The following is a 945891-nucleotide window of genomic DNA, read 5'->3' on the forward strand; positions in this document are numbered from 1 at the left end:
TGCTGCCTGGGTGCGTTGGATGCAGTGTAAGGAGTCTGATTGCTATAAACACCTCAAAGCTCGCTCAGCTTCACACCCTTCCTTCACCTACCACAGAGGTTCCCAAACTCCGCCATTACAGTCCAGGTTTTACAGATATCCGTGCTTGAGTCCAGATGGTTCAATCAAATTGACTAAGTCACCTGTGCACAAGCATGGCTATCCTTAAAACGTGGACTGTAATGGCAGAGTTTGGGGACCTCTGACGTACTGTATGATTTCTCATTATGTTCCGATCACTACACTTGGATATGCCCCCCCCCCTTCACATCCACGCCTCCAGCTCTCCACTCTCCCATCACCCTTCTCCCGAATATCCCACACCTCCCGCCCAATTCTCTTCCCTGTGATCCTAGTTTCCCCATTATAGCCATGTTACATGGTACTTTAGTTGTCTCTGCCTCTTCTGGCACATTTCTTGTTCCCCACTAAGGCCCATCCCCCTTTCTGAAAGCCAATTCTTCTTATGGGGAAAGCTGTTTTGTTATGCCGTTTTGTCATAACACTATATGATTGGTACTGTACATTGTATTATGGTTTTGTCTGTACATCCTTTTGTGTATTTTGCACATATCAAAACGTTCAACAAAAATCGTTGAAAAAGAAATAAAAATAATAAGTTTGTGCCAGCGGCAACCTGGCAGAGGAGGAAATCTCGATCATCAAAGGTAAGTATGTACTAACCTAATTCTACCCCCTAACCCTTACCCCCTCTTCCCCGAGCCTAACCCTAACCTCCCGGGGGGGTGCCTAACCCTAAATCACCCCTGGGAAACCTAAACCTAAGCGTGGCTGTCCGCGCCCGGCGCCCAGCTTACCTTCGATCGGTAAGCCGGGTGTCGGGCTCCCGGCGTAGGTAAAATGACAGACATCGGGACATCGACGCCTGTCATTTAACCCCTTGCTGGGATTAGACAGTCGGGAAGCCGATGGTCGGGATTCTGTCCATCGGCTTCCCGGCTGCTTCCCCTTAAGCAAAATGGGCAGATGACAAGATATCAAAATGGCAGCAAAAATAATGTTTCATTTTTGGAGGACCCTGCTCACATGTACAGTAAAGAGATCATTGTAATGTTTGCTGCAGAACAGAGTATTTCAGAAGAAATGAAAACCTGTGCTGGCTTTGTGAGGGCTGTGTTATGTTAGTGAGGGGAGACTGCATCAGTGGCTGATTACGAAAAAGGAGCTTTTACTGCTGAAAGACGTACATATAGTACTTCTAAAGATATCATATTACAGTCTCTGTTCCTGTTTCCAGAAAGGATGAGCCACAAAGTGCCATCAGCTGTATATAAATATATACTTTAAAGATACTTTATATATAATTTAAATAAAATGTAGATTATAAAGGCATATTTTAAAGCTAACCCTTTCAAGTAAGAATATTGGTGTTCAGTCTTATTCCTGTTCCCGTAGTGATTGTCCCTGTGCAGCCTGTGACCTGTGTCTCCTGAGAGCCATTATTGAGGATCTAGAACAAAGTTGATCCAAATGATATTTATTTATTTTGCTGTAAAGGTGAATGGTCACCTACACCACCGTGCAAACATTTTGTGGGCAGCGCTGACATCCTGCCTAATAGTTCAGTAGGAAGCAGTGACATCACTTAGGCACCTTTTGCCTCATGCCTCAGTGATGTCATTAGTTTGTAGTGAATTCATAGGCTGCATCCTCATGTATATTTGTTCACTTCTCATAAACGGCTGATTCCACTGTGAGTATTTGGGGTGCACTTGAATCGAACACACACACACACACACACTCACAAGTATTTGTACAATGATCCAGATTTATTGATTGCTAAAATTCAGTGAAGAGATATCATCAGAGAATGTGGTGAAGGTGGGAACATAACAGAAACAAATACTGCTGAATACAGTAAAGCCGGGTACACATTAGGCGATATATTGGACGATATGATGTTTTGAGGCAAATTGCAACAACATATCGTCCACATTGCATAGTGTGTATGCTCAATCGCGCTCTATCGACCTTAGCGCACATTTAATGGTCCCAGTTTGTCTCACAACTCTGCAAATTCTGTGAGTTTGAAGCTGTTACCTTATGCGAGTTTTCCCCTATGTAAACTCGGACCTCTTAATGCGACTAGCATTTAAGGTGCGAGTTATACAGAAGCCTTCACAGATCAGTGAGATCTGTGAAGGCTTCTGTGTGTGTAAAAAAAAAAAAGTAAACATGAAAAGCAATAACAAATAAATAAAAAATTAAGTGCCCCCTCCCCCAAGCATAACCAGCCCCGGGCTCTGTTGAGCCTGTCCTGGTTCTTAAAATACAGGGGAAAAAATGCGTATGGGCTGTGTTGAGCCGGTCCTGGTTGTGGAAATACAGGGGACAAAACGAGTAGGGGTCCCCTGTATTTACTAGAAACAGCACCGGACTCTTTCTAGCGGGGGTGTAATGCCACAGCCGGGGAATTCTTTCACCGAGTCCCCAGGCCAAAGCATTATCCTGACCGCTAGTCAGCCCAGGCTGGGGATCCCTGGGGAGGTGGTGACTTCCACAATAAAGGGGTTCCCTCTCTCCATGGCACCCCTTTGCCTGGGCTGATAGCCTGGGGCTATCTCTGTCACCCCTGGTCGGTGGGTGCCGGGTTGATTGTGTAAATGTGTGTGTAAAAAATTAAATTAATAATATAGGGCCTGATTCAGAGCCAGACGCAAATAGCGCTCGCTCGTCCAGAAAAAAGGGGTGGCTATTCAAAGGAACCGTTCGCTCTTTGCGGTCTGTTCACGCCTCTAGGTCTGAACGAGCGAACAAAACTTGCGGTAGTTTTTTGGGAAACTACGCCCCCTGGCCACTCGCATCCTACGTCATGTCCGCTATTTATTAGATTAATTGAGTACATCGAACAGGGTATGAACTGCTCGCTATTCTTGTGGTTGGTTTTTGCTACCACAATTTTGCGAGCAGTTCTGGCTTAAAAAAAACCCAGTGATGTGGTCAATGACGCTGCTGTTTTAAATATGCACACCCATAAAACGCCCGTTTTGACCTTTAAGCACGCCTGCGTTCGGATCTCCACTCCCCGTTTTCAAGCACCTTCCCCTGTTACCACCCACATATGCCTCATCCTGTCACTCAAATTAGCAGGCATTCGCTATTTAGCGAGCACATGAATTTCGGCCGCACTGACTGGTTCGCGCATGCGTATAACGATCCGTACGCATGCGCAGTTGGGCAAACATCACTCGGTGTGAACGAGCTGCCGCTTGCGAGTGGCTCTGAATCAGGCCCATTGTCTTTTGCTGGAGAACTATAATGCCGAGGCCCGGGAAGCCGTCTGATGGAATCACGGCGTCAAAATCCTGACACCTATCTTTAGCCCAACGACGGAATCCCGAAAGACGGCTTCTTGAAAGGTGAGCGGGGACAGGGTCAGTGTTAGCCCTGGGGGGTGGAGGGTGGGGAATGCACTTCCTCTTTTTTTACTGTTTACTTTTTTTAACACACAGCAATATATTTCTGTGTGACTCAGACCTGCTCAGGATAGACTCGCTCGCCTGCAGCAGGTCTGTTTTCTCTCAGGTTTTCAGACAGTAATAGTCTGCGAGTTAAACACTCGCACTCTGGAGCCCATTCAGACCCGGACGCTAAGCTGCGCTCTCTCGCAGTCAAAGGGGGCCGGGTATGCCAATTCCGCGACCACACGGCCAGGCTTAAGGACGCCCTCTATGTCTTAGGGAGTGACGGCAGAGTGAATGCACGCCGGTGTAAAGACGCCCACCTTTCTTTCTTAGCACACGTCATCTCCAGGAAGTGTATGATTAATCATAACCATCGAAAGCCATCGGAGCTGCTCGCAGCCCTTGAGGTAGACCCTACCCCGCCGCAAGCACTGCGATCACTGCAGGCTGAAATACAACCAAGTGACGTGTACAATGACGCTTCCATTCTAATTATTCACACCCATAAAATACCGTTTGGACGGTCAGACACGCCTGCGTTCGCAGCACCACCCCCGTTCACGAGCCCCTTCCCCTGTTACCACCCACAAACGGTCTGTCACTCAAAGTAGCGCTCAGTCTTTGAGCTACGAGTGCACTGCGACGCATGCACAGACTGGCGACTATCGGCCATAGCGTGCGTCTGCCGCTTAGCGGGTGGGTCTGAATCAGCTCCTCTATTACATTGCCCGACTTGTATGCTTACAATGGCAAAACATCTGGATGTGTGTTTTGCCATTGCGAGTTGCAGGGGTGTGAGAAACTTGCGGGTTTGCTCTATGCTCACACGTTTTCCAAACTCGGACCCTATTACATCTCACCCAATATTTGTAATACACCACGGGGCAAATATTATATATCGTATATTATATATCGTATATTGTCATTGTACCTTGCAGTGCGTTATTATTATATAATTCCTACAGACTATACTGATGACTTCTACTGAATAAGAGGTAGGAAACAGGCACCTTGCTGCGATGTGATCCCCATCGTAACTCCTCTATCGATGGTAAAAACCATCTACCATCAACAGGCGACCATCAATAGTTTCTAACCATCGATGGTCAATGACCATCCCTAGTTAGGGGTAGGGTTAGGCAAAAAATACTCACCTAAACCGGCGCTCTGTCAGACACCTGCGCAGCAAGTGACAGTCACATGACCGCTGGGACCCGGAAGCTGTGCTGCAACCGCTGGGACCAGGTCACCATGTTGACCTTCTTTCATGTCATCCTAGTAGACTTGATGAATGGCGACATGCTTATGTTTGGCAGGTATAAGATAGATTACACCAATATCTGTGTGACCTCTGCGGAAACTTGGAGCCTGTGTAACAATGACTAAGTCCCAGCATTAGGTGATTGCTGTCCTCATTTGGGAGAATAGAATAATATAGCACATATGTACAACTACAAACTGAGGGTATCTGTTATTCCCACAGTCTAACCAGACCTGAAGTTATGGTGTAAAAGTGATGAATTCATCATAAAGTAAATCTAATAAGAACAAGGCCCAGACGTGATAGTTCCATGTTAGCTCCATAGTTATTGTTTGATAATGACAGTTTATCATTTCACTTTTCCAAAACGATACTTAGATTTTGAAAGAACATGATTCAAGGAGAACTGGAGACAGACACAAGATTTGTCATTATCGTTACCTCCCTCTTCCCGTCCATCCACACAGTGGGGCTTCTTGGCCCCGTGACCCCAGCAGAGTGGGAGCTGCTGACCATGGCCCTGATTCAGAGCCGCTCGCTATTTGCGGTCGTTCGTTCTAAAACAAGGGGTGGCTATTCAAATGAACCGGTCGCTAATTGCGGTCTGTTCACGCCTCTAAGTCTGAACGAGCGAGCAAAACTTGCGGTTGTATTTTTGAAAAATACGCCCCCTGGCCGCTCGCATCCTACGTCATGTCCGCTATTTATTAGATTAATCGAGCACATCGAACAGCGTATGAACTGCTCGCTATTCTTGTGGCAGGTTTTTTCAACCGCTATTTTGCTATCAGTTCGGGGTAAAAAAAAAACAAGTGACGTGGGCAATGAGGCTGCTGTATTAATTATGCACTCCCTTAAAACGCCCGTTTTGACCTTTAAGCACGCCGGCGATCTAATTCCACTCCCCGTTTTCAAGCACCTTCCCCTGTTACCACCCACATATGCCTCCTTCTGTCACTCATATTAGCAGGCATTCGCTATATAGCGAACAAACGATTTTCGGCCGCACTGACTGGTTCGCGCATGCGTATTACAATCCATACGCATGCGCAGATGTGCGAACATCGGTCAGAATGAACGAGCGGCCGCTTACGAGCGGCTCTGAATCAGGCCCTATGTTGGTTGTTGCGTTGCCAGGTATAAAAGCCTAGAGAAAAGTAGCTGAATACTTAAGTGGGAGGGCAGGTAAGGATTTCAGTGAGGGACAGGGCAGCCAGCCTATAGGTAAAAGGGGGCGTGTTCTTGCCTGGCGGATATAAAAGGTAAGGAAGAGCAACCTTCTTCCTCTTATCCAGTGGCGAAACCCACCTGACTGATCATATGGAGATTTGTATACTTTCTGCTGTTTTTTTTCTCCCAACAGGTAGGGTGCTGCCAGCGGGAAGCTGTGCTCTCAGCGACCCCTAGTGGCGCAATAGCGTCTGGCCGGTATTTCCCCTAGGAGATCGGCAAGATCGTCTCTACCTCAGGTGAGGACCTGATCTGCACCTCAGAGAGGGGCCAGTGCTAAGCCAGGTGTTGGGGAGTGGTACCGCTCAATCCAGCTGCGCCAGGCGGATTTCTTCCACCCCATTTAATGAATCAAATATCAATATGAGACTTCGTTATAAACTAAGATCATTGAAATAATAAAACCACTGGTTGACTTCAAGATAAAGTACAGCGGCAGCAGTTAAGGCCGATGACACAGCAGTTCAAAGATGAGCACAGCCAGTCCATCACCGACGCCACTGGGGTCCAGTTACCAATACTGGTGCCAGAGATGTCCAGTTACTGTACCTTTAATGGCATCAGAGAGGCGCACCAGGATTCTACCTGCTCCGTCTTTGCCTAGTGTGCAAACCAGCTGCAAATCAAAATCACTTCAACAAATAAGTCATAAGAACAGCACAAAAGAAAACACTTCTTTCGATTGAAAAACCTTAATGTTTTATTCACGTGTAATGTGATTTTTAGCACCACCACGGTCAAAATAGCAAATAGTAAAAAATATGCAAAGACCAAAGTGAGCACCGGATTTAGCACCAAAACCGTAAATACAGTCAGTCTATGAAACCCTAAAATTACATTTTGTATGATGTAAAAATGTTCGGTTCAAACGCCAAAATTCACAATAGTTACTAACGCTGCTTGTGGATCTTACATCCGTTGGATACTTCTTATACGTAACTTGCAAACCTTTTCTTTTCAAACCAAGCTTGTGCCCAGTGCAGATTTGTGTTTGTGTTGTGTCTTAGGCTGGCACGTCAGCTGCGATCACTTGTCGTGTGCATCACACTGACTGTCATCCAGCAGATATATGTCATCATTTTGTAAACATTCGCATTGATCTGACAGAAATAAACTTACATTTTTAGTGGGTGCTATTTGTAAACCTGAGAGCTTATAGAAACATCCCAATGTACAGTAATAAAACCCACTAGAATTTATATTGCAATAAATGACAGCACCGGGTTCTCAGGGCAGTTTCAGTATGATGTGGGTACACTGTAACCTGTCATATGAGAACATACATAAAATTAGGAATTGAATAACTCATGGTGGCCGGGCAATGTAACCTCTGCTCACGGTCAGTGCAGGATTTGCGGAAACATGTTTAACTCTTCCGAGGACTTGATTATCATTAACAGTGGCAGGCAGTATGCTGTGATACGGCTTTTGTGGAACTACTAGTCCCAGTAGAGCTCGCCTGGCTTTGCCACTGTCAGTATTATATTATGGAGTTATGACCCCCTCTTAAACATTGAAACATTCAAAAAAGTGTCTCTATCAAATACTTTAACGACTAAATACTTGCTGTAAATAAATGCTACACGCTGAAGGAGTGCAGATAAAACCTCCAGGCAGGTGTGCTTATTGATCTATACACAATGACGAGGCCCCTTCCATACAGAATACTATAAAATGGTGATATAAATCAGGTGTACTACACATTATAAAAATATCTCCCCTCTGTGGAAAGTCATCTTTGGTTAAATATACCTAGCCCAATGCACTGCACTGTTCTACATAATCAACATAAATTAATAATTTACAAGTACCTGAGCGAGTGCATGCAGCATAGCACCAAAGGCCACAGCTCAGTCCTCTCATAATATGTCTGTTACAGTTTTAGGAAATGAATAAAGTTCAAATGACCAAAGTGAACCGACTCGCAACTTGTGTCGGAGCGTAGTGCAAATTTCCCACAAGGCCCCCCTGCTTCTCTCCTCAATTGCAATGGGCGGGTTTGAAGATGGGTCGATGCGGCGGAAGCTTTGGCGCTGGTCTGGAACAAAGCAGAAGCGTTATGATCAGGTTTTAGTTGGATAATATAGATTACTATAAAGTATAGATACCTGACAATTAAATGAATGGGACAATCCATAGGGAAAAAATATAAAAAAGAAAAAACTTTGTATACAACAGTAATTGCTAATATAAAACAAAGATAACCCCCTTCCCACTATAAAACCCCCCAAAACTCTGTATTCCAAAAACTGTCACTAGGCCAAGTAGGTATCCAGTAACGTATCAAGAGCCCGGGTGCAAGATTATGCCCCCCCCCCCCTTACTCATTGTCCCATGCTGCACGGCATTAGCCAGCCCCATGAATGATGGACCCAGTGGTCCATTAGTTTGTTTTTAATACTGCAAGTTTTTATTAACCAGACAAAACATTGAAGAGTCACAGTATTATCATCATTGCTGATACGTAAGAAGCCACAGTGCGACCCAGAGGCGAAGTAGACGTTAACAGATTCTCTTTTACCAGTACTAGAAGTTGGAATATAAAGTGGATCTCAAGGCAAGTTACCGGAATCTACTGTTGGTTCCATTCAGAAATCTCTTGATTCGTGTCTCCCCCCCCCCCCCCCCCCCCCCCCTGCTTCTGTGCCAGCTTCCAGGCCCTTAGGGGTCCTTCACTGACTAAAGACCCAGAAGCCAATCATTGTGCCTCTGCATCCTAGCATCTTGTCCCCTGTGCCATGTGGTACCCAAAAGAACCCTGTTGCAGTCTCTTTCTCCACCTCTATAGTAGTTATGTCTCTTATTCCACTGGTTATGTTATACAGTATGTACACTAGGGGGTATATTTACTAAAGTGAGAGTTTTTAGAAGTGGACATGTTGCCCATAGCAACCAATCAGATTCTACTTAACATTTAATTAGCACCTTCTAGAAGATAATAGCTAGAATCTGATTGGTTGCTATGGGCAACATCTCCACTTCGAAAAACACTCGCTTTAGTAAATTTACCCTTTGGGGTCTATAGATAAAATTTTACTTGTAGGAATAAACATTAACTTAGGTCAATGTGATGAATCGATGTGAAGAGTAACCTGTGTCTACATAGAAGAACTTATTCGGAGCCTGAGAAGAGGTATTGTATTATTCAGAATTGTACGCTGTTCCAATGTTCTCACAGTTAAGCGATTATTGGTCATCTACGCAACCGTCTGAGTCCCACTGCGCACTTATCTGCAGTTTCATTTACAAAGTGGAACCGTTTGGGGGAGGTAACAGAGAGTGGCGGTAAAAATTGCAGGTGTGTTCCGGACGTTTTTGGGGCGTGTTGTAGCCTGCAATCCTATACACAGATACAGTGGTTCTGATATCTCAGTTCAGGCTGCCATTTAGTGCGACTATAGGGCTACTCAGATGGCCGATTATCGAAAAATGTGTGTATGCAGTTGCTTGGATTTGCGATGGCCCTACAGCGATATCACTTTCTGCACCATTCTGGTCTTAGTAGATAACTTCCTGTGTACTTGTAAACATCGAGGGATATATACAGTATGAGAAGCACAAAAGTAAGTTACAATTCTAGAAGTACCCTGAATTTGTAGTTCTGATACAGTTCTCTTAAGACCTCAGGGGTGCTGCTATGATAATGAAACAGATAACAAACCAGAAGAAAAAGGATCGTCTTGTATGGTGCACAAATTGTATATTAAATATAAATGAATAAATCTCAAAAACATATATCCAGTTATTAAAGACAGCATACACAGGAACACTTATGTACAAATTGTGTTAATAAAAATAGAAATGTGAATTAAAACCAAATAATACTCGGTGTGTGTTATTTATGTTTACAAAGTAAAGCAATTTATATACAATGAATATATATTAATGTGTGTGTATGATGAGATTATTCCACACCAGCCTATTGTTATATTTGAGCAGAGCCCTCATATAACTGACTGTTACAAACACACTAAGGGGCTTATGTATCAAAGCTTGATGTGAGATAAAATTGTGAGATATACAGTATATCACCAACCAATCAGCTTCCAACTTACATTTTGCAGGCTGTGTTTAAGAAATGATAGTTTGGAGCTGATTGGTTGGTGATATATATTTCTCAATTTTATCTCACATCAAGCTTTGATACATATGCCCCTAAATGTAGTACACATATTCCCCTGTGTTTGTGATATAAAATGTGAATACAAGATAGGGTTAGGTATAAATTAATCAGCAGATCATAACGTTTATCCGACCAGACAGATTATATAATTAAATTGTCTATGTTATCACTCCTCTTAGAACTTTGGAGATAAAAATAATTATCCCTAAATATCATTGTTCTCAGAGAGGTTTTTAATTAGTCATTTCTATCATATTAGTACATAGACCAGTTATCATAGATGTGTATATCCCACATTCAGACTTCAAGGACAAACATAATCTAGCTCTTCAGCTAATATAATCGCAATATTTTGAGAAAATGAAGTTTTTAGTGGTGACACTGGTTTATTGACAGATAATGATTATTATCAATCCAGGTTATCATATTCAGTTGTCTGACTGTGCTAACAATCCTCTAGAACAGTGGTTCTCAAACTCTGTCCTCAGGACCCCACACAGTTCATGTTTTCCAGGTCACCTAGCAGGAGCACAGGTGTTTTCATTACTCACTGACACATTTTAAAAGATCCCCAGGTGGAGCTAATTATTTCACTTGTGACTGTGAGGAGACCTGGAAAACATGCACTGTTGGCGGTCCTGAGGACCGAGTCTGAGAACCTGTGACACCATAGAAATGAATCCCTGTATCACTGTTCTTGAAGAGGTTTATCAATTCGCAATTGCTGGCATACACATACTGTACAGACTATACTATAGTGTACATCTCATGATTAGTCTTCAAAACACATAATTCTGCTCTTTTAGCTGAAGCAATCGCAGTATTTAGCAGCTGAAGTTCTGCCAGTTAACCGCAATAATTTACTGCAGTATTACATTCTGTTTGTTAGCAGAAAATGTCTTTTAATCATATTTGGCTGTATATATTTTATTGAGAATTTACTAAAAGTTGTACTGTATTTTATATACAATTTGTGTGCTATACGAGACAATACTTTTTCTTGTTTATTATCTGGTCAAAAAATTTTGCATAACCCACCTACCATATCCATTTATTTTCCTATTCTAGAACAATAACTGACTCTTTTAGACTCAAAAATTATGCAGATTTGTCTTCTCTGCCTTCTAATCTATCAATATACTTAATTTATGGATAATATCCTCCTTCTCTCAACCAGCATTTCTGGATGACAGAAACTTTTTGTTGTGACGTAATCACAACATGCGGGTTGGGATTGTTGCAAAGCAAAAACAGCTACAGGCTAAGTATTACTTGAGAAGCTAAACTGGAGGGGCAGTAGGTGGCGCTGTACAGTAGTTTAAGTTGTCACTGTGTAGCCTCTCTATGTTGTGATAGTGTACTCTCTTCTTGTTGATGCTCCATGTTATGAAGTTTAAATGTTCTGGTTGCAGTCAAGTTTATCCCATAATCTTTCCCTGCATAAGGAAGGAAGACTATAAAGAATATAGTAAAAGGGTGCTGTCATGTGTTGGTTTTCCAAACAGCTGCTAAATGGGAGGTAGTCAGCCTCCTACACAACAATATAAACGAAACAATAAGCAGCACTGATTGTAAGTATATGATAACAATTTAATAAATACACTAAAAAAAAACCCAGTACTGAGTAGGTATAACAAAGGGATTATAGAATTGTCACATAAATCATCATTTATTATGTATGTACAAATATCAATCTAAAAGGCATAAATCTTGTAAACCCCGTAGGCACTGGATATTTCAGCATAAAAAGTGGATATGCACCAGGCAATAAGTCATTTGGGGGTGGCAAAAGTCCAGTTATGATATAATACTGGCCTGTAATCAAGATGGTGAGGATTCCTTTAATTAGCGATGATCTTACAATCAGCAATGTTCCAACACAAACAGATGAAGCCTCGTAGTGACCAGATACTGGATATATTGCACAAAGTCCCAAGTACAAACAGTGCCCCAATGGGTATTAAAGTGCTGATGTCCAAAGTGACAGGTGCCAATAACCAGGGTAGATAACCACCAAGGTGTCTGTATGCCTGTTAAGCAGCCTTTATATACTGCCATTCATTTATGCCAAATCATCCTCAGGTGCAATCAATTAAAATCATCATTCACATATGTACATAAATTTATAAAACATAATTATGGGTATATAGATAATTGGAGGCAAACCCATTGATAAATATTAGTATAGTTTAGAAATAGGGAAAACTAATACCCATTTTACATTGGAGCTACAACCCGGGTTATTGCAGGGTTAACCCGGGTAGCTCCTTGGTGTAAAAGGGGAGAGGGTTGCATCGCCGGTTCGAGTGACCCGGCAATCCAACTCAGGTAACTAGCAGGGTTTAACATGGGAGTAACCCGTGAAACCCTGCAGTGTGAATGGCGCGCTCTGGGTCACGATGACCTGGAACACATTGCATGCCGGCCGATTGGTCCGGCTTCAGTGGTGCTTGGAGATGACGTCATCTCCAAGCGTCCACTTCAACACCGGAAAAGCCGGGTCTATGCAGACCCGACTCCGGTGTGAACGGCACCGACTCGGAAATATCCTGGTTTAGAGCCGGCTAAATTCCGGGTCTGATCCGGATTGGAACCCTGTTCCAACTCCGGGTCAGACCCGGAATTTAGATGCAAAAGTGTCATAAGATAGCCGCACTTACTGCATAAACTGTGGGTCTTATAGTGGGGGGAAAGATCCCACCGTTGTTTATTTACAGCCCACTGATCTATCATTGGTCACTGAGAATCACGTGACCGGACCGGATCCTGGCAATGGAACGCGGCGTCATCTTGTGCCACATTCCAAGACTCCAGTCGGACCTATCAGTTCATTGTTCTTTCGAGTGTGCATCATGTGTCATGGTCTCTCACCAAGTGAATACGCGACGATTGCTGGGTCCACAGAAACCGGCAGTCAGTTGCTAAGCAACTAAAATAAAATAAACAGAAAAGAAAGGGGGCTATCTAATAATTAGAGAAAATATCATGATGTTCTCACATATCCGTGGATTTATTATACAGCAATATAACTTAGTATATGTCGAATGCTGAACCAATCATAGCAGTACGTTGTTAAGGTAAATAGAAAAATGTATAAATGGAAAATATCTAATGCCGTGCACATACTATATCTACATCGATCATCAGCCTTCTATAAATTGGTTAAGTTGTAAGCAGATAATAAAAAAATATATAGAAAAAAGAGTTCATATGAAAATAGACTTCCTCATAAAAGGACTACATAAAGGGACAAATGTAATCAAGGTGACGATTTAACATGTTATGTCTTGTAAGATTAAATCTAATGAGGTATATTGATAAATAAGTACCCCATACTAAGCTAAGCTAAGCTGAAACCAGAAAAAAAGGAAAAGACCAGAAAAAGGTAAGAAAGAATGAACCAACATGGTATATCCAATTATAATATAACATTCAATTCTAGAGCTTAATTTAATCCACTGGGGATTGAGTTGGAATGTCCAATAAATCTCCTGTTGGCATAATTTTCTAAATCTTGCCCCCCCACGTATAGTAGGAGGGATACATTCCAAGCCAATTACCGTCAGTGAGCTGGGGTCACTCCCATGTCTTTCCATAAAGTGCTTAGTTATATTATGACTATGCATCTTCACAATATTTCTGCTGTGTTCCCTATATCGCACCTTAAGGGGTCTCGTTGTTCTTCCTACATATTTAAGCTGACAACCACATTGTAGGAGATACACTACCCAGCTTGTATTACAATTAATAATAATGGTGATTCTTTTTTCTTCCCCTGCCATAGAAACTAAAGAGAGGGTTTTATTAATGGCATATTTAAACGTAGTACATCTTGTGGCACCACACCTAAAGAAACCGGTAGGTTTGGGGGCCATCCAGGTGTTAGATGTCTTCTCAGAAACCTTACATTTGACATCAGATTTCATAAAGCTTGGAGCTAAAATAATTTTTAGGGAACGGTTTTTCCTAAAGATAAATTCAGGATTAGTAGGAAGGTGTTCCCTAAGGATAGGGTCAGTTTTTAGTATATGATAATTTGATTTGATAATCTGTTTAATTGCATTTGATTGATTGTTATATTTAGAATTGAAAGCCAGCTCCCTGGTTTTCATTTTTGTATAGCTTCAAATTTCGGCATTAATAAAGAATCGGTGGCTAGCACGTCATCAAATACCTTCTCCAGAATATGTTTGGGGTAACCTCTACTTGTAAAGGACCCCAACATCTTAACGGATTGCTCTTGGAACACCTCTTTGGTTGAGCAGTTTCTCCTAAGTCTTAATAGTTGGCCTTTTGGAATATTTGTTTTCCAGGGCATATAATGGGCACTCAGTGCCAACTTCCTTAATATAATTGGAAGTACAAATCCTATTACCAGAAATTTCAAGGGTCACATCCAGAAAGTTTGTTTTCCTCCTGTCATAAGTGTGCGTAAAAACCCAAATTAAAAGTATTGGTGTTGAGAGAATAAACAAAATCAGAAGCTGTGATAGAGTCCCCATCCCAAATAAATAGATAATCTATGTAATGGTCAAAGAGTACCAGGTGGTCACCAAGCCCGCCTCCCCACATGAGGTCTTTCGACTCGACCCACGTAGAGGTTAGCGTAGCTCGGTGCAAACCTGGTTCCCATGGCCGTTCCCATAGTTTGTAGATAAAAAGTGTTTGAAAAAAGGAAATAATTGTGAGTAAAAATAAAATAAATAGAATCTAATAGAAACCGTCTGTGTCTCTCAGGTAAATCACCATCTTCATTAAGGATGTCCTGTATAACCTGTACTCCCAATTGATGGGGAATATTGGTGTACAGGCTTTGGACATCAAGGGTGAGAAATGCATAAGTTGGTTTCCATATGACACCCTGGATTAATCGCAAAAAGTGAGTAGTATCATGTATGTGTGATTTCAGCTGAGATACACGCGTCTGGAGGTGGGAATCAATGTAAGCAGACAGAGAAGTTAAAGAATGGACACCAGAAATTATGGGACGTCCCAGGGTTGAAGTAAGGGACCTGTGAATCTTAGGACGGTGATAGTATATAGGAACAGTAGGAAAAGAAGGAAGGAGGAAATTATGTTCCTCTCTGGATATGACCCCATCATCCAGTGCATGCATGAGGATGATCTCAAGTTCCGCTAAGAAGGAGATGGTGGGGTCCTTTGGAAGTACTCTATAAAATGTAATGTCCTCAAATTGTCTTAGTGCCTCTCTAATATATTCTGATCTGTCCTGCAAAACCAACCCTCCACCCTTATCTGCTTCTTTAATTCTAATGGTTTAATCTTTCGGCAAGTTTCTGTGGTCCCTCTTTTCTCTTTTGTTCAAATGATCAGTCTTGCTGATATTATTAGGCTTAGAGGAGCATAGAAATGATCTAAAGTAGTTTTATAGAATGTCTCAATACTACTGCTCTTGAAGCTGATTGGAAAGAAGTCAGATTTTACTTTACAGCTACTATCAATGGTGAAGATTTTCTGTGTGTTAATAGCCTGTTTTTCTAAAACACTTTCTTGTTGTAATTCATCTAAGATGTTTAATATTGGATCATCATCAGGATCCAGAAGAACTGGAAAAGAAGCGTCGTTGTGAGCTGTGAGGGATGTTTTAGCATAGCAACTCCTTCTGCAGAGGGTTCGAACAACAAATTAACATAAAGGTCAAAAATATTTGGTGCAGCAGATGGTGCAAATTTTAATCCTTTGCTGAGAAGAGATACCTCATCTTTGGATAGTATTCTTGAAGATAAATTAAAGATGGTTTTACTAATAGTTTTCTGATATCTAGATCTTAGTTTCTTATATTTCTCCTTTTCCCACCTCTTCTCCCTCTATACTTGGGTCTCGACTTCTTTTTATTGTGGGGGTTAGTTGTTTGGTTGTCCAAACTGATTCCCGATGGTAGGGGGATGGTCTCCCTAAAAAAACATCTGGTATCTCTCCTCTGGGTTCTGTATGTCGGGTAGGTTTAAACTTAGGATGGGCTCCAAGAGCCCTGTTATCTTTATAGGGTATCTTTATAGGGTAGTGAAAAAGAAGTCATATCCACTCTCCTTAAAGCCCTTAAGTATTTGCGGACGATCAGAGAGGACTCTCTGTCTCGTCAACTGTTGCCAGGATAGGACTGCTGAGTGGAATGAGTATCAGAATAATAATTTTGATCTCTCATAGAAGGATACTGAGGGTGTTTAATTAGTTTGGAGTGTTTATTTTTATCTCTATATGACCTTACTTGGCCCTTGGTGTAGTCATCTAGGTCTCTTAGAAACTGCTTACATTTAATGTCCGTAATGGATTGTTCGAACTTGAGTACCTTATCTGTTATTTTTCAATTATATTCAGGTTTAGCACTCATAGGTTCTAGTTTCTTTTTAATTTCTTCAATCTCTTTAACTAGTTGTTCAATTCTATTGTTCCTATATTTAATAATAAAACAGTTATCTAATATGTTTTCCCATTTTTTATAGTCTTCCTTCCTTCTACACTGTTGATGTTGATCGACAGCTCGCCCCGTTTGGAAGGCGGGGCGGGGGGGTGGCTGGGCAAATGGAGGCGTTCTTGCAGGAACACCTGCCGTTTGTGGGCGGCCCTACTGACATCACTCGTGATGTCAGCAGGTGGACTTCCTGCTCTATTAGAGCAGGAAGTCCACTGGGGCTTGCGGCAACGAGACCCTACTGCAAGGGTCTCGTCGCAAGCCCGATGGTCGCGATGGTCTTGACCATCGCGACCATCACCTGGCCGCTCGCTTAAGCTGTGGGTGGTAACCCACAGCTATGCGAGCAGCCAAGAGGCCGCAACTAAAAAAACAAGCGGCCGCCCTGATTCAGAGCGAGCACTTGCTTTTTGCGAGCACCTTTGAATCAGGGCCATAGCCCTCTGGGCAGAAGTCATGAGTTGCTTTTCCAATTTTGACAATAGACATAATAGGAGGCAAACTTATATTTCCAACTTGGATAGTACAGGAAATGATAAGGTGTGCCATGAGGAGGACACCATGATTTTTTTTTTTTTTTCCAAATTAGAACTAATGAAACTGGAAACATAAAACTGGCTAGACAGTACTAATCTCCAAAATTATTTAGATAAGAAAATGATACCTAGGGGGCACCGTATCTTTAAACCCTCGATTTTTTTTCTGATCAATCAGGGTTTCAAAATGAATGGTAAAACATAAATGTGTGTACATATGTGAGAGATGATTTTAATTGATTGCACCTGAGGATGATTTGGCATAAATGAATGGCAGTATATAAAGGCTGCTTAACAGGCATACAGACACCTTGGTGGTTATCTACCCTGGTTATTGGCACCTGTCATTTTGGACATCGGCACTTTACTACCCATTGGGGCACCGTTTGGACTTTGTGCAATATGTCCAGTATCTGGTCACTACGAGGCTTCATCTGTTTGCGTTGGAACATTGCTGATTGTGAGACCATCGCTAATAAAGGAATCCTCACCATCTTGATTACAGGCCGGTATTATATCTACATTATAACTGGACTTTTGCCACCCCCAAATGACTTTTTGCCTGGTGCATATCCACTTTTTATGCTGAAATATCCAGTGCCTACGGGGTTTACAAGAGTTATGCCTTTTAGATTGATCTTTGTACATACATAATATATGATGATTTATGTGACCATTCTATAATCCCTTTGTTATACCTATTCAGTACTGGGGGGTTTTTAGTGTGTATTTTTTGCATTATTGTTTTTATTAAATTGTTATCATATACTTACCATCAGCTCTGCTTATTGTTTCGTTTTAATCTTTCCCTGCATGTTTGATGCTTGAACAAAGACATGGATGCGGTCTTATAGGTAAGCCCAGCCTAGGTCAGCCAAATAGTGGCACTGAGTGCCGTGAATCTGCGTTCCCACTGCAGCGATACCAGGAGAATTTAGCAAATAATGAACTGAAGCAATTTTCCAATGAGCCTCTGTTCAACACTAGCTGCTCCTCCCTTTGCTACATTCCCTACAGTCATCCAGGGGGAGCCGCTTGGAGAACACGGAACCGGAAATGGTGGTTTATTCCCCTAAGTGCTTCAAAGGTGGCAACAAACAGTCCTGCAATCATGTTTTATCCGAAATAGAATTAAGCCAACAGCTTCTAATATGGGATATAAAATTTGCACGGTGTAACCCTAGGAGTGGTTTCTATATAAACACATACACAAAGGCTGTTCACAAAGATAATGAATTTTTCACTTGCACTGGAAAAGTCGTGTTTAGTTCATCGTAGGTGTTCTTACAGAGCCGTGGGAATGCTTATTTGTATTACTGAATAAACAGCCTCCACAATGCAAAGACCACACAGTGCAATAAATCCAACAGCCCAGGGAAGCTCGTGATGCAATGAGCTTGTACGAGTACATTTTGTTTTCCAGTCTTCTAGGTTTGTTTCTCCCCTCCTGTCGATATGTCACTAATACACTGGTGCATTAAGAAGGACACTAATGAAAGCGCTCCGCACACAGGATTTTCCTGTCCACCTAATCCATAACCGGGAGCAAAGCGCAGTCTGTCCCCTCATTCAGTAATGAGCAATTATCACTGTGCAGTTATTACCAGCACTGTGGATGTTTATCTGATTATATCCTGAGTGTAGAAAGTTCTATTCTGTTCTGAGTTTAGGATAACAAAGCAATTCCTTTACTATTTAGTATTTGTAGTGCTTCAGCGGCCACTAGGTGATCTGTTCTGTAATCAGGTGCTGATTACACTGGTGCTAAAACCTAGGTTGCCTGGTGGGTGTTGCCAGGTGACTACTAGGCATCACAGTTGAAGTATACTTGCAGATAGAAGGGGGAGGTGCATCATCGCAGCCCCGCCCCATGCTGTGCAATGCCTAGTATATCTGCAGCATTGGTCAGTGAGGGATGGGGCCAGGATGAGCACATTACTGCCAGTGCATGCAAAGGGCAAGGGGTTGGAGCACTGTGCAGAGGAGATAGCCCCTTGCATGCTGGCCTGACCCACTGTGGCCACTGCTTTATGACCTTTTCACACTTTTACTTCTCAAATCACTCTGAAAGGTAGGAAACAGCTACGCTAACCTTTTGCCCAGAGCCCCAGACGTTCAGACAAGGCGCTGTGTGCAATCCTAGTTTGTCAGACTGCAATACAAATCCCCATTCCCACTGCGGCATAGCATCAATTCAGTACAGATCTCAATATATTCATTTTTTTTCTTATCCTGCTGCAAAAAACACGACTGGAAACGGGAGTCTGCACAATGACATTTGGAGGCTGCCCTTTCACCTGTAAACATTCACCTTTCGCTGGCTACACAGTGTATTGGGGGCCGTCAGTAATGATATTTCAGACTCTGTTGGAAGAGCCAAAGGCGACTTACAAGTCAAAACTGTTTCTGATCCAACTCATTTACAGTCCAGTTCCTCTGCTGCCTGGAGCAAGAGACATTACAAAATATAAAATAAGAGGTACAGGGAATAAAGCTGAATTTCTGTCTGCAAGACTTAACCCACACGGCGAATGTAAGGCAGCGGAGTTTAGAAAGGTGTCTACGTCGCTGTGTACAGCCTACCTCACAGGTGTAATCCGAGGCACCGTTCCTTCATGTTCATACACTGAGCTGGAGGCACCATCCAATCGGGTACTTTTATTCAAAGGATCCGCCGGCAGTGGTTTCTGCGGAGGGCTGGGAATGTGCAGTCCCTGCAAGCAAAATACAAGTCAACAATTCAGCCCAACTGATGTGCGGCTTCTAGTCTTAAAGAGAAAGCCATAAAGAGCTGGTGATCCTGCATCTTATGAAATGTTTATGCTGGTTCATGGGCGAGCTGGAGAAAATGATAGTAACTATGTTTAAGTTGTCCTATCCTTCCGTGATCCTTTTATTTGCATTTGGGAACCCAGTCAAGTGTTATTTATCACCAATTCTATATGATATTCTAATCAATATGCACATTAAACTATAGATTTGGATTTCGTTATTTGTATGCTGGATACATTTTTACTTTGGGATCTGAGAGAACCAGTATGCAGAGGGCTGTGGGGTATATTTACTAAGGGTTGATTTTGATCCATTTAAAACCGATCAACATCGATTTTGTGTTTCTGGGGTTAAATCACACATTTACGAACAGACAATATATATATATTTTTTTTAAGTATTCGTAAATATGTGATTTAGCCCCCAAAACACAACATCGATGTTGATCGGTTTTAAATCGATCAAAATCAATTAAAATCGACCTTTAATAAATATACCGCAGGAAACATCACTGATATCTCTTGCTTACCTTTCAGTCCCGATCTGGCCCACTACACTACTTCATTTTCAGAGCTTGACGGAGGGAACCTTCACCATCTTCAGAAGGCTGCGATTCCCGGACCCTGTTACTTCCCTATGGGAAGGAGTCCCTGGTTTGCGAAGAGGGATCTTTTCAGATCCTTCTGCCCCTGTTCAGCTCCTTCCACTGGAAGTCGGCAAATGTGTGTGCATGCGTGAACCCAAGTTCATGCATGCACACTAACGCCGCTGGGTCAGACTCAGCTGTACTAAGTTGCTTCGGGTTAGCAATCTCCACACTGAAGCAATAATGAATAGACCACATTTATCAATTGGTTAGTGCTGGAGAAATATCTGATTAATCCATTTACCCGCACTTACCGCCTTCCCCATGGGCCTCCAGGGGGTTGGCAGAACCAGGCAATTTGTCAGGCTAGGCTTTTTCGCTGCTGGTAATGACATCTTAGATAGCGTTACCTAAACTGAGAAATAGTGGACTAGTGAAGCTGTAGAGGCTTCATTGGATCCCCACCGGTTCAAATCCTCATGAGTAAGTACGCCGCATATTATAGTGACTATTTGACGGGCGCGTTAGGCTGATGGTGATAGAGACAAAACCTCAACTTAGGAACAAGGTTTTCGCTTGAAGCCACGGATAGATATAGCTGCTTGCTTGCGAGCTAGAAAGCACCCCAAACCATTATGTCCCTGAGGAATAAAAAGGGTGCTCTTAGCTACGACCCAGTGGTATTTAATGATTCTTTTTATTCCTTCTATAAGTCTCTGTAAAACCTTTAAGATGGTGGTCCTACACCTGTACCACATTCGCTCGACATAGGGGCCTAATGCAGTGAAGTGCCGGCTCCCATCAGAAGGTTGATGTGTTGCCTGCTGCAGATGCAAGAGGTTTGTGTGTGCGCTCCCATCCTCCCTCTCTCTCTTCCCCTGTCTCCTCCTCCCTCTCACTCCCTTCCTCTCTCTCTCTGTCTCTCCCTCTCTCTTCCTCTATTTCCCTCTGTCTCCCTCCCTCTCTCTTTCCTCCCTCACTGTCCCTCTCCCCTTACTCCCTCTGTCTCCCTCCTCCCTCCCTGTCCCTCCCTTTCTCTCTCCCCTTACTCCCTCAGTCTCTCTCCGCCCTCCCTGTTCCTCCCTCCCTCCCTTTCTCTCTCCCCTTACTCCCTTTGTCTCTCTCCTCCCTCCCTATTCCTTCCTTTCTCTCTCCCTTTCTTCCCTTACTCCCTCTGTCTCCTCCCTCCCTGTTCCTTCCTCTATCCCTCCCTTTCTTCCCTTACTCCCTTTGTCTCTCTCCTCCCTCCCTGTTCCTTCCTCCTTCTCTCCCTTCCTTTCTTCCCTTACTCCCTTTGTCTCTCTCCTCCCTCCCTGTTCCTTCCACCTTCTCTCCCTCCCTTTCTTCCCTTACTCCCTTTGTCTCTCTCCTCCCTCCCTGTTCCTTCCACCTTCTCTCTCCCCGTACTCCCTGTCTCTCTCCTCCCTCCCTCTACCTTCCTCTCTCCCTCCCTTTCTCCCCGTACTCCCTCTGTCTCTCTCCTCCCTCCCTGTTACTTCCTCTCTCCCTCCCTTTCTCTCTCCCCTTACTTCCTCTGTCTCTCTCCTCCCTCCCTGTTCCTTCCTCCCTCTCACCCTCCCTTTCTCTCTCCCCCTTACAGTTCAATAGACGAACAGCTCCTGGAAAGAAGCTATTATATAACCTCTTTCTACGTGCGCGCACACTCCTAAATCGTACATTTGATGGTAATCTTTCGAAAACCATATAGTTAGGATGATTTGGGTCAGCTAAAATACTTCTAGTCCGCTTTAATACTCTGCTGTCATAGAGAACTTGAATTTTGGGCAATTTCACACCCACTATTTTACTTGCAGTCTTGACCACGCGATCAAGAACACCCCGATCAGCAGCAGAACAATTTCTTAACCATTTAATAATCCCGTAGGTCAGGACACTCTCTATTATACACCGATAAAAGCTTAGGAGCGTCTCTGAACTCAAACAAGCTGCCTTTAGTCTCCGCAGAAAAAAAAGGCGTTGCTGCGCCCTTTTAACTACAAGTGTAGAATTTAGAGACCAGGTCTGGTCCTTTGAGATATGAACTCCCAAAAATTTAAAGGAGTCCTTTTCCTCAATGACCATATCATCCAAAACCACTGGCAATTTAGGTCCACAATCCACCCTCCTAAAATTTAGTTTTTGTGGTATTTAGGACTAAACGATTATCCTTACTCCATTCGAGCAATCTTTGCACCTCGTACAGATAGGCTTCCTCCCCCTCATTTCCTATTAAACCCACAATGGCAATGTTGTCTGCAAACTTCACAATTTTAACAGACTGTGAAGTTGAAACACAATCATGAGTAAATAAAGAATATAGTAATGGACTCAAAACGCACCCCTGTGGGGCACCGGTTTTCAGCAAAACTTCCCCAGCAACGCTTCCCCCTAACTTAACCACTTGGGGCCTAGCCTTCAAAAAGTTCAGGACCCAATTGCACATATACCCATTTAGGCTTAGCTGAAAAAGTTTTGAAACCAAAGGCACCGGAATAATAGTATTAAAAGACGAACTAAAATCAACAAATAAAATTCTAACATAGGACCTCTGTAGCTCTAAGTGGGTCTGCACCATATGTAAAACTGTTAAAACAGCATCGTCTGTAGAACGATTTGCCCTATAAGCAAACTGACAAGGATCAAATGCAGCGGGAATTTCTACCCCTGTCCCTCTCTACCTATACTGTATATCTATCTTTATCTATCTGTAAATATATCTATATAAAATTCTATATTTACCTATATATATCCCCCCACTCTAAATCCTGCATTTTGCCCTGGCAGTGGCAATTTTTCTTTATGGGGCCCCCACAACTTAGTTGCCCCAGGCCCCCACAATCCTTAATCCGGCCCTGGGTACAGAACTCAGCCAATAACCCGCCATCATCATTGGTCAAGATTTTCCTTACAGTATTGACCAAGTGCCCCTCTATGTCTGGTAATGCTTCACCTATAACAGCTTTTTAACTATATATATTTTCCATATTAATACAAATACAATAAACTTTTATTTGAAAGAAAATGAATAGGCCCTAGTATCCTCTGCACGTGGGCGAGCACACGATGGTAACAAGAAATCCTTGTTTGCTTTAGAATCTTTTCTATGCTTTTGAATTCTGCTGAATTAAAGTTATTTGATTCTTTGTCGAGCTCCTTCTCCCCCTGCGTCAATCTGATACCTCTCTTTCTTGTTATTTGTTCTTCTTCTTCTACGGGGAATCAGCCGACCCCCTTATCCCCGTTTCCTGCGGTGTAGCTGTTAGACGCAGCAGTTAGATGGACTATCAGGAGAGGTGCATGTCTTTCCATTAACCACACGTGGATGGAATGACTACAACTGTGATGTGATGACTCCCCTGTAAAGCTGCGCTCATTCAAAACCGACGGGTGCCACCAGCAATGAGGAATAGTATTTGGCTCGAATGTCCGTGGTTATTTCCTTTGGGATTGTCCTAGCAAGTGCTTTTATGAGCCTCTCTTTATTCAGAGTATATGGATGGCTTGATCCATGGAGACAGAGGTTGAAATATTTTGGCTGGAGTATTTGGCACCGCTAGCAGCCTGGTGGGTAGACATTGTGTGCCTGGATCATCTGTACGTGACTGCACGTACTTATTACTATGCAATATAATACCTGCCCTCGCCATCACTGCAGTCCTATAGCTGCCTCCGCAAAACATAATCTAACCCATCTGAGAGCTACATAGCCATTCCTACATATATCACCTTCTGTATTGTCAGCATCCACCCTACTCATTTACCTCTTGGTTAAAAGGAACTCGAGCCCGGGTTAGACAGAATGCATTCTCCTGCAAACAGGGATAACAGGACAGTGTGATCCAGGGTAATGGATGTCATGGCTGCACTGCAGCAGGAGTGGCTAGAACAGAAGCTTCTCTAGGGAAATGCTTTGTGCGATATAATTGTGCTTTATCCACATTGATAGAAATGACAGGTAAGGAGCGGTACATTCTCTCTAGATAGTTTTTTTTATCCTTTAAAGATAGGGATTATAAATGGAGCAGACAATTTAACAAGTATATATGTTTGGCTAGCTATACCGAACTCAAATCCACAATCCAATTCCCATAATGGGGCATGTTTGCTGTGTGGAGAGGCTGCAGCAGGTATTTCCTGTAAGATGTAACTGGTAACTCTGTTCATTTTCACCTGAGAATCTTCCCAGTGTAACATATTCACTTTATTCTGGAGGAAAATACTTACATTGCAATAGGGCCACTGTCACACGGGCACGTTCTGCAGTTATCCATTTATAGGAGCATTAAGTAGATGGAGGTTTACTAGTAGTGGTGGGCCTACAAGCCCGGCACGTCCAGTCTCATATTATATTACTAGTAGTGGTGGCCCTACCAGTCAGGCACGTCCAGTCTCATATTATATTAATAGTAGTGGTGGGCCTGCAAGCCCAGCACGTCCAGTCTCATATTATATTACTAGTAGTGGTGGGCCTGCAAGCCCAGCTGTCCAGTCTCATATTATATTACTAGTAGTGGTGGGCCTACAAGTCTGGCACATCCTGTCTCATATTATATTACTAGTAGTGGTGGGTCTACAAGTCTGGCACGTCCAGTCTCATATTATATTACCAGTAGTGGTGGGCCTACAAGTCTGGCACGTCCAGTCTCATATTATATTACCAGTGGTGGGCCTACAAGTCCGGCACGTCCAGTCTCATATTATATTACCAGTAGTGGTGGGCCTACAAGTCCGGCACGTCCAGTCTCATATTATATTACTAGTAGTGGTGGGCCTGCAAGCCCGGCTGTCTAGTCTCATATTATATTACTAGTAGTGGTGGGCCTAAAAGTCTGGAACATCCTGTCTCATATTATATTACCAGTAGTGGTGCGCCTACAAGTCCGGCACGTCCAGTCTCATATTATATTACCAGTAGTGGTGGGCCTACAAGTCCGGCACGTCCAGTCTCATATTATATTAATAGTAGTGGTGGGCCTGCAAGCCCGGCACGTCTAGTCTCATATTATATTACTAGTAGTGGTGGGCCTGCAAGCCCAGCTGTCCAGTCTCATATTATATTACTAGTAGTGGTGGCCCTACAAGTCCGGCACGTCCAGTCTCATATTATATTACTAGTAGTGGTGGGTCTGCAAGCCCGGCTGTCTAGTCTCATATTATATTACTAGTAGTGGTGGGTCTACAAGTCCGGCACATCCTGTCTCATATTATATTACTAGTAGTGTTGGCCCTACAAGCCCGGCACGTCCGGTCTCATATTATATTACTAGTAGTGGTGGGCCTGCAAGCCCGGCTGTCTAGTATCATATTATATTACTAGTAGTGGTGGGCCTACAAGTCTGGCACATCCTGTCTCATATTATATTACTAGTAGTGGTGGGCCTACAAGCACGGCACGTCCAGTCTCATATTATATTACTAGTAGTGGTGGGCCTGCAAGCCCGGCTGTCTAGTCTCATATTATATTACTAGTAGTGGTGGGTCTACAAGTCTGGCACGTCCAGTCTCATATTATATTACCAGTAGTGGTGGGCCTACAAGTCTGGCACGTCCAGTCTCATATTATATTACTAGTAGTGGTAGCCCTACAAGTCCGGCACGTCCAGTCTCATATTATATTACTAGTAGTGGTGGGTCTGCAAGCCCGGCTGTCTAGTCTCATATTATATTACTAGTAGAGGTGGGTCTACAAGTCCGGCACATCCTGTCTCATATTATATTACTAGTAGTGGTGGGCCTACAAGCCCGGCACGTCCGGTCTCATATTATATTACGAGTAGTGGTGGGCCTGCAAGCCCGGCTGTCTAGTATCATATTATATTACTAGTAGTGGTGGGCCTACAAGTCTGGCACATCCTGTCTCATATTATATTACTAGTAGTGGTGGGCCTACAAGCCCGGCACGTCCAGTCTCATATTATATTACTAGTAGTGGTGGGCCTGCAAGCCCGGCTGTCTAGTCTCATATTATATTACTAGTAGTGGTGGGTCTACAAGTCTGGCACGTCCAGTCTCATATTATATTACCAGTAGTGGTGGGCCTACAAGTCTGGCACGTCCAGTCTCATATTATATTACTAGTAGTGGTGGGCCTGCAAGCCCAGCTGTCTAGTCTCATATTATATTACTAGTAGTGGTGGGCCTACAAGTCTGGCACGTCCTGTCTCATATTATATTACCAGTAGTGGTGCGCCTAGAAGTCCGGCACGTCCAGTCTCATATTATATTACTAGTAGTGGTGGGCCTACAAGTCCGGCAGGTCCAGTCTCATATTATATTACTAGTAGTGGTGGGCCTACAAGCCCGGCACGTCCAGTCTTATATTATATTACTAGTAGTGGTGGGCCTGCAAGCCCGGCTGTCTAGTCTCATATTATATTACTAGTAGTGGTGGGTCTACAAGTCTGGCACGTCCAGTCTCATATTATATTACCAGTAGTGGTGGGCCTACAAGTCTGGCACGTCCAGTCTCATATTATATTACCAGTGGTGGGCCTACAAGTCCGGCACGTCCAGTCTCATATTATATTACCAGTAGTGGTGGGTCTACAAGTCCGGCACGTCCAGTCTCATATTATATTACTAGTAGTGGTGGGCCTGCAAGTCCGGCTGTCTAGTCTCATATTATATTACTAGTAGTGGTGGGCCTACAAGTCTGGCACGTCCTGTCTCATATTATATTACCAGTAGTGGTGCACCTACAAGTCCGGCACGTCCAGTCTCATATTATATTACTAGTAGTGGTGGGCCTACAAGTCCGGCAGGTCCAGTCTCATATTATATTACTAGTAGTGGTGGCCCTACAAGTCCGGCACGTCCAGTCTCATATTATATTACTAGTAGTGGTGGGCCTGCAAGCCCGGCTGTCTAGTCTCATATTATATTACTAGTAGTGGTGGGCCTACAAGTCTGGCACGTCCTGTCTCATATTATATTACTAGTAGTGGTGGGCCTGCAAGCCCGGCTGTCCAGTCTCATATTATATTACTAGTAGTGGTGGGCCTACAAGTCCGGCAGGTCCAGTCTCATATTATATTACTAGTAGTGGTGGCCCTACAAGTCCGGCACGTCCAGTCTCATATTATATTACTAGTAGTGGTGGGCCTGCAAGCCCGGCTGTCTAGTCTCATATTATATTACTAGTAGTGGTGGGTCTACAAGTCTGGCACGTCCAGTCTCATATTATATTACCAGTAGTGGTGGGCCTACAAGTCCGGCACGTCCAGTCTCATATTATATTACAGGTAGTGGTGGGTCTACAAGTCTGGCTGTCTAGTCTCATATTATATTACTAGTAGTAGTGGGCCTACAAGTCCGGCATGTCCCGTCTCATATATTATTATATTACTACTAGTAGTGGTGGGCCTACAAGTCCGGCATGTCCAGTCTCATATTATATTACCAGTAGTAAAAATCATACATTAGGGCAGTGGTCTCCAACCTTAATTGGGGTGGGAGCTACTTGAGAAAAATTAGACGTCTTGAAGAGCCACACTTTATTTTTGAAAACTAAAATCTGGCTAATAACCAAATTGTTCATAGAAAAACAACAATCCATTTATTAATACAGTGATAATACAGTGATAAATACCACTATATTAATAAATGCTTTGTTGTTTTTTCTATGAAAAATTTGGTTATCAGTCAGATTTTAGTTCTCAAAAATAAAATGTGGAGAGCGGTCAGCGGGGAGCAGGGGGCTGCTGGATGGTTTGTGCAGGCGGGACAGCCCCCTTTCAAAATGCCCGACTCTACCTCTGATGCTTGAGAGCTGTCAGTGGGCAGCAGGGGGCTGCTTGATGGACTGTGCAGGCGGGACAGTGGATGACCAGGTCCCACACTCCCTCCAAACAAGTGCCCGGTGTCTCTTAATGTGGTAAGCAGGGAGGCTGCTGGCAGTGTCGGTCATGCACTGCTGCCGCATCGCGTATAACGCACGCCCTATGTGCGGCTAGCATGCCGTCAAGCCTACTGCCGTAAGGAGAACACCCGTCGTGCTACCGCCATAAGGCGAGTAACCATGCTCGTGGCTGCGAGCTACCGCTGGCTCACAAGCGACGGGTTAGCGATCGCGGCATTAGGTAAACCAGGAATTTGGCAAGCCTGTGCAAGACATCTAGTGTGACTGAGGCGCTCCAAGTGGAGTAGTGTACTGTATTTTTCTTTATATTTTGCATCTTATTCTAATTGCAGATGGAGCTAAACACTACACACAGTGCACTAGAGACGTTGGGCTGCGACTTTAACCGCACAGAAATTTGTTTAAAACACACAGAAAGTCACAATTGAAGCACAATGGAACTGTGCGTGAGAAAAAGCCGCGGCTGCTGCATCATACAGATGTGCCCAGCTAGTTTGTTGCTCCATATGCCATGTAGCGCACCATGCATGGCGCACCACACACTACGCCATGAGTCGCTCCACACAGAAAGTTTTGTGATGTAGCCTAGCACTGGATAAAAAGTCCTAACGTGTAATACAACTTTTTGTCCACCAGGTGTCACTTTTCCTAAACTACACAGCGCATGCGTCTGATTTCCAATGCATGTTCTGTATCACCGCCCGATGATTGGCTGACAGAAGCGGCGATTCGGTACACTATACAGTAGTACAGCATTTTCCACATGGAATCAGGGCTGTAGAAGAATGTATAATGAAGTTTGAAATCATTAAGTGTGTGAGCCCTCTACTTTTATATAAAAATATTTCACATGCACGCACAGCTCTGTATTACACACTGACTGTGCGGTTGAAGTTGCACACTTGCGGCAATGTAAGTACTGTCGGCATTGTCCCAGACTTAGACATTGTAGTGATTTCATGACTTTAGGAACTACTGTAATATCGGGCTGAGGCGTGTGGGCTAGGGGGCTAATGCCTAGCCTCACTGCTTCTCCCATCTTCTTGTCCCGCGGGTTCGAAACTTTGAAAATATAAATATATATTTTTTTAAATCTTCACTAGTTCAGTGTTCAATACATTATCCACAACTTCCCACCACCTGGCATTTCTATGCTACTTTATGCCACTGTGTGCTTCAGAAGGCATGTACGGGGCTCCAATACAGTCAGTACCCACGTAGAACCTTGCTAGTCGCGCTATGGCATTTCGAGTCTATTTCTACTGTGCATGCCCAGTGTGTCGGGAGTCACACACTGCATCCCAGACTACTGTATAGTGATTTCATGACTTTAGACATTAGTAATAGGCTGTTTAATAGTGGGGTCTCTATATTACAAACTGATTGTGCGATTGAAAACGCAAAATTTCTGCACCGTCTCAGACTTTTACACGATAGTGATTTCATGACTTCAGTAACTGGTAGTGGGCTCTGTTTGAGAGAGAGGTCTCTGTATTACAAACTGATTGTGCATTTAAAACCGCAAACTTGCGGCAATATTGGCACGTCGGCGCTGTGGTGGCTGTCAGCCAGCTCCGAGGGGGTTACAATGGGATCTCTGGTGCATGCCCAGTGGAGGAGTTGCAATGGGATATCTGGCGCATGCCCAGTGGAACTGCTCCATAGTCCATGTAGCACTACGCATGCCCAGTGGGTCGGGAGTCACACAGCGAAAGTGGGATGGCTGTATTACAGTACATACTGACTGTGCGGTTGAAGTTGCACAATTGCGCCACTGTCAGCGCTGTCTCAGACTTCAACACTATTGTGATTTCATGACTTCAGAAATTGGTAGTGAGTGGGCTCTGTTTGAGAGAGAGGTCTCTGAATGAAGTGTGCAACATCAACCGCACAGTATGTACTGTAATACAGCCATCCCACTTTTGCTGTGTGACTCCCGACTGGGCATGCGCAGTGCTATGATCTTCCATACATTGTAACCCCGTCGGAGCTGACAGCCACCACAGATCTGCCTTCTACATGCTGCTTTGGATGAGCCTTTGTCCGTTCTCACCAGACACCATTGTGATCTATCTCCCTTCCCTCCTGGGCTGGGTCCCGACATACTCCACAAGGGGCCAGATGTCATCATTACCTCAGCTGACCAGCTCACAGCCGTCAGCACCATTCACCTGTACAAGCACCTGGTCCTCCGTTACACACAGACATGTACTCTATTTTACAGAGGATTGGCAGCTTCAATCAGATCACGGCATCCAGCTGTGTACTATTAGTACATCACATTAATTGGTCACATTATTGGACCAAGCACCCGATTCTTTGGGAGACAAAGGAGCCACCACTCATTATTGCCTTAGCTGACCAGTTCACAGCTGTCAGCACTATCGGAAGCCCAATAGCTGCACAAGCACCCTGATCCTTCGTTATACACGGACATTTTTTCCATTTTCACATAGGATCGCCAGCTTCCATTGGGTTACGGCATCCAGCCATGCACTACTGAGTACATCAAACCAATTGGTGACATCAGTGAATCCAGGACCCGATTTTTTTGGGAGACACGGACCTCAATACATACCAACCTGCAGGTTAGGCCATTCTCATTTATCCTTTAGCAACGTGCTTTGAATCCACAAAGACTTGTTTTCCCATCAGGGATTTTTACTATCATCAATTTGACTTCTTCCTTTATTTTTTACTTTTTTCTTCATCAACTTTTTTCACTTATTTTTATCCTCATCAACCTTCATCCTTTTTATCCATTGTCATATTTTTCCATTTTTTCTTTTTACTATATATGTTTTGTATACAGTATTACAGACATCAATTGCAAATGTTTTATTATGCTTGTTTTTTTAAAATGTATTTTATATAGTATGTGTAATAAATCTGTGTTTTTTGTCAAGTAATCCACCTTGTAATAGATGATATCTCTGGGTTTATACGACTAGTTGCGCTATCACCTCCCCTCTTTCTCTATTGACGTCCATCAGGTGACCACCTTGATATTGATAGCAGCATCTTCCTTACCAACCATCTCCATCCCCAAGCACCAACTACACGGGTTACTACAGATTTAATTTATTTTTTAGGTGACCATATAGCGCAGTCTCATTAGCTTCACTTATACAGTACACGTGACCCATCAAGACATAGACTCCGCAAGACTTCTGAAAATGGTTAAGATGTTAACAGCAGATCTTTTAAGTCTTGTAAGTTGGGTCTCTATGGCTCAGACTTGTTTTTCCCTGCACATCGCAGAGATGCTTAATTGGATTGAAATCTGGGGAATTTGGAGACCAAGTCAACACCTTGAACTATTTGTCATGTTCCTCACACCAGACCTGAATAGTGTTTGCAGGGCGGGGCATATTATGCCTGCTGACAAGAGGCCACTGCCATCACGGAATAGAGTTGCCATGAAGGGGTGTACTTGGTCTGCAACAATGATTAGGTAGGCCGTACGTGTCACAGTATCATCCACATGAAAGACAGGACCCATGGTTCCCCAGCAGGTAAATGATGCACATCCTGCACAACATCCATTAGATGTGAAAGAAAACGTGATTCATCAGACCAAGCCATCTTCTTCCACTGCTTCATGGTCCAGTTCTGACGCTCATGTGCTCACTTTTGGTGGTGGACAGGGGTCAGTATGGGCCCTGCGATGCCCTGTGTGTTTTGACATCTTTCTATCATAGCCAGTAATTTGTGCTACAGTAGCTCTTCTGTGGGATTGGACCAGGCGGGCTAGCCTTCCCTCCCAACGCACATCAATGAGCCTGATGCGTCCATGACTCTGTCTCCAGTTCACAAGTTGTCCTCCCTTGGACCACTTATGATAGGTACTAACTAGGGATGAGCGGGTTCGGATTTCTGAAATCCAACCCCCCCGAGCCCCCCCGATCCGAGTCGTATCCGAGTCAGGCTCGACTTTTCCCGCCTGACTCGGATCTGAAATTGAGGCAAAACATCATCATCCCACCTTCCGGATCTCGCGAGTTTTGGATTCTATAAAAGGTCCCCGCGTCGGCGCCATTTCTCACTCTGGCTGTGGACAGTGGATAGGGAGGGTGGGAGCTAGGGCTAGCTGGGCTGTGTTGTGCTGCTGTTATAGGGGCTGGCTGGGCTGTGTTGTGCAGTCAGTTGTCCATAGGGGCATAGTGTCCACTCCAAAGTATATGCGGCTGGCTGGACTGTGTTGTGCAGTGTCCAATAAAGGCTGTAGTCCTAGAGGGGTGCTGTAGTGTTCTGCAGGGGGTGATCTGTGCATCAGGGGCTCCCCCAAAGTGCACTCCAAAAAAAATGTATTCTTTTTTTCTGTGTTTGTGAATTGTGTGCGCAGTAGCCGCACGTAGTAGCGTCAAGCGTGCGCCTGTGTAATAAATCAAGGGCCGGCTGGCTTGTCCATTAAAGGGTGCTGTAACCCCCAAAGTGCACTCCAAACAAAATAAAAAATTATTTTCTGTGTTTATGAATTGTGTGCACTGTGGCTGCACGTGCATCAACAAAGGAGCAGCGCCAAGCGTGCGCCTGTGTCATAAGTAAAGGGCCAGCTGGCTTGTCCGTTAAAGGGTGCTGTAACCCCCAAAGTACACTCCAAAAAAGAGAACGCCTCCGTCGTGCACATGCGCACTTGGGCAACATTGACCCGCTTGCGAGCGCTCAGAGCTCGTGAGCGGGTCTGAATCAGGCCCTGTGCGCACTGTAGTACATCACGCCAAGCGTGCGTCTGTCTGTTAAAGGGTGGTGTAACCCCCAAAGTGCACTCCAACAAAAATAAAAAACATTTTCTTCTGTGTTTGTGAATTGTGTGCACTGTACGTGCATCCTCAAAGCAGCAGCGCCAAGCATGCGTCTGTCTGTTAAAGGGTGGTGTAACCCCCAAAGTGCACTCCAACAAAAATAAAAAAGTTTCTTCTGTGTTTGTGAATTGTCTGCACTGTACGTGCATCCTCAAAGCAGCAGCGCCAAGTGTGCGTCTGTCTGTTAAAGGATGGTGTAACCCTCAAAGGGCGCTCCACAAAAAATAAAAAATTCTTCTTTTTTTTCTGTCTTTGTGAATTGTGTGCACTGTAACTGCACGTGCATCAACAAAGGAGCAGCGCCAAGTGTGTGCCTGTGTCCCTTAAGTAAAGAGCCGGCTGGCTCATTTCTGAAAGGGTGGTGTAACCCACAAAGTGCACTAGTCTCCAACAAAAATAAAAATTATTTTCTATGTTTGTGTGCGCCTTAGCCGCACGTATATATCAATATAATATAAATGGAGGACCAAACTTTCTCTGATAAAAATAAAATAGGGAAAGATCAAGAACCACTTCCTCCTAGTGCTGAAGCTGCTGCCACTAGTCATGACATAGATGATAACATGCCATCAAAGTCGTCTGCCAAGGCCGATGCTCAATGTTATAGTAGAGGGCATATTCATCCCCAAATGACAAATGACCTTAAAAAAAACATTTAAATCATCTGAGGAGAAACATAAACTTGCCAATATGCCATTCACAACACGGAGTGGCAAGGAACGGCTAAGGTCTTTCCCTATGTTCATGACTAGTGGTTCAGCTTCACATGACTATGGAAGCTCTCCAGTTAAGCTGGCAAAAGCACAGCGAAGAACTGTGCGTTCTAAGAAGATATCACAAATCCCCAAGGAGAGTCCAAGTGTGGCGGCGGTTGCGATGCCTGACCTTCCCAGCTCTGGACGGGAAGCGGTGGCTCTTTCCACCATTTGCAAGCCCTCTGCAAGTGCTAAAAGGAGCACCCACAGTCCACTTGCTGATATGCAAATTGAAGATGTCACTGTTGAAGTACAACAGGATGAGAATACTGGTGTAGCTGGTGCTGAGGAGGAAGTTGGCGAGGAGGATTCTGATGTGGTTTGTTTAAATCAGGCTCCAGGGGACACAGTTGTTGTCTGTGGGATGAAAAAGCCCATCACGGTCATGCCTGGGCAGAAGACCAAACATTCCACCTCTTTGGTCTGGCAATATTTCTATCCAAATCCGGACAACAACTGTCTTGCCATATGTACCATATGTAAAGGTGAAATAAGTAGGGGTAGGGACGTTAACCACCTAGGAACATCCTCCCTTATACGTCACCTGCAGCGTGTTCATAAAAAGTTACTGTCAAGTTCAGAAACTTTGGCTAAGACCGTAAGCAATCCAGGGACACCTAAATCCCTTCGTCCTGTTGTATCCAAGCTCCTGCAAACCACACCGCCAACTCCCTCCTCGTCAATTTCCTCCTTAGTCAGGATCGGAAGTAGTCCTGCAGGCCATGTCACTGGCATGACTGACTCTCCTATCCGGGATTCCTCTGGAGGATCCTGTATTGCTACGCCTACTGCTGTCACTGCTGCTGTTGCTGCTGGGAGTCGTTCATCATCCCAGAGAGGAAGTAGGAACACCACTACTTTTACTAAACAACTGACCCTCCAACAGTCCTTAGCGAGGAGGAAGAAGTACGACAGCAGTCATCCTGAAGCAAAACGTATAACTGAGGCCTTGACTGCTATGTTGGTGTTAGACGTGCGTCCGGTATCCGCCATTAGTGCAGTGGGATTTAGACAATTGATGGAGGTAGTGTGTCACCGGTTCCAAATCCCGTCTAGATTCCACTTCAGTAGGCAGGCGATACCGAGACTGTACAGAAACGTCAGAAAAAGTGTCCTCAGTGTCCTGAAAAATGCGGTTGTACTCAATGTCCACTTGACCACGGACATGTGGACAAGTGGACCAGGGCAGACTAAGGACTATATGACTGTGACAGCCCACTGGGTAGATGTATCACCTAATGCAGCAACAACAGCAGCGTCACGAGTAGCAGCATCTCAGAAACGCCAGCTCGTTCCAAGGCAGGCTACACTGTGTATCACCGGTTTCAGTAAGAGGCACACCTCTTAGAGAAATTGAGGGAAATCATCGCCCAGTGGCTTACCCCATTTAGACTCTCCTGGGGATTTGTGATATCTGACAACGCCACCAATATTGTGCGGGTATTACATCTGGGCAAATTCCAGTACGTCCCATGTTTTGCTCACACAATAAATTTGGTGGTGCAGAATTTTCTGAAAAGCGACAGGGGCGTGCAGGAGACGCTTTGGGTGGCCCGAAAAATTTCTGCCCACTTTCGCCATTCAGCGACTGCGAGCCGAAGACTGGAGCACCAGCAAACACTCTTGAACCTGCCCTGCCATCACCTGAAGCAAGAGGTTGTGACGCGGTGGAACTCAACCCTCTATATGCTTCAGAGGATGGAGGAGCAGCAAAAGGCCATTCAAGCTTATAAATCCAGCTATGACATAGGCAAAGGAGGGGGTATGCACCTGACTCAAGCACAGTGGAGAATGATTTCCGTGTTGTGCAAGGTTCTCCAGCCCTTCGAACTTGCCACACGTGAAGTCAGTTCAGACACTGCCAGCTTGAGTCAGGTCTTTTGCAGAAGCAGCTGGAGAAAGTGAAGGAGGAGCTAAGATGGAGCGATTCCACTCTGCATGTGGGACTTGTGGATGAAGCCCTTCATTCGCTTTGCCAGGATTCCAGGGTGGTCAATCTGTTGACGATCCTAGGTTTAAAGCCTATGTGGTGTCTCTCTTTCCGGCCGACACAAGCCTGCAGAGGTGCAAAGACCTGCTGGTGAAAACACTGTCAGCTGAAGCAGAACGTGACACGTCAACAGCTCCTTCTTCATTTTCTCCCGCAACTGGGGCTGCCAGGAAAAAACTGCAGGCAGGACCAAGTTTGGACATCTGGTCAGGACTGAAGGACCTGGCAACAATTTCTGATATGTCTACTGTCACTGCATATGATACTGTCACCATTGACAGAATGGTGGAGGATTACATCGGTGACAGCATCCAAGTAGGCATATCAGACAGTCCGTACCTGTACTGGCAGGAAAAAGAGGCAATTTGGAGGCCCCTGTACAAACTGGTCTATTTTACCTGAGTTGCCCCCCCTCCAGTGTGTACTCCGAAAGAGTGTTTAGTGCAGCTGGGAACCTTGTCAGCTGCATATTCATAAAAATGAATTATCAACTCTTCCAGGGAGACCAGCCTCCAGAACGTAGGGACCTGTGGTGGTGGATTCCAGCGGGGACAAATTAATACTCTGTGAGGATGAGGATGTACACAACACTGAAGAGGGTGAGGATGAGGAGGATGAGGATGACATCTTGCCTCCGTAGAGCCAGTTTGTGCAGGGACAGATTAATTGCCAGCTTGTTTTGTGGGGCCCAAACAAACCAATAATTTCAGCCACAGTCGTGTGGCAGACCCTAGCGCTGAAATGATTGGTTTGTTAAAGCGTGCATGTCTTGTTTATACAACATAAGGGTGGGTGGGAGGTCCCAAGGACAATTCCATCTTGCACCTCTTTTTTTTCTTTGCATTATGTACTGTTTGGGGCCTAGTTTTTCAAACTGCCATCCTGTCTGCCACTGCAGTGCCACTCCTAGATGGGTCACGTGTTTGTGCCGCCCACTCGTGTCACTTAGCATAGTCATCCAGCTACCTCGGTGCAACCTTTTGGACATAAAAACACTATTGTGAGGTGTGAGGTGTTTAGAATAGACTGGAAATGAGTGGAAATTAAGGTTATTGGGGTTAATAATAGCATAGGAGCAGAAAAACCCACAAATTCTGTGATTTTAGCTGTTTTATGCTTTTTTAAAAAAAAAATACAGATCCAAAACACAAAACCCAGAACCCAAAACACGGAAGGGTGGTTTTGGCAAAACCAATCCAGATCCAAAACACGAAGAAAGATCCAGATCCAAAACCAAAACACGAAAAGTGGCCGGTGCACACCCCTACTAACCACTGCACACCGGGAACACCCCACAAGACCTATCATTTTGGAGATGCTTTAACCCAGTCACATCACAATTTGATCTTTGTCAAAATCTCTCTCTCACACCTGCCCATTTTTCCTGCTTACCACACATCACCTTTATGAATGGACCATTCACTTGCTGCCTAATATATCCCTCCCCTTGGGAAGGTGCCATTGTAACAAGATAATTAGTGTTATTCACTTCATGTGTCAGTGGTTTTAATGCTACAGCTGATCTATGTATGCAGATGACTTCAGACATGTCTCCCTTTACTGAAGAAAAGGCTCCAGAGGAAGGTACCAGTAGCTGGAGTGTATCTAACCAACAAAAGTAGAGTAAGTCATCTGCTTATTATCACTATGGTTATAAAAGGTCTAAAACAGGGGTCAGCCACTCTTTGTAGTGAGAGCGGTATGGTCAAAAAGCTGGCAAGACCAGTACAATGACTATTGGTATAGTTTCTTATCTGTGTTAATAAATAAACAAATTGCTATTTTAATTATAAAATCTAAAATTTAAGTCTGGACTTTCAAACTGTCCTGTGTGCCAGGAGTTGCGGATTCGTGGGGGTATATTTACTAAAGCCTCTAAAAATGAAAAGTGATCTAGTCACCCATAGCAACCAATGAAATTCTAGCTATCATTTCGCTGTTGCATCCTAGACAGAATCTGATTGGTTTCTATGGGCAATAACACTACTTTTCATTTTTAGAAGCTTTAGTACAGAAATCTACCCCCTGGTTTAGAAACTTTAAGTTATCGAAGCCTGCTCTATGTGGATGCCCCATACATAATGGGTGATTTTATGAACACTGAGATGTTTCCCACTTTCAGTGGCCTTTAGATCAAGCTTATTTATCCTTCATAAAATTATTGTAGAAACAGCAGTTTCTGCATAATGTTAGGAATTGTTGCTATCAGGGGCGTATCTTTAATGGGTGCACCCTGCACCCATATTTTTAATACTTACCTCTCCGCCTTTGGAGTCCCAAGTCGATGTCGGTATCAGCGCTGTCAAAATCGCCTGGAAAATGGCCGCTGTGGCCATTTTCCCTGCATTTTGCTAATGCACAGTAAGGAAAACACAGGGGAAATGGCTGCCGCATCGTTTTCCCAGTGACCTGCGCATATGCTGTAGATTCTGGGCACAGGCTAAAGCCCAGAGTCTACCGCTGCAGCGCTGCGCTCAGTGCGCTGTCGGCCGCCAGAGAGAGAGGAGGGGGCCCCAGACAGAGACTGCACATGAGCCCCCTCCTCTCTTGAAACGCCCCTGGTTGCTATGTACTAATAGCACAATGCAGGAGATATCACAGAAATCTGCCGCAGAAGGCTAATTAGCGCTGCAGATCGTAGCCCCCATTATTATCAGTGGGGTCTACGAGCTTTTCTGAGTTTGCACTATCTTCAGATGGTGTAAACCGTTTTGAGCCTATGGAGGCTTACGAGCAGGAGAGAGATCTTCCGATCTCTCTCCCGCAGCACTCGGCCAGCGTGGGAAACTGACACTGTGTGTATGTGCAGTGTCAAAGTCCCCTGGAGGAGTCTTTCACAAATGTGAAAGATTCCTCCAATATACAAGGGAAGTAACGGGAAGGGAAGAGCGGCTGTCGCTATTGCTGTCCCTGCGGGTTCACTTTTGTACATAGCGGGGATATTTTAATTGAAAATGAAAATATCCGCCGCATTACAGGGGGTTAATAAACGCGGCAGTGCCGTGATACATAGGTCCCTAATTCTGAGTTACATAACTATGGGGCCTATCCATCAACACTTAATTTTTACAAAAGCAGGGGAAAATTTAAATTTTCTGCCTGCCCTAGTTGGCCAGTGTAGTGCCAACCGCAGTGTGTGTGCGGTCAGCACTACACATTTACACAGGACCGGCGCTAGGCTTCCCAGCGCCAGTCCTGTGCTGCACAGCTGAGCCCCTCCCCCCCCCTGAGCGCTTGCCCAATAGCACCAGGAGGAGGGTGGCAGGCGGACGTGCTCTCATGGCAGACGACTCTCAGGGTGGCAGACGACTCTCATTGGCTGCTGCTGCTACTGCACACACATCACTGCCGAGCGGCAGCGATGTGTGTGTGAATCAGCAGCCAATGAGGTCAGACAGACTCTCATTGGCTGCTGCTGCTGCACACACATCACCGCCAGCGCTGGCAGCGGTGTGTGTGTGTTAAACAGCAGTCAATGAGCGTCAGATAGACACTCATTGACTGCTGCAGCCGCAGCGCCCACTGCAAGAGCCGGCTCCCTTCCGGCTCCTGCAGTGGGTAATGGGAGAGACGTCATGACATCATGACGTCTCTCCCATAATGCAGAGCATGCAAGCCCGGGAGGACTGAAGTGCGGATGGCAGCGTGGATTCAGGTAAGAATTTTTACTTTATTTATTGTTTCATTTCAGTGTGTATTTATTGGGGGGGGGGGAAGGCTAAGGAGGGGACTACTACTGGGGGCACTGCTTCAGGGGGGGAGGGATCCACTACTGGGGACTACTACTGGGGGGGGATACAACTGGGGGCACTGCTTCGGGGAGGGGGACCACTACAGGGGGGGACTATTACTAAAGAGGGGACTACTACTGGGGGCACTGCTTCGAGGGGGGGCACGGGACCACTACTGGGGGCACTGCATTGAGGGGACCACTACTGGGGTCTACTACAGGGGGCACTGCATTAAGGGAGACTCCTACTGCGGCCACTATAAAGGGCACTGTGCAGGGGGGACTACTACTGGGGCCACTGCATTGGGGGGGACTACTACTGGGGGGGACCACTACTATTGGGGGCACTGCATCAAGGGGGACTCCTACTGGGGCACTATATAAGGGGCTTACTACTGGGGGCACTGCACAGGGGGGACCACTACAGGGGGCACTGAAAAGGGAGAACCACTACAGGGGGCACTGCATAGGGGGGACAACTACTGGGGCACTGTATAAGGGGCAAACTGGGGGGCTGGATATGGGGGATCACTACTGGGGGCACTGTATAAGGGGAACTAATGGCGGGTTGCATAAGGGGGACTACTACAGGGGGAACTGTGTAAAGGGCACTGCATATGGGGGATCACTACTGGGGGCCTGTATAAGGTGAACTAATCTAATCGGGGGCTGCATAATGGGGACTACTACTGGGGGTACTGTATAAGGGTAACTACTGGAGGCCTGCATAAGAGGGACCACTACTGGGGGCATTGTATACTGGGGCTACTATATAGGGGGGACTGTATAAGAGGCACTGTATTAAGGTGCAAATGGAAAAATGTTCCCAGTGACAAGAAAGGTGTGTCAAGTTGACACGCCCCATTTTGCAGTGGCCACGCCCCTTGTGACCACACCCATTTTTCAGCACGCGCACGTAGTGGTGTGGGGGGGTGGATGGGCTTCATTTTCAAATTTGCCCTGGGCTCCAAATACCCTAGTTACGGCACTGCCTGTAGGTCAGAGCAGCGAAAGCATTCGGGGAGACAGCTGATTTTCGGATCAGCTGACTCCGCACCGCAAGAAATTATGAATTATTCCGGCGCTCGCGTCAAGAAGAAACGTTAATTATAGGGGTCCGTTCGGACACCCCATAATTAACAAGTTGAATAGCCCCCTATAGAACAGATATCTTTATGCATGCTGATTTACAGTAGTGTTAAGTTACCGCTTGGTTACAGTATGTATCTGGTAGCTATCAAGTGCATTTCGTTCAGTGTTTAGACTGTTACAGAAAATATTGTCTTTGCGATCTTTGTTGGCGAAGAGTAAAAGAGATGATTCAAATGAACTATAAAACATTTCCCAAACTGTTTATTTGTATTTTACTTCTTGTCTCTTGTCCCCTGGGGCTATTGTCATAGACAGTGTAATCACCGGCTTCCTGCATGATAAGACTGTACAAACATATTTTGCTTATCTGTAATTGTTTGGAGACAGAATATTAGACGATGCATAAAAATGATACATTACATACCGCTGAAGTATCTAGACATGACAAAGAGGGAACGAAAATGGCCCTTTCTTTTGTAAATGTGCAGTTGTGTGTTGGGAACCACGCCGAATGGCAATACACGGCCTGGGGAGACGTGTTCACACTGTGGGTACTTTATGTACTGCCACCAAGAATCGGAAGAGACCAACCTGTGCGGATAAATAATATTACCAGAACTATGACTGTAAATCATGCAGAGACTAAGATAGCTCTTATGCAACTTCTGCAGGAATGCAAATTGAAATCCAATTTTAAGTTCTATTCTAAATGCAAACTGTTCAACAATATATGTGTTCAGCACTTTCGTTGTTTCTTTTGTAAAATGCACGTTAAGAAGATTGATATCTACGTTTCATAGGAATCTACAACCTTACTATTGTTTCAAGGAGTTGTGAGGTTCCATCAGACGCACAGATGATAGGAAATCCAGTTATACTCTATGGGAAATATGAACTCTAGTGATGTGGGCAGGATTCCTGCGGTTATAATAATCTAACATGGAGAACACAGAGGGCCTGATTCAGACCCGCTCGCGAGCGCTGAGCGTGAGCTTGCCCGTCGCTATCCGGGTCTCGCGCATGCGCACGACGGAGCCGGCTCTTCTGAGTTATTTGCTTGTCACTACAGCAAATACAGTTCCCTTGATTTGTTATCCCCTTCTCGTCTTAAAGCTTGCACTCCTTCAGTTACCATCTCGTAAGATGGTCTCCAACCTTTACAGTGATCTCACCTCTCGTTATTTGCTGGATGCCTTTCTTCCCCCTCAAAATAAGTGGGAATCAAATTTGGTTTCTCTTCAGGAAGAGTAATGGACACAAATACTGGGTCCTATACGGGATGCTTCTCCTTGTGTCAGTTTTCAACAAGTCCACTATTTTATTTTGCATAGGTCCTACCATTCCCGTCTCTACTGCGCATATTGGGGGTCATTCAGACCCACTCGCGAGCGGCAGTACGCTCGCAAGTGGGTCGATGTTCCCCACTGCGCATGCGCACGACGGAGGGAGCTCCGTCGTGCGCATGCGGAGACCCGTCGAGCGACGGGCTTTCCATCGCTTGGGGTCTCGCACCAAAGGGGGCGTGCTGTCGATGTTGATTGACAGCACGCCCCCTTTGGTGGGCGTGCCGGGGGCGTTCCTGCCAGACGGAGGCGTTCCCATGGGAACGCCTACCGTCTGAAGCCGGCCCCACTGACATAACTAGTGATGTCAGTGGGAGTGATTTTGGCTCTGATAGAGCCAAAATCACTCCTGGCCTTGCGGCTGGGAAACCCGACCGCAGGGTTTCCCTCGCAAGTCCGATGGTTGCGATGGTCAAGACCATCGCGACCATCTTTTTGCACGCTCGTATATGCTGTGGGTGGTGACCCACAGCTATACGAGCGTCCAGGAGGACGCTCCATTTTAATGGAGGAGGGCCCTGATTCAGAGCGAGCGCTCTGGTCAGAGCGTCCGGCTCTGAATCAGGGCCATTGTCCCAACCAATTGCCGCAAATGTTGTGCACTTGGCTGTGACTTTTGGCATATGTTATGGAACTACCCTAAGGTTACTGATTTTTGGAAATTAGTCTGGTCGGATATTCAATGTACTCTTCCATTATCAACATACAACCTTTGTTTATTTGCTTTAGATATTGCAGAATAGTTCAATGTAACAATTTATCGTTTTGTTTTAGGCCTATCTACCTTAGCTAAAGTAATTATTGCCCGCACCTGGTGTGCTCCGGTTCCTCCAGAAATGGCGGGTCCGGTTTAATGATACAATTGACAATGAAAGATATGTTTATACTAGCTGCAAGGCCCTTCCTAAATTTCATAAGCTATGGGATCGATGGGCTCTTTCTCCACTGAGCCTCCGTAGACCTGTTAGATATCCTCCTGTGCAATCCGTCTTCTCTTCTTTGTAACATTTTTCTTCTATGGACCCTTTTTTTTTTTTTTTCCCTTCTTTTAATTATTTCCTCCTGCACCAGATGGGTATAGGGTTCTCTTACAGAATTTTGTCAGGCTTGGCTTATCATTGAAATCTCTTTGACCGTACATTTTGTTGTTTTATGATGTGTTCTCTGTCGGCAACGCTCCTGTTTTTTTTGTACTTTTTATATGTATTTTCTTTTTGTTCTGTTTCTAACATGTAGGAAAATTGTTGAATAAAAAGCTACATGATTTAACAAAAAAAATAAATAAACAGTTCCCCTGTCGGGTATTGTCGGGTGGGTAGTTTTGAAATCTAGTAAAATGCAGAATTTTACAGCCCAAGGGCCTAATTCAGAGATTTACGCAATGCCGATATTTATGCAGATAGAGCGATGGTTTGCCGTTGCGCACGTGTGTAAGCCGCACAGCACACGCGCAGTGTGAGTGGCAGGTAGTCAGGGCTTGAGGCGCGGTAACGGGGGTGGTTAGGCAAACGCAGGCATATCTCGCCGTTTACATGCCGCTCCATCGGAGTGCATAAACTAGTCATTGCGATCTCCTGCGCAGCACGAGAGCTCTCTGCGTGTCATTAGCGCTGCAGTGTTTGTAGCTGGTCTGACTTGAGATACAAGCTGCGTGGCTGCCCGATCTGTGTCGATGTTTACGCTGTTGCACGTTGGTCAGATGGATAGGAGAAGGCAGCAGCGGGTGCCCCTATGCTCGGGGAAGTTTGGGAAGGCATTAACAAATTTTCGCAGCTGCGTTCTGTGCGAGATCTCAGATGCAATTGCATTAGCGTAAGTCTCTGAAACAGGCCCCAAGTGTGTCCACACATGACCAATGGGAACTGTGGTTCCACTGTCAACGGATGTTTTTTCTCAAAAAGCGACACAGCAGCGCACAGTAACTCTCGCCTGCCGGCGTGACAAGCGCTGCTGTATATAACACTATACTGCCGGCCCCACCATGGGAAAGTGTGACAATATAGATAGGGTCCAACGCGATTTGTTTTGGTATTTTATTCCATAAAATGTCAGTGGGTGACAAGTGGCTCTGAAAGTACAGTGTCAGCATTTTTATACGGCTATTCTAGAAAATAGCAAAGTTACTCCCTGCTTTGTGTTATTCCCGCTGCATAGAACCACTGCACAGCTCTTCCACCTACTGTATGAATATGATTTGTAAGTTTGCTTTACTCATGTAATAGCCAAAGTATGTGCTGCATTACAATATAATGGGGGAGGGGTGTCGTTTGGCTTTATTAAACTAGTTCAAAGTACAAAGATGATATTGCTGCAAGTGACTAGTTATAGTCTGTCATTTATCTGGTGTAAGTAAAACATGCATGTGTTAAAAAGAATAACACTTGATAAAGAACTGAGAAGCTAAGTATAGTTCTTGTGACATGGATGATACACGGTAAAAAGTCGACATTCAGAATGCCGACACCGGAATGTCAACATGGTCTGAACGTCGCTATGGACAGCATATGTCGACATGGCAAATATCAACAGTCGGCATGTTGATAACGCACTTTCCCATTGACTTCTGACCTAACCCTAATCCTAAAATTGGATGTCACGTCACGTCAGGTGTGTGCATACAATATTGTCCCAGGACGCGCGTGCTTTTACACGCACATTTAGTTGCATACAAGGACAGTCGGACACATGTATGCACTTTCACGATCTGCAAGTGCTCAGACACATACATGCAAATTATCTTAATGTACTGAACTATTTACACATATTACATTGAACACAGAGGTTACAGCAGGACAATGTCAGACAGTAATGATGATCTAGAAATACAGAAAGATCTAAACCAGAACTAGTTAGTTAATTGATTTTTGCCATTACAAGCAGGGGCGTGTCCATAATGGGTGCAGGGTGTGCGGGGAACACGGGCCCCTGGGTCCAGGGGGGCCCCGCACTGCACACACTGCACCCATAATATTACTTACATCTCTGGTCCCACGTCGGCACGGGGTCCGGCGCTGTAAAATGACTGGAAAATGGTCGCGGCGGCCATTTTCCAGTAGTTTGCGCATGCGCAGTACAGGGAAAATGGTGGCCACGGCCATTTTCCCGGTGACCTGTGCATACATTATAGACTCTGGGCACACTCAAGTGCCCAAAGTCTATAACTCCGGCACTAGCCGTGCACAGTTCAGTGCGCTGCCGGGCGGAAAGGAGGGGGCCCGTGTCGGAGACGGCACACGGGCCCCCTCCTCTCTAGAAACGCCCCTGACTACAAGAGTCACTGATATTGAATATAGGTTAAATCACTAATTACTTATTATACAGAAGCTACTCACCCATTGACACCTGTAGTTCAACAATAGCTGAGTTGCATGGGCAGGCCTAGCTATATTAAAAGTAAAAGGGCTGGGCGGGCATAGCAATAGTAAAGGCATGGGCCGGCCAATCGATAGTAAAGGCACGGGTGGGCCTATCTATAGTAAAGGGCAACAACTGCCCCCTATATGGTGAATGGCATTTGTTGGTATATGGAATGTGCACCTTACAAAAGTACATAAACAAATAGGTGACCAGCGACTTACAGTACAATATAATGCAATACAATACAGGACAAGGACATGGATAATATACATTGTTACATTAGCGACCATAACACCCAAATAAGCAACAGGGGCATAAGCAACCAAGTGTTAGGTGCCCTAATAGGGAGTAAGAAGTAGATGAAAGTAATGTAAGGAGAAGCACACATGGTTAGAGAGTCCTGCTCGTAATAGCTTACATTCTAATGGGGAGGGGCAGACAAACAGGGGTGACACAGATGGGGTAGACAGGGAGGAAGGAGCATGTAGCAGCACGTTAGGATGAGAGCTGAAAGGCTTTGATGAAGTAGTGGGTCTTAAGTAGAGATAAGCGGGTTCAGTTCTCAGAGAACCGAATCCACACGAATTTTGCAGATCCGAGTCGGATCTAAGACCGGCTGAGGTTTTCCCGCCTGACTTGGATCTCAAAGCGAGGGAAAACATCATCATCCCGCTGTCGGATTCTCACGGTTTTTGGATTGTATAAGGTTCCCCGCGCTCGCCGACCATTTTCTTTTCGCCTGTGGAGAGTGAGGAGGATGCAAGGGAGGGGTGGTGCTGTTGCTGTGCATAGGGGCTGGCTAATGTTGTCATGGGGGCTGGCTGCTGTTGTCATGGGGGCTGGCTGCTGTTGTCCATAGGGGCTGGCTATGCTGTGCTGTTGACCATAAGGGCTGTGTGGTCTATACTCTATAGGAGCTGTGCTGCAGACAGAAGAAGGGGCCTTCAGTGGCTCCTGTCACTGCAGTCCATAAAGGGGTGCTGCTGTGTTGACCAGGGGGTGCTCTGTCCATCAGGGGTGCTCTTCATCCCCAGTGTGAAAAAATTAAAATAGTTTTTTTGTGTGTGTGCGTGCGCGTTAGCCACACTTAACAGCAACGTAGCTACGCAGGGCTGCTGCCTGTGTCGTTTATCAAGGGGCTGCTGCCTCGTTCAGGGGTGCTCTCCCCTCAAGTGCCCCCCAAAATAAATAAATTAATAAAAGTGTTTTTTTTCTGTGTGTGCGCGCGAATGGCCGCACTTATCAGCAATGTAGCTGCACAGGGGTGCTGCCTGTGTTATTTATTAAGGGGCTGCTGCCTCGTTTAGGGGTGCTATCCTCCCTGAGTGCCAAAAACAAATAAATACCTTGTATTTCTGTGTGTGTGTGCGTGTTAGCCACACTTATCAGCAACGTAGCTGCACTGGGGTGCTGTCTGTGTAGTTTATCAAGGGGCTGCTGCCTCCTTCAGGGGAGCTCTTCCCCCCAGTGTAAAAAAAAAAAAAAAAAAAAAATTAACAAAAGTGATTTTTTTTCTCTGTGTGTGTGTGCGCGTTAGCCGCACTTATCAGCAACGTAGCTGCACTGGGGTGCTGCCTGTGTCGTTAATCAAGGGACTGCTGTGTCCATCCAGGGCAGTGGCTGCTGTGTCCATCCAGGGGTTGCTGTGTCCATCCAGGGGCTGCTGTGTCCATCCAGGGGCTGCTGTGTTCATCTAGGGCTGGGGCTGCTGTGTCCATCCAGGGGCAGGGGCAGGGACAGCTGTGTTCATCCAGAGGCAGGGGCAGCAGGGATGTATTCGTAAAAAAAATTGTCACACTGTAAGTGGTAGCGCAGTGTATTATTCTTTTCTTATTCATAAAAAAATCTTGTGACACTGTAACTGGAAACTTCACAATGTTACAATTTAATAACACAAAGTTAGCAATAAAAAAATGCAACTTTTCACTTCTTTCCTCAATCTTGAATAAATGATTAGTCTACACGCCAACTACAAAGCCACAACAAAGTGCTAAATAACGTGCATTATATATTAAACATAATGACATCACAAACGCCTCAGCTGAGATTCATATAAACATTTTCAAAAGGTGAAAATAGAGGATATGGTTTAAAAAATAGAATAAAGCAGCTAAAACTGCGTTCTCTGATTATAGTGTCCCTACTCCCTACCCATGGCCCCTCTACCTGAATTTTAAGAGGGGCATTTCCATGCAACTGTATTCCAGAGTGCAGCTGCTCCTCCTGTAGCCCAGGTCAGAAGATGTGTAGGGGGTGTGGTGATATGGACTAAAATGGAGCTCACATCCACTAAAGTGTTCAATGAATCCCCAATCTAACAGGGAGCGTAGCTGTAATTTATACACAACACAGGATGGGGTGACGATATAGGCTTGGGTGCTGGTACAATCTGTGGTGATGGTATAATCTTTGGTGATGGTATAATCTGGGGTGATGTATACATCATCTTCTTCACACAATATTAATTTGTCCCAGCTGGAATCCACCATTACAGGTGCCTCTGTAATTTTTGCACGAAAATGACGATAAAGGTCTTTCTCGTAGAATTTGTAGTTCATTTTGATGGACATTATCTTTTCCACATTTTGGGGAAGTAGTCTCAGGCCGATCACTGACAAGGTTCCCGGCTGTGCTGAAAACTGTTTCGGAGTACACACTGGAGGGTGGGCACCGCAAGTAAAGCAAAGCCAGTTTGTGTTAGGGCCTCCAAATTGCCTATTTTTCCTGCCAGTAGTTCTTTACATCTCTTCAGATCTGTGTTCGTTGGTATGAAAATCCACTCCCAGCAACAGGCATGACGCTCAAGAATTCTCAAGAAAGGCACAATGTAAGACTTAAACCTTAAATCTGAAATTGGGCATTTGATCTGCTCTGCTTGTCCACATATCTGACACACATTCTGTGCTGGTTAAGTGGACAGTGGGTACAATGGTAGTTTGAAGGCCACTAACTATGTTTTTTTTTAATGTCCCTGTACAGGTTGGGAAAAAGTTTCAAGTGGAATCTTTGAAAGGATTATTTAACAGTCAATTGTTTTGGAAAGCACTCTTCCTGGTCCCCTTTTGGGATCAAAATCCACTCCTAGCAGCAGAAGCAGGCGCAGGATTCTCAAGAAAGACACAACATAAGACCTTAAATCTGAAATCTTGCATTTGCTCTGTTCCGTTTGTCCACATATCTGTGCTGGTTAAGTGGACAGTGGGTACAACAGCAGTTTGGAGGCCATTAACTATGTTTTTTTTTAATATCCCTGTACAGGTTGGGAAATGCTTTTCATGTGGAAGGTTTGCAAAGGATTATTTAACAGTCAATTGTATTGGAAAGCACTACAAGAAGTCTTCCTGGTCCCCTTCTGGGATGAAAAAATCCACTCCCAGCAGCAGCAGCAGGCATGGTGCTCAAGGATTATTCTGGGGCAAGGACTGATGTGAATGAGTGAAATATATGTTTGTAAATGCCTCCCCTCCCCTCCTCCCTCAAATTTACTTCAGAATCAAAAAATGAAATGAAATTTACTACCAATCAACCCTTCCTGTCCCTGCCTTCAACTACACACAGTACATACTCTCCAACTCCCTCAGGCCTCTCTCACGGGCAAAATATTGGAGGCGGGAGTGGGAGGGAGTAATCAGTTAGCAGGAGAGACTGCATGCATTTGTTGAACGAAGAGGGCGGACAGGAGAGTGAAGGGAGATGAGGTCAGAGATGAAAATGGGAGAGGAATGGGTGAGGGCTTTGTAAGCGACTGTGAGAACCTTGAATTGGGTTCTGAAAGAGAAGGGGAGTCAGTGGAGGGCTTGTATGAGAGGGGAGGCTGATGTAGAGCATTTGGAGAGGAAGATGATGCTTCTTTACTGAAGTATCAGTCTTTTATCAAGATGGCCACCAACAGTGCTACTGCTCATGCGTGGCGCCATATTGTCTCTATGTTTGAGCGCCACAGTACTACATGGACTCCGCTGTTCATCTCATACTGCCGCTGAACATACATGACCAGAGGGTCAAATGTATGCTCCGTTCCATCTTCGCTATCTGCTGGTGTTACTGTGGGCCTGATTCAGCAAGGATCGCTGATACAATAGCGGCAGCAAGCGCGTACGCAGTTCTGCTGTGAGATTATGCAAATAACTGCGATTGCAATGCCGCCGCAGCACAACATAAAGACGCCCACTTCCCTTTTCTCACATCCGTAATACCTTGCAAGTCTGCGAAAACATCGGTACCATCGGAGCCTCACGCACAATTAAGGCAGGTCAGACCTCACTCTCCAACTGCTAAACTTCCTGCCGGTATCTAGAGCTCAGGCTGCATATGCCGTCGCAGGGGTTTAATTATGCATGTCCCTGTAACGACATTCAAATGCAATGGCACGCCTGCGTTCGCCCAGCCACCCCCCCGTCGCCACCCACAAAAGGCACCTCCTGTCAATCACTCTGTCAATCACACACTGCGATCTCATGTTAGATCGCACACTGTGATGCATACGCATATCCCGAAAATCGTCTGACTGCGTGCGTCTTATTATTTGCGATCCTTGCTGAAGCAGGCCCTGTGAGTACGGCTGTACAATCTGTGCTCTGCAATAAACTTAAACTGGTTAATGCTGGGTACACACTGCAAAGATATATCTGTAAATGATGGTCGTTCATACACACTGAACGGCCATCATCTGCTTCTGGCCGCGGGTCCCGCCAGCTGGGGGGGCGCGTGTCCGCCCCCTCCCAGCGGCCTCTGCTGCATGTGTAAGGGTGGTCAGCAGACCGCCCGTACACACTGGCCGATGGCCAGATATATCTGGAGATAAATCCGCCATCGGCTCTGCAGCACAGCATCACATACTGTATCTGTGAACGACGTCGTTCACAGACACATCGCTGGTACACACTGGCCGACGGGCACGAAATATTTTGGCCAATCAATTGATCGGCCAATATATCTGTCAGTGTGTACCCAGCTTTAGTCTCACTGCCTGACCTGCCTCATATATGGATTCTGCTCGTGTCTACTATATTCCAACCTGTGTATATCACCAATATGTAAATACATACATCAACAACATTAACTCTCTCGCCCAGAGTGCTATTGCATTTCCTTCTGCATTTTGATTTTGCCTTTTAAATTAACGCTGCCTTCAAAAAAAATAAAACATAAAAAAATTGGCATACTTGCCGGAAGCTCGCCATTGTCTGCATCTCACAGGCATCACCTCACCTGGTGCGGCTCACACCCCCCTAGAGACGCCACGGATTGTTCCAAAATCCAGTTATTCCACATCATGTTTGGCTGATCTTTTGTTTTAAAGGAGTAATTTGCAGTGCAGTAGAGGGTGCAACTACAATATGTACTCATTCACCAACAGGGGGCAGTACCATTGCAGTGCATTGTACAGTGTGTAACAGCAGCTTCCTCAATTCGTTAGAAGACTGCATTTCAGAAAACACAATCCTGAGAGAAACATGACGTAGTGATGTATGTCACTTTGGTTGGTACTTTTTCCTCCGTCCACTTTATCTCTCTCTCTCCAAGGCTTAGTACATAGGCACCAATGTCTCAGTCACACACAGATGTACAAGTACAAGCCGCAAACCCCGGTGGCCAGTGTACGCTAGCGATGCAGGTTTGTCCCTTCCAGATGTTTATCTATGCGGATGAGATGCACGATATTGATCACAAATACGCTTGGCGCTGCCATGTCGCACAGGACCTGAGAGAGGGTACTTGGCCTCTGTAGCAGTATAAAAAGGCTCATCAGTATGTGCTCTGCCTCCTCCTCCCATGTGACCCCAAGCATGCCTTTAGCATTCTGTCTAAATGCAGTGGTAGTTCTGCACCCCAGCAGTGTCATAATGACTGACACTGCTGGCTCTTCAAAGTTATCCGGTAAACGTGTAGCTTTGTGAGATTAGTGAATTGATATTACAGTATGCTGCTGTGGATTCTTTAGATGGCAGTTGCAGTTAAATGATGGGATTTCTTACCTGCCTGCAAGAGAACACAATGCGCTAAATACAGATGCCTATGGCCAGCTTGGTTTTCAATTTGGATTACGTGCTTATACCCACAGACTACACGACAGGTGGGCAGGATGCACGACCTCAGAAGAGAATTGCTGTAAAGTGCTTCCCTTATAGATGGGCGTCTGCACAAACTAAACCTTACTGTTCTTCTAAAGTGAACTCATAACTGGGAATGTACGGAAAGCGCCTCTCAGCATGTCTCCCTCCCCAGCAGACAGTTCTCTTCCATTTTCATAGTGCTGACTTTATGCAGGTGCAGTGGAATTTGTTGACACTTTATAATTAAGTAATGATATATTGGTCTGTAGACCCGACCATGTACAAATGTAGTCTAAACAGTGATTTGATTCTTCAATGCATATATTTGTCTTTTTCTTCCAGTTGTGAATGTACAATGAAAGCAAAGTTTAAATTCGGTCTTCGTACATATGTATCATTTTCACTGACACTGAGCCTTAGAAATGCTGATATATACAGTTAAATAACCATTATATTTTTGCTCCATACAGAAGTCTGGGCTGGCTTGTTTTAGATTTATCATTAGATAATATCATTTTGTTTGTGGTAAGATATTGCTTTAGCTATGTAAGGGTCTATTTAAAGACATGGCTGAAAAGAATTACAAAGTCATCTTATACTTAATCAAACATAGATTTAATATCCTAAAACATCAATTTGACCTGTCAGAGCATTAAAAATAATAAAACACATCAATATATCATATGAAAAGCGATATTGTACAAAAATTCATCATATATTGTATAAAGTACCAAATTTGTACTCTTGATGTAACTAGAGGAGGTGGATCCTAAATAATCTGGTATATACCAGTAAAGAAGATATTCAATGGTCACAGTCCACACCTGCAATGTAGGTAAAGTCCCGTTCTCATTCAATGGTAATCAATATTATACCTCTGTATGTCATGTATAGTTCCGCGTTCCGCAAAGTTAGTAATATTTATAAGAAGTAAGGGGGTCATTCAGACCCACTCGCAAGCGGCAGTACCTTCGCAAGTGGGTCGATGTTCCCCACTGCGCATGCGCGAGACCCGGCGAGCGACGGGGAATCCGTCGCTCGGGGTCTCGCACCAAAGGGGGCGTGCTGTCGATGGTGACTGACAGCACGCCCCCTTTGGTGGGCGTGCCAGGGGAACGCCTACCGTCTGAAGCCGGCCCCACTGACATCACTAGTGATGTCAGTGGGAGTGATTTTGGCTCTGATAGAGCCAAAATCACTCCAGGGCTTGTGGCTGGGAAACCCGACCGCAGGGTTTCACTCGCAAGTCCGATGGTCGCGATGGTCAAGACCATCGCGACCATCTTTTTGGACGCTCGTATATGCTGTGGGTGGTGACCCACAGCTATACGAGCGTCCAGGAGGACGCTCCATTTTAACGGAGGAGGGCCCTGATTCAGAGCGAGCGCTCTGGTCAGAGCGTCCGGCTCTGAATCAGGGCCTAAATCTCTTGTGTTTATACGCTCGGCGGAGACATAAAGGAGATGCAGTAAAATCACTTCTCCGGCAGAAGATAACAAGCAGCAGCTATATATGTCAGTGGTAGTTGCCGCATGGACCGGACACAAGACACATGAAGGGAGGCACTTCTGCAGCAGGAGAGTTAGGGGCCGTGACTACCTTTCAGATGCACAAAGTCCCGTAGATCGCGTCTATATCCCAGCCTCAACCTCAGTCTCATCAGTGCGTCCAGTTGCACATTACAGTGTCTGTCTCCAATCTCCACAGGTGAATGCAGGATGAATGCATGTAACCAAGAGTATCTAAACGGGTCCAATATCCCAATATGTATGGACCTGCCCCTCAGGATACTAACTGTTGCCAATGTGCTACCTACGCAGACATACAGAAGGAAACAAAACTGGAAAGCAACATTGGCAAAAACGGTGTAAGATTCAAATTTACGTTCAGTTTTCATAGGGTGAATGCGGCTCCTGATTACACAACATTGGCGAATTCAGGGCCTGGTTCAGCAAGGATCGCTGATGCGATCACAGCAGCAAGCCCGTACGCAGTTTTGCTGGGAAATTCGGCAAATGACTGCGATTGCTATGCCACCGCAGCAGAACATAAAGACGCCCACTTCCTTTTACTCACATCCGTAATACCGTGTAAGTCTGCGAAAACATCGGTACCATCGGAGCCTCACGCAAAATTAAGGCAGGTCAGACGTTACTCACAAACTGCTAAACTTAACTTCCTGTACACAGTTGGAGCTCAGGCTGTGTATGCCAACGCTGTGGATAATTTATACACGCCCCTGTAACGGCGTTCACACGTACTGACATGCCTGCGTTTCGCCACCCCCCCCCCGTCACCATCCCCAAACGGCACTTCCTGTCAATCACTCTGCGATGGGTCTGCGTACACACTGCGATCAGAGCCCCAATCGCAATGGCTGGTTCACGCACACATATGCGCAGAACGCAACATTGAAACGGGTGCGTGCGTTTTTGCACTTGCAATCTTTGCTGAGTCAGAGCCTCTGTTACCTCACACAAGTGTTTCCTGGCTGCTTGCACGGCGACGACTGTTTGTGTCCCCTAGTACTGACAACTCTCTTCTGCTGGCTGTCAGCGCTGGCGACATTTTAAAGGTCATTTTTGTTTCAAACTCTGAGTTTTACGGCGCATCCCGGAAACACAACTTTCTGTAATAATGTGCAGGGCGTGGGTTGTTCATCCTTATGTCACCCCTGAAATACACTTCTCCACATGTCTGTGTGTTGTAGCTTCGTTCCTTTGCCTTTCCCAGGAAAAGATGTGATTGAGTTTTGCTTTTAATAACATACATATATATATATATATATATTATATATATATATATATATATATATATATACATTGCAGACTCAATGTGCTGCCGTAGTAATCAATCAGATATTTTCTTATGTGAGTCTTACCCTCATATGGCTAATCAGGAACAATATATGATTCTGGGGCCTATTCATCATCGGAGGCCGTATGTTCTCACTGCGAGGGATAATTAAGTATCCAACTCGCAGCAGGAGATAGTTTACACCGTAGTTTCATCATTGCTCCGGTGTGGGGACAGATGCTTCGAAAAGCAGCTTCCCCCTCGGTTATTATCGCAGCTACAGATGTAGCTGCGTTTCTTACCTCCATCCCGTCAGCCTGGCTACACACACAGCCGGCGGGGAGTCCGTGAGAAGGTGGCGGAGGGATCTGCTCGGATCCCTCTTCGCATCCCCAGATCTCCTTCCCATAGGAAGGAGCGGGGCTACGAGAGCAGGCGCAGTCTGAAAATGGCACTTATTCTCGGAAGCAATCTCAAAAAAAACTTTCAGTTTTCAGAGTTTGCTGAATATCAGGGGGTCCTATCGGACCCCTGATGATTAGTGGTCCGGTAACTAAAATATGCGGAAGCTAGTGTTCCTGCATTGTTACCGGGCCATTTATCGATGATGAATAGGCCCCTATATTACAAATAAGCATGTGTGTGTTATACAGACTGTAACCAGGGCTGGTACTATACCATGTGGAGCCCGGGGGGGTAAAAATTTCCTTTGGCGCCCACTGGCTGTGGCTTAACTAGGTATATGAGATACACATACTGGTATTCATCAGGGACTTTGGGGTAGATGTATCAAGCCTTGGAGAGAGATAAAGTACCAACCAATCAGCTCCTGTCATTTTTCAAGCACAGCCTGTAAAGTGACAGTCAGAAGCTGATTGGTTGGTACTTTATTTTTCTCCCCAAGGCTTGATACATCTCCCCCTTTGTCATGTATTCATTACATTGTATTTTACCATATCACGGCAAGCTAGGAGAGCATAGACAGAATATTTCTACCTGCATACATTAATACGTGCTGCCAACAGTCTACTGGGAAACAGGGCAATAACTGGATATTTTATCCCCAGGAGATGCTGGGGATAAAAGAAGAGGAAGCTACAAGTGAGAATGATAACAGAAGTATTGACAGGCCCAAACAGCGCCCCCTGCCCTGTGCCACGGCATCGGCCACACTACCCTAGTTACGGCCCTGGGCTCTAGTAATAATTTGGGGGCGTGCAGAAAAACAGAGTGTACCAGTCAAAAGGTGAGTTGTAGCTAGCCTTGGAGAGAGATGAAGTGGAGTGGCTGCCCAAAGCACCCAATCAGCTTCTGTGGGGTACATTTACTAAGATGGGAGTTCTATTAAAGAAGTGATGTTGCTCATAGCAACCAATCAGATTCCAGGTATTATCTTCTAGAAGGTGCTAGATAAATGAGAAGTAGAATCTGATTGGTTGCTATGGGCAACATCGCTTCTTAAATAGAACTCCCATCTTAGTAAATTTACCGCTAAACTGTTTTAATGACAGAAGCTGATGGGTTCCTTTATGCAACTTCACTGCTTTATCTCTCTCCAAGGTTTGATACATCTCCCCCCAAGCATTTACAAGATACATTATTCTCATAGATGAAATAACCTATAAAACTTCTGTGGCAATGGAATGGATTGTCCTACTATATACTGTATACCATACACTGCTCTGTGGGGGCGTTGCTGCACTTTTCTGGTTACATAGCACATACCTTCACTCCTCTGAGGGGCGGCCGTGCTGGAAGTGGTCGGCCAGGCACAGTTTGTTGGAAGGGTCGAGGGGGAGGCCGTGGTGGGCCGAGTAAATTGCACTCAGGCGATTCAAGTATTGGATGACTGATGTCGTCAGGCTGGTAACGCGGCAATCTGTGCGTCCTCCCATCCTGCGGGTAACAGCATCTTCTGTGTTTTAATATGCATTAATCTATTTATTACCAGCACATTACAATCAAAGAGAAACAACTGGTGCCCTGGAAAAAAGGTGGTGTTTTCTATAGCAACCAATGAGATGCTTGCTTTCATTTTTTTAAACTTAAAACGGCAGAGTGTTTCTTAAACATCTTCTGTTTGGCTGTACACAGCAGTCAGTCAGTGACACAGAATTCCCGGTGTACTTGGTGTCAGGTTTTTAGGTTTAAAAGACGGGCACACAATGCATCCCTGTGCTAACAGCTTTAGAATGCGGTTGCCCTGTACAACACCACCTTTTTTCCTTTGCACCAGTTTTCTTAAACGTAAACATGTGGCACAGGTGACATTACTGTTGTTTTTGAATATCTTTTTTTCCCCAGAGATCTTGAAGTGTCTACCAATCTCCAATCCCCGGTCCCCCCCCGCGGTGTTGTTGTTATTGTCACACAAGTCCCACACAGGAACCCCCTCTGTGCATGAACTTCCTGTCTTTGTCGCTCTGGGAGGTCTTATCCCCGCCTTGGAAAATAAACCATGTGACATCATATATACACCTTCCCAAAAAATACACCAGTTGTTTTCGAAATGTTAGTTTCCCTTTGCAGAAAATAATAAAACTGATTGCCTGCTGGCAGTGGTTGGACTGTGTACATCGTACTAGGTGGCCATTCCCTTCATTCCCTTTCATTACCAATTTTATTCTGTGTGTAATGGACTTTCTGCTTGTATAGCTGTCAGTGCTATAAGCACTCTGGAAGCGGCGGGCATGATTGGCGAGCCCTGCTCTGAGCGTGACCTTGGGGTAGTAATATAATGTGTCAGAAAATGGAGAAAGGACCTCTCCAGTCTCCACTGACATATATGCTGCAAGTTGTTATTGCGTTCTAGCAGTGTTCCAGGACCACAGAGTCCCGTCCTCTCACTTTTATTAGATGGCAGTCTTGGCACCGCTGGCAGCGCCCTGGCTCTCAGTGCTTGTATTACATGGGTATATTAATGTTCATATTGTAATGGAACGTTTAGAAAACAGTTTTATTTAAGGTGCGTTTAGCAAAGACAAAAATAAGAACAAATATTATGGGCCAAATGTAATAGGGTGTCAGTTTTAGTAACAGTACAAACTCGCACTTTCTCGCACTTTTAAAAAGTGCGAGTTTGTACTGAAACTCGCAAATTCAATAGCCTGCGAACTTTTCAGCTCGAGGCTACTGCATTTGCGAGTTTAGGACTATGTAAACTGACGCCTTTTAATGCGAGTAGCATTAAAAGGTGCGAGTTTTAGAGAAGCCATCACAGATCAGTGAGATCCGTGATGGCTTCTGTGTGTGTTTTAAAAAAAAAAAGTGCACCCCCCTCCCCAACAGCATAACCAGCCCCGGGCTTTATAAAGCCTGTTCTGGTTCTAAATATACAGGGGCCAAAATGCGTAGAGGGCCCCTGTATATTAAGAACCAGCACAGGGCTTTGTTGAGCTGGTCCTGGTTCTGGAAAATCAGGGGACAAAACGAGTAGGGGTGCCCTGAAAATTCCAGGACCAGCACCGAACTCTTTCTAGCGGGGGGATAATGCCACAGCCAGGGAAAACCTTTCACCAGTTTCTCCGGCTAAAGCATTATCCCTGACCGCTAGTCAGTCCAGGCCGGGGATCCCTGGGGAGTTGGGGTACCCCTCTCCAGAGCACCCCAGGCCTAGACTGATAGCCCGGTGCTATCCCCGGCGTCCTATGGCCGTGGGTGTCGGGTTGATAGTGTTAGTGTAAAAATTAAGTTTCCATATTGTCTTTAGTTGTAGAACCACAAGTACCAGCAAGCCTCCCCTGCATGCTGGTATTTGGAGAACCACAAATACCAGCATGCGGGGCATTACGGGCCCGCTGGGTTTTCCCTGGCTGTGGCATTATCCCCCCGCTAGAAAGAGTTCGGTGCTGGTTCTGGAATTATCAGGGGACCCCTACTCGTTTTGTCCCCTGATTTTCCAGGACCAGCTCAACAAAGCCCTGTGCTGGTTCTTAATATACAGGGGCCCCCTACGCATTTTGGCCCCTGTATTTTTAGAACCAGAACAGGCTTTATAGCCACCCACAGCTAATGCGAGCGGCCAGGATGATGGTCGCGATGGTCAAGACCATCGCGACCATCGGGCTTGCGACGAGACCCTTGCGGTAGGGTCTCGTGGCCGCAAGCCCCAGAGAGCTTTCGGCTGAAACAGAGTGATGTCAGTGGGGCCGCCCCCAAACGGTAGGCATTCCCATGGGGCTATTTGGTGCAATTTAAGAATAGGTGCCTGGGCATAGTTTCTTTAGATAGAGCGCCAATAGGTACGTTGGTTTTTCGGTATTTTTTGTATGGCCGTCACATTGATTTACACAACACTAAAGGACCGTGCTGCAATACACTGTGGTCATACACACCTCCTGTGGCTGTGACGATGCATTGCTCAGCAGTTGTTTGCTCAACGCTCTGCTATATTTTTGATTAGCTTCATTGGGGCTCCTAGTTCTTGATGGACTGGCTGACCTGCGATATAAATAATTGAATACAACAGAGAGGAGCTTCAATTTAGAATGACACTGAGAAGGGTCTCTTCATTTTTATTCACCATAGCAAACAACCAGAGTAAAAATGATCAAACACTCTTGCAGGACTGAAAATAAATATTGATTTTTTTTTTTCTTTTTTGGAAGCCAGTAGCCTGTAAAATTAGCTTCTGCAATCTGGGGAAATGTGTCTTTTATAACACCCAGGAGACTCTTTTAATGAATAGAGTGCCTGGGCAATAATGGCCTCAAATATGGAGGCTACAACTCACTTGACTAGGTTTCGATCAAAGGTTACTCAGATAGCTGCGGATGCTTAACGCAGGCTGGAGCTCTACAAAAAGTTCAGTTCTGCTGAGATTTCATAGCCGAAGCTGGGAATGTTACCTATCTATATATATACTGTACGTGGCTGCTTGAGGACCACTCACAGCCCCGTAAACGGACTCCTTATCTGTAGTGGGGCTCAGACTGACTGGAGGAAACATATTAGGGAGAGTCGGATCAAATCTTCTAAAAAGGACAAGTGGTGAAGTTGCCCCAAAGCCACCGATTAGCTCATAGCTATCATTGTATATAGAATGTACTAGATAAATGAAGGCTAGAGTCTGTTTGGTTGCTATGAGCAACCTCTCGACCAGTCCTATTTAGAAAGAGTGATACATCTGCCCTCTCAGAGTAATTATATCGAACCTTCTAAAATGTTCTACAGTATGTCATGAAACCTCGGGGGAAATTTACTAAAGGTCGACTCTAGAATGATTTTAAAATTGATTACCATCGACGAGATTTCTGACTGCAAAATCCGCATATTGGCCCTCATTCCGCAGTGCACACGATCGGGAATCTGCGCAGGCGCCTGACCTGTTCTGCACATGTGCAGAACGGGTCTGCGATTCCGCACGTAGACTGTCATTGTCTTCTGCACGTAGTCTGCTGCCGTTTGTGGGCGGCGTTGGCCTCCGTTACCCGAAACGGAGGTGTGTCTCCGCCGTTGAGGGGGAGGGAAGAGGCCAGGATCTCCGTCGGCTGACGGAGATTTCCCGGCTTCTTCCTCTCATCTGTGGGGGCCGGCTGTGTGACCCCATGGGTCCCCTTAGCCGGACGATGTTCTGCAGATTATCCGATGCTGCGTTGGACAACGCAGCTCAGATAAGTAATACAGCAGGAGACGTGATACCATATCTGCACAGACGTTTGCAAAGCTGCTTGCGAGCAGCTTTGCAATTCCGTCTGAAGCTGAATAAGGCCCATTGTCTCCCTGCTATTGTGTAAGCCCCTCCCCCGGTTCAGCCTGGTGCCGATTAATGGAAAATTGGGGATACCCTACGCCAGATTTCTCCCCGATTTTCCATGACCAGAACAGGCTGAAAGGTACGGGGCTGGTTATAGATTTAGGGAGGGACCCCACTCAATTTTTTCTTTTACATTTTTAACTCTTTCATTGATTTTAACCTAAAAAACCTGCACAGATCACACTGCTTCTCCCAAACTCGCCTGCCACTAACAGGTCTATTGTTTGGTCGGGTTTGCCGCTGTATTTTGCTTCTGTTCTTGGGCAGGTTTAAAACAGACGGATAGTAAATCTCCGGTTTCTATAGTCGTCTATGTGAAAGTATCGATTGTTGGTCCGATGTTCTCATTTGTTCTAAAGTCAGATTTTTGATCGATTTGCGGTGGGTTTTAACTTTAATAAATCTCCGATTTGCAAAACAGTAATCACCCCAAAAAAACACAAAATCTACTAAAACTGACCTATAGCAAATTTACCCCCTAGCCTAGTATCTGATTGGTAGCTTTGGGCATCACCTCCACTATACCATTTGCATACTGGCCCTGAAAATGGAGCGGCCTCCTGGCCGCTCGCATAGCTGTGGGTGACCACACACAGCTATAGCGAGCGGCCAAAATGATGGTCGCGATGGTCAAGACCATCGCGACCATCGGGCTTGCGATGAGACCCTTGCGGTAGGGTCTCACTGCCGCAAGCCCTGGAGTGCTTTTGGCTCTATCAGAGCCGAGAGCACTCCCACTGACATCACTAGTGATGTGAGTGGGGCTGGCCCCAGACGGTAGGCATTCCCATTGGAACGCCTCCGTCTGGGCAGCCACGCCCCCAGCATGCCCACCAAAGGGGACGTGCTGTCAATCACCATCGACAGCATGCCCCCTTTGGTGCGAGACCCATAACGACGGCTTGGCCGTCGTTATTTGCGTCTCGCGCATGCGCACGACGGAGCCGCCTCCGTCGTGCGCATGCGCACTTGGGCAACATCGACCCGCTTGCGAGCGCTCAGAGCTCGCGAGCGGGTCTGAATCAGGCCCACTGTCAGCTAGCAGTTATCGACACAGGGCTCCAGGTGACGGCTGGTTCCAGGTAGAGAAGAGCGAGGGAAAACCAGTTGCTACAAGTGGGTGGTAGGTAAAGACTTGCTCAAAAATATAATTTCAATCAGTATGTAATCTCACTTTGTTCACTCAATTCTACCGCCTACAGCAGAGGCAAGAGTGCAGGACGATCGAATTTGAAATTCTAAAATGCTGAATAAACCTGAAATAAACTGACCTGTATTGTACCATTATTTGTTCCGTATACAGATATCATATTTTTACATAAATTATTATATCTGTCTTCTAAACACAATAAATGGGGACTATACATTAATATCATGCACATACAAATGGTATTTTCCCTACAGAACAACAGTTACCTTAATTTTTCAATAGTGTTCTTCTTGTTTGCGAAAATCCATCTAACTAGAGTCCTTCTCTTGAGGTACATGGTGCCGGCAGCCGCTGCCATACACACGACAGTTACCAGCAGTCCTGCAATCACACCGCTGTTACCTGTCAGGAGAAGGCAGTGCCACCATTAATACGCATTTAGTAGTATGAGAATTTGGGTTCAAAGAGAGGACCTGGAATGAGACCCCCCCAAGATTTGGGGGGAGGGGTGTAGTACATTATGTAGATATTTACAATGTTGCCAATCATTAGGAGAATGCTGACATGTCGTAATGTCATCAGTATATGTCAACATGTCAATGTCGACATTCCAGATGTCTGCATTCTGCAGGTGTTGACATCAATGATGTCGACATTTTATCATCAATGTTGTTGACATTGTAATCGATGAAACTCTGACTGCGTACCATGTCGGGGACCTTTCATCTACATTGAGTCTTTGCTTTGATAGACGTCACTGCTGATTACATGAGTGTGGACTACACCTGTGACGCTCTCTCCATTACAGCTGGCTAGTCTCTGTGTATACAGATCACTGCTTGTAATGACATGTTGTAACTTACCAGTTATGTAAAAGGACAATACGGCTTTGTTACTAAGGTTCTCTGATTCCTCTATCATGTTGTCTTAATCTCGTTAAGCGCCCTCCAACCTACTGACGTGGCACAGAAAGACAACCACTGGCCACACATGCTCTGATCTCAGCTAGATGGTCCAATACCACAAGCAGGATGCCTGATTTAGTCACATGATCAAAAGCTATAGGATGCGTAAGAGGAGTGTTGGAGGAAAGTGGCGTATCCATAATGGGTGCAGAGTGTGTGGCGTACACAGGCTCCAGTGTCAAGGAGGGCCCACGCTAACCACCCTGCACCCAGAAGAAGGCCAGACCTGGTGGCTACCGGCGCCATATTGGCTGAGATTTCTTCCGAAATTTCTGATGCAGAAGACAGCGAAGCACTTCACAGGATGGGCCAGCGATTGCCGCCAGCATTATGCTACTGCAAGACAGGGTCGGGTTTCCCACAAGGCAACCTAGGCACCCGCCTAGGGCTCAGCGGGACCCAAGGGGCCAGGCCCCTTTGCCCCACGAAATCCAGCCTGTTCAAAACTTTACGAGAGGAGCACTGCGTGACTACCATGTGACGTCATGACCCACCGGCACGCCCAGAGTCCATCTGTCTGCACTGTCACAGGGCACTGTACATAGGAGGGGAAGATTGCCATCCGCTGCCCAGCCGCAGCCAGCCTAAGCATAACAGAAGCTGCCACTGCCAGGGTTGGTGTAGCCGTTTGAATTAGGGTATTAGGGTTAGTTTAGGGGTTAGGGTATTAGGGTTGGTGTAGGGTTTAGTGGTTTGGGTTAGGTTATTAGGGTTAGAGGTTATATTTACAGTGAAGTTTGGGGTTAGGCTTTGGATCAGGGCCCCACGAGGGCTAAATCTGGCTCTGCTGCAGAACATAAATCACTCACCTGAGGGTCTCATGGGCCCACTGTCCACGCTACCGCCGAAACCTTTTTGGTCACAATACGGAGGTGCCCATTCAGCTTCACAGTGACAATTCCCTTTATTATTGCAAACCTTAAAAATTATAAAACATAAACTGCTTTAAAAACTTTATTGATGTAAAACAGATATTACTACAGATATACAGAACAGAAAACCCTTTGATCACTTAAGGAGACATGTTACATTAAGGCTTATTTGAGAAATTAAACATTAAGGCAAACTAGTCCTCATACGCCTAACCTCAATACGCCATGCGTCATGACTGAGCCACTTCGACAAGTGTAGCGTACCAACTGAATCGCAGACGCAGCGAAACACCACTCACAGGGTACAAGGGGCCCGATGCAGTAAGGATTGCTATTGCGTACGAAGCTGTGAATTATGCTAATGACTGCCACAGCTCAGCCAACATAGAGACGCCCACTGCTGCTTTCTCACATCCATACTACCTCGCACTCCTGCGTGTACATTGGAACCATCGATGCACATCGGCCCGTCATGCAGCATTTACACCAGGTCTGACCAGCTGCAGAATCTGCAAGTCTCGTCTCACGGAGTGATTACTCAAGCAGCGTAGGCAATCGCAGGGGCTAATGTATGAATACGGCTATGAAACGGCGTTCCAACGGGCAGACCACTCCTGCGTTTCTACCACCACTCCCCCGTCACCACCCCCAAACGCTCAGAGCCTGTCACAAACTCTGCGATGGATTTCTCTGTGCATACGTAATCGCATTGTGAGTGCAGCCCGGCTTATATGCATGTGCAATGGATAACAATCGCCCGATCTGTATACGTAGTTGCATTTGCGAATGCTGCTGAATCAGGCCCTAGATATGCTGGGCTGCAACTAACTGCACAGGAATTAGTTTTAAACACAAAGTCGCAGATGAAGCACAACGGAACTTGGCGTGCGAAAAAAGCGGCGGGCTCAGCATCACAGAGCTTCATATACAGATTCAGACTCAGGGGCCTATTCATCAACACTAAAATAACGTTTTTAAGGACATTTTCCTTAATTAACTTTATTTTAGTATTCATGAACACACTTAGCACAGGAGATATCACTGATATCTCCTTGCTAAGCCCCCCTGCGTTAATTTCCACACTCCCCATACATTAGCATGGGGATATGGAAATTATGGTATTCATCAAATTCCGAAAATTCTGTATTTTCGGAATTTGATGGTGTTACTATCCGCCACTGAGAGGTGGCATAATGTAGGTAACACTTACCTGCTTCCAGCTGGACAGGTCCCCCGGCGTTTCCCTCCGGCGCTCTGGTCTCTCCTCTGGCTCCGTCTGCAATGCTGACATTGTGTTCTCCCAGCAGAACACAATAAAGTTTAGAAAAAAAAACACGTTTTTTTATTTTTTCCCTAAACAGTACTGTGCCTTGCTGGGAGAACACGTGACAGTATAGCAGACAGACTTGCGCGGGCAGGTAAGTGCTGGACAGGGGGGAGGTGAGCAAGGGGGGAGGGGGGGGCAGGTGAGCAGAGGGGGGGGGGGACAAACTTACTGCAGGTGTAGGCAGTGCTGTGCATGCGCTGGTTTTACAGATGTAACAGCACATGTGCAGCACTGTTTCCAGCTGCGGTAAGTTAGAGCAGGCAGGGATAACTATCTATTTCCCGAAAAGCTGTCATCGCAAAAATGACAGCTTTTCGGAATAGATAGTTATAGGGAGGAGGAATGATGGATTCCTCCGGTAATTAGGTAGACCTCCATGCAAGTTCTAAACCTAATTACCTCCTGAGAAACTTTAGGTATGTTGAATAGGCCCCTCGTACACAGATGTACAAATGTCGCACATCAAATTGATCAAAGTAATTTAGAAAAAAGAAGTTCTGTCATTTCATTTGTACATAAAGGATGCACAATTTGAGCAAAAAAGACACTCGGCGCGGCTGAGTCATCCGGGATGTGACTCGCCGAGAGGGGCTGTTTGGTGCAACTGAAGCCGCAATGTATGAGGACACATCTGTATGTGGCAGAGATCCACCCAGTCCGGCAGAACCCTTGATAAGTGCCATGATATGGAAAAGGCAAAGTGAGGAGAGTACCTTTTACCCATAGCATATATCAGGGAGCTATTCTCACTCCTCCTGCCCTCCTATCAGCAGGGGACTCTCACAGTGATGTCACAGACTTTTTCATACACTCCGGCGATCTTTACGGGTCTATTTACTAAACAGTAGTAGAAGTGAAGAGTGAAAAGTGATAAGGTGCCAGCCAATCAGCTCCCTACTGTCATTTTTCAAACACAGCCTGTGAGATGATTGGCTGGCACCTTATCACTTTTCACTTCTCCTAACGCTGCTTAGTAAATAGACCCCTTAATTTCTTATTGCTGCGATAAGTGGCTGTAATAAATATGCCCTTTGGCCTTTAAGCAATCCCACACAGTGCCCCTGTCCACACAGAGAGAATTATGATCCAGATTCACAAGTAACAACTTAGATAGGATAGGATGCATTCATTTAAATAATGTGGAGATATTGGTTCTGATTCTGAGTTGGACACATGTGGATGCAGATAAAAATCAGAAATCGGCGACTGTGCATGCGCCGAGTCAGGCAAACGCACACACAGTCAGAGATCGCAAGTACAGTCGGATTGTTCAGACCACTCATTCCATGAAAGGGGCGTTTCTGGGAGGTAACTGGTCAGGAGTGTCGTCGGCGCGTGAGCTAACCATTAACGTGCCGAGGGTGGTGGGATGCCTATTTTAGGAGGAACTTTTGCACCCAGCATGGGGTGAGGGTTGCTGCTATTTACTATGTGGCTAAAGGACCTCTGTGATGTATCCACCACGTGACCGCTGCAGGAGGCTGGACCGCTCCTGCGTTACCATCCACTAGGGCATAGAGGGGGAATAAATATTTATGGCGAGCGAAGCGAGCCACCGTGCCTGAAGCGAGGCGAGAGCAGAGAGCCCGCGAGGGGACACTTTTGGTCCCCTGTTAGCATCCCCGCCCCTCCCCCTTTCAGGCCGGGTCACGTGGGTGTGACGTCACAGGTCCATCAGCCTTGTATAGTCTAGACCTAACCATGGGGTGAGTGCAAGTCGAGATACTAACAATGACAGAAGTGGCTGCGGATGGAAGAACCGTTGGCGGGATCGCACATGCAGATGCATGGATGTCCGCCATACAGGCGCAGTTTCTCGCATAAACTAGTAAGTAGGCTGCCGCTGTCTTACGGAAAATCAGCTGAACATGCGTCAGATTCAGAATCAGCCCCATTGCACGCATTCCACTTTCTAAAAAAAACTACTAGAGTGCGAGGATATCCCTCTTCTCCCTTCATTTCCAGCACAGTTTACTAATGACGTATGGGCAGGCAGTGAGAGGATGACAATCGCGCTCACAGTGACAGTTAGAAACATTTTCTCCCTCTACTAATTTAAGATTTGGATAATGTAGAGTTAAAGTGATATAGTGCTATTAGCTTACCAAGCAGATTTAAATCCCAAATGTCTAATACAACAGTAGGTTTCTTTATCAGGATTGTCATAGGAGCCAGAGGAAAAGGCCATTGCAGTTTTGATGTTAAAGGGAACATTGTACTATTGTATAATATGAATGTAAGAATTAATGGTCACATCAGTATATAAATGTTAAAACATTTAAGAAATTATTACTTAGCTGATACCACCGCCCCGCCATATAAATAATGAAATCCAAACAGGTCTCTGTAAACTTTACGTGCAAATTGAGGAGACACCCTGAGGATAGAATGTGCTAAATTCTCTCACTCACCACTGTGTTTTACACTGAAGTGCCAAAAGTCATGGGATAGGTCCCTATTATGGTGTGGGACCCCCTCTAGCCTAGCAAAGTGCAGCAACTTAACGTGCCATCTATTCCACAAGTGGACGGAAGACCTCTGGAGAGATGGTGACCCATGCTGTCTGGATAGCTTCCAACAGCTCCCTGATATTGTAGGTGCAGGATCTTGGGGGTGAATGGACCCGTCTCATAAATGCTTGATTGGGTTCATGTCAGGCGAACGTGGTACCCACATCATTTGTCAGAACTCTCCAGAATGGACACAACCCATGCCACGAGGTACATGGGCTCATGGGGTCTCTGCCACACCCAAACCCTACCATCAGCCTGAAACAACTGGAACTATGACTCATTGGACACCGCCACATGTTGCCAGTTCTCCAGGGTCCAATTAGTGATGTCACGAGCCCAGGTGAGGTGCTGTGTCCGTGTTGCTGTGTTATCAGGGGCACTCCGGGAGCTAAGAAACACTACACTGACCTGCTGGATACATGTCTGGTACCAGTATTGCTTGACTGTTACCATGGACAATTCTGGCTAGACGCCGCTGGCTAATACCTTCCAGGAGCTATTCCCGGTACACACACGACACCGTAGAACAAGGAATGTCGAATGTCCACATGACTTCGGAAAAGGAAAATCCCATCCGTGGCGCCCCCACTATCATGCCCCATTCGAACTCTCATAATTCACGTCGCCTTGCCTTGAGCAGCTTAGCCTGAACGAGATGTCAGATTACAACTGATGCAGGTCTGGGCATTTCCAAGACATCATAGTACAGTGACGCCACCTACCTTTACATACTGCTATCCCAAGACATTTGGCACTTCAGTGTATTTATATGTGTGTTAGTAATGCCACCATAATGTCTCTGAGATGGGGTTGTACCTTACTGCAGTGGTAGGCAGCCATCGCTACTAGTGCCGCAAGGAAAGGCACCCTGCTGCCAGAATCTCTGCAGCAGTGTCACCTGGAGTGTTCTTAGGATGCCTCAGACGTGCACACCGCTGCCCTTACAGCACCCTGGAGCATCGTGAGGATGCTCCGGGCATTGCTGTAATTCCTAGCGATTGTGGCCCCGCCCTTCAAGGTGACATCACATGGAGGGGCGTGGCCAGCACAGGAGCCCTACTTACAGCTCTGGTTGTCTCGATGTTGGTTTGTTTACAAATTCCATCGCAGATGCACAGACTACGGAGCCTGAAGGTGGGTATCTCGTACACGCCATCACACCGCCTCACACACAGGGAAAGCTGAGATTAGCTTATTGCCGCAACCGCTACTGAAAGAGCGGCTGCAACCACGGCTGCATTGAATCAGGCTCTGTGTGTGCTGAGAACTATGAAATTGCGGCAATAACACAAATGCTCTGCCTTGAATGTCTGACTTTTAATAGAGTATCATAATGAAAGAAGTAACAAGAAAAGGTTCGTGAAATTGTTTTCCCAATATATATTGTTGCTAACAGGACAGTGTATGTAATGGCTCTTTATGAGGGGCAACTGAATGCAGCTTCACAGAAATATGGTACTATGTAGCAATTAACTTCAAAATAAATTGAAGAATGTTGCTATGACAGTGAGTGAAAGATAAGATGTCACAATCCGCCATACATTACATAGTGCAGGTGGTGTACACATTGGGAACTGTAGTCTCTCTCTCTAACCCTATTATGTGCCACAGGATGGATTCATAATATTAATCACTGTTTAGAGTGTTATACCTGTGAATGTATAACTGATGCTCTGCTCGTAACGGTGTAACATTGAAATGTTAATGAAAATTTGCACAAGAAAATGAAACTTGCTTTGAATTTCATGATATTCTAATTTAAAATCCATGTTTGATAAAGTCCCTTTGTGATGCAAATACCTAATTTCCGCTCTTGTGAGCTTCAGTGCGTCCTTGACAGAACGTGGCTATCACAGGAGGCCAGGGTCATCTCTCACATTACACAGCACTCTGGGCTGTCACTTACCCACTTTCTGATTAACCATATATGGGTAATTGGGCCAGGGTGACCGCCCTACACTGAAACTACATGGATTGGGTATGGGCTGCCGGAGCTAAGGATCCCAGCAGTCAGAATTCTGATGCCGTTATCCCGACAGGGTTAGGATACCGACACCACCCGCAGGGGCGTATCTATCCATTGGCCAGGATGGCACTCGCCAGGGGCGCCGTCCAAAGGGGGGGCGCCGCCCGGCAGTGCCACCAGTAGCCAAGGGGTGGACAAGTCCCTCGGCCCCACAAGTGTAGGGCAGACCGCAGTGAGAGCGGTCTGCCCTACACAGTTTACAAACATGCAGCCACCAGCGGCAGCTGTGTGTTTGTAATAGCAGCCAGCCAATGAGAGTCTGCCTGACTCTCATTTGCTGCTGCGTCGTCCGCGGAGGGAGCCGGCTGGAGCTCACTCATGAGCTCCGTGTTCCGGCTCCCCCCGCCGCATGTGATGGGAGCGACGTCATACGTAATGACGTCACTCCCATGCAGGAGAAGAGTGGGCCGGGACTCGGACAGTGGCGGTCGCGTCAGGAGCGGGGACCCGGTAAGTTACATTTTTTGGGGGTTCTTTGTGTGTGTGTGCGCACTACTACTGGGGGCACTGTATAGGGGGTCTATAACTGGGGGCTCTGTATAGGGGACTACAACTGGGGGCACTGTATATGGGGGCGACTACTGGGGGCAATGTATAGGGGTCTACTACTGGGGGCAAAGCAGCATAGGGGGGATTACTACTGGGGGCATTGTATAGGGGGGCTACTACTGGGGGCACTGTATAGGGGGGACTACTACTGGGGGCACTGCATAAGGGGGGTAGGGGGGCGCCAGTACATTACATTGCCAGGGGCGATTGGATCTCTAGATACACCCCTGGTCCGCCAGTTAAGCACCCTAACCTTACTCCTAACCCTCCCTTCCCGCAGCCGAAACCTAACCATCCCTCCCCGCAGCCTCACCATAACCCTACCCTTCCCCTCCCTCCCCGCAGCCTAAACCTAACCTCACCCCCATGCAGCCTAACCCTAACCTTCCCTACCCACAGCCTAAACCTAACCCCCCATGCAGCCTAACCCTAACCCTCCCTACCCACAGCCTAAACCTAACCCCACCCCATGCAGCCTAACCATAACCCTACCCATAACCTTCTCTCCCTGCAGCCTAAACCTAACCCCCCATGCAGCCTAACCATAACCCTACCCCTAACCTTCCTTCCATGCAGCCTAAACCTAACCCCCCATGCAGCCTAACCATAACCCTACCCCTAACCCTCCCTCCCTGCAGCCTAAACCTAACTCACCCCATGCAGCCTAACCATAACCTTACCTCTAACTTTCCCTCCCTGCAGACTAAACCTAACCTCCCCCCCATGCAGCCTAACCATAACCCTACCCCTAACTTTCCCTCCTGCAGCCTAAACCTAACCCTCCCTATGCAGCCTAACCATAACCCTACCCCTAACTTTCCCTCCCTGCAGACTAAACCTAACCTCCCCCCCATGCAGCCTAACCATAACCCTAACTTTCCCTCCCTGCAGACTAAACCTAACCTCCCCCCATGCAGCCTAACCATAACCCTACCCCTAACTTTCCCTCCCTGCAGCCTAAACCTAACCCTCCCCATGCAGCCTAACCATAACCCTACCCCTAACCTTCCCTCCCTGCAGCCTAAACCTAACCTCCCCCCCATGCAGCCTAACCATAACCCTACCCCTAACTTTCCCTCCCTGCAGACTAAACCTAACCTCCCCCCATGCAGCCTAACCATAACCCTACCCCTAACTTTCCCTCCCTGCAGCCTAAACCTAACCCTCCCCATGCAGCCTAACCATAACCCTACCCCTAACTTTCCCTCACTGCAGCCTAAACCTAACCCTCCCCATGCAGCCTAACCATAGCCCTACCCCTAACATTCCCTCCCTGCAGCCTAAACCTAACCCTCCCCATGCAGCCTAACCATAACCCTACTCCTAACCTTCCCTCCCTGCAGCCTTTACCTACCCCCCATGCAGCCTAACCCTAACCCTCCCTACCCACAGCCTAAACCTAACCCCACCCCATGCAGCCTAACCATAACCCTACCCATAACCTTCTCTCCCTGCAGGCTAAACCTAACCCCCCCATGCAGCCTAACCATAACCCTACCCCTAACCTTCCCTCCCTGCAGCCTAAACCTAACCCTCCCCATGCAGCCTAACCATAACCCTACTCCTAACCCTCCCTCCCTGCAGCCTAAACCTAACCCCCCCATGCAGCCTAACCATAACCCTACCCCTAACCTTTCCTCCCTGTAGCCTAAACCAAACCCCCCCATGCAGCCTAACCATAGCCCTACTCCTAACCTTCCCCCCCATGCAGCTTAACCATAACCCTACTCCTAACCTTCCCTCCCTGCAGCCTAAACCAAACCCTCCCCATGCAGCCTAACCATAACCCTACCCCTACCCCTCCCTCCCTGCAGACTAAACCTAACCTCCCCCCATGCAGCCTAACCATAACCCTACTCCTAACCCTCCCTCCCTGCAGCCTAAACCTAACCCCCCATGCAGCCTAACCATAACCCTACCCCTAACCTTTCCTCCCTGTAGCCTAAACCAAACCCCCCCATGCAGCCTAACCATAACCCTACTCCTAACCTTCCCCCCCATGCAGCCTAACCATAACCCTACTCCTAACCTTCCCTCCTTGCAGCCTAAACCAAACCCTCCCCATGCAGCCTAACCATAACCCTACCCCTAACTTTCCCTCCCTGCAGACTAAACCTAACCTCCCCCCCATGCAGCCTAACCATAACCCTACCCCTAACTTTCCCTCCCTGCAGCCTAAACCTAACCCTCCTCATGCAGCCTAACCATAACCCTACCCCTAACTTTCCCTCCCTGCAGCCTAAACCTAACCCTCCCCATGCAGCCTAACCATAGCCCTACCCCTAACATTCCCTCCCTGCAGCCTAAACCTAACCCTCCCCATGCAGCCTAACCATAACCCTACTCCTAACCTTCCCTCCCTGCAGCCTTTACCTACCCCCCATGCAGCCTAACCCTAACCCTCCCTACCCACAGCCTAAACCTAACCCCACCCCATGCAGCCTAACCATAACCCTACCCATAACCCTCCCTCCCTGCAGCCTAAACCTAACCCCCCCATGCAGCCTAACCATAACCCTACCCCTAACCTTTCCTCCCTGTAGCCTAAACCAAACCCCCCCATGCAGCCTAACCATAGCCCTACTCCTAACCTTCCCCCCCATGCAGCTTAACCATAACCCTACTCCTAACCTTCCCTCCCTGCAGCCTAAACCAAACCCTCCCCATGCAGCCTAACCATAACCCTACCCCTACCCCTCCCTCCCTGCAGACTAAACCTAACCTCCCCCCCATGCAGCCTAACCATAACCCTACTCCTAACCCTCCCTCCCTGCAGCCTAAACCTAACCCCCCATGCAGCCTAACCATATCCCTACCCCTAACCTTTCCTCCCTGTAGCCTAAACCAAACCCCCCCATGCAGCCTAACCATAACCCTACTCCTAACCTTCCCCCCCATGCAGCCTAACCATAACCCTACTCCTAACCTTCCCTCCTTGCAGCCTAAACCAAACCCTCCCCATGCAGCCTAACCATAACCCTACCCCTAACTTTCCCTCCCTGCAGCCTAAACCTAACCCTCCCCATGCAGCCTAACCATAACCCTACCCCTAACATTCCCTCCCTGCAGCCTAAACCTAAACCTCCCCATGCAGCCTAACCATAACCCTACTCCTAACCTTCCCTCCCTGCAGCCTAAACCTAACCCCCCCATGCAGCCTAACCATAACCCTACCCCTAACCTTTCCTCCCTGTAGCCTAAACCAAACCCCCCCATGCAGCCTAACCATAGCCCTACTCCTAACCTTCCCCCCATGCAGCCTAACCATAACCCTACTCCTAACCTTCCCTCCCTGCAGCCTAAACCAAACCCTCCCCATGCAGCCTAACCATAACCCTACCCCTAACCCTCCCTCCCTGCAGACTAAACCTAACCTCCCCCACATGCAGCCTAACCCTCTCCCTAGTGTCTAACCCTAACCCCAATACTTACTGTTGGGATGTCAGTGGCCGGGATTCCAGCGTTGGCATTGTGCACGCCGGCACCCTGACAGCCGGGATACTAACTACATCCCAACAACATAAGCCAGCAGTACAGTACATGTCAGGTAATGTGGGAGATCCAGGGGAGACCCCACCACTGATGTACTACACCAGGGAGGATGTGGTGGTCTCTTACAATATTTTTATTTTATTTATTTTTTACATGTTGCAATAATAAACATTTTCTTCATTCCAGAATTTTCTACCACTTTTCTTTTTAAACCAGTAGATAATAATCTGTATTGTGCCATTTGCATCTAGTGGCACAGACCAGGCGGAGAGTGGAGACTAGTAATAAGGCAAATAAGCCGCCCGCTCGCTCCCTATTGATAAACAAGAAAATAGTAGCACATGGGTAAATATAGTCTATAACTGGTCATTAATAACAGTAATAATAATAGTGTTATTAACTGTAAATGGATCCAGTTTTGACTCAATATCCATGAGAATGCGCCTATTAGAATGAAAAATAATTTTTCACGCGGCATAAGCCACCAGGAACTACATATCCCAGCATGCCCCTATACAGTTTTTGTGTGGTTCCCCAGCAGCTGAAGCGACAAACGTTACCTATCCCTGTCTAAAACACTGGCACAATGGCTTTTACTACAGAATAGGAGATTGGAGGGCATATAGCATGGATGAGGTTGTATAATTAGGGGAATTAGAAGTTAAACAGAGAAGAAATGAAGTTCAACCACTTCCATGGAGACGTTTAAGTGTAATTCCTTATCGGTGTACACATTAGCGCTGTATGTAAACCATCAGGCGGTAACAGTGTACGCTCCTCCATTGTCACATCCAGCTCGTTATCACTTCAGCTCTCTAATACAGTTCATCACCTACTTATAATAGTTTGGTAATGTGTGAAAATAAATCCAGCCTGTGATTAAAGGCTATAAAGTGAGGGCTCTATCGTTCCCCGGGATCCACTTTCCAAGATCAAGGGAGGAAACAGATCAGCACATAGTCACGCGGGCATGTAAGCCATGAGGATGAGCCCTCCAGGCTAGTAGCAGCATTAAGGGAGGGAGGGGGGATACACAGTAGTGGCTCTAGGCACGGGCAAGCCGGGCTGTCGCCCGGAGCGCCATTGTATCCGGCGGGCGCTAGAAACGCTCACCTTCCCTCCCGGTGCTATTGTGACTATATAACTTCAGGGGGAGGGAGCGGTGGAGGGAAAGGGGGGCCATACAGGACGGCGCTGGGCGCGGCAAAGCCTAGCGCCGGCCCTGGGGACACACAGGGGTGAGGGGAATTTAGGCTAGATAGGGACAAGGGTGGGTGCAATGAAATGGATGTAGGGGAAGGGGAGATGGCAGTGGCTGCACCTCCCCACAAAGTAGGTTGCCTAGTTAAGCAAGGGGTAAGGCAAAACAAGCCACATGGCGTTTGGGAATACCCACTCAACCCCGAACCACCCAAAAAGTCAGTGGCCCAGTGGTGGCAGGGATATGCAAAGAGTGTGACGGAATTGCTGACCCATGTTTTACTCACCGCAAGGTCAATGTCAGACAGTAACCACAAAAAATGTAATGCTAAGATGGATTGTACCTACCACTTTTTATTCTTAGACGGGTCACAGTAGTGGTGGACCATCCACCATAGTGGGACAACTAACCCCCCCCCATGGTACCATATTGTTGCCTCCTGGCTTTGATCCAAACCCCCTGTTAGTGTGATACCTAGGGTTACCACCTCATCCCTTTAATTTGGGACACATATGAATGACACAGGTTATGTGGCTGGCTGACGTCAAGTTTCCAATTCATCTGGTTTTAATCAGCCACAGAACCTGTGTAATTCATATGTGTTCCGGGTTAAAGGGATGAGGTAACAACACTAGGAACCACCCTCATGGGGAGTTGTAGCAAAGCCAGGAGAGTGAGTATTTCACGGTCTATGCATCGGGGGTGATGGGGTGCCTTTCCGTCGGTTACATGATTCGGATGTGTTAAAAGCTGGTATCCTGCAGTGCTATTTATGCCACCAAAATAATAGTAGTATCAATTATATACAAATGTAATAAACTGTGACTTCTAAGGGGGAGATTTAATAAACCTTGAAGAGAGATAAAATTGTGAGAGATAAAGTACCAACCAATCAGCTCCTGTCACTTTACAGGCTGCGTTTGAAAAATAACAGTTAAGAGCTGATTGGTTGATGCTTTATCTCTCACAATTTTATCTCTCGCCAAGGTTTATTAAATCTCTTCCTAAGGGGCCTATTCATGATGTTAATTATCAGAGTCATTCCATCTTGCCGCGGATTCCAGAGCAAATCATCATTGTTTCGGCGCGGTGACAGCTGATCCAAATATTGGCTGTCCCGCGACCGGCTTCACTGCTCCTTTTTTGGACCAGTGACGGTAGTGTACATGCATGATCTACTGAAAATATTATATTTTCAGAGCTTGATGAACAGCGAGCCATTCTGGGAGAGGAAGGTAAGTAGGAGATAACTGTGATACTAGTGTATGGGGACAGTGGGCCATTCCGGGAGAGGAAGGTAAGTAGGAGATAACTGTGATACTAGTGTATGGATACAGCAGGCCATTCCGCAAGAGGAAGGTAAGTAGGATATATCTGTGATACTAGTGTATGGGGGCAGCGGGCAATTCCGCCAAAGGAAGGTAAGTAGGAGATATCTGTGATACTAGTGTATGGGGACAGCGGGCTATTCCGGGAGAGGAAGGTAAGTAGGAGATATCTGTGATACTAGTGTATGGGAACAGCAGGCCATTCCGCAAGAGGAAGATAAGTAGGAGATATCTGTGATACTACTGTATGGGGACAGCAGGCCATTCCGTAAGAGGAAGGTAAGTAGGAGATATCTGTGATACTAGTGTATGGGGGCAGCGGGCAATTCCGCCAAAGGAAGGTAAGCAGGAGATATCTGTGATACTAGTGTATGGGGACAGCGGGCCATTCCGCAAGAGGAAGGTAAGTAGGAAATATCTGTGATACTAGTGTATGGGGACAGCGGGCCATTCCGCAAGAGGAAGGTAAGTAGGAGATATCTGTGATACTAGTGTATGGGGACAGTGGGCCATTCCGCAAGAGGAAGGTAAGTAGGAGATATCTGTGATACTAGTGTATGGGGACAGCAGGCCATTCTGGAAGAGGAAGGAAAGCAGGAGATATCTGTGATAGAAGTGTATGGGGACAGTGGGCCATTCCGCAAGAGGAAGGTAAGTAGGAGATATCTGTGATACTAGTGTATGGGGACAACAGGCCATTCCGCAAGAGGAAGGTAAGTAGGAGATATCTGTGATACTAGTGTATGGGGGCAGCGGGCAATTCCGCCAAAGGAAGGTAAGCAGGAAATATCTGTGATATAGTGTATGGGGACAACAGGCCATTCCGCAAGAGGAAGGTAAGCAGGAGATATCTGTGATACTAGTGTATAGGGGCAGCAGGCAATTCCGCCAAAGGAAGGTCAGCAGGAGATATCTGTGATACTAGTGTATGGGGCCAGCAGGCCATTCCGCCAGAGGAAGGTAAGCAGGAGAAATCTGTGATATAAGTGTATGGGGACAGCGGGCCATTCCGCCAGAGGAAGGTAAGCAGGAGAAATTTGTGATATAAGTGTATGGGGACAGTGGGCCACTCCGCCAGAGGAAGGTCAGCAGGAGATATCTGTGATACTAGTGTATGGGGACAGCGGGCCATTCCGCAAGAGGAAGGTAAGTAGGAGATATCTGTGATACTAGTGTATGGGGACAGCGGGCCATTCCGCAAGAGGAAGGTAAGCAGGAGATATCTGTGATATAAGTGTATGGGGACAGTGGGCCACTCCGCCAGAGGAAGGTCAGCAGGAGATATCTCCTGATTTACCTTCTTGATGAATGGCCGATAACTTAATTTTTACAAATGCAGGTAAAAATGTGCATTTTCACCTGCTTTTGTAAAAATTAAGTGATGATGAATAGGCCTCTAATTCACTATATACAAGTATCTGTCTGTTTATTTTGGGCCTTGGGTTATGGGAGGGGGTGGGGTAAATGTTTAAGGCGAAAGCAAGGGCATCAGATGTTTAGATGGTTAATCTCAAACACACTTTGGGATACTTACACCATGTCCGTGGCATTTAGATGCACAGTCCTGCAGGCCAAATATGCTGGTATTCTGACACTGACGGTTCAGACAGATCTATGAGAAAAGTAAAAGTTAGATAGACTGTAGCAAATGAATGCAACCTGCAGGCTTACTATCACTGTATTACGGGACGCATTGGGAGACATAAGCAAAATATAGGAAAGCAATTCTCGAAGTAGGCAAGTTCTTGTCGCCATTAAATAAGAAATTCCTTCCTATTAGGATTAGACAAAAGCTGGCCACACACTAGACCAACTTACATCCAACCAGCCAACATGTTGATTGGTTGGAATGAAAATCTGGTAACGTATGGGAGTAACTGATGATCAGCAATTTGCTCCTAAATGCCAGAAAACAGATGAAAATGGTCGTTCATACAAGTTTGTTAAATATTTGATATAAACAATTTGTTCAAACAACAGTTTTTATCTATTTTCTGGCATTTGGGAGCAAATTGCTGATTGTCATTTGCTTTCATACCTTTCCAGATTTTCATTCCAACCAATCAACTAGTTGGCTGGTTGGACAGATAATCTTTAGATATGTGGCCAGCTTTAGGCTGCAATTAGGGTTAAGCTGCAATTAGGGTTAGAGTTATGGTTAGGCTGCAGTTAGGGTTAGAGTTAGGCTGCAATTAGGGTTAGAGTTTTGGTCAGGCTGAATTAGGGTCAGAGTTATGGTTAGGCTACAATTAGGGTCAGAGTTATGGTTAGGCTGCAATTAGGGTTAAGCTGCAATTAGGGTTAGAGTTATGGTTAGGCTGCAGTTAGGGTTAGAGTTAGGCTGCAATTAGGGTTAGAGTTTTGGTCAGGCTGAATTAGGGTCAGAGTTATGGTTAGGCTACAATTAGAGAGGCTTAGGCTGCAATTAGGGTTAGAGTTAGGCTGCAATTAGGGTGAATTATGGTTAGGCTGCAATTAGGGTTAGAGTTAGGCTGCAATTAGGGTCAGTTATGGTTAGATTGCAATTAGGGTTAGAGTTAGGCTTAGGCTGCAATTAGGGTTAGAGTTAGGCTACAATCAGGGTCAGAGTTATGGTTAGGCTGCAGTTAGGGCTTGAGTTAGGCTGCAATTAGGTTTAGAGTTATGGTTAGGCTGCGGTTAGGGTTAAAGTTAGGCTACATTTAGGGTTAGAGTTATGGTTAGGCTGCAATTAGGGTTAGAGTTCTGGTTAGGCTGCGGTTAGGGTTAGAGTTAGGCTACATTTAAGGTTAGAATTAGGGTTAGGCTGCAATTAGGGTTAGAGTTCTGGTTAGGCTGCGGTTAGGGTTAAAGTTAGGCTACATTTAGGGTTAGAGTTATGGTTAGGCTGCAATTAGGGTTAGAGTTCTGGTTAGGCTGCGGTTAGGGTTAGAGTTAGGCTACATTTAAGGTTAGAATTAGGGTTAGGCTGCAATTAGGGTTATAGTTAGAGTGCAATTAGGTTTAGTGTTAGGCTTAGGCTGCAATTAGGGTTATAGTTAGGGTGCAATTAGGGTTTAGAGCTAAGCTACAATTAGGGCTAGATTCATGGTTAGAGTGCAATTAGAGTTAGAGTCAGGGTTAGTCAGTTATAGAGGCTCACCAAACATCAGTCTTCTCGGTCAAATCCATGAACCCACCCAACCAATATTAAATAAATGAATCTGAAACCATGAAAAGTGTCTAATGAAAATATAAAGGCTATTCATTTTTTTTTTTTTTCTACCAAATGCATTAATTTGATGTCAGTTTTTTATGGTTAGTTAAATAAATTTTTGATAGCCCACATAAATACACTTGAAATAAAAAATATATAATAATTCTTTGAACTGAGCAATTAACAAATGCCTGGAAACGGAGCTTTGGCACATTTTGTAAATAATACTCGAGCTGATCATTTTTAAATGGAATAGAAATTAAACACAATTACACAGGATCTTATCATGATAGGGAGTGAAGTCTGTGCTGCTGATAAAGATTAGGGTTGTAAGGCACAATTAGCAGGAAGGCTCATTATCTCTGGGCCGGGTCGAACAGGTTTAATCAGAGGGCACAAAGGTACGCCTCAATGGGGATATTAAATCTGAGATGATTAAAATGAGATAAGCAAAGGGATTATGTCATATTAAAATGTAAAAGGAGGGCGACCTGTACAAATGAAAACAAAAACCGCAAGCCGGGTGATTCTGGTAGATCTTAATAACAAAGAACATCGCAGGCTGTAAACAGCGGCAATAATAATTAGAGGCAGACAAGTAAAAATGGCCTCGTCCGTCAGCAGTAATTTATTATTAGAGAAGATGTTTCTCTGAACAAGGAAATAAAATGTTTGTCACACCGCACTATCAGGGATAGAAATTATCTACTTCTACATTTTATGCGTATACGAGTTTTATCTGATTTCAGCAACATCTGTCATCTGAATTTTCATACCACAAAGTAACATTAATGGGTCTATTTATTAATGGACCGTGATGGCAAAACTGTTTGCTCAGTTTCTTTGGCAGGAGCTTCCCGCTCCCAATCCTCATCGCTATCACTGACTATGGAAGGCGACAGCTGGGACAATCAGCCGGGACACAGAGCCTAGCACCATCACCGGATGTGACCTGCGAAGCCCTCCTACCATCGGTGGGTCGAAACCATCGAGGATAACCACCAATAGTACCATCAATGATAACTATCGATGGTTAACCGACTAATGGCCATCCCTAGTCTGGGGTTGCGAGAGAGGTGTCCGAGCGGATCCCTCCACCTCCTCAGCGAGTGACTTCAGGTCATGCATGAGCAGACACCACTGTGAAGTTTAACTGCCACTCAAGTAGCAGTGGTTACTTTACTTATCGTGGGGACAGCTGCTTTCCAGAACAATGCTAAATTGCTTCAGTAATTAAGTATCCACCTCTGAAACTCGCGGCGCCAATGATATATAGGCTCCCTATTCTTGCAGTGATGTATAGGAGATGGGAAAGGGCTCTTCTAAATTGGTACCAAATTATTCTGCACTCTGGTGGCACAGTACATCATGTATGGAGTTGATCGTAGAACTGAATTCAGAACAGATCTTAATCTATTTCCAAGCCTGTTGTAGGGGATTAGTGGGAATCACTCTCCTGAGACCATTTCTTGCCTCACAATCACTGCTTCTACAGAAGCTAGACCGCACGTTTTCTATGTTACGTAGGAGCTGGTAGATTGGAACCACTTGGTAATGTTCAAACTGGCTTCCACTTGAGTGTGTATTGGAAATGGCCCCCGATTGGACCAATGCTGCCTTTATTGGTCCATCTGACATCGGATGTTGTGAATTCTCTTCCCCAGCTCCTGGCTTCTGCTCAAGAGCCAATTGTAAGGTGAAGGGATGTGGTCCCAGAGATGGATCCCCACCAGGATTCTACAGTGCAGTAGTATTCTCAATGAGGTCACTTGGACTAAAAATCTCCTTTAAGTACACAGACTTCGGTGTAAAATATATACAGTATGGTTTCAATTTAACGATGCCAGCAACATTTGTACTGCCAATAATTTAATGAGACACTGACTGGACAATTGTCGTCTTGTTACAAATCAAAAGATGCCAAATGTTTCATTAGTGAGAAACCAATATACAAAGCACCTATTTACATTATACGTCAGGGAATTAGAGGTTGCGGAGGCCACGGAAACACTTTGCAGTTCCTTACCACACACAAAATTACAATGATACCCAGAATTTCACTCAGAGGGATGATTCTGGCAGCTCTCTGGGCACTGTGATTCTGAGAAATAGCCCTGGGTGGGACAGCATAAGTAAGAGCTTTTAAGCCAACGTACGCAACAAAATATGTTACTGGCTTTCACTGCACTCATCAATATTTATCATGTCACTCCCACTATCTGACTCCTTTCAGCACTGGATGAACCGATCGTCCACATTCATTTAGTGTCTTCTCTGTGTATAACTTATAAAAGAGTCTGTGTATAACTTATATTGTTTCAGTTACTGGTGCCGAGAAGAATTATACGAGGTAACACCCCAGATCGGCCTAAAGGCCAGTACGGAAATGTTTGTGCAACTTATATTAATATTTCTAATATGTAGCAAGTAAAAGATTGTTTTGTGTCTGGTAAGTAACTGATTGCTCCCTCCCTGAGCCATTTACGATCTACAGTATTTACTAAGGGGAGATAATCATCAGAGCCGTAACTAGACTTTTTGGTACCCTCTGCCAGAAGAGCATTGGCGCCCCCCCCCTATTTTTTAAATAGGGAGATAACATACCCGAAAAAAGGGCCTCATTGAGAAGGACCAGGGAAGAGATAAGGGAGGCCAGGAGATGCTGGGGATAAAAGAAAATAAAACTACAAGTGACAACGATAATAAACAGAAAGTTACCAGGCCCAAACAGCGCCCCCTGCCCTGCGGTGCCCTGTGCCATGGCACAGGTCGCACTACCCTAGCTACGGCCCTGATAATCATCTCCCTATCTATTGAAGGATGGCAATAGCAGGGTACAAGCAATTAATACATGCTCCGATTATTTAAATAAAACACTTTTTTCAAAGCAGATTTTTAATAAAATAATTATATATATATTAGTCAGAAGCTCCCACGGTTTTTTGTAAGTACAGATGCACCCAGTTACAAATGCGCGCATGCAAATCCCTGCGCCTGCATAGGCTACAGCATGCTATGGCGTGCACTGCAATCGCACCATGCATTCCTATGGAAGCGCGGTAACGTAACAGGAGAGAAAGGTGCAATTTTGAAAGAGTGAGGAAGGAGGAGAATAGCTCACTGTATAAAGCAAAGAGCACCGCAAAAAGCTAGATAGGGAAGACGGACAAGCTACAGGGAAACAAGCTGCACTAAGAGCGACTACTTGGACTTGTGGCACTTATGGTTTCCAATTGTGCACACAAAGATCCCTAAGTGACACAGGACTTCATTCAGAGGCGGCCGTACGGTCTACGACCGCACGGCCGCCTCGATGTTTGTCCAGTGCGCATGTGCATGAGGGAGCCGGCTCCTTCGTGCGCATGCGTGAGACCCGCTACGACCGACAGCGCCGGTCGTAGCGGGTCTCTTTCCAAAGGGGGCGAGCTGTCGATGTTGATTGACAGCTCACCCCGTTTGGAAGGCGGGCCGGGGGGGTGGCAGCCTAAACGGAGGCGTTCCCATGGGAATGCCTGCCGTTTGGGGGAGGCCCCACTGACATCACTAGTGATGTCAGTGGAGAGCTTCCGGCTCTGACAGAGCCAGAAGCTCTCCGGGGCTTACGACAAGTGAGACCCTACCCTAGGGTCGCGTCGTAAGCCCCGATGGTCTATGACCATCGCGACCATCACCCTAGTGGTCGTTAGAGCTGTGGGTGTAAACCCACAGCCTAACGACTGAAACAGAGGCGAGCGGTCAGGATGCCAGCGGCCGCCCAGTTTCTGAGCGACCGCTTGCATCCTCCGACCGCCTCTGAATGAGGGCCACAGTGTGATAGAGCTATAGATTGTTTATTATTAGAGAACAACTCCATGAGTTGATTAATTCATATCTATTATTTAGATATGAAGTCAATATTTTGTATTAACTGTAATTTAAGTAATTGTGGGAGTGTTTATTGCATATTACTATGCATGCCCCAGGCAGATTTGTTAGTAATAACTGAATTATACTTTTTATCAAGAGAAACCCTGCAATCTCTTTAAGCAAAGTGGCTTATTCTATCCATCCCTTTGACGTCATTAGCTTCAAAGTAATAAATAATTATTTTGCAACACACTGGTTGTGCATGTAATGTGTTTGGGGGTGGGAAACCTTGCCTCTCTGCTATGGTGTGAAAGTGTGGGGGGGCAAGAGTGCTGACAAAAAGGACAGCTAGTGCAAAGAGCAAATCACTGCTGAGACTCTACAACATAGAGTAACATACTCTATCTAACATACAATACATACATACATACATCTATTCAGGGTGCCATAATCAAACCTGGGGACACGGAGATGGCCTGATCAACCTAGCCCATTTTGATGTGAGTTTTCTTGACAAATGGAGGATGTAAAGAGGGAAACAAACCAGTATCTTGCTATGAGGTCTTAATCAGGGTCTGTCTCTAATGATGTTACTAAGCAGCTCATTTTGTAATGTTTTGGGGGCATAGAGTAACCTAGTAATAGCCCAGGCGACACCAGACTATCTGGTAAATACCAGATTGCCTGTCCAGTCCTGGTCCTGATGGTTCCCCCAATCTTGTGACCAAAGATATAAATGAGGCTGCACACAGCAGTATTCCAGGAGAAACACTGAAGCTCCCTTAGAGGCGATAGGACCAGTGTCTGTTGGAGAACAGGGACACCCTGATGGCAGCTAATAGCTCAATCCCTTGTTGTAGTGATAAGCAGGTGCATGATACAAATTGTGGGGTTGCAGCACAGTTTCTACACAGGTAAGAGTGCACCAGCTGTCATAAAAGTCGTCATAAGTGCCCCCTGGATCCCAGACACTCACTTTTCCATGTCCACATTTTGTGCCAGCTAGAACCAGCCCTGGGTCCGGCATATCATCCCCCAGATAAACATGGGTCCCCCGACACAAGATTTTGCCACCTTCTTGCAGGGGTATGTTCGTTTCTATGGAGACAGCATTGGTGCCAATCACTGGCCGGCTTGCGCCACCTTGGCACTGAATTTTCCCGCACTTGGCATCTCTAGAGACAGAAGCAAAACAGTTAGAGTATCACTGAGACGTAGAATCATCCCGTAATCTTCTCTATGAACAAACATAAAGCCTTGCCTACCTGCTCTCACACTTCATAAAGGAGCCAGCAGAGTCCTTCCCGCAGTTCCCATAGGGGTCTCCCGCAGAGTTCACTCTCTCAAAACAAATACCTGGGGCGGGTTTAGCACCTGAAATATCAGCACATTAGCCATATGTTAGGTAACGCTCTCGGGCATTGTCTTGAGATGCTCGGATGGTGACACTTGTTCTTGGAGAGAAAGTAGAACTATAGCAAATTTTAAAAGAGATGAAATATTTAAATAAGGTTGAATTAGTGGGGACGATATAGAAGACACTGCACAGATTCTTTTGAACATGGCTCTAGTAAAGTGAGCTAGTAAAGGATCCGCATAGCTATACTGCAATAAGGCATACTTCCATCTATACACAAGGGGCAGAATTGGCTTTAAAGGGTCAGTAATATTCACTACGGTAGCTAATTTTATTATCGGTATCTGCTTGAAACTAAGGGGTAGAGATGAGAGTTTTTAGAAATGGAGATGTTGCCCATAGCAACCAATCAGATTCTACTTCACATTTAACTAGCATCTTCTACAAGATAATAGCTAGAATCTGATTGGTTGCTATGGGCAACATCTGCATTTCTAAAAACTCTAATCTTAGTAAATATACCCCTAAAAAGGTCAACATTCAGAAGGTCGACACATTCTGAATGTCAACGGTCGAAATTTCATTAGGTCGACCATCATTCTGTAGACATGCATTAAGGTAGACACATTTAGGTTATATGGTTGATACATTCAAAAGATCGGTAGACTTGCCCTCTCCTGCGGGGGGCCGGGCGCACCACCAGATATTCGGGAGGCTCCCGGCCATTGCGGGAGAGTCGGCAAGTATGAGTATTTGTTCATGTCCTGGACCTCTGCTGTCACCTGCCTGAGATGGCAATAGCAGGACAGCAGGCGGTACATATGCTTGGCGCAGAGGCGTAATAAATAAAAAGAAGGCCTATCACTTGTGTTACAGCTGGAGAAATGGGTCATCTCCATACTTTACTACCCTCCCGGCACATTCGGGAGGCTCCTGGATCTCAGGTGGCTCTCCCGAACGCCAAGGAGAGTAGTCAAGTCTCCCCGAGCCTGCCCACGGCCACCCGGCGCCGGCCACTTCCTGAGTGAAGTGAGCAGCCAATAGCACAATTCGGCCTGATTCACTTCATTGTGGCCCTGATCCTCCCTGTACAATGCTGGTAACTATGGCACTGTATAGCAGGGGGGGGGCTCGATCGCCATAGACACAGCTGCTGTGTGAACTATGGCCCTGATTCAGAGCCGGAAGCTCTGACCAGAGCGCTCGCTCTGAATCAGGGCCCACCTCCATTAATATGGAGCGTCCTCCTGGGCGCTCGTATAGCTGTGGGTCACCACCCACAGCATATACGAGCGTGCAAAATGATGGTCGCGATGGTCTTGACCATCGCGACCATCGAAACTGCGAGCAAAAGCCTGCGGTTGGGTTTTTCAACCGCAAGGCCAGGAGTGATTTTGGCTCTATCAGAGCCAAAATCACTCCCACTGACATCACTAGTGATGTCAGTGGGGCCGGCTTCAGACGGTAGGCGTTCCCTTGGGAACGCCTCTGTCTGGCAGGCACGCCCCCGGCACGCCCACCAAAGGGGGCGTGCTGTCAGTCACCATCGACAGCACACCCCCTTTGATGAGACACTCCGAGCGAAGGAAAGTCCTTCGCTCTTCGGGTCTCGCGCATGCGCACGACGGAGCTCCCTCAGTCGTGCACATGCGCAGTGGGGACCATCGACCCACTTGCGAGCGGACAGCCGCTCGCGAGTGGGTCTGAATGAGGGCCAATGTACAACTCAAGATCAGGCCCATGGTCGGCCAGGGGCTCATTCAAATATGTACTAGTGCCGATATTTTCGCAGCTGAGCGATTATGGGCCGACTGCACACGAGTCTTAGCCTCAATGCGCACGCACTGCAAATGTGTCCACGGCGCTAGTGAGGATTTATTCGCAAGTGACTGACAGACGTGGGCTGTTTTTTGTGACGTAACAGGGAGTGGCAGCAAAAAACGTGGGCGTGTCGTGACCATTTTCAGGGTGTGTCTCAACCTACATCTGTGATTCCATATGCAGAAAATATGGCTCCAGCGTCTCAATTCCCGCGGCCATTCTGCGCGACCATTGGATTACTCACATGTTCGATTATCGAAGGATCTGCGACCACCGCTGCATGTTTGTACGCACTTGCTTGGATCTGCGAAGCCACCGGGGGGGAATCTCAATGGCGTGCTGCCTGCATTAGTGTGTTTTTGCATGGCAGCGGCGTACGAGATCGCAGTTGCGATTGCATTCACGCACATCCCTGAATCAGACACGGTTTCAGCTTCATTCTTAGCAATCACCTCTAATGAATTGGATTTGACCCAGCAGGATTTAAAATCTGGTTGGCCAGGGACCTGCACTGGCAGCTGTGTTGTATTATTTATCTACCATTTAGTGCTTGGGATGTGTTAATGTGGTTAATACTCATTACTATCTATCAGTTATGTGCAAGTTGTCCCTCCATGTGTGCGTATTAATTGTCCGCACATCCGAGCGGATTCCACCGATTCAATCAGATCAGTGTGAAACGTGGAAGTGTATCTGTGACTGTAAATCAGTAAGCAAACTAGGCTGCGTAGTCAGGTGGCAGGTCAACCACTCTTTAAGTCTGATACAGAAGTGGACGCCACTGCAGCCGCGATTGCGATTTTTTACGGAGTCGTAGTGGCGGTAATGTGCAGATGCTAGTTTTTGTCCCTTTTGCACTAGCGTGCACCGGACGGTGCAAGCCCTGGGACTGGCACTTTCAATGCCCGTGAACGATATAATTATGCTGGTGGTTCTAAACAATCCACCATCGGCGAACCACCATGTTCACCATTGTCCCTTGCGCCAGCCTATGGCAGGTGCAGTGTCTCCTTCTCAACTCCAGCTAAACTTGGCCTCTGTGGCTGCTGCGCTCCGTCTGAACAATGCAGCCAGTTGCAAAGAGTTGCCCGCTACACGCCCATGAGACGGACCTTTTTTGCACTCTCTTCAGGCCACCCACTAAGGAACGCTCATGGTTTTGCCTCGCCGTTCCTAATGCCAGCGATCCCATACACAATTGCGCACACATGTGCCGTTGGGGTTTCAGATTTTTTTGCGCATGCGCAGAACCAAATAATCACTAAACTCTGCCAACATTGGCATTGCACCTACCTCTGCATCAGGCAATTTATCGGCCAACGTTCAGACTTCCAAAACAAATTTACATGTATATTTCCTTGACAACCCAGATTACAAAATGTTGCGGGACAGTGATTGCTGGGTCATTATGGATATCGTGGGACGAATGTGTTTTATATAGCTTGGTCATTCATAGCTATGCTAATTGAGGACACAGCTTAGGACAACATTTCCACTGAGCTTTAAGACTATTTTTCTGGTCTTTGTACAGTTCACAAAATGTATAATTCTGCTCCATTAAACCAGATAACGTCTTGTTCTTGTTTTCGGCCCCCAAGAGACAGCCCAGCATGCTCTGAGGAATAATTGCGGGGTCTTTCAGATTCAAGGTAAAACTTATCCAAAAGGAATTGTGACAAATAGTATAAATATTAGTTTACCTATATACTTCCCTTTGGTCTATATAATTAAACAGACAGCATAACCACTCATACTTTTCAACAAATCCTATCCAGAGTTAGAATCTGAAGAATGGTGTTTATTGTAGTACAGTAATAGAAGATTATGGCAAAACTGAAATAAAATCTAACATGGAATGTGATTGCAACATGCAATGATATAATGCAAAGCAAACATAAAACATGATTCAGAATGGACAGCAGATCTCACCATCGATGCTGTGCTGAGGGGAGAAATAGATAGCACCACTACGATGGAGTCTGCACTATGACCTACCCAGGGTGCATCTGGGAAACAGATATCACTCTGACCACTAGGTGGAGCTTACACCTAAGTAATTGCATATAACAAATACTGTATAAATGATGAAGGCATGACAAACATATTGACAGTTGAAAAGCAGGGGTGTGCGATCAGTGCCAGCACAGGTCTCTGTGGGTGGCACTGTCGCTGCCCATGGCTCTTTCTTTTACCCAGGTGCCAGGACACTGAGCTTAACTCCATCCCCAACATGACCCGGACAATCCCCGCTCCCACTTCTGAATGGCCTGCTTCCCGATGAGCAATAGAACAGGGATGATCATTCATGGGTGAGACCATCGGTGGGTGAAACCATTAATGGTCCAACCCCCCCCTCTCTTGATGATTTCATACCATCAATGTTAACCACTGATGGCACCATCGATGGTGATAATCAACAGCTATCCCACTGATAACCATCCCTAGCGTAACACACATGGCTAATATGCAAATGGTATAATACAGAAGTGCATATGGGGTGGAAGATCTAAATGACAACACAGCAATATTTCCAAAAGGTTTCTTTGCACCAGGCATCCTAATTAAGATTTGAGACTGCTGGCTGATCTCTTACTAAGGGAGGCAATCGGGAAGCCGACTGCCTATATACCGGCAGCCGGCTTCCCGACTGTCTTATCCCGGCAAGGGTGAAATGCCGGGCGTCTAGATGTAGATGCCCGCATTTCCCTGACGCCGGGAGACCGGCACCCGGCATCACAATCGTAGTGATGCCAGGCGCCGCGAGCGGACAGCTGCGGGGGGGGGGGGGAGGGTTAGGTTTAGGGCTCCTGGGGGGGACTTAGGGTTAGGCACCCCCCCGGGAGGGTTAGGCTAGGGGGAGGGAGGGTTAGGCACCCCCGGGGGGGACTAAGGGTTAGGCACCCCCCCGGGGGACTTAGGTTTAGGTAGCGGGGAAGGGGGTGGTTAGGGTTAGGCACTTGGGGGGGGAAGTTAGGGTTAGGCACCCCTAAGGAGGGTTAGGGGGGTTAGGTTAGTGGATACTTACCTATCCACGATCGAGATTTCCAGCGCTGTCGGGCTTCCGCTGCGTCGCACTCTGCTCCTGTCGGGCTGCCGCTGACGGGAATCGGTATATCATACCCATTCCCTTACTAAAGTTGCCGATATGGAATCCTGATTTGTAGCATAAGCCTTTCATACCTCCAGATTTACATATACTGTATACATGTAATCCGGGGCATAGGAACCGAGGGGGTGTTTTTCCTCCCACCGGGAACTTCTACACAGAAGTGAATGGGGATGAGTGAAATGAAAATAAGGATGATAATAAAAGCTTTATTTGAACTTGCCAACTATTGTTGTTTCTGTTTACCAAAATAAAGTTATCTTCCTGTTTGTTCTGTGTACATTTTCTTCATGCAAACGCTTTTTTTCATTTCTTAGAAGTCCCACTCATTTTCCTATCACAATTTGCAGTAAGCATAAGCAGACACACGAGATCGGGAAGCTGCACTTCCCATGGACTGTTCTTGTAATGTGTACAACAATGGAACAGAGAGAATGATTGCGGCCTGCGGACGGGTTAAAACGTTAGCAGCAGTCTCATTGCCGCCAGATCATAGCACATACAGATCATACTTGCCTACCCTCCCGATTCAGCCAGGAGCCTCCCGATAATCGGGTGCCACTCCCCCCCCCCGGAAAGGCAGATAAGCTTCCCCCCCCGGCGATGTCTGCCCCCCCCATGATTAAAAGTATAAACCCCGGCAGCAAGAATCGCGTCATCGTGGCTCTGCCCCCTGCTGCCATTAATCTTGGCTTTGTGATGAGGGGGCGGAGCCACAATGGTGCAATCACGCCCATGCTCCGCCCCCAATGATGCATCAGCTGCCAGGCCCCGCCCCCTTTGACAGTGTCATGCCCCCCACCATGTAAGCCCGATAGCTCCCTCCCGGAAGAAGGGCGCTAAATGTCGGCAAGCCTGATACAGATGTGTCCACTTGTATCTTTGCCGCTAATGCTCAAATCACGCCATGTATGGTGCGAGTCGCGTGCCCACTGTATTCGAATGCACGTTCCATAGGATTGCATGGTGCGAATGCTGCTGCGGCCTGGCATACCATGGCGCATGCGTGTTCGGCAAGTGGCATGGCAAAGCGGCAAAGATAGAAGAGGACACTTCTATACCAGATATTATAGCACATGCCATAACCAGTGAGGCAGTGACTGTAGATTTAAAAATACTCCCAAACAAATGAAACTAGGCTAATGACTATGTAAAATGTATATTTTTAGGAAGAACAATTGAATTTATCTATCTTTCTAACAGCTATTGTACTAATTAGTAGTTAATATTATTAATAATATTTATTTAATAATGTATAAATACATTTTTATAGTAAAATAAACAATGAAACAGGGGAGGCCAACCCCAGAAACACAGACGAAAACGAACATAGGATTAGGAGTCTGCATATCTACAGTCACTGCTACAACTTTCGTAAAACTAGATACCAAACGTGAGAATAAGGGGTCCCAGGCCCTATAGTAGTCCTTGGCCTTTTGCCCCCCCCATGAAAATTTTCGTTCCTACGCCCCTGCATGTAATTATATATTTAGAGGGATTTAAAAGCAAATTAGACCTTAAACCAGAGGTTCACAAACACAGCTCAGGTTTTAGAGATAACCGTGGTTGGGCACAAGTGGTTAAGTCAAATTGACTGAGGTACTAATTAAGTCACCTGTGGTCAAGCATGGATATCCTTAAAACCTGGACTGTTAGGGTGCCTTGAGGACAGCATTTGGGAATCTCTTCCTTAAACATATTAGTGAAAACAAATCAGGAAACCATTGATATGAGGGAACTTGCACTTACGCTCAGCCCTTTAAAATCCTTTACAAAGTTTTCATTCTGCCAAGAATGTTGTCTGACTCAAGACCAACTGGCACTCTACCATGTTACATTTTGTTTTATATTCCTAATGCTCTAAAGGATCTGTCAATTTCACTAATTACAGTAACAATGATGTCAGCTAAATGCTTAAGCTGCATACACACGTATCGATTTGCTAAATGAACGATTTTAGTAAACGATTTTCGTTCATTTTTTCAAGGGAAAAATTAACGAAAACCGTTTACTAAAAATCGTTCACTTTCTAATGTAATGAACGTTTATTTTGAAGTACAAACGATTTTTGAATATTCCCTTAATGAAAATCGTTGAGTTGGTCAGTCTGACTGAACTACAAACGTGAACGCGCATTAACGATAATCGTTCATTGTCTTAACTTAGAAAGTGAACGATTTTTTCAATGATGAACGATAATCGATATCGTTTATCGATAATCGTTCAAAAAATTGTTGTGTGTGTATGCACCTATAGAAATAAACAAAACAATAGATTATAGAAAAGATAAGTACTTATTTCTAAAAAGAATCTGGGGCACCACTACTGGCTTTTAAACTGCACCATGGGGCTGATTCTAATGGTGTGTACACACTGGGCGATAAAGTGGACGACTGAACGATAACGATATCGTTATCGTTCAGTCGTCCACTTTATCGTCCATTTTTAACCCCAAAAAGATGAACGATGACGACGACGCGCGTTCCCGCGGGTCGTTCGTCATCATCGTTCATCGGGCTGACATGCAGGCCAACCTGATGACCTCGTCAGGTTGCTGCATGTCAGGGAATGGGGGAGAGAGCCTGGCGCTGAACGATATCGTTAATGATATCGTTCAGCGGCTGTGCTCAATGTCATGAACGACATTGAGCACAGCCTGCCGGGGACAACACTACACGATATCGCTCAGGGAGCATATCGTGTAGTGTGTACCCACCATTAGTCACACGCTGCTGCTACAACTGTATCGTCTTTTGCCATAGTTGGGTCCGCGACTTTATGCCAATACCGGGATCAGCCCTTCCCTGCGGTACAGTTGTACATCTGAATGTGCAGGGACTGAGACGCCCACAATGAGCATCTTTAGATGCTGTAATGCCGCTTGATGCGTCAATAGATCCAACCATTGGTTGCACCATGTAAACGGGCACCAGCACCATGCTAGGTGCAGAATCTCCGCCAGGGTGCGACTCCCAATGTGAGCGATTAAGCGTCTGAGGGCCTGATTCATAGTTGGACGACAGCAGCGATGCTAAAATACGCTGACGCGGCAAGAGGCATCTTGTGTAAATAGATTCCTCCTGCCGGCTTCTGTGATTCGCTGCTGCGGCCAAGGGTTTGCGCAAAACTCTGCATCAGGCCCTAAGATTAACAAGCAGTTCAGAGACACGCCTGTCACCTTCACATAACATGCCCATAAGATGTTACGCCTCTGTGCGTCTGAACAGCCGCCTCCAGTCATCACCCGGGACCGGCCAATACATTGTCAATGCATTTCACACTCCGTACACCTTAATCGCGACAGCGCTTTTGTGCGTACACAGTATAACGCATTCGCCGTATGACTTTCTAAGGATTTTAACACATGCGCAGCAGCAAAAAAACTAAGAAAACGCTCACCTCCGTGAGCACCGACATTGCACGCGGCTCCCAATCAGGCCCTATACGCTTTACTGACATGAACATAACAGAAATACTACATTGTTAGGGAAAGTTTAAACCTCTCTAAGGATGTTACGTTGGATTTAAAAAAAAATATATATATATCTTTTAAATACCGTATTATATAATAAAGCACAGGCGGCTATTATAAAACTACTCGGGCATCAAAACAAAGCGACTGTCTGCCGGAAAGCTAAAATGCTAAATGAATTTGGGGCAGAGAAGTAATTCCTCATTTTGCTTTTGCTTTCTGTGAGGAACATCCTTGTAGAGCTGTAATAAAATCAATGCCAGGGAAGCGAGACGCATTCATTTCAGTCTACTTATTATAGCAGAGACGCCACAGAAGCCACCTCAATGCGCAGATAGAAGGGTGGCTGGTGAATGTGTTCATGTCTACTTATATATTAACTAAATGCTGCTTTGTATCTGTCTATAAAGTCTTTGTAATGTATCTGTCTATACAGTCTTTGTAATGTATCGGTCTATAAAGTCTTTGTAATGTATCTGTCTATAAGGTTTTGTAAGTTTGCAAAATCTTTTGCTACAAGTCAAAAAGACTAAGGGGCTACCACGTCCGTCTGTGTCATTTGCCGATCGCACGTTTGCGACTTTATGCAACTGCCGCTACAAAGCCCGTCCATGATGTACAGCCGTGCGTCCGAATGTGCAAGGACAGAGACGCCCACTGACTATACCGATTGGTACGTCTGTAGACCGGGATGTAGTCAGGAAGTCGGTGGTCGAAATTCCGACCGCCGAAATCCCGTCAGTGAAAGCCCAGCATGGGACTATAGATCAGCGTCTAAATACCAACACCTATCATTAGCCCCACGCTGAAATCCCGATGCCCGGCATACCGAACGTAGGTAAGCTGGGCGTCTGGAGCTTTTAGCCGCAGGGGGTGGGTTTAGGTTTAGGGACAGGCTACGGGAAGGGGGGGTGGGGGTTAGGGTTAGGCATCACCGGGGGTAGGTTAGGGTTAGACACCACCCCTGGGACTGTTAGGTTTAGGGTGCGGGGAGGGGTGGTTGGGTTTAGGTACCCCTGGGAGGAGGTTAGGTTTAGGCACTGGGGGGAGGTTTTGGTTAGGAACCACTAAGGGAGGGTTGGAGGGGGGAGAAGAGGGGAGGGTTAGGGTACCCACTTACCCTAGTCGGGATCTTCATCTGCCAGCCTACCAGTGTCTGGATTTCATCCGCCGGGCTTAGAGTCGGCGGTGTTACATAACGATTCCTATAGGCCACCCTATGGCAATTTCTGGGTCGGAGTATGGCCCTCCTATGGGAGCAGCTGTGCATCTCTCTGCGTAACCGCTTTCACCGACACGCCCGAGACGCTCCCATACGATGGACCATCTCCCTTCATCCGCTATGCCACCTCCCTGGCGTCGCCAATTAAATCTTCAAAACATTTCAAAGACAGTGCGTCTCCCGCACGCCTCACTGTAATTCCATCGCTGTGCGCACGCTACCTGGACGAATGCGTAGTGCGACTTCGATGCATGCATCTACATCCGACTACGCTACTGCAGCCGACTCAGAATCAGAGCCTTAAGGTGGCGACTGCTGATCCGTCGGCAGATGGATCGTGCTGTCACCGCCAGCAATCGTGCGGTCCCTGGGGATGCGATGTACGACCCCGCTGGAGCGCGCAGCACGATATTAGGTACGATATCGTGCCCATACACGGCACGATATAGGCCCTGATTCAGAGCCGGACGCTCTGACCAGAGCGCTCGCTCTGAATCAGGGCCCTCCTCCATTAAAATGGAGCGTCCTTCTGGACGCTCGTATAGCTGTGGGTCACCACCCACAGCATATACGAGCGTCCAACTAGATGGTCGCGATGGTCTTGACCATCGCGATCATCGGACTTGTGAGTGAAACCCTGTGGTCGGGTTTCTCAACCACAAGCCCTGGAGTGATTTTGGCTCTATCAGAGCCAAAATCACTCCCACTGACATCACTAGTGATGTTAGTGGGGCCGGCCCCAGACGATAGGCGTTCCCATGGGAACGCCTCCGTCTGGCAGGCACGCCCCCGGCACGCCCACCAAAGGGGGTGTGTTGTCAATCAACATCGACAGCACGCCCCCTTTGGTGCGAGGCCCGGAGCGATGGAAAGTCCTTCGCTCGCCGGGTCTCGCGCATGCGCACGACGGAGCTCCCTCCGTCGTGCGCATGCGCAGTGGGGAACATCGACCCACTTGCGAGCGTACTGCCGCTCGCGAGTGGGTCTGAATGACCCCCATAGTACCTATATCATGCCGGTGATTTGACTGATATCAGTCACAAATATTCTCATGTTGGATGGACTGCATACTGTATTTGGACAGTTTTTATGTGTTGCTATGATTCAGTCCTTTCTCATTAACACCTGTATTCAATTGCCGGCCTCATCGCTGGTTTTGCCCCTGGAGAAGTATCGCGCTCGACCCCGCTTTTCGCCCTATTTAATTGCAAAAGGATGCAAAATCACGTCCCGGCGAAACTCAAACAGGCGAAAAGTGCTGTCAGATTTGGGGAAATCAGCCTGACACCCCCCAAAGATGCACTGACATGGGGGATCACTATAGATACCCCCGAATAGCCCTGCTGAAGGTATTTGGGGTACTTAAATGCTGTCAATTGTGGTTAATTAGCATCTTTGCACAAGTGGTGAAGAATAGCATTTAGGAGTTTTTTTTGCCTAAAATAAGTAGTCCCAGCAAATTTGGGGTACATGAAAATGGGTGCTAGCATGGGTAAAAATCGCTAAAGTGATGTTTTAAAAAACTTAAAAAACGCACCTTCAGCAAACACCTGCAAACAAAAAAACACCTGGGGCATACTTGGGGGACCCCCTGGAGTCTATTTCGCTAGTTTTTAAGTTTGTCCCGCAACTTTGTTTTGTTTTTTTCCCCCCCCAGAACGAAAGTACTTTTTTGGGGTGATCCAAAGATAATTTTTTTACTTTTTTTGACGCAGATTACCTTTGGGGTACTGTCCCATGGCTGCTGGTGTGTTTCCGCAACTCTGCACCCCAAACCCCCAATTCTTTTTCAGAGGCGAATCTCCATTCAGAGGCGAATCTTTTAAACCCTGCGGATAATTGAATATCTGCCTATGTAGACAAATGTGATTGGACACCCCCGCGTAAGATAAATGTAAACCATGCATACCATTGCACACGGGTTCCAAATGGCGACTAATGTGGCGGTTTCGACATGAACACTTCGTTGGAAGACCCATGCACTTGCAGTTCTACGGAAACAACAAAAGTTTTTATCAGGACAACAATGCCACCTCTCACGTTTCCAGGGCGACGCTGGTATACAGAAAATGTGGTAACCCGGATGGACTTGCCAGCTCAGAGTCCAGATCTTAACCCCATTGAGAACCTCTGGGACCAATTGGAGCGACAGGTATGTTGTTCTAGGCCGACTGGACCGTCTTCAGCATGACTGTTGGTCACTGTACTTAAGGCAGAATGGAAAAAACATACCGCCTGCTGTTATCCAGGAACTTGTAGACAGTGGAGCTCGCTCGTTCGCGGCCAATGGTAAGCGACCGCGCATGCATACACCTCGTTCTGTGTGCGTAGTGAACTACTCGGAGCGATCGGAATCCGCTCACTCTCCCAGCAAAAACAGCCCAGTATAATGAGTGACAGGAGAGGCCGTTTGCGGGTGGTAACAGGGGCAGGGCAGTAGTAACGGGGGAGTGGAGTTGTGAACGCAGGCGTGCCTGAGTGTTTCAATGCCGTTTCAGAGGCGTGCATAATTAACACGCAGCGTCATAGTACACGTCACATGCCTGTTTTTTACACTGAAGTCCTCGCAGTGCTTTCGGTAAGGTAAGGCAACCACAAGCGCTGCGATCGCTTCCGATGGTCCTCAATGTACCAATGTTTAATACACTTCCTGGAGATGACGTGCGCTAGTGGGCGTCTCCTCATAAGCTAAAGGGTGTCTATAGAGACAAAGTGATCGCTCACCAAAACAAAGTGGGCGCGCTTATGCCTTTCCGAAGCGAGCGCCTGCCATGCCGTCACTTAGCCGAATTTGCATACGCTGGGTGCGAGCGATAGCATCTAGCGAGTGGCTCTGATCAGGTCCAGTGTGCCAAGGAGGGTGCCTGCAGTAATCACTGCACGTGTTGGACCTATAAAGTACTGACGTCAATAAAATCTTGTTGATCTATTTGCTGTCAGTGTCCAATCACTTTTGTCTACATAGTGTATCATCCTAAAATGGGAAATGAAGACCTGATACAACCGTGTTAAGTTTATAATGTACCATAATTAATGCCTCATAAACTGAGTTTTCTAGATCCCTACCATCACCCACAACCAGGGGTGCTAAGGGGAAGTGGGGAGTGGGTATTACCCGGGTCTTTGTAGGGCCTGGTCAATTTACAGTGCCGGAGCAGGGCGATTTTGCTGTCACACTGTCTTTAGGATTCTCTGGGCAGCTGTACAGGCAACAGCACTACTGGCTACAGGGTGCCACCCCAGGGCGACTGCACCAATTGTAACGTCACTACTTACTGCCCTATTCATTTATAAAACACCCCCACATGAGCATACACCAGGATGGCCTCTCCAGTGGTCACACCCTACGGTGCCCGGTCCTACCTATGTCTTAGCAGTGGCTCCTTTCTCCAATGAGACAGCAAACACTTTTGGCCCTATTTACTACAAATCCTCATTTCCAATGCGGTTGTAGTGTGATATTTTCGTCTAAATTTGCATTGTGAATTTAGGAGATATCACAGGAATTTATCAAAAATCCCTTGCAGGGACAGAGACTGTGATAAAGCTCTGTCCCTGCGTATGTCCTCTGCAGTCTTCTCACTGCATTTTTCGCAAGGTGCCCGCGCATGCCCTGCCAATTCAATCCTTACCCGCCCCTCCCCGCGGCCCCCACTGCTCACTTACACTTACCTTCGGTGATTGGTTGTCCGGTGAAGTCCTCCCTCTAGTGCTCCAGTCAGCTGGTCTCCCAGCTACTGCACTGTGGGCCTGATTCAGAGCCAGACGCTCTGACCAGAGCGCTCGCTCTGAATCAGGGCCCTCCTACCTGAAAATGGAGCGGCCTCCTGGCCACTCGCATAGCTGTGGGTGACCACCCACAGCATATGCGAGCGGCCAAAAAGATGGTCGTGATGGTCAAGACCATCGCGACCATCGGGCTTGCGACGAGACCCTGCGGTAGGGTCTCGGTGACCGCAAGCCCTGGAGTGATTTTGGCTCTATCAGAGTGATGTCAGTGGGGCCGGACCCAGATGGTAGGCGTTCCCATGGGAACGCCTCCGTCTGGCAGCCACGCCCCCGGCACGCCCACCAAAGGGGGCGTGCTGTCAGTCACCATCGACAGCATGCCCCCTTTGGTGCGAGACCCGGAGCGACAGCTTGGCTGTCGCTGTCTGGGTCTCGCGCATGCGCACGACGGAGCTCCCTCCGTCGTGCGTATGCGCATTGGGGTAACATCGACCCGCTTGCGAGCGTCCTGCGCTCGCGAGCGTGTCTGAATGACCCCCTGTGACCCTGGTCAGCTGTTCTATGCAGTAGCTGACCAGGGTAACAGTGCAGGAGCCGGGAGAACAGCTGACCGGCGCCCCAGAGGACAGCACCGGAGCACCGATCTCAGGTCCCTAGATGCAGGTAAGTGTTTTGTTTATTGTTAACTATTTATTTTTCCAGTGATCAGCTAGGGGCCGGTTCCCAGCTCTGCTCTGCCTGTCAGAGCAGACCAGTAGTCGGGGACAGTGGGGAAGGCCCAGGTAACGCCATCTGAAGGCGGCGTTATTATCACACGGCTTTCCAACTTATATTTTTACAATTTATTTTTAGTAAATCTCAGGCAGATCACATTTCCCATTACAAGTACGGAAAATGCAATCTTCTTACTAAAAATATGCTAATTAAGGGGCATAGAGTAGTTTTTCATGAAAACTACTCTAATTTCCCTTTAATACATGTATGTGATACTAACATAATGTGAAAAGGGCGTGAAAGCAAGGCACCCATTTTCAAATTATTTTTTTTTAGTAAAAAATAATATTGATTAATAGGCCCCAATGTCTCAATGATGTTACTTGTTCCCAGTGAATTTCCATTAGTGAATACTGATTATGGGCCTGATTCAGAGCCGGACGCTATTTGCGGATGGTCGTTCTGATAAAGGGGGTGGCTATTTAAATGAACCGTTTGCTCTTTGCGGTCTGTTGCCGCTTCTATGTCTGAACGAGCGAACAAAACATGCGGTCATTTTTGGAAAAATACGCCCCCTGGCCGCTCGCACCATACGTCATGTCCGCTATTTAATAGATTAATCGAGTACATCGAACAGCGTATGAACTGCTCGCTATTCTTGTGGTTGGTTTTTCCTACCACAATCTTGCGAGCAGTTCAGACTATAAAACAACCAAGTGACGTGGTCAATGACGCTGCTGTATTAATTATGCACACCCTTAAAACGCCCGTTTTGACCTTTAAGCACGCCTGCGTTCTGAATTCCACTCCCCGTTTTCAAGCACCTTCCCCTGTTACCACCCACATACGCCTCCTCCTGTCACTCAAAATAGCAGGCATTCGCCATTTAGCGAACAAGCGATTTTCGGACGCACTGACTGGTTCGCGCATGTGTATTACAATCCGTACGCATGCGCAGATGTGCGATCATCGCTCATAACGAACGAGTGGCCGCTTACGAGCGGCTCTGAATGAGGGCCTGTGGTCACAAATTAGCTGCCTCCATGTGTTACTGTCAGTCTACTTTATAAAATGTGCATTTGATGATCACAGTCCAGAAGAAATTGCTGCTCGTCAAAGGTCCAATGTTTTGATCACACCAAAAAATGATCATACAATTCCAATACGGCACAGGAAAAGACGAGGGGATCTATTCCCACTTAGGTGAGCGGCGTCCGGCACATTTCCATGAACATAAATAACTGTTACTATCGTTACTTACGAGACAGTAAGCATCGCCTCTGGAAAATGCCATGAAACTAGTTTCTACAAGAGCCCGTGAAGGCTGGTGTCAAGGTCAGCGCTGCGCCGGTCACATCAACAATCAGCAAAAGATTCAAAAAATGAAATGTAACTGTGACTGCAGTGACAACGTAACTATCTTTCAGAGAAATAAATGAGGTTTTTTGCAATTTGTATTGATTGAGGGTCGGCGATAATGGGATAACCCTTAGTCTCGAGGGCAGAAGGTTTGCAAGTCATTACTCGTAATAGAGAATGGGTTGTTTTTCATGTACGTCGGACACAGAATAGGCTTTTCCAATGTTACATCACAGCTGTTACAGGAAAAGATTTGCCATCATTACATGTACTGAATAGTCTCAGCTATTTTTTTAAAGTGCAAAAAAAAGGTATTATTTGTCAATATACAGTATATTAAAGGTTTTTTATTACTAATGCTGGCCATACACGCTACAATTATCGGGGCGATCCGCCTGATATCGGTGGATCGCCCCGATAATTGTAGCGTGTGTGCGGGCGACCGAGGGTTAAATATTGCTCGGTCGGGCATGCAGGATTGTCCAGCATGCCCGTCCGATGCGATATTTACCCGGTAACTGTTGGCTGCATCGGGCAGTGTATGCCCAGCGCGGCCGACAGACAGACATTTCCTGTGTTCCTTCCTACGGAAGGAACAGGGAAATGTCTCCTCCCCTGGGGGCGGAGCGCGGATGTCGGGCTATACACTGTGAGATTTCTCTCACAGTGTATGCCGGCGACATCTGCGGCTGGCAGCCGGCCAGATAAAATGTATATCGGTCTGACAGACATTTTATCTGGCTGTGTGTGCCCAGCATAAGATGAGTGATGTACATTAAATAATTAGTTTTCAACATAATGGGGTATTTATTAAAGGTCCATTTGGCATTTTGAGTGATTTGAGGTGCGATTTTCATTCGATTTGGATTCGATTTTGGTTTTGAGTATTTACTAAAGGCCAAATCACATGTAAAATCGGACTTCAAATCGACTTTGGACTCAAATCGACCATCAGAAAAACATTGGTACTTTTACATAGCCCAACACACAAAACCCTTATTTACTATCATTCGATTTGAAATCGTCCTCAAAATCGGACTTCAAATCACTCTTCAAATCCCCAATACAATAGACCTGCTTCATGCTTTCGATTTGAGCATGAGCAGGTCGGATTGACACAGATACATGCATACATCAGTGAGATGCCTGCATGTACCTGGCTGTAAAAAGCAATTAAGGAGATACATTATGAAAAAAATTGACGTGAGGTCACCCCCAAAACACAACCAGCCCCGGACTGTTCTGGTTGACTAAGTAGAGGGGGACTGATGCCACAGCCAGAGGAGCCCTATCACCGGGGCCCCCAGCCGCAGCATCAGCCCTGACCTTTAGTCAGCCCAGGCCAGGGATCCCTGGGGAGTTGGAGACCACCTCAAAAAAAGGGGTCTCCCTCTCCAGGGCACCTCTAGCCTGGGCTGATAGCCCGGGGCTATCCCCGCCACCCCTAGGCGGTGGGTGGCGGGTTGATTGTGACAGTGTGGTGTAAAAAGAGATATAAATAAACATTGTCTTTCCGGTAGAACTGCAGGTCCCAGCAAGCCTCCCCTGCATGCTGGTCCTTGGAGAACCACAAGTACCAGCATGCGGGGCATTAAGGGCCCACTGGGACTTGTAGTTCACCTGTAAAGAAATGTCCCAAGAAACACACACACCTTACAAAGTATAACTTTAATACATACATACATACACTCACACAATACTCTTTGAAGCTCCGTGTCTGTGCGTTCATTGGCTGAGAGAGGTCAGGCCCCGCCTCTCAGCCAATGAACGGCTCCCTCCATTGAAGTCAATGGTGGGAGCCGCAGGATAAACTTTAGTAACCCTGTGGCTCCCACCATTGAGTACAATGGAGGAGCCGTTCACGGTCAGGGCTGATGCTGCGGCTGTGGGCCAGGTGATAGGGCTCCCCTGGCTGTGGCATCAGTCCCCCGTTCGAAAGGGTCCAGGGCTGGTTCTGGATCTTACAGGGAGACCCTATGCAAATTTTTCCCTGTAAATCCAGAACCAGCCCTGCTTCCCATAGCCTTGTGCTGGTTGTACTAAGTACAGGGAGATCCTACGTCTTTTTTTCCTTGTACTTAGTCAACCAGAACTGGGTTGGCAAAGTCCGGGGCTGGTTATGATTTAGGGGGTGACCTCACGTTTTTGTTTTTTTAAAATGTAACTATTTAGACACTTTTTCCAGGCAGATACATGCAAGCATCTCACTGATGTCTGCATGTATCTGTGTGACAACGAACTGCTCATGCTGAAAGTGAAAGCATGAAGCAGTTTGTTGTGTCTGGGATTTGAAAAGGGATTTGAAGGGTGATTTGCCGTTCGATTTGGACATGAACCAAATCGAACAGCAAATCACTCTTCAAAACCGACTCAAATCGAATTTGTTTTGCAAATTGCAAAACAAATCGACTAATAGTAAATGCAGTGAAAAAACGGTTTCACTGCATGCGATTTGAGTCGATTTGAGAAGTGCTAAATCACTCCTCAAATCGACCTGCAAATCGCCCAAAAGTAAATTTACCCCAATGGGTCTTATTCAAAGTCAGATGCAAACGGAGTAGCAAATTGTGCCCTATAACAGGTGCCATTTCTCGATCTGAACGTCGCATTTTGCTGTCAGCGACACGCCCGCGTCTGCCTAACCACGCCCACCGAATGCTGCGGCTCATCGTAACGCATGCACACTGCGACTCAGACGCAGACTTAAAACATTGGCCAACTTCATGCAGCATCTACACTGTAGGCCTGATTCAGAGCCGCTCACTCTGACAGAGCGCTCGCTCTGAATCAGGGCTGGGCATCTTTTTTTTGGGATCGGCCTCTTGGCCGCTCGCATAGCTGTGAGTGACCACCCACAGCTATTGCGAGCGGCCATGATGAAGGTCGCGATGGTCTTGATCATCGGGCTTGCGACGAGACCCTTGTAGTAGGGTCTCGTGGCCACAAGCCCCAGAGAGATTTCGGCTCTAACAGAGCCGGAATCTCTCCACTGACATCACTCGTGATGTCAGTGGGGCCGGCCCCAAACGGTAGGCGTTCTCATGGGAATGCCTCCGTTTGGTCAGCCACCCCCACGGCCCGCCCACCAAAGGGGGCGAGCTGTCACTCAACATCGAAAGCTCGCCCCCTTTGTTGCGAGACCCGGAGTGATGGATTGACCTTCACTAGCCGGGTCTCGCGCATGCGACCTGGTTGTGAGCGCTCAGCGCTCACGACCGGGTCTGAATCAGGCCCTGTGTCCATCTCGGAATCACGCCCTTTTTTTCAGAAATGGGTGTGTTTTAGACGTGTGCAGCCAATTAGATACAGTCATCATTATTATCATCAGTGTGTGCAAGCTACTAGGAGTGGCAGACGAAGGGTTAACCCTTGGTGGTCTCTATTGATGGTGCCATCGGTGCTTAACATTGATAGCATAAAACCATTAACTTGCTGGATGGGACCAGGCCAATCAGGTAAGGAGATGGGGCTGAGCGGCGCAATAGGGGGCGAGGGTGTTTAAGCAGCAGTCCAAACAGGGAAGGGTGCAAGGCTACGTGGTGCAACAGGGGCTTGTGTAAGCGCAGTGTGCTAGGAGAGGAAGAAATCATTGATGCATGTCTGCCATCGATGGCGATGCTAACCATTTATAGTTGATGGTCATCCGTACAAAATACCTCAGTGTTATAGCACCCAGAAGCCTAAACCCTCCAGTTGGCTTCGTTTGCCCATTTTAGTCACAATGTATAACTATACACCCACACCAAGCCCTTACTGTACTTTCTCTGTGTCTGCATCTGTGCGCCCATTCCAGCCCCGTTACTGGCCCCTGAGTCGTACGCAGTCGAAGATCATGATGTCATCAAGTCACTAAACTTCATGACATCACTTGCACTTGAGGAGCAGGACGATGGGTGCCGGTCACGTCCTCAGGATGTGTCCTGTGGCTGTCTATGTTGTGGTGTGCTTTCTCAGGCAACGGTCATGCACTCCTCATTACAGCCCTAAGGAATGGAGTCCCATTACCCTACTGATTAAAACTATTTTTATTTGAGGTAAAATGAACATCTGCTCTCCTTAGAACAATACAGCTCTTACAAAGTTTTCTTGGTACACAAACTGCATCTTATTCTCCACTTGCAGTCCTCATGGCTCCTCAGCAACATAATGCATTCAACAACATCTCTCTCTCTCTCTCTCACTAATTAGTTTGAAAGCTAATTAGCATGTTCTCGTGGATGATATTCATATTTCTCTCACTGCTCCGTTCTCATCTAGGTGTCCTCACTCTACAGCAGAGACCTTCTGGAGTGAATTATCAGGGGCTTGTTTTACTAGACCTTTGAAGGGTTTGATGTCTTACAAATAAGAATCACCTGGAGCGGGACTACTAACTGGTCTCAGCAGATGGGAAGATTTCTTACCTCTGGGTGTTCTGCTTTTAGAACGATGGGTATATTGCTAAACTGAGGCTCTGCACCATTTAACATGGATTTGTTTCTCTCTGCATCTGTAAGAGAATATACTACAGAATAAAAGATGGGAGAGACCACTTTGCCTATTGATAGTGCACTTGCCACCTCCATTGTGGAGGTGGCCAATTTCTGGGGCTAATCGCGCCCATGACCCCAGTGCTGTAGGACATCAGTGCTAACCACTGTGCCACCATGATGATCTAATGCACCAGGACATATGTCAAAACAGTCCTAGAAATGGATCAAAACTCCTGATTCATGGGACATGAGGACAGTCTTCTAAATGAGGAGACTTATGTAAACGGGAACAAGTTTGAAACATGAATGGTATATGTTACTTTTATTGTATGTCAGAGAAGAAGCACTTGAAAGCTACATGTAGCATTTTAGTAGCTAAACGCCCCCGATTCCCTAGTCAGTGATGTCATTGTGTTAGAGGGACATGTGTTTTGCTTTGTGTTAAGCAGGATTATACTTGTGATTTGAGCTCTCAGCAAGACTCGGTTCATCTGAATGTATAACCTGATGTTACAGGGGGCGTTTAGCTACTAAAATGCTACATGTAGCTTTGAAGTGCTTCTTCTCTGACATAAAAGCATCGCGTCCGCCGGTCTATTAACTACATCCCTTGACAAGCTCGATTAAAGCTGAATCTGCAGGTTTTAAAGATCAACCCTACAGCCTGAGTAAACCCCCATCCTTGATAAAAAAAAAATAAGCTACAGAATAGGCGCATTCAGTATGCGTTCGGCATCCCGGGTGGTCTGGATGCCGACGCTTACCTTACCGGCACCAGAATACTGCCACCGGTCAGAATCCCGGCGCCGGCATCTCGACCGCCGGGATGGCGAAAGTAAGTAGCGGGGTGGGGGAGGGGGTTAGGTTTAGGCGTTAGGCACTAGGGTGGGAGGGTTAGTTTTAGGTACTAGAGGGGGACGTTAGGTTCAGGCACCAGGGAGGGAGCGTTAGGGTAGGGAGATGGGGTGAGTTAGCATAACGACCACTAAGTGTCGGTATGTTAACCCTGTCGGGATCCAGGAGTTGGGATTCTGACCGCCTGGATCCCGTCTATCGGTATTACATACCGATTTCTCGCACTCACAATTGAGGGGCGGTGCGGGGGGCATGCCTTGGCAATGCTCCCGGAAATGGGGGCGTTTCCCCTCGTTTTCCAGAGTACCGAGTTCAGGGTCTGCATCAGTGGCTGCAGCTTTCCTGGCCTTGCAAGAGCTTACTCAGACTGATGGTGATCTGAGGAAATGTCTACGGACGCTGCACTCGGCTCGCTATTGCTGTCAGGAGGCGTCTGCTTCCTATAGACACCTACTGCAGTATTAAAATGCCCTTTTCGAACTCCGAAAATTCACGTCGCCTTGCCATGAGCAGCCTAGCCGGGGTTCAAACTGACTCGTACGATGTCAGATTACAACTGATGCAGGTCTGGGCATTTCCAAGACGACACAGTACGGTGACACCACCTACCATTATCTTTACATACTGCTAACCCATAACTTTTGGCACTTCAATATATACATAATTCTAATTTCTATACAACGTTTTCCTGTGTATTGACTCTGCTGTACTAGAGGGCAACAGGAGGACGGCTGGCAGTACATAGGATAATATAAATATGTGATAAATAGCTTCTCCATGTGATTAATAGCTTCTGCATTGCATGGGGAATATGTCACAGAAGGCTATTACCCATTTTTCAAAGGATTTAGGGTACTTTTCCCTATGAAAAATAAGGGCTTCACTGTGTAACTAAGTTACTGAACATATAATTAGAGGCATTTTGTATTCCTGCTAACGATCTTGGATATGGCTCTGAGAGGTGACGGAGGTTCAGGTCATCACTGCGAGATCTTCCTACAGTATGTGCGTCGTCAGTGGCGGCATTATGTAGCCGTTATTAGGTTATTTAGTCTGATGCACAGGAAACGAAACACAAGCTGCTCTATTCCATTTATAGTCATCGGAAGCAGCACGGTCAGTAAGTCAGTGCTTCTAAGTGTGACAAACGGTTTCACATTTTGCCTCTAGTTTTACTTTCTGAGTAAATGCTCCGAGCTGGGAGTCATGCTGAATAACACATCTGACAGTATACAGTACAGTGACCAGAAAGACTCTGCCTCTCATTTGGTGACACTCAATGCTCTGCAGGGTCTGTGGGATGGGACGCGATCATGAGCCGCGATGGTTAGATGCTAAATACTAAATGCTAGGATTATATATCCTATGTACAAATTTCATTCAATCCATTTCCATTCTATTGTTTACGTTTCTAAATGACCTTGCAACAAATCTAGCCAGTGTTTAGTTGCCATCGGGTTCACCAAGCTGGCATTCCTGTAATGCGCATGACAGGCTAAGGAAATGTATCTTATGGCATTGCAAAGGTTAACCAAAGCAACCTGGCTTTGCCCTTTAAATTATTGCCACCTTAAAACTACAGCCTTAGGGCCTGGTTCAGAGATGGTTGGTGATGCAGCTGCGGTCGCAGCAATGGTTGTGGGAAATTGCAAATGCTAAAATCTTCCTTTTGTGCTCCACGCTGGGATGGTGAGACGCCCACTTTCAGGACGCCTGGTCTGTGCGTTTGCGAAGGAGATTGTAAAAACAGACAGAACATTAATTACGCCATCGACATTTGGGATAGCCAAGGGTCTACTCTAGCTACTCTCCTCTAATCCGACTAAACATGGCCTCTAAAGCATTGGATATGCGATTGGGGACGCAGCACTGTTCCCGTGACACTCCTCTAACACGCCCCATGGAATGGCCACTTTTTGCGATCACTTCTTTATGTCTCCTGCCAGTCGCCACCCTGATACGCCCAGGGATCGCAATCACCTTCTTAAGTGTTAGCGATTCCTTACACAATTGCGAACGGCATAGGACACTTGGTTTTGTGCGTGTGCAGTAACGGATCTCTGGGCTTTTTGCGTATGCACAGCAGCAAAACATCGCTGAACTGCATAAAATATCGGCGCTATGTCCATCTCTCAATCAGGTCCTTAATCACTACTTCCCGGAAATTGCTCCCTGTTAAATATAGAAGTTTCCCAATGCCACCAATCAGATATTATTTATCATATATGTAGTACATTCTATGACATCATAGCTAGGATCTGATTGGTTGCTATTGGCGATACTTCCACTTCTACTCTTCAGAAGGTTTGATAAGTTTTCTCTTTAATCCAATATGGCCACAATATAGCAATACAATATCGCAGCTGAGTCAATGATGATTGTCTGCCTTCATACTATTAGCCTGGCACTAGGGATGCCTGGGTCAGCCCCAGCGTTATTTAGCATGGTTTGGCCTAAGGGAATTCCAACCAAGCTGGACATCTGTCAGCAGCTGATCACAGCCATCGGATTCGGTGCTAAAATAATGACAGAGCAGAGGGCATTGGTTCAGGCAACCAACCAACCTAGCATGAGGTATGCTATGAATGCAGCAGAATAATAGTACATTACATTACAATAATAAAATAAAAATGCAGTCTATCTGCTGGATAAACCTCTTCCAAACTACATAGTACTCAACCATCCAGGTCACAAGAGAAAGTAATTTACCCAGATTATTATTATTATATTTGTTTTATTTATTTTTGTACAAAAAACGGCCAATGCACATCCTCTAAGTCATCCTCTCTCCCACCATCCATCTCCAGCTATCAGAGCAGTACCGTATAATAAAGTCACATTAATCACTGAAATATACTTGTACTGCTGCTAGGATGACCGTTGCTCAATTCTGACGCTGCCTTTGACATATCACTGACCTGATATAAGGTTAATTGGATAGTGGTAAATTAAAAGCTGTGCAGTATTTTACTTGATTCACAGTTTCTTCAAATATGGCATTGTGGATTAGTTATTGGTCTCCTGCTGCCTTGTGATGGCTCTTTTTGAGACATTTAAATTGCTCCCTTGAAAATCTTTTATTTTAGCATGTGGAAAATACATGTGAAAAGGGGGGGAGGGGGGGGATCCATTTGCCCATGGAGTGTGGGTGCAAATGTGCCTCTTTTCACTGTTATTGGCTTCACCGACTGTGTTTACCTTGTCTGCGCTGGTGCGGACCCTTCTGGCGTTATACATCATTGGCTGGCTCTTGCTCTAATTCAGGGATGGGGAACCTCAGGCCCGGGGGCCGTATAAGGCCCCCGGAATCATTTAATCTGGCCCTTGCAGCTTTTTTCTGCTAGCCTCATCTGGATAGCAGGGTGCCTATAATGGCACCCTGCGGCCAGAATCTATGCAGCAGTGCCGCCTGGGGCGTCCTTTGTATGCTTCAGACGGTCACACCGCTGCCCTTACAGCTCACCGGAGCATCCTCAAGATGCTCCAGGCATTGCTGAAATCACTGGCGATTGTGGCCCCATCCCCGTGTGACCTCACACGGAGGGGACGTGGTCTGCCCTGGGCTCGCGAATAATTATATATATATCAAAATGGCCCTCGGCAAAAAAAAGGTTCCCCACCCCTGCTCTAATTGCTGAGCAGCTCCGATCATTCGGGACATTTGGCGCCTGATTTAGAATCGGGCACAGGTGGAAATGCATATGGATCTGGCGGATATCTGCATCCTGCGCTAGAGAAGGCGTGGGCACCCGGACGAAGATCAGCAAGCCTGGACGGATTGATCCTTTCAAACGCGGAGCACTATTATCAGTGAAAGGGGTGTTTCTAGGCGACCATGTGTACCCAAGTAACTGTTCCGTCTAACTGGGGCTACATGGGTATGTGGTAGGAGTACGCAATTGTAGCAGGCGGATGGAGATGGGACTGTTTCAGATTGATTTTTCTTCACCCAGTTTGAAGTGAGTGCAAGCCCAAATACTAATGCTAATGATGGTTGCGAGCGTAGTAAAAGTGGACGGGATGGCATTCCACATGGAGACACACAGATCTTTGGTGTACCCGGGAGCATTCTTGTATTAGCATAAGAATAAAAGTAGGCTACCGCGGCCATACGGAAAGGCGGCTTCGCACAACTCAGGATCTAGTCCCTGATGATCACGCCGTGGTGATAAATAACTGTTCAATCTCACCAATAGCAATTTTTCTTATCCATGCAGCTATAAATCAGACATTTTGCCCCTATGAGCAGGATGGCTGCTATCAATAGGCAAACCAGAGAGTTGCGTGTTGCGCCGGTGGTTAGGAGGCGCCTACAACACAGAATGAGCGACACAATGTTACCCACCCAGTGATCAACACGAAGCTCCAGCCTCTTATGTGAAGGAGAAGCATCTCGCGCTTCCTATATGTGAAGCTGCCAACGGCTGCTCCTCTAGGTCAGTATGACGGTGATGTCACTGCCCAGTGCCACACTCACAATCTGAGGATGCTGCCCCCCGGCCCCCTACCTGTAAAAGTAAGAAGCTGCAGGGGTGGAAAGTGCTGCTCCAAAGTTGGGGGAATGAGCCTGAGTTGGGAGAAGCAGGAGAGCTTCTGAATTGGGGGTGGGATTCCGATTGCCACCTAGGGTGCCCCAATGACTTGCACCGGCCTTGGCTATAAATCTTCCAATGACAAATATAAATCAGTCATTAGGTAGTTCTCATTGAGGGGGTGATGTTTCAAATCTTGGAGACAAAGTGGAGAGAGATAAAGTATTTTCTACATCTGCCCTTCTGTCTTCTTGCTTCTCGCATTGTGCTTAATTAAAATTGGAAAAACAACAAGAAAGTGTAAGAAAACACCTCTGGGTGTGGGATTTACTATGCTGATAATCCAGTTTTGTGAGACTTTACTGCAATGCGCATATGTACCAAGCTCCAGAAAGCAAAACTTTTCGGAGCTTGGTCCGATAGACAATCTTTAGATGGTGTTGCCTAACAGTAGACTATGGGCTTCTTTTCATAGTTTTCCCTAAGAGGGAACCTATAGGATCCCTCCCAGGGTCCTCCGCGGGTCGTGAATGCGCATGAGGACTCCCAGGACATAAACCCGTAAATCCTCAAACCGCAAAGGAGAGCCGGTATGCGTGCAATCATTGGTGGGATGCACCCCCCCCCAGTATCCACTCAATGGGCTGAAACCTGCGGCAGGATAAGAAAAATCCTAAATTCCAATATAAAGAATAAATTAAAAATATAAAGAACAATGAAAGTGAGAATAAGAATAAGCCACAAGGAATACCTCAATCACCAGAATATCGGAAACCTATATCCGCCATATTGAGAATTAAAGTGCCCTATTGCTGGCTGGCTGGCATCCCAACTGCACATTCACAATCACGGCATTTACGGTTGAATGGTTTTGAACTTTTCAAACAGCAAAATCAAGCGAATAATATACTGTATGGGTTTCAGGACACTACAGTATATTGTTTATGGGGGGCCTGTAGGAAACGAGGCTGGTTACATCATTTGCCTGCAGGCATGAAAGCACTGTGACCTGTGGATATTAGAACGTCTGCCATGAGCAGTAATGTCTCATTGTATGACTTCCTGGCAGCAGTACCCTCCTTGATGAGCCGGCTTTAAGAAAGACTTCTGCCGAGTCACTGACTTTATGTGGTTTGAAGGGGACTTGATTAGACCATAAACGGTCAGCAGACGGAGCTTGGGCGCACGCTGTAACTCTGATTTCAGCAAGAACAGATTCTGTGTGAGACTGTGAAATGTATAAACTTGGATAAAGACCAGAATGAGTCATCTCTACAGAAACATGTGGAACAGAAGGAAATATGATGCTTTCATTCTACACTTAGGTAAAAAGACGCTGTGCTATTAACCCTCCTTTGTGCCAGCTTTCACATCTCTGGTCTTTTAGGGGCCAATTCATTATAATCTGCGGTGGCCCTGCATAATTTATGTCTCTATCTCGCCGTGAGTTGCATCGGCGGTCGCCAATGCACCGGAGCAATCCGATATTGGTTCGGTACCAAGATGAGTGCTCCGAAAAAGCAGCTGTCCCTAAAATACGCACTTCTACCACTAATTAGTAGCGATGAAAGTTTACAATGGGTTGTTCTGCGCACACCGGGACTCCTTCCAATAGGAGTGGGGGTCAGCAGCCTAACACCATCTGAGGTTGCCATGAGTTCCTACAATCAAGTGATTTTGGAGCTTGATGAATAGATGCGGACCACATCGGGAATCCCATGTATATGTATATTTCTGCATGTATAACGGGCCCGTTCACTGTAATGAATAGGCCTCTTATTCTCACAACATACCAGATATTAAAAGGAGAATTAGAAATATATTCATATTAAATAGTTCAGTTGAAAACTAGCAAAAAGGGCTATTAATTGAAATGTAGAACAAACAGGGTTTTGTGATCTCACATTTCTGCTTTTGCCCGACTGCAGCCAGTTTTATGAGTAAACACAGATTTATGGGTTTGCAGTGACTGAGCGGAGGAGACGGGTGCAGTGTCGGACTGGGGCATGAAGGGCCCACCAGGTAAATGCAACGGAAGGGGCCCACTAGAAGGGACTGGCAAGCCATTTCGTAGGTGTGATCATCAACTGGAGTAGTGTGGCCTGGTATCTTTAGGAAATTAAACATGAAAAAAAAATGAATGGAGGCCAGTTTGTTTCACAGATCTAACATTACAGAATGTGTACAACAATGGCGGAGAGGGAAGGGAGGAGATGTGGCCGGATTACTGGCAACCAGGAGAAGGATTAGTAGGCGTTGTGGTGGATCTAGAGGGGAGGTGTCCCTGTCGAGCAATCAGAGCACCTTTTCCCGGCAGAGTAGTGCCTATGCCACAGACATTGGAGGCCGTGGCAAGTGTGTCGGTGGAAAATGTATGGGTATGGGGTGTATTATGGTATAAGTAGGATGGTGAAGGGTGGCAGAATGTGTCATAAGAAATAGAGGGCCTGATTCAGAGCCGCTCGTAAGCGGCCGCTCGTTCGCTCTGAGCGATGTTCGCACAACTACGCATGCGTATGGGTCGTAATGCGCATGCGCAAACCAGTCATTGCGGTCGGAAATCATGCGCTCGCAAAACAGCGAGGGGCTGCTAATTTGATTGACAGAATGTACCGTTTGTGGGTGGTAACAGGGGAAGGTGCTTGAAAACGGGGGAGTGGAGATCCGAATGCAGGCGTGCCAAACGGTCAAAAGGGCGTTTAATGGGAGTGCATTATTAGTAAAGGAGCGTCATCGACCACGTCACTTGGTTGTCTTTTAGCCTGAACTGCTCGCAGTGATAGCGGGAAGTAAATCCTACCACAAGCACTGCGAGCAGTTCAAATGCCTTTCGATGTTCCCGATTAATCTAATAAATACCGGAGATGACGTGTGTTGCGAACGGCAAAGGGGCGTCTCTATACAAAATAGCAAGCGCATTTTTCGTTCGCTCGCTCAGACATAGAGGAATCAACAAACCTCAAAGAGTAAGTACTCAATTTAAATAGCCGGCCCCTTTTTTGGAACGACCGTCCGCAAATAGCGTCCGGCTCTGAATCAGACCCAGAGTACCGGAATGGATTAAGGTAGAAGTGAGTGGAAAATATGTAGGTTGGAAGAGAAGGGAAGGTGTAGAGGGAGCAATGTTCTCTTACTGGCATCCCTAATATATTTCTACCAACAGTGTATGTCCCCAAAATATAATAGTATTACCAAAACAGCAATTAAATCCAATAGTTTGTGTCAGAAAGAATTCCACAGTGTAATCTAAGGCATCTTCATGTGAAGGGAAACAGACTGTATTTTTTCTTACCAACCACGTAAATTGAACTTAGGCATTTCATACTGAGTGCTGTTCCCCCAACAACAACAACTACTAACATTGGCTTAATTGAAGGCGTTTTCTATGCCCTTCAGTCCGCTGGGTACGGCTGAGGCTCCCTGGATCCTCCTCCTTGTTGTCTACCTCCTCGGACCTCACTACTGGAGCATGACTTCATTGCTGATTCCATGTGTGTGTTCTGGAATGAAACCCGGCTCAGTGACTGCTCACAGACACAAGTAACCACATGCCCACTCAGGTAACCTCACCAGCGCACAGACAGAGGCACAGGCAAGCCCATGCCTGTACAGATAGTGGCACTGGAAAACCCATGCCCATTCAGATAGTGGCACTGGAAAACCCATACCCATACAGATAATGGCATAGGAAAACTCATGCCCATACAGATAGTGGCACAGGAAAACCCATGCCCATACAGATAGTGGCACAGGAAAACCCATGCCTGTACAGAAAGTGGCACTGGAGAACCCGTGCCCATACAGATAGTGGCACTGGAAAACCAATGCCCATACAGATAGTGGCACAGCAAAACCGATGCCCATACAGATAGTGGCACAGGAAAGCCTATGGCCATAGACGGGGCACAGGTAACCTCATGCCCACATTTGCATGAGCACATTGCACAAGTAAACACAATGCACTACTGTACAGGAAGCTGATAAACCCAGAGTGACACAGCCACCTCTCCATTCTAGTCTGAGGAGTAAATTTACTAAAGTGAGTTTTTAGAAGTGAGTTTTAAAAGTGATGTTGCCCATAGCAACCAATCAGATTCTAGCTATTATCTTCTAGAAGGTGCTAGTTAAGTAGAATCTGATTGGTTGCTATGGGCAACATCACTTTTAAAACTCACTTCTAATAACTCTCACTTTAGTAAATTTACCCCTGAGAAGCAAGGTATAAAGGATGTAAATGGTGACAGTTCTCTTTTCATCTAATACAGGCAACCAGTAACTTGCATTATAACAATATACAAATTTCTTTAAAAGCATGGAGATGGGCCGTTATTATTATTATTTTGTGTTTCCAATTTCTGTTATACCAGGTTGTGGTGTGGATGGAATGACTGCTCCAGCAAAAGGGCACAGTCTTAATGAATGAGGGCTGTCACAGCACACACACACACATGTAACCTCAGCACACTGGCATACACACAACCATGTAATCCCAGCACACATGCGCATACAGAATCTCAGCACATACGCAGAGTCCCAAACAGAGGCACACAGAGTTCCAGCAAACATCATGTAGTTTCAGCACACATACATAGAACACACATGCAGTCTCAGTACACATACATAGAACACACATGCACTCTCAGCACACATACAGTAGATATACACACATGCAGTCTCAGCACACATACATAGAACACACATGCAGTCTCAGCACACATGCAGTCTCAGCACACATGCATACACTCTCAGCACACATACAGTAGATATACACACATGCAGTCTCAGCACACATACATAGAACACACATGCAGTCTCAGCACACATGCATACAGCATAGTCTCAGCACACATAGATAGAACACACATGCAGTCTCAGCACACATACATAGAACACACATGCATAGAACACACATGTAAACAGTCTCAGCACACATACATAGAACACACATGTAAACAGTCTCAGCACACATACATAGAACACACATGCTGTCTCAGCACACACATAGATATACACACATGCTGTCTCAGCACACACATAGATATACACACATGCAGTCTCAGCACACCCATAGATATACACACATGCAGTCAGCACACATACATAGAACACACATGCAGTCTCAGCACACATACATAGAACACACATGCTGTCTCAGCACACATACATAGAACACACATGCAGTCTCAGCACACATACATAGAACACACATGCTCTCAGCACACACATAGATATACACACATGCTGTCTCAGCACACACATAGATATACACACATGCAGTCTCAGCACACCCATAGATATACACACATGCAGTGTCAGCACACACATAGACACACATGCAGTCTCAGCACACAGACAGTATATATATATATATACGGTATATAGAGACACACATGCAGTCTAAGCACATATACATAGAACACACATGCAGTCTCAGCACACATGCAGTCTCAGCACACATGCATACACTCTCAGCACACATACAGTAGATATACACACATGCAGTCTCAGCACACATACATAGAACACACATGCAGTCTCAGCACACATGCATACAGCATAGTCTCAGCACACATAGATAGAACACACATGCAGTCTCAGCACACATACATAGAACACACATGCATAGAACACACATGTAAACAGTCTCAGCACACATACATAGAACACACATGTAAACAGTCTCAGCACACATACATAGAACACACATGCTGTCTCAGCACACACATAGATATACACACATGCTGTCTCAGCACACACATAGATATACACACATGCAGTCTCAGCACACCCATAGATATACACACATGCAGTCAGCACACATACATAGAACACACATGCAGTCTCAGCACACATACATAGAACACACATGCTGTCTCAGCACACATACATAGAACACACATGCAGTCTCAGCACACATACATAGAACACACATGCTCTCAGCACACACATAGATATACACACATGCTGTCTCAGCACACACATAGATATACACACATGCAGTCTCAGCACACCCATAGATATACACACATGCAGTGTCAGCACACACATAGACACACATGCAGTCTCAGCACACAGACAGTATATATATATATATACGGTATATAGAGACACACATGCAGTCTAAGCACATATAAAGCCTCAACACATTCATACACACACATGACTGTAAAGAAGGAAGATAGCAATGGGCCAGCCAGTATCTTTGTGTGGAGGGCAGCATGCACTGAACAGCAAGCTATTTAGCCTGAGCAGTTTGAAGCCACCCTTACTTGGCAATTAATGTAGTCTGTCCTGCTACAGCTCTTCTTTCCTCCAGCGATGTCTGTGTGCAGGGGATGTAGGAGGCCAGATGGGAGGAGCCTGGTGCATAGTGAGAGAGTAGTGTACTCCTGTCTATGCTGCCCCATGCTGCTGGTCCCTGCTCCTGCCGTGACAACACCCGGCGGCAACCTTTGCATCATCCAGCAGCAGGGGCTGTTGGGAGTTGTAGTCCCTTCCCACTGTGACAGGCCACTTCATACGGAATCACCTCCTGCTTGCATAGCAGCAGGCTATAGTATAGGACTTTGTCGGTTACCTAAGATAGGCTCCGCCCTCCTGCGATACTGGGCGTGGCTAGAAACAGCGGGGCCCACCGGGGATTTCCCCGACTCCCCGCTGGGCCAGTACGACCCTGGACGGGTGCATCTGAGCTGTTCTTTAATGAGATGCTGCGAAGTGTAAGAATGAAAGAGCAATAATTGCCTTAAATATTAGCTATAGCAGATCAACAACATCGACCAAACCAGGAGGCAGAAAACCACAAGGCTTCTGAAAAGGTAAACTATATACATAAAACAAATATCTAAGATGAAAGTAGAAAAAAAAAACAGGAGTTTTTTTTGTTCAGCCAATATACAATACAGACCCTAATTCTAGTGGCTAGTATACAATACAGATCTTAATTCTAGTGGCTAGTATACAATACAGATCCTAATTCTTGTGGCTAGTAAACAATACAGATCCTAATTCTAGTGGCTAGTATACAATACAGATCCTAATTCTAGTGGCTAGTATACAATACAGATCCTAATTCTAGTGGCTAGTATACAATACAGATCCTAATTCTTGTGGCTAGTAAACAATACAGATCCTAATAATACTTGCTAGTATACAATACAGATACTAATTATAGTGGCTAGTATACAATACAGATCCTAATTCTAGTGGCTAGTATACAGTACAGACAGAAATTCTAGAGGCTAGTAAACAATACAGATCCTAATAATACTGACTAGTATACAATACAGATCCTAATTCTAGTGGCTAGTAAACAATACAAATTCCATTCACTTTCTCTATTGTTTAATGTATAATACAGAGCTAATTTTCTGGAAGCTCGTGTAAAACCATACTCTGGTGAATACTGTACAACACAAAATCCATTCACTGGTGGCTAGTACATAATACAGTCACACATTTGTGGAAAGCCGTGCTGGTATCAAGTGTCTGATACCAGCACCGGCACAGCAGGAGGTGATGTGTCCCCAGCGGGACACATCGGCAGCCTGCGCTGGGATGATGTTTCTGCTGAAGAGGAGGAGCCGACCTGCAGTGCCGATGCCCGAGACTGGTGCGGGGTACACATATGAATGCTGGATCGGCTGCCCGTCTGATGTGCCGATCGATCCAAGCATTTGGTAAGTGTCCTGCACAAACAAATTGTGCATGCACTCTTTCCAGTCCGACAATCGCCACTGGTAGTGATGTCATTGTCGGTCTCCAAAATGTGCTTTTCACAATTCTCTCCGGAGTTACTTCATTACATTAATTGCTGTAGGTCTCCAAAGGGGATGTAGTCAGTATCCTGGTGTGCGGGATGCTGACGGTCCGAATACCGGCGCCGAAATCCCGACAGGTCAGGATCCTGGGCACCAGTATCCCCACTGTCGGCATCCCGAAGGCAAGTATCGGGGTGTTAGGGGGAAGTTAGCACCGGGGAGGGGGTTTTAGGATTAGGGTGCGGGGAGGGGGAGGTTAGGCTTAGGCACCAGGGAGGGGGTGTTAGATTAAGGATGCAGGTAGGGGGAGGTTAGGTTTAGGCACTAATAAGGGGGGGAGGGGAGGGTTAGGTTTAGGCACCGGGGAGGGATAGGTTAGGGCAGGGGTAGGGAAAATACTTACGTGCCTTCCTATGGGTGTCGGGATTCTGGCTGTCGGGATGCCGCTGTCAGTATTCTGAACAGCGGCATCCCTACAGCCGGGATTTCATATCCAACCCCTCCAAAGTACAGGAATAATAAATATGTGTTAGACAGCTCCATGGCCAGGAAATAAATATACATTTTAGTCATAAAGTTTTAAATTGATATATTTTTGCGGGCAGTAAATGTTTATATTTTCTAACCTTTTAGAATTTATTAAAAAAAACAAAAAAAACCTTTAAGAGACCAAAGACAGATCGTTATAGTGTTATGTGAATTAGGCAGCGGCTGGGAGATAGACTTGTCAACTTTGTAGCAACTTTATTTCGCAGCATCAACTTTAACCCCCCACCCCCTCCATACGCTTGGTGTTATGGCACCAATTATACAGTAATTAGTAAGCAGAGGTGGTCTTAACGAAAAACCCTTCAGGGGATAAATGGAAACAGCTGTCAAGGCAGGAACCGGCGGCGAGGAATCAATCTCTGGTCACGTCAGTGCTTGTAAATAAGAACATGTTTATCAAGGAATGGTTTGTTATCAATGGCTGTGTAAGTAGAGCGCACTGATAAAACATTTTTTCAACGCCGGTTCCTGAGGAAGTTTTCTGCTCAGGAAGCCCCAGAGTTAAACATGTTTTCCAGCAGCTTCATTTCTGACCTGATGCTGCAACGTGACAATCCGACTGGGAAAAATAATGATGGGAGTCCTCACTATACTTATTGTTCCCTATTCTTCGGTCTGTGTCTTTTGTGTAATTCTTTATCTTAGGGCACTTCCTGTGCCAGTGCGGCTCTATGTATACAATGTGATGGGGAGGCTGTATTATTAGTCGCTTCACAGTACAGCAGCATGCAGCTCTTACGGTAATATAAGGCCATGGCAGGCACAAACACAATCTCCCACACTGTATCCGGCAATAACTCTGTGCAGCCCATTGTACTGATTACAGTATTAAGATACCATGGACTGATATATTAAGCATTACAGGTTAATTATACAGAAGTGCAAACCTGTTATGTGTGGTTGCATGTTTTACAAGTATTAGAGGTACAGACATAGGGGCTGATCACAGATTTACATCAATGCGATATTTCCGTCAATCTCCAATGTTTTTTGATCTGCGCAGGAGCCGCATTTCATATATGCAGATCACGTCCTATGACGTGGTTCGCTGGTTTATGCGGTGGCGACGAGGAGCACTGCAGATAACGGGAGCCTTTCAGCTTCATTCTGGGAGGGCCGAAGCTCTTGGACGCAACTTCACTAGCCCCGGCTGCGTGATTTTATAGAACATCTGAAGGTTACGCAGATGATCCGATGTTTACACAGATGATCCGATGGCTTTTTAATTAAAACGCTCTAAGGGAATGGCTCTGCAAACTAGGGGGCGATTCAATTCAACGCGAATTGAATAGCGCCGGGAGCGAGCTCCCGGAGCTACTCAATTCAGTGCGTTGTGTGGTCGGAGAATGGCAGTTATCGCGGTCATCGCAAGGGTGTTAAGGCACGGTAACCGGCATTCTCTGGCCAAAGAGCCGGGTGCGCGGCTGTTAGCGCAGCGCTATGTAGAAAAACAGCCGCGCACCCGGCACTTTGGTCGAATTTCTCTTCACATGCCCAGGGGGTTGCGAGAATAAATCCTTAGCGCGCCCAAACAGTGTGGGGTATTGAATGGCTACGGGAGTCCCTCCCGTCGCTATTCAATAGCGCGTTTAATTGAATTCCCCCCTAGGACTGTTGTGTGAGGACTCGGAGAGGCAGGGAAGTCGTCTTCTGCAAAAGTATGAAGTCACCGTGATTCCTGGCATTCACCTGTTTGGGATGCAAATTTGCGTCCCTGCGTTTCGCCCTATTCAATTACAGAACAGGCGAAAACGCAAATAGGCGAATGCATAACAGGCGGAAAGTACTGAATAAATTGGGGGAATCAGTCTGTACCCCAAAATAAGAAGCTCTGACACTGGAAATCATTACAGATGTGTACTATTAGTCCTAATAAACGTAGTTTGTGTCCTTAAGTTGTGTTAAATGCTTTCCAGATGCTTTTTTGTGAAAGTGGTGAAGAATGATAAAAAAAAATCAGTACTTTTTGGTGAAAATAAATAGTCCAGTCAAATTTGGGGTACTTGAAAATGGGTGCTAGCATATTTTTGTGCCTCTAAAGTGCAGTTTTAAAAAACGTGAAAAATACATCTGCTGCCATCACCTGCAATCCTAAAAACACCTGACCCATCCGTACAGCCCCCGAGGAAACCTATTTCACTACTTTTTATCCTTGTCCCACCACATTTTTCTTTTTTGCCCCAAAAATGACATATTTTTTGGGGTGTTCTAAGGTAATTTTTTTTTTTGCCTCATTTGTCATTTGGGAGGAGTGTCCAAAGGGTTCTGAATCAATTCCCCACATTTGCACCCCAAAATAGAGGTTTTGCACTTTTTTCCACCTCCATTCATTGGAGAAACTTTTCCGCCTGTTTCAGTGCATTGAGGCCTGATTCAGAGCCGGACGCTCTGACCAGAGCGCTCGCTCTGAATCAGGGCCCTCCTACCTGAAAATGGAGCGGCCTCTTGGACGCTCGCATAGCTGTGGGTTACCACCCACAGTTTATGCGAGCGTCCATGATGTTGGTCGCGATGGTCTTGACCATCGGGCTTGCAACGGAGACCCTGCGGTAGGGTCTCGCTGCCGCAAGCCCTGGAGTGATTTTGGCTCTATTAGAGCCAAAATCACTCCCACTGACATCACTAGTGATGTCAGTGGGGCCGGACCCAGACGGTAGGCGTTCCCATGGGAACGCCTCCGTCTGGCAGCCACGCCCCCGGCATGCCCACCAAAGGGGCAATGCTGTCAGTCACCATCGACAGCACGCCCCCTTTGGTGCGAGACCCATAACGACGGCTTGGATTTCATTATTTGAGTCTCGCGCATGCGCGCGACGGAGCTCCCTCCGTCGTGCGCATGCGCATTTGGGTACCATCGACCCGCTTGCGAGCGTCCTGCGCTCGCGAGCGGGTCTGAATGAGACCCTGAGTTTCCACTTAGGCGAAAACGTCCTGGAATTGAATTTGGAGAGAAATCGCACCCAGGCGAAAAGCGGCAATAGGCAAAACTTTTTCGCAGATTACGGCTTTTTGCATCTAATTGAATCCGGCCCATGGCCCTAAAATTACAATGCATATGAGATAGAACACTGTGTTATGAGGATAAACACGTAGGTCAACTTAATCATGCAAAGAGGTACCTACCTTGTCCCCACAGTGTAATGCACTGCTGCTCGTGTGTCTGACACATGCCACTGTAGCAGTACCCATCTAACGTGTGGCACGGTTGACCATCGTGCAAGTAGACGTTGGCCGGGCAGTGCGCGCTGGTCCCGGTGCAGAACTCCGGCAGATCACAAAAGTTACTTGCATCTCGACATGGCGTTCCACCTGGCTTAAGCTGTGAAATCAATGGACATATATTTGGTGTTATACTCATGGTCTATTTTAATATCACACGTACAATATGGAGCACTGTATTCCGGTACACTTTCCCTGACACACCAAGGTTACCATGTCACTGTACGACTTAGGGGGGCATTTATCAAAAGTCGCATTTCCAGTGCCATCTGGCGCAATATTATCACCCAAGATTGAATTGCAGGATGCGATTTTACTGGTGGAATGCGATAACTGGCACCCGCTGAGGCAGGGGCTTCAAAAGGATCCCGTCCCTGCAATGTCCTCTGAGTGCCTGCAGGGGCACAGGTGCAGCCACCATCACAGGGGAGGGATCCGGGGGAACCCTCCACCGGCTAAATCTGCGAGGTGTCGCCCATAGGCTTCAGATGGTGGTAGCTATGGGGGCCAATCTCTGGAAAATCCTCATTCCGGAAGTTGGTAAATATGGTAGCATCGCATCCCCCATAGAAACCTATGGGGGTTGCGACTGCTGGCGGTAAAGGAGGGATCGCAGAAGGTAACAAAGATACCTGCTGCGGTTCCTCTGTCAAACATTCGGGGGATACTAAATATTTACAGTTACCCGCAAATATTTATTGATAAATGGGCTCCAAAGTGAGTTATTCATGTGCAGCCTCAGAGCCCTGAACAGGGATCAGCAGGCATTCTCCCAGGGTCACTGTTTTACAGTCATTATAGATGACCATAGAGCCACTCGGCAGCAGAATAGTACAAAGAGTGGATACCAGCAATGGCGGATGAGTGCATTCATTAACATCTCAACTTGGCTGGCTGTCGCTGAGTAGTAAAGGGTTATAAGAAGAAGCAGTGATCAGATTTGCAGAAAAAAAAATAATCGTGACTATTATAGAACAACTTCAGGGAAAGGAGAGGGTCTGTTTGCATTTAAAGGAGACCCCATCACTGGTTAGCAAAAAAAATGTATGTTACAGGGAGCTTCCCTCTGACCATAACAAGTGCCATTATTGTGCTGTTATTGCCTCACACCACCGAGGTCATGAATTCAACTCCCAGTAATATGTGTAGCGTTTGTATGTTTTCCCCATGCTTGCTCGGGTTTCCTCCAGGTGATCCCGTTTCTTCCCACCCCCCAGAAACATACTGGCAACAGATCAGCCTCACTTCTGTATAGTCAGACACTGCTTGCAGAGCTGTGGGCAGGGTCACACCACGGGCAGTAAGCTGCACAGAAAGAGAGCTAATAGAGGCACACTTCTGAGTATGGGGGGGCATGCCTTGAGCACTGATGGACACCTTGGATGTGTCATGTGACCAGGAAGTGCACTGCAGTGTTTAGAGAGCGGAGCTCGGTCAGCAGAAGCAAGATAATACACAGTGATAAAGGTAGGAAGTAGTGAGGGGAGAGTTACAGTGAGTAGGGGGTGAGACAGGTTCCCAGCACTCAGACCCATCTCCATGTGTGCCTCCCCAGCCATTGACCTCAACGCATGTCACTGGTATAGCTGGAAATTTTTGTCCCTAAAAATGTTCCTGTGTTTTGTTATTGACCATCTGCACAATAAAACTCATATATTCTGAATTCTAGATGCATCTATTATTATTCTCTAGGCTTTAGAAATCACCATTTATTAAAGAGGAGTATACAAAATGCAAAAAGTACAGTGATCACATTCATTAAGCATGACACAATGGGATTGTAATACTACAAGGTCACACACATCCCGCATAGATACACCGTATCCCCAACAAAGTGTCCATGGTAGACTGTCATGCCTTCAGCATAGGGTTTGTTATGTTACATTTAATCATATTAACAGCCCCACCTAGTGGTCAGGACAGTAGCAGTTTAAATTGGGTCTATTTTGTCCCTCCTAACATGCCTTAGCAGTCTAACAATGCATTCTGGGCTTAACGAGCTGTAAGCAGCCATTTCCTCAACACACGTGGTCCCAAACAGTCATCACTTCATATGCTCAACCTGGTATAGCATCCGATGGTGAGTTTCTACGTTTCAACTGTGCCATCATAGATCTGCTTAGCCAGTTATGTATGTTAGCTGTACTATGTCACACTGCAGCCTATACCTTGCATACTGTATAACTTCATGCTGTTTGCATATTCTATGTTATGTATATGTTTGCCTTGCATTTCCATGTACATATTGTAATTGCCTTATATTGTTTACATTTACAGTTTTACCGCACACTCGTTCATACACACGTATCTGTGTACATTCATACAAGTTCCTCTATTGAATAATAAATTCCGTTCTTCAGATCACATCTGACGGGATTATTGGAAGATAGAGTATTGGTTATGCTGTCTGCTCCAAATTTGTCAGACACATAATGAGGGGCAGAACAGTAAAACATCGGACTGTCAGCGTGTGATGCATATATCTGACTTCGTCAGCAACATTTTCTGTCAGCAAGTGGGACACATACTGACTTACAGATCTGTTACACTGCCAGCCAGAGCTCTCTGCATATGACAGCACAAGAGTTTCTATACAGTCTAATCATGGCAGCTCAGCAATAGGAGTACCGCCATTGACTACACAGGAATTTCACACCGTCAGTACAGCCACCTGCTTATTGCAAGACAACAGTCCCTGCAAAGTAAAACAGCCTAGCAACATTCCCAAGACCCTGACTACTTAGAGACCTGCTACAGTGTCAGCCCAGTTACCTGGACATTGCAATACAGCAGCCTCTACACAGTCAAGCATTTCCATTCCATCATAATGTCTCAGAAAACGACATCTTCATACAAAACAAGGTCCCAAGTCTCTAGTTCCTCCAAATCTTTATCTGCCAGCAATGCAGCCATAATTGCACGTGCAAAAGCGAAAGCTGTAAAAGTGCGGGCCACCTTTGCTGAACAAGAGATGCAATTGAAAATAGAAAAATCATGTTTAGAAGCAGAGAAAGGAATAGAAAGATCACGTCTGGATGCAGAAAGATCACGTCTGGAAGCAGAAAAATCACGTTTGGATGCAGAAAAAGACATGGAGAAAACCGCCTAGAAGCAATTAGTGAGAAGCTCACTGCCAAGAAGGAAGCGGCAGCCGCCATAGCTGAAGCAGCTTTCTTAGAGTCTGTAGAACTCCCTGATATAAGGAGGATCAATGTGCTTAACGCAGAGCTTGTATCGCAGAATTCATTGCAACGCACACCAGAATATGTCAATCAAGCATCCAAAATGGGTAGCAAACCTCAATCAGTACAAAGCATGCATTCACATTTCATCCATGAATCAAGCCAAACACACTATGCAGCACCCCCACTAGTCAACAGTGAACTGCAAACTTGCAAACAAGAGAAATCTAGATACAGGGGACCCATGAGAGACAACTCTCCCTCAAGCCAGGTGTCTGAATCTGCAAACTACAACAAAGGCACAACTACCTGTACACAAAAGTGGTATGATATAAGCCAACAGGAACCATACAATCCTAACAGGCATGACCACACACCATTTACCCACCATGTTAAAGCACAAACAGCATCTCTTAGAGCCAATCAAGACACATTAGACTTTGCCAAGTTTCTTGCTCGCCGTGAGGTGATCACAAAAGGACTCTCAAAGTTCAATGATCGCCCTGAGAGCTTCAGAGCCTGGCAATCCTCTTTCCAAAATGTAATCAGAGGGTTAGGCCTTTCACATAGCGAAGAGATGGACCTTTTAATTATATGGCTTGGGAATGAATCCGCTGAACGTGTTAGACGGTTAAGAGTTATCAATATTAACCACCCTGAGAATGGCCTTAATATGATCTGGGATAGATTAAATGAGCGCAACGGCTCACCAGAGATAATAGAAAGTACACTATTCAAAAGAATTGATGATTTCCCTAGGTTACCTAACAAAAGCTATCAGAGACTGAGAGAATTAAGTGACCTACTAATAGAGCTTCAAGTAGCCAAGTGTGAGGAAGACTTACCAGGACTTGCCTTCCTCGACACAGCCAGAGGCATTAATCCTATAGTGCAAAAGCTACCTTACAATCTGCAGGAGCAATGGGTCATCCATGGTTCCAAATATAAGCAGCGGCACAACGTGCCATTTCCACCATTCTCTGTTTTTGTGGACTTCGTGCACCAACAAGCTAAGATCAGGAATGATCCTAGTTTTGTCTTTACCCTGACAAGCTCAATCCCTATTCTACCTAACCCCCGCAAAATGTCAGTCGCAATTCACAAGACTAATGTGCATTATACAGATTCTTCCCACAGGTCTACACATTCTACTCGCCAAGAGAACAGAGATAAAGATCCTGCCAAGCAGTGTCCTCTGCATAACAAACCGCATCCTCTCCTGAAATGCAGAGCCTTTAGAGAAAAGTCCCTGGAGAACCACAAAGCATTCCTAAGAGAAAACGGCATCTGCTACAAGTGCTGCTCTTCTACAACCCACCTTGCCAAGGATTGTAAGGTTAGTGCTAACTGCACAGAATGTCACAGCACAGAACACAACACAGCTCTACACCCTGGACCTTCCCCATTGACTTTACAACACAATTATGGTGACACAGATCATGGCGGGGAGCTCAGTGTGGTGCAAAGAGACACTACTGCAGTCATACCAGAGATAACTTCACAATGTACTGAATTCTGCAAAGACACTATTAGCAGCAGATCTTGCTCTAAAATCTGTTTAGTCAGAGTCTACCCCAACAGCCAACCAGAGAAAGCTGTCAAACTTTATGCAATCCTAGATGACCAAAGTAACAAGTCTCTAACCAGATCAACCTTCTTTGAGACCTTTAATATCAAAGGACCCAGCACTCCATACTCCTTAAGGACTTGTACAGGGAGTTTTGAGACAATGGGGAGGAGAGCAATCAGCTATCAAGTCGAGTCCACAGACGGAAAGACATTCCTTCCCTTACCCACTATCACTGAATGCAATGAGATCCCTGATAACAGGTCTGAAATCCCTACACCAGACACAGCTATCCATCATGCACATTTGAAACGTATAGCACATCTGATACCAGAGCCGGACCCACAAGCCCAGATAATTCTACTCATTGGGAGAGATAGCTTACGAGTCCACAAAGCCAGAAGTCAGATTAATGGTGCATACAATGCATCTTTATGCTCAAAGATTAGACCTAGGATGGGTCATAATAGGAGAAGTATGTCTTGGAAATGTGCTTAAACCAGTTACTGTCAACAGCATGCTTACCTGTACTTTAGAAAATGGGCGCCCTTCTCTATTTCAACCAAGTCACAACCACCTCCTCATAAAGGAACTACCACACTGCACTGTCATGGACTCTCCTAGTGACAACCACATCTATGACAGCTACCAAGAACATTTGGGGTGCACAGTCTTCCAAAGAACAAAAAGGGATGACCAAGTCACAATGTCCATAGAGGACAATCTATTCCTGGAAATAATGAAAAAAGGCACTAGTCAAAGATGATGCCAACAGCTGGGTTGCACCTCTACCCTTTAAAACACACAGACAGTGCCTACCTAACAACAGAGAACAAGTACTTAAACGCTTCTCTTCACTAAAAAGCAACTATCACAGGAAACCAGAAATGAAAGATCACTTCTTCTCTTTTATGGACAAAATATTTGAGAATGGTCATGCTGAGATATCTCCCATTCTTAAAGACACAGACGAATGCTGGCACTTACCAATGTTTGGAGTATACCACCCAAAGAAACCAGGTCAGATCAGAGTCGTGTTTGATTCCAGTGCCAAGTTCGAAGGCATCTCCTTAAATGATGTTCTCTTGACAGGACCAGACCTTAACAACAAACTCCTTGGAGTATTCATACGTTTCTATAAGGACTCTATTGCCTTCACAGCTGACATTCGACAAATGTTTCATTGCTTCCTCGTGTGGGAAAGTGACAGAAATATCCTAAGATTCCTTTGGAGACAACGACCCCTCTAAAGATATTGCAGAGTACCGCATGAGGGTACACATCTTTGGTAACAGCCCTTCCCCTGCAGTTGCCATCTACGGACTCAGACGTTCAGCTCAAGAGGGTGAGCTAGAATATGGTTCTGATGTTAGACAACTTGTGGAAAAAGATTTCTATGTAGATGACTGTTTAAAATCTATGCCAACGGATGAGACAGCAATCAGCTTGCCTGCTCTAATCTCAGACTTCACAAAATAGCTTCCAACAGCAAAAGAGTGATGGAAGCCTTCCCTTCTCAAGATCATACCGGTGACTTCAGGGATTTAGATTTAGGAACTGATTCTCCACCAGCTCAACGTAGCCTTGGACTCTTATGGGACTTAAAATCCGACTCTTTTACCTTCCTAGTGAACAGTGAGGAAAGACCCTACACCCACAGAGGTGTCTTGTCTGTTATAAACAGCTTGTATGACCCCTTAGGATTTGCTGCTCCTGTCACTATCTAAGGTAAAGCCTTGCTCAGAGACCTAACCTGCGAGTCATCCAACTGGGACGCGCCACTGTCTCCTCAGAAAAGAGATTTGTGGGAGGAGTGGAGAGGTTTCCACCTTAACCAACCTTTATATTACACGTTCATATACTCCTGTGCCTTCTACAGAAGTACAAAACCAGAGACTATGTGTATTTTCTGTTGCTTCAATCCAAGCAATTGCCGCTGTTGCATATCTTAAAACTGTGGATATTAGAGGTCAGTGTCATATTGGGTTTTTCATGGGCAAAGCAAAGTTAGCACCACTTCCAGAGCATACCATACCCAGGCTAGAACTTTGAGCTGCAGTGCTAGCTGTAGAATTAGCTGAGCTCATTTCATCTGAGTTGCCAATTGAACTCTCGGGAGCAGAATTCTACACAGACAGTAAAGTAGTGTTAGGATACATTTGTAATGAGACAAGGTGATTCCATGTTTACGTCAGCAACCGCGTGCTACGGATCAGGAGGTCCACCAATCCAAAACAGTGGCACTATATATCTACTGCTCACAATCCTGCAGATCATGCTACAAGAGCTGTCTCAGCCAGTCTCTTTAAAGACACTTCATGGCTCAGAGGACCGGAGTTCTTATACGAAACAGATGGGAACAATGCTGTAGGTGACACATTTGAGCTAGTAGACGCAGATACAGATGTGGAAATCCGTCCGCAAGTGACTACGATCCATGCCATGATCTCACATTGTCAACTTGAGCCACACAGATTCCAAAGATTCTCAACTTGGAAATCACTTCTTAGAGCAATTACCTGCCTAAGTCATATAGCCCGTACATTTAAACTTGCCACATGTCTAAGAGTGACTGAATGTAAAGGTTGCCATCAATGTCAAAATATTTACACAGCAGAAGAAACACAATAATCTAAGAACCTCATTATCCGTGTTGTGCAGCACCAAGCCTATGCAAGAGAGATCGACTGCATTAGCAATAAAAATCCAATTCCCAGAGACAGCGTCTTGAAAAGGCTAGACCCATTTCTCGATGAAAATTATATACTGAGAGTAGGAGGTCGTCTTCAAGAAGCAAATTTAACATCAAATGAGAAAAATCCGTTAATAATGCCTGGAAGTCATCACGTTACTTCTTTAATTGTGTGCAGCACTGTCACAATGAAGTCAGACACCAGGGATAACTGTTTACTGAAGGAGCTCTACGATCAGCTGGGTTCTGGATTATTGGAGCGAAAAAATACCCCTTTCAGACATACAACCTGGGAAATTTCCTGCTCAGACCCGGGAATTTCTCCTGTGCAAATTCCTGGGTATTTGGTCGAGACCCCCCTTTCACACTGCAGTGTCTACCCGGGAAATTCCCAGGTAGACCCCTTTCAGACATAAGCCAGGTTTTTTAGTTTTAAATATTACCTGCCTCTCCTCTGCTCTTCCTAACCTATCCCCTCTCCGGCTGCCGCTGATGATGTCATCATCATGCAGCAGGCAGCCATCCAATCAAAGTGCAGCCTATATCTATAATATAATAACTCCTATCTACCCTGGTGGTCCAGCGGGAGTGCGGGCAGCCTGCTGTGGCTGCAAACCACCGGCGGTCTCCAGCGCCGGTGTGAGGACCCGGCCATGGACGCTGACTCGTTTGTCAGCGCCACAGCCACCGGTGCGGGGGGTGATGAGCAGCAGCGCAGAGCGTCCTACAGGATGCTCTGCACTGCCAACTCATTGTAATGAGCAGCAGCGCAGAGTGCTGTCAACTCATTGTAATGAGCAGCAGCGCAGAGCGTCCTATAGGACGCTCTGTGCTGTCAATGTAAAAGCTGCTTGGTGCTGCCCAGGAGTAGTAAATTCCCGGGTAGCACCATTCAGACAGAAGCAGGGTAATTTCCCGGGACTTAAGTCCCGGGAAAAACCCTGATCGATTGCAGAGGCGGCTACCCGGGAACATGTTCCCGGGTAGGTACCTTTCAGACAGACTCGGGTACCCGGGAATTTGGCCGAGGCAGGCCAAATTCCCGGGATTCTCGAGATGTCTGAAAGTAGTATAAGTAACACAATTTTCAAATGTATTACCTGTCGCAGACTTCGTGGTACTTCTCAAACTCAGAAGATGGCTAATCTTCAAGCAGACAGACTTAGTACAGACCCTTCTTTCTCTAACGTTGGTCTTGACGTATTTGGCCCCTGGACTGTCGTCACACGGCACACTAGAGGAGCAAGTGCTGGGCAGTTGTATTGACTTGTATGAGCATCAGAGCTGTTCACATTGAGGTTATAGAATCGATGGACACTTCAAGCTTCATCAATGCCCTTAGACGCTTCATTGCAATCCGTGGCCCTGTAAAACACATCCGCTCTGACAGAGATACTAACTTTGTTGGAGCAACCAAAGAACTACAAATTCACTCAAACATCCACACTAAAGGTGTAGAGAGATACCTCAGTGAGCAAAGTTGTACATGGACTTTCAACCCGCCTCATTCCTCTCATATGGGAGGTACTTGGGAAAGGATGATTGGCATAATACGCAGAATCCTTGATTCCATATTCCTGCAAGTAGGTACTGCAAGACTTACTCACGAGAGTTTAACAACTTTCATGGCTGAAGTCTCAGCTATTGTCAATGCCAGACCTTTGACTTCAGTTCCTAATGACCCAGAAGATCTGCTTCTGCTTACTCCTGCTACTCTTCTTACTCAGAAGACCGGGACTATCTATGCTCTTTCCGGAGAGTTCACCAACAAAGACTTATTCAAACGGCAATGGAGGCAAATTCAAAGTCTAGCAAACACCTTTTGGGACAGGTGGAAATGACAATATATCTCTACCCTGCAGCCAAGGACCAAGTGGCAAGTTGCCAAACCCAACCTAAAACCTGGTGACATTGTGCTTGTCAGAGATTGGCAGTCACAACGTAATGAGTGGCCTTTAAGTATCGTCACCAAGACGTTCCCAAGCAAGGATGGGAAAGTTCGTAAGGTCGAAGTCAAGATCTATAAGCAAGGAGAGACTAAGTTGCTTCTCAGACCAGTGTCTGAACTGTTGTTACTGTTACCTACTTAGAGTTTAAATTTGTGGTATCCGCGATACCAGACGGGGAGTGTCATGCCTTCAGCATAGGGTTTGTTATGTTATATTAATTCATATTAGCAGCCCAACCTAGTAGTCAGGACAGTAGCAGTTTAAATCGGGCCTATTTTGTCCCTCCTAACATGCCTTAGCAGTCTAGCAATGCATTCTGGGCTAAAGGAGCTGTAATCAGCCATTTCCTCCACACATATGGTTCCAGACAGTCATCACTTCATATGCTCAACCTGGTATAGCATCCGATGGTGAGTTTCTAAGCTTCAACTGTGCCATCATAGATCTGCTTAGCCAGTTATGTATGTTAGCTGTACTATGTCACACTGCAGCCTATACCTTGCATACTGTATAACTTCATGCTGTTTCCATATTCCATGTGATGTATATGTTTGCCTTGCATTTCCATGTACATATTGTAATTGCCTTTTATTGTTTACATTTACAGTTTTACCGTACACTCGTTCATACGCACGTATCTGTGTACATTCATACAAGTTCCTCTATTGAATAATAAATTCCGTTCTTCAGATCACATCTGACTGGATTATTGGAAGATAGAGTATTGGTTATGCTGTCTGCTCCAAATTTGTCAGACACATAGTGAGGGGCAGAACAAAGACATTAGAAAATGTTGGAATATATTCGTTTTATAGGCTGACCCAATATACATGAGCATGCAGCCCATCAATTAACTACCCCAGAAATAGGCTGCATTATCATGAATATATTAATAGGCTCTTGAATATTGGATGAACTCACTCTTTTCATCCTGCTACATTTAAACTTAAAGAGCACTGCCTAAGACTGTACAGATGTGGCTGCATGCAAGAGCGTAGCATGGGTGAGAGCAAGCAGGGTTTGTGCTCTGGGGGGCGCTGCAGCATCCAGCGATACTAATCTATTTCCTGCTAAGTGGATTTATACCTTAGCGGACAGGGCAGTGACAGTGTACTCTGATGTCTGAATATAGAAATGTGTATGAGATAGGGATGGGCATTAGTCATCGAGGTTTGCCAAACATTGATAGTCAGAGGTAGATTTTCAGTGGGTTACCTTTTTACCTTTTTTTTGGCCACCAATGGAGAGAGGATGATGTGTTTCTACCACTGATGCCTTTCTCACTCCACCTTCCAACCCCCAGACAAACCCAAAACAACAAGAAAAATAAGACAAAAAAAATTTGATGTTTAGTAGCCGGTTGCCCCTTCAATATCGATGGTCCTGTGTTGATGGCGATACTGATGATAACAGCGATGTTAAGATGTCAGTGCCCCATCCCTAATATGCAGCCAACAAAGCATAACACATGATTGCTGGAGCGCCTCAGTCATTCTCGCCCAGTGTGGGTTCAGCACTGCATTCAGAACTCTTGTGATGACATGTCTGGAGTAAAACCTAGCTGCAGCAGGAGGCTGTCTGAAGGAAACCACACAAAAGTAGGGCTCCAGGACATTCTGGACTAGAAGCAGAGCAGAGGGTAGGAGGGAACCAACTGAAAAATTAGAGAATGCTAAATTGTGACCACGTACCCTAGCGCACGCAGGGGGGGGTTCTGAGTATCCAAACCCCCCCCCCGACAGACTGGAGAGCAGGCATCATCTTCTTAAGCCAAGCCCCCTTGAGGCAAAATGCCGCAATTCACGGGTCAATCGGGAGTAGGCGGAGCCAATATGACATGCTTCCATTGGAATAGCATCATTTAGCCCTGCCCCCTCCCTATTGACCCATGAATTGCGGAATTTTGACACTAAGGGGAGGGGCCTAATGACATGGTGCCAGTCCGCCAGGTCCCACCATCCTGATCAGGTGTACAATCCGCAGCGGCTGCAAGGTAAGTGTGTGTGCATGTAATATATGTGTGACATACAGTAGGTGTGTGTGTAAGGTATGTGTGTGTATATATATATGCATGTATGTGTGTGTATTATATCTACAGTATATAATATATATATAATATATACAGTGTATATGTGTGACATACAGTAGGTGTGTGTGTAAGGTATGTGTGTATATATATGTATGTGCGTATATATATATATAATATATACAGTATATGTGTGTGTGTGTGTGTGTGTGTGTGTGTGTGTGTGTGTGTGGAAACGCCCCTCTGTAAAAATCCCGCATTTGCCCCTGACGTGCTGGGAATTTCTGGATGCACAATGAACATCATCAATGAAGTGACTTCATCTGCAGACAGGTGCAATGGCTTATCTATGCAAAGGAGTGAGCCCAAGCCTGTAGCCAGTGAGGCAGAGAAAACATAGCCTAATCATACATTAAGCAACTAGGTTCCTGGCTAGTAGCCAGTTCAGGAAGCCTACGTCAGAGCCGTAACTAGACTTTTTGGTGCTCCTGTGCCAGAAAGAGCATTGGCGCCCCCCTCATTTTTCAAAGGGACATAATGCACCCAAAAAAGGGCCATGGCCTCATGGGGAAGGGCCAGGGAAGAGATAGGGGAGGACAGGACATGCTGGGGATGAAATAAGAGGAAGCTACAAGCAAGAATGATAATAAACAGAAATGTGACAGGCCAAAACAGCGCCCCCTGACCTGTGGTGCCCTGTGCAATGGCAACAGCCGCACTACCCTAGCTACGGCCCTGGCCTACATAATTTTCTGTTATTAACCAAGGGCAGGACATATATAATATACCGGGAGATTGGGGTCCCATCTGAAACAGGAGATGAGGAAAAGATTTTGAGGGATGAGTAAGTGGATTTATTTTCTATTGTCCTTGGAAAGTTCTAGCCTAGACCCTGGTATCGCCTCCATTAGCCGAGATACGAAAATCAGGCATAAACTGCCATTTCCGAATGATTATGGAAAGGCCCTTTAATACAATAGTTTCCAGCATAATTTGGACAATTGTTCATTCTTTCCAGTGAACTCTACTGTATATCCTTAATTGTATTTAATGTAGTCTAACAATCAGCGCAGCAGATTTCATGTACTGTATACAGTATATATCTACATAAAGTAGGTTCTATGTGCAAAATGGACAAAACTGCACCAGGCCGCAGTCTAGAAAGTGAATAAACCACGTTTCTGGAGTTACTTTCCTTTGGAAGTGCTGTCTGCTAATCATTCACCATGAAGACAATGAGCGATATGAGGATGGTGAGAAAACTGTATTAGAACCTTGACTTTATTTGGAGTTTATTTGTCTGTCATGAATATAAGTCTTCCCACGTTCGCACCAGTAAATAGCATTACAGTGACAGAGGGAATGCAATTTGTAGAAAATAAATCTATGTGGGAAAAAAAACAGATATTGCATAAATACTGCATGAAGGCCAAAATGCAATCAGGAAGGAGTAGTGACTCAAAACGTTGGACCCACTTAGACATTAATCACAAACACTATATCTATCCGCTTTTAAACATTGGGAATATGAACAACCATTAAAATAGTCAACAAAAGAAATGAACTTGGAGTCATTCTTGCTGATAGACGGACACATAAAATCAATTGGCCTAATCATTAAACAAAAGGGGCACTGCTGATGATCCATACTGTACAAACTACTGGGGAAGTGCCAGTCCAGGCAGTACCGAGGGCAATGCGTCTGGTGCCGCCACACTGGGTGCAAGGCATACTTGCCTACATTAGAAAAATAATTTCAGGGAGACTGTGAAAGCAACACCTATGAGCGCGGCGGTAAAGTGGGCGTGTACTGCTACATCTGAGGGGCGTGTCATAACATTGATTTGCATCCAAATGTAAATGAGCCCCAAAGCAGTTTCTAAGATCTACGTTTTGATGAAAACACACTGATACTTTTCAGAAAATGCATTTAGCCATAGGGATCATTGTGCCTTATAACCAAAGCAGGAAAATGATACTAATGGTCTCTTTCAATCTGTTTTCTTTTGTTTGCTTTTTTGATATAACAGCTATATAATAGGTGTAAGGTGCAATCTGGGAAAATGCTAGGCTCTTCGGGGAGTCAGTGAGATTGTTACTATTTCAGGGATTCTCCCTGACAATCAGGGAGAGTTGGCAAGTATGGTGCAAGCATAGGCGAAACTGGGGGGGGTGGTCCGGGGGTGCACCGGACCACCCATTAGCCCTGTTCGCCGATCTGAGATATTAAATGAATGGCCGCCCACGTGTGAGAGAGGAAGGCTGAGGAGGCAGCAGTGCCTGGCCTGCTGCAGCCAGACAGGGTGAAAGCATCGGCAGCATTGCAAAGAAGGTGCTGGCCTTGAGCCAATCACAACTCGCACAACGGCAGCCAATCAGGAGCGGCCGATTCTGATTGGCTGCCATTCCGCGAGATGTGATGTGATTGGCTTTGCGGCTGGCAAAAAGGAGGCAGCATACGTAGTGTACCAGTGCTGAATATAGCATCGCCCCTCACCTCCACCATGACCTTCAGGTTCAGGTCCAGCCGTGGAGCTTGACCTCGCAATGACCGATGTGGAGAGTCGCCGACAGGTGGGGCTTAAGACAGAGCACGGTAAGAAGGAGAAAGTTTTCCTCTATATCCGGTCAGGTCACTGTCAGCCTGCGGAGCCTGAGCAAGCGACTGAAGCACCAGGGCCTGAAGATTGAGTTAATTGGCCAGATCAGTTAGATGTGGTCGGCCAACGACTCACTAGGGGATGGATGGAAGGGGGACGGGATTGAGGAGGGGTCACTGCAGACTATGGCTTCCCAGCAGTGGTGGCGCTACAAGTCTCAGCAAGCATGACAGAACATGAGATACACTACAAGTCCCAGCAAACAGAATGCACTACAAGTCACACCAAGCTTGATAGAGCATAGGATACACTACAAGTCCCAGCAAGCATGACGGAATATGGGATACACTACAAGTCCCAGCAAGCATGACAGAACATGGGATGCACTACAAGTCCCAGCAAGCATGATACATTATTGCATGAGAAGCACCTATGAGTAGGCTTGTGAGACTTGTCATTTGCTCTGAACACATAATATTTCACATGGGGTGTGAAAATTCCATCCTGTGTATTGTGTCTGTGTGTAAATGTATATACAGTATGTTTGTGTATGCAGCCACCCAGGCATTGATGTGTGTGTATATAATTATATGCGTGTGTATGCAGCCACTCAGACGTTAGTGTATATGTACGATTGCAATTTGCTAATCTGGGCAGGTTACCGGGCAGGTGGTCTCGGGTGTCTGCAGTACTATAGGGTTATACCATAGGTTAGGGAGGGGCATGCAGCCTATTGGTATGTCTTGTTGACTGGCGGACCAGCAGCCAATCAGAAGCCGCAGCAATGGCAGCTACTAGTGGGCAGCGACTAATTCAAAAGGCCGCCTGCCAATTTTAAAATGCAGTGCCACCTCATATTGCACTGGCCGGCGCAGGGACCCGATACTCCTTCCCAGCGCCGATAAGAAATGTGTCCCCAGTGGGACACATCTCCACATATGCTGTTAGTGAAAGTGGCAGGGGGTGATAGAGGGAACCAGTTAGTGAGACGGGCAGAGGGGTGGTAGTTAGTAGTGCAGGGGGTGAGAAGGAATTAGTGAGAGGGGTAGGTGGTGAGAGGGAAGCAGTTAATGAGTGGGGCAGGGGGTTAGAGAGGGAATCGGTTAGTGAGAGGGGCAAAGGGTATGAGTTAGTTGTGCAGGGGGTGAAAAAGGGAATCAGTTATTGGCCCAAACTTTGTTTACACTGGTTTACGCACCAATTAATGCCCCATCCCCACTGTAGATCCACCCACATTATCCACAGCTCCGCACCCCCATCCCTCAGGGGGCCCTGCCTATTTTGTCAGTACTGGCCCCCACAATTTCTGATGGCAGTCCTGCACAGTATTCTCTTGAGTGGGTTTCCCCTGGGTGGTTACTCCCACACTCCAAAAATATACTGGTAGGGTAATTTCTTCCAAGCATAAATTAACCATAGTGTGTATGCATGTGCATGTACATGTGGTAGGGAATATAGAGTGTAAGCTCCACTGCGGCAGGGACTGATGTGAATGCCAAATATTCTCTGCAAAGCGCTGTAGAATATAAAGAGTTGTATCTCAAAACCACACCCCGTGTTTGAGTGGCCACGCCTTATTTAGCGCACGCTAGAGTTGACAGCTGCACTGCCCCTTGCAACTCTAGAATATATATATATATAAATATATATATATAATAATATGTGACAGAATTTTTTTCAAAGAAACAGTAACACAATATCTGACAGTGCTAAACCTGGGACCACCCATTACCAGATCTCTAGTTTCACCTATGGGTGCAAGGCCAAGAGGACACCATAGGTATGATAGGGAGAGGTGCCAGGGAGAAACAGATGGGGGAGGGGGACACAGGACCTGGCTTGCCCAGTGCCCTGAAATACGCAGGTCCGAGACCCTGGCATCAGCCATCTGGATATCTTCACCTGGACGATAAATTCTGATCCCTTCAGAATGAAATTCAATAGTTCAAAATGGCTGCTTTGTTGGCACACATTTTTCAGTATAGTCATTTTTTCCAATTCCAAAAACCGTTTACCACACTCTTGGACTATTTACAAATCTGTGACGTTTTACTCTTCACATGATAAGATCTTACCATAGACAATACTTCATATTCACTATGAAGGCATTAAAGTCAATGAATAAGACATGTTACATGTTACATTTATTTTTGATGGTCTAAACTTCTATGTGTTTGGAAATGAAACAAAAACACACCAGATGATAATATACTAAATCAACATTCAGAATGTCAACATGTGAAATGCAGACATATAAAATTGCCGGATTTGGCAGAAAGCGAGATTACCAGCACGAGATTACCAGCATTGTGAAGCAGGGGGTGGGGTCAGGATGGCTTGCCTGCTTTTTCAGGGGGCCGGGAACGCCACCCAATTTATCGGGAGGCTCCCGGCCTAATCGGGAAAGTAGGCAAGAATAATGCAGAATGCTACGTAATATGGTTGGAGCTGTGAAAATACACAATAATAAATATAATTTGTATGCATCATCAAGACACACAGGCAAATATATATATATATATATATGTATATATATATATATATATATATATGTATATACTGGGGATCACCTTGCAGTCTTCACAGCAGAGTCCATATCCACACACAGCTCCTGGAATGAGCAGACATGTGCTGGCATTACAGCATGGATTCGTACATTCCTGCAAAAAAGAATCAGAGAAACGACTGTCATTTTATTTATATATATAGCACAGTGGCACAGTGATTAACAATGCTGTCTCGCTACAGTGAGGTCACGGCTTTGATTCCAACCAGGGTACTATCTGTGTGGAGTTTCTATCTGGTTTCCCGGTGTTTGCGTGGGTTTCCTCTCGCAATCCAAAAACATACTGGTAGGATAATTGGCTTCTGACAATAAAATTAACCCTAGAGTGTTTGTGTCCATGTAGTAAGGAATATAGATTGTAAGCTCACCTGGCGCAGGGACTGATGCGAAAGACCAAATATTCTCTGGAGTGAAGCGTAATATGTGTTGCGCTATGTATCTATGAATAAATAAATTCAGCAGCAAATGTTTCTTCAGTGTCGACAGAGGATAGTTATTCCTTATTCCTGAAACTAACTTATATAATAGAATATAATATATTTACTCAGACATTAGCGGAGTTTATGTATTTATTAACAGTTTCTTATACAGCGCAACATATTCAGTTACGCTTTGTAAACTGTTAGAGGATGGAGGCTGGCACTGGAAGACTTGCATGAATCAAAGGCAATATTAAGACTAGACTGGACATGTATAAAGTTACTGTACTACATACATTCTATATCATATGGTTTCACTGTTGATACAGTGGCCCTCATTCAGAGCCGTTCGCTATTTGCGGTCGTTCGTTCAAAAACAAGGGGTGGCTATTCAAATGATCCGTTTGCACATTGCGGTCTGTTCACACCTCTAAGTCTGAACAAGCGAGCAAAACATACGCTCGTTTATTTGATAAAAACGCCCCCTGGCCGCTCGCACCATACGTCATGTCCGCTATTTATTAGATTAATCGAGTACATCGAACAGCGTATGGACTGCTCGCTATTCTTGTGGTTGGTTTTTTCAACCGCTAATTTGCGAGCAGTTCTGAGTTAAAAAAAACCAAGTGACGTGGTCAATGACGGTGCTGTATTAATTATGCACTCCCTTAAAACGCTCGTTTTGACCTTTAAGCACGCCTGCATTCGAATTCCACACCCCCGTTTTCAAGCACCTTCCCCTGTTACCACCCACATACGCCTCATTCTGTCACTCAAAATAGCAGGCACTCGCTATATAGCGTACAAACGATATTCGGTCGCACTGACTGGTTCGCGCATGCGTACTAAAAACTGTACGCATGCGCAGATGTGCGAACATCGCTCGGAACGAGCGTACTGCCGCTAACGAGCGGCTCTGAATCAGGGCCAGTATTCCCAAGTTGAACCACCATAAAGCGGACTTGTCACCACGTTTTTCAATTGCAAGGTTTTTTTTGCTCTATGCCGTGCCGAGAGCACATTAGTGACCGCCATACAATACAGAGTTCAACCTAGTGATCACCATACAATACAGAGAGCATCCTAGTGACTGATGTAAAATACTGAGAACATTCTTGTTACTGATGTAACATACAGGGAGTTGCCATACAGCAAAGAGTGCATCTGAGTTAATTAGTTCATTCCAGATGCAATAACTTAACACCCGGTCAAATAATTGCCAATGTTTCAATCTCCTTTTCTGGGGTCCCTGAGGAAAATCTCCAATAAAGGGGATTGAAACGGCTGCATTTATACGACCGTGTGTTAAGTTATTGTATCAGGAATGAGTCCTCTGAGTGCCACCCATTGCTCTGGATTGATATATATATATATATATATATATATATATATATATATATATATATATATAGTTACCCCAAACAGCCGGCACTCAGTAGACTTTCCAATGGATTTTTTTCAAAGCATTTATTCAAGGTTCAACGTTTCGGGGTTGCCCCCTTTGTCAAGAACAGAAGATATACAATACTCAATACAAACATATTTAGGGGCCTATTCATGATGTTAATTATCGGGGTCCGAACGGAAACCAATAATTAACATTCTAATTCGCCGTGGCCACCGGAGCAATTCAGCATTGCTCCGGCGCGGTGGCAGCTGATGTGAAATCAGCTGCCCCCGCGAGCGGCTTCACTGCTCCTTTTCGGACCAGTGAATGTTTTCACTGCTCCTCTTGGAGCAGTGACGGCGGTGCGCATGCGCGACCTACAGGTCACGCATGCGGACAAGAGCCCCAACGGCTGGTGGAAGGAGCCGGACAAGGGCGGAGGAATCCAAAAGGATCCCTTTTCACAACCCGGACCTACTTCCTATAGGGAAGTGCGGGTTTGCGAATCCCAAGCAGGGGTATTCGCCATCTGCAGATGGCGAATGCCCCCGCAGTCAAGCTCCGAAAATATAATATTTTCGGAGCTTGATGAATTCTGTCCCCATACTAGTGTATGGGGACAGCGGGCCATTCTGCAAACGGAAGGTAAGTAGGAGATATCTGTGATACTATTGTATGGGGACAGTGGGCCATTCCGCAAACAGAAGGTAAGTAGGAGATATCTGTGATATCTCCTTCTTCACCTTCTTAATGAATGGCCCGAATACTTAACTGTCACAATTGCAGGTGAAAATGTGCTTTTTCACCTGCTTTTGTGACAATTAAGTGATGATGAACAGGCCCCATAGACACATTTAAGATTACAACCAAGAATCTGGTTTTCAACCTGTCCGATACTCCACTCAATGAGGGGCCTATTCATCAACACTAAAATAAAGTTTTTAAGGACATTTTCCTTAATTAACATTATTTTAGTATTCATGATGACACTTAGCACAGGAGATGTCACTGATATCTCCTTGCTAAGTCCCCCTGCATTAATTTCCACACTGGAAATTATGGTATTCATCAAATTCCAAAAATTATGTATTTTCGGAATTTGATGGTGTTACTATCCGCCACTGTGAGGTGGCGAATAGCAGGTAACACTTACCTGCTTCCAGCTGGGCAGGTCCCCCGGCGTCTTCCTCCGGTGCTCTGGTCTCTCCTCTGGCTCAATCTGCTATGCTGTCACGTGTTCTCCTAGCAGAACACAATAAATTTAGAAAAAAAAAAAGTTTTGTTTTTTTTCTAAACAGTACTGTGTTCTGCTGGGAGAACACGTGACAGCATAGCAGACGGAGCCGGAGGCTGCTGCGCTGGCAGTTAAGTGCTGGACGGGGGGAGGTGAGCGGGGGGTGAGCGGGGGGGGGGGCAGGTGAGCGGAGGGGGGGGACACAAAATTACCGCATCTGTAGGCAGTGCTGTGCATGCGCTGGTTTTACAGATTTAACGGCGCATGCACAGCACTGTTTCCAGCTGCGGTAAGTTGGTGTAGATAGGGAAAAGTATCTATTTCCCGAAAAGCTGTCATCGCAAAAATGACAGCTTTTTGGAATAGATACTTATGGAGAGGAGGAATGATGAATTCCTCTGGTAATTAGGTAGAACTCCATGTGAGTTCTAAACCTAATTACCTCCAGAGAAAGTTTATGTATGATGAATAGGCCCCTGAATCTGAACAAAGTGTGCTTTCAAAGGGGTTATCCTTTGTCCCTAGCACTAAAATGGACAAATACCAATGGAAACTAGACATGTACAAATTAAATCGCACTCTGCAGTTAAGAGATCATTTCGGCAAATGGGAGACTGCAACATCCACAGTGAGTGGGAATTACATCCCAGAGTCTTTAAGAAAAATTATTCCACATTCTAGATTTGATCCGGTGTTGCATAATGCATCCATAAAGATCTTCATTCGACTACTTGAAGAAGATGGATTAAAATCTACATCAAATTTCCATCAGCAGTTTAAATTGAATAGGGATGAATATCAGTCTTTACAGTCCCTGGCTGAAAGAAAGGACATTGTCATATGCAGTGCGGACAAGGGGGGTGCAGTGGTAGTGCAAAACCTTAGTCAGTATAGGGAGGAATGCTATCGCCAACTTAATTATTCCACTACATATGTGTCATTGCCTAATGATCCAACAGCTGTTTACAAGTTGGAATTAGGTGATATCTTAAATCAGGCATATCAGGATGGCATAATCCCCGTAGAGTTAAGAGATGCTTTAACAGTGGAGTATCCTATTACTCCATTGTTTTATACACTGCCAAAATTACATAAAAATGCCACTGCCCCCCTGGACGGCCAATAAGTTCTGCTATGGCGTCCCTGTTTCATCCTGTATCAGTATATCTGGACTCTATTCTAAACCTTGTGTTCAATGTCTGCCCTCTTATTTAAAGGACACAAATGCTCTATTGGTGACCTTACGAGATTTGCATTTGTCTAGGGATCTTGTGTACGGCGGATGTCACCAGACTCTACATCTGCATCCCTCATGAGGCAGGTGTGGAGGCTGTTAGACAATTAATTGAGAAAGATCCTAAATATGCGGATCCTCCAGTGGACTTTTTTATTAAATTGTTATGGCTGGTATTGACGAGAAATTATTTTTTCTTTGACGGGAGATATTATCTCCAGATAGCCGGGTGTGCGATGGGGTCCTCTGTGGCCCCATCGTATGCCAATGCTTTCATGTATTCAGTGGCATCATTCATGTTTTATGTACACTGCAAAGACAGTTGCGACAGGAAGTCGTCTTGTACTTGAGATTTATAGACGATTTAGTAATATTTTGGGTGGGTTTGGAGAATGATTTAATTAAACTGTTAGAGAAACAGAATTCTTCTGACAGTGTGATTAAACTCACGTATCCGCTTAGCAATGAGAGTATACACTTTTTGGACGTGGCCATAATTTATAATGGTCACACATTTGAGACATCTTTATTTACCAAGGATACGGATCGTAATACCATTTTAAGGGATGATAGTTTTCACCCATACCCCTTAAGAAAGGGGTTGCCCTACTCCCAATTCTCAAGGGTGAGGTGGATTACCTCTGATGAGGTTCAAACCATTGGATGATATGATAGTGAAATTTGTAAACCGTGGGTATCAGATACAAGAATTAATTAAAATCAAAGAGAAGGTACTATCTATTCCAAGAGCTAAGCTGTTAACTCCCATTGACAACCAGGGTGTCCAACATAAAAAGAAACAGATACCATGGGTTAATTGGTTTAATACCAATAGCATACAGATAGTCAAACAGGCCAAACAATGGTGGCCGATCATTAGCAATGATAGGGACCTACCAGGCTTGCAAGAAACCAAACTTCTGCCTAGCTTCATGCGAAATAAAAATATTAAAGACATGGTTGTCAAATTAGACATCACTGGATTGAGTAAGCAAAATAAACCCACTAATTTTTTGAGTATTAAGACAGGATGTCATCGCTGTCTAGGATGTGTGACGTGTAGATCTTTACTAGCCAGCAACACTTTTTGTCATCATCACAGGGGCAGACGTTACGCGATTAAATTTGCATTGACATGCTCCACTACATATTTTATATACATGATCACGTGCCCCTGTGGCCTGTCGTATGTGGGGAAAACCCAACGCCAATTTAAGGAATGTATGGCGTTACACCGTAGTGCCATACGACAGGCCATAGCGAGTGGTGCAAGTGAGCAACCGGTTGCCCGACATTGGCACAAATGCAACATGGGGTAGCTTCGTTAAGAGTCATCCCCATGTTCCCCCTCTTATCAGGGGAGGTAATAGAAATAGAATTTTGATGCAAAAAGAAAGTAAATGGACTCATGATTTGAATACGATTGCTCCGAGGGGGTTAAATGAAACATTGGGGCTCCAATGTTTTCTTTAAATATATTTTAGGGTATAGGAGTCATATTTTATACTTTATTGATGATTAGGTACATTATGCATTCTGCCCTATCATTGTGGTTGATTACAATAACCAGGTTGTTAAATTGATTTACTCTGCATAAACTATCACTTGGTTTATCGTATGTATTTATGGTTATGGTCATGTCCTTTGAACTTGACGATAGGTATTTTTAATTGGGGACCAGTCGGACTGATGTTTAGTCAAGTTTGCACGTTATAAGATATAATTGTATATATTCTAATATTTTTGTTCACTCTAAGTAAAGGTTATATGTCTTTGTAACTTAGGCAAACTTACTATATTTGTGCATGTTTTGATTGCATCATTGCCCATACTGTGCTCAATTTGCACTTACTATTATTGCTTTTAACTGTGCGGTGATGGGTTGCTGGGTTTGTTGCCCGGCAACGTGTGCACACTCACATGGAGGCGCGGCATGATGACGTCCGGAGAGCCGTGACGTGGAGTAGGAGTGTGCGTCTCTGGAGGTGGGTCGGCTGGCGTTCTCCAGGTGAGGGTGGTTGTAATCTTAAATGTGTCTATCTACATATGTTTGTATTGTGTATTGAGTATTGTATATCTGCTGTTCTTGACAAAGGGGGCAACCCCAAAACGTTGAACCTTGAATAAATGCTTTGAAAAAGATCCATTGGAAAGTCTACTGAGTGCCGCCCGTTTGGGGTAACTATATGGAGTGTATTTTCACTTGGGGAAGGCACCTTAGCAAGATATGTGGACCATGATTCATTGAGTGCCGGGAGTTTTTTGTGTGTATATATATATATATATATATATATATATATATAAATTGTATATCGTATATGACCTGTGACAAGAAGGGATCTGTATTGTTCACTAGCTACCAGTAACAACCCCACAGGTGGTCATAACACACCTCTGTATGAAACGATGGCCCTGATTCAGAGCCGGACGCTCAGACAGAGCGCTCACTCTGAATCAGGGCCGTCCCTGTTCCTTTCTGGAGCGGCCTCCTGGCCGCTCGCATAGCTGTGGGTGACCACCCACAGCTATAGCGAGCGGCCAAAATGATGGTCACGATGGTCAAGACCACCGCGACCATCGGGCTTGCGACGAGACCCTGCGGTAGGATCTCGCTGCCGCAAGCCCAGGAGTGCTTTTGGCTCTATCAGAGCCAAAAACACTCCCACTGACCTCACTAGTGATGTGGGAACGCCTCCGTCCGCCTCCATGGGAACGCCTCCGTCTGTGCAGCCACGCCCCCGGCACGCCCACCAAAGGGGGCACGCTGTCAATAACCATCGACAGCACGCCCCCTTTGGTGCGAGACCCTTAACGACGGCTTGGCCGTCGTTATTCGGGTCTAGCGCATGTGCACAACGGAGCCGCCTCCGTCGTGCGCATGCGCACTTGGGCACCATTGACCCGCTTGCGAGCACTCAGCGCTCGCGAGCGGATCAGAATCAGGCCCTATATCCCTCCGAAATCCAACAAGGGTGGAGGTTGTTGTTTAAATAATAAAAAAACATCATCAGTTTATTTACAAATGTAAAATATTTAGTCCACTCTAAAGGTGCGTACCCACTGGGCGATTAAAGTGGACGACTGAAAGATAATGATATCGTCCACTTTATCGTCCATTTTTAACACCAAAATGATGAACGATACCGACGATGCGTGTTCCCGCGTGTCGTTCGTCATTATCGTTCATCGGGTAAACATGCAGGCCAACCTGACGATATCGTCAGGTTGCTGCATGTTGGGGAATGGGGGAGAGAGCCATATCGTTCAGCGGGTGTGCTCAATGTCATGAACGACATTGAGCACACCCTGCCAGGGACACACTAGACGATATCGCTCAGGGAGCATATTGTCTAGTGTGTGCGCTGCTTAAGTAAAAAAAAATTCATAGTTAGTAACACAGTTATGAAAATATAAATTAAAAACACATAGAAATGTTCGTCTCCTTTATCTGTGAACGTTGCTAGACGTACTGTACTTGTTCTAGCTTAGAAAAGTGGCAATAGTAAAAGAAGACACCCTTGGGATAGGGAGGTAATGGATGGGGATGTCGTTAAAGGGCCAGTACATTCTGACCTCAGTCTCTGTAACTCTGTAAATGACAGAATATGTGACTTTGCCAGTAAAGATGCTATTTATTATCTGTATGCGTGATAGGAAAGCCTCCCATTCAAACTTTATCAGCTTTGACACGTACTGTAATGAATCATGCATAAAAGATTTGGGCAAATACCAAATTAAATTCTAAAATGAAACATTTGTCCTAAATAACAGCCGAGATCTGCATTCCATAAATCACCAGGGTTGTACATTTTTAAGTTCTGTGTTATACTTTTGCTAATATAAAGTAGGATTTCTTCTTCAGTGCATTTATAGAATACCGTAACCAATAATTGTTATTAATACGCAGTGGCTGTTGCAGAGACGCCCGCAAGTCAGCCGCAATTCTACCCACATTGCGTGCACAGAACTAAATGCGTATATTCCTCCATACGCCGAGCTGTACGCATCTATGCACACGCAACCGCACCGCCCCTATCTGTTTGCTTATGAAGATCACCGTGCAATTGACCAGAACTATCTTTGTCGCAAGAAATCTGTCTGAAATCAGACAGATCTCTGGGTACACACAACACCGCAGAGCCGGCAATTCCATATATGCACCTTAAAAACGGCATAGCTAAACTTAGCCTACTCGCCACTAAACTCGCCACGTTACCACCCAGTTATGCCCATTCAGCCACAAGTAGTGACTCACATGTGTAGGACTCATATCGCCCACAGAAGCGTGTACTTGGCAACAGAACTCTAAAGAAATGCAAGATCCGTTCGCAAAATGGACTTGTGCACAGCTCTGCATAGGCCACATAACAGATCTTGTACACAAGGAGCTTTAATGCAGCAATTCTCAGGGGTAGCCTAACCACAAGACTGATTTCTATACACACATGCCGACTTTCTGGCAGCCCCTTCCTGGGAGGGGGTTGCCAGGTCGGTGCAGCAGGGAGGGAGGAGGCGGCTGAAGTGGGCGGAGCGGGGGCGTGTCCGCATCATCACAGGCCCGACCCACGCTTTATAATGACGATATTACTAGCATTACAAAGCAGGGAGCGGGGCTACGATGACGCGGTTCAGCGCAAATCGCGTCATTGCCCCCCAACACGGCCACTTTCACGAGCGGTCACGGGGGGCCAGTGGATGATGGGGGTGCCAGGAGCAGCACCTGATTTTCGGGAGGCTCCAGACAGTCCCGGGAGGGTAGACAAGTATGTTTCTATATTGGTCATATTGGCATGGTGGGCCTGATTGAGATGTGGACACAATGCCAATCTTTGTGAGGGTGAGCAAGTATTTGCTACTGTGCATGGGCGAAAGGTTCTGAAAACCCCTACGGCGCAATTGTAGCAGGGCGTAAGGGCACCCCCTGGATATAAGCCATAGGTGGATGGCACTCTATTTATGTGTCTTTATGTTTATATGTATGTCTAATACAATAAGCTTTGTGAACTTTAGAGCTATTCCGTTGCTTTCATTGATCAATTGCTGAATGTTCAGGAGGGTTCTCTGATGTTTAAAATACTATACTTTTCTACATAATAACCATTAACCTACGGATTTATCAGTTTGTGATATTTAGGAAAAATATTGTATCCTTACCAGTTTGGATTTATTGATCCTTTACAAAGGATAATACTGCTCTCTTAGTATACCTTGTTAGAACATTACCCTAGGTTTCTATATATAACAGAATTTAAGTAGTTTCCCTTTTTGGCAACTACTGATTATGTGTATATATGTATTAGTCTTTTGTTTTGTGTGCATTAACTAGATTTTAGTCCTATATCTATTAAAAGTTATATTTTAACCTAACATTATTCTTCAACACAATCATTTTTCTGATATACTGAGTCCCCCCAAAAAAGAGTCGTCTTTTCTTTCCATACTTGCGTATTAGCTTTTTCTGACTCTGGGGAGCACCGTCAACTCTTTAAAATACTCACCAGAGCCTGGTTACATAAAATGTATTAGTTGGTCCTCCGTATTATTCTCTACCACACTAATATTATCACAATATATTTAGGTGGTATAAGTTTTTGATTATCCCTTGGTAGATCTGTCCTGTGCAAACTCCAACCTACAAATCTGCACATTTATGATTTCACAGAACTGCGTTGGGGTTAGGGAGACCAATCCCAGACCGTGTTTTCAATCCCGGAATTCGGGATTGAAAAACGCTCAGTCCCAGGATCCCGGGATTGAGTTGGCACTGGCAGGCAGCAGCAGGACTCAGTAGCTCCACTCCATCCTTCTCCCATCCCTCAGTCCTTATCTCTCCCCCCCCCCCCAATCCTTATATCTCTCTCGACCCCTTCCAAATCGCCCTGAGTACTGGCCTCCGCTTGTGTGCTCCTCTCTCCATGGCTGCCTGGACTGACTCCCTCTGTGATGATACCCACGGCCACCCACCAAGCAGCAGACAATCCTCTGTTTATGCTTAAGCTTGGTGCGGCTGGCATCGGGCAGCGCATCGTGACCTCTGACGCCACATCGAGCTACGAACAGCCAGGCTGCTTCTGAGCCGTCTGCTGCAAGTGCTCAGCACTGCCCGGCATTAAAAATAAAAAAGCTAATCCCGCTGATTTTAGGCCAAAATTCCGGGATCACGTCAATCCCGATCCCGGAATTGGTCTCCCTAGTTGGGGAGCAGGGAGAATGGTGTCAGGAGTCATATATGGACAGGTTCTTTGCCTTTCTAGGTAGACAGGTGTCTCTCTAGGCACTCCACTTGCTGCAAAATGTTACAGCTTGGGCAGCAACTGTGCCTACCCCTTTGCTGCCAAATCCATGGGCAATTACTCTCTGCTCATTCTCCTTGACCTTTCTGCTGCTTTTGACACTGTGTACCACCCTCTCCTCCTGCAAATCCTTCACTCCCTTGGTCTGCGCGATACTGCCCTCTCCTGGCTGCCCTCCTACAGTACCTCACTGATCATTCTTTCTCTGCCTCCTCTCATGACTCCACTTGTTCCCCACTTCCACTACCAGTAGGTCTCCCCCAAGGTTCTGGTCTTTGTACCTCTTCTACTCTCTCTTTACAAACCTCTTTAGTTGAGCTCATCAGCTTATTTGGCCTCCAATATTATTACTACACTGATGACACTCATATTTACCTCTGCTCCCTGACCTTTGCATCTATCTTCTCCCTCGTACCTCCAGCTGTCTCTATGAGATTTGCTCCTAGATGTCCTCCTTTCCTCCTAGTTTTCTTAAACTTAACATGTCTAAGACTTAGCTAATAATTTTCTTCTCACCCTCCTGCATAACCGCCCCTCCCTCCCTCAGTATTGACTGTACCACCATCTATTCTAGTGCACTTTCTTGGAGTTATTGTTGACACCTTTTCCTTCAAACTACACATTTAGTACCTTTTGCAGTCCTGCCGTTTCCAATATCTCTATTATCAGACCTTTTCTCACCCTAGAAGCAACTGAGACCGTCATCCACTCACTGGGTCATCTGGACTACTGTTACTCCTCCTATCTGGCCTCCCTGATTCCCACCTCTCTCCACTACAATCTGTCCTCAATGCTGCTGCCTGGCTCATCTTCCTCTCCAAATGTACTATATCTGTCTCCCCTCTCCTACAAGCCCTACACTGGCTCCCCTTCCCCTTCAGAACCCAATTCACAGTTCTTACACTCACTTACAAAGCCCTCACCCAATCCTCTCCCATTTCCATCTCTGACCTTATGTCCCTTCACACTCCCTCTCAATCACTTCGCTCCACCCATTAACGCCGCCTCTCCTCCTAACTGATTACTCCTCTCACTCCCGCCTCCAAGATATTGCCTGTGCTGCTCTCTACCACTGGAACTCTCTCCCTTCCCCTATCATACTCTCCACCTCTCTGCAAAGCTTCAAATGGGGACTCAAGACTCACTTCTTTATCCAATCCTTCCAGCTCTCATCCTAACCCACTGCTCCACGTTTCTTACACACTATAACACCCCATCTGTCTGCCGCTATGTGCTATTCCTTCCCTCACTTACACCATCATCTCCTCCCACTGCCTACAGTGGCACCAAACTCTTGGGCCCTGCTGCTTATTCGTGTAATTTGACTGCTAATGCAGCAATGTTTATAGACCTTGTCCATGTCCTGCAATGTTCTGTACTGTAAGTCACTTTTCTCTTGTTTTGTTCATACTGTTTCTGTACTTTGTAAGGTGCTTGTTGTGCCATATAAATATAATAAAGGATAATAATCATTATAATAACAATAATAATGTCCGAAAGAGCATTTTTATAATCATAAATTAGCAGCAACAAGAGGCGCTTCTACGGCAACGTAAAATGTTCAGTTCGTCATGGACAATTTAGTACAACTTTACCAATGAATTTGCGTTCCAACAGGCTTTGAACTTAAATATTTAAAAATCTAATGATAAGAAAACTGTCAATGTGCAATTAATATCCAAATCAATAAAGGTATGTGTGTCGTACATTCATATATAATCAGCCAATTACATTTTGTTTTAGAAAATACTTCTTGATTTGAAACGTAATATAAGATGTCTGGAAATGATTTAATTTCACAACAGAACTGGAAATATCAGCAGCTGTATTAATATTTAATAGCTCGGAATGGGAAATGTTTACTTGCAGCCCAGAAACAGACTGTGAAGAACATAATAATTGCATAACACTGTGTATAATGTCAGAGGTTTTGACAGAACTAATTAAGTATCTTCCTTAGATCTTAGTATTTTCATCTGTGAAGCCTTTAAAGGGGATGTAGTCGGCATCCCGGAGTGCGGAATGCCAACGGTCTGAATACCGGCGCCGAAATCTCGACATGTCGGGATCCCGGGACAAGTATCCTGACCGCCGGCATCCCGAAGGTAAGTATCGGGGTGTTAGGGGGAGGTTAGCGTTAGCTAGTGGGGTTAGGGTTAGGCAACGGGGAGGGAGTGTTAGGATTAGGGTGCGGCGAGGGAGAGGTTAGGTTTAGGCACTAGGGAAGGGAAGGTTAGGTTTAGGCATCGGGGAGGGGATGTTAGGTTTAGGCACCGGGGAAGTAGTGTTAGGATTAGGGTGCAGGGAGGGGGAGGTTAGGTTTAGGCACTAGGGGGGGGAGGTTAGGTTTAGGCACAGGAGAGGGGGTGTTAGGTTTAGGGAGGAACGGGGGAGGTCAGGTTTAGGCACTAGGGTGGGGAAGGTTAGGTTTAGGCATCGGGGAGGGGGCGTTAGGTTTAGGGTGCGGGACGGGGGAGATCAGGTTTAGGCACTTGGGTTAGGTTAAGGTTAGGCACCGGGGAGGGAGGGTTAGGGTAGGAGTTAGGGTAGGGGTTAGAAAAATACTTACCGTGACTTCCTATGGTTGTCGGTATTCTGACCAGCGGCATCCTGACAGCCAGGATTTTATACCCAACGTCTTTAGGACTAGTAAACCTTAATATACAATAAATGCGACTGTTTTCGGGGTGTGTCTGCCTGTGACTGCACTTCCATATGCAGTCAAAATGGCTCAGGTTCTCAATTCCTGCGGCCATTCTGCACGACTACAGGTGCCAACTATCGACTGATCTGGGACTGACGCTGCGTCTTTGTATGCCTTTGGCGGCGGATTTAGCGTAGTCGTACATCTCTGAAGCTGGCCCTTACTTCAGAGGAGTAAAAGAGCGCAGTATGGAAACATTTATGGCCTGTTTCACACACACTGACCATCCTGGGTGCAGCGGAGCAACGTTTTTCTACTGCACATGGGTCTACATTGTACCACACATATGCCCCCATTGTTATCGCACAGAGGGCCTGATTCAGACCCGGTCGCTAGATGCGGATGCTCGCTTCCAGCGTATGCAAATTCAGCTAAGGGACGGCATGGCAGGCGATCACACGGCAAGGCATAAGCACACCCACTATGTCTTGGCGTGCGATCACTTTGTGTATGCAGATGCCCACCAGCCTGTCTTTAGTCGCCCACTAGCGCACGTCATTTCCAGGTGTATGCAACCATTGGTACATTGGGTTCCAACGGAAGTGACCGCAATGCTTACAGTTGACTGCACCCTACCACAAGCACTGCGAGCACTTCAGTGTATTATTCAACCAGGTGACGTGTACCATGGACCTCATTCAGAGCCGGACGCTATTTGCGCTCGCTCGTTCAGAAAAAAGTGGTGGCTATTCAAATGAACCGTTTGCTCTTTGCGGTCTGTTCTCGCCTCTAGGTCTGAACGAGCGAACCAAACATGCGGTCGTTTTTTGGAAAACTACGCCCCCTGGACGCTCGCATCCTACGTCATGTCCGCTATTTATTAGATTAATCGACCAGCGTATGGACTGCTCGCTATTCTTGTGGTTGGTTTTTCCTACCGCAATTTTGCGAGCAGTTCTGGCGATAAAATAACCCAGTGAAGTGGTCAATGACGCTGCTGTATTAATTATGCACACCCATAAAACGCCCGTTTTGACCTTTAAGCACGTCTGCGTTCGGATCTCCACTCCCCGTTTTCAGGCACCTTCCCCTGTTACCACCCACATACGCCTCCTCCTGTCACTCAAAATAGCAGGCATTCGCTATTTAGCGAACAAACGATTTTCGGCCACACTCACTGGTTCGCGCATGCGTATTACAATCCGTACGCATGCGCAGTTGTGCAAACATTGCTCGGAACGAACGAGCGGCCGCTTACGAGCGGCTCTGAATCAGGCCCTATGACGCTGCCTGTTAATTATGCACGCCTCTGAAACGGCGCTAAGATGCTCAGGCACGCCTGCGTTCGCACCTCCACTCCCCCGTTTCCAGTGGCCTGCACCTGTTACCACCCACAAACGGATTGACCTGTTACTCATTCAGCTGGGCTGTCTCTGCTGGCCAAGCAATTGATTTCCGATCGTTCGCACTAGTTCGCGCATGCGCACTGCGATGCATACGTATGCGCACTTTGCAAAACATCACTCGCTCCGAGTGATCGCTTACTAGCGAACGGGTCTGAATCTGGCCCAGAGTCGCAAAACGGAAGAAGACGCACAAGGGTAAATTTACTAAGCGTCGATTTTAATTGTTTATATCGACTTTTAAGTGATAGTAAATGTGAATTTAGCTCGTGATACACAACATCCCAAGGGGTCTTGGTCAATCCGGAGGAGGCATGGCCACGTCCCCTCTTAAAAAATGCTATATAATAGAATATGATGTAGCGGGGGTGCCAGCAGCCACACAGGGGACACCGGTGGCCACACAGTTGTACACTTGTACCCCTCAGCAGCTGCTGCAGCCTGTACGCTAGAGATGCTGGGCTACCCCCGGAGACTGGGCTGTCAGCACTGTTGGCTCCTCTTGTATAACAGGAGCCGGGTGCTGCAGGAGAATGTCACCCTGCAGCACCCGGCTCCTGTCACTGCGGGTGCGGCCCGCACCCCCCTCATGACGCCACTGCAGCAGGTACAGGGTATGCAGGAACACCAGTGCTGACTGGGGCATAAAGGCTCCACCAGGGGAATGCAGTGATAGGGGCCCATGCTTAATGGGTGTGGTCAGCCACCAAAGGGGGTGTGACCAGTCATCACAGTTGCTTGACTAATCATTAGGCAAATCTTGGTGTGGTTTCTATAGACACAAATCAAGACATGATGTTTATCAGTGGTCTTGCTCCATCAGGTAACTGATCCTCTAATAGAGTAACAATGCACAATTCAGTGCATAGTCTGGAACCTGACCCCTATAGGAGGGGGTGGGGCCCTCAGGCAGTGGGGCCCAATGGGGATTTACCCTGTACCCCTGTGGGCCAGTCCAACCCTGAGGAACAGTGGTAATGCAGGGGTTAACAGCAGTAACTAGAGTTAATGCAGCAGTGGTATCAAACAGTGGTAAGTGCAGATATTAGGTGTCTCACCTATGGAGCTAATTACTGTGTGTTTACACAGAACTGTATCACTCTACCCCAGGGATGGTCATTGAACATTGATGGTTAACAACCATTGATGGTTCACCACCAATGGCAGATGGTTTTGCCATCGATGACAGATATCCAATGGTCCCCCGCCATACAGAGCCCCCCAATGATTTTTTCCTTTCTACTTGGCGATGGGACACTGAGTCTAGCTCCGCCCATCCGACGTGAACCCCGAAGCACCACCTCAACCTCTGATTGGCCCACTGCCCAGTAAGTAATATAGCAGGGATGACAATCGTTGGGTGAAACCATCGATGGCTCCATTGTCGATTGTCTCATACCATCAATAGTTAACCACCAATGGAAAATTCGATGGCATGGTAAAGTAGTAAAGAAGATGTCCACTGATGGCAAAGTAAAGAAAATGGCTGCAGTCTGCACATGTGCAGTAGCACATCAGGTCAGAGGTCGCACCTCCCTGCAGACTCAGGGCCTGATTCATTACCAATCGCAACTGCAATTACGCACGCAATCGGCCAATTGTTGTGTACTGCGTATGCATCGCAGTGCGCTTAGGCTCCGCTGTGATCACACTGCAGTGACCATGCAGACCCACCGCAAAGTGAGTGACAGGAAGTGAGCATTTGAGGGTGGTGATGGGGGGGGTCGGCAAAACACTGGTGTGTCAGTGCGTTGGAACGCCGTTACAGGGGCGTGCATAAAGACACTGCAGAGTGCTGCTCTCAGGGCCGTAACTAGGGTGGTGTGACCAGTGCCATGGCACAGGGCACTGCAGGGCAGGGGGTGCTGTTTGGGCCTGTCAATTTTATGTTTATTATCATTCTCACTTGTAGCCAGGGCCGCCATCAGGGGGGGGACTGCCGGCACTGGAGTCCCGGGCCCGGTCGCAGCAGTCACAGAGGGTAGCCCGCCCACAATCCCAGTATCGAACGCAAGGGGTTTCAGTATCGAACGCAAGTGGTTTCAGTACCTAGAAACCCCCCTGGCCGCCAATCCATCACCGCTGCTGTGTTGTTGTTTTTTTTGTGAGACAGAGATTCTTGTCTCCGTCTCACTGGAGTTCAAAACAGAGCCTTTCAGTAGTGGAAGCTCCCGAGATGCGCGGCAGCTCCTCAAAGCCACGGAGATTGCAGAATGGGGGGAGCTGATGCGGTGACACACAGCTCCTCCCAAGAGGTTTCTTGTTATCCTCCCAGGCAGTTTCCTGTGCGGTGGTGATTCCGGTCAATCACTGCACTCCAGTCCTCCTTCATCCGGACAGCTGCAGGTAAGGCACCTGCATCACCTTTATAACTGTGGCACATGGTTGGTGTGTCTGTCCCCAAAATGAAGGTGCACTCACCAGTCTTATCATTGAATTCATTGAATCAGCAGGAGTAGTTTATTCAGAAAACATCAGCCCGTAGTATCTACGCATACCTGCAGACTTTCTGGCTGCTCCTTCCGGGAGGGAGCAGCCAGATCGGCAGGACAGGGGGGGCGTGGCCGGTACAAGGGGGAGTTGCCGGGCGGGTGACATCACTTGAAGGCGTGGTGGGGGCGGGGTCACGCGATCACGTCAATTTGGCCCTGCCCCCGTCATGCAATGCCAATAAAATAGGCATTGTGTAGCAGGGGGCGGGGCCAAAATGACGCGAATCGCGTCACTGGCCCCCCCGCTGCGGGGGTTGCAGGGGTCAATGCGGGGGGGATAGGAAGGTTGCGCGGCAGCCGGGAGAATTGCCTGCCTTCCCAGGAGGTCGGGAGCGGCACCAGATTTTCGGGAGGCTCCCGACCAAATCGGAAGGGTAGGCAAGTATGTATCAACGTTTCGGTCCCCGTTGGGACTTTTGTCAAGATCTTGACAAAAGTCCCAACGGGGACCGAAACGTTGATACTACGGGCTGATGTTTTCTGAATAAACTACTCCTGCTGATTCAATGAATTCAATGATAAGACTGGTGAGTGCACCTTCATTTTGGATATGTACTGGAGCTCATGAACATAGGTCGCTACCCCAGCACTGAACTGTGGATGATGCGAGTGTGGACTCAATTGGACATATATATATATGAGAGAGAATTTTAGAAGCGGCGTCACTCATGGGTACTTTCATGTAAGACTTCAAACGACAAACAGTGTCTGAGCCCATGTGGACTCTTAGCAAGAATGTTATTGATAAAAGTCCGGATGGACTGACACGGTGGACACAGACACAGTAGTCATTTGAAGTCTTAAATGAAAGTACCCATGAGTGACGCCGTTTCTCCAATTCCGTCCGTCTGTCTTAAAAACCCCATCACAAATCCTGCATTTGCCCCTGCAATCTCACTGCTGCCCACTTCGCCACCCTTCCACATTCCCACTGTAAACCGTGCCCCTAAAAAGAGAGGAGCAGCGTCGCATGGGGAGTAGGTCTAGGAGCAACAAAACAAGGCGAGTGTGGGAATGGAGAGACAGAAGCGGGGGCTGGACTAGAGACACGCCAGAAGGGTGCAGGCTGGATAACCAGAAGGGTTACAGGGTGGGGAAACACAGAAGGGTTACAGGGTGGGGAAACACAGAAGGGGTGCTGGCTGGGGAGACACAGAAGGGGTGCTGGCTGGGGAGACACAGAAGGGGTGCTGGCTGGGGAGAAACAGAAGGGGTGCTGGCTGGGGAGACACAGAAGGGGTGCTGGCTGGGGAGACACAGAAGGGGTGCTGGCTGGGGAGACACAGAAGGGGTGCTGGCTGGGGAGACACAGAAGGGGGCTCGCTGGAACTGGCTAGACTAGGGGCCGGATTAAGGGCCACATGGGCCTGAAGCTGAAAATGTTCAATGGCCTATACTGAGAAGGGGAAGAGCTGTGACCAGTGCTGTGTGGATGTGGCTAAAGACAAATGACCATGTACAGTACATCCCCTACACTATCAGCCCCACAGTCTCTATAGATACATTCAAATTTTAAAAATTGTATAATTTGAGAGAAAACTAAATACAATATTATTACTACTAGGCATCTGGTCATCGTCATACTGTCGTGAAGATGGGCCTATTTTTATGTGGAGGCCTGGAGCTGCAGCTCCATCCACCCCATTGTTAATCTGGCCCTGGCTAGACTGCGTAGTTGGAGTTGCACAAACACGGGAAGGTGGGCCTTGCCTGTTCTGGCAGTCCCAGGCTCCACAATTTCTGATGGCAGCACTGCTTGTAGCTTCCTCTTATTTCATCCCCAGCATCTTCTGGCCTCCCCTATCTCTTCCTGGCCCTTCTCCATAAGGCCATGGCCCTTTTTTGGGTGCATTATGTCCCTATTTTAAAAATAGGGGGGGGGGGGTGCCAATGTTCTTTCTGGCACAGGTCACCAAATAGTCTAGTTATGGCTCTGGCTGCTCTCTCAACATTGAATACACAGCTTTTGATACACGGTAATGCCAAATAGTGGCTTCAATTGCTCTTTAATCTCCAAGCCTGTCCCAGGATTCAATACTCATGTTGAATAGATGGAACATAGCTGCTTATCAGGTCTCCCAATTACTGAGATGTAATTAACACGGGTGGATTTTACAAACCTGTCACTAAAGCCGTTCCGCCCATACAGGACGCACCGAGTGCATCAGACCTACACAGCAGTGCTATATAATCAGTCAGTTAAATGACACATTTGATTCATTATTGCAGCAGCCATGCTGAGACCTTCACAATTCCTAAGGGTACATAAAGTACATTTTTCCACTGCTGATTAAATACAGATAACTATGAGAGAGTCAAATGGGCTCTCTGATGACTGTCATTCCACGGAGGGGGATGAAAGCAGAAATAACAGCGGCAGGAATAACGCCGCCGCATTCGCCAGCGATTTCTGTGCTGTCCCCATTTATTTCGCCTTTGTTTTTTGTTTTTTTTGTGGCTGCTTTTATTTTTGCTACGTTTAAGATGCAATTTGCCTCTGTGTTGTTTGCTTTCTTACGAAAAAAACCTAAGTGCATAGGAAAAAAAAAAAGCAACAATCTCAGATGTAATCAGTGTAAGTGGCAGCCCAGACTGCGCTACACAGGGTGAGATGTATGTCTCTGCAGTATGTTTCATAACGTTGGGCTCACACTGTTAGGCATCCATGCAACATAAAGATATCCTGCTTTGTCATAGTAAATCACCCTTTCCAGACAGAAAGCTGGTGCAGAAAAAATAAACGTTAGTCACATTTAGCAGAAAAGCTTTCTCCTTGCATTTATTCCCCCTGTTCCTTTGCTCTGTAGTTCACACTCTGCTGAAACCAGAACATCTTTTTGCAATCAGAAATAATGTACCCAATTGGCTGTAGGAGTAATTTCCCGAAACACTGGTGTGTTTTAGAACAGAGAGACGATCCTGTGCATGTGAATGATGGCTGTTTAGTGCGTGTTTGCTAAATGAAATACATTTTCAACATTTACCTTTAGAGAAAAATGATTGCTCGTAACTCACTGGAAGGGCAGGTGAAGCAGACACCACAGAAGCACTATAATGTAATGAGCATAGGGCACAGGCTATATATTCAAGACCTTGCATATATCCACTCACATCCTAGACTTGTTGGTCATTTAACTCCAGATTTACTATCTACTAGTGAACTGACACTTGGCTGAAATAGAACTACTGTAGATACAAACAATAGAATCACGCATGTTTCAGTGACCCATATTTGTTCCTTGTATGATACCTCACACACTGTAACTTTCGTAGTGCGCCTAAGATGGCTGCCTCACCTAGTACACCCGTGTGTGGGATGAAAAAGTACTTGGACTTGCTGGTTATGTAAGGCCTCTGCTCTTAGATTTACTATGCCGCAACTTCCCCATTTTGTATTATCTTTTCTAAATGTTACCTATTCCACCCAGGGTAACCTATGTAGCGCGCCTAAAATGGCTGCCTCGCCTAGTACCCTTCATGAGTGGGATATATATAACCCATGGAAGTTATTACACAAAATACTTCCACCAAACCTGCATTATGTCCTTCATACCCATTATGTTGATTGTTTTCGGTTTGTTTTCTTCCTTCTGTAATACTAAACCTCTGAAATAGTTTTTGCTGCTGTAAAGCGACTTTTGGGTCCTGATGGAGAAAAGCGCTATATAAATAAAATTATTATTATTGTTATTATTACTCTCCCGTGTGAAATGACGGGTTGGGGCAGACAATGACGCGATACGTGCTGAAATCGTGTTATGTCATAGTGGCCCTGTCTTCCACATCACAATGCCGGTAATTGCGGCAATGCGTAGCAGGGGGCGGGGCCACAATGACGTGATTGCGCTATCATGTAGGGATGGCCAGTGCACATCAATGTTTTCAAAACATCGATGGTTCCCGGCCGATGTTAACTAGTTTTGCTATCGATGGCAGAAAACCAATGGTTCTCCGCCATCGATGGATTAGCGGGAGCCGATGATATTTTTGTTTAGGATGAATCTTAGTCCCGCCACTCTGTGGCCACTAAGCCCCGCCCCCATTTTGATTGGCTTGCGGCCCGCCATGCCCGCAGCAGAAGTGATCATCGAGGGGAGGGGGCAAACCATTGATGGTTCACCATAGATGGTTATTGTGCCATTGATGGTAATCACCGATGGACATCCCACTGATGGCCATCTCTACTACCATGCCCCCCCACCGACACCCACTTTGCCGCACCGTGGACATAATGAATACAGACATAGTCACATGATGTCATTATGAATTTTGCCAAAATATACAGAAGCCCCTAAATCTGTTGCAATTCCTAGCCTTCAATACTGTTGGATCGGTATAAACACATAGCACATACTCTGAGTATTTATGAAATAGACAACGTACTGTACTGATTTGCAGATTAATATGACATTTATTTTTAATTTAGCAGAGCACAGATTCCCATAGTGACAATAAACTTATAACATCTGTTCATAATATTCCACTTCTTTTACTGTATAGACATAGTCCAACAACTATTGCAGTTTTTGTTTAGTAAATTAACCACTCATAAAGGAGAACAGACTATGGCCCTCATTCAGAGCCACTCGCAAACAGCAGTACGCTCGTTGCGTTCCGATGTTGAATAACCGCGCATGGGTCGGTGTAACAGTGCGCATGTGCGTACGGCAGATTGCGAGCTTTTTTGGTCTCGTTCGTCAAATAGCGTACAGGAAGTGACATGTCAAATGTGATTGACAGAACAGGGCGTTTTTGGGTGTTGACGGGGGTGGAGATGGAAAAACGCAGGCGTGGCGAGGCGTTTTTGAGGCGTACATACATTAGCAAATGCGAGCGTAAAATGTGTTCGGACCGACTCATACGTCACTGGATGATCCTCTTTCCCTTCAAAATGCTCGCACAGCTTAGGGTCTGGATTACTCGACCACATTGGCGATGGCCTTCTCCTCCGTCCCGGGACTCCACGATGTTGTTGCGATTAATCGCCGGAGGGCTGAAAAGCAATTAGTGTTGGATTGGAAACCGGATTGGTATGTGTTTTGAAATCAGTTTTTTGGGATAGCACAAAACCGTACGCAGGTGGAAATCAGAGCTGCTAATGTCAGGATGACACAATCAATTTGCGTACATTTGTGGGGGTTTATTTTGCCCTCAATTTGGTGGTTAGGGCCTATTGTAACAATAATGTCATCATGTTTTAATTTTCGCACCATTTTATTTTTGCCTCTTGAATTTGCCTCGTTATATGATTTTTTAAACGTTCCTTAAAGAGCCCATTTTTATTTTTATTTTTTTTCCCAGTTTTTGCCTTTTGGTCCAGGATTAAATGTAACCCATTTGTACAATAATTTCACAATCCAATGTCAGATTTTTTGTTTCAATTTATTGCTCAAACAAAAAAAAAAAAAAAATTTGGGAACATCTTTTTTTGCCAAAGATATGTCCCAAAATCAAACAAATTGGCCCAACATAACTGCTGACATAAACATACAAAAAAAATTTAAAAACATTTCACAAGAAAGGAGAGGGAAGTTTTGACCAGAAAGGAATATGAGCCAAGCACAGAAGGATTGTGGGAAAAGTCACCATTGCTGTCACCGTTTTTTCACCCGTTTGGATGGGGGAGGGAGGGCGCCAGACCGGGTCCGGGATGTCATCGGGCTGGCCTGTCCAGAGGCAGATGTTGTGGCCTCTGGACTAGGCACAGGGCTAGGCACATTTGGAGGATTGGCTGATGTTGTGCCAGAGGTGGAGGATCCTGATGTTCCGGCAGGAAGGGAGGTCGGCTCCACCATGTGCTGGCGAACGAGCTGCTCCAGGGCATTGGCGATGCGGATGTTGGCCCTGGTATTTTCCGCCAGGGCCTGACCAATGGTCACGTTGGCCGCAGCATTTTGCTCCAGGGCCTCAGCCACCCGTAGCAGACTGGCGTCCATCCTCTGCAGAATCTCCGTATGGAAATCCGATTTGAAATTGAGTTCTGTGAGGAGGGACACTGCCTGCGAGGGGGATTGCCCTGGACTGGCTTCTGCAGGGTCCTCAGCCGGATGTACTGGTTCCTCCCCTGCCGAGCCAGCAGAAATTCGGCGGCCAAGGCTCCCCTCTGGAGCAGACTCATCCGCCTGTGTCTCTGTTAGGAAAAAAGAGAAAAGCCTCACATTAGAATCTACATATTGGCACAATAACATTTCAGAGTTGATGACATCCAAAGATTTACCTGGGACAACATGAGGAGCCGCAAAGTCTGGCATGTCCATATCCATGTTGGACACGCCAAACACCTCCACAGGCTGCACACACCCCTGTGCCAGCTCTTCTAAATCGGTCAACTCCAATGACACAGGGGTGGGACCCCCACCTGTCCCCCTTGCATGCCTAGCCCTGTCCGCGAGTTTTTGCTTTAGGCGATATTTGAAGTCGCCCCATCTGTGGGAAAAAATGGAAGCCATTATCCTTTTGTTTAAAATGGTGTTTGTTTTTAGGGGGGGCAAGTGTTTACTTACCGCCGTTTGACATCCCGGGCTAGACGGACATAATCACCCACCCTATTGACAGCAACGGCTACCTCTTCCCACATTCTCCCCTTCTGGCTTAGACTCATATTCCTGTCTGCCTGTGGCAGGATGTCCACACACTTCTGTATCAAAACCTCCATCTCCTTTCTTGTGAAATGTGGCTGCCTTTTTTTTTTGGCAGCTTTGGCCGGAATACTGGGCCCAGCAGCCTCTTCCATGTCATCCTCCTCACCTATTTGTGTAAATATTCAGATTTCACAAAATCACAACTTGCCCAATCTTATGTTTCAAATTAATCATTGATACAAAATGCATGAAAGACTTACCGCCTGACTCTTGGGCATTGTTTCCCTGGTCTGTCGCCATGTCTGAGGTCCAAACAAGAAATACACCAGAATTTTAATGTTCTTTCGTGACGTATTTATACATGCGTCCTTATTTTGCGGCCGCATCATTGATTGTGCGTTCCTATGATCCCTCCTTAATTTGTGCGGGAAACGAAACACTATTTATGGCTTGGTGTGTCTCGAGTCGAGGTGGCGTTTTTGGATTGTTGGAGGTTACCTTGGCTGGAGTTTATTGTTTGCGTATAAAGGAGTTGGCGGTTGGAGATTATTTTGTTTGGTAGATTTGCGTTTTTATTTTCCGTTCTCTTTTTTGTTTTTTATTTTTTTTACCTTGTTTCTTGATTTGGTAAGTTTTGTGAAGTCTAACTTTTGATCAATTGTTGTTTCATTGTGTTTCTTCATTTTTGTAAATTTTGGTTCCATAATTTCATATATTTTAGCTTTTGATTAATTTCGGACCCAAAGACCTTTTGATTTGGACTCTTATATATTTGCTCTTGGTAAGTCCATTTTTTATCTTGTATTTGTGAACTAATTAGCGCATTTTTCACAGTTTGTATAGTGACTTGTATTTGCGAACTAATTAGCGCATTTTTACTACTTACTATTGTGACTTGTATTTGCGAACTAATTAGCGCATTTTTAAATGCTTATTAATCATTTTAATTTTTTTGAGTTTGCCCTTTCGCTTTTTGGGCAAACATTTCAACCCATTTTGATGTACTGTGTGCAATGTCGTTTTGCTCTTTTGCCAAATGTGTGTTTCGCATATTTTAAGTTTGGTCTAGCACAAAATTTAGAAACAAAAATGCACAGAGTGAAATTTTTCAAATAATTTTTGTGATTAATTTCAGTTTGGACGTATCATGACAATACCTCGGCATGTAAGCAGCAATGGATGGTATCATCAAGCTAAGTTGTTTTGAATTTTCTTTTGGGGTGGGTCCAAAGCCTTACATTACAATCTTGCCATTTCAGGTTGATCTAGGGCGGATTGTTCTGGCCATGCTCCCGGAAGCCGACCAACCTCAATCTCGTCCCAGGCGTAGGCATCGTAGGCGTGCAAGGCCCCAGATATTTCGAACACGTGTCACCCTTTTTGGAATGCCCGATGATGAGGTTTTAAGACGCTACCGTCTTCCTCCCAAAATCATCATAGACACTCTCTCATTAATAGAGAGTGATCTTGAGCGGCAAATTGACAGTCCTACAGCAATACCACCACTTACGCAATTTATGGCGGTGTTACATTTCTGTGCCTCAGGATCGTTTCAAACAACGGTGGGAATAGTGGCAGGCATCTCACAATCCTCCTTTTCCCGGATCCTGAGGGCAGTGATGGAGGCACTTTTCAGGCACCTCCATCATTTTATTCAAATGCCTTTGGATATGGGTGCCCTTAGTGTGGCCAAGGCCAATTTTTACCAAATAGCTGGCTTCCCACACATCATAGGGGTTGTGGATGGTACTCACATACCACTTCAGCCTCCAGCACGGCTGGAGGCCATATTTCGAAACAGGAAACACTATCACTCCCTGAATGTAATGGTGGTATGTGATGCCTCCCTCCAGATCCTGTCCCTGAATGCAAAATTACCAGGAAGTGCACATGACTCCTTCGTCATCCGGCAATCAGGGATATGGCACAAATTAAACAACCTACAAGCTGGTGATGCATGGCTTCTGGGTAAGTGTAGACCTTTAGTATATAACAATGTTAAGCTTGATACACAGTGATCCTGATGTTGTCTATTCTTTTTCACAGGAGACAGTGGATACCCTTGCATGCCCTGGCTGCTCACTCCTTACTTGGCTCCCACACCAGGTCCACATAGTGAGTTTAATACCGCACTTACAGCCACCAGGCAAGTGGTGGAGCGCTGTATCGGCCTTTTAAAAGGCCGATTCAGATGCCTCCACCGCTCTGGTGGCGAGCTCATGTATTTGCCGGATATGGTTTCGAAAATTGTGGTCCTGTGTGGGATCTTTCACAACATCGCCATAAGGAGTGGTGTTCCAATGCAGCCAGAGGATGCCTTACCTGAGGATGGCCCCCCCGAGGTTGGTCGGAGGTCAGTATGTGGGGGGGCCATACGCGATGATGTGGTGGCCCGATATTTTAGGTAATTATTGATCAAACAACAGTGTGTCTACCCAATGTGTTACGGTTTTTTAACGTTCATCTTTTTTTATATTAATTCTTGCACCATCTTCTGTTTGTTTGCATAATCTTTGGCACTCCCACGATGACTACTTCCTGCTACCCTTCAAAAACCTTTCTGTGGAAACTTCGGGAATATATTCTGACACCAATATTGCAACGCCATATTTGTGAAATCATGTGGGCATGGACCTTCGTCAACCAGTTCTTGATTTGTTGTGTGTTTGTTTAGTGTTTTTGGTATGTGGAGTTTTTCTGATTATCACTGTGTGTTTTGTTTGTGAGTGACCACTTTGTATTTTGATTTCTGTTGTGAATAAATATTTGGAGAGTGTAATTTGTTTCCTTTTTGGGCACGTTAGAAGCAAGTGTAAACAAAATCCCAAACGTTAATTTTACCTAAGGGGTAACCCAGTAATGAAGCAAGTGGAGCTAAAATGTAAGATGTGTTCGGGGTACTAACCAACAAAACAAGGAATCGTGTACAATCAGTTGCCTTCGTAAGATTGTCCTAAGCAGTTTGGCCACCAAATAGGAACCTGAAAAATGGTGTAAACTATCATGTTGACCACCACAAAAAAGGAAAATGACATTGGTACTGGGAGGTGTTTCTTGTGCCTGTTTGCATTCAAATTACAACACACAATCTGTAGTGAGTTTCTGGGGCAAACCTTGCTTGAAGAGTCTACTTATGTCAGTGTAAAGAATCTTGGATTTACTCCAAACGCATGAGACAGAGCTTGATTTTAAACAGATTTATTAAGAAACAATTTGTAAAAAAAAAAAAAAAAAAAAACTAATGCCTAAGGAGGACCAACAGATGGTCAAGGCCCTGCATTAGCCCGGTGACCTGCTCCCGCATACGGCCCACACAATTCACAATCTGTTCCCGACGCCTCTGTTCCTCTGTGGGTGACAAAAGTTTGGGGATTAATAAATCGATAATGAAGCAACATTGTAAAAAAACAAAAAACAAGCAAACAAAAACTTACAAGCTTGTGGGCCAAAAATAAATTACACGGATAAAACCCAGAACCCCAAAATGTCGTATGCCAAAAATACAAGGGCCCTAAAAAAAGGCACACAGGTGTGATATGTGTATGGTGACATCAGCAGGAACAGGTAAAGACAACCCCCAAAAATACCCTAAGGCGAAAAAAAGACAAAAAAAATGGGGACGACACATGATTACATACAAACAGTTTGTGGTGTCCAAAATAAACTTTAAAAACATACCGTTCTCCAAAACGAGAGAGCCACAAGCCACTCCCTGGACCACCTCGGAGGTGGCTACATTCCCCAACCCGAGGGGCAAGGTGTTTTCGCCATCCTGGGAGGGGGTATTTGGAGGAGGGACGGATGGAGGAGAGGGGGAATTGGGCTGGAGGGGAAGTAGGCCAGAAATTTCGGCCACAGGGTCTGGGGAGGAGGGGGGAATAGAGGAATTGGGGGTTGGCGAGAGGGGCCGGGACCGGCGTCTTGTGTGGCGATGCCGCCGTAGTGTTTGCTGTGCCCCTAAAAAATGACCAAAAAATTGTTGTTAGTTTCAACAGGAAACAAAAAAAATAAAAAAACAAACAAAAAAAAACACAATAGGACAGACATGAAAACATGCACATGCAGATATGACTACAATGACTCAATAGGACAGACATGAAAACATGCACATGCAGATATGACTACAATGACTCAATAGGACAGACATGAAAACATGCACATGCAGATATGACTACAATGACTCAATAGGACAGACATGAAAACATGCACATGCAGATATGACTACAATGACTCAATAGGACAGACATGAAAACATGCACATGCAGATATGACTACAATGACTCAATAGGACAGACATGAAAACATGCACATGCAGATATGACTACAATGACTCAATAGGACAGACATGAAAACATGCACATGCAGATATGACTACAATGACTCAATAGGACAGACATGAAAACCTGCACATGCAGATATGACTACAATGACTCAATAGGACAGACATGAAAACATGCACATGCAGATATGACTACAATGACTCAATAGGACAGACATGAAAACATGAACATGCAGATATGACTACAATGACTCAATAGGACAGACATGAAAACATGCACATGCAGTTAGGGCCCACAAGATAAACTTGAAAACCACAGTCCAGAACACTTACTTTCCGCAATCTGCATGCGAAAGCATGCCAGCAAGCGGGGCGTCCTCCGGTGCAGGTCCGACCACCTGCGCTCCAGCTGGCCTATATGTCGGCGTGAGCCGAAGGAGCGCAGGCGTCGACGTACCTCCGCATATGCGGAACGCTTGCGCCTATTGGAGATGGGTGGAGGCTGACTGGTGATCCTCCTGTCCATCACCTCCGTCAGCACCAGCAGTTCGCGCCTGGTGAATGCGGCGGATCTCATGATGGCAATGGTGTTTTTTTGACAAAATATTTTTAATAAAGCACCCCAAAAGAATTTGATTGGCTAATGTATTTGGGAAGTTAACAGGACAAATTCTATTGGTTAGTGTATGAGTCATGTGTTCGACAGGGCCAGAAATCTCTTGAGAGTTATGATAGGCTTGATGCAGTGACATGCGTAAGCAAATTTAAATAAAGAAATGAACCACAGAAAAATTGTGGGGAGACAAACAAATAGAACAATTGTTTAATTGGGGCTAACATGTCTTTGGAACAATAAAAGCGAAGGTTTCAGCCGTACGTATTCTGCGAGCAAATACAAACACGGACAAGATTAAAGTTTATTGCATTGTGTTGAAAAAAAAAAAACAATTAAGCTAATTGATATATTGATTGGCATGATACGATTGAGGGAGGTAGGGCGAAAAAACGAGCAGGTAATCGGAATCTGACAGTCCCACTTCCGGTTTGTACTTGTGCGTGCGTTCCCTTCAAGCCATTTCGGGGATGTACGCTCGCTATTTGGCACGTTCGTTAGTCAGAGGAGGGGTCGCCTGAGTTTGGGGCGTTTTTTTAGCTGCGTAGGAAAAAACGAGCGAGTGCTTGAATTTAAATATTTTTTTACGTACGGCGAACGTACGTACGCCCACTTGCGAGTGGGTCTGAATGAGGGCCTATATTGCTTATAAAATGACAGTACATGTACTAAGCTTGCGAGAGAAGATAAAGTGGACGGAGATAAGGTACCGAATAATCAGCACTTAACTGTCACTGTACAGGGTGTGTTTGAAAAATGACAGTTAGGAGCTGATTGGTTGGTAATTTATCTCCATCAACTTTATCTCTCTCCAAGGCTTAATAAATAGACCCCTTAGTGTATAGACCCCTATATCTCTCTCCACTTCATCTCTCTCCATGCTTTGATAAATCTCCTCCTATAGTCCCTAACAAGCAAACACTCTCACACTCGTGTCCATTTTAGTCAGCAGCCAATTAAGTTATCAGTATGTTTTTAGAGTGTGGGAGGACGCCAGGAGGAGACCCAAGCAAACACTGGCCCTTGTCGGAATCATGCTTATGACCTCAATGCTGTGAGGCAGCAAAGTTAACCACTGTGACCAGAGCCGAAACAGGGCTTTATGGTGCCCTGTGCCACCAAATGCCCCCGACTGCGTGACATCATGCCCAGGGAGTGTGGCTGCCAGCATCAGTAAGAACAGCAGCACATAACAGGGGTAAGATGTAATCAGGGAGATTTCTAGAGTCTTCAGGGAGTCAGGGAGATTGCTTCCAATTCAGGGAGTCTACCTGATAATCAGGGAGAGTTGGCAAGTACAGTATGATGATACGGAGGAACCAGGGCCAGACTAACAATGGGGCGGATGGAGCTCCAGCTCCAGGCTTCCATATAAAAATAGGCCCATCATCATAACACCTTGATCATGACCAGCCAGCCAGCTGGCCACACGGTCGGCCATGAATCATGCGTATTGAAATTGTATTTCTATGTTCCTCACAAACCGATGAAATTTTTATACTTTTACATACTTAGGGAGACATTGGTGCAGATAGTGTAGGGGATGTACACGCCCAGATGACACTGGCCACACCCCCAAAGCACCAATAACATCAACCGCACTTCCCAAAATAGGTTCTCAAACATTTCCGCATTTCCAGCCCCAAGCCTAAATTGCCCTTAATCCGGCTCTGGATGGAACATTGCGAATGGCAGGTATAAAATAAAGCACTGACTTCTGAAGAGAAGCAATACCAGCATTCACACAAAATAATAGAGATTATAGTCTTAAAAACACAAAGGAATTGCGGGTAAATACAGATTATTTCCTATTCACTGTGCATTAGTTCCATTTAAATTGATTCAACACTGCATCCAATTTATCTTATATCCATGGGAATAGTAACAGTTACAACTTAATGACAGGAATTTCGATTCTTCATGTTTGTTAGAACCTTTTTATATCAAGAACTCTTTTGCGTATTCTCAGCCACTGCAAACCAGTGTACACAGGATTAAAGGGACACACGGAGGAATTATGGCTGAAGCCATCAACTGCATAATACAAAAAGTTTATACTTTATACTGTACATCGCCTGCTGCCGTCCAAGGAATTACATGTACTGTACCCGTCAAATTGGCCCAAATTCGACATTGCAGACCAAGGGGGTCTATTTACTAAGCTGTGTTACGAGTGAACGATGATAAGGTACCAGCCAATCAGCTTCTAACTGCCATTTTTCAAACAGCCTGTGACATGGCAGTTAGGAGCTGATTGGCTGGTACCTTATCACCATTCACTTTATCTCCTAACACAGCTTAGTAAATAGACCCCCAAAAGAGTTAAAGTACAGAAAGCCATTGGCCATATAATAATACACTACACCCACACTGCACCCAGGGACACTCGTCGGAAATTAACTTTGTTCATGAATTCCTAGTTCACAGACATATTCTCATGTTGCTAACTCACTGAAAAGATAATTGAAATTGATATTTTAACTGGTATTCCAATAGAGCCTACAAATGATGCTGTTCAGTGGAGCAGGACAAGGAAAACCACAGAAGATATCTGGAAATTACAAGCAATAAGATTAAGAATTGAGAGAAGATGTCAATTTAAGGAAAGAGGTTTGATGCAACAAAAAGAAAGAACATTTTATGTTTATGACCCAGAAGTCCCTCTGTCGTCCTTCTGGGCATGCGCAGATGGATGTGCCGGCCACAGGGGGGAGCTAGGAGGGATCCGATTGGATCCCTCTCAGGGGACGTCCTGAAAAGATGACCATTGGCTTCTATTGGGTAACGCCATCCAAAGATGGCATTACCCACTGGGGGAAAGCACCGGAATGAATCGCATTCTGGTGCTTAGTACATATGAGAAAGGCGGAAAATAAAAAAATGCATTTACGGGAGTTTTACCACATTTACCGCCATAAACGTACACTGTAAGGTAAAAAAATATTATAAAAGTATCAAACTGGGCACATAACATTTATGCACAAGTTTTGTGAACTTTTTTTTTTTTACATAGAAATTTCTTGACTAATATTAAACAAAAATGTGCATAGAATTATGTGGAATATTTTACATAATATTTTGGCTACTTGGGGATTATGCAAAGATACTGATAAGGGGTTTGCTTTATGTTGCAGCTTACAACAATATACACTATGTGCTATATGTACTCTAATTCATCTATAGATAGTACAAGATATAATTTTACCCTCGCTGTCCACGTGTTGTGCTAGAGAAAACACTCGTAGTTGGCAGCACAAATTGGGGGTGGGGGGATTCGCATTCAATCACAGCAGAAAACTAACGTTCCCTCACTAATAAATACATCATGTCATATTATTACTTAAACAAACATGTATCAGAAGCAAGAATACCTCCATTGTATTAATAAGATAATAAAGCTAAAAACTGATTAAAAAAGGCCACCAATATATTAAAAAAATGGCACAATATGAATAAATAAAAAGTTATGTGGGCAAGAGGACAAAAAAGACTCACCAGCAATAAAAAAAATACATGTACTGTACTGTAGGTTGTGATTGAGGAGATACAATGGCATAAAATCAATAGGAAAGAAATATATAGGGGGATGAGGTTAAGAACGTAAAGGTCACAAAATCAATAAAAAAAATATACAGTGGGGAGTGGAAGAGAGAAAATGACACTAAATCATTAAGAAAATGTACATGGAGGGGGGTGCAAAGATAGTGTCACGTCAATGGGGTTTTGTAGAGTTGGATGGGGACCTTTGGGATGAGCCTTGTGGTTAGAAGCTTAAGGCCTTTATAAAGCTCTTTTTTATTTAGACACGTTCTACTAAAGGCTCTAAGGATGTCAATAATGAACAGAAATGGATACAGTCTGATAAATACTCGGAATGGAGTGCCGGAAGTACAATGGTTATATTCTAATGAATACTCGGAATGGAGTGCCAGAAGCACAATGGTTATATTCTAATAAATACTCGGAATGGAGTGCCGGAAGTACAATGGTTATATTCTAATGAATACTCGGAATGGAGTGCCTGAAGCACAATGGTTATATTCTAATAAATACTCGGAATGGAGTGCCTGAAATACAATGGTTATATTCTAATGAATACTCGGAATGGAGTGCCAGAAGTACAATGGTTATATTCTAATGAATACTCGGAATGGAGTGCCTGAAGCACAATGGTTATATTCTAATAAATACTCGGAATGGAGTGCCGGAAATGCAATGGTTATATTCTAATGAATACTCGGAATGGAGTGCCAGAAGTACAATGGTTATATTCTAATGAACACTTGGAATGGAGTGCCAGAAGCACAATGTTTATATTCTAATAAATACTCGGAATGGAGTGCCTGAAGCACAATGGTCATATTCTAATGAATACTCGGAATGGAGTGCCAGAAGCACAATGGTTATATTCTAATAAATACTCGGAATGGAGTGCCGGAAGTACAACGGTTATATTCTAATGAATACTTGGAATGGAGTGCCAGAAGTACTATGGTTATATTCTAATGAATACTTGGAATGGAGTGCCAGAAGCACAATGGTTATACTCTAATAAATACTCGGAATGGAGTGCCTGAAATACAATGGTTATATTCTAATGAATACTCGGAATGGAGTACCAGAAGTACAATGGTTATATTGTAATGAATACTCGGAATGGAGTGCCGGAAATACAATGGATATATTCTAATGAATACTCGGAATGGAGTGCCGGAATTACAATGGTTATATTCTAATGAATACTCGGAATGGAGTGCCTGAAGCACAATGGTTATATTCTAATGAATACTCGGAATGGAGTGCCAGAAGTACTATGGTTATATTCTAATGAATACTCAGAATGGAGTGCCAGAAGCACAATGGTTATATTCTAATGAATACTCGGAATGGAGTGCCAGAAGCACAATGTTTATATTCTAATAAATACTCGGAATGGAGTGCCTGAAGCACAATGGTTATATTCTAATGAATACTTGGAATGGAGTGCCGGAAGTACAATGGTTATATTCTAATGAATACTCGGAATGGAGTGCCAGAAGTACTATGGTTATATTCTAATGAATACTTGGAATGGAGTGCCAGAAGCACAATGGTTATATTCTAATAAATACTCAGAATGGAGTGCCGGAAATACAATGGTTATATTCTAATGAATACTCGGAATGGAGTGCCAGAAGTACAATGGTTATATTCTAATAAATACTCGGAATGGAAATACTCGGAATGGAGAGCCGGAAGTACAATGGTTATATTCTAATGAATACTTGGAATGGAGTGCCAGAAGCACAATGGTTATATTCTAATGAATACTCGGAATGCAGTGCCGGAAGTACAATGGATATATTCTAATGAATACTTGGAATTGAGTGCCGGAAGCACAAAGGATACAGTCTAATTGATACTTGTAATGGAGTGCCGGAAACACAATGGATACAGTCTAATGAATACTTGGAATGGAGTACCGGAAGCACAATGGATACAGTCTAATTGATACTTGTAATGGAGTGCCGGAAACACAATGGATACAGTCTAATGAATACTTGGAATGGAGTACCGAAAGCATGATGGATACAGTCTGATGAATACTTGGAATGCAGTGCCGGAAGCACGATGGATACAGTCTAATGAATACTTGGAATGGAGTGCCGGAAGCACAAAGGACACAGTCTAATTGATACTCGGAATGGAGTGCCGGAAACACGATGGTTACAGTCTAATGAATACTTGGAATGGACATCCGGAAACACGATGGATCCAGTCTGAATACTTGGAATGGAGTGCCGGAAGCACGATGGATACAGTCTAATGAATACTCGGAATGGAGTGCCGGAAGCACGATGGATACAGTCTAATGAATACTCAGAATGGAGTGCCGGAAGCACAATGGATACAGTCTAATTGATACTCGGAATGGAGTGCTGGAAACACGATGGATACAGTCTAATGAATACTTGGAATGGACATCCGGAAACACGATGGATACAGTCTGAATACTTGGAATGGAGTGCCGGAAGCACGATCGATACAGTCTAATGAATACTCAGAATGGACTGCCGGAAGCACGATGGATACAGTCTAATGAATACTCGGAATAGAGTGCCGGAAGCACAATGGATACAGGGCCTGATTCAGACCCACTCGCGAGCGGCTGTCCACTCGCAAGTGGGTCGATGGTCTGCACTGAGCATGCGCACGACGGAGGGAGCTCCGTCGTGTGCATGCGCCAGACGCGACGAGCGAAGGAAAGTCCTTCGCTCGTTGTGTCTGATCAAAAGGGGCGTGCTGTCGATGTTGATTGACAGCACGCCCCCTTTGGTGGGCGTGCCGGGGGCGTGCCTCCCTGACGGGGGCGTTCCCAAGGGAACGCCTACCGTCAGAAGCCGGCCCACTGACATCACTAGTGATGTCAGTGGGAGTGATTTTGGCTCTGATAGAGCCAAAATCACTCCGGGCCTTGAGGTTGAAAACCTCAACCGCAGGCTCCGGCTCGCAGTTTCGATGGTCGCGATGGTCAAGACCATCGCGGCCATCAAACTGCACGCTCGTATAGGCTGTGGGTGGTGACCCACAGCTATACGAGCGTCCAGGAGGACGCTCCATAATTATGGAGGGCGGCCCTCATTCAGAGCGTGCGCTCTGCTCAGAGCGTACGGCTCTGAATGAGGGCCACAGTCTAATTCAGGGTCGGACTGGGACTAAAAATAGGCCCTGGCATTTTAAGAGCACACAGGCCCACCTCGCATCATCATCATGCTCCTGGCATAGACCCCCCCCCTTACTATTCCTAACCCCTCCCATTTCTTAGTCTATGCTCCTACAAATATAATTAATATTAGAACATACAAGTACACAAACAGAGCACATCCTGCAGGGGATTGAAACATGTGCCATAGTCAAACATTTGGTAGTGTGTTGGTTCTGTTATACTGTATGTATAGGTGTGTACACAGCTTATCTATCGAATCCATTTGGTGGGAAGGAAAATCTGGGAATGTATAGGAGCAAATAACATTAGAAATTTGCTCCCAGATGCTGGAAAATGGACCAGAAATTCTTCCCACCAGACAGATTGGACAGATATCTATAAGTGTGTACACTTAGGTAAAGCTGGCACTTCACTGGACACACAGAGAGAGAGAGACAGAGACACACAGAGAGAGAGATAGACACAGACAGAGAGAGAGAGACACAGAGAGAGAGACAGAGACACAGACAGAATAGGGAGAGGGAGAGAGACAGACTAGGGAGAGAGAGAGACTGAATAGAGAGAGAGAGACAGGGAAAGACAGAGACAGAGAGAATAGGGAGAGGGAGAAAGAGAGAGAGATGGAATAGGGGAGAGAGAGAGAGACGGAATAGGGGAGAGAGAGACGGAATAGGGAGAGGGAGAAAGAGAGAGACGGAATAGGGAGAGAGAGAAAGAGAGAGACGGAATAGGGAGAGAGAGAAAGAGAGAGACAGAATAGGGAGAGAGAGAGAGAGAAGTAGAGAGAGGGAGAGGGAGATAGTTAGAAAGAGAGAGGGGGAGAGAGCCCAGAGAGAAGGAGTGGAGAGAGAGAGAGAAGGAATAGGGAGAGCCCCAAGAAAAGGAATGGGGAGAGAGAGAGACCGACCTAAGAGAGAGACGGAATAGGGAGATTCCCAAGAGAGAGAAGGAATGGGGAGAGAGAAAAGGAAAGATGAGATGCAACATAGGAGAATGAGAGAGACCAGAGACAGACAGAGACACACAGGGACAGCCAACCACAGAGAAAGAGAGGGAGAGAGAGAGACAACAGACAGAGAGAGAGAGACACACAGAGAGAGAGAGAGACAGAGAGAGACACACAGAGAGAGACAGAGAGAGAGACACACACACAGAGAGAGAAAGACAGATAGAGAGAGACACAGAGAGAGAGATACACAGAGAGAGAGAGAGACAGAGAGAGAGAGATACAGAGAGAGAGAGAGAGACACACAGAGAGAAACACAGAGAGAGAGACACAGAGAGAGAGATGGAATAGGGAGAGGGAGAAAGAGACGGAATAGGGAGAAAGAGAGAGACGGAATAGGGAGAGAGAGAAAGAGAGAGAGATGAATAGGGAGAGAGAGAGAGAGAGATGGAATAGGGAGAGGGAGAAAGAGATGGAATAGAAAGAGGGAGAAAGAGAGAGAGATGGAATAGGGAGAGGGAGAAAGAGAGAGACGGAATAGGGAGAGAGAGATGGAATAGGGAGATAGAGATGGAATAGGGAGAGAGAGCGAGGGGGAGAGAGTCCCGAGAGAAGGAGTGGAGAGAGAGAGAAGGAATAGGGAGAGCCCCAAGAGAAGGAATGGGGAGAGAGAGAGACCGACCTAAGAGAGAGACGGAATAGGGAGAGCCCCGAGAGAGAGAAGGAATGGGGAGAGAGAGAAGGAATAGGGAGAGCAAGAGATAGAGAAAAAGAGAGAGGGGGATAGGGAGAGAGAGAAGGAATAGAGAGAGCCCCAAGAGAGGAGAGAGAAGGAATAGGGAGAGCCCAGGGAGAGAGAAAGAATAGGGAGAGCCCAGAGAGAGAGAGCCCGAGAGAGAGAGAGAGAGAGAGAGAGAGAGAGAGAGAGAGTGAGAGTGAGAGTGAGTCAAGGAACATGGAGAGCCCCGAGAGACAGAGAGAGAGAGAGACAGAGACACAAAGAGAGAGACAGAGAGAGAGCGAGAGAGACAGAGAGAGAGACACAGAGAGAGAGACAGAGAGAGAGAGAGACACACAGAGAGAGAGAGAGACACAGAGAGATGGAATAGGGAGAGGGAGAAAGAGAGAGAGAGAGACGGAATAGGGAGAAAGAGAGAGACGGAATAGGGAGAGAGAGAAAGACAGAGAGGCAGAATAGGGAGAGGGAGAGAGAGACGGAATAGGGAGAGGGAGAAAGAGAGATGGAATAGGGAGAGGGAGAAAGAGAGATACCGAATAGGGAGAGAGAGAGACGGAATAGGGAGAGAGAGAGAGGAGGAGAGAGTCCAGAGAGAAGGAGTGGAGAGAGAGAGAAGGAATAGGGAGAGCCCCAAGAGAAGGAATGGGGAGAGAGAGAGACCGACCTAAGAGAGAGAGACACAGAGAGAGAGAGACAGAGAGACACACAGAGAGAGAGAGAGAGAGAGAGAGAGACACAGAGAAAGACACAGAGAGAGAGAGAGACACAGAGAGATGGAATAGGGAGAGGGAGAAAGAGAGAAAAAGACGGAATAGGGAGAAAGAGAGAGACGGAATAGGGAGAGAGAGAAAGAGAGAGAGGCGGAATAGGGAGAGGGAGACGGAATAGGGAGAGGGAGAAAGAGAGATGGAATAGGGAGAGGGAGAAAGAGAGAGATATGGAATAGGGAGAAGGAGAAAGAGAGAGACAGAATAGGGAGAGAGAGACGGAATAGGGAGAGAGAGATGGAATAGGGAGAGAGAGCGAGGAGGAGAGAGTCCCGAGAGAAGGAGTGGAGAGAGAGAGAAGGAATAGTGAGAGCCCCAAGAGAAGGAATGGGGAGAGAGAGACCGACCTAAGAGAGAGACGGAATAGGGAGAGCCCTGAGAGAGACAAGGAATGGGGAGAGAGAGAAGGAATAGGGAGAGCAAGAGAGAGAGAAAAAGAGAGAGGGGGGATAGGGAGAGAGAGAAGGAATAGAGAGAGCCCCAAGAGAGGAGAGAGAAGGAATAGGGAGAGCCCAGAGAGAGAGAAGGAATAGGGAGAGCCCAGAGAGAGCCCCGAGAGAGAGAGAGAGAGAGAGAGAGAGAATCAAGGAACATGGAGAGTCCCGAGAGAGACAGAGAGAGAGACAGAGAGAGAGGGAGACATAGAGAGGGAGAAAGAGAGAGACGGAATAGGGATAAAGAGAGACAGAATAGGGAGGGAGAGAAAGAGAGAGAGACGGAATAGGGAGAGGGAGAAAGAGAGATGGACTAGGGCGAGGGAGAAAGAGAGAGAGAGATGGAATAGGGAGAGGGAGAAAGAGAGAGATGGAATAGGGAGAGAAAGACAGAATAGGGAGAGAGAGATGGCTAGAGAGCCCCGAGAGAAGGAATGGAGAGAGAGAGAGAGAGAGAGAGAGAGAAGGAATAGGGAGAGCCCCAAGAGAAGGAATGGGGAGAGAGAGAGACTGATCTAAGAGAGAGACGGAATAGGGAGAGCCCCGAGAGAGAGAAGGAGTGGGGAGAGAGAGAAGGAATAGGGAGAGCAAGAGAGAGAGAGAGAAAGAGAGAGGGGGGATAGGGAGAGAGAAGGAATAGAGAGAGCCCCGAGAGAGGAGAGAGAAGGAATAGGGAGAGCCCAGAGAGAGAGTGTCAAGGAACAGGGAGAGCCCCGAGAGAGAGAGAGAGAGAGAGAGGGAGTCAAGGAACAGGGAGAGCCCCTAGAGAGAGAGAGAGTCAAGGAACAGGGAGAGCCCTGAGCAAGAGAGAGAGTCAAGGAATAGGGAGAGCCCAGAGAGAGAGAGAGAGAGAGTCAAGGAACAGGGAGAGCCCCTAGAGAGAGAGAGAGGGAGTCAAGGAACAGGGAGAGCCCCTAGAGAGAGAGAGAGAGAAAGTCAAGGAACAGGGATAGCCCCGAGAAAGAGAGAGAGGGAGTCAAGGAACAGGGAGAGCCCAGAGAGAGAGAGAGAGAGAGAGTCAAGGAACAGGGAGAGCCCCTAGAGAGAGAGAGAGAGAGTCAAGGAACAGGCAGAGCCCCGAGCAAGAGAGAGAGAGAGTCAAGGAACAGAGAGAGCCCCAAGAGAGAGAGAGTCAAGGAACAGGGAGAGCCCCAAGAGAGAGATAGGGAGAGCCCTGAGAGAGAGAGAGAGAGTCAGGGAACTGGGAGAGCCCAGAGAGAGAGAGAGAGTGAAGGAACAGGGAGAGCTGAGAGAGAGAGAGAGAGAGAGTGAAGGAACAGGGAGAGCCCAGAGAGAGAGAGTGAAGGAACAGGGAGAGCCGAGAGAGAGAGAGAGTGAAGGAACAGGGGGAGCCAAGAGAGAAGAAATTGGGGAAGCTGGGACAGACATAGGAGAAATAGGGGTAGCTGGGAGAGACATAGGAGAAATAAGGGGAGCTGGGAGAGACATAGGAGAAATAAGGGGAGCTGGGAGAGACATAGGAGAAATAAGAGGAGCTGGGAGAGACATAGGAGAAATAGGGGGAGCTGGGAGAGAGGAGGAATAGGGGGAGACATCAGAGACATAGTAGATAGAGGGCAAACTGGGAGAGAGAGAGAAGGAATAGGGAGAGGGAGAAAGAGAGATATGGAATAGGGAGAGGGAGAAAGAGAGAGACATAATAGGGAGAGAGAGACGGAATAGGGAGAGAGAGATGGAATAGGGAGAGAGAGCGAGGAGGAGAGAGTCCCGAGAGAAGGAGTGGAGAGAGAGAGAAGGAATAGTGAGAGCCCCAAGAGAAGGAATGGGGAGAGAGAGAGACCGACCTAAGAGAGAGATGAATAGGGAGAGCCCCGAGAGAGAGAAGGAATGGGGAGAGAGAGAAGGAATAGGGAGAGCAAGAGAGAGAGAAAAAGAGAGAGGGGGGATAGGGAGAGAGAGAAGGAATAGAGAGAGCCCCGAGAGAGGAGAGAGAAGGAATAGGGAGAGCCCAGAGAGAGAGAATGAATAGGGAGAGCCCAGAGAGAGCCCTGAGAGAGAGAGAGAATCAAGGAACATGGAGAGCCCCGAGAGAGACAGAGAGAGAGAGAGACATAGAGAGGGAGAAAGAGAGAGATGGAATAGGGAGAAAGAGAGAGACGGAATAGGGAGGGAGAGAAAGAGAGAGAGAGATGGAATAGGGAGAGGGAGAAAGAGAGAGATGGAATAGGGAGAGAGAGACGGAATAGGGAGAGACAGGGGTAGAGAGCCCAGAGAGAAGGAGTGGAGAGAGAGAGAGGGGGAATAGGGAGAGCCCCAAGAGAAGGAATGGGGAGAGAGAGAGACCGATCTAAGAGAGACACGGAATAGGGAGAGCCCCAAGAGAGAGAAGGAATGGTGAGAGAGAGAAGGAATAGGGAGAACAAGAGAGAGAGATAGAGTGGGGATAGGGAGAGAGAAGGAATAGAGAGAGCCCCAAGAGAGGAAAGAGAAAGAATAGGGAGAGCCCCGAGAGAGGAGAGAGAAGGAATAGGGAGAGCCCAGAGAGAGAGAAGGAATAGGGAGAGCCCAGAGAGAGCCCCGAGAGAGAGAGAGAGAATCAAGGAACATGGAGAGTCCCGAGAGAGACAGAGAGAGAGACAGAGAGAGAGGGAGACATAGAGAGGGAGAAAGAGAGAGACGGAATAGGGATAAAGAGAGAGAGACAGAATAGGGAGGGAGAGAAAGAGAGAGAGACGGAATAGGGAGAGGGAGAAAGAGAGATGGACTAGGGCGAGGGAGAAAGAGAGAGAGATGGAATAGGGAGAGGGAGAAAGAGAGAGATGGAATAGGGAGAGAAAGACAGAATAGGGAGAGATAGAGATGGGTAGAGAGCCCCGAGAGAAGGAATGGAGAGAGAAAGAGAGAGAGAAGGAATAGGGAGAGCCCCAAGAGAAGGAATGGGGAGAGAGACTGATCTAAGAGAGAGACGGAATAGGGAGAGCCCCGAGAGAGAGAAGGAATGGGGAGAGAGAGAAGGAATAGGGAGAGCAAGAGAGAGAGAGAGAAAGAGAGAGGGGGGATAGGGAGAGAGAAGGAATAGAGAGAGCCCCGAGAGAGGAGAGAGAAGGAATAGGGAGAGCCCAGAGAGAGAGTGTCAAGGAACAGGGAGAGCCCCGAGAGAGAGAGAGAGAGAGAGAGAGAGGGAGTCAAGGAACAGGGAGAGCCCCTAGAGAGAGAGAGAGTCAAGGAACAGGGAGAGCCCCGAGCAAGAGAGAGAGAGAGTCAAGGAATAGGGAGAGCCCAGAAAGAGAGAGAGAGAGTCAAGGAACAGGGAGAGCCCCTAGAGAGAGAGAGAGGGAGTCAAGGAACAGGGAGAGCCCCTAGAGAGAGAGAGAGAAAGTCAAGGAACAGGGATAGCCCTGAGAAAGAGAGAGAGGGAGTCAAGGAACAGGGAGAGCCCAGAGAGAGAGAGAGAGAGAGAGAGTCAAGGAACAGGGAGAGCCCCTAGAGAGAGAGAGAGAGAGTCAAGGAACAGGCAGAGCCCCGAGCAAGAGAGAGAGAGAGTCAAGGAACAGAGAGAGCCCCAAGAGAGAGAGAGTCAAGGAACAGGGAGAGCCCCAAGAGAGAGATAGGGAGAGCCCTGAGAGAGAGAGAGTCAGGGAACTGGGAGAGCCCAGAGAGAGAGAGAGAGTGAAGGAACAGGGAGAGCCGAGAGAGAGAGAGAGAGAGAGAGAGTGAAGGAACAGGGAGAGCCCAGAGAGAGAGAGTGAAGGAACAGGGAGAGCCGAGAGAGAGAGAGTGAAGGAACAGGGGGAGCCAAGAGAGAAGAAATTGGGGAAGCTGGGACAGACATAGGAGAAATAGGGGTAGCTAGGAGAGACATAGGAGAAATAAGGGGAGCTGGGAGAGACATAGGAGAAATAAGGGGAGCTGGGAGAGACATAGGAGAAATAAGGGGAGCTGGGAGAGACATAGGAGAAATAGGGGGAGCTGGGAGAGAGGAGGAATAGGGGGAGACATCAGAGACATAGTAGATAGAGGGCAAACTGGGAGAGAGAGAGAAGGAATAGGGAGAGGGAGAAAGAGAGAGATATGGAATAGGGAGAGGGAGAAAGAGAGAGACATAATAGGGAGAGAGAGACGGAATAGGGAGAGAGAGATGGAATAGGGAGAGAGAGCGAGGAGGAGAGAGCCCCAAGAGAAGGAATGGGGAGAGAGAGAGACCAACCTAAGAGAGAGACAGAATAGGGAGAGCCCCGAGAGAGAGAAGGAATGGGGAGAGAGAGAAGGAATAGGGAGAGCAAGAGAGAGAGAAAAAGAGAGAGGGGGGATAGGGAGAGAGAGAAGGAATAGAGAGAGCCCCGAGAGAGGAGAGAGAAGGAATAGGGAGAGCCCCGTGAGAGGAGAGAGAAGGAATAGGGAGAGCCCAGAGAGAGAGAATGAATAGGGAGAGCCCAGAGAGAGCCCTGAGAGAGAGAGAGAATCAAGGAACATGGAGAGCCCCGAGAGAGACAGAGAGAGAGAGAGACATAGAGAGGGAGAAAGAGAGAGATGGAATAGGGAGAAAGAGAGAGACGGAATAGGGAGGGAGAGAAAGAGAGAGAGAGATGGAATAGGGAGAGGGAGAAAGAGAGAGATGGAATAGGGAGAGAGAGACTGAATAGGGAGAGACAGGGGTAGAGAGCCCAGAGAGAAGGAGTGGAGAGAGAGAGAGAGAGGGAATAGGGAGAGCCCCAAGAGAAGGAATGGGGAGAGAGAGAGACCGATCTAAGAGAGACACGGAATAGGGAGAGCCCCAAGAGAGAGAAGGAATGGTGAGAGAGAGAAGGAATAGGGAGAACAAGAGAGAGAGAGAAAGAGAGAGGGGGGATAGGGAGAGAGAAGGAATAGAGAGAGCCCAGAGAGAGGAAAGAGAAGGAATAGGGAGAGCCCCGAGAGAGGAGAGAGAAGGAATAGGGAGAGCCCAGAGAGAGAGAAGGAATAGGGAGAGCCCAGAGAGAGCCCCGAGAGAGAGAGAGAGAATCAAGGAATATGGAGAGCCCCGAGAGAGACAGAGAGAGAGACAGAGAGAGAGAGAGAGAGAGGGAGAAAGAGAGAGACGGAATAGGGAGAAAGAGAGAGAGACGGAATAGGGAGAGGGAGAAAGAGAGATGGTCTAGGGCAAGGGAGAAAGAGAGAGAGAGATGGAATAGGGAGAAAGAGAGAGATGGAATAGGGAGAGAGAGACGGAATAGGGAGAGCCCCGAGAGAGACAAGGAATGGGGAGAGCAAGAGAGAGAAAAAAAGAGAGAGGGGGGATAGGGAGAGAGAGAAGGAATAGTGAGAGCCCCAAGAGAGGAGAGAGAAGGAATAGGGAGAGCCCCAAGAGAGAGAAGGAATAGGGAGAGCCCAGAGAGAGAGAGCCCCGAGAGAGAGAGAGTCAAGGAACATGGAGAGCCCCGAGAGAGAGAGAGACAGAGAGAGACACAGAGAGAGAGAGACAGAGAGAGAGACACATACAGAGAAAGAGAGAGAGACACAGAGAAAGACACAGAGAGAGAGAGAGAGAGAGATGGAATAGGGAGAGGGAGAAAGAGAGAAAAAGACGGAATAGGGAGAAAGAGAGAGACGGAATAGGGAGAGAGAGAAAGAGAGAGAGGCGGAATAGGGAGAGGGAGACGGAATAGGGAGAGGGAGAAAGAGAGAGATATGGAATAGGGAGAAGGAGAAAGAGAGAGACAGAATAGGGAGAGAGAGAGAGACGGAATAGGGAGAGAGAGAAGGAATAGGGAGAGAGAGCGAGGAGGAGAGTGTCCCGAGAGAAGGAGTGGAGAGAGAGAGAAGGAATAGGGAGAGCCCCAAGAGAAGGAATGGGGAGAGAGAGAGAGACCGACCTAAGAGAGAGACGGAATAGGGAGAGCCCTGAGAGAGACAAGGAATGGGGAGAGAGAGAAGGAATAGGGAGAGCAAGAGAGAGAGAAAAAGAGAGAGGGGGGATAGGGAGAGAGAGAAGGAATAGAGAGCCCCAAGAGAGGAGAGAGAAGGAATAGGGAGAGCCCAGAGAGAGAGAAGGAATAGGGAGAGCCCAGAGAGAGCCCAGAGAGAGAGAGAGAGAGAGAATCAAGGAACATGGAGAGTCCCGAGAGAGACAGAGAGAGAGACAGAGAGAGAGGGAGACATAGAGAGGGAGAAAGAGAGAGACGGAATAGGGATAAAGAGAGAGAGACAGAATAGGGAGGGAGAGAAAGAGAGAGAGACGGAATAGGGAGAGGGAGAAAGAGAGATGGACTAGGGCGAGGGAGAAAGAGAGAGAGAGATGGAATAGGGAGAGGGAGAAAGAGAGAGATGGAATAGGGAGAGAAAGACAGAATAGGGAGAGAGAGATGGGTAAAGAGCCCCGAGAGAAGGAGTGGAGAGAGAGAGAGAGAGAGAAGGAATAGGGAGAGCCCCAAGAGAAGGAATGGGGAGAGAGAGAGACCGATCTAAGAGAGAGACGGAATAGGGAGAGCCCCGAGAGAGAGAAGGAATGGGGAGAGAGAGAAGGAATAGGGAGAGCAAGAGAGAGAGAGAGAAAGAGAGAGGGGGGATAGGGAGAGAGAAGGAATAGAGAGAGCCCCAAGAGAGGAGAGAGAAGGAATAGGGAGAGCCCAGAGAGAGAGAGAGTCAAGGAACAGGGAGAGCCCCTAGAGAGAGAGAGAGAGAGTCAAGGAACAGGCAGAGCCCCGAGCAAGAGAGAGAGAGAGTCAAGGAACAGGGAGAGCCCCAAGAGAGAGAGAGTCAAGGAACAGGGAGAGCCCCAAGAGAGAGATAGGGAGAGCCCTGAGAGAGAGAGAGTCAGGGAACTGGGAGAGCCCAGAGAGAGAGAGAGAGTGAAGGAACAGGGAGAGCCGAAAGAGAGAGAGAGAGTGAAGGAACAGGGAGAGCCCAGAGAGAGAGAGTGAAGGAACAGGGAGAGCCGAGAGAGAGAGAGAGAGTGAAGGAACAGGGGGAGCCAAGAGAGAAGAAATTGGGGAAGCTGGGACAGACATAGGAGAAATAGGGGTAGCTGGGAGAGACATAGGAGAAATAAGGGGAGCTGGGAGAGACATAGGAGAAATAAGGGGAGCTGGGAGAGACATAGGAGAAATAAGGGGAGCTGGGAGAGACATAGGAGAAATAGGGGGAGCTGGGAGAGAGGAGGAATAGGGGGAGACATCAGAGACATAGTAGATAGAGGGCAAACTGGGAGAGAGAGAGAAGGAATAGGGAGAGGGAGAAAGAGAGAGATATGGAATAGGGAGAGGGAGAAAGAGAGAGACATAATAGGGAGAGAGAGACGGAATAGGGAGATAGAGATGGAATTGGGAGAGAGAGCGAGGAGGAGAGAGTCCCGAGAGAAGGAGTGGAGAGAGAGAGAAGGAATAGGGAGAGCCCCAAGAGAAGGAATGGGGAGAGAGAGAGACCGACCTAAGAGAGAGATGAATAGGGAGAGCCCCGAGAGAGAGAAGGAATGGGGAGAGAGAGAAGGAATAGGGAGAGCAAGAGAGAGAGAAAAAGAGAGAGGGGGGATAGGGAGAGAGAGAAGGAATAGAGAGAGCCCCGAGAGAGGAGAGAGAAGGAATAGGGAGAGCCCCGTGAGAGGAGAGAGAAGGAATAGGGAGAGCCCAGAGAGAGAGAATGAATAGGGAGAGCCCAGAGAGAGCCCCGAGAGAGAGAGAGAATCAAGGAACATGGAGAGCCCCGAGAGAGACGGAGAGAGAGAGAGACATAGAGAGGGAGAAAGAGAGAGATGGAATAGGGAGAAAGAGAGAGAGACGGAATAGGGAGGGAGAGAAAGAGAGAGAGAGATGGAATAGGGAGAGGGAGAAAGAGAGAGATGGAAGAGGGCAAGGGAGAAAGAGAGAGAGATGGAATAGGGAGAAAGAGAGAGATGGAATAGGGAGAGAGAGACGGAATAGGGAGAGAGAGAGGGGTAGAGAGCCCCGAGAGAAGGAGTGGAGAGAGAGAGAAGGAATAGGGAGAGCCCCAAGAGAAGGAATGGGGGGAGAGAGAGACCGATCTAAGAGAGAGATGGAATAGGGAGAGCCCCGAGAGAGAGAGAAGGAATGGGGAGAGAGAGAAGGAATAGGGAGAGCAAGAGAGAGAGAGAAAGAGAGAGGGGGGATAGGGAGAGAGAAGGAACAGGGAGAGCCCCTAGAGAGAGAGAGAGAGAGAGAGAGAGTCAAGGAACAGGGAGAACCCCGAGCAAGAGAGAGAGAGAGTCAAGGAACAGGGAGAGCCCAGAGAGAGAGAGAGAGAGAGAGAGAGTCAAGGAGTTAAGGAACAGGGAGAGCCCCTAGAGAGAGAGGGAGTCAAGGAACAGGGAGAGCCCCTAGAGAGAGAGAGAGAGAGAAAGTCAAGGAACAGGGATAGCCCCGAGCAAGAGAGAGAGAGAGTCAAGGAACAGGGAGAGCCCCTAGAGAGAGAGAGAGAGAGAGAGAGAGAGAGTCAAAGAACAGGCAGAGCCCCGAGCAAGAGAGAGAGAGAGAGTCAAGGAACAGGGAGAGCCCCAAGAGAGAGAGAGTCAAGGAACAGGGAGAGCCCCAAGAGAGAAATAGGGAGAGCCCCGAGAGAGAGAGAGTCAGGGAACAGGGAGAGCCCAGAGAGAGAGAGAGAGAGTGAAGGAACAGGGAGAGCCCAGAGAGAGAGAGAGTGAAGGAACAGGGAGAGCCGAGAGAGAGAGAGAGAGCGAGAGAGAGTGAAGGAACAGAGGGAGCCAAGAGAGAAGAAATTGGGGAAGCTGGGACAGACATAGGAGAAATAGGGGGAGCTGGAAGAGACATAGGAGAAATAAGGGGAGCTGGGAGAGACATAGGAGAAATAAGGGGAGCTGGGAGAGACATAGGAGAAATAAGGGGAGCTGGGAGAGACATAGGAGAAATAGGGGGAGCTGGGAGAGAGGAGGAATAGGGGGAGACATCAGAGACATAGTAGATAGAGGGCAAGCTGGGAGAGAGAGAGAAGGAATAGGGGAAGTCGGGAGAGACATAGGAGAAATAGGCGGACCTGCTAGAGAGAGAGGAGGAATAGGGGAAGCTGGGAGAGAGAGGAGGAATAGGGGAAGTCGGGAGAGACATAGGAGAAAGAGGGGGACCTGCTAGAGAGAGAGGAGGAATAGGGGGAGTTGGGAGAGAGAGGAGGAATAGGGGGAGTCGGGAGAGACATAGGAGAAAGAGGGGGACCTGCTAGAGAGGAGGAATAGGGTGGAGATGGGAGATAGAAGGCAGGAATAAGTAAAGACAGGATACAGGAGGAATAAGGGAGACAGGATGAATAAGGGCAGACAGCAGTTTAGGTATAGGGGGAGATGAGAGGAGAATAGGGGAAACAGGAAAGAGAAGAAATCGGGGGAGATGGAAGATAGAGTAAGAGGAGGAGGAGGAATATGGTGAGATGAGAGACAGAAGGAAACTAATGGTGGAGATGGCAGAGAGATACCTTATGTAGTTTTGGAGTGTGAAGAGAAGGTCTTAAACAGTCAGCGTATGTAGTCCTCTGTGATGCTGCTGCACTTCTGTCGCTGATGCCCGGGTTTAATCTATCATTTCATTACCGGCACTATAACCCGGAAGTGCGGCTCCTCTGAATGCGGAGCGGCTCGTGCGGTTCCACCTCCAGGCCAGCAGACTTTCTATATAGCGCGCCGCTCACCCTCCCGCCCAGATTAACAATGCCCCCATTACCAAGGGGCTTGGACGCTGACCGCATCATGATGCTATTTATTTATTTATTTATTAACAGTTTCTTATATAGCGCAGCATATTCCGTTGCGCTTTACAATTGTAAGCATTAATAGAACAAAACTGGGTAATAACAGACAGATATATAGGTAGGAAGGCCCTGCTCGCAAGCTTACAATCTATTGCGTCATGATGTCATCGCGCAATGACGTGGGTGTGCATTAGTGAAAATTCCTTGCTGAGCATTGCGCCGCCCAGGAGGGTGTACTGCCCAGTAAGCCTGCACTCAGGCAAACCGGCCCATTTAGCCATCGGCCCTTCTGGCATTTGCCAGAATCGCCCGATGGCCAGTCCGGCCCTGGTCTAATTAATACTCGGAATGGAGTGCCAGAAGCATGATAGATACCGTCTAATGAATACTCGGAATGGAGTGCCGGAAGCACAATGTATACAGTCTAATGAATACTCGGAATGGAGTGCCGGAAGCACAAAGGATACAGTCTAATTGATAGTCGGAATGGAGCGCTGGAAGCAGAATGAATACAGTCTAATGAATACTCGGAATGAAGTGCTGGAAGCATAATGGTTATATTCTAATGAATACTCAGAATAGAGTGCTGGAAGTACAAAGAATACAGTCTAATTGATACTTGGAATGGAGTGCTGGAAACACAATGGATACAGTCTGATGAATACTTGGAATGGAGTGCTGGAAGCACGATGGATACAGTCTAATGAATACTCGGAATGCAGTGCTGGAAGCACAAAGAATACTGTCTAATTGATACTTGGAATGGAGTGCTGGAAACACAATGGATACAGTCTGATGAATACTTGGAATGGAGTGCCGGAAGCACGATGGATACAGTCTAATGAATACTTGGAAAGGACATCCGGAAGCATGATGGATACAGTCTGAATACTTGAATGGAGTGCCGGAAGCACGATGGATACAGTCTAATGAATACTCGGAATGGAGTGCTGGAAGCACAATGGATACAGTCTAATGAATACTTGGAATGGACATCCGGAAACACGATGGATACAGTCTGAATACTTGGAATGGAGTGCCGGAAGCATGATGGATACAGTCTAATGAATACTCTTTATGGAGTGCCGGAAGCACGATGGATACAGTCTAATGAATACTCGGAATAGAGTGCTGGAAACTTGATGGATACAGTCTAATGAATACTCGGAATGGAGTGCCGGAAGCAAAATGGATACAGTCTAATGAATACTCAAAATGGAGTGCCGGAATCACAATGGATACAGTCTAATGAATACTCAGAATGGAGTGCCGGAAGCCCAAAGGATACAGTCTAATTGATACTCGGAATGGAGTGCTGGAAGCACAATGGATACAGTCTAATGAATACTTGGAATGGAGTGCCGGAAGAACGATGGATACAGTCTAATGAATACTCAGAATGGAGTGCCGGAAGCACAAAGGATACAGTCTAATTGATACTTGGAATGGAGTGTCGGAAGCACAAAGGATACAGTCTAATGAATACTCGGAATGGAGTGCCGGAAGTACAATGGTTATATTCTAATGAATACTCGGAATTGAGTGCCGGAAGCACAATGGATACAGTCTAATGAATACTTGGAATGGAGTACCGGAAGCACGATGGATACAGTCTAATGAATACTCGGAATGGAGTGCCGGAAGCAAAAAGGATACTGTCTAATTGATAGTCGGTATGGAGTGCTGGAAGCACAATGGATACAGTCTAATGAATACTCGGAATGGACATCTGGAAACACGATGGATACAGTCTGAATACTTGGAATGGAGTGCCGGAAACATGATGGATACAGTCTAATGAATACTCGGAATGGAGTGCCGGAAGCACGATGGATAGAGTCTAATGAATACTCGGAATAGAGTGCTGGAAACTTGATAGATACAGTCTAATGAATACTCGGAATGGAGTGCCGGAAGCACGATAGATACAGTCTAATGAATACTTGGAATGGAGTGCCGGAAGCACGATGGATACAGTCTAATGAATACTTGGAATGGAGTGTCGGAAGCACGATGGATACAGTCTAATGAATACTTGGAATGAACATCCGGAAGCATGATGGATACAGTCTGAATACTTGGAATGGAGTGCTGGAAGCACAATGGATACAGTCTAATGAAAACTTGGAATGGACATCCGGAAACACGATGGATACAGTCTAATGAATACTCGGAATGGAGTGCCGGAAGCACGATAGATACAGTCTAATGAATACTTGGAATGGAGTGCCGGAAACACGGTGGATACAGTCTAATGAATTCTCAGAATGGAGTGCCGGAAGCACGATGGATACAGTCTAATGAATACTCGGAATGGAGTGCCGGAAGCACGATGGATACAGTCTAATGAATACCCGGAATAGAGTGCTGGAAACTTGATGGATACAGTCTAATGAATACTTGGAATGGAGTGCCAGAAGCAAAATGGATACTGTCTAATGAATACTCAGAATGGAGTGCTGGAAGCACAATGGATACAGTCTAATGAATACTCAGAATGGAGTGCCGGAAGCACAAAGGATACAGTCTAATTGATACTCGGAATGGAGTGCTGGAAGCACAATGGATACAGTCTAATGAATACTCGGAATGGACATCCGGAAACACGATGGATACAGTCTGAATACTTGGAATGGAGTGCCGGAAACAAGATGGATACAGTCTAATGAATACTCAGAATGGAGTGCCGGAAGCACGATGGATACAGTCTAATGAATACTTGGAATGGAGTGCCGGAAGCACAATGGATACGATCTAATGAATACACGGAATGGAGTGCCAGAAGCACAAAGGATACAGTCTAATGAATAGTCGGGAATGGAGTGCCGAAGCACAATGGATATAGTCTAATGAATACTCGGAATGGAGTGCCGGAAGCACAAAGGATACAGTCTAATGAATACTCGGAATGGAGTGCCGGAAGTACAATGGTTATATTCTAATGAATACTCGGAATTGAGTGCCGGAAGCACAATGGATACAGTCTAATGAATACTTGGAATGGAGTACCGGAAGCATGATGGATACAGTCTAATAAATACTTGGAATGAAGTGCCGGAAGCATAATGGATACAGTCTAATGAATACTCAGAATGGAGTGCCGGAAACACAATGGATACAGTCTAATGAATACTTGGAATGGAGTGCCGGAAGCACGATGGATACAGTCTAATGAATACTCGGAATGGAGTGCCGGAAGCAAAAAGAATACTGTCTAATTGATAGTCGGTATGGAGTGCTGGAAGCACAATGGATACAGTCTAATGAATACTCGGAATGGACATCTGGAAACACGATGGATACAGTCTGAATACTTGGAATGGAGTGCCGGAAACATGATGGATACAGTCTAATGAATACTCGGAATGGAGTGCCGGAAGCACGATGGATAGAGTCTAATGAATACTCGGAATAGAGTGCTGGAAACTTGATAGATACAGTCTAATGAATACTCGGAATGGAGTGCCGGAAGCACGATAGATACAGTCTAATGAATACTTGGAATGGAGTGCCGGAAGCACGATGGATACAGTCTAATGAATACTTGGAATGGAGTGTCGGAAGCACGATGGATACAGTCTAATGAATACTTGGAATGAACATCCGGAAGCATGATGGATACAGTCTGAATACTTGGAATGGAGTGCTGGAAGCACAATGGATACAGTCTAATGAAAACTTGGAATGGACATCCGGAAACACGATGGATACAGTCTAATGAATACTCGGAATGGAGTGCCGGAAGCACGATAGATACAGTCTAATGAATACTTGGAATGGAGTGCCGGAAACACGGTGGATACAGTCTAATGAATTCTCGGAATGGAGTGCCGGAAGCACGATGGATACAGTCTAATGAATACTCGGAATGGAGTGCCGGAAGCACGATGGATACAGTCTAATGAATACTCGGAATAGAGTGCTGGAAACTTGATGGATACAGTCTAATGAATACTTGGAATGGAGTGCCAGAAGCAAAATGGATACTGTCTAATGAATACTCAGAATGGAGTGCTGGAAGCACAATGGATACAGTCTAATGAATACTCAGAATGGAGTGCCGGAAGCACAAAGGATACAGTCTAATTGATACTCGGAATGGAGTGCTGGAAGCACAATGGATACAGTCTAATGAATACTCGGAATGGACATCCGGAAACACGATGGATACAGTCTGAATACTTGGAATGGAGTGCCGGAAACACGATGGATACAGTATAATGAATACTCGGAATGGAGTGCCGGAAGCACAATGGATACAGTTTAATTGATAGTCGGAATGGAGTGCTGGAAGCACAATGTATACATTCTAATGAATACTCGGAATGGACATCCGGAAACACGATGGATACAGTCTGAATACTTGGAATGGAGTGCCGGAAACAAGATGGATACAGTCTAATGAATACTCAGAATGGAGTGCCGGAAGCACGATGGATACAGTCTAATGAATACTTGGAATGGAGTGCCGGAAGCACAATGGATACGATCTAATGAATACACGGAATGGAGTGCCAGAAGCACAAAGGATACAGTCTAATGAATACTCGGGAATGGAGTGCCGAAGCACAATGGATATAGTCTAATGAATACTCGGAATGGAGTGCCGGAAGCACGATATATACAGTCTAATGAATACTCGGAATGGAGTGCTGGAAACTTGATAGATACAGTCTAATGAATACTCATAATAGAGTGCTGGAAACTTGACAGATACAATCTAATGAATACTTGGAATGGAGTGCCGGAAGCACAATGGATACAGTCTAATGAATACTCGGAATGGAGTGCCGGAAGCACAATGGATATAGTCTAATGAATACTTGGAATGGAGTGCCGGAAGCACAATGGATACAGTCTAATGAATACTCGGAATGGAGTGCCGGAAGCACAATGGATACAGTCTAATGAATACTTGGAATGGAGTGCCGGAAGCACGATAGATACAGTCTAATGAATACTTGGAATGGAGTACCGGAAGCACGATGGATGCAGTCTAATGAATACTCGGAATGGAGTACCAGAAGCACGATAGGTACAGTCTAATGAATACTCGGAATGGAGTGCTGGAAGCACGATGGATACAGTCTAATGAATACTAGGAATGGAGTGCCGGAAGCAAAATGGATATAGTTTAATGAATACTGGGAATGGAGTGCCGGAAGCACGATGGATATAGTCTAATGAATACTTGGAATGGAGTACAGGAAGCACAATAGGGGCTGATTCAGCAAGAAACGCAGTTGCTTATACGCACGCAATCGGCCGATTGTTGCGTTCTGTGCATACATATGCACTGCAGTTAGTGGTGTAACTAGGGTATTTGGAGCCCAGGGCAAAATTAAAAATGGAGCCCACCCCCATGTGCGCGCGCCGAAAAATGTGCATGTTCACATGCCACAAGGGGCGTTGCCACTGAAAAATGGGGGGTATCAACATGACACACCTCTTTCTCGTCACTGTGGGAACATTCCTTTCCATTACATATGCACCTAAATGCCCCGAGTAGTAGTGCCCCATGTAGTAGTGCACCCTTATACTGTGCCCCCGGCCAGTAGTGGTCCCCCCTATGCAGTGCCCCTTATACAGTGCCCCCGGCTAGTAGTGGTCCCCCTGTGCAGGGCCCCTCATACAGTGCCCCCGGCCAGTAGTGGTCCTTCCTATGCAGTGCCCCTGGCCACTTATGATCCCCCTTATGCAGTGCCCCTTATACAGTGCCCTCGGCCAGTAGTAGTCCCCCCAAGCAGTGCCCTCGGCCAGTAGTGTTCCTTCCTACTGTATGTAGTGACAGACACAGACAGACATACAGAAAACACTGACACTGACTTACCTGAATCCCCGCTCCTGCCACGACCGCTGCTGTCAGCTCCTCTATCCTCCCGCTCGGTCCCACTATGTACTATGGGAGAGACGTCATGACGTCTCTCCCATAGTACCTAGCACACAGCCCTGGTGGCGATGTGTGTGTAAATGTGTAGTGCGACCACACACTGCGGTCTGCACTACACTGAGTGATTAGGGTGGGCCTGTACCCTGGCTGGCGGCGCCTCCCATGCCGTCGGTCCCACGGCACCCAGGGCAAGAGCCCCGGCGGCCCTGCCCTAGTTACGCCATGCGGCCGGCGGTGAATCATACCGATTCTGTAGGTGAAGTGGGCATCCTTATGTAGTGGTGCTGCGGCATTGCGATTGCTATGGATTAGCATACAATTACAGTTGAACTGCATACGTACGCTAAATAGCGATCCATAATGAATGAGGAGCATAGTCTCTAGAACTGTTGGACATCAGGGACAGGCTGTAGGTGTGACTACAGTGAAGTGCCTGTAGGAGATGTAGATACTTGGACCTGTACACTGCAGAGAATAGAATGCAGAGGAATGCACCAGCGTATAGTGAAACATTCACTGGAATAGGTGTGAACTGCAGAACAGCCCATGAGGTAGATACTTGAGGTGAATGCAGACTGATTAAGCTGCAGGATGCACAAGTGTACACAGGTAGTTTGTAACTGCAGACAAATACTGATGCACTTTGGAAATGCAGATGGTTGGTAACTGCAGACAGATACTGAAGCAAATTCATATAGTAAACTGGAAAATTTGAAAGCCAGTGCAGCTAGGAGCCAGGATACTGCTCTCAGGAAGAAGAGCGTTGTTCTGGCAATGAACCTATTCAGCAGGGAAGGCTTAAATAGGGAGCACCCCACGCCTATTTGTCAGAGAGGTCATGTGAGCATGGCTGTAGGAATCTGGTAGGTTGACTACATGAACATATCCAAGATGATGGCCCACATGCTCCACAATAATGGGTATTACCAGAGGGGATTTGTCAGGCCCACATAGTAATGTGCCAGCTAAAGTCTCAGGAAGGCCAAATGTGACCAGGAAGGACACCGCTGGACCTGGTACTGGGGGTTAAGACCTTGATGTGTGACAGATAGAATGCATACAATATGAAAAATGAAATGGGGGGGGGGTGGGGGGTATTGTTGCAGTGATCAGATCAAATCATAATAGAAAAAAATTGGATTCCTACCTCACTCTTTCTGGTTCACATCAGAAGTTACCTCTCCATATGGCCTTTAAATACCCCTCAAACTTCCCCACATGAGCCTTGGATACCACCAGACCGCTCCATATGCCCTTCATGTGCCAGGAAACACCTCCACATGTGCCTTATGTGCCATCAGACTTCATTACATATGACATATATACATACATATGTCATCAGACTCATCCACGTGCCTCTTATGTGCCATAAAACCCATTTACATGTCCACTGATGTGCCACTGGTCACTCCACATATGCCTTATATGCCATAATAGCCCTCCACATACCCCTTAAGTGCCATAAGAGCCCTCTACACTTTATGTGCAATAAAAGCCATCTACCTCTCCTTATGTGCCATAAAAGCCCTCTACATCTCCTTATGTGCAATAAAAGCCATCTACATCTCCTTAGGTGCAATAAGAGCCATCTACATCTCCTTATGTACAATAAGAGCCATCTACATCTCCTTATGTGCAATAAGAGCCATCTACATCTCCTTATGTGCAAAAAAAGCCATCTACATCTCCTTATGTGCATAAGAGCCATCTACATCTCCTTATGTACAATAAGAGCCATCTACATATCCTTATGTGTAATAAGAGCCATCTACATCTCCTTATGTGCAATAAGAGCCATCTACCTCTCCTTATGTGCAATAAAATCCATCTAGATCTCCTTATGTGCAAGAAAAGCCATCTACATCTCCTTATGTGCCATAAAAGCCATCTACATCTCCTTATGTAAAATAAGAGCCATCTACATCTCCTTATGTGCAATAAGAGCCATCTACATCTCCTTATGTGCCATAAAAGCCCTCTACATCTCTTTTTATGCAATAAAAGCCATCTACATCTCCTTATGTGCAATAAGAGCCATCTACATCTCTTATGTGCAATAAAAGCCATCTACATCTCCTTATGTGCAATAAAAGCCATCTACATCTCCCTTATGTGCAATAAGAGCCATCTACCTCTCCTTATGTGCAATAAAATCCATCTACATCTCCTTATGTGCCATAAAAGCCCTCTACATCTCCTTATGTGCAATAAAAGCCATCTACATCTCCCTTATGTGCAATAAGAGACATCTACATCTCCTTATGTGCAATAAGAGCCATCTACATCTCCCTTATGTGCAATAAGAGCCATCTACATCTTCTTATGTGCAATAAGAGCCATCTACATCTCCTTATGTGCAATAAGAGCCATCTACATCTCCTTATGTGTAATAAGAGCCATCTACATCTCCTTATGTGCAATAAGAACCATCTACAGCTCCTTATGTACAATAAGAGCCATCTACATCTCCTTATGTGCAATAAAAGCCTTCTACATCTCCTTGTGTGCAATAGAAGCCTTCTACATCTCCTTGTGTGCAATAAAAGCCGTCTACATCTCCTTGTGTGCAATAAAAGCCATCTACATCTCCTTATGTGCAATAAAAGCCATCTACATCTCCTTATGTGCAATAAGAGCCATCTACATCTCTTATGTGCAATAAAAGCCATCTACATCTCCTTATGTGCAATAAAAGCCATCTACATCTCCCTTATGTGCAATAAGAGACATCTACATCTCCTTATGTGCAATAAGGGCCATCTACATCTCCTTGTGTGCAATAAAAGCCATCTACATCTCCTTATGTGTAATAAGAGCCATCTACATCTCCTTATGTGCAATAAGAGCCAGCTACATCTCTTTATGTGCAATAAAAGCCTTCTACATCTCCTTGTTTGCAATAAAAGCCATCTACATCTCCTTATGTGCAATAAAAGCCATTTACTGTACATCTCCCTTATGTGCCATAAGAGCAATCTACATCCCCCTTATGTGCAATAAAAGCCATCTACATCTCCCTTATGTGCAATAAAAGCCATCTACATCCCCCTTATGTGCCATAACAGCCATCTATATCCCGCTTAAGTGTCATAAGACACCTCCACTTCCCCCTTATGTGCCATCAGACCCCTCTACATGCACATTATGTGCTATCAGTCTCTCCCCATGTACCTTATATGCCATAAGAGCTCACCACATGCCCCTTATGTACCATATGAATCCTCTACATTCCCCTTATGTGCCATAAGAGCCCTCCACATGCACATTATGTGCCATCAGTCCCTTCCTATGTCCCTTATGTACCATATAAGCCCTCTACATCCCCATTATGTGCCTTTACATTCCTCCTATGTGCCATAAGAGCCTTCCACATGTACTTTATGTTCCATCAGACTACATTAAATTCAGTTTTTGTGCCATCAGAATCCTCCTCATTGCCCCTTATGTGCCAACAGGCTTCTAACATGCCCCTTGTCTGCCATCAGACCCCTCCACATGCCCCTTATGTGCCAATAGACTTCTAACATGCCCCTTGTGTGCCATCAGACTTCTCTACATGATCCTTATGTGCCCTAAGACTCCACCCAAAGGCCCATATGTGCCAGTAGACACCTCCACATGCCCCTTATGTGCCAACAGACATATTCACATGCATCTTATGTGCCATCAAATCCCTCCACATGCCCATTATGTGCCATCAGACCCCTTCATAAGCATTGTCCCTTGATAATATCTCCTGGCTTGTAATATTGTTCTAGTGTAGTTGTAATGCTTTTCCCCGATACAGAGAGTATTTATTCTTCTAAGCTTCACCATAGTGAATGTCACCTGTGAAGAAGAAATATGTATATACACCACTCTATCTGTCTCAGTGCACAGTGGACAGAACACTAATTTTTCTGTCAGCCCATAATGGAGAGGACAGTACATCAATATATTGTTTAAAAATAATGTCGATAGTACGGTATTAAAAAAAAAAAAGAGAGAGACTTGACACAACTGTACCTCATAGTCAGGGGCATATATATAATGGGTGCAGTAGTGTGCGGGGCACACGGGCAACGGGGTCCAGGGCACTGCACACCCTGTACAGTACCCATAGTATACTTACCTCTCCGGAATCCCACGTCGGTGCTGTAAAAAACGGCTGGAAAATGGGCGCCGCGCCCATTTTCTTGTCATTTGCACATGCGCAGTACAGGGAAAATGGGCGCTGCAGCCATTTCCCGGTGACTTGCGCTATAGACTCTGGGCACTAGAGTGTGCCCGGAGTCTATCAGTGCGCTGCCAGCTGCCGGAGGGAGTGGAGGGGGCCCGTGCCGGAGACTGCACACGGACCCCTCCTCTGTATACACGGCCCTGCTCATAGTGCAAACTATCACTAATATCAAGAGAGGGGGGCGCTGTTGCTTTCCCTCACACAGGGCGCTACAATATCTAGGCAAATTAAGATTTTATTTAGGTAATTGTGAATACAATGCTAACACAAAGCTTGAAAATGATTATCACTTTGCAGTTTGATTGATGATTATCACTTAGCAGTTTGATTGATGCAGCCATAATACAATAATGTATTTGTAAATGTGTTATTCTCCTACAGATACGTATTATCTTGCTGTCCTTCCTCTGTATCTGTGAAGTAAATTATTATCAGTAGCGATCAGGCTTGGATGCCGGAACCTCAAGGAAAAAAAGGATCCTTGGATTGTGTCCCTATGTTATTTTGTAGGGCCAAAAGTGAGATCATATACTCTTATACTCATACTTACCGACCTTCCGGCAGCCCCCTCCGGGTAAGGGGCTGACAGGTCAGTGCAGTAGAGGGTGTGGGGGGTGGCTGAAGTGAGCGGTACAGGGGACGTGCCGGCACAAATGCATCATCCCAGACCCCCCCCGCTTTATAATGCCGATATTACCGGCATTATAAAGCAGGTAGCGGGGCAATGATGATACGATTTAGCGTAAATCGCGTCATTGCACCCCCCCCAAACAGCCCACTTTCGCATGCGGGCGCAGGGGGCCGCTGGACATTCCAGGAGACTTGCCTATTCTAGCAGGGAGCCGGTAGCGGCACCCGATTTTCGGGAGGCTCCCAGCAGTATATATATATCAGATATAACACATGGGGCTAAATGTAATAGAGTGCGAGCCGGTGCCGCTGCAGAAATACATGTGAGTATTCCCGTTATTTATAAAACAGCTTGGTTTTGCCTTTATCTTGCTTGCTGTTTTTTTTTTTTAAAATGGGAATACTTGCATGCAGTCTATTAGCCCATGGCCCTAATATATAAATATTACAATTTCAGCATGCCTCTAATTAGTTACATATTAATGCCATACATATCTATGTCAGACCGTACATGTCACTCTGTAATCATGCTTTGTGACACATTATTACAATACATTCTTTTTTTAATGATACCTGAATACCTTCGCAATTCTGGATTTTGAAATATATTGTAAATAATTATTTGACAAAACACTGTGAGCTAATTTTCATGCAGTCTTACATTTGATAGTAGTGTAATTAATGCGGCATGTTTGTCTTATGCAAATGCATTTGCTACTCTTCCACATAACAGTCTGATATCTAAGTTGAGCGCTGGTCTAAATGCTGGGAGGTATTATGATAGTGAATTTAAAACAAAAAATGCAAAAACAGATTAGATCTCCTTCTTTCAGTTAGACATTATGGGGGTGGCTGATTTATCTATCCTAGTGGGCTACACACCAAGGGGCCTATTTATCAATATTGTTTGTACTAAAAAAAATGTGAAAAAGGTTGTTTTCACACCCTTTTCACATTATTTTAGTATCACATACATTTATTTAAGGGATTTTGGAGCAGTTTTCGTGAAAAGCTACTCCATGCCTTTCAATTCACTTACTGTATTTTTTTAGTAAGCAGATCGCATTTCCCATACTTGGAATGGGAAATGTGATCTGCTCAGATTTATTTAAATAAATTGTAAAAAATACAGGGTGAAGCCCTGTGATAATAACGTCACCTGGAGATGGCGATATCCAGGCTGTCCCCTAGTTTCCCGACTCCTGCTCTGCTCTGACAGGCAGAGCAGAACCAGGAGCCGGGCCCAGTGATCAGCCGTGTGGTCTAAATAGACCACAAACTGATCACTGTAAAAAAAAATGGGTAAAAACCCCCCCACTTACCTGTATCCAGGGACTGGTGTTTGGTGCTCCAGTGATGTCCTCTGGGGCTCTTGTCAGCTGGTCTCCGGGCTCCTCACTGACCCCGGTCATCTGCTCTATGCCGGCATCTCAGTTTGAGAGCAGCTGAGCAGGGTCACAGTACAAGAGCCCGAAGATCAGCTGACCGGAGCCCCAGAGGACATCACCGGAGCACTGATCAGATAAATGTTAGCTGAAGGAAGGGAGGGGGTTGCGGGGAGTGATCCTGGTGGGGATGGGGGCTCGTGATAGGCAGGGTTGGTAGGCTCTCACTGAATTTTTTGCGAAAAATACAGGGAGAAGTGTGCAGAGAGGATTCGTAGGGACAGAGCTTTATCGCAAGCTCTATCCCAGCAAGGGATTTTTGATAAATTCCTTTGATATTTCCTAAATTTGAAAATATCTCACTACAACCGCATTTAAAGTGCGGATTGTAGTAAATAGGGGCCAATGTGGCCTATTCATTACCAAAATGTGATAGACACTTTAGAACCCCACTTTTATTTCTCCCTATAACAATCTTGTTAATCTGCATACATATTGATACACTGTTCTTTGATACGTCACTGTTTTCTTACTTGCATTCCTACAAATCTCTTGCACTCATATCTCATTTAAATTTCCAAATTTCTTTCCTCTTGTTTACTTATAAACACCATGACAAGGTTTACGTCAACTCCCTCCTTCCCTCTGTCTCTACCTAATCCTCTGTTCTGCCCCCTGCTTCCACCTTTATCCTTTCCCCCTTATCTCTTCCACCTCCTCCTCCCCTTCTCCCCCCTCCTCTGTCTGCCTACTCTTCACTCCTCACCCATTACTCCACTTTCTTCCTGTTCTACCCCCCCTCTGTCCTACTACCCCACCACCAAACCCTCCTCCTACACTCCTCTCCCTGTCACTTCACCCCACTGCCATCCACATCTCCCTCCCTGCCCACCTCCTATTGGTTCCCTTTCCAGCTCAGGTGCCCGCACCATCACTAAACTCTATTCATATCGGTCCCCCAAATTAATCTCACCTCCACGTTACAGCAACCCGGACAATCTCATTCACATCTCCCCCACAAATGCTATCTCTCTATCCTGTGCCCTCTGGAACGCCAGGTCAGTCTGTAATAAACTGGTCCCCACCCATGACCTTTTTATCTCCAACTCTCTGAATCTCCTAGCCATCACTGAAACTTGGATCTCACCCTCTGACACCACTTCTCCTGCTGCTCTATCCTCTGGGGGCTTTGCCTTCTCCCACACCCCCCGGCCTGGGGGTCGCCATGGTGGTGGAGTTGGGGTCCTTCTATCCACCAGTTACTCATACCAGCTAATACCCTCTGAACCATCCCTTACATTCCCCACATTTGAGGTTCATGCTATACGACTCTTCCAACCAGTAAACCTCAGAGTAGCTGTCATTTACCGTCCCCCTGGCTCTCCCTCCAAATTCCTTGACAACTTCGCTTCCTGGCTCCCTCACTTTCTCTCCTCAGATCTTCCCTCCATTATCCTAGGTGATTTTAATATTCCTATTGACATTCCCACAGAATCCTCTGCAGCTAAACTCCTTACCCTCACCTCTTCATTTGGTCTCGCCCAATGGACCTCCTCACCCTCCCATGTGAGTGGGCACTCACTTGACCTGGTCTTTACGCACCGTTGTGATATTTCTGATTACTCCAATTGCCCATTCCCCCTCTCTGACCATCACCTTCTCTCTTTTAACCTATCCCTCTCTCCTTGCCCTCCTCTAACTCCTAAGGCTACCATTACTAAGCGTAATATTGAGGCTATTGACACTGTTGCTTTTTCCTCCCTGCTGGACTCTCTTCTCTCCCCTATCATTTCTCTCTCCTGTCCTGAACAAGCTACTTCCCTGTACAATTCCTCCCTTGCTTCTGCTCTTGATTCTGTTGCTCCAGCAATAACCACTCACCCTCGCAGATCCACACCACAACCCTGGCATTCCAAATGCACCAGATACCTACAAAAGTGTTCAAGAATTGCGGAGCGTCAGTGGAGAAAGTCACGCTCTAAGGCTGACTTCCTCCATTTCAAATTTATTCTCTCCTCCTACAGTGCTTCCCTGTCTCTCTCCAAACAAACATATTTCAAGAACCTCATCTCCTCCCAGTCCTCAAACCCCCGGCGTCTCTTTGCCACTTTCAACTCCCTACTCTGCCCTTCCCCTCCTTGCCTTCCCTCCTCGCTCTCTGCCCTCGACTTTGCCACCTACTTTACATCTAAAATTGACTCCATACGTGAGGACATCATATCCCATCAGACCCTTAGCACTCCTCTCCCTCCTTGCCCTTACCACCCCTCCCCTTCTGTCTCACCAACTCTGACATCCTTCTCCCCTGCTTCTGGAGAGGAAGTCTTGGCCCTCATCCGGTCCTCCCCTCCTTCCACCTCCCCTCTTGACCCTATCCCTTCCCGTCTCCTCTCCCACTTGTCTCCTTCTGCCTGTTCCCATCTGGCTCACCTCCTTAATCTTTCCCTATCATCTGGCACTGTCCCTTCTGCATTCAAACATGCTCTTGTCTCCCCCATTCTTAAAAAACCTACCCTTGATCCTAACATACTTTCAAACTATCGACCCATCTCTCTTCTCCCTTTTGCTTCCAAACTCCTTGAGCGTATTGTCTACAACCGCCTTACCACCTTTCTTTCCTCCCACTCCCTCCTTGACTCATTTCAATCTGGCTTCCGATCTCTCCACTCCACGGAAACTGCCCTCACGAAAGTCAGCAACGACCTCCTTGCTGCCAAATCCAAGGGTCACTACTCTCTGCTCATTCTCCTTGACCTCTCTGCTGCATTTGACACTGTAGACCACCCTCTCCTCCTGCAAATCCTTTACTCTCTCGGTTTACGTGAAACTGCCCTCTCCTGGCTTTCCTCCTACCTCTCTGATCGTTCCTTCGCTGTGTCCTCTCATGACTCCTCTTCCCCTCCACTTCCACTAAAGGTAGGAGTTCCCCAAGGTTCTGTTCTTGGACCTCTCCTTTTCTCCCTATATACATCCTCTTTAGGTGAACTCATTAACTCCTTTGACCTCCAATATCATCTCTATGCAGATGATACTCAAATTTACCTTTCCACCCCTGAGCTCACCCCTGAGCTCCTTACCCGTATCTCCAACTGTCTCTCTGCTGTCTCTTCGTGGATGTCCCAGCGCTTTCTTAAACTTAACATGTCTAAGACTGAGCTGATCATCTTCCCACCCTCTTCCACTACATCACTTTCCACAATTTCGTTATCTATTGATGGCACAACTATCTCCTCTAGCCCCAAAGTGCGCTGTCTTGGAGTTATCCTAGACTCCTCCCTCTCCTTTAAACCGCACATTCAGCACATCTCGCAGTCCTGCCGTTTTCACCTAAAAAATATCTCCAGGATTAGACCCTTCCTCACCCAGGATGCCACTAAAACCCTCATCCACTCACTGGTCATATCCAGATTGGACTACTGTAACCTTCTCCTAGCTGGCCTCCCAGTCTCTCACCTCTCTCCACTACAATCTGTTCTCAATGCTGCTGCTCGGCTCATCTTCCTCTCCAGACGTTCTATATCTGCTTCCCCTCTCCTTCAAGCCCTACACTGGCTCCCCTTCCCCTTCAGATGCCAATTCAAGGTTCTTACATTCACCTACAAAGCCCTCACCAAATCCTCTCCCGCATACATTTCTGACCTTCTCTCCCTTCACACTCCCACCCGCCCACTTCGCTCAACTAATGCATGCCGCCTCTCTTGCCAACTGATTACTTCCTCCCACTCCCGCATCCGAGATTTTGCCCGTGCTGCTCCCTACCTTTGGAATGCTCTCCCTCTCCCTATCAGACTCTCCACCTCTCTACAAATCTTCAAACGGGCTCTCAAGACCCACTACTTCATCAAGGCCTTCCAGCACTCCTCCTAACCCACCTCATGCTCTTTTCTTCCTATCTTCCCCTTCTGTGTCACGCCTGTCTGTCTGCCCCTCCCCTTAGAATGTAAGCTCTCATGAGCAGGGACCTCTTCCCTCATGTGCTTCTCTTTACATTTTCTTCTACTCTCTACTCCCCATTAGGGCACCTAACACGGGACCGCCAACTCCCGGCAGCTTATTGTGAGTGCTTTAATCACTATTTCAGCAATGTATATAAGTTGTGTCCCTGTCCTGCACTGTAATGTACTGTAAGTTACTTGTTTCTTGTTCACTTATTAGTTCTATGTACTATGTAAGGCGCTGCGGAACACTTGTGGCGCCATATAAATAAAGGATAATAATAATAATAGCCACATGCAAATTACGGATCTGACTCGCCGCGATCTGTGGCGGTAGATCCAAATTCTAATAAAGCAATTCTGTATTGCTCTGGTGCCGGCACAGCTGCTCCGGAAGATGATCCCTATTGCCCATACATTCGTCGCTAATTAGTTGACCCAGCAGTGTTATTGCGCATGCTCACTGAGAGGGACAGAGGAGGCGTGGGGATCCATCTTTGCTATCGCGATCCCCTACCGTCTGAGGATGACATTAGAATCCACAGCCAATCTCTCAAATCCCGCTTTTTGTTTGATATCTGCCTGTTTTCTGTGGATTATGGTATTGAAGATATGTACTACTATCTCACGTGGTAAGGAACACCTCCTATCCATGGAACAAACAAGAGAGAAAAGAAGTCTATTTATGGCACACCAGGGGCGGAACTAGCGGCAGTGCAGCCGCTGCCTCGCACCAGGGCCCGCTGTGGTGCAGGGGCCCATGGCCGCCTGCATCCAACAGTGCTGCTGCCCGCCGACCCAGTCCCCATTAAGTAAATGGTTGGAGCTGGAGCAGACCCGCTCTGCTGCTCCGGCTCCAACATGACCTGACCTACAGTCCTACACCCGCCGTGGCCCGGCCTCTTGTTATGACACGGCGCACATGACATCATGCGCGCTGTGTTATAACAAGGGGCCAGGCTGCTGGAGAGAGAGGATCGACAGGAGCCGCGGATCGTGAGGAGCAGAGAGGAAGAAGCAGCCAAGGTAAGTAAGTGGCAGCATCGGCGGCGACTGCGGTGGTATTGGAGGTGGGAGGGGGGACGCAAAGCTGAGACACGCGGGGGGGGGATGAGACACGCTGGGGCTGCGGTGGAGAATGAGTTTGACACGCTGGGGCTGGGGGGAGAGGAGAATGAGTGACACGCTGGGAGGGAATGAGGCTGACACGCTGGGGCTGGGAGGGGAGAATGAGGCTGACACGCTGGGGCTGGGAGGGGGGAATGAGGCTGACATGCTGGGGCTGGGGGGGAATGAGGCTGACACGCTGGGGCTGGGGGGGGGGAGAATGAGTGACACGCTGGGAGGGAATGAGGCTGACACGCTGGGGCTGGCAGGGGGGAATGAGGCTGACATGCTGGGGCTGGGGGGGGGAGAATGAGGCTGACATGCTGGGGCTGGGGGGGAATGAGGCTGACACGCTGGGATTGGGGGGGTGAATGAAGCTGGCACGCTGGGGCTGGGGGGGGGGAATGGGGCTGACACGCTGGGGCTGGGGGGGGGAGAATGAGGGTGACACGCTGGGGCTGGGGGGGAGAATGAGGCTGACACGTTGGGATTGGGGGGGGAATGAAGCTGACAAGCTGGTGTTGGGGGGGGGGGAGAATGAGGCTGACATGCTGGGGCTGGGGGGGGAGAATGAGGCTGACACACTGGGGCTGGGGGGGAGAATGAGGCTGACACGTTGGGATTGGGGTTGGGAATGAAGCTGACAAGCTGGTGTTGGGAGGGGAGAATGCGGCTGACACATTGGGGGGGAGAATGAGACTGACACGCTGGGGCTGGGAGGGGGGGAATGAGACTGACACGCTGGGGTTGGGAGGGGGGAATGAGACTGACACGCTGGGGTTGGGAGGGGAATGAGGGCTGACACGCTGGGGCTGGGGGGGAGAATGAGGCTGACATGCTGGGGCTGGGGGGGAGAATGAGGCTGACATGCTGGGTCTGGGGGGGGAGAATGAGGCTGACATGCTGGGTCTGGGGGGGAGAATGAGGCTGACATGCTGGGGCTGGGGGGGGAGAATGAGGCTGACACGCTGGGGCTGGAGGGGGGAGAATGAGGCTGACACGCTGGGGCTGGGGGGGGAGAATGAGGCTGACACGCTGGGTCTGGGGGAAGAATGAGGCTGACACGCTGGGGCTGGGGGGGGGAGAATGGGGCTGACATGCTGGGGCTGGTGGGAGAGAATCAGGCTGACACACTTGGGGGGAATGAGGCTGACACGCTGGGGCTGGGGGAGAGAATGAGGCTGACACGCTGGAGCTGGGGGGGGGGAGAATGAGGCTGACACGCTGGGTCTGGGGGAAGAATGAGGCTGACACGCTGGGTCTGGGGGAAGAATGAGGCTGACACGCTGAGGCTGGGGGGAAGAATGAGGCTGACACGCTGGGTCTGGGGAAGAATGAGGGCTGACACGCTGGGTCTGGGGGGGAAGAATGAGGCTGACACGCTGGGTCTGGGGGAAGAATGAGGCTGACACGCTGGGTCTGGGGAAGAATGAGGCAGACACGCTGGGGCTGGGGGGAAGAATGAGGCTGACACGCTAGGGCTGTGGGAGAGAATGAGGCTGACACGCTGGGGCTGGGGGGGAGAATGAGGCTGACACGCTGGGGCTGGGGGAGAGAATGAGGGCTGACACGCTGGGGTCTGGGGGGAAGAATGAGGCTGACATGCTGGGGCTGGGGGGAAGAATGAGGGTGACACGCTGGGGCTGGGGGGGAGAATGAGGCTGACACGTTGGGATTGGGGGGGGGAATGAAGCTGACAAGCTGGGGTTGGGGGGGAGAATGAGGCTGACATGCTGGGGCTGGGGGGGGGAGAATGAGGCTGACACGCTGGGGCTGGGGGGGGAGAATGAGGCTGACACGTTGGGATTGGGGGGGGAATGAAGCTGACAAGCTGGGGTTGGGGGGGGGAGAATGCGGCTGACACGTTGGGGGGGGGAGAATGAGACTGACACGCTGGGGTTGGGAGGGGGGGAATGAGACTGACACGCTGGGGTTGGGAGGGGAATGAGGCTGACACGCTAGGGCTGGGGGGGGAGAATGAGGCTGACATGCTGGGGCTGGGGGGGGAGAATGAGGCTGACATGCTGGGTCTGGGGGGGGGGAGTGAGGCTGACATGCTGGGTCTGGGGGGGGAGAATGAGGCTGACATGCTGGGGCTGGGGGGGGGGGGGAGAATGAGGCTGACACGCTGGGGGCTGGAGGGGGGGAGAATGAGGCTGACACGCTGGGGCTGGGGGGGAAGAATGAGGCTGACACGCTGGGTCTGGGGGAAGAATGAGGCTGACACGCTGGGGCTGGGGGGGGAGAATGGGGGCTGACACGCTGGGGCTGTGGGAGAGAATGAGGCTGACACACTGGGGGGGAATGAGGCTGACACGCTGGGGCTGGGGGAGAGAATGAGGCTGACACGCTGGAGCTGGGGGGGGAGAATGAGGCTGACACGCTGGGTCTGGGGAAGAATGAGGCTGACACGCTGGGTCTGTCGGGGAAGAATGAGGCTGACACGCTGGGGCTGGGGGGGAAGAATGAGGCTGACACGCTGGGTCTGGGGGAAGAATGAGGCTGACACGCTGGGGCTGGGGGGGAAGAATGAGGCTGACACGCTGGGTCTGGGGGAAGAATGAGGTTGACTAGCTGGGTCTGGGGGGAAGAATGAGGCAGACACGCTGGGGCTGGGGGGAAGAATGAGGCTGACACGCTGGGGCTGTGGGAGAGAATGAGGCTGACACGCTGGGGGCTGGGGGGGAGAATGAGGCTGACACGCTGGGGCTGGGGGAGAGAATGAGGCTGACATGCTGGGGTCTGGGGGGAAGAATGAGGCTGACATGCTGGGGCTGGGGGGAAGAATGAGGCTGAGACGCTGGGGGCTGGGGGGGAGAATGAGGATGACACGCTGGGGCTGGACAGACTGGATTTAATGACTGGGGGGGGCAGTGAGGGGTGGTGAAAAAATGTTGGGGTGAGGGGGTACCAGGAATGAGCGGAAAGGGGGGGGGGTGGGGCAAAGCATATTCTTGCACCTGGGCCCACCACTCTCTAGTTCTGCCACTGTGGCACACTATATCAAATAAAAAATAACTTTTTTTGGATTTATAAAAATTATGCAGCCATTACCTCGCACAAATAGCGAAATATTTAAAATATATAGAAAATAGAAATAGTGAATAAGGTGGAAAGTATGAGTTTTTAAAAAAGGGAAATATCCTGCACTGTATACCTCTAGGAGAATCTTCTTATAATGTAGCAGGATTCCTAAACATCATCTCTTTGCAAAGGAAATCTCTCAGGATGCTGCAATATAGACGGAATTACACTGGTGGTACAGTATATCTTATTACTACATTAGCTAGTATTCATATTGTGGGATTACACTGTACAGTATATGGACATTGGGCCTTCCTCTGTTCCATTGTGTTCATATCTTTTTTCACAATAAATAAAGAGAATGAGAAAAAACTTTCCTGTCTCAGATTCATTTATTATTTTTGATTCAAAGATCTGTGAATTTCTCCACCTAAATGCCTCGATGTATCTTCATTAATTTGGGCAGTTTTCTTAGTCAGCTCCTATAAATTTTAATTTCATCAGCTTTATTTGGAATCATCAGTTGTTACTTAAATGGTGCTTATTGCCGATTTAGATACATTTTCATATTTATATAGCAACTATTGTAGCAAACTTATAGCAGCTTAGCAAGTAGTTCATGAAACAAAGGGCCTGATTCAGAGCCGCTCGTAAGCGGCCGCTCGTTCGTTCCAAGCGATGTTTGCACAACTGCGCATGCGTACGGATCGTAATACGCATGCGCAAACCAGTCAGTGCGGCCGAAAATCGTTTGTTCGCTAAATAGCGAATGCCTGCTATTTTGAGTGACAGGAGGAGGCGTATGTGGGTGGTAACAGGGGAAGGTGCTTGAAAACGGGGAGTGGAGATCCGAATGCAGGCGTGCTTAAAGGTCAAAACGGGCGTTTTAAGGGTGTGCATAATTAAAACAGCAGCGTCATTGACCACGTCACTGGGTTATTTTATAGTCAGAACTGCTCGCAAGATTGCGGTAGAAAAAACCAACCACAAGAATAGCGAGCAGTTCATACGCTGGTCGATGTACTCGATTAATCTAATAAATAGCGGACATGACGTATGGTGCGAGCGGCCAGGGGGCGTAGTTTTCCAAAAAACGACCGCATGTTTTGTTCGCTCGTTCAGACCTAGAGGCGTGAACAGACCGCAAACAGCGAACGGTTCATTTGAATAGACACCCCTTTTTTCTGAACGAGCGAGCGCAAATAGCCACTAATTATACACTTGTACTAGGGCCAGTATGTTATACATTAGGCAATTAAATGCCAACTGCCCTTTCGGTAATTATCCAGTGGAGCTTCCGTTTTTAGTACATTATTCAATGACATCTTATTACGGAGTCCTTTACACAAATCCTCCAATATTGTGGCTGGCTCCTTCAACACCATGGTATGCTCGGTAGCCTTTACCATGATGTGAATTAGCATAGACCCTGTTCACTGTTTGCCGATAACAGAGCTACTCTATTCTCCGGAAAGCTTCTGTGTGTGATGGCCACTCACAGTTAATTCAGGCTAGCATTTATTATTATTATTATTATTATTATCCTTTATTTATATGGCGCCACAAGGGTTCCGCAGCGCCTTACAAAGTACAGAAACAAATTAGCACACAAGAATACAGCTATTAACAGTACAGACAATGCAGGACAAGTACATGATTTATACACAATGGTGCATAACGCCTAAATAAGCAGCAGGGTGTCAGTAACCAAGTTTTAGGTGCCATTGTAAATTAAGTAAAAGGCAAGAAGAAGCACGTGAAGGAAGAGGGCCCTGCTCGCGAGAGCTTACATTCTGAGGGGAGGGTCAGACAAACAGGGGTGACACAGATGGGCTAGATAGTGAGGAAGGAGCATAGAGTAGTGGGTTAGGATGAGTGCTGGAAAGCATTGAGGAAGAAATGGGTCTTGAGGGCCCATTTGAAGATTAAGAGCCAGAAAGCCAAGTGATGGAGGAATTTTGAACAAAGGTCAGGGAGACAAAAAATGGCAGCTACTCGCTAATAGCATGGTTGTGACTCATTTCATTACATCACGGGCAGCATCATATTACGTATCGTGATATTCGCCAGTAGCGAAGCTGCTCTATTCAACAGCGGGCATCCCTCTGTTATGGCTGTCCACAGATAAATCAGGTTAGCCTGGTCGTGGGTACATCACGGGCAGCATCACAGTGCACATTACGAGGCGCATATATATTTTTAAACACATGACATTGTTTAGGTAATGACATTTTTAGTATCAGAGATTCAGGTATGTAGAAGCCCATTTGTTAAAGTGTATTTGAGGTATAATCCCCAAAAACAGCACTTTTCGGGGGTTTACTGGAAATACTAAGTATCCCCCGTATGTATTAAGGAGGGACTGCAGCAGGTATCTCTGATACCTAAAAATACAAATAAGGTGTCTTCGCTAATCACTATATAAAAAACATAGGCTGCGAAAATTATATAATAAATATATTATTATTTTATTGAACATATGAAAATATGAACTGCAGTTCAACTCTAAAAACATATATAAACATTACACATTGAATGAAAAAAGAAATTAAATGTTACATTAATAATCTAAACACATACTGTTACCAATATATCAAAGGAAAAAAGATAGATGTATTAAACTCTATGTAGAGCCTTGATGGTAATCAGCATATGTTGCTAATGGCAACCAGAATGATATCAATCTGTAAAGTAGGTATAGTCACTCTGTTGAAACCTGATATAGGGTATAGTGACTCCCTAAACTATGGAGCTGTGGAGCTAACAAAATCTTGGTATGGTGAATGTAATAGCGGTGGGTCTCCAGACCAGCACCACTCCGGCGGCTAACTGCGGGACTGTGCGTGGCTCCAATGACTCACAAGCAGGGAAGTCGTGCAGGAAGGGGAGCCGTTCGCGCTTCAGCGACTCCCGATCAGGCCGCAGGTGGTGAAGGCTGGACAAGTCTACCTCTGTGGGGAATCCCCCCGTCCAGCGGAGGCAACAGATAGCAGAAATGATGGTCCGCACAAACAGGCTCAGCAATGTCCGTCAGTGTGTCTCAGCAACACTGGTGGGTAATTAATATGCAGATAGTGAAAATCACCAAACAATGGTTCCACAGATTGAATACAGCAGTGTAGTTGGTCAAGAGTTGAAAAAGCAGTCCAGAGAACTTCCCTGCCTGTGAGTCATTGGAGCCATGCACAGTCCTGCAGTTAGCTGCCAGAGCGGCACTGGTCACAGGGACCAACATCACACCTACTTGTTTCTATTTGTCTGGGAGTCGCAGGAGCAGTTGATTCCTAGCGAGTCTTTGGAGCTTTGAGTCCACTGGGGCAGGTGAGATACTGGACTGCGGGTTTTGGTCTGGAGACCCACCGCTATTATATTCACCATACCAAGATTTTGTTAGCTTATCGGCTCCGTAATTTAGGGAGTCACTATACCCTATATCAGGTTTCAACAGAGTGACTATACCTACTTTACAGATTGATATAATTCTGGTTGCCATTAGCAACATATGCTGATTACCATCAAGGCTCTACATAGAGTTTAAAACATCTATCTTTTTTCCTATGATATACTGGAAACAGTATGTGCTTAGATTATTAATGTAACATTTAATTTCTTTTTTCATTCAATGTGGAATGTTTATATATGTTTTTAGAGTTGAACTGCAGTTCATAATTTCATTTGTTCAATAAAATTATAATATATTTATGATTTTGACAGCCTATGTTTTTTATATAGTGATTAGCGCAGACACCTTATTTGTATTTTTTTGTTCCTTTTTGAGGGTGGTTTGCAGGTATCTCGCTGGTGTCAGCAGCAAGTCTCTATATTAGACAACACCTGAGTGTTTTTCTTTCTCATCTCTGATACCTGCTGTGATCCCTTCATTCCCGCTGGCAGCCGGATCCCCCATAGGTTTATATGGGGGATGCGATGCTGCCAAATGACCAATATCCATAATGTGATGCATTCCAGATAATGGCCCGCACAGCTAACACCATCTGAAGATGACATTAGCCGCTGTAGCCTATGGGCTACACCGTGCACTATTAGCCAGCAGAGGGAACCGCTAGAAAACCTCCCCAGCTATGGCGGATGTGCATGTGCAGTCCGCGGGACTATGGAAGTGCACCACCCCCTGCACTGGCCGGAAGCTCTCCGGAGACATCACAGAGATGGGCTCCTTTCGGAGCCCGTGTCCCTGCTTGTACCAGATGATACATCTGGCCGATAGGATCACTTTTTGCGAAGTGATCATGGGCGTTACTGGCATGCCCTGATCGCATTGCAAAAGTGATCATTGATAAATGGGCCCCACAGTGAGAAACACTGATGTGCGTTTCGCTACTAAGCTGTAACAAGTACAAGCTTAGTAGCGAAACGCGCGTCGAAGGAGCCGGACACAATATTGGAGGATTTGTGTAAAGGACCCCGTAATAACGGTTTTATTAGCGTCATTGAATAATGTATTAAAAACGGAAGCTCCACTGGATAATTACCAAATTTAATTGCCTAATGTATAACATACTGGCCCTAGTACATGTGTATAATTAGTGGTGTTTGCAGATACACATATAGTGACAATACATTACTTGTCAGTACACAGCATTGGATAAGCACTTTGTTTCATGAACTACTTGCTAAGCTGCTATAATTTTGTTACAATAGTTGCTATAGAAATATGAAAATGTATCTAATCGGCAATAAGCACCGTTTAAGTAGCAACTGATGATTCCAAATAAAGCTGATGAAATTAAAATTTATCGGAGCTGACTCTAAGAAAACTGCCCAAATTAATGAAGATACATCGAGGCATTTAGGTGGAGAAATTCACAGATCTTTGAATCAAAAATAATAAATGAAACTGAGACAGGAAAGTTTTTTCTCATTCTCTTTATTTATTGTGAAAAAAGATATGAACACAATTGTAATCCCACAATATGAATACTAGCTAATGTAGTAATAAGATATACTGTACCACCAGTGTAATCCGTCTATATTGCAGCATCCTGAGAGATTTCCTTTGCAAAGAGATGATGTTTAGGAATCCTGCTACATTATAAGAAGATTCTCCTAGAGGCATACAGTGTAGGATATTTTCCATTTTTTAAAACACATACTTTCCACCTTATTCACTATTTCTATTTTCTTTATATTTTAAATATTTTGCTATTTGTGTGAGGTAATGGCTGCATAATTTTAATAAATCCAATAAAAGTTATTTTTTTATTTGCTATAGTGCGCCATAAATAGACTTCTTTTTCTCTCTTCTTTGTTCCATTTACTAATTAAGTCTTGGGCAGCACCCCCCTAACTGATATTAATAGAGCTATATGTGATGATTTGTGATTAATTAGGGGTTCTTTCTGTACAATACTGTATACAGTCAGGTGCATAAATATTGGGACATTGACAGAATTTTCATATTTTGGCCTCTATTCACCACCACAATGGCTTTGAAATGAAACAAACAAGATGTGCTTTAACTGCAGGCTTTCAGATTTAATTTGAGGGTAATTACATCCAAATCAGGTGAACGGTGTAGGAATTACAATGGTTTCTATATGTGCCTCCCACTTTTTAAGGGGCCAAAAGTAATGGGACTAACTAAACCATCCTAAATCTAACTTTCACTTTTTAATACTTTGTTGCAAATCCTTTGCAGGCAATTACAGCCTGAAGTCTGGAACGCATAGACATCACCAGACGCTGGGTTTCATCCCTGGTGATGCTCTGCCAGGCCTCTACTGCAAATGTCTTCAGTTCCTGCTTGTTCTTGGGGCATTTTCTCTTCAGTTTTGTCTTCATCAAGTGAAATGCATGCTCAATCGGATTCAGGTCAGGGGATTGACTTGGCCATTGCATAACATTCCACTTTTTAGCCTTAAAAAACTCTTTAGTTGCTTTTGCACTATGCTTCGGGTCATTGTCCATTTGCACTGTGAAGCGCCGTCCAATGAGTTCTGAAGCATTTGACTGAATATGAGCATATAATATTGCCGAAACACTTCAGAATTCATTCTGCTGCTTTTGTCAGCAGTCAGATCATCAATAAATACAAGGGAACCAGTTTCATTGGCAGCCATACATGCCCACTCCATGACACTACCACCACCATGCTTCACTGATATTTTGGATCATGAGCAGTTCCTTTCCTTCTTCATACTCTTTTCTTCCCATCACTCTGGTACAAGTTGATCTTTGTCTCATCTGTCCATAGGATGTTGTTCCAGAACTGTAATGGCTTTTTTAGATGTTGTTTGGCAAACTCTAATCTGGTCTTCCTGTTTTTGTGGCTCACCAATGGTTTACATCTTGTGGTGAACCCTCTACAATCACTCTTGTGAAGTCTTCTCTTGATTGTTGACTTTGACACATATACACCTACCTCCTGGAAAGTGTTCTTGATTTGGCCAACTGTTGTGAAGGGGTTTTTCTTCACCAGGGAAATAATTCTTCTGTTATCCACCACAGTTGTTTTCCGTGGTCTTCCGGGTCTTTTGGTGTTGCTGAGCTCTCCAGCGCATTCTTTCTTTTTAAGAATGTTCCAAACAGTTGATTTGGCCACACCTAATGTTTTTGCTATCTCTCTGATGGGTTTGTTTTGATTTTTCAGCCTAATGATGGCTTGTTTCACTGATAGCGACAGCTCTTTGGATCTCATATTGAGAGTCGACAGCAACTGATTCCAAATGCAAATGTCACAACTAGAATCAACTCCAGACCTTTTACCTGCTTAATTGATAATGAAATAATGAGGGAATAGCCCACACCTGTCCATGAAATAGCTTTTGAGTTGATAGTCCCATTACTTTTGGCCCCTTAAAAAGTGGGAGGCACATATAGAAACCATTGTAATTCCTACACCATTCACCTGATTTGGATGTAATTACCCTCAAATTAAATCTGAAAGTCTGCAGTTAAAGCACATCTTGTTTGTTTCATTTCAAAGCCATTGTGGTGGTGAATAGAGGCCAAAATATGAAAATTCTGTCAATGTCCCAATATTTATGCACCTGACTGTATATCTTCATTTCCTGTGCGATAGAACCTCCTCTTTTCCTTATATCCCCTCCTATCCATGACATGTCCTGTGTTGCAATTTTTATGAATTGTCCGTTACTTAAAAGCGTGAAAAGCTACTGTTTCCGCATGTGTGATTGCCGCGCTGAAATTGATGAATACGTCCCCCAGCTTTAGAACCTGTATTGTAAACAGCATGCTAATTCCTTACTTCTGGTTCTCCGCAATCACACTGTTCTCCTTCTTCAACGTAACCATTTCCACACTTCTGTTGTCCAAATGATTCTGTAACTTCAGGCATGTTATATAGACACATGCCTACTCCCTTCTCCAGGCTTGTGTCCAAGTCCTTCTTGCTGCAGCTGCTGAACACTGTGGGGAATGGGTATCTGCAAAGGAACAGAAGACAAGCAATGCTAAATCAGTCTCTTACTGCAAAGAAATATTTCCTAATAACTCTCTATTGCCGGCGTCACCCAGGACCCAGAATGCAGATGACACCAAGTTATCCGGCCATTTGTTCTGGTGCACATTAGGAGGACGCCAGAGTGGCACAGAGGGGGACACTGTTTGCTTTGTAAAATAAAATGAAGACTTTGCAGGCATCCTCCTTGAAGAGACATATGTGGCTAATATTTTATTCCTTTCACAAACACAATTTTTGGGCCCTTCCAGTGCCAAACGCGTGTCTCTCGCATGATTATATTGTGTCTGGATGCAGACCAGCTGGCAAGTCAAATGCAAGCCTCATTTTCTCCCTGAAGACAGTGGACCATATATTCATTACGGCTTCGCAGCAAGGCAATAACTCACTGCTGTGACAAGTCAAAGGCAAACCGTTAATGAGCTCATACTATAGTCACCTGCAATTAGAGTGCAGGGCCGCAATGCAACAGTAACCGAATGCCGTTTCCATGTTCACTGCTTTACTAGGCCATGCACTATTGTCCAGAGATAAAGTGTTAGGTCAAACAATGAAGGAATCAGCGTGATAAAAAAAAAATTACCTTCTAATGTACAGCATTTATCAGCTACAAAAGTATAAAGAGACATGTATGTTACACAAAGAACAGTGTATAGGGGGCTTGAAGGTGTGTAAGCTGATGAAATCTATAGATGGAAGAAAAGCTTGACGCACAATTATCAACACTGTAACACACAAATTACATAATAATAATAATAATAATAATAATTACTTCAATATTTAATGCAGCTAGAGAAAGGAAATATGGCAGGAGAACAGCTTTGAGATGGGTACACACTGTGCCTACAGATTTGCCGACACAGCAGCGATCAGGTAAGCTATACAGACTTACCGATCGGCCGCTCAATGTGTGTTGCCTGACGTCATAACTGGGCAGGCATTTGAATTTGGCCGCCCAGTTGAGTTGTCAGTCACCGGCAGTCCCTGTAGCAAGTATACGGACAGTCGCTGACCACCAGTACACACAGCCAGATGCGCCGATGTATTATCTGCAGATATATCGCCCATCTGCTGTACTGCAGAGCAGTTGCGATATGTCTGTAAATGTCATCGTTTGAAGACATATCGGGGGTACACATCTGTCAAAATGCTCGCTTGATTGCACAGCCGATACATTGCACAGTCTTTAGTCCAAGGCTTATACAGTAATCTGATGCTATGAAACTGTTTGCTTAGAGCTTATTCCCTTTTTATTTCATGCTACAGTATATACTTGTTTCACACCTAAATTCAATATTAATCACTTAACTGATAATTTTTTTCCCAGAAAACTGCTCAGAAATGTTTTTTTTATTTTTATTATTTAGTAAAGGTTTAAAAAATATATTTTTAATAATATATTGAAGTATTTTATTAAAAAAAAAAATATCTAGGGGTGTTTTGTAACCCACCCATACCCCCATGTCCATAGGCCCCCAATATAAAATAACTGGCCACCCCCTATAGGCAATAGACCACCCAGAGGTCATAAACCTGAATAATAATACCCCTCACACCCCATTAATAGTAAAAAAATCCCTGTTTTCTAAACCAACTCTCCCCCTGTACAAAGACCTTTTTTCTTTGCCCCCCCCTTCCTCCTACCCTGTGACCAATCTAATATTTTTTAATTATTATTTTACCCCCCCTCCAGAATTATATTTCTTTTTATTAGCCCCCCGGCCCCCCACTGATGTTAGATCCCCACCCCCTTGGTAACCCCCCCAGCTCCCATGGTCATACACCTCCCCTCCCCATATGCAGAGCGCAGCGTAGCGTGTATCAAGGGGGGCTGATGATCAGTCCCCCCTGCTGAAGTTGATTTCTGCACTTATAAAGATCAGCCAAAAAGTGCTGTGCTGTGGTCCCCAGCACATGCTCCCCAGAGTGCCGTTCGCATGGCATTCTCGGGTGCGATTCTGAAAGTGATAATGGCTGTCACTTACAGGGGGGCCGGGAAGTCAGAGGAGATCCGTTCTGCACAAGTGGCGGACTGTCTTTTTTCTAATGCCGCCTCCTGTTTGTAAAGAACTGAGATGGCTATTTGCTGCATTTCCGACAGACGTGTCTTCAAACGCACCACTGGCCGCACCTTCGAAACTTGCACCTATGGCGGGTGCAGTTTCACCGACTGAGGGCCTGATTCAGCAAGGATCGCAAGTGCAAAGCTACACGCAGGCTATAGATATGATGTATGCACGCAGGTAGCTTTGCAATTTCGATCTTTGCAGATATGGTAATGCACAGAAGACATCACGCCCCCTGTGCATTACTTATTTGACCTGCATTGTCCAATGCAGCATCAGATACTTTGTGAGAACATCTGCCGGCTAAGTGACCCATGGGGTCCCGCAAGCCGGCCGCCACTAATAAGAGGAAGAGGCCAGGAAATCTCTGTCAGCCGACGGACATCCTGGTCTCTTCCCTCCCCCACTGCGGCGGCGACATTCCTCCATTTCGGTAAACGGAAGCCATCGCCACCCCCTTCCCACGCACAAACGTGCAGGATCGCAGACCTGTTCTGCACCTGCGCAGAATGGATCAGGCACCTGCGCAGATTCCCATTCATTGGGAGTCTGAGTTCATCCGCTTTCAGTGACATGCCCCCCATGCATACGTCTGCTTCACCATCTACCTGTAACCTCCCAGGAATGCCCATTAAAATTGACAGACCGCGTGCGTCCGATACTGTGCTGCATCTCTGTGTGCAGTCAGTTGGGTCGCATGCGCTGTGCGACTCAGACACAAGCGGCCGTTAGTGTGCGCCATCGATGCTGCGTCCATCTCTGAATCAGGCCCTGTATGGCATGAGAGCAGTGGGAGTGCATACTGGCGGCACTGAGTAATGGAGTATAGTAGTTGCGAGCAACTGATACTGATTTGCAACCAATGTGATCATAATTCTGACCGCTTCCAGCAATTGGAAATCCCATACAAGCATCTGTACACTGAGTTGGACCAGTGTACAGACAACTCAGAGGTGGTAGAGGCTAAGACAGAAGAGCAATTTATACATGCTTGGGATAGGCATAAGAATATCCTTACAAAGAACTGAAGATCACACAGGGCTGAGGTTACCAAAAGGTACACCGGGGCAGACTAGATGGGCCAAGTGGTTCTTATCTGTCATCAAATTCTATGTTTCTTGGACCTATTCATCAAACGACAAATGGCCCGGTAACCATACAGAAACGCTAGTTTACGCATGTTTTAGTCACCGGGCCACTCATCATCAGGGGTCCGATAGGACCCCCTGATATTCAGCAAACTCCGAAAACTGAAATGGGATACGAAGAGGGATCTGAGCGATCCCTCAGCTGCCTTCTCACGGGCTCCCTGGCGGCTGTGCGCATGCGTGACCACAGGTAGCTGGGCCGACGGGGAGGGGTTAAGTAACACAGCTTTGGAGCACCTGTTCCCTCACAGGAGCAATGATGAATTGCTCCGGTGTAATCTATCCCCCACTGTGAGTTGGATACTTATTTATCCCTCGCAGCGAGGAACAGACCTCTCTATGTTTCTTCTGTCACCACTGGTATAATTTAACACTCATGCCTGGATCTTGTATCATCAGACCTCTCCATTAGTGCTACTTTACAGACCAAGGGGGAGATGTACTAAGCTCTGGAAAGTGATAAATTGGAGGGTGATAAACTACCAGCCACTCAGCTAACTGTCAAGTTACAGGCTGTGTTTGAAAAATGACAGTTAGGAGCTGATTGGTTGGTAGATTATCACTCTCCAATGTCTCACTTTCCAGAGTTTAGTACATCTGCCCCCAGGTTAACTAATCTGGTCACAGGACCTTCCACAATCTGGTGAGTATAATCATGGATGCAGAGAGGCCTGAGGGGTTGGTACTAAATACCCAGGCCTGCCACGGAGTAGGAGCACCAGGCCTCGTTGGCAGCAGCGCGGAAAGTCTATGAAGTGCATATTTTGCCGTGCCGGTGTGGCCACTCCCCATACATGGCCACACCCCCAGTCCAGTAACAGGGCCCACAAGGTGAATCTGCAAACTAATTACACAATCACATGATACACAATCCAAACAGAGCTAAGTTACAGATGCTCAGTCCTGACCATCACTGTATATTGGTATTGTGAATGTACTAAATACTATATTTATATTGAATAATGCAAAATGAATGATCTGAAGTGTTCTTTCATTGAGAATTGTATTAGCAATTGAATGAAAACAATGAAACTGCCACTTGCACACAGCGGAGCTTATTTCCTAAGCACAATGGGAAACACTATGGTTTTGCACCGATGCGTACCAGCAGACACCATTGCACCTAAAGAGGTTGGGTTTGTGTATTTGCTTAGAGTTTCCAAATACTCCGGAGGATGTTTATAAAATGCACCTATGTCAACACACAGAACAGCTTGGTTCTGCACCAGCTGGTCTGCCCAGCTAACTTTATGCAGCATGGTTCCTCTCCAAAATCGGAGGGCGGCTCAGCAACAGTGCGCCTTGATGTACTACTAAGAGGTGATGATCTTCCAAGGGGCACAGTGCAAAAGCGTAAATTTCACATCAAAGTCCAACTGCTCACCCCTTTATTACCACCCCATGCCTTCAAACCCTTTTTGTAAACTGCTGCTTGTTTCTGCCTGTACCCAGGTTGCAGAATATGCAAGTGAAAAAAGGCTTTGTGCCCATACATTTACTATGGAACACACTAAGGGGCTGATTCACAGGGGACTCAGAAGTGCCCTCAGCTACGTTTATTGGCGGTTGCCCATCTCCGACTGTATGCAAATGCAGATACAAATCCCTTCCCTTGTGTACCATCTGTGCGTCCGAATGTGCAAGGACTGAGACGTCCACTTTCATGCTGTACTACCGATTGGTGTGTTCTTTAGACACCACCATCGGTCGCACCATTGAAACTTACAGTTTCTCCATCCAACACGTCCCTGTCACCGCCCAGAAACACCCACTGCATCTTCTCCCTGCGTGCGCCTGAAATTGCAGCTGTGACTCTGTAAGGACACAATGGGGAAGCATGTGCGGTAACAAAAAATCGCTCCACTACGTCCGGCATCAGCATGCATACATCTCTGAATCAGGCCCTAAGCCTATCAATGGGCTGGATTCAGAGGTGTACACAGGACCTGATTCAGACCCGCTCGCTAAGGCGCGATCGCTCGCTCTGAGCGATTTTCGCATGCGTATAATTCGCAGTGCGTGTGCGCAAGCCATTCGTTGCAATCTGATTTTGGTAGCTTGTAAGCCACTATCATTTCGCTGCTTTGAATGACAGATAGTGCCATTTGTGGGTGGTAACGGGGGAAGGTGCTTGTGAACGGGGGAGTGGATGTGCGAACGCAGGCGTGTCTGGCCACCAAAACGCCGTTTAAAGGGCGTGCATAATTAGCAAAGTAGCGTCATTGTAGACGTCACCTGCATGTATTTCGGCCAGTGCTGATCGCTGTGCTTGCGGCAACCCCAAGGGCTGCGAGCAGCTCCGATGGCTCACGATGGTCCCAATTAATCCTTCATTTCCTGGAGATGACGTGTGTTGCGAGTGGCAAGGGGGCGTCTTCAGACATTAGTGAGCCATTTGCTGTAGCTCGCTAAAACATAGTGGGCGTCCTTACGCGACGCAGTGCGAGCACTTAATATATATATCCGACCCATTTTTGCCAGCGAGCGATCGCATCTTGCGAGCTCCACAGTGTCGATGATTGCGCAGTTGAGCGATTATTCGCTACTGTGCATTCTCGAAAAGTCCTGAAAACCCCAACGGTGCATGCGTCACCCTGAGCGTATGCAGGAATGCGCTGTTGTGTACATAGCTTCTGGCATTAGAAGTGATGAGGCAAAAATCATGGGTGTTCCTGGGCGATGACTGGGAGCTCGCCAGAAATGTAAGAAAAGGCCGTCTCATGTGCGCGTTAAGCTGGGTACACACTAGGTCGACAGGTTGACCTATCTGATGATTGGTAAGTGCATACACACTTGCCAAATGTCTGCCCGATATGCCGGGCTTGACATCATAACTGAGCGGCATTTAAATTTGGCTGCCCAGCTGAGCCATCACTCATCAGCATTTCCCTGCAGCAGCAGCATGTATACGGGTGATCGGCGGGTCGACCCGTACACACCAGCCGATGACTGGTATATCTTTCAGATATATTGCCCATCTGCTGTGAATTACGTAATTCATAGACATATCGGGTGCACGTAACCGCAAATGTACTAGATATATCGGTCATTCAATGGAACGGCCGATATTCCTATCAGTGTGTACCCAGCTTTATGGGATTGGTGCGAGCGTGTCAGTGAAAGTGGCTGCATACTCAGATGCAGATCCGCAGACACAGAGGCCACGTTCAGACCAAATTCAGAAGGAGACACTGTGCAAGAGTCAATGCTGCACATGATGGTGCGTCGATGGTGGAATGTTGGAACCACTGGCAGAGGTGCACTGTCCACGGGCATTTAAAGTGGACGTCCCTAAGCTTGCACATTCCGGTGCACGCCAGTACACAACGGGGACTTGCATTTGCATATTATTGCCACTGCTACTCCCCAAAAGGCTGCAGAGGCGACTGCATCAGCGTCAACCTCTGACTCCTATTGGCAACAAAACTAGACCACAATTCCACTCGCTCTCCCCATAACTAGACACACCTGCACACTTGATAATTATAAAAAGCTATTCGCCTACGGAAATGAAATCGCACTTCGTCATAACAGAAAGGCGGCCGGTCTTCCTTGGATTAAATAAATTCCTATTGTATGAAACCATTTTATTTCCTAACTTCAAGTGTTTTTCTTTCTGCAAACTTTATGTATTACAAGTTATATCTCAACTGAATAAAAAACAAACTAAGAAATAGTTATCCTTCCCACACCTCTATTATATGCATTCTGCCTGATAAACGTAGAAATGAAAGATGTGTATTGCTCTTAGCAATTTATTTGCTAAAACACCCACACCACAACAAATCCTGCTTCTGCCAGCAGCAATGAATCATGCTGTATGGGAAATGCTTATCTCAATGCTCTAAAGAGAAATTAAGAGCTTCAAAAAAGAATAAGTTCATACAAGATGTACCTCTTATACTGTACTATTATATCAAATGAAAAGCCCTTTTCTCTGGAAGTTTAAGTGCTCTTGTTCTATTGGGTACATTGGCTATAGTGACACCGTTGTAAGAGCAACTTGCATAATTATTGTTTGTTTGTTTTGTAGAGCATTTAAATTTTGTGTTTCGACTGCCTCTCCAGCTCTGCGTGACCGCCGCCATCTCCGATGTTTCCTCGCACTCTATAGAGGCACGTAAGACTCTGTCATAGGCCTGTATCCAATTAGCCGCGAAAAGCCGAGCCACAATGTTTTCGCCGCCTTCTCGTGTTTTTAGGTGATACTTTTTACATGTGCGCTCCTGCTTATCTCCGTATTCATTTCCAAAAGACGCGAAAAAGGCAAACAGGTGAATCGGCGAATATCGAAACTGGCATAAAGTCCCTAAGATTTTGGGGAAATCAGGGACTGATTCAGACCCGCTCATGAGTGCTATGTGCTCGCAAGCAGGTCGATGGTGGCCCAGTGCGCTTGCGCGAGACCCGGATAGCGACAGGCAAACCGTCGCTCTGGGTCTCGTACCAAAGGGGGCGTGCTGTCGATGTTGAGTGACAGCATGCCCCCTTTGGTGGGCGGGCCGGGGAAGTGGCTGCCCAAACGGAGGTGTTCCCATGGGAACGCCTACCGTCTGGGGCCGGCCCCACTGACATCACAAGTGATGTCAGTGGGAGTGCTTTCGGCTCTGTTAGAGCCGAAAGCACTCTTGGGCTTGCGGCTTGCGGCAATGAGACCCTACCACAAGGGTCTCGTCGCAAGCCCGATGGTCGCGATGGTCTTGACCATAGCAACCATCTTCCTGGCCGCTCGCTATAGCTGTGGGTTGTCACCCAAAGCTATGCGAGCGGCCAGGAGGCCGCTCTAAAAAAACAGAAGGTCGGCCCTGATTCAGAGCGAGCGCTCTGTCAGAGTGTCCGGCTCTGAATCAGGCCCTCAGTCTGTACCCCAGACAAAGATGCACTAACATTAGAAATCAATATAGAAGTGTCCTAATAGCCCTAATAAAAGTGTTTTATGTTGTTAAAGTGCCAGAATTGGCTGATATGTGCTTATATGCATAAGTGCTGAATAATGATTGAAAGATATTTTTTTTTCGGAAAAATAAGTACCGAGGTCAAATTTGGGGTACAAGAAAATGGGTACTAGCATATTTTTATGTCTCTAAAGTGAAGATTGGAAAAATCACTTTTTACCCATTTTCCAACACTTTTTTATTTTTTCGCCCCAAAATTTACATGTCCTTTTTGGGGTCTTCTCAAAAATGTTTAAAAGTTTTTTGGACCGATTAGTCATTAGGGAGGGGGTGTCCAAAGGGTTCTGGACCAAATCCCCACATTTGCACCCCAAAACATAGATTTCACACTTGCATTTCGCCTGCCTATACATAGAGGAAACTTTTCTCCAGTTTTTTTTCTGCATAGGCGAAAACTTTTCTCCCAATGGCACTTTTCGCGGCTACAGTAATTGAATCCGGCCCATAGTCCCAAAGACTTTACGATCACCTGACATCATCTTTCCAAACGCAAAAGGTGGCACCGCAGATGGATTGAATACGGGGGACCAATGCATCTGTTCTGGGTACAGGATGTACTCATGGGCTCGTGTGCTCTACACTTTCTCCGACCTTTATGGATATGTCACTGGTTCTTGGCAACACAAAATAATGCAGTAATAAGTATTTTAAAATAACGTACAAGAGAATAATGATGGGACAATGGACGTTCATTAAAACCCACAAACATTGTTAATTCCTTAGAAGCAGGAAGTCCCAAAACATATACGGCTTCGTTCAACGTTAGACGCACTCTGGGTATGGTTCAGCATGGTTCGCGTTTGCAAGCACGTACGCAGATCGGTCGATGGCGCGTACTGCACATGCGTATGCACCGCTGTGTGTGCGCGTGAGTGAGCATTGCGATCACTCTGGGATCACCTACACAGATACAAAGCTATCGCAGAGTGAATGATGTCAGGTCAGCGTTTGGGCGGGGGGTGACGAGAGGGTGGTCGGAGAAACGCAGGCGTGCCTGTCTGTTTGAACGCCGTTACTTGGCCGTGCATAAATTAGCCATGAGACGGCATATGCAGCTTGTGTACTCGCTGCGTGCGACGAGTTTAGCAATTTCTGAGTAAGGTCTGGCCTGTTGTAATTGTGCGTGAGGGCCGATGTTATTCGATGTTCCCGATGTATACGCACCACTGCAAGATGTGCGAAAGCACTAGTGGGCGTCTCTATGCTGGCTTTGGGCGTCTCTATACTAGCTTTGCGATTAAAGTAATTCGAATATTTTCGCAGCAGACCTGCGAGCGTAATCGCAGCTGCGATCGTAATAGCGATCCGTAGTGAATCAGGCCCTCTGTACTCCGAACATACACTTAAAACTGATTTCGGTAGAAAAGAATTAAAAATATATCCGACTCAAAAACATATATGTGTACACTCACGCCCCATCGTAGCGCAGAGATGCAGCCTGACAGTGTTAATAATAAATGCAAAAGTTGCATTTCCCTATTCACACAGAATATAATGACGCGTCACAGGACCTGATTCAGACCCGGACGCAATTCTGATACACTCGCAATTGACCAATGTTTTTGTCTCTGTGCAGTGCGCTTGTGGACGCAGTGTAGAGTTAGCCAGAGCCTGATTGACAGGCTGCAGGCATTTGGGGGCGGAGACGGGGGCATGCCGAAACCAGTGACTGCATCCCAGGATGCAGATTATCTGGCCCCGGCACCTTAGGTGTGGCGGGCATTCTGTGCCATTAGGTTGGCTCAGATGCCCGTCATCTGCCCGATGGTTGTGATGTGGATCCGATGCTGAGTTGTTGGACGCAGGCAGCGGATCTGAGAAGCCGACAGTGGGCATTTTTTTTTTTATAAAACGCGTCTCCTTGCAGCATTAGCACAAATTCTCAGATCCACGGCTGCCGAAAATACAGCAGCCCCCCGGACTGCTGCTACCTCTGAATCAGGCCTATAGATACAAGAGAGAATAGACAATGTCATTAATAAATGCAATAGTCTAATTTTCCATATAAAAGGTAATGAAATATAAAGACTCCAGCAGGAATCTTCCATCCTTCAGTAGTCCAAGCGGAAATGTCAATGAAATAATGTGAATGGATGTCTGATACTTAATAGCTGTACACTAATGGTTTAAGTACTGCCAGCCGGAGGGTGCAATCAGCCGTTAGAAGCGTTTAGATAGTCCGCAACATAGCTGAGTATCATTGTGCCAGGCCTCCAGCATCTGCCAGCGATGCAGCTCCTAAAATGCAGAATTGTGGATGTGTCACATCTTATTGTGTCACAATTAATGTACTCAGCCTTTGCTTGACCGCTCCTGCCCACCCTGGTAACCCATCAATTACACACAAACATTCCATGTATGAATGTATGTGTACACGTTTGGAGCACACACGCAATATAGAAATGCTTCGTACGCAAATAAAATAATTGCGGCACGTCAACTGTTTGTTGACTGTAAAAAGATGTTGGGTTGTGGCTCAGCCTTTTGCATTCCCATGAAACTCTTTATTTTCGGCTTATTTCAGTCTTTGTGCCTGCTGCATTGACATGATATCGATCTCTTTGTCACTAATGGGCAGGTTGTATCTCAGGGGTTTAGGACCTTGTCTATTGTGTTGCCTTCAGCACACAGGGATGATAGAGGTGAACTTCTGCTCCAGTCAGCTTCTGTGGTGGTTGGCTCTGGATAACTTCGTGCTGATGGTAGTAGTTACGTACAGTAGGTATCACCTTGGAAGTGCAGTAGATCTGTCTGATGTTACAAATATATCAATCTTCTTCACGATCAAAGGTTTGCTGCCCTGCTCCTGATTGCCCCGGCATTGTTTTATCTATTACTATAACCGAATGATGCAATGTCGCAAATTCACGCAACTGGTTGTATACAATTTCTAGGGTATAATTTGCTGAAATTATTCATAATATGTCCAAATCAGTCATGCCCTTCCAATCGTGCAGCTCAATCTACTGAATGAAGTGTTGTCCACCTTGAGTAAGACCTACAACATGCAGTATGGCCACTATCATCATCCCAGGCCCCAGTCTAGTCCATGTATACAGACATGCATTCAAGTCTGAATCCAGGGACCACATGGTAGAGATCCAGATCTAGTCCTGGTAAAAGAGAATGATTCCACATTCTGTCCTGTTCGGTGATATATAGGTAGACATTTAGACTGGACCAATGTGCACAAAGAGCCTAATCCACAAAGAGTCTGATTATGAGTTGCATGCAAGTCTGAATGCGGCCGCATTTCATGATTCTTAGCAATTTGCGCAGGTGCCGTAGATGATTTATGCAACTTAGAGCAGCTACGATGGTTTCCGAGTCATACACATCTAAGCTGCTTCTCACCTACGGCTGAATAGGGCGTTACTGGTTGACAATAGAGCATTCTCACAATTAGACACATGGTGGTTGTAGCCTGGGTTGCCACCTATTCTAGAGCCGCGTGTATGCACTTTTTTCAGTCACTTCTTCTGCACTCAGCATGAGGCCGCTGTAAGATCCATTACTAGTGATGATGGCGGCTCTTGTGGCTGGGGGGATGAGGTATTGCAAATGCATTGATGTGTACGGGTGAGCAGATTGTCACATAGGACTTATGATTGCTGTAGGTGTCCGCAATTGCAACCACATTTTCAGAATAAGGCCCATAATGATAGTTATGGAGGACCTGATTCATAGTTAAAGGCAAGCCCAAAAGGTTTGCCCACAACTACGATGGTGGCAGGACTGCACATGTGCAGAATGGGTCCTGCGTTGTCACACACAGTTCCCCCTAGGCTGCCACCATTTTGTGGGTGTGCCGAATCCAGGGTCTGCGTCTTCCAACGCAGATTTCCTCGGCAGAGGAGTTCTGGCAGCCATTCTGAGTAAGCATAGATTTATGTGCTCTGTATTCTTTTTGGTACACTTTGCGCATTTCGCCTTTAGTAGCTCAAAGGGAACCCAAGAATTACTATATGTGTCTGGAAATGGGCACTCCATGCTCTTAAGGCTTCACAAGCCACATCATTTGTCTAAAAGAAACTAGGTCCACCTACAAATAAAACAAACTGAAACAGACTGTCTGTGGTAACGCAAACCAACAAGGGATAGTTATAGTTAATATTAACTGGTTCACAAAACAAAGGGGTTTTTAGAAAAAATATAAATATATTCAAAAAGCTGCAGGTAAATGAGGTCCCATCACCTATACCCAGTGATCGCTGCCATCGTGTAATTAAATCAATATTCATCAGAATGTAGCGCATCAATTTATGAAGAACCAGGACATCACAGGGACACAATTCACCACTTGTACCTAGCACATTGATATCACTGGACACCTCTGCACAGTAACAGAAGTGAAGGATGGAAGCTGGAGACTGGGACACAAAGTTGTCTCCAGTACATGTTTTATCTACAGTACAGTTACAGCCTAGATATACTGAAAGTGTTCTGAAATAGTCTACATCTGCTGTTCATCATGCAGAGAGCAGAGCCCCACCTGCTGCTCTCAAGTATTGTGCGTTACCAGATAAGGCTGTCACCACCTACAGTATGGACAAAAGAAATCAATTTTGCTCTGTGCATTACATTCAAGACAGATGAGAGCTCTTCACCAGGAGAGACTAATGCGTTCCAAAGCTGAAAGTACCGTGAGAAGAACACTCTCAAAAGGACACTGCACTGGATGTTAGTTGTTTTAGCAAGTTGTCTCTTGGTACATGAGCTTTGACTGTGAAATAATGAACAAAAACTAGTTATCTGGTCCCAATGTCACTAAATAACACTTATGACCAATATCTAAGTATGGGGCAGAGTTATCATTGGTGGCAGTGGGGTCCTGTAAACTATTATTTATTACCTGCGCAGTTATAAAAAAATAAGTACCAATCACAGTTTCCGGCTTTATTTTATTTCCCTCCAGGAGAGTCCTGGAGGGGCAAATCCAGGCTTGGACTGGGCTGCCGGGGAATCTGGTAATTCCCCGGTGGGCACCGGGGTGTTGTGGCCACGCCCCTTTCCATGAGGGGGCGGGGCTTAGCGGGTCACATGCGGGGTGGGTAGGGGCATGCTGCTATGCATGGTCTGGCCCTGGGTCACTCACTGTCCGAGTATATCACTGTCGGAGTATGACAGTCAGTCCCTTACTGGGCAAATCCTCTCTGATGGGTGGGGGCATCATTGTGTCCCTGTCTCCCGCTGTTTAAAGCCGTGGTCTGCAGCATTTTCTGATGGGGGTAGAACAACATGTCATTAAGGTGCTGCTCCAGCTGTTCAGAACCTCAATTTGAGGTATTTTACTATAGGGGTAGGAAGACGCAATTCAATGCAAATCGTTTTATCCAACCTCCCAAACACCCACGTCAATCGGAAAGTGGGCGACAGTGGGAGAAGGGCCAACTCTGTCAGGAGGCCGAGGAGATACCCCAAATTCAGGACACTCCCGGACCTTGGCAAGTATGGTACCAGTTTCTCAAAGTCTTCTTGCCAGGACAACCACGAAGAGTGAGAAGTAACGTGATACAGATGTGTCCTCTTGCATCTGTGCTGCGTACGGGGCAAATCACACCACACATGGAGTGAGGCGTCCACCCGTGAGCGTATACACACACTGCGTTCGCACCCGCAAGTCCATAGTATTGCATGGTGCGATCGCAGTGCGCGCCATAGCGTACCTCAGTGTATGCTGCTACGGGTAATCGCATAGCTCGATGCATGTGCACGTTTGTAGCGCAATCGGCAAGGATGTATAAGAGGACACATTTGTATCTTGCGCTATAATTTACTACTGGTTTCCGACCCTGAATAACTATTGTGCATGTGTGGCCATTGGGCTGGCATTTGCACAGTCTATGCTGCTGGAGAGAGAGCTGAAGTTCCTTATCGGGCAAAACTGTGGCCTATAGGCTACAGCAGGTAACGCCATCTGGAGATACAGGTAGCTATCGGGGCCAAGCTTCAAAAAGCTAAGCTAAACATTTTGGACATTGGTAAATTGGTCTAAATCACCTTTCCCATAGAGGTCTATGGAAATTGTGGGGCTATTAACATCTTTGGGCCTGATTCAGAGAGTTGCATGGTAATCCCGTCGCAAATACATTTCCATACGCAGCGTGTAAAAATGTGCAGATGCCCATTAGAGCCACCTCAAAACCGCCACTTGAGTACAAAGGTGCACCATCGATCTTCTGAGCAATCGGTAGCTAAGAATGTCCATCACAATTAAGCCGCCAGAGTTTTTTATCACTGCAGACTGATACGCCCCCAAAGCATACTTGCCGACTTTACCGAAGTTCTCCCCGGGAGCAGCCCGTAGAGGAGATTCTGCAAACATCTTCGGGGGGTCGGGGTGGCCTGACTATAGATGTCATTAGGCCCCACCCCACCACAGGAAAAGACCGCGATTCGTGGCTCTGCGAGGAGGGGGGGCCACGATTCCCCTAATTTTAGCCCCGCCCCTTCCCGATTGCCCCATGAATTTCTAGTAAAAGTTTCTAGGAGGCTAATTTCTGCACGCCCCTGCAGCGGCGTTGAAACGCACTGGCACGCCTGCGTTTCCCCGACCACTCCCCCCATTACCACCCACAAATGGCACTTCCTGTCAATCACTCTGCGATGGGTCTACGTAGCCGCTGTGATCGCAGTCTCGATCGCAATGGCTAGTTAATGGCTAGTTTCCGCACTGCGATGGATACGCATGCGCAATACGCAACAATCGGCTGATTGCGTATGTATTAGCAACTGTGTTCCTTGCTGAATCAGGCCCATAGATATTGCAATACACTGGGGACCTCATTCAGAGGCGGTCGTTAGTTGCAAGCGTTCGCACTGAATCAGGGCGGCCGCTGGCATCCTGAACGACCGCCTCCTTGTCGATCGCTAAGCTGTTGGTTAACACCCACAGCTCTAGTGACCGACATGGGTGATGGTCGCGATGGTCAAGACCATCGCGACCATCGGGGCTTACGACCAGACCCTAAGGTTGGGTCTGGACACTCTTAAGCCCCAGGGAGCTTCCTGCTCTGATCAAGCAGGAAGCTCCCCACTGATATCAGCAATGATGTCAGTGGGGCCGCCCCCAAACGGCAAGCATTCCGGCGGGAACGCCCCCTGCCCGCCTCCCAAACGGTGTGAGCTGTCACTCACCATCGGCAGCTCGCCCCGTCTGCTGCGAGGCCCCTAGCAAAGGAGCGTCCGTCGCTAGCCGGGTCTCGCGCATGCGCACGATGGAGCCAGCTCCGTCGTGTGCATGCCCAGTGGGGCAACATCGAGTCGGTTGCGAGCGCTCAGCGTTTGCGACCGACTCTGAATGACCCCGTGGCTCCCATTTAACCTGCAAAGAACACCAGCTTCTGCTTCCTGTACTTTAAATTGAAATATATCCCCCCTGTCTTTTTACATGTAAAAAACTAAATCAGTATTAGCTTACACTGTCTGTATATGAAAGGAAGTTCGCTCTCTTTACAATAATGAACTTGAAGCAATTGGCACACCTTCACATCTGATGCATAATTAACTCTAATGTTGGGTACACACTTGAACGATATATAATTCGATCTAGCGATTGATGATCTATCATTCTATCATTGGCGAGTGTGAATACCAGATATGTCTGTGAACGACGTTGTTTACAGACATATCTGATTGGCCCTGCAGCAGAGCCGATGCCGATATAGCTAGCAGATATATATCGCTTCATCTGGCTGTCTGTATGACCGACCCACCGCCCGATATGTTACCTGTAAAAGTAATTAAATATGACATCACAAGTGGGCGGCATATTCAAATGACTGTGGCCACACACATCGGGCAGACCATTGATAAGTGTGTATGCACTTACCAATCGTTATATAGGTCGGCGGGTTTCATTTCAATATTATCATTATAATAATAATATTAGTGTTTTTCTTTAATATATATACAGAATGCATTTCAGGAATATAGCAACTAATTTTATGTGAACTGCTACTAAAGTTTTATTCGTACAATATGCTAGTATTAAGTTATTCAAAATGTTGCAGACTGTAAGTAGAATCTTAATACTTCTCCTTGGTTTGTTTAAAATTCTGCACAGTCTCATGTGACTACCATGGCAGCCACAGTCACGTGATGTAGTTAGCAGAGAAGCTTTGAAACCTCCTCTGATCTCTGCATGCTTTGTGTGATGTAAAATCCTCCCCCACCTTGTACACTCTCTGGCTTCACATGATATGCTGAGAGCTGTGAGAATGTGCCTAATTGACGTACATACTTTGTACCCTTCAGAGAGATTTTGAAAAGGAGATCATGATTTGTAGGACAGCTCATATGCATGTTACCTATTTTATGTTCCATTGCATATTATAAATGTGGGATTTTCTACAAAGACACACAGGTTATACTATTTGTCATCGTATGAGGTTGAGGCCCTTAGTAAACTTTTAAAGTGATTTTCAAATCCCTACTAGCCCACAACTATAAAGGACTATGATTCTGGGAAAAGCAAGGCATATCGGAGCTTGGGCCAACTTCTTCTGTCAAGATGCTGATCCTACACAGACTCATGTACTTACTCACTATCCCAATTCCATGTTCCATATTTGTGCTACAGTGTATTTAAAATGAAAATTTCATATGAAAAGAGAAGAAAATGAGAATCTCCAAGGGCATTTCAGAGGGAGGTAAAGGCCATCTACAGGGCTGGGTATGAAATACCAGCAGTCGGGATGCCAGCTGTCAAAATACTAACTGCGGCATCCCGATGCTCGGTATCCCTACAGGGGTTAGGTAAGATTCCTAACCCTCTCCCTTTAACCCAGGGGTGGGGAACCTATTTTCTGCCGAGGGCCATTTTGATATATGTAACATTATATGCGAGCCCAGGAGTAGGCTATGTGTGATGTCACATCGGGGGGGGGGGGGGGGGGGGGTCACAATCGCTGGTGATTACAGCAATGCCTGGAGCATCCTGAGGATGCTCCGGGGAGCTGTAAGGGCAACAGTGTGACCGTCTGAAGCTCCATGTGGCACTGCTGCATAGATTCTGCCTGCAGGGTGCCATTCTAGGCACCAGGCTAGCCAGATGAGGCTAGCAGACAAAAGCTCAGAGGACCAGACCAAATGACGGCCCCCGGACCTGAGGTTCCCCATCCCTGCTTTAACCCTCTAACCCTAACCCTCCCTGCTCGAAGGTCCGGCGACAGGGGGGGACAAAGGATACACCCGTCCCGGGCCTCAAGGTTCAGAGGGGCCCCGATGCTCAGGGGCACAAAATGGGGCCGTGGCGACTAATAGTTTTTTATACACTAAACGGTGCTGCTGCCTGTCCGGCACATGTAGGCAAAACAAATGTATTAAGCCTCCTTAACACCCCTCACTTACCTCCGTCAGTTGGTCTGGTCCAGCACTGAATGACGTAGCAGCGCGTGACGTCCCTGCATGTTGCGCCAGGCGCCGCCCCCCCCCCCCTCCATGCCGCTGCGGCGCGGTAATCTGAAGAAGAGCACAGGGTTCAGGATGTAATCACCGCCTTCCGGGCACAGCATAGCTCCGCCCAGCATCAACAGCCGGCCTGCAGTACCAGCACTCTTTATCTACACACACTCTCACTGGAGGACAGTCCCACCCACAAGCCAGCAGCCAGAGAGACTCAGTGACTGACACTGACTGACAGCACAGCAGCCTGAGTGAGCATGCACCAAAAGACTCTGTGGAGTGCGTGGTAAGTCAAATCAAGGGACAAATAGAAATATATATATATATATATTATCTCTCTCTCTCTCTCTATATATATATATCTATTCACTAAATATATATATATATATATATATATATCTATATATATATATATCCAGTATATATAGGTGTATGTGTATATAAATATATATATATATTAGGGGTGTGCACCGGCCACTTTTCGTGTTTTGTGTTTTGGTTTTGGATCTGGATCTTTCTTCGTGTTTTGGATCTGGATTGGTTTTGCCAAAACCACCCTTGCGTGTTTTGGGTTCTGGGATTTGTGTTTTGGATCTGTATTTTTTTTAAAAAAAGCATAAAAACAGCTAAAATCACAGAATGTGTTGGTTTTTCTGCCCCTATGCTATTATTAACCTCAATAACCTTAATTTCCACTCATTTCCAGTCTATTCTGAACACCTCACACCTCACAATAGTGTTTTTATGTCCAAAAGGTTGCACCGAGGTAGATGGATGACTATGCTAAGCGACACGAGTAGGCGGCACAAACACGTGGCCCATCTAGGAGTGACACTGCAGTGGCAGACAGGATGGCAGTTTGAAAAGCTAGGCTCCAAACAGTACATAATGCAAAAAAAAAAAAGAGGTGCAAGATGGAATTGTCCTTGGGCTCTCCCACTCACCCTTATGTTGTATAAACAGGATATGCACAATTTAACAAACCAATCATTTCAGCGCTAGGGTCTGCCACACGACTGTGGCTGAAATGATTGGTTCGTTTGGGCCCCCACAAAACAAGCTGGCAATTAATCTGTCCCTGCACAAACTGGCTCTACGGAGGCAAGATGTCGTCCTCATCCTCCTCATCCACCGATTCCTCACCCTCTTCAGTGTTGTGTACATCCTCATCCTCACAGAGTATTAATTCGTCCCCGCTGGAATCCACAACCACAGGTCCCTCTGTACGTTCTGGAGGCTGGTCTCCCTGGAAGAGTTGATAATTCATTTTTATGAACATCATCTTCTCCACATTTTGTGGAAGAAACCTCCTACGCCTTTCGCTGACAAGGTTCCCGGCTGCACTAAACACTCTTTCGGAGTACACACTGGAGGGGGGGCAACTCAGGTAAAATAGAGCCAGTTTGTACAGGGGCCTCCAAATTGCCTCTTTTTCCTGCCAGTACAGGTACGGACTGTCTGACATGCCTACGTGGATGCTGTCACCGATGTAATCCTTTAACAGACAGACGCATGCTTGTCGCTGCTGCTTTGAGGATGCAGGTGCGGCTACTGCGCATACATTTCACACACAAAGAGAAAAAAAGAAGATTATTTTATTTTGGTTGGAGCGCACTTTGGGGGTTACACCACCCTTTAACAGACAGATGCACGCTTGGCGCTGCTGCTTTGAGGATGTAGGTGCGGCTACTGCGCATACATTTCACACACAAAGACAGAAAAAAAGAAGATTATTTTATTTTGTTGGAGTGCACTTTGGGGGTAACACCACCCTTTAACAGACAGACGCATGCTTGTCGCTGCTGCTTTGAGGACAGTATCATATGCAGTGACAGTAGAGTTGTCAGAAATTGTTGGCACGTCCTTCAGTCCGGACCAGATGTCCAAACCGGCCCTTGACTTATGACACAGGTGCACGCTTGGCGCTGCTACTGTGTTGATGCACGTGCGGCTACATCGCACACAAGTCACAAACACAGAAAAAAAATTGTTTTTTATTTTTTGGAGCACTTTGGGGGTTACACCACCCTTTAACAGACTTATGGAACACAGGCACACGCTTGGCACTGCTCCTTTGTTGATGCACGTGCAGCTACAGTGCACACAATTTACAAAGACAGAAAAAAAATAATTTTTTATTTTTTGTGGAGCGCACTTTGAGGGTTACACCACCCTTTAACAGACAGACGCACGCTTGTCGCTGCTGCTTTGAGGATGCAGGTGCGGCTACAGCCCACACAATTCACAAAGACAGAAAAAAAAAAAATTTTTTATTGTTTGTGGAGCGCACTTTGAGGGTTACACCACCCTTTAACAGACAGACGCACGCTTGTCGCTGCTGCTTTGAGGATGCAGGTGTGGCTACAGCCCACACAATTCACAAAGACAGAAAAAAAAGAATTTTTTTATTGTTTGTGGAGCGCACTTTGAGGGTTACACCACCCTTTAACAGACAGACGCACGCTTGTCGCTGCTGCTTTGAGGATGCAGGTGCGGCTACAGCCCACACAATTCACAAAGACAGAAAAAAAAAGAATTTTTTTATTGTTTGTGGAGCGCACTTTGAGGGTTACACCACCCTTTAACAGACAGACGCACGCTTGTCGCTGCTGCTTTGAGGATGCAGGTGCGGCTACAGCCCACACATTTCACAAAGACAGAAAAAAAAGAAGAATTTTTTATTTTGTTTGGAGTGCACTTTGGGGGTTACAGCACCCTTTAACGGACAAGCCAGCCGGCCCTTTACTTATGACACAGGCGCATGCAGTCGCTGAATGGCAAAAGTGGCCAGAAATTTTTCGGGCCACCCAAAGCATCTCCTGCATGCCCCTGTCGCTTTTCAGAAAATTCTGCACCGCCAAGTTTATTGTGTGAGCAAAACATGGGACGTGCTGGAATTTGCCCAGATGTAATGCCCGCACAATATTGGTGGCGTTGTCAGATATCACAAATCCCCAGGAGAGTCTAAGTGGGGTAAGCCACTGGGAGATGATTTCCCTCAGTTTCTCTAAGAGGTTGTCGGCGGTGTGCCTCTTACTGAAACCGGTGATACACAGCGTAGCCTGCCTTGGAACGAGCTGGCGTTTCTGAGATGCTGCTACTGGTGACGCTGCTGTTGTTGCTGCTGCGTAAGGTGATACATCTACCCAGTGGGCTGTCACAGTCATATAGTCCTTAGTCTGCCCTGTTCCACTTGTCCACATGTCCGTGGTTAAGTGGACATTGGGTACAAACGCATTTTTCAGGACACTGAGGACACTTTCTGACGTTTCTGTACAGTCTCGGTATCGCCTGCTTAGTGAAGTGGAATCTAGACGGGATTTGGAACCGGGGACACACTACCTCCATCAATTGTCTAAATCCCACTGCACTAATGGCGGATACCGGACGCACGTCTAACACCAACATAGCAGTCAAGGCCTCAGTTATACGTTTTGCTTCAGGATGACTGCTGTCATACTTCATCCTCCTCGGTAAGGACTGTTGGAGGGTCAATTGTTTAGAAACAGTAGTGGTGTTCCTACTTCCTCTCTGGGATGATGAACAACTCCCAGCAGCAGCAACAGCACTAGGAGGAAGTGGTTCTTGATCTTTCCCTATTTTATTTTTATCGGAGAAAGTTTGTTCCTCAATTTATGTTATATTGATATATACGTGCGGCTAAGGCGCACACAAACAGAAAATAATTTTTTATTTTTGCTGGAGAGTAGTGCACTTTGTAGGTTACACCACCCTTTAAGAAATGAGCCAGCCGGCCCTTTATTTATGGGACACAGGCGCACACTTGGCGCTGCTCCTTTGTTGATGCACGTGCAGCCACAGTGCACACAATTCACAAACACAGAAAATATTTTTTTATTTGGTTTGGAGTGCACTTTGGGGGTTACAGCACCCTTTAATGGTCAAGCCAGCCGGCCCTTTACTTATGACACAGGCGCACACTTGGCGCTACTTTGTTGATGCACGTGCGGCTACTGCGCACACAATTCACAAACAAATATATTTTTTTATTTTTGTTGGAGTGCACTTTGGGGGTTACAGCACCCTTTAACGGACAAGCCAGCCGGCCCTTTACTTATGGGACACAGGCGCACGCTTGGCGCTGCTCCTTTGTTGATGCACGTGCAGCCACAGTGCACACAATTCACAAACACAGAAAATATTTTTTTATTTGGTTTGGAGTGCACTTTGGGGGTTACAGCACCCTTTAACGGTCAAGCCAGCCGGCCCTTTACTTATGACACAGGCGCACGCTTGGCGCTACTTTGTTGATGCACGTGCAGCCACAGTGCACACAATTCACAAACACAGAAAATATTTTTTTATTTGGTTTGGAGTGCACTTTGGGGGTTACAGCACCCTTTAACGGTCAAGCCAGCCGGCCCTTTACTTATGACACAGGCGCATGCTTGGCGCTACTTTCTTGATGAATGTACGACTACTGCACACACAATTCACAAACACAGAAAAAATATTTATTTTTTTTGCACTCTGGGGGAGCACCCCTGATGGACAGAGCACCCCCTGGACAACACTACAGCACCCCTTCAGGACTGAGACACTGCACAGGACTTTGGAGTGGACACAGCCCCTATGGACAACTGACTGCACAACACAGTACAGCCAGCCCCTATGGACTTTGGAGGAGTGGACACAGCCCCTATGGACAACTGCAGCACAGCACAACACAGCCAGCCCCTATGGACTTTGGAGGAGTGGACACAGCCCCTATGGACAACAGCAACACAGCACAACACAGCCAGCCCCTATGGACTTTGGAGGAGTGGACACAGCCCCTATGGACAACAGCAGCACAGCACAGCACAACACTACACTGCACTACACTACACAGCCCAGCCAGCCCTAACTCCCACCCTCCCTCTTCACTGTCCACAGCCGAGTGAGAAAATGGCGCAGACGCGGGTACCTTATATAGAATCCAAAACCCGCGAGACCCGGAAGGCGGGATGATGACGTTTTGCCTCGATTTCAGATCCGAGTCAGGCGGGAAAAGTCGAGCCTGACTCGGATTGGCCTCGGATCAGGGGGGCTCGGGGGGGTTCGGATTTCAGAAATCCGAACCCGCTCACCCCTAATTTATATATATATGTGTGTGTGTGTGTATATATTTATGTGTATATATAATATTTATGGGTGGGGGTGGGGTCAAGGACAGGGGTTGGTTGTGGATGGGGGGGTGAGGGGAGGTTGGGGCCCCCAGAGATGATAGTGTACCGGGCCCCAAGATTTCTGTTGCCGGCCCTTTCTGCTAGTGCCTAAACCTAACCCTCCCCTCTTAGTGCCTAACTCTAACTCCCCACCAGTGGTGCCTAAACCTAACCCCCACCGCCCGTAGCCTAACCCTAACCTCCCCCTCTTTGCCTAACCCTAAAACCGTGGCCCACACCCCCCCCCCCCGCAGCTAACACCAAACCAGCCACACTATACTTATGACCTGGATGCCAGTTGTCGGGATTCCGGCGTCAGCAACTCCACTACTGTCAGGATTCCAGCGCCGGTCTTCTGGCCGGAAGTGGGGATTCCGGCACCGGGATCTCAAGAGCCGACCTCCCGGCTATAGGTATCCCAACAACATCCCCATCTACATGCATCAGTGACCAAATGTTGGTCTTTATGCTAAATACAGAGAAATCCATTTCCCTAAATATAAATCTTTCCTTTCAAGGATGCCACTATACCTGTGCCCAGCCTCTAAATTGTGATATCTGCTGGGTAGTTAGTTTGGGATGATGCTGAGTAGAGATAGGTACCTGTTTCCTATATTTAACCTTACTCTCAAAATAACAGACGCACATATCCCCAATCTTATGGGGGAATTCCATTAGACACTACAATGTTAAGTAGTCTACTGCACATGCGCAGGTCTCCGGTAACATGGCTCCGGGCTTCCTTGGTCTCAGAGACTTCTCTACTGCACATGCACTAATCTCCAGGATTTGTGCTGCTGCAGAGCCGATGCAGGACTCCCTACATATCCCATTATAGTTACACCAATGACTTGGGGGCATTTTTATTAATGGTACTTTTGTTGTTAATCAACATTATTTAAGTATCAAGGCTATTTACTATGAAGGAACCATCACATATATCAAAGATATCCGTGGCAGTTCCTTTGTTTGGGATAGTATAAACATGCCTATAACTTTGTATTGGGACTGTGAAAATGGCCAATTTTAAAAACATCTTTCATTTTGTAGGAGCTCCATTTTAGACATTAAGGCTACCATGTATTGATCGCGACTACTCCTGGGGCACAGAATCCATACAATGAAGAAAAACTCCAGTTGATTAGCTGGGGCAATTAATCATAGAGTGGAGAGGAGCGGTTAATCCAGGAAGTTATGGGCATTTCAGGAGGTGTAAAGTACTGTACTTTAACATCTCCTGACTGCTATGATGATGTAGGCAATCTCCAGCGCTTAGAGACAAGGCTTGTAACTAGGGACTACACAGGACACAAGGAATAGGGGGTGGTACCGTTGCTTCCTTGGTGGCGCCTGTATTTGGCCTGGGATGGACCTCTTCAGCCTGGAAAACCACATAAGTCCGGCGATTCCAGTGGGCACACCTTGCACTCCTGGCCCCGACCTCCTCTTTATGACGTTACATGTGTGTGGGGGCCGGGCCAGGGACCATTAGAATCCTGCTTCAGCATTACTTGGAGTCATGATCCAGGACACTGAATGTTGGGCTCTGTGAGTCCAGCAGTCAACAGCATTGTCCGTTGCGCTATTGGGTCCAGAAGTTGAACAGAGATGGCAAGAGCAAAGACAGTTGATCTTAGTATGGTCATTAGTATATTTATGTGACATATTCATCCGCCTTTTGAGTGTCTTATCTCCTGTTTAGTTCAATTTAGCTGTGTGTCTTTTTTTTCTATACACATACCTGCTACAACCCTTTTTATTTCAGATGCCCTTCTCTGTATTTTTCCAATCCCCGAGACATTCATTTTGTGAACTGTTGCCCAAAATGTAACTACATGTTGAAGTTGAGGTCATAGGTATAAATCAAGGAGACTGAAAGGTCCTCTTTCAAAAAGTGCATCCTCCGTGGTATTATCTGAGACACAATTGTTTTTGTAACATCTTGATATTGTCATGATTAATTTGCCATTTGTTGCCACCCTAGGGCGAGCTCTTCAACCTTCCGCCAGTCACCTCAGTGACATGTTCTTATCTTATAAGACCACTAGATAACATTTAATTAGGTTATATTTTCAGGTATTACTGGAGTGACCTTCAGCTCGTTACTCCCACTGCTCAGAATACAACAAAAGGTTATCCACTTGAATTTTTCCTTCAATCTGAGCTATTGATCCAAAGTAAGGTGTACGTAGAGTACTGTAGCCTAGGTCTACAGGAGACAGCGCTCCTGTGATATCCACAGAGTACTGCAAGCACCTAGCTGTCTGTCAGTGGCACCAGCCATGTAATTGACCAACAATACTGTAACATTCATCTTATGACTATAAAATCGGAACGTAATAACATCTGTGCTGAGGCTAGAAAACTAGTGTGAAAATAAATGATATAATTTCAAGCGATGCAATTATTTTGTGATTAACACTTTTCATTAAATCTCTTCTTGCTTTGCAATCTTTTTTTTTTTTTTCTTTTGCGCGTTAGCAAATGATGGTACAGTGCTCAAATACGTTAGCAAATGATGGTACAGAATAGAGCCCAAACACAGAGTACACTGACATACTGATTTGAATAAAAATGGAACTTCAAGCTGCTTCCTATTTTGTTTCTTCTGAATTTTCCTGGCAGTGTCTGTAATTTCCTCAACTAATATGTTAGCTCATGGCTTTCATAGGAGACTAGTGTATAACTGCTTCATTGCATAGCAAACTCTTTGTTGTCACATCCATCTACCTAACAGGTGCCAGCACAGTGAGAGAAGCTTAAGAGCAGAACACACACAAGACACGAATACATCCAAACACAACAACATAGTAACAGACATTAAGTTTACAAGTCTACAAAAAAAAAAAAATTGCTTGGTAAATTGCATTAGATCTCAACACAGGGTCTGAGTCGGCAAGGATCGCTATTCTGCTTATACGCACGCAACGCAGTTGCTAATATCAGCGGTGATATGCACATGATTGCATTCGCATTGCGATCGCAGCCTGACATAAGGACGCCCACTTCCCCTTACTCACATCCGTATACTTTGGCAACATAGCGAAGTTATCGGTAACATCGGACTCATCCGCACAGATAAGGCAGGTCATACCTCACTCAAGAATTGCTTACTTCAGCGCACGCTATGCCGCCTCAGACTGCCTATGGTGTCGCAGTGGATAATTCATGAACGCCCCTCATTGAAACGCACTGGCACGCCTGCCTGCGTTCGGCCGTACCCCCCCCCCCCTCGTCACCACCCACAAACGACACTTCTAGTCAATCACTCTGCAATGGGTCTGCGTAGCCTCTGCGGCCGTGGCCGGTTTGCACATGCATGCGCAGAAAGCAACAATCGTCCGATTGCGTGCGTATTAGCAACTGCGCTCTTTGCTGAATCAGGCCCACAGTTGGGTCTGGTAGACAGGACGTTAATAAAGGACACATTAATAGCATAAACAAATTCATGAACTTTATTCAAGGCGTGTTGGTAAAAAGTAAAAACACCCCTGTGGCACAGTGCACGACGGATGTGTACAGAATACAGATGCACTGTGGCTTCAGACGCGCCAAACACTCCCTCTCGGCGTGACTGGTCTCATGTTTCCCGGACACATATAAAACAACTGGACTACTCTGCTACATTACACTGATCAATGTGATGCGCGACATTTGTACAGCTATGTGCGACCGAGTCTGAATTTGCATACAAAGTGCTTCAATGCTTTTTCTAACGCCAAGTTCCGTTGTACTTCATCTGCGACTTTGTATGTGTCTGAAACAAATTCCTGTTCAGCTAAAGGCGCTGCCCGGTGACTCTAGTACACTGTGAGTGGTGTTTTGCTGCATCTGCGATGCAAATACGATGCACATTTTACAGAAAAAGATGGTACGCTGCAGCTTTCGGAGCAGCCCAGTTGCGCTGGGCATCTAACGCTGTATGGCGTATTGAGGCCAGGTGCATGAGGAGTGAGGACACATCTGTAATTACTTAATGAGTGCTCATATAGAGTCCTATTATATTACAGAGAGCATACATGCTAGTAAACAGAACAGGAAATCTTGAAATTGACACACAGCACAATATCTGGACGTAACGGCCATTTGCTTACATGATTTAACTATCAGCAATAAAGCACATTTATTAAAGAGGAGCACAAGTGTTCAACGGACATTTTTTCTTCTAGTATTGCTGCAAAATTCTGCATGTTTGGCCTTAAAGATTCTATGTACTAAGCCTTGGAGAGAGATATAGTGGACAGAGATATAGGACCTCATTCAGAGTCGGTCGTTGCGGCCGCACGGTCGTACGCCACCGATGTTCGCTAAACTGCGCATGCGTAAAATTCGCAATGCGCGTGCGCAAACTAGCTATCACGATCAGAAATTGCTCTCTCCTTCAACTTGGCCAGGTCGTTAGTTTGAGTGACAGGATGAGGCGTTTGTGGGTGGTAACAGGGGAAGGTGCTTGTGAATGGGGGAGTGGAGATCCGAACGCAGGCGTGCCTCACTATGCAAACGGCGTTTTATGGGAGTGCATAATTAACTAAGTAGTGTCATGGCACATGTGACATGGGAGGTTTTTACACTGACTTGATCGTAGTGCTTACGAGAGGGTATGGTCAACCTTAAGCTCTACGACCAGCTCCGATGGTCTCGATTAATCCTTATATGCCCGGAGATGACATGTAATGGGAACGAGAAGGGGGCGTATTTTTAGTCTTACGGCCGCATCCTCCATTCGCTCGTCCAGCTAACGATCCCATCTTAACGACGCAACTTGCGAGCGCTTCATTTGCATATCCGGCCTTTTACCTTACAACCGTGCGGCCGCAACGACCGACTCTGAATGAGGTCCACAGGGCCGCCATCAGGGGGGGACTGCCGGCACAGGAGTCCCGGGCCCGGAGACTGGCAGACCGGGGGAGGGGCCGTCCGATCCTACTGCCGCTGCACAGCATTCAACCCCATACTTCCCCTTTGAGATGTGGGCCACTGCTACTGCCCGCCACCGACACAGCCTGCACTAAAAAGGAGGCTGGCCGCCTCTGGCCGCTGCAACCTACATGCCGCACTGAGGTCCGCCGGTTCTTGTAATCAATAAAGTTTATTTTGTAGTCGGCGCGTGTGACATCATGACGTCACGCGCGCCTCTGGAAGGGAGAAGTCGAAGGAGCCGCAACGCTAGAGGAGCAGCTCCAGGGTCTGCCGGAGAAGCCAGAAGAAAGGACTCGGAGCCTTCTTCATGGAGAAAAGGTAAGTAAATCATTAATTTAATAAACCAGGGAAAAGGGAAGTGGGAAAAAGAGCCAGGCAGAGGTATAGATGGTATAGATTTAATCCGGGAGAAAAGGTAGCATGGTAGAGGCAGGGGACCCCAGGGAGGAAAGTGTGGCTTGGGGGCCCGGGGGCCCTACCTATTTAGTCAGTCCCAGGCCCCACAATTTCTGATGGCAGCCCTGGAGGTCCATAGTACCAACCAATCAGCTCCTAATTTTTATTTTTCAAACACAGCCTGTAAAGTGCTAGCTCCCTCACTGTGTTAGAAACGCGCAGACTGTTTTATCAGATGTCACATCTCTAGGCGAAACAGCCTGTTCAATGGCGAATTCTGATTTGTGTGGAATTTCAACGTATAATTGTTCATCTGCTGCAGCATTGAATGCGTAATATTAATGCGAGTATTTGTTTTTTATCATTTCACTTTCAGATTACTTAATTACTGAATGCAGTCGATACTACAGTGTTGACAGTTATGATGTTGAGATTGTTGAAATGTCGACATTGAACATATCAGCATGTACAGAATGTCCACGTTTACAATGTCAACATGTGACCGGATGGTTAGGATTAGGCTAAAGGAGGGGAGGGTTAGAGTTGGGCACTAAGGGCAGGGCCAGAGCTAGGAGGTGGGAGGGGAAGTTAGGGTTAGGCACTAGAGCAGAGGTTCCCAACCACGGTCCTCAAGGCACACTAACAGTCCACATTTTAAGTATAGCCATACTTGAACACAGGTGTGTTAATTAGTACCTTTGATATTTTGATTTAACCGTCTGTGCTCACTCATGGATATCACTAAAACCTGGACTGTTAGTGTGCCTTGAGGACCGAGGTTGGGAAACACTGCACTAGAGGCTAGTCAGGGGTTAGGGATACACACAGCCCGAATAGCTACAGGATGAGCCACAAGTCATCATGAAGTCACTGCCGGTCCTGGAAGACTCTGCTGCAGCCAACGCAACTTGCCGGACCAGGTAAGTCACCGCTAGACTGCCAGGAGTATTTTGTCAGCATTTTAATCATGTCAACATTTCATCGGTGTCGGCGTTTCAATGCCTCCCCCTTCCACCCTGCCCATTGGTGTCCCGCAGGGTTCTGTCCTGGGCCCGCTGCTCTTCTCCCTGTACACCTCTACACAAGGAGAACTCATCAGCTCCTTCGGCCTCCAATACCACCTCTATGCCGATGACACGCAACTATACCTCTCCTCTCCTGAGCTCTCCCCTTCTGTCCTCTCAGGTATCCAGCTGCCTCTCTGCCATCTCTTCCTGGATGACCGAGCGCTCTCTGAAGCTCAACATGGACAAAACCGAACTCATCATCTTTCCCCCTAATAGAGTCTCAACTCCATCCCAATCTCACTATCACTGTTGACAACACCATCATCTCCCCTGTACCCAACTTCGCTGTTTGGGTGTCACCCTTAACTCCACTCTCTCCTTCACCCCCCACATTCAATCTCTGGCTCAGTCCTGTCAGTTCCAGCTACGTAACATCGCTTGCATTAGGCCTTTGCTCTCCCAGAATGCTACCAAACTGATCATTCATTAATAATTTCTCGGCTTGACTACTGCAACCTTCTCCTTACTGGCCTCCCACGTTGCCATCTTGTTCCCCTCCAGTCTGTTCTCAATGCGGCAGCTAGACTTATCTTCCTCTCCCGCCGTTCCACTTCTGCTGCTCCCCTCTGCCAAAACCTGCACTGGCTCCCATTCCCCTACAGAATCCTGTTCAAACTCCTCACCTTCACATACAAGGCCCTCTCTAACTCTACTGCTCCTTACATCTCCAACCTCATCTCCTTACATACTCCCTCCTGCTCACTCTGGTCTGCCAATGACTGTTACCTCTCCTCCACCCTGGTTACTTCATCTCATACTTGTGTCCAAGATTTTGCCCGTGCAGCCCCCCTCCACTGGAATGAGCTTCCTCGCTCGATCAGGCTCTCCCCGACCCTGCAGAGCTTCAAACATGCACTGAAAACCCACCTGTTCATCAAAGCATACCCTTCCACCACATAACCATGTTACCAGGTCTCTGTCCCTCCCGCCTCAGCCATCTCTACCTTGCTTACTTCCTGCACTCAGGTCCCCCTCTACACACTCATGCCTCATGTCATCTGTCCGTCTCCCCTCTCCCCTAGATTGTAAGCTCCTAGGAGCAGGGTCCTCCTCCCCTCTGTCTCACAGCCTTCTTCTCTAGCACTTCTATGACAGCCTTCACCTTCAGAGCTGTGCTGTGTATGGAGAATTGTGTTGCTAATTGTTACTTGTGTTCTGTTTATATTTTGGTTACTGTATTGTAATGTAATGTTCTGTGTACACTTTACTGTATGTACGGCGCTGTGGACCACTTGCGGCTTCCTATAAATAAAATGTAATAATAATAATAATAATAATAATGTCGCCGTTGCGGCCATGTCAACATTTTCATGTTGACATAATGAACGTTGAAAAATATACCCCTTAATTATTTTTTTATTTGGTACATGCCTTGCAGCAGATTTTGTTATTCACATTGCTAGATCTTTTTTTCTATTTTTTATCTTCTTGTTGCTCTCACGTGCTCCCTGCATTGGATTCTGTTATATCCAGACATTTTATACAAGAATTTTCTGCTGTATTGCACCTTGGGGATCGTGGTAGGTGTGCAGAAAAGGTAACACATTTAAAAATAAACTACATCAATATGCTTGAAGCTCGTATTAGATTCAGAGCCTATGATTAAAAAAAAAAAGTTGTAAGTAACTATCAGTGTTGAAAACATATTTATGTGTGTGTGTGTGTGGGTGTGTTTGTGTGCTAGAGAATGTAGACTGTAAGCTCCACGGGGAATTAAGTTAATGATTAATTATACTCTGGAGATTATATTCAAAGATGTAATATCCATTCTGGAAAGTAAGTGTTAAAACATGAATAACCTTCAATTAATTTTAATTCATGATCAGCTCAATACGGTATATATGTTCTGTACATTCATTTCTTTGGGATCACAAAACACTGAATTAATTTTTACCAGTAGATTTTACTATGATCCAATACAGCAGTTATGTAAAACACACAAGGTAATGACAGGTTATTATTACACCATTTATCACTGTGAAAATTAATGATGAACTAAAAGGCCGCAGAGAAGAGACAACATAAATGATAATATTGATCTTCATAGAAATTACGGATGACGTGGTGTGCGGTCAATCAATGCATTTCTGTTGTGACTAAAAGTCAGCTTGTTAATTAAACAGGTCAATTTTATCACTTCAGCTCCTTCACTGTTTACCTAATTATCTAAAAATGTCATGTTTAGAAAGATAGCTAATTAAATGTAGATAGCAAACTGTTCATGGCTCTGCGTAGGTAGCGTACAAGTGTCTCTGTATTTGAGTTATTTGGAGTTAAGGGCAAGGTATGAGGTGTAAACATTACTTGGTAAGTGAAGTATTATTATTATTATTATCCTTTATTTATATGGCGCCATAAGTGTTCCGCAGTGCCTTACATAGTACATAGAACTAATAGGTGAACAAGAAACAAGTAACTTACAGTACATTACAGTGCAGGACAAGGATACGATTAATATACATTGCGGCAATAGCGATTAAAGCACTCACAATAAGCAGCAGGGAGTTGGCAGTCCCGTGTTAGGTGCCCTTATGGGGAGTAAGGATAGAACAAAATGTAAAGAGAGGCACATGAGGGAAGAGGTCCCTGCTCGTGAGAGCTTACATTCTAAAGGGGAGGGGCAGACACACAGGCGTGACACAGAAGGGGAATAGTACATGCTGCATTTTGTTGGCATCCGAGATGAGAGTGGTACTGTCCAAAATGGCCGAAGTTTCGGCATATGGGAGAGTGGTTTAAATAGATTGAAGGTGCAATAATCCTATATGTTGAGGTAAATTAATAAACAATCACATTTTTAATCCTATCCCCGAGTGGACAATACAATTAGGTGAAATGCTTGTTATGCACTTTTCTGCTGCTATATTCTTGAAAAACAAAATTGAAACCTATAGGAATGGCATTAAAGGGTAACTCCCCAGACAAGTCATAAATAATTGTTCCTATTTACTGTATAATCATTATACTGGGTACTGCAGTGACTGGAATAATTCCTCAAACATGCAGGGCTGCCAAGATGACCGGCAGGCACGGTGCTGAGGGGTGTGGCTACAGGAGGGGATGCAGCTACGCCTCGTCATTCAGTAATTACCTATGGTGCACTCCTAGGGTAGGATTCAGGTTTTGTGGGGACCCCAGGGACCTCCACTCATTTTATAAGTCACTACCAATAAAATTGTCAAAATTATATGCTGGTGATGTTATTAAAAAGCATGTGTAAATACTCCCAGCACCACAAATGTGTTACATACACTGTGTCATGACCAGGGTTTCTCGGCATGCCGGCCGGCAAGTATTACCTGTGAGGACGCTATGGCGAGGGGCGTCTGGAGGTGGCGCTGGTATTTGGCGGGGTGCATTGGCTGTGCGTAGTCCTGTGCGGGCATACTGTCACTCTGGTCTGGTTAGGCCTGGTGGTGCTTCCGTTTTGCTCTGGCTTGGGCGCCGCCATCTTGCCTCCGGTCATGTGTCCTAGTCGCCCTATCCTGGTGTGTCACATGCTCTCTCTGGCCTGTCACAGTGCAGCACTGGGTATTTAAGGGAGTGCAGAGCTTCCTCTCATTGCCAGTGCAACGTGTTTCTCAGCGAGAGCTGAGAGAGAGAGTTCCTGTGCTCATTCACCTGTCTGTTGGGATCATTACCTAGCCTGCTTCACCCTGCCTGTTCCAGCCCCGCTGGCTCCTGCCTCCTCCTTTGCCTCTCCCTTGCCTGAGTACCTGTGTCAGCTGTTACCCTGCACCTTGCCTCCACTTGCAGTTTCCCTGAACATTAATTCTCAGCCTGCAATTCATTTCAAAACTGCCATTCACTTCAGCCTCACAAACCCTGGAATACTGGACTACCTTCTGTTATCACTACCTGGACTTTTTCCCATTGACTCACTACAGTTTCCCAAGTGCACTTTAGTGCTATACCCGGACTTTTTGTTTAGCCACGTCTGTTAAGCCACTCATTAAAAACTCCACGTTTATTTTTAAATCTGCTTCAGTGTCTGCTCCTTTTACCACCCCGGGTCCACAACAAAACCAGAAAGAGACACTGTAATGCATCCAGTTCACATTATGCCACACAGAACCTCCACGCTGGCGATGTAAGTATGCATGGGGGGGCCCTGCATGTGTGGAGGGGATGTGGTTAAAATACCAATGGAGGAGATTCTGTCGGTTAAGGGGAGGGTTAAGGTTAGGTACTAGGGGAAGGGTTTTGTGTTAGGCACTAAGGGTGGATGGTTAGGTTTAGGGTGTGGGAAGGGAGAGGTTAGGTTTAGGCACTAAGGGGGGTTAGGGTAGGGAGAGGGGGAGGGTTAAGGTGGCCATGCATGGCACGATATACGTGCCGATCCGACGGATCGGCATGGTATATGTGCTATATCGCACCGTGTATGGCCAGCATTAGGATACCGACCAACAAAATGTTGGTATTCTAACCCTGTCAGGATGCCAACGTTGGGATTCTGACCGTCGGGATGCCGAACGCCGGCATCCCATCCCCATCCGGTGTGGTGGTCTCTGGGCAACCTGAGTGCCTCAGCTTTACAACGGAGCGCGCCTCAGGGGAGCATGGTCACTAAATCATAGGGGGCCGTGGATACACCTTGTCTGCACTTCCGGGATCCTGCAGAGGTCTGAGCCCTAGTAATCCATGAGATAGGACTTCTATCCAAAAAATCATGAAGTAAAAAAGACATGCCTGTGGCTTCCATTCGGATGCGAATAATGGACACAACACTTAATAACACTTGGAACTGTGGAAACAAAATGTGGACTACAATAACTGGATGCATGGTTACTAGATGTAACTATAGAGTGTCAGCTATATCAAAGTTGCAATAGACAATAGATTTAGATTTCAACTACCAATTTAAGGTAGAAGCTGTATTTTACATATTTATTATTATTATTTTATTATCTTTTATTTATATAGCGCCACAAAGGGTCAGCAGCACCAAAAAAAGTACATAAACAGAAACAATATGAACTAAAAAGAAAAATGTGACTTTAGCTGGGTTCACACCATACGAAGGTGCAACCCAGCGACTGCGCGTTGCGATGTAACAATACATTGCGCACGCCATACACCTTGCACCATCTGGCGCACGACTGCGTGATGTATCGTTACACACTGCATGTAACACTACTGCGTCGTTCATTGCATCTTCCCACATGCCGTCTAGAACAGCAGATATGACGATGCGATGAATGACCGTCGTGAGCGGCGGATCGGGCATACACACTATGGGTTTGGTATAAAAGATCTGCATGAAAAGGATAGATAATGTCTAGATAGACCCCACATGGTAGACAGTCAATAGGTCGACAGGGACAAAAGGTTGACATAGAAAAGTGAAAAAAACCCACAAAATTTTACCTGTATTTTTTTTAAATGGCATTGATACGATGCAACCGCGAATATTAAATTGATCTGTGATGTCTCATTAAAATTATATATATATATATATATGTATATTGTGAATGTACTCGGCGACTGGTTATGAAAAGCCTCCATCTTATTCTTATAATACTGATATAAGTCAGTGTGTTGCACTTACTTATTTAGTTATAAGTGTCTGCTCCAACCACAATAAGTGGATAATTGCTAATTACCACATAAAAAACATAAAAAAAAGAAAGTGAATAAGTGAGCGACAATAGTGCCTATACACTGCATGTATTTCTACCAAGAAACATATATAATAACAAGAAGGTATAAATTGTCTAGTGCGTATGCAAGTAAATCTTAGAATAACATCGCATACAATAAATTCTTAATAATTAATAGTGCAAATAAATTATTAAAAAGGATAATACAGGTTGAGTCTCCCATATCCAAAATGCTTGGGACCAGGGATATTTTGGATATCGGAATATTCCGTATTTTGGAATAATTGCATACCATATTAAAATATCTTAGGTATAGGGCCCAAATCTAAACACAGAATGTATTTATGATTTATATACACCTTATACACACAGCCTGAAGGTAATTTTATACAATATTTTCAATAATTTTGTGGCTCAAACAAAGTTTGTGTACATACATGAAATTTATTTATGTGTCATATACACCTTATACAAACAGCCTATAGGTAATTTTATACTTTATTTTTAATAATTTTGTGCCTTAAACAAAGTTTGTGTGCATTGAACCATCAAAAATCAAAGTTTTCACTATCTCAGTCATGCTACAAATATTCCGTATTTCGGAATATTCCGTATTTCGGAATATTCCGTATTTCGGAATATTTGGATATGGGATACTCAACCTGTATATATAAAAAACATTTAATTAACTTATATATCCAGCAGACATTTACAAAATACAATCAATGAATAAAAATATTCCCTTGATGAAGTCTGATAATTGACGAAATGCGTTGGGTCTTTGACTTTTCTTACCTCCATGAACTGGGATTGATTACCCCACTAATACCCCTTTTACACCAAAGCTAAAACCCGAGTTATTGCAGGGTTAACCCGGGCAGCTCCCTGGTGTAAAAGGGGAGAGGGTTCGATCGCCAGCAATCCAACCCAGGTAAATAGCAGGGTGTAACACGGGCGTAGCCCGTAAAACCCTGCTGTGAGAACAGCACACTCTGGGTCACAATGATCTGAAGTGTGCTGCTAGCCGGCCGATTGGTCCGGCTTCAGTGATGCTTGGAGATGACGTCATCTCCAAGCGTCCACTTTCACGCGGGGAAAGCCGGGTCTATGCAGACCCGACTCCGGTGTGAGCGTCGCCGACTCGGGAATATCCCGAGTCGGCGCCAGTTAAATTCCAGGTCTGATCCGGATAGGAACTCTGTTCCAACTCCAGGTCAGACTTGGAATTTTGGTGGAAAAGGGGTATTAGATAAGCACTTGATCTGCCTCTTTGTGTTTCTCTCCTTTTTATCTATGTTTTTATGAAATACCATTTTTTATCTATATATTTATAATTCCTACCTTTCCTTTATTCATTGATTGTATTTTGTAAATGTCTGCTGGATATATATGTTAATTAAATGTTTTTTATATATATTATCCTTTTTTAATAACTTATTTTCACTATTAATTATTAATAATTTATTGTATGGGATGTTATTCTAAGATTTACTTGCACATACGCACTAGACACTTTATACCATCTTGTTATTATATATGTTCCTTGGTAGAAATACATGCAGTGTATAGGCACTATTGTCGCTCACTTATTCACTTTCTTTGCTTTATATATATATATATATATATATATTATATTTAAAAAAAAAATAATAAAAATTCCACAAAAAAGCATCTAATCTATACAGGAGTGGAAAGGAAAGCACCAATCACTGTCAGCGGCATGTTCACAAACAGCCAATCACAATCGCTCTGCTTGTGCCCGCAATCGTCATCACCCGCTTCTTGCACCTGCCATAATTTCTTTCCGAGGTTTTAGACGCAACCCATCGGTATGACCTAGATATCTTCCGCTATCGTTCCTGGATTACACAATCATTAATGCTTTGTTTGTAAAAATAATAATAATGCCGGTTTAATACATTACCACTGAATTATTCACAAAGATTTTGAATTGGTCTCTTAATTACACACTGTTGGGTCTTAAGCCGGATTGTTATTACATTTGAAATACAATGACATACGAATGTGGTTCTAATTGCAACGCCACATGCAACAACATATATGTAGGAATTATCCTAATTAAAAAAAACGATGCCTTCTGAGCTTTATTAAAGAGAATTCATCAAAGAGAGGATGGACAGACATTGTGTACACAGAGATAATCCGGGCACGGCTACTGGGGTCTGTGTTACAGGGCACAAAGCAGCCTGTTTACATGATACTGATAATTGTGTTTTTATAAACTTGCTGAGGACATATTGAGTGGCTATGCTTGGCTAATATAACTGTATTAAACAATGAATCTTTATGAACATGGTAAATGAGGTCAATCCTGGGAATGAACAGCTGTGACCTCTGTGTAAGTAATTACTAGAGGACCCCGGAATTTAACACTTTGGCAAAGTCAGCTCTTCAGCCCGAAGTGAGGGTATAGGGGTTAAACAGCTGTACAGAGTGATATAAGGTCCTAGCTGCCATTTGAACAGAGACTCTGCTCTCTCCCACACCCGCTTTATTGGATTCCATGCTGCTGTGACATAAAGAATTGTGACAGCATTAAAAAAAAGAACTCTGTATATTTCAAGGCTGCGACTCTGTGGTGTTGAGTTGTCATGATTTGATTTACTCTCTGATTGACACCGACAGGCCGGGGTCTGGTCAAGTATGCAGCACATTAGAGATTATTGAATGGTACAATTGTAAATGCAATTTAACTCTCACACAATATAACCCAGTTATCAGAGTAGAAGAAATGCCTTGAGCGCTGCATCTCATAATATAACAGTAAAATGGTACACTAGTCACATTGGTGGAATCTAATATGCAGCAATGGGCGGTGAGCAGTGCCTGCCACACCAACAATGGGCAATGCGCAGTGCCAGCCACACCAACTGCCAGTGAGTCCTGGTCAGCGTTTTGGGGTGGTTCCCCTATTTGAATTTTGGACTCCGCTGCAGCCCCAACTCCGGTGAGTTTAAGAAAACAATTGTCTATGAGTATGTCCCATAGATCATAGGTTCCCAAATGCGGCACCCCAACAGATCAGGTTTTAGAGATATCCATGGTTGACCACAGATGGTTAAATCAAATTGACTGAGGTACTAATTAAGTCACCTGTGGTCAAGCATGGATATCCTTGAAACCTGGACTGCTAGGGAACCTCTGCCATACACTACACATTTATATCTCATTACTACCAAAGAGTACTTAATCGTAGGCCACATCCAAGTATTGGAGTCAAAAAGTTCAGGTTAGAGGAGGTCTGGAAATTTCCAGGCAACATGTGTATATTAATATACTAGATGTTGTCCCTTGCGCTGCCTGTTGTTTTTTTCTCTGGTTTTCTCCCACTCTCTCTTTAGCGTCCTCCATCTTTTTTTACCTAATCTCTCTCCCCCTCTTTCTACAGCTATCTCTTCCCCCCTCATCTACATATTTCTTTTGTCAGCAATTGATTTTATTATATAGCTTATCCTTGGCATTATCTTTTTTCTTTTCATCTTTACTATTGCACTTTTTGGGACGTCCTCACCCTTTCTCCTATACAGAGTGTGGCTGTGTATCCCTGTTTGCCTTTTTCCTTTCCTCTAAACTGTTATACATTTTTGGATGTGGATAATGCTGTGATATTGTTATTGAGTGATAATCAGGAATGTCTGTGTTCAGTGGTGTAACTAGGGCAGGTCGGCCGGGGCTCGTGTTCTGGGCGCCGTGAGGCGTCCAGGTCTGCTGGTAAAGTCAGTGTAGTGCGGACCTGGGTAGTACACTCGTACTACCTGCCGGCGTTGTGTGTGCTTCAACAGCCAATGGGAGTCAGACAGACTCTCATTGGCTGCTGCACCCACTGCAGGAGCCAGGCTGGAGCTGACTCATGAGCTCCACGTTCCGGCTCCTGCAGTGGGTGATGGGAGACACGTCATGACATCTCTCCCATAGTACTGAGCAGGAGGAGGGAGGAGAGGACAGCGGCAGGAGCGGGGATTCAGGTAAGTGTTTTGTGTATGTATGTATGTATGTATGTCTGTGTGTGTTATGTAAGGGGCACTACTGGCCGGGGGCACTGTATAGGGGGCTCTGTATCACTACTGGGGGCAATGAATAGGGAGCACCACTACTGGGGGTACTGTATAAGGGGCACTACTGGGGGCCTGCATAAGAGGGACCACTACTGGGAGCATAGCATACTGGGGGTACTGTATAAGGGGCACTACTGGGGGCCTGCATAAGAGGGACCACTACTGGGAGCACAGCATACTGGGGGTACTGTATAAGGGGCACTACTGAGGATCTGCATAAGGGGGACCACTACTGGGGGCACTGTATAAGGGGCACTACTGGGGGCCTGCATAAGAGGGACCACTACTGGGGGTACTATATAAGGGGCACTACTGGGGGCATGCATAAGGGGGACCACTACTGGGGGCACTGAATAGGGGGGACTGTATAAAGGGCACTGCACTGGGGGCAAAGTATAAGGGTGCACTACTGTGGCCACTGCATAAGGGGTACTGTATAAGGGTGCCCTACTGGAGGCACTGTATAAAGGGCACTACTGGGGGCACTGCTACTGGGAACATTGCAAGAGCGCAACTACTACTGGGGGCATTAAGGTTCATATGGAATGGAAAGGAATGTTCCCAGAGTGACAAGAAAGGGGTGTGTGTGTCATGTTGACACGCCCCATTTTTCAGTGGCCACGTCCCTTGTGCCATGTTGCCAAGCCCACCTTTTTGGCACGCGCACACAGGGGGGCTCCATTTTTCATCTTGCCCCGGCTCTGTGTTGTCATCATGAGGTAATATGTGATATGTATATATGATATAACTAGAGATGAGCGGTTCGTTTTGACTCTTTTTCGCCAAATTAGCTCAAGTTTAAATTTATCTTATTGGCTATCCAAACTCATGAGCGCCAAATAGCCAATAAGATACCGTTTTTGAGATCTGAACATAATAACAGAGTAAAATCAAAACCGAACCGCTCGTCTCTAGAATTAACAGCACTTACTAATAGTGGCACTCTAAGTAATGTGTCACTCTCTTCTCTGTTCCTCAGACCACCTGGAGATCTTCATTTTTAATCACTATGGGGTCTATTCATAAAAAAAACATGAAGTGGCTCATGATAAAATATGAGATATGGTAAGAACTTACCCTTGTTATCTCTATTTCTACGAAGTCCATAGGGTTCCACAGGATACCTTGGGGTATAGGTGTGACGTCAGTCGCAGGGCACCAAAGAGTTAAGCTTTCAGCCTCCCAGGATGCACTAGGTCCCCCTCCTATACCCCGCCCCCGAGCCAAGGCACCTCAGTTAGTTACCAAGCCATAGGCCGGAGGAGGAGAAGGAAGAGAGAGAACAAAGATCTGGACACATACAAGAATCACATTCTCACCAGAGGGAGACGGAAAACCGGTGACCAGAGCAAAGCCCATCTGCAGCACAGGTGCGACAGGGCGGGAGTCCTGTGGAACCCTATGGACTTCGTAGAAATAGAGATAACAAGGGTAAGTTCTTACCATATCTCATATTTTCTACTTCAAGGTCCATAGGGTATCCACAGGATACCTTGGGGATGTCCCAAAGCAGTATCCTTTAAGGGTGGGGACGGTCCTGTGCAGAAAGGAGAATCCGCCGCCCGAAGGAAGCATCCTGAGAGGCGAAGGTGTCAAACCTGTAATACCTCACGAAGGTATGGACAGAGGACCACGTAGCAGCCTTGCAGATCTGGACTGCAGAGGCACCACGTCGAGCTGCCTACGAAGGACCCACAGACCTAGTGGAATGAGCCTTCAGAGAAGGAGGAACCGGTAGGCCTTCATGAAGATAAGCTTCAGAAATAGCCATACGGATCCAGGCTGCCAAAGTTTGCTTTGAAGCAGGCCAACCCTTTTTACGGAAGCCATAGAGGACAAACAAAGCGTCCGACTTCCTAAACGAAGAAGTGCGGTCAACATAAGTCCTTAAGGCCCGCACAACATCCAAAGAGGCCTCACCCACGGAAAGACCCGGTGAGTTAAAGGCCGGAACAACGATTTCCTCGTTAACATGAAACTGGGAAACAACTTTGGGAAGAAACTCGGGCCGAGTGCGGAGTACTGCCCTGTTCCCATGAAAAACCAAGAAAGGGGGTCTACAAGAAAGAGCCCCTAACTCAGAAACACGTCTGGCCGAAGCAATAGCCAGAAGGAAAACAGTCTTAGCTGTTAGCCATTTAAGATCCACTGATCCCAGTGGTTCAAACGGTGGTCCTTGGAGAGCCCTCAGGACCACAGCCAAATCCCAAGGCGCCACAGGTGGAACAAAGGGCGGCTGAATGCGGACAACACCTTGCATAAAGGTGCGCACATCCGGGATTGTAGCAATCCTACGGTGAAACCAGACAGACAGGGCCGAAACCTGTACCTTCAAAGAAGCAAGGCGAAGCCCATGATCTAGTCCCGCTTGCAGGAAGGTGAGAATCCGAGACAGACGAAACTCCCGCGGTGCATAACCTCTCGGTCGACACCACTGGAAGAACGTATGCCACACGCGATGGTATATCCTCGCGGAAGACGGTTTCCGAGCTCGCAACATGGTACGCACCACAGAGCTGGAAAACCCCCGGGACCTCAGCATGGCCGTCTCAACAGCCACGCCGTCAAAGACAGCCGAGTCAGGTCCGGGTGACGACAAGGACCCTGAGACAGGAGGTCCGGTCGTAGCGGCAACCGCAGAGGACTGTCCACGGACAGACCCTGAAGGTCTGAGAACCAGTGCCGTCTGGGCCACGCGGGAGCTATCAACAGGAGCGTCCCTCCTTCCTGTTTGAATTTCCGGATTACCCGTGGAGGAAGGGAGACCGGAGGGAACAGGTATGCGAACCGGAACGTCCACCGGACGGACAGAGCATCCACCAGAGACGCCCCTTCGTCTCTTGTGCGAGACCCGTACACCGGCAACTTGTTGTTGTGCCGGGACGCCATGAGGTCGATCTCTGGGAGACCCCACCTGTCCACCAGTAGTTGAAAAACGTCCGGGTGCAGGGACCATTCCCCCGGATGAACGTCCTGGCGACTTAGAAAGTCCGCCTCCCAATTGAGCACTCCCGGGATGAAGACTGCTGATATGGCCGGAAGATTGCGCTCCACCCAAACCAGGATCCGAGACACCTCTACGAGAGCCGTCCGGCTTCGGGTTCCTCCTTGCCTGTTTATGTAGGCCACAGTGGTAGCGTTGTCCGACTGGACCTGTACCGGGTGACCCTGGAGAAACCGATGTGCCTGCTGGAGAGCATTGAAGACCGCACGGAGTTCCAAGATATTGATTGGAAGCTCCGCTTCTGTCGGCGTCCACCTGCCCTGGAACAAATGTGGACCCGAAACTGCACCCCAGCCCCGAAGACTGGCGTCCGTTGTCAACAGGACCCAATTTGGAACCCAGAACGGACGTCCCTCGCTGAGGTGGGTCGTCTGTAACCACCAAGCAAGGGACAGGCGAACCTCCAGGGTGAACACAATCGTCTGGGACTTCAGAGACTGAGGCAGCCCGTTCCACTTTGACAGGATCAGGTGCTGCAGAGGTCTGGAGTGAAACTGGGCATATTCCACCATGTCGAACACCGACACCATGGAGCCCAGTAACCTCATCGCCGAGTGTAGAGACACTCGGCGGCTGTGCAGACAACTGCGCACCCTTGACTGCAAAGCAGAGATCTTTTCCTCCGTCACGAAGATCTTTTGCTGTCCCGAGTCCAATAAGGCTCCAAGATGCCGAATCCTCCGAGACGGGATTAGAGTGGACTTCTGCCAGTTGATTAGCCAGCCGTGCCGTTGCAGCAGGGCAATGGTCAGGTCCAAGTGGCGTAACAGGAGCTCTGGAGATCCCGCCACCAATAACAGGTCGTCCAAGTACGGCAACATGCGGACTCCCTGCAGCCGCAGAGAAGCCGCCATGACCGCCATCACCTTGGTGAAAACACGTGGTGCTGTCGCCAGGCCAAAAGGTAATGCCCGAAACTGGAAGTGGTCGCTGCGGATTGCAAACCTGAGGAACTGTTGATGGCGCAAAAGAATAGGGACATGCAGGTAAGCGTCCTGTATGTCCAATGACACCATGTAGTCCCCAGGTTTCAGTGCCAGAATGATGGACCATAGGGTCTCCATCCGAAACTTCAGTACCCGCAAAGACTTGTTGAGTGCTTTGAGGTTGAGAATCGGACGATACGACCCATTGGGTTTCTGTACCAAAAAAAGATTTGAATAGAAACCCTGGCCCCTCTGGGATAATGGAACAGGCACTATAACTCCAGCCTGGAGCATAGTGTGCAATACCTTCCGCAGCTCCATAGCCTTGTTCCGGTCTGATGGTAGACCCGTGGTGAAGAATCGAGCCGGGGGTCTGTGCCGGAAGGAGAGGGCGTACCCGTGGGAGACCACCTCCAGAACCCAAGTGTCTGTCGTAGTGGTCGACCAACACTGGGCGAACTGCAGCAGGCGGCCTCCCACCCTGGGATCCCCCAAAGGGAGGCCCGGACCGTCAGGCCGCAGGCTTGTCATCTGGCTTGGGGGCCGGACGTCTGGTACTCCATGCCTGCTTCCGGGGCTTGACCGATTTCCTAGGGCCAGCCTGACGAGGAAACGACTGTGGTTTGGGCCTGCCCTGGGCCCTAGATGACCGAAAGGACGATAGTCCAGAACCAGAAGGAGCAGCGGCCGACGGGAGACAAGCCGATTTGGCTGCCGCCAGCGTGGCCACAATCTTATCCAGATCCGGACCGAAGAGAACTTCCAGACCCTTCTTGGAATCTGCGTCCGCCTTCCAGGATCGCAGCCACAAGGTGCGACGAGCAGCTACCGCTGCTGAAGAAATTCTAGACACCAGAGTACTAATGTCTAGAGCCGCCTCGTTGATGTAGGTGGCCGAATCACGGAGATTGCCAATCAACTCCGCCTGTTCGGCCGGACAGTCGGAATCAAAAGAAGCCTCTAATGAATCCGCCCAGTGCTCCATCGCTCTGGCAACCCAGCAAATGGCCATAGCCGGCCGTGCTGCCCCCCCTGCAAGGGAATAAGCGGACTTCAGGCAGATTTCCACCTTGCGGTCCGTAGCATCCTTAAGGGAGGACATGGATGGCATCGGCAATGTGGCACTGCGGACAAGACGGGTCACGTGAGAATCCACCTGTGGAGGGGATTCCCACTTAGCAAAATAATTATCCGCGAACGGATAAGCCACCGCCAGGCGTCGCTGCGGCTGGTATCTTTTGCCAGGCTGTTCCCACGCCTCCTCTAAATGGTCCACCAACTGACCCGAAAGAGGAAAGACTGTGGCATCGCCCTTCACGTCTTTGAAAAAGGCATACTTAGACTTAGCCGCTGGGGGAACTTCGTCCTCAATCACCAAAGCTGTGCGGACCGCCCGAATAAGTCCAGGAATATATACTTTGGACTTAGCAGCAGCGTCCTTAGTATGGAGAGGTTCCTGATCGTAAGGATCCAGAATCTCCCCATCATCAGACGTCCCTTCGTCATCCTCATAAGGAGCGGACAGAGACGCCACCGGCCGTTTATGAGGCCGCATCACAGACTCCCCTTGCAACACATCCGACAAGTGCTGTACAGAACTCGTCAGGGAGTTAACCCACGCTGGCTCCTGAGAAACCGGGAGCGGGGAAATAGGGAGACTGTGGGGTACCACCAATTGTCGTGGGAAACCCTGCATGGGTGACGACACCACAGACTGCTGGGACAAACCCATCGGAGTAAACGCAGGCTGCGGAGCTAACCGGCCCACTAAAGCTGTTAGCGCCTGAGCGAAACAAGCCCAGGGCGGCTCCTGTACCGGTGCTGTAACTGTAAGAGGCCGCGCCATGGACAAACACTGCCGGCAAAGGCCCTCCGCGCTACCCTCCCCCTCCGCTAACGGTACTTTACACGTGGTACACTGTAGCCGGAGGGGAAAATCACTTTCAGACATGATGGCACCACGTATGTGACCCCTCTCACCAATTATATATTAAATAGGCGAGAGACCACCCTGCAGCACCGCACCGCAAGGGCTTAGCAGAAAGAACAGGGACAGTAATAAAGCTGACAGTCTTGAGAAAAGTTACAGGCAGCAGCGCTAGCACAGTCACATACAATGCAAAGAAAATCAATTCCTGCACTAACAGCGCTGATCACTCAACTACACAGACACAGGGCCTGGTAGGACACAGCGCTGCATACACAGACCTGACCACAGCGGAGGAGAGGTATGCGGGGGGACCCAGACCACGATGCTTCCAATGCAGGCTTCCAGCAGCGTTCACCATGCTTCTGAAAAGATGGCCGCCGAGGAGCAGAGAGAAGGCTGGCCTGGGGGAGGAGCGCTGACACAGGGCCAGTCAGCACAGTGCAGAGAGGGCTGTGTGCAGCGGGGGAGGCGCCGGCTGTGAGACAGGGAAGGCGCGCTCCCCTGGCATGCATTTAACCCCTGGGACGCCGCAGCACTACCGCTCTGCTGCGGTCCGCTGTCCCAGGGGGTAGTGGAAGCGCAGGTTGGTCGCCTGGCTCCACGCTGCAGCCAGTCCCCAGGGAGCCCCCTGCCTGGGGACTTAGGACCATGTGATCAGCGGGGACCCACCGCGGGACGCCGCTGCTTACCTCTGTCCCCATTGAATCCGGCAATGGTCCGGAACATCTGGGGTCACCGCTAGCTGTGACCCCAGATGCCCACCAGCATCCCCGGGTCAGTACCGGCATTCTGGTACCGGCGGGGTGTAGGGAAGACAGCATGGACGTCAGGACTGACTGTCCATGCTGTTCATCCAGATGTGCAGCCACAGCTGCATGAAGAAAAAGCTTCAGGGGCTCTTCTAGCCCCCACTCCAACAGGTGCACCCGACTCCGGCCGGGCACCAAACTAAACTGAGGTGCCTTGGCTCGGGGGCGGGGTATAGGAGGGGGACCTAGTGCATCCTGGGAGGCTGAAAGCTTAACTCTTTGGTGCGGCAAATTGTGCCTCGCATAGCGCGAGACGAACACCGGCGATCGGGTACACGCCATGCGTACGCGACCGTGTCTCCATAGGAATGAATGGTGTGCTCACAGTGCGCACCATAGCGAACTGTGGCATATGGAGTCACGGAGAGTCGCATGGCGCGCATTTGTGGCGCGATCAGCTACAATGTAACTGGACGCATCTGTATATCGCATCACATTGATGCGATATATAGTAGTGTTTAGTAGCCATTCATGTATACTTACCTCTCTGGCGTCTTCGGGCACTGTCCGGCGCCTCCGTGATCCCTGGATGCAGTGAGAAGACAGACTGCTAAAAAGGACGCTAGGAAAAGGGGGCGGAGCCAGCGCCGGCTGCCGGGCTGACAGCAGGGAAGTATGCAGCTTCCCTGCTCTGTTCGGCTAGTGGTACAGATTACGCCATTGTCAGATGGCGTAATCTGTACGCAAGAGGTTCCTTTATGAATCTCACTAACCCTACAAAAGTAGGGTGATGCGATTCATCCACGGAGCAGGGGTGTCGCTGGAGTAGGAATAACCTTCTCCACGGTAACTTACTCCATGAATTGCACGAAGCAGAGAAGAGCCCTCATATCAGCTAAACAGGGCTCTTCTCTGCTACATGAAAAGACCCCTATAAGGCTTATCACTACGGGGTCTATTTAAAAAGTATAGCTGGCCACACACTAGACCAACTTACATCCAACCAGCCAACTAGTTGATTGGTTGGAATGAAAATCTGGTAATGTATGGGAGTAACTGATGATCAGCAATTTGCTCCTAAATGCCAGGAAACAGATGAAAATGGTCGTTCAGACAAGTTTGTTAAATGTTTGATCTAAACAATTTGTTCAAACAACAGTTTTGGTCCATTTTCCAGCGTTTGGGAGCAAATTCCTGATTGTATACCTTACCAGATTTTCATTCCAACCAATCAACTAGTTGGCTGGTTGGACAGATAATCTTTAGATGTGTGGCCAGCTTAAGGCTTTCAAATTACTGCCGAATTTAAATGATTGAAGTGCTGGGACCGCACTTGCGGTAAAGGGCCGTCCCTTTGAGAAGATTCTTCACTTTTCTCTCATCTGAGAAAGATGTTTACATGCACTGCGCAAGTCAACACTGGTGACGTCAAACACTGATCGGGGTGTTGGCCGGGGAGCAGCGTAGAAGAGAGAGAGCCAGCCAGGGGAGCAAAGAGCCGGGGGGAGGATCAGGGAACCAGCTGGGGCAGCGAGAAGCAGGAAGGGAACGCCTCCATTTTTCTCTATTTCAGCTGGTAATAAGAAACTAAACTCTAGACATGGACCCGTATTCAATTAGAAGCAAAAAGCCAAGATCCGCGAAAAGTATCGCCGATTGCGACTTTTCGCCAGGCGGAAACTTGTCTCCATATTCAATTCCATCCGCTTTTCGCTTACGCAGAAAGTCAATGCAATTTAATAGGTGAAAGAGATTCGCCTTTGAATAGCAGGTGAGAAGAAGTGCAACATTTTTATTTGGGGGTGCAAAGTTTGGGAAATTACTCAGAACTCTTGGGACAGCCCCCCAAAGGATAACTGTGTCAAAAAATCCCTAAAAAAGTGTGGAACACCCCAAAAAAGTACTTTGAATTTGGGGGTGAAAAAGCAAAAAGTGAGGGGACAAGTTCGCAAACTAGAGAAAGAAGGTTCTGGGGGGATGTAGTCAGGAAGCAGATGGTCTAAATACCGACTGCCGGCTTCCCGACTGTCTAATCCCGGCAAGGTACTAGTGACATGTCGAAATCCCGACGCCTGCCATTAGACTTACGCCGGGAGCCTGATGCCCGGCATACCGAACGAAGTAAGCCGGGCGCGGACAGCCGCGCGGGGGGGCGGGTTAGGTTTTAGGGCTCCCGGGGGGACTTAGGGTTAGGCACCCCCCTGGGAGGGTTAGGTCTACGCTAGGGGAAGGGGAGGTTAGGGTTAGGCACCCCCAGGGAGAGGTTAGGGTTAGGCACCCCCCCTTGGGAGACATAGGGTTAGGCTGTGGGGAAGGGGGGGTTAGGTTTAGGCACTTAGAGGGGGGTTAGGGTTAGGCACTTGGAGGGGAGGTTAGGGTTGGTTAGGCCGGGCTTCTGCTGTCGGGATTATAACCGCCGGCCCCCTCTGGGGGTGCTCTTAGAAGGGGACAAGTGTTTTTGGGTTTGCAGGTGCTTTTAAGAGGGTGGAATTTCACTCTTATTAAAACTACACTTTAGAGACATTAAAATATGCTTGCACCCATTTTCAAGTACCCCAAATTTGACAGGACTACTTATTTCCCCCCCAAAAAAAGTGCTTAATGCTATTCTTCACCACTTGTGCAAAGACGCCTATTAGAGGCAATTGTGCCAACTTAAGTACCCCAAACAGTTTTATTAGGGCTAATCGGGCACTACTACATTGATACCGAATGTTTCTGCATCTATTTGGGGGGTTCAGGCTGATTTCCCTGATTCTGACAACACTTCCGCCTATTCTGACTTTGCGTGTCTCCGTATTCTCGTCTTTTGAAATTGAATAGGGCGAGTAGCGGGTACGCGCAAGATAAGTTGCCGCAGCTAAAATACGCGATGTAGGCGAAAAGTCCGGCATGCGAAACTTTATAGCGTACGTGAAACTAAATGAATACCGCCCTCGGCGTTATGTTTGTCAGAAAAGATGAGAGAAGTGAAGCTTCTCTCATCTATAGAAATACCATTCCTCCACAGCCCCCAATAGAACCTATGTGGACGGCAAGATAACAGAGGAGAAATGAAAACCTGTTTGCAAGAGTGTGAGATGTGACTTACATCCTGCCAAACCATGGCCCATTAGCAATGGGGAAGTTGAATGAGCAGCAGGTTAGGTAACCCTTGGCTGCTGTGAGGTGGTCAGATGCAACTGTGAGCCTGAGGCAAACGGCAATCTGAGGGGTAATGGCTCCAACCATTGGAGCTAGAGTTAAAAAAAAAAAAAAATTTACATGTAAAAACAAACAAACAACAATCTGCCACTAGGTCAGATCTTGTTGATGGCACCCAAAGGAGCCTGATCAGGTGCTGCTGCTGGGTCCTGGCAAGTGTGCCAACAACATAGTGAAGGAGGGGGCTGCATCGTTGGGAAGGTCAGCGCTGTGCTGCTGCTGTGAGTCACGGGATGTGATTGGGAGGACAGCACAAGCAGAAAGTTCAGAGGGAGAATCTCTACTCTGTGCTGGTTTGGTTTGTGATGTGACTGCGAAGGCTTATAGTTAGCACATGCGGCTGCATAAACTCAACCAGGCAGTCCTCATGCCAGCCCATAACGTTCATTGGGGGGCCGGCCCAGGTACTTAAAAAACAGACATGCTGGACATACTCTTGATTCTAGTGGCTAATTCAGGGGGCTATTTACTAAGCAGTGTTAGGAGACAGAGTGAAAAGTGATAAGGTGCCAGCCAATCAGCTCCCAACTGTCATTTTTCAAACACAGCCTGTGAGATGACAGTTGGGAGCTGATCGGCTGGCACCTTATCACTTTTCACTCTGTCTCCTAACTGCTTAGTAAATAGACCCCTTAGTCATTTTAAATCCAGTTAACTTTAGCATGTATAAAAGAACATGAACACTCCTGTCATGACATCTGTATAGTATAGTGATCACAAGGATATATACCAAATTGTGTTTCAGTTCAAAGGATGTTCCCCTCCCTGTGGTCTTTCTGGGCACTAGAATGCTAAGTACTAGTGAGATGGGGCTATATACTGTATATTTTGTTGTCTAAATAAATATAATCCACACCCACATCAGACAAACTACATTTGTACGGCTTTCATCGCCCCCATTTTCCTGTTGCTGGCACATTGGTAGAAGAGTCTGGTAGAAGGTCCTGGGCCGCTCCAGGGCTAAAAGTTGCCATCCCTTCCCTGGTGGATGTGGATGCAGATAAGACTTTTCTCATCCCCTCAGTTCTTACATAAAGCGGTCTGTGTGCATTAGGTGCCAATTTTCTCTTAGGGGTAAATGGTCTGTAATGGCCCATTATCTGTCTTCTAATAGCAAAAAACAGGATTACAGGGGCGGATTAAAGCTGCCTATTGTGATTTAGCCTGAAAAACCATGTAAAGACAAAATGTTACCTTCCGCAGGTATATACTTCTCTAGGCGTACACAGCAGTTACTGCCGGTCACACATTTATTCTGGAGCAAGCAGATTAAGGAGAAAGTCTAAATCCAAAAGTCTAGCAGACCTCATAGAAACGTATGGGCAGGAGTGCCGAGAGGAGGGTGGGTACCAATTACCTAGGCCTGGGCTTGATGGAGGCTGCTGCTACTGGTGATCAGCAGAAGTCTCCTCTGGCTGTGCGGTGGCGGGAGGGGGGGGAACAATAACACTGATCCCGTCTCCCCCCAACAATTTTTCCCTGCCTGAGGGGCACATATCACCCCCCTAGGAGCACGGGTGCAACAAATATCAATGTTTCCCCAAAATCACCCAGAACAGCCCTGCCAATGGGGGCAGGTTTAGGTGTCAGAAATGGAGGGACCGTGGCAGATAACAGAAATATCAGAGAAATTGGTATTTGCGGGTATGCTCCCAAAATATAGGTGCATATTCTTTAAAAAAAAATTTTTACCTGCAAATATTATTTGATAAATAGGACCCTAATAGTCAAATCAGCCAATACAGTTTTGTTCACACCCACACCGTAGACATACTGTACAGTATATGAGAATAAATATCTTTTTGGTAGAAAAGAGGGACACGCGTATTCAGATCTGAAAAAAAGGCACGGTTGGAGAGGGTGTGACTTTGCAGCCCCCCTTCCTACTTGGAGAAGTCACATTATGTTCATTGTACTGGAACTTTGTTAGGTCAGGGGTTCCCAAACTTTCTTGAATTACGGTGCCCTAGAGTATCAGCATTTATTTCGGTTCCCCTAGGAAAAAAGTTTCTTATTGGCAAATTCAGCAAACATTAATAAATGAAGTAACTTGTGCTGTCCCGTCACCCTGAGGGTCAGTTATGTGGTGGTGGACAGGGTTGTGCTTCTTTTGTCCACATATTTTACAATGGTCAGCCACCAGCACTGGTTTTGCCTATTACATTGACCATAAATAATTTGATTTGGTCCTGAACCACCAAACCATGGCACCCTTACGAGTCCCACTCAGCACCCCAGGGTGCCACGTCACCCAATTTGGAAACCACTTCCTTAGGTAGTTTAGGGGAACAAAGTTACAGTTCTGGGACCGCTCCTTTAGTCAGGGATGGCTCCTTTGGTCAGGGATCGCTCCCTTGGTCAGTGATCACTCCTTTGGTCAGGGATTGCTCCTTTGATCAGGGATCGCTCTTTTGGTCAGGGATCACTCTTTTGGTCAGGGATCACTCCTTTGGTCAGGGTTCGCTCCTTTGGTCAGAGATCGCTCCTTTGGTCAGAGATCGCTCCTTTGGTCAGAGATCGCTCCTTTGGTCAGAGATCGCTCCTTTGGTCAGAGATCGCTCTTTTGGTCAGGGATTGCTCCTTTGGTCAGTAATCACTCCTTTGGTCATTTGGTCAGTGATCGCTCCTTTGGTTATTATATCGCTCCTTTGGTCAGGGATCGCTCCATTGGCCAGGCTGCCGGAGCTGAAGTATCTGGTGTGTATAATAATTCCACTAACCACCAGAACATATTGATCTCCCCACACCCTAAGAGCACATGTAAACGTAAAAATAGCTAGAATGCTGTGACTACTTTATTCAGGTACATTAACTTGCTAGGTGCTCTCATGTTTGTATAAGAGTAGCCTCAAGATCCCTCTCCGTCTAGGCTGCTCCATAGAGGTACGTGGGGTAACAGCATCTTCAGATGGCGGTACCTTCCACAGACAAGCTCCAAAAACTTTTGGTTTTCAGATCTTGTTAAATTTCACTTCTGAATGGGGAAGACGGTGTGTCGAGGTATGCTGCGATTTGTGTGTGAACTGTAAGAGATATCGGCAATATTTCTTACTCTTGCATTGGTAAATATACAGTATGAAACTGCTGTTTCCACAATATTTATGGGGCAGAAGGGCTTGATAAATACACCCCTTAACACCTCGGGATGTCGACATTTTCAAAATGTCGATATTAGCATTAGGGTAAGGGTTAGGCCTAGGTTTAAAGGCTAGAGATAGACTTACCTAAAAACCACCATTCTGAACATGTTGACATTTCATCAGAGTCGACATTATGAACATGTTAACTTATTCAATGTTGACATTATGACAATGTTCACATTATCACGCCGACATGATGAATGTCGATTTACTAACCAAACCCATTTAAAAAATGGAATAAAGCCTTTTAATGAGGAACTTACATATTTAAATAATATGAATCAAAAGTCCAAGTCTGCAGGTGTGCTTATACAGGCAATACCTGCAACGACTGCCCCGCTGAAGCGGTTAATTGTTATTTTTTTTTTCTTTATCACTGCAAAAACCAGCAATAAAGAAATAAAACATCAATCTTATCACAACACGTGATAAATAGGCCTCTTAGAGAATAAGCTCCACTGGGGCAGGGATTGAGGTGAATGATTAAACATTCTTTAAAAGCGATGCGTATTATGCTGGCGCTACAAAAATAATTTCTTTCAGCAAGGGTATGTCTGAAATTTGGGCAGTGTTTACTGTGCAGTTCTGCTAATGAGATTTAAATGGTTATGTTTTGCTGGCTAATGCCTAGTTGTATTAAACATGCAAAGCATTATTAGGCGGAATAATAATAAAAAAAAAATATATTATTTCTTTGCTAACTAGGGGCCTGATTCAGAGCCGGACGCTATTTGCGGTCGTTCGTCCAGAAAATAGGGGTGGCTATTCAAATGAACCGTTCGCTCTTTGTGGTCTGTTCACGCCTCTAGGTCTGAACAAGCGAACAAAACTTGCGGTTGTTTTTTTAAAAAATACGCCCCCTGGCCGCTCGCATCCTAAGTCATGTCCGCTATTTATTAGATTAATCGAGTACATCGACCAGCTTATGAACTGTTCGCTATTCTTGTGGTTGGTTTTTGCTACCACAATCTTGCGAGCAGTTCTGGCTATAAAATAACCCAGTGACGTGGTCAATGACGCTGCTGTATTAATTATGCACACCCTTAAAACGCCCGTTTTGACCTTTAAGCACGCCTGCGTTCGGATCTCCAGTCCTCGTTTTCAAGCACCTTCCCCTGTTACCACCCACATACGCCTCATTCTGTCACTCAAAATAGCAGGCATTCGCTATTTAGCAAACAAATGATTTTTGGCCGCAATGACTGGTTCGCGCATGCGTATTACGATCCGTACGCATGCGCAGTTGGGCAAACATCGCTCGGAGCGAACGAGCGGCCGCTTACGAGCGGCTCTGAATCAGGCCCTAGATCCCTACAATGGTGCTGACTGTGTGAAAATCAGACCAGAGTGCAGGCACCCGAGCCTAGGTCTGTAACGTGGCAGTGATTATACAAGGAAATTATTTTCATGGCATATGGGGGGACGAGAGAGCAAATGAGCGCAAAACCCGAGTGGCCTGAGATGCTAGGGAAGAATCCCACGGTAAAATGATAACTTTGATACTTCAACTCATGAATAATTCCATACACCGAGTACACTGCCCTCCGACATGCGGTGAGAATTCCTTCTCAGTGGCTTCAGTTATAATGAAACACAACAGAAAAATAGCTTAACAATAACCGCTACATGGGAAGCTTATATAAAGTGGACCCATCTCCTGCATGTGATAGAGACACGCATTTCATAAAGTGCGCAACGCTTTTATAGAAGACAGCTAGCGGTTTCTTCTTATGGAGCTGCGGCAACCGTACTAACGCCTCTGTTTATATTTGTAATGTAATACTTTGTATTGTACAGAAATGAAGGACAAACATGATGGTGAAAGAGACGAGGGAGGCATTAAAATTGTCCAATCTCCCCCATACTGAAACCTATATACTCAGGGGTCCCCATCACTTGAAAGAGGAGTGACCTCAGACACCTTATACTACAGAAAGCTTTAAGAAGTCCACAGGTTGGGTGTCCGAATGCCCACAACTCCTCCCCATCCTGGCATCACTTAACACAGGGTGACCTCATTTGATGCTGTCAGTTGTCTATTCTTCAAAATGTAATGCCTCGTGGGTCTAACATTATATTCCTACAGAGTTTACGCGTTTCGTTTTATAGGAGTAAGAAAAATACCTGATTATTTTCATGTGCAAATTTCATTATGAAAACCTAAGTGTAGAATTCGGATTCTTGCTGTTTTGCAGAGGTGGATTAATGCTGAAGTAAGAACTACAAAGTATTTCTTGGTGGAGGTTACAAAGAAAAAAAAAAAGGTGTTGCCCATTACGAGTAGATTTCTTTGTTGCCGGTGGTGATGTAAACAAATTAACAAGCTATATTTTAAGAGTGTAAAGTCTTTTGTAAAAAAAACAAAAACAAACAAGGTATAACCACTGATACTGATGTCAGAATGTGAACAGTGAAACTGCTAAGATATCATCAGCGGAAAAGGGGTCAAACAAACTCTTATATTTTGTAATGGAATCTGGAACTGGAATCCATAATACTATGGGCCTTAATTAACATCGGAGGCCCTATGATGATTAAGTATCCACCTCGTCACGGGGGATACTTAATTATCCACCTTGCAGTGGGGGATACTTATCACCAGAGCAATTCATCATTGCTCCGATGCTGGGACAGCAGCTCCAAAAAGCAGCTGTCCCCGCGATTAGTAGCACAGCTACAGGAGTAGCTACGTTACTTACCTGTTCCCCGTCGCCGCTTCTATGCATGCGTGACCTGCGCATGGTCTAAGCCTCCGGGGAACCAGTGAGGAGGAGGCGGAGGGATCCACTGGGATCCCTCTTCGCATCCCCCGATGCGCTTGTTCTTGCAGGCAAACTCCGAAAACGTTCAGTTTTAAGAGTTTACCTAATATCAGGTGGTCCTATTCGGATCCCCGATGATGAATAGCCCGGTAACTTAAATAATGCGGAAACTAGTGTTTCCGCATGGTTAACGAGCCCTTTAAAGTATGATGAATAGGAACCTATTAGTGAAAATGGCTCATACAAGCGACGATAGATTACTGACTGGCCTGGTAAGTGGTAAGACTACTCTTACTGATGTGGTGACATTTCTTTATGATAAAGCTTAGCACAAATGTAACTGGTTTGCTCCTTTCATTGATTAAATGTATATGTATATTATAATCGATCATATATAATGTAATGTGATGGCATGCAATTTTGTATACTTCTAGATTGAGGTTCAAATTTATTTTTCTGAATCAGTTTATTTTATTTTTTTAATTTATGTTTTCTGATATGAAATTAGTATTGTCATATAAAAGCATTATTTTGTACATGCAGATTTATGCTTAATTATGCAGGCAAAATGCCTAGATGCCAAAGAGCGCCGCGTAATTATGCTGAGCAGTTACCAGCCCACAGTCATTTGGTTAATAAATTAAGCCTCAAATGCTATCTCCATGCCAGACATGTTAATAAAAAAAATGACCGCTATATAAATACAGGCTCATGATCTGAACACTGATAAAACATGATAACTTGGTAAACCTAGTAATTCAGGGGTCTATTCATCATTACTAAAAAAATCGATGGAGATAATTAGGTTTAGAACTCGCATGGAGTTCTTCCTAATCACCGGAGGAATTCATCATTCCTCATTCCCTGCCTGTTCCTACCTTACTGTAGCTGTAATCTGTTCTGCGCATTCGCCGTTTCCATTCACAGAAGAGGCGCATGCGCAGCACTGATTACAGCGGCGGTAATTGAATATATATTTGTTTTTATGAGCTACTTATCTATGTTCTCCCCGCCGCTGCATCCTGCAACAGCATGCAGCAGTGGGGAGAACACAGTGCAGCCGGAGCCGTGGGGACCGGAGGAGGGAGCCGGAGGGACCAGACTGAACAGGGAGCCGGTGGGACCAGATGGACCGCAGATGGAGACTTGGAGGAGGGAGCAGGCGCCACCGGACAAGAGTGCCTAAGGACATACGATAGCAGCAGGCAGCGCAGGGGGTGATGAGTGGAGGAGGGGGCGGCCACTGCCGGAGAAGAATGGTCACTAACTAGCAAGCAGCAGTGGGGGTGAGATGATTCATGCAGCAAGAGGAGGGGGCAGCCGCTGCCAGACACGAGGGCACTGGAGCGCACAGCAGCAGCAGCTGGAGGTAGATCTGCTACACAAGCTGCCGTGCCGTGTACATCGGAGCTTGTGAGTGCTTTCGGGGGCTGTACGCCATCTGGAGATGGCTTTCAATTATACTATCAATTTCCGAAAATGTTTGATTTTCAGAAGTTGATGAATACAGTAATTTCTACATCCCCATATTACTGTATGGGGAGTGTGGAAATTAACGCAGATGGACTAAACCAGGAGATATTAGTCATATCTCCTGCGTTAAGCCTTTTAATGAATACACGCGATAAATAATTATGGTAAACAGTAGCTTAAAAATGAAAGTTTAGGTTTGATGAATAGGCCCCTCTGCGCCTTTAACTAGGATATTGATACAGATTCATGATCAGTACACTAATACAGCCTCTGCGACCAGTACACTAAAACAGCCCCCACAGCCAGTACACTAATAAAGCACACTATGGACAGTACACAATACAGCCTCATAGCCAGTACACTAATACAGCCTCCACAGCCAGTACACTAATAAAGCACCCTATGGACAGTACACTAATACAGCATCCACAGCCAGTACACGAATAAAGCACACTATGGACAGTACACTAATACAGCCTCCACAGCCAGTACACTAATAAAGCACACTATGGACAGTACACTAAAACAGCCCCCACAGCCAGTACACTAATAAAGCACACTATGGACAGTACACTAATACAGCCTCCACAGCCAGTACACTAATAAAGCACACTATGGACAGTACACTAATACAGCCTCCACAGCCAGAACACTAATAAAGCACACTATGGATAGTACACTAAAGCAGCCACCACAGCCAGTACACTAATAAAGCACACTATGGACAGTACACTAAAACAGCTCCCACAGCCAGTACACTAATAAAGCACACTATGGACAGTACACTAATACAGCCTCCACAGCCAGTACACTAATAAAGCACACTATGGACAGTACACTAATACAGCCTCCACAGCCAGTACACTAATAAAGCACACTATGGACAGTACACTAAAACAGCCCTCACAGCCAGTACACTAATAAAGCACACTATGGACAGTACACTAATACAGCCTCCACAGCCAGTACACTAATAAAGCACACTATGGACAGTACACTAATACAGCCCCCACAGCCAGTACACTAATAAAGCACACTATGGACAGTACACTAAAACAGCCCTCACAGCCAGTACACTAATAAAGCACACTATGGACAGTACACTAAAACAGCCCTCACAGCCAGTACACTAATAAAGCACACTATGGACAGTACACTAAAACAGCCCCCACAGCCAGTACACTAATAAAGCACACTATGGACAGTACACTAAAACAGCCCCCACAGCCAGTACACTAATAAAGCACACTATGGACAGTACACAATACAGCCTCATAGCCAGTACACTAATACAGCCTCCACAGCCAGTACACTAATACAGCCCCACAGCCAGTACACTAATACAGCCCCCACAGCCAGTACACTAATACAATACACCACAGCTAGTACACTAATACAACACACCACAGCCAGTACACTAATACAGCCCCCACAGCCAGTATACTAATACAACACACCACAGCCAGTACACTAATACAACACACCACAGCCAGTACACTAATACAGCCTCCACAGCCAGTACACTAATACAACACACCACAGCCAGTACACTAATACAGCCTCACACCCAGCACGCTAATAGAAACACACCACAGCCAGTACACTAATACAGCCCCCACAGCCAGTACACTAATACAACACACCACAGCCAGTACACTAATACAGCCCCCACACCCAGTACACTAATACAACACACCACAGCCAGTACACTAATACAGCCCCTACACCCAGTACACTAATACAGTCCCCACAGCCAGTACACTAATACAACACACCACAGCCAGTACACTAATACAACACACCACAGCCAGTACACTAATACAGCCCCCACAGACAGTACACTAATACAACACACCACAGCCAGTACACTAATACAGCCTCACACCCAGTATGCTAATAGAAACACACCACAGCCAGTACACTAATACAGCCCCCACACCCAGTACACTAATACAACACACCACAGCCAGTACACTAATACAGCCCCTACACCCAGTACACTAATACAGCCCCCACACCCAGTACACTAATACAACTCACCACAGCCAGTACACTAATACAGCCCCTACACCCAGTACACTAATACAACACACCACAGCTAGTACACTAATACAGCCCCTACACCCAGTACACTAATACAACACACCACAGCCAGTACACTAATACAGCCCCCACACCCAGTACACTAATACAACACACCACACCCAGTACACTAATACAGCCCCCACAGCCAGTACACTAATACAGCCCCCACAGCCAGTACGCTAATACAACACACCACAGCCAGTACACTAATACAGCCCCCACAGCCTGTACACTAATACAGCCCCCACAGCCAGTACACTAATACAACACACCACAGCCAGTACACTAATACAGCCCCCACACCCAGTACGCTAATACAACACACCACAGCCAGTACACTAATACAGCCCCCACACCCAGTACACTAATACAACACACCACAGCCAGTACACTAATACAGCCCCCACACCAAGTACACTAATACAACACACCACAGCCAGTACACTAATACAGCCCCTACACTCAGTACACTAAAACAACACACCACAGCCAGTACACTAATACAGCCCCCACACCCAGTACACTAATACAACACACCACAGCCAGTACACTAATACAGCCCCTACACCCAGTACACTAATACAGTCCCCACAGCCAGTACACTAATACAACACACCACAGCCAGTACACTAATACAACACACCACAGCCAGTACACTAATACAGCCCCCACAGACAGTACACTAATACAACACACCACAGCCAGTACACTAATACAGCCTCACACCCAGTATGCTAATAGAAACACACCACAGCCAGTACACTAATACAGCCCCCACACCCAGTACACTAATACAACACACCACAGCCAGTACACTAATACAGCCCCTACACCCAGTACACTAATACAGCCCCCACACCCAGAACACTAATACAACTCACCACAGCCAGTACACTAATACAGCCCCTACACCCAGTACACTAATACAACACACCACAGCTAGTACACTAATACAGCCCCCACACCCAGTACACTAATACAACTCACCACAGCCAGTACACTAATACAGCCCCTACACCCAGTACACTAATACAACACACCACAGCCAGTACACTAATACAGCCCCCACACCCAGTACACTAATACAACACACCACACCCAGTACACTAATACAGCCCCCACAGCCAGTACACTAATACAGCCCCCACAGCCAGTACGCTAATACAACACACCACAGCCAGTACACTAATACAGCCCCCACAGCCTGTACACTAATACAGCCCCCACAGCCAGTACACTAATACAACACACCACAGCCAGTACACTAATACAGCCCCCACACCCAGTACGCTAATACAACACACCACAGCCAGTACACTAATACAGCCCCCACACCCAGTACACTAATACAACACACCACAGCCAGTACACTAATACAGCCCCCACACCAAGTACACTAATACAACACACCACAGCCAGTACACTAATACAGCCCCTACACCCAGTACACTAAAACAACACACCACAGCCAGTATACTAATACAGCCCCCACACCCAGTACACTAATACAACACACCACAGCCAGTACACTAATACAGCCCCCACACCCAGTACACTAATACAACACACCACAGCCAGTACACTAATACAACACACCACAGCCAGTACACTAATACATCCCCCACAGCCAGTACACTAATACAACACACCACAGCCAGTACACTAATAAAGCCTCCACACCCAATACACTAATACAACACACCACAGCCAGTACACTAATACAGCCCCTACACCCAGTACACTAATACAACACACCATAGCTAGTACACTAATACAGCCCCCACAGCCAGTACACTAATACAACACACCACAGCCAGTACACTAATACAACACACCACAGCCAGTACACTAATACAACACACCACAGCCAGTACACTAATACAGCCCCCACAGCCAGTACACTAATACAACACACCACAGCCAGTACACTAATACAACACACCACAGCCATTATACTAATACAGCCCCCACAGCCAGTACACTAATACAACACACCACAGCCAGTACACTAATACAGCCCCCACACCCAGTACACTAATACAACACACCACAGCCAGTACACTAATACAACACACCACAGCCATTACACTAATACAGCCCCCACAGCCAGTACACTAATACAACACACCACAGCCAGTACACTAATACAGCCCCCACACCCAGTACACTAATACAACACACCACAGCCAGTACACTAATACAGCCCCCACACCCAGTACACTAATACAACACACCACAGCCAGTACACTAATACAGCCCCCACAGCCAGTACACTAATACAACACACCACAGCCAGTACACTAATACAACACACCACAGCCATAACACTAATACAGCCCCCACAGCCAGTACACTAATACAACACACCACAGCCAGTACACTAATACAGCCCCCACACCCAGTACACTAATACAACACACCACAGCCAGTACACTAATACAGCCCCCACAGCCAGTACACTAATACAACACACCACAGCCAGTACACTAATACAACACACCACAGCCAGTACACTACACCATGCAGAGCGCAGGGTTAGGATATGGAGATAACAGCATGGAAGCATGGATCCTACTTGCATCTTCATGACTCTTCAGGCTGGTAGAGGCAACGTTATTATATGGAGCATGTTTTCATGGGAGTTTCTGGGCCCTTTGATTTGTGTGGACAGTTAGCAGAATCCATGCCTAGAAGAATTCACGCTGTATGAACGGCAAAAGGTGGCCCATCAAAGTCACAATAATTTGGCCACAGCGTGCACGTTACATAGTGCTTTACAAGAATATTTAGTCATTCCCAGTGGAGCTTATCCTCTATATTCCTTGCCAAATGGACACACACACATTTCACTAGACCTAATTTTTGTCAGAGGCAAATTTGCCCACCAGTATATTTTTGGGGTGTGGGGAGAAATCGTGGGGGATAGTGGGGGGCCATCGTCCAGTTTATTTTGTCGATGGTTAGAATGTCGGCATTTTTCATCTTGACACGATAATGTCGATAGGGTCATGATGACAACATGCTAACAATGTCGACAGTTTGTTTTGCGGCGATGCGTCTGCTTTGGTGGTAAGTACCTTAACCTTAAGACTAATCCTATGCTCAACCCTAAACCTAATGTTGGCATTTCACAAAATGTTAGCATTTCACTTGTCAACGTTTGCAATGTCAAAATTGTGAAGATGTCAGCATTTTGTAGATGTCGACATGTTAGCTGTTGACATTTCAATGTTGTCAATATCATACCTGTGACCGTGGACATGCTGACCACATCCCAGAAATCGGAGCATTTGCATGGTTGCTTTAAATCATTTTCCTGCATGCGACTAAACACGTTCCAGGAAAAGGACAAGCTCTTAATAATATAGATCAGCCAAAACTATTAGGATATTGTGGCGAGAGACTCAGGGGGTCATTCAGAGTCGATAGCACGCGCTGAGCGCTCGCAACCGACTCGATGTTGCCCACCGGGCATGCACCGGCTCCGTCGTGCGCATGCGCGAGACCTGGCTAGCAACAGACGCTCCGTCGCTAGGGGTCTCACAGCAGACGGGGCGAGCTGTCGATGGTGAGTGACAGCTCGCCCCGTTTGGGAGGCGGGCAGGGGGCGTGCCTGCCCAAACGGAGGTGTTCCCGCCGGAACGCTTGCCGTTTGGGGCGGCCCCACTGACATCATCGCTGATGTCAGTGGGGAGCTTCCTGCTCGATCAGAGCAGGAAGCTCCCTGGGGCTTACGAGTGCCCAGACCCAACCTTAGGGCCTGGTCGTAAGCCCCGATGGTCACGATGGTCTTGACCATCGCGACCATCATCCATGTCGGTCGCTAGAGCTGTGGGTGTTAACCCACAGCTTAGCAATCGACAAGGAGGCGGTCGTTCAGGATGCAAGCGGCTGCCCTGATTCAGAGCGACCGCTTGCAACTAACGACCGTCTCTGAATGAGGTCCTCAGAGTAATAGGCAGCTGTGTACTGAAAATCACATACAAACAATGGACAATGAAAGTTGAAGTTCTGTGTTACAGAAACAAAAACAGTCTCAAATAGCTCTAGGGGCCTATTCATCATCACTTAATTTCTACAAAAGCAGGTGCAAATTTAAATTTTCACCTGCAATTGTAGAAATTAAGGGCCTGATTCAGAGCCGGACGCTATTTGCGCTCGCTCATCCAGAAAAAGGGGCTGGCTATTTAAATTGAGTGCTCGCTCTTTGCGGTCTGTTGACGCATCTATGTCTGAACGAGCGAACAAAACATGCGGACGTTTTCTTGTAAAAAACGCCCCCTGGCCGCTCGCATCATACGTCATCTCCGCTATTTATTAGATTAATCGAGTACATCGAAAGGCGAATGAACTGCTCGCTATTCTTCTGGTTGCTTTTTCCTACCGCAATCAAAGAGATTGGAATAGAAACCCTGGCCCCTCTGGGAGAATGGAACAGGCACTATAACTCCAGCCTGGAGCATAGTGTGCAAAACCTTCCACAGCTCCGTGACTTTGTTCTGGTCTGATGGTAGACCCGTGGTGAAGAATCGAGCCGGGGGTCTGTGCAGGAAGGAGAGGGCATACCCGTGTGAGACCACCTCGAGAACCGAAGTGTCTGTCGTGGTGACCGACCAACACCGGGCGAACTGCAGCAGGCGGCCTCCCACTTTGGGATCCCCCAAAGGGAGGCCCGGACCATCAGGCCGCAGGCTTGTCATCTGACTTAGGGGCCGGACGTCTGGTACTCCTGGCCTGCTTCCGGGGCTTGGCCGATTTCTTGGGGCCAGCCTGTCGGGGAAAGGACTGTGCCTTAGGCCTGCCCTGGGCCCTATAAGGCCGAAAGGACGGAGTACCTGAACGAGAAGGAACAGCCGCCGACGGGAGACATGCCGATTTAGCTGCAATCTTGTCCAGGTCCGGACCGAAGAGAACTTCTCCGTTAAAAGGCAACACCTCCAAACCCTTTTTGGAATCAGCGTCCGCCTTCCAGGATCGCAACCACAAGGTGTGACGAGCAGCCACAGCTGCCGAAGTAATTTAGAGACGCCAGGGTACTAATATCCAAGGCCGCTTCGTTGATATAGCTGGCCGCGCTGCCCCCCCCCCGCAAGGGAATAGACAGACTTCACACAGATCTCCACCTTGCGGTCCGTAGCATCCTTAAGGGAGGACATGGATGGCATGGGTAATGTGGCACTACGGACAAGGCGTGTCACATGAGAATCCACCTGTGGAGGGGATTCCCACTTGGCAAAATAATTGTCCGCAAACGGATACGCCACTGCTAAACGCCTTTGAGGCTGATATCGTTTGCCTGGCTGTTTCCACGCTTCCTCTAGGTGGTCAACTAATTGTCCTGAAAGAGGAAACATTGTGGTATCTCCTTTAACATCCTTGAAAAAGGCGTATTTGGACTTTGATACCGGAGGCTCCTCATCCTCAATAACTAAAGCAGAACGGACTGCACAAATAAGGCCAGGTATATACACCTTAGACTTAGCGTCCGACTGTTTAGGACGGGAAGGTTCCTGGTCAGAAAGATCCAGAATCTCCCCATCGTCGGTCGTCCTCATAAGGAGCAGACAGAGACGCCACCGGCCGCTTGTGAGGCCGCATCACAGACTCCCCTTGCAACATTTCTGACAACTGCTGTACAGAGCTTGTTAACGAATTAACCCACACAGGCTCATGAGAGACCTGAGGAGGGGAAACAGGGAGACTGTGGGGTACCATTAGTTGTCTCGGGAACCCCTGCATGGGTGACGACACCACTGACTGCTGGGACAAACCCATCTGAGTGAAGGCAGGCTGCGGAGCTAACTGGCCCACGAGGGTAGTAAGCGCTTTGGCAAAACAAGCCCAGGGCGGCTCCTGTACCGGAGCCGTGACCGTAATCGGTCGCATCAACGAATAACACCGTCGACAAAGTCCCTCCGCACTACCGTCCCCCTCCGCTATAGGTACCTTGCATGTAGTACATAAAAGCTGGAGAGGAAAATCACTTTCAGACATAATGGTAAGTATGTGACCCCTCTCACTGATACTCGTTAGTATAGTGTGAGACCACCCTGCAAGCACCGCACCGAAAGGGCTTTAGCAGAAAGAACCGGGACAGTTAAATGCTGACAGATAGAAAATGAAGTACAGACAGCAGACGCTAGCATAGGTCACATACAATGCAAGGATAGGATACAGGATAGGTATGCAGGGGGACCCAGACCGCGATGTCACCGTCCTTCAGCATCCAGCAGCGCTCACCATGCTTCCAGCAAAGATGGCCACCGAGGAGCAGAGAGGAGGCCGGCCTGGGGGAGGAGCGCTGCCACAGGGCCAGTCGGCGTGTGCAGAGAGGGCTGTGTGCAGCGGGGGAGGCGCCGGCTGTGAGACAGGGAAGGCGCGCTTCCCGGTGGGTCCCCGCTGCTTACCTTGCTGTCCCCCTTGATTCCGGCCATGGTCCTGAACATCTGGGGTCACCGCTAGCTGTGACCCCAGATGCCTACCAGCATCCCCGGATCAGTACCGGCGTTCTGGTACCGGCGGGGGTGTAGGGAAGACAGCATGGACGTCAGAACTGACCATGCTGTACTTCCAGATGTGCAGCCACAGCTGCATTGAAGAAACTTCAGGGGCTCTTCATGGCCCCCCTCTAACAGCTGCATCCGACTCTGGCCGGGCACCAAACTAAACTGAGATGCCTTGCCTCAGGGGCGGGGTATAGGAGGGGGACCCTAGTGCATCCTGGGAGGCTGAAACTTAACTCTATGGTGCCCGATGCCTGACGTCATCACCTATACCCCAAGGTATCCTGTGGATACCCTATGGACCCTGAAGTAGAAAGCTTATAACAGATGTGGCAACTTTCAGGATAAGACCTGTTGATGTGGAGCTAGAAGACTTTCCCTATTGTATATGATAACAGCAGATATTTTGAAGCTGCAAACATACACAGTAATATTGTATCTCATCACGATCCGGTCTATTTACTAAGCCTTGGATGGAGATAAAGTCCCAGCCAACCAGCTCCTAAGTGTCATTTTTCAAACACAGCCTACGACATGGCAGTTAGGAGCTGATTGGCTGGTACTTTATCTCCATTCACTTTATCTCCATCCAAAGCTTAGTAAATAGACCCCTATGTATGATGAGCTGATTACAGACAATTCCCCTGGATAAGCATATCAACAGTTCTGCTACAGTATCTAACAATTAAATGGGCATTCACAACACAACCACTTGTACACCCTCCCTGCAATCAGAAATAAAAGAACATAGGGCAAAGAAATGAGCCAGGAGACAAGTTTATAGACAAGACATGAACTCAAGAACTGAAGAGAGCTTTTCACCTGCTCAGTTACAAATAGACAGAAGGTTTCAATGACCCCCGGAGTCAATCTTCAGTATATATGTAAGCAGAGAGAAAAACAACAGGAGACACACAGAAAGTCCTTCAATAAAACTGCTAGGTCAATGTTAGCATTTCATAGAGTACAAGACAAGACAATGGTACAGTAAGTAACTGTCCGTAGGCACCTGTAGAAATGAAAGCAGGAACACTACGATCCATCTCAGAACTTCAAATGGAAAATGGATAAGCATAAATGAATCTGAGCGGCAGATATGGCCACCAACGTGGCATAAATAAGTGAATTAAAAGACAGACAGGAATTACCACACTAGAACACTCGTTGATCAAGTGAAGCCGGGATCAGGACAGTGTCAAAGACAAAACATCAAGGACACATTCAAATTTGTTCCAAAAACATTTTCCAAGAAGCTGCCGCTGGTCAGGAGTCTGCAAAGTATTAAAGTGCAGGATGAATGCTCAAACCCAGCAAAGAGTTTATAGACCAGTAAAATAGTGCATAAAGCAGAATAATACATATAAAAGAAGCTTCATTTCAAAGGAGGGAGATGTAATATAATTGTATATATTTGAAAAAAACAAAATATTTTGATACATCGATTAAACTACAGCCCTCTACCTACCCAGTAATTCTGGGACTTTCAGCAAGAATCACTATTGCAATTACGCATGTAGACGGACGATTGATGCTTTCTGCGCATCCGTATGCATTGTAGTGATCGCAGTTCGATCGCAGTGACTACGCAGGCCCATCACAAAGTGATTGACAGGAAGTGACAGTTTGGCTGTGGTGGGGCTTTGAACGGTCAGCGATACGCAGTTGTGCCAGTGCGTATGAACGGCGTTGCAGGGGCGTGGATAAATTATTCACTGCGATGCCATACGCAGCTTGGGCTTTCACTGTGTGCGATGAGGTTGGCAATTCCTGAGTAAGGTCAGAGCTTGTGCAAGTGTGCGTGAAGCTGCGATGGTACTCGATGTTACCGATGGTTTCACAGACTTGCTAAGTATTACGGATGTCTGTAAGGTGAAGTGGGCATCCTTATGTTAGGCTGTGATGTAATTGCAATTGCAATCATTAGCATATTTTCGCAGTGAGACTGCATGCGTAATCGCAGCTGCAATCACAATAGCAAACCGTACTGAGGGCCTGATTTAGACCCACTCGCGAGCGCTGAGCCGATGTTGGGCCAGTGCGCATGCGCACGAGGGAGCCGGCTCCGTCATGCACATGCGCGAGACCCGGATAGCGACGGGCAAGCCATCGCTCCGGGTCTCGCTACAAAGGGGGCTTGCTGTAGATGGTGAGTGACAGCACGCCCCCTTTGGTGGGCGTGGCTGCCCAGATGGAGGCGTTCCAATGGGAACGCCTACCGTCTAGGGCCGGCCCCACTGACATCACAAGTGATGTCAGTGGGAGTGCTCTCGGCTCTGATAGAGCCGAAAGCACTCCAGGGCTTGCGGCAACGAGACCCTACCACAAGGGTCTCGTTGCAAGCCCGATGGTCGCGGTGGTCTTGACCATCGCGACCATCTTCCTGGCCGCTCGCTATAGCTGTGGGTGGTCACACACAGCTATACGAGCGGCCAGGAGGCTGCTCTAAAAAATAAGAGGGACAGCCCTGATTCAGAGCGAGCGCTCTGTCAGAGCGTCCGGCTCTGAATTAGGGCCTGAATTAGGACCCCTGGGCCTGATTCAGAGCCGAACGCTCTGACCAGAGCGCTCGCTCTGAATCAGGGCCCTCCTCCATGAAAATGGAGCGTCCTCCTGGATGCTCGCATAGCTGTGGGTGACCACCCACAGCTTATGCGAGCGTCCATGATGATGGTCGCGACGGTCAAGACCATCGCAACCATCGGGCTTGCGACAGAGACCCTGCAGTAGGGTCTCGCTGACGCAAGCCCTGGAGTGATTTTGGCTCTATCAGAGCCAACATCACTCCCACTGACATCACTAAGTGATGTCAGTGGGGCCGGCTTCAGACGGTAGGCGTTCCCATGGGAACGCCTCCGTCTGGCAGCCACGCCCCCGGCACGCCCACCAAAGGGGGCGTGCTGTCAAACAACATCGACAGCACGCCCCCTTTGGTGCGAGACCCGGAGCGACGGAGAGTCTTTCGCTATCCGGGTCTCGCGCATGCGCACGACGGAGCTCCCTCCGTCGTGCGCATGTGCAGTGGGGCAACATCGACCCGCTTGCGAGTGTCCTGCGCTCGCTAGCGGGTCTGGATGACCCCCTCTGTTTGCACAAATTTAGAGATTCATCATTTGCAGGTTGTACTCTGTGCATTGCCATAATTCTTTTAACATCCCCTGGATCCATTTTAAAGTGGCATTTGGCAGCAAAGTAAGTTATTTATCTGTTTACGGGTCAAACCACAGCATCTCCATTATAACAGAATTTTCATTTATATCCATATACACAACATAATTCTGACTAGTTTGCCAGCTCCTAGCCAACAAAAGCAGTGATTGCAAGTGTAATGTGACGCATGCTTACCTGCTCTCCCCTTTTTTCAGGTAGTCTTCCGGACACCTGGGAAAGTGGGTGGATCTCCTGCACTCTGCCCACTCCCTAGTGAAGTAGGCAGGATGGGCTGTCAGGGCATGGAATTGCACTTCTGCCCTCACGTCACGTTATGTCCAGTACATTCACTGAAGGGGATCTATACACAACCAGTTGTGGATAGTTCCCCTTCATTAGATGTACCCTGACGTCATCAGTTACTATCCAATTGGAAATAGAATGGGAATAATAACTTGTGGAGAGCGAAGCGAGCCCGCAAGGGTACAAATTTGCCAGATACCACAGTGGAGACAATATAACGGCGATGTCAGGGCATGGAACCACGCTTCCTCCTTCACTTAACGTCATGTCCGGTACATGAAGGGGATCTATACACAACCAGAGTAAAGCCTTGAATCTTGGGGAGGGGGTGGGGCCATTATGAGACACAAAGTTCCCTGCCCCGCCCACTCAGTAGCCAGCTGCAACTCCTTTTCGGGCTTCTCCTGGACAGGAGTTCACAAATGTAGGCAAATATTTATCACCTCTACACATATGTATAAATACTCTCCTCTCGCCAGGGTAACCCTAATTGTTTGCAAACTTTGGCATTAGTAGTTTTTGATCTATAAACTTCACAGATATATGTTGTAAAAACACTTGTTATCATACTGGGCTGGTTACTTAGATTCTGACAGCATTATCCCCAGTATATGTGTGCTTTTATGTTAGGGAATTTAGGGCATGATTCAGCATTGCATGTAAGTGCAATGCTAAATGCAGATTCCCTATCGGGGGCGCAGAATCGGGATCACACAATGCCTATGTCTCTGCTTTATTGAGAGGTAGAGGCATCTTCGAGGCGGTGTGTGGACAGGGACGGCCGGTGTTCTCAGAAACGGTGGCGCCCGTTTACCGGAAGTGGCAAGGCCAGTAGTATCTGCATCCTCGGATGCAGTTTTCTGGCCTCGCAAGCCAGCCAGCCTGCGTATGCTGAGACTTACACAGCTGGCGATGGTTATCCCACCCTGTAATCTTGGTTGCAATGCTGGGATCGCAAATGCAGCAGGGGGTGTCAGACACAGCAAGGACAGATTTGTAAGGCTGTGTGTGTGCGGCTTTGCAATTCCGTCCTCTGCTGAATTAGCCCTTTAAACTGTAAGCCCCAATGGGGCAGGGACTGAAGTTAATGACATTCTCTGTACAGCGCTGCATATATTGGTGGCCAGGGCCAGATTAAGGGGAGGGCGACAGGGGCGGTCGTCCCAGGGCCCCCACACACAGAGGGGCCCCCACCTCTAGAGCACGCAGGGTGGTTTCTGAGTAGCCAGAAACCCCCCCTGACGCACCAATTGCCCCTGCTACCGTGGCCGGAGGGGACGGAGCCATTACGACAAGCTCCGCCCCCAAATGTCCCGCAAATCGCAGCATTACGTCACGAGGGGGCGGAGCCTGAGGATGTAAGCAGCTGCTGCATAAAAGTAAGTGTGTACAGTATTTGTACTGTTTTATTGTGCAAATATGTGTATGTATGTATTCATGTGTATACAGTATATGTGTATGTATACTGTATATGTATGTTTATGTGTGTGTATACTGTATGTGTGTGTATACTGTATATGTGTTAGTATGTGTTTATGTGTGTGTATACTGTATATGTGTGTATGTGTGTTAGTGTGTATGTATGAGTTTATGTGTGTGTATACATGTGTTTATGGGGCCTATTCATCATACCTAAAGTTTCTCAGGAGGTAATTAGGTTTAGAACTCGCATGGAGTTCTACCTAATTACCGGAGGAATTCATCATTCCTCCTCTCCATAAATATCTATTCCGAAAAGCTGTCATTTTTGCGATGACAGCTTTTCGGGAAATAGATAGTTATCCCTCACTACTCTACTCTAACTTACCGCAGCTGGAATCCGTTCTGCGCATGTGCTGTTACATTCGTAAAGCCAGCGCATGCGCAGCACTGCCTACACCTGCGGTAAGTTTGTCCCCCCCCCTCTGCTCACCTGCAACCCCCCCGCTCACCTCCCCCAGTTCAGCACTTACCTGCCCGCGCAGCAGCCTTCCGGCTCCGTCTGCTATGCTGACATTGGCCCTCATTCAGAGCCGTACGCTCTGAGCAGAGCGCACGCTCTGAATGAGGGCCGTCCTCCATAATTATGGAGCGTCCTCCTGGACGCTCGTATAGCTGTGGGTCACCACCCACAGCCTATACGAGCGTGCAGTTTGATGGCCGCGATGGTCGTGACCATCGCGACCATCGAAACTACGAGCCGGAGCCTGCGGTTGAGGTTTTCAACCGCAAGGCCCGGAGTGATTTTGGCTCTATCAGAGCCAAAATCACTCCCACTGACATCACTAGTGATGTCAGTGGGCCGGCTTCTGACGGTAGGCGTTCCCTTGGGAACGCCCCTGTCAGGGAGGCACGCCCCCAGCACGCCCACCAAAGGGGGCGTGCTGTCAATCAACATCAACAGCACGCCCCCTTTGATCAGACACAACGAGTGAAGGAAAGTCCTTCGCTCGTCGCGTCTGGCACATGCGCACGACGGAGCTCCCTCTGTCGTGCGCATGCTCAGTGCAGACCATCGATCCACTTGCGAGCGGACAGCCGCTCGCGAGTGGGTCTGAATCAGGCCCATTGTGTTCTCCCAGCAGAGCACAGTACTGTTTAGAAAAGAAAAAAAAATGTTTGTTTTTTTTTCTAAACTTTATTCTGTTCTCCTGGGAGAACACAATGTCAGCATAGCAGACGGAGCCAGAGGAGAGACCAGAGCGCCGGAGGGAGACGCCGGGGACCTGCCCAGCCGGGGTACCTACTATGGCGGATAGTGACACCATCAAATTCCGAAAATACATAATTTTCGGAATTTGATGAATACCATAATTTCCATATCCCCAAACTAATTTGTGGGGAGTGTGCTAAGTGTGTGCATGAATACTGAAATAACGTTAATTAAGGAAAATGTCCTTAAAAACTTTATTTTAGTGTTGATGAATGTGTTAGTGTGTATGTATACTGTACATGTGTGTATTTTATATATATTATATAAATTTGCTGCATATATTATATATATATATATATATATATATATATATTGAAAAAGAGGGAGCACTCATCAGGCTTTAAAAGGAATTATTCAAGTTTTTAATCTAATCATAGCATGGCTCGACGTTTCGGTCACAGTACATGACCTTCTTCAAGAGACACAGCATAAGTGTATAAATGAACACAGCAACTACCAGGTAGGATCCAAAGACCTGGTAGCCATGCTATGATTAGATTAAAAACTTGAATAATTCCTTTTAAAGCCTGGTGAGTGCTCCCTCTTTTTCAATCTATTTAATTGGTGGGGTCTGTGGATTCCACTTTTGGGTAGACACCCCAGCAGTTAATATGTTCTGTTTGATGTGAGTGCCACCTTTCTCTCAAGTTTATATATATATATATATATATATATATATATACATATATATATATATATACCATTGCGACCATCGAGCCTGCGACGAGACCCTTGTGGTAGGGTCTCGTCCATCGCAAGCCCCAGTGAGCTTCTGGCTCTAATAGAGCCGGAAGCTCACTACCTAGGCCGCCCCCAAACGGCAGGCGTGCCTTCGGGAACACCTCCGTTTGGCTAGCCACCCCCCCTGCCCGCCTCCAAAACGAGGCGAGCTGTCAATCAAAATCGTCAGCCGCCCCGTTTTAGTGCGAGACCCGTAGTGACGGAGCGCCCATCGCTGGCCGGGTCTCGCGCATGCGCACGCAGGAGCCAGTTCTGGCGTGCGCAGTGGGGGACAATCGTCCCGCTTGCGAGCGCTGTGCGCTCACGAGCGGGTCTGAATCAGGCCCAGAGTGCAGACCGACTCCCGAGTCCCCTTATCAGCATCACATGACACATCATGTACGTGATGCTGATCACTGATATCGGGCCTCAGTAGCCACTCTGCGCACTATGCAGCAGCGCTGACTGTGCTGCTGAATTTACGACACAGAGCCAGAAGGTAAGTAATCAGGGAGGGTGGGGGTAGGCTCCGTGTGGCAGGGAAGGGAGGGTAGGCTCCATGTGGCTTGGTAGGGGCCCCCACAACTTAGTTGCTCCAGGGCCCCCACAAGTCTTAATCCGGCCCTGTTGGTGGCGTTATATAAATAAGCGATAATCATAGTAATGTTACACGGTGGCTGAGCATCAGAATTCTATCAGTAAAATGTACATTTAGTAAAGACGTTCTCACCGAGCCCATCTACAAGCGTGCCCCTACAGATTGCACGCTTACAGCCATGCCTCAATCACAAGCTGACAAGATTGCTTTAGCATTATTAATTTCCAGCTTCCGAGCTGGGAAGTCTCAATAGTGGAGAGTGCGCGCTGGAAGAAAACTGACACTTTAAAAGCCTTGTCAAGTGATGTAAACAGCTCCAGGAAGACACATAGAGCAGGTGTTCACCCTCCATGGCTTTCCAATAACTAAATGACTGACACTTATTTATTTATGTCGGTGGAGGGGTTTATTGACACCTTGGACTGGCCACACATGGCCTGACAGGTCCAATGTCCAATTGGGCCACACACATGGTGGCCATATTGGAGAAGATTCGGCTGTATAGCCAATCATAGATGACTGCACACTCAGAGGCTAACAGCAGTATTTTGAGGTCATGACTAAATGATGTTTAACTAAATGCCTGCGTCAGAGTTTGCCATACTGTATGTGAGGAAGGAGTGAACTTATCCAGAAATATTGCAAGTCAATGCCCCATAGTCACCGAAGCCAAGGCTATGCTCATTATAAGCCCCCTATCGAGCAAATTAAGAGGAAGGAGCGCAGTGTATTGGTCTCCTCTGTACTTCTTTCTGCCGGTTTATAGGGTATATATAATCAGAGCGCAGCAGAGAGCAAGGGCACCCTGGACCGGCAACCCCCACCCCTGGAGAATGTGACTGGTCACACACTCATTGTTACAGACCTGTCTTTAATAAATAGTCCCTTCACTCCAATTCTTCATCTGTGTCACTCCACTTCCCTGCTGTATTTAGTGTCTACACACTTGGAACTAATAAAGTTGCTTTTGAATTGTACTCCAGTCTCCGGATCCCTGATCCCTATTCTAAAAAAGCCCAGTAATGGTCCCAGTAATGAACGGGACGATTTTGATCAGATTAGTGTCAGGCACTGTTATTGTTTCCAGTTCTCATGGCACAACATTAGGCCAAGTGACCAATAATAGGCGAGATATTGCAACATGTGTGATCCTCATTAGATAGTTTATAGCTAGGTAATTACATACATGATTACATATTACCCTGCTAAGCTGAGCAATAAACAGTGGTATCTAGGCTCAGGAACCATACTGATATGCATAATATTCTCTGTTCTGTTCCCCAGTTGGTTGATAACAAGGCTTCAGTGACATAAAACTGTCAGAGTTGCCACATTGTGCAGAAGTTTTGTAATGAAAAACAAAAGTTATTGAGGAAATCCTGAACACATGTTTAGGGGGATTACAGATGCCAGGAGTTGTCTCAAGCTAAGATATATTTGTAAGCTGCTTTTTAAAGCAGCTATCTGGTATATCTACTGTACGGTACAGCTTGTAAAGTAAGCTAGGACAGGATTCAGATATTCATGTGAGCATTGACGGATTAAAAGCAGGGCAACTTCGGCAGATGCCAAAGGGCCACCACACACAGGGGACCCCTGCATTACCCAAACTAAACTGTAGCATGAGGGTGCAGGCTGCAAGAAATTATGCTATAACAGACGACATTGTCAGTGCAGATGGGCGGGGCAAGAAGGAGGAACAAGAAGGCCCCCAGGTGGCACCAGTGATACTGGCATAATGTGAACTGATGCACAGTATGGCATAATCAGGGGCCAAGGCCAAGCTACACAATACCACAATGCTAACTCTCAGAGTATGGATAGGCTGTGCTAGAATATTGGTTTAACCCCCTATCGTTCCTCTGCACACTGAATTATACTTGCAGCAATATATGAAGACTATATGGTAATAGATATTCAGAGATAGTAGTTGCATGCATTTGCAAATACATGGGAAGCTGCTAGGCCACATCACGGCTTCTCTGTCACTAGCAGTCCCTGTAACTAGCACCTGAAAAGTACTGCTAGATTGATTGAGCAGCTGCCATTTTTTGTTTGGATGCATGAATGAGCCAGCATTAGCAGGGCATGCTGGTTCTAGTACTGCTAGTTGGAGTTCCCAGGGGTGACTCCCAGGTAAGCTGGCTCTCAATCTGGATGCATTTTTGTACGTGCCTTTATCATGAGGCCTTATCATTGGTATATATTACATTTGGGGTGAGCGTTTGGGCGTAGGGCCCCCGAGGCTACTCTGGGGGCCCTACGCCCTTTTATGTTTGTTTTTTATTCATATAATTTTTTCACATATATTTTAATCCCTTTTTCAACACTTATTAACTACTCGCACATGTCTATACTTTACACTGCACTGTCACTCTTTTTCCATTTTTCGTGTGATGCCCTGGGCTGGATGTGTTTTTGGGGTGCTCTGTGCCCTGGACATGAACCCCTTAGGGTTAGGGACTGCTAGTGACAGAGAAGCCGTGACGTGGCCTAGAAGCTTCCCATCTATTTGCAAAGGCATGCAACTAATATCTCTGAATATCTATTACCATATAGGGGCCTGTTCATCATTACTAAACTTTCCCTGGATGTAATTAGGTTTAGAACTCGCATGGAGTTCTACCTAATTACCAGAGGAATTCATCATTCCTCCTCTCCATAACTATCTATTCCGAAAAGCTGTCATTTTTGCGATGACAGCTTTTCAGGAAATAGATAGTTAACCCTATCTACACTAACTTACCGCAGCTGGAAACAGTGCTGCGCATGCGCTGTTAAATTCGTTAACCCAGCGCATGCTCAGCACTACCTACACATGAGGTAAGTTTGTGTGTCCCCCCTCCGCTCACCTGATATATTGTTGCAAGTATAATTCATTGTGCTGAGGAACAATAGGGGGGTTAACCCCCCCCTTTTTTCTACATTTGTAGATTAATCAGAATGTTTGTTCCAAAAAATATTAACAAAAAGTTCTGCTGTATGCAGGAGAGTAGCGAGGGTGGTTCCAGTGGAGCACATGCTCCAGGCGCCTGCTCCGGCCAGGGCGCCGGAGATCAGCCATCCGACGAAGGGCAGAGTACCTACTGAGCTAAGCCTGAAAGTGAGATCAGTGCCTCCAGGCATAATGCCTGTGAACACCTGATTGTGCATCCACACTGGACGACTTTAATGAATGACCGAACGATCACCATTACGTCATTCATTAACAATGCACTGGCCGCTAGCGGTATCGCTAGGTTTGATGTGCAGCGCATCAAACCTAGCGACTGTCGCTAGCGACCATGGAAGCGTGCAACCATGTTTACACACTGAACGACCTAAGCGATATGTCGTTACGAAACTGCATATCGGCCTGACATCACTCCAGTGTGCATCCAGCTTAAATCTCACTTATATTAAGGTTGGTCAAGGGCAGGAAGTATGTATTATAGTGGCAACAGTTTATATTTAATAGTATAGCAAGGTCCTCACTACCTTCTGTCTGATAACTGCTGCTTCTCCATATGACATATGGTCCTGGTTCAGAGCTGTGCGCTATTCCCGTGTTTATGGAGTCGAGCGATTATTAATTAACTACGCATGGGTCTAGGACTACTCCATAGGTGCTTGCAGCAAATATTTACTACTACTTATTACTCACAAGGTGACTGACAGTCAGGGAGCATATGGGGGAGGTAAAGGAGATTGGAGGCAAAGAACGCAGGCGTGTTGGGACCATTTGGGGGGTTCACACCCTGCGTCTGTGATCCTATAAACAAGAAATATGGCTCCGGAGTCTGCAACAATCTAATGATCTGCGTCTGTGTACACAGATGCTGCGACATATTACACAGATGCCTGGATTCGAAAAGCCGCAGCGTCTCAATACATCTCCCGGGGGCTGCGACATTTTCATATTTTCTATCTATCAATATCATATAAATAATTGCTGATGCCAATGATGATGGCTGCAGCACGGACGGAAAAGCAGTGGACAGTGTGAAGCATATGCACAAAGCTCCGCAGATATTCGCATAGACGAGCAGTTAGCATAAGGATATAAATCTGACTGCTGACTTCCGCACTCGCAACCGTTTTGCGCCAAGCCCAATATATTCTGTTACTCAGCAAATATATGAGATAATTTTCACATTCCAGTTCTTTCATATGGTCATAAGTTTATTTTCTGCAGAGGAATCTTTATTTGTCCGGAAGGGCCATATTGATCAATATAAAAAGCAAACAAAAGAGATGAAACCACTCAAAACTTGTTGATAAATAAGGCCCTATCATTCACAACAAGTGATAAAACTTATTGCGTATGATAATGGTGCTCCAGCCAATCAGCTCCCAACTGTCATCTATTTGAGAAATGACAGTTGGGAGCTGATTGGCTGCGGCAGCATTTATCATACACAGCGAGTTTTATCACTCATTTGTGAGTGATAAAACTTGTTGATAAATAAGGCCCTTAGGGGCCCATTTATCAAGGATCGCTTTTGCAACGCGATCAGGGCATGCCAGTAGCGCCCATGATCACATTGCAAAATGTGATTATAGCAGCCGGGATATGCGATGTCTACGGAGAGCTGCCGGTGGTGCTGCGTGCGCGCAGTCCCGCAAACCGCACATGCACATCTGCCATAGCCGAGGAGGGTTTCCGGTGGATCCCCCCGCCGGCTAATCATGGGCAGTGTAGCCCATAGGCTACACTAGGTAATGCCATCTTCAGATGGTGTTGGCTGCAGGGGTGTAGTAGGTATTACCGCCGGCGTCATGGCCAGCGGTTCAAATCCCGACAGCGGAAGCCCGGCAGGGTTGAAGATCCTGAACGTTAAAATGTAAGTATTAATTAACCCTATTCTACCCCCTAACCCTCCTTTAGGGTTGCCTAACCCTAACCTCCCCCACAAGTGCCTAACCCTAACACCCCCTTCCCCACAGCCTAACCCTAACCTCCCCCCGGGGGTGCCTAACCCTAACCCCCCCTTCCCCTAACCTAACTCTAACCTCCTGGGGGGTGCCCAACCCTAAGTCCCACGCGGGAGCCCCCTAACCTAACCCTCCCCCCCGCGCGGCTGTCTGCGCCCAGCTTAACTTCGATCGGTAAGCAGGGTGTCGAGGCTCCCGGCGTAAGTCTAATGACAGGCTTCGGGATTTTGATGACTGTCATTAGTACCACGCCAGGATTAGAAAGTCGGGATGCCGGCGATCGGGATTTAGACCGTCGGCTTCCTGACTACACCCCAGCTGCGGGGGGGGCAATATCTGGAATGCATTGCATTTTGGATATTGGTAAATTTGGCAGCATCGCATCCCCCATAGAAACCTATGGGGGATGCGGCTGCCAACTGTAATGGAGGGATCACAGCAGGTATCGGAGATACCTGCTGCGGTCCCTCCTTAATACATACGGGGGATACTTAGTATTTCAGGTAAACCCCCCCAAACGGGTGTTTTCGGGGATTATACCTCAAATACACTTTAATAAATAGGCCCCTTAGTGTACTGTACATTGCACCGTACTGTATCATAAGCCAGGTACACACCAAGGAGTAGATGTATGAAACAGTGAAAAGATTGGAGAAGTGTGCCAGTGGAGAAGTTGCCTATGGCAACCAATCAGCTTTGAAGTTGCATTTATCAAGTATATTCTATAAAATGATAGGTAGAAGCCGATTGGTTGCCATGGGTAATTTCTCCTCTGGCACACTTCTCAACTTTTTTCACTGCTTTATACATCTACCCCCAAGCAATATGTTGCCCGATCCGGTGGACTGGAGCGACATACCAGGCACATTGGCCAGTGTGTACCTGCTATATCACCGACGATGCGCGCTCCCGTGTGTCGTCAGTGACATCGTCTGTCAGGACCTGCATGCAGGTCTGATAGGTGACATCGTTAGCAAGGGCCAAGCCGACGTCGCTTCATTGCTGCTGGCAATGGCAAGCAGTGGCGGACTTTGCCTAGGGGCTGCTAGGCTGCAGCCCCCCAGTAAAATCTACCACCTCAGTGTAGTCAGTGCAGTCCGTGACTACACTGGCTACATTGTGTGACTGGCAGTGGTTTCCTAAGGGAAGCGCTACCTGCCAGTCACATATATAAACAGTCTCAGGGGGAGGTGTCTCCTCCCCCTGGGACTGCCAGTCCGGGCTGCTATTAGTAGTGAGCGGCCTCCAGGATGAAGGCGCTACTCTGCCTTTCTGCAAGCCCTAACCGGCTCCTAGGGGCTGCAGATGGCATGCGCGGCTCACCACTGCTAGTGCACATGAGCTGGTCCCGGTGCCTGACAGATCGATTGCGCAGGCGCCGAGACCCGGCCAGGATGGGAGCAGTGGGTGAGTAATTGCACCCTCCCTCCCTCTTGTTTCCAGCGGCGTCAGCCCCTCTCATCCAAGTGGGTAGGAGCCGCCGCTGACGGCAAGTGTGTATGCACTTGCCGATGCCGGCACCCCACCGGGTCCCGTCGCTATCCAGGTCGTTACACACTAGACGTTGTCTAGTGTGTACCGGCCATAAGGATTGTCTGACAGATCTGTGATTACTTTCTTCCCAGAGGTAACTCTCTCAAGTTTGGATTCTGTGCACTCCACACTTATACCATTTGGCCATGTGTATTCGGACCAGCACATAAAGAACCATTTTGAGGTATACTTGGATTGTGGGACCCGGTTCACCTTGGAACTGCCTAACTGTGGATATTGAATACATTCTACTAGTGATCTATTTTGGATGTCCGGGTTGACTGTATCCTATATTTCTACTCATCCATTCTATGCTGGTGCGCTCTCTAGACTGGTAAAAGTATAATCATTTTTCTATCGGAACTTTCTGTAAGAACTTGTTAAGCCGCACTACAGACTGTGCCTATCAAGGGTGTTTCTTTTTATAAAGAGTTTTTTAGAGACATGCATGTCGATTATTAATCATATTTGTGCCTATGCTCAATCATCTACTTCATTGTCTATTGTATTATTGAATTTGTTTATGAATTTTTATCTGATTTACAGCATTAAATGTGTTTTTATCTTTAAATGTAGCGCTGCATAGTTGCTTTTTGTCTAGATCTGTGATTACTGTAGCTCGGGATATTTAGCTGCACTAAGCTCCAAGAAAATCCATGTGTATATATGAAGGTAACATTATAGGGCGCGATTCTGAGTCCGATGTTGCAGCGCCCGTGTGTGCGCCATTTGCCAGTCTTGCGTATGCGTCTTTATGTGCAAGGCCTGAGACGCCCACTTTCAGCGTTTACAGACCCTGAAATACTGCATCCATCGGTCACGTTATCTAAACTTGGATAGCCATCTCCCAGGAACGCCCAGCACATTTCCAATACACTTCGGATACATGTGTCTCAATCCCTATTGTGCCTCTGAGCGTACACACCACGGGACGCATGCCCACTTGAAAAACATTGACCATTTGCGCCTATATCCGCCTTGCGTGCCGCATAGTCCGGTAATGCTCTAAGCAAGTGCAGCTCAGTCATTAAATACAAACAGACCAAAAGTCTCACAAAAAAAATGTCTTCAGACAAATTGAAATAACAAACAAACTACTTGCTGAACAAATGTACTAGAGCGCGTATCACGTATATCATCTATAAAATAATCTGACCGTTAATGACAGTGTAACTGACTTTGGAAAAATGATAACACAGACTGATGATGTGGTTGGAGAGCGTATCAAGATGAAATGCTAAGAACATATACTGTATTTGATCTGTGGCAGAGTCAGTAACAGAAAGGTGCAGTTACAGTGTCTGTAGCTCCTATATCAGTGATATCCAGGAGAATTATATGTCCGTAGCAGAGATGTGAATATCAATTTCCACTAGAAATGACTGCGGTCTTCCCGCAAGCAGCAGGGGTCTGCCTCAGAGAGCTACCCAGCTGCGTTCACACGCAGAGGAACTACAAACTCAACGGGCAGGATCCCACTCTCCATCCAGTTAAAGAATACATTTTTGAATCAATTATTGAAACAATTATGGTTACAGATAACAAGGGAAATTTTTTTTTCTCCCACATTTCTCAAAACATTGTTTCTAAAATATATCATACCGGGTCTGTGTTATTAGAGGACGGGCAAAAAGTGCAGCTAGATGGTAGGGGATAATGCAAGGAGAGAGAGTGGAGCGCTATGGTGCAAAACCACGCGTGTTTTCATATTTAGGGGTCTATTTACTAAGCAGTGTTAGGAGACAGAGTGAAAAGTGATAAGAAAGTGATAAGGTGCCAGCCAATTAGCTCCCAACTGTCATCTCACAGGCTGTGTTTGAAAAATGACAGTTGGGAGCTGATTGGCTGGCACCTTATCACTTTCTTATCACTTTTAACTCTGGGCCTGATTCAGAGGCGCTCGCAAAAAGCGTGTGCTTGCTCTGAATCAGGGCGGCCGTTTTTTTTTTTTTTAAACCAGCCTCGTGGCCGCTCGCTAAGCTGTGGGTGACCACCCACAGCTTTTGCGAGCGGCCAGGTGATGGTCGTGACCATCAGGCTTGCAACGAGACCCTTGTGGTAGGGTCTCGTTCCCGCAAGCCCCAGTGAGCTTCCTGCTCTAATAGAGCAGGAAGCTCACTACTGTCATCATGACCGCCGTCAAACGTCAGGCGTTCCTTCAGGAATGCCTCAGTTGGACCAGCCACCACCCTCCCCGCCTACAAAACGGGGCGAGCTGTCGATCAACATCGACAGCTGCCCCGTTTGTAGCGAGCCCCGGAGCAAGTGAATTTCTGACTCGCTCCGGGGCTCGCGCACGAGCGCATTGCATACGCTGCACATGCGCAATGCCCCACCATCGACCCACTTGCGAGCGCATAGCGATTGCGAGAGGGTCTGAATGAGGCCCTCTGTCTCCTAACACTGCTTAGTAAATAGACCCCTTAATGCTACTTCCCTTTTAAATCCTGCAGCCGGAAAACCTATTGCAGAAGTAAATATACCCCCAGTGTGGTTCTATTGCTACTTCTTATACCATAGTATCATTCTAGATTATTACACGCTGAACCCCTGCTTAGCTACACACATCTCTACTATCTACCTGTGAAGCTGATAAAGACGCATATTGGGTCTGATTCATATTTGTACGCAAACCCGATGATTTTGCGTACAGCTCTGATGTCAGAAGCTCTGCGCATGCGCAGGATCTGTAATGCACATGTGCAGATCCCTTACTGCGAGCTTGCTCGCGGTGCCCAGCCTGACTGAGAGGCTGTGGCTGTTTGGGGACGGAGCAGGGGCAGCGTCCTAGAAAACGTGGGCATGAAATCCACGTTTTCTGGGCGTGTGCTGAAGTCAGTAGATGCGTCCTTGCACGCAGCTTCACTGGCTGCGGCTGTGTGAAACCACTGACCGTCCTGAGTGACCTGAAGGTTATTCAGATGAGCGATGGTCACACAGAGTGGATCCCAGAAGATGGCAGCAGGTGTCTAGTTGGAAAGCAATCGGGAAGCCGACTGCCTAAATACCGGCAGCCGGCTTCCCGACTGTCATATCCCGGCAAGGGTGAAATGCCGGGCATCTAGATGTAGACGCCCGCATTTCCCTGACGCCGGGAGACCGGCGCCCGGCATCCCGATCGTAGTGATGCCGGGCGCCGCGTGCGGACAGCCGCGGGGGGGGGAGGGTTAGGTTTAGGGCTCCCGGGGGGGACTTAGGGTTAGGCACCCCCCCGGGAGGGTTAGGGTTAGGCTAGGGGGAGGGAGGGTTAGGGTTAGGCACCCCCGGGGGGGACTTAGGGTTAGGCACCCCCCCCCGGGGGACTTAGGTTTAGGCAGCGGGGAAGGGGGTGGTTAGGGTTAGGCACTTAGAGGGGGGATTAGGGTTAGACACTTGGGGGGGAAGTTAGGGTTAGGCACCCCTAAGGAGGGTTAGGGGGGTTAGGTTAGTAGATACTCACCTATCCACGATCGGGATTTCCAGCGCTGTCGGGCTTCCGCTGCTCGGAACTCTGCTGATGTCGGCCTGCCGCAGACGGGAATCAAACCACCGGCCATGCGGCCGGTGGTATTTCATACCCATTCCGTCTACTTACACAAGAAGCCTCCTGCAGCATCATCATATTATTGCACAGTAGCTGCACCCAATTCTGAACTAGGCCCATTGTACATGCCAAGGACAGATATTCCTTACACCACTATATTGATTGCGGTTTGTGATTTTGGTTCTCTGGCTGACACACATCCCCACGGCAAAAAAAGGCTGCAGTTTTGGTGGTACACCAAGAGCGAGGGGGCACCGTTGGTACTACAGCTTTATAGAGGTGGAAAAAATATCCCCTGATACTGTATGCTATATGACAGGACTCTGTAGTAACTGCTGCATCTGTTGCCTGGAAACAGGAAGAGGCAGCCATTTTGTTGACCGATCCAATAGTCACAAGTTTACAACCTATCAATTAACAAGGAACATCACAGTGGCACCAGAGAGGCATGAGGCACGACATTCCTAGTAATTTAATAAGCTGGATATTGGTTCTGCTAACAAAACATCTATGTTCATTGTCAAATACAATTGAAGTATTCTGCCTGTTTATACAAATGAGGCTGCATCATGGCCACCGGTTCTCTACTTATCCTGTTATCTGCTCTAAAAAGTTATGTTCGTCTGACAGGAAAATATATCTCAGCGCTTTACATCAGTGCAGAGGATTTCTATAAATAACACACTGACATCCCCCCTCTCCGTCTTAATCACAGTCCTCTACATGATTACATATCTGCTCACCTCTCCAGCTGGTGTTCATGGCAGTGGCAGTAATGAAAACAAGTGTTTCAGCATCAGTAAAGCCATGTGTCAGGAATCTTATAGGGAAATTATTGCACTGTTGAGCAGAGATTTGTAGCATTCATAAGTATATATGTAAAAAGTGCCATTAACCTGTAACTAGATGGACATTCTTGCAATTATGTTATAACTATGGTAAGGAATCTATTTTAGAAGTATATTAATTTCAAGCAATAGTACTTCCTGCGGCGGCTGAAAGGTACCCTGAGTTTATTAAAAATTGTGGGGTCTATTTACTAAGCAGTGTTAGGAGACAGAGTGAAAAGTGATAAGGTGCCAGCCAATCAGCTCCCAACTGTCATCTCACAGGCTGTGTTTGAAAAATGACAGTTGGGAGCTGATTGGCTGTCACCTTTATCACTTCCTTATCTGTCTCTTATCACTGCTTAGTACATAGACCCCTTAATCTTTTATATGATCAAGTGAGAGTTTTGAGACGTGGAGATGTTGCCCATAGCAACCAATCAGATTCTAGCTATTATCTTCTAGAAGATGCTAGTAAAATGTTAAGTAGAATCTAATTGGTTGCTATATCTCAATTTCTAAAAACTCTCACTATACCATATACCCCCATAGAGTGTGTTCATCACACAAATGCAGCCTATGCAGACTTGGACGTAAGCATATACATCATACTTGGCTACTCTCCTGGGAATGTCAGAAGACTCTGAAATCTTAGGTGGATCTATCAGACTCCGAGAAGAGCAGGCGAGTCTCCTGAATCCTGTCATTGTGGCCCAGCTCCCTGCTTTACAAAATTGGGATCATAGCACCATGCCTCAGTACTGCCTCCATCCCCTGGACCTTCCCGGAGACTCCTGCAGAGAAGTCAGCAACTATGGAGTAGATATGCCTGTTTGGAGGCATATCTTTTGCACTTAGTAAAGGGCAGGTGCAAGTGTGTATATACTGTATAAGTATGTTTCATTTATGTGTCACCCAGTGGTGTTGCAAGGGGTGTGCGGGGGGTGCAGGCCGCACCTGGGTGTCACCTGCCAAGGGATGACACCAAAGTGCAGACTCCCCATCCATAGGCAAACGCAGGGGGGGTTTCAGTCTGCCTGGAAACCCCCCTCCCCAGCCCACACCATGACCACTATAGAAATAGTAATATAATAGATTGTTACTAGTGCTGCATGTTCTTCTCAGTATCACAAATTAAATAATTAGCACCACCTGTGGATCTTTTAACATGTAGCAGCCAGTAATAAATAACCTGTACACCAACTAGAAGATCTGGAAAACATGCACTGATAGAGATGCACTGCTATAGAGCCCAATATGTACATATATGTCCAGGGCAGTGCTAGGTTCTTCTGCTGCTCCTCCAGGCTCCCAGACTTGCTCCAATAGTCTGGAATGGTGCCCACATCTAATATAAATACATTCAGCTCAGGCAGGATGGCCTACTGACACATCTAATGGCTTACTGTGATCACTGGTCCTGTGTATGCTGGAATTATTACACACAATACACTTTGTATGACACTTATTAAAGCTGGATAAGTACTAATTATGCCCTCTTCATTGATAGGCCACACTCACTCTAAAATTAAGACTTTGGAAACTCCCCTATGGAAATCCTGCGTTTGCCACTGCCATTGTTGAAAGGAGCCAGGTGCTGCACTATCACATTACGTGCAGCACTCGGCTCCTGACACAGTGAGGGAGCCGGCACTGCTCTTCCACCGGAGTACCCCAGTTGTTACGGGGTTTGGGCCGCGAGGCCACGCCCCTTTCCGTGAGGCCACGGGTGCAATAGCGGGGAGGGACACCACTGGTATCACCACAAGGGTTCCAAAGCAGCATACAATCAAAAATTTACATGTGCACATAGTTATACCAACAAGTACATAACGTTAATGCTGGGTACACACTAAACAGATACTGTATATCTGCAGATTGAGTGTTCTGCAGATATACAGTATCTGCAGATAATGGTTGTTTGTACACACTGAACAACCATCATCTGTGTTCAGTGTGTAGGAGGGGGCGCGTCCCGCTGGCCGGGGGACATGTCCAACCCTCCCCAGCCGCTGCATATGTACGAGCAGTCTGCAGACCGCCCGTACACACTTGCAGATGGACAGATATTTCTGCAGACATATCTGTCCATAGGCCAATGCGATATGTCTGTGAACGACGTCGTTCACAGACATATCGTGGGTACACACTGGCCGACGGGCAGCAGATATATTGGCCGATCAATTGATCGGCCAATATATCTGTCAGTGTGTACCCAGCTTTACTTCACAAATATATATATATATATATATAGAATTAATTACAGTACTCAGATTACATAATTTCATAGTGAATAAAAAGAAGAGAGGGCCCTGCTTGCAAAAGCTTACATTCTATAGAGAACATGGGCGTCTGAGCTGTGTGAAGCAGATGCTGATGTGCATGCAGGTCCGACATGCGACATCGGTAGCTGCAACGTTTGCTGGCATCAGCAAGTTTGGAAGCACTTGCCATTGTCGGCAGCCCACCGGGTCCTGTCGCATACAAGGTCGGCCTTTAGTCGGGGGGGGGGGGGGGGGGTTGGTCCAAGGCTTGAGTGAAGAGATGGATTAAAGCTGGGTACACGCTTGACGATATATCGTGAGGGTGTTGGGGGGTGTTCCCTAGATATGTCGAATTATATATCTGCAGATATATCCATGCATCTGTTGCAGGCTCCTGGCGGTGAGAGACAGCTCAACTGGGCGGGCACATTTAAATGGCCGCCCAGTGGTGACATCAGGCCCGACACATCCATCGGGTGGACGATTGGTAAGTCTGTACGCACTTACCAATCATCAGATAGGTCGACCCATCGACCTAGTGTGTACCCAGCATGTTTAAAGGATGGGAGGCTGGAGGCAAGTCTGATTGGAACTGGGTGGTTTTATTTATTCGTATATAATTCTGCATAATACGTATTTGATCTATTTTTATTAACATTTATCTAAAAAGTGCCAGCATATTTTGTTGTGCTTTACAACTGAAATAATATAAAATGAACGTTACAATGTTGCAAGAATGACGACTATAAATAAACATTGTTTTACCAATATATTCCCATTTATACCAAACAAAACATGATTTTAAAAATAGATTCTATATTGATTAAATGCCTCTGACAAGCATTCCGGAAGCCTCCTGATGCCTACCTGCACTGCTATAACTGGCCCAGTAACAGAGTTTGATGGCCCCTAAATGGGTTTACGTAAGGGCATGTTGGTAAATAAATTTGGGAGATGGCACTATTGGTCTGTGCGGGAGGTTATCTTCTGACTGCACTATTACAGGTCCCAATGACACCAGAAGTGATATGTTTGGATCTTGTCTAATGTTGTGGCCAAATTGGAAAATGATCGCCTTACCAGGTACTGACGCCGACTACTGTCTTATAGTTTTCCTCATGAGGGGGTATATTTACTAAAGTGCTGATTTCTAGAAGTGGAAATGTTGCCCATAGCAACCAGATTCTAGCTATTATCTTCTAGAAGGTGCTAGATGAATGTTAAGTAGAATCTGATTGGTTGCTATGGGCAACATCTCCACTTCTAAAACCCCACACTTTAGTAAATACACCCCAAAATGTCTGTGCGAGTACCGAATGTAACACGACCCAGTCACATGCACAGTCGGCGACTCATCACACATCTGTGTCTGGTTCGGCAAAATGCAAATTGTGTCAGACTGGACAGATGGATCATTCAGTGATTGGGCCAAGTGTTCACACTAGATAGGGTCCAAGGATTGCGGTTTGATGACGACTTTACACCGACGCTGATTGCGGTAATCATCCAACTAGACTTACAAGCCTGACAAATGCCTATCAATTGTCAGGCTTGTAAGTCTAGTTGGATGATTACCGCAATCAGAATCTGATTGGTTGTCCTATATAGAAGGTCTGATAAATCTCACCCCATGTGTGGTCAGTGTATCAGGCTTCGGAACAATCATGAGATATCCATAAAGGAGCTGGTACAGAGTGTAACTTGCGTGAAATTGCACTGAGCACGCTCACAAAGCGAACGCATGTATAGCCGCGACGACAGCCGACCTGTGTACATCGCACACATGACTGGAGCAGCGGAATGGTAGGAAGGAGGCGGCAATCACATGGTAGGCTGAGTACAGTAAGCAGGTTATGGTTCTTCTGCATATGGGTGGAAATACGTGATTTTTGCATGCACGTTATATTTTTTTAGCGTCCATTAAGTGAATCTGCACCAGCTCATAAATGACATATAGAGACGAAGGTTAGAAAGTTATTTTTCCTCTGTGATAACTAAATCAGGGTTGAGCTGCAGTAGATAGTCCTATCCACCTGCACTGTACAGCTGTAAGCAAATAATCCTAAATACTAATGAAAATGATTTTAGAATAAAGGACTCACGCGGTGGATGGAGTCATGATGCAGCCGCCCTTGTCATACCCTTTGCAGTTGCAGCCTCTTTCCAGTGTGTCGTGGTTCATCCCAAAGTTGTGTCCAATCTCATGGGCAAGTGTTACAGCCGCTCCGAGGGGGTTGTCTGAATGGTCCTGCAAAGGAAAACGATCAGAATAAATTGTTGAGTGTGTGCTTAGAAAAGGGCAAAGGTGGTCCCGGGCCATTCTGGGGCAGCAACTCAAATAATGGCCCTTCTTATTCCTTACATAAATTACTATATATAAAATATTTGTATGCACATAATGTGCCACTTATTAACATGCAACAATGCAGTCTCCCAGCTCAATGGCTTATGTACAGATGTTATGCACTATCTTTGTGCAAACGGCTACACTGACAGTATCTGCGACATGTACAAGTGTTAGCATTCACTGATAGGCAGATTGGGCGTCTCGTAGCTGAATATGGGCTTGTACATTCACGTTCCTCATATTACACCCACATATAGAAAACAAAGATTTTACATAGGCAAATGCAAACTATCATAGGTTGTACTCAGGGCCTGATTCAAGTCCGGACGGTATTGCACAGCCACAAGGAAGCGGCTACATGTAGGTAATACCGCCCAGCATAAATGAAAATACTGTAGGAGGGGACTATAAGAAGCAGATGTCTCCTGACAGTAATAGCGATCTGAGGGCCTGATTCATTAAGGATCGCAGCTCCGTAATTGCACGCAGGTCTACTGTGAAAATATGTCAGTGAATGCTATGGAAATGGCGTCGCACTGCCAGCATAGAGACGCCCACTGCCTCCCACTACCGCTATCTCTCATCCGTAATACCTTGCATACCTCCATAAACATCAGTAACATCGACTACCATCGGCCCCTCATGCAGAATTACAGCAGCCCTGACCCTACTTATAAATTGCTAACCTCGCTGCACGCAGTAAGTACACAAGCTGCGTATGCAATCGCAGTGGCAAATTTATGCACGCCCACGCAACGGCATTCAAACAAACAGTCACGTCTGCATTTCGCTGACCCGCCCGTCATCTACCCCCAAACGCTCAGTGCCTGTCAATCAATCTGCGATGACTTTCCGTGGTCTGCTTGATCGCGGTGGTGCCTTTGTGCTTGTACACGGCGATACATATGTATGTGCAGTGCGGCATTACATACCGATTCTGGCAGAAACATTTGGAGGAAAGCTCCACAATAAAAATCATGACTGATAGTGAATGCTGAACACATCAAGATCTAATGCACTTCTGAAAAGACATATTACAACTAAACACGGGAATTTAATTACAAATTTTTTTTAATTTTTTTTTTATGTTTCTGTATTTGTTTGTGAATCTGCTGGTGCTGGCGGAATGCATCATATAAAGCATAGACGCCTACGTCTGTCATGGGGTCCAGTAGCCAAATGAGATCACAGTTAAAGTGACATTAACCTCAACTCTTTTCTCTATTGTGTGCGGTAAAGTAAAGCTAAAATACTGTCTGTCCTATGGAGACATTTTTGTGGGAGACGGTGAGGATCATTTACAAGACACAAAATCTGTGGAAACGCAGGGCCTTGTTTGTGAGCTTAGACCCACATTTCTTGTGATCACTCGTTACTAATCTTAAATGGTGCTCCAACCAATCAGCTCCTAACGCTCACGTCTTTGAAAAATGAATGGAGCCGATTGGTTGAAGCGCCATTTAAGATTAGTAACGATAACAAGAATATCATTCTTTGGTAAATCTGGGCCGAAATCTGCACTTTGCAAAAAAGTCCAGGCCAGGGTCTGCATCGGTATGTCTCCAAAACCCTGGTAGCCGACCAGATATTACTTTTAGCATTAACAGTCATGCCTCTGGATGCCGAGCAGTCTCCAACAATTGTTGTAATCAACTCGCTGCAATCTTTCCCTTTTAAGTGAAGGACCAGGTTCTGATGGTTTTTCCAGGAAATATCCGCTTCATTTAACACACACAGAAAGGACTGATGACAGGTTTGCACCTTTCTGCCCCAGTAATCTGAAGGTGACTGTCAGCGCTGGACAAAATTGCTCAGCAATTTGGCTGGGCTCTGTCACTGGAAGGGTTAAACAAATGATGATGCCGTCTTTGCCGCTATTGATTGGTGCACATTTGTATATACGGTGGTGGTCTGTTGAGCTCAGTTTTCTAGATCAGCCTGTGCGAACCATTTATAACAATGTAGGACTATTTGGGAACCACCAAAAAGTTTCGGGACCCTTTCCTTTATGCTATTTAAAAAGTCGCAAATAATGTTAATTAAAAATAAAAAAACAAACATTCCAAGATGCTGAAAACATTCCTGATTCTGCGCTGTACGGAATTCTGAATGTGGGCAGATTGCGCACGTGTCACTGGCTGCATTCACATCTTACGAACAGTGGCGGCTCCGGAGGTGGGAATGCAGCACAGTCCAAAATTCAATTAGGGGAGCCACACCAACTGCCAGTGAGTACCGGCCGGCGATGTTTGACAGCATTAGGAAGGGCAGTCGGTGTGGCTCCCCTATATGAATTTTGGACTGCGCTGCAGCTCCACTTCTAGAGCCGCCACTGCTTACGAGCAATTCTAAGGGTAATGGGGCGTTTGTACGTAGAATAAATTTGAATTGGACATGTGGACAGAGTTGTGTCCTATTCAGAGGAGAGCGAATGCAGAGATCCATCAGATTGTGTCGGATCTCCTGCGCCAAGGGTAAGACTGACGTAAATGCTGATAATAGTGATGCTCTCATAATCGTAGAGATGGGATCGGTGCAGTCACAGAAATACGTATAACCCTGAATGCCAGCGGATGGTCGCAGGAAGCTGACGGAATTTTGACCGCATTACAGGCAACTCCAAATCAGGCCCTCTGTATTTATTGTCTATTAAATGGAAGTTATAAATGGACAATAAATGTCCACTATCACATACACTGAAGCTAGGCACAGGGCAGTTTGCATGGTCTACCCAAGTCAGTAACTTAAAGAATACAAGGTAAAAGTTTGTTTTGTTTTGTTGCTTTTTACATAATTCCCTATGACAGAGGAATCATAGTAATACTAATTACCAGTGGTGGTATTTACCTAGGGGCCGCAGGGCTGCAAGCCCCCCCAGTTAAATCTGCCACCTAAGTGTAGTCAGCGCAGTCTGTGACAGCACTGGCTACACTGCGACTGGAGGTGGCTTCCCATTGGAAGCACCACCTGCCAGTCACATAAACAACAGGCAGTCTCAGGGGGAGGTGTCTTCTCCCTCTGGGACTGCCAGTCCGGGCTGCTACTAGCAGAGCGGATATGGGCATGCGCGGCTCCCCGCCGCTAGTGCACATGCGCCGGTCTCAGCACCTGTCAGTTTAATTGTACATGCGCCGACACCCAGACAGGCGCCGGTAAGTGTTGCTCCTTTTCAGTAGCGGCAGCCCCCTCATCTAAGAGGGTAGGAGCCGCCGCTGCTAATTCCCATTTTTCATTAGTTTGTTTCTTCAGACTGCAATTCAGAACTTCTAGTTCTCCACAGGGTGCATAGTATGGGCCTTCAGTGGGTGGACTGGAACCATCAGGCACTCCTCCATATTTGGCAATGGTTACATGACCATATATGGCCTTTTTCTGGTTCTGGAATGCAGCTTATCAATTCCCTAGGAACTAGTAAAACCAATGAGGCATTGTGTATTGTATGATGGCTACACTGTAACAGACAGTTTCATATGTAGATTCCTTTCTCTGCTTTTAGAGTGGTACTAGACAGACTATTTCACACTTACTCCAGGATTTGCAGCTTAGATGACCTGACCTGAATACAATATATGTTCCATACAGAGACAATAAGCAGTTCTGAGCGTACTGTAACATATCTTTCCATCTTCCACCCAAACTGTTGCTGCTGCAAATTTGTACAGAGCGGATGTGCAGTATGCAAATGTCACCGCCACTGGGATTGGCAATCAGAGACTCACCGAGGTCTTCGCATATCCAGCAGCCGGAACCGAGATGCCGGAGTAATTTTTACCACGTATAGGCTTGCAGTCGCAACCTGAGACACGCCCTGAAACCGGTGGCGACACGCCCGCCTTTTAGTCGTCACCCCTGTTGCCGCCCACAAACGGTCCCTGCCTGTCAATCACTTTGCGAATAAATCCTCACTGCAAGCGACGACTGTATCGGATCTTGATTACTGCGCTGTTCAACTTAGGTGCATGCGCAGAATGCCGATAATCACTCAACATCGGCATTACGTCCATCTCTGAATCAGGCTCTGATATAGCCAATACAAGTAGATCCACTCTGACCCTCCATGACCTAATGTACAGTATATAGCAGCTCTGAGGAGGAGCTGCCAAGTGGCGGTACTCCCAGCCGGTGCCAATATCTGCCGATGCTTCCTAATTGTCAGATCACTCCATGGCTGACTCTAAGGGCCTTTGGGACAGAACGGGTAAACAGGTTTGTCCGTACTTTGCCATTTAATGAAACATTCATGAGACACTTTTTTTTTTTGCAGAAGTCAGCAATGAAAGGTAAGCACTAAAAAAACAATTATCAGAGTCATTAGGAGAACAAGTCTGCAGGCTTCCTATATAACAGCAGTCTCAATTAATCTGTCCACCTTTTCATTAAGCAATTAAAAGATGCTCCCACTAAATTTATGATTAGTGGTGGAGGTTTTATAATCAGACCAGTGTACTAAGGCCCCATTCTACATACAGTTCATACATTGTTCCTGATTCAGACCCGGTCGCTCAGCTGCGAACACTCGCTAGGGGTGATTGTCACACATCTGTGCATGCGTATGCATCAAAGTACGCATGTGCGAACCAGTCACGTGCGGCCGGGAATCGTGCGTTCGTAGTACAGAGACTGGACGCTACTTTGCATGACAGATAGCGCCGTTTGTGGGTGGTGACAGGGGAAGGTGCTTGTGAATGGGGGAGTGGATGTGCGAACGCAGGCATGTCTGAGCGTCAAAACGGAGTGTAATGGGTGTGGATAATTAGCAAAGTAGCGTCATTGTACACGTCACTTAGTTGTTTTTTAGCCTGAACTGTTCGCAGTGCTTGCGGTGGGGGAGGGGCTACCTCAAGTGCTGCGTGCAGCTCCAATGGGTCTCGATGTTACCGATTAATCAGACACTTCCTGGAGATGAAGTGTGCTAAGAGAGAAAGGTGGGCAGCTTTGGACCTAAAACATTTATGTTGGTGCTGCGTGCACTGAGGGCCTGATTCAGACACGCTCACGAGTGCTGAGCGCTCGCAAGCGGGTCGATGTTGGCCCAGTGCGCATGTGCACGAGGGAGCCGGCCAAGCCGTCGCTCCGGGTCTCGCTACAAAGGGGGCGTGTGCTGTCGATAGTGAGTGACAGCACGCCCCCTTTGGTGGGCGTGCCGGGGCGTGGCTAGCCAGACGGAAGGCGTTCCCATGGGAACGCCTACCGTTTGGGGCCGGCCCCACTGACATCACAAGTGATGTAAGTGGGAGTGCTCTCGGCTCTGATAGACCTGAAAGCACTCCAGGGCTTGCGGCAGACGAGACCCTACCACATGGGTCTCGTCGCAAGCCCGATGGTCGCGATGGTCTTGACCATTGCGACCATCTTTCTGGTCGCTCGCTATAGCTGTGGGTGGTCACCCACAGCTATACGAGCGGCCAGGAGGCAGCTCTAAAAATCAAAAAGGACGGCCCTGATTCAGAGCGAGCGCTCTGTCAGAGCGTCCGGCTCTGAATCAGGGCCTGAGACTGCGTCCCGATGGTCACCGCTGGGAGCCAGAGATCTAATTTGGATACAGAGTGAGGCAATTTCAGTAGGAGTTTCTGGGTGGTAGCAGGGGGTGGCTAGCCAGACGCAGTCATCGACTGGGCTGGTGCAATGTCCGATGGTGCAACTGATGTTGCGTCTTAATGGTGGATTGGCACTGCAGCAGCTGGGGGTCTCTGTACGAATCTTATCGGCTGCGCCATTTGCATAAAGACGCAGTCGTGCCATGGCACAAGGCACATTAAGCTGGGTACATGCTAAACGACTGTGTACCCAACGATGCGACCCACGACCCCAGCGCCGGCGGGCCGACATAACGGACGCTCCGTACACACTGGGCGATCCAGTGCCCGACCGCCTGATATACCGGCTCCCGCCGCAGAGCATTGCATGGGATTATCATCTTCCTGCAAAGTACTTGTACAAAAGATCAGGCGATGCGGATGGCGACCCCACAGGAGCACGCACTACATGGTGTAGTGCATACACGCTGCACGATATTGACGATTTGCTGTTCTGATGCGTCGGAATTGGCCAAATCGTTAGCAATATCGTGTAGTGTGTAGGGACCTTTAGAGTGCACCTCTGAATCGGGCAATATAGGTATAAATGACAACGGGCTCAAGCAACCCAGAGAACTGCATGAGGTTCTGGGGAACGTTTATGTTGTAATCTGATTCAAGCACCAGAACTGAACGTTCACCCAGCTGCTAGCATTGTGATCTTTGCTCAGTACTTTCTTTAATCTGAAGCTAGCCGCACATGTTACGTAACTGTTGTTTGGTCTCACTGTAAGTACAGTGCAAGTTTACAGTGAAGAAAACGCCGCCTTACAAACCACAGCACTTCACTGATGGATCTTGTTGTTATCAAACCTTCTACAGTGGACGTGCTTCAAACTATCACTTATCAAGTGCATTCTATAAATTGTTAGCTACAATCTGATTGGTTGTTATGGGAAATTTCTCCAACTGTCCTCTTTAGACGCTTTGATACATTAACGTAGAGTGTTTGCGCTACTACTCTACTGTATTATGTCCGTTAACTGCATGTATTATGCCCGTTAACTGCATGTATTAGGCCCGTTAACTGCATGTATTATGCCCAGGACCTGCGTGTATAACGCCCAGGAACTCCGTGTATTACGCCCAGGAACTGCGTGTATTACGCCCAGGAACTGCGTGTATTACGCCCAGGAACTGCCTGTATTACGCCCAGGAACTGCCTGTATTACGCCCAGGAACTGCGTGTATTACGCCCTGGAACTGCGTGTATTACGCCCAGGAACTGCGTGTATTACGCCCAGGAACTGTGTGTATTACGCCCAGGAAGTGCACGGCTTTTGTTTCTTAGGTGGCATAGCCCTTTAAACTATAAACATACAAAGATACATGAATATCCTTTTATGGCTTACCATTACCACGCCGCCGGATTTATCTGCCGTACACATGCTCATGATAGGCGCCATGCCGATGGTTGTGCCTTGGAAATACACCCCGCTGGAGAAGAGAGAGTAAAAAAAGAAGACAAGCGTCTTTATTCAATGTAACCATCATTGCTCACGTTCCCAGTATCACATATGGGGGACGCTATTTAGTTCTATTGGTAATGCTGCAGAGAAAACGCTTCATTATTCACACTGAAAGCCCTGGAATGGAAAGACATCTCATTTCTGCAAACTCCCATTAGCGTCGCCCTGTCACTGTATTCATTTGAATATTTGTCACAGCCATAATAAAAGCACTGAGGCAGAGGCATGGTCACAGCTAAGTGAGGGGGAGCTGCCAGACAACCATCCTATCTTAATGCTAACTGCTTGTGTCTGCCGGCATCACTGGGGGAGCTTTCAAACTAAGTTCAGTAGCTCTAAAACCGCGGCAGAAAATCACTCATAACTCAGCAGGCGGAAGTAGAAGAAAGCGGCTGCTAGCGTAAGGATTCCCCGGCCGGCTCACACCTGCACAGTTTCCCCATACCGGTTATGGCAGCAGTACCTGTTCTGTTATCGTCGTCACAATCATCAAAATAATGCATTCATTTGTTACCAAAATAAAGCTTTTATTTTTTAATTTTTTTAATGAATCAATGTACAAACATGTTCAATTTTTTTAAATAAATATTTCTCAAATTTATTTTGTTTACTTTTTTTTCCCCACATAAGTGGAACCGAAGCCCAAGTCTGGCCGCTCGTTTCAGTGTGCATGCACCAGCTGGCGCATACGATTGCAAAATACTTTTGCAAATTTGCAAAGAACTGTCCAGTTTTGTTTATTTTAGTTTTTAAGTAGCATTGAACATTGTTCCATTTTTTAATGCAACTGAATAGCATCCGGACGAGCGTGTGCACTTCAACACAATGGTCTACACACGGACAAATATGCTTTTTTTTGTGGTGCAGTGGACTATCTTTAATGGGTGCAGGGCATACTTACCTACCCTCCTGGAAGGTGCGGGAGACTCCCGAGTTTTTTGGGTAGTCTCCCGCATCCCCAGAAGAGCGTATGGATCTCTTGCGGGATGCGGTTAATTTACCGCCGCCCGGAATGCCGACGGCGGAAGGGTGACCTGGGACTAAAGATAGGTGTCGGCATTTTGAGCCCCACGCCAAAATCCCGATGCCCGGCATCCCGAACGAGTTAGGCCGGGGATAGTTAGGTTGTAGGTGCGGGGGGAGGGTTAGGTTTAGACACCCCTGGGGGGACTTAGGGTTAGGCACCCCCCCGGGGAAGGTTAGGGTTAGGCTAGGGGAAAGGGGGGGTTAGGTTTAGGCACTCCTAGGGGGGAAATTAGAGCTAGGCACCACCCCGGGAGTTTAGGGTTAGGCACCACCTATTCAGCTGTCGGTATTTCATACCGATTCCTTTCCCACTTCCTAGTGAAATGGGCAGGATGGGAGGAGGCAGGGCTAAAACAATGCAAATCGTGTTGCTTTAGCACAGACCCATGATTTTCTGCATTTTGCTGCTGCAGGGGCAGGGCCTAATGACGGGAGAGCCCGGTTCCGCCCCCTGAAGTTGTCAGCTGCATCTCCTCTCGGGGCTTCTCCTGGAGAGGTGAGAATTTAAAAGTAGGTAAGTATGGTGCATGCTGTGCGGTGCACAATGGCCCGTGAGTCCATGGGTCCCCACATTGCACACCATGAACCCATTGCACTTATTTACCCGCTGGCCGACAGTGCCATTATTCTGCCAATTTCTTTGGAAACATGGTGGTGGAGCCATATTTCTAATGACATTACCAGAAATAGGGACATTAATTCAAGAGGAAGGGAGGACACAGGCTCCCTCCTGTCCTTAGACGACTTGCTAGGGGCCAGTATCAGTATGTACTATGTAGTGTTATGGAATTTGCTGTTGGAGGATGCACTTGGGCATGGACTATAATGGTAAGTCATTTTCTAGGCAGCAGCAGCGTCCCCTCACCTTGTTGTGGTGAGTATTAATTATTAATGAATGCCAAAGTAGTTAGCAATATGCCAATGGTCGGGCTTCTCTAATTATAGGGCATTAATCATATAAATTAATATGTTACTCACATAATCAATACATGTAAAGACCCTAAACTCAAGTGTGGAATTATTAGTATAAAGTATAGATTGCTGAGTAAATATTGATCCACTCAATTTGTTTGTGTCTTAAGTGAATTGATTTTCCCAGTTATTAGTGTTAGTATTCAGTGATACGGACTCACGGTCCCTAAAGCTTTGCAGCCAGAGATACCGGTTGACTGCGTCAGACGTTTAAAGCGACGGACGTTCACTGAACCTCGCTGCACCCATAACCGCCTCGCACCATACATGTAGATTTACTACAATGGTGTCCTCAATAACAAGGGCCTTTGGAGAACAAAATATGCTGAAATACTGGGTCAAATACATTTGCTAAGAAAAAGCTCGACATAAACTTTACTACGCAGGACTAGTCTGCGGATTGGCTAGCATAGAACAATGTCCTACTGAAGAAATATTTATGGTTTATTTGCAAAGGATACAACATTTCCCCCATGGTGACAATGATTGGGCTTTTCTACAGCATCAAATCATTGCAATAATTTTTACACACGTTAATTATTAAAGGACACTTCCAATCCATCTAATGGAAAGTATAGATGTATAGCAGAAACTCAAGTATGCATACCATATTAAATTATTTAATTGCCACATTAGTACTTGGAAGAGACATCTTTCATTACTATACACTTTAGGGCTGACTTTTACTTGGGAGCAGAGGAAAAAACAGCAAGTAACTTTGCACCTTGGCTAAACCATGCTGCACTGCAGATGGGTCCAGACATAAAATGTACAGAGAGATTAGATTTGGGAGGGATGTATCCACATTCAAATCTAAATCGCAGTGTGATAATAAAGCTGTTATTACACCACTGTTCGGCTGATTTGGAATTTATGCTGGTAAGGTGTAGGCCATTTTATCTGCCCCGGGAGTTTTCTGTAGGTCTTGTGGCTGCAGTTTACATTCCTCCCCAAGAGAATGACACCACAACTTTGGACACCTTGGATCTGATTTAGAACCCATCGCAAGCGCTATGCGCTCGCAAGCGGGTCGATGGCCGGGCAGTGAGCAAATTCTCTTGCTCCGGAGCTCGCTCCAAATGGGGCGGCTGTCGATGTTGATCGACAGCTCGCCCCGTTATGTAGGCGGGGAGGGGGAGTGGCTGGCCAAACGGAGGCGTTCCCAAAGGAACGCCTGCCGTTTGGGGGCAGCCCTACTTACATCATGAGTGATGTCAGTAGGGAGATTCCGGGCTCACTGGGGCTTGCGGCAGACGAGACCCTACCACAAGGGTCTCGTTGCAAGCCCGATGGTCGTGACCATCACCTGGCCACTCTCTAAAGCTGTGGGTGGTCACCCACAGCTTAGCGAGCGGCCAGGAGGCCGGCTTAAAAAAAAAGCGGCTGCCCTGATTCAGAGCGAGTTTTTCTTTTGGCGAGCAGCTGTGAATCAGGCCCCTTGTTCACTGCTATTTCCAAACAGCAGACTCCGGATTGTGCTTTCATTGTTGCCAAGGATTTTAAATCGGGCTAATTTAAAATCTGTACTTCCGAAGTTTGTACAGAATGTGAGAGTCCCTACGCGTGGCAATAACACACTTGACCACATTTATACAGTATATATTAGGGATGAGCCGGTTCGGATTTCTGAAATCCGAACCCCCCCGAGCCCCCCCGATCTGAGTCGTATCCGAGTCAGGCTCGACTTTTCCCGCCTGACTCGGATCTGAAAGCGAGGCAAAACGTCATCATCCCGCCTTCCTGGTCTCGCGGGTTTTGGATTCTATAAAAGGACCCCCCCGTCTGCGCCATTTCTCACTCCGGCTGTGGACAGTGAAGATGGAGGGTGGGAGCTAGGGCTAGCTGGGCTGTGTTGTGCTGCTGTTGTCCATAGGGGCTGTGACCACTCAGTCCATAGGGGCTGACTGGGAGTGTGTTGTGCTGCTGTTGTCCATAGGGGCTGGCTGGGCTGTGTTATGCTGCTGTTGTCCATAGGGGCTGGTTGGGCTGTGTTGTGCTGCTGTCATAGGGGCTGGCTGGGCTGTGTTGTGCAGTCAGTTGTCCATAGGGGCTGTGTCCACTCCAAAGGCTATAGGGGCTTGCTGGACTGTGTTGTGCAGTGTCCCTTAAAGGCTGTAGTCCTAGAGGGGTGCTGTAGTGTTGTCCAGGGAGTGATCTGTGCATTAGGGGTGCTCCCCCAAAGTGCACTCCAAAAAAAAATTATTATTTTTTTTTGTTTGTGAATTGTGTGCGCAGTAGCCGCACGTGCATCAACAAAGTAACGCCAAGCGTGCGCCTGTGTCATAAGTAAAGGGCCGGCTGGCTTGACCGTTAAAGGGTGCTGTAACCCCCAAAGTGCACTCCAAACAAAATAAAAAATTATTTTCTGTTTGTGAATTGTGTGCACTGTGGCCACATGTGCATCAATAAAGTAGCGCCAAGCATGCGCCTGTGTCATAAGTAAAGGGCCGGCTGGCTCGTCTGTTAAAGGGTGGTGTAACCCCCAAAGTGCGCTCCAAACAAAATAACAAATAATTTTCTGTGTTTGTGAATTGTTTGCGCTGTAGCCGCACGTCCATCAACAAAGGAGCAGTGCCAAGCGTGTGCCTGTGTCATAAGTAAAGGGCCAGTTGGCTCGTCCGTTAAAGGGTGCTGTAACGCCCAAAGTGCACTCCAAAAAATATTTTTTTTTTTCTGTGTTTGTGATTTGTGTGCACTATACGTGCATCCTCAAAGCAGCAGCGCCAAGCATGCATCTGTCTGTTAAAGGGTGGTGTAACCCCCAAAGTGCACTCCAACAAAAAATAAACATTTTCTGTGTTTGTGAATTGTCTGCACTGTACGCGCATCCTCAAAGCAGCAGCGCCAAGCGTGCGTCTGTCTGTTAAAGGGTGGTGTAACCCCCAAAGTGCACTCCAACAAAAAATAAAACATTTTCTGTGTTTGTGAATTGTCTGCACTGTACGTGCATCCTCAAAGCAGCAGCGCCAAGCGTGCGTCTGTCTGTTAAAGGGTGGTGTAACCCTCAAAGTGCACTCCACAAAAAATAAAAAATTATTTTTTTTCTGTCTTTGTGAATTGTGTGCACTGTAGCTGCACGTGCATCAACAAAGGAGCAGCGCCAAGAGTGCGCCTGTGTCCCATAAGCAGGGCCGGATTGATGGCCACATGGGCCTGGAGCTGAAAATGACCAAAGGGCCTATTATGAGAAGCAGAGGAGGCATGACCAGTGCTGTGTGGGTGTGGCCAGGGCCATGTGGGCGTGTACCCCCTATACTCTCTGCTCCAATGTCTCCCTAAATATGTAAAAGGAAAAAAATCCTTCATTTTGTGAGGTAAATAGAAATACAAATTTACTACTTATGATTTATGGCTGACCGTGTGGAGAGCAGATGGACAGTCAACATCATGTTGTCATGACAATGGGCCTATTTTTATGTGGAGGCCTGGAGCTGTAGCTCCATCCGCCCCATTGTTAATCTGGCCCTGCCCATAAGTAAAGAGCCGGTTGGCTCATTTCTTAAAGGGTGCTGTAACCCCCAAAGTGCACTAGTCTCCAACAAAAATAAAAGATTATTTTCTGTGTTTGTGTGCGCTTTAGCCGCACGTATATATCAATATAACATAAATAGAGGACCAAACTTTCTCAGATAAAAATAAAATAGGGAAAGATCAAGAACCACTTCCTCCTAGTGCTGCTGCCACTAATCATGACATAGGCAATAACATGCCATCAACGTCGTCTGCCAAGGCCGATGACCAATGTCATTGTAGAGGGCATATACAATCCCAAATGACAAAGTTCAGGAAAATTACCTTAAAAAAAAAATGTAAATCATCTGAGGAGAAACGTAAACTTGCCTATATGCCATTTACGACACGGAGTGGCAAGGAACGGCTAAGGTCTTTCCTTATGTTCATGACTAGTGGATCAGCTTCACATGACGATGGAAGCCCTCATCCAGCTAAAAAAATCAAACGAGTTAAGCTGGCAAAAGCACAGTGAAGAACTGCGTTCTAAGAAGATATCACAAATATACATCTGGGCAAATTCCAGCACGTCCCGTGTTTTGTTCACACAATAAATTTGGTGGTGCAGAATTTTCTGAAAAGCGACAGGGGCGTGCAGGAGACGCTTTGGGTGGCCCGAAAAATTTCTAGCCACTTTCGCCATTCAGCGACTGTGTGCCGAAGACTGGAGCGCCAGCAAACACTGCCCCTCCATCACCTGAAGCAAGAGGTTGTGACGCGGTGGAACTCAACCCTCTATATGCTTCAGAGGATGGAGGAGCAGCAAAAGACCATTCAAGCCTATACATCCACCTATGACATAGGCAAAGGAGGGGGTATGCACCTGACTCAAGCACAGTGGAGAATGATTTCCATGTTGTGGAAGGTTCTCCAGTTCTTCGAACTTGCCACACGTGAAGTCAGTTCAGACACTGCCAGCTTGAGTCAGGTCATTCCCCTCATCAGGCTTTTGCAGAAGCAGCTGGAGAAAGTGAAGGAGGAGCTAAGACGGTGCGATTCCGCTCGGCATGTGGGACTTGTGGATGAAGCCCTTCATTCACTTTGCCAGGATTCCAGGGTGGTCAATCTGTTGAAATCAGACCACTACATTTTGGCCACCGTGCTCGATCCTAGGTTTAAAGCCTATGTGGTGTCTCTCTTTCCGGCCGACACAAGCCTGCAGAGGTGCAAAGACCTGCTGGTGAAAACACTGTCAGCTGAAGCGGAACGTGACACGTCAACAGCTCCTTCTTCATTTTCTCCCGCAACTGGGGCTGCCAGAAAAAAACTTAGGTATCCTAAGCAACCCGCTGATGGTGATGCAGGGCAGGCAGGACCAAGTTTGGACATCTGGTCCGGACTGAAGGACCTGGCAACAATTTCTGCCATGTCTACTTTCACTGCATATGATACTGTTACCATTGACAGAATGGTGGTAGGATTACATCGGTGACAGCATCCAAGTAGGCTTGTCAGACAGTACGTATCTGCACTGGCAGGAAAAAGAGGCAATTTGCAGGCCTCTGTACAAACTGGTTATATTTTACCTGAGTTGCCCCCCCTCCAGTGTGTACTCCGAAAGAGTGTTTAGTGCAGCCGTGAACCTTGTCAGCGAAAGGCGTAGGAGGTTGCTTCCACAAAATGTGGAGAAGATGATGTTCATAAAAATGAATTATCAACTCTTCCAGGGAGACCAGCCTCCAGAACATACAGAGGTACCTGTGGTGGTGGATTCCAGCGGGGACGAATTAAAACTCTGTGAGGATGAGGATATACACAACACTGAAGAGAGTGAGGAATCGGTGGATGAGGAGGATGAGGACAAACATCTTGCCTCCGTAGAGCCAGTTTGTGCAGGGACAGATTAATTGCCAGCTTGTTTTGTGAACCAATCATTTCAGCCACAGTTGTATGGCAGACCCTGGCGCTGAAATGATTGGTTAGTTAAAGTGTGCGTGTCCTGTTTATACAACATAAGGGTGGGTGTGAGGGCCCAAGGACAATTCCATCTTGCACCTCTTTTTTTTCTTTGCATTATGTACTGTTTGGGGCCTAGTTTTTCAAACTGCCATCCCGTCTGCCACTGCAGTGTCACTCCTAGATGGGCCACGTGTTTGTGCCGCACACTCGTGTCGCTTAGCATAGTCATCCAGCTACCTCGGTGCAACCTTTTGGACATAAAAACACTATTGTGAGGTGTTCAGTGTACAGAATAGACAGGAAATTAGTGGAAATTAAGGTTATTGGGGTTAATAATAGCATAGGAGCATAAAAACCCACAGATTCTGTGATTTTAGCTGTTTTATGCTTTTTTTAAAAAAAAATACAGATCCAAAACACAAAACCCAGAACCCAAAACACGGAAGGGTGGTTTTGGCAAAACCAATCCAGATCCAAAACAGTGGCCGGTGCACACCCCTAGTATATATATATATATCAGTGATGCTTATACGACCGTCTCATGCCCTCATATTGAGCAATCAGATCATTCCTCCGTACTCCTGGTTTTTAAGTATATTCCAGTGATTAAAAGGTCTAGGCCGGTTACTAGGAAGGTCACTGTTTGGCCTGAAGGGGCTCTGTTAAGTTTGCAGGGCTGCCTTGAATGTTCTAACTGGGACTTGTTTGTTGAGGAGGCAACGGTGGATTAAAGCATCAATGTAGATTTATTGGCCTCTATGGTTTTGATGTACCTTAATTGTTGTATAGAGAGTGTTTCTAGTAAAACGTTAATTCGCTTATTTTCTAATGAGAAGCCATGGATGAATAGTTCAGGTCCATTCTCTGTTAAGATCTAGGGATAGGGCATTTAGGGCTAAAGATAGCAAAGCTTATAAAATTGCCCATTCAAATCTGAAAAAGGGTATCCACTTGGCTAAAGAGGCATACTCAAATAAAATTGAAAGTCACTTTAGGGAATGTGGTCAATGTGGCAAGGGATTAAGGCCCTCATTCAGAGCCGTACGCTCTGAGCAGAGCGCACGCTCTGAATGAGGGCCGGCCTCCATGAAAATGGAGCGTCCTTCTGGACGCTCGTATAGCTGTGGGTCACCACCCACAGGCTATACGAGCGTGCATTTTGATGGCCGCGATGGTCGAGACCATCGCGACCATCGAAATTGCGAGCCGGAGCCTGCGGTTGAGGTTTTCAACCGCAAGCTCCGGAGTGATTTTGGCTCTATCAGAGCCAAAATCACTCCCACTGACATCACTAGTGATGTAAGTGGGCCGGCTTCTGACGGGAGGCGTTCCCGTGGGAACGCCCCCGTCAGGGAGGCACGCCCCCGGCACGCCTACCAAAGGGGGCGTGCTGTCAATCAACATCGACAGCACGCCCCCTTTGATCAGACACAACGAGCGAAGGACTTTCCTTCGCTCGTCGCGTCTAGCGCATGCGCACGACGGAGCTCCCTCCGTCGTGCGCATGCTCAGTCCATAACATCGACCCACTTGCGAGCGGACAGCCGCTCGCGAGTGGGTCTGAATCAGGCCCTAAGCATATAACTGATTATATAAAGACTTAAATACCTGTATTCATAAGAAAGATGGCTCTTCAGCAGCAGACAATTCTATGCAAAGTTTGAGGAGGTTAACTCGATCCCTGCAGTAAAAATATGTGATGCCCCGTGCCCCCATCAGATAGTCTCTTGAATTTATCCGAGTCTGAGGTCAGGCTTTGCCTATGTAGAACTAATGCTAGGAAGGCACCAGGTCCGGACTGCTTTCCGGGTAGAGTATTACGTATGTGTGCTGATCATATTAGCCAGTATTTTTACTAAGATTTTTAACCTCTCACTAGCTCAGTGTATTGTTTCGCAATGTTTTAAAGCTTCTACAAATTGTTCCTGTCCCCAAATCTGCAGTAGTAACCAGTCTAAATGACTACCGCCCAATTGCTCTCACATCATTACTTATGAAGTGCTTTGAAAGAGTTGTTTTGGGCCACCTTATGAACGGCATACCAGTGGATTTTGACTGTCACCAGTTTGCGTATAGGTGAAATAGATCCACCACGGATGCTGCTATTATGGTTTTACATAAGGTTCTATGTCATTTAGAGAATAGGGATTCGTATGTAAGATTGTTGTTTGTGGACTATAGTTCCGCTTTCAACCCCGTTGTGCCAGCAGTATTAATTGCCAAGCTCTGAGAGATTGGTTTTGATGTGCCCACATTTAACTGGTTGTTAGACTTTCTGACTAATCGTCCACAGTCAGTCAGGATGGGTTCTACTCTCTCGTCTGAGCTCGTACTGAACACAGGAGTCCCTCAAGGGTGTGTTTGAAGCCCCCTTTTATATTCATTATACACGTCTGATTGTACTACAAATACGGAGTCCAAGTTTTTTGTAAAATTTGTGGATGACACTACGCTTGTGGGTCTGATTATTAAGGGTGAGGAGGACAGTTATAGGGAGGAGGTGAGGCAGCTTGTTAAGTGGGGGGGGAATAACAATTTGTTGTTAAATAGTACGAAAACTATGGAAGTGGCTATAGATTTTAGAAGATCTAGGAAAATCACCCCACAGCCATTGTTTTTGAATGGCGAGAAGGTAGACATGGTTAGTGGGATTATGTTTCCAGGCATTAACTTTACTGAGGCTCTATCCTGGTCTTCTCACATCTCAGCTGTGGTTGGTAAGGCTCAGCAACATCTTTTCTTCCTATGTAGGCTCAGAGCAGTGCGCCTATCAAAGCCCATACTTGTGAATTTCTACCGCTGCGTAATTGAGAGTCTTTTGACTTATTCTATTACGGTGTGGTATGGGAATTCCAAGTGTTCTGATCGCAGCTCTTTAGATAGAGCAGTTAAAGCTGCTGAGATAAATCATTGGCCAACCCCTGCCTAAGTTGGATGACATATTTTCTAGGAGTATAACTAAGGCCAATACAATTATCTCTGGTCCTAGTCATCCATGTTACTCGCTTTTCTCATTGTTGCCCGGCAAGAAACGTTTAAGGTGTCTTGGATACCGAACCAGCAGGTTGCGGAACAGTTTCTTTCCCTCTGTAATTGTTAGCCTAAACCTTTAATACTGTGTATTTTAACTTTAGGTGAGCCATGATTGAGTGTATTGCATTGTAATTTCACTTATGCATTTTTTTATGTTGTAGTGACAATAAACAATTAGATTTTATTTATTTTTTTAAGCTGTCCAGCATTTGTGGGCTACATGCAAGATCAGTCAGCATTTACCCTGTACCCCTTACACTGCAACATGGTTTGTTCCAGGAGCGAAGGTGCTGGCTTTTTTTTTTTGCTTTGCTCCTAGCACCCTTACCTTCATTGGGGAGGGGGGTAGGTGAAAGGAATACTGAAATAATAATCATGAGAATGCAGCCTGGAGAATCACTAAGAACTGATGACATCACTGAGTGACTCGTGTCTTTGTGAATTGACATGTTCAGCTCACAATCCGTGTATGCATTATACGTTACATTACATACTGTATGGGCAGCAACTTTAATCTTTGTGTGATCTGTGTGCTCTCGCTGAGTAGCTCATTTTAGGGATTGCCATTTTTTTAAAGTGCTAAAGACACATAGAGGGTGTTCTTTGCTTTTCAAATGGGCGTACAGCCTTTAATTTTACACAAACGTCCTTCTCTTTTTGATTAGGTTGCACTCCATCCTCTTAGGATCTGACTCGGATGTCCTACCTTGTGCAGTCATATGATGTTGCACCAATCACACTCTACTTCAGTAGCAGCCAGAGTAGTGGGAAAAAGCCTGGGGTGCAGGTGAACGTGGGGTGCAGGTGAACGTAGAGTGTAACTAGGTATTTGACGGCCCCATGCCAAAAGTTTGTAAGGGCCTCTATTTACCACCCAATGGTGAAAATTGTATATAACACATGGGGAAGCAATCGGGAAGCCGACTGCCTAAATACCGGCAGCCGGCTTCCCGACTGTCTTATCCTGGCATGGGTGAAATGCCGGGCGTCTAGATGTAGACGCCCGCATTTCCCCGACGCCGGGAGACCGGCGCCCGGCATCACGATCGTAGTGATGCCGGGCGCCGCGAGCGGACAGCCGCGGGGGGGGAGGGTTAGGTTTAGGGCTCCCATCGACATTGTGTTTCTGGGGGCTAAATCACATGTTTACTAAAAGACAATTTAATTTTTTTTTTTTTTAAGTATTAGCAAATATGTGATTTAGGGGTCTATTCACTAAGTAGTATTATGAGACAGAGTGAAAAGTGATAAGAAAGTGATAAGGTGCCAGCCAATCAGCTCCCAATTATCATCTCACAGGCTGTGTTTGAAAAATGACAGTTAGGAGCTGATTGGCTGGCACCTTATCACTTTTCACTCTGTCTCCTAACACTGCTTAGTAAATAGACCCCTTAGCCCCAGAAACACAACATCAATGAATAATAGATGAAGTACATGATTTATGAAGGTACAAGATGTATATTATGACCAGTTTAGAGTAATCTCTCTGGCAGGGGACTAAACTGAGCCACAGGCGCCTGGGCACAATTGAATGCACATAACATATATTTACGGGCATCCAATCAGCAGCAGTATTCCTAATGCACAGACCTCCAGCAGTGTACACCAGGTAAGTGAATGGAAGAGCAGACCTTACTAGCTGAGCGTTGTCATGAGCCTTCTGAGGTAGTAACGTCAGCTTTCTCCAGTCCAGGAACTCGTGAAGACTGTTGAAAGGATCTTGAGTTATTGCACATTTATCAGCATCGCTCCAAATTTCCACTCCGACCAGCGCTACTCGAATGTTCAGTGGCCTGAAAAACTATAATATAAATAATAAAAGTGGATATCAATATATACAACATTCAAGAGAACAAATTCTTATGTTGGCATGGCAAAAATGCAATATACTGTATTACATTTTATTAGTGGGGGTGGGGAGCCATAATCATCTTCTGGTCTATCTAATTAAAGACGGTATTAAACAAATTGATCATTCTCCTAACATGCTACCGTACTCTGGGCCTGATTCAGACCCGCTCGCAAGCGCTATGCGCTCGCAAGCGGGTTGACGGTGGGGCATTGCGCACGCGCAAGCCTCGGAGCGTGTGAGAAATTCACTCGGTCCGGGGCTCGCTACAAACGGGGCGGCTGTCGATGCTGATCGACAGCTCGTCCCGTTTTGTAGAGCAGGAACCCTACTGGGGCTTGCGGGAACGAGACCCTACCGCAAGGGTCTCGTCGCAAGCACGATGGTCGTGACCATCGCGACCATCACCTGGCCGCTCGCAAAAGCTGTGGGTGGTCACCAACAGCTTAGCGAGCGGCCAGGAGGCCAGTTTTTTTTTTTTTAAAAAGCTGCCGCCCTGATTCAAAGCGAGCGCTCGCTTTTTGCGAGCGGCTCTGAATCAGACCCTCTGCTTTAATCAGTACAGATTCTGATTAAGACGGGAATCTTTTCTTGTGTGCTGCAGAATTGATTTTGCAAACTTTCTGTAGTAGACATTAAGGGATAGCAAAACTGTTGGTGTTTTTATCTAGACTGGAACATACAGTAGGTGTTCTCCACAGAATAGTTATTACAACTACATGATACATCTACAGAAAGGTCTACTTTTGTACCATGTCTAGGCATAGTCTGACTTTAAATAGGAAATGTGTTTCACCTATGTTCACATTCTGTTAATATTCTGTTTAGGAGGTTAGACTAGAAAACCTGCTGGCAATAATGTAAGCCCCCCCCCCCCCCACCCCACACATTATAAAACCTAGGTAGTTCACAAATGCCCCACATGGGATAAGGTTGGAAAATGCCTAATTCGCTGTCAATTCAGAATTTTTTGATATTTGGTGGGTGGAAATAAAAAACACAACTTTTTTTTTTTTATGTATTGTAATTTAATGTTTGGTGTACTCCAAGAATAAGGGCCCACTAATGTGCGTGTAAAGTACTTTGCAAATGTATGCGCTTTAAACAAAAAACTGTAAACATACTGTATAGATAAAAGAAAAAGACTGACTTAGAGTTACACATAATTCGGCCGCATGTGGGCATCTTCAACTGTATTAAAAAAAGTTGGCCTAATTTATGCGACTGTACTGCCAATATACATTTGTTTGTAAAAGTAGCCATCATCCTCATTCTCAGCGTGCATTTACAACAACCATATCCCTGGCGCCAGATCTCCATGCACAGTTTTGAATAGCCCACAGTTCTGTCTACACCCCTGCGGCATGCATATCCTACGTGAGAATACCCAGCTGCCACCAGTTATGCCCACTAAGGTGGAAGTGTAACGGAGCTGTGTATGAATCTGAAACCTGCGTAGTTGCGCAAAACTTGAATATGCAGACCTCGACACACGTGCAGTTACTAAAAACCGTGAGCTCTGTCCATAAAGTGATCTTGTGTGCAACTCTGAAGCAGCCCCACTGTGTGCACAAGGGAAATACAGAGCTTTTTGCAAGCACAAAGTTTATATTTCTTGCATGAAAGAAAACGGACACTGGGCCTGATTCAGAGCCGGACGCTATTTGCGTTCGCTCGTTCAGAAAAAGGGGCCGGCTATTTAAATTGAGTGCTCACTCTTTGCGGTCTGTTGACGCCTCTATGTCTGAGCGAGCGAACGAAACATGCGCTCACATCCTACATCAACTCTGCTATTTATTTGATTAATCGAGTACATCGAAAGGCGTCTGAACTGCTCGCAGTGCTTGTGGTTGGATTTTCCTACCGCAATCATGCGAACAGTTCAGGCTAAGAAACAACCAAGTGACGTGGTCGATGACTCTACTTTGTTAATTATGCACACCCTTAAAACGCCCGTTTTGACCGTTTGGCACGCCTGCGTTCGGATCACCACTCCCCCGTTTTCATGCACCTTCCCCTGTTACCACCCACAAACGCCTCATCCTGTCACTCAAATTAGCAGGCACTCGCTATTTTGCGAGCGCTCGATTTCCGACCGCAATGACTGGTTGGCGCATGCGCATTATGACCCATACGCATGCGCAGATGTGCGAACATCGCTCGGAGCGAACGAGCGGCCGCTTACGAGCGGCTCTGAATCAGGCCCGCTATGCTGACTAGCTGTGCAGATGGCAACAGGAGGTCCTGGAGCATATTAAGATGTCACTATTTAAAATGGGATTTATCCAACTAATAAACTGTACAATAATCAGTACATATTTGAAACAAAAGTGTGCTTTGAAGTAACAACATTTTGGTGAAACTGTGTGATCCTGCTTGCTACGCTAAATGTGACGTTCTTATGCTAACACCCTAAATGCGTCTAGCGCATTTACCTTTTCAGCAGCTTTCAATTACAGACTAGGGGCCTGATTCAGAGACTGACACAAATGCCAATATTATTGCAGATCGAGCGATTGTTTGCTATTGCACATACACGAATGCTGCACTGCGCATATGCAGTGATTGCATTGCGAATGCTCTCGTACAGGGGAACCACTTGCAAAGTGAGTGACAGGTAGTCAGCGTACGGGGGTGGTTAGAAAAGGCATCTCGGACCGTCTAAACACTGTTTCATAGGCGTGCATAAATTAGACATTGTGATCTCCTTCTGAAATATTCAGCAAGTCAGTGACCTTGGCAGCTTGAGAGCTCTCTGCGTGTCAGGAGGGCCCTAGTGTTTGAGGCAGGTCAGACTTGACTTACTGCCTGCATGGCTGTCCGATCTGCGTCAATGTTACCAATGTTTACGCTGTCGCACATCGTCGGACAGATATGAGAAGGCAGCAGTGGGTATTCTTATCCTCGGCTAAGCTTTGGAAGACATTAGCATATTTTAGCAACCACGATCCGTAAGAGAACGCACTTGCAAATGCATTAGCGTACATCTCTGAATCAAGCCCTCAGTATGTTGTTTTTTATATATTTATTGCAGGTATTTATTTATTTAAAAACATCTTTACATCTTTTCATAATTGCAGAGGTGACAGCAATAAAACATGCACAAATGTTACAGATGAATAATTTAACTCGGAATATCGCTGCACACAAATCAGGCTGGGAAGAGATCCTTTTTGGTATGATAATTATAGTCAGTTTTAAATGTTATCAGCTCTAGCAGTTATTGCACTGACTTTGCTACAAAACAGAATGTAATGTAGCTTTATGATAATGTTGTGAAAGAAAAGGTACATTATTATCATGTCTTGAAGGACTGAATTAATCAACGCCTTACCCACAGGATATTGGGCTTACTGATGTGACTCTCATTTGATTAAGTGGTGAAGTTTCAATCTGAGTGATAAATCAAGTGGCTTTTCTCAGATTTGAACATTTAAGGGAGATATTCACTCCCCTTCCTCTCAAAGAAAGAAGTATAACTCTGCAGGACTAATTAAAAAGAGCCTATGGAGATTGCAAGCTTAACTATATTTATAAAATGAACATAATGATTACCTCCTACATAAACCTCACATTAACACCCCCCCCACCACATTACCTCAATAAACTACAAGGTTGAGAGGTCTATGTACTAAGCTTTGGAGAGAGACGACTCAGCCACATGGAAACAGTATGAACTCCCCAGGTATCATCCATTCCATTTGTCTGTGAATAAAGAATCTTCCTAGTTTTGATTCCTAAAAAACATTGTCACCTCGTCCCACTTTTCCACCCCACCCACCTGTTTGCCATGTACTGTTTATCTCACTATCTACTTCGTAATCATTTACTTTAGAACATTCAACAAACAATTGAACAAATGAATGAACCTTTCTTTAAGCAATTGTGCTGCAAATTTACAATGTAGGCACTAAAGGGGCATACAGTATTTACTAAAGTGAGAGTTTTTACAAGTGGAGATGTTTCCCATAGCAACCAATCAGATTCTATCTATTATCTTCTCGAAGGTACTAGTTAAATGTTAAGTAAAATCTGATTAGTTGCTATGGGCAACATCTCCATTTCTAAAAACTCTCGCTTTAGTAAATATACCCCTTAGTTATCAGAAAAGCTGCATACACACACAACGATTTTTTTAATGATTATCGTTAAACGATATCGTTTAACGATAATTGATGGCAAAAATCGTTCACTTTCTGAGTCAAACGATGAACGATTATCGTTCATGCGCGTTCACGTTTGTAGTTTGTCGTTTGTAGTTTGTCGTTCAGTCAGACTTGTCAACTCAACGATTTTCATTAAGGGAATATGCAAAAATCGTTTGTAGTTCATAAAAATCGTTCATGACATTTAGCAAATGAACAACTTTAGTAAACGATTTTAGTAAATTTTTTCAAGGGAAAAAATCGTTTACTCAAATCGTTCATTAAAAAAATCGTTGTGTGTGTATGCAGCTAAAGAAAGAATAGACCATGATTTTGTGTGAAATTGAAGGCTATGTTTTATTATTGGCACCACCCATTAAGTGATTGGGTTGAATGTAATGTAACATTTTTTATTTCTAATTTACAGATGTTTCAGTCACAAGTTACAGTAGTTAATACAGTCATTATATTACACATGCTCCTGTATGATTTGAGCAGAAAATTGGAACTCTGTTGATACAGTATGAAGATTGCATCATTTACATGGCAAAAAACATATGTGTCCTAGGAAATACTATGTTATTGTGTGCTCTACAAATAGGCAACGGGATCATTATAGAGGCACATGCAAAGTGTTTGTAGAGATTTGTTTAGGGCATACAGGTAGGGCTGCCATCAGAAATTGTGGGGCCCGGGTCTGACAAAATAGGCAGCCCCCCCCCTACAATCCTCTCCTCCCCTGCCCTCCACAACCTCCCTTCCTCCGCTACCTTATTCAGACACAATAAAAAAATATATATATATTTTGGCCAAAATGTATTAAGCCAGACCAGTGCTCAGACTGCCCTGCCCAGCTTTTTCTCACTCCCCCCCCCCAAGTTTATTAAATATATGACTGTACCAGATCAGTGCTCAGACTGCCCTGCCCAGCCTTTCCCACTCCCCCCCCCTGGTTTATTAAATATACCAGCCAACCAGCTCCTAACTTGTCATATTTCAAACACAGCCTGTAAAGTAACAGTTAGGAGATGATTGGTTGGTACTTTAATTCTCTCCACATTATCTTGCTACAAGGATTATTACATAGACCCCCACAGTACCTTCCTACTCTTTTTGAGGGTCTGATTATGAGTTGCATGCTAACTACACGCAATGACCGATGTTCAGTTAGTACTGCGCATACGTCTGAGTTGCAAGACGTATGTATCTCGTTTGTAACCCCACGGAGTAGCAGAATGAATTTGGGCGCTGGGAGTGAGGATTTTAGTGGGTGTATCTGAGATGTAACTGGGGTGGGGGTGCTGGATAGGCAGACTTTAGGTGGTTAGATGAAAGTTTTGATAGTGCATCCAATAGTGCACTCATCTAAAGACGCACCGGGACAGATTATCACAGGCACGACACGCTGTATGTGGGCATTTCAGTTTTAAAGAAATCGCCCACAGCGGACGCGGCAAAAGACGTCGTGGTGGGGGCGGTGCCAGAGCCGGCTTGGTTTATTCAGTGCTACCTGTCATAGCTACTGGGCGGCTCTGCATAAAAAAACAGATAGCTCTGCCTCCACCCCCATAATGATGGCTGGGATGGCTGGTCCTGAAGCTGAAGCCTCCGGGACCCAGCAGGAGAGGTAGCTCCTACCTCTCTACACACCCAAATTGCCGCCCGGGACCCCACTCCCCCATCTTCCCGCTGGTACTGCTACACAAATAAAGGATCAGCAGCTGCTCTGATGCAGGGGGTGAGGGCTGCAGTGCCACCCTCAGCAGGAGACGCCCCTAGGCATGTGCCTCCCGTGCCTCGTGAGAAATCCGCCACTGACTGTGTGTGTGGGGGGGGAGGGGTGATGGACAGGACGAAGATGAGAAAGAGTGGCGGTTGTGGGCAGGATCAGCAGCAGTCAGAGCCAGGGGCGGGTCCAGACAGTGGGGGAGCTGGGGCAGACATTGAGGTGACCCAGGTCCCTTCACTAGCAACATAATAATATGTACCAGTAGTATCCACACAAAGGCACTGACCTTATCCACATAATTTGCCATTTCTAGTAGTCTATGTTTAACCTTGTCCACATCTTTTCCTTGTCTCTGAAACTGAAATAAACAAAAAAAACAGTAGAATTAAATATGTCATAATATATGTAATATAATAAAGTATATATTATTACAGGTATAACTGTGTACACAATTCCGCTGTGCAGTCAGTGGTGTATAGGTGATGTAAGGACGATGGGAGATGGGTGCATTGGACACTGGCATTTTCTCCAGCTTTAATATTATTTACTGATGTAATATTAAACACTTCAAGTCTATTATCAGCTCCAATAAAGGCCTCCAGTACAGTTTATTTGCCTCCCTATACAGGTACTGGCCAGAGGCAATCTGGGCCCTGATGCAGTGGCTCCTCGGATAAAAACAGGGCTGTTCCTCGCCCAACCTCGGGGCTGTGACTGTATGGAGCCAAAGGAAGTGACAAGCTTTGTGCTGTTGGGCTGCAACAGGCACCTACTCCACTTTTTAAGCAAAATAATGGGCCAAATAGTTTGTGGTGGCACTGAAAAAATGTGCCTAAGGTAGATGGGGCTGGAGCAGTGGTAGAACCCGCTGCCATAAACACTGGACATGCTTATTGTATGGACCAAAGTCTTTGGTGAACTTTTCCTCTTTCGTGGTCACAACAGATATTTACTATATATTCTCTGTGTTGCGGACCAACATTGCAGCAGCCAGAAACCCATCATCTGATTTGTGAAACCCTTCGCTACAAGGTACATTGTTGCTATAGTTTGTTTATTATTTGGGCCAGACAAACAATATTTTGTGTTGCGGCAAATAAGTAAGGACAGCTATTATTTTGGTGGAATGACATTTGGGTGTCTGAGACAGTTTTTGATACAGTTATAACTCAGACCGGACATCGATTTAACCTAGGTCTACCATCGATAGTGGCATCATATATAATATAATTCATTTACATTGTTCTCTATTGGTGATCACATATAAATGTTATATTGTTTTATATATGTGCATAGGTCCTTTATGTATTTTTATTGCTATTTGATATTTAAGGCTGGATTGATTTATATCATTATCTAGATATAGTGTGAATTACATTTACACTATTGTAATGCATCCTTTTTGCACACACTTTCACATTTATCAAGAGCCTTGCTAAATCATGGGTTCCGCCATTGTGCTACATATGCAAAGGGATATCCCGACTACTGGGATTCTGGCGTCCCGGCGCAGGAATCCTGAAGGTAACTTGCGGGGTTGGGGGGGGCGGTTAGGGTTAGGCACTAAGGGGAGGGTTAGAATACTGACCGACGAGTGTCGGTATTCTAACCTGTTGGGATGCCTGCATCGGGATTCTGATTGGGTTGAATACTCATCCCATATGCAAACTTCATGTAAAAGCTGCGAAGCAGTGTATATATTTAGAAAACCTGTCATCTAATGATCAAACGGTATGCGTTTGGCATCCGGCGGACATGAATGCAGACGCTTACGTTACCGGCGCCAGAATACCGATGCCGGTCAGAATCCCGGCGTTGGCATCCTGACCACCGAGATGCCGAAGGCAAGTAACATCGTTGGGGGGCGGGGGGAGGGTTACGTTTAGGGTTAGGCTTGAGGGGGAGGGTTAGGATTACTCACTAAGGCGGGAGGGTTAGGTTTAGGGAGCGGGGAGGGGGAGGTTAGGTTCAGGCACTAGGGGGGGAGAGTTAGGGTTAGGCACCAAATAGAGAGGGGTAGGGAGAGGGGGAGGGGGAGGTTAGGTTCAGGCACTAGGGGGGGAGAGTTAGGGTTAGGCACCAAATAGAGAGGGTTAGGGAGAGGGGGAGGGTTAACATACTGACCAACAAGTGTCAGTATGTTAACCCTGTCAGGATTCCGACCGCAAGGATCCCGGCATCGGGATTCTGACCGCAAGGATCCCAACTGTTGGTATTTCATACCGATTCCGTTCAAACACCTGCCCAAGCTCCATAGTTACTGTTGCTACAGCTCTTCATTAATAAACAGCAATGAGGCCAGTGGATTGAATACTTCCTAAGTATATACGCCACCATGACTGTTTATCTACATGCCTCTTCCCTGCAGGGGGATTGCCAATATGTCCAAATGGCCAAAACCCACAGACCTACAGTATTTATATAACTTGTATTGGCTCCTGCTATGCTCATGATTACAACACTAACAAATGGTGATAGTTCTGTGTATCATACTGGTGTAGTGTAGTGATGCAATAATATAAAAAAGGTTGCTGTAAATCAACTCAAAATAAATGGAAAAGAAAAAGTAATACATTTGTAAAATAACTCAGGGCACTATGTCAGGAGCTCTGCAGTGTATACCCTTCACTGAGCCGAGTTATAGACCATCGTACGGTGAGCTCCGGTATGGCTTTATCATACAACATATCCGTCAGTCAATTTATTTAGCGCAGAACCTCCAGCAACACGTTAAATACACAACACTTTACATTTAAATAGATTTTGGCTTGTGAGTCAGAAACGCATCTATACTGTACCTTACAGAGAAGATATTTACATTTCATACCCCTCTCCAGCACTCAGCAGCATAACTCCAATAATTGTATTCAACGTTATATATTCATAAGATGTACATTACACGGGCAAATGCAATTACGCTGTTGTTATACTTTTATACATTATTGATTTTTCTCTCCCGTGCGGAGAAGACAAATCTGACAGGTAGATTCTGTTCACTGGCTAAAAAAGTTGCCATTCATTGTAAGTCTAATGAGGTATCTAAATTTATCTTATTACACAGAGACCTGAAGCGAGTCTTTTTGCATTCAAAACCATGCAAGACAGTTAAAGCCTCAGATTTGTGATAACAGAAGAACTGACATCGATTTTATAGGTGTGTTTTGCCAAAAATATTATTTTGCACGCCCTCAAAAATCCTGGTTATAGTAAGAATAATTTGGCTTCAGCGTTAGGAGCCTCTGATCACTACGTTGCACTTATTGGGACCTGCTCTAGTAAAGACTCAATCAATGATTTGCCACTTACCTCAATTGCCCTCCTCCCGTGGTAGCACTGCCCCTGTCATATGCAACACTGCCCTCCTCTCTAATTGTCATCTCCTGCTACTATGAACATTCTGATGATCTGATTGGCTGTGTGCGAACATTCTGTTAATCTGATTGGCCATGTGCAAGCATTCTGACTATCTGATTGGCTATGTTCAAGCATTCTGTTGATCTGATTGGCCATGTGCGAACATTCTGTTGACCTGATTGGCCATGTGCGAACATTCTGTTGACCTGATTGGCCGTATGTGAACATTCTGTTGATCTGATTGGCCATGTGTTAATATTCTGATGATCTGATTGGCTATGTGTGAGCATTCTGTTGATCTGATTGACCCTGTGTGAAGAGTCTAATGGGCTACACTATGAACTTTCCAATGCACAGTTTTTCCTGTCCCTTAAACTTGTTCTATTTGCCCTCCTATTTTCTTCCTTTGGTGATTAAGGTCACTTTAATGTGACAAATGCTGTTCAAATTAACACAAATCTAACAGAAATAATGACAACTATAGAAAAAATAGGGGCCATAAAAAAACATAATTTGCAATCTAAAAAAATAGCATTGAACGATAGTATATTTCAGCCCATATATAGAACTCCAGATGCGTTACGGTCAGCAACAGTAGCATATGCGCCCAATTTACACCAGGCACACATCACGCCCATGTTGTAAACCATTTTATGTGCAACAAACACTTTCACTAATTTGTATCAAATGACGTTTTTGCTATTGGGCCCCCCTAGTTCTAATTCACCTCTGTTCCCGGGATGCAGCCAGGAAGCCGACGGCCGAAGTGCCCATCGCCGGCTTCCCGACTGTCAAATCCCGGCAAGGTACTAATGACAGGCGTCGAAATCCTGACGCCTGTCACTAGACCTACGCCGGGAGCCCGAAGCCCGGCATACCGAATGAAGGTAAGCCGGGCGCGGACAGCACTGGGGGGGAGAGTTAGGTTTTAGGGCATCCCGGGGGGATTTAGGATTAGGCACCCCCTGGGGGGGTTAGGTCTAGGCTAGGGGAAGGGGGGGTTATTGTTAGGCACCCCCGTGGGGAGGTTGGGGTTAGGCACACCCCGGGAGACTTAGGCATAAGCTGCGGGAAGGGGGGGGGTTAGGTTTAGGCACTAGGGGGGGAGGTTAGGGGTGGGCACCCCTAAGGGAGGGTTATGGTAGAGGGTAGGGTTAGGGGTACTTACCAAAATCAGCTGTCGGGATCTTAATCCCTGCCGAGCTTCCGCTGTCAGGATTTCAACCGTAATTGAATACCGAATGCGGTAGGTATTGCATACTGATTCCCTGCTCCCTGACCAGCTTTCATTTTTTGTATTTGGCGGCTGATAATGGTTATTGTGTTGGCTATTGGAGTGGGAAAGAACAGAAGGTCATCAGTCCAGAAGCAATACTTTAAGTTTTCGGTGCACTCACCTTTGTTGACTGGTTTTTTGGCCGGACCACCCTGATGAGGACTACGCCATCACCCTACTGGGTGGGAAGTCAAGATTGTCTGTGTTTGATCTGTGCTTGTGCACCTAGGGTGGTGTGTGCCTACAATGTATGCTGTTGTTAGCTTTTCATGCATTGTTGGACTGCGCTGATTCTGGCCGTCCTTTCACTACCACCATACTCATTTAGTTTTTAAATAGCTAACAGTTTTCTGCCAAAAAAATCAAGTCATAGGAGAATATTTACTAAAGTGCGGGTTTTTAGAAGTGGAGATGTTGCTCATAGCAACCAATCAGATTCTAGTTATCATTTATCTAGCACCTTGTAGAAGATAATAGCTAGAATCTGATTGGTCGCTATGGGCAACATCTCCACTTCTAAAAACCCGCACTTTAGTAAATATACCCCTCAATGTCTTTTACTTATTATTACGGTTTGCTATTTATTTGATATACACACATGACACCCCCCCCCCCCCCCCCAGCCAATAGGAGGATTAGTGAATGAACTCTGCAAAATCTGCATGGGTGCATAGGTGTACTACTCACTCTGCACCAGCCCCACATTATGTAGGGCCAGGGGCATTTCTAGAGAGGAGGGGGCCCGTGTGCATTCTCCGACACAGGCCCCCTCCTCTCCGTCCGGCGGCCGGCAGCGCACTTAGCTGTGTGCGGCCAGAGCCGGAGTCTATAATGTATGCACAGGTCACCGGGAAAATGACCGCGGTGGCCATTTTCCCTGTACTGCGCATGCGCAAACGACGGGAAAATGGCTGCGGCGGCCATTTTTCAGTCGTTTTACAGCGCGGAGAGGTAAGTAATATTATGGGTGTAGGGTGTGTGGTGCGGGGCCCCCCTGGACCCAGGGGCCCGTGCTCCCCGCACACCCTGCACCCATTATAGATACGCCCCTGTGTAGGGCTGTACTGGTATCAGAATTGCCCAAGAGTTTATGCACATCAAATGATCATTGGCCCAGAGCAGGGCAGTATATTGAAATCAGGCCCCCCCACCCCCCCCACCCCAGTGCCGCCATGCTAAAGTATCTCAGTGTACGGTGCCTTATAAAAAGCGTGTGTTCTGCAGCCTCCAGGATCCCATTGTCTGGAATGTATACAACCTATTCCGCACATTGTATATAAATATAGGAAAGGGAAAAAGCTGTCCAGATTTTCTCATTTCTTACCTCGCGATTATCAGCTACAATGACAAGTTCCACATACTTGGTCATCTTCAAAGTGTCTCTTTTGTGCTGCCAAAACAGATGATATAGTTTAGTATGAGTGTTATAAGCCGCAGCAGCTCATTTCCAGGCGAGGCTCTGGCTCTCTCCGAGACAGCGTCTCACAATTTAGGCTTCCAAATGTATTTTCTCACATCTCCAATATAAGAGAGCCCTTCTTTAGGTAATAGAAACAGAAAGCAGTAAGGCAGGATGGGTGGGCACTGGGCTCCTGATGTTCTATCGCTCTTATATGGGGTTTCAGGATATTTATGGCAGGTAATCACACTTTCATGAAAACAAATCTGCTGTAACACTATACTTGTGACCGGTTACCACTTCTAAACTAAAAGATTTGTTGCAATAAAAGAAAAATATCTTTTTTTTTTTTTTGCAGAAACTCATTAAATCTAACTGAGGTAGGATAATAGCGCCATTAATTCCCTCTTTGTGTTCCCAGGAAAAGGTTATGTTTTATTAATAACTTCTTTTTTTTTTTAACTAATATTCACTGCCGCGCTTGATTATTTTAATCAAGACTAATTTATTCAAATTAATTTTTTTGTTTCTAATATGAGAAGGTGAAAATTATGTAGTTATAAAACTCCTTCATAATACTGGATACTGCATACCCATTGTTTGCGCACAGACAGACATTCTGGTGATATAAGTAATATTTATAAGAATGCAGCATAATGAATGGACTAAGGGGGGTGATTCAGCAGTGCTCGCCAATGTGTGCCTGCACGCGGATCCACGATAGTTGGGAATATGGGCCTGATTCAGAGCCGCTCGCTCTGAATCAGGGCCGGGCTTTTTTATTTTTGGAGCGGCCTCTCGGCCGCTCTCATAGCTATGGGTGATCACCCACAGCTATAGCGAGCGGCCATGATGATGGTCGCGATGGTCAAGACCATCGCGACCATCGGGCTTGCGTCGAGACCCTTGTGGTAGGGTCTCGTTCATCACAAGCCCCAGAGAGCTTTCGGCTCTAACAGAGCCGGAAGCTCTCCACTGACATCACTTGTGATGTCAGTGGGGCCGCCCCCAGATGGTAAACGTTCTCATGGGAACGCCTCCATTTGGGCAGCCGCCCACCAAAGGGGGCGAGCTGTCACTCAACATCGACAGCTCGCCCCTTTGGTGCGAGACCCGGAGTGACGGATTGCCCGTTGCTAGCCGGGTCTCGCGCACGCGCACGACAGAGCTGGCTCCGTCGTGCGCATGCGCTGTGGGCCACCATCGACCCGGTTGCGAGCGCTCTGCGCTTGCGACTGGGTCTGAATCATGCCATTGTGCACAGGACATTTCACTCCCTCCTTCCGGGAGGGAGCTGTCGGGCCTTCTCTGCGGGGGATGGGTTGTGGTAAAAAGGGAAGTGGCCCGGCGATGATGCTTATTTGGGGGCGGGGCATGAGTTGTGACATCGCGATCGCGTCATCATGGCTAAGCCCCCTCTTCTCAATGCCGTTATTAATGGCATTGCGCAGCAGGGGGCGGGGCCACGGTGACGCGATTCAGCGCGAATCGCATAACCGGCCCCTCCGCTGCCGGGATTTATACTGTTAAGTGCAGTGGGGGGCGGACGGTTCACTGGGGCCCAGGAGGCTTGCCTGCCTTTCCGGGGGGCCGGGAGCGGTACCCGATTTTCAGGAGGCTCCCGACCGAATCAGGAGGGTAGGCAAGTATGCATAGGATCTGTTCTGTACCTGCGCAGAACGGGTCCTGCATGATCGCACGCAGAGCGGTAGTAGAGTGATTGACAGTCTGGTGCCATTTGTGGGTTGGGAGGGGGCGGTGATGGCCTCCATTCCCCAATACAGAGGCATGTCACCACTTTTTGGAGGGAGGGAAGAGGCCAGGATCTGGCCGCTTTGTCGCATTTGCGGTGGCCGGCTTGTGTGACCCATGGGCCACTCAGCCGGCTGATGGGATTGCAGATTATCCGATGCTGCTTCCTTGGACTGCTGCATTACCATAATAGTGCGGTCGCAGCTGCTACCATATTAGCAGCTGTGATGGCACTTCCGTCCCCTGCTGAATCACCACCTAGGACAGAGGTTCCCAAACTGGGTGTCCTGGCATCCTGGAGTGTCGTGGGGCACTTGCAGAGGTGCCAGTGCTGTTTGGTGATCCAGGACCAAATCAAATATTTGGTCAATGTTATTGGTAACCAGCAACATTGGTTTTGCCTGCAATAAAATACATTATGTAGACAAACAGAAACGCAAGCCTGTCCACCAGCATCACAGAACTGGATGACAGATAAGCACTTACTAATCATCTTTGCTGAATTTTTAATTAGAAATTTTTGGCCTAGGGGTTGCTGTGAAGAAAATTATGATACTCTACATTCAAGAAAGTTTGAGAACCGGACTAGGAGACAATTGCCGCTGTGATGATACTATCTCATGGTATAATGAATATTTTTTCTGAAAATGACAGCTTCCTCCTTCAAGTATATATTAATTAAACACTAGGGGGCCTATTCGTGATGTTAATCATCGGGGTGCGAACGGACCCCGATAAATAACATTCTAACTCGTCGCGGAATCCAGAGCAATTCATCATTGCCCCGGCGCGGCGGCAGCTGATGCCCCTTTTCGGATCTGAGGATAGTGAATGCTACTGCACTCAGGCTCTGAAATATTGTATTTTTAGAGCTTGATAAATTCTGTCCCTATACTAGTGTATGGGGACAGCGGGCTATTCCGCCAGAGGAAGGTAAGTAGGAGATACCTGTGATACTAGTGTATGAGGGCAGCGGGCCATTCCGCCAGAGGAAGGTAAGTAGGGGATATCTGTGATACTAGTGTATGGGGACAGCGGGCCATTCTGGGAGAGGAAGGTAAGTAGGAGATATCTGTGATAAGAAATTGTATGGGGACAGCGGGGCCATTCCGGGAGAGGAAGATAAGCAGGAGATATCTGTGATACTAGTGTATGGAGACAGTGGGCCGTTTCCGGGAGAGGAAGATAAGCAGGAGATATCTGTGATACTAGTGTATGGGGACAGCGGGCCATTCCACCAGAGGAAGGTAAGTAGGAGATATCTATGATACTAGTGAATGGGGACAGTGGGCCATTAAGGGAGAGGAAGGTAAGTAGGAGATATCTGTGATACTAGTGTATGGGGACAGCGGGTCATTCCGGGAGAGGAAGGTAAGTAGGAGATATCTGTGATACTAGTGTATGGGGACAGCAGGCCATTCCGCAAGAGGAAGGTAAGGAGGAGATATCTGTGATACTAGTGTATGGGGACAGCGGGCCATTCCGGGAGAGGAAGGTAAGCAGGAGATATCTGTGATACTAGTATATGAGGACAGCGGGCCATTCCGGGAAAGGAAGGTAAGTAGGATATATCTGTGATACTAGTGTATGGGGACAGCGGGCCATTCCGGGAAAGGAAGGTAAGTAGGATATATCTGTGATACTAGTGTATGGGGACAGCGGGCCATTCCACAAAAGGAAGGTAAGCAGGAGATATGAATTGCAGATGAAAATGTTCATTTTCATCTGTTTTTGTAAAAATTAAGTGATGATGAATAGGCCCCTAAGGGATCTATTCATCATCACTTAATGTAAACAAAAGTGGGTGAAAATTAAGAGTTTCACCTACAGTTGTATAAATTTAATATTGGAGCCATTCTTGATAAAGGTAACACAAGAGATATCACCGATATCTCCTGCTTACCTTTCTTTCCCAATGTGGCCCGCTGTTCCCATACCCTAGTATAACCGATATCTCCTGCTTACCTTCCTCTGGCGGAATGGCCCGCTGTTCCCATACCCTAGTATCACAGATATCTCCTGCTTACCTTCCTCTGGCGGAATGGCCCGCTGTTCCCATACACTAGTATCACCAATATCTCCTGCTTACCCTTCTCTTCTGATGTGGCCTTCTGTCCCCATACACTAGTATCACCGATATCTCCTGCTTACCTTTCACTTGCGATGTGGCCCGCTGTCTTCATACACTAGTATGGGGACCTAAATTAATCAGAGCTTGACAGTGGGAACATTCACCATCTACAGATGGCGTTTGTTCCCGCTCCACCTCTGTCCGGCTCCTTCAGACTCGGCAGTGCTAATTGTCACTGCTACTTTTGTAGCAATGAAAGGATTCGTGGAGAGAGCTGATTTTCCACGCCAGAGCAACAATTGATGGAATGTTAATTCTCGGGGGATGCCCAACTCCTGATAATTAACATAATGAATAGGCCCCTAAGTGAGCCACAGTGTTTACAGGTACCATAATGGCTCCCATTTACTTAGAATCAAGCTGTTTTTATGAAAGTAGGGGAAACCAAGTTTATAGTTAAAACAAACAAGAAAAGAAACAAATGACTGGTGCTGAGTGGCTCTGTTAGATTAGTGCCAATTAAAAAAATGATAATAAAGTAACATTAAATAATAATTAAATAGTCAGACTGTGTAGAGTCACTGCAGCAGCATTAGAAGGATTATGCCTAATCCTGAATAGATCCAAAACATTAACAAAGAGCCGTGCAAAGCAAACCACATGTATTCATTAATAAAAGTGAGCTGAACGAGCTGTATTAAAAAAAAAAAACCTTTAACAGCCCAAAAACTACACAAGCAATAAACATATAGATAAATTGCAAAGTGGAATTCTGCTGATGAGCAACGGAATGGAGACTTTTAGAGTAATTACTCCTAACAGATTGCATAGTGGGGAGTGTAGTCCATAATAGCACAAAACCAATAAGCGTTTTCCAATGGGAGTCAGATCTGTGCCTGAGATCAGCAATCAATAAACACTTTGCTGCAGGTGATTAAGTGTCTCTTTGTTATGGAATAGAATACTGAAGGTTTGACAAAGTTGGTAATCAGCAGAAATAAATAATAATTAGGTACTGGATTCTGGAAGAACGCACCTCCGCACAGGTTCTCAAACTTGGTCCTCAGGACCCCAGTGCATGTTTTCCAGGTCTCCTCACAGAATCACAAGTGAGATAATTAGCTCCACTTGTGGATCTTTTAAAATGCGTCAGCAAGTAATGATTACACCTGTGCAGTTGCTGGCTGACCTGGAAAACATGAACCGTGTGGGGACTTGATTACCGAGTTTGAGAACCCCTGGTATACAGTATCCAGCCCTTAGTAAGAGATCTGTTAGCAGTGAGTACCGCACTTCATTCATGCAGTCCCAGGCTGGTTACTGAATGCACGTGACTCCAAGGTCCACTCGCAGTGTGCAAAAAAACTTTCAGCAGTAGATAACTCCTTAGTAGCAGATACCTGGTGAGATTCTGGTGTCCACCGGTCCTAGACAAACTGGGGATATCCAGTCCGTCCAGCGGATCAAAAAGATGTAGAACTAGTCAGTGCCGGCTAGTGAGGTGGCTCTCAGGCTACTCCCAGGAACAGTATGACTGAGACACGTCAATGAATAAAGTGTGGTACTCACTGTTAACGGATCCGTTACTAAGGGCTGGGTATACTGGGCCTGATTTAGAGGTGCATGTAGTTGCCGCCGCCGCTGCATCTTTTTGTGGAGCCGTGGTAGCGATAATGTACAAATGCTACTTTCTGTCTTCTCCACGTGTTCTATCGTGCACCTGCAAGCACTGTGATGCCTACTTTCAGCATTGTTGCACGCTGTAACACCACCGGTGATTCTTAACATTGGTGCAGCATCGATACTTGGGGTTCCGGACTATAGATATCAATAAATAGGTCAACAATGTCTAGAATCTCTAGTTAGACACCAGATGTTAGACAGTCAATATGTCGACTAGGACAAAAGGTCGACACACTAAAGGCCGGCATGTAAGAAGGTACAAATGGTCGACATGGTCAAAAGGTCGACATGAAGATGGTTGACACACAAGTGGTTGACATGATTTGTTTTGATTTTTAGGGTTAGGGGAAGGCACTTATCGGAGGGTTAGGCACTTACCCCGACGTTTAGGGTTAGGCACCTGGAGGAAGGGTTAGATACTTATGGGAGAGTTAGGGTTAGGCACTAGAAGGGACGGTTAGGGTCAGACACCTACCCTGACGGTTAGGGTTAGGCACCAGGAGGGAGGGTTAGGGTGAAGATTAGGGCTAAAAAACAAAAAAAAGCATGTGTCAACCATTTTCATGTTGACCCTTTAACCCTGATGACCATTTGTACCTGTCGACCTTTAGTGTGTCGACACTATGTCACTGTCATATTTTTGTTCAAGTCAGAGCCGTAACAAGATTTTTTGTTGCCCTGTGCCAGAAAGAGCATTGGTGCCCCTCTATTTTACAAAAGGAACATAACGCACATGAAAAAGGGGCATGGCCTCAATGGGAAGGGCCAGGATAGAGATAGGGGAGGTTAGAAGATGCTGGGGATAAAATAAGGGGAATATTCAAGCCCTGGTCCTAGTCGTCTGATTGACTGTCTAACATCTGGTGTCTATCTAGACATTGTCTACCTTTTTACCGTCTATCTGTGAATCCACACCCCGATACTTGCATCTGCCCTATGGCAGCTGCAGTGCAGTGTCTGCACAAGAACATGGACTCCGTGGTTGCGGCTCTACGTATGAGAAAGCAGCCGCATTTACTGACACGCCCCCCCGACACTCCCATCGCACGCCCCGACACTCCCATAACACGCCTCCCCGCCCCCCCCGACACTCCCATAACACGCCCCGATACTCCCATCATATGCCCTGACACTCCCATAATGCGCCCCCGACACTCCCATAACACGCCCCGATACTACCATCACATGCCCAGACACTCCCATAACACGCCCCCGACACTCCCATCGCACTCCCCGACACTCCCATAACACGCCCCGATACTCCCATCATATGCCCTGACACTCCCATAACGCGCCCCGACACTCCCATAACACGCCCCCCGACACTCCAATAACACGCCCCTGACACTCCCATAGCACGCCCCTGACACTCCCATAACACGCCCCTGCAATGGATTTTTCTTCATTCACTTCGGCCACCTCCCAGTAACCGCCCAGGAACGCCCAAGGTTTATCCCACGCCATCTCTGATACCAGCAGTCCCTGAAACGCAACAGTGCATTTGTGCATACACTCAGGGTACCGCATGTGCCATAGGGGTTTTCAGAATAGTTCGCGAATGTGCAGTAGAAAATAACTGCACAACTACTGTACAGTACGTAAGCATTGTCATTGTGTGCAGTTACTGTGCACCTCTGACACCCACTATCTCTGCCAGGAGAGACACTCCTCCAGAATCCGAGACACTAATTGTTATTCATTTCTGCTGATTGATGACGTTGTCAAAGCTTTAGTATTATATTTCATTACAGTGTGACGATTAAATCACCTGCGGCAAGGTGTTTATAGATTGGAACTTTTATTTGGTTTGTGCTGTTATGGACTACACTGCCCACTATGCAAACTGTTAGGAGTAATTAGTCTAATTGTTCATTCGATCGCTCATTAGCACAATTCCACTGTGCAGTTTATCTATATGTTATTTCATGTTTATTGTTTTTTATCACGATCACTGTTATAGTGTCATTTTTGGGCTATTAGAAGTTTTTTTGTTAATATGCTGTAGCTCTTTCAGCTCACTCTTAGTAAAAACAAACCAAACTAAATTTTTTTTTTCCTCTTTATCTAATTCACAAATGTCCAAGTTTTAAAGCCGCAATGCTAGTAGCACAGGTTTAGCAGATTTAATTTAGCCAAATTGACTCCATTTAGTTTTTTGACACGAAAAAAAAATGACAAATTTTTCTTGCGCAGGTTCCCGTTATAAAAAGTGTTTTCACCAATTTCAAGTACGTGAACTGGCAATGATAAAGATCCTTTCTTTTTACTATAACTTTCTTTCCTGAACTCAGCTTATAATGTATATCACGCATTGTGGGACGATCTGGCTCGCCTCCTGCTGCCAGCCCGCTCTCTCCCATACCTAACAACTTTTACTGGTCTGTTGTCTCGGTTGTCCAAGAATTCTGATAGATTCCTGCAGTATTCCAAGTTCACCTTAGATTACTTACAGATTGCAGACATGGGAGCTGATCTGCATCCGGATTTCGCACTCATGTTGTCTCCCTTCCATGTAGGAAAGGTGAGGACTTGAGAAATTCAGAAAAGAATACAAAGGTCGATCGCTTATTTACTTTTCTATTTTCTGCTGCCTGCCACCTCCCTCCTGAGATGGAGATAGCATTAATAGGATTGCAGCGAAGTGTCGTGATCCATCTTCGATAAAATTCCCCATGAATCGCATGCGGAAGCTAAAGATGGAGGTAGCCGGTAAAAGCTGTCTCCAGCGATACCCAGCGCTAGCTATCGCTAGCCAACGGGTTATTTTATTTCCATAGGGAGAAGCACTTTCTGAGAGAATTATAATTTTATGGCTGAAACTGGATGGAAAAAAAAGACATTTGTGTACATACCTACAGAGGCATGATACATATATATGCAATTTACTGTAACTATATTTACCATTTGCCATATCCTTATACTTTATACTAGTGTAATGTTTCCAGGCCCGGACTGGCAATCTGGGAATTCTGCCATTAGCCACAAAGCCTTTTGGCATTTTCCACAGATAGTTGCAGCAAGCTGGACTGGCTTCCAAAAATGTTTTACAAAAATTTCTAGACCTGAGTGAGTCTCTCATGAGCTAATGCAATGCAAAGCCTGAACTGGGCCTCTACTGGCTCCCACTAAACAAGGCTATGTACTGAAGATCATGAGGTATTAAAGTATACTTAATCAGTACTTAGAAGGCTAAGGGGCAAATTTATCAAAAAATATTTTGCTGGATATCCCCCAAAAACATTTTCGCATTAGCGATCACATTACTTTTACACATTGCAGAGATGCCTCCTATCAGAGCCCCTGTCCTTGCATGCAAACCTGCCGACTTTGCTGCTACATCCTCCAGGAGGGGCAGCCGGGGAAGGACAGAGGGGGCGTGACGGGCGCAAAGGTGGATTGAGCAGGGGGCCTGGCAGCACGATTACATCACCGTGGCCACACCCCCCTATGCAGGGCCGAAAAAATAGGCATTGTATAGAGTTGGGGCTGCAATGACACGATTCAGTGTGAACCGCATCATTGCCCTCCTCCCCCAAGGACCGCCCACTTGTCCTCTGTAAGTGGGTGTCCGCGAGGTGCGTGCGGCCAGGCTAAAGGCAGTTTTGGGAGACTTGCCCACTATTCCAGATGGCCGGGAGCACCACACGATTTACAGGAGCCTCCCGGCCGTTCAAAGAGAGTAGGCAAGTACAGTATACCTGCATGTGAATATTAATACATCCAGGCAGTACTTAGCGGGAAATGTACTGTATTGAGTCTTCTGAAAAGGTGAGAAGTGGACAAGTTGTCCATAGCAACCTGGTAGCTGCTACCTATCAGTTTACAGAAGTACTTTATAAATGCTAGCTAGAAGCTGATTGGTTGCTATGGTAACTTTTCCACATCTCTTAGAACACTTAATACATACCCCTTTTAATATCTTATTGCCACTAATAAGCAACGGTAAGAAATTATAATAACTGGGTCCAGATAAATACCCCCCTATACTGTATCCATTTATTTTGTAAACACCCGACTGAGTAATATAACTGTAATGCTGCCCATCCACTAGGTGATTAAACCTAGCGATGGAGCGATAACAACGGTCGTTATCACTTCATCACTTGGTAATCGCCCCGCAAATCGGGCAGTAAAAGGTTAAAAACTACCAGCGATGCGCGCACCCGCTGGTCGTTTTTAACGTCAATCATCACCCGAACATGACGGTCAACCTGATGACCGCCGTCATGGTTGCCATGTTCGGGGATGATTGATCTGCATGTTCAGTGTATGCAGTGTCTGAACGTTCAGTGTATGCACCCCACGGGAGACGACGGCGTCGTAATCGTGCCGTCGTCTCCCGCATCGCCTAGTGGATGGGCAGCTTAAGGCACCTCACAACCTAAGATTAACCTCTGCATCCTGTGATAGACCCAGTTGCCTGTTATAATGCTGTGTGTGGTATTATACCTCCCTTGCTCTCAAGCCAAAGCCACCTCTGTCTTACAATAATCGCTGCAGTATTAGCTCAGTTCCAAGTATAAAGGTGAAATGAGGTCTAGGAAATAGTGTAGCTTAAAATATGCATGTCACTGGCCATTAGTATGCTCAGTGCAGGAACATCCAACACGGAACAGAAAATCCTCTCTGACTGGGACATAAATGTGCCTTCAATTAAAACCACCCGTCACTCTTTATGGTAAAACAAGCATTAGAGACTTGAGCAAAGAAACAATAAAAGATTGATAATTCTGTTCTCCGTTTACCATCATTGAAGGCTGGGGCAGACAATAATAAATCTTCTGAGCTTTTTTATTTTTTTTATTTCTTCTGCAAATATTCATGGCAATAATGTTTGTTTTTGTTATAGGACTTCAAAAACATTTTTCAGAGATAACATGACTGATATTCTTACTGCATCGTTGTTTTTATAGGTCCTTCCTACAAATCAATCCTTTTTATGTGGCAGGCATGCATTAATATTATTGTGATTCTAAGGGGCCCAACCCTGGAATATTTCACATTTGTTTTTGAAGGCACATGTTTTTGGATCACACGATGACAAGATCCCAGGGACAGCGGCTTAAGGGAGATCTCCCCTCATGTTTAATCGCATCATTGAAATCCCCGAACTGATAATAAGATTATATTACAAACATTGTTATTTATTTTGCCTTACAGTTGGTGCTTTATCTTCGTCCACTTTCTCTCCTAAGCTTAATACATCTACCCCCGAGTCTTTTGCCAGTTGCACTTCTACAACTTTAAGCAAATGCCGCTAAAAAGACCTTTAGCGTTAATGCGCAAGGACTGAGACGCCAACTTTTAACTTTCGTAGACACTGAAATACCTCTTGGTGCGTCATTTAGACGCCACCATCGGCTGCACCATCGGAACTTGCACCAGACCTACGTTAGGTGCAGAATATCAGCATGGGTATGCCCTTCTATGTGAGCGATTAAGCATCTGTGTACGCAAACACTTCAGCGCCACGGCCGAGACACTCCCATAACACGCCGATAAGACGAACCATGTTCTGTGCGTCTGAATAGCCGCCTCCTAGTCACAGTCCAGGAATGTCCAGTGCATTTTCAATGCATGCCTGCGTCTGCAGTCGTAACTGCTACTCTGTACGAACACAATCAGGATGCATGCGTGGTGTGACGTAGCAGTGTGCGCAATAAAAAAGAAAAAAAACTGTTGAACTCCGTGGAACAACATCTGTATTGCGTGCGGCGTAGAATCAGTGACTTGGCTTCCACTTGTAAAAAGATTTATATCAAATATGTTTCATCAATTGGGGGGGATGTGATTTAAAAAAAAAAAAAAAAAACACCTACTAATGAATAAATATGAAATTATGGCTCTTTTTGAAAATGCTTCCGCATTGACTGTGTGGGATATTTCTCGTTGGAGAGCAGCAGAGAATTGTTCTCTTACGGCTCTGATTTAGATACCACCAGTAAGAGCCAAAGGATTTATGGTGCCTCTCATTTTATTTGTTAGATGCGTTTAAGTATTGTTCTCTAGCACAATAAAATGTCACATCTGATCAGTTAAACTGCCAAGATCAAAAAAGCTTCACGCGGTCTGTGTGAAGCAACATAAACTGCTTAAAGAAATCTTGAAAGGTTGAACTACGGCAGGGATTGGAAACCTGTGGCCAGGGTTGGACTGGCCCACAGGGGTAAAGGGGAAATCCCGGTGGGCCCCAGGTTCCAGACCTCAAATTATACATTGTTGCTCTATTAGATCATGATGGTGAGTTATCTGGTGGAGCAGAACCACTGATCAATATGGGTGATTGGTTCCCTTCTATAGAATCTACACCTATTGATTAGCCAAGCATTTTGGGTGACTGACCACACCCCCTCTGATGAATAACCACACCCCTTAAGCATGGGCCCCTACCACTGCATTCCCCGGTGGGTCCTTCATGCCCCAGTCCGACACTGCCTGTGGCTGTACAGGTGTAGGATGACGGTAGACTCTTCCAGCCCCTACAGTGCATGCTGGGACTATCAGTTTAATTACAGCTAAGAAGGGATAACACTCTAATACTCCTTTCAGACTTAAACCCCGGCTTTAACCTAACACAGGACCTCATTCAGAGTCGGTCGCTGCGGCCGCACGGTCATACGCCACCGATGTTCGCTAAACTGCGCATGCGTAAAGTTTGCAAAGCGCGTGCGCAAACTAGCTGCTATGATCAGAAATTTCTCTCTCCTTGAACACAGCCAGGTCGGTAGTTTGAGTGACAGAATGAGGCGTTTGTGGGTGGTAACAGGGGAAGTTGCTTGAAAACGTCGGAGTGGAGATCCGAACGCAGGCGTGGCTAATTATGCGAACGGCGTTTTATGGGAGTGCATAATTAACAAAGTAGTGTCATGGCACACGTGACATGGGTGGTTTGTACACTGACCTGATCGTAGTGCTTAAGAGAGGTTATTGTCAACCTTAAGCTCTACGACCAGTTCCGATGGTTACCGATGGTCTCGATTAATCCTTATATGGCCGGAGATGACGTGTAATGCGTATGAGAAGGGGGCGTATTTTTTGTCTTACGGCCGCATCCTCCCCTTGGTCGGCCAGCTAACGATCCGATCTTAAGGACGCAACTTGCAAGTGCATCATTTGCATATCCGGCCCCTTTTCCTCACGACCGTGCGGCCACAACGACCGACTCTGAATGAGGTCCACAGTCCCTGGACATTGAGTTGAAGCCAGGGTTTCAGTACTTACCCTCTTTCACATCTGGATGATGGACCTAGTTTGTCACCCTTCACACTGGACCCAGGTCTTCCATCTAACAGTGGACGCTTGGAGATGGCGCCATCTCTAAGCACTACTGTGCCCGCCAATCAAGTCTTTTTATGCATGACCCGGGTCATCAAGACCCAGGTTATGCCTTTCAGACATAAGACGGGGCACTGACACTGGTTGGATTGCAGCGTTGCAGAACCGGGGCTGTCAAATCAGATCAGACCCTTTCAGACATAAGCAGGACTTGGGTCGGATTGCTGTTCCCAGGCAAATTCCCAGATTTTTGCTTATGTTTGAAAGGGGAATAAGTAAGGATAAACCTCTATTGAAAGAACCTGCACAGTTCAAATGTTTTCTATACCAGGAAGCACATATAGATAGGACCACGTGTGTTTATAGGGGTTGTCTACCTTCCAATGACTTTTATTTTTGGCTTCTACATGCAGTCATGCACCTTTTATAAATACATTGCTTAAGGCATTGTGTGTTTGTGTACCGTGTGTATAAATGTATGTAAACACTGTGCATTTGCATAAGCATCTCATATGTGTTTGTTTAAACATTGTGCATCGCGGCCGCTGGTCTCAATACCGGCAGGGGAATCCCGACAAGGGACTTAAGATAGGCGTCGAAATACTGATGCCTATCTTAAACCCGATGCCAGAACGCCGAAGGACGCCAGTTCGAAAGAGGTAAGTCCGGGGTGCCCTAGTGTTAGCCGGGAGCGTGGCTCCCATCCAAGTCCCTTAAACAGACAAACAATTGTTAAATCACCCTTTACTGAAATAAATACCCTGCAAATGCTCATTCAACAATTTTAAATACATTTTTTTAAAAGTCTTCTTTATTTATCATCTAATGGCCATGCCTTCTTATAATTCACAAAGTAATCACATTATTGTAATCTTTGGGAATTTGGTGTATTCATTGGGAAATGTTCTTTATTTGTAATCCAACTGTAACGTTTTCCAATCCACATATATAATATATAAAAAAAATCAATAGACAACGCAAACGGCTATGATAGGACCCCTGCCATAGAATGGTGGAATGTTTAACACTCTTTCTGTGATGTGATTGGCTAGCAGTGATGGGGGCCTCAGGGACTCCCTGTTTTGACCACAAATTAATCTTTATTGATGTGGGGGAAAAAAATATTTACCATTGTTCCAGAGCCTCATTCAAGTAAATTTTTCCATTTCTTTAATGGGGTTTCCTCATTAAGTGCACAACTCAATTCAAATGAATGGCCCATTGGAATGAATCATGGCATGAATGAACCATTGGAGTTAATGGGCAAAACACAGCACAATGCTGGTGTAACCACTCTTGTTTGATATAGACACAATGTTCTTTCGTAGAGATGAATAACATTTCTTAAGTGGAAATCATTGACTACACTGAAATGGAATAAATATAATCCAAGATGTCTCAACATAATGCACACACAGGTGAACACAAATGTATATGGACACAGAATATAATACATACAATTTTTTTACATAAAGCTGAATGCAGGTATAACATTTAAACACCAGTGGGCGATTCAATTCGGCACGAGATCCCAGAGGAGCCTTATGTGATGACACTCTGCAGGATGTTATCAGTAAGAAACATCACTTATATTTGCTTCTATCTCATTCCCCTGATTCTACACCACACATGTACATTATCAGGCAACATTGTTTATATCCATCTCTCTGACACAAGGCTGCACTCTGAATAAAATTATATCCATCGCATGTGACCTTCAAACACAATGAAAACAAACAACTCTGTCTCCTTAATGGAAAATATGTCTGAAAAGCATAAATTACGGCTAGATAGCAACAGCAGTGCATTCTGTAAGAATTGTAGGAGGCCACAAACTAACAGGCTATTTGTCAGCTGGAGGTAGGAAACCTCCCAACTAGAGATGAGTGGTTCGGTTTCCACGGAATTGAAAGGGACGTGCAGGAGATGCTGCCTATGGCCAGAAACATTTCTGGCCATTTTCAGCATTCAGCAACCGTATGTACAGTAGAAGATTGCAACGGCTACAAGAAAAGTTCAATTTACCATACCACCAACTGAAGCAGTGGAATTCTACCCTTTATATGCTTTAGCGAAAGGAGGAACAGCAACAAGCTATCCATGCCTACACAACAAGCCATGACGTATAGAGAGGAGGGGGAATGTACCTTACTCCAGCACACTGGAGAATGCACTCTGTTTAAGGCAAGCTACTGAAACCATTTCAAGTAATAACTGCCAGCTTGATTCAAGCGATTCCCTGTATGAAACTACTGGAAAAGCAGAAAGAGAAACTGAAGGAGGAGATGAAAGGAAGTGATTCCGCTAAGTATGTTGGACTTGTTGATAAACTTCTTTATTTGCTTCATTAGGACCAAAGAGTTGTCAAGATCTTGCAATTAGAGCACTACATTTTGACAACCATTCTTGATCCTAGGTTTAAGGTGTGTTTAATGTCTTATTTCAAACTGACACAGATCTTAGGGGATGCAAAGAGCTCCTTGCCAGCAAGTTGTCAGCTCAACTGGCACATGACACGACAACATCTCCTGCTTCAGTTTCTCCTGCAAATGCTGATGCCTGGAAAAAAAAATTTACCTTTTCCGAGAGACAAACTGGGTGTGAAGATGTTGAGTCAACTCAGCGTACCAAAGTGAAATACCATTTTTACATCTGGTCAGGCTTAAAAGAATTGCCCACAATTACTGATACCTCTACCGTGATTCAATCTATTACACTAAGCATCAAAAGAATGGTTGAGGATTATTTTAATGACAATGGCCCTCATTCAGAGCCGTACGCTCTGAGCAGAGCGCACGCTCTGAATGAGGGCCGGCCTCCATTTTCATGGAGCGTCCTCCTGGACGCTCGTATAGCTGTGGGTCACCACCCACAGGCTATACGAGCGTGCATTGTGATGGTCGCGATGGTCGAGACCATCGCGACCATCGAATTTGCGAGCCGGAGCCTGCGGTTGAGGTTTTCAACCGCAAGCTCCGGAGTGATTTTGGCTCTATCAGAGCCAAAATCACTCCCACTGACATCACTAGTGATGTCAGTGGGCCGGCTTCTGACGGGAGGCGTTCCCGTGGGAACGCCCCCGTCAGGGAGGCACGCCCCCGGCACGCCCACCAAAGGGGGCGTGCTGTCAATCAACATTGACAGCACGCCCCCTTTGATCGGACACAACGAGCGAAGGACTTTCCTTCGCTCGTCACGTCTGGCGCATGCGCACGACGGAGCTCCCTCCGTCGTGCGCATGCTCAGTCCATAACATCGACCCACTTGCGAGCGGACAGCTGCTCGCGAGTGGGTCTGAATCAGGCCCAATGTACTAATTTGTACATTGTCATTAAAATAATCCAAAAAACATCCTGTGCATGCCACACATTCCTTTTTATTACTGGGAGGAAAAAAAAGGGTAATTTGGAGACGCTTGTACAAACTAGCTTTGGAGTACTTAAGCTGCCCACCCTCCAGTGTGTACTCGGAGGGCTCGATTCAATTGAACGCAAATTAAATAGCGCTGGGAGGGAGCTCCCGGAGCTATTCAATTCAGCATGCTGTTAATTTGGAGAATGCCCATTCTCTCGCCCCTCGCACCATAAACAGGGTGTTAGTTGCGAGAATGGGCATTCTCTGACTAAACTGCCCGGCGTGTTGAAGTTTCCACAGCGCTTAGGGCTGAAAACAGCATTGTGCCTGTACTTTTGTCAGATATCTGCTCGCACCCCTTGAGGGGTGTGAGAAGAAATCCTTAACAGCTCGCTGAATTGAATAGCACCGGGAGCTCCCTCCCGATGCTATTTAATTTGCGTTCAATTGAATCGAGCCCAGAAAGGGTGTTTAGCACAGCCGAGAACCTTGTCAGTTATCGGCGTAGGAGGCTACTTCCAAAAAAATTTGGAAATACTAATGTTCACAAAAATTAACTACAAATTCTATGAGGAAAACCTTTGCCACCAAATGCAACAAAGTACAGAAGCTTCTGTAACGGAAGATTTTAGTGGGGATGAGCTAATATTGTGTTAAGATGATGTTAACACTGATGAGGGTGAGGAGGATGAGGACGATAATGACATCTTCCCAGTGTATAGATGTTTAACAATGCTGCTAGCCTTAAGCCCATTGGTAGCTAGTTTTGTGGGGGCCCAAACAAACCAAGTACTTCAGCCACAAAAGTGTCAGTCCCTATATCATTGAACTGCTTGGTTTGTTAAACTGTGTGTCTTTGATATATACAACATAAGAGTGGGTGGGAGGGCCCTAGGACAATTCCATCTTACATCGCTTTTCTTTTCATTATAGGCTTTTTGAGGGCATTGGTTAAGGTATTTTTTGCATAGACAGACAATTTTATTTGTTATTGCTCTCACATTACTAGTTTGTAACACATTTTTAACCAGAAATGATGAGATGTCTCGCAAAATATACAAAATTACCGGAATTATGGAGCATGTTTAGAATTAATGGGTAATATGAAGAAGAAGGTACAAAGCAACATCGCATTTTTATTAATCAATCAATGAATTAGTCTATCAATTAATTAATCGAGCAATCGTTTTCCTCTCTACCACTACATACATACTCCACATCTATTTTCTTGTATACTGCCCTCATGGCTCTGAGCTACAGTAGTTCCCCTCATACTCAGACTCTCTGGTGTACTTCATAAATGTACTACAGGGGTGTGTTACCCAATTAGGCATGAGGGGATGTAGTATGGCCAGCTTCTCTTGCACCCTTGTCAGGAATTCTCGGCTATTAACATTGAATTCTTATATTACCTTTTATCTTCACAGTTGTTGCAAAACAGCTCTCGCAAGTTTAATTTTTTTTTATTAGTCAAATCGATCAATCAATCTTTTATTTTTCTTCCACTACATACACACTCCACCTCCATTTCCCTGTACTGCCCTTAGGCCTCTGATCTAGTTCTTGATTAATGAAAAACATTCTTTCTATGGGGTCGTCTAGTTGATTAAAATTCTATCCTTTCTACTACTGCTGTGCCGCAATGTTTCATAGATGTGCTATATTCTTTTAAACTGCTGTGTGTTTGTGCAGCTGCTCTGTTGCTTGATTTAGCCAGTCAGCCTTTGGCCAATATTGCTGAACAATATTGTGAGCTGTGAGGTTGTGAAAATTGACTTGAAATTACTGTAAATTAATGTTATTGAGGTTATTAATACTGTAGGAACAAAAACAAGCCCAAATTATATGACATTAGCTGTTTTATCAATTTAAAAAAAAAAATCCAGATCCAAAACACAATGATGAATTAGAACCAAAACACGTGGGTCCGGGCACATCTCTACTTCTAACTATAACTTAAGCTGATATTTCTCCATCGGTTTGGTCAGAATTTACAAATAACCCTGTTATTATTCCAATAGGAAAAAATTAGATTTTGATCCAATTGTAGTGTCTATTAATGTTGCTGGGTCAACCGATGGTATTGTCCCCTTTCCCATTCAGGAGTTAATGATATAAGCAAATCCAACTACTGTAGATAGGCCTTTGTAGTCAGTTTTTATCAACGCCTAATGACGGCCATAATCTTGAATTAAGAGGCCGATTTATTAACAAGTGGCGATAACGACTATTTACTATTGCCGCATGTCATAGTCATTGCTTCTCGCTGCAATTTAGGAATAAAATCTCACCAAGGTAACATATTGATACTCAGCTGGAAGGGGTCAGTTCAATTCAGAGTGATGTTGGGTCCTGATGTTATTGCCGATATTTATTGTAGCATGTACCCCTATGGGGTGCTAGGTAAAACGAGCAATGTTGCAACGTTCTGGCATTCCAAAAGCTCTCACTGCACATTGCCAACATCACTCCGAATTTAATTTTCCCCTAAATAGCACTTCAACCTCCCTTACCAATATATTATAAAGTTGAGGGGAGGACATATATCCTTTCTATAACATACTTTACCTGGACTCTACAGCTTTTTTTCGTAAGCTGCGACGAGTGCCTGTTTTTTTTTGCGCGCTGTCTTTACTCTATTGTCACTAAAACAAGCAGAAAGGATTGTTCTGCACCCGTGCAATATGCAGTGGCTCCGAGAGAGGGGGGGGGACTGGGTACTAATTACCTGGGCCTGAAGGAATGGCCTGGTGGGGGCGTGGATCTGCGCTTGCCACCTCCCTCCCTTATCTGTCATTGGCTTCTGCCTGTCAGTGTCTCTCCAGCATCGCACATGTTGCTGTGTGCTGGGCTGCGGTGGGTGCAGGGAGGGCTGAGCAGCAACATCAGTCTCCTCTGGCTGTGTGTGGGGAGGGAGGAGTGATCACACTGAACACGCCCCCTTAATCTGCTCCTGACTGAGGGGCATAACCGCACCCCCCTGTGGATTGCGCGGCAAATACTAATTTATTTTTTATTTTTTGTAAGGAGGTGTGGCCACACCTCCCAAGTACCCAGGCCCGGCACCACTCTCCGCGGCCCTGGCAATATGCACAAAGGGCCTGATTCAGAGCCGGATGCTCTGACCAGAGCGCTCGCTCTGAATCAGGGCCCTCCTCCATGAAAATGGAGCGGCCTCTTGGCCGCACGCATAGCTGTGGGTGACCACCCACAGCATATGCGAGCGGCCAAAAAGATAGTCACGATGGTCTTGACCATCGCGACCATCGGACTTGCGACGGAGACCCTGCGGTAGAGTCTCGCTGCCACAAGCCCTGGAGTGATTTTGGCTCTATCAGAGCCAAAATCACTCCCACTGACATCACTAGTGATGTCAGTGGGGCCGGCTTCAGATGGTAGGCGTTCCCATGGGAACGCCTCCGTCTGGCCGCCACGCCCCCGGCACGCCCACCAAAGGGGGCGTGCTGTCAATCAACATCGACAGCACGCCCCCTTTGGTGTGAGACCCGGAGCGATGGAAAGCCCGTTGCTCCCCGGGTCTCGCGCATGCGCACGACGGAGCTCCCTCTGTCGTGCGCATGCGCAGTGGGGAACATTGACCCACTTGCGAGCATACTGCCACTCGCGAGTGGGTCTGAATGACCCCCAATGTGTATTGCAATTATTTGTAATGTTAATTTGTAAGATATAAGTGAGGGACTACTGTATATCGCACTACTAATCTTACAGTGATATGTATGAATATACTTTACAGTGTATCTCATTCTTCAAACAAAAAAGGACAGCTCCCAAATCTTTACACGTTTTACCAATCTCATCCAGAACATTTTAAGTTATGTACAGAATTCTTGTCCTCCCTTGTTGTATCCCGTTATACCATATCCTAGTGTCTGTGCATCAATCAGGTTATGTAACAAACAAGACTGAAGAGCTAGCACTGATTCCAGGCATTTGGGCAACCTCCTGCAAACATAATGCGCATCCAGTAATTGTACAGAACACGACATATTTGTCTGTGACATACCCATGGTGTATTGCTTACCCTTTGTAAATAATCTTCAGAGAATTGTAAAGTGTCATTCAGTGAAACGCCTGCGAGGTTAAAATGTTGGCGACAGGATCCCGGAGCCAGTTTTAGATGTTCAGCTTTGTAAAAGAGGTGGCTGCTTGTAGAATCAGCCTGTGGCTCTAGGACATATGCTCGGTTTTCAAGTGTAATTAATCCCCTGAAAATAAATAAACAATGCGGTTACTGCAGAATGTATTTAAATATTCATATACAGTGCTCTGTATATCCATGGCCACATGCCTGGATATAAGATAGTTTAGTAATAAATATAAACATACCTATAGTGTAAGTACACATGCAACTGTTGTATTATGCATAAAGTACTGCAGAAGAGGGACTGTTCCATTTCATACAGGGGCGTTTCTAGAGAGGAGGGGGCCCGTGTGCAGTCTCCGACACGGGCCGCCTCCTCTCTCTCCGGCGGCCGGCAGCGCACTGAGCTGGCCGGAGTTATAGACCTTGGGCACTAGAGTGTGCCCAGAGTCTATAGAGTATGCGCAGATCATCAGGACAATGGCCGCGGCGGCCATTTTCCAGTCGTTTTTACAGCGCCGGACCCCCGCCGACGTGGGACTCCAAAGAGGTAAGTATGCTATGGGTGCAGGGTGTGCGGTGCGGGGCCCCCCTGCACCCATTATAGATACGCCCCTTATTTCATATACTGTAGGAGTCACAGGAGGAGATGTATCAAACCGTCTAAAGAGGACAGAAGGAGAAGTTCCTCATAACAACCAATCAGCTTCTAGATATCATTTTATAGAATATACGTGATAAATAGTAGCTAGAAGCTGATAGGTTGCTAATGGGTTACATCTCTACTTGCACTCTTTGGAAAGTTTGATACATCTCCCCCACCATTAGGATAGATGCACAGATCTACCTTCGCTTCACAGCAATAGATGGGGAGCTCTGGTGCACAAACACTATTTCTGTAGACCAGGGGCTGGGCAGAATATGACCAAGCCCCATAATAAAATTTGAGTAAGGGCCCAGGAATGACATTCAGTAGCGCATATGGTGGACTCTTCTGAGTATGCACGATCTGATAAGCTCTTTAGAGAGCCTAGACGGGGCCTTAGGGGGCCTCTGAGGTGAGGGTAACTCAGCTACCGGGACCTCACCTCAGTGTGCGGTGCAGGAGATAGAGGGTAAATACTTTTACTGTTTATTTGTTCCCTGAAGACAGTAATGAATACAGAAACTTTAAGAGCTACAGTATTCCTGTTAGAAGATTTATGCTGTTTGTATCCAAATGCAAATGTATCCAAATGCACCCAAATGCACCTGTCAGTGTCTCTCCAGCACCGCACTGTGATGTTCTGGGTTGTTTGTGGACCCGGGGTGGTAGCAGGAGCGAACACAGAAGCAGATTTGAAAATAAAACTAGGATTTTTAATAAGTGCTTGAGTAAACATATAATGGCAGTAAATAAAAGTCCAGGAATATATAAATGTGCACAAGAGTTCTGTGGTGGGAGTAGAAGGGTTAATGTCCAAGTAGAAATAATTAGAGCTGTCCAGGTGTGCAGGTAGTGAAACTGAAAATAATCAAGCCAGGTTTGCAGGTAGTGAACTGAAAATAATCAAGCCAGGTTTGCAGGTAGTGAACAGAAGCGCAGGATGTCAGCAGGCTCAGGCACTCAGGTATGGGCAAGGGTGATGGAGGAAGCGGGGTAGTCCAGTGGGAGCTAGGAGCTGACAGGCAGACTGGCAGACAGCGAATTCACAGGAACAGGTAAGCACAGAGAACTCCCTCTCAGCTAGGCTGAGATACACATTGCACTGGCAAAGAAGGAAGGCACTGACCCTTCCTAAATACCCCATGCCGTGCTGTTACTGGCTGGAGGGAACATGTGACTCACCAGGATTGGCCAGCCGCATCACATGGCCAGAAGGCAAGATGGCGGCGCCCATGCCAAACGGAATGGAGACGCCGCCAGGCCTTACCAGCGCAGAGTGACAACAGGCCCGCACAACAACGCGCGCAGCCAAAGCCCCCCGCCAGACCCCAGCTCCACCACCAGACAGCCCGCGCCACAATGACCTCACAGGTAACACTCGCCTAGCGCCATGCTGAAATACCCTGGCCATGACAGTACCCCCCCCTTTTGGGGTGGCCTCAGGGCACTCACCAGGCTTCTCCGGATGGCAGAATGGAATCTCCTGATGAGCGTGGGAGCGTGGACATCACGAGCATCGGTCCAGCAACGTTCCTCTGGACCGTAACCTTTCCAGTCCAGCAAATACTGTAGATGACCTCTGCGTAGACGAGAGTCCAAGATCTGGGCGACCTCAAACTCAACTCCTCTCTCCGTCTGGACTCGAGGAGAAGCAGGTAGAGCACTAAAGAATTTATTCAGGACCAGGGGCTTCAATAAGGAGATATGGAAGGAATTAGGGATTTTTAGGTATGTAGACGATAGGCCACTGGATTAATGACTTCTGTTATGGAGAAGGGACCGATGAAGCGTGGTGCAAATTTCATAGAAGGAACCCTCAAACGAAGATTCCGGGTGGACAACCAGACCTGGCTTCCAACTTGCATGCGTGGAACTATTCTACGCTTCTTATCGGCCTGGGTCTTATAGCGAGAGGATGCCTTCAACAAATTAGACCGTACTTGAGTCCAGATGGCAGCAAAATTCCGCACCATGTCCTCCACGGCCGGAACATCGAAAACAGGCAGGCTTCGGAATTCGGGAACACGAGGATGAAGGCCATATACAACATGAAATGGCGTTTGGTTAGTTGACGAGTGGTAGGAAGCATTATGTGCAAACTCAGCCCACGGCAGCAAGGCAGCCCAATTGTCCTGGGAAGATGACATAAAAATTCTTAAGAAAGTCTCTAGATCTTGATTAACTCTCTCGGTGGAGCCGTTGCTTTGTGGATGGTAGGCCGTGGAAAAGTTTAACTTCACTTGAAGAACAGAACACAAAGCCCTCCAGAATTTTGCAGTAAACTGCACACCACGGTCAGAGACAATTTCAGCAGGAAGGCCGTGTAGACTAAATATGTGTTGGACAAACAACTGTGCCAGGTCAGGGGCAGAAGGTAACTTCTTCAACGGTATATAGTGGACCATCTTAGAAAATCGGTCTATTACAACCCAGATAGTGTTGAAACCTTGAGAGACTGGCAGGTCTGTGACGAAATCCATGGAGAGATGCATCCATGGACGTGATGGAGTAGGTAATGGAAGCAATTCCCCAGCTGGAGCTTGTCGTGATGATTTATGCTGGGCACAGGAGGAGCAGGAAGAGATAAACTCCATTATGTCTGCCTTCATAGAAGGCCACCAATAGTGTCTTTTCAGGAACTCCAAGGTCTTCCGAGTGCCTGAATGCCCTGCGAAGCGAGAGGAATGTGCCCAAGTGAGAAGCTGCTTCCTTAATTCCGGGGCCACAAATGATTTTCCCATAGGAGGCTGAAGTTGTAATGCGGCAAAAACTCTTGATTCCAAGACAGGGGTATTGCTTTGATTTTCAGATTGATCATCACAGAGGAGAGATCTCGATAGGGCATCAGCCTTCTGATTAAGTGCTCCAGACCGAAAGGTCAGGGTGAACTGAAACCTGGCAAAGAATATTGCCCAGCGGGCCAAACGAGGACTCACACATTGGAGGTTTTTGAGAAATAGGAGATTTCTATGGTCCGTAAATACAGTAAATGGAAACTTGGCGCCTTCTAGCAAATATCTCCATTCTTTCAACGCCAACTTTACAGCTAGTAGTTCTTGCTCACCTATGGCGTAGTTCCTTTCGGCAGGTGAGAATTTTTTAGAAAAGAACCCACATGGATGGACTCGGTTGTCCTCATAACGTTGAGACAAGACTGCTCCCACAGCTTCAGATGATGCATCTACTTCCAACAAAAAAGGCCTGTCCAGATCTGGTTGTCGAAGAACTGGTGCTGAGATGAAGGCCTGTTTTAGAAGATGAAAGGCAGACTCTGCCTCAGGTGACCATTGGGCAGGATTAGCACCTTTGCGGGTCAAGGCTGTAATGGGAGCCAGCAGTGTAGAAAATCCCTTAATGAAGCATCTATAATAATTGACGAAGCCCAACAATCTCTGGATGGCCTTCAGTGTCTGAGGTCGGGTCCAATCCAGAATTGCTTGTACCTTCTTGGGGTCCATTTCTAAACTGGAGCCAGATATTACATAGCCAAGAAAAGGTACACTGGGCACTCCAAAGACGCACTTCTCCAGTTTGCAGTAAAGGTAGTTTTCTCTCAAACGGGTCAGGACTTCTTTAACATGTTCTTGATGTTTAGCCACAGAGGGTGAAAAAATCAGTATGTCATCCAGATAGACAACAACCGAAACATATAACAGATACCGGAAAATGTCATTAACGAAACTTTGAAAGACAGCAGGGGCGTTACACAATCCAAAAGGCATTACTAAATACTCGAAATGTCCATCTCTGGTATTAAAAGCGGTCTTCCATTCATCGCCAGCTCGGATACGAATGAGGTTGTAAGCCCCTCTTAGATCTAATTTAGAAAAAATGACAGAGCCCTTGACCCTATCAAACAACTCAGTAATCAGGGGAAGAGGGTATCAATTTTTTACAGTAATGTCATTAAGGCCTCGATAATCGATACATGGTCTTAGACCACCGTCCTTCTTGCCAACGAACAAAAACCCAGCTCCGGCAGGTGAAGTAGAGGGGCGGATGAACCCCTTTGCCAGGTTGTCCCGGATGTACTCGGTCATGGCTTGAGTCTCAGGCAAGGACAGCGGATAGGTACGACCACGAGGTGGCATCTTATCAGGTATCAATTTGATTGGACAGTCCCATTCCCTATGAGGGGGTAAGATATTTGCTTGTTGTTCAGAGAAAACGTTGGCGAACATCTGATATTCCTTGGGAATGGAAGAAGAAACTAATGAAACTGTCTTTCTCACAGGTCGAATTTTTGGAAGACAGGATTTCTGACAGTCCATACCCCATGACAGAATCTGCATAGAACTCCAATCAATCCTGGGATTATGTTTACGTAACCAGGGTAGACCAAGAACAATTTCTTGAGAGGCCTCTGATATCACCAGGAATTTTAAGGACTCAGAATGAAGTGCCCCAATTCGGACCAATACAGGTTGAGTCTCTTTGGTGACTATCCCGTTAGTCAGAGGGCGTCCGTCTATCGAGGTCAGAGAGATAGCATGGTTGAGAGACAAACAAGGTATCTGAAATTTATCTATGAAACTAGACGTTATGAAATTTCCGGCTGCTCCTGAGTCGATTAGAGCAGTAGCAAAGACAGGTTTGGGTTTAAGATCCAAGGCTAGGGTAATCGTGAAATCTTTAATTTTTGGAGACGGGTTCATAACTCCTAACTTGATGTCTCCAGGGTCAGTTAGGATTTGGCATTTCCCGGTTTACGGGGGCAGGAGATCAGCAGGTGACCAGACTCTCCGCAGTACAGACAGAGGTTCTTTTGCATTCTTCTCTGACGTTCTTCTTTGGAGAGGTGTGTATGATTCACCTGCATAGGCTCCTCTTCAGTAGGAGAAGGAATGGGACGGGTAGAAATGGAGGGGGTAAATGACCTTTGCCGGTCAGTTCTGTTTTTTTCAGCCTGACGTTCCCTGAAGCGTAGGTCAACTTTGATACACAATGAAATCATGTCGTTCAGATTAGTAGGAAGCTCTCGAGTGACTAGATCATCCTTTAGTCGGTCTGACAACCCATGCCAGAAGGCCGAGGTGAGGGCTTCCTCATTCCATTTGAGCTCTGATGCTAAAATTTGAAATTGCACGGCATATTGACTGACAGGACGGACCCCTTGTCTCAGTGTCATGATGTTTGATGATGCTGATACAGTACGCCCAGGTTCATCGAAAATCCTCCTGAAGGATGACACAAAGCCTGCATAATTATCCAGCAGTGGATCTGAGCGCTCCCAGAGTGGGGAAGCCCATTCCAATTCCTGGCCAAATAACAGAGAGACTATATAAGCCACTTTAGTTCTTGCAGTTGGAAAGTTGTCAGGCTGCAGGGTAAAATGTATGTCACACTGATTTAGGAATCCTCGGCAGAGTTTAGGATTGCCGTCAAATTTATTTGGTAAAGGAAGATGTAAGCGGGGAGATGATCTGCCTCCTGTATTCCCAGACGCTGATGCGGATGTAGATGCTGGTACTTCAGGGGTAGAAAAGGAAGTTTGCAAACTATCCTGTCGCTTGGACATCTCTTGCAGAAATTGAGCCATCTGATGCTGCATGTTTTCCAGATTTTCTAAACGACCAGAAATGCACCGAAACAAATCCACTCCTGACTCCTGATCCGTGGCCGGCTCCATGGGGCCAGTGCAAACTGTGATGTTCTGGGTTGTTTGTGGACCCGGGGTGGTAGCAGGAGCGAACACAGAAGCAGATTTGAAAATAAAACTAGGATTTTTAATAAGTGCTTGAGTAGACATATAATGGCAGTAAATAAAAGTCCAGGAATATATAAATGTGCACAAGAGTTCTGTGGTGGGAGTAGAAGGGTTAATGTCCAAGTAGAAATAATTAGAGCTGTCCAGGTGTGCAGGTAGTGAAACTGAAAATAATCAAGCCAGGTATGCAGGTAGTGAACTGAAAATAATCAAGCCAGGTTTGCAGGTAGTGAACAGAAGCGCAGGATGTCAGCAGGCTCAGGCACTCAGGTATGGGCAAGGGTGATGGAGGAAGCGGGGTAGTCCAGTGGGAGCTAGGAGCTGACAGGCAGACTGGCAGACAGCGAATTCACAGGAACAGGTAAGCACAGAGAACTCCCTCTCAGCTAGGCTGAGATACACGTTGCACTGGCAAAGAAGGAAGGCACTGACCCTTCCTAAATACCCCATGCCGTGCTGTTACTGGCCGGAGGGAACATGTGACTCACCAGGATTGGCCAGCCGCATCACATAGCCAGAAGGCAAGATGGCGGCGCCCATGCCAAACGGAATGGAGACGCCGCCAGGCCTTACCAGCGCAGAGTGACAACAGGCCCGCACAACAACGCGCGCAGCCAAAGCCCCCCGCCAGACCCCAGCTCCGCCACCAGACAGCCCGCGCCACAATGACCTCACAGGTAACACTCGCCTAGCGCCATGCTGAAATACCCTGGCCGTGACACGCACATGTTGCTGTGTGCTGGGCTGCGGTGGGTGCAGGGAGGGCTGAGCAGCAACATCAGTCTCCTCTGGCTGTGTGTGGGGAGGGAGGAGTGATCACACTGAACACGCCCCCTTAATCTGCTCCTGACTGAGGGGCATAACCATGTCCCCCTGTGGATTATGTGCCAAATACTAATTTATTTTTTATTTTTTTGTAAGGATGTTTGGCCACACCTCCCAAGTACCCAGGCCCGGCACCACTCTCCGCGGCCCTGGCAATATGCACAATGTGTATTGCAATTATTTGTAATGTTAATTTGTAAGATATAAGTGAGAGACTACAGTATATCGCACTACTAATCTTACAGTGATACGTAGGAATATACTTTGCAGTGTATCTCATTCTTCCAAGATACATACATACATACATTGTCTCAATATCAGGGTAAGGGTACTATCTCCTGGGGTAAATGGTTGTTCTTGTCATGCAGTAGGCAAGCAGTAGTACACTAGTCCAGGGCCTTGGTACAAGTATCCTGGGCTAGTTTTATTATCAGCACAAAAATAAACATAAAAGTAAATCCTGGCCTGTTGTCTCTAAGTAAACAAAATGATTTCCTCTCTCAGAATGGAAGGACCTAAAGTCCCTCTAACAAAACAGAAGTCTTAGCACAGCACTTACATTCAGTCATCACAGTGTCTCTCAGCATTAAACTGACCTGTTCCCCAGGCAATGAGAGACTAATGCTGGGTACACACCTGGCGATATATCGCTCCTTCCATTGACAAGTGATATATCACGAGTGGATCGGCAGGTGTGTACACCTGATATGTTTGCGTATGATGTCATTCCCGGACATATCAGGTCAGCCCTGCAGCACAGCCGATGCTGATATATCTGAAAGCCAATGGCATATCTATAATGGGTGCAGGGTGTGCGGTGCACAGGGTTCCCTGTGTCCAGGGGGGCCCACACCACACACCCTGCACCCATATATAGTTATACTTACCTGTCCGCAGTCTCCAGAGTGGGCCGGCGCTTCAGAGCAGCAAAAATCACAGGGAAAATGGTCGGCGGTCATTTTCCCGGTAACTTGCACATGCGCAGTAGAGATTTCCCTGGGAATAACACGCAGGCGCCATTTTCCCAGACACCTGCGCATGAGCAGTAGATTCTGGCACCAAGCCAGAATCTACTGCACTGCCAGAGAGGAGGGGGCCGCACATAGGCCCTCTGCTCTCTTAAAACGCCCCTGGTGCATCTGCATGTGTGTAAGGGAGACCTGCTGCCTGCCCGTACATTTATCAGCATCTAGCAGATGGTCTGGCAGTCATGGCTGCTAATCAGCTAAAAACCTGGGGCATATACATCTCCCCTTGACAACCTTTCCAGTGTTGTTGTCTCTATATATACATTTTACACTTATTTATTAATTTTACAAGTGTGACTGGAAGGAATTCCAGTATCTCAGCACACATGTAGATTGGGTCATGCATAGTCAGATCCTCTTACCAATGCCAACCAGTATTGTTCAGCTGCTCTGGAGATATTTACTTGCTAATTTGCAGTAGTCTAAGATTTTGCAACATTGTGTATTGAACCTACAATAGCTACTTTCAAGATACATATGATTGTTCTTGTGGGAGCAAAGTAAATGTGTTTTGATACAGTATGCAACAATTTCCAGTAAATTTACATTAGATTTACTGGGTACAACATAGCTCTGCCAGGTATAACATCCACATTTGAATAATTTCAAAACCTCATAAGGAGTTTCATTTTATTACACTCAACGATCTATCGGTGCAAGAATTGATGCCATTAATACATTATACGCCATTTGCTACGGTGTCAGCGGAGGACAGACAATATTCTATAATTGGCACTCACACTATTATCGGTGTCGCCCAGTGTGGGCGCATCATACTATTAAACCAGTAACTGTAGTTATTGGACAATACTAAATTGTTAATAAAGGAGTTTAATTTTATTATATCATTTACTAGTGTAGACAGTAAATTTGTTCTTAATAGTTTAATTACTGTTTTTTTTACCATATAACTTCACGACTAATTTAAATCTCTGACTTTGAGTTTTAAATATATAACAATAGAAAATGTATGTTTTAATGTGTACTACTATATGATTGCCCCACAAGCGAATACTATTCCTTCTTTTGTATAACTAGCAGTGATAACTAATTTTTTTGTTCACTTTTGTGTCCCAGGGCCTGATTCAGACCCGCTCGCTAGATGCGGCCGCTGGCTCCCAGCGTATGGTAATTCAGCTAAGTGACGTCAAGGCAGCCGCTCGCACAGCAAGGTATAAGCACGCCCACTATGCCTTGGCGAGCGATCACTTTGTGTTTATAGATGCCCACCAGCCTGTCTTTAGCCGCCCACTAGCGTATGTCATCTCCAGGAAGTATATACAACCATCGGTACATCGGGAACCATCGGATCAGACCGCAGCGCTTACGGTTGACTGTACCCTACCACAAGCACTGCGAGCAGCTCAGTGTAAAAATCTACCAAGTGACGTGTACTATGACGCTGAGTATTAATTATACACGCCTCAGAAATGGCGTGAAAACACTCTGGCACGCCTGTGTCCGCAACTCCACTCCCCCGTTACTACTGCCCTGCCCCTGTTACCACCCACGAACAGCCTCTCCTGTTACTCATTCCACTGGGCTGTCTTTGCAGGGCGAGCGAACACATTCTGATCGCTCAAACTAGTTTGCGCACGCGCACTGCGAACTTCACGCATACGCACATTAGCGAACATCATCTGGAATGAGCGGCCGCTTGCTAGCGAGCGGGTCTGAATCAACTCCCCAGTTCGAACTGAGGGCCTGATTCAGCAAGGAACACACGGATGCAGATGCACGCACCCGTCCACTGCGAGAATATGCTAATCAATGCATACGCACGGAGACCCCAGCACAAGATGCAGACGCCCAGCCCCATATTAGGCCGCCCATCTCCCTTGATCAGCACGCAAGATAGCGTAAACATCGGTAACATCAAGAACCATTCGACCCATACGCACAATAGTGGTCGACCTGACCTGCCGCAGGATTTTGGCTGCTTCCTGTGTACAGCTTATGGTATGGCTGCATATGCCGCCGCACTGCCGTAATTATGCACGCCTCTATAACGGCGTTATAACGCCTGCGTTCACCTGACCACTCCTCATCACCACCCCCAAATGGCACTTCCTGTCAATCAATGTCTGACGGGTCTGCGGACACACTGCATGTAGTCTGCGGACCATAACCCAATCGCACTGGCTGGTTCGCGCACGTGCAGTGCAATGCATATGAATGCGCAGAGCAAAAACATCGACCAAGTGCGTGTGCTCTCTCCTTTGCGTTCCTTCCTGAATCAAACCCAGAGTCCTGGTTCGGATCTGTTGCTGGTTCGGAACTTGGATTTAAAAAACAAACTCGGGTTTTGGATTCGGACATTTAGCAATTTGTATCCAAATCCAAAAGTAATACACGAAGATGAATCCAGATCCAAAACTAAAACCAAAACATGGGTGACCGCGCACATCTTCAATGTGTATGCAAATGCGATGCAAAAATATGCAAATGTCGCAGCCAGCGGCAGCTGTATGGAGACGCCTACCTGCAGCTTTGCCAATCCAAATATCTAAGAAAAATGTTGCAGCATCTGCGTACAAAGACGCAGCCACGGTCGCAGTTCATTTGATTATTGCAGATCTCAGTGCGTCTATGATGACGCAGAATTGCTGTGGGAATTGAGACGCTGGAGCCATATTCCCTGCGTATGGACTTGCAATCGCAGGGTGAGACAAGCCCCCGAAACAGCCGCGAGACGCCTGCGTTCCTTACTCCCCCAAACACTGCCTGACTGCCAATCACACTGTGAATAAATAGTTGCTGTGAGCGACTTCGGTACTGTATCTTGATGCATGCGCAAATGGCTGATAATCGCTCTACTGTGTAAACAGCGACATAACGTACAACTCTGAATGAGGCCCAAAGTTTGAAACGTTAGAAACGTCCTGGTCGCCGCCCCCCAAACGCTGCAGCATGTCAATCATCCTGCTGCTAAGGGGGGACTGCGAGCGATTATGTACAAATCTGAATCAGGCCCTTGAACGTCAAGAACAAAAGTACTGGCATAACAGAGAGGCATGTAGGGGCTGATGCAGAGGTGGCAGCAGGCACAGCCGCAGCTGGTTCTATTGGCGGCTGCCCATCTGTGACTTTATGCAAATGCTGTTACATAGTCCATCCCTGGCGCACACCCGTTTGGCCGAATGTGCAGGGTCTGAGAGGCCCAGTGTTGCGTCCATACACGCTGTAGTGCCAATTGGTGCTTCCTTAGATGCCACCATCAAAGGTTGTGCCAACCCTACGGCAGGTGCAGTTTCTCTGTGCGAGCGTCTGTGTACACAACCACCTTCGCCAACACGCCTGCGACACTCTCACAACACGCCCATAAGACAGACCATCTCCGTGTGTGCGCTAAGACACCTCCCTGTCACCCAGGAACGCCCATCACTTTCCCCAGACATCTCCGATAATGTGCCTCTCAATCTCAACCGCACAATCTGTGCCGTAAGAGTCTGTAGGATCTTCTGCGCACGGGCAGTAGCTGGAAATCGCTTAACATCAGCATTGGTTGTGCCTGTAATGTTTTACTTTGTAGGACAATCCCATTTAAAGATGAGCTACAGTATAAACATCGCAGAGAATTAGACTCTTGTTAGAAGACATATAGGGGTTTATTCAATTAGGGGAGATGCCGGCGATGTGCTATACTGGAACGGCACAGTATTAGGGGTACATTGCCACTCTTTGCTCAGGAAAATTGGTGATGTAGAGGGTAGAGTAATGGACAATCAGAGGGTGTAAAGGGCACTGTAATGGGCAAAGTTGTACCCGTTACAGTGAACTGTTCCCATTACATTGAAATGACCCCATACATTGAACTGACCCCATACAGTAACATAACATAACAGTGTCATATAATACTGGGGAACTCCACCAAATATCAGATTTGGAGTTTTGTCATTTTTTTTCTAGTATTCTCACTTTTTATAGGAAAGTGTCATAACAGGCTCCCAACCCCCCATTCGCTTCAATATGCAGTGGGGAATAGGACCAATGATTGGTAGGTATCATATCATCATGCCCCACCCATTCCTGAGTGATGACGCAGTTTGCTTCACCAGCTGGCTAGTCTGATGACATGAATCACGTACTCAAGGCTGAAACTAGGGGCGTGCAAGTGGTGCCGCCACTCAGGACAAAGGGCCCTGGAATGGGTATGCGTCATAATCCCGACCGAGGGGATTCTGGCACATCCCGACCGCTGGAATCCCGAAGGTAAGTAAGCGGGTTAGGGGGAGGGTTAGGGTTAGGCCTGGGGTTAGGGGGAGGGTTAATGGTTAATGTTAGACACTAAGGGGGGAGGGTTAGGTTTAGGGTGCAGGGAGGGGGAGGTTAGGTTTTGGCACTAGTGTGTAAATTAGGTTTAGGCACCGGGGAGGGTTAGGATACCAACCAACAGGTGTCGGTATCCTAATCCAGTATGCCGCTGGGATCGCAAGCGCCGGCATCCCATACCCAACCCCTGGAATGGCACCCTGCAGCCAGTAAAGTAGATGTCCTGCTTGTTCAAAGGACGCTTCAGGCATTCACCTTCCAGTCTGTAGAGCCTGTCGATCCAGGCAGTACGTGGCCCTGCCCCCTTGCCGTGATGTCATGATGTCACATGTTCAGGGGTGGGGCCTGTACAGGCAGAAAATCACCCTGTTACAGCTCTGGATACAGAACAGCAGACAAGGGACAATCATAAAAACAGTAGAGTGAAAAATAGTCTAGTTGTGTAGCAGAAAATAAACTCTGCCTGGTGGATATATAGGTCTTGATGAAACACACAGACAAGTAAGACAATTTGTTACACAGTGCAGATACTGTACACAGTTGTCTGAATTTGAAACTTGCATTGAACACCACTTATTCAATAAAACTGGAGCTGAGCAGAGATGCTGGTAGCTGATGTACAGTATGTCAAAGCCTATTCTGTAGCCTATTCTCTAGTTATCATATAAAAAGTTTGTAAGATGTTTTGCAAAGTTGTTGATTTTGAAAAGAACATCCCTTACTTACTACTGTGCAAACTTCTGCCTAATGATGGATTACTGAGGTTCACAAACCAGCGAAGAAACACAGAACAATGGAGTCAAATGTCAGCGCAAGGATAATAAACTAATAAGCTCATCCGTCTATATTTGGGTGATTTTGCTTTATAAAGCAGAGAGGCTGAGATAACAATATATTAACACTGAGGACAGGATTACAGCTCCGCGCGGTGCCAGATGTTCAAAAGATGCAAAATGTGAAGTGGAGGGAAAAAAAGGAAAATCTGCTTGGAGCCATTTTCAAAAGGTAGCACTTTAATGCCAATTTTTGATAATTACAGTGATTAATCCATCACCGAGAGCAAATGCTGCAGTAATTATTGCATATTGAGGTCATTGTTTGTTAAATAATTGTATAATTAAGTTTAGAATGAAAATCAACACATTTACTAACTTTGAAGCATAAATTGGTTAATTGCACAGCGCAGCTTGTGTTTCCACCTTTAATGGAACCCGCCTGTTAGTGAGGTCTGCTTAGCGCACCGTGCAGGATAAAAGAGCTACTCTATAAAAGTGGACTATATTGCAGTGGCATTTAAAATTAAAACAAAAAAAAAAGACAATATCAAACAAAGCAAGTCATGAAAGTCTTTAAATAAATAGGTCTTCCAACATTTGGGAGTACAAATGGTGCCCCACCTCAGGATTGGGGCAAGGGATTACATGCCCCAGAAATCCTGCAGATGAGCTGGATGTAGGAACCTTGTCTAAAGGTAAAGGGTCCCATACATCAGGCGCCCATATCACCCCATCCGCCGGTCGGAAATGCTGATTGGTAGCCATCGATGATAGCTAAACTGTCGGGGAATTGGTGAAATTCTTCATGTTAAAAATCTCGATTTGCTGATCACAATCATATTTTGCTAGGGATCATCAAAGTATGAAATACATAAACATGGGTGTAACTACCCTAGGTGTAAGGGGTGCAGAGCTTAGGGGGGGCTCATCTTCCTTGTCAAAGTTACATGTGTTATATACATTTTTCACTATTGAGTTGTACATAGGGGGCCTTACAAACTTTTGCTATGGGGCCTTCAAAGACCTAGTTATGCCCCTGTACATAAGGTATACTAGGGAATAGTATACAATACAGAGAGCATTATATGGAACAATATACAATATAGAGAGCATTGTAGGGTTCAGTATACAATACATAAACCATTCTAGGGAATAGTATACAATACAGAGAGCGTTGTATGGAACAATATACAATATAGAGAGCATTGTAGGGTTCAGTATACAATACATAAACCATTCTAGGGAATAGTATACAATACAGAGAGCATTGTAGGGCTCAGTATACAATACATAAACCATTCTAGGGAGTAGTATACAATACAGAGAACAATGTATGGACCGGTATATATATTTAGAAAGGATTGTAGGAACCCAGATACAATATAGATGGGACCACTATACAATACAGAGAACATTGTATGCAGTGGTGCGTCTGTAATGGGTGCAGGGTGTGCGGGGCTCACACAGCACACCCTGCACCCATTTCTTCAATACTAACCTCCCGGGAATTTTGCGCATGTACGCAGTAAGGAGATTGCTGGGAAAATGGCGGTTGCACAATTTCCCCGGTGACCTGTGCATGCGCGGTAGACTCTGGCACATCCGCATTCAGAACTATATCCACCTCTGAGTCAGACCCTCTCTGGGTATTCTATCCTGATTGCATACTCATTGTATACCAAACCGAGAAAATAAAGGAGGTGGAGCTAATAAATACGTTTCCATTCTGGCTGGTAGAGAGGAGGAAAATATTCAAAGTCGCTCTGCAAAATGTACAATTTGAATTGAGATTGTACAATCTCTGGGCCTGAATCACTACGGATCGCTATTCTGCTTATACGCACGCACCGCTGTTGCTAACATCAGCACTGCTATTTAAATGATTGCATTCACAATGCGATCGCAGGCAGACATAAGGACGCCCACTTCCCCTTACTCACATCCGTATACTAGGGCAACATAGCGAAACAATCGGTAACATTCACTAAATGCACAAGCCCTGACCTTACCCAGAAATGGCGACCAGCCACGCATGCTATTAGTGCTATGGCTGCTTATGGCCACGCAGTGGATAATTTATGCACCGCACCGGCAGGCCTGCATTCGCCCAACCACCCCCACCGTCACCACCCACAAACGGCATTTCCTGTCAATCACTGCTCTGGATCTGCGTAGCCTCTGCAATCGCAGTTCTCATCGCAATTGCTAGTTCGCACACGCGCTCTGCGATACATGCGCAGAATGCAACAATCGACCAATTGCGTGTGCATTAGCAACTGCGTTCCTTGCTGAATCAGGCTCACTATCCATTCCTAGGAAATGGAAATTTAAAACTGCAGTGTGGAATGCAAAGCAAGAATGGAAATCATAGCTTGTATTGCTGGAACCTTACACCTGCGAATTGACCTTCTCTGACGCCCTTCACTGCTGGCAGAGACCCCTAAGAATTACTTCTGAGGAAACAACTGGCAAGGACCAAGCCTGTGCAGCCTTTCCACACATGCAGACCTGTATAACGATATCATCAAGAGAGATAAGAAAGGATGACGTACCTGAGACCAGAGCAGGAGCTGAAACTGACTGCTGAGTTGGGATACCCCTCTACCTCTCCATGGTAGTAGCAGCGATCCTAATGCAAAGAAAGGAAGAAAGGTCAGCGCAGTGTTAGTTTAGAAGCTATAGGTTTATCATGGCCTGGTGATGAGAAATAGAAAACAGGACATGTAGACAGAGACATCATTCTTTGGTTCTGGAATTAACTATCATTAGTCCAAGAATAATGCATCATTATGACACAGGAAGGTATAAGCCAAAACTATTAAATTGGTCATTAGCAATAGCAAAATATAATAATAATTAAAAAAAACAACAACACCAACAACAACAACAACAACTACACATCCCCTGAGGAAGTCACAGGATCTGTGCAACTTCAAAAGCTATTAAGCTACTACCTGGAGTATTTAGCAAATAAAGCTTGATTCAAATTACTGTATAAGCTTAATAAGTGTGGGTTATCCCAGCAACACAGCAATCCGGTGAGTAAGAAATATCTCACCTTGGGGCAGATGTATTAAGCTCCGAAAAGTGATAAAGTGGAGAGTGATAAACGGCCAACCACTCATTTTTCAAACACAGGGCCTCATTTATCAATGAGTTTTATCATTCACAACGAGTGATAAAACTTCTTGCGTATGATAAATGGTGCCCCAGCCAATCAGCTCCCAACTGTCATTTTTCAAACAGATGACAGTTGGGAGCTGATTTATCATCATACGCAACGAGTTTTAAAACTTGTGAGTGATAAAATTCATTAACAAATGAGGTCCATAGGGCTCTATTTACTACAATCCGCATATTGAATGCGGATTGTAGTGTGATATTACCGAGTGAATTCGCATTGTGAATTCAGGTAATATCACAGGGATTTACTATAAATCCCTTGCAGGGACAGAGCTTGCGATAAAGCTCTGTTTTTTACTAATTCTACTCCAATTGCCCTGTAATAAATACAGGTGAAACTAAAATAATGTGAAAAGGGTGTGAAAACACCCCTTTTCACTTTATTTTAGTAAAAATAATGTTAATAAATAGAGCCCATAGTGTCTTATAAGTACAGTACCTGATGCTGAGGCATTTTATGTTACATGAGATGAAAATTGCAATGTGAGAACATACGGTGGCAGAAGGGATTCTTGCACTTAGATTAAGAATCACAATCTGGGGTAGATTTACTAAGCCTTGGAGAGAGACAAAGTACTAACCAATCAAACTCAGCCTGTAGCATGACAGTTGGGAGCTGATTGGTTGGTACTTTATCTCTCTCCAAGCCTTAGTACACCTCCCCCTCTATCATACAACCCACTTACCTTATATAACTACAAACTTAATTTGTGAAATATTGATAAAGACTTACGATATGAGACACTGAACAGTGGTGAGAAAATATTATGGAAGTATATACAGTAAATACAATTCTGCACAGATGTGGTCAGAAATTCATAAAAGTATTTATTCAACAATATATATCTCATAAAATCATGGAAAAAAACAACTTGTAATATAAGTAATCACATCTAGTTTCATTAGCACAATAGTATATAAATGTATCACCAATTGTATCATTCAAGAAAAAGTATAAATACATCTCTCCGTTTGTTATAAATAGAAGAATGGCTTGGATGTGATACTAATTGCACAAAGTCCGATCTTTATATTGGTAGATTAAATTTCATATGTGTAAAAAAGCCTTTATAGGTAAATGAAAAAAAGTCTTATTATAACTTATTTCATGGCTTGAAACAGTCAATGAATGATGGTAATTACTTCCAGTATGTATATTTAAATAGGACTCCCTATTAGGTTGGCACTGCAGAGAGAGCGGCGGCGGTAACAGTGGGCGGTGCGGAGGCGTGGCAGCACGATTGCGTCAATGGTGAGATTTCTGGCATTTTTGTAAAGTAGGGAGTGGGGCTACGATGACGCCATTCACCGCGAAACGCGTCATCGGACCCATCCGGACTGCCCACTTTGACGGGAGTACGAGGGGTGGCGGCCAAACTGGGAGCCGGTTTGCAGGGGTCCGGTAGCGCCACCCAATATTCTGGAGCCTCCCGGTCATTGCGGGCGAGTCGGCAAGTATGTATCAATATTTGTAAAGAGTAGAGAAGTCGACAAGTGGAGCCTCCAGCAACCAATCAGCTTCTACCTATCATTTTATAGAATGTACTTGATAAATGACCTGATATGACCATGATAATAGTTTTTCTGTTTAATACTTTTTTTTTAATATTTAAAGATAATCTTTTCTTTATTAACCCTTCGCATTGTTCATACATTATTGAAACTAATAGTAATTATACCTATACAACAACTATATAAGTACAGAGGTTTGCTGGTAGGCCACAACAATCCAGCAACAATCTTATTTCAATTAGAGATCTGCAGGTTCAGTTTTATTTGGTTCTTATCGCCAAATTATCGCAAGTTCGGATTAGTTTAGAATTCTCTTATTGGCTATCCAAAACACGTGACAGTCGTACTATGCTATTAAACTTGGCGGAGTCCTCCCGGAGAAATGGCTTCTGCAAATACTTGAATTAAAGCTGATTAAACAAAGACTGTAATACTAAACATTCAATGCTGCACTATCATCATACTGTACCATATATTGTAGGATAATTACTTTTATTTAGAGATGTGCTGTTTGGTTCTCCAGAAATCCGAATCTACCCAAATTTCGTGAATCCTGATAGATCCAAGTTGCGATTCTGATCTCCTGGGGAGATCCAAGGTAAATCTGAGTCGCGTTTCTGATCTTCTAGCGGTTCGGATTTGGAATCCGTATTTCGGGTTTTGAATTTCAAAGATTACATGATTTAGCTGATTTTAAAAACTTTTTCTAATTTAAAAAAACAAAAAACAGATCTAAAACCAAAACACTTGAGGGTGGTTTTACAAAACCAAAACATGAAGTTGAATCCAGATCCACAACACGGAGGTTAGCGCACATCTCTACTTTTAATAGGGCTTGCTATCTACAACTGTAGGCTATTAAACCCGACTACTGTATCTATTCGCAGGGCTGCCAAGAGCTCGAGCAGGTCTTGCTGTGGGGGAAAGTGTGCGTAGTCCATCACATGCCAATTGTAAAATATGTGCATTGCTGCAAAGACTTGAGCAACGAGGGGGGCATAGCCACGTCATACTGGGAGCATGGTTACACCTTCCCAGCAACCCTGGGCCTTTGCACCTTGTACCCTCTTTATTGCAGCACTGACTATGTGCTGATAAAATTACCCATAAGAGCTTGGAAACCAGAAATACGTTCATTTAGGCCATATTGGTTATACATCCATTATTCATACTGAAAGTCATTTTTTACCCTCCGTTTGGACTATAAAAATCTATCCTCCCCCTCCCCGCAACCTAAACCTAACCCTCCCCCTAGTGCCTAACCATAACCCCTCTACTTTTGGGATTCCAGCTCCGGCATTCTGACAGGTGTCAGGTCTCCGGCGCTGGCATTCTGAGCGTCGGAATCTCCGTGGTCGGTATTATGACCATTTCTCAATGATATGGGTATAGGGGTGTTTTATTCCAATAAATTTGGTGCCTTTGAGCCGGATTCTGAGTTGCACACAGCGCCAATGTTCACGGAGATTTTCTGGTTCTGCCTTTCCCACGCATACGTTACACAGTGTGTACACACAGAGGCGCAGGTGCGATGGAGACGTACGGTAACAGAAGTGCAGCAGAGATGCGCTGGGCATTCCTGGGTGGTTACATGGAGGTGGTTGTCCAGAAGCACGCAGATGGTCCGTCTTATGGGCGAGTTATGTGTCGCTGTAGTGGTTGCGATATCAGGTGCTTAATCGTCACATTGGAGGCATACTAGCACAGGACTGGTGCAATTTCCGATGGTGCAACTTATTGTGTCGTCTAAAAAAAATAAGCACCAGTCTGTTATTACAGCATCTACAGATATTCAAAGTGGGCGTCTCAGTCCTTGCACATCAATCGCCCCACGTGTATGCCAGGAAAAGGCTGATACTGGCATTAGCAATTAGTCGCAGACGCAACTATGTAAAAAGGTGCTAAAGTGTTCGCAAGGCGTGCAACTCAGAATCAGCTCCTGTGTGTCTTACGGAGTATTAAAAAAGGTGAAACTTCAGCGGTCCCAATATTCTTACCCAGGTCTCCACTTGTCCACGATATAAGTAAAAGACACCAATGCAAAGTGTATATGCTCTCATGGCAAATAGAACGACAATAATGATACACGAATGCACAAACAGTGCTCACGGCAGCCTAGAACAAAATAATACAGGTATCTGACTTCCAGTTCTCACACTGTTATTATCAGAATAAAGCTAACATCAAGTTCCTGCAAAAAACTTTCTTTTTAAACTAAAATAAATAGGCCAGGTGTAAATTCTTTTAACATTTTATTCTAATTATCTTTAGAAATCCTTCCTTTTCCTCTGTACATGAAGTGTAGCTCAAAGTCCTTTCATATGCTGTATTTTATTCTGAAAGCAAATCTAAAAGTTCTGACTTGACAATACCTCTATTTAAGTCATTCATTTGAAATAAATGCTGCAAAAGCGTAGTTTCGATTTATTTTAATATATTTTACTAGTTTATTATACTATTCTGTCTTACTCACTCAAATAGGGAAATACAGTACAGTAGTTACGATTGAAATTATGTGAATGCATTTGATATATACTAACTGTACCTGAACATTGGTTTATTGGAATAATGCCTCTATTACAATGAAGAGCAGACATGATTTGAATTCTTCTGTAATAATAGGGCTCTGTTTAATAAAGATAATAAAGGGTATATACAAAAGACATGCAAATGTATGCAAATTTAAATAGCAAAAGCTTTATTAAAAATAAATGCTGGCTGGCAAAACAACCTGCTGTCATGGGTGGCACATGGGTATTACCTGTGACAAGTAGCCAGAGGGTGATCAGGGACATAATTAGGAATGAAACCAGGGAGAACAGAGCCGAAAGTTGTTGTCAGACGATGCAAAGGTTCAAAGTTCAAGTAGTCAGTATTGGAAGCAAAGCAATCAGGAAAAGCTGGACTGCACGGCAACAATAATCAGGGAGATACCAGGTCATACTTATCTTCTCTCCTGGAAGCTGTGGAAGACTCATGATTTTTCAGGTAGTCTCTCGCTCCCCTGGAAAAGTGGGTGGATCTAAAGCATCCCGCCCACTTACTAGTGAAGTGGGCAGATAATATAGCAGGTCCGCATGGAGGGGGTGGGGCAAAATGACGGGATTTGCATCATTTTAACCCCGCCCCTTCAACAATGACTTGCAAATCTCACCATTTGTCGTGATTGGTGCGGGGCCTAATGATGCCAAGAGTCTGGCCCCCTCAAATTATCAGCTGCAACTATAAGGTAAGTATGCCCCAAGTTGCAAGGAATTTGTTGTAGACAGGAAGTAGTTAGAAAGCGTAATGTTGAATTTTTCTGGACAGGAGCTTTGCCGAACATTTCTAGGCCCTAGCTCATCCAGTAGAACTAATGTGGCAATATTCAGGGGACCTGGCATCAAGTCCAGTGGAACCCTTCTACATTTTTCTTGACACAACATGGTCATGACTCCTGCCTAGATTCCATTACCATTAGTCACATCAGAGCAAGAAGAATGACTCTGCCCGCGGAGGAACCCAAATGAACATTATAGTTAGAGGTATTGTGACTTCTAGTATTTCTTCTCGCCAGGAGGGTCTCACCCCACCCTTCTGAGAGGACAGTGCTACCTTGATTGTTGAATGAAAACCCGGTAATTGGAGCCCGAGGTGCCTATGCCCTCCTGGGGGACAGGTCTTGGGGGGTACCTAAAAAAGCAAGGTGGAAGAACTACAATTTGCTCCTTGGAACTGGAAGCAGACATGAGAACTATGCACTTGAAATCTCTGCAGCATTTTTTGTTCTTTGCCCACCAGATGTCAAGACATTTTATTTTATACCCACTGGCCATAATACTGGGGCTTTTTGGCACTGTTTATTTATTTATTCCCCACTTTGGATGCAGCCCTTATGGGCAGAACTTTCCCTAATTCATCTAAGGCTCCCCTCTTTCTAGAGGAAGCTGAAGTCCAAGTTCCCCTAGTGAAGCTTTCACCAAACTGTCCTGGTGAATACTGGATGTTGTTCCAAAGAGGGTAAATGAGGGGTGTGAGGATTCAATTGATAGACGCAGGTACAAGGGCCCCATAATTGACAGAGAGAGAGAGAATTTTACCATCAGTGGTTCGGCTGTGAGGGGAAACCCACAGTAAAGAAAGTGGAGAGAACCACAAGTTAGGTCTGCCTCTATGGGTGTCCATAGATGGCAATAGGGAGCAGATTCAACAGAACACATTGGGTTTAATGAGTTGGCTGATAATATTTCATGAGCAGGTTTGCTACAAGTATGAAAGTTTGGGAAGTGTAGTCAATTTAACTGGAGCCATACATCCAAACCATGACACAATGTACTTGCTCCACTGGGTAAGATCTAATTTTATTGAATCTACTAGTAATTTTGACCTGTCATTCGCAGGTCACTAGTTATTATCTTCGTGGTTTTTATTTTGTCTCTCTTCGCAACACTTACCATCCTCCTTCTCCTGTACTCTCTCTGTTCCCCTTTCTACCCCCTCTATCTCTATGTCTCTTGTCTCTCACTGCCTGTTCCCCCCTTCCACTTTGTTCAGCTGTGCGGAGAAGAGGGATCGTCATCGACAGGGATTGGGCATTGGAGGCCAGCTGTATGGGAAGAAGGGATCAGTCATCAGGGACCAGCTGTAGAGGGTGGAGATATAGGACATCGGGTGCCAGCTTTACAGGCTGAAGGAAAGGACTTCAGGGGCCAGGTAGGAGGGATAGGCATTGGGGGTCAGCTGTGTTAGGAGGAGGCATCAGGATTCAGCTGTACAAGGAGGATGGATCAGACCTCAGTGGTCATCTGTACAGGGGGGAGGGATCGGACATTGGGGGTCAGCATGAGAAAGGGGGGATCTGGCATTGGGGGGTCAGCTGTTTGCAGAGGAGGTAGGTTTTGAGCTCCCACTGCACCTGACAGGGACTTTCAACATTATAATATAGATTACAATAAAATACAGGATGGCCACCAAGCGCCGGTATCTGTCTCTATGCTCAAAAATGAGAAAAAAGGGGTTCGCACATGGATTATATTACCATATGGACATATTGATGTTAGCACCAGAATAATAACTCACCTAACATAGGTGAGTAACGTTCACCAAAAGGTATCTCTAAACGTAATCTAAACTCTCAATCATATATTCGTGATATCCTGATACAAGTTGTGATGTTATACAAAGGATATCTTAAAATATTCACTTGGAATTGAGTGGGTATGTTCACCAACCAGGAGAAAGGACCTCCGAATATATAAACACAGAAGGAATGCTCCTCATAGTGGTTAAAAGTATAGAAAATATTTTATTGCCGAATTAAAATAACAACAGCAGGGTTACTTCATACCGTTAGGAGCCTTCTGAGAAAGGCACACATGTGAATGAGTTGTGATGGCAAAAAAGCACCTGGGTACACCACTTCCTCTTTACCAAGTCCTCTCCGCGCAAGTTCTTTGTTAAGGACACCTTGACAAAGAACTTGCGTCCGAAACGCATCAGTTTAGGAGGTGTATGCCCTGTTGGTGACCGTGGGAGATCCTGTGAAGGTCCACGTGGTGAAAAGGAAGTGGTGTACCCGGGTGCTTGGGGTTTCCTGCCTAACTCGGAATCCCAAACGAGGCCAAACGTCATCATCATGCTGTCGGATTCTCGTGGGTTTTGGCTTGAATAAAGGTCCCGGTGATCGGCGCCATTTTCATTCTGGCTGTGGATAGTGTACAGAGAACAGATGAGCTCTGTTCTTCTAAGGTGCAGTCAGTGTTCTGTGTTGTTGTGAGTGACTTGTCAATATTTGTTCAAGGGTGCAGTGTTCTGCAATCCTGAAGAAGCCTTACAGGTGAAACGCGTAGATCGCAGAGCCATTGGTCCCGCAACATGCCACACAGCGCTGACAATGGACGAGATGGGAAGTCTGCCGGCAGACCCCAGCCCTTTGGGACTCCAGTGCGAGAAGGATTCTCACAGAGGAATTAAACCCAAATCACTGCAAGCCTTTTTAAACAACTAACTTATCCTGCAACAGAGTGAGTAAAACGCTCAGGCGTATCACTCTGCAACAACATAGAATCATTGCACACACAGGGCCTGATTCAGAGACGGACGCTCTGAAAGAGCTATTGCGAGCGGCCAGGATGATGGTCGCGATGGTCAAGACCATCTCGACCATCGGGGCTAGCGACGAGACTCTTGTGGTAGGGTCTCGTCTGCCGCAAGCCCCAGAGAGCTTCCGGCTCTAATAGAGATGGAAGCTCTCCCACTGACATCACTGGTGATGTCAGTGGGGCCGCCCACAAATGGCAGGCGTTCGCTTGGGAACGCCTCCGTTTGTGAAGCCTCCCCCACCGCCACGCCTACAAAACGGGTCGAGCTGTCGATCAATATCGACAGCCGCCCCTTTTGTAGTGAGCCACAGAGCGAGTGCTTTTTGCGCTCGTGCGTGCGCACTGGCACGCAATCGACCTGCTTGTGAGCGCTATGCGCTTGCGAGCGTGTCTGAATCAGGTCCACAGTCCATGTCATTTGTTTTATGTCATAATAAATGTATTTTAGCATATATGTCATATTATGTTGTATACCGGTATTAGACTTTTAAATACTAAGTTCTGTCGAAAATATATGTTTAGCTTGCTTTATCTATCACTAAATAAACCCACCCTGTTTAATTAAGACCACTATTGTATGCACAGATTATTTATAGGCTACAGGATGCGCTTAGCATCCCCCACCTTTTTTCTGTTAATATGATAGGTTGGTAGTGTCCTCACTAACGCTCAGCAGCAACTACATTAGCCTATACCCTAGGGTTCAGCGCAGCCCCACCCCCTACCAACCTACGGATATTAACAGGGGCGCCGAGAGAGGGGGGGTAGGTACTAATTACCCAGGTCCAGGCTTGTTGGAGGGGTCTGGCGGGGGCTGGGTCCGATGGCGGCCCCTCCTCCCTCTTATCTATCAGCAGCCCAGCTTACCCTGTTGTGTGCTGGGCTGCAGTCGGACCAGGGAGACTGCTTACAGCTGAGCAGCAGCAGTTTCCTGTCCTCTGCCTGTGTGGGGGAGCGATCACACTGATTGCTCCCCCCCCCCCTACCTGATTAGGCCTCTCCCCCTTTAGCACCCGGGCCCGTGGCTGCTCTTTGCACGCTTGGGTATTTATCAGAGCTTGAAGAGGGATAACATTTGGAGAGATAAAATATTAACCACCAATCAGCTTCTAACTTACATTTTACAGGCTGTGTTTGTAAAATAACAGTTAGGAGCTGATTGGCTTGTACTGTATTGCAATTTTTTGCTATATACCACCCTTATACACCCCAAGATACTTGAATTTCCAAGGTTGCCAGTTAAAACTTATAGATAGAAAGGTCGTTGTAAGTTTTTTGAATTTCCTTAAGAGGGTGAGGAAGGAAATGGGGCATTTGGTTTGGATAAGGAGTATGTTGTCAGCATAAAATACAATTTTAAAATAAGAGGGAAAGTCCTTCTCCCTTTGGAGAGGGTCTACAGACACAAGCCCCCTTCGCTGTTACAGCACTCACCAGATTTCTAAATATGGTTATAAAATCTGTAACAAATGAAATTTTGAAAGATGAAATTAACTTTAGCAACAACTCTTTACAGATTCCATTACTCAAGTACAGTCAGTGAGGGTTGTTGTTTTTTTGAATTTGAAGACTGAACTTAAAACCTTTAAAGGTACTTTTTTTTTTTTCCCCTAAACTTCAAAATGAAATGAATTTACCTGGACACATCCAAGCTTATACAGCTCTTAGGAAAAGATCAAACATTTTCCAGTAAGTATGAAGAGCAGAACATATTTTGTGCAATCACCAAAATTGGGTTTAATTTTAAATAAAGTGTGACAGATCACATTTCTGGAGCAATCCACTCCGTGGCTGACTAATGCAAACCTGTCTCAGGCTCTAAGTTGAGCTGTCATTACATTTGGTAACTTCATCTACAGCTCTCGGTTGGAGACGTGCCAAATGAATTGCCGGCTGTTAGAAAAAGTGAAAAGTGATGAAAGTTCAACGTTTTCCAAGGCAGACGAAAATTGGGGTTTGCAAGCTTTACAGACGACATAGGTCATAACATAAGTTACAATTTACAAGATGAAGTGAGTAAAGAGAGTAATGGAAGCTATAATTATATGTTTATATGCTGTAAACGCCCCCTAACCAGCTACCAGCTCTTAGTGATGAGCAATGACACAATGCTGTTATGACGAATGGACTATAGACTATGAATGATGTGTAAAACTGCCAGCGGCAGAGACTTCTCAGATGCATTATTAAATATTGAGCTACTTGGATTGGCTGAGGTCTCTCGGCATGTATGAACTTCTCCATCACACTCCCCTATTGTCTTTTTTCTTGTGTACTCAGACAGGGCTAGGTCAGGCATAAGCAACCCTTGCCCCTAGTAGTGTCTCAAATTGACACTTGAGGACACTTTTATTGGCACCTGCATGGTCTGTCCCTTCATACTATGCACACTGCTCTGCTCCCCTCCTTCCCTTACAGAGACCTTTACGGCATGCTAGACCCTCTGCAAAGTGCAAACCAGAGAACTCAAGCATGGCCTGCATACCCAGCAAAGTCTGGATCTCTGGTTTGTAAACCCTGTCACTTTTTGAGCAGGAGGGGCTGCCAGCCGCACGTGCGCAGGCACAGTTCAGGGTATTTTTTGCAAAAAAATACCCTGAGAAGTGCGGAGACTGGATTAGCAGGGACAGAGCTTTCTTGCAAACTCTGGGCCTGATTCAGAGCTGGACGCTCTGACAAGAGCGCTCGCTCTGAATCAGGGCCCTCCTACCTATTTTTGGAGCGGCCTCTTGGCCGCTCGCATAGCTGTGGGTGACCACCCACAGCTTATGCGAGCGGCCAAAAAGATGGTCGCGATGGTCAAGACCATCGCGACCATCGGGCTTGCGACGAGACCCTGCGGTAGGGTCTCGCTGCCGCAAGCCCAGGAGTGGTTTTGGCTCTATCAGAACCAAAAGCACTCCCACTGACATCACTAGTGATGTCAGTGGGGCCGGCCCCAGACGTTAGGCGCTCCCATGGGAACGCCTCCGTCTGGGCAGCAACGCCCCCGGCACGCCCACCAAAGGGGGCGTGCTGTCACTCACCATCGACAGCACGCCCCCTTTGGTGCGAGACCCATAGCGACGGCTTGGCCATCGCTATGTGGGTCTAGCACATGCGCACTAGGGCACCATCAACCCGCTTGCGAGCGCTCGCGAGCGGGTTCTGAATCAGGCCCTCTGTCTCTGCAAGCAGTATTTGATGCATCCTTGCGATGTATTCAAATATCGCATTGCTAATGTGGGCGATATTATCCCACCTGCATCTGAGATGAGGATTGTGAAAAATACATCCCATAGTCCTGCTCACAATCAATAAACTACAAAATTCTGAAGCATAACTGAAGCACAGACGGTGTAATGGTTAGCGTTACTATCTCACAGCACTGAGGTCATGGTTCGATTCCCACTATGGCCCTAACTGTGTGGAGTTTGTATATTCTCCCTGTGCTTGCGTGGGTTTCCTCTGGGTACTCTGGTTTCCTCCCACATTCCAAAAATATACTGGTAGGCTAATTGGCTCCCCACAAAAATTGACCATGGTGTATTGTATATGAGTGTGAGCATGTGGTAGGCAATATAGATTGTAAGCTCCACTGGGGCAGGGACAGATGTGAATGGTAAAAATATTCTCTGTAAAGCGCTGCGGAATATGTGTGCGCTATATAAATAACTGGTAATAATAACTTTGTCTTTAGACTACAGATGATCAACATACCGTAACACGAGCAAACTAGCTTCAAAAGAGGAAGGACAAGGAAGTATCAGTACTCATGTAATGGAGGCGGCAGTCTGGACTTGTAATGTTGAATTTCTGGCACTCAGAGAGAAATACGTTGCCTACAACTGGGTTAGGTCATTGTGTCCCTGTAGTAAGCTCAGAGCCTTTGTTCCTTTTCATCTGTTGTGCGGCTCCTGTCCATTTTATGCACGCCCATGTAAAGGCATTCAGACGGTGAGACATGCCTGCGTTTTTCTGACCACTGCCCATTACCACCCCCAAATGCTGGCAGCCTGTCACTCACCTTGCGATGATTTCCTCTGTGCATCCATAATCGAAGTGCGATCACTGCACATGTGCAGTGCAGCTTACACGCATGCGCGATGGCAAACAGTCGCTCGATTTGTATGCGTATTCGCCAATGCGACCATCACTGAATCAAGCCCTATGCCTCCAGCAATGGCACCTTTCCAGTGCCAGAAACCTTTGTGTTCAGCAATCAGAGGTGCTCATGTTTACCTGCACTCCTCCTGCTACCTGAGCTAAAATCACCCTGCAGTGAGACCGGCTCAGGCTGCAACCATCTGTCTAGAGGCTAATAAAGATCCCCAACACCACTGCACAGAGGCTGCCACACACCTAATGTCAACCACAGCACAAGTGAGCTCTGCAGCACCCTTGGAATTTGTACTTGGACCCTACATTCACCACTGGGGCCCAGACAGACCAACCTTCATGGAGGCACTGGCCTGCCAGACAGTCTACCTTCATGTCTGTCCTTCCATCCTATGCTCCAGCCAGTTTCTCTTCACCCGTAGACCTTACCAAAGTACCTGGTTAACATGTAAAGTTTCAAAACTCCACATGTTCTCCCCTTCCCTAAACCTTGCTAACAAGATGACTGCCACATCCCCTTAGGCCTTCTGTCTCAGGGGCTCCTACTGTTTCTTGTTACCACCTCCAAGTTTTATGCTGAATTAGTTCTTTATGCATTTTGGTCAAGCTTTGTACCTTGGCTTCGTACTTATGCTATGGTTATCTGTTGTGTATTGTACCTATGCTCTGTAATCCGGATATGTTTTTATGGGGATCGGTATGAAATACCAGCGGTGGTTCAAATGTCGACAGGAGAAGCCCGACAGGAGGAGATCCAGACGCCGGCTCGTAAGTACCCTAACCCTCCCCTCTCAACCCTAAACCTCCCTTAGGGGTGCCTAACCCTAAAACTTCTGGGGTGGTGCCTAACTCTAAGTCTTCCCCGGGGGTGCCTAAACCTACCTCCCCCTTCCTGCACAGTAAACCTAACCATCCCAGGGGGAGGTGCCTAACCCTAAACTACCCCCAGGGGTTTCTAACCCTCCCCCTTAGGGGTGCCTACCCCTAATCTCCCCCCCCGCGGCTAACGCTAAGGATTCCCCGGATTTACCTCGTTCGGGCTGGCGTCCTTCAGCTTACCAGTGTCAGGATTAAGATAAAGTAGGCATCGGTATTTCGACGCCTATCTTAAGTCCCCCATTGGGCATCTCCCGTCGGGATATAGACCGACGGCGTTTAGTCCGTCGGTCTATAAACTGCAACCTGTTTTTATGTATACCACAGAGATGCGGACACTTTGTGGATCTTATAAATAAGAGACTAATAATTATCAGCGTTGAAGCCAAGGCATCTATATTGTGATCAGGGCACTAGCTGCATAAGATTTGTATGTTATTCCAATTGGATGAGTTTCCACTGAGTGCTCTGCTTTCCCCTCCTAAGGCTATATTTACCAAGTGGCGAGTTTTGTGAGCACGCCGGACTTTACAATGTATGTTAGCGTTGCTTTAAGTTTTTAGCACCAACCTGCCAAGAAGAGGCAGCTTATTTTTTTGGATGTCTTCAAATGTGCAGAGCAAGAAGAAAGAGGAGATCCGCAATTAGGTCATCTTTATACCATCAGGCAGCATTGTCTATTTCTGTTGTCCTGCGATTTGACACAGAGCTGCTCTATGGATACAAGTGTACTGAAAGCAGAGGGTGGAACAGATGTATGTCATATGCAAAGGGCTACAGAAACAAACAGCTTGATGATACAAATGCAAGACTTAAAAGTACAGGAAGAAGCTAAAAAAGATAAAAGTTGCAAGAAGAAAAATGATCAAACCAATTAATTAATTAAAATAGTTACAATATATGCCAGAAGAAATAAAAAAAACGGGGTACAAAAGGCTTTAGCGTCAACTTAAATTTCAATTTCAATAACAATACACATCAAACGATACAAATGTATTTAGAAAGCATTATCATAACGTTGCAGCCGTTATAGCTTCCCGTAGACACATTAATCCTGATTAAGTCCAGATCTGTGATATTTTTATATGCCTTGTAGGTTAGAGAGACATCTTTTTAGACCTTATTATAATACATCTCTTATTCACAGGCTGTATAATTTATGGTTCTGAAGGCTTTGTGCTCAGTACAAGTTGTACATCTGTGGGTTTTAACTTTTTATTATTAACCAGTGGCTTTGATTAAAAAGAGTCTGCCAAAGATTACATAAACTTATTAGCCGAAAAAAAAAAATGGGATAAAATGTTTATTAAAACAAAGGTGGTGCTGACAATATATAATCTGATTTTCAGGTTACAGTGAAGTTTGTATGCCTAATTTGCTTGTGTACTCACATGGTGAACTAAGGGCCTGATTCAGAGAAGGACGCAATACCGATGTTTACACAGTGTGAGCGATTATCAGTAATCTGCGCATTTGTCTGTCACACTATGCATTCGTCAAGTTTCATTTTTGTTGTCGCTCGCAGAGAGAATTTATTTGAAAAGTGATTGACAGACAGGGACCTTTTATGGGCAGCAACGAAGAGGTGGCGACTCAAATGCAGGCGCATCTTGACCAGCTTTGGGGCACGTCTTTCTGTGACTACGAACCCTTGCACAGCGAAAATGGTTCCGGCGTCTCAGTTACCAAGACCATTCTGTGCAACCAGAGGGATACTCATAAGTCCGAGATACTGCTTCCCGGTGCTGGCGGCCCTGCCCCCTCTGCGCAACGTCATAACATCATGCGCCCAGGTGGTGTGACCGGCACAGGGCACCCGGCCACCTTGTTACACTGCTGCACCCATCTCCCTTGTTTTCCCCACTTCCTCCCATCTCCCCCGTGATTTCTCACCTTTTCTCACATCTCCCCATGTTCTTCCCATATCCTCCCTTCTCCATGTTCTTCCCCCATTCTTTCCATTTCCCCATGTTCTTCCCATGTCCTCCCTTCTCCATGTTCTTCCCCCATTCTTTCCATTTCCCAATGTTCTTCCCATTTCCTCCCTTCTCCATGTTCTTCCCCCATTCTTTCCATTTCCCCATGTTCTTCCCATTTCCTCCCTTCTCCATGTTCTTCCCCCATTCTTTCCATTTCCCCATGTTCTTTACATTTCCTCCCTTCTCCATGTTCTTCCCTCATTCTTTCCATCTCCCCATGTTCTTCCCATTTCCTCCCTTCTCCATGTTCTTCCCCATTCTTTCCATCTTCCCATGTTCTTCCCATGTCCTCTCTTCTTCATGTTCTTCTCCCATTCTTTCCCTCTCCCCATGTTCTTCCCATTTTCTCCCTTCTCCATGTTCTTCCCCACTTCTTCACATTTCCTTCCTTCTCCATGTTCTTCCCCCATTTTTCCATCTCCCCAAGTTCTTCCCATTTCCTACCTTCTCCATGTTCTTCCCCCATTCTTTCCATCTCCCAATGTTCTTCCCATTTCCTCCCTTCTCCATGTTCTTCCCCATTCTTTCCATCTCCCAATGTTCTTCCATTTCCTCTCTTCTCTATGTTCTTCCCCATTCTTCCCATCTCCCAATTTCCTCCCTTCTCCTTGTTCTTCCCCCATTCTTTCCATCTCCCCATGTTCTTCTCATTTTTTTTCCCTTCTCCATGTTCTTCCCCATTCTTTCCATCTCCCCATGTTCTTCCCATTTCCTCTCTTCTCCATGTTCAACCCCATTCTTCCCATTTCCTCCCTTCTCCATGTTCTTCCCCATTCTTTCCATCTCCCCATGTTCTTCCCATTTTCTTACTTCTCCATGTTCTTCCCCATTCTTTCCATCTCCCCATGTTCTTCCCATTTCCTCTCTTCTCCATGTTCTTCCCCATTCTTCCCATCTCCCCATTTCCTCTCTTTTCCATGTTCTTCCCCATTCTTTCCATCTCCCCATGTTCTTCCCATTTCCTCTCTTCCCATGTTCTTCACCATTCTTCCCACCTCCCCATTTCCTCCCTTCTCCATGTTCTTCCCCATTCTTTCCATCTCCCCATGTTCTTCCCATTTCCTCCCTTCTCCATGTTCTTCCCCCATTTTTCCCATCTCCCCATGTTCTCCCCATTTCCTCTCTTCTCCATGTTCTTCCCATCTCCCCATTTCCTCCCTTCTCCATGTTCTTCCCCATTTTTCCCATCTCCCCATGTTCTCCCCATTTCCTCTCTTCTCCATGTTCTTCCCATCTCCCCATTTCCTCCCTTCTCCATGTTCTTCCCCATTCTTTCCATCTCCCCATGTTATTCCCATTTCCTCCCTTCTCCATGTTCTTCCCCACTTCTTCACATTTCCTTCCTTCTCCATGTTCTTCCCCCATTTTTCCATCTCCCCAAGTTCTTCCCATTTCCTACCTTCTCCATGTTCTTCCCCCATTCTTCCCATCTCCCCATGTTCTTCCCATTTCCTCCCTTCTCCATGTTCTTCCCCCATTTTTTCCATCTCCCCATGTTCTTCTCATTTTCTCCCTTCTCCATGTCCTTCCCCATTCTTTCCATCTCCCCATGTTCTTCCCATTTCCTCTCTTCTCCATGTTCAACCCCATTCTTCCCATCTCCCCATTTCCTCCGTTCTCCATGTTCTTCCCCATTCTTTCCATCTCCCCATGTTCTTCCCATTTTCTTCCTTCTCCATGTTTTTCCCCATTCTTTCCATCTCCTCATGTTCTTCCCATTTCCTCTCTTCTCCATGTTCTTCCCCATTCTTCCCATCTCCCCATTTCCTCTCTTTTCCATGTTCTTCCCCATTCTTTCCATCTCCCCATGTTCTTCCCATTTCCTCTCTCCCCATGTTCTTCCCCATTCTTCCCACCTCCCCATTTCCTCCCTTCTCCATGTTCTTCCCATCTCCCCATGTTCTTCCCATTTCCTCCCTTCTCCATGTTCTTCCCCCATTTTTCCCATCTCCCCATGTTCTCCCCATTTCCTCTCTTCTCCATGTTCTTCCCATCTCCCCATTTCCTCCCTTCTCCATGTTCTTCCCCATTCTTTCCATCTCCCCATGTTCTTCCCATTTCCTCTCTTCTCCATGTTCTTCCCACCTCCCCATTACCTCCCTTCTCCATGTTCTTCCCCATTCTTTCCATCTCCCCATGTTCTTCCCATTTCCTCTCTTCTCCATGTTCTTCCCCATTCTTCCCACCTCCTTGTTCTTCCCCAATTCTTCCCATCTCCCCATGTTCTTCCCATTTACTTCATTCTCCATGTTCTTCCCCCATTCTTTCCATCTCCCTGTGTTCTTCCCATTTCCTCTGTTCTCCATGTTCTTCCCCATTCTTCCCATTTCCTCCCTTCTCCATGTTCTTCCCCATTCTTTCAATCTCCCCATGTTCTTCCCATTTACTCCCTTCTCCATGTTCTTACAATCTCCCCATTTCCTTCCTTCTCCAAGTTCTTCACCCATTCTTTCCATCTCCCCATGTTCTACCCCCTTCTTCCCATCTCCCCATGTTCTTCCCATTTCCTCCCTTCTCCATATTCTTCCCCCATTATTCCCATCTCTTTATGTTCTACCCCCTTCTTCCCATCTCCCCTTGTTCTTCCCCCTTATTCACATCTCCCCATGTTCTTCCCCCTTCTTCCCATCTCCCCATGTTCTTCCACCTTCTTCCCATCTACCCATGTTCTTCCCCCTTATTCCCATCTTCATGTTCTTCCACCTTCTTCCCATCTCCCCATGTTTGTCCCCCTTATTCCCATCTCCCCATGTTCTTCCACCTTCTTCCCATCTCTCCATAGTTTTCTCCCTTCTTTTCATCTCTCCATGGTCTTCCTCCTTCTTCCCATCTCCCGATGGTTTTCCACCTTCTTCCCATCTCTCCATGGTCTTCCCCCTTCTTCCCAGCTCTCCATGGTCTTCCCCCTTCTTCCCATCTCCCAAGGTTCTTCCACCGTCTTCCCATCTCCCCATGTTCTTCCCCCCTAATTCCCATCTCCCCATGTTCTTCCACCTTCTTCCCATCTCCCCATGTTCTTCCCCCTTCTTTCCATCTCCCCATGTTCTTCCCTCATAACAACAGTTCTGATCACTGTGCTGGGCATCCTGCAGGGACAGATGTGCCCTTATGCACCTATCCATTTATGCTGTATGGCACGATATGCATGGCAGTACATAGAATCTCCCCATGGGTAGCCATTCCAGACTTTTGCACTTTTTCCTAAATTTAGTATCTTATTCTCATGGTAGCTGCATACAAAGTTGTTTAGAGTGTACTTGGCACATAGGATTAGTGTTTTTGTTGCAAAGTCGCAGATTAAGCACTATGCATGGAGGGATGTATGGCAGGATTTATGGCGCAGCTCGCTTGTATCAGTCCTCAGTCTTTTGTTTTTTACAAAGGTTAAGTCACCCATGGAAGCTGAACTCAATATCAGCTGCAGTGTCCTGGCTACCAGTGTATTGTAATTTTCTCGCCTTAGTGATGCGACTAAAATGCATATTTAGTTAAAACATCTAAAGTGGAGTAACTCATGGCTCTGCTTAGACACAAAGTCTGTGGTGTTCCTACCGGGGTTATTTATTTGTATGTAGACACATCTGAAGGGTTCAGAGTAGGTAGGTGAGCTGTTTGCAGGAACTCCAGCAAGGTGGCAGTGGCAGGAGGTGCTGCTTTGCGGCACTTCTAGAGAGGTGTGCGACTTACAGGAGGTGCCAATTCAATTTCAGCAGGGGGTGCATTTTTGAGAGGAGAGGGATGATTCTCATGACCTATGTCGGGGTGGGGGAGGTTTGGTGGTGACGATTTGCATGACCACTAACAGAGGTATGACCATTGGGAAGACAGTGCAGAAGGTGTCAGACGAGGGGAGAGGGAGTGGGTGTTAGGGAGGTGTCTATTTTCATTTTCAGGAACCTCCAGGTGAGGTGTATGCTTGTTTGTTTGAAAGATGTTGCGAATAGAAGAGGCTGTGGTCTCCAGCCAGCCAGTGAGAGCTGTGTGTGTGCGGGTGTGTGTGTCCTCCCTACAGCTCTCCACTGGACTTGCGGTAGACACATGGCTCATTGTATAATAGACAGTTACCTGGTGGCACAATGTGTAGTGAGTAATCGTATATCTCAGCTATCTGAAGATTTATTATATATCACAGTACAGATTTTTTTTCATGTATTTTAAAAGAAATCAAGTGGCATCCGAATGTATTATTGACGTATGATGTATATTTTAAAAAGACACAAAAACAAGACAACATTTTAGTGCATTACCAAATATCCCAATTGCACATAATACAGATTACAGCATCCTCCACAATAAATGTAGCTGTGGATTAGAGCATTATCCAGACTGAAACGAGGAGCTGCACTGAGGAATGAAGGTTATTGACATGGACGACACAGATGAACTCTGTGCTTCCTCTGGGACATGAAGCAGCCACTCTCCCACTACAAGGCGCCAGGCCCACTGCAGCAAACGTTCTAGTATACAGCGGAGTCATATTGTGGAGGTTTGTGCAGTCATTTACAAAAACAAAAACTAAACTTTCACACTTACTATATTACATCAGAAAATCAAATCACATTTGCCAGAGGCTGAGCTCACTTAATAAAAATCCTTAAGCCGTACATGGACTGATGCTTATTCTGCATCATATGCGTTCTAAGGTTTAGAACTACAGTATATTCTGTAATTGATAGTCTGGAATACGGACCTGATTTAGAGATGGACGCAGGTAAAACATCGGGTGCAAGCCTCAATGCTTTACTTATGCGCATGCGACCGAGACCAATCGACAGTGGGGTTGGCTCGGGTGTGCCGGTGTCAGGGACTGCATTGGGAGACGCAGCTCCACTGATACCGGAAGCCAAATACCGTCGGACATTCTGAGCAACCATAGGGTGTGTCCGATGGTGTGGCCGATGTCCGTTCGAACGTGTGCCTTTGTGTTGCGCCATGGTGGGTTAGCGCTGCAGCCAGTGGGCATCTCAATAGACAGCCCATTGGCTGCAGCATTAGCATAATTTTACAGTAGCAGCTGCGACAAACGTTGCAGTTGCTCCTGCTTAGCGTCCACCTCTGAATCATCTGCACCTGCCATAAGGCTGGTTCAAGCTTCGATGGCGCGACCGATGGTGCATCTAAAGACATAGAAGACGGTAATGCTGCTTCTGTGGACACTGCGAGTGGGCATCTCAGGCCTTGCACATTAGAACACATGCTTGTACGCCGTGGAAGGGCTTTGTAGCGGCATTAGCATAAAGTCGCAGACACTGCAGCGGCAAAAAGTAGTCACAGTTGCATGCGATTCTGATCAAGGCCCACAGACTCAAACTCTTAGCATGTTATCTGCGGCTGGGGAGGAGGGAGAGGTTTTTTACAGAGCTCAATAGGGCATTCCAAAGCCTCTCTGCTCAGTACATCATATATCATGTGACTGTGGCTGCCATGGTAATCACATGACACTGTGGAAACAGAATTATAAATGAATAGCAGCCTGGAGATACAAAAGAGGGAAAGATTGCATTTACTTAGCAACTTCTTTCAGCTTGCCGTGGTGATTTATGTTTAAAAATAAAACAAATACATTTGTTAATGCTGCATTTATTTATTTGCATTAGTATATACTGGCCATACATAGGGAGCCCAGGTTATAGCTCACTCATAACTAGCAGGAGTTTTTCATTCTAACCAGGTGTTCTACAAATATTTAGCACATGAATTGATCCCGGGGAGTGTTTTTGACAGCTAAGCAGATGGTCTATCTAAATTCACAATTTTTAGGGGGGCAGTATGAATCTTCCTGGGCAATATGAGTTACTTTCCATCAGCAGGGTGTTCTGAAAAAACTGAGATGGATTGGGGCAATTCCTCGATCTCCAGATGCTGGACTTGGGGCATCGGTAAATTCAACATCTTGGATCTCCCTGATTTGCCGATCCTGATCAAAATATAATCATGATCAGCAAATTAGGGATTTTTAACATGAAGAATTTCACAGATTCCCTGACTGATTGCTGATTATCAATGGCCGCCAATCGGCGTTTCCGACTGGCAGATCCAGTCTCATCGGGGAATGGGGGAAACGGCAGTCAGATATATGGGGCCCTTTACTCATCTTGTTTACTACTTCACAATTACAGGCCTCAGACCGGAACGGGCGATCTTTCAGTCGGAAACTCCGATCGGCAGCCATCGATGTTCTCAGATACTGTATGTTGTGGATTCTGTAAAATTCTTCATGTTAAAAATCACAGATTTGCCTATCCCAATTATATTTTGGTCAGGATTGGCGAATCAGAGAAATCCAACATGGATTTTACCAATGCCCCGACCCTGTCGTCTAAGTATTGGGGAAATGCCCCAATCCATTGCAGGTGTATGGGGCCCTTTAAACAACATGTTTGGTCCTAAATGATTGTTCTCTGTGTGGTATTCGCTGAAACACCAGAGTAAACAATTAAATTGTCTTTAAATTCCAGTGATATGTTGTCAAATTGCTACAAAATGCAGGTGTTAGTAGAATGTTATTCCCCCCCCCCTTTCCTCTGGGGAACTTTCCTTCAATCGGTGGCCTAGGATGATCATAGGATGACTTTTATGTACCAAACAAACTTCAAGTCACATTAGTACAGTATTCCAGATTTCTCTTTTAAAATAAGAAGGGCATGGTCCCTGGCCTACTACAGAGGTTTGCCCGGCTTTCTGAAAATGTCAGATGCACAAAGTTATGGTATATAATTTTTTATTTTAATAATGGGCCCCATTAGCAAGATTGGTTTTATAGAATACATGGTGCTCTAATTCTCACCCCTAACCAACTCTCAGAACCTTCTGCCTATCCCTGGCCAGATTATAATGAAACATTTACAACCATGCTCAATTCATCATTTCTATGTCTAATTAGAGTTCCATCAGTAAACCTCCCACGATTTAGTTAAAGTAACAACTCCCCACCTTGGCTAAGCTTATATCAGTTGATTTTGCTGATGAAATTGACACACCCTCTGTGCAGTGGTAAAAGCTGCCCCTTCTCCTTTGCAGCCCCTAGACAGAGGCCTTCTGCGCCTAAAGCTAAATCCATCCTTATGAATTACAGAAGCTCAATTTAGTGGCAATTTTAAAGGGAGCCTCCAAAAAGTTTCCAAATCTGCTCAAAAGACTATTCTAATGCAGTCTTTACAGATAGTTATTTATGATGGGAACATAACGTAACCATATACCTTTGTGCTGGTTTAACCTGTACATGACCATGGGCCAAATTCTAGTAACAGAGAGGCTAACTGGGAGCCAGAAGAAGCTCCTTGGCCAGCGGCATCTGGCCCGTTGGCTGTATTACTTAACAACATGAAACTATAATTTATGTTGTGTTTTTGTCCACGTGGTATTGACTTGAGTAGCTTTATACATGCAGAGAGTGTATCCCATTGTCAATGCTCTTTCCATAGCTTGCTAACGTCAATCACAAAAAAACCCCACCACATTTCACTCACATCCAAACAAACCCAGGCAAACAGCAACAAACCGTTCAATATGTTTAATCTGCTCTGCAAATGAAATAAAATATGCATGATTGAGCCATGTCTAGTAACACACAGCTGTCAGGCATGTGTTTATATTTTCATTTCTAGAAAATGATTAAATAGACACTGGCCACCCTTGAGTAAAGACGACTAAATTACTTGCAAACGACTGCAACATCTCAGGCCAATAAGACGAGTTATTAGTTACAGTGCACGCAGGGGATCGTAGTAAGAGGGATTGTGCAGTCGGCTTCCACATCAGTTATGATTCATCTCATCTGCGCAAGCTGGAAATGTATTTGGCTTTACTTGGTCCTCGCGACGCATTCCCTCTTCATCTCGGCCTGCAACAATATATCTAATGCTCTTCATACATAATAGATAAGGATATAGATTTGGAGAGAAAATGACTCTGATTATCATCCACACAGACAGCAAGACATGAATAGATTTTAGTTGTTGAAAGGAACACTCATAAATGCATTACAGAGAAAGTCTTCTTTCTAGATTAAAGTGTTCAACGCTTTCCATAGTCTTCATGATTTCAGGGAATGGGCAGTGCCCCAATTACTGAGTCTTGTTGGGAAGTCCTCCTAAGTTCAGACTGGTCTTGTGGGCTCCTGCTCTGGCCTAGACAGAATTCTTGAGATGCACCCCCATTTAAAAAAAATCAAACTTAGATAGGGGTCTGAAGGCCGCAGCAAGTGATTGGACCTGAGGTGATCACAGGACACATTTTGCGGCTCTCTACCAATCCCAGGCCCCCTATGATTGTGTCCTATTCAATGATTCCTAGCAAATCAGCTTTTCGATTTTAGCGGCGGTCCAATCCTTCAGGGACACTGAGATGAGGCGAGGGACACACAAAGGCCTGGTCCTTCCAGGCAGGTGAAGCCACACCTCCAAGGGGAGTCACCATGCCCCTTCTGCAATGCAGAAGACCCCAGTATTGACAATTGGGGGGATAGGAGGGGTCCATGTCCCCCCACAAGCTTAGCCACAACACTCTCAGTACCAGGGCACAAAAGATCTCATGGCACGCCTTGCACTCTTATGAATATAAATTTGGTTGGCTTTGAGGATTAGAAGGGCAAATGTTACAAGGAGTGTAAAGAGTGGAGAAGTTGCCCATAGCAACCAATCAACTTTGAGATAGCATTTATCAAGTAATTCTATAAAATGATAGTTAGAAGCTGATTGGTTGCTATGGGGAACTTACCCACTTCTTCACTCACTAGAAGGCGTGATACAGCTCCCCCACAGTTTATTTTAAACTAGCAAACTATTCATACTACTAGAAATAATGTTGGTACTTTTTGTTTTCCATAAAGCAGTGGTTCCCAAAATTGGTCCTCCAGGCAACCTAACGGCTGTTAGGCTGCCTTGAGGACTGTAGGTTTGGTAACCACTGCTTTAAAGTAGATATATTTTCAGTACAAAGCAACACAGGCATCAGGATATACTGACATTTCAACTTGTTCCCCACCCATCCCTATCAGGCTACAGATTTAATTGAACTAATTTATTTTAACGCGGTATGCGTCTTTATGGGTTTGCAGAGCGTGCTGACAGATATCAGGTCTCCCTCAAGTCCACAAGTTATACGATCTGTTAGTTCCACTTAATGATGATGTATCTGTTGAGAACAAGCCATGGTTCGTCATCCTGGATTGGGAATAGAAGAGTCCTCACTAATTAGCACTTCAACGATTAATTTTTCCTCTCTCTTTCTTTTGCATGGCTGGTCGTTCTAGCCCAAGAAGTGTTCAAATGGCCCATAATGGTTCTTAGGAGATAAAAATTGCACAGTGATAGTAAAGAGTTGATTTCTCGGGTCTCCCGTAATTGAATTCCTGGCAAGGAAAGCTTAAAAAGCTATTCCTGAGTGAATTTATATGGCTATCCATGTGCTTATAGAAAGCCATGAAGTGAGTACATGGAGGAGACAGCTTATTTTCCAGTTTACTGGGTCTGTATCTCCCAGTAGTGGGTTAGATGCTATTTAACACATTAAATAACATTTTACGGAGAATTTAAAGTGGTCCTGCCACCACAACTTAGCGTGTGTCTCATATAATAATAATGAACCCATATGCTGTGTGCGTCCTAACTGACAAAGAAATACTCTTACTCCAGTTACCAATGGCAGGTTATGCAAATTACAGCAATAATATAATATGCCATTAAACAGTAATTCAAACTTAAGATCACTGTTTTTTCATTATTCCTCACCCTCACCTCATCCTAGATCTAACAGTCCATGTTACCACAAGCAGTAACTTCAAGATCATTTGCAGTAGAGAGAAAACAAACTTTAAATAAACAATTTTCTTTGAAGAATTGTACTATTTCAAAAATAGTGATTTATCTAAAAAGATGTCTCCTTATTGATTTCTAGGTGGGCTTCAAAACATGATGAAACGCCAGCTAAGAGCCGCACTGTGATACTGAATAATAATTTTACAATGTTCTCTGGATTCCAAGGATTGCTTTCATTGTATATGAGAACTGAAACATACATTTGTGGCCCTACGACCTAGCTTTGTGACCTGAGGGAAAAGATTACAGATGGAGAAGACTCTTTGAGTCAAGGAGCACAATCTAGTAGCAAAAGCGCAGAAAAATAAGTGAGCAACGCTAATGACCGTACCATACGTTGCAATAAGGTCCTGCATACAGCCAGATCATAGCACCTACTGTACCTAACACTGCCCCATCTTCATGTTCCTGATATGAATGCAACTTATAGCTCCCATACATCTTCGGTGGATTGGGGCAATTCCCTGTCCTGCCGATGGAATCGAAAATGTTCAACATGTTGAAAGATCTCAATTCCTCAATCTTGACCTGATTCCCAGACGAATCGTCGTCACTGAATGCCGGAACGGATGGGATTGGGGAATTGGTGAAATGCGCCTCAGATGTATGGGCCTCTTAAGAGGTTGATGCAACAACAGTGTTAATACAAAGTAATAAGGAACTGGTACTGGTATTGTGAGTAAACCAGTGCCCACAACCAGTGTAAAGTGTAACAACGTTCAATCAAGGATTGAGAGATCATCAATAGGCATTCTATAAATATTATATACTGACACATTACTATAGTTCACAGAAGTACTTGCAGTCTCATAAATAATGACATAATTGGCTGCAGCAAAATACCCAGAGACTATGGGGCTTGTCTCCTCCAATATAGGGTGGCGACTTGCAGCCAATGCGGGAACTCCTGCGAGACCTCCCGTATTTTTAAAGCAGAAATCATTTTAAAGGCAAAACCAAGCTGGTTTTGCCTTTAAAATGATTGCCGCCTTAACAATATGAGAAGACTCGCAGGAGTTCCCGCAGTGGCTGCAAGTAGCACCCTATTACATAAGCCGCTATACTGGAGCACATGAGTAAATGATAACAGTCTTTTTTCACAATTCAATAACATGCTTCTGATGATAACACAGATATGGAAAAACAGCTGTGTGCACCTATACTAATTCTTACTAAAGGTACATTTTAAGAAGGGCGCCATTGAGCTCACTATAAATAGACGCGGACAACCCAGGGTTGGGTGCAGACCCATAGACCAGTGAAGTATTGGGTACGCATGGGGGAGATATACCAAGCCTTCTAAAAATGTAGCTGCTACCTATCATTTTGTAGAATGTACTTGATACATTATAGCTAGAAGCTGATTGGCTGATATTGGAAACATCCCCCTTTGTTCACTTCTTCACTGTTTAGAACACACACACGCATATGGTTTAGGAGAATTTGCTGGAGAACATTTCCACATACTCTCTCCTTATTGGGAACCTTGAACATCTTCATAAACAAGGACTGCTGTATTTATTTCACAAATGTCTAATTGCTCTTGGATTAAAATTAAAGGCGTCTACAGTATGTACTAAGCCTTGGAGAGAGATAAAGTCGATGAAGATAAAGTACCAACCAATCAGCTCCTGTCACTTTACAGGCTGTGTTTGAAAAATGACAGGAGATGATTGGTTGGTACTTTGGGCCTGATTCAGAGCCACTCGCAAAAAGCGAGCGCTCGCTCTGAATCAGGGCGGCGGCTTTGTTTTAAATAACCCGGCCTCCTGGCTGCTCGCTAAGCAGTGGGTGACCACTGATGGTCGCGATGGTCGCGACCATAGCGACCATCGGGCTTGCGACGAGACCCTTGTGGTAGGGTCTCTAATAGAGCCGGAAGCTCACTACTGACATCACTCGTGATGTCAGTAGGGCTGCCCACAAACGGCAGGCGTTCCTTCAGGAACACCTCCATTTGTCCAGCCACCACCCCACCCCGCCTACAAAACGGGGCAAGTTGTCGATCAAGATCGACAGACGCCCCGTTTGTAGCGTGCCCTGGAGCGAGAGAATTTCTCTCTCGCTCCGGGGCTTGCGCACGCCACGTGTGTGCAATGCCCCACCATCGACCCGCTTGCGAGCGCATAGCGCTTGCGAGCCGGTCTGAATCAGGCCCTTTATCTCCATCCACTTTGTTTCTCTCCAAGGCTTAGCACATAGACCCCACAGTATCTATATAAAGCAAATATTAACAAAGAAGGTCAGAGTATAAACCAGCATGGTAGTGGGAAAAGAATTCGATACATAATTATAGCAAATAACCTTAAAACATTTAAGAATACAACAATACTATTCTGTCCCTTTTATTGTGCAAATTAACAATTATTTTCATAGACAAAGATACTTAAAAAAGAAAAATACAATCTGACATTCCAGCGAAATAAACCAAAAAATGAGTATATTACTTGAAATGTACAGTGCTATGGGCCTGATTCAGCAAAGAACGCAGTTGCTAATACGAACTAGCAATTGCGATCCAAACTGTGATTGCAGAGGCTACGCAGACCCAGAGCACAGTGATTGATAGGAAGTGCCGTTTGTGGGCGGTGACGGGGGGTGGTCGGGTGAACGCAGGCGTGCCAGTGCGTTGCAACACCTTTGCAGGGTTGTGCATAAATTATACATACACAGCCTGACACATCATAGCGTGCGCTGAAGTTAGCAATTGAGGGCCTGATTCAGAGCCGGACGCTATTTGCGAACGGTCGTTCAGAAAAAGGGGCCGGCTATTTAAATTGAGCGCTCGCTCTTTGCGGTCTGTTGACGCCTCTATGCCTGAGCGAGCGAACGAAACATGCGCTCGCTATTTTGTAAAGACGCCCCCTGGCCGTTCGCATCATACGTCATCTCCGCTATTTATTAGATTAATCGAGTACATCGAAAGGCGTCTGAACTGCTCGCAGTGCTTGTGGTAGGTTTTATTTCCCGCCATCACTGCGAGCAGTTCAGGCTAAAAGACAACCAAGTGACGTGGTCGATGACGCTGCTTTGTTAATTATGCACTCCCTTAAAACGCCCGATTTGACCGTTTGGCACGCCTGCGTTCGGATCTCCACTCCCCGTTTTTAAGCACCTTCCCCTGTTACCACCCACAAACGCCTCATTCTGTCACTCAAATTAGCAGGCCCTCGCTGTTTTGCGAGCGCACGATTTCCGACCGCAATGACTGGTTGGCGCATGCGCATTATGACCCATACGCATGCGCAGATGTGCGAACATCGCTCGGAGCGAATGAGTGGCCGCTTACGAGCGGCTCTGAATCAGGCCCAGAGTGAGGTCTGACCTGCCTTATCTGTGAGTATGGGTCCAATGTTACTCGATGTTACCGATTATTTCGCTGTGTTGCCCAAGTATACGGATGTGAGTAAGGGCAAGTGCGTGTCCTTATGTTAGGCTATGATCCCAATGCGATTGCAAACATTTACATATCACCGCTGATATTAGCAACTGCATAGCGTGCATATTAGCAGAATAGCAAACCTTGCTGAATCAGGACCTACAGTATGTTCATAGTAATTGTAGTAATATTTCTTGAGCTATAATTTAGAGGTCTACAGTCTATTAGTAAACATTTTGCAACGACAGAAGTTAGCGCTCATCTGTGTTTTCACATATTTAAGTGGAAAAACAGCTACAGCCATATTTCATTAGTGAAACTGATCTTCCGTTTGGCAGACTAGCTGTAATAACAGGTTTTACTTGACATCTATAATAATGGAAAAAAAAAAGAAAAAAGAATACAATGTTGTAAAACATGAAACTGTTCCCCTGGAATAAAGCAGACCAATCCATTTCCGATACAAATTAATTACTGATGTATCAGGCATGTTGGTGATTTAAATTAAAAAGGTAACAAATAATGCTGTAAAGAATTAGAAAAGTGAACTAAAGCGTAACGAAGATGATGACTTAAAAATATCCAGGTTTGATAGCGGTTTGTAAATGCACAGGAATGAAGCAACAGAGGGCCTGATTCAGTAAGGATCGCAATAGGCACGCAATCGGCTGATTGTTGCGTACTGCGCATACTAATGCATCTCAGTGCACATGTGCGAACTGCACACTGCGATTGGGAGTGCGATCGCAGTGACTACACAGACCCATCGCAGAGTGATTGACAGGAAGGGCCGTTTGTGGGTTGTGACTGGGGGTGGTCGGCTAAACGCAGGTGCACCAGTGCGTTTGAACACTGATGCATAAATTATCCACTGCGGTGACATACGCAGCCTGAGGACTCATAGCGTGCGTGGAAGTTAGCAATTCCTGAGTAAGGTCAGAGCTTGCGCAAGTGTGCGTGAGGCTGCGATGGTACTCGAGGTTACCGATGGTTTTGCGGTCTTGCTAAGGATTACGGATGTGTGTAAGGTAAGGTGGGCGTCCCTGTGTAGTGCTGCGATGGCATAGCGATCGCAATGGATTGGCATACTATCGCAGTGAGACTGCATGTGTAATCGCTATTGCAATAGCAGTTGCGATCCGTAATGAATCAGGACCAGAGTTTACAGTACTGTTCAATCTGAGAACTGGTGCTTAGGTCCATCATCAGCATCTGGTTTTATACAATCAGAAATGGTTAGCCCCTGATCCATCCAACCAACTGCAAAGTACATGTAATCCGCATCAGCAGGCCCCGCCCACCTGCTGTGTGATATTACAATATTACCTTCCAAGTCAGCAGCGTGTACTGACACTTTCAGTGATAGCAAGTAGGATGTTCTACATCCCCTGGATACCTTAAGGGGCCTATCCTTTACGCGACCTGAAAAACTGAACGTCTAGCGGTCAGTCCTTCAGGTCGCCGGGTGCGATGCCCGCACTGAATGGCGTTCACTGAACATCAATCAGTGCAGCAGACCGACCTCCCTATCTGCAAACATATGGAATCTGACGAGCGTCGTCAGGTTGACCAGCATATTCGGCAGATAGTCGGGGTCGGCAAGGACCCAGCGTGCATGCGCATCGCAGGTCCTTGCCGGCTATACATTAGACGACTATCTGAACGATGCTTCCAAAACCTCCTGGTTTTGGTCGGATCGTTTAAAAAGTCGTCTAATGGATAGACCCCTTTAGTCTTGCTGACAGTCGCTATTCTTAAGTTACAGTTTGGAAAGATATATATTTTAAAGATGTACTGTGTATATTTACAGAATAAACAATTTCAAATATAATTTCTCACATAATTCTCTGTCATCTTATTTTAGGAGGCTCCTTCGGGCATCTTGTGTGTTTTCGCACTGCGCATGTTCCAGATCCAAGGGCATGTAGAGTAGTACACATTTCAGGAGCATCTTCACTTATGACTGAAGGGATGGAACTGGACTGTAAATGGGCATTCTCCTACAGGCAAAGTTCAGCGAGCTTGCTTTGATGGAATTGTGGCTATGCAGAGTTGGCAGGATGCATAAATGTTCCTGTTTGCAGACTCAGGGGCAAACAAAGCATGTAAAGAGTTTCTATATATGTGCTGTATGTGGTGACTCAGAACCCCCCCTAAGTGCGCCACTGAGACATATGTTTTGAAGCTAGAATAGGGCTTGTGCAAGTCTGCACTGATAATGAACACCATGCCGTGCGTAGTGCTTGTTCATTCGCAAAGATGCGTACAAATCTGCATAAGGAAAAAATGCACGTTTAGCGCCGTAAACGTAATATGGGAGCAATTACAGACGATTTGCCTTCAACTCTGCAGCTAGTAAGTATATTGCGCAATGTTTCTTTTGTTATAAGTGTGGGGGGTCTGATGTAAAAACGCTGTGCTGTGCTACATATCTATATTTCTATTAGCTTTTATTTGTACAATAGAACCCCGCACTCATCCCAAAAAAACATTACACAATATATGAAATATCCGAGATTGTTTAGACAAAGGAAACCTAAATACAGATGACCGAGGGTCCTGGGAATGTAACGAGTGAGATGCTGTTTCATTTGCCTGTTGGACACTAGATAAGAACACTGAAAGTTGCAAAAGAAGCCTATTTTTCCTTTACAGAACAAATATTGGGAGTCATAACATATGCAGTTAACATTGTTTGACCTTAAAAGTGCTATTCATTTTTTTTTGTAAAGACATATATTATTTTCAGTAGTAATTCTAGACTTTGGTCTTTTCCAGCTGTTCTGTGCCGGGAGGCTCAGACGAGACTGTTCAGTCCCAGGACATCACTAACATGAAATATTAATGTGATCCGTAGGGGACAGCCGGTGATGTAATTCACTAGTTAAAATACAGGATTCCAGTAGACAAGTAGTTTCGGCTGAATTAATTTGCACCCTGCACACATCAACATCAGGCAGAGCTCCCACAAACATGGTGTATTTAGCTCTGAGGCTCAACTTCCATTATTAAAAAAAATTATAATTCCTGTCTTCATTTGAAACACCACAAAATATTCAGTTGCTTTTAGGCAATAAATAGAATAAAAAATGTTTCTTATTCATTAGGCTATTAATTAGAGATGTGCGGTTCGGTTCTCCAGAAATCCGAATCCACCCGAATTTTGTGAATCCGGACAGATCAAAGTCGCGGTTCTGATCTCCGGAGAAGATCCAGACAGATCTGAGTTGCGCTTCTAATCTTCCCGCGGTTCGGAATTCGGATTTTGAATCTGAATTTCAGAATTTGGATTGCAAAAAGTACATGATTTTAGCGGTTTTAAAAACTTTTTATAAATGTTTTTTTATTTTTATTTTTTAAACTCAAATTCAAAACCAAAATCAAAACACTTGAAGGTGGGTTTGCAAAACCAAAACGGAAGGAGAGTTAATGCTGTGCCTTTCAGCTTGGCATGTTTTACGTGAGTTTGCTCTGTGCGTTCCCAGAATAGTGTGCGCGCTCATACATACCCATGCCGATATTGATAATTCATGCACTTACTCCTATCTCTTTTCCGGGGATGGGCAGGATGGCATGGGACTGGGGAATTCAACCATGTGCCGTGTACAGTAAGGGCGTGTTTGCTCAACTGCGAACACATAAGACCGGGAAACAGACACTTCTATACCTGGGGAGGCCGTATTACTTGCGGTTGGTCATGGGCAGGTGCAAGTAGCAAATGGCGATGATGATAACTGTCGCGGGCACTAGTGCATTGCTTGTGATTGGCTACTTGCGAATGCTCCCCTGACACCGATTGGTGCTTTCTTTGTGAGCATGTTTAAGATAAACCAACGATCGGTTATACAGCAGTCACTGCTGTACCAGGGAGATTTTTGTAGCTTAAATGATGCATAATATCAAATGTGTTTGTTGCATATAACATTAATGTTTTACAACATGTGTGCCGCCGCCGTTCCCGTAAGGAAGGCTGGCTGGACTGGGGAGGGGGCTTAGGGAAGGCTGGCTACTGAGTGAGGGGCAGAGAAAGTAGGCAGGGTGGCTGGAATGGACGTTGGTGGGGTTGGGCAGGGAAGGCAAGCTGGCTGGACTGGGGGTGGGGGAGCAGACAGGGAAGGCTGGCAGGCTAGAATGCTGGGGGTCCAGAGAAGGCTGGCTGGACTGGGGGGACAGTGCAGGGAAGGCTGGCTAGACTGGGGGGGGGAAGACAGTGCAGGGAAGGCAGATGGCTGGCTGGACTGAAGCACAGGGAAGGCTGGCTGGACTGGGGGGGCAGTGTAGGAAAGTCTGGCTAGACTGGGGGGACAGTGCAGAGAAGGCAGGATGGCTGGACTAGGGGGCAGTGCAGGGAAGGCTGGCTAGACTTGCAGGGGGCACAAGGCAGGATCATCTTACCTTATTATAGTATTTCCTGAGAGAGAGAGGCGAGGAATGCACTGGGCGGCAGGCAGGGAGAGAGAGCATCAGCACTGCGGGCCTGCGGCATGTGAAGTTGAACTATGGAGCTGGCCATGAGCCAATCATAGCTCGGAGAATGGCAGCCAATCAGAGAAGCCGCTCCTGATTGGCTACCGTTCCGCAAGCTGTAATTTGAGCTGGCCGCGAGCCAATCACAGCTCGGGGAACAGCAGCCAATCAGGAGCGGCTACTCTGATTTGTTGCCGTTCTGCGAGCTATGATTGGCTCACGGCCAGCTCCATAGTTCAACTTCACATGCCGCAGCGCTGATGATTTTCCTTGCCATCTTGCCGCTGCCACCCGGGCCCCCTCTCTCTCCAGGCCCGGGACTGGAGGCCCGGCAGTCCTCCCCTGATGGCGGCCCTGTCCCCACATAAGACATCCTTGGGCGTAAATGGGTCATAAGTGTCTGTGTAAAGCATAGATAGATAGTGGGGTAGATGTACTAAGCCTTGGAGAAAGATAAAGTGGATGGAGATAAAGTACCAACCAATCAGCCAGCCCCTGTCATTTTTCAAACACAGCCTATAAAAGTGACAGTTAGGAGCTGATTGGTTGGTGCTTTATCTCTCCATTTTATCTGTCTCCAAAGCTTGGTTCATCTCCCCCAGTGTTTCTTATGTTTTCAGATTTATCTAATTGCCGATTCCAGCACTGACCTTGGTGTCAGCGGCCTCTGAAGACAGCCCGGCTCCAGGCTCACAGCTACATAACAACCCTTTGACAGATTCATGGTATTACATCTGTACAGTGCTTCACTGCCTTCCCTGCTCGCATGTGTCAGCACACTGAGGTACTTTATAATGTCCTCTCACATACAGTACATTACAGTGAGGCGGGCGAGTGGGGGGCTGGCGCTGTGCAGAAAGAGGGCATAAATCCCTCAGATGGTTTTATGCTGCTGCTCTCACGGAGCCAGGCTGTCTATAGTCATTAGTCATTGCCAATCCAGCGATAAGGTTAGTGTAAATAAATAAATATTTTGTGTTTATATATATATATGTATAAAATTATCTATCTATCTATCTATATATACAGTATATATATATATATATCCATCGTTGAGACTGGCACTCCTCCTATATAGACAGCTACCCGGATGCATATCCAGATGGGACAGTAATAGCCCATATAACATATAGAGAGAAAGAGCAGCACTCCAAAGGGATTTTCCAGCCCAGTAATCAATTAATAAGTAGTTTACTTATTAATTGATTACTGGGCTGGAAAATCCCTTAGGAGTGTTGCCGTTTAGCTCTCTCTCTCTCTCTCTCTCTCTCTCTATATATATATGTGAACACGCCTCCAAATAACGTCACATGGGGGCATGGCCTATGGTAATTAGGTTATGCCCCCATTTTCGGCCACGCGCAATTTCAGGGTGCCCTGTAAGGAGCCGGCACAGGGTGCTCGAACCCCTGGAGCCGGCCCTGAGTGCAGGACAAAGACAAGGTTTATATAGAATGGTGCATTAATGATCATAACACTGAAATAAGCAACAGGGTGTAAGCAACTTTATATACAGCACTAGCTGCTCCTAACTATCTCTTTCACACTGCACTTTTCTTACTATGGAGGTGCCCTGGGGCGGCTTAGCTGGGCTAGTTTGGGGGTGTTCTGTGCACTGGATTTGAATCGTAGTATGTTAGGGACCTACCCTACAGAGGTTACCTGGATATGGTGGGTAGGCCCATAACCTTGGCCAAGATTATGCTAAAAACCTCTATTGATTGCAAAATTTTATTGCATTTATATATTATTAATAATTTGCAGTTGTGCAGCTGAGATTTGTCTGTTTTTGTGCCTGCAATTAGTCTCATCAGGTAGCACCTCCCATCATATATATAGTCAGGGTGTGCAGTCCAGAAATCTTTCCCAAATACTCCATTTAATGTGCTTCATTGCACTTCTGAGGGAAAGGAGACGCCCTCAGTCTGGATTAGCACCACTACCTTATTGGTTTAAAAGCATGGAGTCTTGTAATGAATATGCACACTAGTATTAGGCACAATTCTAGGTAAGTCCTACAAGTTTTATATACTGTAGTGCAACTTTGGTTCATTTTTGGGGCGTGGGTCCCCCTGGATTGCCTTTGTCGATCTGTTTCAGGGCACCGAATTATAACACATTTTTCTTCTATAACACAATTTAACCCTTCACTGTTTGTTTATTATATATGTACCTCACTTTTTATTTTCATACTTTATATGCAGCAGTAGCTGCTCCTAACTATCTCTTTCACACTGCACTTTTCTTACTATGGAGGTGCCCTGGGGCGGCTTAGCTGGGCTAGTTTGGGGATGTTCTGTGCACTGGATTTGAATCGTAGTATGTTAGGGACCTACCCTACAGAGGTTACCTGGATATGGTGGGTAGGCCCATAACCTTGGCCAAGATTATGCTAAAAACCTCTATAGATTGCAAAATTTTATTGCATTTATATATTATTAATAATTTGCAGTTGTGCAGCTGAGAATTGTCTGTTTTTGTGCCTGCAATTAGTCTCATCAGGTAGCACCTCCCATCATATATATAGTCAGGGTGTGCAGTCCAGAAATCTTTCCCATATACTCCATTTAATGTGGTTCATTGCACTTCTGAGGGAAAGGAGACGCCCTCAGTCTGGATTAGCACCACTACCTTATTGGTTTAAAAGCATGGAGTCTTGTAATGAATATGCACACTAGTATTAGGCACAATTCTAGGTAAGTCCTACAAGTTTTATGTACTGTAGTGCAACTTTGGTTCATTTTTGGGGCGTGGGTCCCCCTGGATTGCCTTTGTCGATCTGTTTCAGGGCACCGAATTATAACACATTTTTCTTTTATAACACATTTTAACCCTTCACTGTTTGTTTATTATATATGTACCTCACTTTTTATTTTCATACTTTATATGCAGCAGTAGCTGCTCCTAACTATCTCTTTCACACTGCACTTTTCTTACTATGCTGGTGCCCTGGGGCGGCTTTGCTGGGCTTGTTTGGGGGTGTTCTGTGCACTGGATTTGAATCGTAGTATGTTAGGGACCTACCCTACAGAGGTTACCTGGATATGGTGGGTAGGCCCATAACCTTGGCCAAGATTATGCTAAAAACCTCTATTGATTGCAAAATTTTATTGCATTTATATATTATTAATAAATTGGAGTTGTGCACCGGAGATTTGTCTGTTTTTGTGCCTGTAAGCAACCACTAGGTGTCAGAGTGAGGAGTAGATGACAGTATAAGTGAGGAGAAGCACACGTGGGTGGAGGGTATATATATATATATATACTGTATATATATATATTTAAAATTGTTTTTCTATAGCTCCACCCCGAGTTCCTGATGCCTGAACCTATTTTTCCAGAAAAATAGCACTGTATATATATATATTAACACATCTGTGTATATAATAAGGCCTATAAAAGGTGTGCTTTATGCATAAAACGACCCTTTGTGATCCTGATCTTATTAAGGGAATTACTGAATTACTGATCTATTCCTTTCTGATATTTCCTGAATTTTAGAAGATTTATGTATGTTGTATGACCTTCAAAGTAAAGCATAACCCCTGAAGAAGTCTTGTCAGTCGAAATGCGTAGGATAAGTTTTTAAGATTCATTTTGGAGCAAGCAACTGGAAAAATCATGTCCCTAAAAGGGTGAATTTCATTAATGCAAAAGTGAAAAATTCTATGACGAATTGACAGACTGTATATGATTTTATACTCCGTAAAAGTACTATTTTAATAAATTCTGGTCATAAAAAGTGTTTGAATTGTTTAAAGGTGTCTATAATAATATATTTTTATTAATTGTATGGACTTTGATACTTACAAATGAGCAAGTAGACAAAGTAATTGGTTAAAATTTATTACCATTTTTCAGTCTAATATATAACCTAATCCTTTAAGAAAATAGCGCCCCCTTCAACCCTTGCAAACCTTATTACTATCGGCCTCACTAACAGGAGAACTTTTTAGGGGTGCTGTTTAGTTTAATACTAATTTCGGTGCAGGATAAAGGTAATTTTACTTGTGTATATATACAAGGGGAACCCTAACCCCCTTAAAACCTGGCCAGGATCCAACTGGACCACCTCAAGTTGGTTTCATCCCAATTGTTGCAGAGGTGTCAGAATGCATAACCAGACAGAAAGACAGACAAACAAACAAACAAACAAACAGACCAATGAATTTTATGTATAAGATTGGAACTAAAACCCCGCACCTGGACTAAACATGCCTAAGCTCAACCCTCAACACTCTGGGCCGGTAATATCCTTTTGTAAATTGCTGCAATAACTAATGTTATTACTGCAATATAAGAAAAGAAATATCAAACTTGTCACAGAGGTTCGATCAAGAAATAGGCCGCAAAATCTTCTACAAGACAAATGCTGGGCACATACTTATTGACATATATCGTTTGTTCAGTCAAAGGACGATATTTTGCTAGTGCATGAACAATGTTGTTTACAGACATACGTATCACGCTGGCCCTGCAGCCCAGCATGTGTACATCGGCTGGGCTGCCAGTGTACATTGGCTGCAGGGACCCCGACAAGGACATTTCAACTGGGCGGGAAAATTTTAATGCCCACCAAGTTGTGAAGTCAGCCCAGACATATCGAGCAGCCGATTGGTAAGTGTGTATAGCTCACCAATCGGCTGCTCGGATGGCGAATTGTTCTGTTGACCAATCCGTTGTCTCAGTATGTACCAAGCATTAGGAAATGCCAGCTGTGGGTGATATAGAGGGAGATGTGTCAAAGCTTCTAAAGAGTGGATAAGTGAACAAATGAGGCTACCCATAGCAACCAATCAGCTTCTACTGTATCTATCATTTTATAGATTAGAATAGACAAATGCTGTATACTGTTGAAGCTGATTGGTTGCTATGGCCAACTTCTTCAACCAGGTGTGGATCTAGAGGGTGCCATAAGGTGAGGGGCTCTGCCAACTACTGTACTCTCTTTGCAAAGATGATTCTTAGCCATATCTCCCAAATGTCCCGCTGTCCCATCTGCGGGCCGCAGTGCCCCACGATGGGGGGGGGGAGTTGGGGCGGGGAGCCAGGGCAGGATTAAAGGCAGGGCAACAGGGGCGGTCGTCCAGGGGCCCCCACACATAGGGGGCCCCCACACACTGTCCCCGACCCCTGGCCACATGCCTCAGGTCAGGTCCGGCTAAGGTTGGTCACGATCTACTAGGAGCTCACGGAGCTCCTGCATGATCGCTTCAGAGGCCATCGGTCCCAGTGATTCATTGCGCGGGTGACGTCATGACGTCACGCGCGATGAGAGGATCCTGCGCGCCTTTACTGGATCTAGTTAGATCCAGCAGGCAGCGGCAGCAGCGCTGGCGGGACCTAGGAGCCCTGACAGCGTTGAGCGAAGACAGGTAAGTTTTTCACAGGAGTGTGGGCAGGGAGGGGGAGTTAGTACTGGGAGCACTACATTAGGGTGCACGACTACAGGGGGCATTGCAGGGGGCACAACTACTGCGGGCATCGGACAAGTGGCACAACTACAGGGAGCATTGAATAAGAGACACAACTATAGGGAGCACAACTACTGGGGCCATTAGAGAAGGGGAACAACTACAGGGAGCATTGAATAAGAGGCACAACTACTGGGGGCATTGCAGGGGGCACAACTACTTGGGGCATTAGAGAAGGGGCACAACTATTGGGGGCATTGGAGAAGGGGCACAACTTCAGGGGGCATTGCAGAAGGGGTACTATATGTGTGTATATATGTGTATATATGACCTTTATTGATAGGGGCCCCACACATGTTTGTTGCCCAGGGGCCCCCACAGAGCTTAATCCGGCCCTGGGGGGAGCACACAACGCTGCTCTGAGTATAGCAGAGGGTAAGCTGCTGGAGAATAGATGTTGAACGGTGTAGGGGGAGCATGATGCACGCAATGTCCCACATCCCGCATGGCTTAGCTGTAGCTGGGAAGCAGGCACGGGATAATTTTGGCAGCACTGATTTGTTTAACACATGGGATAAAGTGGGCCGAAATCCGGCGGAACTGCATTCTGTCACTTCTATTTGGAGACGGAACCAGTTCCGCCTCCTCCGACCCACCTATCCCCGGCGCGGCAGAGAGGCTCCATTAGCCAGGTGCCCGCTGAGATTTTGCTACCAGCGGGCGCCCAGCTTTCTACTTGCAGCGCCAGCCGGAGGCTGGAGCTCACACCTGAGCTCCAACTTCTGGCTCCTACAGTGCACTATGGGAGAGACGCCATGATGTCTCTCCCATAGTTCCGAGGAGCAGCCAGCCGGACGGACGCATGAGCGGGGCTTAAGGTAAGTATTGTTTTTTTTGTGTAAGCGGCTTCATATTGGGGGCATAACTTCTGGGCCACTACTACTGGGGGCATTTACTAGAGGGCATTACTATTGGGGGAATTACTACTGGGGGCATTCACTTGGGTGCATTACTATTGGGGACACTACTACTGGAGGCATTTACTTGGGGCATTACCACTGTGTGCACTGCATAAAGGGCACTACCACTACTGGGGGAACTGCATGATGGGCACCACTACTGGGGTCACTGCATAAGGGGCACTACCACTAGTGTGGGCACTGAATAAGGGGCACTACCACTACTGGGGGCACTGCATAAGGGGCATTACCACTGTGGGCACTGCATAAGGGGCACTACCACTATTGTGGGAACTGCATAAGGGGCACCACTGCTGGGGGCACTGCATAAGGGGCAACACTACTGGGGTCACTGCATAAGGGGCACTACCACTACTGTGGGCACTGAATAAGGGGCACTATCACTACTGTGAGCACTGAATAAGGGGCACTGCTACAATGGGCATTGCATAAGGGGCACTACTGCTATGGGCATTATGTGTAGGGGGCACTACTGCTATGAGCATTGTATAAGGGGCACTGCTACTGTGGGCATTATGTGTATTAGGGACACTACTACTGTGGACATTGTGTATAAGTGGCACAAATGTGGGCATTGTGTAAAAGGGGCACTGCTGTGTGTCATACATGAATAAGGACACTACTATGAATCAGGGGTGAATCAAGATTGTGCTACTGTGTGGCATAATTTGACTGGTAATACTATGTGTGACCACGCCCCTTTTTAAAGAACACACCCCCTTTTCGGCGCATGCGCTGTCAATTTTCTTTAAAAAAAATCCAAAGGGGAGGGGTGAATTCCACCACTTCTCTAGGAGCACTTTAAGCACTGGTTTAACATAATAAGAGCATACAGGCAGGGCTCTGTTTGCTTCATGGCCACTAGATATCTCTGTGTAGAGTGCAATCTCAGGCAGCCCACTCCTGGTGAGGGGAGGAAAGTGATCATTCCGGCCCTCCACTCCCTTTTGATCCACCATTACCAATAATCCCCACTCAACCCCTCACTGTTCTAACAGGAGAGGACCTAGCACATTTCCAGTTTACTGATGCCTCAGTGGAGTGCTCTGAGTGGCTTCCTCTTCCATGTAAGAAGTACTGTGAGAACTGTAGGGACAGCTCTGCATTTAGGGTGTCTGACCCCACCCTATATATAAGTGCTTCCAGCATCAATCTGACATGAAAGAGTAAGGCCAAACTCAGGAATTGTTTTATTGGGCTCATAATTGTTTATTTGTTTTATTGGGCTCATAAGTTACTGGTCCCTCTCCTGTAGGAGGTTATTATTAACAGACTGTTGCTCATAAATGAACAAAATCTACATGTTCACCTAATAATAGCCAGATCATCCATTACGCAACCTAGGCTCCTGCATATGACCCAGGGGAACACTGATCACTACTATAACCCATTTCTATGTTTTTTTTTTATTTATTTATTGATAAATTACGACTGGAATGGGTATTAAACCAAAATGTTACCTTGAACCCCACAGGATCTTAATCTGCCCCTGCTCCTAAATCATGTATAACAGTTAGTAAAATGATTTGCAAACTTTGGGCCCTATTAATTACGGATCGCTATTGCGATCGCGGCTGTGATTACGCATGCAGATCTGCCGGCGAAAATATGCTAATGACTGCTAATGCAATGCCGTTCACACAGCCAGCATAGAGACGCCCACTACCTCCCACTACCTCTGTAGATTGCAGTCCTGCGTATTCATCGGGAACATCGAGTAACATCGGCCCCTCATGCACAATTACAACAGGTCTGTCCTTACTCAGAAATTGCTAACCTCGCCGCATGCAAGTACACAAGCTGCGTTTGCCGTCGCAGTGGCTAATTTACGCACGCCCAAGTAACGACGTTCAAATGGACAGGCACGCCTGCGTTTCTCCAACCACTCCCGTCACCACCCCAAACGCTGCGTGAGTGATCGCAGAACAATCGCAATGCTCACTCAGTCACGCACGCGCACTTCAGTGCATATACGTATGTGCAGTACGCAACAATCGACCGTATGCGTAGACTATCGCAATGGCGATTCATGCTGAATTGACCATTGTCATTTCTGTTGAAACTTTAGTTTTGAAACTTATGAGCTAAACTAAAATGAACACGATGCAGCAGTTACTGTTTTGCAGAGAGCTGAAACCAGACTTGAGCAGGGCCAGTTTAACAATGGGTCATGACGTCACTCCCATAGTTCTGAGGAGCGGGCACCAGGGATGGAAGGCAACAGGCACTGGAGCGGGGATAAAGGTAAGTTTTTTTTTTATATATATGTGTGTGTGTGCGTGGGGGGGGCACTACTGGGGGCACAATACTGGGGGCACTACAGGGGGCACAATACTGGGGGCATTACAGGGGGCTTAATACTGGGGGCATTACAGGGGGCTTACTACTGGGGCCACTACAGGGGGCTTACTACTGGGGGCACTACAGGGGGCTTAATACTGGGGGCATTACAGGGGCCTTACTGGGGGCATCATATGGGGGCACTACAGCGGCATTACTACTGGGAGCACTGCAGGGGCCTTACTATTGGGGGCACTACAGGGGCCTTACTACTGGGGGCTCTGCATAGAGGAAACACTACTGGAGACACTGTATAGGGGGACCATTACTGGGGGTACTACATAGGCGGGCACTGCATAGAGGGACTTCTACTGAGGGCACTGCATAGGATGACCACTACTGGGGGCATTGTATAAAAGGGACTGAATAGGGGGACGGCGGAAGCTGGGGCTGGCGGGGGGGTGGTACATTTTAATTGGGGGGGGGCACCAAAATTGATCTTGCCTCCGGGCACCTGGGATGAAGTTACGCCACTGCCGCAGACGCTGATATTTGTACAGAGATGGCTACCTGCTGCGTCTCTTAGCCATCGCTTGCGTACAAAGACGCACAATCATTCACACATCGGTTGCACATCGAAGTAGGTGGGAACCATATGGCTACTCAAAATGTCCATCGGAACATAGCCGCCGGGGCCAGTGCAAGACGCAGTCGCTGGCTGCGACACGCCCACAAAATTCTCACAACACGCTTGCGTTTTACTAGCCAACCGCTGCTACCTCCCATAAATGCACACTGACTGTCCATCAGAACTGCATACATGTACTCACCACGGCCACCATCGGTAAACCATCGCGATGCATGCACAGTGCAAAAAACATCGGCCAAAGGAGCAAACATCCACATAGCGTCTTCCTCTGAATCAGGCTCTTAGCTACTTCTGGGAGCTGATGGGATTCGCACACCGGCTGTGGCTCTAATCCGCCGCTTTGCCAAAACAGTTGCACTATTGGCACCATCGGACATTAGAGCAGCCCTATGAACATGGCCATCGGTACCAGTGAAACTGCATAAAAAGACGCAGTTGCAGGCCCGCGTCTGTCTAGCCACCGCTGTTACCTTTCAGGAATGCCCACTAAAATTGCCTTTACCCAAGTCTCCTTCAGCGACTCTTATACTTTATGCTTGCTCTTACGTTGGGCAAGTGTCGAACTGCCAACCCCCTGCAACTCACCATCGCTTGCCCTACAGCAGGGATGGGGAACCTCAGGACCTGGGGCCATATAAGACCCCCGGAATAATTTGGTCTGGCCCTCTGAGCTTTTTTCTGCTGGCCTCATCTGGATAACAGGGTGCCTAGAATGGCACCCTGTGGCCAGAATCTATGCAGCAGTGCCGACTGGAGCATCCTTAGGATGCTTCAGACGGTCACACCGCTGCCCCTACAGCTCCCAGGAGCATCCTCAGGATGCTCCAGGCATTGCTGTAATCACTGGCGATTGTGGCCCCGTCCCGTGTGACATCACATGGAGGGGGGCGTGGCCTGCACCAGGCCCGCGAATAATGTTATATATATATCAAAATGGCCCTCGGCAGAAAAAAGGTTCCCCACCCCTGCCTTACAGGATACAGTAAGTCGTCCTATCCTCAACCCATGTCATATTCCTACCAAGCCTGTCATTTTATTGCTGTATGTTGGAATCTTACCGTGTGATTATGTGCAGTTATCACAGCAGTTCCATCTTCCATGTAGTGCGTTGTAGTGAAGTCGCCAGCGAAGAGTCCCCTAGAAAACAATTAAGCATTTGTATTATTAGCAAGTGTGAGAATAAAATAGCCGCACATTATGCCGTCTTATTTCTATTAGAAGACATGAAAGCATCCATTGAATGAAAATATCGGAATAGAAGAATGTATAATCACCATCTGTGTTTTCAAATACATTTCTATTTCGAGAAATAAACGGGAGAAACTTCAATAATTATGTGAAAAATGGCGTGATTAAATGTGAGGAAAAAAAATCTTGAATTTTTTTTGTCATTAAGGAAACTGAAATAAGCACATTTATTTATACTGTACTATTTATTATTATCCTTTATTTATATGGCGCCACAAGGGTTGTGCAGCACCTTACATAGTACATAAACTAATTTCTCCTGTGCAAATTCCCAGGTATTTGGGCGAAACCCCTCTATCACACTACAGCGTCTACCCGGGAAATTCCTAGGTAGACCCCTTTCAGACATAAGCAGGGTTTTTCAGTTTTTAATATTACCTGCCTCTCCTCTGCCCTTTCCTAGCCTGTCCCCTCTCTCCGGCTGCCGCTGATGATGTCATGCAGCCGACCAATCACTGCAGGCATTTTATTTTATTATTATTAAATTATTTAAATGTGTGATCCTCCAGTGGTTCCATAGTGTTATCCCACACAACGCACCCTTCACTTATGTTATTTACAGTATTTCAAAATATATTATTTTCAATGTATTGTAATTTATGCATTGTATTGAACATATTCTGATATTTTGATTATATCATATTGAAAGACTGTATGTTAAATCTGTATCCACTGACCTTGCTTTTCCTGTGACTTAATGTTAACTTGAATCATCTGTTTATATGTCTCTGATTCAATAAAAAAGAATTTGAAAAAAAAAAATTATTTAAATGTGCCCTGGTGGTCCAGCAGGAGTGCGGGTGGCCTGCTGCGGCAGAGACCCGCAGGCGGGTGTCCCCAGTATCCGGCGTTGGGGGTGGTGAGCAACAGCGCTGAGCATCCTATAGTACGCTCTGCACTGCCAACTCAAAGCAGCAGCGCTGAACGTCTGCGCTGCCAACTCAAAGCAGCAGCGCTGGGCATCCTATAGGACGCTCTGCGCTGCCAAATCAATGTAAAAGCTGCTTGGTGCAGCCCGGGAGTAGTAAATTCCCGGGTAGCACCATTCAGACATAAGCAGGGTAATTTCCCGGGACTTAAGTCCCGAGAAATTCCCTGGTTGATTGAAGGGTAGGTACCTTTCAGACACACGCGGCAACCCGGGAATTTGGCTGAGGCAGGCCTCGGCATGTCTGAAAGGGGTATTACAGTCAAAACAATGCAGGACAAGGACATGGTTTATAAACATTTCTGCATTAGCGATCATAACACTTAAATAAGCAGCAGAGCGTCAGCAACCAAGTGTTAGGACTAAATGATAGTATAAGTAAGGGTAGGAGAAGCATATGAGGGAAGAGGGCCCTGCTCACAACAGCTTACATTCTAAAGGGGAGGGGCAGACAGACAGGGGTGACACAGAAGGGGTAGACAGTAAGGAAGTAGCGTGGAGCAGTGGGTTAGGATGGGAGCTGGAATGCTATGATGAAGAAGTGAGTCTTGAGATCTTGTTTGAAGACCTGTAAAAAACGGGTTAAATGTTATTACAAAAAATTACGTAGGGTTCCCCTCCTCAAAGCATAACCAGCCCCGGACTTGTCAGCCAGTCCTAGTTCTAAAAATTACGGGGAACAAAATGTGTAGAGTTCCACAGTAATTTAAGAACCAGCACCTGGCAGCAGGGCCAGACCTGTTTTAAATTTAGGGAGAAAAAAATTTGCGTAAGGTTCCCCCTATATTTAAAACCAGCTCCGGACCCTTTCTAGCGGGGGACTGATGCCACAGCCAGGGGAGCCCTTTCACTGGGCCCCCAGCCGCAGCATCAGCCCTGACCGCTAGTCAGCCCAGGCCAGGGCTATTATTATCCGCTATTTATAAATCTAAGATTACCGCTGTTTGTCACTGTATCGCTCTCACCTTCTTTACCGCCAATGGGGACCCGGCAGCTGCCTTTCCAGCTTCAGCAAAGTCTTTCAGGCATTGCCGGGTAGCCGTCGGATGAAACAGTCATGAACATAACATGGAAGCCCGCCACTGGGCGGAGGATACCACAGACGAGAGGGACGCTGCTGGACATTGCCGGCCAGGTAAGTGAATACCAGTGGCAAATTTGTTTGTATCACTGCGGTACTAAACAAACTATGCCGCTAGTGTTTAGGACATATTTGCCTACTTTTTTTTTTCTCTTCCTGGGAGAAGCCCGGGTAAGAGAAGCAGGAGGGTGGCGACAGGGGGCGGGGCCTGACAAGTAACATCATTAAGCCCCGCCCCTCATGGCAAATTGCTGTGATTGGCTCAAATTTAAATAGGGGGTGGGGCCAAATGACATGATTCATGAATCGCGTCATTAAGCCCCACCCCCTACACGGAGACCAACGACCGCCGCGGAAATGCTCCCCATTCTGCCCACTTCACTAGAAAGTGGGCAGAAATGCGGGAGAAATGCCTACCCTTCCATGAGGTGAGGGGGGTTACCCGAGAAATTGTGAGCCTCCCAGGAATTCCGGGAGGGTAGGCATGTATGGTTTAGGATCGTGGATAAATGGGGCCCATCGTTTCATATGTGATCTTGCCAAGCTGTCACACAGCCAAGCAGCAACAATACATATTGGGTCATCTGCCACTATTGTTTCTTTCTGTCAATCTTAGTTCCATGACAGTAGCTGTCTTACCTTCAGCGCAATTCGTACTTCCAAACCAATTACACTCACCCATATGAGGGCTGGGGGAGAATTTTTAATAATCAAACATAAAACTGGCAGTGTAGCCCTTTTCCCAAATCCTCATCCACTATGGTGTGATTAGACAGCCTGGGCTGGATAGTAGTACAGAAGGCAGACCACAAGCAGGGAGGTTCTTCTGCTGCAGTGAAAGCCAGTCCCTAACTGGTCAGCACAAGACTGCTGTCTCAGGAATGTGGGGGCTACAAAAATAGTGCACTCCCTCCCATAGTAGAATTTACCAAGCGTTGTTGGATTGTTCACCCACTAATAGGGAACGTGAGCTGGGTTTAGACCGTTGTGGGACAGGTTAGTTTTACCCTACTGATGAGGTGTTTTCGCCATAGTAATCCTGTACTGAAAATCTTGGCTGCGATTTCCCAAGAGTGCTATCCTAATGATCCCAGTGTAATGCACAGAGAGCCTGATTCAGAGCCGGACGCTCTTTCAGAGCGCTCGCTCTGAATCGGGGGCGGCATTATTTTTTTTTTTAACTGGCCTTCTGGCCGCTCGCTAAGCTGTGAGTTACCACCCACAGGTTTTGCAAGCTTGCGACGAGACCCTTATGGTAGGGTCTCATCCATTGCAAGCCCCAGTGAGCTTCCGGTTCTAATAGAGCTGGAAGCTCACCACTGACATCACTCGTGATGTCAGTGGGAACGCCCCAAAATGGCAGGCGTTCCTTTGGGAACACCTCCGTTTGGCCAGCCAACCTCCCTGCCCGCCTCCAAAACAGGGCGAGCTGTCAATCACAATCAACAGCCGCCCCGTTTTGGTGCGAGACCCGTAGCGACGGAGCGCCCGTCGCTGGCCGGGTCTCGCCCATGTGTAGTGGGGGACCATCGACCCGCTTGCGAGCGCTGTGCGCTCGCAAGTGGGTCTGAATCAGGCCCAGAGATCCCTGAGATGCTAACACTGGGGCAGGTTAAGAATTTAGGGAGTGGGCTACACAACCCATTTCTTGAATTAGATGCACTATGTGATGGGCATGTTATGGGAGTTTTGTTAGAATGTTACATAAATGGTTGCAAACTCAGACACTTAGGGGCCTATTCATCATCGAATGCATATGGCCTCCGATGATGAAGTATTGAGCTTGCTGCGAGGGATACTTAAGTATCCAACTCGCAGCGGGGGAAACGTGACATCGGAGCAATTCAGAATCCGGTGCAGGGACAACTGCTCCGAAAAGCATCTGTCCCCGCAGTTAGTATCGCAGCTGTGTTACTTACCTGCTCCGCGTTGTCCCGGCTACGCATTCGTGACCTTAGGTCACACGTGTGCAAAGCTGCCGGGGAGGTACTGAGGAGACGGCGGAGAGATCCGCTCGGATCACTCTTTGTATCCCCGGAACCCCTTCCCATAGGAAGGAGCGGGGCTACGAGAGCAAGCGCCGTCTGAAGATGGCGATTGTTCTCGGCAGCAATCTCCGAAAACTTGCAGTTTTCTGAGTTTGCTTAATACCAAGGGGGTCCTATCGGACCCCTGATGATGAATAGCCCGGTAATATAAATATGTGGAAACTAGCATTTCCGCATGGTTACCGGGCCTTTCATCGTTTGAGAATAGGCCCCTTAATCACTTTTATCAATAACGACAAGTGATAAGACTTGCTGTGTATGATAAATGGTGCTCCAGCCAATCAGCTCCCAAATGTCATTTTTCAAATAGATGACAGTTGGGAGCTGATTGGCTGGAGCACCATTGTCAGACGCAACAAGTTTTATCACTCGTTGTGAATGATAAAACTCGTTGCTAAATGAGGCCCGGAGGACAGCGATTCTGCACCTAGCATGAGGAAGTTTTCGATGGTGTGTAAGATGGAAGTATCTAATTCTAAAGACGCACTAATCGGGATTATTGCGTCTAAAGATGCCCCTCCCCCCTAGCCAGAGAACAGGACATGCAACCATATTTTGTCAACCGACAGTAAGTGGTGGCTGAGGGGCTGCGCAAGGGGAGGACTTATCTGTTAATTGCGGCTTGTGATTGGTGCTCCCACTTCCATCTCCTGTAGTTTTGAGTGAGTGAGAGACACAGAGGAGCGTCTGGAATATCGACTATGTACATGGGCTCCGACCTATTTTCCTAGGTGGTAGTGCAGCTTTAAATCCTCGCTGCCTAACATTTACATTCTGATCAGACTTGTGCTGCAGCAGGTGCAGATTTATCACAGTGCATAGCTCATTCTTATCTGTAATCTAATTCATTATCCGGACCTATTCTGATGCAGTATCTAATTTATTGGTAATGGCACGAGCTAGGTCATTGACCTTGCAGGTCCACTTCTCCTTGATTATATTATACTTGATGCTAGGTCGCTACGAGAATGACAAAATAGCACTCATTGTAGATAATAACAAAATCTCTCAGCTCTGGATGCAGATTCCTCAGCTGTTCACATTCCCAGCAGAAAATGTCAGGTCTGTAAACAATATGATCAGATAGAGGTACGACGCCTCGGGAATAATGATGCCATTTTCAGATATTAACAAAATACCTATATATTTTTTTTCAAAAAACAAATGAATACTTAATATACTCACTGCGGCTTTATCCAGAGCTGGACGTAAACGCAAGCTGCGGCATTCTAGGCAGCTACTTGCACTATTTTTTCTGCACATTTATTGCGCGTCTTTGCCAAGAGTGCTGGGACGGGGATTAGAATTGGCGTGTAGAGTCGGCAGGGTCTGGGTCGTATCTCTGATGGGTGCACATGGGTCCAGGGGGGGCCCACATTACACAGCCGGAGTCATTTAGCAACATCAGTAGCACTGCAAAAATCACCGCAACGGCCATTTTCCCGGAGATCTGCACAGTAGGAAAATCACTGGGAAAATGGCAGCCATGTCTGTCACAGTGCCAGAGTCTACTCGCTTGTGCCACTGGCTAGAGAGGAGGAGACTTGGACAAAGACTGCACATGAGCCCCCTCCTCACTTAGTATGCCCCTGCGCGGGTTCCAGACTGTAGATAGACAGTAATTAGATAGACAATGTCTAGATAGACACCAGATGTTAGATCATCTCCATAGGTCAACATGTAATAAGGTCGACAGGTACAAATGGTCGACAGGGTCAAAAGGTTGACATGAAAATGGTCGACACAAAAATGGTAGACTTGTTTTTTTTTAGTGTTTTAGGGTTAGGTTTATGGTTAGGCACTTACAGGAGGGTTAGGCACTTACCCCCACGGTTAGGGTTAGGCACCAGGAGAGAGGGTTAGGCACTTACTGGAGGGTTAGGGTTAGACACTAGCCACTTAACTGACTAATTCTTTTTCCAAAAACCGCTCCAAAATTGTCGGTTTCTTTTATGATTGAATTAGGTCACGAACATAATTTTAAACTTATCCATCACTATTTTAGTTGAAATTTTTTTTTTTTAAAACACAGTATACCATAAAATATGCAATTTTTATGTTATACTGTAGCCATTGACGGCTGTACCATCGATGGTTCAACCATCGTTAGAAGCCATCAATTGTTTTGCGATTGGTCGAAGAGATCTGTGTAGACCACAACTGCCGATGTTTCCTAAACATCGATTGAGGGTTAACATTGATGGCCACCAGCAATTGCAAACCCACTTGTTTTCAATCAGACCATCGATGGTTTACAAACCATCAATGATCGGTTGCCATCCCTAATCAGAGGCTCTGCGATATCCATCGATCGATATATATATATATATCTGCACCTGCTTACACACACACACGTGTGTGTGTGTATATATATATATATATATATATATACACACGCACACATATATACATATACATACACTTTATATATATATACATACACATAAATACGTGTATATATGTCTATATGTACTATGAATATATATTTATATATATATACACACACATATGTATATATACATATACTTATGTATATATATATATATATATATACACACACATACATATATATATATATATATATATACACACATGCGCATATATATATATATATATATATATATATATATATATTTATATTTATATATTATATTATAATTTCATATGTTGCCTGATCACTGTGGCCAGCAGTGATCGGGACACATGGGGATGGGTAAGCGGAGATAAGGCCGGAAAACAGTGGGCGGGGGCGCCGGCCTACATGGCAGCAGCCGCGGCTACCAGAGCCGCGGCTGCTGCTACTACACGAAGCTGCAGAGGGTGGATGTCCCGCTAGCGGCCTGGAGCTGCTCGTACACACACAGTGATCTCAATGATCACTGTTCCGGAGCCGCTGTGGGTGGATGTCCCACTAGCGGCCCGGTGACATAGCAGCAACGGTGGCTGCCAGAGCCGCCACTACTGCTTCTGACGGTCCGGCTGCCCGATCACTGCTGGCCACAGGGATCGGGTCACAGCAACAGCAGCGGCTACATGAGCCGTTGCTGCTGCTTCTAGGGGGGTGCTGCCGCTGCCCGATCACTGTGGCCAGCAGTGATCGGGACACAAAGGAGGAGGCGCAGGTGTAGAGGGACCAGCAGGTCCCTCTGAGGTGGGCAGCTGCTGGAAGTTAACTTAGTTAAGTTAACCATGTCAGGGAAAGCCCAGTCTGGTATGGTTGTATCTGATACGACCGTGCCAGGCAAGTGGCTAGAAGGGACAGTTAGGGAAAGGCACCTACCCCGACAGTTAGGGTTAGGCATCAGGAGGGAGGGTTAGGTTTAGGCACTAAGGGGAGGGTTAGGGTGTAGATTAGGGCAAAAGTTTTTATAAATCACGTGTCAACCATTTTCATGTCGACCTTCAGACCCTGACGACCATTTGTAATTGTCGACCTTCTTACATGTCGACTCTTTGTGCGTCAACCTTTTGTCCCTTTTGACCTATTGTCTGTCTAACCTCTGGTGTTTACCTAGACATTATCTACCTAATTACTGTCTATCTCTTATACCACAGCCCCCTGGGCAGGCTGGTGTGTAGATGTGGCCAAAGACTGTAAGGGTGTGGTGTGGGTATGTTCATTTGAATTGTTGCTGAAAAGCTGCAATCGCATTTGTCTTGAGGGACATGACTTGTGGGTACTGAAACTCTGTGGTGCAAATTGAGTGCAGTAATGATGAGTGCATTGATGGAGATGGCAGATGCATTTCTGGACCTTATTGGACTAATGTGCCTGCGACACGACCATTAATGTAAACAGAGATAAACTGCAGCAAGCGTGTGTTAAACGTCAAAACACACTTCTATGAATACTCATTTTACACAAATTACGTATGCGTCATACTCTGTTGGGTAATGAAAAAGGCTGCCCAAATGTTTCCGAGTGTTGAGATTATATATATATATATATATATATATATATATATATATACATAAAATAATAATAAATTTATATTTAGGCCTTGTTCGCTTAGCTTTGTAGATGCTCCACGTTCTTCAGATAGAAAGTGCTGAGTAAGCTGTAAGATCCAGTCATACAGCAGCAATTTTAGCAGTGAATGAGAGGGCTGTTTGAGTATGAAAAGAACAATGTACTTTAGATTTTGTTTTAAATGTGTAGGTAATTAGGTAGCGTAGCTTAGGGAGGTGAGGTGGGTGAAATTGGTGCGTTTGTCTAGCTGCGATGATTTGTAACCTTGTAATATAACTGTTTTGCTGTCTTATTAATAAAAAATAATGTTTAAATACACGTTTTACTGCTGCGTCAGGGAATAACAGTTTTGCAGAGGGCAGCAAAATTGTTGCACCAAGGTAATAAATAGCACGCCTTCCTACCAACCCGAACATACAGTAAGGCCAGATTCAGATCTGTATGCTATGCCGATATTCACTTAGATCAGAGATTATCGGCCGAGTGCATGTGCGTCACAGCCGCAATGTGCACATGTGGTGATTGATTTTTGAATACACTAGCCCGCAGGTTCTCAAACTCGGTCCTCAGGACCCCAAACAGTGCATGTTTTACAAAACTCCTTACAGAATCGCAAGTGAAATAATTAGCTCCACCTGTGGATTTTTTAAAAAATGTGTCAGTGAGTAATGAGTACACCTGTGCACCTGCTTGGTGACCTGCAAAACGTGACCTGTGTGGGGTCCTGAGGACCGAGTTTGAGAACCACTGCACTAGCCCAAAGAAATTATTAATAGGTGCCTGACAGGGATTGGCCATTTTGTGGAAGGTAACGGGGAGTGGGGAAAAAAACGCTGGCATGTAGCGGACGTTTTAGGGGCATGTACCAGTCGCCAACTGCGATCCTGTACACAAGAAACATGGCTCTGGTGTCTCAGTTACAGCGCCCAATCTGAGTGACCATAGGCTCACTCAGGAAGTCGATATATGCATGATATGCCCCCGATGCTGCATATGTGTATGCAGTTACGGACAGCTGCGATGGCGTCTCAGTACTAGTCCCGGTCACCGTTCCATTATCATATCTTTGAATATCCACAGCTGCAAAAATTGCAGCTGCAGCAACATTAGCGCACAACCCTGAATCAAGCCCATACTTCCATCTGTCCCAAACATACCTCCCAACTGTCCCAAACATACCTCCCAACTGTCCTCACCATACCTCCCAGCTGTCCCAAACATACCTCCCAACTGTCCTCACCATACCTCCCAACTGTCCTCACCATTCCTCCCAACTGTCCTCACCATACCCAATGTCTGGAACGAACTTCCCAAATGTTCCAAACATACATTGCAACTGTCATTAACATACCTCCCAAATGTCCTGAACATACCACCCAACAACCGTTACATCCCCTCCCCAGGCAGTAGACTGCCATCTTGCTCTCAGTAACACCGGTGTTGGGCTGGATCACCCAGCTCATGCGCCGGTGATCTGAACAGATAGGAGGGCTAGGTCACGTCTAGCACTGTCCCTTCCCGCAACACCCAGTTCTCAAGCCGTGCTCCTGCCCCGGGAAGACTCACTCGGGGCACCTCATTTCCACACACGCAGTAACTTTATTCTCAACAGATTCAGATCAGCAGGACACCGCTCATCTGACAATCAAAAAGTTTAACCCGGATTCTCAACACTGTTTCTCTACATTTGTCCTCACAAGGGACTAACAACTATACTGTGACGCTACCATCCACAGTCACATCGTCACTATTAAGCACGTTCTCTTCAAAAAGAGACCGTATTCAATAAGTACACTATTTGACTTGTGTCATTACTCATTTATGTATGTTTTTATTCATTCATTTATTCATGTATTCATTCATGTTTACTTTGTATTTTATTTAATTTATAATATTTTTTTGGCAATTATCCAGATACTGTAGAGCTACTTCAGTTTCTGGTCAATACACTGAATATATCCCCCCCTTTTTTTCCACAACTGTGAACACCCATGTGATTTTATTGCTTGATTTGAAGTAAACAATTTATACTATACATTATTCAGTAATCTTCCTTAATACCATATCTGTACATTCAATCATCACGATTCACAATACTTTATTTAATGTTGACCAGTTGATATAAACAGACGGGACATCTCTTTCCCTGGAGCAGCTCCCTCTAGGAGTATATATACTACATTGAGCGCAGGTTCTCCCCCAACAATTATCCCAACTGTCTTCACCATAGCTCACAACTGTCTTCACCATACCTCCCAACTGTCCTCACCATTCCTCCCAACTGTCCTCACCATTCCTCCCAACTGTCTTCACCATACCTCCCAACTGTCCTCACCATTCCTCCCAACTGTCCTCACCATTCCTCCCAACTGTCTTCACCATACCTCCCAACTGTCCTCACCATTCCTCTCAACTGTCCTCACCATTCCTCCCAACTGTCCTCACCATACCCAATGTCTGGAACGAACTTCCCAAATGTTCCAAACATACATTGCAACTGTCGTTAACATACCTCCCAAATGTCCTGAACATACCACTCAACTTTCCCAAACATTTCTCCCAACTGTCCCGAACATAACTCCCAACTGTCCCGAACTGCACATAACTCCCAACTGTCCCCAACATAACTCCCAAATGTCTCGAACATACTGTAACTCACAACTGTCCCAAACATTTCTCCCAACTGACCCGATCAGAACTCCCAAGTGTCTCAAACATACTGTAACTCCCAAGTGTGCCACATGTACATCCCAACTATCCGGAAAATAATTCTCAACTTTCCTAAACATTCCTCCCAACTGTCCCGAGCACACCTCCCAACTGTGCGCCGGAATCCCATCTGCCGGGATATTGAATGTATCCCGTGCCAAACATACCTCCTAACTGTCCCAAACCTATCTCTCATCTGCCCCAAACATAATTCGCAACTCTCCCGAACATACCTCTCAACTGTTCCGAACAGAACTCTGAACAGGAGATATTGTAGAGGTGAGACCAAATCCGTTGTCACACCTAACAACAATGCTTGGTCTGATTAAAAGTAATAGCAAGCTTTCTAGATTGGGAGCAATGCAACGCAGTTACTTCTGCATGTCCGGGGGCCCCCAGCTTATGGTGCATACACACGATCAGATTTTTTCTTCAGATATGGACGATAACGATTTAAAAATCGTTCAGTCGTTCATATCTGAAGGAAAATCGTTCATATCTGACATGCCTGAACGATGGACGATCAACGATGCGCGTTCCCGTTTGTCAGATAACGATATCTGACATCTGATGGGTTTGCAGTCAGACTTGGACGATTCCATTCATTTTAATGCAGTCAAAAATCGTTCAATCGTTCAAATCGTTCAAATCGTTCAAAACTTTGGTCAAATCGTTCAAATCGTTCAAATCGTTTAGTCGTTCAGTCGTTCATCTGACAAATCTGACAAGTCTGACAAATCTGACCGTGTGTACGCTCCATTAGGCTTTACACCAGGTGTCAGGGTTGTTAAACTACAACAATATCTATCGCTGTACTTTTCACTGTTTCGGTGATTAGCTGCAGTAGGCTGGCTATGCATTAAGCATGGAAACAAGTAATACATACTGTCAGTGTTATATAAAGAGACAACACAATGTCATGTATACATTTCAGTGTGACATACAAGCTTTAAAAAGATTGTTTTGATGCAATCTCATTTACTCAATCACATGAATTACGTGGTTTGGAAGGAAAGCAAAGCCATGTAGAAATTGATTTGCCTACTGGCGCCCATCCATGTACATGAAGACAGTGTTGAGAAATCAAGTCGGTAGCTTAGACTAATTGGATAAATGAGATTAACAGTTCAAATGGGCCCAAATAAATGGATTGCATTAGTTTTCAGATTGAAGGATATTTTTTCATCACTTCAAAGTTGCTAATTAAATAGCAACAAGTAATTATCACTAGTGAGAAACAGTAATCACGTTTAGGTTGTCTGGATGGTGAAAGCAAATCATCAGGAGTTTGAATAAAACTGATTATCTGGACATTTCAAATTACAGTAGTAACTGATAATCTTATTTTGTTAGAAGACCAGAATATAAAGTAATAATATAAATGACTGTAGTGTACATGTGCCTGACCAAATAAAAGTGGTGGGAATGGGATCCCGACCCAGAATCCTGACGCATGCAGGTAAGTACCCTAACCCTCCCACTAACTCACCTTTTCTGCAGCCTAACCCTAACCCTCCCCTCCCGCAGCCTAATACCCCGCAGCCTGTAGAATTTTGTTTAATTACAAAGAAATTAAACGGGAAATGCAAAAGAAGTAGAAAAAAAAGGAAGTTGCTTTTGGGGTAATTTGAGGCGACTTTATAAAATGTAAAAAAATTGTAGAAAGCAATTATTTTTTGTTGAAATAAATAATTTCATTACATTGGGGGTGCATTATTTAGATTTAAAAAAATCTTATTTTGAGGTAATTTGGTAATTTGAGGCCATTTATTTTTTTTTCTCCCCAAAAATGACATGTAATTATTGGCCCAATTAAGCTAATTGAAAAATTCAAAATACCTAAGTAGTCATTAGGGGGGAGGGGGGTGTCTGAGAGGTATTGAAGCATGTTCTGACATTTTTACCTTAAAATACAGATTTTCCCTACCTTTTCACCTACTCGGGGGGGGGCGAACAAAAACAGGCGAATTTATTCTGAAAAAGAAATGCAAGTTTGGAATTCAATTGCAAATATAACTCGCAAGGCGAATTTGCAGAGATTTCACCTTGTGGGGCCAAACTCGCACCTAATTGAATTCCCCCCTAACTGTATTTGTCTATTTGGTTACTATGCTATTTGCAGTTCAGATTTATGTGTCCCTCTTTTACAGCATCTCTCTTTTAATACTTGATGTATGGTAAAAACAAATAATTGGAATTCTCTAATTTTATAACTGTTTTGTGTTTTGAATTTGTCATTTTGTTTTGTGTGAACCTTTCAATGAACATATTTACAAAAAAAAAAAAAAATGTCCTTTAAAAGCGCTAAAAGAATACGTTAAGGCTGATGTTAAGGGGATACAAAAAAAAAATCAAGAAAAATATTTCAAACCTTAGCAAAAATAGTAATTCTAGTTGCATATCTTGTTCATGTTCTCATTTGATAATTGAAGGTGGCATCATTTCACATCCCAATAAAGGTCATTTCCCTGCATTGGATTTCATACGTGTGAAAGTACAAATGTCACATACCTCTGTGTATGTCCTTGCAGCTTTGGCTACATAGGTCAGACGGGTCGCAAAAAAAAAAAATCCTTCTGTCTAAACTTTAAAGTCACATTAGAAATTATTGTACCGATATAACCGATTTTGTCCTTAAAGCAAAAAAAACTTTTTATTTTCTTTAAGTGGAACACAACTTTTGCAATCTGTCTCTATTCCCCCTCGAGGGGCAATTTAACTAAATATGAGGTATTATGGATCTATAAGTTAGGCACTCTCTTTTACCAGAGGCCTTCGTAGAAAGGTAGATTTTAGCTCATCCTTATCCAGAGACAAACCTTTAATTTAGGTACAGTATCTGAGTGTAATCAATAACAATTGTCATGGATTTTTTATTTAGTTATTCATTTATTACAAAGCAATATGACAAATTGTATCACTCCTAAATATATAAAGGAGATTTATCAAATCTTGGAGAGAGTTAAAGTGGAAAGAGATAAAGTACCAACCAATCACTTTCTGGAATGTTACAGATTGAGGGCCTGATTCAGCTTCAGACGGAATAGCTAAGCTGCTCGCAAGCAGCTTAGGCAATTCCATCTGCTGATTAGGTAATATAGCAGGAGGCAACACGCCCCCTGCTGCATTATGGATCCGAGCTGCGTTGTCCAATGCAGGATCGGATACTCTGCGGACCATTGGCCGGCTAAGGTGACCCATGGGGTCACGTAGCCGGCCGTCTCAGCTGAGAGGAAGAGACCAGGAAATCTCCGTCAGCCGACGGAGATCCCGGCCTCTTCTCACCCCCCCAGCGGTCGGTGACACGCCATTGCCACCCATCCCCGCCCCCAAACGGACAGTTTATGTGCAGGCTCACTGACCCATTCTTCACCTGCGCAGAATGGGTCTGGCGCCTGCCAGACATGTTCTGTGCAGATTCCCGAACATCGGGAATCTACGTGAATTAGGCCCTGTGTTTGAAAAATGATAGTTAGGAGCTGATTGTTTGGCACTTTATCTATCTCCAAGCTTTGAACTCCCTGTTGGTGTCCTCCCTGTGGATGCACTGCGCGCATCATCCATTCCATACACCCCTGTGTCCGGAGCTGCTGGGGAAGCTCAGCAGCTTCTGGAGCGCTGGGCAAGCCCCATCTTGACAAGAACATGGGCGGGACACGTGGCCACGCCCCCAAAATCATACTAATCAGGAAACATGGCCTCACGGACACAAGTCCATGCCCCCTTTCACGTGGGCGCGAGGGGTCTAGAGGTACTGCAGCGGGTGTCACCCCCGTTGAGTTTCTGTGTAGCCACGTTTGCCCCTAAAATACGAGTTAAAATACTGAATTGTTTATTAATGCTAAACAGAGAACAATGTGGGGCAATATGCTTCCTTACAAAGCACCAAAATAAAATGATAAATACGGAGCAATTAATGCCCAAGTACTCTACAACAATTAATGCAGTTTATAAACTGTGGAGAAAAACCAACGTGCTTGAATAAATTACACTTCAGATACATGAGAGAATAATGAGGGAGCAAAGTTGACGGATGATTGAACGATGTTCTAATTCCTTGAAGCTGTATTAATTGAGTTAGTTATAAGATAATGCCTAATACATTATTAAAGTAAAATGATGTGCTGGGTGAGGGTTGTCTTGGTTCGGTTCAATAGAATTCACAGGGTAAAGTAAAAAGTTCACCGTTTTGTGACAAAATGCAATTTGAGGATTTATAAAGCTGTCCGCACACATAGGACTGGATTCAGGATCGGATGCTGCAGCAACCGAGAGAGCGGCTATTGTTGGAATAGCTTCTATGACTTTATGCCAGTGCAGCTACAAGCCCTACGCTGTGTACCAGCAACTGTCCATGCCGCAAAGGACAATGGCCTGATGGGCTGTTCCAGGTGCCTGGAGGCGTGGCTGAGCAGCTCCGCCTCCCGGCGCTCTGCTCAGCCAGCATGTGCAGACGGGGAGTGACGCGAGGCCATTCCCCCATGACTGGCGGCATGCAACCATGATGAGTGGCTATGCCCCGTGATGCAAGGCCACACCTCCATTCCCCATTCCTATGGGAAGAATGCTGGGGTCTCTTTTTAGCCCTAGGTGTGTCTGATTGACAGAGATGCCCACTTTGAGCATCTTTAGTTGCTACAATGTGATTCCCAGTTGCTGTTTCTGAATGAATGATAATATGTTATTAGCAAATTAGTAGAAGATCGGATATGATTGGGCAGTTTGCCAAAGCCGGCGATGATTGGCAGCTTTGACCGATAGTTTTACAGCAGCAACAGAAATAAATGCTAAACCAGCCTGGATCTACCCTGTAGAATGTATATAGGGAGATGTTATTGACACAAAACATCGACATATTGAATACAATGCTTCCCCAAAATGGAGTGTTTCACAATCTTCCAAGAGCGACATTACTTGCGTTTCTTACATACAGTACATGCGGTATTAGATTTGCCTGGCTGAAACGGACACACTTTGCTTAAAGCCCAGAAGCAAGTTGCAGAATGGAATGTATAACACAATAAGTCTAAAGGTGCCCACACACATAGCGACATTTTACACGATTTGGCCGATTTCGACGAATCGTGACGACGAATCAGGTAAAAAAAGTACAAATCGTGAGTTTATACTCACGAGCACGATGCCGATGCGCGTCCCCGCTCGTCGTATATCGCATCTTCTGATCTGCCGTGCTGTAGGGCAGATTAGCCAATCTGGGATACAATGCATTGGCTGCAAGATAGATCTTTAGTCAGATTGGACATTTTTAACTCCAAATCGTGATCACGACGGCAAGGGAGCTCCCGTGAAAGTTCATGAGGAAATTGGCCATAAAATCGTATCGTGAGGACATCGGTATGTGTGTGGGCACCATTTAGTTGTTTGAAAGTTGGCAACTCTTGAGCTAGATACACACTTCACGATGTGTACCCAAGCACGACATCGCCGTTGACGGGACCCTGCATGCGGCAAGTGCATACACACTTGACGATGCCTGGTCTCACAAGGGGGGGGGGGGGGAGCTACGTGCCATGCTGCATTCTGCAGGGCCGACGGGGGACGGACTATTTCATAATCTGAGAACAAATCTTCCAATATTTGTATTATTTACTAACTGTAGTCCCTGGTGTTGCCCGGGCAAGTCCGTGACCGAATGCCATTGCAGTGCTAAGGAGCTCATAGTACCAGGACTGTGCCAACAGTTTTTCTAAAACAGATCCCAACATCTCCTAAGGATAATGTGGAGCCCTTTCAAGTTATGTGAAGTGTGTGGGGGTGCCAGCTCTGAATAGCAGTCTTGGACAGTATCTCCACATTCATTTATGGCTGCAGACTATCTATAATTAACAGCTATCAGTAGACATGACATGTTTATTGTAGCCGACTCCTACACATTGTGACCAAAGATGCTGACATACTATACGTTACAAACATTGTGGATTTAATACGTGTAGCTACTCCATTCTGAAGTTCTGTGGTAAGCAATTTCAGACTTACTTACTGCTGTGCAGCACTTTGCCTGAAACCTGCGTATTTGTATATATTTTTTACTTGAGTTTAGTATCTCTATTACTTTTACTTGACCTTAGCATCTCTCTGAAACAAATTAACTGTATCAATTTGATTGTGCTAAATGTTTTTATTTGGATGGCATTAGTCATTGGTATGTAACGGCCGGGCCACTGGCAGCACTACTGATCTTTTCTATTATGTGCTCTGCGTGGTGGGTTCCTTGCCACGCATGTATGTTGGAGTTGGTATGCCAGTACCTAAATAACATTAATGTGATGGGAGGCATGGGAAAACACATACTGTATGTTCTAAGTCGGCCTGTAAACTATTGCTATGCAAATTGTCAAGTCAATCGATTCAAAGGTTTGGCCATGATTGAGCAACAAACATACGTTTCATTTTTATATATTAGTAGAGATGTTACAGAATACTTTTCTGAATGTAAAGCAACAATCCCATTTATTTATTTAAAATAAATCACTATGGCAGACTATTTTCCTTTGTTTGTTTCTTCAGGCTGCTATAAATAATTGAGAGTTCTGTTCAGTGTCATGGGCTGCTATGGCAACCACAGTCACATGGCATAGATAGATTATGGCCCGTATTCAATTTGAAGCGAAAAGTCCTAGGCTGGACTTTTTGCCATCTTCGCCGCTTTTCTGCGCAAAAAAAATTGCGCACGTCCCAACGTATCCCCGTATTCAATTCCAAATCGGCGAAAACGGGATACGGCGAAACTCAAACAGGCGAAAAGTCCTGTAGTTTTTGGGGAAATCAGCCTGACACCTCCCAAAAGATGCTCTGACATGGGGGTTCACTATGGGTACCCCCGATTAGCACTGCTGAAGGTATTTGGGGTCTTGGAATGTTCTCAATAGGCGCTATTTAGCTTCTGTCAGCAAGTGGTGAAGAATAGCATTTTGCAACTTTTATGGGGGAAAATAAGTATTCCCATCAAATTTGGGGTTCATGAAAATGGGTGCAAGCATATTTAAAAGTTGCTAAAGTCATGCATTAAAAAGCACCAAAATGCACCTTCAGCAAATACCTGCAATCAAAAATACACCTCCCCCATACTTCCAGACCCCCCCAAAGGCTATTTCGCTAGTTTTGAATTTGCACCCCCACTTTGATTTTTTTCACCCATTTTTTCAAAGTGCTTTTATGGGGTGTCCTTTGTGGGTTTTTTTGCGTTTCTTGATGCAGTTAGCGGCAGGGGGATGTCCAAAGGGTGCAGGGTGGTTCCTGTAACATTGCACCCCCAACCCCCAAAATCTGCACTTTTTTTCCGCTGGGTGTTCATAGGCAAAACTTTTTTGCCTATTATATTGCATTATCGCACCGGTGAAAAGACACTGAAATTGAATACGGGGATAAATGAAATCTGCGAAAATGACGTCATCAGCGAATAAGATTCACCAAAAACGGCTTTTCGCTTCTAAGTGAATACGGCCCTATGTCTGCTCTGTGCAAAGCAAAATATATCCCACTCCTCATATCCCTCTGCCATCGCTTGACATGCTCAGAGCTGTGAGCTTGTTTGCGACTGGCAGCTATACCGTGCAAACTCCAGAGAGATTTTGAAAAGGAGATAATGATTTGTGGGAATACAGATAGCAAAATTGACTATCAAATGCATGCTTAACTCTACATGGGATTGCTTCTTTAAACTGGAAGATAAAAGTGAAAAATAAACAAGCATGACTAGATAGATACTAGATACAAATTTAAATTCAAAAGTTTAAATGCAAGAGATATAATAGCAAAATCTAAATACCTTTCTATTAGATATACATCGGAAAACAGTAAATGTGTGTCTATATAAATATATATATATATATATATAATGTACACACAAAGACACATTTTAAAGAGAGCAGTATATATAACGATAAGCAGGATAGGACACGTGTAACGTACAAATGATCCAAATGTTTCTGTTATTCAGCCATCGATCACTCTCTCGCCACTGCCATTATGGATTTTTATTTTTTTTGTACATTTCATAAACATCTTTTCCAATTAACATGCTAATCAACTGCTTCCTTTCCAAACACGACTAATCAATCCTTGATTTCCTCCGCTGTTAATTATATTGTGCTTGGCAGTGCTCTGTGATATTTTCTCTGATGTGCTAACAGACAGGCTTCACCATAACGGAGAACTTGTATTTCCCCCTTTGCCCTAGTCAGCCGGGGTCTCTCAGCTCATAGTACAATCTTCATTCTACCTCTCAGAACTGCACAGACCCACTCACATACAGCAGGATTTTCACCTACTCAGCCTGATTGCTACCTTGATAATTCATCAAGAGAAACATCAGGACAAACCACACCATATGCTCGTACTGCTGACGCCCATGTTCGCTCTATGGATTTACCACTGTTGTTATGGAAAGCCCATTGCTTTTTACAGGAATTCTAATTATCACTCTACAGTCTAATTAAAGATTGGAGGTAGTTCCTAATAAGCAAGTGCACAGACTCTTACATGGCAATGGGGGTGAAACTGTGGGCAGTACATGGGGTTTCAGCGCAGATTCTTAGTATAAATGGGCTGGTTAATCTTGGTGGATACCATATATAAATTTAAATCTATGAGCTGTATTCAATTTGAGCGGACCCGCGATACTTTTCCGCCTCCCAGACTTTTCGCCTACATCGCGTGTTGTGTAGACAGAAAAGCATCGCGCGCGTGCCCGCTTTACCCCGTATTCAATTTGAAAGTAGGTGAAAACGGGACCCGGCGAAACTTATACAAGCGGAAAGTACTGTCAGATTTGGGGAAATCAGCCTGACACCTCCTAAAAGATGCTCTGACATGGGCTATGGTACCCCCCCGATTTGGCTTGCTGAAGGTATTTGGTGTTTTTAAACGGGCTCAATAGCTGCTAAATAGCGTTTTTGTATAAGTGGTGCAGAATAGTATTTAGGAGGTTTTTTTTGCTGAAAATAACTTATCCCAGCAAATTTCGGGTACTTGAAAATGGGGGCCAGCATATTTTAAAGTTGCTAAAGTTAAATTGAAAAAATTGTGAAAAATCCACCTTCAGCAAGTACCTGCAATAAAAGAAACACTTGGGGTATACTTGGTGACCCCCCTGGTGTCTAGTACGTTAGTTTTTAACTTTGTCCCCCAACATTTTTTTTTTCGCCCCCAAATTCAAAGTGATTTTTTTGGGGTGTCCTTAAGTGTTTTTTTTTTATTTGACACAGTTTACCTTTGGGGTACTGTCGGCAACGTTGCACCCCAAAATCCCAATTCTGCACTTTTTTCCGCCTGCTATTCATAGGCGAAACTTTTCCGCCTATTATATTGCATTGACTTTCCACCTAGGCGAAGACTCTTCCAAATTGAATACGGAGTAAAGTAAAAATAGGCGAAAATTACTTCTTCGGCGAAAAGTTTCCGCCAAAACCACGCAAAAACAGACTTTTAGCCTCAAATTGAATACGGCCCTAAGATTCTTAAACATGCAGCAGTCTACATACCTAAGAATCCCAACGAAGATGTGCTGTGCGTGATTAGGCCAATCACTTCACCTGGATATGAGGCTGATTTCGTATTAGACCTGAGTGAATGAGGGTTTCTTGTTGGGAGCTATCTAGCTGGAAGTTCAGTGGCCAATGTGACCTAATTTGCTCACAATTCTCCCTGAGTCACTCAAGACTTGGGGGTATATTTACTAAAGTGATGGTTTTTAGAAGTGGAGATGTTGCCCATAGCAACCAATCAGATTTTACTTAACATTTATCTAGTACCTTCTAGAAGATAATGGCTAGAATCTGATTGGTTGCTATGGGCAACATCTCCACTGCTAAAAACCTGCACTTTAGTAAATATACCCCTTGGTGTACGTACTGCACTCATGCTCTGTGGTGCCCCATTTGGTCTGTGAGTTCCATTGTGATGGGGCACCACTGCTGCTAAGACCCCTACTTCTGTGCCAGCCCCTACAGAAGAGCAGGATGATGGCCGCCGAAGCAGAGAGTAGATAAACATTGCTGATCCCATCCTGGAAAGCAAAAATTGCTAGGGGGTCTGATAACTGCTAGGTATGTCCCTTCCATTGTCTCTCTATTTTGTATTTTGAAAAGAAAGAAGCCAAGGGGACATTATTCCCTAAGACCACCAAAGCATGGAGACTGCTATATGACCTTTTAGTAATGAAGCTTAGATAGGAGTAAACCTCAGTGATTCTAATGCTAAATTGCCCATTATACTACTGCATACGACCCCAATAGCAACTGTGATGGTTGATAATGATTCATTCACAATCTACTGGGATTAACTGGTACAGTATGTCCACAATTTAGGTGGGCTGGTGAGGACTATGGCCCTCATTCAGAGGCGCTCGCAAGAAGCGAGTGCTCGTTCTGATTGAGGGCGGCCGTTTCATTTTTGAAGTGCGGCCTCCTGGTCGTTAGGTAAGCTGTGGGTTACCCCCACAGCTTAGCGACTGACCAGGTTGATGGTCGCGATGGTGAAAACCATCGCAACCATCGGGGCTTGCGACGAGACCCTAACGTTGGGTCTCAGCAGCCGCAAGGCCTAGAGAGCTTCCTGCTTTGAAGGAGCAGGAAACTCCCCACTGACATCACTGATGATGTCAGTGCGGCCGCCCACAAAACGGTAGGCGTTCCTTAAGGAACGCCTCCGTTTTGGAAACCACCCCCTCGGCCCGCCTACAAAACGGGGCGAGCTGTCGATCAACATCGACAGCCGCCCCTTTTGTAGAGAGCTCCGGAGCAAGAGTTTCTAACTCGCTCCGGGGCTTGCGCACGTGCAGTGCGGCCACTGCGCATGCACATGGCTAACTATCGACCTGGTTGCGAGCACATCGGTGCTTGCGACTGGGTCTGAATGAGGGCCTATTTGCCTGTCTCTATAGTCATCTAATATATCAGATTGTGAACCAATAGCTTAGGCTGACTAAATTGGTAACCCACATGTATGGCTTGCTTTAGCTTCTTATCCATTAAATTCTTAATATTAAAGCTGCATACACACACAACGATTTTTTGAACGTTTATCGTTGAATGATATCGTTTAACGATAATCGTTTGAAAAAATCGTTCACTTTCTCAGTCAAACGATGAAAGATAATCGTTCATGCGCATTCACGTTTGTAGTTTGTAGTTTGCAGTCAGACTTGTCAACTCAACGATTTTCATTAAGGGAATGTGCAAAAATCGTTTGTAGTTCAAAAAAATCGTTCATTACACTTTAAAAAATCTGACAGATAATCTGACAGAAAATCGTTCAGAAAATCGTTGGTAACAAAATCGTTGTGTGTGTATGCAGCTTTACTCATTGTATTCCTCCAATATTAGGTTTAAAACTGAACTTACTGCAAGCCTACACTTGACCCAACATGAGCCCAATCCCTCATTTTATCTAAAAGTCTTATGTATAAACCACCTGGGTCAAGCTTTAAATTTATCCCTCTAATCCAGCCTCCACCGTAACAGAATGAGGTTATCCGGTGATAGAATAATATGCCAATCAGATAAATGGAATTCTCATAGCAGCATAGAGTATTTTCACAACAGTCAGTACACTGAGGGGAATGGAGATAAGCAGACAGAAAATGAGAATCAAACAAGTTATCAAAACAGCCCAGAACTCTGATGTAAGGCTCCTTCCAAATGTATGCAGCATAATTGGGGTGTCACACTTCTCTGTACACTGATAAGCAGCACCAGAGAAGGGCACTTTTCCACCGTGTGCTGGCCCCCGTTCCCTAAACATGTGACATCATTGAGGGGGCGGGGCCACTGGCAACAAGAAGAAGAGCCCTGCTCTATAGGTAGAGCTTATTTCCCCTTCATGCTAGGGACCTGGAAGTGACGTGAGTGAGGGCGGAAGTGCAGTTCACGCCCATTAAGGCCAGCTAAAAAAGTAAGTTGTCCCCACTTAAAGAAGTAAGTTGTCCCCTCGGTGGCTCGCTGTGCTCGCCACAAGGTTAAATTCACCCTCTATGCCCACTTGGATGGTAGAGAATGACGCTGGACACTGGCTGATGACGTCAGGGTACTCTCCGTGAAGGGGATTTAGACACTACCCTGCTTTTCTATAGGCTGCAAGGTTTGTGAAAAAATAATTATTTTTCCATTCGTCCATCCCTCCGTTATATAGTGTTTTTTTTATAGAATACTCTCTTTCTTAATAAAAAATTTGAGTTGGAATTCTATAGTATAGCTCTTAAGTCTCTGCAGTCTGTATTATTAGACCTCAACAAATAAACCCTGCAGAGTTTCTGTTTTAGACAAAAAAGTGGAGAAAGTAAAAGGCCAGCAAATGGCAGGAGCTCATTACCTGCTGGTACAATCATAAGCAATTGTGATCAGAAATCATAGGGAAGGTTATTCTGACCTTAACAATGCATGCAGGCATTACTTCAAATAACACGTTTCTTCCATGAAGAATGAGTGCAATTCATTACTAACATCCTGCACCATCGTGTTCAGAAGAGAGATGCAGGCATTAGTGGGGGGAGAGACAACAGGCTTATATTTGCATTATAATGAATAACAGAATCACTGCTGCTGCTGCTAAATGTCCCACAAGGTAGAAACTGGGGCAGTGATGTGACTGGACATTTGGTTAGTCCCTAATAGAACACTGGGGACACCAGGGACCCATTTATCATTGTATATTGGAGGAAAAAAAACCCTGAAAAACATCCATTTTGGGGGGTTAACCTCAAATATTAAGTTTCCCCCGGATGTATTAAGGAGGGACCGCAGCAAGTATCTCCGATACCTTCTGTGATCCCTCCATTCCCGCAGACAGTCGCAACTCCCATAGGTTTCGATGGGGGATGCGATGCTGCCAAATGTACTAACATCTGAAGATGGCATTAGCCAATGTGTGGGCTACACTGCTCATAATTCCTCCGGAACCCTTCCCAGCAATGACGGCCGTGCATGTGCAGTCCGCAGGACTGCGCATTTGCAGCAGCCCCGGCAGTTCTCCGAGCACATCGCAGGGATGGGCTCCTTTCAGAGCCCCTGTCCCTGCTTGCGCCGGTTGATACATCCGGGCGCTATGATCGCATATTACAATGTGACGATGAGCGGTAATGTCACGCCCGGATTGCCGTGCAATAGCGATCATTAATAGATGGGAACCCAGGACACACAGGATTCCTAATTATGTGTCGAGAAGGGCACTTTGCATCAACAAAAGATCTACAGAGAACCGAACTCGGTAAGATTACAGGAACAAATTACAGGCTCAGGGGATCTGTAATCTGGGAGTTCTTCAACATGTTGCTATACAAATAAGGGTCTTCTATTGAGGATACACATCAGGGACATACCATTTACATGCCAACCCAAATTCCTCATAAAGAAATAGAACCAGATAGGCAGCACGCAGGCTGAACAGAAAACAATACTCATAGACAAGTCACAGAAGATCCAACGTTTCAGATCTTCAGGGATACAATGCGAACAAATACATGAAACGTTGGATCTTACTGTATGCAGGGTTGGACTGGCCCACAGGGGTACAGGGGAAATCCCCGGTGGGCCCCACTGCCTGAGAGCCCCATCCCTTCTGTGCACTATATTGTACATGGTTACTCTATTAGAGGATCAGTTATCTTGTAGAGCAGGACCACTGAAAAACATCGGTTCTTGGTTTACTTCTATAGAAACGACACATCCCCTCTTGTGGATTACCATACCCCTTAAGCATGGGCCCCTATCACTGCATTCCCCCGGGGGGACCATTATGCCGAAGTCCAACACTGACTGTATGTGACCTTCCTATGTCTATTGTTTTTCGTTCATCCTGCGTGCCGCCTATGCGGTTTAATTTTCCTAAAGGTGCTATGGAATTTAAATCTACTGACAAGCAGGGGCAGGTGAGAGCAAGCCTGTATGCTAAAGAATAAAAAAGAAGTCTCAATTTATTTATTTTTTTCAGGTACTTCTGTGTTAGGGGGTGTACAGTATCTCCAGTGTTAATAGATAGACAGAGGTGTCACTGATAAATATGACAGCACTAACCCTCCCAGGTGGGAAATCAATAGATTCTGAGCCATGACCCTACGGACGCCAACCGAGCTCCTGAATGGTGATAATTATCTCCTAAACTATACAGTATATCCATTTTTCGGCAGTAGACCCTGGAACTGTCTTGGCCAGGTCAGAAGTGAAAGTGGTAATGGGGACTTATAGGAACCCTCGGTGTGTGAAGCTAGCCACAAGACGGGTGATTGGGATATCTGCAAGTCTGTCATTATTACTTTAGGTAAACTATACCAATGAGATAATATAATTGTACACTTCTGCAGAGACGAGAAAGCAACTAATAAGAAAAAGATAATTAGCTCCCCAAGCTCATCCATGTAATAGCACTTTGATATAAATATGGACGCCCCCTTCAAAGAATGAAATCTTTTTTTATGTGTGTGTGTGCGCAATGTAATTAAACCCATCTGAAGAAGCTTTAGAACTATCGTATATCAATAATACAGTGATATGTTGTTCTGAAACAATTTTCACCATTAAAAAAACAATGTGACTGAGTCTTGGAAAGCTTAATTAGTATAGTCTGCATAAGCTTTGGAGCAACAATGCAATCATTAAGTGCCTCAAAACTATAGTGTAATAGCATATGAGTTTTCTCGTTTGCTTGCTGGAAACAACAGACCTGCATTGTGTTATAAATTTACTGCTAATGCACGCTGATCTGATTAATCTTCAGTACCGTTCGCTTGATGATTCCCTGCATTACCATGTACTGTATTATCTATAGTATTGATGGGCAATAGGCGGCTCCCAGCTCATTACACTTTTATATGTTCTACTCTGACTGTAATACCCCTATTACACCGAACTAAAAATCCCGGGTAGATGCACATAAACCCAGGATTTTTGTCAGTGTAAACAGATCCACCCGGGTCCAGGGATCCGGGGATCCAACTCTGGTATTTTGCATGGTTGGCCACGGGTCGTTCCCGTGCCACCTTGCAGTATATTCGGCGCGATCTGGGTCACGATGACCCAGATCGTGCCGCATGCCGGATGATTGGTCGGCTTGAATGGCACTAGTAGATGACATAATCTCCAAGCATCCACTTCAATGCCGGAAGAGCCGGGTCACTGCAGACTTGGCTCCAGGTGTGAACGGCGCCGACTCGGGGACGTTCCGGGTCTGATACGGATTGGAACCCTGTTCCAACCTTCGGGTCAGACCCGGAGATTTGGTATAAAAGCGGTATTAGTGAATACGTCAGTACTGGAGCCGCAGATGAATACATCTGGACAGGCACATGTAGAAGGAAGGCAGTGCATTGCAGTCAGAAGCACATGACTTTCCGGATGTAATTAGGAAGCCGGCGGTGGAAATGCCGGCAAGAGACTAATGATAGGTGTCTAAATTCCGACACCTATAATAAGCTCCATGCTGAAATCCCAACGCCCTGTTTACCGATAGCAGGTAAGCCAGGCGTCGGGAGAGGATAGCCACGTGGGGGGGGGGTTGCGGGCAAGGTTAAGTTTAGGGGCTCCCGGGGGGACTTAGGGATAGGGAACCCCCCCCCGGGAGGGTTGTGCTAGAGAACGGGGGGGTTTAGGGTTAGGCACTAGGGGGGAGGGTAGGGTTAGGCACTCCTAAAGGAGGGTTAGGGGCTGGAGAGGGGAGGACTAGGTGGTTTACTCCTTCGGGATCTTCTGCTGCCAGCGTCGGTATTTCATCCGCCAGTATGACATACCTATTCATGACTTTCCTAATTTGAAATTAGGCTGGTATGCAAGTACACTTGCGGCCGCCGAGCATGCCACAAAGGACACTGGGAGGGATCTGATTGGATCCATCTCACAGAAGAATGCGGAAAGAAGCCCATAGGATTTCTATTAGGCAGCACTATCTAACAGGTCCAAGCTCCGGAAAGTATCATTTATGGAGCTTGGTACATATGGGAAATGTGGTCTAGCATTTTTTTTTTAATTTATAGCTGTGATATCAGCAATGCTGGAAAATAGGGCCCCGTAGGCAGCTGGCTTATTTTAGACATCATGCAGTGGCCAGATATCCTCTGATGAGACTCCTGCAATTATTAGGATGTAAGTCTTGGCCTGGACACAAACTAGCCTCTGTGAAATGGTCCCAGCACATGTCAATTCTGTAAAGTGGATCTAATGTATGCTGGGACACAAGGTCGGACTGACCCTGAGGTCATACTTGCCGACATTTGAATTCTCCTCTCGGGAGAAGCCCAGAAAGGAGATACAGCTGACCGCTTAGATAGAGAGCGGGGCCTGGGTCTTTACGTCATTAAGCCTGAAATGACTTGATTTGTGTCATTTTAGCCCCGACTCTTTTCCTACAGACCCAGAATTCCTGGCAATCATCTCCCCACCCTACCCCCGTCAGTAGGAAGTGGGCAGAAGGCGGGAGATCCACTCACTCTTCCGGGGGTGTGGGAGACTACCCAAAAAATCGTGAATCCCCCACAACTTCCAGGAGAGTAGGTAAGTATGTCACAGATATACAGGGGAAATCCCTGGTGACCCCCACCCCCTCTGCTAGGAGTCAGTGAAGGGGCCAATACACCTGAGCCTTGATTCCCCATCCTGTCAAAGCCGACCCAATCCGCAGATCGGCGACCAAAACCAATGAATCGATGAAAACATCAATGACCGGAAAAATTCAACATGTTAAAAATCTCAGACTTGATGATTCCGACCATTTTTGGGTCGGGATCAGGAAATTTAGATTTTTCAACATGTTGAAAATTCCCGATCCTCCAGCCTCCGACATTGCAGCAATTTGTCTCAGATACTGTATATGGGGGCCATAACTTCGTGGAGTATGATCACTGATTAACTTGGGTGCTTGGTTTTTTCAATGCAATCTACTCCAAGATTAGCCATCCTGCCAGTCAGACTGGGTGGTTCAGAGACACCCCTGTCCTCTCCTTTATAAAGGGGACATTGTCTATGAATGTTCTCTCTAATGGTTGGCCAAGTCTCTCTGTGGTGCTGGTCACACCCCTTTAGCCTGTGCTCTTACCACTGCCCTGGTGGGCCTTTCCCTTCATGCCCCAGTCTGACACTGCTGGGACATGATAAAAACAAAAATAGTAATTTAACATTTTACCACATAGCATATCTATTTTTTTTTGTACAAGGTGTATTATGAATTACATGATTTGTGGTAGTCTACTCTGTCAGAATCCCCACGTAACACCCATATTAAGAGGAGAGTCCCATGACTCCTAGGCCTGCGGGCAATTAGGTCATTATGACCCTGCCATTCAGTATTTTATTGTGGTGGGCAGGCTTGATGATGTGATGACTGTCCACACTATGGACCACATCACTGAGCCCCCACCTCTCCCTAAGGATGTTTAACAAAATAATCTTGATTTGTTAGAGAAGCAAGAGTGGCATTTGCTGTCTCGGGCGGTAAAATGGTCAGTCAATCCCCGGGGCAAAGCAAGTTGACCCCCACTATGTAGAGACCGCAGAATAGGCGTGACTACAATATGCAGCTCTGCCTGATGAGATAAACACAAGGCTAAAAAGCACAGACGGAAGCTAAACGGAAATAAAAATCAACATAGCTGCACTGTGATAATGCAAAGTGTTAAATGAAAGTCACACTTGAAGATGTAAAGCGACATAAATTTATGTTTTCCTGCTAATAAGTCCTTGCAGGAGGAAACTTCCCCGGCTTTGTGACATTGAGAACGTTATCATATCACTTTATTTTTCACTTTATATAGGCTCTTTGAATCCTGTCGTTCAGTAATGCTACATTTACATCACAAGCAACCCAATATCTGCACAGAGCCTGAATATGATTATAATTACAATGGAGTGCAATTGAATGCATGGCACATGTTGCTGCGAGCTCTTCGGAAGGGCCTCCCGCCTGCCGTTGCTATGGTTCTGTCTACCTCTACTGTCTATTTGAAGGTCAAACCAGCTTCTGATAAGAATCTCCTCTGGATTGCATGGCTAAAATCGCTCTGTACTGCCAACTTCTTCAAAGTGTTAACAAATTGAGCTCCCTGACACTGGCTCATCCCGCGCTTGCTGATGAAAACAAAATTGTCCAGCGATGATTAATGGCTTTTGTTGAATAAACCTGTGACATGGCACTCGCTATTGTATCTTAAGTGGTGATGGGCAGATTCACTGCAACGTGGATGAAATCAGATTAAATGGGCAATGTTCTCTTTATAGATAATCTGCACACATAATGCAGATGAAAGCTCTGAACAGAGATCTCAGAATGAGAGCAGTGATTTAGCCTTCTTTGAACATGATAAAAGTCTCCTTTTCCTGGACCGTGTGAGGCTAGGGGATATGCCCAAATGTGGATTCACTCCTCATGTCCAAAATGCATCACTCCCACGTTTTCCTGATTATTATAACAAAACACCTCTCCACAACTAATCCTTAAGTAGTTACATTATCTACAATAGTAATATGCAGCTCTAAAACATCAATCTAAAAAGCCAATAAGTTTAGACCAATTTTCTCATTACACCCAAGAACTCTACAGACTGTTACTTTGAAAAGCAGGGAGCGGGATGTACTAACCTGCATTTTCCATTTAGTACATCCTATGGGACTGTTACGTTAAATGTGGCTATATTTACCAAGAATTTTCCGAAGGTAGTGGTAATTTATATATACAGTATGGCTTTGTTGCGATAATTTTATAAGTTATCTAGTGTTTCAAAAATAAATGCTTGCCTTCTGGTGTCTACCATTGTACTGAAGTAACCTGGTTCCCCAGCAAACTTCAGAAAAGCCCTCAGTAGGGCTTTTTGCCTATCCCGGACTGCTTTCCAGTATAGCGCATTCAGGGCCAGACTGGCCATCTGGCACTTCTGACAAATGCCTGGCTGAGCAGCTCCGCCTATCGGCATCTCTGCATAGGCCAGCATGCAGAGATACAGAGTGTGCCGAGAGGCCACGCCCCAGTGGCTCATGACATGCCCTGTGTGGTGTGGCCACACCCCAGTGAGGTTTGACCATACCCCATTGAGACAAGTGAGTCGAGTCAAAACTTCACATGTGCAGTACCACTTTCCCCCAAGATTGCAAATCACAGATTGATACGCACAGCATAATACCATCCTTAGATTGCATTATGCTTTCATCGAAAAAATTTGGTAAGTGTACAGTAGCTGGCCAATATGGGGAAGCGAACTTATGGGCACATACATCTAGACTGTTTCGGGCCAATTCCCCCATTCTGCTAACGCCGCAGTCTGGGGATTGGGGAAATCGAACATGATTCCCCGATTCTAACCTGAAAAAGGTCGTATTCGGCTAGTCTGGATTTTTAACATGTTGAATCTCCTTGATCCCCCAACATATCGCCAATCATCAATGTCCGCTGATTGGTGTCGGCAGAATGGGGAATCAGGCCGTTGATGTATGGACTGTACTAGATGAAAATTGGGAGACTGCAAAAGAAATCTTAGATTTCTCGGTGGTATCCTACTATGTTTTACTACCATAATAAAAAAATGAGGGCTATACATTAGATTTCTAATAACAATTGTGTTAGTGTTGGAAGATTGGCTTTTAGTTACAGTAACTATGATCAGGTCAGTTTGCTTAAAATCTTATGCTCGTCATACATGTTCTGATATTGGCAAATTTACCCCAAATCTTCATACGTGTGGCAATGTATGCGTACAATTGCCAGTGATTCAACCGAAACAGATTGGGGCATTAATGGGCCTGCCTGAAGATAACTAACGGAGTGCTGAATTAAGCGTGGCGGCAAATAAACCTCAAGGCTGGAAGAGGTTTTGTGTAATACTGTATGTCATTACTGTTGGTTATTATGTTGGGATTGTGGCGTGGTGCCAGATAGTTTCAACTTTATCTGTGTGGTATGTGGAGATTGGGTGCACCTAATGGTTTATTTTGGGTGTTTGTTATGTGCTCTCTAGAGATGTGCGCCGACCCCAGTGTTTTGGTTTTGGATCTACCCTGGTTTTGGATCTGGATTGGTTTTGGTTTACCTCCGTGTTTTGTTTTCGTGTTTTGGTTTGGATCTGGATTTTTTTCTTAAAAAATCATAAAACCGCTAAAGTCACAGAAAATGGGCCTCTTTTTGTTCCTACAGTATAAGTAACCTCAATAACATTTATTTCCAGTAATTTCCAATCAATTTTGACCACTTCACAATATTATTTGCTTAATCTAGTTAAGGCCAAAAGGTTGCATCCAGCTAGCTGGCTGACTAAGCTAAGTGACACAGTGGGCGGCACATGTGGCAGTTCAGTTTCTAATTTCCAACACGGATACAGTGTGGGTTGGATACACCAATAGTGCACTTACTGTGACAGCAGTGTCGGCAGAGCAGGGTTGCTGACGGTGTCCTCAGTACATGGAATGGCAGTCCTGCGGTACTGGCAGTGTCCTCAGTGAAGGGTACCGGTGATGTGGGGGTGCCAGCGGTGTCTTTAGTGCAGGTTTGCTGGCTGTGTCGGCAGTGCGGGGTGCCAGCGGTGTCTTTAGTGCAGGTTTGTTGGCTGTGTCGGCAGTGCAGGGGTGCCAGCGGTGTCCTCACTGCAGGTTTTCTGGCTGTCGGCAGTGCGGGGGTTGCTGGCGGTGTCCTCAGTACATGTAATGGCAGTGCTGGCTGTGTTCTCAGTGAAGGGTAGCGGCGGTGTCGGCAGAGCGGGGGTGCCAGCGGTGTCCTCCATGCAGGTTTGCTGACTGTGTCGGCAGTGCAGGGGTGCTGATGGTGTCCTCACTGTGGGAGTGGCAGCAGTGTCGGCAGTGTGGGGGTCGCTGACGGTGTCCTCAGTACATTGGGCAGCAGTGCAGGAGTGGCGGCAGTGGCGGCAGCAGGAGGTGCCAGTGCTGTCAGGCGGTGGGGGATGGCGGGCGCCATCTTTTTTTCTTTCTTGTAGTGTTTTAAATGGGCTTAACGCTGATTGGCTGAGATCTCAGCCAATCAGCGTTAAGCCCACTGAGAACAAAACCTCACGACTCGACAGAGGGGTTGCGAGGTTTTGCCATGGGTCAGGGATCCGGGGCAGGCAGGGAGATCCTGGCTGCGCCTTGATCGCCCCGACACCCCGAATTCGGGTGTGTCTGGTACTCAGGGAACCGGACCTGCTCATCTCTACTGCTCTCCCTCTTTGTTCCTGGATTTCTCTCCCACCCATATTTTTTTTTTTTTTTTCGTGGGGGGGGGGGGGGGGGGGTCTTTTGTGGGCTTTTGTGTAGTTGGTGGGAAAGAACAGCAGTCCAGCAGCCATTTTGCTGCACTAGTGAGGTGTGCTCCCCTTCAGTACACAAGGTAGGCTGATTTCACTCTACTGGGGTCAGCGGCCCACTTGTCCGAATGGGCCTTGTGTGTGTATTGTTATGTGAGTCGGAAACCTCTCACTTCGCTGCCATTGTTGGTAGGGCAATTGGCCCATGGAGATGTGAAGTGAACTTGCATTGTCAAGTGGCTCCACTGATTAGCTGGCCAGTCTTTCTTCCGCCACCATACTATTTCAATGTTAAGTAATAAAGCTGACCAAATTGTATGGCACTTACGCCTTGTGTCTTTATTTATTATTATTATTATTATTATTATATATGTTATATAATGTTTAGGTTTATGATTATGCTTTATGACTTTGGAGCAAAATCTTTCATCAGCCGATAGAGAGTTTATTGGTAACCAGATGACTGAAATCTGCCTGTCTGATTGGGTGTCTGTCGATTGTACTACAAGATCTGTTTGTGTGATCCAGCTGCTCCGCCCGAGGACCAAATGGATGAATTTGTCCGATTCAACGACCTACATGTATGGTACAAGTGGAACATAATGCAAATAGATACCCTATATCTTGTAAACCAATTACTGAACTTACGCAAGGTCAAACATATAGCTTGGTGTACGTCTGCCCACCATGCCATGCAAAAACTGAATAATGTTCTACAAGTGAGCTTGCACAATCGATTTGTGGAGGACAAGAGTGTAGTCAAGTCTCGGGACAGGGGTAGAGTAGCTTTATTAGACCATAGTGGTGTATTAAGGCTCACAATAAGTAACACAATGACCACAGCTGTCAGTTATTTGCCTTAAGTTGCAGTTAAAAATAACTTTGACATTAAACCATATTAAAAATCAAACAAAAAAAATCTAAAAAGCATGTAGCCATCCGTTTGACATTAATTGCATCTTTAATTAAAATTGTATCCTTTTTTTAAAATATTCATTTCAAAAAGAAAATATAAAATAATTATGCATTGTACAGTACAGTACGTTCAAATTGAGAGCAGGCAGATTTGTCAGGCAGACAGACAACAAAATAAACAAAGATCTCATCTCACAATGCGGACCCCATCCTTGTTTCTGCACGGAGGCTTCAATGATTTATACAAAAGCAGTTCACTGTGGTAAAATCAATTTCAAGAGTTAAAATGAATCTCATTTTTCTGCATCAGACTAACGCGATTTGTACTGTGTAAAGGGAAAGATGAATATAAATTTAGCCCAGAAGAAAAACAATTAATTTATAACGAGATTTCAAATACTAGGCTGTATCACCAACAAAGGCTGGAGCACAAATGACTTTGGGGGTATGCGAAAAAGAATCATTTGTAAACTAATCTTGTCTCAAATCATTTTCATAGTAGATTTAGACATAAAACAATGTTTTTATTTTGATTTTAAAACGAATTAAAGGAAACCCAAACAGCGCAATGTAATCTCCAGAATTTGTCACACTCTACTGGGCTATCGGGCATGATAAATACGAACAGGATAAATGAACTGTAATTCTCTCTACATTTATACTTTTCTGGCTGGTTTATACAACCAAGTATTGTATAGGAAAGGTCCTAGAAGGAAATGGTGATTCATCCAATCATGGACAGTCAAAATGCTCATGTGACCACGGTGTCTGCCATCTTTAAAATACAAGGTTCTATAAAGGGAGGTGTATCAAACCTTCAAGAGAGATAAAGCTAAGAAGTTGCCCATAGCAACCAATCAGCTTCATACTGTCATTTAACAGACTGTGCGACTGATTCAGCACGGATCGCAATTACGATCGCAGCTTCGTAATCGCACGCAATACAACTGCGAAAATATGCTAATATCTGCAACTGCTTAGCCAACTTAGAGACATCCACTGCTGCTTTCTCACATCTGTAATACCTCGCAGTCTTGCGTATACATCTGTAACATGGAAGCACATCGGCCAGTCACGCACAATTACAGTAGGCCTGACCCATCGCGGGAATTGCAAGTGTCATCGCATGCAATTGCCGCACACGGAATTACCGCAGCTGTAATCAGTGCTGCGCATGCACCGCTTTTTTGAACGTAATGGCGCATGTGCAGCACTGATTACAGCTGCGGTAAGTTAGGACTAGGCAGGGAAAAGTATCTATTTCCGGAAAAGCTGTCATCGCAAAAATGACAGCTTTTCGGAATAGATAGTTATGGAGAGGAGGAATGATGAATAATTAGGTAGAACTTCATGTGAGCTCTAAACCTAATTACCTCCATCGCTTTTTTAGTAATGATGAATAGGCCCCTCAGTACACTCATTTGTGCCTGTTCAATTATCACTCTATTTTTACATGTTTCTTTCTCAATTTTGGTTTTCGGGGCATTGAATATCAATTATGGACTTTTCCTAAGACCTAAAAAAAGGATATTAATGTGGCTTTATAGTTCTTCCCATCCACCTTATCTTGCTGATGTAGCCCTCTCGGGTGGAGCTAGAAATATTCCAAGGTAAGTAGAATGGCATAGCCTTACGCTGTAATCGGTAAAGAACCTTCCACTGACAGAAAACTATGGGCTCTATTTACTACAATCCGCATTGGTAATGCAGATTGTAGTGTGATATTAACGACTGAATTCGCATTGCGAATTCAGGCAATATCACAGGGATTTACTACAAATCCCTTGCAGGGACAGAGGGCCTGATTCAGAGCCGCTCGTAAGCGGCCGCTCGTTCGCTTCGAGCGATGTTCGCACATCTGCGAATGCGTATGGGTCTTAATGCGCATGCGCCAACCAGTCATTGCGGTCGGAAATCTTGTGTTTGCAAAACAGCGAGTGCCTGCTAATTTGAGTGACAGGATGAGGCGTTTGTGGGTGGTAACAGGGGAAGGTGCTTGAAAATGGGGAGTGGAGATACGAACGCAGGCGTGCCAAACGGTCAAAACGGGCGTTTTAAGGGTGTGCATAATTAACAAAGCAGCGTCATCGACCAGTCACTTGGTTGTTTCTTAGCCTGAACTGTTCGCATGATTGCGGTAGGAGAATCCAACCACAAGCACTGCGAGCAGTTCAGACGCCTTTCGATGTACTCGATTAATCTAATAAATAGCGGAGATGATGTATGATGCGAGCGGCCAGGGGGCGTTTTTACAAAATAGTGAGCGCATATTTCGTTCGCTCACTCAGACATAGAGGCGTCAACAGGCCGCAAAGAGCGAGCGCTCTATTTATATATCCGGACCCTTTTTCTGAGCGAGCGAGCGCAAATAGCGTCCGGCTCTGAATCAGACCCAGAGCTTGCGATAAAGCTCTGTCCCTGCGAATCCCCTTCGGAGCCTTATCACGGTATGCAGTGACTGGTTCGCGCATGCATACTTTGATGCATACGCATGTGCAGATGTGTGATAATCACCCCTAGCAAGCGAGCGCAGCTTAGCGACCGGGTCTGAATCAGGCCCATAGTACACACAATACAATTATTGGGCCAGTTTGGCAATAATGAGGTGACCGGACTCATTTATTGTAAAGTGTGTATGAACGATCGTTTTAGTGTTCCACCGATAAAGCGGTCAGCAAACATCCACAAACATATTCCTTCGATTATCCGATCTGTCAATAAAGAATGAAAATCTCACTTTCCCGATATCGTGCAGTGTGTGTGCGTTCTCGATAATCTGCCTATATTCCCTATGCTTCGTCCTGATTACTCTACATCATCATCCTTGTGGGCATACATACTGTATGCAAATTCACTGTGAAATTCGCAAGGTATTTAATTTAAAATGTATAGTGTGTACCACAGATATTGTGACCGTGATTTTGCCGAAAAATCATCCCAATTATCGGTTTGATCAAAAAATTGCAGTGTGTACCTAGCCTAAGGGTTTAACTTTCTCAACCAAAAAAAAAAAAAAGGTAATTCTGACACACACAAGTAATATAATTAATATGCTCACCCTAAAAAAATAAAAAAATTCTGGGCCTGATTCTGAGTTGGTAGTCAAGCAAAAAAGAATAAGGGGCCTATTTACTAAGCCTTGGAGGGAGAGAAAATGAACGGAAATAAAGTCCCAGTCAATCAGCTCCTAACTGTCATTTTTCAAACACAGCCTGTAACATGGCAGTTAGGAGCTGATTGACTGGTACCTTATCTCTGTTCACTTTATCTCCATCCAAGGCTTAGTAAATAGACCCCTAAGTAACTTTGCACCTGGAGAAACTATGTTGCAATGCAAGAGGTGTAAATCCATTTATTATTTTGCATGCAGGGTAAATACTGGCGGCTTTTGCATGTAGCCCACAAATACTGGACAGCTTTATTTTTACACTACAGTATAGATTTTAGTTTGGACATGACCCTCCCAAATCTAAATATTTGCAAATTTTACATCTACCCCATGATTTTACCAAGGTACACAGCAGGGGCGTATCTATAATGGGTGCAGGGTGTGCGGTGCACAGGGGCCCATATTATCTAAAACTTACCTCTCGAGGTCCCGTGTCGATTCTCTCAGCGCTGCTCAAAACGCCGGAAAATAGCCGCCGCGGCCATTCTTCCAGCATTTTGCGCATGCACTCTGAGGAAATCGCCGGGAAAATGCCGGCCGCTCCATTTCCCTGGCGATCTGCGCATGCGCGGTAGACTCTGGGCACACTCTAGTGCCCAGAGTCTACTGATTCTGCGGTGGGCAGCCAGACGCCGTTAGTCGGCTGCCGGACGCTGGGTGATAGGAGGCGGTCTGTGATGGGGAATGCGCACGGGCCCCCTCCTCTCTAAAGAAGCCCCTGGTGCACAGGTCCCGATTCAGAGATGGATGCAGAGCCAATGTTTGCGCAGTTGGCCGATGGTTTCGTACTACGCATGCGTCCAAATGGCTACCGCAGGGGGGACATAGAACTAATTTTGTTGCAGAGAGAGGTTATTTCGGTGGATATTATGTAGATAACAGGGGGGTGGCTAGGGCATATCGTGGCCAGCGATTGCATCTTTTTTCGCAGTTGCATTGGCGACCATGTTCAGATGGACATACTGAGCAACCATAGGGCTGCCCTAACGTCTGATGGTGCGATCGATGTGTGTGCGATGGTACGACTTGTTGCACAAAGCGGCAAATTACAGCGGCAGTCTGTGTGCATCTCTGTACAAATTTAGTGTTCATTCTAGCACTCTGCACCTGTCACAACCCTGTGCACTTCCTCTTTCCTGCCTGGGGTGAGGCTCTTTGCTCTGGTGTTTCTAGCACACTCAGCTGATGCAACAAACTTCTGATATACAGACCAGAGTGTACTAGAAGCACCAGTGCAGAGAGTAACACCCCAGACAGGAAAGAGGAACTGCAAAGGGTTGTGACAGGAGCAGGGTGCTAGAAGGAACACTACGAATTCCATCGGCTGCAGCATAAAGCCACAGTCGCACTGCATAAAAACATGCCGGCGTGGCTGTATTAGCGCCCACCTCTGAATGAGGCCCACAGTTACTGGCTCTTTTTTTGGCTTTTCTCCCACCTCAGTATAAGGCCCTTAGGGTCTATTTACTAAGCAGTGTTAGGAGACAGAGTGAAAAGTTATAAGAAAGTGATAAGGTGCCAGCCAATCAGCTCCCAACTGCCATCTCACAGGCTGTGTTTGAAAAATGACAGTTGCGAACTGATTGGCTGGCACCTTATCACTTTTCACTCTGTCTCCTAACACTGCTTAGTAAATAGACCCCTTAATGTACTCCTCACTTGTCAGTAAAATGACAGCGTGAAATTAGCATATCCTTGATGGCTTACTCTATAGTCATTGAAAGGAGATTATCAGATGGCATTTCCACTTGAGATAATGCATTTTAAATCATGGTAAGGGCACTTAAATCCAAATGCAATTAGAGATTAAAAACCCCTCCACAACAACAAAGATTTGGTATTTTCCTCATCTTTTCAAGGGACATCTGCGTTACTCATCCTTGCTGGAAAGCTGAACCCCCTCTTCTGCTTATGTGATAAGAACAGTGATTTGAAAGAGCCACATACGTCATTCTTCAATTTAATGTATGCCTTTCACAGTATTTCTATAATAAATAGGGGTTTCAAACAAGTCTTTCCTGCTGGACCCTCATAACCTCACTTTGCAAGCTTCCAAAAAGCAGAAATGTATTGGACTTACAATTGCAAATAAAAAATGAGACAGCATAGAAATCATACTCACCTGCTCTCCCGGGAATGGACGGGAGGCTACTGATATTTGGATGGCGCACTCCCGGCCGCCCGTAAAAGTGGGCAAGACTCCCAGAGGCTGACGACACCTGCCCACACTTCCCTACAGCTCCTTCTCCAAACAGACTCTTACCGAGCAAAAGTAGACGGTCGGGGGGATGGAGCGTTTCGTGCATTACCCAATAGAAGCCTACGGGCTTCTTTTCTGTACACCCCCTGAGAGAGAGAGAGTCAATCGGATTCCTCCCAACAACCCTTCTGCATGTGGAAGGACGCCAGAGAGACTTCTGGTTCATAAACCTGGAAGTGCTCTATCGCAAAGAACAGCTCTTACCGGGAGAGCTGTCCTTTGCGATTTTCTAGGTACATACCGGAGATATTATTGCCAGTATGTACGGCATCACAGATGCGATGCTTAGTACATCCCGCTCCATATTTGAATAATATGCAGGATTAATTTTATAGGCCTAAAATCAAATTATAATTTGTAAGAGAACTTGAAGTAAGATGGATCATTAAATACATATGATTAAGGGGCCTATTTATCATCGGGAGTTGGGTTGCCCCCAATAATTAAATATACAACTAGCCACAAGTTTCAGAGGTTGATACTTAATTACTGGAGCAGTTTTGCACAGTTGTGGAGACAGCTGCTCTGAAAAGCAGCTGTCCCCCGCGATCCCCAATTCTGCTACCGAAGTAGGTATGTTACTTACCCTTCCCCAGGAGGCTGACTGCACGTGTGACCTGACATGTGCATGGCCACGGGGCACGAGTGGGGAGGCGATAGAGGGATCCCTCTTCCCATAGGAAGAAGCAGGTCTCCAAAAATCAAACTTCCGCTTTTTGGAGTTTGATGAATACTAGATGGCTCCATAGGGTCCCTAATAATGAGTGGACCCGTTACAGAAAACATACGGATATTGGCATTTCTGCACATGTTATGGGGCCATAAGGGATCATGACTAGGCCCCTAATACACATGGGATATTTTTAAATATTGTTTAGCTTTTAGTTTATGGATTTATTACTGTGAATAACGTATGTCTATTACCATATCTGTATTTGTCACTTCAGCAGTTTCATTTTTTATTATTATATTTGTTCATCTTGATCCAACATATTATGCGGAAGGGAGCGCATACAAACTCCACACATATATTGCCCTGGTCAGAATCGAACCCATGGCCACAACTGAGCACTGTAAATACTGTAGGTGAATCATTGCCAAAATGTTCAGATGACTCATCCTCCACTTAACCTTTAGTTCACTCTATGAGTGCCTATTTACCATACTATACTTTAGATTTAATCACCAAATCTCGATGACACTCAATGAAGCAGAAAGAAAACATAATTTGCATGCTTGATGAGTACTTAACTGGGATGCACCTGTATTCAAATAGTGGAAGTGTGATTTAGGAATTAAAATAACACTAATCGCCATGCTAGGTGCGTTCTTCTGCCCTCTTTTTATTGACCTCTGACAACAAGAGGCTCCTAAAATGTCGAAATCAGGAAATCTGCAGGACGTAGGAAGATGCCACTGTGTTTTCATGTTGATTATCAAGATCTCATCTTATATAATAAACCAACGATGGTGACCGTTAGGTCACTGCTCTCAGCTTAGCACAGAGGCCATTGGTCGAAACTCATACGGTTTCTGAAAGGCCAATTCCTCGGGACAGTAAAGCAAATTCAGTGTCACAAGAATGCACTTGGAGGATGTATTCGTCTGTGAGAACGAATGATGGAAAGAGGTCTATATACTAAGCCTTGGAGAGATATAAAATGGATGGAGATAAAGTACCAACCAATCGTCTCCCAACTGTCACGTTACAGGCTGTATTTAAAAAATGACATTTGGGAGCTGATTGGTTGGTACTTTATCTCCATCCATTTTTTTTTCTCTCCATGGGCTCTATTTACTACAATCTGCATTGGTAATGCAGATTGTAGTGTGATATTACCGAGTGAATTCGCATTGCGATTTCAGGCAATATCACAGGGATTTACTACAAATCCCTTGCAGGGACAGAGCTTGCGATAAAGCTCTGTCCCTGCTAATCCCCTTAGGAGCCTTATCACAGTATTTTCGCAAAAAATACCGTGATTAAGTGCCCGCGCATGCGCCGACCGTTCGCCGCAGCTACCCCCCTCTGGCGCTAAGCCCCGCCCCCGGCGCTAAGCCCCGCCCCCCGCGATCTCGGAACCCCGCGACCCCCCCTCCCTTAATAGCACTTACCTGCATGCTCCAGGCCTCCGGTGATGTCTTCCATTCCTCCAGTCAGGTGATCTCCCATACTGCACTGGGGCCCGATCACCTGATGACCGGGCAGCAGTGCACTGTGGGAGACCAGCTGACCGGAGGGGAGACATCACCGGAGGCCCGATCACCGCTCCCTGGAGTCAGGTAAGTAATTTTTTTTTTCTTCTTTTTTACAGTAATCAGCTTGCGGTCTGTCACACAGCTGATCACTGGGACTGACTCCCGGCTCTGCTCTCCCCGTTAGAGCAGAGTAGGAGCCCGGTAACCGGGGGAGACCCTGGATAACGCCACCTCCAGGTGGCGTTACTATCACAGGGCTTTCCCCGGTATTTTTTTCACATTTATTTTTAGTAACTATGGTCAGATCACATTTCCCATTACAATTATGGGAAATGCGATCTGCTTTACTAAAAATAAGTGATACTTAGGGGTTGGAGTAGAATTTTACGAATTGTACTCCAATTGCCCTGTAATAACTATAGGTGATACTAAAATCATGTGAAAAGGGTGTGAAAACATCGGTCCCTCACGCAGAATTACAGCAGCTCTGACCTGTCTCAGAAATTGCAACTCTCGTCGCACGCAGTGAGTACACAAGCTCCGTATGTCATCACAGTGGCTAATTTATGCACGCCCAGGAAACGGTGATCGAACGGACAGGCGCACCTGCATTTCTGCAGCCACTCTCCCGTCACCACCCCCAAACGCTGACGTCCCGTCACTCACTCTGCGATGGCTTTGTATCTGCGCATGTGATCGCAGTGCTATTGCAATACTGGCCGGCGCACTGCGGTGCATACGCTGCTTTGTAAATTCTGCCCCAAGAGTCTTAAGCTGGGTACACATTATACGATGTGTGACCCAGCGGCAGTGCAATGCGATGCGATGATACATCATGCACGCTGTACACACAGCACGATCCGGTGTAAGACCACGCAATGTGTCGTTACATGCTGCATGTACTGTAACAGCACTGCAAATGTTCATTGCATCGTCCCACCTGCTCTGCAGAACGCTATACGATGTGTACCATTTATCGTTCTGATCTGCTTTGTAACAATATATTGTACGATATATCGTATAGTATGTACCCTGCTTTAGACAACTCTTAAGGGTCACATCCACTAGCAGACTTTGAAACGACTGCACGATTACGACATTGTAACCGTGCAGTCGTTTCGCAGTCTGTGCTGTGCCTACACTGGACGTTCAGTCATTCAGTGCAGGCACATCAATCATCCCCTAACATGCTCAACTTGACGTTATCGTCAGGTTGACCAGCAGGGTCGGGCGATGATTGATGCCGGAAACGACCAGCGGGAGCGCGCATCACTGGCCATTTTTGACATTAATGTGCCTGATTCATGCACGATTCATGAGCGATTGAACGATATCGTTATCGTTCAATCGCTCATAGAAATCGGCAAGTGGATGTGCACCTTTAAACTACGCAAATCCAAGAGTAATAAAGTGCTTGGCAACATGTGTCCAACAAGGAACAGATTCAACCTAACAACTGCCTTTCTCCTCACATAAACCATCAGCTTTGGAAACAGATGCGTCGGCCATCTTTGCTGTCACCACAGCATCAATCCCAATTACATCCCAATATGTTTCTCTTCAGGCTGTGTAGAGGAAGAAAGAAGGATCTGTTTCCTCATTCACGACAGCAGTGAGCACTAATTTCAGATGTTGTATGTCACATTAAGGACTGCAATTAGCCTTTGAAAAGAGAATGCCACACTTTGGTAGACGTGTCTCCTCAGTAATGTGGATTTACATCATAAGATTGCAAGTACACAATACGGTAAACCAGCAGATGATCCACTGTTACTCTGTCGTACCACAGGTGACATCAGTATTGTCATAGCCATCAGGAAGTAAAATTGATATAAGAATTAAAGAAACGATTGTGAACAGGCAGCCATATAAGAATGCATAAGCAATAGCAACAGCATACATTAACAATAAAATAATAAAATAAGTGTTAGGTCAAAACCTTAACAATAATCAAAGTTATGATACAAATTAATGTCATAAAATGTTCAGAAATGTAAAATAATTTATAAGTTGGACAGGCTGAGGATATCCTGAGGGGTCCATTGTGTTAAACTGGCACAATATTAGCTATACAATGCAAAACTGCAGTTATGCAACAAATACATTTACAATAAAAGATGTACAGTATATCTAACAGTGATTGAACAACCAGAGTACCCAGAATTACCAATATATATTAGAGATGTGTGATCCGGTTCTCCAGAAATCTGAATCCACCTGAATTTCGTGAATCCGGACAGATCCAAGTTTCGGTTCTAATCTGCTGAGGAGATCTGGATAAATCCAAGTCGCAGTTCGGATCTTCCAGCGGTTAAGGATTCGGATTTTAAATCGGAATTTCGGGTTTTGGATTGCAAACATTACATGATTTTAGCTGTTTTTAAAAACTTTTCATCATGTGTTTTTTTTTAATCCAGATCCAAAACCAAAACACTTGAGGGTGGTTTTGCATAATTGAAACCAGACCCAAAACACAAAGATGAATCCAAACCAAAACATGGGGGTCAGCGCACATCTCTAATATACAGGTATATACATTTATAGTGGTAGAATGAAGCTAGGCGGGGTTGGTGAGCCACTGCACCTATGCTGTGAGGATGGAATCCATTCAAACAAGTTTAAAAAGTAGAGATGAGTGCGGACCCCCCGTTTTTTAGTTTTGGTTCTAAGTCATCATTGTGTTTTGGTTTTGGCAAAACCACCCTTAAGTGTTTTGGTTTGGGTTCGGTTTTAGTCGGATTGCTTAAAAATAAAAAAACGCTAAAAAAAAATAAAAAAATTGTTAAAAACAGCTAAAATCATGAAATTTGGACCCAATCTAAAACCCGAGTTCGGTTTTTAAATCCGAGTTCTTAACTGACAGCAGAACTGAGCCAGGACTCGGTTCCACTCGGAACTCCAAAGTGATTCCGAACTGGGACTCGATTCAACTCGGAACCCCTACGTTCGGGTGTGCTCATATTTCTCTATTAAAAAGCTCTGGTGTTGAAAGAAAAAGACTCTTTAATTGGGTCCACACAAGCAAAGCATACAGAGTGTGAACTAGAGAATTAGGGGTCTATGTACTAAGCTTTAGAGAGAGATACAGAGGGTAAAATAAGTATTGAACACATCAACATTTTTCTCAGTAAATATATTTGTAATGGGGTTATTGCAGTGGTTCTCAAACTCGATCCTCAGGACCCCACACAGTTCACTTTTTCCAGGTCACCCAGCAGGTGCACAGGTGTATTTATTATTCACTGACACGTTTTAAAAGATCCACAGATGCAGCTAACTATTTCACTAGTAATTATGTGAGGAGACCTGCAAAACATGCACTGTTTGGGGTCCTGAGGACCGAGTTTGAGAACCTGTGGGTTATTGTAATGACATTTTCATCAAATGTCAGCAACAACACATACAATCCACACATGCAAAGAAATCAAACCATAGATGTCCATAAATTAAGTTATGCATACTAACGTGAAATGACACAGGGAAAACGTATTGAACACATGAAGAAAGGGAGGTGCAAAAAGCCATGGAAAGCCAAGACACCAGCTGAAATCTATCAGTAATTTGAAAGCAATCCTGACCCTTGTCAGTGCAAATTAATATAAGCTGGTTCAGTACCAACTGATGGCCTATAAAAATGTGTCTCATTACCAAGGTGTCACACAAGAAAGAAACATCTCATGATGGGTAAAAGCAAAGAGCTGTCTCAAGACCTTCGCAACCTTATTGTTGCAAAACATACTGATGGCATTGGTTACAGAAGGATTTCTAAACTTCTGAATGTTCCAGTGAGCACTGTTGGAGCCATAATCCGAAAGTGGAAAGAAAATCATTTCACCATAAACCGGCCACAACCGGGTGCTTCTTGCAAGATTTCTGACAGAGGAGTGAAAAGAATTATCAGAAGAGTTGTCCAAGAGCCAAGGACCACATGTGGAGAGCTTCAGAAACACTTGGAATTAGCAGGTACAATTGTTTCAAAGAAAACAATAAGTAATGCACTCAACCGCCATGGCCTGTATGCACCACTCAAGATTCCATTGCTGAAGAAAAAGCATGTTGAAGCTCATTTAAAGTTTGCTGCACAACATTTAGACAAGCCTGTGAAATGCGGGGAGAATATAGTCTGGTCAGATGAGACCAAAATTTAACTATTTGGATGCCATAATACACACCATGTTTGGAGGAGAAATGGCACTGCACATCACCCCAAAAACACCATACCAACAGTGAAGTTTGGAGGTGGGAACATCATGGTGTGGGGCTGTTTTTCAGCATACGGTACTGGCAGGGGCGTAACTATACCTACGGGGGCCCCATAGCAAAAAATTAGGATGAATGGAAAAATGTACCAAGACATTGTTGATAAAAATCTTCTGCCATCTACCAGGATGCTGAAGATGAAACAAGGGTGTACATTTCAGCAAGACAATGATCCCAAACACACAGCCAAGGACACGCTCAATTGGTTTCAGAGAAAGAAAATAAAGCTGCTAGAATGGCCCAGTCAATTACCTGACTTGAATCCAATTGAAAATCTATGGAGAGAACTACAGATCAGAGGGCCTGATTTAGACCCGTTCGCTATATGCGTGCGCTCACAAGCGGCCCGATGTTCTGCATACGCGCACGCTTTGTTCTGCGCGTGCGTGAACTACTCACTGCGATCGCATACCGCTCGCTCGCCCAGCAAAGGCAGCCCAGAGTAATGAGTGACAGGAGAGGCCATTTGTGGGTAGTAACAGGGGCAGGACACTAATAACGGGGTGTTGGAGATGCGAACGCAGGCGTGCCTGGGTGTTTCAACGCCATTTTAGAGGCATGCATAATTAACAGGCAGCGTCATAGTACACGTCACTTGCCATTTTTTTACACTGATTTCCTCGCAATGCTTGTGGTAGGGTATATCTACCTCAAGCACTGCGTTCACATCCGATGGTGCTCGATGTACCAATGTTTTAATACACTTCCTGGAGATGATGTGTTGCTGGTGGGCGGCTTTGCCTGTGCAATTGGGCGTACGCATACACAAAGAGACCGCACGCTAAGACATGGTGGGCGTGCTTATGCATTGGCAAGCGATTGCTTCCCGTGGAGTCACTTTGAAAAATTTGCATACGCATCTAGCGAGCGTACGCAGATAGCGACCAGGTCTGAATCAGGCCCAGAGTTCATAGAAGAGGCCAGTGGAACCTTCAAGATTTGAAGACTTTGTGTGGAAGAATGGGCCAAAATCACGCCTGAGCAATGCATGCGACTAGTTTCTCCATACAGGAGGCGTCTTGAAGCTGTCATTACCAACAAAGGCTTTTGGACGAAGTATTAAATAAATTTTAGTAAGCGTGTTCAATACTTTTTCCCTGTGTCAATTCACATTATTACACATAACTTAATTTATGGCCATCTATGGTTTGATTTCTTTGCATGTGTAGATTGCATGGGTTGTTACTGACATCTGTTGAAAATGTAATTACAATAGCCCCATTACAAATATATTTACTGAGAAAACTGTTGATGTGTTCAATACTTATTTTACACGCTGTAAAGGGGTCTATGTACGAAGCCTTGGAAATAAATGAAGTAGAAGGAGATAAAGTACCAACCAATCAGCTCCTAACAGTCATTTTCAAACACAGCCTATAAAGTGACAGGAGCTGATTGGTTGGTACTTAATCTCTCTCCACTGTATCTCTCTTCAAGGCTTAGTACTTAAACCCAAAGTACTAACCAATTAGCTGCTAACTGTCCTTTTACAGGTAGTGTTTGAAAAATGACAGTTAGGAGCAGATTGGTTGTTACTTTTTATCTATCCACTTTATATCTCTCCAAGGCTTAGTACATAGACCCTTTAGAGAGAGATGGTCTAACTGAGAAGCTCCATGAATGTTTTTGGTAAAAAATATCTCTATGTGCTGCAGAATCACTTTCAGTGCGAAAGAGCAGAAAAGTAAAAGACATTTGCATGCAATACATCCTGCCACTCTTCGCATGCATGCCGGTATGCATGAAGAAAATCACAAAAGACAGCTCTCTCGGTAAGAGCTATCCTTTGCGTGTGAGGGATTTCCAGGTCTATGGCCCAGAAGTCCCTCTCAGCACCCCCAGCACTGCAGGGGGTGCTGGGAGGTATCCAATTGGATTCCTATTACATGTCTTTGCGATTAGAAGCCCATAGGCTTCTATAGGGTAACACTATCTAAAAATGGCATTACCCACCGCATCCAAGCCCTGGAAAGCATTACATTCTGGGGCTTGGCGCATTTGAGAAATGCGGTCAAAACACAGAAAACTGCATTTTTGAACACATTTCTGGCTTTGCTGCTTCCTGCCCAGTAAGATTGTTTTTCTTAAAGCAACAACAGTTGTTCCAGTCTAATTTTTGAAGAAGAAAGAACTTTCCCATGTACATGCTGGGATTGAGAAGTTGCAAGGAGTGTATACAAACCTTGAAAAATGTCTATGAAGTGCATAGAAACAGTTGCACAATCTCCCGGAAGAAACGAGTGCCAGAGAACAAGAGCTTGAGCGTAAACTAAAAGTTGCCGAATATGAAATAGTGTAGCTGAATAAAACGTGGGACTTGTTAAACTTGAAGATATGGAGCGCAATCATCTGCAGACTCAGAATAAGTTGGAAAGCGCAATAGGAAAAATTACCCAGCTGGAAGAACAGCTCTCTGCAACTGAGGAAAAGTGCCATTTGGAGGTGGGAAAAGCCGAAATGGAAATTAAGTTGTACTACACTCTGGAATGGATGTTAGTCAAGTTGATAAGATTGATCCATTTACTATTAGTGAGTCAAAGCTAAAAAAGAAAAACAGACTCCTCAAAAGAACTTGTCACAGAACTTGAAATACCTTGCAGTGATTTTCAGCTTCCTGTTATGTTCAAAGATGCTGCAGTTCTCCCAAAAGGGTTATAGTTTCCGATGATAAAGCTGTACCTAAAATTGGTGATATAAAGTTGACAAAAACAAATAGTGATCTCCTGTCCCATGAACCAAAGGTACAAGACACACAGAAGACTGCAAAAATATCTATAGCTTCCCAGGATTAAACTCTAATTTTGCAATGTGATCAGATATGGATATGAACAAGTTGCACCCTTTTGCAGTTGAAAGAAGGACCTTGCAGGAAATTCTTCAGTACAGCCAAAAAGATATGGATGCTAGAGATTCAAGAAAAAGATTTCGGAAGTTTTGAAATGGGTTCAAAAGCACTAAAGGCTTTATCTAGAACACATAAAAATTCAGAAAATTGTGGCTAAATTGGAAAGCACAAAAACAACTGCTGGGTGATTCACATCAACATACATACAAAGCTCCATAAGGTCATAAAAAAAGGGACACAGGGACTTTGAGGATGAGACCACCAGACCAACACAGACGTCAGGGTGATATTCTTGAATGTGGTAAAATGTCCAGATGAGAAAAGAGAAGAGGGAAAATGCCTTGTCCCAAGTCGCTCACCACAGGGGTTGTGAGCAGGGGCGTAGAGAGCGCCGCCAGGCCCAGGTTAAGAAGGGGGTGAGGCCACGCCCCCTTGAGAAAAAAAAAAACATACTTTTGCAATGCCGCATAGCGTCGCTGCGTGCCGGTGAGGGGGCGCTGTGAGTCCCTCAGCCCGGGCATAGCCGGGGGGGGGGGCGCGATCAGTGTGATCACTCCCCCCCTCAGGTTTAGGAGATTGCTTGCGGCTGCTAAGCAGCAGCCACAGCAATCTCCCACTGCATTGGCTGCTGCGAGGGAGAGAGGAAGGGAGGGGGGGCGACACCGGACCTGAGCCCCTGCCGGGCCCCTCTGGGATCCCGGGCCTGGGTAAATTGTACCCGCCCCCCCCTCTCGGCACCCCTGGTTGTGAGCTGGAGAGGGGGATATGTGGTAGAAAGAAGCTAGGTGGCATTGGTGAGTCACTGCTGAATCTGTGCTGTGATGAAGGGATCCACCCATACAAGTTTTAAAAGGGGTATCACCACTCCTATCTGCTGCCCAGAGGATACAATCCAGGTGGTGCTATGGCAGCCAAGCCGGGCTAGTGGGCCGGGAGATCAGAAGGCCAGTGGGCCATACCTGCAAGATACAGGCAGGAATGAGACTGTGTGGAGTTGTGCGCAGACTAGCTGCCCTTGATAGTTACGGCTAAAGAAGGTAGTGCCCTGAATGGGGGCTAGGTTGTTTTTTTTAAGCTGCATGGTGACCCTTATTTGAGCACCCAAATACTGCCTAGTCTACTGAGCAATTTACCCCAGGAAGTCATTATATATATATATATATATATACATACACATACACACACAGTATATATTTGCTTACCACTACACACTATGGGCCTGATTCAGAGCCGGACGCTCTGACCAGAGCGCTCGCTCTGAATCAGGGCCCTCCTCCATGAAAATGGAGCGGCCTCCTGGCCGCTCGTATAGCTCACCCACAGCATATGCGAGCGGCCAAAAAGATGGTCGCGATGGTCTTGACCATCGCGACCATCGGACTTGCAACGGAGAGCCTGCGGTAAGGTCTCCCTGCCACAAGCCCTGGAGTGATTTTGGCTCTATCAGAGCCAAAATCACTCCCACTGACATCACTAGTGATGCCAGTGGGGCCGGCTTCAGACGGTAGGCGTTCCCTCCATCTGGCAGCCACGCCCCCTGCACGCCCACCAAAGGGGGCGTGCTGTCAATCAACATCGACAGCACGCCCCCTTTGGTGCGAGACCCGGAGAAGCCCGGAAAGCCCGTCGCTCCCCGGGTCTCGCGCATGCGCACGATGGAGCTCCCTCCGTCGTGCGCATGCGCAGTGGGGAACATCGACCCGCTAGCGAGCGTACTGCTGCTCGCGAGCGGGTCTGAATGACCCCCTATGAGCATGATTCAGCATCTAAGCAGAGTGAGTGACAGGTGGTAACAGGTTGTGGGTGGTAACGGAGGAGTGGTTACAAAGACGCGAGTGTGTCGCTACCGTGTTACAGGAGTGTTGGATCCAGCGACTGCATCTTTAGCGGCTGACACATTTTCATATTAATGCAGAGCAGCTGCGTAAAATGTAGCAGCCTCTAGGGGATTAGCATACAACCCGGAATCTGCCCCTATTATAAGGACAATGATGAGGTTTATTATCACTTTCAGGGTTTCTGCCAGCAGATTGCAATGGTATGGACAACATAACAAATCCTATAATACATAGTATATTTGTTCTTAATAAAATAAAAATATAAAAAAAAAAGGTTCACTTAGTCAACGTATGAATGATGTAACTGGATAATCTTAGTACAAAATAGTTCACTTTTGTTTTTGTACGCTTTTAAAATGGATTCCAAATGGTAAATAAGAATACTTGGCCCACCTCGCGTCTGTGGTTTGTCCTGAATAGGTTAATACCGAGAGGCATAATTCTACAAGCGTCACCCCTCTATAGGTGCATCATGATTTGGAGGACCAGATAGTATTAATAACAGCGCAGAGAGGCTTCAGTCCAGAGCAGACTCTTGTCGCATCAGGTCACAAAAATTTTGATTATTAATTCTAACCAGAAATTAAATAATTATTTCCCACATTTGGACTAATTGGTCGAAAGGACCGAATTATCTTTGTGATCAATGGATAAAGCTTACCATCGCTTGATTCGTTGTACAGCTAGTGATTATAGAGAAGCTTCTAATGATGGGTCCAGGAAGAGATAATTAACCAGTGTTTGATCTCCATCTCCTCAGCAGGTTGTGACACAGAACATGACTATACTGTGCAGTGTATATCCGGCACTAGGAAAATGTTATTTCTTATTTTATAAATCTCCCACAGACTACATTGCTGACAGAAAAACAAATCTAGTGACGTCCCCAGCTAAGGTGACCCCATCTGCAGAAATCTGGACATTTTCCTTAATCACCGTTTTTTTTAGTATTCATTAACACACTTAACACAGGCAATATCACTGATATCTCCTGGTTAAGTCCGTCTGCGTTAATTTCCACACTCCCCACACTTATGGGGCTGTAGAAATTATTAATCAAATTCAGAAAATTATGTATTTTCGGAATTTGCTAGTGTTACTATACGCCACTCTCAGGTGGCGTATAGCGGGTTACACTTACCTGCTGTCAGCTAGGCAGGTCCTCCTCCGACTCGCTCAGTCGCTCCCTAGGCCCTCCTCCGGCTCCAGCTGTTGGTCTGTGTGTTCTCCCGGCAGAACACAGTAAAGTTTAAAAAGAAATAACCTTCAGCCCGCCCCCTCTGCCTGGCCGTACTGTCCGGGAAGTCGGTGTCCGCGGCTGCAGCCTGTGACAGGCGGCCAGGTAGGTGGGGGAGGGTAGTGGAGAGGTGGGGGTTGAGGGACACACAATTACCACCTCTGTAAGCAGTGCTAGGCATGCGTCGCTTTTGTGAACGTAACAGCGCATGCGCAGCACTGATTACAGCTGCGGTAATTTAAAGTAGATTGGGAAAAGTATCTATTTTTTGAAAAGCTGTCATCGCAAATATGACAGCTATTCGGAATAGATACTGATGGAGAGGAGGAATGATGAATTCCCCCGGTAATTAGGTAGAACTCCATGCAAGTACTAAACCTAATTACCTCCATCGATTTTTTAGTTATGATGACTAGGCCCCATAGCTTTTAATATTAAGCTGAACAAAATGAATAAGTTGTGTACATGATGCTCCATAGACAAGCATTGCTTATAGGATAACTGTTTCTTATTAGTGACATCCCTTTGACTACTGGCCCTAAGTATGATAATCCTCAAGTTCTATGTGCGGCCCAGGTGCATCCCATTGTGTTGTCTTCTTACATCTTGAGCTTGGTCCCTAGAGATGCTTTTGCTCAGCTGGGTGAGTACTGTGAAATAAAAGTCATCTGAGTGCTCCCAGTAGTAGCTGCTGCATTCATTTTCTTTAGCTGGCTACACACTATTAGATATATCTTTCGATTGAACAATGAACAATATATTGGTAGCGGATCATCGGGTGTATAGACCCAATATGACTGTGAATGATGTCTGCCGACGCTGGGGTCAGGGAATTGAAGAAATCCAACATGTTGAACAATCTCGACTCCCTGATTCTGACCTGTAAATGTTCGGAATCGGCGAGTCAGGGATTTTTAACATATTGAATTTCCATTATCCGCCGACAGATCGTGATCATCGATCTTGGCAAATCAGCATTTCTGATTGCCAATCGGTGCCGGCAGAACGGGGAATCAGGCCCACATTAGGCACCAACTAAATACTTTTCTAATACAGCAGCAGAAATAACTCCACAGCTCACGAATGAGAAAAAATAAAAATAAATCATTATGACCAAAGCATAATATATGCTTAAGCAATGAAGAGAGGCCAAACAGCCAATCACAAGCGGTTTGCTATTGCTTGAAACCATGATTGTTATAGTCCACTATTTCAATTGATCACCAGCTAATAATACGGATTTCTCAGGTGTACATGTGTGCGTGTCCCAGCCTGTACGCTTTTTGCAATTGCGTGAATATGTCACTAATATACAGTGCATCCGGAAAGTATTCACGACAATTTACTTTTTCCACATTTTGTTATGTTACAGCCTTATTCCAAAATGGAATAAATGAATTTTTGTCCTCAAAATTCTACACACAATACCCCATAATGACAACGTGTAAAAAGTTTTTTTGCAAATTTAATAAAAAAAAAAAACTGAGATATCACACGTACATAAGTATTCACAACCTTTGCTCAATACTTTGTTGATGCACCTTTGGCAGCAATTACAGCCTCAAGTCTTTTTTAATATGATGCCACAAGCTTGGTACACCAATCTTTGGGCAGTTTCGCCCATTCCTCTTTGACGCACTTCTCAAGCTCCATCAGGTTGGAAGGGAAGCATCGGTGCACAGCCATTTTCAGATCTCTCCAGAGATGTTCAATTGGATTCAAGTCTGGGCTCTGGCTGGGTCACTCAAGGACATTCACAGAGTTGTCCTGAAGCCACTTATTTGATATCTTGGCTGTGTGCTTAGGGTCGTTGTCCTGCTGAAAGATGAACCGTCGCCCAAGTCTGAGGTCAAGAGTGCTCTGGAACACGTTTTCATCCAGGATGTCTCTGTACATTGCTGCATTAATCTTTCCCTCTATCCCAACTAGTCGCCCAGTTCCAGCCACTGAAAAACATCCCCACAGCATGATGCTGCCACCACCATGCTTCACTGTAGGGATGGTATTGGCCTGGTGATGAGCGGTGCCTGGTTTGCTCCAAACATAACGCCTGGCATTCACACCAAAGAGTTCAATCTTTGTCTCATCAGACCAGAGAGTCAACCAGGGGCATTTTGGCAAACTCCTTTGGCAAGCTGCCATGTGCTTTTTACTAAGGAGTGGCTTCTGTCCATTCACTCTAATATGCAGGCCTGATTGGTGGATTGCTGCAGAGATGGTTGTCCTTCTGGAAGGTTCTCCTCTCTCCACAGAGGAATGCTGTACTTCTCCCCCGATCACTCAGCTTAGACGACCGGCCATCTCTAGAAAGAGTCCTGGTGGTTCCGAATTTCTTCTTCCATTTATGGAAGATGGAGGCCACTGTGCTCATTGGGACCTTCAAAGCAGAAGATATTTTTCTCTACCCTTCCCCAGATTGGTGCCTCGAGATAATCGTGTCTCAGAGATCTACAGACAATTCCTTGGACTTCATGCGTGGTTTGTGCTCTGACATGCACTGTCAAGTGTGGGACCTTATGTAGACAGGTGTATGCCTTTCAAAATCATGTACAATCAACTGTATTTACCACAGGTGGACTCCAATTAAGCTGTGGGAAGATCTCAAGTATGATCAGTGGAAACAAGATGCACCGGAGCTGAATTTTGAGCTTCATGGCAAAGGCCGTGAATACTTATGTACATGTGATTTCTTAGTGTTTTTTTTTTTTTTTTTATTAAATTTGGAAAAATCTCAAAAAAAACATTTTACAAGTTGTCATTATGGGGTATTGTGTGTAGAAGTTTGAGGACAAAAATCAATTAATTCCATTTTGGAATAAGGCTGTAACATAACAAAATGTGGAAAAAGTGAAGCGTTGTGAATACTTTCCGGGAAGCACTGTACTTGCCTATGGTAGAATGCCCCAACCCCATCCCAACTCTCCAGACGCAGGTCGGTATAGCTAGAATCACACTTAGCATGTGCATCAGGCCCTATGTGCAGGGCCGGGCCTAGCCCAAATTTTTTGGTAAGCGAGTATATTTTTTGGCACCCCCGTATGCAGTGCCCCTTTTACAGTGCCACCGGTAGTGGTCCCCCCTGTGCAGTGCCCCTAGTAGTATTCCCCTTATATAGTGCATTGCATTATGGGAGTGACGACACGTCATGACATCACTCCCATTACCCACTGCGGGAGCCGGAAGATGTCCGGCTCTGGCAGTGGGAGCAGCAGCCGATCAGAGTCTGTCTGACTCTCATCAGCTGCTAAAGCAAACACACAGCTGCCGAAGCCGGCGGCTGTGTGTTTGTGCTGTGTAGCACTGACCGAACTCCGTCCGGTCAGCGCTACACACGCGGTGCAGCTGTGTCACAGAGACACAGACTGCACCGCAGCCCGCATGGTACGCAGCTGAGGCGCCCTTCACTATGTGGCGCCTTACGCAGGCGTACCATGCGTAACGGGAGAACCGGCCCTGCCTATTTGAGAGATGTACTAAGCCCCGGAGAGAGATAAAGTAGTAACCAATCAGCTCCTTTCATTTTTGAAACAGCCTGTAAACCAGGAGTTCCCAACCACGGTCCTCAAGGCACACTAACAGTCCAGGTTTTAGGGATAGCCATACTTGAGCACAAGTGACTTAATTAGTACCGCAGTTATTTTGATTTAACCATCTGTGCACAATCATGGATATAACTAAAACCAGGAATGTTAGTGTGCTTTGAGGACCAAGGATGGGAATCACTGCTGTAAACTGAGTTCGGAGCTAATTGATTGGTACGTTATCTCGGTCTCCACTTTCTCTCTCTAAGGCTTTGTACATCTCCTCCAGTGTGTGTACAACTCTATTATATGCTAGCATAGAATATACTCATACAGTATACAAAGGGGCCATTTCATCTTTTTTTTCTAGAACTTCCAAAATTTACTGGGGCTAATCATTATTCCGTGGTGTACAGGGAGCTTCCACGTTTGGGTCAATATCGGTGCCAGCCTGAAGGAAATTGTAAAATCTATTTATAACTTGTGACTACCACCTCGAACTACTGTAGTATGCATTATTTGCCATTAAATAATAAATGATTATCTCTCACCACAGTCAATTTATGCAAGTTCATTTAAGGCCGTCAATAATCACATCATGTGGCTGAATTTTTCCCTCTATCGCTATAATTACCTTAGATTAGGTTTCTGTGTATAATTTGGTTTTTATTTTTTTTGAGGATGTGGAAGAACGAAAGGGACTTGGGCCTCATGCGGAGCCTATCTTGTGTTTCCGCACACTGTGCATGGTCTGGAACATAAATGTGAGACAACTGTACTAATTAACGGCTATTACGGTATGCCAAGTGGGTGCAAGCTGAAACAAGCGAGATTTCCTTGGCTGGATTCCTCCATGAGTATGAATGCACCACAAAGACCTGTACAATTATATATATGGGAGAATTTATGCATTTAAAACCTTGAACACAGCGCACATACTTCGGATTTCCATCCATATCTGCATCAGGCCTATTAAGTGGACACATTTATGTTTTTAACTTTTTATTATTCTGTCCTGATCTAAAGAAAATTGCTGCTCAGCTGAATTGAATTATTAGGCTTAAATACTAGTACATCCAGCAATGATGGGTATTTGGAGAATAAAGCTGGGTACACACTATACGATATATCGTACAATTTTGGTAATTTCTATCAATTTGCCCGACCATCGTATAGTGTTTACCTCCAATCTGACGTCTTCACCGGTTGATCATTGCACCGTTCCATTGGATGTATCCATGGTGTAAGATCCCTCTGATATCTGAATAGTCCTTAATTCTATCTACATGCCAATGGCTAGGCCATTGAACACTTAGCCTACCCATACATCCTATGGTACCGATATGCATCTGTACAGTCCTGCTTTTTGCAGGCTGTCCTGCTGTCCCATGCATGGGCCGTAGTGTCCCACAGGCGGGAAGGGGAGGGGGGTTGTGGACACTCTGGCATCGCTACTCTACACAGGAAAGCAGCGGATAATGGATGCATGCGTATGGCATCCATTCAGTGCTGGAAGAAGTTGGGGGCAGCCCAGCAGCTGCCCAAGTTCTGGGCTCGACCTGGTCATGCCTCAAAACCATCAACCAGGGGGCATGGCCTTGCTGACTTGAGGCCACACCCCGTTTAGAGCGTGCAGAAAAAGTCCCGATACGGTAATGGAAAATGTTGGAAGGTATGGCCTACCTGCAAACACCCAGTTTACATCCAGTTAGTCCCAGTCAGCCACCAAGTGGAGATGGGGCTGAGATGTGTTCAACTCTGAATCGTCCGTAGCCGCTTTTGTTGTATGTGCTTGGCTATGGCGAAACATCAATCAACATGAATCAGCCCCCAGTGTCTTTATTTTCACTGCTGTGCCCTCACACTGCGCACTAGCAGCTTCTTATCTGAGGCTTGATGTTAAAGTATAGCTTCCCTGGTTCCTCAATGTAGAACCTGCAGGACACCAGGCCCCTGATTCCGAGTAGGACGCAGGTGCAATTGTGGATAGATCTCCCAGATTTCAGTGTACAGCGCATGCTTCAAAGAAAGGAATCAGCGAATGCGCGGCGCTCACTGATGGAGATCACTAGTGAGAACGGACTGATCAGCCTGTAAACGGAGCACATTTTCCGTGCAATGGGTGACAAACTGAACTGCCCTGTCACGTGGAAGTGTCATGAAAGTGTCGTGGACATGTAAGCTGGCTTCCATGCATGATAGTAGCATGCATATAGAGATGGCAAGCCTGTTTCTGGTGGATCTTTAGCACCTTGCATGGGGTGGGTGCAGGGCCGTAACTAGGGTGGTGCGACATGTGCCATGGCACCACAGTGCAGGGGGCGCTGCTCGGTCTTGTCAATTTATAATCATTCTCGCTTGTAGCTTCCTTTTCTTTTATCCCCAGCATCTACTGGCCACCCCTATCTCCTTCCTGGCCTCCATCTGGTCACCTTCAGTTACATCCTCTTTTATTTAACACACACATTTCAAAATACTGTCATACCCGGGATTCAAACCTATCACCTCTCACATGGCAGTCAGACACCTTACACATGGAGCTATCTGCCCCACAATTTTAGATGACAGCCCTGAACACAGACACCGATTCCAGACCCAGGTGATACTAGCACACCTTTGCCAGTGAGTTCAGCTGCCGACGCAGGGTACATACCCAGATCACCCCTGCGCTGATATATTGCTGCATATACACTGCAAGCACCACTCTTTCTCTACCTTCAGTCGGTAACCTACACTGCCATCTCCAGGCTTGTGCATGGCTGGTCTGGTGGACAAATCCTGCTGCAGGTGCAGCTTCACCAGAGTTCTCCTGGAGCTGGTATAAGCATTACAGCATAATCTTTGTGTATCATCACTGCGGCCATTTGATTCATACTGTATATAGCAGTGATACCTGGAAAGCAGTGGTACAACGGGATAGGTATCCATGGGCTTAACCACCATAAGTGCAAAGAGTGCAGCTGCTAGGGGGCCCAGAGCTAAGGGGGGCCCCTCTTCCTTGTAAAAGTTACATGTGTTATATACTATTTTTACCATTGGGTGGTACATACGGGCCCTTACAAACTTTTTCTATGGGGCCTTCAAATATCTAGTTATGCCCTTGTCGGTACCCCTTCATCATCGTACAGGCCAAAATCAGATTGGTCATGCCCCTTCCCCACGAGGCCACACTCCTTTTCCTTATATGTCCTTATTTGAAAAATGTAGGGGGGCGCCAATGCTCTTTCTTTTCCAAAAAGTCTAGTTACGGCTCTGGGTGGGTACATTGGCGTATATAATAAGTGTAGGGTGTGTGGTGCACACGGGCCCCTGGAGTACCAGAGAGGTAAGTATAAAGCATGGGTGCAGTGTGTTTGGTGTGGCACCCCCTGGACCCAGGGTTGCTAGTGCAGCAGCAGAAATCACAGGGAAGATTGCATGGCGGACACTTCCAAGGTGATTTGTGCATGTGCAGTAGAGACTAGAGATGTGCGTTGACCCCCATGTTTTGGTTTTGGCTCTGGATTAATCTTCGTGTTTTGGTTTTGGATCGGTTTTTTTTTTTATTCTAAGAAAAAAAAAATAGTTTTAAAAACAGCTAAAATCATGTCATTTTTGTAATCCAAAACCCGAAGGTCAGATTTAAAATCCGATTTCCGAACCACGGAAAGATCAGAACCGCAACTCGCGACTTTGATCTGTCTGCATCTTTTCAGGAGATCAGAACCGCGACTCTGATCTGTCCGGATTCATGAAGTTTGGGTCGATTCGGATTTCTGGAGAACCGAACGTCTCTAGTAGAGAAGTCATCGAAACATGGCGGGGGTCACTTCAGGATAAGGAAGTAGGTTGCTCAGCTGAACGGAAAAGCGCCCGCAGATGCGTCTGATACAGAACCAGGCCCTGGATTTGACCGACTGCTTGTTTAAACATTTTGTCCTCCCCTGCTTTATACAAACAGAACTTTATTTTTGCAAAGTGACACGGCAATAACACTTTGAGAAAGTCCGAAGACAACAAACAGCAGCTGTGATACAGTACGTGCAATAAAAGCCAAGCAATTCCCAGACAATGACAAATACAGGAGAAGGGAGCAGCCCTCGGTCACTGTCACAAGTGATTGGGTACCTCTCTAGATTTCACTATATGGATGGAAAAATAATGCTTAGAAAAAGCGATCTTTCTAGTTGACAAGACGTGTCCCACAGGAGAGCCCTTGCCAGTCAGGGTGGCCTGGTTTCCGAATCAGTCAGTCTTTTTAGGAAACTTCTTTTGAAGTTCTGCCATTTCCTTTTACAGTCCTCAGTGGCACACTTAATCAGAGTTACAACATTCATTTAGCCTGCTGCGCTGGGGAAGCTTTCTGTTTTGATGAGGAGAGAAACAATGACAACCAAGGAAGGAACAGGGGTCACGAATGAGCTCCTGAAGACGGCTTTGGCGCTACGGCTCTAGTTTTTGATGTCCGTGCTGGGAATTCAAAATGATTTACGGGGCTAACAGGCAGACTTTTCAGTGTCATACATAAGCAGTTGCAGCCCACTGCACTGGCATTAGGTTCTTGTGTGCTTGGCTGTGACGGAACTGAATTCACTCCACAAAGGCATCAGAAGATAAAATACCTCACCCTTGTGCAGGCTGCGGCCCTCAGCTGACCAGACCTCAGTTACCCTACCACAGTTACATGGCGATACATGGGCCAATATAGTCGGAGTGCACCTGTGAATGATTAGAGCAAATCATAGAACAGGAGGAAACTGTTGAAGTTATGGAAAGCTTGACAATAAGCGAACATACCGCCTATGTACTGTATATCACTATCACCCTACCTACCCGATTTCGGTGGGATAATCCATATTTGATGTGACTGCCCGGCTGGTCTGTGATCAGCATATTAGTGCTAGGTTTGTAGGAGGTATTCCCCTGCTGCACACAGCAGAGACAGGTGCCTCTACTGTGTGCAGCCATAAAATGGGGTCTCTGTAGGAGAGGAGGGCTGCCTAGATCATCAGAAGCTCTAAGCACACTGCAGGGGCTTGGTCATGGCCACTGAGACCACACTGGGACATGGCCACACCCTTCAGCATACCTCAGCCACGCCACGGTGTCCTGATTCCAGGATTAAGGATGTTGAGGGTACAGTTGTGTGGGTGCTGATTTGTGAATATATTTATCAAAGGGTGAAAAGCCGTATTGATCGAGAATATGGGTGCTTTAGCCGATGATAGGATTTATATTCTACTAGCTGGAGTACCCGGCGTTGCCCAGGATTTTAAGAATGTTTGTTTACACATCATCCTCCAACAAACCTCTCCTTAGGCAGGCCTCACGAAAAGTGTGACAAACTTTCCCATCCACAGTCCTCAGGTCTTCGAAGGAAGTAGGACCTGTAACGGTGTAAAACAAACTTCGGTGATAGAAGCATTCAAAATTTGTCGGATGTACAGTGTAAACATGGCCAAGAGCTTCTGTTGCTCTGATACCAGGATGACCATCTACAGCGACTCCCTGTTTTCTGTGCATAAAAACTTTTTGAGAAGCATTGCATGTGTAATATTTTGGCTGCACACAGTACAGCAGGGTCCTTGCAAAGTCATCATTTTGACACAGTTCGAAGAAAGAAGTCAATGTTGTTGCGTAATTTGGTGTAGTCGGAGAGCTGAGAAACTGGGAAAGCCTGCTAAAGTTCTCTTTGATAATAAACATTAAGATCATGACAAAACATGACAACACAAAACGCTCGCTTCGAGGCCCTACCCATATGCCGTGAGGCCACACAATGAAAGTACCACAAAAATTGTGTTTTTTAATTAATTAAAAAATAACAGTAATTAATTTCAATTTCACATTTTTTTAGCTGCCTCGGCCGTATTTCAATACGTTTGTATGTAAAATTTCCCGATCTTGGCTTGTAAACTGTGGATTTGTATAGAAAGACAGAATGTAACATTTTTTTCTTTTATATAGTATGAGAAGATAAGAAAGTTCTTAAATATCACCACTGGAGGCAGCAGACCATAGTACTGAGTGCAAGGTCCCACAATGAGCGTACAGCAAAAATTGTGTTTTTTAATGAATTAAAAATTAACAGTAATTCATTTAAATTTAAAAATTTTTTAGTTGCCTCGGATGTGTTTTACTACGCTCGTATGTAAAATTTCATGATCTTGGCTTGTAAACTGTGGATTTGTATAGAAAGACAGAAGGACAAATTTTCGCTTTTATATAGTAGATTCGCTTTGTACATTTGTAATCCAAGGGTGTGTTGGAAGTGAAACACTGATAAAATTTTAACCATACAATGGGGACTGTGCAGTCTCAAACACGGCCGGACCGGCCATCTGGCAATTGCCAGGATCGCCGATAGGCCGGATCGGTCCTATCTAAAAGCCCGGCTGAGCAGCTCCACCTACCTGCACTCGGCCCGGATGCTGAGAGACATGGGCGCGCCATGAGGCAAAGTCCTGTGATTTACGGCATGCCTCCATGAGATTAAACCACGCCCCGTGAGGTGATGCCAGGCCCCTTTTACACAAGCAGAAGGGAATGCCAGGGCTGATCTAGAGCCCCAATCCGTCCCTGTTCTCAAATGCCACATTTACCAAGATCCGAAAAGTTTATCTCCTACAGGCTACACATTGCAATCTCAGACACCTCTCCAGTAATTACATCTGGCTGCACATGCACAGTTGTCCTGCCAGAAGTGATCACATAAGCGATAATTTAATTTTTTAGCCTTCGCTGGCACAAGCATGTTATGCACCATGTCCCTGGTAAACTATTTGAATAATTTGCCCAATAAAATATCTCCTACTGCCACGATATTAAATAAAAATGATTGGGACAAAAAGGAATTTATTGTTAAATCAGCCACAATATATTGACATACCTGGCAGCTGACGTGCGGGATTGTATCACCTGTCAGTAGTGACGGGCATGGTGCACGTGACAAGGGTGTTTGCAAAGGAGAAGAGGGTTGCAGGGGCAGCTTTATCCTTCAGAAGCACTAGAGAGAATGCCGGGTGAGTGACTGCGCCAAACTTAAGAGCATGGTTATTAAAGTTGTTTAGCCGGACATGTGAAAATATCTGTTTTTGGGTAAGTATCCCCAGGATGTAACAAAGAGGAATGACAATAGATAGCCAGATTATCTGCCGCGGTTACTCCAATTCCGACCACAAATAAGCCCCCATAGCTTTATATGGGGGCTGCTAAACTTTCAGATTTACCAAACTCTGGAATACTTGTCCCCGGCAGATGTAGCGCATATTTTACCAAAGAGGGATCCTCCAGATCCCTCCCCATAGGCTCACAGCATTAGCATTTTCATGATCGCATTGCAAGCTGAGGGGGAAATTTTCATGCCATAACTGCATTTCTTATGTAGTTGGTGGTAAATATAACCCTGAATTTTGAGACATATGGCTGAAATGAATGGAAATGTAAAATATATCAAGTAGAGCAACTACAGACCTTCTCTATATTCACTAACAAAGCAGAGCCTATCACCCCATCTATACAATAAGCAGAATGATCCGCGCTCCAGGTTCTAGTGGGTGGGTATAATGGATGTGCAGAGGAGGGGAGGGGGGGTTAACAGGGGCAAAAAGAGAGAGGGGGGTACAGTGGTGCTGCACGTGGAACAGGAGTACCGCATCCTGTTGGATTGTGCTTAAGAAGGGAGGTACACGTGCGCTCCTAGGTGTGTATGTGCGTGGGGGGGGGGAATAGGGAGTAGGGGAAAGGAGGGGAGCGACTGGGAGGGGGGTATGTTTTGGGGGTGACGTTTGTCAGTGTGTGACTGCAGTGTAGGTAGATAGGAGGTATACAAATGATGAGCCAGACACTGTAAATTGATTCAAATCCAACCTGTTTATTGGTGAGGCACAATGTTCCCCAGGTGGTTCCATGAGTGGGGTTGGGGATGAGTAGGTGGTTCCGGTAGATCCTGGTCAGGGAGTTGGTGGGCCCTTTTAGGGGGCTCCTTGCCGTGCGGCCCTTACTTCTGCACGTCCCCTTTGCTGGACCTATGGTCTCAGTCTTAGTGGACAGGATGTGTGTGTTGCCAAGGAAGTCCCGTACAGTGACAATGGCGGCGTCCCGCACTAGTAATGTTGTTACCTACCGGTAGGTGTGCTGTCCCTGGTTGGTGCAGTTGGTATGTTCTCCGGTGTAGGTCCAGTGGTTGGTGACACACTGCGGGCCCGCAGGGTGTTGTCTGGACGGGCGCCCGTCACTGCTCCGAGGGTTGGGATGATACGGCGGTCCGCGTAAAGTTCTGTCCCACCTTGAAGTGGGGTTGGTGATGATCACCAATCGTGTGGTGATGCAGCAGTGGTGTGCGGGGGGTGTGTGTTCTCCAACGCGTTTCGGCCTGAAGCCTTTATCAAGGAGTTGACCAGGATCTACCAGAACCACCTACTCATCCCCAACCCCACTCACGGAACCACCTGGGAAGCATTGTGCCTCACCAATAAACAGGTTGGATTCGAATCAATTTACAGTGTCTGGCTCATCATTTGTATACCTCCTATCTACCTACACTGCAGTCACACACTGACACACGTCACCCCCAAAACATACCCCCCTCCCAGTCGCTCCCCCTTTCCCCTACTCCCAATTTCCGCCCCCCCACGCACATACACACCTAGGAGCGCACGTGTACCTCCCTTCTTTATCACCCCATCTAGTCCACTTTCCAAAAAAAATACATTTAAAAAAAATAAATAAAGAGTTTGCCTAGTAAACATTTGCATGTAACTGTTTAATAGCAGAGTTAGAGGGTGAATTACAAAAATTTAGATCAGAGGTGCTGTGGTACTATAAGTCCCAACAAGCCTGGACAACCAAATAATCACAGGGCTGGCTATAACTCCAACTGCCATGGAGGCACGAGCCACTGACCCCTGATCTAGATAATGCAGCCTGTTTTAATCACAATGGGAGTACTCAATCTAGTACTAATACAAAAGCTCGGGGAAGTGATGATTGCCTCTTTAATTATTCATATGAAAATAACAACAGCTATTTATCTATTGTATGGCTGTTTTGAATGACATTTATAATTCATTTATCATATAATATTTAAATGGCTTCATATGCAGGAAGTTGTATGAGCTCCGTTAGTTAATAGATGTGTCCTGGACTTCCGCCAGTTCTAATCTTTGTGATGATAGAATCTATGAAGCATGCTTCCATTTAATACGTATTACCAGAGCCTCAGACCTTCTGTATCACGCAGTTTGTTACTGTCACATAAACAACTGTCTAATGAGTTGGGAATAAACATTTAGCATTTAAGCTGAAATCAGAGGAAAGAGAAGTTTCTATTTATCATTCATCAAAATTTAAATGTGCAAAAAAACGAGAAGCTTCAATCAGATAGTGACAAGGAGGGGCCTCATCTTCTTACAGAACGCTGGTAGCCGCAACATTCCACAGGAAGACACGTTTCTGATTAAGCGCTAGCAGCTTGTTCTCCTAATTATTAATATTGCTTGCAGAACGTAATAAGGGAAAATGTTATTCACGCTGTGCTTTAAACTGCAAATATAAATAAGAAGCATATTGGCGTTGCGTGTGGAGCTTTCGTTTCCGCATTTAAAGGGTAGAGTCCAAAGGAGCGTACACACTAGACGATATGCTGCCTGAGCGATATCGTCTAGTGTGTCCCCGGCAGGGTGTGCTCAATGTCGTTCATGACATTGAGCACACCCGCTGAACGATATCATTAACGATATCGTTCAGTGCCGGGCTCTCTCCCCCATTCCCCAACATGCAGCCACCTGACGACATTGGCATGCATGTTTACTCGATGAACGATAATGACGAACGACCTGTGGGAACGCGCGTCGTTATCGTTCAGTCGTCCACTTTAATCGCCCAGTGTGTACGCACCTTAACAGCTTCAAACTGAAATCTGCACAACCTGTAAAACGAGGATGCCGTCACACTGACGCTTTAGGCACTAGTGTTTTATAAAATGGTGGAAGCTGTATTTTTGACAGGTTTCCTAAGTGCTCTCTGACCAAATACATGAAATTTAAAAACAGCGGTCTACAGTATATGGGAAATCTCTCATAGACCCAAACAGCAATGCTAGAGATGAGTACGAGGGTGAGTCAAAAATTATTCGCATTAAAACTTCTGTTGGCCGCACTGTCTTATCAACGCTTTCCGTACTAGGTCACTGTCTCCCCAGTCAGTGCTGTGCAGGTTTGAACGTGTTCCATCAGTTCATTTGTGACTGCAGTGCAAGAAAAAATGGCTGCCCCACTTGTGATTTGCACGAAAGAAGAGCAGCGTGCAGTAATTCGTTTTCTGTGCCTAAAACATTTTTTAATTCCAAAGCTTGTTGACAGATGGACAAAGTGTAGTTTATTGAAAAGCAGGGAGATTATGTTGAAAAATAATGTATTTGTCTTAAAGTTGATAAAAATTTTCCACACTCTGGCTGTAGATTTTATTTTAGACTCACCCTTGTATATATCAGTGCAGTGAGGTCAATGACTGGGGAGGCACACATGGAGATGGATCTGAGTGCTTGGAGCCTGTCTCCCCCCTACTCACTGTAACTCTCCCCTCACTACACCAAGCTTCAGTGTCCTACCTGCATCACTGTGTTTACTCTTGCTGCTGCTGACTGAGATTCTATCTCTAAACACTGCAGTGCGCTTCCTGGTCACATGACTCATCCAAGGTGTCTATCAGTGCCTGAGGCATGCCTCCCATATTTAGAGGTATTCCTCTATTAGCTCTTTTTCTGTGCAGCTTACTGCCCGTGGTGTGGCCACGACCCCAACTCCTCAGGCAGTGTCTGACTACACAGAAGCGAGGCTGAGCTGTTGCTGCCTCATCTCTCATCTCCCTGCAGTCCAAGGGAGCTTCACAAAGCTGGTGAGTGTTAACTATAAACATTATTACAATAAACAAAGAAGAGGTTTATAAATTCTAAATATTTTCTTTGTATAATTCTAATAATTTTTATATCAAATCTCATGAGTATGACAGGGGAGTCTCTGCCTCCCCTGCCTACCTTGACTGCATGTCCCTGGTATATATATTTCGCATATATGAATGCCAGGATGTGTCAAGCATAGAAAATGTAGTAAAACCTCAGAAAACGGTCGTCTTCTGACGTTTACCACAATAAATATGTATGTATATGTCCCTGCATGGTTCTGATGTCCCTGCATGGTTCTGATGTCCCTGCATGGTTCTGATCTCCCTCCTTCCGGGAGGGAGCTGATTGTCGGCTAACAGCGGGGGGCGTGGCTGGTCACTGACATTACATTGAGGGCGGAGCTGCGCAATCGCTTCATCGTGGCCCCGCCCCGTTATTTTCGGCATTGTGAAGCAGGGGGCGGAGCCACGGTGCGGTGCTGCGGGGGTTTCAAGTTTATTCTGGGGGGAGGTCGGGAAGGCTGGGGGACTCCGGGAGGCTTGCCTGCCTTTCCGGGGGCCGGGAGCGGCACCCGAAAATCGGGAGGCTCCCGGCCAAGTCAGGAGGGTAGGCAAGCCTGAGTCACAGTTCTAATCTCCTTAAGAGATCCGGATAAATCCGAGTTACGGTTCTGATCTTCCAGCGGGTTGGAATTTGGATTTTAAATCTAAAATATTTCGGATTGCAAAAATTATCTGAATTTAGCTGTTGGAAACTTTATAATTTTTTCTTTAAAAAAAATCCAGATTCAAAACCAAAACATTTGAGGGGGGTTTTGCAAACCCAAAACATGAAGATGAATCCAAAACAAAAACAAGGGGGTCAGTGCACATCTCTAATACTGCAGTACAGCAGTCCCCATCGGATACTGTGGGGCTACAATGTTACAGCATGCATCAAGCTCCAGAAAGCGTAACTATCCCGAGCTGGTGATCGTTAGGCAGTGCCACCTGTAGATCACTTTGCCAATAAAAGTCTATGGGTTTCTTTAGACAAAAAATCCCGGAGAGGGATCTGTAGGGTCACTCTTCATCCCTGCGGCTTGCACATGGCTATGTCCCATCACCGTTGTTAGTTCCTATGGTGTGCAGCGGGAGGAGTGGATGCGGCACCATGGGGATGTGTGTGGTTACCAGTAACGACTCCAGGGGTGGGGCTGCAGCGCAGTCCAAAATTCAAATAGGGGGGCCGCACCAACTGCCAGTGAGTCCCAGCTGGAGATGTTTGGCATCGTTCGGGGTACCCCTGGAGCTGCTGCTGGTGGTTACACTTCCCCTGCACTCCAGGACCTTGATAGAAACCTGGGCCCTCGGGACTATGTACCCATACCCACTCTTTCTAAACTGCTGTCTGTCATGGATCTAACATTACAAAGTTGAACACTCTACTCTTTTATTTAGTTTATGACTGTTTGACCAATGGGGAACCCTGGCAGGCGCAGTGTACATTTTTATTCCATGCCTGCCAAAAAGCAGCCTCACTGTTTTTGAAGAGTCAGCATTGCATGACTAACTTTTGCATGGCAGTTCCCTGATATAATGCCACCTTGCACAGTCAGTAGAGATCCAGGCAGGAATGTATCAGATTGCAGCCGAATAATGAACGTAACAGCAGTTTACATCACCATCGCACACAGCACAATCCAGACTGAATCCTTCATACTCACATTATTCAGCTGTTGCAGTTAATGTTTTCTTATTTGCTAAATGACTTCCTCCAGGGGGATGCTGGCTAAACCTTTGATGGAATTCTCGTACCCCCGGGGATCTGTCTACAGTTACTCTAGCATGCACGTTTGACAAGAGAACACTGAACACTTCATTGCTCTGTGGACAAAAGTCATAACAGGTTACAGATTTTATTGAAACTAACCGTCTCCAACTTATAAGACAAAAATTTATTTACTATGGTATTTATAAATATTATATATTGGGCAGCACAGACGGTGTATAGATCCATGCCGTGAGAGGGGTGAATTTGGCTGAATGTGCTGGCGTTTTCTATGCCGTTGCAACAGCAACTCGCCCTTGCCTCGCATGTAATTGAATTGACCCCATAATGTTGTGTCATTTGCATGGAAAAGTTAACATGATATTTTAATATCTTCCAAATCACCTAATTACCAGTTCCCTTTGTCTAAAAGTGACTTGCAGTGGCTTTTCCATAGATACATGCTACATCTATACTAATATAATAAGAACGTTGTATCTGTCTGTTTGTTCCAAGTTGGCGCAAAAACTACTGAATCCATTCTCATGAAAACTGCATCATCGTGTAGTGGAAACTCCTAGAAATAACCTGCACCGTGTATCATCTCCATCACCAACTTAAAGTTGAGCTATAACAAAACCAAAATTTATTGACATCATCAATGCAAGAGATGTGTGCAGCTGGTAAGGGGTGGGGGGAGAGGTGCTTTGGGCCCGCGGTCACTTGAAGAGGATAGGCTACATAGCAGTCTGTGTACAGGGCACACAGTGACATTGGTGTGAGTGGTTGGTGAATAGGAGAGGTTACATAGCAGTCTGTGCACAGGGCACACAGTGACATTGGTGTGAGTGGTTGGTGAATAGGAGAGGTTACATAGCAGTCTGTGCACAGGGCACACAGTGACATTGGTGTGAGTGGTTGGTGAATAGGAGAGGCTACATAGCAGTCTGTGCACAGGGCACACAGTGACATTGGTGTGAGTGGTGGGTGAATAGGAGAGGTTACATAGCAGTCTGTGTACAGGGCACACAGTGACATTGGTGTGAGTGGTGGGTGAATAGGATAGGCTACATAGCAGTCTGCACAGGGCACACAGTGACAGTGATGTAAGTGGTGGGTGAATAGAATAGGTTACATAGCAGTCTGTGCACAGGGCACACAGTGACATTGGTGTGAGTGGTAGGTGAATAGGATAGGTTACATAGCAGTCTGTGCACAAGGCACACAGTGACATTGGTGTGAGTGGTGGGTGAATAGTAGAGGCTACATAGCAGTCTGTGCACAGGGCACACAGTGACATTAGTGTGAGTGGTGGGTGAATAGGATAGGCTACATAGCAGTCTGCACAGGGCACACAGTGACATTGGTGTGAGTGGTAGGTGAATAGGATAGGTTACATAGCAGTCTGTGCACAGGGCACACAGTGACATTGGTGTGAGTGGTGGGTGAATAGTAGAGGCTACATAGCAGTCTGTGCACAGGGCACACAGTGACATTGGTGTGAGTGGTGGGTGAATAGGAGAGGTTACATAGCAGTCTGTGTACAGGGCACACAGTGACATTGGTGTGAGTGGTAGGTGAATAGGAGAGGTTACATAGCAGCCTGTGCACAGGGCACACAGTGACATTGGTGTGAGTGGTAGGTGAATAGGAGAGGTTACATAGCAGTCTGTGCACATGGCACACAGTGACAGTGGTGTGAGTGGTGGGTGAATAGGATAGGTTACATAGCAGTCTGTGCACAGGGCACACAGTGACATTGGTGTGAGTGGTAGGTGAATAGGATAGGTTACATAGCAGTCTGTGCACAGGGCACACAGTGACATTGGTGTGAGTGGTGGGTGAAGAGCATAGGCTACATAGAAGTCTGTGCACAGGGCACACAGTGACATTGGTGTGAGTGGTGGGTGAATAGGAGAGGCTACATAGCAGTCTGTGCACAGAGCACACAGTGACATTAGTGTGAGTGGTGGGTGAATAGGAGAGGTTACATAGCAGTCTGTGCACAGGGCACACAGTGACATTGGTGTGAGTGATAGGTGAATAGGAGAGGTTACATAGCAGTCTGTGCACAGGGCACACAGTGACATTGGTGTGAGTGGTGAGTGAATAGGATAGGCTACATAGCAGTCTGTGCACAGAGCACACAGTGACATTAGTGTGAGTGGTGGGTGAATAGGATAGGCTACATAGCAGTCTGTGCACAGGGCACACAGTGACATTGGTGTGAGTGGCAGGTGAATAGGAGAGGTTACATAGCAGTCTTTGCACAGGGCACACAGTGACATTGGTGTGAGAGGTGGGTGAATAGGAGAGGTTGCATAGCAGTCTGTGCACAGGGCACACAGTGACATTGGTGTGAGTGGTGGGTGAATAGGAGAGGTTACATAGCAGTCTGTGCACAGGGCACACAGTGACATTGGTGTGAGTGGTGGGTGAATAGGATAGGCTAAATAGCAGTCAGTGCACAGGGCACACAGTGACATTGGTGTGAGTGGTGGGTGAATAGGAGAGGTTGCATAGCAGTCTGTGCACAGGGCACACAGTGACATTGGAGTGAGTGGTGGGTGAAGGTGCTGCTGCCATCAATCTGTATAGCGCTGCTGGTCACGTGGGCCATTCCCACAACAGGGCCCCTCTGCAAAGCAATACAGCTAGAACGGTATACATTTCGGAAGCTGGCGGCTTCCAGACTACTTAATCCCGGCGAGGGTTAAATGACAGGCGTTTAAATCTAGACGCCTGTCATTTTACCGGCGCCAGGTGCGGACAGCGGAGGGTTAGGTTTAGGGCTCTCGGGGGGGATTTAGGGTTATGTACGCCCCCGGGAGGTTAGGGTCAGGCTAGGGGAATGGGGGGGGGGGTTTGAGATAGGCACCCCCCCGGAGGACTAGGTTTAGGTGCGGGGAAGGGGGATTTAGGCACTTAGAGAGGGGATTAGGGTTAGGCACTTAGAGGGGAGGTTAGGGTTAGGCACTTAGAGGGGGGATTATGGTTAGGCACAGGGGGAGATGTTAGGGTTAGGCACTTAGAGGGGGGATTATGGTTAGGCACAGGGGGGGATGTTAGGGTTAGTCACTTAGAGGAGGATTATGGTTAGGCACAGAGGGGGAGGTTAGGGTTAGGCACCCTAAAGGAGGGTTAGGGGGGAAAATTAGGTTAGTTTATACTTACCTTTAGGACGATCAGGATTTCCACCTCTGTCGGATTGCCGCTGCCGCGATTTGAACCACTGGCCATGCGGCCGGTGGTGAATCATACAGAATGCAGCTAGAACACCTCTTATAAAAAAAACGTTGGCAAAAGTTATTATACAAAGTACAAACAAATATAACTAGTGCTAACTAGACTGGATAGCACTTCGATTATAAACAAATTAACATTTCCAACTGTATAGATTAGATTTTACATAGGAAATATGTTTTTTTTTTATTGCAGACGTGATACAATATACGATACCGACATAAACATCTCCTAAAGGATAACCTAGCCTGCACAATTCACTGTACAATTTTATATTACCCAGTTGCCATGTAAATATGCAGAAAAACCGCAAAGTAGATGCTGTGTAATGAGCATATCACTTGTGGAGGCAGACGATTGCCAGCTCCATCAATATTTATGAGTATGCAGCATAGGAATGTGCTAGTGAGTTAAGAGAATCACCGAGGCATGAGGCACTTTGTGCCACTTTCAAATGATTTACAAAAAAAAAAAAAGAATAACTTTAATTTTGCTTTTGAAAGGCAAATTCTATAGGTTTACATTATACACAACTTTTTATATACATATTGGATAGATTAGATATAGATATTGTTTGAATTACTGATATACTGTAAGATATGGCAATCTGTTCCCCACAAATAGAAGTACTGGCCTAGTATTGCGAGTTATTAAACGCACATCTTGCTCCTATGTACTGTTTATTTTCGGCCCAAGTTTTCCACGAATGTCGCAATTTGCATCTGGCAGCAACTTACATATTGGTCTATGTACTAAGCCTTGTAGAGAGATAAAATGGATGGAGGTACTAGCAACCAATCAGCTCCAAACTGTCATGTTACAGGCTGTGTTAGAAAAATGACAGGAGCTGATTGGTTGGTACTTTATATCCATCCACTTGATCTCTCTCCAAGGCTTATTTTAATCGCCCAAACCCACTCTAACATTCCTGATATTCGCAGGACTACCACAATTTCAGGCAGTGTAGGCATACATTTTCTTGAATTTTCAATCAGGAACGTTGGCAGCTATAAATTGCCCACTGATAGGGTTGCAATAAACTGCCGTGAGCAGAGGGTGCCACTTATAAATGCCAGTCTGGATTTGTGATGCAGATGGAACCAAGGACTGATCTGATGGGATCTGTACTGCCTGGAGCAGCTGTGTCTAATGAGTGGTCTGAGGTATGAATCATTACTGCACCACTGTTGTCTTGTAAATAAGGAGCTAAGCAGTTTCACTGACACACTCGGCTTCCCTTGTATTGCACAAGTGCTGAGTATACCATGTGACGTCTTTATTAATGCCCGGCACGGCTATGGGCCGTATTCAATTTGAGACGTTAAGTCCGGATCCGCGGTAATTTACCGCTGATGACGTCATTATCGCCTGTTTTAGTTTTACCCCGTATTCAATTTGAAAGACTTTCTGCCTAGGCGGAAAGTCAATGCAATGTAATAGGCGGTAAAGTATCGCCTATGAATGGGAGGCGTTAAAAAGTGCAGAATTGGAGTTTTGGGGTGCAACATTGCGGGAACCCCCGTGCAGCCTTCAGACAGTCCCCCAAGGGTAAACTGTGTCATAAATCTTTTAAAAAACACTTAAAGGCACCCCAAAAATGAACTTTGATTTTGGGGTAAAAAAGAATAAAATTTCGGGGGACAAAGTTAAAAACTAGTGAACTTGACTCTGGGGGAGTCTCCAAGTATGCCCCAGGTGTTTTTTTCATTGCAGGTGCTTGCGTCAGGTGGGTTTTTCACAATTTTTTAAAGTCACTTTAGCAACTTTAAAATATACTGAACCCCATTTTCAAGTACCCCAAATTTGATGGGCATAGTTGTTTTGCCCTAAAAAAAACTTCTAAATGCTCTTCTGCATCACCTTATTCAAAGCCGCATTTATACACCTGCCACGGCAATTAGAAACCCCGACTTTCTTCAGGAGTTAAAAATGGGGGTACCCTTTGTCATCCCCTATGTCTACACTTCTTTAGGGGGGTCCTAGGATTATTTCCGGAAAATTCCCGATTTTTTTACGCCGATCCAAGTATCGCCGGGTCCCGTTTTCGACTACTTTCAAATTGAATATGGGGATACGCGGGCAAAGTCAGCGTTAAGTCCGGGCCGCGTTAAATTATCGCGGCTCGGCTCAAATTGAATACGGGTCTATGTTGGAACTGTGGCTCAGAAAGCTCTCCAAGGGGCAACTAAGGCCAGGGACTAGGAGATATAAATTAAGGTGCTTTGCGGAAAGATGCATAAGCCTTGGGGTGATGGCTACAGTGTCTGTTTTCTCAAAGCTAGAAAAGTCCTGTTTTTGCTGGAGATAAAGTTTTTTCTCTGATTTTTTCATACATTTATGTTAAACTAAAATAATGTGCAGTGGGTGTAAAAATCGCCCCTTTTCACATTATTTTAGTAAAAATATGATTGATTAATAGGGCCCTATGTAACAAGATTGTAGCCGCTGTCCTACAATCTCCATAGCCACCTCAGGATGGTAATAAGTATAACCCAGGGATAGGACTGGGAAAAATGCTTTATTATTACAATGTTTTACTTAGATAAATAATGACAATATATATATATTTTTTTTTACAATTTTTCTTTTGACTCGCTATTTTTTTTTAATGGGATCTGTAACTGGAAGACCAAGTTCTGGGTAACAGGACTGGCTAGCGAACCCGTGAGAGTCCTCTTACCTCTTCCGAGCCAGTATCGCAGGAGTATCATCTGAGTATCAATACATTTTTATACTTAAATATAACAAGAACTGTTGTGCTTCCATTAATTATTAGGGCCAGCACTACAAAAAGTGCATTGATTCCAGTTTGCAACACCATTTTACAATCAATGTCCTGCAATTCACCGTCTCAAACATCATGAACCCAGGAAATGTCAACTTCATATTGCAGCTTCAAAGAGAGGAAAGAGGTGCCAGATTATGCACCGATGCTTAGGCAGGCACCAGGGACCTGAACCAGGCTTGCCTACGTCCCTATTTGGTTGGGAGCCTCCCGAATATCGGGTGCAGCTCCCGACCCCCCGGAAAGGCAGGCAAGCCTCACGGCCGCTGCCTGCCCCCCCCCCCCGACTACCTACTAAGAACCCCCGCAGCGGGGAGCCCGATGATGCGATTCGCGCTGTATTGCGTAATCGTGGCTCCGCCCCCTGCTTCACAATGCCTTTAGTTTTGGCATTGTGAGGAGTGGTCGGGGTCACAATGACGCAATCGTGTGGTTCCGCCCTGGCCCCACCCCCAACACAGACCCATTGCCCGGCCACGCCCTCCACTGTTTACAAGAATTCAGCTCCCTCCCGGAAGGAGGAAGATTAATATTGGCAAGTATGACTTGAACCCAAGTCGCATGCAATTCTGATTTTCATGGAGTAGAGCGATTTTTTGCTGAGTGTGCGCACGTGTTTCACGATGTGTATCTGACTGTAACAAGCAACCAAATAGTTCAAAGTAAAAAAAAATTTACGTGAGGACAACCGCCAAAACACAACCAGCCCCGGACTTTTCAAACCCAGTCCTGGTTGACTAAGTACAGGGAAAAAAATTGCGTAGGGTCCCCCTGTAATTCACAGAACCAGCCCTGGACCCTTTCTAGCGGGGGACTGATGCCACAGCCAGGAGAGCCCCATCACCGGGCCCCCCAACCGCAGCATCAGCCCTGTGCTAGTCAGCCCAGGCCAGGGATCCCTGGGGAGTTGGGGACCCCTCCAATAAAGGGGTCCCCCTCTCCATGGCACCCCTAGCCTAGGCTGATAGCCCGGGACCATCCCCGCCACATCTGGGCCGTGGGTGGCGGGTTTGATTATGTTAATGTAGTGTAAAAAAAGAACATGTTTAACATTGTCTTTACAGTAGAACTGCAGGTCCCAGCAAGCCTCCCCCACATGCTGGTACTTAAAGAACCACAAGTACCAGCATGCGGGGCATTAAGGGCCACCTGTAAAGAAATGATGAAAGAAACACACACACTGTAGACAGTATAAGTTTAATAAACATACACACTCACGTACACATACTCACCTATGTATCCCTGTAGCATCGGTTCCCTTCTCCAGTAGAAAATCCATAGGAGAACTCAATGGAGAGCCGCATGGTAACTAAAGTTTATACTGCGGTTCCCATTATTGAGTTCAATGGAGGGAGCCGTTCATTGGCTGAGAGGCGGGGGCTGACCTCTCTCAGCCAATGAACGATCAGACACGGACCTTCAAAGGAGGAAGCCGTCTCTGAGCTCTTCATTCGGGAAGTAATAACTATCCTAACCAGGATGGAGGGTCGCGTTTTTCATTTATTTATTTTAAGAAGACCATGGATGCCTACTGGACAAGGGGACCACTCCAGGTAATGTAGGCGAGTATGTGTAAATGTGTATGTATGGATTAAAACTTTACTGTGTACGGTGTGTGTGTGTTTCTTTCAACATTTTGAACTACAGGTCCCAGTGGGCTCTTAATGCCCCGCATGCTGGTACTTGTGGGGGAGGCTTGCTGGGACCTGCAGTTCTACTGTAAAGACAATGTTAAACATATTCCTTTTTTACACTACATTAACACAATCAACCCGCCACCCACCGCCTAGGCTAGGGTTGCCATGGAGAGGGGGACCCCTTTTTATTGGAAGGGTCCCCAACTCCCCAGGGATCCCTGGCCTGGGCTGACTAGTGGTCAGGGCTGATGCTGTGGCTGGGGGCCCGGTGTTAGGGCTCCCCTGGCTGTGGCATCAGTCCCCCGCTAGAAAGGGTCCAGGGCTGGTTCTGTGAATTACTGGGAGACCCTACGCAAATTTTTCCCTGTAATTCCAGGACTGGTTCCCATAGCCCAGTGTTGGTTGAACTAAGTACAGGGAGACCCTACGCAATGTTTTCCCTGTACTTAATGAACCAGGACTGGGTTTGAAAAGTCCGGGGCTGGTTGTGTTTTGGGATGGACCTCAAGTAAATTTTTTTTTTTTACATTTAACTCTTTATTTGCTTTTTACTTTCAGATACATGCAGGCATCTCACTGTATCTGTGTCAATCCGACCTGCTCATGCTCAAATCGAAAGCATGAAGCAGGTCTATTCATTTGGGGATTTGAAGTTCGATTTGAAGTCTGATTTTGAGGTCGATTTTAAATCGAATGATAGTAAATAAGGGTTTTGTGTGTTGGGCTATGTTAAAGTACCAATGTTTTCCCGATGTTCAATTTGAGGTCGATTTGACTAAAATTCGATTTGAAATTCAATTTGGCCTTTTGTAAATACCCAAATGCAAAATCGAATACAAATCGAATACAAATCAAATGAAAATCGCATGCCAAATCACTCAAAATGCCAAATCGACCTTTAGTAAATTTACCCCTAAAGCTTAGTGTAGTGATGGAATAGTTACAGTGAGTAGGGGGTGAGACAGGCTCCCAGCACTCAGACCCATCTCCATGTGTGCCTCCCCAGCCATTGACCTCACAGCACGTCACTGCTCCCCTCCCTACCCCCGGGTCCCTTCCAAAACAGGGACATACACTATCCACCCTTTTTTTTGTGTTTGTTTTGATTTTTTCACTGTGCTGGCCAATCTGTTTTATTTTTTTCTGTGGGGGCTTATGTGTTGTTTGTTTTTTCTTGTGGGGGCCAATGTGTTTTATTTTTAATTTAGAGCAATGTGTTGTTTTTTTTTCCTGTGGGTAGCCAATGTGTCTTATTGTTTTCTGTGGGGGCCAATTTGAGCCTTTTTTTTCCCATGGGGGCCAATGTTTTTTTTTTTTCTTTTTGTGCAATGTTTTTGTGCATCTTAGTTGCACCGTGCATGGATCCTGATGGTGTTCGTACAGAGTCACAATACAGATTCAGGCACACGCACCAAGAAGTGTATTAGAAATGTGTTGTGCTCTTCTAGGTGGTTACAGAAGGGTTGGATAACCAGACGCAGATGTAACGTAGTATGGGCGTGTTATTGGAGCGACACGGACATTTTGCTGAAAGTGATTGCAAACAGAGACACTGAATTGCTCACATTGGAAGCCATACTCGGACAGATGATTGGCTCCTAGCTTAGGGCTGGTGAAAGTTTCGACCAATGGTGGTGTCTAAAGACGCACAAAGCATGATTGTAGAGCCTGTAGACACAAAATGGGCATCTTAGACCTTGCATATTTGAATGTACACCAGGGATGCACATTGTAGCGTCATTAGCCTAAAGTCATAGACGCAACTGCTGCAGCAGAAGCAAGGAAGGCCGCAACTGTGTCCAACTCAGAATCCGGCCCTAAGAGGAGGGATCCCGTCCTCACGACACATTCCACCCCCTCAACAGACCCCCACCCTATTAGGGCTGCTTCCATTAATTTTCAGAACAGTTTTTTCCATCCCAATCCACCCCTGTTTATACACCAGGGAAGTGCTGACACTAGCATTAGCATAAAGTCACACAGGCATCTACAGCAAAAGACACAAGCGGTTATAGCAGCGGGTGACTCTAAATCAGCCTCCTTGTCTCAGCAACTCCCAAGGAGGTAGCTGTAGCCAGTGTTTTTGAGTGGCTCATTTTGTGGAGACTGGTTGACCAATAATGCAAAGCCCTGATTTGGAGGTGAAGCTAATGCAGCCCAGACTGCGTCTTTTGCCGCAGCGTGACTGCATCTATATGCTAATGCCACAGCCAATGGGATTAGTACACAGACGCCATCAGGCTGTGCCGCTGATCTGCCGCTGTGTGCATAAGGACACCATCGGCCGCACCATTGAACATTGCAACACTTCTATGGAGGCACAGATGATTCATTTGAATATGGCCGCCAGAGTAAGCAGAACTGCAGCAAAAGACGCATTTTCTGACCGCAACACGCCCACATCTGGATGGGCACACCCCGGTTACCACCCACACACGGCCACTGCAATTCCCTCCCCAAATTCATTCTGCGGCAACCATCGGGACGCATGCTCTGTGCACCTCGGACACAGGCCCAGACTGAAAACATCTGCCGCTAGCTTGCGGCATGGAAACTGCGCGCTCCTCTGAATCAGACCCAGAGACTGTTAGCCACCCAGCAGATATCACAAAGTTATACAGCGTCAAACAAGTTTATTTGCTAGGAGACAAGATCAATGACTGTAATATGCTGATACAGCCGGGCTCGGCGTCAAGGTGTATTAGCATAGAAATGGAAGCTGAAGTTGCCGAACTTATTGACATGAACAAGTTTTATTAATACTACACAACTTGGGTTGCAAATTGCTACAGTGTCTTAATTGCAGCAAGTAATCATTGGTCTGTGCAAACAAAATAAGATGTTCCCCGTCTTCCTGCCAGCCCTGCCGTGGAAATGCAACTGCCCATTAAAAGCTTATTCACAAAACATCAAGGTGTTTTTCCTGCATTGTGCTTTCACCAATACATTTATTGCGCTAGTAGCGTACAATAAGGCCTTGCTGCTTTTTGAAATTTTAAATCGTCCAAATGTTCCGACGCTATGGTGAGAATGATCCCATTCATTTTCAGGCGCTTAAAGACACGTGAAATGTGGATTTATGTGACAGAGCCCTATCACTTTAATATTCCCCGAATGCAGTCCGATCCCCTCCTACACAATAGATTGGCACTTGTAAAGCCACTTGCCTGTGATCACCTGGATTTCAGCATTTTTAAGTAGAGAACTGACTTAATTAATCCTGATTGGCACAACATTAATACAGCATTTTAATTAAGCTCCAACAGCGCCTGGCAACAATATCGCTGTAATGTTTGACTGAAATGCAAATTCATATGTAAATTAGGATTAGTATTACAGACTTTAAAGTAGGGATGTGCAGGCTCGGTTCTACTCGGTTCCGTTCGGTTCTTTTTACCGGATCTTATTGGGTTTCAGCTGTCACGACTTTTGGATAGCCAATAAGATTCGGTAAAAAGAACCGAACGGAACCGAGTAGAACCGAGCCTGCACATCCCTACTTTAAAGTGTTAAAGTCATCGCAATAAATAAGAATGTCAGGATCCATGAACATCCAATTAGCGCAATTGATGATTTAGAGATATCATTTAAACCTGAATATATTGACACTAAGCCAATATCTGGACAGGAGGAGTGCTGATGGGACAGGAGGAGTGCTGATGGGACAGGGGCGAGTGCTGATGGGACAGGGAGGAGTGCTGATGGGACAGGGAGGAGTGCTGATGGGACAGGAGGAGTACTGATGGGACAGGGAGGAGTGCTGATGGGACAGGGGGAGGAGTGCTGATGGGACTGGGGCGAGTGCTGATGGGACAGGGGGAGGAGTGCTGATGGGACAGGAGGAGTGCTGATGGGACAGGGGGAATGCTGATGGGACAGGGGGAGGAGTGCTGATGGGACAGGGGCGAGTGCTGATGGGACAGGGGGAGGAGTGCTGATGGGACAGGGCTGAGTGCTGATGGGACAGGAGGAGTGCTGATGGGACAGGAGGAGTGCTGATGGAACAGGGGGAGGAGTGCTGATGGGACAGGGGGGAGTGCTGATGGGACAGGAGGAGGGCTAATGGGACAGGAGGAGTGCTGATGGAACAGGGGGAGGAGTGCTGATGGGACAGGGGCGAGTGCTGATGGGACAGGGGGAGGAGTGCTGATGGGACAGGGCTGAGTGCTGATGGGACAGGAGGAGTGCTGATGGGACAGGGAGGAGTGCTGATGGGACAGGAGGAGTACTGATGGGACAGGGAGGAGTGCTGATGGGACAGGGGGAGGAGTGCTGATGGGACTGGGGCGAGTGCTGATGGGACAGGGGGAGGAGTGCTGATGGGACAGGAGGAGTGCTGATGGGACAGGGGGAATGCTGATGGGACAGGGGGAGGAGTGCTGATGGGACAGGGGCGAGTGCTGATGGGACAGGGGGAGGAGTGCTGATGGGACAGGGCTGAGTGCTGATGGGACAGGAGGAGTGCTGATGGGACAGGAGGAGTGCTGATGGAACAGGGGGAGGAGTGCTGATGGGACAGGGGGGAGTGCTGATGGGACAGGAGGAGGGCTAATGGGACAGGAGGAGTGCTGATGGAACAGGGGGAGGAGTGCTGATGGGACAGGGGCGAGTGCTGATGGGACAGGGGGAGGAGTGCTGATGGGACAGGGCTGAGTGCTGATGGGACAGGAGGAGTGCTGATGGGACAGGAGGAGTGCTGATGGAACAGGGGGAGGAGTGCTGATGGGACAGGGGGGAGTGCTGATGGGACAGGGGGGAGTGCTGATGGGACAGGAGGAGGGCTGATGGGACAGGAGGAGTGCTGATAGGACAGGGAGGAGTGCTGATGGGACAGGGAGGAGTGCTGATGGGACAGGGAGGAGTGCTGATGGGACAGGGGGAGGAGTGCTGATGGGACAGGGGGAGGAGTGCTGATGGGACAGGGGGGGAGTGCTGATGGGACAGGGGGGAGTGCTGATGGGACAGAAGGAGTGCTGATGGGACAGGGGAGAGTGCTGATGGGACAGGGGGAGGAGTGCTGATGGGACAGGAGAGTGCTGATGGGACAGGAGGAGTGCTGATGGGACAGGAGGAGTGCTGATGGGACAGGAGAGTGCTGATGGGACAGGGGGAGGAGTGCTGATGGGACAGGGCTGAGTGCTGATGGGACAGGAGGAGGGCTGATGGGACAGGAGGAGGGCTGATGGGACAGGAGGAGTGCTGATAGGACAGGGAGGAGTGCTGATGGGACAGGGAGGAGTGCTGATGGGACAGGGGGAGGAGTGCTGATGGGACAGGGGGAGGAGTGCTGATGGGACAGGGGGAGGAGTGCTGATGGGACAGGGGGAGGAGTGCTGATGGGACAGGGGGAAGTGCTGATGGGACAAGGGGAGTGCTGATGGGACAGGGGGAGGAGTGCTGATGGGACAGGGGGAGGAGTGCTGATGGGACAGGGGGAGGAGTGCTGATGGGACAGGGGGAGGAGTGCTGATGGTATGGGAGAGTGCTGATGGGACAGGGAGGAGTGCTGATGGGACAGGGAGGAGTGCTGATGGGACAGGGAGGAGTGCTGATGGGACAGGGGAGAGTGCTGATGGGACAGGGGGAGTGCTGATGGGACAGGGGAGAGTGCTGATGGGACAGGGAGGAGTGCTGATGGGACAGGGGGAATGCTGATGGGACAGGAGGAGTGCTGATGGGACAGGGGGAATGCTGATGGGACAGGAGGAGTGCTGATGGGACAGGGGGAGGAATGCTGATGGGACAGGAGGAGTGCTGATGGGACAGGGGGAGTGCTGATGGGACAGGGAGGAGTGCCAATGGGACAGAGGGAGTGCTGATGGGACAGGAGGAATGCTGATGGGACAGGAGGAGTGCTGATGGGACAGGAGGAATGCTGATGGGACAGGAGGAATGCTGATGGGACAAGGGGGAATGCTGATGGGACAAGGGGGAATGCTGATGGGACAGGAGGAATGCTGATGGGACAGGGGAGAGGGCAGATGGGACAGGGGAGAGTGCTGATGGGACAGGGGGAGTGCTGATGGGACAGGGGAGAGTGCTGATGGGACAGGGAGGAGTGCTGATGGAACAGGGGGAATGCTGATGGGACAGGAGTAGTGCTGATGGGACAGGGGGAATGCTGATGGGACAGGAGGAGTGCTGATGGGACAGGGGGAGGAATGCTGATGGGACAGGATGAATGCTGATGGGACAGGAGGAGTGCTGATGGGACAGGGGGAGTGCTGATGGGACAGGGAGGAGTGCCAATGGGACAGGGGGAGTGCTGATGGGACAGGAGGAATGCTGATGGGACAGGAGGAGTGCTGATGGGACAGGAGGAGTGCTGATGGGACAGGAGGAATGCTGATGGGACAAGGGGGAATGCTGATGGGACAGGAGGAATGCTGATGGGATAGGAGGAATGCTGATGGGACAGGGGAGAGGGCAAATGGGACAGGGGAGAGGGCTGATGGGACAGGAGGAATGCTGATGGGACAGGAGGAATGCTGATGGGACAGGGGGGAGTGCTGATGGGACAGGAGGAATGCTGATGGGACAGGGGGAGTGCTGATGGGACAGGGGGAGTGCTGATGGGACAGGGGGAGTGCTGATGGGACAGGAGGAATGCTGATGGGACAGGGGGGAGTGCTGATGGGACAGGAGGAATGCTGATGGGACAGGGGGAGTGCTGATGGGACAGGGGGGAGTGCTGATGGGACAGGGGGAGTGCTTATGGGACAGGGGGAGTGCTGATGGGACAGGGGGAGTGCTGATGGGACAGGAGGAATGCTGATGGGACAGGAGGAATGCTGATGGGACAGGGGGGAGTGCTGATGGGACAGGAGGAATGCTGATGGGACAGGGGTAGTGCTGATGGGACAGGGGTAGTGCTGATGGGACAGGGGTAGTGCTGATGGGACAGGGGGAATGCTGATGGGACAGGGGGAGTGCTGATGGGACAAGGGGAGTGCTGATGGGACAAGGGGAGTGCTGATGGGACAGGGTGAGTGCTGATGGGAAAGGCACCCTGCAGTCTGTGCTACCTTTTAGAACTCCAATTAGTGCAGAACTTACCAGTGTTGCCACCCGCCCCATCCACATGGCGTAATGTCGTCATTCGATCGATGGCAGGCGCTAAGGGGGCAGGATGGCACAGGGTGCTAGATAGCCCTGTTTCAGCGCTGTGTCAGTATATTGCTGTAATGCATGGAGCTAGACACGTGCATATCTACAGTGGGTGCGAGGTGTCCATCAGGGTCCAGGAGGGTCCACACGGCACACCCTGAACACATTCAATATACTTAAATCTCTGTCGGCGCTGCAGAAAGGTCTATTGAACTGGTGCGGGTGCCATTTTCCTGATGATTCGCATACGCACATTACGGATATCGCTATAGACTACTGGGCAAATGCATGGGCCAGAGAGGAAGGGGCCTGCAGGGAGATTACACATGGGCCCCCTCCTCTGTTAAACCACCTCTGGAGCTACAGATCCCTAGGCCAATGCCTTGCCTACGTCTAATAATTATTACCTGGATGTCCTGCCCCCACCCGCCAATACAGGGATTTTTCGAGTGCCCCTGAACTCTGGAAGTCCTAGTAACACAGGTTGAGAACCACTGGATTAGAGAATTGTTGAAGTTTGTAATAACCTATTTCTTTCACATTATTTTTGGCCACTATTTTATTAGACTTTTTCTTATATTTACTTATATATTTTTTTTCCCTTGTGTTATTTTTTTTCATTTCTAAACACAAATAGTTGTTAGACAACGCTCTGCCTTGAAATTGTGCTGTGCGCCCAGGACGCCGTCCATTCACCTCTAAGAATGTGACGGAGTTTTATGGTCTGTGTAAGTATCTGGACTGATGTCCTTCTACTTCACAAATTAGATATTTTACAACCTCTCCATAAATTTCCCTTGAAGAACAGCACAGTTACTGCTGCAGAGGGGAGATTCATTTGAACTGCTGCATTGATCAATAGCTGAACTGCACAAAAAAAGAAAAAACCTTGCATCCAGCATCTGGAAAATATATATTGTAGAAGCTCCGTATGAATAGCTCCAGTCAGCAGAGACACAAGGGTCATTTACGTGTGATGGGGAATCGTTTTCATCATCTTGGAAAATGTGAATTTATGTTCCAAAATATCTTGCCTTTCTCGTCTTCCTTTTTTTTTTTTCATACTTGTTACAACAAGGTTCTGTACATTATAAAACCAGTTCATGACACTCGCAGGAATTTTCTTGATCGCTTAACGTTTTAGATTACAGATCCGCTTGGCCTAGCTCAATGTAATTATTCAAAATGTTGAAGAAGGACACAAAACGTTTTCTTGACTTGAAAGAGGAAAACATATGCCTTTTCTCATTTGTAGTCAGCCATAATGAGATCACTCCATCTATCTACAAGACCATATCTGCTCTTCTTCTGGTTCATCCAATAAGTTATGTATTCAAGTCGACATCCCTTGTAAAGATTATTAGCAGTTGACATGTCTGTCTTGTGGCCTCAGATACCTTGGGCTGCCTGTTATTATTTTGAAACAGAAACCTGAGGCACCCAGATCTTGAGCCTGTGTGGGCTGCCATGGATGGGCAGAAGGGCACTAAGAGGGGGAGGGAAGTGAGTACTAGTTACCCAGGCTTATTCGAGGGGCCTTGTGGGGGAACAAGCCAGGAGCTGAGGAGGACAAACGCTCCCTTAGCTTTGCGATGCGCTGTTGTGTTTAATATTTTTAGTTTTTTTTGTGGGGGAGAGGGCGTGGCCATGCCTCCCAGATTTGGTTGTACCCACTCTGTCACCAGAGCTTGCTGAATGTATCAACCATGCTCCCAGGATGGTGTGACTCCATAGTTGCCTACCCTCCCGCATCCTGCGGGAGATTCCCAATTCCCTGTAGAGTCTCCCGCTGCCCCGTAAAGTAAAAAAAATCCCCTGGATTACCCGACCAATCAGAACTAGGCATACAAATCTGTACTAGTAACTTCCAGCCAATCATCATGCTGCTTTCATTAATGCGCTCTTCTTAGCGCTACCAGCAGCAGCAGCAGCAGTGTAGTACTAGTGATGACTAACCCTGAAGGTGCTGCTGCTGCCGCTGCTGCCTCCTGTGTGTGCGCGCTGCTCCTAGTGACCCGCCGCTGGGTGCTGCTGCCGCCTCTCATGTGAGTGCTGATCTGTGTACATAGCACTGAGTCAGCAGCTCTGCCGGGTCTGCCCACCAGCGCACTGCCTGCCCACCACCAGCGCACTGCCTGTGCATGGTTCTCCGGAAAGACCAATCTCCCTGCAGCATTACTAGGAGAGGTGAGTGACTTTTGCTGATCGTGCTGTGTCATGAGGTGGTGATTAATGTATCCAGCAGCAGGGTTACTTACTGTAACTTCCTTCTCATGTAGGTAGGCGTGCTCATATGGTGCCATGCTTGCTTAGTTAAACTCCCCCATAGTCTTGATAGCAGGAGGGGATGCCCTGCCCATTACACTGGTGCTTGTACCCACTGTAGGAGGCAGATGCTAAACATAATGATATCCATTCATGGGACCTATTAAGTCTATGACAGCCTGTATTTCACAATTGCTGGTTGCTCTTGTAACATATTGATGTAATATAATTCATGCTGCAAATTCTGTTTTTTTAAATCAGGTCTCCGGATGTTTATCCTAAGTTAGCTATATTATTATTGATTTCAAATAAATTTACAGCGTTTTAGCATACATGGAATATGTGTTTGTATGTGTGTGTGTGTGGGATATACTGTCAGGTCCATAAATATTGGGACATTGACAGAATTTTCATATTTTGGCCTCTATTCACCACCACAATGGCTTTGAAATGAAAGAAACAAGATGTGGTTTAACTGCAGACTTTCAGATTTAATTTGAGGGTAATTACATCCAAATCAGGTGAACGGTGTAGGAATTACAACGGTTTCTATATCTGCCTCCCACTTTTTAAGGGGCCAAAAGTAATGGGACTATCAACTCAAAAGCTATTTCATGGACAGGTGTGGGCTATTCCCTCGTTATTTCATTATCAATTAAGCAGGTAAAAGGTCTGGAGTTGATTCTAGGTGTGACATTTGCATTTGGAATCAGTTGCTGTCGACTCTCAATATGAGATCCAAAGAGCTGTCACTATCAGTGAAGCAAGCCATCATTAGGCTGAGAAATCAAAACAAACCCATCAGAGAGATAGCAAAAACATTAGGTGTGGCCAAATCAACTGTTTGGAACATTCTTAAAAAGAAAGAACGCACCGGAGAGCTCAGCAACACCAAAAGACCCGGAAGACCACGGAAAACAACTGTGGTGGATGACAGAAGAATTATTTCCCTGGTGAAGAAAAACCCCTTCACAACAGTTGGCCAAATTAAGAACACTCTCCAGGAGGTAGGTGTATATGTGTCAAAGTCAACAACCAGTAGAAGACTTCACAAGAGTGAATATAGAGGGTTCACGACAAGATGTAAACTATTGGTGAGCCTCAAAAACAGGAAGACCAGATTAGAGTTTTCCAAACAACATCTAAAAAAGCCATTACAGTTCTGGAGCAACATCCTATGGACAGATGAGACAAAGATCAATTTGTACCAGAGTGATGGGAAGAGAAGAGTATGGAGAAGGAAAGGAACTGCTCATGATCCAAAACATACCACCTCATCAGTGAAACATGGTGGTGGTAGTGTCATGGCGTGGGCATGTATGGCTGCCAATGGAACTGGTTCCCTTGTATTTATTGATGATGTGACTGCTGACAAAAGCAGCAGAATGAATTCTGAAGTGTTTCGGGCAATATTATATGCTCATATTCAGTCAAATGCTTCAGAACTCATTGGACGGCGCTTCACAGTGCAGATGGACAATGACCCGAAGCATACTGCAAAAGCAACCAAAGAGTTTTTTAAGGCTAAAAAGTGGAATGTTATGCAATGGCCAAGTCAATCCCCTGACCTGAATCCGATTGAGCATGCATTTCACTTGATGAAGACAAAACTGAAGGGAAAATGCCCCAAGAACAAGCAGGAACTGAAGACATTTGCAGTAGAGGCCTGGCAGAGCATCACCAGGGATGAAACCCAGCGTCTGGTGATGTCTATGCGTTCCAGACTTCAGGTTGTAATTGCCTGCAAAGGATTTGCAACAAAGTATTAAAAAGTGAAAGTTTGATTTAGGATTGTTTAGTTTGTCCCATTACTTTTGGCCCCTTAAAAAGTGGGAGGCACATATAGAAACCGTTGTAATTCCTACACCGTTCACCTGATTTGGATGTAATTACCCTCAAATTAAATCTGAAAGTCTGCAGTTAAAGCACATCTTGTTTGTTTCATTTCAAAGCCATTGTGGCCAAAATATGAAAATTCAGTCAATGTCCCAATATTTATGGACCTGACTGTACTTTAAAAAAAAAAAAACCTGAGTGGCAATAGTGACGTGGTGGGTGAAGCTAGACATGCCCTTTGGGTGGAGCATTACACACCCCTTCGCATGGCACATGCTACTGCTGGTTATAATCTCCCTGAAATTAATTTTTAAAAGTAGGCAAGTATGCTCCACCCCTTCAGCGGGCAGGGGTACCGGGAGTGGAGGGGAAAGCACTAATTACCAGGGCTTGTTGGAGGGTCCTGGTTCAGATCAGCTGACATTTTAAAAATTTTTGTTTACATTTTTAAATGCCTGCTTGGATTTGACCATGCCCGATCAGTTCCCAGGCCCGTGGCTGCTCTTAGCAGTGCTGAGACGGGCGGTGCAGTATGTACAGAAGGCCCCTAATATACCTAACTAGTTTGGTCCTACCCCCATATCCCCATATCCTTGGCCATGGCCCCTAGCACTGGGCACTCTATAAATCTCCTGACTCCTGGTGAACCTAGAGAGACCCTTGCCACCCTGAATTATCTTGCTGCTTCCTTATCTGTCAAATACTGTAATGGAATTGTAGGAATCTATCTCTCAATCTATGGACATCAATATAATTAACGATTCCAGGACTAGAAAAAAATCAATGTTATAGATTTCAGATACATCCGTGACCTGTTAATTCTGCAATAAAATTGTTTGCTTGTGATACACTTCTAATGAGACAGGGAAAGATGAATAAAAAGCTTTAACTGATATCATTAAATAGGTAATTACTAATTATACAGTTTTTCATGTGAGTGAGTGATCCTGTGTGGAGGTGCTGATGGTTCCGGTCCACTCAGGTCTCGCTCCATCTGGTCTGATGCAGTGAATGGACAGGCTCAAAGCCGTTACCCATATGAGTGATCAGTTTGGGTACAGATCCTGTGACATGGCTGCCAGGCTGGATGATATAGTACGCCGGTGTAGCTACGGACACTTCAATATCAACCAACTAAAAGCCGACTAATTCATCAGCATCCGTCAGTTACGTTTTTCACGGGGCTTTTCCGATTTTGCTATATGTGTGTATTGATTGTAAGCTCCACTCGGCCAAGGACTGATGTGAATGACTGAATATCTCTAAAGAGCTGCTGGACACAGCATGTGTGGGCTATATAAATAACGGGTTGGGTATGTAATGCCGATAGTTGGGATCCCAGTGGTCAGAATCCCGATGTCGGGATCCCGGCGGTCAGAATCCCGATGTCGGGATCCCAACAGGGTTAACATACTTACATTTCTTGGTCGGTATGGTAAACCTCACCCTCTCCCTACCCTAACCCTCCCTCTTTGGTGACTAATCCTAACCCTCCCCCCCTAGTGCCGGAACCTAATTTCCCACTCACTGGTGACTAACCCTAACACTCCCTCCAGTGCCTAACCCTAAATGTACCCCCCCCCCCGATACTTACCTTCGGCATGCCGGCAATCGGTATTCTGGAGCCGGGATCCCGGTGCCGGGATATAGGCCCTCATTCAGAGGCGGTCGGAGGATGCAAGCGGTCGCTCAAAAACTGGGCGGCCGCTTGCATCCTGACCGCCCGCCTCTGTTTTGGTCGTTAGGCTGTGGGTTTACACCCACAGCTCTAACGACCGCTAGGGTGATGGTCGCGATGGTCATAGACCATCGCGACCATCGGGGCTTACGACGAGACCCTAGGGTAGGGTCTCACTTGTCGTAAGCACCGGAGAGCTTCTGGCTCTGTCAGAGCCGGAAGCTCTCCACTGACATCACTAGTGATGTCAGTGGGGCCTCCCCCAAACGGCAGGCGTTCCCATGGGAACGCCTCCGTTTGGGCTGCCACCCCCCGGCCCGCCTTCCAAACGGGGCGAGCTGTCAATCAACATCGACAGCTCGCCCCCTTTGGAAAGAGACCCGCTACGACCGGCGCTGTCGGTCGTACCGGGTCTCACGCATGCGCACGAAGGAGCCGGCTCCCTCGTGCGCATGCGCACTGGACAAACATCGAGGCGGCCGTGTGGTCGTAGACCGTACGGCCGCCTCTGAATGAAGCCCATAGTCCATTAGCATAAATATATTAAATAAATACATTTGCGAGCCCCAGTGGTACATACGCTTCAAACCATTTCATTTGCAAAAGGTTTTGCTGTCACCTGTACAAAACCTGCATCATTCATTCAGTATAGATAACACTAGGCGCCATTTGATTTATGGATCTGCTGTATATTCTTTGAATGTGTTTTCCTTGAATATGCTATGAATGATATAAAACAAAACTCAGTTACAGTATGAAGGGGGGGGGGAGGGGGGACAGAACCATATTTCTAGGTACAGCATGAAATTATTACAATGATACTCACGTAAATTCTGATTAAGTTAAAGCCTCTCTCGTTTTCCCTTCCTAAACATATTTACACACCTGCTGCTGTGTCAGTGCAGCGCTCTGTTACGCGGAAGACAAAGTGGAAAAACATCATGTTTATGCTGAAAATGTGATTCAGTAACAATATATCTCTTCTTCCCAGCTGCTGTGTCTTCCACCATGGAATACTAATGAGATGTTTTTTTTTATTTGTCCAGTTAGTGGGCGCCCACCAGCCTGACACACCAATGTTCTTTAAAATGACTTCATTATAGGAAATGTCCAGTCTATTTTTTTTTTGTGCTATTATTTTATTTCGTTAGCGAGATTCATATTTCCCAGAAGACAACACAATGATCTGAAAACATTTCTGTAGCCTCCTGCTTACTGGCAGAGCGGTGTGTCTCCCTGGAGCATACCAGATACGGACGTTTTTCGTGCTTAAAAATAGATGCTGATCTCCGCCTGTATTCTGAGTTGGCCGCGTTTATGGACACAGCATATGTAAGGGTCGGGTATGCTATTTCGGCATTCATCATGTAGACAGTGATAAAATGTCAACATATTAGAATGTCGACATATCGTCCCTGGTGGCCTAGTAGTGACTTACTGGCTCCCGACAGCTACAGCGGCATCTTCCAGGTACCGCGGGGCGTGCCCATCCAAAACTCATCAAAGGTAAAGGATTTTTTTTCTATATAACGGTTTATTTTCTAATAAAATACAATAATATTAAATAATAGGTTTGCCTCCTTTTTAGAATGCATTTTATTTGTGTTATATATGTTGCAATTATTGGCACTGGAATATGAATTAAATAATTATATACAGCTCTAATATGCAGCCATATTTGGAAGAGTATAAAAGCCTGATCTCTGGGCTGAATGGATATACCTTTGAAAAGGCTGCCAGTGGGAGCAGCGAAACGCGTTAGTGATTCAACAAGCCAGCAAGCCATCAATCCTCTTCACATTAAGGAAATTGTTGATGTTTACTATTGGATGCCTACTTCTCTATCCGGGACTTGCAGCTGCCTACACCGCACTCTAAAGGGGGAACTCACTACAGTGCGTTGGACCTCTTCTCTAATAAAAGACCCCGATCTAATTCATATATAGCTATTTAATGTTTAACTAGCTTGGAGGCTGTTGTGCACTATTCATCTTTTTACATGTGACTGTGACTTCTGGGTCAGATGAGTATTTCTCTTTTATCCCCAACACGTTGCCTGTCCACATTTTAATCATGTTGACATCACAACTGTCAACATTGTAGTGTCGACATTATGAAACGCAAGAAATTGTCGTTGTCGACCTTTTGACTACATCCCCATACATACGTATGTACTTAATGAAGGGTATAGCAGTGCGTCCTCCTGTGGCCACAAGTCCCCAACACCCCACACCCGCCAGAAATCTTGGCACTCCTGGCCAGCAGTTATGCCTCCATGGCCACAGCAAACATCCATGCCAGTGGAGATCCGGTTGACTTTCATGCGACTCTAAATTTCATATGAATCTGAATCCCAGGTAGACCTTGAATTTTAGGACCTACACGAGCTTGTAGATCTATAAATCATGATGCAGGTTTATCTGTTATAGTGGGTGCAGCCTGTTGTAGCTTGGTGCTGGTTTCCGCTTTTGCTGGGGAACCCCATGCTGTTCTTCACTTACAATAGGCTATGAGCACTGGTGCTTGTAGCATTTAGTGGGAGCTGAAGGGTTCATGAAGATATTTATGTATTTAGAACATACTTGCTTACTCTCCTGGAACGTCTGGGGGATGCCCACATTTTTTGGAGAGTCCCACGCACTCTTGGAAAAGTAGTTCATCCTCCTGCATCACATGCCCTTCCTAGTAAATGGGCAGGTTATCTTGGCCCCTGCACACTCTTCACCAGACAGACAATCTGCTGCATTATACCGTGGAGGTGGCGCGTAGGGTAATGATGAGACTTGCCAAAAATCGGCTAGTATCACATATTTATTTATTTAACACGGCAAAGATGTTACTGAAGATATGAAATACTCAAATTAGGCCGCAGAACCCTTACCACACCTCTGCTGCAGAAGAATGTTCCAGATCCACCTCTTGAGCCGGAGACAGAGGTGGGACAATGACACAGTGAGAGCAACGTAGAAGGAGCTGAACATCTCCCGTTTCTGCGCAAAGCAAATTGGTATTTTATGTTTCAGATTTGGACCTACATCCAACTCTGAATAAGGCTCAGCACTGTATATCAGCAAAGACCCCCAGCTGCAGCCAATTACAATTATTTCCTTTCCTTGTGATCTGTGCACTCAAACAAGTACAAACAGCTCTAAAATAGAATGAAAGACAAACACGTTACCTCCAAAATATTGCTGAGTGTTTGCCCAGTGAAACAGCAGCTTACGGAGATTTATGTCCAGAAAGACATAATAAAAATAGCTCTTGTTTGGTGAACATAAAGTACAATTATAGTGCAGTTATAAAGCAAGATCTATCGGGATGGCGGCATAAAAATAAACCTTTTGGTTTCTTGACCATCTCAAATAACCCAGCAATTATCCTGATAATTCTGGGGTAGGAATTACATGATCATTCGTAAATGCTATGTTTAAATTTAGGTCTTTCCTGCACGTACCTGCCGATAAAACACAATGTCACCAGATAGATGATACCTCTGCCAGATTCACATTCTTGTAAGGCCTTCTATTGCGCCACATATACCAGTATATCATACAACATGGAAACATTTCCACACTTGACATAGGACCCTGCCCTGTGCCGGCATCCTCTGCTATCACTGACACATAAAAGGCCTGTGTAATGAAGGGCCCCGATACTCCTCCTCCGTGTACTGCAGGCTGGCTGGATGCCATTGCTTTGCAGCGGAATAGGGCTTTCAATATGAAGAGTAAAAATGAAACAGATGTTGCTCTTGGAAATATAAGTGTCATATAATATGGCAAGTGGCCAGTTACAGCAAGAGAAGACACATGTTCTACAGAGGGAATGAAGACCTTTTCTTGGGTTAAAGACAACAAAATGGGCAAAATTAAATATCGCTGCTGCTTTCCAGAGCCTGGCTAAGAACCATGGGTAGTCTAGACAGCAGACCCCCTTTCCCCTCTCCGTTTGTCCAAAAACATAATAATGGGTTAGAAAAATACAAAGTCCTCAGTGCCCATGTGGCCCTAGTGAAGCCTAGGTGTTACAAGTCGCGGTCACGACTTACTTCCCTTTAGCAATTTACCCCCTTCTGGCAGTGTTGTTTCAGTTCCATCGGTTGCTAGGCAATCTGGACGCCACAGGATGTAACGTGTTATCCACTACACGGCTTGATTGGTTCCTTCCCTTATTTGTGCTCGCAGGCCTTTAGCCGCCTCGCACTATTGCATTCTTTGTGGATCTCTCGGCTCTCCTGCATGGTCAGCGTTCCTGTTGTTCCTGATTGTATTGAGTCCAGCGTCTCCAGCTGCGTAGCTGCTCCAACAACTGTCAAGTCGCCGCCGGCTACCTAGCTGCTCCATCGGCTTCCTAGCCGCTCCATCAGCTTTCAAGCTGCCTTCGGCCTCATAGCCTCATAAAAGCCGCAGCACCGGCTCTCAAGCCTCATCAACAATTCTTTAATTAGAACTACCAGCTCACGCTGCTCCACCGGCTCTAAAGCCACATAATCGGCTCCCAAAGAAACATCAGCAATTCTTTAATTTGAACTTCCGGCTCAAGTCACTTCACAGCTCTCAAGCCGCACTATTGACTCAAGTCGCATCATCGGCTCTCAAAGCCGCATCATCAATCCTTCAACTTGTACTACCAGCTCTCAAGTCGAATCATCGGCTATTAAAGCCGCACCACTGACTTTAATCGGTTTCCTGTTCCACATGCTAAACCCCTGGTTCCCATTGGTCATTCGTGTAAACCACTACTATCCCGAGTTATAAGACCAGGTGGCCACTTAAGTACCGGTGAACGTTGCTAGTTCTAAGGGAACAGCGGTTGGCTGTTAGAGGCGGTAAGACCTCACTAGCCTGGGTTCTAGGGGGTTTACATGTTGTTGCCTAGGGTTTCGTAAACACTATGTTGTGTACTGAATGATCCAGCTCTGCTGCTTTCATTAAGCACCTTGGCCAAGGGTAACATTGCACAGTGGGAACTGCACAGATTTTATTGAAGTGACAAATTCTTATAGTACTGTCAGATAGGTATATTTATAATGGGTGCAGAGGCCCCTGCACACCTTGCACCCAGAGTATACTTACCTTGAGCCGGCAAACTGGTACCTCCACCTATGTGGTGCCATCTTCCAAGTGACATCTTCTAGATGATGTCACCGCGCAGTGAAAGCCTTTGCTCTTTTGTGTTCATGCGTTCTCTTTCCATATGTCACTTGGAATATAGCTCCACGGAGGAAGAGGGACCCATTTGCCGGCACAAGATAAAATATGGGGCTTGTGGAGGGGGGACGCAGCTCAGAGGAGCCCCCTCGGGAATTAATATGTCCCTGTGCTGCTACCAGGAAGCTTCAGCCCATTGAGGAGTGCTATTTATATGACTGGAAATGCAGTTTCTGTAAGAAATAAGACACGTGGCTACGTGTAATAGCTCGTAATTTGCCCGAACAAGCACGATTCCAGTGAGATGTTCTTTAGATTTAAAGCAGCAGTTAGCTTAAAGGAAAAACTAACTTTGTTTTAAGGATATATTCAGCCGGATTTTTTTTTTTAAACAGTTTAAATCCCCCAACTTCAGCACAAGCTGGGTAGCGCATCTAAAAAGAGCACTCGCCACAATGATGGGTTGCAGAATATACTCAGTTTTAGGTATATTTTAGACACCTTCTACTAAACCTAGGTAAGGGGATGTACTGTACTTAGAAACATATTGACATAATGGGGCAGTTGCAGTCAGTTGAACCTATGCCAGTTTGCAGAGAGTATGTTGTACGTTTTTTAACTGAACATGTTCTGGAACTGGGCGTTTTCAAGTAATGTAATTAAATATCTTCTCGGGTGTAACTGAGCTGTAATCTACATACTTGCCGATGCCAGCAGCGACGGCGGGGACCATGCTGCATTCTGAGCGCGCATTGCCAGCAACATAGTGGGTACACAGTGGCCGATGTGCCTGATATGTCGCTCCGATCTGCTGGATTGGGCGACATATCACTTAATGTGTACCAATCTTTACTGTGGGTACGCATTTGTACAATATCGGCACAAACCGGGCATATCGTGCAGTGCGTATATCCGATTTGCGCACTCCCTTGGTTACATGCGAAATCTTCAGGTTGCCCTGCTGCACAGTCAATCATATGATATCATGTACGACGATGCCATGCTACCAAAATATATATATATATTACACACACACATATATATATATATTTATATATAAAAATATATATATATATATATATATATAAACACACATATATACATATATAGGCACAGATATTTATTCACACACAAATATATATAAATATGTTACACATATAATTAAATAGATATACCTATCTATATATTATATATGATTAATTTTTTATATATATTATCTATCTATATAATATATACATTACACACACACATATATATATATAATATATATATATATATATATATATACACACACACACACACACACACACACACACACACACACACACACACACACACACACGAGATATACAGTATATACATGATATAAATATATATATATATATATATATATATATATATATACACACACACACATATATATATATACATATATAGAAACATAGATATTTATACACACAGGAGATATATATATATATACACACTTTATATAAATACACGTATATATATATATATATATATATATACACACAGATTTTATATATATATATATATGTGTGTGTGTATACATATATATATATATATATTTTTTTTTTTAAACAATAAAAACTAAAACATAATGTAATATATACACTAATGGTTTCAAGTGCATTATATTTTTACATTAATTATACAGAAACGACAAATTTACAGCTTTCAGCAGCAGCACCACAGTGTCAGAAACATCCTAGTCACTCATATAGACTCACAGTTACAGAACACAGTAGTACTAGTCAGTGGCTCTTCCCTGAGTCATACAGAGAGTTCTTACTGACTCACTGTACCTGCCAATGGTCACCCAGCATGGCTTTCTGAAGTCCTTCCCAGTTCCCGTCCGCCGCCCCAGGCCTGGTGAAGAGAGTCTCGCGAGATGACGTCATCATCTCGCGAGACTATTGGCTCCGCTGTGGATTGGTGCGGCACTCGGCAGCTGCAGTCCAGTGTCTGCAACACGCAGGACACTAACCGTACGGTCACCTCAGTGCGGTGACCACGACTCCCCTCCCTTTCCGCTTGCCACCACGGAGGTGTAGTAAATGTTAATGTGATTAAAAAAAGGTAAAAAAAAAATGCTAAAAAGGTTAGTGGTGTGCTGCGTGCCGGGCCCCCTGTCAAGCCAGGGCCCGGGTAATCAGTACCCCCCCTCTCGGCGCCCCTGTCTAGGGGGGCCCCACATCACACACCCAGAACGAAGGGGTGACCACTGTATCTGCCTGAATGGCACCTTTCGTCCTATACTCGACCAGCTGCCCCATATTTCCGGTTATATATGTTCGAAGAGTTGGCTCCTCACAGCAGATAGCAAAGACTCGCACTGTGCCAATATTTGCTCTCATCAGTATATGTGCCATTTTTTCAAATATATAATCGAAAAGATGGCACAGCAAGAAGCAGGTATGGGGGGGCCCAGCGACCACCTACAGATCATAAAACGCCCCTTTGTATGTACACCAATATCAGTAATAGCTGCGTTATTTCACATACAGAAACTCAGAAGCAGATTGATCCTGAGTAAACGGCTTTATTTCAGTCTCCCATGGTGCTACAAGTTATGGCCTCTGTAACGTTGATCAATCTTTCTTGTGCCATAAGTCTTGTTTTCCAATTTTAAGCTATTTCAGAGATTGATCAACAAGTCCACAGCATTTTAACTGTGACACAAGACAAGAGTTACGCGTCAATATTCGTCAACAAGCCTATTAAGAAATAACAGATAGCGGTCGTCTGTTATGATGGAGAAAAAATACATTGCAGAGGAAGACTTCTGTATGTTTATGTGATATACGTAATCAACGGAAATACAACTGACCAAAGTTTTCTGCCATGTGAGATAGATTGTGGAACCACTAATCTTAACTTGTCATCAGGGGCGTAGCAAGACCCCCTTGTGCAAATTATTTAGCAATTTATCCATTTTGATTGTAAATGATCTAATATTTGCATTATCTGCCTATTTAGCTGACAGGCAGGATTAAATAAACGGTGATTAGAATATAATAAGTATTATACACAAAATTATATAAATATATATATAAAATATTATATAGTCTCCTTAATCCTAATTGTTTAAATCGGTCAGTGTGGAGAGACAGAGGCAGAGTCAGCCGGGCCAGTGACAGCTATGCCCTGCAGCAGCACTCTGGCGAGAATAGAAAAGTCATGGCTCAGGAGACGATGCAGGGAGAGGACTGGGCCCCTGAGGCAGCCTGGGTCCCACAGCAACTGCATTCCCTACACCTACTGTACACCCTTGCCTGTGAGTGGCAGCTGGTCTGCCAAAGATTGGAAAAGTGTGTACGGTGACACAATCCTTTTGACAGATTGTTTCAGCTGATGCATATCTGCTTGCAAAATTGGACAGGTGTGTAGGCATGTACTGGGTGTTGAATCCAGGTCTCCAGTTGGATTTTGTCAACAGTCTGTTCTGGAGTTGGATCCCCGAAGGATTGGACAAGTGTGCACCCATCCTAAATCCTGCAACATTATATCAGATGATTTGCTTTTCCCATTGTTTCTAAATTAAAAATTGCAGATAAAATGGAGGGAGGTGTCTGAAGAGGTAAGGGTAACAGGCCAAAATTTATTATATAGTCCTTACCTGAAGATGTTATTCAGATTCTTTTTCTGAAGATGTTGCTGTTCATGATCTTATTAGAAGATGTAATCCAAAGTCCATATCAGTAGTCGTTATCCAAAGTCTCTTAAATAAAGCAGGAACTACTCAGAGAGTATCAATGTAGGACAAAATGTCACCACAAAATGGCTGCCAGTAGCTGGGCATCCTTTATATAGGGCTATGACCTGCATTGTGACATCACAATGCATGCAGGCAGCAATTAGAATTGTCTGTAGCTTAGATCAGCCCTTGGACCTGCCGGCCACAATTATATAACTTCAGTAAATGTTTGTGAAGGCTGGTGCTTCCTTGGTGATTCTTCAAGAAAAAAACAACACTACTTTTTTTTCGGAAGAAATGAAAATAAAGATGTACAAATAACTCAATGAACACTTATACAACCAGCAGGGGCGTAACAAGACCTATGGGAGCCCCCATAGCAAAATTTCCACATCTCCCCCTCCTGTGAAAATTATTTAGCAGTTTATCCATTTTGATTGTAAATGATCTAATATTTGCAATATCTGCCTATTTAGATGACATGTAGGATTACATGAATGGTAATTATCATATAATACATCTTATAAACAAAATATATGTGTTTTTAAAAGTACACAGTCTCTTTAATCCCAATTTTTCATGACATAACGTGGTATATATAAAGGCTATGATTCACCAATAAATCAGTCAGTGAGGAGACGGAGGTGCAGCCGGCCAGTTACAGCTTATGCCCTGCAGCAGCACTCTGGTGATAATAGATATGCTGGGGATCAGGAGATTCTGAGGCCTTTTGGGGTACAACTTAGAATTGGGACAGTCTTGCCAGGTCTGTTGTGAGCTGTACATTCATAATAAGGTTACAGTTAAGATGCATGCGTTATGCTTTTGGTGTGGAAGGGAGTCTACGTACTAAGCCTTGGAGAGAGGTAAAGTAGACGGTCAAAAAGTACCAACCAATGAGCTCCTAACTCACTTTACAGGCTGTGTCTGAAAGGTAGGAGCTAATTGGTCTGTACTTTATTTCCGTCCACGTAATTTTTTTCCAAGGCTTAGTCTATAGACCTCTAAGTCACCTGGAATATGCTTGGTGCATAAAGGATAGACAAGGGATCATGGGAAGATAGGGAGCGGACCGATCACATGTGCATTACCATATACAATATCTATTCATATGTAAGAGTACCAAAGGACCATGGGTAATTATTGTTTACTGTATATTATGTTACATGTATTGTCGCAGGTATAAATTGTTTACTTTATGGATAATATATTGTACTATCTATTATTGTTGTCATTAAAGATAATTATTTATCATATAACTAATAAATATTTGATTGAATTACGTTGTTCAGTCATAGCGGTTTTGACATATGAACGCTATTCAGAATCAGTACTATATAATACATATTTAAGGTTTCCCCATAACTGAACTTTCTTTAAAAAATATAATATAATGAGATTTTTACAGTTTTATATTTAAATATTTAACACAGACCTATTTTTCCTTATGGGGATTAGAAAGGGAATGCGAAGGCACAGAGCCGTAACCAGACTTTTTGGTGCCCTGTGCCAGAGAGAGCATTGGCGCACCCCCCCCCCCCCCGTTCATTCTTTAAATAGGAACATAAGATAGTGCACCTAAAAAAGGGCCATGGCTTCATGGGGAAAGGCCAGGGAAGAGATAGGGGTACTCCTTGGGCAGCCAGGACTTGCTGGGGATAAAAGAAGAGGAAGCTACAAGTAAGAATGATAATAAACAGGAAAATTGACAGGCCCAAACAGTGCCCCCTACCCTGGTTACGGCCCTGTGGAGGCAGGCCGCAAGGTAACAGCTAAAATGTGTAGCCAATAATCTTCCCTGTGCTCAAACAACCAACACCATCTTCTCAACGCTCCTGAGGCCCAATTGGCGTCAAACACCGCACGCCAAGGAGGCAGGGACAATTGAAAAACTTGAATATGTTTCTCTCTGATCCAGTATGTTGGAATATCACAGAAGACAAGTATTTTCTGTAACGCAAAACAGCATATCTGTAACAACTTCACATGGGCTCAGTGTAGAGCTGCACACCGAGACTTTCATCTTAAAGACAATTTCCCTACAAGAATAAAAACACCACACACACAAAGTAATTGCTGTTCATGTCTACTTATACAAGGTAGCCTGGAAATAAGGGGGAAGTGGGATATGTATTTGATGTAAAGTGCCTGAAGAAATGTAATATATCATCGCTTACTTGAAAGACTTAGAATTAAGCTGGAGAGTGCATGACTTGTTTAGCATAAAATAAAAAAAAACGTGGCGTATTGCACTAAGCTAAAATAAAACAAACTGTACTCTAAATATCCCCAAGGTTTAATTGGTTTCTTGTCCAACTTTCTCATATTCAGTCAGCAAGATCAGAAAAGGTTGTATACATATATATTAGATTTCGTTTTTAGCATACTCCAGCATATTTTCTTCATGCTCAGTGAAGCGAAGCATTGATAAGGAGTACGCAGGCTGGGAAACCACCCACAATGAACCACAGGAAGAGCTGTGTAAATAAAACCACAAAGAAAAGTTTTTTGTTTTACCTAGATTTATTTATTTTTTTAAATGCCTATCAGAGATGGGAATCAAAGCAGAGAAACAGCTGGTGGAGAAACTGACTGCAGTAGCCCTGGGGACATACATTCGCCACTGCGATGCCATATGCAGCTTTGCCTTTCACTGCGTGCAATGAGATTAGCAATTCCTGAGTAAGGTCAGACCTTGTGCAAGTGTGTGTGAGGCTCCGATGGTACTCGATGTTTCCGATGGTTTCGCAGACTTGCTAAGTATTACAGATGTGTGTAAGGGGAAGTGTGTACCCTAATGTTAGGCATTGCGATAGCAATAATTAGCATATTTTCGCAGTGTGATTGCGTGCGTAATCGCAGCTGCATCCGTAATGAATCAGGCCCAGAGTCCTGTGTTTTGGTTCTAAATCATCGTCATGGTTTTGTTTTGGCAAAACCACCCTCAAGTGTTTTGTTTGGATTAGGTTTTTTGGGGAATTTCTTTAAAATGTGATAAAGGGCTCTATTTCTTAACATTATTTTTACTAAAATAAAGTGAAAAAGGGTGTTTTCACACCCTTTTCATATTATTTTAGTTTCACCTGTAGTTATTACAGGGCAATTGTAGTAGAATTAGTAACATTCTACTCCAACCCCTAGTATCACTTATTTTTAGTAAAGCAGATCGCATTTCCCATAATTGTAATGGGAAATGTGATCCAACCAGAGTTACTAAAAATAAATTGTAAAAAAATACCGGGGAAAGCCCTGTGATAATAACGCCACCTGGAGGTGGCGTTATCCAGGGTCTCCCCCGGGTACCGGGCTCCCACTCTGCTCTAACGGGGAGAGCAGAGGCGGGAGCCGGTACCAGTAATCAGCTATGTGGTCTAAACAGACCGCAAGCTGATTGCTGTTAAAAAAAGAAAAAAAAAATTGAAACATTTTTTTTTTTTACTTACCTGAATCCAGGGAACGGTGATCGGGCCTCCGGTGATGGCTCCTCTCCGGTCAGCTGGTCTCCCACAGTGCACTGCTGCCCGGTCATCAGGTGATCGAGTCCCAGTGCAGTATGGGAGATCACCTGATCGGGAAGCCCGGAGAAGATCACCGGAGGCCAGGAGGATGCAGGTAAATGTAATGAAGGAAAGGGGGGGAGGGAAGGGGGGATCGCGGGGGTCCGCGTTCATGGGGGGCGGGGCTTAGCATCGGTGGGGGGGGGTAGCAGCGATGGTGGGTCGGCGCATTCGCCGGCTCTTAGTCGCGGTATTTTTTCCAAAAATACCGCGACTAGAGTGCGGATGGGATCCGCAGGGACAGAGCTTTATCGCAAGCTCTGTCCCTGCAAGGGATTTATAGTAAATCCCTGTGATATTGCCTGAATTCGCAATGCGAATTCACTCGGTAATATCACACTACAATCCGCATTCAATATGCGGATTGTAGTAAATAGAGCCCAAAAACTGCTAAAATCATGTAACTTGGACCTGTTTTTGTTCCTTTAGTATTATTAACATCAATAACATTCATTTCCAGTCAAGTTTGACCACCTCACTGTACCCGAAATCACAAGAAAGGGGCTTAAATGCAGAGATGCAGTTTTTAAATCTGCGTTCGGAATTACGAGAAGACCTGAGTCAAGGCTAAGCTCTACTCGGAACCCCAAAGTCATTCTGAACTAAGACTCAATTTGACTTGGAACCCCTAAATTTGGGTGTGTTCTGTTTATCTCAAAAAACAAACCAGCCATCTCTTTGTAGGAACTATTCATCATACTGTACCTTAATTTATTTTTTTTTCAAACAGTTCCCTACTTTTTAAATAAGGCAGCCATTCATTAAACTAGTAACGCAGGAGATATCACTAATATCTCCTAATTACAGTCCTGCTGCATTCATTTCCACACTCCCCCCATACTTTAGTATAAGAGCAGAGATATGAGCCTCCCCTAAAGCACGTTCTTTGCCAGTTAACACATTCTGTATAGAACCTCCAAGCTTCAAAGTATCTACTGAAGTGTCCTCTTGTCAGCCAAATTCTAATTTTGAATAATGATGGGGAATTGCGCAAAAAAATTTTTTTTTATTATGTACTAAAATTATAACACCGCAAAAGTGTTAGTTTCTATGTCCTGGTCCTGTCATTTTTTTTGTAATATTTGGAGGCACAGGGTGTTTATGCCCGCCTGCTGTGTATATGCTGTCTAAACAAACAAAACTCCGGAATTTTGGTGGAAAAGGGGTGAATAAGCCAGAGCCTGATAAAATTGTAAAAAAAAAATGTCTAACTCTGCTAATAAAGATTTGCTGGATGGGGCTTTATATAAGTAGATGTGTTATTATTATATGCAACTGGAAGTACTTTATTTCCACCATGAAGCTGCAGGAAGAAAATATAATGTGTCAATTAGGGATAAGAATGAAATAAAAATAAAGGGGGGTTAAAGTCTACATTAACTTTAGTCATTAGGCCAAAAACAGCTTTCATTTTGCTTGTGAAAACGGGTGATTTAACAAGTGTCCAGTGTCAATTACACCAGCTAAAAACACTCTGGGAGGATTGAGTGGAAACCTCTCTACTAGCTGAAATACTAATGACAGGACTTCCACTTAATCAGCCAGTTAATAAGCTGGTAATTTTTTTTTCTTTACTTATATAAAGAAAAATGAAAGGTTTGGGCCTAACAGGGATCACGTCTAAATCTCTGAAGTATATTTAATCCCATGAGCTATAAAATGCAAATAACCAGGAAACCATAAAGCCTATGATTTAGACAAAAGTCTTTAGAACAGCATTACTTAACCATCCACAAAGCTATGTCATATCAATTAAGGGAAGGATAACAGATACACAGATTTAATGACCTATACCAGCTGAGGCAAAGAAAAAATAATAAACAGCGCATTCCAAACAAAGCACAGTAAGCCGTCCTTCCCATAAATTAATTTTAACAATGTTTTTGTTCACAGTCACTTAATATTATCCCATTTATTTATTTTATTTATGTATTAACAGTTTCTTATATAACGCAGCATATTCCGTTGTGCTTTACAATTGGAAACATTAAGAGAACAAAACAGGGTAATAACAGACAGCTATATAGGTAGGAAGGCCCTGCTCGCAATCTTACAATCTAAAGGGAAATAGGCTTTGATACACAAGGATAGGTGCTATATATTGCATCTTGGTCCAGCCAGAATGCAGAGTTTCTTGGTGGGCTGCATGATCCAGTCACACAGGAATGTCGGCCAAATGTCAGGAGGATGTGAAAGAAAAACAATGTGTGAGGTTATTTGTGGACTGTGAAAGGGGATGTAATTAGATATGGAAGCTATGAAGGTTATGTGGGTGGTTCTGGAAGCTGATAAGCTTGCCTGAAGAGGTGAGTTTTCAGGGAACGCTTGAAGGATTGGAGACTAGAGGAGAGTCTTATTGTGCATGGTAAGGCATTCCATAGAGTGGGTGCAGCCCGTAGAAAGTCCTGTAACCGTGAATGGGGATGAGAGACGCAGATCTTGTGCTGAGAGAAGAGGTCGGGTTGGTAGTTATTTTGAGATGAGTGAAGAGATGTATGTTGGTGTGGTTTGGTTAATAGCCTTATGTGTAAGTAAAAGTATTGTATATTGAATACCATAGAAAACCGGCAACCAATGGAGGGACTGACAGAGCGGGGCTGCAGACGATGAACGTTTGGCAAGGAATATAAGCCTCGCAGCTGCATTCATAATGGATTGTAATGGCGGTAGCCTGTTTTTGGGAAGACCAGTAAGGAGACTATTGCAATAGTCAATGCAGGAAATAATGTGTGCATGGATTAGAGTTTTTGTGTCTTCTGTGAGAATTTTGTATATGTTTTTTAGATGTATGTAACATGATTTTGAATGGAATGTGGGAAACAAAGGATAGTTCAGAGTAGGGGTGAGCGGGTTCGGATTTCTGAAATCCGAACCCCCCCGAGCCCCCCCCGATCCGAGCCCGATCCGAGTCAGGCTCGACTTTTCCCGCCTGACTCGGATCTGAAATCGAGGCAAAACGTCATCTTCCCGCCTTCCGAGTCTCGCGGGTTTTGGATCCTATATAAGGTACACACGTCGGCGCCATTTTCTCACTCGGCTGTGGACAGTGAAGAGGGAGGGTGGGAGTTAGGGCTGTGTAGTGTAGTGTAGTGTAGTGCTGCTGTTGTCCACTACTTCAAAGTCCATAGGGGCTGGCTGTGTTGTGCTGTGCTGCTGTTGTTAATAGGGGCTGTGTCCACTACTTCAAAGTCCATAGGGGCTGGCTGGACTGTGTTGTGCAGTCAGTTCTCCATAGGGGCTGTGTCCACTCAAAAGTCCTGTGCAGTGTCCCAGTCCTAAAGGGGTGCTGAAGTGTTGTCCAGGGGGTGCTCTGTCCATCAGGGGTGCTCCCCCCAAGTGCTAAAAAAATAATATATTTTCTGTGTTTGTGAATTGTGTGCGCAGTAGCCGCACGTGCATCAACAAAGTAGTGCCAAGCGTGCGCCTGTGTCATAAGTAAAGGGCCGGCTGGCTTGACCGTTAAGGGTGCTGTAACCCCCGAAAGTACACTCCAGTCCAAACCAAAAAAAAAATTATTTTCTGTGTTTGTGAATTGTGTGCGCAGTAGCCGCACGTGCATCAACAAAGTAGTGCCAAGCGTGCGCCTGTGTCATAAGTAAAGGGCCGGCTGGCTTGACCGTTAAGGGTGCTGTAACCCCCGAAAGTACACTCCAGTCCAAACCAAAAAAAAAATTATTTTCTGTGTTTGTGAATTGTGTGCGCAGTAGCCGCATATGCATCAACAAAGTAGTGCCAAGCGTGCGCCTGTGTCATAAGTAAAGGGCCAGCTGGCTTGACCATTAAAGGGTGCTGTAACCCCCGAAAGTACACTCCAGTCCAAACAAAAAAAAAATTTATTTTCTGTGTTTGTGAATTGTGTGCGCAGTAGCCGCATGTGCATCAACAAAGTAGTGCCAAGCGTGCGCCTGTGTCATAAGTAAAGGGCTGGCTGGCTTGACCGTTAAGGGTGCTGTAACCCCCGAAAGTACACTCCAGTCCAAACCAAAAAAAAAATTATTTTCTGTGTTTGTGAATTGTGTGCGCAGTAGCCGCACGTGCATCAACAAAGTAGTGCCAAGCGTGCGCCTGTGTCATAAGTAAAGGGCCGGCTGGCTTGACCGTTAAAGGGTTCTGTAACCCCCAAAGTACACTCCAAACCAAAAAAATATATATTTTCTGTGTTTGTGACTTGTGTGCACTGTGGCTGCATGTGCATCAACAAAGGAGCAGCGCCAAGCGTGCGCCTGTGTCCCATAAGTAAAGAGCCGGCTGGCTCATTTCTTAAAGGGTGGTGTAACCCACAAAGTGCACTACTCTCCAGCAAAAATAAAAAAATATTTTCTGTGTTTGTGTGCGCTTTAGCCGCACGTATATATATCAATATAACATAAATGGAGGACCAAACTTTCTCCGATAAAAATAAAATAGGGAAAGATCAAGAACCACTTCCTCCTAGTGCTGTTGCTGCTGCTGGGAGTTGTTCATCATCCCAGAGAGGAAGTAGGAACATCACTACTTTTACTAAACAATTGACCCTCCAACAGTCCCTAGCGATGAGGATGAAGTACGACAGCAGTCATCCTGAAGCAAAACGTATAACTGAGGCCTTGACTGCTATGTTGGTGTTAGACGTGCGTCCGGTATCCGACATTAGTGCAGTGGGATTTAGACAATTGATGGAGGTAGTGTGTCCTCGGTTCCAAATCCCGTCTAGATTCCACCTGCATCCTCAAAGCAGCAGCGACAAGCGTGCGTCTGTCTGTTAAAGGGTGGTGACACCCTCAAAGTGTGCTACACAAACAATTAAAATATTGTTCTTTTTTTTCTGTCTTTGTGAATTGTGTGGGCTGTAGCCGCACCTGCATCCTTAAAGCAGCAGCGACAAGCGTGCGTCTGTCTGTTAAAGGGTGGTGACACCCTCACAGTGTGCTACACAAACAATTAAAATATTGTTCTTTTTTTTTCGGTCTTTGTGAAATGTGTGGGCTGTAGCCGCACCTGCATCCTTAAAGCAGCAGCGACAAGCGTGCGTCTGTCTGTTAAAGGGTGGTGTAACTCTCAAAGTGCTCCAAAAAATAAAAAACTATTTTTTTAATGTGTTTGTGACTTGTGTGCGATGTAGCCGCACTTGCATCTTTAAAGCAGCAGCGACAAGCGTGCGTCTGTCTGTTAAAGGGTGGTGACACCCTCGAAGTGTGCTACACAAACAATAAAAATATTCTTCTTCTTTTTTCTGTCTTTGTGAATTGTGTGGGCTGTAGCCGCACCTGCATCCTTAAAGCAGCAGCGACAAGCGTGCGTCTGTCTGTTAAAGGGTGGTGAACCCTCAAAGTGTGCTACACAAACAATTAAAATATTGTTCTTTTTTTTTCTGTCTTTGTGAATTGTGTGGGCTGTAGCCGCACCTGCATCCTTAAAGCAGCAGCGACAAGCGTGCATCTGTCTGTTAAAGGGTGGTGACACCCTCACAGTGTGCTACACAAACAATAAAAATATTCTTCTTTTTTTTTCTGTCTATGTGAATTGTGTGGGCTGTAGCCGCACCTGCATCCTTAAAGCAGCAGCAACAAGCGTGCGTCTGTCTGTTAAAGGGTGGTGTAACTCTCAAAGTGCTCCAAAAAATAAAAAACTATTTTTTTAATGTGTTTGTGACTTGTGTGCGATGTAGCCGCACTTGCATCCTCAAAGCAGCAGCGACAAGCGTGCGTCTGTCTGTTAAAGGGTGGTGACACCCTCAAAGTGTGCTACACAAACAATAAAAATATTCTTCTTTTTTCTGTCTTTGTGAATTGTGTGGGCTGTAGCCGCACCTGCATCCTTAAAGCAGCAGCGACAAGCGTGCGTCTGTCTGTTAAAGGGTGGTGTAACTCTCAAAGTGCTCCAAAAAATAAAAAACTATTTTTTTAATGTGTTTGTGACTTGTGTGCGATGTAGCCGCACTTGCATCCTCAAAGCAGCAGCGACAAGCGTGCGTCTGTCTGTTAAAGGGTGGTGACACCCTCAAAGTGTGCTACACAAACAATAAAAATATTCTTCTTTTTTCTGTCTTTGTGAATTGTGTGGGCTGTAGCCGCACCTGCATCCTTAAAGCAGCAGCGACAAGCGTGCGTCTGTCTGTTAAAGGGTGGTGTAACTCTCAAAGTGCTCCAAAAAATAAAAAACTATTTTTTTAATGTGTTTGTGACTTGTGTGCGATGTAGCCGCACTTGCATCTTTAAAGCAGCAGCGACAAGCGTGCGTCTGTCTGTTAAAGGGTGGTGACACCCTCGAAGTGTGCTACACAAACAATAAAAATATTCTTCTTCTTTTTTCTGTCTTTGTGAATTGTGTGGGCTGTAGCCGCACCTGCATCCTTAAAGCAGCAGCGACAAGCGTGCGTCTGTCTGTTAAAGGGTGGTGAACCCTCAAAGTGTGCTACACAAACAATTAAAATATTGTTCTTTTTTTTTCTGTCTTTGTGAATTGTGTGGGCTGTAGCCGCACCTGCATCCTTAAAGCAGCAGCGACAAGCGTGCATCTGTCTGTTAAAGGGTGGTGACACCCTCACAGTGTGCTACACAAACAATAAAAATATTCTTCTTTTTTTTTCTGTCTATGTGAATTGTGTGGGCTGTAGCCGCACCTGCATCCTTAAAGCAGCAGCAACAAGCGTGCGTCTGTCTGTTAAAGGGTGGTGTAACTCTCAAAGTGCTCCAAAAAATAAAAAACTATTTTTTTAATGTGTTTGTGACTTGTGTGCGATGTAGCCGCACTTGCATCCTCAAAGCAGCAGCGACAAGCGTGCGTCTGTCTGTTAAAGGGTGGTGACACCCTCAAAGTGTGCTACACAAACAATAAAAATATTCTTCTTTTTTCTGTCTTTGTGAATTGTGTGGGCTGTAGCCGCACCTGCATCCTTAAAGCAGCAGCGACAAGCGTGCGTCTGTCTGTTAAAGGGTGGTGTAACTCTCAAAGTGCTCCAAAAAATAAAAAACTATTTTTTTAATGTGTTTGTGACTTGTGTGCGATGTAGCCGCACTTGCATCCTCAAAGCAGCAGCGACAAGCGTGCGTCTGTCTGTTAAAGGGTGGTGACACCCTCAAAGTGTGCTACACAAACAATAAAAATATTCTTCTTTTTTCTGTCTTTGTGAATTGTGTGGGCTGTAGCCGCACCTGCATCCTTAAAGCAGCAGCGACAAGCGTGCGTCTGTCTGTTAAAGGGTGGTGACACCTTCAAAGTGTGCTACACAAACAATTAAAATATTCTTCTTTTTTCTGTCTTTGTGAATTGTGTGGGCTGTAGCCGCACTTGCATCCTCAAAGCAGCAGCGACAAGCGTGCGTCTGACTGTTAAAGGGTGGTGTAACCCTCAAAGTGTGCTCCACAAGCAATAAAAATATTCTTTTTTTTTTTCTGTCTTTGTGAATTGTGTGGGCTGTAGCCGCACTTGAATCCTCAAAGCAGCAGCGACAAGCATGCGTCTGTCTGTTAAAGGATTACATCAGTGACAGAATCCAAGTAGGCATGTCAGACAGTCCGTACCTGTACTGGCAGGAAAAAGAAGCAATTTGGAGGTCCCTGTACAAACTGGCTCTATTTTACCTGAGTTGCCCCCCCTCCAGTGTGTACTCCGAAAGAGTGTTTAGTGCAGCCGGGAACCTTGTCAGCGAAAGGCGTAGGAGGTTGCTTCCACAAAATGTGGAGAAGATGATGTTCATAAAATGAATTATCAACTCTTCCAGGGAGACCAGCCTCCAGAACGTACAGAGGGACCTGTGGTTCCTGCAGGGACGAATTAATACTCTGTGAGGATGAGGATGTACACACTGAAGAGGGTGAGGAATCGGTGGATGTGGAGGATGAGGATGACATCTTGCCTCCGTAGAGCCAGTTTGTGCAGGGACAGATAAATTGCCAGCTTGTTTTGTGGGGGCCCAAACGAACCAATCATTTCAGCCACAGTTGTGTGGCAGACCCTGGCGCTGAAATGATTGGTTTGTTAAAGTGTGCATGTCCTGTTTATACAACATAAGGGTGGGTGGGAGGGCCCAAGGACAATTCCATCTTGCACCTCTTTTTTTTCTTTGCATTATGTACAGTTTGGGGCCTAGTTTTTCAATGCCATCCTGTCTGCCACTGCAGTTTCATGCCTAGATGGGTCACGTGTTTGTGCCGCCCACTCGTGTCGCTTAGCATAGTCATCCAGCTACCTCGGTGCAACCTTTTGGACATAAAAACACTATTGTGAGGTGTGAGGTATTCAGAATAGACTGGAAATGAGTGGAAATTAAGGTTATTGAGGTTAATAATAGCATAGGAGCAGAAAAACCTACAAATTCTGTGATTTTAGCTGTTTTTATGCTTTTTTAAAAAAAATACAGATCCAAAACACAAAACCCAGAACCCAAAACACGGAAGGGTGGTTTTGGCAAAACCAATCCAGATCCAAAACACGAAGAAAGATCCAGATCCAAAACCAAAACACAAAACACGAAAAGTGGCCGGTGCACACCCCTAGTTCAGAGTCAAGTATGACACCTAGACAGCGAGCTTGTGGATTGTCGAGTTATCAACAGTGATAGAGAGATCAGGTTGGTAACTGTTATTGGCCAGTGGAAATATAATTAATTCTGTTTTAGAAATATTAAGTTTCAGGTGGCGAGATGACATCCAAGATGAAATGGCAGAAATACATTCAGTGACACGGACCAATACAGATGGTGATGAACTGGCGGAGGATAGGTAGATTTGAGTATTATGCGCATACAGATGGTACTGAAATCCAAAAGAGCGGATTAGTTTGCCAAGAGAGGTGGTATAGATTGAGAATAGAAGAGGACCTAAGATAGAGCCTTGCGGTACTCCAACTGATAGAGGTAGCAAAGAGGAGGCAGAATCAAAAAAACGAACAGTAAAAGAGCAATCAGATAGGTAGGAAGAAAACCAAGAAACAGCTGTGTCCTTAAGACCTAGGGATTGTAGTGTTTGTAAGAGAAGAGAGTGGTCAACAATGTCAAAGGCAGCAGAGAGATCTAGAAGAATTAGGAGTGAGTAATGGCCTTTAGCCTTGGCAGTGACCAGATCATTTACTACCTTAGTCAGCGCTGTCTCTGTGGAGTGTTGGGAACAAAAGCCGGACTGAAGTAGGTCCAATAAGTTGTGGGAGTTAAGAAAGTGTGTGAGGTGGGTGTAGACAAGTCTCTCAAGTAGCTTGGTGGGGCATGGGAGCTGGGAGATAGGATGGTGATTTGAGAGAGTGTTAGGGTCAGAATTTTGTTTTTCAGAATGGGAGTAATCACGGCGTGCTTGAACAGTGATGGAGAGATGCCAGTAGAGAGAGAGAGACTACATATTTTAGTCAGTGTTGGGATGAGTACAGGAGGCAGAGCTTTACTGATTTGTGAGGGTATAGGATCTAGAGGAGAGGTAATAGAGTAGGAGAATGAGAAGAGTGTAGATACTTCATTTTCGTTTGTGGGGTCAAATGAAGAGAATGTGCCAGAGGGTTCAGGTAGGTCACTAGCTGAGGAAGAGCATACCATTTCATTTTGGATCTTATCAATCTTGTCCTTGAAATCAAGCAAGATCTTGTGCACAGATAGTAGCAGGTGTGTTGGGTGAGGGAGGGGTAAGAAGCAGTTTAAATGTATTAAAAAGTCGGTTGGGGTTAGAGGCTTGAGCAGAGATTAGAGATTGGAAATATGTTTGTTTGGCAGCGTCCAGAGCAGTACGATAAGAGTTGTAGATAGTCTTATATTTGAGGAAGTCACTTGGAGTATGAGACTTTCGCCACTTTACGCGAGAGGTTTGTAGATGCCTTGTTAAGTTAGAATGCCACGGTTGACGTCTAAGTCTATGTGGTGTGGGATGGGTAGCTGGAACTACTACATCGAAGGCTGTTTCTAGAATCTGGTTTAGGTGTGATGCAACAGTCTCAGGAGAAGTGAATGTAGAAATTGGTGAGAGTAATTGTTGTATAGAGGTAGATAGTTGTTGAAAGTTAATCTCATTAATATTTCTGCATGTTTTAGGAGGTTTGGTTGATTTTAATGACATGGTGGAGTGTGCAAGTGAAAAGGTTGTGATCTGAGAGAGGGAAAGGAGCATTAGTGAAATCAGAAACTGAGCATAGTCTGGTGAATACAAGATGAAGGCAGTGGCCCTCCTGATGAGTAGAGGAGTGAGTCCATTGGGAGAGGCCAAGAGAGGAGGTAAAACAGTAGTTTGGAGGCATGAGGAAATTGTGGACTGTCAATGGGGATATTGAAATCACCCATAATGATGGTGGAGATGTCTGAGGATAGGAAGTGAGGGAGCCATGCAGAAAAGTGTTCCAGAAATTGTTGAGGTGGCCCAGGTGGACGATACATAGCAGCAACTCGCAGAGAGAAAGGGGTGAAAGTCCTGATAGAATGTACTTCAAATTATGTAAATGTGAGTGAAGGTACCTGTGGGAGCACTGTGTGTGTGAAAGATTGGGACAGTAATATTCCTACCCCACCTCCTTTACAATTACCAGGCCTGAAGGTGTGTGAAGTGTAGATCACCGAGTGAAAGTGCCGTAGAGGAGACAGTGTCTGATTGTTTGAGCATGTTTCTGTTATCGCCAGAAGGTTGAGATTAGTTGAAATTAAGAGGTCATGGATGGAAGTTAGTTTTAGTGACTTGGAGGGTGAAGGGAGGCACGCAATGTTTATGAGGTTAGCTGGATATATATTCCGTTGTGGGTGTGGCATGTGGGTCAGGCCTGGATTTTGCCACCAGCTAACAGCAGCAGCTGGAGAGAGATATAAATATAATTGTGGGATATACTGAAAGTTTTTTATGGCGACAGGTTGTGAATGTTATTGTCAATGTGTATAGATAAGTTAAAAGCTCATGTGTGTTTGTAAGAGGAGAGTAGATTAATGAGGCAGCAATATGTACAGAAGGGTGAGCTGCAGGGAGAGTAACGGATGTAGTAGCCTTAGAGATGATTCCATGGGGTGAGATAATAAAAATAAGTTTTTGATACATTGTGTTTATATTAGGGGTGTGCACCGGCCACTTTTCGTGTTTTGTGTTTTGGTTTTGGATCTGGATCTTTCTTCGTGTTTTGGATCTGGATTGGTTTTGCCAAAACCACCCTTCCGTGTTTTGGGTTCTGGGTTTTGTGTTTTGGATCTGTATTTTTTTTTAAAAAAGCATAAAAACAGCTAAAATCACAGAATTTGTAGGTTTTTCTGCTCCTATGCTATTATTAACCTCAATAACCTTAATTTCCACTCATTTCCAGTCTATTCTGAACACCTCACACCTCACAATAGTGTTTTTATGTCCAAAACGTTGCACCGAGGTAGCTGGATGACTATGCTAAGCGACACGAGTGGGCGGCACAAACACGTGACCCATCTAGGCGTGAAACTGCAGTGGCAGACAGGATGGCAGTTTGAAAAACTAGGCCCCAAACTGTACATAATGCAAAGAAAAAAAAGAGGTGCAAGATGGAATTGTCCTTGGGCCCTCCCACCCACCCTTATGTTGTATAAACAGGACATGCACACTTTAACAAACCAATCATTTCAGCGCCAGGGTCTGCCACACAACTGTGGCTGAAATGATTGGTTCGTTTGGGCCCCCACAAAACAAGCTGGCAATTAATGTGTCCCTGCACAAACTGGCTCTATGGAGGCAAGATGTCATCCTCATCCTCCTCATCCACCGATTCCTCACCCTCTTCAGTGTGTACATCCTCATCCTCACAAAGTATTAACTCGTCCCCACTTGAATCCACCACCACAGGTCCCTCTGTACCTTCTGGAGGCTGGTCTCCCTGGAAGAGCTGATAATTCATTTTGATGAACATCATCTTCTCCACATTCTGTGGAAGCAACCTCCTACGCCTTTCGCTGACAAGGTTCCCGGCTGCACTAAACACTCTTTCGGAGTACACACTGGAGGGGGGGCAACTCAGGTAAAATAGAGCCAGTTTGTACAGGGGCCTCCAAATTGCCTCTTTTTCCTGCCAGTACAGGTATGGACTGTCTGCCATGCCTACTTGGATGCTGTCACCGATGTAATCCTCCACCATTCTGTCAATGGTGACAGTATCATATGCAGTGACAGTAGACATGTCAGAAATTGTTGCCAGGTCCTTCAGTCCGGACCAGATGTCCAAACTTGGTCCTGCCTGCCCTGCATCACCGCCAGCGGGTTGCTTAGGATACCTAAGTTTTTTCCTGGCAGCCCCAGTTGCAGGAGAAAATGAAGAAGGAGCCGTTGACGTGTCACGTTCCGCTTCAGCTGACAGTGTGTTCACCAGCAGGTCTTTGCACCTCTGCAGGCTTGTGTCGGCCGGAAAGAGAGACACCACATAGGCTTTAAACCTAGGATCGAGCACGGTGGCCAAAACGTAGTGGTCTGATTTCAACAGATTGACCACCCTGGAATCCTGGCAAAGCGAATGAAGGGCTTCATCCACAAGTCCCACATGCCGAGCGGAATCGCTCCGTCTTAGCTCCTCCTTCACTTTCTCCAGCTGCTTCTGCAAAAGCCTGATGAGGGGAATGACCTGACTCAAGCTGGCAGTGTCTGAACTGACTTCACGTGTGGCAAGTTCGAAGGGCTGGAGAACCTTGCACAACACGGAAATCATTCTCCACTGCGCTTGAGTCAGGTGCATACCCCCTCCTTTGCCTATGTCATAGGTGGATGTATAGGCTTGTATGGCCTTTTGCTGCTCCTCCATCCTCTGAAGCATATAGAGGGTTGAGTTCCACCGCGTCACAACCTCTTGCTTCAGGTGATGGCGGGGCAGGTTCAAGAGTGTTTGCTGGCGCTCCAGTCTTCGGCACGCAGTCGCTGAATGGCGAAAGTGGCCAGAAATTTTTCGGGCCACCCAAAGCGTCTCCTGCACGCCCCTGTCGCTTTTCAGAAAATTCTGCACCACCAAGTTTATTGTGTGAGCAAAACATGGGACGTGCTGGAATTTGCCCAGATGTAATGCCCGCACAATATTGGTGGCGTTGTCAGATATCACAAATCCCCAGGAGAGTCTAAGTGGGGTAAGCCACTGGGCGATGATTTCCCTCAGTTTCTCTAAGAGGTTGTCGGCGGTGTGCCTCTTACTGAAACCGGTGATACACAGCGTAGCCTGCCTTGTAACGAGCTGGCATTTCTGAGATGCTGCTACTGGTGACGCTGCTGCTGTTGCTGCGTAAGGTGATACATCTACCCAGTGGGCTGCCACAGTCATATAGTCCTTAGTCTGCCCTGTTCCACTTGTCCACATGTCCGTGGTTAAGTGGACATTGTGTACAACGGCATTTTTCAGGACACTGAGGACACTTTTTCTGACGTTTCTGTACAGTCTCGGTATCGCCTGCCTAGTGAAGTGGAATCTAGACGGGATTTGGAACCGGGGACACACTACCTCCATCAATTGTCTAAATCCCACTGCACTAATGGTGGATACCGGACGCACGTCTAACACCAACATAGCAGTCAAGGCCTCAGTTATACGTTTTGCTTCAGGATGACTGCTGTCGTACTTCATCCTCCTCGCTAAGGACTGTTGGAGGGTCAATTGTTTAGTAAAAGTAGTGGTGTTCCTACTTCCTCTCTGGGATGATGAACGACTCCCAGCAGCAGCAACAGCAGCAGCGGCAGCAGTAGGCGTAGCAATGCAGGATCCTCCGGAGGAATCCCGGATAGGAGAGTCAGTCATGCCAGTGACATGGCCTGCAGGACTACTTCCGATCCTAACTAAGGAGGAAATTGACGAGGAGGGAGTTGACGGTGTGGTTTGCAGGCGCTTGGATACAACAGGACAACGGGATTTAGGTGTCCCTGGACTGCTTACGGTCTTAGCCAAAGTTTCTGAACTTGACAGTAACTTTTTATGAACGCGCTGCAGGTGCCGTATAAGGGAGGATGTTCCTAGGTGGTTGACGTCCCTACCCCTACTTATTTCACCTTTACATATGGTACATATGGCAAGACAGTTGTTGTCCGGATTTGGATAGAAATATTGCCAGACCAAAGAGGTGGAATGTTTGGTCTTCTGCCCAGGCATGACCGTGATGGGCTTTTTCATCCCACGGACAACAACTGTCTCCCCCGGAGCCTGATTTAAACAAACCACATCACCATCAGAATCCTCCTCGCCAACTTCCTCCTCAGCGCCAGCTACACCAGTATCCTCATCCTGTTGTACTTCAACAGTGACATCTTCAATTTGCATATCAGCAAGTGGACTGTGGGTGCTCCTTTCAGCACTTGCAGGGGGCGTGCAAATGGTGGAAAGAGCCACCTCTTCCCGTCCAGTGCTGGGAAGGTCAGGCATCGCAACCACCACCACACTTGGACTCTCCTTGGGGATTTGTGATATCTTCTTAGAAAGCACAGTTCTTCGCTGTGCTTTTGCCAGTTTAACTCTTTTGATTTTTTTAGTGGGAGGAGGGCTTCCATCGTCATGTGAAGCTGAACCACTAGTCATGAACATACTAGGGATCGACCTTAGCCGTTCCTTGCCACTCCGTGTCGTAAATGGCATATTGGCAAGTTTACGTTTCTCTTCAGCTGATTTAAATGTCTTTTTCAAGGTCATTTTCCTGAACTTTGCCATTTGGGATTGTATGTGCCCTCTACTATGACATTGGGCATCGGCCTTGGCAGACGACGTTGATGGCATGTTATCGTCTATGTCATGACTAGTGGCAGCAGCTTCAGCACTAGGAGGAAGTGGTTCTTGATCTTTCTCTATTTTATTTTTATCGGAGAAAGTTTGGTCCTCCATTTATGTTATATCGATTTGATATATACGTGCGGCTAAACACAGAAAATAATTTTTTTTTTGGTTTGGACTGGAGTGTACTTTGTGGGTTACAGCACCCTTTAACGGTCAAGCCAGCCGGCCCTTTACTTATGACACAGGCGCACTCTTGGCACTACTTTGTTGATGCACGTGCGGCTACTGCGCACACAATTCACAAACACAGAAAATAATTTTTTTTTGGTTTGGCCTGGAGTGTACTTTCGGGGGTTACAGCACCCTTTAACGGTCAAGCCAGCCGGCCCTTTACTTATGACACAGGCGCACTCTTGGCACTACTTTGTTGATGCACGTGCGGCTACTGCGCACACAATTCACAAACACAGAAAATAATTTTTTTTTGGTTTGGACTGGAGTGTACTTTCGGGGGTTACAGCACCCTTTAACGGTCAAGCCAGCCGGCCCTTTACTTATGACACAGGCGCACGCTTGGCACTACTTTGTTGATGCACGTGCGGCTACTGCGCACACAATTCACAAACACAGAAAATAATTTTTTTTTTGGTTTGGACTGGAGTGTACTTTCGGGGGTTACAGCACCCTTAACGGTCAAGCCAGCCGGCCCTTTACTTATGACACAGGCGCACGCTTGGCACTACTTTGTTGATGCACGTGCGGCTACTGCGCACACAATTCACAAACACAGAAAATAATTTTTTTTTTGGTTTGGACTGGAGTGTACTTTCGGGGGTTACAGCACCCTTAACGGTCAAGCCAGCCGGCCCTTTACTTATGACACAGGCGCACGCTTGGCACTACTTTGTTGATGCACGTGCGGCTACTGCGCACACAATTCACAAACACAGAAAATAATTTTTTTTTTGGTTTGGACTGGAGTGTACTTTCGGGGGTTACAGCACCCTTAACGGTCAAGCCAGCCGGCCCTTTACTTATGACACAGGCGCACTCTTGGCACTACTTTGTTGATGCACGTGCGGCTACTGCGCACACAATTCACAAACACAGAAAATAATTTTTTTTTTGGTTTGGACTGGAGTGTACTTTCGGGGGTTACAGCACCCTTAACGGTCAAGCCAGCCGGCCCTTTACTTATGACACAGGCGCACGCTTGGCACTACTTTGTTGATGCACGTGCGGCTACTGCGCACACAATTCACAAACACAGAAAATAATTTTTTTTTGGTTTGGACTGGAGTGTACTTTCGGGGGTTACAGCACCCTTAACGGTCAAGCCAGCCGGCCCTTTACTTATGACACAGGCGCACGCTTGGCACTACTTTGTTGATGCACGTGCGGCTACTGCGCACACAATTCACAAACACAGAAAATAATTTTTTTTTTGGTTTGGACTGGAGTGTACTTTCGGGGGTTACAGCACCCTTAACGGTCAAGCCAGCCGGCCCTTTACTTATGACACAGGCGCACTCTTGGCACTACTTTGTTGATGCACGTGCGGCTACTGCGCACACAATTCACAAACACAGAAAATAATTTTTTTTTGGTTAGGACTGGAGTGTACTTTCGGGGGTTACAGCACCCTTTAACGGTCAAGCCAGCCGGCCCTTTACTTATGACACAGGCGCACGTTTGGCACTACTTTGTTGATGCACGTGCGGCTACTGCGCACACAATTCACAAACACAGAAAATAATTTTTTTTTTGGTTTGGACTGGAGTGTACTTTCGGGGGTTACAGCACCCTTAACGGTCAAGCCAGCCGGCCCTTTACTTATGACACAGGCGCACTCTTGGCACTACTTTGTTGATGCACGTGCGGCTACTGCGCACACAATTCACAAACACAGAAAATAATTTTTTTTTTGGTTTGGACTGGAGTGTACTTGGGGGTTACAGCACCCTTTAACGGTCAAGCCAGCCGGCCCTTTACTTATGACACAGGCGCACGCTTGGCACTACTTTGTTGATGCACGTGCGACTACTGCGCACACAATTCACAAACACAGAAAATAATATTTTTTTTGGTTTGGACTGGAGTGTACTTTCGGGGGTTACAGCACCCTTAACGGTCAAGCCAGCCGGCCCTTTACTTATGACACAGGCGCACGCTTGGCACTACTTTGTTGATGCACGTGCGGCTACTGCGCACACAATTCACAAACACAGAAAATAATTTTTTTTTTGGTTTGGACTGGAGTGTACTTTCGGGGGTTACAGCACCCTTAACGGTCAAGCCAGCCGGCCCTTTACTTATGACACAGGCGCACGCTTGGCACTACTTTGTTGATGCACGTGCGACTACTGCGCACACAATTCACAAACACAGAAAATAATATTTTTTTTGGTTTGGACTGGAGTGTACTTTCGGGGGTTACAGCACCCTTAACGGTCAAGCCAGCCGGCCCTTTACTTATGACACAGGCGCACGCTTGGCACTACTTTGTTGATGCACGTGCGGCTACTGCGCACACAATTCACAAACACAGAAAATAATTTTTTTTTTGGTTTGGACTGGAGTGTACTTTCGGGGGTTACAGCACCCTTAACGGTCAAGCCAGCCGGCCCTTTACTTATGACACAGGCGCACGCTTGGCACTACTTTGTTGATGCACGTGCGGCTACTGCGCACACAATTCACAAACACAGAAAATAATTTTTTTTTTGGTTTGGACTGGAGTGTACTTTCGGGGGTTACAGCACCCTTAACGGTCAAGCCAGCCGGCCCTTTACTTATGACACAGGCGCACGCTTGGCACTACTTTGTTGATGCACGTGCGGCTACTGCGCACACAATTCACAAACACAGAAAATATATTATTTTTTTAGCACTTGGGGGGAGCACCCCTGATGGACAGAGCACCCCCTGGACAACACTACAGCACTCCTTTAGGACTGGGACACTGCACAGGACTTTGGAGTGGACACAGCCCCTATGGAGAACTGACTGCACAACACAGTCCAGCCAGCCCCTATGGACTTTGAAGTAGTGGACACAGCCCCTATTAACAACAGCAGCACAGCACAACACAGCCAGCCCCTATGGACTTTGAAGTAGTGGACAACAGCAGCACTACACTACACTACACTACACAGCCCTAACTCCCACCCTCCCTCTTCACTGTCCACAGCCGAGTGAGAAAATGGCGCCGACGTGTGTACCTTATATAGGATCCAAAACCCGCGAGACTCGGAAGGCGGGAAGATGACGTTTTGCCTCGATTTCAGATCCGAGTCAGGCGGGAAAAGTCGAGCCTGACTCGGATCGGACTCGGATCGGGGGGGCTCGGGGGGGTTCGGATTTCAGAAATCCGAACCCGCTCACCCCTAGTTTATATATATATATATATATATATATATACACACACACACACATATACACAGTATATATATATATATATATATATATATATATATATACATATATATATTTATTTGTTGTATGTTTTTGGGAAAAAATAAACTACTTTTATGAAATGTTATTGCAATTACCTGGTTTTCCATTGATCAAAGCTTTGCCACTTGCCCCCGCCTGACTTTGCTAAGCGTTTATGAACTCAGGCCCTGATTCAGAGCCGGATGCTCTGACAGAGTGCTCACTCTGATTCAGGGCCGTCATTCTTGATTTTTAGAGCGGCCTCCTGGCTGCTCGTATAGCTGTGGGTGACCACCCACAGCTATAGCGAGCGGCCAGGAAGATGGTCGCGATGGTCAAGACCATCGCGACCATCGGGCTTGCGACGAGACCCTTGTGGAAGGGTCTCGTTGCCGCAAGCCCTAGAGTGCTTTCAGCTCAAACAGAACCGAAAGCACTCACAAGTGATGTCAGTGGAGCCGGCCAGAGACAGTAGGCATTCCCATGGGAACGTCTCCCATGTGGGAACGCCTGCGTCTGGGCAGCCACGCCCCCGGCATGCCCACCAAAGGGGCGTGCTGTCACTCAACATCGACAGCACGTCCCCTTTGGTACGAGACCCGGAGCGACGGCTTGCCAGTCGCTATCCGGGTCTCGCGCATGCGCACGACGGAGCCGGCTCCGTCGTGCGCATGCGCACTGGGCCAACATCGACCCGCTTGCGAGCGCTCAGTGCTCGCAAGCGGGTCTGAATCAGGCCCTCAGTCCTATGGCAGGATCAAAAGCATGCAGACCCTGTGCACAACTCTCATTGGTCGCCCGGGCCAAAATGTTTGGGCGATTTTTTTTTTTCCCCTATGTGTTTTTTTACGTTGTGATACACAATCTACAGTGTGAATGAGCCGTGAATTAATTTGGTCATAAGCTTGGATGTATGGTCATCTTCCTAAATGCAATAACTGCAATGCTATATTGGCCTTTTAAATCCCATGGCCAGCAAAGACGACGAGCGGCAGCTTTTTTAAAAATAAACATTCTCCCAGATCTCAATCATTTAGGCTGACCGAAAAACACTGTTTATGAGGGTGTGGTATCATCGGACAAACACACTAAGGGGCCCTTTTATCAGTGATCGCTTTTGCAATGCGATCAGGGAATGCCAGTAACGCCCATGATCGCATTGCTAAAAGCGATCGTATCGGCCGGATTTATCATCCACAACATGCAGGGACATGGGTTCCGGAAGGCTACAGCGGCTAACGCCATCTTAGCTGCAAGGCCAATATCTGGAATGCATCACATACCGGATATTGGTAAATTTGGCAACATCGCATCCCCCATAGAAACCTACGGGGGATGCGGCCTCCAGCGGTAATGGAGGGATCACAGCAGGTATAGGAGATACCTGCTGCGGTCCCTACTTAATACATACGGGGGATACTTAGTATATGAGTTTAGCTCAAATACACTTTGATAAATGGGCCCCCAAAGGAGCTACACATATGGCAACACAGAGCAATGGATGCATGACTGTCTGTATTGGCAATATAATTTATTACTCTATACAAGGCAGGGTTAGGTTTAGGGGTATGGGTTGGGCTAGGGTACTTACCAGCTGTTGTCTGTATTTTAACACTGTCGGGATGCTGGCATTGGGATTCTGACCCCCGGGAAACCGAACGCTGGCGTCCTGTACCCAACCCTATATATATGGTGCTCATCACAGATACAGTAGACTATAGCTTTCTATTACAACTAACAATGCCATTAGGCGCATACAGTAACATTAAATCCCCCCCCCTTTCTGTTAAAGGCATAGTAATGGGAACGCACTGTCTGTGCCTCTTCACCCTCCATCTTCTCTTCCATTGCGTTTTAGCCATGTACACACTCTAGCATTGAAACTATTTTAAGAATAATTTTAAAACCACGATGAAAACAACGATCTGCAATAATAGTATTTGTTGCACAGTACCAAGCCTCAATATTACAAGCAAAAAAGGATCAAGGTTGCCAGACCAGATGGCGGATGCCAAAAAGAAGTCCTACTCTGGTTATAATAGGTCTTCAATTAAAGAAAACAGTCATTGAAATGCTTTCTCTCCCCATGTACCATTACCGTGTATTTATGTATGCACTGACTGTGTATCACGTTACAGGAATAAAAACCCCAGCTACATAACAGTGGAGGAGGTTATCATGTCTCTGACATTTCCAGTATGTGCATTTGTTTTTATCATATAGCGGGTTCGGTCTCACAACACAAAAAGCAATGGTTGCCAGCTAAGACATTTTGCTAAAAACTAGTGAAATAGACTCCAGGGGGTCCCCCAAGTATGCCCAAGCAGTTTTTTGATTACAGGTGTTTGCTGAAGGTGTGTTTTTTAAAACCTCACTTTAGCGATTTTTAACCATGCTTGCACCCATTTCATGTACCCCAAATTTGCTGAGACTACTTATTTTTGCCATAAAAAACCTAGTAAATGCTATTCTTCACCATTTGTGCAAAGACGCTAAATAGCAGCAATTGAGAGCATTTAAGCACCCCAAATACCTTCAGCAGGGCTATTCATGGGTATCCATAGTGATCCCCCATCTCAGTGCATCTTTTGTCAGGCTGATTTCCCCAAATCTGACAGACTTTTCGCCTATTCGAGATTCGCCCTGACGTGCTTTCACGTCCTTTGGAATTGAATAGGGTGAAAAACGGCCGCGCGCACGGAAAGTGTTTTCCATAAAAACACGTGATGTAGGCGGACAGTCCAGCAGGCGAAAAGTCCGGGACTTTTTGCCGGCAATTTAATACAGCCCTAAGTGACTAATTCAGCAAGGATCGCAATTGCAGGCTGCACGCAGGTATATAGATATGATGTACGCACGCAGGCAGCTTTGCAATTGCAATCCTTGCAATAATGCAAATACAGCAGGAGATGTATAACACCTTCTGCTGTATTTGCAATCCCAGCACTGTGATAAAGGTCGCAGGCTGGGATCACCATCGCAACCATAGGTGGTAAATGGTCTCGATGGACGGTGCCAGGCGGGCAGCCGGCCAGCTGAGTAAGCGTCAGCTTGCTCAGGTTGGCCGGCTAGCGAGCCCCGCAGACTGCGTACATCCATGCATTCCCTGGTCTGGCCACTCCCAGAAAATAGGGCAGTCATGCCCCGTTTCCGGGAATGCTGGCCGACCCCGACCCCGCACTGTCCCTTAAATGAGGGCAGAGGCATTTAAGGGCTTGCGTGCGTATCAGCAGGACCCATTCTGCACACTCTCAGAATGGGTCCTTCGCACACACCGATTCCCGATAATCGGAATTCTACGTCCAGCAGTGCACTGCTTATCAGAAGAAAGAAATGGCTGATAGAAAGAACCTTTAAAAAAAAAATCCCAAACACAATTTCAATTCCTAATCTCAGCAACTATGGTAAACTCTATTGACTTGGAGATATTATCAAGCTATAGATGCAGGCAGGCCGCACAACTCTTGGGTTTATGGCTTTATATAAAGCTGCTTTATAGCTAACTAATTAGAGGCAATCCTTCTATCAGCCTTCTCAGTCCTTTGTGAAGACTACACCTCCCTATAACAACATAATCTTTCTTGACTTTACCCAGGTAGGATGCACATTACAAAACAACAGTCTGCTGTAGTAGAAATTCTTGTTAACGGGGGATTTTATTTACTGACTCAATTTCAGACCTTGGGGTGAACGCTCTTATACTGTAGGTGAGTGAAGAAGGATATTTTGACATGAAGTGTGTTACTCACCATCCAATATTACAACATACAGTATTGGGTTATTTTTTTTATTTTCCTTCAAAGCAATCAGCAAACAATCAAACAACAATAAAAAGACAAATGCAACTTAGGGCTCGATCCAATTAGCCACAATGATCTCGCCAGAGTCATCGCGGCAATTGCTGCACTTTACTGCAGCCCGAATTGCATAAAAGTACTCGCAGCCCCATAGGGCTCCGAGCAAAATTAAGCAAATTCGGGCTTAGGAGCAGGGTGTGAGATGCGGTGCCATTGCTGGCGTTTTAACACCATGGCAACGGCACATCGCACCCTTCGCAAACAATTAGATTGAGCCCTTAATGTATTTATTATTATTATTCGATAGTTGCAAGTCAGAAATTACATTTCTTAAAGTTTCCAGCTATAGAAATTAATCAGCATTCTATTATACATTGAGGATCTAGAACAACAGAGCTTACTATCGCTTTGATGGTAGTGCTAACACCTCTCAAATCTCTCTCTAAATTTGCAGGGAGGAAGTCAGGATGTCAAAGAGGATGTCAGGATGTGGACACGCAGAATATCAACAGTGTAATGTCAAACAGAGAATGTTGACATGTTTGTAACGATATTTAAATCATACTTGCCCACTCTCCCGGAAGTCACGGGAGACTCACCAATTTGGGAGAGAGATTCCCGGCTCCCGGGAAAGTGGGCAAAATCCCCGCAAACCGCCGGCCGAACATGAAGCGGGCGGGATGTGGGTGAGGATGATGCGATTTGCTATGAATCGCATCATTGCCGCCCTGTCCCCCATGTTGAATAGACATTAGGCAAACCATCACAGAGGGTGGAGCCGCGAGGACACAATTTGTGTTGCTCATCCCCATTCCGCCCACACAAATCTGGGAATACCGGCAACCGATTGAGGGGTTGGGGCCGCGATGATGCATATTGCGGTGCTCCGCCTCCCCCCCACCCGTGCTCAGACTTGGTAAAGTCAGCAAGTATGATTTAAAGCATTTTAACCATTTCGGCATTATAACTTAACAGGATGCTTTAAAGTTATAATGCCAACACGGTTAAAATGCCTTAAATAACATTATTACTGTGTCGGCATTCTCTGGTCAACATTACACTGTCAACATTTTGACTGTTGATAAATCATACCAAACCCATTTTGCAACCTACAGTATTAGGCTAATCTATAAGCAATAATGCGGCCAGCAATCACAGGAGGACTTGTCTGTACACTGATGTGCCAGTTTTATTTTACTGTGGCACCACATTTATCTGTATAGGAGACAAGGCCAGCCTGGCCATCTGGCACATTTGGCAAATGGCAGAAGGGCCGATTGCCTCAGGGCCGGCTTGAAGAGTGTGGCTGTCGCTGTACAGGGCGGAAATCACCTGCCTGCCTTGAAGCGTCCCCGCTCTCCACCCCTCCGCCGGAGTTCATGGTATGATGGGCCGGTTCAGTCATAAACCCTTGCCGAGCAGCAGGGCCGTAGCTAGGGTAGTGCGGCAGGTGCCATCGCACAGGGCACCAGAGGTCAGGGGGCGCTGTTTGGGCCTGTCAAATTTCTGTTTATAATAATTCTTGCTTGTAGCTTCCTCTTATTTCATCCCCAGCATCTCCTGGCCTCTCCTATCTCTTCCCTGGCCCTTACCCCTGAGGCCATGGCCCTTTTTTGGGTGCATTATATCCCTTTGAAAAATGAGGGTGGCGCCAATGCTCTTTCTGGCACAGGGCACCAAAAAGTCTAGTTTTGGCTCTGCCGAGTAGCAACGCCTCCCGGCACTCTGCTGGGGCAGGAAGAGATGGGGTCCTGCATGCGAGACCAGGCCCTATGAAACGTAACCACGACCCCTTTGCGAGCACATGCACCTAAGGCGCGTGCACAGGGGGGGACTGCCAGGTCTGATCTACAGCCCCAGTCCATCTCTTATAGAAGATGAATCATGTGTTCATGGAGAGATGCAGTTTGTCTTATGTACAGTATAGATCAGTATTGCATTTTGTACATTAATAACTATGCATTAAAAGTATTATTATTATTATTATTATTATTATTATTATTGGTATTATTCATAAAAATTTAAGAAACTTTTTTTTCTACCAAAATGACAGCTTTTAACTTAGCAATTATAAATTAGATTCAAAGACAGCTTCTAAATTGCACTTTGGATTCTGAAGGATGGTGACATCATCCCTTCCCCCTGCGCTTCTGACAATGCGCAGGGCTAGGGCGCAACATCTGAACCATGATGCATTTTGGGTTTGCTAAAACAACATTTCACATCTCTGATCTGCAGAGAACAGAATGTGGTCCGGTGTTTCTAATAGAAATGAAAACCAGAAAGCTAGAGAAGTTGTGACCAGGCGTTGTGATCACTTCATTGTATAAGAGTGATAGTCAGGAGAGCCCAGCACAGCATGAAAAGTTCAAAGCAGCAAACTGACGAACAAAGTAGGATAACACGATTTCTTGTGATGGGCATGTATAGGTCATGGACAGGGGAGCCCCATTGCAGGGGAAACATCACAGCGGATAGGTGTTTCGCCGGGTTCTCAGTAATTACAGAACAAAGAAGGGAGGTTCTGCCTGCAAAGCTGTTGTTACTCATGGTTACTGTACAACTGTACTGTATGTACTGTAGCACTGTAACCCAGAATGTCAATAACCATGAGAGGTTGTCAGTCATTGTATGAAAGTAAGATGTAATGCTTATATAAGGGTAGAAAAAGCAAATGAACACGATCTCGTATATTCTGGTTTCTTATTTAAAGTAGGGGTGTGCACCGGCCACTTTTCGTGTTTTGGTTTTGGATCTGGATCTTTCTTCGTGTTTTGGATCTGGATTGGTTTTGCCAAAACCACCCTTCCGTGTTTTGGGTTCTGGGTTTTGTGTTTTGGATCTGTATTTTTTTGAAAAAAAGCATAAAAACAGCTAAAATCACAGAATTTGTAGGTTTTTCTGCTCCTATGCTATTATTAACCTCAATAACCTTAATTTCCACTCATTTCCAGTCTATTCTGAATACCTCACACCTCACAATAGTGTTTTTATGTCCAAAAGGTTGCACCGAGGTAGCTGGATGACTATGCTAAGCGACACGAGTGGGCGGCACAAACACGTGACCCATCTAGGCGTGAAACTGCAGTGGCAGACAGGATGGCATTGAAAAACTAGGCCCCAAACTGTACATAATGCAAAGAAAAAAAAGAGGTGCAAGATGGAATTGTCCTTGGGCCCTCCCACCCACCCTTATGTTGTATAAACAGGACATGCACACTTTAACAAACCAATCATTTCAGCGCCAGGGTCTGCCACACAACTGTGGCTGAAATGATTGGTTCGTTTGGGCCCCCACAAAACAAGCTGGCAATTAATCTGTCCCTGCACAAACTGGCTCTACGGAGGCAAGAAGTCGTCCTCATCCTCCTCATCCACAGATTCCTCACCCTCTTCAGTGTTATGTACATCCTCATCCTCACAGAGTATTAATTCGTCCCTGCTGGAACCACAGGTCCCTCTGTACGTTCTGGAGGCTGGTCTCCCTGGAAGAGTTGATCATTCATTTTATGAACATCATCTTCTCCACATTTTGTGGAAGCAACCTCCTACGCCTTTCGCTAACAAGGTTCCCGGCTGCACTAAACACTCTTTCGGAGTACACACTGGAGGGGGGGCAACTCAGGTAAAATAGAGCCAGTTTGTACAGGGACCTCCAAATTGCTTCTTTTTCCTGCCAGTACAGGTATGGACTGTCTGACATGCCTACTTGGATGCTGTCACCGATGTAATCCTTTAACAGACAGACGCACGCTTGTCGCTGCTGCTTTGAGGATTCAAGTGCGGCTACAGCCCACACAATTCACAAAGACAGAAAAAAAAAAAGAATATTTTTATTGTTTGTGGAGCACACTTTGAGGGTGTCACCACCCTTTAACAGACAGACGCACGCTTGTCGCAGCTGCTTTAAGGATGCAGGTGCGGCTACAGCCCACACAATTCACAAAGACAGAAAAAATAACAATATTTTAATTGTTTGTGTAGCACACTTTGAGGGTGTCACCACCCTTTAACAGACAGACGCACGCTTGTCGCTGCTGCTTTGAGGATGCAAGTGTGGCTACATCGCACACAAGTCACAAACACATTAAAAAAATTTTTTTGATTTTTTGGAGCACTTTGAGAGTTACAACACCCTTTAACAGACAGACGCACGCTTGTCGCTGCTGCTTTGAGGATGCAAGTGCGGCTACAGCCCACACAATTCACAAAGACAGAAAAAAAAAGAACAATATTTTAATTGTTTGTGTAGCACACTTTGAGGGTGTCACCACCCTTTAACAGACAGACGCACGCTTGTCGCTGCTGCTTTAAGGATGCAGGTGCGGCTACAGCCCACACATTTCACAAAGACAGAAAAAAGAACAATATTTTAATTGTTTGTGTAGCACACTTTGAGGGTGTCACCACCCTTTAACAGACAGACGCACGCTTGTCGCTGCTGCTTTGAGGATGCAGGTGGAATCTAGACGGGATTTGGAACCGAGGACACACTACCTCCATCAATTGTCTAAATCCCACTGCACTAATGTCGGATACCGGACGCACGTCTAACACCAACATAGCAGTCAAGGCCTCAGTTATACGTTTTGCTTCAGGATGACTGCTGTCGTACTTCATCCTCATCGCTAGGGACTGTTGGAGGGTCAATTGTTTAGTAAAAGTAGTGATGTTCCTACTTCCTCTCTGGGATGATGAACAACTCCCAGCAGCAGCAACAGCACTAGTAGGAAGTGGTTCTTGATCTTTCCCTATTTTATTTTTATCAGAGAAAGTTTGGTCCTCCATTTATGTTATATTGATATATATACGTGCGGCTAAAGCGCACACGAACACAGAAAATATTTTTTTATTTTTGCTGGAGAGTAGTGCACTTTGTGGGTTACACCACCCTTTAAGAAATGAGCCAGCCGGCTCTTTACTTATGGGACACAGGCGCACGCTTGGCGCTGCTCCTTTGTTGATGCACGTGCAGCCACAGTGCACACAAGTCACAAACACAGAAAATATATATTTTTTTGGTTTGGAGTGTACTTTGGGGGTTACAGAACCCTTTAACGGTCAAGCCAGCCGGCCCTTTACTTATGACACAGGCGCACGCTTGGCACTACTTTGTTAATGCACGTGCGGCTACTGCGCACACAATTCACAAACACAGAAAATAATTTTTTTTTTGGTTTGGACTGGAGTGTACTTTCGGGGGTTACAGCACCCTTTAACGGTCAAGCCAGCCGGCCCTTTACTTATGACACAGGCGCACACTTGGCACTACTTTGTTGATGCACGTGCGGCTACTGCGCACACAATTCACAAACACAGAAAATATATTATTTTTTTAGCACTTGGGGGGAGCACCCCTGATGGACAGAGCACCCCCTGGACAACACTACAGCACCTCTTTAGGACTGGGACACTGCACAGGACTTTGGAGTGGACACAGCCCCTATGGAGAACTGACTGCACAACACAGTCCAGCCAGCCCCTATGGACTTTGAAGTAGTGGACACAGCCCCTATTAACAACAGCAGCACAGCACAACACAGCCAGCCCCTATGGACTTTGAAGTAGTGGACAACAGCAGCACTACACTACACTACACTACACAGCCCTAACTCCCACCCTCCCTCTTCACTGTCCACAGCCGAGTGAGAAAATGGCGCCGACGTGGGTACCTTATATTGGATCCAAAACCCGCGAGACTCGGAAGGCGGGATGATGACGTTTTGCCTCGATTTCAGATCCGAGTCAGGCGGGAAAAGTCGAGCCTGATTCGGATCGGACTCGGATCGGGGGGGCTCGGGGGGGTTCGGATTTCAGAAATCCGAACCCGCTCACCCCTAATTTAAAGCTACGTTACCACCCAGCAAAATATCTTCCCAATGGTAGAACTGCAAGGGATGGAGGGGATGCTGGCGCATGAAGGCCCAAAAATGCCAGGTCACTACCCCCCACCCCCTTCCTCATACGTTCAAATGAAGATAATAGACATCTCGCTGTATGTGCAGGACAGCATATGATCAGAAAAAGCCACCACTGCGCCTGTGAGTTTAGAGCACAACCGTTGAGCACAATCTATATGCCAGGTCCATATTGTTACTATAATATATGACTAAGGGGTCTATTTACTAAGCAGTGTTAGGAGACAGAGTGAAAAGTGATAACAAAGTGATAAGGTGCCAGCCAATCAGCTCCCAACTGTCATCTCACAGGCTGTGTTTGAAAAATGACAGTTGGGAGCTGATTGGCTGGCTACTTATCACTTTCTTATCACTTTTCACTCTGTCTCCTAACACTGCTTAGTAAATAGACCCCTAATAGTACTGTGCCTCCATCCTGTAGCTGCTGCAAGGCGAGGGCTGCCGCTGTATTCATCTCTGGCTCTCTGAGAGCAAACAGTGCCTGTTGCCTAGTGCTGTCGTAGTGGGAGGGGCTGAGGAGAACAGCCTCCAATGAACAGGCAGCTTAGAGTACAAAAAAAAAATACAATTGGGAGATTTATGAAATCTTGAAGAAAGATAAAGTGGAGACGTTGCTGATAGCAACCAATCAGCTTCTAACTATCATTTTACTAGCACAGCCTGTAAAATGACAGTTAGAAGCTGATTGGTTGGAATGGGCAACTGCTCCACTGGATATCTCTCCAAGATTTTATAAATCTCTCCCTAACATTGGTAGCCCATTGCTTGCACCCCATGTGTCAGCGTTGCACAGAACACCGGAAAATGGTCGCCGCTCCATTTTTCCGGCATTCTGCGCATGCGCAGTAGACTCCGGGCACACTCTAGTGCCAGAGTCTACTGCTTCTGTGGTGGCCGGCCAGCTGCGACAGTCGGCTGCTGGTCACCGGGCAGAGAGGCCCTGCACGGAGAATGAACACAGGCCCCCTCCTCTCTTAAGACGCCCCTGCGGAAAACATCAAAAAGTCGCCATCAAATGGAAAAAAAATAACATTGATGGTTAGGAAACATCTTAGTAATGTTCACCCTTACTATCCGGTTCCCTGAGCACTAGGGACTAAATTGACGGTTTCGTCTTAGTGGCGGTTTGCGGGAAGTTCTATTCCACACCAAACGTTTTGTTTAGTAAATTTAGCCCCTAGTGCCTAGGATGTGGCTGCTGTCTCAGTAAGTCACAGGAAGCAGCATTTACAGTCATGTGAACTCCAATCCAAATCACTTCTGTGTGAGGTGAAGCCCATGTCCCTTATGTTTGTATGTACACTGACCTAAACAGGATATGGATAAGCTTTGTAACCTATACGAAAAAATAGTAGTAAAAAAAGCTTGTCAGGAAGATGCAGAGATAACTCACAGTGCACAGTACTTGGAAGGACGCTCAATCACAGAGTGGCAGGAATAATATATTTTCAGTGTTTTATTGCCTTTATGACACCTTCATGGCTATATGAATATGTAGGCAGTATATTAGCAGGCAGGTTATCCATTTTCATGAGCTTTGTGTCCTGGTAACACAGAAAGGTGAATGGTTTTACTTTTTTAAGTTGAGAACCCCAGGCCAATGAGTTTTTAGAACAGGGGAACGGTGACAAAGACGTGTATATGTATATGTAGATGAGCTACAGTAGAATAATTGGATGTAAAAACTTGTGTCACCTGTGCCTGTTAAAATAATTCAAAAACACCCTTAGAATATCATTATTGGTCACAGGGCCGGGCGACGGGGAGGAAAAGGGGCACAACTGTTCCGGCCCGAGGTTCCAGGGGGCCCCAGAGCCCCACAGATTAACTAGATCTAACCATTGCCTAAGCTCCTGTAGTGATCAGCAGGGCAATAGCAAAGGGATCTGTTCAGGGACTCTGTGCTGCGGTAGCCTGTAGCTGCTTTACTGCAGCGGCAATATCTAGTTCAATAAAGTTTATTTTTGTTTATTGTGGCGCAACAAGCATGACCTCATGAAACAGATCAGAGGAGCAGCGGCTGGCTGCCAGAAGAAAGTGCGTGGACTATAGGGAGAAGGTGGGGGGGGAGGCTGGAGTGACTGTGGGGGCTGGAAATAAACACTTGGGGCTGGAGAGAGACTGAGGGGGATGGAGAGCCACTGTGTTTGCTGGAGGGCCACTATGTTTGCTGGAGGGCCACTGTGGGGGCTGGAGAGTAACTGTGGGGGCTAGAAAGAGACACTCAGGGCTGGAGAGAGACTGTGGGGGCTGGAGAGAGACTATGTGGGCTGGAAAGCAACTGTGGGCCTGATTCATTACCGATCGCAACTGCAATTACGCACGCAATCGGCCTATTGTTGCGTTCTGCGAACCGGCCACTGCAATCGGGACTGTGATCTTAGTGACTACGCAGGCCCATCGCAGAGTGATTGACAGGAAGTGCCGTTTATTTGTGGTAACAGGGGGTGGTCAGTGAAATGCAGACGTGCCAGTGCGTTCTAACGCATAAACGTGCAGAAATTATACACTCGATGCTGTATGCAGCCTGAGGACTCATAGCGTGCGATGAACTTCGCAATTTCTGAGTAAGGTCTGACCTTGTGCAAGTGTGCGTGGGGCTGCAATCGTACTCCATTGTACCGATGGTTTCACAGTCTTGCTAAACATTACGGATGTGTGTGAGGTAAACTGGGCGTCCTTATGTAGTGCTGCAACTGCATAGCGATCGCAATGGATCAGCATACTATCGCAGTTGAACTGTGTGCGCAATCGCAGCTGTGATCGCAATAGTGATCCATAGTGAATCAGGCCCTGTGTTTATTTGAGGGCCAGTAAGGGCTGAAGAGAGACTACAGGGGCTGGACAGACTGCGGGGGCTGGGGAAACACCATGGGGACTGGAGGGACACTGTGGGGGCTGAAGAAACACTGCTAAATGACAATAATATTGGTTATATTCCTACGCAAACAGGCATCATTCGGATCATGTGATCTCTAATGTGAAAACCGACTGAAGTCATCATGCAGCACAGACGGTGTAATGGTTAGCGTTACTGCCTCACAGCACTGAGGTCGTGGGTTCGATTCCCACCACGGCCCTAACTGTGCGGAGTTTGTATATTCTCCCTGTGTTTGCGTGGGTTTCCTTCGGTACTCCGGTTTCCTCGCACACTCCAAAAATATACTGGTAGGTTAATTGTCTCCCAACACAAATTACCCGTAGTGTGTATGTATGTGAGCATGTGGTAGGGAATATAGATTGTAAACTCCACTGGGGCAGGGACTGATGTGAATGGCCAAATATTCTCTGTACAGCGCTGCGGAATATGTATGCGCTATATAAATAACTGGTAATAATAATAATCTACCCAGGGAGGAACAAATCTTTCAGATGTTCCTCACTGCAGAGAAACTACATATAGATAAGGAAGATTCTCAAACTATTGGCCTGTACCTGCCAGGACTGAGATGGGGGGCCCCCCAAAAAATGTGTGTGTACCGGGCCCCATGATTTCTGTTGCCGCCCTGTTTGGTCATATTAATAATAGGAGACAGGTGAATAAAATGAATCATGGATTGCACTATTTTAAGATCAGGTTAAATTAGAGAAATTTTTGTTGAGGTATGTGTCAGTGTGTCACTACCGGCAGATAAATCAGGGACTGCTACTATAGAGCAAACTTTTATACTAGTTTTTCCGTTGTTTTCTTTCTTTAATTATTTTTGTGTTACATACTTTATCGGTAACAAAACTCTACCTACGTTAAACAATTAACTGGAAGAAATATGTAAGACGAATTGTGTACACACAAAAATGCAGTACATTGTTGCCCTGCCATACACTGAGACCAGTTTAAATTTAGTATGCAGATTTCCATATAAAAGGATTTGTAGTTTGCAGCAGTGCACAGTTAAGGATTCTTCCTGTTAAGCTGCAGGTGCTTAGCTGAGTGCAACCTCATACATGGTCATTGATTGCCATGGACAGCTCTGGGTTGTATGGTCAGACGAGGAAAAAGGTTTAGCTGAAATAATGTGTGAAGCAAAGTTTAAGCAATTCTGAAGCATGGGCAGTATATGAAGAAAGAAGCTTTGGTGGTATGTGATGTTAACTGGGATTGCTGGGTAGAAATGCCTGAGGTGGCAGCATACGGAAATTTTGCATTGACAGTATAAGAAGTAGATGTCTGAGATCTTTGACCAGTCTGGTCTTTGATCTCCCCTGACAGATGACGCTGGCATCAGAAAATCTAGTGGAACATTACTGCCTACACCAACTATTTAAAACTAATTTCTAAAGCAGCTGTCTCCCTATTGTATCATACCACTCTTATGACCACATAATCTTTCACTGCCAATAACCTGGAACTACAGGCTGATGGGCCTAACAGTATTAGGAGCTCAGGATGCCACCTTGGTAGTAGGAGAAAATCACAAGTATAAACTATCTTGCTTCATTACAATGAAATTATGGTGCTTAAAAAATAGGTACAGCACCTCTCTCTTCTGCTTTGTAACAATATAATGAATTACATTCGCACAAATAAATGCCAAAATTGTGCGATCTGTGTGTCAATACTGCTACTTTATAATCCCAAGCTCTGTACCTTAGCATATGGCCTTCTTTCTGCAGCGACACCTTGCAGAGGGATCTGAAGGGATCCCTCTCTGACTCCCCCTCCCCCAATGTGGCTCCCCCAAGCGCTACCTGCCAAATCGCATACAGGACATGCAGGCCCCTGGGACTTCCGACAGCCAAACCCGGCTTCTAGGGGCTGCAACCAATGCAGTCCCTAGAAGCTGGTGGTGTTTATGCACTTGCACCAGACCCACTGCAGCTTGTATGTATGCACCGGTCCCTTGAGCCTGCCAGATCCATTGTCCAGGAGCCTGAGCCTGGGCTTTTCTGCTCTCCAGACTGCAGCACTGGAAGCCCTCCTCGTCCTAAAGGGTAGGAGCCACTGCTGGACAGCGGTCCAAGAAAAATTATTTGTAAGTTAATAAACGCCTCTATGCATGCGATAAAGGACGGGATGTATCACATATATGATACATGATACATCCCGTCCTGAGCAAGGCCCAACTTCCTGGAATTGATTTAGAAGTTTTCACAATATCCTGTACTGTTATGAGATGCTTTGACAGGGGTGTATCTATAATGGGTGCAGGGTGTGCGGGGCACACGGGCCCCCGGGTCCAGGGGGGCCCACACCGCACACCCTGCACCCATAAGTAAATATACTTACCTCTCCACCGATTTCCGAAGTGCTGCTCTGCAGCGCCGGACCGGCGCTGTGGAGCAGCAAACACTCGCTGGGAAAATGGCGGCGGCCATTTTCCCAGTGATCTGTGCATGCGCAGGAAAGATGTTCCCGGGAAAGTAGGCGCGGGCGCCATTTTCCCAGAGAACCGCACATGCGCTGTAGATTCTAGCTTGAAGCCAGAATCTACAGCGCTCAGTGCCACTGAGCCGCTGTCAGAGAGGAGAGGGCCCAAACGAAGGTTGCACACGGGCCCCCTCCTCTACTAAAACGCCCCTGTGCTTTGAGGTGCTAGAATTTCCCCTGGATAGATTGTTTTTGTGTCTCTCTCCTGGTGCTCAGCCCCCCGAGTTGTTAATATAAAATAGCCATGATCTGCATACTCCGATTAGTAGCTCGGTGAATCATAAGAATCTTGATGGAGCAAAACTTAAAATATCCATACAGGCGTCATTTGCGTTTAAAAAGAGGGACATAATCTTCTGTGACATCTTCCATACTTCGGACCCCCAGGTTAAAAGAACTGGTTGATTAATCCTATATTCTCATGTTACAGTTCCTAAAACTTTTTTTTGATGAATCGTATATGATGCCATAATTGGACTCTTGGAGTTGCATCAGTATTGACAATCATGCATCGGTAAAATGACATCAACAAAACAGCAATAGGCCCTTTTTCTTTATAAATGAAACATGTTCAGGATTCCTTTTCCAATCTATAATGACCTTTGGAACTTTATGTTCTCCACGAAAATCATCTTATTTCATCTTGGAGAGATTACCTGTCCCTAACAGTCATCAAGAATAAACACCCTGTATAACTATTAGGATTGACCACGCAAGGGCTGTGTGCTTACAAATGGATCTGTAGGAACATTAATGGTGCCGTAGACCACAATAGGTCGGACATGTTCTCTAGAAAACAGTTTGGGACATTATATAATCAATTTACTAATCAGTCCTATCTATCTTCAATTACAAAACAGGTGTTTGGGCTTGTCTATATCAGAGTGCTACCCACTGCCGGTGTTCATTAGTACTGCCTGCAAAATACGCTTTTCTGAATGGTCATTGATCCATATGATAACCATTGTAACTCATTCACAGTACCGAGAGAGCGAGAAACGCAAACACGTCCACTATAATTACTGTGCCTATTTTTCTGTACTTGGAACACTGTGTTTTAGTGTTAAAAGAATTACAAACTCTTCATGTTCCGGGAGTAACTGAAATCAAATATAATTCAATGGGCTGTGGGAAAGAGTCCTGGCTGAACAATGCAATGCTGTTAGCCTGTCAGATTCAAAGAAAGGTATATACAGGATTTACCAAATCTAGTAAAGTGCAGCCAGGAAATCAAATCTGTGTTTGACGCATCAGGACATAACCATCTGGTCCCCAGCACTGGATCCAATTATAAACGTAGAAAATGGGTGTTCTCAGAGATGAGGCTTCCCCCAATATATTCTTCCCGTCAGAGAAACCATTTGCCAGGCTTCCCCATGCTGCCTAATAATTTAAATATATCTCTTGAACTTTCAAGTCTCCGAGTACCGCAGTATGCTGTATTCTATATATATTAAAATAACATATGGATAAACATTTTTATCTAATTTATAAAATTATTTACATTTAATTTTATTGTGTTACAATTTTGTTTGTAGTAAAAATGAAACTAAAAGGCCGCGTCCGAGCTTCCAGTCCCTGTCGGATGTGTAAACGGGTTCAGGGCATGTGCACATGCATCCAGGTTGGCCAGCGAAGGGGAAAGTTCCACCTTACATGAGAGTCAGCATCCTGCCCCATGACATTTTAATAGACCCATAAGTCTTAAGAAAACCTTTTGTGACAAATAACACATTTGGGGCTCAATTCAGTTAGGTGTGAGCGGCACGATGTGCTGCAGTAACGTTGCAGTGTACAAAAAATCCGCGAGTCCGGGGCGAGTTGATGTGCCGCTGCCGGTGTTTCAGCGACGTTGCGACGACCCATCATGCTGCTCTCTCTGAATTGACCCCATAAGATGTCACTGGCATTATTTATATATCAAATCAAACAAATAAATCAATATATATAAAAAAAGACATATATGGGAAAAAAAAAAGTGCAAACGTACAGCTTTCATCTCAATATATAAGGTAATGTGATCTAGTGCACATCGTTATTTGATCATTAAGTAGCAGTACATAATCAGGACAGGATTAGGACCAGATGACTGTTAATTATGTGCTGATAAGGGGTATGGAATGTGGAGTGAGGGGTGGGCTGATGCTCTTTCCCACTGGCTAGTGCAAAGGTTCCCAAACTCCCCACTACAGTCCCGGTTTTAAGAATATCCATGTTTGACTTTGAACACATGTGACTTAATTAGTACTTCAGTCAATTAGATTGAATCATCTGGACTCAAGCATGGATATCCTTAAAACCTGGACTGTAATGATGGAGTTTTGGAAACTGGGATGGTGTAAGTAAGTGGGAATCCAGTCCATGATATCTCTGAGCATACCTTATACCCCTTTTACACCGGAGCTAAAACCCGCGTTATTTCAGGGTTAACCCGGGTAGCTCCTTGGTGTAAAAGGGGAGAGGGTTGGATCGCCGGGTCGAGTGACCCGGCAATCCAACCCAGGTAACTTGCAGGGTTTAACACGGGAGTAACCCGTGAAACCCTGTAGTGTGAACGGTGCGCTACTGGTCATGATGACCTGGAGTGCGCCGCAGGCCAGACGATTGATCCGGCTTCAGTGGCGCTTGGAGATGACGTCATCTCCAAGCGTCTACTTCAACGCCGGAAAAGCCGGGTGTATGCAGACCCGACTGCGGTGTGAGTGGCGCCAACTCGGGAATGTCCTGGGACGGCGCCGGCTGCATCCCGGGTCTGATCCAGATTGGAACCCTGTTCCAACTGCGGGTCATACCCAGAATTTAGGTGTAAAAGGGGTATTAGCCGGGTTCCCAAGTCATTTATCAATTAGAAAATGGATCCAAAACCCTCTTATTTAGATGTAGATTTACTTAAACTTCTAAAAAGAAAAAGTAGAGGCATTGGCCATACTTACCAGGCAGATTCTAGCTATCATTTATCTTATACGCGCTATAAGTTATAGCTAGAATCTGATTGGTTGCTGTGGGCAAGACCCCCACTTATTATTTTTGTAAAGTTAGAAGGTTCTAAAAGTAATTCTACTGCTTAGTCCTGAAAGGCAGGCTTATTCATCCTAAGGGAAAGAGAACAGGATGGAATATCCAGTAAGGTACCTCATACCTCATACCTCATACCTCTAACCTCCCTATTTAGGCCACACCAGATTTGAGGGCTCTATCACACCGTGCCCATATTTGTCCCATGGGAAGGAAAGTTGCACGTACACCCCAGTCATCATTGTCCAGCAGAGGTGCTCGGTACACCCGTACCTGCCCCCGCGTGTGTGGCCATGGATTGGTGCTCGGTGGTTGGGGTGGGTAAGGATCAGTTTTCACTTCAAAATCAACAAGTGAGTGGGAAACCTGTGTTTCTACATACTTATCACAAGGAGATGGCTGCAAGATGGCATTAATGGGTCTTTTTGTTTGGGGCGGGGGCTGGGGGGAGCCACCACACATGGGCGTAATTATTTATTTTCCTTGCACTGTAAATAGTCTCGGTCAAAAAACACAAATAAAAATAGATTGTATGAACTGTGTTTAACACGCAGAAAAAAAATAAACTTTAATGTGCAGTTGAATAATATGGAAAACTAGGGACATTTCTCAGTCATGTTATGACCTTTGGAAACTATGTTTATCATAGAATAATATGTTAAATATCTCTTATCTTTATGCACAAATATCAATATTCTTAATTGCAGTTAAATGCAGCACATATAACAAAATACTGAAATGTCTGGTTATACTGGCCACCCTGTCCCAGCGCGGTCCCCCAGGCTGGAGGCTGAAGGGTTATATAAAGCAGGTAATAGAGTAACAAGTCACTTGGCATTTTCTGACAAGTTTATACTCTGAGGAAAGTAGACTGTTCTTTATAAGCATATGGGACATTATGCAATTTATGGGGATTTTTTTTCGATCTGCCTTACAAAAATAACTTTCTGGCCTCACAGTAATTCCCAGAGAGAGTGTCACACATTTTCTACAGATACAAATACATATTTATGGTTACGTTATAAGTGAGACAATGATAAATTACTCTCTTAGGTGCATGCTCAGAGCAGACACTCCCTGTATGTACGTGCATAAACTCAACTCTGGGTTTACGACCTCGTTTAGCTGGCTCGGATAGTTTGTCACAGAAAGTCAAAAACTTAATTTAGATTAAATATATTTAGATAATAATTAGTGTATATTATTTATAAGTAGGCCTACCATACTATCCCTTTAAACCAGGACACTCATGAATTAAGCTGGCCACACACTAGACCAACTTACATCCAACCAGCCAACTAGTTGATTGGTTGGAATGAAAATCTGGTAAGGTATGAAAGCAAATGACAATCAGCAATTTGCTCCCAAAAGCCGGAAAATGGACAAAAACTGTTGTTTGAACAAATTGTTTAGATCAACCATTTAACAAACTTGTCTGACGACCATTTTCATCTGTTTTCTTGCATTTAAGAGCAAATTGCTGATCATCATTTACTCCCATACGTTACCAGATTTTCATTCCAACCAATCAACTAGTTGGCTGGTTGGATGTAAGTTGGTCTAGTGTGTGGCCAGCTTTACACAGGTTCTGTGGCTGATTAAAAAAAACAGGAAAAACTCCAGGCTTGAAGTCAGCCAGCCACAGAACCTGTGTAATTTATGAGTGTCCTGGTTTAAAGGAATAGTATGATAAGCCTATTTATAAGGCACCACAAAGAATGCACAGCGTTGTTCATGGGGGTAAACATTGCAAAATAACACAGTAAACACAGCAAGTACATAATGTAGCATACTGTAGGTCACCGTTTCTCAAACTTAAACTCTGTCCTCAGGACCCCAAACAGTGCATGTTTTCCAGCTCTCCTCACAGAATCACAAGTGAAGTAATTAGCTCCGCCTGTGGATCTTTTAAAATGTGTCAGTGAGTATTGAATAGACCTGTGCTCCTGCTGGGTGACCTGTGTGAGGTCCTGAGGACCAAGGGCCTGATTCAGACCCGTTCACTAGAAACATATGCTCACTCCCAGCGTATGCAAATCATACTTGCCTACTCTCCCGTGACTGTCGGGAGCCTCCCGAAAATCGGGTGCCGCTCCCGACAACCCGCAAGACTAAACAAGTCCCCCGGGAATGGATGCCGGCACCCCGCTAACCCCCGCGCCAGCCGCAAAAGTGGGCGGTACGGTGGTGTGATGACGCGATTCGCGCTGAATCACATAATCGTAGCCCCGCCCCCTGCCTTATAATGCCAGTAATATTGGCATTATAAAGCGGGGGGCGGGGCCATGATGACGCGATCACGTCGGCACGCCCCAGCTCCGCCTCTTTGCCCCGCCCCCATCCTCCCTGCTGGACAGACCTGCCAGCCCCCTCCCGGATACCCCTGCCAAAATGTCGGCAAGTATGATGCAAATTCAGAACACACTCAGCAAGGCAGGCGATCGCACAGCAAGGCATAAGCACACCCACTATGTCTTGGCGTGCAATCACTTTGTGTATGCAGACACCCACCAGGCTGTCTTAAGATGCCCACTTGCGCACGTCATCTCCAGGAAGTGTATGCAACCATCGGTACATCAGGTACCATCGGGAGCATTCGCAGCGCTTGTGGTTGCCTTTACCCTACCGCAAGCACTGCGACCAGTTCAGTGTAAAAACCAGCCAGGTGATGTGTACTATGACGCTGCCTATTAATTATGTACACCTCGGAAACAGCGTTGAAACACTAAGGCATGCCTGCGTTCGCATCTCTCTCCCCCGTTACTGCTGGCCTGCCCCTGTTACCACCCACAAACGGCCTCTCCTGTCACTCATTCCACTGGGCTGTCTTTGCAGGGCGAGCGAGCGCTTCCCGATCGCTCGGACTGTGATGCATACGCATGTGTACATTAGCAAACATCGCCAGCAACGTGCGTACGCTTGCTAGCGAACGGGTCTGAATCGGGCCCCAAGTTTGAGAACCTCTGCTGTAGGTGAAACATTACTTTAACATTACAGACTGGGTAGGACAAATAACATGGGGTGGGGTGTCGCAGGCATGGGGAAGGTATTCACTTCTCATTGAGCCTATACCCAATGTAATGACAATCAGTGTCAGAGTTGCTGAAGGGGAGCAGGAGACAGAGCAGAGAACTGGTAACGGAATGGGATTGAAATGCCGGCGGCTGCGCGCCGACAGGATGAAAATCCCGACAGAGGCAGGTAAGTATGCTCCCCTGTGCCCCCCCTAACCCTCCCTTAGTGGTTTCTAACCCTAACCTCCCCCCCAGGGCCTAACCCTAACAGACCCAGGACATTCCCGAGTCGGCGCCATTCACACCAGAGTCGGGTCTGCGTAGACCCGGCTTTTCCAGCGTTGAAGTGGACGCTTGGAGATGACGTCATCTCCAAGCACCACTGAAGCCGGACCAATCAGCCGGCATGCGGCGCGCTCCAGGTCCTCGTGACCCGAAGTGCGCCATTCACACTGCAGGGTTTCACGGGTTACGCCCGTGCTAAACCCTGCAAGTTACCTGGGTTGGATTGTCGGGTCACTCCAACCCCCTCCCCTTTTACACCAAGGAGCTACCTGGGTTAACCCTGCAATAACCCGGGTTTTGGCTCCGGTGTAAAAGGGGTACTACATAGCTAGTGCTAAGGGTAGGAGGGCACTGCTTGTAAAAGCTTACATACTAAGGATAAAAGAGGAGGAGGAGGGCTGGTGAGCTTTAATAAAAAAAATGAACCAGTCAGTCAAAAAACTGAGATGACCATCGGTTGGTGAAAACATCGCTGGTCATCCATTGAATAGTTTGTAACAATCGATGGCTATTTGCTATTTTGACATCGATGGTAACCATCAATGGGGTAACACTACCTATGGCCATCCCTACTGCCGGGTCCCCGTGTCATGCGCATGCACGTATGCGCATAACACTGGAGCCCTGACGCTGGCAGCGTTAGGCTCCCAGCAGAGGATATCGCGGAGGAGGAGGTATTGTTAAATACCAGTAAATTTTTCGATTGTATCGCAGTGATATTTAACGAAAAATTACACTGGTGTTTAATATCATTAATAAATGGGGGCCTTAGATAGATATGAGTATGACATGTCCTAAAATTAATATTGAAGTAGAGCCCTAAATATTGTATTCACTTGTAACATTAGATGAGTACCAGTACCTTTATTACTAGAAAAAAAGCATGGCACACTATACATGCCCATCTCTTGTATTTAGTAACTGGCAGCATATTACGCAGCACTGGTGACTGATGGAACCATGATACAAATAAATGATGTACCGTGACATGAAACAGACGGAAGAGCGGTGCCCCAATGGGCGCAGCACAATAACATTTATAGCTGTTAGTGGGAAAAGTGCTTACTGTAAGGTCCTTACCCCTGCTGGTGGGAATTCCACAGCCCCAGAGGGTTGCTACACTGATGTTATAGGACCCTGGGCTGGAGTATTTGGAGGGACATGTTATGTGTGGGCTGATACTGCTTCCCGCTACAGTCTGTGCTTTCTCTGAGCCTGTCTTGACAGGGATTCCTCAGGTAATTGAAGTCAGCTGTTCAATTAGCAAAAGAAAAAAAAATCTCATTTAGTCCTGTGAAGCACATGTGTATCAGGATTATTAATGCTGGTACAATGCATGTAATCAGGTCTGGCAATGGAAGCCGCTGGTTATCAATGCCAGCCTGCCCATGTGCATTTGTGGTGTGTTGCATTAGAATGGTGAATTTCTTGCTCATTTCCATGCATCTAATGTACACACATTGAGATCAATGGTGTGGCTTCTTAGGACTTCCCAAACACCAGTACAGATGCCACATACATAGCTAACAAACGCAAGCCAGACATGTTTGATATATACTGTATCTTTTTTAATTGAACTTCTGTTTTTTAAACACAAATAAAACACCAAAGGGCATGTGGCCTTATTCTGGTGTACTTACACTGTGTTATGGCTTTGACAGAGCTAGGATTCTGGGGCTCTGGTACTTAGGGGCATTAGTGCTTCGTTGGTGTAGCAAGGTGACGCCATAGTTATCATTTACTTATTACTTAACAAGCAGCTCAAAAATAGAGCAGAGATGTTGGAGAATTCTTACACATGAAGGAGGGGAGAGAGCGTTTTAGGGACGGCCATCAATGGGTGATGGTTACGAATCATTAATGACTTGCCCCCGATGGCTATGGCTTCACCAGTGGCTGGTGGAGATATGTGGGTGGAAGTTCCCTCACTTTCTGCTTTGTGTATGCACGGCTCTTTCATCTGTCCATGCACTGTCCTATGGTTTCAGGTTGATGGGGTGAAACCATCAACCATCAATGGTTTCACTATCAATAGACAACTCTAGAGCATGTTACCATTCTATGCACTCGAGCTCAGTTCCAGCTCCCTTCCAGGTACCCAAAGCAACCAAGAGAAGGGAATGGAAATGCACCACTCCATATTGTCCCACGACAAAACATACAGCATGTATACATACTCCACTGGTACAAAGTACGGCATTCAGTGACAACAGAATAATCCAAATAACAAGTGTATAGATCAAGGCATCAGTCCTATCTTCTGGGTCTAAAAAACATGGACCCTGAAGAAAAGGCTGATGATACGTTGGTCTACCTACACTTGTTTTTTAATTACTTTGTTAACTTTGAATGACGTACTTTCTACCATTGCTGGTAGGCTTTGTATTCCATATATAATATACATATATTTGGGTTTCCGAGGAGAAATGAGAGGCAGTGCATATTACTGGAGTTACTGGGTGTGGTGTCCCAATCAGCTGCATCCCAAAAATTATAAATGCATATTTTTTTTATCTATTGTCAAAAAAACTCAAGTCTTTTCATGCCTATTGTGAACGTTTAGATGTGTTAACTTTAAAACAGGCAAATCAGTGCACAAAAATAACACGGAGATTGAAGAACACATTGTGTGTTTACAAACTTCACATATCCCTGAGGAAGGTCTAATGGTGTTCACGAATGTTATGTATGATTCTGACATTTCTGATTCGGACACTGTAATCCTAGAGAAGCCTCCTTCCACCATTTCGGAACTCTCTGCAAATGTGAGGATGAGTAGTAGCAAAAGTGATGATGGTTTAGACATAGAAATTTAGGATGCTGCTGTGCAACTTGATGAGGAGAATAATTGTGTATCTGACACTAATGAATATGTTGATAATGAATGTGTTGGACAAGAAAAAGTTAATAAAATTCAGGAGGATGATGTTGTTTGTGTCAAAGTATGTCAGCCACTAGTGGCATCACTTCATGCCAGTGATAAGAAGAAGGACATTGTCATGCCTGGGAATAAGTAAAAAAAAATCCACCTCTTCCATGTGGACATATCTTTACCCAAATCCTAACAACATTTGTCAAGGCATCTGTACCATTGTACCATGTAGTGCCAAAGTAAGTAAAGACAGGGACATTTATCATCTAGGCACCTCTATGTTACATAATTTACAGCAAGTTCATGCTAATTATTTATCAAAATCTAGAAAATCATGTAAAATAATAACAAGCAGTGTAGCATCAGCTACCAGCAGCATGGAAGATTCCAGCACATGCAATCTCCACGTCAACATCCTCATCATTGACCTCCTCATTAATGATCGGAGGTAGTCCTCCTGCATCCAATTTGCAAAGGTAATCTGACTCCTCCCCTATACAGGATTCCCAAGAAGAATCTTTGCACGCTAAGGAGCTCATCCAGACCCGCTGGCAAAAAGGGTCCTGAAATTTAAATGAAGTGCTCACAGTGCGTCGCATAAGGACACCCACTATGTTTTAGCGAGCTACGGCAAAGTGCGCTCGCAAGTGTATATAGCCGCCTCCTTGCCACTCGCAACACATGTTATCTCCGGAAAATGTAGGATTAATCAGGACCAGCGAGAGCCATCGGAGCTGCTCGCAGCCCTTGAGGTTGCCTTAACCTGCCGCAGGCACAGCGATCAGTGCGGCCTGAAATACATGCAGGTGACGTGACCAATGACGCTACTTTGCTAATTATGCACGCCCTTTAAACAGTGTTTTGGCGGCCTGACACGCCTGCGTCCGCAACACCACTCCCCCATTTACAAGTCCCTTCCCCAGTTACCACCCACAAATGGCACTGTCACTCAAAGTAGCGACCTGATAGTGGCTTACGAGCATCCAAAATCAGATCGCAAAGACTGGCTTGCACATGCACAGTGAGAATTATACGCATGCGCACTGAACAAACATCGCCCGGCAGCGAGCAATCGTGCCTTAGCGAGCGGGTCTGAATCAGGTCCTAAGGGTGCTGCTACTGGGAGTGATTCTTCATCACGTAATGGGATCAAGAAGATGACTATTAGTTTCACACAATTGTCTGTGAAGCTAAATTTGCATAAGGAGCCAAGTATGACAGCTGCCATCCTGTTGCACAGCTGATCACTGTAGCCATGACGGCTATGTTAGCATTAGATCTGCGTCCAAATATTCACCATCAATACATCTGGATCTCGATGATTAGTTGTGGTCATGTGTCCATGCTACCAAACTCAATTTTTATTCTATTTTACCGGAAAAGCAATTCCTCACCTGTAACAGGACGTTAAAAATTTTTATTCTCTTACTAGAAAATTTAATTATATCGACTATCCACTTAACTACTGATGTGTGGACAGCAAGACATATCAAAGTAAAGATGACATGACCTTGACAGCCCACTAGGTGGATGTATCACCTTTAGCAGCAGTTCAGCAGCAGTATCTAACACACAATGGGCTTGATTCACTACCGTTCGCAACTGCGATTACGCACGCAATCGACAAATTGTTGCGTTCTGCCTATGCATTGCAGCGTGCATGTGCGAACCAACCACTGCGATCTGGACTGTGATTGCAGTGACTACGCAGACCCATCGCAGACAGGAAGTGCTGTTTGTGGGTAGTGATGGGGGGGTGGTCGGCGAAATGTAGGCATGCCACTGTGTTCGAATGCCGTTGCAGGCCATGCATAAATTAGCCACTACGATGGCCTACGCAGCCTGTGGTCTCAGCATGCATGGGTTAGCAATTTCTGAGTAAGGTCAGGGCTTCTGCAAGTGTGCGTGAGGCTGCCATGGTACTCGACTGTATCGATGGTTTCACAGTCTTGCTAAACATTACGGATGTGTGCTAAGTTTTGTAAGGCACTGCGGAACACTTGTGGCGCCATATAAATAAATGATAATAATAATAGTAATAATAAGTAAAGTGGGCGTCCTTGTGTAGTGCTGTGAGGGCATAGTAATCGCAATTGATTAGCATACTATCGCAGTTGAACAGCGTGCATAATCACAATTACAAACCCAGTTACTTTCCGTAGTGAATCAGGTCCAATGTCAGATCATTCACAGACAGCCTACACTCTGTATCACTGGCTTCACTAAGAAGCATACTGGTGCCAATCTGTGATGGCAAAATGGCTTACCCCGCTAAGACTCTGCTCAGGATTTGTCATTTCGAATTGTAAGATAATTGAAATGACTAAGGGCTCTATTTATTAACATTATTTTTACTAAAATAAGGTGAAAAAGGGTGTTTTCACACCCTTTTCACATTATTTTAGTATCACCTATAGTTATTACAGGGCAATTGGAGTAGAATTCGTAAAATTCTACTCCAACCCCTAAGTATCACTTATTTTTAGTAAGCAGATCGCATTTCTCATAATTGTAATGGGAAATGTGATCCGACCAAAGTTACGAAAAATAAATTGTAAAAAATACCGGGGAAAGCCCTATGATAATAACAGGGTCTTCCCCAGTTACCGGACTCCTACCCTGCTCTAACGGGGAGAGCAGAGCACGGAGCCCGGCCCCAGTGATCAGCTGTGTGGTCTAAACAGACCGCAAACTGATACACTGCAAAAAAAAATAGTAAAAAAAAAAAAAATTCACTTACCTGACTCCAGGGACCGGTGGTCGGGGCTCCGGTGATGACTCCCCTCCATCAGCTGGTCTCCCATGCTGCACTGCGGCCTGGTCATCAGGTGATCAGGTCCCAGTGCAGTATGGGATATCAGCTGACCGAAGGCATGGAAGACATCACCGGACCACCGATGACTGCAGGTAAGTGCTATTAAGGGAGGGGGGGTCGCGAGGGGTCCGTGATCGCGCGGGGCAGGGCTTAGCACCAGGGGGGGTAGCAGCGGTTGTAAGTCGGCGCATGCGCGGGGCACTAGTCACAGTATTTTTTGGCGAAAATATCGTGACTAGAGTGTGGAGGGGATTAGCAGGGACAGAGCTTTCTCGCAAGCTCTGTCCTTGCAAAGGATTTGTAGTAAATCCCTGTGATATTGCCTGTCGATAATATTGCCTGTCGATAATATCACACTACAATCTGATTTACAAATGCGGATTGTAGTAAATAGAGCCCTAAGTGAATTACAAAACATACCATGTTTTGTGCACACAATACACTTGGTGGTTCAGAATTTAGAGGACAGTGCAGGAGATGCTGGCTGTGGCCCATAACATTTCTGGGAATTTGATCATCATTCAGCAACCACATTCAGAAAATTGCAGCATCTGCAACAGCATAATTTGCCATGCCACCAGGTGGAATTCCACCCATTATATGCTTCAGCTACTGGGAGGAATAGCAACAAGCCATCCAAACTTACACATCAAGCCATTACATAGGGAAATGGGGGGTTATGTTACCTAAATGCAGCACATTGGAGGAAACTGTCCATTTTATATAAGCTACTGAAACCATTTGAAATTGTAACCAATAAAGTGAGTTCAGACACTGCCAACCTGAGCCATAATTAAACTACTGGAAAAGCAGCTAGAGAAGCTAAAGGAGGAGGTGAAACAAAGTAATTCTGCAAAAGTATGTTGGGCTTTCTAAATCAAGTTCTTTTTTCACTTTGCCAGGACCCAAGGGATTGCATCTTGCAAATGGATCAGTACATTTTGGTAACCATGCTTGATCCTCGGTTTAAGTCCTATGTAATGTTTCTTTTTAACTGACATAGATCTTAAGAGATGCAAAAGCTCCTTGCGAGTGTAAGATGGGCATGCGTGTGTGGGAGGTAAGCCTGCTGCCGTGCTGGTGATAATAGAATTCTAAACAAGAATATACAGTGAAACCAGTCCTACTCCAAAAGAGTGTGATTCCTGTTCTCTCCTATCTATGGCTATCTGGCCCCTGTCTTGTTAGCTGGGGATTGTTATTGGTGGTGAAAATTACTTTTGAGTGGGGTGCAGACAGACATCCACTCCCTCTAGGAGGTTTCAATGGTCATGTGCCTATTGCCAGAAATAAGGGAACATTAGCCTGGGCCTAATGCCCAGGCTTACTGTAGTGGGCACGGGCCTTGTGCCTACCTACCTTATAACAGAGAGTGACATGGGCCTATTGCCCAGAGTCACAGGGTCGTAGTTCTAGTACTTGCCTAACTAGTTGATAATTTCAGAAATCTGAATGTTTTTCAGTCTGTCTGATTACCGCACTCTGGGCCTGATTTAGAGATGTACAAAATGGCCACCGCTGCTACGACCCCGTACGCAGCGGACTTGCAAAAAAATGCTAATGACTCAGCTGCCGTCTTGTGCACAGAGACTCCCACCACTGCTTACGTACAAAACGAACACATCGATCGCACATCGCACCTGTGGAGCAAACTTATGCTGTCTCAGAATGAGTGTCTCACCTAAGGCGCCGGGGCCTCTCCAGCTTCCTATGAATTTGCACTGGCTCACTAGGGCACGCCCAGAAAATGGTCCTCCACCTGTCTCTTTGCAAATAAATCCTCTCTGCGATCATTGTTGATGACCAATGGCTGCACGTGCGCATGTACATTAACAAAAAAAATCCCTCCACTGTGACTGACATTACGCGCCTCTCTAAATCAGGCCCTCTGTGACCCAGACTGTGGCCTTAAACTCCAATATAAAAGTTATCTTTTCATATTATGGTTTGTTCTAGTGTAATTGCAGAGCTAGAAAGGACACTTCCTCTATCCAAGACTGAACCACAAGGCAAGGTCTGGGGAGATACAAAAGGATCACAGTATTATCATGACATACTGTAGTTTACAGACTGATTGACAACAGTACAGAGAGAAAACATAATATGGCTTATAAAATGGAGGTTATTATAAATATGTGTAACAATTACATACTGTGACAATATGTAACAAGATAGATAAGTTGTGTAGATCACTAATTCTATACTTGTACAGGAGAGTTCCGAAATAGGGGAGGCTTTTCTGGCATCCCATCAGGCCTCTTCCGGGGCCAAGAATATTCGTTGGAGGATGCAAACTCTGGCCTCTGCACTACCAGAAAACGGGGGCAATGCCCTCGTTTTCAGGAATGCTGCCGGGAGCCATGCCCTTCCCACCCCCAAACAGCTGCAGTCTGTCAATCTGGCTGCGGCTTAGGGGGCACTGCATGTGTATCTATAATGGGTGCAGGGTGTGCAGTGCACACGGGCCTCTGGGCCAGGGGGGGCCCATACCGCCCACCCTGCACCCATGTTATCTAAAACTTACCTCTCCGGGGTCCCGCGTCACGTGTCTCAGTGCTGCACAATACGCCAGAAAATGGCAGGAGCAGCCATTTTGCCAGCACTTTGCGCATGCGCAGTGAGGAAATCACCAGAAAAATGGCGGCCACAACATTTCCATGCCAATTTGCAGAAGCGCAGTAGACTCTGGGCACACTCTAGTGCCCAGAGTCTACTGATGCTGCAGTGGCCGGCCATATGCGTCAGTCGACTGACGGCCGCCGGGGAGAGAGGAGGGGGCCCCGGAATGCTGGACCTGTTCTGCACATGCGCAGTCCCCCAGTTTGCGTACAACTCTGAGTCAAGCCCTTTGTACAAAATTGGGCATTTTACATGTACTGGGGGCATGTACTGGCTGCATTGGAGGCGTGGTTTATTGTTTCTATCTGTATAAATGCTGGAAAGTATGTCAGTGTGGTACAAATGGTTAAACCGATTTAAATGACCAATGAGGTTGAAAAGGTATTTTCAAATTTAACTTCAGAATAACTCTGTCATCACAACGGCAGCTGCCCCGGCGCACGTTCCCAAAACCCTGCTAGTTACGTATTGCAATTCTCATGCAAAACTGTTCAGATTCCAGCAGTAATGCAAAAAACATGTCTGTGTAAATGGCTAGAATTACCTTTTTCCTGAAATATGTTTAGAGGTAAAGGTTAAATACAAAGGGAGGTTCAAGAGATATTCATTTAAAATACAGAATTACGTGGCAGCCTTGGTTGAGTTCTCATCCCAGCAGCTGTATTGTCTAGAATCCTAATATGTTTCTCTTGGTTTAATCACACAGTTATTTATTGAACAGGCCGGAATAACTAAGTCTTATGTGACAAAGAAAGAATAGGTAATGGACATTTATATTGTGGATGGTATGTGAATAAAGGATGTCTCATTCCCCGAGAGAATCAGAGACTGATGAGCCAGTGAAAGCAGTAAATTGAATGAAGGTGCATTATGCCTCGTTAGAAAAAGATGACTTGGCAAAGGGTTGAGAAATCTTAGATGAGAACCAGTTGTAAAAGCAGAACCTAATGTTTAATAAATGAATTACAATGACTCATAAATTCAACTTGTATGTCCTTTTCTGTACTGCTAATGCCATTTTATGCTACAGGCTCGTCCCATGCTGTAGGCGTGGAGAATGACTAACACTGTCCCTTACAGATCTCTTATATGTAAGGTTACTTTTTTTTTTTTCCTGATTATGTAATATTTTATATTAGGACCACAGCAGATAATGGAGATATATGCTGCGATCCCTCCATAGGACATCTGGGGGATACTTAATATTTGTGGGTACCCCCTGAAAACGTCTGTTTTTGGGAATGTCCTGCTAACATATAATGATAAATAGGACCCTATAGCACATCCATGAACATAGTGGTACAGCAGTGGCAAACTGGATGCCAGTTTAATACTACTACAGTAGAATGTTTTCATTAATCAAGAACGAATAACCTAAAAGTAAAAGCCTATTACAAAATATATATTAATATATATTAATATAACGCACTTCTCCAAACAGCAAATCACAGGCCTTAGGCCAATACAGGCAATTCAAACCAGAGTAACAGCCTAGTAGAAAAGATAATAAAGTAATTAATTAATAACAAAAACTCCAACCAGCAAATCACAGGCCTCAGGTAATTGGAGGTGGAGTGGATTCATTAATCAATTAAGGAGAATATAAAAGAGTGCCATTACCAGAGTTCATCTATTAGTATATCCATAAATTCGGTTTGGCTGAGATAATCCCCTGACGTCTTTATTTTCCATAATATATTGCAAGTAATCATACTGTCTCCATCACTATTCATATTCTTTGTACGGGAGCATAGTTTTGATAATCGTGTGGTCAGTATTTTACTTTGTATTAATATAATTTTGATTTGGGGCCAAAACTCCCAATAATATACAGTAATAATAATATATGCTGTCTGACAAATACACAAAATCTTGTCAAAGCCCACAATATAGAAGACCTCCCAAAACAGAAGAGAAGAGCTGGCCCAGGAAGGAAGAGGTGGCAGACGTGAGGAGGTATCAAGAAAGAAGCTGAGGACCAGAGAATGCTGCAGTGACGGAAATCAAAAGAGCTATAAATGAAGCTTCCCACTGCAGCCTCTTCCAGCATACCTGTAAGCAACCATGGGCAACCTGTATTATTAACCCTTCCTAAAACACCAGGGTTGTCTGACACTAGGCCCGTGGGCACAGACCTGTGGTATTGTTAGGTGGGCAATAGGCCCGTGCCCCTGTGAGTGACCGTGGGCATTAGGCCCAGGTCATTCTGTGTTAATAATTAGGCAGGTCCAAGGCCTGAGCCCATGGTAAGTGACTCTGAGCATTAGGCCCAGGTCACTTTGCCCCAAGTTAGGCAAGCACTAGACTTATGCCCTACATAATAACCTATTAAAAAAAGAGGTACTTTTACATCATTATGAAACCCTGTCCTTTCCTGTGTTAGTGTGCAGGTCTGATAGATGTAACACATTCACAATATAAGCAAAGTAACATGGAAACAGAATCCAACATAGTAAAAGGGTTGGGTACGGGATGCTGGCTCTCGGGATCCCAGTGGTCAGAATCCTGACCAGGTTAGAATGCTGATGCCCCCAGGTAAGTAATCCTAACCTAACCCCTAATCCTAACCCTTCCTCCTCAGAGCCTACAGCTAACCTCCCACCTAGTGGCTAAACCTAACCCTCCCTCCCCCGCAGCCTAAACCTATCCTCCACCCATCCCCCCTGCAGCCTCTCCCTAACCCTCCCCCTAGTGCCTAACCCTAATTCTCCCCTTAACCCCAGTACTTACCTTTGGGATTCCGGCGTCGGTATTCTGACCGCATCCCATAGTAAAATAATGTGATCCTGTGAACTTAAGTAATTACTGGGAAGTATATCCATACATCCTACAGAGTATGGCACGGAACAGCCGTGTAAGATAATCTAAGTCGCTCTGAAGCATCTTGGGAAGCAGCGCTGCACGTGGGATTTAAGGTCAGGAATACAAATATATGTTTGTTAAACATGTAACTAAAGGTCAGTATTGCAGAATAATCCAATGCACAAATGACTGGGCTTGGCTATGATATAGCATTCTATAACAGAATGAAAACAAAATTACATCTGTAAGATTACTTTACTGGAAACATATCCAGATGACAAAAATTTATTTAATCAGCAAAAGAAATAATATGTCGTCACATAGAATTCAGAGTTTATACATATTATAAAATTATACAATTTAAAACGGTGGAAATCAAAGTAATTATTTAGGTTTTTTTTCACTTTATTTCATAATAAAAGCATGGAGTCTTGTAATGAATATGCACACTAGTAATAGGCACAATTCTAGGTAAGTCCTACAAGTTTTATATACTGTAGTGCAACTTTGGTTCATTTTTGGGGCGTGGGTCCCCCTGGATTGCCTTTGTTGATCTGTTTCAGGGCATCGCATTATATAACACATTTTTCTTTTATAACACATTTTAACCCTTCACTGTTTGTTTATTATATATGTACCTCACTTTTTATTTTCATTCTTTATATGCAGCAGTAGCTGCTCCTAACTATCTCTTTCACACTGCACTTTTCTTACTATGGCGGTGCCCTGGGGCGGCTTAACTGGGCTATTTTGGGGTGTCCTGCACTCTGGATTTGAATCGTAGTATGTTAGGGACCTACCCTACAGAGGTTACCTGGATATGGTGGGTAGGCCCGTAACCTTGGCCAAGATTATGCTAAAAACCTCTATTGATTGCAAAATTTTATTGCATTTATATATTATTAATAATTTGGAGTTGTGCACCTGAGATTTGTCTGTTTTTGTGCCTGCAATTTGTCTCATCAGGTAGCACCTCCCATTATATATATATTCAGGGTGTGCAGTCCAGAAATCTTTCCCATATAATAATTTTTGTAAAATAAAATGTTCCAGAAAGGCACATATTGCCCAGCTGGCCGATAACCATGCTGCACTGCAGGTGGGGCTGATGTAACATGCGCAGAGAGGTTTAGATTTGGGAGGGTTTGGGAAGTTGTCCAGCATCAATGGGCTACATGCGAAAGCAGCCAGTGTTTATCCTGCATGCATAAACAATAATTACATTTGTACCCCTTTCATTGTCACATTGTATGTCCAGGTGCAAAGTTACTTGTTCTTTTTTGCTTTACTCAGACGTCAGAATCAGGCCTATAATGTCGGCTTTGCCAAAAATGCTGACATTGTGAGTTTGGACACTCAGCATGTCAACATATAGTATTAGTGTTTTTACAGCTCTAACACTAATATGGACTGTTGACAGTGTTCCGGTCGACGTTTACAATGCTGACATAATGACTACATACCCTCTCCAGGTCTACATTTCCTTCCGGTTAGACTGTAATGTGCTACATGCAGTGCTGGAATCTGACAGACCTGACTGGGGTCGGCACTACCACTAGGCACAACTAGGCAGTTGCGTATATGTCCAAATTTTGTAGGGGACAACTGAAGAACTGGATGTGTGACATAATATACTAACTCTGTTACGATGGTCATTAGGGGCACCCCACACTGTGTGCCGCCAGCTGGCATTGAAAGGCGGCACCCGTCAGCTTCTTCTTATACCCTCTTTTATGAAGCTCCGGGTGCTGCTTACTACATGTTTGTAAAGGTCTTTGGCACAGCCTAGCGCCACACTCCCATTAATAGAGAAAGTTGTCCCTGCCCCGGGGTGGTTTTACAGAAGAGGAAAACATTCAGGGCTCTAATAACGCATGATATGACCAGTAATTACCATTACTCTCTAGTGACTCTTGTGCTACCAATCATCAGCTATCACTACAACTTTCCGTTACAGAGTGAGGGGGGGGATTCAGGCAGTCAGGATGCCGGCGCCTGAATCACTGCTCCAATTTTTCTCATGCAGACTAAAGCTGGCCACACACTAGACCAACTTACATCCAACCAGCCAACTTGTTGATTGGTTGGAATGAAACTCTGGTAACGTATGGGAGTAACTGATGATCAGCAATTTGCTGCTAAATGCCAGAAAACAGATGAAAATGACGTCAGACAAGTTTGCTAAATGTGTGATCTAAACAATTTGTTCAAACAACAGTTTTGGTCCATTTTCCAGCATTTGGGAGCAAATTGCTGATTGTCATTTGCTTTCATCCCTTACCAGATTTTCATTCCAACCAATCAACTAGTTGGCTGGTTGGACAGATAATCTTTAGATGTGTGGCCAGCTTAAAGCTGGCCACACATCTAAAGATTATCTGTCTAACCAGCCAACTAGTAGATTGGTTGAAATGAAAATCTGGTAAGGAGTACAATCAGCAACTTGCTCCCAGACGCTGAAAGATAGACCAAAACTGTTGTATAAACAAATAGTTTAAATCAAACATTTAACAAACTTCCCTGACGACCATTTTCATCTGTTTTCTGGCATTTAGGAGTAAATTTCTGATCATCATTTACTCCCATTCCTTACCAGATTTTCATTCCAACCAATCAACAAGTTGGCTGGTTGGATGTAAGTTGGTCTAGTGTGTGGCCAGCTTTACTCTGTGACCACTACATTGATCGAAAAACACCCGCATTAATCCTTTGTTCCCCCATGTGGTAGAGAAATGTGAGTGAGTGCTTTGTATTAGGGACAGAGATGGGGGTCACTCATCTGTCCCTTTCATTAGATGGTCCAGTGGAGGTTGCCATCTTCCTCCCCCGAGGGCCTGTGGCGTGTCAGGGCGGCGCTGACATGGAGAAGTCTGAATCTGCAAGGATTTAGGCTCATCCAATGGAGCCACGGCAGCTGAGTGACCAATCAGGGTAGGCTGCAGATCATAGCGGCTCTGTCAGGCAGCGGAGTTCAATGAGTGAAGAGAAGAGTTCCAGCAGCCAGAAGACGCAGAGTGCAACAGGAGAAGACTCCCCCAAAATCGTGAGGACTCACAGACATTCCTGGGGAGTAGGTAAGTATGCACAAATGCTAGCTAAAAACTATGGCTAAGGGGGGGAAAAAAAATCTGTATTTTAATTTGAGTTCTAGACAATTAAATATCCATATTTTGAACATGCTGTGTGCGTGTCCTAAGCCTTTCAGTTTAGTTATGTTAAGACATGGGAGTTTGCATTCTACTTACAGTACATACTGTATGTACACTGTAGGCCAAGCTTTCCTCTCATACAGGATAAACTGAATGGTTACATTAAGTGGCTCTTTAAATTATTCTTGCATGGCCAACATGGGAAAGAATAACTATTACTTACACTAAAACGGGGAACGGTTACAGAAGACTTAATGCTTCTTATTATGTTTTACTGTGGTGTCTAAAAACATTAGAGACTATACATTGTAGATATATCGACAGATAATGATTTTATTCATAAACCCACTGGGCAATATACAATTTAATTATGAATGGTAATCTTCCCAAGCTCAATGGTGGGCAAATGGATTGCGCGCTGTAATTCATTAGGGACTTTATAAAAAGCCCGTAAAACCATTTATCTTTCCATTTCTTGAATGTTTTAGAGATGACAGGAGAGTAATGACTAATCATAAAATTGTGACACCTAATTCTTGGCTGAGCAAATATAAAATGGATTAATTATAATTATTCATCTATCGGCACTGGACTGATAAAACATTTAGAATAGTCGCTCTATTAAACATATTGCAAATGTATTATTTACAGCCGTTAAAAGATTTTCTTTGTAAAAGGTTTTATTGTTTTTTTTTTTTTTTTCAGCCTTGGACAAAATAATATATTAACCAATTTGTTACTTGAATGTTACCGAATATTTAAAAAATTTTTTTTTGTTAGATCTGGTCTTTTCGTGAACAGATAAACACTGTTTCATGTTAGATCTAAGGGCCTGATTCAGACCCGGTCGCAAGCACTGAGGGCTCGCAACCGGGTCGATGGTGGCCCACAGCGCATGCGCATGACGGAGCCGGCTCCGTCGTGCGCATGCGCGAGACCCGGCTAGCGACGGGCACTCCGTCGCTCCGGGTCTCGCAACAAAGGGGACGAGTTGTCGATGTTGAGTGACAGCTCGCCCCCTTTGGTGGGCGGGCCGGGGGGGGTGGCTGCCCAAAAGGAGGCGTTCCTATAAGAACGCCTGTCATTTGGGGGCGGCCCCACTGACATCACGAGTGATGTCAGTGGAGAGATTCCGGTTCTGTTAGAGCCGAAATCTCTCTGGGGCTTGCGGCCACGAGACCCTACCACAAGGGTCTCGTCGCAAGACTATCATCATGGCCGCTCGCTGTAGCTGTGCGTGGTCACCCACAGCTATGCGAGTGGCCAGGAGGCCATTCTAAAAAAAAAAAAAAAAACCCGGCCCTGATTCAGAGCGAGTGCTCTGTCAGAGCGACCGGGTCTGAATCAGGCCCTCGGCCAAGTATCCCTTTTGGTTGCATTTACTATTTGTGGCTTGAAAAACCAGTTGTTGTTGCCAGACCCATTCCATTATTTATATATGCCCTCCTCAGAGGGGTGTGGTAGGATTTTGTCGACAGTTATCATATCAACAGCCAATCGGTCGGCATGAGAATGTCAACACGGTCAAAATACAGACATGCTGCATGTCGGCATGGCCAAACTGCCGACTGTGACCATGTTGACATCCATCAGGCCTATGAGGGGGATACGTCGACATGATGAACTGTTGACAAACTGTCCCTGGTGGCCCAGTGGTATCTTGCATTCTCCCGGCGGCAACTGTGGCTCCAGCATCTTCTTCCGGCGGGGAGCTAAAATGCATGAGCGTGCCAGTGAGTTATTCTCCCCTTATCCCTAACCCTAACTGTCCCCCTAGTGCCTAACCCTAAAGTCTAACCCTAACCCTCCCAGCAGCGCATAACCCTAACCGTTGGCATCCTCAGCATGACGGCATTCCCCATAGCGACAGTTCCGCTGTCAACATTGTGAACATGTTGACATTCGGAGGATGCCGAAATGTTGCCTTCGACAGTTTGATCTATGTCTTTATGACGTATCTTTATGATGCATCCCCCTTTCATCACCCTTGGGGGTGTGCCCGGCACTTACGGACATCCATTCACCTGGGTGACCGCTGCACCGCCGTTTTCCCCAACCGTGGGACACTGCGGCTCGCGGGAGGGACAAAACTCACAGGCTGATTCAGCGGGGCACTGCGGTGGAGGGCAGGGTGCTTTCTGCCCTTAAGAAATTGGGCAGGGCGTGGCTCCCCACTGAAACAGCCTAGCGGGAACGCCAAGTACAGTGTAAGCAAGACGTACATTTTGCAACTCAACATATATTTCCATTGAAGTATTGTTGTATTTCTTAGATTTAAAGTGTATTGTTTATATTATTTATTTATTACCAGTTATTTATATAGCGCACACATATTCCGCAGCGCTTTACAGAGCATATCTGTCCATTCACATCAGTCCCTGCCCCAGTGGAGCTTACAATCCCTATCACATGCACACACATACACACTAGGGTTAATTTTTGATGGGAGCCTATTAACCTGCAAGTAAATTTTTGGAGTGTGGGATGAAACCGGAGTACCCGGAGGAAACCCATGCAAGCACAGGGAGAATATGCAAACTCCACACAGGGCCATAGTGGGAATCGAACCCACAACCTCAGTACTGTGAGGCAGTAATGCTAACCATTTGTCTGTGCTTCCCATATATGGGATGCGGATATCCCAACAGGGTTAGGATACAGACAACTGTCGGACAGTATCCTAACTCGCTCCCTCTCCTAACCCTCCCTCCCCTGTGCCTAAACCTAACCTTCCTCCCTAGTGCCTAAACCTAACCTCCCCCTCCCCCTAAACCTAACCCTCCCACCTTAGTGCCAAACCCTAACCCTCCACCTAGGGCCTAGCCCTAATCCACCCCCTAACCCCGCTATTTACCATCAGGATGCCAGTGCCGGGATTCTGACAGGTGTCGGGATTCAGGCGCCGGCATTCTGACCGCCTGAATCCCCGCAGTTGGGATATTGACCGCGTCACATTTATATGGTGTAATTAACTAATTTATCATGCAACAATCAGCAATTTTTAAAAAAACGTCTGTAATTATGTAGTACAGTACGTAGGCTGTCCCTATGTTTATTCAAAAAAAGGGGATTTTCCTACTGGTGGATTAGCTTCTCTTAAAGCCCTTGTTGTGAATGCATGCAATGGGTAAACACGTTGTGGAAACTTGGGGGGTCAACCATGCACACGTATGACATGTATGGGCTTAGGAAAAATAGACCCGGCAGTACATCAGTTCTCTTTTCCCCATAACCGGGGCATTAGTGCATACGTTAGACACTGGACAATAAAATCTGACTCCAGCAACACTTCCTAACAACTTTCCACTAATGAAGAGGGACAAACGCCAAACTTAGGGCCTGATTCAGAGCTGCACATAATGCAGTTGCAATTCTGTTTGAGACATTTATACAACCCCGCCGCCTGGAGCCCTCCGCTTGTATGACCAGCTGTTATCACTATTCGCATTTGCACTGGTCCCCTCTTTGGTGCAAAAGATGTAAAAGTTCTGTCTATACTCCCACGGCTTCTTTTACATGTGAATTCCCTTTTGCCGCCCGGTGACGTCCTCCCAGCCGTATGTGAGAAGCGTCCACGGCAGACTCAGAATCCTTAAATTGCTATTAGTTGCGTATACAAGCAGCGACACACGCTCAGTTCATTTAGATCTTGCCATGGTATAAGCCTTGAACACTTTGCTACAAACTCATTCATTATAAATCATTTACCTTTTCCTGAGGGTTAGAACAACGAGATGGAATCACTATCGCTTTATTAAGGTGAATTGAAGGTATATTACCTCTTATTTATGGAACATTGGTGAGATTACATTATTAATATTTTCTAACCATTAGAAAACCCCTTAGTAATAAGGTTTCAAGCTTTAGACAGCCAATAAAATAATTTTTAGATAGTGGCATAGTACTGGCCCTTGTGACCAAAGATCGGGTCATGGTGGAAGTTTTCATGGCACCTCATGAAGAAGACAACACCAATTCCTGTGAAGCCAATGTGAGGCTATGATAAGGGCATAAGTCTTCTCTTGATGAAGATGAAGCCTCTTCAATGAGAATGGTGGAGGCACATACAGTAGGGCTCTTTCAAAGATCCAAGGAGCTATCAGCACATCAATAAATATAGCTTGAGGGTCTTTTGTGTGTGACCCGTAAGAACACATTCAACAACTGTTGTGACACCCTGAGCTTGATTTCTGTAAAAGGTCACACTTTGTGGAGTATTATTTCATCTGGACTAATGGGCTGAAGACCAAGAGCCATACCATGTGTATGTGAAAAGCTGACCAACGGGAATATCACCATATTACTGAACAGCTGGCATGCTTTTTGCACCGCCTTGCTTATTGCTACAGCATCGTCCAACTGAACTCTTATCTGTTTATTTTAAAGATACCGGTTCCAATTCAGAAAGGATCATTTGACGGCTTGAAGCACCAGAACATTTATGGGCGGGGTTGCTTCAAGATCAGATGCTGACAGTGTTTAGCTATTCAGACATATATACTAATGCACACTTATATATTGGTACGTCTGGGGGGTGTGTACGAGCGACCTGCCGACCGCCCATTTACTGGCAGCAATGAAACACCTACACTGACATCACAACTGCGTGGGCAAATTTAATGCCCGTCCAGTTGTGATGACTGGCCAGACATATTGAGTACGTCGCATTGGTAAGTGTGTATTGTCTACCAAGTCAGCCGCTTGGTCGGCCACTGGGTTGCTCAAGGGTAGTTCCAGCTCAAGAGACTTGTTTCTATTGTGACAATATTCTCCTTAGTAACTGGTAGAAAAGATCTCCTGTGATTAATGATCAATGGGTGAACTAATTGGTTGTTCTGATTGTTTTGCAAGTTATTGTTTTTAGCTGAGAGAGATCCTTCATGTATTTATTTCCACTAGGATAGGAAGCTTAGCTGAGGCTGATTGCAATAAAAGAGAATTATGTCAAATGATAGGGTGATGAGACCTTACAGATGAAGGCAATGTTTCACTGTTATTTATATAGTGGTAAGAGATTTTTGACGGCCAGGGACAAACAAAAGAAAAGGTTCCAATGTCCACATGGAAGAGTTGACCTAGAAAATTAAACAGAGTTTGAAGGACCTGAAGAACATTTTGGACGATTGGTCAACCACCTGGGAGTTTTGAGAAGTAATGAGGTCATTCTTTGTGTGAATTTATTGTTATCTAAGGAAGGTTCTCCTGAGTACTATTAATCGTGAGGATAACTGAAAACAAAAAGAACATTTCTAAATGGAGTCACTCACAGGTGAGTGTCAGTCTTTTACAAAAAACTTAATTAAGGGATTACAATAATTGAGGACTATGGAGGTCATTCAGACCTGCTCGCAAGATGTGCCCGATCGCTGGCAAAAAGGGGCTGGATATTTAAATTAAATGCTCGCACTGTGTGGCGTAAGGACGCCTTCTATGTCTTAGCGACCTACGGCACTGAGCACTCACAAGTCCATTAAGATGCCCCCTTTCCCCTCGCAACACGTCATCTCCTGGAATTGTTTGATTAATCGGTAACATTGAGAGGCTCGCAGCCCTTGAGGTAGCCTTACCCCGCCGCAAGCACAGCGATCAGTGCTGACTGAAATACATGCAGGGGACGTGAACAATGACGCTACTTTGCTAATTATGCATGCCCTTTAAATGGCATTTTGTTGTCCTGACACGCCTGCGTTCGCAACACCACACCCCCGTTTACAAGCACCTTCCCCTGTTACCACCCACAAACGGCACTGTCACTCAAACTAGCGACCTGATAGTGGCTTACGAGCAACCAAAAACAGATCGCAAAGACTGGCTTGCGTACGCGCACTGCGAATTATACGCATGTGCAGATGGGCGAAAAACGCTTAGAGCGAGCGCAACTTTGTGACCGCATCTGAATTAGGTCCTATATTCTTTAGCGAAATGTAAACGTAACCATAGCCAGAAGAGTCATATGATTACCCTTGGGCAAACCTTCACCTTAATAGAGGTATCTCATCTGTTCATATCTTCCAGTAATATATTTATTTTGTTTCAGTAATGTCTGCAGACATTTCTCTTACAGCTGAATAAATATACGAAGAGTATTTGCAAACAGGCTCTGTGACTGCCTGGCATTCTTTTACTTCATATGCAAAATCTATATGTCACTCAGGAGGTCTCCACTAACCATCAGGTCTCCAATAAAGGATTGCAATTGTGTTTCGTACCTGCCATGCTGAGAATTTGTTAGGACGATTAATTCTTTCTGGCGCCGTCTGCTGGGAGACAACTCAGCTGCCGGCCAATGCACGTCTTTCAAAGTTCTAGAATATACTTTCATTTAGTAATGAAATCTGGGAATTAGTTGACATTACTGAAGTGTGCGCAGGTAATAGAGTAGTTAGCAGAATAAGCTTTAATTGGGTTGTCATGTAACTGGTGATCCCAGAAGTAATTACTTCTGCAATAGAGATACTTATTTCCATAAAAGACTAGAGAGCAGGTTGGAACCATCGCTAATTAAACATTTTCTGCTTAGAATAACTGTGTAACTTTTTTTCCAAGTTAACTTTTATATAAGATACAAGTGTAACTTTTTTCTACTGCTGTTCAAAGTAATGGGGTTGTGACTCTAAACTCATACACCAGGAGTTCCAGGCTAGATTTAAAGCGGCAATAATTTAAAATGCAAAAACAACTTGTTTTTGCCTTTAAATTTTAAGTTAAGTTTTTTTTCTAGACCAATTAACCTACCATTATATTTTTGGATTGTGGGCGGAAACTGGAGTAGCCAGAGGAAATCCATACAAGCACAGTACAAACTGTACACATTATGGGCCATAGTGGGAATGGAACCCAAGACCTCAGTGCCGTGAGGCAGTAATGCTAGCCATTACACCTTCCTTCCTTCCCAACACTTTTATATTACTTTCAGGCCCTGCCAATCCGGGTGCCATAGCCGATGTTTATTATTATGCAAAGGTCCATCACTGTATTTGTATGGGATGCAAACCCCCAAGGATTGTCGGACAGATCATAGCATGGGGGGGAGGGGGAAGGACAGTATGACAAGAAGTCACAGTGGGGGGCAGAACAGCGGAAAAAAGGGGCTAGGGTGGACAGCAGGAATCGGGGTGGGGGCATACTGAGGGTTTCTTTACTGGTATATTCTAATTTATATATATGTATACATGTTCAGAATGTCAGCCAAAGCATATTATCATCAAGTGGAGCAATATGAAGAACATAATAAACCCAAGAGAAACTGTGATATTAAAATCTAACAGCAGGCTGCAATGACCTCCTAAGGTTCTATAAAGTGCTGCTGCATGCACAGTAATTGAAGGAGCGACGAGTAGTCTTACAATTATCTATTAATGAAGAATACCTTCATTTGTTTTCAGAGAATTATGATCTACATCCAAAGCATCCTGCAGGGTATGAAGATAGCAGAACATTCTGTACCGGAACACCGCCACCAAGTCAGAAGAGATACTAATCAAAGCTATTAAATCTACTCACTCATTTCTTTCCAGAATCAACAGCAGTTCCCCCTCTTTAGATCTTAGTAGGAGTTTCAGTGTTGCTGGATGAACCTTGAAAAAAGCAAAATGGTAATTAAGACCCAGGTAATAATATGAATACCGAATGTGCAATGACATCACTAGTCATGGAAAGTTGCCATCAGAGATCTGCCAATCAACTTTCTGCTAAAATATCTAGAATTTAAAAAAAAATAAGAATACCTAAGATTATACCGTACGGAACTGCATGCGTCACAGTGGGTTGCTCTATCCAACCTATAACACCCTAGCCTTAGGACATTAGGGGGTAAATTTACTAAAGTTCGATTTGAGATTAATTTTTATGAATCTCTTACATCTGGGATTTGATGTTCGATTTTGCATGTTCATGGCCAAATCGAACACCAAATCTCACTCCAAAACGAACTTCAAATCCCCAAATGAATAGAAGAAATTCATGCTTTAATTTTCAGCCTGAGCAGTTCTATTTGACACAGATGCATGCATACATCAGTGAGATTCATGCATGTATCTTAGTGTAAAAAGCTTGTTAAGTGTTAATTGCTAAATAAAAAATTATGTGGGGTCCCCCCCTACAAGCACAACCAGCCCCGGACATTGCAAAGCCAGTCCTGGTTGTGTAAATACAGGGGAAAAATTGCGTAGGGTTCCCCCCTACAAGCACAACCAGCCCCGGACTTTGCATAGCCAGTCCTGGTTGTGTAAATACAGGGGAAAAATAGTGTAGGGTTCCCCTGTACTTAGTGCAACCAGCACCAGGCTCTGAACCAGTCTTGGTTCTGGAATTACAGGGGAAAAAAAAGTGTAGGGTTCCCCTGTAATTTCCATAACCAGCACCGGATCCTTTCTAGTAGGGGGGGGTAATGCCATAGCCAGGGAAACCCCATCACTGGGTTCCCCTGCCAAAACATTACCCCTGACCTCTAGTCAGTTCAGGCCGGGAATCCCTGGGGAGTTGGGGACCCCCCCAATAAATGGGTCCCCCTCTCCAGGGCACCCCAGGGCTATCCCCGGCACCCGTGGGTTGAGGGTGCTGGGTTGATAGTGTAAAATGTGTGTAAAAATAGAAGTGTCAACATTGTCTTTACCAAAAGAACTGCAGGTCCCAACAAGCCTCTGCCGCATGCTGGTACTTGGATAACCACAAGTACCAGCATGTGGGGCATTAAGGGCCTGCTGGTACCTGTAGTTCACCTGTAAAGAAATGTTAAAATAAAGACAAGACACACTAGTATACAGTATTAGTTTAATACTGTACACACATACAAATTCACACATACTCACCTACAATACCTGGACCAGTCCTCTTCTCCATGTAGGCATCCTCGGGCTTCTGAAAATAAAAAAATAAAAAAAACGAAAAATACCGACCCATGTACAAGGGAGGTACCATCCTTCAAAGATGGTACCTCCCGAATGACGGGCTCAGAACCGGGCATTTCTCTTTGAAGTGCCGTGGCTGAGCGTTCATTGGCTGAGAGACGTCAGCCTCTGCCTCTCTCAGCCAATGGCTCCCACCACTGAAGTCAATGCAGAGTTACTAAAGGTTAGCCTGTCGTTCTTACCATTGACTTTAATGGTGGGGGCCATTCATTGGCTGAGAGAGGCTGACACTTCAAAAGGGAAATGCTGTGTCTGAGCCCGTCATCGGGAGATACCATCCTGTCATGCTGTGTCTGTGTCTTGTCTTTATTTTAACATTTCTTTACAGGTGAACTACACGAACCAGTGGGCCCTTAATGTCCCACTTGCTGGTACTTGTGGTTCTCCAAGTACCAGCATGCATGGGAGGCTTACTGGGACCTGCAGTTCTACTAGTAAAGACAATGTTTACACTTCTATTTTTACACTACACTTTTACACTTCAACCTGGCACCCACTGCACACGGGTGCTGGAGATAGCCCCGGACTATCAGCCTAGGCCCGGGGTGCCCTGGAGAGGGGGACCCCTTTATTGGGGGGTGTCCTCAACTCCCCAGGGATCCTAGGCTTGGGCTGACTAGCAGTTTTGGGTAATGTTTCGGCTGGGGAACCCGGTGACAGGGTTTCCCTGGCTGTGGCATTACCACCCCCCCCCAGCTAGAAAGGGTCCGGTGCTCATTATGGAAATTACAGGGGAACCCTACACTTTTTTCCCCCTGCAAATCCAGAACCAGGATCGGCTCAGAGCCTGGTGCTGGTTGCGCTAAGTACGGGGGACCCTATGCAATTTTTCCCCTGTATTTACACAACCAGGACTGGCAATGAAAAGTCAGTGGCTGCTTGTGTTTTGAGGGGGGGATCCCACGCCATTTTTTTTTTTTTTTTTTAGAAATTAAACTTAACAAGCTTTTTACACTAAGATACATTCAAGCATCTCACTGATGTATGCATGCGTCTGTGTCAAATAGAACTGCTCATTCTCAAATCGAAAGAATGAAGGTCTTCTATTCATTTGGGGATTTGCAGTTCGATTTTGAGTTTGTTTGTTTTACTTTCGGTCTCAAAATTGAATGTTAGTAAATGAAGGGATCCTATATTCATCTATGGGAAAACATTGATGTTTGTCAGAAATTCGATTTTGAATTAAATTTCTTTTTCTGTTCGTTTTGGGCTTTAGTAAATTCCCTCTAAGAAAATCAAAATCAAATCGACCGAAAATCGAATGGCAAATCGAACAGGAAACAAAATCGAACCTTTGTAAATATACCCCTAGATGTTAGGAGTTCAAGGACCCTATAAAAGCAGGTCTTTGAACTCTGTGGTGGTAAACTGCAGAATCTGTAATAAGCTATATTAGAGCATACATTATTCCGTATAATACGCAAGTTTAATTTTTAAAAAAAAAATAAATAAACTATTTCTTTACACAGAGATCCACACTGACTGACAAGCAAACACTCAGGAGTCTATTTATTAAAATGCTGCGATAAGGCTGATTTTCTGCTGCTGCGCATCATTAAAATCTTGCTGAGACAGCTGAGCAATACTCTGGGCGATAAAAGCCCGGAGCTGTGTTTATAATTCCGCTGTCTGAAGGGATATAAGCAATTGTTGAAATTAAAAAAAAAAATCTAAATTCTTCCTAATATTGACCAAAAGCATTTTTTTAATTAACATTCTTCCACCACGACGACCGCTGCAGTTCATTTGAATGAGAATTTGAAAGAGAATTGCTGGCGAAATCCAGTAAATCTTGCTGGTGCTGACCGCTTAATGCATTGGAAACGTCCATTTTCACTAGAGTCTGATACTCGCAGTGACACTGGCTGATGCATAATGACATTGAGAATTTGACAGACATCTTCCCGTTTCTTTACAACACTTATTGCATCCTTGGACTCAGTAGCTGCTGCAGAGCGTTGCAGAAACACTTCATGGCAAGCAGGCTCAGACTGACCCAGCGGGGGGCAAAGTTCCCTGTGGGCCCCCCTGCTTCAATTCCCTGCCCCTTTCCGTTAGGGGACTGGGTTTAGGGCCCGTGCGGGTGGCTGTGTCAGAACATGGGACCCGCTGGTGAACTGTTTAATTAGTAGCGGCTGGTTCCTACTTCCTACACTGAAGTACTAGCTGCCAGCGCCTGAGCTGTGGATGCCAAAGTTCTCCCTTCTCTCCCTGCCTGAGTCACAGCCCTCTCCCCTACCCAGTATGTTTATTCTGCTAATCCTGCCTGTCCCTTCACAGGTTCCCACCACCTCCTTTCCTCTATCCAGTCTGTTTATTCTAGAGATGAGCGGGTTCGGATTTACTCGGATCTCAAAACGGCAAATGGCGATAAGAACCGAGTAAATCCGAACCTGCACATCTCTAGTTTATTCTGCTAATCCCGCCTATCCCTGCCCGAAACCCTGTTCCCTCCCCCCGAGTCCCAGCCGCTTCCTTTCCTTTAGCTTGTATTTGTATTTTCCTTACCTGAGGAGCATTGCAGTTGTAGGACACTCTGGAGCTCCACAGGGACCAGACAGATCCTCCCTCTGGACAGGTAAGTGCCAGTGAAGGTGTAGAAATGTTTTAATGATATCTAGGAAGGTGGTATATTTATACAGTGGGGAGGGGTGTATTTGTTTTTTTTCTGGGGGGGTGGTGTGTGTTTTAATACTCTCTGTGGTGGGGGTGATGTATTAACATTGTGTCTATGTGTTTGGGGGTGGGATGTATCTATATTATCTGCGTTATATGTGATTAACTGCTGGTCTGTGCATTATATTCCGGTCACTGCGATGCTGTCTGTATTATATGGTGGTCACTGCAATGCTCTCTGTAGGAATCGGTATGAAATACTGCCAGCCGGTTCGATTTCTGGCAGCGCCTGGCAGACATCAGCAGAGGTCCCGGCAGCGGAAGCCCGACAGCCCTGGAAATCCCGATCGTGGATAGGTAAGTATTCTCTAACCTAACCTAACCCCCTAACCCTAACCCTCCTTAGGGGTGCCTAACCCTAACCTCCCCCCCAAGTGCCTAACCCCCCGCTTCCCCAACCTAAGTCCCCCGGGTGTGCCTAACCCTAATCCTCACTCCCCCTAGCCTAACCCTAATCCTCCTGGGAGGGGTGCCTAACCCTAAGTCCCCCCCCCCCCGGGTGGCCTAAACCTAACCCTCCCACCCGCGGCTGTCTGCTCACGGTGCCCGGCATCCCTTCGATCGGGATGCCTGGGCGCCGGTCTCCCGGCGTCGGAGAAATGTCAGGCATCTACATCTAGACACCCACCATTTCACCCTCGCCGGGATATGACAGTAGGGAAGCCGGCTGTCGGTTTAAGGCAGCCGGGAAACCCGATTGTATAATAAATATATATATATTATACATATACATATATATATATATATATATATACATATACTTTTATCTCTGTGGTTCTTTATAGAAGAACCACACAGAAGAGCTTGTAACCACATAGAGGGGCTCATAACGTTGCCACTATGCTTAGTTTAAAACAATGTATATACTGTATTAATAAATATTAGTAATATATGTAAATACATTAAAAAAACAAAAAAACGAGTTACCCGATCCACGCAACACAGCTATCTGTATGTGTCTTCTCACACATACAGATAGCTCCCGAATGGCAGCTATCGGCACTTCACGGGACATTGCAGTCCAGTGAGCCAATCAGTGGCAGCGCTCACTGTAGAGCGCCCGCTGATTGGCTCCGGCAACTGACAGTTCACACGTGGGCGAGTCAGCCCACGTGGGAACTGTCAGTAGCCGGAGCCAGCCATTCAGCGGCCGCTCTACAGTCAGCGTGGCCGCTGATTGGCTCTCGGGACTGCCAGCTCCGTGGATGTGCCGTCAGCTGGCATTCGGGAACTATCTGTATGTGTGACAACACACTTACAGATAGCTGTGTTGCGTGGATCTGGTAACTCTTTTTTTGTTTTTAAACTGCCATGGATTACTGCGGAGACCAGCGCTGGATGTAGGTGAGTATGAAATCTTTCTTTGCAGGGCCATGTTTTATGGATATTCTACGTGAAGAAGGGGACCTAACATCTGGTATAGGTAAGTATGTGTGAATGGGTAGGTGTGTGAAATAAAGTTATACTGTCACGGTGTGTGTGTTTTGTCTTTTTTTAACTATTTATTTTACAGTGAAATTACAGGTGCCGCATGTGCAAAATGGCAGGCAAGCTGGCACTTGTAGTTCCACTGTAAAGTACAATAGTGTTATATTATTTGTCCCCCCTATTAGCCCCATACCCACTGCTCCAGGGGTATGGGGATGAGCCCCAGGCTTCAGCGTAAGCTTGTGGTGCTCTGGAGAGGGGGAACCCTTTTTTGGGGGGTCCCCGACTCCCCCGAGATCACCGGTTTATGCTGACCGACTTGGAGTGTAATGCTTTGGACCTGGAGCCCCGGTGATTGGGTCTCTGGGCTGTGGCATTACACCCCGGTCGGTTGGGTCTGGTGCTGGTCTTAAATATAGGGGGTACCCCACGTCTTTTTTGCCCCCTATATTTAAAATCAGCACTAGTCCCTGCAGCCTGGTGTTGGTCTCTGAAATACGGTGGAACCCTACACATTTTGTTCCCCGTATTTTTAGAAACCACCACTGGCTGGCAAGCCTGGGGCTGGTTTGGCTTTTTTGGGGGGGGACCTTATGTCATTTTTTCTGTAAATTTTTGCTACTTTTTTTTACAGGTTCAACAAAAACGGGAATTTTTGGGAAATATTCTAGGGACCCCCCTAAAGATGTGTAGACATGGGGGATCACTATGGATACCCCCATTTTTAACTACTGAAGGAAGTCGGGGTTTCTAATAGCCGCGGCAGGAAAAAACACCTGCCAAAGGTATGTTAAAACCAGACTTTCTTTTGCAGGCAAAAATAGGGGTACCCATAGTGATCCCCCATGTCTGGACATCTTTAGGGGGGTCCCTGGCATATTTCTCGAAAATTCCCGTTTTTTGGTCGTTAATGGGGTCAAGGGTCATTTTTAAAAAAACAGGGATCATTTTTCAAATTACTACAGCAAGTGAAAAAAAGTGCAGAATTGGGGTTGGGGGTGTAGGCTTATAAAAAATAGCCTGTACTTTTGGGAATGTCCCCTTAAAAAAAAATGTTCAAAAAAAATACAAAAAAAAAAAAAATTGTTTTGAAAATAAAAGGGAAAAAAAATGCCAAACTAATTAAATTAATTCTGATGGGGTCACCAAGTATGTGGCAGGTGTTTTTTTCATTGCGCAAAGTAGCGGCACGTGCATTTTTGCAGAATTTTTAAAAAATAACTTTAGGGACTTAAAAATATGCTAGTACCCATTTTCATGTACCCCAAATTTGATGGGACCACTTTTAAAAATGAAAAAAAGAAAAGCTAAATGCTCTTCTGCAACACTTCTTCAAAGTTGGGAAAAAAACACCTGCTGCGACTATTTAAAACCCCGACTTTCTTCTGCAGGCAAAAACGGGGGTACCCATAGTGATCCCTGAGGTCTGGACATCTTTACGGGGGTCCTACAATTATTTTAAAAAAATTCCCGTTTGTTTTCGCCGATCCAAGTATCGGTGGGTCCCGTTTTCGACGATTTCATATTGAATACGGGGATAAGTGGGAGCACGCGCGATACTTTTCCCCGGAAAAAGCTCCGATGTGCGGCGAAAACTTCGACGGCGAAGTTTACGTTTCATATTGAATACCCCTGATAGACGCATATCCAACTTTCAGAAGCTGTTTCTCTTGCAGGGTCAAAATGGGCACTTATATTGATGATGACAAGTGGCTGAATGATTCGTAATACACAGAATGGCAGTTGCTCAAATTAGTGGCGTAACTAGGGTATTTGGAGCCCAAGGCAAGTTGAAAAATGGAGCCCCCTCCCCCTTCTATGTGCGTGCCAAAAAATGGGCGTGGTCACTGAAAAATGGGGCGTGTCAACATGACACACATCCCTTTCTCGTCACTCTGGGAACATTCCTTTCCATTTCATATGTACCTTAATGCACCAGTAGTGCACCCTTATACAGTGCCCCTTATACAGTCCCCCAGTATTCAATGCCCCCAGTAGTGGTCCCTCTTATGCAGGCCTCCAGTAGTTCCCCTTATACAGTATCCCCAGTGGTCCCACTTATGCAGTCCCCCAGTAGTGCCCTTTATACAGTGCCCCCAGCAGCGGTCCCCCTTATGCAGGCCCCCAGTAGTGCCCCTTATGCAGTGCCCCCAGTAGTGGTCCCCCTTATGCAGGCCTCCAGTAGTGATCCCCCCTTTGCAGTGCCCCTTATACAGTGCCCCCCATAGTGGTCCTCCCTATTCAGTGACCCCAGTAGTGATACAGTGCCAGTAGTGCCCCTTACATAAACACACACAAACATACATACACACACACTGACTTACCTTACCTGAATCCCAGCTCCTGCCGCGCCTGCTGCTGTCCGCTCCTAAGTCCTCCCAATCGGTACTATGGGAGAGATGTCATGATGTCTCTCCCCTCGCCTACTGCAGGATCCGTAAGGCGGAGCTCATAAGTGAGCTCCAGCCCGGCACTGGCAGTGGGCACAGCAGCCAATGAGAGCCTGTCTGACTGTCATTGGCTGCTGAAACACAGACATCGCCGCCGATTGGTACGAGTGTACTACCCAGCACTGGCCCAAAATTACGCGATTTGGCATGAATCCCATCTCCGCTCCCCCCGCTGCGGGAGTTTCTCTTGTTAATGCGGGAGGGGGGTCATCGGGGTCGTGGCCATCTGGGGGCTTGCCTACCTTTCCGTGGGGGCCGGGAGCAGCACTCAGTTTTTGGGAGGGAAGGCAAGTATGCACTACAAGGATCCACATACCTTCCAACTACTGATCCCATACCTACCACAACTTTGGTGACATCAGTCAAGCTGTCTGCAGTCAAGCAGGGTGCAGCATGAAAAGGAGATATGCATTCATGTTGGCTTTCGAATGTTGACATTTAGAATGTCGAAATGGACTGAATGTCGACATATGACATGCCATATCGTCTAATGTGTACCAAGCTTTACTGTCAGCTGCTGCTGAAAGCTCTTATATCCCTCTCTCAAAACCGGACCCGCTTTCCCTGACAGGAACCAAATCACTCCCACCTATATTACTCCGCCCCTTCTTCTATAGCAGTGGTTCACAAACTTTTTTGAATCACGGCGCTGTAGAGTAACAGCATTGTTTTCACAGCACCCCTAAGCCAAATGTTTGTTACTGAGAAATTCAGAAAAATGCACTAAAGTAATAAAGTGAAGTAAATCCTCAGGGTCAGTTATGTAGTTGTGGACAGGTTTGAGTTTCTGTTCGTCCACATATTTACATTAAATTGACCATAAATATCTTGATTTGGTGCTGGACCACCAACCCGAGGCACCCCAGGGTGCCACGGTGCACAGTTTGGGAACCACTGGGCCTGATTCAGACCCACTCGCAAGCGGGTCGATGTTGCCCAACTGCGCATGCGCGAGACCCGATTAACGACGGCCAAGCCGTCGTTATGGGTCTCGCACCAAAGGGGGCGTGCTGTCGATGGTGATTGACAGCACGCCTCCTTTGGTGGGCGTGCCGGGGGCGTGGCTGCCCAGACGGAGTCGTTTGCATGGGAACGCCTACCGTCTGATAGAGCCAAAAGCACTTCAGGGCTTGCGGCAGCGAGACCCTACCACAAGGGTCTTGTCGCAAGCCCGATGGTCGCGATGGTCTTGACCATCGTGACCATCATTTTGGCCGCTCGCTATAGCTGTGGGTGGTCAACCACAGCTATACGAGCGGCCAGGAGGCCGCTCCAAAAAGGAGTAGGGACGGCCCTGATTCAGAGCGAGCGCTCTGTCAGAGCGCCCGGCTCTGAATCAGGGCCACTGTTCTATAGTGTATGTACAACCCATACACTGAGGCACATCCTCATCAAAGAAAGAAGTGCTATATAAACTGTTATATAACTACATGAAACATATATACCTGTTACCTCATAAATTGTGCATGCAAGCATTACATATCATAAATATTAGTGTCTATGGGTCCTATTCATTAACACATAAAATTTGATGGAGGTAATTAGGTTTAGAACTCGCATGGATTGTGTGTTCCCCCAACCCCCCTTTCCCCCTCCGCTCACCCCCCCTGTCCACCACTTACCTGGCCGCTGCAGCCGCCTCAGGCTCCTTCTGCTGTGCTGACACTGTGGCCCTGATTCAGAGCCGGACGCTCAATCTGAATCAAGGCCGGCCCTCTGTTTTTTTAGAGCGGCCTTCTGGCCGCTCGCATAGTTGTGGTTGACCACCCACAGCTATAGCGAGCGGCCAGGAAGATGGTCGTGATGGTCAAGACCATCGCGACCATTGGGCTTGCGACGAGACCCTTGTGGTAGGGTCTCATTGCCGCAAGCCCTAGAGTGCTTTCGGTTCAAACAGAGCCGAAAGCACTCCCACTGACATCACTTGTGATGTCAGTGGGGCCGGCCCCAGACGGTAGGCGTTCCCATGGGAACGCCTCCGTTTGGGCAGCCACTCCCCCGCCCCGCCCACCGAAGGGGGCGTGCTGTCACTCAACATCGACAGCACGCCCCCTTTGGTACGAGACCCGGAGCGACAGTTTGCCCGTCGCTATCCGGGTCTCTCGCATGCGCACGACGGAGCCGGCTCCGTCGAGCGCATGCGCACTGGGCAACCATCGACCAGCTTGCGAGCGCTCAGCTTCCCGGCAGAACACAGTAAAGTTTAGAAAAAATAAGTTTTGCAGGGAGAACACAGAGTCTAGGAAGGGACCAGAGCGACGTAGGGAGCCAGTGGAGGACCTGCCCAGCTGACAGTAGGTAAGTGTCACCCGTAATACGCCACATCAGAGTGGCGTATAGTAACACCATCAAATTCCGAAAATACATAATTTTCAGAATTTGATGAATAGCATAATTTCCATATCCCCATACTAATGTCGTAATGTATGGGGAGTGTGCAAATTAACACAGGTGGACTTAATAACACAGGAGATATCGATGATATCTCCTGGTTAAGTGTCTTCATGAATACTAAAATGTCCATAAAACGTTATTTTAGTGTTGATGAATAGGCCCCTATATACTATATAGAATGAACCACAATATCATACATCCCAACATTTAGGTATCCCGAGGAGGGACAGTTTGCGGCATCTGTTCTCCTCCTGCTTCTCCACTGCTCTGCTATGTAGAGCAGCGGTTTGTGCTCCCCCCCACCCCCACCACGGGACACTGCAGCCTGTGGGCGGAACGGTCCCAGAAAAACGGGACTGTCCCGCTGGATGCGGGCCAGTTGGGAGGTATGTAATAGCATGCCCATACACATCATAAATTCTCCCAAAAATACATGTAAATATACTGGAGTGAACTACAGTGCACATGTTTTCAATAACATATATACATTCATCATTTCACAGACATTATATATGTATTATTTAACAACTTTAACTAATTAATCCTTTTTGGATATAAATATATGAAATGTATGGTATTGGCAACCACCAAGGTTATTACAATGGGATCGGTATGAATGAGGTCCGGCGGCTCAAACCCTGACGCCGGAAGACCGGCAGCAGTGACGATCCCGACAGGTAAGTAAATTAACTATACCTAACCCTCTGCCCCCCTAACCCTCCCTTAGGGGTGCCTAACCCTATCCTCCCCCCTCTAGTGCCTAAACCCCCCGCAGTGCCTAAACCTAACCACCCCCTCCCCGCAGCCTAAACTTTAGATGCGAAAAGCCATTTTCGCCAAAAAAGTTCCGCCCATGACGTCATTTCGCCAGGCGGAAAAGTATCACCGAATTCAATTCCAAATACTTTTCGCGGACGCGGAAACGCAATGCAATGTAATAGCCGAAAAAGATTCGCCTATGAATAGGTGGTGAAAAAAAAGTGCAGAATTGCAGTTTTGGGGTGCAAACGTCGAGAAAACACTCAGCACCCTTGGGGCAGCCCCCCAAAACATAACTGCATCAAAAAAATCCTAAAAAAAAAAATGCAGAACACCCCATAAATGACTTTGAAAAAGGGGGCAAAAAAAAGTTGGGGTACAAACTTAAAAACTAGCAAAATTAGCTTTTGGTGGGTCTGCAAGTATTGGGGGGTGTTTTTTTGATTGCAGGCGCTTGCTGAAGGTGTATTTTTTTTAAACTTAACTTTTGCTATTTTTACCCATGCTTGCACCCATTTTCATGTACCCCAAATTTGCTGGAACTAGTTATTTTCTCCCAAAAAACCTGCTAAATGCTATTCTTCACCACTTGTGCAAATACGCTAATTAGCAGCTATTGAGAGCATTTAAGTACCCCATTCGGGGGCATCTAGATTGATCCCCAATATTAGTGCATCTTTTGGGGGGTGTCAGGCTGATTTCCCCAAATCTGACAGCACTTTGCCTGTTAGCGTTTTGCCGGGTCCGGTTTTCTCGTCCTTTGGAATTGAATAGGGCGAAAAGCTGGGCCGTGCACGGAAAGTTTTTGCCTCCGAAACACGCAAAGTCGGCAAAAAGTACATTCCACCGACGGCTGCTAAATTTTCACGGCTAATTGAATACGGCCCTAAATCTGGGTACACACTTACCTGACTTATTTGCCAAACGTCCGTCGCGCCGACAGAGTGGCCAATTTGGTAAGCTACATACTTACCAATTGTCTGCTTGATATGACTGGTCAGACATCACAACTGGGCGGGCATTTGAATTTGCCAGCCCAGTTGTGATGTTAGTGTCGGTGGTCTCTGCAGCCAGTGTGCGGGTGGTTGGTCGGGTCACCCGTACACACATGTACCGATATATGCCCATGATGTATCGGCCTCAGCTGTGCTGCAGGGCGGACCTGATATGTCTGTCAACGACGACGTTCACAGACATATCTGGTGTATACACTCGCCAATGCATTACAGGTGTATCGCTCGCCGTTCGATCGAACAATATATTTTCTACTAGTGTGTACCTAGCTTTACTGTATTAACAAAAGGCCTTGATTCCTGCAATAACCAATTGAATCCTGCTAATGTCCTGCTAATAACCACACCGCCACGTCACAAAGCATTTCTGCAGCAGAGGAAATCTCCCTAACAGGACTGCAATACGTCTTCCTGCTGCACTTACAGCTCTTGGAACCCTGCTAAGAACAGACTCAAACTGCCTTTGGCCATATCCCAGAGAGTAGAGCACAGCAGTGCACAAAACATATAAGTCACTTTTATTACACACAAATGGACAGGAAGCTGGTGAAGTGGTCACTTCTCATTTAAAAGCCTTTTCACACCCCCCTAAGCAGATATACAGCACCTGCTTCTACCAAAAGGAATCATTTGCCGTTTAATTAGACACCAACGTTTTTATGCCTGGCTACCTTCTCCTTTCTCTTTGTGTAATTGAAATTAATTGCTCTCTTGTTCGTGCAAATAGAATGATATGTCAGAGTGCGGTATAAAGGTAGAAATAATATTTGCCGTCATAGCCAAGCTAATAGAGAGCTACGCCTGAAAATGATTATGGCATGTTGCTTTTGCTTTCATGTCAGAACCGTTATGATTAATCAGGACATTTTTTGAAAGTTGCTAGATGCACGTTACCATTTTTTCGTACCTGTCAACAGTCACAGCTCCTCCCCCCCTCACAAATGGCCCTTGATCATTTTCAACCCCAGGCCCATGTGGCTCTTAATCCGTCCCAGAGATTATTTACGGAGAACATGCAAAACTACAAATGTGAAGTAACTTTTTAAGGTGCATACACACAACGATTTTTTGAACGATTATCGTTTATCGTTCAGTCGTTGAACAAGTCGTTCACTTTCGAAGTTAAAATGATGAACGATTATCGCTCATGCGTGTTCATGTTTGTAGTTTGTAGTTCAGTCAGACTGACCAACTCAACGATTTTCATTAAGGGAATATGCAAAAATCTATTGTAGTTCAAAAAAATCGTTCATTACATTCAGTAAATGAACGATTTTAGTAAACAATTTTAGTTCATTTTTCCCTTGAAAAAATGAACGAAAATCGTTTACTAAAATCGTTAATTTACAAAATCGTTGTGTGTGTATGCATCTTTACAGTTAATTAGGCATTTCATTTTGAAAAGCTGACCAGACACAGGCCCTGATTCAGAGCCGGTCGCTCTGACAGAGTGCTCGCTCTGAATCAGGGCCGGTCTTATTTTTTTTTTTTTTAGAACGGCCTCCTGGCCGCTCGCATAGCTGTGGGTGACCACTCACAGCTATAGCGGGCGGCCAGGAAGATGGTCACGATGGTCAAGACCATCGCGACCATTGGCCTTGCGACGAGACCCTTGTGGTAGGGTCTCGTTGCCGCAAGCCCCAGAGAGATTTCGGCTCTAACAGAGCCGAAATCTCTCCCACTGACACTTGTGATGTCAGTGGGGCCGGCCCCAGACGGTAGGCGGTCCCATGGGAACGCCTCCATTTGGGCAGCCACTCCCCCAGCCCACCCACCAAAGGGGGCGTGCTGTCACTCAACATCGACAGCACGTCCCCTTTGGTACGAGACCCGGAGCGACGGATTGCCCGTCGCTATCCGGGTATCGTGCATGCGCACGACGGAGCCTGCTCCGTCATGAGCATGCGCTCTGGGCCACCATCAACCCGGTTGCGAGCGCTCAGCGCTTGCGACTGGGTCTGAATCAGGTCCACAGGCCAGTCCTAGGTAAGTGTACAATTTAGCTACAAGCTAGGGGACCGATTTAGACAAGATCACTTCACCCTGACAACTTTAACAGATGTATCTGAAAATGATCCAATACATTTTTACCAGATTATTTTCTGTCATTGTGGTTTTTATTGGGCCAGATTTGCTCCATATTTGTGTGAACAGCAGAACTAGCACCAGATCGATCAAACAAGTCATTTTGAAAATTAACCCCATAGGGAGGTGACTGGCTGCTGATTGTTCAGGTCAGTCACTGACAGTCTGGTCATAGCATGGCGGCACAGATTTCATTTACATAATCTGATGTTTTCAAGCCCAATCATTAATGTTTATGGGCGAAATGATCAATGTTTTGCTCCTGATGTTTTGAGTGGTGTCAATGTTTTTGTACAGTAATATCGATCGTGCGGGGAGGACTTGGCCAAGTGGGGCCATTGCTGAACCCCAAGGGGTATGTGGGCTCATCATCCTGGGGTGGGGACATGTCATCCTGGGGCGTGGTTACACCTCCCTGCCTTCATCTAAGTCCCCAGACACAAGCAGATAGGTGGACTAGTCTGTACAAGGAGGGGGCACATGCAGCAGTAGTGCCGTCTGGCAAAAGTATGTCCCACGGCAGTGAGCAACCTTGAAACAACCCCCTCCCACAGATGCACCCTCAGTTTCCATACTAATACAGCCCAGTACAGTATAATGTACCTGTCTCGACTATATCAGCAGCAGTTAGGTTGTATTGAGGGGTATAGGGATGTCCAGCCCTTTCCGATAGTAGAAAATAAGCCAACACTACTACAGTATATATATAGTGGATTATTTTTTAGACTACTACAGTTGCGCAGTTTAGTGGCGTTACATAATAATAGAGAGGAATATAGAAGACACGTGGCCCATTAAAAAGAACTAAGGTAACCACTTCTAGAAATTCTCTGCTATAGGAGGAATTTGAAGGAGTGAAGCAAATAGCATTAACCTGGTTTGTGGATATTTAATGACTGAGATCAGTTATCTATCACAAGGGCTGCCATCAGAAATTGTGGGGCCTGGGACTGACAGAATAGGCAGGCCCCCCCCCCCCCATTATTCAATGCAGTCTGTTTGCAGCGCGCCCTGCCTTTTTTTTATATATATATATATATATATCACCTCACTCTCCCCCCGTGAATGCACCTCACTCTCCCACCCTTGAATGCACCTCACTCTGCCCCCGTGAATGCACCTCACTCTCCCCCCCTTGAATGCACCTCACTCTCCCCCCCGTGAATGCACCTCACTCTCCCCCCCGTGAATGCACCTCACTCTCCCCCTCTTGAATGCACCTCACACTTCCCCCTTGAATGCACCTCACTCTTCCCCCCTTGAATGCACCTCACTCTCCCCCCCCTTGAATGCACCTCACTCTGCCCCCCTTGAATGCACCTCACTCTGCCCCCCTTGAATGCACCTCACTCTCCCCTCCTTGAATGCACCTTACTCTCCCCCCTTGAATGCACCTTACTCTCCCCCCTTGAATGCACCTTACTCTCCCCCCTTGAATGCACCTCACTCTCCCCCCGTGGATGCACCTCACTCTCCCCCCGTGAATGCACCTCACTCTCCCCCCCTTGAATGCACCTTACTCTCCCCCCTTGAATGCACCTTACTCTCCCCCCTTGAATGCACCTCACTCTCTCCCCGTGAATGCACCTCACTCCCCCCCCTTGAATGCACCTCCCTCTCCCCCCCTTGAATGCACCTCACTCTGCCCCCTTGAATGCAGTCTGCGCGGTCAATGGTGCGACCACGATCCGACTCCTGCCTTTTTTTTATTACCTTGTTTGCGATGAGATCCGGCGGCGGCTACTTCCTCCACGGTCCACTGCAGCTCCTCTTCTTGATCTGCGGCTCCTCCGACGTCGACCTCGTCCTCCAGTGGCGCGCGTGACGTCATGCGCGCTGACTCCAAAACAAGCTTTATTGAAAGCTTGTTTTGGAGTCTGACTGTGCCACTATAAGCTGGTGGAGGAGTGGCCCGAGCAGGCCTGGCTGCCTCCTCCAGCTACATCAGTAGTAACAGGGACGGGTCACCGGGCGGTAGCAGCGGCGGCCTTGCCCTCTTCCCTCTCTTCAAGGGGGTAATTCAGGCTGCAGGCTCTGCAAAGGTGTGGTAGCGGGCGGGCCCCCCCCCCCCGGTGCAGCCAGAGGCCGGGGCCCGGGACTCCAGTCCCGGCAGTCCCCCCCTGATGGCGGCCCTGTCTATCACAAAAGTATCTAAATATACAGAGTGGAAAAGACTGCAACTTCTGTCAGAGTAATTGCAGCTCTATTGGTTACAAATCTAAGACAGAAACAAACCATAAATTGCTGGAATATAACATTAGCCTTACTTAGGAAGAAATTCCATATAGTATCTGTAGCACTGGCTCCCACTCCTACAAGACTCATTCATTTAATTTGTAAACTGATGAGCTAATGTTAGATTTGTTTTGTACAGCCCTTTAGTCAGCGTTATATAGAGGAAGGTAGAGAGTGGAAACATGGATACACTGACAGGGATCATAGTAGGTACCCCACAGGGCTCATAGTAGGTACCCCGGAGCAGTATACTGACTCGTATACTAAGAGCCGTATTCAATTTGAGCAGACCCGAGATACTTTTCCGCCTCCCAGACTTTTTGCCTACATCGCGTGTTTTGTAGGCGGAAAAGTATCGCACCCGTCCCCGCTTTACCCCGTATTCAATTTGAAAGTACGCGAAAACGGGACCCGGAGAAACTAACACAAGCGGAAAGTACTGTTAGATTTGGGGAAATCAGCCTGAGAACCTCCAAAAGATGCTCTGACATGGGGATTAGCTATGGTACCCCTGATTCGGGTTGCTGAAGGTGTTTGATGTTTTTAAACGGGCTCAATAGCTGCTAAATAGCGTTTTTGTATAAGTGGTGCAGAATAGTATTTAGGAGGTTTTTTTGCAGAAAATAACTTATACCAGCAAATTTGGAATACTTAAAAATGAGGGTCAGTATATTTTAAAGTTGCTAAAGTTAAATTAAAAAATTGTGAAAAATCCACCTGTCGTAAACACCTGCAATGAAAAAAACACCTGGGGCATACTTGGGGACCCCCAGAGTCAAGTTCGCTAGTTTTTAACTTTGTCCCCCAACATTTTTTTTTTTCGCCCCCAAATTCAAACTGATTTTTTGGGGTGTCCTTAAGTGTTTTTTTTTTTTATTTTGACGCAGTTTACCTTTGGGGGGACTGTCTGAAGGCTGCACGGGGGTTCCTGCAACGTTGCACCCCAAAACCCCAATTCTGCACTTTTTTCCGCCTGCTATTCATAGGCAAAACTTTTTCGCCTATTACATTGCATTGACTTTCCGCCTAGGCGAAAAGTCTTTCAATGAATATGGAGTAAAGTCAAAACAGGTGAAAATGACGTCATCGGCGAAAAGTATCCGGCAAAAACACGCGAAAACGGCTTTTTGCCTCAAATTGAATACGGGCCTTAATGTTTTATTGCGGAAACAACGGAACTCAACTTACACAGCTTCAGTAAACTTTGGGACTAGTGAGATAGAGGGGGAGATATATTAACGGCAAAAATGCAGTAAGTGATGTCAGTGGGAGAGCTCCCGGCTCTATTAGAGCCAGAAGCTCTCTGGGGCTTGCGGCCATGAGACCCTACCACAAGGGTCTCGTCGCAAGCCCGATGGTCACGATGGTCTTGACCATCGCGACCATCATCCTGGCCGCTCGCAATAGCTGTGGGTGGTCTTTCAGAGTGTCCGGCTCTGAATCAGGGCCTGTATACAAAGGTTTAATGAGTAAGATGGGTAATGGTTGAAAAAAAATTACTGGGATGATGGTATAAAGGCTGGTTGATCCCTGTTGAGCTATGAGACATACAGCAGGATTTGCTGTTATGAATTAAATACAGGTAGATGCTTTATTTAGGAAAACTGACAATAAGTTATCTGATAGAGAGAAGTTACTAAAAACGGTAGATCTCCTTAAATGTTACAATACTGTGGGGCAAATGTATTATTTTTTGCAGTATGGCCCCATTATTAAAATTCCTTTTCGCTGTGCTTTGCGGCAATAAGGAATCTTTGATCGTCATAATGTACCATTACTAATAACAGGGGCTCCAAAAGCAGCCTTTCCTCCCAATCAGTAAGAAGTAAAGTGATCACATACGGATCATCCATTACCCAACCTCGGCTCCTGTCTAGGATCCAGTAGCACTGAGGGACTGGATCACATGGCATTCGCTACCGGGATCAAAGCTCTGGAATGGTAAATTCGGCATTGAAGCAGCCCCCATAGAAAAGAATGGGGATCTATCCCCATAGATACATTCAGTGGATTCTTATTAATTGTGGGTCCCTGTTTTCGTTGGATATTCCGCAAATATGATTTGATTAATAGGCCCCTGTGTGTTTTGGATAGAAGTGCCTAGTGAGTGCGTGTTTGCTGAATTTCCCATCCATTCCACTTACTTTAGCTCATTTCCTATCATTTCTGCAAATGGCAATAATATTCAGTCAGTCAGCATTGCTAGGATGGAGGGTTCTGCAGAGCCCATAATAGTGTTTGAGTGATGGGAGAGTGCTCTGTGCAGTCACTCTCGCATTACATTTACAGCTACTGTACAGTATTCAGTCAATATGGAGCCAGGAACATGCTCTTATAGGCTACAATGCTTCATTTCATATGTGTATATTTTATGTCTGCTATGCCTATCAAACATATGTGACATACAGCTTGACAAAGAAACATAAATAGCGAAATGCGTATCACCCATTATACAGCCTAGGCTCAGAATAACCCAACTTATATTTATGGTTTTTTTTTTACTTATTCTTTAAATGGAAGCAGTAAGGCGTCCCAAACTAGCATACTGCATAGGGCCCAATGGGGCCTTGATCCCATTCTGTGAAATGGTATCCATAAACCCTGTGTGGACTGCTGATAAAGTTCTTATTGTACTCTCCCTTTTGCATTTGAATTCCCCAAGTGACAATCTCATTTATGCCTCTGCCTATTCTCAAAGTGCATCACAAACAACATTTTATTTATTTATTTATTAACAGTTTCTTATATAGCGCAGCATATTCTGTTGCACTTTACAATTGGACATTAATAGAACAAAACTGGGTAATAACAAACAGATATATAGGTAGGAAGGCCCTGCTCGCAAGCTTACAATCTTAACATAAAAGGGAACCAAGATTATTTGGGTTGGGTATGGGATCCCGACCGTCAGGATGCCGACAGATTTTTGTAAGTACAGGTTGAGTCTCCCATATCCAAAATGCTTGGGACCAGGGGTATTTTGGATATCAGAATATTTCGTATTTTGGAATATTTGCATAAAAAAATGAAATATCTTGGGAATTGGACCCAAATCTAAACCTAGAATGCATTTATGTGTTATATACACCTTATACACACAGCCTGCAGGTCATTTTATACAATATTTTTTATAATTTTGTGCAACAAAAAAAGTTTGTGTACATACATGAAATTTATTTATGTTTCATATACACCTTGTGCACACAGCCTCAAGGTTATTTTATACAATATTTTTAATAATTTGTGCTTTAAACAAAGTTTGTGTACATTGAACCATCAGAAAGCAAAGGTTTCACTTTCTCAGTCATGCTAAAAATATTCCGTATTTTGGAATATTCCGTATTTCGGAATATTTGGATATGGGAGACTCAACCTGTATTGTAAACGTTTCCCTAACCCTAATCCTCCCCTTCCGCAGCCTAACCCTCCCCCTAGTGCACGGTTGGGGAACCATTTTGATATATATAACATTATTTGCGGGCCCAGTGCAGGCCACGCCCCCTTTGTGTGATGTCCCATGGAGGCGGGGCCACAATAGACTGTGATTACAGCAATGCCCGGAGCATCCTGAGGATGCTCCGAGGAGCTGTAAGCGCAGCAGTGTTACCGTCTGAAGCGTCTTAAGGGCGCTCCATGTGGCACTGCTGCTTAGATTCTGGCTGCAGGGTGTATTCTAGGCACACTGCTAGCCAGATGAGGCTAGCAGAAAAAAGCTCAGAGGGCCAGACCAAATGATTCCGCAGGCCTTATACGGCCCCAGGGCAGCAGGTTCCCCATCCCTCCCTACCATAACCATAAGCCTCCCCTAACCATAATACTTACCTCCGTAACCTGTAGGCATTCTGACAGTCGGGATGCCGCTGACGGTTTTTTGACTGTCGGGATGCTGACTACAACTTGTTTTGATTGTTTGTTAGATACACTGGTTAAATACACTGTTTAGCATCCCACATCAGAAAGAGAAGATTTAGGAACACGAGAAAAGTCGTATTACATGTGTACTTGTTAATGTTAAAAGAAAAAATATTATTCATAGCGGTAACAACCAAGATGTAGGTACAGTAATAATGCTTTAATATATTCATTTGTATCCGAGAAAACAAAACATTACTAAAGTCGATTTCTGAGATGACAGACTCCCTTTGCTGTGGGCGAGTTGGACATTTCAGCAGATCTTCAGTGAAGTTTCTATAAACGTGTGAGCCCGCACTGCCGGTAGGCACGGTTTCTAATCAAGTAGCTTGTTCTGCCCTCGTGTAAGTTCAATGTCTGCAAATATTCATTCTCTTTTCTCTTCCACAACTTACCAAACTGACAGGCGGCTACACAGCCGGGACGGCTTCATGTTTAAATCTTATTCCATTTAAGAAAAAAAAAAAAAAAGTAAAAATCTGTTCTAGAGGAAATCCCAGTGCAAGCGTTTCCAATTTGAGAAAGATAACTGAACTACATTTAATAACAAGAACATGACATAATTTGATGAACGTGACGCTAATTAGAATAATCGCACAATATTTAATAATTGGAACGTCAACTGAAGAGCATTTGAATTTAATTAGAGAATTAAAGGGGGAGTCTGACCTTGTTTATGGGCAAATCAAGAAGACTTGTTTTAAAACATATGCTAGGATCCAATTCAAACATGTGCTTAATGTCTGACAAAACAAATACTCATAATCCAGACGTTATGCCCGGTCTTTAATGGTGTGCAAACAAATGCAGATATTCCATCTACTGTACATTGGTTCACTTAGGGGTCTATTTATTATCAGAGCCCCAATAGTAGCTTTAAAGGGTCTATTTAAAAAACGGAGAATGCACTTTTCTTCTTATCTACTAATGCTACCATGGCTCACTCTGGTGAAACCTTCCAATGCAAAACGGTAACAGTACTCTTACCGTTGCCAGCCAGTATTACTGGGGAGTGGAGTACAGTAGGTCGCACCAAGCAATATGGTCTATGTAAATTGGGTAAAAAATGATGTTCTACTAGCTGATGTACCCAGCATTGCCCGAGTTTAAATCTTCAAAGTTACTCAGTTAGACATCCTAGACCAATTGCCAGGCATCCCAAACCAATTACCACCCATCTGTGAAGTTTTTATCCAAATCCATCCAGTGGAAGGCTTAGAACAGGCTTCCCGTGTCAAAGTTCTGCCCAGCGTACAGCAACAGGAGGTCCGACCGGGGCCCTAACCCTCCTAAAACCTGGCCAGGATCCAACTGGACCACCACGCATTGGTTTCATCCCAATCGGAATAGTGTGTCCGAATGCATAACCAGACAGACAAACAAACAGTCCAGTGAATTTTATGTATAAGATCACTGCGATGGACGGCAATCGAAAATCTTAGTTACGACCGGCCAATAACAAATAGACCTTTAAATCTAATTTTTCATTGACAATGTTTATGAAAAAAAAGAAAAACAGCAAGTCAGCTGACTAATACTCAGCAGATTTCAGCACATAGCAGCCGTTTCACAACGTAACAATGCACAATGTAAGTGACAGCCCTAAATTTGGCTTTCAATCCCACTTAAATTTAAAAAAACAAAGAAGTAAAGTTTAAAAAAGGGAAATCATATTTCAGAAACTGTGGGCCTGATTCAGCATGGTTCGCAATGCAGCTGCGGAAATATGCTAATGCATGCCATAGCTCAGCCAGCATAGAGACACCCGTTGCTACTTGTTGGGTGATCTTGGTGGGAGGATTCTATTTCAGAAGAAGACCTAACATCCCACCTACCCAGAAACCTACGCCTTATGAAAGGAGATATAACTGTCTGAATAAGTGGGGATCACCACTGGACAATATTTATAAGTACGCGCTCCCAGGGACCTTTTCTTTATAAATTTGTTTTTAGGACATTTGGGTTCTATTGACCAACAAAGGACCACCGCTAAGGAAGCTACTAATCTGTATATTGTGTATTCCTTTGTGTAAATATTGTCAAATATAGCGCAAATGTAGAATATTTGTGTGTGTGTATATATATATATATATATATATATAAAATCTTCCCTGAGGAAGTTTGGTTCAAACAAAACGCGTTGGGGGTTCCTGCTCACTGTTTTCCAAAGCTTGCACCCATTGAAGAAATACCACGGCTGTCTGGAGTTCCCAGAATTCGGTACCATTTTGGTTGCACTACTCAGATCTAGGGTTGGGTGATTCATATTTGTTTACATGCATTGTGTCAAGTGGTTTTCATGTACGTGTTCTTAATCCTTACTTTTTTACTACCCTACGATACATACTACCCTATGAGTTTTTTCTGATCTTGTTTTTGGTGCTGGGCTGTATTCCGATATTGGAGACTTTAAAGAAGTATTGGGTCTTGATTCATCGTACCATCGATCAAAGTAGAATTGAGATAAGCTTAAATATTATTATTTAATGTACGCACAACACTTACCATAATAACCAAACAGGTTTTGAAAATACTACACTATCAGCGCCTTCTAGGCTTATTGTTTATATCTTTCTTAGATCCATTGGCTGGCAAGGATCGCACGAGAGGAGCAGCGATATATTTATTTGAGTGTTATTTCTTCTATAAGTATATGATCAATAGCGCATTGAGGGTTTGTTACATATATATATATATACATATATATATATATATATATATATGTACACACACACACACACACATATATATATATGTACATAGATTGATAGATGACACAAATGATGCTAACAGCAATAGACAAATGTCACAATTATCTTCTAGGACTCATATTTTCTACCTTAATTGTATTTGCCTCTCACTCACCAGATCATCCCTCCAAATATCTGGCCGCCCCATCCAAATCAGCCTCAAGCCCAGAAAACAACCCCAGTAAGATGAAATGTGCTTTGCTCATTTCTTATTGCATTCAGGAATAAAGGATTTGATTTTAATCACAGATGGGCTTTTCAGTGTCTGCTCTGTCTGCAACAGAAGCTGCGGGATGGAGGCCAAGTGTGGAGAGTCGTCTCCTAATATCCCCCTTTTAAATTCCACAATGTGAATCTAATGATCTTCAAAAAGAAGATAAAGGAGTTTCTAAAAGTATATATGATTAGCACACAAACTTCATTAGAAATAAAGTAAAAAGGCTAATTATTAGCATTTCCTAACCGCCATTATTTAAACATTTAATGTGAAAGTACAGGTATGGGCAGTGTAACCAGCATCCGAAAATGTTACCACAGTCACGCACCTGGACTCAATTAACTCAAATTGCACCCGCCTGTGGGTGCTTATATATTGCTGGTTTGCATTGGCCATTCTGCAAACATAATGTGACATCCGAAAAATGCAAAGATTACAGTGCTACCCATCCTTTTATTTTTATTGATTGTTTTGTGCGCAATATTATTTACAAATATTATTTACAAATATGTGTCCAGATGTGCGCGGGCCCCAGGGTTTTGGTTTTGGATCTAAATTCATCTTCGTGTTTTGCAAGACCACCCTGAATTGTTTTGGTTCTGTGTTTTTTTAAATTATAAATTTTTTTTTAAAAATAGCTAAAATCGCGTAATATTTGCAATCCAAAACCCAAAATTCTGATTTAAAATCCAAATTCTGAACCGTGAGAAGATCAGAACTGCGATTTGGATTTATCCGGATCTCCCCAGGAGTTCAGAACCACGACTCGGATCTGCCCAGATTCACAAGCTTCGGGTGGATTCGGATTTCAGGAGAACCAAACAGCACATCTCTACTATAAAGGTATCTCTCCTCTATAGAGAGTGCAGCCGATATGTGCACACAACATGAAAATCGATTCCCTGAGGCTATTTATATGCCAGTATTGTCACTACTCCTAGTGAACTGATAAAATGATAGCGCCCACAAAGTGGCTCCATGGGTGTATGTGGCTAGTATGCTGCCTAGGGAACCCATGGAGTCTAAGGGCTCTATTAACCATTCAGCCCTTATTTGACCACTAAATCACAGGCGTTTTTCTTTTTCCAGTTTTCACATACTCTTTTCAGCATTATTTATCAAGTACATATTGCCAGGACAGCCAGAGTTTTTTGGCCAGCATGGAACAGCCAGAGGGCTCAGATGAGACAGGGGTGGCTTAAACCAGAAGGCTGGGGGCTGGTGATCACATGCAGTTCATTTAACCTACAGTATTAGGTGTAGTTTTTGCAGAGTTTATTTAAGTTTTGGATTGCAGGCTCTATGCCTCTTTTCTGAAGAATATTTGGCCGCCCACCCTTCCCTAGTTCTTTGTTTGTTGTTAGCTATTGTTTTGGGGTGTAAAGTACGGCTTATCATCAGCCCGGGTGCAGTTGGTGCATTGGGTGCGCTCACCGTCTAGTAATTGTGGAGAAGTACTGTACCATATATACGGGGGCAGTATGGCCATCTCTGAATAGGATTGGGAGAGACAAAGGTTAGTGCTTAGCCAGGCTTGCCTACCCTCCCGATTTGGCCGGGAGCCTCCCGAATATCGGATGCCATTTCCGGCCCCCTGGAAAGGCAGGCAAGCCTCCCAGCATTCACCAACCCTCCCAACCCCCCCCCCCCAGAATAAACTAGAAATCCCCGCAGCAGGGGGGGGGCGGCGACGTGATTCGCGCTGAATTGCGACACCGCAGCCCCACCCTCTGCTTCACAATGCCGACAATAACGGCATTGTGAAGAGGGGGCGGGGCCACGATGACGCAATCATGTAGCTCCACCCCCAATGTGCCATAACTGTCCGGACACGCCTCCCGCTGTTAGCCGACAATCAGCTCCCTTTCGGAAGGGTTTTGCTTCCATTTACTGTGTGTGTTTATTTCTTAGATAAGTTTGGTTATGTATGATGAGCACACAGCATACTTGTCTACTTTTGAAAAGGCATTTCAGGGAGATTGTGCAACACCTATGAGCGCGGCGGTAAAGTGGGCGTGTACTGCTACATCTGAGAGGTGTGCCATATAATGGGCTTACAGCCAACTGTAGACGAGCCCCAAAGCAGTTAGTAAGATTTACTTTTTGATGAAAACACACTGATACTTTTCAGAAAAAGCATTTAGCCATAGGAATCAATGTGCCTAATAACCAATGCAGGGAAATGATACTAATGATCCCATTTAAATGTATATATTTCTGGAGTTTTTTTTATATAACAGCTTTATAATGAGGGTAAGGTGCAATCAGGGAGATTTCTAGACTCTTCAGGGAGATTGTTACTATATCAGGGAGTCTCCCTGACCATCAGGGAGAGTTGGCAAGTATGGCACACAGCCGTTACTAGGTTTACAAAAGTGAAATACTTCTTCATTGCTGGTCAGTAGTGTGCGCTGGATCGAGTCTGATTCACATGTGCTATTGGGTCTGTGAATGTGCTGTTGAACAGGCGAGTGATGAGGGTGTTATGAAACTGAGATATTTACAGTTAAAGATACATTTGCCATTTGACATGCATTGGACATAGCACTTTTATCCACAATATGGGGTCTATTCATGATGTTAATTATCGGGGTCCCAACGGCCATGATAATTAACATACTAAATCGCTATCGACACCGGAGTAATCCATCATTGCTGCGGCGCAGAGCCAAATGCGAAAATCAGCCATCCTTGCGAGCGGCTTTACTGGTCCTTTAGGAGCCGGGACGCTAGTGCACATGCGTGACCTACAGGTATCTGGCATGGTGAGCGCCGGCATCCTGACCGTTGGCCCCCAGAATCGGCCCGGGGGCCGTATAAGGCCCCCAGAATCATTTGGTCTGGCCCTGTGATATCAGTAGTAATATCTGTGATATCTCCTGCATTACATTCTTGATGAGTTGCCCGAACACTTAATTTTTACAATTGCAGGTGAAATTTTAATTTTCACCTGCTTTTGTAAAAATTAAGTGATGATGAATAGACCCCATAGGAACAGACAAGAAAAAAGTGCTTCTCTCAGGGGCACACTTGATAAATTGTGTATTAGTTTAAAATATTATATTTTATATTTGGACTTACCTAGACAAACCCTACATATAGCATATATAGACAAATATATATATATATATATATATATATATATATATAAAACATATATAGGCAAAGTGAATAATCGGGACAAATATGGATGACAATCTGTAAATCAGAAGTCCAATATCACTGTTGCCAATTAAAATACAGAAAGATTAGACATAGTGAAGGCGAAAATATGTGACAATAGAGAATGTAACAACGAATACCTACAAAATTAAAAACGCCAATTCACCCTGCGTATAGCAATGTATTGGTGGAATTCCACTTTTAGAAAGTTCTATAGAGTTCATCTATTATAGATAAGTAGGATTATAATATTTACATATCAAATAACAAATCTGCTAGGTACATGTCATGCATGCATTTTCAGGGAAAGTTTATTTCCCAGTTCAATGGAGTGAAAAGTCAGTCTGTTTTGTTAGTTGATATTGTACATACAATTATTTATGGGTGTTTATAACACTTGTACATTTGTGAGTGTTTCCATATCAGATATATTGTACAGACAATAATAAAGTACATGTTCTATTAATTAAAGAATCATGTCTGGTATAATAACTATTATTGTAAAAGCAGTATATTAATTTCTTTGTTTAACACATGTGCAATCATGAGTGCCCCCCTGGTCAATCCACCTTAAAAGCAACAGCGTAGGGATACATAGAAAAATATAGTATATACTAGGCATTCATTGTTTAAAGATTATATTTTCAGCATGTTTATGTTGTATAGTACAGTTCCTAATTTCAGAATACACTTTGCAGTTTACACATCTATAATAGAAAGATTTGCATTCATGCACTTAGTTATCAATTGTAATCTCACGTCAGCGGGCCTAATGAGAGTACAGATGAAATAAAAAATACCTTGCGGGCAGTGGCTGCGGAACAGCAGGTGAGCATGGCGGGTGGGGATCCCTAGAGTGCTACCTAGGTAGTTAATTTATCGTTTCAGATTAAGGTCCACATGGGCCTGTAGCTGAAATTTATGAAGGGCCTATTGTATGCTGCCACAGTGAGTTTAACCAGCATATGATTGGCCAAAAGGGCAATTGATTAACTAAGGAGCATCACCTCCTGAGCACCGCTGGATGTACTGTGCCCCCATTGGATGCTCGTTGTCAATATTGTGGGCACTAAACCATCATAGTAACCATGACGAGCACCCCCATATAATAAACATTTATGGAAACACTAGACACCATCGGAGAGCACCTGCACATACAGCATAGAGGGCAGCATTTCAGAAAATTATACATTGTAACTGTTTAGATCAGAGATTTTCAACTGGGGGCAAACTACACAAGATTTTAAAATTCCCGAGGCACACCATCCTTTTTTTTTTAACCAAATATAAAAAAACAATTATTCCACATTGCTCCCAACAGAAAAAAAAATATACCACATTGCACCCCACATAAAAAAAACAACTATACCACATTACTCCCCACAGAAAACAACTATGCCACATTGCTTCCAACAGAATTGCTCCCCAAAGAAAACAACTGCCACATTGCTCCCACAGAAAAAAAAACCATGGCTGGCCCCCACAGAAACAAAAAAGCTCCCACAGAAACAAAAAAAACCTAAAACACATTGCTCCCCACTAAAAAATAAAACATGGCTGGTCCCCACTAAAAAATAAATCATGGCTGGTCCCCACAAACAACAAAAAAAATATGGCTGGTCCCCACTAATAACGAAAAAAATATGGCTGGTTCCCACTAGGAACGAAAAAAATATGGCTGGTTCCCACTAAGAAAAAAAACATGACTGGACCCGACCAACACAAAGAAACCCAAATTGCTCCCCACCTTGTCACTCACACACTGCAGCAGGCGAGCGTGCGGGCGGGCTTCCAGGCAGGCTGCCCGGCAGGAGGTAAACAGAGAGAGAGAGAGCGTGGGCTGGCTGATTGGCGCAGGGAGCTGGCTGGCAGGGCGGGAGGGCAGCAGCACATAGAATCTGTGATAAGCTCATGGACCTATGTGTTTTTGCTGGTGGCTTCCCAAAAAAAGGCTGATTATCTGGGATTTTTTTTAGAGCATACAGAGGTCCCGAAAAATAATCCCCGATAACTGCTGCAGTAGGCTGCGCTTCGGGGCTAATTGGATAGCCCCAGGGGATCAACTAGCATGCAGTAATTTACCACTGCTAATTAAATTCCTCCCAAAGTCCAAAACATGCTTTATTACATAACCTTAGCACAAAGATAACTTCATTATTATCCATAACAACCAATTCAAATATTATGTTAACAACCAGTGACGTTTATTACCAACCATTGCACGCCACCTGTAATTGCTCATCAATATTAACTGTGGACAAAGTAGTACAGAGATGAAGTATAAGTCAGGTCTTCACACTCAGCGAAGTGATGAATCAGTTTTATGGTGGGAAAACTATTAGCTATATTTTAGATAATTTATCAAAGTGTTCTGGACATCAGAATAAAAAGTGTAGGGGGGAAAAAAACTCCATGGTACCAGATATATCAATCAGGACAAGTAATTGGTGTCAGTGGAGGCTGCTTTTGTCAATACAGTAAATCAGGGCTGGATTCTTGTGACCTAGTTTTACTGTCCGGAAAGTTTGATAAATGAGTTCATGCACCTCAGCCAAACAGTAGGGGTCATTAGTTAATGCTTCATGGCAGCATGGATGCTAACCATATAAACATATGAGACAGAATAATAACTAGGAATATCGCTTCGTTTGCAGTTTTAGTGGGGGGAGGTTATTTTGTAATAATGAGCTCAGTTATTTATTTATTTTTTATTAATTGGAACATATTGAAAAAAACAAACATGAAGGTAACTTGGTAAATTTATTGGGACAGATCCATTGGAGATGAGGTCTTTTGAGATAACTCCAATATACCAAGACCCTTGATGTCAACTGTAAAGGTGGGTACACTACACACCTAGCAGATATATCTGCAGATCGAGTGATCTGCAGATATATCTGTAGATGATGGTCGTTTATACACACTGAACGACCATCATCTTCCAGGCAGTCGCGGGTCCCACTGGCCAGGGGAGCGGATCCGCACCCCTCCCCGCAGCTGCATGTGTTTGCAGACCGCCCCTACGCACTTGCCAATAGACCTGTATGTCTGCAGATATATCTGTCCATCGGCTGTGCAGCACAGCCAATGCGATATGTCTGTGAATGACGTCGTTCACAGACATATCGCTGGTACACACTGGCCGACGGGCACCAGATATTTTGGCTGATCAATTAATCGGCCAATATATCTGTCAATGTGTACCCAGCTTAAGTCACGAGCAGCATGTTTAGTAAGGGTTCTCCTTAATAAGTCACCTGATAAGACAGCATCACAATCAGAAATCAGAAGGATATTAGGAAGGGATATCTCTTTAATGAATACGATTAGTATGTCCAGGACGGTATTATTATTATTATCATTTATTTATATGGTGCCACACGTACATAAACAAATAGATGACCAGCGACTTACAGCACAATACAATACAATGCAGGATGAGGACAAGGATAATATACATTGCTACATTAGCGACCATAACACCCAGATAAGAAACAGAGCAAAGCAACCAAGTGTTAGGTGCCCTAGTGGGGACTAAGAAGTAGATGAAAGTAAGAAGAAGCACAAGAGGGTAAAGGTAGAGGGCCCTGCTCGTAAGAGCTTACATTATAACACTATCACTCTGCCCATTTGCCTATAGACCTCACCTCTAGACCCAGCCACAGTTACAGCGCACTATGCTTAGCACAGTAGCTAAAGCTGTGTACACACTAGACCAGGGGTGGCCAACCAGTCAGAGGAAAAGAGCCAAAAGATATCTGTGGTCAAGTTGGTCAAGTTAAACAGCCAATTGCATGCGTGCGCTAGTGGTCACAAGGCCCCGCCCAGGGCCACCGACAGCCGAGCCGGGCCCAGGTGACAGGGGGCGTGGCCTAATAGCGGGAGGTGTGACCACGCGCACTTAGAAAAAAAGACAAATTTTTTTGCAGCGCCGCTAAGCCGCACTGTGTGCTGGGGAGGGGGGCCGATGTGCAAGACCATCGCGACCATCGGGCTTGCGACGAGACCCTTGTGGTAGGGTCTCATTGCCGCAAGCTCTGGAGTGCTTTTCGCTCTATCAGAGCCAAAAGCACTCCCACTGACATCACTTGTGAACGCCTCCGTCTGGCCAGCCACGCCCCCGTCTGGCCAGCCACGGCCCCCATGGGAACACCTCTGTCTGGCCAGCCACGCCCCCGGCACGCCCACCAAAGGGGGGGTGCTGTCACTCACCATCGACAGCACACCCCCTTTGTAGTGAGACCCATAGCGACAGCTTGCCAGTCGCTATCCGGGTCTCGTGCATGCGCACGACGGAGCCGGGTCCGTCGTACGCATGCGCACTGGCCCAACATCGACCCGCTTGCGAGCGCTCAGCGCTAGCGAGCGGGTCTGAATCAGGCCCACTGTTCGCAGATACTGTATATATCGGGTATACTGTACACATCCACCGATTCAGTAACAATATATCTACAAGTGTTTACTCAATTTTACACTACTAAGGGGTCTATGTACAATACTAATCCTTGGAGAGAGATGAAGTGGACAGAGATAATGTACCAACCAATCAGCTCCTAAACTGTCATTTTATAGGCTGTGTTTGAAAAGTGACTGTTAGGAGCAGATTGGTTGGTACTTTATCTCCAAGGCTTAGTACATAGACCCCTCAAGTTTCTAATACTGTACTAATATGAAATTAGTTTTAATTAGTAAGAATGCTTTGTATTAAAACTGTATTGTATTACTGCTTTAAACACTTTGAGTTTACATTCCAAATACTTTTACCCAATGCTCGATTTGTCTCGTCTCGTGCTATACTAATTAGTTCTAGTTAATTAATTATTTGGTGCTTTCGTTTTACAGTAGGTATCCCAATATAGATTGTCAGCTGCAGGCATTATGTATGACTGGTAATGCTATGTATGCATTTCTGGAGCAGAAGTTGAAGGGTGACTATGTGCACGAGTTGCTGATCTGGAAACCCAGATTCTAAAAATAATAATAAATAATGCCCTTATTTATCACGGGTTGAACCGAGGGCATGAAAATTACTATTCAGTATTATTTGCGCTATATTATCCCACATGAAATTATTTTTGTCTGAATGCGCTTGCCATGCTTTGGGTGGTGAAAAGATTCAGGGATTCTTAGTTTTACGTTCATGTTTCCTGTTTGCCAAACCCTGCGATTTCCATGTGAGTTCCCTGCAAGCAGACAATTCGAAAGGATGCTCTGGGCAACTCTGCATCAGTGATACTGGCTACAGGGTGCAGTTCTAGGCCCCCTGCAAGCCAAATACAGGGGCCATGGGGAAGGGACGGTACTGCCCCCCAGGTCCCTGTACCTTGAATTTAAAATTGCCAAGCTCTCAATAATAAACGTCTCAGTCTACTTTTAACCCCTTTGCCATTGAGACTATTCTCACCCCTGTGTTGAGCCTATTGTGGCACTCTGGGCTGGTCATAGTCCAACATAAATACCAGTAATAGGTCTATGCAGTACCCACCCATCAGGTTGCTACACAAGAGTGCACCCGATTGTATAGATGCCAAGGGGGTTCACATGTGATCACCAGACAATAACCTCTAGGAGGGCACATCATTTGAAAAAAAGGTACGTCCTTCTTTCCAATGAGGGTGCCGCAAGCTTACCGAAGCTATGATGGCAAAAGTCATCCCCCATCTGTGGACTTCAGTGGTGTAGGAGGCTATTGTCTGGTGATCATGCTGGGTTTTATCTGCCAGGATGGGGAGAAAGGGCACCCTCATCCCCTGGCTCTGCAGTGTTTTGTGTTGTGCGGTGGGCAAAGTCCCGCCCCCAGTTACATGATTGTGCATTGGCGCAATGTTGCCAACTTTCTGTTGCCTCCTCCCCAGCAGTAACCGGTGCTCTGGGAATGCAAATAAGTTTTTTTATTACATAGTCCTGAGGTCCTCATCCTTAGCATTAATGATTGCTGAGGAAGCCATGGTATAGCTAAAATGGGTGCAGGGTGTAAAGTGCACAAGGGCCCATGGTTCAAGGGTACAATTCTGCCCTCTTTGCACCCTGAACTCTGACAGCTGGTGACATATTTAGTGCCACTGACTGGTCTCCTGACCATATCTGAAGAGGGCTGTGGAAATATGGCACCAGAGCCAGCACAGGGGATGTAGTCAGGAAGTAGACGGTCTAAATACCGACCGCCGGCTTCCCGACAGCCTAATCCCGGCAAGGTACTAATGACAGGCGTTGAAATCCCAATGCCTGTCATTAAACCTACGGCGGGCGACCGACAAACCGAATGAAGGTAAGCCGGTCGCCGGTCACGAACAGCCGTGCCGGGGGGGGGGTTAGGTTTAGGCACTTAGAGGGATGTTAGGGTTAGGCACTTGGGAGGGAGGTTAGGGAAGAAAATAGGGTTAGTTATACTTACCTTATTAGCGATTGGGATCTTCACCTCTGCCGGGCCTCTGCTGTCGGGATTTGAACCGCCGGCCACGCGGCCCGGTGGTAATACTTACTACACCACAGCACAGAAGTTAGCTAAGACTCTGCCAAAGTGCCAGAGCCAAAAAACAATTTGAACATGGGCCCATACATGAAACTAGCTATGTAAGGATGGATCTTACTCATCCATAGCACTGAAGTCACTAATATCAGATTTCTGTGTGTAGGCCCAGGGCATACATGATGACTTTCTGTCCGTCCCCTCTGGGAGGGGGCAGCTAGTCAGCACAGTTGGGGGCGTTGCATGGCACAAGTGGGCAGTGCAGGGTCGTGATGGCGCGAGATTACTGGCACTGTAAAGTATTGGGTGGGCTACGGTGACGCAATTCAGCACAGATCTTTTCAGTGAGTGGTTGGCGCCAGGCGGATACAGCCAGGCTAAAAAATATGACAAAAATTTAAGTAATATTAAAAATAAACTACATACATTTTGACAAGGATAAGACTGAAGAAGAAGAATTAAAATTTGAATATGTAAAAAAAATTAAAAAAAAACCCAATCACTTACTGTACAAATCAGTTGTAATCCCAGTAAAGCTCAGTGTGCATATCACATGTGTACACTTCCATTGACAGTAGTACTTGGAAATTGTACATATTGTGACAGCAATTGATCTTGATTTTCAAAGCATTTTATAACGGAGGTTTGGGCTAGAACCGAGGGCACATAAACTTCTAGTCAGGGATAGAGAGGGTTAATAAAGTTAAAGATGTTTGTTTGTTTGTCAGAAGGTAGGCAGATGTGATAGGGCGATAGGTTAGGGGGCGTGTTATGTGATAGGGTGTGGTGATAGGATGAGAGATTAGGGGGCGTGTTATGTGAGAGGGTGTGGTGATAGGATGAGAGGTTAGGGGGCGTGTTAAGTGAGAGGGTGTGGGGAATCTGTTGTTGTAAATCTGCCTCTTTGAAATTGATCTCCCATCCTTCCTCCTCTATTGTGTCTTGGTTTGGCTTTATTTCATAGCAGGGAAAGACTGGCAATATTGAAGCATCCATCTTGCGGCAGTAATAGCGGTGCGCACCCCATCAATGCACTGATAGGCTGATTTCACCCTATTGAGGTCAGCAACACCTCTCGACCGAGCAGGGTGAATGGTACATTTGCATGGGTGTTGGGCCCGCATCACTTGCTCTGAAAGGAATAGTTGGCCCTTGCAAGTTTTAAGATCACACCTAACCTTGTCTGGGATAGTTGGCCCTCACAAGTTGTGATATACTTTTGGCCTAAGACAAGTGGACGCTGGTTGTTTGCCGTTCTTTCTCCTGCCACCATACCTACCATTATAACTAAATAAAGCTGACCAGTTAATTTAAACGGCATAACTTGGTCTCGTGTGTTTATTTTAGTTAAGTTTTAGTTTAAGTTTATGGGTCACATCTATCATCTGACGATAGAAAGTTTATGTTTAAATTAGTGTAATATTTGTGAAATTAGCCATTTCAATTGTTATATTGATTCATCATGGTGAACTGATCTATAATACGCGTACTGTACATACTGGGCCAGATTAACAATGACGCGGATGGAGCTACAGCCCCAGGCCTCCACACAAAAATAAGTCCATCAGCATGACAGTATGGTGATGATCAGCTGCCCAGCTGGCCACAAATCATTACAAGAATTACATTTTTATTTCTATTTTCTTCACAGAATGCTACAAATTTTCTTTTTTTTTTTTTATTTCGGGAGCCATTAGGGCTGATAGTATGGGTGGTGTACGCACATGCATGGCACTGCCCACGCCAACACACAGCACTGGTCTCCACTTCTCACAACAAACCCTTGATCATTATTAGCCCCAGGCACATGTGGCCCTTAATCTGTCCATGAAAACATACAGTAGTTTCCACATGCTTTATGTAACGGACCAATCTACCATTGCAGCCCCAATGTGGCTGCCATCCATTTATCCAGCTCCAAAAACTGAAAGCAGGAACTAACGCCGTCTTCAGATATTAATTAGCCCATTGAGCCCCGTCCTTATCTATAGGAAGGAGACCCGGAGTGCGAGGAGGGATTCCCCCCCACCCTCCTGCGCCCCTCACTGTGAGAACATGTGCGGTAACATTTTCACTCTTCAGGAGTTTTTGATTTTTCTTGGCGGATTAGCTTAATTTTGGTTTCTGCTGCCGTCAAGTTGTTTTTGTGTTTTCGCCTCAAGTGCACTTCCCCTAAAATAGGTTAGCGTCTAGGCCTCATCCTGTTGAGGTTTGTCACATAGATTTTCTGCTTGATTGCATGGTTCAGCTCTTCAAGTTTTACCCAGTTTTAGCCTTTTTACTAATAACTTCTGTACTGTTTCTTCCTTGGCAGGTTCTTGGTTGGATGACTCTGTTATTTGGGTTGTAGAGCATTCGTACGTACATTGGTTGGCATACTCTGCTTTCTCCGTTGAATTTGAGCAGTTCCCTAAGTTGAAGCTTGTTCAGTGGGTAGGTTGAAGGGGTTTATGGTGGGATGCTTTGAACAGTGTTTTGGGCCAAGTGGTTGCGTCTTTTGGGTACCCCACATTTCTCATTATCTATCTGGGGGCAAAGGTTTGACTAGTCAATTGTCTCTTGATCTTCGGTGTGCCTTTTGGATGGAAATGATTGAGCTGATGGAGAGGTGGCCATTTTGTAGAGTGCTATGGTCTCATAAAGTGCCTTGTCTGGTTTGGTGGGGAGCCTTTAGGTCAGGCGCAATTGATGTGGCGAGAAGGAGGGTGAACTCTGTGGTCAGTAGAGAAGTGCTGGATCATGGTGGGGTGGTTATTGGCCATCCATCAATACATTTTCAGGATCACCATTTGTTTCGGGAAGATGGCGTGCATCTTAATGATATGGGGATGGCAGTTTTCGTGGAGGATTTGGTTAGGGGTTTGAGGCCTCTTTGGGTAAAGATTTTTTGTTTAGTGGCAAGTGCGGTCATTAAGGAACCTGGTTTTGGCCAAGTTCACAATGGCTGGTGGTTTGATGGTGTTTTGTTTGGTGTCCCTGAGATATGACTCCTTCCTTGGTGAAGGATAGGCATGGACATCAGAGTGAAGGGCACCACCGGCCAGGTGAGTCCTTAGCCTTTGCCAAGGTGACATCTCAAGTTGTAGCCGATGGCGGCTCTTAGTCTCATTGCTTGGAAGTTTTCTTGCAAGGGTGGGTGCTTTGGCCTTTAATCTTACGAGTTGTCTAACAGGGAGGTAGGGCGAGTAGCTTTCCTCCTTGTCAGTGGTATAAGCTTTATTGTATATACATTGTTATTTGCATGTATTTGGTTATGCAGCTTTGTTATGTTAGGCCATTCTTTACCTGCCACCATAAATAGTCTTAAAATTAGCTCTAAATAGGCAATAAATTAATAAGACTTTCACCTTAGTAATAAAAAGCTGTCCCATTTTCACCCGCATTCCTGTTGTCAGTGTCGTTATTCATTTAGTTAAGTTGGTGTGTGTGTGGGTGTGGAGTGTTTCCAGCCGATAGAGACTTTATTGCTAATCAATAATGTTCTTATACAGGCTGTCTCCAGGGGCACCAAGAGGGGGGGAGTGGGTACTAATTACCCGGGCCCAAGTTTGCAGGAGGGGCCCAGGTCCAACGCCGCACCCACCTCCCTCTTACCTATGACCAGCCCAGCACACGCTGTTGTGTGCTGGGCTGCAGCTGGAGACTGCTCGCTGCTGTTAAGCAGCAGCAGTCTCCTCTGCGTGTGGGGGGAGCGATGATTTGCCATGCTGCCATTTGGAAGATTAAATTAAAACCGACTGCAGTAAATTGCATGCGGTTTAGCCTGGCAGGGATGATAGACGTCACACGAATGGCTGGCCTTATTTTGCACTGGGAGATCAGCTTGAGCAGTATGTCTAGTTTGTGGGGGGGGGGGGGGGTTAAGATTCCTAGCCCAATGGTTGTGTTGAATCAAGAAAAGGTGATCGTTGATAAGTAATTCATGTTATCACTAGACTATAGAAAATTGTAGGGTACAATAGGTGGGAAACATATAACAGAGTAATGTGGCACAATTAAGTATCTGAAATAATAAGGGTGCACAATAGATATATAAATTAATTAGGGTACAAAAATAAGTAAAAAAAAATTAGGCATCTCTAATCAAAATAAAGAATTATTAAGTGGGACCTTTTTTTAACCAGAAGATCATACTTGCCGACATTGGAGTTTTCCTCCCCGGGAGAAGCCTGGGGAGGAGAAGCAGGTGGGAGGTGTTGGGGGCAGGGCCAGATGGGTCGCGCCATTATGCCCTGCCCCCTCTCTGCAATTTGTCATGAACGGAACATATTTAACTAAGGGGCGGTTCGAGAATCGTGTCGTTAGGTCACACCCCCTACTCATGGACCCGCCGGTCCACAAGCAAATTCTGCCCACTTCACTAGGAGGTGGGCAGAGTGCGGGAGAAGTGCCTACCCTTCCAGGGGTGCGTGGGGTTACCTGAAAAATTGGGAGCCTCCCGCAACATCGGGGAGGGTAGGCATGTATGCAGAAGATATAACGGGACACTGTGATTGACATACTTTCTTGGTACCCACCAGGCCAGGTGTACCAGGAGAGGCCCACTGCTGCATGACATTGGGCCGGGTATCCCCAAGTGCAATGGCCTGAATGTTCGTTCTGCTTCCTCCAGTAGTTTTGGGACTGTTGCTAAATATCAGTCTGTTGCTGTAGGGGAGGGAGTGGGGTTTTGTTTTCCTTTTTTTTAATTTAACACATGCTGACATCCAACATAGCTCAAGCCATGGCCGTAACTAGGGTAGTACGACCAGTGCCATGGCACAGGGCACCAGAGGGCGCTGTTTGGGCCTGTTAATTTTTCTGTTTATTATCATTCTCACTTGTAGCTTCGTTTTCTTTTAACCCCAGCATCTCCTGGCCTCCCCCATCTCTTCCCTGGCCCTTCCCCATGAGGTCATGGCCCTTTTTCTGGTGGATCTTATGTGCCTATTTAAAAAATGGGGGGGGCGCCAATGCTCTCTCTGGCACAGGGCACCAAAAAGTGTAGTTACGGCTCTGGCTCAAGCCGCCTACAGGGTCATGGGCACTTTTATATAAGAAGTGCGCTCTCTTGCGGGATGCCCAATCAGGCATCCCAATAAATGTATCCTTTATCGTGTTCGCAGTTTAGTGTTTTTATACTGTACTGTATATGTCTAAAATATTTGTGACAATGGAAGATAGGTATCAGATGGGGTATTTTTCTTTGTTATACCTATTGTATGAGACACAAAATCATCCTTAAAATTGACCCGTGACATCAATGGAGGCATCTGTGCTGTGGGCTAGGATAATATTCACGAGATTTTAACCCATAAATTCTCTAGGAAACTGTACCTAATGAATATTAGTTAGGCCTCATGAATATAAGTCAGGCCTCATGAATATTAGTTAGGCCTCATGAATATTAGTTAGGCCTCATGAATATTAGTTAGGCCTCATGAATATAAGTCAGGCCTCATGAATATTAGTCTGGCCTCATGAATATTAGTTAGGCCTCATGAATATTAGTTAGGCCTCATGAATATTAGTTAGGCCTCATGAATATAAGTCAGGCCTCATGAATATTAGTCTGGCCTCATGAATATTAGTTAGGCTCCATGAATATAAGTCAGGCCTCGTGAATATTAGTCAGGCCTTCTGATCATTAGTTCTGGCAGTGTCTCAGTAGTGTTGCTGGATCCTACAAAATCGAAAGGCTGCGACCTTGTGTAGCTGACAGGTTTTTAAAATAGATTTCACATTCCATCTGTAATTATCTCTCCTTATTTTCAAAGTACTCTACACGTGCGTTGAAAATAAATATACACGCACATACTGCTTCTCTACTGTCACTGTGCGCAATGCCGTAAACCTACTCATGTAAACCTTTAACCTTCATTGTCCAGCCAAGACTCTTGAGCCTCTCAGTAGCTGCTTTCTTCCTAGTGCTGTACACAAAGCCAAAGCCAATTTTTTTTTTAAGGTTATCAGTGTGCCAGCTATTTCTGCTTGAAAGATCAGTTTTGTAATTCGCGTGAAGCTTAATAGCTCTCAGACTTTAATAAATCATGGGCAAGAGCTCATTCTTTCATACTTTACAGGACATGATTATGTCAGGCAAACCGCTATGTCCTTCTGTCCCCTATTGGGGAATTCTTATTAGACAAGCATCCCCGGGTCATTATATCTGACAAGAGAACCGCAGCACCGCTCGACTATTTTATGTGTCTGTTTGATGGTTCTAAGCATCCAGCCTGCGAAAATAAGTCCTGTGGGTCAATCCCTGCAACATTCCTATCACACGATATAATACTTTCCAACGGTTTCTTTGTAAACAGAGTTCATAGGGGAATTCTATCAATGTCAATCTCTTAGCGGCATCAGAGAAAAGCAGCCATGTCACTGCCTGTCGATGTCTCACAGGTATAATGGAATATGACAAGTTTAATGAGTATTTTACCTAATAATCTAAAGTCATTGCATGTGGCGGATTGCAGCGGTTACCCTTTTACTCTCAGGAACAAGAACAAAACAACAAACAAACTGCACCATACTGAGCACCAGTGGTCCACCCATTGCTAAAGCTTCCTTCTTCTACCGATCCTGCCTATACACAAACCCGCCATGGTGATAGTTACGTTGTGGAACAGAAGTGATATTTTGATTATAAATTTGTTGCAGACGATCAGCCTAATATTCATTCATTGACAAATAGACCCACAAGTCATAAAATTAGTGATTAGTTTGTTTAAAAAATAATGTATTTGTTGTAAACTAACAGATCTGTTGTGACAGTCAATGAGATTTCACAAAGTACAGATCATCCTATCCTGCAACTCATGGAAGAGGTGGGTTCGGTTATGGAGTCGACAGTGACCCACAATGTTGCCACCGCAATGTCGACATGGCTCAACATGTTAAAACGAACCATGTCAACATTCTCAGAGCGTCGACATGTGTCACCATGTTGACATTTAAAATATCAGCATGGGATATGTCAACATTTTCAGGATGACGACGGCTAGGGTTAGCCGCCGATGGGAGGGTTATGCTGCGGGGGGAGGTGAGGGTTAGGCTGTGTGTGTGTGGGGGGGACGGGGAGGTGGGGCTTAAGCACTGGGAGGGTGGTGGTTAGGGATTGGAATTAGTGATAGGGGAATAATACTTCCCAGAATCACCAGTCCTCAGGCGGGACCTGCAAGAAGATGCTGGAGCCGCAATATATCAATTGATAATTTCAGGTGGTAATATTATCTCCATAGCTGTATTATAAGTGTTACACAAAATAACATTGACCACAAGCTGGTATTATCAAGACTGCTTAACAATTAAATAGTAAGTGACCTCATTTTAATTGACAATTGCTTGTTAGTGTTTCTAAATCATTTATTGGGCAATGGAACGTAAACCAATATAATAATTGGGGATGATCTGTCCCATCTCTGTCATGTGCAGTGTGGGAGCAGGGGCGTATCTACCCATTGGCCAGGATGGCACTCGCCAGGGGCGCCGGCCGAGGGGGGGGGCGCCGTCCAGCAGTGCCTCCCATGGTCAAGGGGTAGAAATAGACAGGACTGCCGCGGAGTCCCAGGTACGGCCCTATGATGTCCGTCCAGGGCCTGGGAGCCACTGATGAGTGAAAGGGAGTCACCTACCCCCTACTTCCCGGCACCACCTCCTCACCCGCCCCAGCACCTCCCCGCCCATCCTCCCCCAGCCTCCTCCTCCCTGTCCCCGGATCCTCCCCCGCTCGGCCTCCCCAGCAGCCATGGCTGACTCTCCTTCTCACATGCCGCCGGGCACCGGGGAGCATGAAGGAGGGTACCTGACGGCTGCTCCTGTGCGCCTGACAGCGGGACACCCGGGCTCACGGCTGACTCTGTCTCACATGCCGCCGGAGAGCGGAGGATGAAGGAGTGTACCTGCCGGCTGCTCCTGTGCGGGCTGACAGCCGGACACCCGGGCATCCATCTCACATGCTGCCGGAAACCGAGGAGCTTAGAATGTGGGAGGGTTCCTTCCGGCTGCTCCTGCTCCTGTGCGGGCTGACAGCGGGACCCCAGAGGTATGTGACAGAGTATAGTGTGACAGGCTGAGTGTGAGTATGTGACAGGGTGTAGTGTGACAGGCTGAGTGTGAGTATGTGACAGGGTGTAGTGTGACAGGCTGAGTGTGAGTATGTGACAGTACGTAGTGTGAGTGTGTGACAGGGTGTAGTGTTACAGGTGACAGGGTGAGTGTGAGTGTGTGACAGGGTATAGTGTTACAGGTGACAGGGTGTAGTGTTACAGGTGACAGGGTGAGTGTGAGTGTGTGACGGTGTAGTGTTACAGGTGACAGGGTGAGTGTGAGTGTGTGACAGGGTGTAGTGTTACAGGTGACAGGGTGTAGTGTTACAGGTGACAGGGTGAGTGTGTGACAGGGTGTAGTGTTACAGGTGACAGGGGGTAGTGTTACAGGTGACAGGGTGTAGTGTTACAGGTGACAGGGTGAGTGTGAGTGTGTGACGGTGTAGTGTTACAGGTGACAGGGTGAGTGTGAGTGTGTGACAGGGTGTAGTGTTACAGGTGACAGGGTGTATTGTTACAGGTGACAGGGTGAGTGTGTGACAGGGTGTAGTGTTACAGGTGACAGGGGGTAGTGTTACAGGTGACGGGGTAGTGTTACAGGTGACAGGGGGTAGTGTTACAGGTGACAGGGGGTAGTGTTACAAGTGACAGGGTGAATGTGAGTGTGTGACAGGGTGTAGTGTTACAGGTGACAGGGTGTAGTGTGAGTGTGTGACAGGGTGTAGTGTTACAGGTGACAGGGTGTAGTGTTACAGGTGACAGGGTGAGTGTGTGACAGGGTGTAGTGTTACAGGTGACAGGGGGTAGTGTTACAGGTGACAGGGTGTAGTGTTACAGGTGACAGGGTGAGTGTGAGTGTGTGACAGGGTGTAGTGTTACAGGTGACAGGGTGTAGTGTTACAGGTGACAGGGTGTAGTGTTACAGGCGACAGGGTGTAGTGTTACAGGTGACAGGCTGAGTATGTTACAGAGTGTAGTGTTACTGTAACTGGCAGGGGAGACATGGGGGCTGGCTAGGGAGAGGTTTTAGGTACAGTGTGTGTATTTATACAGAAAATATGGGGGGAGGGGGTGCCATTCCATTACTTTGCCATGGGTGCTCGGACCCCTAGATACATTCCTGTGTGGGAGCCAGCATGCACCTCCCCGGGCAACAGCCCCTACTACTGCAACAGACAGACAATGCTCTCAGTGGTCACAGCAAAGATCGACGCGGGTATGAAAGCAGATGTCTGCAGTACGCAGCCGAGGTTGAGCGCGTACTTGCTAACTCTCCAGGAATGTCCATGAGTTTCCCAAATCTAGATGGGCTATCCCGGCCTCCCAACAGAGTTGGCTGGTCTCCCGCTGCCTAGAGGTTGGATGACACGTTACACTTGAATCTCTTCATAGTATCCCCACCCCCCCGCAGTAAAATGCAGCAAATCGTGACTTTAAACAGTGAGGGCAGAGCCTTGATGTCGTGCAGCTCTGCCCGCAAATTGCGTCTTTGAACGTCAGGAGGCGGGGCAATAATTATAATGATGCAATTGTGGCACCACACACCTATGTCCAATGGACAGGGTTGCTCCAGATGAGAAGTATGGTTGGGGGGAAGGACTCCGCGAATAACACGTCAAAAAAGCTGGTCGTAAATAATATGGAAAGAGCCAGGATTAAGATTGTTAAAATTTGTCTCTTGAAATGTCCCTATTTTTCAATTCTGACCTACTGCTCAGCAAAATTCCGCTTAATCTGTGTATTTAATGCGATTCTCACTCTGGGGGAGATGTACCAAGCCTTGGAGAGTGATAAAGTGGAGAGTGATAAAGTACCAACCAATCAGCTCCTAACTCTTAGTTTACAGGCTGTGTTTGAAAAATGGCAGGAGTTGATTGGTTGGTACTTTATCACTCTCTACTTTATCACTCTCCAAGTCTTAGTGCATCTCCCCCTCTCTCTTTTTATTCTCTAGCACAGCGGTTTTCAACCGGTGTGCCGCGGCACACTAGTGTGCCGTGGCCGGTTGTGAAGTGTGCTGCGGGGCTGTCAGAGCCACCGGGCACATTTTACTGTACTTCAGCATCCCGGGCCGCTGAGCTCCTCTGGGAGACTCAGGCGCGACCGGGTAGTGACCTGCAAAGATGCGGCGATGTGACATCACAGGTCAGGCACGCCGCGTTTTCCACTGCCCTCCAGCCCGCTCTGCCAGCCAACGCCCTGCGCCAATCAGCCAGCCCACGCTCTGTCCAGGCAGGCTCTGCAGCCTGCCTGGAAGCCCGCCCGAACGCGATCCTGCTGCAGTGTGAGTGACAAGGGGGGAAGAAATGTGGGTTTTGTGGGACCAGACATTTTTTTCTTCTTCGTGGGTACCAGCCATAGTTTATTTTTTCGTGGGAACCAGTCATGTCATTTTTTTTAGTGAGAACCAGCCATATGTTATCCAGCCATATATTTGCCTATTTAGTGGGGAACAATGGGATTGTTTTATTCTTGTGGGGGCCAATGTAGTGTGTTTTTTATTCTTGTGGGGGCCAATGTAGTGTGTTTTGTTCCTGTGGGAACTAATGTAGTGTGTTTTTTCATAGTCCGCGCACACCGCATCGCCGGATAGTGTGCCTTGGCAATTTTAAAATCTTGTGTAGTGTGCCGCGAGTTAAAAAAGGTTGAAAATCACTGCTCTAGCATCTCTACCAGATGTATGCACAACCCAGGGCAACAGGCATGCTCAGTAGAGCTGAAAGGAGGAACTCCAGAGCGATTAGTAACCCTGAATGTATGTTGCCATGACAGCGGAGTACTGCTCAGCTGCTACAGCAAGTTGATATTGGTTAAGTTATCATGGAGTTAACTAAGAAAACCACTCTTTTTGCTGCAGAACCTATCATCATGAGTTATGTGTTCATATATCTAATTGTCAAACCCAAGAGGGCATATTTCATTTATTAATTAGCAGGTTTTAGACCTAATAATTACAATTTATTATCGCCACTTATTTTATCACCAAGAAATTAAAGATTGTAAATTTGCAGGAATCTATTATTATTCACATCCAGGAACAGGGGCATTGCTGCAATATGTATAAAGTCATCACTAATGCGATAACTTTACATCCTGATTCGTTGAGCAGTCATCAGACCATGATTTCGATAGTGGCCATTGTCGGGGAGATTCCCCTACCGGTAAAATTTGCGATCTGTAACCCATAGGCTGCAATGGCTAATGACATCTGAAGAAGGCGTTAGCTACCGGGGCCATGTTAGCAGCCCTCATAGAAATGAGAGCTCCATTTGTGATTAAAAATGGGTGATCGCAGCCTATAGGTCTGATATTCGCTGCGGTCACCCATACAGATACATCTGGGTGATGCAATATGATGTAATATCCTTTCATAAATATGCATACCTCCCCACTGTCCCGAGTTTTTCTGAGGCTGTCAAGCTGTCCCACCTGCGGGCCGCAGTGTCCTGCAGTGGGAGGGGGGGTGAGTTGGGGGGAGCACAAACAAGCAGAGGTAGAATAGATGCAGTGCGCATGGCATCTACATACCTTCCAACATTTTAAAATCCTAAGGAGGGACAGGTCGTGCACCGAAGGCCGAAAAAGAGCATGGCTTGCGGGGAAAGGGGTGTAGCCTATGAAAAACGAGGAGGAGCCTCACTGCTTCCCACGTTTTCGTCACTTTGGGGGCGTGCCCAGCACTCTCCGAGATGCTGGGCAGCCCCCAGTCAGTCCCTACACAAGAGAACATATGCCGGGCGCATGCGCACGGTATCTGTTCTCCTCCAGCACACCCACTGCTCCGCTATGCAGAGCGGCGGTTTGTGCTCTCCCCAGTGGGACAGTCCCAGAAAAACGGGACTGTCCCGCTGGATGCGGGACAGTTGGGAGGTGTGCATCTATTCACTAGTGTAGGGAGAGCCTGGGCACCCCCCACAGTGATGTAAACGGGGGCTGTGAGGCTCCGCCCCCTTTCCCTGATGCTCCGTTCCTTTTACACAAAGCCCTAGCCCCTTTTTGGACGTGTGGACCTATGGCGCTCAAACTGTCCCTCTTGATGAAACTTAAAAGTTGGGAGGAGTGAATTTGTCACTTTTCATTTTATCTTATCAGAGTGCTGGCTTAAGGTGTATACACACATGTAACGTAACGATTTTTTTAACGATTTGTCGATAACGACGTCGTTATCATTAAATCATACAATAAAATCGTTCAGTTTATGAGTTCTAACGATGAACGATAATCACAAATGCGCACTCCCGTTTGTAGTTATCGTTCATCGTCCATTTCAGACTGTCCAACATGACGATTTTCATTAAGGGAAGGAACATTGGGCCTGATTCAGAGCCGCTCGTAAGCGGCCGCTCGTTCGTTCCGAGCGATGGTTGCCCAACTGCGCATGCGTATGGATCGTAATACGCATGCGCGAACCAGTCAGTGCGGCCGAAAATCGTTTGTTCGCTAAATAGCGAATGCCTGCTAATATGAGTGACAGGAGGAGGCGTATGTGGGTGGTAACAGGGGAAGGTGCTTGTAAACGGGGAATGGAGATCAGAACGCAGGCGTGCTTAAAGGTCAAAACGGGCGTTTTATGGGTGTGCATAATACAGCAGCGTCACTGACCACGTCACTGGGTTATTTTATAGCCAGAACTGCTCGCAAGATTGTGGTAGGAAAAACCAACCACAAGAATAGCGAGCAGTCCATACGCTGGTCGATGTACTCGATTAATCTAATAAATAGCGGACATGACTTAGGATGCGAGCGGCCAGGGGGTGTAGTTATCCAAAAAATGACAGTTCATTTGAATAGCCACCCCTTTTTTGGAACGAACGACCACAAATAGCGACCGGCTCTGAATCAGGGCCATTATTCGTTCATCGTTCAAAAAAATCGTTCACTTTTTCAAAGGAAAGTCTGACAGAAAATCGTTGGTTACAAAATCGTTACGTGTGTAATTGTGTATGCACCATTACTGTACAATTAGGTTATTAGGTTTTTTGCAGACTTGGGCTTAATTCTTGCTAATGTTTTGCCAAATAACGGACCCCGCAGTCATTGCGGAGTACATTAGAGGACATATCTGAACCAGCGCATGCACAGCTTGAGTGGCAGTATTCAGCCCCTTACCAAATCTATGGAGCTCGGCTATACACACCCATCTGCAACCGGAGAAACAGCTTTATTTTTCACATGTTTCATAGCATTTTAGGAAAGTCTAGTGTGTGTGTACCAAAGCCTACAGAAAACTGAGAAATCAAAAATGTTAACAACCACTTAAATAGGCTAAGCCTCATTAAGATGCATACACATTTCTTTACTCAGCTAATTGAATGGTTCTTTCCCAATGTACCTGAAAATGTCATGCTGACAAAGTAAACTAATTATCGAAACCAGATCAGATAAGAGTAAACACTATTTAAAATGTTTTAGGTACACAGTGCAGAGTGTACTGCTTTATGAAGACACACATCTGTACTCCAAGGGACATATTTATTCATTTATGCGGTCTGCCTCTGAAAATAAGGATTCCTTATTGCTGCAATACGCGGCTTATTCACCTGAATGTAGGCAGGGGGGCCAAGAAGGATTAATTATCTGGGCCCATTTGAGAGGGGCCTGGGTCCAGCAGCCTGCCCACCGCCGCTACTTTACTTTGGGCCGGGAGAGAGCAGACTGACTGTCCCCTCTGTCCCCAGCTTAGCACACACGCTGTGTACTGGGCTAGGGAGAAAGGCTGCTACAATAGCAATTAGTCCTCTCTCTCTCCCTGCATTATAAGCACAGGGGGGAGCGATTGCGCCTCCACCCCCGTACACCGGCTCCCCCCCCCTGTGCGAGCGGTATGCAGTCGGGAAGCCGGCGGACTTAATCCCGGCGAGGGTTAAATGACAGGCATCTAAATCTAGACGCCTGTCATTTTACTGACACTGGGAGACCGGCGCCTGACATCCCGATCGAAGGGACGCCGGGTGGCGAGCACGGATAGCCGCGGGGGGGGGGGGGAAGGGTTACATTTAGGGCTCCCAGGAGAGACTTAGGGTAAGGCACCCCCCCCCCGGGAGGTTAGGTTTAGTCTAGGGGAAGGGGGGGTTAGGGTTAGGCACCCCCGGGGGGGGACTTAGGATTAGGCACTCCCCCGGGGGGCTTAGGTTTAGGTGGCGGGGAAAGGGGGGGTTAGGTTTAGGCACTTAGAGGGGGGATAAGGTTTAGTCACTGGGGGGAAGGTTAGGGTTAGGCACCCCTAAGGGAGGGTTAGGGGAGAGAATTAGGTTAGTCAATACTTACCTTAGGGATGATCGGGAATTTCACCCATGTCGGGCAGCCGCTGTTGGGATACCAACCGTCGGACATACCGATTCCGTGTGAACATGTTACATTTTTTGCAAGGAGGGGTTCTGGCCACACCGAGTCGGGTTAGCCACGTCCCCTCCCTGTACCTGGGCCCGGCAGAGCTGCTGATAGATTATTCCGGGTGACTAGTAGTGATCGCATCCCCAATCATTTTACTTTCTACTTCGGGCAACTGCTGCGCTACTGCTACTGCGATGTCCGGCTCCACATGTGCGAGGGAGGGATTTTATGGGTTCCTCTTCCGATAATTTCACAAATGTGGTCCATAGGCTACAACTAGCTAACTCCATCTGTAGATAGCGTAGTGGGCGGGGCAAAGCTCCAGACTGCTTGGCATGCTGGAGTTTGGTAGATCCAACATCCTAACAGCCGCCATAGAAACCTATGGCGACTGCTTCTGCTGTCGGAAATGGATATCTGCTGCGTTCCCTTCATAGTGCATTCAGGAGACCCTTAATATTTGCAGGTGCCCGCCCCCTCCCCAAAATGGCTGCTTTCAGGGGATATCCCGCAAATATTATTTGATAAATAGGCCCAAATTTGTTTTCACTGCAGTCTTTGATTAATTAAAGAGGATTGTAGCCAAAACGATTATCCATGTCTTCGATAAAGACATATGAGATTTTGTTGATATGCACAGTGATAATTGTTCATTGCAGAGATGTTCTTAGAAAAACCCAGGGGGGTGGGAGACGGTGTGGTGCCCCGATAGCTTCATCGTGGCTCCACCTCTGCTGTGCAAAGCTACTATTCATGGCATAATGGACACAATTTAGTGCAAAATGCCTCATCAAACCTCAGAGCTGTCCATTTTATGCAGGAAGTGGGAGACTGGCTCACTCTTTTGGGAGTCCCGGAAAGGTCCCTGAAATTCCAATTTCCATTTATTTATCACTTCAACATAAAAGATACATAAGTGACATTATGATGCGTTCTCCGAAAAGACAATTAAAATACAAGTATATTAAACATTTAAACTAACAATTACAGAAGGAGAAATAAAACTATATTACCACCTGCCAATATGTCATCTAAGACATCTATAGTGTTTCTTTGGGGGCAACAAGGATAATGTGAGTGACATGGGTGACTTGGATCAGCAATGATCTTATTAGCTGTTAGGACTGTCCTGGACTTTCCAGCAAGAGTTGGCAAGCAGGCTGCCGAGTGGAAGGCACGGTAATAGCAGTAACGTTTGCCAGCAAGTATCCAGAATCAGCAAGGACAGAGTGCAGCTTTAGAGGGCTGGTTCAACCTGGTGCTGGTTATAGGAAAATAAGGGGAACCCCTAACTATTTTTCCCCCTATTTTCCCATAATACCAGCACAGGCTGAGAGGTTTGGGGCTGGGTATGGATTGGGGGGGGTTACACAGTTTTAAATTGACTTTAACGCTGTGCAGTGCTTCTCTTAAACACGCGTGTTGGGTACGGGATCTCGGTGGTCGCGATGCCGGCGGCCAGAATAACAACAGCGGCATCCCAATAGTCAGCATCCTGCAGTTAAGTACCCTAACCCCGAACCCTCCCCTAAACCTCCCCCCCGCAACCTAACCCTGACCCTTCCCCCCACAGCCTAACCTTAACCCTCCCCCTAGTGCCTAACCCTGACCCCTAACTCCAAGCCTAATACTTACCATTAGGATGTCAGCAGTCAGGATTCTGGAGCCGGGATTCTGACTGCCGGCACCCAACCGCCGGAATCACGACTACATCCCAAACATGGCTGTCGCAGGCAGATCTATTGTTTGGAAGGGTTTCCTGTTGTTTTTCGGTTATTTTTAAACTTCTATTTGCTATTGGTTTAGATCTGGAAGCTCAAATCTGAGGTTAACATACTTGGGATAAAAGTCCTCCCAAACACAATCCTCTTAGTTATATGGGGACACAGACTTTATCACTATCAGCAATGTCTATATATGTGTACTGATATTTAATTACAATATATATCCCTCACTCATCTACAGGGGACACAGATTTCAAAGCTGCTGGATTATCCTAATAAATCATCTTTCTTAGTTATCATAGTGTGGTTTCTTACAATATACAATTGTTTCTGACCGACTATCATTTATGCATATGTCGATCACAACAGAGATCTAATTAAAAACTACTATAGTTCGCCAGATATGTACTGTATGAAGTAATCATATGTGCCTCCCTGTATATTGAATTAGGGTTAATTAGAATATTCATTACCCTTAACAGGAGCTGATTACTCACTGAATTTTTATCAATAATAAATAATAATACTCATTTACACTTCAAAGGACGTTTATATTGTTCTTTTCTGTCCTTAGTAGATTTCTATGTTATATCGACACATTACTCTCTGGGGAGAACTTCCTTTTAAAGGTGTATATTAAACGTTAAGTTTTATTCACACTAATCATTCCATCATCATCCATATATAAACAATTATCTGTCATAAGAGTGCCCCTACAAAGGCATATTTGTCCTTTTCCTCTGCTTCTTGCAGAAAGTACTTTTATATGTGTTTAGCACAAACGTTTAGGGTGCACCACCAACTTAGAGTCATCCAAAAAAAAAATTATTGTGATGAACCATGATGTTGGTATCAATTATGTAATAGCAATTATCCATTCATTTCAATTGTATTACTAGTGCGTACTCACAACTTTGTCATATACAGGTCCTCTTTAATCCAATGAGAACTCTCGGGGCCACGCACTTCTCATTCACCACCTGCCCAAACTCTCAATTTTGAATGCACTAAGGACTGGTGATAGGCATGTATCACACATTTTGCTTTGTAATGAAAGGTGTTATAAAAGAAGATAAATTGTATTTTTCCTTTTTCTCAGAAACACTTGGAAGCTTTAATTACAGAACAGCCTGCTCTATATAATAGAATAATGGATGCTGGATTCCACTTAATGAACTCCCTGTCGCACCTCGCCTCGCTTTATCTCTTCTCTGCTCCTGCCTCCACTGCGTAGTTAAAATTGTCAGGTGTTAAAGGTACTTCATCGTCCTATTTTGCTGCATCCAACTAATCGTGCTCTTCTAGCTTACTGCAATTGTGCTTTTACCTCTTTTTAAAGACAACACGTAAAACCAGCAGCCAGATAGGGTCTTGTTGTGCAGATTTCATTAACAGGTAATGTGAAATTTGACTATCACCAGGGATGGACTGGGGCTGTTATTCGTCCGCGGCATCCCTTATTGCACCAATAAGGGGCATGGCCACGCTTCACAGTGGGAGTGTCGATAGCCATGGGGGCGTGGTCTCATGCCGGCTGAGCAGAGTGCCGGGAGACGGAGCTACTCTGATAGGCTTTTGTGCGGCCCATTAGGCCATTGGCCCTTCTGGCATTTCTCAGGAGGGCCAGACGTCCAGTCCAGCCATGACTATCACATTGGGCCTCATATTTAAAGTCCATCACAGTATAAGTTGAGACTTTTTTCTGTCTCATCTTGCGTTTCTTTAAGACTCCGTTTGTGTGTTTTTTTCACAATTTATATCTTTTTTGTTTCAAATCTGACTTGTGACTATTTGTGATTAGGGGGCGGAGAATGGGTCTGGAATGGGCATGTAATTGTGGGTAGTAGGCAGAGGAGTAGCGTGAAACCATGGTGCTCGGAGAAAGTGCATGTCATAGCGCCCCCCTTCTGTACTGAACTGTGCCATTGGGGTATGGCCAGCCTGTAGGGGAATACAGAAGTGAAAAGAAAAACAGCAAACAGTGGCAGCATTATGCTGGACATTTGGGGAATGGAATGCTTCGGTGATACACTGTCTGACATTAAGGAGTAGCTCTTTTGCACCCTGTTATTTATGTATACAGTAGCACCTAGGATCTGACTTTTATTTCCTTTGAGTCATTGTTATTAGTCAGTAGAGGAGATTGTATTATATATTCTGATCATTTAACTTAAATTGACAGAGTACATGTGCTAGAGAGATTCCACAGGGTGCACAGCTTATTACTGCGATAACTGCCCCAAGCAGCTGTCACTGGAGTGGGAACACCTATGGGAAGCTCCCTTCTCAGCTATGCTCCTACTGTACTTTGCAACTATACATTGCACCTATATTAATGTGAGTACTACTAACCATGTCATGTCTACCACCATTATCATTATTTCAGGTCTCCTAATATTTTTAAAAAAACCTTTCAAATAACACTGCGTGGTCCTGTCTGGGAATGCCACAGTTACTTTAAATAGCAAAGCAGTGACTTTTTTTAAACTCATACCTTATAATTGAAGTTTAGGATTTTACCTCAGATGTGTAACTATTAAGTCCAGTGAAGCATAATGATTGAATGAATGAGGAGAGAAGGAGGGAGGGGATCAGACAGGGGAAGGGGAGAGGAAAGCGCCTATCAGAGAAGGGAGGTGGAAGAGGCCAATAAGAAATGAGAGGGGAAGGGCAAAGCCAATCAGAGAGGGCCAGTGATAGAAGCCAATAAGAAAGGAGAGGGGAGGGGCAAAGAGATGATCAGAGAGGGGTGGTGACAGAAGCCAATAAGAAAGGAGTGGACAGGGACAAAGCACAGATCACAGGGTAGAGAGGGGAGGGAATTAAAGAGGTGAGAAGTGAATGTAATCAATCTGGCAGGAAAGGGGAGGTGACAGAAGATGATCACAGAGGAGGGAGGGCTGGAAGTGAGGCAATCTGGACAGCTTGAGGGAGCATGAAATGTAGAAACAGATCTCAGATCCATAACTTATTTAGGATATAGAGCAAACAAACCAAGATAAAACTATCAGGTGGCCGTCATACTGTGCAGCGCCCCATGAATTCCGGAACCCTGGATGGCGCCCTCTGTCCATTTTGGCACCCGGAGCTCATGCTCCACTGGAACCACCTTCGCTACACCCCAGGTAGTAGTCATGTGGGTAGTGGGTGAAAATACAGTACGGGTGTGTACTGGGTGCATAGTCTCAAGTTAAGACATGGGCAGCTAAAAAGTTGCAAACGCAATTTACTGAAGGGCCTGGACTTGCGTCAGCTCTGACCCTGGTGTGAGTGTAAAGGTGATAATGATGACTATGAAGCCACTAATGATGACTGTGCACAATTGGTCATAAATGTGAAAAACATCCATTTATTAAAACAGCACATGTAAGTGGCAAGGAATCCTCTTTTTTCAGATTAATGGGGAGATTAATAAATCTTAGAGAGAGATAAAATCAGAGATAATGGACCTCATTCAGAGTCGGTCGTAAGCGGCCACTCGGTCGTACCCAGCGATGTTCGCAAAACAGCACATGCGTAAGTTTCGCAATGCGCGTGCGCAAACTAGCTGTTGTGATTGGAAATTTCTCTCTCCTTCAACTTGGCCAGGTCGTTAGTTTGAGTGACAGGATGAGGCGTTTGTGGGTGGTAACAGGGGAAGGTGCTTGTGAATGGAGGAGTGGAGATCCGAACGCAGGCGTGTCTGACTATGCAAATGGCGTTTTATGGGAGTGCATGGCACATGTGACATGGAAGGTTTTTACACTGACTTGATCGTAGTGCTTAAGAGAGGGTATGGTCAGCCTTAAGCTCTACGACCAGCTCCGATGGTTCCTGATGGTCTCGATTAATCCTTAAATGCCTAGAGATGACGTGTAGTGCGAACGAGAAGGGGGCGTGTTTTTAGTCTTACGACGCAACTTGCGAGCGCTTCATTTGCATATCCGCCCCTTTTCCCTTACGACCGAGCGGCCGCAACGACCGACTCTGAATGAGGTCCAAAGTACCAACCAATCAGCTCCTGTCACTTTACAGGCTGCGTTTGAAAAATTACAGTTAGGAGCTGATTGGTTGGTGCTATTTATCTCTAATTTTATCTCTCCCCCTAAAACCCTTTTTATGCATATAATTGGGGAAGCCAGCACATATATTTAGAAGTGTTGAAATGAAAAAACAAAAACAAAAATGTTATATTTGCGTCTGCTTCACGGAGCAATTCAGATGCTCCAAGCCACTTGGGTACTAATTAACTGCACAGTCCTGCCATTAACATTAATAGATTTCCCCTGTGTGCTGTGATGTTTAACATTTCCTGTACAGCCTATAAAGCCATGTCTCTACTATCATTCCAGTGTTATCTCAGCCAGGTCTAACAAGGGGAGGGAGACACAGATCAAAATGCGATTGACTCATAATAGGTTGCAGAGATGCAACTTTTTTTAAAAATTGCATATTGCGATTATGGGTCTGCAGTAGCGCACGCAGGGGGGGTTTCTAAGCCCCCAGAAACCCCCCCTGACAGGTCACTTTTTTTTCCAGAGACGGAGACAACCTTGACTCCGTCTCTGCACCAGCCCGCGGACCACCCACTATCCCCTTCAGCTACCATTAGCGCTGTCAGCGCTTACGCGTCAGGTGGCTTTCACGTCACCTGACACGGAAGAGCTGACAGCTAAACCGGCAGGGTCCGGGCAGCGCACTGCAATCTCTACACAGTCCTCCCAGAGTGAGCGCGGGAGAGCCTGAGGGAGGATCGCTGCCGCCCAGCAGCCCGGAACTTAGGAGGACGTCCGCAGCCAGCAGTAGGAAAAGCTGTTATTAGTATGTTATGTGTGTGTCTGTGTTTGTACTTAGTAAGTATGCTGCGTGTGTATGCTTTAATATGTGTATGTATGCTGTCCGAATGCTATGAGTGTATGTGCTGAATGCTGTGTGTGTGTACTGTATGTTTGCTGAGTATGTCTCACACATATACTAGATTATATATATATATATATATATATATATATATAAAATCTACACACACAAAAACACTGTATATCTATATATATATATATATATATTATCTACACACAAACAAGGTATATGTATGTATATATATATATATATATATATTTAAATATTTATATATATCGTGTTTATGCATGTGTATATACTATATATATATATATATATATATATATATATAATATATATATGTATATATATAGAAACCCCCCGCTAAAAATCCTGTGTTTGCCACTGGTCTGAGGGCCTGATTCAGAGCCGGACGCTATTTGCGCTCGCTCGTTCAGAAAAAGGGGCCGGATATTTAAATAGAGCGCTCGCTCTTTGCGGTCTGCTGACGCCTTTATGTCTGAATGAGCGAACGAAACATGCGCTCGCTATTTTTTATAAAACGCCCCCTGGCAGCTCGCATCCTACATCATCTCCGCTATTTATTTGATTAATCGAGTACATCGAAAGGCGTATGAACTGCTCGCAGTGCTTGTGGTTGGATTTTCCTACTGCAATCATGCGAACAGTTCAGGCTAAGAAACAACCAAGTGACATGGTCGATGACGCTGCTTTGTTAATTATGCACACCGTTTTGACCGTTTGGCACGCCTGCGTTCGGTTCTCCACTCCCCGTTTTCAAGCACCTTCCCCTGTTACCACCCACAAACGCCTCATTCTGTCACTCAAATTAGCAGGCATTCGCTATTTTGCGAGCACACAATTTCTGACCGCAATGAATGGTTCGCGCATGCGTATTACAACCCATACGCATGCGCAGTTGTGCGAACATCGCTTTGAGCGAACGAGCGGCCGCTTATGAGCGGCTCTGAATCAGGCCCTCAGTCAGAGTCAATTTACTGCAGTTTCAGGCAGTTTCTAAACCAAAAAACACCAAATCCGCTGCTTAGTAAATTTTGGCCTAACTCTGAAGATAGACCTGAATCAATTGCTTGCGTGTTGGGCGGGAGAGCAGGCTATTCAAATCTGCTACAGTATGTTATAGATGGCAGCAAGTGTGTGGTATGAAAGGTCGCCTTTCAAAATACCGACTGGTTCTTAATGTCGACATGGACTTTAGGTGGAAACCAATATGTTGACATTAATAAAATGTCTACATGGTTAAAGGGTCGACATTTTCATAATGCTGCCACCCCAGAATGTCCACATACAGTTTTTAGCTTATTTTAGCCTAACCCTAAAAATAATCAAAAAGCTGTATGTCGATATGTAAAGTGGCAACATTATGAACATGTCGACATTTTAATGATATTGACATTTTTTTTAAGGTCGACATATTATTTTGACAGTAAATTCCATGTTGAAATTCTGACTGTCGACATTCTGACAGGATCCCGACAGCAAACTCTTTACTCTCAGACAGGAAAAACAGATGAATACAATGGGGGTTCATATACTGTACAGTTAGTTGAAAAAGCAATTTGCACCGTGTCGAAGCCGGATGATTGGCTGAGATCAGATCTTTGAAAATATTTGAAGACGACATGTTTGCGTTGTCTGCACGATGCCATCTGGCGTAGTCAGTATAATATCATTGTATACGGCGCTATTTAGCGTTGTGTACATCTGCCGTGTTACTGCACACTGTTAAAGATAATAAATAATAATAATAATAAATGCGCACGGATACACATATGTATTTAAAGACTATATATATATATATATATATATATATATATATATTTTTTTTTTTATATTAGGGGTGTGCACCGGCCACTTTTCATGTTTTGTGTTTTGGTTTTGGATCTGGATCTTTCTTCGTGTTTTGGATCTGGATTGGTTTTGCCAAAACCACCCTTCCGTGTTTTGGGTTCTGGGTTTTGTGTTTTGGATCTGTATTTTTTTTAAAAAAAGCATAAAAACAGCTAAAATCACAGAATTTGTTGGTTTCTCTGCTCCTATGCTATTATTAACCTCAATAACCTTAATTTCCACTCATTTCCAGTCTATTCTGAACACCTCACACCTCACAATAGTGTTTTTATGTCCAAAAGGTTGCACCGAGGTAGCTGGATGACTATGCTAAGCGACACGAGTGGGCGGCACAAACACGTGACCCATCTAGGAGTGACACTGCAGTGGCAGACAGGATGGCAGTTAGAAAAACTAGGCCCCAAACTGTACATAATGCAAAGAAAAAAAAGAAGTGCAAGATGGAATTGTCCTTGGGCCCTCCCACCCACCCTTATGTTGTATAAACAGGACATGCACACTTTAACAAATCAATCATTTCAGCGCCAGGGTCTGCCACACAACTGTGGCTGAAATGATTGGTTCGTTTGGGCCCCCACAAAACAAGCTGGCAATTAATGTGTCCCTGCACAAACTGGCTCTACGGAGGCAAGATGTCATCCTCATCCTCCTCATCCACCGATTCCTCACCCTCTTCAGTGTGTACATCCTCATCCTCACAAAGTATTAACTCGTCCCCACTTGAATCCACCACCACAGGTCCCTCTGTACCTTCTGGAGGCTGGTCTCCCTGGAAGAGCTGATAATTCATTTTGATGAACATCATCTTCTCCACATTCTGTGGAAGCAACCTCCTACGCCTTTCGCTGACAAGGTTCCCGGCTGCACTAAACACTCTTTCGGAGTACACACTGGAGGGGGGGCAACTCAGGTAAAATAGAGCCAGCTTGTACAGGGGCCTCCAAATTGCCTCTTTTTCCTGCCAGTACAGGTATGGACTGTCTGACATGCCTACTTGGATGCTGTCACCGATGTAATCCTCCACCATTCTGTCAATGGTGACAGTATCATATGCAGTGACAGTAGACATGTCAGAAATTGTTGCCAGGTCCTTCAGTCCGGACCAGATGTCCAAACTTGGTCCTGCCTGCCCTGCATCACCGCCAGCGGGTTGCTTAGGATACCTAAGTTTTTTCCTGGCAGCCCCAGTTGCGGGAGAAAATGAAGAAGGAGCCGTTGACGTGTCACGTTCCGCTTCAGCTGACAGTGTGTCCACCAGCAGGTCTTTGCACCTCTGCAGGCTTGTGTCGGCCGGAAAGAGAGACACCACATAGGCTTTAAACCTAGGATCAAGCACGGTGGCCAAAATGTAGTGGTCTGATTTCAACAGATTGACCACCCTGGAATCCTGGCAAAGCGAATGAAGGGCTTCATCCACAAGTCCCACATGCCGAGCGGAATCGCTCCGTCTTAGCTCCTCCTTCACTTTCTCCAGCTGCTTCTGCAAAAGCCTGATGAGGGGAATGATTTGACTCAAGCTGGCAGTGTCTGAACTGACTTCACGTGTGGCAAGTTCGAAGGGCTGGAGAACCTTGCACAACACGGAAATCATTCTCCACTGCGCTTGAGTCAGGTGCATACCCCCTCCTTTGCCTATGTCATAGGTGGATGTATAGGCTTGTATGGCCTTTTGCTGCTCCTCCATCCTCTGAAGCATATAGAGGGTTGAGTTCCACCACGTCACAACCTCTTGCTTCAGGTGATGGCGGGGCAGGTTCAAGAGTGTTTGCTGGCGCTCCAGTCTTCGGCACGCAGTCGCTGAATGGCGAAAGTGGCCAGAAATTTTTCGGCCCACCCAAAGCGTCTCCTGCACGCCCCTGTCGCTTTTCAGAAAATTCTGCACCACCAAGTTTATTGTGTGAGCAAAACATGGGACGTGCTGGAATTTGCCCAGATGTAATGCCCGCACAATATTGGTGGCGTTGTCAGATATCACAAATCCCCAGGAGAGTCTAAGTGGGGTAAGCCACTGGGCGATGATTTCCCTCAGTTTCTCTAAGAGGTTGTCGGCGGTGTGCCTCTTACTGAAACCGGTGATACACAGCGTAGCCTGCCTTGTAACGAGCTGGCGTTTCTGAGATGCTGCTACTGGTGACGCTGCTGCTGTTGCTGCGTAAGGTGATACATCTACCCAGTGGGCTGTCACAGTCATATAGTCCTTAGTCTGCCCTGTTTCACTTGTCCACATGTCCGTGGTTAAGTGGACATTGTGTACAACGGCATTTTTCAGGACACTGAGGACACTTTTTCTGACGTTTCTGTACAGTCTCGGTATCGCCTGCCTAGTGAAGTGGAATCTAGACGGGATTTGGAACCGGGGACACACTACCTCCATCAATTGTCTAAATCCCACTGCACTAATGGCGGATACCGGACGCACGTCTAACACCAACATAGCAGTCAAGGCCTCAGTTATACGTTTTGCTTCAGGATGACTGCTGTCGTACTTCATCCTCCTCGCTAAGGACTGTTGGAGGGTCAATTGTTTAGTAAAAGTAGTGGTGTTCCTACTTCCTCTCTGGGATGATGAACGACTCCCAGCAGCAGCAACAGCAGCAGCGGCAGCAGTAGGCGTAGCAATGCAGGATCCTCCAGAGGAATCCCGGATAGGAGAGTCAGTCATGCCAGTGACATGGCCTGCAGGACTACTTCCGATCCTGACTAAGGAGGAAATTGACGAGGAGGGAGTTGACGGTGTGGTTTGCAGGCGCTTGGATACAACAGGACAACGGGATTTAGGTGTCCCTGGACTGCTTACGGTCTTAGCCAAAGTTTCTGAACTTGACAGTAACTTTTTATGAACGCGCTGCAGGTGCCGTATAAGGGAGGATGTTCCTAGGTGGTTGACGTCCCTACCCCTACTTATTTCACCTTTACATATGGTACATATGGCAAGACAGTTGTTGTCCGGATTTGGATAGAAATATTGCCAGACCAAAGAGATGGAATGTTTGGTCTTCTGCCCAGGCATGACCGTGATGGGCTTTTTCATCCCACGGACAACAACTGTCTCCCCCGGAGCCTGATTTAAACAAACCACATCACCATCAGAATCCTCCTCGCCAACTTCCTCCTCAGCGCCAGCTACACCAGTATCCTCATCCTGTTGTACTTCAACAGTGACATCTTCAATTTGCATATCAGCAAGTGGACTGTGGGTGCTCCTTTCAGCACTTGCAGGGGGCGTGCAAATGGTGGAAAGAGCCACCTCTTCCCGTCCAGTGCTGGGAAGGTCAGGCATCGCAACCACCACCACACTTGGACTCTCCTTGGGGATTTGTGATATCTTCTTAGAAAGCACAGTTCTTCGCTGTGCTTTTGCCAGCTTAACTCTTTTGATTTTTTTAGTGGGAGGAGGGCTTCCATCGTCATGTGAAGCTGAACCACTAGTCATGAACATACTAGGGATCGACATTAGCCGTTCCTTGCCACTCCGTGTCGTAAATGGCATATTGGCAAGTTTACGTTTCTCTTCAGCTGATTTAAATGTCTTTTTCAAGGTCATTTTCCTGAACTTTGCCATTTGGGATTGTATGTGCCCTCTACTATGACATTGGGCATCGGCCTTGGCAGACGACGTTGATGGCATGTTATCGTCTATGTCATGACTAGTGGCAGCAGCTTCAGCACTAGGAGGAAGTGGTTCTTGATCTTTCTCTATTTTATTTTTATCGGAGAAAGTTTGGTCCTCCATTTATGTTATATCGATTTGATATATACGTGCGGCTAAACACAGAAAATAATTTTTTTTTTGGTTTGGACTGGAGTGTACTTTCGGGGGTTACAGCACCCTTTAATGGTCAAGCCAGCCGGCCCTTTACTTATGACACAGGCGCACGCTTGGCACTACTTTGTTGATGCACGTGCGGCTACTGCGCACACAATTCACAAACACAGAAAATAATTTTTTTTTTGGTTTGGACTGGAGTGTACTTTGGGGGTTACAGCACCCTTTAACGGTCAAGCCAGCTGGCCCTTTACTTATGACACAGGCGCACTCTTGGCACTACTTTGTTGATGCACGTGCGGCTACTGCGCACACAATTCACAAACACAGAAAATAATTTTTTTTTGGGTTTGGACTGGAGTGTACTTTCGGGGGTTACAGCACCCTTAACGGTCAAGCCAGCCGGCCCTTTACTTATGACACAGGCGCACGCTTGGCACTACTTTGTTGATGCACGTGCGGCTACTGCGCACACAATTCACAAACACAGAAAATAATTTTTTTTTTGGTTTGGACTGGAGTGTACTTTCGGGGGTTACAGCACCCTTAACGGTCAAGCCAGCCGGCCCTTTACTTATGACACAGGCGCACGCTTGGCACTACTTTGTTGATGCACGTGCGGCTACTGCGCACACAATTCACAAACACAGAAAATAATTTTTTTTTTGGTTTGGACTGGAGTGTACTTTCGGGGGTTACAGCACCCTTAACAGTCAAGCCAGCCGGCCCTTTACTTATGACACAGGCGCACGCTTGGCACTACTTTGTTGATGCACGTGCGGCTACTGCGCACACAATTCACAAACACAGAAAATAATTTTTTTTTGGTTTGGATTGGAGTGTACTTTCGGGGGTTACAGCACCCTTTAACGGTCAAGCCAGCCGGCCCTTTACTTATGACACAGGCGCACGCTTGGCACTACTTTGTTGATGCACGTGCGGCTACTGCGCACACAATTCACAAACACAGAAAATAATTTTTTTTTTGGTTTGGACTGGAGTGTACTTTCGGGGGTTACAGCACCCTTAACAGTCAAGCCAGCCGGCCCTTTACTTATGACACAGGCGCACGCTTGGCACTACTTTGTTGATACACGTGCGGCTACTGCGCACACAATTCACAAACACAGAAAATAATTTTTTTTTTGGTTTGGACTGGAGTGTACTTTCGGGGGTTACAGCACCCTTAACGGTCAAGCCAACCGGCCCTTTACTTATGACACAGGCGCACGCTTGGCACTACTTTGTTGATGCACGTGCGGCTACTGCGCACACAATTCACAAACACAGAAAATATATTATTTTTTTAGCACTTGGGGGGAGCACCCCTGATGGACAGAGCACCCCCTGGACAACACTACAGCACCCCTTTAGGACTGGGACACTGCACAGGACTTTGGAGTGGACACAGGCCCTATGGAGAACTGACTGCACAACACAGTCCAGCCAGCCCCTATGGACTTTGAAGTAGTGGACACAGCCCCTATTAACAACAGCAGCACAGCACAACACAGCCAGCCCCTATGGACTTTGAAGTAGTGGACAACAGCAGCACTACACTACACTACACTACACAGCCCTAACTCCCACCCTCCCTCTTCACTGTCCACAGCCGAGTGAGAAAATGGCGCCGACGCGGGTACCTTATATAGGATCCAAAACCCGCGAGACTCGGAAGGCGGGATGATGACGTTTTGCCTCGATTTCAGATCCGAGTCAGGCGGGAAAAGTCGAGCCTGACTCGGATTGGACTCGGATAGGGGGGGCTCGGGGGGGTTCGGATTTCAGAAATCCGAACCCGCTCACCCCTAATATATATATATTGTGATAGGATCACTGGTAAAGTGGTCTGTGGCAGGTACATTGGTCCCAGATTCCTGTCTTATGTGTTCTAAACCCCCAGGAGAAAGTCTGCACTGTAGCAGGCTTGAGTTTCGGCTTTTTGAAAAGCCGGTTTGGGACCTGGGGGTTGTGGGTGAGAGGAGAGGGAGGGCTCCACCCATGGCCACTCCAGGTTTTGGTTCTCGCAGCCTGGTAACAGGTTGTTAGGGTTTCCACCTGAGAGTGGCCAATATAAGCCTAGTGTGTTGAGGGCTGATTGTCTCACCTGGGAGAGCAGACAGGGAGTTTGCTCAGAGACACTTGAAAACCTAACTGTAAGTGTTGTGCTGTGCTTTTGTTGCTGGTGAGCGCATTAGACCCTGCCAGGTTCTGGTAGTGAGGGAACTACCTGTGAAGTTAGTGCCCCGACAGGGCTAGGATTTACGTTTATGTTTTCTTTGTGTTATTTCTGACATTGTACAATAAAGACTGGCGCCGACCAGCTTGTACTTGCATCCAGACTGGTGTGCTGCTTCCCTGCTGCTGTGTGTGTGTGTGTGTAAGGAAGGAGTCCTCTACCCAGGAGAGGGACCCCCTAACCTAGCTGTGTCACAATATGGTGGAGAATGCGGGCAACCACACACACTGAAGTTGCAGCAAGAGGAAAACAGACACCCAATTTGTGAGTGTGGAAATAACACTGTGTCCTTGGAGTCCCATAGAGGAGGCGTCAGCCAATGCTCAGAGAGGCAAGGTTCAGCTTCCAACCTACACCCCAGGACAAAATGGAGGACATTATTAAGGCCTTGCTCCAAGCTACCAGGGCTCAGCAGGAAGCTACAGCAGCTCAGCAGGAGACTAACAGACTTCAACAGGTCTCCATTGAGGAAAACAGCCAGGCCATAAGAGAGGTTGTACAGCACCTGGTCGCCCGGCCCAGAGAGGTTACTACTGGTCCTCCCACCCCTACTCACTCCGTACGAGCCAGTCACTCCCTCCAAAAGATGACTTCGGGCGATGATGTGGAGGCCTATCTCGCCGCATTTGAAAGAACGGCCGAAAGGGAGAGTTGGCCCAAGGAGCAGTGGGCAAGTCTGGTGGCACCTTTTTTGTCTGGGGAGCCACAAAAGGCCTATTTCGACTTATGCCTGGCTGATGCCAAGGACTATTAAAAACTAAAACAGGAGATCCTAACTCGCTTGGGAGTCACCACCTTTGTTCGTGCCCAACGGGTCCACCGCTGGGAGTTCCATAGGGACAAGCCTCCACGTTCACAGATGCATGACCTCGTCCATCTGTCCTCAAAATGGCTACAGCCTGAGACGCTGACGGGACCACAGATCGTGGAAGGGGTCGTGATGGACCGGTACCTGCGATCATTACCTGTGACTCTGCGCAAGTGGGTGAGCCATGCAGACCCTAAGTCCGCGGACCAGTTGGTCGAGCTGGTGGAGAGGTATGTGGCGGCTGAGGAGCTGATGAGTATGCCCCACCGAGCCCCGATGGCGCACCGGCGAACTCCCACAGACACTGGTAAGACTGTTCCAGGGGAGAAGGGTGCTGGGCGGTGGAATGTACCTAAGACTGAGGGTGTAGAACCTGGAGACAGGCCTGCCAGGCCAGGAAGGTTCTTGCCCCGTAAACGACTAGACATTAATATGACTCAGTGTTTCCGATGTTGTGGCTTCGGCCATATTGCCGCTAATTGTCCACTTACAACTGAACCTATGCAATGTGATACTGCTCATGTCTACCGCAGGGGGTCTTTCTTTGCACAGACAGCCTGTACGGCTGACCGGCAGGCTGAGACTGATAAGCACATGTGTGTACTCACTGTAGATGGCAACCGAGTAGAGGCACTGTTAGACTCTGGTAGCTTGGTGACACTTATAAAAGCTGAGCTGGTGAACCCCTTGAGGCATACAGGGAAAACTGTTGGTGTGACCTGCATATATGGGGATACTCGATATTATGTTACGGCCGAGGTGAACATCGAGACACCATGTGGCTCTGCTATAGTTTCTGTGGGTTTGGTGCATGGTCTGGTGTACGATGCAATATTGGGGAGAGACTTTGCTCACTTCTGGAAGTTGTGGGAAAGCCGTTTTGTTCCAGAGGTGAACAACCCCAATCCATTTGAGAAGGTTGTCGATGTAGTGGAGGAGGGAGTTTCTTCTGAGTCAGAGTTATTCCCTTTTTCTACTATGGTTGGCGAACTAGAGAATGCGGAACGTGACGGTGGCCCGCCAACTGATGTGCCTCCCATTGAGGTGGGAAGTGTTGTTGGGCCAGGTGATCGTCTGCCTGATTTAGAGGTCAGAAGAGAGGTCTTTGCCGTGGAGCAGTTGAATGACCCTACTTTGGTAAAAGCCAGGGAAAATGTAAAAGTAGTTGATGGTAAACCTGTAGACCCTGATAGTCCTTTGTCCTATCCCCACATGGCAATGTGGCAGGATTTGTTATATCAGGTGACTAAGAAGGGGGAAGATGTTGTGGAACAACTAATAGTTCCCAAAGCCTACAGAAGAACAGTATTGGATCTGGCCCATGGTGATATAACGGCAGGCCATCTAGGGGTAGAGAAAACCACTGAGCGAATAATGCAGAGGTTTTTCTGGCACAGGCTGCATAAAGAGGTATCTGACTTTTGCGCATCCTGCCCTGAGTGTCAGTATCATGCTCCCACGCCACATTTTAAGGGTCCACTAGTTCCATTGCCTATTATAGAGGTGCCGTTTGAAAGAATAGCGATGGATTTGGTTGGACCCTTAATGAAGTCTGCCAGGGGACACCAGTATATTCTGGTCATAATGGATTACGCTACCAGGTACCCGGAAGCGATCCCGTTGCGCAATACGTCAACCAAGACCATTGCCAGAGAGCTAGTTCATGTCTTTAGCAGGCTGGGTATACCCAAGGAGATACTAACTGACCAGGGTACACCGTTTATGTCAAAAGTCATGAAAGAGTTATGCCGCCTGTTCAAAATTGAACAGTTAAGAACTTCGGTTTATCACCCCCAAACCGATGGGCTGGTCGAGAGGTTTAACAAGACGTTAAAACACATGCTTAGGAAAGTGGTCGACAAGGATGGTAGGGATTGGGATTACTTATTGCCATATTTATTGTTGGCCATAAGAGAGGTTCCCCAGTCCTCCACCGGGTTTTCACCCTTCGACTTGTTGTATGGGAGACACCCAAGGAGGTTACTAGACATTGCCAAAGAGACATGGGAGGGGCAGTCTAGTCCTTACAAAACGGTGATTGAGTATGTTTCTCAAATGCAGGAGAGAATTGCTGCGGTAGTGCCGATAGTGAGAGAGCACCTGGAACAGGCTCAACAGGCACAGCAGAGGGTATACAACCGCAATGCTCGGTTACGCAGCTTTGCTCCTGGGGACAGAGTGTTAGTATTGGTTCCCACTGTGGAAAATAAACTTTTGGCTAAATGGCAAGGGCCCTTTGAAATCTTAGAAAGAGTGGGGCAGGTCAATTACAAAGTTTACCAGCCGGGGAAAAGAAAGCCGGAACAGATATACCATATAAATCTGTTAAATCTGTTAAAGCCCTGGAAAGATAGAACGGTACTGTCGGCCGACCGAGCCCCTCCAGTAGATCCAGGGCCCTTAGTTCCCGAAGTGACAGTGGCAAAAACCCTGTCGGCATTTCAACAACAAGAGGTCAAGGAATTTCTGATTAGAAATGGGGTGCTGTTCTCTGACGTACCTGGGAAAACCTCGGTCATTAAACATGACATCATCACTGACCCAGTAAATCTAAAGCCCTATAGGTTACCAGAAGCACAAAGAGAATCGGTGTCGAAAGAAATTAAAAATATGCTAGAGTTAGGGGTTATTGAAGAATCACATAGCGAATGGTCAAGTCCCATTGTGTTGATTCCAAAGCCAGACGGGAGTGTGCGTTTCTGCAATGACTTGAGAAAGTTGAACAGTGTTTCAAAATTCGATGCCTACCCGATGCCAAGAGTGGATGAGCTGATTGAGAGACTAGGGACGGCAAGGTATTTAACCACTCTGGACCTAACCAAAGGGTATTGGCAAGTAGCGTTAACCGAGAGCGCCAAACAAAAGACAGCTTTTTCAGCGCCAGAGGGCTTGTTTCAGTACAAGATGTTGCCCTTCGGGCTACATGGGGCACCTGCTACCTTCCAAAGAATGATGGACAGGATTCTAAGGCCCCATAGACTGTATGCGGCTGCTTATCTGGATGACGTGGTCATTCATAGTCCTGAATGGCAGTCTCACTTACCCAGGGTACAAGCAGTGTTGGACTCCATCTATAAGGCAGGTTTGACAGCCAACCCAAAAAAGTGTTGTCTAGGCATGGAGGAAGTAAAATATCTGAGATACACCATTGGCAGAGGCCTGATAAAGCCTCAGCTCAATAAAGTTGATGCCATACAAAACTGGCCACGGCCTCTGAATAAGAAGCAGGTGAGAGCCTTCTTGGGAATTACGGGGTACTACAGGAGGTTTATACCCAACTTTGCCACCATGGCAGTCCCACTGACTGACCTGACCAAAGGCAAACAAAAAGTCAAGGTAGAATGGAGTCCTGAGGCAGAGAAAGCTTTTTAGGAGTTGAAAGTAGCGTGTTCCCAACCAGTCCTGATGACTCCTAATTTTGAAAGGGAATTCATAGTACAAACCGATGCATCAGAAGTAGGTATAGGAGCGGTCCTGTCCCAGAACAAGGAGGGTGAGGAGCAACCTATTTTCTATCTTAGCAGAAAGTTGAGAAACTATGCCACAGTGGAGAAGGAGGCGTTGGCCATAAAGTGGGCGTTAGAGGCTCTCAGGTACTACTTGGTCGGAAGAAAGTTCAAATTGATCACTGACCATGCCCCTCTGAAGTGGATGTCTGAAAATAAGGACAGTAATGCGAGAATTACGAGATGGTTCTTGGCGTTACAAACTTTTAAATTTTCAGTGGAACACAGGCCAGGAAGCCAGCTGGCCAATGCAGATGCGTTGTCACGCGTTCATTGTTTGGGGGCTTCAGTTGTTCCGGCCCACAGGTCAAAACAAAGGGGGGGGATATGTGATAGGATCACTGGTAAAGTGGTCTGTGGCAGGTACATTGGTCCCAGATTCCTGTCTTATGTGTTCTAAACCCCCAGGAGAAAGTCTGCACTGTAGCAGGCTTGAGTTTCGGCTTTTTGAAAAGCCGGTTTGGGACCTGGGGGTTGTAGGTGAGAGGAGAGGGAGGGCTCCACCTACGGCCACTCCAGGTTTTGGTTCTCGGAGCCTGGTAACAGGTTGTTAGGGTTTCCACCTGAGAGTGGTCAATACAAGCCTAGTGTGTTGAGGGCTGATTGTCTCACCTGGGAGAGCAGACAGGGAGTTTGCTCAGAGACACTTGAAAACCTAACTAAGTGTTGTGCTGTGCTTTTGTTGCTGGTGAGGGCATTAGGCCCTGCCAGGTTCTGGTAGTGAGGGAACTACCTGTGAAGTTAGTGCCCCGACAGGGCTAGGATTTACGTTTATGTTTTCTTTGTGTTATTTCTGACATTGTACAATAAAGACTGGCGCCGACCAGCTTGTACTTGCATCCAGACTGGTGTGCTGCTTCCCTGCTGCTGTGTGTGTGTGTAAGGAAGGAGTCCTCTACCCAGGAGAGGGACCCCCTAACCTAACTGTGTCACAATATATATATATATATATATATATTATATATATATATATATATATATATATATAAAAAAATTCAAGGTTTGTCCAGTGCTGGGAGACAAGTCTTGTGGACATGTCTGTGACTAGTAATTGAAAAACACACACATATTGTGAGGTGCAGACGAGTGTTTTGCATGAACCATTGTGTTTAAGTCTGACTATCATTGTATGCCTATAGGAACTAGCATTTACATTCCAAATAGGCTGGAGAGAGGCCTTTGATTACATTGTGATTCCATCAAGTATCTGCTGGCCATCTCTGATCAGGACAACTCTATTGGAAGCGGTATGTAATACTGCCGGCGCAGTTTGAATCCCGGCAGTCTCAGGCCGACAGAGGAACAGATCCCGGCAGCACAGCCCGACAGCGCTGGAAATCCCAATCGCCCCCAGTTAAGTACTAACTATCCTAACCTACCCCCCTATCCCTCCCTTAGGGTGCCTAACCCTAACCTCCCTCCCAAGTGCCTAACCCTAACCCCCCCCTTCCCCGCTGCTTAAACCTAAGTCCTCCGGGGGGGTGCCTAACCCTAACCTCCCCCCAGGGGTGCCTAACCCTAACCCTCCCTCCCCATAGCCTAACCCTAACCTCCCGGGGGGGTGTGCCTAACCCAAAGTCCCCCCCGGGAGCCGTAAACCTAAGCGGCTGTCCGCTCGCGGCGCCCAGCATCCCTTCGATCGGGATGCTGGGCGCCAGTCTCCCGTCATCGGTAAAATGAGCGGCGTCTATATCTAGACGCCGGTGAATTCACCCTCGCCGGGATATGACAGTCGGGAAGCCAGCTGTCGGTATAATGTCAGCTGGCTTCCCGATTGCATCCCGCGTGCACACATATACACAGTTGCTATTTTGCTATTGTAAATATAAACACACAGTGCATGTTTGCGCTGTACACAACCCCTGCACACAGCGCACCTTTTACGCTGCGTGTAGACGCACAACGCATACTTACATATAATCATAAATATACACTCACTCATAAAAGATTCCTTTACATTAAACTTAATATTAGAGGTTTTAATAGCATATAATTATGTTGTGAAATGTATGTATATGATAATTAAGGTATATATGGTAGACATGTTTGGTACTATACTGACACACTGTTTATTTCCAGATATACAAATCTATCAGCGAGGGAGTCGCATCTTGCGTTCGATGGTTATGGATCATAGGAAATTATTGGTTAGAATGTATACTCTGTATGTAGTGTCTTAAACCAATTATAGAAAGACAATGTAATCTCAAGAGACTGTGGAGAATTGGGACATACCCCTAGTGAACTGTCCTATGAACTTCAGCGTACTACAAAGACCCAAGAGCAAGAACCAATGGAATTATGTTTGTCTGTCTACATTATTGTTATCATGATCTGTTAGGGTATATAGCCTGTGTCTCGGTCCCAGTCAGTAGCCATTCTTCTTGGATGACCACTGGCTCTTGGACTGATGACTGTATGCTGGGACCGGTGCGCAGCAATTTAAGGGTATTCATAAACTTTATATTCTGTTTTTTCAACTTCCTACACATCCTGTGCCTGATTTTTAGCAGCACGAATGTCTGAATGTAGTTGCATACGCATCTTTGAGAATGAAGGCTCATAGCTGTAGGCATGTCAGTCATTTCTCTACAGTCGCTAAATGTGAGTTTCTGGATGGCAATAGGGTGGCAATAATGAGAGACGTTTTGTGAGTGTGTCGGGGTGTGTTGCAGGTGTGTAGCCAGAGTGACTTGCTATTCTGCGTGCATATGCATTGTGGGTGCCATATTTCATCTCATCTCCTGCACCCATGGTAGCATGGGGAAGGTGTGCGCCCCCGTGATAATAATTATGGCTACAGTCGCGGATGAAAGATGTGGGATTAAAATTTCCACCCTTGGAGTAAGCTTTGTGCCCCTCACAAGTAAAGATGACACCCCAGCAAAAATTCTATATACAAAGCTCCACCTGCATGTCACCTCAGTCCTCCCATTGTCTGGCACCTTCACCATATTTGTGCCTTCTGGGAGTTCCAAAGCAGAGACAATCACAGTACTGGGTGTAACGTGGGGAGCCAGAGAGGAGAGGGCACGTGTGCAGACTACGCGGGGGGCACCATCTTCTCTTTTCCGGGCCCCGTCTTATCTGTACTCAGTATACTTTGACTTTGTGCCTTTTCTACTCTGCATGCACAATTCTATGGGAAAATGGCCACCGCACCATTTTCCCGGTGATTTCTCCTTCTGTGCGGGACTCCAGAGAGAAGTATAATTCTATAGATGCAGGGTGTGCACTGCCCAGGGGCCTGTATACACTGCACACCCTGCAGCCATTATAGATACGCCAATGGGCAGAGTGATGTTGGGTATGTGGAAGATGATGGCGGGAATAACTAGTGACACTAGTCTAGTGTAGCCAGAGAATGGGGCAATGTATTGGTTTACCTTGGGTGCAAAATCCAGTGTCAGAATGAATTTCAATAAAGAGTAGAATAAAAGTGCAATTGTTCCTTCATTTAGATAATTTTAACACTTCTGCAATATTGCATTTGATGTTGTATGTTCGATGACTGAACCTGAAGCTTTGACTGTTTACACAGTATTTACACAGGGGCCTGAGAGGGGGAATGGGGGGTGACGGATACTATTCACCCAGGATCAGGCTCATCTGGGTGGCTCAGTGGGGACCTAGGACAGCATGAAGGAGGAGAAATGCCCCCTTATGCCCGCTAAGCATTGGTACAAATAGTGGCCCTGATTCAGAGCACTCGCTCTGAATCAGGGCTTTTTTTTTTTTAAGGAGCCGGCCTCCTGGCCGCTCGCACGAGACCCTTGTGGTAGGGTCTTGTTCCCGCAAGCCCCAGTGAGCTTCCTGCTCTAAATAGATGTCAGTGGTGCCTCCCTCAAATGGAAGGCGTTCCTTCGGGAACGCCTCCGTTTGTGCAGCCACCCTGCCTGCCCGCCTCCAAAATGGGGCGAGCTGTCAATCACAATTGACAGCCGTCCCGTTTTGGTGCGAGACCCGTAGTGACGGAGCGCCCGTCGCTGGCCGGGTTTCGCAGATGCACAGGGGGCAAACATCGACCTGCTTGCAAGCGGGTCTGAATCAGCCCCAGTATCTTTATTCCGAGTTTTAGTCAGCAAATCTGGATAAATGTCAACAGGGGTATTTTCTTGACATGTGTTGACATTCTGTCAACATAATGACTACATACCATAATATATAGTGGCATTATTTAAATGCTTTCAGCAAGTAATACAAATGCCATCTTATATACTTTTAACAGCCAATTAATAGGCGAACCGACTGCAACCTGCAAATAATTAGTACACACTGTGGATAATAACCTGTTTTTGCCATTTGTCCAGTCTTTAACTGGGAACATGACATAACTCATTAAATATATCTATATATAATAGAAGGTTTTGCAGCATAGTCATCTCTGCGCTTCATTGTTGGGTAACGAGTGTAAATGGAACAGACCAGGATACATGGTACAATAACTATCTACAGTCCACTAATAGCAACTTAGGAATCAGCTGACATTCAATTATATGCTGCTCATTGGGTTTAGAAAATAGAGTGAACTATTTCCATTTGTTACATTGTTAGCGCAGTCCCCAATGTTCTCATTTCATTCGCCATTGTGTAGCTAAAAGCATCTCCTAGGAGCATTAAAATAAGAACACTAACCTTTGGAAAGATGGTACCTATTGGCTTCCACTGTTCTCCACTCCAAAGATACGGGACTATTATTTCATAATGTCCACAATGTTCTCTTTCTGCCGGTTTCCTAGACAATCCCAATTTACAGTCCACATTCTCTCCTAGACAAAGCAGGGTAAAGAAACTCATGTTAGTGCAGAACAGGCTGCAAACACAGACATCACCGTTCAGATGACTTTGCAGAGTCGGCAGGAGATTATTACGTTCTAGAATATCTTTTAATAAATCAAATCAATTAAACATTTCCAGCAGCTGCACTTTGTGGAGTAGGAGGAAAATCATTGTTCTAGAACAAGGGAAAAAACTCCCATAAAGGAACCATTTAGTATAAACAAAATAATAAGATATAATAAAAGATGGTACACGGTAACATCAACATTAAAGGGTCAGAAAACAAGGTACAGTAGTGCATTTTTTTTTAGTTTCCATTTTTCTCTCTAAATTGAAGTTTTGTGCTGTAGAGTAAGCTGTGGCTTTTCAAAGGGGGTGGGACTACAAGTTCCAGCATGTCTTGCCAACCAGAGGACATCATGACTTCCAACTATCCAGCTTTTTATATGTGTTAAGATGGCCAGATACTGATACTGATAAATTGCCACCAAAATCGGACCTTGAATCGTCTCAATGTCCAGCAATGATCCTATTAAAGTCACACAAGAAAACGGGTATGATAAAAAAGTCGACATTCAGACGTTGACAATGTGATTTTTCCTACATTTAACAACGAACCCTAACTGCAGCTTAATCCTAACCGCAACTTAACCCTAACCGCAACTTGACCCTAACCACAGCCTAACCCTATCCGCAGCCCAACCCTATCCGCAGCCCAACCCTAACTGCAGCCCAGCCCATATCGGCCTCCCAACCCTATCCGCAGCTCAACCCTAACTGCAGCCCAACCCTATCCGCAGCCCAACCCTAACTGCAGCCCAGCCCATATCGGCCTCCCAGCCCTATCCGCAGCTCAACCCTAACTGCAGCCCAACCCTATCCGCAGCCCAACCCTAACTGCAGCCCAGCCCATATCGGCCTCCCAACCCTATCCGCAGCCCAACCCTAACTGCAGCCCAGCCCATATCGGCCGCCCAGCCCTATCCGCAGCTCAACCCTATCCGCAGCCCAAACCTAACTGCAGTTTACCAGTAACCGCCGTCTAACTCTAACCCTAAAATTGGCTATCAACTCTCTGTCAACATTCTCAATGTCGGCATTCTGTTGGTGTCTGCATTGTTTCAGTACTAGAACCCAATCACTGATCATTAACTGTGACATTAAAAGGTATACTACTGTAGATCTAAAATACACATTGCCATGGATAAATCAGCTACTAGTAATAGCAATATTAGCAAAACTAGACAGTACAGACATTTATCATAATTATATTTACTCTGCAGCTGAGTTTGAGCCATTGCTCCCTATTATCAGCTACTTTTTTGCTAAAGAAAGATATGAAAGTCCAATTACAGTGAAAATATAATCCTTCATAACCATAACTTTAGGTTGGACCTATAAAAATGAGAAAGAGGATTTGGGAGTCTTAGGTGCCTTCCTTCACATTGTGCACCCCTCTCCCATCAAACACAGGTCCCTCTTCGGGCACTGCCCTGCCTATCCCACTACTTAACTTGTATGAAACAGGGCCTTAGTGGCATGTCCTTCTCTTATTAGCGTTGTGTAGTAGCTTGTTTTTTGTGAGCCAATGTCCTTCAGGTTTAATTCCACTTTAAGCTGTGGACGGATAATGAATTTTATAGAAACCAAAATGCGCATCACTTCACGCCAACATATATAAAACATGTAATAATCTATACTTGCCAACATTTAAATTGCCCCCTGCCGGCAGGGGGCAGCCAGGTGGGAGGTGTATAAAGCGTGGTGCCACCATTGTGTCAAAATGGCCACACCACTGCTATACAAAGCCAAAATTTCCAGCACTTTAAAATTAGGTGGTGTGTCCACAATGACGCATTGCAATGCAAAGTGAATCATCAAGCTGCCCGGGCCGCCCACATAACTCGGGAAGTGGGTGGCAGTCGGCGGCAGGTATGTGGGGGACTTGTCTACTCTCCCAAGAGTTTGGTAGAGCCACCAGAAGTTGTGGACATTCCGGTAGAGTAGGTAAGAATGTAACATAACCCCAAAACAGAGCACAGTACTGCCGTGTGGTTGAGAATATATAATTCTGAATTGCAATTACCTTTATGAATGTACCAAGCCATTGAAAATAACCACTCTTGCTTATGATGATCAGGTGTAGAAATCACAGTTCTCCAGCTGATATAAGTAGACAGATAAGCTTGTATTCAGTAGCGGACTTGCACCCATGTCTTCTACCGCTCCACCTCACTGCCCAGCACTGCCCTTAAGAGTCCAGTCACCATCGCACAACACGCACACTTTTATGCTGACTTCAATACACTTAAATTAATTGAAAAACTTTCAAAAAAGAAGTGTATACTGTTATTGGGTTGAGTACGGGATGCCGGCGCTCGGGATCCTGGTGGTCAGAATCCAGACACCGGCCTTCCGACAGGGTTGGGATACCGACACCTGTCGGTAAGTATCCACCTACAAAACCGTCGCGAAATGCAACAAAAGACAAAAACGATCTTTTTGGGGCACTCTTGAAAAAAATATTTTTTTAAAAAAAAAATTGAAGATTATGATATTGTGGTCAATAAAATGTAATCTTTATTAAATTCCCTCTAAAAAGAGTGGTAATTAATACACTCCAAATATATAGTCAATCACAAGACATTTTATATAACACACAGATCATACTGAAATAACATACATGAATGTAAGTTTGAAGGTGAAATATTTTTTCATAAATCTCTCTAATAAGCCCTGAGGCAAAAATAATAGATATATAAAGAAAATGTATAGATTTAATCTAGCCTTCAGGGATATGCAACCACTCCAAAATAACGAAAAAAAAAATAATGATACAGCCTCTAATACATTATAGGGCGAATAATGAATTATCACAATACTGTATTCTGGTACACAATAATCTCTGTCTGCTTAAATTAATTGCTAAATTGCTCTCAGTCAAGTTTAGGCACTGCAGTTGCCATTGAATAAATGATAAAGTTTGCAGAGAAGCAGAAGAACAAAATAAGTATTTTCTGGTGCACTCTTAGGAAATTTCTTAGAAAATCATATCATACAAAAAATAATAAAGACATAATATTTAATTTTTATTGAAAAACTTATTTAAAAAGAGGTAGTGTGTTAGAGATTTACCCCTACGATCACAACAAGTAAAAAATAATATCAATACAGTCGGTACACATCCAAATAGTTAAATTAATATTAATGGATGTGTCAAATTTGAAATAATTCTGTGATTCTGATTTAAGGTGAAAATTTGTCGCTCTGACATATTCCCGGTTATGTTTGATTAAATAACCATTACTTAATTTATTTGATAGGGAAGAGTCATAGATACCCACAATGATGTCATATTCTAGGCAATTTATTAAATATTAATCTAGAAACATCATATTCTAGGCAGTCATAATGTAATCGAGTTGTTTTTAGATATGTAATTATAGACAGTGAAAGAACATAATAACTTAGGGCCTGATTCAGACCCGGTCAAAAGCGCTGAGCACTTGTAACCGGGTCGATGGTGGCCCAGAGCGCATGCGCACGACGGAGCCGGATCCGTCGTGCGCATGCGCGAGACCCAGATAGCGACGGGCAATCCGTCGCTCCGGGTCTCGCACCAAAGGGGGCGTGCTCTCGATATTGAGTGACAGGACGCCCCCTTTGGTGGACGGGCAGGCCGGGGGGGTGGCTGCCCAGACGGAGGCGTTCCCATGAGAACGCCCAGCGCCTGCCCCACTGACATCACAAGTGATGTCAGTGGGAGAGCTTTCGGCTCTGTTTGAGCCAAAAGCTCTCTGGGGCTTGCGGCCATGAGACCCTACCACAAGGGTCTCGTTGCAAGCTCGATGGTCGCGATGGTCTTGACCATCGCGACCATCATAATGGCTGCTCGCATTAGCTGTGGGTGGCATCCCACAGCAATGAGAGCGGCCAGGAGGCCGCTCCATTAAAAAAAAAAAAGACGCCCTGATTCAGAGTGAGCGCTCTGTCAGAGCGTCCGGCTCTGAATCAGGGCCTTAGTCCCTCTAGACACCTTACAGGAACCAGAATTTTGAAACCATATGAATGCCTTTGACAATGCTGCAGTACAGTATGCAAACATAAACAGAGGAAAACACATGTACTTAAAATATTATAAAACTAACCAAATTTCCTGATTAATACTGGGTGGTTAGTAATAATTATTCTCATAAAGCTCACAGATCCCATAAACAGTTAAATTGCATACAAATCCATGAAAAGTGGCAACACGTGTGTGACCTATATGAGCTTCCCCAAAGTACTCATATCTGTATACATACATAAATACAAATGCATTTTAACAATACCAGATTGTATATTTGCAAAAGAATAAAACATACACTTTCTTTTGATTACCTCTAGGACTAATCAAATGTCCTGAGATAAATTGGCAGCAAATGGTTTAGTAGTAATTGTGCCCACTTAATATATAGAATAAAGAGTATATCTCTATCATTGCTTTAATTGTGTCTGTGGGTCACAGAAGTAAGGAAAGCCCAGGGAAAAGATATGTGACACAACTTCTGCTTTCCCTTGTCTAATTATCGAACAAGGGATGAGAGAGAGGTGGACATTAATCCCCGGGGAAACAACAGAGAGAGCGCTTCTGCTGTCCCCGCTCCTGACAGTATCTTCCCTCTGTTGCTATTAAAGCATTGCAGGGAAGAAGTCTCTTCCCGGCTATGTAGCAAAAGTAAAGGAGGGTAACTGTCACTGTATTCAAAGTAAAGATTACGGTTGTATCGTGCTGTATCTGCTGGGCTGCTTAAAACGAGCAAGCAGCTCCGTCGGTGTAAGCGGTTTGCCTACACAGGCTTGGTCACCTGATAATGAAGGAGAGTACCGTGTGACCACAAGTCCGTGTGAGAGAGGTTGGAGTGGTGTATGTGAAAGCTGCTGCTCGGGCAGCTGATGGAAGGACGCGGGTTTCGCCTGAGGTTTGGTGACGGACTTGTGGTCACAAGGTACTCTCCTTCATTTTACCTCATAGCGCTCTCTCATCTGGGAGGATGCCGGTGACTTCTCCTGCAATGCCAGCATGGTAACAGGAGTCAAGACACGGCTGATGACCCAGAAAGCAGAAGCGCTGCTGTTGTTTCTTCCAGGGTCAGCGTCTTCCTCCCTCTCATCCCCTGTTCGATCCTTAGATGGGGGAAAGTAGAAGTGGATAGTCGCCCCTCTTGTTACCCTGGACCTTACTTTTTTCACTGATTTGATACAAGTGTTTTGAGATATCTTATATACCCTACCAGTCGGTCAATGAATTTATTTATACCAATTCAATTGTATCACTTTCAAGGATCATGTGGTATTGAGTATCATTACAGCCTAGACTTGTTCTTACAGGGTCAAGTGATTCTATTGTATATTTTGCATTCATCAGGTCAACCCTGTGATTTTATTGTATATTTTGCTCCAATCAGGTCAATCCTTACATATGTTTCCAGTTCAATCATGCTTGTTGTATGCTCATTTATGTATATGTGTCTCAGACGAACCCTGACTATTTTGAGGATGGAGTTTATGATTAACATTTATTTGGGTTTAAGAACTGATCTGTCTACACAGGTTTTTATTTGATTACGTTTCTCTTTAACTCGTAGCAATTTGATTCTGATTGAATTTACCATGTACTCATATATGTCATATTAGCACTAAGCTTGAATAGTCATTTATTACCAGTCTGGGACTTTTGACCAATTGGTTTAAGGGATTTATTCAATGGCAACTGCAGTGCCTAAACTTGACTGAGACAGCAATTTATCAATTAATTTAAGCAGAGAGAGATTATTGTGTACCAGAATACAGTATTGTGATCATTCATTATTCATCCTACAATGTATTAGAGGCTGTATCATTATTTTTATTTTTTTCGTTATTTTGGAGTGGTTGCATATCCCTGAAGGCTAGATTAAATCTATACATTTTCTTTATATATCTATTATTTTTGCCTCAGGGCTTATTAGAGAGATTTATGAAAAAAAGATTTGCCTTCAAAGTTCAAACATACATTCATGTATTTATTTCAATATGATCTGTGTGTTCTATAAAATGTCTTGTGATTGACTATATATTTGGAATGTATTAATTACCACTCATTTTAGAGGGAATTTAATAAAGGTTAAATTTTATTGACCACAATATCATAATCTTCAATTTTTTTGAAAAAAATATTTTTTTCAAGAGTGCCCCAAAAAGATAGTTTTTGTCTTTTGTTGCCTTTCGCAACGGTTTTGTATGTGTATTACACAAATTCTTTGGGTGCACCACCAACAAAGGGTCATCGAATAAATAAATATTGTATGATTGACCATAATTTTGGTTTAGAGGTTTTATCTTCTTTTCTATATATCTTTATCATATTATTATTCATCAGTGCCGAATCTTCGTATTTATCAGGTAAGTATCCACCCCCTACCCCTAAACCTAATCCTCCCTCCCCGATGCCTAAACCTAACCCTCCCTCCCTGGTGACTAAACCTAAATCTCTCCCCCGCCTAGCCTAAACCTAATCTCCCCCCTCCCTAGTGCCTAACCCTCCCCTTAGTGCCTAATCCTAACCCCTAACCCTCCCCCTAACCCCACTACTTACCATCGGGATGCTGGTGGTCGAGATGCTGGCGCTGGGATTCTGATTGGTGTCAGGATTCCGGCACCGGCATCACGACAGTCGGGATGGTAACTACATCCCATTTAAACAACACACCTTGTGGTACACTAAGAAAAATAAATTAATAATAATAAAAATGACATTTGCATCAAAGAAAACCATTTGTTTATATCAGTGTAAGTGTTAACACAGCTCACAAGCCAGTGACACGGGAACACTATAGATATCTGAAGGCGAAAGGATTGAGCATGATACTGTCTATCACTATATCAACCCTTTGTCACTAATCCCTTTAATCATATTTTAATCCTTGAGGTTTTACCCTCTGTTGCCTGCTCTCACTGTCAGGCCGCATTAGTGTACTGTAGCAGCTGATAATATTTCAAGCCTGTTTTGTGCCACTTCTTCGAGTTTCAGTTGTAAAAGGTCAAAGTGGCCACTGGGCTGTACATAAAATGTTCGGAAAGAAAAAGAATCGTTTTAAATACAGGGAGAGAACACTGTCTCGCATCCTGGTGACATTTCATTGCTCTGCTGATTAATGTTTTCACCAAACTCCCATATGAAATATTTCTCCATGTTCCTCTTCATAATATACCTTGGATTTCTAAGCACAGAAATATATATATATTAATATTGTATTTTATCTAAGACAGTTTTACTGATGGAATAAATTTATGCCGATGTAACATCTCCACTCTGTTATAACAGTTCGTACATGCCAACACATCTATGTTTAGTACAGTATTATTATATACATACATTAAGCTGGAATTGTTAAGAGTTTATTGCTCCTATTCTTTTGTTATCATAATAAATCAAAAACGTGGACTCTAAAGATAGTAAATATACAACCAAACAAAAAGGTAATATGTCTGGTCTGATTTCTAGGATGAAGATAATTAAATTCCATCTCATCTGCTATCGCTAGGAATTGGTATGAAGAAATATTTCTACCGTTCATGTGAAACAGCACTTTGCATACAGAGGAGTGTGTATTCGCAGCCAGAGACCAAGGTAGTAAAGGAATAACAGGAGTGTCGACAGTTGGCAGAGGAGAGCAAGTTCATATTTATTAATTATCCGGTTTTAGACCAGACAATCATAATTTCTTATTGCCGCTTGCACTGGCAAACTCCGGTCGTGTGGTTGGGGGGCGGGGCTCAGCTGGTTGCCTGGAAACCCCACTCCACTGCCCACACCATGACCACAATAGAAATAGTCATATAATAGAATTTTACTAGTGCTGCATGTTCTTCTCAGTATCCCAAATTAAATATTCAGAACCACTTGTGGGACTTGTCAGCCAGTAATAAATACACCTGTGTACCAACTAGGAGATCTGGAAAACATGCACTGTTAGGGGTGCACTGCTATAGACCATCAATAGGGTTAATTAATACCGTATAATAATACACTATCCAGTGTATAAATAGACCAATATGTACATATACTGTATGCCCACGGGGCAGTGCTAGGTTCCTCTGCTGCTCCTCCAGACTCCCGGACTTGCTCCAATGCTCTGGAATGGTGCCCAAAACAGGTGTTTTTTGGGGATATCCTCCAAATTTCCTTTGGAAACCTTATATCATACGTGCCTTTATTCTACCTTACTGTAGTAAACACCATTTTTCTACTTCTGAAAGTAAATAAAAAGGAGTGACCGATTGTATAAAAAATGTAAAAGTAAAATAAAAATGCAAGAAAAATGCACCAGTTTGTAGAAGTAAAAGGAAGAGGGATGGGTACCACATGATGGCAACCGTTTTGTCAGAAACAGGTGTAAGTAGTGATGAGAGGGGGATTTACTAGCTAATTTCTGGCATCTGTGTTATACCATGACCTGTTTGAATAATTACAAGTGTTTTGTTCTTGCCTTTACTAATTAGCGTCATGACCAAGGAATAAGCATTTGCCCCATCACCAGGGTGGCCTTGCAGCCAGGGCCGGATTAAGGCCCACATGGGCCTGGAGCTGAAAATGTTCAAGGGCCTATACTGAGAAGGGGAAGAGCTGTGATCTGTGCTGTGTGGGTGTGGTCAAAGTCACCTTGGTGTTTACACCCTCCCTAACTATAAAGAAATAGAAAAATTGCATAATTTGTTTTTAGGGGGAATACTAGAAAAACTATTTATGGCCATTTAGGCAGCTGGTAATCATGCTGTCATGTTGATGGGCCTATTTTTATGTGGAGGCCTGGAGCTGTAGCTCCATCCGCCCCATTGTTAATCTGGTGCTGCTTGCAGCTGTCCTGAATAGCAGAATCCAGTGCTTAGTGAAGGACAGGATACCACCACTCATCCTTCACCTAGCTTACTACTGACTATTCCCTTGTGTACCAACCCAGCTTACTACTGACTATTCACTTGTGTACCCACCCGGATTATGACTGATAATCCACTTGTGTGCCAATCCGGCTTACTACCAGGGGCGGATCTAGACTGTTCTTTCAGGGTGGGTGATAGTCGCCGGATGCGAACCAATAGGAGCTTGCGGACCGGCAGCCAATCAGCAGGAGCTGCTGGTCTGCGCGCTCCCATTGGCTTGCGACTAGTGCTAGATTAGAATGAGATCAGAGCGGTCATTCTCGAGGGCTGCTGTGGACTGTTGGGCGGCCTTGCAGCAACAAATTCAAAGCTCCTGCCACCCGGGCCCCCCTCTGCGAAATTGGCCAGACCAGCCCATCTGCCCATCGGCCCTTCTGACATTTGGTAGGGGTGAGCTTCAGCATATAATAAAGCTGCGTGTTAGGACCGGAGAGGCAGCTACTTATATACAGACCATCACTTACTCACTTGTCACACTTGACTGAGCACTGCTCCTACCTTAGCAGCTGAAACCCGGAGCAGATCTGCAGCACCCGCCCCTGAGCCGCCTCACACAGGGAAGTCATTCTCGTACTACAGACAGTGTGCCCCACCGAGGGTGACTAACTCCTCCCCTTCCTGAGATCCCGCCCAGAGCGTGAGTTTCACTCTCACTGTACTACATTGCTGGTCCTCGGCTGCTCTCCTGCCTCACCCCGTCCTCACTATAGCCGGGTATTTAACCCATCTAATTAACCAAAAGTAGAGCGCATACAGCCAGCGGTGTGTGTGTCACACTGTTGCTGGGACAGGGAGGAAGCGGGAGACCAGCAGTGTGTGTAATACAGTGACACACATCCTCCGTCGGCGGTGCAGCTAGATAAGGGGCAGTGAGGGCACACAGCCTGCACTGTGTTCAATGCAGAATGGACTGTGCTAGGGGGGGCGATCGCTTCAATCGCCTCCCCCCTCCCGGGATCCGACACTGCTTACTACTGACTATTCACTTGTTTACCAACCTGGCTTACTACTGACTATCCACTTGTGTACCAACAACGCCTAATGACCAGGCTCAGTGTTCTCCTCAGAAAAATTTTCCCGCCGGGTGGCATCAAGAAGCAGCCGGGTGGGGCCTTCACAATAATAACATGTTTTAAACCCTGACCTTATAATGATTTAAACTTGAAATAACATTTTATATATTAATTCTCCTCTTATTATTAGAGGCCCAGTTGTCTGATTATGAAAAAGCTGCAAAGTCTGTAGGATCTGGTCCTTTTTATACAGCTCCCAGATACAGGGCCTGATTCAGACCCGGTCGCAAGCGCTGAGCGCGCGCAGCCGGGTCGATGGTGGCCCACAGCGCATGTGCACGACGGAGCCGGCTCCGTCGTGCGCATGCGCGAGACCCGGCTAGCGATGGGCAATCCGTCGCTTCGGGTCTCGCACCAAAGGGGGCGAGCTGTCGATGTTGAGTGACAGCTCGCCCCGTTTGGTGGGCGGGCCGGGGGGGGGGTGGCTGCCCAAAAGGAGGCATTCCCGAGGGAACGCTTGCCGTTTGGGGGCGGCCCCACTGACATCACGAGTGATGTCAGTGGAGAGCTTCCGGCTCTGTAAAGCTGTAAAGCTCTCTGGGGATTATGATGAACAAGACCCTACCACAAGGGTCTCATCGCAAGCTCGATGGTCGCGATGGTCTTGACCATCGCGGGTGGTAGGCTGTTTCTTGCCGGGTGGTCTTCCCGCAAAAAACAGCCTGGGGAGAACACTGAGGCTTACTACTATCCACTTGTGTACCAACCCGGCTTACTACTGAAAATTAGAGATGAGCGGGTCCGGTTCCCTGAGAACCGGACCCACCTGAATGTCGGGGATCCGGGGCGATCCGAGCACAGCCCGGATCCCTGACCTAAGCCAAATCCTCGCGACCCCTCTGTCGAGTCGCGAGGTTTTGTTTTCAGTGGGCTTAACGCTGATTGGCTGACAGAGCCGTCTGTCACGGCTCTCAGCCAATCAGCGTTAAGCCCATTGAAAACACTACAAAATAGAGAAAAGAACAATGCGCCCGCCATCCCCCACCGCCGGCACCCCCGCTGCTGACACCACCCGCTGCCGACACCACGGCAGCCCCATTGGCAGCATCCCCCGCCAACACTCCAGCACTGCTGCCCAAAGTACTGAGGACACCGTCAGCGACTCCCACACTTCCGACACTCCCACAGAGAGGACACCACCAGCACCCCCGCTCTGCGGACACTGCTGTCACAGTAAGTGCACTATTGGTGTATCCAACCCACACTGTATAACACACTGTATCCGTGTTGGAAATTAAAAACTGACCTGCCACATGTTAGTGCCGCCCACTGTGTCACTTAGCTTAGTCAGCCAGCTAGCTGGATGCAACCTTTTGGCCTTAACTAGATGAAGCAAATAATATTGTGAGGTGGTCAAAATTGATTGGAAATGACTGGAAATCAATGTTATTGAGGTTAATTATACTGTAGGGACAAAAACATTTTATGTGATTTTAGCTGTTTTTATGATTTTTTAAGAAAAAAATCCAGATGCAAAACACGAAATCAAAACACGGAGGTGAGGTTTTGGCAAAACCAATCCAGATCCAAAACCTGGGTAAATCCAGATCCAAAACCAAAACGCGGGGGTCGGCGCACATCTCTACTGAAAATCCACTTGTGTACTGACGCGATTTATTACTGACTATCCACTTGTGTACCGGCTTACTACTAACTATTCACTTGTGTACCAACCCGGCTTACTACCGACTATCCACTTGTATTTTGTCCCAGCTTACTACTGACGATCCACTTGAGGACGGACCCATAATACTATTGACAATCCTCTTATGGATACGATTGTGTTCCAGCACAGCTAACATCTGACTAACTGCTTGAGTGCAAATGCAAACAAAAACTGAACATTACATATCTGCTATCCATCTATATTTGGGATCTTCTAGAGATTCTTGGACTGCAGTTAGCTCTATCAGTCAATGGACTTCAGATAACACACCAGTATTATGACACATTGGGCCTGATTCAGAGCCGGACGCTATTTGCGCTCGCTCGTTCAGAAAATAGGGGTGGCTATTCAAATGAACCGTTCGCTCTTTGCGGTCTGTTCACGCCTCTATGTCTGAACGAGCGAACAAAACTTGCGGTCGTTTTTTGAAAAAATACGCCCCCTGGCCGCTCGCATCCTACGTCATGTCCGCTATTTATTAGATTAATCGCGTACATCGACCAGGGTATGAACTGCTCGCTATTCTTGTGGTTGGTGTTTGCTACCACAATTTTGCGAGCAGCTCTGGCTATAAAATAACCCAGTGACGTGGTCAATGACGCTGCTGTATTAATTATGCACACCCTTAAAACACCTTCTGATCTCCACTCCCCGTTTTCAAGCACCTTCCCCTGTTACCACCCACATACGCCTCCTCCTGTCACTCATATTAGCAGGCACTCGCTATTTAGCGAACAAACGATTTTTGGCCACACTGACTGGTTCGCGCATGCGTATTACGATCCGTACGCATGCGCAGTTGGGCAAACATCGCTCGGAGCGAACGAGCGGCCGCTTACAAGCGGCTCTGAATCAGGCCCATTGTCTTTAGCCCAATATCATTGTATTGTGACCATTGGAGTGTTAAAGTTGCTATTAGAGGGTTCTGATTTTCATTAACATTACTAACTGCCCAGGGGACTGCCTTATCGGGAGGGAAGCCCCCAAATTTAATGAAGTAAATAAAATCAAGTTATGTAAAATAACTTTGATAACTAGCAAATACATCCTGGAGTTTTCAGTCAGTACAACTTTAGTATCCACTGTAGCAATCCCAAATGTTCAGAAAACAAATATTTTAGTAATTACAACATACTTAATTTGTGATACGACTCTTTAAAAAAAAGTAAATATACAGCTCAATGCTTTTTGTCACCATTCCTAAAACAAGTTTACTGGGGACACATAATTTCATTAGTTTTCAGAGTAATTAATGGCTGCTCCACTATTAGGAGATAAAACATCTGGCATGATGAAAACTTTCTTTATTTGAAATTATGCCGCATTAACACATTGCCCCTGAACATGTAGCTTATGCCGAAATGACCGATTTTTTTCTTTACCCTCGTACAATAGAGAGAAAACCTGAGAAAAATAGTAGGGGCTGTAACGTTTTGAAACAAAGAATATAAATGGGATATTAAACCATATTTAAATAATGTCCGTGTCACCCACCCCATGTAGCAGTGAGATGGGGGACAGTGCGCTTTTGATATGCGAGTCGGTGCAATTTATATACCAGAGAATTCTATCTGTTCTTGTCGTGTCTACTCCTCTCTCTGTTCTGGTCAGTTGGATCAGAGTGACCAGATTAATTCCTGGTCTGTAACCTACAGCGGCTGTCTTCCAAATGTGCGAGAAGGTACCAGTTTGTCCCGCACTAAAAACCTGCACCCTATTACATTTTGCTCATGATTTCTGCTCTTGTTATGTTGTTTTCTTCATTTTATGATTGTTGACCCCTCAGTCATAACATTATTTGCTTTACCTCCTTGAAAACCTGTCAGCGAGGGACACGTACAGAACCCATCAGACAAAAAGAATGATCTGTGATGTTATGCCACATCTGCTACTACTGGCCACCAAAGTTCCAGGAGTTAAATGTTTCTTCAAGTACCTGTCTAACCAGCAGATAAAGGACTCATCACAGCAAATCCCACCCCATGCTGAGATGCATCAATCACAGCTTGCACCAGACAAGATCAGAGCCATGTCTTTCTCCGATTATATTATTCCATTGCTCACACACAGCTCTCTGCTCCCTGAAGCTGCAAAGCTATATTTCCTATTTTGATCTTTGAATTGTGAGTGTGATTATATATATATACTAGGGGTGTGCACCGGCCACTTTTCGTGTTTTGGTTTTGGATCTGGATCTTTCTTCGTGTTTTGAATCTGGATTGGTTTTGCCAAAACCACCCTTCCATGTTTTGGGTTCTGGATTTTGTGTTTTGGATCTGTATTTTTTTGGAAAAAAGCATAAAAACAGCTAAAATCACAGAATTTGTTTTTATTTTTGTTCCTATGCTATTATTAACCTCAATAACATTAATTTCCACTCATTTCCAGTCTATTCTGAACATCTCACACCACACAATATTGTTTTTAGGAAAAAAGGTTGCACCGAGGTAGCTGGATGACTATGCTAAGCGACACGAATGGGCGGCACAAACACGTGGCTCATCTAGGAGTGACACTGCAGTGGCAGACAGGATGGCAGTTTGAAAAACTAGGCCCCAAACAGTACATAATGCAAAGAAAAAAAAGATGTGCAAGATGGAATTGCCCTTGGGCTCTCCCACCCACCCTTATGTTGTATAAACAGGACATGCACACTTTAACAAACCAATCATTTTAGCGCCAAGGTCTGCCACACGACTGTGGCTGAAATGATTGGTTCTTTTGGGCCCCCACAAAACAAGCTGGCAATTAATCTGTCCCTGCACAAACGGGCTCTACAGAGGCAAGATGTCATCCTCATCCTCCTCATCCACCGATTCCTCACCCTCTTCAGTGTTGTCCTCATCGTCACAGAGTAATAGTTCATCCCCGCTGGAATCCACCACCACAGGTCCCTCTGTACTTTCTGGAGGCTGGTCTTCCTGGAAGAATTGATAATTTATTTTGATGAACATCATCTTCACCACATTTTGTGGAAGCAACCTCCTACGCCTTTTGCTGACAAGGTTCCCGGCTGCACTAAACACTCTTTCGGAGTACACACTGGAGGGGGGGCAACTCAGGTAAAATAGAGCCAGTTTGTACAGGGGCCTCCAAATTGCCTCTTTTTCCTGCCAGTACAGGTACGGACTGTCTGACATGCCTACTTGGATGCTGTCACCGATGTAATCCTCCACCATATCAATGGTGACAGTATCATATGCAGTGACAGTAGACAGTCAGAAATTGTTGCCAGCTCCTTCAGTCCAGACCAGATGTCCAAACTGGCCCTTGACTTATGACACAGGCGCATGCTTGGCGCTGCTACTTTGTTGATGCATGTGCGGCTAAGGTGCACACAAACACAGAAAATATATATTTTATTTTTTTTCCGGCACTTTGTGGGTTACACCACCCTTCAACAGATGAGCCAGCTGGCCCTTGATTTATGACACAGGCGCACGCTTGGCATTTGCTACTTTGTTGATGCACTTGCGGCTACAGCGCACACAAACAGAAAAAAAAAGAATTTTTTATTTTGCACTCAGAAAAAAAAAAATATTATTTGGAGTGCACTTTGGGGGTTACAGCACCCTTTAACGGACGAGCCAGCCGGCCCTTTACTTATGACACAGGTGCACGCTTGGTGCTACTTTGTTGATGCACGTGCGGCTACGACGCACACAATTCACAAACACAGAAAAAATATTTATTTTTTTGCACTTGGGGGGAGCACCCTTGATGGACAGAGCACCCCCTGGACAACACTACAGCACCCCTTTAGGACTACAGCCTTTATGGGACACTGCACAACACAGCCCAGCCAGCCCCTATGGACAACAGCAGCACAACATAGCCCAGCCAGCCCCTATGGACTTTTGGATGGACACAGCCCCTATGGACAACAGCAGCACAACTCCCACCCTCCCTCTTCACTGTCCAAAGCCGGAGTGAAAAATGGCGCCGACCTTTTATAGAATCGAAAACCCGCGAGATCCGACAGTGAGATGTTGACGTTTTGCCTCGATTTCAGGTCCGAGTCAGGCAGGAAAACCCGAGCCTGACTCGGTTCCCGCCTTGGATCGGGGGGGGGGGTTCGGATTTCAGAAATCCAAACCCGCTCATCCCTAATATATATATATATATATATATATATATATATTGTGATAGGATCACTGGTAAAGTGGTCTGTGACAGGGATATTTATCCCAGATTCCGCTCTTATGTGTTTTAAATCCCCAGGAGAGAGTCTGCAGTGTAGCAGGCTTGAGTTTCGGCTTTTTGAAAAGCCGGTTTGGGACCTGGGGGTTGTGGGTGAGAGGAGAGGGAGGGCTCCACCCACGACCACTCCAGGTTTTGGTTCTCTTAGCCTGGTAACAGGCTTGTTAGGGTTTCCACCTGAGAGTGGCCAATATAAGCCTAGTGTGTTGAGGGCTGATTGTCTCACCTGGGAGAGCAGACAGGGAGTTTGCTCAGAGACACTTGAAAACCTATCTGTAAGTGTTGTGCTGTGCCTTGGTTGCTGGTGAGGGCATTAGGCCCTGCCAGGTTCTGGTAGTGAGGGAACTACCTGTGAAGTTAGTGCCCCGACAGGGCTAGGATTTATGTTTATGTTTTCTTTATGTTGTTTCTGACATTGTACAATAAAGACTGGCGCCGACCAGCTTGTACTTGCATCCAGACTGGTGTGCTGCTTCCCTGCTGCTGTGGGTGTGTGTAAGAAAGGAGTCCTTCTACCCAGGAGAGGGAACCCCTAATCTGACTGTGTCACAATATATATATATATATATATATATATATATATATATATCCATCCAGTAATAGAGTGCACACTCATCAACAAAAAAAACGAACTCTCATAGAAGAAATATAATCCTTTTAATTATCCATCTTCATCACCACCCAGTAAGAGGAATATATGAATCTAGCACATGTTGATAAAGTGCCAATCAGAAAACAACAGCGTAATGAAATATCATTAATAAATATACTGGCTGTTAAATCAGCAACAAGTCCCATGTATACTCATGTGGTCATATACTCATGTAGTCCGTCGACCTCGGTCCCATCCAGGGCCGTTAGAGACCTGCAACAATCACTCCACATGCCGCTCCTGAAAACAAATGAAACACTCACCTCGAGACACCTAAATACACGCTGCAAGTGGCTATCCAAACAACACCTGTTGCTTGCTTATCCGGCCGCCGCGTGCGTTCCAACCACACGCGTCCTTTACTTCCGGCACTAGCGGGTGACGTCATACGTGCCACCCTTGCGTTCCACCGCGCGACAGATGGACATTCTATGCCCCAAAATGATCCACACACCAGCGCATGCGCCATCTCCACTGGCCTAAATAAACATACTAAATAAAGACCATCAATATGAAAATGCAAAAGCCAAAAAACCTTTCCTTGCAGCGTATATATCAACTGTCTCAAAGGTGAGTGCTACAATACAAGATGTCTTAAACAACTAATACTTTAACCTAAATTAAACCCAAATAACCAAAATTAAATTAAATAAATACAAACATAATATAATCCACCCCCTTCAAAAATAAACAAACCAAAGAAAACCAATATATCAAAACTGAAGAATTCAATATTCATAAAAAACACTTAAAATTGATATTCTCATTTAGCCCTCTTGGGGCAATCGTGTCCAATCTATGGATCCAATGGGCTTCCTTTTGCAACAGTTTATTTCTGTCACCACCCCTATCAAGCTTGGGGACATGGTCTATAAGGATGGACTTCAATGTGGCCACCTGATGACCACATTGAAAAAAATGTCGCGCCACTGGTTTATCACTCCGTCCATCATTGAGGGCCTGCCTAATCGTACTCCTGTGATTCGCCATTCGTTCACGGAAGCTCCTGGAGGTCTTACCGATGTAATAAAGTCCACATGGACACATGAGTATATATATAACAAACGACGATGTACAAGTCAGCCAGTGTTTGATACCAATCTTCACCCCTGTGTGTGGATGGGCGAACTCTTTGCAAAGAGTCAGCATTGTAGACGGAGCCAGAGGACGCATCAGAGCGCCGGAGGGAGATGCCGGGGGACCTGCACAGCTGGAAGCAGATAAGTCTGTCCTGCTATTCGCCACCTCATAGTGGCGAATAGTAACTCCATCAAATTCTGAAAATACATAATTTTCGGAATTTGATGAATACCATAATTTCCATATCTCCATACTAATGTATGGGGAGTGTGGAAATTAACGCAGGGGAGCTTAGCAAGGAGTGCTCCTGTGCTAAGTGGCTTCATGAATACTAAAATAACGTTATTTAAGGAAAATGTCCTTAAAAACATTAAAACATTATTTTAGTGTTGATGAATAGGCCCCATATTCTCAATACTGGCTCAAGATGTTAGCCCATATTACTCCTTCTGCCAGCCAAGGGGAACATAGTATCGGCAGTACCAGGAATCCAGCTTCAATATCCCTGCAATTCTGATGCGTTTCTTCCAATAAGGAGTTTCTCAGAGGGTACATGCATGTGGTAGTAGCCATCTTAGGGCTTTATATAGGGTCATCCATTTACTTAATAGTCACATGACCTTTTCATTATAAATAAAACGTTACTTCCATGTAAAAAGATTACAGAGACATATACATGCTTACGAAAATCATATTTTTGTTATGTGTAAAAAACAAGAAAACAAATCTTTCAATGTCTGCTCTTTACAGACCTGAGTTTATAATGGCTTTCTCCCCTATATTAAATATTCCTCATAGACTAAAATATGCATCAAGCTCACCCAAAATGGAGCCACCCCAAGGGATATTTCTATAATGCATTGCGTAATCTTACAAGACTACCCAAAGTTCTCTGGGGTCTTGTATACACCAAGGACTATGGGTAGTCTCTACATAAATAGCGCCTACACTATATATATATATATATATAGATATATCTATATATATATATATATATATATATATACACACACACACACACACACACACATATATACACACACACATATATATACACACACACACAATTTAAAGGCCGGCACTCTGCTGGCCAATACCTTGCCCTAGGTGCCTTCCCCGTGGGGCAATGCCAAACGATATATAGGATACACTTAGTCGGCACTCCAGGGACTCTCCAAACTGGTGTAAACAAACGTGTTTATTCCCACATGTTTGTTTACACCAGTTTGGGGAGTCCCTGGAGTGTCTATATACATATATATATATATATATACACATATATATATATATATATATATATATCTATATATATATATCTCTCTCTATATATATATATAGATAGGTGTAGGCGCTATTTAGCTACAGCGCCTACATAGAGACTGCATGTTCATTGTTATATATGATATATCTATATTATACTGTATATATTTAACACTCACTTTCCCAGCAAGGAAAAAGTAAAAAAAAAGAACCAGGACCGTTTAGATGAACAAATATAGGTTTATTTATATGGTCCAAAGAAACAGGAAACAGCAACCCGACGTCCGTTTCAGCTGATGCTTCTCAGCACCTATATATATCTTTCTCAGAGCCGTCCGTAACTTGATCTAACAATCAGAATGTCACCATAGGGAGATTAGGAAATGAATAGCAGGATAACATGAAAAAAAGAGCAAAACCTCGCCAATAGGAGGAATATGGCGCTGTACAATGTGAAATTAGCGTGACGGTGGACAGACAAATGTTTTATTGCTGTATTATCATTAGTGCAGCGGTTCCCAAACTGCGCACGCGGCCTGGGGTGCTTCGGGACACTTGCAGGGGTGCCTCAGGTTGGTGGTCCAGCACCAAATCAAATTTTTATATGGGCAATATAATGAAAATATGTACACAAACAGTAGCGCAACCCTGTCCACCACATAACTGACCCTAAGGGTGGCAGGTCAGCACAATTTACTACATACAAACATTTTTTCTGGATGGCGCCCGGTGCACATGACCCCTCAGCCCCCCCTAGTTGCGGCCCTGGTTCACTACAGTTCAGTCTTGCTATCCATTTGTCTGTCCATTTTCAAACTATTTTTTATAGAATGATAAATGGTGGTGGTGTGTTGGGGATTAACGATACTGGATCAGAACCTCTATACACTCTTTCCTATACCTTCTATTATCCTGTCTATACCTTCTAGTATCCTGCCTATAATTTGCGTACGCAGTCATACAGTAAATAAAAGACTCCAGACTTGGAACTTGTGGTTCCGAAGCACAAAGTATTATTCAAGTAAAAAGTACAGTCAGTTACACGCTATTGATCCAGACACAATTAGACGCAAAGGAATTATACAGACCCCAAGTACAGTTATACATACGTAGCGCTTCTGGACCAGATGTTAGGCATCAGCAAGAGACCCCTCGTCTATCAGCTCTCGGCACGAAGACTAAAAACCCAGTGTTGGAGCACACATATTTATTTTATACCCCCCAGGAATAGACAAAACAATAGAGACGTTTGTTGCTGATGCTATTGGTCCTCAAGGGGGAAGCATCTGTTACAGAGCGTTTAACAGACTGATTCAAATAGACTCAACCCAGCCTCCAACAACTGGGGGTCTCTGCCCTCCCGCCCCATGCAACATCCTAACAGTTATTTATATCATATACATTTTGTTGCTTGAAGTCTCTGCGGTCCATAACTCTTCCCGAATACTGTGGAAAGAGTACGCATCAGTACAAAACCAAACACTGCTTACTTAGCATGTATAAAACCTTAGTTACTAAACAATCTTTATTTCATAGCATTTATACTAAATGAAAACTTAAATCTTATACCTTAAAGCTTATGGAACCTTGTGTGTGAATATGTAATGTGTGAGTATTCGAGGTTTGATATGAAGACGCTAGTTAACTTGGTGCGGATGCGTGCGCATTTAGCTACTAAACTGTGTTTTCATTCGGGGTCTTGTGCATTCGCTAATATGCGACTAGTTAACAGCGCAATTGTGCGTATTACTGTTTGTATGAGAAATGAGGAAAGATGCAATCGCAGGGTGCTTAATAGTAATATCGCCATATGTACTTAAATGTGAGTTTATGTAAAATGGCGCTTGGGCGGCCATTCGCAAAATGGCGTCTTGTGATCTCATTTCCAAAATGGCATCTTGCGGCCAGTCGCAAAATGGCGTCGCCGCAATTCAATTTTAAACTGCTCTTGTCTCAGCCAATTGTCCAGCTTCGACAGGATCTACTCGATAGGATCCTTGTGACGCAGGCCACATTTCTACTTAGTAAATTATCCAAGTGCCAAGACTGATCTAAGCCGTTGGTGCCTGGAAGTTACAATGTTAGCAGGGCTACTTCTGAATAACATTGAGGTGTTTGGGTGCTACTGTGGTGGAGGAACCATTTGCCTTCGGAGGAGGACATTTATTTTTAATGGCTAATTTCAGTTTTTTAAACACTAAAGAGTATATGTACTAAAGCTTCTAAAACAGACAAGTGGAGACGTTGTCCATAGCAACCAACCAGTTAGATTCTGTGTATCATTTTCTAGAATGCAATAGAGAAATGATAGCTAGAATCCGATTAGTTGCTATGGCAACACCTCCACTTTTCTGTTTTAGAAACTTTAGAAAATATCCCCTAACTGCTGCACGCAATGCGGATGTTCACGTAGTTGAGCGATTTTTTTGCAACTGCGCATGCACAAAAATTTCTGAAAGCTCCTATGGCGCATGCGTTGCGCAGAGTGTACGCACAAAGGTGCTGTTGCGATCGAAATGCATGCAAAAATGGTCAGTCTCATGGAGTGTAAATGGGAGCCTTGTGGGCGTGTCAGTGATAGCGGCTGTATTCACAGATGCACAACCGCAACGATAGGAGGCTGTAGTTATACGGAGAAACTGCGCTTGCCATAGCATACCTCCCAACTTTTAATTGTAAGAATCCGGGACACTTTGTGGACTGCAGGCCTGAAATGGGGGTGGGACTTCCTGTAAATGGTTGGAGCCAATATTAAATGGGGCGGAACCACTATGAAATGGGGGCGGAGCCTCACTGCACCCCTCCCCTGGTATCACTATCTCTCCAAGATGCTGGCCAGCCCCCAGGATCTCCCTGCACTAGTGAATAGATGCCCCCCCAACTTCCCTCCCACCACGGGACACTGCGGCCCGCGGGTGGGACAGTACCAGAAAAACAGGAATGTCCCACTGAATGCGGGGCAGTTGGGAGGTATGTCATAGGGTTGGTGCAAGTGTCAATGGTGCCAGCAAAGGTGGCTTCTAAAGAAACACTGGCGAAATTTCGGCAATGCGGAGACACTGAAAGTAGAAGTCTCGGGTATACTGTATTTACAAAAGTACAGGTTTGGAAAAATGGAGATGTTGCTTATAGCAGCCAATCAGATTATCTAGCACCTTCTAGAAGATAATAGCTAGAATCTGTTTGGTTGCTATGGGCAATATCTCTTCTAAAAACCCGCACTTTAGTAAATATACCCCTCAGTCCTTGTGTGCGTGTGGTGTGGGCTCTCCTGTTGTACTCACTTTTTTCTGCACTATATGGACCCCTTTTGAAATTGGCCTATGGAAGAGGAGAACCTGATCTGCTGTATAGTCTGTAGGCCTTGGCAATTCTAGGGCCGAGCAAGCAGGGCTATGGCCCGGGGTGCTGCAGGCCTGCAATTAGTATTTTCTTTGCCTATTTTTTTTTGCGCCCAATGCCACAGGAAAATTTCGCCCTGAGCTCCGCAAAGTCTATAACCGGCCCTGACTGCAAGCCATTGTTTAGGAATGTTTTATGTCTGGACTCGGTAACCCATGACATGTTGTGGATCTCCTGAATAGATGTCATCCAGGGTCTACACAGCACAGAGGAAGGGGATCTCAGGAAGAATCCCACAAACTGCAAAACGTTTGTGGCAAAACTGGAATTAGCCTATAAAGAAAGACGAATATCCTTGCTTTTGACACTTTACATCATTCCCCCCAGTAAGAAGAAGGTTAAGACTTTACAGTAAGTGGAATTCAGTTGATTTCATTGAACATCTGATCAAAAATTGGTGCTTTTAAAAAGCAATTACTCCAATACAAAATAATGTGAGGAAGAAAAATATGTACTGCGCTTTATTTTTTATATTTAAGACATCACTGGAAGTTTTCTTCAAAAGGTCACACAGAAGATTAAATGTCAGCAATGGACAGAAATCAATGGAGAACAATCTGTTTGGTTTCCCTGAAATACTCTCTAATTTCATCACAACAGGTGCCTTGCTCTCCGCTCTCAGATAATGAACACTTCAGCTGCATCAGATAAGTGTTGAATGTGTACTTAGAATCAACTGTCAAAACACCTCATTACAATGCGTTGGGTATCAACACTGAGGCTGAAAAATCTCACTTTACTTTGTACACTACATAAAGTGTCTTCCACGGCGTACAATATTTATGAGGTTCCTGGTATGGATTGAACTAGCCTCGCTATGTTGGCATACATTGAATATCCATTATGCTGTCTGATTTGCAATACCTCCAGGTGCCTCATTGCTGACATGCAACATGCTAGTAACCTCGTATCACAAGGGAGGTCAGACCTTCTATTCAATACTATGTGCAAGACATGAGCTGCTGAACACTACGTTTCACTGACTAAAAAACACACACACAACATTGAGCAAATAATCCACAGTCCAGCCAATGAGCGGAAGCCTGCACGAATATCCCCACATACTGGGAGATAGTAGTGCAGGATAATATTTACTGATACTCTTATACTGTACATGGAGGCAAACTGTTCACAAACTGGTCCTGTGGAAAAAGTAGGAAATGTCAGACGTCAGTGTCCCAAATCAGCACTCGCTTGAGCCTGCGTGACGTGTCTGGTCTGTGGGAGAAGGTTGGAGTGGGACTAATTAATTCCTTGTAAACAAGAAAAATGACCAAATCAACAACTATTAAGTATCGCAACAAGCAGTTATTTGATCAAATTCCTAAGGTCTTCATCTCCAGACTCAGACTTAGGACCTGTTTCAGAGATAAGCAATATTGCACGTACCGTCCAACAAAATGTAAATGCAGCAGCAGGTGGTTGTATGACACCACACTTGCTGCATTTGCAATCTGGGTGTAGCGTCTTTAGATGCTACTTCGAAGCACTATCGTAGCCATCATGACCGATGGTGAGTATTGGTTGCTCCATTGACCAGGCTGCATAAGATGAAGCCCGGTCGGTTCCTGTTCATTTGCGAGGCCAGGAAATCTGCGTCCACAGATGCAGACACTGGCCTCATCCTTCCTGGAACACGATGACCAGCCACGCCTCCCACAAACAAAGCTGCATGTCAGTTATGCTGCGGCTAGGGGGGACTGTGAGTGCGACAGCAGGACCCGTTCAGCACCTGCGCATACCCCTAAAGTTTGGAGATGTACTCTATCAGATTAGCGTCCATCTTTGAATAAGGCCCTTATTCCTCTCCCTTCTGATTTGTTGATGAGATCTGCTCTCTTAAGGGCCATCTGAGCTTCAAATCTGCAACTATCCCCACGCTAGTCCCCACATACAAGACAGACCTTGGAATGTGCTCAATAGTCTTTATGGTGTGCAAGTTACCAGGAGGCTTTAGATTAGTAGCGGCACAGGTAACCTTCTTGAGGTTGTGTAAAAGCAAGAACCGAATATATGCTTCAGAGACATGTCAGATGGTAATGCCCGGGCTGGTTTATAAATGTCAATAATTGAGCCCTATTACCTCTCCAGAGGTACAGCCATCATGATATTGACTTACGTATTAAGGAATATAGCAAAAAACATGGACTGCCCTTTCCAATTCCTAGTTACTTTTAAAGAGAGATTCAAGGATCAAGAGGAGGTCTTCATTTAGTATTTTAGGCTTTCAGACGGGATCGTACACAGCTACGCTGAAGGTGCGTGTTTCTGCATTAGGTATTAAACAGGTCATCTGTCTGATGGTGGAGGAATTACTAGTGGAATGGGCGTGGTAAAATTTTTTAACATTCATAATGTCGACATTCAGTATGTTGATATCAGAATGTTGACATGTTCTGAATGTCCACATGTCAAATGTTGACATTCAAAATTACGACACTGACATAATCTCAACAAGACCTCCGTTTTTCTGTTTTCCAGATAATCTCAACATTGCCATAATATTGACAATGTGTATTCCGACAGCCACCATGTCGACCATTTGGATGTCCATTGGCGAGATGAGTACGGCTAACCCAGCCTAATCCAAATTGCAGCCTAACCTTATCCTTTAGCCTGACTCTAACCCAATTGCAGTCTAACCCTAAAATCATCTGTCAATATTTTCTTGTCGACATTTCGGTATTATGTCATGTCCACATTCGGACACTGTCGCCATTTTTCTTTCAGCCATTGCAGTTATTAACCCTTTTTAAATAGCACTGTCCATAAGGGCCACAATAGGACCTCAGGGCACAAGTTGGAAATCCCTGAATTATTCAATGACTTGAGGAATTCTTCATGTACAAGGATAATATTTACAGCAACATGGATATAATATTGCACAGCCAAAAAAGTAATGGACTGTTTGGTCTCTGCTACTTAGCATTCTATAACAGTGCCCGGCAGCATTTTATGGATCAATACCAAGGTGTTTTATTTCCAGGGGCTTCAAACAGTGAAATCCACTGTCCCAACGCAAATAAAGAGCAAGATTAGTCACCACAGTACACCAGGAATTAGACTAGTATAAGCAGCTAATACACAAACAGAAGTGTGTTATTTATAGGTACAGCTAAAGTGTGCGAACTGCTAGTAGTCTGTAAATAACCATTTATGTTGTCTCCATAGATCAGCCCCTAAAGTGGGGTTTTACTTTGTTTAAACAGTGTAGAAAGGGCCTGATTCTGGTTGGATCGCAAGGCTGCGGACGCACGCCACCGGTCGATGTTTTCTTTCTGCGCATGCATCGCAGTGCGCGTGCGCAAGCCAGCCACTGCAATCGGGTAAGCGAACGCAGCGGACACGGAGAGGCACAAAGAAATGATTGACAGGAAGCGCCGTTTGGGGGTGGAGAGGGGGAGTGGTCGTAGGAACGCAGGCGTGCCTGTGTGTTTGAATGCCGTTACAGGGGTGTGCATAATTAACCCCCTGCGATGGCATACTCAGCCAGAGGTCTAGATGGCGACAGGAAGTTTCGCAGTCTGTGAGTCAGGGTCAGCTCAACCACAACTGTGCGTATGGGTCTGATACTCGATGTTACCAATGTTTTTGCTGACTTGCGGATGTATGTAATGGGAAGTGGGCGGCTTTATGCAGTGGTGGGCGCCTTGGTATAGTGCTGCAATTGCACTGCGATCGCCAGTGGCGGAAGTTCATCCCAGACGCCTGGAGGCAAGTTATAATTTGGTGCCCCCCGTCTTAGCCATTGACACTGTAATGTAGCATTTCTCATGCAGACAGGCTATAGATACACAAAGGCAGCAGCTGATGGTCTGACATGGAGCTCTCCACTAGTGTATGGGGGCTTCTCAGGTGCCGGGAAGGGGTGCCATGTTCTGGGCGGCCGTGACGGTACACTCCGGGTACATAGTTACAGCCCTAAGTGGGGTGAATATGTTGTGAACAAGGTGCCCCTTCAGAGCTGGAGCCCGGCGGCAGGCGCCTCCATTGTCTCCCATAGTTTGCATTCATTAGCATATTTTCGCAGCAAGCAGGTGCGTGCGATTGCAGACTTGCGATACGTGATGAATAAGAAAAAATCCCATTCCTTCATAATAATAACCAGGGGAGCCGACAGCCGCGCCGGGCCCGATGGAAGAAAGGGGTGTGGCCTAATCGTGAAGTAGTCACGCCCCCTTAGGGAAAAAAACAAACAAACCATTTTTGCAGCGCGCTGGGGAGGGGGGCACTGCGAGCCCCTCAGCCCGGCACATAACCTGTGGGGGACACGATCAGTGTGATCACTCTCCCCACAGGCATAGGAGACTGCTGTGGCTGCTGCTTAGCAGCCGTGAGCAGTCTCCCAGTGCAGCCCAGCACACAGCAGCGTGTGCTGGGCTGCTATGTGGTAAGAGGGAGGGGGGGGTGGCTCTGGTCTTGGGCCATTAGTACCTGCTCTCCCCCCTGATAATAATAATAATACATTGTTGAGGGTTCCTTTATCCGAGATATCCCCCCCACCCCCCTCCTTCCCCTGTATTCAGCAGCTCACATACAGCCTGGACCTCTGCTGACTGCCTTCAGGACATTACAGCAGTGATCTGATGCAGTGACTTCTATTGAAAGCCTTTAGAACGTCTGTGCCTGATCCCCCAGCTATGGAGAGGCCCAGGCAATGGGCATATTGTAAGTCCTGGCTATTAGTGAGTGCTAGAACCCTGCTAAGAAGAGGTTATTGGTCCTTGTGGATCTCTCACCAAAGAACTATTGTTGTGAATGGGATGTAGATGCTGGCGTTGGGATTGTGACCGCCGGCATCCCGTACCCAACCCTTGTGAACATCCCAATCTAATACAAATTAAGACCAAATAAAGTAAAAAATAAAGAAGGGTGCACAGTGCAATTTTGCATTTTAGGATAGATGAATTATGAATAGTTGTCTACTGTCCCGAAATGCCTGGCGGACTCCAGAGTTTTCGTCACCTCGCCGCATCCCACCCACTGCCCAGTGAAAGTGGAGGACGGGTGCTCGATAATACAATTCTCGTAGAATCACGTCATCTTGGTCCCAATGTGGAGAGGCGTCGAGCCATCCTCCCCCCCACCCACAGCAATGTGCCTTGTTGGGGGTGCTGTAATTAGAGAAGACATGCGCAGCTGTATATCGTGAGCGCATATCGCCGCTAACTGAATACGTCCCCAAACAATTACGTCTCACTAAAAAGAAATTGTGCAGCATCTATTAAAGCAACACACCGGAGTAGTCGGGAGCCAATGAGATTAGATATAGGACACTGTAAATAGACTGACAAGTAGACACAGTAATATCCTCTATGCAATACAGAAGACAAGCATCTAATGTCCAACAGTAAGAACAACACGCTGATCAATTATTTACACCCAATTAGTACCATACAACCAGATTTATAGCCGAACATATTGCTTAAATCACCTAAATTAAACAAGATGTAAGAATGTTCTGTGCAGTCAACTCCTGTTAAAAACCCAGAGTTTTGGCTGCATACATGAGTATGTGCAATGCTGATACAGACACTTTTAATGAGCAACAGAAGATATATAAAACACAGGACTCATTATAAAGACACGCATCATTTCTTTGTACGCATTGTTCCATTATAGGGGTTTTAAGGCATTTTCAAACCTTTACTACTGTTATCACTGTTTATGTAAATGTTTACGGAATGAAGATAGCAGACCTTGCTGGTACAATAATAATTAAACATTAAAGATCATATTTTAATTACATTATTTATCTCACACAGCACTGATTCAGATCCGCACATTGGCCCTCATTCAGAGGCGTACGCTCTGAGCAGAGCGCACGCTCTGAATGAGGGCCGCCCTCCATAAAAATGGAGCGTCCTCCTGGACGCTCGTATAGCTGTGAGTCACCACCCACAGCCTATACGAGCGTGCAGTTTGATGGCCGCGATGGTCGTGACCATCGCGACCATCAAAACTGCGAGCCGGAGCCTGCAGTTGAGGTTTTCAACCGCAAGGCCAGGAGTGATTTTGGCTCTATCAGAGCCAAAATCACTCCCACCGGCTTCTGACGGGAGTCGTTCCCTTTGGAACGCCCCCGTCAGGGAGGCACACCCCCGGCACGCCCACCAAGAGGTAACGGGGGGTGGTTAGAAACACACAGGTGTATCAGACCATTTGCACACTGTGGGCCTGATTCAGACCCGGACGCTATATGTGGATGGTCGTTCCAAAAAAGGGGCCGGCTATTTAAACTGAGCGCTCGCTCTATGTCTGAGCGAGCGAACGAAAAATGCGCTCGCTATTTTGTAAAGACGCCCCTTTGCCATTCGCATCACACGTCATCTCCGGTATTTATTTGATTAATCGGGTACATCGAAAGGCATCTGAACTGCTCGCAGTGCTTGTGGTAGGTTTGTCCTACCGCAAACACTGCGAGCAGTTCAGGCTAAAATACAACCAAGTGGCGTGGCCGATGACGACCCTTTACTAGTTATGCACTCCCATTAAACGCCCGTTTTACCGTTAGGCATGCCTGTGTTCGGATCTCCACTCCCCCGTTTTCAAGCACCTTCCCCTGTTACCACCCACAAACGGTACATTCTGTCAATCAAATTAGCAGCCCCTCGCTGTTTTGCGAGCGCTCGATTTCCGACTGCAATGACTGGTTTGCGCAGGCGCATTACAACCCATACGCATGCGCAGTTGTGCGAACATCGCTCAGAGCGAACGAGAATTAGCCACTGCATCCTTGCTCACAGTAGGAGAGCCCTCTGTGTGTCTGGAGACCCGGGTTTTGTGTGTTAGTGGCGGATGTGAGATGCTTTCAGTGGGTGTCTCTTAGTCTTGGCAGGTGAGTGGGTCAATAGCATATTTTCGCAATTGCGTTCTGTGAGAAATCGCAGCTGTAATGGCATTTTCACGCGGATCTGAATCAGGCCCAATGTGAACTAATAGTACATACAGGTAATTATAACAATAATAACTTCAAAATACGTGCAAACATGGAGACAGAGTAATGCTGAGTACACACTTAAGCGATTTATCGGTCGATCAGGCAACATTTGCAAACCACCACAGCACTCATGGACAGGAGTAACAGCATGAAGGGGTATGGAGTCATTTTCAGATCCATGTGGAGACCAGAGATCTAGTAAGGGCACTAATGCCCATTAGGCTGCCCCTGCCCACAGGGGCGTAACTAGGTATTTGAAGGCCCCATAGCAAGAGTTTCTAAGGGCCCCTATGTACCATCCAATCATGCAAAATGTATAAAACACATGTAACATTGACAAGATTGCCCCCCCCTCCCTCAGCTCTGGGCCCCATAGCAGCTGCACCCCATTACCTATAGTACGTACGCCCATGTTGGCCCCCAGCACATATAATTTCATGGCATCATAGTAGAGGGGGCCGAAGCCAGGAAGGGAAGTGCATCCTAAAGAAGGGTACACACTATTCGATGTGTGTACCCAATGACGGAATGATAAATCACGTGAGCTGTACACACTGCATGATCCGGTACATGAAGGCGTAATCGGCCATTACATGCTGTACTGTATGTAACAGCACCGCGTCGTTTATTGCATCATCCCGTATGCTGTGTAGAAAAGCAGATGGGACGATGTGATGCACACCTCATGATCCGTTCGATATATAATTCCGGTCCGCGTCGGAACGATATATCGTATAGTGTGTTGCCAGCTTTAGGATGTGCCGGGTGACTTTTGGGCGGTTCTCTAGGCAGCAGGGTGTTATTCCATGCACCCTGAAAACAAAGTACAGGTGCCACTGAGCAGTGACGATGCCGCCCCCTCAGCTTTGCACCATGGGTCGCAGCACCACCGGTACAGCCTTAGTTACGGCCCTACTTGAGACCTTTGGGTATGAATCCTTAAGGAAAATAAATAGAAACAAGAGGGAGAAAGTAAACACCTTGGGGATAGCAGTCATTACATATGCAAAGTTACAAAAAATGGCGAGATGTGTGCAGGTCTGCATAAGCAGCATTTGCATTAGGCTCACACCAGGCGTACGTCACAAACCTTTACACCCATTTATTTATTTCTTACATTTTTGGGATAGCAAAATATTCATAAAAAGATCACTTTAATACAGCAGATAGAACTTTCCTTCCTGTGTTTGAAGAAACGGGACCATTCATTGTTTGGGGCTGATGTGCCCCCAAGCCCCCCTCCTCTACCTCCTCCCCTCGATTCATCAAACTCCAACAAATGAAACTCCCCTTTACCAAAATGGCCACCAAGGCTAGTACTGCACAAGCGTGGCTCCATCTTGATCACTGTGTTAGAACGCCACAGTGGGAGATCCAAGTCTTCCACTTAGCTCCTGAGAGATCTGCGATTGCATTTCCTCCAACACGTTTTCACTGATCCTGCACCACTATCTGGCATCTGCATACACTCACTGGCTGGTGAGCTGTATGACACCCTGCTCCACTCCATGAGAACCAGTGTGTATAACAGTGAGTACGGCTGTACCTCATATAACATCAATAAACCATTCCATTGGACATGCATCTGGGCTGATTGTTGTCATGAGGCATCCGGCGGTGTATACAATAACTCTGCCACATCATCATCCTGTACACACACATTTCAGTAATTAGTGGTGAAAGTGATAGGGATCACTGAATTGCTCCAGTACTTAAGCATCCACAATCGCAACTTGCAGCGAGATAGATAATTATCAGGGACCAATCAGCCTCTGATAATGAATAGGTTCCAAAGTGAGGAAAGGGGAGAACAACAGCCCACTTAGAGAGGACTACAAATGCAGCAGAAATAGTTTAGTACACATAAGTGTGTCCTGAACCAAGCGTTATGAATTGGGTACTTCCCACTGGTGTATCTATAATGGGTGCAGGGGGTGTAGTCAGTGGCGTCCCTCCCCGCGGTATCACCTGGTGTGGGAATAGACGTTGTGCACATGGCACCGCGGAAAAAGAGGCATGGCCATGCGGGAAGGGTGCGTGACCCCGCCTCCCGAACATCCATGGTCTCGTGATTATAACTGGGGGAAGGGGGTGCCAGAGGTGCGGACTGCCCTGTGTGCAGTGCCGGCTCCCTCACAGTGTCAGGACCCGAGTGCTGCACTTAATGCTACAGTGAAACACCTGGCCCCTGCCACTGAGGGGGAGTCTGTACCTTGGTGTCACCCCTTGGCAGGTTTCACCCAGGTGCGGCCCGCACCCCCCTTCTGACACCACTGTGTGTAGTGCACACGGGCCTCTGGGTCCAGGGGGGCCCACATCACACACTCTGCACCCATATAATTATACTTGCTCTCTGGAGTCCCACCGCATTGGCTGGCGCAGGAGACAGAAATAACGGGAGGATGGAGTGGTGGCCATTTTCCCTGATATTTGTACATGCGCAGTAGAGACGTCTATAGGAACTGCACGGGTGCCATGTCCATGGAGACCTGGTCATGCTAAGTACATTCTGACACAAAGCCAGAGTCAGTCTACTGCACTGCCTGAGAGGAGGGGGTCCGCACAGAACCTGCACACGGGCCCCCTCCTCTCTTCAACCGCCTCTGGTATGTCACAGAATGGACAAGACTGTGAATAAAGGGCCTGATTCAGACCCACTCGCGAGCGGCTGTACGCTCGCAAGTGGGTCGATGGTCTGCACTGAGCATGCGCACGACGGAGGGAGCTCCGTCGTGCGCATGCGCCAGACACGACGAGCGAAGGACTTTCCTTCGCTCGTTGTGTCCGATCAAAGGGGGCGTGCTGTCAATGTTGATTGACAGCACGCCCCCTTTGGTGGGCGTGCCGGGGGCGTGCCTCCCTGACGGGGGCGTTCCCACGGGAACGCCTCCCGTCAGAAGCCGGCCCACTGACATCACTAGTGATGTCAGTGGGAGTGATTTTGGCTCTGATAGAGCCAAAATCACTCCGGAGCTTGCGGTTGAAAACCTCAACCGCAGGCTCCGGCTCGCAATTTCGATGGTCGCGATGGTCACGACCATCGCGGCCATCAAAATGCACGCTCGTATAGCCTGTGGGTGGTGACCCACAGCTATACGAGCGTCCAGGAGGACGCTCCATGAAAAAGGAGCCCGGCCCTCATGCAGAGCGTGCGCTCTGCTCAGAGCGTACGGCTCTGAATGAGGGCCAAAGTTTTCTTACAGTGTTTTCACACAGGGTTTAAAGGGAACGCAATGAGCACAATTTCCTTTAGAGTAAATTACAGAATTGGATGTCAACGTGGAATTTCTGGCTACCCCGACATTTACGAATAACACTGTACAACAAATGAATACTTTTAATTTGTTTCCTTTGTAAAAATAGTCATACATTACTAATTTGAGGTAAAAAAAAACTAAAATGATTTCAGAATGTTTTTACTAGCTCTATTTTTAGAGCTACACTACTTGCACTATACTGTATGTACATTAGTAATATAGTCATAGTGAAAAGCTATTTTAAAATAATCTCATTATTTTCTTGATAGAAAATAAATAAATTGTTTTAATTCAATCAATCACAAATAAGAACACAAAACGAAACAAACATACAGCATACGAAACAAACATACAGCATAGGAAAGTACTATGTAATATAGTGGCCTATTCATGGGGGTGCTTTCTCTTTGCTTGTCGCTTGTACCCTTCTTCTGGGGCATCTCTTGTCACTGTCCAACAGTAGTGATTCCCCTACCCTGATATCTTTGTTCCATTGCTGAAATGTCTTGGTGGAATCGCTCACTATGCTTGTCACTCAGTGCACCACAGTTATCTTGTGTGGGTAATCCCGTGAATCGCATATATTTGAATAGGGGATGGGACAAATAACTGATTCATTTAATTGGGTCATTAGGCCCCGCCCCCTCTGCACGGAACGCAGATTGCTGGTAAGATTCTCTCCATTCTGCCCACTTCACTAGGAATACCCCTACATCGTCATAATGGGCTATATCTCGGAAGTCAGAGCTAACTGAGAGTTTTAAATGTCATATTCATTCTTTGCATGCTGAAATCAATTAGAAGTTACTATTATCACATCGGAAAGTTTTGGAGTAACAAGATGAACTGTTGTTCTAATATAACTAGCTATTTGGCAAAATTAGTCAGATTTAATTATGTGATTTTTTTTTTATGATACAGAGTATAAAGTTGGTATGAATAGATTAGTTCATTTTTTTTTTTAAAAACTGCATTTCTATTGTAAATTTATATGCTTGTAGGAAAAATAAATAAAAATAGTGGGATGTCTATGTTTTGTTTGCATACTTGTATATGCATTCACATGGAAACTGATGCATGGGTTTCAACTGCTATGCTCTTTATTCTGCCATATGCAAACTATAGACATACAGGGCCTGATTCAGAGCTGAACGCTCTGACCAGAGCGCTCGCTCTGAATCAGGGCCCTCCTACCTTTTTTTGGAGCGTCCTCATGGACGCTCACATAGCTGTGGGTGACCACCCACAGCTATAGCGAGTGTCCATGATGATGGTCGCGATGGTCTTGACCATCGCGACCATCGGGCTTGCGACGGAGACCCTGCGGTAGGGTCTCGCTGCCGCAAGCCCTGGAGTGATTTTGGCTCTATCAGAGCCAAAATCACTCCCACTGACATCACTAGTGATGTCAGTGGAGCCGGCCTCAGACGGTAGGCGTTCCCATGGGAACGCCTCTGTCTGGCAGGCACGCCCCCGGCACACCCACCAAAGGGGACGTGCTGTCAATCAACATCGACAGCACGCCCCCTTTGGTGCGAGACCCGGAGCGACAGCTTGGCTGTCGCAGTCCGGGTCTCGCGCATGCGCACGACGGAGCTCCCTCCGTCGTGCGCATGCGCAGTGGGGCAACATTGACCCGTTTCCGAGCGTCCTTTGCTCGCGAACGGGTCTGAATGACCCCCACTGTACACAAGACTGCACCATCTTCCCAGCATTCCCCATGGTCCTAGGGACCGTCACTGAAGATCCAGGCTTTCATATACAAGTTAGGGAGTGTCTACAAAACATTAGGCATATCTAATGCAATAACATCACATCCTCTTCTCTATAAAGATAAGCCCTGTATCCTTCAGTGCAATAATTCAACAATGTAGTATGTTAAGAATATCATCTAACATGTTTCAATAAGTCTCTCAGGTCTGCAAATTTCTCTTTTGGATCTTTCATTCACAGTCTGTGTTTCATCAACTATGTTGGACCTTTCTTGAATCATGGTTTGCTCCTTTGTAGAACCCCATATAATAATGTCATCCATCATTGTTTCAACACCTGGAATATGTCCAAAAATCATGTGTATTCTTTTGTGGTAAACGTCTGGAACGGACAGTGGCCCTGATTCAGAGACGGACACTCTGAAAGAGCGCTTGCTCTGATTCTGGGCGTTTTTTTTTTTTTTGTGCGGCCTTCTGGCCGCTCGCATAGCTGTGTGATCTTTTTACATGCTGTGTTTGACAGCCAGTCTGCTGCTGGGTCGGGTAAATGTGTACTTAGCTTTAGTCAATTAATAGATTACCTTCACAGGGATGTCATTCAGCCCAGCAAAGGCCACTTGCCTACCCTCCCGATTCGTCTGGGAGCCTCCTGAAAATCGTGTGCCACTCCCGGCCCCCCGGAAAAGCAGGCAAGCCTTCCCGGGTGCCGCCGACCCCTCCGGACCCCCCGCAGTTACACCACAAACCCCCGCAGCGGGGGTGGCCGGTGACGCGATTCACGCTGAATTGCATCATCATTACCCCGCCCCCTGCTTTACAATGCCGGTAATCTTGGTATTGTATACCGGGGGGGGGGCAAAGTAATGCGATAGTGTGACCACGCCACCTCTCCACCCGCAAATGGCAGGTAATATGTCCGGCGGCGTCCCCCTATGCTAGCCACGCCCCCCTGTTATGCCGACCTGGCTACTCCCTCCCGGAGGGGGCAGCCAGAATGTCAGAAAGCATGAGCAAATGTCTGCCTTAGCTGGTGAGTGACTCATTCCTTCACAATGCACTAAAACAAATACCTGCTGCATACAGTGCCTTGCAAAAGTATTCACATCCCTTTGCATTTTTCATGTTTTGTTTCCTCACAACCTGGAATTAAAATGGATTGTGTGAAGCTGTTTTTTTTTTATATTGTGAATCAAACAACATTTAGGACAACATAACATAAAACTTCAGCGTGCATAACTATTCACCCCCCTAAAGTCAGTACTTTGTCGAGCCACCTTTTGCAGCAATTACAGCTGCAGGTCGCTTTGGATAAGTCTCTATGAGCTTGCCACATCTTGCCCCTGGGATTTTTGCCCATTCCTCAAGGCAAACCTGCTCCAGCTCCTTCATGTTGGATGGTTTCCGCTTGTGAACAGAAATCTTCAAGTCTGACCACAGATTTTCAATTGGATTGAGATCTGGACTTTGACTAGGCCATTCCAACACATTTAAACGTTTCCCCTTAAACCACTCCAGTGTTGCTTTAGCAGTATGCTTTGGGTCATTGTCCTGCTGGAAGGTGAACCTCCGTCCCAGTCTCAAATCACAGGCAGACTGCACCAGGTTTTGCACTCCGCACCTCCGGCACCCCCCACCACCCCAGTGATGATAACCACAGGTTTGGGTTCGCGCCGTGAGACCACGCCCCCTGTCCTCAAGGCCATGCCCCCTACCAGCAAGGCCAAGCTCTTTTTTGACGCACGCATGGCATCCCTCTCCACACTGAATGTCACTGCAGGGCAGGACTCCACTGGTTGAATGGAAAGTGAATTATGGAGATTTGGATCCAAGTGATCCAGCTCAGGTAAACCCTCCTTTCATCTGAGGGGAAAACAACTATGATGTCTGAAGTGTGAGCCAATGACTAATGTAGGGTGTACCCCTTTATGTGTTGATACTGGGAAATCTTTAAGTCACAAGCATTGAAATATATTTTTACAATAAATGTTTTTTATCCTATTATTCTTTATTCAGAATCCCATGGCTCAGGTTCTGTGGTTCAAAGCGAAGTGAAATCACCCGAAGGAAAGCAAAACACAATTTCCTATAAAATCCATGTGTTTGTACGCAGTACATCCATTAACGACCCATTCAGGTGCCTTCTATTTTATCACAGTCAGAGAGCTCGGGCCCTAGGGGATTCTGGGTATTTTTCTTTCATGTGTATATCAGGATTGTTAACGTTTTGCTGTTAGCAGAGGCACGTTTTGTATTGTATGGTGCATGATTTGCATTGTATGCAATGTGATGTCTGTCTGTGGCAATGGATCTGGATTCTTGCTATATTTGATGTGCAAATCAGAGGGTTAGGAGAGGGATAGAAAGTTCAAAGGCTATCATATGTCTGTGTTCAGGAGATGCATGTGTAATCCCTAATGAGCCATATGTATAGATTAGTGATGACCTAAATGGTACAGTTTCTTCTATAGTTACATTCTATAGGGACAGCATGAAGTCAAATATAAGTTTGCTCTACTGACAGTTTTACAGTACATATACTGTAGGGTGAATGTTATTACTAATAATACATTTCAAAAATGTATTATTACTGAAATTTGTATTGTTTAGAGTAGTTTATAATGTTTGCCATTCAGGTCAAGTCCATTCTACTTCTTACATTTTGTCTTGTCCTGATGCCCTGTATGTATAATTTTTTTATTATTTAACCAAAGCTGAAAGACAGCTAGTTCTAACATACATAGCACCTTACAAAAATGATTACCCCCTGAAATGAGATCATGCAAGAAGCAAAGGGGCTGAAGCGGAATTAAACGTACAACCCTTTTTGGAGCGTAATCTGCATAAACTTGTAATGGTCATGCTCCAGAAATAGGCAATGCACTGTTGTGGGCTGTCAGGCCTTCAGCATTATTTTTTTTCATATGCATTTGTTCTGTGTGTAGCTCCAACTAGTGGTCAGCCTGATAGCAGCCAGGTTTGGACTTTATAGGTTTCCATAGTAAGCTACCCAAGTGCACCCTGAGTAGATGATAGTGGAGGTCTCCATTTTAGATCTCACATGGGGCCTCATTCAGAGGCGGTCGGAGGATGCAAGCGGTCGCTCAGAAACTGGGCGGCCACTTGCATCCTGACCGCCCGCCTCTGTTGCGGTCGTTAGGCTGTGGGTTAACACCCACAGCTCTAACGACCGCTCGGGTGATGGTCGCGATGGTCAGAGACCATCGCGACCATCGGGGCTTACGACGAGACCCTAGGGTAGGGTCTCACTTGTCGTAAGCCCCGGAGAGCTTCTGGCTCTGTCAGAGCCGGAAGCTCTCCACTGACATCACTAGTGATGTCAGTGGGGCCTCCCCCAAATGGCAGGCGTTCCCATGGGAACGCCTCCGTTTGGGCTGCCACCCCCCGGCCCGCCTTCCAAACGGGGCGAGCTGTCAATCAACATCGGCAGCTCGCCCCCTTTGGAAAGAGACCCGCTACGACCAGCGCTGTCGGTCGTAGCGGGTCTCACGCATGCGCACGAGGGAGCCGGCTCCCTCGTGCGCATGCGCACTGGCAAAACATCGAGGCGGCCGTGCGGTCATAGACCTTACGGCCGCCTCTGAATAAGGTCCATGGTCTCAGAAAAAAGGTGCAGTATATCGATGGTAGGTCTGCTGACAGATTTCAATCCGGTTATGATTGTTTTCATTGCATCAGTTTGTACTGTAACTGTGCTCTATTCTATGTTCGTTTTGTTTCACTTTTACCATTTTCTTCTATTACTACAATAAACGCCATCCTTCAGATTTTCACATCTAGATTGTATTTGTTAAATGTACTGTAGGATGGGTTATGCTATCTTTTATGCTCAGGCCATAGGGAAACAAAAGCATCTACGCATATATGACCAACAAGGCAGAACTGGTCTGAGACTGGCCGTTTCCTGGCAGGCAAAGTTCAATGAGGGCGTGTTCACAGAAATGTCACCTGTGTGGTGGCGTAGCTTTTACACCTAATAAAGGGCAAGTGCAAGTCAGCAGTGATGATGATGCTTAGTGGTAAACTCTACGCATACAGATGCTGCAGATGGGAAAATATAGTCATTTTTTTTATGTGCATACTTTTCAGAAACATATGCCCCGATTTAGTTCCAACACTACCTCAGGCCCATAGCGTAGGATGTTAACACACTTAGGGGTAAATTTACTAAAGTGAGAGTTTTTAGAAGTGAGTTTTAAAAGTGATGTTGCCCATAGCAACCAATCAGATTCTAGCTGTTATCCTCTAGAAGGTGCTAGTTAAATGTTAAGTAGAATCTAATTGGTTGCTATGGGCAACATCACTTTTAAAACTCACTTCTAAAAACTCTCACTTTAGTAAATTTACCCCTTAGAGCTTTCACTTCATTCACAGGAATATTTGAAAAGAAAAAAAAAAAATAATAATTTTTCTCCAACTAGCAGAGAACGGCCTGTGGGCGTTTCCACCCTATCTACCAGATTGGCATCTCAGCATATAGCACTCAGGTGATCAGTTTGCTTGTGCACCTATTGGTACTATAAAGCAGTAGTCACCCAATGTCCAACTCATTTTTATGGTGACGTTACCACGTCATCTGCAGGATGCAGCATGAAGACTGAGAAGCGACGATCATATGGCACTTTTATCGGCTTGGCCGTTACAAATTGATTCATATATTTTTCCTAATTTTTTTTAGATACAGCATTGCATTTGTCAAATAATAAGAGTGGAGTGCTGGGGATGTTTTCAGTGTTGTTGCCTTGTGTAAAGAAGCGACTTATAACATTAACAAATATTCTTGTTAAGGTTCTCATACATTGATGGAACATGAAAGGTTCAGCATGATCTTTCCAACTGCCATGCAGTTACAAGCTATTATTCTCTGTTACCAGCTATTTCAGGCTGAGAAGAGGTAAATGCTGTGCCTTTCATTGTGATTACTGACAGAAAATCTTCTGTGTGTGGGAATGTATTCTCCTAGCCGTATGTCCTAGTCTATAATCTCACCTCAGCCCATCAGGTCCAGCTTCCTACAGGGAGGAAAAAGACGAACATAACCGCACAGGAGGACAATTCCAGTCCTTTCACAGAAACCTATTTTACCTCTATGAATATTGTACTATAATTTACCATAAACATGTGTAGGAAGGGAAGTCAATGCATTGCACTTACCAACAAGCACAACTTTCACAGGATGCTCCTGATTTTCTACAGTAAAAGCAACATGGTCAGACCTGTAATTGTTGAACAGCTACAGGCTAGGTATACTATTCTGGAGCTACAATGGAGGAACACTTGATGGCGCTTTATCTAAGTTTGTCAATATGTAATCTCTCTTTCTCATAATGGCATATTCTCTTGATAGCAATGATCTAAGCTGTCTCACCTGTGTCATGAACAGATGCACACAGTCCCAATGGCTCCCACTGCAGCAACGGGACAGACCAGTAATCAGGAACAGGGCAATACAGAGGGGAGGTATGTGGTGTAGAGGGCAAGGGACAGGGCAGGGAGTGGCAGTATGGATTGGGAGGGACAGGGAGGCAAAGGAAACAGACTGAGGTTAACTATTTAGCAGGCAATGGCTTTATTATATGCGTATATATAAAAAAAAGCCACAAAGAATGGAACAATCCCAATTTCACAGCTTTGGATCCGTATGTTGAGCAAACTGTATATAGTAAAAAAAATAAATAAACCAGGAATATAGACTTGCAAAAGGTAATATCCATTCTACCAGATACAGCTCTTTGGGGAGCAATGTACAATATGCATCTGATAAAGTCCTCATTTCCTGGTTGTTTTGGCAGTAAATTGTTTCCTTAGGAAGTGAGGAAAACACCTGGGTTTGCCAGCTGAGAACCTGACCGATTACTCTTTCCTCATATTGCCTCATACCCTTCCTTTTCTCTAATCGCTTTCCCAAACCAGAGCAATAATGACGGATGGGTCTCCAGAGCTTGCAGCTTCCTGTGCCTTACGACTGGGATGTACTTTGCAATAAAATAAGAATAAATAGATGTAAAGAGTTAATGGTGCATAGTATAAAAATAAACTTGGACATCATCTCTCCCTTGGCCTCTGAAAATCACTGTGAAATAAGCACCAGGACTACGTCAGTCACGTGTTCCTACTAGTCAGAATGGCTGAGTGGTTGCCTTCAGTGTGTATAAGATACTGTATGTGTCCAGTTCAGCAATATAGATAATTGCTCAGGCTTCCCGCGATACACGATCAGCCTAATTGCTTGAGGCAGGGCTAGACTTGGTCTTTGTTCTGTTCGGACCCTAAAGCTGCATACACACACAACGATTTTTTGAACGATTATCGTTAAACGATATCGTTCAATGATAATCGTTCACTTTCTGAGTCAAACGATAAGCGATAATCGTTCATGCGCGTTCACGTTTGTAGTTCAGTCAGACTTGTCAACTGAACGATTTTCATTAAGGGAATATGCAAAAATAGTTTGTAGTTCCAAAAAATTGTTCATTACACTTTAAAAAATCTGACAGAAAATCGTTCATAAAATCGTTGGTAACAAAATCGTTGTGTGTGTATGCAGCTTTAGGGACACATATATCCTATCCCGCATTTCACATGTGAACAGGACATGATAATAACTATTAAATTCAAAAATTTTCAAGTGAATTTAAGATTATTCTATGGCTGGGAAATGAGCTCCGATAAGAGCTCATTCCAGTAAAAAGGTGGAAGCATAACTGAGTAGCAAATAGGCATGACCAAGTATCTCCACCTCCCATAGCTCTACTTGTCCGGCTATGCCCCAGTGACTCGCTGCACGCCCCTGTGAGGAGTGACCATGTCCCCTTTCAGTGTGCGTGTGAGCCGTAGGCCCCAATTCCACACCCCCAGTTCATCCCTCCCAGACAGGTGTTATGGAAATTATGAACTATTAGGAGTCCTTGAGGCCATCCCTGGTATACATTATATGCCACACATACCTTTAGCAAATGTAAAAACAGTATTTATTTCTGTGTTGAATATATACACTGTATACTCACTGCCACTGGGTCTGATTCAGCTTGGATCGCAACTGCTAATACGCATGCAATCTACCGATTATTGCGTACTGAGCATGCATCGCAGTGCACGACCCAGCCACTGCGATTCGGGACTGCGATCGCAGTGACTACACAGACCCATCGCAGAGTTAGTGACAGGAAGTGCCGTTTGTGAGTGGTGACGGTTGGTCGGGGACACGCAGGCGTGCCAGTGCGTTCGAATGCCGATGCAGGGGCGTGCATAAATTAGCCACTACGATGCTGTTCACAACTTGAGGACTCAGGTCAGGGATTGTGCAAGTGTGCGTGAGGCTACGATGGTACACGATGTTACCGATGGTTTCGCAGTCTTGCTAAACATTCCGGAGGTGTGTAAGGTAAAGTGCCGCAGCACTCATGTAGCATAACAATCGCAATGGATTAGCATATGATCGCAATGAGACTGCGTGCGTAATCGCTAATGCAATCACAGTTGCAATCCTTACTGAATCAGGCCCACTGTCATTACTTCAAATAATAGATAGATTATGAACACTGGGCCTGATTCAGATCCAGTCGCAAGCGCTGTGCGCTCGCAACCGGGTCGATGGTGGGCCAGTGCGCATGTGCACGATGGAGCCGGCTCCATCGTGCGCGAGACCCGGATAGCGACGGGCACCCCGTCGCTCCAGGTCTCGCAACAAAGGGGGCGTGCTGTCGATGTTGAGTGACAGCACGCCCCCTTTGGTGGGAGGGCCGGGGGACGACCCCACTGACATCACGAGTGATGTCAGTGGGAGAGATTTCGGCTCTGTTTGAGCCGAAATCTCTCTGGGGCTTGCGGCAACAAGACCCTACCACAAGGGTCTCGTCGCAAGCCCGATGGTCGCGATGGTCAAGACCATCTTCCTGGCCGCTCGCTATAGCTGTGGGTGGTCACCCACAGCTACGCGAGCGGCCAGGAGGCAGTTCTAAAAAAAAAAAAAAGACCGGCCCTGATTCAGAGCGAGCGCTCTGTCAGAGCGATCGGCTCTGAATCAGGCCCACTACTTGTTCTATTTATGGTTTATTATCCTTCTGAAATAATGAATGTGAGTACAGACAGTGGTCTACACATAAGGATAAATTATCCCTATATTGTTACAGTTAGTTTAAACATAATTTGCCATTCCTGCAGCCTGTACTTACCTCAACTTAGGACACCCAGGGGGAGATAGGTGAGAGATAAAGTGAAGAGAGATAAAAGGGGTCTATGTACTAAGCCTTGGAGAGAGTTAAAGTGAATGGAGATAAAGTACCAACCATTCAGCTCCTAATTGTCATTTTTCAAACACACCCTGTAAAGTGGCATTGAGGAGCTGATTGGTTGGTACTTTATCTCTCCACTTTCTCTCTCTCCAAGGTTTGATACATCTCCCCCAAAGTGGAGGTTGCCCATAGCAACCAATCAGCTTCTAACTGAGCTAAATAACTGGTAGTTAGAGAAGCTGATTGGTTGCTAGGTTAGGTTAGTGTCTTCATTTTATCTCTCTCAAAGGCCCGATACATCTCGCCCCTCCCCCCCAATATTTGTCATCATATATCTTTTTTAGGAACCAGCAAAGTAATGACAGCTAGCAGAATGGCTTTGATTTTACCTCTAGGACGTGTGATGATTCCCAGCATAACACTCCTCTGCATTCTGCGGTGGACACGGCCTGGAGAATGTGCAAGTGTTGTCCCAGTGTTGTGTATGTAGTGCTGATTGGGATTTCTGGTCATTGTTCAATTGCCAAATGCTACGCTAAATATGTGGGTTTTAAGTAGTTTCATTAATGCATGGATGTTATGTTTGTTATTTAGGACAAGTTGAAGGAAAGTGCATTACATAGGAGTGACCTTTCTCTGGAAAAAACCTACAAATGTTTTTCAAGTGATCGATCACTAAAGAGAGACCAAGGGCCAAATGTAATAGGGTGAGAGTTTAGAAAATGAGAGAGTTGTCTCATACTTTTTAATCTCGGCCACTGTAATAGAGTCCGAGGACAAAGCAACAGAGCAAACTCGCATGTTTTTCAGACAAAAAACTCTCACGATCTAAAATCAGATGTTTTCCCATTTTGAAGATAAAAATCGACCAATGTGAGAGCTTACTGCTAAACTCGCACATTTTCTACATTCTCACCCTATTACATTTGGCCCCAAGAGTCCTGGATAAGGCCTTCACAGATGGAAACCGTTAAAACTAAAAGTTGCAAAATAAGCTTAGAAAAAATGGCCCATAATGATCCTTTCATGACCAAAATGTCACCCATTCTGTGAAATTAAAGTGTCGCACACACTATGGGCCAAATTTAATAGGGTGAGAGTTTAGAAATGTGAGAGTTTAGCAGGAAGCTCTCACCTTGGTCGAGTTTTATCTGCAATATGGGAAAACATCTGGATGAGAGTTTAAATCGTGAGAGTTTTTTGAGTCTAAAAACATTTGAGTTTGCCTGTTCTCGGTCTCTATTACATTGGCAGAGTTTAAAATGTGTGAGAGCTTACATTATCTAAACACTCACCCTATTACATTTGGCCAGATACTGTATATATTTACAAGTAGTTTTGAGAACAATAAGGAATTTTTTTTATTATTATTTAATTATTGTTGTTGCCATGTTCCCCTATAATATACCTCTCTTTTGATAGCATCTGAGTAGTTAAGCTGGCCACACATCTAAAGATTATCTGTCCAACCAGCCAACTAGTAGATTGGTTGGAATGAAAATCTGGTAAGGAATACAATCAGCAACTTGCTCCCAGACGCTGAAAAATGGACCAAAACTGTTGTATAAACAAATAGTTTAAATCAAACATTTAACAAACTTGTCTGACGACCATTTTCATCTGTTTTCTGGCATTTAGGAGTAAATTTCTGATCATCATTTACTCCCATTCCTTACCAGATTTTCATTCCAACCAATCAACAAGTTGGCTGGTTGGATGTAAGTTGTTCTAGTGTGTGGCCAGCTTTAAACTGTAAATCTAGAGCATTGATTTTTAACTAGCATGCTGTGATCAGCCGGCCTGGGGTAGGCAGCGCAAAAAAAAAAAAAGAAAAAAGATACTGGCCTGGCTCTGGGCACACACTGGCCAGGGCTGGCACAGAACAGACACAGCCCATGCAGGGCTCGCACACCATTCACACAGTGTTGACATGAGTGGTGTGGCTGGGTGAGGCAGCTGCAGCAGGTGCCAACCAAAGAAGTCTGAGTCTGGCTGGGGAGAGCGGAACAGGTCAGTGTGACTCTGAACTGGGGACACTTTGTGACTGGGAGATGCACTAAGCCCTGGAGAGTGATAAAGTGGATGGAGATAAAGTACCAACCAATCAGCTCCTAATTGTCATTTTTCAAACACAGCCTATAAACTGTCAGTTAGGAGCCGATTGGTTAGTACTTTATTGATATCCATTTTATCACTCTCCAAGGCTTAGTGCATCACCCATGATGTGATCTAAGGGGCACTACAATGTGGCATAGTGATCGAAGGGGCACTACAATGTGGCATAGTGATCGAAGGGGCACTACAACGTGGTATAGGGCTCTATTTACTACAATCCGCATTGGGATTGTAGTGTGATATTACCAACTAGGCAATATCACAGGGATTTACTAAAACTCTCTTGCAGGGACAGAGCTTGCGATAAAGCTCTGTCCCTGCGAATCCCCTCTGCAGCCTTATCACGGTATTTTCGCAAAAAATACTGTGACAAGTGCCTGCGCATGTGCTGACCGGCCGCCACTGCTACCCCCTCCGGCGCTAAACCCCACCCCAAGATCGTGGACCCCCGCCCCCCCCGAGACCCCCCTCCCTCAATTGCACTTACCTGCATGATCCGGGCTCCGGTGATGTCCTCCATGACTCCGGTCAGCTTACATTCCATACTGCACTGGGACCCGGTCACCTGATGACCGGGCCGCAGTGCAGTATGGGAGACCAGCTGACCAGTGGGAGGACATCACCGGAGCCCCGAACTCCGGTCCCTGGACTCAGGTAAGTTAATCTTTTTTTTTACTTTTTTATTTTTTGCAGTGTATCAGCGTGTGGTCTGTTTAGACCACACAGCTGATCACTGGTGCTGGCTCCGGGCTCTGCATGTTAGAGTGGATCAGGAGTCCGGTAACCAGGGAAGACCCTGGATAATGCCACCTCCAGATGGCGTTATTATCACAGGGCCTCCCCAGGTATTTTTTTCACAATTTATTTTTAGTAACTTGCACACAGATCGCATTTCCCATTACAATTATGGGAAATGCCATCTGATTACTAAAAATAATTGATACTTAGGGGTTAGAGTAGAATTGTGAAAAGGGTGTGAAAACACCCTTTTTCACTTTATTTTAGTAAAAATAATGATAATAAATAGAGCCCCTAGTGATCTAAGAGCACTACAATGTGGTATAGTGATCTAAGAGCACTACAATGTGGTATAGTGATCTAAGGCCCTCATTCAGAGCCGTACGCTCTGAGCAGAGCGCACGCTCTGAATGAGGGCCGTCCTCCATAATTATGGAGCGTCCTCCTGGACGCTCGTATAGCTGTGGGTCACCACCCACAGTCTATACGAGCAAGCAGTTTGATGGCCGCGAGGGTCTTGACCATCGCCACTGCGAGCAGGAGCCTGCGGTTGAGGTTTTCAACCGCAAGGCCCGGAGTGATGTTGGCTCTATCAGAGCCAAAATCACTCCCACTGACATCACTAGTGATGTCAGTGGGCCGGCTTCTGACGGTAGGCGTTCCCTTGGGAACGCCCCCGTCAGGGAGGCACGCCCACCAAAGGGGGCGTGCTGTCAATCAACATCGACAGCACGCCCCCTTTGATCAGACACAACGAGTGAAGGAAAGTCCTTCGCTCGTCGCGTCTGGCGCATGCGCACGACGGAGCTCCCGCCGTCGTGCGCATGCGCAGTGCACAACATCGACCCACTTGCGAGGAGACAGCCGCTCGCGAGTGGGTCTGAATGAGGCCCTAAGGAATGGGCAAAAATCCCAGGGGCAAGATGTGGCAACTGTAATTGAGTGACTTGCAGCTGTAATTGCCGCAAAAGGTGGCTCGACAAAGTACTGACTTTAGAGGGCTGAATAGTTATGCACGCTGAAGTTTTCTGTTATGTTGTCCTAAATGTTGTTTGATTCACAATATATAAAAAAACCACAACTTCACAATTGTAGTCATGTTCTGCGAATGAAATGATGCACAGCTTCCAGGTTGTGAGGTAACAAAACATGAAAAATGTAAAGGGTGTGAATACTTTTGCAACATCCTGTGTCAACTTGTATTTCACATTTAGGGCCCTTTAAAACTATTTTGCGGTGCAGTATTTTTGTATCTCCTGCTAAATAAGTCAAATAAATACTAACTAACCAATCAATCTTTAATATGAAAGTCTCCATAGCTACTGTAAACTTATACAAGAGAGAAAACCATTTTCTTACAGATGACATTCAGATGCATTTTTCTCATTCTCTTTCTGTAGTTGGCAAAAAAAAAAAAAAAAAATCTGTCGACTTTCATGTTCCACCAAGCGAAGTCTTAAAAATGAAGATGAAGGCATCTGAGGTCAGTGACTCACCAGCTGAATAGACTGGTGACATGTTCTGAAGGAAAACACTGCAGGAGACGGACGAAAAGGGATTTTTTAGGAGTCACCCCTGAGCAGTGTGATCATCTTAATCCCCGTACTTCTCGGAATACCACTGCTCTAACACTGTGCGTCTGGGCACAATGAGGCTTGTGTTACAGCAGAATACCATATGACTGTGCTTTATAGAAACACATGTCAGGAGCAAAATGCCATTAACCCCTACTGCTAGAGAAATGCCGGACTACGGTAAAACACAGTTACACTCAAGTTTCTCCCGTGGGATAAAGGAATGGTAAAATACATAAAAGGATACAGTAACAATTTCTAGAACTTATGATCTTTCTAAAGCTCTGTGTACACGGTACGATTAAACTGGACGATTTAAACGATATCGTTTCTATCATTATCGTTCAAATCGCCCAGTATTTGGCCACAAACGACACGCGGGCATGTATGGACGATATCGATATCGTCCATCGCCCGTGCATGCAGGTCAACTTGGTCGATATCAACCAAGTTACTACAGGGACCCGTGATCGTTGACCGCGGGTCGTTATAGTCGTTGGCTTGTTGTGGTGTGCTGGATGATCGATATCGATCATCCAGCACACCAGGACGATCAGAGGATATAGGCCCTCATTCAGAGCCGTTCGCTATTTGCGGTCGTTCGTTCAAAAACAAGGGGTGGCTATTCAAATGATCCGTTCGCAAATTGCAGTCTGTTCACACCTCTAAGTCTGAACGAGCGAGCAAAACATACGCTCATTTATTTGATAAAAACGCCCCCTGGCCGCTCGCACCATACGTCATGTCCGCTATTTATTTGATTAATCGAGTACATCGTACAGCGTATGAACTGCTCGCTATTCTTGTGGTTGGTTTTTTCAACCGCTATTTTGCGAGCAGTTCTGAGTTAAAAAAAACCAAGTGACGTGGTCAATGACGCTGCTGGATTAATTATGCACACCCTTAAAACGCCCGTTTTGACCTTTAAGCACGCCTGCGTTCGAATTCCACTCCCCCCTTTTCAAGCACCTTCCCCTGTTACCACCCACATACGCCTCATTCTGTCACTCAAAATAGCAGGCACTCGCTATATAGCGTACAAACGATTTTCGGCCTCACTGACTGGTTCGCGCATGCGTACTAAAAACCGTACGCATGCGCAGATGTGCAAACATCGCTCGGAACGAGCGTACTGCCGCTAACGAGCGGCTCTGAATGAGGGCCATAGTTATCGTTGTCTGATCGCTCCGTGTTTACGGAGCTTAACTGTATATTCCTACTTGCCGATATTTTCTTGAAGGGGGAAATACCGGAGGCCAGGTACAGGTGGGGTGTACGGTGAATGTGGTGTGGTGAAACGCGTCATCACTGCTTAAGGCAAAAGAGGAAGTGGGCCAATACAGGAGTCTTGTCTACTCTCAAAAGAGTCTGTTAGAGCCCCTCAAAATTTGGTAGTCTCCTGGACATTCCAACTGAGTAGGAAACTAAGTAGTATATAGTATATACCTGTGGTAGATAGAGTGATATTCAAAGAGGGCTTCATAAGGGCAGGCAAACGTTATGATACAAGAGGAGCATCTGACTATGACATCAGACCGTGAATAAGAAACATTTACAGGACCCAACAATAGGGTTAGCTAGTGCCGACTAGCACAACTCACAACATTGGAGAGTTGAGACAAATTCGGTCTTTCCCTTAATCAATACAAACCAGTCCTATTTCTAGTAACTCACCCTATGTCTGATGGGTCTTACCCCTTTTTGAAGTCATAAATACCAGTTGTCCTACAGAAATTGTGAGTGCTGATGGTGGTGGAGAGGGGGAACTATCATCTAGTAAAACTGGTAACAATCTGCCACCATCCAGAAATTGCCAGCACGTGACCTGGAGCCAAATGCATTATGGGGCTATATGATGGCATCAAGGGGTTATATGCTGTCATGCGCTTGCATTACAGTATATTGCATGTGAATTAAAATACATTGGGACACTGATGTCATGTATACATGTTAGCTAAGTTTAACCCTTTCCCTGTCAAAAAACATGCCGGGCTTTATGGCTACAGACTCCCATCAGCGAAAGCATTTAATCGCTGACAGGTGATACATACATAAAGATCGGGTAATGATGAAGAATAAAAGCAGTCCGAAGAATAAAGATTCAGTTTTTCAGCTCTCACTGATTTCGAGCCAGGAGATAATTGCAATTTTAGGTATCTGTCAAGGGTTATTTTGGAACTGTTGCGGAACTACAAGTCCCAGCATGCCTTTTCAGCATATACTGACTTTCAGTGCAATAGCAGCCAAACGCTGATTTACTGTAGACTCTTTGGATAAAAACTAGTGGAAAAGCTCAGAAGATGAAGAACGCTGAGGTTCCTGACAAACCCGTTTGCACTGCTGACAATGATAAAATATAAGTATGGTCTATGACTCAACCACCCACCAATAAAGTAAACATCACTTGTCCGACAACCTCCAGAAACAATATTTGTAAACACTATTTAGTGTTATGATAACAATGGAAGAGAGTGCGTCTTCTAGCTTATTAATCATCTTCTGCTCCTTGTCCGGTCATTGCTATCATGCAATCCTGCTTCCGGCCGGTTAGCCCTAGGGCCTGTTCAGTGTAAGCTTTTTCCCCGACGTATGAAAACAAAATTACATTGAGGTTGGTGCAGGGTAAACGCAAGTTGGTGTAGATGCTTCTGCATTGATTGCACAGTAAAACATGAGTATAGTCGCCCATATGGAGTTGCACGCAGGGCCGGCTCTAGGGGTGTTCGACCAGTGCGGTCGCACAGGGGTGCCACCTGTAGAGGGCGCACCCATCCCCAGCATCCCGATTTCAGCGGGACAGTACTGTCCCGCTGTTCCACCCACAGGCCGAAGTGGCCCGCGGGTGGTCAAATCGGAGCGGTTGCGGTTGGGGACCACCACCACCGCAATTCACTGATGGGAGAGGGCTGGTGGAAGCCCAGCCAGTGACTGAGTGCTGGGCTTTACCTCCAGCCTGGTATTATTTGGAGGCGTGCCATGTGGGCACGCCTCCAAATACTATCGCAAAGGGGGTGTGGCCTATGATAATTAGGTCATGCCCCAAATGTAAAGGGCGAACTATTAAGGACCAGCACAGGGTGTACCAACCCCTGGAGCTGGCCCTGGTTGCACGATCCCTATCTGTACAGTATGTGTGGTGTGATATTTGTCCTGCCTGCAGCAGCCTATACTGGGTGCAAATGATACGCATGGAAACAGGTGTAACTACACTTATATCCAGCTCTGCCATGTCCTCAGTCTGTCGGCACAGCGTCACTCAGCTCTGCCTATATGAGAACATGCTCTTACAGCCAGTTACGTCCCTTCAGCCCCAAGGATAGATGTGCTTGGATTGCGTACGATTCTGCATCGTCCGTACTTCTCGCATGCACTCGGTTCTGGAGGACGCGCAATAATAAGACATGTAAGATATACTCTGCATCAGCTCTTTAGCCGGGATGTAGTCGGCTACTCGGCATCCTGGCGTACACAATGCCAGCGGGCAGTGTTAGGCACTAGGGGGTGGGCTAGGGTTAGGCTGCAGGGGAGGCTGGACAGTTAGGGTAAGGCTGCGGGACAGGTGGATTAGGGTTAGAATACTTACCACAATACATCCGGATTTCCACCGCCGGGATTATGCTGCTAGGATTCCGACCGCCAGCATTAACAGCACCAGGATCGTGTACACAACCTCCTTAGCTTGTGAGCTCTGTTATAGTGTAAGATGTCATAATATATATTAGACACTTATCTAAATTAGGCTATGTATATAACAGATAGCTGGGGAAGATAGGGTGCTGGAACAGGGGTCGATGTTGAGGGGATGGGGCTGCAGAGGTGACAGATTTTATATATATATATATATATATATATATATATATATATTAGGGGTGTGCACCGGCCACTTTTCGTGTTTTGTGTTTTGGTTTTGGATCTGGATCTTTCTTCGTGTTTTGGATCTGGATTGGTTTTGCCAAAACCACCCTTCCGTGTTTTGGGTTCTGGGTTTTGTGTTTTGGATCTGTATTTTTTTGAAAAAAAGCATAAAAACAGCTAAAATCACAGAATTTGTAGGTTTTTCTGCTCCTATGCTATTATTAACCTCAATAACCTTAATTTCCACTCATTTCCAGTCTATTCTGAACACCTCACACCTCACAATAGTGTTTTTATGTCCAAAAGGTTGCACCGAGGTAGCTGGATGACTATGCTAAGCGACACGAGTGGGCGGCACAAACACGTGACCCATCTAGGAGTGACACTGCAGTGGCAGGCAGGATGGCAGTTAGAAAAACTAGGCCCCAAACTGTACATAATGCAAAGAAAAAAAGAGGTGCAAGATGGAATTGTCCTTGGGCCCTCCCACCCACCCTTATGTTGTATAAACAGGACATGCACACTTTAACAAATCAATCATTTCAGCGCCAGGGTCTGCCACACAACTGTGGCTGAAATGATTGGTTCGTTTGGGCCCCCACAAAACAAGCTGGCAATTAATGTGTCCCTGCACAAACTGGCTCTATGGAGGCAAGATGTCATCCTCATCCTCCTCATCCACCGATTCCTCACCCTCTTCAGTGTGTACATCCTCATCCTCACAAAGTATTAACTCGTCCCCACTTGAATCCACCACCACAGGTCCCTCTGTACCTTCTGGAGGCTGGTCTCCCTGGAAGAGCTGATAATTCATTTTGATGAACATCATCTTCTCCACATTCTGTGGAAGCAACCTCCTACGCCTTTCGCTGACAAGGTTCCCGGCTGCACTAAACACTCTTTCGGAGTACACACTGGAGGGGGGGCAACTCAGGTAAAATAGAGCCAGTTTGTACAGGGGCCTCCAAATTGCCTCTTTTTCCTGCCAGTACAGGTATGGACTGTCTGACATGCCTACTTGGATGCTGTCACCGATGTAATCCTCCACCATTCTGTCAATGGTGACAGTATCATATGCAGTGACAGTAGACATGTCAGAAATTGTTGCCAGGTCCTTCAGTCCGGACCAGATGTCCAAACTTGGTCCTGCCTGCCCTGCATCACCGCCAGCGGGTTGCTTAGGATACCTAAGTTTTTTCCTGGCAGCCCCAGTTGCGGGAGAAAATGAAGAAGGAGCCGTTGACGTGTCACGTTCCGCTTCAGCTGACAGTGTGTTCACCAGCAGGTCTTTGCACCTCTGCAGGCTTGTGTCGGCCGGAAAGAGAGACACCACATAGGCTTTAAACCTAGGATCGAGCACGGTGGCCAAAATGTAGTGGTCTGATTTCAACAGATTGACCACCCTGGAATCCTGGCAAAGCGAATGAAGGGCTTCATCCACAAGTCCCACATGCCGAGCGGAATCGCTCCGTCTTAGCTCCTCCTTCACTTTCTCCAGCTGCTTCTGCAAAAGCCTGATGAGGGGAATGACCTGACTCAAGCTGGCAGTGTCTGAACTGACTTCACGTGTGGCAAGTTCGAAGGGCTGAAGAACCTTGCACAACACGGAAATCATTCTCCACTGCGCTTGAGTCAGGTGCATACCCCCTCCTTTGCCTATGTCATAGGTGGATGTATAGGCTTGTATGGCCTTTTGCTGCTCCTCCATCCTCTGAAGCATATAGAGGGTTGAGTTCCACCGCGTCACAACCTCTTGCTTCAGGTGATGGCGGGGCAGGTTCAAGAGTGTTTGCTGGCGCTCCAGTCTTCGGCACGCAGTCGCTGAATGGCGAAAGTGGCCAGAAATTTTTCGGGCCACCCAAAGCGTCTCCTGCACGCCCCTGTCGCTTTTCAGAAAATTCTGCACCACCAAGTTTATTGTGTGAGCAAAACATGGGACGTGCTGGAATTTGCCCAGATGTAATGCCCGCACAATATTGGTGGCGTTGTCAGATATCACAAATCCCCAGGAGAGTCTAAGTGGGGTAAGCCACTGGGCGATGATTTCCCTCAGTTTCTCTAAGAGGTTGTCGGCGGTGTGCCTCTTACTGAAACCGGTGATACACAGCGTAGCCTGCCTTGTAACGAGCTGGCGTTTCTGAGATGCTGCTACTGGTGACGCTGCTGCTGTTGCTGCGTAAGGTGATACATCTACCCAGTGGGCTGTCACAGTCATATAGTCCTTAGTCTGCCCTGTTCCACTTGTCCACATGTCCGTGGTTAAGTGGACATTGTGTACAACGGCATTTTTCAGGACACTGAGGACACTTTTTCTGACGTTTCTGTACAGTCTCGGTATCGCCTGCCTAGTGAAGTGGAATCTAGACGGGATTTGGAACCGGGGACACACTACCTCCATCAATTGTCTAAATCCCACTGCACTAATGGCGGATACCGGACGCACGTCTAACACCAACATAGCAGTCAAGGCCTCAGTTATACGTTTTGCTTCAGGATGACTGCTGTCGTACTTCATCCTCCTCGCTAAGGACTGTTGGAGGGTCAATTGTTTAGTAAAAGTAGTGGTGTTCCTACTTCCTCTCTGGGATGATGAATGACTCCCAGCAGCAGCAGCAACAGCAGCAGCGGCAGCAGTAGGCGTAGCAATGCAGGATCCTCCGGAGGAATCCCGGATAGGAGAGTCAGTCATGCCAGTGATATGGCCTGCAGGACTACTTCCGATCCTGACTAAGGAGGAAATTGACGAGGAGGGAGTTGACGGTGTGGTTTGCAGGCGCTTGGATACAACAGGACAACGGGATTTAGGTGTCCCTGGACTGCTTACGGTCTGAGCCAAAGTTTCTGAACTTGACAGTAACTTTTTATGAACGCGCTGCAGGTGCCGTATAAGGGAGGATGTTCCTAGGTGGTTGACGTCCCTACCCCTACTTATTTCACCTTTACATATGGTACATATGGCAAGACAGTTGTTGTCCGGATTTGGATAGAAATATTGCCAGACCAAAGAGGTGGAATGTTTGGTCTTCTGCCCAGGCATGACCGTGATGGGCTTTTTCATCCCACGGACAACAACTGTCTCCCCCGGAGCCTGATTTAAACAAACCACATCACCATCAGAATCCTCCTCGCCAACTTCCTCCTCAGCGCCAGCTACACCAGTATCCTCATCCTGTTGTACTTCAACAGTGACATCTTCAATTTGCATATCAGCAAGTGGACTGTGGGTGCTCCTTTCAGCACTTGCAGGGGGCGTGCAAATGGTGGAAAGAGCCACCTCTTCCCGTCCAGTGCTGGGAAGGTCAGGCATCGCAACCACCACCACACTTGGACTCTCTTTGGGGATTTGTGATATCTTCTTAGAAAGCACAGTTCTTCGCTGTGCTTTTGCCAGCTTAACTCTTTTGATTTTTTTAGTGGGAGGAGTGCTTCCATCGTCATGTGAAGCTGAACCACTAGTCATGAACATACTAGGGATCGACCTTAGCCGTTCCTTGCCACTCCGTGTCGTAAATGGCATATTGGCAAGTTTACGTTTCTCTTCAGCTGATTTAAATGTCTTTTTCAAGGTCATTTTCCTGAACTTTGCCATTTGGGATTGTATGTGCCCTCTACTATGACATTGGGCATCGGCCTTGGCAGACGACGTTGATGGCATGTTATCGTCTATGTCATGACTAGTGGCAGCAGCTTCAGCACTAGGAGGAAGTGGTTCTTGATCTTTCTCTATTTTATTTTTATCGGAGAAAGTTTGGTCCTCCATTTATGTTATATCGATTTGATATATACGTGCGGCTAAACACAGAAAATAAATTTTTTTTTGGTTCGGACTGGAGTGTACTTTGTGGGTTACAGCACCCTTTAACGGTCAAGCCAGCCGGCCCTTTACTTATGACACAGGCGCACTCTTGGCACTACTTTGTTGATGCACGTGCGGCTACTGCGCACACAATTCACAAACACAGAAAATAATTTTTTTTTGGTTTGGACTGGAGTGTACTTTGGGGGTTACAGCACCCTTTAACGGTCAAGCCAGCCGGCCCTTTACTTATGACACAGGCGCACGCTTGGCACTACTTTGTTGATGCACGTGCGGCTACTGCGCACACAATTCACAAACACAGAAAATAATTTTTTTTTGGTTTGGACTGGAGTGTACTTTCGGGGGTTACAGCACCCTTTAACGGTCAAGCCAGCCGGCCCTTTACTTATGACACAGGCGCACGCTTGGCACTACTTTGTTGATGCACGTGCGGCTACTGCGCACACAATTCACAAACACAGAAAATAATTTTTTTTTAGGTTTGGACTGGAGTGTACTTTCGGGGGTTACAGCACCCTTAACGGTCAAGCCAGCCGGCCCTTTACTTATGACACAGGCGCACGCTTGGCACTACTTTGTTGATGCACGTGCGGCTACTGCGCACACAATTCACAAACACAGAAAATAATTTTTTTTTTGGTTTGGACTGGAGTGTACTTTCGGGGGTTACAGCACCCTTAACGGTCAAGCCAGCCGGCCCTTTACTTATGACACAGGCGCACGCTTGGCACTACTTTGTTGATGCACGTGCGGCTACTGCGCACACAATTCACAAACACAGAAAATAATTTTTTTTTGGGTTTGGACTGGAGTGTACTTTCGGGAGTTACAGCACCCTTAACGGTCAAGCCAGCCGGCCCTTTACTTATGACACAGGCGCACGCTTGGCACTACTTTGTTGATGCACGTGCGGCTACTGCGCACACAATTCACAAACACAGAAAATAATTTTTTTTTGGTTTGGACTGGAGTGTACTTTCAGGGGTTACAGCACCCTTTAACGGTCAAGCCAGCCGGCCCTTTACTTATGACACAGGCGCACGCTTGGCACTACTTTGTTGATGCACGTGCGGCTACTGCGCACACAATTCACAAACACAGAAAATAATTTTTTTTTGGTTTGGACTGGAGTGTACTTTCGGGGGTTACAGCACCCTTTAACGGTCAAGCCAGCCGGCCCTTTACTTATGACACAGGCGCACTCTTGGCACTACTTTGTTGATGCACGTGCGGCTACTGCGCACACAATTCACAAACACAGAAAATAATTTTTTTTTAGGTTTGGACTGGAGTGTACTTTCGGGGGTTACAGCACCCTTAACGGTCAAGCCAGCCGGCCCTTTACTTATGACACAGGCGCACGCTTGGCACTACTTTGTTGATGCACGTGCGGCTACTGCGCACACAATTCACAAACACAGAAAATAATTTTTTTTTGGTTTGGACTGGAGTGTACTTTCGGGGGTTACAGCACCCTTTAACGGTCAAGCCAGCCGGCCCTTTACTTATGACACAGGCGCACGCTTGGCACTACTTTGTTGATGCACGTGCGGCTACTGCGCACACAATTCACAAACACAGAAAATAATTTTTTTTTGGTTTGGACTGGAGTGTACTTTCGGGGGTTACAGCACCCTTTAACGGTCAAGCCAGCCGGCCCTTTACTTATGACACAGGCGCACGCTTGGCACTACTTTGTTGATGCACGTGCGGCTACTGCGCACACAATTCACAAACACAGAAAATAATTTTTTTTTAGGTTTGGACTGGAGTGTACTTTCGGGGGTTACAGCACCCTTAACGGTCAAGCCAGCCGGCCCTTTACTTATGACACAGGCGCACGCTTGGCACTACTTTGTTGATGCACGTGCGGCTACTGCGCACACAATTCACAAACACAGAAAATAATTTTTTTTTTGGTTTGGACTGGAGTGTACTTTCGGGGGTTACAGCACCCTTAACGGTCAAGCCAGCCGGCCCTTTACTTATGACACAGGCGCACGCTTGGCACTACTTTGTTGATGCACGTGCGGCTACTGCGCACACAATTCACAAACACAGAAAATATATTATTTTTTTAGCACTTGGGGGGAGCACCCCTGATGGACAGAGCACCCCCTGGACAACACTACAGCACCCCTTTAGGACTGGGACACTGCACAGGACTTTGGAACTGACTGCACAACACAGTCCAGCCAGCCCCTATGGACTTTGAAGTAGTGGACACAGCCCCTATTAACAACAGCAGCACAGCACAACACAGCCAGCCCCTATGGACTTTGAAGTAGTGGACAACAGCAGCACTACACTACACTACACTACACAGCCCTAACTCCCACCCTCCCTCTTCACTGTCCACAGCCGAGTGAGAAAATGGCGCCGACGCGGGTACCTTATATAGGATCCAAAACCCGCGAGACTCGGAAGGCGGGATGATGACGTTTTGCCTCGATGTCAGATCCGAGTCAGGCGGGAAAAGTCGAGCCTGACTCGGATCGGACTCGGATCGGGGGGGCTCGGGGGGGTTCGGATTTCAGAAATCCGAACCCCCCCGAGCCCCCCCGATCCGAGTCCGATCCGAGTCAGGCTCGACTTTTCCCGCCTGACTCGGATCTGACATCGAGGCAAAACGTCATCATCCCGCCTTCCGAGTCTCGCGGGTTTTGGATCCTATATAAGGTACCCGCGTCGGCGCCATTTTCTCACTCGGCTGTGGACAGTGAAGAGGGAGGGTGGGAGTTAGTGCTGTGTAGTGTAGTGTAGTGTAGTGCTGCTGTTGTCCACTACTTCAAAGTCCATAGGGGCTGGCTGTGTTGTGCTGTGCTGCTGTTGTTAATAGGGGCTGTGTCCACTACTTCAAAGTCCATAGGGGCTGGCTGGACTGTGTTGTGCAGTCAGTTCCAAAGTCCTGTGCAGTGTCCCAGTCCTAAAGGGGTGCTGTAGTGTTGTCCAGGGGGTGCTCTGTCCATCAGGGGTGCTCCCCCCAAGTGCTAAAAAAATAATATATTTTCTGTGTTTGTGAATTGTGTGCGCAGTAGCCGCACGTGCATCAACAAAGTAGTGCCAAGCGTGCGCCTGTGTCATAAGTAAAGGGCCGGCTGGCTTGACCGTTAAGGGTGCTGTAACCCCCGAAAGTACACTCCAGTCCAAACCAAAAAAAAAATTATTTTCTGTGTTTGTGAATTGTGTGCGCAGTAGCCGCACGTGCATCAACAAAGTAGTGCCAAGCGTGCGCCTGTGTCATAAGTAAAGGGCCGGCTGGCTTGACCGTTAAGGGTGCTGTAACCCCCGAAAGTACACTCCAGTCCAAACCTAAAAAAAAATTATTTTCTGTGTTTGTGAATTGTGTGCGCAGTAGCCGCACGTGCATCAACAAAGTAGTGCCAAGCGTGCGCCTGTGTCATAAGTAAAGGGCCGGCTGGCTTGACCGTTAAAGGGTGCTGTAACCCCCGAAAGTACACTCCAGTCCAAACCAAAAAAAAATTATTTTCTGTGTTTGTGAATTGTGTGCGCAGTAGCCGCACGTGCATCAACAAAGTAGTGCCAAGCGTGCGCCTGTGTCATAAGTAAAGGGCCGGCTGGCTTGACCGTTAAAGGGTGCTGTAACCCCCGAAAGTACACTCCAGTCCAAACCAAAAAAAAATTATTTTCTGTGTTTGTGAATTGTGTGCGCAGTAGCCGCACGTGCATCAACAAAGTAGTGCCAAGCGTGCGCCTGTGTCATAAGTAAAGGGCCGGCTGGCTTGACCGTTAAGGGTGCTGTAACCCCCGAAAGTACACTCCAGTCCAAACCTAAAAAAAAATTATTTTCTGTGTTTGTGAATTGTGTGCGCAGTAGCCGCACGTGCATCAACAAAGTAGTGCCAAGAGTGCGCCTGTGTCATAAGTAAAGGGCCGGCTGGCTTGACCGTTAAAGGGTGCTGTAACCCCCGAAAGTACACTCCAGTCCAAACCGAAAAAAAATTATTTTCTGTGTTTGTGAATTGTGTGCGCAGTAGCCGCACGTGCATCAACAAAGTAGTGCCAAGCGTGCGCCTGTGTCATAAGTAAAGGGCCGGCTGGCTTGACCGTTAAAGGGTGCTGTAACCCCTGAAAGTACACTCCAGTCCAAACCAAAAAAAAATTATTTTCTGTGTTTGTGAATTGTGTGCGCAGTAGCCGCACGTGCATCAACAAAGTAGTGCCAAGCGTGCGCCTGTGTCATAAGTAAAGGGCCGGCTGGCTTGACCGTTAAGGGTGCTGTAACTCCCGAAAGTACACTCCAGTCCAAACCAAAAAAAAAATTATTTTCTGTGTTTGTGAATTGTGTGCGCAGTAGCCGCACGTGCATCAACAAAGTAGTGCCAAGCGTGCGCCTGTGTCATAAGTAAAGGGCCGGCTGGCTTGACCGTTAAGGGTGCTGTAACCCCCGAAAGTACACTCCAGTCCAAACCAAAAAAAAAATTATTTTCTGTGTTTGTGAATTGTGTGCGCAGTAGCCGCACGTGCATCAACAAAGTAGTGCCAAGCGTGCGCCTGTGTCATAAGTAAAGGGCCGGCTGGCTTGACCGTTAAGGGTGCTGTAACCCCCGAAAGTACACTCCAGTCCAAACCTAAAAAAAAATTATTTTCTGTGTTTGTGAATTGTGTGCGCAGTAGCCGCACGTGCATCAACAAAGTAGTGCCAAGCGTGCGCCTGTGTCATAAGTAAAGGGCCGGCTGGCTTGACCGTTAAAGGGTGCTGTAACCCCCGAAAGTACACTCCAGTCCAAACCAAAAAAAAATTATTTTCTGTGTTTGTGAATTGTGTGCGCAGTAGCCGCACGTGCATCAACAAAGTAGTGCCAAGCGTGCGCCTGTGTCATAAGTAAAGGGCCGGCTGGCTTGACCGTTAAAGGGTGCTGTAACCCCCAAAGTACACTCCAGTCCAAACCAAAAAAAAATTATTTTCTGTGTTTGTGAATTGTGTGCGCAGTAGCCGCACGTGCATCAACAAAGTAGTGCCAAGAGTGCGCCTGTGTCATAAGTAAAGGGCCGGCTGGCTTGACCGTTAAAGGGTGCTGTAACCCACAAAGTACACTCCAGTCCGAACCAAAAAAAAATTTATTTTCTGTGTTTAGCCGCACGTATATATCAAATCGATATAACATAAATGGAGGACCAAACTTTCTCCGATAAAAATAAAATAGAGAAAGATCAAGAACCACTTCCTCCTAGTGCTGAAGCTGCTGCCACTAGTCATGACATAGACGATAACATGCCATCAACGTCGTCTGCCAAGGCCGATGCCCAATGTCATAGTAGAGGGCACATACAATCCCAAATGGCAAAGTTCAGGAAAATGACCTTGAAAAAGACATTTAAATCAGCTGAAGAGAAACGTAAACTTGCCAATATGCCATTTACGACACGGAGTGGCAAGGAACGGCTAAGGTCGATCCCTAGTATGTTCATGACTAGTGGTTCAGCTTCACATGACGATGGAAGCACTCCTCCCACTAAAAAAATCAAAAGAGTTAAGCTGGCAAAAGCACAGCGAAGAACTGTGCTTTCTAAGAAGATATCACAAATCCCCAAAGAGAGTCCAAGTGTGGTGGTGGTTGCGATGCCTGACCTTCCCAGCACTGGACGGGAAGAGGTGGCTCTTTCCACCATTTGCACGCCCCCTGCAAGTGCTGAAAGGAGCACCCACAGTCCACTTGCTGATATGCAAATTGAAGATGTCACTGTTGAAGTACAACAGGATGAGGATACTGGTGTAGCTGGCGCTGAGGAGGAAGTTGGCGAGGAGGATTCTGATGGTGATGTGGTTTGTTTAAATCAGGCTCCGGGGGAGACAGTTGTTGTCCGTGGGATGAAAAAGCCCATCACGGTCATGCCTGGGCAGAAGACCAAACATTCCACCTCTTTGGTCTGGCAATATTTCTATCCAAATCCGGACAACAACTGTCTTGCCATATGTACCATATGTAAAGGTGAAATAAGTAGGGGTAGGGACGTCAACCACCTAGGAACATCCTCCCTTATACGGCACCTGCAGCGCGTTCATAAAAAGTTACTGTCAAGTTCAGAAACTTTGGCTCAGACCGTAAGCAGTCCAGGGACACCTAAATCCCGTTGTCCTGTTGTATCCAAGCGCCTGCAAACCACACCGTCAACTCCCTCCTCGTCAATTTCCTCCTTAGTCAGGATCGGAAGTAGTCCTGCAGGCCATATCACTGGCATGACTGACTCTCCTATCCGGGATTCCTCCGGAGGATCCTGCATTGCTACGCCTACTGCTGCCGCTGCTGCTGTTGCTGCTGCTGCTGGGAGTCGTTCATCATCCCAGAGAGGAAGTAGGAACACCACTACTTTTACTAAACAATTGACCCTCCAACAGTCCTTAGCGAGGAGGATGAAGTACGACAGCAGTCATCCTGAAGCAAAACGTATAACTGAGGCCTTGACTGCTATGTTGGTGTTAGACGTGCGTCCGGTATCCGCCATTAGTGCAGTGGGATTTAGACAATTGATGGAGGTAGTGTGTCCCCGGTTCCAAATCCCGTCTAGATTCCACTTCACTAGGCAGGCGATACCGAGACTGTACAGAAACGTCAGAAAAAGTGTCCTCAGTGTCCTGAAAAATGCCGTTGTACACAATGTCCACTTAACCACGGACATGTGGACAAGTGGAACAGGGCAGACTAAGGACTATATGACTGTGACAGCCCACTGGGTAGATGTATCACCTTACGCAGCAACAGCAGCAGCGTCACCAGTAGCAGCATCTCAGAAACGCCAGCTCGTTACAAGGCAGGCTACGCTGTGTATCACCGGTTTCAGTAAGAGGCACACCGCCGACAACCTCTTAGAGAAACTGAGGGAAATCATCGCCCAGTGGCTTACCCCACTTAGACTCTCCTGGGGATTTGTGATATCTGACAACGCCACCAATATTGTGCGGGCATTACATCTGGGCAAATTCCAGCACGTCCCATGTTTTGCTCACACAATAAACTTGGTGGTGCAGAATTTTCTGAAAAGCGACAGGGGCGTGCAGGAGACGCTTTGGGTGGCCCGAAAAATTTCTGGCCACTTTCGCCATTCAGCGACTGCGTGCCGAAGACTGGAGCGCCAGCAAACACTCTTGAACCTGCCCCGCCATCACCTGAAGCAAGAGGTTGTGACGCGGTGGAACTCAACCCTCTATATGCTTCAGAGGATGGAGGAGCAGCAAAAGGCCATACAAGCCTATACATCCACCTATGACATAGGCAAAGGAGGGGGTATGCACCTGACTCAAGCGCAGTGGAGAATGATTTCCGTGTTGTGCAAGGTTCTTCAGCCCTTCGAACTTGCCACACGTGAAGTCAGTTCAGACACTGCCAGCTTGAGTCAGGTCATTCCCCTCATCAGGCTTTTGCAGAAGCAGCTGGAGAAAGTGAAGGAGGAGCTAAGACGGAGCGATTCCGCTCGGCATGTGGGACTTGTGGATGAAGCCCTTCATTCGCTTTGCCAGGATTCCAGGGTGGTCAATCTGTTGAAATCAGACCACTACATTTTGGCCACCGTGCTCGATCCTAGGTTTAAAGCCTATGTGGTGTCTCTCTTTCCGGCCGACACAAGCCTGCAGAGGTGCAAAGACCTGCTGGTGAACACACTGTCAGCTGAAGCGGAACGTGACACGTCAACGGCTCCTTCTTCATTTTCTCCCGCAACTGGGGCTGCCAGGAAAAAACTTAGGTATCCTAAGCAACCCGCTGGCGGTGATGCAGGGCAGGCAGGACCAAGTTTGGACATCTGGTCCGGACTGAAGGACCTGGCAACAATTTCTGACATGTCTACTGTCACTGCATATGATACTGTCACCATTGACAGAATGGTGGAGGATTACATCGGTGACAGCATCCAAGTAGGCATGTCAGACAGTCCATACCTGTACTGGCAGGAAAAAGAGGCAATTTGGAGGCCCCTGTACAAACTGGCTCTATTTTACCTGAGTTGCCCCCCCTCCAGTGTGTACTCCGAAAGAGTGTTTAGTGCAGCCGGGAACCTTGTCAGCGAAAGGCGTAGGAGGTTGCTTCCACAGAATGTGGAGAAGATGATGTTCATCAAAATGAATTATCAGCTCTTCCAGGGAGACCAGCCTCCAGAAGGTACAGAGGGACCTGTGGTGGTGGATTCAAGTGGGGACGAGTTAATACTTTGTGAGGATGAGGATGTACACACTGAAGAGGGTGAGGAATCGGTGGATGAGGAGGATGAGGATGACATCTTGCCTCCGTAGAGCCAGTTTGTGCAGGGACACATTAATTGCCAGCTTGTTTTGTGGGGGCCCAAACGAACCAATCATTTCAGCCACAGTTGTGTGGCAGACCCTGGCGCTGAAATGATTGATTTGTTAAAGTGTGCATGTCCTGTTTATACAACATAAGGGTGGGTGGGAGGGCCCAAGGACAATTCCATCTTGCACCTCTTTTTTTCTTTGCATTATGTACAGTTTGGGGCCTAGTTTTTCTAACTGCCATCCTGCCTGCCACTGCAGTGTCACTCCTAGATGGGTCACGTGTTTGTGCCGCCCACTCGTGTCGCTTAGCATAGTCATCCAGCTACCTCGGTGCAACCTTTTGGACATAAAAACACTATTGTGAGGTGTGAGGTGTTCAGAATAGACTGGAAATGAGTGGAAATTAAGGTTATTGAGGTTAATAATAGCATAGGAGCAGAAAAACCTACAAATTCTGTGATTTTAGCTGTTTTTATGCTTTTTTTCAAAAAAATACAGATCCAAAACACAAAACCCAGAACCCAAAACACGGAAGGGTGGTTTTGGCAAAACCAATCCAGATCCAAAACACGAAGAAAGATCCAGATCCAAAACCAAAACACAAAACACGAAAAGTGGCCGGTGCACACCCCTAATACATATACATATATACATACACATACATACATAGATACATACATACATACATTAATGGTGTGCACCGGCCAATTTTTGTGTTTTGGTTTTGGATCTGGATCTTTCCTCATGTTTTGGGTCTGGATTGGTTTTGCCAAAACCCCCCTTCCGGTTTTTGTGTTTTGGTTTAGGATCTGTATTTTTTTGGGGAAAAAAAAGCATAAAAATAGCTAAAATCACAGAATTTGTGTTTCTTTTGTTCCTACGCTATTATTAACCTCAATAACATTAATTTCCACTCATTTCCAGTCTATTCTGAACACCTCACAGGACAGCCCCTGTAAAAATTAGTTGGATGAAGAGCAGCACAGCACCCCTGTGCAGCTACGCCGATGACAGTGACAAGTGCGCCGATGACAGTGACAGGTGTGCCGATGACAGTGACAGATGTGCCGATGACAGTGACAGGTGAGCCGATGACAGTGACAGGTGTGGCTAACACGCACACAAAAAAAAATATATATTTTTTTCACACTGGGGGTGGGTGAAGACGAGCACCCCTGAAGGACAGAGCACCTCCTGGACAATATGGACAACAGTAGCCAGCCAGCCCCTATATGGACAACAGTAGCCAGCCAGCCCCTATGGTCAGCATCAGCAGCAGTAAATCCCAGCTAGCAACAAATCTCAGCTCCCTCCCTGTGCACACTCCACAGCCGGAATGAAAAATGGCGGCGATCGCAGGACCATTTATAGAATCCAGCGGGATGATGACGTTTTGCCTTGATTTCGGATCTGAGCCAGGTGGGAAAACCCGAGCCGGCTCGGATCTGGATTCTGATCGGGAGGGGGCTCGGATTTCAGAAATCCGAACCCCCTCATGCCATATATATATTGGTGGCTGTGGAGAGACCTGTATGTTTATGTCCTGATTATATATATATATATATATATATATAAAAATAACATTGAACTCTGGGCCTGATTCATTACACATCGCTATTGCGATCGCATCTCCGTAATCACATACAAGTCTGCTGCGAAAATATGCCAATGAATGCAATCGCAACATATAGACACACACCTCCTCTATTTCACATCCGTAATACATCGGAGCCTCATGCACAATTACAGCAGGTCAGACCTTACTCAGAAATTGCTAACCTTTCTGCACGCGGTGAGCACTCAGGCTGCGTATGCCATCACCGTGGCTAATTTATGCACGCCCATGTAACAGTGTTCAAACGGTCAGGCACGCCTGCGTTTCTCCGTATAACCCACCCCCCTTCACCAACCCTAAACGTTCACTGCCTGTCAATCACTCTGTGATGGCTCTGCGTGGTTTCCGTGATCACAGTGCGATCGCAATGATTCCTTCAAGCAACGCGTGCTGCGATTCATACGCATGTGCAGTACACAACAATCCGCCATCTGTGTACCCTTTAGCAGTTGCAATCCTTGCTGAATTCAGGCCCTCTGATCCTACCAGTTCCCAATGATAGATAGATAGATATGAGAAAGATAGATATGAGAAAGATAGATAGATAGATAGATAGATAGATATGAGAAAGATAGATAGATAGATAGATAGATAGATAGATAGATAGATAGATAGATAGATAGATAGATAGGATATGAGAATGATAGATAGATATGAGAAAGATAGATAGATAGATAGATAGATAGATAGATATGAGAAAGATAGATATGAGAAAGATAGATAGATAGATAGATAGGATATGAGAATGATAGATAGATATGAGAAAGATAGATAGATAGATATGAGAAAGATAGATATGAGAAAGTTAGATAGATAGATAGATATGAGAAAGATAGATAGATAGATAGATAGATAGATAGATAGATAGATAGATAGGATATGAGAATGATAGATAGATATGAGAAAGATAGATAGATAGATAGATATGAGAAAGATAGATATGAGAAAGTTAGATAGATAGATAGATATGAGAAAGTTAGATAGATAGATAGATATGAGAAAGATAGATAGATAGATAGATAGATAGATAGATAGATAGATAGATAGATAGATAGATAGATAGATAGGATATGAGAATGATAGATAGATATGAGAAAGATAGATAGATAGATAGATATGAGAAAGATAGATATGAGAAAGTTAGATAGATAGATAGATAGATAGATAGATAGATAGATAGATAGATAGATAGATAGATAGATAGATAGATAGATAGATAGATATGAGAAAGATAGATATGAGAAAGTTAGATAGATAGATAGATAGATAGATAGATAGATAGATAGATATGAGAAATAGATATGAGAAAGTTAGATAGATAGATAGATAGATAGATAGATATGAGAAAGATAGATATGAGAAAGTTAGATAGATAGATAGATAGATAGATAGATAGATAGATAGATAGATAGATATGAGAAAGATAGATATGAGAAAGTTAGATAGATAGATAGATAGATAGATAGATAGATAGATAGATAGATAGATAGATAGTGAGGCCAATGTAGCTGACATAAAAGGGCTGCTATTATTACAGTCTTCTCATGTAAATGAATGCTAGACTCCCCACAAAGAAAGAATGTGCCATTAGAGTGGTTGCTAGTCTTAACATTTTTGCTCCTTATAAAATGACATAGAGAACTGGAGAGATTATAAATGAGAATCCTGTAATATCAGCCTTTCTTAGAAAATAATTGTGACATGAATAAAGTATGAGGGGAGGACGTATAATGTTCTTGAAATGAATATATCAGCCAGAGATACTTATTCCTTACAATGTTACAGAGTAAAGGTGGAACTGATGTACTGAACTTTTGTAAACTTTTTATATCCAAAATAAGTTCAGGGTATTGCACTGCAGTACTGTAGGCTCCAGATAGGATTCTCTTGTCATCGTGGCACCACCAACCACTGTACAATGGGGCTGATGCAGAGATCTACGTTGAAATGATGGCCGCGCAAATCTCCAGTTATTTCAGATCTGGCCACGCGCAGGAGCTTCGCCGCACATGTGACAATCTGGTCCTGCGAGGTCAGTGGCAAAATGCCCTGAAAGCCACAGCACGATGGACATACTGCTGGCGTTTGGGGTCAGTGACGGGGCGCGTTCCAGAAAATATGAGCGTGCTGAAGACAGTGGCTGGGTCCACAGATGCAGTTTCACTGGCCCTGGCAGCATAGTTTGCCGGACATCCTGAGGGTTACTTAGATGCCCGATGGCCTGGCGATGTTCACGCAGTTGATCCAATGCTGCGTTTTCAGAAGCGGCAGCAGATCAGGGCAGTGCGCATCTGAGCACAGCCGTTACAAAGACGCAGCTACAGTGTCTTTATTGCCCACTTCTGAATCAGCACCAATTCCACTATAAGAAGACTTGTATCTGCTCTGACAGAGGTAACTATATGGATAATTCCTGGCCCCTTGCGCTGCACAGTCACTATATTATCCTGAGAAACAGTCTGTAGTTTTGTCAATTTATTGTGTGGATGAACCAGTGTCTAGCGTTACTTTGTATGTCCCGGGCTGATCACAAGTGCACAGAACCTTTAACATTAATGCTGGCCATCCTTACTGATATCGAATACCCCTTTTCCACCTAAATTCCGGGTCTGACCCGGAGTTGGAACAAAGTTCCTATCCGGATCAGACCCGGAATTTTGCCGGCGCTGACTCGGGATATTCCCGAGTCAGCGCCGCTCACACCGCAGTCGGGTCTGCCTAGACCCGGCTTTTGCGGAGTGAAAGTGGACACTTGGAGATGACGTCATCTCCAAGCGCCACTGAAGCCGGACCAATCGGCCGGCTAGCAGCGCACTCCAGGTCATCGTGACCCGGAGTGCGCTGTTGCCATAGCAGGGTTTCACGGGCTACGCCCGTGTTAAACCCTGCTAGTTACCTGGGTTGGATTGCCGGGTCACTCGACCCGGCGATCCAACCCTCTGCCCTTTTACACCAGGGAGCTGCCCGGGTTAACCCTTCAAAAACCCGGGTTTTAGCTCCGGTGTAAAAGGGGTATAAGTGTACCAAACCCATGTCATTAATCCTGACCACGGTTATTGATAACTCTCTGGCCTCCAAGTGTACCGGACCTTTGGAAGTAACCCAGGCCATGCCTACTGATAACTCTGTGACATTAAACCTGAAAGTTTGCTAATAGCTCTCTGGCTCCCAATCGTAAGGAAGCCCTGGCATTAACCCTGATTGTGCCTATCAATAACTCTCTGGACTTCAAGTGTGCCAGACATCTGGAGTTTACCCTGACTGTGCTTGCTAATTATTCTCTGGTTTCCAAGTGTGCTAATCTGTGGCATTTATCCTGACCGTGCTTGTTAATAACTCACTATTAAACCCTGCTTATTAACTCTGATCACAGTTACTGATGCTTGTGTGGTCTCCAGCCACAGGCGTTCATTAATAAAAGTAGGAACACTGCAGATAAGTTGCAAATACCATTACAGAGTGTAATAGAATAGTCTCAAGGTCATGTCCAGTCGTAAGATCAGACATATCCTCCGGCTAAAGGTGGGTGCAGGGTGGGCACACGGGCCACCGGGTATACTTACTGTACCTTGTGCCAGCAAGAGGTTCCCTCCTCTTCCGCGGCACAACCATCCCGGGAAGATGGAGCTGTAAAGTGAAAGCAAAGAGTCTGGCCCTGCGTTAGAGCCTTTGCTCTTTGTTTGCATGCTCCGTTTTCCCAAATATCACTGGCAAGATGGCGCCGCGGAGGAGGAAGGACCCGCTTGCTTGCACAATGTAAAATGCAGGGCATGGGGGGCATCTGCTGTTCAGGGGAGAGAACCCGCTGCACACAGGCCCCCCATGGCCTCTTATACGCCCTTGTGTCTGACCACTGGTGTATCTACCCTGGATGGATGGTGTGGGGCAGCCATATTCTTATTAGTCAAGTACGGCCCATGCTGTCCGCATGACTGGTTGGCTTCCAGCATCCATAATGACACAGCCGGGCAGGCATAACACGGATGGGCCCCAGAACTGAACAATTAACTTTAGCGGCATTGTTTTCGCAATGTTGGCACAGCTACTGTCCTGATCATTCTTGCACATTGGCTCAGTTAATCTATAAAACGCCAATGCCTCCAGGAGATCCACATTTTTGGGGACAATTATGATTAGAAAAGGGATTGGCGTACTGGACATGCTGTGTACCGCCCTGTATACCGTATGTACAGATTCACAGCCAGCAGCAACACGTAACTGTTCACTTTTTTTTCAAACGTTGCCATTGATGAATTACTGTAAATGATAATGAAATAACGTAAATTGTCTGAAGAATGAAATGCATACAGGCAAAGTACAGTAAGTAAAACGAAAAAAAAAAAAAAAAAAAATTGTTAAAAAACCTTTTTTGGATATAGGTGACCTGATTTAGCCGTTGAGTAGGTGCCCATTGCATCTAACGATCTAAACAGGAGATCCCATGGGTCCTGTTTGAGGTTGTCAAAGCCCCTCCCTCCAATAACTTATCATACAGTCAAGGGAACGCTCATACAAGGCCGTTCCGGCCAGAAGATAATACTTTTTACTTGGACCATTAGACACTTGAGGGAACGGAGCCCCAATAGGAACAACATTGCATTTTTATTTTAGGTCAACTGAATCCACCCACCAACAGCACTGTCCTGTATTACGTAAGTTTGTAATTACAACAAGCTGTGTACAGTAAACAACTTGTATATAACTAACTACATGGAGCTATTCTATATAAAGTGATACAGTACATTTCTCCCATGTTTGCAATATATGATTTTTTTTTTAGGTTTTGTTTTCAGGTTTTCGTCCACTTTAACTTCTTATCTACGCTTATTTCTTCACCAGCTGGAATAGTGTAATTTTTATTTTCCACTCTTTAGCAACGGGGCCGGGAGGTCACGTTTCTTTTCCTAACGGCTTCTAATTTCCCGACGCAACACCCACATTCATATGTATGGAGGCCCCATTAGTAATTGCACCTGCTCCTAGGACCTCACTGTCAAATTACAGACTGGGATTCCAAAAGATATGCAGTGATTGTCTAAGCTGTGTTTAATTACTGGAAAATATTTGAAGGCAGTAACGGTGATATTTACACATGGAGCCATACAATTAACGATTCAAGTCCCTACAAGTCAGGAAATTTACTAATGTATTTCATCTAGTCCTTGTGGAATGGAAATGCAAAATGAAACTCTCTTTCTTGAGAATAAATGTTTCTTTCTTTCTAGGGTAAGATCTGTGGAATTTACGATCTCCAATATAACAGGCCATGAAATATTCAGTTGTCCCTCTATTAGACTGTGTGTTCCATGAAGAATGACAAGTAAGGTTGGTGGTTGAGTAACATACAATAGTATATGAACCATTCACGGAGCTGTAAAAACTGTGGGGTGCAATGCCAAGGGGGGCTCCGATGTGGCATTAATAGATTTTGTTTTTGGATGATCACGATTATGATTTATATTGTGATTGTACAACTGAGTGCAACCCATTCACCTGCGTCACATGCACGTCCATTTTGCCCCAGGTCAGAGTGCATAAAGATCAATATGTAGGGAGAATTGATGGGAACCAGGGAGGGGGGGGGGGGTTGGAGGACTTATGAAGTTGTAGCCATGCCCTCTATGGCCTAGACCAGTGGTTTTCAACATTGGTCCTTAGGACCCCAAACAGGTCGCGTTTTCCAGGTCACCCAGCAGGTGCAGAGGTGTATTCATTACTCACTGACACAGGTGGAGCCGATATTTCACTTGTGATTCTGTGAAGAGACCTGGAAAACATGCACTGTTTGGGGTCCTGAACATTGAGTTTGAGAACCTGTGGCCTAGACACTCCCCTTTAGTGGGTTGATTATGCCCCTTTGTCAATAGGTAAGCCCCAGCTGCTCCGATTCCTCGCTCTCAGCTACTAAGCAAGATGGTGGTCGGTGGCCTCTTTTGCCCAGAACATTGAACCCAAGTTTAGTTAGTTTGGAAAATTAGTTTTTTTGTTTAGTAAACACAAAGGTGTCACGGTTCTGATATTCTGTAGATCTGGCACAGGCCCAGGGTATTAACTGAGGAGTGCAGGAAACAGGGAGGCTTCAAAATACCACGACTCATAGGCAATACAGGTACTGGCAGGCTAGAGAAACTAGGAATCATGGACCGGAGCAATGCAAGGATATTAGAATTGGAACAGGAACCCCAGCCACCAAGCAGACTCTCACCTAATGGTCCAAGGACCAATCAGGCCAGAGAACCTGAATTCAAAGACAGTATAATACAGACAGTCTGGACCTGGGAACCAAGCCAGGAATCGGAGTCTTATGTAACCAGGGAAGAGCTAATGAAGCTATATTCCTGGTACAGCTCTGATGCAAGACCTGGACCATAATCTGGAAGAGGAACTCAGGATAGAGAGACACTTCAGGCACACACAGTACTGAACACTTCGTTGCTAAAAGACCGTGACCCGATCATGCCCTCCAGACCTGGAACCCCAATGCTAACTGTGAGCCCAAGACAAGAGTACAAAGTACAGGATAACCAAAATAGTCAACCTAGATTATGCAATTTAGTGTGTGTTAGAGCTTTTGGGGTGGGGTCCCAATCAGTGAGCACAGAGACACATGTTTGTAACTTTAGATATTACTGCTCCCACAGGCTGCATAGCCGGAGGCTGCCATAGTCTGTGTTAAGATTCAAAGTGTTCTGATTATAAGTGTAAATACAATTTGATAACTAAGTCGGAGTTATGCTGGAGTTAAACTGGAGGAAAACGAAACTCAAAACCAGAACACTTTCTGAACAACAAGAAGCAACATACTTATGTGAATGAACAAAATCAACATCTACTGCTGTATCCAGGCAACTACTTACTGCACTCACTGCTTGGACACTGCAAGTGCTCCCCTGTCTGTGTGCTGCTCTTGTTGATTGATCTTTGTTGATCAGAACACTTTGGACTGGATCAGCTCGGGTACATTGTAATTTTGTCCTCATTCATTTTGTATTGCCTTTTCCAATTGTGTCACATCTATCCACATTAATCATTTGTTTATAAACTAATTCCTGCACCCACTACTCACATACCTCTCCTTTATATATCACTTTTGGAGCTGCGCTCATACATTAGCAGCACTGTTCTTTACATGTATTTTTGAACATTTAACAACTTTAATCCACACTGACTCTATATCTCACTGTCTCTACATCACACAGCCTCCACATTACACTGTCTCTATATCACACTGACTCTATATCTCACAGCCTCCACTCCAGTTTACATCTCAATTATTACCTTGTCCACAGCATGAACACCCTTACTTCACACAACCCCCATATTCTATGTCCACATAATCCTCTACTTTATCCGTCCCTCTCTTCCCCCTCCTGTTTCCTCCACTTGCTGTTCTTCCTTTTTTTCTCTCATCAGTCTGCTTCCAACCCTCTGCTTCTTTCCCCCACTTCTCCTATACCTCCACTCTCAACCACCTCCCTCCATGGTCTTGTTACCCCACTACTAAGCCCCATTCCCTCCTCGTTCTGTCTGTCACCTCCAGGGCTGCCAAGAGAAATTCTGGGCCCGGGTACTGCAACATCCTGTGGGACCACATCATGTATGGCTGCACCCTTTTGTGAGTGGGTCTAGCATGTGAGATGCACCCACTCACAGGAGCATGGCATAGCACCCAGCAGCTGGAACTAAAGTAGTCACTACTGTATTAGGATGGCGGGACAGTCCCATAATAGCTGCATTTCTTGTCAGGCTGTATATAGATGCTAAAATGTAACACACAAATTAAAGTGCTTCTACTTTACTTTGTACATCTCTCATGTAAATAACACAAACAATCTATTTTCTATCATAGAGATAGATGTATGAAGGACTTAATTTTTACATAACATCAGGTCGACTTATACACACACATTCCGCAGCACATATCCTAACCCACTGCTCCATGCTCCTTCTTCACTATCTACCCCTCTGTGTCGCCCCTGTCTGTCTGCCCTTCCCCTTTAGAATGTAAGCTCTCACGAGCAGGGCCCTCATCCTCACGTGCTTCTCCTCCCCCTACTTATAGTATAATTTACTCCTAACTCCCTACAATGGCACCTACCACCTGGTTGCTCATGTCCTGCTGCTTGTGTTTTGCAGCTGAGTTTATAACCTTGTCCTTGTCCTGCATTGTTTTGTATTACTATTAACTGTTTTTCTTGTGTGCTCATTTATGTACTGTGTAAGGCGCTGCGGAACCTTTGTGGCGCCATATAAATAAAGGATAATAATAATAATAATAATAATAACCCACTATAGCCACAGAGTGTAGTGATACTTGCAACACAGACCAGATGATGCCCGCACAACGCTGTGTGGCAACACCAGATGGTATGCACCGCAGGTACACTGGCAGAACTGGAGCTGGAGTTGGAACCGGTCTGTGTGCAGCGTGGGAGCTGCAGCGCTGTTAAATGGTACACAGCGATAGGTGGAATGCAGACAACGATGATCAGTCTGTGTGTGGCGTGGAAGCCGTGGCGCTGAGATGGTATACAGCAGCGATAGTAAACAGTCCCGGTGGTTATCTGTATATGGCATGGAAGCCATAGCGCCGAGAGGCAAACAGCGATGGTACAAGTGGATAATGGTTGGAAAGTATCCACAGGAGAAAGCTCTGGAAACACAGGAGACACTGAGCCTGGAACGATCCTCAGGAAGGAACACAGTTGTTCAGGCAATGAGTCTTTCCTAGGCCTGGGAATATATAGCGGTAACAGGTAATTGATCAGGCTGACCAGGTGAGCAGTAATCACTGGAATAGTCTGTTGGAGGTTTTAGACACAGCAATGAATGAATGTTTAACCCTGTATGGGCAGCTAAGACCACAATTCGTGACAATAGGTAACTGATTGTAAAGGGACAGGTTAACAAATTCAAGTTTTAATTTTTCCCAAGTGACCTTACTAAAATCAGGTTACACAATAGAACATTAGCTAATTAGTACCTATATAGTATAAATCATTTAGGGCTCTATTTACTACAATCCGCATTGGGAATGCAGATTGTAGTGTCATATTACCGACTGAATTCGCATTGCGAATTCAGGCAATATCATAGGGATTTACTAAAAATCCCTTGCAGGGACAGAGCTTGCGATAAAGCTCTGTCCCTGCGAATCCCCTCCGCAGCCTTATCTCTGTATTTTCGCAAAAAATACCGTGACAAGTGCCTGTGCCGACCGGCTGCCGCTGCTACCCCCCCCCCTGGCGCTAAGCCCCGCCCCCATGATCGCGGACACCCCGCGACCCCCCCTCCCTTAATTGCACTTACCTGCATGATCTGGGCTCCGGTGATGTCCTCCATTGCTCCGGTCAGCTGACATCCCATACTGCACTGGGACCCGGTCACCTGATGACCGAGCCGCAGTGCAGTATGGGAGACCAGCTGACCAAAGGCAGGACATCACCGGAGCCCCGAACTCCGATCCCTGGACTCAGGTAAGTTAATTTTTATTTACTTTTTTTTTTTTAGCAGTGATCAGCGTGTGGTCTGTTTAGACCACACAGCTGATCACTGGGGCCGGCTCCGGGCTCTGCTCTGCACATTAGAGCGGAGCAGGAGTCCGGTAACTGGGGGAGACCCTGGATAACGCCACCTCCAGGTGGCGTTATTAACACAGGGCCTCCCCAGGTATTTTCTTCACAATTTATTTTTAGTAACTTGCAGACAGATCGCATTTCCCATTACAATTATCACTAAAAATAAGTGATAATTAGGGGTTGGAGTAGAATTTTACGAATTCTACTCCACTTGCCCTTTAGTAACTTTAGGTGAAACTAAAATAATGTGAAAAGGGTGTGAAAACACCCTTTTTCACTTTATTTTAGTAAAAATAATGATAATAAATAGAGCCCTTAGCCTTTTGGTAAAATGGAGAGGTACCAACTTAATTGAGCTCCATTAGAGATGGTGACTCAAGCAATCAGTCATTTTGCTCGGTGCAAAATTCCTTTCGTTTGCAAAAATATGCAACATTTTTACAGACATAAGAGATGCTGAATTGTGTAGTGGAGATCACCGGGTATGTACAAGGGAGCATTTTAGCAAAATCATCATCTTCTGTGTATTAGAATATGCATACCGTACAACTTCTAAATATACAATTTATGCAGCAAAAAATTATATTTCTTGCACTGGAAAAGCATAAATCACACTACTCTTCCCCAATGGTGATTGTGCTAGACACGGCAGAATAAACACTTTTATTCATATTTTAAACCATTATAATTATTAATATTATTATTAACATTGATGAATAACTCTGGTCTTTTCAGTGAAAGAACCCCTGAAATGCTTGTGTACACACTGTGGGATTGAAAGGTTAATTCTCTTTTAGGCATTCGGGACTTTTAAATTAATTTTATCGCCAGAAAAGAAGTATTGCCCAAAAAGGTAGTAAATTATCTATGGGCTCCTGTGGAGTCTTCATTTTCATATTGGTGCTGCAAAGTATGAGGTGTGCATGGCCAGGAACTGCCCGTCACAATGGGGGGCTCCATTTTTCCCTCACCCTTCACAGATCTTCTCTGGTCTTTGTCTACTCTGGTTACAAGGCATTGTGTCTTTTTAAAAACAGCCAGGCTTAGGGGAGTAAAGTCAGCAGGAAACCTAGGGGGAAACAAGGTGGTTCTGTCAGAAATGGATTAAGGCCCCATGGAACCATAGACACCATGTTGGTTTGGGCCCTCTCCCTGCTTCTGGTTGTAGTAAAAAAATAAATAAACAGCATAAAAACATATTATTGTAATCTGGGAACCTGGAGCCTACATTGTCTAATGGATGGTTCGTGTTAAAAAGCTGTGCGCTACTCACTGTGCGTACATGATGGGCACTAGGACCCAGACACTGCAGGAAGGTCTGACCTTCAACCCATACTTGCCAACTCTCCCTGATTGCTAGGAAGACTCCCTGAAATAGTAACAGTCTCCCTGACTCCCTGAAGAGTTTAGCAATTTTACCCCTATTATGCAGCTGTTATATAGGGGGGAAGGAGGGGGGGGGGAAGAAATCACAGTGCCATTTTCCTGCATTGGTTATAGGGCCAATGATCCCTATGGGTATATGCATTTTCACATAAGGTTTCTTGTGGTCACTCAGACAGAACCACTTGTAAAACACAATACATGAGCAAGCCCTGAAGATGTGCAGTGTATTTTCATCAGGGCCGTAACTAGGGTGGTGTGGCCAGTGCTGCCGCACAGAGCGCAACAGCCCTGGGGCGGAACCGGCCGCCCACCATAATTTCTACCCGCTGGACACCCACAGTTGTATATATTAATAGGGCTGGTGCGCAGCACCCGGCTCTTCCACTGAAGGGGCTTGTCACTCATGTACCCTTGTTTTGACTCTACCTCCCTCCCAACCCGGTCCCGCTGTGCGCTCTCTCTTATGATGAGAGAGACGTCATGGTGTCTCTCCTCTGCTCCCAAAATTCCTAGAGTGAGGAGCTGTTGGGTGCAGTATGATATGTGATGTCCATCAGTGAGCAGGTGAGTCACAGACAGTGACAGGTACAGCGGCCAGCACCAGAAGGTCACCATTTACTACCGCAGCAGGTGTGTGACAGTGTGGGGAGAGTGTTTGATCCCCGGCAGAGTGACTCACAGTGGTGCTGTTCTAGTGCTGCAGCTGCAGACTCGTCACAGTGCATACATAGGAGGAGGTTGGGAAAGGGGTTGAGGGGGGATTATTAATTTAAGATTATGAATTCAATTTATGAGAATCCCCTTGGAGCACTACTACTGTGTGGGCATAATATGTGTAAGGGACACTACTATGTGGCATAATGTTTCTAAGGAATATTACGGCGTAGTGTAATGTGAATAAGGGGCACTACTATGTGTAGCGTAATGTGTATAAGGAGTACTACTGTGTAGCGTAATGTGTATAAGGGGCACTACTGTGTTGCGTAATGTGTATAAGGGGCTTTATGTGGCATAATGTGTATAAGGAGTACTACTGTGTGGAATAATGTGTACAATGTGTTCTACTGTGCGGCATTAAGTGTATAATGGGTACTACTGTGTGACGTACGTGTACAAGGAGTTTGGGGTACTACTGGGGCAAAGTAATGTGAATTGTTAATTTTGTGTGGAAACGTCCCTTACCTGTGAAGCCATGCATCTTTATTTTTGGCATACTATCCATATTTAAATAATGGGGGGGGCACTAATGCTCAATCTGGCACAGGGCACCAATATGCCTACATAATTACAGCTCTGATTTTCATGAACATGTAGAACTTACTAATTGCTTTGGTGCTCATTTACATTTGGATGCAAATCAATTTTATGGCCACGCCTCTCAGATTTAGCACCATACATCCACTTTAGCGCTGCGCTCACAGGTGTTGCTTTCACAATCTCCCTGAAATGCTTTCTCAAAAAGTAGCCAAATCATTCTTGCCTACCCTCCCGATTTGGCCGGGAGCCTCCCAAAAAACAGGTGCCGCTCCCGGTTTTCCTGGAGAGGCAGGCAAGCCTCCCGGTCCCCGGCGACCCATCTGGCCTCCCCGGCGGTTACATTATAAACTCCGGGGGTGGTGACGTGATCATGCTGCGGTCCCACCCCCTGCATTCACATTGCTTTTACTTGCCACCCCCCGCAGTGTAAGCCCGGCAGCTCCCTCCCGGAAGGAGGGAGCTAAAAGTCGGTAAGTATGAGCCAACTATGCTTCAACTGGATGTGCTCCGGCACATGTGACTGCATTTTGGGATTCATTTTTATGAATCTCTTAAATCAACTGAAATCAAATTGAAATGGATGAGCAAAGTCCCTTAGCAATCTCAAATTTACTAATATCCTATTTAGGGATGTGCGCCGACCCCCGTGTTTTGGTTTTGGTATTGGATCTGTATCTCCTTGTGTTTTGGATCTGGATTTGGTTTTGCCAAAACCGCACCTTGCGTGTTTTGGTTTTGGATCTTTATTTTTTTTTCAAAATTTTATAAAATCTGCTAAAAATCACATAATTTTTTTTGGTTCCTACATTATTATAACATTAATTTCCACTTGTTTCACGTCAATTTTGACCACCTCATAGCTCACAATATTGTTTTCATCCGTTTAGGTGGCTAAGCGGCAGCAGTGGGCGGCACAACACATGGCAGTTCAACTTCCAACATGGCACAAAAGGAAACACATGTTTTCATTAATGAAGAGGCCTGAGGTAGTTGGAGTATGTATGTAGTTGAAGGCAGGAACAGGAAGGGCTGATTGGTAGTAATTTTAATTTAATTTTTTCATTACGAAGCAAATTTACGAGGGAGGAGGGGAGGAATTTACAAAAAATATTTTACTCATTCACATCAATCCTTGTTCCAGAATAATCCTTGAGCCTGCTGATGCTTAACTTAGTTAGTGGCCTCCAAAATACCGTTGTACCCACTATCCACTTAACCACAGATATGTGGACAAGCTGAACAGAGCAAATGCAAGATTTAAGATAAAAGGTTTAAGTCTTACGTTGTCTTTCTTGAGAATCCTTGAGCACTATGCCTACTGCTTCTGCTGGGAGTGGATTTTCATCCCAGAAGGGATGAAGACATTGTGTCTTTCTTCCCAATGGACACAGACCTGAAGAGATGCAAAGATCTGTTGGTAAGCAAATTGTCAGCTCAAGTGGCACGTGATGCAGCAGTGCCTTCTCCTTCTGTTTCTCAAGCAAGTGCATCTGCCGAGAAAAAACTAAACTTTCCCAAAAAAAACACTGGTGATGCAGATGAGTCAACACAACCAAGTTTTTTCGTCTTTTGCCCAGGCAAGATAATGGGATTTTCCTTATAATTTCATCCACTGGTGCCTAATTTACATAAACAATATCCTCATCACCAACATCCTTATTAGCATCATCTACACAAATATTCTGCTCATGCTGGTGCACTTCCAATGAAGCATCCTCGATTTCTATGTCAGCATGTTCACTTCTGCTTACATCATCATAAGAGGCAGAATCACCAGTCATAAATTAAGGCCAAGGCTTTAGCCTTTCCTTGCCACTAAATGTGGTGAATCTGGAATATTGCCAATTTTATGTCTTTCTGCAGCTAACTTTCCATTTGATGTTTTCTTCTTTACCACTATAAAAGATTGGTTCTTGATTTTAGATGCCCTGACTTAAGTCCTGTATGCCCTTGGGCATCGGCTTTAGTAGATAATGTAGATGGACTAGTATCGTCATGACTGGTGGCACTGGCAGCAGCTCCAGCTCTAGTATGTGGTTCCTGCTCTCCTCTCAACTGATTGTTCTCCATATCAACAAACACAAATTAAGTGGGGTACAGCACTCATCAATTTATACCAGTTTTAAAATACACTGCGGTATCAATGACCTACAGTGTCACAAGGTTTTTTATGAATAAGAATAACACACTGCGCTATCACTTAGTGTCACAAGATTATTTATGAAGAATAACACACTGCGCTACCACTTACAGTGTCATCACAAGATTATTTATGAATAATGTGCCACTTACAGTGATGTCATTATGTTTTATATATAACGCATGTTATTTAGCACTTTGTTGTGGTCTTGTAGTCAGTGTGTAGACTAAACATTTATTCACAATTGAGGAAAGTGAAAAGTTGAATATTAGACTGTGCTACCACTTACAGTGTTACAAGATTAATTGTTTATGAATAAGAATAACACACTGTGCTACGACTTATAGTGTAACAATATGTGGACAATAAACTGCTGTCTGGTCGGCAGTGTCACCAAACAATAATAGCGCAGCTAAGTTGCTAACACACACACACACAAAAGAAAAAAAGTACTTTTATTTGTTTTTACACTGGGGGAGAACACCCCTAATTGACAGAGCACCCCCCCCCCCCTGAACAACACAACACCCTTTTATGGACTGCAGCCCTAGCCTGATGGACAGGACAAAAACACAGCAGCGGCCACAGTTAATTGACCCTATGCATTTTTTCTCCTGTATTTCCAGAACCAGGACCCGCTCAGAGCCTGGTGCTGGTTGTGCTAAATACAGGTGAACCCTACGCCTTTTCCCCCTGTATTTACACAACCAGGACTGGCTATGAAAACTTCGGGGCTGGTTGTGCTTTTAGGGGGGACCCAACATCAATTTTTTTTAGAAGCTTTTTACACTGAGATACCATGCATGCATCTGTGTCAGATAGAACTGCTCATGCTAAAATCAAAAGCAGCATGAAGCACTTCTATTCATTAGGGGATTTGAAGTTCGGTCTTAAGTTCGTTTTACATTTGATTTGCAAATTGAATGTTAGTAAATGAAGGGATCCTATATTTGTCTATGGGAAAACATTGATGTTTTGCAGAAATTCTATTGGGAATGAAATACATTTTTCTGCTCGATTTGACATTTAGGCCCTCATTCAGAGCCACTCGCTATCGGCAGTACGCTCGTTCCGAGCGATGTTCGCACATCTGCGCATGCGTACGGTTTTTAGTACGCATGCGCGAACCAGTCAGTGCGGCCGAAAATCATTTGTACGCAATATAGCGAGTGCCTGCTATTTTGAGTGACAGAATGAGGCGTATGTGGGTGGTAACAGGGGAAGGTGCTTGAAAACGGGGAGTGGAGATCCGATCGCAGGCGTGCTTATGGGTGTGCATAATTAATATAGCAGCGTCAATGACCACGTCACTTGGTTTTTTTAAACTCAGAACTACTCGCAAAATAGCGGTTGAAAAAACCAACCACAAGAATAGCGAGCAGTTCATATCCTGTTCGATGTACTCGATTAATCTAATAAATAGCGGACATGACGTATGGTGCGAGCGGCCAGGGGGCGTTTTTAAGAAATAAAAGAGCGTATGTTTTGCTCGCTCGTTCAGACTTAGAGGTGTGAACAGACTGCAATGTGCGAAAGGATCATTTGCATAGCCACCCCTTGTTTTTGAACGAACGAATGCAAATAGCGAACGGCTCTGAATGAGGGCCTTAATTTGGACTTTAGTAAATCTCTCTCTCTCTGACTGTCTCCCACCCCATGGTGGGAGACAGTCAGAAGTCTCTAACTTAGCTCCATGTGAGAGACCCCAGTGCAGACCTGCATAAAGATGTTCCAGCATCCTGCAAGCAGCATACACTCACTGGCTGGTGAGCTGTATAGAATCTCAGAATCTCTCTCCACTCAAGCTTTGTTCCATTACCAATGTACATATAACAGTGAGTACGGTTGTAAATGTAATCTATCAATAAACCAACATCACTGGTTATGTAACTGGGCAGTTCATAGTTTGAGTCATCCGCTGGTGTTTGCCTAAAATAAGAGACATGCTGTACCCCAAAAAATAAAAAACATTGGGTAACAGAAATAACTGTTATTCCTGTCCCAAAGAAAAATGCAGCAAATGGATGATTTGTGCATATTTTTCTAAAGTTACATTTTTTTTATAACACAAACTTTTTCATTTTATTATAAATGAATAGAACAAAAAATGCAACAAAAGGTAGAAAAAAAAAATGATGATTTTGGTGTCATTTTAGTCCAATAAAATTTAAAAAGATGTAAAAAAAAAAAAAATAAAAATATTTTATATATATATATATATATATATATATATATATATATATATATATATAGCAAATATTTATCATTGCAATAATTGCTTTAATTATATTTGGGGTGCATAAATTAACGGAAATTTGAAGTCATTTTTGTTTTTAACAACCAATATTGACATGGAACTTTTGGACCAATTAGGCTAATTGAAAACTTCCAATTGCCTACAGTAATCATTAGGGAGGGGGCGGGGGGTGTGTAAGGGGTTTTGAAGGGGTCCCTGACAATTTAAGCTTATAAATTATAATAGGGATTTTTTTTTCTTAGACCTGCTCTGGGGCTGCGAGAAAATAGCTGCAGTAATTCCTATAGAAATTAACGCACAGGATTTTTAAAAACTTTGCCTGCAATTGGATATGCCTTTTTAGGTAAAGTCAGCCAGTGTAAATCCTTTCCCAGAGATCCATACAGTAGCATGGGAATCCCAAGAAGTACAAGATTCCTATCATGGGGGAGCAAGGGTCTGACTCCTGACCAGTACAGCCACAAGGTTACGGTTCCCCACTGGACCAAGGCAATCAAAGGGAGGAGCTGATTCCATGAGCCACAGTGAGAATGGATTACACCTGTATGCCCAGACGGAGTATTATTTGCTCATGGAGAGAATGGAACAAACGACTCAATGGTAATAATTGAGCTCCTTGCAATACAATACAAGGCTCCGCGACGATTCCTTCCTCTCTGGTGAGTGGGCTCGCAAAATGACCAAAAGATGTCAAATCTATAAAAGAGAGTAGAAATGCCGCGCTCTTTCCTCCATATTTGACTTGGTATATGCATTCAAAGGGGTTTTTGTACTATGGGCCTGATTCGACAAGGATCGCTGATGCGAACGAGTCCGCAATCGTGCACGCAGTTCTGCTGCGAAAGTATGCTAATAATTGCAAATCACAAAGCACTCACACGGACAACATTCAGACGCCCACTTCCCCTCTCGCACATCCATAATACCTTGCAATTCAGCCAAAACATCGGTAACATCGAAGTACATCGGAGCCACTCAAACATTTAATGCAGGTCTGACCCTACTACTAAACTGCTAACTTTCCTGCACGCAGTTAGAGCTCAGGCTGCGTACGCCATCGCAGTGGCTAATTTATGCATGCCCTTGCAACGGCGTTCAAACTCACTGGCACGACTGCGTTTCTCCGACCACTCCCCAATCACCATCCACAAATGGCACTTCCTGTCAATCACTCTGCGATAGGTCGGCAACGGCGTACTCACTGCAATCACAGTCGCAGTGCACAACAATCGTCCGTCTGCATACGCGTTAGTAGTTGCAATCCTTACTGAACCAGGCAACATGTAATCTGCGGCGGTGACTATCCGATCCCAATCCCCATTGCAATGCAAATGGGGCAATATTTGTGATGTTCTAGCTATCGTCATTATGAATAACCTGCTTCTAGTCCACACTTTCAGGACATGGGGCACCTTAAATCCTGCTTCTCCTTGATGCACATTTTTCTGCACGCGAGTAAGATTTCTTTTCCAGCAGTAGGCACAGAGCAGGACGCCATATGTTCCTGTAAGCTGAGGTGAGACTTTGGGGAATTATGTACCAAGCAGACAGAAACAGGCGAGGAAATGAGCACTTGCAAACATAACAAACAGACTAAATGGAGCTGATGTAAGCTGCATAACTAATGAGAAATTAAACAGAGAAAATGATTTGTGTCCTTTGGACCCAATAGCAGGTAAATAATATCATGCATTAGGCATGGTGTTGGTTTTAACACAGTATGCACAAGACATTGGTAACAAATGACATGTACCAAAAAAACTGTGATAAAAAAAAAGCGTGTCTCCTAAACTGGCATGACCAATTGGGAGGCCCATTACCATTATATTTATATTTAAATACCTAGCAAAATACAGCTAGAAGTTAAATATACTTAACCCATGGAATCACTACATCTGCTGAGCAGAAGTGCTTTACACAATCAAATTCTGTATAAGCAAACAGTTCATGAGGGTGGAATTACTTATACTGGGTAAACATCATTTTGGCTGATATTTATAATCATAGTATATTTTTTTATATCATCAAGATTATGATTACTGTATGTGTAGCTGGTGTCTTGCTCAGAGGCACCGAGAGGGGGGTGGGTACTGAAAATCTGGGCCAGGGCCTGATTGGGGGCCTGGGTGGTGAGATGTAACTATGGGTCTCATTCAGAGGCAGTCGGAGGATGCAAGCGGTCGCTCAGAAACTGGGCGGCCACTTGCATCCTGACCGCCCGCCTCTGTTGCGGTCGTTAACCCACAGCCTAACACCCACAGCTCTAACGACCGCTCGGGTGCTGGTCGCGATGGTCAGAGACCATCGCGACCATCGGGGCTTACGACGAGACCCTAGGGTAGGGTCTCACTTGTCGTAAGCCCCGGAGAGCTTCTGACTCTGTCAGAGCTGGAAGCTCTCCACTGACATCACTAGTGATGTCAGTGGGGCCTCCCCCAAACGGCAGGCGTTCCCATGGGAACGCATCCATTTGGGCTGCCACCCCCCCGGCCCGCCTTCCAAACGGGGCGAGCTGTCAATCAACATCGACAGCTTGCCCCCTTTGGAAAGAGACCCGCTACGACCGACAGCGCTGTCGGTCGTAGCGGGTCTCACGCATGCACACGAGGGAGCCGGCTCCCTCGTGCGCATGCGCACTGGCAAAACATTGAGGCGGCCGTGCGGTCGTAGACCGTACGGCTGCCTCTGAATAAGGTCCTATGTCCCTCGGATGTCGTGATTACATACCCACTTGCCCATGCCGCCTTTAGTGCCAGGGTCTCAATGATCTCCTGGCGGCCCTAACCTTGCTGCCGCATTCTTAACATTTATGCATTTTAGTTTTTAGGTTGCATAGACACAGATGTTGAAATGCTGTGGTTGAAAGTAACGGAGGCAATTGGTCCCTGCCAGTGGAGGCTCAAAAAGTAGGGCTGCAGCACAGTCCAAAATTCAAATAGGGGAGCCACACCAACTGCCACCCCAAATGCAGCCAAACATCGCCGGCTGGGATTCACTGGCAGTTGGTGTGGCTCCTAAATTTGAATTGTGGACTGTGCTGCAGCCCCACCTCTGGAGCCGCCACTGGACCCTGCTATCGTGAGAACTTTGAGACCCATCCATTAACACGACTCAAAACTGCATCGCAGATAGTGAACTATTATGCTCCAATGAACACTACTAAGGAATTATAATATATATATATATATATATATATTTTAGAGATGAGCGGGTTCGGATCTCAGAGATCCAAACCCACCCGAATTTCGGGGATCCGGGGCAATCCGAGCGCAGCTCTGATCTCCCTGCCTGCCCCGGATCCCTGACCAGAGGCAAAACTCGCAAACCCTCTGTCGAGTCGCGAGGTTTTGTTTTGAGTGGGCTTAACACTGATTGGCTAAGAGAGGCATCTGTCACGGCTCTCAGCCAATCAGCATTAAGCCCATTGAAAACAGCACAAAAGAGGAAAAGAAGATGGCGCCCGCCATCCCTTGCCGCCTGACACTGCCGGCACCCCCTGCTGCACCCTTACTGGCAGCATCCCCCGCTACCGACACCACCGCTGCCGACACTCCTGCACTGCTGCCCAACGTACTGAGGACACCATTTACGACCCACACACTGCCGACACTCCCACACTGAGGACACCACCAGCACCCCTGCACTGCCAACACAGTCAGCAAACCTGCACTGAGGAAAAAAACGCTGGCACCCCCGCTCTGCCGACACTGCCGACACTCTGCATTGAGAACACCCCTGCCGACACAGTCAGCAAACCAGAAATGAGGACACTGCTGGCACCCCCGCTCTGCCGACACCGCCGGTACCCTTCACTGAGAACACTTCCAGCACCGCCATTCCATGTACTGAAAACAAAACACGGAGGTGAGGTTTTGGCAAAACCAATCCAGATCCAAAACCGAAACCAAAACACGGGGGTCGGCGCACATCTCTAATATATATACACACAGAGCGTTACCAATTGTATGAGCTGCAGTTAACATTGAAATTAAGGTGTCATGAAGCGAATGCTTGTCAAAAAGCTGGTATGGACAGGTTAATCATGAGTCAGGGAGCGTTTACTAGGCTTTTTGTTTGTTAAATGTGTTTTAAGCTCTGGGGTTAATGACCATGTATGAGGAAATTGAATTTAGAGTTTCATACTTAGCTGAAACAATATCGCTCCACTTTGCAAAACGATTAACACTAACGTCTTATTTACTATTACGCGGCAATAACTAAAATGTTTCTAACATTTATTTTTATTATCACCATTTCTGAGATGTATGTGTTCTGTACACTTTGCTTTTGGAATGATAAAGCTTTTCCTGATACATGGGACTGTTTTTGTGTAATATAGTTGGTGACTCTTGGAGTCCCTGATTCCTAGGTCACCATGTGCATTACAAGGATAAGATATGTGCCCAGCCGGATGGTACGGGATGCCAGATCTCGGGACCCCGGCACTCAGAATTCTGACGCCGGCATCCCGACCAGGTTAGAATGCCGACGACCTCACAGATAAGTGCACCTAACCCTCCCTTCCCGCAGCCTAAACCTAACCTCCCCTAGTGCCTAACCCCTAACCCCAGTACTTGCCTTCGAGATTCTGGCGGTCGGGATGCCAATAAGTGTCAATGGGGGGGGCAACATAAAATCATTCTGGCGCCTGCCCCCTTCCCCCCCTCACCTACGTGCTCGACGCGTAGCCGTCCCAGGGACTCAGCACTGCAGCGACGACTGCTGACGGTCAGGGGCTGTGCTTTACAATGGGCTGCGCAGCCCCTGCATGGCGAAGGAGGAGCTGTAACGTGCAGTGTTTTAACTTAAAGACCACACATCACACCTTACATGCGGTGCAGGGGCTGCGTAGCCTATTGCTCAGCCCCTGACTGTCTGTGGCCACCGAGCATTTTAAATCTTTGGGGGGGGTTTGAACCGCCCTCTTGCCCCCCCCTCATTCCGATGCCCATGTGCGCTAATTAAATAACTATTAATACATTTATTTATTAAATGGAGGATGTGCATTAAAAATAAAACTCTGAGGGGATATCTGTCATCACATAAGAGAATGCCCCTTCTATAGGCACTAGTGATGATAATTATAATGTATGGATGATCTCGGATGTGAATACTTTCACCTCTAGATGAATGAATAGTGAATATAGGATCTGCAACTTCCGTGTGAATTTGCTTTCACTGAGGCTCAGGGGAATGCACACGGGCCCCCTCCTCTCTATCCGCCGGCTGGCAGCACACTGATCGCAGCAGTAGACACTGGGCACTAGTCTATGCCCAGAGTCTACTCCGCATGCGCATGTCATCGTAAATATGATGCGACCGCCATTTCCCTGGCGATTTCCCTACTGCGCATGCGCCATAGTTGCCGACTTCATATTTCTCCACCCTGGGACAAGCCTGGGGAGGAGAAGCAGGTGGGTGGAGTTGGGGGCAGGGTCGACCAAAATTGCGTCATTAAGCCCCGCCCCTTGCGGGAATTCGACGCGATGACATTTTAATTAGGGGGGCTAAATGACGCGATTCTCATAGAATCACGTCATCAGGCCCCGCCCCCTATGTCCGGACCCGCCGATCGCTGCTAATAGTCTCCCCATTCTGCCTACTTCACTAGGAAGTGCCTACCCTTCCGGGGTGTGGTGGGTTACCTGAAAAATCAGGAGCCTCCCGCGAATTCCGGGAGGGTAGGCATGTATGGCATGCTCAAAACACAGAGAAAATGGCCACAGTGGCCGTTTTACAGGTGTTTTGTGTGGCGCTACAGCTGACGCTGGACTTCAGAGGTGTAAGTGTTAAAAAAAATATGGGTGCAGGGTGTTCGGTGTCCCAGGGGCCCGTGTGCACTGCACACCCTGCACCCATTATAGATATGCCCCGGCTGAGGCTGACAGACGTTGAAAATAGAAACATTACATAATCTCATTTTAGATGGCGTGAGAGCCATTGTAGTCTGTAGGTTAGACTCCACAAAAAGTACCAGGAGAGGGATCCGTAGCACCTCTCCCCGGGACACTCAACACTCACACCTGTGTGGACAGCAGACCACACAAGCGCAGTAGCTTGGTGTCCCCGGAATGGAATGAAATTGATCGTTACTGCGATCACTTTACTTTTACACATTGCAAGGACGCCTGTCCCTGGATGTGATCAATAGCACATGCTGGCTGTACTTCATTTCATATTGCGGCAATTAGCGGTAATAAAAAATAATAATTATCGGGTCAAAAACCTTCTGATTAATAAACGGGCAGCTTAAAGAAGGAAAACAATTCATTTGGTAACAGTGACATTTTGGAGTTTCTCCCAAATGCTGATACACAACATTACAGAGCCTCTGCCTGAGCGTTGCAAGCAATATGTATTTGGCAATTATAATGTTCTCTGGGAACAATGTGTGCCCAGCTGTGAGAAGGATGGAATGAGTCCCATAGACCACACTGTGATGTGTTTAACCTTCCTCTCAATTATTACACAGAAATCTGTCTGACCTCAAACTCTGCCTAACTGGGCTAATGTCCATCTGAGATTGCAGTGCTGCACGCTTCACGGGAATTTAGATCTAAATTTATGTCCTAAGCCACAGAGTCACCAGAGTAATGCTGCGGGGACCACACAACGCCCCCCGCGCAGAATCCGTACTTAAATATACAATTTATATACTATTTTGCAATGATCTCTATGAGACTGAGAAATAAATCACCCCAGAAAACAGCAATATGCAGTGAGTCAGACAAATGCTCTATAAAAATGGGTGTGGTATATTAAGTCGATATTCTGACTGTTGACACAAGAATGTCGACACGTTCTGAATATTAACCTTCAGATTGTCAACCTGGACAGAATGTCAACATGTCAAATGTCGACATTGAAAAAGTTGACGTTGACATAAGGTCAGCATTGCCATAATGTCAACATTATTAATTCCAACAGTCGGCATGTTGTTGACAATGCAATTTTGCAATGACTTGTCATGTAACCCTAATCGTAGCCTATCACTAACTACAGCCTAACCCGGCTGACGACATTCTGGCTGTCGACATTCTGACAATGGACCTGATTCAGAGCCGCTCACAAGCGGCCCGATGGTATGTGAACGCGCATGCGCATGCTTCGTTCTGCGTGTGCATGAACTGTTCTGTGCGATCGCAAACCGCTCGCTCGCCCAGCAAAGACAGCCCAGTGTAATGAGTGACAGGAGAGGCCGTTTGTGGGTGGGAACATGGGCAGTGTAGTAAAAACGGGGGACTGGAGGTGCGAACGCAGGCGTGCATAATTAACAGGCAGCGTCATTATACACGTCACCAGCCTTTTTTTACACTGAAGTCCTCGCAGTGCTTGCGGTAGGGTAAGGCAACCACAAGCGCTGCGTTAGCTTCCGATGGTCCTCGATGTACCAATGTTTTAATACACTTCCTGGAGATGACGTGCGCTGGTGGGCGGCTCTACATATGCTAATGGGAGTCTGCATACACAGAGCGATCGCTCGCACAGCCAAAGTGGGTGTGCATATGCCTTGGCGAGCGATTGCTTCCCATTCCGTCACTTTGTCATATTTGCATACCCTGGATGCGAGCGATCGCATCTAGCGAGCGACTCTGAATCAGGTCCCATGTCCATATGTTTAATGTCACAATTCAGATCATGTAAGCATTTTGGTGTTGATATTCTGAATGTAGATTTCATGACAACATACCGCACAAAAGAAGTATAGCCACAATGCATGGTAACGCTATATTCATAAGAAGTAATACTATGCTGACATACACACTGCTTCTACACTAAGGAGTATATTTATTAAACTCATTTAGCAGGAAACATGCAAAAATGGAGCTGGGCGGATAGAGTAGGGTCCTATCTAAATGTGCGCTAGAAGCATTTACACACCTCAGATGGCGCCCACGTTTCTTTTAAAGGAATCTTTTAATGAGATACAGGATATGCTAAGAAGGCATCTATGGGATGTTCCCTCATTTGCTGGCAACAAGTTGGGTACGGGATGCCGGCGGTCAGAATCCCGACGCCAGCATCTCGACACCTGTCGGTCGGTATCCGAACCCTCCCCGGTGCCTAAACCTAACCTCCCCCTCCCTGCACCCTAATCCTATCCCTCCTCCTTTAGCAGTGATGTGCGGTGAGGTCAATGGCTGGGAGACACACATAGAGATGGGTCTGAGTGATAGAAGTCTGTCTCACCCCCAACTCACTGTAACTTTCCCCTCACTACACTAAGCTTCAGTGTCTGTTGATTCTCCTACCTGCATCATTGTGTCTTCTCTTGCTGCTGCTGACTGAGTTCTAATCTCTCAACACTGCAGTGCACTTCTACACATCCAAGATGTCCATCACTGCTCAAGGCACGCCCCCCCATACTCAGAGGCATGCCTCTATTGGCTCTCTTTTTGTGCCGCTTACTGCCCGTGGTGTGGCCCCGTCCCCAGGTCTAGAAGCAGTGTCTGACTATACAGAAGCGAGGCTGAGCTGTTGCTGCCTCATCTCTCATCTCCCTGCAGTCCCAGGGAACTTCACAAAGCTGGTGAGTGTTAACCATAAAAATGATTACAATAAACAAAGAAGATGTTTATAAGTTATAAATATCTTCTTTGTATAATTCTAATAATTTTTATTTAAAATCTCAGGAGTATGACAGGGGACATGCTGTCTCCCCTGACTACACGTCCCTGCCCTTTAGTGCCTAACCCTAACCCTCCCCCTAACCCCGCTACTTACCTTCGGAATTCCAGCGGTCGGGATTATAACCGCATCCCGCTGGCAACATTTGACATTACATTCCCGCAAAAGGACTTTATTTGCAGGGCGTTCATAAAGTATTAGTAATAGCAAGTTCTCCCATACTTTCATTAGTTCTGGTACAAATATCAATGTAGTAAAAATATTTGAACACACAAAAATGTCATGTAATAAAGTCCCAGTGCACATAACTCAGCAATTTATTTGTGTAAGTCTGTGCAGTCTAGACATGCTATCACAGGGGGCCTGGATGCATGCCCCATGCCCTGGGAGAGTACCAAACTAGGCCGCCTCTAATCCCTTCCCCAAAAACACTACTGCTTTGCAGCAAGCACTAAAGTGACCTGACTGATGGGACTGCCCCTAAATGTGTTACCATCTCACTAAAATACCTCCTAACTCTCCAGATTTTTGGCGACACAGTCCCAAATTGTGGACCTTGACAGGCGCCAGATCAAAGCTAAACAGTTGACGCTTCATCACAAAATGCACATGTGGGGGCAGGTTTGGTGGATTGGGGGCGGTGCTTACTTTCTCCCGATTTGCCCATTTCCCGCGTGAACAATTGCAGACAAAAATTAGGCTGGACCGGATAATATTTTAGTAGAAAAATAAAAGTTTAATTCAGTAAAGCGTTATTAAAATATGAAGTCATGTTTATAATCTTTATCCTATCCACATTCCCAGGGCCGGCTCTAGGGGTGTTCGACCTGAGCGGTCGAACAGGGGCGCCACCCATTGAGGGTGCACCCTTCCCCGGCATCCCGATTTCAGTGGGACAGTACTGTCCCGATGTTCCACCCGTGGGCCGAAGTGGCCCGCGGGTAGTCAAATCAGGGGGTTGCGGACTCCCACCACCGCAGCTGTGCGGTGGTCCCGGCACCCCGGAGTCTGAATAGATGCTGGGCGCATGCGCGCAGCATCCATTCAGTGCCGTGAGAGGGCTGGGGGAAGCCCAGCTAGTGAGGCTTCCCTCAGCCTGACATTATTTGGAGGCGTGCCATGCGGGCATGCCCCTCAGGTAACATCACATAAGGAGGTGTGACTTATGGTAATGAGGCCACACCCTCAATTTTGGAGCAGAGCACTCGGCCAGCACAGCGCGCTATTAGCCCTGCACATTCCCAGCTGCAATCCCCTAGCAGTAGACATAATCTGGTTTTCCTGCTAGAAACCAGAATGTGGGAATTTTATCTACAGTATGTTTGCGTGGTGGATAAATAAGTGCATTTGCGTGGGAATATTTCTGCACTGTTGTGAATGACGCACTTTGTGCATTCCATAACAGCGGTCATTGGTGTGATATGTTCAGAGTACTCTGCCTAGTTAGCCCAAGTGACACCATCATCTCAGAAGGTTGCGTTGTGTTAAACATTGATAAGAAGCTCTGACGTTCTGCCCTGATTGATTCAACCTGCACGTTCACACAGCTTTACTCTTAGGTCAAACAATCAGGGATTGTACCGCTGTGAAAACATTTCTGATTGCAGTCGAGATAGAACATCCTTCTCACCGTTTCCAATCCAAGGAAAATGCAACTAGCTGCTAGAACAATTCACTGAGGAAAAGCAACTGTATCAGCTACATGCTCCCACCCTCCAACATATGATATATTTACAAAAGTTTGATTGGATATTTTGTTGTATTTTATGGTCGATTTCACTCACCTGAAATAGAATCAAATCGAATTTCGATTTCACTGTCAAAATCCCACATTTACTAGAATTCGATTTTGAGTTAGATTACAAAATCGAATTCGATGTTGTTTTAACTAGTGATTTCTTGTTCTGTTTTGGATGTCCATTTCAAAATAGAACATAAAATTACCTATAAACCCAACATAAAATCTAACTCAAAATCCCCAAAATAATAGACCAGCGGCCCCTTAATGCCCCAAATGCTGGTACTGGTGGGACTCCAAGTACCGGCATGTGGGGGAGGCTGGCTGGGACCTATAGTCCCCTTGTAAATATATTCATTTAATTCTATATTTTACACCTATCAACCCCGCACCCACTGCCCAGGGGTGCGGGGGATAGCCCCGGGTTTCAGCCCTGGCGGAGGAGGGGGGACACCCTTTTTTGAGGGGGTCCCCATTTCTCCAGCAATCCCCAGCCAGGGCTGACTAGTGTGGGGTGTGTCGAAGCTGAATAATTGGCTGAGACAAGTTCAGTTTAAAATTTAATCGTGGCGACGCCATCTTGCGAATGGCCACAAGACTCCATTTTGGAAATGAGATCGCAAGACACCATTTTTGTGGTCAGCGTCAATTCAAGTTATAACTCAGGAGCTAAGAACAGATGGCAATGTTTTTGTTAACCTACCAAGGGCAACTGGAAAATCAAGCTTTCTGAGGAAAAGTAAATAAGAAGAGACAATGGGTATTTTTACATACAAATTGGGAATCCCTGGATGCAGATAAAGTATAGTTGTGGCAATTGTAATATAATATCTACACAATTGGATTTGTCTGAATCCTAGACAGAATGGCCCCAAATTCCACAGCTTGAGGTGGTAATACATTTGCACTTCACACAAGAGTCTGTGAGAACAAAAGAGGTTTTGTTTTCCTTTAAACACACAACAGGTGGGGGCCTGCTGACAGAGGGCATGTAGAACTACAACCCTCAGCCATACACACTGCTGGATGTTCACTTCGTGTATGAGAAATTATGCACTTAAATCTCACCCATTAATAACTAGCGTCCTTATATCAAACCCCGAATACTCACACACTACATATTCGCACACAAGGTTCCATTAGCATCAAATTGTATGATTCAAGTTGGTTAAGTTAGTTTAAATGCTAAGAAATAGAGGTTTTTGATATCTAAGGTATTATACATGATAAGCAAGGTGTGTTTGGTTTCGTTCTGATGCGTACGCTTTTTACAGAATCCCGGTGTTATCGGTGGAGAGATCGCATCATGCAAACTCAAGTTACGGATCGCAGAACTTGCAAGCAACAAAATGTTTAGTTGATGGAATGTTACAGGAGGCGTTACCAGAAAGACTCCGGCTGTTAGAGGCAGGGAAAGTCTATTTGAAACAACCTGTTAAATGTGTCGTTACATATGCTTCTCCTCTGAGAACCAATGAGATCAGCAGGAAGTTCCCCCTTTGTCCTGTTTCAGTCTGGGGGGGGGAATAAATACATGTGTCCGAACACTGGTTTGCCAGTTCATGCTGAATTTTGGGTGAACTGAGGATATCTAGTCAGAAGTCTATCTCTGGGTCCAGAGGCGCAGCGTATGTATAACCATACTTGGGTCTGTATTATTTCCTTTTACGCCTAACTTGTGTATGTATAGATTGCGTGTAACTGACTGTACTTTTACCTGAATAATACTTGTGCGTTGGAACCACAGATTCCACTCCTGTCATTTGCGGTCATACTGCGTATGCAATTAGCGTTGTGTTTAGAGGTTTATAGGCAGGTTTTGTCTTAGAGGTTCTAGGCAGGTGAATCTTAGAGGTTTATAGGCAGGAATGTATTAAAAGGTTTATTTACAAATTCAACAGGTGATTAATGCTTTGGCCAGGGGATCCCGTCAAGTGTGTCCCCTGGCTGTGGCATTACAACCCTGCTAGTAAGAGCCCAGTGCTGATTGATGACAATATGGGACACTCCTACGTCTTTTCCCCCCGTATTTTCACAACCAGAATCGGATCACACAGCCCGGTGCTGGTTGCGCTTTTGGAGGAGGGGCACATAATTTTCATAATTTTCTTTTCTTTTTTTTTACACTTTCATACACATAAAACACAAGAAGCCTGCTAAAATCACCAGCATGAAGCAGGTCTATTATTTTGGGAATGTTGTGTTCCATTTTGTGTTTGATTTTCAATTAAAAAAAAAGTAAATCAGGGGATCCTATGCTGGTCTATATAAAAGTATCAATATCTAGATGATATTCCATTTTGAAGGGGATTTGGTTTTATAATCGATTTTACATTCGATTTTGTCCTGTCAAACCGTAACGCAGGTGTCCTAAGGCGAGGTCAGGGAGGACAGAAACCTCCCATGGAGCAGAAGGGCAAAAGCTTCTTTTTGACTTTAGTAAATCTCTGATGCTCAACATCGAATGCGAAATCACCAAAAATCGAATAAAATCAAACTTTTGTAAATATACCCTATAGCCCAGAGATTCCCAAATGCGGTCCTCAAGGCTCCCCAACAGTTCAGGTTTTAGAGATATCCATGGTCGAGCCCAGGTGGTTAAATCAGATTGACTGAGATACTAATTAAGTCACCTGTCCTAAACCATGGATATCTCTAAAACCTGAACCGTTAGGACCGCGTTTGGGGACCTCTGCCGTAGCCTCTTCCATCTAAAACATCACCCTTTGCTACCAAACTTCCCTCTGACTTTCCGATGGCAATAACATGTGACGCATTAATTAATGCAAAAGATGTTGTTTTGCAAAAATCACTCTGTTCAGGCCCATATTGCTGCTAAAGGAAAACACGTGCGACCTTTTGGGAGCGTGGCGGATCTAGACTTTTGATTTAGGGGGGGCAATTTAATGATAATAACACTGACTCCTCATTTTTTCTATCCTGGCACCTCCCCATTCTGGTCCCAACTCCTCCCCTTGGTGACTCATACTGTGCAGCCTCACACAGCCAGACGTCAACTCAGTGTGCGGCCAGGGACAAACGCAGGATTCGTAGGAGGGGTTTTCCTGGCGTGTAGTGTAGTGTGTGTGTGTGTGTGTGTGTGTGTGTGTGTGTATAGTATTGCACATTCTATTCCATAGGACACATACATTCCATAGGACACATACACACATTATTTATATATATATATATATATATATATATATATACACACATATATACGTACATACTCACAGACACACTTTCACTTACTTTATGATCCGATTCTGAGATGCTGCAGCAGGTTGTTGATGGGGGCGATGCCGGCCAGTTGCATCATTGGGCTCCGCCCCCCGCGGCATAATTCAGCGATTCGCGGGTCTGTGGGAGTGGGTGATACTAAAATAATGCAGTTCTTATAAATGCTAATCATTTTGGCTCCGCCCCCTCCCCATAGACCTGCGAATCGCGGCATAATTCTGCAAGGGGCAGGGCTATGAACGTGGGTAAAAAACTGTTTGTTTTTTTTCAAGGGGGGGGGAGGGGTTGAGTACTGCCGGCACCTGATACAAGGGACAGGGTGGAGGAAGGAGCCGCCGCTCCTCTGATATTGTTGTGTCCTAGTCAGGAGGACTGGAGAGCTGTGCATATCTGTATGCATTGCCCCGACACAGGAGCAGGAGGAGGAGGAGCAGAGAGAGGCAAAAACGCTAGGGGGGGCGATCGCTCCAATTGCCCCCCCCCGGATCCGCCACTGTTTGGGAGCACAGTGTTTTGTACTGGGTGGAGTGCGCATACTGCAGTATCAGCATTCTTACTGTACATAACCACACACCCAACATTTCCAAATAGGAATCACTAAAAAAAGTGAGACAAAAACAGTAAAGTCCATGGTCTACCCAAGTTATGCAAATAATGGGAAAACCACCCCCCCATTTCCTATACCCACTCCCCCAATCTGGCAGGACACACCCCTTTTGCAATCAGACATCAGAAAAAAGATTGATGGTGTAATTGGTAAGCGGTAAGTAAAAGTTCAAAACTTCAAACATTTCTTTCCATCCAGCTGTCTGGCCTCAGGTTTTATTACAATACCCGTTATATGTGATTCTACTGTAATACCAGAAGTGTCAATGGTAAGTATGTAGCAAAACCAATACAATATAATCCCTACCATAACACTCTAACCAGTGTTCTAGAGACGCAGTTCAACTGTGATAGTATGCCAATTCATTGCAATCGCTATTCTCTCACAGCATTACACAAGGACGCCCACTTTACTTAACCATCGGTACAATCGAGTACCGTCGTAGCCTCACGCACAGTTGCACAAGCCTTGACCTTACTCAGAAATTGCTACCAACAAGGCCCATTATGAGACATCAGGCTGCGTAGGACATCGCAGTGGATAATTTATGCACGCCCCCCCACCCGTCACCACCCACAAACGACTGAGTTCCAGCTCAGATCACTTTTGGGGTTCTGAGTAGAACAGAGTCCTGGCTCAGGTCTACTCGTAAATTTGGATCTCAGATCTACAGTACAAACCGGATCTGGGGATTTGGATTGCATGCAAACAGGTCCAAATTACATGATTTTAGCTGTTTTATAAAAATTTTAAAGAAATCTGAACCATAACATTTGGGGGTGGTTTTGCCATAAGTGGTTTTGGGAAAACCAAAACACGGCGATCCGCACACATCTTTAGTTGTTTGTACCCAAAGTATTTGCAAAGCAGCACATTTGTAATTAACAATTGCTATGGGATAAAAATGTTGGCGCTGAAATACATAAAAGCAAAACATGTTTTAAACAAGATATTTTTTTTAAATGTCATTAGAGTGAATCATACATACTGTATATACAGTATTTCTCACATATTACAGTTTATGAAAAATTTCAAATTGACAATAAATGTACAGTCCACCTATGCTTTCTGTTACAGGAATAGGCTTTGTAATTTTGTTATCAGGGTTCTACTGTGATGCATGATTCATAGAGATCCCTAGGACACTGCATTCCCCATATGTCTAATTATCACCTGGATATCTCACCCTGAACATCACCGGGAGTACCCCAGGTTGAGAACCTCTGGTCTATTCTGAGGACTGTCACTCTTTTGTGAAAATGTTTTCCTTCTCTACTCTTCTTCCAAATAGTCCCCGTTATTGGCCAGATGTATACACCTCTCTTCATTGACTCGTGATTTATTCCTCACCTGTATGTACCCCAGGTTAGAAATTAGTTTACACTTCTAGAACGCTGATCCATCCTGTACTGGTGGAGTAAGTCACTAGGGATAACCCTGACTTTGTACAGTCCATGTAGTTCACTACTGAGTTCTGGAGGTGCAAAGTTCCTGGCTAAAATATGTTTTCCTTTTTTGCTGTATGATTTGTGATGCATGACCTGTATCATACCCAAACTATATACATAACTCCAAGGGTGAATGTCTCTGTGGTCAGGACAGTAATGAGACAAATGAAGAATGGAAGGGCTCTCTACAGCCACCTTGTGGTTATGTGTGATACTACAGGAGCTATGCTTATTCACACCCAACAACCGGTCCCAGACGTATCTTAAAACACAAACAAAAAACAAAACCTAAAAGAAAGCTGCTTTTCGCATTCATATTAATATCACATAATATATGTTATTAGGTCCCACGAATTATGTCTTAACATATAGTGCAAAATAATATTCTAAGCCAAGTACTATCCTCAAGTAACCCCAATAGGTAATTTCTTCTGGATTTCTGTCTGAGGAAACAGGTGGGATAATAACTAACCCCGCAAAAAAGATTAACTCACCTATGCATGATTAAAGAAATCCTTAAACCCTGACCTGTTGAGATTTCTTGAGGATTGGTATTGAGAACCAGTGACCTAAGCCAGTGTTTCCCAAACTTGGACCTCCTACCAGGCCTGGTTTTAAGGATATCCATACTTCAGCACAGGTGGCTTAATTATCCTTAAAATCCAGACTTAAAATCCAGACTGTTAGGGGACTTTGAATACTGGTTTTGGGAAACACTGGTGTAAGCGAATGGACCTGACATGCTATTCCTGACAAGTTCACCTTGTTTGATCCAAATTCAATATTGCCTGCAGAGTTTACAAGCAGTGATGCTCAGCTCCTTTAATCGAGGTCTATGAGAGCGTTCATTAAGTACATTGGGGCAGATATAATAATCTCTGGAGAGATAAACTACCAACCACTCAGCTCCTAACTGTAATTTTTTAAACACAGCCTGTAACATGACAGTTAGGAGCTGAGTGGCTGGTAGTTTATCACTCTCCACTTTATCACTTTCCAGAGCTTAGTACCTCTCCCCCAATTGTACACTGTGCTGATGGGAAGCACTGAGTGCTCAGATAATACAGTAGCAAGGACAAAGTATAAGGCAAGTACTATGTTTATAACAGGCCTGGTTTGTCATTATTGGATAGTTATTTTAATTTTTATCTTGACTCCAAAGACACAAATGCCTGCAGCCTGTGGCTTCTCTAGCGTTTGTGGCACTACAAGACCCAGTATACCCTGCCATCTGAAATATTGGGACTTTAGTTCCTTATCCCCTGGAAAGAATCATGTTGCCGAAACCTAATCTAATGATCCTAGATTAGGTTTAGTTTCATCGCCGTTATATATTATGTAATATTAATCAAGGGCATGTCATTCGCACTCTTTGCTAGTTGCCTTCAATTTATCATTTCCATGCCATTAATTTCAATGTTAATGTGTTTTGTTAGCCATACATAGATCTAGTTTTCACGTTAGATCCTCCTTTCCCCTCCCCCTCCAGTGCAGAATATATTGGTGCATTATTGATACTTTTTAGTAAATATTAGATAGGGCATTCAGCTTTATAAATAACATATTATTTGCAAGAATTAAGATTGTTCATCTGACAATAACTGATAAATTCTGCAATATTAAAACTATCAAGTGCCCTGCAAGTGGCATCATCATTATCTGGTCCCAGGTGGTTTTGCTCTGTATATAAAGATGAAGGATTTCTATATAACAGCATTGTGTACCTGATAGCTTAGCCTCGGGAGTTGCAGTTGAGTTTCTGTTGTGGGTTTCTAATCAAATCCTAGAGGTCAGTGATTACCACTGTGCGTAACGCGCTGCTTGCATGATTTATCAACCATATCAGCTGGCTTGTTAGGCTGATGGAGTGCACTGAGTTTAAATTAGGAGCCTTGTGTTAAAGTGAGCATTAGCTAAGTAGTCATAAATATGTAACAATATAGCAGCTCTATATACCTGTCACTGTTAAATGTAGAGTTAAATTGTATAATTATTTCATAACCCTCTAAATAGTAACTGTGTGTATCTGTAGTTATTGGTTGGTTTTCTAAATGATTTACATTGCATAATGAACAAGATGCAACATGTATTGTGATATGAAAAATTTAGTTTTAACGCTTAACAATATAGTTTATGAACACTTGTTGATCATTGAGGATAGTTTAGGACTGCAAAATAACCTCTTCGGACCCGTGCATTGCACTTAGATAACGTTATAAGTGACACCTCTGTGCATGCACAGTAAATCTCCTACAGATGAAGTGGTCATTTGGTTTAAAAGCTGTCTCACCCATATATATATATATATATATATATATATATACGTAGGACTTCTATCTATGGCGTATATTATAGAGAGGGGTTAAGATCTTAGTGGCCAGGTTATTGTTTCTCCAATTAAAGAGGTTTATTTACTAATAACCCTTTTACACCGGAGCTAAAACCCGGGTTATTGAAGGGTTACCCTGGGTAGCTCCTTGGTGTAAAAGGGGAGAGGGTTGGATCACCGGGTGGAGTGACCCGGCAATCCAACCCAGGTAACTTGCAGGGTTTAACATGGGCAAAACCCGTGAAACCCTGCAGTGTGAACAGCACGCTCCGGGTCACAATGACCTGGAGCGCGCCGCATGCCGGGCGATTGGTCCAGCTTCAGTGGTGCTTGGAGATGACGTCATCTCCAAGCGTCCATTTCAACGCCGGAAAAGCCAGGTCTATGCAGACCCGGCTCCGGTGTGAACGGTGCCGACTCAGGAATATCCTGGGTTGGCGCCAGCTAAATTCCGGGTCTGATCGAGATTGGAACCCTGTTCCAACTCCGGGTCAGACCCGGAATTTAGGTGTAAAGTGGTATAAGTGTTGGGTTCTAACATCTAAAGGCCCCCATACATCAGCAATCTGAAAACCACAATTGAACAATTTGAAGATTTGTTGTCCGATTTTAGGATTTCCCAATATAGCAATCTGCGCCCATACATTACAGATCTTTTTCAGTGATTTGCAGATCGATTGCAGCAAACACAGATATGCCAATCTTGAAGGGCCCATCATTTTACTAGTAACGGTCTGCAAATCTGCTGATCATGTCCATACACTAGCAATTTACAGCCCCAATCGATCTGTGAAATCCAACATGTTGGACAATCTGATTTAACAATTCCAATCACTTTTTGGTTGCAATCTGCGACCTGTGAAGCCCATACACTGCAGATTTTTTTATACAATCATCTGCAAATTGCAAAATTGCCACAATCGATTGCTGATGTATGGGGGCCTTTAGTAAATAGACCCCAAAGAGTGATCTGGTAGTACGTTATTTTAATTCTATGAAATAAAGGAGTCCTAGGCTAATTGTGGATCTCAGACATATTATTATTATTATTTTTGTTGTGCCACCAAGTGTACCCAGTGCTGTTCAAGGAGAAACTTTATAAAATGATTTATAACTTTATAAAATGATGGGGGGTGCTCAAGATGCCCCCAACCACCCACCTACTCGAACAATGCCATGCATAGACCAGGCTAGTGCCAACACAAGTATTGGGATGCTCCGCACCCACACACCTGGCACCCTATGGGCCCAGCTGTGGAGGAGGGCATAATGGGACTTGTAGTTTCACAACAACTGGAGTGCCACACGTTGCTGAAGTTAGATATAGGGGTCTATTTACTAAGCAGTGTTAGGAGACAGAGTGAAAAGTGATAAGGTGACAGCCAATCAGCTCCCAACTGTCATTTTTCAAACCCAGCCTGTGAGATGACAGTTAGGAGCTGATTGGCTGGCACCTTATCACTTTTCACTCTGTCTCCTAACACTGCTTAGTAAATAGACCCCATAGACTCCTAGACAAACTAGCCAGGTGCCCTGCTAGCATAAAGCAAGGACACTGTTCTTTGCTACTGCGGGGACAGAATTGGGCTGCGTTACTGAGACGGAGCACGTTAGCACGTTTGTCGTCCACAGCCACACTGGTACAGCTCCGTCTCAGCAAATGTAGACATGAAAACAATATAAAGAGAGTAGAACAATATGGCAGGAGAACAATGGGCACTGCGAGCGCAATCAGCAATACAAGTTACCGAAAAGGGTTTTTCTTTTTTTTTAGCTTTTCTATAAAAGCAGAGAAATAAGAAGAAACTTGCCCAAGGCAGCAGCAATGCAGCAACGTGCGTTTACAGGAAAAGTATTTAAGTCTTACCTTGTGCTCTGGAAGAAATAAAGACACAGCTAACACACATCAGCCGTATAAATGTCTGGAATGGGAGAGAAAACCCTTGTTCTGCCTTCAGCCTCTCTGACATTTTATCCTGACTGAGAAACAGCTTTCATCAGCTGGCTGGGCAGAACAGCACCATAATATACAGTTACAGGGGACGAGGATGCAGGATGTGAGAAATTTCCTGAATGCATTTCGGTTAACCCCTCCTGCCTGACATGATCATCTAGTCTTTCTCCCCTTTTCAACTTTTTTTTTTTTTTTTGGCAAGGGAAAAAAATGTTGACCGTTGCATTAAATGAGCAAACTGTCTGGGTTGGCTAGCAGGAGGCATCAGGGTCGTTAGTGGAAGGGGGGCCGGCCTGCGTAGTGTGCTCATGCCAGCATTTACAGTTCTCAGTACAATGGAACAAATAATTGTCCTGCAGACTTTCAGCCGCACTCTGCAGGATCCTCCACTGGGGGAAAAGGAACCTGCATCCACTCCCTAAGCAAGTAATATTTACTGCATGTCAGGCAGTGGCGGATCCAGAAAAGAGATCACTGGAGGGGCACCATGATGAGAATACTTATGCTGCTACCTTACGTTCTTCTAAAAGTTTTCATCGCTCCATATGGACCAATTTAAAAAAAAATAAAAAAAAAATGTTCAGGTTCCATAAAAATGTTTGTAAGTCGACTGATAAATAATTAAAAATAATGAATAGGTTTCCCCTAACCTATTAACCTGTAATGACCAAACTGAGTAACACCTTGCACTAGAATAGTGATCTCATCAGCATCAGTGTTGCCAGCTGTAGCCAGTTGGAAATAGCTGAGCCAAAATGCAAAAATAGCTTCAATCCTATGAAAAACAATGGAAATAAATGTATTTAGTTTTTAGCTAAAGAAAATTTAAACAATTGGTGTATATCTGTCATTCTCAAGTCCTCACTGGCAGGTCCGACACTACCATGAGGAAGAGGCCTGGGGCAGGAAGACTTTGCCTGTTAATTGATCAGGCCAGCACCTAGATGGCCCAGCTAACCGAGACTGAGAGTGACAGCTGCAGTCACTGAAGAGGACAGGGCTGCAGGGGCTTTCCTTCCTACTGCTGCTTTGAAAGTCATGTGACTGCTGCAATCATATGACACACTGTCACACTGCAGGGGTAGGGATGGCCATCAGTAGGTTAACCATTGATGCTCACCATCGATGATATAATTTGTGGTTAACCTCAGTGGTATGAAACCTTCAACAGGTAACCATCAATGGTTTTCACCCACCAATAATCATCCCTGCTCTCTTCCTCAAGAGGCAACAGACCAATCACAGATGGAGGCAGTGCTTCGTGGGTTGGAGGCGGAGCTAAAACCATCGCCAGGCTCGATGGTGGAGAACCATTGGATCTTCTCCATCAATGGCAAAACCATCAGCCATCAGTGGTTAACCATCTATGGGCCGTATTAAATTTGAGGCGCATAGCCGTTTTCGCATATTTTTGGCGGAAACTTTTCGCCGATGACGTCATTTCGCCAAGCGGAGATGTATCGCCGTATTCAATTTGAAAGACTTTCCATCTAGGCGGAAAGTCAATGCAATGTAATAGGCGAAAAAGTTTCGCCTATGAATAGCAGGTGGAAAAAAGAGCAGAATTGGGGTTTTGGGGTGCAACGTTGCGGGAACCCCCGTGCAGCCTTTAGACAGTCCCCCAAAGGTAAACTGCGTCAAAATTTAAAAAATAAACACTTAAGAACACCCCCAAAAATCACTTTGAATTTGGGTAAAAAAAAAAATGTTGGGGGATAAAGTTAAAAACTAGCGAACTTGACTCTGGGGGGGTCCCCAAGTATGCCCCAGGTGTTTTTTCATTGCAGGGGCTTGCGGCAGGTGGATTTTTCATGTTTTTTTAAAACAACTTTAGCAACTTTAAAATATGCTGACCCCCATTTTCATGTACCCCAAATTTGCTGGGATAAGTTATTTTCTGCAAAAATACCTCCTGAATACTATTCTGCACCACTTATATAAAAACGCTGTTTAGCAGCTATTGAGCCCGTTTAAAAACACCAAATACCTTCAGCAAGCCAAATCGGGGGTGTACCATGGTGAACCCCCATGTCAGAGCATCTTTTGGGGGGTGTCAGGCTGATTTCCCAAAATCTGACAGGACTTTCCGCTTGTTTATGTTTCAGGGGGACCCGCGATGTAGGCGAAAAGTCCGGGAGGCGGAAAAGTATTGTGGGTCCGCTCAAATTGAATATGGCTCTATGGTTGTTAACCATTGATGGTCGATGGCCGTCCCTAGCAGTGGTTTCCTCTGCATTGCAGCCATATTGGTGGTAAATCAGGTAAGTGGGACACACTGGTGGGAAGAGGCTGGGACATGTAAGGGAAAATCTGGTGGCAGAAGGATATGTGAGAAAAAGGCTGGTGGGCAAAGGGGCATCTGAGGCATACTTGCTTTTTGGAAGGGGAGGGGGCAGCCAAACAGGCATTATGGGGGCATTGTGCTACATTCACGTCATGGTGGCCCCCGCCCCCCTTGTCCTCGCTATACAAAGTCTTTGGTAGAAAATCTAGTTGTTAGGTAATGGCATGTGAGGTAAATGATAGTGGGTAGGTGATGGCATGTGATGCAAATGATAGTGGGTAGGTGATGGCATATGATGTAAATGATAGTGGGTAGGTGATGGCATGTGATGTAAATGATAGTGGGTAGGTGATGGCATGTGATGCAAATGATAGTGGGTAGGTGATGGCATGTGATGTAAATGATAGTGGGTAGGTGATGGCATGTGATGTAAATGATATTGGGTAGGTGATGGCATGTGATGTAAATGATAGTGGGTAGGTGATGGCATGTGATGCAAATGATAGTGGGTAGGTGATGGCATTTGATGTAAATGATAGTGGGTAGGTGATGGCATGTGATGTAAATGATAGTGGGTAGGTGATGGCATGTGATGCAAATGATAGTGGGTAGGTGATGGCATATGATGTAAATGATAGTGGGTAGGTGATGGCATGTGATGTAAATGATAGTGGGTAGGTGATGGCATGTGATGCAAATGATAGTGGGTTGGTGATGGCATGTGATGTAAATGATAGTGGGTAGGTGATGGCATATGATGTAAATGATAGTGGGTAGGTGATGGCATGTGATGTAAATGATAGTGGGTAGGTGATGGCATGTGATGCAAATGATAGTGGGTAGGTGATGGCATGTGATGTAAATGATAGTGGGTAGGTGATGGCATGTGATGTAAATGCTAGTGGGTAGGTGATGGCATGTGATGCAAATGATAGTGGGTAGGTGATGGCATGTGATGTAAATGATAGTGGGTAGGTGATGGCATGTGATGTAAATGATAGTGGGTAGGTGATGGCATGTGATGCAAATGCTAGTGGGTAGGTGATGGCATGTGATGTAAATGCTAGTGGGCAGGTGATTGATGGCATGTGATGTAAATGATAGTGGGTAGGTGATGGCATGTGATGCAAATGATAGTGGGTAGGTGATGGCATGTGATGTAAATGATAGTGGGTAGGTGATGGCATGTGATGCAAATGATAGTGGGTAGGTGATGGCATGTGATGTAAATGATAGTGGGTAGGTGATGGCATGTGATGCAAATGATAGTGGGTAGGTGATGGCATGTGATGTAAATGATAGTGGGTAGGTGATGGCATGTGATGTAAATGATAGTGGGTAGGTGATGGCATGTGATGTAAATGATAGTGGGTAGGTGATGGCATGTGATGCAAATGATAGTGGGTAGGTGATGGCATGTGATGTAAATGATAGTGGGTAGGTGATGGCCTGTGATAGAGATGATAGTGGGCAGGTGATTGATGGCATGTGATGTAAATGATAGTGGGTAGGTGATGGCATGTGATGTAAATGATAGTGGGTAGATGATGGCATGTGATGTAAATGATAGTGGGTAGGCGATGGCATGTGATGTAAATGATAGTGGGTAGGTGATGGCATGTGATGTAAATGATAGTGGGTAGGTGATGGCATGTGATGTAAATGATAGTGGGCAGGTGATGGCATTAAATGATAGTGGGTAGATGATGGCATGTGATGTAAATGATAGTGGGTAGGTGATGGCATGTGATGTAAATGATAGTGGGTAGGTGATGGCATGTGATGCAAATGATAGTGGGTAGGAGATGGCATGTGATGTAAATGCTAGTGGGTAGGTGATGGCATGTGATGTAAATGCTAGTGGGTAGGTGATGGCATGTGATGTAAATGCTAGTGGGCAGGTGATTGATGGCATGTGATGTAAATGATAGTGGGTAGGTGATGGCATGTGATGTAAATGATAGTGGGTAGGTGATGGCATGTGATGTAAATGCTAGTGGGTAGATGATGGCATGTGATGTAAATGCTAGTGGGCAGGTGATTGATGGATTGTGATAGAAATGACAAGGGGTGGCAGGTGATAGAAATGATAGTGGACAAGACGTGGCATGTAGGGAATGAGCTGGCAGAAAGGGTCATGTGAGATAAGTGTTGGAAGGAGTGTGCTCCTGCGCTGCCATCCTCCAGCATCTGACAGGCAGGACTGTGCCAGCGGTCACTAGGGCATAAGTTATGTCAGGGAAAAGCTGGGTGAAATTTTCAGCGTTTCTCTCTGATTTAAAATACAGACTTTTTGTAATGTGCCAATCAGAGATGTGTGCAGACCCCCGTGTTTTCATTCTACAGTATTTCATTATCCTGTTTTGGTTTTGGCGAAACCACCCTCAAGTGCTTTGGTTCCGATTCAGTTTTGGATTTCTTAAAAATCGATTAAAAAAATAATAAAAATCGATAAAACAACTAAAATCATGTAATTTGGACCTATTTACATACAATCCAAAACCCGAGCTCGGTTTTAAGTTCAAGTTCCGAACTGACTACAGAACTGAACCGGGACTTAGTTCAACTCAGAACCCCAAAGTGATTATGACCTGGGACTCGATTTGTCTCAGAACTCCTATGTTCAGGTGTGTTCGTATTTCAGGAAACCAAACTGCACATGTCTAGTGATGATACACAGTCATACAACATAGACAAGGGACCTAATTTATCAAGTAACTATATTTCAAAATCCTTATTTTCACTGTGATTAACTTTTCTGTGAATTACAAATTGGCTGTTTTATAAAATGTAGGTTTTTTTCAAGCAGAAATGAGCGGTTCAGTTTTGCCAAAAACCGAACACACTCGAACTTTGGGGTTCCGAGTAGTACAGAGTCCCGGCTCGGCTCTTCCTGTAAGCTCAGATCTTGGATTTATAAACCATATATCTTGGGTTCTGGATTGTATGTAAACAGATCCAAATTAACTGATTTTATTAGAGATGTGCACAGACAGACCCCCTTGTTTTGGGTCATTATTGTGTTTTGGTTTCAGTTTTGGATTTCTTTAAATTTTCTTATAGTATTATTAACATCAATAACATTCATTTCCAGTCAATTTTAACCACCAGAATTTGAAATCATGACAGAGGGACTAAAATGCAATCGAAAATACACAAGATATGTTTTTTTAGATCCAAGTTCCAAACTTGCGAATAGACCGAGTCGGGAATTGTTCTACTCGGAACCCTAAAGGGATCCGAGCCGAGACTCGGTTCGACTTGGAACCCCAAAGTTGGGTGTATCCAGTTTTCAGCAAATCCGAATCGCTCATCTCTAGTTTATATCAATTTTAAAGAAAACCAAAATCGAACCAAAACACTTGAGGGTTGTTTTTCCAAAAGCATACCATTTGAGGGTGATTGTGCCAAAACCAAAACACAGGGTTCCACTGACATCTCTATTTTCATGTTTCCCAACCGTTTTGCCTTTAAAAAATGCCAATGAAAATGCAACAAAAAAAAGATTTTGAAAAGATACTACTTGATAAATCAAGGCCAAACAAATCATTGTAAAAGGTGTCTGTTCCTGGATTATTGTTTTTTTTTGCTTTGTTCTCGAATCTAACAAATTTTCCCCTGGACAGCAGTGGAGCATGGACAACGTTCTGCGTCAGACATCAGTATTTCTGGGATGTAGCCTTCTCATCCAGACAAAAGAAAGTAAAAGCTATTAAGTTTTATTTTACGAAAAATGAGATGGGAAGTGGGTACTAGGGTGGAGGAGGGGCGGTATGCTGAAACTTTGCCTAGGGTGCTGAGAAAAATTACATCGGCATTGGATTCAGTATGGACGATCATCTGGGAAAATGACATAGATAGTTTCTTTATTATATCACGCCAATGCACAATTAAAGACTTTGCAACAGCTGCTTCCTGTCTCTCATTCTATTCAGAATTTCAGAGCAGAGCACTGTTATACTGTAAGTGCTGCATCCTCAATGACGGCTCACAGCATAACACCTTGGGCCTGATTGACTACGGATCGCTATTGTGGTCGCAACTGCGATTACGCACATAGGTCTACTTCGAAAATATGCTAATGGATACAATCGCAAAGTTGTCGCCAGCATAGAGACGCCCATTACCGCTATCTCACATCCGTAATACCTTGCAGTCCTGCGTATACATTGGTAATATCGAGTAACATCGGCCCTCAAGCACAATTACAGCAGGTCTGCCCTTACTCAGAAATTGCTAACCTCGTCACATGCAGTAAGAATTCAAGCTGCATATGCCGTCGCAGTGGCTAATTTACACGCGCTAATGCAACGGCAGTCAAAGGGACAGGTGCGCCTGTATTTCTGCACCACTCCCCCGTCACCACCCCCAAACTCTGACCTCCCGTCACTCACTCACTCTGCGATGGCTTTCTTTCTGCATGAGTGATCGCAATGCCAACTCACGCACGCGCACTGTGAAGCATAAGCATGCTCAGTACGCAACATTGACCGATCTGCGTATGCTGTTGCAGTTGCGATCCATGATGAATGAGGCCCCTTGTCCCCAGTTAGCATGGGATCTTTTTTGGGGAGAGATGATTATAAAGCCCCACCCCCATTCTAACAGCAACTCCGCCCCTTATCTCCAAGCACACACCTGCCCCACCTACCCAATGCACTCACTACTGCTGGAGACTGCCCATCTCTGCTATTAGACTGGTTTCCAGCTGAAACCTCAGACGTGAGAGGAAAGAACTAAATCTAATAAACTCTATATAATAAAATCGGGTGCTGATAGAAATTATGTCATCATGCTGCAATTAATTACAGGAAGTATGAACATAATTTTTATCACCGTTGTCAGTGATATCACTTCCAGAGAGTCTCGGCATAACACACATCTACAGTCTCCTGTAGATCCTATGTACACCATTAGGTGGCACGCACGTTGCAATTGCCATTGCGTTATCGAATAGATTCCGGAGGAGTTTTAGGAATAATAAATAAATGAGAGGAATACATTTTCATTTTCTTTTATATATGGATCTTATTAAAGAAGTAAGATGTAACGAGGATCATATTAATAATACGTTCCATAACATTATAGTAAGCCAGACAAATTACAATCCACATACTTAATTTGACGCCAATGTCTTAGAATACAGTACGTTACTTCTGTATAGCTCAGATTTTGTACTGTACCAACCTTTCACATTCAAGATATCACACACATGTACATTACAGAGCCATATCAAGGGCTCTGAGCACCCTGTGCCGCCTCCGCCCCCTCATGATGTCGCGCATAAGGGGCAGGACCACCAGCACCCAGAACTACTGCAGTGCCCAGAGCATCTACAACACGCTCCGGGCAGCTGTAATTATAGCAGGGTGCCTGCAGCGATGCAGGGTGCCATTCCAGGGGCCGTGGGGTGGCGATTGTGCTGCCAATAGAGCCCTGCATGTCCAAGCAATGGAAGGATCTGGAGAACCCCCTCTTTTGTGGTTATTTTAATGTAGGATGTCAAAAATTAGACAACGCTTAAGCTTAATTCCTTCTTTTCTCAAGAGCGTTAATAAAAATGTTCTTTTTCAAAATAGTTATGTTTCTTTTAAACGGCCATATGCTTTGTACTATGAAATGAGCAGGTTCTAAGCCAGCACCAATGTATAATTTATAGTCCGGGTCCTGCGTCTATGCTGGCGCTTCTCCTTGACGTCTGCCCTTGCTGGGAGCATTTCCATGGAAACGAGTCTGTGAATTAGGGCACGAGGCCAATGGGGAGGAAAGTGGAATACTGTTCCCCTGCACCATCTCACCCATCTGCTTACTTACTTCTCTGCATACAGTTCCTAAACAATTCCTATTGGATTTACAGTGGTGTGTGGGCTTAGGTAGACACATCTACTTTTTTAACACTTTGGTTATCTGTAAACCAGGACAAGTTTACTGTACTTTAGGGCTTGCTTCAAATCACGATTAATGATTTACAGTTTGCTAAGCGTCATACGGTTACTGTGGCAACCACAGTTGCATGAGCTGAAAGTCTTTGGGTTATTCATAGAATAAAATCTGCTCCTACACCTCCTCCTGTCCTCTGTTGTGGCGTAACCACCTTGGAGCTACCTGAATGACTGGGGACGGGATGCATCAAACCCAAAATGGGATCAAAACTCTGAAAGCTACCGTTTTGGGAGGTTTGACTGCAATCCCCATATGAATCAAGCTCCAGAGCTTGTACCTGATAGAAGCCTATATGCTTCTCTCTGCTGCATTCCCAAGAGGGATCCAATAGGATCCCTTCCAGCGTCCCCCGTGGCTCGCTCATGCACAGAAGGACTCCAGGGTCATAAACCCGGAAATCATCACACCGCAAAGGTCAGCTCTTATCGGAAGAGCTCTCCTTTGCAATTTGAATCACATTCGTACATGCATACAGTGTTACTAAACTCTGTATGCATGCTATCCATGGTGGGATGTATCTCGTTGAAAATAACATGCTTGATTCATCCTGCCCTGGCCCAGGAGAGAGATCTTTTATTTGCAGTGGCAGCCATCAATAGTCTCCCACTAGAATGGATTCTGCAAAGGAAACACTGACTTACTGTTATGATTCCTGGAGGGAATCAACGGTATAGTCGTGGCCAAGGGTTAAGGATGTGGTTGCAGCTGTTAGGCTGTCGATGCTGCCTTGGGGCTGGTTTGTTTTGACTAGTTGTGCCGAGGACAAGAGGTGTGATGCAGCCTGTGGGAGCAGCCTTGAGGGCTAGTTGTAGCCTTTATAGTCGTGGCCAAGGGACAGTTTATGTGAAGCAGCCTTTGGGCTGTTGGAGCAGCCTTGAGGGGCTGATAGTGACCTGGGGCACCAGGACCGTTGCAGCCTTTGGGCTGATGAGACTCAGGTGAGGTATGCAACAAAAATGTGGGGCTGCTACCAGTGCCACCGGGATGACACTGGCGATGGTGTGCTTAATAGCGCACCTGGAACGCAGAGTTGCTACCAGTGCTGCCAGAATGACACTGGCGATGGTGTGCTAAGTTGCGCACTTGGAATGCAGAGCTGCTACCAGCGCCACTGGGATGACACATTGGCGACAGTGTGCTAGGTTGCGCACCTGGAATGCCGAGTTGCTACCAGTGCCGCCAGGATGACACTGGCGACGGTGTGCTAGGTTACGCACCTGGAACGCAGAGTAGCTACCAGTGTCGCCAGGATGACACTGGCGATGGTGTGCTAGATTGCGCACCTGGAACGCTAAACTGTGACTGGTGCCGCCGTGTTGATACAAGCCACCGGATGGTGACAGACGCTTCTGGGGTAGGAAGCACTCCGTGCTGCCCAGATGGTACAAGCAGCACATGTGGACGAGATGCAGGTGGAGCCGCCTGGATGAAATAAATGGCACACACGAAACACAGCTAGACTGACTCAGGAACTCAATTGACATACAGGAGACAGGAACCGGAAGTACGAAAAAACTTCTATCACCGGCAGGGAATGCAGGGCTGGCTGGGTTTTAACAGGAACAGGCCCCAAGCAGCAAGCCTCCCTTAATGATGCAGCTGTGCTGTGCACAAACAGAAGAATTAATTAGCGTGCACCTGACATTGCACACAGGCAGGCAGTAATTAATGCAATGCCTCATGCAGGAGCTGCAAACACTAAGATCTTTTTGATCGCAGATCATGACAGTACCCCGCCCTTGACGAGGATTAAGGAACCCCTAGAGCCTGGTTTGTTCGGAAAGTCCAAAAAGAATCTTCTCTTCAGGATGGGAGCATGTAATAACTTTTCCGGAATCCTCTGGACCGTATCCCTTCCAGTGAACTAGAAACTGGAGACAGCCTCTGGAAATTCTGGAGCCCAGAATTTTTTCCACGACAAACTCTTGCCATCCCTGAATAAGCACTTGTGGTGGTCTGATTGAACAGTTGAGAGAGTATCTAGTGGAGAGGAAAACTGGCTTCAGAAGTGAGCAGTGGAAAGTGTTATTGATTTTGAGTGACCAGGGTAACTTTAAACGGATAGCCACAGGGTTAATTTGCGCAATAATCCTGAATGGCCCGATGAACTTGGGTCCCAGTTATTGTGATCTTTGGCACAGATTAATGTTCTTGGCAGACAACCTAACAAAATCCCCCACCTTCAGACTGCACAGCCTACGATGTCTGTCTGCCCAGTCCTTGGAAACGACTAGAGGCTTGCAGAAGAGACTGATGAACTTTCCTCCAGATGGAGCATAATCTGGAAACAGATGAGGATGAAGAACCTGAACTCGGTGCAGACTCAAAAGAATTGCTCGTGGGATTAATTCCGAAATTGCAGAAGAATGGAGACATTGAAGATGTTGAATGGCAAGAATTGTTCTAAGCGAATTCCGCAAATGGCAAGAGAGACACCCAGTTATTCTGACATTTAGCAATAAAACAACAAAGGTACTGCTCCAGGGACTGATTGGCCCGCTCTGTCTGCCCATTGGGCTGCGGATGATATCCTGATGACAAGCTGATCTTGATGCCAAGATCCGCACAGAAGCATCCCCACAATCTGGCCACAAACTGAGTACCATGATCAGAAATGATGTCCAAAGGAAGCCTGTGTGTTCTAAAGACATGTTACACAAAAAGACCGGCCAGTTCTTTGGCTGATGGTAATTTGCAGAGAGGGACAAAATGCACCATTTTGGAGAACCTGTCAACAATGGTCCAGGTGACTGTACAACGAACAGAAGATGGGAGATCCACCGCAAAGTCCATTGCGATGTGTGTCTATGGCTTGAGAGGAGTAGATAAAGGACACAACAGACCTGTAGGAGAAGTACGGAGAGTCTTATTCTTTGCACAGACACCGCAAGCTGCCACAAACTCTCGAACATCTTGAGGCATGGACTGCCACTAAACTGAGCATGATAGAAGTCCTGGTGACACCTTGATGACCTTCAGCCTTGGAGGAGTAGAAATCTTTAAGGACTGCTTTGCGGGATCTCTCAGGAACAAAAACTAAGCCATGGGGCATCTCTGGAGGAACCTCCGATTGACATTTTTTGAGAGAATCTGCCAAAGCTCTTGTCATGGCAAAGTGATTCCGAGCAGAAGGAATGATGGTCTCCTCTCGATCAGCTGGACAATTTTCATCAAAAAAACTATGTAAGAGGGCATCTGCCTTCACGTTCTTAGACCCAGGCCGAAAGGAGATGGTGAAGTTGAATCGGGTGAAGAACAGAGCCCATTGCGCTTGTCTGACATTCAACCTTTTGGCAGACTCCATATATGCCAGATTCTTATGATCTGTGAGCACCGATACCACATGGTTAGCCCCCTCTAACTGGTGGCGCCAATCTTCGAAGGCCCACTTGATAGCCAGAAGTTCACGATTGCCCACATCATAATGCCTTTCAGCTGCCTGGAACTTCCATGAAAAGAAAGCACAAGGATGCAATTTATTGTCCGTCACATCCCTTTGAGAAAGGATGGCTCCTACACCGACCTCAGAAGCGTCCACTTCAACTATGAAAGGCAGGTCAGGATTAGGATGACTGAGGACTGGTGCACCCACAAAAGCCATCTTGAGCTAACTGAATGCCCGCACAACTCTGGGAGACCAGTTACAGACATCCGCTCCTTTCCTAGTAAGGTCCACTATGGGAGAGACAATAGTGGAGAAAGACTTGATAAATCGGCGATAATAATTAGCGAAGCCCAGAAATCACTGAACGGCCTTCAGAGACGTGGGTTGTTCCCAATCCGAGACCGCCTTCAGTTTATTCGGATCCATGGAAAATCCCCGAGATGAGATCACATAACCCAGAAAGGATATCTCTTCCACCTCAAACTCGCACTTTTCCAATTTGGCGTAAAGGTTATTCTCCAGGAGTCTTCGTAGTATCAACCTCAAGTGCTGACGATGTTGTTCCATGGAGTTGGAGAAAATTAGGATATCATCCAAGTAAACTACACCAAAGACTCCCAGAGAATCTCTCAAGATCTCATTGATGAAGTCCTGGAAGATGGCTGGGGCATTGGACAGACCAAAAGGCATAACTAAATATTCGAAATGCCCCGAGTGCGTATTGAACGCTGTCTTCCACTCATCACCTTCACGGATGCGGATGAGGTTATAAGCTCCGCGTAGCTCGATCTTGGAAAAGATAGATGCCCCCCGTAACTGATCAAACAGGACTGAGATCAAGGGTAGGCATTCTTCATGGTGATCTTGTTTAGACCCCGAAAGTCTATGCAAGGCCGGAGGGTTCCATCCTTTTTTTGAACAAAAAAGAAACCTGCCACCACAGGAGACTTGGATGGTCATATAAATCCTTTCTTCAGGGCATCCTCAATATATTCTTGCATAGCTTTATCTTCAGGAATGGACAAGGCATAGAGCCTACCCTTAGAAAGTCTGGTATTAGGTACAAGTTCAATGGCACAATCGAAAGCCCGATGAAGTGGTAGAACATCTGCTTTTTTCTTGGAGAAAACCTTTGCCAGGTCACGGTAGGGAGCAGGAATCGTGGGAGCCTCAGTGGGAATGAGGGCGGCCAGAAGGACCAGATGAGTGAGACAATGCAAGAAACAGGAGGACCCCCATTGTAGAACCTCTCCAGACTTCCGGTGGATGACTGGGTTGTGTTTACGTAACCATGGTAGGCCCAGAACAACGGGAGCCAACAGACACTGGCAGAGAAGAAAGGACACTCTACTGATGCAGTACTCCAATGGTCAACTGTAAGGATGGCGTCCAGAAGGAGATAGGCACTGAAGAGAGACTCCTGCCGTCAAGACCAACAAACTTGACCGGATTCTTCAGAGGTTCAGGGAGAAGTCCCAAGGTCTCAAAGAACGCTTGGTCCATGAAATTCTGGCCCACTGAGGATTGGAGCAAGATAGGAAATAGAACATAATTCCTGGGAGAGATGGATGCAAGGCCTAGATGTATCTCTCTACTATCATCTAGACCTTGTCTTTTCCCGACTTAATAGGACAGTATTGTGCCATATGTCCTTTACTTCCGCAGTACATGCACAGTCCTAGTGTGTGCCTTCTCCGTCTCTTTTCAGTAGGAAGACGGAAAGCTCCCAATTGCATTGGTTCCATTTGTTCTGAGAAAGGAACCCTAAAAGGTGAATGGGGAGCTTGAGATGGCAATCTCTTTTTCAGCCTGCGCTCACGGAGACGTTGATCTATGCCTCTAGATAGACCCATGAGATCGTCCAAAGAACTTGTGGATGGATGCTGCACTAGAATGTCCTTGATCTGATCTGATAACCCTGATCTGAACTGGCTCCGCAGCGCAGGGTCATTCCACCCAGAATCCACAGCCCACTTCCGGAATTCGGTACAGAAATCTTCCACTGCTTGGCTCTCCTGCCTCAGAGACCGGAGACTAGCCTCTGCCAGAACTGCCTTGTCTGGATCATCGTACAGCAGTCTGAGAGCAGCGAAAAAGGAGTCCATGGTCTGAAGAACCGCAGAGCTGGGAGGAAGACCAAATGCCCAAGTCTGCGGGTCCCCCTGCAGGAGGGAAATGATAATGCCTACTCATTGGACCACAGATCTTAAAACTTTGCAACTCTCCCTGAAGTTAACGAAGTCCTTACGATTACTAGAAAAACGGTCGGGCAGATTAAGTTTGGGCTCGTGACCCATGGGGGGAATGGGTGCTGCCTGTGTCTCTTCAACTTTAAGGGAAAGTTCCTGAACCCTCTGGGTCAGCAACTGAATCTGGGCTGCCATAATTTGCACCAGATTCTGTCCGGGTTCCATGACTAACCTCTAGTTTTGTGCTGTTGATAATGTTATGATTCCTGGAAGGAATCGATGGTATAGTCGTGGTCAAGGGTTAAGGATTTGGTTGCAGCCATTGGGCTGTTGATGCTGCCTTGGGGCTGGTTTGTTTTGACTAGATGTGCCAAGGGCAAGAGGTGTGATGCAGGCTGTGGGAGCAGCCTTGAGGGCTGGTTGTGGCCTTTATAGTCGTGGCCAAGGGACTGGCGATTTGAAGCAGCTTTTGGGCTGTTGGAGCAGCCTTGAGTGGCTGATAGTGACCTGGGGCCCCATGACTGTTGCAGCCTTTGGGCTGATGAGACTCAGATGAGGTATGCAACAAGAACGTGGGGCTGCTACCAGTGCCGCCGGGAAGACACTGGCGACTGTGTGCTTAATAGCGCACCTGGAAGGCAGAGTTGCTACCAGTGCCACTGGGATGACATGGGGGACGGTGTGCTAGACGGATGGTGACAGACGCTTCTGAGGTAGGAAGCACTCCGTGCTGCCCAGATGGTACGAGCAGCATGTGTGGACGAGATGCAGGTGGAGCTGTCTGGATGGAATAAACGGCACACATGAAACACAGCTAGACTGACTCAGGAACTCAAATGACATACAGGAACCGGAAGTACGAAAAAACTTCTATCACCAGCAGCGAATGTAGGGCTGGCTGGGTTTTAACAGGAACAGGCCCAAAGCAGCAAGCCTCCCATAATGATGCATATGTGCTGAGCACAAACAGAAGAATTAGAGTGCACCTGACATTGCACACAGACAGGCAGTTATTAATGCAATGCCTCAGGCAGGAGCTGCAAACACTAAGATCTACTTAACCGCAGATCCTGACACTTATGTATAGCTTCAGCTCCAAGTTAAACACTTGCTGTTCAGGAACGAGAATGCAATTCAATGTAGGATTGCGCCTTTTAAGAGGAAACTTGCTTCATACTTCGTAAGTACACAATCCATATTCACAAGTGGGTAATACGATTATACGTACACATACTGTGTCTTTATGCTAATGCCACAGTCGATAGGTTTCCTACTGAGAAGACCAGTGACTACGTCGCTAATCTGCAACTATGCGTATTAAGACGCACCATTTGTCGCATCATTGGAGATTGCACCAGCCCAATGGAGGTGCAATTTCTCTGTCTAAACGGGTGACCGGGGTAAGTGCAATGCATGAGAAGTGCCATTTAGACGCATGTGCAGACTGAGGCCCTGATTCAGAGCCAGACGGTCTGACAGAGCGATCGCTCTGAATTAGGGCTGTCCCTCTGAATTTTAGAGCAGCCTCCTGGCCACTCGCATAGCTGTGGGTGCCCACCCACAGCTATAGCGAGCGGCCAAAAAGATGGTCAAGACCATCGCGACCATTGGGCTTGCGACGAGACCCTTGTGGTAGGGTCTCGTTGCTGCAAGCCCTGGAGTGCTTTCGGCTCTATCAGAGCCGAGAGCACTCCCACTGACATCACTTGTAATGTCAGTGGGGCCGGCCCCAGATGGTAGGCGTTCCCATGGGAACGCCTCGGTCTGGCCAGCCACGCCCCCGGCACGCCCACCAAAGGGGGCGTGTTGTCACTCACCATCAACAGCACTCCCCCCTTGTAGCGAGACCCATAGCGACGGCTTGCCCGTCGCTATCCGGGTCTCGCACATGCGCACAACAGAGCCAGATCGCGAGCGGATCTGAATTAGGCCCTGAAAACATTGGCAGCTTGCGTACAACATCACCACTACGTTCTCCACTGAATCGGGCGCATTGTGCAGCTCCAGAGATAGATCTTAGTGGTGGAAGATTTTTGTGCTTTAGCAGTGAGTGTGAGATATAATTTTTTTGGGAGGGGTTTAGTCATTTTCATGCTGACTCTGGGTTTTTTTTTGTTAATGAGACCTTCCACACCCACATGTCTCCCAGGGGCGTTTTGCTGAGAAAAATGGTGGAAGAAGTGGGAAATTTTTGTTTAGTAATTTAAATATAGAAAGCCCATGTGACTCTTAGCAGTGGGAATACAAACTAACTCAACGAGGACAGAACTCAATGTGTAAAAATTTTTATTGCTGTACAGTACTATCAGTCTTTTCATTTTGTTTCTCTAACTTGTATATTGCACAAGGGGCAAATATGGCGGCTTCATCAAGCAAAGGATATTATTGCAGCGCAATCCAAGGCTGCTCCAATCACAGACAAGAGCACAGAGCAATTAATAGACCCTGTTGCAGTAGATCCTAGAACTTGTGCCACGAAGGAAGTAGCCCAGCCACACAGGAATGGTTTGGAAGTGGAACTTATACTATAGGCATTCAATTGCAAGCTCTTTTAAAATATTTGGGGTCAATACTTGTCTTCAACTGAGTCGCAGTAACAGAAGGTATCTGGCATAGGGAGGTAGAAAATTCCCCTATAGGGACCCTGCCACTCACAGGACAGTCCCATGAAATGATAATAAAACTGAGTTGCTTACTATACCCAGTAACTCTGGCATACCCTGCAATCTGGCTATGACTCCCTTCATCAGTAGGACAGACATAGATGGAGATGGCTGGTGTGATATCATTTCAATTATAAAGTCTACCAAAGAGATATGTACTGATCAGAGAAAGCTGCTGCCATAAGATGTAGATTATTATTACATAAAATGAGCATAAAGAGCAATGGTTTGGACCTTGAATAAGGTGCGGCATTATTGGTAAGGACTACATTTTAACTGGATCAAAAATCCCAAATAACGCACTTGGCTGACCAGGAAGAATAAAATATTACTCAGTGGGAGTATCTGAAGGCAATTATACTGTAAAGCACAAGTAGGGCAGTGTTTGAGGTGACCATTGATGGGTCCACCATCAATGTTTTTAAACCGTCGGACAGAAACTGTCAATGGTTTATGTTTTGCACGTGCAGAGTCGGCGCCCGCGTTTACACAACATGCATTTGTGTATCACCATAAGGCTCACCCATTGATGTTATGTCATCAGTGGCTGGTCATCGATTGTGAAAACACTCGCCATTGGCTTCTGACCATCGATGGCTGCTAAACCATTTAAAAGGCAGACTAGATGGGCCAAGTGGTTCTTATCTGCCATCAAATTCTATGTTTCTATTGATGGCCAACCCTATGCAGTATATACGGCAACAGTATCATAAGGAGGGTGTCTTTTGCTACCCTTTAGAAGGGAAAGTTGTCTTAACCACTTAAATGACAATTTTGTTTTTCCGACAAAAAATGGTCTGAAATTTTCATATTTTTAAAATTTAATAAAGTTCAGAATGTGTTTTTAAAAATATATTTAAATATTTTATTTAAAAAATATATATACCCCCCATGTGCAAAGGACCCCATTGTAATTTCACCTCCCCCTTCAGAAATAGTCCTCTCCAGTGGCAAAAGATTCCCAACATTATCACCCCTCACACCCATTGTCAGTGTATTAGTGCCCCCTTCCCCATTTGTCACTGTATATGTAATTCTTTAATTTTAATATATTCCCCTCCCAGCCAAGAAATATTTTTGTAGGGCAGAATAACTCACCCCTTTACCCACCCCCAGTACCAAAAGATGACCCCCCCCCTTATTATTCCTCCTCCCATATGTCATAGTCTCGCCCCCTCACTTTATTGCAGAACGCAGGGGAGCATAGGGCGGGGGGGACTGATCATCACACGCAGAGATCAGCATATTTGTGCTCAGGGAGAACTCTATTCCCTTCTTAGCACTCTTAGTTTAGGCGCATGAGCCCCAGACTGTTGTTCGCACTGCATTCCATGGCGCGATTTTGGAAGTGGTGTCGGCAACGTCACTTCCAGGTGTCTGGAGCAGGAGGAGAAGATCTGTTCTGGATTTCCTCCAAACAAACGGGGTATGCAGAGGGATGACACTGTCACATGAGATGCGACCATGTCAGGTAAAAGACTCCTGGCTGCCGTCGCATCCCATTTTTTAGTACCAGGCAAGTGGTTAATTATAGCATAAGCTGGTTATTTAGGAAAAGAAGGAAGGATACAAAAATTTTTTTTAAAATACTTCCAACAGTTGGACCAATTTGAATGTGAATTGAACGAGTTAGGATAGCCGTGCACAGGGAGATCCTGTTGCTTGGCAAAAAGTTCAATGTGTGTGGCCAAATTGGACATGATATATAAACACATTTGTCTCACTGGTATAATGGCTGGAACATTCATCAGTTTTTTGGCCCCCATTATCATCTCTATGCTGATGATAGTCAGATCTACCTTTCCTCCCCTAACCTCTTCCCCTCTCTTATCACTCGTATCTCCAACTGTCTCTCTGCTACAGTATCTCTTCCTGGATGTCCCAGCGCTTTCTTAAACTTAATATGTTTAAGACTGAGCTGATCTTCTTCACACCCTCCCACATAACCTCACTTCCCACTATTTCTTTATCAATTGATGGCACAACTATCTCAGCTAGCCCCCAAGTGCACTATCTTGGAGTTATCCTGGACTCCTCCCTCTCCTTCAAACCACACATTCAGCATCTCTCACAGTCCTGCCGCTTATATCTCAGAAATATTTCCAGGATCAGAGCCTTTCTTACCCCGAGGTAACTAAGACCCTCATCCACTCACTGGCCATCTCATGATTGGACTACTGTAACCTCCTACAATCTGGCCTCCCTGACTCCCAACTCTCTCCTCTCAGTCTGTCCTCAGTGCTGCTGTTCAGCATATCTTGCTCTCCAAAACATTCCACATCTGCATCCCCTCTCCTATAAGCCCTACACTGGCTCCCCTTCCCCTTCAGAACCTGATTCAAGCTTCTCACACTCACAAAACCCTCACCCAATAAATTCACATCTCAGACCTCATCTCCCTCCACATATCGGCCAGCCCACTTTGCTCCACAAATGTATGCTACTTCTCATGCCAATTAATTACTTCCTCCCACTCCTGTCTCCAAGATGTTGCCCATGCTGCTCCCCACCTTTGGAATTCTCTCTCCCTCTCTATCAGGCTCTCCACCTCTCTACAAATCTTTAATCGGGTTCTCAAGACCTACTTCTTCATCAAAGCTTTCTATCACCCATCCAAACCCACTGCTTCATGCTCCTTCCTCACAAGCAGGGTCCTCTTCCCATTCCTTCCTTTACTTATACTATAAGTTACTCCTAAATCCCCACAACAGCACCTTAAATTTGGTTGCTGGCGCCCTGCTGCTTATTTATGTGTTATGATCGCTAATGCAGCAAAGTTTATAATCCATGTCCTTGTCCCACATTGTTTTGTACTGTTACTAACTCATTTGTTGAGTAAGGCACTGTGGAACCTTTGTGGTGCCATATAAATACAGGATAACAATAATAACTCTTCCAGCTTTATTTACCGCCTGTTTGTACGTCCCAAAGATGGACCCACGCATGGTGATATTGGTCATTTGCCACCATGCCCAATTATGACTATTGATTTCGACAGGGTCATTATTGGGAATCATTGTAATTTTTGGACCACACTCTCTGCAATATCGCAGCGTACTGCTAATTTGATTGCATGCACAAATTTTCAATTTCATTTAGCAGCCAAAATAAGATTGTAGTTCAGGCATCAGGAGACTGTGGGGAAGTCTATGTAGTTACATGGGTCTGTGTACTGCTTTCATTAACAGATCAAATGCATTTCGATATGGAAAGAAGCACCAATCAGGCGCCAGTAGTTTGACATCTAAAATACTATTTGGTGCAGTGCGGGTCTCCGCATGTCATCTACATACAAAGCCCAGAGGATAAGGGAGGATAGTGAGAATCGCAACCCGTACACTATATAACAGAAATTTTTCTATGCAAATGGTCATTGTTGGAAATCAAGGGCATTTCAAGAGATAAGGACTTCCAGGCACAAATCTTTAAAACCTGGCACTGCTCCAGCAAATTAGAGGCGTATGTCTCACAAGACAACTAGCAGTTCAAATAAAATAGGTACTGTACAGTATGGGTGCCAAGCATTTGACAGCATTGCTTACATTTGCTACTGGAGATGCAGCTCCCAGAGTTCTGAACTGCAAATCACACATGTGCAGAACAAAGAGACCTGTCTAGACTCTGACATATCCATTTTTTATGGGGGCTGCATAATTGCAGAATTTACCGAGCTTGACCCCAGTAGCCAACACCATCTTCAGATGGCATTAGAGATGGTAGCCTATAGTATACACATCACAAGAGTTAATCAGAGAGGGATCGGTAGGATCCCTACCTAGCAATGACCGCTCACACATGTGTGGTCAGCAGCACAATGCATGAGCAGTAGAATGGTGCGACCACTTCACTTCTAACACGTCGCCGGGATGGGCTCTTTATAAGAACTCCTGTCCCGGATTGTGATTATTAATACATGCTGATGAATCTTACTTTCTTATTGCCCTAAAAAGCACAGATAAGAGATTATAATTAATCTAGAACCTGATAATTAGTAAATATGCCCTTTAGTCTCTGCCTCCATGCTGGTTGATAGACTTTTTTTCCCTGGGCTAACCTGTTTGAAAGGCTTTTGTCCAAGACAATCATATTTTCAATCAATGTTATCTAGGCAAAACTGTTGGTGGAAGTCTATATGAGAATGGATGGAATCCCCAATTCTTAGTTTTCAGGAACCTGCACCTTTTGTTCCCCACACCCCGTCAACCCAGTAGTTACAGTACAGGAGTCATACTTTTCAAAGTTTTGGCCTGGGTGACTACTGGGAACCAACTGTATCAACATGGCTCTGTAGTCCAGCAACCCCGAGCTGCTGCATGCCCTAGTGAAGTGGACTGTGCAGAGACTTGACGCGTTTCGCTCCACCATGTACCATCATGGCCTCACCCCTTAGTGTCTGATACAGCAAATTACACCATCTCCCACCTGCGCTTGCCCTCCGGTATCACCCAAGTGGCTTGATGTTGCGTTTCACTCCACCATTCATCATCATGGCATCACCCCTTCCTGTCAGATACAGCAAATTACATAATCTCCCACTAGAGTCTGCCCTCCAGTATCTCCCAGATGGCTTTTTTTTTAAATTAGGGCAACTATGATCTCAAAGTGCATTTTGTGGGGTAAATTTACTAAGATGGGAGTTCTATTTAAGAAGTGATGTTGCCCATAGCAACCAATCAGATTCTACTTCTCATTTATCTAGCACCTTCTAGAAGATAATACCTGGAATCAGATTGGTTGCTTTGGGCAACATCACTTCTTAATAGAAATCCTATCTGAGTAAATTTACCCCTGTATGTAAATTCTTCTGTTTAGCATATAGATACATTTAAGTTGCACTCAAATGAAACAGTTGCAAAAATGCACTTTTGTACCAAGACTGTTAATTACACATAAAAGTGCAAATATGTACTGTACTTATTTGCTAAATTCATTTTTACTCTCTGTCATTTACATACTGTATGTTTAACTTGAACTTCTTACGTTTCATCACAAGAGTGTATGTAGCCTAAGTGTCCCCTATTGCTCGGAGGTAGCAAATAGGGGACAAAAAAAAAAGCAAAACAGAGATTCGCATACATGGCCCCGCTGTGTATGCGTGTGTCTGAGTGCGGCACTATTGTAATAAAAGCTATATTCATCATAACATATGTAACAGGTAAATTATTTGCAGATGTTTTGTTTACATAGAGTCTCAAACATGAAGTTGGGGTAACAATAAAATGTTCAAGTATAGATCGAGATTTAAATGCAAAACTCATGATATACATGTACATAAAATTGTTCCGTGATGGTACATTTTAGGGCAGGGGTCTTCAACTTTGGCCCTCCAGCTGCTATGGAACTACAGATCACAGGATGCCCTGCAACAGTTTTAGCATGCTGTTATATCAAAACGGTGGCAAGGCATGCTGGGATGTGTAGTTCCACAGCAGCTGGAGGGCCAAGGTTGAAGACCCATGTTTTAGGGTGATTAAACAAGGTTTATTTCAGTGTCCTTCTGAGGTTGTGGCATAACTTATGACATTGCAGTGTTACATTTTGTAATAAACGAAACCATAATCACGAGCCAATATGAATATATTAAGGCCCACGGCAAATTCTTCTGCCCTTCTGCCAGTTAGGCTGACACAGAATGAGAACTGACTGGTTCGGTTGATATTATAAAGTAGTGCCAATGTCCTGTATAATAATGCAGCAACCAGGTGCTAGCTTTCAACAATTTAAAGTTGGAAAGACTAATAAAAGTAAATGTCTAATTAGTTTCTATGGGCTGCAGCTCATCTCTGCTACCTGCACTACGTTATTACTGGGCATATTAAAAGATCATCTTTTACCGCCCCGGAAAGTGATGAAGCTTCTGGGTAATTCAGCAAGAGCCCCAGCCGGGATATCACTCACGAATGCTGTCTCATAGTAAGGCTTTTAAGTATAATAATTTCAGTTATCACTTTCCTGCCAGATTCTGACCTCATGCTGCACCACTTGGTTTGTGCAAAATTCAGGTGGAACATACACATTCCGAAAACACTACTACGATAAATGCAGGGGAGAAACTTGAGGCCACCAAATAGATAATAGAAGTTTCCTCTACGGGGGGGCTTTGCCCATAAGGGTAAGCGTTGTGGTGGCAACTAAAGATATTATTTAATGCCCCAAAGCTTGGCATTACCATGCCCCGTTTCGTCAGCTCTGCTCTAGTGACTTTTGCAATCAGGCTGTTTGGAGGTTTGTGATTATTCAAAGGTCATGCCCCTAAATGAGTAAGCATCTCCCTTTATAGGTACAGCAAATAAAGGGGTTTATGTATCAAGCAGTGAAAAGTAGAGATGTGCGCCGACCCTCGAGTTTTGGTTTTAGTTTTGGATCTGGATCTCCCCTGGTTTTGGCTCTGGATTGGTTTTGCCAAAACCTCACCTCCGTGTTTTGTTTTTTGATTTTGGTTTTGGATCTGGATTTTTTCTTAAAAAATAATAAAAACAGCTAAAATCACATAAAATTAGGGGTGAGCGGGTTCGGATTTCTGAAATCCGAACCCCCCCGAGCCCCCCCGATCCGAGTCCGATCCGAATCAGGCTCGACTTTTCCCGCCTGACTCGGATCTGAAATCGAGGCAAAACGTCATCATCCCGCCTTCCGAGTCTCGCGGGTTTTGGATCCTATATAAGGTACCCACGTCGGCGCCATTTTCTCACTCGGCTGTGGACAGTGAAGAGGGAGGGTGGGAGTTAGGGCTGTGTAGTGTAGTGTAGTGTAGTGCTGCTGTTGTCCACTACTTCAAAGTCCATAGGGGCTGGCTGTGTTGTGCTGTGCTGCTGTTGTTAATAGGGGCTGTGTCCACTACTTCAAAGTCCATAGGGGCTGGCTGGACTGTGTTGTGCAGTCAGTTCTCCATAGGGGCTGTGTCCACTCCAAAGTCCTGTGCAGTGTCCCAGTCCTAAAGGAGTGCTGCAGTGTTGTCCAGGGGGTGCTCTGTCCATCAGGGGTGCTCCCCCCAAGTGCTAAAAAAATAATATATTTTCTGTGTTTGTGAATTGTGTGCGCAGTAGCCGCACGTGCATCAACAAAGTAGTGCCAAGCGTGCGCCTGTGTCATAAGTAAAGGGCCGGCTGGCTTGACCGTTAAGGGTGCTGTAACCCCCGAAAGTACACTCCAGTCCAAACCAAAAAAAAAATTATTTTCTGTGTTTGTGAATTGTGTGCGCAGTAGCCGCACGTGCATCAACAAAGTAGTGCCAAGCGTGCGCCTGTGTCATAAGTAAAGGGCCGGCTGGCTTGACCGTTAAGGGTGCTGTAACCCCCGAAAGTACACTCCAGTCCAAACCAAAAAAAAAATTATTTTCTGTGTTTGTGAATTGTGTGCGCAGTAGCCGCAAGTGCATCAACAAAGTAGTGCCAAGCGTGCGCCTGTGTCATAAGTAAAGGGCCGGCTGGCTTGACCGTTAAGGGTGCTGTAACCCCCGAAAGTACACTCCAGTCCAAACCAAAAAAAAAATTATTTTCTGTGTTTGTGAATTGTGTGCGCAGTAGCCGCACGTGCATCAACAAAGTGGTGCCAAGCGTGCGCCTGTGTCATAAGTAAAGGGCCGGCTGGCTTGACCGTTAAGGGTGCTGTAACCCCCGAAAGTACACTCCAGTCCAAACCAAAAAAAAAATTATTTTTTGTGTTTGTGAATTGTGTGCGCAGTAGCCGCACGTGCATCAACAAAGTAGTGCCAAGCGTGCGCCTGTGTCATAAGTAAAGGGCCGGCTGGCTTGACCGTTAAGGGTGCTGTAACCCCCGAAAGTACACTCCAGTCCAAACCAAAAAAAAAATTATTTTCTGTGTTTGTGAATTGTGTGCGCAGTAGCCGCACGTGCATCAACAAAGTAGTGCCAAGCGTGCGCCTGTGTCATAAGTAAAGGGCCGGCTGGCTTGACCGTTAAGGGTGCTGTAACCCCCGAAAGTACACTCCAGTCCAAACCAAAAAAAAAATTATTTTCTGTGTTTGTGAATTGTGTGCGCAGTAGCCGCACGTGCATCAACAAAGTAGTGCCAAGCGTGCGCCTGTGTCATAAGTAAAGGGCCGGCTGGCTTGACCGTTAAGGGTGCTGTAACCCCCGAAAGTACACTCCAGTCCAAACCAAAAAAAAAATTATTTTCTGTGTTTGTGAATTGTGTGCGCAGTAGCCGCACGTGCATCAACAAAGTAGTGCCAAGCGTGCGCCTGTGTCATAAGTAAAGGGCCGGCTGGCTTGACCGTTAAGGGTGCTGTAACCCCCGAAAGTACACTCCAGTCCAAACCAAAAAAAAAAATATTTTCTGTGTTTGTGAATTGTGTGCGCAGTAGCCGCACGTGCATCAACAAAGTAGTGCCAAGCGTGCGCCTGTGTCATAAGTAAAGGGCCGGCTGGCTTGACCGTTAAGGGTGCTGTAACCCCCGAAAGTACACTCCAGTCCAAACCAAAAAAAAAATTATTTTCTGTGTTTGTGAATTGTGTGCGCAGTAGCCGCACGTGCATCAACAAAGTAGTGCCAAGCGTGCGCCTGTGTCATAAGTAAAGGACCGGCTGGCTTGACCGTTAAGGGTGCTGTAACCCCCGAAAGTACACTCCAGTCCAAACCAAAAAAAAAATTATTTTCTGTGTTTGTGAATTGTGTGCGCAGTAGCCGCACGTGCATCAACAAAGTAGTGCCAAGAGTGCGCCTGTGTCATAAGTAAAGGGCCGGCTGGCTTGACCGTTAAAGGGTGCTGTAACCCCCAAAGTACACTCCAGTCCAAACCAAAAAAAAAATTATTTTCTGGGTTTAGCCGCACGTATATATCAAATCGATATAACATAAATGGAGGACCAAACTTTCTCCGATAAAAATAAAATAGAGAAAGATCAAGAACCACTTCCTCCTAGTGCTGAAGCTGCTGCCACTAGTCATGACATAGACGATAACATGCCATCAACGTCGTCTGCCAAGGCCGATGCCCAATGTCATAGTAGAGGGCACATACAATCCCAAATGGCAAAGTTCAGGAAAATGACCTTGAAAAAGACATTTAAATCAGCTGAAGAGAAACGTAAACTTGCCAATATGCCATTTACGACACGGAGTGGCAAGGAACGGCTAAGGTCGATCCCTAGTATGTTCATGACTAGTGGTTCAGCTTCACATGACGATGGAAGCCCTCCTCCCACTAAAAAAATCGAAAGAGTTAAGCTGGCAAAAGCACAGCGAAGAACTGTGCTTTCTAAGAAGATATCACAAATCCCCAAGGAGAGTCCAAGTGTGGTGGTGGTTGCGATGCCTGACCTTCCCAGCACTGGACGGGAAGAGGTGGCTCTTTCCACCATTTGCACGCCCCCTGCAAGTGCTGAAAGGAGCACCCACAGTCCACTTGCTGATATGCAAATTGAAGATGTCACTGTTGAAGTACAACAGGATGAGGATACTGGTGTAGCTGGCGCTGAGGAGGAAGTTGGCGAGGAGGATTCTGATGGTGATGTGGTTTGTTTAAATCAGGCTCCGGGGGAGACAGTTGTTGTCCGTGGGATGAAAAAGCCCATCACGGTCATGCCTGGGCAGAAGACCAAACATTCCACCTCTTTGGTCTGGCAATATTTCTATCCAAATCCGGACAACAACTGTCTTGCCATATGTACCATATGTAAAGGTGAAATAAGTAGGGGTAGGGACGTCAACCACCTAGGAACATCCTCCCTTATACGGCACCTGCAGCGCGTTCATAATAAGTTACTGTCAAGTTCAGAAACTTTGGCTAAGACCGTAAGCAGTCCAGGGACACCTAAATCCCGTTGTCCTGTTGTATCCAAGCGCCTGCAAACCACACCGTCAACTCCCTCCTCGTCAATTTCCTCCTTAGTCAGGATCGGAAGTAGTCCTGCAGGCCATGTCACTGGCATGACTGACTCTCCTATCCGGGATTCCTCTGGAGGATCCTGCATTGCTACGCCTACTGCTGCCGCTGCTGCTGTTGCTGCTGCTGGGAGTCGTTCATCATCCCAGAGAGGAAGTAGGAACACCACTACTTTTACTAAACAATTGACCCTCCAACAGTCCTTAGCGAGGAGGATGAAGTACGACAGCAGTCATCCTGAAGCAAAACGTATAACTGAGGCCTTGACTGCTATGTTGGTGTTAGACGTGCGTCCGGTATCCGCCATTAGTGCAGTGGGATTTAGACAATTGATGGAGGTAGTGTGTCCCCGGTTCCAAATCCCGTCTAGATTCCACTTCACTAGGCAGGCGATACCGAGACTGTACAGAAACGTCAGAAAAAGTGTCCTCAGTGTCCTGAAAAATGCCGTTGTACACAATGTCCACTTAACCACGGACATGTGGACAAGTGGAACAGGGCAGACTAAGGACTATATGACTGTGACAGCCCACTGGGTAGATGTATCACCTTACGCAGCAACAGCAGCAGCGTCACCAGTAGCAGCATCTCAGAAATGCCAGCTCGTTACAAGGCAGGCTACGCTGTGTATCACCGGTTTCAGTAAGAGGCACACCGCCGACAACCTCTTAGAGAAACTGAGGGAAATCATCGCCCAGTGGCTTACCCCATTTAGACTCTCCTGGGGATTTGTGATATCTGACAACGCCACCAATATTGTGCGGGCATTACATCTGGGCAAATTCCAGCACGTCCCATGTTTTGCTCACACAATAAACTTGGTGGTGCAGAATTTTCTGAAAAGCGACAGGGGCGTGCAGGAGACGCTTTGGGTGGCCCGAAAAATTTCTGGCCACTTTCGCCATTCAGCGACTGCGTGCCGAAGACTGGAGCGCCAGCAAACACTCTTGAACCTGCCCCGCCATCACCTGAAGCAAGAGGTTGTGACGCGGTGGAACTCAACCCTCTATATGCTTCAGAGGATGGAGGAGCAGCAAAAGGCCATACAAGCCTATACATCCACCTATGACATAGGCAAAGGAGGGGGTATGCACCTGACTCAAGCGCAGTGGAGAATGATTTCCGTGTTGTGCAAGGTTCTCCAGCCCTTCGAACTTGCCACACGTGAAGTCAGTTCAGACACTGCCAGCTTGTCAGGTCATTCCCCTCATCAGGCTTTTGCAGAAGCAGCTGGAGAAAGTGAAGGAGGAGCTAAGACGGAGCGATTCCGCTCGGCATGTGGGACTTGTGGATGAAGCCCTTCATTCGCTTTGCCAGGATTCCAGGGTGGTCAATCTGTTGAAATCAGACCACTACGTTTTGGCCACCATGCTCGATCCTAGGTTTAAAGCCTATGTGGTGTCTCTCTTTCCGGCCGACATAAGCCTGCAGAGGTGCAAAGACCTGCTGGTGAACACACTGTCAGCTGAAGCGGAACGTGACACGTCAACGGCTCCTTCTTCATTTTCTCCTGCAACTGGGGCTGCCAGGAAAAAACTTAGGTATCCTAAGCAACCCGCTGGCGGTGATGCAGGGCAGGCAGGACCAAGTTTGGACATCTGGTCCGGACTGAAGGACCTGGCAACAATTTCTGACATGTCTACTGTCACTGCATATGATACTGTCACCATTGACAGAATGGTGGAGGATTACATCGGTGACAGCATCCAAGTAGGCATGGCAGACAGTCCATACCTGTACTGGCAGGAAAAAGAGGCAATTTGGAGGCCCCTGTACAAACTGGCTCTATTTTACCTGAGTTGCCCCCCCTCCAGTGTGTACTCCGAAAGAGTGTTTAGTGCAGCCGGGAACCTTGTCAGCGAAAGGCGTAGGAGGTTGCTTCCACAGAATGTGGAGAAGATGATGTTCATCAAAATGAATTATCAGCTCTTCCAGGGAGACCAGCCTCCAGAAGGTACAGAGGGACCTGTGGTGGTGGATTCAAGTGGGGACGAGTTAATACTTTGTGAGGATGAGGATGTACACACTGAAGAGGGTGAGGAATCGGTGGATGAGGAGGATGAGGATGACATCTTGCCTCCATAGAGCCAGTTTGTGCAGGGACACATTAATTGCCAGCTTGTTTTGTGGGGGCCCAAACGAACCAATCATTTCAGCCACAGTTGTGTGGCAGACCCTGGCGCTGAAATGATTGGTTTGTTAAAGTGTGCATGTCCTGTTTATACAACATAAGGGTGGGTGGGAGGGCCCAAGGACAATTCCATCTTGCACCTCTTTTTTTTCTTTGCATTATGTACAGTTTGGGGCCTAGTTTTTCAAACTGCCATCCTGTCTGTCACTGCAGTTTCACGCCTAGATGGGTCACGTGTTTGTGCCGCCCACTCGTGTCGCTTAGCATAGTCATCCAGCTACCTCGGTGCAATGTTTTGGACATAAAAACACTATTGTGAGGTGTGAGGTGTTCAGAATAGACTGGAAATGAGTGGAAATTAAGGTTATTGAGGTTAATAATAGCATAGGAGCAGAAAAACCTACAAATTCTGTGATTTTAGCTGTTTTTATGCTTTTTTTCAAAAAAATACAGATCCAAAACACAAAACCCAGAACCCAAAACACGGAAGGGTGGTTTTGGCAAAACCAATCCAGATCCAAAACACGAAGAAAGATCCAGATCCAAAACCAAAACACAAAACACGAAAAGTGGCCGGTGCACACCCCTACATAAAATGGGCCTGTTTTTGTTCCTACAGTATTATTAACCTCAATAACATTTATTTCCACTAGTTTCCAGTTAATTTTGACCAGCTCACAGCTCACTATATTGTTTACATCCAGTTTAGGCCCAACATTTGCACCCAGCTAGCTGGCTGACTAAGCTAAGCGGCAACAGTGTGCAGCACAAACACGTGGCAGTTCACCTTCCAACATGGCACATCAGGAAACAAATGTTTTTATTATTCAAGAAAGGCCTGAGGGAGTTTTAGTATGTACAGTATGTAGTTGAAGGCAGGGCAGGGACAGGAAGGGTTGATTAGTAGTAAATGTAATTAACTTTTTTGATTCCAAAGAAAATTTATGAGGGAGAAGGGGAGGAGGCATTTACATAAAACTATTTGACACATTCACATCAGTCCTTGCCCCAGAAGAATCCTTGAGGGCCATGCCTGCTGCTGCTGTTGGGAGTGTAAAGCTGTAATGTCCCCTGTACAGGGACATTAAAAAAAACACAGATATGTGGACAAGCGTAATATCTATGATTTAAGGCAGGGGTAGCCAACCCTGGTCCTCGAGAGCTACCAACAATGCATGTTTTTCAGGTCTCCTCACAGAATTACAAATGTAATAAATAATTAACTCCACCTGTGGATCTTTACAAATATGTTGGTGAGTAATGAATACACCTGTGCACCAGCTAGGTGGCCTGGAAAACGTGAACTGTTAGTAGCTCTCGAGGACCGAGATTGGCTACCCCTGATTTAATGCCTTACGTTGTGTCTTTCTTGAGAATCATGCGCCTGCTTCTGCAGCTAGGAGTGGATTTTCATCACAGAAGGGGACCAGGAAAAGTGCTTTCCAAAAACAATTGACTTGAATAATCCTTTGCAAACCTACTGTAAAGGTATTTCCCAACCTGTACAGGGACAATAAAAAAAAACAGAGTTAGTGGCCTTCAAACTGCCGTTGTTCCCACTGTCCACTTAAGCATATCAGATATGTGAACAAGCGGAACAGAGCATTAAATGCAACATTTCAGATTTAAGGTTTAAGTCTTACGTTGTGTTTTTCTTGGGATTTCTTGAGCACCATGCCTGCTTGCTGGGAGTGGATTTTCATCCCAGAAGGGATAAAGACATTGTTTTTTCTTCCCAACGGACACAGATCTGAAGAGAAAGAGATACATGTAAATAACTACTGGCAGGAAAAAGAGGCACATTAGGGGTAATTTTAGTTGTACTAAAGTTTCTAAAAATGAAAAGTGTTCATGTTGCCCATAGCAACCAATCAGATTGTAGTTTGCATTTCTCTATAGCATTCTACAAAATGATAGACAGGATCTGATTGGTTGCTATGGGCAACATGAACACTTTTCATATTTAGAAACTTTAGTAAATAAATATACCCCTTGGAGGCCCTTACACAAAAAACTGCCTTTGCTTTACTTGAGCTGCCCACCTTCCAGTGTGTACTCAGAAAGAGTTTTCAGCATAGCCGGGAACCTTGCCAGTGATTGGCCTGAGACTACTTCCCCAAAATGTGGAAAAGATGATGTCCATCAAAATGAAATACAAATTCTACGAGAAAAACCTTTACCGTCCATTTTGTACAAAAATTACAGAGGCACCTATAATGGTGGATTCCAGCAGGGAAAAATTTATATTGATGATGTATATATCACCCCAGATTATACCATCACCCAAGCCTATATCGTCATCCCATCCTGTGTTATGTATAAATGACGGCTGCACTCCTTGTTAGATTGGGGATTCATTGTCCACTTTAGTAGATGTTTGCTCCATTTTAGTTCATATCATCACCACACCCCCTACACATCTTCTGACCTGGGCTACAGGAGAAGCAGCTGCACTCTGGAATACGGTTGCATGGAGTTGCCCCTCTGACTCACTGAAAGTCAGGTAGAGGGGCCATGGATAGGGAGTAGGGACACTATAATCAGAGAACACAGTTTTAGCTGCTTTATTCCATTGTTTAAACCATATCCTCTATTATCACCTTTGAAAATGTTTATGCAAGTCTCAGCAGAGGCGATTGTGATGCCATGGCTAAAGCGCACACACACACAGAAAAATAAAATACATTGATTGATTGAATAAAACATATTTTGGTAGTTGGGAGGGAGAGCACCTGAACGAGGCAGCAGCCTCTTGATAAATGACACAGGCAGCACCCCTGACACACGCAAAAAAAAAGATTGATTGATTGACTGATTGATTGATTTAATTAATTTTTTTTTGCCACTTGGGAGGGAGAGCACCCGAACAAGGCAGCAGCCTCTTGATAAATGACACAGGCAGCACAGCACCCCTGCGCACCTATGTTGCTAACAAGTGTGGCTAACATGCACACACACATTTTTTTTTCTATTTTCACACTGGTAGTGTGTGGCAGACTAACATGCACACACAAAAAAAATTTAATACTGGGGCTGGGTGAAGAGCACCCCTGAAAGAGGCAGCAGCAGCTCCTTGACAGACAGCACAGCACCCCTGCGCACCTACATTGATGACAGGTGTGGCTAACACGCACACAAAAAAAAATAATTTTCACACTGGGGGTGGGTGAAGAGCACACCTTATGGACTGAGCACCCCCTGGACAACACAGCAGAACAGCCAATCTCTGTGGACAACAGCAAAGCCCCTAAGGACAGGACAACAGCCAGCCAGCCCCTATATATGGACAACAGACAGCCAGCCCCTTTGGATGGACAGGACAACCTCAGTCACAGCGAGCCCCTATGGACATTAAGCAACACTGTATCCAGCCCTATGCACAGCAGCACAGCACAGATCCCAACTCCCTCCCTTTTCACTCTCCACAGCCGAAATGAAAAATGGCGGCGATCGCGGGACCTTTATAGAATCCAAAACCCGCGAGAATCCGACAGCAGGATGATGATTTTTTACCTCGTTTTCAGATCCGAGTCAGGCGGGAAAACCTGAGAAGACTCAGATCTGATTCCCTTAGTTCGGGTGGGTTCGGATCTCAGAGATCCGAACCAGCTCATCTCTAGTGAAAAGCATGGAGAAGTGGACCAGTGGAGAAGTTACCCATAGCAACCAATCAACACCTACTATTTTATAGGCTGTACTTGGTAAATGCTACTCCAAAGCTGTTTGGTTGCTATGGGCAACGTCGCCACTGGTCTATTTCTCCTTTTCACTGCTTGATGGCTGTGGTATGTTATTAGGGTTATAGTTTCCTTGATAAACAAGATGTTGTGACCAGGATACTGTAATTCCTATTCACTTCCATATTTCACTAAACGTCATACATTAATTACCTTTAAACTCTGACTTCGAATGGATTTTTGTGAACTTTCAGATAACTGGCGACCAGTTATTTAATAGTTCTCCAACAGCTGGGGAGGCATACGTAGAAGCTTAAGCCTGTGTTATATAATAAATACATGACTAATTGTGGTATTATTTTATTTCAAACTAAAATGTAAGCTATATTTTCACATTAGTGTAAATCTATGTATATAATAAAAGTTCTCCACATCAGTATTTTCCAATTTTCTCAGCACACAACTTGTTTATCACGTCAATATCAGTAATCAGCGGGTTATGTTAAATATTGCAAACATAGTATGTGATTCAGCTTACAGCTGTTGGTTTAACATGAATGCCTAAATAATTTTAACTGATTTGTACATTACAGTATGTCTTTGAATTGTGTTACTGTAAAACAGAGATGTACGCCGACCCTGTGTTTTAGGTTTTGGCTCTGTATTAACTCTGTGTTTTGGTTTTGCCAAAACTGCCCTCATGGGTTTTGGTTATGTATTTTTTAAAAAAAATTATAAAAACTGTTAAAATCACATAATGTGGGCCTGTTTTTGTTCTTACAGTATTATTAACCTCAATAACATTAATTTCCAGTAAATTTTGGCCACCAGCTATTGTTTTCATCCAGTTTAGGTCAAAAGGTTGCACCGAGCTAGCTAGCTGACTGCTGCTAAGCGACAGCAGTGGGCGTCGCAAACATGTGGCAGTTCAACTTCAAATATGGCACATCTAGGAAACAAAGTGGCACTGCAGTGGCAGACATGATGGAATTTTAATATAAACTATACAATGCTATAGAATGTTTTCATTAATCAAGAACTAGATCAGAGGCCCGAGGGCAGTACAGTGAAATGGAGGTGGAGTATGTAGCGGAAGAGAGATTGGTTGAGTAACTGATTGATTGATCAACCATAATTTTATTACTGCTATAAAAAAAAGCAGAGAAATGGAAAATTCTATTAAAAAACAAGCACCCAAAATGGATGAAAGTGGTGCATTAATTAATTGATTGACTGATTCATTGATTACTAATTGATGGATTGGATTAAGAAAATAAAATTTAAGGCCATAAAACATTACATTATCAGTAGCAAAGGATTTCTCACAAGGGTTGAAAGAGAAGCTAAGAAACGTAATAGTTACACTGCAGAGTAGCTACCTCCAAATCAGCCTATTGTATACTAACAAATATGAGGAGGCTGACCTGCTGGCCTTACTACCTCCCAGCCCCTCCTAATTGAGTAACACACCCCTGTAGTACAGTTATGAGGTGCACCAGAGAGTCTGAGTATGAGGAATAATACACAGAATAAAAATTTGATTTTGATAAAAGACAAAAAAAAAATCTGGCCACCAACTGCAACACACTGTGCAGATATTAAGGCGGTGGCCTTGACCTACTGACCATTTGTGTTTTTAAACACTTCAGTATCCTGGCCTAAATTTTTTAGAACACACAAAAACATTTTGATTTTGATAAAAGACAAAAAAAAAATCTGGCCATCAACTGCAACACACTGTGCAGATATTAGGACGGTGGCCTTAGACCTACTGACCATTAGTGTTCTTAAACACTTCCGTATCATGGCCTTAATCAAAAACATTTTGATTTTGATAAAAGACAAATAAAACAAAAAACTGGCCACCAACTGCAACACACTCAGCTTACACTGCGTGGAGACAGCGCTAATATGTACGTGAACAAAAACGCACTGGGGGACAGTGTGCAGACGTAGTACAAACAATAGTCGAAAATATATATTTTCTTTTTTTATTCGCAGCTCAGCTCACACTGCTTCAACCCAGTGCTTATATGTATCTGAACAAAAAATGCACTGAGGGACAGCGCACAGACGTAGTACAAACAATAGGAGAAAATATTTTCTTCTACTTTAATTCACAGCCCATCTCACACTGCGTGGAGAGACACAGTGCTTTTATATGTACGTGAACAAACGCACTGGGGGACAGCGCACACAGGTTATATAAACAGAAAATAACTTTTTATTATTTTTTTTTCAATTTTACCGCAAATGACAACTGCAGAGTCACACTGCTTATTTAATCGCAGTGAGGTATGGTCTGCGGAGTCACAGTGTAGCACCACTGAGTGAGAGACTAGTAAGGGAGTGGATGGACACAGCAGCAGCCACTGGACACAGGGAGTGGATGAACACAGCAGCAGCCACTGGATTCAGGGGGCAAATGTACTAAGCTATGGAAAGTGATACATTGGAGAATGATAAACTACCAGCCAATCAGTTCCTAACTGTCATTTTTCAAACACAGCTTGTAACATGACAGTTAGGAGTTGAGTGGTTGGTAGATTATCACTCTCCAATTTATCACTTTCCAGAGCTTAGTACATCTCAAGCTAGGCCTGACATCACAATCCTGACCCCTGTTCCTTACTCCTGGAAACCCCTGGCCTCAGACCACCAAAAAGCTGGGAATTCCATCACTTACGGTGGGGGGTAGGGAGCATAGAGATGATGTCATGAGAGCAGCTGATTCTAAGCAGATTGTTGGCCTGAGTTAAGCTGCCAGGTGCCGCACATGAAAGCAGAATTTAGTGTCTCTCTGCATGTAAATGAAGCTCCCCTGGCGATAGCTTTGCTTTAACTTAGTTTTAACCTTTTAAATTATAAATGGTTACCTAGCAGTTTGCCAAGTTACAGAGCCATGAATTAATGCTTTAAATGCAAATAAAGGTGTACAATGTTTTTCTTGTTAATGAGCCCACTTATGTTAAACACATGCTCCATCCCACAAATGTGTATATATAGTTTATTAAACAGTATGAATACAATAATGCACAAATGTAAAAAAAAGAAAAAAATCTTTTAGCATTCATCACTTCTGCCAACATAGCTAATTTTCATGGAGTGATACATTTCTGCTCTTATTTTTCCAACTTATGTTCCAATTGTAATAACTTGGGGACTGAATTATTTTAATTGTAAAAATATATATATAATTGATATTGAATCATTAAACTCAGATAGATTACTGTAACTGGAAAAGTTGTAATATTAAAAACAGATGGTGAATACTTTATACTTGCCTCTTGAATTTCGGGGAGTTCTCTCGGACTCCCAAGAGTGTAGACCAGCCTCCAAGGTTGTGGTGAATTGTGCTTCCACATCTTCATAATGCAGCAAATGGTGGCATCATACAGCATGGAAGCCCCTTGATTGCATGATTTGCTGTACTATGTCCCTCGCATTTCACAACTGTGGGGTATATTTATTTACTAAAGTGCAGGTTTTTAAAAGTAGAGATGTTGCCCATAGCAACCATCAGATTCTAGCTATTATTTTCTATAAGGTGCTAGATAAATGTTAAGTAGAATCTGATTGTGTTGCTATAGGCAACAGCTCCACTTCTAAACCCGCACTTTAGTCAATATACCCCTGAGTTTCAACATTCACCATCTCCCTGACGGCTTGGGTAATAAACCTGCAAATATACCATTAGCACACTGGGCTCTATTTATTATCATTATTTAATAAAATAAAGTGAAAAAGGGTGTTTTCACACTCTGTTCACATTATTAGTGTATCACCTATAGTTATTACAGGGCAATTGGAGTAGAATTCGTAAAATTCTACTCCAACCCCTAAGTATCACTTATTTTTAGTAAGCAGATCGCATTTCACATAATTGTAATGGGAAATGTGATCCGACCAAAGTTACTAAAAATAAATTGTAAAAAAATACCGGGGAAAGCCCTGTGATAATAACGACACCTGGAGGTGGCATTATCCAGGGTCTCCCCCGGTTACCGGACTCCTACTCTGCTCTAACGGGGAGAGCAGAGCCCGGAGCCGGTCCCAGTGATCAGCTGTGTGGTCTAAACAGACCGCAAGCTGATACACTGTGTGGTACCCCCAAGTTTGTTCCCAAATAGGGGTCCCCCAATTTTTTTTTATATATAGAGATAACAGCCCCATTCACATAGTACAGTGAACTTTGACTGACCCTGCTCTCCCTGAACCCCACTGAGCATGTGCAAACAGGGAGGTAGAAAGTGCCCCTTGGTCAGCCATCCATTTAGGAGGGAAAATCCTGCCCCATTGATTGGTAGCCTAGGTGTCCAGGCAGAGATCCCTGTAGGCGGCCTGTTGCTGGGGTCCCCCTGTCCACTCATAGATGCCGGACCGACAGGGAGGAGAATATGAAATAGGTTATAAAATACCCTCCCCAGGGCTGTCAGTGCTGAGTCTGGGAGGAATTTCTGAAAAAAGGATTGTCTGTGAGGTGTTTCTGTGGAGTGTCCCTGGATCTGTACAAATAGGGGTGCAGTAACCCGTCTCATTTGCCCTGGATTACAAATACTGCACCTGGTGCTTTCTGTAAGGAGTTTCAGTGGAGTGCCCTTGGAGCTGTAAACATAAGGATGCTATAACTTTTATGTTTGCCTTGGATTACAACTACCAGACTTCACATTAGCCCAGAAGGCTGCCTATCTATCCTGCCAGGAGAGGTGCTCTGATGCTGGATGTGAGTCCCTGGAGGAAGCTTGCCTCGGGACTTGCATAGAGGACCCTGCTTTGGAAGAAGCCCCCTCTGAATAAAGGACTGCCTTCCTAAGTGCCTGTTATCAGGAGACGCCGCATGTGGAAGTCTGCGCATGCTGGGAGAGAAGAGGAGCTGCCTGGGAAGGAGGTCTCATCGCTCCATCACCGCAGATGAAGCCCCAGCTGAGGAAAAGGTCCCGCCAATGACGAAAACCCTGCTGGCACCTGCACGGGCAGAAGAAAAGACAGGAAGAGTGCTTCAGGACCCCTCCTGCTGCTGTTTGTTTGCCGGACAGAGCTCCTGTGGAAAGGGATTTTGCACCTGTTTCTCCTTGTAAAATACCTGCCGGAGGTCTGCAGCTGGAAGCTCCGGTGCAGTGCTGTGCATCCCGGAGTTTCCCTGGACATCGTGGGAGGCTGAACAGCAACTGCATTGGGGTGAGAGCTTCCCTGTTCCCGCTCCTTCCCCTGCCTTGCACTTAGCCACCCCTGCCCACTGCTTGCCCTGCCTGTCACTAGTCAGGTTCCATAGCCTGTTGCCATGCCCTGCCTAAGTCCCCAGGGTCCATAGAATAAAAGGGGAAGCAAGGGAGTCATTTTGGGGGTCAGGATAGGTCCCTCATCTGCTTTAGTAATGTTACAATGGGGCGGAAGTAAAAGATAGGTCACCTCCTCTTTTCCCCAAGAATTGTATTGGTGGTCATTTTCTTTCCTGTGAACCTCTGGCTCATGTCCAGGAGGGGATATGATTCATGGGTGTTGGCTCATGTCCGATGCCACCGTGGGTGATGTATAATATGTGCTATTTTTATCTTTAAACAAAATGTAATGCTATGTGATATGTATTTGCCTCTGTTTAGTGTTGGCCATTTGTGTCAATTAATTGGTTGATAGTGGCCCTCCGCGGCCCTTCGTCTGTTATTACGCTCTGTAAAGCTGTTTACTGCTCGCTGTGTTATTGTTGCAAACGCTGATTATTATTTTGCTTGCATGAAATGTTTGAATATTTACTGGTACTGATAGAGCCAAAATCACTCCAGGGCTTGTGGCCACGAGACCCTACCGCAAGGGTCTCGTCACAAGCCCGATGGTCGCGATGGTCAAGACCATCGCGACCATCATCATGGACGCTCGCATAAGCTGTGGGTGGTCACCCACAGCTATGCGAGTGGACAGGAGGCCGCACCATTTACAGCTAGGCCGGCCCTGATTCAGAGCGAGTGCTCTGGTCAGGGCGTCCGGCTCTGAATCAGGCCCTCTGTCCCTGCAAGGTATTTGTAGTAAATCCCTGTGATATTGCCTGAATTCGCAATGCGAATTCAGTCGATAATATTACACTACAATCTGCATTACTAATGTGGATTGTAGTAAATAGAGCCCACTGTGTGGATCATGTTATCAGGACTCAAGTTTTTTTTGTTGTATGTCTAAAAAGACATACACCTGTTGCAATGTAGTAACAAATACAAAAATGCTATTGTGTAGACAAAAAGCAGAAAAACTATTATTTTGCATCCGCCAATATTTTAAAAATAATGTTACATTATTTATACTGTCTTTTCCATCTCAGTTATACAATATTAATTTCAGAACTGACCCTTTAAGCATTTGATAAAGGAGCCAGGTGAGCTGTGGTTAGTATTGCACCCCATGTGAATGTACACTCTGGAGCATGTGGCCCATGTTGCACCGACAGCTGGTAATCAATTACAGAAAATCCCCATTGCTAGTGTCCGATATAAACCTGTTGGGCCGCGGCTATACTGTAAGGGGTTGATTCTGAGTAGCATGCAAGAAACAACGAGCACGGAACTTGCTCATTTGAACACACTGCGTTTGCGCCAAAGACAGAAATTGGCTCCTGTGCATACACTGGAGCAGGTGTCAGCATAAGACAAAGGCAAGAGGGTCCTGCTGATAATATCTTTCAGTCTATCGGCCATATTCAATTAGTTTTGCATCCGCGAAAAAGTTCCGCCTACCCGACTTTTCGCCTACATCGTGTGTTTTGGACATGAAAACTTATCGTGCGCATCCTCGCTTTTCACCATATGCAATTACTAAACAGGCGAAAATGGCAAGCTCTGAATACAGAACAGGCGGAAAGTACTGTCAGAATTGGGGAAATCAGTCTGTACCCCCAAAAAAGATGCACTAACAATGGGGGTTAATGTAGAAGTGTTCTGGGGTACTGAAGTTGTTTAAAATCCTTGTTATTAGCGTCCTTGCAGAATTGGTGAAGAATGGCATTAAGCAGCATTTTTTGGTGAAAATAAGTAGTCCTGACAAATTTGGTGTACTTGAAAATAGGTAATAGCATATTTTAATGTCTCTAAAGTGAAGTTTTAGAAAAGTGAAATTCCTCCGTCATACAAGCACCTGCAATCCCAAAAACACTTGGCCCCTTCTTAGAGCACCCCCAGAAGCTTATTTCACTAGTTTTTGAAGTTGTCCCCCCACTTTTAAATTTTTGCCCCAAATTTCAAAGGTTTTTTTTGGGGGTGTTCCTGGAATTTTTTAATTCTTTTTTGGGTGAATTGTCTATTGGGGAGGGGGGGGTGTACCAAGGGTTTTGAGTGGTCTCCCAACATCTGCACCCCAAAATATAGATTTTACTTTTTTTTTCACCTGCTATTCTGTGGAGAACAAGTATCGCCTATTTCAGTACCTTGACTTTTCGCATAGGTGAAAAAAGAACGGAATTGAATATGGAGGAAAAAAAAACAGGTGAAATTATCGCAGAAAACCACGTGGCCGGCTGGACTGGAACCATGGATAATATGAATAGCTCTTTTAATATAAGAAGTGGGTAGCAGTGAGAACGGCCTTTGGTGATGAGTGACTGGAACTGGAAACTTGAAGCGTTGGAGTGAGACCAGAAGGAACTTGGAGGGACCGGACTGGGACCGGCAGGTAGGCTGACTGAGCTGGTCGGGGTACAAGTAGATGAGCTTGCAGATGGATGGTAGCACGGAAGCTACTTGGTGCAGCTAATGAGCCGTGAGGTGAGTGGACTTGGAGGAACCGGACTGGGACCGGCAGGAAGGCTGACTAAGCTGGTCGGGTTACTAGTAGATGGTCTTGCAGATGGATGGTAGTGTGGAAGCTACTTGTTGTGGCTTGGGAAGCCGTGGGTAGACGCTGGTAGCTGGGTGGCTATGTGGAGTGGCTGGATAGCCGTGGGTAGACACTGGTAGCTGGGTGGCTACGTGGAGTGGCTGGCTAGCCGTGGGTAGACGCTGGTAGCTGGGTGGCTACATGGAGCGGCTGGATAGCCGTGGGTAGACGCTGTTAGCTGGGTGGCTACATGGAGCGGCTGGATAGCCATGGGTAGATGCTGGTAGCTGGGTGGCTACGTGGAGCGGCTGGATAGCCGTGGGTAGATGCTGGTAGCTGGGTGGCTACGTGGAGTGGCTGGATGGCCGTGGGTAGACGCTGGTAGCTGGGTGGCTACTTGGAGTGGCTTGGGAGCTGTAGGTGAGAGATGGTAGCGTGGAAGCTACTTGGTGCGGCCTGGGAGCCATGTGGAGAAGCTGGTAGCGTGGAAGCTACTTGGAGCGACCTGGGAGCCATAGGTGAGAGATGGTAGCGTGGAAGCTACTTGGTGCGGCCTGGGAGCCGTTCGGTACTTGGACCAACTAAAGGAACTGGAAGGAGTCCTGAGGAGCCAGAGACAGCAGCTTCAACATTCGAGGCTGAGAACAGGCTACAGAAACTGTCATCCTCTGGAATGATATTTTCAGGAGATGCTGAACAGGAACCATGAACAGGATTAGTAGTACATGACACTTCTCCCTGGGAACTGGAACCTGGAACCCACTCCTGGGGCATGAGACTTGAGTTCACCTCCTGGGGTGCAATACTTGAGGCCCCTTGCTGGGGTGCGAGACTTGAGACCCCCTCCTGGGGCGCGAGACCTAAGACCCCCTTCTGGGGTGTGAGACCTGAGACCCCCTCCTGGGGCGCGAGACCTGAGACCCCCTCCTGGGGTGCGAGACCTGAGACCCCCTCCTGGGGTGCGGGACCTGAGACCCCCTCCTGGGGTGCGAGACTTGAGACCCCTTCCTGGGGTGTGAGACTTGAGACCCCCTCCTGGGGTGCAAGACTTGAAACCCCCTCCTGGGGTGCGAGACTTGAGGCCCCTTCCTGGTGTGCGAGACTGGAGGCCCCTTCCTGGGGTGCGAGACTTGAGACCCCCTCCTGGGGCATAATTCTTGTAACCCTCTCCTGGGGTGAGAGACTTAAGGTCCCCTCCTGGAGTACAGAACTTGACACTCCCTGTTGGAGTATGGGACCCAAAATCCCCTTCTTGGGAAGCTGACTCAACTTTTCCTTTTGGAGTATGGAACATGAACCCCCCTTTTGGGATGCAAGGACAGAGACTTCCTCCTGGGGTGTGACTCAAAACCCCTTCTTGGGTTACGAGACTTGAGGACCCTCCTTGGGTTGAGACTCTGGAGACCCCTCCTGGGGTTGCCAACTGGAGTCCCCTACCAGAGCAGGCAGAATCCGGGACGGGACCGAAACAGGCAGAATCCGGGCTGGGACCGGAACAGGCAGAATCCGGGCTGGGACCGGAACAGGCAGAATCCGGGCTGGGACCGGAACAGGCAGAATCCGGGCAGGGGCCGGAACAGGCAGAATCCGGGCTGGGACCGGAACAGGCAGAATCCGGGCTGGCACCAGAACAGGCAGAATCCAGGACGGGACCGGAACAGGCAGAATCCGGGATGGGACCGGAACAGGCATTGAGACGTTGACACATTGTTATACTGCTGGAATTGCAAAGGGGACAGCCTTTGATAAAGCGGTCAGAAGCTCCACAATAGCGACAGAGATGTGAATCTTTATGCCGCTTGCATTCAGCCACAGAGAGCTTGGAGCGCGGGTAACTTCGATGTCTCACTTTACTTGGCACGGAAGAATCTTTGGTTCTTAGAGATTCCAAGACAGAGTTTTTAGTTGAGACAGAGGTAGCTCTAAGAAATTCAGGAATGAGCTGAAAGATTTTTCTGAGTAGAGCCTGTAGCTGTTCCAGCAGTTGATGGAAAGTAGTTAGGGGTTCAGGTAAGAATTTGGTATCATCTAGCCGATTAGTCAGAATTTGCAGAAGCTGTAGTACTCGATGCTGTACCTCCTCCTGAGAATCCAAGCGAGTGATTAGGTTACAGAAAGCACTTGATCCAGATTTAGGTGCTTGATCCGCCACCATCGTTAGGCTTGAACATACTGTCACAGTTGGTGCTAGTGAGTTACCTGTCTCAGGTGATGAACTGGAATCACTGGAGGCAGGCTGGACTGGAACCATGGATAATATGAATAGCTCTTTTATAGCTCTTTTAATATAAGAAGTGGGTAGCAGTGAGAACTGCCTTTGGTGATGAGTGACTGGAACTGGAAACTTGAAGCGTTGGAGTGAGACCAGAAGGAACTTGGAGGGACCGGACTGGGACCGGCAGGTAGGCTGACTGAGCTGGTCGGGGTACCAGTAGATGAGCTTGCAGATGGATGGTAGCACGGAAGCTACTTGGTGCAGCAAATGAGCCGTGAGGTGAGTGGACTTGGAGGAACCGGACTGGGACCGGCAGGAAGGCTGACTGAGCTGGTCGGGTTACTAGTAGATGGTCTTGCAGGGATGGTAGCGTGGAAGCTACTTGTGGCTTGGGAAGCCGTGGGTAGACTCTGGTAGCTGGGTAGCTACGTGGAGCGGCTGGATAGCCGTGGGTGGACGCTGGTAGCTGGGTGGCTACGTGGAGCGGTCGGATAGCCGTGGGTAGACGCTGGTAGCTGGGTGGCTATGTGGAGCGGCTGGATAGCCGTGGGTAGATGCTGGTAGCTGGGTGGCTACGTGGAGTGGTCGGATAGCCGTGGGTAGACACTGGTAGCTGGGTGGCTATGTGGAGCGGCTGGATAGCCATGGGTAGACGCTGGTAGCTGGGTGGCTACGTGGAGCGGTCGGATAACCGTGGGTAGACACTGGTAGCTGGGTGGCTACGTGGAGTGGCTGGATAGCCGTGGGTAGACGCTGGTAGCTGGGTGGCTACGTGGAGCGGCTGGATAGCCGTGGGTAGATGCTGGTAGCTGGGTGGCTACGTGGAGCGGCTGGATAGCCGTGGGTAGATGCTGGTAGCTGGGTGGCTACTTGGAGTGGCTTGGGAGCCGTAGGTGAGAGATGGTAGCGTGGAAGCTACTTGGTGCGGCCTGGGAGCCATGTGGAGAAGCTGGTAGCGTGGAAGCTACTTGGAGCGGCCTGGGAGCCGTAGGTGAGATGGTAGCATGGAAGCTACTTGGTGCAGCCTGGGAGCCGTGGGTGAGAGATGGTGGCGTGGAAGCTACTTGGTGCGGCCTGGGAGCCATGTGGAGAAGCTGGTAGCGTGGAAGCTACTTGGAGCGACCTGGGAGCCGTGGGTGAGAGATGGTAGTGTGGAAGCTACTTGGAGCGGCCTGGGAGCTGTAGGTGAGAGGCTGGTAGCGTGGATAGCTGAACGCAGCAGACTTACAGATAGCACTGGTCTAGGAACCAGCAGGAGCCTGGGACATACTGGTACTCAGAGGTACAGCTATAGCACAAGTTGTACACCACGGGACGTAACGAGATGTTCAAGCACTGAGTGCTATTAGAGGAGGATCTATATACCTAGAGTCTGGCAGTGATTGGTGGATACAGACAGGTGGTCTGGCAGTGGCATTCTGAGTGGAGCAAGGCACAACATGCAGAGGGAGTAATCATCTCTGCAGCCCTTGAGAATCAGAACCACACCTGTGATTCCAATTAAGACTAGCAATGCTCACAGACAGAGCAGGGTCCAGGTGATTAATCAGTTTGGGGAGGAGAGCAGTATGCACACACAGAGATGTTACAGCCAGCATGATTCAGCCAGAGCAGGTGTCCCAGGAGAATTACAAACACAGATCCATGGAGCAGCTGGCAGAGGTTAGTCACAAAAGGTAAAAACTAGCCAGGATTGTGACAAAAGGAGACAGACCCTGTCTGTTCTGCCTGTCTGTGAGTGGTCCTGCCTCCTCCTCACTGACAGGATCAGCCTTGGAGGGACCTGCCTGACAGGCAGCTGCTTCTCGAGCATGGCTGTGTGACTGCTACAGGAGAGGGACAAACACAGCAGATGAGATCTCCAGTAGTTCTGTTAGGATATGGGAAGTGGGGTGGTTGGTTATAAAATATGTTAGGTAATACTAAGGGGGTGGGGTTCATTATTTAATGGGGTTGATTAGAATTAAGTTTTTATGAGACTGAGGGATGTAATAAGGAGTTTAATACAGTCTGTATTATATGACAGTCACTAATGCTGTCTGTAGTATATGGCAGTCACTAACACTGACTGTAGTATTTTGTGGTCACTAGTGCTGTCTGTTGTATATGGAGGTCACTAATGCTGTCTTTAGTATATGGCATTTGCTAAAGCTGTCCATAGCATATGGCAGTCACTAATGCTATCTATATTTTATGGCAGTCACTAATCATATCTGTAGTACATTGGGGTCACTATGCTGTCTGTTGTATATGGCAGTCACTAATGCTTTCCACAGTATATTATATGGCAGTCTCTAATGGTGACTGTAGTATATGGGGATTACTAATGTTGTCTGTTGTATATGGTAGTCACTAATGCATTCTGTATTATATGGTTGTACTAATGCTGCCAGTAGAATATGTGGGTCACTAATGCTGTCTGTAGTATATAGCTGTCACTAATGCTGTCTGTATTATATGGCATCCATTGGAATGGGGGGTGCCGTGATGAGTCTTTGCCCCACGTAACAGAAAAGCTAACTTCACCCCTGTAATGGGAAGCCCCTTATTCAGTGCATCTAATTAAATTGCAGTCAGTTTCTACAGAAGGACTTCCGGGTCATAAACACAGAAGTCCCCACACCGCAAAGGACAGCCCTTAGCTTGAGAGCTATCCTTTGCTAATGTCTTCATGCATACAGCGTTAATAAACGCCGCTATGCAGAACATGATTGGCGAGGTGCATTGGATCCAAAATGCGATGTTTGATGCATCCTGCCCTGTATGATGCTTACTGATTCTTTACATTCCACACATTGTTATTGGCTGGATTCTTCAGGGGCGTCAATTATTTCACCAAATATGGGCGAATAGGAACCACTTTTGATTAAATTGCTTTGTCCATCATATTCCCGAGGCGACACTCAAGCTGCATACACACGTAAAGATTTTCTGTCCAACCATCCAACTAGTTGATTGGTTGGAATGAAAATCTGGTAACGTATGGGAGTAACTGATGATCAGTAATTTGCTCCTAAATGACAGAAAACAGATGAAAATGGTCGGTCAGACAAGTTTGTTAAATGTTTGATCTAAACAATTTGTTCAAACAACAGTTTTTGTCCTTTTTCTGCCATTTGGGAGCAAATTGCTGACTGTCATTTGCTTTCATTCCTTACCAGATTTTCATTCCAACCAATCAACTAGTTGGATGGTGGGACAGAAAATCTTTACGTGTGTATGCAGCCTCAATAATCTATATCCTCCCCTGCCTCAATCATGTGAAAGTAAACTATATCTTTTTGTAGGAGATAGAAAGTGTAAAATGTATGACAGGTGCACTTTAAAAGGTATATCTATGATTTTACTGTGTACAGTGTTCATATTTGCATTTATAATGTAGGCAGCATTACTCTGTTATTTATTTTAATCATCTTCAAAACACTAGGGCCAATGGTTCCTCTTTATCAATTCAATGCTTTGACCACTTATATGCACAGCATGTTGTCCATTCAGGGCCCTGCCAGTTGGAACCTCTTTCTGGAAAGAAATATGTACCAACTGTCCGCCTATTATCCGGCAAGGCGGTAATTTGCTATGGAAATGTTTTTTTTGCAGAAAGCCAGCTAAGTCTTTGTTTTCTTTCAGTAAGCGTAAATTGTAATTAATGCTTTGCTGGAAGAGGTGCAGTAAGTCGCCGGGCTTTATTAATACATCTATAAATGGGATGCCACTAACGAAACAGAAGATGGCGTTGAATGAGTAACTCTACATCATATAATGAAATTACCTGTGTAATCTGCAGGCCAGATTGATTTAATGATCACACATCTGCAGCGCACTCGAGGCACGCGTTTCATGTCTCGCTGTACATTCGGCACCAAACGAGTATTGTTTGTACAGCTTGTGGAATAGCTTATAGGGGAACTAAAGTTTTGTTATGGGTACAAGCTAAACAGTTTGAACAGGATGAAGGCTGAGGTTAAATAAATAGTTGCCAAATGCTCCCAGATCAGGCAGAATGCCGCTGATCGTCCCTCCCAAGCCACTGGAGCAAGAGAGAATGGCAGCGTGTCTGATAATACACGGCATTAGCACTAAAAGAGTCAGCTTGCCTGCTTCAACATAACTGGTACCGTACTTTCATCTTATCTAGGGTAAGACGGGTAGGTTTGCAGCTAAGTTCTCTGAGTCTGAAAATCCCACCCAGAAATCTGGTTAATTAGAAATCATTAATAGCTGCCTGAGGAAACAAACCATGGATGTTAACAAACTAAGGGGTAGATGTACTAAGCCTAGGAGAGAGATAAAGTGGAGATAGATAAAGTACCAACCGATCAGCTCCTAACTGTCATTTTTCAAACACAGCTGGTGAACTGACAGAAGCTGATTGGTTGGTACGTTATCTCTCTCCACTTTCTCTCTCTCCAAAGCTTAGTACATCTCTCCATAAGGGTGCTTTATATTAGCACTTTTTTATGGGATTGCTAATTTAAATGTATATTATAAACTGGATTATATGAACACAGGTTGGAGGTTACTTCCAAAGCGCACCTAATTTGGTCTTGCACTGCTGGCACTTAATGGTCCATGCTGTGCACATTAAAATGCATGGTGCAAGAATTAGATCGCAATCCAACCTCCTACACCTTTTATACCAACTGCAAATGAAACAAACCTTTACGTTTTTATCCTAAAATACACCTTGGTTTAGATTTATTTTTGACTTTTGATGGCAGCTTAACCCCTTTTGAGGTCCTGTAATCGGGAATGTGACACCAAAATGATTACAGGTAAGAGGTAAGAGGTATGCATTGCTTGGAGTGTACTTAGAAATCCACCGCTTGGTCGCAATGTACAGAACTCTGTGGCCCCCATTTATTAATGATAGCAATTGCAAAAGCGACCTTGGCATGACATTACCGCCCATGATCGCATTGCAAGATGCGATCATGGCGCCTGGATGTATCATCCGGCACATGCAGGGACAAGGGCTCCGAAAGGAGCCCGTATATGTGATGTGCCCAGAGACCTGCCGGATCTGCTGCGCATGCACAGTCCCGCTGACTGCACATGAATGACCGCCATTGCTCGAAAAGCGTTCCGGAGGGCTGCCAGCGGGAATGTAGGGATCGCAGCAGGTATTGGAGTACCTGCTGCTGTCTCTCCTTCATACATCCGAGGGAAACTTAATATTTCTGATTAACCCCCGAAAACTGTGTTTTCGGGTTATAGCTGCAAATATAGAATGGTAAATGAGCCCCTCGTGAGACCTGCTTACTGAGTCAAATAGCTGTCAAGGTCTTCATATTTTTTATGTAAAAGAGAACAAAAAGGATCAGTCACTGCATCTTTTTTCTTCTTCGAAATAATAATAACCTTTATTTATATAGCGTCACAGTTGGTCGCCTTATAACAAGCTATAAACACATTGCAGCATATGCAGTCAAAATATGCACAACAGCAGTATTGGCCAAACCCAAAGGTTCAGTGCTGCTGTTGTTGATGAAGCGCTAACCAGACCACCCTTCAATACACTAGCACCCAGGGGCTGGCTGGCAACTTTTAGCCTGGGGGGCAAATGCATGCAGGCGGCCCTGGCAGAGGAGTAGCGTGTAGCCAGGGTGCCCGAAGAACGTGCGTGCTACGGCGCCGCCCCCCCTCAAGTGTTTCAGGGAGGAGGCGGGTCCATATGGGATTAATGTAAGGTAAAAATAAAGATTAGGGGCAGCCCCCTGTCATAGTGCCCATATGCAGTGCCCCCGTGTGCCACAGGAGATAACACCCTTATGCAGGCCTCCAGTAGTGTTCCCATTAGTGATCCCCCCTATGCAGTGCCCCTTGTGCCTCCAGTAGTGGTCCCCCCTGTTCAGTGCCCCTTGTGCCCCCAGTAGTAAGCCCCTTATATAGTGCCCCCAATAGTGGTACCCCCTATGCAGTGCTCCCAGTAGCAGTCCACCCCCCCATGCAGTGCCCCCAATAGTGGTAACCCTTATGCAATGTCCCTTAAATAGTGGCCCCAGTTGTAGTCTCCCCCCTATGCAGTACCCCCAGTATTGCCCTTTATATAGAGCCCCCAGCAGTGGTCCCTCGCAGTGCCCCCAGTGGTAGTCCCCTCCCCCTATGTAGTGCCCCTAGTAGTAGTCCCCTCCCCCCTATGCAGTGCCCCTAGTAGTAGTCCCCTCCCCTTGTAGTGACCCCAGTAGTAGTAGTAGTCCCCCCTTGTAGTTCCCCCAGTAGTAGTAGTCCCCCCCTTGTAGTGCCCCCAGTAGTAGTAGTCCCCCCCCTTGTAGTGCCCCCAGTAGTAATCCACCCCCCTGGTAGTGCCCCCAGTAGTAATCCCCCCCTGGTAGTGCCACCATAGAAATCCCCCCCCCTGGTAGTGCCCCCATAGTAATACCCCCTCCTGGTAGTGACCCCATAGTAATCCCCCCCTGGTAGTGCCCCCATAGTAATCCCCCCCTTGGTAGTGCCCCCAGTAGCCCCCCCCAGTAGAGAGAGAGACTTAATAAAAAAAAAAAAAAAAAACACTTACCTGAAACTCCTGCTCCTGGTCCCGATGCTTCCACCAGCTCCTCTGGCCGCTTTGCATTATGGGAGAGACGTCGTCATGACGACGGCTCTCCCATTACCCACTGCGGAAGATGGCTCCGTCCGGTCAGCGCTACACACGCGGTGCAGTCTGTGTCACAGTGACACAGACTGCACCGGCCCGTGGCCCGCATGACGCTGCGGCCCGGGGGGGACATGGCACCCTGCCCCCCCGGCCCAGCCCGCCACTGCTGGCACCCAACCCTATTGTGCCTAGCATCCTTCAACTGCAACCCACAACACATTGTTGTCACCCTAGCCCCCACCCCTTGCTACCAGACCACCCCTAGTGAGCCCAGCACCTACCACTTTTTAGCCAGACCACACTTCACCAGCCTAGCAGCCATAATTAGTGGGTCTTACACCCATCACATGCATCATAGAAAACACCTTTGCCACCATAGAACCTGGCCAATTACATTTTGTTTTATACTGTATATTAATATTATTAATCCATAATATGATGCTAACGTCAGATACTAACATAATATTCAACTGTCGACATTTTGATTGTTGACATTTTGTACAACATCAAAATGTTTCACCGCTTAGTATTATCACTGTTGACATTTCATACTGATATTGTGAGAGAAGACATTCTATTTGATCCTGTTTTTTAGCCTTCAACCTTACAAATATGGTCACCACTAGAAACTGGATGGTTTTATCCCAAATATTTCTTTCAACATAGGGTCAAATTATACTTGTTATATTATCGGTAGAACAATGTCTTTCTCCCTTTTTGTCCTTTACATAATTTATTCTGTATTTGGTTCCATTTTCTTGTTTTGATTCTTTTATGTTTATTTTTTTCTTTATTTAACTAGGTAAAGATGATGAGAAAACTGCCTGTACCACTGTTTATTGTGCAAAAACAAATTGGAAATATATTGTTCATTATTTGATGGAACTTAATAATTAAAAAAAAATCATTTCACTGTACTGTATATAGTTAGATAATAATAATAATAATAATAATAATAATAATAATAATAATAATAATAATAATAATGAAACTCAAGTAATGTACTTTTGAGTCTAATAACACATAAGGTATATTTGCAAATAAGTGATTTTATTCAGTACAAATAATTCAATTTACATTAAATTGCACTAATGACAACCTTGCAGCTTTTTTCATAAACAAAATATAGGAAACTGCACTCAACATATTTGGATGACATTTTATATAAAATAGAAACCAATTTTGTTTTTTTCACTTTACACTTCATTGAGTTACAGTATAAAGGATCCAGGAGAAAGATTGTTAAATATGGGCAATTTACAATTACAAGTACTGTGTTTCAGACTTTAACAGTAGTTTTAAGAATATAGGACATTGTAAGTGCTTTACTGATACATAATACCACAGAGAGAAGGATCTTAATAGTAGCAATTAATGATTCTGGCAAGGTCCCCCAGAGTTTCATTGGCAACCTTTGTACAGAGTATAAGATCTTCCACAACTATAATTATATGTGTGGAATGTGATCAGTATAGAATTTAATAGAAAAAAGTTGGATTTTAATGTTTTTTTTTGTAATATAAAACAGCTTCATCATTACCATAAAAAAAACAAAGCGTAATAGATAATTTCACCCTGTGCTGAATAGAATAATCTGTCTTTTATATTTGACAAATTACAGTGGGATTGCAAGTGAAGGCTACAAAACAAAAGTTTTGACAAAACAATGTCCTAATTCTACTTTATTGTCACTATACTGTGCATATAGCTATTTTATTTCTAAATGCATACTATACTCTATGTAGTACTACCTAAAAATAATAACAAATAGAATCTGGGTTTTTTTTCAGGTATGTCTTAGTTTAGTTGTCAATTCATGTACAGTATTTTGTGTTATAAGATTGTGACTGTCTTTAAAGGGTTCAGCAGTTCAAATACTATAGGAAAACATGTTATAATCAAATCTTAAGAGCATTTACACCCATTCACATAATATATATATATATATATATATATATCATTATTTCTATCTATCTATCTATCTATCTATCTATCTATCTATCTATCTATTAGCCATAACATTAGAACCACTGGCCTAATATTGTGTAGGCCCCCTTGTGCCATCAAAACAGCTCAGACCCATGGAGGCATGGACTCCACAAGACCTCTGACGATGTCCTGTGGTTTCTGGCAACAATCCTTTAAGTGGGGTCTCCATGGCTCGGACTTTATTTTCTAGCACATCCCAGAGATGCTTGATCAGATTGATATCTGGGGAATTTGGAGGCCAAGTCAGCACCTTGAACTCTTTGTCATGTTCCTCAAACCATTCATGAACAACTATTGCAGTGTGGCGGGGCACATTATCCTGCTGAAAGAGGCCACTGCCATCAGGAAATAGCGTTGCCATGGAGGGGTGTACTTGGTCTGCAACAATGATTAGGTAAGTGGTACGTGTCAAGGTAACATCCACATGAATGCCAGGATCCATAGTTCTCCAGCAGAACATTGCACAGAGCATCACACTGCCAGCTTGGCTTCTTCCCATAGTGCATCTTGGTGCCATCTCTTCCCCAGGTAAATGACGCACACGCACTCGGCTGTGCACATGATGTAAAAGAAAATGTGATTAATCAGACCATGCAATCTTCTTCCATTGCTTAATGGTCCCGTTCTGATGTTCGCGTACCCATTGCAGGCACTTTCAGCAGTGGAAATGGGTCAGCATGAGCCCTCTGATCTGTCTGTGGCTACGCAGCCCCATATGCAGCAAGCTGTGATGCTCTGTGTGTTCTGATACCTTTCTATCATAGCCAGCATGAACTTTTTAATTTGTGCTACAGTCGCTCTTCTGTGGGATAGGACCAGATGGGCTAGACTTTGCTCCCCATGTGCATCAATGAGCCTTTGGTGCCCATGACCCTGTTGCCGGTTCATTAATGGTCCTACCTTAGACCACTTTTGGTGGGTTCTAATCTCTCCATACTGGGAACACCCCACAGGACGTGCCATTTTGGAAATGCTCCAACCCAGTCTTCTAGTCATCACAATTAATCCCTTGTCAAAGTCGCTGAGATCCTTACGCTTGCTAATTTTTCCTGCTTCCAATACATTTTATATTATATATTTATATGTATATATATATTTGTACTAAGCCATGAAAAATTATAAAGTGGAGAGTGATAAAGCACCAACCAATCAGCTCCAAACTGTCACTTTACAGGCTGTGTTTGAAAAATGTCAGTTGGGAGCTGATTGGTTGGTACTGTACTTTATCACTCTCCACTTTGCAAGGCCTAGTACATCTCCCCTTCAATGTTTATCAAAAGTTAAAAAAAAACATTGTGTAATACAAAACTGCACTTACGGGAATGACACCATAATTGTAAACGTGGTAGATAAACATAGAAACATAGAATTTCATGGCAGATAAGAACCAATTGACCCATCTAGTCTGCCCCTTTTTTTACCTTATGGTAACATAAAAGCCTATATGATCTTTAGTTATTTGTAAGGATATTCTTATGCCTATACAAAGCTTGTTTAAGGCTATTCCACCTATCCAATATCCTTTCTGTGAAGTAATTTTTCCTCAAATTTCCCCTGAGCCTACTCCCCTCCAGTTTCAGTGCATGTCATTATGTTCTAATACTTCTCTTCCTTTGGAGAATGTTTCCCTCCTGTACTTTCTTAAAACCCATGATGTATTTAGAAGTTTCTTTCATGTGCAGATGTGGTTTCTTTCATGTCCAGTGGTTACAAAGGGTGGTTCTTTCTAAGGGCCTTTCCTTTGCTAATACCTTTAAATTACAGACTTGCCTTTAATGATGAATTTTTTGAGATTTCACCAGGTATTGAAATTAAAGGATTATTTATCTAAACTTCAAACCCTGAATAAGTTGGGAGTAAATGTAAACCTAAAAGTACCTTTGACCCCCCCTTATACCATTATCTCATCAGAGACATTTATCAGACTTATCAAATGGGACATCATACTCCATATATGTAAACAATCTCTTTATCCAACTAGGGAAGAAAATCTGGCAATTGAATCCCTTAGAAACAATAATGAGATAAGACCTTCTGATAAGGGAGCAGGGGTGGTTCTTTTATATAGATCAGACCATAAACAGGAGATCAAAATACACCTAGTGTTGTAAAATGTTAACTTATGACCTCACAAAAAAATATAAGAGGGAAATTGATTCCAGTATTGAAATGGACTTGATAAATGAATGGATTGAAGAAACAACCTTGCAATCCTTACACAGGGGTCTCCAAGAATACCTTTTTTTATATTTTATCAAAGATACATAAAACCCCTGTTCAACTGCCAAGGAGACCTAGCATTTCTTCCCAGGGCTCACTTTTTCAGTTGATCTCACAATATGTGGATTTCTGGTTGCAACCAGTGGTACAGCACTCCCTTTTTATATAAAAGGCGCTACTGACATAATAAAAAAAAATTGGCCCCCTTCCTGACTCATATTTGTTGTTATGTTAGATTTAACTAGCTTATACACACACATTAATCATGAGGATGGTGTGGAATCAGTCAGAGGCTTGGTAACAGTCTACATATATATATCGATTCACCAGTTGCTTCTTTTATTATATTATTAAATGAAAAAAATGATATACATTTTTCTTTTTATATACAATTGAGAGGGGCCGCAATGGGGTTAATCATGGCCTCATCATATGCAAATTTATTTATGCATAGGTATAAAAATCAGCATATTTTGGGTAATACATTTTCTTCTCAATTATGTTGTTTTACTTAAGACACATTGATTTTTTTTATGTGGCCTGCCGACACCCATGACTGATATTATAGACCATCTTAATACCCTGGACACTAAGATAAGATTTACATTAGCATATACTGATATAACTATTAATTATCTTGATGTATGTGTCACTATGTCTGATGAATGTCTACGTACTTCTTTCTTTAGAAAGGGCACTGACAGAAATACACAGCTCAGGGCAGGTAGCTTTCACCCACATCCATTAAAATGTGGCTCACAGCTGTTACATGTAGTACGTATCACATCTGAACTACCTTGGCTCTTTGGACAATGGGCGGTAAATTTGTTGAAGGAGGCTATCTGGTGGATGAATTGAAGAGTCATTGACACATTTTTACACTTGCACAGGGAAGATACTCTAACCAATACATCATGTTATGATACATCAGATCAACTAATCTTCACAAGAACTTAATCAGTGTCATCTAAGCAAGTACACAATTCCTTTATAAGACACTGGCACATTCTACAATCCAATGATGTACTGGGACCTATATGCTGTAAGCAACCTATGTTTTGTTATAAAAGAAGCAGTAATATTAAGGACCTTACTGAAAAATCTGATTTGGGATCCATTAAATTATATACCTGGTTACAACCTAAACTAGGAGCATACAGATGTCATGGGTATATCAATTGTATTTTTTTTTACATATAAGTGAAACCTTTATGGAGCCAGTTGCAGAAAGACATTATAAGGTCACACATCATTTAACTTCTTGAAAGTCATTATGTCATATTCCTCATCACCTGTTCCTGTAAACTGGCCTCTGTGGGCAAAACGAATAGGATGCTCAAAGAAAGAATAGCTCTCCATTGGTCCTCTACAATATGAGCATTCATATCAATTGATGCCAATACGCCCTCGGTGGCGAGACATTTTGCTATTAAAAAGCATGCCATGCTGGATATTTGTTTTACTACTATTGATCATATTGCTCCTTTTAGAAGGTGAAGTGACAGAGGCAGACTGTTGTTGCAAAGAGTGCACATGGATCAATAGTTTGCACAGTCTTGCTCCCTCTGGGTTAAATGAGGGTAATTAGCTTGTTTTTTATGATGCTTTAAACATTCTTTATTTGTGTCCAGGGTACTCATGATTTTTTATGTTATGTGTATTGCCTTGTTGAATATGTATTTTTCATTTTTTGCCTATATGAATATTTTTTGAATCCAGTTCTCTAAACCTTATTAATATCCATATCCATTTTATGTTTATTTTTTTGTTTATTTCTGTTTTTTTGAATACAGTACTTGTGTATTACTATGTGTCAGCATCGTCTGTATCTAGTTGGTAGGGATATGCAGCATTTGTTTTGGTTTTTGCCACATACAGTATGTCATTTTGTTTTTTTACGCAAAAGGCTCTCTTGCTTCTATGTCACCTGGCCTGACCTGGTTGCTAGGTGATGGGCTGTCACTTCTGGGCCAGAAGTGACATATGTGTGTCTGTGTGTGAAGTAAGAAAAAGCACCTTCTAGTGTAGTACTGTACTATCTGTGGGTAAGTGATTATAACTAAATCCAATAAATTAGCGTGCACACAAAAAATAAATCAATATGGGTTATCTGTGTACTTTTTTGGTTCCTTCCTCATCCATTATAGGGTTGTAGATCTCGCCAAAGAAAAGAGTAATGTGCATAGCATAAGTTGTCACCAAAATATATAAAAAACAGACATACAACAAAACAGGAAGGTGCTCATAGTATATTAGTTAGAGTTCCATATGAATTTCAAACTGAGGTAATAGGCATACAATACTTTAAAATGAAGAGCTGTGTCTGTTAGTCTTTACACCCACAACTTCTTAAATTGTTAGGGTAAATCAGATTAACGATCCAAATACTATAATGAGAGCCCAGCACCAAATACAATCAGAGCGTAGTATGTTAAAAAAGTTTGTTTACATAGGTATACAAGATTAAAAACCCATACTTTAATAAAATGTTATCAGAGCATATTACAAATTTCACTTAAACTCCTGGAGGATGGAATTCTTTTTGTATCCAAGACAACACTTCAGAAAAGTGGGAGATCCTGACTGGAACAGATCTCCAGTATGGTGAAGAATAGATAAGTTGCATGTCCAACCAATACGTTTCATCAGCAATGACTTCCTCGGGGCTCTGATAAAAATGTTTCTATTTCAAAGTATGCATATTACCTCAATTTGCGATTCAAATGGAACTCTATATACTACATTATTAATGCCTTCCTGTTTTGTTTTATATATATATATATATATATATAAATATAGATATATATGTAGGTATATATACATATATATATATATATATATATATATATATATTCAACCAAACAATTCATTTTCCTGCACTAAACATTAAATCACAATATTTAAATAGTCTACTAAAAAAATTAGATAAGTAGTTTGTAGGCTGCTCCCCCCCACAGATCCCCTGATAGTAGAGGATCTTAAGTACACATACACAAACAAATGCAAATGGGGCGCCAAAATGACTTTTAATGGACTTCGATCTTTATTGCCCTTTAGGTGACATTCCTTGCAATATGTACTCAATTACACTTATCCGAAGTGCTAAAATAGGCTAATAATTCTTCAGTAGATGTAGTTCCTTTTTATTCAACCAGAGGTGGAGGAATAGTTTGCTCCTCTTTTGAGAATTCTTCCTATTTAGTGGATCACTGAAAGTATATCCCTTTATTTGGATCCTAAAATCAAACCTTCACAACAAGAAAGCAGCCAGAAAAATGGCTAATGGCCACACGTTAATTTCTATGTTAACATATTTTATTCTTAAATATTGGTATTCAATTTTAGAATATAAAATCACATACTGTAAGTAGCAGTGTAGCCCCACTAGTACTGTCACCCCAATTGGTATTTTTGCAGCATCACCCTATGCGTTTCATCTTGTGATGAGACTTCTTCAGGGGTAAATCTTTATAAACAAAATGGGTGTCTTACAGGCATGCATGTACAATAGGACAAAACATTTTTCAGTTTTTATAACATTTGTTTACACAATTTTAAAAAAAAGTTTTATTATAAATAAAGAGTGCTATTTCAATAAACTTCTGAAAAAGAATCTATAGGTCCCAATGGTTAACTGTGATTATATAATCCCTCCTTTTGGGAATACTAAAGAAAAAGTTGCTCAATGGGATTTAAATGGTATCAACCCAAATTCTGTGATATTCATTTCCTAATAATAAAAACATCATATTATCTCAAATACATTGCAACAAATTAACTATAAGGGGTAAATTTACTAAAGTGAGAGTTTTTAGAAGTGAGTTTTAGAAGTGATGTTGCCCATAGCAGCCAATCAGAGTGTACTTAACATTTAACAAGCACCTTCTAGAAGATAATAACTAGAATCTGATTGGTTGCTATGGGCAACATCACTTTTAAAACTCAATTCTAAAAACTCTTACTTTAGTAAATTGAGTTACCAAGCCACAAACTGCAGGATGACAGGACCGAGGACTATGAAGTGGCTATGCTGGGCTGGATCTACTGGTCCTTGGAGTGTGATTTGGCTTATGCTGCAGACCATGGAACAATAGGACTAAGCACAATGATGTGGCAGGGCCCCTGGCAGATGTAGCAGACTAAGGTCAAAGTTGCAGCTATGCCACTGGCTGAGATATGACAGACAGGTGATCACTGGTGTGGCTTAGACCGCAGGCTGGAGGCAGCGAGAAAGAGACAGCTGCTAACTTGAAGCAGCTGACTACTGGCTGACGCGGCTTATACATATGCTGAGGTGCGGTAATGCCGCGGGCTAATGATGCGCATGCCTCAGTTGCAGGTGGAATCACAGCAGATGAATCCAGGCCGACCTCTGACTAGGAAAACTGGTTCAGGAAACTAGTAACAATAACTTTGATAGCAGAAACTGCAGAACAAGGTAAGACCGCCGAAAACTCGAGCTTATGAGCACTAGGCAACACATGTAGTTCGGAAGTCAGGCAATATCACTGGCAGGATGTGTAGGGCTGGCTGTAACTTAACCGAAGCAGGGACCAATGAATGCAAGCCCTGCAGAGAGCCTCCTTGATGACTGAATGGATTGCAGATGTGAGCTGCACACACACAGACTGAATAGATTGCAGCTGCCCAGCAACAGCCAGGACTGGAATCTAAGGCATAATGCCGCGTCCTAGTCACCTAATAAGGCTAGGAACTGCAACCAAGATGATCTGCTGCCGTGGATCATAACACTATCATTATATATTTAATTGAAGACAAACAATTGTTGTTTCACAGAAACGTGTTGGGCAATCGGCTGTTCGCTTGAACCAGAGAGGATGGCTGCTCTGAGAGCCGAGTAATGTAAAGCCATCCTCTACTTGAACTGCCTCTCTGTCTTGCCTATGTAGTGTAACCCACATGGGCAAGACAGGCGTTACAAAGTATATTTAGAAGTACAGGGTAATCAATATTCTGACAGCTCTGGGAAATCAAAATATAACAAATTCAATAAACATATCCCTTTGGGCATGCGCACTAGAGCACAAACAGAACAAGGTGGTGGCGCCCCACTTGAAGAGGTGGGCAAAACCAAAGGAATAGGTTCAAAAAGACCCCCCTACCCAAGAAAAATAAGTATTTAACCTCTCTACAAAGAAGTTTGTTAATGCAGACACCAACATCCTGGAGAAAGGATTATCATTTGTTCCGACAGTGCAGTTTCATTTGTTTATTTGGAACATAAAAAACAAAATTACAGCGACAATTATGTTTGAAAGAGCCTAGGCCTGGGTAATTAGTACCAGATTCCCCCCTCTCGGTGCCCCTGTCGGGGACTTAATGCAAGTAGGTTACAAGTTTGGAACACGCTGGTCAACAAAACAGATTAATACATAAGAAAATTTAGTAGAATGGAATATACTACTAAAGAAGACGCACAATAAACAAGTAACTGCACAGCGGATAGTCAGAAAAGGAGAAAAGTCCAGAGACAGACAACTAACAGTAGGTTGAAATAATGGAGGTGAAAAAGGTTCAAAACAGTAATGAGTAGACCAAAATAAAAAGCAATTATAATGTGGCTTTGAAAGGGTAAGGGTTTGTTTTATGGATGGTTGACAGCTAAAAGGTTTGGGGTTAGGTCCTTTTTTTTCCCCTTTTTGACCTGAACCCACACCAAGGATTCTTGAATTACTGTACTGAAAATTAATGTTGGCTAGTCAATGGCCCTCAAATGTGATTTTTGGGCCAATCCCACTGCCATTTTTGCCCTGCCCTCTAACAACAAACCTCAAAATCATAGAATGAGTTAGAATTTTTAAGTTTAAAGTTAAGACATTTAAATTTTAGCCTATTTAACTGACTTTTTTTTGTTTACAAAATGGGCCTCAAAATTTAATTTTTTTATATTAAGTTAAAAACATTTTTAATAAAATTAAAATATTTTAAAAAATAAAATATATGCGCCATCCCATGTCCATTGGCCCCCTTTGTAAAATTGTCTCCCACCCCCATTGACAATAGACCCCCCCATTTTGCAATTAGCATTATCACCCCACTCCAACAGTGGTAAAAGATCCCCATTTGTGCAACCACCCACCCCATGTGTAATAGATCCCCATTTTTACACACACACACACACACACACACACACACACACACACACACACACACACACACACACACACACACACACACACACACACACACCTCCCTTAGTGTACATGTCTCTACAAAGTAACTGGTATAATTTTTTTAACAATTTTAAAGTCCTTCCATGCTCCAGTGTAATTTATTTATTGGGCATTACTCCCCCAGTGGACATAGAGACCCTCAGTTTTTATTACCCCCCCCCCCACACACACACACAAACTTTCTCCCTGCTACAGCTGATCTGTGCACTCAGCCAAAAAGTTTTTGGGGGCAATGACGACTAAAGGCCCCCATACATCAGCGATGGATTGCCGCGATGTAATGATCCTGCAACCTGGCATGTTGGATTTCACAGATAAGCCGATCACGATTAATAAATCTGTTTGCATAACCTCCATGTGTGGCAAGATCAGTGTAAGGATGCCGTCTCATGGGGTAGATGGGTGCATTTTCACATAGTAGCCAATTAGTAGCACGCAAGTCAAGGGTCTTGGTACTGTTGGAAATCATGTGTATGCATGTGTTGAAATTGCACAGTTTTGTAGGCACACACTAGCAGATGACTCAAACTATGAACATTACAGTTACTTATACTGTGGTGTTGGTTTATTGAAGATAGTAGGTACAGCAGTACTCACTATTACATGTACACTGGAGATGGAGCTTTATACAGCTCACCAGCTGGTGCAGCTTTTTAGCTGGTATTAACCTGTTTTTCTCCAGGAGCTAAGTAATAGACTACTCTCCCCTACCATGTCACTTTTACACAGTACATAGTAAAACCAAGATGGCCCCTGCTCAATAGTGATCTCAGCAGCCATCTTGGAACAGGACATGAAGCCTCCCTGGAGAAACAGGAAGATTGGAGTTTGCACAGTAGCACACTCCTCTTTCAACAGTTACCAGTAACCACAGCTAGTTTTGTTTGCAGCATAAAGATAAATAAAATATAAGAGAAAAGCTTAGCTTGTCCGGCTCTAACTAAACAAAATGATTCCCTCTCAGACTAGAGTTGCCTATTGTCCCTCTGTCAGGTTGCGGCCGAGGATTGGCCATTACCTCAGCGCCGGTTTCCCCTGACCTCCCGAGCAGTCAGATGCCAGGCGCGGCAGTGGTTGACGCGCTGAAGATTATACCTGGGGTCTGCTGGGACATCCATGTGCTCGCTCCATGATGTGGTTTCTGTGGTTACCATCATGGACACAGCCATGACAGTCTATATCCTGATTAGCCCTTTACCCAATGGTAGCATTGGTTGTTGTCAGCTGACACTATCCTCTAATGGACTGCTACCTTAGGGTATTTAACCGGGCTCTGGAGAACAGAACATTGCCTGGACAACAGAACGTTGCCTGTACAACGTCGTTACTTCCTGTGAAGACTTGCTGTTGCAGCGTTCCAGGTCCCAAGATTCATTGCTTCTAGTGACTTGTTCCTAGTGTTTATCCACCATGTGTGTAATCTCCTAGAGTCATCTCATGTGCCAGTTGTGCGCCTGAAGCCACAGTGTGTGTACTTAGTACGTTATTCAAGTACCATCTCATCATATCATTCTCCTGTGCCAGTTATGCGCCTGAAGTCACAGTGTGTGTAATTAGTACATCATCCAAGTACCATCTCATCATACCATTCTCCTGTGCCAGTTCTGCCTCTGAAGCCATGGTGGGTGTACCTAGTACATCATCCAAATACCATCTCATAATATAATTCTCCTGTGCCAGTTCTGCATCTGAAGCCGCAGCATTATGTTATCCAAGTACAATCTCGAAGTGCCATTCTTCAGCCTTGCATCTGGATCAACAGAGTGTGTACTCATTACATTACCCCAGTAAAAATTTCCAGTATCTTTTTTCTTTGCATTCCCTGTGATAGTGTTCTTCTATTTCCCACTTGTGCCGGTACCTGACCAAAGGGCCGTGACCTGCTTGCTGGGTGCAGCTTAAGCCCAAATCCCACTTGGAGGGGTCACTGGTGAACACCTCCCAGTAAGTTAGACTCCGCGCCTTTGGTCAGGTCTAGCCAACATCCGGTATTAGTGGATGAGTAAGTCATTTATCAAGGCCCCTTACCTCCTGTTCCTTTCCCAAACTGGATCCACATCTTCCAATAACTTGGCAGGGGGTCAGCATAGAGTGAGCATGTCTTACAAAACAACAGTATTTTAGCACAGTACTTACATCCAGTAATCACAGTATCTCTCAACAGGCCTGCTGCCTGTTCCCCAGGCAGTGAGAGACTGAGACTGGCAACTGACACACCTTATATCAGCCTATCACAAGTGCTTTGACACTCAATGTTGTCAATTAGCTTCTGTCCATCAGACAAGGTACATACAGTATACAGTAGGGCACAGATATCTCCCATTTACAAGTTTCACTGTGCTTTTATCAGAAAAGTGTCTAGCAATCCTGGGGGTTGGGTATGTAATCATGGCTTTCAGGATGCCGCTGGTTAGAATAGAAAACAGCGGCATCCCGACATCCAGAATCCCAACACCCATAGGGAAGACAGGTGAATGTTTTTCTAACCCCTACCCTAACCATAACCATCCCTCCCCAGTGCCTAACCTTAACCTCCTCCCCTAGTGCCTAAGTCTAAAGTCCCCCTCCCTGCACCCTAAACCTAACACCCCCTCCCCGGTGCCAAATCCTAACCCTCCCCCTAGTGCCTAAGCCCGCACCCTAACCTCCCCCTAACACCCATATACTTACATCCGGGATACCAGTGGTCGGGATACTGCCAACTGCATCCGATCCTGAAGTTGATCCAAATAGGTACAATTGGTCTAGCACAGCAATTACCTCATGCTCCAGGCTGCTATATACAATTACTATATCTGCAAATCCCTGTGTCTCTATGCTACATGTTGTTTCTATCTTGATAAATAAACCTAAGACCTGGTCAAGCTGTACCACATTTGGACTAAACACCACCAGCACCAACATACTGCGCAACGCACTTAATACCATTATACACTCTGGCCAAGTGCACTATCTTCCAACTGGACAAATATAATAACACTGAGTGGGCTTAATCCAGGCACATCTTGCTCTGACATACTTCTAACAGGCTACCAAGGATCGCAACTGCAACAGCGCATGCAGTCGGCCGATTGTTGCGTACTGTGCATCCGTATGCATCTTAGGGTGCGAAAGCACCACTGGGATCGCACTGCGATCACACAGACCACGGAGAGCCATCGCAGAGTGATTGACAGGCAGAGAGCGTTTGGGGGTGGCGACGGGGGTGTGGTCAGATAAAAGGAGGCGTGCCTGTCTGCTTGAACGCCGTTGTATGGGTGTGCATAAATTAGCCAGTGTGATTGCCTATGCAGCCTGAGTACTCACTGTGTACAGGATAGCAATTTCTAAGTAAGGTCAGGGCTGCTGTAATTCTGCGTGAGGGGCCGATTGTACTCGATGTTGCAGATGTTTATGGAGGTTTGCAAGGTATTACAGATGTGAGATAGCGGTAGTGGGAGGCAGTGGGCGTCTCTATGATGGCATTGCGATTGCAATCATTAGCATATTTTTTGCAGCAGACCTGCATGTGATTATGGAGCTGCGATCGCAATCGTGATTCTTAATAAATCAGACCCACAGTCCAGCACACGAGTTAATAGGTGGCGGACTCCAGGGTCCCACCCTTGCTGCTCAATATTCTGCTAAGACTTTCATTGAATCGAGGTACATTGTAATTTTGAACCTTTTCAAAACACCTCTACAATAAATATAGGCCCTCATTCAGAGCCGTACGCTCTGAGCAGAGCGCACGCTCTGCATGAGGGCCGGGCTCCATTTTCATGGAGCATCCTCCTGGACGCTCGTATAGCTGTGGGTCACCACCCACAGGCTATACGAGCGTGCATTTTGATGGCCGCGATGGTCGTGACCATCGCGACCATCGAAATTGCGAGCCGGAGCCTGCGGTTGAGGTTTTCAACCGCAAGCTCCGGAGTGATTTTGGCTCTATCAGAGCCAAAATCACTCCCACTGACATCACTAGTGATGTCAGTGGGCCGGCTTCTGATGGGAGGCGTTCCCGTGGGAACGCCCCCGTCAGGGAGGCACGCCCCCGGCACGCCCACCAAAGGGGGCGTGCTGTCAATCAACATTGACAGCACGCCCCCTTTGATCGGACACAACGAGCGAAGGAAAGTCCTTCGCTCGTCGTGTCTGGCGCATGCGCACGATGGAGCTCCCTCCGTCGTGCGCATGCTCAGTGCAGACCATCGACCCACTTGCGAGCGGACAGCCGCTCGCGAGTGGGTCTGAATCAGGCCCATAATCCTCGAAAACAAGAATAGCGATAATTTGCAATCCGCAAAAATTAAAAATATTGAAAAAATAAAAACCATAGAAGTTGTGAAGTTGATTAATATTTTTAAAATAAGGAAAAGAACTAAAACAAAAATCCTCCTTAAAACCTGGGATTTACTCTGGAAGTTAGGAATACTACGTATTATAATAGGATCTATCTCGATCTGCATCTCTAGTTTTCAGATGTGCTCACGTCTGAATATTCTGGCAAGTGCTGATGAGTGTAGTTTTCCCACACATTTTACTTGTTATAGAAATGAATTGAGTATAGCTCAATGCCTTGGGGAAAAAATCCCACTTTTTTACGCAGCCTGTTAGATAATACAGTACACTGTCCACAAAGGCTCTTTCCTGTTGTAGAAAGTTTTAGGCAAGAAGCCTGCTCAACCCTTGGGGAAAACTATTACTCTTATTCCCAGCTATCAGTTAATTCATCTACTGTTCCAGACTGATGTGAGACACATTTGCAAACAAAGGAGAGGCATTATATTGTATTTAGAAGCTTTGCAGTTTAAATGTTTATAGAATTCATGTCTGAGTAGTAAGGAAGCGTTAGACCTTCGAGAACATCTACAAAGCACCAGTGGACTTTGTGTGAATTAGCCAGTCATGTATCAAGCTGCTCATTAGATTCACAGCTGTCTGGACCAGTTAGAATCACTGGCATCTTGACTATCACTAATCATTTGCTATCACTCAGCCTTAATGAGCTACAGTATGTTCTCGGCTACCATGCAAAGCTTCTGTAGCTACAGAACAATTACCAAAAATGCCTCCTTCATCCTTTTGCCACATCTTGCTCTATCCAGTTGTGTTTCTTTCATTTTTTTTTGTTTTATATTAAGTTTACACTTGAATTAAAGATTTTTTTTTTTAAATACTGTTTACTCCATGGACTTATCATGGTTAAAATATCAATAGCATTTGACATTGACAAAGTCTCTAATTATACCGAGCTACTAAATATGATACGAACGTATAAGGTAGGTATAGCTGCAGGTGGGACATAGCGGTAAATGGGACAGCAGGGGGTGGAGCAGGACAGAGTGGGGAGTGGTATGATCGAGACAACTGGGGGCAGAGCAGGACAGAACTGGAGGCGGAGCGGGACAGAGAGGGGGGTGTAAAACGGGGGGCGGAGCAGGATGGCTCTTATAACTTGGGGACGGAATGGGGAGATGGGGTCGGGTAGATAAGGTGATCCTTTACTAGTAGAAATCACCACAATTATTTAGTTGTAGTTAGTACCCTGAGATACTGTGCCAGATAATAATAACGTAATCTATGCACTCATTTTTCACCTCCCAAAATATATTATATCTTGTTGAGCTATATCATCCACTTAAAATAGATCTCCACCCAAAATGTAATATTTGATATTCATGGGGTTCTTTATGTTTTACTAACCTTTAAGGTGCCATTTCCATTATGCCAACAAGCCAGCCAGGATACATTTCAGTAGCATGGGGGGAAATTAATCAGGTGACATACTGCACAACAACTGCGCAAACCAACCGACCAGGTTTGAACAATTATGGATCACTGTGCTGTATGGATCTGAATGATGATAGTTTACAAAAAAAACCTTCCATTGGCCTCGGTTAATGTGCAGCAAGTGATTCCTTTGTGGGGCACTCTTTTGTAACTTAATTGATATAATTGATATCAGGAAATATACATAATTACAGTATAACTTTTAATCAGTTCCCTCTTTAAAGGCTGACAGGTGAACAAGCCCGACTGTGGTGAAACGTGCGTACTATCTCTCTGACACTTTCCCGCTGCAGGGGGACAGTGTTTGCGGCAGGCAGCAGGCTCCTCTGAGACGGATTCTCTTCAAGTCAGGTATTTCTTTAAGTAACAGAGCAAATACTAACACCATACACGGGTGCACTGTCCCCCACGACTCCCTATTGTTTCCAATGGTGCTGCCGTGTGTTCCTCTCTCAGCCCAGGTCCTCTCAATTTGAAGACCTGGGAAAGCAGAAGGAACCAGACCCTCACACCGTACCTAACCATTTATCTGTCCTTTTTGAAACTCTTTTGTTCTTGCTGCCAGCTCATTTATGAATAGCAGTGTTCATGTATTTTCCCCCAATTGTTTTTCCATGAAGTATAATTAATAATCACAGGAGACAGGGGCTGCAACATTGTATACATGACTAGATGTGTCATTTATTTATTATTGTCTATTATTTGTTTCTAATACATGATACTGAATTGCTGGCATTTATGGTTGAGGGAAAGACAGAGATAAAACAAACTATCTCTCATATAACAAAAGTATATCGAGAATATATCTGTCCTGTATGTATATACTATATCTGCAACATTTATCAAAACCGTTTTTAGAAGCATTATAGTGTTTAAATTCTAATTTATGTGTATGTTTGTTGCGTATAGTGCTACTACATAAATTAATTAATGAAGAAAGCGAGTAAATATACTAACTGCTAAACCTGCCTATTTTACCCATTAGGGGATATATTGGTAATGATTAAATATGATCACCACAAGGTAATTATTTCATACACAATTACAGAATGTCTAATATATTTATGTGTGCTTATTGATGGATATTATATTTATGTGTTCTTATTGATGGATATTATATTTATGTGTTCTTATTGATGGATATTATATTTATGTGTTCTTATTGATGGATATTATATTTATGCGTGCTTATTGATGGATATTATATTTATGTGTTCTTATTGATGGATATTATATTTATGCGTGCTTATTGATGGATATTATATTTATGTGTTCTTATTGATGGATATTATATTTATGCGTGCTTGTTGATGGGTGACTCTATCATATTTTCATAATCAGAGTCATAATAATTCCCAATTTCTTTTAAAGAAGGATCCAATTAAAAGTTATATTTTAATTACTGTATGTTCATTTTCTAATATCAACTATCTGGTATTTATGGGTGTTTATTGATAGGTAACTCTATCATATTTTCACACTCAGAGTCAAAATAATCCCCAAACTCTTTAAAGAGGGAACCGATTAAAAGTTATACTGTAATTATGTATGTTTCCTGATATCAATTATATCAATTAATTTATTATAAAAGAGCGCCCCACACAGGAATCACTTGCTGCACATTGGCTGAGGCCACTGGAAGGTTTTTTTTCTGAGTACTTGAGTATTTGATTCCAGGGAACACCTCCAGCTATATATACAAAATTTGGTAACTAATTATTACAATGTACTTAATTGCTGGTCTATAAATTGAATTACATTTTTGTCCTGTGCAGGATATTATTTGTGTTTCTTGATGATAGTTTACAGCCTGGAAATGGCTGATAAACTATCTGGATTGACCGATTCCGTCGCCCATTGTTCAGCCAACTTTAGGCTGTGTTAGGCGATCACCTAATTTTATCATGTAGTAGTGCATGGCAGTGCGATTATTGCCCTTTTCCCTGTGTAGGCTGCGCTATAATGCAGTGTAAGGTCAGCTTTACAAAGCATATGGAGCCCCACCTGTAGATGCTACAGGAAGCAGGCGTGGTGGCCACTCCATATTGTGTGGTGGCACTTTTGTGGCAGGCCCAAGCCTCCAGACAGGCCTTACCCTTCTACTTTGACACCCGGCCATGTATGCCAATGGCACTTATCTTTTCTGTCTTCTAGCCCTAACTAACCAGCAGTTTTGTTAATGCTCCTGCTCTGTGCACTTCCTATTCAGAAAGGCTGCAAGGTACACAGGGCAAGGGCATCAACAAGGGAGGTACGTATTTAGACCCTGATTCAGAGCCGATCGCAAAAAGTGAGCACTTGCTCTGAATAGGGTGGCTGTTTTTTTTTTTTTTTTTTAAATGGCCTCCTGGCTGCTCGCTAAGCTGTGGTTAACCATCGGGCTTGCGACGAGACCCTTGTGGTAGGGTCTCATCTGCTGCAAGCCCCAGTGTGCTTCCGGCTCTAATAGAGCTGGAATCTCACTACTGACATCACTGGTGAAGTCAGTAGGGCCGCCCTCAAACCGGAGGCGTTCCTTCAGGAACGCCTCCATTTGACCAGCCACCCCTCCCCTCCACCTACAAAATGGGGCGAGCTGTCGATCAACATCGACAGCCGCCCCATTTTGCTGCGAGCCCCGGAGCGAGTGAATACTCGCTCGCTCTGGGGCTCGTGCACGCACAGTGCCCAGCCATCAACCCGCTTGCGAGCGCATAGCGCTTGCGAGCGGGTCTGAATCAGGCCCTTAGAGAGGTAAAGAATCACCAGACTGTGGGACACAGTAGACTGAGTAAATGGTAAACCCCTGGTAAGTAAAATACAGATTGTTTTTTACGTACCTTCAAAAGTTTCAAATTCATTATTTAATGTATCAAGCTGAAGTTTATTTATAGTTCATGGGACATGGTACCAAATTGGTATTATTTATTATTTATTGCATCTAAACGTATTTATATAGCGCACTCATATTCCACAGCGCTTTACAGAGAATATTTTGGCCATTCACATCAGTCCCTGTCCCAGTGGATATTACAATCTGATTCTCCCACCATATGCATACAGACAGATGCACGCACTAAGGCCAGTTTTAGTCACAGGCAAAGTAACTTCTTATTATTTTGTGGAGGGAAAACAGAGTAGCTGGAGGAATCCCAAGACTTACAGGGGAGAACATTCAAACTTTACGCCAAGAGATTTTAACCCATGGCCCTAGTGCTGCGAAGCTGCAAGAACAACCATGGTACCACCTGGACAGGTTGCGGAAGGATGGCAGCTAGCCTCCTATCTCAGGTCTTTGTGCTCAGAAGCTGCCTGCAGGAAGACCTACCAACTGTGACGCCCACTCTGGGGGACTGTCCGGACTCTGGAGTTATGTCTTACTCTGGTTTAGTACACACCTACCTATGGTTTGTACATTTCTGAAGTTATTTTAGTCAATGGTAGGCATGTTGTAGTGATCTAAATGTATATGCCCATGACCCCCTTTCAGTGGCATGCATACCCATTGTCTTGACTGGACAAAACTACATTTTGGGAGCTATGCCGTAGGCATGAACCTCATGGGGCTGACGAGTGGAAAGTTTTGCCTCTGATTCTGAGTCCGATGCAATTCTGAAAGTGGACGCATCCCGGGGTTATTTGCACGTGCACTGCACCATGTGTACGCTCACAGAGGGGCCTCAGTCTGGCTCTCTCTGCCTGGCGAATGGGCAAACTGGACAGCTACTGTGCAGCGCAGGGAACATGTCTGTCTTGTGGAAGCATTGTATTTAAGCCAACCTCCATGCATGCTTCAGGTGTACGCAGTGGCTTAACTAGTGAGTAGTGGGCTCAGGTGGTACTATATGCAGAAAGGGGTTGACAAGGAGAGGGAGAGACAGTGACTGCTAATTTCTTCAATCCCTTCATAACAAAAAGTAGTAGGCCTAATTCAGAGGTGGACTCAGTTGCAGGCAGGACTGTGGGTCTCATTCAGACCCGGTCGCAAGCGCCGATGTGCTCAAAACCGGGTGGCGTGCGCAAGCCCCGGAGCGAGAGAGCAACTCTCTCACTCCGGCGCTCTCTGCAAAAGGGGCGGCTGTTGATGTTGATCGACAGCTCGCCCCGTTTTGTAGGCGGGCCAGGGGGTGGTTTCCAAAACGGAGGCGTCCCTTAAGGAACGCCTACCGTTTTGTGGGCGGCCGCACTGACATCATCAGTGATGTCAGTGGGGAGCTTCCTGCTCGATCAGAGCAGGAAGCTCCCTGGGGCTTGTGGTTGCCGAGACCCAACCTCAGGGTCTCGTCGCAAGCCTTGATGGTCGCGATGGTGTTCACCGTCGTGACCATCAACCTGGTCAGTCGCTAAGCCGTGGGTGGTATAACCCACAGCTTAGCTAACAACCAGGAAGCCGCACTAAAAAAAAGGAAGAGAGAGCGATCGCTTCTTACGACCCACTCTGAATGAGGGACTGTGTACTTATGCTAATGCTGAAGTCGATGGTGTTCCTACTGAGCCGCCCACCGCCTGCGGCACTAGTCCACCACACTGCCTATTAAGACGCACCATGGGACACACTATTGGACGCACCATCGGAGATTGCATCTACCCTATAGCAAGTGCAATTTCTCCATCTGAACATGGCCGCCTGGGTCAGTGCACCTGCGTCCCAGAACGCAGTCGCTGACCAAGACACGCCCATGTCTGGCTAGATGCCCACTTGTCACTGCCCTGAAACTACCAATTAAATTGCATCTCTCTCTGCGTGCAATTTCGACCTGCGTCTTAGGTCACATGCGCAGACTGGTAACACCGCCCGCTTGCGTTTGACAATTGCCTTATTAATCATTAAGGGGGGAGGGGCGGGCAAGAGGTTTTTGCATTGTGTCCCGATATTTTAATCTCAAAATAAAGATTTTCTCTACCATCTCTCACCCTCAGGGAGGTGCGGAAGGAAAAATGAGAGTTGACTCTGACTGTTTCAATGCGAGGTTTCTAATTAGATTGCAAAATTAATTTGCAATGCGAATTTGCTGAGAAAACGGCGACTCACAGCTGTCACCTATTTGGATTGACCTGTATGTATGATCTGCAATCTTTATCAGACACAGTATAAGTAACACACAGGTTCTGCTTGAGCAATCGGTGAGAGAGCAGAATGTTTGTCAGATATTTACACAAACTCCCCAGTTTTCCTCCTGGGTGCTCTGATCTGCTTTTAGTTTTCCACTTCTGACTATCATGTAGTAAAACCCATCCATAAATTTCTAAAACCTATCTCTATAAATCTTTCTATTTCCCCAAAGTCCCTAAACTGTCTCTGCAAGCACAAATGTCCTTCTTTAACCTTTCAGTTTGTTCTGTGATGCCAGATTTTTTTTTTTCTCCTTCCTCTCAAAGCTATTAACTTATGTCCTCTTTTTTTCGTGGATAGCGATGTGTATTACACCAGGGTGCACAATGATGCCTATTGCTTGTCTGCAAGTACAGTATCTAATTTGCTGGTTGTTTTTTTTTTTATCCATGTAATATTAAATAAGTAATGCAAATGTTCTGTGTTCTTACTGCTAGAACAACTGCTTGTACCTAGAAAGAGAAGCGAGTTTTCAACATTAAGGTGCATTTTGGGTACTGTAAAGTCGGCACGCTGCATTGTGATCATTGTTCTTTCCCGTCAGTCAGGTTCCGGCTGGTAAAGAAATGTAAAATACCACTTACGGTTATTGTGTACCAACGATATAAAATATCAGGTAAGCATTGTAAATTTTACAGCCGGTGTACAGCATCATAATATAAATTTATTCTATAAATAATATTACTTTTTACTTGTCAAGGAGATAATGTAGTACAGCCATTTCTCGCCAGCGCAGGAATGTCTAGCTAAATAGTATTTGGAACAAACTATACAGAGATCTATAAATAATAATACAACTGAGGATAGAAACATAATGCCATTGATGTAAGCGAAAATGATTTAATTGACCTGACTGTGTAACAAGAGCTACAGTGTTATCACCTAATTTATTTTATATTATATCATTTTTTACAAATGTTTCATAAAAGGCAATTTATTCTTTTGTTTATTTTTCCACCGGAATTTCCTCCCTTGGGTCCAATGACATTTGCCCTGATACGATTTCTGGAACCCTGGTTTTACAATCCGATAATCCTGGGATAGGTAAAGGAAAGGCAGAACAAGGGCTCAATCCAATTGGCAGTGAATCCTCTCGCGGCACGATGAAGTGCGGCTGTGTGTGCCCTTAAGGTACCTCCGGGCCTGCAGAATTTTCTTTGCAGCCCTATAGGGTTACATACACAAAATGAGGAAGTCTGGGGTGAGATCGGGCTGTTAGGGGGGCAAATTGCGGTGCTGTTGCTGGCTTTCAACGCCGTTGCAATGGCAACTTGCCCCCTTTGCGGTTAATTAGATTGAACCATAACTGTTGAACTAATCATTAGTATTGTAACCATAGTATGATTTCCAAAGAGTGTTCCCTTTAGGGAAAATCTTTTTTGGAGAGTTTTGACAATAGGACAATAGGAGGAGCAGCTCGACAGCTATGGGGTTGAGTAGTGTAGGTGCCTAAATATAGGTTCGGTATAAGTGTCAAGAAAGCAAAAACTTTATTTAGCTCTTAGCAGCCATGCCCTCATGAAACGGTGGCATATGGCTTCTCCAGAGAGCCCCAGTGCGCCCACACAAATTCTGACTGACTACTAGTGTGATTGCAAGATGTCCGCAGTGGTGGAGATTTTGATTCCAGAACTGAAAATCCATATGGGCCTTCTCCAAGGTGTGCAGATGGAGTTTTACACCCCTTCTTGCGATTTGCAGTAGCCGGTGAGGTTGTGACGAGATAGTCATTAGATTTAGATTGCCAATTAGTTTGAAGGCAAAAACCGGGTAGGATAATAAAAGGTGAATTGTAAAAGCCACACATAAAGAAACCCTACAATATAGCTACATAATTGTATAAACAATATTTCTCTGTGATGAGTGCAGTGAAGATTATGCGAATACCTGTACATCATACGTACAGAAGAACTTTATTCAGCAATCCAGTGTCCTTAGGATACATACCAGCAACACCGTAACACTACATAATAGCAACATTGTAACATCGGATACTACGACTCACATAGTCAAATTTAATGATTGACAAACTGTACAGCTACTAGGAGACTTCCCCTACAATTACCTCTATTTCCACAAATAATTATGAAAAAGACAGTGAATTATATTCTAAGATTAAATTAACTATTTAATACCCTAAAGTGACTTGGCAATGCATCTGGCAGGGCCTGCGATCACGACATGTGTAGAAGCAGCAGCTTCTAGGGACTGTATTGGCTGCAACTCCTAGAAGCTGGATAGGGCTTACAGCAAAGCGGGAGCGTGACTTTCCATTCTCTCTCTGCTAACTGCGGTCTGGAAAACACCTCCCCTGGAACTGCCTGCCTGTCTGTGATTAGCAGGGAGCACCTCTAATAGGAAGCCACTGCCAGTGCCAGTAATACCCACGGGGGTGGCAGACTTTAATGGGGGGACTGCAGCCCTCCAGCCCCTAGATAAAAACCGCAACTGGTGAGGTCTTCGATTTCAAAAGTTTGTCTCTGGAATTTTATTCCCCTGTTAATGTCCCTATTTTTCAATATTATCAACCCTGCAAAAAAATGAATCCTTATATTATTTTCAATATGCACAATCTATCCCTATACTGTTATTATTTATCGTAGATGGATCTTTGCTGTGCAAACAAATGACATTATAATGACGCTCAATAAACTTGTCATGATGGAGATTGCCAGTCGGCCAAGCACAAGAGATGTTGAAAGATTTGGCAAGTGGCGATGATTTGCATTTTGACGTTAGCCAGAGGATTTTTATGTGTAACTTAGTATAGTGCGATAAGTAATTCCAACCTGACCATGAACAAATATGTAATGAAAGCAAAAATGAATGAGGGCACTGACATGCTATATAGCAATTAGTAAGTTCAGGCTTTGACACACTAAAGAATATACAAGATGTTAAAAGAGACTTGGCAAGTGTCCTTGATTTCAATGAGTTTGGTGAAAATAACACAAAAAAGAGTTGCTTCAATTTTGTGACCATTTGTAGATGTGTGAGATAAACTATAACGGGGCAGATTCTCAGTTTCGTGCATCCGTTTCTGCTCTTTTGCTGCTGTAGTGTCTGCAACTTTATACTGTACTAACTAGAGATGTGCGGTTCGGTTCTCCAGAAATCCGAATCCAGCCAAATTTCGTGAATCCGGTTAAATCCGAGTCACGGTTCCAATCTCATGAGGAGATCTGGGTAAATCCGGGTCACGGTTCCAATCTCCTGAGGAGATCTGGGTAAATCCGGGTCACGGTTCTGATCTTTTTGCGGTCCGGAATTCGTATTTAAAATCCGAATTTCGGGCTTTGGATTGCATAAATTACATGATTCTAGCTGTTTTTAAAACTTTTTATCTATTTTTTATTTTAAAAAATCCAGATGCAAAACCAAAACACTTGAGGGTGGTTTGCAAAACCAAATCCAGATCCAAAACCTTGAAGCAGAGATGAGCGGGTTCGGTTTTCAGAGATCCGAACTCACCTGAATTTAGCAGATCCGAGTCAGATCCAAGCCGTCTCGGATGTTCCAGCCTTACTCTGATCTCTCAAATCGAGGCAAAACCATAGAGACGAAATCTCGCAGAGAGGTGATGTGCTGTTCTGTCTGCTGTATCCTGGGCTGGTGCTGATCCATTCTGGGCTGGTGTTGTTGTGCTGTCTGCTGTGTCCATTTGGGCTTTTGCTGATCTGTCAGGGCTAGTGCTACTGCTGTTACTGTGCTGTCTGCTGTGTCCATCTGGGCTGTTGCTGATCCATCTGGGCTGGTGATGTCTGCTGTGCTGTCTGCTGTGTCCATCTGGGCCCAAGTTCTGGACCCCCCCAAAAAATAAAAATATATATATTTTTTTGTAATATATATTTGTCTGTGTGCGTGTTAGGCTTAACCGCACAAGATCTAGCAAGTCAGCAATGCAACCTAGTGCTGCCCGACTCCAGTCATCATCAATCTGTGCTCTGGGCCCAAGTTCTGGAGCTGGAAAAAAAAACATATTGGGCCAAATGTAATAGGGTGTCAGTTTTAGTAACAGTACAAACTCGCACTTTCTCGCACTTTTAAAAAGTGCGAGTTTGTACTGAAACTCACAAATTCAATAGCCTGCGAACTTTTCAGCTCGTGGCTACTGCATTTGTGAGTTTAGGCGAGTTTAGGACTATGTAAACTGACACCTTTTAATGCGAGTAGCATTAAAAGGTGCGAGTTTTAGAGAAGCCATCACAGATCAGTGAGATCCGTGATGGCTTCTGTGTTTGTGTAAAAAAAAAAACGTGCACCCCCTCCCCAAAAGCATAACCAGCCCCGGGCTTTATAAAGCCTGTTCTGGTTCTAAAAATACAGGGGCCAAAATGCGTAGGGGGCCCCTGTATATTAAGAACCAGCACAGGGCTTTGTTGAGCTGGTCCTGGTTCTGGAAAATCAGGGGACAAAATGAGTAGGGGTCCCCTGAAAATTCCAGAACCAGCACCGAACTCTTTCTAGCGGGGGGCTAATGCCACCTTTCACCGGTTTCCCCGGCCAAAGCATTATCCCTGACCGCTAGTCAGTCCAGGCCGGGGATCCCTGGAGAGTTGGGTACCCCCCCAATAAAGGGGTACCCCTCTCCAGGGTACCCCAGGCCTAGACTGATAGCCCGGGGCTAACCCCGGCACCCTAGGGCGGTGGGTGCCGGGTTGACAGTGTAAAAATAAAGTTTGCATATTGGCCCTGATTCAGAGCCGGACGCTCTGACCAGAGCACTCGCTCTGAATCAGGGCCCACCTCCATAATTATGGAGCATCCTCCTGGACGCTCGTATAGCTGTGGGTCACCACCCACAGCATATACGAGCGTGCAGGATGATGGTCGCGATGGTCTTGACCATCGCGACCATCGCCACTGCGAGCCGAAGCCTTCGGTTGAGTTTCTCAACCGCAAGGCCAGGAGTGATTTTGGCTCTATCAGAGCCAAAATCACTCCCACTGACATCACTAGTGATGTCTGTGGGGCCGGCTTCTGACAGTAGGCGTTCCCTTGGGAACGCCTCCATCTGGGAGGCACGCCCCGGCACGCCCACCAAAGGGGGCGTGCTGTCAATCAACATCAACAGCACGCCCCCTTTGATCAGACACTACGAGCGAAGGAAAGTCCTTCGCTCGTCGAGTCTCGCGCATGCGCACGACGGAGCTCTCTCCGTCGTGCGCATGCGCAGTGCAGACCATTGACCCACTTGCGAGCGAACAGCCGCTCGTGAGTGGGTCTGAATCAGGCCCATTGTCTTTAGTTGTAGAACCACAAGTACCAGCAAGCCTTCCCTGCATGCTGGTATTTGGAGAACCACAAATACCAGCATGCGGGGCATTACGGGCCCGCTGGCACTTGTAGTTCCACAACTAAAGAAATACCTAAATAAACAAACATACACAGTGAAAGTAACATTTTAATAAAACATACATGCACACACACTCACACTCACACATAGTCACCTAGTATCCGAAGTAATCCATAGGGGTGTACCTGAAAAAAAAAAACATACTCACCTCTCCTATGCGTAGATCACGTCCACTTCTCCAAGTAGGCAATCCAGGGGTTAAAATAAAAAAACGCAAAAAACCCGATCCATGCCGGACTGAGCAAAGGTATGTGTGTGCACATAACTTTGCTCCGCGTAAATGACCGGGGCACACATGTGCCCCATCAGTGAAGGGGCCGCCAGCCAATCAGGGAGCATCTCCGTCGGAGCAGCTCCCTGATTAGCTGAATGCGGCCAGCCTGTGTCTCCCATAGACTTCTATTGTGAGAAATCCCCATTGAAGTCTGTGGTGGGAACCGCTACATCATAGCCGCAAGATTAATTGAGGTTAATCTTGTGGTTACATTAATGATACAATGCGTTTTTTATTGAACAGACACCCTATTACATTGGAGAGTTGTGAAAAATTGCGAGTTTAGCACCAAACTTGCAATTTACCAAAACAGACTACCTATTACATTTGGCCCATTGTCTTTTTTTTTCAAATAATTGGTTACGTGTCTGTGCGTGTTAGGCTTAGCCGCACAAGATCTAGCAAGTCGGCAATGCAACCTAGTGCTGCCCGACTGCAGTTGTGGACTGGCAAAAAAAACCAAAACCATAGTGTATTTTTTTGTCAATTTTTTTTCTGTGTGCGCACGACTGCACGTGTGTGAATTTTGTAACTGTACCTTGGCTACACTATTGGTGCTTGTGACACTGCTTCAAGACCGCAGAAAATATGGAGGGCTGTCACATGACAGGAGAGCAAGGCCAAGAACCACATGTTGTAGCTGCCGCCAGCAGTGCAAGGTCAACTTCCTCGTCCTGTATGAAGGCCCATGCCCAAGTCACGCCATCGATATGGTAAAGCTACTTTTACTGAAGTTAAGAAAAAAAAATTGAAAGGAAAGTTGCCTTTAGATAAACCAAAAATTGGCAATATGCCATTCTCTACACAAAGTGGCAAGGAAAGGATAAGGCCTTGGCCTTTCTTTATGACGACTGCTGGTTCTGATTCTGATAGCCCTTCGGAAAAAACAACTATGTGCCCTGAGAAATCGAAATCACATATCCCTGAGGAGAGTGCAAGTGTGGTGGCAGTTGCCATGTGTGAGCCAGATCTAAATACTAGTGTACTGGAGGATCCTCCAAGTTCCAACATTTGTGTGCCCTCTGTAAATGTGGGGAAGGGCAGTCAACATCTTGCAGACTGAGTCAGTGAGGATGCTTCTGTGGAATTGCACATGGAGGAGGAGGATATTTTGGTAGTTGAAGGCGCTAAGGATGAGGAGAATGTTGATGATGAAGATGTTGGTGATGAGGATGTTGATGCCGAGGATGTCCTTTGTGTAAGTAAGGCAACAGCTGTTGCCCATGGATTGAAAAATCCAAAGCCCATTGTTGTCATGCTGGGGCAAAAGACAAAAAAATCCACTTCTCACGTGTGGAATTATTTCCACCCGAATCCGGACAACAGTTGTCAAGCTATATGTAACCATTGCAAAGCAAGAGTGAGTAGAGGGAGGGACCTAAACCACCTAGGAACCTCCTCCTTGTTAAGTCACTTGGAGCACATTCAAATATCAAAGTGTATGTCGCCAAGTTACAAAACTCAAAACGTAACAAGTCCAGTGTCACCTACCTGCTCCCTCTCTGTGAGATCCAAGCGCCTTCGATCTCCAACACCAACATCTGCATCATCATCAACATCCTCAATCGTGATCGGAAGTAATTTAAAAAAACAATTGACTATTAAACAGTCCTTTGATAGAGGAAGTAAGTATAACAGCTGTCACCCAGTTTCACAGCGGATCACTGACGCCATGACGGCTATGCTAGTATTAGATGGTGAAATAATAAAAAATGAGGATGATAGTGTGGAGGAAGTGCAAAAGGAGGATGAGGGGGAAATTTGTGTCCTATCTGACGCTACTGTGGATGTTGATGATAAGGATGTGGTTTGCGTAAATCAGCCACCAGTGGCAGCAGTTCTTGCTAATGATAAAAAGAAAGCCAGAAAAGCAATGCCTTGGGTGTGGAATTATTTTAATCTAAATTCTGACAACAGTTGTGAAGGCATCTGTTCCATTTGTAAAGCCAAAGTTAGCAGAGGAAGGGACGTTAACCATCTAGGCACCTCCTCCCTGTTACATCATTTGCAGCGAGTTCATGCAATTTGTTTAACAAAATTATAATAATTTGTAAATTAATAACAAGCAGTCCAGTATCAGCTACCAGAAGTTTGGACCAGCACATGCAATCTCTACCACCAATATTCGCATCATCAACCTCCTCCTTAATAATTGAAGGTAGTACAAAGAGAAAGCCAGATCCAGATTAAATAAATAAATTGATAGCTGGATCCATGTGAGATACAGTAAAAAAACCAGACCCACATATAATGCCAAGGAAGACTGGCTGGACCGGTTGGGGGGGGGGGGCAGAGAAAGCTGGCTGGACTGGTGGGGGGGTGGCATAGTGCAAAGATGGCTGGCTGGACTTTGAGGGCAGGACAGAGAAGGCTGGCAGGACTAGGAGGGAGACAGGTAAGGCTGGCTGGAGTAAGGGGGAAAGCACAGGGCAGGCAAAAAATGGCTGGAACAGGGGGGGGGACAGGGCCGGCTGGCTGGATTGGATGGGAGCACAGGGCTAGGTCCAAGATTATGTAGTTAATAGTGTACCTGTTTTAGAATATCTTCAGCTGGCTGTGCTGGTGTAGCCAGCCAACTAGAATCAGCGCCGTCACAATTTCAAAGAGCAGAGAAAGGAGGGCCCGGGTGTCTCTGGCAGTGGTGCTGCTCCGGCACTTCAAATATGACGCCGTCTGCGAACCAGTCACAGCTTGTGGACCGACAGCCAATAAGAATCAGCGGCTGCGGTTGTGGCAGGCACTGTAAATGACATGCTGCTGGCGTTGTATATTTTCCACTGGACCCGGTCCCCCCTCTGTTTCCGCTCTTTCCGGCCCGGCGGTCCTCCCCTGATGGTGACCCTGTTACCAGCTATGTAACTGCTGGATTTTGGTTTCTTCTAATTATCTGGCACAGGGAATTTAAATTTGTTTTTTACTCTCTGGCAAATATAAACATAATTATACCCTTGAAAATAAAGTCTCTCTCCCATTCACTTTATACCAGATCAGAGAAAATTAGAGGAAACGGTATAGTATAGTAACTTAGCTCTCTCTAAAACACTTTCAGTTCTTATCTATGACAAATAAACTAATTTCATATATTGGCGAAGCCTGACTGACGGATCTAAAATGAATAATAATTATGCATAATCCGATACAGTATTACCGCCGTAAAGGTCGGGTGATTTGACTTGCCTTGAGAGTGTTCAGGCAAAATTCTGCAAATTAAAATGTATTGACGATGTGTTATTTAAAGGCTATTGTGGTAAATTTGTTTTAAATTTAAGGGAAATAATTAAGTCTGAATAAACCAAACTCTGCAGTTACATCTGCATTCAGCCCGCCACGGACCTTCTATTATGAGCAAGTTAAGTAGCCCATTTAACATTTAAGATTACAGCAATAAGGTTACCTGCTGTTGTAGTGTACTTTTATTCCCTGAAAGTTATTTTTCTGCTGGGTCTAAGTCATTGCTAACCAATATAGTAACAACTCAAATAGGATGTTTTATTAGAGTAACATTTAAGTGTAGGCTGTAGACGAGAGATCAATTAAATAAATATTTATACTATATTAAAAACATATAAAAAAACATGAATATATAATTATAGTGTGTAAAATATCTATCTATCTCATATCTATCTCTTTCATATCTATCTCTATATAATCTATTTATGTATCTAACTATCTATCTATCTATTGATCTATCTTTTTATCCATATTTATATAATCTATTTATGTATCTAACTATATCTATATATACTGTATATAATTCTATCTATCTGTCTATCTATCTCATATCTATCTATCTATCTATCTATCTATCTATCTATCTATCTATCTATCTATCTATCTAATCTATTTATGTATATCTAACTATATCTATATAATCTATATATACTGTATATCATTCTTTCTATCTATCTATCTATCTATCTATCTATCTATCTATCTATCTATCTATCTATCACAGTTGGAAGCTGACTGGCTGGAGCACCATTTATCATACGCAACGAGTTTTATCACTCGTTGTGAATGATAAAACTCATTGATGAATAAGGCCCTGTGTTATTCCTGTTAGGTCTTATACAGGTTTACTTATCAATCTGCTGCTATAAGGCTAAGGGGTCTATTTACTAAGCAGTGTTAGGAGACAGAGTAAAAAGTGATAGGGTACCAGCCAATCATCTCCCAACTGTCATTTTTCAAACACAGCCTGTGAGATGGCAGTTGGGAGCTGATTGGCTGGCACCTTATCACTTTTCACTCTGTCTCCTAACACTGCTTAGTAAATAGACCCCTTATTCTGTTGCCACATATTGCAGCGATAGAAACTTGCTAATTGATGCAATTTGTCAATAAATGCCGCATGGGCAGCTGGGTAGATGCCTCTGCAGTGCTGACCAAGAGCGGAAAGGATAGTTGCAGGCCAGGTGTATGGAATATCCAAATGCCTGAAAATAGTATAAAAATTAGATAAAAATAAGAAAAACAAATATTGATGATTGAAAAAAATATGCGTTAATGAAGTAATAATAAGGCATTTTTTCATTATTTTTTAGTCCTGAGATGGAGATAACAGAACAAGGTTGCAATAGTATTTCTAATGCCACAATCCTTTTTACATAGGCCTATGGGGAGCTACCACTGGTGATAGCTCACCATTAGGCATTTCATCAGTAGAGGGTGCCTGTGTACAGTCTCCGTGCGGGCCCCACCCTCTCGCACTGGTGCATGCGCTGAGAAGAAGCTGGTACTGTTCCATAATAACCGGCACATGTGCATATCTCTGGGAAAATGGCACCAGCACCAGGGAATGTGTAAGAGAGGATAAGGCCCATGTGGAGCCTCCGTGTGGGTCCCCTCCACTCTGGCAGGGCAGTAAACCATACTTGCCTACCTTTTAGTATGTCTTCCCGGGAGAAGCCTGGGTAAGAGAAGCAGGGGGCAGGTGACAGGGGCGGGGCCTGATGATTCACGTAATTAAGCCCCGCCCCTCATGATAAAATTGCCACGATTTACTAGAATTTACTTTCGGGAGGGGCCAAATGACGTGATTCATGTAGAATCACGCCTTAAGCCCCGCCCCCTACACGAAGACCCGCGATCGCCGTGGGAATTCTCCTCATTCTGCCCACTTCACTAGGAAGTGAGCAGAATGCGGGAAAAATGCCTACCCTTCCAGGGGTGCGGGGGGTTACCTGAAAAATCGTGAGCCTCCCGCGAAAACCGGGAGGGTAGGCATGTATGCAGTAAACTCTTGCATCAAGCCAGAGTCTACTGCACTTGCACAGGTCTCCAGGAAGTTGGTGCCTGTGCCTTTTTTCCTGGGACAACTCTAATGCACATGCGTTAATCACTGGGAAAATGGCCGCTATGCCATTTTCCCTGTGATTTTTGCAGCACTGCAGCTCCTATGCTGTTGGCAGATGCAACACTGTGAAGAATGTGGAGAGGTAAGTATAACTATATATGGGTGCAGGATGCGCTGTGTGGGCCCTCCTGGGCTCAGTGGCCCATTTGCCCTGGACACCTAGATACGCCATTGGGCAGCACCATTTTCTAGATAATTTCTTTACTGCGTATGCACATATCTGCAGTTGAGGTAAGTAAATTCGGAATGCAGTCAGCATCCTAACAGTCAGGTTGCCAGCTGTCAGAATCCCAGCGCTGGAATCTCGACAGCAGTCGGAATTAGGGGCCTATATATAATGGGTGCAGGGCAGGGGGGCCCACACCGCACACCCTGCACCCATAGGTAATTATACTTACCTCTCCGCCTTTCCACCAGACGAAGTGCTGCTCCGCTGTAGAGCAGCAAGCTCTCACTGGGAAAATGGCGGCGGCCATTTTCCCAGTGATCTGCGCATGCGCACAAAAGATGTCCCCCATTGTCCAAGAAACCCGCACATTCGCTGTAGATTCTGGCATGAAGACAGACTCTACAGCACTCAGTGCTGCTGAGCCGCCGTCAGAGAGGAGGGGCCCAAACGGAGGCTGCACACGGGACCCCTGCTCTCTTAAAACGCCCTTGGTCGGAATCCCGGCTCCAGAATCCCAACCGCTGATATCTCGATGGTGAGTATTAGGGATAGGTTTAGGCGTTAGGGTAAGGCACTAGGGAGAGGGTTAGGCTGCTGGAGGGGAGGGTTAGGCTGCAGCTTCAGGGTTAGGCTGCAGGAAAGGTGGGTTGGGGGAAAGTTAGGTAAGGGTTAGGGTTACTTTCCAAATTCTGTCGAGATTCTGACCATCGGGATGCTGCTGTCTGTAATCTGAACGTCGGCATCCTGAATGCTGGGATCCCGTACCCAACCCATATATTCATTTAGTGCAAGGTGAGCAGTGTGGCCCCCCCTTGACTCAGGGGCCGTGTGCATCGCACACCCTTAATCTCACCAGTGGAGTGAGATCTTTCTGCCCTTTCATATATAGTTTTCTTATATTTATTGACTATTTATGGACTTTCCTTGTGCTAATGCAGTGATAGAAATGTTATCAGCATTTTCTGGGACACTTTCCAGTTTTAGTTGAATCATCCCAGAAATAATACAGCCGCCTGAATCTGCTCTTAAGTGAACCTAAGGCACCATTTCTGCATCGATTTCCTTGTGTACATTAACAAACGCGGAAGATAACAGATGTGTTGATGAGTTTTGTGCTGTGTCGGCCTCACCTCTAACAAACCTGGACTGTAACATGCGCTGCTTCTGCAATTCCAGATGGATTGTTTTTATTGCAATCATTCCCTTTAAAATTGCAAAGTTTTGTTTTGATTCTTCTATTCCAATACTCTTTTAGGGGCCTATTCATCATCACTTAATTTTCAGAAAAAGCAGGTGAAAATGCACATTTTCACCTGCAATTGTGAAAATTAAGTTATCGGGCCATTCATCAAGAGGGTAAAGCAGGAGATATCACATATATCTCCTACTTATATTCCTCTTGCGGAATGGCCCGCTGTCCCCATACACTAGTATAACAGATATCTCATGCTTACCTTCCTCTGACGGAATGGCCTGCTGTCCCCATACACTAGTATCACAGATATCTCCTGCTTACCTTTCTTTTGTGGAATGGCCCCCTGTCCCCATACACTAGTATCACAGATATCTCCTGCTTACCTTCCTCTGGCGGAATGACCCGCTGTCCCATACACTAGTATCACAGATATCTCCTACTTACCTTTCTCTCCCGGAATGGCCCGCTGTCCCCATACACTAGTATCATAGATATCTCCTACTTACCTTCCTCTCCCGGAATGGCCCGCTGTCCCCATACACTAGTATCACAGATATCTCCTACTTACCTTCCTCTGGCGGAATGGCCCGCTGTCCCTATACACTAGTATCACAGATATTTCCTACTTACCTTCCTCTTGCGAAATGGCCCGCTGTCCCCATACACTAGTATCACAGATATCTCCTACTCGCCTTCCTTTTGCGGAATGGCCCGCTGTCCCCATACACTAGTATGGGGACAGTTTTCATCAAGATCCAAAAATATAATATTTTTGGAGCTTGACTGCAGGAGCATACGGCATCTTCAGATGGCGAATGCTCCTGCTCCGGCATCGCAAACCAGTCCTTCCTTTTGGATCCCCCCGCCCCTGTCCAGCTTCTTCCGCCAGACGTCGGGGCTCCTGTAGGTTCCTGTAGGTCACACATGCACAGTCCCATCACTGCTCCGACAGGATCAGTGAAAGGATTCACTAGTCCGAAAAAGAGCAGTGAAGCCGCTCGAAAGGGCAGCTGATATCACATACGCTGCCACCGCGCCGGAGCAATGATGAATTGTTTCGGCAGCTGCAGCAAGTTAGGATGTTAATTATCGGGGTCTTTTTATTTTTGTTCCATCCTATAAAACAAAGCATTACAGCCAGCAATAACAATGCAATCATTGGCGTCTTAGGATGGCGATAACAGAAGATCATTAAGAAAATAAATTAAAGTTTTTTAAATTTATTTATTTTCCCCCATTTTTTACAGGAATCCCCAAATCTAGGCTTTCAACTTCATAGATCCACAACTCCCAACCTGAAGCAAACAGGGCAGTCCTGATTTGCAGGCTTTATCCCACTTTCAGAATGGAATGAAGTCCTGACTACCAAGAACTTGAGGAGGAATGTCACTGTGTCTGATTCATAGACATACGCAATGACGATTTTTATGCAGCTTGAGCAATTGTTTGCCATTGTACATTACTATGGTGGTGCCCTGGGGCAGCTTGGCTGGGCCAGTTTTGGGGGTCCTGCGCTCTGGATTTGAACCCTAGTATGTTAGGGACCTACCCTAAAGAGGCTACCTGGATATTGTGGGTAGGCCCATAACCTTGGCCATGATTATGCTAAAAACCTCTATTGATTGCAACATTTTATTGCATTTATATATTATTAATAATTTGGAGCTGTGCACCTGGGATTTGTCTGTTTTTGTGCCTGCAATTAGTCTCATCAAGTAGCACCTCCGATTATATATACAGTCAGGTGCATAAATATTGGGACATTGACAGAATTTTTATATTTTGGCCTCTATTCACCACCACAATGGCTTTGAAATGAAACAAACAAGATGTGCTTTACCTGCATACTTTCAGATTTAATTTGAGGGTAATTACATCCAAATCAGGTGAACTGTGTAGGAATTACAACGGTTTCTATATGTGCCTCCCACTTTTTAAGGGGCCAAAAGTAATGGGACTATCAACTCAAAAGCTATTTTATGGACAAGTGTGGGCTATTCCCTCGTTATTTCATTATCAATTAAGCAGGTAAAAGGTCTGGAGTTGATTCTAGGTGTGACATTTGCATTTGGAATCAGTTGCTGTCTCATCAGGTAGCACCTCCGATTATATATATATTCAGGGTGTGCAGTCCAGAAATCTTTCCCCTATACTCCATTGTACATGTGTGTAAACCGCTCTAAGCTCACGAAGCAATTATCTTTGATGTCCGCCAGAGCATCCATTCGCAGAGCGAGTGACAGGTAGTCAGCATTTTGGATAGGCAAACACAGGCGTGTCCGACTGTTTAAACACCATTTCATGGGCGTGCGTAAAGCCATTGCTATCTCCTTCACAGCATGAGGCCCTTCCCCATGAGGCCATGGCTGTTTTTCAGGTGCACTATCTTATGTCCCTATTTACAAAATGAGGGGGGGCACCAATGCCTCTCTCTGGCACAGGGCACCAAAAAGTCTAGTTATGGCTCTGCCAATGACACTTTTATGTCTGACATTTACGTCTAGTGCAAATGGTACTATAGTACTTTACAGCTGGAAGCATCTTGAGATACGTTCACAGTGAATATTCATACAGTGTGCAAATGTGACCCAATCTGTCTGAGCCCCTAGGTGTTTCTTTATATTGCAGTGAATACGTAAATAATTAGTAATCATATAACTTTATATGATTTAATACTCAAATTTGAAAGAAACACAATTTCATCACTCATGTACAGTATGTTAGAAAATAAATATGCCCGCGCTCGGATTTACCCATATCATACATGGTACCAGCAGCATGGCAATATTAATGCCATAAATGTATACAAAACAGAAAAACTTTTGCTATCGGCGCTAACAATAATATACTGCAAATCTATGTGTGTGCAGCAACTAAAACCAAGGGGATTTTGTCATGATTTTGTAGCCCCACCAATTCTATGGATGGTAGCTGCTATATATGTATATATTTTATCCACCTAGGCTATTTTATAAGGGCTATCCTAGGGTTGCCCTAATATATAATTTGTATAATGAAATGTTTTATTTGGATTCAAATAGTTACACAGTACTTATAAATCGACATTTATACATTGCACTTAAATCAACACCTGTCTCCTTTCTTCCTTCACAGCTTCCCGATGAAAGACGTCCGTCAGGTACCTTAAGGTAAGTAGCTCTATACACGGTTATTGTTTTTATACATATATTGTCATCATATATCAGGACTCACAAAGTATACACATAAATATACAGTTAATATCACAATACAATTCCCATGAACATTCCCTCCCCATGCAATAAATCCGCAACTCTGTAATGAAACTATACTGATGGATTTCTGTAATTAACATTCACAGTTAAAATATATAATAGTCAATTCCGTGAAGAGAATAAATGAAGATGAGTCTATATCAAGAGTCCTGTCTCTTCAACTAAAATGTCTTAGTCCTAAAGAGTAGAATCCAGGATTATCCTAGGCAAAAGAATAAGTTTATAGGATGAGCCCCAGATTTATCCAAGTTTATGCATCCGTTTAGGGCTTATATATATGTACGAAAATCCTCTGACTCTGTAATTTACATAAAGATATACATATAAGTCTCTAGAGTGTAGAAGCCAGTGCTTTATCTACTGCAATACTCCTATTCTGAATTCCAAACTTGAGAACAGAATTCACACTGTACTATAGACGTGTAAGGTCTTGCTACAATTGTAACATTCTTCTATTTGATACTTTTCTCCTGCGTTGGCTATACAGGTGCATATAGCAGTATTATATGCCTTAATTCATAGTGCCTTGCTGACAAGAAAGGGATTCTCTCTGATATATCCCCTGCTGTATACTTATAAATTATGCCAGTCTGCTTTACTAATGATGCTTGTAAGTGTCGTGTGGGGCTTTATAGTACTCACAACCACTCTGGATAGCTGTCAGGGACTGAAAGGGTTACATTGTATCAACTGCTGAGGCGCTGGCTACACTCCGTAGCTCTCAGGCTGTCAGCGTATCTCCAGCTCCTGCTCACACATCAGGGTCTGCCTCTCCTTCTCTCCGCCTCCTGCGTGACCTCAGATCAGGGGATGCCCCTTCCGATGATGCGGCTTCCTGTTACTGCTTACCGCTGGAGCCAAAGCCAGAACACACAGCTCTGTCTCCGGCAAACACAAAGGTAATGCCCACTCTGGCTTCAGTGCTGGAGCTCCCGGCCGCTGCCGCTACTAGCGCTCACTCCTAAAGTAGCGCCAGAGAGACTCCCAGCATGAGCACTGTTGGGGGAACTGCAGACTGGACTCTGCGCTGTGCCGGCACCCCTATATATCCCCCGCAGCACGAGCATCCTTACCGCACCTAACTGCCACTGGCCACCTAACTGCCACTGGTCTGAGCTCATGCCATTTCTGGCACTTTCTAAACTACCTTGTGCCGCTGCACTGGCTAATACCCCAGACCTGTATGTTCACAATACGGAAATGTAATTACATACATTTATATTATTTACATACATTCCTCTATAATGATTATAGTATAAACCTATTCTTAAACATTCAGATAATTTATATATTAACCCCTGAGTGTATCCTGAACCACTGGCCTATATTCATGTATATTTTTAGCCATAAATTCATATGGCTACAATTTGATCAAAGCATTTAAGCCTGCAGCCCAGCATCAAGGGACCCCATTTTTCTGCAGATACCTACACTAGCATATATGCCCAGCACATCATTACATTGCAGTTAAATGTACTCGCATCCTAGAAACAGAGGGAAATATCTATACAGGGGCTGGCTGTTAGCCACACCCAACTAGGCCTTTTATAGCCTTAACTGAAAGCTGCCATGATAGCACAAGGCAAAATTTTTAAACAAAACAGAAAAGAAATATGCCCGCACTCGGTTTTACCCATATCATACATGGTACCAGCAGCATGGCAATATTAATGCCATAAATGTATACAAAACAGAAAAACTTTTGCTATCGGCACTAACAATAATATACTGCTAATTTATGTGTGTACAGCAAATAAAACCAAGGGGATTTTGTCATGATTTGATCAAAACATTTAAGCCTGCAGCCCAGCATCAAGGGACCCCATTTTTCTGCAGGTCCCTACACTAGCATATATGCCCAGCACACACATAAATTTGCAGTATATTATTGTTAGCGCCAATAGCAAAAGTTTTTCTGTTATGTACAGTATGTTATAATGACTTTGTATATCACATACAGTCAATAATAAAACATGACATCCAGAACTTTACACTGAAAATACTGTTACATTAAAACAGAACTGTTACATTGTTTTGAATAAGACCCTTAGTGAAAGGTGGTATTAATAACTGAGGGCCTGATTCACTACCGATCGCAACTGCGATTGCAATAGCGATTACGCACGCAGTTTCACTACGATAGTATGCTAATCCACTGCGATCACTATGCCACCGCAGCACAACATAAGCACACCCACTTTACCTTACACACATCCGTAATCCTTAGCAAGACTGCAAAACCATCGGTAACATGTAGTACCATCGCAGCCTCACGCACGCTTGCACAAGCTCTGACCTTACTCAGGAATTGCTAACTAACATTGCACGCTATGAATGCTCAGGCTGCATACGGCATCACTGTGGATAATTTATGCACGCCCCTGTAACGGCGTACTAACGCATTGGCACACCTGCGTTTCGCCGAACACCCCCGTCACCTCCCACAAACGTTACACTTCCAATCAATCACTCTGTGATGGGTCTGTGTAGTCCTGATCGCAGTGGCCAGTTCGCGCACGCGCACTGCAGTGCATACGTATGCGCAGAAGGCAACAATCGCCCAATTGCATGTGTAATCGCAGTTGCGATCGGTAGTGAATCAGGCCCTAATTCTGCTGGTGTCTTCTGCTTGGAGAGGAAATCTTTTCCAGTCTAATTTTAAAACCTGATTACTATGTAATAACAAATGGAATAGTATACGAAGGCGGAATAAGCGTGAGTATAACTAAGAATACTATGTTTTTTGCTGTATGGCTGTTGATGACAGCCTTGTTGCTGGGCAGATTATAAGGCTGTCTGGTCAGCTGGTTGGGTGAGCCAATGATATTGCTTGAAGGAGTGGTCAGATGATCAGTATATATTGGGCTGTGTGAGCATGGACAGCCTCTTGGTTCCTGGATCTTTGAAACACTATCAGGCTGAGTAGTTTTTCCCTTTTTCTGTGCATTACCTTTCTATTCCAGTTTAATCCTTGCATCCCCCCCTGGTATATATATTCCCACTAGTGCCTCCCTTTTACATTTATCCCCTTTTCAGGCTGTACTGCCCCCACCCCTCCCTGCCTTCTTTCCCTGTATAGCCTGTTCATGCCATTTCTGCCCCCCCCTCCACCCCCCTGTATTTGGTATTATTGTGCAAATGGCACCACTCAGCCCCGGCACCATGCACCCCCCCTCCTCCACCTCCTCGTGACTCCCCCGTGTCTGTAGGTCTCCAGCCCTTCCCGCAGCAGACCAGCACTTCACTGCGCCAGCGGGAGCTTCCGCTTTCGCGCCTCCCGCTGGCGCCTTTTGGTTCTCCCCCTAGCCCCCTTTTCCTTCACCCCCCCTGCGGGGGTGTGCGCTCCTGCGCCTTCCGTCGGCTTCCAGCCCCGGCAACACAAGCACTTTTGCACCAGCGGGAGCTCCCGCTTCCGCGCCTCCCGCTGGCGTGCCGTTCACTGCCCTCCGGTCCCCATTTCACCTTCCCCGCCGGTGGGGGTGAGCTCCTCCCGCCGGTGCCCAGTCCCTGGCGGCGCTTGTTACTCTCTGCGCCAGCGGGGGGTCCCATCTCCGCGTCTCCCGCTGGCGTTTCCTGGCTGCCCTCCAGCCTTCACTTCACTTGCGGGGGTTACCGCTCCCGCGCCGCCCGCCAGTTTTCCGGCCACACCGCCGCGAGTGCGGCCCCGCACTCCCCTTCCTACCCCCCCCGCGCCGCGTCCACCGCGCTGGGGGGTGTCACTTTGTTAGCTGCTATAAATTTTCCCTGCCCGCGCGGCATGCCCGGCGGCCATTTCCCATGGCGGCCATTTTGGGTCCCACCTTGGTAGTGGGATCTCAGCCCAGCATCCATTTTTTTTTTTTTTTTTTTTTTTTCCCTAGCTGGCTTTGCAGCTTCAGCCCACATATGCCCTCTGCTTGCCCCTGCCTTTCTACCTCCTCTTGCCCTCTGCCCCTGCTTCCCCGCACCTCCTTTCTTCGTTTTTCTGCTCCCCCATTTCCCCACCCCCTGGCTGCAGGTTCATTGTTTCCCTTGCTTTACCCCCCCCCAATTGGTCTTATTATCTCTGCCCCTCCTTACTCTGGCTATCTTTCTTTGCCCCTTCATCCATGCCTCCTTATAATATTTTCCTAGTATGGCTCCCCGTCTCTCCTATGTCTCTGCTTCCTGTACCCCATCTTCCTCTCTACCCATTATCCTTCCACCCCTGTGGGTCCCATGCACCCTCCCTGCCTTCACATCTGTCACCCCCTCCACCCCCGTGCTTGCACCCGCCTTCTCCTGCTCACCTTTCTCCTTTAGTTACAGGTCGGCCTGGCTCTGTTGGCTCCTCAAGTTGAAGCTGAAGTTCATGCAGCTGCTGTTCCATTGCGGTGGCTAGTGATCCCGTGCGTTTTGAGATTTTTATGTCGGTCGACATGGTGGCTCCGCTGCGTTAAAACATCGAAGATGGCGCCTCGCAGAAGCATTGTAGAGGAGGTTCTGGGTCCACCTGGTGCTGGCGAGTATGATTGTGTCACAAATTTTGTTATGATTCCATTTTTGTTTCTCATCTACCGTTTGCTCGCCCGCGTAAGATTGACAGGAGGGTTGCGCAGCGGTTAGACAAGGGGTTTAGGCGATAATTACAAGTTGGTTTATGACACAGTTATAGGGGTTAGGAAACAAGGGTACTGTACATTGTGTCAATTCAGCTTTTGCTGTGCGCTTTGCGCAGCAGCGAATAAGGATCCGCAGAAGTTAATTTGGTGATTTTTCTTGTTCAGAATCAGACAACATAGGCGAGTGTCGCAATTTTTGTGAATATAATGGATTGGATCATGCTCCCCTTTGCCATGGGCTATTTGGCGGACAGGGTGCATGGGTGGATTTATTATACATCTGTGTTGTAGTTACATGTATGTCTAGTCCAGAAATTTGGTATGGGTTGTTTTTTATGCCCAATGCGGGCGGAACCATGTCGGTAGGGCTGGTATGCCTTTTGGGTGCAAAAGGTGTTTCAATTTGTTTATAGGTTACGCAGCAGCGTCAACCCTCCTTGGTCACTGGCTGCCTCACTTTACCTTTTCTAAGTGGGTGTAATGGTTTATAAGGCATTTGTTTTGCCGGTTATGACCGCCTATGTTTTGGAGGTTGGGTTTTCGTTTGCCCTCATGCCGCACCTGCAGGGGTAACGCCTATCCGGGTATAGCCTAGGTGTATAGGAGGGTTTACCTCCCGACTAAGGGGTAGCTACAAGGGAGCTAGTTAGGCTCAGTCGACATTTTTTGTTTGGTTTCTTTTCTGTGGTTATAGCCCCACGCAGGTTGTGGGTTAGTTTCGGTTTGTGCAGCATCAGGGTTGCCTACCTTTAATATTCTCTTCCCGGGAGAAGCCCGGGTAAGAGAAGCAGCAGGGGGTCGACGGGGGCGGGGCTTGACGATTCGCGATGTTAAGCCCCGCCCCCTCGTGGAAAAATTGCCGCGATTGGGCACAATTTACATAGGGGGCGGGGCCAGGTGCTGTGATTCACGCCGAGTCGCAGCTTAAGCCCCGCCCCTTCACAGAGACCCGCGATTGCCGCGGGTATTCTCATTCTGCCCGCTTCACTAGGAGGTGGGCGGAATGCGGGAGAGTTGCCTACCCTTCTGGGGGTGCGGGGGGTTACCCGAAAAATCGGGGGCCTCCCGCAGAAACCGGGAGGGTGGGCATGTATGTGCAGCATGCATCCTATACATGGTAGTATCCTATACATTGTGTAGTTCCGTTATTCTACCTTCCCCGTTGGTTCCTCATAGCAGTTTCCACATTTTGAGTTTTAGTTCGCAGTCTTGTTATGTTGACTTTCTGGTTATGTTTATTCTGGGTCAATTTTTTGGTTGTCTTGCACTCGTAGGACGGGCAATGCATGGGGTTTCAGTGGTGTTCAGTTGAATTAGCAATGATTGTTTGACTTCGGGCGGTGCGGTTTCCGACACCTAGATCGAGAAATCCAATTTTTCTTACTTTTGTATGTTCAGGCCGGCACTGACCATGTCGGTGTAGCACATCGTCTGGACTGATTTCTCTTCATGGGTGCAGGAAGGAGTGACGTCTGTTTGGACCTCCTCTTTTGGCACAGTCAACTTTTTCCGTGTTTTGGGGGTTCCAGTTGCGCTTGATATGAATGTAGGTTTTGTGTCCAGTTTGTCTGTTGGTGATGGAGATAGCAGGTTATGGTTGTTTGATAGGTTTTTGTAGCGTAGTGGGAAATGGACCGCATATCACACTAGACATTTAAGGTTTTGAGTCTCAGTAGAAACACTATAAAAAAAAAAAAAAACAAATTTAAATGACTGGGTTTGTAAGTTGTTTGCTTAAAGGCGGCTTGTTTATAGGTTTACGCAGTTTGAGCGGGCACTTCATTGTTGGGTCAGGTTTCTGGTTCAATTTATCGGTGAACTAATTTTGTACTTCAGTGGCAATGAGTTTTTGCTGCAGTTTTTTACCAGTTCGGCTGGCTGGCCGGGTATTTTGAGCTTTCAGTTAGAGGAAAATTTTTCTGGGTAGTTTATTACGATGCAGGTCTTATGAGTAATGTTACTGTTGGAGCCGTTCCCAATTTTCATGGCCATATAGGCTGGTCAGTGCGACTGAGGATTAATTCTTTTCTAATCTACAGAATTGGGTGTAGCTCATGCCATCTACATCTGAAACTCGTTCTTTTTGCGTTCCCTTTGTCATTTATTTTTGTGCGTTTAGGTACAGAATATTATATTTCGTCATGTAAATTGCGCTTCGGTCTCTAGTTCCAATTATACCATGGACGTAACCGTCTGCCTGGCAATTTTTGGCGAGATTATGGGCTAAGCCATCTACGGAGGGTGAGTTTTTTACAATATTTGCTTTACTTCATAGTTTGAAACCATTCGTAGCAGGGTGGGTCCAAAGCCTCTGCGGTGGCGGCGCCAACGGGTATCTCATCTATAGTAATCTTAAAGGTATACATGTACATACCCAGTCATTTATTGCATGTTGGGTTAATTGGGTTCCCCGTTCGCAGCGTCTCCCGGAGGCCTTTTTTATGTGCAGTTTTTATGCGTTGCTTGTGGTTACGGGTCAGGTGGCTTCTCACGGGTGTTAGGCCTCGTTTTTACATTTTACTTTTCAGCTGCAATTTTGGAGTGTTTAGTTTCATCAGAGATTTTGTTTCAAGATATTGTTTTCCGGAGATCAGTGGTGCTTTGCAATTTTTCATGGGGCAGTGGAGACCATACAGGTGGGGGTGGATAGTTTCCTTTTCTCAACATCCAGAGGTTAATTTGCCCGGTACGCCTTGTGGTGCATTATAGATGTGGTGCCCTGCTAAGTTGAGCACAAAGATGGTTTACATTCCAATCTTATCCTGCATACTACAGTTCAATTGGAATACGAGGTTGGTTTACAGGCCCAATCTTATCCTGTGTACCACATTTTAGTTCTCTGATGTTTTGGGCAAAGTTTTGATTGGGGCAGTTTGTTTGCTTCAGTTTCTAGTACTCATTTTCTTCAAATTGGCGCAGCGATTGCGGGGACATTCCCTGCAGAGTTTAGGGTGTGCAAACGGCTGCCTAGGAGACATGTGCAGTTGCGACTAGAGCTAGTTGCGCACCTGGCGCCAACCTGAAACATTGTTTACCAACCAATCGTTGAACGGCTAGCATTCAACAATTGGGGGGTGGTGAAGGGATTTTTTAATTTTTCCTCCCGGGAGCCTTGATCCGGCCCAATTTGGTTCACGGGTAGGTTTTTTAGTTTTTCCCCTTCACTCGGGTTACTTGTTTTCCCCTCTTATGCATCCCTGCTAGTTAGTTGCTATGTGTTTTCTTAAAGTTGTGTCGGGATGGTTTGGGTTTGGTGCGATACTCAGGGTACGGAACTTTGTTGCTCACTGGGTTTGCAGCAGTTGATAGTTTGGGTTGTGAATGATGTGCGTGGTTTAGGTGTAGAATTTCGTGCTTGATTTTCTTGTGTCCTCGGTGACTAAATAGGATATGTCTGACTAGGAGGTATTGCCTGTCAGGAGCAACGATGTGCGTCAGTGGAAAGGTATGGAGTGATCGTTCGTGGTGAGGGTTTTTGTTGGGTTTAAGGCCAAATTGGAGGATGTGCGATCTGTATGGTGCATAGTTTGACTGGAGAGTGATGTATAAGCGTTAGACAGGACAAGGAAGAAAGTGAATGTGTCAGAAGACTGTTATGCGGTGTCACTGGGTGGCTTGGTTGTGAGTCATAGCTTTTAGTTGGAGATTTAACTCTGTATTTTTCAATCCTGATTGAGGGCATCTTGATGACTTGGATTCAGTTTCCTTATTTAGGAATTCTTGTTTTGGGCTAGGTCGTGTTGGGTGGCGGGCCAGTTTCCTTTGGAGTCTGGCTTTGGCGGGAGTACGCTGCAGCTCAGTGGCTTTATGTGGCGTAAGATACGTTGTGGGGGCACTTGCCCTCGATGAACCTGGCGAATTTGTCCTGCTCCGCACGGGGGGACCCGGGCGCTTTTTGGTACGGAAGCGCCTCAGATTGGCCCAGGAGGGAAGTGGGACCCTCGCAGCGTTAGTGCGTCTAGAGGGGGGACGTGTCAGTCGTTCCCCGAGTATTTGAGCAAAGAAAAAGCTAGAACTGAGTCTGCAGCGTCTCTTTGCCACCCTGGTTAGGTTAATTCATTATAAATAAAAGCTGTGACCTTTTTTAGCCAAGCTCTTGTTGTCTGTGTCGTTATTTATTAGTTTAAGTTAAGTAAGCTATACAAGGTTGTTAAGGGTTAGAAGCAATAAACCAATGTATTTCTTATTACAGTATGTCTCTAGGCAGAATAAAAATTGTAGCTTCTTCATAATATAATAATACCTTGCAACGTTTAAAAATATGAAATTGGGATTAAATAAACCCCATATCTGATCTGCCAAACCCTCCCCCAATTTTCATTAGAAAACCGGTGTCAGCACAGTTGGCGTAGTGGTCAGCATTACTGTCTCACAGCACTGAGGTCTTGGGTTTGATTTTCCCCAATGACTGATCAGTGTGGAGTTTACATGCTCTCACTGTGTTTACTTGGGTTTCCTTTGGGTGTTCTGGTTTCCTCCCACGCTCCAAAAATAAGAAACTGTTAATAAATAAATAATAAATAAATGGTAGGTTAATTGGCTACTGATAAAAAAAAAAATGAACCCTAGTGTCTGTGTGTGTACGTGTGGTAGGGAATTTAACTCCACCGGCGACAGGAACTGATGAGAATGACCAAATATGAATGACCTGTACTGTAGAATGATGTGGAATGTGTGTGCGCTATCCAAATAACTGTTAATAAATAATAAATAAAAGCCCCATTGTCCATTGTCATGTAAGCTCCACGCCTTCTGTAGTTTACGATTTAGGTCTGTGCCACCAAAATTGGGACAGGTGGGAGGTACTGTATGCGCTATGGCATCGCCAATATTTGGCAGTTGAACCAATATCATAGCATATAGTGGCATATCATTTCATAATGCAAGTTAACATTCCAATTGGATTGCCATTCTTGTTCAGTCTGGACTATTTAATGCATTGGCAGTGGATAATGATCCTGTCACTTAGGACAATATTAAGATGACTGTAATTCAATTGCATAATATTAGGTTTTACAAATAATGTATTATATTGTCCTGGGGAGGTATAACTAGTAAGCAGCCTTATGCTGGGTACATGCTGGCAGATATATTGGCTGACCAGTTGATTGGCCAATATATTGGGTGCCCATCATCCAGTGTGTACCAGCAATATGTCTGTGAACGACATAGTTCACAGACATATCGCCTCAGCTCTGCTGCACAGCCGATGCCCAACATATCTGCAGATATATTGGGGCATCGTGCGGTGTGTATGGGCGGTCAGCCGACCGCCCGTACACTTGCTGCAGAGGTCGCGGGGAGGGGGGCGTAACATGACCCCTGGCCAATGGGTCCTGCGGCCAGAAGACAGATGATGGTTGTTCAGTGTGTATGTACAACCATCATCTGCAGATATATCTGTCAAGTGTGTACCCACCTTAAGATAGCAAATCATCATCAACCAGTATGCAGCATAGCCAGCATAACTGTATGTGTCTACACTTCTCAGGGCTGAATAAATGCCCAGAGGGGGAGGGGTGTGTATGTCTGCAGTGACACCTACCTTATGTGGCAATCGCCATCTTTCTAGTGTTATGCAGGAAGATGGCACATGTGCAGAAGTTAGCAAAGATCTCTGGTATAGTGTGCCGTGTCATCATTCCAAAGACATTACTTGAACGATGGCGCCGTCGGCATACTATATAGGGGGAGACCCGCTTGCCGGCTCCGGTGAGGAACGTTCTGGGTGCACCGCACAAACAGCTTCCATTATAGATACGCTTTTGGGAGACATTTGCTGTGTGGCTGTTGGTTGGGATCTGTGATACATAGCTGCATTTAAACCATGCTTACCTATACAGAGACGGACGCCAATGCCACCACTGCTGCGAGATTCGTGTGCGAAAATAAGCAAATGTCGCTGCCACCAGGATTTCTATTGAGAAACCCACCGGCAGATTTGCCAATCCAGACAAAAACATAGCACCAGTCACAGATAAGTCGCTTATCAGAATTCTAAGTAGCCCTAGACACCCCAAAAATTGTCGCAACGCGTCTGCATTTTAATCGTTATCACCCCCCGTTGCTGCCCACAAACTCTCCCTGCCTGTTAATCACTTTGTGAATAATAAATCCTTACTGGGAGCCGCAGTGGTAATGAACCTTGACGCATGAGCCGGGCGACTCAGGCACTTGCGCAGATCACTGATAATCGCTCAGCTGCGTAAAAATCGCTATTGCGTCTGTGTCTGTCTCTCAATCCGGCCCTGAATCACATATCCGAGGTTTGAATAATACACTTTACAACCTGGCACTAGAGACAACACAACAGCTGTCACTTTATCTAAACAAAGTCTCCAGTGATGTACAGAGAATGTTATCATGATGGACATTTTGCTGTAGACTAGGATTCATTGACTGACATGTACTAATGTCTGATAAGGCTACAAACAGGCAGTAAATGCTGGAAATCACTGCCATTCTGTAGTAGTGTGCAGCGTGCCTTCCATAGAGCAATTCTATAGTATTTCATACGGTTTATACTTAAATAATTAACTGGTTATTTATTGCTGACAACCAGTGCCCCCCGATCCCCTCACATGCTTTCTGCTATCAATTTATCTGTCATTTGTAGGCGAATAAAACTGCCAATGCACTAAAATATGCTGTTTTTATTTCAAACCCTGTCTCATAGGAATGTCTATGACATTTCCACTCCACAACTGTTTTATATATTGTAAAATAAATATATACGCGCAATACAACTATTTACATTGGCGAGGCCTTTGTCTGTTATGTGTGGGCCAGATTCATTACTGCTCGCAACTGTGATTACGCACGCAATCGACCAACTGTTGCGTTCTGCACATGCGTACGCATCGCAGTGCCCGAAGACTCCACTGCGATCAGGACTGCGATCCAGTGTCTACACAGACCCATCGCAGAGTGATTGACAGGAAGTACCGTTTGGGTGTGGTGACGGGGGGTGGTTGGTGTAACGCAGGCATGCCAGTGCGTTTGAACGCCGTTGCAGGGGCGTGTATAAATTAGGCACTGCAATGCCATACGCAGCTTGGGCTTTCACTGCGTGCGATGAGATTAGCAATTCCTGAGTAAGGTCAGACCTTGTGCAAGTGTGCGATGGCTGCGATGGTACTCGATGTTACCGATGGTTTTGCAGTCTTGCTAAGTATTACAGATGTGTGTAAGGTAAGGTGGGTGTCCTTATGTTAGGCTGCGTATGGCATTACAATTGCAATCTGCGTGCGTAATTGCTATTGCGATCGCAGTAGCGATCCTTACTGAATCAGACCCTGTGTTTTTACTTTTGAGGTTTTGTTCCTGGTGTTCCTGGTCTGATAAAATTACTGTTTCAGTTTAGAATTGTTGTTTTCTGTAGTTAGTCTGGTTAGTTTTCCTGTTATGTACTTACCACACAGCATTTTAAGAAAAAAAAATGGCAGATAATTTATACAGAGAATTTCACCAGGAAAACCAGGAAAAAAATTATAGAAACCAGGAAATCTGTCAGTACGAGCACCTGTGCAATGTCATTAAGTTGATGTGAGCGACCACCATACTTTTTGTTTGTAGTTCTGTGAGGCATGAAAGGAGCCAGCATTGGGAGGATGTGTTGGTCTGAATAGTGCCATTAGGAGGTTTCTGGGGTACCTTCTAGGTGAGTCTGCTCTCAGCTTATACATGTACTGTTATTATGCAGTACATTAATTTGTAATTATATGACCCAGAGTGGGTGCTACTATTAGGTAGCAACAATTATTTTGGGGTGAGCGTTTGGGCGTGGGGCCCCCAAGGTTGCTCTGGCGGGGCCTTTTTTCAGGGCATCACCACTTAATTCACATAGATATTTTTTTATCACCTTTCTATTTGTTTGTCTATTATTTATGTCATTTTAACCCCTTACCATTAACACTTATTAATTTATCTTTACACAACTATACTTTACACTTCACTTTTACCCTTTTTTCCATTATTCGTGTGATGCCCTGGGGATGGTCCTTGGCTGGATTCTTTTGGGGTTCCCTGCGTCTCGGACGTGAACCCCATAATGTTAGGGACACTGGTATAGAGGAGCCTTGACGTTTGGCCCAGCGCTTATTCATATATTTGCAAATGTATGTAATCCAATACCTCTGAATTTCTATTATCATGTAGGATTCAAGTATTTTTGTTTTTGCTGCAGTGTGCTGGAGGGAAAATCCCCTTTTTTTTCTGTAGCTCAGTGTAAACCCCACCCTTTACGAGCACCTGTGCAATGTCATTAAGTTGATGTGAGCGACCACCATACTTTTTGTTTTAAAGTGGAAAAACACTGGTTATGTCTGACATTCTTTGGACTATGCATACAGTACTTACATGGCCTTATTCTGAGGTAAAACCAGTGTTGATGCTGCATGCAGTTGGTCGATGTTTTAAGTAGAGATCTGCGGTCCTGTTCTCTGGAAATCCGAAACCACCCAAATTTTGTGAATCCGAACAGATGCGAGTCGCGGTTCTAATCCACTGAGGAGATCCGGACAAAGTCGAGTCGCTGTTCTGATCTTCTAGCGGTTCGTAATTCGGGTTTTAAATCCGAATTTTGGGTTTTGGATTGCAAAAACTACATGTTTTAGTTGTTTTTAAAAACTTTCTTTTTAAAACCAAAACCAAAATCGAAACACTCTAGGGTAGCTTTGCAAAACCAAACCACATAGATTAGTCCAAAACCAAATCATGAGTGTACGCGCACATCTCTAAGTTTAAGTCTGCGCATGCAGAATGAATTTAGACACGAGCCATGGATTTCAGTACGTTCCTAGGGGAGTGGCTAGCCTGATGCGGGTGTTTTGCAGGTGTGACTGCATCTAAAGTGGCAGTAGCGCTGACACAGGATGCCTTGCAGAGGCGCTTTAAGAGTGGAGGGGGCCCGTGTGCAGTCTCGGATCGTGCCTCCTGAAGGCTGTAGATCCCAACAGAGGAGGTAAGTAACCTAAACCTCCCCCTCTCCCCACCTAACCCTCCCTTAGGGGTGCCTAACCCTAACCTCCCCCCGGTAGTGCCTAACCCCCCCCCTCCCTGCACCCTAAACCTAACCCTCCTGGGAGGGTGCCTAACCATATCCTCCCCACGGTGGTATCTAACCTTAACCGCCCCTTCCCCACAACCTAACCCTTACCCTCCCTGTGGGGGTGCCTAACCCTAAATCCCCCCGAGGGTGCTTAAAACTAACCCTCCCACCTGCGGCTAACACCTAAGACAGGCCCCAATTGACTTTGGTTGAAACTCTATCTGATAGTTATCAGAATTTCAGGCAGTTTTAGTCCAATAAATACACTGCTTTGGGGCCAAGTTGATCTGAAATGGACAAATTGGACATGTGAAATCAGTGTGGGGATTAGTCATTAAGCTCTGCATTTTTCCATATGAAGTTGTTGCTGCTATTCGCATCAATAATAAATTATTTAACAAGGCTATTTATCATTTAAGTCATTCCGGGATAGAGCATCCAATAGAAGGCTGCCCCGATGATTACTTTCTCCCGTTTAAGGAGGGCCAAAAGAGGGCGGGGCCTGTACCAATTGCATGAGCCTGAGCCTGTTGGATGGGCCCAGCTGGGACCCAAACCAGCTGCTGAGGGGGACAAGCGTCTCTCTTTGCAGCGCATGTTGCTGTGCATAGTACAGTATTTTAAAAAAATTCTGGAAGGGGCGTGGCTATGCTTCCCGGATTTGACCACGCCCACTCAGTAACTGGGCCCCATGGATGTCTCAATGGCCCTGCCCATTTAAAATTTCTTCACTGCTTATCGCAGCGGTAAAGGAGATGTTTTTACTGGACATGTAGAGTACAGCATCCGGAAAGGGATCTGAAGATCCCTCCTGAGCAAAACTGTAGTATATGTTGATGGCTTTAGCTATCGGGAACAAGCTACAAAAGTCTTAACTTTTTGGAGTTCGGCAAATTGGCCAAGATGACAGTCCCCATTGAAAAAGATAAGCACTGTAGTATGCTGCATTAATTAGCTTAGCACATGGGGTATTTCTGATGTCTCCTGGGTTCACATTTTGTAAAAGGCATGATTCTTGGGGAAAATGCACTGATAAATATGTCCCTATGTATAAAAAGCTTTCCAAACATAAATATAAAAAAAATGACACACGTGAAAGGATCCTAATAATCGAATAAACATTAACCTCAGAATGATGGAATTTTCCGTGCTCGCCACTTAGTGTTTTCATCACAATGGACCATGACCTATAATTTTGCTTTTAGAGATTTTATAAGTTTATGCCTCATCATGTTTATTATTCAGATTTCTTTCAGCTGCTTGGCATTCAGTCTGCGGGAAGCTGGCGATACATCCCAAAATACCTCTGATTTCAGGGGCACTCACAGATCTTGAAGTGAAATGAATAGATGGGAGCTTAGGGAGGGAAAAGCTTTTTATATTGGTTTATCCAGTGATGTTTTCAGCTTTGAAAATCAAATGTCCTCTTTCTATGTTTTTTATTCCCGTGGCTTTAAAGCAAAGGCAAAAAGTACTATACATACAAGAACAGGGAGGGAAATAAAAACCTGTGAAAATAGAAATAACAGAGAAATAGCTTTTTTTGTATTTAGAACATTTCAGATTATTTTAATGACATTTTCCTAAGATCATACATCTATTTACATGAATTAACTTTCAAATAAAAAGTAAATTACAATTAAACAATAATAAAAGAGGGTTTCACAAAGCTTTGAACTAGGGGTGTGCACCGGCCACTTTTCGTGTTTTGTGTTTTGGTTTTGGATCTGGATCTTTCTTCGTGTTTTGGATCTGGATTGGTTTTGCCAAAACCACCCTTCCGTGTTTTGGGTTCTGGGTTTTGTGTTTTGGATCTGTATTTTTTTTTAAAAAAGCATAAAAACAGCTAAAATCACAGAATTTGTAGGTTTTTCTGCTCCTATGCTATTATTAACCTCAATAACCTTAATTTCCACTCATTTCCAGTCTATTCTGAACACCTCACACCTCACAATAGTGTTTTTATGTCCAAAACGTTGCACCGAGGTAGCTGGATGACTATGCTAAGCGACACGAGTGGGCGGCACAAACACGTGACCCATCTAGGCGTGAAACTGCAGTGGCAGACAGGATGGCAGTTTGAAAAACTAGGCCCCAAACTGTACATAATGCAAAGAAAAAAAAGAGGTGCAAGATGGAATTGTCCTTGGGCCCTCCCACCCACCCTTATGTTGTATAAACAGGACATGCACACTTTAACAAACCAATCATTTCAGCGCCAGGGTCTGCCACACAACTGTGGCTGAAATGATTGGTTCGTTTGGGCCCCCACAAAACAAGCTGGCAATTAATGTGTCCCTGCACAAACTGGCTCTATGGAGGCAAGATGTCATCCTCATCCTCCTCATCCACCGATTCCTCACCCTCTTCAGTGTGTACATCCTCATCCTCACAAAGTATTAACTCGTCCCCACTTGAATCCACCACCACAGGTCCCTCTGTACCTTCTGGAGGCTGGTCTCCCTGGAAGAGCTGATAATTCATTTTGATGAACATCATCTTCTCCACATTCTGTGGAAGCAACCTCCTACGCCTTTCGCTGACAAGGTTCCCGGCTGCACTAAACACTCTTTCGGAGTACACACTGGAGGGGGGGCAACTCAGGTAAAATAGAGCCAGTTTGTACAGGGGCCTCCAAATTGCCTCTTTTTCCTGCCAGTACAGGTATGGACTGTCTGCCATGCCTACTTGGATGCTGTCACCGATGTAATCCTCCACCATTCTGTCAATGGTGACAGTATCATATGCAGTGACAGTAGACATGTCAGAAATTGTTGCCAGGTCCTTCAGTCCGGACCAGATGTCCAAACTTGGTCCTGCCTGCCCTGCATCACCGCCAGCGGGTTGCTTAGGATACCTAAGTTTTTTCCTGGCAGCCCCAGTTGCAGGAGAAAATGAAGAAGGAGCCGTTGACGTGTCACGTTCCGCTTCAGCTGACAGTGTGTTCACCAGCAGGTCTTTGCACCTCTGCAGGCTTGTGTCGGCCGGAAAGAGAGACACCACATAGGCTTTAAACCTAGGATCGAGCACGGTGGCCAAAACGTAGTGGTCTGATTTCAACAGATTGACCACCCTGGAATCCTGGCAAAGCGAATGAAGGGCTTCATCCACAAGTCCCACATGCCGAGCGGAATCGCTCCGTCTTAGCTCCTCCTTCACTTTCTCCAGCTGCTTCTGCAAAAGCCTGATGAGGGGAATGACCTGACTCAAGCTGGCAGTGTCTGAACTGACTTCACGTGTGGCAAGTTCGAAGGGCTGGAGAACCTTGCACAACACGGAAATCATTCTCCACTGCGCTTGAGTCAGGTGCATACCCCCTCCTTTGCCTATGTCATAGGTGGATGTATAGGCTTGTATGGCCTTTTGCTGCTCCTCCATCCTCTGAAGCATATAGAGGGTTGAGTTCCACCGCGTCACAACCTCTTGCTTCAGGTGATGGCGGGGCAGGTTCAAGAGTGTTTGCTGGCGCTCCAGTCTTCGGCACGCAGTCGCTGAATGGTGAAAGTGGCCAGAAATTTTTCGGGCCACCCAAAGCGTCTCCTGCACGCCCCTGTCGCTTTTCAGAAAATTCTGCACCACCAAGTTTATTGTGTGAGCAAAACATGGGACGTGCTGGAATTTGCCCAGATGTAATGCCCGCACAATATTGGTGGCGTTGTCAGATATCACAAATCCCCAGGAGAGTCTAAGTGGGGTAAGCCACTGGGCGATGATTTCCCTCAGTTTCTCTAAGAGGTTGTCGGCGGTGTGCCTCTTACTGAAACCGGTGATACACAGCGTAGCCTGCCTTGTAACGAGCTGGCATTTCTGAGATGCTGCTACTGGTGATGCTGCTGCTGTTGCTGCGTAAGGTGATACATCTACCCAGTGGGCTGTCACAGTCATATAGTCCTTAGTCTGCCCTGTTCCACTTGTCCACATGTCCGTGGTTAAGTGGACATTGTGTACAACGGCATTTTTCAGGACACTGAGGACACTTTTTCTGACGTTTCTGTACAGTCTCGGTATCGCCTGCCTAGTGAAGTGGAATCTAGACGGGATTTGGAACCGGGGACACACTACCTCCATCAATTGTCTAAATCCCACTGCACTAATGGCGGATACCGGACGCACGTCTAACACCAACATAGCAGTCAAGGCCTCAGTTATACGTTTTGCTTCAGGATGACTGCTGTCGTACTTCATCCTCCTCGCTAAGGACTGTTGGAGGGTCAATTGTTTAGTAAAAGTAGTGGTGTTCCTACTTCCTCTCTGGGATGATGAACGACTCCCAGCAGCAGCAACAGCAGCAGCGGCAGCAGTAGGCGTAGCAATGCAGGATCCTCCGGAGGAATCCCGGATAGGAGAGTCAGTCATGCCAGTGACATGGCCTGCAGGACTACTTCCGATCCTAACTAAGGAGGAAATTGACGAGGAGGGAGTTGACGGTGTGGTTTGCAGGCGCTTGGATACAACAGGACAACGGGATTTAGGTGTCCCTGGACTGCTTACGGTCTTAGCCAAAGTTTCTGAACTTGACAGTAACTTTTTATGAACGCGCTGCAGGTGCCGTATAAGGGAGGATGTTCCTAGGTGGTTGACGTCCCTACCCCTACTTATTTCACCTTTACATATGGTACATATGGCAAGACAGTTGTTGTCCGGATTTGGATAGAAATATTGCCAGACCAAAGAGGTGGAATGTTTGGTCTTCTGCCCAGGCATGACCGTGATGGGCTTTTTCATCCCACGGACAACAACTGTCTCCCCCGGAGCCTGATTTAAACAAACCACATCACCATCAGAATCCTCCTCGCCAACTTCCTCCTCAGCGCCAGCTACACCAGTATCCTCATCCTGTTGTACTTCAACAGTGACATCTTCAATTTGCATATCAGCAAGTGGACTGTGGGTGCTCCTTTCAGCACTTGCAGGGGGCGTGCAAATGGTGGAAAGAGCCACCTCTTCCCGTCCAGTGCTGGGAAGGTCAGGCATCGCAACCACCACCACACTTGGACTCTCCTTGGGGATTTGTGATATCTTCTTAGAAAGCACAGTTCTTCGCTGTGCTTTTGCCAGCTTAACTCTTTTGATTTTTTTAGTGGGAGGAGGGCTTCCATCGTCATGTGAAGCTGAACCACTAGTCATGAACATACTAGGGATCGACCTTAGCCGTTCCTTGCCACTCCGTGTCGTAAATGGCATATTGGCAAGTTTACGTTTCTCTTCAGCTGATTTAAATGTCTTTTTCAAGGTCATTTTCCTGAACTTTGCCATTTGGGATTGTATGTGCCCTCTACTATGACATTGGGCATCGGCCTTGGCAGACGACGTTGATGGCATGTTATCGTCTATGTCATGACTAGTGGCAGCAGCTTCAGCACTAGGAGGAAGTGGTTCTTGATCTTTCTCTATTTTATTTTTATCGGAGAAAGTTTGGTCCTCCATTTATGTTATATCGATTTGATATATACGTGCGGCTAAACACAGAAAATAATTTTTTTTTGGTTTGGACTGGAGTGTACTTTCGGGGGTTACAGCACCCTTAACGGTCAAGCCAGCCGGCCCTTTACTTATGACACAGGCGCACGCTTGGCACTACTTTGTTGATGCACGTGCGGCTACTGCGCACACAATTCACAAACACAGAAAATAATTTTTTTTTGGTTTGGACTGGAGTGTACTTTCGGGGGTTACAGCACCCTTTAACGGTCAAGCCAGCCGGCCCTTTACTTATGACACAGGCGCACGCTTGGCACTACTTTGTTGATGCACGTGCGGCTACTGCGCACACAATTCACAAACACAGAAAATAATTTTTTTTTGGTTTGGACTGGAGTGTACTTTCGGGGGTTACAGCACCCTTTAACGGTCAAGCCAGCCGGCCCTTTACTTATGACACAGGCGCACGCTTGGCACTACTTTGTTGATGCACGTGCGGCTACTGCGCACACAATTCACAAACACAGAAAATAATTTTTTTTTGGTTTGGACTGGAGTGTACTTTCGGGGGTTACAGCACCCTTTAACGGTCAAGCCAGCCGGCCCTTTACTTATGACACGGGCGCACGCTTGGCACTACTTTGTTGATGCACGTGCGGCTACTGCGCACACAATTCACAAACACAGAAAATAATTTTTTTTTGGTTTGGACTGGAGTGTACTTTCGGGGGTTACAGCACCCTTTAACGGTCAAGCCAGCCGGCCCTTTACTTATGACACAGGCGCACGCTTGGCACTACTTTGTTGATGCACGTGCGGCTACTGCGCACACAATTCACAAACACAGAAAATAATTTTTTTTTTGGTTTGGACTGGAGTGTACTTAGGGGGTTACAGCACCCTTTAACGGTCAAGCCAGCCGGCCCTTTACTTATGACACAGGCGCACGCTTGGCACTACTTTGTTGATGCACGTGCGGCTACTGCGCACACAATTCACAAACACAGAAAATAATTTTTTTTGGGTTTGGACTGGAGTGTACTTTCGGGGGTTACAGCACCCTTTAACGGTCAAGCCAGCCAGCCCTTTACTTATGACACAGGCGCACGCTTGGCACTACTTTGTTGATGCACGTGCGGCTACTGCGCACACAATTCACAAACACAGAAAATAATTTTTTTTTGGTTTGGACTGGAGTGTACTTTCGGGGGTTACAGCACCCTTTAACGGTCAAGCCAGCCGGCCCTTTACTTATGACACAGGCGCACGCTTGGCACTACTTTGTTGATGCACGTGCGGCTACTGCGCACACAATTCACAAACACAGAAAATAATTTTTTTTTGGTTTGGACTGGAGTGTACTTTCGGGGGTTACAGCACCCTTTAACGGTCAAGCCAGCCGGCCCTTTACTTATGACACAGGCGCACGCTTGGCACTACTTTGTTGATGCACGTGCGGCTACTGCGCACACAATTCACAAACACAGAAAATAATTTTTTTTTTGGTTTGGACTGGAGTGTACTTTGGGGGTTACAGCACCCTTTAATGGTCAAGCCAGCCGGCCCTTTACTTATGACACAGGCGCACGCTTGGCACTACTTTGTTGATGCACGTGCGGCTACTGCGCACACAATTCACAAACACAGAAAATAATTTTTTTTTTGGTTTGGACTGGAGTGTACTTTCGGGGGTTACAGCACCCTTAACGGTCAAGCCAGCCGGCCCTTTACTTATGACACAGGCGCACGCTTGGCACTACTTTGTTGATGCACGTGCGGCTACTGCGCACACAATTCACAAACACAGAAAATAATTTTTTTTTGGTTTGGACTGGAGTGTACTTTCGGGGGTTACAGCACCCTTTAACGGTCCAGCCAGCCGGCCCTTTATTTATGACACAGGCGCACGCTTGGCACTACTTTGTTGATGCACGTGCGGCTACTGCGCACACAATTCACAAACACAGAAAATAATTTTTTTTTGGTTTGGACTGGAGTGTACTTTCGGGGGTTACAGCACCCTTTAACGGTCAAGCCAGCCGGCCCTTTACTTATGACACAGGCGCACGCTTGGCACTACTTTGTTGATGCACGTGCGGCTACTGCGCACACAATTCACAAACACAGAAAATAATTTTTTTTTTGGTTTGGACTGGAGTGTACTTTGGGGGTTACAGCACCCTTTAATGGTCAAGCCAGCCGGCCCTTTACTTATGACACAGGCGCACGCTTGGCACTACTTTGTTGATGCACGTGCGGCTACTGCGCACACAATTCACAAACACAGAAAATAATTTTTTTTTTGGTTTGGACTGGAGTGTACTTTCGGGGGTTACAGCACCCTTAACGGTCAAGCCAGCCGGCCCTTTACTTATGACACAGGCGCACGCTTGGCACTACTTTGTTGATGCACGTGCGGCTACTGCGCACACAATTCACAAACACAGAAAATAATTTTTTTTTGGTTTGGACTGGAGTGTACTTTCGGGGGTTACAGCACCCTTTAACGGTCCAGCCAGCCGGCCCTTTATTTATGACACAGGCGCACGCTTGGCACTACTTTGTTGATGCACGTGCGGCTACTGCGCACACAATTCACAAACACAGAAAATAATTTTTTTTTTGGTTTGGACTGGAGTGTACTTTCGGGGGTTACAGCACCCTTTAACGGTCAAGCCAGCCGGCCCTTTACTTATGACACAGGCGCACGCTTGGCACTACTTTGTTGATGCACGTGCGGCTACTGCGCACACAATTCACAAACACAGAAAATATATTATTTTTTTAGCACTTGGGGGGAGCACCCCTGATGGACAGAGCACCCCCTGGACAACACTACAGCACTCCTTTAGGACTGGGACACTGCACAGGACTTTGGAGTGGACACAGCCCCTATGGAGAACTGACTGCACAACACAGTCCAGCCAGCCCCTATGGACTTTGAAGTAGTGGACACAGCCCCTATTAACAACAGCAGCACAACACAGCCAGCCCCTATGGACTTTGAAGTAGTGGACAACAGCAGCACTACACTACACTACACTACACAGCCCTAACTCCCACCCTCCCTCTTCACTGTCCACAGCCGAGTGAGAAAATGGCGCCGACGCGGGTACCTTATATAGGATCCAAAACCCGCGAGACTCGGAAGGCGGGATGATGACGTTTTGCCTCGATTTCAGATCCGAGTCAGGCGGGAAAAGTCGAGCCTGACTCGGATCGGACTCGGATCGGGGGGGCTCGGGGGGGTTCGGATTTCAGAAATCCGAACCCGCTCACCCCTACTTTGAACATAAATTCTTGTTTGTGTACCAATTAAAGAGCAGGTGGCTGTTTTGTAGGCATTCACATGCAAGCTAAAATTCGGTGGCATCACTCAGGCCCAAAGTGCCTTCATTTTGTAACTAGTTCCCAGTGAATCAAGGCTGCATTTGATATTAAGTTCAACACACAAAATGGCCGCCTGATCTGCCTCAGCCTCAATGAAATCATACACGGGTTATATTGCAGATGGTTCTTTATAGAAACCTAGCATTTACTTTAGTAGAATATTCAAGCTATTTACACTGCTATTTCAGGTGAGATACTTCAAAAATAATTTTCAGTTATTATTTCAGTAATGTGACCTTCATCCAAGAAAAGCACAAGCCCTCACAGCCTGGAAACACTAGGTTCTGTCTTTCTTCCACAATGACACACCCGCACAATGATGTCACATTACTTGGAAGCTTTCAGTGTTTGGTTCGAAACCAAAACGTGGCTTATTTTAACATTTTATGTTGTGAGCTTAATTTTGAATGTTAAACTGCATGATTTTTCTTTATTACGTTATGCACCCTTGATAAAAAATAATATGTACTGTCAGGGGCGTTTCTAGAGAGGAGGGGGCCCGTGTGCAGTCTCCGAAACGGGCCCCCTCCTCTCAGCCCGGCAGCGCACTGAGCTGTGCGCGGCCAGCGCCGGAGTTATAGACTCTGGGCACTAGAGTGTGCCCAGAGTCTATAATGTATGCACAGGTCACAGGGAAAATGGCCGCCGCTGCCATTTTCCAGTCATTTTACAGCGCCAGACCCCCGCGCCGACGTGAGACTCCGGAGAGATAAGTAATATTATGGGTGCAGGGTGTGCGGTGCGGGGCCCCCTGGACCCAGGGGCTCGTGTGCCCGCACACCCTGCACCCATTATAGATACGCCCCTGTGTACTGTAGAAATGTATCCTCATATATCTAGCCTCAATACTCCATTTTGCGTGAAACGCCTGGTGTGAGTGAGACGCCAGGTCCCATGCGACTCTGCAATTTTTCATGCATTTTGTGCCCGAATATGCGTCTTGGTTGCAATGTGATGCGACTAGGACACACCAGGAGACTGTGCTGAATAATTTGATAGGCGACACTTGTATATCTGTGTGCGTCTGAGTCCGTATACGAAGCACAATGGAACTTGACGTGGGAGAAAACGGCGGCCGCTGCATCGTAGAACTTCGTATACAGATTCAGACTAAGGCCGGGCTGTACTAAATGGAAAATGCGGTAAAAACACTGTTTTCGAGGTTTTACCGCTTGTTCCATATGTATCATTGGCTGGCCCCCCGGGACTTCCGATGCGGAGCGTAACGCCAGCTTTTGTTGGCGTTACCCTATAGAAGCCTATGGGCTTCTACCGCATCGCGCTGGTATGAGGGATCCGATTGGTTCCCTCCCAGCATGCCCCTCGGCCGCCGCGTCAGTCTGCGCATGCGCAGATGGACTCCCCGGTCATAAACCCGGAAGTCCATGGCGCAGCGCTGATCGCAAAGGACAGCTCTTATCAGAAGAGCTGTCCTTTGCGGTATTAATCGCATATGTTAGTGCATGTGTGATCAGTAACAATGCGATGTCTGTCGGGATGTACCCAGCAAGGTTAGAACTAAGGTTAGTACTAAGGATGTACTAAGCTCTGGAAAGTGATAAAGTGCAGAGTGATAAACGACCAGCCACCCAGCTCCCAACTGTCATGTTACAGGCTGTGAGCCATATTCAATTAGAGCGGATCCGCAATACTTTTTCGCCTCCCAGACTTTTCGCCTACATCGCGTCTTTTGTAGGCGGAAAAGTATCGCGGCCGTCCCCGATAAACCCCGTATTCAATATGGAAGTACGCGTAAACGGGATCCGGCGAAACTTGAACAGGCGGAAAGTACTGTCAGATTTGGGGAAATCAGCCTGACACCCCCCAAAAGATGTTCTGATATGGGGGTTCACTATGATACCCCCCCCGATTTGGCTTGCAGAAGGTATTTGGTGTTTTTAAACGGGCTCAATAGCTAAGTAACGTTTTTGTATACGTGGTGCAGAATAGTATTCAGGAGTATTTTTTCCAGAAAATAACTTATCCCAGCAAATTTGGGGTACTTGAAAATGGGGGCCAGCATATTTAAAAGTTGCAAAAGTTAAGTTGAAAAAATCTTGAAAAATTCACCTGGCGCAAGCACCTGCAATAAAAAAAACACTTGGGGCATACATGGGGACCCCCCCCAGAGTCAAGTTCGCTGGTTTTTAACTTTGTCCCCCAACATTTTTTTTTAACACCCCCAATATCAAATTCATTTTTTGGGGTGTTCCTAAGTGTTTTTTTTTATTTTTTTTACACAGTTTACCTTTGGGGGACTGTCTGAAGGCTGCAGGGGGGTTCCTTCAAGCTTGCACCACAAAACCCCAATTCTGCACTTTTTTCCGCCTCCCTTTCATAGGCAAAACTTTTTCGCCTATTACATTGCATTGACTTTCCACCTAGGCGGAAAGTCTTTCGAATGGATTACGGAGTAAATCCGAAACAGGCGAAAATGACATCATCGGCGAAAAGTTTTCGCCAAAAACACGCAAAAACGGCTTTTCGCTTCACATTGAATATGGCCCTATGTTTGAAAAGTGAGTTAGGAGCTGATTGATTGGTTGTTTATCACTCTCCAATTTATCATTTTCTAGAGCTTAGTACATCTGAACCCGAGAGAGCAAAGCTGGGTCATTGACGCAAGAGCGAAGATATTGGTGGTTTGGGGGAGGGAGTAGCACCGTAGCATATACCTAGTGGTTTCTCTTTTGCAAGTGCTCAGTGAAGGCGCCAAAGGCTTCATGCTGTATGCAGCTAAGTTCAGGCATAGGCTAAAGGAGAACCCAGCTACAGCCTGAGTATTGATTACTTAAGGAAATGAACTAAAAAGCTATGCCCCCCCTTACAATTGTTTTCTATATTATATTATCAATACATTTAAAATGGTTTTTAACATGTTATATTAAAGATATTTAACAAAAGGGGATGAATATAATAAGACACATGTAAATAAGACACATAGTTTAATCAGATATTTAGAGGGTGTCTATTTACTAAGCAGTGTTAGGAGACAGAGTGAAAAGTGATAAGGTGCCAGCCAATCAGCTCCCAACTGTCATTTTTCAAACACAGCCTGTGAGATGGCAGTTAGGAGCTGATTGGCTGGCACCTTATCACTTTTCACTCTGTCTCCTAACACTGCTTAGTAAATAGACCCCATAATGAGCTCAGGTAAAGTGCGGAGTTTAAAAGGGGACATGCTCATCTATCATTACTTCCTTACACTTGGCACTGATTCGTATCATTTCTACAATTATATAGTTCACTGGGTCTGCCATTATCCTCTTTGACGTTTGAATTCTGCATCAATGTGCATTCTCCAGCTAAATGTAAAGATTCCTGGATAAGTTACATGTCTAATCAATGAGCAAAATTGTTCCTTTGTGTCTCTTCTTTTCTCATTCAAGACACGGATAGCAATTATGTGGTAGAAAGAGAAATGTGCATGGGCTCTGTATAGAAAGCGGATTATTGCTGCCATTATATTGCATTGAACGGTTTTTGGTAAACTATATCATCTCGCGCCAGTTTATTAATAAGTATAGAGAGCCATAAATATATTCTCAAAACATTTCTGGAAAACTGGATTTATTGTTCTTTGTAAACTGCAAAAAATATCCAAGTATTTCAATAGTTTATTACGCTCTGTATATGGGTGATTATTACACAATAAATGTTTTATTACTTTCATGCAAGGTGAAAGAAATAAGCAGAGATAAATATATACACCGCAATGATCCTGGGAGCACTCACAGGAGTTTATATTGTGAAGTGTAATGTATTAAATACTGTAAAGCAAATTTGTTGCCGGAGGCAGTGTGGCAATGTTTTCCATCTGCGCATGCGTCTAAGTGGCACCGCGCATGCCTCCCGATTTTGTGCGCACAAAGCAGGGGCGTATTAAGAGAGGAGGGTGGCCCGTGTTCATTCCCCGTCCGGGGCCCCATCCTCTCTCCCTGGCGGCTGGCAGCAGACTGACACGTCTGACCGCCGACCTCAGCATCAGTAGACTCTGGGCACTAGAGTGTGCCCAGTGCCTACTGCGCATGTGCTGGTCACCCCGGAAATGGCGTGGCTGCCTTTTTCCCGGTGATTTCCTCACTGCGCATGTGCAAAACGCCGGAAAAATGTCCACGGCGGACATTTTCCGGCGTTTTGTGCAGGGCTGAGACACCCGATGTGGGACCTCGGAGAGGTAAGTTTTACTGTACATAATATGGGTGCAGGGTGTGCGGTGCGGGCCCCCCCTGGGCCCAGGGGCCCGTGTGCACCACACACCCTGCATCCATTATAGATACGCCCCTGGCACAAAGTGGCAGTACAGATTTAGATGCATAATAGCAGAAGTGTATTGGAAAATTGTAGTTTATATATATATATATATATATATATATAATTTTCCTGGGCGGTGACTGGTATGTAACACGGGTGTTGTTGAGTCTTATTGGATTTTCTGCGTCGCATATGTGTTGCTAACGGTGGTTGAGTATAGAGACTCAGAATTGTTTACATGGAGGCCTTACTCAGATGGATAATCTGCACCTGCCATAGGGTTGGAGCAAGTTTCGATAGTTCCTCCAATGTAGCGTGTAAAGACGCTGAAAGGGGGTGTCTCAGTCCTTGCATATTCAGATGCATGGATGTAATCCACTGAAGGACTTTATAGCAGCATTAGCATAAAATTGCAGACATGGATGTGGCTGGGTCCGACTCAGAATTAGGCCCTTAGAGCTACAGTAGATTTACTAAGCGGTGGATTTTGCAAGTTATTTCATCTCTGTTTTGGACTTTCACATTTAAAGTGGCACTAATATATAGTGCAAGCGCGGCGTGTTTTGCACTTGATATATTAGTGCTTCTTTAAATTTTGAGAGCAAACACAGAGAGAACAGGCCATTTGGAAACAGCCAGGTTCTGGCAATCATCATCATCATCACCACCATTGTCATTGGGTACTTTCCCTTGCCCTTGACCTCCCACAAATGCTATGGCTCAGTCTGTGCCTCGGTCTGCCTCTGTTCACAATTGTCTGAATGTAGTGGCATAAGTTAGAACGCGCTTCTTCTCTTCTGTCTCGCCTCTCCAGATTCAGGCAGGCGTAAGGGCCGTCTGTAAATATGCGGGCACCCATATTCTAACACTCACTCAACCCCATTATCTGTAACCCATATTCTAAACTCACTCAACCCCTTAATTCTAACACTCACTCAACCCCATTATCTGTAACCCTCTCCTTTACAACTTAGTCACCCAACTATTCCACGCAACATGATGGAAGCGAAACCGTTATAAGTCACTGCTATAAATATGGCCACCACAATTAAAAGAAAGTGGCCTATTTATTAAATAGTGCCTTCCTCCAACAGTAACAATATATATATATATATATATATATATATATATATATATATATATATATTAGGGGTGTGCACCGGCCACTTTTCGTGTTTTGGTTTTGGATCTGGATCTTTCTTCGTGTTTTGGATCTGGATTGGTTTTGCCAAAACCACCCTTCCGTGTTTTGGGTTCTGGGTTTTGTGTTTTGGATCTGTATTTTTTTTAAAAAAAGCATAAAAACAGCTAAAATCACAGAATTTGTTGGTTTCTCTGCTCCTATGCTATTATTAACCTCAATAACCTTAATTTCCACTCATTTCCAGTCTATTCTGAACACCTCACAATAGTGTTTTCATGTCCAAAAGGTTGCACCGAGGTAGCTGGATGACTATGCTAAGCGACACGAGTGGGCGGCACAAACACGTGACCCATCTAGGAGTGACACTGCAGTGGCAGACAGGATGGCAATTAGAAAAACTAGGCCCCAAACTGTACATAATGCAAAGAAAAAAAAGAAGTGCAAGATGGAATTGTCCTTGGGCCCTCCCACCCACCCTTATGTTGTATAAACAGGACATGCACACTTTAACAAATCAATCATTTCAGCGCCAGGGTATGCCACACAACTGTGGCTGAAATGATTGGTTCGTTTGGGCCCCCACAAAACAAGCTGGCAATTAATGTGTCCCTGCACAAACTGGCTCTACGGAGGCAAGATGTCATCCTCATCCTCCTCATCCACCGATTCCTCACCCTCTTCAGTGTGTACATCCTCATCCTCACAAAGTATTAACTCGTCCCCACTTGAATCCACCACCACAGGTCCCTCTGTACCTTCTGGAGGCTGGTCTCCCTGGAAGAACTGATAATTCATTTTGATGAACATCATCTTCTCCACATTCTGTGGAAGCAACCTCCTACGCCTTTCGTTGACAAGGTTCCCGGCTGCACTAAACACTCTTTCGGAGTACACACTGGAGGGGGGGCAACTCAGGTAAAATAGAGCCAGCTTGTACAGGGGCCTCCAAATTGCCTCTTTTTCCTGCCAGTACAGGTATGGACTGTCTGACATGCCTACTTGGATGCTGTCACCGATGTAATCCTCCACCATTCTGTCAATGGTGACAGTATCATATGCAGTGACAGTAGACATGTCAGAAATTGTTGCCAGGTCCTTCAGTCCGGACCAGATGTCCAAACTTGGTCCTGCCTGCCCTGCATCACCGCCAGCGGGTTGCTTAGGATACCTAAGTTTTTTCCTGGCAGCCCCAGTTGCGGGAGAAAATGAAGAAGGAGCCGTTGACGTGTCACGTTCCGCTTCAGCTGACAGTGTGTTCACCAGCAGGTCTTTGCACCTCTGCAGGCTTGTGTCGGCCGGAAAAAGAGACACCACATAGGCTTTAAACCTAGGATCAAGCACGGTGGCCAAAATGTAGTGGTCTGATTTCAACAGATTGACCACCCTGGAATCCTGGCAAAGCGAATGAAGGGCTTCATCCACAAGTCCCACATGCCGAGCGGAATCGCTCCGTCTTAGCTCCTCCTTCACTTTCTCCAGCTGCTTCTGCAAAAGCCTGATGAGGGGAATGACCTGACTCAAGCTGGCTGTGTCTGAACTGACTTCACGTGTGGCAAGTTCGAAGGGCTGGAGAACCTTGCACAACACGGAAATCATTCTCCACTGCGCTTGAGTCAGGTGCATACCCCCTCCTTTGCCTATGTCATAGGTGGATGTATAGGCTTGTATGGCCTTTTGCTGCTCCTCCATCCTCTGAAGCATATAGAGGGTTGAGTTCCACCGCGTCACAACCTCTTGCTTCAGGTGATGGCGGGGCAGGTTCAAGAGTGTTTGCTGGCGCTCCAGTCTTCGGCACGCAGTCGCTGAATGGCGAAAGTGGCCAGAAATTTTTCGGGCCACCCAAAGCGTCTCCTGCACGCCCCTGTCGCTTTTCAGAAAATTCTGCACCACCAAGTTTATTGTGAGAGCAAAACATGGGACGTGCTGGAATTTGCCCAGATGTAATGCCCGCACAATATTGGTGGCGTTGTCAGATATCACAAATCCCCAGGAGAGTCTAAGTGGGGTAAGCCACTGGGCGATGATTTCCCTCAGTTTCTCTAAGAGGTTGTCGGCGGTGTGCCTCTTACTGAAACCGGTGATACACAGCGTAGCCTGCCTTGTAACGAGCTGGCGTTTCTGAGATGCTGCTACTGGTGACGCTGCTGCTGTTGCTGCGTAAGGTGATACATCTACCCAGTGGGCTGTGACAGTCATATAGTCCTTAGTCTGCCCTGTTCCACTTGTCCACATGTCCGTGGTTAAGTGGACATTGTGTACAACGGCATTTTTCAGGACACTGAGGACACTTTTTCTGACGTTTCTGTACAGTCTCGGTATCGCCTGCCTAGTGAAGTGGAATCTAGACGGGATTTGGAACCGGGGACACACTACCTCCATCAATTGTCTAAATCCCACTGCACTAATGGCGGATACCGGATGCACGTCTAACACCAACATAGCAGTCAAGGCCTCAGTTATACGTTTTGCTTCAGGATGACTGCTGTCGTACTTCATCCTCCTCGCTAAGGACTGTTGGAGGGTCAATTGTTTAGTAAGAGTAGTGGTGTTCCTACTTCCTCTCTGGGATGATGAACGACTCCCAGCAGCAGCAACAGCAGCAGCGGCAGCAGTAGGCGTAGCAATGCAGGATCCTCCAGAGGAATCCCGGATAGGAGAGTCAGTCATGCCAGTGACATGGCCTGCAGGACTACTTCCGATCCTGACTAAGGAGGAAATTGACGAGGAGGGAGTTGACGGTGTGGTTTGCAGGCGCTTGGATACAACAGGACAACGGGATTTAGGTGTCCCTGGACTGCTTACGGTCTTAGCCAAAGTTTCTGAACTTGACAGTAACTTTTTATGAACGCGCTGCAGGTGCCGTATAAGGGAGGATGTTCCTAGGTGGTTGACGTCCCTACCCCTACTTATTTCACCTTTACATATGGTACATATGGCAAGACAGTTGTTGTCCGGATTTGGATAGAAATATTGCCAGACCAAAGAGGTGGAATGTTTGGTCTTCTGCCCAGGCATGACCGTGATGGGCTTTTTCATCCCACGGACAACAACTGTCTCCCCCGGAGCCTGATTTAAACAAACCACATCACCATCAGAATCCTCCTCGCCAACTTCCTCCTCAGCGCCAGCTACACCAGTATCCTCATCCTGTTGTACTTCAACAGTGACATCTTCAATTTGCATATCAGCAAGTGGACTGTGGGTGCTCCTTTCAGCACTTGCAGGGGGCGTGCAAATGGTGGAAAGAGCCACCTCTTCCCGTCCAGTGCTGGGAAGGTCAGGCATCGCAACCACCACCACACTTGGACTCTCCTTGGGGATTTGTGATATCTTCTTAGAAAGCACAGTTCTTCGCTGTGCTTTTGCCAGCTTAACTCTTTTGATTTTTTTAGTGGGAGGAGGGCTTCCATCGTCATGTGAAGCTGAACCACTAGTCATGAACATACTAGGGATCGACCTTAGCCGTTCCTTGCCACTCCGTGTCGTAAATGGCATATTGGCAAGTTTACGTTTCTCTTCAGCTGATTTAAATGTCTTTTTCAAGGTCATTTTCCTGAACTTTGCCATTTGGGATTGTATGTGCCCTCTACTATGACATTGGGCATCGGCCTTGGCAGACGACGTTGATGGCATGTTATCGTCTATGTCATGACTAGTGGCAGCAGCTTCAGCACTAGGAGGAAGTGGTTCTTGATCTTTCTCTATTTTATTTTTATCGGAGAAAGTTTGGTCCTCCATTTATGTTATATCGATTTGATATATACGTGCGGCTAAACACAGAAAATAATTTTTTTTTTGGTTTGGACTGGAGTGTACTTTGGGGGTTACAGCACCCTTTAACGGTCAAGCCAGCCGGCCCTTTACTTATGACACAGGCGCACTCTTGGCACTACTTTGTTGATGCACGTGCGGCTACTGCGCACACAATTCACAAACACAGAAAATAATTTTTTTTTTGGTTTGGACTGGAGTGTACTTTCGGGGGTTACAGCACCCTTAACGGTCAAGCCAGCCGGCCCTTTACTTATGACACAGGCGCACGCTTGGCACTACTTTGTTGATGCACGTGCGGCTACTGCGCACACAATTCACAAACACAGAAAATAATTTTTTTTTTGGTTTGGACTGGAGTGTACTTTCGGGGGTTACAGCACCCTTAACGGTCAAGCCAGCCGGCCCTTTACTTATGACACAGGCGCACGCTTGGCACTACTTTGTTGATGCACGTGCGGCTACTGCGCACACAATTCACAAACACAGAAAATAATTTTTTTTTGGTTTGGACTGGAGTGTACTTTCGGGGGTTACAGCACCCTTTAACGGTCAAGCCAGCCGGCCCTTTACTTATGACACAGGCGCACGCTTGGCACTACTTTGTTGATGCACGTGCGGCTACTGCGCACACAATTCACAAACACAGAAAATAATTTTTTTTTTGGTTTGGACTGGAGTGTACTTTGGGGGTTACAGCACCCTTTAACGGTCAAGCCAGCCGGCCCTTTACTTATGACACAGGCGCACGCTTGGCACTACTTTGTTGATGCACGTGCGGCTACTGCGCACACAATTCACAAACACAGAAAATAAATTTTTTTTTGGTTTGGACTGGAGTGTACTTTCGGGGGTTACAGCACCCTTAACGGTCAAGCCAGCCGGCCCTTTACTTATGACACAGGCGCACGCTTGGCACTACTTTGTTGATGCACGTGCGGCTACTGCGCACACAATTCACAAACACAGAAAATAATTTTTTTTTTGGTTTGGACTGGAGTGTACTTTCGGGGGTTACAGCACCCTTAACGGTCAAGCCAGCCGGCCCTTTACTTATGACACAGGCGCACGCTTGGCACTACTTTGTTGATGCACGTGCGGCTACTGCGCACACAATTCACAAACACAGAAAATAATTTTTTTTTTGGTTTGGACTGGAGTGTACTTTGGGGGTTACAGCACCCTTTAACGGTCAAGCCAGCCGGCCCTTTACTTATGACACAGGCGCACGCTTGGCACTACTTTGTTGATGCACGTGCGGCTACTGCGCACACAATTCACAAACACAGAAAATAATTTTTTTTTGGTTTGGACTGGAGTGTACTTTCGGGGGTTACAGCACCCTTTAACGGTCAAGCCAGCCGGCCCTTTACTTATGACACAGGCGCACGCTTGGCACTACTTTGTTGATGCACGTGCGGCTACTGCGCACACAATTCACAAACACAGAAAATATATTATTTTTTTAGCACTTGGGGGGAGCACCCCTGATGGACAGAGCACCCCCTGGACAACACTACAGCACTCCTTTAGGACTGGGACACTGCACAGGACTTTGGAGTGGACACAGCCCCTATGGAGAACTGACTGCACAACACAGTCCAGCCAGCCCCTATGGACTTTGAAGTAGTGGACACAGCCCCTATTAACAACAGCAGCACAGCACAACACAGCCAGCCCCTATGGACTTTGAAGTAGTGGACAACAGCAGCACTACACTACACTACACAGCCCTAACTCCCACCCTCCCTCTTCACTGTCCACAGCCGAGTGAGAAAATGGCGCCGACGCGGGTACCTTATATAGGATCCAAAACCCGCGAGACTCGGAAGGCGGGATGATGACGTTTTGCCTCGATTTCAGATCCGAGTCAGGCGGGAAAAGTCGAGCCTGACTCGGATCGGACTCGGATCGGGGGGGTTCGGATTTCAGAAATCCGAACCCGCTCACCCCTAATATATATATATACACTACTACATTAGCGGACTGGCACTCAGGTAGATGGAGTAATGGTATAGTACCACTTGGTTTGCGGATAATAGTGTCTTTAAGATTCAACTACTACTATATAGTGGGTGCATTAGTCTGAGATTCATCATACCCTTTATCTGTGTTATATATTAACAGGCGTTATTTTGATCTTATAGTCGATTTATTACCTCTCAATTTTTAGCCATTGTTCGTCCAGTGTCCCTCTAGGTCTAGTAGATTAGTGATTCTAGTGTGCCCCATTAATAGTGTGACTTATTCATCATCACCATGAGGCCCCTAAGGTTTGTGTAGCCTGGTGTTAACTTCTGTTTCAAATTGTTTACGCTGCACTTATTGTTTATTCAGTGCTGTAGTCTGCATAGCAGACCGGGCAGACGCTGCCAGGTTTCCCTGGCGACCAGGTCGCGGCCGGCTGACGTTATTGCGACGGGACCCCGGCCGTGGCGTGGACGCACGCTGCCCGATCTGCAGCAGACTAATGATCTCCGTTAACTATTTAAGGTAAGAATGTATGCACGATCTGTTTGTCATGTTGTCATTTCACTGCTGTATTTTGGCTGCCTTGAAAAAAGAGCGGTTGCTCTGAAACGTCGGCAGCGTTGTGCCTTATACAGTCTGACAGCTTTTTGCCTAATACAGTTTACATTTTATTCTGCAAAGTCTGGAGTGCCGCAGCTTATTTTCAATGTATATATATATAATATATATATATATATATATATATATATATATATACACACTGTATTTAAATCCCTTAATCGCCTCAATTTTTTTAAGAAACTGGCCAATTGCGGTAAGGTTTCCATTGGGCCAGTATCTGAACATGTGCACATACATGAGCTGGCTTGTTCCGCTGATAAATGAAATAAAGGAAAAAAGAGAGAAAAAAGTGATAAAACATTGAAAAAAATGTTTTTGTTTTATTTTAAATCTAAGAATAAAGCATTTTATTTCCAATGATCTCCATCTGTTATCATTAGACTAATGGTGCATACACACGGTCAGATTTTCTGTCAGATCTGAACGATAACGAATGTAAAAATCGTTCGATTGTTCATATCTGAAAGAAAATCTGACATGTGTGACTGCAACGATAAACGATGCGCGTTCCCGTTTGTCAGATAACGATATCTGACATCTGATGTGTTTGCAGTCAGATTCGGACGATTCCATTCATTTTAATACTGTCTGAAATCGTTCAAATCGTTCATCTGACGTATCTGACCGTGTGTATGCACCATGAGACTGAGGACTGTGCCAAATTCTCAGTCTAGTTATCATCATCCCACAATGGTGAGTAAAGAACAAGTATTACTGACATATTAATTAGTCCTCCCCATACAAAGAAGCCGATAAACTATGGCCAGTGAACCTTGCTGCAGGTGGGGGTTAGGAAAGGCGGCAGCAGTGTCATCTTCAGCGTTAACTGTTTGATACATGGTGCAAAGCCAATAAAATAAACAGCGGAAGGCAGGAGAGAGTGTGGATACTGGGGCAAGGTGCCCTTTATGGATAATTATCAGGTTAAGCGCATGACATTAAGCCTTGCAACAAAGCCGGTGTAATAGTATCACAAAACCTCTGCTCACAAGCTGGGACCCCAGACCACACCCACGTATTAGAAATGTGCAGCCACTACAACTTTTCACTAAACCTTCTATCGGATGAGGTGTTGTCACGTGTGCAAACCACTTATCATACTAAGATAAAATAAAGACACTGAGACGTGGATTTGGCAGATAACTTGATGGCGATTTATTGGAGCAATAATAATTATTATTTATTTATTATTTATTTAAGGATGTATGGTGGCAAAGAAAGGACGGCCAGAAATCAGCCAGATCTGCTATGCCCACACACAAACAACAAAAGGCATAGCAGGCGTAGATCGCCCAGAGTGCATACACATAACCATGTAAATCATGTCAACAACAAAAGGTAACGCTCACCCCCATCTTGACTTCCCACCCGTTTAGGTGGTGATACTGCCCCCCGTTAGGTTGGTACAGCCAACTACCAGTCAACGAAGGTAGCGCCCTTAAATCATAATTGCACCCGGACTGGCGACCTGCCGTTCTTTCCCGCCACCCAAAACCAAACCCACCACATACAAAATTTATAGGGGAGGGAGGGTGGGGAATCTGGAACAAAGAGGCTTTGGCCCACACTTTTAGCCGACTATATAATGTTCCTGTTACAAACCCGCCCCTGCTTGCCATAGGCTAACTCCCACAAGTAATTTGCATACATGCCGGCCCCCATCCTAGAGGTTTAAAACACCTCTTTTCTTATGCAATCTTTCGGTTTCTCTTAGAATAAAAGGATCTGTTAGTAGCCCCAATGTGGGAACTATACAGGTAGCTGAGCACAAAAGGTCATGGTGGCCCTCCCCCCAAATCCAGGAGAATGCTTACTCCAAAATGTTCCTGTAGTAACCCTGACAACGGCAGGTGACAAACCTTCCTTTCACCCCCTGGGGGGCAACAGCCTGAAATTTGCAAATCCATCAAACCTTACATTTTACTCATAGAGGGGTATTCAATATGAAACGTTAACTTCACTGCCGAAGTTTACGTTTCATATCGGAGTTTTTTTCTGCGTTAAAGTATCGGGCGCGCTACCGCGTATCCCCGTATTCAATTTGAAATCGTCGAAAACGGGAACCTCCGAAGTTGGATTTGCGTAAAGTTACGATTTTTTCCATAAAAAAATTGTAAGACCCCCCTAAAGTTGTAAAAACAGGGGGGAACACTATGGGTAGCCCCGTTTTAGCCTTTAAATGAAAGTCGGGGATTTAAATAGCCGCAGCAGGTGTTTTTTTCCCGACATTGAAGAAGTGTTGCAGAAGAGCACTTAGGTTATTTTTTTCGTTTTTTTAAGTGGTCCCATCAAATTTGGGGTACATGAAAATGGGTACTAGCATATTTTTAAGTCCCTAAAGTAAGTTTTTAAAAATTCTGCATTTGTGCCGCTATAATTCTATTCTTCAAAATACCTGCCGCATACTTGCAGAATAGCCCTGAACCTATTTCCCTATTGTTAAACTATTTTTTCCCATTTTTTTTACCCCAATTTTTAAATGAATTTTTTGGGTGTCCCCATTTTTTTTAAAACCCAAATTTATATTTTTATGGGTGTCCCGATTTTTTGTAGGACATTTTTTTTTGAACATTTCCTTTTAAGGGGACATTCCCAAAACTACAGGCTATTTTTTATAAGCCTACACCCCCAAACCCCTATTCTGCTTTTTTTTTCACTTGCTATAGTGCTTAGAAAAATTATCCCTGTTTTTCAAAAAATGACCCCTTGAGCCCATTTAAGGAAAAAAACGGGAATTTTCGGGAAATATGCCTGGGACACCCCTAAAGATGTCCTGACATGGGGTATCACTATGGGTAACCCCGTTTTTGCCTGCTTAAGAAAGTCGGGTTTTTAAATAGCTTTGCAAGGTGTTTTTCCCTGCCGCGGCTATTAGAAACCCTGACTTCCTTCAGGAGTTAAAAATGGGGGTACCCATAGTGATCCCCCATGTCTAGACATCATTAGGGGGGTCCCTAGAATATTTTCCGAAAATTCCCGTTTTTGTTAACCTTTAAATAAAAAATTTAGAAAATAAATGACATAAGGTCCCCCCCCAAAAGCCAAACCAGCCCCAGGCTAGCCAGCCAGTGGTGGTTTCTAAAAATACGGGGAACAAAATGTGTAGGGTTCCACCATATTTTAGAAACCAACACCAGGCTGCAGGGACTAGTGCTGGTTTTAAATATAGGGGGCAAAAACGACGTGGGTACCCTATATTTAAGACCAGCACCAGACCCAACCGACCAGGGTGCAATGCCACAGCCCGGAGACCCAATCACCGGGGCTCCAGATCCAAAGCATTACACCCCAAGTCGGTCAGCGCAAGCCGGTGATCTCGGGGGAGTCGGGGACCCCCCCAAAAAGGGTCCCCCCTCTCCCGAGCACCACAGGCTTACGCTGAAGCCTGGGGCTCTTCCCCATACCCCTTGCTTGGTGGGTATGGGGGTAATAGGGGGGCCAAATAATGTAAAACTATTGTACTTTACAGTGAAACTACAAGTGCCAGCATACCTGCCATTTTGCACTTGTGGAACTACAAGTGCCAGCAGACATGTAATTTCACTGTAAAATAAAGTTTAAAAAAGACAATACACACACACCGTGCCCAGTATAAGTTTATTACACACACCTACCCATTCACACATACTTACCTATACCAGATGTTCGGTCCCCTTGTCAAGTAGAGATCCATGGTTGCTGGCCCTGCAAGAAAGATGTCATACTCATCTACATCCAGCGCTGGTCTCCGCAGTAATCCATGGGTGTTTTAAAACAAAAAAACATGTTACCCGATCCACGCTACAAGCTATGTGTATGTGTGTTGTCACACATACACATAGCTCCCGAATGGCCGCTGCCGGGACTTCACGGGGCATTGCGGTCCCATCAGCCAATCAGCGGCAGCGCTCACTGTAGAGCGCCCGCTGATTGGCTCCGGCAACTGACAGTTCCCACGTGGGCTGACTCACCCAGTTGGTTGCTATAGGCAACATCACTTTTAAAACTCACTTCTAAAAACTCTCACTTTAGTAAATTTACCCCCAGGTCTCAACCCTGTAGATTTCAAATCTGAACTTTGACCAAGTTAATAAAAACCATCAAACACACAAGAGACACACGTAATAAAGGTAATACTAATGTCACCTCATGATACATTTAAGACATAAAATAAATGGGATGCAGTCAGTATCCTGGCGGCTGCGAGGGCCGGCGCTGATATTACTGGTGCCAGAATCCCGACGCCTATCACAATCCCGGTGCCGACATCCCAACCCCTGGGATACTGAATGTAAGTAGCGGGATGGGGGGTGGGTTAGGGTGCGGGGTTAGGCACTAGGGGAAGGGTTAGGGTTAGGCGCCAAAGAGGGAGAGTTAGCATAGCGAACAACAAGTGTCGGTATGCTAGCCCTGGCAGTATGCCGGTGTCGAGATTCTGACAGCCGGGATCCCAACTGCCGACATTCCATACAGATTCCCATTACACTGAACCAACAAGTATTTTAGGTGGGACCGCTAAAAATTGTAATTAAGGAATAAGGTGACTTTAGAGTGGTAGTAGGTTGGACTTTGAGGTGATATTTTACTATTTTCAAACTGCACTTGTCCTGGGGCATGGACCAGTCTGCCAAACTAGGAGCAGACTGATTTCTAAGGACTTTTTTCTGAAGACATGTGCTGACTGGACAAGTAGGTGCATTGCAGACCATTGCAGTAATGATCCTCATAGAGAGCTTGCTGCCACTACATATTATAAATGCAGCTGGAGCCTGCTGCCTAGAGCCCTCAGTCCATGATCGTGAGTGGATTATAGATTGTGAAACCTGACCCACTTTTTACCATCGGTGCTCCAGACCTCATTCTAAAATCTGGGTTAAGGGGCCTATCCATTAACAGATAAATTGAACGACTGAACGATATATCATTCAATAGTTCATTATATCTGCTAATGGATAGGCCCTGAACGATGACAGATGCGCACTCCCGCGGCCGATAAATCGCATCTATCATCTCTCCCAACATGTTGGTCAATTATCGCATATAGCTGTACGATATTAGCAATATCGTGCAGTTTATATGCGGTAAACGACGAAAGATATTAGCAGCAGCTACAGAGCGCTGCAGAGAAAAAAATCCACTCCCTGAATGATGTCATGCGATATTCGTTCATCGTTCGTCGTTTGCCAAAATCTGTCATGTACATGACAGATATCGTTCAGCACAGCCACCGAAATTTTCAAGGGATATCTTTTGTCTTTCATCGCTCAGAAATACATCTGCTAATGGATAGGCCCCTTTAGAGAAATCAAACATCTCTGGAATTTATGACTACAGCACTGTGGGGCCTATTCATCATACCTAAACTTTCTCTGGAGGTAATTAGGTTTAGAACTCGCATGGAGTTCTACCTAATTACCGGAGGAATTCATCATTCCTCCTCTCCATAACTATCTATTCCGAAAAGCTGTCATTTTTGCGATGACAGCTTTTCAGGAAATAGATAGTTATCTCTCTCTACACTAACTTACCGCTGCTGGTATCCGTGCTGCACATGCGCTGTTAGATTCGTTAGCCCAGCGCATGTGCAGCACTACCTACAGCTGCGGTAATTTTGTGTGTGTGTCCCCTCCCCCCTCCGCTCACCTCCCCCCCGTCCCCGATTTACCTGCCCGCGCAGACAGCCTCTGGCTCCGTCTGCTATGCTGTCATGTGTTCTCCCCAGCAGAACTCAGTAGTTTAGAAAAAAAAAAAGTTTTTTTTTTTTCCGAAACTTTATTGTGTTCTGCTGGGGAGAACACATGACAGCATAGCAGACGGAGCCAGAGGAGAGTCCAGAGCGATGGAGGAAGACGCTGGGGGACATGCTCAGCTGAAAGCAGGTAAGTGTTACCTACTATACGCCACCTAACAGTGGCGTATGGTAACACCATCAAATTCCCAAAATACATAATTTTCAGAATTTGATGAATACCATAATTTCCATATCCCCATACTAATGTACTAATGAGTGTGGAAATAACGCAGGGAGACTTAGCAAGGAGTTATCAGTGCTATGTCCTGTGTGTTCATGAATACTAAAATAATGTTAATTAAGGAAAATGTCCTTAAAAACATTATTTTAGTGTTGATGAATAGGCCCCTGTGAGAGAAAAATATATTTTTATCATAATCCCATAATCTCGTTAATCTGCAAAGAAGAGCCAACACTTACGCACAGCCAGGAATGCCCATAATAATTCCAGTTTATTTTTATATTTTTTTGTAGGAGGATTGGCATTATTGGCCACCACTTTTGGCTCACCCACTCAGAATTGTATCTATAATGGGTGCAGGGTGTGCGATGCACACGGGCCCCTGGGTCCAGGGGGGCCCACACCACACACCATGCACCCAGATTGTGTAATACTTACCTCTCCGAAGTCCTGCGTCGGGTGTCTCAACCCTGCACATTTTCCTGGCGTTTTGCCCATATGCAGTGGGGAAATCGCCGTGAAAATTGTGCAGTAGACTTTGGACACAGACTTGTGCCCAGAGTCTACTCCTGTGGTCAGTCCGCTGTCTAGGGATGGCCATCGGTGGTGTTACCATCGATGGCAATATAGCAAGTGGCCATTGATGGGTACTAACTATTCAACAGATGACCATCGATGGTTTCACCAACTAATGGTCATACCTTTTCTTTGACTGACTGGTCCATGGACAATCACAACCTGGGGTCGAGGCTTTGCGGGTGCCGGAGCTATGTTTCCTGCCCAGACACCTTGTAAAAAAAGAAAAGAAATAATATTAAGTTATGCTGTGCCATCGATGGATGGAAACCATCTGGTTCTGACCCATCAATGATAAAAGCATTCAATATCGGCCATAAACCATTGATGATTATGAATCATTGATGTTCAATGACCAACTCTACAGCTGCTGGCCACCGGGGAGAGAGGAGGGGGCAACGAATGGGGAATACACACGGGCCCCCTCCTCTCTTAATACCCCCTGCACCCACTTATTGTTCTGTACCTTTTAACTGGGAAGGTAATTCCATTCTACCAATCAGAGATCAAGATAGCCAAGGCTGAAGGAGTGATGGACAATCTCATTCTATCAATCATAGCTTAAACTAACACTGGTCCATGAATGAAAGGAGTCCTACATCTATTCTTGTCGAGGAACCCTTAAAGTTTTCCTGCTGGGTAGGACACAAATAGCTGACTCCAACCCCTTCAATAAGGAGGTGTTATAGGTTTGTAAATCAATTTTACTTATATAATGACATATAATAAAATGTAATTATACAAAACACATATGCGCACTTTTAATTAAAACTGTATTAGCAAATAAAAAAATCTGAATTCCCAAAGTCCATGTCCAATATAATTTATAATTCATCTCACAATCACCGCTCAGTGCAATGTACAGATAAATCCATCCACTGATTAATAGCAATCGCCCACACTTGGATGTTCTAAAATGTAGAAAAATATAGCAACAATCAGTTCAAGCAATTAAAATACTTGTTAGTACTGCAATAGCTCCAGCAATAGTTATTAAGCATCACCTCATTCCCCCAGACAAAGATAGTCAATAAAGTAATGACAAAGAGGGATGACAAAGAGGGATGACCCTCACTTCGCCAATATGTCAGTCTCACCAGAAGACAGCCCATACCAAGTGAAGCTGTTGTTAATCAAACTGTCAGTAGTGCTCAGTAGGGATGACTGAATGCAGACATGTCTGCCAAACAAATGCGTCTTACTTCTGCAACTTCCTGATATTGGCAGAACCTATAGCTGTTTATATAGGTGACAGCAGTGTGTGATGGAGGTCAGCTCACATGATGGATAACTTAACCAGGTTTTGGTTTATTGACCAGGCAGAAGAGGTTGCAGAATAACACAGGGTTAATGCTGGTATCTACAACAAGCAATATAGTAATATAACAGATGGAACAGATTTAACCAGGAACGTTTGGGGTTAACGTATGTGGTGTAGCACACACCTGTATGTATGTATGTATGTGTATATATATATATATATATATATATAATATAGATAGATATATCCAGTGGTAGCAGTGGAGTGTATATAATATAGCTAAAAGGTTGCGCTGTGATGAGTCTCAAGCAGTTTGGATTCCCGGCAGCTCGGAGTAGACAGCACAAAATGCTCTCCTCCAACAACTGACGCGTTTCTCACCCAATCAGGAGCCGTTTCTTCAGAGGAATTTTTTTTATCCACTTACTATATATACTGTACATATATATATAAATACCCCTGACAGTTTCACTGAGTAGGTTTTGTGTTGCATTTGAGTGAATTGGCTTGTCCCATGTCAGCTGACAGAATATTTCGGTAGTGTTTTAGTTAGACTTAGATATGGGTTATACTCATGGCAACCCCTTCATAGACAGCCGAAAGTTATGGTTGCATTTGAGCTATGGCAGTGTCAGGGAGGGTCCATACAAGGAATAGCTACAGGGTTGTTCCTATGGCGATGAAAGTGGGAATCTCCTCTACAAATCTGCTGCTTAAGATGTGGTTCTCCCATCCCGGAAGTCACTGACAAATTCCTCATACTGTACAGTGGGGAGATGTATCAAACCTTCCAAAGAAGACAAGCGGGGACGTTGCCGCAGCAGCCAATCAGATTCTACTGTAGCTTTCATTTATCTAGTAATTCCTTAAAAAGATATCCACTATCTTATTGGCTGCAATGAGGGACACTTCCACTTGTGGGATTTAATACATCTCTCCCACATTCTCTGGAGGCAAAAGGGAACAGTGATAACTCATCACTGTATCCTTCCTCCTTGAGGGACTAAGGAGCTCATTCAGACCCGAACGCTAAGCTGCGCTCTCACGCAGCTAAAAGGGGCCGGGTATACAAATGCCGCGATGGCACTGTCCTGTGTTTGGACGCCCTCTATGTCTTAGAGAGTGAAGGCAGAGCGAATGCACGCCGTTATAAAGACGCCCAATTTTCTCTCTTAACACACGTCATCTCCAGGAAGTGTAGGAAAAATCGGAACCATCGAGAGCCAATGGAGCTGCATGCAGCGCTTGAGGTAGACCTTACCCCGCCGCAAGCACTGCGATCACTGTAGGCTGAAATACAACTTAGTGACGCTTCCATTCTAATTATGCACACCCATAAAACTCCGTTTTGACGGCCAGACACGCCTGCTTAGCAGCACCACTTCCCCAATCACAAGCACCTTCCCCTGTTACCACCCACAAATGGCGCTATCTGTCACTCAAAGTAGCGTCCAGTCTGTGTAATATGAGTGCATGATTCCGGATCACAGTGAGTGACGCACGCATGCGTATATTGATGCATATGCATACGCAAATGGGCGACTATTATTATTATAATCATTTATTTATATGGCGCCACAAATGTTCCGCAGCACCTTACAAAATGTATAAACAAATACGTGACTAAAGACTTATAGTACAATACAATATAATGCAAGACAAGGACATGGAAAATATACATTGCGACCTCAACACCCACATAAGCAGCAGAGCTTAAGCAACCAAGTGTTAGGTGCCCTAGTGGGGAGTAAGAAGTAGATGAAAGTAGAGTAGGAGAAGCACAAGAGGGTAGAGGGCCCTGCTCATAAGAGCTTACATTCTAAAGGGGGAGGGCAGACAAACAGGTGAGACACAGATGGGGTAGATGGGGAGGAAGGCGCGTATAATAATAATTTAAGTTATATAGCGCTTTTCTCCCATAGGACTCAAGGTCACTTTAGAGACATCAGAAAACATGGTACAGTGTATAAGGATTTGGTGTTGCAAAAAATAGAAAACCACACAGAGATAATTAAAATCAACCGAAACCTAGAGAGCACAATAAGCATATTGCAGGGTTGGTGCAGACATTTTGGGAAATAACTTCCATGGGTTATATATTCCACCCACAAAAGGTACCAAATGAGTTAGCCGTCTCGGGCGCACTATGTAGGATTACCTTGGGTTGAATAGGTTACGCCTAGAAGAAATTACACAAAATGGGTGTGGTTGCAGTGTCCTGATGCTAGGAGTAGGGTCCCACTATAATAGTCGGGTCCATGCATTTCTCATCCCAAACAATGAGCGCACCAGGTGAGGCAGCCATGATGGGCGCACTACTAAGGTTGCACTGTGGGTGATGAACCATGCAAGGACCCAAGGCATATATGGTAAAAGTGACACATGTGTGGCAGTATGATATGCCCTGTGTGAATAGATCCACGTAAAGTACATCCTGCCCATGGAGGATGCACTTCAGTGGAGGTATAGCACACCAGCATAGCATACAGTGGATGTATAGCACACCAGTATAGCATACAGTGGAGGTACAGCACACCAGCATAGCATACAGTGGATGTATAGCACACCAGCATAACATACAGTGGAGGTATAGCACACCAGCATAGCATACAGTGGATGTATAGCACACCAGCATAACATACAGTGGATGTATAGCACACCAGTATAGCATACAGTGGGAGGTATAGCACACCAGCATAGCATACAGTGGATGTATAGCACACCAGCATAACATACAGTGGAGGTATAGCACACCAGCATAGCATACAGTGGATGTATAGCACAACAGCATAGCATACAGTGGATGTATAGCACACCAGTATAGCATACAGTGGATGTATAGCACACCAGTATAGCATACAGTGGGAGGTATAGCACACCAGCATAGCATACAGTGGATGTATAGCACACCAGCATAACATACAGTGGAGGTATAGCACACCAGCATAGCATACAGTGGAGGTATAGCACACCAGTATAGCATACAGTGGGAGGTATAGCACACCAGCATAGCATACAGTGGATGTATAGCACACCAGCATAGCATACAGTGGAGGTATAGCACACCAGTATAGCATACAGTGGAGGTATAGCACACCAGCATAGCATACAGTGGATGTATAGCACACCAGTATAGCATACAGTGGAGGTATAGCACACCAGCATAACATACAGTGGAGGCATAGCACACCAGCATAGCATACAGTGGATGTATAGCACACCAGTATAGCATACAGTGGGGGTATAGCATACCAGTATAGCATACAGTGGAGGTATAGCACACCAGTATAGCATACAGTGGGGGTATAGCACACCAGTATAGCATACAGTGGATGTATAGCACACCAGCATAGCATACAGTGGATGTATAGCACACCAGCATAACATACAGTGGAGGTATAGCACACCAGCATAGCATACAGTGGAGGTATAGCACACCAGCATAGCATACAGTGGAGGTATAGCACACCAGCATAACATACAGTGGAGGCATAGCACACCAGCATAGCATACAGTGGAGGTATAGCACACCAGTATAGCATACAGTGGGGGTATAGCACACCAGTATAGCATACAGTGGAGGTATAGCATACCAGTATAGCATACAGTGGAGGTATAGCACACCAGTATAGCATACAGTGGAGGTATAGCACACCGGTATAGCATACAGTGGGGGTATAGCACACCAGCATAACATACAGTGGAGGTATAGCACACCAGCATAGCATACAGTGGATGTATAGCACACCAGCATAGCATACAGTGGGAGGTATAGCACACCAGCATAGCATACAGTGGATGTATAGCACACCAGCATAACATACAGTGGAGGTATAGCACACCAGCATAGCATACAGTGGAGGTATAGCACACCAGTATAGCATACAGTGGGATGTATAGCACACCAGTATAGCATACAGTGGGAGGTATAGCACACCAGCATAGCATACAGTGGAGGTATAGCACACCAGCATAACATACAGTGGAGGTATAGCACACCAGCATAGCATACAGTGGATGTATAGCACACCAGTATAGCATACAGTGGAGGTATAGCACACCAGCATAGCATACAGTGGATGTATAGCACACCAGTATAGCATACAGTGGAGGTATAGCACACCAGCATAACATACAGTGGAGGCATAGCACACCAGCATAGCATACAGTGGATGTATAGCACACCAGTATAGCATACAGTGGGGGTATAGCACACCAGTATAGCATACAGTGGAGGTATAGCATACCAGTATAGCATACAGTGGAGGTATAGCACACCAGTATAGCATACAGTGGAGGTATAGCACACCAGTATAGCATACAGTGGGGGTATAGCACACCAGTATAGCATACAGTGGAGGTATAGCATACCAGTATAGCATACAGTGGAGGTATAGCACACCAGCATAGCATACAGTGGATGTATAGCACACCAGCATAACATACAGTGGAGGTATAGCACACCAGCATAGCATACAGTGGATGTATAGCACACCAGTATAGCATACAGTGGAGGTATAGCACACCAGTATAGCATACAGTGGGGGTATAGCACACCAGTATAGCATACAGTGGAGGTATAGCATACCAGTATAGCATACAGTGGAGGTATAGCACACCAGTATAGCATACAGTGGAGGTATAGCACACCAGTATAGCATACAGTGGAGGTATAGCACACCAGTATATCATACAGTGGAGGTATAGCACACCAGTATATCATACAGTGGAGGTATAGCACACCAGTATAGCATACAGTGGGGTGGAAGTACATTTTAATAAACAGGGAATAGCAAATACAGCAAACAGTGCTGCAGTTCGGCATGACATATACAGGTGACTGAAACAATTGAAATATGACGCCCAATGCGTGCGTCCGCGGTTTAGCGAGCGGATCTGAATCAGGCCCTAAATTCTGTGCCTTACGATGGAGGTTCTGGAAATGGGAGATGGCAGGGTCAAATTTTGTGCAGGCTGGGAGGACATTTGCCTTGGCCCCCTTGCATCTCAGGGACCTCTAGACTAGGGGTGTGCACCGGACACTTTTCGTGTTTTGGTTTTGGATCTGGATCTTTCTTCGTGTTTTGGATCTGGATTGGTTTTGCCAAAACCACCCTTCCGTGTTTTGGGTTCTGGGTTTTGTGTTTTGGATCTGGATTTTTTCTTAAAAAATAAAAAAAACCCGCTAAAATCACATAAATGGGCCTTTTTTTGTTCCTACGCTATTAATAACCCCAATAACATTAATTTCCACTCATTTCCACTCTATTCTGAACACCTCACACCTCACAATATTGTTTTTAGGCCAAAAGGTTGTACCGAGGAAGCTGGATGACTATGCTAAGCGACACAAGGGGGCGGCACAAACACGTGGCCCATCTAGGAGTGGCACTGCAGTGGCAGACAGGAAGCCAATCAGCGTTATGGTGCCCATTTGCATGTAGCACGAACCCGGGAGATCCGTGCTACATGCATCTGTGTGATTGGCACAGAGCAATGACAGGTCCGTGAGACCCGTCTGTGCTGCTGTGGTAAAAAAAAAAAAAAAAACCTGTGTAAAAAAAGAAAAAAATGGCGTGCACCCCCCCAAAAAAGAGCAACCAGCCCCGGGCATTAGTAACCCAGTGCTGGGTGTGCTTAAATACAGGGGACAAACGACGTAGGGGTCCCCTGTACTTAAGCACAACCAGCACCGGGCTAGTCAGAACCAGCGCTGGTTGCCAAAATACGGGGGACAAACGACGTAGGGGTCCCCTGTATTCTGCGCAACCAGCTCTGGGCTCTGATCCGGTCCTGGTTCTGGAAATATAGGGGACAAAAAATGAGTAGGGTTCCCCTGTATGTTCCAGAACCAGCACTGGACTTTTTCTAGCGGGGGGCTGATGCCACAGCCAGGGGAGCCCTTTCACCGGGCCCCCCAGCCGCAGCATCAACCCTGACCGCTAGTCAGCCCAGGCCGGGGATCCCTGGAGAGCTGGGGACCCCCCCAATAAAGGGGTCACCCTCTCCAGGGCACCCCAGGCCCAGGCTGATAGCCCGGGGCTATCCCCGCCACCCCTGGTGGCGGTGGGTGGCGGGTTGATTGTGTGGTGTGGTGTAAATAAAGAATATCAAACATTGTCTTTACAAGTAGAACTGCAAGTCCCAGCTAGCCTGCCCCGCATGCTGGTACTTGGAGAACCACAAGTACCAGCATGCAGGGCATTAAGGGCCCACTAGTACCTGTAGTTCACCTGTAAAAAAAATGTTTAAAAAAACACAGGACACACACACCGTGACAGTATAAGTTTATTAAACATACATACACACACACACATGTACACATACTCACCTATGTAACCTGTAGCATCGGTCCACTTGTCCGGTAAAGTATCCCTAGGGGACCTGTGAAAAAAAACATACTCACCATCTCCTATGCGAGGTTCTGTCCTCTTCGTTCCAAAGTAGGCATCCCCGGACTTGGCAAAAAAAAAAAACGAAAACGCGATCCACGAACTTAGTACCGTTCTATAGAACTTAGTACCGTTCTATAGAACGGTACTTCCCGAATGAGAGCTTAGCGGCGGGGTATCACCATGGAAACCCCGCTGCTAAGCGTTCATTGGCTGAGAGAGGTCATCTCCCGTCTCTCAGCCAATGAACGGCTCCCTCCATTGTAGTCAATGGTGGGAACCGCAGGGTAAACTTTAATAACCTTGCGGCTCCCAGCATTGACTACAATGGAGGGAGCCGTTCATTGGCTGAGAGAGACGGGAGATGGCCTCTCTCAGCCAATGAACGCTTAGCAGCGGGGTTTCCATGGTGATACCCCGCCGCTAAGCTCTCATTCGGGAAGTACCGTTCTATAGAACGGTACTAAGTTCGTGGATCGCGTTTTCGTTTTTTTTTTTTTGCCAAGTCCGGGGATGCCTACTTTGGAACGAAGAGGACAGAACCTCGCATAGGAGATGGTGAGTATGTTTTTTTTCACAGGTCCCCTAGGGATACTTTACCGGACAAGTGGACCGATGCTACAGGTTACATAGGTGAGTATGTGTACATGTGTGTGTGTGTATGTATGTTTAATAAACTTATACTGTCACGGTGTGTGTGTCCTGTGTTTTTTTAAACATTTTTTTTACAGGTGAACTACAGGTACTAGTGGGCCCTTAATGCCCTGCATGCTGGTACTTGTGGTTCTCCAAGTACCAGCATGCGGGGCAGGCTTGCTGGGACTTGCAGTTCTACTTGTAAAGACAATGTTTGATATTCTTTATTTACACCACACCACACAATCAACCCGCCACCCACCGCCACCAGGGGTGGCGGGGATAGCCCCGGGCTATCAGCCTGGGCCTGGGGTGCCCTGGAGAGGGTGACCCCTTTATTGGGGGGGTCCCCAGCTCTCCAGGGATCCCCGGCCTGGGCTGACTAGCGGTCAGGGCTGATGCTGCGGCTGGGGGGCCCGGTGAAAGGGCTCCCCTGGCTGTGGCATCAGCCCCCCGCTAGAAAAAGTCCAGTGCTGGTTCTGGAACATACAGGGGAACCCTACTCATTTTTTTCCCCTGTATTTCCAGAACCAGGACCGGATCAGAGCCCAGAGCTGGTTGCGCAGAATACGGGGGACCCCTACGTCGTTTGTCCCCCGTATTTTGGCAACCAGCTCTGGTTCTGACTAGCCCGGTGCTGGTTGTGTTTAAGTACAGGGGACCCCTATGTCGTTTGTCCCCTGTATTTAAGCACACCCAGCACTGGGTCACTAATGCCCGGGGCTGGTTGCTCTTTTTTTGGGGGGGAGGACGCCATTTTTTTCTCTTTTTACACAGGTTTTTTTTTTTTTATTTACCACAGCAGCACAGACGGGTCTCACGGACCCGTTAGTGCTCTGTGTCAATGACACAGATGCAAGTAGCACGGATCTCCTGGTCCGTGCGTGCATCTGTGTCATTGAAATACACAGCAGCACAGACGGGTCTCACTGACCCATCTGTGCTCTGTGTCACTGTCAATCACACAGATGCATGTAGCACGGATCTCACGAGTCCGTGCTACATGCAAATGAGCACCATAATGCTGATTGGCTGAGAGCCGTGACAGACGGCTCTGTCAGCCAATCAGCACTTTGCCCATTAAAGGCAAAGGCATTTTTTTTTAAATGGCCGCTCGAGGCAAAACCTCGAGATCCGACAGCAGATCTCGAGGTTTTGCCTCGGGAGAGGGATCCGGGGCAGACAGGGAGATCCGAGCTTGGGCTCGGATCGCCCCGGATCCCCGAAGTTCGGGTGGGTTCGGTTCTCAGGGAACCGAACCCGCTCATCCCTACTCTAGACTAGGATTTTTTTGTTTTAAGTTGCATATTTTTTTTAAAGAATAATTGTATGTCTATAATTGCGTGTCAATAACTATGTATAACTATAATTGTATGTATATTGTATTTAAGCTGTTTTCTGTTTTTTTTGTTTGTACTGTATGTCTACCCCTTGTACTGCGCTGTGTACACCTTGTGGCGCCTAATAAATAAAATACTAATAATAAAAACAATATTTCATAATTGATTTTGTTGTATTTTATTCAAAATTTACTTGTTTTGTTATTTCAAATAATTGAATCATTTCTGATGTTTTTTTTTATTTTTTATTTCAATTATTTAAATCACACACAGAACTTGGTTTCGGACATTGTCAGGGTGGTTTGCCAGACTTTATGTATAGAGTGTGTGCACTTATTTATAACGCTACGTTCTGCTTATTATACTGTAGCATGACTTTATTAAATTATGACACTAGGAAATGAAGTTATGACACTTATAAATTACATCCTAGGATGTTCCTCTGTGGGAAATTCCCTGTTATTCCAGGGATCTCCTTTGGGTGGAGACATGCCAAACATTATATACTCTTTCACTCAGAGGCTCGTACTCTGGAGATCCAGCAGGAATACTGTAGCACTCTCGCCTGTCAGAAGTGGTCATTTCTCTCAATAACCCCAATAACGGGAATACGTTTTAGAACAATATATTTGGTTACTCTGTTCTTGAGGGTGATTCAGGATAGACACCGAATATCCCCTTCGCCTTCTCTATGAATAGAACATGATTAGACAATCAGAGGCTTTTCTGAAATGCATTCACAGCATATAGTGACCTACAGTCAGGGGCGTCTTAAGAGAGGAGGGGGCCCGTGTTCACTCCACGTGCGGGGCCCCCTCCTCTCTCCCTGGTGGCTGGCAGCCGACTGACGCGGCTGGCCAGCCACCGGAGCATTAGTAGACTCCGGGCACTAGAGTGTGCCCGGAGTCTATTGCGCATGCTCAGAACACCGGAAATGGCCGCGGCGGACATTTTTTCGGTGTTGCCAGCATGCGCAGTAGACTCCGGTGCCTGCTCTAGTGCCCGGAGTCTACTAATGCTCCGGTGGCAGGCCAGCCACGTCAGTCGGCTGCCAGCCACCAGGGAGAGAGGAGGGGGCCCCGCACGTGGAGTGAACCAGAGTCTACTGGGCATGCACAGAACACCGGAAGATGGCCGCAGCGGTCATTTTTCCGGTGTTCTGAGCAGCAGTGACACCCGATGCGGGTCCTCGGACAGCTAAGTTTAAAATAAATATGGGTGTAGTGTGTGCGGTGTGGGGCCCCCCTGGACTCAGGGGCCCGTGTGCCCCGCACACACTGCACCCATTATAGATACCCCACTGCCTACAGTATAGGTTGTATATATCTTGTATATTACAATGCACATTGTAGAAATTAAGGCTACAACTAATTTTTTTCCTTTACAACTAATGTCGGTTACATGTCAAAGTAATTTAAGATGTACAGTTTACAGTAAGTACTGCACGACTATTTTATACACTCATTTTTGTTAGAATTTTACGGTTTTATAATGTTTTCTACAGAAAATTAAAAAATGTTCGTGGCACTTTTTAACTAAACACAGTAAACAATTTTTAAGAGAACGATATTATGCTAACCTGCCCTGACTTCTGACATACATATAACTGAAGCTGCATAAATAAAATGTAGTTCACGTAATATGGACACGTTAGTACAATAGTAGATTGTATACGTTCCAGGCATTTACATGATGGTCTCAAAATAAAAAAAGGGAATACAGTATATATAAGGAGGGAGGGGGAATAGCAGGAGCGATATAGTGTAAATGGAAATGCGTTACAGTAGCTAAGGTTTTTTTTTTTTTCGATTTCTCATCATTTGATGTGAGGTCGCTTTTCTTTATAGCAATATCTTAACATCCCAGTCTCATGAAAAAAATTAATCACGAGGTGTTTGTGTCAGAACAATAAACTGATGGAAACCTGCTGTATTTCCTAACAACAGGACATCAAAACCAGAATCGGTATGATTTCCTGCCAGACCCATGCCCAGCGTTTCAATTCCTGACTGCGGCAGCCCAACAATGATGAAAATCCTGATCGTCCCCAGGTAAGTATTCACTAACCTATTCTACCCCCTAGCCCTCCCTTAGGGGTGCCTAACCCTGACCTTCCCCCCAGTGCCTAACCCTAATCCCCCCTCTAAGTGTCTAAACCTAACCCCCCCTTCCCCGCCGCCTAAACCTAAGTCCCTCGCGGGGGTGCCTAACCCTAAGTCCCCCCGGGAACCCTAAACCTAACCCTCCCCCCCGTGGCTATCCACGCTCGGCGCCCGGCGTCCCTTCGATCGGGATGCCATGCGCCGGTCTGTAAAATGACAGGCATCTAGATTTAGACGCCTGTCATTTAACTCTCCCCGGGATTAAGCAGTCGGGAAGCCGGCTGTCGGGATTAGGTTCGCAGGCTTCCCGACTGCATACCTCAAAACCTAGCTATGCTCTGACAAAGGGTCTGATTCAGAGACGGACGCAAAACTGATCATTTCGTAAATGGGCGATGTTTTTTCTTCTGCGCATGCGTAAGAATCGCACATGCGATGGTCGTGTGACAGGGGTCACACCGAAGATTTATTCGCAGTGATTGGCAGCCAGGGACTGTTTCTGGGCGGTAATGGGGAGGTGGTGACTCACATGTGACAGGCGTTATCTTACCCTATGCCTCCTGTCACACAGCTCTCTCCTAATATACTAACTTAATATACTACCTGAGGGCCTGACTCAGAGCTAGGAGCAAATCAGAAAAAGAGCAAAATAAAGAGGAATTTGCCCCTTGGCAAAACCATGCTGCCCTGCAGGGGGGACAGATTTAAACAGTGCAGAGAGATTTAAAATTGGGAAAGTGTGCGTCCTGGCTTAGGGCTGGATACAGAGATGGACGCAGCGCTGCTTTTTACGCAGCTGAGTAATTATCGGTGGTCTGCTCATGTGTCAATTTACATTACCGTCGCAGCGACTATTTTCACGCAGCGTGATTGACAGTTAAGGTGCGTTCGGGGGAGGTAACAGGAGTGGTGTCAAAAACGCAGGCGTGTCGCTACGGGTTTTCGAGCATATCGGAGACTGCGACTGAGATCCCATAGGTAGAAAACATGGCTCTGGCGTCTCATTTCCCGTTCCCCATTCAGCATAACCATAGGGTTAGTTAGAAAGCCTACTATTGAAGCATCTGGACTGTTGCTGCCGCTTTGGATGCAGACGCTTGGATTTGCACAGCCAGCAGGGGGCGTCTCAATACAAATCCAGGCGGTTGAGACCTTTGCCTATTCTCGCACATCCCCTGTGTACACAGACGCAGCAGGGGCGGCATTACCGTCCATCTCTAAATCAGACCCTTAATTCTACAGCGAATGACAGTGTAAAAACAAAACTGCCCAGTATTCGATCAATAGTATATAGTACATGCGATACAAAAAAACAAAACAAAGGTTTGTTCCAGGAGCAAATTGCTCCTTTATTTATTTCCTCCTAATTGTGAATCAGGCCCTGAATTCGGAAGCCCATGAAGATGTATGTTATGTTACTCTGTCCCAGGAGGGGGAGGGGGAGAGTGGAAAGCAGTACGCCATGTGTGTCTGAAACTGTTCACAGCTATTTGTAGACCCTGCTGGTAAACTCCTGACTCTCCTTTGTCTTCAGTTAAAGCAGATGTACACACTTTTACATCATTAATGTTGGCCAGTACTTTGCATTCTTCCAGTTAGAAAAATATCCATATATTTCTAATTTAGAAGAAACAAATCACCTATTGATCCAACCCTCCAGTAACATCTGCTCTCTCATTGCTGCGAGATGCAGTATTGCACACCAAGCTGTCCCCTTATTACATGGGAGACAGAACCGGGAATTATTATTACATTATTCACTGACTGATACTTTTGTATCTGATTTTAACACCCTTTTGCTGCCAAACAAACCAGGACAGATATATTGATAGAAATGCAGGACATTTGCATTACCTTTAATACATCTAGTAAAAACAATTAGAGAAATAAAAAAGAAACATGAATTGACATGATTGTTAAGGATGTTACGGAGTTATTGCATGTGCTCTTGTTTTTGGCTCACGTCTTCTGAAAACAGCGAGAAAATTACAGATATTTTTCAGCTAAACTCCTTAGGAACATTCCGTAAATAAGCCACTCCAATTTAGGGGAGAACACCTCTTGGAAACGCCCAAATCAGATCTGCTCCCACTTAGGGGTATATTTACTAAAGAGCGGGTTTTTAGAAGTGAAGATATTGCCCATAAAAACTGATCAGATTCTACTTAACATGCTAAAAAATGATTTCCTGCGCAACAGATCAATGTATCTGCCCAATCCTCTTTACTAAAACCTGCCCAATCAGGTTAGGAATCAACAAATATGTAAAAAAGGTGTAAGGGATCAAAGGCGATGCAAATAATAACAATCTGAGAAATAAATAGTGGAGTGATGGAATCTGGACTGATACAGGAAATAACAAACAAAAGAAATATACTCCTAGTAACAGCAAATTATACTTATACCACAGGTCGTCACCAAGCCAAAGTTCTATTAGCTTGATTGGTATTTTTGATGGTGGTCAATACATGAAAGAAAAAACAACAACAAAAGGTCAATGTGTAATAACGTAGTGGAAACAAGTCAAATTTTTTTTTGTATGTATAGAAGAAATACGACAGTGAGGTAGATTCTCCCAGAGCTAGAACAGATCCTCGCCACCGCTAATATATGTAGTAGGGCGTACCATTAACTCACTTCAACTGTAAGTGGCAAAAACTAATATGGGTATTTTTACATCACCACGGATGGGTAGTAGGAATGCTGTCGTACCCCAACTCACATGTATTTTTTGAGGGGATCCGCCTCTAAAGGTATCTTTAAATAACCAGATGACGTAGTGAATATCACAGATACGGTGAAGATTTAAATTTTTTTTCCAGAGTAATTTCTCGATATATATAAACAGCCTTTTAAAAACCAGTAGTCAATGTAAATAAAAATTTTCATAAAAAGTTAAAAAAATGGAATCCCAATCACGTTCATATGGAGAGATGGAAAAACAAAATATGCAGCAAATGAATCCCTAAAACAGGTACAACAAAGGTCCGGACTTTAAAGCCTGTGTTTAGAAGTCATGCATACCTCCACTTGTAGTAGTGATAAGGTCCCTTTAGTAGTCCAGAGCTCTCTGCACCAACAACGTTTCGATCCTTCCTGGATCTTTTTCAAGGTGTACACATAGAGTGAGGAGTGTGGATATTTATACCACATGACAGGATATGAGGTCATAAGCACACATTAACATACTGCAGTAAATAATTATAGAAACAGACTAAAAGCGAATACAAACATGATAAGAGGTCAAAATATGCAATCCTTACTGTTAAAAATGAATCCATAATGGTCAGGTAACAAATCATAAATAAATAACCGATTCTTAAGGCACCCTCACGATCGCGGACCGTAAGTGACACGATATCAGAGTCACGAAAAAGGGGTGTGGGGAAAAGGGAGAACCGGGGAATGTGTTCTAACCGGAAGTGACGTGTTCAACATGCGTTCAAAAGAGAGGGGGTAGCGGCCACATAAAAGAGGATGAAGGGAAATGGCGAGCGGCAAAAATCCCAGGAAGTGCCATGATTCCTCCATTTTGAAACATGGCTAACCGTAAAAAAAGTAAAAAAATAACTAGTTGTTAATTCAATAGAGAAAAACATAATGGGAATTCCAGACACATATTAAAAATATTTTTTCTGTATACCAATAAAAATCCACAGATAGTAAAAGAAAATGTGCACCAAGTGGAAGCTATTATAGTACAGAGACAAGAAGTATTAAAATTACCATAAGGCAAAATAAAACATTAAATAGAGAAGTAGGATGATAAAACTTGAATTAATTTAATTAAGAAACCACTTGAGTTCGAAGTCTGAGTTTAAACCAGTGGGGATTAAAGTTCCTAATTTAAAAATCTATTCCATTTCACATCTTGCCAGGTTTCCTTCAATATCACGGTCTCTCCAATTGGATTTTTATTTGCTGTATACCTAAAAATCTTTTAATGCCTGATGTTGAACAATTATGCGTGTTATGAAAATGTTCAGACAATGTATGTGTATGGAGACCTTCTTTATATTGCGTAGATGTTCAGATAAACGTGTTTTTAGGGCTCTTCCTGTTCTAGCTATTTAAAACAGACCACACTTGCACTCAATTAGGTATATCACATTAGTTGTTGACATGTGATGAAGTCTATGATCTTAAAAATTGAATCATTTACTGTAAACTCTGTGAATTTTGATTCTCTGGTGGTAATAGTTCTACATGCTATACACGTCCCACACCAGTGGAACCCCTTAGTTCTCACCGGGTTGGGAAATTCATGTGATAGAGAACTATGCACCAGACTATTTTTGAGGTTTACTCCTCTTCTATATATAAACCTCGGTTAGGTATAATGTCCCTGAAGACTGGGTCTCTAGGAAGAAGGTGCCAATGGTTCTTAATGATTTTTTCTTGGTCTTTATAATTGGATCCAAAATCAAATATAAATGAATATTCAAATCCATCTGTGTTATTCTCCTTACATTTTCCTTTTAAGACATATGCTCTATTGATTTGATCTACTTCTTGTTTGGCTTTTTCCACAATTTCTTTTTTATATCCTTTAGCCAGAAATGTATTCTTCATAGTTTGAATCTGCTCTTTATAATGTACTTCTTCGCTACAGTTACGTTTCAGCCTAAGAAATTGCCCCTTGGGGATCCCTCGCAGCCAGTGAGGATGATGTTGGCTGTCAAAGGGCATAAGACTATTAGAGTCTGTAGGTTTCATGTATCCTCTTGTGTGAGTAATGTTGTCTTTTATATAAAGCGTTAAATCCAAGAAGTTGACTTCTGTTTGACTGATGTTAAAAGTTAGATGTATGTTTACATTATTGGAATTCAAGATGTCACAAAAATGTTCCAGATCACATTAGGAACCTCTCCATATAAACAGAATGTCATCTATTTATCTGTGCCAGGACACCAAGTTCGCACCTGCCTGCTCGTTCGCCCACACTGAGTCATGTTCCCAGCGGGACATGAACAAATTAGCATAGCTAGGTGCGAACTGGGTGCCCATGGCAGTACCAACTTTCTGGATGATTCTACTTAACATTTATCTAGCACCTTAACGATATCGTTATCGTTCATTATATTGTGCAGTGGACATTGAGCCCACACTGAACGATATATTTATAGCGCCTGTGGTGACTTGCTGCCGACTCTGTTGAGTAGCTGAGTGCTAAGAGTATCCTGAGGACTAATGGGATTCCCCGTAACATTCTCAGGATGCTCCAGGCAGCGTTATAGGCTGCAGGGTACCAAATACAGGTGCCACGATACCGTGAAGTTGCCACCCTGTGCAGTGGCACCGCTTCACCACTAGTTGCATCCACCTAGGGCTAAGGTTCAAGACTGTGCACTTGAACTATACATTATACATATGTTACATTATACGTCACAGGACTATGGTGTATTTTATACAATGCATTGCTGTTATTCTGGTACATTATCATGCATGCACTAGCAGTATTTACTACTGTATATACATATATATATATATATTTTCTTCTTCGGGTTCCATATGGTCCACAGGATCTACCTTGGGGTATGTAGTTGGATCACATTCAATGCACCAAACAGCAAAGCTTTGGAGCTCCCAGCATGCACTGGACCTTTTCACTATATACCCTGCCCCGAGCCACAGGCATTCAGTTTTTTTGTTTGGTACGTGGCAAGACACACCTGTTATAACAGCAGGACTCCTAGGCAGTCCTAGGCCTCTTCCTTTATGTTTTACCTTAAGTTATCAAAACTTCAGAGTTTAGCGGTTCCATGCGCCGTGAAAGATGCTGGCACCGCGACTCCATCTTCCTCTGCCGATGTTGAAACACAAGCACCGCTATATGCCCTGAAGTTCTTGGCAGGCCTCAGCATGGCTTAGCTAGTGGCTTAACGCTGAGGTCCGGGACTGCAGTTGGGTCACAGAGATGTCAGGTAAGCGGTTCCTCTCGGGGAATCATGTGCGAAGCAGTCACTTGCCTCTGGTGTTGAGACGCATTGGAGCCGGCTACAGGAGAAGGCTTTGTCTAACGTGTCCTCACTAAGACGGCCAGAGCCGGGGACGGGTAGTAAGATGCACTAAAGTGCACTAGTCAAAGTCTTGCTACCTTGTAGTTCAGCATACCCGGCCATCAAAATCACAGCCTAGGGGAGATAGGCACTCCCCCGGCCGCTCCTCCCCCCAGACACGAACTTCCGGGTACGGATTCCCGCGTCTTGTTAGCTATAATTGACCACCACTTGTGTGAGACGCGTGCAGTTTAGCGTTTGTTCGTGCACTGCTGAAGCAGTTAGGGTCAGAGGTTTGGTCTGTCTCTCTATATACCTCTCCCTTGGGTTTGGCATATACAGTAGCACATTCTATATCCTTCCATCACCCCTCCAGATCTGGTCAGTTGATCCAGAGGCCATATTGCTGTAGCAATTGTGCATATTAATGCATTGTGTGTGATTGCATGCTAGCTGCTGTGTGTACACTGCCTATTTTTTCTAAACTATCAGGTACAACTCTCACCGTGTTTCTCCTCAGCCCGCTGAAGGTGTGGGGGGTGTTTCATTGAAAAGTCACATTGCAATAATACTGTATACCTTACCATTTATACATTGTTTGTCATGTCTGAAGGTAAAGGTGAGGATGGGAGCCCTCCAGTGCTTATATTATGTCAGTCCTGTTCTGCAGGCCTGTCTGATCAGGATGTTAACCAGAATGGGCAGATTCTCTCTTTGTGCTATATGGATTTCACAAGAGAGGTTGGCTAGCAAACAAACAGATGTTGGCCCGCTGGCTTCGTATGACAATTTTTCAAGTCTATATACAGGCTGCTCTCCCTGCTCCTAACAAGGTGACAGCACATTCCACTCAGTCGGTTGGAAGTTCGTGGGTGGTAAGACATGGCGCCTTGGCTGAACAGCTTTGCAAGTCAGCCACTTGGTCTTCCGTTAATACGTTTATCAAATTCTACTAATTTGATACGTTTGCATCCCAGGATGCTTCCTTTGGCCGGCGGATTCTCCTCTCTGTGCAGGAGCATCCCCACCCATTTAGGACATCTCCAAAGTAGATCCTGTGGACCCTATGAAACGCGAAGAAGAAATACAGAATTATGGTATAACATACCTTTGATAATTTCTTTTCTTTGAGGTCCATGGGGTCTACAGGGCACCCACCCTGATGCATCTGGCCTCAGTTGGGATCTGTTCTTTAAGCCTTTTTTTCCATGGATTCCCTCTTTGCATGATTGTTTCTTGTGCGATTTTTCTTCCTTCTCCACTCTCCGTCTCTTGCCGGAAGACTTGGTTACAAACTGAATGCCTATGGCTGGGGGTGGGGTATATAGTGAGGATGGACCAGTGCATGCTGGGAGCTCCAAAGCTTTGCTGTTTGTTGCATTGGATGTGATCCAACTACATACCCCAAGGTAGATCCTATGGACCTTGAAGAAAAGGAATTATCAAAGGTATGTTATACCATAATTCTGTATTTTAAGGGGCCCAGTCCATGCACTCTCTAATGGTTAGCCAAGTCTCTGTGGAGACTGGCCACACCTCCTCTGGAGGCTGGCACACCCTTAAGTATGGGCCCCAATCACTGCATACCCCCGGTGGTCCCTTCATGCCCCAATCCGACACTAGTTACGGCTCTGTTAACTCATTTTGTCTCAGTCAATTATCGTGAGTGGTACCTTGCCCACATGAATTATGGTGGGAAAAAAATAAAGAAAATATGAGGTATTTATTAGGGACACAACATTTTGAGAAAAAAATACTGTACATGAGCAATAATAGAATTATTAATTTGCCCTCATTAGTCATTTATGTTTTCCTAACAGGGCACTATTATTTATATATTTTAAAGGCACACAACTATATATATATGTATATAAATATATACACACACAATTCTAATGCCTACAGTTTGCGCTTTATATATTGTAACTATAATATAAATTACTGTATATGACTACCAGCTGCTCCCCTCATAAAAATCCCGTTAGAAGGATAAACAAAATACACAACAAATATATGAAAGAGGGCGCTATTATTATTTTAGTCTTTAGGTAATATTTGATCTCAAATAGATTATCCTTTTTCAATCCATTGTGTTGGGAAAGACATAGGTCCTCATTCAGACTCGGTCGCAAGCGCTGAACGCTCGCAACCGGGTCGATGGTTAGCCCTGTGCACGAGCAGCGGCCACACTGCGCGTCCGCAAGCCCCGGAGCGAGAGAGAAACTCTCTCGCTCCGGAGCTCACTACAAAAGGGCCGGCTGTCGATGTTGATCAACAGCTCGGCCCGTTTTGTAGGCGGGGCGGGGGGGTGGTTTCACAAATGGAGGCATTCCTTAAGGAACGCCTGCCGTTTTGTGGGTGGCCGCACTGACATCAGCAGTGATGTCAGTGGGGAGCTTCCTGCTTGATCAGAGCAGGAAGCTCCATGGGGCTTGCGGCTGCCGAGACCCAACCTTAGGGTCTCGTCGCAAGGCCCGATGGTCGCGATGGTCTTGACCATCGCGACCATCAACCTGGTCGGTCGCTAAAGCTGTGGGTGGTAACCCACAGCTTAGGTAGTGACCAGGATGCCGCACTTAAAAATAGAAGCGGCCGCCCTCATTCAGAACGAGCACTCGCTACTTGGGAGCGCCTCTGAATGAGGGCCATAGGGCCTGAATCAGACCCACTCGCGAGCGCTGAGCGCTCGCAAGCGGGTCGATGTTGGGCCAGTGCGCATGGACATTTTTATTATTTATATTAACCTAAAGTGGCACAAATTGATTATTTACTATTACATGGGGGGACAGTGTTTAGATAAAGTGGACACAGATTTATTAAAGAACATGAAAAAGATTTCTCCATTTCCTTCGTAGCTACTTTTAGTAAAGATCAGTGGTCGAAGTGGGGCGGTATACGGTGGTATGACATACCGCCACTTCCCAGCCCCACTTCATTTTAGCCGCAGAAGAGAATGCACCAGCGCTGGGACGCAGTATGGCATCCCAGTGCTGAAACAGCGGCGGCAATGGCAATGAGTAGAGATGTGTCCCGCAGGGGACACATCTCGATTGGCGGCAGTGGAGATGCTGGCATGTAGCCGGGACAAAGCATCCGGTCCCGGCTGCATTGCAAGCACTAAGCAGCACACACTGGCTGCAGTGCCAGCCAATCGAGGGGCTTGCGGCCGCCAGCCAATCATGGGACTCACGGCCGCCAGCCATTCACGGGGCTCACGGCCGCCGGCCAATGAGAAGCTGCCAAGTGGCAGCTTCTCATTGGCTCGCACTACTGCACCAGCAACAAGGACCCGATGCTCCTGGCAGCTCCATTCCAGCAGCGCAAGGTAAGAGGGAAGTAGAGAGAGGGGAGGGTGTGAGAGGGGGAATAGAGAGAGGGACAGAGAGAGGGAGGCAGGCAATTAGTATTGTAGTGGGTGAAAGAGAGGGAATCAGTGAGAAGGGCAGGGTGTGAGAGAGGGGAGCAGGCAGGGAGAAGTGGGGGTGGGGGGAGTGAGACGTACAGTGGGGTTATATGGAAGCAGGGGCCCAAGGGGGGGGAGATTCAATCTCCATACCCCCACCTCTAAATTCCCACTTCGACCACTGGTAAAGATTATAGAAAGTTGGAGGCTGTCTTATATAAGTACTGCCACATTTTGAGGGCAGATCCAATTCTGAAATGTTTTACCAGAAAAACCAGTAGTGATTTGTAAACGAGCATCTCATTTAAGAAATGTGCTAGCTAAAAGTGCCATATCACCACCTAAAAGAATGGGCATGAGTATAACCTCTAGGTTTCTTTAGATACGGCACATATATGGCGTGTAAAATTTCACTAGTAGTGAAGGAAGTAAAATAGAAAGTTCACTTTGAGTGTTAAGGGGCCCATCCACTAGGCGACCTAAAAGACTGAACGTCTAGCGTTCAGACCTTCAGGTCGCCGAGGTGCGGTGCCCCCACTGAACGGCGTTCCCTGAACATCATTCAGTGCAGGAGTCCGACCTCCTATATCTGAACATGCCGAACCTGACGAGTGTCGCCAGGTTGACGGGTATGTTCAGTAGATAGTCCGGGTCGACAAGGGCCCAGCGTGCACACGCATCGCTGGTCCTTGCCGGCTATCCATTAAAAGACTGTGAACAAAGCGAACAAAACCTCCTATTTTTGGTCGGATTGTTCATAAAGTCATGTAATGGATAGGCACCTTTACTAGATTTACAAAATCAATCAATTCTTAACTTGCAACAGTAGTAACATGATATATGTGATACAATGTAGCTGCAACAAGCAGTATGTTGGCAGAACTAGCCGTCCTATTAAGATCCGGATTTCAGAACACCTAAGGAATGTTCGTAAGGGACTACAAACTCACCATATGTCTTCACATTTTAAGAACACACATGGTTGTTCAATCAAAAATATAGTGAGTTTTAAAGTGATTGAAAGTGTGGAAAAAAAGTGGAGACAGGGTGATTTAAAAACTATGTAAGCTAGAGCTGAGATGAAGTGGATTCTCCATTAATTTAAAACCCTACAACCGAGAGAGTTAAATGGAGATTTTGAAACAAAGTGGTTCATGTGATACTTCATCATAAGTGTGTTGACATATTAACTGCAAATATTGATTAAGGATTGAAAACTGCCTAGTTAAAATGTATATAAGAAATGGTATCAAGAATTACAAACTGTTTTGTTTAAATACATATACAATTTGGTGAGTGATATGTGGATTTGGGCATAATGGGCATTTTATTGTTATATGCCCATTACATTTTTACATCTATTATTGCTGGTAAAAATATTGGTTATTAGGCTGAGGTCTGTTTTGCTATAATTAAGATACGTATAATGTTATCTATACACCAAGCTGGTAGTTTGTTTAGCAGTTCAAACAAGATGTTTAGGCTAGAATTTATCATATGTTATCTATAGCTTGCACATATGTTTTGTGCAGTATACAGGATATGTTCTGTCACAGACCTGCCGGCCGAACCTCCAGATACGCCAATCTGAGAAACGCCGCCCGTGAGTTTTACAGGTTACCGGTGTGGTTAAATGAACCAGGTCTGCCACCAGCAAAGGGAACTTTAGTATTAAATACAGGGTAAGCCTTAGCTCTTAGCTGCTATACGATTATGCACACTTAGTAAAAATAGGTAACTTGGGCCAAATGAGGCCTTGGGTCATAAAAACACAGTTCCAGAACTAGAATTAATGTCTTAATTCAAGAATATCTTCAAAGCTTAGTTACAAAATGTTACAAGATTATAATAATATTAAAACAAAAGGGTTCACACAATTACTTGCAAGTTCCAAGATATAAAAGAAAATAACAAATTTGGAGAAACGAACCACACCATTGACTTAAGTGGGGTGGGGACGAGGCAATCCCAATGATGAACTTTGGATCATCTGTACCTTACGATAGCCCTCTCAGAATGAACAACACACTATAGTCGAATCACATATTTATGTTTGCCTTTCAGGCACACCCCGACCCCTCTCCTTGAGGTGATTTTAACCCTTGTCAGCTCAGAGAGGGTTGTCCAGTTGGCTAAAGCATCGGGGTTCCCAGTCATAGTAGCAGGGGTTAGGTAACTGCTCACTCCCTCCTGTTTGGAGCACAGAGGTTAGGACAGAGATTCGACACCTTGCTGGTCGGTCTGTCTCTCATTGGCCTGTAAGCCTGACCTCCTGTGGGGTTATAACCAGAGCTCCATCTTTGATCTCTGACCCTACACAGAACACAGAGCTCTTAATGACGGCTTATCAAGGGTCTGGCCAGATGTTGTATAATTTCTCTGGACATCTTTCATACATGCTACATACAATTGGACACATTTATGGCTGAGGCAGGAAGACAGGACTTCCTACCAACTCTCTCACAACCTTTCTGTCCATCTTCAAAGGTTTGTCATTCCCCACACACGAATAACATTACATATACATACACAAGGGAAAGTTACATGTTAAAGCTGACGCCATCAGGTGCAGCTATGCCCATGCGGACGCAAAATCCTTTTTTTCCATTACATGTTCCTTCCACCAGAATTAGAGGGTGTTTTATATGAAGGATTGCCCTGTAATATGTATTTTGAAATGATACCAGGAATAGGCATACCGGATCTACAGGGAACTAAAAGGAAGGGGCAGTTTTCAAGTCAGCTGTGCCTTGACAAGACCCGTGGAGGGTGGAAATGCGTCGGCATGCAGCAGACTTGAACGGTGACCGTATACTATCTCTTTTTATACCGCATTACACCACATGATTACCATCTGAGATAAGTGTAAGGAAGGGCAGAACCAACAGGTGGCAGGTATCGGGGGAGAATCGGAGAGCTAAGGACCTTCATACTAATTGATGCACATGCAGCAGGAGCTCCAGAAAACATCAGCCGCGGGTGAGAGCTGTGTGCGCGTCCGGGTGAGTGCTAGCAGTGGTGAGCAGGTCCCTAGCAGGTGCTAGCAGTGATGAGTAGGTGAGAGCCAAGACCAATAGGACATCCACCGTCCAGGTGAAATACCATCCTGGTCACCACTGGGTATTATAGGAGTTCTCCTGGAATTAGCACTTATGTTACCAGACGAAATTGACTGTGCCATATATGTCGGGTCCCCACAGGTCTGGTAAGCCTTTTCCTTTCACACAAAGATTCTCATTTTTTTGGATATAATAGAAGCAATGTTTTTAAGAAGATGGCATTTTTTAGTTTGTTTTATTGAAGACTATTTTTTATTGAAAAGTATCACTTTGAAGTTTTCCGGTTTTTGCTAATACAGTCATCGGATATTTAGACATATTGGTGTCATTATTCTTTTTTCCGTTGAGGAGTACAGTTTTATCTGTTCAGGAGGAGTATTATTCTATATACATTTAATATCACTTAAGACTAATTTGGACATTACGATCTCAGCGCTGCATGACTGACACAGTGTACAAACCCTTTTTGTTTTTCCAATTTAAGTATCTGGCTGATGGGTGCAGGTGTCAGGAGCAGCAGCAGTGATTCAGGAGCGCTCTGTTGAAAGCCCTATAATATACTACATATTTATTACATTTACTAGGGCAGGGATGGGGAACCTCAGGCCCAGGGGCCATATAAGGCCCCCGGAATCATTTGGTCTGGCTCTCGGAGCTTTTTTCTGCTAGCCTCATCTGGAAAGCAGGGTGTCTATAATGGCACCATGCAGCCAGAATCTATGCAGCAGTGCCACCTTAAGTGTCGTTAGGACACTTCAGACGGTCACACCAATGCCCTTACAGCTCCCCGCAGCATCTTTAGGATGCTCCAGGCATTGCTGTAATCACTGGCAATTGTGGCCCCTTTCCGTGTTACATCACATGGAGGGAGCGTGGCCTGCACCGGGCCCACAAATAATGTTATATCGTAATGGCCCTCGGCAGAAAAAAGGTTCCCCACCCCTGTACTAGGGGAACAACATTCATAGTGTACACTTTTATTCTGGCACACACCCACGTCGGTGGTCCCGTTGTATGTTTAGGCCTCCCCATAGCGGATTGGGATTGATGCTGAGCAGTACCGGGTTTGTCTAAAATGAGCTGGAGGGTTTTTTTTTGTACCTTATTACAGTATGTCTCTGCTTCACAGGCACGATAACTCAAACAGCATACCATTTATGTACTAGCCAAAACAAGGTGACTTCACCAAACCATTTCTTAGTAAATATCCCCCAATCAATGATAGGAAAGAGGAGCAGTGAGCTTTGTGGCTGAACTACTGTACGTAACTTTCAGATGAGTAGACCAGGGACAACCTGGCCTAAATGGCCATTTACCATTCCCTAGCTAAAGAAGTCTATGGCAGAAGAAGCTGTAGAATGAATTATCTAGCAGCAGTGGGTGTACTCTAGTTTTCACCTGCAAAAAAAATTGTTCTGCAACATATAAGTAGCAATTCAGTACAATTTGTATTAGAGAAGCTTAATCCTGACAGATCTTACTCAAAGCTTAAACTGGGTGGATATTATACATTTATTGGCCGATTAGCAGATTTACAGCTGCTCAGTCTGATAATATCAGAGTGTGTATGCAGCCTCCGGGGCATACTTGATGAATTTCTGGCTGACCCCTCCCGGAGAGTGCAGCTAGGTTGGCACAGTTGGGATGCGGTGCAGCATCGGTGGGCGGTGTGTCTTCATGTACCCACCCCCGCTATAGAATGACAGGGTTACCGGCATTGTAAAGCAGGGGGTAGGGCTGCAATGATGCGATTCAATGAGAATCTTGTCATCGGCAGCATGCACCACCCACTTCACTGTGCCAGGCAGATGCTGGGTAAATACTATTTCGGCAGCCAGGATCGCCACTCGAGATTTGGGAGCCTCCTGGCCGTTCTGGCAGAGTAGTCAAGTCTGATTCAGGGATGAATTTATGGTTCTAGATGTAGTTGGATTGGATGATTGGATCTGACCTGTTGGATGGTGTGGTCGGAGGCTGGCCACACGTGGTTAATGGCGGGCGCGTTAAACCCCCTCGTGCTGCGGCACCGTTTTTTAAAGAGAACAATAGGCGCTAAGCGTCCTGTTTTAAAATGTATTACTGGTTATAGGCGCCGAGTGTTTTAAAATGTTGTAAAATATTTATGTGCCGGGGCCCCGGATCCCCTCCGATGGCCGCAGCAGAGCTGAGTGTTCATCCTCGGTGCACCGCACCAGGAGACTGTGTCTAATTGCGCAGTAGGAGGGACTGCCGACCGATGGGGACCGGGAACATAGCTCCTGGCCCTCCAGCACTCCCGGACTGTGTCACACACTGGGAGACCACGGAAGCATTAATTATTTTGGGGTGAGCGTTTGGGCGTGGGGCACCCGGGATTGATCTGGCTGGGCTTCTTAAGGGCATCACCACTTAACTCACATAGATATATTTTCAAATCACTTTTTATTGTTTGTTTATTATTCATGTAATTTTAATTCTTTCTTACTACACTTATTGATTATCTTTACACATCTGTACTTTACACTTCACTATCACCTTTTTTCCTATTTCGTGTGATGCCCTGGGAATGGTCCTTGGCTGGACTCTTTTGGGGTGCCCTGCTCCTCAGACGTGAACCCCTGAATGTTAGGGACGCCGGTATAGAGGAGCCTTGACGCTGGCCCAGCGCTTAATCATATATTTGCAAATGTATGTAACTAATACCTCTGAATTTCTATTACTATGTAGGGTCACTCCCGGACTGTGTCGCACACTGGGAGACCGGGGAAGATGGCTCCCAATGCAGTGCGGCAGCAGGGCTGTCCAGGTTAGCTGGCACACAGGGGTACCAGGCTAGCTCCCTGTGTGGCACTAGACGGTGCGCTGATGCTGGAGACCGGGAGCCTAGCTCCCAGTGCCCCAGCTCCACAGTGCAGAGACAGCTGCTGCAGCTGGGACTTAGGCCCTGATTCAGACCCACTGGCTAGATGCGGACACTCGCTCCCAGCGTATGCAAATTCAGCTAGGTGACGACAAGGCAGGCGATCTCATGGCATAAGCACGCCCACTATGTCTTGGCGAGCGATTGCTTTGTGTATGCAGATGCCCACCAGCCTGTATTAAGACGCACACTTGCGCACGTCATCAGCAGGTAGTGTATGCAACCATCGGTACATTGGGCTCTATCGGAACTGACCGCAGTGCTTGTGGTTGACTGTACCCTACCGCAAGCACTGCGATCACTTCAGTGTATTATTCAACCACGTGACATGTACTATGACGCTGAAGGTTAATTTATGCACACCTGCATTCACACCTCCACTCCCCCATTTCCAGTGGCCTGCCCCTGTTACCATCCACAAACAGCCTCTCCTGTCACTCATTCCACTGGGCTGTCTTTGCTGGGTGAGCGAGCGATTCCCGATCGCTCGTACTAGTTCGCGCACGTTCACTGAGATGTACACGCATGCACACATTAGCAAACATCGCCAGAAATGAATGATCGCTTGCTAGCGACCGGGTCTGAATCAGGCCCTTAGTCCCAGGGCTGCATGGCTCTGTGCCGGCTCCTGGGGACCGGGAGCTTAGCTTCCGGGCACCCCAGCACTACAGTACCAGGTAGAGTAGCTGTATGCTGGGGGACAGGGAGAACCAGCTCCCCGGACTCCCGGCGCTGTGTGCTGAGCACTGGACACAGTGTAAAAATAGATAAATACAGTGGCGTAACTTCATCCCAGGTGCCCGGAGGCAAGATAAATGTTGGTGCCCCCCCAAATTAAAATGTACCACCCCCCCAGCACCTATGACAGCCCCAGCTGCCGCCCCCCCATGCAGTTCCTTTTATACAATGCCCCCAGTAGTGGTCCCCCTATGCAGTGCCCGCCTATGTAGTGCCCCCCAGTAGTGGTCCCCCTATGCAGTGCCTCCAGTAGTGGTCCCCTATGCAGTACCTCCAGTAGTGAGCCCCCGGTAGTTGCCCTCAGTAGTGAGCCCCCTGTAGTTGCACCCAGTAGTTGCCACCAGTAGTGAGCCCCGTGTATTTGACCCCAGTAGTAAGCCCCCCACGAGCGCACACACACACAAAAAACAAACACTTAGCTTTATCCCCGCTCCAGTGCTGCTGCCGTCCATTCCCGGCTTCCGCTCCTCGGCACTATGGGAGTGACGTCATGAAGTCACTCCCATAGTGCACTGCGGGACAGGGAAGACGGAGCTCACTCCTGAGCTCTGTCCCCAGCGTCTGCTCCTCGGCACTATGGGAGTGACGTCATGACACTATGTGAGTCACGCCCTCCGGCTGCCGCCGGCGGTTTGAATAGGAGCTGGGCGCCCGCTGGTAACACGCTCAGCGGGCGCCCGGCAAATAGAGGGTGCAGGGGTGCGACCGCACCCCCTGCACCCTCCGTAGTTACGCCAATGGGGGTGGAGCACCGATCAGCGGCGCTCCTTCTCCATGCAGGTCCCGGGGACAATGGAGCCAGGTGCCCCCTTCAGGGCTGGCGCCCGGCGGCCAATGACTCCATTGTCTCCGGGAGTTCCGCCACTGGATAAATAACATGTATTTAAAGAGTATATAAATGTATTATAAAGAGATGTGCACTGACCCTGTGTTTTGGTTTTGGATCTGGATCTCCCCTGGTTTTGGATCTGAATCTGGTTTTGGATTTTTTTCCTTGGTGTTTTGTTTTTCGGTTTTGGTTTTGGATCTGTATTTTTTCCAAAAAAATATACAAACAGCTAAAACCACATAATTTTAGCCTGTTTTTGTTTCTACAGTAATATTAACCTTAATAACAATCATTTGCAGGCATCTCTTGTCATTTTTAACCACCTCACAGCTCTCAATATTGATCTCACTATTTTTCACCAATATAGGCCAAAGGCTGCAGCGAGCTGTTTGGCTAAAGTAAGCAAAATATATGGGGGGGGGGGGAGGGTGGAGGAGCAGGTGCACACTATAAGCACTAAGAATACCAATGATCAAAAAATCTATAATAGACTGCAATAGTTAACATGGTATTAAATGTAAGGTTTCTTAGTACATGTTTGGCCAAAGATGTTTGCCCACCTGCCGCATCACGGCGAACCTTATATAGGTGGGTCCCTAACATCTCTAATACTGACACACTGATTAATTTATCTAGGACTTACCTATCATAGGGCCCATTAGATGTGTGTACTGCAATGCAAGGACCCATACCAATTAAAATCACCTGGGGCAGGTATATAAGGTTCGCCGTGATGTGGCAGGTGGGCAAACATCTTTGGGCAAACATGTACTAAGAAACCTTACTTTTAATGCCATGTTACTTATTGCAGTCTATTATAGATTTTTTGATCATTAGTATTCTTAGTGCTTATAGTGTGCACCTGCTCCCCCCCCCCTCTCCTTTTTGCTGTAGAACTACTGGTCTCAGCATGGTAGCACCTATTATCATGTTTAATATTAGGATGTGCAGCCTAGCCCCTCCCCTGGCTAAAGTAAGTAACAGAGCAGCGGCATAAAACGCACGGCAGTTTAAAAAAATATAGGACATCTATGAAACATTGCCATACAGCAGTGGCAGACTTGACGGCAGTTTAATAAACTATAATAATGTCAGTCGGCAATGCCCCAAATTGTGCCAAATGTAAAGGAAAGAGGTGCAAGATGGAATTGTCCCTCCCACCCACTTTAGCCACTAGGACTGACACTTTCGTGGCTGAACTCCTTGGTTTGTTTGGGCCCCCACAAAACATTTTTTGGAAGGACTGGAGGTTGATGATGAGGGTGTTGGTGGTGTAGATTGCATGTGTTGGTCCAAACTGCTGGTAGCTGATACTGGACTGCTTGTTACAAATCATAATTTTGTTAAACAAATTGCATGAAATCACTGCAAATTACATAACAGGGAGGAGGTGCCTAGATGGTTAACGTCCCTTCCTCTGCTAACTTTGGCTTTACAAATGGAACAGATGCCTTCACAACTGTTGTCAGAATTTAGATTAAAATAATTCCACACCCAAGACGTTGCTTTTCTGGCTTTTTGGTGGCTGATTTACGCAAACCACATCCTCATCATCAACATCCACATTAGCGTCAGATAGGACACAAATTTCCCCCTCATCCTCCTTTTGCACTTCCTCCACACTATCATCCTCATTTTTTATTATTTCACCATCAATTACTAGCACAGCCGTCATGGCATCAGTGATCCACTGGGAGACAGCTGTTATATTTACTTCCTTTATCAAAGGACTGTTTAATAGTCAATTGTTTTTTTAAATTACTACTAGTAGTAGTCTTCTTGTTCTCTTTCTGGGATGAAGATCCACCCCCAGCAGAACCAACAGGTATATCACTCAAGGATCCTTCTGAGGAATCACGGGTAGGAGAGGAGTCAGTCATGCTTATGAAACTGGATGCAGGACTACTTCCTATCACGAATGAGGATGTTGATGATGATGCAGGTGTTAGTGGTGGAGATTGCAGGCACTTGGATACAGATAGAAGGCAGCAGCTAGGTGACACTGGACTGATTGTTGTTATTTTTTTTGTCCCCAAAGTTTTAGAATTTGAAATACCCTTTCCAATTTGATGAATGCGCTGCAAGTGACGTAACAGGGAGGAGGTTCCAAGATGGTTATGGTCCTTACCTCTACTCACTGTTGCTTGGTAATGGTTACAAATGGCTTGGCAAAGGTTGTGCGGTTTTGGGTGGAAATAATTCCACACATGAGAAGTGGATTTTTTGGTCCTTTGCCCAGGCATGCAAACAATGGGATTTTTCTCACCGTGGCCAACAACTGTTGCCTGATTTACAGTTTTTACACAAACATCCTCGCCATCAACATTCTCATCATCATCGTCAACATCCTCATCATCCTTGTTGTTATCGCCAACTACATAAAGATGCTCCTCATCCTCCTCGTGCAATTTCACAGAAGCATCCTCAATTTCTATGTCAGAAGAAGGCACAAAAATGGTGGAAGGAGGATCCTCTTCAAGTTCAGTATTACTAGAAAGGTCAGGCTCACACATGGCAACAGCGGACACACTTGGACTCTCCTCGGCGATTTGTGATTTTTCAGAGCACGCAGTTGGTTCCGGTGCCTTACTGTACTTAACAATTTTTTTTTTGTACCTCTCCTACAAGCAGAGGGGCTTAAATTATCATTAGAACCATCAGTCATAAATATAGGCCAATGCCTTATCCTTTCCTTGTCACTTTGTGTAGTGAATGGCATTGCCAATTTTTTGTCTCTCTAAAGCAGACTTAGCTTTAAATTTAAAAGGGTAAAAGTTGATTTTTTTTAGCCTGACTTTTTGGCCTGACTTAAGCCCTGGTACATCGGCCTTCATAGATGACGTTGACGGCCTTGCATTGTCATCATGACTGCTGCCGGCAGCTACGAGACTGGTAAGTGGATCCTGCTTTCCGGTCATGTGACTGTCCTCCATACTCACTACGCACACAACCACACACAAAAACAATTGTTGGTTTTATTTTTATTATTTTGGGCAGCAGCCCCTCGACAGACAGGAGCACAGTACCCCTGCACAGCTACGCTGAAGACAGTGACAGCCAGGTGTGGCTGACACGCACACAAAATTTTGTTTTTTGGGGGGCCAGCAGCCCCTTGACAGACAGCAGCACAGCACACCTGCACACCTATGCCGATGACAGCTGTGGCTAACATGCCACACAAAAAAATTAGTTTATTTTTATTTTTTTAACACTGGGGTGAACCCCTGAAAAGAGGCAGCAGCCCCTTAACAGACAGTGTGGCTAACACAATTTATTTTTATTTCACACTGGGGGTGGGTGTAGAGCACCCATGAAGGACGGAGCACCCCCTGGACAACACAGCACTACAGCCAGCCAGTCCCTATGGACAGGACAGCAGCCAGCCCCTATGGACAGGACAACGACAGCCAGACAGCCCCTATGGACATGACAACAGCCAGCCAGCCCCTCTATAGACAACAGCTAGCCCTTATGGACAACAGTAGCCAGTATTAAGTATTAACAACAGCACAGCTCCCAGCTCCCTCTCTCTTCACTCTCCACAGCCGGAATGAAAAATGGCGGCGAATCGCAGGACCTCTATAGAATCCAAAACCCGTAAGAATCCAACAGCGGGATGATTAAGTTTTGCCTCGTTTTCAGATCTGAGTCAGGCGGGAAAACCAGAGCCAACTCGTATATGCCTCGGATCCCCGTAATTCGGGTGGGTTCAGTTCTCAGGGAACCGGACCCGCTCATCTCTAGTACAGGTATTATATAAGGTGTGTGCAGCACTGAGCCAGGAGGGCAGTCCTGAGCTGCAGTGCTGCCGTCTGTGAAAGCCTGTTGCAGTGCACAGGCTCAGTGTATATATTTGTACAATAAAGTGTTTTAAATGTGTAATTTAAAGTAAAGTGCACTTACATTTGATTTCTCAGGAAGACCAGAGGATCCAGAGTCCTCAGTAGACTGCTGGATCGTCCAGCCCCTACCAGCAAAATAAACAGCCCTCCTATGCAGCCTCATGCCTGAAAGTGGTATGAAGAGGTGCATAGGGAGCTGACCAATGCAGTCAGCTACTTGTTTCAGGGAGCTCCCAAAGAGCTTCCACTCCATAGCCAGGAAACCCTGTTCGGGGACATTGGTTGTCCACCTCTGGAGCTCAGATTCAGACCAGAGGTAGGAGGCTTGGTCCCTTAGCAGATTCCGGGAAATACGTTTTGGAGGGAAACTTCCCCCAACCCTACATGAGCCAACTCCTGGGTGGCGATTAAAACACCAGGTGGGCTAGGGCACAGGGGAGTGACCACTCTCCATTGTCTATAGGGGACACTGTTAAACGTGCATGTGGATAGCACATGCACAGTACATGCACTTAAGTTGATTTGGTGAAAACCATAGGGCAGACTTACCCCTGTGGTAATGTGTATTGGAGTAGGATAAAAGAGGGCATGTGTGTGTGTGTGTGTGTGTGTGTGTGTGTGTGTGTGTGTGTGTGTGTGTGTGTGTGTGTGTGTGTGTGTGTGTGTGTGTGTGTGTGTGTGTGTGTGTGTGTGTGTGTGTGTGTGTGTGTGTGTGTATCTCTTTGAACATCAAGAAGGAAAAAACTGCTGTAACATCTTTGTATGCTGACCCCATAAAGCTGAGGGGAAGAGTCTTTTTTTAAGACTATTGAGCAATAAATGCCTTTGCCTGCATCTGAGTCCTCCAACAACAGAATTGTGCCAGATACTATTCCATTCTCCAGCTGATGTGGATTGAGCCCAGCGTCTCCAAGCCCAAGGCCTCTGCCAGCTACCGTGCAGAGCCTATTCTATAGCGAGGGATCAGTGGGTATCAGCCGACACCAATCAGGAGGTGTGGCTGCAGCTCGTCAATGTATACACAGCAATAAGCGGTTCCAGGGCTGGTGAAGGAGCTGGTGGTAGCAGCAATGTTACACGCCCACGGCGCAGTGGGCGGGGTCAGTAACAGGCAGTTACTGATGGTAAGAGGGAATCCCTGATACCGCAAGATCCAGAGGGGATCAACCCAATCTGTGATCGGACGGCAAGAGAGGTAATTTGATCACCCACGATATTTGTCGAAAACGTTGAACAGATATTGTACCTGCTTTGTAGTGTGTATGAATAGCCTCAGATCGCTTCTTCACGCTGCAAATCGCCAAGTCAGTCGGAGCACTCAAGTGTGCACCTTCAGTAGCTTTAGTTAATCATAGGAATTGGAGAAAACAAGAGATCAATGTTTTAGTTGATGGACATGATATGCAGAGTGAATAGAAAGGACAGGATAAAGGATATTGGAAACATTGACAAGATTATATTGTATGACTTATGTCTAACCAATGCTTGAGGTTCAACAACCCAGGAATTAGTGAAAGCATGTTGTGAAGATTTCTACAGTCACGATGTCTACAGTGACTATGCAGATACGAGAAAGCCGGCATTGCTGTCTGGGAGGCTTGAGGAAGCGATCTGCGCTGAATCATATCATTGGGGCCCCTCCCCCACTTTACAAACGGGTTATCTTTGCAATGTATAGCTGAGACAGGGCCACAATGACCATGAGCACGGCATCATGCCCCCTGAACTGCTCACTTGACCCTGCCACGCTTCTCACATTGCCAACTCGGAGGAGACAGCTAAAAAGTCAGCAACAATGCAGAGAACCCTTCCCTGTGATGCTGTGCTAGGTGATCTCTGCATTGTTTGCTGTACATTTCACATACTTGAATAACAATCCTTGTCCTTTGTCAGTGTTTGATGCATATAGGTAATCCACTTTGATTATACTTCTCATGTTTTGTTTTAATGTGTTCAATGACTTGTAGCATTTTATTAAGTACTTATATTTCATTTCGTATGCTTTTTACGTAAATGTAATTTAGTAATGTTAATGTTTATTCAGCTGTGCCTGGTATTATGGAGATCCAGCTTTGCATGCATTTATCTAATCTGTAAGTCCATGCCTTGAATAATTTAATAGATGCTATAAGGACATACCTTTTGCAGTACTGAGTATACTCTGAGTTATTTTCATATATAGAGTCGCAATTCCAGCCATGTGTTCAGAGCCGATACTTCTATGCCAGGGGCAACCCTGGGAATAAGTGGCAAAGGGGTAGATGTACTAAGCCATGGAGAGAGATAAAGTGGATGGAGATAAAGTACCAACCAATCAGCTCCTGTCACTTTACCGGCTCATTTTTGAAAAATGACAGTTAGGAGCTGATCCGTTAGTACTTTATCTAGGTCTACTTTATCTCTTTCCAAGGCTTAGTACATAGACCTTACAGCCTGTAAAGTGACAGTTAGGAGTTTATTGGTTGGTACTTTGTGGTCTATTCATATAGCAGTGAAAAGCCCTTTATCACTAATAACATGGCTTTTCACTGCTTTCTCCTTTCCATAGAAGGGGTCACTGTGGAGAAATCTAATATCTCCCCTGATCAGTTGTGATATCGCTTTTGTAATACCCAGGTAAACGGTGTCAGAGTAATTTCAAAAGTAATGTTCTCACTTTACCTGGTACTTGAATTTCTCCACCCAGCACAGGTTCTAAGGTGCGGTTCAGAGAGGTAAGGAAGGTGGGACTACACGAAAGGTCATTTTAACTAGAGATGTGCGCCGACCCTCGTGTTTTGGTTTTGGATCTGGATCTCCCCTGATTTTGGATCTGAATCTGGTTTTGGATTTTTTTTCTTGGTGTTTTGTTTTCGTGTTTTGATTTTGGATCTGGATTTTTTCTTAAAATCAAAAAATGTGTCTTTTTTTGTTCCTACAGTATTAATAACCTCAATAACATTTATTTCCTCTTGTTTCCAGTCAGTTTTGGTTACCTCACAGCTCACAATATTGATTTTTTTTCATCTAGTTAAAGGGCCAAAAGGTTGCATCCAGTTTGCTGGCTCAAAACTGATTGATATAATTATTAAAAGATTTTAGGACTGTGCAAAGATGATGGTTGGGACACCCTTGAGGATTGAAGGCATAGGCCTTCATAGAGGACAAGGAAGTTGATGGCCTTGCATTATCATGATGACTGCTGGCGGCAGCTACAACATGTGGTTCTTGGCCTTGCTCTCCTGTCATGTGACAGCCCTCCATATTTTCTGCGGTCTTGAAGCAGTGTCACAAGGACCAATAGTGTAGCCAAGGTGCGGTTACAAAATTCACACACGTGCAGTCGTGTGCACACGAAATTTTTTTTTACAAAAGACACTATTTTTTGGGGGGGTCCAGAACTTGGGCCCAGAGCACAGATTGGTGACGACTGGAGTCGGGCAGCACTAGGTTGCGTTGCTGTATCTTGTGTGGCTAATCCTAACACGCACACTCACAGAAAATAAATAGACAAAAGACACTATTTTTTGGGGGGGGGTTTCGTGTCCAGAACTTGGGCCCAGAGCACAGATTAATGACGACTGTAGTCAGGCAGCACTAGGTTGCGTTGCTGTATCTTGTGTGGCTAAGCCTAACACGCACAGACACACAGACAATTATTAGAAAAAAAGACAATTTATAATTATTTTTTTTATGCTCCAGAACTTGGGCCCAGAGCACAGATTGATCATGACTGGAGTCGGGCAGCACTAGCTTGCGTTGCCGACTTGCTAGATCTTGTGCGGCTTAGCCTAACACCCACAGACAATTATTAGAACAAAAGACAATTGATTTTATTTTTTTTTATGCTCCAGAACTTGGGCCCAGAGCACAGATTGATCACGACTGGAGTAGGGCAGCACTAGCTGCAACTTGCGTTGCTGGCTGGATCTTGTCCGGTACTGTGGTTAAGCCTAACACGCACTCACACACAGAAAAATATAAAAGACACTTTTTTTTATTATATACTGTATTTTTTTTTTTTTTTTGAGTCCAGAACCTGGGCCCAGATGGACACAGCACCAGCCCAGATGTATCTGCAGTTCTGCACCAGCCCAGATGGACACAGCAGACATGAAAAACACCAGCCCAGGACACAGCAGACAGCCCTGACTGCCCAGATGGATCAGCAACAGCCCAGATGGACACAGCAGACAGCACAGTGACAGCTGTCACAGGCACCAGCCCAGAATGGATCAGCAGTCACCAGCCCAGGACACAGCAGACAGCACTAGCACCTCTCCCAGCCCTACATTACCCACCCTCCCTGTTCAGTCTCCACAGCCGGAGTGAAATGGTGTCCTTTGCGTGGTTCCTTATATACTACATTGATCATAGAGACGAAGCTCGCGAACCGCGAGATATCCAACTCTATGGTTTTGCCTCAATTTGAGAGATTCGAATAAGGCGGGAACATCCGAGCCTGCTTGGATCCGACTCGGTTCTGCTAAATTCAGGTGGATTCGGATCTCTGGAAACCGAACCCGCTCATCTCTAATTTTAACAGATGCCTTCATTGAAAGCTGGTTTATTTGAAGATGTCGGTCTGTAAGAATCAGCAACTGTATACTCTATTTTGTTAATATGCAGATTTCAACATTATTCAAGTACACTCAGTTTCAAAACCAAACATATACATAAATATTTGCATCAAAGATCAAATAGTGCAAAACAGATTCAGGGGTATACAAATATCTTCTCATTCAAGAATAAGGCACTTTAGTAAATCACAGTAGCAATCACTTTTCAAACATTAGAACATGTACATAAAAGAGATCAACAATACTTAATAAGTGAAGCAAATAACCTCAGTCAAACATTTCCTACAAACATCACAACACATTAAATTAAAATGATTACAGTATACCTTATAGTATAAGTGCATTTATAACCAACTTTGCATATCTCAAAGAAACGTTTATCAAAAAGCTGAATGTTCCCATAAATTGAGTCCAGTAGTCATAAAATGTCTTTTGAATCCTCACTGATCAGCACACAAACACAAAGGAAGTTTATCAATTAATAAGCGTTTATAATGAAAGTCAATTGCACTTTCCAGAACACTATGGATTCCAATATATATATATAATTATATATATATTAGGGGTGAGCGGGTTCGGTTTTACTCGGTTCTTATCGCCACTTTACCGCAAATTCGGCTCGATTTCATTCGCTATCCAAAACACATGTTCGGCGATAGCCAATAAAAAGATCCGAGTAAAACCGAACCCGCTCACCCCTAATATATATATATATATATTGATTATTCTTGTATTTGGTCAGCCACTACTGTAGAATTACAAACAGAACTAGGGGCCTGATTCTGACCTGCTCGCGAGCGCTGGACGCTCGCAAGCGGGTCGATGGTGCCGAAGTGCGCATGCGCACAACGGATGGAGCTCCGTCGTGCGCATGCGCGAGACCCGCCGAGCGACGAGGAAGCCGTCGCTCGGGGTGTCGCACCAAAGGGGTCGTGCTGTCGATGGTGATTGAAAGTTTGGTGATAGAGCCAAAATCACTCCTGGGCTTGCGGAAGCGAGACCCTACCGCAGGGTCTCGTCGCAAGCCCGATGGTCGCGATGGTCTTGACCATCGCGACCATCATCATGGACGCTTGCTATAGCTGTGGGTGGTAACCCACAGCTATGCGAGCGTCCATGAGGCCGCTCCAAGAACAGGTAGGAGGGCCCTGATTCAGAGCGAGCGCTCTGGTCAGAGCGTTTGGCTCTGAATCGGGCCCACGGTACCTTGCTGTAATATTTAATCAGAGTCACTACTGCGGTAATGGAATACTAGCCTTTAATCCGGTGTAAGGTAGCTTGGTGATTATCAGGCTGTAATGTAAGGTTACTGCTGCTTCTCCCAGCCCAGTGTTTTATACTTACTGTGCAGCCAGCACTCTCCACATACACCAACTTTCTGTACCCAGCATTCCTGCTTATGCCACTATGGCAACTGTGGGGGATGTCCCTTGGCAACAGGGGTGATCACAAGCAGAGTGGTGACTGTCTTACCCGAGTCCACAGACGGCCGCTGTATGGCTCCTGTTTGCAGTTTCACGGGACGGGCAGTTGCTGGTCTTCCCAGCAGTTGCCTGGACCACCGCTACAAAGCGGGTCTCAGGGCTGCTTCGGCCACTTCCTCAGGTCTCCAGCTGCAGGGATAGTGCTGCTGTGCTGTTGTTCCTGGTGCAAGCGGCTGACACTCTGTCTCCCGAGTCCTTGGTTCGGCTGCGTACACATCACTCACTGCTGATGCAGAAAGTACAGGCTTCACGCTGAGCTGCTGCCGTGGCTGCACACACCGGCCAATGCTTCACACAAACTCTCCTTCCCAGCACTCCTCACTGATACACTCCATGCTGGATCTGCTCACCTGCTTCCAGCCTATGCAGCAGCTGTATATATCCCTTCTGCTGATCCAGGGTAACATTCTAAATCTGGGCTTCCCACCCTTAGGGCACCCAATCAGCTGCAGGCAACATGCAAGGCAACTGGCAACATTGTATTGCCTGGAAGCCACATTAACCCTTGGTATTCCTGAGAGAGTAAAAAAAAGGCTGTTATCCCCTTTTCAGTCTTGGGGTTATTCCTGGGGGGTTACACTTCCCCATACAGTAGTATGGACAGAGCGATTCACAGAAGCACATAAGGCTCATCTTTCTGTTTTGCTTCTACAAAAACTTTGCCATCTTAGAACGGTGTAAAGTGAGAAAATCAGAGAAGACTCCCTGTTCTCTCTGCCCCCTTCTCAGTCACCGGCCAATAAGAGGTGCCCAGGGGAAGAAAAAAAAAACCTTCTCCTCCACCACTGCCACTCTGAGCTGTATGTGCCGGGTCACCCACCTCAGTGTTCTACTGACTGGTGGGTGACCTAGCTCTTAGAGGGGGTGCCCAGAGGCAGACCCGGCAGGGGGGTACAATGGAGACACTTGTGCCAAGCCAACCACTCAACATTTCCCCTCTTCTTTTACAGGAAGGAATGGGGAAATATCTCCTCCTCGGCAGAGGACAGCAGATATCGTGGCCAAACACTGTAACTAATCTCACACTGTATGGCCACGGTATCTACTGGGTGTCAGGCAGTGGCGTCACTAGGGTTTGCAGGGATGGGGGGGTAATGGTGAGAGGGGTTGACAAAAAAAGTACCTGCTCCTTCTCAGTGATTGGGAACTGGCCGCTGCACTGCGATTTATTGTGCAGCGCCTGGGCCCGGGCACTGAGAAGGAGCCAGCAGTGCAGGGCAGATTCTCTGGGGGCAGCCCAGCAACCCTGGGAGTGCTGGACATGCCCCCATAGTGATGATGTGCTACGAGGCCATGCCCCCTTTTCAGGCGGTGCATGCAGGACTCTATTTGGCAACCTGGGTGACACTGACCCCAGTCATGCCACTGGTGTAAGCAGTGGTGTATTAATGCCCGAGGGGACCTGTGTGCAGCGGCCCCCTCATCTGAGCAGCGGGCTCGAAGATGTCACTGGGAAGATGGCACTAAAGAGGAGGAGGGTGGGTCTGTTTTTCTGACAGACATTTTATCTGACACTGTATGCCCAGCATAACTAATTACTGTACCTAGTCAGCTATGTAAAATAATGAGAGATCCTTCAATATATTCTTAACCAGGTGTTCTTATGTGATAATTCAACACTACATTTCAGGTCTTTATTTCTATACTCTATATTAACATTAAACACGTCGTTAATTTTACACTTATGAAAAGAAAGATGGCATGAGACGCATGGTGCACCTAGACGCTCCGGCAATAGGTAGTGATTCCTGGACTTTCGTACTTATTTCTGTTTTTTGCGTCTTTGTCACATTGTAGCTATTATTTTTGTCGCAGTGGAGTATAAAGTCGCAGATTATGCACAACGCTGTGAGGCGCATCTCATTGACATCGGTCCTCAGTTTTTTGCCTTTCCCCTAGATTAGCATCTAAGCAAAGACAAATTAACAGTGTGGTAGATGGGACTACAGCTACAGGTCTCCACATAAGAATAGGGCTAGGTCTATTATCATGGCAGCATTATGATGACCAGTTGTGCACACCCACATGGCTCTGGCCACACCCACACAGCACTGGTCAGACCCCTTCCTCTTCTAGGTTTAGGTCCTTCAACATTTTCAGCACTCAGCGCATGTGTCCTTTAATCCGGCCCTGCATCTGAGATGCACACAGCCAGGGGCGTATCTATAATGGGCGCAGGGTGTGCGGTGCACATGGGCCCCTGGCTCCAGGAGGTCCCACGCCGCTCACCCTACACCCATATACTTTTTATACTTACCTGTCCGTTGTCTCCAGAGTGCTGTTCCGCAGTGCCGGGCCAGCGCTGCAGAGAAGCAAAAATCACTGGGAAAATGGCGTCGGGTCACCAGGAAAATGGCGCAGGAGACATTTTCCCAGAGACCCGCACATGCACAGTAGATTCTGGCACCAAGCCAGAATCTACTGCTGCACCACCCGCCACGGCACTGCCAGAGAGAGGAGGGGCCCCACACTGAGTCTGCACACTGGCCCCCTCCTCTCTTAAAATGCCCCTCGTACTTTGGGTACGAGCATAGAGCAAGCCTCCCGGTGACTGGAAGAGGGCATAGGAAGCTATTATCATGTATGCTACAGGGGAGAGAGAGAGAGACAAGGAGAGACTGAGAGACAAGTCAGAGAGAAAGAGAGAAGCTTAGGGGAGAAAAAGAGAGAAATTTGGGTGGCAGAGAGAGAGAAGTGGGTGAGAGGGAGAGATGTGGAGGGGAGATAGATGTCTGTGAGAGAGATCTGGGTGGCTGAGATGTGGAGGAGAGAGAAAGAGACATGGCTGAAAGAGAGTAACATGGGTGAGAGAAAGAGACACGTGGAGGATAGAGATGTGTGGAAAGATAGATGTGAGGAGAGAGAGATGTGTGGGAGAGAGAAATGGGCACAGATGGGTCTATTGAAAATAAGAACAGTGAAAATTATCTTATTTACATTTTTTAAGTGCCAGGGCAGCACTGGCAGTAATGGGCTGTCCCAGGTCGAGAGGAGATTCTGCACATCTTTCGCAATTGATGTCTCGGTAATGTCAGACCACCACTGATCGGGGAGCAGAAAAGTGTGAATCTGTTGGAGGAGCAGGCAGCTGGTGCAGGTGAAGAAGACGGAGCTGGCCGGAGCAGAAGTGAAAAGTAGGGTGAGGTTGCCTCTTACCTGCTTTTCTCCATTTCAGAAGGTAAAAAGATAACGATGCCCTCTATAGATGGCATTATGTTTCTCAAAAAAGGTGAAAGAATCCTGGCTTCTCACATCTACGTAAATACCATTCCTGAACTGCCCTCATTAAAACCTATGAGGGCTGCAGGTTTAGAATGGAGAAATGCAAAGGCGGAGAAATCAGTGTTTCTTCGCACTTTCAAGGATTATAGAGAAAACAAAAGTATGGCTGTCTCTGGTTAAAATGCCTGAGAAAAGCCTTGTTTTAGTTTATTAAATAGAGAGAGATGGGGACAGAAAAAGAACATGGGGAGATACAGAGACAGTGGGGACAGAGAGACACCTGGGGAGAGATATAGATGGGGGAGAGAGAGAAAAAGAAACATGGGGGAGACAGAGAGAGACATAAGGAGAGAAAAATGTGGAGGAAAAGAGAGAAAAAAGAAACATGGGAGACAGAGAGAGAGACCCGAGGAGAGATATAGATGGTGGAAACAGAGAAAAATAAACATGGGAGACAGAGAGAGACCTGGGGAGAGAGATATAGATGGGGAGGGAAAGAAAAAGAAACATGGGGGAGACAGAGAGAGAGACCTGGGAAAGAGAGATATAGATGGGGGAGAGAAAGAGAAAGAAACATGGGGAGACAGAGAGAGAGACCTGAGGAGAGATATATAGATGGGTGAGAAAGAAAATTACACATGGGGGAGACAGAGAGATGGGGGGACACAGAGAGAGAGACCTGGGGAGAGAGATACAAATGGGGGAGGGAAATAAAAAGAAACATGGGGAGACAGAGAGAGACCTGGGGAGAGAGATATAGATGGGGGAGGGAAATAAAAAGAATCATGGGGAGACAGAGAAAGAGACCTGGGGAGAGAGATATAGATGGGGTAGTGAAAGAAAAAGAATCATGGGGAGACAAAGAGAGAGAGACCTGGGGAGAGAGATATAAATGGGGGAGGGAAAGAAAATGAAACCTGGGGGAGACAGAGAGATAGAGAGAGAGACCTGGGGAGAGATAGATGGGATAGAGAAAGAAAAAGAATCATGGCGAGACAGAGAGATGTGGGAAACAGAGAGAGAGACCTGGGGAGAGATATAGATGGGGGAGAGAAAGGAAAAGAAACATGGGGGAGACAGAGAGAGACCTGGGGAGATATAGATGGGGGAGAGAAAGGAAAAGAAACATGGGGGAGACAGAGAGAGACCTGGGGAGAGAGATATAGATGGGGTAGAGAAAGGAAAAGAAACATGGGGGAGACAGAGAGACAGGGGACAGAGAGAGACCTGGAGAGAGAGAGAGAAGTGGCAGGAGAGAGAAAGAAAAAGAAACATTAGGAGACAGAGAGAGACCTAGGGAGAGAGATATAGATGGGGAGAGAAAGAAGAAGAAACATGAGGGAGACAGAGAGATGGGGGGACAGAGAGATACGCTATGCCTATGTTTTTGCAGTTCATCGATTATCGGTAAACTGTGCATGTGTCAAAGTACTTTATCATAGTCGCACGTTGCAACTCTTTATTTGCAGTGTGGTTGACAAGCTGGCAGCCTTTGGGGGAGGTAACTGGGAGTGGTGGCAAAAATGCAGGCGTATAACGACCAGCCTGCGCCTGCGAGCTCATAGGCAGGAAGCATGGCTCTGGGGCCTCACTTTCACTTTCCACGCCCATTCTGCGGGACTATAGACTTTCTCAGGACTGCGACAATCTAATGATCTGCAACCAATGCTGTGATTTTTTTACGCAGATGCTTGGATTTTTCAAAGTCGCAGGTGGGCCTCAGTACATCTCCCGGGGTCAGCAACTTTTGCATATTTTCGCATAGCAGCTACGTACACAGAGGCTGAATGAGGCCCAGAGATGGGAAGTTGGAGAAGACAAAGGAAAAAAAAAACACATTCAGTAGATATTCTAGAAGGAGATCTTCGCTAAAGCTAACCGCAGCGATAATACAGTATTATCCCATATGTACCAGGAATATGTACAACAAAATACAAAAATATCCCTCAAGCGTTGAATTGAGTTTTAATAACCTTATTATATATAACGTAATCCTTGGTTGCTGCTTTATGAAGATGTATTTCCTCATTTCCAGGTCTTTGGGAAACGCACTGAGACAAATATTTAATATCTGTCTTTACCAGCAAGCTGAGGAAAACATTATACAGTGTGTCATTGCCGGCTCCAGGATCAATGAGTGACTCCATTGTCCTGTTAATAATAAATAACGACCCTCTCCAATTTCTACAATGTGAAATATGGTTTTAGAATAACACACAGGAACCATGACATTAAATTATTTTATTACTTTGTTGCAGAACATTTTTAATATTGTGGTTTTTCCAGAAAATAGCAATCTTCTGTGTTTTATCTGTGTCTTTTACCAGTTTTAGGTCTATATTTTTAAATAAGAAATGAACAAAAATACATTGCTCCAGTCTTAAGCTGGGTACACACTGACATATATTTTGGCCGATCAATTGATTGCTCAATATATAGGGTTCCCGCCGGCCAGTGTGTACCAGCGATGTGTCTGTGAACGACGTCGTTCATAGACATATTGCGTCGGCTCTGCTGCACAGCCGATGGTAGATATATCTGCAGAAATATCTGTCCATTTGGGCAGTGTGTATGGGCGATCTGCTGACCGCCCGTACACTTGCAGCAGAGTCCACGGGGAGGGGGCGGGACAAGCCCCCCGGCCAGCGGACCCGTGGCCAGAGATAGATGATGGTCATTCAGTGTGTATGAATAACCATCTTCTGCAGATATATCTGTTCAGTGTGTACCCAGCTTAATATAGTAGTATTATTACATTGGGTAATAATAGGAGGGGGTGGGGTGTAGGATTTACCTAATTTGCATCTCCTCTGCAGGCTCCTCCCAGAGAGGAGAATTAAAAATTAAGCAAGTATGGGGACATGGGCAGCACAGATGGTGTAATGGTTAGCATTACTGCCTCACAGCACTGAGGTCGTGGGTTCGATTCCCATTATGGCTCTAACAGTGTGGAGTTTGTATATTCTCCCTGTGCTTACGTGGGCTATCCTCCGGGTGCTCTGGTTTCCCCCTACACTCCAAAAATATACGATGGAGCCGGCTATGTCATGCGCATGCGCGAGACCCGGATAGCGACGGGCAATCCGTCGCTCCGGGTCTCGCACCAAAGGGGGCGTGCTGTCGATGTTGAGTGACAGCACGCCCCCTTTGGTGTGCGGGCCGGGGGGTGGCTGCCTAGATGGAGGCGTTCCCATGAGAACGCCTACCATTTGGGGGCGGCCCCACTGACATCACAAGTGATGTCAGTGGGAGAGCTTTCGGCTCTGTTTGAGCCAAAAGCTCTCTGGGGCTTGCGGCCACGAGACCCTACCACAAGGGTCGCGATGGTCTTGACCATTGCGACCATCATCCTGGCTGCTCGCATTAGCTGTGGGTGGCACCCACAGCAATGCGAGCGGCCAGGAGGCCGCTCCATAAAAAAAAAAAAAAGACGCCCTGATTCAGAGCGCGCACTCTGTCAGAGCGTCCAGCTCTGAATCAGGGCCATGGTTCCAAATCAGAGAGACAGACACGCCGGTGTTCTTGCTCCAATCAAGAAACAGTGCAGGTTGAATATTTTGTGGTCTATTAATAAGCATTAGCGCCTGATTCGGAGGTGCGAGCTAATGCAACCACCACTGCGTAGTTTGCTGCAATCCATCTGCATCTTTACGCTAATGCTGCAGCTAATGGATTTCGTACAGAGAAGCCGCCAGGCTGCAGTGCTGATCCACCTATCAAGATGCATCATTGGACACTCATTGTTCGCACCATCGCAGTTTCCACCAGCCCAAGGGGACACAGAATCTCAGTCTGTACTTGGTCGCTACCTGTAATATGCCTGCGTTTGGCTACCCACTTCCCTGTTACTACCAAGAAACGCCCACTTAAAACCGCCTCTCTACCTGCTCCGAAATTCGTTCTGCGTCTTTGGGAGATAACTGTTGGGATGCAAGCGTAGCGCGCCTAAAGCGCACGAGCAGACTGAAAACATTGGCCGCTGGCGTGCGGCATCAACACTGCTTTCACCTCTCAATCAGGCCCTCAGGGCCTGATTCAGAGCCGAACGCTCTAACCAGAGCGCTCGCTCTGAATCAGGGCCCTCCTCCATGAAAATGGAGCGTCCTCCTGGATGCTCGCATAGCTGTGGGTGACCACCCACAGCTTATGCGAGCGTCCATGATGATGGTCGCGATGGTCAAGACCATCGCGACCATCGGGCTTGCGACGGAGACCCTGCGGTAGGGTCTCGCTGCCGCAAGCCCTGGAGTGATTTTGGCTCTATCAGAGCCAAAATCACTCCCACTGACATCACTAGTGATGTCAGTGGGGCCGGATTCAGACGGTAGGCGTACCCATTTGAACGCCTCCGTCTGGCAGCCACGCCCCCGGCATGCCCACCAAAGGGGGCGTGCTGTCAATCAACATCGACAGCATGCCCCCGTCGCTATCCGGGTCTCGCACATGCGCAAGACGGAGCTCCCTCCGTCGTGCGCTTGCGCAGTGAGGCAACATCGACCCGCTTGCGAGCATCCTGCGCTCGCGAGCGGGTCTGAATGACCCCCTCAGTGCGCTGCTCTTAAGCACCAACTCAATTGTCTTCTCTCAGTGAATTGAACCAATTGTGTTTTGGTCGCCATGAGAAGCAGTGGGCAATGATACAGGGAGGGCATGACTGTCAGGTCTAAGTAATAATTGATAAATATGCACCTATAAAAATAAGCCTACACTGTAATTAAGCCAAAACAAAACATGAATCATATGATGGATAATCTTTAAAAGTGGAGGAATGAATGTTCTAAAACTTTTTGATGATAAAGCAATTTAAGAGGTACCCCTTTTACACCGCCGCTTTGAATCGGGTTATCGCCATGTCAACCCAGGTCGCGGCTCAATGTAAAAAGGGCCAGGTTTGGATTTCCGAGTCGCGTGACCCAGCAATCCAACCTGGGTAGCTTGCAGGGTTTAACATGGGAATGACCCGTGTAACCCTGTAGTGTAAACAGATAACCCAGGGTCGTCTCCAACCTGGGTCCCGTTTACAGCATAGGAAGATCCGGATTTCCCGGCACTTGGAGATGATGTCATCTACAAGCGCTGGCAAGAGAGAACCATTGCACCCCTGTGCAATGTAAACAGCGCCAACTCAAGAACCTGGGTCGGTGCTGTGGTGTGAAAGGGGTCTGTCCTGGGTCAGACCTGGTTTGGAACCGTGTCTAAAATCCTGGGTCAGACCTGGGACTTTAGTGTAAAAGGGGTATCTCTGTATTATAGTTACCATATTTTATTACAAAACATAGGACGTTAATATATGTTTTATGTATACTTTGTAGATTTTCTTTAGTTCTTTGAAAAGGGTTTTCTTTGTGGTCTCTTAGCAAAATAGATGTTTAATAGTTGTTCTCTGTTGACGGGATCATGTCTCATGCTTTAATGCGGTGGACTAATTCAACCTGGAGAAAAAAAAACAAGCCAAAAAGCGACTACATAACGTGTGTTTGATAAAAGTGCCAATTTATTGTGGCGCTGACAAAACCACACCCATTTCTTACTCATTTGCATATCCATGTGTTACTCATTTGCATAAGAAGATTAGTAGAAATATATCCCAGTGCATTCCTGTATGTAAATAAAATATATATAAATACAATAGGGATTATAAATGAAGATATTAGAAGTCACCAATGAGTATTGTGACCATTTAAAGCAAAAACACATTTTACTATCCAGTGAACTAATAAATGTGTGATCAGTGTAAACTTCGGTAAACTTTTGGGCTCTGCAACAAAAAAAAAGGGTCTTCACCTTGTTAAAATGATTAATGATATGATAATGATATGCAAGTTAGTAATAAGCAGCCAGTAAAACGATATGGATGGGATTCTCTCCTCAGTCCAAGCTTCGCTGGAGAATTTGATTCAGGAGTTTCTGGAAAACAAAACAAAACATCCTGTTACCATCTAGAACCGCAGATTTATCTTAGTTTGGGGAAAATGTACTAAGCCTTGGAGTGAGATAAATTGGATGAAAATAAAGTACCAACCAATCAGCTCCCAAGGCTTTTTACACACCAGAACGACATTGGCATGATATGATGTGTCTGGGCACATCGGTATGACCTATCCTACATGTCGTTCAGTGTGCACCCTCCATTGCGCGCTCCTGTGTGTCGTACACGATATCTTGTGGTTGGCCGTGCTGCAGGTCAGTCAGAAGATATCGTGTACGTTACCATGCTGCTAAATGCAGCGTGTCATTGTACATCACGCCGTCGTACCATTGCATTGTGCAGTGTACGCATGGTGTTATATGTCTGCCGGCGGATCAGCCGGGAACACATAGTTCTGATGCGTACCCGGCCTAATTGTCATGTTACAGGCTGTGTTTCAAAAATGGCATTTAGGAGCTGATTGGATGGTACTTTATCTCTCTCCACTTTATCACTCTCCAAGGCTTGGTCCATCTCCCCCTATGTCATAAACTGGACACTTATTTCCACCTTTTTGAACAGCTGAGCGCGAAGCCTGTTGCTCTGTGTTATTATTCTCTTCTCCGCGTCCTCCTTTTTCTTTTTAACTTCAGGCAAGCTGTTATATATTCTGGAACATGTAAAGGTGACACATTGTTATGATATGAATTTATCTACAAGCCAAATTAAGGGAAGGTCAAATAGATAGGTTATTCCTGTTATTAATATATCACACATAATAAAACACAGATGTAATGTGCATCCTTACTATTGGGGCACAGTAAGATTGGGGTAGAGGATTTTTATGTTCGCCATACTTAAAAACATAGATATGCTATATATATATATATATATATATATATACAGGTTGAGTCTCTCATATCCAAATATTCCGAAATACGGAATATTCCGAAATACGGAATATTTTTAGCATGACTGAGATAGTGAAACTTTAGATTTTTGATGGTTCAATGTACACAAACTTTATGAAGGCACAAAATTATTAAAAATAAAGTATAAAATGACCTATAGGCTTTGTGCATAAGGTGTATATGAAACATAAATGAATTTCATGTATGTACACAAACTGCATGCGCAGTAGACTCCGGGCACTCTAGTGCCGGAGTTTACTAAGTCTCCTGTGGCTGGCCAGCCATGTCAGTCGGCTGCCGGCCACCGGGGAGAGAGGAGGGGGCCCCGCACGGAGAATGCACATGGGCCCCCTCCTCTCTTAAGACGCCTCTGCCTCTCTTAATACGCCCTGTCAACTAACACCCTTAGCAAGAATTTTTTGTGTCCATATAGCAGTGTTCCACATGCTCCCACCAGCTCAGTAGTGTTTCAGTTAATAATATGCCCCCACATAAGTGACCCAGCTAATAATATGCCCCCACAGTAGTGCTCCAGCTAATAATATGCCCCCACAGTAGTGACTCAGCTAATAATATGCCCCACAGTAGTGACCCTGCTAATAATATTCCCCTGCAGTAGTTCTCTAGTTAATAATATGCCACCCAGTAGTGACCCAGCTAATAAAATGCCCCCACAGTAGTGACCCAGCTAATAAAATGTCCCCACAGTAGTGACCCAGCTAATAAAATGTCCCCACAGTAGTGACCCAGCTAATAAAATGTCCCCTACTGTAGTGCTACAGTTAATAATATACTCCACAGTAGTGCTCCAGTTAATAAAATGCCCCCTACAGTAGTGCTCCAGTTAATAATATGCCCCACAGTAGTGACCCAGCTAATAATATGCCCCCACAGTAGTGACTCAGCTAATAATATGCCCTCACAGTAGTGACACAGTTAATAATATGCCCCACAGTAGTGACCCTGCTAATAATATTCCCCTGCAGTAGTTCTCTAGTTAATAATGGGCAGCACAGACGGTGTAATGGTTAGCGTTATTGCCTCACAGCACTGAGGTCATGGGTTCGATTCCCACTATGGCCCTAACTGTGCGGAGTTTGTGGGTTTCCTCCGGGTACTCCGGTTTCCTCCCACACTCCAAAAAAATATACTGGTAGGTTAATTGGCTCTCCTCAAAAATTGACCATAGTGTGTATGTTTGTGAGCATGTGGTAGAAAATATAGATTGTAAGCTCCACTGGGGCAGGGACAGATGTGAATGGTAAGATATTCTCTGTAAAGCGCTGCGGAATATGTGAGCGCTATATAAATAACTGGTAATAAATAAATAAATAATATGCCACACAGTAGTGACATAGCTAATAATATGCCACCCAGTAGTGACCCAGCTAATAAAATGCCCCCACAGTAATGATCCAGCTAATAATATGCCCCCACAGTAGTGACTCAGCTAATAATATGCCCTCACAGTAATGATCCAGCTAATAATATGCCCCCACAGTAGTGACTCAGCTAATAATATGCCCTCACAGTAGTGACACAGTCAATAATATGCCCCACAGTAGTGACCCTGCTAATAATATTCCCCTGCAGTAGTTCTCTAGTTAATAATATGCCACACAGTAGTGACATAGCTAATAATATGCCACCCAGTAGTGACCCAGCTAATAAAATGCCCCCACAGTAATGATCCAGCTAATAATATGCCCCCACAGTAGTGACTCAGCTAATAATATGCCCTCACAGTAATGATCCAGCTAATAATATGCCCCCACAGTAGTGACTCAGCTAATAATATGCCCTCACAGTAGTGACACAGTTAATAATATGCCCCACAGTAGTGACCCTGCTAATAATATTCCCCTGCAGTAGTTCTCTAGTTAATAATATGCCATCCAGTAGTGACCCAGCTAATAAAATGTCCCCACAGTAGTGACCCAGCTAATAAAATGTCCCCTACTGTAGTGCTACAGTTAATAATATACTCCACAGTAGTGACCCAGCTAATAATATGCCCCACAGTAGTGACCCAGCTAATAAAATGCCCCCTACAGTAGTGCTTCAGTTAATAATATGCCCCACAGTAGTGACCCAGCTAATAAAATGCCCCCTACAGTAGTGCTCCAGTTAATAATATGCCCCACAGTAGTGACCCAGCTTATAATATGCCCCCACAGTAGTGACTCAGCTAATAATATGCCCTCACAGTAGTGACACAGTTAATAATAAGCCCCACAGTAGTGACCCTGCTAATAATATTCCCCTGCAGTAGTTCTCTAGTTAATAATATGCCACACAGTAGTGACATAGCTAATAATATGCCACCCAGTAGTGACCCAGCTAATAAAATGCCCCCACAGTAGTGACCCAGCTAATAAAATGTCCCCTACTGTAGTGCTACAGTTAATAATATACTCCACAGTAGTGACCCAGCTAATAATATGCCCCACAGTAGTGACCCAGCTAATAAAATGCCCCCTACAGTAGTGCTTCAGTTAATAATATGCCCCACAGTAGGGACCCAGCTAATAAAATGCCCCCTACAGTAGTGCTCCAGTTAATAATATGCCCCACAGTAGTGACCCAGCTAATAAAATGGCCCCTACAGTAGTGCTCCAGCTAATAATATGCCCCCACAGTAGTGACCCAGCTAATAAAATGTCCCCTACAGTAGTGCTCCAGTTAATAATATGCCCCACAGTAGTGACCCAGCTAATAAAATGCCCCCTACAGTAGTGCTTCAGTTAATAATATGCCCCACAGTAGTGACCCAGCTAATATTATGTGGTGCAGGGAGGGATGCCATGTGCCTGGTGCAGCCGAAAAGGGGGCATGGCCTAGCGGACAGGGGGCTTAGCCTCTCAGACAGGAGGCATCGCCTCGTGGACCGAACCCTGGCTCCGGCCCGTGGTTATCATCACTGAGGTGCCAGAGGTGCGGAGTGCCAGCTCCCTAACTGTGGCAGGAGCCGAGTGCTGCACTAAATGTTACAGTGCAGCACCCGACTCCTGTCACTGAGGGGGAGCCAGCACCTTGGTGTCACCCCTCAAAGGGTGACACCTGGGTGCGGCCCGCACCCTCCTTGTGACGCCACTGAATATGTCCCCCACAGTATTGCTACAAATGCTTCCATTCTCTCAGTAGTGCTCCAGATAATATGTACCCTACATATAGGGCCTGATTCAGACCCGCTCATAAGGGCTGGCCGCTCGCAGGTAATGTGGGCGATGTTTTTTATTGTCTCCTGCCACTTGCAAAGCTGTGGGAGCCCACCCACAGCTTGTGCGAGTGGCAAGGAGCCTGTTGCGATAATCGCGACCATTGGCCTTGCGACGAGACCCTGTGGTAGGGTCTCAGCTGCCGCAAGGCCAAGTGGACTTCCTGCTTTAATAGAACAGGAAGTCCACTACTGACATCAGTTGTGGCCCAAGGAGTCACAGTGCTTTTAAACACAGAGGACTACTGCCCAAAGAGTCACAGTGCTTTTATACACAGAGGGCTACTGCCCAAGGAGTCACGGTGCTTTAATTTATACACAGAGGGCTATGGCCCAAGTAGTCACGGTGCTTTTCATTTATACACAGCGGGCTACTGCCCAAGGAGTCACAGTGCTTGTATACACAGAGGGCTAAGGACCAAGGAGTCACGGTGCTTTTATACACAGAGGGTTACTTCCCAAGGAGTCACGGTGCTTATATACACCAAGGGCTATGGCCCAAGGAGTCACAGTGCTTGTATACACAGAGGGCTATGGCCCAAGAAGTCACGCTGCTTGTATACACAGAGGGCTGTGGCCCCAAAGAGTCACCATGCTTTTAATTTATACACAGAAGGCTGCTACCCAAAGAGTCATGGTGCTTGTATACACAGAGGGATAAGGCCCAAGGAGTCACGGTGCTTGTATACACAGAGGGCTAAGGCCCAAGGAGTCATGGTGCTTGTATACACAGAGGGCTAAGGCCCAAGGAGTCATGGTGCATGTATACACAGAGGGCTAAGGCCCAAGGAGTCATGGTTCTTGTATACAAAGAGGGCTACCCGGCTAAGGCCCAAGAAGTCACGGTGCTTGTATGCACAGTGTGGTACAAAAACCAAAAAAAAGGGTTTTTATTGTTTTAACTTTTTAACTTTTAACTTTTTTTTTACTTTTTTTTAATTATACACACAGCCACTTGTGAGCTTGGACACAGCCACTTTAATCAGCAGAGTATAGCAAAGCATACATCAGCGTGCAGTCAGCCCCCTGCAGTCACTTAACCACAGCACAGCCACTAGTCCGAAAGAATAAACAGCCTGAGCCTACAGAGCGCCTAGTAACAAATGGCGCGAGTCCCGGACGCGGCACCTTATATAGAGGCCGGCCTCAAGGTGGAATCCGAGTGAGGCGGGAACACCCGAGCCTCGCTCAGGTGGACTCGGATTCCACATGTTCGGATTCCTCAGAATCCTAACCGCTCATCTCTAGTAATAAGGCATTCTGCTACTGTGTAGATAACTCTACTATACCATTAATTGTGAATTAATGTTAAAAATAAGTTATATCTCCTAAATTTTTTTCCCCTCCAGGAGAGTTTCCAGAGGGGAGATACAAGTCATTACTGTGAGGGGTGGCGGGCGCAAGGGGGGCACTTTGCGTAATTAAGCCCTTCCTCACGTGGCACAATCGTACTAATAGCAGGGTTACGATGAGGGGCCAAGATGAGAATAGCATCACAAGGAAATGGGCTGGATGCATGAAGGAGACTTGTTCTTCCTGGAGCCCTTTGGGACTAACCAAAATTCGAAAGTCCCCAGGACGTTTTGGAGGAGAAGCCTAATATGATCTGCATGTGATGGAGAATGCCAGTCTGTTTTGGCTTAGTAAATAGAGGGGAGGGGGTCTTGCTGGTAAGGGCTACCAAAATATTTTTTTATTTTACTCCATTAAAGCTGCTCTAACAAGTGTCACTGGGGTTTTAATTGTTATGTTCTACGTGAGGTGTCTCTAAATGAATTAGATAAAAATTATAATTTATTCTTTACATGGATGTGATTCTAAGGGGGTTGTCTTTCTTCTTTACTCAAAATAAGAGTTTGACTATAGAAAAATAATTGAAAGAATTGCAAGGCACACTGAGCCTATGCTGATATGCACACTTACAAAGGACATTTATTAAAATATAACCTGCTGTGTTATACATTTAACCTTGTAATAATGCATCAACACAGGATATCGCCATACAGAAATAAAGTTGAATTTAAGAATCACAACTTCTCTTTGGATAGGAAAACACTCATTAAATACAAATCTTTTCTTGGGGGATTGAAAGCAAAATAATCTATTGAAGCAATCAATTTATCACATTTTTTTTTAGCAACAATGGTCATTTTAAATGGAATTTTAGTTTATACAAATAAAAGATGTTTGAATAGATTCACATGTACTATATCAAACCTTTTCAAGAGAAAAAGTGGAGAAGCTGCCCATTTGAGACCCCAGGCTTCCAGAGAAACCTATGTGCTTAGCAGTGCCGGAGGCCAACACTTGGTGGCACTGTGGAGCGCAGGAGAGACATGGTGGGCAAAAGGGAAAAGACTTTGTAGTTGCACATGTGCAGTGGAGATTGTGAGATGCCAAGGAGCGTAGCTGGAGAGCAGGGTGAGGTGCAGCAGGCCTGACTGAAAAGACTGGACAAGCAACGACACCGAAGTGGTGCAGAGTGCCATGATGACTGAGTACCCACTGAATACCACATCATGAACCCTGGAGGTTGACAGTGTGTTGGGCTGAAATAAAGGAAACATCCCTATTGTAAGTGAATCTAAAAAAGTGATAAATCTGCTAGAGACTTATTGTCCAATTTTTATAACGAAGCATAACCCCTTTAGCGCTCTCTAAGGGGTTATGTCATCCTTTCCTTATTCAACAAACAGCGGTAATCTAAGATGGCGAGAGCGATGCGCTCCCCATTGATGGCAATGGGGACTAAACGCTGCCCTTCCGGCTTCAGCGAAGCCTTCCAGGCACTGCCGGGTCCCTGTGGCATGCACATTAGATACTAAATTTACCTAACTTTGCCTTTTGTAGATTCCCTATTGAGGGTTATAAATATATGCATGTAATAGGAAAGTGACCACTTAGCAAGAGAGTACTCCAACCAAAGAACTCTGGGCCTGATTCAGACCCACTCGCAAGCGGATCGATGGTGGCCCAGTGCGCACGCGCGAGCCCCCGAGCGAGTGCAAAAAGCACTCGCTCCATGGCTCACTACAAAAGGGGCGGCAGTCGATGTTGATCGACAGCTCGCCCCATTTTGTAGGCGTGGCCGAGGGGTGGCTTCACAAACGGAGGCGTTCCCAAGCGAACACCTGCCGTTTGTGAGCGGCCCCACTGACATCACCATTGATGTCAATGAGAGAGCTTCCGGCTCTATTAGAGCCAGAAGCTCTCTGGGGCTTGCGGCCACAAGACCCTACCACAAGGGTCTCGTCTCGTCGCAAGCCCCGATGGTCGCGATGGTCTTGACCATCGCGACCATCATCCTGGCCGCTCGCAATAGCTGTGGGTGGTCACCCACAGCTATGCGAGCGGCCAGGAGGCTGCAACTAAAAAAGCCAGCGCCCGCCCTGATTCAGAGCGAGCGCTTGCTTTTTGCGAGCGCCTCTGAATCAGGCCCACTGTGGACCTGATTCAGAGCCGCTCATAAGCGGCCGCTTGTTCGCTCCGAGGGATGTTCGCACATGTGCCCATGCGTATGGGTCGTAAAGCGCATGCACCAACCAGTCATTGCGGTCGGAAATTATGCGCTCGCAAAATAGCGAGTGCCTGCTAATTTGAGTGACAGGATGAGGCGTTTGTGGGTGGTAACAGGGGAAGGTGCTTGAAAACGGGGAGTGGAGATCCGAACGCAGGCGTGCCAAACGGTAAAAATGGGCGTTTTAAGGGTGTGCATAATTAACAAAGCAGCGTCATCGGCCACGTCACTTGGTTGTTTCTTAGCCTGAACTGTTCGCATGATTGCGGTAGGAAAATCCTACCACAAGCACTGCGAGCAGTTCAGACGCCTTTCGATGTACTCGATTAATCTAATAAATAGCGGAGATGACGTAGGATGCGAGCTGCCAGTGGGCGTCTTTACAAAATAGCGAGCACATGTTTCGTTCGCTCGCTCAGACATAGAGGCGTCAAAAGACCGCAAAGAGCGAGCGCTCAATTTAAATAGCCGGCCCCTTTTTCTGAACGACCGTTCGCAAATAGCGTCCGGCTCTGAATCAGGCCCTGTGTTCATATACAAGTGAATGACTGATTAGTCTGGGGTAATTATAGTGTGTGTTGTGTTATAATGGCCTGATTCAGAGGTGCACGTAATATCGATGCCGCGTGTAAGGGGCTGATGTTTTCAGTCTGCCCATGTCTCCATGTCACAGTGCGCATGCGTCCCGATGGTTACCTCTCTAAGCCGCAGAACAAATTTTGAGGATTTCAGTGGGCGTTCCTGGGGGTAACATTGGGAAGGCTAGCTGCAGGCGTGTCGCGGTCAGCGACTTCGTCTAAAGACACTGAAAAGACAAAGAGACGTCCATGTTCATACGGAGAATCTGCACCTCCATAGGTCTGGTGCAATCTCCGAAAGTGCGACTGATGGTGTGACGGTGCGTCTTAATATGCACAGCGACGGATTAGTGCCGCAGCTGGTGGGTGTCTCGGTAGGGAGTATAATGTGTTGAAGAAATTGAATAATTGCATTTTCAACTTAGCCATAGCCAAGAGGTGCTATGGCAGCTAAAGTTAACCGTGTGTTTAATTGCAGAGATAAACATAGTTTGTTGGTTGCTCATTACAATATTGATCAGGGATTTAATGTATATTATCACCATCTCGTTTGTGCCGAATTGAATGTCATTTGCATGCTGATCATCATTTTCTGCATACCTTTTCCTGCACCCTTGTCCTCTTACTCCTCTTTAATAAAATCAGATTAGTCTGCTTATTAAGGCTGTCACTTAAAGTTATGTTACTGTGTGTATGGGCCTGGCCTCTCTGCTACAGCCTGAGAAGGAAAAACACAGAGAGAGATAGGGAAGATCCACTGCAGCTGACGTCTTTATTATAAGGTACCAACTAGACCTAACTTATCTCTGAGCACACCAACACCTGGGGTACCACACCTACCTTTGGATGCTCCGAGCAGCACTGTATCAGCGCTACTCGTCACAGCGTGCCATTTGAGGCACCCAGCTAGTCAGGTGGAGGGATCGCAGCGTGCCATTTGAGGCACCCAGCTAGTCAGGTGGAGGGATCGCAGCGTGCCATTTGAGACACCCAGCTAGTCAGATGGAGGGGTCACAGCGTGCCATTTGAGACACCCAACCAGTCAGGTGGAGGGGTCACAGCGTGCCATTTGAGACACCCAGCTGGTCAGGTGGAGGGGTCACAGCGGGCCATTTGAGACACCCAACCAGTCAGGTGGAGGGGTCACAGCGTGCCATTTGAGACACCCAGCTAGTCAGATGGAGGGGTCACAGCGTGCCATTTGAGACACCCAACCAGTCAGGTGGAGGGGTCACAGCGTGCCATTTGAGACACCCAGCTAGTCAGATGGAGGGGTCACAGCGTGCCATTTGAGACACCCAACCAGTCAGGTGGAGGGGTCACAGCGTGCCATTTGAGACACCCAGCTAGTCAGATGGAGGGGCTGTGAGGCAGTGATGGTGGAGCCCCCTGCGTCCTTGGTGATGACACCGCTCGCACACCCCTGCCTATGGTCCTGTCATTTGTACTCATGTGTTATATTTGCCCAGAGACATGCTGTAATAGTGAAAGCTGTATTTGATTCTAAGGCTGAAGATTGGGATGTATTTGTAGATCCTGGTTAGCAGAAGATTTAAACCACAGAGTGTAGCCGGTCGTAAAAATATCAGAGAGAAGAGAAATGATCAGCGCATAGAAGCCTTAAGCCTATCACAGACGTATTAGCTTGACATGTCTAAAACATCACTGAGAAGAGTCTTCTTATTTGAAAAATTGCTGCTATTTCTGCAATAAATAACGAAAAAAACAACACAAAAAGTTCTCCCGGGTCACAGCAAGCTCTGACAATCTGTTATCAAGGCTGCAGAGAAAAACAGACATATTTAATATATATTGGATAAAGAATACAGTAGTATCAGTTTTTAGGTATTTAGACTAGAGATGAGCGGGTGCGGTTCTCAGAAAACCGGACCCACCCGAACTTTGCAATCCGAGCTCGGATCCGCAACCGGCTATAAAGATGATCAGATGCTTACTATCATTCTGTGAAAGTAAAATAGTCAGCATTCTAAGTAAATGAGTCAGCATTCTAAGGAAAATAGTCAGCATTCTAAGTAAAATAGTCAGCATTCTAAGTAACATAGGGCCTGATTCAGACCCACTCGCGAGCGGCTGTCCGCTCGCAAGTGGGTCGATGTTATGGACTGAGCATGCGCACGACGGAGGGAGCTCCGTCGTGCGCATGCGCCAGACGCGACGAGCGAAGGAAAGTCCTTCGCTCGTTGTGTCTGATCAAAGGGGGCGTGCTGTCGATGTTGATTGACAGCACGCCCCCTTTGGTAGGCGTGCCGGGGGCGTGCCTCCCTGACGGGGGCGTTCCCACGGGAACGCCTCCCGTCAGAAGCCGGCCCACTGACATCACTAGTGATGTCAGTGGGAGTGATTTTGGCTCTGATAGAGCCAAAATCACTCCGGAGCTTGCGGTTGAAAACCTCAACCCCAGGCTCCGGCTCGCAATTTCGATGGTCGCGATGGTCTCGACCATCGCGGCCATCAAAATGCACGCTCGTATAGCCTGTGGGTGGTGACCCACAGCTATACGAGCGTCCAGAAGGACGCTCCATTTTCATGGAGGCCGGCCCTCATTCAGAGCGTGCGCTCTGCTCAGAGCGTACGGCTCTGAATGAGGGCCATAGTCAGCATTCTAAGTAGCACTTTGATTATAAGTTAAAACATTACAACTTTATTGCACCACTTTGATAATGCAGCAGTGTGCCATTTGTATGCGCAACATCATACTTGCCTACTCTCCCTGAACGGCCTAGAGGCTCCCAAAAATCGTAAGGCACTCCTGGCCGCCTGGAATAGTGGGGAAAACTCCTGGCCGGCTGCCTACCCCAGCTCATACCCACACCCCCTGTACATACCCCCACAGTGGGGAGGGCGATGATGAGATTCGTGCTGAATGGCGTCATCGTGGCCTGGCCCCCTGCTTTACAATGTCGATAATCTCTGATTATTTTGTTGGGGGTGGGACCATGATGATGCAATTATGTGGTCACACCTCCACGCTCCGCCCCCAATGCTGTCTCCGACACAATGGTTCTCCTAAGATGCTGGGGCCTCTGCAGCTGCAAACAAATTTGCATAGCCTTACTAGCGCATGCTCAAAAAATGGTCCTGACATGCATGCACTTTTCTAACCCCCCCGTTACCTCCACCAAACGATGACTACCTGTCACTCAATTTCAAATAAATAATCTATGCCACTGCTGTTGCTAAACCATCGCCACACTTGCACAGTGTATTCTTGATGCATTGCATAGTGGCAAAAAATAGCTCCACTGCTTCCAACATTAACATTGGGTCCATCTCTGATTCAGGCCATGTGTCACAACACCTGGTCTCTTTAGAGCCACCCCAATCAGTAAATCAAACATCTGTTTTCCTCCTTATAGTTGTATGTGTATCACTGGTGGTGCACAGAGTAAGGTTAGGCGGTATGCAGTGCACAGTATGGGCAACAGACATACTGGATGGACGTGGATTCTGTGAGCTCCACTCACCATATATGTCATAGATTCCCCAGTCTCTAATCCACCCATAGTGGACATACAAGTGTACCTCTCTCCCTCCGATACACTTTTACCCCAACATATCCAGATTTGCCACCACTGGGCTTTAATCTGCCTCCAGATTTTAAACTTATCAATGTTATAAATACCACTACAAATGCTTGTTACAAGTTTTAAACAATATCGCAAAGGAGATTATTCATAATAATTATAGGTAAAACCCCTTATTCCTAAGAATCTATCACTTGAAGAAATAGAATCACTGATTTAACTTTCCTGCAATGAAAGTCTTCATTTAGAATTCAAAAAGTTGGATTACAGTGTGTGAATTTTGGCGGAGAAAGACTGAATACGGGTTGGGTACGGGATCCGGCACTTGGGATCCCGGCGTTCAGACTAAACCTAACCCTCCCTCCTTGTACCCTAAACCTAACCGTCCCCTCTTAGTGCTTAACCCTAAACCTCCCCCTAGTGCAGCGATTTTCAACCGCTGTGCCGCGAGCGGTTTCTAAGTGTGCCGCCAGAGAATCACCGCCGAGAGATGCCCCGCAGTTAAACTCCTAACTTCGTGCCCAGGCAGAGCTGGGCTCTTCCAGGGAGCTCAGCCGCTGCCCGGGCTGTACCAATGTAAATGCGGCAGCGTGACATCATAGGTCACGCACGCCACGTCGCCATTCCGCCCACACAGTGCTGCTCACTGCTGATGAGCAGTAAATGTGACAGACTGCTGCAAGCCTGCACCCACATCTGCGGCTGAGGGACTGAAGATGTCAGGATGTGTTCAGTGAAAGGGCATCTAGATGCTACCAAGGGACACAGAGCTCTTTTCTCTGCCACAGACAGGTAGGAGGTCAATATGTATTATTTTATTTTCTGTGGGGGCCAGTGTAATTGTGTTTATTTATGTGGGGGCGAATGTATATTATCTTGCTTTCTGTGGGGACAATGTGATTGTTTTTTTTTATGTGGGGGCTATTGTGTATTATTTTGCTTTCTGTGGTGGATAGTGTGATTTTCTTTTTTCATTTGTGGGCCAGTGTGTTTTATTTTGCCTTCTGTGAGGCCCAGTGTGTTTTATTTTGCCTTCTGTGAGGGCCAGTGTGATTGTTTTTTTAAATGGGGGCCAATGTGTTTTATTTTTGTTTTCTGTGGAGGCCAATGTATGTTTTTTTTTCCGCCGTGGGGACCAATGTTTTTCTCCCTGGGGGACTGATGGTGTGCCATGGCAATTTTAAAATCTTGTTCGGTGTGCCGCGAGTTGAAAAAGCTTGAAAATCACTGCCCTAGTGCCTAACCCTTCTACTTACGTTCGGGAATCCGGCAAGGGCATGCTGAGTGCCGGAACCCCAGCGGCCGGGATTATGACTGCATCCCCTGAATACTCCTCTCTATCCACAAATGGATGACAATTTTATTTCCGTTCATGATAGATTATTTATGCAAAACTGGCTCCTCTGCTATGTTAGCCTGATCTTTGCTTAAAACTAACTGCAACTGAACCTGAGATGCAATTTGATAGTTTCCACTGTCCAGGCCCATTAACTCTGCTCCCACTACATTTGGTTTATTCAGCTTATCAAAGTAAATTATTTGTATTCTTTTATTTATTTGAGACTTAAATGTGGTGCTTCACCTGATCCCGTAGAGGTTATGTGTATGTGAAAAAAAAGATTGAGAAACAGTGGCTTAAAATGAACCATGGGCGTCAGGTGTCACCAATGTCTGTTTTTAATCTGTATAGGAACCCTTGGGTCTAGCTAAAGCAAGATTGAAGCTGAAACTGGGAGCTTTGGTAAGACCACTGCTCATCTATGAAGTACCAGGACCAGAGTAGGACTGGCAGGAAGGAAAGAATCAAAAACTAGGAACTGGACCAGATTACTAAACTGGAACCCGCAGCTAAAGGAATCTGGAACCAATCATGGAGAGCTCAAACCCAAAACCTGAATGGAGGAACTTGGAGCAGGATGAAGGAACTCAGGACTGCGAGCTGACTACAGTTGCACAGACTTGGAATCTAGACACTAATACACAGACCTGGAAATGGAAAATGGGACTCAGAGCTACTGTAGCCCTGGCTACCAGGCAACCAGAATATAGAGACCAGTCACCTACCACCGATAGTGTGCTTGCAGATGGACCAGTTACTTGAGGCACTTCAGAGCATTTGCTGAGAAACAGGCCCTTTGAATAAAGCTGCGTTCTTGCTGAGAAACAGGCAGTTTGGAGAATGCAGAGCTCTTGCTGAGAAACAGGCACGTTGGGGAATGCAGAGCTCTTGCTGAGAAACAGGCACGTTGGGGAATGCAGAGCTCTTGCTGAGAAACAGGCACGTTGGGGAATGCAGAGCTCTTGCTGAGAAACAGGCACGTTGGGGAATGCAGAGCTCTTGCTGAGAAACAGGCACGTTGGGGAATGCAGAGCTCTTGCTGAGAAACAGGCACGTTGGGGAATGCAGAGCTCTTGCTGAGAAACAGGCACTTTGGAGAAGGCAGAGTTCTTGCTTTAAACGGAGCACAGGAACAGAGCTGGAAGCAACTGAAGCCCATAGCCAGGGACTATCCTCATGAGAAGGATGTGAGTTATTCTGGCAATGAACTGGATTCCGGAACTTGATTAAAAAGGGCGCTTCCAGTGACTATTGGATAAATATATCATGTGAGTGCAGCCTCTTCGATCCAGTTGGACTGGAAGAAATACATGACAGAGGCCCTGATTCAGAGGCGCTCGCAAAAAGCGAGCACTCGCTCTGAATCAAAACGGGCGCTGGTTTTTTTAGTTGCGGCCTCTTGGCCGCTCGCATAGCTGTGAGTTACCACCCACAGCTTATGCGAACAGCCAGGTGATGGTCGTGATGGTCAAGACCATCGCGACCATCGGGCTTGCGACGAGACCCTTGTGGTAGGGTCTCGTTGCTGCAAGCCCCAGTGGACTTCCTGCTCTAATAGAGCACGAAGTCCACCTACCGACATCAAGAGTGATGTGACATCACGAGCAATGTCAGTAGGGTCGCCCACAAACGGCAGGCGTTCCTGCGCACTGGCACACCATCGACCCGCTTGCGAACGGGTCTGAATCAGGCCCAGAATCCAATATGGCCACACCCATGAGGTCACCAAGGATTAACCTAGTCCCCCCCCCTTTGCCTATGTTTGTCCTGTTAATGAGGCCCAGGTCAGTGGTGTATTTCCCACTTCACATGTGAGGCACGTGACTATGGGTGCCACTTGCTGCGGGCGGTACAGCAAAATAATAAAATTAATGAAAATAATAAAATTGGGGGGGGGGAAGGGGAGTGGGGGGCAATAATGTTGTCCTTAAGGGGACCTGATTCCTAAATCTGCCCCTGGCCCAGACTGCAGTACTCACTGCTGCATTTTCCCTTTAACATTTGGGGTTGAGACTGCTCACTCCCAAAGATTATAATTTTTATGTTGCCACCGTCTCTTAGGCTCATTCACAAAAGTGCATTTGTTCTGTAACATCACTACACCTTTGCACACATTCCCCCTTTTTATCTAGGAATCACCGGGATCTGATAGCAATTCCTGCAGGGGTTCAAAGTTTGACATCAGCCAATGGGAGGAGTTAGCTACTTAAAGAGCAGTAACATCACTCGGGAAAAGGATGCTGAGTGCACTGTACAAACGATGTTTGCTCTGTTAATCAAATAAAAAGTGGCAAGGAAACGGAAAGAACATGTCGACTTTGTAAGCAGCACAAAAGCCACCAAGCGGCAGCGTCATTTCCCATTGAGCACGGTTATTTGATTGTCGGATGGGATGTCAGGATGTTTCGTACCTTTTAGATCTTAGCTGCATCTCTCTCTCTGAAATTGTTCTTTCCTTTGGTTTGAATAAGTTATCTACAAAAAAAAAAGAAAGAAATTGAATAATTCATGACACACTTTGCGAGTACATCACATGCAGTATGCAGTGTTTAATGCAAGTAGAAATGAAATGTTAGATTTTAGCAGTTTATGTTTTGTTATAGTTGTGTATTTAGCATCCGGGAGAAAAAAAAAAAGTTGTGTTATTTGTATTTTTTTACCATCCTATTAGGGGAATCGGTACGTTCAAATCCCGATGCCGGAAGATCGTCATGACAAGATCCTGGCAGGTATGTATTTTTGACTATACTTAACCCTCTCCCCCCCAACCCTAACCCTCCTTTAGGGATGCCTAACCCTAACCTCCCCCCCTAGTGCCTAACCCTAACCTCTCCCCATAAGTGGCTAAACTTAACCCCCCCCTCTCCGCTCCCTAAACCGAACCCTCCCGGGTGGGGGTGCCTAACCCTAACCTCCGCCCGGGGGTGCCTAACCCTAACCCCCCCTTCCCCTAGCCTGACCCATACCCTCCTGGGTGTGCCTACCCCTGTCCCCCCAGGAGCTCCTAAGCTAACTCTCCCTCGTGCGGCTGTATGCTCCCGCCACCCGGCTTACCTTTGTTCGGTATGCCGAGTGTCGGGATCCCATCATAGGGATAATGTAGGAGTCGGGATTTCGATGCCTATCATTAGTCCCCTGCCGGGATTTGACAATCGGGAAGTCGGCGGTCGGCATTTCGACCGCCGGCTTCTTAACTACATCACCTATTAGGTGTATCTGTCAAATATTTTAATTGTTTGTATTTTTATGTTTTGTTTAGGCTACTTTTGTTTCCCATAAAAAGATTAATATAGATAGGCATTAGGTCTGGACTGATCTTATGTCATCATTGTACCCAATAGCTACAGTATATCTTTCCCCAGCTCCTGCTATGCTCCAGCTATAAAATAAATACATTTAAATGATTTAGCCAATGGTTGCCTCTAAATATATCATCAACTTATTTTTATTATTTAATTATAATGGATTTCCTGTAATTCTTTTTTTTATAAATTTTGTTCTAATATCGTCATCTAGGGATGGTAATAACACAGGAAGGATTGCGGCTATACATGTACCGTCATGATCCCATGCAAAGCCAGGAAAAACTCAGGGGAACTTGCCAGGTGACACTCCCTTGATATGTAAAGAGTGTTGGATGAGTAGCATTCTGTGATGCCTCAAATCCATACAGCAGCAGTGCCGTCAGTCTCTAGGACATTTGACATGTGCTATAGCGCATCCCTGCTGGCGTGTATTTCCTCCTGAGCATTCCAGGAGACTGGATGTGCCCTCTGAGGCTCTCAGGGATAAGAGCCACATACAGCCCCACAAGTACATCAAGTACTCTATACCACCATCCTATTACTAAGGAGCATAGCACCACTAACCACCGGGACATACACCATCCTGCTGTCCAGTGTACTACAATTCCCAGCAACATCCTTATACTACAGTCTGGACCAGCATTGTTATTGTACCTGTTCATCCCTGTACTGTATCTCTATGCCATCTTATCCTACCTGGTTCAATAAAACTGAAACCTGGTTAAGCTGTACCATGAGTGGGCTAACCATCACAAGCCATCATTACCCAAATAATAACCTGTAGTAGAGATATGTAGCATGGTTTAGCCAAATCCACAGGCAAAATGGATCTGATAAGAATCACAGAAACCAATCTCATTAAATGAAGTTTAATATGAGAAAGATACTCACAATGCTTTAAGTATATGCCAAAACAATTAATAAGGATAATATACTGTATACAAAGATAGTCTTAGGCAAATAATGTTCTCCTAAACATAAAAGAAAAATGATTAACAGTCTCACTTACATGAATCTGGTTGCAGGGAGACACAAGAAGATAGAGCAATTCCCAATGTAAGACTGGCTTCCAAGAAATGTACAAAGTTCTGCATGTGAGATATGGTATTTATCCCTATTTGGGTGTCAGGTTGCCCCCTCCCCCCCAATCACCCCCACCTTTCCTTGAATTTCTGTGTCAATGCAAATTAGGTTTATTGCCCCTTGCCATAACGAGAATGCTTAAACCAACTGTCTAAAGTGAGGAAAAGTTAGAACATATATCTCTGCAAGGGTACATCAGAGAATGAGAATATGGGATTCAATTAATACAGCATCCCTTTACCAACAAATAGACAGATGTTAGCTCATTTATTTCCTGCTTCCTAAATGGAATTTTGCAATGGCTAGAGGGGTATTTGATATAGGATCAGGGTCTATGACGTTTTACAGATCTTCAAGGAATTTGGGGAGTAGATAAACATGTCATGTGAACATTGACATATTAGTAGCAAGAGTCACCTTACAAAACTTTATGACCTTTCCAGAAATTGTTATCTTTTCCCTGATCTGAGCATCTCCCTACATCTGCCTGACCCTCGATCTCCAAAAAGGTCAGGGAAGTGAAACAATAAATGTGAAAAGTGGTCAAGTAAATACACAGATTTACTTGTGGCATTCCCATGTGATATGATGATATTTCCCTGACGGGTACCTTTGTAATAATTTAACTAATAGCAGTCTTTTCTATGTCAGATAATTAAATCAACCCAGATACGGGAACTGCAATATTTAAATAAGTGTGAATTTGAGTGCTACACAGAAAGACTTCTATTAAATTGCTGGGAGGGCTTTCTATATAGTAAATGCACATTTCTGCTAAAAGCAGGTGGAAATTGGGTTTTGTTTAATATGATAAGACCTGTTAGGCGGAGATGCTCACGTTGAGTAATGTAGTACACTTCACATACACAGCTGCACAGCCGGCCTAGCCACCTGGCACTACTAGCAAATGGCAGAAGGGCCAATGACCTGATGTCACGCATGGTACGCAGCTGAGCAGGGCACCACATAGTGGAGGGCGCCTTGGCTGCGACCATGCTAATTTATTATTGTGTAAAAACACAAGGCAGCAGGCAGACTGTGGGCCTGATACAGACCCGCTCACGAGCGCACAGCGCACAATTCCAATCATTACTGGGAGGGAACCACCACAAGTAAAGTTTGTATTGTTAGTCTATTGTGTGACTGTGACACAGCTGCACCACGCTTGTAGTGCTAACCGGACGGATTTCGGTCAGCACTACACAGGGAAAAACACACAGCTGCTGGCACTGGTGGCTGTGTGTTTGTTTTAATTAGCAGCCAATGAGAGTAAGACAGACTCTAATTGGCTGCTGCGCCCACTGCCGAAGCCGGGCTGGAGCTCACTCATGAGCTCCATCTTCCAGCTCCCACAGTGGGTAATGGGAGAGATGTCATGACGTCTCTCCCATAAAACAGAGCGGGCCGGCCCAGGAGGACGGAGGAGCGGATGGCGGGAGCAGGAGCCGGTGTGGGGACTACAACGGGGGGCACTGCATTTACCACTACTGGGGACTACTATTAGGGGCACTGCATCGGGGTAGGCACTACTGGAGGTAGACCACTACTGGAGGAACTACTGGGGGGGACTACTACTATGGGCACTACTGGGGGTGGACCACTACGGGAGGGACTACTACTGGGGACACCACTGGGGGGGGACTACTACTGGGGCACTACTGGGAGGGGAGTACTACTGGGGGCACGGCATCGGGGGACCACTACTGGGGGCACTGCATTGGGGGACGACTACTGGAGGCACTATATAAAGGGCACTGCATAGGGGTGGGCTACTACTGGGGGCACTATATATAGGGCACTGCACAGGGGGTACCACTATTGGAGGCACTGCATAGGGGGGCCTACTACTGGGGGCACTATTTAAGGGGCACCGCATAGGGGTGAAAGGGGACACTGCATAGGGGGACTACTGTACTACTGGGGGCATTATATAAGGGACTTACTAAAGGGGGCACAAAGGGCACTGCACAGGGGGGGCACTACTGGGGGCACTGCATAAGGGCGACCACTACTGGGGGCACTGTATAAGGGGAACTACTGGGGGCCTGTATAAGAGGGACCACTACTGGGGGTATTGCATATTGGGGGTACTGTATAAGGGGCATTACTGGGGGGACTGCATTAAGATGCATTTGGAATGGAAAGGACTGTTCCCAGAGTGACAAAAAAAAGGGTGTATGTCATGTTGACACACCCCATTTTTCAGTGACCACGCCCATTATTTGAAGCGCGCAGAAGGCGGGGGATGCTCCATTTTTTTATTTGCCCTGGGATGCAAATACCCTAGATATGCCACTGCTGCACTTGTAATAGGTGGCGGGCCCTTGCTTGTAAGGAGCGTCATGACGTCACATCGCAGACGCAAACAACAAGGTTGGGGATGAACTACACGGAGGGAGGAGAGTGGGAGCTGCAGCCCGTGTTTTAGAAGGATCGGCACTGGCATACATAGTCTTTCCTGCTGCGGACTGAGGCGGCAGCACCGCCCGTCCGGGCCGCCAGTGACGCTGAGGTGAGCACCGTCGGATGGGATGCAGTGACAATGTCTGGCTGCTGTGTGTGTGACAATGTCTGGCTGCTGTGTGTGTGCATGTGAAACAATGGATGACTGCTGTGTGGAGAGAGAGGACCTCATTCAGAGCCGGTTGCACAGAGCGTGCGGTCGGTCTGAATGAGGGGAGGACCTCTTGAATTTTCAAGACGTCCTCCTTTGCGGTGGTAAGGCTGTGGGTTAACACCCACAGCCTTACGACCGCCTAAGGTGATGGTTGCGATGGGCAAGACCATCGCGACCATCGGGGCTTACGACGAGACCCTAGGGTAGGGTCTCCCTTGTCGTAAGCCCCAGAGAGCTTTCGACTCTGTCTGAGCCGGAAACTCTCCACTGACTTCACTAGTGATGTCAGTGGGGCCGCCCCCAAACGGTAGGCGTTCCCATGGGAACGCCCCGTTTGGGCTGCCACCCCCCCGGCCCGCCTTCCAAACGGGGCGAGCTGTCAATCAACATCGACAGCTCGCCCCCTTTGGATCGAGACCCGCTACGACCGGCGCTGTCGGTCGGAGCGGGTCTCACGCATGAGCACGCCGGCGCCATCGTGCGCATGCTCTGTGGGGGGCCATCGACCCGGTCCCAGCGCATCGGCGCTAACGACCGGGTCTGAATGACCCCCAGAATGTCTGGCTGCTGTGTGTGTGACAATGGGTGACTTCTATACACGTGCATTGTAACCATATCTATCATCAGTAAAAAAAAGCGGGTAGCACCTGTTTAAGCAAGTGGTGAATAATTGCCGTGTGCATGTGCGCCGCATCTATACACTGGAGAGAGGGACTGATGGCATGCCCAGTAGCTCCTGGAGTGCTGGGCATGCATCCAGTGTGACAGAAATTAAGTGTTGCTCATGGTTATGAGACCACGGCCCCTTAAATTTTTTAGACGTGCAATCATATGCCTGGGGGCACCAAATAATATATTCGCTAACCAAAAATTTTTGTCTAGGGCCGGCCCTGTGTGCCGGTCCAGTCACCTAAAAGCATGGCCAAGCAGGTCTGCCTCCCTGGACTCTGCTTGTCTGGCATGCTGAATCGAACGTGCCGTCAGGTCACACCCCGCAACTCTCTGCATGCCCCTGTGATGCATGGCCACGTCTCCTTTTCCAGGTGCACTAGCACCAAGAATGCCAGGGCCAATTCTTGCCCCCAGTCTGTCCCTGCAAAGTGCGCTGTTTACAATACAAATAGATAATAGTTTCAGAAACAGTGTACCCACTCTCCGAATCCTCAGCATGCCCCCGCTATAAGGATATTGACTTTGGGACAAGGGAAATTCACAAGACTGGGATACTTGCAGCAGCAACTTTGCCACCCTAGTACTCATAGTGTAATAGACAATAGATCCCTAAGACCCCTACATATTATATAAAGTAAAAGAGATAACAACACAACAACATTTGAAAATAGCATTTAAATAAGACATCCCAAAATGTAAAAATCAGCATTTTGTTGAATAATAATAAAAATATGTCATTATCATCTCTTTTCTTTCTCGATCATTGACCTACAGTAAGATTATGTTGCTCTGAAGTGTTCTTAGTGGGAGATGTGTCAAACCTTCTAAAGGGGACTGATGGAAAAGTTGCCCATAGCAACCAGTCAGTTTTCTAGCTATACATTTACTAGAATATAGTTGATAAATAAGAGCTAGAAGCTGATTGGTTGCTATGTCCTCTTTAGAATATTTGATACATCTACCCTACTGTCCCTGGACTGGTCCCATTACTTTAATTGATAAATTACTCCAACCCTATGCTGCCAGCACTCATTGGTGAATGTCCAGCACTATATCCACCAATCAGGAGTGCTCAATGTGGTCTGCTGAATATGACTGTTACATGGCACAACCATGGTAGTCCATGGAACTGACATGGTATGTACAAAATACTGAAAGGCTTGGCTGTACTAGAGTACCACAGTACAGAAAACATAGTCAGTTGGGTTTATTTGCAATCAGGGGCATATCTACCCATTGGCCAGGATGGTACTCACCAGGGGAGCCTGCCGGAGGGATGCCATCTGGCGGTGCCATCCATGGCCAGGGGTTAGAATCAGTACATGACTGCCAGGATTGGAGTCCCAGGTACACCCCGCCTCTTACCTGAGGCAGATGTCTAGGGCCGGGTAGCCAACTGCTGCTTGCAGATGGCTGCCTGGTAGACACAATTAATGAATACCAAGGTGCGTGTGACATCATGACGTCATTGCTGCACTGAAGAGGTGTCGGCCACAGCCAGATGATAGAGTATGTGTGTGGGCTGCGGGGGGCTGGATGTGGGTGACCAGGGGCTGGAGAGACAGAAAGGGGACTGGCTTGGGAGACAGAAGGAGGATGACTGTGGAGACAGAAGGTGGATTGCTGGGGAGACAGAAAAGGGGGCTGGCTGGGGAGATAGAAGGGGGGTTGCTGGGGAGACAGAAGGGGCATGTCTGGGGAGACAGAAGGAGGGCTTGCTGGGGAGACAGAAGGGGGCTGGCTGGGGAGGCAGAAGGGGGATGGCAGGGGTGATAAAAGGGGGATGTCTGAAGAGACAGAATGGGTGCTGGCTGATGAAACAGAAAAAGGTGCTGGCTGATGAAATATGGGAGCTGGCTGGGGATACAGAAGGGGGGCTGCTGGGGAGACGTTATAAATACAGAGTGTAATTATTCAGAAATTATGAGGGGCGCCAGCCTATTACTTTGCCAGGGGTGTTCAGACCCTTAGATACACCCCTGTTTGCATTTAAAGACGATAGGTCCGATCGCAGTGGAGTCTTCATGGACGCGCACTGCGATGCTTACGCAGAATGCAACAATCGGCCGATTGCATGCGTAACCACAGTTGCCATCGGTAATGAATCAGGACCAATATCAAACAAACCACAGTGATAGAAAACCACTGATTACTGCTTTTTAGAAGGAAAATGTTGCTGGGACAGAGAAAACATTCAGCTCATCAATACTGGCTAAACTTCATGGCACAGTCTGCATACTGTACTGTACATATATATGCGCATACTTAAAAAAAAAAGGAAATGAAAAAGTATAAACCAATCTGGGATTTTTTTTTCTGAACAAAATGCTTTACTTCAATTTTGTTTTTTTTTCGGTGGTTGTAACATACTGAGATGACAATAGAGATAAAAGGTATGCGGATGTACTTGTATCTCTGCGATCCTTCTTAAATTGGATTTCGCAGGAGAAACCAGTTATAGCCCATTAATACATAAATATAAATTAAAGATAGATAAATATAAAATTTAAATAAATGTTTTCGTTGGAGAAAGGGTTTATCTACCTTTGTCAAACACACCTATATATTTTAGGGCAGGTTAGTTGAGGTGATTAAATTAAGAGATATCTTTAATTGAGGCCTAGATGATCTGGAAGGTTCCTCTAGACACAGTGGAACAGGCCGTTGGCCTGGGTACTCCCAACATTTTTTTTTTTTTTTAAATACTAGAAATTTGCCCCCCGCGGCAGTTCTGCAAAGAGAAACAATATCCCCCTCAGTAGCATTTGTTTGACTGCCTCAGCAATCACAGTTCAACTGTTATCAGTAACAAAATATAATTTTCAGTTCTTGATTGAATGATTGATGGAATAAAAACATCACATTATTTCCATACTTTCCACACAACAACCTGAAAGATGTCACTGTGACCGACTTTATAAGAGAAACGTTGGTCCTTTCCTATCTTTCCAAATTTGTAGACTGCATGAACCTGGGCTCTACCAATTAACAGACGTAGGAAAGGCACTTAACATCCGTTGCTCAACTGAGCCCACATAAAGTCTGACACAAGAAAATAGGAAACCAGACAAAGACAAATGTCTCAGGTGGGATAGATCATGTTGTCTTATATACTCTGCAAAATGCCAAAGACAAGAGCCATTGCTCACATTCTGCTACTTGTTCCTATGTAAAACACTGCTGTGAGTTGTGAATTACCTGGTTTTCACATTAACAATGTGTTACTATTTTGGGATTTTAAATTCAGCCAGCAACAGTTATACTTTGATAATGCAGCACATCTAAACACTTTTGGGTGAGCAAACTAGGACAAAGGAGTACAAAAAGATACATTTGTAGGAAGTGTATAATAAAATGGCTGACTGTTTCCATTTCAAATGTATTTACAATTTGCATTACATGGCAGTCTGTGTCTTGTGCCAATGTCACGTTTGCGACGTTATGCCAATACTGTTACAAGCCCTTCCCTGGTGTGCAAGGGTGTTTCTGAAGGTGCAAGGCTTGAGATGCCCACATTGGGTGTCTTTAGACCAGGGGTGGGGAACCTTTTGTCTGCCGAGGGCCATTTTGATATATATAACATTATTTGCGAGCCTGGTGCAGGTCACGCCCCCTCCGCATTATGTCACACGGGGTGGGGCCACAATCGCCAGTGGTTACAGCAATGCCCGGAGCATCCTAAGGAAGCTCCGGGGAGCTGTAAGGCAGCGGTGTGACTGTTTGAAGCGTCCATGCAGCACTGCTGCATAGATTCTGGCTGCTGGGTGCCTTTCTATGCACCCTGCTAGCCAGATGAGGCTTGCATAAAAAAGTCAGAGGGCCAGACCAAATGATTCCGAGGGCCTTATGAGGTTCCCAATCCCTGCTTTAGAGCTTGAGTGGCTTTAGACGCTCAACTACCAAGCAACCAGGGGTGCTGACAGGGGAGCAGGTACTATTTACCCAAGCATGTTGGAGGGGCCCAGCGGGGCCCCGGGTCTGCCTCCACCCCACTTGTTCTTGCAGGAAAACTCTGAAAACTTTCAGCTGAATGTCAGGTGGTCCTATTCAGAGCTGGCATAGACAAACTAAGCAAATGCCTAGGGCATTTGGAAAGTCTAGGGGCATCCAAGCCGGAGGTTTGGGGCAGGCACGGCCGGGGCCGGTGGTGGCATGCGGGGGCGGGGTACATATATGGTGGCTAGTGGTTTTCACCGGGCCTGCTCTGGGCACACACTAGGACGGTTTCTGCTACAACGATCAGAATAAGCTTCTGTGCATAGGCTCATTCCGCTGCACCCTCAACAGCTCCTACCATGGGTCTTTGCGGAACTCAGAGTAGTGAGTCACACCTCACATGCTGTGCTGGGATAGGGGGGTGCTGTGCTGGGTAAGGGCCAGGGTGCTGGGTGAGGGGTGTTGTGCTGGGTGGGGGAGTGGGAGCTGTGCTGGGATAGGGAGCTGGGTCAGGTGAGAGGTGCTGACACCTAGTTGTGCTGGGAGAGGGGGGTGCTGTGTTGGGTGAGGGCCAGGGTGATGGGTGCTGTGATCTGTGCTGTGCTGGGAGAGGAGTGCTGGGCTGGGAGAGGGGTGATGGTGGTGATGGTGGGTCAGGGGTGGTGTACTATGTTGGGCGATGAGTGCCATGATCCGTGCATTGCTGGGAAAGATGTGCCAGGTGATGGGTGCTGTTATCTGTGCTGTGCTGGTAGAGGGGTGCTGGGTGAAGGGTGCTGTGCTGTGATCTGTGCTGGGAGAGGAGTTCTCTGTTGGGAGAGGGGTGAGGGGAGCTGTGCTAAGTGTCATCTATGCTGGGACTGGGGTGCTGGGAGCACAGTGAGACCATACCGCTTCCGTGAGGCCACACCCTTTTTCAGGATCCCACTGGGCACCACCAAAATCTTGCCTGGGACACTAATTTGGCTAGGGCCGGCTCTGCGGACCCCTGATGACGAATGGCCCGGTAACTTAAATATGCGTAAACTAGCGCTTCCGCATGGTTAACTGGCCATTTTTCGTATGAGGAATAGGCCCCAGAATGCAGACCTTAGTATACTATCTATATACTGTATTGGGGACGGAGGTACCTAATTCAGCAGGTAATTTTTGTCTGTTAGAAAAATAGAGAGGGCAACTGTCAGTGTAGCTTTCTGTTATACGCATCATAGCATCTCAAACCTTCATTTCATGTTTCATAGACATGCTTAATTATACATATTACCTATGTTTTGTTAAGTCATATATTCTAAGCACAAAATAAAATATAAAAGCAAATCTTCCTTTATACATACTGTACATGCATTATTCATATTTCCATACATTGTGCAGTCACGTCAGGGACATAGTGGTTAAAGCAAAGAAAGCCTTGTTCTCGTAAGGGAGGGTCGCTGGGGTAAACTCTGTCAAAGCTTAGATAGATATTTAAATACATTTCTGAATACTCCTTACTTATTGCACTTATTACTGTTGCTCCTCTCCTTACTGCATTTCATCCATATGAAAATGTATTTCCTTCCCTCATGTTAGGTCATTTCACTTCCAATATAAGAATTAGTTGGGTCCCCTTCATCCCCTCTGTGATAAAGGCTCAGCCCTAATTTGTTACTGGGTCTCTGTGTCTTCTCAGGATAATATATATCTAATAGCCACACTTTGCCTTTAATGCAGGACACATGAATAATGCACATTGCGTCCTGCTTACAATGCAGTCCTGCAGAATTGATTTCCCGCAAGTGTCCTGCATTAAAGAGGAGCTGGGCTATTTACATGAGGAATTGATGTATCTCCTGAATACAGTGTTTTCCGACTGCTGACCTTAGACCCCCTCAACCATCCAAGTTTTTGTGGGAATATGTAGATATTCCACCCATGTACAGTAAATAAACAACCGTCTGCGAGGCAATATACTGGATGCTATCCATGTATTGTAGAGCCAATTGCTAACGCATTGCAGGTACAGACAGAGCTACGAGAAAAAGCCATTTGTTAGCTGTGAGGACCCGACTCACAATGAGTCTGTGGCTATAAAACCTTTCGGTTGCTGAGTGACACTGTAATGGAACCATTCTACAAAGTGCAATGAATCACTTTAATGAGCATTACTGTACATTGCAATTCGCCGCTGTCCTACTGTACTTCCTTGAAACTGATATACTGTACAGAGATTATATGTATGCTGCATACTTTACACTTCACAAACAGGCTTCATGGCATATGCCGCTAATATTTAATGTAAATAATGTATAATGGATACTCAGCATGTTGGCTGTCCACAATGCACACAGTGCTACCTAAAATTATTCTTTGATTCATTCAGTTACAGTTGCAATTTCCTATGCTGTGAAAATGGGAACTAAAGTATAATATTAGGACTTGCCGATGTCAGGGGCCAAATTTAATTAGCCGCGGGTTCCGTAATGTGAAATCCCGCATTACATTAACATGCGCTCCGCTGGATATTTACATCCTGACACCAGCGTGATATAATTACAAGCAGCAAGTCAAGGGCATTGTGGCAAGGTCACAATGTGAAAGTACATGAAAGAGTTGAGAAATTAGAAGTCGGTAAGTATGAATAGGATATAGGGACAGATTAAGGGTCACATGGGCCTGGGGCTGAAAATAATCTAGAGCCTATTGTGGGAAGTGGAGGTGGTGTGACCAGTGCTGTGTGGGTGTGACCAGTGCCATGTGGACGTGTACTGTACACTCCCAACACTATGAGCCCCATTGTCTCCCTAAATACACAATAGTAGAAAAGTGCATAATTTGGGGAGAAAAAAACAAATACTATTTTAATATTTATGATTTATGACCAACCATGTGGCCAGCTGGTCATCAGCATACTGTCATGAAGATGGGGGGGAATGGAATAAGAGAAAGACAGTAATTAGTTAGACAATGTCTAGATAGACACCAGGGGGTACATTTACTAAAGTTCGATTAGAGATTCATTTTTATGAATCACTGAAATCTCCTGAGATCGAATTGAACTTGAACAGCAAAATCCCTTAGCAAATCTCATATTTACTAAGAATGGATGTTGCTTTCGATTTTCAACTCGAATTCGATTTTGTTTCAGTTTAAGAAGTGATTTCATGTTCGATTTTGCTTGTTCATGTCCAAATTGAACAGCAAATCCCACTCCAAAACGAACTTCAAAGTCCCAAATGAATAGAACTGCTTTATGCTTTCGTTTTCAGAATGAGCATTTAGTTTTGACACAGATACATGCTTACATCAGTGAGATGAATGCATGTATCTTACTGTAAAAAGCTTGTAAAGAGTTAATGTCTTTTAATAAATGACGTGGGGTACCCCCCGCTAAAGCAGAACCAGCCCTGGACTTTTCATAGCCAGTCCTGGTTGTGTAAGTACAGAGGAAAAATTGCGTAGGGTTCCCCTGTAATTTTCACAACCAGCACCGGACCCTTTCTAGCAGGGGAAGTGGGGGGGTAATGACACAGCCAGGGAAACCCTATCACCGGGTTCCCCAGCCAAAACATTACTCCTGACCGCTAGGCCGGGGATCCCTGGGGAGTTGGGGAC

General features: G+C 45.6%; 2 protein-coding genes across 2 annotated transcripts in view; both read right to left on the reverse strand.

Annotated features, from left to right (window-relative positions):
- Positions 1-6666: 6666 nt before the first annotated feature.
- Positions 6667-743603, reverse strand: ADAM12 (ADAM metallopeptidase domain 12). The gene is made up of 23 exons (XM_088452195.1): positions 743496-743603; positions 642457-642590; positions 571752-571825; positions 410532-410610; positions 367311-367387; positions 351445-351628; positions 331193-331258; positions 325525-325596; positions 319147-319316; positions 306959-307043; positions 299786-299931; positions 212373-212550; positions 137140-137229; positions 120458-120653; positions 83652-83760; positions 83363-83561; positions 76900-76977; positions 62867-62975; positions 61359-61494; positions 58522-58627; positions 55913-56083; positions 19631-19761; positions 6667-7993 (listed from the first exon to the last, which is right to left on the reverse strand). The coding sequence occupies exons 1-23, from the start codon at positions 743596-743598 to the stop codon at positions 7936-7938; spliced, it is 2751 nt and encodes a 916-aa protein (XP_088308321.1). The 5' UTR covers positions 743599-743603; the 3' UTR covers positions 6667-7935.
- Positions 743604-917196: 173593 nt separating this feature from the next.
- The window catches only part of CUNH10orf90 (chromosome unknown C10orf90 homolog), a 209549-nt gene continuing 180854 nt past the window's right edge, over positions 917197-945891 (reverse strand). The window contains exons 7-9 of the mRNA XM_088452171.1: positions 933099-933162; positions 918151-918250; positions 917197-917579 (exon numbers count right to left, since the gene is read on the reverse strand). Of these exons, the coding sequence (XP_088308297.1) occupies positions 917541-917579; positions 918151-918250; positions 933099-933162 (203 nt within the window). The 3' untranslated portion in view covers positions 917197-917540. The remainder of the gene's footprint in view (positions 917580-918150; positions 918251-933098; positions 933163-945891) is intronic.

The sequence above is a fragment of the Taudactylus pleione genome, unplaced genomic scaffold (assembly GCF_031769625.1).
Source record: "Taudactylus pleione unplaced genomic scaffold, aTauple2 ptg000034l, whole genome shotgun sequence".
Lineage (NCBI taxonomy): Eukaryota > Metazoa > Chordata > Amphibia > Anura > Myobatrachidae > Taudactylus > Taudactylus pleione.

Coding starts and splice junctions, on each gene's coding strand:
- ADAM12 (XM_088452195.1), bottom strand. CDS start 743,598: ATGTCAGAGAGGCTGAAGGCAGAACAAGGGTTTTCTCTCCCATTCCAG. Junction 83,761..120,457: donor CATTACACTGTGGGGACAAG/GTAGGTACCTCT, acceptor CTGATATTTCAG/GTGCTAAACCCGCCCCAGGT. Junction 58,628..61,358: donor AACACTATTGAAAAATTAAG/GTAACTGTTGTT, acceptor TTTATATCGCAG/GTCAGCCAGTCCATCAAGAA.